Raw genomic sequence first — 1,011,035 nt, forward strand, 5'->3', positions numbered from 1 at the left:
TATGATTGTGCAATTTATGATATTCACATGCACAGGGACTATCCTGAGATTACTGTCCTTAAAGGTTGTAATACAGTAATGATAGAGACAGTCACCTGAATGTCATGATTTGATTGGTTATAAACACAGCGGCAAAGTTAAACTGTTCAGTTCTCCATTAACAGAAGCCTGACTTTGTACTGTAATAAAGATATTTATTATTTTTGTGTTATGACAAAGAATTGCTCCTTCATACCAAAACTCATTAGAGTTGGTATCCAGCTCATAGAACCTCTACAGAGTGGAAGCAGACCATATGGCCCCTCATTCACACCCACACATTCCACCCAGATCCACCCTCTTACTCTACTCCTGTAACCCTGCAGAATACTCGCTCATGCTAATTCTGAACTTCTTAAAGTGAAGCACAATGCTTAATTGTTTTTAAAATGAAAAGGTTGGAAGTTGCTCAGTGATGGAAAGATTCTTTTCATTCAAATGGGATTGAAGTCAGAAAATTGTCAAAAGCTTTGGCATTGAGCAGAACAAAATTGATTTTTAAGAATTACGACCATTTCTTAAAAATAAGCAAACCTGGCAAACAAAATATATTGCAAATTCTTTAATAATTTGCAGCAAAATTTTTACGCAATATTTAACTATATAAAACTATAACAAATGTTTTGAGAAATTAATGATATGGCAATTTAAACATTAATTTCACAAATGTATCATAAATGTTAGGATAAATCTAAAAACATAGAAGATTACAATGCAGTACAGGCCCTTCGACCCTCTGTTGTGGAACCAATCTGAAGCCTATCTATCCTACATTATTCCATTTTCATCTATATGTTTATCCAATGACCATTTAAATGCCCTTTAAAGTTAGCGAGTCTATTACTGTTGCGGACAGTGATTTCCAAGCCCCTACTACTCTGAGTAAAGAAACTACCTCTGACATCTGTCTTATATCTATCACCTCTCAATTAAAAGCTATGTTCCCTCGTGCTAGCCATCACCATCTGAGGAAAAAGGATCTCCCTGTCCAACCTATCTAACTGTCTGATTATTTTATATGTCTTAATTAAGTTACCTCTTAACATTCTCTGTAATGAAAACCACCTCAAGTCCCTCAGCCTTTCCTCATAAGACCTTCCCTCCATACCAGGCAACATCCTGGTAAATCTCCTCCACGCCATTTCCAAATTTTCCACATCTTTCCTATAATGCGGTGACCAGTGTTTTGTACAGCTGCAGCATGACCTCTTGACTGTGAAACTCAATCCCTCTACCAATAAAAGCTAACATACTGTACACCTCATTAGCATCCCTATCAACCTGGGTGGCAACTTTCAGGGACCTATGTACATGGACACAGAGATCTCTCTGCTCATCTGTACTACCAAGAATCTTACCATTAGCCTAATACTCTTTATTCCTGTTGCTCCTTCCAAAGTGAATCACCCCACACTTTTTCACATTAAACTCCATTTGCCAACTCTCAGCCAGCTCTGTAGCTTATTTATGTCTCTCTGTAACCTACGACATCCTTCAGCACTGTCCTCAATTCCACCGACCTTAGTGTCATCCAAAAATTTACTAATCCGTCCTTCTATGCCCTCATCCAGGTCATTCATAACAGTGACAAACAGATTCTTGCGATACACCACTAGTAACTGAACTTCAGAATGAACATTTCCCATCAACCACCACCTTCTGCCTTCTTTCAGCTAGCCAATTTCTGATCCAAATCACTAAATCGTCATCAATCCCATGTCTCCATATTTTGTGCAATAGCCTGTAGTAGGGCACCTTATCAAATGCCTGACTGAAATCCATAAACACCACATCAACCACTTTACCCTCATCCATCTGTTGATCACCATCTCAAAGAACTCAATAAAGTTTGTGAGGCATGAATTACCCTTCACAAAACCACATTGACTATCCCTAATTAACTTATTCCTCTCAAGGTGATTATAAATCCTATATCTTATAAGCTTTCCCAACACTTTACCCACAGCCGAAGTGAGGCTCACTGGTCTATAATTAGCAGGTTTGTTTCTATTCCCTTTCTTGAACAAGGGACAACATTTGCTATCCTCCAGTCTCTGGCACTATTCTTGTAGACAATGACAGCATAAAGATTGAAGCCAAAGGCTCCGCAATCTCTTCCCAGGCATCCTAGATAATCCTGGGATAAATTCCAACAGCCCAGGAGACTTACCTATTTTCACACTCTCCAGAATTGCTAACACCTCCTTCCTTGTGAAAGTCAATCCCATCTAATCTAGTAGCCTACATTTCAGTATTCTCCTTAACCACATTGTCTTTTTCCAGTGTGAATACTGACGAAAAATATTCATATAGCACTTCCCCATTTCCTCAGACTTCGTACACAACTTCCCACTATTGTCCTTTCCCTAATCTTTCTCTAGTCATTCTTTTATTCCTGATATACCTATAGAAAGCTTTACGGTTTTCCTTGATTCTATCTGCCAACGACGTCTCATGTGCCCTCCTGGCTTTTCTTAACTGTCTTTAGGTCCTTCCTGGATAACTTGTAACTCTCAAGTGCCCTAATTGATCCTTCATGTCTTATCCTGACATAAGAAGCCTTCTTCCTCTTGACAAGAGATTCAACTTTTTTAATAAACCATGGCGCTCTCACTCAACTACTCCCTCCCTGCCTGACAGGTACATACCTATCAAGAGCACACAGTAGCTGTTCCTTGAATAAGCTCCGCATTTCAATTGTGCCCACCCCCTGCTGTTTCCTTCCCCATCCTATGCATCCTAAATCTTGCCTAATTGTATCATAATTACCTTTCCTCCAGCTATAACTCTTGCCCTGTGGTATATAACAATCCCTTTCCATCACTAAAGTAAACTGAATTGTGGTCACTATCACCAAAGTGCTCACCTACCTCCAAATCTAACACCTGGCCAGGTTCATTACTGAGTACCAAATCCAACATGGCCTCTGTCAGGAAACCATCCTGCACGCATTGGACAAAAACTAACCCATCTATTCAAACTATAGTATTTCCAGTCAATATATGGAAAGTTGAAATCCCCCATAAAAACTACTCTGCCACTCTTGCTCTTATCCAGAATTATCTTTTCTATCCTTTCCTCTACATCTCTGGAACTGTTCGGAGGCCTATAGAAAACTCCCAACAGGGTGACCTCTCCTTTCCTGTTTCTAACCTCAGTCTATATATTTTCTGCCACAGTAATACTATCATTGACTAGCAATGCCACACCTCCCCCTCTTTTATCACCTTCTCTGATGTTACAGACACCCCTAAATCCTGGAACCTGCAGCACCCGTTCCTGTCCCTGCTCTATCCATGTTTCTGAAATGGCCACAACATCGAAGTCCCAGATACCAACCTATGCTGTAAGTTCACCCACCTTATCTGGATGCTCCTGGCGTTGAAGTAGACATACTTCAAAGCACCTTCCTGTTTGCCAGCGACCTCTTACGATCTTGAAAGCTCATTTCTGATCTCGCTACTCTCCTCCTCCTGGACACTGGAACTACAATTTAGATTCCCATCCCTCTGCTGAATTAGTTTAAACCCTCCTGAAGAGCATTAGCAAATTCCCCCCTAAGATATTTGAACCCCTCTGGTTCAAGTGTGGATCATGCTATTTGTAGCAGTCCCACCTACCCCAGAATGAGCCCCAATTAACCAGGTATGTGAAACCCTCCCTCCTGCACCATCCATGTAGCTATATGTTCAACTCTGCTCTCTCCCTATTCCTTGCCTTGCTAGAATGTGGCATGGGCAACGAACCAGAGATAACAACTCTGTTTGTTCTAGCTCCAAGCTTCCACCCTAGCTCCCTGAATTTCTGCCTTAAATCCTCATTCCTTTCCCGGCCTATGGATTAGTGCCTATGTGGACCACAACTTGGGGCTGCTCCAGCTCCAGCTCCAGTTCCCTAATGCGGTTTTCAAAGATCCTGAAAACACAATCCAAGACATCACAAACCCTGGCACCTGGGAGGCAACACATCAACCGTGAGTGTCTCTTATTCCCACAGGACCTTCTATCTGTCCCTCTAACTATGTAGTTATTACTGACTATGACTAACACTCTGCTCATCTTCCAACTCCCCCCCCACCCCCCAACTCCAACTTTCCTTCAAAGCAACAGGGACAGACTCTGTGCCAGAGACCTGAACTCCATGGTTTACCCCAGTAAGTCGTCCCCCCCAACAGTATGCAAAGCGGTATGCTTGTTATTGAGGGGAACAGCCACAGGAATTGCCTGCACTGCCTGCTGGTTCCCTTTCCATCCCCTGACTGTAACTAATCTGCCTTTTCATGCACCTGAGGTGTAACTACCTCCCTGTAAATCCTCTCAATAACCACCTCCACCTCCTGAATGATCTGAAGTTCATCCAGCCCCAGCTCCAGTTCCCTATTGCGGTTTTCAAGGAGTTGGAGTTGGTTGCACTTCCCGCAGAGAAAGTCAGCAGGGACACTAGTGGTGACCCCTTACCTCCCATGTTCTGCAGGAGGACATTCAACTGCCCCAACTGCATTCCCACTAAAAAGTTTAATTAAACACTTATTAATGTTGATAAGTATGTCATATATTTTAATCTTTCATCTGAATTAAATTCCTCTATAAATCTGTTATAATAAATCAGATGACAATATTAAACATAAAGCATAAATCAATGAATCTGTTTATGAATCAGGCCAAAAATAAAAAGTATTTTCTGCGTTCAGGTAAATGTTGCACTCATCCAGTTGAAAAGCATTAGCTATGGAGGATTTTGTTTCCTTTTCAAGTGTCAACATTTATCATTGGTAAGCTACTTACTCGGCTCCAAAGGTAGAGACATGTTTCTGCATTCAACATAAAGCCATATGAATCATCCCTCCATACAGCTTAACTGTCTAGCGGATCATGAGTTTCTTGAGACTGAACTGATTTTTGCTGCATTATGGATAAATTTCCTTATAAATCCATAAACTTCCATATGATCAACTGAGTAACCACTGCTGAAGTTAATTTCACATTAAACCTTTGTAGCTGTTAAAAAGAGAAAGATCAGTAGCTACTGTATTTGAACTCCAATCCTAAGAGTGGAAGAGCAATAGATAATTGTGATTTTTGCTCTCCAGGCAGGGAGCTCACACTGTTAAGGAATGTAGGTCAGAGAATCATGGTTACTATGTTGTAGCCCTATTTTCAACCCATGTTCCCAGTAAGTGAGCTCACAAAACCTTCCTCTCGTTAACAAATTAATCACCCAGTTGTTTCCTTGCTACTTCATTGACTTGAAAACTCCTTTCTATTTTACTTGATTTAACTGATGGGCAGTTGACAAACTTATTTCTTCCTCAGGATTCTATTGTCCTGAAGGCTCCTCTCAGCCAGTCCCATGTGATCTTGGTCAATACTGTGGGCAGCCTGGTCTGTCAAGCCCAACTGGACCATGTGTTGCCGGATTTCTTTGTGATGGGAAAGCATCAGTGATGAACCCAAAGCCCTGCCCTGCAGGATATTACTGCCCAGAAGGAACAACCTACTCCAAACCCTGTCCTCCTGGAACCCTCTCTGGTAAGGAGAGCCTCATTAATTTACAGTTATGTTTTTATAAGTTTTTATTAAGTAGATGAAAACATCATCCTTCAATTCGCTTTTTTAATGAATGGATAAGCCTTTGTGGCAAATTGATAGTGTCCATCCCTCTGGGCCAGAAGGCCTGGGTTCAAGTCTCACTTACTCCAGAGGTGTGTCTGAATAGATTGTTTAAAAATGTCATTAACAAGAATAGGGAAATGTAAACAACCTGAGGGGAGGTTGTTAGTTGCTTCTTGAAGGTCTATTCTGAGCTTTCTCCTAATAACATTTTTCAGGCTGTATTTACAGCAACACTTTCATGTTGGGGGTATGATTGAAAAATCCCTGCATTTACCAGATCACATTCTGGAAGCCAGTGTCTCAAATAACTCTCAAAAATGGTTATAAAGGGAACAGAAGCAACAAATAGATTGCGCTGCTCACGTTGCATTTTATCCAATAATATTTCATGTTTTCTGAATTTACTTATTTTTACGGAGAAACCTAAATGATTCTGATCATTTCGGAAACTTCTAAACACTTTAAATCCATTCCAGGTGCTTCTTAATAAGATGCCAGTAGATGGCAGATGGGCAGCATGTCTTTATTTCATATGTGCTTTGGTTTAGCTTGATTTCACTGGTGAATTCTCCAAATTTTCAGTACACCTTTCAACGAGAGTGGGTGGAAGAAGTGCTCATGGGGATAACTGAATCTCAGTTAAAATTATCGTGATCTCTTCATGGACAAAGAAATGTTCTCTATCACAAACCTGTTGGGTGAGGCTCCTAAGCATGAGTGAAGCATCTTATGAGAAAGATCAAACTTTCTTGCTGACAACTCTATAATCTTGATAGTCCAATTATTGTAAGAAAGGATAGCTGGTTTAGTTTTTATATAGTAAGTGAAAATTGGCAGATGAGCAGCAAATCATTAGGATGCACAAAAACCTTGCACTGTGTGTTGTAATGTATAATTACTTTCTAAGTAAATGATATACTGTTGTCCGAGTCAGATGGTTAATCTCTTCTTTAGACTACATTTGACGGTGGAGGGGTAAGGGTTGGTGTTGGATCAGAGAGACATCTGTAAATGTATAATGGTGATAACTTTTAACTGCATTCTAATAGTTGCAAAATTGAATGGGAAAATTTGACTTGACAAGTTCCAGAGGTAAATATGGACAGAGAAGCCTGGCTAAAAGCCTCAAACTAAGGTTTATAGACAGGAAGTGTGCACCAAGGTCATTTTTATTATATGTGTATAAATATTGGACTCTGTCAGATAGTTGTTATTCACGTGTAGATTAGATTAGATTACTTAGTGTGGGAACAGGCCCTTCAGCCCAACAAGTCCACACCGATCCTCTGAAGAGCAACCCACCCTGACCTATTCCCCTACATTTGCCCCTTCACCTAACACTACAGGCAATTTAGCATGGCCAAATCACCTAACCTGCACATTTTTGGAGCACCCGGAGGAAACCCACGCAGACACGGGGAGAATGTGCAAACTCCACACAGGCAGTCGCCCGAAGTGGGAATTGAACCCAGGTTCCTGGAACTGTAAGGCAGCAGTGCTAACCACTGTGCCACCGTGCTGCCCCAATGTGTAGATGCACATGGAGATGTGTGGAATCCCGAGTGTGGAAGGCTGCTAAGGAATTGCCTGGGGAATTCTCTACGCTTGAAATCCTCTGGACGTCGCTATTTAAAGCCGAGAGAATGGAGTGTGCTGATGAAATTAAGATAGTGGCTCAGGAAAAGCAAGACTGTTAAATAAATAATCTACTCCCGAGTAACTATAGAGCCCACCCACACATACTTCACACATGCCCAGATACACTGCCTCTGGATCCCTCAAACCCTAGATCCTGATCCTAGGATCTGACACCTCCTCCTCTGCTACTGACAGCTCCACTTTCCGCTACTGCCAGATCCAATCTGCCACAGCCCTCACCAAACCCCTACAACACCTGCCTGACTCAACCTCACCCCCTCTTCCCCTTAAACTCCCCTTCAGTTCCCCTTCAAGATTCCTGCCTAGGACTATTATTAATTCATTAATCTAAAATAACCTAGTTTACTAAAATCTCCACCTTTTCCAGTTGCAGTGCTCTGTGCATGTATCTCTATGCAAGGACTCCGCAAACGCTTTCCACTCCAAGTAAAACTGAAACCAAAATCTCTCTGTCTCTATTATGGGTGTTTCTCTTATGTGTTGAAAAACGCTCCAGAAACTTGGAACAAAAACCTTGGACAATTTTCTACCCTGCTAGGTCATAAATTCCTAAAGTAAATGCCAACCTGTTAAGCTGCCAAAGTAGCCCACACAAACTGTTTTAAAAGAAATCACCATTGCTATGGAAATATTTGCAAGTTAGTTATTAATTTCAAACACACAACTCAAATGTTACTAATCAATAATTAAAAACCTCAAACTTAAAATAAATGATCATAAATTATATATAAATCATAGCTTATATCGCCAAGCAAAAATTCTGTTCATTTATTGTCTAATTTAATTTGGTTGTGTGGATGCTTGTGTCAGTTGATAACTTCTTTGTCACTTTCCTCACAAAAAATAGGTCCAGGAGGAGTAGCAGTGACTGATTGCAGTCCTTGTCCATCTGGTCATTATTGTGAGACCTACAGCCTTTCAGCTCCATCAGGTTTATGTTCTGCAGGATATTATTGTCCAAGAGGACAGAGTGTACCAGAACCTTTGGATTATATATGTTCTCCAGGTCACTTCTGTCCTGAGGTCAGCATTAAGTGATATTATTTCATGTTTTATTTTGTATTTGTGATGAAGAAGTGGTAAAATAATTTGAAGAAATACCATTGTTACATTTTCCACTCATCAGAGCTAGACTAACTTTTACTTAGTGTGGTGGGAGTATTGATAAGAGAGGTGGGAAAATACATTTCTTTCTGTTCATTCAAAGAATATGAGTGCTTCTGGCTCAGCCAGTATTTATTGCTCATCACTAAGTGCTTAAAGGGCACTTGTGAGTTTGGAAGTGGGCACGTGCATAGAAGGATGACAGTTTCCTTCTCTCGAGGACATTAGTGAACAAATTGAGTTTTCCTGAGAATTGACAACAGTTTCATGGTCGCCATTAGATTCTTAACTCCAGGTTTTTATTTAATTCAAATTCCACCATTTACCACCATGGAATTTGAATGCAGGTTCCAGAACATTACCTTGCTCCTTGAATTCATTATCTATTGATAATATCCTAGGCTGTTTTGCCTTCCACAAAAGTGACAGAATCGGAATTTGAGCATAGCTTTTCTGGGGTCCCCCTCAAGATTTAAATGGCAACATCAAAACCTTGATGTGACAGCTTATTTCCACACATTAGCACCTCATTAAAATACCAACTCATTGTAATTATATGCCACTTCCAGTTATTCTTGCGACTACTGAGAAACAAAAGATGGTACAAGTGTCCGCCAGGTAAATCAGAATGCATACTTGACGGCTGCAGCTTACTGAATTCCTGTCCCCATCCACCGGATTCCTGTCTTGGAAGCGGACACTTGCCTTTCATCTGCGACACCTTCTAACTTCAAAGTTGAGCATTGTTGTTTGAGAAGTACATGGATTTCAGTGTCTGAAGTGATACAGAGCCGGACTTTACGCATGGCACCAGAGACATGAAAATGACTTCAACCTCTCTGACCATGCGATTCCCTGCGGATTGCACCCAACAGCTCAGATGTATAATTAATGAAGTGAAAAGCAGATGATTGAGTCAGAAAATGTACACTGGGCTTTGGAGAACTAGATGTCATGAATTCACTCACCACCACGTTTTAACTGCAAAAGGAAAAATCTAACCCTAGGCATTATAAAGATTATCTGAATGAATTTGTACAGTCAGCAATGCATTAAACCACATAATATATGAGGTCTACCCTCCATATTTTCCATTTGCTACCAATGGTCAAAATAATACGATGTCAGACCATGCTTTTATGGCCTGAAGCTAATTGGTCAGAATTATTTACGGAATAAATATATCAAAGAGACAATACAAAATTAGATAAAATAATGCATTAAGAATACAATTCTGTGTAAAAAATTGACTTAGAACAGCAAATTCATTCCTTCTTAATACTAGATCCTTAGTGACAGTCTCTGGTGATCTTTTAGGGAGAGCAAAGGTAGTCATGCCACTAGACTAGGAATCCAGAGGCTAGGCTAATGCTCCAAGGACATGGGTTCAAATTCCACCTCCACCAGCTGCTAAAATTTGAATTATAAATAAAAAAAATCTGGAATCAATAGATAATCTCAGTAATGGTGTCTTTTTAAAAAACAATTGTCAAACATTTGGATCATTGATGTCATTTAGGCAAGGAAATCAACCATCCTTAAGCTGGTTAAAGTCAAGTGTGATCCCAGACCCCCTGCAATGTGTTGACCTTCAAGTGCCCTCTGAAATGGAGGCAAGTCATTTAGTTGTTCTAGATTGCTGCAAGTTCAAAAAAGAAATGAAAGCTGATGGATTACCCAGCATCAACCTAAGCACTACAGAAGCAACAATAACAAACTCACCATATCAAATCGGCAAAGTTCTCCTTAGAAACCTTCAGACTTCCTGGAGGCAACTCCCAAAATTTGGAGAGCTGTCCCACAGATTAATCAAACAACAGTCTTACACAATCGCACTAACCAAATCATACTTTCCTTTTGCCTGGATGAGTGCAGCTGAACAACGTTCAAAGCTTGACACCATCCAGCACAAAGTAGCCTGTTTGATTAACATCCCACCCACCACCTTCAACTTTCACTCCCTTCACCACCGGCTCTCAGTGGCAACAGTATGTATCATCTTCAAGATGTACTGTAGAAACTCACTGATGCTCCTTTGACAGCACCTTCCAAATATGTGACCTCTGCCATCTAGAACAACAATGAATTGGAACCACCTGTTCCCCTCCTGGTCTCACACTGTCCTGACTTGTAACTGTCTCCTCATTCCTTCCCTGTCTTGGGTAAAAATCCTGGAATTCCCTTTCTACCAGCACCATGGGTGTTTCTACATTCCAAAGATTGCCACGGTTCAAAAAGGTAGCTCATCGCCACTTTCAAGGTAATTACGGATGGCTATTAAATGTTGATCTATCCAGTGGCATCCACGTCTCATGAACAAATAAACTTTTTAAAATCTTAGAATCTTATCTGATAAAATGTGTGCAAAGTAGCATGCCAAATACCAACTATGGCACCCTCTTTGCGAATGAATCTATAGTTTTCCATGTTGAAGCTAATTGGAGGAAATGTTGAGGGTGACAAGGGAGTAGAATGTATTCTGGAAGATGGACTTTAAATGTCCATCACAAAGAGTGGCTCAATTGTATCACCACTGACTGAGCTGGCCCAGTCCTAAAAAAACATAAACTAGACTGCACTTGCACCAGCAAGTACCTCCCCCTAATCAATGAGTGGCTTTAGTGTTCCACTCTGCTATCAATTACCCACGTGTTCATTTATTCTCATCCTTTTTACTGGCAGTTTTTGAAACCCAAATGAAAAGAAAGCTAAAACTCTATCCTTCACTGTACGACTGTAGCTATAAGCAAAGTGTAAAACAAAGACTTCCTGACCACCTGCTGGGGATGATTATCCTCTTGGAAGACTTCTCAGGATGTTTTAAAAGGGCATTAATTGTAGCTATTAGTCCATGTTAACCTGATAGTGCAGCCATCTTTCTAGTGCATGATGGCTATTGAAGTGAAGCTGCTATTGCATGAGGTGATTGTAAAGACGTTGTCCCTGTCACACCACACTGCAGATGAACGTGGCAGCCTGCAGCAGCAACAGACCGGCAATGTCACTGGTGTTCCGACTTCCGATGTGTGGTGACTGCAAATCTCCCAGTTGCAGTTCATTCCACTTTGCATTTAACTTTCTGAAGATCCTGACCCTATGATGACAATTCCTCAGTGATCTTTGCAGTCAATCATAGAAATGCAACCTCTAGGTAATGCAAAGTGCACACATGGATAGAGAGATGAAGTGAAGAATCTACCAGGCACATTTCTTATGACAAAGAGGGCAGGGATTAAAGCATGTCTGGCAAAAGTCTTACCTTGTCTATCTCTTCCATAAAACATGATCCAGTTCTTTTGGAAGTGCCTACAAAATAGGGGCACTTATAATGGAGCTCTTCAAATAATTATCATGGCCAGGGACACCATCTTGTGATTATTGCAACAAGCTAGGACTTAGTTGCTATTTGATCAAGACAAAAGCTGCAAATGCCAAGAATCACTAGCATCATTTTGCTCAGTGGACAGTGGCCATCTTAGTTAGCCATGTTAACAGTCAGCCATGTTGATCATATGTTCTCAATCATTGGCTGATTACTGCAGGCATGTTCAGAAAAGGTACTCGTGTTTTTGAACAGGCTAAAAAGCTGCTTGTTCCAGGTTTCCTCCAGCAATGTTGTTTTCAATGTTCACAGGGGAGTTCCAATCAAACTAACTGTGCACCTGGTCATTACCAGCCCAAATGGGGAAAGGAAAGATGTGAGATTTGCCCTCCAGGATACTACTGCCAAACCTCAGGTAAAAATTGAATAAAAAGATGTTTACAGAGCATTAGTCATAGTGTTGATATGGGGAACAAAACTAATGACTGGCTGTCCTCAAAAATGTAATTCCATTTTGTTTTTTATTTCCCCGAAACCACAGGAAGTAGGAGCAGAAGGAAGCTATTCAGCCCATTGAGTCTGCTTCGAACTTCAATATGATCTTGGCTGAGCTCATCATCCTCAATTCCACTTTCCTGCCTTTTTCTTATAATCCCGGGTACCTATACAGATAGAAAATCTATCTCACCTTTGAATGTACTTAAAGACCCAGCATCCACAACTCTGTAGTAAAGAATTGCACAGATTGACTACCTTCTGAAAGAAGAAAATCCTTCTCTACTCTGTTTTAAATGGATGGACCCCTATTCTGAAAATATGCTGCCTGGTCCTAGACTCTCCCACAAACTAAACAACTTCTCCACATCGATCATACCAAGTCTGCTATGAACTTTGCATGTTTCAATCAGGTCACCAATCATTCTTTTAAACTCCAATGATTACAAATCTGATCTGCTTAACTTCTCATCAGAAATTAACATTCCTACTTGTCATTTTGAAAAGTCACATACCCCTGATTATTTAGTTCCCAACTTTGAACTCTTTGTAACCATATCTCCACAATAGTTATAAAATCATACCTGTTAAAATCTGTTACCACTATTCACTCATTTATGTTGTTCCAATGTACGTTTAAGTATACACACATTTTTGTTTCTTTTTCACTCTTCCCCCACCTCCTTTTTGCAGCTTTTTGATTAATGTTTGTACATACTGTCTCTTCCTTTAGTACTCTGGGTATCATTATTATCATCAAAATAGCTGCCCAGTAATGCCGCCATATCCTTTGCTTTGTCAGTATACATATACCCTCTCCAAGACCCCTGCCACTTTGTTGAAGACCCCTTCTTCAGCCTTAGTTATTCAACTTAACAGTACAGTGGTCTCAGCATGGTTCAAGTGAAACTCATGCATCCACATATGGGCACCAATGCCCATGAGCTGACGCATATTCCCTCCATGCCAATCTTTGAGCCACTCATTAAAGTCCTTGACTAGTTTGCCCATGGTTCAACTGGACATCCCAAGCTTATTACATTGGAGGTTCTGCTTTATAGTATATCTCCTATCTATTTAAACTCTTTCAACAGAGCCTCCTTTCTGGTCCTAGCAAGGTCATTATTCCAACATGGATGACAACAACAGGATCTCTGCTCTACCTCTCCAAGTTTTACTCCAGCCATGAAGAGACGTCATCAGCCCTGGCACTGGGCAAGCAACACAGCCTTCAGGGCTCATGTCGTAGCACTGAGAACAGTTTCTATCCCCCTAATTATACTGTCCCCTTTCACTGCTACATTCCTATTTCCTCCTCTCCACTTGAATTCCTCCCTATAACATAGTAACATCTTCAGTTCACTGATCCTTGTACCAGTGTCTTCTTTTGTCTACATAGCTTGCAAGAATCACTATTCTTGTTAGTGTTGGATAGTTGTAGAGACTCCATAGAAGCAGTCCCTTGGGTCCCCATAACTACATCACTTGCAGTTACACCCTCTTGCATCTGATTGCAGTTCACATTTGAATGATTTTCTTTAAATGACTGATAATGTTTGAATTATTTGTGTTCTTCTCTATATCCTTTTTTCTAAGGAGTGTTCAAACCTGTGCTTTGCCCATTGGGATCTTTCTGTCCACCTAAATCTACAAGCCAGCACTTCTGTCCTGAGGGTACCTATGGAAACCGAACTGGGCTGCACGAAGCATTGGGCTGCTTGCCTTGTGATCCTGGAATGTATTGTCAGGGATCAGGTATTCCCCAAACACTTTTTCTGTTTGTCAACAAACTTTTGAAAAAAACATTAGTTGGAAATGAATTCCTGCACCGTGCTCATGATCTGATACCTCTGGTGGACATTTTAATTCCCTCCACTTGATGGATATTGGGTAAAATTGAATGTTTTCATTTTCTGCTCCCTTCCCACTCTGCTGCAATTTTATTGCTGTTATTTTTATTGGAAACTGGTCAGTTAAGCAGGAGAACCATTAACACTTAAGTCAGGCTTTTTAGAATCCCATTTGCATTTTAACAATGTAATGAACAGGGCACAAGCTATGCATACAATACTTGGTAAAATTTGTAATAACTGGTGGCCCAGTGCTTAGCACTGTTGCCTCACAGCACCAGGGACCCAGATTCAATTCTAGCCTCGGGTGACTGTCTGTCTGTGTAGAGTTTGCACATTCTCCCTGTGTCTGCGTGGGTTTACTCCGGGAGCTCTGGATTTCTCCCACAGTCCAAAAATGTGCAGGTCAGGTGAATTGGCCGTGCTAAATTGCCCATAGTATTAGGTGCATTAGTCAGAGAGAAGTGGGTCTGGGTAGGTTACTCTTCAGAGGTTCGATGTGGACTTGTTGGGCCGAAGGGCCTGTTTCCACACTGTAGGTAATCTAAAAACATCATCTCAACATATACAGTCTGAATTTGGAGAGGTGAAATGGTTACTTGGCTGAGGTCTGGGCAAATTAGATACTGTATATCATTATAAAGTCAAAGCCTTGAAGAACTGATGGGGAGGAAAATGTTTGGAATAATTCAGCCCTAATTACATATGTGGCAGCCTTCTATCTCAGATGCTAATTCTTTTAGCAGTATTGTCCTTTAACACTAACTGTTTTCTTACCAAACCCATGTAGCACATGGTTTAGAGTCAGCTGTCCCATGTTTTGAAACAAGAGACTTAAAATCCAGTCGGAATGAAGGGCTACATTGAATTAAGAAACTAAACAAAAAGACCAGTTTTCAAATTATTATATGAACCCAGACTTAGTTGAAATTAAATATTTTCTGATTTTGATGCTTGAACGCAATTTTTCTCAGCAAATTAGTGGAAGGGTAGCAACATTTATGCAATTCATTAACAATTTGGCTTATCGACTGATGTACTTTAGGCATACAAGCCAAGCTAAATTAGATAGGATGATTCTGAAAAAAGGGTCACTGACCTCAAGTCAGAAAGACTCATGGTGTTGGAAATGCAGGGTTACAGGGATAGGGTTGGGGAATGGGTCTGGTTGGGATGCTCTTCAGAGGGTTGATTTGGACTCGTTGGGCCGAATGGCCTGTTTCTACACTGCAACGATTCTATGGATGTTGGCCTTTATTTCAAGGGGTCAGGATATATGAATAAGGAAGTCTTACTGCAACATTACAAGGTGCTGATGAGACCACATCTGGAGTACTGTAAGCAGCTTTGGTCTCTTTTTATTTAAGTAAAGTTATTTGTTCTCTGGAGGCAGTTCAAAAAAGGTTAACTGAGGGGATCCCAGTATGGAGGAATTGTCTTGTGAGCAAAGGTAAAACAGGTTAGGTCTCTACTCATTGGAGTTTAGAAGAATGAGAGGAGATCTCATTGAAACATGGAGAATTCTCAAAGGGCTTGGCAGGGTCAATGCAGAGAGGATGTTTCCCCTCATGGGAGAGGCCCAGACCAGACGGCATAGTCTCAGAATAAAGGGGTGCCAAATTAAGAATGAGATGAGGAGGAATTTCTTCTCTCAGATGATTGTGTGTCAGTGGAACTCCATTACTACTCAAAGCTGCGGGGGCAGAGTCCTATTGCATGTTTATGGCTGAGATAGATTCTTTATCAGTAGGGAAATCAAAGGTTATGAGAAAAAGGTAGGAAAGTGGAAGTGATCGTCCAATCCACCATGATCCTATTGAATGGTCCAGGCAACTCAAGAGGCCAAGTGGCTTGCTCTTGTTCCTATTTCTTATTGTCTTATTATGGACTTGAAACATTAACCCTGCTATCTTTCCACAGTTGCTGCCAGACCTGTTGATTTTTCTCCAGCAATTTCTGTTTTTGTTTGAGACAGGTGGTAGGCTTGTATCTATTTCCTCAAGGTTGATGTTCTCTATGGTATCAGTTAATGTGGGGGGTGGAAGAAAAGAAAGTTTCAGCAGCTAGTTTAGTATTGTAAAGGACTGTCTTCTGTTTGCAGAAAGTGTTCCAGGACTTTGACCTGGCAACGTTTGCTTGGAATTAAACGTCAACTTCTCCACCTCCTGATACTGCCTGGCTTGCTGTGTTCTTCCAGCCTCCTGCTTGTCTACCTTGGAATTCCCCAGTCGGCCTTGCTTAATTATTCCAGCAAACATCTACACAAACCCTTTTTGTGATTGAGAAAGGACATTGCTCATCTTAAACCATAAGCTATAGGAACAGAATTTGGCTATTTGGCCCACTGAGTCTGCTCCACCATTTGATCATGGCTGATATGTTTCTCAACCTCACTCTCCTGCCTTATCCTTATAACCCATGATCCTCTCTGACCCCAAGTGGTCCTCTCAAATTTCCTACATGGAACAAAAACTTCTAATAAAATAACAAAAGCCAAATGCTGTGCAAACAAGTGCAGAGGATGCTGGAGAAACTAACATCTGTGGAGAAAGGATCAGAATTAACGTTTCCAGTCGAGTGTGACTTTTCAGAATCACAAGTTGTTAGAAAATAAGATTTTTAAAATACTTTTGATGGAGGCAGAAGAGGAGCAAGAGGGTAAACAGCTTAAAGACTCAGTGCAAAAGACGTAATATTGGAGAAGAAATATGCAAAATGGATGTAAATTAAGGTGTGACAGTGAGAGAATTGCTTGAACACTGTGACAATCTGAAACTCCATTTCATTCTACTTCTGATCTTGCTTTACTATGGAGCCCTTGGGATAAAATTTGATTTGTAGTTCCACATGAAGCTCTTTGTCATGAGTGCAATATTGAACAATTACTGCTTACAGAGGTCAATATGGGAGAGGTTTAGTTTGAATTTTCTCTAAAGGAGGGAAACTGGGAAGGGTGGTTTTGTTTGCTGATTTGCTGTATATTTTTAGGGAATACCAAGCCCACTGGACCTTGTAGTGCTGGATATATGTGCATGCTGGGGGCGGCTCTACCAACTCCAACTGATGGCATCACGGGAGACAAATGTTTGCCAGGGTTCTTCTGTACCAATGGCAGTGTCACAGGGCAACCTTGTCCAAAAGGAACCTTCAGGTATTTTTAATAAAGTGATCATTATTTAATTGTAAAAAATGTAGTCTTGTTTGTTAACTTAAAATCAAATTTCCTAATAGCATTCCTTATGTATTCAATTTAAATCTCACACCCCTGTGGACTTGTTCCAAAACAGCACCCCCTGCAGGAGTGACAATAGCCTTTTTATGTCCTTTCAGAGACATTTGGATTAGCTCTAATCTTGGAAGGTTATCTAATGGGAGTTATGAATTTTAAAAGGCTACCACAACAATTTGGCTGCTGGTCATTTGGGATGGTTTTGCCTGTCAGTTAAAAAAAAACCTAGTAATGTTGCGGATGATAAAATAGATAGACCATTCCAGCCAACTAGTTGTCTTCTACTTTGTTATTTTGGTGTTGCTTGTAGGCTTTTTTTGTTGTATTCTTTAAAACTTTATTCATCTTAATCAGCCAAAATTCAACACACACTGACATTGGTTTTGTGAAGATACCAATCTTTATTCCTACTGTCCTAAAATAAATTGTGGAAGAGATGCATTAAGATACATTTTAGCACCTCCAAAATAGGTGAATTGCAATAAGATATTAGCACTTTCAAAATGTGAACTCTGTCTCCAACATGCACAATTCCCAGTTTAATATAAGTGGCATAAGAGGTGAATAATCCACTCCCATCCTCGAAGAGCTTTGACAATTTAAATGGTCTGATTTAACAAGCTTTGCATTTATATAACTTTCTTTTAAGGCATTGTTTGTGAGCCAGGAGAAGAAATAGTGCTTTCCACTTCTTCAACTCCCTCCAGCCAAGCGAATCAACACTCCACCACCATCGAAAGACCCCAACCCCACTGCAGGGTTGGCAATTGAACCAACCAGCAATGAGCAATTTACTCTCTAGTTGGGAGTTGATTAGCTCAGTTGGCTAGACAGCTGTTTTGCGATGCAAAGTGACATCAACAATGTGGGTTCAATTCCCACACCAGCTGAGGTTACCAGGAAGGATTCTCCTTCTCAACCTCTCCCCTCACCTGACCCTTGGATTAAATCATCATCAAGCATCTCTCTCCAATGAGAGAGCAGGTCTATAGTCTGGTAAGACTACAGAGACTTTTCCTTTACTTCTACAGTTTTCCCTACATAATCTAAAGCCAAGTTTTGCATTCAGGCTGACTTCTAGAAGGAGAGCAAGCCAAGGCCAATAAACATGATTTGTAAAGTTGAAATTCCACAGCAGCAGGGAAATCTTGATTTCCCATCAGAAACCTCAATTACGTAACTTACCTTATTAACATCCAAACCATTAAAATGTGCTTCAAAAATCTTTTTTTTACTTCCCATTACTCTGGAATCCCTGTCCATTAATTAGAATGTACCTTTTGATTTTGTGACTTTTGCAGTGATAAACGAGGGTTGTCAGCAGCTCGCCATTGTCAAAATTGTAGTCCTGGACATTTCTGTGCAGAGACTGGACTTATTGCTGTGTCAGGACCATGTTGGGCAGGTAATGAATTGAATGCACAACATATCTTAAGCCTTGTTGATTCCTATTGGCATTGTTGTAAAGTGAAAGGTGGGTAAATGTACCCTGACTAACCTTGACCAGTTTACAGTAGCATTTTAAACTCAGGTCCATTACATGGTAACATAGACAAAGAGGACAAGAACCAGGGGAAGGTCCAACACAACTTTATTGAACAGTTTATAAAAGAAAAACAATAGTTATCAGCATCTAATATTATACTTTTGTTAAAGTTTACCAGTCTCTTCACAGGGCTCTTCAGTAAACAGTCTTAAATCTCTAAGTTAACAGTGTCAAGTTTAAACTATTTATCTACTCTCACACATGCTTTTGTGGATTTGCTATACCCTGTCTCCAGGTCCCGACTGCTGAATTTGTCTGAAAGTGGAGTCGCAGTTAGAATAGGATAGTGAAAAAGACGTTTGGTATGCTTTCCTTTATTGGTCGCAGTATTGAGTACAGGAGTCGGGAGGTCATGTTGCGGCTGTATAGGACATTGTTTAGGCCACTATTGGAATATTGCATACAATTCTGGTCGTCTTCCTATTGGAAAGATGTTGTGAAACTTGAAAGGGTTCAGAAAAGATTTACAAGGATGTTGCCAGGGTTGGAGGATTTGAGCTATAGGGGGAGGCTGAATTGGCTGGGACTGTTTTCCCAGGAGCATCAGAGGCTGAGGGGTGACCTTATAGAGGTTTACAAAATTATGAGGGGCATGGACAGGATAAATAGACAAAGTCTTTTCCCTGGGATTGGGGCATCCAGAACTAGAGGGCATAGGTTTAGGGCGAGAGGGGAAAGATATAAAAAAGACCTCAGGGGCAACTTTTTCACATGGGGGTGGTACGTGTATGGAATGAGCTGCCAGAGGAAGTGGTGGAGGCTGGTACAATTGCAACATTTAAAAGGCATTTGGATGAGTATATGAATAGGAAGGGTTTGGAGGGATATGGGTTGGGTGCTAGCAGGTGGGACTAGATTGGGTTGAGATATCTGGTTGGCATGGACGGGTTGGACCGAAGGATCTGTTTCCATGTTGTACATCTCTATGAATCTTATAACTTTCAGTAAGGCTGAGACAAGCCGTTCCTTGGTCTTTGAGGTCTGGATGATGTTTCAGGATCTGCAGTAATTGATTTGGGCTTCCCCTCTTGTCAAAGGCTGTTTCTGGTCTTTGGGTCGTCGGTCTGGAGATGCCATGGGAAGAAGGTGTGAAAAGCCAAGTGAGCTGGGGCTCAAGGTTGTCCCTTTTATTCTTTTTGTGTTTTTTCCGAAGATTCTGTCGCCTGTCTCCAATACTGTCATCAAGCAGGGGCAGGAAGATCCAGTGAGCTGACTGCATTCCATATTTGGAGGTTGCAGAACATGGTTTTGAATCTCCAACTGTTAAGTGCCATCCTTGTCACACTGTACCTGTGACCTCCTACTGAGCTGGGCGCCACCAAATCTGTGCAGCATTCTTCTAACAAAGCAGCTCCACTAGAGGAGTAGGCAATAGTTTATTCTTAAATAATGTGGCTGTTAGCACCTGGCCAGGCAGTTCCAAGCCTCTCGGGTTTCAACAAGAAGTTGATTGTTCAAGGTCTGGCTGCAGGAATACTGTCTTTTCCAGCTCAGCTGTTTGCAAATTGCAGGAGTCTGGCTAAGTTTAAACTTGGCTTCAACGTTTCGAGTTTTTATTCCATGCTCATGAAAATAATTAATATTTCTATAGCAATCCTGGAGGTCATGGGCAAAGTGACCTCAGACTTTTCATGATGAATCATGAAAGGTTACTGGTAGCTAATAAAAAGAAAAATGAACTTCTCCACAGGGTTAACTTTTTTTAATTTCAAAAATATACTTTATTCATAAAATTATTTGGATCTCTTATACAATTGGTCTTGCCATTCTTGTGCACACATTGCATTGCTTTATATACAGACATCGAAATGTATTTTTCCTATATACAAGTCTGTACATTTACTATCCAGCTCTTCTGCTGAGGCATCAGTGGAGCTCAAATGACTGGGCAGGGCCCCTGTTCTTCTTAGGCAGGCAGATGTTACACAGTGGTCTTTCCCCACCGTGCCTTGGCAGCAGCTGCCCCAAGCTTCAGTGCGTCCCTCAGCACATAGTCCTGGACCTTGGAATGTGCCAGTCTGCAACACTCAGTCGGGGTCAACTCCTTCAGCTGGAAGATCAACAGGTTTTGGACTGCCCAGAGAGCGTCCTTCACTGAGTTGATGATCCTCCAGATACATTTGATGTTCATCTGTGTGCATCCTGGGAAACAGACCGTAGAGCACGGAGTCCCGCGTCATGGCGCTGCTCGGGACGAACCTTGACAAACACCACTGCATTCCTCTCCAGACTTCTTCTGCATAGGCACATTCCAGAAGGAGGTGTGTGACAGTCTCGTCCCCCCCCCGCAGCCCCTTCGAGGGCAGCATGCGGTGCGGCAGAGAGTCCGGGCGTGCATAAAGGATCTCACAGGCAAAGCCCTTCTCATCACCAACCAAGCCATGTCTTGGTGCTTGTTGGAAAGTTCTGGCGATGAGGCATTCTGCCAAATGACTTTGACAGTCTGCTCAGAGAACCGCTCGATAGGATCCGCCCTCTCCTTTTCCCGAAGGGTCTCAAGGACACTACGTGCTGACCACTTCCTGATGGACTTGTGGTCAAAGGTGTTTTTCTTCATAAACTTCTCCACGAAGGACCGGTGATCCGGAACTACTTGGACCATTCTGCGGCAGCGAGGCCAGGCCCATCCTTCGCAACACCAGGGACAGGTATAACCTCAGTACTTGGTGTTTGCATACCGGGGATCCACGCACAGCTTGATGCAGCCACACGTAAAGGTGGCCATCAGGGTGAGAGTTGCATTGGGTGTGTTTTTTATCCCCGTTGCCCAGATCTTTCTACATCGAGTCCCTTCAGACCTGGTCCATCTTTGATCTCCATATAAAATGGAAGATGGCCCAGGTGACTGCAGCAGCACAGGTTCTGGGAATAGGTCAGACCTGTACCACGTATAACAGCAATGACAGTGCCTCACACCTGATGACCAGGTTTTTTCCCTGTGATAGAGAGTGTCTGTAGCTTCCATCTGCCCAGTTTCTGCCTCACTTTGCTGATACGCTCCTCCCAAGACTTGGCGCATGCCACAGCCCCCCCCCCCCCCCCCCCCCCTACCAATTATCCAGCACCTTCAGGTGGTCCGTCCTGAAGGTGATGGGAATCGAAGATTGGTTGGCCCAGAGCGCTCTTTGTGCACCTTCTGGAAGAAGAAACGTGAGCACGTCTCGTCCTGCTCCACGGAGCGGACCCTGGACCGGAAGATTATCCTGGAGGCTTCTGAGGCAAAGAGCGAGGCTTGCTGGCCCTTCACCTCCTTGAGGTCCTCCGTGACATCGACCCCCATCGTCTGCAGCAGGAGCATGTTCTGCATATTTTCCTGGAGTTGGAACAGTTTTCCCCTCCTCTCTCTCACCTCCTGAACACCTTTGAGGATGAAGAACCTCTTGATGTTCCCTTTTACTGTTTACCACCAGTCCGCTGGGGACTCAAAGAGGGGCTTCACAGTTCTCCAACCTGCGTAGTCCCTCTTGAGCTCCTTAATGTTTCCTGGGGTCAACAGCTTTGTGTTCAGCTTCCACATTCCCTTACCAGCCCGCTGCTCGTCCTGTAGGTGACAGTCAGCTAGCAGGAGGCAGTGGTCAGAGAAGAACACCGGCTTGACAACGATGGATCTGTCCAAGAGCGGTCAGGACACAAACAGGTAATCTATCCTTGAGCGGATACACTCGTCTGCCCGTGACCAGGTGTATCTGTGCTGCTCTCCTTCTCCACTGGTTAACGTTTCAGTTCAAGTCTCCCTTCCTCAAAACGGATGGAAGCTAAGAAAATGTGGGGTTTTATGCGGAAGATAGGGTGGGGGAAGGGGTAGGGAGTAAATATTAGGTGGGAATAGAGCCCAAAGAGAAACCAGAGCAGTAGGGCAGACAAAGGGGTGGATAAGGATCTGGCTAGGAGGGTAACTAGCTATAAATGGGGACTGTTAGTGGTTAACGATGGGTAGTGTGTAATCGCAAAATATGTGATAATGAGGTCTGGTGTGTGAGGGTTGGGGTAGGGACATGTGAGAGCTCAAATCCTAAAGTTGATGGAAGGCTGCAGGGTCTCCAAGTAGAAAATGAGATGTTGTTCTTCCAGCTTGTGCTAAAGCACTGCAGCGAGCCAGAGACAGAGATGTTAGTCAGGGAACAGGGTGGTGTGCTGAAGTGGCAGGCAACTGGAAGCTCAGGGTTGTTTTTTGCTGTTCACATCCTCCCTCCTCATTAACCATGGGCACAAATACCTTCCAGGTGAAGCACACAATCTAGTCTACGGCATTCGCTGCTCACAATGTGGTCTCTTTTACAATGGGGAAATGAAGTAAACTGGGCGACTGCTTCACAGAACACTTGCATTCTGTTTGCAAAAAAGACCCTGAACTTCCAGTTGCCTGCCAGACGTGCTAATCTTATCCAGCAATTTCTATTTTTGTCTCTGATTTACAGCATCCACACATCTTTCGGTTTCAATTTCTCCACTTAGCGTTTCTAATCTTTCTTGAATTTCAGCCAAACGAATATCTTGGGAGAAGTACAATACCACAGAGCTTCCATTGGATAAATGTCATTAATACCTTCATATTTTGTATTCAGTATTATAACTTGCAGGAAGTACTTATTTTATGTTTCTGTTGACCCCTGGGCATTTTGAGGATTTCAATCAAGGCAAGTTTATTTCTTCGCCTGAAGGCCAAGTGTAAACCTTAAATAAAAGTGAAAGATAAATAATTCTCAACAGTGTGTACTTGGCTTACCCATAAGCAGCACTCTTTTTTTTAAAAAAAATCTATCAATTACTAATGCATTTTTGAAGTTAGCCCATACCAGATTTTAGTGGAGAACCCAAATACTGAGCCCATATTCTCTATGTTACCATGCTCCGCTATCACTTTCCAGGCTCAAGGGACTGAATGGTTTATTCCTGCTTCTTATTCATAAACGTTATTCTCTGCTCTTTAGGATTTTACTGTCTTGAGGGATCTAAAACGCCCACTCCCATTGCATCTGTCTTCGGTGACATTTGCCCTCCTGGTCACTTCTGCCCCAATGCTACAACTCACCTTGTTCCATGTCCACCTGGAACACTCCGAGCCACAACAGGGGGAAGAAGTGAAGAAGATTGCATGTTGTGTCCTTCAGGTGCTGTGTCTTCCACAGTTTTTATTATGAATGGTTTTCAAGTGTACCTAGTAATATTTAAGGTGGCATTTTAAGATCAGTATTTTCAAATTCATTTGAATTTATTCTCTACGCCAAGTTGAGTCATATCACTGTCTCTATAAGAACAATGACTCCTGCTTTCTCAAATAGTCTGAGGTCGCACGTCAGAGCTGTCATGTGACGTGCCTATCTGAATGTTTTTGTAGGTTTCTATTGTAAGAAACCGGGCAAGGACAGTGTCGAAGGTTTTTGTGACCCAGGATTTTATTGTTTGAATGGAGCAAAGACTGCAACGCCCCGCGATGGTGCTACAGGTAGCAGATTTTATTACAGACGGTATTAACAATGCAAGTAACTGCAATTGTCTCTTGAAATAATCTACGCCAAAGCTGTGAAATAGTGAAAATATTCTAATATTCTTCTTAACTGGTGTTACAATTGAAAAATTCTATCAATATCAAAGCATTAAATAAAATTGAATTGGAGTGTTGATCAGACATAATTTGATATTTTGGTAAAACCAGTTCCTGTTCCCATACTTCTGTCTGCACCCTGCCTTATGTGTTTCTCAGTTCCACCTCTTCGCTGCCTCCAGATTCTCCCTCCCCAATAATTTTCCTATTTTGCTTCTGACATCCAAATGACACAATCTCCAACTTCCCTGAAATATCAGTCACCCATCCTTTTTCCTGAATGTACCAACCGTCAGCACTGATCTCTGTTAGCATGCTGTTCTGTCGTGAACTTGGTAACACATTGAACCACACTATCACTGCCCTAGTCAAAAATGCATTGGCATTGAGATCCCCTGATGCATTGAATTTAAAATCCTCAAAACATAATATAATATTCTATACTTCTCCATATATCCACCTTTTACTTTTTTTTCATTGTGGGAGGATGCTCAGACATTTCAATCCAATTGTATGCAATTCCTTCCTTAGATCTCTCTCTGCAGTATTTCTCTCCAGCCTTTGAAAGCCTATCTTTTTGACCATTAGTATGATCAATTCTCTGAATTCTAATCACTCTCCTTTCCTCTACTTTGGAGCAGTTTTGGAAATGTTGCACTTCAGAATGGAAAGTATAATTATTGTTTCTGTTGGTATATTCTTCTATATTAAATACTCACCTGAAAGCCCCACTTCTGACTTTAATTGAAACCTATGTATAATTTTTTTTCGCAGATTTGGTCAGTTCTAATCTGATTTCAACAGAAGTTGATCATTTTAATTTTACTTATGGTATTCTTAAGACATTAATACAAAAGTCTTTCAAACTTGAGGAATTAGATCTCGTAATACTTCTGTTTCAAATTCGAAGTGCTATAGCAACTTTTAAGTTTTAAAATATTAAAAGGATTTGATAGCTCTCATCACCTATGTTGGGACATTGACTATAGGAGGCTGTAATCTTAAAATATAGCTAGGGTATTCCATAAACGTGTTTTCATAAATTGTAGAGTCATAGAGATATACAGCACGGAAACAGACCCTTCGGTCTAGCTCATCCATGCTGATCAGATATCCTAAATTAATCTAGTCCCATTTGCCAGCACTTGGCCTACATCCCTCTGAACCCTTTCTATTCATCCAGTTGCCTTTTAAATATTGTAATTGTATCAGCATACATAATTTCCGCTCATTCCATGGGTCATAGAAATCTGCAGCTCCTTTTCCCTTCCTCACTTACTGTAGAATCAGGAAAAATTGGAGCTTTCAAGATTGGGATTGATAAATTTTTCTGGGGTTAAAGTGTCAAGGAAATCAAAGGCAGGAAAATGGTTTTAAGGTTCAGATGCACCCTAAATGTTGGAGCAGAGTTTGTCTACTCCAGTTCCACTTGGTCCCTAAGCAAAGCCCAATAGTTTACACCTTCTCCCTCCCTTCCTATTTGCCTTTCCCAAGTTTTAACTTGAAGGGTTCAAAAATATGGCATACTAAGTTCAGAAAATGTGCAGAAATAAAGTTTAAGGTCATTTGCAAGTCAGAATGATTGCAGAATGCATAGTAAGGAAAAACATATAAAACAGTCTTTTAGTCAAGCTAAAAAGAAACAGCAATTACTAATACTCTGTATTTTCTTCACCCTTGAGTCACTGTTTTTCATATTATGTGAATCCAGGTGACCTTTGTCCTGTCGGCTATTATTGTCCACTGGCTTCACCTGGCCTCAAATTATGTCAGAATGGGACATCTATGAACCATACAGGAGCTGAAAAATGTAACATCTGTCCTGAAGGATCTCTCTGCACCAAAACGTAAGATATGAAGTAAAGAGTATAACACCACTTTGTTTTGTCTGGAGGTTATGTACAAGTACAGTTTTCAACTTGCAATAGTCCAACCCTGAATCAGAGTACCACAAAGTGAAGTTGGATTGGAAGAGAAGGAATGAAAACAAGTATGAACAAAGAACAAAAGATTGCAGAATGGAACTATGTATTGTCTCAAACTAAAAAAAAGAACATCAGAATGAGCATTATCACATTTATCAGGAGTTCAAGCACAGACGAATAAACTTTTCCAGAAATGTTTAGTCATTCTTTAATACTTTTATAACTGTTTCAACTAATATACTCAAAATGAAGCTAAAACATACAAATGCCTGTGAAACTGTTTAAGTAATGCATGCTGTTAAATGATTCCCAAACCTAAATAAAGTAATCACTTTAATTTAAATTGAACTTGGCTTTCTGATAAATAGGCTTTAGCCCCCTTTTTGGGTGTACCTGGCTGATATTTGGATATAGGTCAGGATTCTGATGTCGGGGTCAATTAGCTGATACTCTGGACCATGGTGAGAGCAGTGATCTGACTTTGATTTTGCCTAGAATGGCAAGAGGGTGTGTTTGGCATCCAATTAAGGATGGCAGGTCAGTTCCAGAACTAGAGGGAGGGCTGACAGGAGACAATCGCACTGACCGAGGTTGGAAGGAGAGGGCACCTCATAGTGGAAACACCTCCGAAGAGAAGGTAAAAACATTTTAAGTCTAAAAATTGGAACAGCTGTCTGGTTATGATGATGGAGGGGCCACCTCTGAAATGGCTAGCCAGCAGCTGTGGCCCAACCATCAAATTGCCTGTGGTTGTGGAGTGAGTCTGCCTAGCCCAATGAAATGTAGATCACTCCTGCCAACCTCTTCCTGGCCCCGCTCACTGTACTGCAGTCTCTATGCAGGCCACCCTGCTCATGGGAAAATTCCAGTGAGCACAGAAGAAAGCTCTTGATTTGCCTCTTTATTACCTAAGTTAGAATTATCTGCTGTTCTGCGTTTCACCTGACCTTCCTGAAAATCCCACATCTACATGCTTATCTTCTGCCTGTGCAAGAATTCTGAACAGAATTATAAAAGCCTAATCCCAAAAGAGAAAATGCTGGAAAATCCCAACAGGTCTGGCAGCATCTGTAAGGAGAGAAAAGTCCTGATGTTTCGAGTCTAACTGACTCTTTGTCAAAGCCTTATGTTAGCTACTTATTATTAACAAGCAACAGATTCTGTTTATCACTGTAGTCCTAATGTTTACTAATTGACTTCAAATAGTAGTATGAAGCAGTATGAATCACAACAGGAAAGCAGATGTAAGGAGTGTCGGATCAATCTTGAGCCTGTTGAATGGTACAGTAGACTCAAGAGGCAAAATAGCAACTCCTGTTCCTTATGGTCTTATGGAATCATCAGCTGTTTCACACCCTGTCCATTTGGATTCAGTTCCAATTCTCATTTGGTGCCAATGCTGAAGATCAATTTCAGCATCTATTTCTTGAAGATTAACTGTTAACATTTCCAAACATGTTTATTTTCTTCTCCTTTTCGACAGAGAGAGAGTAGAGCCATGCCCTCAAGATTCACACTGTCCAAAAGGTTCTGGTACCTTCCCACAACCTTGTCCTGTTGGGACATTTGGAGCATCCAGAGGACTAAGGAAGAAGTCTGACTGCATTCCATGCCTTGGTGAGAGTATTACAAATGGTCCTTGATGGTAATGATTTTGCTTCCATTTTTAAATATTTTGGAGACCAAATCATAATTAATTATAATCTTTCTCACTTGTGTTTAGTACTACTTATAGATCTTCACAAACTCAAAAGTTGTATGATGCATTCGTTCACTATGTTGCTTTAATTCTTTGTTCCATGTCAAAATTGTCTGGTTAGATTGGTGAATCTTCAGACTAGTTACTAAAACATGATGTATGTGTACTGAAAGTTTTTAGTTATGCAAGCAAAATTTTAATTTTCCATAATGTTTCTTCATAAGAATTAAAAATAAAGTCCTTATAAGATTGTTGTTAAGCATTTAATGAAATTTTAAAATATACCATTATGAAAAACTTGTTGATTGGTGGAGCAACACTGGGGTGGGGGGAGAGTTTGGTCTTACTAGCTTCCAATAAAAGAGCAACATGAGTAGAAACCTGAAAATAGTTCATTGTCAACTTTCTCTAATATGAATAGCATATAAATATGTAAACTTGCAAGAAAAATAATCTGTAAGATAGAAAATTAAAATTGTTTTGTGCCATTTATAATGTAGTTTGTTAGGAAACAACAATAAAATCTCTCTCCCGTTCATTCTTAGGTGGTTTCTACTGTAGTCGTCCAGGCCTTTCCGAGGTTGAAGGTCCTTGTGATCCTGGTTTTTATTGTGAATCTGGAGTGAACTCACCACGGCCCTCACAGTATTTGGATCATACAGGGAACGGTAGTGAATGTAGTGTAGGTGCCTACTGCCCCAGGAACTCTACAGTGCCCATACCATGTCCTCCTGGAACATACAATTCAGAAATAGGTACAATCCAGTCTTGCATAAAAAATGAAAATAGGATGCCGTCTTTAAGTTGTATTAATCTTGAAATATGGAAATATGAATCACATCACATTAATATCTGTTTAAATAATTTGGCTGCCTGACCATTGTGAATAATTAAAGTAATTTGAAATATGCGTACTTCTTTTCATAATTTTTAATAATTGAAATCTGTCACTTTCTTTTGTGCCTGGGAACAACCCATGTCACAGCATATTGCACTTTCGAATAAATCTTTACTCCCAGGTTGAACATATAATAGAATGTTAGATGATTGAATTCCTTTTCAAGTGTGAAATCAGTGCATCACACCTAGTTATGGGACTTTTAATAGCAGAATGTATATCAATGGCATCTGCTTATGAGTTGTAATAAACTATTTTAATGTGGCTTCAGCAAAGAGAGTATATTTGAAACATTCTCTGAAATATTTATTTGTATTACCATGAAAATAAACATTGCACTGAAGAAAACTTAAGAAACATACAAGGATTAACCTATATAATGAAACTTGTTAAAAAGTCTCCCTGAAATGTGGTTAAGCAACAAAATATATTTTATTGATCTGTGGGCAAAGGGAACTAAATAAATAAGCACAGACATTTATTTCTCTGTGTGTCTGAAGCACTCTCTGTATGTTTCTATCTAACTGCACATGCCTTTGAACAATTTTCAGGTCAGAGTGACTGCAAAATATGCTTAGCTGGATATTTCTGTTTGGGTGGAACTTCGAACCCCTTCCCACTGAAATGCCCAACAGGTCACTTCTGTCCAGAACGCACCCAGTTTGGAGAAGAATACCATTGTCCCCCTGGGACCTATAATAGTTTACCTGGTCAGCAAAGCCCTGCTGACTGCTTAATTTGCCCTCCAGGTAAGTGGGAATGCTAAATTAGGAAGTACGCTTTCAGAAATGACTCTTGGGCACTCAGATTAAAACGTGCACAGTTCTTTTTAAAACTATATATCGTTCAAAACTACCCACTTAGCATTGTGTTTTATAACAAAAGTTTTTATTTATTATTCATGTAAGTTGCAAGCAGATATTCTACTAATATATATTAAGCCAGTAAAAAGGGTATAGCCAGCAGTGCTAAACAATTATCAATGAAGACATTAACATCACAATTATAAGCCATTATGAAAACAGTTACAATATTTTCTAATTTTAGTTTGTGAATGCCGCGGTGTTTTATTATATTTGCTCTTACAAAGAAGATTCTCAAATTCTTGTAAATTAACAAAGTGCACATTATATAAACACTTTCATATTATGTCAAGAATATTGTACCTTTTATGCATTTCTTATAATTTCAGCTTGCTTTCAGTTGCAAGCCATTTATTTTATATATTTTGACTTCTAATATAATCACAATTTTAATCCATAATGTGAGACCAGACACTAAGAGTATGATAATTATCCTGAGCCAGGGTGTACTGGCAATTTCTACTACCGCCCAATGTGTCAAGCTTACCCCTAGAAGGGTGTGGCCAATTTGGCCAATAAAAAGCGCCGACACTTCACGTGCTGCATAGGTCTTCCAGTTGGTGGACAGGACTTCCTGAAGTGACTAGATCCCATATTTGGATTGGTGAGAGTCTGGAAGGACATCTTTCAAAGTAGCAAATTATGGGTTACTCACCTGTGACAGCCACAAATATAGCTGCAGACTATTCCTGTTGAGAGACTCCCTTCCGCAATAGTAGCAGTTCACCTATTATGGTTTGAAACCTTTACTAGTCTTCAGTGGGTGCCCTTTCAACTCCCCACCAACAGTGGGTCCACCTCTCTCTCAATGCAGCTGGCAGCTGCCCAAGGTTTTGGATGCTCCTGGATGTGCAGACTGTCTGAGGTTTGATTGGATGTTGCTGTCTCTTAACCAGCTCTGCCTTTGAAAATCTGCTACAGGATCCCACCACAGCAATCTCTGTGTCTCTGTCCCAGAATTCAGTCTAGCATTGGGATTAGAATTCTCAAACTTGAACCTAGTCTTCTGGTGACAGGGCTCCTCTCCTCCAAGTCCTGTTGCAGAGTGTCGCACATCTGGTCCATGTTGAGAAACAAGATGCAGGAAAATCTCTTTCCATTATAAGTAACTGAGAATTTTTTTTGAGGAGGAAGAAATAAGGAATAATTTACATCTTGGGAAAATGGTAAAATTACAAAAATGTAAAGTAGGGGATAAGGAATATGTTTTGCATCAAATAAATGCAGAGAAGAAGAGGAAAGTTGATATAAAGTATTTGCATTTCTGCTTTCTGAAGTGATAGTTTAATCATATTGCAGATATAAGTACAAACTCTGGCTATCTCATTATCAGCAATGAATGTATTCTTCTTTAATCAGTTTTTAACATTCTTCTGAAAAAGAGTCATATGGGCCTGGGAAGGTTAAACTCTGTTTCTTTCTCCACAGGTATTGACAGACCTGCTGATTTTCTCCTGCTTTGTGTGGTTCTTACATATCAGATATATATCAGCTATGTGAGAGCTTGAGTAAAACGTCCACTAAAGTTTTTAGTGAGTCAAAAATAGAATCAAATGTTATTGAAGTTTGTTCTAACATTTTCCTCAAAACATTGGAATATTTTTAGGTCAGTTTTGTGAAGGGACTGGTCTAAGCACAACAAGTGGGAACTGCTCTAAAGGCTGGTATTGTACAGGAGGGTCAGTAACAAGCAAGCCCCTTCCCCAAGGTAGGTGGCTCCCAGAGATATCAAGTTTTCATCGTATACTTTTTTTTGTTTAAAGAATGTGTTCTCACATCTACAATTTGTTACAAAATGAAATTTCCACCGATAGCAAGAAATAGGGGTGGACTTGAAATCAAATCAATAATTTTCTAAGTTTTGCGCTAAGATTCCATATGTGTACACACCTATCTTCAATTCCCTTTGTGAATTTACCCTGAATAACCTCACTATTTAATTATGTACTTTCTACTACAGATCAAATGTTAAATTAACCTTCTTAATCATTCTGTACCAAACTTCTGCCTCCTCCCAATTATGAATTAAAATGATGGAAAGGAATCAGTAATGGTGCACTGAGTGACATCAACTCACTGGCCTCGAATTCTACCAGTCCACACCTCCAATACAACTTGAATCTATGAATGATTTGGAGATGCTGGTGTTGGACTGGGGTGTACAAAGTTAAAAATCACACAACACCAGGTTATACTCCAACAGGTTTAATTAGAAGCACACTAGCTTTCGGAACGATGCTCCTTCTGTCACCTGATGAAGGAGCGTCGCTCCGAAAGCTAGTGTGCTTCCAATTAAACCTGTTGGACTATAACCTGGTGTTGTGTGATTTTTAATTGAATCTATGAATGGTCATGAGAATGATAACTGAATGCTAGGTGGACCAAATTCAGCTGAGTATGCTGTCAAAACAACCTTCAAAAAACAAAATAATGATTGAATGAAATAGAAAAGCCCTCAGTAGCTGGAATCAGAAAGACATATAGAGAAATGGTTATGGCTGTGTCTATCAAATGCCAGTCACAACAGCCCAAAACAGGTGTCACAAGCAAGAGTTCCTCAGAAAACAATGTTAGCTTGACTATCTTCAACTGGCAGATCAATACCTTTATCTGAGTTACAAGGTCAGGAGTGGAACTGTTCATAAATCTTTGCTAATGCTTCCATAATGCTAAGCTTCCTTCACATCCTCTCCAATAATGAAGGACAAGCTAGGCTACAGCACCACTTTAATGACATCCAAGTGTTTTGCTAATTGGCAAGTTCAATTTGTACATACAACAAATGAATATCTCAAACATGTGATGGATCAGATCAAAGGCACAGTAACATTACAAGCAAGAGAATTTTGTTTATCTACAACTGATTTTCAGTGGGCCCAATCTCATTAAATTCCCCCACCATCTTGGGATTCTGCCATTGATGAAAAACAAAACTTGAGTAATCAAATCAACATCATTGTTGCAGGAGCAGCCATTACTTGAGAAAGTCAACACCATCGATTTTTTTTAAAAAAGTGCTCAACTGGAGCAACTATCATTTGGTCCAGTGTATCCTGCACATTCTGTCTGTGCCACATGAGGCTGCAGAATGTAATGTCCATAGGGTGCACTGCAGTATTTCATTGAAGCTTTTCAATAACATCTCCCTTCCCCACTAGTTCCACTGCCATGAAAGATAGAGGAAAATATTTGCATTTTTAAACTACTTTTCTGTTATGAGGGTGTCCCAAAGCACAATACAGCCAATCAAGCACTCTTTGACAAGATTGTTTTAATGTTGAAACCATGGCAAACGCATCAAAGTCAGAGGTTGTGGATTCAAACCTCATTTGTGCCCAGCAAGGACCGAAAAACGACAATGGAATAAAGGATCCAATCATGTGTTTTTGTTGTTGATTGAAGGATGATTGTTGACTATGGACAACTTACTCCTCTACCTTTGAATCATGCTATTTATTTTTTAAAAATCTAGATCTGCAATTTAACAGTTCATTAAAAAGACAGCAGTTCCAACAATGCTGCACTTCCTCAGTACCAAAGCGCTAGTGTAAATTAAATATTTAAAGTTCTAAAATGGGTTTTTCAATCCACAATCTCTGACCCTGATGTGTTTGCAACTACCATTAAACCAAGGCTGTTACCTGCACAACAGTAGCTCCACGTTACACACTATTCTCACTTGCATAGAAATCTATAGCCCTTCATTGCTGTTGTATAAATATTCTGGCATTTTCTACATAAAAGTATTGTGGGACACTTGGCTCCAAGCACTCCATCACTTCAAGGAAAATACTAAACTCCATTTTTTCAAGGCAATAACAAAGGGAAAATAATTGTGACCTTGCCAGTATCACTCGCATTTCATTGAAAATAAACTTAAATTCTTATTTCTATAACATTTTTCAAAAGCTGTTGATGAAAGTTGATATTTTGCTCGAAAATCATTTCTTGTTTCAGGTGAATTCTCAAATATTTCAGAATGGGCTTCCCAAAAAATTGTTTCCCCAGGAAATCGTTGTCCTCCTGGGTTTTTCTGCCCAGAAGGATCATCTCTTCCTCTGATTTGTACAGCAGGGTTTTATTGTGATCAATATGAGCTTGCTGAACCAACAGGTATGATTTTCCCATGACTTGTTTAGAGGTGAAACAACAGTGCAGATCACTTCATTCCAAATTATCCACATGTTTAGCAATGGAAATGCATTTTTTTGACAGTTAATGCTGGGTACCAGTTGGGCATTTGATTTTCCTTTACATTCACAACCACATCTTTTCTTGTAAATCATTTATTCATTTGTGCACAGGAGGAGATGAGTTTTTGCACTTTTCCAAATTGAGATTACAGTTCTTGAATCTTAGATTAGAGTGTTAAAACCAAATTAATTATGAATGATGAAAATTGACATAGCGGGTTCTCTAGATCGCCATAGACATATCTCATTGGATGCTTAACAGCTTTGACCACCATGGAAATGGATGCCTATAATTGTTAGTCATTTAATCTGATAACACAGCAACAAAGTCATTACATTTTAGTTAAACTTTACATGTACGTCTTTAAATCAAGCACTGAGGACGTGTCTCACATGGAAAAACATCTGCACTGTATTTTGGCCAAATTGAAATATAATGAATTTTCCAACAACCTTTCTAAATCGGATTGTAATTGGGTCCAATCCCTGTTAGTCACTTCCACTCTTCATTATTTTTCCAGGTGCTTTTCCTGCAGATCTTGTTATAGCCTCCTCTTTGGCCTCAGTTTTGACTGGTTCTAAGATGCAACTTGTATAATCACTCCCTTTCTCAGTCAAATTGATTCACATAAGATTATCTGAGTAATAAGGATAACTCATAACTATCTCTGACATCCTAGTGATGAACACTCTTGTGTCTACATCAAAAGCTTGATGTAAGGAACTGAACAACTTCACCATATCCAACATTGGATGCCTGTATAAGTAGCCAGCCTACACTCAGTGGACAAAATAACTACCTTCTGTGTCTCTGACATCAACTTTCATTGCTTGTACTGGGCTATATCCTCCCTGCCCTCTTGACTCGTCGTTCTCTCTCTCCTTGCCACTTGTTGCACACGACCCCAGTTCCCCCTTACAATGCAATGGGTCACTCATCTTCCATTTCAATTACCTCTTGTGGTTCGTGCTCTTCATTGAACTCCATATATCCCTTTTTGTTCTGACTCCAACCCAAGCTCAGTATTAGATCATTTCTCCAAGCTTAATGTTTTCAACCTGACTGTATCCTCTGCCAGATTTCCAAACTCTCTTTAAACGTTTATTGTCACAGCCTCTCCTGACATATTGCAAGCAAGCTCTGCATTCTCTTTGTACAACTGTATCTTCAGATATTCTGACTTTCCAAAATCTTAGTAGTTGTTATAGCTTCTTAAATGCAACTACCTTCATGTGAATCATATTATAGAAGTTAAAGTTGGTACTTTAAGAGCGAGAATTTAAAATTATGCCTTTTTAGGTTTGATTTTTTTTGTTGAAAAGTGTCATTCTTTTGGGTACTTTTGAAAAGATTCCTTGTGCAATATCTTCCTGAAACTCTATTGTCAATCCTATCATTTTGAATATAAAGTTGATTCCAAACAGAAAACTGTAATATTTATTGCCTGTTGCAATATTCCTTCATGAGACCATTTTTGGTTGAAATTCTATTGCTTTTGGAATGATCCAGATTAATACAAAACTGCATCAAATGGTAAAATTGGACAGTGTACCATGTTTGTTGACAAAGAAGGGACTTGGGGAACTACAAATGATGAAATTCCAACATTCTTACAGCAACATAAAGTTAGATCATGTATATGTTAAATGATGGTTTCATTTAACAACATGATCGATATGTTTGGGCCTCTACAGTTTAAGGGGACAATAATGTGTGCAAATCTCTTCTGATGCAAAAGATATGAGCATTATTTGCAATATTCTTCATTACATCTTAGGTCCCTGTGATGCAGGGTACTATTGTCCTATTGGTAGTACTGAGCGTACCCCAGACACTTTCAGGTGCATTGTTGGCCATTACTGTCCTGAGGGCTCCCTATCCCCCAAGCCATGTCCTGAAGGAACATACTCCAATACCCCAATGAACAAGGTGCCAGAGGACTGCCTGCCTTGTACACCAGGTATAAAAACTATGCTTTTCTTTTGATGTGTTTCATATGCATTCAAAATCGCTCTTGTTTATTTAAATAAAATTTACAAACTTCCAAAAATCTGCCTGTTCTAAACAGTTTTACTAATCGTGTAATGATGGTTGCCAAAGGTAACATTACTGTCTAAACAGAATAAATGTATAAAGCTATTGAGAAAAGTGGGAGATCATAAGACTGAATGGCCTCCTTATGTGCTGGAACTGTTTTATTATTCTATGATCCCACAAGTCGCATGTGTTTGACACGTTTGCCTTCATTGGTCAGTGCATGGAAGTTTTGGAGTTGGGTCATCCTATTGTGGCTGTACGGGATATTGTTGAAGTTACTTCTAGAATATTTCATTCAATTCTGGTTTCCTTGCTAAAGGAAACCTGTTGTTAAAAGAGAAAGTTCAGAAAAGATTAATAAGGATGTTTGCCAGAATTGAAGAGTCTGAGCTATAGGGAGAGGCTAAATAAAAAAGCAAGCACAGAATAACTAGGTACATGGGTAGGCCATCTGGTCCTTTGAGCCTACTCTTCCATTCAATATGATCATGGCTGACCTTTTCATGGCCTCTGCTCGCCCCCTCACTTAACTTCTTTACTTAATGTTCAAAATATTATCTATGTTAGCTTTAACAGCATTTACTGAGGAAGGATCAACTACTTCACTGGGCAGAGAATTCCATAGATTCACAGCCTTCTGTGTGAAGAAGTTCCTTCTCAATTCAATCCTAAATCTGCTCCCCCTAATTTTGAGGCATGCCCTCTTGTCCTAGTTTCAACCACCAGTGGAAGCATCCTCTCTACTTCCATCCTTTCTGTTCCCTTCTTCTAAATTCCGATGTATATAATCCCAGTCTACTGAGTCTTCATAAATAATCTCCCTCAACGCTGAAATCAACCTAGTGAACCTCCTCTGCACCCCCTCTAGTGTCAGTACATCCTTTCTCAAGTAAGGAGATCAAAATTGCACATAGTACTTCAGGTGTAGCCTCACCAACACCCTATATAGCTGCAACATAACCTCCCTGCTTTTAAACTCAATCCCTTTAGCAATGAAGGACAAAATTCCACTTGACTTGTTAATTACCTGTTACACATGCAGACCAATCTTCTGTGATTCATGCACAAGGACACCCAGGCCCGTCTGCACAGCAGCATGCTGTAATTTTTTTACCATTCAAGTAATAGTCCTTTTTACTGTTATTACTACCAAAATGGATGACTTCACATTTATTAACATTGTACTCCGTCTGCCAGAGCTTTGCCCTCTCACTTATATTATTTATGTCTCTTTGCAAAGTTTCACAGTTCTCTGCATACTTTGTTCAACCACTCATCTTAGTATCATTCACAAATTTTAACATAATCCACATGGTCCCCAACTCCAAATCATCAATGTAAATTGTGAATAATTGCGATACCTGATGCATACCACTAGTCACGATTGCCAACCAGAAAAACACTTATTATCCCCACTCTTTGCTTCCTGATAGTTAACCAATCCTGTATGTTGATACATTGCCTGTAACGCCTTGCATCTTTATCTTATTGCAGTAGCCTTTTGTGCAGCACCTTTTTGAATACCTTTTGGAAATCTAGATGCACCATATCTACTGGGTTCCCATTGTCCACCATGCTTATAATGTCTTCTTAGAATTCCAGTAGATTAACTAAGCATGACCTGCCTTGCATGAACCCATGTTGCATCAATTTCTTTCTAGGTGTCTTGCTATTTCTTCCTTGATAATAGACTCAAGCATTTTCCCCACAACAGAAGTTAAGCTAACTGGTCTATAATTCCCCATTTTTTTTGTCTACCACCTTTTTTAAACAGTGACATCACATTTGCTATTTTCCAATCTGCTGGAATGGCCTCAGAGTCCAGTGAATTTTGGAAAATTACCACAAGTATATTTGCTATTTCTCCAGCCATCTCTTTTAGTATGCAGGGATGCATTCCATTAGGGCATTAGCTACCTTTAGCTCCATTAGCTTGCCCAACACTATATCTTTCATGATAACAATTGTTTCCAGTTCCTCACCTACCCTCGACTCCTTGTCAATTACTGGCATAATATTTGTGTCCTCCACTGTGAAGACCAGCACAAAATATCTGTCCAATGCCTCGACCATTTCCTCATATCCCATTACTAAATTCCCCTTGTCATCCTTGAAAGGACCAATCTTTGCTTTAGCCACTTTTCCATCTTATATATTTATGGAAGCTTTTTCTATCCATCTTTATATTCTTAGTTAGTTTATTCTGATAATCTACCTTACTTTTCTTTATAGTTTTTTTTGTGGCTTTCTGTTAATGGTTAGAGCTTTCCTAATCATTTTGTCTCCTGCTGATATTGGCCACTTTGTATGCCTTCTCTTTTAATTTGATAGCCTTTCTTATTTCCTTAGATACCTATAGCAACTTACCCCTTTTCCACTTACCCCATTTTCACTGAATATTCTATTGCTGAGCGCTTTGAAAAATTGCTTTGAAAGTCCTCCATTGCTCGTCAACTGTCCCACCATAAACTCTTTGCTTCTAGTCTACGTTAACCAACTCCTCCCTCATCCTGTTATAGTCTCCTTTGTTTAAGTACAGGACTGGAATTTTTCCCTGGAGCATCGAAGGCTGACGGTAACATTATAGTGGTTTGTAAAATCATGAAGAGCATAGAGTGAAAAGCGAAGTCATTTTCTCAGCATAAGGGTGTTCAAAACTAGAGGGTATAGGTTTAAGGTGAGAGGAGAAGGATTGAAAAGGGAACTAAGGGCCAACTTTTTCACACAGAGAGAACAAACTCACAGAGGAGGTGATGGAGGCAGGCACAATTATAGCATCTGGATGGGTATATGTATAGGAATGAACGGTTTAGAGGGATATGAGCCAAATGCTCACATATGGGACTAGATTGATTTAGAATATCTGGTTGGCATGGACAAGTTGGACTGAAAGATCTGTTTCCATGCTATGCAACTCTATGACCTGCACCCACACCTTCCCCACACTGCCATCCAAGGCCCCAGTGGCAGAGATTTTTCTGCACAACCACCCACCTCATCTGCTGTGTTTGTTGCTCTCAATGTGGTTTCCTCTACATCTCTCAGAACATTTCAGGAAACATCTCTGGGACACACGCACCAAACAACCCTACCACCCTGTGCCAACCACTTCAACTCTCCCTCCCACTCCGCCAAGGGCATGCAAGAACTGGGCTACCTCCACCGCCAAATCCAAACCACCTGACAACTGGAGGAAGAACACCTCTTCTTCCGCCATCACCCATACGGCAACATCGATTTGACTAGTTTCCGAATTTCCTCTCCCCTACCTCATCCCAGATCCAACCCTCCAACTCTACACTGCCCTCTTGACCTGTCCTATCTGTCCATCTTCTTTCCCACCTATCTGCTTCACCCTACCCACTGACCTGTCACTCTTACTACTCCCACCTGCATCCATCCCCACCTTCCTATTTACCTCTCATCCATCTCCCCCCTCCACCTTCCTGATGAAGAGCTTATGCCCGAAATGTCGACTCTCTTGCTCCTTGGATGCTGTCTAACCTGCTGCTTTTCCAGCGCCACACTATTCAACTCTATGACTCTACCTGGTAAACTATTTTGTTTCATTAAAATGAGATGGATACTGATGGTTGTTTTTTTTAGGATTCTTCTGTGAAGGCATTGGGCTGTTTCATCCGACTGGCCTCTGTGTATCTGGTTATTACTGCCCAGGTGGCCAGAGTGCTCCCACCCCAGCAAACCTTTCATGTCCTCCTGGGTCCAGGTGTCCAGCAGGAAGTTCCAGTCCTGACCCTTGTCCAGGAGGTAAATGACTTCTATTAAAAGAAAACTATCCAGAAATTTAGTGAATTTATATGCATTTTTTTTTTGTTTTCTGCACTCACCCTGCTCACTTGAGTTACCTTGGCTATTGCTTCTATTTCCTTCTCCATCTTACTTTGTCTATTAGGTAGATTGAGCTTATGACTTCAATCATAACTTGATGGTAGACAAATCAGCTCTTTTACCTCTCTCAGAATTAGATAACCTAAATATCTCCTCTGGAGATCACCAAATTCATCCATAAAACTCATAAGTTGAAGTCATGAATTCAACTGATCTTTCTGTTTCATCAACTAAATTAGAAGGATGATCTTTCTCATCCTGTGCCCAATTGTATTGGACCATTGAGGCACAGTGAATGTAACAGTAGAGTGAAGTACACATCGATAAAATCCATTAACTCAAAATGAAAGGAAAGTCAAAGGTATTCTATCAAAGCTGCTCCTTCTGCCTTGTGAATTTTGCTGCATTTGGGTGATTCTGTACACCTGAGTAGGGGTAGATGGCTCTTTACTGCTCTTTCCTGATCTCCTTTAATAGTTTGATCCTTAAATCTATTTTCAAAAACTTAATTGGCTTGACTTCAAAGAGCATGCTGTTTCATGAAAAGAATGCATCTGATTCACACCGGATTTTAGGTTTCTCATTATATTTTTAAATTAATCTCTTTGTACCCAATTCTCTGACAAGTAAAGATGATTTTCTCTGTTTACACTTTTTATGTAGTGCATGTGATGCAGGTACTTTTACTTTGCTGTTCAGTAAGAAATTGCAGAATGTTGGTCCAGAGGCAATGAGTGTACTTCAGTATATCCGAGTCAGGATATTGTGTATTTTGAAGGGAATCTTAAGGTGTTGGTTTTCTCTAAATTGCCCTCTTGTCTTCCTATGTAGCAGTAATGGTTTTTGGAAATGCTGCCCATGATAATTTGGTTAACTTAACACCCAGTGTAGCTATAAGAAACCAACCAGAACTAGATAGCTAACCTATATCACACATCAGCAATTATTTTAGGTTCTTTATCAAAGTATTTTCTTTTCCATGGCTAATAATACTCACAACAATCTTTGTGATTAATAGGTTTCTATCAAGCACTGCAAGGCCAGTTTGAGTGTAATCCTTGTCCTGCTGGAAGCTACTGTTATACATCTGAATTGGACAAGTGGGGAGTCAAAGCCCCTCAGCGATGTCCACCTGGGCATTTCTGTCCACCAAGAACAGAATTTGGTACCCAGTACAAATGTCCTCCTGGAACTTTCAGCAACAAAGAAGGACAAATCTCAGCAGGTAAATACTTCTCCTCAAGAACAGTTCATTACAAAGAAATAATGGTATTGTGGCAGAAGAGGGTGGTCAATCTAGCACTATATCTGTTCTGAAGGGCAACAAATAAATCTAGTGCTTGTTTTTTAAAAAATGCTGTATTTCATCAGAGTAATCTTTGTCAATATCCTGCTCCTGTTCTTCTGACAGTGTTGGCATCTCAATTAGTGCCCAGTTATGTTAAGTTGCCAATTGTGTCAGGTTAAGCTGGACTCCTCAACAGGAGCTGGGTTGAGTCCATTGAGGTGACTCCTAAAGGTGAATGACATTTGGATCATAAGATCACAAGAAAAAGGAATAAGTAGGCAGCCATTTGGCCACTTGAGCCTGCTCCACCATTCACTAGTATCATGACTCATCCAGCATTCCTGACAACCACTTTCCTGCCTGTTCCCTGTAAACCTGGATTCCCCTACTATCAAGAATATATTTATCTCAGCCTTCAAAATGCACAAGAACTCTGCCCCCACAGCACTCTGTGGCAAGGAATTCCAAAGACTCGCACCCTCTAAGTGAAGAAATTCCTCCTCATTTCAGTCATAATGAATCAGGGATAGTGGAGGGAATTTGTGCCTGGAGTCAGAGGAGGTAGGGGAGATCTTTAATGAACACTTTGTTTCAGTATTCACTAGTGACAGGGACCTTGTCATTTGTGAGGACAGCGTGAATCTTCTCTGAACTCCTTCCAGTGAAATCATAGTTATACGTGCAGGCTGCTGTTTCTTTCCATGGAGGTTTAATGCTTTCAACTTCTGTGTGCTACCTGCAAACAGTGTTTCCAATCAAAAGTGCTGTACCTAACAATTGGCTCTGATCTGTATATCTATTTTTGTCCTGCAGCCAATTTGAACATTCACCTATTCATGATTCAGTGTATTTAAGCACTAAATACTTAAAATAATGGAACAAATGCATGCTATTAACTGTTTCTATCACTGCCATCTTCAATTGCTCCCTCTTCTGTGTCCTCTTGTGTACAATCTAGATTTTTTTTAAAAAAAGCTTATTCGAAGAATTTTTTCTGTTTCTAGCCGAGTGTGACCTTTGCCCCCCGGGGCAGTTCTGTGGTCAAGAAGGTCTGATTGAACCTTCTGGTTCCTGTCTGACTGGTTTTTATTGCTTCAGGGGAGCAATGTACCCCAATCCAACTGACGGCATCACTGGTGATATTTGTCCAATGGGCAAGTTCTGTGAAGCAGGCTCTATTGCAGGTAAGAAACCTTCATATTTTAAAGCAAAATCTGTGCAAATATATACCCAATATATGAAAACATTGGCTTATTTCTATTAGCGTTGTGTACATAGTTTGGAATTATTTATGGGCCAGATAATTACATAGGTATGCTTGGACTGAAGTAGGATATTGTAAATGAGCACTTCCCCTAAATAAATGCCTTGCAATTGTGAAACTCCTATAATGAAAAATGAATGCAGTTTTTGAAAATTGTGCTAATGGACTCTTTAAGTGGTAAAAGGGAGCGCAAGGACTTGGAACAGTATTTTGTTGTAATATGCATTACTTATCACAGCTTGCTCCCCATAAGGGTCTCGTCAACGTGACTTCAAATGGTTGCACAAAAGAATACCTCTGAAAATAAATATCTTACAAATATTTAAGAGGAGTAATAAAAGGTATTTTTTCCATTCAAGACACCAGAGTTGCTTTTTCCTTTGTCACTATGTTTAGTTCTTGTCTGTCAATATTTTCCTTACTGCTCTAATCATTACCGCAGATTATTGCCCAGATATATGGTCAAATATGGAATAATATATATTGAGAGAAAATGACAACACAGGCCCATGTAAGGAAATACCAACCCTCTTACTTATTGATTTCAGTATAAGATAATTATAGGAGAAGGCTTGCCAGACTTTGATCTGACCCAACACATAACCCTCGTCAAGAGAAAGTGATGTTTGGAGAATGGGATACATGGGCAGCACGTTTTGATTATTTCTCCAGTCTTTAAAATAAATTGCCAGGAATTTGAGAGTGCCACAAGTCATTTAGTTGGGTAGTAGTTAATGCAGCCAATCTTTATGATAGAATCGAAGGCTGATAAATGTTTGCTTATCCAGCTCACAAAAATGAACCATTTGATCTGAATATGTTTTTTTTAAACAAAATGCAGGTGTTGACTGTCCAATTGGCCACTACAGCAATAAGACTGGGTTGACTTCTCCAAGTGATTGCACCCCTTGCGATCCTGGCTTCCACTGTAGTAGTCCTGGATTGACAGCCCCACAGGGTCCATGTGCAAGAGGATATTACTGCAGACTAGGTAACAGCAAATTTCTTCACACATTTCCTTTGAACATGGGCTTGTTGAAAAGTGTATGTTTGCAACTTATCCCTTTTGAGTGATTGTTTACGTAATAGATTGGTTGCCAGGCAACTTCTCTCCATGTATATTGATCAGATTTATTGCATTTAATAACTTGCCATACTGAATTTTAGACTATCACTCCCTGCTAGTTCAATACCAGTACTTACCATGTTCAATTTATTTGATTACTGGACTAATTCAAGTTTATACAGTATTCAGCAGTACAAAATGTATCCTACTCTAGAATATTGCAATGAATACAATGAGAAAACAAAACATTGAGGCTGCTTAACTTTAAAAAAAAAGAGGTTGGAGCTAGGATTGTGCTTCAACATTCAGGCTTTGATTTTCTTTTATCATTTTATTGCTTCAAATTTGTTTTGGGTGCTTATTGTACGTATATTGATTATCAGAAACAAGGTGGGCAATATGCACTGTGTGCTATCTGATGTGAAATTATTTATATCTGTATTTGCCTCTCTGTATCTATACACATCTTTATACCCTAGATTTAATGTGTATCTATTTACAATTTTATCCTACATTTCGAACAGGAGAAACCACATTATTAACAATCCCTTTGACAAAATGGTGACATGAAGTATTAGGCAAGAAGTAGGAGGACAATTATCATTACACACAAATAATGTAATACATCAAAATAGTGTTTGGCATTTAATAAAATGCAACTGGTAGATGCTGCTGCAGCCTTTCAAAAAGCTATTTAAAACATGATGGAATGAATTTGTAGTGGTAACACTTGCACCATAGTGAGACCTGCAACCTTCTCCCTGGGCAGCCAAATTTAACATATGTCTCAATGATACAATAAGAAATATAAATTAATAGATTTGTCTTTCTCTAGCTTAGAGTAACAATCTAACTGCAGTGTGTTTTAATGTGATTAGTCATCATTTAATCCAGAGTTCGAGAGACTGTTTGTTGGATGAAGATTCTAGGATGTTCACCAGAGGATTGACATCAACTGAAAGGCTTTTCCCAGTGCTGAAGACCTGAAGCGTTCAATCTGTTTTCTCCCCACAAACCTCCTGAGTTTCTCCTGCAGTTTCTGTTTCTGTTTCAGATTTCAAGCAACCACAGTTCTTTGTTTAATTATAACTGAATGTAGCATCTTGGGTGAAAATGAGTCAGTCACGAGCGGTGATCTCTTCAAACTGAGAATGATTGGGCGTATCAGCAAGTGCATTTTCTAGAACCTAAACTCATACCGTACAAAGCTACGTTTTGTTGATGCATTTCAAGATCCTTTGAAGGGAGAGAGAAAAATTCCGGAACATATTGCATAGTTAATTATCTACTTTTGAATTATTAGGTATAACAAGAACAAAATGTCATTAACTATTTGGGATTACAATGCATTGCTTGATCTTTACAGGTGCTCAGTCACCCAATCCAGATAATGGCATTGAAGGTGCTATTTGCCCTGCTGGTTATTACTGCGTGAGTGGGACTGAGAGGCCAGTGCCTTGTCCAGTTGGGACCTACAATCCTTCAGAAGGTATAAGTAACTTATGAAACTTAAGTCAAAATCATATCATATTCAACATTTTAATACATGAAATCACAAAGAATATCCTCTGTACAATATCAACATGCTTAGCTTCACAACAGATATGCAATTTTTCTTCCATGTTCACTACAGTTCTATTTTAGAAATAATTAAATTATAATAGACTGTCAGCAGCAGCCTTTGATGTCAAATTTCTCATGATTTTAGTCAACTTCCCAATAAAACTGATTCTGAGATCCATATGGCAGTTGTTAATATGTAAACATAAATATTTTCAGAGATCTCCATTTGAGTTCATTTGGTGCCGGATGCCAGTCATAAGAGGAAAGTCAACTGGATTGGAGCACAAGTCTGAAAGGCACCCAATTTTCCACCCTGCTAATTTACTTCGGAAATATGAGTTGCAACCCTTCTGATTTTCCAACTGTGTTGCACCCAGGCAAACATGTATGGCACTGAAAAGGGCTACCTGTGAACACCCCACATCAGAATTCATTACTTTATATTGCCAGACCATTTCATTTCTAAAAGAGTGTGGTGGAGAAACACAGCAGGTCCAGCAGCATCTGTTGAGAGAAAAGTAGAGCTAACATCTCAAATCGTCACCCTTCTTTGAAATGTTAACCCTGTTTTTCTTTCAACAGCTGCTACCAACCTGCTGTGTTTCTCCACCACACTCTTCTAGAAGTAAAATGGTCTGGCAATATAAAGTAATGAATTCTGGTGCGGGGTGTTCACAGGTAATCCTTTTCAGTGCCATACATGTTTGCCTGGGTGCAACACAGTTGGAAAATCAAAAGGGTTGCAACTCATATTTCTGAAGTAAATTAGCAGGGTGGAAAATTGAGCACACCCTGTTTTTGTTTTCAAATGACAACATCTGCAGTTCTTTGCATTTAATTTGTTTCTAACACGGGAATGATCCGGTGCTTTCTGTAGGAAGGGATTCAGTGGCTGGTTGTTTGCCATGTGATCCAGGACATTACTGTGGAAACATTGGTCTCATTCAACCCAGTGGCCTGTGTTTTGAAGGCTATTATTGCATAGGACACACTTCCCAGCCTACTCCACAAGGTATGTTTGTTATAATATGAATTCTTTCAATTGAAATATCCAAAGAATTTTCCAATAATCTATCCGAGGTAAATGTATTACTTGTCACAGCCTTTTGACAGTAAATAAATTATATTTTCAATGTGAGATGAAGACAGTCTAACAGGCCAGAGAAATGATTTTTACACTAATGGATGTTGCAACTCTAGATATTTCAATGCTTGAACCCAAATGCTGAGATTTGATAGGAATGGCTATATTATTTTAAAAAATTAGCAATTTATCCTCAGAATTTCTTTTTCTCTAAAACCTCTTTCATTTAAGTGTTGAGTTTAGGCTCGTACTTCAAGTCAAACAACCATTTCTAAAATTGTCCCATGTTTTTTAACAAAATTTACTTTGGGCTTAACTCTGTCACACAGCAATGTGTAAAACAGAAAGTAACTTAGCATCAGTAAGAGAGAAGAGTCTACAATGGCGAATCAATATTTGAAGAGCAATGTCTTAGATACTACACTAGAGAGCTTTATTTGATAATATATTATGTACATAGATAAATAAAGGTGTGTCACAGCACATAAGGAGTAAAAATACCTTTCTTGGAGATAAGGATCAGTAGCCTCAGGGACAGTGTACGTGCAGACACCCACAGCATGTGATATCAGACTGGTATCTCATTATGTAGGTAGGAGAATTTGTTTAGAGCATAAACTAAAGCATAGTGACAGCCAGGGGCTGAATATCCAGAGCCAAGAGCTGAAGTTAAAAGATCCAGTGGTCACAGCTGCAAAGGGAAGCCTCCAAAGGTAGACCACGGAAGACATAGTGGGAAAAGAAGCAGGAAACTTAGAAGAATCTGATGATGAAGAAAGGTCTCAGAAAAATTCAGTTGCAGAACTACAGAGAGTCAAGTCTTTGAAAGGTGGAAAAATAACCTGAAATACTTTGAAACAAACTGGTAGTACCCTGGAGAAAAAAAACACAGGATTGGAACCTTCAACAGGAAGAGGAGAAAACTAAAAAAAAAACTCAGAGGGTCAGTGAGGCATGATGGTCTGTGGGGACAGCAGCTCCAGTACAGAGTCATGGGAAGTTCCTGTGGTGTGGTAATATCACTAGATTAGTAAGGCAGAATGACTGGCAAATGTTCTGGGGACGTGGATTTGAATCCCACAATGACCAACAATGAAACTTGATAGGGCAGTGAGATTTAATTAAAGATCTCAGCATTGGGGGGAAATCAATAGAAATCTTTCCAACAGATTTATATCACTTCAAAGTGTCTTGCAGTTACAGAACTTTGAATTATTTAGAGACCCCATAGTAGTTAGTGATGGGGATGAGAAGCTTTCCAATTTTCTCTAATCTGAGGAGGATTTAAGCTACATTTCTATACAATGCATTCAGAGATGTTATTACAGACCACTGGAACAGGGGGGCATTGAACCTGGGTCTCTTGGTTCAGGAGTAGGGACACAGCTATTACGCCACAAGAACACTCGAAGGAGAATTTAATACTGAAACAGGCAATCTAATTCACATGCAACCAGTAATCAGGAACCAAGATCTACTACAAGGCAACATTGGAAATTCTTCTAATACAGTTGGATGGATAGGCCCCAAAGTGACATCATCACACTCCCAAAAGCCTGCACTGCACCAAAAGCATAGTAACCAATGTCATTGGTCATGTATTATATTCTAAGAGATTAGGCTGTTGAATCACAAACACAACAAATGTCCACCAAGGGTGGGAAGTGCTAGAAGTATGGCCAGTTGGTGTACTTTAGAAAATATTGCCAGTTGACTATGTCTTCATCGCTTCAGAAACAAAGACAAGATCTTGCAAAAAGAAAATTTCCAGCAAAATGGAAATCATGCACTAAGGGAAATGTTCAAAAAGTTAAGAATACAGAAAAAACGGTGAAGTCCGCATTCCAAAGTGAGGTCAAAATGAGTCAAAACAGATTCTAGACCATGAATTTGAAAATGCAGGGCTTCGAAATGGAATTTAAACTTGACACAAGAGCAACTGGTTCAATACTGGCAGGCAATTTGTCATGGTTGAAGTCTGCGAGAGTCAGAGCAACAGTTGTAAAACTTCCAAGGTTCAAGTTGCACAGATCTTAAGATGCATGGGTAAATAACCACAAAGCTTAGTCAGAGAAGACTAAATATTAGTGTATTATTGTATATGCTGAGGCATCAGAATGCCTCATTGTTGAATAGCAATGCACATCTTTGTCTAAGCCTCTTAATTCGAGTGAGTATATGCAATACTTCAATTAAAATGGGAGACAATTTCAGCAAGAGTTTCCAAAGCTATTCCAAAGTTAGGCAAAATAAAGCAGGAGTATCCTATAATTCCATAACGTTGCTAAACCCATCTATTTATATACTTGCTGGGGTTTTAAAAAATTATCCTTTGATGAGAGAAGTAAAATCTCAGTTAGGCAGCCTGATTGAAGTGAGATCCTATCACGAGTAACAGTACTGACACACGTAAAGGTCTTATCATTTTTCTGTATTTTTAAATGTACTGAAATGGGAAGTGAATGGTTTTAAAACCAAAGATTATTGAAAGGATTGGTGCATTTTTTAAAAACACATTACTCGGCGCACGTTGTAAATGCTGTTTAGACAACTGCTTATTTAAGCAATGAGGGAAGGACTGGCGATGGACTGGAGCCAGAGGTGTATACAAAATGAAATTTAGCCAGCAAGAAGTAGCTGACTGATCTGTACAATGATAATCAGTTATCAATGACAAAGGCCTTCTGTCTGCTAGCAACTGTGTGATTGGCTCTTGGGTGTAATTCATGATTCATTTCAAATATGTTTAGAGGAATAGTTTAGTTCTGGAATAATTATTATGGTAAAGGGGAGGTTGTTAAAATGTGCTTGGGCTTTTGTGATTGCCAGAACACCTGAAAAAAAAATGCAGTTCTGAAGATTGCCCTTTTTTGTTTCATGGATTGAAATAGACATATAATCTATAAATCAGCGGGTGGGTTTACATGTCAAGATTAAAGTGGCACTGGAAAAGCACAGCAGGTCAGGCAGCATCTGAGGAGCAGGAAAATCGACATGGATTTTCCTGCTCCTCGGATGCTGCCTGACCTGCTGTGCTTTTCCAGTACCACTCTAATCATGACTCTGATCTCCAGTTTCTGCAGTCCTCACTTTCGCCCAGGTGGGTTTACTTAGCTGGAGAAATTGTAAATATGTGATAATTAGATTAAAGGTTGTTTTAACAATAGTCCAGACCAGGGTGATTTGGCCTGAAGATGGGCGAAGTAGGAAGGCTCTCTACTCTCAATTTATCTAGTTATTTTCTGGGAGAGATTGTTTGTTGCATTTCAGAACTTGTGTGCTTTGCAGGTCACTTACACACATTAGTCAAAATAAAAATGCTAGACCTCTGCTGTAAGCATAAAGAGCATTTGCCTCTTCGTTAATTGCATGGAACAGGGATAGAGATTAAAATCAGTTTGAATATTGAGGGAACATAAACAAGAAAATTTAAAGCTAGATGATAATCTACAGTAGGCCTCATAGTGTTTAGTTGGAAAATATAGTAATCAGATTAGTTTGGCAATCTTTGAAAATTACCATGAACAAGGGGCTGGGGCCTTCACACTCAGGAGAGTCATTTAAAGTTTCAAGTAACGGCTGGAATGAAGGAGAATTTTTCAGATGACAGTGATAAGTTATCAATTACTTTCATGGAACATTATCACTTTAAGATGGATGTGTATGGGCAGGAATTCTTGAGGAAAGTAGAAAATAAACCTGGATGCTTAGCATGAATAGCTTGCTTAAGGCTGAGGAGTGGCAGAGGGGTTTAATTTAGAGAAATGCGAGGTGCTGCATTTTGGAAAGGCAAATCAGAGCAGGACTGATACACTTAATGGTAAGGTCTTAGGGAGTGTTACTGAACAAAGAGGTCTTGGAGTGCAGGTTCATAGTTCCTTGAAAGTGGAGTCGCAGGTAGATAGGACAGTGAAGAAAGCATTTGGTATGCTTTCCTTTATTGGACAGAGGATTGAGTACAGGAGTTGGGAGGTCATGTTACGGCTGTACAGGACATTGGTTAGGCCGCCTTTTGAAATATTGTGTGCAATTCTGCTTTCCCTCCAATCGAAAGGATATTGTGAAACGTGAAAGGGTTCAGAAAGGATTTACAAGGATGTAGCCAGAATTGGAGGATTTGAACTATAGGGAGAGGTTGAACAGGCTGGGGCTGTTTTTCCTGGAGTGTCGGAGGCTGAGGGGTGACCTTATAGAGTTTTATAAAATCATGAATAGCATGGTGAAGATAAATAGGCAAGGTCTTTTCCCTGGGGTTGGGGAGTCCAGAAATAGAGGGCATAGGTTTAGGGTGAGAGGGGAAAGATATAAAAGAGACTTCAGGGGCTGCTTTTTCACACAGAGGGCGGTACGTGTATGAAATGAGCTGCCAGAGGAAATAGTGGAGACTGGTATAATTACAGCAATTAAAAGGCATCTGAATGGACATGTGAATAGAAAGGGTTTAGAGCGATATGGGCCATGGATTAGATTAGGATATCTGATTGGCATGGACTGAAGTGTTTGTTTCTGTGTGTACACCTCTGTGATTCTAAGTCTTTTATATAATAATGTTTGTTCTGTTAAGAGAAAATAGCATCTTGTGATATAGTTGATCTAGTGAAAACAAGAGAACAGATTTATTTTGAAACATTGATAGTTCCTAACCAGATCATAGCACAAAGCTATGCCTAACATCATTGCTGATATTGTCAATTATAATCTAATCAGTGAAGGTGGAAAGCTATAAAATCATTCAGCACAGATAAAAGTTATTACTTGTATCCCTAATAAGTTGCTTTATTTCAGATGGTGAAAATGGAGGTGTTTGCCCTGAAGGATTTTACTGTCAAGCTGGAACTCATAAACCTGTCCCTTGCCCAATTGGAACCTTCCTGAATCATAGTGGTGGAACAGAGTGTGTTGTGTGTCCTGCAGGATTTTATTGTATCTATGGCAAGAAGATTAATCCATGTCCATTAGGATTTTATTGTCCTGAAGGTACAGGAGCAGACATTGCACCTTGCCCTGCAGGTGAGCAGGAGATAAATATAATTGCTTTGTGACGTTGGTTTCAGCATGATCATTACGATTTATATATTTCAAATAAACAGCTGAATTTTTGTTAAATGTATTATTTCACAGTAATTATGAAATGCAATTGTAAATAGCATAGTTTAAACTATTTCAAATTTAAGTAAACTTAGAATTGGACTTTCCTGCTCATTGTAGTCTTGCGGTATGATTGTTTCCAATCTCATCTGACAAATTTAGCAGTTGTTGATCGTGCCAAACTGAATCGTTTTCAAATTGTCTTTCTGCCAAACAGACCACAAGAGGGTCAGTGGTGTTATGGCAGATTTTTATCTAAATATAGGAATTATTTTTCTGTTTTAAATATAATAGTAGGAAAGTGATTAAAGCAAATCCTTCATTCATAAAATTGAAGGATATAGGGATAACACAGGTTAAAAAAAATGTTCAGTTTTAATCCTGATTATATTGAATGGCAGTAGAGGCTGAGTAGACCATATGCACAACTCTTGTTACAGTCTTTTATGATCTTAATCAGAGTCTTGTAGCAAGTTTTCAGTTGCTCAGCCCATCATTCCTGTGGTGGTTTGAAGGAGCTATAGAATTAGACCCACTAAGCTGCTGGTCAGACATGATCTGAATTCTTTACTTTCTTTCCATCTTTATCCACTTCAGTGTTTTTTTTGAAGGCTACTGTTGACAAGAATTTAAACTCCTTCAACCCTCTGTAATTTTTTTTCAATTAAAATTCAACAAGTACATAAATAACTTAGAGAGATGTACTTTTATTTACCTCAGGAACATATGGTGGACGTATGGGTTTGAAAGAAGAGAATGATTGCTTTCCATGTAAAGGGGGATTCTATTGTGCGCGAGATGGTCTTTCTTCACCACAAGGGAAATGTGATCCTGGACATTACTGCATCTCAGGTAAAAGGAAAATAGAATTTAGACCCAAGCCAGAGTCTGTCAAAGCAATAACGAAAGGTGAAAACCTTAGAATAAATGATGGGAGCATTGTCAGTGTGAATATATTTTAGATATTGTGATTTCAAAATTCTACAACCCTTCACTAATAATCATATTCATATACTTGAGTTCTTCAATATTTTTAGTGAGAAATTTTGTTCCAGAGAGATATCTTGCCTCCACGAGAGGAAAAGTAATTTATCCATATGTTTAAATTCTCTTTACTGGGAACTGGACCTATTCAAATTCTCTCTGCTTAACAAATTGAATTGCCAAATAGTATTAATACCAGAGCAAAATATTGCAGTTGCTGGGAACCTGAAGTGAAAACGAAAGGTGCTGGAAATTCTCTGCAGGTTTGGCTGCAGCTGCATGAAGAGACATGGAGTTAATGGGCTGAATTTTACCATAAATTGGTTACGTGTCAATTTAGGGTAGTTTGTGGAGGATTTCCCTCCCTGAGCCCCCAGTGAATCTTCTCTCTCGATTCTCAACAGCTCACTTCATTATCTCTGCGCCACATCTCTACACCAGCTCTGCTGCACCAACACTGCTCTACAGCTGTAGTACCCTGTCACTGTGGGAGCTTCCAGGATTCCTAACACCAGCACCATTTTTAAAGCCCAGTCAGGCACCAAGTTAAGCACTACCAGGCAAGAGCTGCTCTTTGCAGTGAATATAGTAGGAGGGGATTGAAAAAAAGGCTTCTGAAGATATATATGTGGCATAAGATGTGTTATTGCAATTACAATTGCACATTTGTAATTGAATTGTTCTTTAAGAACGAAGATACAAATGATTACCCATTTTTCGCATCATCCCATCTTAAAATCCTGTCCAAGGGACAGCTACCCTTTCCTAAATTCTATTCGTAGAATTCCTACAGTTTGGAAACAGGACTGTCTGCTCATCCAGTTCACACCAGCCCTCCGAAGAGCACCCCACTCAGACCCACCCTCTTACTGTATCCCTGTGACCCTGGATTTTCCATGGCTAATCCACCTAGTCTGCACCTAGTTTGAACTGTGGGAAGAAACTGGAGCACCTGGAGAAAAACCCCACACAGACACAAGGGAGAATATGAATCCATGCAGACAGTCTCCCAAAGCTGGAATTAAATCTGAGTCCCTGGTGCTGTGAGGCAGCAGTGCTAACCACTGAGCCACTGATTTAGTTTTCCTTTTGTTTTTTTTTCTGATTTTTTTTGGCTTGAGAGATGACTTTCAGTGGATCCCAGCCGGGTAGATGCTCTGTTACTTATGAAACCTTGAGCCAGAATCATGTTGTCTATGAATGATCTAGCACCATGTTTCCCAGGAACACGCTGTATGTTTACAGGAGAGAGGTGGCCAAACTATGGCCCTGCTCCTGCCCTGAACCGAATGGCATTTTGCACTGGCCAAAGTCAGTTATCCTAGGCCAATCAGTGATCCACAGGCCTAGGGTATTGTTACGTTCAGGTAGGATTCTGACTTGGAAGCATTCAGTCATAATCCCACAGGTGGTAGCTTCACGCCATTGGTTCCTCAGCCAAGCACATGCACCAAATGTCAAAACGTGTGGTTCCTTTCATTCTGAGCAGGAGTACCATTGCAACAACACATCAGTAGTAAGGTAAATCTAAAATGTCTCATGACGGTCTAACCCAGCTCACATTCTCTGATAGCGGGTAATTCAGAAACAACAAAGACAAAGAAAAATCAAATACAGGAAAGCTGTACTTACTTCTTGGAATAGACAGGAATAGACAGGAATGGACAGGAATGGCTGGCCATTTGAGCAACAACAGATTTAAAGTTGGTGAAAGATCATGACCTTCTATTGGAACCAAATGTCAAATAAGTTCTGACTGGCTTGTTACACCAGTGATGCACAATCTATCATGCAGAAGATGATGACACTCCTATTCAGTTTCCTTGTCTTTCTCTTCAGAAGATTGTTACTGCTCGCCTAGCTCTTCAGTCCATCACATTCTCTTTTTGAATCTTCTAGTTGGGCAAAGCACAGCATGCAAAGATTATGCAGCATTCTCTCCAAGGAGTGTGCCCCAGACCAACCTAAGCATCATATTCTTCACTTCAGTGGGCCTGCCCTCTACTCCACCATGACCCTGATTGAATAACAGGCAGCTTTATCGACAGTCAACCTCAATCTGGTGTTTGTGCCATGGAGTTATCAGCCATGATCACAGAGGATCACTGGAGACTCCCAGTAAACATCTTTGCAAGACATCCAGACTTTGAAACAAAGCAGGAACATGGGAGTTTTCAAGGATATAAGTATCATGGGTACCCCCAATGATGTTTCTTCTTTTGGGAGGATCCAGGGATCACTGCTTAAAAATCAAGGGTTTGACCATTTAAAACAGGTGGTACAAAAGTGTTTCCTCTGTGGATCACAAAACTTTTAAATTCTCTTCCCTAAAAGGTGATGGAGGCAGAGTCCATGAGTATTTTTAGCCAATTTTTGGATGGCACAATAGGAGGTCGGAGGAGAAGTGGTGGGAATAGCACAGAGTCTGCAGAGTCTAAAGACAGGCTAACTGATTAGATTAAATTCCATATAGTATGGAAACAGTCCCTTCGGCCCAACAAGTCCACACCAACCCACCCCCAACATTTACCCCTAACACACTTAACACTTTGGGTAATTTAGCATGGTCAATTCACCAGACCTGCGCATCTTTGGATTGTGGGAGGAAACCCATGCAGACACAGTGAGAATGTACAAACTCCCCACAGACAGTCACCCTGTGATGGGGCTTGAACCTGGGTCCCTGGCACTGTGAGGCAGCAGTGCTAACCACAGAGCCACCGTGCCGCACCATGTCAATGAGTGGGCAAGAAACTCAGCACGTGTGATATAATGTCAAAAAATGTGAGATAAAGCACTTTTGCAGGAAAAATGGAGGAGCTGAATATTATTTAAATGGAGAAAGACTGCAGAAAGTTCCAGAATAGAGACATTTCGGAGTCTTTATCCATGAATCATAAAAAGCAAGTATTCAAGTTTAGCAAATAATATGAAAGGCACATCAAATATTGGCTTTTATTTCCCATGGGGTAGAACATAAATTAGGGAAGTCTTGCTAAAACAATACAAAGCACCAGTAAGATAACACTTGGAATACTGTAAACAGTTTTGGTCACACATTGAGAGGAGAGATGAGAAGAAATTTCTTCTCTAAGAAGGTACCTATGGAATTTTTTATCACAGAAGATTGTCAAAGCTGTATTGTAAGACTATCAAGACTGTATTAGACTTTTTTTAAAATCAATATAGGAATCAAGGGATATGTAGAAAAGGTAAGAAATTAGAGTTGAGGATTCAAATCATGATTTCACTGAATGGCCAAACCAACTCAATGGATTAAATAGCCATCTTCTGCTCCTATATAGAAATCCTTCAATCCAACTAGTCCATGTTAAACTTGATCCCTAACCAAATTATTCCCTTCTGCCTGCCCTTGGCTCATATCCTTCCAGATCTTTGCTAACCATGTATCCATCCAGATGTCTTTTAAATGTTGTAATTCTATCCGCATTTTAAAATAAACACTAAGACTTTGTTGAAGCATATTATTTAGAAACTTGAAGTGAAAAAGCAGTCATCTGAAAAAAGAAACTGGAAATAAAGCATCTGGATAATTCTGAAATCATTGAGAAGGGTTTTAGTTCTTCTGTGTTTGCAGGAGTGAACATTCCCAATCCTGGTCCTACCCAGATCTTCTTGGGCAAAGGTGGAAAGTGTGGTGCTGGGCAACAGTGTCCCTCAGGATCAGTTCTACCACAAACATGTCCACCAGGAACCTATACTGAAGAGGAGGGACTGGAGCATTGTAAAACCTGCCCAGCAGGTAAAACATCTTTAAGTGATTAACATCTATCCTTAAGGAGATGCTGTATCTTTCTATGTTATTCTACATATACAACAGGTTGCTGCTCCCTCATCCTTCCTTCTAATTGATCTTGCTATGGTTTCAGAAGTGTTGACACCTGCAGGAATTTCCACAGCTCCCTGTTGAGTAAGTGTAATTTGAGTGTTTGCTTAATTTCTATAGTGCTATGTTGATTATGCTATTTTTGTTACGTTTGACCTTTTATTTTGCACTTTCATATTGGTTCATGAATATTAATATATTATGTTTAGATCTGATGAAGCTTTGAAGAGTAAGAGCTTACTTGATTGAAGTGTATGCCTGAGGCGTCCCGGCAGGGTATGTGTGAGCAGGATATTTTCTCTTATTGGAGAGCCTAGATCTAGGAATCATCACTTAAAGTTCAGAGAACACCCATTTAAAACTGAGATGATGCAAAAAGTTTCCTCTAATGATTATGAGTCTTTGGAACACTCTTCCTGAAAAGGTAGTGGTCGAAGAATCTTTGAATATTTTTAAGGCAAAGGTCGATAAAATCTTGGTGAGGATGTAAAAGGTTATCAGGGATCGATGGGATTGTGGATTTGAGGTGTCAGTCGGACCACCCATGATTTTATTAAATGGCAGAGCAAACGTGAGGGACTGAATGGTCTTATCCTGTTCCTTGTTCATACCTTCATAGCATTCAGTTCTTCTCAATTGATTTTAAAGGGGCTACCCGAAGGATAAGTGGTCTGCTCATATCCTTTATTTTAAATTTTTTTTGTTTGCAATCCTTTTACTTGCAACCTCTCAAACTGCCAGCATTATGATTAGTAAATTAATCATTTATTATTGAAGGTGGCAATGTTTTAAGTCTTTGATTCAATTACAGGAGGATTAGAGACACAAACAAATTTAGTGTGGAGCTAGTTGTTTTCAATCTCAACATTGATAATACAACTTATCCAAGGCAAATTATTTAAATAGCTGTTACTAAATTCACAATCATGAATGGTATGCAGAAAGGGCTGTCATATTCAGTCCATCCATCATGCGGTGGACTTGTCTTAATCATGTGATCAAAACGTTTGGTTATAATACTGCAGACTACAACTGAAAATAATCACTCCCACTGTTTTTTTTAAGATGTGGAAGAGCCAGTGTTCGACTAGAATGGATAAAGTTAAAAATCACACAACAATAGGTTATAGTCCAACAGATTTGTTTGGAAGTTCTAGCTGAAAATAATATATTGAACAAATCTGGGATTTACGTATTAATGAACCAAAACCTGCAACCCATTCTAAAAGATGAAAGACTTAATAGCAATCTAGACTTGTCTAATCTTATCATTTCAGTTGCATGACACTAACCTTTTGCTATAAATTCTGTGTCTTATGGTCCTGCTCCACAGCTACCTGATGAAGGAGCAGTGGTCCGAAAGCTAGTGCCCCCATAGGGGCGGCATGGTGGTTCAGTGGTTAGCACTACTGCCTCACAGCGGCAGGGACCCAGGTTCAATTCCCACCTCAGCAACTGTCTGTGTGGAGTTTGCGGTTTTCACAGTCCAAAAATGTGCAGGTTAGATGAATTAGCCATGCTAAATTGCCCACAGTGTTAGGTGCATTAGTCAGGGGTAAATGTAGGGGAATAGGTCTGGGTGGGTTGCTCCTCAGAGGGCCGGTGCAGACGTGTTGGACCGAAGGGCCTGTTTCCACACTGTTTGGAATCTAATCTAATAAACCTGCTCTTGTGATTTTTATATATTTTTCACAAGTGTATTCAGAGCATCTAAAATTACCATCACCATTTAACTGTTGTTGCAGGATATTACTGCCCTCCCACTTCAATGATTCCTAAACTCTGTCCACCTGGTTATTATTGCCCCACTGCAACAGAGGAAGGCACTCAATATCCCTGTCCTCCAGGAACATTCAATGGCCAGTCAGGTATTATAATCATCAATATTGTAAACATAGAGACATCAAACTGTTTCTCACATTGTGAGCTTATTGTGATCAGTCCATGATTTTCTGATAGGTTTTGACTATTTAGGAAAACTGCATTTATTTTTGAATAAAATTTTGTGGAACTTGTTTAGAATTACTGAAAAAAATTTGGTGATTTCACTGAGAGAAAATGTTTCTGTAAATGTAGTGGGCTTTTGCTGTTAAATTTTATAGCAGGGCAATGAGTTAGTGCAGGGTGTCTTGAGCCACCTCAGCACTAAGACAAATAATTTTATCTTTCTTCAGGCAGCAGAAGTGAGAGAGAATGTCTGGTATGCCCTGCAGGACAGTACTGTAGTGGATCTGGTCTCTCGGAACCCTCTGGGCTTTGTGCTGCAGGTTATTACTGTACTGGAGGGTCCACAACTAATAAACCAACATCAAGTCATTTAACGTCTAACATCTCCTTGAACTCCACCTCAGAGTAAGTGCTGAAATCCTCCTTTTGTTCTACTGTATTTAAAAACTATCAGGTACACTTTGTTTCATATGGCCTGAAAATGGATCTCAGTCATTAAATTTTAAGATGCAGATAGATACTATTCAAAATAGCTGCTGAAAGTATTTTAACATTGCAGCAATTGTATACAAATGTTTAAATGGATCTGGATTCAGTTGAAATTTCTCAACCTTGCCTTGTTGATGGAAACAGTCTGAATGGTTTCTTGTAATCACATCAGAAAATGTATGGAATATTAAGTTCAATACTTCTGAGACTCAACCTTATCAAGCTGCTTCATGGTGATTGTCCAATATATTGTGTATAAATCCGATGCATGCTTGTTTTAAACTCCTTTTCCTTCTGATCTTCCCCTTCCAAATATCTATGGCAATTTACGGTGTATCCAATTTAAGAGGTATAATTCAATTATAAGCTTCCAAAGACCTTCATTAATTTGATTTGTCTGTTAAGCAACATTCTCACCTAGCCTTACCTAGCAATCTTTTTTTAGATTGAGGGAAGAGCAAAACAACAGGCTCAGGGATATATTTTTAAGGTGAAAGGACAAAGATTTAAAAAGGACATGAGGGGCAACATTTTTCACACAGAGAGTAGTTTGTATGTGGAATGAACAGCCAGAGAGCATGCTGGATGCAAGTACAGTTATGATGTTTAAAAGACATTTGGATAAGTTGAATAACAAAGGTTTGGAGGGATATGGGCCAAGTGCAAACAGGTGGGACTGGTTTAGATCAGGAATATGTTCCATGTGAACTGGTTGGGCCAAAATGTCTGTTTCCATGGTTGTATGGCTCCATGACTCTATATCAGAAGACAGTGCTTATCAAATGTTTCTTCTTTTAACAAGGTACAATTTAATTGAGCTTATATTATAATAGGAAATGCTGCTGTATCTAGCTTTCCTGCTTCTGGTACTTCAAGAACATAAAAAATAGGAATATGATTGGGTTATAAGGCCCCTTGAGTCTGCTTAGCATCCAATCATAGCTTTACCCCTAATTTCCTGCCTTTCCCCATAATTTTTCACTCTTTGTACTATATTCTGATTACTAGCTGGACATTTTTATGCCAGCTTTAGTAACCTAATTCTTTTGTCGTCCTCAAACTTCTAAATAAGTTCAAACTTCCGCAAATTATTCCACTTATTTATTATTTTGATAACCTTACTAGGTACGAGTGGTGTTTCAAACAACATTATGTGATGGGTGGGCTTTGCCCAGCTGGGTATTACTGTCCAACTGGATCATCTACTCCACTACCATGTGATGGAGGGAAATACTGTTCAAATCCAGGACTTAGTATTCCAACAGGTTTGTTCTTTCTTAATGTTTTAGATGTAACTTACAGTAGAATCAAAATGTCCATTAAAATTTCAGAACATTTACAAAAAGAACAATGATAGGGATAAGTGGTTTATCTGAACAGAAAAGCTGTAGTTCTAATGTTCTTTAAATCTCCATGAACAACAAATGTAAATTGGCTAGTATTTTTCTGCGATCTTATTCTGCTGTTGCTCCAATACTTTTGTAATCTAATTGTTGTAAGAACAATTTCTACTTTCCTCAAATTAACTATTGCTCCAGTCGCATTTAAATGAACGGCTCCCTTGCATTCTGGGATGGGTTATTGTACAAACATTATGTTCTGGAGTAAAACGTAAAGGAGGACAGTGCCAGTTCTGATTATTATTTCCTCCTCTTGCCACAGATGGATGTTTTGCAGGCTATTACTGTGATGCTGCCTCCACTCAGCCTGACCAACATATCTGCCCTGCTGGTTTTTACTGCCCAAACAGTACGACCATTCCTGTGCCGTGTCTACCTGGTACTTACAGCAACAGCTCTGGTAACGAAAAAGAATCAGACTGCCAGCCTTGTCTGAGTGGACAGTTTTGTGATGGTAAAAATGACTAACAGCTGGATCTAAGTAAATCCTTGTATGTAGGCAAGATTCTGAGGCAGTATAATGGGAAAGAACTATTAAACATAAAATTAGTTTAGTCACTTTAGAAATTGTACAAATTTTGACAAATGTTGTAAACACATCCACTGCTCCTTCTAAGCCTACACAATTAAAGTAGCAGCTGTTTTCATACAATATTTTTCCCCAAATGACCTGTTCCCAATCATTGCACATCATAATAGGAATATTGATTACAGCACACTAGGGGATACTTTACACTAACATTAATGAAGAGAAAATACTGATAAGTTTAGAACTTGCTTTGGCAATTCCAATGATGAAACCTTAATATCTTTATAATGTATTCCTCTGTCCATTACACAACTAGCATTTAATATTGTCAAAAGAACACAGTAAACAATGCGCTACAAATGCTGCTAACACTAATTTCTATACCCGATATTTTTCCCAGATTTTTTGGACCGTAGAGTTCTGTCTGAAAGAGAGCGGATGTCTCTTGCTGAGGGATCTTATGCTATTTTGTGACTACAATAGGATTTCCAATCTGGAACAATGAATTCTCTGAATGTACAAAGTTAACAATCACACAATACCAGGTTATAAACCAACAGGTTTATTTGGAGGCACTAGGTTTCGGAGCACTTCTCCTTCATCAGGTGGTTGTGACATGTCTACTCTTCATTTAACAACTCCTACCCCATCAGCACATCCTCATTGCAGCGTGATCGAGAGCAATGAATTAATATAAAGCAGTTGAATGGCTCTTGCACCTACATATGCACTGGGGTGTTGATGCTTCAGTGTCTCTCTCTCTACTGTTAGATTTGTGCTAAATTTCTCATTACTTGCAAAAGTGATGTGAAGTTTATTGGAGAGATTATTATTTAAAAGACATGGGTTATTTAAATATCATCTCTAAAATGGCACTACTTCCTTTTCAAGGGCCTGGTAATGTGGTTCCTGATGGTCCTTGCTCCATGGGATTCTATTGCCCTCCAGGTCAAAGTTCAGCTCACCCCATGTTGTTTGTTTGTCCAATAAACTTCTATTGTCCTGAAGGAACTTCCATTCCACTACCATGTAGAGGAGGAACTTACCAAGCAAATAAAGGCCAAGGATCCTGTGACCCATGTCCAGCTGGTTTCTTTTGTCAGTTCACTAATGGTAAGGAAGTCAACATAATATTTTAACTGGTTTCTAAGTTTCGTGGCTGAATACACATATATATGGACAATTGTTCATCAAAGTTTGGTTATTTTACAATCTGAAGAGCTGTGCAATTATTTCTTTCACACTTGCTTTTACTCACACATTGTGTCAACTTCAATCTACAACTTTATGATTTTGGAATATGTGGTATATGATTCTGTGCCCCCATTGCCTACACCATGACTTTCATGACTTGCTATGAGAAGAGCAATCATTCATATTTACAAGGCAGGTTTTAGGCAAAAAGAAAGTCAGTTTGGAGAGTATCAAGACCACCACTGAATGCTGTCCATGTTCCAGCTATTGCTCTGTGGCAGATTATCACTGTCAATATATGTGAAAAGATATCATTGGCACATTTGTATACTTTCCAGTTTTCCTATCACATAATTTGAATCCATACAGATCCCAATATTGTTACAAGTCAGGGTCAGGACTCAACTGCTTGCAGCACCTTCCTGTCATGACCACTGCTATAGAGGAGAAAATTCACAAAGTACAGAGGAACATTGATTGTCAGAAGGAAACGGATGGGGAATATTTCATTTGGTTAATCGAATTCCAGATAATCAAATGCCGGATAACATAGTTTAGCCAAGCATCCGGTTCTTACGATCTTACCGGATAACCCGATTTTCGGCTAATTGAATGCCGGATAATTGAGGTTCCTCTGTAATTCATTGTAAGTGAGATTTAGTCAAAGAGGGCACTGCAGCAAGCTCTTGTATTGAACTAAATTGTTAGCATGTATTTGCAAATGCATCTGCCATGGACTGTTATCCACAATCCTCATTTTATCCGATGAAATGAATGATAAAGACTAGACTTTCATTTGATGTTAATATGAATTAATTTAGTAAACTGAGCTCTTCAATTGCCTCAGTTAATAGAATGAGGTATGCTTGAAAAGGCTAATCCATTACAATAAATGAAAGAGCATATTCATTAAATTATTCAGTAACTTAGAATATTTCAAGGAAATAAGTCATCTACTATTAAATAGCAGTTACACATTTTACTTGTTTTCTTTGTCACTTAAGGTTCTAGTGGGAAGTTGTATGAACCATGTCCTGCAGGTTTCTTCTGTCCAGCTGGCACCACTATGGGCACAGAGCATCCATGTGCCATGGGTACATTTGGTCCTCGACCTGGTTTAGCTCATGAATCAAGCTGTGTACCCTGTTCACCAGGTAAGAAGCAACTTTAAAATGTATAGTGAAAAGCATGTAATTTCTCTGTTAGAGGGAGTAACCTTAAGCACACCATAACCTTCTGAAGTAATGATTATTAAATGCTTAAGTTTCTTTTCTTAAAAATTGAGATAATTAAACCTTAGAAGACAGGAAAATTTAAAGTTAATATTGCTGAAATTAGATAATTTTATTTTTTGACCAAACGACACAGAACAGAAGACAGATACTGATATGAAATACAAGTTTAAGAAATTGTATATTTTGCTTAAAGCACATTCCTTGACTTGGGGAAAGTCAAAACAATTTGACTTTTGATGCAAGTATTCTTTATTTGTAGGTAGACCAAAAGCAAATTTCATGCCAAATAAGATAAATATTTAATATTGTGCAATGTCATTCTTCTTCTGACATAACTGGTTCTTGTGCATGTATGCTTTAACAAACGCAGTCTAATTTCATTAATGTAATAAAGACATGCCAAAGCACATTCCAGCAGCCATTTCTATATAAAAGATTGTTCTCAGGAAGTAGATCATTGCTGTCTTTTAATCCTGTCCTTAGGTGCCCTTAGAAGATGACATAATGGGCCAGGATCAACCAGAAGGTATTCAGAATCAAGCATATCACATAAACTGGGGTAGCGTAGGGCTAATACTCTCCCATCTCTGAAGGACCAGTTAATTATACAAGATAATGGAAGTTTTCATCTTCGTTGTTTGCTGTTTTTATTTAATCAGCATCATAATTTGCCGTAGCAATTTGAGGTCAGGAGAAAGTTGCTGGCCGAGTACCATGGTGACAACACTGCTCTTCACATGAAGCTCAGCTTGGTTTGTTCAGGCTCTTGTCTGTCTCCCTCACAGGTATGCATTGTGCTTCTGCTGGACTCTCTAATCCTACTGGACCTTGTCATCCTGGATACTACTGCACTGGAAGCGCCATTAGCCCAACTCCCATCAAGCATTTGGTACAATAGAGAAACTGGGATTAGAATGCTATGTAGTATTATTTAAACAAGATATTTTTATCAAATACTAAAGAATACTGAAGAAATTAATATTGCACATTAACATTTTACATTGAGTCTTCTGACCTTGTACAGTTTCAGTGAGATAATGCTCATGTTGTCATTTAATATTTTTAGATTCTGAAGTTTATTTTCTTTGTTAATTATTATGCAATTCATAAAGACACTTCCTTTAAACTTTCTTCATTCAGTGAAAATGATGGGTGCTCAGATATACAGGCAGTGTATGCTGAATTAAACCAGGGCTTGCCTTAAAATGTCCAATGAAGGAATTATGAGAGAGAGAGAGAGAGAGAGACCATTCTCCAACCTGCTAGTCACATGACATAGCAACACCAGAATTATTCTTCATCGTACCAATCAATCTCTAGCAATTAATTCACAATAGACCCAGACATGAAGTGAGAGAAAGTTGTGAGTGATAAGCAGTTTTGTGAACTCTGGCAGCAAAATTATATGTTCTCACCAAATCTTCTACACTTATCAAGTCATTTATGTGCATTAAATGTATCACATAATAACATTTTCTGAAAGTGAAATATCCAATTTGCATTTGAGTGAATCTACACCGACCACTTTCATCACCTTTTGAGAAACAGTTGGACTGATTTACAACTCTGCTATGATCAACCTTCATGCAAAACTTGATTAAAAATTTTGTCTCCTTTTCCTAGCTGCAGACAAGCACATTGAGACAGTAGCTCAGTGAGAGGCATCAGGCTTTTGGATTATCCCAGTTGTCCTCTCTGTATTCTCTTAATGATTGTAATATCCTTCCTGTGCTACAATGATCAGAGTATTGTGGGTTGAGTTGTTTCAATATTTTATGATGCAGCAGGATCGTCCCATTGTTTCAGCTTTACGTTAAACTTATAGAGCATTCCAACATCTGACCCAGACTCCTTCCATTCCAATGCAAAGCAGTACAATTTTCTCAATTAGGAATGTTATTTTCCACCCGTCTGCCAAATTCACAGATACATTAATTTTTCTCTTGTTACTTATCTGTTTTGCTTTGCCATATGTTCCCTTCAATATCAGTTGCATTTTAAGCATGTTCTAGAATTACAGCATTCTATTTAGCTGTTATAGTACAAACCTACGTGCTAGGCTTACATCCATAAACAATGAGATTGTAATCATTTATTGGATCGTCAATGTAACAAAGCAGCCAGTAATTATTCTGCTTCCACAATATGCACCCTGTTTGTAGTATATGCATTAATGTGTTCATTAAAATACATAAATACAAATATTCTAGCACGTTTCTCTGTCTACTATTCAGTATATTTTAAAATTAGGAGTTTCCATTGGATCTTGAATCGATCTGTACTATTTTGCCACATGGCCACTGCTGGCACCTTGCGGTATTTTGTGGCGAAGGATTTTCTTGAGGTAATTCACCTCCACAAATTACGAAGAGAGGTTGACTGAGCTCAGATTTTTTTCATTGTAAAAAAGAAGGAAGAGAGGGGACGTAATTGAGGTGTACAAGATAATGAGAGGTATAGATAGAGTTGAGACTTTTTCCCAGGGCAGAAATTGTTAACATGAGGGGTCATATTTTTAAGCTGTTTGGCGGAAAGTATAGAGGGGATGTCAGATGTGGGTTCTTTATGCAGAGAGTTGTGAGAGCATGGAATGCGTTGCCAGCAGCAGTTGTGGAAGTGAGGTCATTGGAGATAATTAAGAGACTGCTGGACATGCACATAGTCACAGAACTTTGAGGGTTCATACATTAGGTTTACCTTACATGAGGATCAATGGTCAGCACAACATCGTGGGCTGAAGGGCCTGTCTTACTTAGTGGTTAATAGTGAAGGATATACCACCATGGAATAGAATAAAACACTGTGCTTAGATGACAAGATTTTTGCATTATAGCAATAACAATATGATTTGGTCAAGCCCTACTTTTGATCTGACATAATTACTCAGACCTTATGGAGTTGTATAAATATATCTGCTCCCTCCAAAAGCTGGAGTAGAATTCCCTGCCTCTCCCTATCAATAAAGTGGGTGGAGCCAATGTATTATAAGCGTGAACCTCTTCAGAGCTACTACCTTACACAATCGTGTCCAACTTTAATTTTGTGTGTCGCTTTGAAGTAATGTTATAGTTTAAATTATTAAATATGAGTCAGTAGAGACAGGATTTTGCATAATGTGAGCTGCTGGATTAATTATACATTTTTTTTTTAAATCTTTGTTTTAGGTTGAATTTGATAATGCCACTTTTACTGGTAATGATGTCTGTCCCATTGGTCACTACTGTCCAGAGGGCAGTCAGCATCCATGGCCTTGTCCACAGGGATCATACTCACATACAGTAGGGCTGGTCAGTGAAGCCCAGTGTCAACGCTGTCCTCATGGACACTATTGCAACCAATTAGGACTGACAGATGTGAGTCAAGCTCAACCTTGTGACCCTGGGTAAGAGTCAACCTCTCCAATCCTAAAATTGATTTGTTATAGAGTCATGCAGCATGGAAACAGACCCTTCAGTCCAACCAGTCCATGCCAAACATCATCCCAAACTAAACTAACCACAGCTTCCTGCTCCTGGCCTATATTCCTCCAAGCCTTTCCTACTTACGTGTCTATCCAAATATCTTTTAAACCTTGCAATTGTATCTGCATCTACCACTTCCTTAGAAAGTTCATTTCATGCATGAACCACCCTCTGTGTAAAAAATTTGCCTCTCATGTCTCTTTTAGATCTCTCTCCTGTCTCCTTAAAAATGTGCTCCTAGTCTTGAAATCCCCCATCCTAGGGTGACAACTACCATTAACTCTATCTATACCTTCATTATTTTATAAATTTCTACCAGGTCACCTCACTCCAGTGAAAAAATTCCCAGCTGATCCAGCCTTCCTCCATAACTTAAATCTTCCAAACCTGGCATCATCCTGGTAAATCTCTTCTGAACCCTCTCCAGTTTGATAATATCCTTCCCATACTTCACCTATGTCCTTTTGGACCTCTTACTCTCACTGTCAGTCTGGGTAGGCTTGATTTATCATTTTGTCTTCACTTTCTGTGATTGTTGTAATTTCTAGCTGAGGCATCTTTGAGATATTTTTAAACCACAACATCCTTTATCACTGGTTAACCTATAGATTGCCAATGCTTTAGACCATTTGAGCAGCAAGTTATGTTTGCCAATAATGTTGTCACTGTACATTGTCATGATAATAGAAAGAGGAATAAATGAAGTCCACTCAATCTGTTATCTAGTCAATCTGATACATGATGTTGCTCTTGTTGGTTGCAGATGGTTAGTGAGACAGCCCGATCTGCCCTGAAAAATTGGCTTGTGTAAAAAGCAACTAAAGTTAAAACATTTGTAGACAGTAGGTTCTAACAATTGATTACAATTTGAGCAATTTACTGCATGTGAAGTGCTTCAATGAGGCTAGAAATTAATTTGAAATATTGATACATAATGGTCAGCATCAAAATAGTCTTCTGTTCTGGCCACATTGGGACTGAATATCCTCCGATCCAATACACCCTGGTTTGTACCACAAACTGAGATAAATTTCTAGCCTATTATTTAGTAATAGGAATGTATATTTCTCTGTTCATTTTCAACATTTTCACTAGAAGAAGTCCTCCATTGTTAATATTGCTTATTCCACCAACTACCTGTATGAAAGTACTTTGGTTTCGTAAATAACTTCCCTTAATCCTAGATCTTTTTAAATTTTAAAGTACCTTTCACCATACCTAGTTGTTCCACGCTCATACATGTCATTCATGCAAATATATCTGTAGCTCTCATCTGAAAATGGATAATTGCTGTTTCTGAATGCTTCTATGTATTTTTCACAGGTACGTCTGCCATACTGGAAGTACTGTGCCTCGTCCCTCAGATGGTATTCAGGGTTATGTGTGTCCCAGAGGCCACCGCTGTCCTGCTGGTGTAATCAGAGAGTTAGTCTGTAAAGCTGGTACATATAATCCATCTCCTGGAGCTGGTATTTGCTTGCTTTGCCCTGCTGGTACTGTGTGCAGCAACAGCAGCACAGTGGAACCTACTGCTTGCCCAAAGGGTAACTTATTCTGATTTATCTCAAAGAAGCTCTCACTGACCAATTGCTGAATATGGCAGATGGGGTTTCATTAAGAAAGTGCCAGAAAGTTAAAAAATCACACAGTATCAGGTTATAGTCCAACAGGGCAAAAGTGAGGACTGCAGATGCTGGAAACCAGAGCTTAGATCAGAGTGGTGCTGGGAAGGCACAGCAGATCAGGCAGCATCCGAGGAGCAGGAAAATCAACGTTTCGGGCAAAAGCCTGATGAAGGGCTTTTGCCCGAAACGTCGATTTTTCTGCTCCTCAGATGCTGCCCGACCTGCTGTGCTTTTCCAGCACCACTCTGATCTAAACTATCGTCCAACAAATTTATTTGGAAGCACTAGCTTTCAAAGCGCTGCTCCTTCATCAGGTGGTTGTGGAACAGGCCATAAGACACAGAATTTATAGCAAAAGGTTACAGTGTCATGGAGCTATAATGATATGGTTAAACAAATTTAGATTAAGTCTTTCATCTTTGTTCTTATCTAAATTTGCTTAATATATCATTACAGCTCCATGACACTGTAATCCTTTTGCTATAAATTCTGTGCCTTATGGTCTTGTTCCACAACCACCTGATGAAGGAGCAGCGCTTTGAAAGCTAGTGCTTCCAAATTAATCTGTTGGACTATAACCTGGTGCTGCGTGATTTTTAACTTTGCTCACCCCAGTCCAACACTGGCACCTCCAAATCAAAACATATTGAAGATCGTCATGTTAGACCACAGCCCACTACTATCAGGGGCAGGGTGTCATAGAGTCAAACCTGTAACATTGATGTAGCTGATCAAGTCCCACTTTGCCAGTATGTAAACTTCTTTAGCTGACAAGTGAACATTGAAACGTTCTCTATCCATGAATGTGAAAGTTAAATGTGCATAAAATTCAACAATGGTGGGACACCATCTGGCCATACCAAATCAAGGCGTTACATACACAGAATTGGACTATCCTTTAGAGGTAAAATTTGAAAGCTGATTTTCTCTGCATGCTTTAACACCTCATCATACCTTGTGGCCCTGTCAGGGTCTTTGCCTGGACGTCAATCTGATTAATAGACTTGGCTCCTCATCAGGAGGGAAGCACCCCCAGACTAGGCCACAGAGCCAATCCTTTATCCCAGGTAGTTAATAAGGCCATAAGAAATAGCAACAGGAATAAGCCAATCAACTCCTCAAGTCCACTCCGACATTAATTAGGATCATGGCTGATTCAACACTCTTCATGTCCACTTTCCTGCCTTTTCCCCATAATCTTGATTCCCAAATGATCAAAGGTTTATCTTATACACAAGGAATTTGCAAATAGAGCTCTCTATGCCAAGGAGTTCCAAAGAATCTAAACATATTGAAAGATGAAATTCCTCTTTATCTCAGTGTTAATTTGGTATTTTGATACTATTCCCTCTAGTTCTATAATCTCCAATGAGGGGAAACATCCTCTCACATTTATCCTGTCAAATCCCTTAAAAATCCTATCTGTTTCCATGAGATCACCACTCATTCTTCTAAACTCCATTGAATAGAGTCCCAACCTGTTCAGTCTTTGCTCATGAGACAACCCTTCCATACTAGGGATCATCCTGTTGAACCTTCTCTGAATTGCCTCCAAATATTTATATCCTTCCTTAAATAAGAGGGCCAAAAGTGCCCACAGTACTCCAGATGTGGTTTCACCAGCACCTTGTACAGTTGCAGTAAGATTTGCCTTCTCTTTTACACTGCAACCCCTTTGGGGTGGTACAGTGGCTCAGTGGTCAGCACTGCTGCCTCACAGTGCCAAGGACCCAGGTTCGATTCCAGCCTTGGCAACTGTCTGTGTGGAGTTTGCACGTTCTCCCCGTGTCTGCGTGGGTTTCCTCTGGGTACTCTGGTTTCCTCCCACAGTCCAAAGATGTGCAGGTTAGGTGAATTGGCCATTCTAAATTGCCCATAGTGTTAAATGCAATAGTGAGAGGGAAATAGATCGAGATGGGTTACTCTTCAGAGAGTCGTTGTGGACTTGTTGGGCCGAAGGGCCTGTTTCCACACTGTAGGGAATCCAATCTAAATGTAAAGTAAGGTACTGCATTCAATTAGCATTCCTGATCGCCTGCTGTACTTGTGCTAGCTTACTGTGTTTCAAGTGTTGCAGATTTCTCCATACAAATAATATTCTGTTCTCTTGTTTTCCCTTCCAAAATGACAACACTGCATTTCCCCACATTAGACTCCATTTGCCATTTTTTGCACACTTATTTAATCTACTAGTTGATCAGATTCCCAATCATAGAATAGTCTGTGTAATTTGGGTGGCTGCAGGGAAACACTCTCAGCTCTTCATGGTCCACAGCAATGGTAAGAAGACACTTCACCAGAAAGCTGTCCTCAACACACCTAGCTGCCAAATTTTCTGAAACAGAAGAAATGCAGCCTTCTGCTGTTAAACCTGTGCAATAGGCTAACTGTGAGGCTTCCAGCCTCATTAAACGTTTAAATTGCCAACTCCTCTAATATCTAAAAAATAGTTTTTTTACTTTGGTTATAAATGGCAGTTTAACACTTGGACCCTGTTCCACCAAAAATGGTGTACCATTATAAGACCACTAAACAATAATACTTACATCACCACCACCACCCCACATCCCACAAGAAAAGCCTCTTCCTTTTCCTGCCTTTATAAAACCCAGAAGTAGGATTTTTGGGATCAGCATTCTGAATTTTTAAATCTGTATCCTCCACATGGTCCAGGCCCTTCTGTTGATATGGACTAATACTCCCCAGTTTGCTGCTTTGTTTCTCCATGCCTCTGTCTGCAAGATAAAATAAAATATTTAAAATAACATAGCTGCATCCATTGAACTTGATCTTCTTCTTTCTTAAAGATTTTGTGTGACCCTTTGCTTTTTAGGCTACTACTGTTCATCAAGGACGACATTTCCATTGCCTTGCCCAGAAGGAACATATAATGCATTGAATGGGGCCTCCTCTGCTGATGTGTGTCTAAGCTGTCCAGCTGGGTTATACTGTCAGGGCATGGCAAACTCTGAACCAGATGGTGGGTATCACTGCCCTTTAGTAAAATATACTAATCAAGGAATGCTTTTGTTTATAAAGGGACATGAACAAAAATCAGGAGCATAAAAGTCTGACCTCGTGTGGTAACATTGTATCTATGAACAACTATCAAATTTTACTCAAACCTGTTGGTTTTGTAGTCATGTTGTTGGGTTAATGTGCCAATCTTCTCAATGAGCTGTGTTATTCTTCCAATAGAGTTGTATTAATGTATGCTGAAAATATAATAGCTGTTAAATCTTTCTGTTGTAGGTCCATGTACAGAAGGATATTACTGTCAGGGAGGTGCGAGCAGTCCCATACCACAGAGCAATCCAAAATTTCCAATGAATGGTCCTTGTGCTGCAGGTTATTATTGTCCAGCTGGTACTAAATCACCAATTGCGTGCCCAAAGGGAACATTTAAGAATACAACTGGTGAGTGAAGACAATTAGCTTCATTATTATTTGTAGCACAGAGTTTTCTCCCTCAACACTACGGTTTGAAGAATAAATCTGAGACACCTAAATATAATGTGACATGGGTGTCTTTGGGATCATGCTCCAACTTTCTGCAGCTTGCAGCCTGTGGTCCCTGTTTGAAAGTGTCCCTGTGCTATTGTCACAACATAAATGGGAAGAGTGCATTGATAATCATCTCACTCTGTACTACAAGCCATCAAGAAATTATAAGTGCCTAACTAAACTACCAAGGTGTTCAATTTACCAGCTTGACTACTATTTAGGATAAAAGCAAGTGACATCAGATTTCACTATTACCATAAACTGACTCTATTTATAGTAACCTCCTTTAACTTTAATAAATGGCATAGTAAATAAAAGATTCCTAGTCCATTCCAATGCAAATTAATAAACCTTTAAAATCTGACAGCTTTATGTAAATATTTTGGTGAAGCAAATGCTGTAAACAGGGAAAAATACAATTCCAAAGATCAGAATTCCAGGTGTGAAGTTAAGTTTAAATTTATTTTCTCTCTCAGTTCACTTTTGATTTCAGCAATGATGCGTCCTTAAAGTGATGGTCATCGTTTACCTTGATCGTTGATCCAGTAGACTTAGATCTTTCCTTGTTTAAATTATACAGTTTAAACTTTCTTGGGGTCTTTTGCCCATTACGTTCACCCATGCAGAGAGAAAAAAAAAGTTGTCTGTTTTCCAGCTCTGGAGATCTCTAGTTGCCCTTACACTTTGGTTGAGCTGCAATTGGTTACAAGGCTCTCGTAAGGCAGAACTTGCTTACCTAAAAGATTTTCAACACCACTCTGTGTCTCAAAATATCACCCTCGCTGCTTCAAAAAACAATATTATCTTGCGCAGTTAAACATATGCAGTGCATGATTTTTCCAAGTTGCAAAAGCCTCCTGTTATTTTGGTCATATAGCGGCACAACCTGCAGTTCAGTTTATAGCCCTAAAAAGGAAAAATATATGGTCCCCTGCACGTAGCACATTATCCTTTGCCTATTTGACCATATTGCCCCTTTGGAAAGGGTCAGTATACTGTGTGCAGCATCCAGGTATCTTATCCCAGGGGGAAAAGTTCCATCTCATCCGTACAACAAACCAATGATCTAATTGTTAGTTTCTCCCTGCAATCCCCAACCCAGATGTCCTTTTGATATTTTGGAAAGTTCTCGATTAAGGAGCGGCAGGAGATGGGGGAGTTGCTAAGTGAGTATTTTGCATCAGTGTTTACTGTGGAAAAGGACATAGAAGATATAGAATGTAGGGAAATACATGATGACATCTTAAAAGTGCTGGATATCTTGAAAAGCATAAAATTGGATAAATCTCAAGCACCTGATCAGGTGTACCCGAGAACTCTGTGAGAATCTAGGAAAGTGATTGCTGGGCCCCTTGCTGAGATATTTGTATCATTGATAGTCACAGGTGAGGTGCTGGAAGACTGGAGGTTGGCTAATGTGGTGCCACTGTTTAAGAAGGGTGGTAAAGACAAGCCAGGGAAGTATAGACCAGTGAGCCAGACATTGGTGGTGAGCGAGACGTTGGAGGGAATCCTGAGGGACAGGATATACATGTATTTGTAAAGTCAAGGACTGATTTGAGATAGGCAACATGGCTTTGTGCATGGGAAATCATGTCTCACAAACTTGATTAAGATTTTTGAAGAAGTAACAAAGAGGGCAGAGTTGTGGACATGATCTATATGGACTTCAGTAAGGCATTCGACAAGGTTCCCCATGGGAGACTGGTTAACAAGATTAGATCTCATGGAATACAGGGAGAACTAGCCATTTGGACACAGAATTGGCTCAATGGTAGAAGACAGAGGGTGGTGTTGGAGATTAGAGGCCTGTGAGCAGTTGAGTGCCGGAAGGATCGGTGCTCGGTCCACTACTTTTTGTTATTTATATAAATGATTTGGATGTGAGCATAAGAGTTATAGTTAGTAAATTTGCAGGTAACACCAAAATTGGCAGTGTAGTGGACAGCGAAGAAGGTTACTTCAAATTACAACAGTATCTTGATCAGATGGGCCAATGGGCTGAGAAGTGGCAGATGGAGTTTAATTCAGATAAATGCGAGGTGCTACATTTTGGTAAAGAAAATCTTAACAGGACTTATACACTTAATGGTCAGGTCCTAGGGAGTGTTGCTGAACAGAGAGACCTTGGAGTGCAAGTTCATAGTTCCTTGAAAGTAGAGTTGCAGGTGGATAGGATAGTGGAGAAGGCATTTGTTGGTCAGATTATTGAGTACAGGAGTTGGGATGTCATGTTGCGGCTGTACAGGACCTAGATTCGGCCACTTTTGGAATATTACATGCGATTCTGGTCGTCTTCCTATCAGAAGGATGTTGTGAAGCTTGAAAGTGTTCAGAAAAGATTTACAAGGATGTTGCCAGGGTTGGAGGATTTGAGCTTTACGGAGAGGTTGCATAGGCTGGGCTGTTTTTCCTGGAGCATTGGAGGCTGAGGGGTGACCTTATAGAGGTTTATGTAATCATGAGGGGCATGGATAGGACCTGGGTTGGGGGAGTCCAGAACTTGAGGGCAAAGCTTTAGGGTAAAAGGGGAAAGATATAAAACAGACTTGAGGGGCAACGTTTTTACACAGAGGGTGGTATGTGTATGGAATGAGCTGCCAGAGGATGTGGTGGAGGCTGATACAATTGCAACATTTAAGAGGCATCTAGATGGGTATATAAATAGGAAGGATTTGGAGGGATATGGGCTGGGTGCTGGCAGGTGGGACTAGATTGGGTTGGGATATCTGGTTGGAATGGATGATTTGGATTGAAGGGTCTGTTTCCGTGCTGTACATCTCTATGACTCTGTAAACCCCTAGAAGGAGGAGGAGGACAAAAGCTGGGGAAACTATTCCATCCAGGTTTTCTGGTTGTTGACCAGCACTCACGTATTCTTCACATTGTTATTCTTGACTGGAGCACTGGAAATCAAGCCCTGCTACTCCCAGAGTGATCATAAAAGTTAAAGATTTCATAAAAGTAAATTTACTTGTCTTCTAAACACCAAATTGACAGAAAGTGTGGAGCAGTTTTCTGTACTTGGAATTGCTACTTATTAAGAATGAATTGATTTGTTAACACTTATATAAGAATATAAATGGTGAGTGAAGAGAATTAGCTTCATTACTATTTGTAGCAGAGAGATTTTTCATTCAACTCTGCAGTTTGAAGAATAAATCTGAGACACCTAAACGTATCATGTGATGTGATATTGGTCTCTATGGGCTATTTATGGGCTATGGGCTATTCTATATATGTAAACATTTGTGAAATGTCAATACATAACTCTTAATTAAAACTTTCCCTACACCCACACTAATAAATCCAGATAAACACAAGCAAGTGGTTTCATGGAAAGAGGGAAGGTTGAGGAAGGCAGGCCAATAGTCCCTGTCCACAGAGTTTACTGCTGTGATTCTTCTAGCTTGTTAAGCCCTACTGTAGCCCAATCCCTCACTTTAATTTGCCTGCAGGAGGCACACAAAATCTAGTTCACACTTGTAAATCTACTGACCTGTTGACTTAAGAGCACAACTAACAACATCTGATGAAGGAAAATAAATTGGCTTTTCCATGTTTGAAATGTCCTTTACCATAGAAAAACGACAGCACCTTCCAATCAATCAGTCACACTCGAACAGTGTTTTGCTATCTGGGAGTCAATCACATGGTTGTTGTAAAGCAGAAGCTTATGTCATTAACAAGAGGTCACTGTTCCCCCAGATCGATCAGTTATTTGTTGTTGGCCAAATCTTAATTTGTACACTCCTCTTGACCTCAGCCCATCTGCAACTAAGTGTCCCTCATTGCTGAACCAAACAGCATTATAATGATTGGTTACCAGCTTTTATAAAAGAGCAGCGATGCATTCCACAATCATTGGCTGTTAAAATAGTCCTTTTTCCTATTTAAGTCCACAGTCAAAAATACAGAAAAAAAATGGACCATCTATATAATGTCTAGGATCTCAAGAGGGACACTAAACCATAGGAAAATGAATGTGACTTGCATTTATTTGTATCATCTGTGTAACTATAACAGACAATACGTCAAAGATAATTGTTGCAGCAAATGTTGAGATAGCTATTTATTTTGAAACATATTAAGTGCCAATACCATTTGCAGACAACAAATTATGTTTTGTATTAAAGACTACACTTCCTGGTTAGCAATGTAAATTTTTGCATGACTTTCCTTATATTTCATTGTTCTTTATTGTCTCCTTGTATGTCATTTCTGGCTACCTTAATAGTCATTTATCTTTGAACACTTCTATAACATTGTAAAAATAAGCTGTCAAAGCCTCATTTCTCTGTAGATATAAAAGTTGCTAGCTTAATTTTTAGGCAATAAAAAACAATTCACTATTCATTTCATTCTCCTTAACCATATTGCAAATATGACTTTTTCTATGCAAAAATTTGACAAACAATAAGATTGTCCTCCAACATATCACTGCCACTGTTGGAACAGCTCAATAGAAAGGAAATGCAAGTATCAGCTCAAACAAGTGTCCAAAATGATTTCAAAACAGACAAAAGAAATCTTTTTTTCTAAGCAGAAATGAGTGAGAAAGAAGAATATTTGAACTAGAAAAGATATAGCATTCCAACAAAGGATTTTGTAAATTTACAAGGCTTAGGAGACAGAATGGGGAATGGAACTCATGGGTGGATACTTCAAAGAACCAGTACATACATAATGAGCTAAATGGCTAATTACTGAATTATAAATTCCCATATAATGCCTTCTTACAATATATATAATGCAAATTTTGACATTTTGAATGTGGTGCAGACATAATAGCATATGGAAATAATACAGATTTGCCCATTAAAGACAATAACTCTTGAATGGGTCTGTAATGGTAAATACTGTAATGAATATGATGGTAATTAGAAAATGCTTGGGAAACAATATTACTGGCTCAACTCTTTTTCTGTAATAATATGAAATTGCATTCTAGAAATATGGACAGAGTAGCACTCCCATTCAAGATGTCACTGGTCTAGAAATTTGCGATGTCATTATGAAAAAAATGCATAAAAATGAGTACTTAGAGACTTCCTACAGCCACTATTTTAATATCGAGCTAAAAGAGAAAAAGTACCATTAAGTACTGTAGACATTTCTTATAGCATTGATAAATAGTAAGTAAAACAGTAGGTTATAATTGGATATTCATTTCATAATGGTAGACTAATTGATGTCATGTTTAAACTGGGAAGGTAGAAATTACATATAATTGAGTCAATCCTCCAACCTTAATAATATATTTCTTCAATTGTTCCATTGTTCTTAAATCAGTACATTGAAAGATTATTCAATTTCCACTCTCAAATTGGATTTTCAACTGCGTTCTACCTAAAAGGGTTAAGAGAAAATTGAGAAATTATGTTGTCTGTTCTGATTTTATTCTGCTGAATCTATAGAGCTATGCCAACTAATTTGATTAACTTTGACTCATAGGAGGAGCTTCATCAGAGTTCTGCGCACCATGCTACCCTGGCTATTACTGTGCAAATGAAGGTCTCAGCCAGCCCAATGGACTATGCTTTGCTGGGTTCTATTGTCCTGGCAATCACAATTCAGTCAATCCCAATGCTTTCTCCTGCCCAAAGGTAAGTGTTGCCACTTGACAATCATTGCACATTGAAGCTGCTGCAGTATCTGCATTAGCCTTTTTACATCAAACAGGCTGATAATAGCTCATCAAAACCTATTGACAATAATTGTAGTACCTGAGCTCCTTTTAAAATGAATCATGAATTTCAAGAGTTATGCTTTAAATTTACTTTGCAGTGAGCATTGTATGTAAGTGAAGACTGCAGTCAGATGAAAAATACATTACACAAATCTGATTATTAATTACTGCACTGAATAATTCATAGCTGAAATTATTGAATATTTGAGATGGTTTCTCAACACGTGTACAAATCTTAAGAATAGGTGAAAAAATGTAATTAGAATTTGGTAATGCTTTGATATATACAATCAAAAGCAAAATACTTCAATATTTTTCTTGATATCAAAGAGACTTATGGAACAGAAGCAGACCTTTCAAACCATTTTGCATGCACTAACTCTTCGAAAGAATGGTAATGCTTAGTCCCGCATCCCCATATTTTTCCAAGTGCAGCACTGAGAGAGCATTGCATTCAGCGGTCCCATTTTTCAGATGAGATATTAAACAAAACTGTCATCTACTTGCTCAGGTGGATGTCATAGATTCTATGGCATTATTTCAAATTGCAAGGGAGTTATCCTATTGTCAGCTGTGTGTGAGAGTTTGTTATTAGTGCTGTGTTTCCTACTTTACAATCAGTGACTACACTTCAAAAAGTACATCATTGATTCGAAAGTGCTGTGAGTCATTGAGTGGTTATGAGAAGTGCTACATAAATGGATTACCTTTTTATTAACTGTTCCTCGTCCTCCAGTGCATGTTCAACTCCCCTTTTAAATTATTTATGGCATCGATATCCATCATCTTTTCGGGTAGCAATCCAGATCAGAATAACCCTGATTTGGAAAAAAAAAGCCTCTCGTCCCCTTTAGATCACCTAAAGGTTTTGAATTCATAGCATCCATTTATTGACCCACTCATCAGAGTGAATAGTTTTTTTTTCTTTCTACTCTATCAAAATCTCTGTATCTGTAAGGCCTTGTGGGAATGAGTTTTACGGAAATAATGTATTCAGGAGACAGCAGAGCTCGAGGCACATGGTCATTTATTCATGCATTTCACTGGTATCATGCAGGGAGAGGCCAAATACTACTCCAAATCTGGCCTTGACGTGAGGATCCAATCACCCCCTTAATCTGTAGCTGATATCAGAAGAAAGGTCAATGACACAGCGATTTCAAATACAAGTGAAGTGTTTTTTATGCACTTTTCTTGTAACATTAATATGGCGGCACATACCCTCTCCCCCTGTATACTATTGGTTAATTAGGGCTGGGTTGCCCAACTATGATTGGGTTTCCGGTGGATCATTCAATTAGTAGTCCTATTGATATGATCTGAATCAGCCCTTTTTAGTATGTGGGAAAATGAGCTTTCACATGGTCGCTTGTGACCTTTTATCTCTAAACTATGATGTCTGCATCTGCTGTTTTGTACAGGATTATAACAGAGTTCTCTTTGAGATTCTTCACTGTTCCAACTCTCTTTGCCGCTGTCCTTGATTAGAGATAGGAAGGCCCCTCTCTATTATACTCTTATACATAATTAGTTTTTAAATCTTTCTTTCTAATGTTTTGTTTGACAATTATATATGTAGAAGTGTGTGTTAAATCTATAATTTATTAGGAAACTATACCTATGATTATCTTAAAGAATCTTAATAAAAAACATACTGATTAGAAAAACTTTAAAGAAATAACTAATTGATGTGAAATGTTCTTGTCTTTGGGATAGCAAAGTGTGTTGGACACACAAACTTACTGGGGAAACATTGTCCTCTGTGCTGAGAATACATTAAACAAGTGTTTCTCATATTTTATAATTTCAATTAAACATGTGCTGCAAGGCTTGTTGAGGCTGTCATCAGCCATTTTTGCTCTATTGTCATGGGACAGCCCTAACAGGCCTCCTCTTGCCCCTTCCTAATCCAATCAGAATTATGCTATCTTATTTAATCTCTCATCATTAAAATTCCTCAACTCTGGTAACCATCTGATAGACCAATTGTGGATCCAATTTTAGCCTGCGTAAAGTCTTTGCACATTTTCCAAAGTTGGGAGCCCAGAATTCTGAGCAACTCTCTGGCAACTGTGTTTTTTAAGGGTTCTGACATATTCTCTTTGCTCTTGTGTTCAGTTCCTCTATGGACCAAACATAACCCATAAGCCTTTTTCACCTGTGTTTCAATATACTTTACCCATTTTAAATATTTGGGTATGTGGACTCGAAGCTATTTGTGCTTCAAAATTGTGCCAGTATTGCCGTTTTTAAAACTCTCCGTCCATAATTGCTTTTAACTAAATTATGTTGTTGTCACTGTTAGTTAAATGGTCTTCTATTCCACATTTCAGTTGCTGTGCTTCATTTCCCAGGAACCCGCTCCTTGTTGGACTGGACTGGACAAATATTTCTGGAAATCAGTGCAAGTGTGAAGATAGAACGTTTTAGACTTGAAGCATTAAATTTGTTCCAATAGACTAATGTGCATCTCATTAAAATTACAGTACCATTACTTTAATATAACTTTGACGTAATTTATGGTGCCTGTCTTCTTGTGTAAATAATTGTGCTGCTCACAAGTTTGCTTTACAATATTTATTTTGTGACCTTTTTCTTCTTGACATTGACACCAACCAATGAATGGTTCTGGTGTAGTGCGTTCGTTTGTGGAATGATCATAGTTGAGCAGCAAAAGACAATATGACAGTATATACTATGGATCTTTCCATTCTATGAATTGCACTCTGAGTTTGATATTCTATCCCTACCTAGAATTTCCAAATTGTACACCTATCTGTAGTCTATTGGTCATGATCTCTTTAAAACTAGGTCAATGCTTTTTATGGTTGTGCTGCCAAATTGAATAATTTCTGATGAATGGTTAAGTATGAATACTTCAATTTTATTTTCTCTGGCCAGGGATATTTTTGCTCTGAAGGCTCAGGATCTCCCATTCCATGTCCAGCTGGAAAATATCAACCAAATATGCGGTCTGATGTGTGTATCCCTTGTCAGGCTGGCTTTTACTGTAAGGAAGCTGCAACTGTCAACCAGATAACATGCCCACCCCACTTTTTCTGCCCCAATGGTTAGTAAATTCAGTGCTATATTAAAGGATTGACTTTTGTATCAAGTTTACTTTTTGACGGTACATTTTCCTATAGTGCATTTCCAAATTATTATTCTAAAGATAAATTGCACTGGGAGTGCTGCCTCAGGCGACTGACTGTGTGGAGTTTGCACATTCTCCCCGTGTCTGCGTGGGTTTCCTCCGGGTGTTCCGGTTTCCTCCCACAGTCCAAAGATGTGCAGGTCAGGTGAATTGGCCATGCTAAATTGCCCGTAGTGTTAAGTAAGGGGTAGATGTAGGGGTATGGGTAGGTTGCGCTTCGGTGGGTCGGTGTGGACATGTTGGGCTGAAGGGCCTGTTTCCACACTGTAAGTAATCTAATCTAATCTAATTGCTTGTAACCTGAACTGCACTGAGGTTGTGATCACTAGAGAGATCTGAATTTGTAATTGTTGTCAGTCAGACAATTCTCAGTTTACAGTTGAGATTCATATTTCTGTTCATAACTGAACCATGCTCCAAAGTAACATGTTAAAATCAAACTGTAGAAATAATATTCTGAGATCAAGTGGGGATAACTTGACAGAAAACACAATTCATTTCCTAAAAGCCTTTGCTGATATCAAAATTTAGCCTCCTTCCTTATCATCATGTGGCAGAATGGATACAGAATCAGATGCAAAATCACCTTCAAAATAAGGCATCCAAAATTGTTAAGTAATTTTGTAGGTCTGTGCAGGCAGATTAAACTTGATGTTTCATGGAATTTTGGATATGTTAGCCAATGAGGTAGTAAATAGCTTTGAAATACTGTGAAGGAAGCCTGCTGTCTGGCATGCATTTTTCTCAGTACAATTTAATTGAGCACATTTTCAACTGGAGGTCTGACTGCTACGCATTAGTATTCATCTAGTTTCACACAAGCTGCAATCCACAACTGTATCTAAGGTAGAAAAAAAATGTGAAAAACTACTGGGCATTTCAAATTTTAATTGATTTTAAATTTCCAATATAAGCTCAGGATTCTATCAGCTTTTTATTAATATTAAAAATGAGTAAACAGCTCATTTTTCTGAATATAGAAAATCTTAGATCATCAAACTAGCTTACTAAAAAGGATACTGTCATGAGAAGAGGAATAAAATTTACAGCTTAGAGCAAAATATCTCTGTAGGTTAATGGTAAAACTCTGGTGGTTGATTCAAGTAATTGTGAATTGAAGTTCCATTGCAAGATTTGAGTTTCTAAGTTCTGAGGGCTTCACTGTCAGAAGTACTGTCTTTTGGATGAAATGTTAGACAGTAGCACCATCTTGGTGTGCTAATCAAGGTTAAAGATCCATTTTCACTATTTGAAGAAAACCAGGGGAAATTTTCTTTGGATTCTGGCCAATGTTTATCATTTATCAATACCTCCAAGCACGGTTTAACTGGCTAATATCTAATGGCTGGTTACAATTCTAATGGCTAATTAAGTTCCCCCTTTTCCTTTTTCAAAAGTGGCTATACTTCAAAAGTAAATGACCAAATTAACCAAATAATTCACTTTATTATATAAACCCAAACCATTTAGCAACCATTGTTTCCAGTTACCTCCTCCAAAACTGTAATCAGATGAGAAGGATGATCATTTTATTCATTGACTGATTCTATCTTCATCGATATCTACTGTAGAGTGTAACAATTTATTTTTCAGGTACCCAGAATCCTATTCCCTGTCCTAGTGGAACATTCACATCAGGACAAACAACAGGCTTAAAGGAGGAAAAGCAATGCTTACCATGTCCCACTGGCAAGTACTGCAGGTTAGCTAAGGCAGATTTCCCTTGTCAAATACAAGTTTGCAACTGTTCTATTAATATGTGTGTTCTAAGAAAATTGGAAATTTCCTCCATTTTTTACAGAAATCGCATGTATTATGCTATCAGTATCCAGACTAATGTAACAACAATGATCAACTGTTCAATCATGTACCCTTCCATTTCATTGTCAAATAAAGATTCATGTCTCAAGGCCCAGCACGACAAGTTTCTAATGCATATTACAGAAAATGGGGATTGCCTCAAGGAAACTTGGGCCCCATACAAGCTGTGTTTTTCTTGACCAGAATACAATTGATAGACATTATTAGGAACTCTGTGCGCTCATTCTCTCAGTGACATTGTTGTAAATCAGTTCTGGTCTTCCTGCTATTAAAAAAAAAGATGATGTTAAACTTGAAAGGTTTCAGAATAGATTTACAAAGATGTTGCCCTGTTTGGAGGATTTGAGCTATAGTGAGACGGTGAATAGGTCGGAGCTGTTTTCCCTGTAGTATCGGAGGCCGAGAGGTGACCTTATAGAGGTTTATAAAATCAAGAGGAGCGTGGATATGGTGAATAGGGGAGAGTCCAAAACTTAGAGGGCATAGGTTTAAAATAGGAGGGGAAAGATTTAAAAGGGACCTGTGGGGCAATTTTTTTCATGCAGAGGGTGGTGCATATATGGAATGAGCTGCCAGAGAAAGTGAGTTCAATTACATAATTTAAAAGGCATCTGGATTGGTACATGAATAGAAAGAATTTAGAAGGTTATGGACCAAATCCTGGCAAATGGGACTCAATCAGTTTGGGATATCTGGTCAGTGCGGACAAGGTGACCAAAGGGTCCGCTTCTATGCTCTATAACTCTATAATCCTATAAAAGAAGAGAATTCTGGACTGTGGGCATTTGAACCAGAAATCTAACTGGTTAATTAGGATACAAAAATCCCAGAAATGCTATAGAAACAAGACTCTAACATGAAAGAATAACTGAAAGAAATCTGCATTAGAAAAAAGAACTCATGCTGGAGAAATTAATGGTACTGAAAGTTGGTAACACCCCCGATATTTGTTTCAAGTATTGAAAATAGTTGCTGTTGAGATCCTGGTACATTATTGACGACTGTCTTCAGAATCCTATTGACTCCTAACAATCCTGTGGATTGGAAGATAGCAAGTGTAAATCCATTATTGGGGAAAAAAGAATTAGTAAATGGGGAACCTAGAGACCAGTTAGCCTGATATCTTTGTGAGCAAAATATGTGGATATAAAAGGAACACTCAGAAAATAATGGTAGAATTGGGGAGAGTCAGCATTAGTTTATGAAAGGGAAACCATATTTGGGGCGGCACGGTGGCTCAGTGGTTAGCACTGCTGCCTCACAGTACCAGAGTCCCAGGTTCAATTCCAGCCTCAGGTGACTGTCTGTGTGGAGTTTGCACATTCTCCCCGTGCCTGCGTGGGTTTCCTCTGGGTGCTCCAGTTTCCTTCCACAGTCCAAAGATGTGCAGGTCAGGTGAATTGGCCATGCTAAATTGCCCATAGTGCTAGGTGCATTAGTCAAAGGGAAATGGGTCTGGGTGGGTTGCTCTTTGGAGGGTCGGTGTGGTCTGGTTGGGCCGAAGGGCCTGTTTCCACACTGAGGGAACCTAATCTAAACCTGTTAAGAGTTTTTTGAAAGCTCTGGTGTATTTGCATTTTCAGAAGATTTTTGATTGGAATCAACAAAGGAGATCAGTGCACTGATTAGATCACCTGTGTAATATACTGGCACAGATTGAGAATTGATTAATGCACAGAACACTAAGCGTTGGAATAAATGGATTATTCTCAGTTTGGCAGGTTGTGGTGGTAGGAGTAAAGAAAGAGTCAGTGCTTGGTCATCAATTATTGACAATCTGTATCGCTTATCTGGATACATTGACCAATCTGTAAAACTAATCTGGATATACTGGCCAAATGTAAGAATTCCAACTTGCTTCATGACACAAGTTAGGTGGAAAGGTGAGTTATAGACAATAGGTGCAGGAGTAGGCCATTCTGCCCTTCGAGCCAGAACCAACATTCATTATGATCGTGGCTAATCATCCTCAATCAGTATCCTGCTCCTGCCTTATCCCCATAACCCTTGATTCCACTATCCTTAACAGCTCTCTCCAACTCTTTCTTGAAAGTATCCAGAGACTTGGCCTCCACAGCCTTCTGGGGCAGAGCATTCCATACACCCACCACTCTCTGGGTGAAGAAGTTTCTGCTCAACTCTGCTCTAAGTGGCCTACCCCTTATTTTTAAACTGTGTCCTCTGGTTCTGAACTCACCCATCAGCGGAAACATGCTTCCTGCCTCCAGAGTGTCCAATCCTTTAATAATCTTATACATTTCAATCAGATCCCTTCTCAGCCTTCTAAACTCAAGGATATACAAGTCGCTCCAATCTTTCAACATAAGATAATCCCGTCATTCCGGGAATTGACCTCGTGAATTGACCTCCAGGTTTTTAAGTCATTGAAAGTTAAAATGTAGATATAGCAAGCAAGGAGGCAAATAGTATGTTGGCCTTCATTGATATATTTGAGTACAGGAGTAAAGAAATCTTGCTACAATTACGTAGAGCTTTTGGGCGATAGCACGTCTTTGTGATTCTGGACTCCTTGCCTGAAGAAATTAAAAATCACACAACACCAGGTTATAGTCCAACAGGTTATTTAGAAGAACTAGCTTTCGGAGTGCTGCTCCTTCATCAGGCGGTTGATGAAGGAGCTACACTCTGAAAGTTAGTGTTTCCAAATAAATCTGTTGGACTATAACCTGGTGTTGTATGATTTTTAACTTTTTCCACCCCAGTCCAACACCGACACCTCCAAGTCATGCCGAAAGAAGGGTATGCTTGCCATAGAGGGAGTCCAAAAGCTGTTCACCAGACTCCTTTCTGGGATTATAAGATTAACCAATGGGTAGAGATTGAGAGTCTGCATTCTGAAGAGTTTAGAAAAATGGCAGGAGATTTCATGGAGATATTCAAAGTTCTCACAGAGCTCAGTAGGGCTAATGCAAACATGTTGTTTCCCCTCATTAGAATTTCTAGAACCAGGGTACAAAGGCTCAAAATAAGGGGCAGGCCATTTTATGAGATGAGGTAGAATTGTTACAGTCTGATATTCATGAACCTTTGGAATTCTCTACCCTTTAGAGCCTTGAAGGCTCAGTCATTAAGTATGTTCAAGTCATAGATATTAAGGGGTGGGGTAAGGGGCTTGCTTGTCATTTAGCTGAGGTTACATGATTTCTTTGAAATGTTCTCTTAAGTTATTCAACATGAATTTCTGATCATTTTGAAACAAACAAAGTCAGACCTTCATTGAACTGAAACATAAAATCCATTCTTCCTCCACGTTAAACTAAGTTTCCAAATAATAACATATCAATAGCTTTTACCTCAGCTAAACATTATGACAAATATTATGCAATCATTGCAATTGTATTACTAATAAATTAGCTTAATACATTGTAAATATTAAAGTTTGCTGGATTAGTCAAAATTAAATTAGACTGAAATGAGCAGTAAAATGAAACCTGGTGATGACCCAATGATTAGAAAGGTCATGTGTTTTTGAAGGGTTTATGTTGGCCTGAAGCAAATGTGTCTTTTTTTTTTATTTGAGGCATTGTAACTCAAGAGTAATGGACAGGACTGTCACAGCAATTCTGGAAAAATTGAAGTGGTAATGTGGACTATTATCAGCTGATTTTGTGATTGTCATGGAATTGTGTTGTGTAAATATGACACAGTTGATGAAATGACGTATAAGTGGTGAACAGTGAGCACAAGCTAAACCTTATGTTAAAATTCTGTTAAGGAAAGCGATAAGCAATTTCCAATGAGGCACAAGCAAGTCTTATGTGGGTCAATTGATCAAACCAACATGCAAAATATGACTCGTTTGTGATGTTGACCAGTGGTCAAACTGATCACTTTCTGGAGGCTGGATAATGTCAAGAGTTTAAAATACTAAGCATATTTGAATGGAAAGGGTATAAAACAAGCATGTCTCACAGGGAAAAGGTCAGCTAACTCAGGAAATGGTAAATTGATCAATGACTGGAAGTTGAGATGAACAGCGTCATAGAGATGTCCAGCATGGAAACCACTCAACCTTCTGTCCAACTCATCCACACCAATCAAATATCCTAAATTAATCTACTCGCATTTGCCAGGACTTGACCCATATCCCATTAAACCCTTCCTATTCATATACCCATCCAGATGCCTTTTAAATGTTGCAATTGTACCAGCCTCCACCACTTCCTCTGGTAGCTCATTCCAGACACATAACCAGACTCTGCGTAAAAAGTTGCCCCTTATGTCCCTTTTAAATCTTGCCCCTCTCACACTAAACTTATGCCACCTAGCTCTGGACTCCCCCACCCCAGGGAGGTGCCCCTCATGGTTTTATGAACCTCTAAAAGGTCACCCCTCAGCCTCCAATACTCCAGGGAAAACAGCCCCGGCTTATTCAACCTCTCCCTGTAGCTCAAACCCTCCAAGCCAGGCAACATCCTTGTAAATCTTTTCTGAACCCTTTCAAGTTTCACATCATGTTTCCTGTAGGAGGGAGACCAGAATTGCACACAATATTCCAAAAGTGGCCTAATCAATGTCCTGCAAAGCTGCAGCATGACCTCCCAACTCCTGTACTCAATACTCTAATCAATAAAGGAAAGCATACCAAATGCCGCCTTCACTATCCTATCTACCTGTGACTCCACTTTCAAGGAACTATGAACCTGCACTCCAAAGTCTCTTTCTTTAGCAATACTCCCCAGGACCTTACCATTAATTGTATAGGTCCTGCTCTGATTTGCCTTTCCAGAATGCAGTCCCTCACATTTATCTAAATTAAACTCCATCTGCCACTCCTCAGCCCATTAGCCCATCTGATCAAGATCCTGTTCTACTCTGAGGAAACCTTCTTTGCTATCCATTACACCTCCAATTTTGGTGTCATCTGCAAATTTACTAACTATACCTCCTATCTTCACATCCAAATCATTTACATACAGAGGGACCTTGATTATCTGAACAAGATGGGTGGCACTATTTCGTTTAGATAATTGATTATTTGGTTAATTGATTCAAAGTCTCTCCTCTGGTGCTTGGAGATTTCTGAAGTTTTTTTCCCCTGCCCTGCCTGCCTTGTTCCCTCTTTCTTGGCGTTTGTTTCTAAGGGACCTGCCGCATTGCTGAAGCATCCTGCGCCATCCCCCCCCCCCCCCCCCCCACCAAGGTTCAATGGGATTGACACAGCGAGCACTTGCAAAGTCCGCTCCCCATTCAGGAAACTAGGCAGCAGCACGCAAGCCCCCACTCCCGTCCCCCCCGTCCACCTCCCAACCTTGTCCAAACCCGCCCCCCCATGTGCCCCCACCCACCTCCTCGCCCCCCTGTCTCACCCAGCCACACTATCCTCCGGGGTAGCCAGACTGGACACCAACAGTAAGACTGCTGCTTGCTTTGGGGGGAGAGTTTCAATGTAACGCACACACGCGCACGCACACAAACACACACAACCTTTTACTGCAACATTTTGACAAGTTCCACCTTTGTCCCTTACAGGACAATGTTGGAGACATTATCTGGGGAAGGGGAGGTTTAGGGTATACCCTTGTGTAGAATCCCAGGGAAAGTGTGGGAAGAGAGAGACAGAGGGCGGGCGGTAAATTATTTTGAGATGGTGCCTGGGCTCCCATCAATGTCCAAGACTGTTCTTGGCAACATTTCGGTAAGGTGAGTTCATTTTTAATCACTGTAAACAAACCTTGCACAAAAGAGGCAATCAGTATTGGAAAGACCTCTTTGTAAAATGTTTCTGTCGGGACCTTGAGCTCCTCTTCAGATAAACCGAAACTCAGATAATTGATTTTCAGGTAATCGAGGTTTCTCTGTAAATGATAAAAAGGGCTGATCACCTGTTTTCATCTGTTCTTCAAACCACATCCACATAAAATAATTCACTTGTGATTGTAAGCATTAATGAATGAGATGTTTGCAATACTTTTTATAATGTACTTTAATAAAGAACATTGGGTATATTCTGTTTTCAGAGTGTCTTGGATTATTGAAATCCAGAATTTATATCAGGAAAAGTGGAATAAAAGTGTACAGCATTCCATAAGGGACTAATATCTACTTAAGTTATATAATGAATGACATTCTACATCTCAAAAATCACCATTATAGCCCAAATAATAAAATCAAAATTGTTGTCAGAAACTTGATCTATTTCAATGTTTAATTTAATTTTGAAACAAAGGGATCTTCTGGATTAATCAGAGCAAGACAGATACAAGGTCAATGTGATAAAATGGCCAATCAATCCATTGAAGCTCAATCTTCTGATATGTTAAATCTCCTCTTCTAACACTGATCTGCGCTTTAAGTTACACAGGACTAAACCTCAGTTGCATTGTATGGTGAGTTATCCAAAAGATGTATTACTCATGGAAGAAAAATGTTTTCTGATTGAGTGATAAACAAATCATAGCATCTATTTCACTTCTGCTTTTTTTGGTCTTACTTCAGTTCTGCTCTTGAAATATTTACTTAGGGAGAAAACTCCAAACATTATATTTTCCCTATAATGATATCAGCAAGATAATGAGCAATGTTCTAAGGACTTGCTCCAGAAAAATGAACAAGTCAATCTTTGTGCTCAAGTATTTGGATAGATTTAAACCTTGTGTTTGTTTTGTAGTAGAGGAAGGATTCAGGGATTCTGTGCTGCTGGTTACTTCTGTCTTGCTGGCAGCCATAGTCCTATCCCTCACGGGATTTTCCCTAATGACACACATGAACGTAATCTCTGTGAGTGGGGCCAACTGTGTGCTGGACAATGTCCTGCAGGTAAGTTGTTTAAGTGACATATTATTAACGAACAAACCTCATTATTTCTCTGGTTGATATCTGTTACATTCTAAAAGTTGGGTTTTATCAAGTGACTTTCAATCCTTCTTTGGAAATCTTTCACCAATTGTGTTGTGAGGTCATGTCATTTTCAAAGTTGGGCAGTTTTTCTTTCCTTATTGCAAAGCCTTTGAGAATGAACTACATTTGTGTTGCATTATAAAAACAGGGAATTCCTAGATGATGGAACTGAGTAAACAGCATAGTCAAATTTTACAGCCTGGAGTCTCCCACAAACGTTGATCATTTGTCTTAATCCCACACCCATTAATTCAGAATGTCCCTCCTTCAAACCTCGGCATAACAAGAAGTTTTTATTTTAAATGTATACCCTCAGGAGAAAAGACATCCTGCTTTATTGATAGGTAATTCAGTAAAAAGAAAGAGTCAAAGATCCAGTCATCCCACTGCGAAGTCTGCAGGGAACAGCAATTAGTCAGTCAACTTGATCTGGGAGTAAAGCTTGACTTATCAAGAAGTAACTCTCAAATATCAAGCCCTGAACTATTTAGGATGTTTTCTCTGTTCCCAAGAAAAATCCACTGGTTCTTTAAATCAAGGAGAGATTTTACATTTAGCAGCTCAATGTTTCATACCTCACAGACGTTTTCAGTTTGCGTTCGGGCACACTGATTAGGCATGGGACCAACAATGGTTTCCTTCCTGGAAATGAGGGTTACATCAGTAGCATTTGGAAACCTATCATGATATAGGGAACACAGAAAGATAGGAACAAGAGTAGGCCATTTAATTCCTGCTTCAGACATTTTAGGCTGATCTGTTAGCTAACCCACTTTGCCCCTATCCATAAGTCTAGGGAAGGTGCATCGTAGAATAGTAGCAATATCTCTGAATTAATAATCTAGAACCCCCAAGCAAATGCTGTAAGAGCATGGATTGGGTTCAGATCCAATGATAACAACGAGTAGAATTTATGTGTAATTTATCGATTCAATAAATTTACACATCTGGAATTAGAAGTGATCATTGTCATAAATTTCAACTTAGTGCACTAATTTTCTTCAGTCCTGTCACTACCTCCATGTGATTTCAGACCAACAGAAATGTGTTCAACTCTTATCTGCTCTCTGAAATGGCCAAACAAGCCACTCAATTAACAATGGACAAGAAATGCTGGTATTACCCACATCCCATGAAAAATATTAAGTCCATTTTAAGACTTTTCACTCATGAAAATACTTTGATTGGCATTTGGTAAATCAAGATTGACAAGTAATCTGATTGGTATTACAGAATTTTCCTATGGCAGATTAGCAATACAAACTTCTCCAAGAAACATTGCTCTGAAGAAATTGAAATTAAAATTATCCGCATGTAACATCACGTTATTCTCTCATTGTAATATATTTAAATAAGGGCACCTGGAAACCAGCAGGTGTGTTACAGAATGGGCTAAGAAACTCAAGGGAATTTATGCAGAATAATTTTGTTGTAATGTATCAGCAGATATAGCTTCTGCATCATTTTTTTCTGCATTGTGCACTTTCTCCATTCAACTATGCACTGAATGATACCAACAACAATGTGGAAATGCACCCTTTAACCATTTCCATCCATTTAATTGGCTGTAGGATCAGAAGAACTTTTAAATTTCTATGACAAAAATGGTGGCTGTCCAAAATTAACATTGGTTTTAAAATTTCAACAGACATATCTGTATTACCCAGCAAAAATGTTAATTTTCACGAATTAATCTGTTTTAAAATACGGTGAAGAGTTTAGTTTCACAATGGCCTATCTCGATCATCTTTTGTCAAAAAAACGGCCGAAATTCTATTAAATGCTCACAGCAACATTTAAACCATTTTGCTGGTGCTTTAGCAATTGTGCTGCTAAAGGTATGGGGGAAGGGCAGAGAGTGGAGTTAAGGTTAGGGAGGAGGTTCTCTGGAAATTCATCCTCAGGGTTTTGGGGCATGTCTTGTGTTGGGTGAATTGGGAAATGTGGGCCTGACCTAATTGATACATTTCAATTTCCTGTTTAATGTAACCATCAAAATTGCTCTTCCAGGTTTCTATTGTCCTGAGGGGACTGAAACAACCAAAGCTTGCCCTGAGAACACCATTAGATTACAGCCTGGTGGTAGGCAGCTAGAGGAGTGCCAGCCTTGCCCACTTGGACATTGGTGTAAACAAGGTATCAGCTTAATTTACTAGGTCAAAATGAACTTTAGTACATTCTCAAGAGCTTCAAACATTGTTGGTAATAACAGATTTTTCATGTTAATAGAATACAATTGTTTGAGTCTTCTCAAGGAAAATATCCTTTTGACGTATTCAGTTTTAAATTCTGCAAACATCTGTAATTGTGTTCAATCTTTTGCTCATTTTGTTCACTGCTGTTGATTTTATAACACATATTTCAATCTTAAAGTGTGTTATAGTACATGTTTGCCAAACTCCAGGTGATCCTTTTCTACACCGCTGCCCTGCTGGGTATTTTTGTGATGACATTATCCGAGCTCCCTTTAGCCTCCCTGTTGGACCCCAGAAGTGCCCTGTCCACACATATTCCAATATCACTGGAGCAACCAGCCAAGCAGCATGCCAGCCTTGTCCTCCAGGATATTACTGCAATGAGACAGGTACGTTTCTGTTTCCACCCAAAAGCAGCACTAATTTAAAGGAAATGTCTAACAGTCCAGGAAGTCAAGGTTAGCATCTGATTTACAAAATAATTCTATAAATTGTAGTTAAAATGGACTTTATTTGTTTACTCATTGCTCCCATTTCGACGCATTCATTTTTATTAATCAACACTTGAGCAATTCTGAAAAAAAGACAGTTTATCAAAACTTTTTGTAATGCAGTCATCAGGACAATTCTGATGAATACTAATTTGTCTCTATCAGTCAGAGTCCACTTGCCAACCAATCAACACTGTCCATTTATGCAGTATAAACATCAGTTTTCCCTTGAATTGGTATTCTCATGAATTGCCTTGAGAAGTGGACTATGCAGAGTTTCAACAAAATGTGTTGATTTTCAGCAGTGCACAAGTTCTATTCTATCAAATGATTGAATGGAAAACGTTTGAAGATCTAAAGTCCATAAATGCTATAAAATAAAGCCTCAGACATCCGTTCCTCAATGTCACTCCGGCATCGTGGAATTCCTATGATTGATTTATGGTATTTCTCGATGAAAGACTGCATGGGGAAAACAGTTTGTGATGTTGTTGGGAAAAGGAGACTGCATAGGTCTAGGAGCTCAAGGACCACACTGCCAGTAATTAGAGACTCCCTCAGTCATTATTCATTTTACAAAACTCCCAGTCTCAAACATTCACCCAAAACCATTAGCTGAATAGATAGACAGAGATCCTTAATAACATTTGAAAGTTGGCTGACATTACAGAAGCATTTATTTTAAATCATTCATTTAAGTTTAATATTTCACCCCAACTTATTTTTTTGGAAATGGTTGGTCCCATTCATTTTTATTTATGATTTTTCTTGATGACTCTGAGTATGTAAATGCTGCCGCCCAATAGTCAAGCAATGACAGTGTACTGCAGTAAACACCATGACTATTTCCAGGATTAACCAGCTATGAAAATTATCTCTGTCCACTGGGCTATTGGTGCCCTGGGAAAGGAAGCCATCACTTCTGTCCTGGTGGAACAATCGGAAATCGGACTGGTGCCTCCTTTTATAAGCACTGTCAACCATGTCCACCTGGTTACTACTGCCCAGATCCGAGAAGAACTGGTCAACCAAATATCAATGGAGTGCCGTGCCGAGCTGGATATGAGTGCCCTGCAGGTAAGGTTACTCTAGACAAAGTTCCTCCCTGCACTCTTGTGGAATGAGATCTCAGCCCACCAGAACATTACATGTTGAAATCTCTTGTCTTACTCCCATTAACCTTAGTGAGCAGAAACTATTCAGTTTCTCACCTTGACTCAGGATATGCAAGCAAATGATTTGCCCCACTACAGCCAAATACGAGCAAGTAGAATTTAAGACCTTGATTTGACACTAGATCTATATCTTCTTGACAATTTTTCAGTTGAACAAAGAGTTAATTTGTTCTGGGATGTCAGCATCATTGGTAAGCCAGCATTTACAATCCATCCTTAAATGTTCTTGAAAAATGTGGTGAGTCAGCTTCCTAAAATGAGGATTGTTTCAAATTCTTACTAAGGGTGACCATTCTTTGAAACTGCAGTAATAACAACATGTTACAGGCTCAAAACAGCAAATAGACAAATGAACTTTAATTCTAAAAATCCGTTTTTAGGGTTTAGTTTCGATTTTAGAATTTAATAAACCGCACTTGAAATTCAAATACACAACAATGCTATTTCTGTTAGTTTTGTTTCATGAAAATGTTACTAGTATTCAATAAATGCAGCTACCTTATTAACACCTAATGCATGAATGAATTTAACTACTGATCGACAAAAAATGATTTGATTTCTACAATTCCCAATTTCCTTTAGCACCTATGAAAGAATTTCTGGACCTATCATACTTGTTTACAAAAGCCTCCTATTTTTATTGTATATAAGTCCACTTGTCATCCATTAATTTCATGAACACCAGAGACATAGGGGGGTTTGCAATAGTTTTTGGATGGTGTAAGAAAAAATTCCCAAGTTCCAACTTCCTCTTAATGAAGTACACGTAAATTTACAAATAAAGGCATATAGTTCAGTCCAGCGCAAAACACAGTTCTCAGAATTCACCACCTTCTTTCAAAGCTGATGTGGCTGCCATATGTTTGTTTCTCTCTGACACAGACATAAAAGATCCCATGGGACTATTTAAATAATTGGGCAGACCTCTTCCTTGTGTCTGTTCTGTATTTATCTCTGACCAACCTTCTGAAAACAAATGTTTTGGCCTTTATCACACCATTTGTGGGAGCTTGCTAAGAATAATTTGTCTGCTGCTACCCCCTTACATTAAAACAGTTTTCAAAAGTAATTCACAGGCCGTGAAGCACTTTGGAATGTCTCACGTACATAAAATACATTGTATGAATGTTATTTTTATTTGCTATTTTTCTTTTTGAATTACACCTGAATCTTTCAGAAAGTGAATGTTACTCGTGTATTTGTTTTGCTGTAGGTTCCATCACTGAGATTCCATGCAGGCCAGCATCATACTGTGGTCCTAGAACAGGAAATGCAACTGTCTGCCCTGGTGGTTACTTCTGCCCACTTGGTTCCTCCACATACAACACCCCAAAGCAATTGTATGTATCAGCTGGAATCTTTCCTTACAATTACATAAGACTAGATTTTCCTGCAAAAATAACAGGTTAATTTCACTGTTGTTAATAACCGTTAAACTTCGCACAGTTTTTCTCGAGTATCCAGAGGTTGCTGACTGAGTTCACTGCTCCACCACTAATTTCCCCCAAAAAGCACCTTGCTGCCTGTATAACCAGTGAATAGAGTGTAGTTTCTGCACCTTCATAGTAGACACATGCTGAACTCAACACAGGTTAATTCTTGTCCGTTTCAACGTAACTACACTTTTAACAATGTGATAAATGTGAATAAGAGCCAAAAACTTCCCTGAGATGTCAAATTAATTTTACAAATATGGAGCCTTATTCTTTTGGATGTTTTTACTGGAGATTTTTAAAATGTCAACCTTTATTTTTCCTTTTTATTTTCCCATAACCCAATCTCTCTCTCTCTCTCTCTCTCTCTCTCTCTCTCCGTTTATTTCTCTTGTACATAATTGAACATTCATTGTATTTGCATGTGCTATTTCAGCTGTTAATTTCTTTTTCTGTGTTTGTTTTAATTTGTTGTGGGATGTCAGCATCATTGGTAAGCCAGCATTTACAATCTGTCCTTAAACGTTCTTGAAAAATGTGGTGAGTCAGCTTCCTGAGTTGGTGCAACCTGTGTGGTATAAATACAACCATAGTGCTTTTTTCCAGAGCAATTTAAAACAAGTAGATTACTTGCTACACCACTTCAGTGTATATTAAGAGTCAACCACATGGTTTGATGTCACATGTAGGCCAAACTATATTAGGGCGGCAGATTTCCTGCCTTGAAGTAAACCAACTGAGTTTTTATGACAATCAGTATTTCATGATCATTTTTGATTTGACCAACATTTTCTTCTAGTTTTACCTGCTAATTATATTTAAATTCCCTTTGCTATCTTTGTGGGATTTGAACTCATCTCCAAAGCATTAATCCAGACTTCTTAATTATTAATTTATAATATTAACATTATTCTACAATGCCAATAAATTGGATGCGTAAGATGGTACATAGTTGTTTGTCCTGTTTGCTCAAGTCTCAAATACTCAGGGCTGGATTTTCCTGTGGTCTTTTGGACAAAATGGGAATTTCAAATCTGCAGTTGATGGCAGCAAGGTCAGAACAATCTCCTAACTGTTGCTTGCAAGCTTGTCATCTAATTAAGGATGGACAACATTCTCCCTCTGCTATTAGCCAAAGCTGGAGACTGGACAGCTGCAGGAGAGGTGGGCACTTCTGAAGCAGGTTAGGGAGCATGAGGGTGCCTGAAAACCATTCAGGTGAGATAAACATTCAGTGGAACAAAATCAGCCAGGTCTTTGAGAAGGGGAGAGTTCCCCTCCAGCTGAACGTCCAATGTCAGGACCATATTTGCACCTTTTCTTGTGACCCATTCTCAGGGGATCATTCAATGGGCAGCTGTCACAAATGCCTCTGGGAGAGATGCATTCAGTTTACAATAAAATGCCTGTGAAATCACAAGGTTGCCCCTGATTTGAACCTTAACTAGGCAAATTGGTTAAAAAAAAGCAGAAGTTGTTGGAAAAGCTCAGCAGGTCGGGTAATAGCTGTGAAGAGAAATCAGAGTTAACATTTCAGGTCCAGTGACCCTTCCTCAGAACTGTTGGTAGCTAGGATAAAAAATCTGAAACAACTGTGGATACTGTAAGTCAGGAACAAAAACAGCGGTTGCAAGTAAAGCTCAGTACGTCCGGCAGCATCTGTGAAAAAAAATCAGAGCTACAGAGTTTTGGGTCCGGTGACCCTTCCTGGCTACAATCAGATCCGTTTTAGTAGCTAGGAAAATGTCAGTTTTTATGTAGAAGATATTGCGTGGGAGGAAAGGGAAAGGAGTAAATGATAGGGAGAGATGGAGCTCAAAGAGTGAGACAGACAAAACACCTCATTTTCTGCTTGGGGATCCTGCAGCCTCGGGACTCGATATCAAGTTCAACAACTTGACGGCTTGAGCACTCCCCTGTTCCAGACCCCACTCCCACACAGGCCTTGTAATCACATAGTCTGCTATTACATACAGCCCATTGTTAGCCACTAACAGTCTCCATTAACAGCTATTCACCTTCTAGCCAGATCCTTATCTACTCCTTTGTCTGTTCAACTGTCTTTCCCTCTCTCTCGACTCTATTCTCACCAATTGTTTACTCCTTATCCCCTCCCCCACCCTATCTTCTGCATAAAACCCAGCATTTTCCCAGCTACTATCAGTTGTGAGAAAGGGTCACCGGACCCAAAACGCTAAATCTATTTTCTCTTCACAGTTGCTGTCGGACCCATTAAGCCTTTCAGAAATTTTTGTTTTTGTTTCTGATTTACAGCATCCATAGTTTTTTTTCATTTTTTAATGCAAATTGATAGCCTGCCTCTGTGTAGCAGGTTGCTGGTTTGCTTTGTAACTTAGACTGTCTGGAAATAGGAATGCTTCAGAGAGATCAAAATGACATCCTCCCTAAATCACCTCAGCTCCCCAAACCCCCAAACACGCAAATACCTACCCCTTTTCCAAGTCCGTCACCTTGTCGGATGCATTCTCAGCTAACACCTCTTAACAAATTGCGACCTAAAATAGCATTAAGTAAGTGACAGTGAGCAAGATCAGCAGATAAAGAGCATTAGGCATTTTCTCCATCAGTATCCTTTTCTGTCCTGCTTTAGCACTAAAATACATTTACTGAAATTGGCATAGGATTGCATGTTCTAGACAGCAAAGCCATACAACCAGCCATTTTAGAGAAAACCATACGAAATAAGAAAGGGATGATCACCTTGGTGGGATTGTATTATAGACCCCCCAGTAGTCAGAGGGAAATTGAGAAACAAACTTGAAAGGAGATCTCAGCTGTCTGTAAGAATAATAGGGTAGTTATGATAGGGGATTTTAACTTTCCAAACATCGACTGGGACTGCCATCGTGTTAAAGGTTTAGATGGAGACGAATTTCTTAAGTGCATACATGACAATTTTCTGATTCAGTATGTGGATGTACCTACTAGAGAAGGTGCAAAACTAGACTTACTCCTGGGAAATAAGGCAGGGCAGGTGACTGAGGTGTCAGTCGGGGAGCACTTTGGGGCCAGTGACCATAATTCTATCCATTTTAAAATAGTGATGGAAAAGGACAGATCTAAAAGTTGAAGTTCTAAATTGGAGAAAGGCCAATTTTGACGGTATTAGGCAAGAATTTACGAAAGCGGAAAAGAGGCAGATGTTCGCAAGTAAAAAGATGGCTGGAAAATGGGAAGCCTTTAGAAATGAGTTAACAAGAATCCAGAGAAAGTATATTCCTGTCAGGGTGAAAGGGAAGGCTGGTAGGTATAGAGAATGCTGGATGACTAAAGAAATTGAGGGTTTGGTTAAGGGAAAGAAGAAGCAAATGTCAGGTATAGACAGGATAGATCAAGTGAATCCTTAGAAGAGTATAAAGAAAGGAAGAGTATACTTAAGAGGGAAATCAGGAGGACAAAACAGGGATATGAGATAGCTTTGGCAAATAGAATTAAGGAGAACCCAAAGGGTTTTTACAAATATATTAAGGACAAAAGGGTAACTAGGGAGAGAATTGGGCCCTTTTAAAGATCAGCAAGGCGGCCTTTGTGTGGAGCCACTGAAAATGGGGGAGATACTAAATGAATATTTTGCATCAGTATTTACTGTGGAAAAGGATATAGAAGATACAGACTGTAGGGAAATAGATGGTAACATCTTGCAAAATGTCCAGATTACAGAGGAGGAAGTGCTGGATGTCTTGAAATGGTTAACGGTAGATAAATCCCAAGACCTGATCAGGTGTATCCAAGAACTCTGTGGGAAGCTAGAGAAGTGATTGCTGGGCCTCTTGCAGAGATATTTGTATCATCGATAGTCACAGGTGAGGTGCCGGAAGACTGGAAGTTGGCAAACATGGTGCCACTGTTTAAGAAAGGTGGTAAAGACAAGCCAGGGAGCTATAGACCAGTGAGTCTGACCTCGGTGGTGGGCAAGTTGTTGGAGGGAATCCTGAGGGACAGGATGTACATGTATTTGGAAAGGCAAGGACTGATTTGGGATAGTCAACATGGCTTTGTGCATGGGAAATCATGTCTCACAAATTTGATTGAATTTTTTGAAAAAGTAACAAAGAAAATTGATGAGGGCAGAGCAGTAGATGTGATCTCTATGGACTTCAGTAAGGCGTTCGACAAAGTTCCCCATGGGAGACTGATTAGCAAGGTTAGATCTCATGGAATACAGGGAGAACTAGCCATTTAGATACAGAACTGACTCAAAGGTAGAAGACAGAGGGTGGGGGGGTTGTTTTTCAGACTAGAGGCGTGTGACCAGTGGAGTGCCACAAGGATCGGTGCTGGGCCCTCTACTTTTTGTCATTTTCATAAATGATTTGAATGCGAGCATAAGAGGTACAGTTAGTAAGTTTGCAGATGACACCAAAATTGGAGGTGTAGTGGACAGCAAAGAGGGTTACCTCAGATTACAACAGGATCTGGACAGATGGACCAATAGGCTGAGAAGAGGCAGATGGAGTTTAATTCAGATAAATGCGAGGTGCTGTGTTTTGGGAAAGCAAATCTTAGCAGGACCTATACACTTAATGGTAAGTTCCTAGGGAGTGTTGCTGAACAAAGAGATCTTGGAGTGCAGGTTCATAGCTCCTTGAAAGTGGAGTTGCAGGTAGATAGGACAATGAAGAAGGTGTTTGGTATGCTTTCCTTTATTGGTCAGAGTATTGAGTACAGGAGTTGGGAGGTCATGTTGCGGCTGTACAGGACATTGGTTAGGCCACTGTTGGGATATTGCATGCAGTTCTGGTCTCCTTCCTATCGGAAAGATGTTGTGAAACTTGAAAGATTTACAAGGATGTTGCCAGGGTTAGAGGATCTGAGCTACAGGGAGAGGCTGAACAGGCTGGGGCTGTTTTCCCTGGAGTGTCGGAAGCTGAGGGGAGACGTTATACAGGTTTACAAAATTATGAGGGGCGTGGATAGGATAAATAGACAAAGTCTTTTCCCTGGGGTCGGGGAGTCCAGAACTAAAGGGCATAGGTTTAGGGTGAAAGGGGAAAGATTTAAAAGAGACCTAAGTGGCAACTGTTTCACGCAGAGGGTGGTACGTGTATGGAATGAGCTGCCAGAGGATGTGGTGGGGGCTGGTACAGTTGCAACATCTAAGAGGCATTAGATGGGTAGATAAATAGGAAGGGTTTGGAGGGATATGGGCCGAGTGCTGGCAGGTGGGACAAGATTGGGTTGGGATATCTGGTTGGCATGGACAGGTTGGACCGAAGGGTCTGTTTCCATGCTGTACATCTCTATAACTCTATAACTGTTTGCAGAATAGAAATGAAATTTAACACAACATATACTTTATGGAGTGGGCTAGATGTATGAGGAAAAGGCAAATTTCCTAATTTATTCCATTACAACAAACAGTTTTAAATATAAAAGAAGTCAATGGAATATCACAACAAATCCCTCAGAATTAGTTAAAGGGTAGTGTCAAGTTGTGTAGATATATATTGTGCAATTTCCACTGTTGCATGATCCTCATGTCTCATGAGAAATCAACTATAATAAACATGTAAGAATATTGAACTAATCGTTGAGGTACAAAAACAACAAATGCATATGTCACATTGATTTGCATCCATGAAGATCAATGTGATTATTCAGTTGTAAAAGCAGGAAAATATGCTTTTCAAAAGTTAATGCAGTTGGATTTTCTATGGGATTATGTGATGAGATTCTTTAAATTCCTTCTCAAACTCTGGCAATAATGCATGATTAGTTCCGTCAGCTGAAATATAGGTGATGTGTTTTAAATCAGCTATTAAAGAGTAAGAGTGACACTTGTAGTTTTACAAGACTCAATTAACAGCCTTCCAAGGAGGATACTTGGAAAGAGTTCCCCCTTTTAAAAAAAATTAAAAGCAAAGTACAGAGGAACCTTGATTATTCAGCATGTGATTATCTGAATTTCAGATTATCTGGAAAAAATCATAAGGTCCCGATGCTTGGCGAAACTGTTATGTGGTATTCAATTATTTAAACATTTGATTATCCAGACAAAATACACTGTGTCCATGTTGTTCAGATAATCAAGGTTTCTGTGTACAGCAAAATTTCTGTCATACCTTGTAACTCTGGTAAGTGTGTGCTGAGGAGAACATTAACTTCTTGTTGTAGGTGTGTGTTCCCGTACTTCTGTCCTGCAAATAGTTCTTCGATGCTGCCCTGTGATGGAGGGTACATGCCAATCAATGTGACAGGGCTGAGGGATCGTCTGGAGAAAGCTTGTCTAATTTGTGAGGCTGGAACCTATCGAAGTGGTTCTGCCAATGAGCTTCATTGCAGCCCTTGCCCAGAGGGTTTCTACTGTCCAGTGGGTAAGTCAGATGAGGATCAGATTAAATGTCAAAGCTCCTATTTGAACTTGGAGTACATTTTGGAGAGAGGAATGGGAGAGGCCATCAGCAAATCTTAATTACTTGGTAGTGTGGGTTCTGGGTGATTTTTTAACTCCTGGGCCTCATCTGCTGACCCATAATGACCACGAGGTAGATGCCTGCCAGTGGATGCTGTTGTGATTTCTGAGCCTTTGTGATATCTTATGCTATGCCCAAGGTATTGACCATTCAGATTGGCATTGCTGCAATATGGTTTCTCATTCCTGCCTACCTTTTTTTTCTTTATTCATTTATGGGATGATGGCATCACTGGCTAGACAGTATTTATTGCCCATCTCTAATTGCCTAGAAGGCAGTTAAGAGTCAACCACATTGCTGTGGATTTGGAGTCACATATTAGCCAGACTAAGGAAAGATGGTAGATTTCCTTCCCTAAAGAACATTAGGGAACCAGTTGGGCTTTTCCGACAAGCAATAATGGATTTATGGGTCATCATGAGATTGTTAATTCCAGATATTTATTGAATTCAAATTCTACTTTTTCTGTGGTGGGATTTGAACCCAGGTCCCAAAAAATGTTAGCTGGATTTCTGGATTAAAGTCCCACAATAATACCACCAGACCACTGCCACCCCTGCCAGCTTTTTGAAAGTTGCCAATTGTTTCTTGGGCATCTTGCTTCTGAGATGACCTTCAGCTCTGTCATATTCAAATCCAACTCACTCTAGATCTGAATTCCATGACTCTTGGTAATTCTACAGGAATTCATTAACAGTTCTTAAATATTAATCTCTGATGCAGCACCATTGTGTATTGCTGTTATTTCATTGAAGGTATATTTGCTGCATTTCATTCCCATTAGGCTCTGAAAGCTACATATTGAATCCTTGCCCGATTGGCTACTACTGCTCTGAAATGACCAGATTACCGATCCCCTGTCCTCCTGGTACTTATGGAAACAGCAGCCATGCAAAGCACAACAGTGACTGCTATCCATGTCCTGAAAACACATTTAACCATCTGGGTGGACAGAGAGCTTGTTTTCCCTGTGGAAGCACCTCATATTCAAGTCTAGGTAAGCAATCAGTCAAACAACTAAAATTAAAGAGGATAATATATTCACATGTAGGAACAAAAGCAATCACATTTCAGATTAGGTACAGGTCATATTCAAAAGTCTATTTTCTGTCCCTTGTCCCAAAGGAATATCCACTTTACTGGATGCAAAAGTCAGGAAAAGGAAGAAAAGACCAAATTGCTAGATCCTTTTCCCTTTTGCATTGTCCTTGTTTTTCTAGAGCTTGTCCTGTGGTTGTACTTTCCAGACAACTTTCTGATGAGGTTCTTGGAAAGGCTGTTCTGTAAATGAGATGCTCTGGTTAGAGAATTGGCAAATGCCACAGGATGGAGAATTTCATGTGCTATAGGTAGATCCACTATGCCATTAGGGAGAGAATTCCAGGCTTTTAAGCCAGCAATACTGAAGGAGCACATTAGACTGCTGTCACTGAGCATTGGTGTTGGCAGGAGTACATGGTTGTGGATGTGTTGTTTTGGGATCTTCTAACTGCTGATTACATTGGCATCTGATAGGCCCTGATGGCTGAACCCTGATATGCAGCTTAAACCCTGCTTTTATTTTAATGCTCTTGCCCTCCCCCACCCCACCACCTCCCCCTCCCCGTGCACCCCCCCCCCCCGCCAACCTTCCCCAAAATTTGTCCTTGCCACTTGGTAATAGAGCCATCTAAATGGCCCAGATTTAAATTCATATTGATCCTGTGGCAGGAAAAGTAAGGTAAGGGCCATTATGATTAACATTAGAGCTCTGGGAAAAACTGAAGATTAAAGGGACCTTGCTGTGCATATCCATGGGTTCTTTAAGGTTTAACCAGGTGGATGAAGTGTTTAAGAAGGCATATGGGATACTTACATTTATTAGCAGGGACATAGAGTTAAAGAGCAGGGATGTTTTTGTGCAACTTTATAAAAAGTTGGGTAGGCCACAGTGAGTATATTGTATGCCATGCAGGAATCCACATTATATGAGGGATGTGTATGCACTGGAGAGTTTCTATTATGAAGAGAGATTGAAAGATTGGGCTTGTTTTCCTTGGAGCAGAAGAGATTGAGGGCATCATAACTGAGATGTATAAATTTATGAGAAGCATAGATAGGATAGACAGGAAGAAACAATTCCCTTTGATGAAGGAATTGATAACTGGGAATTAAGGTAAAGATAGAGAAGATATGAGGAAAAGTTATTTTACCTGGAGGATGGTGGGAATCTGGAACTCACTGCCTGTAAGAGTGGCAGATAAAGAAACCCCATAACATTTAAAATGTATGTAGATGTGCTCATGATGCCAAGACATACAAGGCTATGGGCCAAGTGTTGGAAACTGGGATTGGAATAGTCAGGTGGTTGTTTTTGACCAGCACAGATATGATGGGCCAAAAGGCCTTTTTCTGTGTTGTCGACCTAATGCACTTCAATTGGATTGGTACTTGAGGAATATAAACAAGCAGGGCCATGGAGAAAAAAACGTAAAGGTAGGACAGACTGGGTTATTCTATGGAGAGATGGCATAAAGTTGGCTGAATGACCTTCTTTTGTTCTAGACTGACCCTAAGTGCATCTGTAATGTCAAAGAGTGTCGGGGAAAGGAGTTGTGAATACGGATGTGAGGCAAGAAAATCCTCTCTTCCATTTCTCTGCATTATTGTACAGCTGTACATCTATATGTCTATATATCTGCATGTAAGATAAGTTAAAAACCTTAAGGGGAGCAGGAGACCTCATGTGGCTGTTAAATGCATCAAAAATACTTAGCATCATAAATTAGCACAGCCATCTTCATACACAGGATGGCACAGTGGCTCAGTGTGCCAGGGGCCTGGGTTCAATTCCAGCCTTGGGTGACTGTCTGTGTGGAGTTTGCACATTCTTCCCACATTGGCATGGGTTTCCTTCAGGTGCTCCAGTTTCCTCCCACAATCCAAGAATGTGCAGGTTAGGTAAATTGGCTGTGCTAAAATTGCCCATAGTGTTCAGGGATGTGTGGGTTAGGTGCATAAATTAAGGGTAAATATAGAATCGGTCTGGGTGGGTCAGTGTGCAATTGTAGGGTCAAATGGCCTGTTTCCACACTATAGGGAATCTATGATTCTACATTTTTGACAAATTCAAGTATATTAATTATTCTGTTATAGATTGTTTTCTTTTTTTTCAAAACTTTCCATGCACCTGGATGACTATAGCTCCAATAACACTCAAAAAGCTCGACACCATCCAGGACAAAGCAACACTCTTTGGTACGACATTCACAAGCATCGACTCCCTCCTGCACTGAAGCTCATTGGTAGATACTTGTTTAAATCATCTGCAAAACTCAACACAAAAATTCACAAAGGCTCCTGAGACAGCACCTTCCAAACCCACGACCACTTCCATCCAGAAGGAAAAAGGCAGCAGATACATGGAAATGTCACCACCACTCGAAGCCACTCACCATCCTGACTTGGAAATATATCATCGTTCTTTTGGTGTCATTGGGTCAAAATCCTGGAACAGCATTGTGGATTTACCTATAGTGCGTAAGGCAGCACGGTGGCTCAAGTCATTAGCACAGCTGCCTAATAGTGTCAGGTACCTGGGTTTGATTCTACCCTCAGGCAGCTGTCTGTATGGAGTTTGCACATGCTTCCCATGTCTGCATGGGCTTCCTCTGATGTCCAAAGGTGTACAAGTTATGTTGATTTTCTGTGCTGAATTGCCCGCAGTGGCAAGAGATGTGCAGGTTTGGTGGATTAGTCATAGGAAATATAGGATTATGGGGATGGGAAACGATGCTGGGTCTAGGTAGGATGCTTTTTGGAGGATGGGCACAGACACAATGAGACGAACAGCCTCTTTCTGGACTGCAGGGATTCTAAGATTCACATGGACTGCAGCAGGTCAAGTCGGCAGCTCACCCTCACATTCTCGAAGGCAACCAAATGCGGGCCAGCCAGCAACACTCACATCCCACAAGTGAATAAAAACATACCGGATTTCCTATGAGTTGTATCAAAACGAACATTTTTAAGCTTTCTCCTGCAAAGACTCTCCACCCATTTCATTTACAGGCTCAGAGAAGAGTCTGAGTCCAGATTGTCCCGACTGTTTGTTTGAAATGGCACAGAGTTCATTACACTTCACGCAGATAATTAATGCCAATGTTAGTGCAATCTTACTGTTATCATTGTTACATCAAAGAGGGACCGATACCACTCAAAAAAGAATAGTTAAGTTCAGAAAAGGAATAAAAACACAGATGATGTGAAAGATCTGGAGTTTTATTGATGTCTGAGTGTCCATTGTCTAATGATCTTTGCCTCCTGTAGGTTCCATAACGTGTAAGTGCCAAGGTTTCAATCGTGCTTTCCAAGAATCAGATGGATCATGTATCTGTAAGACTGGGCATGTTTATTATGATGAGACAGATCAGAAAAGCTCAAATAGTAACAGTGACATGGACTGTTACCCAGAGGTGAGAAGAAATTCTTGAGAAGTGATACCAGAAACTCTGAACTATTACGTTCTTGGAAGTTTGGGTGAAATTTTCACACCAGTTGCCTTCTGCATTAGGAGCTGATCTATCATCTGTAGAGTCATAAATTGAAACTCTAAACTTGCCTATTGATTTAATTCTCACCTGATAGGGCAGGTTTCACTACTGTATGTTGTATAGGGTTAGATTTTATAGCTGGGTGTTTCCCTTGTAGGGCCTCACAGAGCAGGAATATTTTAAGATTACAAGCACAGCAACTTCTTCCAATTTCTAAGATGCCATCACATCAAATTAGAGATCAAAGCTGGCTGCCATTCAGCCCATGGTATCTGCTCCTTCTTTGAGCTATCCAGTCAGTACTGCTCACCTGAATTTCCAAGCATTGCTAGGCTCTGGAAAGTAGCAAATATAATCCCAGTTATTCAAAAAGGGACAGAGGCAGAAAATAGAAAGCTAAAAGCCTATAGACTTGACATCCTTTGAGGGAAAGACATTATAATCAGTAATTAAAGATGTTACAGTTGCACATTGAGAAATATTCTAATCAGGAACAACATAATTTTGTGGAAGGTAAATCATAATTAACCAGTTTATTGTGATACTTTGAAGAAGTAACATTCTCTGTACAAGTCCAAAGATGTGCAGGTCAGGTGAATTGGCCATGCTAAATTGCCCGTAGTGTTAGGTAAGGGGTAGATGTAGGGGTATGGGTGGGTTGCGCTTCGGCGGGGCGGTGTGGACTTGTTGGGCCGAAGGGCCTGTAATCTAATCTAATCTAATAAAGGGGAGCCTGTCAATATGGTATATCTGGATTTCTGGAAGGCCTTTGACATGCTGCCACATAAAAATGTATTACACAAAGAGGCGTTCATGATAAGGGGTGACATGCCAGCACAGATTGAACATAGGCTGATGAGGGATTGAACATAGGCTGATGAGGGATATGCATACATGGTGTTCGTTTAATTATCAAAATTAGAGTGTGGTGCTGGAAGGTTCTTGGCTGGGCCCTCCACCTTTTACAGTTTATATCAATGACTGAGATCAGGAGAGCAAAGGCACAGTAACTAAATTTTCAGATTGGAAAGTATGCTATGATTAGGACAGAATGTGATTCTAGACCAATATAGCTAGATTAAATGAGTGGGCAAAAATTTGATGATTTGAACTATAATGTACGAAAATATGAAATTCTTCACTTTGGCAGGAAGAATTATAATAAATGGAGGACGACTGCAGAATTCTGAAGTACAGATGGATCTAGGTGTTATAGAGACACAAGAATTACAAAATGTTAATATGCCGGTACAACAAGTTATTAAGAAGATTTACAGATGTTATCCCTCATTATTGGAGGAATTGAACATAAACATAAGTATCAAAAACAGAAATTGCTAGAAAACGCAGCAGGTCTGGCACATCTGTGGAGCGAAATCAGAATTAATATTTCTGGTCTAGTGGCCCTTCCTCAGAACTGTTCTGTTTTCATTTTTGACTTCCAGCATCAGCAGCTCCTTTGGTTTTTATCAAAGTAAGTATGTTCAGTTTCAGTTATATGTTGGATTGATGAGACAACACCCCAAATAATGTGCACAGTTTGGATTCCTGAATTAAGAAGGAATGTCAATACAATGATGACAGTTCAAAGGAGGTCTATTTTGTTGATGTATGGAATTTCTTGTGCGGGAAACATTCAGCACACTGGGCTTGTTTCCACGGAGGTTTAGAAGAGTTAAGGGCCAGCTTAATTGATGTGTATAAAATCATGACAGTCTTAACAAGGTGGATATGACCTATTAAGGACGTTTCCTCTCATGTGAGAGTCTAGAGTTATGGAGCAATGTTTTAAATTAGGGTTAGTCCTTTTGGACAGAAATGACAAGTTTTTTTTCTCAGAGGTCAGTGTGACTTTGGAATTCTCTGCCTCAGAAAGCCGTGGAAGTAGGGTCATTGAATATTTTAAAGGTGAACGTAGATTTTGAGGCAAGGTCCTCAAAAGTTATCAGATTTGATGACACTGTGGAATTCAAACTGCTAACAGGAGCAACCATGATTTGTTGAATGGCAAAGTCAACCTGAGCATCCAAAAACTCTATTTCTGCTCTCATTCCTATGTCCGTTAGACTGCTCATTTTACAACAAAAGGTTTTAAATTGAAAACAAACTGTTTTAAGTTGAAGTTCAAAAGAATTGATCCAGCCCATTGAAATTTCAGAAATTTAATTTTCACGTTGCCATGTATTTCTTTGAAATGGAAAAATGTTTCAAAGCAAGACAAATGAACAAGAGATGACTGCAACACTTACAAGACCACAAATCTTATGCCCAGACAAGTAAACCTGATGAGCAGTGAGATAATTGGGCATTTCATTAGTGTTAAAGCTGTTCGTTCATAGTTTTAGATCTTTTGAATTACACATCAATTAAGAAGACCTATTCCTTTTTAAAGTCATAAAAACACCTAGCTTTGGTATAATTGTGATGGTTACAAGTCAGGCATAATAATTACTTAATGCTTGTTGATAGAGACAGCCTCCTCTTGTCTGGGTTTCTAGATTGTTTTTCACATTTTTCAGACTTGCATGTTTTCCAGATTTTCACTCATACTTGTGTCCTGTCTCCCTCTAGGTGTATGATCGCTGCAGTGTTGGTGAGGTTCGACTGGCCTCTACAAGAAGATGTGTTTTCCCAGAGCGTCACAACTGCACTCCAGCATGTGGGGAATATGGAGGCAGGCTGGATGTGGAACTGGGAATGTCAGTCACAAAGAATTATGTATCTAATGCAGCATCGCGAGAAATACAATAAGAGCAGACACAATTGCATAATGATCTGCATGTACTTGTCATTTTTTTCCATGATTAATTCCTGTGTTGATATGCATTTTGGAAATTGCCATGTTGTCACTGACTGAAGAGTGCAATTACAGAGTGACAGTCAGTTCATTGTGAATGTTATCAGAAGAATTTATATAAGCCATTTAACAGTGAGGAGAGAATACATTATGTTAAAATGGCGATTAAATTTCATTGGCACGTCCCATCCAATGATACCTTGGCCTTCAACTTTAATTTAATTGAAAGCTACAGTGAGTTCTGATTCCCTGCTGATAATGTGCCGATTAACCAATTTCCTGAAGGGATGATGCATTCACATGGTATTCATGGAATTTACATTCCTCCTGAAATATACCTTGTGGATAATTCCCTTCAGAACCTTGTAAAGGGAATGATATAACATGTTTCAGAATTAGAAGCAGGAGTAGGCCATTTGAAACATATCTGCTCCACCATTCAATAAGGCGATAGCTGACCTGATTATGGATCTAACTCCATTTCCTACTAATTCCACCTTCACATCACCATAGGTTTTGACAGCCTTGTTGATCAAAAACCTGTCATTTTGTGGCAGGTTTTTCAGTGACCTGGTCTGTACTGCTTTCCATGGAAGGGAATGCCAAAGCCTAATGAACCTCTGTAAGAAAGAATCTTTCTCATCGTCACATCACAGATCTCTCACCATGGTTCGAGATTACTTCATGAGGGGAATCCTTTTCAGTGTCTAGCCAGTCAACCCCACCCTCAGACTCATACTTTTTCTCTAGTGATTAAGTTCCTGTCTCTCATTTGTTCCTTGACTTTCTCTTATTCTTGAACTGCTTTTTGTGTTATCTTTTTTGAAGACAGATACAAAATGTTTGTTTTAAATTGCTGCCATTTTCTTGTTTCCCTTTATTAATTCCTCAGTCTAACATACAATGGGACTTCTTAATTTTGTCTGCTGTCTGTTTTTATTTTACTTGCTAGTTTTTTCTCATAATCTAATATTTCCTTCTGTTTTTAGTCATCTTTTGTTCATTTCTAGAACTCTGTTAGTCTTCCTGCCTATCAATCAACCATCACCATCTCTTTCTTGCAAACTCCAATAGTTCTTGCTCTATGCATACTTCTAGAGTGTAGCTGCTGTTGAGGGCATATAACATTCTTCCACCAGTGACTTGCTTTTTTTGCTGTTTTCGACCTCCACTCAATCTAGTTCCACACCTTCAATGTTATGTGTTGGCACCATCCTAGCCTCCTGAGGAATGTAAAGAAGGAAGAGGGAATCAACTATTTGTATATTTCTAGCAAGACTAAGCAAGCTGTTTTCCTGCTGAAAGGCTCTTATGCTATTTATAAACTTCAAAGTCTTTTCTATTCTTATTCTCAGAAGTATCATTTCATGAAGATCTTATTTCTAACATAGACGATTGGCCAATGAGCAAAGGATTCCTTAAAGCAAAGGAAAAGATTAGAATATGAGAAAGCAATCAGTGCCTTAGTTTAATGTCCCATACAAGAGATGGCAGTTCCAAATGTGCAAAAATACTTCAATACTTTTGAGCTCCATTCTTTGGGCTAAGACATAAACCCTAATCTTCAACAAGCAAATAGTAGCTGTTGAGCAAGTTAATAGAATGTGTATAACATCCCTCACACAATCAGACCAAAGACAAAAAATAACTATTTATCCTTGAACATACTGATCCACCCCCTCACTTACCAGTTTTTTTGTTGCACCTAGTGGAGAAGCGTTGAATTTACACTTGGCTCAAATGTCCGTGGTTTTTCTCTATTTCCAGGTGCCATTGCAATAAATATATCTCTGCTGAAGAGCTCTGTGACAGAGTTTGTATGGCTGGAATTCTGAACTTGTCAGCACATGCCAGTCATACTGGGGAGCTTGTGTTAACTGTTAAGAATGGAGCGACCAGAGACCATAAAAATTGGGTGAGTCAGCAACATGAAAATTCCGTATTTCTTCCTCTTTGTAATACTTCCTCCATGTCACTGCACTACTCCTTCAGTAAACAGACAAATGGGCAGAATTTTGCAAGGCTTTTATGTCCAAATCGACGGCTTTGATCGTATTGTGGAATTGTGCAATAAGATCCCTGAAATCAGCAGCATTCATCCCGTCATAATGTAGCAAAAGGTGACATCTTTCTTTCCTCTAGATATTTGATAATTGAGAATGAATTTCAGTCTTCATTCAACTAAATTACATGTGATAAAATGGAATTTATCTGCTTCGTCTCTTTGCAAACAGTACCAAATTGTTAATAACTACAATGTACAATTTTGGTTTGTTGGGATTATTTTAATTGGTCTATTTTAGGAGTGAGTCTTTTGGCAGGTTTATTTGGTGTGCAGCACCTGGAAACACTCATTGCTTGATTATTACAATAAATTTTTAGGATTTCTATTTAGCCCAACTCCTCCTCCAGATGCAGAGCAACAGAGTTTTTAGGAGTTGGCAACAACACTACAACATGAAGCTCCCTGCAGGAGGAGGGAGAATTATGGGGAGGCATGGAAGTAAGGAACATCATGGGGAGAGGGTAAAAACGACTTAGAAAGGCAGATTACAGGAGGAAGTGTGGGTTGGGGATGGAGATGACCTTCGGATGGATTTGATGGGGTAGGGATAATATTAGACTGATAAAATAATTAGAATTGATGTGAGGTGGAAAAGATTTATTAAGTTGGGAATTAATTAAATACTTTTGCAACAATATTCTAACCGCACCACAAGTTATATGTAAGTCTCTGCTTGTTAAAAAGAGAACTGCCTCAGTTTTTGTTCGCCTTATTAACTGATTAACTGCTGGTGTCTTTTGCCTTCTCAGGTTGTTCCTCATGTGCTGGGTCCAGATGGACACATTACAGATAGTCTAAGAGTTCTGTTTATCCTTTTCAAACCAAATGGAATTTTTGGTTTGATTTTATCTGGAAAGTATGTGGTTGACAAGTTCCTGACAGGTTAGTGACCAGGATGAGGTGAGCTCTGATTTGTTACAGCAGGCACACAAACAATGCCTGGTGTTGGATTTGGATGAGTGTTGTAAGGCCACATGGAAAATATATTAAAGTAGACCTTGGTAGCACAGTAGTAAATTTGCTCAAGTATTTCAAACTAGCCATTCTTTATTCACCTTTTATGAAACAGGAGGTATATATTAAATGAGACACTGATACAATGAAATGGTGTTTCACAGTTTAAAAAGTTTTCACCACTTGTTTCTTGGGTCTTTAAAGTCATGGGGTGACATGTCCTGTCTGGGTGGTGTTGGGGGTGGTGGTGGTGATGGTACTGATTGGAGTTGGGGGATGCATGGAGCATATGGGGGAATAGGAGTGCAAAGGTTGGAGTTGGGGAGGGGTATTTACAAATACAGCATTAGCCTGACTCAAGCTGTCACATACTTTTTGGTGGCCATGGATATTTGAAGTGTGGAGGACCAACCAGCTGTTTAGCCATTTGAGCCCCTTAAGTAGCCAATTAATAGATGTTTAGGTGTCTCATATATGCCCTCTTTGCCATGTCGACCACAGCAGAGTGAGATGATGCTGTGACATAAACAAGGCTATTTTGTCCTTAGGTTTTTGTTGAGAGAGATCATAAAGGCAGAGGTGCCGAGGCATGTAAAAATAGCCGAGTACAACAATGGCAGGGGAGTGGCCAGTTCTCCCAGTTCAGTTCTTTTCTAGATTGATTGAGCTGTGGCAGTCAGAAGATGCTGGAGTCCAGGAAAGGTTGCAAATTTCAGGAGATGATTCCTGACTGATTCTCTCTCTGATATCTCTTTGGATGTTGTTCCCTCCTGCCTGTAAGAATCTGTGTTTGTATTTGCCTTTTTGCCAAGGGGTGTATTCATGGGATGTTACTGGAATGGAACTGTACCTTAGTTAAGTTGCTGTATCAGGTTGGTTAAGTTTTCCAATAGTGAAGTTATTCCAAATTCAGTTTTCTTTTGTTCATGTTTCAACTGTAGTGTTTAAATAAATTTTGTTTTGCTTAAAGCTGAATAGTTTGATCAGCTGCATCACACCTGGAATATCCACTTCACTTCTACTTTTGAAATAAGAAAAAGTTAGTGTCAAGGCTACCTTCTTAATATATTTTGAAGGGTTCTGGCCTCATCCACAACAGACGAATTCCCATGCTACGTAGGTAATTCACCAGTTTTTACAGATCAGACTAAGTTCAGGCATTTTGGGACTGAGACCCTTGTATCCATTAGATTAGATTAGATTAGATTAGATTACTTACTGTGTGGAAACAGGCCCTTTGGCCCAACAAGTCCACACCGCCCCGCCGAAGTGCAACCCACCCATACCCCTACATCTACCCCTTACCTAACACTATGGGCAATTTAGCATGGCCAATTCACCTGACCTGCACATCTTTGGACTGTGGGAGGAAACCGGAGCACCCGGAGGAAACCCACGCAGACACGGGGAGAATGTGCAAACTCCACACAGTCAGTCGCCTGAGGCGGGAATTGAACCCGGGTCTCTGGAGCTGTGAGGCAGCAGTGCTAACCACTGTGCCACCATTAGAAGTATACAGCTGCAGAATATACTGTTCTTTATTACCCCATCTCTCAAATGGCCTCTCGAATCCTTCTCCTTAAACTTTCACTACTGGCAGCATGACTCACTCACAGTTTGATTTCTCTAGCCCAAGTTTTTTGGGGGATACCTGCAAGCCAATTGCTGCTGCTGCTGCTGCTTTAAGGTGAGACGTAATCCCCAGATGGGGTTGGAAGGATGAACCTCAGAACCTTAACTCCCATATGAAATGGTGATGGCATTGTCAGTAAGTAGAAACAGGGTTCCTCATTGACTTCAGTAAAACAAAGAATTATGGATGCTGTAGACCTGAAGCACAGATAAACCGAAATTGCTGAAGAAACTCAGTAGCTCTGGCAGAAGAAGGGTCACTGGACTCAAAATATGAACTCTGTTTTCATTCCACAACTGCTGCCGGATGTGTTGAGTTTCCTCATTGATTCTCTTTAGGTAGTGAATCCCGCCTTCAAAAACATCTTGCCCCAAGCACCATTTTATGGCATATAATGAGGCCATTCAGCGCATGGGGAGTCCATGCTGGCTCACTGTGGGGCAGTCTAGTCAATGACTCCACCTCTTGACGCCATGGCCCTGCAAGTTTATTTCCTTCAGGGGCAGCACGTTCCAAATCATTACCACTCCCTGCATTAGAAAAAAAAATTCTTCCTCACATTCATCCATGCAACTTGTGTCCAGAATCTTAGATCTGTGTCCCCTATTCTTTCTACCATCAACTAACAGGATGGTTTTCCCTGTCTAATTTGTATAAGCTGTTGGTAAGCTAGTACACTTCTATCAAATTCCCACCTCAGGCGACTGACTGTGTGGAGTTTGCACATTCTCCCCATGTCTGCGTGGGTTTCCTCCGGGTGCTCCGGTTTCCTCCCACAGTCCAAAGATGTGCAGGTCTGGTGAATTGGCCATGCTAAATTGCCCGTAGTGTTAGGTAAGGGGTAAATGTAGGGGTATGGGTGGGTTGCGCTTCGGCGGGGCGGTGTGGACTTGTTGGGCCAAAGGGCTTGTTTCCACACTGTAATGTAATCTAATCTAATCTAATCTCATGCAAAATTCTTTGTCCTAATAAGAACAATCCTTGCCTTTCCTAATTAGCGTTGTGACCAGGACACCCACAACCCTCCACAGAACCATCTGGTATATTTACACTACACTGGGGCCTTCATACCTTTCATGAAGTGTGCTGACCAGAACAGGACACAAAACCCCAGCTATGGTCTTTCAGATCTTTGTAAAAGTTCAAGGATTAAGACAAGGTTTCCTTATAAGTGGTACCTCTACCTATAAATTTTGCAAAAAGTGTGCAAACACACATTTTCTGTTGACCAACATCACTTGTCATAATTTAGGCATGATATTTATGTCAACTTTTAATTTTGGATATGTCTGCGTAATAAAGCCTAATGAAAATTTCTGACGTTAACAGGTCACTTTGATACTGTGGTTGCTTTTTGAAAATGTATCTCAATTAGAACAATGCCATAGGATGTCTACCAGGGAACCTAAATCAGCTTCATAGTAACTTATATTTTTAAGTAGTCCAAATTAGGTTTGTCAATGAATAAAGTGATCTTTTGGTGCAGAAAGCTATTGAGATAGCAAAAGGCTCAGATTTTCAGATCATCTTTATGTGAGTTGCTGTCACTATTAAAGTAAGATCATAGAAATGGGAGTAGGCAATTCAGCCCCACAAGCCTGTTCCATTGAGATCATGGCTGATTTGTGGCCTAACTCCATGTACCTGCCTTTGCCCCATATCAATTAATACATTTGCTCATCCCACCTGAATATTGCAGGTTTGGATTGAAATGTTACATTATGCAGTATATAGAATGGGAATCCAGTACATACTTACCAGCAGGGTTTGGTTAAAATCAAGACTTTTAGCATTTATTATACTGGCATTAATTTTCAAGTGTTGTCTTCATTTTTCTCTGTACAGAGTCTGAATGGCCTGATATGTTTCAAAACCCACATTTCAAAACAAAAAGAAGCTATTTGCAAAGGCCTGTTAGTGCTGCTATGAATGGAGCGATTCCCAAAATTCCAAACCCCATTGTCTGTCTGAGGCCAAACGATTTAATCCTCTTCAAACTCAGTGTTCATCAAAGCAGTGAGTATCAATTTCCTGTGATGGGAAGGTTTATTTCAAACTGTGTGTGTTGCCCAACTACTCTGCTTAATTTCTCCTATTTTTTTCTTCAACATCTCTTCAGCTTTGGTCAAATCTCATACTTGGGACTACTATGTCAGGTGCCATGATTTGCAGTGTGGGTGACCATAGTATTCTAACCGTCATGGTTTTTGATAATGGCCCAATATTTTGATGGTGCTCTCACAACCTCTACTGTTCATCTTAAACTGTAGGGTATCTCACTTTGACTGTGCTACCCTCAATTTTACCTGGTACTGCTTGATGTTCAAGTTTCTCTTTCCGAAATGCCTAATGAATTGTAGTTGTGTGCTCGCTATCCTCAAACATTTCTCATAAATTGCAAATGTTATCCAGCCTATCATCATTGTCCAACTCATATACCTCCTTTTTGTTGCCTTTAATTTATCTTCATTTGTCTTTTTTATATTCCAACTGTCACATCCATAAACCCATGTTGACCAGATCGCTTATCCTTATCTTGGGTTCTCAATTAAATGTTAAGAGTTGTTTCAGAATGAAACACTTTACCTGTACAACTTCCAGACTTTGCCTCATTGAAATCTGGGATCCAAAGTTATATATTTTCATTCCTCGTTTTCTTTTATCTTCCAGAACTGGAAAAAGTAATCTAATATTGGGGAAAAGGACCAAGAACGTGAGAAGTCTGGTGGGCAGTGTCAGTCAGTTTTCACTCTTCACCAGCATTGATTAAAGAATCAAACTGTGCTCTTAAGAGTGAAGGATGTTTCTAGCTGGTAGCTGCAACAGCTGGTATTATTGTCACTGGTGTTTGAAATGATTGGTTAATTTAAAATGCTAGTGTAGGGAGCTGAGGTGCATATGTGACAGCAAAAAGCTGGAACCATCCAGCGCAACAGCAATATACTGCAGATGCTCGAAGTCTGAAATTAAAATAGAGAGCATTGGAAACACTCAGCAGATCAGGCAGCATCTGCGGAGTGAGAAACAATGAATTTTTCAGGTTAATGACCTTCCATCAGAATGCAGGAGAGCAGTGTTGGATTGAGTGACCACTTTGCAAAATGCTTCTATTCAATCTGTAAACATAGCCCTCAATTCTCCACTGAGGAACAGGGCATCAGCTTTCAATTAGGCACTTTACAGTCTTGAGCATTGAGTGCAATGATTGTTTCTGTCACCTCACGTTTGTTATGACATGGGGTAAACCCTTCTGCTAATTAAACCAAACACACAGAAAAGCTCACCTTGTCCCGTAATCTATTAAAGTTGACGGAGAACTACCCAAATTCCACGATTTAAAGAAAAAGATAACAGTTTTATTCTTTAACTCTAAAATGAATATTAAACAACAACTATTTACAACACTAAGCTTCCTTTCTCTTTGAGGTTTGTTATCCATCTCCTAGTCTATAATAATATACTGATCCAATAAAGGTTCTATTAAATTTACAGCAACTCAGTTTTCAAAACCAGACAGCAGCTGTCGTTTGGTGTCGATCTTCCTCTATTTGGAGATCTGCCTGGGTTGTCTTTGGTCTTCTGCTGCCAAGCTGTTTCAGATGAGAAAAGATGCCTTTGACAGAGAGTGTGGTGAATAGCAGTGTTTCAAATAGTAGATGGTGTTCCTTCTGACTAACTGCCTGCATTTTACTCCCAAATATTGGATCGTCTCATTGGTTCCATGTTGTCAAAATAGAAAAATTGAAATTCAATTGGGCTTTAGTATCTTGAACATAATTTAAACTGGTTAAATTCCAACTGCTGTTGAAACAACCAGTAACCTATGTAACAGCCATCTTTCGATTTTTCAGCACACTCTGTTACATGACAAGCGCTTGCTAGCTTACACTCTCTTAAAGGTACAATTCATGCATTCAACTTCATAACACCCTTTTTTCTTTTCACTTTTTAAAGATAGAATCCCTATAGTGTAGAAACAGGCCAATCAGCCCAACAAGTCCACACTGACTCTCTGAAGAGCATCCCACCCAGATCCATCCCTCTACCCTTTCCTTGTAACCTGAAGTTCCCATGGCTATCACACCTAACCTGAACACTATGAGTAATTTAGCAAGGCCAATCTACCTAACCTGCACATCTTTGGACTGTAGGGGGAAACTGGAGCAACTGGTGGAAACCCACGCAGTCACAGGGAGAACATGCAAACTCCACACAGACAGTTGGCCAAGGGTAGAATTGAACCCGGGTCCCTGGGGCTGTGAGGCAGCAGTGCTAACCACTGAATCACCGTCCATCATATTTGTCTTTTCTGATATTCTTGCTTCCTGTCCTAGAAAAATCTATTTGCTTCTTTTCTTGCTCCATCGCCATTCTCTTTCGGCCATTTCAGCCCAACTCTTTTGTCATTCAACTCTTCTATCTTTCTCCATTTTGTTTTGTCCTTGCCCCACAGACCCTTATCCCAAACCTAATTCATGTCTAACTTTTTGGATGAAAAATCAGCAGTCTGAAACGTAACTCTTTTTCTCACTACAGAAGCTGCCAGACTTGTGGAATATTTCCAGCATTTTCTGTTAACCTGGTACAATCCTTTGCTGTGGGATACACAGAGGTGGACAGAATATTGAGCTTTAAAACCAGTTTAGACACAAATTAAAGTGTCAGTGGACTGAAATATTAACAGGATGCAATGCATGGTGGAATAAAAATCACAAAAGTTTGCAAATGCTTTTGCATGTTTCAAACAGTAATGAATCATAGACTGATACAATTTAGTGAGGAGGTGTGATTTGGCTTCCTTCTTTCTATCCATGTCTTAGTTGGCTACAACAAAGATTTGATGATCTTTTGAACATACAGCTATTTCTCACTGCAATTAAAATATAGTTAACTAATTTAACAGAAGCAATTAAAGAGCAAACAACAAGGGGTTTTTTTTGAGTGAAAGGAAAACAAAACTTATTTGCTATCCCTGCATAAATTCTAAAAATGCAACAACAACCTCACACACGTGCACACATGTGCAAGCACACAGGTAAAAAGTTTTAAAAGCATTTTTTTCCAATGCAAAAAGAAAGATAAAATGATATGCAGTTTAAAGTCTTGAGGATGTTTTCAAGTATTAGTTTTTAATCTAACCACAATTATTTAGGAATATTCTGGGATTATTGGAAGATGTGAATGTTGCAGATATCTCCAAGTTCTCAATGATGGGATGTTTCTGTCTTGTTTGTGTTTTGTCTTTGATAATCCTGAGAGAAAGCAGGGAGACAAAGATAGACACTTCTCCAATTCCAATAGAAATCCTTCTCACCACTGCTCTATCAATAAAAGAGCTCTCAGAAATACTGCTGGTTTGTGCACTGCACTGTTTTCAAGGTTTTAAATCATAGCGAACTCTCGTTATCTCCAACACATGAACCTTCCATAAAGGTGTACATCAAAAAGGAGGTACAGGTCTGGTCAACTGATTTCTTTCTGTTTGATGGCATGTTAACTTCAGTTTAGATTGGTGCTTGTTTATTCATGATTTCATGAAGCTTGGCTTAGTGATCAGGTGATCACTACAGCCATTTTAAGTCAGTGTACTTTTCCTTTTTGGAGCCATTTTAATTCATGAAATGTAGGATATCATATCAGATGAGGGAAGTTGAAAATTGAAGTCCACGTTTTACCACTGTCATGCCAAGATGACTTCAGGACATAGCACCTACTATTTTAGTTGCCTGCTAATATTTTATTATAGCTGATACCCTAATTTAAGAAACAAAATTAACCAAAATGATGTCTATTGTCTATTGTCTATGGCAGAATCCAAATGATGGATCTTTTGAAGTATTGGCATTACTCTGCCAATATTTTTAAAACCAATTTTTTTGTGGAATTACTTACCAATGAAATATTTGAAATCTATGACATCTCTTGTACAGTGCTTTTGAAATGGGTTAATACCTTGTTTCAAATAAAGGGTGGTGTAATGTCAAGACAGCTTTATCAGATTTTACTTTTGCTGAAGTAATCATTTCAAAGCTTGTGTATTCTCTCCGGGTACTTTGTTTCTGAGAAGTTCAATAAAAAACTCTATATTTTAAAAAGTTGCTTTTTAAAATTTTCTTCAATAGATCGCAGTTTAAGTCACTACCCCGTCTATCAGAAAGACCATCTTTTCAACACAAATTCAGACTGGGACTTTGGGCCCTTCAGGAAGTTGGATCATTTCATTAAGGAAACCAATTTCAACATTTCCAGGTAAAGCTCTGGCTTCACATTTTTGCCCTTAACTGGCAGATAAAACATTAGGAAAGTTCCATTCACTGTCAAATAACTGATGCTTTTCAACAGTTTTCATGAAGAATAGCTCCTTGATTTTTATTTAATTGCAACAGTTCAATTATTAATTCTAAAGTAGGCACAATCTCTAGTTTGATCATTTTGTCCATCTTGTCTTCATCCAGTTTATCATCAGGTGCACAAGTCATATGTGTTCTTTTACATTTCATTAACCCATATTGAGCGGCATGGTAGCACAGTGGTTAGCACTGCTGCCTCACAGCGCCAGAGACCGGGGTTCAATTCCCGCCTCAGGCAACTCTCTGTGTGGAGTTTGCACATTCTCCCCGTGTCTGCGTGGGTTTCCTCTGGGTGCTCCGGTTTCCTCCCACACTCCAAAGATGTGCCGGTCAGGTGAATTGGCCATACTAAATTGCTCGTAGTGTTAGGTATGGGGTAGATGGAGATGTAGATGTAGGGGTATGGGTGGGTTGCGCTTCGGCGGGGCGGCATGGACTTGTTGGGCCGAAGGGCCTGTTTCTACACTGTAAGTAATCTAATCTAATCTAATATACATAGGCGTGAATTTTTCAAGGAAGTATTGACTCTGTGCACAGACTGAAACGTTACAGGCAATCCCATTTTAGCAACTATTAGGTGCCCCAACCCTATTCTGTAGCAGTCAGACAATTATCTGCCTGCCATCAGAATGTCATCCCTTTAAGAACTGAGATCCTGCCTCCAGGGCAACTGACCATTCAAAGGATCAGAAGCTCCTTTGTCACAACAGCACTATTGGGAGAGGTGATCATTGCTGGGATTATGCTCAACCAGAAGAATCATGATGAATAAACCTTGAAACCAAAGTAGGTCCCTGGGACAAATTAAATTGAGCAGGATAGGACATGTGGTAGCAGTTGGCAAGCGAGGAACCACATATGGCTTTCTGAGTTAGAAGATAGTCACACTCTCTCCCTCTCCCACAGACACACACTCACACAACTTTTCAAACCTCGCTCTGACACTGACCCACATATTCTCCTTCATGTACAGTCTCATTCCCTCATATACACATTTTCTGACACAAGCACATATTCAAACTTTATTATTCACACTGATTTCCTTCTGCACATGCTTTTTTAGAGAAAGTTATATATATGAAACACTTTTCAATATTCTCAGGACACCCTGAAGCAACTTGCGGCCAAAGAATTAAACATGAAATTTGGCAGCTAAATAACATACAAGATCCCATAAAGAGTCATGTGATTACAAATATATATACAACATATATATATGTTGTTTGAGAGATATTCATTGGACAGTATGTTTGGGCTGAATTCCATCTTTAGAAGAGTGTTACGCAATGTCTTACGTCCACTTGAGAGGGCGGATAGGTTATCGATTTAATATCTCATCCTAACCTCCAAGAATGCAAACAAAATTATTGTGCTCAGGGACTGAATTGGGTTTGATTTCTGACTTTGATGTGAGTGAGTTACAGCTGACAGTTACACACACCCATGTGCGGATGTGACTATAATCCAGATTGTAGCTCTGGAAGAAACCAGACAGAGAATCTACGTCACCAGGAACCTATTATTTCTGCAGATTCTTCAATGACACAATATATAATACTGATTCACTCTGTTTTAACTTAGATTTGCTCATGTTTTTATGGAACCTGGGAAATATGTATTTTATGATAACGCTGAACCTGAACGAGCCTTAATTGTGAGCGTCAATAAATTTGGAGAGTGTGACAATGTACCTTCGCTGTTTCAACCATCCTCTCCAATCCACCTAGTACAACATGGAATTCTAAAACAACAAGATCTCAATCTGGCTCCTGATTGGGCTCTGATCATAGGTAAATAAAGAATTCTGTTATAATTGTGATTTAAAAAAAAGATACATTAAGGTTTCGCATACATTTTCTCAAGCATAAATGTAAGGACACAAGTATTTGTTACATTGAGGGAGTTACATTTCTTTTAGCTATTCATAGGTAAGTTTGTGAAATAAGAAATGTAATAAGTCATTGAAGAATTGATATTATCGCTAGGTAGTTTTCAACCACAATTGCAATCTGAAATATAGTTCAAAAATCCCATTTTGATTTCTGAATGAAATCAGATGCAGTCATTTACACTGACCCCAAATTGATTGGCCTGGCAGAGTTTGAGTGCCGAAAGGAAAAGATAAATCCTCTTCATCAATAAACAATACAGTATTAGATTTGTCAGTTCTCAAACTACTTTGTCTACAGACCACGTGGATTAGGTAAAAGACTTCACACACCACCTATCCATCCAATCGTGCCTGCTTTCGCTTGTTCCTACAAAACCTCATTGCAGTTAATGACAACTTATGGTTAGCCCCATAAATATATTGCGACTTTTATTCAAAGTGCAATAAATTTAATGCATTTTTATTAAATATTGCAAGTATTAATTCATGCTAGAAAAAATAGTACAGACCTTTCCATACAGAATTATTTAAAACATTCTGCAACAACATCACAATCTTTTTCTGTGAAAGTGATATTTACATTTATAAGCATGCAAACAAAATCAATAATAAAACATATCTTGCTAATAAAACTATATTGGGTGTGCCATCTCATGCCTTGCAAGCAGGATCCCAGTCTGGTCATGTAACCTCATGCAAGTCGTGAGAATGAAAGTTCTGGCCTGCTGTCTCACACAGCCTGATCTGAGCACATGTTGGTCCAGTCATTGGTCAGAGGATACCATACTTTGAGAACTTTGTATTAGATATTAATTTGTGATTAACTTCTTCCACCAAGCACAATTTCCTTTCCCTGTATATCAATAATACCTGATCCCTGACACAAAACAATTTACTCAAAGTTGATCTGGGGTCTGAAGTCTACACTCTCTCATGAACCTGAGAAATTTATCACCATCTGCAACTGCGTAAATTTTCACTAACCTTTAAAGGAACAGGTCAGGTAGGATAGAGTTGAAAAGTGTGGTGCTGGAAAAACACAGCAGGCGAGGCACGATATTCAACATCACCACCATGTTCCAGAACCTCGACCAATCATGAGTAATGAGGGCCAGGAGGATATATAAAACCTTTAGCACATATCTGAATTTTTGGGCTGACTGTAAAAGAGCTTTAAAAAGCCAGTCACCCAGTGATAGTTGCTTCTGTTGACCTTGGAAAGTAAAAATTAAAATTTATATCATGCTTTCAAGGTATACCAAGAAGCTGTTAGCTTTGTTTGATGAAAAACATGCTTAATATCGAATAAAGCTACTTACAACAGATAGACTTTGTTCTCTTAAAGAGAGAAGCTACTAAGTGCACACCTGCGTCCATTTAACACAGCAGTAATATATTGTATTGAAATGTGCAATAATACAATAATCTTCTGACCTAACATAAATAATATTATAGGTTAGATGCTCAGATTTCTAAGAAATATAGTTGTAAATTAATCATGTTTTCCATAACAATTTGAAATTGGAGTGAGTTCACTGTATATTTTTCCTTCAGGTACACTGTGTATCCTTGCTCTGATTACTGCACTGTTTACAGTGTCTGCTATGGTGATGACACCTATTCAGTCAGTATTAAATCCCATGCAAAAGTGGAAGCCAAAATGGCGCAGTTTGGGGGAACCTTATATGCCACCTGAGTATATCATACTAAAGGACAGGTAAGGAAATAAATCATGAATGTTTAATAAAAAAAAGATTTGTTTGCCACAAATAAAACCTCAGAATTCAGATGTTGGTTATAAACTCCATGCAACTATTGCTCCTTAACTTTCTTTGTAAAGTGGTGCTCTGGTGCTGAATTATTTAGATCTCAATTGCACGGAGGCAGGTTGGTATAGTATGTCACCTTCTATAATGGTGGACTGGCTGATGATCCTATTTACATTTTTATTTAAAATTTTAGAACTTACGAAGATGATGCCTTCATCTTGGCTGCGTTCCTTCCCTCCTGAAGAGGCAAACTGGTCAAGCTTAAAAACTGGAGGGTTCCTTTTAGTCCTCCAGCTTTGAGTCCTGACCTGTCATCCTCAATTGAATGGCAAGCCCACTCTCTGGCCATGAATTTGGCCAATTCAAGGAAAATCACAATGGGGGCAGTGTTCCTGGACAGCGTATGCTTCTGATCCCACTTGACAATTTAGAGAGACATGTTCCCAAACCTGCAGAGTAAATCCTGCCTGGAGTTGTTACTTTTGTTTAAAATGTAAAACACATCTATTAAAGAAGGAAATTTGGAGATATCGATGAAATATTCAAACTTGTTTTAGATATTGACAGAGATGCCCCCATTGTGGAAACTTTAAGGTAGCTTTTTTGCCTTTGCTAAAGAGTGGTGCTGTTGTGCAGCAGACATTGAATTCCAATGTATTGTGTTTTTGAGTGGTACAAAGGGGCTTTTGCCTGCACCTCGCACTCCATTTTCCACAAAGAGAGACAGTACATAGAGGCAAAATCTCCTGAAAAGAGAAGGGAAATCAACAAGTGAGTAACCATGAGACAATGTCTAGTCAGTTGTAGAAGGCATTGTTAGAGGCCTTCAATCATATTACTTGTCAATTATCTGGATCAACTCATGCAGGAGCTACAAAAGAAATGGCTGAAATGCAATTGCACAAATCCAGATGATGAGTTAATGTATAGTTTATAGGTTTGATAATGATTGTGTTTATATCCTTGATTGAGAATAATGAATAAAGTTGTAACATTTTTCCCTAGTTTGGGTTTATATGAAACTCTTAGACCTCGAATTGCTGGAGAAGGAGCAGAAGCAGAAGAGGAGTCGACCTTAATCGTAGGTATGGAATGATTTCCCTTCTCCGCACCTTTGCTCCTGAGTTAGCACATTGTCTCAAAAATATTTACTCTTCTGGTCTTGTACCATTGCAATACTTTACTAAATGCACTATAAAGCTCAATTAACTTTTCTCATTTTATAGAAATAGTTTTATGAAACTGAATTTCTTCCAATAGCAACGTCTAAGTTCAGCATTCGGTTCAAACCCTATCTATGGGCTTGAATACATTACCACAACTGAACTTCAGTCCAGTGCTGAAGAAATGCTACATACAAGAGTTAAAAATCACACAACGCCAGGTTATAGTCCAACAGGTTTAATTGGAAGCACACTAGCTTTCGGAGCGACACTCCTTCATCAGGTGATAGTGAAGGGCTCAATCCTAACACACAGAATTTATAGCAAAAATTTACAGTGTGATGTAACTGAAATTATACATTGAAAAATTGATTGTCTGTTAAGCCTTTCATCTGTTAGAATACAGATAGTTTCACTTCTTTCATGTGTAAATCACAAAACCTTTTTTAAAAAATGTTGCATTCTCGGCTTAGTTGTTAACAATGGTGCTAGCTAGACAATATGTTGAAGGTGTTGGCCCCCATAGGGAGGGCTTCAACCGGGACATGTCACATTACAGGTGACCACCATTGCACTATACATACACACAGATACTCCTACACACACTCACACAGGCACTCCTATACACACATACACATGGACACACATACACACAGACGCGCACATAGACACCCACACATGCCCTTACAGACACACACTTCCACACTCACACATGCACCCCCTCACAGACTTAAGACACCCTGCACTCACTGCACACACACGTACACTTTCTCACAGTCACAACCCCCAACCCAGACAGACAGACAGACACACACACACACACACACACAAAGACCCATATGCACACATATATTTTGTGGGGTGAATTTGTACTTTCAGGGTTATATTGTACTTTGCTCAAAAACTGTATGTATTCATGTAGAACTCTGAGCTCAAAAACTGCATGAATTTATGTAAAACTCCATTATCTCACTTTTTAGATTAGAATCAATCTGAACGTCATGGCATAGACAGAGAACACAGGGGCCAACACCTTCAACATATTGTCTAGCTATTACCATTGTTAACAGCTAACCCGAGAATGCAATTTTTTTTAAAAAAAGGTTTTGTGATTTACACATGAAAGAAGTGAAACTATCACTGTATTCTAACAGATGAAAGGCTTAAAAGACAATCCATTTTTCAATGTATAATTTCAGTTACATCACACTGTAAATTTTTGCTACAAGTTCTGTGTGTTAGGATTGAGCCCTCCACTATCACCTGATGAAGGAGCGTCGCTCCAAAAGCTAGTGTGCTTCCAATTAAACCTGTTGGACTATACCCTGGTGTCATGTGATTTTTAACTTTGTACACCCCAGTCCAACACGAGCATCTACAAATCATATATACAAGAGGGTCAAGTATCAAATGAGACAGTAAATAAAAGTTCCACCTGTCTGTTCGGGTGGTTACGAAAGATGTTTGTATTTCAAAGAGAAGCAATGTATTCTGCTGGTGTCCCAATACCATTCAACACTCAAATTAACACTGCCAATGTAGATAAACTGCCTATCATGTTTGTCTACAAATCAACTGTAACCATATTCCATTGACTGTGAAAACTTGAGGGCATCCTGAAATTACAATGTAAAATATAATATTTTTTTCCATATTTCTTCCCTCTTTGTAATGTCACTGTTAAATTTTTGCCAAATTAAAAATATCAGGACTTAAAGCCAGTGTCCCCTTACAGTACCATTTAAGGAGTAGACACTTATATAGTATTAAAGAAACACTGAATTAGATAGTTCAACAAATGTTTGTTCATGTCTATGATCCTTTACACTCCTTTTATGTATTGCCAGGTAAAAGTCTAGCAGAGACCGAACTGGAGGACTTTAGTGTTCGTACTTTATATGACAAACTGGAGGATCAGAATCTTCACCTTGCTGCTCAACTAAATAAACACAAGAGTGATGTTCAGGCATTTTATCAACACATCAGCCAACAAACCCAGGAGTTAAAGGTTTGAAATGCCAAGGACTATATTAAGTGATCTAACTTGTAAAATAGGTTGAAATATTATGCAATCTTCATTTGTTTAAAAATGAAATGCTATAGCATAACAATAAGTAACATTGTTTGAAAAAATGCTCAATCTGAAGCAATACTGTCATGATACAAATTTGGGATTACAATGAGATAGCTAATGTTGGAATCTTAATGCTGTATTCTAAAAGTGCAGCTCCCACTGACAGCATTGGAACGTGGTGTCAGTCCTATATTTCTCAAATAGGACTAAAATAAGCCTTTGAGCATCAGTCTTTGTTCCAGCACTAGTTGGATTATAATTGATCTGTACATCAATCCTACTTTCCCTGTCTCTGATCCAGATTCCCTTCAAGCACACACCAAACAAAACTCTGTTGATTTCTGTCTTAAAAGTTTAAAGCCCCCAACTTTCAAAGCATTTAGTGCAGATGGTACTAAACTGTCTTTGGTGTGCAAAAGTGGTTTCTGATTTCACTCCTGAATGACTGTGAATAGTTTTAATCAGTGAAATTTGAGACGTTATAATCTAGAATTGATATTTTCTATTCAGAAAATACTGGAGTGTTTTAATTCTTGCAAGTGCCAAAACAAGGAAGGAAAATGGACCTTCGTAGAGGAGCTGGAAACCATGAGCAGAGTACAAGCTGAAGCTTCAAGTACAATGACAAGAGATCGATTTGGCAACTGTACCACCATTAACTTCTGGGAGAGAAGCCCAGTAACACAGAGTAAGAAAGACTTCTGCTTCTTTTCAATCCTGGCATAAGTACAATGCGAAATACATTGGGCCAGGTAAACTTGCAGCAAAGAAAAGGCACAAATATGACATAATTTCAATTTTCAGCATGAAAAATTGAGAATATTCTCGCTGAATTAATTTGCATTATGCTTAAATTTCCTTCAGCGCCAAGTTAGCAAAATGTCATTGAAACCCTCTGCAGCTGCTTTTATGCCAGTTCTGAACAATCTGTTACTTTACATTTAAGATGTTAGGCACAGCTTTACCTCAAGTTAAATTCCTTGTTTTTAATGTCACTTCCTACATTTAAAGAAACAAAGATTTTCTCTCAGAGCTTGGGGTAAAGTTTGACTTTCAAGAATCCAACTTGCAGAATGCATTGACTGGCCTCCTGTGCAGCATTAAAGAAACAGCATTTGCCTGAGCAATCTATGGAATTCAAACAGGAATCCTAATGCAGTGAGCCAGCTTGGCCTCAAGAATGTGAGCTTGCTAGAGTGCCAGCAGAAAAAAACATAAATAGATGCTGAAGCACAAATAGAAGGCTGAAATCAGCCTACTTTTTATTTTTGTTGGGCCTTGAAATGGACTGCTCTGTGTGCGTGTGTACACATGTGTGTGTTCCTTAAAATTGTGATCAAGGTGCTAGCTCCATCGTTAGGAGCCAGAGTTACATGCGCAAAAGACCATCAACTTGATTCAGACAGTCATTTGAGGCAGTCAGTAGTAAACCAATGTAAAGATATTCCCAGTCCAACATTGGGGTTCCTTGGACCCATACAGTTACTGACTGATTTGATTAGACTTATAATTTTCACACATACCAAGTTACAGTGGAAAGTATTATTTTGCATGGTATTCAAGGAAATCATACCTTGGACAAGTGCATCAGAGTAATAGAACAGTATGCAGAATATAATGACACCACCACAGAGAATGTGCAGATAATATATAGGACGTCCATTTAGAAGTCAACAGGAAAGATGCAGTTCTTGAATCTGTTGGTGTTTTCAAACTTTTATATCTTCTGCCTGATGGAAGAGGGTGGAAAAGAATATAAGCAGTGTGGGCGGGGTCTTTAATTATGTTGGCTGCTTTCCTGAGGCAGCAGGAAGTATAAATGGAGTCAGTGGTTTGTGTGATGGATTAGGTTGTGTTCACAATTCTATGTAATTTCTTGAGGTCTTGGGCAGAACATTTGTCATAGAAAGCTGTGATGCATCCAAACAGAATACTTTCTATGATGAATCTATAAAAATTGATTAGTGTAATTGTGCGCATGCTGAGTTTCCTTAGCCTTCTGAGGAAGTAGAGGTGTTGGTGTGTTCTCTTTACTAGAGTTTTAGGAGCTTTCCAACAGAAAACCAAGCCAAACATTCTTTCCTGCAACCTATTTACAGATGTTTGTCTTCAGAATGAAATAAAATAAAAATTGAGATGCTTCACAGTTTTGTTTTTGACTATGATGTCTCCAGTGTGTAAAGTTAATAATTGGATGTCTCCAAACTTCAATCCTCAAACACATTGGAGACTTAAAGAAAGGCTATATGAAAAGTTCCTTATTCCTTGTGCTCTGATTAGTTACACTGCTATTGATTTATTTTATAGCAGTTTTTACATTCCAATGAACACAAATATGACTTTTGGTACAAAGTGTTGATGGGAAGATTGGTATAAAGTTTTTATGTAACCTTGCTGGTTATGCCATTTCACGAAAGTCTGTCCCAAATTACATTTATCCCAAACCAATTTCCTACTATTCATGTGCATATAAGCAGCTCACAAACAGAACAAAAGCAACATTCTCATGTATGTTTTGTAACTGTTTATTTTGAAAGACTTCAGTGCCTCTTGTGGATTAATTCTATTCATCATACTTGCATGCAGGATATGGCCTAATGGATAAGAATTTTTCTGTAATAAACAATTATAGATTCATCTGTAATTTGTTTGGGAAAACTGTGAAGGTAACCGTTTTCAACAATGGAAAGCTTACCCAATCGCCATCAGCATCCTAGGTGTTTCCATTAACCAGAAATCAGACTAGATGTGCCAAATAAATATGACAGTTGGTCATAACCTGGGAATTTTGTGGCGAGTAACCCATCTCCTGACTCTCAAGTCTCTCCAGTGTTCACAAGAAACAAGTCAGGAATGTAATAGAACATTTTCCACTTGCCTGGATGGATGTGATTCCAACAACACTGAAGAAGGTGAATACCATTCAGGACAAACCAGCCACTTGACTAGGACCCTATTTGCCACCTTCAACATTCACTCCCTCCACTATTGCTCAGTGGCAACAGTATGTACCATCTACAAGGTGTGCCACAATAAGTTACCAAGGGGGCTTTGACTGCACTTCCTAAACTCACAGCATCTACCACCTAAAAGGACAAAGGCAGCAGATATATGGTGGAACCACTAGCTGCATTTTCTCCTCCAAGACACACATCATTCTGATTTGGAACTGTATCAGCTTTCCTTCACCACGAATAGGAAGTCACTAACAACAGTGTTGGTGTACCCACTGGTGGTAGTGGATTGCAGTAGTTCAGGAAGGCAGTTCATTACCACAAGGACATTTAGGAGTGGGTGACAGATGCTCGCCTTGCCCACATTAAGGAAATAATTTCAAAAATCATACATTGTGGCTATTAAGTTGATTTACATTCAGTCTCCATCCCAGACAAGATGAGTGCACAGCATTTTCCTGTTTATCAAACTATTTTCTATGTAGTATTCTAAGATCATTTTGAAGATTCTTCTTGGTGAAGTATCCTATCTTCAGCCTTGCATTGAGCTAATGGCAGATTCAAACTTACTAACAAAATTCGAGGTTGACCTATTGGTCAAAAGTTGTGAAGCTGAATTCTGCCATCTTGACAATGTGAAGAATCACTAACTAAGGGCTCTTATGACACAATGGATGGTCCCTCCCTCTGGACCATAAGGTCTGAGCATCTGCTCCTTGTGTACATTTAAAACTGAGAACATTAAATTCTTCATCGGGAGGGAATCAAGATTATTGGGAGAAGGTGGATGTGAAGAATGTTGAATCAACCATGATCCTACTAAATGGCAGAGCAGGCTTGAGGGACCAAATAGCCTATTCCTATTATTATTTCTCATGGTCAAAAATGATAGTTAACATTTGATCATCGTGGAAATAATTGTTTGGTAGTTACTATACCATAATATGACATGATTATCTGATACTGAAAGAAAGGTGATACATATTACAATCTAATAGAAACAGTATTTGCCATTGAAGACCTTTGGAAATGAAGAGAACAGTGTGAATAACAAGATGTTTACTAGAGAAATGCCAATCCCTCATATGCAATAAAACTGTACAACTCCATAGTAATCAACTTTATTGTGCAGTGTTGCTCACACCATAATTTTGCAAAATATTGGACCGAAGGGTCTGTTTCCATGTTATACAAATGTATGGCTATGATTATAAGTTATTTCAATTTTTTTTTCAAAATTCTTTTTCTTATTTAGGAAACCAGTCTAGCCAGCATCTTGAGGAACTTTTCAATAAGCTAAATGTCTTGGTTCATAAAATCAATTCTGGACACATCACCATCTCCAAAGAAATGATTGCGAGAGCTCAAAGATTGTATATGTTTTCAGATGGAGTGACAGTATCAGCTCAAACCAACACAGAACAGGAGGTAAAAGTTAGATAAGGAGTGCAGTTTTGTATTGAATAAGAGTTCTATGGAGAAGTAGTTTTGCCCACTCACTTAACATTTCAGAAATTTGTCATGCAAATTCCCAATAAATCAACACAAAAGGTAGCAATAGTCCACAGAATAAGCCACTCTCTGTCATGGAGCACAAGAAAACAGCAGAGTCGTGCATTATGATGAGTGTAATAGTTGAACATGTTAAAGCTTGCAGCACGTAATGTAAGAAAAAGAAATCACATATAGTGGGACAACTATCAAAATTATCATCTACTCTTCTCCAGTTGTGAAGGACAGGCACCTCAAATAATGCTAAATAATTATCCTTTTTTGCACGAGAATCTCATTTTAGCCAGGACACCTAAAGTAAATTTCATTCTGTAGGAAACAAATCCTGTTGAACAATTTGCTGTCGACAGTGCAGACGTTTCAGGCAATGTGGAGAAGCTGGGAACAACCTTGCCTCCAGTGAAAGGTGAGTCTGAAATCAGTGTTCACTGTTATTGAAGAGTAAATCATACAGCAACATCTGATGCCTGCACATAATCAATTCAATTCAGAAAGCAAAGTGTCACAGTCAGAATTGCCCAAGCTTTCCTATCATATTCGTATTTCATGAAGAACCTAAGCATTTATTCAGGTTTAGATTATGATTGAAATTGTTCTTTGTAGTTCCATTGTTTTATTCTGAAAGCTGGTGGAGTTCCTTTCTCTTCACAAAAGCACCTGGTCACTCGATATCCAACAGGTGGCCATGAGTGACTGATTGGGTGATGTCTTATAGGGAGTGCCCATTAGGGTCATCGTGGCCAAACTCAGCCTTGCTTCAGCCTCATGTTCTCACATAAATGCACCTAGAGCTGGCCAGCATGTATCAGTCATGTGTCGAAATCTTGCTTTCTCCTTAGATCTGAAGCTCTGAAGTGAACTGCAGTGCACTTACTGCCAGCCCAGCAGGAGTTAATGGTTGAGACCAAGCTTAAACTCTTCTTAATCCTTGCTGAATCCTTTACCAACTGAGCCATTGCAGAAGCTTTATGTTAGTTTTTGAATAAGTTTGCTGATTTATTGGAGGCGCATATATTTTGCAAAATTAATTTCCAGGTTGTTGGTGTCATCAAAGAAGAATGTTTATTGATGACCCCCTCATGATCCTGACTGCAGTAACTTGGTGAAGTTGTTCATGTATATTATGTAACCATCACACTTCTGGTGAGGCTACGGTAGCAGAAAGTGAGTAACTTCAAAGAAAGTCCAGGGCATTACATGGGACTGTAGTCACATGTAGGGAAGTCCAGGGAATGGTGGACAAGTCCCTTCTCAAAAGGGCATTAAGCTGCCAGTTGTCATTTGATTATTATCCAGTCAATGTTCATGCCATTTTAACTTGTGCCATCCCATGAATGATCGCACTGAATTCATTTTCACAAATTTCCATGGTGGGGTTTTATAGACGCTGGTGGAATCTTCGATTTTGATCTGGTGTCTCACTTCATTGCTGAAAAGGTGACGAGGCAGTAAAGAGAGCAGCAATAAGCTTTCCCCAGGTATCAAATTCCTGTGATGGCATTCCCAGTCAGTGAGGGCTGGTGGCCAGTCAGAGACTGGTAGCTCCTCCACTTGGCAACACCGTAGAGAAGACCATGCCAATTATCAAAAGATAACAAAGATCACAATGATGGGCAAGGGTTGTGTTCAATAGGTGCATTGGTTTCTGGGGTGAAAGAGTTTGAAGGTGGATGGATCTCAGTAGATGTTCCCCTACCATTTGCCCATGCCTTTGATCATGCACAAATGACCCCAATCCCAACTAATAGGCAATATGCACTGATTTGCCAATCAATTGGGCAACTTCCTACTTATTCCACCTGGAGCTGAATTAACTACAACCCAGGTATGAATTGGAAATGAGGCAGCAAGGACCTGCTGAAACAGAATCTAAATCTGGTAAAAAAATATCTCTCTGAGAAAGCTCTGAAGGAATCCTTTCATGCCAACTCATTTTGTCTTCAATTGAAATCCATCAAGACTTTTGAAAATAACTTAAATTTTATACAGTGGCTCAGTGGTTAGCACTGCTGCATCACAGCACCAGGGTCCCAGGTTCGATTCCAGCCTCTGTCGGCTTTCTGTGTGTGTTTCCTTCGGGTGCTCCAGTTTCCTCCCACAATCCAAAGATGTGCAGGTCAGGTGAATTGGCCATGTTAAATTGCCCATAGTGTTATGTGCATTAGTCAGAGGGAAATGGGTCTGGGTGGGTCACTCTTCGGAGGGTCGGTGTGGACTGGTTGGGCCAAAGGGCCTGTTTCCACACAGTAGGGAATCTAATCTAATCTAATCTAGTGATGATGTGGAGATGTCGGTGTTGGACCGGGCGGACAAGGTCAGAAGTCACAAGACACCAGGTTATAGTCCAACAAGTTTGTTTAAAATCACAAGCTTTCGGAGTGTTGTTCCTTCATCAGGTGAAGTGTGATGAAGGAACAGCACTCTGAAAGCTTGTGAATTAAAATAAACTTGTTGGCCTACAATCTGGTGGTGAATGGCTTCTGACTTTACCATAAAGTGAAACATCCCAAGGTGCTCTATATAATTAAATTGGAAAAGTTGAATTTAGGGAATCAATGCCTACCCTCAGCAAAATGTAGACCAATGTGTATTTCACTTTAGAACTTGAATCAGATTTGTACTCTTTGTAAGCCTTAACAACTGCTTTTGTTTTTAATCTGAATGATATTTCATTCATCAACAAAAGTAGGTACATTTGACGAGTGTTTGTATTCCAATATGCTCTGTAATTAAGTTTAATAAACTCTTCATTTATCTCCTTCAGTCAACTACCCAACAAATGACCAAAGCCTTATAGAGTGCAGACTTAACCACTTCCCCAGAATGGTAAAAACAGAAAGCCATACAACCGTCTTTTTAATCCCTTGTAATATGTTGTTGATTATTACTCTGAAGAAAAAGAAGAGGAGGTGGAAATTTATTTCCATTGTCATTCTTCAATTTTGATTTCCTTCCCTGAATCCACACAATTGGAATTTTGAATAGTCTGTTCCGTGATTGAACCACCAGGGGGTGCAACTAAACACCAAAGGGAATAGTTCTTCCAGTGTAGATTATAAGCAATGTGAATTGTACATTATAGAGCTATATTTACAAATGTTCTTTTTTTGACAGAAGACCTGTCAGTGCATGATTCATTCACTGAATCAATCTTTCCCTATGATGAGGGTTTAACTGAGATTCTTGTTTCCTCGTCACTTCTGAAAAAATTAGAAGAACTTAAACAAGCACTCGTAAAAAAACACTGTGCCCTCAAAACAGGTATGAATAAGAGTTGCTAAAACACATACTGTCAAGATTTTCTGCTCCAAAAATACCATATTCAGCACTTAATATTGGAATAACACCAGCTATTATAAATTTAGTTGTTTGATAGTACAGAACTTGATTATTAGATAAAAACAATGACTGCAGATGCTGGAAACCAGATTCTGGATTAGTGGTGCTGGAAGAGCACAGCAGTTCAGGCAGCATCCAAGGAGAACTTGATTATTGCTGAGAAAAAAACATAACTTGTCAAAGCTTTTCTTCCTGTATTATCAGGTCAATTTGCAAGAACACCTACCTAAAGGGAAAACAGCATTCATATTGTGTAGAAAGATAGTGCCAATTGGCTGGGCTTTACCCTGGAGACTGTACTAGTTTAGACAATAACTAACAGTTAACTGCTAAGCATTGTATAAATTTTAAATTTAGATCAGGCAGATTGACTCAGATTGGTCAAGACATTGTCTTTTAAAAAGAACCAGAGAGTAGCTGTCAATTTTTTTAAAAAACTGATATCTGGCACTGTGCTTGTTCATGTAATTTTCTGTCTGCAAAGAACAGGGCAGCATGTTTTAACATTGGTAGCACTTGTGCATGGAAGGGATATATCAGTCCAACCGATCTTGACGTCTTGGCCTTATAATCATAACTTCCATCAGTCCCACCTGCACCAGGCCAGAGGCTCTTCCAGGCCCATGGATGGGAACTGCAAATTTCAGGCACAAGGTGATCAGTAGGGCATGATGCACATATTTATACAGAGATGTGCCATTCTGAAAAGACAATGTTAACATCAAGTCACTGCAACAGGACAGTGAGATCTGAACTTATTTTAACTGAGCTTCCTACCAACTTTCAGTAAAGTGGCAGGGTTCAAGTCCAAGACCACTAACTTTAAAAATAGTTGTTATTTCTTTGGACTGGAATGAGAATGAAACTAAAATTTACCCAACACTGAAAGTTGTATCCATTGTTGGGAGGAAGTTCTGCATCTGAGAAAAGAAACTAGGACCAGTCTCCTAGGACAATGTCAACTGTGTCGTAAGACTCTCATCATGATCCAGTGAGTAACTCAACCATACAGACTGTGAAGATGTGGGGTTCATTCATTATCTATGCTGAATGAACTTATCTTGGTTAGATAGCAGTAGCACAATCTCTAGGGATGAACAAAGTTAGGATTGAGAAATATGCATAGTTTTACTTGATTATTCTCTCACACACAAATTATTTTAAATTCTTAATTATATTCATTAATGTCTATTTCATTATAGAAAGCTGTGATGTTAATCCTTTGGATCCCATTCCATGGAGCAATCAAAACCTGATTCCAGCTGACCTGGGCAGTCTGCCCCCACACCACTTTGTGATCTATAGATTTGGGTGTTACATTGTCCACCTGCTCTGCAGTAGCTGCAGTCACTCTCCTGTTACCCTCCTACTGGCAGACAACATTCGCACTGAAGTAAGGGCCCCCTGCCAGAATATTTTATACAAGAATAGTTTTTACTATGACGCCAACAACAGGATATTGTATATCAAGACAACCTGGCTCAACAACGCAGGAGGATTTATAGTCAGCATTCTTCACACAATGGCACATATTAAAGCTGGTAAGTGTACAAGCTACTACACTTTACTGTTATACAAATATCAATATAACTGGTCATATGTATCTCTATGGGAAGGACATTTGGTCTATCCCATATTCAGGACTACGTGGTATATCGTAGAAGTTCATTGACTTTGGTGTAAGATTTTGTGGTTATTGGTAAGGTTGATGTGTCTGCCCACTGCTCACAGGACTGAAAAATCTGTAATCTTATGGTTAGACTCTTATGGAGCGAGATTTTCAACTTCTTGCTGCAGCATGGGCCTCTCACAGAGTGCAAGTGTGAAATTGTTTCCAAATTGCCCAACAAACCTCACCCAAACCAGCTAAAACCTCAAATAAAAATTTTAAAACTTTTTTTAATATATATATATAACTTTGTTAAAGTCACTTCAGTCTTTTTTTTAAAAACAGAATCAGATAAGTAAAGTCTATTTAGGATGTGTGGTAAGTTTTGCTACAAGTGGAAAGTGACCATTAACAAATGAAATGCAATATTTGAAACATCAGCACATACCTCCTGAAAATTCTCATTTGCTGCAGTTGTTTTATGTGCTTCCTAATCGATTATCTATTGATCTGAGCAGGCTTTGTGCCTGATAATACCAGATCCAAAGAAGACAGCAAAGAAGTCTGCTTTAGTAGTGACAACAACACATAATGAGCCAATGAGCCATTGTTCCTTGCCACTTTCTAAAAACAGTTGGGGAGAGCAGCAGAGGCAGTTTTAGAGCATGCTATTGTATTGTAGCTTCTGGTTTTCACCACTAGCATGCATACCAGCTGTTACAGTGCTAATGTGACCCTCAAAAGTGGCAAATGCATTATTAACTTTGATCACTGTTGCAATCACAAAATCAAGCCCTGCATAAACACCAGTAACAGGCAGTGAACTATACAATCATTGTTTGGTAGGACAGAACTTGAGTAGTGCTGAAAAAAGAGACATTTTATCAAAGGTTTTCATCCGAACATTTTGCAACAATACTGATTCAAGGGGAAAATCAACATTTATACTGTATATGAAGAATGTGGTAATTGGTTGTCGAGTGGCTCTGGATGAGGTGTTTCCATGGTGACTGCAACCATTAATGCTGATTGACAGTGAATAGCCAGGCTTTATTATATTTTCAACAAGGCAGCACTGAGAAATGAGCCAGCAAATGGCTAGCACGTGTTTTGTCGAGTTGAAACTGGCTCAGTGAATGTAGCTATTCCTTCTGTCTGCAAAACACGTGGCACTGTATATTAATATGTGGCTTTGAGTACACACAAGTGTGATACAGCAAGGCCTCAAAGCTAACATGGACATGCATATGGTAAATCCAACAAAGAGACTAGAATATTGATTCTTAACATACGAGACTATATCAAAAAAAAATGTGTGCCATCCTCAGTGACAAATCCAAATTTGCATCAACTGTTGTTTTGAATGAAATGGACTTGAAACATTAACTTTGCTGCCAGACCTGCTGAGTTTCTTCAGCATTTTCAGATTTCCAGCATCTCCCACGTATTTGTTCATCTGTATTCTTTGGGCCTGCTGCTCGCCATGGCCAGACAGCCTTACTATAAAGCAAACTTTTTTTAAAAATGAGCATTTGCTGCATGTGAGCACTGAGCGGCTGGGTGAGATTTATGATAAGGTTCACTGCTCTATGTGGCCATGTATGTACAGATTGCTCCAAACACACAAAAGTCTTGTCTCTTTACATCCGCTCTTATCTATGATGGGTTCTTCACAACATGAACTGGCCAAATCAAGAAATAGGAAATCAAGCAGCAGTGTACAGAACAAAGAATGCAATTTGTCCTAACTTTGTATAATTTATTTCGTTTTTATAATTTATGTAATTAAAATGGTCCTGGCTCATGGGAAATTATTCACATTTTACTGTATTTTCATAAATACATGTAACAATTTATTACTATTACTATTAAATGGTAAAGTGAATTGCTGCAATCAGTTTTGAAAAAGTTCTGCATTTTCATAATGAAGCATTCCTGCATGTTTGTGAAGAAAATACAGGATTTGCATATAATTGGCTACGCAGCATCATCCATGTGTTCAGTTGACATTGCGAGCTTTATCATCAATGTATCACTCCATTACCTAGATATGTAATTATCCACAAAAGGCAGGGCAAATCTAACTTGACAATTACCACACCACCAGTGATATAAAGGGTACAGTTTAGTACTATCTGTGGCACTTGCTCAGCCATAAGCTGCTAATTGATCCTTAGTTCAGTTTCTGCCACATCCACCAAGCTCCTGAACTCAGTTCAGCTTTGGTCCAAACATAGACAAAAGAGCAGAATCCAAGAGGTGAGATGAAAGTGACTATCCTTAACATCAAGGTGCCATTTGAGCAAATGTGAGAAAAGGGAAGCTAGGCAAAATTAGAATAATTATGAAATGGAGGTTCACTCTCTACTGTTTGGAATCATCCCTAACATGAAGGACGGAAGGACGGTTATTGGAGATCAGTCATAGCCTCAGCACATCACTGAGTTCCTCATGATAATGTCCTAGACCCAACCACCTTCATCTACTTTGTTAATGATGTTTACTTCCATCAAGAGATCATAGATTGGGATGTATGCTGGTTCAGCACAATTTATGACTCTTCAGATACTGAACCAGTCTGTGCTTATATGCAGCACAACTAAGACAACATTTAGCTTAGGCTCATAAATGGGAAGTAACATTCATGCCACACAAGTGCCAAACAATGACTGTCTTTGACAACAGAGAATTGACACATCTCTCATTAACATCTAAAGGCCATTCCATCACTGAATTTCCAACAATCAACAATCTGATGTTATCTTTCACCAGATACTGAACAGAACCAGCCACATAAATGCTGAGATTTCAAAACCAGGTCAGAGGTTAGGAAGTCTGCAATCAGTAACTCGTCTCCTAACTCCCAAAGCCAGTCCACCATTGTTAAGGTACATGTCAGGGATGTGAGAGAATCATTTCCACTTGTTTTGCTGAGTGCAGCTCCAATAACACAGAAAACCTTGACACCAGCTTGGTTGGCAGCCCATCCATCACACTAATCATTCACTCCCTCTGCAAATAACTAACACACCATCTGCAAGATGCACTGCAGCAGCTCATTAAGATTCCTTCAACAGAGCCATCCAAGGTCCTACCTCAACATCTAAACAAAGACATCAAATCCACAAATATCACCAAATGAGGGATACCCTCTGTGAGAAACGAAGCTCACTCACTTCAATAATTTTAGTCCGAGACAAGATCGGAATCAGTAGTGTCATTTATTTCGCTCTTGCAAGAGGGGTGTGGTGTCTACTGTGTACAAATGCAGTCACACACTGAATTCAACTAGTACACAATATTTATGTAATTTATTTCCCTTCTCTCCTCCCATTGCTCCTCCCCTGTTTACATTTCCCACTTCTCTAAGACCGGCGCCCATTACTCTTGTTTATCTCTTGCCTTATCCGGCCTTGTCTGTGACAAAATGCTTATTTCTGGCCTCACAAGGCCATTTGAACACATCCTGCTGTAGGTCATTGTTAGGTATATCCTTCTTCACTACCATTTGTTTCCCTTACTTGTTATGACCTCATGACTTCTTGATTGTGGTTTGTTCATGTTTTTTCAGAAGCAGGAAAGAGATGCTTATAACTACTGTTTGTACAGGCATATCTAGCTTAACCATCTCCCCTCACAGCACCTTATCTATTTGTCTGTGACATCTACCATTGTTTGCAGGCACATTTCATTCTTGTATGCACATTTTAGATAATACAAAAACAGTTAATGTACTTCCTTCACATAGTTTTCATTCTTGTTGACTCAGCTCTTGGCTGAAACAATTATACACTGGTGTGAGTTCATCTACCTTGCATAAACAATTATGATTGCAGAAGTAACACTACTTTACATATATCCCACACCCTCCAAGCTACGCACTATCCTGGCTTGAAACTGTATAGCCATTCCTTCATTATCACTGGGTCAAAATCCTGGATCCCCTGTCCTGGTAGTGCCTATGTCAACCCCCACCCTGAACTGCAACAGTTCAAAAGGAGATCTCACCATTTCCTTCTCAGAGGCAATAAATCTTGGCTTAGCCAGTGATGCCTACATCTTATGCAGTAATATTAAAAAAAATCAAATAAGTGAACATTATTTTGGATGTAAATGTGACGATCCTGAACTGCTTAAATAATTAGTAAATTACAATTGTAAAAAAAACACAACGATTGAAAGTCAGGGTTTGGTTTGTATGAGGGTCTATTTTATTTGAAGTGCAAGATATATATTTCAGCCACTATTTACATAAATGTGATGTGTTTATAAATTAATGATAATTTGGTGCTGTATTAATCAGGAATAATGCATTATTCTTTGTGTAACTTCAGGCTAAAACACTCATTCTAATCATGTATTTCATTTGATAAATATACAAAATATGAAAGACAGTTTTAACATAGGCTAATTTCTTTCATCTTCACTCAGGCTCACTTTGAAGTTAGACTGCTTTGACCCATGATGTAAAAGTGTGATAACAAGGGAATTAAAGAAGTTGCCATAACCATAATGTACTTCCTATGAGCAAACTTGAGGTTAATCACAAATAAAAGTATAGAATTGATAGTTTGTGTGGGAAGACCAGTATTGCTCTGTGGTTGAAAGAAATGAAAAAGATGCATTATGTAAAATGGTACTGATACATTATTGTTAAGCTTGGGCTTCAAAGCCTCGAAATTGTAGCAAGAAGAAATGATTTGACAGAAACTCTAGTTGTGCAGTTCTGAGGTTAAAAGAGCAATCAAGTAGAAGTGATTGAGATGAATGATAAATTTAGGAATGAAATGAAAGCATTTCGGCAGGTGTCTTTAAATTATGCAAACAGGAGGAACATTTATAGGAATCCTGTTCATGTTGTTGAAATAAAGGAAGTCTCAAAAACCTTCACTGGAGAGCTAAGCAAGCAATCACCCATCAAACTGTGATGTTTTTCTTCTATCCTAACCACGATTATGTGAGAGATTAGAGAAGTTACCCATGAGATATCAGAATAAAATTTAAGTCTCAAGCTGACTGTTTTAAGAAAGTTAAGCGTTCTTAAAGAAAAATATGCTGCTTGACACAAAAAAAAATTGAACTTCTTAGACATTTCTATAGCAATGGAAAGTAAGTAGGAGTTCCCTTTGAGATCAGATTCAATAGCAAGGCCAGCAGTGTTAGATGGAGAAAGACTAAGCATTGAGACAGCAACATTGATTGACAAGAAGACATAATGTTTTGGAAAGATTGGAAGAAGCAAAGCTTTTATTGAAATTGAAGGGCATGTATAGAGCAAGACATAGTGCTTTGTCCATTGAATTGTTAGAGGAGCAGAGTGCAAAAACTGTGTGTGTAATCTGAAAAAAGTTGAGTGATCCAAGTCCATCATGCTCCAATGAATGGAACGGATTATAACCCATTAGGGAAATGGAGGGAATACAGTAAAATGCAGTGAGGAAACAGAAATTAGAAGTTTTTTATTTAATTGGTTATATGATCAAAGGCTTTAAGTTAGAATCCTGCATGAAAGTAGACAATGTAGACAAAAGTACTGACTTGTCTGCTTATTCGCTATGTAGTATAAGGCAATACCAGTAAGGTCTTGCAACAAAACTACAAAAAAGGAGCGATCAACGTATGTAACGTACTTCCATACTTACTATTTTGCATATTTTTCAAATGAAACATTGTTTGGAATGTGAGCCTTAGCAGGTAGTTACACAAAGAACAGCAATTACTCCTGAGTAATTCTGCACCACAGTCCTTATTTAAGAAAGTCGTTAATGCCACTAGCACAGAAGGCAAAGCAGTTGATATGTCAAGCAATCTTGCACTATTGTTATGAATATAATACTTATAATGTTAGCAGATTAAAATGTGAACTGCATGCTTATGCAGTATTAAACTGGCATAAACATATTAAGTTTTTTTTGCAAATAACTGGCAGATGTTCTTTTATTAAATTCTCTCTATCTTTAGGAACCCAAATAAATGATAATCATCACATCTTCACTGAGGAGTTTGAGCGTGCTGTTGCTGCTGTAGGCACCACTCTGTTCTTAATGTGCTGTGACACCACTGATAATGGGACAGATGACAGCAAAGATACAAAAATATTGGTAACAACTCATGGAATGTCTAGCCTGTAGTGATATGGTCATTGGAATCTGGTAAAGTAAAATTTTGCTGGTAGTTCCATTCGGGTCTGAAATGATTAGACTTCCTGGAGTAGCATTTCTGCTTTAACTGCAAACAGGATTAAATTGTAGGAAAAGCTCAACAGGTCTTAAAGCATCTCTAAAGAGAAATTAGAATTAATGTTTCAGGTGCAGTGACCCTTTCTCAACCAGACCCGAAACATTAACTCTGGTTTCTCTTCACAGATGCTGTCAGACCTGCTGAGCTTTTCCAGCAATGTCAGTTTCTGTTGCTGATCTACACTATCTTTTGGTTCTTTTGGTTTATATTTAGGGACAGATTGGGATTTTTTTCACCCATATTTATTTGCATAATTACAATTAGAAAAACCTCTATGAATGAACACAATTGAATATCATAATAAAACATATTTGTAAACAAATCTCATTCAAGAGTGGTAATGTTAGAAAGTGTCTCATCACAGCTGAAAATAGGTTTATCACAAAAATAATAGCATTTTTAATCAGTGCTCAATTTTTCAGCTTTGAGAAACCTGATTTAAAATCATTGAATCTGAGATAAAATCTACACTGAGCCATGTGCTAGTTTAATTGGGGTATGCAAACATTTTTACAAAATTAAATACTTTACTATTTAGAAACTTTAAAGCTATTCCCTAATAGAAAAACAGTTCCAGCTTAATTAGCAGAGCTTCCTTGAAGAATTGCAAATAGACTCAATCTTCTTTACATCATGCAAAAGGTTGTGAAAACTCAGTGCATTCATGAATACAATGCATAAATCAGGAGAGAGGAATTGCCAGATGTCCATTTGCTATCCCATTTTACACTGTCACATCATGAAAATCTACTCCAACTATATCACAATACTGAATATTGTCATTTTCTTTCAAGAAATTTATTGATCCATTTTTATTAAGAACAGCTACCACTATTGTTCAGTCATCATTTTCAACTGAAGATAATGTCTTCTGCTAATAGAGGACTCACTATTTTTATAGCTCTCTCTCTCTCTCTCTCTCTCTCACACACACACATACTCTCTCTCTCACACACACACACACACACAGACACACACACTCTCTCATACACACACACACACACACACACACACACCTGTTTAACTCAACTAGTTTGAATAAGCTTGGCTGTGTGTTTATTTCTCAATTGTCCATAAATCAAGAAATCTACCACTTACATAGCTCCTCCTAAATTTGCAATTTTCAGTTTCAATTGAGAGTGACTGTTGCCTAAGGTGATGGTTCTGAAGGATGATTGTTCATGTTATGTTTACTCCATACATTCTACAGATGTCATTGTCTGTGGGTGGAAATGAAGAGTTCTAGCTAGTAAGGGAACCGATGCATCTGTGCAAACTCTGTCAGGACCTAGTATGATGGACCAAATGTATTTGTACTGTTGCAATAAACATCCTTGTTATCTAAGACTAGCTATTCTCTAGATGCTGCACAGTGGTGTATTCTCTAGGTGCTGCATAGTGGTGTATCCTCTACCAATAATGATTAGGTAGGCCCAAGACAAAGGAGGGTTGGTGGCAGTGCACAATCTCACATCCCAAACCCAAAGTCACATATCACATCCTGGTATTGGAAGAAAATGCCACAAGTACCAGGAGTAGTCATCTGGGAAAATACTGTGATGTTTTAGTCTGTATTGGTCTTTACTTCTGAAGTTATTTCTCAATACCTCACTAGAATTACCCATTTCATGAATTCTTAATTAATTTTTCAAAGCTATTATATATAATTTGCAGAATAAATTTGTTACTCTATTATAAATGTTAAAGCACAGAGCACAAGTAGTTGGTCTATTTAGTTTAGTTTGTTCCTCTAATTTATAACCGGCATAAAGTAAAAAATTGTGTAACTATAAAAAACAACTGTTTTAGACTTTTTTTTTACCACAATAGATCACTTTGTGTCATAGCATCCATAATGCATTAAAACCATCTCCCTTTCCTACTTTTTATTTCATTGTCACAGCAGTGGCTCAATGTACTTGTGTTGGTTTCTTTGTTGAGCTGAGAACTAAGTGTGAATTAAGGATGACCAGTAACTGAGAGAAGGTTGTTAGCAAAGAATGTCTAGACTACTCTTCTATAACTTGTTTTAATGCATTTTTATGAACTAATATTTCTATCCTAACTGTGATCTCTGGAGTCCAACCAATTCAATTTCAAGCATCTCCAATTTAAATGCTGATGATTGCTGAACCATATCTGATGGGTTATATATCTCTGCAATAAAAAAAGTCATCCTCATCGTTTTCTTAAATTGAAGCTATAATTTCCACACTAACACTTCACATTATTGATGGCTGATTTTCATATATTTTACAATATTATTTGCATGTTGTTTTTTACTCGTAACATGTATTCAGAAAATAAATCTCAAATCTTTCATTTCATCCATTCCTTTCTAATTTAACTTATTGGCTTTTACTTTATCTTTTTTCATTCTTTCCAATGAAGAAACAAAATTGATTCCACTGCTCATTATTAGCACAAATTTGCGTTCAGCCATAAAATTACCATAGTTCCTTTGGCTGTAACCTACTGCAATCTGTTTGTACATTCAAGGATTCCTTTAGAATTAGACAAAGTTAAAAATCACATGACGCAGGTTATAGTCTAGCAGGTTTATTTGAAATTACAAGCAATCAGAGCTCCTTCGGTCTGGTAGTTAGGTGCAGTATTCTAATTGTTATTTCAGTGAAAACATGGTTGTTCCTCACTGCATTTGTGATTAGCTGCAATATGTCAGCCACACTCCCATTTTCAAGATTTTTCACTTGTACTTTTTGTTAGAGACCCCTCTTGCTGCTACAGAATAATGCACATTGTCTTGCCTTTACCAACATGTGAAGCCAATTAACTGTTCCCAGCTAGATGTTCCACTTTCTTATGTGTGATAACTGCTGCCTCCTCACACTTCATCACTTAACCTTGTTAAGTCACTGTTTGAATGTGAATTCTGGTGCTGTTTCCATTTTACAGGATTCTGAAAACCGAAACAAAGATAAACAACTACCTTATGTTCAGTCAATTTTTGAGGATCTTATCCACATCAAAGTACCACCTGAAACAAAATTTACTGAAGAAATCCTAAAGGAAAGGTAGGTATCTTCCCACAAGACATTACATGTAGTAACGTGGTGCTCTCTACTTTGAAGCACTGACTAATAGTCAACCACCAAATGCTAATATCTTTATAATTCCACTTTCCAAAATCTATTGAACAGTTTAGTTTCCCTGTAAAAATATTAAAATTGCAAATTCAGTTCATTTTAATGAAACATAATCCAATAATGTGCAGGGACTTATTTAAATGTTGTAAACAGCATGACCATTCAATGGCGGCAAGCTCCAACTCAAGACTTTGGCGATGGGTTAAAAATTTTCATGCCCTTATCCAACCTTTCCGTGTTGACCCATTTACAGAACATGGCTAGCCAAATTTGCAAAAACCATAATAAGAAAAAAAAATGAATGACGGTGTGCATACCAATAAGTCATGGACAGAAATTTGTTGCCAAGATTTCAGCTGGCATCACCACTTCTTTCCTCACTCTATAAAGGCCAGTTTATCATCACAGAAGCTGAGTCCAGCCTAGAATCCAACACTGATCTGGTGCTTAAATCATATTCAATAATGTATTTATTTTCATTAAATAGGTTGTGTAAGTATAAGCCCGTATATGTTTTGCACCTTGTTGACAACACTACATTTGTTGATATGTGTAAAATATATTTCAAAAAGAGCAGGATATGCCCACCAATTCATTTGCAAATGTTATGTTTTAATATTTCAAGCAGCACTCGACATGGAATAATTTTCTTCAACTAAACATAGACGTAGAGTCATACCTAGGACCAATTTTAAAATTAAGATAAATTGGCTGTTAAATAATTGTGTTTGTAGCCTAGTTTGTGTTTGAAGATCCAGAATGTAAAAGAAAATAAGACAGACAATAAAATCAAAATACAATCTCCCTAATGTTATATTGCTAGAGAATTGGGAGAGACAGTCTGAAATGGAATCGTTGTTTGTGTTCTTTCTGCACAGTACTGAATATATCTTCTGGTGCTGTAGTTAATCAATCTGTTCTCACATTTGAAAGTGGTTAAAAACAATCTTTAGAATTTTATCCACAATGCCAATGAGCTGCCTTTGGCTTGTAGTGGGTTAGCATCACAAATCATTGATTCTGAATATAAATATAAACTAGAGATTATCCTAAAACTAAATGTTTCCAAATAATCAAACTTGCAAATAACATTTCACAGAAATTTATTGATGTTTAAAAAAAAACATGGAATTTTATCAATTAGAGAGTCTCACAAGTGACTGGAGTTTTTTTTTGTTGAGGAATTGGCCGCTAAATGTATTTGTCATACAGCAACATGACACAAAATATTGTCGATTTATCTCAAAGTTCCTATCTATAAGATATATAATTTCCTTACAAACGTACCCCTAACTCCCTCTCCTTTTTTACAAAGCACATTAGTACCTACTTTTTGATCAAACTTTTGACTACATGTCCTAATACCTCCTAATGTAGCTATTTGTCAGATTTTGTCTAATATTGCTCCTGTGATGTCTTTGTAATGTTTTACTATTTTACAGGCGGTGCATAAGTTGCTGTTATGTTGCCTTCTGAATATATCAATACCAAGAGTTAACACTTTTGGCCAAGCAGAGAAATAAAACAACTTAAAATCTTCCTATGACAAATTCATTAATAAAAGGATGTTGTGCGCAATAATGATTTGTAAAGAGTTAACGTTGAAGTTGCATTAACCTCAACCCAGTTTAATGATATCACATATTATTTGGGTGGATAATTGGGCAATATTACATGAGATCTCAATGGGTTTAGATTAGACATACCTGACTGCTGATAATTTTACATAATTATGCCTAACTAGTCAATGAAACTTGCCCCATTGCTATCTTACAAGAGGCTACTTTAAAGTTATGTAAGAGAGGTGCCTCTTCTGCTTAAGACTTGCCATGATTTTAACCTCTATCATTGGTAAGTATTAGGCAGGCTGTTTCGACTCAATAGGTGCTTTGGTGACAGCACTATACACCAACTACCCAGAGCTCAACACAAGACAGGCAGCTTTTTAAAATCTAATTTCACTCAGCATAGCTTGCTTTCCTTCACCTTCCCACCATTTAACACAACTTTTTAATTTTCAGACTTAAAAAATACACATTCTTTACACTGCACAGCATGGGACAACAAATCCTGGAGCCTTCAGGAACTTCGAGGAAATTCCCAATACTGGAGGGAAGAACAGCAGCTACAATTCATCTTGAAATGGGTAATTTAAGAGCAGTTGAAACATTTCCATATAACATTTACATTTTTTATGTTATAATCATGTCACCCATGTTCTTATTTAATGTAAAAAAAAAATTCAATATTTACAGAATGTTACAAAAAGAATGGAATGTACCTGTTAGAGACATGAAAAATGAGGACCTCATCATTTTGCTAATCTCCTCACCTCCCCTTTATATGTAGCTCCCCCCACCCCACATCTAGTCCTGAAGAATGGTTACTACCTAAACGTTGACTTCTTCACCTCCTGATGCTGCCTGGCTTGCTACGTTCTTCCAGCCTTCAGTTTGTCTACCTAAGATTCAAGCATCTGCAGTTTGTTTTGACTCCACAGATTATTTGTTTCATTATGTCATTCTCATGCAGTGGCAGCTAATTTGGCATCAAGATCAGTTTGGAAAAAAATTGGGGTTTGAAACTTTTTTTTAACATTTCTCATGAACAATTCTGATTTTGTTACTAGAAATGGACATGAAATAACAACAAGTGAGGACTGCAGATGCTGGAGATCAGAGTCGAGAGTGTGGTGCTGGAAAAGCACAGCAGGTCAGGCAGCATCTGAGGAGCAGGAGAATCGCCGTTTTGGACATAAGCCCTTCATCAGGAATGAGGCTTATCGGTCGGGGCTGAGAGATAAATGGGAGGGCTGGTGTTTGGGGGAGGTAGCTCAGAAAGGGAGGGAGAAGGTGATAGGTCAGATGGGGGAGTGATGGACAGGTCTGGAGGGCAGTGCTAAGTTGGAGGTTTGAGACTCAGATAATGTGGTGGAAGGAGAAATGAAGAAGCTATTGAAATCCACATTTGTCCCATGCGGTTGCAGGGTCCCAAGGTGGAATATGAGGCATTTGTCATCCAGGCATCGGGTGGTAACGGTTTGGCCGTGGAAAAGGCCCAGGATCTGCATGTCGTTGACGCAGTGGGAGGGAGAGTTGAAGTGTTCAGCCATGGGGCAGGTGAGGTTGGTGGGTGTGGGTGCCCCAGAGATATTCTCTGAAATGATCTGCAAGAAGCCGTCCTGTCTCCCCGATGGAGAGGAGACCACACTGGGTGCAACAGATGCAGTGGATGACATTGGCAGAGGTACAGGTAAATTTCTGATGGATGTGGAAGGATCCCTTGGGGCCTTGGACGGAGATGAGGGGAGTGGTGTGGGCGCAGGTTTTGCATTTCCTGCAGTGGCAGGGAAAGGTGCCAGGAATAAGGTGTGGACTGGTGCAGGGTGTAGACCTGACGAGGGAGTCATGGAGGGAATGGTCTTCTCGGAATGCTGATAGGAGTGGGGAGGGAAGATGTCTCGGCTGGTGGGGTCCGTTTAGAAGTGGTGAAAGTGGTTGAGGATGATATATTGTATGCAGAGGTTTGTGGGATGGAAGGTGAGGACCAGAGAGGTTGTCCTTGTTGCGTTGGGAGAGGTGGGGTTCAAGGATGGTGGTGCGTGAAGTGGAGGAGATATGCTGGAGGGCATCGTCAACCATGTGGGAAGGGAAATTGTGATCGTGGGAGAAGGAGGCCACCTGGGACTTTCTGAGGTGGAATTGGTCATCCTCGGAACAGATGTGGAGGCAGAGGAATTGGGAATAAGGGATGGCGTTTTTACAGGAGGTAGGGTGGGACCAGGTATAGTCTAGGTAGCTGTGGAAGTTTGAGGCTTGTGGTACATTACTGTGGTTTTTTGGTCACCAGAGACGGTGATGGAGAGGTCCAGGAAGGGGAGGGAGGTTTCTGAGATGGTCTAAGTGAATTTGATGTTGGGGTAGAAGGTGTTGATAAAGTTGATGAACTGTTCAACCTCCTCGTGGAAGCATGAGGTGGCACCGATACAATCATCGATGTAGCAAGGAACAGGTGGGGGGTAGTGCCGGTGTAATTGCAGAAGATGGACTGTTCCACATATCCGACAAATAGGCAGGCATAGCTGGGTACCATAGTGGTGCCCATGGCTACCCCTTTGATTTGGAGGAAATGGGAGGATTGGAAGGAGAAGTTGTTGAGGGTGAGGACCAGATCAGCCAGGCAGATGAGGGTGTCAGTGGAAGGGTACTGGTTGGACGGCATGGGAGGATGAAATGGAGGGCTTGGAGACCTTCGTCATGGCGGATCAATGTGTACAGGGACTGGATGACCAAGGTGAAGATGAGGTGTTGGGAGCCAGGGAAACAGAAATCTTGGAGGAGGCGAAAGGGCATGGGTGGTGTCACGAACATAAGTGGGGAGTTACTGGACTAAGGGGGACAGGACAGTGTCAAGGGAGGAGGAGATGACTTCGGTGGGCCAAGAGCAGGCTGAGATAATGGGTCAACCAAGGGGAATCTTGGGAAGGAGGTAGAATTGGGCAATGTAGGGCTCATGGACAATGAGGTTGGAGACTGTGGATGGGAGATCCCCAGAGGTGATGAAATTGTGGATGGTCTGGGAGATAATGGTTTGGTGATGGGAGGTGAGGTCGTGGTTGAGGGGCAGTAGGAGGAGGTGTCTGCAAGTTGGCACCTGGCTTCAGCAGTGTAGAGGTGAGTGCACCACACTACTAATGCGCCACCCCCATGTCTGCGAGTTTGATGGTAAGGTTTGGGTTGGAGCGGAGGGAGTGGAGGGCTGCGCACTGTGAGGGCAGGAGGTTGGAGTGGGTGAGGGGGTGGACTGGTTGAGGCGGTTGATGTCACGGCAGCAGTTTGAAATGAAGAGGTCAAGGGCGAGTAACAGGCCAGCATGGGGTGTCCAGGTGGATGGGGTGTGTTGGAGGTAGGAGAAGGGATCCTTGGTGGGTGGGCAGGTGTCTTGGTTAAAAAAGTAGGCACGGAGGCGAAGTTGGCAGAAGAAATGTTCAAGGCTGCAGCATGAGTCGAACTCATTAATCTGAGACCATAGAGGAATACTGCAAACTAAATGTTTGTCCTCCGTGTAAGGGAGCTTGGGGGGGATGGTAAAGATACGGTAGGGATGGGAGCTAGGACCTGGAGTGGAGCTGGAGCTCGAGGTGGGGGCGGAGACAGTAGCTTGAGTGGGCAAGGTTATAGGGTTGTAGTGACATCACAAATGGAACTGAGGCTCACAAAGGGGCTGGAAGTGGGCCTTACGGCTGGGTTAACAGGGACGGAAGTGATGTCACGAGCGGCGAGGGCAGCATTTCAGTTAGGTACTCAGTTGATGGCACTTGCAGTGAAAGTGACGTTGGCGATTGAGGCTTCCCACAGGGCGGAAGTGGCAGCAACTGTGGGGGCAGACGGGGGGGGGGGAGAGGAGTGGTCCGCAGTGTTGGATAAGGGAGCGCGTGGGTGGGAGGCGGAATTGGACAGATTTACAGCCCCATCTCCTGAATGGTGAGTAAACTTAACAGAAAATTCTAAGTCCCAGAGGAACAGCATTGAATCAATTAACTGAATAATCAATTATCCAAACAAGATAGCGCCGCCCATCTCATTTGGATAATCAAAGTTCCTCCTTACTTTAATTTAACGCTGAGTAGTTCTGGAAGCAATTTTCTAGTTTTAGAAGCAGGAGGAAATGGTAATTCTGGATAAGGGTAAACTGCTTCTCTATTTTAAGTACATTGTCAAAAGATCATATCTCTGATTAACCTAAGAAAATTGACTTTCTTACTCTAGATTTTGAAGATAAAGACGAAGGTGTTGCAGAATATAACATGCAGGTATTCCATCATTTAATCTCTCCCATATGCTGAATTATATTGTCTGATGTGAAAGGTAACCTGATACTATGGAAGTGGCATATAAGGTTCGGCACTATATATCTTTCAGTGATCAAACATAATTTCAACCGAGAAGGATGGAACTTAAAAGCAGGAGTTGCCTTTTGGCCCGTCAAGCCTGCTCCACCATTCAATCATGGCTGATCCTCTATCTCAACAGCAAATTTCTGCTTTCCCTTGATACCTTTAGTTTCTAAAAAATAAAGCATTAATTTTTTTTTGAACATACTCCATGACCAAGCCTCAACAGCCTGCTGAGGTAGCACTTTCCACAGATTAAAGAAGTTCATTTGAATTGCATTTCCTGAAACTATTGTCATTGTTGTATTAAAATGATTAAACGAGTTTCCAGAATTACTACAGTAGAAAATAGGTATAAATGGCCATTTGGTAACAACTGCAGAAAATGGATTGAAAGTAAGAATTTGAGTAGAGGCATATCTAGATTTCACTCGAATATATTGATGTATTGTAATTGCCTTCAGTCATTATTGAGTGGCACCAACTGTGCATGTATGGTACAAGTGATTCTGAAAAGGAGATTGCTTATTTGATGTCACATTGTCCATTATTGATGTAGCTATTGTATATAAATTAAGAATTCACAAGTAGCATGAAAATCCTTGCTTGCAAACACAAAAATGATATTAAAGTAGATTTTCAGAATAACCAGTAATTAAATTAAGCAGCATCTTCTTTCTGCCATTGTTCCTGAGAATGTGGTGGAGATAGAGTCAAACATGATTTCAAAACACAGTTGCATTATTATCAGAGGAGAAAAGAAATTACAGGGTGATAAAGGCAGGCAAGTGGTACTAGGTGAATTAATTTTGCAGACAGCATATACAGTTTTGATCTCAGTTTTGGCTTCTTCCTTGCAATGAGTGTTTATCATTACCTCCTCAACTCTCAAACAGTCTTCTTTTCACAAACACACTGTTATGATCCCAGCATATTGTACTACTGAACAAGTCAGATCCCAGAACGAAACCTTACTTGAAAACTCATATGTTTGTTTCAATTTAGTTTGTTAACATGATGCCGAGTCACTGAGACATTTTCACCTGACATTGCAGATTTCCTTTAACAATAGAACATAAATTTATTGATACAAAAGCATTTTAAAAAACTAAACTACCTAAATATCAAAGATTGCTAACATGATATAAAACACAACAAAAATGGCTCCAACCAATTTCATGACAGTATCTGTTTAATTCAAGTCCAGAGAAATTACATCCTAAACTCAACTCTTTAGAATTCAACTCAACTCTTTAGAATTCTACTCAACTGACTCCTTCTGGGTCCTTTTCTGTCATCTGTGGAGAACGTTCAATGAGTCATTTCCAAATTTTCCAATGTGAACTTTTCCACAGACCTGAGAGTTGAAACTTACCCAGTTCTAATAACCTGCAGATTTCTAACTAAAGACTCCTGGTTTGAAAGTTGCACCAAAAAAAAATTCTTCTGCTGACACAACTGGCCCCTGAATGTCCATGATCATTTCCTAAAAGAGAAGCTAACCTAACTTTGAAACTCAATGCTGGTGACTTCTGAATTGAAATTTTAAAAAAATTATTCATCCTAAGATCTGCTGCTTTGGAAACAAAGCTAAGAACTTACAGGCTTAGTCTGCCTGTCAACAGTATAGACATTTTCCCATTAACACCATGGGGTCTCAAGGCACTTTTCTCTGACAAATATTGGATTTAAGTACACTTTCATTATGGCCTCTCTGACATTTCTTTTGAAAGAAAACACTTCACAGAGGAAATTAACATCAACTTACATTTATTTTGAAATCCAAATTCTGAAGACTATAATTAGTATATAAAAATTATGTACTTTTCATTACATTGAACTTTGTTATTTTGTTTCTTTAATCCAATATTACCAAAGCTGAATTTCGCCAAGTAAGTCAGCCTTAATATTCTCCGTGGCTGTGCTTAAAGTTTTGACTCTAGGTCTTGATTGACTAACTGTGCAATAATATTGGGTCCCACAGCAGAAGGAACACATTCCCTCTGGCACTTTGTCTAAGGAAGAAGAAACCCGGCCAAAAATGCAATTTCTGGCCTTAGCCCAGTGACCTTTCTTGGAAATTGGCCACCTTGGCACAATGCCCGAGAGCTGCCGACACTGCTGGATTGTGCAGGAGGATGATTCATTACCCTCAAGGCAGGAAGAGGAAATACATTTAAAATAAAGTCACATTTGAAGTGCATCATTGCCCAACCATGCTAAGCTGCAAAACAAGAAAATCAAATTCATGTGACAAAAGATGTATCCTGTGTGTTTGCGATGTATTCTAAGGGAGCCTAATATTTTTATAACATAATAGTTAGATTTTATAACTTTAATGAAGCAGTATAAAGTCAAGAGATCTTTAAGTATAACTATACACATGGCAAGGCAAACATGTGCGTCAAATTCTCTTCAGCAGTATGCATTTCTATCAGATAATTGTGTCATGAGAACTGAGAAATCTCTGTCTTGCTAAGGTACAATTACATACTTTTATTGTAGACCAGAATTGCAGAACTGGAAGAAGAAATAGATAAAACAAATGAAGCATTTTCTCTTTACACAACCAAGATTGCAGAGGAAAACCAACAACTTGAACATCTGGAGCAGGAGCTAAGAATCCAGGCAAACTTGGCAAAGGTTAGAGAGCCATAAATACAAAATGTTGGACAATTTTTCCCTGACTGTATTTTGTTTCTGTGGAAATCGCTATATAATAATATATATCCAGGTATTTAATTTTGCTCTTTCCAGGAGCATCTGCACAAATTAGAACCGACCCACAGGATTCCTAATGGAATTGGCAGCTGACAGCTGAGTAAGATGTGCACAAAATCCAGTCTTTTTGACTCCTCATAACCAGCGCACTCTCTGCATTGTTTTTAAATTAAATGTGTCAACTAACTAGTCAATTCAGGGTAACAATAACTGTCACAATCTCAAAATACAATAATATTATATGAGCCTAAATTTTAATTTACGTAATATATTTACAAAATTTCTTGTTAAGTATCAAATCAATATAATTTTCTCTGAAATAAATGTACATTATTGTCTTGTCTTTAAGAAAGAGAGATCTATTTCATTAATATTCTTGATTTGGAGATGCCAGGGTTGGACTGGAGGGGGTGTCCAAAGTTAAAAGTCACACAACACCAGGTTATAGTCCAACAGGTTTAATTGGAAGCACTAGCTTTCAGAGTGCTCCTCCTTCATCAGGTGGTTGTGGAGTACAAGATTGTAAGACACAGAATTTATAGCAAACATTTACAGTGTGATGTAACTGAAATTATATATTGAAAAAGACCTGGATTGTTGTTATGTCTCTCATCTGTTAGAATGACCACGTTGGTTTCAGTTCTTTCTTACATAAATCACAAAACCTTTTTAAAATGTTACATTCTCAAGTGAACTTTAACAATTGGTGTCTGTCAGCTCAGTGTATTGAAGGTGTGAGCTCCCCTGTGTGATACTGTCTGTGCCACAATGTTTAGACTGGTACTAATCTAAACAAAATGAATTTACAGAATCTTACATGGATTCACACAGTTTTTGATCGAAGTAAAATCTAACTGCAAGTACAAATTCACCTCACAAACTTATATGTATTTGTGTGTGGGGGGGGAGAACAGCTTGTGGTGGTGGTGGTGGTGATTGGGGGGTTTGTGAGTGTGAGAGAGTGGATGCATGTGTGTGAGTGCAAATGGGTATAAGTCTGTGAGAGGGTGCATGTGTGTGTGAGTGTGTGAGTGTGTGTGTGTGTGTAAGAGTGTCTGTGTGTGTGTAGTGCAATGGGGTCACCTGTCGTGCGACATGAATCCAAGGTCCTGGTTGAGGCCATCCCCAATATTCTTCCCTCACTAAAAATCCATTGTAACATGAACTGGCATAGTGATTTGAAAATGTTCCTAGATGTTTTATTAATGGCATCGTAAAAGAAACTAGACCCTGCAACAAAAGAATAGATGTTAGGTTCTGGTGATCAAAACTATTGTCAGAGTTTTTAAAGAAGAAAATGAAGACTCCGGGAATTCTGGAGGATTCCACATGGTGGGAGCATGGTACTCCAGTACTAGAACTGCCAGTAATATACTGATCAGATAAAGATGCATAAGACAAATGGTTCCCTAAAAGGCATTTGCTACTTTGTCAAAAGCAATTTGTCCTGTCAATGCAGGGCCTAATTTGTGATTTGAAATGTTGCTTCATTGCCAATTATTATTCTGTTCAAATCATGAGGGACATGAATAAAATAAATAGTCAAGGTCTTTTCCCCAGGGTGGAGGAGTCCAACACTAAAGGGCGTGGGTTTAAAGCAAGAGGGGAACGATTTAATGGGGAAACTTTTTCATACAGAGAACATGCATGGAATGAGTGCCATAGGAAGTGATAGAGACTAGTACAATTATAACATTTAAAAGGCATCTGGATGGGTATGTGATTAGGAAGGGTTGAGAGGGACATGGGCCAAATGCTGGCAAATGGGACTGTTTGGTGTTTACAGCTCAATGACTTTGGGACCTATGCAAGTAATAATTAATTCTATCTGAAATTTTAGGTTGTCTTCATGTTTGTTCTGGAACCTCTTTGTGTTTCATTTGATTCAGGAGCCTGGGGAAGAGTGTAAGTCACTTTTGGAAGATTTCGGCAATCTGTTGAAAAATCTCTCGCAGGCAAGGGATGTGCTGTCAATGCTGAACTTACAGAGACATTGTGTAATAAACAGACTGACGGAACTGGAATCTGAATTAGCAGGTTTTTACACAGCACTGGAAGACAGACCAACCAGAATCTCACACCTGAGAACAGAAGCACAGCCATAAAGTAAAATGTTACGTCGAAGCAGATTAAACTAACGAATATGTAATGTAACATCAAAATAATTTAGTTTTGTATTTCAGTATGAGAGAGCAAAGAAATCACACCTGCCTTTCCAATTATTCACAAACACTGTCTGGAGTCTAATGCTCAATCATCTTTCATGGTTAGACTCTGACCCTGCTGATAAATAATAAAATGCTAATGTTCAGGATAAATTGTAGTATTTAGGAAGAATGTAACATGCATTCTGCATTGAGTTCCTCTAGGTTAACCGATTTCTCCAATTTTTACTTGCACCAACTTTGGGCTACAATAGAAACTCCAAGTTAAGGGACATAATTGAATGAGAGATAATCTACATTAGATGAATTTGCTGGTGGAACGTCTTAAGTCAACCTAACTTAAAATGATTGTCTACTTGACCATATCGGAGCATGGTCAGAACTAATTCTGTCCTCTGAACAAGGAAGTCACATTTGGAAGGAGCCTTGTTCCTCTGACATACAAAGTATGAAGAGGAGCAGAAGTGGACCATTTGGTCCTTTAAGAATGCTCCACCATTCAATAAGATCATGACTGAAATGTTTGTGTTTCGAATTCCACATTCCCATCAATCTCCATAGTCCCCTTGCCTGACAAGAATCTATCTTTTTCTACCTTACCTTTCCCATCAACTTCTGAGAACAAGAGATTCAAATTCACATGACCCTCTGAGAGAAAAAAAACTCTCCTCATCTCTGCCCTAAATTGGAAACGTCTAATTTCTAAACTGTGTTCCTAATTCTGGACTCATTCACAAAACGAAACATCCTTTTTGCATCCACCTTGTCAAACCCATCCAGATTTCCATACACTTCAATTAAGTGGCACTCATTCTCATAAATCACAGTGGAACAAGTCTAGCTGGTCCAGTCTTTCCTTGTAAGATAACCCATTTGTTCCAGTAATCAATCTAGCAAACCACTTCTAATGTATTTACACCCATCCTTAAATAAGGAGAACAAAACTGCACACAGTATTCAAGACGTGTCCTATTTTCTCTGTTAATTTGCTCTTATAGGAAAAGGTGAGCATTTCATTAACCTTCTTGATTACGTGCTGTACCTTCACACTAATATTTGTTGTGATACATGCACCAGAACACCTAAATCTCTCTGCAACTCAGAATTCTGCAGTTGTTCTCATGTTAAGTAATTCTTTGCTTTTTATTCTTCCTGCAAAAGTGAACAACTTTGCATTTTCCCACATTAAACTCCATGTGCTACATTTTGACCATTCCCTATTGGCCTGCATTCTCCTTATGTCCTCTTCACAACATTCTTTCCTATTAATCTTTGTGTCACCTGCACATTTAGCTATTATGCCTTCATTCCCCTCATCTAAGTCATCGGTGTAAATTGTAAAAAGCTGAGGCCCCAACATTGACCCTGCAGAATTCCACTCATCGTATCCTACCAATCAGAAAAAGACCCATTTATGCATTCTCACTGTTTCTTGCCAGCCAATCCTCTATGCACATTAATATGTTATTGTTGACATCATGAGTTCCTACTTTAATTGATGCTCTTTTATGTGGCACCTATCAAATGTCTTCTGGAAATCGAACTGCAATATGTGTATAGGCTTCTCTTTATCCACAGTGCATGTTATTCCTTCAAAGAACTCCAGTGAATTGGTTAAATGTGATTTCTCCTTGAGAAAAGTATGCTGATTCTTCCAAAGTACTTTAAGTTCCCAGCTATGACCTCCTCAAAAGTCAATTCTGGTACCTTCCTCATAACAGGTGCCAAGCTAACTGGCTTATAGCTCCCTGTCTTTTTTCTTTCCTTCCTTCTCAAACAGAGAAGTTATATTTGCTACTTTGCAGTTGTGATGGAATCTTTCCAAAGTCTAGTGAATTTTGGAAAATTAACACTAACATATCTATATCATCAGCCACCTCATTTAGAACCCTAGGATTAAGTCCATCAGGACCTAATGAATTAGGCGAAAGGAAGGATTGCAGATGCTGGCAATCAGAGTCAAGATTAGGGCGGTGCTGGAAAAGCACAGCAGGTCAGGCAGCATCCAAGGAGCAGGAAAATAGAAGTTTCGGGCAGGAGCCCTTCATCAGGAAACTAATGAAGGACCTAGTGACTTGTCTGCTGACTGCTTTGCTCAGTACTATTTCCCGAATGATTGTAATTTCACCTAAATCTCTCTCCCTTCCAACTGCAAACTTGCAGCTATTACTGGCACGATTTTCATATCCTCTACAATGAAGCAGAAGCAACATGTTTGTTTCATCTGCCATTTCCTTACGATAGTCTATTAATTACCCCTTTTCACTCCCGAGAAGACCAACACTCATTTGCTTACTCTACTTTTCTTTCAAAACTACCTACTATTTTAAAATTCTAGATGCCATTCATATCCTCCACTTTTGGTAATTTAATGTATTCATATTTATATGCCCCAATGGTTGTTCAATAACCAGTCAAACTGTCTCAATCAAAGATGCTTTTTTTAAAATTTAATTCAAATTTTCACCAGTACCACCAAGTAGTGTTTTGTTTGCATCTTCATTTTAATTCCTTACAACTGAAGCAAAAGGAGTTAAAATGTATTCTGTAGGGTAAAATGAGGTGAAGTCCTCAGCCATTTCATTTAAGAGAAACCTAAGTGAACTTTCTAAGCTTCCTACTGAAATGTGACTTGTGTTTATGTATCGGACTGTCCATCACTTCTGGCCATTATCACCAGGAAAATGAAAGATTTCCGCTCTCTAAATAATTAAACTTAGAATTTTGTTTTTTTTCAATATTTCAAAGGGTCATTTATGATTCAGATTTCAGTGCAGTACATTGTTCTAGTTATCTTGGAACACACCTTCCCTATTATACTGTTATTTTAGGGAAAGTATTGCCTGTACTACTTCATGACATTAATTCCTTGAACAACTTGACTAATTGTCAAACTACAGCCGATAAGGTAGCCACATAATTAAACCATGTAAGTCTTTAATAAAAGCAAAATACGTTTGATGCTGGAAACCTGAAATTAATCCAGTGAATAATGGATAAACTCAACAGGTCTGGCAGCATTTGTGGAGAGATAAACCAAATTAGCGTTTTGAGTCTGGCATGACTGTTTTTCCACCTGACCTGATGAGTTTATTGAGCATTCTCTGTGTTTGTTTCCTCTTAGCCTATACCTGTGTTACTCTAAAGTAAAAACTAGAATATGCACAAAAACAGAATAATATCAAGTATTTTTTTCTTTCTGTCTCTGATTTGCTCCCTCTTGAAGCTTCAGGACTTTGTTAGGAATTAAAATTAGACTCTCAAGCATGGGTGCTTTAATCCTGTATCTCACAACTATCTTCATTCTTCTTATATTTTTCAAAGGTTTTCCTTCACCTTTCTCTGCATAGCATCCTTGATTCTACCCTTCAAGTTTGTCCATTAAAGCATTTGCTCCATAAGCTTTGGTGGATCCTCCAACCACTGTGTCTCTATTCTCTAAAATGTCTGCATAAGTCCCTCAATCTCTCCATACATTTCAAAAGTCTTGTCAAATCAATGTTCTACTTCATTCATTCCCTCTGTTGCATCTTCTGACTACCTCCTCCCAATTCTTCAGCATCTGCTAATGCCCTATACCTTCAGGTTTAGGAACTTAGCGCATTTCCTGACTGCCTCAGGGAGAAATGAATTTAAAATAATGCAAACTTGCAGAATATTGATCTTGTTTTTTTAATAACATAACAGACTCTCCCTCAGCTTTAACAGCTGACTGCATTGTAGTAATAAGGCAATTTAGAAATGCTTGCTTTTTTCTTCTAATCTGAAACTTTGAGAATGTTGATGTTTTGAATTCGATGTGGACAATAAATTAGTAATTGTAGTTGCCATGGAGATGTGTTTATATCAAGTATTAATTTTCTAATTCATTGGCTGGAATCGGATCTTTGACTTCTTTATAAAAGACACTTTTACTAAAGTCAATGAATTGATTTACATCATGATGACCGCAACTAATTACCTCACGACACACTTCATCTGAAAAACATTTTCTTCCTTCACAAAAAATGTTTCACTGGAGATGTGCGAGCATGTTTCATCCTGTTTTATCAAAAGATATCCTTGGACATCCGTAAAATATCGAAACATTTGGAAACATGATGTTATGCCTCACAGCGCCAGAGACCTGGGTTCAATTCCCGCCTCAGGCGACTGACTGTGTGGAGTTTGCACATTCTCCCCGTGTCTGCGTGGGTTTCCTCCGGGTGCTCCGGTTTCCTCCCACAATCCAAAGATGTGCAGGTCAGGTGAATTGGCCATGCTAAATTGCCCGTAGTGTTAGGTAAGGGGTAGATGTAGGGGTATGGGTGGGTTGCGCTTCGGCGGGGCGGTATGGACTTGTTGGGCCAAAGGGCCTGTTTCCACACTGTAAGTAATCTAATCTAATCTAATCTAATTTAATCTGGAGAGGGTGCAGAGAAGATTTATCAGGATGTTACCCTGGACTGATATGAAGAAATGCCCTGAGGAAGTTTTGCTCTTCCCTCTGCCAGTGCACGATCAACACCTTTTCTCCCTGAGCACTCTACCCCACCTCACTATCACATAGATGCTGTCCCCTCCACACTAGAAAGGTTAGCTTGCTCTGTCTTCACAGACACTGCCTAACTCGCTGTGATTTGAGATTTGACTAGATTAGATTCCCTACAGTATGGAAACAGGCCCTTCGTCCCAACAAGTCCACACCAACCCTCCGAAGAGTAACCCACCCAGACTCATTTCCCTCTGACTAATGCACCTAACACTATGGGCAATTTAGCATGGCCAATTCACCTGACTTGCACATCTTTGGAGTGTGGGAGGAAACCGGAGCACCCGGAGGAAATCTACGCAGACACTGGGAGAACGTGCAAACTCCACACAGACAGTTTCCAGCATTTTTTGTCGAATAGACTAGGGTTGCTTTCCTTAGAGCAGAGGACCCTGAGGGATGACATGATTGAGATGTATAAAATTATGCAGGACATAAACACGGTAGCTGGGAAGAAACCTTTTCCCCGGTGGAGGGATTAATCACCAGGGCATAGAGTTAAGGTAAGGGGCAGAAGGTTTAGAGGACATGTGAGGGAAAAGGTTTCCACTCAGAGGGTGGTGGGAATCTGGAACTCTCTGCCTGTAAGGGTGGCTGAGGTGGAAACCCTCAATATTTAAGAAATATTTAGAACATAAGACATAGCAGCGGAAGCAAGGCCATTCAGCCCATCAAGTCCACTCTGCCATTTAATTATGGCTGATGGGCGTTTCAATTCCACTTACCCATACTCTCCCCATAGACCTTAATTCCTTGCGAGATCAAGAATTTATCAGTCTCTGCCTTGAAGACACCCAACGTCCCAGCCTCAACTGCACTCCATGGCAATGAATTCCACATGGCTAAAGAAATGTCTCCTCATTTCTGTTCTAAACATCCCCCCTCTAATTTTAAGGCTGTGCCCACAGGTCCTAGTCTCCCCACCTAACAGAAACAACTTCACAGCGTCCACCCAATTTAGATATGCACTTGCAATGCCAAAATATACAAAGCTATGGGCCAAGTGCTGCAAAATAGGATTTGAATAGTTAAGCGGTATTTTTAATTAGTGCAGATTTTATAGGCCATAGGGCCTTTTTCTGCATTGTAAACCTCTATGATTCTAGTCACTGGGGATCAAGACTAACATAAGCTTTGCAATTGTGAGCTAATCAGTATTACCATCTGAACCACTAATGGCAACCATGCTTGTGTGGGTGTGTACGTGTCTACCAAGGTCATCTTGTCTCTGTCTATATTAGTACCCTATTTGGTATGTTTGATTATGTCAACATTCATTCAAATCAGACAAAGAACTCTTAAACAAAGATTTCAGTTCCAGCATTTCCAAAATAAGGAGAAACATCAGCTACAACCTTTGAACTGTTGGCTGAAGACCAAAACCTTGTGGATAGTTAAATGGATACAAGACAGCCAGGTATAGCCGGTTAACTTATATTTATCCTTTCTTTATTATTGAAATTTAATATCACTTAGCCAACGTTAAAGTTTCTGCTCTGAACTTTTTACTTTTGCATGTTTGATTTAAGTATATTTGTGAGGGAGTTGCAGAGGTTGGGACATGTGATTGTATTTTTGATGATTTTGGTATTTTCACCTTGCTGGGTGTTAGCCCAGAAACTAAGCCTTTACTTCTAGAACTCCAGGAAATCTGTCTAGTTCTTTATAAACTGTATGTAAACAGATAGGCACACATTGAATTGGCAAATACAAACTTTTGCATCCCTTCTCAACTGGTCACAACACAGCACTCATTAAAATACATAATTAATTGTGTTTGAATGAATATATATGGCATATATATAAAACAATGAATGGTACATGGCAAATGTAATCAAAACAGCAATGTAACTTATACTCCCACCAAATGTCATGCTTATGAATAATTAGATTAGATTACTTACAGTGTGGAAACAGGCCCTTCGGCCCAACAAGTCCACACCACCCCGCTGAAGCGCAACCCACCCATACCCCTACATCTACCCCTTACCTAACACTATGGGCAATTTAGCGTGGCCAATTCACCTGACCTGCACATCTTTGGACTGTGGGAGGAAACCAGAGCACCCGGAGGAAACCCACGCAGACACGGGGAGAACGTGCAAACTCCACACAGTCAGTCGCCTGAGGAGGGAATTGAACCCAGGTCTCTGGCACTGTGAGGCAGCAGTGCTAACCACTGTGCCACCGTGCTGCCCAAATAATAAAACAAAGAACTGTGGATGCTGAAGCTCTGGAACAAAAATGAAAATTGCTGGAGAAGCTCAGCAAGTCTGGCTACTTCTGCATAGAGAAAGCATAGTTAACATTTTTAGTCCAGTTGCTCTGCTTCTTGGATAGCATTCTTAAAGTTCACTCCGTTTATACAATGTTTGATTTTGCAGAGTTGTTCTCTTTCAGATTAAAAGTCAAACTGAGGCTCTATTTTGAGAGAATGGCACTATTTTGAAGCAAAATAGGGGAGTTATCCCTTTTATGCTGGATAATAATTATCCTTGAATCAACATTCATAAATAGATTCTCTGGTCACTATTCCATTGCTGTTTGAGAGACCCTGTCGAGTGTATTTATTGGCTGGCACATTTCAGTCACAATGCTTTAATAAGTAATTAATTGGCTGTTGAGCACTGAGAGATGGTTGTGAAAACTGCTATATAAGATGCAGATCTTTTTGAAAAGAAGGCCTATTTGGAGAGACTGCTTTTCTGAGTGAAATCAAATTAATTACTCAGCGCACTGAAGGGATCTAGCAGTTTGCAAGTGAAATGAGCCAACTGTGCAACAAATAAATTGTGAGAAACAACTCCCGAACAATCCAGTGGAATCAAACATTGTATTGGCAATTCACGCACTGCATTCAGTGTGCCAACCACCTGGGATTTTAATGCTCATGTCTCATTGTATTTCAGTAATGTTCTGTGGGCTTTATTATGTCCAATTGGAAAGGTGAACAGGTCCTTTATTGAAAAGTGCATCCAAAATAAAGCATTCCCTTGGTATCACACTTAAGCATATTCAAGTCTTGGAATGGATCTTTGAGAACCCTGATTCAGTAGTGCTACAAATTGGCCTAAGCTGAAAAAAGTAGGTCAGTGATTGGATAATAAATCATGTTTATTTAATAAATAATTAAATAAAGTTAAGTTCTACCCAAGCCAAGGAACAGAACAGCATGTTCCTCATACTCATAATATATTGTAAATGACCTTTTAACAAAACATAATAAAACATAATAAAAAACTGAGGATTAGATTGGCAGATGAAAGCCACTCAACTCTGACCCTTTCTTATTCTGCATTCCTTCTGAAAAGTATCCAATAAATATTTGAGCCACTGCTTGTTAATAATTAACTATATGCTGCATTTATCTTACTCATTGAGACGTTTCCTCACCTGAATCATTAATTTATTTACTTGCTTCAGGATGGGAGTGAACCAAGACATGCCCAGTCTTGCATTCCTGTTGTTAAATAAATGTTCCAATGATCATCTGAAGAATTTTTAACTGTCGAAGCTTCAGAATCGTGTTAGCATTTTACTGCTGCGATTGAAACCCCTCATGTTCATTACAGTATTATATGGAGGTAAGTGTGAGAATATTTATCAACAGTTAAACTAATTGCCCAATTCCCTGAATCTTTTATTACAGCTGCAGAATCCTGTATTACTAAGCCTGCTTGTATGTGGTAAGAGTTAACAGTCAGATTTCAGTTTCACCCAAAGACACTCTGGGCAGAATGTTCAAAAAATTAAAATTATAATATCTCATCCAACTACAATGGATGTTTCATTCAGGATCAGGTTTTAAAAGACTTGTTGTAGCAGAAATAGTTGTAGTCATTGTTAGTTATCTTTCAACTTAAGGATAATGTCTATTTAGAACCATGAGGTTCAGCAATGTGTCTGCATATGACTGAACAGGCCAATTCTGAAATTGAAGATCATGGTGCTCATCTGATAATTGGTCTGCAACGGTGACACGGTGGCTCAGTGGTTAGTACTGCTGGCTCACAGTGCCAAGGACCCAGATTCGATTCTACCCTTGAGTGACTATCTGTGTATAGTTTACACAATCCCCCCATGTCTTTGTGGGTTTCCTCCGGGTGCTCCAGTTTCATCCCACAGTCCAAAGGTGCGCAGGTTATGTGGATCGGTCATGCTAAATTGCCCATAGTGTCCAGGGATGTGTCAGCTAGGTGGATTATCAGGGCATTGGATCTGGGAGGGATGCTGTTCGGAAGGGCAGTGTGAACTGCTTCCAAACTGTTAGAATTCTATGGTCACGGAGTGCAGGATTTTCTTTCTGGACACAGATAGACAGAAACCTTTGCATGACTTTTTTTGTTGGAAGCTGATATTTGACTGATTTAAAAACAAGAAATTAACCATTTTATGCCCTCACATAATTAAACTGTAATTGTATGGTGCTATTATAGAAATATGTTTAATTTAAAGCTGCTTGCATTCTGAAATACTTGTGACAATGGTAAATGCGGCCAACATGAAGGGACAATGTTTCACCCTATGGATGAGCACAAATGCTCCTTGTGGAGACACAAAAGGGGTTAAAAAGGTGTAAGAGAAGGATTTGTGACTATTTTTCTTGCATTCCTTTTCATCTGAACCTACTGGGTAACATTTCAAAATGGTATAATACATGCTCATACAAATTTGAATGGAGTAAATAGGAAGGAATTATTTCCACCAGTCATGGAATCCAGAGCAACAGGGACAACCTTGAAATTAGAGCTGGGTTATTCGGAAGGAATCGTGATCAAGGAGTAATTTTTCACACAAAGGAAAGGGAACTAAAAATCTTGGACTGCTTCATCTGTTAACTCGACAGTCGCTGAGGCTTGGTCAATCAGAAATATTTTGATTTTGGTTGGCAACCAAATGAAGGGCTAAGGAACCATGGTAAGTAAACGCAACTAAGATGCTGATTAACTATCATCAGGTTCATAGGGCTGAATGGCCTCCTCCTATCCCTAAAATCTGCAATGGCAAGTTTTCCTTACAAAACAAGACAGACTTAGTGGATATCAGTATAAATAGGAGATAAAGGTTTTACATTATTGGGAATCACATTAGAGTTTTCATTTCTACGTGCTCATTTTTGGGTCCTGTGCATTTTTACATGCACAGTGCCAATATCTGACTGTGTAGATATCCATGATTGAGTATCTTCCCATGAGGAATGAATGGCCAACGGTGGTCAAGATCAATGAAAGTTAGGGAGAAGTTAAACACTTAACGAATATATTCCATCTGATTATTAAGTGGTTAAATCCTCCAATTTATATAACTGATTTTCCAAGGTACATGTAAGGAATAAAAACTATCCTATGGCCTTTTATGTATATGTTGACTGCAGATAATGAACATGCCCTTTTCAATATATTCTGTAAAATTCCGGTTTTGCTGGACTGTATCAAACAGAACTGCCACCGTGAGATCAAAGGTAAGAGCTACCTCAAAGTTTCCACTTTTCATGCTGTCATTGTCACCAAAAGAAAAATATTACCTAGTTACCGATAGTAAGCAGCTCTATTTGTAGTGAATGTGCTGACTAGCCCTCATTAAGCCCTGTCCTCTGACCTCTGTGTGACCCACTAATTTTAATACATACCCATCGCATGATACATTTATATCAAATTTATTATGATTTTCTTCACACACTCTATAAGTGGGTGGCAGAACTTTAAAACTCTTAAAAGTACTCTGGGACAAAGGATTTGTGAAGGCTTCTGCCAGTGACTCTGGATGGTGAACACTCAATCTCATGAATTCAGGAGGTACAAATTAGATGTTCATGTAGAAACAAAATGAGGCTTAGAAGGAAAGTCTGTCATGACCATTTTTCATGTTATCTAGAGCTGAAAATCTTTTTTGAATGAACAAGTAATTAAAATATAAAAATGATGGTAGGAACATTCATTGCAGTATATCATGTGATTATCTCCAGGGATTCTCCCACATGTGTAATGTATCTTTGGTAGAAAAACCACAAAAACCTTGGGAAAATGATGAAGATGCAACATGAGACTTCATGCATGCCAAGGAGCATAAGCAGCATACGAAAGGTGGAGATAAACAATCCCACAATCAGTGGATCAGTTCACAGCTCTACACATTCAGTTGTGAATATTGTTGGCCAATTATACAACTAACAGGAGGTGGAAGTTCCACAAGTATCCCCATCCTCAACAATGAGGGAATCCAGTGTATATTACGAGAGGTCAGGCTGAAGTATTTGTATCCATGTTCAGCTACAAATGCCAAGTAGGTGATCCATCTCGGCCCTCTTCAGAGGTTCCCATCTCCACAGATGTCAGTCTTCAACCACTTCAATTCACTCCACTTGATATCAAGAAATGGCTGAAGACATTGGATACTGCAAAGGCTATGGTCTCTGGGACCCTTTTTGTTTGTTATAAATGATATAGGTTAAAATGTGCAGACAATGTTAAGCAAATTTGCAGATGACACCAAGATTGGTAGAGTGGTTAATAGCGAAGATGGTTGTAGGTTACAGGAATATATAGATGGGTTGGTCAGATGGTCAGACCAGTGGTAGATGGCATTAACCCTGATGAGTATGAGGTGGTGCATTGTGGAAGATGAACCAAGATGAGGGAGTATTTAATGGATGGGAAGTAATTGGGTTGCTAAGAAGAAGAGAAGGATCTTGGGAAATATTCACAGATCCCTGAAGTCAGCAGAGCAAGTGAATAGGATAGTTAAGAAGGCAAATGGGACACTTGCTTTCATCAGTCATGGCACAGAGTATAAGAGCAAGAAGGTAATGTTAGAGTTACACAGAACATTGGTTAGGCCACAGCTGGAGTATTATGTGCACTTCTGTTTACCTCACTATAGGAAGGATACAATAGCATCAAAGGGGGTACAGAGGAGGTTCACCAGGATGTTGGCTGATGTGGAGAAATTGAGCTATTAGAAGAGACTATAGGCTTGGATTGTTCTCTTTAGGACACAGAAGGCTTAGAGGGACATGATTGAAGTATATGAAATTATGAGGGGTGTGGACAGGGTGAATAGAGAGCAGCTATTCCCTTTGGGTGAGTGGTCAATCATAAGAGGGCATAGTTTCAGGATCAATGACAGAAGATTCAGATGAGATTTGGGAGAAAATAAATCTACATCAGGTGGTGGGAATCTGGAACACATTGTGAAGGTACTGGAGGCCAGAAATCTTACAACCTTTTTAAAAAAAAATGGATGAGCATTTGAAATATTATAGCATTCAAGGATACAGGACAAGTGGGAAATTGGGATTAGTGCACCTTTAGTACAGTTATGACAATGCAGACCTGATGGGCCTTTTCTGCATTTTATGAGCCTGTGAATATCTGGCAATAATATTGAAGACATGTTCCAGAATGCTACCTGATGGAGGGCATCCCCAGTGTAAAGATGGCACTTTATCTCCACAGGACTATGTAGTGATCACACTTACTGATATTGCCATAGATGATCTCAGCCACACCAAGCAGAATGGTGAGGATGAGCACAAGGAGATATATCCTTCTAGCTGCATCACTTGCCAGGCTGTTCCAGTACAATTACAATGCTGGCATCTACCCCACAAAATATAGGACAAGCTCGACTTGGCTAATTACCGACATTTTAGTCAACTCTCAGTCAATAGTAAAGTCATGAAAGGTGTTATTAACAGTGCTATTAGACTTGGGCTAAGAAGTGGCAAATAAAATGCACATAAGTGCACCTTCAAGAAGAGAGAAGCTAACTATTGTATCTTGATTTTCAATGGCATTACAATCACTGAATCCCACAGGATTAACATCCAACAGACCAGTCAGATAAATACTGTGGCTACACAGGTCATAGATTAGGAATGCTGCATTGAGTAACCCACCTCCTACTTCTCCAAATTTATCTCTCATTTGCAAGGCACTAGTCATGAGACTGCTGTGATACTCTCCACTTGCCTGAATTATTGCAACTGAAAAATGTGTTGCTGGAAAAGCGCAGCAGGTCAGGCAGCATCCAAGGAGCAGGAGAATCGACGTTTCAGGCATAAGCCCTTCTTCAGGTTGCTTTTCCAGCAACACATTTTTAGCTCTGATCTCCAGCATCTGCAGTCCTCACTTTCTCCTAGTTGAATTATTGGAACTCTGACAACACTCACGCAATCTCAATCTTGGATATGCCTAATACTGGTCTTGGCACACTGTCTTGCATTCTTCATTGAAATGGTTTTAGTGATAGTGGTAGAGTGGGGGTTGCAGTGCTATGAGATTGCAGATTGTGGTTGGATGTAATTCTACTGCTACTGATGGCCCACACTCCTCTCATGGGTTTCCAGTCTTGGATTGCTTGATTTGTTCTAAGTCTGTCCAATTTAGGACAGTAGTAGCATCACACAACCTGATGGAGGGAATCCCCAGTGTGAAGACGGCACTTTATTACCACAGGACTATTTAGTGATCACACTTACTGATACTGCCATGGATGATTTCAGACACTTGTATTGCCATGGATGATCTCAGCCACACCAAGTAGAATGGTGAGGATGAAGACAAGTAGATATATTCCTCTTGCTGACGACCCCACCACCTTCCACCAACCTCATTTACTTACTGTCGGATCAGCAGCTCAATTAGGCCTGATGCTAGCAAGCCACTCTCGGTGATGAACATTAAATTTCTCTAACCAGAGTACATTCTGTGCCTAGGCAACCTACAGTGCTTCCTCCAAGTGCTGCATAACATTGTGGAGGATCTGATTCAAAAGTAAAGGATGGTAGTAACCAGAAGGTTTCCTTTCCTATGTTTGACCTGGTATCATGAAACTCAGTATCCTGAATCAATGTTGATAATTCCCAGGGCATCTCCCTCCAAACTATATACGACCACACCTCTGTTGAGTCTGTCCTGCTGGTGGTTCAGAACATTCTCTGGCATAAGATAAAGGTAAAGTCACCATAGTCTTACCATTCTATTAGAGAGAGAGACTAGTGATGCTTTACCCTGAGGTTCACCATGCCTTAGACAAAGTTAGGAGTTGAGGAGGAGAGTCCTTCTTGGTGACCTCAGCTTGTACAAGAATTGAACCATACTGTTATGGTAGTGTCCAGACACTAAGGTACAATTACTTTTGAAAAGGAATGTGTCTGGTTGTCACTTGACTGTCTGAGTGACAGTTCTCTAAATGTAGGTGGACTTGCAAGGTCAACAGAGCTCCTTTTAGTGTTACCATTACCAGTGCACAGATCAGGTGGCCCACCCAGTTTTATTCTTTACAGAGTGTAGAAACTCCAATATAACTGAGTGGATTACTTGACCATATCAGAAGATAGTGAAGAATCAAGCACTTTTCTTGTGCATCTGGAATCACGTTTAGTTCAGACCAGGTAGGGATGTAGATTTCCTTCCCTCAAGGATATTAATGAACTAGTTGGGTTTTCATGATAATTGGTAGTGGTCATATCGTTGCCAATATACTAGATTTGTGAGCACAATGTGTTAACTATTTTTTTATAATTTTTCTGCTTTGTTTAAATCCAGTATAAAAAAAATTGAAAAGACAGAGGAGTTGATATTGGGATTTTACAACTTTTTTTTATACTGATTTGATCTGCACTTCAGCTGAGATTGATCTAGCAGATGAGAGTGGACAAGTGAAGAATTTATTGCAAAACCAACATTGCTACGCTTCTGACATCCTGGCTGAACGAGCAGTTTATATTCTTCTTGGTGTGAACAGTAAGTAAGTAAAGAAATAGGCTGGGTAATTACACACAGGTCAGTTGAAAAGGAGAAATGTTCAAAGATGTAGTAATGGGTAAGGTGAATACTTTGAATTAAGTTTGTTCATTTAAATCTGAACATTTAACAGTGTTCTTTGAGGTACTCATGTTTTACTGAGAGTGCTGTGAAAGGTTTTACATATTTTTAAAGCATGAAAACCATAGCAAACTTCGGGTATTGGAGAAACAATAACACCTGTTCACAAGTAACATTAGTTATAGAGTTTTACAGCAAAGCAAGGCTAAAAATGACGAATAGTAGAATTTCAGTCAGTCTCAATTCCTGGAAGGAAAACTCAAGGATTCTATTAATCTGTAATGTAACCCTGATAACTAGTACAAAAGTGACACTTGGGCATATCGAAAATAAGAGCAGAAATACACCATTCAACTCTTTGAACCTGCTCCACCATTCAATACAATCGTTCCTGATCATCTAATTCATACCACATGCCTGCTTTCTCTGATATCCTCTGATCCTATTACACATATGGATTATATCTAACTTATTCCTGAAAACTCTCAACATTTTGGCCTCAGCTACATTCAGTGATAGAATTCCACAGGCTCACAACACTCAAGATGAATAAGGTTTTCCTCCATTGTCCTAAATGGTTGAGCCAATATCATTAGACTGTGACTCCAGTTCTGGACTCCTTGATCATTGGATCATCCTTCCTACATTTACCCTGTTAGAATTTTATAGGTTTCTATTGGATACCTCCATACACCTACTAAGTTCCAGCGAATATGGTACTAACTGATCCCGTTTCTGTTTGTACATTAGTGCAGTCATCCCAGGGATCAGTTTTGTAAACCTACTTTTCTCCCTCCCTCCAAACCCAGATATCCGTCCTCTGATAAAGAGATCAAATTGCACAAAATACTCTAGTGTAGTCTCCCTAAGACCCTTTGCAGTTGCAGCAGGACACCCTTGGTCCTGTACTTAAATCCTCTCGCAATGAAGTCCTGCTGTTCCTGCATGCTTACTCTCAGTGACTGGTATACCAGGACACCAAGGTTATGTTGCACCTCCCCTCTTTCCCAATCTATCTCCACTTAGATAATAATTTGCCTTCCTGTTTTTGCAACCAAAGTGGATAACCGCACAATTATCCACTCAATCAATTTTGTCTCAATCACACTGAAGCATCTCTGCATCCTCCTCACAGCTCACCCTGCTGCCAAGAACCTCTGTAATCCATGAGCAAGACTATTTTACCCTCTGAAGTGAAGGAGAAATGCAAACAAGACAACAAAGCAATAATTGTTGGGTTACGAAAGGAAGGGTGGTTTAAAAATCACAATAACTGCTTTGTGCCTTGGAAAAGTGTTTTTTTTTGCTATGAATGTGCATTTTTGTATCTTCTAGAACCAAGCAGGGCATCAACACCTATGTATATACCATTACTGAACAATGATAATATAGTCAATTCCAAATTCCTAGGTAGGTCAAAATATTTGTGTTCATTCCTTTCCTTAAAAAAGTGGCTCTACTCGTCGGTGTATAGAATGAGAATTAATGGAACAATCATACTGTAGCATTTTGTCTTTCAGCTGGTGTTTACAAAATGCTATTTAAGTTGCAACTAAAGATGCTTGCCAGTTAGAAAGCCTCTTCAAAGGCAGTGGGGATGTTCTTTAGGTGGCCTAATGTTACACATGGGTTAGGCTGTTTCATCATACAGTGATCCTCAAGTTGCCAAGATAGGATATCAGGCACGGTGTTGTGCTGAAGCCCCTGGAAGGCCAAAGGAAGCAAAAAAGCTCTTTCAGTGACTTGAGTTGAGGGGGTGGCGGTGAGGGCGGGGGGAGGGTGCATTGGCACTGGGGAGGTTTCAAGGGAGACAGTTGGAGGGTGATGAGCAATTTCCTCCCTGGCACCTCCCAGAGTCTGGTTTGATGGTAGTGGTGGATACCTGGCAGCAATTCATTTGCTACCAACTTCTTTCAGAAACAAGTAAGGAAAACAGGTAGGGTATTATAATTAAAATCAATGCAGAAACCAATGAAACTACATTTAAAAAAAAAAGATTTCAATGCTCACATTATAAAATTAATTTTGAAGATTAAGAAACAAGTTATTTCAGTGTTGCAGAAGGAGACTATTTAGCCCAGCAGGTTTGCACTGGCCTGTTAAATGAGTATTGTTATCTTGTGCCAATCTCCTTTTTTCCAACACTCTTGCACATTATTATCATCTAAATAATCATCTACGTTGAATGCTTCAATTCAATCTTCCTCTGCCATACTTAGAGGCAATGCATTCCAACCCTAACTATTTGCTGAGTAAAAGCCATCTCTCACTTTATCCTTGCTGCATTTGCAGATCACTAAATATATTCCCTCTTATGAATGGAAACAGTTTTCTCTGTCTACTCTATTTAACTCGCTCATGTTTCCTCCAAGCTGCCTTTTCTCCAAGGAGAGCAGTCCTGACTTTTTCAGTATGTTTGATAAACGTTAGTCATGACAGGTCTTGCCCTAAATTAAGGATTCAAAATTTAAATAATTATTTTGTGAAAAAAACATTGCATTTAATTCAGTGTTTTCAGACATCCTATGGACACAAAAAACATTAACAGGTGATTTTTGAAACATTGTCCCGTTGTGTATTATTTGGCCAATTTGATCATTGTGGGATTCTGCAAACAGCAATGATCAGAATTTTTTTGTAATGTTGCTTTAGTGAAAAATAGTGAATAGGAATCATACAGCACAAAATCAGGTTCTTTCTCAAAACCTTGCAAGTTTTTTAAACCTGTTGGGCTATAAACTGATGTGATTTTTAACTGTTTAAATTGGAGATCTAATTCCCTTTTAAAACGGTCTACCTCCAAAACCATTCCAGATCATAATAAATAAGTAAAATAATTCTTTGTTGTCTCTTCTTCCCTGATGATTTTGCCAGAATTATTATTTCTCTTTGCTGGTAAGAGACATTCTTGCCAACTTTTCACTAATGACTGTCAAAACTTTGCAGAATTTTGAACACCTCTATTAAATATCCCAATAATCTTCTCTCTGCTCAAAGGGACTCTAGTGAAGTTTTCCTTCAGCAAGTGGCTTGAAATCAATGAGTGACCAACCATATGAAAATCAGTTCCAAAATCACTGATGTCTCCAATAAATGGCAGAGATGACAAAGTCTATCTTATTTAAAATATGTCATCCTCAGCTGGCATTTGGTAGAACTGTGTTTCACCACAACTGATAGGTCTCATAATCAAAGTAAAACAAAGAGATTGATTGCAGATGCAAATCATTTTCTTTGCATTCTTTATCTTACAGCTAAACTTGGAGCTCGACTAGATTCTCTAAGTCAACCCCAAGGAAAAGTAAAGAAGATCCACAAAAGTTCTGCATCACCATCTCCCTCACGCTCATCCACCACAGATGGTGAGAAATCTTTCTAACTGCAATAATCCCAGTTCAAACTAAAAAAATTAGTCAAAGTAGCCCCTGTTTAAAGCACATTTTTAATATTCATTAAATAGATACATTAGGGACATTCCTCAATAGCGCTGCCAACACTTTGAGTTCATTTACATCTTCGCTTGTTCCCCTGCTGACTCTCTCCTCACCTTTCCTTTCCCAAGCCTTTTTCTCACGGTGAGAATTTGGGAAAGGAGACTGTTGAAGAGAAATGATGTGGATTTAGTAGACTTAGTAAGAGCAAATTTTAGGTTCTAATTATGTTCAAGGTTTTTGATTTTAATTACAGGTCAGGTACGTAACCAAAACTGATTGGACATATTTTCTGATGAAAAAGTAATTTGGTACATCTGAAGTTCGAAATGTGGGATAATTGTAATGTTCCTGTTGGCTATGCTCTGGCCATGTTTAGATAATCAAGGACTGTACTAAATCTAGTTTAATTGTTCACATATTTCTAGCTTGCTTCCTGCAGCCGGCTGATTTTAAAAATGTGTTGCTGGAAAAGCGCAGCAGGTCAGGCAGCATCAAAGGAGCAGGAGAATCGACATTTTGGGCATAAGCCCTTCTTCAGCCCTGAAGAAGGGCTTATGCCTGAAACATCGATTCTCCTGCTCCTTTGATGCTGCCTGACCTGCTGCGCTTTTCCAGGAACACATTCTTAAGCTCTGATCTCCAGCATCTGCAGTCCTCACTTTCTCCCGCCTGCTGATTTTGCCTAGATTGTCACAGTGGCCACTTTTTTTTTTCACAAAGTAATTGATTGGGTGTTAAATAGTTTAGGAAGCCCAAGGATATCTCAAATGCGTAGAGTCTAAAACGAAGAGATTTTTTTCTTAAAAAAAAATTAGCAATAGCTCCTTCTCATTCAGCATAAATTGTCCGACTTGGAAAAGTCTACTATTTGAACCAAGGAAATGGTGCATCTGATCATACTTGCTAAGATTTCAGTATTTCCCAGACTGCTTTGCAGCAAGCAATTTCTGAACAGCAAGGTCCCACAAAAAAACAATCAAGGTTTAGATTGTGATTCAGATTAAATGTCAATCAGTTTAGCTGAAGAACTCCCTTGCACTTTGAATAGAGCCTTGTAATCTTTTATGTCTACCTGATTGGGCCTGGTTTTGGTGTCATAACTTAATTCAAACATACTTCCTGCAATCCTTAGAAGCAGCACATCAAGCTCTAATACAGAATGAAGTCTAACATTTGAAACCTCGAAGTTGACTGTTGAGTAATTAAGCAATTAATTATGGCCAAGTATGATTTATATTCAGCCTTATTGTTTTACAGCAGCTTTATGTTATTGTCACCTGTCAGGTGGTAATGCTGTGCATATTTTTTCTGTCAGGTAAACAGAACACTTCACCACATGGAAAATGTAAAAATACCTCAACACCTTAATCAGAAGAGCACTGAGCCTGAAGCACACTCATCGCAATTACTGAAGTTGCATTAATTGCATATCATGATCACTGAAACTATTTTCTGGTCACAAACTTTCTGAAACTGTGGTTTTCCCAGTTATTCTGCAAGACTAGGAATGGAAATTAATAAGGCACATCAACTTATTTTTCCTTTTCATAACTCATTTATTTGGAGCAGGAATAAAGAACATTTAAAATAACATTTTAATAGTTTATTGGGCAAGTGCGTATTTCTAACCTCCTTAGCTATTGTTCTTCTTTGCTTATAAGCAGAAGTTTTTATTTCACCATAGGGGTGGCACAGTGGTTAGCACTGCTGCCTCACAGCGCCAGAGACCCGGGTTGAATTCCCGTCTCAGGCGACTCTCTGTGTGGAGTTTGCACATTCTCCCCGTGTCTGCGTGGGTTTCCTCCGGGTGCTCCGGTTTTCTCCCACAATCCAAAAATGTGCAGGTTAGGTGAATTGGCCATACTAAATTGCCCGTAGTGTTAGGTGAAGGGGTAAATGTAGGGGAATGGGTCTGGGTGGATTGCGCTTCGGCAGGTCAGTGTGGACTTGTTGGGCCGAAGGGCCTGTTTCCACACTGTAAGTAATCTAATCTAATAAGATTAATTAGATAAGTAATCTAATCTAATAAGATACATGGTAGAAAAAGCACAATACATTTTTTTGTTTTCTATTGATTTAATAAGGTGCTGACATTATTTAATTAGAAATTCATTTGTACAAACTGCAAGAGCCTGGGATATAATTACATAATCATTTTTTCAAAACTAGGCGCAAACCTAAGTTGCTTCTAGAGAACTAGTAGAGTGAAGAAACCAGCAAACAGAAAAATAGCCATTTTCAAAATTACTGCTCCCCAACATTAGTTAGATAGAAGCAAACCACGATGAAGAGAAAATTGCAATGAGGTTTTAACACAGAGCAAAGTAATGATTCTTCCCTCCTTGCTGATGCTGGCTGGACTCACTATCTTCTCCAGTCTCGTGGGCACTTGACAACTTCCGTCCAGTAGTGAAGGGGTCACATATAGTTTCACAAGATGACTGTCAATAGTACATATTTTTGTCCCACCAACCTGTCACAAACACATTGTCCTATTAATATTTAAAATTATTCCATACTTATCATGATTTTGTCATTAGAATTCTGTAATAATGGATAAAGCCATGACATGTCCAGTAAAGTATGCATTCACTCACCACTTTCAATTTACATTTCTTGCCAGAATTTGTCATGCCTCTTTCAAAATGTGTATGGTAACTCATACAAAGTTTTATTTTGCATCCCTGAGACAGATTTTACTGTGTAATGTTACTTGTAAAAAAAAAGTCATGTCCTGAAAGTCCCCATTTCAGCTTGTGGAAATAGCAAAGACTAATTGTTGTGTGCTGGATCCCTTACCACAACTCATCATAGTGTAAAATTCATCAGGCATCCTCTTTCTTGTTCTTTCCTTAAGCAATATGTAGTTCCTTTTTATAGATTGTAGCAACTATGGACAAAGTATGTTGGAATGATAAGCATTGTTAATGAAAGACTCAAAATTAGGTGTTACTTCAAGGTCCAAATTGTTCTTTTGCCTATGACATCATAGAAGGCAGTGCTTTCTCAGCATTAACCCTATCAGATTCTTACAGCTCTTTAGAGGATGATCATCAGATTATTAACTTTAGCAAGGAGGTGATTCCATGGGTTCACATTACTGTTGTATTATGATACTATCTGCACTGGTCATTAATTTCGTTCCAAATAAAATGGTGACCAGGAAATTGGTCATATCATAAGCTGTCTTTCCCAACAAGCATTTAACTGCTGTTAGAACCAGACCGGAGGCCTGTGATCAGTGGAGTGCCACAAGGATCGGTGCTGGGTCCTCTACTTTTTGTCATTTACATAAATGATTTGGATGCAAGCATAAGAAGTACAGTTAGTAAATTTGCAGATGACACCAAAATTGGAGGTGTAGTGGACAGCGAAGAGGGTTACCTCACATTACAACAGGTTCTGGACCAGATGGGCCAATGGGCTGAGAAGTGGCAGATGAAGTTTAATTTAGATAAATGTGAGGAGCTGCATTTTGGGAAAGCAAATCTTAGCAGGACTTATACACTTAATGGTAAGGTCCTAGGGAGTGTTGCTGAACAAAGAGACCTTGGAGTGCAGGTAAATAGGATAGTGAAGAAGACGTTTGGTATGCTTTCCTTTATTGGGCAGAGTACAAAATACTGGAGTTGGGAGGTCATGTTGCGGCTGTAAAGAACATTGGTTAGGCCACTGTTGGAAAATTGCGTACAATTCTAGTCTCCTTCTTATCGGAAAGATGTTGTGAAACTTGAAATGGTTCAGTAAAGATTTACAAGGATGTTGCCAGGGTTGGAGGATTTGAGCTACAGGGAGAGGCTGAACAAACTGGGGCTGTTTTCCCTGGAGCATTGGAGGCTGAGGGGTGACCTTATAGAGGTTTACAAAAGGGGCATGGATAGGATAAATAGACAAAGTCGTTTCCCTGGGGTCAGGGAGTCCAGAACTAGAGGGCATAGGTTTAGGGTGAGAGGGGAAAGATATAAAAGAGACCTGAGGGGCAACCTTTTCACACAGAGGGTGGTACATGTATGGAATTAGCTGCCAGAGAAAGTGATGGAGGCTGGTACAATTGCAACTTTTAGGAGGCATTTGGATGGGTATATGAATAGGAAGGTTCTGGAGGGATATGGGCCGGGTGCTGGCAGGTGGGACTAGATTTGGTTGGGCTATCTGTTCGACATGGACAGGTTGAACAAGGGTCTGTTTCCACACTGTACATCTCTATGACTCTTAAAAACATACTTCTCAGTGACCAACCTAAAGGTGTGAAGCCTCAGGAATTTTATCTTAAACATTGTTGAAACAAATTCAAAGATTGCATTTTGCACACTTCAACACTGACAGTTGACACAAGAAACCAAATTTAAAAGGGAATAACAATTTATACATGAGAAGTATCTGCTCATTTGCTGAGCAATAGTTAATATGGAGATGCAGCCATCATTGTTAACTGTGAAACTTAAACTCAGACCAGGCAGGTAGACTCTGATTGGTCAGGATATTGATAGAACAATCTCTGCTACATTCCCTTATGGCAATAAATTGGTCCTTGCAGAAAATAATTGGCTATGTTAAGAGTTAACTACAATTTTGTTCCTTTGAATATGAGGAAGAATGAGGAGGTCATTTCATTGGTGTCATTTTTTTCCTATTCGTACAACTTCCCACTGTAAAGTAATAAAGAAATCATTCAAGGAATAACTAACATGATTTTAAGAACCAAAAAAACCGAAGTGAGCACTCAGAACAGTTCACGCAATTCACAACATACAGAAATTTTTGAAGATGCTATGCTGACTGCAAAACCATCAATTCAGAAAAAAGTCAGTACTGTCAACTCTTCACTACAAATCCATTTGCACTGAAAGATGTTTTTATAAAAATGGAGAATGCGTTACGAAGACTTACTTCCAGGGTATTTGCGAATGAAGAATTTACGGATTTCGTCATATACAAATATTAGAATTGCAAAAGGTACTGCGACAAACCAGTACTGAAATCTGAAAAGAATAGAAGTATTTAACATTAGAATTTATACCATGTAATTAAACATTTAGAGCTCTTAGTACAAAACTGAACAATAAATGCAAATTGTTTGCGAGTACAGAATCAAAGGGAAGCAGTGGCATTGGCCAATCCTATGGGAATGTATGTTCAGATACCACCTGGAAAATGGTGAAATATAGAATCATACGGCACAAAAACAGACACTTCAGTCCAACGAGTTCATGCTGACCATAATCCAATACTAAACTAGTCCAACTGCCTGGGCTTGGACCATATTCCTCCAAACACATCTTATTCATGTACTTACCTAAATATATTTTAAAATGTTGTAACTGTACCCACATCCACCACTTCCTCTGGAAGTTCATTGAATTTAATAAAAGCCTGGAATAAAGAGCTGTCAACTGTCATAAAAATGTAATGTCCTTAAAGAGAGGAAATCTCCATCCTTACCCAGTCTGGCCTGCACGTGACTCCAGAAAAACTGCAAATTGGTTGACACAGAACTACCCTCTGGGCAATAAATGTTGGCCCAACCAGTGCCAACCCCATCAAAAGCAGTCAAGCTTTTAAGTGTATTTTTGATTTCTGTATAATGGTTTCATTAAAATTTATTGAATATCACTCATTGCCTGATTGCAAACAGGGCAACATTTAAAATTTTATGATGTTTTCACTTTACAAAGGTTTGATAACAGTCAAAATGGGCCACACTCCGCAACAAAATATGGTTGTCTGTCCTTCACATAATTGTACTTCATAAAGTCTTTTCAAACAGCTTTGTAGCTGCAGATCTTAGAGTTCTGTTACAAATGGACTGAAAAATCCATCTACTTGGTTTTGAAACATGGATTTGTACTAGCTTTCAACAAGGAATTAATCAACTGCTTTTGGAGTTGGAACAAGTTAGAACTTTCTAATGCTTTAATCATTAGTTGAGATATTTTAAAAATCATTTTTTAAGGTTTTTATTGTTTTCCAACTGGTCACCTTCCTGCCACATTAACGTAAAGTTCCTTTTTCAATAAAATTATTTGATTCTCAATCAGAGCTCCTCACACAATATTGCTCCTAGACAAAGCAACATAATTTTACAAAAATTGAGATACATTCTCAAAATATTGCAGAAAAAAAAATCTCAGCGTTCAAACAACACTAATGTGATTTCCTAACCTGAGAAAGGTGAAGTGAAGGTTATTCTGCATCCCAGGAACATAACATAGCAAAAGTGCAATGCCAACTTGAGAGAGAAGACCAATCCAAAGCATTTTATTTCTAGAAATTAAAGAAAACATGACTGGTTTAGAAGCTTTAAAACAAAATAATCCTGCTACCCACTGACCTCACTACCTCCCTGTGTCGCTTCCAATATACATTCTCAGAATCACATCCCTATTTATAGTTTATATCTTGTGGTATTTGTGCGATTACTCCTGAATCCCCCTCTATTTAACTGTCGCAGGAAAAGCATCACCCCATAAACAGTTTGGCAATAAATTCTGCACAAGCTCCAGATAATAATTGTACCGCCCTTGTCAGTGTTGATCCGAAACTTAATGTTAATTTTTCAAACTTCCTTAGTGAACAGCAACTTGGTCATTTGTAACTTTAATATATTATGTGATTCAAAAGTGTAATAATCTAAACAATGCAAATGTTACAGAAAACCTAGTGACCTACCCAAATATACCCTGCTGGAAAATAGAGTTTCGTCTGGTTTTACGAATGATTAAGTCAGCAAGCTGTTCGATAACAATTCCGACAAAGAAAGCAGTGTAGCAGGTCCACTCCACATGCAGCCTCTGTTGATAGGTCTTTTGGAAAAAAGAATCAAATGTTTTACAGATGTGTCTTAGACAGAGCTTTACCTCAAAGCAGTAGTTTCCCAATTCCACTCCATTTCATATTGACTTGGCCATCCATTTGCTTGCAATGGAGGAGGAGCACATTGGCCAAGGCAAAATTGAAGGAAGGTCTTAAGGTATTGAAATTCAAAAGGCACAAAGGTCTCTCCTGCAAAGTGTATTCGAAGGAGAGTGGGGCAACAACCTTGGAAACTTGGGAAGTTGGCAAGCATGGTTTTTCTGACTGTGGAATTCCAAAAAGGTGATCTGTCTGAATGTGGCAGAGTCTAATGTTAAAACAGTGCCAACCCACTTCAAATGGTACCAATGTGTTCCCAAGGAAACAAGTCTCTCTGAACTCACCTTGAATGCTGATGCCTCCTTGTTCATGTTTTAGGGAAAGCAGCTGCCACCAGCGTCAAGGGATCTGTACTAACCTTGGGAGAGGAGGATGGAACACCAAAAGGTGCAGTATCAGATATTCACTCTGCACCTGGCACTAGCACAGATACACACAACTCAGTCAGTACACCTGATTCAGCTGGAAAGGATCCATGCACTGGTGCAAGCACATTGACAGCTAATCTTCAACTATGAAGGCTGAGATGGAGTAGGCTTCACGCAGTCACAGGGTTGCTGAACGTGACCCAGATGCTGAGTCCTAAGCTGGTCATTAGACTCTGGGGTCACTCGACAGGTAACAGATTGTGGACATACCTTGTGAGGCACATGGCAAAAATACCAGATTGTTTGCATATGTTGGAATAGATTTTGGAAGAGTCCATCCAGGCTGTGGTCGTTGTGATTACCTGCTCTACACATGCATAGCTTCTTCCATTGAGTATTATGGAACAGGCCAGACTCCCTTAAGAAAGTAACCCAGACCCTAACTTTGCTCATTGTTTTAAGTAGGTGTAACACAGATATTCCAAAAGGTTTGCAGCTAGCCAAACCACTTAGTTTTAAACAAAACAGAACTTATTGACAAGATTGACAAAAGTAACGCAAACAAAAAAACCTCAGAATACAGAATAACAACCTATCCAAAAATCCAACAGATTATACCAACTTAATGACGCTGTTCCCAATACTTGCAACAATCCCCATTAACACCCCTTTGCACCAAAGGTAAAATCAAACCCAAGCCTTACAGGAAAGAAGTCAAAGAGAAGATGATTAGCCTGTACCTACCTACCTCGACACTGTCTTATCCCCCCAGTCCAGGAACTGCCCACATACATTTGAGACACCACCAACGCCCTCCACCTCCTCCAAGACTTCCATTTCCCTGGCCCCCAATGCCTCATCTTCACCATGGATATCTAATCCCTCTACACCTCCATCCGCTATGACCAGGGCCTCCAAGCCCTCCGTTTTTTCCTCTCCAGACATCCCCAACAGTACCCTTCCACCGACACGCTCATTCATTTGGCCGAACTGGTCCTCAACTTTAACAATTTCTCATTTGAATCCTCCCACTTCCTCCAGTCCAGAGGGGTATCCATGCACACACATGTGGGCCCCAGCTATGCCTGTCTCTTTGTTGGCTATGTAGAGCAGTTGATCTTCCGTAATGACACCGACACCACTCCCCACCTCTTCCTCCGCAACATTGATGACTGCATTGGCGCCACCTCGTGCTCCCGCAAGGAGGTTGAGCAATTCATCAACTTCACCAACACATTCCACCCTGACCTTAAATTTACCTGGACCATCTCTGACACCTCCCTCCCCTTCCTGGACCTCTCCATCTTCATTAATGACAACCAACTTGACACTGAGATTTTTTACAAACCCACCAACTCCCACAGCTACCTGGATTACACCTCTTCCCACCCTACCTCTTGCAAAAATGCCATCCAGTATTCCCAATTCCTCCGCCTCTGCCATATCTGCTCCCAGGAAGACCAGTTCCACCACAGAACACACCAGATGGCCTCCTTCTTTAGAGACCGCAATTTCCCTTCCCACGTGGTTAAAGATGCCCTCCAAAGCATTTCGTCTACATCCTGCACCTCCGCCCTCAGACCCCACCCCTCCAACCGTAACAAGGACAAAATGCCGCTGGTGCTCACCTTCCACCCTACCAACCTTCGCATAAACCAAATCATCCGTCGACATTTCCGCCACCTCCAAACAGACCCCACCACCAGGGATATATTTCCCTCCCACCCCTTTCCGCCTTCCGCAAAGACCGTTCCCTCCGTGACTACCTGGTCACGTCCACGCCCCCCTACAACCCACCCTCCCATCCTGGCACTTTCCCCTGCCACTGCAGGAACTGTAAAACCTGCACCCACACCTCCTCCCTCACCTCTATCCAAGGCCCAAAAGGAGACTTCCACATCCATCAATGTTTTATTTGCACATCCACTAATATCATTTATTGTATCCATTGCTCCCGATGCGGTCTCCTCTACATTGGGGAGACTGGGCGCCTCCTAGCAGAGCGCTTTAGGGAACATCTCCGAGACACCCGCACCAATCAACCACACCACCCCGTGGCCCAACATTTCAACTCCCCCTCCCACTCTGCCGAGGACATAGAGGTCCTGAGCCTCCTCCACCTCCAGTCCCTCACCACCAGACTCCTGGAGGAAGAACGTCTCATCTTCCGCCTCGGAACACTTCAACCCCAGGGCATCAATGTGGACTTCAACAGTTTCCTCATTTCCCCTTCCCCCACCTCACCCTAGTTCTAAACTTCCAGCTCAGCACTGTCCCCAGCACTCACCCTCTCCTCCCTGACCTATCACCTTCATCCCCTTCCCCACTCACCCATTGTACTCTATGCTACTTTCTCCCCACCCCCACCCTCCTCTAGCTTATCTCTCCACGCTTCAGGCTCACTGCCTTTATTCCTGATGAAGGGCTTTTGCCCGAAACGTCGATTTCGAAGCTCCTTCGATGCTGCCTGAACTGCTGTGCTCTTCCAGCACCACTAATCCAGAGTCTGGTTTCTTTGGGTCCAGCAACTTTTAAAACTGCCTGACTGCTTTCAGACTGCTTTGGGTCCAGCTAGACCACAGAAGAACTGAGCTGGAAGAATTGGCCACTCCACTTTCATTGTCTAAGTGTTTTTTTTCATTGAAAAGCCTTTTGCCTGAGGCAGTATCCATTTGTTATAATCAAATTGGCCCTAAAACCCTTTAAAGTTACATTTTTCGGTGCCTATGTCTTTTACTACTTGTGAAAAAAAGCACCAAGGGCACCATCACCTTGTTAAAGGAGCAGCATCATCACAAGAGATGAAGGACTGTCACGAAGGATTAAACTCATGTTCTCAGGACTGGGGCCAAGAGCAAGATTAGAATGAGAAGCCTAGAGTCATATCTAGACCCTGCTTTCTCTAGGGAAAGCAGGGAAAACTAAATGGTCCTCACAGTAGCAGTGGACACTTTCAGAAGGCACCCCTCAGGTCATCTCAGATAGAGGCAGCTACCCAACCTCTATTTTATGGGAAGCTGTTCCATGCATAACGTTCAACCCAGGAAGCCAATGAAGGTTACCATGAATAAAGATTTTAGACAAGTGAAAACTTGTAATGGGAGACGACATGCGCAGCAAAGTTAGGGGTGACTAGAAAGGTATGTAGCACGATGCATGGCAAGTCAGCCAGTGGAACATAGCAAATAGTCATGACCCAAAAAGGGACAGAGGTACAGATGAAGGTTTCAGGGATAGATGGGCTGAGGGAGGAGTAGAGTTGAGCAAGGTTATAGAAGTTGAAAATCCAATTGCATTACAGAGAAAAGAAATGGGGCGGCAGTGTCTCAGGGGTTAGCACGCTGCATCACAGCGCCAGCAATCTGGGCTCAATTCCAGCCTCAGGAAGCCATCTGTGCAAACTTCACAAATTCTCCATGTCTGTGTGGATTTCCTCTGGGTGCTCCAGTTTGATCCCACAGTCCAAAGATGTGCAAGTTAGGTGAATTGGCCCTGCTAAGTTGCCAGTAGTGTTCAGGGGTGCCGAAGGTCAGGAGAAATGTAGAGTAATAGGGTGGGGGCATGGGTCTGGGTCTCTTCAGAGGGTCGGTGTGGAGTTGTTGGGCCAAATGGCCTGTTTCCACACTATAGAGATTTTAAGTGAAAATAGAGAGCCTTCACAAAAATATTTGGGGTCAGGTATTGAACCAAAGTTAAAAATGAAACCAATGTTGCATAGAAACTGGTCCAGCTTAAGACAAGGGCCAAAAACTTGATCACATTTGTGACAGAGACCAAAGACAATTAATTTTTTTTTGCGTTTTACTGGAGGAAAATTTAATCTCATTCAAGTCCGGATTTTGGAGAATTTGGTCACTACATAAGCTGTCAAGAGATTAGGGCTGAGTGTTAGCCATGCACCAGAAACCAATCATTAAAATGGTATTGAGTTAATATAAATGCCTAAGTATATGTAAATGAGATTATGTTCCACTTCATAAAAGTGACTACAATTCAACAACTTTAGATGCAAAATGAACTAGGATGTCCTGAGGACATGACAACATATTATATAACTTTAAAGGTCTAAAGCTCAATGATGTCTCATTGGGAATAATTCATACCCATTCTTGTCCATAGCTGTCTTCAACATCATTATTAGTGGAGTCTTCCCATGCTAGGCGTATACCAACAATCCTTGAAGGAAGCCAGCCTTGGTCTGCCAAGACAGTAAAATAACACAGAAACCCTCCAACGGACTGCATCACTCCTGTATATACAGGCAAAATCAGTATTTCAGTTTGGTTCACACAGAAAACTATAAAGTAACTGACAATCACATACAAAGACAGATAATTATGGCAAAAGTCTTCATTCAAAATAGATTTAAAACTTTGCTTCCTTTAATGTTTTTTCAAAAGTGTTTTCTGGTTTTGATCCAGAAACAGGATCAAAAATGCAATTTTCTTCAAAAACACTATTTCATTGCTCTTTACTCTCTCAGTAGCTGCTTCATTTGCTAAGTGAAATTTTACAAAAATTTAGACCGATGCACACTCTATCATACTTAAGTACTGAAATTGCTGGGGAAACTCAGTGAAGGGACTATGTGGTTATATTGAGATTCACAGATGTGTTCAAAGGCAATAAAAAGTGAAATATTTACCAATAATCTATATTGTTTTATTGACCAGTTTGCTTGTTGATTATGATGGTTTATATATTTTTTAAATAACAGGAATAAGCCAGTATGTATTGAACAAATGACTGATGACCCTTCCTCAATAAGTCTGTCAATCTCAAATTTTAGAATTCCAATTAAATCTTCCAGAGTTCCAACATCCTATGTGTGAAAATGTACTCCTCAACAATCCAGGTCCAATAGATTACATTACAGTGTGGGAACAGGCCCTTCGGCCCAACAAGTCCACACCGACATAGTATCCCTTTGTTCTAGAATTCCCCAGAAGAGGAGGTGGTTTTTAATAGAGAAAAACTATCAAATTTTAAAGACTTGAATGCAATCATCACTCAATTGTCTAAACCCACAGGAATGCAAGTTAAATTTGTGTGAACTGTCTTACTTTTAGAGGAAATGTGCTTTCTCTTGTCAGGTCTCATCACTTGAATTTTTGATACATTTTTTTCTCCTCGCTGGAGCATGTAGATTAGTACACAGCACTATCCCACGCCAAATACAGGAGCTGGAAATGCCTGATGCCATTTTGGCAACTCTCAATCGACTGCTTCTGCTCACTATCTTCCTGTACACCTACTTAAGGTCCATTCAACAGCTCTGAAGGTCAAACCTGCCAAGCTCCACCCTAGGGCACAAAACTCCAGTGTTTAGTGTCACCATTCTGAATGTTTTCCATGTCTGAAAGGAGGCTTCGGCAGAGAGATTTACAAATGAAAAATGTTTAATGCAGTTGGTTTCCCACATAAAAAAGCATCCTTTTTTTGAATGGAACTTTTAAGATATTGCTCAAAGTAATTACTTTGAAAAAATGCATTGAACCTGGAATATCAAAACTAAAGAAAATATTCTGACCATCATTAAAAGTGCACCTATAGCCTCATTGTATAACTTGGACTGACCATCTCAGTAGTGAAGACAACATTAAAATTCCAGCAGCGAATGGCAAATAGTAAGTTATAAGGAATTACAAGTGTGAAGGCTCCCAACTCACCAATTTGCAGATATGAATACGCTGCAAGCTGCAAGTTCACCAATCGATCTTTGCTGGGGTTCCGGGGTTGGACGTGCATTATATCTCTTTCAGCTTTCTCATATGCCAATGAAATAGACGGGATCTATTGATGAAGCAATGAGTTAATGTGAAGTCTTACCAACAATTGTAAATCAAATAGCTCAGCGTTTAGATAACACAGGGTTCAAATGCATAATAAAATAAATCAAAGGCTTTTTTATGTTGCTAAGAGAGATCTTGTGACACAGTAAAATGTTACCCTCTCTGAGCCAGGAGTTCCAGATTCAAGCCCCATTTGAGGAACTGATGGTCAAGGAAGGTGGCCAAATAGGCTGAGTGTCAACTTGTAAAGACACAGAATCGATAAAGAGGCAAGAGTGAAAGAGACTCCTGGTTGGCTGTGTGATTGAAAGAATTTGAGGCCTCTATCACTATTGACCATCGCTATTTATAGCTTGAGGTTACGTTCACATAAAAGTGCATGTTGCCACACAACCTAAATTCTACGGGAAAGGTCAGTTGGTTGGATGGCCAGTGTTGATCAGATTGGTGCCAGTAACCCAGGGTTCAATTGCCATTGCAGCTGGAATAGATTTGGGTCCTGTTTCCAGCCATTGTGCTGCCTATCGTGGAGATCATGGCATTGTGCACCAGACTAGCGTTTGAACTGGAAACCTGAGGGACATCATCATCTTCAGCTTTCTGTCTAAATGGGAGTGGTATCCCTGATTCTAAAATTTGGCACTGCCATCATTACAGTTTTGGATCTAAATTTCACTCACCCCTTTGTGGGGCCATGTTTATACAGTCTTTTTCAATTTCCACTATCGATTAGATTCCTACAGCGTGGAAACAGGCCCTTCGGCCCAACACGTCCACACCGACCCTCTGAAGAGTAACCCACCCAGATCCATTTCCCTCTGAATGATGCACCTAACACCATGGGCAATTTAGCATGGCCAATTCACCTGACCTGCACACCTTTGGACTGTGGGAGGAAACCAGAGCAAACCCACACAGACATGGGGAGAATGTGCAAACTCCACACAGACAGTCACCCGAGGCTGGAATTGAACCTGGGACCCTGGTGCTGTGAGGCATCAGTGCTAACCACTGAGCCACCATGCTGCCTGCAGCCTAAACATGAGGAAAGTAGCATGACAACTAACTCTATCCCAGACCTAATTCCCTCACTCTTATCCAGAATCACTGCTGCTCTTCCTTTCTCCATCAATTCATTGTAAATGCTAATGGGAGCAAGGGTCAAACCCAACTTTCCTCTTACCCTATTACAATTGTTTCTTGGAAGGAACTGGTGTCAGGTTGTGGTTGCTCTGAGGTACCAGTTGCAGGGACTCCCTTGTCCACAAACAGAACAGAAGAGAAATGCAAAATCCACTGCCATTCAATCAGATTCCCATACTCCTAATTTAGTGGGCTTCAGTCTCTACTCATGCCTACAGCCCTCTTCACACTTGGTGGAGAGGTATTTCTTCCCTTTTAAAGTCCAAGATTACATTTTATAGTTCAGCTGCTGTGATGGGTCTCATTACAGAAATACAAGAACTCCCTCCTTAACCTTAGTAGGCTACCTATTGCTCAAATAGTAAAAGTCCATCTATGATTTTACAATAACCTAACTATCTTGCTAGACTGAGATGCATGTTAAAATTAATGAATAAATTAATTATGTGAGTGTGAATAATGTGGTTTGAAAGAGAAAATGTAGTTTGAAATTTAACTTAAATTGCCCATTATCTTTCAATTGATTAAGAATAAAGCAATCATTAATCAGCAAGAATAGTTAAGAAAAAGGGGGGACGGAGGAAAAAACAAGTTGGTACAATTCATTCTCAAGGATGAGTAAGTAATTACTTACAACATCTGTACCCAGGTCAATGAGGAGAATAGTAATAGTCCCAATGGGAAGTGGTATACTGGTAATGACGTACACAATGAATGGACACAGTTCAGCCATGTTCTTGGTCAAGGTGTAGGCAATGGCCTTCTTCAAATTGTCAAAAATCAGACGACCTTTTGAACACGTTAAAATGAGTTAGTAATGCAAAATAATTTGTAGTCTGATGCAAATTGCTTGAGTACTATGATCTTTATTCATTTACATCATTAAAAATACCAATCTAAAGGGATGTTTCAATGCACAATTGATCATTTCCCAAGTTCCCAATTTAATTCCCATGAACCTTAACTAGATTTGAATAATTGGCCTGGAAGTATTTGAAGTTTGAAGATAATTATTCTTTAACATGACGTTCCTCCCCAAATGCTTGTTCGGCATTCTTACTCTTCCATCTGATTTGAGATAATAATCTCATTCACCAGCTCACCAAGGCCTTTATAAAGTTACGACTGAGTGAAAAAGAGCAAGATGATTGTATATGCTGTAACCTTTGTAAAAGGATGTGTCCACAGTGTTTCTTACTCTTTATTCTGTCACTGCTTGATAACAACATTCTACATATGCATTAGAATTGGAATCAATAAAGAAAAGACATTGAATTCAGATTTGCACATGGTGGGGGACTTGGTTTTGCCTAGATGGTGGGGGACTTGGTAATTAGCCAGATACCTGAGGACAAGAACCACCCCCCCAAGGACATGTAAAGTTAATGAGTTGCCATCAGTGCACCTGTCCCTTTAATAGTCAACATCTTGCCTTCAAACACTAATAGCTCTTTGATTGGTTGGCATCTATTCATCTCTACAGTGCCACCAGAAGCAGTGGTCTTTTCTAAGTCAGGACCTCACTGACATGCAGCGGTGAATGCTGCCTGTGGAATAAAATGAGTTGCATCGTACATCACCAGGCCCAGTTATTGAGGCCCTGACAAGGAGAGATATGTGGTTGGTGAGTACAATGGGAATATTGCCACAGGGGAAGCTATTAACATGATCCATGGAGTTCCTGCTTAGGAGAACGACCATCCCCCTGCTAATGAGCCAGCAGAGAGGTCACCTGTTGGGTTCCCAAGCCTTGGTTTGCTTTCTATCTCATGCATAACAATATACATAATGCTACATTGTAATGTCTTGTACCTTCTTCCACTCCAGTGACTATCGAGGCAAAGTTATCATCCAGTAGAATCATATCTGCTGAATTTTTGGCTGCATCTGAACCCACGATCCCCATAGCTATTCCAATGTCTGCTTTTTTCAAAGCAGGAGAGTCATTAACACCATCTCCAGTAACTGCCACAATGGATCCCTGGTATAGAAAAAGGAAGGAGAATCCAATGAGAACATCAAGACCTGAGGAACCTTGTAGCTGAACAAGCTAAAAATCTTCATGTTCCCTGACTTACTCAAATACATGTCAAAATTATGGTAACAGCAGTAGTCAGTCACAATAAGCAATATTTGAGGTCAAATGACAAAGTAAGCAATCAAATGAATTAGGACGTGAAAACCATTGTATTAATTCATTATGACTTTGTAGGATTAATGACGTGACTAAGAACTAAAGAGCTGGTTCTCCACAATCTGTTCCATTCAATTCACACAGGATCGATAACGTACTGCAAACGTTACACAGCTCCATGGTATCTAACGTTCTCAAATGGCTTTTTCGTTCTAAGCTACTTATTGCAGACAAGTAGTAAGATGCTCAACTGTGGGATGACTCCCTGTGATGTTTAATGATTTCAACACTTATAGTGATGCTTGCTTAACTTTAGGGTGTTTTACTAGGTTTAGTTGCTAAACTGAGAATGTCACAAAGTTACTTCAACCTGGTGGCTTCCTTAACTGGAAAGTCATGATTTCAATTAGACTGGGGCAACTAAGCTGTTATCTCTGGATCACATTCAGCCTCTGAAGCCCTCAGCATTGTGACAATTGAGCGGTAAATTGTTCATTTTGTCTGTGAGAATGTTGTAGGCCTGGAGACATCAAAATAATGCCTCCTTGGTGTTTAAATTGTGGGTCAGAACACCATCAATGGTTAGTTACCATCCCAAGAAAAGACACGAGTAGACCTGTGCCCAGGAAAAAGTGGACAGGAAAAAGTGGACAGGAAAAAGTGGACAGATTAATGTCTTGTCTGAGAACGTGGTTACCTCAACAACATTACACTTCCTTAGTGTATACAAGAGCATTAGCTTAGATTATGTGCTCCATGCCTGATAGTGGGCTTCAATCCATGACCTTCCAATTTAGTGATGAGAATTTTCCTACTTGTCCAAGCAAACCTGTTGGATTTACATGTAATGGTTACCTGCCAGATTTATACATAAATGGCAATCTGTCGGATTTACATGTGAATGGTAACCTACTGGATTTACACGTGAATGGTTACCTGTTGGATTTACACGTGAATGGTTACCTGTCTTTGGCAGGCTTCTACGATATATAATTTCTGCTGAGGTGATGTCCTGGCAAATACGATTTCAGTGTAGCTTCTCAAAATGTCATCCAGGAACTCAGGGTCCATGTCTTGGAAATTCGAACCATTTATGACAGCAGCTTTGGCATCACTTCAGTATTCAAAACAAAAAGAACAATTACACTAGTTTTCTTTACTGATCCAATGATTTGACATTCTCACATCACAGGATATATAGTTAGCGTAAGAGATGTCAAATGTTCAATTTCTATATTAAAACCTCTCTGTTGCCCCTATTACCAGTACACTTCAAATCTGTGCAGTGGGCTTAATGAGAAAAGTTTATCCTATTAGGCAGAAATTCCCTATTATATCAAGGGATACTATGTGGAAGTAATCAGTTTTACATGTCTGACAGATTATGAACACATCTTGAGATATTTACCTACCTGTGGAATTGTCTCTTAGTTCAGGGCATCACCTGAAAATCTAGGTATAATTCTATAACTCTACACCCTTGGAAGAGAGTGAGCACTGCAGATGCTGGAGATCAGAGTCAAAACGTGTGGTTCTGGAAAAGCACAGCCAGTCATGCAGCATCTGAGGATTAGGAGTCAACATTTTGAGCATAAGCCCTTCATCAGGAATCAGCACATTTCTGAAGAAGTGGTATTGCTCGAAACAGTCACTTGGATGCTGCCTGACCAACTGTGCTTTTCCAGCACCACACATTTTGAATTCTACTTACCTGGCAAGGAGCTGAATTGATAGGGAGCATTGATTAGAGGCATTCAATTTGCAATGCTGTGAACCTGTCTTCAAATCTAATGCAGTGCCTGTCCCCACTGTTCTTACTCCAATTTAAGAGTGTAAGATCATGGAATTCCATCCTGTATTCCTCATATGTAAAATTTTAAACTGTTGCAAAAACCATTAAATTCCAATACAAGTGTGGATGCTTGAACAGAGATTCTCCCATCAGTGAGAAAACCCATTAGGTCAAGTACCAATCAGGTACTGCTTGGCCTGTCACATGCCCTGTCAGTGAAGGCCCATCCCTCCTAAAGCTGCCACCAATCAAGGGCTGGCAGTTTCTCAGACCCAGAGAGGGGGCATTGAGGCCTAAGCTAGGCAGACATTAAGATCTGGACAAATGAGGCAGGGATGTTTTTTTGAAGGAGGTGTGTCACAAGGAGAGAGTGGGGCATCTGAGGGTTCAGAGGCAAGGGCAAGTGGGTGGTTTTCAGGAGGTATCGTCTGCCCCTAATTGCCCCAGATTGAGATTAATTGACATTCCCAAAACCAAGGGCAGACCACTCTGATTTCCCGAGGGGGAAAACAGCCCTATCTGTCTATACAAAGGCAGGTTGAGACCATTAAGTGGTTGTTAATTGGCCACTTGAGCCATACTTCTTAGAGCTATGAAGATGTCACCCAGGGGATTTCCAATCAGCACTTAGTGGCAGGAAGGGGGCAGGTATCTGTCAGGTGCCAACTGATCCCAATATTGGCCCTGTCATCTTGCCCATCGCTTCTGGAATCAGGGACATTCCATCTGTAAAGGGCTAGAACTAAAATACTGCAGACACCAAAAAGTGCTAGAAACAATTAAAAAGTCAGCCAACATCCAAACAAAGAGAAAAAAATGAACATTTTAGGTTGACGACCCTTGCACCAGAGCCAAACTAAGGAATACTTGCAACACGAGAAGAACTGGAGAATGCAATGAATATCTTATAACAAATTCTTGTTGATTAGCCAGCACACTTTTCGCACTAGTTAAATCTCAGTAAAAGTACTAAAGAAAGATTATTTTGTGTAACACAGATTACCTCAATCTACCTTTTATTCACTTGGTTGACTGAGATATTAAGACGCTTTGCAATGTCTTCCACTGTCTCACTACCTGCTGAGATAATGCCTGTACTCCTTGCTATAGCGGTTGCCGTGATTGGATGATCACCAGAGACCATAATGACCTGTGGGGGAAGAAACATAGGAATTGATCATCATTAACAGGTCTTTCTAAAAAATCAAAAATTCAAGACTTTTAAATACATCTCATTAGTTTTGAGGTTTTATTTAATTTTGTTGGTTCTGCAAAATTCTCATTCAGGTCAAAAACATTAAATCACTAAATCTTGGTCTTAAAATTCGGACATTTCAGATTTTATACCTTTCTATGCATTGTCCTTTTGTAACTTAATATGCATAGAATGGCAATAAGTTAAGATGTGACGGTGTCAGCATGCATTGTCATCAATCATCCCATTCGGTCTTCTTTCTCCATTCCTACTGTGTCTCTCTTTCTCTTTCCTTTCCCATTCTCTCTCTCTCTCTCTCTCTCTCGATTACCTGCTTTGTTTCTTCTTTCCACTCAATTTCTCTCCTCCTTTCAGAAATTCTCTTTTCAAAAACTATTAGGTTTTCAAGGAACCAATCAGGTTATGCCACTAGTTGACTGTGTAATGGGATTATGCAGAACACACAGTGTCAAACCAGAATAACAACCAATAGAATGTCTTATGTTACCATTCAGTGGGAACATTTTAAGATTTGACTATTTTGTCTTTTGATTGTGACATTAACAAATGATTGGTCATGAAAAGTAGGTTTGGGGTATTGAAGTTGTATAATTATGTATCATTCTCATGGCATAATAGTAAAGAACTTCAAGGCAAAAACATATCAGAATTCACCAAAAATATTAAAAGCTAATTACATGCAATGGAAGACACATACTTTAATTCCTGCACTTCTGCATTTTAGAACTGCATCTGGCACACTCGAGCGAGGTGGATCAATCAAGGACAGAAGACCAACAAAGCATAGATTGGAAATTGGAAAATTTCGGCTGTCTGCATCAAATATGTATAAATCTGGATATTTGTCTTTTGGCAAATATTGATGACAAAATCCTAATTGAATTTTAAAAGAAGTCAGTCAAAACTCACAATATATAATTGCAATTAATTTCCAGCAAAATCTAGATTGGGCATAGAGATGTTCAGCACAGAAAAAGACCCTTCAGCACATTGTATCTGTACTGGTTAAAAACCACTATCTAACTATTCTAATCCCATTTTCCAGCACTTGGAGATGCAGAGGATATCCAAAACAAGGGAACACAGATGAAGTAGCTGTTTGATTTGAGGAAGAAACTTTTAAAGTATTTAAAAAGAAATTTACAGAGATTAAGTACAAAATATCAAGAATCGTGCAGAGAATCAGTACAAATGCAATGGGTTAAATGGCTGTCCTCTGTGCTGTAACCATGCTATGATCATGTTAAACTTATCTCAGCAGAAATGTTAATTAACATTTATGTTGAAAATAGCACCAGTCAGCAATTTAGTCTCAAACAAATCTCTACAATCTTCTGCTAAAGAGATATTCAACAAAAATTAGGTGAAAAGTGATCACTTCCTTTTGAATCTGTATAAAACCCTATCAATAAATTTAACACTGCCATAGGAAGAAATAAATAGAATGCAGTGTGTCAATGAAGGCGACTATTTATAAAGCCAATGGAAAATAATCAAACTACAGCTGTTTCAGAGCTAATTTTTCATACACAAGTCATATGAATTCTGATAGTCTTTCTTCAACTCAACTGACATTGATTTCAGTGTCAAAAAGTGTGGAGGTGGAAAATCATCGCAAGTCAGGCAGCATCTGAGGTGCAGGAGAATCAATATTTTGTGCATCCCTTTCATCTCCATGTTCCTGATGAAGCGCTTATGCCCAAAATGTCAACTCTCCTGCTCCTCCGATGCTGCCTGACCTGCTGTGCTTTTCCAGCTCCATACTTTCAACTAATCTTCAGCATCTGCAGTCATCACTTTCTCTCTGACATTGGGTGGCACGGTGGCACAGTGGTTAGCACTGCTGCCTCACAGCGCCAGAGACCCAGGTTCAATTCCTGACTCAGGTGACTGACTGTGTGGAGTTTGCACATTCTCCCCGTGTCTACGTGGGTTTTCTCCGGGTGCTCCAGTTTCCTCCCACAGTCCAAAGATGTGCAGGTCAGGTGAATTGGCCATGCTAAATTGCCCGTAGTGTTGGTTAAATGTAGGGGAAGGGGTGGGTTGCGTTTCAGCGGGTCGGTGTGGACTTGTTGGGCCGAAGGGCCTGTTTCCACACTGTAAGTAATCTAATTGACTTCAGTAATATATTTTAAAAAAGGATAATTTCTGGATATTGGAACATAGGAAGCATCAAAGTAGGAACAAAATCTAAAATCACAAAAATGCTCTTGGGCTAGGCCCTAGATGAGCAAACTGTTTAAATTGCACTCTTGTTGGACCAATTAATTGAGTTAAGTATTACCAGTTCCAGTTGATGATGAACCTCAGTAAAATAATCTTCTCAAGTTAATGAATGAATAATTTATTGTCACATATATCTAGAGAGATACAGTGAAGAGTGTTCTGTTGCTACAAGCCAGTACCATTTTGAGGGTAAAAAAAAACTAAATGTAAAGTTCAGCTTCATTGGCAGGATCCAAACATGGCTCCAACAAGGTTCCCGCTCTGGGCCTACTGCAGCCAGGTGTCCCCACTCCGCCATTGCTGCAGCCAATATGTCACTGCCAGTTCTAGAAGTCATTCACCGCCAATGCTGCTCCAGCCTCACTGTGACCTCAGGAAGAAGAGGAGAAGAAGAAAAGAAGAATTTGTAAAAGAAACAAAAGACAAAAAAAGGAGAGAGGGAGGAAAAAAAAAAGAATGCAGTCAGCTTGGAGTGTATGGGCCCACCAAGCAGATGTCACTATCTTGAATAAAAGGGTTTGCTCTCACCTGTTGCCACCACTACTGCACATGCCTGGAAGGCCAGGCTTGCTCTTGTCCTGCGAAGAGGCTGCCAAAGGCTTTTAAAGAGAAACAAAAGAAGAAAAGGGAAAAAGAGCAAAAGTATAAAAAAAACAAATGAAATAAAAAAAGCTGAGGAAGGCGGACAAGCCCTGGACCAGGAGCTCGAATGTAGCACTGCTACTCTGCTGCCATCTTGGAGTTAATGTATGTAATAAATACTCTAATGATTAGTAAATGGTGCAGTCCTCTTACCTAGAACTCTCTCACCTAACCCACCATATTCATGATAAGCCATCTGAATGACTTCTATCTCACTTTCATCCAGTGGAACCTCTCTGCCCTGGAACATTATAGTGGAACAAGACTCCAAGATACGTTCTGGTGCTCCCTTCATCACTAAGAGGAGACGTTTGTCATATGGATTGTTGGTCCTATGAATGGACAGCTAAAAATATAAAGTATATTAAACATCTATTATATTGACTTTATTTTGATCAAAGAAGGAAAGATGCAAGTGAAGTACTTTGTGACCAATAACTCTTCTAGTTAAAAATTTTAATAAAAGGAGAAATTGGACCTTCCTCCTCTTGCTGCATAGACAGTTACAGCCAAGGAAACCCAGTTTCATATTGCCTCATTATGTGTGCCCAATATCCACCTCAAATTGAGATGGATGATTTTTAAAATATCATTGGTGGCTATGTAAACCAGACTCTAATCCACTAGTGTAATGAGTGAGAGGCCTAACACCTGTTTTAAGATCCTATTCCTAAATTAAAACTGCACTGAGGTCTCTATGCAGGATTCTTCAGTAGTCACAGCAGCAACCACTGAAAAGCACTTTTTTCAAGCTTAATATTTAAGTCAGGAGGTGAAGTTGCCAGCCAACAAGCTACCACTCTTTCTTCTATCTCTCACCTCCCGGTCAGGACTTACCCAATGGCAGTACGTAGCAAAACAAAATTGCCATCAGTTACATTTCCTCAAAAAATATTAAAATAGCACCAGCAGCTCCATTTAGGATGAGTCACATTTGGTTATGTGCTTGGAGACAGATCATAACTAAATTTCTATTCTTCAATTTCCAGCTTTATTAGTGGAAATTAAATTTTTTGTCATTATTGGAATTTAGCATCCAGTCATTTCATGTTTGAAATGACAACCAGCTGCCATTCAGTAATCCAGTGTCTGGTGTTTTGTGATAACTACAGTGGTGATTACAAATGTTTTTCTTCTTCAGGATACCTGTAGCTTATATCAGCTCTGTACTAAATGTGTGATTCAGACTGGCCTGGATCCAGAAAGCTGTCTTTCTGTGGATCAGATTAAAACATAGCAGAATTTTGAGTAAAAGTGAATTATTCAGATAAGAACAATAATCCCTAATTTTTCATAAACTGTTCTGCTTAAACAAGGATCAGCTCATTTAGATATATAAGTTATGGGTTCAATTTTTTATCCCTGGACTTCCAGTTGTTTATGCTGAATTACATATTCTTTTGACTTTTGAGCTATTCAACTGAAAATGGCAAACGGGGCTGATAATACTTTGAACATGACAGTATTGGTATCATAGACAGATGTTGGGTGCACTGTGCCTGCAGAGGTGGGGGGAGCTCTATTGTTCCTGAAGGTTCTCATTGGTGGTGAAAGCTTCAGGCATTCAGATTGTGAAAGGGGCAGTGCATAAATGCAGGTTGTTTCTTCCATAATTAACAACTTAATAGAGGTAAGAAAAGCAGATTGGAGATGGATCACATAGCTTATTCCCATCAATGGAGCATGACATGGTTGAATTGATATGTTACTCGAACAGAGGCTTTCACATCTGCCAAAATCATATGGCCCTGTGAAGCTTGTACATTACCTGAAATTTATTGGTTGAGTTGAATGGTATTTCAAATATTTTAGTATTCTCCTCTCTGAATTCCATCACATTGCCAAATACTGTTTCAGAGAATTTCAAAAGAGCACTTTCAGAGGCATCGCCAACTATTTCCCGCTGTGTGTGAACAAAATTAAATAACTGAGTGAGATAAGCTCTTTTCAGAGAGACATCAAGCTTAATACCAAAGGTACATTAACTGATCACTATTCTAAATAACAGAATGAAGGGCTTGATTCTGTCCAGCACATGTGCATGTTTACATCACTAATAATTCTATTTGAAGCTTTAAGTCACTTATGAATTATAAAGCTCATTTATTTGGAAACTGATGTGACAAATAACCCACTTAAAATAAAAACTTATCAAACAGTTCGGTTTAAGTGTAAGTCCGAAGAAGTCCCGTTAATAATTCCCAATCCATTGGATGTTGCCAGGAATAGAAGCTTTGAGTTATAAGGAGAAGCTGGATAGCCTTGGTCTATTTTTAACTGGAGTATAGGAGGTTGAGAGCGAGGTTTAGAAAATAATAAGGGGTATAGATAATGTGAATGTCAAGTGTCTTTTCCCCAGTGTGGGGATTTCAAGAAGATGGAATCCAAAATGGAGGACAGGAAAAAATTGTGGCTGTAAGAGTGCCTCCTTTTTTGAGGTATTTTCATTGCTGGAGCTGACTTCCTCAAATTCTAGGAGCAATAAATAAGCTTTTGAATTATTTTGGGACTTTTGGGGAAAAAAAATTTAAAACAACAGCACTTTAGAAAGGAGGAAGAGAAACAAAGGCAAGGACTACATGAAAAGTGATTTGAACAGAGCAGTAAACCTGCACGGCTGTCTGACCCAGCAGTAACTGCCTCTGCTGTTTGGTTTCAAGTGTTTTTGGACTTAGAGATTATCTAAGAAAAATTAACAAACAGAATGGGCCCCAGCTATGCCTGTCGCTTTGTTGGCTACGTGGAACAGTCCATCTTCTGTAGTTACACCGGCACCACTCCCCACCTCTTCCTCCGCTACATCAATGACTGCATTGGTGCCACCTCGTGCTCCCGTGAGGAGGTTGAGCAATTCATCAACTTTGCCAACACATTCCACCCTGACCTTAAATTTACCTGGACCATCTCTGACACCTCCCTCCCCTTCCTGGACCTCTCCATCTCCATTAATGACGACCAACTTGACATTGACATTTTTTACAAACCCACCAACTCCACCTGGATTACACCTCTTCCCACCCTACCTCTTGCAAAAATGTTATCCCGTATTCCCAATTCCTCTGCCTCCGCCGTATCTGCTCCCAGGAGGACCACCTCCACCACAGAACACACCAGATGGCCTCCTTCTTTAGAGGCAGCAATTTCCCTTCCCACATGGTTAAAGATGCCCTCTAACGCATCTCGTCCACATCCCACACCTCCGCCCTCAGACCCCACCCCTCCAACCGTAACAAGGACAGAACCCCCCCGGTGCTCACCTTCCACCCTACCAACCTTCGCATAAACCAAATCATCCACCGACATTACCGCCACCTAAAAACGGACCCCACCACCAGGGATATATTTCCCTCCCCACCCTTTTCCACTTTCCGCAAAGACCATTCTTTCTGTGACCCCCTACAACCCACCCTCCCATCCTGGCACCTTCCCCTACCACTGCAGGAATTGCAAAACCTGCGCCCACGCCTCCTCCCCCACCTCCATCCAAGGCCCTAAAGGAGCCTTCTACATCCATCAAAGTTTTACCTGCACATCCACCAATGTCATTTATTGCATCCATTGCTCCTGATGCGATCTCCTCTACATTGGGGAGACTGGACGCCTCCTCGCAGAGCGCTTTAGGGAACATCTCCGGGACACCCGCACCAATCAATCCCACAGCCCTGTCACCCAACATTTCAACTCCCCCTCCCACTCTGCCGAGGACATGCAGGTCCTGGGCCTCCTCCACCATCAGTCCCTCACCACTCGATGCCTGGAGGAAGAATGCCTCATCTTCCGCCTCAGAACACTTCAACACCAGGGCATCAATGTGGACTTCACCGGTTTCCTCATTTCCCCTCCCCCCACCTTACCCCAGCTCCAACCTTCCAGCTCAACACTGTCCCCATGACCTGTCCTACCTGCCTATCTTCCTTTCCACCTCTCCATTCCACCCCCCTCTCTGACATATCACCTTCATCCCCACCCCCATTCACCTATTGTACTCAATGCTACTTTTTCCCCACCGCCAACCCCTCTCATTTATCTCTCCACCCTGCAGGCTCCCTGCCTCTATTCCCGATGAAGGACTTTTGCCCGCAACATCGATTTTCCTGCTCCTCAGATGCTACCTGACCTGCTGTGCTTTTCCAGCACCACTCTAATCCAGCAAAATTCACAGTTCACCTTGGTGAAACCTGTGCGGGGGAGCTCACAGCAGGAGACCAGCTAGGTGGCTATTTTTTAAGTGTAACCCTACTTTTTTTTATACATCTACAACAGTGAATAGAGCAGGTTCTTTTTTGATTATTTGTTTTTAATCAAGATCTGAATTAAAAATATAAAAGCATAGGTAGTAAGTTAGCGTGGAGCAGTGATTTTAGAGCAGTAAGACTATGCTATTTTCTGTATCAGTGGATTGTTAAGGTGCACAGATGGCCTTTAGTAGAGTGATGTGCTCTTCCTGTCAGATGTGGGAGATTAGGGAAAGTTTCCCATGTCACCGATGATGATGTCTGCGGGAAGTGTTTTTAGTTGCAAATCCTATTGGATCACATGGATTGGTTGGTGCAGCAGTTAGAAGCAATGAGGAAAGGGAGATAGTGAGGAAAGAGATCAATCCATGATGGTACGGTTGGGAAAAGGGACAAGTTAAACAGTCAGGGCAGGCAGGAACAAAGGTAGAGGTAAGACTGCTAAATAAAACCACATTTATTTCAATGCAAGGGGCCTCACAGGTAAGGTAGATGAACTCAGGGCATGGTTGGGAACATGGGACCGGGATATAAGAGCAATTACAGAGACATGGCTCAGATGGACAGGACTAGCAGCTTAATGTTCCAGGGTTTAGATGCTATCGGAAAGATGGAAAGGGGAGGGAGAGAGGAGGGAAAGTGGCATTTTTGATTAGGGATAACATTATGGCAGTACTTGTGGAGGGTACTTTTGGGAATTACATCCAGGGAAGTTAATTTGGGTAGAATTGAGAAATAAGAAATGGATGATCACCTCTTGCCCCACCCCCCCACCACCAGCAAATTGTTGGCAGGAAATTGAGAAACAAATCTGTTAGAAGGATGTCAGTTATCTATAAAAATAATAGGAAGGGATTTTATTTTTCAAACATAGACTGAGACTGACATAGTGTTAAGGGCTTGGATGGAGAGGAATTGTTAAGTGAAGACAAGAAAATTTTCTGATTTAGTATGTAGATGTATCTGCTAGAGAAGGAGCAGACTTGATCTGCTCTTGGGAATAAGACACAACAGGTAACTGAGGTGTTAGTGGGGGAGCATGTGGGACCAGTGACCATAATCCCACTAGTTTTAAAATAGTGATAGAAGAGGATAGACTGAATCTAAAAGTTAAAGTTCTAAATTTGAGTTCAGTCAATTTTGATGGTATTAGGCAAGAACTTTCAAAAAGTGGTTGGTCGAAGATGTTTGCAGATAAAAGAAGGGATGGAAAATGGAATGCCTTCTAAAATGAGATAATGAGAGACCAGAGGTAGTATTTTTCTGTTAGGGTGAAGGGCAAGGCTAGTAGGGGTAGGGAATGCTTGGTGACTAGAGAAATTAAGGCTTTGGTCAACAATAAGAAGGAGGCATACGTCAGGTACAGAGAGCAGAGACTGAGTGAGTCTTTACAAGAGTATATAAGTAGTAGAAGTATACTTAAGAAGGAAATCAGAAGGGCAAAAAGGGGACATGTGATAGATTCAGCAAATAGGGCTAAGAAGAATCCAACAGAATTCTACAAAAATATTTAGATCAACGGGTAATTAAGCAGAGAATAGGGCCTCTTAAAGATCAGCTAGTTTGGAAATGTAGGAGATGGGGGAGATTCTAAAAGGGTATATTATATCAGTGTTTACAGTGGAGAAGGATATGGAAGATAGAGAATATGGTGAAGTAAATCGCGACATCTTGACAAATGTCCATATCACCAGAGGTGGTGCTGCTGGATCTCTTAAAATGCATAAATGTGGATAAATCCCTGGGACCTGATCAGGTATATCCTGGAACTCTGTGGGAAGCTAGGGAAGTGATTGCTAGGCCCCTTGCTGAGATATCATGGATAGCCGCAGGTGAGGTGCCAGAAGACTGGAAGTTGGCTAACATGGTGCCTCGATGTAAGATCAGTGATAAGGAAAAGCCATGGAACTACCAACCAGTGAGCCTAACATCAGTGGTGGCCACGTTCTTGCAAGAAATCCTGAGGGACAGGATTTAAATGTATTTGGAAAGGCTTGGACTGATTAAAGATAGTCAACATGGTTTTGTTTGTGGGAAATCATGTCTTGCTAATTTGATTGAGTTTTTTGAAGAAGCAAAGAGGATCGATGAGGGCAATGTTGTGGACTTAATCTGAGTGGACTTCAGTAAGGCATTCGACAAGGTTCCTCATGGGAGACTGGTTAGCAAGGTTAGATGACATGGAATACAGGGGGAACGAGCCATTTGGATAGGGAACTGACTCAAAGTTGGAAGACAGAAGATGGTGGTTGTTTTTCAGACTAGAGACTTTTGACAGTGGTTTGCCACAAAGGTCAGTGCTGGATCCACTGCTTTTTGTCATTTACATAAATGACTTAGATGTGAATATCAGATGTATGGTTACTAAGTTTGCAGATGACACCGAAATTGAAAGTGTAGTGGACAGCAAAGAAGGTTACCTCAGAGTATATTCCATCTTGATCAGATGGACCAATGGGCTGAGGAGTGGAAGATGGACTTTAATTTAGATAAATGTGAGAAGCTGCATTTTGGAAAGGCAAATCAGGGCAGGACTTATACACTTAATGGTAAGGTCCTGAGGAGTGTCGCTGAACTAAGAGACCTTGGAGTGCAGGTTCATAGCTCTTTGAAAGTGGAGTCTCAGGTAGATAGGATAGTGAAGGTGGTATTTGATATACTTGCCTTTTTGTTCAGTCCATGAAATATTGGGAGGTCATTTGCAGCTGTCAAGGACATTGGTTAGGCCTCTTTTGAAATACCACATTCAATTCTGGTCTCACTGCTACAGGAAGGATGTTGTGAAACTTGAAACGGTCCAGAAAAAGATTTAAAAATATGTCACCAGGGCTGAAGAGCTTGTGCTATAGCAAGAGGCTGAATAGGCTGGAGCTGTTTTCCCTGGAACATCAGAGTCTGAGGTGTGATCTTGTAGACGGCATAGGTTTAGGGTGAGAGAGCAAAAGATTTAAAGGGGACCCAACGGGCAGCTTTTTCCACGTAAAGGGTGGTGTGTGTATGGAACTATCTGCCAGAGGTGGTGGTAGAAACAGGTGCAATTACAACATTTAAAAGGCATCTGGATAGTTATACGAATAGGAAGGGGTTTCCCTGTACCAGAATCATCATTTACCTCACACTACCACAACAGCCTATATCAACCCATCTCCCCTCCCTTCATGTCACGACCCACATAATTTTTATGCTGAATGAACATTGTCTCTAACTATACACCCCCACCCCTACCCCTTTACACCACAACCATTGTTCTCTCCTTGTAAATACAATAGTGGTGGTCATTATCAGTAACCCCTTCCCATAGTCTAGCATGCTCAGTGAATCTGTAATTTTCCCCCATCACCACCCTTGTTCCCATCTTTACACATGGCCTTTGTCCTACAATTGTCACTTGTACCCTCCTCAATGATCAATAAATGGACCCCATGGAAGGTATTCACCCTAAGACTCTGGCCTGACTTCGGTGAACAGCCCCTACACATGACTGACTAAATCCACCAGTGTGCAGCTCCCTGACTGATAATATGCTTGTGTGAATGCCTCAGGAATGATTGCTGTCCACCCTCTGTACTGTAGTGGGACATATCCCTGACTGTATCTAGCCCACATGGAGAAATGACTGTGGTCAAGCCCTGGTCTGTGTGCAGGCTATGCCCATTATTGATGGTATCGGGGCCCCTGATAAGACTGAGTACTAGCCCCCACATACTTTCCAATGTGGCTGTTTGGTTGAACTAGTTGGCCTGTTTGACCACTGCTCCAAAATTGTGGTGTTGATTTTTAAACTGAATGAGAACGATTAACTTTGTTGACAGGTGTCAGTTAGTGGGATCAACATTTACTGAATTTGCTCATGTGACCTCTTGTTGCTGCATGAGTGCCATGGCCTCCCATCATTCCTTGCAAGATGCCTCACAAAAAAATGCAAGATATTCAAATTTTAGTCAGACTACATTTGTGTAGTTTTGGCAAATTGCATGTACTATTCCAATTCAGCTCCCTAAGATTACTTACTCACTAAACTAGGCCACAGTGGAATACAAGCCAGTTAGAAAATGCCAATCTATCCACAACAGCAACAAAAATATCAGGTTGTTTTATTTATAAATTATCAGAATGTGAGTATCTCTGGCTAGGCCAGCATTTATTGCCCATCCCTAATAACCCAGAGGACAGTTAAGTGTCACTCACATTGCTATTGGTCTGGAGTCACATGTAGGCCAGACCAGGGAAGGATTGCAGTTTCCTTCCCTAAAGAAAATTAGTGAACCTGATGGGTTTTTCTGACAATCGGAAGTGGTTTCATGGACATTGTTAGATTTTTAATTCCAGATTTTTTTTTATTGGCAGAATTCAAACCTGGGTGTTTGGAGTAACAGTCCAGTGATGCTACCACTTAGCCATCACCTTGAGCATAGAAGCAGCAACAGCAGGACAGCCCCAAGTTATTGTCACAGATATTCCTCCACCTTTTTAATCTTTCTCCACAACCATCTGCAAAACATGTATGCTCCATTTTCTTCAAATGTTACTTGAAAATAGCCATCAGTTGGGAGACGCAAAAGATGCACACTTTTCCCAACCTTCAGCACTTCAGTGATTTTGAAATGGTTTGATTTTTGCATTCTCAAAGTGTTCCTGTACTTGGCACTGTTGCAAGTAATGATGTAGGGCTAAGAAATCGATGCAAAGAAAATTATTTATAATTGAGGGATTCTGATGGCTAAATCTTAAATTGGTCTAAACAATGTAGGAGTGCATGGTACCAGTTTGGTGTATCACATTCCCCTTTGGAAAGCCCCAGTAAAGCCATGTACTGTGTACCAAAATAGTTTTTGTTGTTTCTTTATTCAGGGGACTACAGTAGCTGAATTATAATAAGCCTGATCAACTCAGAAGGTCATGGCAATTGTTCTGATGTATCACATGCCACAGCAGAAAGTTCTAATAGGGCTGCATGAAAACATGCCTTACACATACACAAGTCGCCCATTTATAGTAGGTGTACACGCTGTGTGTTTGCCTTGAGGGCAGCTGGCGTATGCTGAGGTGTTAGATGGATGTCTTGGTGTGCCATACAACAAGATGTTCTTCTCCCAGCCCTCCTCCAACAGATCTCTATTGACAAGCAGCCAATATGTCTGTGCAAAAGAGCACATCAATATGGCATTGAATTTACTTCACTCAGCTACTTGCCTCATCCATTTACCTCCTCTCCTGTGATTTCCCTCCCTACATCTCCGACATTTCCTATTCACCATCAAGCTCCATTTATTGTCACATTTCTGAGTATTTAGTAGGTGCCTTCTTAGTATTAAAAAAAAGACTTTTGGAAGTGGAATAGTCAATTCTGTTGTACCTTCATAATTGGAATATCCTCCTGCCCTGGTTTGAATTCTGCTCGATTACAGAGTGCAATAATCCTGGCCAGAACTGCCCATGTTTGTGATGTTTGGTCAAAGTGCTGAGCTGTGAATGGATACAATAATTGCACATCAGTGATTCTTTCTAGTTTTGTATTTGCCCAAGACATTCTGCCAAAGAACAAAATAAATACCAAACTAGATTTTAACTGGAAATATGTCCCTGGTGCACATCCAACACATTCACACAACACTCAAAAACGAAGTTGCTTATGGGAGAGGCAACTTCAACAAAGAAAAACAGCTGCTCAAATGTCTGAGTTCAGCCATGTTAAGCTTTTTCACTTATAACCAGCCTTCATTTACACTATAATTTTCATGACATTAGGATATCCTAAAATCATTCATAATGCGCAAATCAAGATTTTGATGGAGTAGTCTCCACTTGCCTGAAATGAGTACAACTCCAACACTTGAATTTGATCATCATCCAGGACACAGCAACCCAATTGATTGTCATCCCATCCACCACATACAATGTTCATTCCTTCTGCCACCAATAGACCACAGTAAGAGTATGTATCATCACGATCTAGGGAAACTCACCAAAATTTCTACAACCATATCTTCCAAATTTGAAATATCTACTGCCCATAAAGACAGGAGTAGCAATGGAATGGGAAAGCTACCACCTCTAATTCCTCTCCAAATAAGATTCGTAACATCCTAACCTGGAAAGATATCACCTTTCCTTCTGAGAATGGGTCAAAATCCTTGAATGTGCTATCAAACCACATTGTGGATTTACCCACTCAGCACTGACACTAATGATTCAAGCAGACTACTCCTTAGCAAGAGCCAGTGGGATTGGATAATAAATGGTGGCCTTACCAGAGATCTCCACATCCAATAAATAAACAGGAAGGTGCTTCACAGCCAATTTGAAGAGTTGTAATGTTAGCAACCAAATTGGACACAGTATCTTTCCCCAGATTGTGACATGATAAAAATCAATATTCTTAAAGAGATTGTTTGATCATGAGTAAATATTGACCATAACACCAGGTTGACTATTTTTCTTTATAATATTATATCATCAAATGTTTTGTATCTAATAAAGAGAACAGACCAGACAATGTTTTAATGTCTCACCTGATTTGGACTCATTCAGCACTCCCTCAGTATTCCATGAGAGTATCAGCCTAGATACTTAGGCTCAAGTCTCTAAAGTCAGATTTAAACCCAGAAACATCTGTCTCACAGACAAGAATGTCACTAACTCAGCCATACTAACGTAATGGAGTTGATACTTCCACACAAATATACATGATTCCATTCTACATATGTAGAGATAAAATATAAAACTTAAGGGATGACCAACAAAAAACATTTCTGAGCACCTCGAAGATGCTCTAAATGCCATTACTCTATGATTTAGCTGCTTCACCTGTTCTCAAGCTTCTTGCCTGATCTTTCACCTTGGATGAGCCAAATTTCAATCAATAATCTGGAATACTAAAGCCACTGTCTTTGGCCCATCATAAACATCGTTCTGATTTGACTGATGCCAGCACTATCCATGGTCACTGTCTCAGGTTATATTTTATCAGTTATTCTGACCAGAGGTGGACTTGCAATCCTATATGCTCTCCATGATGGCCTAAATCCAACATTTTAATGTCACCATCTCCATCTCATTCAATTCCATCTATTGCTGAAATCCTCATCCATGTCATTGTTAACTCCAAACTTGAGTGTTGCAACTCTTCTAGTTAGCCTCCCATCTACCATTTATAAACTCAAGCTCATCCAAAATTCATCCATATTCCAATTCACACTAAGTCCCACTCATCCATGATTAATTACATATTACATTCCTGAAGAAGGGCTCATGTCTGAAACGTCGATTCTCCTGCTCCTTGGATGCTGCCTGACCTGCTGCGCTTTTCCAGCAACACATTTTCAGCTCTGATCTCCAGCATCTGCAGTCCTCATTTTCTCCTAATTACATATTGTGTCATAGTACAACCAACAGCTAAATTTTAAAATCTTCATCTTAATTCTAAGATATATCTATACAATCTTAATGAACTCTGTGTTTCTTTAACTCTTCGCTTCTCATGCAAGGTCATGTTTTACAACAATACATCCTATTGTTGGTGACCAAGCCTTCAGCCATCTAGTACAGTCTAAGTACCAATCTAATCCTGAAATTGCCTTCACACAAAATCTTCACTTCCCTCATCTCCTCCATGACACTGATTAAAAGCCAAACACTTAACTACCTACCTTAGTGTCTCCTTCCTGGGTCCAATGCAAAATTCTGTCAGCTTACAATTATGACAAAGCTGCTCCCTTGACAAGATTATGCTGTCCATGTCATTTTTTTTCCAAATAAGTCGTAAATGACACAGACTCTGAAAGGTCTGGGGTTGAAGGGTTTTCGGGCCAATTTGATGATAGCTAAGAGATAATGCCTGAGGCAGAAGGCTTTCGAGTCTTAAAAAAAACCACTTTTACAATGAAGGGGGAGTGGCCAGTTCTCCCAGATCACCTTTTCTCTGGTTTGATTTGATTTTTAGCAATGTGGAAAAAGCTGCTGGAGCCAAAAAGGCAGGTCCAGGCTAGTCCTCGCTCTCTTACGTCTGTCCTGTAAGAAGCTGTATCTGATTTTAACTTTTGTCCAAGAGTGTTTATGGGGATTATTGCAAGTATTCGAAATGGCATCATTAAGTTGGAATGATCTGTTGGATTTTCCAAGAGGTTAAGTTATTTGGTATTCTGTAGTTTGTGTTTAATTCAGTAATCATGTAAATAAATTGTGTTTTGTTTAAAACTAAGTGGTTTGACCAGCGGCATCTCTCTTTGAATATCCACTTTACACCTGCTTAGAACTACTAGGGTCTGGGCTACCTTCTTGAAATGTTTTGAGAGGTCTTTCCTGCGCCATAATACAATATTGTGATTCTGTGTTTGCTCTACTCTAAAATACCTTACTGGGTTCAAGCCGCACACAAGTATGTATACTTGTCATAACTCTGTTGTATTATATAATAAAAAGAGGTTAGCAAAGAAATAAAAAGCACACTGACTTCTAGGAATGCATTTATTGCTTTTAAAGATATGCAAAAGCCTGGAAAATGCCAATGGTTTAACAATAAATAGGTTCAATTTGCGATTTCATATCAGTAATTTCAGGAGTATAGAGTAGTGGATATTTAATCTTGTCTTATACACACTGACAAATTACAGTGTGAAGTTGTTGGCTGATCAACACTACAGGTGCTGAACTCATGAGTTTGTCAAGTCAGACTGATTAATGCTGGCATCATTGGTGCTTAAATATAACTTGCACTATTTTGGAAGGTACAGAATTCATGCGTGAGCCTAACTGTCATTTCACACCACATTGCAGCAGAGGCAGCAAACTGCTTGGTTGCACTGATAGCTGGAGTGCTATAAATTTGAGCTACGATTCTAAGGATTTTCATCACAAGAGATATTGGAGTCAATGTCCCACTTGCATTGCAATGGATTGAGAATGGCCAGCAAATGTTGGAAAAGATACGTTGTGATATAAAAAAAATCACTTATAATTATTGAGATTGCAGTAAATGTATGGTTAATTTTAGTGATAGTGCTAAAGTGATGTGCATTAAAACCCTTGTATGTGTTACTTAGCTGGCGGATTGCCTAATTAAGGTGTGAGCTAAAAACCACAGAGCGCGAGTGTAGAATGGAATTATAACATGACTGCATTACTCAATACAGCTAGCACTCAAAGTTAAACCCTCTTGATTTTTTGAACTTATTTACAATTCAAACAATTATCCATGTTAAAAGTAGCAAGCACAGAAAGCAAAATTACTGTTTCAAGTTATCTTTGAGCAATTGACAAAAAATTGCTGAAAAAAATGATAAAGCTAAAATACGTGAACCATCTCTGAGCTAAGAAGTCAATCAGAAAATAATCAGTAAAATTAGGACAACAGGAATACAGATTTAATCACAGTCTTCCATTACCTGACTGTTCTTCACTAGTATCTGCTGTATGGTTTTGATTATCAAACCAAAGATGTGCTACAGTCATGCGATTCTGTGTAAGTGTCCCTGTTTTATCGGAGCAGATAACAGATGTGGATCCCAGAGTTTCAACAGCCTCCAGATTCTTTACCAAGCAGTTCTTTTTGGCCATTCTTTTGGCTGTCAGTGTGAGGCTAACCTGCAAAAGAAAAGTGGACTTATGTTTGTTAGCCGAGGTCATATTAGCATGTGATAAAGATCTAAAACCATGTCATCAAACAATTCTAAATAACAACAATGCAAGCAACTAAATAGCAATGATACTAGATTTTTGGGAAGAAAATGATCAGATTTGTGAAAAAAATAACCCATAATTTACACTTGGAGATATTTGTTGTGTTAATGTAAAATTTCTCATTCACCACTTTTGAGAGAATTAAGATTTTGAGACAAACACATCAAATTCCACAGTTATATATAAAAGCCCGGCAGTTGAACCTGTCACTCGAGGGCCATTCAAGCCATAGCTTCAAGAGAGACTGTTATGACCCTGGCAGATTTTAGTACTGGACAAGTCAGGTCCCAGAGTGAAATCTGGCTTGTTAGACCCTAAACTTTTTTTTCCAAAAAAAAACGGTGGCAGTCAATTCCTGAACACATTCGCAATGTACTTTTAACACAAGTAAAAAATATTAATTAAAACAAAGAGGAAAGAACTATGCCCTATTGTATACTCAACAAAAAGCTTGAAAAGTCATCATTGATAACACCAGAAAGAAAAATCAACTTCTTACTATTCCTTTTATCCCAGTTATATCTTTACAAATGCCAAATCTTAATGAAGACCCTTCACTATCTGCATAATAATGTTGTTCATTCAGGTTTGTTCTGTTGTAACCAGTTTCTTTTCAGTGCATTTTGGTATATTTACTGGCAGTACTTCCTCAGCTGATTTCACTCCCTGAAACACCTAAACCAAACTGCTAATTAAACTCACTATTACTTGTAACTTTGGGGAAACTTGAGTTCCCTTAATGACTGCAGGAAACAGAGTTTGAGTCATAGGGATGTACAGTACAGAAACAGATCCTTCAGTCCAACTCTTCTATGTAGACCAGATATCCTATATTAATCTAGTTCCAGCATTTGACCCATATCTCTATAAACCTTTCTTAATCATCCACCCATCCAGTTGCCAGTTAAATGTTGTAATTGTACCAGTATCCACCACTTCCTCTGACAGCTCATTCCAGACACACATCACTCTCTGCGTGAAGAAGTTGCCCTTTAGATCCCTTTTAAATCTTTCCCCTCTCACCTTAAACCTATACCCTTTAGTTTTGGTCTCCCCCACCCTGGGGAAAAAAGCCCTGACTATTCACCCTATCTATGCCCGTCATGATTTTATAAACCTCTTTAAGGCCACCCTTCAGCCTCCGACACTCCAGGGAAAATAGCCCCAGCCTATTTAGGCTCTCCCTATAGCTCAAACCCTCCAACCCTGGCAACATCCTTGTAAATCTTTCTGAGCCCTTTCAAATTTCACAATATCCTATCTATAGCAGAGAGGATAGAATTGAATACATTATTCCAAAAGTGGCCCAACCAACCTCCCAACTCCTACACTCAATGCACTGACCAATAAAGGCAAGTATACTAAATGCCTTCTTCACTATCCTGTCTACCTGGGACTTGCCTTTCATGGAACTATGAACCTGCACTCCAAGGTCTCTTTGTTCAACAATACTCTCCAGGACCTTACCAGTAAGCGTATAAGTTCTATCCTCATTTGCCTTTCCAAAAGGTAGCACCTCACATTAGATCTAAATTAACCTCCATCTGCCATTCCTCGGTTCGTTGGCCAATCTCATTGTGCTCTGATGTAACCTTCTTCGCTGTCCACTACACCACCAATTTTGATATCATGTGCAAATTTACTATCTTTCCCTCCTATGTTCATATCCAAACTATTTATATAAATGACAAAAAGTAGTGGACCCAGCACCAATCCTTTTGGCATACCATTGGTCACAGACCTCCAGTCTGAAAAGTAACCCTCCATCACCACCCTATGTCTTCTTCCTTTGGGTCTTTTATGGATCCAAATGGCTAGTTCTCCCTGTATTCCACATCATCTAACCTTGTTAACCAGTCTATCATGAGGAACCTTGCTGAACACCTTAGTAAGTCAAAATAGATTGCATTCACTGCTCTGTCTTCAATCCTCTTTGTTACTCTTTCAAAAAACTCAAACCGAGTTCGTGAGATGCAATTTCCCATGCAGAAAGCCATGTTTACTATCCCTAATCAGTCCTTGCCATTCCAAGTACATGTGAATCCTGTCCCTCAGAATCCCCTCCAACAACCTGCCCACCACCAATATCAGGCTCAATGGCCTACAGATGCCTGGCTTTTCTTTACCATCTTTCTTAAATAGTGGCACCATGTTAGCCAACCTCCAGTCTTTCAGCACCTCACCTGTGACTATTGATGATACAAGTATCTCAGCAAGGGGCCCAGCAATCATTTACCTAGCTTCCCACAGAGTTCAGGTACCTGATCAGGTCCCAGGGATTTAATCTCTGGCACACACCACACTGACTCACTTACTGAATTGTTCTGTCACTGTGTCACTGTCACTAGGCAACAGCAATTTTTCCTATCCCTTTTCTTTAGATGCACTGAAGTGTTAAGCGCCATCTCCACTCCAAATCAAGTTGTAAAACCTCTTAAAACATATGCAAGCAAACCAAGCCCCCAGTTTCCAAGCTCACAAAACACCTCTACAAAATTGAGCAAAACCATGTTGTCTCTCGTTAGCACAAAAAAAATACAAAATATAATTAAAGTTACATTAATATATTGTCCTTAACAAGATCAGGAACAAGACCTGGTGTGGTGTTGTGAACTTACAGTGAGGGTGGCCAGGAGGCCTTCAGGCACATTAGCAACAATGATGCCAATCAAGAAGATGATGGAATCCAGTAGTTTGTATCCCAGACTCATGGCAAGGATGAAAAACACCACTCCTACAGTTACAGCCATTCCCGTAACAATACAGACAAAGTGTTCAATTTCAATCGCGATAGGCGTCTTCAAATTATGTACTTCTGATGCAAGAGATGCAATTGCTCCAATCATAGTTTGATCGCCGGTGCTGATCACCATGCCAGTTGCTGTACCTTTGAAAATAATAATTTCAGAATGAGAAACAGACACATTTGTGGCAAGACATTTTTGATTGCGATTTGGCCCCCATCTTAACGCCCCCCCCCCCCCTCCATGACATCTGACAGAGGGTCAGGGTGAGACGTTAGTATGTTCTAGCTCCCTCCCACCTTTAAAAATAGAAGCCCAAAAATTGCAGCCTGAAAGATGTGCCCAAAAAGGTTGGGTTCCAATCTAATACTGAAGTACATGGCCTAGTGACACTTATCAACATGATAGACAATGAGGCTCTGTGGGTCTGGCACTCAAATCTGTGAAGCACCACAGAATGTTTTATTACATTAAAGGCCCACCCGACCAATATTTATTTCATCTGTAAGCAAGCTATCAATCATACACTGACATTTATGTCTTAACCCAAGAGTTTCTCTCAAATAGGTTTGTTGGGAAATGTTGAATTATTTGGTAATAAGAAGCTGGCTAAAACCCAAGATTACCTCCTCATTCTTTGCAAATCTTCTCATTTTCAGTAAATCACATGAAAACTTCCTTCACATCATAAAGATAATTATAAGAAGCAAGACTTATAAAGCTTGCATTAACAGAATTTATTCTCAGGCAAGAAAGTACTTACTTTTAAAATATTTGAAACCTAAACCTACCAAAATATTTGAGTACAACACTCACATTTTCCATTTAAACCAGGAACTTGTTACAAATAAAACATAAATACTTCGTCATGCAGAATAAATTATATATTGCATGCATATTTACAACATATAACCATAAAACAATTCTGTACTCTTTTAGTACTTTGATTTGTCTCAGCTATGAGATGCCCTTTCTATGACTAGCCAACTAACGTTCAAGTGGATAAGCTGACACAAGAAGATAGTTATCATCATTTGGACAAAGTCACCTCGAAATCAGTAGAATCACGTCAGAGTGTGATTAATAAAGTAATAAGGAAGAGGAGAATTAGTAGGTCATTTTGCTTTTTTAGCCTGTTCTGCCATTGAATAGGATCTGAAATATAGCCTTAACTTCTCTTGAGTGCAATTGTCCATCAAAAAACCTGTCTAACTCAGTAACAAATATGTTCAATGGTCCAGACTCCAGTACTTTTCCTGGTGGAAGAGGAATCTAAAGTCTAACAATCTTATGAAAGATAAATAAAAATCCTGTTCATCTCCATCATTAATGAGCGAACTCTCATTTTCAAAACAGTGTCCCCTAGTTCTAGGTTTCCCCACAATAAAATATCCTCCCGGTATCTAGTCAATGAAGCCCTCTATCAGAATCTTAAATGCTTCAATAAAATCACCTCTCATTCTTAACCCCATTGTGTATAGGTCCAACCTGTTCATTCTTCCCCCAGATTACAAATGGTTCATTGCAGAAATCAGCCTACAGAACATTCTCTGAACTGCTTCCAATTCAACTATAATCTTCTTTAAGTATGCAGTATTCAGGATTTGGTTATACTAATTTTTTTGTACATCACAGAAGACACACTTCCATAAAACTATGGACATCCTGAGGAGCATACTCCTGCCACTGCCTATCCATTATCTACAAGACATATATCAAGAATGCAATGGAACACTATCTAAATGCTCAGATTGGGTGCAGCTCAAACATTCACAAAGTTTGACACCATCAGGACAAAGCAGCCCTCTTGATTAGCACCCCATCCACAACATTCACTCCATTCACCATTAACTCTCAATGGCAGTAGTGCATTCCCATCTACAAGATCAATGTAACAACCCAGTCAGTCTTCTTGGACAACATTTTCTCCATGCACAACCTCTGCCACCCAGAAGGGCAAGGGCAGCAGATGCATAGAAGCACCACGGTCTACATCGCCCCCTCAAAAATGTACTCATTCCTGATTTGGAACTATATCACCACTCCTTCACTGTTGCCGTGTCAGAATCCTGGAATTCCATCTGAACAATATTGTGGGCATCCTTAGACCCCAAGGATTGCAACAATTCAAGACAACCACATTCTCCAGAGTTATTATGGTTGGGTAATAAATACTGGCCTAACCAGCAAAGTCTACATCCTTAAATGAATGAAACAAACAGTAAAGGCCAATATTCCATTTGCCCTTTGAATTAATTGCTGTATGTGCAAACTAATATTTTGAGAAGCAAGTACATGGATATCAGGATTCCACAGTATTGCAGCATTTTGCTATCTCTATCAATTTTAATAATATTCTGTCTTTAATTCTCCTTGCCAATTTTGACAAGTTCCCATTTTCCTATATGATACCCAGTCTACCATTTTCCCCTGTTCACAATCTATAACCCTTTGCAGGCTCTCTCTCCCAACTCTCTGCCCTGCATATCATCAGTGAATTTGCTGATATTTTCCATCCCTTCACCCAAGTTATTCATTTAGATCTTTACTTGTTAAAGTCTGTTAGGGCTGCCCATGACTGAGTAGCACAAAATGGCCAACAGGTGCCCGTGGCTAGTGGCTTACCATAGTCAGAGGGCTTGGGAAAAATATTTGCTTAACGTAGACTTCACAAGTAAAACAACAGTAGCTCGGTAGACTCAAGGTTACTGGATTGGGATAGAATGTGCAGATGCAGTTGCGTAGCATAAGATATAGAGAACATGTCACACTAATTAATTGTTTCTCTTGATTACTTACTCCATCTGTTACATGATTAAGAGTAGGTTTTAGTTAGGATTCTTCAGATAATCATAGATATAGATTCTGAAATAGTTATAGAGCCACCTATATACAAAAAATACTAAAAGCATTAGAGGAAAACATTTAAACCAGTCTCAGACAGTAAAAGTAGCCCCCATATCATTGCAAGGAGAAGTGAATCATAGGTATAGAGACAAGCAGACATTGGAAAGTGGATTGAAAGAACACATTAAGACATAACTTGTTACTAAAGAATTCTAACATTAGGTGCAACCACATAACTTTGTGGAATTGATCAAAAATCAATATTCTTTTGCATTTCCTGTAATGAGGAATTTAATAGGTTCTGAAGTGATTGGCAAGTATCCAATTAATTAGCAGGTGACACAATGCAGCTGGCAAATGTTACTTGGTATGCAGTATCTATTGTGAAATGCCTCAGGAAGGAAGGCAAGAAAGTCTGGGAAACAGCATGAAGGACCACAAGCCTGTCTATCTCTTTGTCATTCAGTGATATGATTAGCTTAATTGGAAATACATTGAAATTGCTGCGGAAATCTTGAACTGTATAACATGCTGTACCAGAGAACCAATTACAAGTCGATGCCACTGACTAATAGCAATCAAAGAGGGGGCATGTGTGCTTTAAGCTTAAATTGTATAAGTTAAGACATTCTGAAGCTATCTTATTTCTCTGGAGAAATTAAGCTGTAAATCACAATGAAGGTTACCTGACACCATCCAACGACTCAGACTCTGTGAGATCTAATAAAGTCCCAGCACATATCCAAGTGGCGGTCCACTAATTACAGCTTGCCCACTTGAAAATAATCCATTTTCCTGATTCTCTTCCTATTGGTTAGCCACTCCTTTATTCATACTAATACAGAGGAAACTCGATTATCCGAATACCAATTATCCAATGGAAACATTACATCAAAGACGTGTTTCCAACAGTGATCGTGTCTTTTGTTTACAATGCTTAAACAATCACCATCTCCAAATGACTCTCTCTCTCCCCACACTTTTCCTGGAGTTTTACACAGAGGTGAACCCTAAACCCCCTTCCACAGACAATCTCTTCAACATTGTCCTGTACAGGGCAAAGGTGGAACCTGTCAAAAAAGGTGCGCTAAAAAGTTGTGTGTATGACTGTGGCTGTGTGTGTGTGTGTGTGTGTGTGTGTGTGTGCGCGCGCTATTTGTAGACTTACCCCACAAAGGCTACTGTTGTTGGTGTCCAGTCCAGGTGCCCCGGAGAGATGGCAGTTGTATATGGGGTAGGGGGGCGGAGTTGGACGGGGTTGGGCGTGGAGGGTGGTGCATGGGGTTGGGAGTGGGGGGGTGTTGGGGGCGGGGTGGCACGGTGTCGGGAGCAGGGAGGAGGTGTTGCACGGTTTTGGGGGCGGGGGTGTTGGGGGCAGGGACGGGGTTGGAGGGGCAGTGTTGGACGGGGTTGGGGACGGGGTGTTGCACAGGAGTGGGTGGTGGGGGCGGGGTTGCAGGGCAGGCGCTGTGTGCTGCTGCAGTCTCCTGAACAGGGAGCCCCAGAGGAAAGGCATTTGATTGATTAACCAAATAATTGATTATCCGAACAAAATATTGCCCGCCCATCAAGTTCGGATAATCGAGGTTCCCCTGTATATCTTTCTCAAAATGGAGAGCTCTTACCTTCTGAGTAATCTTTTAAGTCATGATTTCTGTTGCACAGGTGATGAGGAACTAGAAAGTACTAAGAATAGCTGTATGGAACTGTGTCTCTTTCTACCCATCCCCCTACCTTCAAGGCAAGTGGTGGAGTAGAACACAATATTCTTTGTTTCAAGGATATTCTCATGTGTAAATTCAGTGGAACGAGACTGTGCTTCAGATTCGCCAGTCAAGCTTGAGTTATCCACCTGCCAGGAAGCAGCAAGTCAATTTAATCTTGTACAGAACTGCATTCAAATTATTAGTAAAACTATCTGGATCATTTCAAATAAATTTGAAATTGCTTTCTGAAAACGTAACCTGGATTACATTGTGAAGGGGACAAGTTCAAGAGAAATGGTAGCAGTGGTAATTTCATTCAAGTGAACCAGAGGCACTGGCTCCAGAGAAAAGCAATTGAATTCTCCCTAAGTAGCCAATAGAATTTAATAAACTTGTAACAGTTGTCATGACAAAAATCATTTGTAACATTGGTTTACTAGTGTTTCTTCATATTCTTTCATAGGATATGGGATTTATTGGTATTTTTTGTTAATCTTGATTCAACCACATTACTGTGACTCTGACAACACTGGCCTGAAGTCTCATGTAGGCCACACCAGTTAAAGGTAGCAGGATTTCTTCTTAGAAAGGACATTGGTGAACCAGATGGAGTTTCATCACCATCGCTGATAGTTTTATCAAACTGTACTGAGATCAATTCAAATCCTACCAGCTGTAATGTTGGCCTTGAATGCATGTTCCCAGGATATCAACCTGGGCCTCTGGATTTTCAATCCAGGTACATTACCACCATCTCCCCTGCATTATCAACTGAAATTTGCCATTGGCTAGCCTACTATGTAATTTCAGATCATTTGTATGCTCAAGACATCAATTGATAGCAGGAAGCCAGCTTTTCCTATTTGTTATCTATAACGTAAAAGGCACCAAATAAAAAGATTATTTTAAAGGTTGTACTGTGATCTCTAAAAATAGATTCTCTTTTACAGCAGTCTTTGCTGGCTTGCCTGTTAATTTTTTTAAAAAATGGTCTACCTTGCAACCCTGAGCAGAGAGCAGACGGAGATCTGCTGGAATTTGGTCACCAGCTTTAATCAACACAATGTCGCCAACAACCAGTTTATCTGCTGTAATCATTTGCTTCTCACCATCTCGAATCACAAGGGCTTGCTGAAATAAAACATGGACCATTATAACAAAATTCATTCAACAAGAACCTATGTCATCTGTATCTATTTCTCAGTTTTGTACAAGTAAGAAATGATTTTCTTGACCAAACAGAACCAAGATTAATGTTGAAGCTTACACAGAGAATGGTGGAGACAATTTTAGTGGTATCCGTGGAGACAGAAACAGAGGTACCATTTTGAGTCTGGTTTGACTCTTCTTTAGAATTTTAGAAGCATTGAAAATCTTAAGTTACGTGCTATCACTTTCAAAAGGTAATAATTAGTTCTTTAGGATGGTAGAATTGCTAACGTTTATTTTCCATTCTTTCTATCTCATGTCCTAAGGTGATGGTGTGCAGCCTTCTCCTTAAATCTTCCTGATAACTAATGCATGTAACTGTTCAATGTTCAGCCCCTTTCATAACTCCTCAGATACTGAAGCAGTCTGTACCCAGATACAGAAAGAACTTGATAACATTGAGGCTTGGGCTGATAAGTGGCAAGTAACATTCATGGCACACAAGTGCCAGGCAACGACCACCTCCAAAAAAGACAACAATCTAACTATTATCCCTCGACTGCAGTTTCTGGGTATTCCGTCCGAGGAAGCCGTTAACTGAACTGTGATAAACCTTGTTTTAAGTTTACTTTTTCTCTTACTATATATGAATTCTGCCATTAATATAGGCACCATAGCATAGTGACTTATAAAACTTTTCACTATATTTTTTATGTAAAAGCACATGTGACAATAAATTGCTATTCTAGTCTACATTTAATGGAATTACATTGCTGAACTCCCCTGCTATCAACATCCTGGGGGCTACAATTAACGAGAAACTGTACTGGACCAGCCATATAAACACTGTGGCTATAATAGCAGGTTAGAGATTAGGAGCACTGTAATATCTGTCTTCCTAAAGCCGTCCACCATTTATAAAGGCATGAGTAAGGAGTGTGTTGGGATATTCTCCACTTCTCTGGGTGAGCATAGCTTCAGCAACAATGAAGCAGCTTGACACTAACAGGATCAAAACAGCCTGCTTAACTGGCACCCTACCCACCATCTTCAATGTCCACACCCTTCGATACTTATCCACCGTGGCAACAGTGTGAATAATCTGCAAGATACAATGCAGTAGCTCAGGAAGACCCCTGCAACAGTACCTTCCTAACCCAGGAACTCCAACATCTAGAAAGGTAACACCCACATGGGAACACCGCCACTTGCAAGATTCTGTCCAAGACACATACCATCTTGATTTGGACATATATCACATTCTTTCAGTGTTGCTGGTCAAAATGCCTTCCTAACAGCATTGTCGCATCTCTACACACTCAGAACTGCAGTGTTTCAAGAAGGCAGCTCACCACCATCTTTTTCAGAGCAATAAAGGTTGGGCAATAATGAAACTCACATCCCACAAATGGATTTAAGGAAAACAATTGATTGCATAGCCAATCCAGTCAAGAGTTAGTATTAGACTGGAATTGCTTAAAGGCTACACCAGCTGAATTTCCTTTCTCAACAGGCATTAGTGAACTAATTGCATTTTTAAAACCACAGTGCCAGAAGCTCAGGCCCATCCAAAAGCTGGGAACAAAGGTCAGCGGATGATTGTTTTAAAAAAAAGGTTAGTACAGACTGGATTCTAGATTCTTAGATCCATCCAGCCCCAGGCTATTTTCCTGGAATTGAGGCAGGGCCACCCAACTGCATGATTGAAGGAGCTGACTGCTTCCTAGGCAGACTGAGATTTCCATGAGTGGTGGGAGCAAGATCAGCCACTTGAAGTTGGCCTCCCAAAATCATGGCAAGGCTCTCTTTGCGTAGTCGCATGCAGCAACATTCACTGGCTACCCCATGGACAGTTCCTTATCCAAACTCCACCAGTCCTCCATTCTTTAGGATTGAAAAGGTTGAGAACAGGCACCTACATTCTGAACCACCTTTCTCCCTTACCTTCCATTACATCCTGATCCTACATTCAGCATGCGAGGCCCTCCAGTTGGTGCTCTGCATCAAGAGCTTACTGCCATCAATAGTAGATGGCAGAGCAAATCACTGGCTATTAATCAACTTAGGGAAAATCACTGGCAACGGGTGGCTGTTCTCCACACAACATTAGCTTTGACACCCATTTGAGCTCAACAGAGGGGCTCAGAAGCCGCAGGAAAATTCTGCACTCACGTTTTGGTTCAATTGAATTCTAATTCTTATAATGTCATGAGCACCATCGATAGTTGAAGAATAAATTATATTACCCACCTGAGGAACCATCCTGTGAAAGCTGGCCATGATATTGGTGCTCTTTGCTTCTTGGTAGTAGGCAAAACAGCCCGTGAGTATGACAACTCCAGCCAACACAACACCTAAATATAACTGATGAGATAAAACTGTTACCAAGAGAGCTCCAGTTTCATATTACTCCTTAACATATTAGAAGTGATATTAATTAAGTCAAACCGAAGTCTGAACGCTTCAATATTCCTGCTTGTATGTGCATCCCCAACCATCTTTTGCTACACAGTGACTTGTCGTCATCAAACCCATTTTCCTCTGATTCAGTTCTCACAGAACTGAACAATAACTCCATTCCTTCTGCCATGACTCAATACTCCAGCTGCAATGGGCTTCCTTCAGGTCTGTGCACCTTCACATTTACAGACACGCAAAATGTCAGATTAATGATCTAGATGCTCATTTGTTAATGCAGCACCTCTCAGTAATTGCAATAGAGCTGATTCTACTCAAATGTAATTTCAAACATAGCATGTTTAATAGCTAAAAAATACTTCATATGTTTCCTTGCATCAAATCACAAAATATATTCAGTGCAAACTAAATGGTGGTTCAATTTGTAAATGAACAACAAGTCCACAGGAATCTATGTTGACACAGATTTGAGCACCATGTCAGGATGTATAGAGGGCTGAGCTTAGAATGGAATGCAAGGGGTGGGCTAAAAACTCAGGAGGGAGTGGTGGGAGCTGGGAACAGAGGAACCTCGAATATCCAGCATTCGATTATCCGAATTTCAGATTATCCGAACAAGCTCGCAAGTCCCCAGTGCTTGGCTAAACTGTGTTATCTGGCATTTGATTATCCGAAGAAAATACTCCCCACTTATGTCATTCAGAAAATCGAGGTTCCTCTGCACATGTTGTCTTCCAAGCACTGGCATTTTGCAGCAGTGAGGAAGATGGAAGTAAGAACACTGTCTGTCCAGCGATTAATTGCATACTTCAACAATTGAAGGCTTCTTCCTGTCGTCACTGACATTTCTGACGAACAGAAACAGGACCCTCAGACATTGGGCTATTGTGCTCTCACCTCATAAATAGCTTTAGTCTGGAGTAGGTCTTCTATTCTGGCCTACCACATCTCATACCTTGCTGCAAGGCTGACATCCAATGAGTATCAAAACCAAGCAGAGTCCCAGCCATGATCACCGAGGTCAGTGGCACTGCTTGGACCAAAAAGCTCGCGGGTCTTAGAAGCAGGATCTTATCCCTAAAAGTGTGGGTAGCCTGAACACAGCTCATTAGTTGCTAGATTGGTGCAAAATATGGTGGAATCCCAAACACAAACAACCCAAGCAGTGTTATCCGCAGCAGCTCATCATTGAAGTCTACAGTCACCCCACAAAATCTAACTCAGGGACTACAATGATGAACAGTAAGGTCCAGACCAGGCCTGACAGTCAACCCCAGCCCCACTTGCAAACAGGCAGTAACTGGCAGTTCCTCAGTGAAGTGGGTGTGTGACAACCAACACACTGTAATTGGAGGGGAAAACATTACCTTTGTAGTAGTATCAATGGAAAAGTAAATCGGTGGCCAAGGCTAATGCTGTGGTGAAGCAATTTAAAATCCTACCCCAACAGCAGTTCATTCAATTCATACATCTGGAACATGCAAAAGAATGTCCTTCAGGGAAGGTATCCCTATCCATTCTGGACTGCCTGTGACTCCAGACTCACAGCAATGTGGCTGACATTTAACTGCCAAATGAAATGTCCAAGCAATCCATTCAGTTCAAGGGCATTTGGATGGGCAACAAATGTTGGCCTTCCCGTGAGGGCCATATCTTGTGAAATAATAAAAATGTTCAATTGTCTAGAGTTTGCTGTATTATACCTGATCCTTCTTTTCTGTACTGCGTGCAATTAATTAAGCCTGGGTATGATGATTTAGGTAACAAATGAAGCAAGCAGCTGTAATCATGGGAGTGCAGATATTTTAGAGTCTTGAATATAACCCGTGTCATCTTAGTATATCTCCAATATAGAATAATTCAAAACAATAATAGTTATTAAAGGGGAGCTGCAATAAGCGATTTATACCCTTGAAACTATTCACACATTCCAGGAGACAATGGATGATCTGCGACCTAACTCCCATATCTATTCCGTACACGTTTGATGAATTTCACAAAAAACAATCTCAGGTTTAAAATTAACAATTGATTGAATAGTAACTGAGGATTGTGGAATAGAATTTCAATTTCAACAACTCTCTACACCTAGAAGTGTTTCCCAATCTCAATCTGAAAGATCTGTCTCTGATTTGGACCACTTGTTATCATGTTATAGACTTTCTAAACAGCAAAAAAAAAGTGTTTCTCAACTCTACATAGGGTGGCAGTCTAAATAAATGGGGTAGGCTATTGAAGGTGAAATCAGGTGAAATTTCTTCACGCAAAGAGCAGTAATTTTGGAATTTTCTATCACAAGAAGCAGTTAAGTCCAAAATATTGAATGTTTTTAAGGAGTTAGATAAACTTCCGAGGTCCAAAGGCATCAAAGGATATGTCGAGAAACAGGAACAAGTATCGAGTTGGATGATCAGCCATGATGTTGTTGAATGGTGGAGCGGGGTCAAAGGGCTGAATAGCCTACTCCTGCTCCGATTTTCTACATTTCTACATTTCCCTTGCTATTTTGAAAATTTAAATCAAACCCACACATTAACTTCCTAAATTCCAGGGAATATGACGCAGGTGCATGCAATCTCACCTGGAGTCTAGATATCATCCTGGTATAAATATGCTGCACTCCCTCAGAGGTCAGTGTCTCCTTTCTATGGTGAGGGACAACGAAGAGCACAATGGTCTAAATAAGAAAGGAATCCCATCAGGGTTGAAGTGAAGTGGCTGCCTGAAAATAAACCAATTTTGTGGTGGTCTCATACAGGTACTGGGCTCCTTATTTAAATTTTTACTTGCACCTGTTTGAAGCATGGGCAATCCATGTCTTTTTCTTGGTCCCTCCCAAATACAATAGACAATGCACTTTGTATCTATTATAGTGGAGGCTTTCAAAGTCATCTACAGACAAAAAAAAATTAGCTCTATAGGGCCAATTATCGGGGCTGTTAATTTCCTATTCATTTCATCTGAGAATCATTCAATTTTAAAAATAGACACTACCCAAATTTCACTGAAAATCTTAGTATGACTCACTTACATTATCTTTGGCTGCATGATTGCCTTCTCCTGTTTGAATGACATAAGCAAGCCAACAGAGTATAGCTCCAACCCAAAGCAGAAGGGAGAATCCACCAATCATTTGCTTCAAGAACTTGACTATCTCAGGGATCTGTTTGGGAGGCGTGAGCGCATTGGGACCATCCCGAGCCAGGATCTCAGCTGCTCTTGCACTAGTCAGACCCTGTAATAAAACCATTAGAGCAATCGAAGTAAGAAGGAAATTCATGCCAAACATGATAGCACTCAAAGTAACCTAAAGGTTTAACCAGGCATAAGCTAATCTATTCAGTTTGACCTGTCTCTTAAAGTTTTTACTATTCATCAAAAACTTCATTCTATTCTCAATCATTATTTCCCTTTATTGAAGATTAATGACAACTCATATCCTTGCGAATCATTTTTAAAGCCTGAATTTGAACATCAACACTGGCAGACAACCCCAAATTAAACAGTGTGCATAAACAGCAAGTTCCTGAATTGAGATGCTACTGTGAATTTATAAAAACATTCTGTTCACATTTGAAAGGGTCTTTTTGTGAAACATACACATTGCAAATTTTGGCTACGCTACAAATATAAGAAAACCTAGATTCATAATCCAAGCAGACCATCAAAGGCATGTTGAAGAGTGATATAGGCATCAGCTACCATTACACCTACCACGCATTCTAGGATTTAGCAGAGACAATTGAGTTATCTTTTTCTCATTGATTATTTTATCATGAGCCACACAAACACACTTAAATGGTAGCATTCAGGATTTTCCATCCAGGAGCAAGAAACAGGAGAAGTCTTAGCTTCCAGGTTTCAAATTTGCACCTAAGGGTAGAACAGTCACTCTTTGCAAATTTCATGTGAATACTCCATAACTAGACTACAGAGTGTTTCCTTGTTCAACTGATGGCAGTGGATGGATTCAAAGTTGAGGGTGAGACAGCGGCCTTGTGAACTAAAATGGAGCAATGGGTTAAAATGTTTGACAAGTAACAGGGAAAGTGCTCTAGCAGGGAGACACCCACTTTATAACATTTTGTAAGAAAATGACAAAACAAATAAATCCACCACAAAGACTATTGTTGTTAGGATGGAAAGACATTTCTATAGGGTGCCCATTGACTGCACCCACACCTGCACCTAAGCAGACAGACCTATCTGACAGACAGACCGATAGATGGATTTGTTAACCTGTCTCGAGAGATACTGATGACCAAGGGCGATGTCTAAATAGACATTAAGAGACATTCATTAAGGCTTACAGATTATTTTGAAAACTAAGAGCAAGTGAAAGCAAAGAAATTGATTGGGTGATAGGAGACAGAGTATCAATAATGTATTTCACAGATTAACTGGATACGAAAACTATAGGTTTTCAGCTTCAGGTTTTAATGAGCACTGCAATAAGTTGGATGAAAAGCAAAGAATCTTTTTTTGCAAAACAAAGAAAGAACACTGGAAAAAGAAACTCAGTAGGTCTGGCAGCATGTGTCGAGAGAGAAACAGAATTAACATTTTGAATCTGTTATGACTCCTTCAAAACTGAAGAACTGAAGAGCATACTTCTCTTCCAGGTATGCCCACATTGAAGTTTTGCTCTTCTCTCCAATTTTCAACATCCATGGTTTTTTAGTTTTAAAACTTTATATTCAAGTTTGAATAAAGTTGTGTGTATAGAATATGAAAGGTGACTGAATAAGCGTGAAAGGATCAGGGCTTTCGATTTAGAGTTTTCAGGCCAAATATTAACGTAGCCTAAAAGAAGGATTTGAGCAGATTTGACAGATAGAATGGATATTATTGTTGTCACACATTGTTCTCACAACCAGTGATTGGTTGTGCTCAAGATCAAAGATAAAGCACTTATCCTCTGAATCTTGGCCTAAGTACTATCAGTTTAATCTTGCAGTAACAAATGGATATAAAAACAACTGCATTAACACCATTTTAAAAGAAAAAGTTAAGTCATGAAGTCAGTTTAAAGATTAGTTGCTGGAAAAGCGCAGCAGGTCAGGCAGTATCCAAGGAACAGAAGAATCGACATTTCGGGCATAAGCCATTCTTCAGGAATGAGGAGGGTGTGCCAAGCAGGTAGGGAGGAGGGACTTGGGGGAGGGACGTTGGGAATACAATAGGTGGAAGGAGGTTAAGGTGAGGGTGATAGGCCAGAGAGGGGGTGGGGGCGGAGAGGTCAGGAAGAAGATTGCAGATCAAGAAGGTGGTGCTGAGTCTGAGGGTTGGGACTGAGAAAAGGTGGGGGGAGGGGAAATGAGAAAGCTGGAGAAATCTGCATTCATCCCTTGTGGTTGGAGGATTCCTAGGCGGAAGATGAGGCACTCTTCCTCCAGGCGTTGTGTTGCCATGGTCTGGCGATGGAGGAAGACAAGGACCTGCATGTCCTTGGTGGAGTGGGAGGGGGAGTTAAAGTGTTCAGCCATAGGGTGGTTGGATTGGTTGGCCCAGAGGTGTTCGCTGAAACGTTCTGCAAGTAGGCAGCCTGTCTCCCCAATGTATAGGAGGCCACATCGGGTGCAGCGGATGCAGTAAATGATGTGTGTGGAGGTGCAGGTGAATTTCTGATGGATACGGAAGGATCCCTTGTGGCCTTGGAGGGTAGTGAGGGGGGAATGTGTGGGCGCTAGCTTTGCATTTCTTGCAGTTGCAGGGGAAGGTGCCGGGAGTGGAGGTTGGTTTGGTGGGGGATGTGGACCTGACGAGGGAGTCTCGGAGGGTGTGGTCTTTCGGGAACGCTGATAGGGGGTGGGGAGGGAAATATATCCTTGGTGGTGGGGTCTGTTTGGAGGTGGCGGAAATGACGAAGGATGATACGATGTATCTGGAGGTTGGTGGGGTGGTAGGTGAGGACCAGTGGGGTTCTGTCCTGGTGGCAATTGGAGGGGCGGGGTTCAATGGCGGAGAAGCGGGAATCGGAGGAGATGCGGTGGAGAGCATCGTCAATCACGTGTGAGGGGAAATTGCGGTCTTTGAAGAAGGAGGCCATCTGGGTTGTTCAGTATTGGAATTGGTCCTCCTGGGAGCAGATGCGGCGAAGGCAAAGGAATTGGGAATATGGGATGGCCATTTTTACAGGGAACAGGGTGGGAGGAGGTGTAATCTAGGTAGCTGTGGGAGTCAGTTGGTTTATAGTAAACGTCCGTGTTGAGTCGGTCGTCCGAGAAAGAAATGGAGAGATCTAGGAAGGGGAGGGAGAAGTCTGAGACGGTCCAGGTAAATTTGAGCTCGGGCTGGAAGGTGTTAGTAAAGTGGATGAACTGTTCAACCTCCTCGTGGGAGCACGAGGTAAAGCCGATACAGTCATCGATGTAGCGGAGGAAAAGGTGGGGGGTGGTGCCAGTGTAGCTGCGGAAGATGGACTGTTCCACATATCCGACACAAAGGCAGGCATAGCTGGGGCCCATGCGGGTGCCCATGGCTACTCCTTTGGTTTGGGGGAAGTGGGAGGATTGGAAAGAGAAGTTGTTAAGAGTGAGGACCAGTTCAGTCAGTCGAAGGAGAGTGTCAGTGGAAGGGTACTGGTTTGTTCGGCTGGAAAGGAAGAAGCGGAGGGCTTGGAGGCCTTCATGGTGGGGGATGGAGTTGTATAGGGACTGGATGTCCATGGTGAAGATAAGGCATTGGGGACCGGGGAAGCGAAAATCATGGAGGAGGTGGAGGGTGTGGGTGGTGTCCCGAACGTAGGTGGGGAGTTCTTGGACTAAGGGGGACAGGACTGTGTTAAGGTTTGCAGAAATGAGTTCGGTGGGGCAGGAGCAGGATGAGACAATGGGTCGGCTGGGGCAGTCAGGTTTGTGGATTTTGGGCAGGAGGTAGAAACGGGCGGTGTGGGGTTGTGGGACTATGAGGTTGGAGACGGTGGATGGGAGATCCCCTGAGGTGATGAGGTTATGGATGGTCTGGGAGATGATGGTTTGGTGGTGGGAAGTGGGGTCATGGTCAAGGGGGCAGTAGGAGGAGGTGTCCACGAGCTGGCGTTTAGCCTCAGCAATATAGAGATCGGTGTGCCAAACTACCACTGCGCCTCCCTTGTCTGCTGGTTTGATGGTGAGGTTGGGGTTGGAGCGGAGGGAGTGGAGGGCTGCACATTGCGAGGGTGAGAGGTTGGAGTGGGTGAGAGGGGTGGAGAGATTGAGGCGGTCAATGTCACGGTGGTAGTTGGCTATGAAGAGATCGAGGGTGGGTAAGAGCCCAGCGTGGGATGTCCAGGTGGATGGGGTGTGTTGGAGGCAGGAGAAGGGGTCGTCAGAGGGTGGGCGGGAGACCTGGTTGAAGAAGTAAGCGCAGAGGCGAAGGTGGTGGAAGAAATGCTCGATGTCTCACCGCATGTTGAATTCGTTAATCTGGGAGTGTAGGGGGATGAAGGTGAGGCCTCTGCTGAGGACTAATCTTTTATCCTCAGAGAGGGGGAGGTCTGGAGGGATGGTGAAAATACGGCAGGGCTGGGAGCTAGGACCTGGTGTGGGACTGGAGCTGGGAGTGGGGGTGGGGTTAGGTGTGGGGCGGGGTTAGACATGGGGGCGGAGTTAGGCATGGGGGCGGAGTTAGGCATGGGGGCTGAGATCGGCGTGGGGGGTGGGGATCGGCGTGGGGGCGGAGACGCATGCGGCATGGTCGTTGTGCAGGCGAGCGACATCACTGGGGGCAGAAGTAGATGGGGTGACAGCAACTCCGGGGGTGGAAGTGGCTGCGGCAATGGCAGAAACGGTGTTGTTCCCGGTGCTTGTGGACCCCGTGGAGGCCGCGAATCTGTCGGCAATGGTCTTCCTGGCGATCATGGAGGCAGTTGTCTGGGCGGCGATCATGGAGGCTGCATGGTCAGTGGGGGTGGAACTAACGTAATGGTTCGCGGCGGCGGTTGCTGCAGCGGCCGTGTAGTTAATGGCGCCCGAGCGCTTCCGGAGGCTGATGGAACATTCTGGAACGGTTGAGGAATCCAGAGTGTGGGAATAAGTACATGAAAGTTTTTGGTACTTACTATTTTTAATTTACCTGGATCGTCTCAGACTCCTCCCTCCCCTTCCTAGACCTCTCCATTTCTATCTCGGACGACCGACTCAACAAGGACATTTACTATAAACCAACTGACTCCCACAGCTACTTAGATTACACCTCCTCCCACCCTGCCCCTGTAAAAACGCCATCCCATATTCCCAATTCCTTCGCCTTCGCCGCATCTGCTCCCAGGAGGACCAATTCCAATATCGAACAACCCAGATGGCCTCCTTCTTCAAAGACCGCAATTTCCCCTCAGACGTGGTTGACGATGCCCTCCACCACATCTCCTCCACTTCCCACTCCTCCAATCACCACCAGGACAGAACCCCACTGGTCCTCACCTACCACCCCACCAACCTCCAGATACATCGTATCATCCTTCGTCATTTCCGCCACCTCCAAACAGACCCCACCACCAAGGATATATTTCTCTCCCCTCCCTTATCAGCGTTCCGGAAAGACCACTCCCTCCGTGACTCCCTCGTCAGGTCCACACACCCCACCAACCCAACCTCCACTCCCGGCACCTTCCCCTGCAACCACAAGAAATGCAAAACTTGCACCCACACCTCCCCCCTCACTTCCCTCCAAGGCCCCAAGGGATCCTTTCATATCCGTCAGAAATTCACCTGCACCTCCACACACATCATTTACTGCACCTAATGTGGCCTCCTATACATTGGAGAGACAGGCCGCCTACTTGCGGAACGTTTCAGAGAACACCTCTGGGACACCCGCACCAACCAACCCAACCGCCCCGTGGCTGAACACTTTAACTCCCCCTCCCACTCCACCAAGGACATGCCATTGCCAGACCATGGCAACATGACACCTGGAGGAAGAGTGCCTCATCTTCCGCCTAGGAACCCTTCAACCACAAGGGATGAATGCAGATTTCTCCAGCTTTCTCATTTCCCCTCCCCCCACCTTTTCTCAGTCCTAACCCTCAGACTCAGCACACCTTCTTGACCTGCAATCTTCTTCCCGACCTCTCCGCCCCCACCCCCTCTCCAGCCTATCATCCTCACCTTAACCTCCTTCCACCTATCGTATTCCCAAGATCCCCCCTCCCCCAAGTCCCTCCTCCATACCTTTTATCTTAGCCTGCTTGGCACACCTTTCCCATTCCTGAAGAAGGGCTTATGCCCAAAACGTCGATTCTCCTGCTCCTTGGATACTGCCTGACCTGCTGCGCTTTTCCAGCAGCACATTTTTAAGCTCTGATCTCCAGCATGTGCAGTCCTCACCTTCTCTTCAGTTTAAAGATTATTCAACCTTATTGCGGAGAATAAACTCTTGAATAAGAACTTTATTGGTGAAACTGTCTTGATATCAACAAAACCAGTTATTGAGTAATTTGGTATTAGTTGATTCTTGCCCCTTGTCAAATAAAGATTTTTAAAAACATACGTGAAATGAACATAAATCACTACATATACGAGCACAAATACCAAAAGGTAGTCAGAAAGTGTGGTAAAATGTTGGCCTTCACTGCTAGTGGGAGGGAAGGCAAAATTTGAGGAGTGGTAAACAGCCTCAGTCCAAGTGCTGCACTCAGCTTTAGATACCACACCTTAGGCAAGGTAAAGTGATCTTTGAGCTGGTTCAGCAGAGACATACCAGAATAGTGTCAGTGCAAATGTCACATTATAAGGATCAGTTCCATAGACACACTATGAGCCCGGATAGTGGTTAGCAGCGATGTGGCTGGCGAGCCTGGGCAGGACTCTGGCAGTGGGCGGCGAGCTGGCAGCATGGAGGATAGTGCAAGCCCTAGTGGGGAAAGTCCAGCATGGAACTCTGCAGGCCCATGGCTTTAAAAAAAGAACTGTAATACTGAACTTTTAATTCTATTTTTTATGCTTTGTACTTCAGATTTTGTACCTAGGTGCCTTTGTAACTATGGTAGTGCCAGGAATGGCAACATTGTACACTTTTCACTGCACTCCTGAATCCCTGTACTTGAATACATGTGACAACATAATCTAATTCTATATTCATTTGAGTTTAGATATTTGAAGGGTGAAATAATTGACATTTTTAACATTATGAAAAGGTTTTAATTGAATAGATAAAAACAAGCTAGTTCTTTATTGTATAATGTGAATGTAAATCCAGAACAAGGTTGCACAACCTTAAAATTTACATATCAACACAACGGGAGGTAGAAATCTGGAAATTTCCACCCCGACAAGTTTTCTGACCCGCAAAAGGCTGTCATTGTAGGTCAATGGCGTTTGTAATTCAGGAATGTGAATCAAAGACAAATAAAAAGAATGAAGGTAAAGATCAGTCATGATCTGAGTGAAAAGCAGAAAATGTTTCAAGGACTGATTGGGTTGCACCTGTTTTTGTACAATATAATACTATAGCCTATACAAATCTAACACAACAACATATAAATTCAAGTGAACAGCCTTGAAGAGTATGATTTTGTCAAGACCATTACACAATCATGTGACACTGGCTAAAATATTAACTACTTTTACTCTTTAATAATATTCGCCCACCCACAGACTCTCATCACCTCATTCACCTTTTATTACTTACTTTAATTACATACTTAATTACTTATTAACTAACTGCTACTTAATTACTATTAGTTACTGTTAATTCAAAGATCGTTAATTATATATTTTTAAACTAGGAATTTCAGTATCTAAGTTTCACAAATTCAAGTCATTGGTTAATTCATTTTATTAGTGCATAAAATCTTAGAATTATCAAGATTGTAATACAACAAGCCAATTCTTGACTACATCTAATTCACTGATATTAGAAGTTGTGAAAATGCCTTTCGTGAAGTCTAAAGGTTGAATTGCGAAGCCTAATATACTTACATTTACAAGGTTGGTTTCATACTTTTTTACCAGTTCTTTAATGGAAAGTTTGTGGTCTTGCTGAAAAGAAGAAACATGCAAAATTTCAAAAATGCACTTAAAGTATTACGAGCAAGATTTGAATTACATTTCAGTTTTCTTCACTATTAATTTTGTATATTCATCTAACAGTAAGGCTCATGTTACTGATCCTAATCATTATCTGATCGCATTTTGCCAACAAATGGAGTTAAATTGGGTGCTGGTGATGATTAGAATCATCACTCTGAGGTACTCAGCTATTATTCTTGAGTAACAGGGATGTGGAGGTACCAATGTTGGACTGGGGTGGACAAAGTTAAAAATTACACAACACCAGGTTATAGTCAAACAGGCTTATTTGGAAGCACTAGCTTTCGGAGCGCTGTGGAGCAGGACCATAAGACACAGAATTTAGTTTCACGTAATCTTTTGCTATAAGTTCGCGTCTTATGGTCCTGCTCCATAGCTACCTGAAGGAGGAGCAGTGTTCCGATAGCTAGTACTTCCAAATAAACCTGTTGGACTATAACCTGGTGTTGCATGATTTTTAACCTTAAATCAAGTAACAGAGTAAGAGCTGATGATGACCAAACCACAGGTTCCCTATCTTCTGATATCTATATCATAGAAGTGACAAGCTTAAAAATTTTTCAAAATCTGTAATCGCAAATAACTAAAACATTCTAATCACCTTTTTAATACTAATAAAGCTAATTCAATAAAATCCTCCATGTTTTCAAATCTGGTCCAATGGAGGGTTCTGTTCTTTGCTGCAGTAAGCTGATAGATAAATATTTAAACTGCATTACACACCGGACCAAGTCAATATAACTGAACCATGCCTGATAGAAGACAATAAAATGGTATAACTTGTCAGTCAGCATCAGAATATTTTTCCAATCAATTTCTATATTTCCTTCTTATATCCAAGTGTATTCTTTCAGAAAAGAATTTTTAATGATATTCCTTCTTGTTGGTCGCAAAATCTAAAATGTGTTGCTTACTTTTTCATTTCAAAGTCAGTAGTTATTTAAAGAATACATTTCATTCAGATAGCTCGATTGGAGGACCTTTTCCATAGGATAAAGGCACTTCTCTTTCCTGAAAATGAGATAGACAAGGAAGGAAAAGAGAAAACAAACTTCATTGAAGTGATACTCCTGACAAAATGTCCAGGACGTGACCTTGTCAGCACCAATATCTGTTCCCCCAGACACACAAGCAGAAGACACAAAAAAAGCCCAATACAGGAATTTGCTCAACTATGTTATCATTCTAGCAAGAGACCACAGAGTTGTCCACATCACCCATACCATGATTGATATTGACGACCAGCTTATCCAATCCATGATCTCCATCTACCTGCTCCCAAACAATGAAGGCAACAGAAACAATGCCACAAGAAAATAAACATTGGCGGCCTTACAGATACCACCAAGGAAGTCCTCGTCAATCAGCACCTCACTAAATGACTTCTTAACCTCCAGCCACCAAGAGTTACAGTGTTCCCATAAATGGCTGGTCAACCAGGGAGTCCATTATAACAAGGACCTAAGAAGGTTCTTGGTCTGTCTCTGAGGAAAAATCATGATGAGCAAGAAACACAGACCTAGTTGAGCATAAGTGCAAAGCTTTCATTGACTGGACAACACCACAGCAGCAATACAGTGGAGTATAAAACCTGGCATGAAGAAGAAATGGTGGGTAGAAAAAGCATAGATGATCCAATAATATACAACATGGTTTCATCAGTGTTGTCTAAATGATCTGTTGCCCAGACATTCAAGGGCCCATCCCAATAATAGCCGAGCATGGAGAGGAGTTCAAAGACAGCAAGACAGTCAGCACTCACTGAAGAGAGCATTTTGAAGAGCTCAACCACATCTCTGTCCTTAACTTGAACATCCTCAACTCTGTTCCTCCAAACTCTGTCTGGTTCAGTTTCAGCACTATCCTGTTCTGCAGGAAAGTTTAAAAATGCTGTTTGACAGCTAAAGGACAGCAAAGTCTTTGGAGCAGCTGGAAACTCAGCTAAAAATTCCAAAACACAGAGATACACTCCTGGTTACAAAACTTCATGTTCCCATTTTTGGAAGCACAACACATCCCAGAGGATCTCAGGATACTGTGACTGGGACGTTATTTAAAAGAAGTGACAAAGTTTTAAATTGTGCTAACCATAGAGGAGTCTCCCTACATTCTGTCACATGGAAGATCACCATAACTGCCCCTTCACCTTGGCCAGGGAATTTTTCCAAAGTCACCATGCAGTTCTCACATTGAGATGCACCAGAAACATTATCTTTTCTACGTGGCAAATTCAAGAAAAGCATGAACAGCACCAACTTTTTTTAACCTCACAAAAACCTTTAAGTCTACCAACTGTGAAGGATTATTGAATATCTCCTCAAATTTGCCTGCTCTCATAAATTTGTCATGACCTTTGCCGATTCCGCAATGAAATGCAAATGTGATCCTTCCTAAAGCAACCTCACAAGCCATACCACAGTTAGGGTCAGCCATGGCTACAGCATTGCATCAACTTAATTGTCCATCTTCCTCATTGCAATATTGCATCTCACCTCCTCCAAATTGCCATAAACAGGGGGACAAATCTATGGAACAAACAAACTGTTCAGTCTATGCCACCTTAAATATAAATTAAAGCCTCTCCAATCATAGAGTTTAGTATGCAGATGACACTCGTGCACACTCAGTCACAAAATAAGCTTTAGATCATTGTTGAAGCATTCTCAGAAGCATACGGGAAAATGAATGTTTCACTAAACACCCGGAAATCTAAGATCCTTTTCAAGCCAGCTCCTGCAGAAAAATGTCTTCTTAGGGAATCCTGGTTTGTGACTGATCAAAGTGGAGAAGACTCTTTGGAAAAGGTTTTGAACACATTGATAGACTTCACTGGGAATATGAAGTGGTGAGGTCATTGAAGAGAGTGAACAAAAATTAGGAAAGTGTCCTGAGTGAGTGAGTAGGGAGCACAGAGGGAGTATTGGGTTAGTCATGCTGCGGTTGGTGAGAGTGAGTGAAGTAGAGCAGGAGTCATGGTGAGAAGTGAGTACCATGGAAGAGATAGAGTAAGGGAGGTATCCAAGACCAGATGGTGACACTTATGATTCTGGAGTGGAGAAAATTATTGACTTTCTTACTACAAAACTTGGTATCCATCAGAGAGCTGAGACTAATTAAGCCTGGATGGCAAGCTGGGACCGCGGCATGGTCTGCTATCATGGCCTCCACTGTTGGTCCTGGGGCTCCACTCCATCCAGCAGACACTCCACATTCCTGCACACACAGGCACCAATTCCCCTATCTACCATGTCCAGAACAAATGCCTGGAACTTTGCAGGACAGCTCCAGACTGACAGTGCTCATCTTGGTGCACAATAGGCTTTTAAAGATTCTGCTGGCAGAAGAGATGCAGGTGAATTTCAGGATTACGTTGAGGAGTGAAATGTTTTGGGAATGCTTGTGGTAACATGGGGCTGAAATCAGACATGAGGGATGCCATAGGAGTGGGGCAGATAATTAATGATGTAAGTTTTGAGAAATACAGCAAGAAGACTCACCAGGCTTTAGGACAGAAATCCCTCCAAAGAACCTGACTAAAAATAAAGATTCAGCTCTGGATTACTGAGAGGATCATATTAATGGCTCTTTATTTGAAAGGGCAAGAGAATAGAGTCAATAAATATGAATAACATTATCTGTACTTGTGGAAGGTAAATGACATCATAGACTAGTCAGGCAAACGACAATCTTGAAAAATTATCAGGTCATGCACTTTTGGAATGTTGAGTTCAGTTATGGTCTTTCTGCTATAGGAAGGATGTTGTGAAACTTGAAAGGGCTCAGAAAAGACTTAGAAGGATGTTAGTCAGAGTTGGAGGATTTGAGCTATAGGGAGAGGCTGAATTGCCTGGGGCTATTTTCCCTGGAGCATCGGAGGCTGAGGGGTGACCTTATCGAGGTTTATAAAATCAGGACGGGCATGGCTAGGATGAATAGACAAGTTCTTTTCCTTAGGATAGGGGAGTCTAAAATTAGAGGGCGCAGGTTTAAGGTCAGATGGGAAAGATTCAAAGGAAGTAAGGGTGAAACCTTTTCACACAGAGTAGTATATGTATGCAATGAGCTGCCAGAGGAAGTGGTGGAGACTGAAACAATTACAACATTTAAAAGGCATCTGGATGGGTATATGAGTAGGAAGGCTTTGAGGGATATGGACCAAATGCTGGCAAATGGGACAAGATTAGTTGAGGATATCTGGTTGGCATGTATGAGTTGGACTGAAGGGTCTGTTTCCATCCTGTACAGCTCTATGACTCTAGAGTAAAAAGAAAATCATATAGATCTATTAAGGGAACTGGGGTGAAATGTTTGGGGATCAAACATGATTAATGTAAAAATGCTAAAAATACTTCATGAAGTGAATTCTCCATTTCCCAACATCAGAATGGGGATTAAAATAAACAAAAAAGAGGTGATTGAAAACAGAGAGATAAAAGAAATATAATAGCATCCTTTTGTCCAAGAACATGAGTACAGAGACTGTTTTCAGTAAAATTAAAGCACAAGTTCAATAAACATTAATTCATTTCGAATGTAAATTATCAATATAGGATTTGTTCCATAGATGTTGTAATGTGCTGACTGCCCCCAGGTTTGCTTGTATGCCTTGAGCTAATTTTTTTTAGCTGTGCTTGTAAGTAATTGCCCCTAACTGTGAGAGGAACACTGGTTGATGACTGCCAGTAAACTAGTCAGCTCCATGGAAAAGAGCACATGTAAGCTGAATCTGTATTTGTATCTGTAACTGTGACTAGCCACAATGAGCCCCTATTGGTACCAATGTCTCAATTTCTACAATTTACATAAGCTTCTTTGCTTTCAATGCTAGTGTCTACAGTAATTTGAGAAAGAATACTAAATACTTTGAAAGCCATCACTAACATAAGCATATCACAGTATGTCTTATTTTCTTAGTAGTGTCTCTGATTTAAATAGAGAAATACATGATAATATGTGAGTATTTTAAAATATAATAGGTAATGCTGAAAACTCAATTCCAAGAAGATAACACCAATGGAATATAAAATCAGATTAACTAACAGAGTGATTCCTTATTTTAGTAAGGCTTGAACTACCTCCAGCACAGAAATGGCTGACTGCCTAACTCCAGAGCTTTCCTTACCTCTTGAATGTCCATATGTTCTTGATAGCTCATTATTACTGGGATAAATTCCACAGGTAACAGTTTCACCCATGTGTGGTCCATACTGGATCATTGCCCAAATCCATGGACCAAAACAGGCCCACAGTGATATCTTCCATTTTTGGAAGTGTCCTCCTCAGAACCACCATGCTTTGACCTTGCTTTACAGCCTTTATCAGCTGCTGCCAATTATAAGGTACCAAATAATGTCATGTTCAATTAAGGTTGCTTAGCAGCCCATTGTTTGCCTGTCTGGGTGATGTGGCAAAATTGCAATGAATGGACTGATTAACAATTCAGGAGGTCATAGACAGCTAGCTTAAATGTTTCCCTTTTTGTTGCTCCTTTACCCTGAATGCTGCTACAGTATTTAAAACTGACTGTCATACAATTGAGGAGATAATGTCTTGCCTACCTTTTAGTTTCACTGGCTAACTGTACATCATTACAATGGTGTTTTCTTTCTCTTCCTTTTGGAAGTGGAAGATGAGGACAAATATATGCTGCACTGGATATTGAATACACTATTTTCTTAAAGTACTCCTTGCTAGGAGTAAAACAATAGGCTTACTTTGCCAGGTAAATCTTAATTATTATAGCTTAAAATATATGAGATTTGGTATCTGCTTATAAGACAAGAAATAAGACTTTTTTCCCCAGTTGCCTTCTCTCTCTTGAATTATGTTGTTGATTGAAGTGGTATCCAGTATAAACCCTTTACTTTTGTCTTTAGATGTATTCTCTCTGTAGTGGAAATAGCGAATAACTGTTTCTAGGACTCTGCACTTGCACTGTCTCATTTGTATACAGATTAGACATAAGAATTTTTGGTAGAGCTTATTACCAGTTATTAATGTTATAGTTCAGAAAATGTGGACATAACTACTGAGAATCTATCCATTATAAAGAAAATATATCGGTCTGAAAAAAAGCAATAATGCTCAGCACAGTCTAAGTACAGGTGCTTAACTAATTCAAATGAACCGCAAGATATTGTTTATAGTACATTGTGATAGTTTATAGTCATCAGGTACATATACTAAACTAACTACGTTTGCCTTATTTACGCTCCAACTAGCAACTCTCCAAAAGCTGATATAAGTCCAGGCTATCTTAAAGACATTCTAAATAAATCTGAATACTTGCACTTTCAGAGAATTGTAAACTTTAGATTTTTTAAAAATTAATTTCATGTATAATGGATGAATAAACCAGAGAAAAGATCTGAGGAAAGCTGATTGACTCAGAATGTTAGCATTATTTCTCTCTTCACATATACTGCCCAAACTGCTTTGCTTTTTCTAATGTTTTCTAATTTTATTCCAAAGAGAAATACTATTGTGACTTATTCCATACCCTCTTCAAAGTAAACATTTCTGTCACAAAAGCACTGAAAATGCATGGCGAGGGTAATTTGATCCATTGAGTCGATTATTTCTTTTTCATGCATTATTATCAATTCTAAATGTTATTTTAAAACTGCAAGAATAATTGATAAATAACCCATTTGGTAAGGCATTTTGTTTCCATTTCCGTTTTGTCACTCAGGTATCATGCATTCCTCTTACTTGTACTTTGGATTTCATTGGTTTCACCTCAAATCTTTCTTTTCTAACTTTTTCTGTTGCTTCAGTTTCCTCAGGGTAAAAATGTGCAGGTGAAATACCAAAAGCTCTTTAAGAAATTCTTGATGAACACTTTTTTGAAATGTTTAAATCTATTATATATGGTATTGTTTCTTTAGCCAAGAATCTGAATTTTAAACTAAAATAAAAGCCCATCTTGAAGAAGTTCTGAATTTTAAAGTCCTGGAGAACGATAACTTCCTACCCTCAATACTGACCATCTTTGTATCAACAATCTCTTTTTAAACTCAATTCACATTAGTATGATTGTGTCATCTATTGGAATTAATCATTGACGTTGGTTTTTTTTTCAAAGGGCAGAATTCCTTCAATTGTGACATTCCGTTTCCTGAATTATATAGTCAGAAGATCATTGGAAATATTTCCTGCATATTTCTGGCCAGGCCAATGGAAAATTGAGAGCGATAAACAAGGTCAAACAGGATGCATGGAGCCGTCATAATAAAGTAAAAAGTTCTGCTTCACATCTGTCATACACATTGTAGAGATGTCAATCGCATTCCCGATTCAACACAAAGCCTGTCAGCCGCATTTAGCAACAAAGCAATGTTATTAAGAACTATATACCAAATTAAACATGATCCAGGGACCTTAGAAGTACTCTGCCTGAGGAGATGAGGATAAAACAGTAATTTAAAAAGGAAACTGAAGAGAAAGAATGCAGGCCGTGTGGATCTTTCGAAAGAGCGAGAGTCTGACAAATTGCGGTTCTTTCGAAGAGTTGGCACAGCCAACAATGTTTTTATCATTCTCCCAGTTTTTACCGTTTCAAAAAATCAGAAACAGAAGGCTGAACCCCTGTGTATTTTACTTTTGCGCTATCCACCTGCTGTGTTGCAAGTTGGAAAAGTCCATTGTCTAAACTGAATCTATCAACAGGAATTCTTTCACTCAACGTTCCAAAACATTACTAGATTGAAAATTAATTTATTTTACAAAAGTAAATAGTAATTGCTCCTCGGTCGTCTCCGGGCATCTGTTTTGTTGAGAAACCATTTATTGTTTTAGAGATGGTTAACCTACAGAACCTTTCCTCTGTGTGAAATTAACCATCCCTAATGTATTTTCTTTTCAGACTTACGGTACATGTCAATCTGACCAAGCCTCCTATTGTTTGCTCAGGTTGACTCCACGCGTGGATTTAAAACCCTGTCCTGCTGGTGTAGGACAGTCTTTAAGCCTCACTCTGACCTGAAGCAGAGCCTTTGTTACGTGTTGGTTGGTTAGTTCCATTAACGGGAGACATTAGCAGCTTCTTTCTCCTTCTCCACTCACGTTCAGACGATATCTCACAACACAAGGGGGTAGATGCAAGATCCTGTCAATGAAGATTTCGTTCAAATGGATTCCCGTGTTATCACTGATCTGTTCATACAGTTCTGTAATTCCCGGGCTTTTATTATTGTTTGGTTTACTAGCATCATCCAAGTTCAGCTCCCATGGGATTGGAAGGGCCGACTGTTGAGTGGGTCTTGATAATGGGGGCTTACCTCAATAGTTTCTCTCTTCCTCTCATCTGAATTGTTCAGACTGTAACTGAATGCTTTCACTTGAGTGTCCTATTTGGGATTTATCTGAAAGAAGAGTGTCAATTTAGTAAAAGCGTTTAGACTGTATAGTGATGAGTGTACAATCTACCACTGGTAAATTGTGTGCTCAGTCCACCCACTGTTCTGACCCAGGGGCCAACACTGTTCAGTGTTGCAGACTAGAGGTGATAATTTTCCACAGCAGTTATTTTGATTTGTTTTCTCTCCACCTGACTAGGTTTCAAGTTACTGATTGAGAAAAAGGGTAGGGGGAGAATCAAGCCCAAAACGATCATTCAATCTGAACCCTTGAGCAAACTCACCTGTACAAACATACAAAGTAGGAGAAATAGATCATTCGGCCCCTCAAGCTTGCTTTTATTATGGACTAGGCCAGACTCCCTCAAAACATTTCAGGAAGGTAGCCCAGACCCTAACATTTTTAGTTGCTTTAAGCAGGTGTAATTTGGATATGCAAGGAGTGATGCAGCTGGTCAAACCACTCAGTTTTAAACAAAACAGAATTTATTTACAGACTACCGAATGAAACAAACAAAAGAGAACAGACTTATAGAATAGCTGAACCTATCTGAAAACCCAGCCGACTCTGTCACAACTTAATAATGCTGTTCCAATTTCCTGCAACATTCCATAAACACATTCCTTGGCAAGAAATATAAATTCAAACTCTTATAGAAGAGATGTTAGAGAGAAAGAGGGTCAGCCAGGGATCATTTGCTGAAGCATGGAACCTCATTCCACTGTTGCAGCTTTCTTTAGGCCCCCAGCTAAAACTAAACCAAACTGAAACTGGGAGAACTGGCCACTCTCCTTGCATTGTATAACTGTTTTTAAAAAAACATAAACACCCTTTGCCCTGATTGTTGCCTTGGGTAGTTAGCCATAATCAAAGATCCCAAATCCCAGACAAATCAGGACCTCTGTGTTTTACAACCCCTCATGAAGAAAAGCAAGGACAACATAACCTTCCCTTTTGCATCATCACACTTTGCAATTCAATAAAATCATGGCTCAACTGTTCATGCTTCAAATTCCACATCCCCACCTATTCTCAATAACCCCTGATTCCCATATCAGCAAGAATCTGTAGAGTTCTGTCTTCAAAAGAAATTGACTCACAGAGTCATAGAGATGTACAGCATGGAAACAGACCCTTCGGTCCAATCCGTCCATGCCAACCAGATATCCCAACCCAATCTAGTCCCACCTGCCAGCACCTGGCCCATATCCCTCCAAACCATTCCTATTCATATACCCATCCAAATGCTTCTTAAATGTTGCAATTGTACCAGCCTCCACCACTTCCTCTGGCAGCTCATTCCATACATGTACCACCCTCTGTGTAAAAACGTTGCCCCTTAGGTCTCTTTTATATCTTTCTCCTGTCACCCTAAACCTATGCCCTCTAGTTCTGGACTCCCCCAAGGAAAAGACTTTATCTATTTATCCTATCCATGCCCCTCATAATTTTGTAAACCTCTATAAGGTCACCCCTCAGCCTCCGACTCCAGGGAAAACAGCCCCAACCTGTTCAGCTTCTCCCTGTAGCTCAGATCCTCCAACCCTGGCAACATCCTTGTAAATCTTTTCTGAACCCTTTCAAATTTCACAATATCTTTCTGATAGGAAGGAGACCAGAATTGCATGCAATTTTCCAACAGTGGCCTAACCAATGTCCTGTTCAGCCGCAACATGACCTCCCAACTCCTGTACTCAATACTCTGACCAAGAAAGGAAAGCATACCAAATGCCTTCTTCACTATCCTATCTACCTGTGACTCCACTTTCAAGGAGCTATGAACCTGCACTCCAAGGTCTCTTTGTTCAGCAACACTCCCTAAGACCTTACCATTAGGTGTATAACTCCTGCTAAGATTTGCTTTCCCAAAATGCAGCACCTCACATTTATCTGAATTAAACTCCATCTGCCACTTCTCAGCCCATTGGCCCATCTGATCAAGATCCTGTTGTAACCTGAGGTAACCCTCTTCTCTATCCACTACACCTCCAATTTTGGTGTCATCTGCAAATTTACTAACTGTATCTCTTATGCTCGCATCCAAATCATTTATGTAAATGACAAAAAGTAGAGGGCCCAGCACCGATCCTTGTGGCACACCCCTGGTCACAGGCCTCCAGTCTGAAAAACAACCCTCCACCACAACCTTTTCTTCTAACTTTGAGTCAGTACTGTATCCAACTGGCTAGTTCTCCCTGTATTCTGTAAGATCTAACCTCGCTAACCAGTCTCCCATCGGGAACCTTGTCGAAAGCCTTACTGAAGTCCATATAGATCACATATACCACTCTGCCCTCATCAATCCTCTTTTTTACTTCTTCAAAAAACTCAATCAAGTTTGTGAGACATGATTTCCCATGCACAAAGCCATGTTGACTATCCCTACTCAGTCCTTGCCTTTCCAAATACATGTACATCCTGTCCCTCAGGATTTCCTCCAACAACTTGCCCACCACCGACATCAGGCTCACAGGTCCATAGATCCCCGGCTTGTCCTTACCACCCTTCTTCAACAGTGTCACCACATTAGCCAACCTCCAGTCTTCTGGCACCCCACCTGTGACTATCGATGATACAAATATCTCAGCAAGAGGCCCAGCAATCTCTTCTCTAGCTTCCCGTAGAGTTCTCGGGTACACTTGATCAGGTCTTGGGGATTTATCCACCTTTATGCATTTTAAGACATCCAGCACTTCCTCCTCTGTAATATGGACATTTTGCAAGATGTCACCATCTATTTCCCTACATTCTATATCTTCCATATCCTTTTCCACAGTAAATGCTGATGCAAAATACTCATTTAGTATCTCCCCCATTTTCTGCAGCTCCACACAAAGGCCGCTTTACTGATCTTTGAGGGGCCCTATTCTCTCCCTAGTTACCCTTTTGTCCTTAATGTATTTGCAAAAACCCTTTGGATTCTCCTAAATTCTATTTGCCAAAGCTATCGCATGTCCTATTTTTGCCCTCCTGATTTCCCTCTTAAGTATACTCCTACTGCCTTTATACTCTTCTCAGGATTCACTCGATCTATCCTGTCTATACCTTACATATGCTTCCTGCTTTTTCTTAACCAAACTCTCAATTTCTTTAGTCATCCAGTATTCCCTATACCTACCAGTCTTTCCTTTCACTCTAACAGGAATATTCTTTCTCTGGATTCTCGTTATCTCATTTTTGAAGGCTTCTCATTTTCCAGCCGTCCTTTTCCTTTGAACATCTGCCCCCAGTCAGCTTTTGAAAGTTCTTGCCTAATACCATCAAAATTGGCCTTTCTCCAATTCAGAGCTTCAACTTTTAGATCTGGTTTATCCTTTTCCATCACTATTTTAAATCTAATAGAATTATGGTCATTGTCCCCAAAGTGCTCCCCCACTGACACCTCAGTCACCTGCCCAAGATTAGGTCAATTTTTGCACATTCTCTGGTTGGTACATCCACATACTGAATCAGAAAATTTTCTTGTACACACTTAACAAATTCCTCTCCACCTAAACCCTTAACACTATGGCAGTTCCCCTCCACCCCCACCTTACTAGTTTAAATCCTCTTGAGCAATTCTAACAAATCCCTGGCAGTATATTCGTCCTCCTCCAATTTAGGTGCAATCCATTCTTCTCGTACAGGTCACTTCTACCCTGAAAGAAATTCCAATGATCCAAAAATGTGAATCCTTCTCCCATACACCAGCTCCTCAGCCACTTGTTCATCTGCTCCATCCTCCTATTCCTGCCCTCACTAGTTCGTAGCACCAGGAGTATTCCAGATATTACTAATCTCGAGGATCTCCTTTATAAATTCCTGCCTAACTCTGTAATCTCCCTTCAGAATCTCAACCTTTTCCCTTCCTATGCCATTGGTTCCAATGTGGACAATGACCTCTTGCTGGCCCCTCTCCCCCTTAAGAACATTCTGCACCCTCTCTGAGACATCCTTGATCCTGGCACCAGGAAGCAACATGTCATTCTGATTTTTCGCTGCTGGCCACAGAAACGTCTGTCTGTACTTCAGACTAGAGAGTCCTCAAACATAATTGATCTCCTGGAACCCGACGTACCCCTCATTGCATTAGAGCCAGTCTCAGTACCAGAAACCTGGCTGTTCATGCTACGTTCCCCTGAGAATCCATCACCCCCTAAATGTTCCAAAACAGCGTACCTGTTTGAAATGGGTATAGCCACAGAATACTCCTGTACTAGCTGCCTACCTCTCTTACTTTTCCTGGAGTTAACCCATCTCTGTGACTGTATCTGAGACTTTACCCCCTTCCTATAACTGCTATCCATCACATACTGTTCCTGTTGCAAATTCCTCATTGCTTCTAGTTGTCTCGCCAACCGATCCATTTGATCTGATAAGATTCACAAACACAGCATTTACTGCAGATAAATCCATAGTAACCCTTAAACTCTCTTTAAACTCCCAAATCTGACAAGAAGCACATATCACTCAACTAAAGGCCATTTTTGCTCCTTCACAATCTACAGACCCAGATAATAATACTGTCTTATTCCTCTACAAACACTGCCTCAGGTTAAATTAATAGTTATGGCTTATATTTTAAGTTTAATCAAGAGACATATCTCCAAAGACATATAATCAAGAAAGAACCCACTCTACTCACTACTGCAGACTTTCTGTAGGCCACACTTAAAAACAACAATTCACTTATCTGATTCTGTGCTGTGAACATCACCCAACAGTTCCTCCAAGATCAGTTGTGAATTTCACTGTTTGTTCATTTTCCCAGACGCACTTCAATGTCCAGCAAAACATGAATTTAAACAGCAAAAGCAGTAACTGTCCAGGCACTCTGTGGTGTTAGTTTCTTTTTTTCTCTCTAACTCCTGCACGGACCTCACTATGTGCTTCCTTTGTCTGTTCCTATCCTTTTTAAAACTGCTGTTGTTTCGACTTTTTTTCTCTAAAGTTCCAAAACAATACAACAACATATAAAACAGTAATTGCTGCTCCTGGAGTTCAAGGAAATCACCTCCAGCACCTAAAATATCTCAAAAAAGGAGCAGCTGTTACAGCTGTTTCCCGTCCTCCATCTTGGATTACAGATTGGTAAGGCCAAGGATGTGTCAATTTTCCTTTTTGCTGGTTCCTCATCACTGAGACCCAGTTTAACAGCTGGGTCCTTTAGGACTAGGAGAAAGTGAGGACTGCAGATGCTGGAAATCAGAGTCAAAAAGTGTGGTGCTGCAAAAGCATAACTGGTCAGGCAGCATCCGCACAGCAGGAGAATCAACATTTAGGGCAGAGGCCCTTCATCAGGAATGAGGCAGGGAGCCTGTGAGGTGGAGAGAGAAATGGGAGGGGGTGGAGCTAGGGAGAAGGTAGGTAAGAGCGAATAGGTGGATGAAGCTGGCGATGAAGGTGATAGGTCAGAGGGGAGGGTGGAACGCATAGGTGGGAAGGAAGGTTGGCAGGTGGGACAGGTCATGAGGATGGTGCTGAGCTGGCAGGTTGGAACTGGGGTAAGGTGGGTGAAGAATGAGGAAACTGGTGAAGGCCGCATTGATGCCCTGGGGTTAAAGTGTTCCGAGGTGGAAGTTGAGGCATCTTCCTCCGGGCGTCAGGTGGTGAGGGAGTGGCAGTGGAGAAGGCCCAGGACCTGCATGTCCTTGGCAGAGTGGGAGGGGGAGTTGAAATGTTCAGCCACAGGGCAGTGGGGTTGATTGGTGTGGGTGCCCTGGAGATGTCCTCTACAGCACTCTGCGAGGAGGCGTCCAGTCTCCCCAATGTAAAGGAGACCACATCGGGAGCAACGGATGCAATAAATGACATTTGTGGATGTGCAGGTGAAACTTTGATGAATGTGGAAGGCTCCTTTGGGGACTTGGATGGAGGTGAGGGGGAAGGTGTGGGTACAGGTTTTGCAATTCCTGCGGTGGCAGGGGAGGGTGCCAGGAGGGGAATGTGGGTTGTTGGGGCGGGCGTGGACCTGACCAGGTAGTCATGGAGGGAACGGTCTTTGTGGAAAGCAGATAGGGGTGGGGAGGGAAATATATCCCTGGTGGTGGAGCCCGTTTGTTAGTGGCAGAAATGTCGGTGGATGATGCGTTTTATGCAGAGATTGGTGGGGTGGAAGGTGAGGACCAGAGGGGTTCTGTACTTGTTGTGGTTGGAGGGCTGGGGTTTGAGGGCAGAAATGCAGGACTTGGATGAGATATGTTGGAAGGCACCTTCAATCACGTGGAAGGGAAATTATGATCTTTAAAGAAGGAGGCCATCTGGTGTGTTCTGAGGTGGAACCGGCCTTCCTGGGAGCAGATACGGCGGAGGTGGAGGAATTGGGAATACGGGATAGCATTTTTGCAGGAGGTAGGACGGGAAGAGGTGTAATCCAGGTAGCTGTGGGAATCGGTGGGTTTGTAAAAAATGTCAGTGTTATGTTGGTCGTCCTTGATGGAGATGGAGAGGTCCAGGAAGGGGAGGGAGGTGTCAGAGATGGTCCAGGTGAATTTAAGGTCAGGGTGGAATGTGTTGGTGAAGTTGATGAACTGCTCAACCTCCTCGCGGGAGCCCGAGGTGGTGCTGATGCAGTCATCAATTCAGCGAAGGAAGAGGTGGGGAGTGGTGCCAGTGTAACTACAGAACATAGAACATAGATCATAGAACAATACAGCACAGAACAGGCCTTCGGCCCACGATGTTATGCTGAACATTTGTCCTAGCTTAAGCACCTATTCATGTACCTATCCAATTGCCGCTTAAAGGTCACTAATGATTCTGACTCTGCCACTTCCACAGGCAGCGCATTCTATGCCCCCACCACTCTCTGGGTAAAGAACCCACCCCTGACACCCCCCCTATACCTTCCACCCTTCACCTAAAATTTATGTCCCCTTGTAACACTCTGTTGTACCTGGGGAAAAAGTCTCTGTCTACTCTATCTATTCCTCTGATCATCTTATAAACCTCTATCAAGTCACCCCTCATCCTTCGCCATTCCAATGAGAAAAGATGGACTGTTCTACATAGCCAACAAAGAGACAGGCATAGCTGGGGCCCATGAGGGTGCCCATGGCTACCCCTTTCGTCTGGAGGAAATGGTAGGAGTTGAAGGAGAAATTGTTAAGGGTGAGGACCACTACAGCCAAACAAGTGAGAGTGTCAGTGGAAGCTTACTGGTGAGGTTGGCAGGAGAGAAAAAAATGCAGGGCTCTGAGGCTCTGGTTATGGCGGATGGATGTGTTGAGAGATTGGATGTCCATGATGAAGATGAGGCATTGGGGGCTGGGGAAACAGAGTTGGAGGGCGTGGGTGGTGTCTTGAAGGCATGTGGGGAGTTCCTGGACTAGGGAGGATAGATTAGCATTGGGGTAGGTGGAGATGAGCTCGGTGGGGCAGGAGCAGGCTGAGACAATGGGTTGGTCAGTGAGGTCAGGCTTGTGGACCTTGGGAAGGAGGTAGAACCGGGCGGTGAAGGGTTCCCAAACTATGAGGTTGGAAGCTGTGGATGGGAGATCTCCTGAGGTGATGAGGTTGTGTATGGTCTGGGAGATGATGGTTTGGTGATGGGGGGTGAATTCATGGTTGAGGGGACAGTAGGAGGAGGTGTCTTCAAGATGGCACCTGGCTTCAGCAGTGCAGGTCAATGCACCAAACTACCACTGCACCCTCTTTATCCGCTGGTTTGATGGTGAGGTTGGGATTGGAGCAGAGGGAGTGGAGGGCTGTGCATTGTGAGGGTGAGAGGTTGGAGTGGGGGAGGTTGAGGTGGCTAATGTCTCGGCGGCAGTTGAAAATGAAGAGATTGAGGGTGGGTAATAGGCCAGCATGGGGTGTCCAGGTGGATGGAGTGTGTTGGAGGCAGGTGAGGGGGTCCTCAGAAGGTGGGCGGGAGTCCTGACTGAAAAAGTAAGCTTGGAGGTGGAGGCGGTGGAAGAAGTGTTCGACATCACAATGCATGTTGAATTTGTTGATGCGTGGATGGAGGAGAATGAAGGTAAGGCCTTTGCTGAGAACTGATTGTTCATCCTCAGTGAGAGGAAGGTCTGGGGGAATGGTGAAAACTCAACAGGGCTGGGAGCTAGGAGCTAGGAGCTGGTATAGGTGTGGAGCTGGGAGTGGGGGCGGAGCCTGTAACTGGAGTGGGTGTGGTGGTGGGGGAATGGGGGTGGAGTCATTAGTAGGGGTGATGTTCCCCTCAGGGTTCTGGGGGATGTTAACAGTGGGATCCGTGGGGGCGCGTGTCAGCAGTATGCAGGTGAGTAGCATTGGTGGGAGCAGAAGTGGTGGCGATGACAGCAGTAGGTGGGGCAGAAGTCGTGGAATGTGTGATGTCAGCGATGACATGAAGTGCAGAAGTGATGTCATGCGTGGTGCATGAGAAATCGTTAAGGGCAGAAGTGGCTGCGGAAGCAGCCTTACCCCAGTTCCAACCTACCAGCTCAGCACCATCCTCATGACCTGTCCTACCTGCCAATCTTCCTTCCCACCTATCCATTCCACCCTCGTCTCCGACCTATCATCTTCATCCCCACCTTCATCCACTTATTGCACTCTTAGCTACCTTCTCCCCCGTCCCACCTCCCTCCCATTTATCCCTCCACCCCGGAGGCTCCCTGTTTAATTTCTGATGAAGGGTTTTTGCCTGAAATGTCGGTTTTCCTGCTCCTCGGATGCTGCATGACCTGCTGTGCTTTTCCAGCACCACTCTAATCTTGACTCTGATCTCCAGTATCTGCAGTCCTCACTTTGGTCTATATTGGGCTGTTGTTTGACTAGCCTAAGGGACAGATCTCCCAATTTTGGCACAAGCTCCAGATGTTGATAAGGAGGACTTTGCAGAGTTGACAAGACCATGTTTGCTGTGGCTATATCCAGTGCCTAGGGCATTGGCAAGTGGGCTATCTGGATTTATTTCCTTTCCTTAGACTTTGAGGGGGGTTAATACAACTAAGTGGCTTGCTAGGGCAGTTCAAATTTAACATATTGCCATGGACCTGTGTCGTATATCGAGTAACCCAAGTAAGGATGGCAGGTTTCCTGCTGTCAAGGGCATTAGTGAACCAGGTAAATTTTTACACCAATTGACAGTAGTTACATGGTTGCCATTAAGATAGCTTTTCATTCCAGACTTTTTAAATATTTAATTGAAATTTCACCATTTGCCATGATGGGATTCAAACTCATGACCCCAGAACATTATCCCAGGATTCTGGGTTTTTCACGCAATGACATCATGATGCACACCACCTCTTGAAGTATCCTAAATGGGCCTGCATTAATGGATCCTCTCACTAAGTCCCCAGTGCAACAGCAAGTATCATAAAATGAACATGAACCAAACGTGAAACAATATTATTTTCAAGTTAACAATAGAACATATGAATAACCTGTTAGCAAAATATAGCTGTGCTAAAAATGAAGTATCTAGACAGTTTGTAATATAATATGTGGAGCTCACATATCTGGAATCTCTCACCACTATTTCAGGATGTCACCTGATAATGTTGACAAGTTAAATAATACTGCAGAAATCACTTTGATATTTCATAGGATGTGGGCATTGCTGCCAAGGCTAGTATTTATCACTTATCCCCAACTGCCCTTGAGCAGCTGATGGGGAACCATTACAGTCCTTGTGTGCAGTTACACCCAAAAAACTCACTGGAAGTGATTTCCAGGACTTTGACCCAGAGAAACGGCACAGAACTGCAACACTTGTTGAAAATACTCATCCTTGCTGCCCTGTAAAACAATAAGTTTTCAACCAAATGCGTAAATGTCATTCCCCACTGAGTTTTACTTTTTCAAACTTCTTTTGTAAGGTCTGCTGCATATACAGAAGGGCAGGTGGCTGTTTTACATGGTGTCAATGTGTAGAAAGCTGTTGGATTGAATCCTTAATTCGGAAGCTGCTTTGTCAACAAGGGGGAATCTAGGAAAGTTTGTTACAAACACAGAGAAAGCTGGGGAAAGTCAGCAGGTCTGGCAGCAACTGTGGAGAGTGAAACAGAGTTAATGGTATGAGACTTCTTCAGAACATCTTTCACAGATTCTGCCAGACCTCCTGAATTTCTCCAGCTTTCTCAGTATTCATTACAGATTTCTAGATTCTGCAGTAATTTGCTTTTATAAGAATATTTGTTGTTTAACCATGAGGGCAGCACAGTGGCTCAGTGGTTAGCACTGCTGCCTCATAGCACCAGGGTCCCAGGTTCAATTCCAGCCTTGGGCAACTGTCTGTGTGGAGTTTGCACATTCTCCCCGTGTCTGCGAAGTTTTCCTCCAGGTGCTCTGGTTTCTTCCCATATTCTACAGATGTACAGACAGGTGAATTGGCTATGCTAAAAAATATTGCCCATAGTGTTAGGTGCATTACTCAGAGGGAGATCGGTCTGGGTGGGTTGCTCTTCGGAGGGTCAGTGTGGACTTGTTGGGCCGAAGGGCCTGTTTCCACACTGTAGGGAATCTAGTCCAATCTAATATAATTTAAATGTCAACTGAACATATTTCAATATAGTTATATATTGGACACACTTTCCTCATTCCTGAAGAAGGGCTGATGCCCGAAACGTCGATTCTCCTGCTCCTTGGATGCTGCCTGACCTGCTGCGCTTTTCCAGCAACACATTTTCAGCTCTGATCTCCAGCATCTGCAGTCCTCACTTTCTCCTTGATTCAGCAGTTACATTACTTTGAAAACAGTGATAATAGATATCAGAAAAAAAACAAAAATGTTACCAGTCTTTTCCAAATCATTCACTTCTTACAACATAATTGAGGAAAGAACTAGAATAGAATTCTTAGACTTGAAGATGGCATACTAATGTCAATAGAATCGCAATATTTCAATATTGAATGGGACACTTTAGATTTATCGCTTAAACTGTACATGTTCAAAATGAGCACTCAAATCTGTAGCCTGTTCTAAATGTATTTAACTGAAGTGCTTGTTTGTGATAGCTTCTTATTTGCTGAACTATACAAAATCAGATACTTGATCAAATAAGCTTTATTTAGTGCTGTTAGTTGAGGGAAAAGTAATAGTCAAAGCAGGAAAATTTCAATGTCCTTTGTCAAATAGGACCTTCTATGAACCCTGAAGGGACAGGCAGGATCTTAATTTAATATTTCATCCCAATACTTCCATTGTTCTATTCTGACATTTCAGACTGGATGTTGTTCTCAAGTCTTTGTATTAGAGTTTGAATGCACAAATATCTGACTCTAAAAGTAAATGTGTCATCACTAAGCTAAAGCTGCTAAGCTGTGAACAGATAAACATCAGACATACAAGCTTCCACTGGTCTACGGGAAATATTGAACCCTTCTTGTATAATGGAAAAAATAACAAATGCCTTTGTCCTGCAACAATGCAGAAATCTAATCTCACCTTTCAGGTAACCATTACCGACCTACTATAAATCTCACTACTTCTATGATGTTTGAAAGTTTTGATTAGATTATGCCAATTAGCCCCACATATTCAATGTTGTCTATTTGTTCTAGGGATGAATGATTGTTCCAACAACCATATATTAGAAAAATGTGTTGAATAATTACCTTTGAGCCCACAGCTGCTGCAACCTTCTAAAATTATCCCAGAGTTGGGAATGGTTCTGTCCCTTAAAAGAAGCCTTCCTGAGAACAAAGAGTTTTAGAAGTACATGATCATAGCTCATCCGCAAACAGGATGCTCTTGAATTATGAGTCATTCATATTTTGCGGATCCTTCATTAATTAAAATCACGTTACAGGAGACAGCAGGTGCAGTGGAAAGTAATAAATAGTTCACCTGTTTGTTAAAATGTTTACATTGGTTAGAAAAGGAATAAAATAATTATCTAGAACTATCTTAGTAGTCTTCATAGCTTGTTTTCAATTGTTTCAAAATTATGTCTGAGTCAAATAATATTATTAGGGATGAAACATTATGACACATAAATCCATTTTATTACAATGGATTTAGTTGAGGTGTGCCTCAACTAAAATTTTTTCATTATTAATTGTAATTAATAAATACAAGCTGCATGCACTCAGCAACACAAAGATTTTATAAGCAACCAACTCATCCCAGTTGAAACATTCTTGCAGTCAGAAAACCCCAATGAACTATTATTAGCTGTCGCTGCTGCTTGTGGTTACTCCTCCCAGAAATTTTGCTGTCATGATATATCATTCACCTTGCCCCATCCTCACTTGTTTTTCTGCGAATGCTTTGTGGTCTCTGTCATACACCTACAACTAAGTTGATCCCTCTTTCTGCTGCCACTATTGTCAGGCATTGATAAATTCATAGCCCAGATCATCCACCCTCCAGAAAAGACAGCCGATGGCCTAGTGATATTAATACTAATACTCAATGGTACAATCACTTTGTAGAAATTTCAGATGGCTCATCACTCACCTTTAGACAAATAAAAAGGTACATGATTAAACTTAAGATAACTATACAGCTCGATCCAATCATTGGCGGTCTGATGTAGAGAGCTGCCGGCCCAGCATAGCGATCTCCCAGCAGCCCATTGTGGTGGTCTCTTGGCCTGGCATTGCCTCATGGTCTCAAGGTGATTCTAGAGTGATCTCCAGGCCTCACGAATTCTGAGGTGAAGCCCAGCGCAGGGTAGAGTCAAGGACTGGTGCAGATGGGAGGCTAAGTGCCAATATGGACTGGCTTGGAAGACTGGATTTTGTTTTCTCCATTTTATAATTTATTCCTAAAATCTGCAATTCTGGTTGTTTTACTTCTCTATTTTTCTAAGAACTACAATGGAAGAAGCAGTACTTCGGGACCTTGCACCTAAGATGACACTACAAGCAGTGACTAATACACTTTTCACTGTATTCTGGATTAGTGGTGCTGGAAGAGCACAGCAGTTCAGGCAGCATTCAAGGAGCTTCGAAATCAACGTTTTGGGCAAAAGCCCTTCATCAGGAATTTTCACTGTATGTCAGTTCTTCTTTAATGTGATGGTTGTGTTCTTGTGCAAACCCTCATTATAGAAAAATCATGCTTTAGAAACAGTGCTTACAGCCAACATGTTTTAAAAGTTTGCACTTTAGAAACAGTGTCTGCAATTCATCAATTGTGTTACAGCAAATTCGGATTGACAAAATACCTGTTATAGCAGAACAACCTGAGTATGTATGATAATAAAGCTCATTCGAATTCAATTCAAGAAAGCTAAACTACTGAATCTAACAAATGGTATACACTTGAAAAGTTAACCATCTTTTTGCAGATCCTTATGAATTTAATTTTTCCAACATTTCATAGATACAGCATTGGCAAGTATTTTCAATTTAGTTCTACTGCCTTAATCAACATCCCCAGTCACAGAACAATATTGCAAGTTTTGTGGCACTGTTTTTCTCATGATGGTTACAAATCCCAGCGGAACTGCTATGGGGAGCCAAGGACCTCAATCAGATCACACTTCTCAATAACGTGTTCATTTGGTATCAATGCAGGTACCAATGAATGTGTAACATTCAACTCTATAAACCGTGTGACAACAGGTGACTTAAAAAGGAAATTGATTTTATGAAACAATTAAGTGAAATTCAATCGTTTTACAAATTTATTCCATATAAATATACAATATTTAATATCCAAAAATATTAAGATCTGAGTGTCATCGATTGGTGAATTATCTCAGCTTATTTGTTACTCAAGCCCACTCTCATGTCTTTATTACCTCTAGATTTGACTATATTAATGCAATCTTGGCTGGTTTCGCTTCAGTCTATCCTCAATAAACTTATGATCATCCAAGTCTCTAATTCCCACATCTTAACTTGCACCAAGTCCCAATCTTCACAAGACCTATGCTTACTCATCTGCATTGAATTCTGGTCAAGCAATACATTAACTTTAAAATTTGCATTGTTTTTGAATCCTTCCAGCTCTACAGCTTTTCGAGATAACATCCCTCCTCTACTTTTCGGTCTCTTGAGTATCTATGATTCTAATTGCTTTGCTATTAGTGGCCTACTTTCAGTTGCCTAGATTCCAGCTCCAGAATACATGCTTGACACCTCTCTATCTCATTTTTACTGTTTAAGACAATCCTTCAAACCTATTATTTTGCTACACTTCTCATTATTTGACTGAATATTGCCTTACATGGCTTGGAGCCTTGTTTATAACATTCCTATTAAAGGTGCTAGATCAAATAAACTTGTCATCAGATTAAGTTACTCATCTGTTGAGTTTTGTTTAAAATTTTCACTTAAGGTTGCTTTGAGACTGTCCAAACTTACTTTACAGTCAGCAGATAAAGGAGTCTTCATCCTATACCATAGTGTTGGTGTTTCTGAATGCATACCATAAAAGGAAAAATCTGAGTCCAGTGCATCATTGAGTTCTGCAAAGCTTGTAAGGGGAAGGATTCTCTGTACCCCTATTGGGTCTTCAGCATCTGCTCCAAATAGATATATTTTGAAAGCTATGAAATGAGTTCTGTAACAGTTTATTCTCCACTACTGCTCCAATTGTTATCATTGATCGTTTTCACAAGCACTCTATTTTTTACTTTCATTTGCTATCCACAGAAAGAAGAATCTGTTCTGATTATTTGTTCCAGAAGGCAGTTTGCTGCATAAATTATATGGTTGTGGTTTATCTCCAACAGCTGCTCTGTGTGAAAGACAAAACTGGTAAAGCTGATGACCTGTCTTCCTGGCCATGTGCCAGCCCCAGCTAAATAAAGACATTCCAAGCAGAGATACAAAAGCCAACAGCATTAAACGTAACCAGGGTCATGGCAGCCTTAAAGTAGATATTCTGTTGCTACAGTTTCAATTGTTAGGAATAAATACTGTTCTGTGTTTGATTCTTTGTGCAGCTAACGATAAAAGCCTTGCCGAACAATAATGTTCCATGTAAATTATACATATTTTTATTCAGAGGCAGACATACTAAAGTAGTTAAAGCCTGATTTAAAACATCTTTTTAATCAGCAGCTCATGGTAGAAATTGTGCAGATTGTTAAATTGCCTTAATGAACTGTAATCACCATTCCAAAAGCACATCGCAAATTAACTTCTACTATTGTTGAAGTTCTTCACATCTTCAAAATTGCCAGAACTTACTTCAGGTTCCACACTTTGGTACAGTTAAGGATGGCAGAGGTGAGATAGACTTCATGTCTAGCTATCATTTAGAAAGCTCTTAATTTGTTGCTCGTTAGAATTTAGAATGAGAAATCAATGACAATTTTTTTAAAAAGAGCTTGAAGATCAAATCTAATGCTGATGTAAGAAAAAGTGCACAATTTAAAAGAGAGGTCACTGGACCCAAAACATTAACTCTGCTTATTTTCTCCATAGATGATGCCAGACCTGCTGAGTTTTTCCAGCACTTTCTATTTTTTATGATCACAACTTTAAAAATGTATTAATTGGCAAAACAAAGTACTCATATCCAGGACTGACTGACCACTTTCTGACATCATTTCCAGAAGTCTAATACTTCCCAGTGAAATGTACTTATTGGCTTGGGTTGCTCACTTGAGCATCTAACTTGAGCTGGCAATTCAGTGTGTTCTAAGGGACAGCAACTTGTTTCATACTCCGTCTTTCAGATGAGATATTAAACTGTGGCCTTGTCCACTATATCAGCTGATTCAATTAACATGAGAGACCCTATGTACCATTTGAAGACTAGGGAAATCACCCAGTCCTATACTAAATACATTCAGCACCACCTATCAATATCAGAAGTAGATTTATGCTTGTGAAATCTTGCGATGAACAAGTTGGCTGTACAAAATGACAATGGATCAAATTTTCTCAAAATTTGCCCAATGTCAATTTTTGGGAGTTTCATGGATGATTTCTTTCTGTAAGCGCTAGTGACTTTTCTTGCATAATTTTCAGACAACCATTGAATCCCTACAGTGTGGAAACAGGCGCTTTGTCCCAACAAGTCCACACCGACCCTCCAAAGAGTAACCCACACAGACCCATTCCCCTACCCTATTACTCTACATTTACCCCTGACTAAAGCACCTAACCTACACACCCCTGAGCACTATGGGAAATTTGGCATGGCCAATGCACCTAACCTGCACACCTTTGGACTGTGGGAGGAAACCGAAGCACCCAGAGGAAAATCACGCAGACACAGGGAGAATGTGCAAACTCCACACAGACAGTCGTCCGAGGCTGGAATCGAACCAGGGTCCCTGGCCCTGTGAGGCAGCAGCATTAACCACCACAATTTTTCCTTATTAACTATGCAGCATACTTTGATAGTTGTATGCTCTGATAATTATCTTGAACAAGGAAGTGCTTGCTGGTGCTGGGTATTCTGGTGTGTATATCATTGCCACCATATTTAAAAGCCTAGCTCCTTACCAGTTCAAATGCAGCAAGTCAGGAACAGCCCTTCATAGTTCCAGAATGTGAACTCCAGGCAAACTGGCTAATCGAGGCAAAGTGGCATTTCAGTTTATGGTTAGGAACCTGGATGTCCTGATGTTCAGGATGGTGAAGAGGTGTGTCATTCTCATTCCTCAACACCATCAGAACAAACCGCTGTACTTTACCCTGCCATCTCTAACCCAAAATTACCAATCATTTCCATGGGTCAGAGAAGTACCAAACAATGCAGGAAGAAGGTTAATGACCTATTGCACTCCCAAGGGTAAGTGCCACCATCTTCTACTATTTTTATTCACTCCTGGGATGTAGACATGACTAGCTCGGCCAGACATTATTGCCCATTCCTAGTTACCCTTGAAGAAGATGGGGGAGAGCTGCCTTCTTGAACCCCTGTGCTGTAAGCAGGCTCACGATACTGTCATGGAGAGAAATCCAGCATTTTGACACAATGACACTGAAGGAATGCAATAATTTCCAATAATTTCAGGATGGTGAGTAACTTGGAGAGAAACCTGCAAGTCGTTGTGTTCTTTGTATTTCCTGGCCTTGTCTTTCTTTATAGAAGTGGTCATTGGTTTGGAAAATGTGTTCACACTGAGTTTAACTCTGCAATTGTGCCCACCTCCCAACTGGCTAATAGTCTACTTCTCCCACTACTGTATGCAACATCTTGCCTCAATATTCGAATTACTCCATTCTCCCAAATTACTAGCCTTCCCTGTCCTCTGATGTTCCTACTCACTTTCTCCATGACACCTCACCACCTTTCCCTCTCTGCTACCAGCTAACAAAACTAGAATCCTGTCTGAAGGAGCACTGTTCTTGCTCTGGCACCCATCCTAGCACAATAATATTGTTGTATCTGAATGTAAGAGTATTAGATGTTGTAAAGCTTTCCCACAGTTTGTAACATTAACTTTTATTACGCAACAGGAAAAGCGAAGAATAAATCAAAATGCTGTATTTGCACTTGAGAATAATGAGGCTGTTTGCTTGCCAAGCCTCACACATTTGTAGTCAATGCATAATGATATCACTCATGACTGTTCCTTTGGAAGCAGGTGCCAAATGAATCTTAAGTTTTTGGAAAAACCTTACCCCAACACACTTATGGTCCCCATGAGCAGATATTGTTTCTCCTGGCCTGACCTTTACTCAACCGTTTCTCTCTCTCGGCTCAATTTCACTTATGGTTTACTTCATCCCCCTCCCCTTCTTCAGCATATATATCAACTTTTCCATAGCTACAATCAGTTCTGAAAAAAGGTCACTGGACCCAAATCATCAACTCTGCTTTCTCTGCACAAACGCTGCCAGACCTGCTGAGCTTTTCCAGGAATTTCTGCTTTGTTTCTAATTTCCAGCATCTGCAGTTCTTTTGGTTTTTGTTTTGTCAAATGATTCTTGTCTGGCTTGCTGCTGCCGATGCTATTGCATCTATCATGGTGAAGCTGATATTCCTCCTGATCAATATCCTCCTTGGAAAAGTGCTGCTGTTCTCACAGCATTTTGTCACCTGTCAGATCCCCTCTTTTCTTGCTCCAGTGTTCAGAAGACAGCATACAACGATTGTGAAGTGCATTCTGTTTTCATGTACTGCAAGGTAGGCCCAGATGTGTCCTGTTATATTCAGGAGCCCTATTGTATGGTCCCAATGGAAGAATCTCCACTCGTACTCTGTCAGACAGTTGCATAATAGTGAAAATCAGCCATGGTTGGAGAAAGTAGGAACCTTTCTTGTAAAACATGTGGCTCTTGGAATGTAGCAGGAACCCAAGATTACCAAGAATATAAGCATCACGGAAAGCTTCCAGGGTACCTGATATAAACTTATATGTTGTGGTCATGAGAATCACAAGATAGACCTGAATGGAAATCTTTCCTATTAGTGAAGTCAGTTGTCTTATGGCATGGCACTCTCAATGCTAACAGGCCTCTTGACTGACTATAATCCCCCTTGACTGGACTAAGGACTATTTCCTGAGATATGGCCATTCGTTCGAAGCACAAGCAGTGTGTTTGGCACATAAGCTGCTGGCACATCATGTAGCTGTGACATTGAAATAATGTGATGCTGCAGAGTAGTGTGTTCATTCCCTTGACTGTTTATTACAGGTAAACATGACTAGCTATCTGACTTTCTGTCTGTGTTAAGATGCAATGCAAGACAGAACTGTGAGCTTGTAAGCACTGAACAAAGTGGCAATATGCAAGAAGACAAGTCAAGGCAGATGTTGTGAGTAATCAAAAAAGTGCAACATGAGTGAGTTCGAAGCGAGTAAGGTAGAAGCTCTAAGATACACCATATTCCAATGCGTGAAATGGATAGTTGTCCCTATGCACAATGCTACCCTATAGCAACATTACAATATAAGATGTTAGCGAGCTGCGAAGTACACTACTGAAGTGCTGATTTGTATTATAAGCATCTGAGATATGCCATTGAGATGTGTTGAGGCTGATGTTTTGCTAATGCTGATCTTGGTGGACAGATAATAAAACCAGTTCCTGCCCTGTATGTTGGAGAATGCTGGCCAATATGAAGGCTCAGAGAAGATACTGGGGAGCTGCAGTGTTAGGTAGCCACTCTGACCATCTCAGAATCAGTACCATCTATTTTTCTCTGGTACCTCAGAAAATATTAACTTGCGACATCAGTGATGTGAAATGTGACAATAATGAGATGTTAATGTATGCAAATAAGCCTTTGCCACTCAATAGTGAGATTCTCATCCAGCTATTATATCTTTCTGTGGAAAATTGGCCTTTATTATCTTGATGTTGAGAAACCTACATTTTCATTCTTGCTGTATTTTCTTAACTTGCTATATTTTCTCTTAATCACATCATTCTTTGTATCCAGGAGCTTCTTTACTGCCTCTGATTGACACTTCAACTTTAAAAGCCCACTTAATTGGACAAGGAACACATCTCTATGCCAGCAAAGGAAGGAGATGGGTATAGGGCAGAGGGAAGGGAGGGGTTGAGAATTCTAATGAGCAACTAATCCACCCCAATGTTGGGTTCAAAGCCCAGAAAGAGTCCAGTCACCGGATTCCTGCCCCAAAAATGAAATTCAACTCATGGAATGTGAATTTGCAATAAATAATCATCTTAGTTGTCTAGTACAATGATATTTTTTGTGCTATGGCTTTGAATATTCAATCTTTTCAATATGCTGGAATTTGCTAAGCGTAAAGTAATCAACAACTGTAAAACCTTTGAAACAAAAATGTTTTCTAAATTCTGATACCTTATCTGGAAATGACATGAAAGAAAGAGTGAGAGGTTTCGGGACCTGTTATGACCTGTTAGAGCATTGTTCTGCTGAATTAGCTGACCTCAATTAAAGGCACTTCTTGTTCTCGTTCCCTTATATTGTACATACCATTGTGGAGCCCAAGGGCAGGCAGGCAATTTGCTGCCAAGTCTCTGTCAATATCCCTTGAGCCAGCAGCTGAGAGCTGTGCATGAGAATCCTTCAATGACTCACTCTCTGGGTATTCCTGTGCACAATCATCTACTCTCTACTTGGCCCATTCCTTTGATGGCCCAGTCAGCTAAAAATAAATTGTTGGCATATGTGAAGACCTGCAGAATACAACGCAAACACAATTTAGAATACTACCAGATAAGGAAAGCGGATTATGCCAGGAGTGATGGAATCCTGCGATAGTTGAAAATTTAATGCCAACACAGTGCAGAAAACCATGCCAGTTTACAAGGCAAACTGCACTGTTTTGCAAGCAGCAAAACAAGACTTTCAAATTCCAATTCTCGTTACAAATTTTAGCAAGTTTATCTTCTTGGGCAATACTTTGGGATCAAGAATGGCTTGTGCAATTTTGGGTTGATGTGTTGTGAGATGTCTGGTAAGCCCAATGCATGGTCTGTAGACTCTGCCAGGTTTGGAGGTGGAAAGGTTGGTTAGATAGGTTGCAAAGAGGTTTGCTTGTCCCCTTCAACCTTGCCTCTGCACACTCCTGAAGAAGTTTCTTAATGTGATCTGTATCTTCTTAAATAAATCTTGTCCGTTTTGATTGATCACAAGCCGGGTCTAACACTGGGGCGGGGTGACCTCTTCAGGGTTGCTTTGAGGACAAAGCATTTCCGCTTCCTGCTGCAAATTTCTTGCCACAACTGAGTTCCAAGTAGAGCAGTTGTTTAAGGAGTCTTGCGTCAGGCCTGAGCCGTGCTGCCCAGCAGAGCCCATTTTGAGCGATTAGTGCTTCAACGCTGAACAAGTTGGATTGATTGCTGCTTTTCCTGTCACCAGATATGCAGGTTTTCGTGGCGACTGCTGCAGATCATCCAAGTCTCCAAACCATATTGGAGCATGAGGATCGGTGCGGCCCCATAAGTCATGACTCGAGACTCAAGTTTGAGATTCTGTTAACCTCAGACAGCTGAAGACTGTCTGAGCTGATACTTTCAGAGTGGTGTTGAATTTCGTTGTCTCTGACTGTCTTTGTCAAGTGTATTCTCCCAAGATTCAAACTTTCCAGGATCTTGCTATTGGTTGTAATCAACAGAGGGAAGCTGCTACCCTCTTTCCAAACTGAACTGTAGCCATTGTGATTCCAATGAAAAAGAATTTAGTGACCACATAGTAATGGAACACATATAAGGATGTTATTACACACCCCAGTTAGTTGTACGATGGGATAAATGTGTCAGAGAATTTCTGTAATTAAATCCATACTTGGTACTTAGACTGTCAGCACATTGTTTTGTACTGTTAAGAACTGTAAGAATAGCTTTCGCACTGACATACAAGAGTTGTGAATACAGAATTACACAATACTTCTTCTGATATTTGTTGAGTTAATCTTCAAATCATCACAAGTAGGGAACCAAGTGAAAAATAAGCTCAAAGGTTTAAAGTCTTCAACTTCACGCTCAACATGTAATGCTATTGCCTTACAATTAATGGCTTGCTATTCTGGTGCCATGAGATGCATACCAGTGTCATCTCCTGATTTATTCAAATTTAGTTTTTGTCATCGCTTGTGATTCCTTAGCTGCTACAACAAGAACGTAATGGGATTTCAGGTCCAACTTAGAAATGCTCTTCATCAAAGTGTATTCAGTAGTATGAAAATACTATTCTGCTAGTTAACTGTAGAAAATTCTTTAATGCACAGACTTTAGTTGTTATGGACCAAGCCAGACCCTCTCAAAACATTTCAAGTAGCCTGGACTCTAATTTTGCTAGTTGTCGAAAGCAGGTGTAGAGTGAATATTCCAGGAGTGATGAAGCTGGCTCAACCACTTAGTTTTAAAGAAAACAGAATTTATTTGCAAGATTACTGAATGAAACATAAACAAAAGAGAACAGAATGCAAAATAAGTTGCAAGGGTCAGTTTTGGGACAACAACTTTTCACTTCATACATTAAGGACCTAAATGAAGGAACTGAGGGTGTTCTTGCTATGTTTGCAGATATAGGTAGAGGGACAGGTAGCATTGAGGAAGCAGAGACACTGCAGAGGGATTTGGACAGGTTAGGAGAGTGGGCAAAGGAATGGCAGACGGAGAACAAGTGGGAATGCACCTTGGAGGAAGAATAGTGATGTGGACTATTGTCTAAATGGGGAGAAAATGCAGAAGTCTGAAGTGCAAAAGAGTTGCAAGTTCTGGATAATCGAGGTTCCTCTGTATTCTACACAGTTTTGGGCTCCATGTAGTGAGTAGAGTGGGTTCTTTCTTGATTATATGTTTTTATTGGGATCTGTCTCTTGACTAAAGTTTAAAAATATAAGCCATCAGTATTAAGTGATGGAGCAGTGTTTTGTAGAGCATTAAACTCGGTCTGTAGATTGGAAGGAGCAAAATGGCTTTGAGTAGAGTGATATGCTCTTCTTGTTGGATGTGGGTATTTCAGGAGAGTTGAAGGGTTCCTGGGGATTGTATCTGCAATAAATGTCATCAGTTGTAAATCCTGTCATATTGAATGGAGCGACAGTTAGAGGCAATGAGGAATTTACAAGAACTAGGGGTGTGATGGATGGCAGTTATAGGAAGGGAGAAAAGCCATAGATACAATCAGGAAGATGGGTTAACTCCAAGAAAGGTAGGAGGGGTAGTTGGGTAGATTAGATTACTTACAGTGTGGAAACAGGCCCTCCGGCCCAACAAGTCCACACCGACCCGCCGAAGCGCACCCACCCATACCCATTCCCCTACATTTACCCCTTCACCTAACACTACGGGCAATTTAGCGTGGCCAATTCACCTAACCTGCACATTTTTGGACTGTGGGAGGAAACCGGAGCACCCGGAGGAAACCCACGCAGACACGGGGAGAATGTGCAAACTCCATACAGTCAGTCGCCTGAGGCGGGAATTGAACCCGGGTCTCTGGCGCTGTGAGGCAGAAGTGCTAACCACTGTGCCACCGTGCCACCCACTACAGGAGTCTTCTGTGGCAAACCCCATCTCAAACAAGTATACTGTTTTGGAAAATGTAGGGGGTGATGGACTTTCAGGGGAATGTAGCAAGAACAGCCAAGTTTCTGGTATCAAGACTGGGTTTAATGTAATAAGGGATAGCATTAGAGCTGTACTTAGGGAGGATATTCCCAGAAATACATCCAGGGAAGTTTATTTGGGTGGAACTGGGTATATCGGATTCCAAGCAATCAATTGTGTTGGAGTATTCTCTCGTCAGGGGCACAGACAGACATTTCTGCAGACAGCAGTGAAAATTCAGAATAGTGTGTTGCCTCCCTGGTGCCAGGATCAAGGATACCTCAGAGATGGTGCAGAATGTTCTCAAAGGGGAGAGGGACCAGCAGGAGGTCATTGTACACATTTATACCAATGACATAGGAAGGGAAAAGTATGAGATTTTGAAGGGATAATATAGAAAGTTAGGTAGGAATTTAAAAAAGGTCCTCAAGGGTAGTAATATCTGGATTACTTCTGGTACTATGAGCTAGTGAGGGTAGAAAGAGGAGGAGAGAGGAGATGAATGTGTGGCTTAAGAACTGGTGTATGGGAGAAGGATTCACATTTTTGGATCATTGGAATCTCTTCTGGGGTAGAAATGACCTGTACAAGAAGGATGGATTGCACCTGAATTGGAAGGGCACTAATGTTCTGGAATGGAGATTAGCTAGAGCTGCTCAGAAGGATTTAAACTAATAAGGAAGGGTGATGGGACCCAGGGAGATACTGAGGAAAGAGATCAATCTGAGACGGGTACAGTTGAGAAAAGAAGTGAGTCAAACAGTCAGGGCAGGCAGGGACAAAGCAGAAAAAAAGGTAGGAGTGATAAATTAAACTGCACTAATTTCAATGCAAGAGGCCTACCAGGGAAGGCAGATTAACTCAGGGCGTGGTTAGGAGCATGGCACTGAGATATCATTGCAATAACAGTAACTTGGCTCAGGAATGGACAGGACTGGCAGCTTAAGGTTCCAAGATACAAATGCTACAGCAAGGATAGAAAGGGAGGCAAGACAGGAGGGAGTGCAGTGTTTTTGATAAGGGATAGCATTAGACCTGTACTTAGGGAGGATATTCCCAGAAATACATCCAGGGAAGTTTATTTGGGTGGAACTGAGAAATAAGAAAGAGATGATCACCTTATTGGGATTGTTTTATAGACCCCCTAATAGTCAGCAGGAAATTGAGAAACAAACCTGTAAGGAGATTTTGGTTATCTGTAAGAATAATAGGGTGGTTGTGGTAGGGGATTTTAATTTTCCAAACATAGACTGGGACTGCCATAGTGTTAAGGATTTAGATGTAGAGGAACTTGTTCAGAGTGTGCAAGAATTATTTCTGAGTCAATATGGGAATGTATTTATTGATGAGGTGTAAAACTTGACCTACTCTTGGGAAATAAGGCAGGGCAGGTTATTGAGGTGTCAGTAGTAGAGCACTTTGGGGCCAGTGACCATAATTCTATTAGTTTTAAAATAGCAATGGAAAAGGATAGACTAGATCTAACAGTTGAAGTTCTAAACTAGTGGAAGGGTAATTTTGATGGTATTGGGCAAGAACTTTCAAAAGCTGATTGGTTCACAGGTAAAGGGACAGCTGGAAGCCTTCAGAAATGAGATAAGATTACATTACAGTGTGGAAACAGGCCCTTCGGCCCAACAAGTCCACACCGACCCGCTGAAGCACAACCCACCCAGACCCCTACATTTACCCCTTACCTAACACTACAGGCAATTTAAAATGGCCAATTCACCTGACCTGCACATCTTTGGACTGTGGGAGGAAACCGGAGCACGCGGAGGAAACCCACGCAGACACGGCGAGAACGTGCAAACTCCACACAGTCAGTCGCCTGAGGCGGGAATTGAACCGGGTCTCTGGCGCTGTGAGGCAGCAGTGCTAACCACTGTGCCACTGTGCCGCCCAGAGAGTCCAGAGTCAGTATATTCCTGTTAGGGTGAAAGGACAGGCTGGTAGGTATAGGGAATGCTGGATGACTAAAGAAACTGAGGGTTTGGTTAAGAAAAAGAAGGAAGCATATGTCAGGTATAGACAGGAGAGATTGAGTGAATCTTTAGAAGAGTATAAAAAGCAGTATGATTATACATAAGAGGGAAATCAGGAGGGCAAAAAGGAGACATGAGATAGCTTTGGCAAATAGGGTGAAGGAGAATCCAAAGGGTCTTTACAAATATGTTAAGGACAAAAGGGTAACTAGGGAGCACATAGGGCCCCTTAAAGATCAGCAAGGCAGCCTTTGTGTGGAGCCGCAAAAGATGGTGGAGATACTAAACAAACATTTTGCATCAGTGTTTATGATGGAGAAGGACATGCAAGATATTGAATGTGGGGAAATAAATGGTGACAACTTGAAAAATGTCCAGATTACAGAGGACATGCTGGATGCCTTGAAATGCAGAAAGGTGGATAAATCCCCAGGAACTGATCAGGTGTACCCTAGAACTCTGTGAGAAACTAGGAAGGTGATTGCTGGGCCCCTTGCTGAGATATTTATATCATCAATAGTCACAGGTGACAGACAACTGGAGGTTGGCTAACATGGTACCACTATGTAAGAAGGGTGGTAAGGACAAGCCAGGGAATTATAGACTGGTCAGCCTGACATTGGTGGTGGGCAAGTTGTTGGAGGGAATCCTGAGGGATAAGATTTACACGTATTTGGAAAGGAAAGGACTGGTTAGGGATAGTCAACATAGCTTTGTGCGTGGGAAATCATGTCTCACAAACTTGATTGAGTTTTTTTAAAAAATAACAAAGAGGACTGATGAAGACAGAGTGGTAGACGTGATCTATATGGACTTCAGTAAGGTGTTCGACAAGGTTCCCCCTGGTTAGCAAGGTTAGATCTCATGGAATACAGAGAGAACTAGCCATTTGGATACAGAACTGGCTTGAAGGTAGAAGACAGAGGATGGTGGTGGAGGGTTGTTTTTCAGACTGGAAGCCTGTGACCAACGGAGTGCCACAAAGATCGGTGCTGGGTTCCAGGACTTTTCATCATTTACATAAATGATTTAAATATGAATATAGAAGGTATAGTTAGGAAGTTTGCAGATGACACCAAAATTGGAGGTGTAGTGGACAGCGAAGAGGGTTACTTCATATTACAACAGGACCTTGATCAGATGAGCCAATGGGCTAAGGAGTGGCAGATGGAGTTCAATTTAGATAAATACAAGGTGCTGCATTTTGGGAAAGCAGATCTTAGCAGGACTTATACACTTAATGGTAAGGTCAGAGGGAATATTGCTGAACAAAGAGACCTTGGAGTGAAGATTTATAGCTCCTTGAAAATAAAGTCACGGGTAGATAGGATAGTGGAGAAGATGTTTGGTATGCTTTCCTTTATTGGTCAGATTATTGAGTACAGGAGTTGGGAAATGATGATGCAGCTGTACAAGACATTGGTTAGGCCACTTTTGGAATATTATCTGTAATTCTGCCCTCCCTCCTAGAGGAAGGTTGTTGTTAAACTTGAAAGGGTTCAGAAAAGATGTACACGGATGTTTCCAGGGTTGAAGCTATTAGGAGAGGCTGAATATGCTGGTCTACTGAGAGGTAACCTTATTGAGGTTTACAAAATCATGAGGGGCATGGATAGGTCTTTTCCCTGGGGTGGGGGAGTCTAGTTCTAGAGGACATAGGTTTAGGGTGAGAGGGAAAGATTTAAAAAGGACCCAAAAGACAACTGTTTCACACAGAGGGTGGTGCATTTATGGAATGAGCTACCAGATGAAGTGGTGGAGGCTGGTACAGTTGCAACATTTAAAAGGCATCTGAATGGGTAGATGAATAGGAAGGGTGTGGAGGGATATGGGCTAAGTGCTGGCAAATGGGACTACATTAGGTTGGGATATCTATTGGCATGGACGAGTTGGACAAAGGGTCAGTTTCTGTGCTGTACATCTCTATGACTCTATGACTGTATATCTCAGGAAAGATATACTAACCCTGGATCATAGGCTGCTCTCCCATTAGGGAGGGATGATGGATGGTGAATTCAACAAGAAACATCTCAAAGCGGGATGAGGTTGAGAAGGCAAGGCTTTCTTGGTGACCTCAGTTAGAACAGGAATTGAAGTCTTGCTCTTGGCGTTACTCTGTATCATGAATGAGCAAACTAAACTAACTGACCATCATTCCAAAGTTCAAGGGCACTAAGGCTCACTGTACCATCTCCATTGTCATTCTGGATGAAAGTAGCTAACTTAATACAGAATTGAACTGAGTGTATGTGGCGCAGTTAAACCCTGGTTTTGGCAACTGACTAAATTGCAAGTGCTCCATATAAGCTAATTGATTTATAAAGGCAATATATTTGATGAGCTAGAAGACCATAAGACAGAGAAACAGAAATTAGGCCATTCAGCTAAGTCTGCTCCACCATTCAATCATGGCTGATATGTTTTTCAACCCCATTCTCCCGCTTTCTCCCTGTAACCCTTGATTCCACTTATACACAAAAACCTATCCATCTCAGTCTTAAATATACTCAATGACCTGTCCTCTTCCAGCCTTCTGTGGCAATGAATTCCATAGGTTCACCACTCTTTGGCTGAAGAAGTTTCTTCTTATCTCCATTCTAAAAGGTTTACTCTAAGGCTATGCCCTCGGGTCCGAGTCTTCTACCAATAGAAACATCTTGTCAACATCTACTCTGTCCAAGCCATTCAATGTCCTGTATGTTTCAATTAGATCTGCCCTTATCCTTCTAAGCTCCATTGAGTATAGATCCAGAGTGCTCAAATCTTCCTTATATGTTAAGCTTTTCATTGCTGGGACTATTCTCATGAACCTCCTCTATGTTGGTAGAAGACTAGGACCTGAGGGCATAGCCTTAGAGTAAACTTTTTAGAATGGAGATAATGAGAAACTTCTTCAGCCAAAGAGTGGTGAACCTATGGAATTCATTGCCACGGAAGGCTGGAGGAGGCCAGGTCATTGAGTATATTTAAGACTGAGATAGATAGGTTTTTGTGTATAAGTGGAATCAAGGGTTACAGGGAGAAAGTGGGAGAATAGGGTTGAAAAACATATCAGCCATGATTGAATGGTGGAGCAGACTTAGCTGAATGGCCTAACTTCTGTTTCTCTGTCTTATGGTCTTCTAGCTCATCAAATATATTGCCTTTACAAATCAATTAGCTTATATGGAGCACTTGCAATTTAGTCAGTTGCCAAAACCAGGGTTTAACTGCGCCACATACACTCAGTTCAATTCTGTATTAAGTTAGCTACTTTCATCCAGAATGACAATGGAGATGGTACAGTGAGCCTTAGTGCCCTTGAACTTTGGAATGATGGTCAGTTAGTTTAGTTTGCTCATTCATGATACAGAGTAACGCCAAGAGCAAGACTTCAATTCCTGTTCTAACTGAGGTCACCAAGAAAGCCTTGCCTTCTCAACCTCATCCCGCTTTGTGATGTTTCTTGTTGAATTCACCATCCATCATCCCTCCCTAATGGGAGAGCAGCCTATGATCCTATAGCAAGTTCCACTTCACCAAACTATGGAATTGGTTATGAGTCAAGGTTGCCAGCTGACTAAATATGGCTGGAAAATACACAAATGAGTAGTGTACAGGGCTGATATGCATCCACTTTCCAATATCCTGCAGATATTCATTGCCTAGATTTATTCATGATAAATGCCTCTTAGGCTGCTAGTTAGTGACTTTGGAGTCACTGTTTGTCAGAAGATCATTAGAAATAGGAATAGGCCATATATCCATTGAGGTAAAAACAATGACTGCAGATGCTGAAAATCAAATACTGGATTAGTGGTGCTGGAAGAGCACAGCAGTTCAGGCAGCATCCAATTCGTTGGATGCTGCCTGAACTGCTGTGCTCTTCCAGCACCACTAATCCCATATATCCATTGAGCATGCTCAGCCGTTTCATATGGTCATAGCTCATCTTCAACATCAACTCCATTTTCCACCTGATCCTTTGAATCCTTGGTTCCATTAGAGTTCAGAAACCTGTTTATCTCAGCTTTAATTAAGAAGTGATATATCAACAAACTGGAAGCAAAAGAAAACTTAACTAAGCAAGTTCAAAAAGTGCAACCACGTAATTGAGGATAATTATTGTAACATTTTTTCAATAAAAACAAAAACAAATTACCAACCTCATGGGTTTATTTAATTTGAAGCTTTCACTGAGGCACTTCCTACCACACAATCCAACATTGTCTTGTCATTGACATCTTCCCTATTGAAAACTTCCTCAAAAATACAGTGGTAAAATCACACATGAGCTGTGTTCTGCTGGAATGTTACAATGGATTTGAACTGGAGATTGGAAGAAGAATTACAGAGGTCAATTAAACTTTTTTTAAATACCATGCTGACGGTCACTTGGAGGGCATGCTTTTACACAAACAGCAAAACAATTACAGGGAAACCTCGATTATCCGGCATTCGATCATTTGAATATCGGATTATTTGGCAAGTTCCCGACGCTCGGCTGAACTATGTTATTCGACATTCGATTATCCGGAATTCGATTAACCGAAAAAAATACTCCCTGCCCATGTCCTTCAGATGATCAATGTTCCTCTGTATTACATAAATATCCAAGACTCCCTAGGCCTAGCAATAAGGAAGGCAATATAGAGTTAGCTGCTCAGACAACCGCATCGATGAACCTAGCCACCTTTTACCAGGGTAGCTTCATATTTCTTTTAATTATTGCCATAGATTTGAATTAAGTCATAGTTATCACTGTATGAATAATTACATTGACACTCTGTTTCTGTTTATTTTATGAGAAATAATAAGGTTTGAAAGAAACACCATGCCAGCCCACAGAAAATCCCAAAGCTACTTTTGCTATGAGACAGAGACAGCTGAACCAAATCAGACTTTCTACTCTGTATGCACAACATGGTAAAATTAAATAAACACTGAAAGAACTGTGGATGCTGTAAATCAGAAACAAAAACAAAAGTTGCTGGAAAAGCTCAGCAAGTCTGGCAGCATCTGTGGAGAGAAATCAGAGTTAATGTTTCCAGTTCAGCGACTCTTCCTCAGAACTGAATGCTAGGAAAATGTTGGTTTATGTGCAGAAGATAGGGTGGGGGGGAGGGGTTAAGGAGTAAATGATCCATGGGCTTAGAGCCCAAAGAGAGAGAAGAACAGGTGTGGATAATGATCTGGCTGGGAAAGTGGATAGCTGTTAATGGAGACTGTTAATGGCTAACAATAGGTAATGTGTAACGGCAGACTATGTGAAAACAAGGCCAGGTGTGGGGGGAGGTGGGCAGGGTTGGAGGCTCGGACATAGGAGAGTTCAGGCCCTTAAGTTATTGAACTCCATATTGACTCTGGAGGGCTGCAGGGTCCCCACATGGAAGATGAGGTGTTGTTCTCCAAGCTTGAGCAGCAAGCTTGAGACAGTGATGTTGGCCAGGGAACAGGGTGGTGTGTTAAAGTGGCAGGCAACTGGAAGCTCAAAGCCTTTTCTGCGGATAGAACATAGGTGTTCGGCAAATGGGCACCTGGCCTACATTTCATTTTTCCTATGTAGAGGAGACTACATTGTGAGCAGCAAATGCAGTAGACTAGATTGTGATAAGAGTCAAGATTAGAGTGGTGTTGGAAAAGCACAGGTCAGGCAGCATCCAAGGAGCAGGAAAATCAACGTTTTGGGCAAAAGCCCTTTATCAGGAATGAGCTTACATCATTCCTGCTGTGCCTTTCCAGCACCATTTAATCTTGACTCTAATCTGCAATACCCACTTCTGCCTAGATTGTGATAAGTGTGATAAGTGTAGGTAAAATGCTGCTTCATCTGGAAAGTATGTTTGGGCCCTTGGATACTGAGGAGGGAAGAAGTAAATGGGCAGCTGTTACACTTTCAGCGGTTGCAGGGGAAGGTGCTGTGGAGAGGGTTTTGGGAGTGATTAGTGGACCAGAGTGTCCCACAGGAAATAGTCCCTGCAGAAGGCGGACAAGGGAGGGGAGGGGAATGTGAGTCTTACTGCAGATGGCAGAAATGGTGGCTGATGATCTTCTGGACATGACTACTGATGGGATGGTAGGTATGGACAAGGGGAACTCTATGGTTGTTGTGGAGGGAAGAGAGGGGATGAGGGCAGGAGTGCAGGAGATGATTAGACCTGGTTGAGAGCCCTGTCAACAATGGTGCTGGGAAATCCTCAGTTGAGGATGAAGGTAAAATTTAAACATTCCAAGGTGCACTCTGGCCACCCTTTCAGTGAAAAAAAAAAGCCTATTATTCCACTAACACCTTAATTTATGTACCTTACTAACACCTTAATTTATGTACCTTACTAACAGTTGTTTTGTTAATGAACCCCGTTAGTTAGAATCAAAATGCAGCAGCGTTATTGAGTGGATATTTCTGTTCCCAATGTTGCTGGTGGACTGACAATTATTAGAAGTTCATGATCACAGTGCATCAGTAAATTGGGCACTCCGTGGGTACAGATTAGCATAACAATCAATTCCTAGCTCTTTAAGAGAATAACAGTGTGTATTACATGTTAACCATCATATATAACATAGGTCCCTCGTACCCTTTATCCAAATCAACCAGGACAAATTGGGCGTGTCTACTCATCTCCGTGCAATTGAACTTCTCGTCACTACAATGTAATTCCCATTTTCCAAGCAAGTTTCAGCACGAACAAAGTAGGCGATGGCTTCTCACTGTAAGGGTTGTGTGTTCAATTAAAAAAAAGAATTAAAAAACAAACAACCATCTGATGCCATTCTTGGCGTTGTTTTGCTTGTCCCAACTCCCCGAGGAACCACACTGTCTCCGGGGAAGGGTGTGGTGGAGCATTGCTAACAAGTATCATTTTGGCGTGGACAGGAATAAATATTACTGATAAATACAACCAGAACTCGTTTTAAAAAGGACGTAAATCAGGCGGGGATGTGTACCGATAATTCAAATTTTGTCATTCATACACTTCAAAATAAAAGGCTTAAAAAGACGGCATTCTCGTTCCAATGTAAACGGCATGTGTTCCTTCTTTTATTTCATCCAGCTGAACAAACCAGCCCAGACAAATGAAATAGACACCGACTTCAACTCGCCACAATGTAGGCTGCCAACGCATGCGTGTTGGTATTGTTGCCCATTCTAGAAGGAAGGTGGAGTAAGCGTGGGAATATTAATAGAGAAAGCGAGACAGACAAACGGCACAAAAACAAACAGTGAACCACGAGCAACTCGACCGAGCAATTCGACCAAGCAACCCGAGCTGTCCCTTGAATTCATCAATAACTGGGCGATCAGTTACACATCGGATCGATACTTTTACAAAACAAAGGAAGAGCGTTCTTTGTTCTCGCCCGAGCACATTTGAAGATGCAATGATTAAATAGACTGGACATTTAGATGGCATTCGACGAGTTGGCTTACTTGTTGGGCTGTGCCAGGGTTTATCATTTTTTGAGAGGTTTTGGGGGAGTCCTTTTGTTCCTGTGAACCAGGGGCACTTGGCGCTGTCTGTGGTGCTGAAATCCCAAGCGAAACAACGGCGACTCGACAACTTAACAGCACAAAAGAATCCAAACCCTCGGTGGATTGAAACCTGTTGGGAGGCTGACTTCGAATCACCACAGGCGGCCTTTCCATTGCAACCCAGTCGATTGCTATAAGCGACGTTCTTCTGTGAGCCTCAATCTGTGGACTGACAGGAGGAGTTCTCAGTAAACAGCTACAAGTGGATTCCGTAAAACGTCTCGAATTCAGCTGGACTTGGGCTCTGATTCTTCCGGACCATGCGTTTCAGGACCACCTTTCTTTATTCTGTTCCATTGTTCTTCATGCTGTTGGGTAAGTTAACGTTGTTATTAAAAAGAACCTCGGTCGCCAATGTCAAGTGTTATGAGATGAAAGGTATTAATAGGATTTTTTTTAATGAATAATAGTGTATTAGAAATGGAACAAAGCAATGACTTATTTTCTTATGGTAAGTATTCAACGATTATATTACGTAATAAATCCAATATGATGGCATATATATTCAGATCCTCATCAATTAAACTTTCAAAGGTGATGCTAATCACTTTCAATATGGACTTTTATGACTGTTTCACATCCTTTTATATGTTTTAAATAGTGAATATTGTTGACCTGATGGGATTGGGAAGTCATCAAGAGAACATCAGCATCTGAAGCAGCCATTAACCTCACCTTATTACGTGTCTTACATTTGTTTTTGCATTCGTCAGATATAGTTCCGTTCCAGTTACGTAGAGCAATCTCCCAATTTTCTTGTTCGTATTTCACACTAAACACTGCGTTTCCCAGGTCGAAAAGTTGCACACTTTATATTAATATACTTCTCCAATGGCTTGAGCAATAAAGTTTTAAAAGGGGGCGGGGTCCTCGTCAGATAACAGGAAACAAATCGAATTAAAAAGGATTCCAAAATGACAAATTTCGAATTTGCTGTTCGATCCCGCCACAAGCATGAAACATCCATCCTAAACCCCCGGAAGTTTTTTTTAAAAAATGTATTTATAGATTAACAAATTAGATATGGAAATTATTTCCTGCGACATTCAGAAAATGAACATATTACAAGATCTGACATGTAGAACAGGTTATCTGTGGACTAAGCTCCTGGGAGATTCTTTATCACCACCAGTTTCTCCACAGCACCCCTTATTTCCGCGTGTAGCTGTAGCTGGAGCAGAGATGTGGCTCTTCGCAGTGGGGGCGGGAAATCAGCGTTGCATTTTACCAGTGTTAGAATGTAATAAGCCCTTCCTCCCAACCCATACTCTTTCTTCCCCATTCCAGAAACACTGCACACAAGAAAAAGACAGAACTTCAATTCATGAGCAGAAAGACTATTAGCACGTGAAAATTATCTGGAAATATGTTTAGAACAATGCCTTAAAAATGCATAGAACAAATCACACAAAACATAGAAATAGTGCTGTATTAAACCAACTCTTCCCCAATAGCTTCTTCAAAAACTGAAAGGGCATTAGGTGTAATTAAAATACGGTTTACTTAATTATTAGTTGACTGGTATAGTGACATTATCTTATGTCCACCCTTCCTACTCAGCATCTGTATGAATACATAAAAGAGAAATGATTAAAATGCTGTACAGCTCAACACAATCAAAAAAGACAGGTCTGAATTTGTTAAGCCACCTTTGATTTTCTGATTTGGATTTCTGCTAGTTAGCCACTTTCATATTTGTGATTGTGAATACAGTACAAGTCATAGTCTGGTACTGAGACTGAAGAAACCTTGTAATGACACTCCCTCTGTCTGATCTGACACCTGTTGCTTGACCACTTCTTGCCAATACAAGTAGTCTTTACAAGTTTTTTTTAATATATGTAACATTTGATAAACTATAAAATAAATTTCTAAAAATAATGTTCGTAAAAATGGTGAGAAATAAATTTATGTTTAAAATAATAGATACACTTGCAGAACATTTGCAGTTTGTAATTAGAGAATGACATTCTCTGTAACAGAAGTTGAATTTTTAAGCTGCCTTTCTTTGAGTGGGATGATGTTTGGAGTATTCCAGTTCAATCCGGTTTTCCACCGCTGATACTGTCAGAATCAGACAGACAGCTTGATATCACCACATCACTGATCACTTCTCTTAAAAGCATGTTAACACCCCTGTAGTAGAGTAATAATCTCTGAATTCATGTTGGTGTTTTGTGAAAGATTACTTTAAAATAATTGGATTTTAGTGAAAAATATCATAATAATTTAAACATTATTTGAATAAATGAAGGAGACATTTTATTTGTTCTAATGAATTTCTGAAAGGCTTTAAAAAAAACAACTGTTGCAGATTTTGGAGAATCTCAATCAATCTCAAAGGTGTTCTTAAATTTAAAAAATCAAAACATTAATATCTTGACATAAGTACTCCACATACCATTAACAAAAGGGCCTTATGATACTCTATTTCTGGAGCAAAAGGTCCAGGGTTTTTTTCACCCAGAGAGTGATGAGCTTGTAGAATTAATTACCACAGAATGCAGTCTTGTCCAAAATGTCATATGATTTCAAAGGAAATGGGTAAAAGCAGGAACAAGCAATTGAGTCAGGTGATCATAGAGTCATAGAATCATAGAGATGCACAGCATAGAAACAGACCCTTTGGTCCAACCCATCCATGCTGACCCGATATCCCTGATCAGAATGAGTGGGAAGGGCGAACTCCTGCTCCTTTTTCCTAAGCTTCTGCATAAAGTACCATTTTCCCAGATGTATGTCATAACATGTTCGAACATATTTGTTCCAATAGTTATACCATTAAAAGAAAAATGGCTGTATTTTTCACTTTTTTATTGTTAAGAGGCTATGTTTCTTGGATGTACGTAAGGATTTTATTGTGAACTCTGCAGCCTCTCAACTTGACTTTCTGTAGGTGAACTCTATTTTGAAACATCATATTCACCGTTGAGGTAGAGGACGTGGTTGACTAATACTGAACACAGTTTCTCATTGAATGTACTGGATTTTACCACATTCTAAGCTTCTCCCAACAATATTAATAATGCCAACTTCTGCGGGGACAATTCTTGAGGTGATGATGCAATTTAGCAAGACAATAGAGACTAAATAATTACCATCATTTCCTAATTAACAGCACCATAAGTTACTTGCAGATATACTTCATGTCACACTAGTAAAACCTACTAGATTTAGTGTTTAATAGAGATAACCCGGCCTGAGTCTACATGCAAGGCCTCGGTCACACTCTCTTAATGGTTGGGAAAGCAGTAAGAGGAAGATGAGAGAAAACTATGAATCTTTAGTAATTTGAACAATGTTCATCAGCAGCTGTGAAGAGAAAAATGCTTTGAGATTACACATGTTGGTCCTTTGACGCAACAGAACTAGCCAGTGATTGGGGCACAATCCCTTCATATCATGTTAGCTGCACTTATGGAGAAGACTTGCCTGACTGATCATCCATGATTGAAATAGCCTGGACATTTCACTACCTGCTATGTATTCAGAGTGCTGCTATGTATGAATGTATGTCACTTGGCAAGCATCAATGAGCCATATTATCAGCTCGACTGATTAACTTAAATTGATTGTTCATGCACTTACTAGCACAAGTTGGATTGTTTTTCAGTTGGAACTGAAATTGTAAAATAATAAATAATAATAGCCTTGGAAGAGTGTGAACATAATCAAAGATCCCTCCCACCCTGGTTACATTCTCTTCCAGCCTCATCCTTTGGGCAGAAGATACAAAAGTTTGAAAACATGTACCAACAGATTAAAGAACAACTTCTTCTCTGCTATAATCAGACTTATGAACAGACTTCTCATATATCAGACTTGATGTTTCTCTGTACCTTCGTCTATAGCTGTAACACTATATTTTGCATTCTGTTCTATTACCCTGATGTACTTATGTAGGTATGATTTGCCTGGATAGCACACAAAACAATACTTTTCACTATATATCAGTTATCTAAAATAATAGGACAAATTTTTCTCTCTTTAATATTGCAGAAAAGAGGTGCATGTTGCTGAAGATGTTCATATTGCATTCATCAGAACAAATGCAAAAATAATAAATTTAAAAATATATGAGCAACTTTATTACACAAGAAAAGCATTCTGTTTGGTTGGCAAATCAACTCTCATTGTGCATGGCATTGTCACAGAGAACTCAAAGATGAATTGTAGACTATCCATGATCTTGGGTAATTCAAAGGCCAACTGAAAAACAATCCAACTTGTGCTAGTAAGTGCATGAACAATCAATTTAAGTTAATCAGTCGAGCTGATAATATGGCTCATTGATGCTTGCCAAGTGACATACATTCATACATAGCAGCACTCTGAATACATAGCAGGTAGTGAAATGTCCAGGCAATTTCAATCATGGATGATCAGTCAGGCAAGTCTTCCTCATAAGTGCAGCTAACATGATATGAAGGGATTGTGCCCCAATCACTGGCTAGTTCTGTTGCATTAAAGTGAAGCAAGAAATAGTTTTTGTTTAGTGGAACAGTGAATAGAAAAAGAAAGTAAGCAAACTAAGTGGGCAGCAGTGATTTTGGTAAAGGAAAGGATAGGAAGGAAGCCATTTTCCTGGTGACATTGGTAAATGCCTTTTGTTGTGGGGACAGGTAAGACTTTTGTTGTACACAGGACAGAGAAGTATTATTTTGTATCCAGGGTGTGTATATATGTGTGTGTGTGTGTTGGGGGGGGGGGGGGGGGGGAGTAATGATGAGAGAGAAAATCTCTTCTGCCAAAGTTGGGAGGGAGATGGGTGTTGGGTGAAGAAGCCTTATGCTTTCAAGGGGCTGAGGGTGGGTTAAGTGTCTGATGTGAAGGAAGAAAGAGGCTGCAAGGGAGGGTTAGTGTTAGGGTTAGGCTGCAAAGGGGGAGAACAAGAAGCTGCAAGGGAGAAGAGAGGAAGGTGAGGGCATGGGGGCGTTCAAAATGGTAGCTGTAAAATTGTGGGAGAGGGAAGCTGCAAAAGACAGTTTTTTTTCTACTTGTAAACAAAGGATAACTCTCTTAAGTACCAGGAAAATAGAATCATTAAGATAATGAATTCCTTGGAAATTAATGAGAAATCTGAAGCTTTAAGCAGTGTATGTTCAGAATGTAATAGATGTAATTGAAATAAACTTTGTGTCATTTATTAGATTTTAATCTGAGGTGCAATGAAAATGGTCGTAATTGTCTGATTAAAATGCTCCAGCTTTGTACATATCTGGTGCAAATGCACTAACTATGACATCTGCAGAAGGTATTGTTATTACATGAATGCATCACCAAATAATTGAGCTGATGAGGCTGAAAAAGTAGACCCTAAAAATCAAAAGAATAACTTTTGAGAAACTCTCAAGATGATCTCTCAAAAAATAATATGCCCTGATGTACAGTGTCCTGATGCCCACAAACAGAAGGAGTAAGCTAATCTTATGCCTTTCTGAATTCTGTGAAGCTATTATTTCTCTGTTACTTTCCCTATGGCAATGAGCCAACCAATCAGAGTCAACTTTATAAACAATCAGCACTCTTTCTTCTGAGTCCAAATTGTTTAGGTTTGAGTATCAACTTGTGAAACCTTCCAACATTGACTGATGGCAGGTGGTAGGAGTGGGAGAGTTTCCTGATCAGCCAAATGGCAGAAATAAATTGGAACCTCTGCCAAAGCTGTAATAGATCCAGGCTACAGCATGCATGTTTAAGTGCATGTTGCTATAACAACTCAGACTCCTTGGGGTAGATGCTTAACTCAGTTGGATGGATCTGTTGTGGATCAGACTGGTATCAACAGCATATGGTGCAATCCCAGTTTCAGCTGAGGTGGATTCCAGACTAGCCTCCTTGTCCTACCTGCAGCAGAGGTTATGGTGCTATGGGTTGGACCTTCCTATAGCAGAGACCTCAAGGAAAAGGATCCAATTGTAAACAATACACAAAGCAGAAAATTATTGAGTAGTTTCTCCACATTGATAAACCTCAAAGAAAATGGTCAATGCTAACATTTTGCCTTTTGTTTTAAAATTCACATGTTGGAAGCTTTATGTTCAAATTTGGATATTTAATACAAAATCAACATAGTAAGTAAGATCTTTTACCAATTTATTGCTGACTTGTGTTGTGGACCAGACCAATCCCCCTCAGAATATATTAAGAAGATAGCCTAAACCTAACTTCTTCTTATTTTAAATAAATGTTAGGCATTGTGTTTCAGATGCAATTCAATTGGTCAAGCTATTCGAGTTTAAGCAAAACATACACTATTTTTACACTTCAGTTAAAATACAGATGAAATAAAAATAAAAGAATCGGCTTAACTGTAACTTTATTAAAATGCTTAAGAAGATAATATACATATATATTAGCTACTGTTAATTAACAGTTCTAATATAGTAACATCCCATAAACACACCCTTGGCAAAGACAAATTCAGTAAAATAGATTGCTTTACATGCAATTCTAGCAGCAGGAGGAGAACCCCAGTTGTAACAGAGAGACCCCAGCAACTGCTGAATGCTGGGACTAAAACTTCTGGTTCTGTGGGATCTTGACCCCACTCATTCAGACTGCTTCCATTGTTCTAGCCTCTTTTTTTAAAAAAAAACAAGGCCTCACAAGCTGTTTACTCAACTGGCATTGAGCACTCCACTCAGCACCACTGTCTCAACCTTTCTTTGTGAGAAAAAACTACAACAAAATACATCTGTTAAAGCCATAGCATCATCACACTTGGCCAGACTGCATAGCTTCATATATCAATTTTCATAGATTTCAGCACAAAAATGGACTAACTGCATTTCTGTTACTTATCACGTGGCCTTGTTCTTCCTCACAGACTTTAGCTGATTCTACAATTTCACAGCATCCAAATGTATTTATAGGTCAGTGGATAAATTGTTGCTGAATGTCTAAAATTGATTCATTTATTAAAATGTTGAGTAAGCCAATTAGCAGAAAGCTGACCTATTTCATGATTTAATTCAACAACTTTAGCTTCATAATCAGGAACAAGTCACAGAAGCTTTTCTTTGTATAATAAGATAGCATTTATAAAGATTATCATTTTGATTTCTCTACACTAACATGCAGAGCCTCAAATTTCTCTTTAAAGATTTAAAAATAAGAATTGTGTGTCAGGGTCATTGTCTTCACCTTTCAGACTGGAGGATGGTGGGCAGTGACATCTCGAGGGTCAGTGCTAGGACCACAGGGCTTTTTTAAATGTTTCAAAGTGACTTGGATATTGGAACACAGAGTACATGTCAAAAATGCAAAGAATACTGAAATCATGTTATGGAAAACAATGAAGATGATATGAATTGATTGCTACAAGACAAATGGAAAGATGAACCAGATAGAATTTAATATTGAGCAATGTGAGATTATGCACTTTGGAAGAACGGAAAGGCAATATATAATGAGAGCAGGGTTTACAAAGTGCAGGTCGAAACCTCAAGTGGGATTGCTTGTTGAAATTTTGAAGCTGTGAGCACTACGATGGGACAATGATGGCTACTGTGGAGCTGTGACTGAATAATAACAACTGCATCTCCTCTCCATCAAGCTTTCAGTCTCACAGGACAGCGGCCCCCATCATTCCCTGCCCTATCCCCTGTCACAGAATTGAATTTGGCCCCACAATCCCACTGAGGAGTTATATCAATTCTCATAACTTGAACGAGAATCATAGTTGGAAAATAAAGTACTGATCTTAAAGGCATGGCTCAAAGAGTGTGCGGATTCAGGTATATAGCACATTGAATATGGTAGATCATGTTGGAAGCATGATTAGAAAAACATACAGAAAACTGCGCTTCTTAGAGGTTAAAATAATACCAAAAAACTGCAGATTTGAAACAAACAAAATCAGAAATTGCTGGAGAAACTCAGCAGTCTGTCATTACCCGTGGAGAGAAAATGTTTTGAGCCCAGCGACTTCTTCTCCAGCAATTTTTGTTTTTGTTTATTTTATAAACAGTTGGCAAAATCCTTACAAAGCTCTAATTAGGCCACAACTTGAACATAATATTCAATTTTGAGCATCACATTTTGGAAAGAACATGAAAGTTTTCGAGAAGGTGCAGACAAATTGAAGAATGGTACCAGGAATGACAGTCTTCAGTTTCATGGATGGATGATGGCATAGATTCTATAGGTCAAAGGTCCTTTTCTGTACTGTCTGATTCTATAATTGAAGTTCTCCTCAGAAAAAGAATGGCTCCAGAGGAGATTTTGTAGAGATATTCAAAGTCAATGGATCTGGAGAGATTAGATTGAAAGGAACTGTTCCCATTGCTGGAAGAGTTGAGAACCAGGGTACTTCAAATTAAGGTGAATAGCAATAGACACAAATATGACATAATGAGTAATCAGTTAAAGGAGTTTAAATGGAATGAATGCTTAGGATGTGGAATACACTGCTTGAGAATGCGCTGAAAACAGATTCAATCATGGCTTTTATAAAGGGGCTGGATAATTATCTGAATGGATAATTATCTGAATTGATAAATTTGCAAGATTAAGGGAAAAAGCAAGACGATCTGTGTTTGTTCTTGTGGTGAGTCAGCACAGGCACAGTGGACAAAATGGCTTCTTTATGAGTTGCAACCACTCTATAATTTTTGTTAAAAGCTTTGCTTATTCTGGTAATAGGTGGCTCTATATTCATAGGTAACAACATTTTTCATAAATGTAGGAGACTTGATTACCATTTAAGACTGTAAAAAATATGAACAGAACATAGGCTTTTGGCCCCTCAAACCTGAACCCCCATTCAATTTGACATTCCTCATATCCACTTTCCTGCCCTTTCCCTGTCACCCTTGATTCCCCAAATGACCAAAAATCGAGCTCAGCCTTTTTAGTAGTCCGGGAACCATCTATTTCTGAATAGCTGCTGAAATTGAAAAATTAATTTCTTAGTACAACTACCCAAACATCAAAAATATGTTTCTAACTACAAAATTAATTATTGATTATTATAATAAACATGGAAAATATGTTTTTGCTCTCGTTTACATTTCTCTATTTCCAGATTGCATTATTTCCTTTTGTTTTCTCCCTCTGATATTCAGATATGACTTGATAACTTCTTTCTTGTGTTATAAATGGCATTACATTTTCCTCCATCAGTTCACATTTGCATAATTATTCTTCACATTCTCTTGTGCTTTCACAGTCATGATTTACACTTCTGATTGGAAAATCACGTGAGCCAAATGTTGTGTCTGATGAGCTGAACATTGACAATTATTATTTTTCAGCTCTGTACATATAAAGACATTTGACTTACTTATGCTAAATCCTTGAATCAAACATATGAAGCCTAGAATGATTTATATTTCATATTTTTGGTGCATTGTCAGTTGCTTTAACTTAGTGCCTGTGATAGCAGATACTGTAAACCTATTAACCCATCAGCCCTTTCCATGATCATGCTCTTCTATGCAATATTCTCTAATGCACAGGACAACACAGCACCCTGCTTTAGTTCTTATGTCATGTTTCCCATATAGTGTGATTCTGAACTCTGTTGAGCCTTTGGGTATTGAAAATTAAGCCTTATTTGACAGATAAGGGAAATGACCAATGTGATTGACTCTCACAAATCTCCAAGCAAATGAATCATTACTTTAGAATATCCATTTAGACTAAGGGGCAGACTTTGCAAATTTCCCAACCCAGAAGACCCATCTCTGTTTACAGACCCCATTGAAGCCCCAGTTTCTGCTGTGTGGGGGCTGGAACAGAATTGACTTAATGCCACCTAGTTAACCAACAGGTACAGGAGAATAGTGAGGCAGGCTGATTAGAAGACCTGCCTTGTTTCTCTGGGACTTATTGCTAATTGTTTTGGAAGGTATAGGCTCTCCAGCTCTCTCTCACCCCTTACTCCCCACCTACTTGTAATGATCCCATCCACTCCCCACGTTTCATTTTACCTCATGACCCTTTCAGGTCAACTCATGACTCCAGCCTCATTTCCGTTTATAACATCATGCCTCCTCCATAGCCAGAAAACTAGCATTCACCATAACAAGCTTCCAGAATGAGAGATTTTTTAAAAAGCTTCAAATGATCAAATATACTTTTCACTTATAGCTACCATTCATTAAAGCCAGCAAAAGCTTTTAAATCTCATTTGCCTAATAAAAATGAACAAACCTCTATTCAGAGTCTCCACTAAATTCCAGAAATGTTGCAATTGGTTCTTTACGCCGTCATTGAGTCTGTGAACTCAGAATTGTCTGGAGAATTAATTATAGTTTTTGACACTCAGCCAAGCATTCATAAATACATACTAATGTTCCTTTAAAAAGTCAATAAATCCCTGTACTGAAACGACATAAATACATGTCAAATTACTTACTAATTAACAACAAATGGCCTGTTTGTCAAAGTAGTCCAGCAGACTTATTTCTAAAAAAAAAATATAGCATCACAGACAACTTTATTTTGTTTTAAATTCAGGTTTAGAGCATGGGGTTTAAAAAAAACTCAGATCATAACATTTAAACCGACCTTAAGAATATTTCTGAACTCTCTCACTCTGTGACACCAACACTGAATGTTAAAGCCTTACAACAACCAAAATAGGGTCTTTTACAACTAACACTAAGTTCAAATGGCCCTGCTGAGTTCAGCTTACCTTTCTGGGCAAACCATTTCCCGCCAGCAAAAACATCCTTCAGAATTCTGGACAGGAATTTCACATCTGGTTGCAGTCACTAGTTTTAAAGATCTGCAGTGTCTTTGCAGGTCTGTGAAAAGAAAGCTAGTCTAATTGTAACATTATGACACCAATTCTCTTTGAATGCTTAAATAATCTATTCCTCCTTAAGTATTGTTTTTTGCATGTATTGATTGATACTTGCAAGACCAGAGTTTCAATTTGCTTTTTATTTTGTCTGTTAACCAGGAATTGTGCAAAATTTGCTGAGGCCTTGACATGATTTCCTGTCCACTTCAGTCTTGCCAAAATCTATGACTGATGCCCACGGATGTAAATATATTCCCATGCTGCTTTATTAAAATAAAGGAAACAGGGTAACAAACTTTATGGAATATTCTTATTTTTAAAATTTATTTTGTGGGATGTGGGCATTGCTGGATGGTCAGCATTTTTTGCCCATCCCTAGTTCAAACTAGTGACTTTGAATTTTGAACAACAGATTTAAGAGAAAGATTAGAGATAGCAAATATGAATTGATGTGAACAATTTTGGGTTTAGATTATTACATTTTACAGAGAGGCTGAGGACATTAAATTGATTCCATTACAAGAAAGGAAGGTTCAGAGACATTAATGAAACATGAAGAAGTGGAAGAAAGCCTTTATGGCCAAGGAAATATGAAAAGCATCATTGGGCAAACTGCAGAGACACAAATGATGAACATTGAAACCAAAATCTATGGTGATATTTTATTTGTAAATCAACCTCCAGTGGTTGTTTAACTCCCCGAAGGTAATAGAGATTGTTGATTTATTCGACGGTAATTAAATTGGTAAGATAGCAGTTATTTATTAATTTTAAAATAAGTCATAAAATGTTATTTTGTCAGATTTTCATTTAAATGTTGGTCTTTAGCAATTGGTTACTTAGTGGTACAAACAGCGTGTTGCACATGAAGTTGAATAATACAGATTTCAATAAAGGTAAAATATTGTGGATGATGGAAATCTGAAACAAACACAGAAAATGCTGGAGACATTTAGTGGGCCTGGGAGCATTTGCGGAGAGAGCAAACATCTGTAGATGTAATACAGATGGAATGCAGATTGTGATGGTGTGTTACCTATAGTTGTTTAGACTCTCTGAGAGTCCAAACACCTTTCTACTGAGAAGGAAAGATTGTCAAAGGAAAATTATCCTCAAGTATTTCATGTACTTTATGTAGCTATGATTGAGAAATTGCATTATTCAAGATTTGAGAGTCACAGCCTGTTTGCAGTTAACTCAGGTTCTGGCTCAACTTAAGATTAGAAAGAAGAAAACTATTTATTGTTAACAAATAGTTTAATGGATCTCAGTATCTGAGTCGTGCAGAAAAACACTGAACTAATTGATCATTTTAATTCTGCTCTGGGGGAGTTTAGGATCTTTATAAATGAGTGAGTCAAAATGAAGTATTAGAGGTAGACGTAAGTTAGCAATCTCATGTTTACTTAAAACTATCATTGGAATTAATAAGGAATATTAATTAATTCAATTACATCCTCATTGATACAAAGAAGCAATGACTAAATTTTGAAGTAATTAGCAAATATTTCTAAAAAATAAAGATGGTCAAATAAACAACAAAAATATTGATATGGTCAGATTACAAATGCATTTCACCAACTGAAGAGGGATATAAAGAAATAACTGGAGTCATGTTCTTAAAACAACTTAAAACATTCAACATTTTAAAGTAATTTAACTGCATGTTTCCACATCATTTGCATGTTTAGAATGGTCAAAAATTGATATATTAAAATTTAGATCTGTCGTTCATCATTGCATCATATGAATGGAAAATAAAGAAACACATTTTCTAAATAAAGATGTCTTTGACCCACATAACAAAGAATAATCAAGTACATCTAAAGCTGGATGCTCTCAGAGGATCGCTGAAATGAAAAAGTACAAGTATAAACTTATGTAAAGGAAATGTGTATACTTAGACATGGATCATTAAGGATAATATCTGTGAAGCTGCTTTCATAATGGAACTATAGTGAATCGAAACACTAAATTTCTGAGTACAGGGTTGTACAATATTTGCTGAACTGCCACAAACTAAATAAACAATTACAATTTTGTTTTCTTCAGCTGATTATATATCACTTTCCCGAACATGCACAAACGAAGTGATGATAAAGGTTGACACGTTGACTGATAAGAAGATGAATTGAATGAATAAGCTGCTCACTTTACCAAATTCAAAGAGGCAACAGCTTAGATCTCAAAAAGATTGGCTGCAATAATCCATGTATGTTCTTATAAATCAATGCTTTGCAAACAAATCCTGCCAAATGACTCTAAACAAAATGTTAAAATCAGCACTACAATGGAAAAATTAATCTGTTGAAGTGACTAAAACAAAAAAAGTAAAAATTGTCTCTATATCAAATAAACTAAATAGAAGCAAAAATAGATCACTCAGCTCCATTATTCAAAAAGATCATGGTTGATTTATTTGTGTTTCAAATTCTACATTCCTATCTCCTCCCAATAACCTCAGACTCCCCTGCCTAACAAGAACCTCTGGCTTAAAAATATTCAATGACCCCTAACTCCACAGTCTTCTGAGATGGAGGGTTCCAAAGTGACACAACCCTCAGAGAAAAATATTCTCACGATCTCTGTCCTGAAAGCAAGACTCATAATTTTACAATAGCAGTCAGACTGAACTGACTGATAAGAGGAAACATCCTTTCCGTATCCACCTAGTCAAGATCATTCAGGATCTCTAAATCTTCAATCAGTTCATCTCTTATCTTCCAAACACTATAGCAAACAAGACCAGCATGTCCAAGTTACCTTTAAGACAGCAAGTGTTTATCTAGAAAATCTCTTCTGAACCTTCTTCCATGCATTTACATGATTATACAAAGCAGCCAAAACTGCACACTGCATTTGATATGTTCTCAATCTAAGGAGCCAGCACTCAGACTAGGATGCTGGAATATACAGACCATGGCCATTGATATATCAGATGACCTTCGGGAGATCAGCAACACATGCAAGACAGCAGTGATTAACAATGAACTGCTGAGAATCCAAGTGGACATTGCAACACTCCAAGAGACACGCCTCACAGAATTGTATGGTCAGATACCATGGTCGACTTTGCCATGAAGAACCCGCTGCTGATGATGGTGGAGCCTTGTGAGAATGGGACAGAGTGGATTTTCTCAATTTGACTCCACACATCCAATGGGCCTGTCAACCTTGTCAATGTCTGTGCCCCAACCCTCTACACAAGACACAAAGGACAGGTTCTCTGACCAGCTCTCAATGATTATGCAGGGGATCCCAAATCAGGGATAGTTGCTGCTACTTGGTGACTTCAACACCAGAGTGGGTGCCGACCACGACTCCTGACCCGAGCTGCCTGGGGCAGTATGGGATTAGCAGTATGAATGACAACAGGCAATGGGCTTTGCACGCTCCACAAATTGTGCGTCATCAACGCCTATGTCCAGACCAAAGCTCACCACAAAGTGTCATGGTGACATCCTTGCTCCAAACACTGGCACAGAAAGACCTGATAATCACCAGATGCCGACACCTGAGAAACGTGCTCAAGCCTCACTTCTTTTGGAGATCAGACTTCGACCAAAGAAGGTACACTACGCCAAACCTCCAGGCAAGCAGTGCAGCAATGCCAGTAAGATTCAACACCCAGACAAAGTGGCAGAGTTCATCAAGTCACCGGAAGATGCACTCCTTGCAGACCCACCAGAAGGAAATGCTCAGCAGAGATGGGACTCTCTCAGGAATACTATCCACAGCACTGCATCCAAGAAGAAATAGGACAAGACACTGGACTGGGTCAAAGCAAGCTCAAGTAAGTTCACCGCTGTCATCGGGGAAAAGCATGTTGCACTACTAGAGCACAAACACCACCCTACCCAGGCAGCACTGCAAGCGCAAAGGATAGCAAGAGGCAAGGCCAATCAAACAGCCAATCGCTGCACAAATGGATTACTGGCTACAACTATGCGGAAGCATTCAGTCATTATTTGACACAGGAAACATCCGTGGAGTGTAGGAAGGGATCAAGAAAACCATCGGTCCAACTCAGAGCAAGACAGCCCCACTGAAAACCATAACAGGTGAGATCGTCAAAGACAAAGGCAAGCAGATGGAGATGGGTGCAGCATTACTCCAAACTCTACTCCAGAGAAATCAGCATCTCAGACAGCATGCAAGATGCCATGGAATGCCTGCCTGTCATGGAGGAACTAGATGCATTGCCAACTGCTGAAGAGCTGAGTAAAGCAATCAACAGCCTGCCTACTGGGAAGGTACCAGGATTGGATGGCATTCTACCAGAGGCCAGCAAGTGCACACACGGTGTCCTGCTAAACCCCCTGCACAAACTACTGCACCAGAGCTGGAATGACAGAGCAGTGCTGCAAGACATGAGAGACTGAAACATTGTCAACCTATATAAGAACAAAGGGGACAGAAGCGGCTGCAACAACTACAGGGAATCTCTTTGCTGAGCATCGTTGGGAAGGTCTTTGCCTGCGTGGTCCTGAACTGACTGCAGAAAATTGCCGAAAGGGTATATCCTGAATCTCAGTGCGCTTTCAGGTTAGAATGCTCCACAATGGACATGATTGTCTCCCTTCGACAGCTACAAGAGAAGTACAGAAAGCAAAATCAACTACTCCAAGTTACCTTCATTGACCTCATGAAGGCCTTCGACTTTGTGAGCAGAGGCGGGCTGTTCAAAATCCTTGCCAGGATTGGTTGTTCCCTCCAAGGATCTCAGGATCATTCCACACACCCACATGAAGGGCGGCATTTAGTTTGACAGTCTTCTACAGAAGTCTTCAGCATTCACAGCAGTGTGAAGCAGGATGTGAACTTGCCCCCACACTGTTCGACATCTTCTTCACAGTCACACAGAAGCACTCCTTTGGAACATCAACTGATGGTGTCTACCTCCACACCAGATCGGACAGGAGGCTGTTCAGTCTGTAATGGCTGAGGGTGAAAACCAAGGTTTCTGAAGTACTCATTAGGGAAATGTTGTTTGCAGACAATGCGGCACAAGCAATACACTCTGAAGAGCAACTGCAATGCCGCATGGACAGCTTCTCAAAAGCCTGCCAATATTTCAGATTGACCATCAGCCTGAAGAAGACCAACATGTTGGGTCAAGGCGTTGAGCGCCTCTCTGCCATTACCGTCAAGAACAATGAGCTGAAGTAGTCCACGAGTTTACATATCTTGGCTCCACCATCACGGATAGTCTCTCCCTAGACTCTGAGATCAGCAGATGGATCGGATGAGCAGCTTTAACATTCAACAGGCTGACAAAGAGAGCCTGGGAGGATGGAAAGCTGATGACACACAATAAGGTTGCAGTCTGGGAGCCTGCGTCCTCAGCACACTGCCTTACAGCAGTGAGACCTGGAGCCTCTACTCCAGACAAGAGCAGCGTCTCAACGCCTTCCAGCTTCACAGCCTGAGAAACATTCTGGACATCAAATGGACTGACTGAGTCACCAACAATGAGGTCCCAGCCTGCATCCAGATACCCAGCCTCTTCACCATGTTCCAACAACACCGTTACCGCTAACTGGGTCTGGCTTGTGCCCAGATACCTGCCTCTTCACCCTGCTCAAACATCACTGTCTCTGCTGGCTGGGCCTGGCTCACACCCAGATACCTAGCCTCTTCACCCTGCTCCAACACCGTCACCGCTGGCTAGTCCATGTACACCGCATGTCAGATGGGAGGATCCTGAAAGACCTGCAGACGGGGAACTGGCCTCCAGCAAGAAGGTACAAGGGTGGCCCCATCTTCGTTTCAAAGATGTCTGCAAGACAGACATGAAGTCAGTGAACATGAACATTGAAAGGTGGGAGGATATTACAAGCGATCGCTCTCGCTGGAGGCTGGAATTACACAGAGGTCGAAAAAGAGGAGAGAATCTGAGGCCCGATATTGAAGAAAAGTGCACCAACCGAGCAAACAGCACCAAGACAACACCGGAGGACAGCGCCTTCAAGTGCAATCACAGCAGCCAAGGCTGCCATTCCCGTGTGGGCCTCTACAGCCACAACAGATACTGCTCTAACAACAAAGATTGAAGCAAGACTTCCCAGGCGCAGATCCATAGTCTCGCAAGACTAACAGATGCCACTATACCCTGTGCAGCTGAAGCATAATATCCTTATTTTTATGCTCAATTCCTCTGGCTATAAAGGACAGCATTCCAGTTGATTTCCTGATTCAGTACAGTGTCTATGTGCTTACATGTTGTGACCTATGCACTGGAACACCTAAATCCCTCTGCATCCAGAAATTCTGCAATCATTCTCCATATAAGTAAATTTATTCTTCCTGCCAAGGTGAACAATTTCCTGTTTTCCCCATGTGAAACACCATCTGCTAGATTTTTGCCCACTCACTCAGACCATCTGTATCCATCTTGACAGCTGCAACACTGTATCCTGCACTCTGTTCTGTAACCCTGACACACTTGGATAATACGATTTGCCTTGTAAACCACATAAGACGACACTTCTCACTGTATCTCTTTTTAAACAATTAACCTCTCTACCCATCTTCATGTCATCTGAAAATTTAGCCACCGTGCTTTTACTCCCCTTATTTAAGTCAGTAATGTAAATTGTAAAAAGTTGAGACCGCAGCACGTATGTGCAGACTTCACCCATCACATCTTGACAATCATTTATGCATTCTCTCTGTTTTCAGCCTGGCAGCCAATCTTCTTTCAAGCTAACATGTTACCTCCTACACAAAGAGCTCGTTATTTTGTGCAATAATCCTTGAAGTGGTACTTTATCAATGCCTTCTGAAAATTCAAGATTAGTAAGTCCACAGATTCCCCTTGATCCACATCACATTACTTCTTCAAAGGACTCCAAAACATCAGTCAAATTTGATTTCCCTTTGACAAGAGCACTGTGAATCTTCCCAGCTACATAAAGGTTTTCCAAGAGCACAGTATAGCCTTCCAATGACTGGCACAAATCAACTGTCTGTGTGGAGTTTGCACGTTCTCCCCGTGTCTGCGTGGGTTTCCTCCGGGTGCTCCGGTTTCCTCCCACAGTCCAAAGATGTGCAGGTCAGGTGAATTGGCCATGCTAAATTCCCCGTAGTGTTAGGTAAGGGGAAAATGTAGGGGTATGGGTGGGTTGCGCTTCGGCGGGTCAATGTGGACTTGTTGGGCCGAAGGGCCTGTTTCCACACTGTAAGTAATCTAATCTAAGGGGGTGGCATGGTGGCTCAGTTGTTAGCACTGCTGCCTCACAGCACCAGGGTCCTGGGTTCGATTCCCACCTGTCTGTGTGGAGTTTGCACATTCTCCCTGTGTCTGCGTGAGTTTCCTCCGGGTGCTCCGGTTTCCTCCCACAATCCAAAGATGTGCAGGTCAGGTGAAATGGTCATGCTAAATTGCCCACAGTGTTAGTCAGGGGTAAACATAGGGTAGTGGAATAGGTTTGGGTGGGTTTCTCTTCAGAGTGGCAGTGTGGACTCGTTAGGCCAAAGGGCCTGTTTCTACACTGTAGAGAATCTAATCTAATCTAACTGACTGATGGTCTCCTGTTTTCTGCCTTCCTGAATAGAGGGATTATACTACTATGCTACTTTCCAGTCTGTTGGAACCTTTTCGGATCCAGGATTTTCTCCTTAAAAAAGACACACACTTTCTAGTTAATGAATAACCTCTTTTCAGACTTAGGATGAAATCCATTGTACCCAGAGATTTATCAGCCTGTAAATCCAACCATTTACTGAGTACAACTTAATACAATTTTGCTAAGTTTCTCTCTCCTGTCCTGTAACAGTAATGTTAGCTTTATTCTCTTTAGTGAAGATAGCAGCAAAATATTTGTTTATTTTGACCACCATTTCTTCATTAACTGTGATTAACTCCTAATTCTCATAGTTTACCAAGCCTAACATAACCTGTTCTCCACATGGTTCTAAAATGTTTTGGTCTGAGAGAATATAAGTACTTTTTGCCTTCAAAATGTCTTAATGTACTTTTTGTCCAATGAAATGTTTTAAAGTGTAGTCTCCAGTTTAATGTAAGAATGACAGCAAGTATCAAAGTGAACCAAACAGTAATGTGATATTGACCAAACAATCTATTTTTTGTGATGATGACTGAGGGATAAGCATGTACTTGATATAGAGTATAACTGCTCTGGTCATCTTCTATTAGAATGCTTTGAGGTCTTTATCTCCAGTTGAAAGAACAGATAGACCTTGGATTAAAATCTCATGTGAAAAGTTATGCCTCCAACAGTGCTGCATTGGAGTGTCAGCCTAGATTTCTGTGTTCAATATTGGACTTGAACCTACAACATTATGAGGTGAGGCTGCCACCAACTGAGACGCAGCTGACATTCAAAAAAAAACTTACCTCATTGCTACCACACCTAGGGACAAGAACAAGTTTTTCTTGTTTATGAGGTTGTGTAACTTTTCACCAAAATAGCCTTTACTTCTTTCTTTCTTTCCTCTAAAAATAATTCTTTTGGTAAACAGTTATAGTCATCTGGGTCTGTAGAGATAAAATCAACTCATTCTATCCAAATTATGAACTTATGTCAAAAAAACACCCTGTGGATTGTTGGTGTGGAAAAAATAATCAGAATGGTTTATTGGGGTTATCTGAAATGGACTTTGAAGAGCATCATTGCAGAAAAGTGTCATTCACCATTATGTCGTTCACCTAACATATGGCATACTTTCAGGGTGGCTTTGCTGCAGCTTATACTTAGTACAGGGGGGATGCAATTTGAGGTGAATTTAGACTGATACTGCTTCTATTTTTTACAGTCCGTTGTTGTTGGTTAGTCTGTGTTGAGGTTCCTTCAGACACTGAAGCATTACATGGGACCAACATGAAACTCACTTGCATTTCCTGTGTGAAGAGAGAAGAAGTGAATACAGACACCATGGTTGAATGGACCTACATCATGAATGATGGGAAGGAGGTAGCGGTAAGTGTTCACATTCAAATAAAAATACAGATGTAAATAGATTAGGTGCTACGTAATTGTAACAAAAGAAACTAAATCTGTCAATTACATAGATCAGTTTTCAGAAGTAAAGGTTGTACAAAGGCTCAATCTTGTTCACACAGGCTATATTGGGCTTTTCACAAGAAAAATTGTAATGACCTCAATATATCAGCTCAAAGTACATAACCTAAGCCTCATCAATTCCCTCTGAATCTTTCCATATTGTAAATTAGCGAACCCCTGATTAGCCATAAAGTTGATGAATTAAAAGAAACCATAGGAAATTGCTCATTGCAGAGAGAATATTAGCTGTGCTAAAACAAAAGCAGACCAATAACATGTGATTCTAAAACCAATTTTAACTCACGCAACAATTTTATTTGACCTAAAATGCACTGCTTTACTTTTTCACTAGAGCTGGGAGTTCGTGGTTGTAACTGAATAAACCAGATGGAATCCCAGAACAGGCGAGACTAATTGATAGGTTGATTTCCAAGTCTCCACTATTCACATTATACCTTACCAACACTGTCCAAATCATTTGTTGCATACTCAATATAAAGATAGTCATACTTTTGAAACTGAATTTGTGCTAAGTCGACACTGTTTTTAAGAGCTTGTATGTGTTTGAAAAATAACTAAACTACAAATTGTGCTGGATTTTCTGACAACCGGTAATCTCATTCAGATTGTCACTGTTCCTTTTTTATACAATTCCTTTCTCACAATTCTGACAGAGATGCTAATAGGCATCCTTCAGAAGTGTGGAGCTGTACTTCCATTCAGAAAGGTCTCTTGTAGCATAAAACAGTCAAGGAAGGACAGGTTATGCCACCTTTTCCATAGCAGTTAGTCATCCTATTCTGAAATTTAATGATCCAAAATCAGAGTCACTTTGACAACTGGAATCATAGAGTGGAGAGAGGTCATTGAGCCCATCAAGTCTGTACTGACAGTATGAAGAGCATCCTATCCAGACATAGCGCCCCCAACCCCCACCCCAGTCCCGCTGACCCTGCATTTAGCATGACCAATCCACTTAACCTGCACATCTTTGGATTGAGGGAGGAAACCGCAGCACTCGGTGGAAACCCATGCAGACACGAAGAGAACATGCAAACTCCCCACAGACAGTCGTCCAAGGTGGAAATCGAACCTGGGTCCCTGGAACTGACAGGTACGAGTGCTCAACACTGTCGCAGTGCTGCCACATTTTGCAGTCAATACGTATATACCTAAGGTAAGTGACAGGAGGATAAGGTACCAACTGGATAGGGGTAAGGTGGAAGGGGTTTATTTCGAGTAGATTGGGGTGGGTCAAATATTTTGAGTTTAATTAGAGATGGTGGTGTCAGGTCCTGGAGGGGGGAGTGCAACAGAGGTCTGCAGTATTGGGCAAGCAGGCGGCAGTCTGGCAGTAGGGATGGGTATGGGGTTCACAGCTAGGGAGAGGATCAGATCTGGCAGCAGACGAAGACAGGCTTGGTCTGGAGTGGGTGGGAGTACTTTGGGGCCTGGGCAGGCTGGAGGGAGGAGAGTATATTAGGTCCAGTGTGGAGCAGTGTTGGGTCCAGTGGTGGGTGGTGAGGTTTGGAGTGTAATGGGAGTCGGGTCCTGACTGGGTGGGTGTTTTGGTGGGGGAAGTGCAGTTGGGCATATGTGAGCTAAATTGGGAATAAACTCAGTTTAAGAGTTACTCAGGTATTAAACTAGATAGCTAGCTAATAGACTAACCTTTCCTTAATAACTACAGAGGAACCTCAAATATCTGAACAAGATGGGCGGGCACTATTTCATTTGGATAATTGATTATTCAGTTAATTGATTTTCCCCTGGGGCTCAGAGTTTTCTGTGAAATCTACTCCCCATTCAGGAGACGAGGCAGCAGCACACTGTGCACAAGATCCCGCCCCCACTGCCTGTCCACCCCCCCCACCCCCAACCTCATCCGCCCGCCTCCCAAACTGCCCCCAACCCAGTCCACTCCCACCCCGCCCCCAACCATCCCAACCTTGTCCACTCCCATCCCGTCCCCAACCCAGTCCACTCCCACCCTGCCTCCAACCGTCCCAACCCTGTCCACTCCCACCCCGTCCCCAACCCTGTCCACTCCCACCCCGTGCCCAACCGTCCCAACCCTGCCCACTCCCACCCCGCCCCCAACCGTCCCAACCCTGCCCACTCCCACCCCGCCGCCAACCGTCCCAACCCTGCCCACTCCCACCCCGCCCCCAACTATCCCAACCCTGTCCACTCCCAACCCATCCCCAACCCTGTCCACTCCCAGCCCCCCCCAACCATCCCAACCCTGTCCACTCCCACCCCGTCCCCAACCCTGTCCACTCCCACCCCGCCCCCAACCGTCCCAACACTGTCCACTCCCACCCCGCCCCCTACCCAGTCCATTCCCATCCCGCCCCCAACCGTCCCAACCCTGTCCACTCCCACCCTGTCCCCAACCCTGTCCACTCCCACCCCATGCCCAACCCTGTCCGCTCCCAACCCAGTCCACTCCCACCCCGTCCCCAACTCCACCCAACACCACCCCCATCTACCTACCGCCCTCACCCAACCCTGTATCCCTGTTCATCCCTACCCACCATCCCAACCGTTTGTGCCCCCGTCACATGTCCGACCCCTCCCCAGGGCAGCTGGACTGTACATCAGTAAGACTGCTGATGCCTTTGTGGCTTAATTCTTCAAATTGCACAGACACACACAACTTTTTGACAGGTTCCACCTCTGCCTGTACAGGACAATGTTGGAGAGATTATCTGGGTAAGGGGGGTTTAGGGTTCACCTCTGTGTAGAACTCCAAGGAAAGTGTGGAAAGAGGTCAGTCATTTAGTGATGGTACCTGGGCTGTCCTGGACTGTTCTCGGCAGCATTTCAGTGAGTTGGTTTTTAATCATCATACCTGTAAACAAAAGAAACAACTCTTTGACATAATGTTTCTATTGGGACCTTGAGATCCCCTTCGGTTAATCCGATATTCAGATAATTGATGTTCGGATAATCGAGGTTCCCCTGTGTTTACTTAAGTTACATAAATCCTGAGTTCTCAGATTTAACTGGATCCTTTCAAAGGAATCTAGTGGTAGGTGATGTAATCTTCACAATTCCTTCAGAGTATGCAATGATGGGGAATCCAAAGAGTATCTATGTGTAATTTGCATCTATTCTTGAGAAACAATCATCTGGCCATTAGAAAATCTGGACCTGAGTTAATTCTTAAGTAGATTATGTGTTAACATCATGTGTTAATTCAATAGACAGATTGGGTGAAATCTTTGAAATCAATTGGTAAACCCTGTCACTAAGTAATTTTGTGTATTCTCATTCTGGGTTCTAAGGGAAGCTGTTCACAGCTGGGCACAGAATCATACTGAATTGGCAAATCTCATTACAAGTGCCCTCGAGAAGAGTTGATATGCAAAATGGCTACCCTTCTGTCGATGGGTCGGTTGGATGAAAATGAGAGGGTTTTTTTTGCAGCTGACAGCTTATATCTATTCTGGGAGAAGTTGATAAGTAGAAAGTCAAATGTAGAAAAGAAATTCAAACTGCCAGCAAGAGGACCTTTCACCTGCTTCAGTAATAAAAGAAGAAGTTTATAAATAAGTGTCTGAAACATCATATTCTAGCAATTCAGCAGTATCCATTTTACAACACCTTGCCTGAAGAGTGCTAACTGGTCACATAAAAGTGCGCAGGAGGATGGGCCACAACTATAGTTCAGTTGGGGCTAAGAGGTCACAAAAGGAACATAGCAGGGGATCTTCAATATTGTTGTGATTGGGAGCCTCAGAGCACATGCAATCGGTGTGGGGGACCAGTAGGTTGGAGCCTGGCGGTTAGATGTGTGTTTGAGGGCGAAGACCACGGGATTGAGTGTGGCAGTAATTACAGCAAGCAAATACAGAGTTTCATTCTATTCTGCTGAGCATTGGTTTACCCAGTGACAGTGACATGGGCAGCACGGTGGTACAATGGTTGGCACTGCTGCCTCACAGCGCCAGAGACCCGGGTTCAATTCCCGCCTCAGGCGACTGACTGTGTGGAGTTTGGACATTCTCCCCGTGTCTGCGTGGGTTTCATCCGGGCACTCCGGTTTCCTCCCACAATCCAAAAATGTGCAGGTCAGGTGAATTGGCCATGCTAAATTGCCTGTAGTGTTAGGTGCAGGGGTAAACATAGGGAAATGGGTCTGGGTGGGTGTGCTTCGGTGGGTCTGTGTGGACTTGTTGGGCCAAAGGGCCTGTTTCCACACTGTAAGTAATCTAATCTAAAAAAACCTCTTACGCTCGATGTCGTGGGCATGATTCACACTTGCAAAAGAGAGCAAAAGCAGACTAAGCTCTTACTTGCAGAAATTAATGACCTGATACCTGCTTCTGATTTGTGAAAAGGATAAGGCTTGTTTAGCCTTTACCAAAATGGTGAACACCAAGACCTGCACCAGAATTCTGGCTGCATAAACTGACAGTTTGGCAGATTAAATAAGCCAGTGAGTACCAGAGTGTCACAATTCTTTCATACAAAGCAACTCGCAGGCTGAAATCCCAGATCTAAAATGAATGATCAGAAGTGGCTATAGAATTATCTCCATACCTCAGGTCTGGGAAGGAAGTAAATTGGCCAAGGCTCCTAATCCCAGTCAGTATCCAGTGTTTCCTGATGGGAAAAGTGCATGTGGCTACAGATAAAGCATAAGATTGAGAAAAGTTAAAATGTGACATCCTCTTTGTCAAAGAACTCAATGCAAATCAAAAGGTAATTTCAAAAATGTCGACCACAGAATTAACAAATTGGAAAAGGTCCCAGAAACAATGTTTGTATAATCATTGAAAATTAGAAACATTAAGGAAATGTATCAAAGTTGAAGGCCACGAGACGAATTATGTAGGTCATATTTAGTATATTAAAATTGGCTATATTAAAATTGGCTATATAAAATGATTATTAAGGCATCAATGAGGCAGAATTCAAATTTCCATCAGGTTAATTTTGCATGTAATCAGATCTCAGATGAAATAACTTTCTAACTGATTGCAAGAACAGATCTCCGAAATAACATATTTTGCTGTGTAACTGAAAGTGTACAATAATGAATCACAATGATTATCATTTATGAACATAATACCAATTTTACTTCCAGCACTGTTTTAAATGAACTGCGTATTAATTTGTACACATCATTCAATGTGACTCCAATAGTTCATATTTCTCAGTTTTGATCTTTAGAAACTAAGATTATGCCCATTATTTGTTAGCATTTTATTTGGCAAATTCATAGTTTCATCATTGCAGAAGCGCTCCTTCATCAGGTAAGCCCCTTGGGTAAAATTCTCCAAAACGTCCCAATACTGAGTACCTTCCACAAGTGTGGAGCCAAGACAGATGGCAGGTTAATGGTTGGTTAAATATTTTCACTGGGGTGGTCATTGAGATACTGGAACAACCTCAAGGCCTTTGGGCTCAGGTATGAAAATAATTAAGTGGGTTTTCCTTGTTTCTCTTGGTCAAAAGCAAGTCCATAGTGAAAAGCGTGTGTGGATGTTGATGGAAATAGGAACACGCTTGAAATATGTCCCTGCTGCATGGTCAATCAGCCTGCCTAAGCTAACCGTCTTGGTTTATATGTTGTTAAGACAATCTCAGGAAGAACCCATGCCTTCAGGGTAAGAGGGGATAGTACTGAGGGAAAGGAAACTCTGAAGTATAACATTAACGTTAAAGCAATTCATCGCTTGATCAAAATCTGTGTCTTTGTGACAGATTTATGAGTACAACGGAGAGCCACGAGAGTTAAAAGGACCTTATCAGGGCAGAATTCTGTGGAATGGAAGTAAAGATCTGCAAGATGTATCCATAACCATAGTGAATGTTACACTAAACGACAGCGGTCTGTACCGGTGCACGGTCAAACGGTATTTTAATTATGAGATACACAGACCTTCTGTGACAGATGTGAAAGAAGTGCAGCTAACAGTCCATGAAGACGGTGAGGAGATTAAGTTCTGTGTGCTGAGAATTTCAGAAATAAATTCACAGCATGGATCAATAATAATAATAATATTTCACCTTTGAAAGGTACCAGAATTTTGAGTACCCCATAATGGGGAAAGAAACCACATGGAGTTGCTCTTAACCTTCCAAACATAACAAGTCCAAAATTCAATACTGCTCCTGTGCTGGTCTCATCCTGGTGATCAATTAGGTGTGAAAATTGGGCTCAGTGTCCTGGGACAAAAATAAACGATAATTATGATCCTACTTACTATCCAATGACTTCCATTGTTATAAAATCCACAATGTGACAGGCACCTGACAACCTGGCAGGGATGGTCTGGGGGCGTGTGGAGGGGGTTGGTGGTGTGGGGATTGGGGGGAGGTGATGGTGTTGCATGTTGCCTTTTTAACCAGGTAAGAGCAGGACATGCTACATGCTATGAAGCCTAGTCTTTAACCGAAAGACACGAGGGATAAGATGCCATGAGGAGATCAGATGTCTGGAGATGGGGTGTGGAGGGGAAAAGCAAAATAACAAAGGGGCAATCAGAAGGAAATGAAAGGTGAAAAGATAATGTATCCAAACATGAGAATGGAGATTGGGCGAAGATTGTTGGCAGGTTGTCAAGTAAGTCAAGCGAGATCCACTGGGTAAACCCTAACTTTGGAAAAGAACCTGCTGGCTAAACCAAAGGACAGGAAGTGTAGCCAGCTTGGGTTACATTTGAAATGATGAATAAAAACAAGGCACACAGCTTCATTACAGTATTTTAAATAGCAACCTGCATCCTGAGAGCAGGGTGACTGCTCCCATTTTTGTAAAATCAGGGTTACAGGTGAATTGGAGTTGGGGTACAGGTTTAATTCCCTCCAGGAGCCCCAGTTGAGCATCCTGTACTTTGGGGTTGAAGTCCCTCATCACCATCCACTACTCTTTAGGCTCAAACATAATCACTTTCAAAAGATACCAAAAGGTCAAATGTCATTGATTTAGGAAGGACAGCATTTTCAGGAGAGAAGGGGAGGTAATACAAGGAAAGATACACCTGTAACTTAAAAAAAAGTCCTTCTTTCAATTTTTTTAATGTTAGTTTAGAAAGGGTTATATGGTACTTAACACATCTGAAACAAGAAAATACATTTGGATATGGCAATTATATCAAATAAGTGGATTATCTGTTCACACAGGGCCCAGATACAATGTTTTCCTTGCTATGTTATCAGCTCACACTTTCAGTAACTTTGTGGAAAAATGACCATTGAGCTAAAGTGAAGAACAAAACTAACTTATGGTAAATACCATTAGATGTCAAACTACATGAAAACGTGGCCCATTATCTCACCTAACATTAGGTAGATTAATAATGTGGTAAATAAGGGAAGTGCCATGCTTGAACGTAGGTCATTGTCTTGCACGACGATTTCAGTGAAACAGCTATAAGGGTTTACAATTTGCTCTCGTAGCCCTGGGGCCAAGGAGGAGAGAAAAGAAAGTAGCCAGAAATTTTGCTGCCAATCTCTATACAATGACCAGGCCCCATCAAAGAAAGCACATGGAAACATGTCAAATAGGACTGGGTAGATTAAACGGAAAGGGTTGGCAGTGCTGCCACTAATTGTGCAATGATGCATCAACACATTGAGGTGTGGGGTTAAAAAAGGAAAGAAACAAATCAGATTAGATTTCAGGTGCAAAGACAACTTCTTTGTAAATATTACACTGTAGAGCTGTGAAGATGCAGATTTTCAAGTTGTAGCCTATGTACAAAAACAGTCCTCTAATTGGAGTAGCAGCTCAGGATAATCAGAGGTGTTAAGTGTCATAAAATATACCAGTGACCAATGGATGTTAGACATCAAATTCAAACCAAATAAATTCAGAAACTAACACATCCGAGACGTAAATAGGGCATAAATTAAGAGATGAAATGTGTGTCTAGTATCCTATATGGACTTCATATAGGATCCAATTACATTTGACTTTCACTTTGAAAAGCATTTGTTCTCACCTGTTTTGAGTCAGACCAGCACCCCTCAATACATATCAAGGAGATAACCTAGACCCTACTTATATCTTATTTAAAGGCAAGTGTAAGGTTCTATGTTGCAGATGTGATTCAATTCATCAAATTACAGGTTTTAAGAAAAACACACTTTATTCTTACACCACAGTTTAAACAAAAAAAATTGGCATAATTTTAATGCTATAGAAATGCATAACAAAATAATATATATTTTAATGACTGTTTCAATACAGCAGCATCCCATAAACACACCCTGGCAAAGGCAAATTTAACCAAACAGTGTCATTTTCACATTTGGTCTTCTCACTTTAATTCAACAAAACGAAACACAGAGAAATAGTCCAGGAGCACATAGAGTCCTTAAGCTTGTTACTGCCTCCAAATTCCAACTTCAACAACTGAAAGTTAAAACTAAAACCTTGGGGCCTGACTCCACCCACCCCCTCATGCTTCTTTTTAATACGAAGAAACCCAAAGCTATTTACTCTGCTTTCTATGGAGCAGATACCTCAGCATCAGGTTTAGAACATGTCTCTTCAAGAGAAATAGGACAGAACAAATCCCATCAAGGCACATTTCTTCACACAACAGAGAAATGGGAAAACAGAATATTTGGAAAATTGGAATGTCTAATCTAGTGAAGGGGAAAGGATTTCAAACAGGATAAGCTTTGCAAAAGGTAACTGATTTCACTTCTGTTTCTTTCTAGCCCTTGAAGATTTTACTGCATACATTTCGGAAATCATGATGTATCTTCTCCTTGTTTTCCTCACTTTATGGCTTGTAATAGAAATGATATATTGCTATAGGAAGATCCTGAAATCAGAAGAAGCTGCACAAGAAAATTCGTAAGTTATCTCAGGACATTATTTGTACACACATTTAGACAAATACTTATTGATCGACAGCAATAACAATTCAATATTTTATGTTGAGTTTAGTACCTGACAGACACAGATAGGAAGTTAAGGAGTTATTATCTTATTATCATTTTTTTTGCACATATTTCTAAAAGCTAATTTCCCTTCTGTAAAATTATGTTCCCTCAGACACAGATTCAACCACCCTTCTTCTTGACTTGATTGCTCTTTTTCATTGATTTTAAGCCTTTGCTAATTGCACAGCAGCCGTTCTTTAATCATGTTCATTGGCTCAATGATATTGAGGCCTGAGTCCTTTTATCACCTATTTGCAACACAGAACTATTATTTCAGACATATAGGAAGAGATCCATTGGACATGCTCTAACTTTTAAACCATAGGATCTAGCCCTGTTAATTAAAATCAGGTACTTAAACTCATTCCTTTAAAATAATTTTGCATTTTTATCTAACCCCTGTTCAAATCACTTCCCTTTTTAATTCGTTACTCTTGATTCATTGAATCATACAACAAGGAAACACATCCTTCGGTCCAACTCTCCCATGCTGACCAAACATCCCAATCTGACCTAGTCCCATTTGCTAGCATTTGGCCCCTATCCTTCCTATTCATATACCCATCCAGTTGCCTTGTAATTGTATCCACTCCCACCACTTCCTCTGGCAGCTTGTTCCATACACTCACCACCCTCTGCATGAAAAAGTTACCTCCGAGGTCCTTTTTAAAATCTTTCTCTCACATTAAACCTATGTGTTTCTGTTTTGGACTCTACCAGCCTAGGAAAAAGACCAATAAACCTCCATAATGTCACCCGTTCAGTCTCTGATTCTCCAGGGAAAATAGCCCCATCCTATTCAGTCTCTCCCTATACTTCAAACCCTCTAGTCCCAGCAACACCCTTGTAAATCGCTTCTGCACCCTTTCAACACCCCATTCCTATAGCAAGGAGTCCGGAACGGAATGCAGTATTCCAAAAGTGGCCTCAACAATGTCCTGTACAGCCACAACATGGCAACCCAAATCCTATGTTCAATGTCCTGATCAATGAAGGCAAGCATATCAAATGCCACCTTCATCATCCTGTCTACCTGCAACTCCACTTTCAAGGAAAGGTGCACTGCACCTCTTGATCTCTTTGTTCCCCAGGTCCCCACCATTAACTGTATAAATCCTGTCCTCGTTCACCTTACCAAAACACAACGCCTCACGTTTATCCAAATTAAACTCCAGCTGCCACGCCTCGGCCCATTGGCCCATATGATCAAGGTCCTGTTGTACTTTGAGATAATCTTCTTGACTGTCCATTACACTACCTATTTTGGTGTCATCTATAAACTTAGTCACCATACCTCCTATAATCACATCATAAATGACAAAAAGCAGTGGACCAAGCAGGATCCTTGTGGCGTACCACTGTTCATAGGCCTCTAGTCCAAAAAAAGCCCTCCACCACCACCACTCTGTGTCTCCTACCTTCAAACCAATTTTGTATCTAATTGGCTAGCTCCCCCTGGATCCCATGTGATCTAACCTTACTAAACAGTCCATTGTATGGAACCTTGTCAAGCGTTTTGCTGGGGTCTATACAGATGATGTTTGCCAATCTGTCTTCATCAATCTTCTTTGTCACTTCTTCAAAAAACTCAATCAAGTTAGTTAGTCATGATTTCCCACGCACAAAGCCATGCTGGCTACCTCTAATCAGTCCTTGCCTTTCCAAATGCTCACAAGTCTGTCCCTCAGAAACCTGCCCAACGACTTACTCACCACTGACAGAAGGCTGACTGGACTATATTTCCCTGGCATTCCCTTACAGCCTTTCTTAAATATAAACACCACATCAGTCAGTCTCCAGTCTTCTGGCACCTCACCCGTGGTTATTGATGACACACATATCTCAGCAAGGGGCCTAGCAATCTTTTCCCAGCTTCCCATAAAGTTCTGGGAAACACATGATCAGGTCCCTGGGATTTATCTACAGTTAAAGAACTGAGGACAGTTCTTTCAAGAGATTTACTGGGCAACTATGAAAATAATCACGGCTGTATATAGCTGTTATTAAGTCAGTCATTAAATATAATACATAAACCACATACATTCTGAATATTCAAATTGATTTCCAACTCAATTCTTATTATAGAACAGACTACCTGGCGATACCTTCTGGAAACAAAGAGAATCATTCCACGGTTCCTGTGGAGGAGTAGCAATGTATTCAGTTTTGACAGTGGATAACTTGGTAAGAACATAATATGAGGCTGGTAACAAGGCGTTGTTCTTTTAACAAAAAGGATTTAATGCTGAAAACCAAGAAGCATGAAGAACAATCCAGTAACGTACAAGCTTTTAGCAGTATATTTTGAGGGGAACTCTAGAGAATTTAAAAAATCTAAGTGCTTTATTTACTTCATCTGGCGATTATTTAATTTCTGTCGAAAGCAGATCAGGGATTCTGATATACGTAGCAGAAGCTGTTTGTTGAGCAGCCGGCATTCAAAATGATCCCATACACCTATTATTAGGCTCTGTTAGTTTATATGTTCAACTTAGATTCACACATAAGCAAATTCCTTCTGATTAAAGGTGATTTTATTTTTCGATAAATTGAATATACTTTTAATTAAATTTGCTCATGGGATGTGCTGTTGCTGGCTAGGTCAGCATTAATTACACATCCCTAATTGCAATTAACTCCTCTTAGGTATTGTTGATGCGATGCTCGACAACTTACAAGATGCCCAAAAGAAACAATGTCTCAAAGTATGTATGTAGAATAAGTAAAGTTCAAATATTCCATTGCGCATCATGATTTCAGATTCCTTGTAGATCTGAATAGCATCTGGTTACAAGCTGATTAATGTTAGACTGACATTTCCTGACCTTCTCTTAGAAGTTTACATATCTCAAATTAGTCCAGGAGCAGATGACAAGTGCAAATTTTATACGGCTTATTGGAAGAAATTAACTTGAAAAGTGCTTTCTCCTTGCTCCACATTTTGTTGCATTCGTATTCAATCTAAATCATGTCCAACATCAAAGCCTTCATGATACAGAAATACCAATCATGGCAAAAAATGTACTGTTGCCTGTGAATATATTTTTTTTAAAAAGTAACTGCACATGTAATAAATCTTTCTAGAAGTGACAGCATCCCCCATTCCCTGGACCTCATTCTGATCAGCCTTCACCAGTATGTTCAATATCCAAACCTCTGAACTATATTGACCTTTCCCCCAACACCTTCAGTAAGAAATCATTTTATATCAGAGAAAGGTAATTTCTATTAGAATGTAATCTTGATGTTTCCAAAATACATCTTAGATTTTTAAAATCAGACAAGTACAAAAATTATAATGCCACTGCTTACAGTGTCATGTTATTTCACAAGCACCAATGAGCATCCACTCCTAAACATGCCTCGTATTGATTTAATATATGAAAAAGAAGTGGAATGGGGCCAGATTTCCACATGAGGTAATTGGTTACAATTTCACTGGTGTAATAATATTTCCAGGATATGCACCATTTTTTATTTAACTGGTCTTTTTCTTGCCCCATATGATGATGGTAATCAACTATTTAGGGTATTAGAGTGTAACACCTGTTTTGTTTGTCAGATCCATAAAACAATCTGGGTATAGTGAGAAAATACATTAATTACATAATACAGAGGAACCTCGATTATCTGAACAAGATGGGTGGGCCCTATTTTGTTAGGATAATTGATTATTCGGTTAATTGATTCAATGCCTGTCCTCTGGGGCTTGGAGTTTTCTGAAGTTTCCTTTTTCCTCATTCTGCCTGCCTTGCTCCCTCTGTCTCAGGGTTTGTTTCTGAGCTTCCACACACTTGTGTGTAAGGGATCTGCAACATTACTGAAGCATCCTCACCAGCATCCCACCCCCATAAATTCAATCAGATTGACACAGCCAGCACTTGCTTAAGTTCAGGAACCTAGGCAGTAGCACACTGTGCGTGAGCCCCCAACCATGCCCCCGAAATCCGTCCAACCCTGCTCCCCATTCTGCCCCCAACTCTGCCCCCCCCCCCCCATTAGCCCCCTTGAGCCCCCATCGGCCTCCGTCCCTGCCCCCTCTCCGGAGCAGCCAGACTGGACACCAACAGTAAGATTGCTGCTGCGTTTGGGAGGTGAGTCTCAAAATAACGCACATTCACACAATCTTTTGACAAGTTCCACTTTTGCTCTGTACAGTACAATGTTGGATAGATTATTTGGGGAAGGGGGGTTTAGGGTACCCTCCTGTGTAGAACTCCAGAGAAAGTGTGGAGACAGAGAGACAGGGCGGGAGGTCAGTCATTTGGAGATGATGTCTGGGCTCCCATCGAAGTCCAGGACTATTCTCAGCAGCATTTCAGGAAGCAGACTTAATTTTTAATCATTACAAACAAAAGATACGATCAGTGTTGAAACACCTCTTTGATGTAATGGTTCCAGCTGGACCTTGAGCTCTTCTTCTGATAATCCGAAATTCGGATAATTGATATTTGGATAACTGAGGTTCCTCTGACACATCTGTACTAGCTGGTTAAAAATAGACATGCATTTCTAAATTGCACAACTAGTCTGTCTGTGCCACAACCTTGGTGTCTTTTCAACACTGTTTTCTGTTGTTCAGCTATTACTGGCAAACACAGAAAACTGTAGCACCAGTTTGCATGCAGTATTAGCAAAAGATCCAAAATCAATGTTCTGAATACTTAATGATAAATCACCATAAATATATAAAAAACAAAACCAAAAATTGAAATGGACTTTGAGTCCAATGTCATAGAATAGTTAAGGAAATCAGTTGCAGAAAACAAAATGCTTTTTTTAATAGAATTAATTTTTAGACCAAGAATTCTTAATTTTATATTTTAATCAATGAACATCAAATACCTATGCTAATTATAAATGCATTTCACTTGCATTTACAAAATATCAAATACAATATGAAAACTGTGGAAAAGTTGCTTCCTCTATTTTAGACCAGTTATATTTGTGATGAACAGAATTTTCCACTTTTAATTAAGGGAAAAATCCAATCATCAAAAAGTCTTGGTTAGTATACATAAGTGAAAAATTAGGCAAAAATGTTTGTTGTGTCGCCAAAGTCTTACCAGACCATAGGGGCCACTCTCTGATTAGAGAGAGAAGTGACTGATGGTGACTTAACCTGAGGGCCATCAGACTTCAGGCAAGTGGAGAGGTTGAGAAGGAGAGGCCTTCATGGTAACCTCAAATCAGTGATGGGAATTGAACCCATACTGTTGGCATCACACTGCTCTGTAAACCGACAAGCCAGCCAACAAAGCTAAACCAAGGCAATAATGCTGTGTACATCAAGGAGAAATAATTAGAAACTTTCATCTCAAAAAGGCTAAGGTAACCCATTGTTTTAGGATGCATTCTCTTAACTAATGATCATGCTACAAACTTATCAAAATATGAGTCAGTCTATAAAGCTTGCCTTACATTCGTGGTGCCTGGATGAAATCTGGTCAGGTACTCCAACACTTCCCCCACTCCCCCCACCCCCTAAGCCCCCGCCTGAGGTCATACAAAATTATGGGTGAATTAAAAAACAATTACAAAATAAACTCAACGTCAAACAAGAGTAAAAATCTGGAAATTCCTCTCTGATTATTGTGTAGGTAGTCAGAACAAGTTGGGGAGGCATTTGCAGTTGTTGGTATTTTTTCAGTTAATCTTGTTTAACAGGAGACAGAAATAAGTAATTCATAAGGATAAATCACAAATGTTAACATTTTCACATCACTGTTTTAAAATTAAACAGAAATGCTGATGTATATTGGTTCCTGTTTAGACAAAACCGCACATTTAAATTTCTCATTGTTCTCAAATTCAATTATCTTTGTAACGTCCTTCAGCCCAATCATCATCAGAGATCTTTGCACTTCTTGGGCAGCCTCTATCTTAATCCCAATTCCAATGGTGCCCTGGCTCTCTGCTGCCAATTAAGGCATAAAATTTGGAATTCTCTTCCGAAACCTACTTATCTCTCAGCTTCACATTCTTCTTTTATGGTAGTCCTTAAAGTCTACCTCTTTGACCAAGTGTTTTGTCATCTGTCCTAATGTGATAAAGAAGTTCAATGTTAAATGTTTTTGTTAAATGTTTTGGGAAGTTTTATTACTTTAATGGTTTGTAAAAATATAAGCTGTCACTCTTGTGGACCCAGTGGAAAACTTCCAGGGAATTACAATATTTTTTCCACAGTTTTCTTGTGATGAAATAAGTGATAGAATATAGGCTTGGCATCTTGTCCATATTATTTCTCTTTTCAGAGTCAATGACTGAATTTCCTTTGTTTAGGTTCTGCAATCCCCAGGATGATCAGCCACTAGCATTGTGATGGACTGAGTTGTTGAAAAGCAGAGAAAACCATGAAGCCTTTGGCTTTGAATCCATGCAGCACTCATTATTTTGCTTATAATTAACAAATCAGAAGAAATTTATCACTTGGACTCAGAAAATTTCCCTTTGTTTACTTTACAGAAGATTCTTTATGTGCAATTTTGGAAGTTTTTATGTTTTGATTACTCAATCTCCAAATTTAATGTCTGATTTTTTTTTCACATGCACTGTTTTTGCAAATTTATTTCTTACCTGATCACATGCATATGAAGATGATTTCAATTGGAGTGCAGACTCACTGAAATTCTGATTGTTTTTCTGAGTTCTATTGGACTTTTCTATTCACACAATGGATAAATGATTTTAATTTGTTCACAAGAGATTGCAACATGTGCTCTTTACATTGTTTGCTGCAGTAAATTGTATGCATCTGATCATATTTGACGATAGATTGCTCAGAGATCTGGAATATTTCAAGTATCACACAATTGACCAAGGAGCAAGGGGGTTGTGTTACTGGTGAACAGCTGAAAGCCAGCTCTGCTTTTCCTCGACCTTCTAAGTAATTCTGAGGCCTATTCTTGACCACTATTGTACCGTCAATACAACTTTTGTAGTGAAGTGTTAAAAGGAAATAGTTATTGAAAAATGCTATAATAAGAGTTAGTGTCAGTTGTTCATGTATAGTGTTTCGACATGTTGCTAATCAAATATTATTTGTGTGCATATTTCAAATTGTTCATGTAGAAATCACATTGATAATTGTGATGACTGTATGATCTGTTCTATTCTATGAGCTACAACAGTACGTCCAATTGTGACATTTCCTTAAATAGGACAAGGCTTAGCACTATCATATGCATCGTCAGCAGATGAATGAGAGAATTGAAAACAACTGACACAGCAACACTCCAGTAAGCAACAGTTAAAAACAGAAGACAATCAGAAACTCAAAGTGAGATTCAGTTTATTCAACTGATTCCATATTGTCAATTCTCCACATCAGCCTGGTAGTTGGAGAACTTGTCACTTTGTTGTGAATTAAGAAACTGACTCTTATTGAACCAATTCAGAACTGCTAAGGATTCATAATTGTAACATCAGACCAATTAGATCTTTGTTCTTGAATTCGATACATAGAGCTTTTAGGCTCCAACTTATTTATTACACGTATGACATTAACCCATCAATTTTTCCCTTTAATAGCCTTTTTCTAATATTAGTAATAATTTAAACAAGCTCAAGCAATTTTCAAAATGTTAAGCACAATTCTTGTTTTTTTTTGTTATCTTTATTTATTCAGTCACAATGGATTTAGAGATGCATTCATTCAAGGTGGATGATGTATACAAAGCATACCTGATTTTCAAAAGGTTGTTCAATCACAGAAGTGTCACATATTAGAACAAATTTTAAAGAACACTGGAATAACTTACAATAACATTTAAGAACAGCATGCTATTCCAAACCCCAAAATTAACTTGGAGGCAATGCAAGATGCCTTGTCTGATTTGTGACTGCAAAAATTATATTTCAATTAAATTCAAAGACAGTTATCTCATTATGCTTAAAGGCAGCAGGAGTTTTACAATTTCTTTATTGGACGTTGCAGTACTCATTAATAAGAGTTGGCTACTAAATAACGGACAGCAATGTCAGTGCAGATAAGTGTTAAGAATTGTTACAGCATAAAATCTCTCATCAGATTCTGGTACTGTAAAATCATCCACTGCTGTTTGTCTACCATCATTTGCACAGTCCCTCACATGATTCAGTGTCAAATAAAGAGATTCAAAGTTTTATTTTAATCCAGATAATTTTAAAATTCCTAACATCAAAATAAACAAGGATATCTTTTACAAGATGCATGATTTTTTTTTTTTCTCTGTATTTCAGAAACTATCCGTGTATTTCGTCCAAAATCAGAAGATTATTATAAATCTTGATACAATACAACATAATCATGATTTGGAAAAGTTGAAAGTTATTTCTGTTTTGATAGTAAACTATTAAATCTGAAACTAACTTACCCATCAACAAGTCTTACTAACAATACTCAAAGAAAGTATTGAGTGCAATACATCTTGCACTTTAAAAAGAAATCATATTGTCAGCTGTACCAAAGTGTTTCAGAGTCAATTGAGGTACAGGTAAATAATGAAAGCTGTGCAAAAATGTTGAATCCAATCAAACCATTGTAATTCAGAAGCACTGATTTTACTTAGCCTGCATTAATAAGAATATTAGACATTTCCCAAATCAAGATTAAGCAAGCTGATATAAGATTATTTTAAAATTTGTTCACCTTTAAACACTAATGCTATTTAATAATTAAATGTGTAAATAATACTGACACTTAAGTAAAAACAAAGATATACTTTAATAGTTATCTTCTTAAAATCTATACGTTCCAAGGGATTCCTCCTCTTCAACAGAATACTACAGTTAAATTAAACTTAGACTAGATTAATTTGTAAATTAATTTAGACTTTTACAATGAGAAAAATCTGATTGCTTTTACTCATTTCTCCCTGAAATCTATTGATAAGGTTTATTTCAATGTTTTCGTTTTACACATAGCTTTAACAGATGTTGTATTTGCAAAGAAAGTATTTTAAAAAATGGCATAAGATAGGCTGTCTGAAAATAAACTAAATGGTTTAGATAAATATCACATTTTAGAATTAGATGCGTATTAGAAGACATAATTGATATTTTGTATTTTAAAGTTGTACAACATGGTGATACGTACATTGGAGTTGATTTTCAATTAGATTCTTGACTTACTTGCAGAGATTTGATCAAACTTTACAAATACAGCAAGGAGGGAAAGGACAACAGCCCAGGTATTCTTTCCTACATTGCTCAAGTTTATCTTATGGTTGTTCTTGCCAAAGAGTATGCTCCTTCTGGAGTAATCACACAAAAAAAATCAGAAATAGGCTAGGCAATATAATCATGCTTGGTCCTCTAATTCAACTTTTCCCAATACAAACTTGATGCCTTGAGTGTCTGCAACTCTACCTAGTTTTTTCTTAAATATATTCAGTGATATAGCCTCCACAGTCTTATGGATTAGAGAATTCCAAAGGTTTACCATTCTAAGAATGAAGAAATCTCTCATCGCAGTCCTAAATGATCTACTCTGTATCAAAAGACCATGACTGTGTTAGATAGTTGTCCATATGCTGAGCCTTTCCAGCTTGCAACTCAATGTCAAGAGCCTGGATCTGAAGGATAATATGAACTATGGAATTGCAAAATATAGAAGCAAACAAAGCAAGTAACACAATTCATTTAAGAACATAATTTTGTGGAAGTCTTACCATTAGTTCGGACAAGAAAATTCAATATAACCTTTACGGTCAACATTTGAAAGCGTGCGGTGTCTATTCCTGAGAGCCGATATACTGTAAAATACTGTTATTGTGAAACAAACCCTCAGAAATACATTTTAAACTTTTATTACTGATTTATCAGTGACACAAATATAATCCAACCTACCCCAGAGAATGAGCTAAGCATAACATTTATAGCGGTCCTCTCAACAGCTTTTAATTGAGACTAACCTTATTTTTGCATTCAGTCCCATATTTAGATTCTCTGGTGACTACATTATCATTGAGTCAGCATTGCTGACAGAATGCTATAACACCTAAATGTCAACCAAAAGGAATAAAACAATTGCACTCAGGAGTACTGTATAGGCTTGATTTTGCTTGTGTGAATAATTGTCATATTAATTGCTAATTTGGTGGTTCACTAAGTACATAGTTCACTAAGTGCAATGGTTACCCCAGTGGGAGATAGTTAGTAAACCTGAAAATGCACATTTTTGTCAGGTTCTTTAGAAGGCAAATGTAACAGCATTCTAATTTTAGGTCCCTTTTGCTACCTAAACAGCAAGTTGCTGCTCCAAACCCTGGACTGAAACTGAATTTTACTGAAATCATCTTTTTGAGGCATTCCTAACTCCAGCCCTCTTCCCATAGCACCCTAATCTTCCAAACCATCAACTACAGCTGCAGATCTGAGACAGATATTTTTGTAAGCGAATATGATTGGATGCTAGCTATATACTGTTCATTGCATTGGAATAAAAAAAGCAAATTCCTTTAACGTGATCTAAGGAAAATTGTTATTGGCCATCTCGATGAACAATGGAGAAATAACTCCATGGTGATACTATTTGGGGGTTTTTCCAAGTATCGTGGCTCAGTTGTATTGACAGTAGGTGAATCAAATCTTGGGAGTTCTCTAATGAAGAAGTGATACTGAAGTGAGATGTGTGGTTAGAAGAATATCACGGATGTAATTCATTTTTTAAGGCATAGTTCTAACAGTATTTTAAAATTCCATAATACTTAATGAAAATAGTGGATCTATTGGTGACTTCCAATTGAGAGATGTGGTAATATCAACCATTCTGCTTTAATTTTGTAGGAGATGCTGGAATAAATCCTGTCACCCAGCTAATTACAGACCCATGCAGTTACATGAACTTGCGATCCATCATTGGTAGTGACTTAATTGGGGAACAGTCTGTTGCATCTTGATTTTTGAAAGTTCTTGGAAAGTGAACTATCCCTTTGCAAGATGACTCCTTGTAGAAATTGCATTTTCCTCTTGAAAAATTACAGCTGATATCAGAAAAACCATTAAGTTTCTTGAAACATTATATTTCCAGCAATTACAGGAACCTTTGCTCTGTAAACAGCCATTTCAGAACAGCAGGCTAATGAAAATAATGATTAGGCTTCAGAAAAAAAGCTAAATCAGCTAGTACTGCATCAGTCACAGTACGATTCCTCATTGCATTAAACAATTACCAAAATAGTAGTGTCCAATAAAACAAAAATGTCATTCAAGAAATGTCACATTGGATTAAAGTTTAGTGAAATCAGAAGGACTCAGCAGATCCACCCTCTTCATTAAATGCTCTGCATCTCAGATGATGCCAACAGAACTCTATAGAGATTTTGACTACAAGTAGATCTCTCTTACCATCGATCATTTATTCACCAGAAATTAAAACAATAGTGTTTTGGCTAAACAGGTTTTGAGGCAAATCATGCAAAAAAAAAAGAGGAAAGCATTTTTTTGCCCATCTTTTCTATACCTCACTTTGAGAATCAAAATATTCATTTAAATAGATGTCAACAATTTCATTTTCAGTTTATTTTGTTTCATATGACATTGATTGTTTCAAATGCTGATTTATAAGCACTAACAGTTTGGTCAGTAAGCTATAAACAATTAAATTGGGACTTTTCTGTTTAGAAATTGTCTACACTGGAAGAGATAAGCATTCAATGGAGGATTTCCAGCAAAGGTTTTTATGAAATGTCTGTGAAAGTCACTTTTTTCAAGACAGTACTGAAAATCAATCAGGACATCTTATTGGTGGATATAAAAAATCTATTTCTCTCCCCCTCTCGCACAGGAAGTTGGGACCTGGCCCATTTTTAGAAGCTGTGTATTTTGTTTGCATGGGATTGTGTTACGTGGGATCTAATGTTGTTGTGACAGTCTTTCACAAGACTTGGTACTGGCGCATCCCAAAAGCTGTAACTTATTTCTAAAACTGGTGTCCCAGCCAGAGGATTTATACAAGACCATAGCATGCAATGCTGGTCTGGGAATTATTATAATGTTCAAGAGATAGGTCAATGTAAATGGCAAGATTTTCTTCTGTGTGAGGCAAAATTAACTTGACCTAAAAGTAACAAAGGAGCACTTTGAAAAAAAACTCCCTGGCAAGTAGAACAATGAGGTAATTGATGTTAGTGCTAGAGATAATTTGTGTTGTGTGACAAATGTTTGTATCCAAATAGATCATTTTCTCTAATTTGATTAATTTATGAACTATGTGCTGACACCGGTTTACTATGGCTGTGGGTCCAAGGGTAGATAAGGTGAATTTCCTTGGGTTGTTTATAGAAAACCAAAATGACCTGTGAAATAGAAGAAGTCGTCTCACAGAAAGTTCTTAATTACAAGTTTCCACCACCTGACACCATCTTAAATGAGGAATCCTTCTTAGGTGAAGATTGATTAGGAACCAGTAATGTCATCACATTGGTATATTAGGACATGAAACTGGAGCTTGATCAGTTTCTAATCATCAGTCGCTATTTTGAAGTACCATGTGGCATTTACATGTATATAGTGGTTGGCAGTAGCAATCTCGTTCCATTTTTACTGACAATGTTAGATATCATTGTGCCTATTGAGAGCCAGTTTCATGCAAGATAATCCCTCAGTCACAAAGATTAAAGAATTAATAATTGTAAGATGTTTTATGATATGATTCTGACTGCTTTTGCCTGGAGTGAATTTTCCTAAATGTGCTGTGTACTTAAAATATGAATTTCTGTCATACTAATCAAGGGTTATGCTAATTACATTGAGTCGCTATTTAACTTGTTAACAAGTCTACGATGTAAATTGCTCCTTGTTGTCATAAGTCTTGATTCCTCATGTGCTTTGGTATATTGTAGATAAAACGAATGTTTTGTAATATGAAAGTGAAGGTGTTGAATTAGAGCTGCAAACCTGCTCAAATGATTTTAATATGGATAACAAAAAAAAATGACATTATTAAACTACAAATTGTACAAGTAGAAAATAGTGTGTGAATTTTAGATAGTTATTTACAGAAATATTAATTGTAAAGATATGACTCTGAGAAGCAATTGATTTAAATCCCATTGTACTCACCAGGCGATTCAGAGTAACGAGTGCAAAGCAGATTAACTAGTTTAATTATAAAAGCCTAACTTTCTTTATGACGTTTCTAATTCCTATATTATAGAATTTTAAAATAGTAATCCTGACTTTTTCAGGCTCTATTTCATGCGGAGTTCTGAGATATTCTCAACAGTTTTTACAAAACACAAGCTTCCTGGCTCCTGAAAGCCTTCATTATTGAGGTGGAGTTTGTGTTGTGAAATCCAGATTGATTACATCAATTCTAATCTAATTGAATTCACCTGGATTCTACCCCACCTACAAATCAGGTTCAGAACATGGAAAGTCTCCAAAAGAATTCATAGGCCCCTATGAAAGTTTTCTGGAATACAGTGTCCTCTCCAAAGACTTCAGGATGCCAACTAAAGAATATTTAATTGTGTCAGCTGTACAAACATTAAGTGTCAATGTATGAACACTTGTAATATTTGAAATAACATGCTACAGACCTTTTTAATTCTTGATTTGTTGTGTACTATACTATCCAACTGTGATTGTTCTGAAATATTACTGAGACTGCTCATAGCAGCAAGGTATATGACTGCTTCACTGTTCTATTCTCTCTTCCTACCATGATCAAACTTGCATTCAATTGCACCTGTGATTGCCAGAGTGGCTCATAAAAGCAGTATTGATACACAAACATTTTAGAATGAGCCTTTCACTGGTCTATAGCTTTTCTGCATTTTTGTGGATTGTATACGCAAGAAAATGTTGTACAGAGTAATGGATACAACTCGGGACCAATTCCTTTTCATAAGTGCATTTTTAATTGAATTTTAATGCAAGTATGAGTTGATCAAACACCTGCTGAGAAATAGTGTCTGTGGTCATTATCATAAGCATTTGAGAATCAAATACAGTTGAACAGAAATTATTGGAAGCAGGCTTATATCAAATTCAGAATTATCTGTCTGCTTAAAGGACTTGATGCTTTGTTGATATTTTAAGGGGATGATTTTTATCTGACATGCAAGTATCTGAGTAGGCATTAAAGCGAGTAACTAGTAAGGGGATTAGATAATTTATTAAATAACAACCGATCGGTACTGGATCATTATTGATTCAAAGACTGCACTTTTACAATTTTTCAACTCTGGCTGGTGATTATTATACTTACCATGATCCTGGCATTTTGCTGTTTTTGGATTCTCTGTATGGTCATAGTTAATACTGATATACACAGGATATATTGTGCTATGTGTTTATATTGTGTTTTCCAGTGAAATAAATGTCTTTACAGCTTTAAAGGATAATCGTGTTTCATAAAGGTTTCAGGGAGGAGGAGTTTGGCTTTAAAAAAACATTCTTTGTGCAAGTTTCAATCAGTTGAGGTCTGAAAGTCAAACTGAATATCCAGCAGAAATCCACACTTAGCAGGCTTGTGAGAATCCTTCATAAACTCGTGGAGAAGGGGCAAGTGCTGGCCCTGTTCTGCCAAATTCTTCTGCAACCTCCAATGGAACATTTCAATGCTGTTTTTTAAAAAACACTTTCCTGTGGAAACAGGAAAGGCAGAGTCAGTATCCCTGATTACGTAATAGCCAGGACAGTCCACTAGTATCTCAATTTCTTTGACTTGATATTCAGCATTTGTTTGTCAGAGATGATGTGAGACCACAAGATTTAATCTTTGGTTGGCCCTTGGTCTCTGGTAGACTCAATGCCTGACTTCTGTTGCATCTGGCCCCAAAATCATCTAATACTAATTGCAATCCTTACAGCCATAAATTATTTGAAATATTTCTGAAAATACATTTCCGCTGTAGCTCTCTGAGAAGTTTAGATGTTGGAAGTCTCAGCTTCTCAGAGCCTCTATAGCATTACAGATGATATATGACACAGAAAAAAGGCCATTCTGCAAAACCAGTCCATGCTGACGTTTTTGCTTCACTTGAATTTCCTCCCATCTTATCTCAGCCACTCTACCATCATAACCACATATCCCTCTCTTCATCAAAGAGTTGCTGAAATGAAAAGATTCAATATGTAGCTCATGTAATTCTGTGCCTACAACTCTCAGAATTTGTACTTATTTTGACAACAATCTTTCTCATAAAATAAGATGTTCTTGCACGTTAAGTCTTATTTCTTTGAGTGTTTGAATATATATTTATTGATATACAGAAAAAAAAACAAGAGATTGATTAAGATACTCTAGAAAAACAATGAAAGAAACATGATACTTCAAAGAGAAATAAGTGAAACAATTAATACAGAGTTGGAGTAAGTAATATTAGGAAAGATACCTAAAATTTGGCCAAAGAGTTAAGTCTCAAATATGATTTTACAGGATGAAGAGGGGTAGGAGCAGACATAGGACGACTTAGATAGCTCAAAAAATAGCCATCATTCAGGAAGTTAAGGGAGGAATGGCAATTAAGGCACTGAAAGAATGTTTTGATCAACTTCCACCTGAGCCACTGCATCACTTATATCCAAACAATCAGGAAGAATGGGTTTAGTGAGTTTAACTGAATGGGTCAGGTAACAGATTAATTATACTGTGGGGAAAAATGTGAAACTACCTACTTTGGTAGGAAGAATAGAAAATCAGATTTCTTTTTAAAATGTGATAGATGAGCAGATGTTGTTATTCAGAAGAAATTGAAGATGAATCACAGAAAGTTAGTGTGCAGGTACACCAACAAGCAGGAAGAGTAATGGTTTACTATTCTTTATTGCCAAGAGGTTGGAATAAAAGTGTAAGTTTTGCTTCAATTATTCAAGGTTTTAATGTGACACCATCTAAACAATTGTGAGTTGCTTTGGTTTACTCTCTTATGGAAGTATATTACTTGCCTTAGGAGGAGTGCAATAAAATTCGCTAAATTGGTTCTTGTGAGAGGGTTGATGTATGAGCAGAATTTATGTTGACTAGGTTAACATTCGCTGGATTTAGAAAAGGACCTGATCTTATTAAAACATTTATTGTTCTTAGAGGCTAGTGGAAGGATGTCATGAGGCTGTTTCCCCTGATTTTTCAAATATCAGGATAAGGAGTCGGACATATCAGCTTGAGATGAGAAGTAATTTCTTCACTCAGTGTTGCAAACCTTTTAAAGTTCTCTTCTTTAGAGGCCTATGTATGCTTAATTGCCGAGTATATTCCAGAATTCATCAGTAGATTTTAAGACATGAACCGAATTAAGGAATGGGGAGAGAGGGCATGAAAATAGAGTTGGAGAAGATGATCAACTCAAGGAGAAATATGCAGAATTACTGTTCTTAATCCTAATTTTTTATGATATGGTTGTAACATCTCACCCAAAAGACTGTCTTCAACTGTGCAGCATTCCACATAACTGCATTGGACTGTCAACTTGTATTTATAGATTGAAGCACTGAATCATGGTTCGGATCAAAGCCCTTGCCACTTGAGTCAAGAGTGCCTCAAAAGGAACATTTGACTGGAATTTGTTTTCAAGAATCTAAAATTTCAAAACAAACTCAAGGACAAGTGACTCAACATTTTCTGACATAACTTTACCAAATAACACACTAGTTGAAGCTGAATGAGTCGTTTATTTAGATGTGACAGTATATAGTGCGTGAGACAAGTAGAACTTTCTGTGTAACAATTTTGACATTCAGTTGTTTAGTTTTGCATTTTGTTGTACAAGATTACATTTCCTCTATTCATGTTTCTTTCGAAAAACAAGAAAGCACTGAACTAAAAATAATAAGTTGCAAACCCTGGAAAGATTGTACAAGTACTTAGGTTTAAAGGGACATTTTGCTCAAAAATCATGAGTTTTAGTTTGAAAATTAAAGCTAAATATTTCTATAAATTCCCTATGAAAAAATCTTGAAGTCAGAAATAAAAATAAAAATTGCTCAGAAAACATGGCAAATTCTAATGTGTTCTTTGAGTTTTATGAGCAATTTTTATTTTATTCATGTGAAGTACCTGAAGAGAAGACAAAGGTTAAATCAAATATGTCCAATAGGAAGAACAGGCAGGGTCAGGTTAATTAACATGGCGGGATAGCGGTTTGAAGTATATTTATTTTAATACAAGTAATGTAACAGATAAGGCAAACAAGATTAGAGTTTGGATTAGTACATGGGGTTACAATGTGGTAATTATTACAGAAACTCGGTTGAGAGAAGGGCGGGACTGGCAGTTTATTGTTCTAGGATATAGCCGTTTATAGCGAGATACAGGGGGATGCAAAAAGGGTGCAGCAGTTGCATTACTGATTAATCAGAACAACAGAGCTGTACAAAGAGAGGACATCTTAGAGGGCTTATCTAGTGAGCCCAAATGGGTAAAATTGAGGAATAAGATAGGTGCAATCGCTATGATGGGGTTAGACTATAGGCCCCTCCAATAGTCAGCAGGAGATAGAGAACAGATTTTTAAGCAGCTCATTGAAAAATGTAAAAACAACACAGTTGTTGTAGTAGGTGATTTTAACTTCCTGAGATTCCCTTCATGTGAGGGGCTGAGGTAGGGCAACATTTGCCAGGTGCATCCAGGAAGGTTTCTTGAAATCATATGTAGACAATCCAACTAGGGAAGGACTGCATTAGACCTGGAGAATGAGCCAAGCCAGGTAATCAATATTTCAGTGGTGGGAATATTTTGGGAACAATGATCACAACTCCATACGTTTTAAGACAGTTATGGATTTGGGTAAGACTGGTCCTGAGGTGGAAGTGCTAAATTGGGGAAAGGTTAATTACAACACTATTAGACAACAACTGGAGAAATTAATTTGGGGTAGGTTGATGAGGGTAAGTCCACATCTGACATATAGGAGTCTTTTGAAGGCCAAGTGATCAGAGTTCAGGACCAGCATCTTCCTGTGAGGATGAAATATAAGGATGGCAAGAATTGGGAACCTTGGATGACAAGAAGTGTTGAATGTTTAGTCAACTAAAAAAAAATGTAAAGGTTTAGGAAACTGAAATCAAACAAGGAGTATAAGGAAGCAGAAAAGAATTTAAACAAGAATTTAGGATGGCTTGAATGGGTTCTTGGCAAGTCAGATTAAGGAGAATCCTAAGACATTTTACAGATTTATTAGGAGTAAGCAGGTAACGAGGGAAAGGGCAGGTCGATTCAAGGAATTTATGCGTGAAGCCAGAGGAAGTGGGTGATGTCCTCAGCAATTACTTTGCATCAGTATTCACCAAGGAGAAGGACATGGATAATGGTAAGCTTAGAGATCTGTATATTGGTATTCTAGGGCCTATCAATATTGAGGAGGAGGTTGTGTTGTATATCTTGAAAAATGTGATGCTGGAAAAACACAGCAGGCCAGGCAGCATCCGAGGAGCAGGAGAACCACGTTTCGGGCATAAGCCCTTCTTCAGGAATGAGGCTGGTGTGCCAAGTGGGCTGAGATAAAAGGTAGGGGGCAGGGGATTTGGGGGAGGGGTGCTGGGAATACGATAGGTGGAAGGAGGTGAGGGTGAGGGTGATAGGCTGGAGAGGGGGTGAGGGCGGAGAGGTCGGGAAGAAGATTGCAGGTCAAGAAGGTGGTGCTGAATCCAGGGGTTGGGACTGAGCTAAGGTGGGGGGAGGGGAAATGAGGAAGCTGGAGAAATCTGCATTCATCCCGTGTGGTTGGAGGGTTCCTAGGCGGAAGATGAGGCGCTCTTCCTCCAGGCGTCGTGTGGTCAGGGTCTGGCGATAGAGGAGGCCAAGGACCTGCATGCCCTTGGCAGAGTGGGAAGGGGAGTTAAAGTGTTCATCTACAGGGCGGTTGGATTAGTTGGTGCAGGTGTCCCAGAGGTGTTCCCTGAAACGTTCCGCAAGTAGACGGCCTGTCTCCCCAATGTAGAGGAGACCACATCGGGTGCAACGGATACAGTAAATGATGTGTGTGGAGGTGCAGGTGAATTTGCGATGGATATGGAAGATCCATTGGTGCCTTGGAGGGAGGTGTGGGCGCAAGTTTTGCACTTCTTGCAGTTGGAGGGGAAGGTGCCGGGAGTGGAGGTTGGGTTGGTGGGGGATGTGGACCTGATGAGGGAGTCGTGGAGGGAGTGGTCTCTCCGGAATGCTGATAGGGGAGGGGAAGGAAATATATCTCTGGTGGTGGGGTCTGTTTGGAGGTGGCAGAAATGATGGAGGATGATACGATGTATCCGGAGGTTGGTGGAGTAGAAGGTGAGGACCGGTGGGGTTCTGTCCTGTTGGCAATTGGAGGGGCGGGGTTCAAGGGCGGAGGTGCGGGAAGTGGAGGAGATGCGGTGGAGAGCATCGTCGACCACGTCGGAGGGGAAATTGTGGTCTTTAAAGAACAAGGCTATTTGGTTTATTCGGTAGTGGAATCTGTCCTCCTGGGAACAAATGCGGCGGCGGCGGCAAAGGAATTGGGAATATGGGATGCCGTTTTTACAGGGGGCAGGGTAGGAGGAGGTGTAATCTAGGTAGCCGTGGGAGTCGGTTTGTTTGTAGTAAATGTCTGTGTTGAGTTGGTCGCCTGAGATAGAAATGGAGAGGTCTAGGAAGGGGAGGGAGAAGTCTGAGACAGTCCAGGTAAATTTGAGGTTGGGGTGGAAGGTGTTCATAAAGTGGATGAACTGTTCAACCTCCTCATGGGAGCACGAGGTAGCGCCAATACAATCATTGATGTAGCAGAGGAAAAGGTGGGGGGTGGTGCCAGTGTAGCTGCGGAAGATGGACTGTTCCACATATCCTATGAAGAGGCAGGCATAGTTGGGGCCCATGTGGGTGCCCATGGCTACTCCTTTGGTTTGAAGGAAGTGGGAGGAGTGGAAGGAGAAGTTGTTAAGAGTGAGGACCAGTTAGTCAGTTGAAGGAGGGTGTCAGTGGAAGGGTACTTGTTGGGTCGGTGGGAGAGGAAGAAGCTGAGGGCTTGGAGGCTTTCGTGATGGGGGATGGAAGTGTATAGGGACTAGATGTCCATCTTGAAGGCATTGTGGGTCGGGGAAGCGAAAATCACTGAGGAGGTGGAGGGCGTGGGTGGTGTCCCGAACGTAGGTGGGGAGTTCTTGGACTAAGGGGGACAGGACAGTGTCGAGGTGTGCAGAGATGAGTTTGGTGGGGCAGGAGCTGGCTGAGACAATGGATCGGCTAGGCAGTTGGGTTTGTGGATTTTGGGCAGGAGGTAGAAATGGGCGGTGCGGGGTTGTGGGACTATGAGGTTGGAGACGGTGGATGGGAGATCTCCTGAGGTGATGAGGTTATGGATGGTCTGGGAGATGATGGTTTGGTGGTGGGAGGTGGGGTCATGGTCAAGGGGGCAGTAGTAGGAGGTGTCCGCGAGTTGGTGTCTAGCTTCAGCGGTGTAAAGATCGGTGTGCCAAACTACCACCGCACCTCCCTTGTCTGCTGGTTTGATGGTGAGGTTGGGGTTGGAGCGGAGGGAGTGGAGGGCTGCTCATTCCGAGGGTGAGAGGTTGGAGTGGGTAAGAGCGGTGGACAGGTTGAGGTGGTCAATGTCGCGGCGGCAGTTGGCTACGAAGAGATCGAGGGCGGGTAAGAGGCTAGCACGGGGTGTCCAGGTGGATGGAGTGTGTTGGAGGCGGGAGAAGGGGTCATCAGAGGGTGGGTGAGAGTCCTGGCCGAAGACGTAAGCGCAGAGGCGAAGGCGGCGGAAGAAATGCTCGATGTCTAGCCGCGTGTCGAACTCATTGATCCGGGAGCGTAGGGGGATGAAAGTGAGGCCTCTGCTGAGGACTGATCGTTCATCCTCAGAGAGGGGGAGGTCTGGAGGGATGGTGAAAATACGGCAGAGCTGGGAGCTAGGACCTGGTGTGGGGCTGGAGCTGGTAGTGGGGGTGGGTGATGCATGGGGGCGGAGTTAGTCATGGGGGGCGGAGTTGGTTATGGGGGCAGAGATTGACATGGGTGTGGCGTAGCGTGCGGTGTGGTCATGGAGCAGGTGAGTGACATCACTGGGGGTGGAAGGGGCTGCGGCGGCGGCAGCTCTGGGGCGGAAGTGGCACGCCTGGCAAAAACGGCACTGGTCCCGGTAGTCGTGGATCTTACGGTGGCTGCGTACCTGTTGGTGATGGTCTTCCTGGTGATTGTGGAGGCGGTTGTCTGGGCAGCGATCGCAGAGGCTGCATGGTCGGTGGTGGCTGTTGTCCGTGCAGCGGTGGGGGCAGAAGTGACGTCACTGTTCGCTGTGGCGATGGTGGCTGCAGCGGCTGCGTGGGCAATGGCGCCCACGGTTCCGGAAGTCGCGAGAAGGTTCAGGAACGGTCGAGGAATCCGGAGTGTGGGGATAAGTACATGAAAGTTTTTTCAGTGTATGAATTCTTCGGAGGATGAAGAACAGCAAAGGTCCTTTGCAGGTCTGGGAGAGTGTTGTCCTGAGCTGGGGCAGAGCTAACTGCAGGGAGTGTAGGTAGCGGCGCATGGCTGCGAGTGTGGAGTGGAGGATTCGGAGGGAGGTCTGTTGCTGGAAGCTTCGGATTTGTTGCAGGTACCGGTTGTCCTGGTTGAATCCAAATTGTGTTGGTCTTAATGTAGTGCGGAGTCCATGCGGGGTCAGTCGGTTCCATAGGCAGGTGCCGACCCATTGTCTCAGCCTGCCCCTGCCCCACCGAACTCATCTCTGCATACCTCGACACTGTCCTGTCCCCCTTAGTCCAAGAACTCCCCACCTACGTTCGGGACACCACCCACGCCCTCCATCTCCTCTATGATTTTCGCTTCCCCGGTCCCCAACGCCTTATCTTCACCATGGACTTCTAGTCCCTATACATTTCCATCCCCCACCACGAAGGCCTCCAAGCCCTCTGCTTCTTCCTCTCCCACCAACCCAACCAGTACCCTTCCACTGATACCCTCCTTCGACTGACTGAACTGGTCCTCACTCTTAACAACTTCTCTTTCCAATCCTCCCACTTCCTCCAAACCAAAGGAGTAGCCATGGGCACCCGCATGGGCCCCAACTATGCCTGCCTCTTCGTAGGATATGTGGAACAGTCCATCTTCCGCAGCTACACTGGCACCACCCCCCACCTTTTCCTCCGCTACATCGATGACTGTATTGGCGCTACCTTGTGCTCCCATGAGGAGGTTGAACAGTTCATCCATTTTACTAACACCTTCCACCCCGACCTCAAATTTACCTGGACTGTCTCAGACTTCTCCCTCCCCTTCCTAGACCTCTCCATTTCTATCTCGGGCGACCGACTCAACACAGACATTTACAACAAACCAACTGACTCCCACGGCTACCTAGATTACACCTCCTCCTACCCTGCCCCCTGTAAAAACGCCATCCCATAATCCCAATTCCTTCGCCTCCGCTGCAACTGCTCCCAGGAGGACCGATTCCAATACCGAACCACCCAAATAGCCTTCTTCTTCAAAGTCTGCAATTTCCCTTCCATGTGGTCGACGGTGCTCTCCACCGCATCTCCTCCACTTCCCGCACCTCCGCCCTTGAACCCCGCCCCTCCAATTGCCAACAGGACAGAACGCCACCGGTCCTCACCTTCCACCCCCACCAACCTCCGGATACATCATATTATCCTCCGTCGATTCCGCCACCTCCAAACAGACCCCACCACCAGGGATATATGTCCCTCCTCACCCCTATCGGTGTTCCGGAGAGACCACTCCCTCCGAGACTCCCTCGTCAGGTCCACACCCCCCACCAACCCAACCTCCACTCCCGGCACCTTGCCCTCCAACTACAAGAAGTGCAAAACCTGCGCCCACACCTCCCCCCAAGGCCTCAGTGGATCCTTCCATATCCGTCACAAATTCACCTGCACCTCCACACACATCATTTACTGTATCCACTGCAGCCGATGTGGTCTCCTCTACATTGGGGAGACAGGCTGCCTACTTGCAGAACGTTTCAGAGAACACCTCTAGGACACCCACACCAACCAACTCAACCGTCCTGTGGCTGAACACTTTAATTCCCCCTCCCACTCCGCCAAGGACATGCAGGTCCTTGGCCTCCTCCATCCCCAGACCCTGACCACACGACGCCTGGAGGAAGAGCGCCTCATCTTCCGCCTAGGAACCCTCCAACCACACGGGATGAATGTAGATTTCTCCAACTTCCTCATTTCCCCTCCCCCCACCTTATCTCAGTCCCAACCCTTGGATTCAGCACCGCCCTCTTGACCTGCAATCTTCTTCCTGCCCTCTCCCCACCCCCCCCACTCCCTCTCCGGCCTATCACCCTCACCTCCTTCCACCTATCGTATTCCCAGTGCCTCTCCCCCCTACCCTTTATCTCAGTCTGCCTGGCCCACCTGCCTCATTCCTGAAGAAGGGCTTATGCCCAAAACGTTGATTCTTCTGCTCCTCGAATGCTGCCTGGCCTGCTGTGTTTTACCAGCATCACATTTTTCAACTCTGGTCTCCAACATCTGCAGTCCTCACTTTCTCCTTGTATATTTTGAAGAACATTAAGATAGCCTGATGTGATTTATCCCAGGATACTGAATGAAGCAAAGCAGGAGATTGCTGGGATGTGGACAAAGATCCTTGTGTGCTCTTTAACCACAGGCAAGGTCTCAGAAGTCTGGAGAATAGCCAAGGTTATTGCTTTGTTTAAGAAGGGTAATAGGGATAATCTAGGAAATTATAGACCAGCAAGCCTGACATCTGTGGTAGGGAAATTATTAGAGAAGATTTTTAGGAAAAGGATTTACTCACTTTTCAAGAAGAATGGACTCATTAGGGAGGTTGAATATGGCTTTATATAGGGGAGATTTTGTCTCATAAACTTGAAGTTTTGAGAAAGATGATTGATGAGGATAGGGCAGTGGAGGTTGCCTACATGGATTTTACAAAAGCATTTGACAAGGTCTGTCATTGTAGTCTGGTCCAGAAGATTAAGTTGCAAGGAATCCGTGGTGAATTGGCAAGTTGGATACAAAGTTGGCTTGGTCATAGAAGACTAAAGGTAATTGTCGAGTGATCTTTTTTCTGGCTGGAAGTCTTTGATCAGTCGTGTTCCTCAATGATCAGTGCTGAGACCCTTTTTATTTGGAATAAATGATTTAGATGAAAACGTAGGTGGCCTAATTAATACATTTGCAGATGACATGAAAGTTGGTGGAGCTGTGGATAGTGAGGAAGGTTTTTAAAGAACTTAGCAGGATATGGATTAGTTGGAAAGGAGGGCGGAGAAATAGCAGATAGAATTAATTTGAATAAGTGTGAATGATGTATTTTAAAAGATCAAATGCAAAAGGTAAGTAGACAGCAAAAGGCAGGATTCTTTGGAATAATGATATACACAGGGATCATGGAGTCCAAGTCTACAGCTCCCTATAGGTGGCAACAAAGTGGATAATGTGGTAAAGGAGGTGTACAGCATGCTTGCCTTCATCAGTTGGGGCACAAGGCTAATTTTTTCATGCAGAGAGTGGTGCATGTATGGAATGAGCTGCCAGAAGAAGTGGTGGAGGCTGGTAAAATTGCAATATTTAAAAGGCATCTGGATGGATATATGAACAGGAATGGTTTATAGGGATATGGGCCAAGTACTGGTAAATGGAACGAAATTAGGTTAGGATATCTGGTCGGCATGCAAATGTTGGACTGAAGGTTCTGTTTCTGTGCTGTACATCTCTTTGACTCATTGACTTTGACTTTAGATTAAGAAGAGACTTCAGTTAGGCCACATTTGGAGTTGTGTGTGCAGCTATGGTTGCCAATCTATAGGAAGAATGTAAAGGTTTTGTAGAGGATGCAAAAGAGGATGACCAGGATGTTGTCTGGATTATTAGGTATAAGGACAGCTTGGACAATCTTGGATTGTTTTCACCAGAGTGTCAGAGGCTCAAGGGCTACCTGAAAGAAGTACATAAAATTATGAGATGCATGAATAGGGTGCATACTCAGAGTCTTTCTCTCAGGATGGAAATGTCAAATACTAGGGACATGGGTTCAAGGTGAGAGGAGGAAAGTTCAAAGGAGATGTGTGTGACAAGTCTTTTTTTTTTACACAGAGGGTGTTAGGTGCTTGGAATGCACTGCCATGGGAGGTGGTAGAAGCAGATATGCCAGCAAAATTTCAGACGCATTTAGATAGAGACGTGACCAGACACATGAGGGATATGGACCACGTGCAGGCTGATGGGATTAGTTCAGAATTGCATCATGATCCATCCATGCTTGGAAAGAAACACAACTGGATAAAAATGTTCCAGATAGCATTTAATACTAAACATTTTGTATTTGAGATATCTAGAATTCAGGTGTTAATAGATTCTACAACTAACATATTCTTTAACAGCTTGTACAGTAGATAAGCAATGATCATGCACAATTCTTTCTCCTGACCGTAAATTATTTGATCCAGAGCCATTAAAATGATCAATCATTTACACTACCATCAAGATAGAATTCAAACAATAGTTTCTCTTCTAACCAAATACTATTTAAAAAACTTATCATTTTCATGCTATTGGTCCAGTTGCAGATATTTGTTGTTTACAACATTGATAGAACATAGAACATAGAACAATACAGCACAGAACAGGCCCTTCGGCCCACGATGTTGTGCCGAACTTCTATCCTAGATTAAGCACCCATCCATGTACCTATCCAAATGCCGCTTAAAGGTCGCCAATGAATCTGACTCTACCACTCCCACGGGCAGCGCATTCCATGCCCCCACCACTCTCTGGGTAAAGAACCCACCCCTGACATCTCCCCTATACCTTCCACCCTTCACCTTAAATTTATGTCCCCTTGTAACACTCTGTTGTACCCGGGGAAAAAGCTTCTGACTGTCTACTCTATCTATTCCTCTGATCATCTTATAAACCTCTATCAAGTCACCCCTCATCCTTCGCTGTTCCAACGAGAAAAGGCCGAGAACTCTCAACCTATCCTCGTACGACCTACTCTCCATTCCAGGCAACATCCTGGTAAATCTTCTCTGCACCCTCTCCAAAGCTTCCACATCTTTCCTAAAGTGAGGCGACCAGAACTGCACACAGTACTCCAAATGTGGCCTAACCAAAGTCCTGTACAGCTGCAACATCACCTCACGACTCTTGAATTCAATCCCTCTGCTAATGAACGATAATACTCCATAGGCCTTCTTACAAACTCTATCCACCTGAGTGGCAACCTTCAAAGATCTATGTACATAGACCCCAAGATCCCTCTGTTCCTCCACCTGACCAAGAACCCTACCATTAACCCTGTATTCCGCATTCTTATTTGTTCTTCCAAAATGGACAACCTCACACTTGGCAGGGTTGAACTCCATCTGCCACTCCTCAGCCCAGCTCTGCGTCATATCTAAGTCCCTCTGCAGCCGACAACAGCCCTCCTCACTGTCCACAACTCCACCTATCTTTGTATCATCTGCAAATTTACTGACCCACCCTTCGACTCCCTCATCTAAGTCATTAATAAAAATTACAAACAGCAGAGGACCCAGAACTGATCCCTGCGGAACTCCACTTGTAACTGGACTCCATGCTGAATATTTACCATCTACCACCACTCTCTGACTTCGACCGGTTAGCCAGTTTTCTATCCAATTGGCCAAATTTCCCTCTATCCCATGCCTCCTGACTTTCCGCATAAGCCTACCATGGGGAACCTTATCAAATGCCTTACTAAAATCCATGTACACTACATCCACTGCTCTACCCTCATCCACATGCTTGGTCACCTCCTCAAAGAATTCAATAAGACTTGTAAGGCAAGACCTACCCTTCACAAATCCGTGCTGGCTGTCCCTAATCAAGCAGTGTCTTTCCAGATACTCGTAAATCCTATCCCTCAGTATCCTTTCCATTACTTTGCCTACCACAGAAGTAAGACTAACTGGCCTGTAATTCCCGGGGTTATCCCTATTCCCTTTTTTGAACAGGGGCACAACATTCGCTACTCTCCAGTCCCCTGGTACCACCCCAGTTGCCAGTGAAGACGAGAAGATCATTGCCAACGGTACTGCAATTTCCTCTCTTGCTTCCCACATAATCCCAGGATATAACCCGTCAGGCCCGGGGGACTTGTCTATCCTCAAGTTGTTCAAAATGTCCAACACATCTTCCTTCCTAACAGGTATCTCTTCTAGCTTATCAGTCCGTTTCACACTCTCCTCTTCAACAATACGGTCCCTCTCGTTCGTAAATACTGAAGAGAAGTACTTGTTCAAGACCTCTCCTATCTCTTCAGACTCAATACACAGTCTCCCACCACTGTCCTTGATCGGACCTACCCTCGTTCTCGTCATTCTCAGGTTCCTCACATACGCATAGAATGCCTTGGGGTTATCCTTGATCCTATCCGCCAGGGATTTTTCATGCCCTCTCTTAGCTCTCCTAATCCCTTTCTTCAGGTCCCTTCTGGCTATCCTGTATCCCTCCACTGCTCTGTCTGAACCTTGTTTCCTCAACCTTATGTAAACCTCCTTCTTCCTCTTTACTAGACATTCAACCTCCCTCGTCAACCAAGGCTCCCTCACACGACCATTTCTTTCCTGCCTGATCGGTACATACATATCAAGGACACGTCGTATCTGCTCCTTGAAAAAGTTCCACATTTCCACCACATCCTTCCCTGACAGCCTATGCTCCCAACGTGTGCTCCTCAAATCCTGTCTTACAGCATTGTAATTTCCCTTCCCCCCAATTGTAAAAACTTCCTTGTTGTGCGCACCTATCTCTCTCCATAACCAAGGTGAAAGTCACAGAATTGTGGTCGCCATCACCAAAATGTTCACCCACTAACAAGCCCACCACTTGTCCCGGTTCATTACCGAGTACCAAATCCAATATGGCCTCCCCTCTGGTTGGACAATCTACATACTGCGTTAGAAAAGCTTCCTGGACACACTGCACAAACACCGCCCCATCCAATCTACTTGATCTAAAGAGCTTCCAATCAATATTTGGGAAGTTGAAGTCGCCCATGACTACGACCCTGTGGCTTCTGCACCTTTCCAAAATCTGTTTCCCAATCTGTTTCTCCACATCTCTGCTGCTATTGGGGGGCCTATAATAAACACCCAACAAGGTGACTGCACCTTTCCTATTTCTGACTTCAGCCCATACTACCTCCAGAGGCAGATCCCCCTCAAACTTCCTTTCTGCAGCCGTTATACCATTTCTAATTAGCAATGCCACCCCCCCTCCTTTTTTACCACCCTCCCTAATCTTACTGAAACATCTGTAACCAGGAACCTCCAACAGCCATTCCTGTCCCTCATCTATCCATGTTTCCGTGATGGCCACAACATCGTAGTCCCAGGTACCGATCCACGCCTTAAGTTCACCCACCTTATTTCTGATACTCCTTGCATTGAAGTATACGCACTTGAGCCCATCTCTGTGTCCGCAAGTAGTCCCTGTCAGTGCTACCTTCTCCACAGCCTCCCTACAGTCTTGGACATCCTGACACACAGCTAGCTTACTTGCTGGACTACAAGTCCGGATCCCATCCCCCTGCCAAATTAGTTTAAACCCCCCCGAAGAGTGCTAGCAAACCTACCCCCCAGGATATTGGTGCCCTTCTGGTTCAGGTGCAACCCGTCCTGTTTATACAGGTCCCACCTTCCCCAGAATGCAGTCCAATTGTCCAAATATCTGAAGCCCTCCCTCCTACACCATCCTTGCAGCCACGTGTTCAACTGCACTCTCTCCCTATTCTTTGCCTCACTGTCACGTGGCACCGGCAACAACCCAGAGATGACGACTCTGTCTGTCCTAGCTTTTAGCTTCCAGCCTAACTCCTTGAGCTCTTGAATGACCTCCCCACCCCTCTTCCTACCTATGTCGTTGGTGCCAATGTGTACCACGACTTCTGGCTGCACACCCTCCCCCTTAAGGATTCTGAAGACACGGTCCGAGACATCTCGGACCCTAGCACCCGGGAGGCAACAAACCATCCGAGAGTCTCGCCCATGTCCACAGAACCGCCTGTCCGTCCCTCTAACTAGAGAGTCCCCTATAACTAGCGCTCTCCTCTTCTCCCCCTTTCCCTTCTGAATCTCAGAGCCACAGACCCCTTCACTGCAGCTTACACCTGCAAGGCTGTCCCCCCCAACAGTTTCCAAAGCTGCATACTTATTTTTTACGGGAACGACCACAGGGGAACCCTGCACTGCCTGCTTCTTCCCCTTCCCACCTCTAACTGTTACCCAGCTATCTCTGTTCTCCAGCGTAACTATGTCCCTGTAGCTTCTATCGATCACCCTCTCAGCCTCTCAAATAATCCTCAACTCATCCAGCTCCAGTTCCAGTTCCCTAACTCGTTCGATGTCCCTAACTCGTTCTCTTGATGAAGTGTAAACTGTCTGACCACACAGATTGATTCTAGTAAGTTGTGAATTGCTTTCAGCTTCTCTCAGTTTCATCTGTTTATGGAAAGTCACTTACAGCAATGTCACAATAATAGAACAGTGAAAACAATGACAGATAGAATAAAACACCATTAATTATGTGGAACTTAGTGTAGATACAAATCTTTTGGCTGAACTAACCATGTCTCTGCTTACATTCTCCATTCAGGTCTCCTCCCACTCCCTCTTCAGCTGTCTTTCTTTCTTCAAGTGCCTATCAAGCCACTTCTTTAAAACATCTGTGCTGTCACCCTTTAAAATTCACTGTGACATCAAGTTCCAGCTTCACTCTCTAAGATGTTCTCCTGAATGCCCTACAACATGCACACATCACAATTTTCCTTTCTTAATATATTGTGCTTTGTCCCCTCCAAGGCAGGCTTTCAAATAATTATAAAATGTAAAAGTTTAAAACAAGTCATGAGATGAATACAGAGGAACCTTGATTATCCGAACGAGATGGGTAGGCAGTATTGCATTCAGATAATTAATTTATTTGGATAACTGATTCAATGCCTCTCCTCTGGGACTCTGAAGGTCCCTTTTTCCTTGCTCTGCCTGCCTTGCTCCCTCTCTCTGTCTCAGGGTTCGTTTCTAAGCAGATACACTCTTGTGTGTAAGGCACCTGTAGCATTGCTGAAGCCCCCCTACCCGCGCCCCCAACCCAGGGCAGCCAGACTGGACACCAACAGCAAGACTGCTGCTGCCTTTGGTGGGGGGAGTCTCAAAATAACACATATACACTCACACATCTCTTTGACAAATTCCATCTCTGTCCTGTACAGGACAATGTTGCAGAGATTATCTGGGGAATGGGGGGTTTAGGGTACACCCCTGTGTAGAACTCCAGGGAAAGTGTGGGGACAGGGAGACAGGGCAGGCGGTCAGTCATTTAGAGACGTTGCCTAGGTTCTCATTGATGCCCAGGACTGTTCTCAACAGCATTTCAGTAAGCCGAGTTCATTTTTAATCACTGTAAACAAAAGGCGCGATCAGTGTTGGAAACACGTCTTTGATGTAATGTTTTTATTGGAGCCTTGAGCTCTTCTTCGGATAAGCCGAATTCAGATCATCGAGGTTCCTCTATACACAGCTAAATACTGGTGACTTTTGAGCACCACAATTTCTCACAATATGAAGAAGCATGCTGAGAGGTCTGATATAGAAAAGAAATCTGACACTCTTAATTAAAATGTTATTATAAGACATCATTGACCCATAGAATGCAACAGTACACTTGGAAGCCATTTGGTCCATCGACTCTGTGTCAGCTCTTTGAAAGTCATCAATTCAGTCCCACTCATCTATCCTTTCCCCAGAGACTCACTTTTCTTTTCACTTCGAGTATTCATCCATTTTCCGTTTGTAAATTATCATTAAATCTTCATCAACCTTTTTCAGGAAGTGCATTCTCGTTCAAAACTAACAAATGTTATGAGCTACATTCCCTATATGTCAACAAGATGTCAATGTGCATTTGAAGAGATGTTTTAGAAACATTTACAAAATGATAAAGAGATCGTGTCCTATCAGTCAATCCTGCCAGTTCCATATAAATAAAGCTTTGAATTTCTCGTGTTTCATTTCACTATCTACTCATACTATTCTGATAAAATGCCACTGACCTGAAAATAAATTAATTTATCTCTCCATAGATGTTACCTAACCAGCTGAGCAACATCCCTGTTAAACTTTTCAATGTGCAAGACCACTACATTTGAATACACACTTTTTTAATTGAGAGTATCCTACAGGGGACTTGTATGTTGTATACCTAGTGGTATTTCCTAGGTTGCAATGTGCCATTGAGTATTTCCAGTATCACCAATTTTATTTCAGATTGCTAGCATTTTGTTGACCTACCCATTTAATTTAGGAGATCTTATGGAAGTACTGCTTCAAAAGAGGAAATGAAAGATTGGAGTTCTGCCAAAAGCTGTTTATGGGACAACTTTTTACAAACGTGTGAGCATCTAACTATCTTCCATTAAAAGGGTGAAATTATGCAGTAATTTCTTTATTGTTGATTTCTGACTTGCAGCAATTCAGTTCCAACCATTTACGAATGGAATCGGGTTCTGGACCTCATCAGTGTCATTTAAGAGTTTTTGGGGAGGCACAGACCATCCACGATGGCGTATCATTTCAATGTGGTGTAAAGTTGGATTCTAAAATGCTTGCAATATCAATTTACCTTATAGATTGAAGGATAGTTTTCTTTTCACAAGTTTTAACAGCACTGATTCTGGTACAAAAACATTCAAAATTCAAGCAGATGCTGTCTGCACTTAGGCAAGCATTTGCATCCAGAACTTACTTCTGATAATGCAAAGTATGATTCAGCCTTTAAAACTTCGGAATTGTTACTCTGAAGTGTTTTTTCCAGGTTTTGGACTTTTACTAATTCCACAATGCTACAAATTGCATTGGAAAATCTAAAATAAGGAGTGGATATTTCAGATGAAGATGAATGGGCTGCAACCACATTCAGATTACCAGATACCTCCCATTCAAGAATGAGTTATAGTGCTATGGTTAACAGTATTTAAGTCCCATAAAATTTGCCATCTGTCTGTGAAATACAGATGCATACTTTACATTTTGCTTAAATTATTATAGAGCCAAATGTAGTTCATGTAGAGTCATTAACAATCATTTTCACTTAAATAGCTAATTTTCAAAATGACATTTTTAAGAAATATAAAACAATTTTAAATGCAAATGCTATTGTGTAGTGAAATGACAAACAAAACTTGAATTTATTGACTAATAAAACAATCGTGGTTAGTTGCTTTTTGTTGATATACTGTAACAATGGGATGTCCTACTTTCATGGACGAGCCTGCATCAACTATCTCATGACAGTTGGGTGTCTATACTGCAATCCTGAGATTCTTCCACATAGCTATTTTGTTCCTACTGAGTTTGCAGTTTATCTATCTGAACATTATCCAAGAAGAGCAAAACTTTGCTTTTTTTTGTAAACATATTTATTAGCAAAAAAACTTGTTTTTGACTTTACAAAAATATAAAGTTATAAAAAATATAAAAAAATACCAGTATAATAAAAAAACACAAATTACAATCTGAGAAATGCTGGAAAATCTCAGCAGGTCTGGCAGCATCTGTATGGAGAGAAAAGAGCTGACGTTTTCGAGTCTAACTGACCCTTTGTCAAAGCTAGAAAGGGGAGAAATAGGGAGGTATTTATACGAGGCTGAGAGAAGATGAGCCATGGCTCCAGAAGCAAAGGTCCTTGACCTGCTGCAATGTTCCAGTGAAGCTCAATGCAAACTAGAGGAACATCATTTCATCTTCCAACTAGGCACGTTATAGCCTGCCGGTCTCAACATTGAATTCAACAACTTCAGATAATTTTATTTCATTTATTTATTTTTAAAATAGTTTTTTTTCACTGTTCTATATCTTATTTCTTGATTGTCTCTCTTTCTCTCGCTCCCCACTCTCTCATCACCTTTGTCCTCTTCTCTTCCCCCTTTGGTACCCTTCTCCCCTGTTTTCCATTTTGCCTCTGCTTCATCCATCCCCCCCCCATATTTTGTCACATAGCGCTAGCTTCAGCCTTGGTCATTCACAGCTCCTAATCTCCTATAATCTCTCTATGCACTGTCATTATTAGCTCTTTATTGCTACCTTTGATTCTGGAGCAATGACTCATCTTCTCTCAAGTCTAGTATAAATACCTCCCCCTATTTCTCCCCTTTTTTTTTTTAGCTTTGACAAAGGGTCAGTTAGACTTGAAATGACAGCTCTTTTCTCTCCTTACAGATACTGCCAGACCTGCTGAGATTTTCCAGCATTTTCTCTTTTGGTTTCATATTCCAGCATCCGCAGTAATTTGCTTTTATCCACAAATTACAATATAACTACTGTCTAATTACTAACCTACCCTATAAAACAAAACCAAACACTGTGCAAAATAACACTAATAAATAAGTGGCAAAAAAAACCCACACAACTCAAAATAACAATGCTCGACACAAAGCTCCCAAACAAAAGAACTCTTATTTTTTAATAACCCTTATTAAGTCAGGAGCCCCCCTTCCAGGGCCGTGGGCTCAGCAAATCTAATCATCCTGGTTAAATGAATGCCCTAGTTAAGATAGCAGACAAATCTGCGTCCAAATAACTCAAAAAGGGCTGCCATTTCTTATAAAAAAGACCTGTTGTGTGGTGCACCATATATGTGAGAAAATCCAAGGGAATGTAATCTTCACTGTCGCAGCAAGCCTGGTGGGTTCTCAGATACCCAATTCATCAGAACATTCTTCCGTGCACAGTAAGTGAGAATATTGAACAGTTTCTTCCCATGCCTGTCAAAAGATGACACATTTGGTAGACCTAGAAGGAGAGATGTCAGGTCTAATTTAACTTCGGCCCTCAATACCCTCCCTATCTCTCCCACCACAGTGCTCCAATAAACACAGAAGCAATGGGTAAGAGTACCGACACTTATTTTACATTTGGGGCACATTGGAGATGCCCCTTTTTTAAACTTCGCCAGACGGTCCAGTGCCAAATGAGCCCTGTGCAGAACTTTTAACTGCGTAGCATACGTCCTATTACAGATTGAGATCTTTCGCGGGTTCTCCCATATGTCCTCCCACGTTTCAGAAAAGATCTCCACTCCTAGCTCTTGCTCCCAGACTTCACACAACCGGTTAATATACTGCCAGGCCCTTCAACCCAGCAGGCGATAGACAGCACTAACTGAAAGGGTGCTTGTGGCACGTAGCAACAACCTCTCTGTATCGGGTTTATAGGCTTAGTGAGCAGCATTGTCTTCTTCTAGATAAAATATCTAACCTGAAAAAAATGGAAAAGATCTTTGCTGGGCAACTCCTTTTTGCGGCTCAATTGCTCAAAGGACATCATAACCTCCACCCCAAACAAGTCTCCCACACTAGAAATTGCTCTCGCTGCCCATAGTTTGAACACTGAGTCAATCATCCCTGGTCAAAACCCCAGCATACCAACAATGGGGGTGAGTGGCGAAGTCTTGGAAAAACAACCCTCACTCTGATGCAGTGCCCTCCATGCCTTGACTGTACTAATAACAATAGGGTTCCGGCAATGGTCCATAGCTGCCTTCATCTTATCCATGAACAACAAGTAATAAAAGGGCACTTTGTCTGGGAGGCCTCGGTATCCAGCCATATTCAGCCTGGATCGTTACCTGCCCAATCGCACACAAAGGACAGAAGGGAACGCAATTGATATCTCCCGATGTCTGGGAAATCAACTCTTTCCCATCCTTGAGGCAACTGCAATTTAGTAAGTTTGATGAGGGGCCTCCCACAACGCCAGACGAAGGAACTCAACCAGCCCATAAGTTTCCGCAACGTTGACCTGGGAAACGTTATAGGGAGCATACGCATGGGATAAAGCAAATGAGGGAGGGCATTCATCTTAATAAGGGCTATTTGGCCCAACCACGAAATTGGAAGAGCCTCCCATCTCTGGAGATCCCGCCTAATATTGACAAACAGGTGAACAAATTTAGTCTGAAATAACCGATCAAACATGTAGGTAATAAAAATACCCAGGTATCGGAAACCCATCTGTGACCACTTAAAGGGGAATCTAGGGCCACCTTCAACCTCTGCCACTTCCTTAAGGTCCCCCAAAGGCACAGCCTTCAACTTTGCAAAGTTGATCTTATATCCTGAAAAAGCCCCAAATGAATTAATGCATTGTATCAGATGGTGTATGGAGGTCATCGAGTCCGATAAAAATACAATGATGTCATCTGTATACAGTGTAATCTTGAGTACACTTGATCCCCTTCCGGAGTGGTTATGTGGACGTTCTGAGGAATGGCATCTTCCAGCGGCTCTATCACCAAAGTAAACAACAATGGTGAGAGGAGGCAGCCTTGATGACTACCCCTACTAATCCTAAAGTTCCCAGACTTCACCCCGTTGGTGATGACCATGACCAGAGGGTGGCGATATAAAACCTACACCCACCAAGCAAAGACCCCACCCAGCCCAAACCGCTCTAAGACATAAAAGAAATATGGCCATTCCATTCCGCAGTTAAATGCTTTCTCTGCATCTAAGGAAATCTCCAACCCCTGGATCGATCATTGCCACATGTTTGGACAATATTCAGCAACCTTCTAATATTAGAGGACAATAGACAATCGGTGCAGGAGTAGGCCATTTTGCCCTTCGATCCTGCACCACCATTCAATATGATCATGGCTGATCATCCTTAATCAGTATCCTGTTCCTGCCTTATCTCCATAACCCATGATTCCTCTATCCTTGAGAGCTCTATCCAACTCTTTCTTAAATGAATCCAGAGACTGGGCCTCCACTGCTCTCTGGGGCAGAGCATTCCACACAGCCACCACTCTCTGGGTGAAGAAGTTTCTCCTCATCTCCGTCCTAAATGGTCTACCCCGTATTTTTAAGCTGTGTCCTCTGGTTCGGCACTCACCCATCTGTTTCCTGCCTCCAGATTGTCCAATCCTTTAATAATCTTATATGTCTCAATCAGATGCCCTCTCAGTCTTCTAAACTCAAGGGTATAGTAGCCCAGTCGCTCCAGTCTTTCAGCATAAGGTAGTCCCGCCATCCCAGGAATTGACCTCGTGAACCTACGCTGCACTCCCTCAATAGCCAGAATGTCTTTCCTCAAATTTGGAGACCAAAACTGCATACAATACTCCAGCTGTGGTCTGACCAGGGCCCTATACAGCTGCAGAAGAACCTCTTTGCTTCTATACTCAATCCCTCTTGTAATGAAGGCCAGCATGCTATTAGCCTTCTTCACTACCTGCTGTACCTGCATGCTTACCTTCATTGACTGGTGTACAAGAACACCCAGATCTCTTTGCATTTCCCCTTTACTGAAATTGATTCCATTTAGGTAGTAGTCTGCCTTCTTGTTCTTGCCACCAAAGTGGATAATCATACATTTATCGACATTAAACTGCATCTGCCATGCATCTGACCACTCACCTAACCTGTCCAGGTCACCCTGTAATCTCCGAACATCCTCCTCACATTTCACCCTGCCACCCAGCTTAGTATCATCAGCAAATTTGCTCAGGACCTACTGAGGAGGTTAAAATGCCACAAAGGGATCAGTTACGTGCTTTGCTTCTCTTTCAGGACACATTGGGGACTCAAGGGTTAAACATTTCACTACCAAAAGACTTACTGCAGTATCAACGGAAAGCCTGTACTCTTACAATACAGTCAGAACATCTCAGGGGGGAGGCTGACGGTATCTCAAAAATAGAGCATAGTGGAGCCACACATGTTGATTCCCCCTGTAGCCCCAGACAGAGATATTTGCCCTTTCCAGACAAGACTGATAGCCTTGGCCGCAACCCTGTTAAACTGCCTCCTGCTCCCATTGTCTTACTTCCTCTCCATATTAGCGTAAGTCATAGAGATGTACAGCATGGAAGCAGACCCTTCGGTCGGCATGGACAGGTTGGACCGAAGGGTCTGTTTCCATGCTATACATCTCTATGACTCTATGACTTATATCAAACCACTACAAATGCCGAAGCGGCAGATTCAAACCACTACAAATGCCGGAGGAAAGATCACAGAAGCGCTTCACAGGAGGCTCCCAAGCACTGAGGATGTCACCTAGACAGGGGACGAAATGTCTGCAACGCAAATTCCCTGCTCGGCGAACAGAACCACAACAATGAGCACCCGAGCTACAAATCTTCTCACAAACTTTGAACTCCAAATATACTGCCATGTGATCAGAAATAGTTATGTTCCCAATTTTACAACCCATAATCAAATCCAGAAGGGTCGAGGGTGCCAGAAAAATTCTCGTGTGACATTTATGCTGGTTTGAAAAGAAAGGTAAAGTCCCTGCCAGTATGGTGAAGACATCTCCAAATGTCCAACAGCCTCAACTCCTCACATAAGTCAGTCACCTGCTTAGCCAGTGAAGAGAGATTTGGGGGCCCACGAGGCATCCTGTCCACTGTTGGATCCAAAAGGCAATTGAAATCCCCCCTATAATAATGTGCATGTGCCATGTTCCAAAGGCACTCAGCTTAGAAAAGGCACAAATCAAAAATTTGAGGCGATGTGTCAGGTGACAGTAGGCCTTTAAGATGCCATATTCCTCCCATGTATCACAGCCTTAAGTATCACAAACCACCCTTGCTCATTTTTCACCTGTCTAATATTGTGAATGGAAGATTTTTCCGGATAAGTACCGCCACTCCACTATTTTTAGTAGTGAAGGATGAAAAGAATACACGGTCATGACCCCCCCACTGTTGTAACTTCAGGTGTTCTCCATCATCAAGATGGATTTCCTGTAACGGTGATTTCAACACTCTCCCTCTTAAGGCTAGAAAGCACTGTTTTCCTTTTAACAGGCAGATGACTTCCCTTGATGTTCCAGTATACCATTTAACAAGATACTTATCCATATCCCCTTTCAGAGACCATTGAACCCCTGGGAGGGAGAACCCTGCTTGAAATGCGCCGAGCACAAGTCAAGTCGTAAAAATTGTGTACACAAAAACTACTAAAATATAACTACAAATGACTACTGCTACCAAAAAGCTAGAAAGAAAACCAACTGTAAAACCTTGACCGGGAGACTCTTCCCCTTGCTCATAGGGGGCACTCACCTTACCCATCTCCCCACCACCCGCCATAGCTCCTTCAAGCCCAGACTGTGCCCCAGCTTTAGACAAAAAAACAAGTAAACAAGGAGATGGTCCTTAAAATCAACAAAAGAAAACAAAATCAGGATAGGCACTCCACCTATCCCTGGCTCTATGTCAACTTCAATTATGATTAAAAGAGAAAAAGAACAAAAAAAAGAGGAAAACAACAAAGGGCACCCACAGAATTTCTCAGATAAAATTCAGTAACAATAATATAATAGGAACAACATATTCCAAGATTTTTCTTAAAAAGACATTGTTAGGGACAGAGGAAAAATGGGGTAAAGGGAAAACACAGAGAAAGAAGGAATAGACGACAAACATTAACCATATTCTTCAGATCAGTTGATCTATTTTAAAGTGTACACAAAGTTCTTGGCTTTATCCGCCGAGTCAAAAGTAAAAACTGAATCCTTGTGGCTGAAATGGAGCACCGCCATGTCCTTCATGGAGTACTGGGTGCCCAGGTTCCTTAGCCTCTTCTTAACTTCATCGAAGGACTTCCTCTTTTGGATTACTGCTGCCAAGAAATCTTAGAAGAACATAATTTTTGACCCCTTGTGCAGCACCGCCTGTGGATCTTTCTCCAGTTATATGGAGGCATCTATCACTCTTTGCTTGTCCTTGTATGTAGGAAATGCACTAGGATTGGGCAGGGGTGCTGTACAGCCCAGACCTGCACACTGCCACCCGATAGGTCCTTTCAATCTACAGCTGTCCGGACTTGATTGGAAGGCACAGGAACTGTGGCGGCAAGTGTTCAAAGAAGCCGACTTGGTGCCCACCTTCTCCACCCTCCGGGAGCCTGCCAGTCCAAACATTTGGCCTCTGACACAATTTTCAAGTATGTCGACCTGATCTTTGCAAGGCACACACTTGCTGTTTTAGGGATTGGATTTGTCCGGATGAGGACTCAATCACCGCTTCCGAGGCCACGGTTTGACTTTTCACTTCCCCCATCCATGACCAGAGGCTCTGGAGCTCCCGTTCATGCTTCTGCAGCATGGACACGATGAGTTGAATCTGGGCACAACTCTCCTCGAATGCAGACTCGACATTCGCGTTAAGTCTCGCCATCGCCACCGCCAATTCCTGCGGGTCCGTGAAGTCCCTCAGGGATTTGGGAGAGGCCGCTGCTGCGTGCCCGGTGCTGCAAGGGAGTATCCTTCCTGCTGCTGTTGGCTCACTACCTTTCCCTTTGGCATCCTTCCCACTCCAAAATGTGAACAAATATGTGTTCTCAAAGTTTAAATTAACAATGCTCTCTTAGAAGTTAGCCAGGGATGGCAAAAAACACCAATATGCCTTGGCTGTTAGGTAGAGCCATCTACAGCAGTTCTAATGAATCGCTGCCATCTTGCCAAATCCAAAAATTTGTTTCAATCAGCACATTATGAACCAGCACTCTCGACAAATCAGCAAAAATGATATACCTCAAATACCAATGTTTATTGTACTGTTCTATTCAATTATTATTTATTTTCTAATTTATTTACCTCAGTATATATACTTGTTGTTCAATTGAATGACCAGATTACACATCAACAGTTGATTCAATTTCAAGTCAATTTCTTCTCAAATATTGCAATGTTCGAGTAGTCACTTATGGATGCGAATGAGAAGGCTCTCTAAGTTCTATTTAAGACAAAGTTGCATTATAACTTAAGCAATTTATATGGTAAATAAAGTATACCCCCTTACATTATGTTTCTATTACTTTAGTGTGCGTTTTTACAATATGTGGGCCTCTTAATTATCTGGAATATTTGATTAATTGGCTCACTTCCAATCAATAAAATGTTTGCTGTACTTACATTCTGATATACAGAATAGTGATTCAGCTCTTGAGTGCAGTGTCCCCAATTTTCTCTTCTTTGAACCTCAAGAGCATTTGACTGTTGATGTCAGCGTTGCATCATCATGTACATTATTATTAATGTATAAATTCTCATTAATAAGCAGATACAGAAAAAGAATTGAAGGCGGCACGGTGGCACAGTGGTTAGCACTGTTGCCTCACAACGCCAGAGACTTGGGTTCAGTTCCCGCCTCAGGCAACTGTCTGTGTGGAGTTTGCACATTCTCCCAGTGTCTGCGTGTGTTTCCTCCGGGTGGTCCGGTTTCCTCTCACAGTCCAAAAATGTGCACGTAAGGTGAATTGGCCATGCTAAATTGCCCGTAGTGTTAGATGCAGGGGTAAATGTAGGGGAATGGGTCTGAGTGGGTTACTCTTCCAAGAGTTGGTATGGACTTGTTAGGCCGAAGGGCCTGTTTCCACACTATAAGTAATCTAATCATAAATGATGGATTGAGAATGGGCTAAGTGCTTAAGCTCATCGTTTGTATTACAGGCCCCTGATTACAGGTAAGAAATACAACACTGATGACGAAAAATAAATTCCAATGTTACCAAGGAAAGACAGATGACAGAATAATTAGCCAATTTTTTTCAACACTTTTATTCATACCTTGTGTCTACATTAACGTACATGTGGGTTGTCATAGTAACCTAAACTCTAGTAGGCAAGGTTATTAAAACTAAACCTGCGCACAGCGCAAAGTTTACAATTACATTTCATGTGGAGATCAAAACAGTTCTAAAAAATGTACCTTGTATTTGAGTGCACATCGTGATACTTTGTTACATAATATCAGGCATAGTCAAGCTGCACAATCCAATTTTATCTCATTTCAACTGATGTTGGTTGCATAGCCTATTGGCTAGCATTAGGCAGCATCAGACACACATGCATCATATTTAAAAAAGAAATATCTGCCTGGAGTGGGCACCATGGTTATTTGACCTAAATTACATTACAGTACAGCATCAGCCAACTAGCAGACACCCTGTACAATGGGAAGGTTCATTTTAAAAGGGGACTTTTCCTCAGGCACCAGTTCATTCCCCATGCATTTATACAGAGTTTACATAACTGAGAAAAAGGGATAAAGGGATAATTTAATATTATCAGGACATTTGCAATACAGTATCTACTGTATACTTGTACACATGAAAAATGCATTGCACATTCATTTGATAACATTGAAGAGTCAATAATTAGAATTAGTTTTTTAGTAAAGGACTCCAACTGTTACAGTAAGTGATTTTGTTCAATTCTTCATGCACTGTGTCAGTTTAAAAACAATGCAGCAAGAAATAGTAATGACTTTTGTGGTTCATTTCATTATTTGAAAAGAAACAGGTTTAATAACCCACATGAGGCAGACACTGTCCCTTTTAAACTATACTGTCATCATATTCACATTTTCAAATCCTGCAAACAGTAAAACTGATCATTACTTCAAGTCTTGTAACACGACGGCAATCAGTGTAATAAAAAAAACTTACCACAAAGTTTTGAAAATGTACAGCCCATAAAATTCCTCTGAGCAACAAATTCTTTTCATGATTTTAACGATAAAGAGAATTCAAATTTGTAATATCAGTATCAACTTTGTGAATATTGAGAAATAACTGTCTACACAAGACCTTATATGGGCTGTCAAACTTTTTCAGAAATAATACTATATTCAAGGAAAAGAAAATACAATATACTTTTTACCTTGAGAAATCGTAAGGAGGATGACTATTATGGATTGACAGCACATGTTTTAGATTTAACAGTAGGTGTAAAGAAAATTGTAACGTATTCAGCAAGAAATGGTGAAAAAAACTCCTAGATCCACAGCCTAGAAATGTGGGTACACCATATTTGGGCATAGTGGTGGTGGGCTTTTGTGTTTTTGTGTGGGTGGGGGTATTTACAACGTCAACTCCCTACATCTGAATGCTCAGATCTGAGGCACATCTGTTAGTCTGTATCAGCTCTCATTAACATGGTACAGTGAGCTTGGAGTAAACGGGTCAACAGTTAAGTAAAATTGATGATTGGCCTGCTGCGAAAACAAGTGAGGCTGCTCAAAATTAGGATCATGTTGGGAAAGAAAAAGAAATGTCAGGATGAGGGTTTAAAGGGAGGCTAGTAATGCTGATGACCAGCAAAGGAAGATAGCAGCATTGATAAAGGCTGGGGAAACAATTCACTTTGCATGCTGAATGTGAGATCATAAATGGAATTCCTACTCCCCCGATTCAACATGTAAGTAAATAGATTTGAAATCTTATTGATTAAAGTCTAACAGGTGGTCCCCTTTTAGACACCCTACACTGTTGTATGTTTATTTTACCAGAGTTTAGCTGGTGCCAGCACTGGCTAACTCAGGAAAAAGCAACACAAAATGCCAAATTGCAAACACAGGAAATCTGATATAAAACAGAAAATGCAGGAAATACTCAGCGGGTCAGCAGCATTTGTGGAATGAGAAACACTGTCAATGTTTCATGTCAACGTGAGTTTGCAAACATGAAATGTGAATCTGGACAATGTATGGGGCAGATGGGGTTCATGTAAAGTAGAGCAGATGGCTGCTCCACCATTTTCTCATTCACCCCCATAATAGATGATGAATGGGTTCCAAAATCAGCAGTTTGCTCATCATATCTTGATTAATAGGGGAATCAAGGAATTCAGGGAAAGGGCAGTAAAGTGGCCTTGGATGTGTCGGATCAGATTTGATCTAATTGAATGGTGCAGCAGGCTCAAGAGGCTGAATGGCCTACTCCTGCTCCTATTTCTTATGGTCTTATGATACGTTAAGAAATAATGAATGTTCAAAATGATCTTATTAATAGTTCAATTCCACTCAATATTATCCACTCATGACATAAAACAGTTGGGGTGGGCAGGTGAGTGGGAATCTGGCAGCCCATTGTTTTAAGGAGGGAAGGAATGAGATACTCATCGGCAAAGCCACACAGATAGCAGGAGGCCCACTTCCTTCCACATGGTCTTAAAAATCCACTTCCACCATGCCCGACTTACCTGGATCCGGGATCCAATGGGCTTTCTTCAAGGCTCTTCTTTAAATTCTATCAGTGCTCACCACTGAGCTCTACTCTGGCACTTAGCTTTCAGAGCTACCAGCTAAGCTGATCAGAAATCCCCAAATGAGGGCTGTAAGTAGCACTCTGCAATAATGCAGCCTACTCACCGTGCTTGGAGAAATGAGGACTACAGACGCCGGAGATCAGGGTCGAGAGTGTGATGCTGGAAAAGCACAGGTCAGGCAGCATCCGAAGAGCAAGAGAATCAATGATTCGGGTGTAAGTCCTTCATCAGGATTCCTAATGATTCCAGTACCACACTCTTGACACTGTTCATGGTGCTCTCTTGCTGCAGGACAAGCTTGTTATTTAGCTGTCAGTCATCGCTGTTTTCCTTCCAGGAGTGGGGGCAGGCAGTGCGGGATCTGTCTAACCTCTGTAAATCTTTGCCTTCATCTATGTTTCTCTCTCCACGTATGCTGGCTGGCTCGCCAAACATTTACAGCATTTTTTATTTCTTATTTGAGGAAAGGCCAAATCTGCAGTGGGAGGACTGAAGGGTTAGACTTCTTATCTGTATTATATTTGACTCTACTAATGTGATCATGCACATTCTACCCACTGTATTAAATTTAGCAGGCTGTGCGGCTGGGTTTTTAGGGCCAAACTGAGAATATCACATGCAGCAAAGCTCCATGTTATCAGAAATGGTACTTCATCTACCTTGGTCTGATTTTAGATTTATGCTAAATTTGGGAATCAGTGAAACATGTGCTAATTATGTTTAACCATAAAATGCAAAAACTGAGAGACAAAAGATGGACAACGGGCATGCCTAAAGAATTTGCGAACAAATCACAGTAAACAAGCCAATGGTTCTAAACATACGTACACATTATTAGTATGTTTTACAATACAGGATACTGCTTCTGCAAATGTAATGTAACTCCAAGTCGTATTAATACACAGATTTCAAAAGTGTCATATCAATACAAAATGACTAGAAATAACTGCTTTGAAAAAGTTTACTCTAATTCATTGGACCAGATCTATTTTACTGTTGCTCTATACTTTTAGAATTCTTTTGGTCACAAGTTATTTTCAGGCACAGGGGTCACTTTACCACCTTCATTATAATATGATTACTATGTCATGGTAAAACACACTGTGCTACCTTAAAAAAATTAATAAATTTAAACCAAATGATCCTACACTCAAAGTAACACTTGTCATAAGAAATTAAAAAAAAGCTAAGTCAGTAAATTCCATGTAAATAAATACAAAAATCAACCTTTATCAAATGTCCACTGGAATAGATTTTGTTTCAGAATTTGTCCTAAGACTTCAGATAATCCAATTAGGACATTTTACTACTTTTTAAAGAGGATAGCTGTGGGATATCTCTGTAAGGGTAACACACCAAGAATGGTACTGTATTTGAAGAAAATTAGCCCAGTTTAACTGGAAAATATTTTCATTCAAACCACTTCAACAGCGTCATATGAGGAACTCAAAAGTTGATTCGCTGACTATCACGCAGTTGTCAGCACAGTAATTTATGCATTTTATATAACGCGTCTCATTCCTTCTGACAGATACAGGCACACATGCACTCATTCACTCATTTATTCATGGCTTGGAAATTTACTTTCAGGCCTGCATTATTTTTTCCTGATTCTAGCACTTCTCTACAATTCTGCTCAACTGATTTTTGATGTGATGCATAATGTAAACTCTAAAATCAAAACAAACCATATAATTGAACAGGTTTAAGAAAATGTTTCAACTAATAATATGCTGGCAAAACTATGCAATACTAAGCACAGACACAAAAATACTAAGTAGCTGAACAGTGTCAAAATATCCAATTTTGTTTTGCAGTGCCAATATTTTTTCAACTATTTTTAAATTTGATTCCATTTATTGAAAATATAGTCTCAAATATTAAAGACAACGCAATGAGTTTAGAATTCAAAAAATTATTTTAGTACAAAAAGCAAAACCTGTGTTCATCGATATGATACTACTGTATATGGAGTGATTGACATTTTGAACCTATCAAGTCTGATTTGTGACTTTACTACAAAGTATCTGCCATTTGATTCTACCATTCACATTAAACATGGTTTCAGTGCATGACAAAAAGCAAGATGAATGCAATATCTGAGAGTGAACTGTTCATTGAACAATGATACTATAATTCAGGTAGATCAAACTTGTCAATACTTATTAAAATAGCTAAAGTCTACATTTGAATTAATCATGGCTATTTCTATTTCCCATGATTGAAGTCGATTGTGGGATGTAGGCTGAGTTTGTCCTATAGACAACATAATGTGGGTTTATGGATGAATTGCACTGAAATATTCTGACAATAGGTTACAATGCACTGGCTATTTGTGGTCACACTTACAATGCAAATAGCTCATCGATCACACATCTCATTTTAATTTATTAAATATTGTTAAATAATTTCAGATTGACAACACAAACTTTGGAACTAATAGAAAGTTTTGTTCTTTTTAGAAATCCATTTCTTTTAAGAAAAGGTTGTATCAGTCATACTAAAGCACCTTAATTTTGGTATCATATCTTATTGCATCTGACTGCATTGACATAGTACACATTGGCAGCTGTATTATAAATCTGTTCATTGCCCATGCAGGGATGCTGTCAGGTACGATGAGCTTATAGAGTAAGTTACTGAAGTTTAATTCCCTTCAAAATTCTAAAGCACATTGTTTTTCCTCCAGTATTAATTACAAGTCTTACAAACATCGGTTTCCATAAGACTAATAAAAAAGAACTAACAGAATCCACAATTCTGGGGGAGGAGCATCTACACACACCAAGTTATCATACGTTTCATGTTGAAAAGCACTGAAGTCTGACAACACTTTTTTCTGTTTCTGAAACATCAGAAATCATACCCTCAATATATCCCAACATTACTGAAACATATTAAGACTAGAGTGGCCATTGAAATGAATGCTCAACAATGCTGGTCAATCTTGGAGCAAGAAGAACCAATCAGCATCAATCAACCTACACACATACTTTCTGATTCAGTCAGCTCACAGACAAGCCATTATACAATAACATATTATAAATGAACTATTTAAATATTACATTTTTTGGATTATGGGAACAGGAGATAATTTATTTAGTTCTAAACAGTTCGCATCAGGTGAGCCTCCATTTCCAAGGTCCCACGTGGTTTTGTTTTATTCTTCTGCACATTATTGCAAATGATCTACCAACGTGTCGGCATGTATTAATTCAATTATGATACTGGGGCCTGGGTGGATTAAAGTGCTTGGCTGTTGCCACTTCATTTTATCAGCTCTCTGTCCCTATTCCACCAAGCAGCATGTATGCTCCTTCACAACATTCTTCTTATCACATTTATTCTGCTCTCATGAGCTACTCGCATTGAATTTTGGTCACTAAACATTATATCCTTGCATCTTCCATGTGCTATGTCAGCAAGCAGGGTGTTTTTTTCTGTTCTTCAAAGTGGCAGGACACTCAAATTAAAAATCCCACTGAACCTGATAAGATCCTGCTTGGTCTATCAACCAAATCTCACAAGGAAATTCAAGATAAATCCTTAACTCTTTCTTTTAATAATTTAGAGCGATGGACTCCTGCTGGGAAATTTAAATCTCATTAAGCCAGTCGAAATGAATAACATATGAATATTTAGAAAGAAAACTGTACTAATTTGTAGTTTTTTCTATTTTCTATGATACAACTGCAGAAATAAAAACAGACCATCCTGTACTTCTGCAGCACTACTAAACGTGACAACACAGATCTCTTCAGCCTTGCACTTCCCAGAAATTCCCTCAGCATTTTAATGGTACTGATAATGACACTTTCATCTGCAGCAAACTGTTACCATTTTAACACAGAACATGGAATGCCTCACAATCAGGGTCCACACATGCATTCTATGAGCATAAGGTGAGCAATGTGCAGCATCAAGACACTGCAATGAGAATGGCAGAACAGAGACACACTTTTGCTCTATATATTCTGTGACCTGCCTATGATAGATTGTTTAGTCTGTATATACAATAATATAAATATTTAAGTCAGTCACATCAGGATTCCAGTTACTTCTCTGTAGTCTTTCAATTTTCTACTGTCCAACTGTAGAACTAAAACTGAACAGACTGACATGCCATACATCTGCAAGTCACTTGTAACTTAGAATGTCTTCAAGTTTTACCAATACAGATATTCACAGTTTCTTTATCCATCATTGAGTCAGAATCAATACATTTGATTAATTTGTTAACAATAAATGGTGTTTTTTCAGGCACAATGACCTGTAGTTTCAAGATCCTCATCCTGCTCCTATTTGTGTTTGATGAATATCTTACTTTAACACAGAGCACATGGAACTTCAATTTACATGTCTTCCACAACAGAGACAGCCCACAAATTATTACATGCTTTTGTTACATGTTAAAGCTTACAGTACAACATTCTAGGATTTACAAGGAGTGTGTAGTCAGATTAGCGAGGCTGTTGTCTTCTCATGATGCTTCAGTGCTGTCAGAATTGAATTCTGTCATAGTTTCTAATCAGTAAAGGATCTTGATTTTGTCAACTGTGATTCCGCTGACTGGGCAGCAGTCCTGAAGGTCCAACTCAGCGTGTGATTCCAGTGTCTTTTTTAATTTTTATATATATATGTATGTGTGTCTATGTGTGTGTATATATATATATATATATTTATATATATATATATAAAATTTATACATAACTATATTGCACACTATTCCCTCTTCGGCCTTGGTAATGCCCATCAGTGAAATCGATCTCGTTTGTCTGTTTCAGAACTGTAATCACGCAAACCGATGCCTTTTTGTAGAGTTACTAACGAGTCTCTCATCTGTAGGATCAATTTAAAAAACAAAAATGAAATTCCAAAGTCTACCTTAAAAATTCAACTTTCAGCATCTTATACAAGGAAGGCTTGAATCCAGCCTAGCTGATGACCAGGTCTTCAAGACAAAACAGAAGCCAGAGTTCCATTTCTGCCAATGTCACACTCATCCTTAATGGATTAAGCATAGATTATAGAGAAACATCACAGCAATGTGCTGCTCCTTTTACTGAATCAGAGAAAGAAAAAAGCACAGTCTTCATGAAGACCACTGAACATTATAGGGAGGAAACATGATGTTTGACCAGGGTAGCACTGTATAAACAACGGTAATGGTCTGTGAAGCAAACATCACAACACACTATAACAATATTTATTTAGGCAGTATTCTCAAAAAATCTATTGCACTAATTGGCAGTCATTTAATATACCTCACATATTCTCCCACAGCCTGGAGAAGCTCTGATTGAGGCTGCACCACTTGTTAAAACCTAATAACAGTCAAACATAAAATAAATTTCCTCACTTCATCAGTTTAGTGTTAAATAAATTGCAGGGGTTAATCTTCCTCTCATCAGACTGAGATGAAATTCTGAATTGGCAATGTCTTTAGCTTCAGTAGTTATTTTTACAAAGGCAAGACTGACATGGCTATAAAGATTTCCAGGATTCACAGCTTATTATTCATGCTCTTGAGATACAGAATGTGAGCACACCAGTTTGCACTACAGTAAGGTCTTCAGATTTAACGACAAATTCATCTAAATGCAATTAATTTTCTGTTTCGAAAAAAGAATGATAGGGTTGGGAATTGGTACACTCTCATTTCAGTCAACTAAGTTGAGTTTTCAATGTTTCTGTTGTAGAAACAAGAGGGAAACTACCAGAGGCCACATTATACTGTATCTCCATTTCTCTGATCTTTGTTGGTAACTCAGTCTGATGAAACCTAGGCCCTATTGTTGGAAGCACGCATATATAGGTCATGCACAATCTACTGAGATGTACGCTGAAGCTGAGATGTATACTGATACCCCAACACTGCATGTCAATGTTACTTTCAGAACACAGTACCTTACATCATTATCTGGTTGTTTGCCTCCTCCAGCCCTTTTGAGTGAGGTTAACAATTTATCTGCAATTCATGCTGTCTTGGGGGCAGTTTTCTGAGACAGGGCCCATTGAGCAATGCATTAATTCATTTTGCATATTATTGTTTTAACCTTTGGAGACACTTTTATTATAATAAAAAAATCCTTTGAAGCTAGAACCCTGAGGTGAACAAATGAATTTATCAATTCCAGCGGAGAGCCCTGAGAATATTTGGTATAATATGTTAGACTGGTGTAATAATCTACTTTTACATACCATAAAAATGTTTGCAGTCAATTCTATTAAGTTTAAGAAAAAAAATTCAAGGAATGGAATGTAATCCAAATTTTATCTTCAATATACTAGTCAGTTCTGTCACACTTGTGGAGCTACTGAGAAAATCTGTTCCCAGTGTTTGCATTTGCCAGTAAGAAATAAGTCACCTGATCCAGAAGCACCACTGACGATTTTAAAATCTCTCTCCATTTTTGCAGTTCAGCATCATGGTAACGTTGTTGTGATTCTAATAACTGGGCCCACTCCACCTGTGACTGGGGAAGTTTGCTGCGTAGAAGAAAATAAACATGACTTAACCAGTACAAATTTCAGCAAAATTCATTCAGCGCCTGAATGAATTAATCATCATGACAAGTTTAATAATTATGCTAATTTGTGACCCCTTGAGGAGACTCCTGAATTAAGCTATTTTTTAAGCTCGACGACACTAAAAGTTTAGTGACGCCGATGTTAAATATTAAAAATACAAACAAAACTGCCGAGTGCATGCCGGTGAAACGAAGATCAATGAGCTCGCTTTGTTGAAGCTGCAGCGCCCATGAAAAACAGTCTGTTTCCAGATTGGAGCATTGGAATTAAAGAAAGTTTCTTGATTTACCGAACTACTGCCCACTGAGTATTTCCACTGGTGCTATGCAAATTGTCATGTTTTAAGTTCTGATTATTTAAGAACACAAGTAGGAACAGAGCAATCCAGCACTTCAAGCATGCTCGACCATTCAATAAGATCATGGCTGATCTGATCAGATTTTGGCCTCAACTCCATTTATCAGTTTTGTTTCTCATAAACTGGCTCCTCTACAGTTCTAAAATCATTTGAATGGATTAAAGTCTTCATAGTATTGTGGGATAGACAATTCCAAAATGTCTCAATCTTCTGACAGAATAAATTCATCACCTCTATTTAACTGGATGATACAATATTTTAAACAATGCTGCAGTTCTAGACTCCTCCATGAGGGGGAACATCACCAACATTTATTCAGAATCCTAGATCTTTCAACAAGATTATTTTTCATCTTCTAAAAATGTCAGAGTTGAAAATACCTCTCCTGGAGCCTGATCCCATGCCAGGTAGTGAGACTCTGTGTGGTATATTCCAGCATCCATAACTTGTAAAATAGCATCATATTCAGAAATACTAATAACACCAAGCTGTGAATAGAACAACAGTTAAGATTACAATTTGAGAAGTAGGAGAAGGAGCATGTTATATGGCTCTTTGAGCCTGCTTCACCATTCAATACAATTCTGGCTGATCTTCTAAATCAATTCCACCTTTGTGAAATACCCCACCTTCCTTTCCCTCCCAAAATTCTACTTTCTATGCCCTGAATATACTTAATAAGGAGTATTCATAGTAAGTGGTAGAAAAATCTAAAGATCCACAACCCTTTGAAAATTTCTTCTCATCTTCATCCTAAATGGTCAACATCCTATTTTAAGGCCTTGATATCCAATTCTAGACTTCGCAATCAGAACAAACATCCTTTCAACATATACCTTTATCAAACTCTTAAAGAATTGTCTAGGTTTCAATGAGATTACCTCTCATCATTCTAAACTCCAGAAAACATGGCACAGACTAATAAATCTCTCCTTGTAGGACATCGATCTCTGGGTTGAGTGTAATCTGGAGAATGTTAACTGCGCATCCGTCTTGGTGTGTAAATCCTTCTTTGGCCAAGGGGATCAAACAGCAAACAGTACTCCAGGTGCAGTCTCACTAAAGTCCTACTCAATTCCAGTGAGACTTCATCAGTCTTACATTACCTTTGTAATAAAAGTTAACATTCCAATGCTTTCCTATTTTCTTGCTTTACCTATCATTCTGAAGGATGAGACCATCGTAGTTAGCACTGCTACCTCAAAGCACCAGGGACCTGAGATCGATTCAAAACTGTCTGCGTGAAGTTTGCATTCTCCTCTGCATTGGTTTTTTCTGGGTGCTCCGGTTTCCTCCCACAGGCCAAAGATGTGCAGGTTAGATGGATTGGCCATGCTAAAAATTGCCCTGTAGTGTCCAGGGATGTGCAAGTTAGTTGAGTTAACTATGATGAAACCCATGCAGGGTTGAATGGTTGGGGTGTGGCGGGTTGGATGCTTTTTGGCAGTCGGTGCAGACTTGATGGGCTGAATGATCTCTTTCTGCAGTGTAGGGATTCTACGATTCTAATGAAAGGTGTTTAAAAATTAAGACAGATGGTCAGACAACAGCGTTTGAAATTCCTTTCTACCTAGATGCCACCAAGAGGCAATATAAGCAATGGTATCTTCTACCATGAAAAATAACTGAATTATGAAGTTATGATATTTGCTGGCTACAATTCAAGGGCAGGTGACAGCTTTAAATCAAAATAATACCTGAAAGGTTTTGATTGTTCATATACAACTTCATCTTACTTGTATTCAATACAAATGTTTTCCAATATTATGGTGAATAAAATTTGAATATAAAGTTAAATATCATAGAAAATAATAATCCCTGAATATCATATAAAGAACTTTATTTGTCGCACATTAATTCTCTCCTCTCCCAAGGTGTTGACTCCTTGCTGAGGTAGTGTGATTTTAAGGATATCCATCTTCCACTGGGACCTACTGCAAGTGTTCACTAACAAAGAACAACACTACAATAAACATACTGCACAGGAACAGATTGCTGTTAATGCCTCCCTCCATTTTTTTCCCCATCTAAATTTGTAATCCGTTCTTTCTCATTTCCTTGTCTAGCTGAGTGTGGAGAACCTGAATTATCCATACTTTATTTTCCAAGTACTATAAAAATGTTAGTTTGTCTCTGTTCTAATTAATAAGAAGAGGAAGTGTAAAAATAACTTCTTATTAAAATAGAAATCAGGTAACATCCATTTCAAGTTCAGTTTCTGCTCTGATTGTTTGGAATAGAGATTTTAAAACAGGCTGTCCAACAGTCAAATTATTTTAACCTCTATCTTAAATTGGACATTTAGTTTGTCTATTTTAAAAACTGACATTGATTCATTTCTGCTATAAATGCTCAGTTATCCAAATCATTTTGCTGTTTGCCTATTATGGAATGCACGCATTGTACAGAAAACAAAACTGAAAGACAGTGCAAAAGAACTACAGATGTACCTTAAACAGATCCTAAAGTGAGCAGTAAACAGAAGAGGAAAATAGTAATCAGAAAGGAAAACTTATCAGTGATGCGAGCACAGTTTGGTTAAAGCAATTAATAAAGCTTGCTGTCTCAAATGGAGAGGTTCAACAATTATAAAAATATGTCAATCAGCATGATTAGGCTTATAAACAATAGACATCGGTCAAAAGTATCTCAAATCAGTGTGAATTCATTTAAAATAAGGAAATTTGACAAGTAAGTTAGTTGATGTAGACCTGTCCCTGATATGGTTAGAAAATGTCTTTCTGAAATTTCTAAATATTCGCAAACAGTGAAAAGTACAACAGATCCTTAACCAATTTTAAGTTTAGAGTAGATTTAACTATTTGATAAAAAAATAGTAAGACAGTTCCTACCTTATTCAAACATTTACCCTGAAAGAATACTATTATTTAACACTAGGATCACAATCTCATATATCCACTGAAGCCATATACATACATGGACTATGAATCTAGTCTATTTGCTTACCTATCTTTCACATTAGGTTAGTGGCATACTGAGAATACAGAGTTGTGGAACTGTCCTATTTTATTTCAAAATATATCTTCCGCATAAGTTATTTCTAAGTTAAAAATAAATATAACATAGGGCTATACAGGTTTTGCAGAAAATATAGTGGAATTCTGACATTCCTCATTATGGCTTCAATCCTGTTACAACAAAAGAACATTGACCAGTCATGAAAGACAACTATTCACATTAAGGTAAACAAGAAAGTCTTGGATCTAAACAGACACTTTATATACTTTGCCAGAAAGATCTTAGACAGTGGTCTTTCCCCTGCGCCATGAACTGCCAAGCTTCAGTGAATGAGATTCCACAGTGCTAACTGCTCCTCTTCTGGTTTGGGGTGAGCAAGTCAGGAATCAACGGTGATTAGAAGTGTGAGCCCTAACTAGTTGCAGCAAATTTAAGTTAGCCTAAAGCACAAATGTAAAAGATTCTTTCCAGCAACTTAATACAACTAACAACTTAGCATAAATGTCCCTTACCGTAAATTGCGGGGTCACCTACACACTAATCATGGAATGCATACTACATTCATCCTTAATTTTCCAAAACATTCTGAGCTAATAATAATTTTTGCAGTATTTGTCATTGTTTTTCTCAACAGAACTTTACGGAAATCTTAAATTATTTCTTTGACAAACTACAATTACATACAAGAAGTTTAATATATTATTTATATACCTACATCCTCATCATATCTACATTTCCTGGCATTTTCTGGAGCCAAAATTCCTTTCTATCTAGATGCCACCAAGAGGAAATATAAGCTATGGTACCTTCCACCATGCAAAACAAATGAATTATGAAGTTGTGCACTGAGCATACAAGTGAACTCACATTCTCACTGAATGTTCAACAAATTTTAACAATGACTGAACATTACATAGTAAAATTTTGGTCACAGTGTCAAAGAAATTTACAGCACAGAAACAGACCGTTCAGTCCAACTTGTCCATGCCGACCAGATATTCTAACCTAATCTAGTTCCATTTGCCAGCACTTGGCCCATATCACTTCAAACCGTTCCTATTCATATACCCCTCCAGATGCCTTTTAAATATTGCAATTGGACCAGCCTCCACCACTTCCTCTGGCAGCTCATTCCATACACACACCCCTTAGGTCCCTTTTAAATCTTTCCCTCTCACCCTAAACCTATGTCCTCTAGAACTAGACTCCCTCACCCCAGTGAAAATACCTTGTCTATTTAAAATCATGCTCATGATTTTATAAACCTCTATAAGATCACCCCTCCGCCTCCGACATTCTGGGAAAACAGTCCCAGCCTACTCAGCCTCTTCCTCTAACTCAAATCCTCTAACCATGGCACCATCCTTGTAAATCTTTTCTGAACCCTTTCAAGTTTCACAACAAACTTCTGATAGGAAAGAGACCAGAATTGCATGCAATATTCCAAAAGTGGCCTAACCAATGTCCTGTACAGCTGCAACATGACCTCCCAACTCCTGTACTCAATGCTCTGACCAATAAAAGAAAGCATACCAAATGCCTTTCATGGAACTATGAACCTGCACCCCAAGATCTCTTTGTTCAGCAACACTCTTGTTCTGATTCTGATTTGCTTTTACAAAGTTTAGGAGTCAGCAAATTCCTTTTCTCTCAAGGGAATGATATTCTGGTTAAGGTACCAACAAAACGATATAGCATTGAAAGAAATAATCTTGTTTATTTCACTTTTCTTGTCTCTCTGACGAATTTATCCAGTTAGTTTTATTCCCCAAACTTCCATTTTCCACGCACTGGGATACATCCTTTTTAAAAATTATTATGGATGCTGCTTCTGGCTTTGTTTCAGGAGAGCATTCTATCCAATTACAAACCCACCTTACCCAATAAATAAGTAATTTAACCTATCCATTCCTTTGATGATGTTACATTTTTACCTTTCCATAATCTATTGACTGACCAATGGAAATAATTTTCTCTTATTTACTAACCAAAGCCATTCAGAACATTGAACATTAAGATTAAGAACCAAAAAGTCCAATGTATTTCCTGTCAAAATAACTGAAATAAATTGTTTCCATTTAATTATAAATTCACTGGGGATATTCACTAAATGATGTAATAGTTTACAAAGACCACTCTTGCAACTTCCTACATCTCAGAATCAATTGCAATGTGTCTATCAAATAAAGCACTATGTATTGTTGTTACTCACACAAAGCTTACGATAAGCAATAACTTGGAAACACTGTAAAGTTGAATTCCTCCTGGAATTTCTTCTGGGATGTATTTAGTTTGTGTGGAACCTGTGGCAAAAAAAAGATGATTTTTCATGCGAGCAACTATGATGTTTCCAATAGTTACGTTAGTGTTTACGCATTAAGAATTGCTTTCATCTGATTAAATTTCCCCTTGAAACTCACTAAATTGGCAGACAGCCTGAGTGCAAAAATAAGGGACAAAAGCAGTGTTAAGACAATGGGCCAAATTGCCTTGAAATTGAAGCTCTTGTCAAGAGGAAGAAGGAAGGCGGCCTTCGTGAGGATGAGACATGGAGACTCAGTTAGGGGGCTTGAGAGTTTTAAGTTAGCCAGAAAAGATCTGAAGACAGGGCTAAGAAGAACCAGGAGGGGACAGGAGAAGTTATTGGCATATAGGATCATGGAAAACCCTAAGGCCTTCTGTAGGTATATCAGGAATAAAAGAACGATTAGAGTAATATTGGCCCAATCAAAGATAGTAGTCGGAAGTTGTGTGTGGAGTCTGAGGACGTAGGGGAAGTGCTAAATGAATAATTTTCGTCAGTATTCACATTGGAAAAGGGCAATGTTAGTGAGAATATGGATTTACAGGCTACTAGATGAGATGGGATTGCGGTTGACAAAGAGGAGGTTTTGGCAATTTTGGAAGATCTAAAAATAGACAAGACCGCGGGGCTGCATGGGAGTTATCCTCAGATTCTCTGGGAAGCCAGCGAGGAGACTGCAGAGCCTTTGGCTTTGATCTTTATATCATCATTGTCAACAGGACTGGTGCTAGAAGACTGGAGGACAGGAAATGTCATTTCTTTGTTTAAGATGGGGAGTCGGGACAACCCTGGAAATTATATGCCCGTGAACCTTACTTCGGTTGTGGGTAAGGTGTTGAAAAAGATTATAAGAGATAGGATTTATAATCATCTGGAGAGGAATAATTTTATTAGGCATTTGTGAAGGGCAGGCTGTGCCTCATTAAACTTATTGAGTTCTTCGAGAAAGTGACTAAACAGGTGGACGAAGGTAAAGCAGTTGATGTGGTGTATTTAAACTTCAGTAAGACATTTGATAAGGTTCCACACGGTAGGCTATTGCACAGAATACAGAATTTCAGGATTGAAGGTGATATAGTGGTGTGGATCAGAAATTGGCTAGCTGAAAGATGACAGAGGGTGGAGGTTGATGGGAAATGTTCATCTGAAGCTCACTTACCAGTGGTGTGCCGCAAGGATCTGTTTTGGGGTCACTGCTGTTTGTCATTTTAATAAATGATCTGAATGTGGGCATAGAAGGATGGATTAGTAAATTTGCGGATGACACTAAAGTAGGTAGAGTTGTGGATAGTGCCGAAGGATGTTGTGGGTTACAGAGGGACATAGATAAGATGCAGAGCTGGTCTGAGAAGTGGCAAATGGAGTTTAATGCAGAAAAGTGAGAGGTAGTTCACTTCGGAAGAAGTAACAGGAGTGCAGAGTACTAGGCTAATGGTACAAGTCTTGGCAGTGGAGATGAACAAAGAGATCTCAGTGTCCAGGTGCATAAATACCTGCAAATTGCTACCCAAGTGATAGGGTTGTTAAGATTGCATATAGTGTGTTGGCATTTTTTGGTAGGGGAATTGAGTTTCAGAGCCACAAGGTCATGCTTCAGCTGTATGAGATATTGCTAAGGCCACACCAGGAGTATTGCATACAGTTCTGGTCACCACATTATAGGAAGGATGTGGAAGCCTTGGAAAGGCTTCAAACGAAATTTAGTTGGGATGTTGCCTGGTATGAAGGGAAGGTCTTACAAGGAAAGGCTGAGGGAACCGAGGCTGTTTTCACTGGAAAGAAGAAGGTTGAGAGGTGACTTAATCGAGACGTATAAGATAATCAGAGGGTTAGATAGAGTGGACAGTCAGAGCCTTTTTCTTTGGATGGTGAAGGCTAACATGAGGGGACATAGCTTTTAATTGAGGAATGATAGATGTAGGACAGATATCAGGGTACTCATAGAGTAGTAGGGGAGGGGAATGGCCTGCCTGCGACAGTAGTAGACTCGTCGACGTTAAGGGCATTTAAATGGGCATTGAACATACATATGGATAATAATGGAATGGTGTAGGTTCGATGGGCATCAGATTAATTTCACAGGTTGGTGCAACATCAAGGGCCGAAGGGCTTGTACTGCACTGTAACGTTCTATGTTCTCAATAATGGCATGTTATTCATGCAAATCAGTCAACAACTTTAGGGGATTAAGAGATGGGGTTTGAGCTGCGAATCTACAAAGCCTTCAAGTCAATTTATTTTGCTTTTCTATTTACATCATACAAACAGCAGCCTGCACTTGACCTCCCTGTTATTTGTAAGTGCATGCTTATTTGAGCATTAGTTGTCCATCAACTTGCTGCAGAAAGTCAGGGCTCATAACTAAAATTTAAAGTACCCTTTTAACTATTTCTGCAATGCACTTCCAGCCCAGAAGGGAAACAATTCAAGTTGCTCAGTCACATGACTGCATGCAACAAACTGTAGCTGAAAGATTCTGAAAATTTCAGATATTTGTTATTTTCTTGTCTGTCTCCTTCGCTTTTGTCTCTTAATGCAAGCTTTCTTCTCCTGTCTTTATTTTTCTGTACCCAATTTGAGTCTAATTCACACTGTCTGATTCACTCTTCTTCTCTTTTTGTCTCTTTTTCTTTTCCAATCCTTAAATACTATAGTCAAGAAGAAACATATTGGTCCTGTTATTGACTGAGGATCCAGATGCCCCATTGACTTCACTTGTACAGCTAATGAGGTATATACACAAAAACATGAGTTGAAGGATGCAGACAAAAACCTAACTAACATTAACAGGATGCAACCAATAATACATGATCTACAAATAACTCAGTGATAAAGGAATTCCTTAGTAGTGGGGGCATGTGGATAAAACTAGTTATTAAAATAAATAACGAACTGTTACCAGTGAATTATTTTTGCAACATAAATCAATGCCATGATTCATATCCATTCAAAATTGTCCAAAAAGCATGCTTTTATTTAAATATAAAAATGAGTAAGAAAGAGACTGGAGAGCCACTGATAGAATATTTTCACCACTGACATTGCTTCTTCACTTTTAATTTTACCTGCCACATGTTTAATCCTCTGGGCTACCTCTTCGTCAGTTGGTGTAGTAACAGGGCTGACTGTTTCAACAAGGTGTTGGCTTCGCACATGCATGTGAGGCCGTTTTCTCCTTCGAATTGTGGATGATTTGTTAGGCTTTTCTTTTGGAGATTGCCTGTGCAGTTCAGCAGCATATTGTTTCTCTATTTTTGCAAGTTCAATATCTATGGATACCAAAACGGAATGTTTGAAGATGAAACCAATTAAACAAAATCACTCTGATTAAATATTGTTAAGTAGAATAGAACCAATATATTCATCATCTCTTTTTTAACACATTGCCTGTAAGTGTGCAGAAGTTTGTTCAGAAGTTCACAAATTAAGTTAGAGGAGAGGGGAGGTTTGGCTGTTGCTGACTGCCGATTCAAAGCACCTGTTCCTGGGTCTACTGTCATGTCTTGAATTGTCACAGTTAGTTTAGGAAGCAATTAGTAGTTAACACAATAGTCTCAAAGGAGCATTATACTATTAACATATCTAGTATAACTTCCAAAAGCATTTTTAAAGTCAATTTGTTTGGATACGTTCTGACAGACCTTCAAGTAAAGTGGGACTTTAACAGGAACCCTCTTAAAAGAATTTTTAAAAAATCAACCTGTTCAGCCCAGAGATTGGAACACAACCACAACACCCAAAGTGTTCCTAGTAGGTTACACTTCCATAGCGTGCTTAGCAATCTTCAGTTGTTATAAGAAACAACGATTTAGGTTGAAATTATTTGCACCGGGACAAACTAACATTCCTTACCAAGAAACAAATCTTGTTTCTCAGTCTTCATTAACTTAATCTCAGTTACTAAACCTTAAGCACACTTAAAACATGTGGGGGAAGAATGTAATGAAATTCCCACTCCTGGATCAATATTCAGAGATCAAGAAACAACACTTAGATATTGACTAAGTGCAGGATTGTGTTTGGCTGTGTTGGCACATGGGTAAAAAAATTTACCAGCTCCCAAAATTGTTTTTCATGCATGAAAAACAGTTGCTTAGATGAGATATCATATTTCAGACAGAATTCATGAAACTATACTTCATAATAAAAAAAGGGAGAAAATAAAATATTGCTCACCTAAATGTCTGAAGTAGTCATCTAAACCACTCCAAAAATTCTTCTCAATGAACGATTTCACTAACCCCCATGGCTGTTTCCTATACTTCAGTTCAGTTGATATCCTGGATACAAGAAGTTATGTTAATTGATTAAATAATATGTTTATAGTTCAGCTATCAAATATCCTGGATATAAAAAAGTTAGCCAATTGACTAAGTAATACTTTTACTATTCAGCTACCTTGCAAAACTTCATTCATACATGCAATCGATAACACCATAGCAAAGTATATGATGCAAATGACTGACCAGCTAAATTTAGCAAAGATCAGAATGCTTGAATGTGATTTTATGCTCAGTTGGGTTTTTGGCAACTGTCTGTATGCAGTTGACACATTCTCTCTGTGCCAGTGTGGATTTCCTCCCACAGTCCAAAGATGTGTAGGTTCAGTGGATTGGCCATGCTAGATTTCCCATTGCATCCAGTCTTGTGCAGGCTAGGTTGATTAGCCATGGGAAGTGCAGGGTTTCGAGAATGGTGTGGGTCCAGGTAGGCTGCTCTTCTGAGGGGCAGTACAGACACCATGGAATGAATGGCTTGCTTTCACACTGGAGGGATTGTATGAAGTCAACTGATTCTGACATGCTAACTTTGCACTCATCACCAAAGAGAAAGGAACAACTTTGCAGTTTGGCAAACAAGTAAATCTCTGCTTTAGTATAGATTGCTCCTCCATGAGAAGAGCTGTGAAAACCAAATTCAATTTAGGATTAGTAAAAAGTCACATGCTGCTTGTTACTTACAACATGCTTTACTGTATAATAATGTAATTCACCGGTATTCTGCGATGAACATGACATTTTGATCAAAATTCCAAGTTTTAAGCTCTTTGATTTGAATGACAGGCATTAACAGGTCAAAATCAGTTGAACAGAAAGATCATTGTTCTCTTACAACTATACTTATTTTTTAAAAGAGTGGATAAGATTCAATGTAGAACAACTTGACACAATGGCAGCTTTGTTCTCAATAAAGTTGAGAATTGCCCAATAAAGTGAAAGGAATTTGTAGCCTGATGACAAACGATTCTGACATTTATTTGATCGATTTTGTGGCTCAAGAAGCAGTGACTGGAACTGCATTTATTCCATTAACCTTTAATTGAAGAGTTGGCAACTTTATTGCATTTCAGCAGGTACAGTTTGACCCTTTTACTTCCCCTTCCTTAAATTTCAAAGGGTACCGGGTGTGAATCTCCAGGAGGATACACCGAAACATTTCTAAGGTAATCAGAATGAAGAAGGAACACAGGACCAGGTGTCACCCATTTAGCCTCCTGATCCTATTCTGCCATTCAATTCAATCACCATCACATAAGGAAATACTTCCATGCTCAGTCAGAGATGTTCAGCACAAAAACAGACCCTTCGGTCCAACTCATCCATGCTGACCAGATATCCCAATCTAATCTAGTCCCACTTGCAACAACTTGGTCCATATCCCTCCAAACCCTTTCTATTCATACACCCATCTAGATGCCTTTTAAATGTTGCAATTGTACAAGACTGGACCACTTCCTCTGGCAGCTCTTCCATGCACATACCACCCTCTGTATGGAAAAGTTACCCCTTAGGTCCCTTTTATATCTTTTCCCTCTCACCTAATCCTATGCCCTCCAGTTCGGGGCTCCCCCACCCCAGGGAAAAGACTTTGTCTATTTATCCTATCCATGCTCCTCATGATTTTATAAACCTTTATAAGGTTACCCCCTCAGCCTCCAACGCTCCAGGGAAAACAGCCCCAGCCTATTCAATCTCTCCCTATAGCTCAAATCCTCCAACCCTGGCAACATCCTTGTAAATCTTTTCTGAACCCTTTCAAGTTTCACAACATCCTTCCAATGTCCTAACCAATGTCCTGTACAGTCACAGCATGACCTCCTAACTCATGTGCTCAATACTCTGACCAATAAAGGAAAGCATACGAAACGCTTTCTTCACTGTCCTATCTACCTGCGACTCCACTTTCAAGGAGCTATGAATCTGCACTCCAAGGTCTTTTGTCCTAGGACCTTTACCATTAAGTGTATAAGTCCTGTTCAGATTTGCTTTCCCAAAATGCAGCACCTTGTGTTTATTTAAATTAAACTCCATCTGCCAATTCTCAGCCCACTGGCTCATCTGATCAAGATCCTGTTGTAATCTGAGGTAACCTTCTTCACTGTCCACTACACTTCCAATTTTGGTGTCATCTGCAAACTTACTAACTATACCTCTTATGCTCACATCCAAATCTTTTATATAAATGACAAAACGTAGTGGACCCAGTACCAATCCTTGTGGCACTCGAGTGGTCACAGGCCTCCAGTCTGAAAAACAACCCTCCACCACTATTACCTTCTGTCTTCTATCTTTGAGCCAGTTCTGTATCCAGAAGGCTAGTTCTCCCTGTATTCCATGAGATCTAACCTTGCTAACCAGTCTCCCATGGGGAACGTTGCCAAACGCCTTACTGAAGTCCTTATAGATCAAGTCTACCACTCTGCCCTCATCAATCCTCTGTTACTTTTTCAAAAAACTCAATCAAGTTTGTGAGACATGATTTCCTACGCACAAAGCCATGTTGACTATCCCTAATCGGTCCGTACCTTTCCAAATACATGTACATCCTGTCCTTCAGGATTCCCTCCAACAACTTGTCCACAATCGATGTCAGGCTCACCAGTCTATAGTTCCCTGGCTTGTCCTTGCCACCTTTCTAAAATAGTGATACCACGTTAACCAACCTCCAGTTTCCAGCATTTCCCGTGACTATCGATGATAGAAATATCTCAGCAAGGGGCCCAGCAATCACTTCCCTAGCTTCCCATAGAGTTCTAGGGTACACCTGATCAGGTCCTGGGGATTTATCCGCTTTTATGCATTTCAAGACAACCAGCACTTCCCCCTCTGTAATATGGACATTTTTCAAGATGTCACCACTTATTTCCCTACATTCTATATCTTCCATGTCCTTCTCCACCGTAAACAATGATGCAAAATACTCGTTTAGCATCTCACCCATCTCCTGCGACTCCACACAAAGGCGCCTTGCTGATCTTTGAGGGGCCCTATTCTCCCCTAGTTACCCTTTTGTCCTTAAATGTATCTGTAAAAACCCTTTGGATTCTCCTTAACCTTATTTGCCAAAGCTATCTCATGTCCCCTTTCTGTCCTCCTGATTTCCCTCTTCAGTACACTCCTACTGCCTTTATACTCTTCTAAGGATTCACTCGATCTCTTCTGTCTATTACTTAAGATATGCTTCCTTCTTTTTCTTAACCAAACCCTCAATTTCTCTTGTCACCCAGCATTCTCTACACCTGCCAGCCTTTCCTTTCACCCGAACAGGAATATACTGTCTCCGGACTCTCGTTATCTCATTTCTGAAGGCTTCCCATTACCAAGCATGGCTGAAATTTTAAACACTTTCCTGAAAAGTGCAACTGATGCTCGATCAGTTTAAAGGATATGGAGAAAAGCCAGGCATGTGGAGTTACTTTGTAGATCAGTCGTGATCTCACTGAAAGACCAGAACAGGCTCATGTGGTAAAATGGTTGATTCCAGGTCTCACCTTCAAAGGCTGATTGATGTTTTACTTCTATTTATCAGTGAGTTTTGAGAAGATTTGTAGCTCAGGTTGAGGTTCTGGTTGCAAGTTTGTTTGCTGAGCAAACTCAGCAAGCAAACTTACATCTATTTATCAGTCTTGTTTCTGTAATCCCTAATCCCCTTGTCAACAGGAATCTACTGATTAAGTTATGACTTCAACCAGCATCTTCCAAGGATCGCACGTTAAACCCAATTCCAGAGTACTCAAAACATTTGGGCGTGTTTCTACTAACACAGTCGGTGGCCCTGACGTGTTGTCTAGTAAACTTCATAAGATGACATCAAACACTTTGGGGCTCGGGAAGAAACTTCATTGCCAAAGAGTTCAAATCCTCCAGGTGGAAAAAGCAAGAGGATTTCAGTGCACTGGAGCCCTTTTTTTCACAATCAGATGCAGTTTTAACTGATACAGAAAGCAATGTCTTTGGGAAACTGGTTGCTGTTCACGGTTCCAAACAAACCAAAGGATGTAAAATATTTATTGCCTGGTATTGCAGATGAGGGGTTGAAAGCTGAATAGCAGGAGGACAAGATAGTGAAGAGGAAAAAGTTGACAAAAAGCCAAAGAAACCCACAGTGAATGATCGCTTGCTTCCAATACATCCATGTCCATGATGCCGTAACATGGTTACTCCAACCTCCAGATGGCAGACTAACATTTCCCTTGATCTGAGGGGGCTGTCTAATCTGTTTGATTCCAAATGACTTTGCTTTAGACTCAACAGTTTTTTTTAAATGGACAAGGTTTCATATTTCTATTAGCCATTGTATGAAGTAGTAAGAGTAATACAAGCTGTAATAAGCTGCATAAGGGGAAAAAGAAACAAATGCAAGGTTATTTTTAAGGGATGTCACAGTGGATTTGGAATTCGATATTCTTAATACAGACTTTGTTAATATTCTCTATTTTCTGTATTCAAGGATGAATGAGTTTGCTCTGGGAAATTCAGTGATCTTCTCTGTTGACTTTGTTATTGCTAAATCCTGGCAGACCCTTTCAGCAAACTTGTCGTGAAACAGTGTTGTTTCTACTGCTTTCTAACATCTAGGAGGCCAAGAGAGGACTCATAACATGTACAGATAAATATAGGTACAAGAGGTAAACGGCTCAACTGCAGAGTTGATGCTTGACACTGAATAGAAGACAACATAAGACTATCAAAGCAACAGCCTAAAGAACATAGCATTGCACTGGGTGAAGAACTATTCCAGTTCCATTCTGATTCATTTGATCTAAACTTACTTTCTTTGTGTTAAATTATGCTAACTGAGATGAAAAATGATGAAGGATCTTAAAACTGTTGCGTAACACTTTCTGCACTTAAAAAGGCACTATGAAGTGAAACCCAATACAGTTTTGCACAAAAACAACTAATTGAGGAGGATTATCTTTCTTACCTCAGTCTGCTTTTGTTTTTTGCCACCCGCGTAAGGCTGTATCTGTTGATTGTGTAGAAGTAGTCATGATATGGAACGTCATGTGTAATCACCTCTGCATCGATCACATAACACTCACTCTCCTGGCTGGCTTTGTACAAAGTCTGTATTGAAAAAAAATACTTCAAAGCATGCAGATAACTTTAACTGCAATGAAAGAATACTCTGGGGACACAGTTATTCCATGATCAGTCCTCTAGAAATGATGTGAAGTGGCTATATTAAATAAATGAGTTACTTAGCTTGATGATGGTGAAAATTACCAGCCTCTAGCTTGCTGACAGCAAATTGGAAGGATTTGTCCGACAGTGCTATAAAATGCTCATTTTAACTTGTTATGAATAGCAATGCCTTCTCTTTAATCTTTTGGAAGTCTCCATCACTAACTGTTATCTCATTAAGTTGGTGTTGGCAGACAATAGGTGCTCAAACAGCTGGAAAAATTGTACTGAGCTAACCTGCTTCCATAACACTGACCCAAGTAAAATATATTCTTGGTCACATCTTTAAAGTTAGCTTTGATCAGCAAGTCTTACCTGGGTCTCAGTCACTGTAGCAGTTTTTGGCGCAAGTGGGTTTGAGAGAGCAATAGTGTATAATATCACTCGGGTCTGATTGCCATTTACTTCTTTCTTCCAGGGATGACTAACCATGTCTAGAAATAGAAAGTAAAATATCTTTGTTGTTGGCAATTGTTCATCTGGAATTAGGATTTGTAGAAATACACTGCATTATGGCTAACATTCATGCTCAGTTTCATTATACATGTATGTTCTTTTCTTAACATCTCTGCCAATGAGGCCATGAAAATAGGTTGGAGATGAGAAAAATCTTCGATGACAGTATTCAATAGAGCAAGAAAAAACATTTTTCTCCTGTTTTGAAATATTTATTAATGGATTATGTTGTTTGTAAATCAAATCTGTTTGCAATCTCTGCCCACAAAACCTCACTCCTGTCAGTGCTTTTCACAGCATGAATTCTGACCTTCACATGTTTAAACGTTCTGCTTCCATTCATGTATTGTATTGTATTGTATTTGTATTGTATTGCTGCAGCTTTGCATGTCCAGCTCTTCGACTTGCATTGCAGAAAGAACCTCATGTCTCAAACAGATGCACTTGTATACTTCCAAAAGTATCATATGTTTTGCAGAGGCAACAAAGGACATTGGATGAATGGATACTGGCAGGAAATAAACTTGCAAGGACAAACTTGGGGAATAGCACTGATTCAATTTCTCTACAGACAGCTAGCCTGAATTCATGGCTCAAATGACTTCTTTTTTGCCATAATAACTCTAGCATAATAACTTTGCCATAATAACTCTAGTTATGAAGAAACTGAAATCAGATCAGTGTAAATAATTAAGAATGAAATGGATGAATATAAAATAGGAACTGATGTAAGCTTTCAAGCAGTCCATATGGTTGATTGAAACATCCTACTCCAACGCCTCTTGATTTGTGTCCATCGAGATGGGACTGCTCTCTTATCTAAGGGTAGCCAGAGAATTACTAGCAATGACTTTTCTTCTTGGTCCTGCACTGTTACCTTTGATGTCCCCAGTGATTTATCCCTGGTTCCCTGCTATTTCAAATCTGGAAGCTGCCCCTTGGTGACATTATCCAAAATCATTGTGCGGTTTCCACATGTACACTGATGACACCCAGTTCTACCAGCTTCTCAAACCCTCCAGTGTTGCAAGATCATTAGATTGCTTATGCAACGTACATCGCCAGAAAGCAGAAATTTCCTTCAATTAAATATTGATAAGACTTAAACCATTGTTTCTGTTCTTTGCTACAAACTCTGTTCCATACTTAATGATGCCATCACTCTCCCTTTCATTAGTCTGAGATTAAGCCAATCTGTCCACAATCTTGGTGTTACATTTGATCCAAGGTGAAATTCCAACTTGATATTTCCACTTCTAAAACTGTTTAACCTTTGGGCGGCATGGTGACTCAGTGGTTAGCACTGATACCTTACACAGCCAGGGATCCTGGTTTGAATCCAACCTTGGGCGACTGTCTGTGTAGGGTTTGCACATTCTCCCCATTTCTGTGTGTTTCCTCCGGGTGCTCCAGTTTCCTCCCACAGTGCAAAGATGTGCAGGTCAGGTGAATTGGCCATTCTAAATTGCACGCAGTGTTAGGTACTTTAGTCAAAGGGAAATGGGTCTGGATGGGTTACTCTTCGGAAGGTCGATGTGGACTTGTTGGGTGGAAGGGCCTGTTTCCACACCGTGGGGAATCTAATCTTATCCCCGTCTCAGGTCATTTGCTGTTGAAATCCTCCTCCAGGCCTTTGTTACCTCTAGACGTAATTATTCTAATGCATTCTTGACTGGTCTCCTACATTCTACCCTCTGCAAACTTGAGGTCATCAAAAGTTCTGGCATCTGACTTAACTTGCAACTAGCCCCAATTCATTGTGACTCCTGGTCAAGCAATGCCTTGATTTTAAAATTCTCATTCCTGTTTTCAAATCCCTCCATGGCCTTCGCTTTTCATTTTTAACCTTCTCCATACCCACAGTCCTCCCCGAAATGCGTATTCCTCGGAATCTGGTATTTATTGTGCATTTCCAAAGTTAAAGCTCATCCTTGCACACATAACACATACATTGTTTTGCAATGCTCCTGTTAAGAACCTTGGGACGTTTCATTATATTAACAGTGTGTTATAAATAATATGTTATTTTTGATGTGATGGTAATAAAATTTGAAACAGTAACTTAAATCATTTTCCTTTTAATTAACTCCGGAATTTAAATAGTTTTAATGCATAAACTTCATATTGTTCTGAACAACAATATTTGTGTTTGAGGAAAATAAACTTGTCTAAGCCATACACAAGGGAATAATTGTCCTGAAAACACTGAACTCTCCAGGTATAACTGGAGTCTATAACAAAGTCTTATGAAATCCAGTTTACCAGTGAATCTCCGCTGCTCAAAGAAATCTCGCAGAAATTGGGAATCAGTGAAGAGTAAATCATACAGCTTGTCCACGTTGACATGAAAAACCTCATTAATGTATTGTCTGCCATTGAGGTCATCGTAAAATGCTTGCACTTCTCCTGGAGTGAGGCAGCAAGAGATGTGAAAATAAAGTTAAGACATAAATTCACCTCACCCTACAAAATCAAAACTCAATACACAATTTGTTCAAGATCATAGTCACAGCTTTAAAAGATAGTGCTGATTATCATTCAACTTCCCTTAATTTAGCTTTGTACCTCGATTTAAAGCCAATTTTCTACGGTTACAATATCTCATCAACTAAACAGCCAGACTGAGGAGGTGTTACAGAAAGCAGTTCTTGGAATTCTACTTCCTTATAGATGCATTTTTCTTGTCATTTCTTGAATCATTTTTCATTTGTCTATTTAAATAAAAATGATTTTGTCTGGCTCCTTATTGTTACACAAGTAGTAATGGATTATTTTCCAATCAGAAGCAATAAACAAAAGATATATGGGGTGGCAGAATTGCAAATCTATACATCACTAATATTCACTTACTATTACTTTACTTAAGTGAGATGGGTAATTGACTGACACTGTAGCACTAGCAGTCGACAGTAGCTATCCATAAACATGAACATCCTTCTCAACTATCATTACAGAAAATATCACAACCTCTCGGCCGAATTTAGTCCTGCTCCCCAAGTAAGAAAGAATAGTTTGATTTAAATTCTGATATGTCCCGGAACCAGTATTCAAGTTTATCATTAGTTTTACTGTAAGAATATTTGTGCATATGTATTCCAACATCATAATTTGAAGCAGCGACCTTTTAAAATAAAATGTGCCTGACTTCTTCCTCCAATTAAATATCAGTTAATGATCCACATCATGATGTCAACTTTGGGGCTGAGTTTAATGCAAGGAGAATCAGCCATGCGCTACAAAAAAGAGATTTAAAATAAAAATAATATTGCATTGGTGGTGTTGCATCCCAATCTCTTAATGCTTTAATTGACAGTTTGCCTTTATATAAGACTGTGGAAATTGTAGAAATGAAAACAACACTGCAAATGCAGTAACTTATTCTGTTAATATCTTTTAATAATATGCAAAAATAAATTTATTTTATTTAGAAGAAATTAAAGGGAATTTCAACTCCACTTAAAATGGAAAAGGTGAACTATCTACTCACTAAAATAATTGTTCACTGTGCTTATTATTTTATACTTCTAACATAATTATGTTTGAAATAGCTAGCAGTAATATACACATATATAGATTTAAAACAAACAATAGATTCAATACAAACAAGCTTTGAGAATCCTTCTGGATCTCTCAAAAGGGCTGGGATTCAAAAAATTGAAGGGAAAGAAATTAATAAGTAGGCACTGGCAGGAAGCAGAAGAGGAAGGACAAATGCTACCTGTGCAAAACTTGACTGAAGTGAACAATCCTATGTTACAATCATTCAAGAAATAAAGGGTTTGAATCTCAGGGAAGCACTGCAAGCACAGTCTACCATGTTTTATAAAACACAAATAAACTACCCTGCACAGTAGTTGGGCGGCATGGTGGCTCAGTGGTCAGCACTGCTGCCTCACATCGCCAGGGACCTGGGTTCAATTCTGGCCTCGTGTGACTGTCTGTGTGGAGCTTGCACATTCTCCCAGTGTCTGTGTAGGTTTCCACCGGGTGCTCCGGTTCCCTCCCACATTCCAAGAGATGTATAGGTCAAGTGAATAGGCCATGCTAAATTGCCCACAGTGTTAGGTGCATTAGTCAGGGGTAAGTGTAGGGAAATAAGTGTGGATGATTTATTCTTTGGAGGATCACTGTGGACTTGTTGGGCCAAAGGGCCTGTTTCCACACTGTAGGAAATCCAGTATAATCTAGTTCGTCAGTTATGTCAAATGATTTTGAAGTTCCTACTCTCAACATAATGAACAATATAAGATTAACTATATTGGGAAAATGTCTTGGAAAAATAGTTATATATGGCAAAATAATAGAAGCAATTTAGCAAAAACATGAGGTAGTTCAGAGTTGTGTGTTTGTGACTATACTGTGGAACTTGATAATTTATTTTAAACTGAGTTGAATTCCACTTAAAGGACCTGTGCTCCTTTTTAGTATTCACATGACACAAAAAGATTTATTAAATACTCTTTAAATCTAAAATAAAATTGCATATCTTTAAACTCAACGGTTCCATACCTGTTTTCAGTTTTTTAAAATCAGCTGTAGTTAGTCCCACTGAAATGAATGCAGACAGGAAAAATGAAAATGAAAATAGGACAAAATTTTCGATTGAGCGCTGTGTTTAGAGTAGTTTTCATCACGGGTGCCAAACGTACTTGAGATTCCATTTTTTAAAAACTGGCCGAGCAAGCCTTCAAAATTCTGTTTGTGTACGTTTGATGCAATCAAAACATACTGAAAATAAACCAAGCTGCTCCTAATATTCCATAAAATAAAAAAAAAACACAATTTGAAAATGCACATTCACCTCTTAATTTACATGCATTTTTTTCTTTAAAAAGAAACCGTTTTCTCTCCCTGAGAGGGCATGGCCCTCATGCAATTTCAAAAGCAAATCAAGATGAATAAAATTATGCAAAACATGCCTTGGTTAATTTAAAATAATCCCCACAAAGTTCAAAGTTTCAGCATGATGGTTGATCAATGTCACATGATTAATATTGTCTAAATCAATTTCACAGGCCCTATGTAGCATTTACCAATTAATCAATATCTGCCTAAACAGATTTGCTGATATCCCCTTTCCACCTTCTCACTCCAATCCTGATTTTAGATCTTAAATATTAGAAAACCTCATAAGTCATGATAAAAATAACATCAGATGCACTGGGTTAATTACACACCTTCATCATGTGTTTCAGAGGAATCACTAAGTTCTGTTGGAATGTCCTCATTATCGTTAAAGTCCAGGGAAGGAGTGTTTACTGGCAAACTGATTTCATTCTTCTCAATGGCCTGAAGGGGTTCAATTTCACCTTCTAGATGACAGTCAACCTCCTCATCTGGTGGAATGCCATCAAACTATGACAGTAGAAATAAGAGAGACTAAACCTGTAATGTGAGCTTTAAAATATATTTGAAATCCAAACGCACCATCAATATTTAGATTTATGATTCCATTTTCCCAACATTATTGCACTTAAAGTATTTGCGTATTATCTAGGCTCAAATCCCTCAAAGTTCAGGTTTGATATTTTTTCCATTTATAATATTTACCTGAAATTAATGAAGTATGTCAATTAAAAGCATTGCATAAAAATCTTGTTTTCACACAGCAGCCTATATCTTCCTTGCAGCAAGAACTATGTTAATTTACTGCTGCTTTAAATTGAGCTTTCTTTCAATTTCATGTATAATTTAATTAATTTATGACTAAAAATGGGATCCAAATCAAAGGAGAATCCAGATATTGGATGAATCGGGATGATGACCTATGAGGGACATGAGAGAATGCAGAGTAATCAGATCATGATGCATCGCATTGAATGAGGGAGATGGATCAAGGAGCCAATTAGCCCGATTTTGCTCCTAATTCAAAGGTCTGTCTATAAAGGCCATTTCACATGCCCAAATGAGGCAGGTGCCAGGACAATACCAATTTGGCCGAACGCCCTCATTAGCAGAGAAACATCAAGGGTCAAGACATATATTGGGGAAACGAAAGAGCAACTGTTTTGATTTGCAGGTAGAGAGAAGAAACAGAATGGTGGTTATCAGTGGCCTTCAGTTTAAGGAACATTAGGAAGGTTTTCTGAACTTTTTCTTTTAGTGTCAGCCTTCAGAAATCTCTGTATTGTGAGACTGAAGACGTGATATCTATATAATTAGCATCATGTTTCAACTTTGTGTTTCAAACAAGTGGTACATTGGTGTTGAGTTTGTTTTAAATATACCCTTAGAAAAGCAAACAAGTTCAGACAGTCCTTCCTGAACTGTCATTTAATCCAATATATGTCAAAGAGCAGGTTAGTGCAAACCGCATGGAGTGTTAACGGTGAAGTATTAATGACATGAAGTAAACATTGAAAGACATTACTGGATTAGTGGTGCTGGAAGAGCACAGCAGTTCAGGCAGCATCCAACGAGCAGCGAAATCAACGTTTTGGGCAAAAGCCCTTCATCAGGAATTGGGCTTTTGCCCGAAACGTTGATTTCGCTGCTCGTTGGATGCTGCCTGAACTGCTGTGCTCTTCCAGCACCACTAATCCAGTATTTGATTTTCAGCATCTGCAGTCATTGTTTTTACCACTGAAAGACATTAGTTTGCTTTTGATTTAAAATGATTAAGGATTGATTTTAGCTTAGAAAAACTCAGCACTCAAAAGCTTTTTCAGCAGTTTTGCAGGAGGCCTGACTGGGGTTAGAAACAAGTATAATCTCACTCCCAGAAAGGTCTATAGATTGTTCAAGGAAAGCTTAGTTATGTTTGGTTGGGTATTTTGGTTAGAAACCACTGTAAAATTAAAAGTCTAATCTTTCATTTCCCTGAACTTCAATAAAGATGACTTCACAAGTTACAGGACAGAACTGTTGAGAAGCAGTTAACATAATATTTGACATATAAGGTTTATTTTGCTGGACTTGGTATGCTATAAAGTTCTGGTGATGGGATGTCGATGAAATTGTTTTGCTGTGTATTTTAAGATTTTTCAAATTATAATTGAGATAGATTGGCTTATTTTATTGTATTTTGTCTATCTTTTATAATAATAAAATTCTGCTTTATTGTTCATCAAAATCTGCAGCCTTGTGTGCCTGTGAATGAACACCACATCAAATGCAAAAAAAATCTTCAAGCTTTGTTTCATTCAGGGAAATAACTTGTCCAGTTAGATCAGCTGGGATAAGAGCAATGGACTGCTGGTTAGGGTGCCCATGGAACAAATAGTTCTGCTCCAGTCACATTTAAACCTATTCTGGAAATGCACCCTCACATGCTTTTTTTGTATAGATAGTTTTATATTATTAGGAACAAAAATCTATTTTATTGTTCTTTGATCTAGCTCTTTGAGGTTAATTTTATGAATGCTCGTGTTACCTTCAGCAAAATCAACCAACCCAGCATAAGCCAGGAGTTGAACCGGGACTTCATTTATGGGTCTTCTTTTTGGAATTACTGGGATATCAAATACCCTTTTTTTATATTCTGTAGTTTTATTCAATTTTTTTAGGTTATTCACAAACAGCAAATCACCAAATGCCATGTGACTTGTTTGGCAGTGGTTCAGAACAGTCCAGGGATTCTCCACAGTTTATGTCACTTATTGCTAAGCACTGGTCTTCACATTGCTTTCCATAGTAGTACAGTTAGTACCCAAACTTCAATGCAATAGATTCAATTGCACTGACTTTACACTGTTTATTGTGTCTAGTTCATTTTAATGTCTAGCAATTTATAGCTAGACTTAATGTCATTTATTGAATGGCATTATTTCTTGACCAAGGACTTGAAGTAGCATATTTGTGTTGCACTTACTCAACATGGTATTTTCAGGGGTAAATTGCCAAATTGAAAGTTCTAATGTTCTACAACAATTTATACAAAAATTCTGAAGAATTATTTCCAAAGAATATTATAGTAAGGATAAAGTGGGGCCCAGAAGGATCAAGAAGGGTAAACTACTTACTGAAGCAACGGTTCTAAGTTAATACTTTGCTTCTGTCTTCATCAAATTAGAAAATGATAACAACAGCCCATTTGGCAATGAGTATTGAACAACTGAGCAGTATAGTGATACATAAAGTGGAGGTGCTAAAAAGACTGGCAGCATTCCAGGTAGAGACGTTGCCAGGCCCGGTTGGGATGCATCCGAGATTGCTGAGAGGGGTAAGGGAGCAAATCACGGAAGCAGTGACATAAAGTTTCTAGGCCTCTCTGAACACAGGATTACACCTGGAGGACTGCAAATATAACATTATTGTTTAAGAAAGGGGCAAAGGAAAACCCAGGAAACTAGACCGGTCAGCTTGACATCAATGGTGGGGAAACTGATGGAGACCATAATACGGATAAGATAATCAGACACTTCGAGATAAGTAAGTTACTACTACACAGTCTACGTGACTTTGTCAATGACAGGTCATATGTGACAAATTTAATTGACTTCTTTGATGAGGTGCCATAGGTAGTTGATGAGAATAATACTGCGGATATTGTGGGTCCTAAACAGAATGGATTAGAAGTTAGCTAAAAGATACTAAACAGAGGATAAGTGTAGACAGACATTTCTCAGACTGGAGACTAGTCAAAAGTGGTGCTCCCTAGGGATCAGTGTCAGAACTCTTGTTTTTTCAATTTATATAAATGATTTGGAGATAGGTACTGAGGGCAAAATCTCGAAATTTGCAGGTCATACTACACAAGGAGAACAGTGAATTCTGAGGGTGACACTGAGTGACTTCAAAGAGAGATTGATCAAGTTGGCCAAATGGGCTGACACTAGGTAGATGAACTTCAATGAAGAGAAATATTACATTTTGATAGAAGAAAAAAAAGAGAGATAATACAGGCTCACTGGTAAAACTTTGAGGGGACAACTGGAGCAGAAGCACCTTGGGATTCAAGTACATAATTCTCTAAAGGTGGCCTGCAAGTTGAAACAGTTGTTAAAAATGTTTAGAAGATCCTTGGCTTTACAAATAGAGGCAGAGAGTATATAAGAAAGCAAGTGATGCTGCATCTCTACAAATCATTGGTCAGACCACATTTGGAGTATCACGTTCAGTTCTGGGTATCTTATTCAAAGAACGATGCCTCGGAGACAATGCAAAGGAGATTTACTAGAATGATACCAGGATATCAGGAATGAGGGACTTTAGATACAAGGAAAGATTAGAGCAGTTGTGTTTATTCTCTTGTGAACTGAGAAGATTAAGAGGTGTCATTACTGAAGGGTTCACAATTATGAAAAACTTTGACAGGGTAAAGAAGGATATTCTATTTCCATTAGTTGGTATACCAGTAACGAGGAGTGACAAATTCAAGACTTTCAAAAAGATAGCTGAGTGAGATTAGGAGAAACTTCTTTATTCAGAAAGCTGTCACGTTTTGGAATGCACTGCCAGGAGACTGGTGGAGGCAGATTCCATAGGAGGTTTCAAAAGATAGCTGGATATATATTTGAAAGTGATTAATTTAGAGGGCTACAGAGTTAAAGCTGGAGAATGGGACTAGCTGGGTAGCTTGTTTGGGAACCAGTACAGGTATGATGGGCCAATTGGCCTCCTTCAGGACTATATAATTCTATAATTTGAATCCTATTTAAAGTATAGTAAATTTTTCAACTTTGATGCAACACTGCTTCAACCCACAGTGTGACTTTCTGATTGACATCTGAGAAAAACTTTTAGATTTGATATCCAGACACTCTACAATTAACAAATAATCATCATTGCCACCAGCCAAGAGCAGACCACTGAAGTGTTGCTAATTAATATAGTTGCTTTCTCTTAGCAAGGTCATTACTACTGGATTAACAAACAAATAACGCTTTAGCCACCATATTAGATTAAAGAGTTAGACACAGATGCCTTGGTGAGATGGGTCAGCCTGGAGGAAAGGACTGCTGATGAGCAGATCTTTTCGAACTACCCTTAGTACTAGAGGTGGTAGAAAGGGAGGGAACAGTTGAAAAGGAAGCCCCAAGAACTACATTTAAAAGATGCGCAGCCCTTATCAAAAAGCCAAAAACAGCATCAGAACATGTTGTAATACTATCAATTATCACATTGAAGTGGCATTACTGCTTTCTTGCGAATTGTTCAGAAAATTGTCAAATAATATTTTAATTCCACCACGAGGAGTTCAGGGAACTGGTTAAGTATACTGCAAATTGAATGTTTCTGAACTTTTAAATTAAAATTTCCTTTCAGAATACATTGTTGAGTTTATTCAATATGTCTGATTACAGTTTCAGTGACATAATTTCAGATTGACAACTTGCTACGCACATTGAAAAATAAATGCTTGAGATAAACTAATGCATTAGGGGGTCATTTTAATTTTGCTCATTTTTTTCCTTTTTTCTCCCTTTTATAAATTATTGATTCCTGCTGGAATATCGATCCTGGTACCTCAGCCAAGTGGAAAGGCTGCACACTGACTACCAAAAGGCTACTTGTAAAACAATCTACTCCTGTTCTTATTAGAGCTCTCAATAAGTGCAATTCTGAGCAAGAAATCTTGAAGAGCAATTAGTGTTAAGAATCTGAACTGATTTGTCTTCCAATAAACATTGTTAATATAGTTATTTACAATGCCTGAATGCCATCTTGCAGTGGAGAAGTAGACGTTTTGGGTGTAACCCTTCTTCAGGCGTGCTGAAGGGTTAAACTCGAAACGCTAACTTCTTCACCACCTGATGCTGTCTGGCTTACTGTGTGCTTCCAGCCTTCCTGCCTGTCTGCTTTGGATCCAGCATTTGCAGCTTTTTTGTCTCTGACTGCCATCTTGGCTGGGATTGTTTAACTCAGCATAGCCTGGAACACGTTTGTGTTCTCAGCTGGAAGCATAATGAAAGCAAAGATTTGATATTGCTAAATATTAATATGCAATTTTCCAAATTCTAGGCATTGGCTTCTAATAATATTATCTCTAAGGCATGGTATATTCTTATTCTGATTTTTCTCAAATGACAAAGAAGTTGAGGTTAGGACCACATTAATTATTTTGAGGATTTGGAGGTATAATAACAATTGAACATGCAAAAAACAACTATGCTTGGATTTTCACAGCTGGGAGTTGAGCATGGGACTCTGCAGAACCCCACTGGTAGCAGACTCCAAAGCTACTCCAGGAAGAAGATTCTGCTGTGCAACGCCCCTCCATTTGGAATGCTCTGAAAGTATTCATCTGATTTGGAGAAGTTGGAAGGTTTGGAGGGGAGGATCACAAGTAAATACTTACTTAGGTAACGTGAGACTACTAAGTAGACAGCCTAACTCTGGAGTAACTATTCAACAGACCATGTATTTGGGTCACACAATAGCAAATGCATCACCCCTCCGACCTCTTAAAACACCTAGATCCTGACTCAACACCCCTTTCAGCTCCTGCTTGACTGAACACTCCAGACTCAATAGCCTTCCTCTGCAGCCCTTGCATGACTGAAAATCTTCTACCCACCCCAATCTACCCTAAATTGGCATCACTTATTTGGCCCTTTATCACCTGGAACTCTTGCATGTCTTGCAGCTTTGCACCCCCCAATTTGGCATCCTATCCCCAGTACTACTACCCCCTATCCACTTGGCACCTTACCTTACCTACTAAAGTGGCTGCCTGTGATTCTGGACCTTTACATTTCAGAATCCAACTGCTGATTTCTGTGAAAAGGGGACTTGAGCTGCCTTGCTGAGATGGTGCTGCACTATCAGAGAACTGGCAGAACAGAAATATGGCTCTGCAGTTCTGAAAGAGCCCAAATCAAAATCTCCTGTCAGACGTAAATACCTCTACTCTCATTAAAAAAAAGGTCAGACTACTTGGGAGTTCATTCCTTGGAATCTGGTCCATTCAGTCATTCTTTCCTGAACTGCCTGTCAAGCTTGCATTTTTTTTCTCTGTCTGCTGTTTCTGCCAACTAAGCTACTTGAGTTTGTCACATTAAATGCAAAATAAATTAATACATCAGTAATAAATAATTTTAATATTATGAAATATGGTACATTTCATTCGCTTAAATGCTAATTTCATTAATGAAATGCCCTTTTTTCAACAAGGCTTTCAGTATTTGAGTTTTTATTTACATATTTTTGAATAATATAGAAAACTAAAAATATCTTGGTTATTCACATACTGAGGTAGGGGCCTCACTACTCGCTGTGGAGGTTATTGTGCTGTTCGTGACTGATTTCTTCTGCATCTGTGGACTGGCATCTGTCTTTACTTCTAAGCTGCTTTTAGACGCATTATCATTCACCTCTACTTCTTCCACTGGGATTTCTTCACAGAACCTGCCAGAAACATAATGTATGCTGTTTCATATATGTCAGCACTTTATCATCATATTTCACAACAGACAAAGAAGGCAAACACTGAAAAGCTCCCTGCTTTTATTTTTATCGATACTTTGCATATAGTTAAGATGATATATTTGCTAATAGTCATTCATCTTGTGACAATGCTGCTCCTTTAACAAGGTTATGTTGTCCTTGGTGTGAGGTCGTAAAAAACACAGACTCAGAAAAGTCTAACTTGAAGGGTTTTAGGACCAAACTGATTATAGCTAACAGATACTGCCTCAGGCAGAAGGCTTTGAAGTTTAAAAAAAACACTGTACAATGAAAAGTGAGTGGCCAGTTCTCCTAGTTTAGCTTTTCTCTGGTTTGATTTGCTTTTTAGCACAGTAGTGTTTTGAAACTGCTGGACCCAAAAAAGTAGGTCCAGGCTGGTCCTCTCTCGCTGACATCTCTCCTGTAAGACTGTGTTTGATTTTACCTTTTGTGCCAAGGCGTGTTAATGGGAATTGCTGTAAGTATTTGGAACAGCATCAATAAGTTGGGATGATCTGTTGGGTTTTTGGATAGGTTAAGCTATTCTGTATTCTGTTCTCTTTTATTTGTGTTTCATTCAGTAATGTTGTAAATAAATTCTATTTTGTCTAAAACTAAGTGGTTTGACCAGCTGCATTACTCCTGAATTATCCGTGTTACACCTGCTTACAAAAACTAGCCAAGTTCAGGAAATTCTCAGAATTACTTTTCTTCTAAACATTTCAGCTCAATGCTTCTGCCACTAATTAATTCTCAAACAGAATGATTTCAATTTAGTGGAAATTTTAGAGATTTGACTTATTTGAATGTGCATTTGATTTTGTTGCTTGTTGTACAGTAGATGTGTGCTAGATTCTAAGGTGAGAAATTCCATAATTTTATTCAGTCTTACAAACAATTAGGTGCACAGACTTTGCAAAAATGTATAAAGAAAATATCCACATTTTAGATTTAAACACTCAAGATGCAATTCAACACATCTTGAAAGGTCTGGCACACTTAGTGACAATGTTATTTTAATTTCCCTTTGAGAATAAGATTGGAAGGTCATAGAACATATGTATTTCCCATGTTGTACCGTTGGAAAGTTTTCACTCTATCTGTACATTTCTACTGACTGGACAACCCCTATATTAAATTGCGAAAGTCAGCAATTTGAAATGGCATGAATTTACAATTTCTTTCCCAACTTTCTAACTGTTGTCAAATTATTTGCCGCAACCAGTATCTCCTACTTTCATTGAGCAGCCTGAGGATTCTAGATTAGAGGCATTTATATTGTTAATTAGATTTGACCAGTGTGATTTACTAGTTCTCTTCAAAGTAGCATTAGATGTAATAGATAAAATTCAGACATTCCAACACAAGTGAAAGGAAAAACAATGTTACTGCAAATGCCCTTGACCTGCTTTATATATATGTTTGAGCACAATTATTCAGCAATCTCCACCACTTCTTTCCATGTTCTGTGAGCCACATTGGTTTTACATCATGGAGGAGCAATGCAAGGAAACTGGGGTTTGTTTAAAGGAAATACAGAATTTCTCACCCCATTGTATTGAAGTCATCATCTGGAGGAACATAATCTTCATCATCACTGGTCAGACCAAGTTCATTCCCATAACACTGATGGACAAAGTGCCACAGCTCTTTGGGACAAAGAGGCTGCAAACAGAGACATAAATTAATACATCTCAGTTCACAAACAATTCCAAGCAAAGAAACACTGGTCTCATTTTAACTGCCAATAGCTTGGCATCAGAATTACATTTTCCGTTTGAATCTGGCACACCTGTTGAAAAGTATTAAGTATAAAGAAACCTTCTCAATGCGATATTGTGTAATTATAATGAAGCATCTATTTCTCTCCTACGTGCTTATCACAAATCACTCAACTCTGTTCAAGGATGTGAAACATGCCTGCAATACCAGTTTCAAAAAGCATTTCTACAAAATATTTTGTATTAATAGTTCAGACAGGAATAAATAGCATCTTGCAGGAGTGGAAGTGGTGTAGGAAATTCAACCCACGTAGCTACAAGATGTAAAGAGAACATGACCAGATCCTGACAACACTTTCTCCATCACAAATTTTTATGTCACTGTTTATCATGAAAACCTGCCATACTGCACTTTATCCTCTTCCTCACCACAACTACCAACCCCCAATCACCACCATCCCACCCTCCCACCTACCCAACTGAACATTCTGTGGTGCAGGATATAATTATAGAACATTAAGTTTATCTGGGCTAGCTGTTCCCATGACAAATTTATATTGTCATTGTGTATTGCCATTATGACTGTGAACATGAGGTCAGAACATGTGCATTTTAAACTGGGAATTAAAATTTATCCCCATTCTTACCCTATCTCACATGAAGGTAATGTTTTGGCTCAATTTTAATTCTATATAAATTAACAGGTCGTGAGCCAGTTAAAACTTTGTTCTTTATTTCAACATGTTCTAATTGACAAAGTGGAAACTTGGCTATGTTTTTATTCTTTTTAAGATTGATCTCCCCATATTTTTCCATTTTTGTTTGTCTTCTGGAGCTATGTCAACAGATTTTTAATATATGACACATCGAGTGATAACCACAGAGTTAATTTATGTGGCCTGGAAATGACTATTTTTTCTCTAGCCGTGATTTCTTTGATCCCAAAATGATATAGCAATAAATGTTCAGACACAAGAATAGGGGAAATCAAGCCTGCATCCCAAATGATACTGCACCATCAATTTTTATTTCTTCAGTAGGGAGTTTGATTTTCAATAACTTTATTGATACCTTTTCAAGCAGTGCATTTTGCCAGAGTCTGAACATCATCATGTAGGTTCTGTCTCGGGCTCCAAATGAAGTAAAAAAGTGCTACAAACAAACAACAAATACAAAACATTGCCACAGAAAGTAAATAACAAGCTTTCATAAATTGAACTGACTGAAAATGATTTTACAACAACTCATTTAGTGTTCTTAGAAAGTCAGTTGGTGCAATCATATCCTTTCTGCACAGTTGTAACAGAAGTCACAAATTTCAACCATGCTGATACATCATTAGTGCTAGTGAAATGGTCTATTGAATCATAAAGTTACTCATGATTCAGCTGTCTCTGGTTAAGATCAACAAAGAACTCACTTGTAAACTGTCTCATTTACAGAAGTTAATAGATATATCTTATACAGGCATCAGATATCAAAATCCAATTAATAAGAAGCTGGGATTCTTTTCCAGCTTTCCAACTCAAAAGTTTATTAATTGCAAGAGAAGAGCAGAGAGAGGGTACTTGACTTGACAAAAAAGGAAATTCTGCAGATACTGCCGCTGAAACACCAGGTTAGTTAAGTGTAGCGCTAAAGAGCAGAGGTGCCTCTGATATTGTCAGATTGTTCAACCAAAGGCCTCAGTCCAGCATGTGAAATTTGTAAGTTTGAGCTGCCTCCCATATCTTTCACTGCTCCTCGAATGCTGCCTGAACTGCTGTGCTCTTCCAGCACCACTAATCCAGAATCCCATATCTTTCAGACAGCTTCTCTGTATTAGTCAGTGTTAATCTGAGTCAATGGAGGAGAAACAAAAATATGTCAAGTACCTGGGCCCTTCCATGCCCTGTAACACACTGAATTCGCCCGACCATCACCATTTAATATGGTAGGAAGGGAGGGAATGGTCAATGGCAATCCGAGCAGGGTTGGAAAAGGAAACTAACTTTCAGGTGGCATTGCAGTGATATACTCACTGCCAAAAGTTCCCCTGATTTCTCCTTTTATCCAGTTTAGTGTCTGATGTGATACAAGAAAAAAATATTCATTATTCATCAGACAAAGCTTGACTTACACTTGGTCCAGCTTGCACATGAAAGGACAAACTGAATTTGTGTCCTTCTGTACATTGATCAGATGCATCTTAATTCAAAGTCACTTAATACAGATTAACTGAAAATGTACATTTCTAGCACTAAATTCTTATTTTGCCAATCATGTTGCTCAATTCTTATTTTTTGGGTAATTGTTTTTATCTTTAAATTATCATTTTTACCATTGACTAACAATATTTCATTACAAATCTTTGTTTTTCACAACCAGTATTTTTTACATGTTCCACAGTTAAATTTTCTTGAGTAGCCATGAATGCACAGTACTAAATCGGGAAAAAGGTTTGTGCTGTACTGTCAACACTACTACCTGTGTACACTTATATTGAGCCTAGCAAGAATATAATGACTAGCCAAGAACAGAACATATTTTGTATATGAGTAAGGGTGATGTGATTTCATAGTGGCTGTTAGATCTTGGATGAGTCTCTGCTTCACTGCCCAATCATCTTAAGGCTCATTTGAAATCATTTTGGCATGGTTTTACCAGCAGTAAGAACCAAGTGTAAAGGGGTCAGAGGAATAATTGATACTCATGCATTTTAGCATTGCTGAAACAACTTTACAGTTTTCATAATAATTACATCCACACTGAAATGGATAGTTAAAGAATTATAATGATTTATATGTAAACAAAAAATGTGCATTTTAATTTTAATTTCCATCTCACTGGCTTTCCAGTGAATCTAACTTACTGCATTCCAAGCAGCATCATGTTTTTTCCTATATATAGGTTGGCCAGTTCTACCTGAATACCTTATGTGACTGCACCTTACCTTTTCAGTGTCAGTGCAAACTTGGACAGCATTGGGAATGAGGCGAGCTGTTTTCTCCTTTGTCATTGAGCAAACATCCTTGAGACGTACAGTGAGCTAGACCACACAGAGATTTTACAATCAAAGATTGCCAACAAAATACAGCATGCTGTGAAATCAGTCAATGAGAAAATCCTGTTTATGCAAATACATTTTTCTCTTAAACTGGACATTTGTACAACTTAAAAGGCCATTTGTCACATGGTAACATGCATTGCAAGGCACACTGCTGTAAATAGAAGGAAGTTTGTGAAAGATTACAGTATCTTTAATGCAATTAAATATACATTTTCAAAAAATGCCAATTTGTAAATGAAAACATATTCCTTCTCAAATGTCAAACAGATATTTTGTCAAACAGATATGGGACCATGCTACCTCATCTGCAGCAAGAGAAAATAAACACATCAGCCACTTTTTCATACATTTTCAAGTTTCTACTGACTGTTACAATAACTCAAGATTTAATTTAAATCCCAATAATTTAAACCCCAACTATGATAAGCAGTAGCTTTCCAAAGACAAGGGCCCAACTTTCAATTTCACCTCAACAAAAATATGAAAGAAGTGTAAGATGAAAATCAAATGGCATGCATGTAGGAAATCTGGACATTTCATGATCATGGCTCCATTAACTTGTGGGAAGGGAGTAACAAGTCCAGTGAAGTCAATTTCATAAATAAAATGAGCACCAGTAAGTGATACAAAAGATCACATCCCGACTGCAGTACTCACTGTGGAATTAAAATTCTAATATGTAGATTGCCAGGGAAAATTTCCACGAGGATCTAGTTGTTGTGGTCCATGTTGGGACAACATAGGACCTGTTTGGGGATTATCAAGCACTAGGAACGAAGTGAAGGAGCAGGTCCTCAATGGTTATAATCTCCGGATTACTACTGAGCCATATGCAAATTGGCTTGGGGTTAAGAAAATTAGGGAAGTAAATAAGGGAGTGGTGTGGGAAAGAGGTGTTCCAATTCATGGGGCATTGACATCAAATTTGCAACAGGAGGGATCTGGACCGATGGGATGGTCTCCACCTGAACTGATCTGGAGTCAATGTTGTCGTGAAAAGGATAAATAGGGTGGTCACTTGAACTTTAAAATAGTGAGATGAGTGGAAGGGAAGGGGAAAACGACAGAAAGTATGATGGCAAATAAAAAGGTAACCAGCAGGTTAGCATGTGTGCAGGAGGATTTAACTACTATGAAAGGAGTGAAAAGGAAGGATAACTCAGGAGATATTATTAGAGATGTTGAAAACTAGCATAAGAGCATTTTACCTGAATACTCGTAGTATTTGTAACAAGGTTGATGAGTTAACTGCACAAATCACCGCGAATGAATATGATTTAGTAGCCATTATGAAGGCATGGTTACAGGATGGTTACGACTGTGAGTTAACTATTCAGGGGTGTTAGACTATTCGGAAGGATGGATAGGAAGTTAAAGTAGGTGGTATAGCTCTGATACTCAAGGACAACAGCAGGGCAATACTGAGAGATGATGTAGGTTCTATGCAGAATAAGGTTGAATCCATTCGGGTGGAAATTAAAAATTCTAAGAAATAGTCACTGATAGGCATAGTCTATAGGCCACCAAATAATAACATCACATTGGGGCGGGCAATAAATAAAGAAATAACTAATGCCTGTAAAAATAGTATGGCAATTGTCATGGGGGATTTTAATCTAGACGTTGATTGGTTGAACCAACTCAGTCAGGATAGCCTTGAGGGGGAGTTTGTTGAGTGTACCTGCGAAAGTTTTCTTGAACAGTATGTAATGGAACAGACGAGGGAGCAAGCTATCCTAGATCTGGTCCTGTATAATGAGACAGGAATAATTAAAGACCTCATAGTTACGGAACCTCTTGGAAGATGCGATCACAGTATGGTGGAATTTAGAATACATATGGAGATTGTGAAGATCAATACTAGGGTCCTGTACATACACAAGGTAGACTACAATAGCATGACGGAGGACTTGGCTAAACTAGACTGGAAACAAAGACGTTATGGTGGGACAGTTGACGAGCGTACTGAACCTTCAAAGCAATTTTGCAAAGTGCTCAGCAAAAGAATATTTCAGTGAAAAGGAAGGACTGTAAGAAAAGGAGTAATCTGCCATGGATGTCTAAGGAAATAAGGGAGGTTATCAAATTGAAAGTGAAGGCATACAAAGTGGCCAAGTTCAGCAGGAAACTAGAAGATTGGGAAAACTCTAAAGATCAACAGAAAGCTACAAAAAAGCTTTAAAGAAAAGTAAGATAGAACATGAGAAAAAGCAGAACAGAGTATAAAGACAGTTAGGAAAGATTCTTACAAATACGTAAAACGAAAAAGAGTGGCTAAAGTAAACATCGGTCCTTTAGATGATGAGAAGGGGCATTTAGTCATAGGATATGATGAAATGGTCGAGGCATTGAACAGGTATTTGGTGTCGGTCTTCACAGTGGAGGACACAAATAACATGCCCGTAATTGACAAGGAGTCAAAGGTAGGTGAGGACCTGGAAACAATCATTATTATGGAAAAGGTAGGGTTAGGCAAGTTAATGGAGCTAAGGATAGACAAGTCTCCTGGCCCTGAAGGAATGCATCCCTGCATTAAAAGAGATGGCGGGAGAAATAGCAAGTGTACTTATGATAATTTTTCAAAACTCGCTGGACTCTGGGGCAGTTCCAGCAGATTGGAAAACAGCAAATGTGACACCACTGTTTAAAAAGGGTGGTAGACAAAAGATGGGAAATTATAGACTGGTTAGGTTAACTTCTGTCGTGGGGAAGATGCTCGAATCTATTATCAAGGAAGAAATAGCAAGGCATCTAGATAAAAATCGTCCCATTGGGCAGATGCAACGTGGGTTCATGAAGGGCAGGTCATGCTTAACTAATCTTTTGGAATTCTATGAAGACATTATGAGCATGGTGGACAACAGGGATCCAGTAGATGTGGTGTACCAAAAGCCTTCAACAAGGTGCTGCACAACAGGCTGCTGCATATGATAAAGATGAATGGTGTTATGGGTAAAGTATTAGCATGGATAGAGGATTGGCTGACTAACAGGAAGCAAAAAGCGGGGATAAATGAGTGCTATTCTGGTTGGTAATCAGTAACTAGTGGCGTTCCTCAGGGATCAGTGTTGAGACTGCAATTATTTGCAATTTATATAGATGATTTGGCGTTAGGGACCACGTGTAGTGTGTCAAAGTTTGAAATGACAGTAAGAAGAGTTGCAGGGCAAAGTGTGCAGAGGACTTTAAAACTTTGCAGAGGAGCACTGATATTTTAAGTGAGTGGGCAAAGGTCTGGCAGATGGAATACAATGTTAGTAATATGAAGTTCTCCATTTTGGTAGGAGTAACAGTAAAAAGGACTACTACTTGAATGGTAAAAAGTTGTAGAATGCTGCTCCGCAGAGGGACCTGGTTGTCCTTGTGCATGAATCACAGAAGATTGGTCTGCAGGTACAACAGGCAATTAGGAAGGCAAAATGGAATTTTATCCTTCATTGCTAAAGGGATTGAGTTTAAAAGCAGAGAGGTAATGTTGCAGATGTATAGGGTGTTGATGAGGCCACGCCTGGAGTACTGCATGCAATTTTGGTCTGCTTATGTGAGAAAAGATGTACTGGCACTAAAGGGGGGTGCACAGGAGGTTCACTAGATTGATTCTGAAGTTGTGGGGGTTGGCTTATGAGGAGAGACTGAGTAGACTGCGATTATATTCATTGGAATTTAGAAGAATGAGGGGGAGTCTTATAGAAACATATAAAATTATGAAGGGAATGGATAAGATAGACGTAGAGAGGATGTTTCCACTGGCAGGTGAAACTAGGACAAGAGGGCATAGCCTCAAAATTAGGGGGAAGCAGATTTAGGACTGAATTGAGAAGGAACTTCTTCACCCAGAGGTTTGTAAATCTATGGAATTCCTTGCCCAGTGAAGTAGTTGACACTACTTCAGTAAAGGTTTTTAAAGCTAGAATAGATTCTTTTTCAACAATGAAAGAATTAAGGGTTATGGTGAAAGGGTAGTAAGTGGAGCTGTGGCCATGAAAAGATGAACCATGATCTTACTCAGTGGCAGAGCAGGCTCGAAAGGCCACATGGCCTACTCCTTCTGAGTTCTTACATAAAATCAAGCATACAGGAGAAGGAAAATTTCAATATTTTGTTCCACAACAGACATAAAAGCTTTCATTTTTGCATTTAGTTACATCAACATTGGTAGAAGGCAGATCAAAGCTGAACCTCTACCTTGTGGTTAGTCCAAGACTGCTGCCAAATAATTTCAGTGAGCTGTTGAATGCATCACTACCTAAGTCTTGAAGGAATGTTACCTTTGGAAGAGATTCTATTTTGCTAACAATATAATGTTTTAAATGCTTCTTTTGGTAGATTGACAAGATCTCTACACAGAACAGATTCCGTAAAAGCAACTTGTTGACTATCCCCCACCATTCTGCATTCATTTCAATCATTCTAAACCTTGCCTCATTAAAAAAGGTTCATGACTGCATTTTATGAGAAAATTATTTTATTTAGAATTATATGCAGACATCAGTGAAATGCTAAAGATTAGTGTATTAGGACCTTTTTGAAGTAAGTTATAAATAATAATTACCTCATTCTTTTAAAAATTTACAATTACAGTGAAGAAATAATGATAAAGTTCGAAGAGATTACTATTTATTTAAATTTTTGGGTTTCTTCACTGTCCACCCACAAACACCTTTTATTTAGAAGATCTCTTATGTTTTAATAGCAGTGCTGAAATGTCAATAGAGAACAATCTGAATTTCTGACTAACAGTCCGAAATTTTTATTTTGCCTCAGTAACCAGTTACTTACAACTTTTAAAAAATCTTAGTTTTATCTTACATGTTCCCTCTGCTGTAGGTCCTCAAACTTTCTGACAATTTACTTAGCATCCACATTCTAAAATGGTGAACTGTACAATTAGCTTTGCTGACTATGATGGTAACCTATACATTTGGTGTTCCAAAACAGAAACACAGTTTGTTTAGTTCCGTACCTTATTTGAGTTTAATGATAAATTTTCTTACTGATGAAGTTAAATTTCCATTTGGCAAAACATAATCTATTCCAATAAATTTCCATGAATAATCAAATACATTAAATAATGCAAACTTTCATTACTTTTACTTAAGCTGAGCAAAATTCAATTAGGAAATTAGTGTATATGATATTCCCTGAAGTAGTAATGTGATCCCATTAATGCATATATAAATGATCACTTTTACTTCAAAACAAACCAACTGATCTGTTACAGTTTATCCTGTAGCTTATAGACCTATCAATTAAACTTCTCAATGGCTAAAGTGGATAATTCTACTTTACGAGTTTACTCAGTGTCTCACAAACCAAGCACTACAATATTAGTTACTTGCTCAATGAAATAAACTTTGTTTGGGAAAAATATTGTACGAATAAGTTTTTGGCTCTGTTGTGGTGAACATTTATTCTTAAAACCATAATAAAATAATATTTGTATTAGTTCAGAATTCCATACCAGTGTTTCCCATCTGAATATGTTGCTATAGAAACAGATCCAATTTTCTGAGAGGTAGAGACGCCCCTGCAGGAGGATGTCCCTTTGAAGGGCACATGAGTAATCTGCAAGGTCACAACAAAAACACCATTAATGTTATGTGTAGGCATAAAACTGCCCACTAGAACCAGAGTACAATCCAATATAAGTTCCTGAAAATCTAAAGGAACATGCACTGTTTAGATCACTCTTTAAGTGCTAATGTTTGTTAACACTAGCACTGAATTGAAATCGTAAACCAAAGATATTGAGTGACTGGAACAAGCAAAACTATCATCAAATTGAGGTGAAACAACTTACCATGAAAATGATTTCAGCCATCCACAACAGTCAAATATCAAGTTTCCAGTGTTTTAGAATTGAAATAGTTTTTAGCCAGCACCCATTTTAGTCCATGATTGAGGCTGTTTCTGTACCAATGAATGAGTCAATTGCAGTATATAAATGTTTAAAGGCTCGAATTCAGGCACATAGGAAGAATCTATTTGTCTTAGCAGAGCGCTCCATAAATTCCAGGGGTTTGTCAATTTAATGTAATTGGTGGAAGGTTTAGAGGAGAGCATTTTTCCACTCTGAAGGTGTTGAGAATCTGGAACACACTGCATGAAAGAAGTGGTGTGGTAAAACCTCACTACACTAAAAAAAAACCTGGGTTAGTTATACTTGATGTCACAATGTACAGGGCTATTAAGCAATAGCTGGAAGACAGAATTAAATGGCATAGTCTGTTTTCGTCTGCATAAACAATATGAGCCCCCTATTTTGCTACTATATGTCTATATCATATTACACCTGTGATAAGCCAAACTGTTTTTGAAAAATAAATGTAACTTTCAAATAAGTAAGTGTACAGCAGCTTTAAATTAAGTGAAATAGACATAGAATTTGTTTTGAAACTAAAACCATTTGACATAAAAAAAAGTTACAGAAACTGGTGATAAGCAGCAAATGGCTTTTACCAACATTCAATCGTTGATGATTCTGGCTTCATCCCAACAGGAATAATGACAAGGAAACATCAGATATGATCATTCAAACTGACTCTGAAATGAAAGGACTAACTCCTGCTTCCAGTAATTCCAGTCCACTTCACTCTAGTGCTAGTTTAGGTTCTGATTCTGGTTTCAGGCCATTTTTACATGACAATGCAATGTTGGAGTAGGAGAACATCACTTTGTGCTCTAATTATCCAGTGGATTTCATTCTAAACTCCTCATAAAATGATTTCAATTGAATCTCAGAGCATGTAACAATTGCAACAAAGTCATTTTCAATGTTTCTTGTGAATTGCCACAAATATATAAGCCAAAATCCAGATGTTAAGTACTATTGTAAAAATCATTGGACTAAGTGTTTTTCTTTCATCTCAGGAAGACCAGTTTATCAGTGATTCATTCCTTTCTTGTCATCCAAATTTACCATATTTAGTATGGAAATGTTTATCTAGTGATAAATACTTGGCCTTTTCATATAACTGGTCTTAATTGAAACATGCTTATCGACATTAGCAGATGCTTGTTCATTACCAACAATGAGGCGTTCTGTGTCTGGCAGCTGCTTAAAGAGTTTTCTGAAATCCTCATTCCGTTGTTTGTATGTTGGACTCAAAACCTAAAATATAAAAGCAAGTTATTACAACCTAAAACAACTATTTTATAAATTTTCGAAAAGAAGCCTTTTCAGAACATTTAAAAAGGTTTTCTTTATCTGAAATAAGAATGGAATTCCTCTGCATCTAGAAAAACAATGTGAAATATCAATTTAGTACAGTTTGCCAATCAGAAAATCCATAGGATTGAAACAACGATACTTTATGTTATTTATTAAGGGATGTGGGCATCATAGGCAATAAATGTCCATTTATTTCTAATCTCTAAGGGTGCGGTGAGACGCTTTCTTGCACCATTATAGTTTATGTAGTGAAGGCCCTGACAGCGCCGTCAGGGAGTGCCATGATTTTTGCTAGGTAGAGATGGGTGTGACTTAGAGGGAAACTTAGATGCAGTGGTATCAAATAAATTAGCTATTTTGACCTGGATAATTTTGGGAATTTTGAGTGTTTTTCGAGCTGCACTCATCCAGATGGTGAACAATCTCAATTGCATTCCTGATTTTGTCTTTGCAAAGCAAGAAACATTTAATATTCACTACCCAACCCTAATTGCCCTGGAGAAGGTGGTGGATACATTGTCTTCTTGAACTGCTGCATCCTTTGGGGTTAGATTCTCGCTTGGAGACAGTCATTGTCTCATGGTCACATGATACAATAGGACAGAGTTACTGGGCCTGAGATGGCATTTGGCTCAAACCAATTTTCCCCTGTTCTCAAAGTTAGCCCATGGGGCAGTGTTCAATACTTTTCATGGGTTCTTGGTTAATGAGAATGCAATACCAATGTTAATTACCTATAATCATGGCAAACATGTTAGCTAGGGGTAATGGGAATATGATGACTAAAAAGCAACAAATATTTAGATGTTCCAAATGTCAACTTGCATTATTAATACACATGGACAGTGAAATTTAGCTTACAACATGTTATGAGAAACCATGTTCATTAAATATCATTTAATACTGTCCAGAATAACAAAAGGATGAATGCAACCAAGATGCGTAACACTATCAAGAATAACAACCTACATTTACATTGTGTGCTCAGTGAAATGAATCATCCAAATGTTATGACCCCAATTAAAGTTAGTATTGAACACGTCAGATCCCAGATTGAAATCTGCCTTGAAGGATTTTTTTTGTTAAACAAGGCGGTGTTAACACTAAAACAGAAGTATATAATCCTACAAATTTTATTTACAAATAATAGGTAAAATTTTGAAGCACAGCATAAATACAATCCCACCTATCCCGACACCATCTCTTTATACTACTCACTTACTCAAGAGTTAGCGTCTTTGTCACATCCATAGCTTGAGCTTAACTGTTTCTTTCAATTTCTGGTCTTCAGAGTTTAGTAGTCTCTTCCTTGATTAGGCACACAATTGAGCTTAGACTTTGTCAATGTCAAATAACATCCTCAGGGTTTTACGCAAATCTTTCTGATCTATCCCCTTTCTTCCAGAGAAACAGTATTAGACATCTAACTTGCATTAGAAACTCTGGCAACTGAAGAACAGAAGCTTCCTAAGCACTGGCTTTTTACCTCAGCAAAAGCAAACTCCCTGAACCTTCTAAACAGAGAACAAGCTAATACTTTACAATGTTTACTTTGTTCATTTGTAAAACTCTCAATACAAACAAATATACACCACCACCACACAGACTCCAAACCTCTCTTTGATTTTTAAAAACTGGCCCCAGAAGCACTGACACGTTAATTGTTAAACTCCTCATGGACAGAGTTTTAAAAAAGTCACCTAACACTAGCTCAAAATCTAACCTCTAACATAACTACTATTAACATATACATAAATCACATACCTTACATCACACAACGCACCGCAGGAAGAAAACTGGCGCTGAATATTATTTATGTGGAGAAGTTCATAAGATATAGGAGCAGAATTAGGCCATTCCACCCACTGAGTCCGCTCCGCCATTCGATCATGGCTGATATGCTCCTCAACCCCACTTTCCTGCCTTCTCTCCATATCCCTTTTACCCATTGCCAATTAAAAATTTGTCTAACTCCTCCTTAAATTTACTGACTGTCCCAGCAGCCATCCTACTTTGGAGAATTGAAATCCACAGAATCACAAATCTTAGAAAGAAGTAGCTTCTCCTCAACTCTGTTTTAAATTTGCTATCACCAATCCTAAGACTATGACTTCTCATCCTACAATGCCCAAAAGAGGAAGCATCTGCTCCACGTCATTTTTATCTACAAGTTTTATCATCTTTAATACCTCAATTTGATCTCACCTCATTCTTCTAAATTCCAGACAGTATAGGCCTAAACTGTTCAATCTCTCTTCATATGTCAAACCCTCATCTCTGGTGAACCTCCTCTGACCTGCCGCCAATGCCACCTACGTCTTTCCTCAAATAAGGGGACCAAAACTGTGCACAATACTCCAGGTGTGGTCTCACCAATACCTTATAAAATTGCAACAATACTTCTTTATCTTTATATTCTACTCCTTTTGTTATAAAAGCCAACATTCTATTCATTTTCTTTATTATCTGCTTTACCTGCATGCTAGTATTTGGTGACTTATGAATTAGAACAACTACAACCTCTGCACTGGAGCACTCTAAAGTCTCTCCCCATTAAGATAATAGGTTGCCTTCCTATTTTCTTGACCCAAGTGCATGTTATGAGAAACCTATTATATAATGTATTCACGTTAAACTCCATCTGTCACATTTTGGCCCACTCTCCTAACCTTTCTGTATCCATTTGTAAGGTTCTTATTTCCTCATTGCAATTTACAGTCCTGCCTATTTTTATGCCGTCCTCAAATTTGGTCATACAGCCTTCAATCCCTGTATCCAAGTCTTTAACGTAGATTGTAAATAGCTGGAGTCCAAGAATCGAACTCTGTGGCACCCCACTAGTGACATCTTGCCATCCAGGAAAAACACCATTTGTCCCAACTCTCTGTCTTCTGTCTATTAGCCAGTCATCGATCCAGGCTAATAATTTACCCCTAATCCCATATGATCTGACCATGTGAATTAACCTTTCATGTGGCACCTTCTCAAATGCCTTCCAGAAGTTCAGATAAATTACATCTATAGCATCCCCATTATCCACCCTGCTTGTTACAACTTTGAAGAACCCTCGCACATTAGTCAAACATGATTTGCCTTTTATAAAACAATTCTGACTCTGAGAATGACTGCGGTAAGCTATAAAACAAAACAATTTGGGAATTTCATCCATGAATTGCAGAAAGTTAGCATCTGAGTTCAATGGGTAATAGGGAAGACAAATGGAATATTGACCTTTATTTCAAAGGGAATGGACTATAAAATAAGGAGGGCTTGCTAAAACTATAAGGCACTAGTCAAGCTACAGCTGAAATACTCTTGGTCACCTTATCTAAGGGAAGATGTAATAGCACTGGAGGCAATCCAGGAACGTTTCACTAACCCGTTATAACCAATGGAGACATTGAGTAAATTGGTCTTTTACGTGTTAGAATATAGGAAAATGAGAGATAACCTAATTTAAAGATAGGGGATTTAACAGGGTAGATGTAGACAGATAGTTTCCTCTTGTGGGAGAGTCTGGACCAGAAGCATAATCTCAGAATAAGGGATCACCTAGTTAAGACAGAAATGAGGATGAATTTCTTCTTTCAGAAGGTGGTCAATCTGTGGAATTCTTTATCATAGAGGGCTGTTGAGGCTGGATCATTAGAGTCATTGAGAAGTACAGCACAAAAACAGACCCTTCGTTCCATGCCGACCAGCTATCCCAATCAATCTAGTCCCACCTGCCAGCACCCGGTATTAGGAGTATTCAAGGCTGAGATAGTCAGATTTTTAATCAGTAAGGGTTTAAGAGTTATGGGAAAAGGACACTAGCATAGAATTGAGGATTATCCCATCAGCTATGATCTCATTCAATGCTGGAGCAGTTTCAGATGAGCTGAATGGTCTATTTTGTTTCTACTTCTTATGGTCTGGTATCATGTTTACCTACAGAAAAATCAATAACAACTCAAGTCACAGAAGAAAATACCGAATCATCAAGGAGAAAGCAACCAGTTGAATGGTATTCCAGCCACCATTTTAGACATGTACTTCCTGCAATAAAGGCACGTTCGAGCTGCATATCTGAGCAATTTGCCAAAGTTTCTTTGCCAACTAGAAAGTTAAGGGTAGCTAGGGTACAGGAACTCCACCACCTCCAAGCTTCCTTTGAAATCACACACCATCCTGATTTGGAAAAATGCATGCATTCCTTTATAGTCACTGGGGCACTACCCTAACAATATTTTGGGTGTACTATCACCATGGACTGCAGTAAATCAAGATTGTGGCTCACCACAATTTGCAAAGGGCATTGGTGGAGAGGCAATGATGCCCACATGTCATGAATGGTATAAAAAAAATTCTAAAATGAAAAATGTCAGTGTTTAAGGTTAAAAAAAAATCCATCTAGGGCACATACTTAGATTTCAGTATGCACAATAAGTATGGAAGAGGGCAGGTATTCAATTTTATACGTTAATAAGTTACATGCTAAGCTTTTTGTCCGTCAATTGACATGTGAGTCGATAATTTTTAGTTGGTTAAGACATGAATTTGTGATGTGCCATGAAAAGAAATTCTAAACTGCAAAATAAACAGAATGTAAATACACATTAAACAGCACTGCCATAGACATTGGCACTGCCTACAATTCCATTTCTGGGCAACACAAGCAAAATTTAAATGTTCCATCTAGTTCATACCTATTTCAGTATAGGTAATGAAAATATAAGATAACTCTGCTAATTTCACTTTAATCAGTGACACTTGGAGTGGTAGCTAAGGGTGATAATGGAAACATCTTTGGTTCTTCTCCTCTCTCCCGAAGAAATTCTACACCTCAAGGAAGTGACATACATCAGTCAAAGTTTGTTCCCCTATTTCTTGTCCTGACCAATACAGACAAACAATAATTAGGGCTGTTTTACTCAAAACAGTTCCTGTTTGAAGCACCATTACTCTGTCAGACTCCAAGAACTGCCTTAAGTTGAAATATCAAAAAATACAATGTACTTGAAAGGCCACACAGATAGATAAATTTTAGGTACAATGAAATGATGAACCACTTATGGCATTAAGCTGATGTGCCAGCTAAAGTATCAAAAACATGAAGGAGCTGATTTATGTTGGAGCTTAACACAATAATAATCAGACCTTCTGATATGCTGTGTGCATGGTCATTCCACACATTTATCTTGATTGGTAATGACAAAAGACTGACCATTGATAATATCATAGCAAATTCAATCTTATCCATACTGCCAACCACAAACATACAGTTTCCAGATAAATCACTGGTTGGTGATTAGCAACAGGAGACTGCTTCATTTATTTCCTCAACAGGGATATGTTGTGGTCAAGTGCAGCACCTTTATTACTCACCCACCTGAAAGCAGTGAACATAACACTGGCCGAAGTGCAAACCTGAAACACCATCACCTTTCTGATCATCAAACATTTCAATAACATTCACATTGGTATTAACAGACAGTTAGTTCAATAATTGTGATGTGTAAAAAGTATACTTATAAAGGCAATACCAAAATACTATCTCTAGAATAAATAAGGTGAGACAAGATTCTAATGTATCATTATTTTTCAGCTGTTGTTTAGTTTTCTTTTTTAGGAATAATGTCTATTCTTGACTTGCAATCCTGTAATAAATAAATACAAGCAGCACCACTCATGATGCTAGGAAAACTTCAGAAAAATGCCTTAGCTCAAATTACTAGCTTTCGTATTTACAGAACTAGTGTACAGATTTTGGTATAGGTATCTCATACACTCCTTCGCATTAAATCATACTGCAATCAGAACAACATATTCAGATTGAAAACAAGTCCAAAAAGAACAAACTCCTCTTACTAATTACTTTTCCTGTTAAGAAGGAGTGATTATTCAGACTGAATCAATAATCCAACAAAGCCTAAAATCTAAATACTAAATGAAAAATATTTAGCTGTTGGTTAGATGACTAGCATGCAGTACAGAATAACACCAACAGCATAAGTTTGCTACCTGTTCCAGCTGATGTAGACTTGGGAGCTGCCTCCACGGCCTTCTGGTGAGTGGAAGGCAATGACAAACCACTATAGACAAAAAAATGACCAAGAAAGTAGCTCAGGAAGAAGCATCTGCAACCAATGAATCAAGAACCCGCCTTCAGGCAGATCACCCATACCATAAGGTATATACTAATTTAATATCTGATGGAAATATTTTTAGAGCAGAAGCTAGGAACACTTGCTTTTGATAATCTTACATACTTCAGCAGCAAAAGCTTGGTTGGTTTCTGATTACTTGGACCCAGAGAATATGCAAGACATCTGACACACTCTCAGACATTTTTTTCACCAGTGTGCATCTTCTATGTCTATTTGTGAAATATGTTATGCAATATTTTTCATTTTCCTCTCACTATTGTAAATCCTTAACAATGAATTTTACAGCACAGGAATTCATTGTTAGGTCCGTCATGTTGACTCTCCGAAAGAGATATACAGCCAGAATTCACCTCGTAGCTACATGACTTGTAAAAGGAAGAAGTTTATTTGGTGCTCATCAAGGCAAGAGAATTTGGTTTTGGGTAATGAATACCAATTTCAGCATCAGCTAATAGCATCAAACTCAAATTACACGCACAGTAAAAATCCCTCTGTATATACCCTACACAGTAATGTGTTGAATTTTAGAAATTGCCTGTACTTGCAGCCTTTGTAAAGTAACATCAATTAATGTCAAGTTTGATATTTTTTGATATCCAGTTGGTGTAGGTAATGGATTGACACTCTTCAAATTTGTTTTGCAGTCAGAGAGTTCCTGCAGTGCAGATAGAGGCCATTCGGCCTATTGAGTTGACAGTGACACTCTGAAGAGCATTCCACTCAGACTGGTCTCCCACCTTATCCCCATAACCCCACATTTACAATGGCTAATGAATCTAAATCTGTACATCCCTGGACACACATGGCAATTTAGCATGGCAAATTCACATAACCTGCACATCTTTGGACTGCAGGAGGAAACCCAAGCAGACGCGGTGAGAACGTGCAAACTCCACAGTCACCCAAGGCTGGAATTAAACCCAGGATCCTGGCTGTGAGACAGTGCTAACTACTGCTAACCAACAGAAGTCTTGCAAACAAACAACTTCCATTTATTGCTCTGGGTTATATGTAAAAGCAGACCCTATATGCCTCTAATCAGTTCTCTTGTTCATAATTGCAGACCTGCTGACAATATTAATTGACATGAAGATCACTGTTCATTAGAAAACATAGCCCATTTTATTGGGTAATTCTATTCCAGTATTATCCTCCTTAATTATAGGGTGTGTAAAGAGCCAAAATCATAAAATAGCTGAAATATACATTTTGAATATCATCAAAACTGGTAATTACACCTATGGATGCTTTCCCCTGAATTTATTACTTTTATACTGCATGGACATATTTGTCATTAGGGTTTTTTAAAAAAATAGTTGCATTGCACTAACCTGGTATAAAACTTAAGAATTTATATGCAATTCATTTTGACACTATTTTGAAAAACGTAAAATGCATTCAGACCCTTTATCTATTAGCTTAAAATTTAAACTATCCACCTGTAGTTTATAAGATGATGATTCTGTTATTTCAGACTGTTACAAACTAAGGGAACTTGTTATCTGAAAATAGACATTCACATCATTATCACAAGCAGACAGTGTGGTGGACAGAGTTCAATTATGGTCTTTCATCTCTAGTCTCAATTAAGTCTCAGCCTAACCCAGCCTGCTGGCTGTGAGGGACCTATTTACAAGCCCACAATACAAATCACATTAAATTTAATATAAAATCAAAAATCAATGAGGATGGTAGAATGGTCAGTATTGGAATAGAAATGTCAGATGAAGTGGCACATGCTTTAATATATCTGGGGTTGAAGCATGTCACTTCAGTGCAAGATATAGAAGATCCTCCACTCCATTATTTAATTTGAATTGCTTAAGTTAAATTTAATATTTATTTCTGCAGCTCCTGGAGGTCCACATCCACCATCTAATTTAAACTATCCCTGTTTACATTATCTCAGCAGGTTAAATGAATATAAAATGGAATACTGCAAACGCTGGTGCATATGTCGTACTGTCAGGAATATTCCTTGATGCTCCAATAACAGGCAAGCCATTTAATTTTTTAAAAAGTGTAAAAGTTAAACACCCGACAATTCATCAGACTTTAACAAGCTATTAGCTGAAATATTTTCCCTTTTTCTTAAACGCAAGATGAGAAATTCTAATCAGGAGTCAATTCAATTAAGAACAATACTCTCAAGGGAAAATTATACTTGAGCTTAAACAAAATTGACTGCGGTTAGGATCGAGGCATGGATTTAATGAATAGTCCAGTCGAACAGCTAATAGGTCACTTGCATTGCAAGCTTGTGGTTATGGACTGAAGTCCCAGTGCCTACTGCTAGTCCAATCCACCAGCCTCATGTGCAATGATTGTCAGTTCTCAACAGGGCCATCAGGTGGGACGGTGGAAAAACATCGTCCAACTCACCCCGCAGCAAGCGCAACTCCTATCAACTGAACATGGAGCATCATCAGAAGTCGTCAAAGAGAAGCCTGTGTTCCCGTCCGCCTCGCCCTCCAGGATTATGGAGGATGCTTTGGGGTGAGTGGCCTTCGTGTAGGGGAGGGAAGGGAAGGGAAGAAAAATGGAGGGCAAAAAATACATTTGAATTGAATTATTACAAATGACTTTGATATAGACAACAAAACTGCAGAAAATAAAATGTTGAAGACTAATTTAAACAGGGAAGTTTACTGCCAAACCCAGTTTCAAATAAAAATCTTGTTTCTCCAGACAAGAGCAGAAAAATATTGAGGATGGGTTAACACTAGCCGAACTAACAGAGTTGCTATAACTATCTTTTCATTTGAAGTAATTCAGCCTCTTTACACATAAGCACCTTGAATTTCTCCCAATGAATTATGCCAATGAGATCATTAGCACCAACTATTCCAAAAAATACAAAGAAAATTGACAAAACACAAGCTCAAAGAACATAGCACGGAAGAAAAAGGGGTTGATATTTTAAAGAGTACTCCGTACTTCATTGCTTAACCATTTTATATACAAAAATATAAATACCTAGTTTCTCAACTCCTCACTACTAGGCCACTCCAAAGCATCAACAATAGAAAGATACACTATAAACAACTCCAATCATGGAGAACTGTTCTAGAGTCAGAACACAGCAAAAAAACAAACATTCACATGGGTTCATTTCCTTATCTGACATCAGTCTTGGCAACTGCATGACATTAAAACACCACTTATGATGACAATTCATCATTTGTTGATCATGTCATTGTCCGTTACATTATGTGTTTAGTAGTATTCTAAAGCTTACGTGGAAGACAAATTTCAAAATAATCTATTCAAAGACAGAAAGTTGGTGAAATACAGAAATACTAAGTATGAGGCTCAAGGATCAGAAAGCTAGTTTTGGGTATTTTGACATCTTGGAAAAGTGGGCACTTAAGGTGACAAATGTGTGGTCTGCAGAGATGTCCTAGGGTGGCTAACTATTTAAAAGCAAACATTTCAGAGCAACCGTGATTGTATAGGGGTCTGGGGGGATGACCAGCAACACTATGTGAAACTGCTTTCAAACCTGGCAGCAACAAATGACCCATATTGTGGTATCAGAAACACTCTGCGCTGCTTGTGAAATACGTGATATAGTTTCCTCATATTTTCATGCATACCAAATAGATAGATTAACCTCCCATATATTACAGTGCATATTGCTTGTTAATATTTTACCTCACATGACTTAGTGGAGGCTGGTACCTGGTACTTATTATTTTGTCAGCCTCTCCTTACTTGAGTAAACAAATCCAGGAATGTGGTTTCTAGCCAGTTGAATAATGCAGTTAAAGATAATCCTCAATTTTCCAAACTGCAATTCATAAATTAAACATGATAAGTGTAACAAAAAAAACTGAATTCCTTATAGTCAGCTTATATCTAGTCACCTGTCCAACAGCCAAATCAAGTTGAAGAAATGACATCCTACATGGAATTATATTAAATGTTTCACAATGACAGTCATCTGCATTCCTAAATTCTCTATTCAAATGAACTGTCGAATGAAGGTAGACCCAGCTGTGAAGAATTGAGCTGGACCAAATAAACTTCCTCGATGTATAAAAGTCCTCACAATATCACTGAGATGTAAAGTGAAATAAAATGAATTTTCAAAAAAAGAAAATAAGACAGAAAGATGGATAAAAACAAACATGTTTATGGATTTAATTGAAGAAGCACTGAAAGTTATTGTTAAGATATAACTAGGTATGTTGATAGTGCTGAAGCCAGTTTTGAAACATTAATCTGTATCAACTTAAACCTTCATTCCAAGTCACAAAACTTTGAGGTAAATGTCAAACATATTCACAGAAAGTTCATAAGTAATCAGCCACTTACAAGAAACAAAGAGAAAACACATAACGTAACTTTAAACGTTAATGAAAGCTTCATCTCTTCCTTAGTATCTTTGTAATACAAATTTTCATCTGTTTCTGTTCCAGAAACCAGTGAACTATTGCAACTGCTGTTTGAGCAGCCCACATGAGTCATGATCACAAAAATTGCTTTTTTAAAAATCATTGTTGACTTTTCAGAAGCAATTTTTTTAGATGATAGGAAATTAGAATACTGTTCTGAAGTATCATTGCCCATTGCTGTTCACAGCCTGTAAGTTTGTTTTCAATTATTAATTCACAATGCTCCATAAAATTTAAGCAGTTTACTTTTAGAATCTCTTCATTCAGACATGATGAAGACACTCACTAAAGATGGTCCAAGATAGTATATGAATTGCATGGAAAATAGCAATGAATGTAATTGCTCACTTCCACACACATGCACAACTTCATAGCTTTTAATACAACCTTTTTCCTTACATTAAAACCAGAAATTGCACTTTGAATTTTGTACAAATACTTTAGTTGCACCATAAATTCATTTCCATCATTTGAGACTCTACACATATAGAAGACATTGTACACGTGGGCCAAAACTCTCCTTCTAAGATCACAAGCAAATTAAGCCAGCAAGACAAATGGCAAGCACACCCTCTTGTCATTGAGCTTGGCAGTAGATGCTTCATATTGAACATGTGCATTGCAAAGTTAACTTTGCTTGCAGGCTGAACCACTTCTCACTTCATATCCAGAAGTAGACTTGAATGTGCACAATATGTTTGCTCATTACCAAGACTGAAACACTGAGGGAGCTTTGCACAGTTGGAGATGTCATTGCTTGGAGAAAGCATTAAACTGGATCTTAGCTCCCTTCTCAGGTGGATATACACAATTCCAGTTCACTATCTGAAGAAATGCATGGACTCTCCTGGCTTTTTAGCTTACACTTAACTCTCAATCAATACCACTAAAAGCAGATTCTCTGGTCATTTAGCTCATTGTTGTTTGTGGAACCTTACTGTGCACAAATCCAATACTAGGTTTCTCAACCTTACATTTATCACATTTTCAAAATATTCTGCTTGCTGTAAACAGTATTGGAATGATTTAAGGGCATGAAAGGTGCTACATAGAGGAAACATTCCTCTTTCCTAGTTCAAAATGAATATTTTCTTGAACAAAATGAGTTGATCCATGTTGAAAGTGTAAACACAGCACATGTAATGAAATAAGCTGATTTTGACTGAAGATACAATACTTTGAAAGTACACTGCCAACACTTTTAAAAATTGAGGTAATAGGATTACCCTGCCACTGTGTACCTGGCCAGGGAAGTAAAAATCAGGAACAAGAACATGAAATTACTCCAAAAACTCAGCGTCTGTGGAGAGAAAGCACAATCAACATTTCAAGTCCAGTGACCCATTTTCAGAACTGACTGTAGATAGTAAGATTGGTATATAAGTTTAAAATGGATTAGAGGAGGGGCGAGGATAGGTGGAGATGGAGTGCAGGACAGAACAGGAATTGAACAGAGAAAAGGATGTTAAAAGGTCAGTTTGGGAGAATCAAAAGCTGTTAACGATGACCATTAGTAGCTGACAATGGACTTGTTGTGGTAGCAGCCCTTGTGATGACAAGGCTTGGTGTATACGGGTTGGGATAAGGAGATGGGAGAAGGTGCTTAGGCCCTAAAGTTATTGAACTTGATACTGAATCCAAAAATCAGTGCTTGCTGTCTAACTCAAAGAGCATACAAGGATAATGGGTGAGCTGAGATGAAAAACATGTAAACATTTAGCAGTAAAATTTATCAATAAAGTTGCTTTCGAAGGCCAATATCTGATCTCGTCAGACAAAGCCAATTATAATGTTATGCAGTATGTCCAAACAATGACAGGAGAAAAAGTGAAACTAGTCACTTTTAACTAATAAAATATTCTAACAGTCTCAGTGGATACAATATGTAAGTGGAATTACTGTTATTCAACTAAGTACATATTAGGTATGTAAACATTTCTTTTCAATGGATATTATCAGTTTTCTATCGCCAACCTAGAACTGTATTATATAATTTGGTTAATGTTATCATTAACAGTAAAATTAAAATAAACAAATTATCTTCAACTAATCTAGCATTCTATAATTGCCAAAAAACTAAGCACATTTTCTGTTTTAAGAGTGAAGGGATGACCCTTTAGAACTGAGATGAGGAGGAATTTCTTCAGCCAGGGGTAGTTGATCTGTGGAACTCATTGCTACAGAGAGCTGTGGAGGTCAAGTCATTGAGTGTGTTTAAGAAAGAGATAGGAGAAAGTGAGGACTGCAGATGCTGGAGATCAGAGCTGAAAATGTGTTGCTGGAAAAGCGCAGCAGGTCAGGCAGCATCCAAGGAGCAGGAGAATCGGCGTTTCGGGCATGAGCCCTGAAGAATGGCTCATGCCCGAAACGTCGATTCTCCTGCTCCTTGGATGTTGCCTGACCTGCTGTGCTTTTCCAGCAACACATTTTCAGCTCAGTTAAGACAGAGATAGACAGGTTCTTCTTTGGTAAAGGGATCAAGGGTTACCAGGAGAAAGGGGTTGAGAAACATGTCAGCCACGATCAAATGACAGAGCAGCATCAATGGGCCAAATAGCCTAATTCTGCTCTTATTTTATGGGCTTAATCACAGACTGTAATTTTGGAGGAATTCATTGTGTCATCTTACATTAAAATATCCTGCTGGATATTTGACAAGCAGGGCATCGCAATGCATTAGACACTTTCTTGCTCCACATCATTTTGCTGGTAATGTGAGCTGATGACATAAGGGGTCTGGGCGTTTATGAGATGCAAAATTATCAACAGAAAAATAGTGAGACAGGAAAGTGAATTTGCTTAGTTGAATTGGAGCCAAATCAGTAAAGGAAGCACAATTAAAAAGCAAGAAAGAAACAGCATTAAGGAATTGAAAAAGACAGAAAATAACTCAATTTAAAGGTTAAATAAAACATGGCATACAGCACAGAGTTTTAATTTCCATAGCATTCTTCTAACCATTTGCCATAGATGGACATGGAATATCACATGTAAACATTTTGACAAAGAACAGGCAAGTTACCTCCAGTGGTCTGGACACTGTTTGTCCATCAATAAACATTACAAAAACAGATTATTTGGTCATAATCACATTATTATTTGTTGGAGTTCACAAACTGATTGCTACATTTCCTACATTACAAAACTTCAATTAGTACTTTGTCAAGCTGTAAAATGTCCAGATGTGTGGTGATCATGGAAAACGCTAAATAAATGCAAGATTTGTTTTCCTCCTGTAGCTTCAGTGGAAGACCTGCAGAAACCTTGCAGAAATTACAGAATCACAATATCTCCAAGGTTTCTCTAAAGATTGTATAGATGTTGCTGCAGAAGATTGGGGAAGGCCTTGTGGAAATTCAAGCTCTTAGGGCACTTACATGACAAATTATTACTACTTAGATTACAACAGATATCTCTGAAGTGCAGAATCATGGTGTTCAGTTAAAGAAAGCTGTATCTTTCCCACATAGGAAATATACATGTTTCAAACAAATAAAACTCAAAATACATTTCAGAAAATTTAAAGTATAAGCGTGCATGTGAATTAACCATTAACTATTAAGTGCAGTTTGTGACTGGGCAGCCTGAAGTAATTATACCCTGAAACTCCTGGGCAGTTTCACAATATAATCTGGTTCTCAGTTTGAGAATGTGTCTTCTGCTTACGAGAAGGAACAAGCTGCATTTATGAGAATGACTGCCCCCAATAATAAACACATGGTTCCCACTAAATGTGCATACAAATGGGTGATATCCATGAAGTAATTTTAAAATTGCAGTGCTTAAGACAGATAACAACTTATTCCTTTTGACAAAGTTAACACATCATCTCCAAATAAAAGTTAAATTAATTTTTATAACCTGTATCTAACACTGCTTTCATCAAATATAAAAGTTCCTAATCTATTGAGAGGTATTTTGAAAACATACATGTAATGCAGCAACAGTTATACAAAGATCAAGTAAGTACTTCACTCACTGCTGGAATTTCTTCATCATCCATATCTGGGTCAATCCAGATAGAAGCATCGTCTGGCAAGTACCAAGCCGTGGTCATTTCATTACTCTGACATGAGAAGTCCCAGCCAGGATATACCTCACTTCCAATATTCATAATTTACAACGAGTTAAGCTTCCAAAGACTTCTAAACCTTTTCTTAAATTTCCCCTGCTTGATGATGTTTTGCAGTTACTCCTGAGGAACCATGGTTGGATGTCTAATTTATTCTCAATTTAATTATTTTTCATTTTACCAGTAACACTTGAAGATGGAATTAGCCTGACTCTCACATGCAACAAATTAGGTATCTGACTGCCTTGATACTATGCATTTCCACTGTCCTATAGTAACCTCAGCTCACACACATTGCCAACTACAGATGTTTCCTGTCAACAAGAATGAAGGAAGATTCTGTTCCAAGAATTAACTTAATGTAACTCCACAATTATACACTGTTAAGTGCTTCCCTCTGTACTGTTAACTAAGTACCAGAACATCTTCAGTGTTTTCAAATATATAAGCAGTTCTGATCTCTCGTGGGAGGAGTTTGGTGTGGTTTCACAACCTGAGCAAACACTGGCTGTGCAGATGTGCCAAGGAAGTGATGGCAGTATTAACTATTAACCTATTGGCAAACAATATACTCTGGGACCTGTTGGTACGTAAATAGACTCTCTCCTCCTCCCTAGCATGGTTTATCCTGGAGTGAGTCAGATTATTTTAACTTCACAAATGACAAAACTTTGTTCTCCAGCAGTTAACCCACCATACATACATTTGTTATCGGGTGAACACCCTCATAAACACTGTACAATGATTCAGAGTGAGGCCAGATGATATTGAAACCAGATGTGATATTCATTGCAAGGGAGGAAAGGCACCAAGTTCACAGGGTGAATGAACTTCAGGTTCTGTTCAGCTGCACTCCAGATAACAAGCTGAATACAGAGATGAAAAGGTTTTTCACATACATATTATTTTAACCCCTTCAGATACATTCCCAATAGGTTTCTGATTTTTAAATTCCTAGTGGTGCACAGTACCCCTTTAATAAACCACAAACAAGTTTAATAGTTCTGCACTGATTGCATCACCCTTTTTGTACTGTACAGTCCAGCTGACTTCCAAGTTAACTGCATATAACCTCAATGAAAAAGTGCTATCACATTAAAGCACAGCTTATAAGATCTATCACTATTACTGATATGGCAAGTAAAACAGGATCAAAGTCAAAAAAAGTCTATAAAATTTAAACAAAGTTCAAACTCATTACTACTACAATGGAAATTTTGAACCAATCTTGGAGTGCAGACAATCAAACAGCAATTTATTATTCAATTGGAGAAAATAACAAGAACTACAACAATAACAATAACATATCACAAGGAGCTGCAAGACTCTCTGCTCTCAATGTTCATTTCACAAGTTCCAATCCCAAATGATCTTCATTTATATGGCCTCTCCATGACACTTTTGAAGGAAAATTGAAATATTCTTCACATTGACCCCTCCACGGCTCCATATGGGGATAAACTTGGAATTTTCCATCAGTATTTTGTGGTCACCTGGATTATGCTAAATAGCTATTATAGTTGAAGTGGGTTTATATCTGCTGTCTTCTGATTTTTTTAGCTGTTTTTCAGATGCTCCATTTTTAGCACTCAGTAGGCTTGTGTTGGATAGCAGGAAGAGACAGTGAGGTTACTTTGTGCGGATGCATCACTAAGTGTCACTATTCAGAACGATTTTTCTACTTTTACTGTGAGTAATGATTCATAGCTTCCCCTTCAATGATTTCTATTCCATAATATTACATCTCTTGGGAAAAACAGGTGACCTGCTTCTAAGTTTGTAAAGTACATCTGAATACTAGAAAATGCACAAAAATGTGATGTGGTAACCACTCTGAATCATCTATCCTAAAGTAAGAGCCTTTTTTCTGAAACTTGCCAAATTGACAACATGACTGAGACCTGGAAGAGGACAATATTGATTCGTACCAATGATGTCAAATGAATTCATTCATTACTTCAACTTTCATAATTCACAAGTCACTAGATCTCTCTTTGTTGCTCTCTATGGACCTTCATTCTAGTCAACAATGAGAAGTCTCTTGCAACTCCAGACTGAGATTGCAAGAGATATGTTGCAGATTTCACACCACCTTATTAGGTCTCCTTAGTCTTTCAGATGACAGACAATAATGGGGATCCTAACAGAAATGGGAAAGGACGAATTGGGCAGTTAAAACTGCTGATATGTAGAAAGTATTAGTGTATGCCTAACCAGAGGACACCGCTGCCCTGTCTTAGAAATTCAAACCTGAAAACATGCTTATAGTTATTGAACAGAATTATGTTTAAAAATGTTTACAAAAGACCAAGAAACACAAAACATTATGAATTTGTTCATCACTGTTGAAACTTTGATGTAAATGACTCTCAAAGAATAATACATCTTCAAAAGTCTTTAATTAAAGTCAATGGCATTCATGGGAATTGTGCTCCTGAAGAACATCATATTTAGACAATGTTTACAAATGGTTAGCCTTGTTAACTGCACATGGGTAGTATGTATTTTTGCACCAGGAAATACACATTTTCTTTCCTACTTTAAGGCAAAGATTTGATTCACAGTCAACGGAAAGGTGTACATTAAGTATTATATGGATTCACGAAGGATTTAACATACAAACAGTAGGTCTTTCTTCCAAAAGATGGAATTAGAAAGCTAGCCAATTACATTGGAAAATGAAAATTATAAGATTCTATAAAAAAATTAGTTTTGTGAAAAGCCTTCAACAAAAATATCTATTATACGAAAACATGTATCATGTAATGTGGTAAAAAACATAAAATGTTTGAAGTTCTACAAATATATTGATATTAAAAAAATTGGTAAGTTACTTGATATAAGCTTGCTAAAACATCACAGAGTCTCTTCACAATCAACAACTAAAAACCTGCAATGTTTGGAAGAAAGCCTCAAACTGGCACTGCATAGCTGACATTCCACACCTTCAACCGACAGAAATATGAGCAGATCGTACAAGCAAAAATGTAACAACCAGAAGACATTCTTGTACATTACTTGTGTCATATCACATTTAATATGATCCAATTTTGTGTGGATCATTAAAAATCATTTGTAATATATTTCACTACTAACATGAAGTAAGTGTTATTGAGTATTAGTATACTCATTCAGGCAAAAGGGGAGTTTTCCATCACACTCCTGATTTGTTTCTTGTAGATGGGAGACAGACACCGGAGAGTTGGTGAACTGCTTGTTGCAGGATTCCGAACCTCTGACCTGTGAGTAATAGTGCTGAACATATCCATGAATCAATGTGATTGGATCCTGATGCTGGAGTGTCAAATTTCAAACAATTACAATAATTTATACAGTAGGAGATGAGTAGTTGCCATAGAGAAAGCAATGGACTCCCATGTTACCACGTAGTTTGCAAGAGGCATTTAAGATCAAGGAGGGTTTTATTAATTCAGCTGGGGGTGAGTATTATAAGAAAAGCATTTTTAATCAGAATGTTTATTCTTTCCTCTATGAGTAAGCTAATGATCAATCACTGAAAAATGTCATAAACATAGGAAACAGTAACAAGAGTAGACTAATCAGCCCCCGGAGCCTGATCCACAATATGATTGGGACTGATCTGATTGTAACTTCAACTTTACTTTCCTACCCATCCTCCAAAACTCTCCAACATTCGGTTATTCAAAAATTTGATCTTGAATATATGTGACCCAGCCTCCATTGCTCAGAAGGGAAGACATTTCCTAAAACTAAATCTTCTGAGAAAAGAAAGTCCTCCTCAGCTCCACCTTAAAATAGGAGATACTTTACTTTGAAACTGCTCCCTGTGGTTCTAGATTTCCCCAGGAGGGGGAACATCATCTCAAATTCAATACTCTTAAAGCTTGAAAAACTACACACAATAAATTACTAATTACATTGATATATTGTAGTCAGTTCCTACATAAAATATTTGTCTATACACAGAAACTTAGTGATGTCTGTTCAAGTACTTCCCACCCAATAAAGAGCTTTTAGAGAATCCTTGATTGTCTGCAGAGGGGACATCACTTTCTGCAGAGGGACACCTTCAGTGGAAGCGTAGCCATATTTCTGGACAGAGCTCTTTTCCAAATGATATGCATAGAAATCCAACAGGCGTGGTATGCATTCAAAATTTATTTATTGTTTGGTGTGCTTGGCTGTTTTGTGGCCATAACAAAAAACATGCAATCGCAGAAAACTCAGGCCAATACACTTATCTACAAACTGGATCTTCAGTTAGATAGATGGCTTGTAATTACTGGTGTAAACACTCTCTTACATTTCCTCCAGAATCAACTTTCTGGCACCAATGGCAGACGTAATTTTAAATAAATATTGAGAAGAATTCCTAATTATGACACCAATATCCCAGGAGCTTAGCCTGGGTCTTCTTGAATCAGGTACAAGTTCCCTCTGTGAATAATCATTTTAAAATGAATAAAAACAATTTGCAATATTACAGATGTGGTAAATTAATTCCCAGACTAAGATACTATTAATACTCTGCTGATTTGTCTGATCACAAATATGTGATGCAAGCATATATCACCTAATATATCTCTAAGTTAAAAATCACACAAGATCAGGTTATAGTCCAACAGGTTTAATTGGAAGCACACGAGCTTTCAGAGCGACGCTCCTTCATCAGGTGATTGTCAGCGTCGCTCCGAAAGCTAGTATGCTTCCAATTAAACCTGTTGGACTATAACCTGGTGTTGTGTGATTTTTAACTTTGTACACCCCAGTCCAACACCGGCATCTCCAAATCATGACTAATATATCTCTAAATAGCTATTATCCAGCAAAAATCAAGTCCAGCAGCTCTTTCTTTCAAATTGAGAAAAAAAACTTGACTGATTCATGTTTTTAATTTTTGACATTCTCTTTGGTAGTCCTTCAGGGTCAAGATTTATTTCCCCTCCAGTCTGATAGGCTCCGTGGCAGATGATAACTTAAGACTACTCAAAAAATAACAGGTTTCATAGAATCTCAGAACTTGCATGACATAAGAAACAGCAATTCAGCTAATTGCGCCTGCACACTGGCTATTCAAACAAACAACATTACTTAGTGCCAATTTCTTGCATCTCTCCCATACCCTCGCACACTATTTCTGTCCAAATAATCATCCAATGCCATCTTGAATGCCTCAGTTGAATCTGCATGCACCACATTTTCATGCAGTGCATTCCACAACTTAACAACTCGCTGTATGGAACAGTATTTTGCTCATCACACTTGCTTCTTTTGCACATCACTTTCAATCTATACTCTCTTGTCTTTGTATCTTTTATGAGTGGGAACAGTTTCTCTCTATCTAACCAGCCTGCTAATGATTTGAACACCTCTGTCAGATCTCTTTCTATCCTTCTTCCCTCCATGGTGAACAGTTGCAACTTCTTCAATTTTTCCTTACAACTTATGTTTCTCAGTCCTGGAATTATTCTTGTAAGTCACATCTGCAGTCTCTCCAATGCATTCACATCTTTCCTATAATGTGGTGCCCATAATTTTATATACTACTCCAGCTGAGGCCGAACAAATGACTTATACAAGTTCAATATCACTTCCTTGCTGTTATATAACATACCCCAATCAGTAAAGCCCAGGATTTTGTATGCTTTATTAATCGCTCTCAACACCTGCCACATTAATGATCTATGCACATAAATACTGAGGTCTCTCTGCTCCAGCACCACCTTTAGAATCAAACTCCTGTTTTATGTTGCCTGTCATTGTTCTTCTTCCAACATGCAACACCTCACACTTCCCCACTTTGAACCTCTGGCCACTCCAACAACTTGTCAATGTCTAAAATTCCACACTGTTCTCCTCATAGTTTACAATTCTTCCAAATGTCAAGTTACCTGCAAACTGTCCCCTGCATACCAAACCAGATCAATTGTATATCAGGAAAACCAAGGATCCTAATACTGACCCCTGAGGAACCCAACTACAAACATTGCTCCAGTCCACAAAATATCCTTTAATCAGTACCCAGTTTCTTATCACTCAGCCAATTTTGTATCTGCTGTTCCTTTTATATCATGTGCTATAACTTTCCTCAAGTCTGTTCTGTGGCACTATATCAAACACTATATTTAACAAATCCACGTACAGACCAAATCAACAATGTTACCCTCATTGAACCTTTCAGGTTACTTCTGCATAATAACTCTAGCAAGTTGCTGAACATGATTTGCCTTCAGAAATCTACTGTGACTCTTCATAATTGACCCACCATTTTCCATGTGATTACTAATTCAAATAACTGTGTCTGGAAGCTTCCCCATGACTGAAGTTAAACTGATTGGTCTGCATTTGCTGAGATCATCCTGAAAAAAGTTCTTGACCAAGGACGTTACATTTGTGATTCTCCAGTATTCTGACACCTTACCCACCAATCCAGGGAAGTTTGAAAGTGCCCCCACAATTTCTACTCTTACTTGCTTCAAAATCCTTGGATGTATTGTAGCCGGTCATGGTGCCTTGTTAACAAGACTTCTTCCTTACAAGTTTTGAACTCTCTAGCGGCAGTTTCCTCCTCTGTTACTATTGCCATTACCTTTATGTCCTTGTTCCAAGTTTCTCTAGATTAAACAGTACCATTAGTAAGATGATGATGATCAAACACTCCTCCGGTTACTTCTAAAAGAGGGAGTAGCACAGCCCTTTCTTTTCTTTTAAGATTAAATCCTCAAAGAATTTCAGAGTAAAGATACTAAGGTTTTGATAAAATCATGAAGAGTCAGGAAGTTAATTACTGCTGCATCTCAGCTTTTGACCGGTTCCTGTAGCCACTGTATCATACAGTTGCTCTAGTTAAAATTTCTGGTCCATAGTAACCACCCACACTCCAAGATGTTGATTGTGGTGAATTTGGTGATAGTTGTGCCATTGAATATCAAGAGGTGGTGGTGGTGAGATCCTCTTGCTACAAATGGTCAAATCCTAGCACTTTGCTGATGTGCATGTTACTTGTCACTTAGTACCCCAAGCCTGTATTTTGTCCAATTATTGCTGCTCTATCTCAGCAAGTTGCCGAGTGTATATTCTTCTTTCACAATATTAATTTTTATTATTCCAGTTCTAAATCCATTCCTGGTTTTCATTCTACTAAATGCACAAAGCAATTCTCTAATTTGTGTTGCGCGCTGTCTACAGGAGGCAACACTTCCTGTGAATTGCTTAAATGTTTCTTTGTGCATAGACCCAAAGCTTAGATTTCAACTCAGAAAATGCTGAAATTAAAAACAGCACCTTAGATTTATATTAACTTTCAGCTGCTGTCTTTATCCAACTGTGAAACAAAACCTGATATGGCAACTTGAGCAGAAAATCCCAACATCAGGACATGTTGAAAAATCAGCTCATTGTTTTATTTCTACTCAACACTTGAAAAATCTTTTTTCTTTAATTCAAAGAAATAAGTGTTGACTTTGACTTTAGCTTCCCTCAAATATTGTAATTATGTCATACCAAGTGGTCTCATTCTGTAAAACAAAAAGCAGAAACACTCAACAAGTCGCAAAGTAATAAGCAGAAAACTATGTAAGTTAACAATTCAACTGTGAACTGTTTGGTGGGCGCAACATAGATTATGATGTTAGGATAGTACTACATGGTTTACCACTGCTTGCAGCTAATAGTTTCTTAGCCCTAAATCAGCACACACAGATGGAAATATTTTATTTTTTCTGGCAATTCATATACACAACTAAAATGTTTTATTACAATCCCAAGTGAATTTGAGTAGATTCAAACTCCAAGTCGATATATCTTATTCTAGGAACTCACCATTACCAGTTGAATCAAACAACTTTTTTTCAACTCATTTCAAATTCCTTATGGAGACTGCAATTCAAACAACTTAGTGATGGCTGTCAAGCTTGATCTTGCCAACTCTACGCTAGATTCACAGGATTTCAAAAACATTCTAAGAAGTTACTTAATTTGTCAGCACTATGTTCCCTACCCCAGTAATGAACTCACATGTGCAGACACATCTGGCCATTGACTGGGCTAATGGTTAATTTTTCACGAGTAAATATCAATTCCTGTGTGCACAAAGATTTCATTAAAAACCTGTCAAAACACTTACAAAGTTAGTACTGTGAACTGTAGTAAACCTTTTGTTTATTGTAACAGTGACATATTCTAAAGTAGATTTATAAAAAAGCTAAAGATCATGGAATTTTAAGTGTAATTGAGTTGTGTCCATTATCAAAGTATGCTGGAGTAATAATCTAATACACTGGTTTCATATCTCATCATGTTGAAACATCCCGTCCTATAAATGTGAGCACAACCCTGATTAGAAATGCAAGTTCACACCAATTGTGTCCATTAGTTAGTGTGCAGCACATGCATCCAGATACATGGGTGCATGTGATAACACTGATCCAACGCTAACCACTTGGTCCGCAGAGACAACCCATCAATTGAAGCTGATTCTAGGTCTCTTTATTCTTCCCGTTTGGGAGGTTATGTTGTGGCTGTACAGGTCATTTATTAGGCCACTTTTGGAACATTGTGTGCAATTCTGGTCTCCTTACTATCGAAAGGATGTTTGGAAGCATGAAAGGATTCAGAAAAGATTTACAAGAATGTTGCCAATGTTGAATGATATGAGCTACAGAGCGAAGTTGAATAGGTTAGGGCTGTCTTCCCTGGAGCGTCAGAGGCTGAGGGGTGACCTTATAGAGGTTTATAAAATCATGAGGGGCATGGCTAGGAAAATAAACAAGGTCTTTTTCTCAAGGTGGGTGAGTTCAGAACTAGAGGGCATAGGTTTAGGGTAAGAGATGGAAGATATAAAAGAGACCTAAGGGACAACTTTTTCACGCAGAGGGTGGTGTATGTGTGGAATGGGCTGCCAGAGGAAGTGGTGGAGGCTAGTGCAATTTCAACATTTAAAAGGCATATGGGTGGGTATATGAGCAGGAAGGGTTTGGAGGGGCATGGGCCGGGTGCTGGCAGGTGGGATGAGATTGGGTTAGGATATCTGTTCGGCATGGACGAGTTGGAGCGAAGGGTCTGTTTCCGTGCTGTATATGCTCTAAGACTTGATAAATTTACTTCAGGCTAGAATACAAAAACAGGGATGCATTGCTGGAAGCTGGAAAAGGCTCTGGGCAGACCACATTTGGAAAATTGTGAGCAGTTTTGGGTCCTATATCGAAGGAAGGATGTGCTGATCTTGAGGAAATGGGAAAACAAAAAGAAGTTGACAAGAATGTTCCCAGGGATGAGGGTCTTGTCACGTGAGGAATGGTTAAGGACTCTGGTTCTGTATTTGATGGAATTTAGAGGGATGAGGGAGGATCTCATTGAGAGGCCGAGATGGAGTGGACATCGGGAAGACATTCTCATTCATAGGATAGACTAGGAACCAAAGGCCTCAGAATGAGGGAACAACCCTTAGGAACTGCATGAGGAATTTCTTCAGCCAGAGGATGGTGAATCTGTGGAATTCATTGCTGCAGAGGTTGGGGAGGCCAAGTGATTGAGTGCATTTAAGACAGAGATAGATACATTTTTGATTAGTAAGAGTATCAAAGGGAACAGGGAGAAGAGAAGGTTGGAGAAGCAAATCAGCCTTGGTCAGATGGTGAGGCAGAGTCACGAGTCACACAACATAGAAACAGATCTTTCAGTCCAAACAGTCCATGCTGACCAAATTCCCAAACTAAACTAGTTCCAGTTGCCTGTGTTTGGCCACATCCCTCCAAACATTTCTTATTCCTCTAAGTATTCAAATGTTGCAACTGTACCTGCATCTACCACTTCATCTGGCAGTTTGTTGTACACATGAACCACTCTCAATGTAAATAAGTTACCTCTAATGTCCCTTTTAAATCCTTCTTCTTCTCACCTTTTGAACAGTTCTTTTCATTTTGAACTTCCTCACCTGAAGGAAAAGACTCTTGCCATTCACCTTATCCATTGCCCTCATGATTTTATAAATCTCTATAAGATTACTTCTCAAACTCCAACACTCCAGTGAAAATAGTCCCAGCCTCTCCTCCCTACTTTTATAACTCAAACCTGCCATTCTCAGCAACACCCTGATACATCTTTTCTGAACCCTCTTCAATCTAATAACACCTTTCCTGTAGCTGAGTGACCAGAACTGCACACAGTGCACCAGAAGAGGCTTCATGAATACCAAATAGCTCAATACTGTTCGTAAGTCTTCTAGTTGCATGGTTTATTGGCACACTCAAGCCTTATGAGATATTGCAACAACAAGTGGCAGAGATACAACTTTTTAACCATAAATTCAAATAAAATCCACACTAATAATTTTGAAAAAAATGAAATGTTTTTTGCTCGATGCAAAAGATAACAACTTATTTATTTATCTCTACACTTTGTGATGAATCACAGATAGACTCCGATTTGAACCAATCCTTCAAGCAATTGCCAATACTGCTACAGCATGAGACAGAGATGTTAATGTCACTTGATTACTGTAGTACAACATTCAAAATGTGCTTCACAGGTATGCTATCAAATAAAATTTGACACTTAGCCATGTAAGATTAGAACATATGACCATGAGATAAAGATATTTCAGAGGGAATTGGAAAGCTGTGGTCGGGGGGTGATGTTGGGGGCCGGAGGTGGCATTGGACAGGGTTGGGGCCACGGGCGGCGTTGGAGTCAGGGGACGGTGTAGTGGACCGGGGGCAGCGTTGGGGGCCAGGAGCGGTGTTGGACGGTGTTGGGGTGAGGGCTCATGCTCTATGTGCTGCTGCAGTCTCCTGAACAGGGAGCAGATTTTAAAAACTCCGAGCCCAAGAGGAAAGGCATTTAATCAATTAACCCAATAATCGATTATCCGAACAAAATAGTGCCCGCCCATTTAGTTCGGATAATTGAGGTTCCCCTACTGTAAAGTGAATGTCAATGTTGTTTACAAAATCTGAGAAAATTGAATCAATGAACATTCATAGGAACATGTGAAGGATCTCATAACAAATAAGATTATATTGTATAGCCAATAGCTGTTTGAGGACAAATTTTAGCCCACTTCAGAGTACAAAACTTCAGCTACCAGGATCTGCTGCTGTAATCCACATGTTGCGCATTGTATTTTTTTCAACTAGTTTGGAATGCTTTTACTGAAATGAGAAAAGTGTTACTGGAATTTTCAACTTTAAAGCATCTTTTCTGTCAACCAGAAAATAAAGAATGTGCCTTTATCCCTCATGAATTCTTCTGAGATTTTAGCTTATTGGTGAATACTGTAATTCTTAAAAATTTGTTGGCCAGTTTTTGTTACATTCAAGGTCAGCATATATGAAGAACTGTCATCATGTTTTCACTGACAGACCTGACAATATGGCATCATCACTGAGACTAACTGGTTATGATAATGTCCAACAGGAAGAAGTAAAATAATTAACTGTTTTAGAAATAACCGGATACTGTGTGATATGAATGTATACAGATCTGAAATCGTGTTTTTAAGGTAATTACTAAGTGTGCTCATAGTTAGGTACACAAGCTGGAAAATTCTGTAAAAGGAGCCTTTCCAATCTCCATGATTCTTCTGTTTAATATGAGAAGTAAGCGCTTAATAGTACAAAAATCCAGAAATGAAGCATGCTGCAGCCACAGCTGCTCAGAACTTAGTGGATGGTTAATCACTGATCAGTCAGTGCCATGGAAAGTCATCATTGCAGTGTGCAAACACCATTACTGGATATAGCTTAGTCAGAGAGTTTCAATTCAATGTCTTTTGCAATTGAAGCCACATCTCAAAAATTGAAAAATGTTTCAAATATCCCTTTTGTTAATTTATTAGAGAACTGAACCCCAGATCTTCTGCTCTCTGGCTTGACGGATACTGAACATAGACCCAGTTGGAAGTCCTGGCACAGTGACTCTGCAGGAGTTGCCTAGGGAGTTTCAACTTCCAATGGATAATTCCCAAGCTCCTTGGAACACTACATGAATGACTCCAAACCTGAGTTCAAGTCAGAAACTTAGGAGAAATCCGACTCATTAAGCCAAGAAATATTAAACAAACTAAAACCATGTCGAACTCTGGACTATCAACAATCTAACCAATCACTCATGTTGACCCTTAACCCTCCGTCTTTTCCCTTGACTCTGACACAACCTGACTGTCAATTCTCACACAGCATCGGATTATCCCTGACCCACACTCACCTCTGTTGCTTTGTCTGAGGATTACTGCACTTATTGATTTAGAAGTATCTCACATTTGAAAATGAGCCAAACACAGAGAATGGTAAGTCGGCAATTTTGCATCTCGTCAATATTGGAAAAAGGTGTTCTGACACTGACTGGAAAATGTGGGACTTAAAAATGGTTTAAAATAACACAACCTAATCTAACAGCAAAGAGGAACAATGAAGTATTAGGCACATTTTTGCAGTGGCTGAACACAACTTTTTGGTTCTCATTTCTGATTCATTGTCCATGGATATGGAGGAACACGACTGGAGAGCAATCAGTGTTAACAATCACTCGCCATCTGCAGCTGAATAAACCAAAACCCCAAACAAAGACAATTACAAAACCCTGTTACTGGTGCTTTGGCCAACATTGAACACACAGTTGCCCATTTGTGAATGCAGAGTGTATAGGTACACTGTAATTAGGGTCAGCTTACCAAAACATGTTAGTGGAAGGAACATGGAGAAGGGATATGTAGGTTAAGTGTCTAATGAGTTAGGGTAAATGTAGGATAATAGGGGAGGGGAATGGGTCTGGGTAGGGTACTCTTCGGAGGGATCGGTGTGGACTTGTCAGGAAGGGCCTGTTTCCACACTGTAGGGATTCTATGATTCTATAAAATGCAGTTGGAGAGAATGGCAATCATCACAAACAGTTATTGAAAAATCAGCACAGTAACTGGGATCTGTTGAAATTCATCCAGTAAGAAACACAAGGGTGCTCAATAAATATTTACAGGGCATCATTCCACATAATATTGGATGGAGTGGACAAGGAGGTTGACATAGGGACATATGCTGGTTATTTGGATTTAGAGTCGGAGACTTAGGAGAGATCTGATTCATTTACCCAACAAACACTGAACAAACTAGAACTATGTCTAACCGGAGCATCAACACAACTGACCCTCAGTCAATCACTTACACTGACCAGAATCCTTTGATAGAAAACAAGCCAGACAACAAAAGGAGTTATGATAGGGGTGGAGTAAGAGAAGTAATTGAATCAAAAGGTGGTGGTCACCAAACTGTTGCAAAAATGTGATCATCACATACATTGAGTCAAGACAATTGGCAGCAGAACAGTTACATTTGTACTTGAAATCATGTTTTACCATCAGTGGGTCTCGAGTATGATGGGAGTTGGTTAGAATAAAAAGAGACTAATAATTGGGCAGTTGGGATACAATGAGATACTAGTAGTCATTCCATTGCAAGTTCATTTTAATAGAATCCCTACAGGATGGAAGCCGACCATTCAGCCCATCAAGGCCACACCACTCCTCTGAAGAGCAACCTACCAAGACCCACCTGCCTACCCTATCTCTGTAACCCTGCATTTCTCATGACTAACCTATCTTTCCTAAACATCCCTGGACACTATGGGCAAAGCAGCATTGCCAATCCTGCACATTTCTGAACTGTGACAGGAAACCAGAGCACCCGAAGGAAACCCATGCAGATATGTGGAGAATGTGCAAACCTCATGCAGACAGTTTCTCAAGGCTGGAATCAAACCTGGGTCTCTGGCAATGTTAGACAACAGTGCTAACCACTGAGCTACCGTGCCACCCTAAGTTGTGCCTAAAACTAGTTCAGACCTGACTCAGACTGATATGTGATGAAAGGGACCATTCAATCGAAAGTCAAGGATAAAATAAGTTGTTGCCAGAAAAACATTTTGCTCAGTTTCAGGCCAGGGCAGGTCAAGGTCCTTCCCCAAATTCTGAAAGTTGGAGTCCTTTTATTAATATGGAACCAGTGACTAGATTTGTAAACAAATAGTAGACAAGAGATGCAAATAAATCGTGTGGAATTGTGAACATGGTGCAATATTTTCATGAAAAAGGAGCATAATAGCACACTCTTGTGGCCATTTGTACATACATATATAACTGAATAAACTGGATTTTGTTCAGTATCGACTCTCCATAGTATTAAACACAATTACGTCTGTCCTAAAAAGATATCATTTATACCACTGGTATTATTCCCCCACTAGTACTCAGTAAGGTTTACATACTTTTCCTTGGAGTACATTTCCAACCACATTCACTTTCCAATCTCCCTATTATTAACATGTGAAGTGACCAAACACTACTAAGAAAAGCAGAAAAATACTTCCACTTTGCAGAGTGCTACTCTCTCATTTAAATTTACACTACCTGGTAGCTTGATTTAGAAATAACTACTTTCCGACAAGTGCAGCTGACTGTATTGATGAACAGGTGACTCAGCTACTTGCAGCTGTTGGGCATGAAGTGGTACTCACCACTTCATAATTCGAACAATTCATCGCCAATTCATACGAACTTCAAATCATGAATTCAAAGTAGCCTGAGTATTAGAAATTTCTACAGCCATCACAGGGTACATGTGGTTTGCTAGCCACAGATAGGATAACAACAGAGTTAAGTAATTTTTTTTTAGGTTTTCATGTGAGTATTAGAATGTAAGGGCAGTCAAGCTGGAAGCCTAATGTTTAAACATCAGCGAATCCCAGACTCCAATGGGGAACTAGACTAGCTGTGAAAAAGATTCTTTATGCTTTGTGGTTTAGATTAAGCATGCAGCACTCAATTTTTGTGATACTTCTCAACATACTGATGCCAATCATTCCCATTTGACATAGTCAGCATTTTGGATTCAGCATTCAGTAGCCTGTCTGTGGCCTCTACGGTCCTGACCATGGCTCATAAAGTTGATTGTGAACAGTGCATTGCTTTCAGACTAATCTGCAAGGCAGGATGGTGATGATTCTTTTCAGTAAGTTAGAAGCAATGGTTAGGGGTAGAGAGTAAGGTAGGCTGTGGTTGTCATGCCAGTATGAACTCAGATGGTGGGGAGGAGAAGAACAACAGCAACAAGTGAGAACATCAAAAGTAAGTATATGATAGCTGACAGGACAAAAGAAGAAAAGTGTTGACATGGGGGGTGTTATAGGCAGCTATTTCACTGCATTCAATTATTGGCTCCAAGAAACAAAAGTGGAGTGTTAGTGAGTTCTGAGATACAGTGAAGCCATGTGGTGAGGTGTTGAAGACAGAGAAAAGGTCGGCAGTGAACTGGGTGAGGAGGGGGAAGAATGCTTTCATGTCACTATGACAACCATATGAACAATTGTAAAGCAACTTGTCAATTCAGCAACAGTGAACACTAAATCATACAACTAAAACAAAATTGTCCACAGGAAATAAAGGAACACCACAGTAAAAGCCACAATCATCTGCAAAAGCTATTTTATATGCATATATAAAGTTATGACAAAAGTTTCATGTTGTGTTTCAGTTGTTAATGATATAGTATGCAACACACTACAAAATCAACTAAATCGTGTGTATATGGAGTATAATTGAATGAGTATAATTTTATAAATAGAGCAACTTATGACTGCCAATTATTGTGATATGATGACTACCATCTCATAAAGGCCCTTTCAAAGTCAGGCATTTATTAGCTTCCTAATAATGCAATGGAAAATAACAACTGTAAAACAATAACAGGCCTTTAAAATCATTGTTACTGTGCTTTAGAACTGGAACATATTTTTGTTATATAATTCTCTGAATTAGTTGACAGCATTGTTGAATACTGCAGAATAGCAATATTCTTTCCCAGTCTTCAATCAATGATATTCCAGCTTTGCTTTCAATTATCATCAGCGCTTCATTTATCATATTACAAATGCAGTACATGATGGAATATGAATAAATTAGTGTTGATTATGTGAAGGGAACGATACTTAATCTCTAGCATCGCATCACATTATAAAGTAGTTGAGTTCATATATGACATATGTGATGTCATCTGAACTAAAGCATTTTCTCACAAACAATTCAGACACTGTCACTTCCAAAACAACAGAAGCAACACATTTATAAATTTGAAGGGAAAACAATCATATGAAGCTCTCCATGATATTTATGTGCATTATAATAATGTTTTTTTCCCATTATGCAAGAATGCATAGCCTTAATGCAACATGAATAGAAAAAGAGATGATGCTTACTCTCATGATGTGCTGTCTTTCATGCTAACGGAACATGTTATAGGAGAGAAAAGAAAGGAAACATAAGATAGGTATGGTTTCACATTAATACAGCATAACTCAAACTAAGAACAAAGTCTAGATAGATTTAAAAAGGAGCAAAGAATAACAAAACTGCACTAAGCAATTGCAAATGGAGATAGCAAACAATTAGAGAGAGCATACTCAAAGAAATGCAGATTTTATTGAGGGAAGAGCTTATTATATGTCACTTAGAGTCATAGTCATAGAGATGTACAGCATGGAAACAGACCCTTCGGTCCAACCTGTTCATGCTGACCAGATATCCCAACCCAATCTAGTCCCACCTGCCAGCACCCGGCCCATATCCCTCCAAACCCTTCCTATTCATATACCCATCCAAATGCCTCTTAAATGTTGCAATTGTACCAGCCTCCACCACATCCTCTGGCAGTTCATTCCATACATGTACCACACTCTACGTGAAAAAGTTGCCCCTTAGGTCTCTTTTATATCTTTCCCTCTCACCCTCAACCTATGCCCTCTAGTTCTGGACTCCCCGACCCCAGGGAAAAGACTTTGCCTATTTATTCTATCCATGCCCCTCATAATTTTGTAAACCTGCATAAGGTCACCCCTCAGTCTCCGACGCTCCAGGGAAAACAGCCCCAGCCTGTACAGCCTCTTTCTGTAGCTCAAATCCTCCAACCCTGGCAACATCCTTGTAAGTCTTTACTGAACCCTTTCAAGTTTCACAACATCTTTCTGATAGGAAGGAGACCAGAATTGCATGCAATATTCCAACAGTGGCCTAACCAATGTCCTGTACAGCCGCAACATGACCTCCCAACTCCTGTACTCAATATTCTGACCAATAAAGGAAAGCATACCAAACGCCTTCTTCACTATCCTATCTACCTGCGACTCCACTTTCAAGGAGCTATGAATCTGCACTCCAAGGTCTCTTTGTTCAGCAACACTCCCTAGGACCTTACCATTAAGTGTATATGTCCTGCTAAGATTTGCTTTCCCAAAATGCTGCACCTCGCATTTATGTGAATTAAACTCCAACTGTCACTTCTCAGCCCATTGGCCCACCTGTTCCAGATCCTGTTGTAATCTGAGGTAACCCTCTTCGCTGTCCACTACACCTCCAATTTTCGTGTCATCTGCAAACTTACTAACTGCAGATCTGCCTAGGGCAGAACACAGCTTATGGGATGATGGCAAGTTTCTATTGAAATTCACCTTTTCATTCAAATCTAAGAATTCCCAAACTAATACCATGCTGTCAGCAACAGTGACACAGGCAAGGATTGAAGAGAAACAGTCTTGCAGTGGATAATAAAATGGTTCCACATTAGCAAGAAGTAACGCAATAAGAAAATAAAATTCTGCCCTTATTTAGCAAAGCATCTTTCCAAGTGTGTTGATGAACTCTCAGACAACACGGTCACTAAATTAGTCCAACAATATAATAATTATAGCAAGACAATAAATACACCATTAACCTGATGAATAAGTGCAGGACTGCAACAAGCTCTTGCTGTGGTGATTGGAATGAGGTCAGCCAGATGGGCCTCATTGAATATGGGTTCTCTGATTGGGACTGTTAACCTGGTCCCACTGAAGAGTCCTGGCTGATATAAAGAGTCTCATGGGTTCTGCTGACTTTAGGAGCCAGCTCTGAGCTTGTGTGTCATGTACTAGGCACGTGTAAATAAAGGGTGACTTGTTGATGGCCTTCGTGCAGTTATTTCATTTGCCACTGTGGTACTGTTCCAACTCTGATCACAAGGGGCAGAGGAAAAAAGGAAGAATTGGAGTGGGAAAAAAAAACAAAGCCAAGTTGAACATGTAAATTTTACTGAATTCCAAAAGAAGTTGTAAATAGAAAAGAAATGACACTAAATTAATGTATGAGTTTAGACAGACTTCAAAATTCATTCTAAACAAAACACAGATTAAATCTGCTTTGCTCCCGTAAACACAAAATCAAATGAAGAAAATTTGAATTTGATGATTGCCAACTATGAAGGTAAACATAGACCTGATCACTACAGATTGATTCAGTAGGTGTTTTGAATGCTTGGGCAGATACTAATTTGCTATTAAGTTATGGAGTGGCATAGGAATAATCACAATAGAACTACAACTAGCATAAAGTCATCCACCACTTTCTACTATTATGCTCAGTTAGAGGGTATTTCCTTTGGTGGGAAAATCAGGAATGATTGCTTAGTATGAAAATGAAAAATAATCTATTTAAATATAGATCAGTCAGTATTTGTGCATACAAAGGATAACAACAGGCTGCAGATGTTTGGTTAGTTGACATTTTCAGAGGTGTCAAGAGCATGAAATTTAGGTAGGTAAATGGAATTGCCATACTGGTCAGCAATGATCTATATCTATCGCAATATCTGGAAAAGCTTGAAGCTGCATGGCTGCCTCCTGTTTCAATAGATTCAAACACAGAATCTTGTCAGTTCATACTTTAGTGCCACCTAGAGGTAGTTGTTACTGCTTAACCAGCATACTTCCCCGTGAAGTGTTTAACCTAAAGTCAAGATTAGAGTGGTGCTGGAAAAGCACAGCAGGTCAGGCAGCATCAGAGGAGTAGGAAAATCTACGTTTCAGGCAAAATCCTTTCATCAGGAATCATCAGGCTTTTGCCCGAAACGTCGATTTTCCTGCTGTAAGGATCCTGCCTGACCTGCTGTGCTTTTCCAGCACAATTCTAATCTTGACTTTAATCTCCAGCATCTGCAGTACCCATTTCCACCTGTTTAACCTAATGCCAGGATTTCCTATTTCTTCTATCTATTATCTTACTGCAGTCAGAAAGTTGCAAACTGACAAAAGAAAAAGAAAACTTTAAATCACATGCTTAAAATCTGAGCACTTTTCAGGATCAATCCAAAACAATGACAATCTTGGCACTGTCTCCTTGGGCACAATCTTCTGCTCCCCAAAAGTGGCAAGCTTTCAGCTAGAAAGAACATTTGATTAGGTGGGGTGATAGCAATCCCAAACCTCAAGGACTTCTTGATTTCACCAGATATAAGTTACCACAGGAAGACCCGTGATCGACTCTTGTCCATCTTTGACAATTGAGTCTCTTAAATGGCCAAATAAGGATTACTTTAGGGTCTCAGCTCAATGCCACTGGGATTAACCCAGTTGCACATGGGTCTGTCGCTATGAGGCATCCACACTAATCAACTTTGGTTGGAGCTAACCCTTGCCCCTGCTTCTGGCTTCCCTGCCTCTCTCTTTCCACAACACCAAACCGACAAAATGCCAGCCTACAATCTCCGTCCTGCCGACACTGCTTAGCTTACTCTTGGATCCAATACACACTTGGGAGTCAGAAGGCTCTTCTGGCAGCACCATAGTCTGCTGCACAGTGCTGTTGACAACAGGAGTTACCAGCCTCCGCTTGGCTCCTAACATTTGCTGGGCAGGACTTCCACCCCAGCAGCTTCATTCCAGGTGAAGGACTGTTGATGGCCTTGCCAATGCCTGGTTGGCATGTGATTCATTGGGCCTTCCCTGGTAGAGCCAACAAGGGTCTCTTTCTGGTTCTCCAGCTGGCTTATGAAATCCCCACAACCTCAACAAGATTCCACACCTCAACAGCAGATAAATCCTATATCAAAACAGTGAGATATGTTAGTATCAACAAGCTGAATTTTCAGTTAGATTTACTTTTTTCATATAATTTCCGTGGACCAGTTGCAGGAATAGATGTGATGAGATGGAGAAAAGAGATTTGTATAAATCAGACTTCTTCATATATTCTGTAACTATAGAATCATTGAAATGTACATAATGGAAACAGACCCTTTGGTTCAACTTGTCCACGCTGACCACATAACCTAAATTAATCTAGATCCACTTTTCAGCTTTTAGCCCATATCCCTCTAAGCTCTTCCTAATCATGTACGCATCCAGATGCCTTTTAAATGTTGTAACTGTACTGGCCTCCATTCCTTCCTCTGGTAGCTTACTCTATACATGCACTACCTTCCATTACCCCCTAGATCCCTTCAAGCTTTCCTCTCTTATCTTGATCCTACGGCCTTCAGTTTGGATTCTCCTAGCGTGGGGAAAAGACCTTGATGATTTACCCTATCCATGCCCCTCACGATTTTATAAACCTCCATAAGGTCACCACTTAGCCTCCAATGATTCAGGGAAAAATGTCTAGCCAATCAGCCTCTCCCTGTAGCTCAAACCCTCCAGACCCAGCAATATCGTTATAAATCTTTTCTGCACCCTTTCAAAGTTTAACAACATCTTTCCTATAGCAGGGAGACCAGAATTGAATGCAATATTTCGAAAAAAGGCCTAACCGACGTCCTGTACATAACATTGTAACTTCTTTAATTAATGCATTGACCAATGAAAGCAAGCGTTTTGGAAAATAAATCCTTTGGCATGAGACTATGTCCTTTCTTGAAATACTGCTATGTTACTTTTGCGTTTGTTTGAGGAGAAATTAATCCAGTGAAAGGTCAGTGCTGGGTAACCAGGCACACTTTCATTCCCAAAAGTTAATGGCAGGAATTTGAGACAAGATAGATAATGCCTCACTCTGAATGAATGCGCTTAAAAGTGATGCAAGTGTTTAACTTAAACTAAATCAGCATTTAAAAGTATCACAGAACAACATTTACTCCTCTTACAATCTGAATCAAACTGAGACTCGAAATACAAACAAAAGAAAGCATTCTTCTGTCATGTAGAGACTTGAACATCAAAGCCAAAACAGAAGCAATGACTTGTTAGATAAGGGATCTAAAAATAACCTTTCATTATCAAAAGCAACTCCCTTGTATATCATCTAAATGTGGTTGCAATGTCATTGCTGTCAATGAATACTTGACCTCAGAATTAACTTACTTAAGGCTAGAATCTCATGGTCAATTTCTACCTCAGTATATTATACAAGTGAAGAAAACTATATTTGAAAAACCCTAACTCAAATATAAATGAATAAGTTCATAAAGTATGAGTTAATATAAATTGAAATTACTACTTGCATGTGTGCATTTCCAAATGCTGTGTTTACATCATCTTTCACGAAAAATAGAATAACAACCACTTTGGCCATTTGTCAGGCCTTCGAATGCTACTGTTTTGCAACCCTCTGTTGTTTAAATTTAGAAGGTGATCTGGAGGGAGTGACAGTGCAAATTAATTAGGATTAGAATTAAACGTTCAAAGTTGCTGCTGATTCAACCATTACTGGAAATGCACATCTTTAGTGCCACGATAATTCGAGATGAAAAATTTTCAAATGGCCTTGCACATTAATCCACATAACAGCATGGGTTATATTCTGCTCCCTATATTCTTAGCAGAACAACATCTATTTTGCAATCTGCCATCACAGCAACTTCTTCATAGCCTCGAAGTAGGTTAACCAATTTTACTGTTAATTATTTTTACATGAAGAAATGCTGTCTTAATCACTGTAACAGGAGTCCACATGCAAATGCACAATAATTTTGTTTAAAAAAGCATGCAATTCAGAATCTCCTGGAACACATGTAATTCTTTAAGTTATTAATTCTCCTGGAGGAGAGATGCACTGAATACTTTCCATTTTCCTCTTACATATGCTTTGTCCAAATGATGATGAAAATGGACTTGACAAAGGGAAGAAAGAGATTCATATGTTTTTGTATTGTTATATAACCATCTAATGCATCTGATGATATATAGAATCAGGCCACTGGATGAAACAAAATCAGCATCAAATGTGACAGTCTAAGACGGGTTGCTTGTCTCCATGTTACTTAAGTCATGGAACAATACAGCAAAGGAGGAAACCATTTGGACCACTTTGCTTGCAAAAGAATTGCTATCAATCATGCTCCCTTGCTGTTTTTCCATAGACCTGCAAATATTTTCCTTGAAATATTTATTCATTTCCCTTGAAGTATTTATCCATTTCCCTCTTGAAAGTTACTTTTAAATAAGTTTCCACCAATCCTCAGGCTATAACAACACAGAAAAAAACTAATTCACTTCTCAAGTCCCATATCACCGCAGATTTGTTTCGCTGATTATTTTAAATCTGATTCCTTTTGATCTTGGCCCTTCTGAACGTGGTGCACCAATATTAAAAGGAACAAGCATGTTACAAAATGTTTTTGGCAAACCTTCTTTTGGGAAAGAAGAAAAATCAGAAGAAGCCATGCTGCTCTCATCATGTTGTGACAGTATCATACAGTTTTGAAGAGATTAATGCAACTATGTGGTGGACTTTGTGAACAATTGAAAAAGGATGGCATGATGGCTCAGTGATTAGCATTGCTGTCTCACAGCACCAGGGTCCCAGGTTTAATTCCAAACTTGGGTGACTGTATGGAGTTGCACGTTCTCCTCGTGTCTGCATGGGTTTCCTCCGGGTGCTCCAGTTTCCTCCCACAATCCAAAAATGTGCAGGTTAGGTGGACTAACAATGATAAATCATCCATAGTGTCCAGGGATGTGCAGACTATGTGGATTATCCATGGTAAATGTGGAATTACGGGGATGGGGTGAAGTGGATGGGGCCAGAGTGACCTCCTTCTGCACTGTAGGGATTCTATAATTCTAGGTTGTCAGACTCTGAAAGGTGTTTGAATAAATAAACGTTAATCTGGTTTGGATCCACGAGAATGGAGGAATTGGGAGCTCGAGACAGATGCAAAAAAGAATTTTTTCCAAAATACAAGACACATCGGATGCCAACAGTCCTCTAAACACACTTTATATCTCAAGTACTAATCAGTCCTTAGGAATTATAATAATTTTGCTAACACCTGATTAGCTTTAATCATGAACTCTGCCCAACTGCAACCCTAGGTACAAACTACACAGGAAAAACATGAGTAGATATAAAAGCGTGACGTAAAATTACAGCAATCAATTTTAAAAAGCAATCCTCCATTTTATTGGTGCTGTTTGCAATGATCAGACACTAGGTGGCTTCAAAACATATCCTACCATTTGTTCTGAGAAGGCAACAAGAACTCTACATCGTTAAACACAATTTTCATGTAAATCTCACACAGAATATCTATAACCATTGTTAGGGAAGGCAATACATTGTCCTCAGAAACTGCTTGTCAGTTTTTATGACAAATTCAAATACTTGGATATCAAGTTCCATTACATGCAATGAGTGTTGAAATACAGAATATTTTCCCCAACTATCATGCTTCTTGAGTTACCTTTTGTTACAAGGTTAGTCATGCAATCTGAATAACCTCTACAGAATTGCTCTTTTCTTCACATTAAATATACCCTCATCTCGTACTATTTCAATATCAGAAAGCAAATACTGAGTGCATTCTATCATTAGCAATACTAATATAACATGCACAGGATGAGCAATGCAATTATTCTCAGCCATCTTGTGCTAAAATTATACTCTATAATATTGTAATTTGATATGTAATGAAGCATAACTGTAGCTTAATATAATCAATAATGCACTGCTCAAGACAAAAAAAATCTTTTTAAGCATTCTATTTACTTGCTGCATGCAAGAAGGCAAAGTTAATATAAGTGCATGATTTCAGCATGCACCACTAATACCCAAGAATAAAATGCATTCCATGAAATCATTGGAGGAAAAAAAAAGTTCTTAACTGAAAGGATTCAGCATTTACTGCTGGATAGTGGTAAAGATTAATAACTAACAGCTACCTCAGAAGCTGGACGATGGGGATATCTAAAACACGACTGTTCCAGAGAAGACAAAAAGTAATCAGTGATAAAGCAGGTCCTTAAACAAAAGCCAAATCTTCTGCTCACATGAGTTGATCTGCGTTGTGAAAAAAATTAAGTCATTCTCTTCAACTGAAGCCCAAGTGAGACTCGAATAACGTGTGTATTAATGCTCTTGAGATGCCCTGCTTCAGTGCATCTGCAGCCCAACTTGAAAACTGAGTCAGTGAAGGAAATAGGAATTGATTAGAACGAAGGTCACCCTTTGTATCGATAATTCAGTTGACGTATTTATGGTTACTAACATTTTGTGCTTTTTCCGCCCCTGCAATGGTAAATTAAAGTCCAATAATAATCAGTATAATACTCTTTTAAGGTTTTACTCAAGTACTTATTACTAAAAGGGAAATGGAAAATGTCAATCTATGAAGCTTTTTTTTGAATATGTTTTTTGCCTTGACATAACAAAGAAGTATTACAGAATACAGACATCAACAGGAATCTGCACCTTGACACTCTGCAAACTTATCATGTGCTTAAGATTTCTTTCATCAAATTTATTCAAAAGGACTTGGTATAATACACAACTGGAAATAGAAACTTAAGTTTGTCATTGGCCTTTCAATGACGTTTCATCATAATTTATTAAATCTAAATTATTCACTCATGCAGCATGTTCAATTCAAACTCAAGTATTCTTATTATTTGAGAGCACGTGCAACTAAGTAAAAAATAGTTGACTAAAATCACTTACAGCATTAAAATGGGATTATTTGTGCTCTGATGGACAATTAACACAAAGAGGACATAGATATTAAACAGGTAGACTTACGTTGTACCAGCTCTGGCTTTTCTGTAAAAGAACAAAGCAAAAAAAATTGTAAATATCAGTAGTGGAAAACAAAACATTCAAGGAAAAGATGGGAAAAATTTACACATTACCATGTCCTATTTGGTACACTCTAACAAAGCAATTCCAAACTAACCCAGCTATTGGAAAGCTGACAGGATTGTATGTGACACTGGTTTTATATTCCACCAAATTTTACTCTCCATTTAAAACAGTGAGAACCAATATTGGATTGGATGTATAATAACATTCTATCCAATCCTGAGATAATTGGCAAATTAGTTTAAATTTCCTCCCTTACTGTCAAAGCAAGAGAGGTCCATTAACCTTCAAACTATTTCAGAAACAGGGAAAATATTATTTCAAGCACCAGGGTGAGTTCTGCTAAGTGCAAATCTGTTATACTGTATGGTACAAACCAACTTGTATTCCAATTTACAACTTTTAACAAAGTCCAGTAAATCTGTCATTTTTAGATTAGATTACTTACAGTGTGGAAACAGGCCCTTCGGCCCAACAAGTCCACACCGCCCCGCTGAAGCGCAACCCACCCATACCCCTACATTTACCCCTTACCTAACACTACAGGCAATTTAGCACGGCTAATTCACCTGACCCGCACATCTTTGGACTGTGGGAGGAAACCGGAGAACCCGGAGGAAACCCAATATCATTTTGGTTGCGAATGGTTAAATTCCAACCATGTTTTAACCCAGAGTCTAGATGAGAGTGGTGCTGGAAAAGCACAGCAGGTCAGGCAGCATCCGAGGAGCAGGAAAATCGACGTTTTGGGCAAAAGCCCTTCATCAGGATCTTCCTGCTCTTCGGATGCTGTCTGACCTGCTGAGCTTTTCTAGCATCACTCTCATCCAGACTCTGATTTCCAGCATCTGCCGTCCTCACTTTTGCCTAATGTTTTAACCCAGCAGAATTGCTCATATAACTTACATATTACCATGGGATATTATTTTTTTTAAAGAAAGCAGATGTTTGCTGACTAAGTTTTTGCTAATAAAATCTGCTTCCCAAAGGCCAAAAGAGATAAATGGTCTTGTCAGTAACACTTCTGCTGTGTTCATGGGTTTCAAAGTGAAAAAAAAACACACTAGTGCATTTCAAAACTAAGGGTTTTAGCATTTATAACACAGAAAGATTTAATCATATGATACAGATTTCACTTTTTCCATTTCAGCTACTGAAGTGAAAAGAACTGAGACTTTAATATTACCTTTTTACTGGGACAAAAAGTGGCCCATAACACAAAAGATAAGCAGAAGGAAAAATAATTTGTTTTGTATTGGCAGAAAAACAACAGAGGGACATCCAATTTAAAATACCTGTAGAAATCAATCTTTTCACATAAAATGAACTAAATATTTCAATTTTTTTGACTTACATTGAATCTACATGTTTATAGATGTTTTGAAAATAACAAAAACCATTTATCAGTCCAAAGTCCATCTCATCAAACCAAAATAGAATGCATGTACTTTAAAAACCAGACAGGTGAGGTTACAGTAAATGTCATTGATATAATCACAAACGCATAAGCTTCAATGAACCACTGCAATTGGGCAGCAGCTGTTCTGACTTAAACATTTTTGAAATAGAAAATCTTTCTTTGTGCTTAAGTGCATGTACACCTAAAAAAGTATGTAGCAATTTGATAAAGCTTCCAGGACTGGAGGTCAGGCCATCATTACAGGGTTATAAAGGAACCTGCAGTCGGAAAGAAAGGATCCAGTGGTCATGGCCCACCTAAGTACCAATGACGTAGGTAGAACTAGGGAAAGGTTCAGCACACAGGTGATGAGAAGCTAGGCATTAAATTACAGAACAAAATCTCAGAGGTTACAGCTGGATCATTACCTGTATCATTTGCAAATTGGTGTAAGGTTCTTTTAGATTAGATTAGATTAGATTACTTACAGTGTGGAAACAGGCCCTTCGGCCCAACAAGTCCACACCGCCCCGCTGAAGCTCAACCCACACCATACCCCTACATTTACCCCTTACCTAACACTACGGGCAATTTAGCATGGCCAATTCACCTGACCTGCACATCTTTGGACTGTGGGAGGAAACCGGAGCACCCGGACGAAACCCACGCAGACACGGGGAGAATGTGCAAACTCCACACAGTCAATCACCGGAGGCAGGAATTGAACCCGGGTCTCTGGCGCTGTGAGGCAGCAGTGCTAACCACTGTGCCACCGTGCCGCCCATAAAATTACGGACACAAACACATGGTTCAAATACTGGTGTGGGAGAGGTGCGTTATATTTTGTGGGACACTGATACCAGTACTGGCAAAAATGGAGGCTATGCAGTTGGCATCAAATTATATAGAGTAGGCACAAATAAGATAGAAGATTAGTATTACAGGAAATGAGAACTAAAGAATGGCAGGAAGGGGCAGAGAGAATAAAAAAAACTGTGAATACCCCAACAGTCAAAATATTACAAAGATGCCAAGACTAATCTGAAGGTTCTGTATCACAATGCATTTCCATAAAACAGTTCTGCTGTATTATATGAATATCTCCAAAGTTTTGATATTTTTAAAAAGTGCTGTACCACGACTGAACTACACATGAAAGAGAGGTACAGTGCAGTCTTTTCACCTTACAACGGTGTATTGCTGAGATTATTAGAAATTATTTAAGAGGCAAGAATTAGAAAACTGTTTGAACTTGAAAGAGGAAATTGATAGAGTACCTTTAAAATTTTATAATAGCACGGCAGAATGGAAAAGGTGAAGTCTTGAATGATATTTTAGCAGGAAACAAAGGACGTGGGAAAATATTTCATCTATTGTATGGGATATCTCTGCAGGAGTTCCTCAGAGTAGTGTTCTTGGCCTAACAATCTTTAGCTGCATCATTAACTACTTTCCTCTATCATAAGGTCAGAAATGGGGATATTTGCTAATAATTAGATAATGTTCAGCACCAATCACAACTCCTCAGATTATAAAGCAGTTCAAATGCAGCACAAGCATGGTTAACATCCAGGCTTGGGCTGGTAAGTGGCAAATAATATTCACATCATGCAAGTGCTAGGTAATGCTAACTTCCAACAAGGAAGTATCCACCTATCACTCAGTGATATTCAATTGCACTACCATTGCTGAATCCCCCACATCAACATTCTTAGAGTTACCATGGACCAGAAGCTGAACTAGACCAGCCATATAGCTACAAAGGCAGGACATGGGCTGGGAATTCTGCAGCAAGTAACTCATTTCCTGAATCTTCAAAACCTGTGTGTTTACCTACATAGTACAAGTGCAATGGAATATGCTCCACTTGCCTTGATGAGTGCAGTGCTAACAGTACTCAAGAAGCTTAACCTCATCCAAGACAAAGCAGCATGTTTGACTGGCATCCCAACGAACATCTTGAACATGCACTCACTTCACCACATCCGTATATCAACAGTAAAGAGGGACCAAAACTGACACTGGGAAAAATTAATGAGCTTCTGAATAGAATTCATAAAGTTAAAAAGCAAACTATTCAAAAGAATGTAAAATTTTAGCATGGGTAAAATATCTAGTTTCATTGAAAGACTGAGACAAATGGACCAAATGGCTTATCCTTAATAAATTCAGAATCTATTTAATATATTTGTTGGAAAGGTAAACAATCAAATGATATCAAATGTTTTGACCCTATGAATAGAATGTTAAGAATGGTGTGATAACATCAATCAAGGATGGAGCTGGTGAAAATGAACAAATAAAAAATAAGAGTTGAAAGTAGAAAAATGCAACTTGCTGTTGTGTTTCCTAGAGTGAATAGTATGTTCTTGACAGACCTCAATACTCTTTTCAAACATTTAATTTTTAAAAATCTGACCTTTTCAAAGAGAGGCAATCAAGGCCTGATGCCATCTTTATATAGGGCATTTTGAAATCTAAAAGATCAAAATTGCTTCATACTTTTGTATGTTAAACTTAATACTAAAGATAAATAACTGCAGCATCATAACCATCAATGCATTTAGAATTGATTAATGATTATTACTAGGAGGTTTCAAATCCAAAACAAAATTAATTAAGTAATGAATGTTTTGTATAAATAATCAAACTTATGTTAAACAATGGGCAAACTAAATTGTGGGAAAATGCAATGAAGAAACACACAAAAAAAATTATCATTACAAGTAATAGGAGCTGGTTTCAATGCACAATGGAGTGCCTCACAGGTGATCTCTCTGCACCTTCAGGTTTTCCTCTTCCTAAGTTTCAAATCTGATATTTCACATTCGCCTCCTCCAACTTATCTTCTCCCATCCTCTCCAATGTTTAGAGGTCAAATCCTTTTTGTAATACCTCGTACTCAAACTAATCCTTAGTCAGGATATCATCATTGAAGATCATTACCCTCTCTGTGTTCTTTCCTAGTTACAACCTTCATGCTTTTAAAACCTCAGCTTGGTATTAGCTAACCAGAACTTCTCTCAAAATACCAAAGCAACATGCAATTTAGTCTCTCAGTGAGATTTCTTACATGTTAAAAATCTCTTGGAATATTTAAGCTTGTCCTAATCCATGTTCCAAACATCACAATGACCATCTGAGTATTTACTAACCATACCAGTCCTCAGGTTAGCCTGACCACTGAATTTTATTATTCAATCTAACACCTTGAAATGCACTTCGTTAGAGACAATCTATCCTTGCAAAACAACTGTGATGCAAATAAATTATAATATACACCATTCAATTAATTCAAACTGAATTGTGCCCACATCAAATAATCTGTACAGATAAATATGAATGGAGGATGTGATCATGTGATAAGGGAAAATTAATTTAATAAATTTCAAATTGAAGGAACCTGTTACAGAGGTAATAATATTACAATCTATGCATAATTGTTTAAATTATGTCAAAGCAACATTATAACATTGCAAGATAAATCAATGCATCCTTCAATTAACCTGTATCATTTTTGAAACTATTCAGTCATAAAGCGAGCAGTATTGTACAGCTATTAAAGTTATTTTTATTGAATATATTTTTGTGTTTCAACATAGTTAAATGTATATTCGTTCAACAAAATTAAACAAAGACAAATACAAAGGAATGAGCACTGAGCTAGCTGAAGTGGACTAGGAAAGGAGTTCAGCAACAGAGTAAGTTGAAGAACAATGGCAGACATTTAAGAAAATAATTCATGGTTCACAGTAAACATATATTCCAGTTGGGAAAGAGGATTTTTGGAAGGGGATAAGCATGGCTAATCAGCAAAGTTAAGATTCGTGCCAACTTGAAAGAAAACAGACAATGTCACAAAGATTAGTGGTAAGCCAGGGGATTGGTGAAGTTTTATAAAACCAACAAAAGACTACCAACAAAAAGGAGAAAAAAAATCTTGAGGGTAAATTCCAAATAATATCGAAACCAACAATAAGAGCTCATTTAAAATATATAAAAACAAAGAAAGCAGCAAAAGTAGGGCCTCTAGAGAATGAGGCTGTGAAGATAATAATAGGGAAGCAGGAGATGGTAGAGAAGTTGATGAAACACTTTGCATCAGTCTTCACAATAGAAGACACTGACATTATTCTAAAATTACTAAATAATAAAGGGGTAAAAGGAAGAGAACAAAGAAGAATAATAACATTCACTCAAGGAAAAAAAGTGCTAGGAAAAGTAAGGAGGATAAAGACTGGACCTGATGGAATGCATCCTTGAATATTAAAGGAAGTATCTACAGAGATATTGGATGCACCGGTAGTAACTTTCCAAGAAGGCTTAGATTCTGGAAGAAGACCAGAATACTGAAAAACTGGCAACATTATATCTTTCTTTAAAAGGGAAGGAGACAAAAAAAAGGTAATTGTAGACCAGTTAGCTTACATCTGTTATGAGAAAATGCTGAAGTTTATTATAAAAAAACGTAATAGCACAGCACCTGGAAGTACATTATGTCACATGCTTTACACTATGGTGCAAAACAAGAAAGGTCAGCAACTTACCCCTCTATAGAAGTGATACAAGATAAACTCCATTTTAAAGTAGCTGACATATCAAATGCATGTTATTTATTTGACTAATTTTCATAGTTCCCATGGTCCAGCTAATACTTTTGTTGAGTTATTTGCTTTCTGATGCACCTAGCTGTTTACGAGGTCATAAAATGTAGAATTGACTGGAACAACATGACAGTGGATGGAATACACCAATCCAAACAGTTTCTTTTACAATGAGTTTTCCATTTCACTATTGCTGTTGAGAGAACACAATTGTCCTGTGGCGGCAAGGGGGTGAAACTTACCTGAATGACATCTGGCACTAATGTTCCTTGCCACAGCAGCACAACAAGATTTTACGTATTGAAAAAAACTGGTCATATGCAATAAGAACAATTTAGAGGGAATACTGTCCTGCAAACAGCATGGCTGCAGTATTTTACTGAACTTCTTTCACAATTGAGTTATTTTTGAGGAAGTAACCAAGAAAGTTGATGAAGGCAGAGCGGTAGATATTATTTATATGGACTTTAGTAAAAGCTTTGGTAAGGTTCCGCATGGTAGACTGATCAGTAAAGTTAGATCACGAGATTCTGAGTGAGCTTGCCAATTAGGTACAAAAATGGTTTGATAGTAGAAGACAAAGTGGTGGTAGAGGTTTGCTTTTCAGACTGGAGGCCTGTGACCAGCGGTGTTGCACAGGGATTGCTACTGGGTCCACTTTCGTTTGTCATTTATATCAATGATTTGGATGAGAACATAGGAGACTTGGTTAGTGAGTTTGCGGATGACACCAAAATTGGTGGTATAGCAGGCAGTAAAGAGGGTTATCCATGATTATAAAAGAGGTCTATATCAATTGGGTCAATGGGCTGAAGAGTGGGAGGTAAGAGTTTAATTTGGATAAATGGGAGGTATTGCATTTTGGCAGAACAAGCAAGGGGATGACTTGTACAATTAATGGTAGGGCCCAAGGTAGTATTGTCAATTACAGACTCAGCAGTTCAGTTACATAACTTGCATCACAGGTAGACAGTGTGGTTAAGAAAGCATTTAGCATGCTTGCCTTCATTACTCATATCTCTGAGTTTAGGAGTTGGGACATTAGTGGTGAGGGCTCTTCTGGAGTAGCGTGCAGTTCTATTTGCCCTGTTATAGGAAGATTATTATTAAACTGGAGAGGGTTCAGACTGATTTACCAGAATGTTGCTGGGAATAGAGGGCTTGAGTTATAAAAATAGTCTGTATAGGCTCAGACATTTTTCACTGGAGCTTAGAACGTTGAAGGGTTATCTTATCGAGGTTTATAAACTCACGAGAGGCATAGATTAGATGAAAAGCAAGGTTTTTTTCCCTAAGGTAGCAGAATTCAAAACTTAGGGGCATATTTTTAATGCGAGAGGAGACAGATTTAAAAAAGACACGAGGGGCTTTTTTTACATAAACAGTGGTTTGTGTGGAATGAAAGGCCAGAGGAAGTGGTGGATGCAAGTACAGCTACAATATTAAAAAGACATTTGGATAAGTACACGAACAGGAAATGTTTGGAAGGATATGGGTCAAACGAGGCAGGTGGGACTGGTTTAGTTTAACAAGGTTGACATGGACAAGTTGGACTGAAGGGTCTGTTTTCATGTTGTATGACTATGACCCAATAAATTGATTCATTATGATAAAAAAAATATGTAATGGAATGCAGTGAGCCACTGAATAAAATACAGAAATGTTAAAGTAACGAAAAAATCTATATTACTGATAGTGCACAAATCCTTTGCAAATTAAAAAAATGATAGATATGATATTGGTTCTGAAGGGAAAAATTAAATACCAACTTTAGGTTATGGTTCATTTTTCAGTTTAATCTATAAGTGGACTTGAAACCTGGTGAAGCTTTAATTCATTTTAGTTTCTGACAGTGCGTCAATGTAAGACTAAGTGCTGCGGGTGCAAATGCCCACGCACCCAAGTGTCCTTTTATTTAGATACTACACTCTTATTTTTCATGAACTGGAAATTGCAAGACTGCCTTTAGAACTCTGAACTCACTCACTTAAATTATGGAGATCAGAGACAGTAAAAATTAGTACTGGTTTACTTACAGGTAACTTTAGTGATGCTACCAGGCATGGGTCAGAGTTTGGTCAAATAAACTTAGCCACAGAATTCTGTTGTTTAATTGACATTTCAATTACTGAAATATCACCAAACAGATGTGGAAATATAACTTTGTGTTTCTAATTTACAATTTGCACATTGTAGGAAAATATTTGCTTACCCTAAGTATTACAAAAGAACAAAAAAAGAGATTGCAATACTGTACTGACTTTCATTCCCTCGATTCTTAAAATCACTGAACTAAAAATCTTCATTATGATCAATGTTTCCCCTTGCCCAAATTCCACTCTGATGCAACAGTTAAGGTCAGATGTCTATTAACAATCAAAGGAAGAGGAAAGGAAATGAAAAAAAGGAAATTTCCTCATTTTTGGAACTAATAAGTTACAGCTGACTTTGTAAAGGAGAGTATTTTATGACCTTCCCTCACAGGACCTTTTGAAAAGCAGTGCAAAAATCCCAGAAAATGAATGCATCTGATCCTCTCACTCAGCGATTATAAAACATTTTTTTTTGCATTTTGAGGGTGATGAGCACTTTCCTACGTACTGTACACATATCTGGATTACAATTCCACATACAACAAACAAATGCATGCTGTTTATGGATTCAACTATTTGTTGGTAAAAATTTTTAAGAAGTTACTTCCAATGTGAAAAAGAAATTCAATACAGAAAGAACCGATTTTTATGGGATGCCATGCTCACTTTCATTCTTCCATTTCAGGTGACCCAAAATCTTGAACATTGTAACTGTGTGCAATTCTATAAGGGCAGATAGACCAATTAGTGCAATTCAATTAAATCCTGTAATGGTTTACTGATATGTAAACTTTGCTAGATGAACCAGATTCCATCCTCAAACAGTTAATATGTTTTCTCATTCGACAAGAAACCTGGCTTACTGGAAGCAGAGCTACCTTAGAAGCATTTGGGGCACTAATATCTTGAGGGGGTGGGGGTGGGAGCGGGAGGTGGAGGTGGGGATTTGCTAATGCTCTCCAGGTGGGCTTAAACTAATTCAGCAGGGGGATGGGAACCCAAATTGCAGTTTGCGTATACAGGTGGGTCAGAGTAGTGAGGTCAGGGTTTCAAAGTTGCATAAGGGGATCAGGAAGCAAAATGTTGGTTTGAAGTGCTTCTACTTCAACACCAGAAGCATTGTCAGTCAAGGACAGTATTACGGTGGCAGGAAGGACGTTGGAGGACTCGTCTACTCGTGTTGTATGGGCTGAGATTACAAACAGGAAAGGAGGTCACCCTGTTGGGAGTTTTCTACAGGTCTTCGAATGGTTCGAGAGGAAAGGGTAGCAAAGGTGATTCTGGATAGTTGTTATGGGGGACTTTAACTTTCCAAATATTGATTAGGAATACTATACTTTAAGTATTTTAGACGGGTCAGTTTTTGTCCAATGTGTTCAGGAAGTTTCCTGATACATTATGTCGACAGGCCAACAAGGGGCAAGGCCACATTACATTTGGTACTAGGTAACAAATCTGGCCAGGTGTTAGATTTGGAGGTAGATGAGCACTTTGGTGATAGTGACCACAATTCGGTTACGTTTACCTTAGCAATGGAAAGGGATAGATTCATATAGCAAGGCAAGAGTTATAGCTGGGGGAAAGACAGCTGTGCGATTAGGCAAGATTTAGGAAACATAGGCTGGGGAAGGAAACTGCAGGGGATGGGCACATGTTGAAATGCAGAGCTTATTCAAGGACCAGCTACTGGTTTACTAAGGAAGTTGAATCACTTGTGAAGAGGAAGAAGGCGGCTTATGTTAGGATGAGAGGTGAAGGCTCAGTTAGGGTGCTTGAGAGTTACAGGTTAACTAGGAAAGATCAAAAGAAAAAGAGTTAAGAAGAACCAGGAGGGGACATGCGAAATTGTTGGCGGATAGGATCAAGGAAAACCCTAAGGCTTTCTATAGGTATATCAGGAATAAAAGAATGACTAGAGGAAGATTAGGGCCAATCAAGGACAGTAGAGGGAAGTTGTGTATGGAGTCACAGGAGATAATGGAAGCGCTAAATGAACACTTTTCATCAGTATTCACACTAGAAAAAGATAATATTGGTGAGGAGAATATTGAGATACAGGCTACCAGACTAGATGGGATTGAGATTCACAAGGAGAAGGTGTTAGCAATTCTGGAAAGTGTAGAAATAAATAAGTCCTCTCGGATTCTCTGGGAAGTCAGGAAGGAGAGTGCCGAGCCTTTGACTTTGATCTTTATGTATTCATTGTCTATAGGAACAGTACGAGAAGACTGGAAGATAGCAAATGTTGTACCCTTGTTCCAGAAGGGGAGGAGAGACAACCTTGGTAATTATAGACCAGTGAGCTTTACTTTGGTTGTGGGTAAAGTGTTGGAAAAGGTTATAAGAGATAGGATTTATAATCATCTAGAAAGGAATAAATTGATTAGGGATAGTCAACACAGTTTTGTGAAGGATAGGACGTGCCTCATAAACCTTACTGAGCTCTTTGAGAAGGAGACCAACCAGGTGGATGAGGGTAAAGCTGTGGTGTATATGGATTTCAGCAAGGTGTTTGATAAGGTTTTGGAGTATTGTGTACAGTTCTGGTCACCATGTTATAGGAAAGATGTGGAAGCTTTGGAATGGGTTCAGAGGAGATTTACTCAGATGCTACTTGGTATGGAGGGAAGATCTCATCAAGAAAGGCTGAGGGATTTGAGGTTGTTTTCATTGGAGAGAAGAAGGTTGAGAGGTGACTTAATTGAAACATATAAGATAATCAGAGGGTTAGATAGGTGGACAGTGAGAGCCTTTTTCCTCGGATGGTGATGGCTAGCACGAAGGGGCACACTTTAAATTGAGGAGTGATAGATATAGGACAGATGTCAGAGGTAGTTTCTTTAGAAAGTAGTAGGGGCATGGAACGCACTGCCTGCAACAGTAGTACACTCGCCAACATTAAGGGCATTTAAATGGTCATTGGACAGACATATGGATAAAAATGGAATCGTGTCGGTTAGGTGGGCTTCAGATTGGCTTCACACGTCAGCGCAACATTGAGGCCAAAGAGCTTGTACTGCGCTGTAATGTTCTATGTTCTATTTTCGATTTGTCAGTGTGTGAGGACATGGGATCCTGCTATCTCAAGCACAAGAATGATGTGCATCAAGAGGCTCGGTTACATAAAGAGAACTCTGCAATTCTAAAATTCTAAAAGTAATATTTTCGAATGGACTTTTCTTTTAGAGTAAGTTTAATTTTAGTTCAGGCTTTAACATAATAAAAATGACTCAAGTGTCTTCACAGAAGTGTTAGCAGGCCAAATTTCTACATAAAGATGTTAGGACAAGTGACCAACAATCTGGTGAAGGAGGTAGGTTTTAAGAAGCTGCAGAAAGTGTTGTGAAGTGCTGCAGAGCCTGAAGGAGCAAGCTCTTAAGGTTAGGATAGCTGATGGCATGGTGAAGAATTAAAATCAGAAGGAGGAGGAAAACCTGGAAGAATATAGATCTGGCAACAATTACTGAGATAGGAAAAGATGTGATTGTGGAAGGATTTGCAAAAAAGGCTGACTATTTTCAAATTGAGTAGCAGATTAAAAACCATTGTAAGTCAGCAAGCCAAAAGCGAAGGAGACTTGATTTGTGATATTGGCAGCAGAACTGGGAACTATGGACCAAATAAGAACTATTATTCTTGCATGCGTGCCTTTGCTTGGTGTTTATTTAATGGACATTCTAAGCATTTCTGGATTAGTTCCACATGCTTAAGCATCACCAGGACCTCATATAACAACTCCATTTACTATTTAAAAAGGACAGCCAAATTCTCAATCACTCAATGGGCATGTATACCCTTGAGTTTAGAAAGAGAGAGGGGATATGATTGAGACATATAAGATTATTAAAGATTTGGACACTCTGTCGGCAGGAAACATGTTTCCACTGATGGGTGAGTGCCAAACCAGAGGACACAGCTTAAAAATACGGGGTAGACCATTTAGGACAGAGATGAGGAGAAACTTCTTCACCCAGAGAGTGGTGGCTGTGTGGAATGCTCTGCCCCAGAGGGCAGTGGAGGCCCAGTCTCTGGATTCATTTAAGAAAGAGTTGGATAGAGCTCTCAAGGATAGTGGAATGAAGGGTTATGGAGATAAGGCAGGAACAGGATACTGATTAAGGAAGATCAGCCATGATCATATTAAATGGTGGTGCAGGCTCGAAGTGCAGAATAGCCTACTCCTGCACCTATTGTCTATTGTCTTAAGTCAATTTCTTTTAATCCAATTCAACACGCTGTTAGTTATGACTTAAAGCTCTAGTTGTGCATGCATACTTCCACCATGAGAATACTGGCGCATTTGCGAAATGGAACAATTTCACTTTTCACCATGGTCACATCAAGGTACTCAGGAGGGATGGAGCATTAAACTGGTGTTCTTCAGGGTTCTATCTGGACAGAAGTGGAAAATTCAATTTTACACAATGTACATGAATAGCACTGACAGAAAAGCTATCGGGGCTATTGCTGAGCTGGGAACAGTGAGGAAGATAGAGAAATGAAATGCTAAGCTCAATTCCCCAGATGCCTTTGACATTTTTTATTTTGATAACAATAATTCATCTCCCATTGGACACAGATTTCGGAGTTCCTGTCAGCTATTTTCCCTTGAGGACAAAATTACCACACAATGTTTCAACAACATCCGGAAAAGCAAACTGGCAAACAAAAGTAAGTCAAAGCGACTCATAAATCTTCCTAACTGATGCTTCTTGAAATAATGGGGTTCCAACTATGCCCAATCATCACGATTTTCTCATAGACTTGCAGGACAGTGTTCACGGAGCTACTGGATGCCAAAAATGGCAAATAGCTGTGGTTCTCAACACTAACATTCGATACTTTCATAAGTACAAATAACTGTAGGCAGTTGACTTGGAAACCTAGACCAATTATTTGAGGCAACATTAATACCAGAGCAAAAGCAAATACTATGGAAGCTTGACATCCATAATAAAAGCAGGAAGTGCTGGAGAAACCTAGCAGGTTTGGCAGCATCTGTGGAGAGAGAAACTAGAGTTATGATTTGAGTCTGATACAAATCTTCTGAATGGAAACAATGAAAAAATGTTGTTTTTAATGTTGTTGACTGGAAGAGGAGAAGGAAGAGGAACAAGTGAAACAGATTGTAAGGGTGCCCAGAGTAAATGACAAAGGGAGTGCTAATGGTGGTAAAGGATGAATAGTGATGTAAAATAGGTATAAGTTAAGATGAGAAAATGAGAAATGAGTTCACCACTTAGAGCAAAGTCAACATGACATAAGCTAAGACAGGAATTATGCATTGGAAATGGAGGTCCCCTTTAAATTTGTACTTTAGCATTCAAAAATTTAGTATTTCGTGTGTAGCATGAAACCTCAAATAAGTATTACTAGTCTTATGTGAACATAAACAAATGATTTATCCAGCAGTAGATTACCTTTTTAGGAGTGTGGTGTTTTTCAAAATAAGAAGGCTTTGTTCTTAGAAGGACTGAAAATAAACCTGCAAATGGAAGTGGGCAAAAAGGCTATGGCCATTCTGGCATCATGCGTCTGAAAGTGCTCAGAGTATGATCAACACATAACACACAAACAACACCCAGAATAAAGCATATTGATAGGGATCAATGCACAGGAATGGTCACAAGAGGATCCAAAGGAACTAGCAACTGTCTTTTATTGGAAAGATCAGGAAATCCCTGACATCAGCCTGAGGAAAGAACAAAAACTTTGCTAACAAAGACTTTAAGACATCTGGGATGTGCCAGCAAGCTGCATCTATTCATAGACCTGATAGCTTAAAATCCTGATAGCTGAAAAGCCCAGGCCCCCTAATCTATCTCTGCATTTCCCATGACTAATCCACCTCGCCTGCAAATCCTGAACACTATGGACAATTTAGCATGGCCAATACACCCAGTTTGTACATCTTTGGACTGTGGGAGGAAACTGAGCACCTAGTGGAAACCCACACAGACACAGGGAGAATATACACTCCACACAGAGAGTCACCTGAGGGTGGAATTGAACCCTGGTCCCTAGTGCTGTGAAGAAACAGTGCTAACCACTGATCCACTGTACCTCCTCATATTCCTCCATTTTACAGAATAGCTTTGTGATTAGTAAAGCGTTCTCATTTATTAAGAGTCATATATTTCCTTTTTTAACAAATTAACTATTGTACCACATCTAAACTGCTGCTTCTCAATGAGCTATCAGAAAATTTCAGACAAATCAAACAAACTGCCAACTGTCTACATCAGACAATTTCAATCATGAACCCACTGAAATCAATGGGGGAGGGTAAGGCGTATAAGAAAAATAGAGAGCAAGGTCATGGACTGAAACGGAGTCCAAGAGGCTGTAAAGTGCCTGCATTGAAATTGAGGGGCTATTCCTCTTGGACACTTGGACACTTTACAGCCTCTGGGACTCAATGCTGAGATCCACAATTTCAGAGCATGACCTCTGTACTCTATTTCTCTTCCATCTCCTCACCCCGCCCCAGCCGTATATTGTTGACTTTACTCTCAGCAGAGCGAACCCATTTTCTCCTTTTCACATCTTCATTTCCACCCGTTTTACATTTCCATCTGATGACATCATATTGGGCTTGACGCATTTTTCTCTCTCTCCACAAATACGAGAGTACTTAGCAATAAAGTCATTTCAATGGTATTTGCAAATTAGAATTTTAACTACAATTGGGGTCAGTAAATTAGCTATGAAATTTCCCAATAATACTGGGACATTGTTTTAAAATCATCTTAAGGAAAACACTGTAACCCTAATTTATTGTCAGTGTACTGGTGAAAGAGTCAAATGGAGAAGTGTTCAATTTGGAAAAATATTAATGTACAGATCTCCAATTGTGGTTCCATACCTGAATAGATCAGATAAAATGTAACCACAAGCAGAAAAAAAACAAAATATCCCAAAACTGGAAAGAAGCTAATACAATTTTCCGGTTGTAAATTGATTTGGTTTATGATCCTACTTCATTCAATTCTGCTCCGTATTTGGTGAAATACTATTTCATTATACTTTTCGATGGCGAAGAGGGTTGGTGACATCTATATGGCTTTAAGTCTAGGAAACGATTCAACAGATATCAATTTTAAGTGGGTCCATTCTGCCTCTCTTTATCCATGCCCCGGATTGATCCGCATTGTCTAGCTATTCATGTTTTTAAGAATGAATCTTTTTTGCTGTGGTATATTTTTGCTTTATATTTGCAGTTCCTTCTAATCTCAGATGATGCAGTTATAGTCAAGTTATGATTTAATGTAATACAGCATGCAAAATGATATATTTGATCAGCATGCATATAATTTATCTTAACCAAATGGTTTGTCTTCTGACCTGCGTAAAAGCTACAACAATGTTGTTAAAGAAAGTGTTCACTTTCCATTTCATTATACTCAAGCTCCCCTTAAAATGAAGTTACCATTGTTCCAGAGGACCAAAGATTGTTCTCTCATCACCTTTCCCTTCATGGTGACCTTAGCCAATGCAGAAATTGAACTGCACTGTTACTGCCATTCTGCATTGTGAACAAGCTGAGCAGCCAACTGAACTAACTGACCTCCCAAGCTGAGGTAAATGTTACTTTGTGTGAGCTCTCTCTATCCACGCCCCGGATGATTTTACAAACCTCTATAAGTTCATCCCTCAGCCTCCAATGCCCCAGAGAAAACAGCCTCAGCCTATTCAGCCTCTCCCTATAGCCCCAACCCCCCTACACGGCAAAAATCTTGCAGATCTTTTCAGAATCCTTTCAAGTTTCACAACATCTTTCCTATAGCAGGGAGTTAAGTTACAAGTGATACTGTTCTGGGATTGGATATTCTGTGAAGGATACTACTGGGAAACAGATTGAAACATTGCTTTGCTGCTGAGGCTGAGTACTTTTTAAACTCATGTATAGAGCTTCTCTTTTGTTTTTTTGTGCAATAAACTTTTGTTCTAGTGTTTAAGAACATTAGCGGCCTCACATAATGTTCAGCTTATGGCAACCAATTGAAAAAAATACAATTTATCAAGTTAGGTTCAGTCTGAGGTTTGAGTCATCTGGGATGACTATCGACTGGAATCATTACAATCTAAACTCAACATATTTGACCAAGAGTTTGAAAGAAATCTGCCATTCTCATTTGATTTCACCTAAATCTGACTCTAGATCTGCAGTCATATCATTGTTTCAGAGACAGTTTGGAACAGTCTAGGAAGCCACTCAGTAGTAGGTAGCTGTCCGCCATTTTCCTCAAAGGCAATTAGGGTTAACCAACAAATCCTTGTGAGCCTTGTATTTCACGGAAGAATAAAAAAAAGTTGTTAAACGATTGACAACAGTATATAGCAAATCTTTAAACTGCTTTCACTTTTGCCTCTCTTGCCATAGCATCCTTTAATCAAAAAGATCATATGTTACAACTTTGGAAGTGGGATTGATTAAAATCATGCAAATTCCCATCCTGGATTATTTTTTGGCAGTTTTCAATATCTTGACATAAAGCACACTGTAGATGCAGTTTTTGCAATGTGCTCCATGCATTGTTTGACCTTTCACATATTGTTAGGAGTGCTCAAGGGGCAATGCCTCAGACGTACCTCCATGTATCTACTTGATCAGATTTCTTGATTAACTGGGAAGCCCTATGAAGGGCCATGGCCTATCAAAATTGTAGTACAAAAGTAAGATAAAGGATGACATTATTCTGCAATAAATATTTGAATTTATGTAGCATTTTTAATCTAGGAAAAGATATCTTCGGTGTTTTACTCCAGTGTAACCAAAAAGTGCAACCTTCTTTGGTTCATCATCCAGCGTTTTGGTGATAATCTGTCGCAAAGACAGAATTCCTTCAGCACAGTAACCATGGTGGGTGTTAAATACACAACTATCATTCATACATTGAGTAAAATGTAATAAATGAGTATTTAGCTTAAAAGGCTAAATGTCTGAAAATAGATGCAAGGGCACAAACTGGAAGCTACCAGCATGGGACAGAAATTAAATAAGGACAAACAAGAACACTTGTAAAGAATGCCATTCCAAACTATCAGCTCAATTCTATCTAGACAAAAGAAGGGGTAAAAAAGGACAGCAACTTGAGTTGGCCTTACTTTTATCAGGTTTAGGCGGTCATACTGAGAAAAGAAACACAAATAGAAAAAAATCAACAGGAGAAAGCAAAGAATTACAAGTAGTCATGCACTAGTTTCAGTTAAGAAAAGAATAATACATTCTACAAGAGTTTGGTGGTTACACCAAATTTTAGTTTACAAGATTATTTATTAAATAAAGAGTCCCAGTATAATATAATCTTATAATCTTCGTTATGTTACTGCTGGATTGAAATTCCATTAAAAACTAACAAGGTCGAGTTCACAAATGACAAAATTCAGATTGCCAACAGCCTAAGAGCTGATTACCTAAGTATTGTGGATGCTTTCAACAAGAACAAAAATGAATTATGAAACATTACCAAGGATTGCGACTCTCACAACAAGAGGAATATCAGTTGAAGTTCATAAATGACCCACCACACAGGGATACTTCGGGGGTTTTTATTTTCCTATTCTTGCTTATATACATCTCAAAAACTGAGACTAACACCTGTTTGCAAATATTCCGTTGGACTCTTTAAAATACTTTGTTCTCTCATAACAATGTGCAAGACAAATTTGACTTGAAGCAAAAAATGATTTAAATCAAAGTTATTTCTGAGTGATGTTTATTGCAATTCTATGAAAACTTGCTCTGAGGAGAGGATACAGCAATGTAAATCAAGAAAAGTTGCATCTAATTGGATATGAATAGAACATGCTTTTTTTTCATAACAAACTAACGTGAAGAAAACGTTAAGAGAATGACATTAATCAAATAAACAGCGAACAAAAATTGTTAAAAGATACTGGACATTTACAGAAAAAAGCTGAAGATGGATGTGAAATATATTTTACTTTTCATCTATTTTTATAAATTGTTTTCATCTGAGCCTCTGTAACTTGCAGAGCTGTGAACTATCATATTGTCACTTTTAATGATGCACATAACATAGACACAAGTTCATAATTAATGACATTCCACAGTTGACTGATAGAAAAATTGCACTGCCCCATCCAGGAGGCAACTAGAAATTAACAGCCAACACAAACAGCTGGCTGTGTGACATATCATTTCTTTCAATGGCATCATTAACTGATTTGCTCATGATCAAAACCATTAATTATTAATACAAATTTATTCAAAACACCACAAGAGCATCAAATGTTAGGATTATATAAAACTTCTTTCTCGCTTATTGCCTCTTTTATTTCTGCTCACCAGCTATATTAGTTACCTGTGAAGTGGGCTGACCTGTTGTAATTCCCAACCTAAGATGGCATGAAGTGTCATGATCACAGATCATAAGTCCAGATCACCTATAGACATACTGCACTCTAATTCAAACTTCTGCTTTTTGTTTTAAAATAAAGAGACAAAATGATAGCTCATGTAAATCTAGTGGCAATTTGGAGAGACACCCTGCAATGTGATGACCAATATGTTGTCATGGAATATTCAAAGGAGTGAACATAAAAAGTGGAGAAATGTATTGCAATCTGGCAATTCCCTCAGGCTGTGAACATTATGGAAGGAAAAAACAGCAGTCTGGGTAAGAGATATGTTTGTGCCTTCCCCTTTCAAGAATACACACAAGCTTAAAAGCCTATAAATTAGCTCGCTGAGCTTGAAGGTTTGTTTTCATGTTTCGTCATCATACTCAATAACATCATCAGTGAGAGTGCCTAATGAAGGACTGGTGGTATGTACCGCCTCTCTATTTATAGGTCTTGGTTTCTTAAGGCGGGTGATGTCAGTTCCAGTTGTTGTTTTCAAGGCAAGGTAGATATGATCTAAATTGATGTATCTATTGGTTAGAATTCCAAGCCTCTAAGAATTCTCATGCATGTCTTTGTTTCACCTGCAGTCCCAGTCAAAATGGTGTCCTTCCTTGTCAGTATGTACAGAAACTACTGAGAGTGGGTCATGTCTTTTGTTGGTCAGTTGGTGTTCATGTATCCTGGTGTCCAGTTTCCTGCTAGTTTGTCTGATGTACTGTTTTTTTACAGTTCTTGCATGGTATCTTGTAAATGACGTTGATTTTGCTGGTAGTATGTAATGGACCCTGCAGGTTCATTAGTCGCTGTATAAATGTGTTGGTAAGTTTGTGGGCTACCATAATGTCAAAGGGTCTGAGTAGTCTAGAAGTCAATTCTGATATGTCTTTGATGTAAGGCTATGTGTATCTAGTTTTTGGTTGCATTGTGTCTGCTTGTTTGGGTTTGCTTCTGAGGAATTGGCGGATTGTATTTACTGGGTGCCCGCCTTTCTTGAAAACATTGTACACATTTTTCTTCTGCTTTTTGTAGTTCTTGGGTGCTACAGTGTGGTGTTGAAAATAATCATAGCCTCCTTACCTGGTCCATCAACATAACAGACGAGCCAAACAACTCTACCAAAAACTAAAACACCTAATTGAAGATTCACGCCACTCCATTCACTCCACCCAAAATAATCCTGAAAACCAACAAAGACACCAAGACAGAAGAGGATAAAATAATGGTCTCCTTTGACATTACAGGCCTTTTCACATCAATTAACATCGACCTGGCCAAAGAAACACTGGCATAATTACTAGGAAAACCAGGACCACAAACACCAGAGAGCACCAACTTCATCAGCGAAGACAACAGACTTAAACGAGTGGACCTGTGCCTTACCACCCACTTCACATTCAATAAAAAAACCTACAAACAAATCAACGGAACACCAATGGGATCACCAATATCAGGGCTCATAGCAGAAGCAGTAATGCAGAGACTTCGACAAGCTGCCCTCACATTTACCCAACCCAAACTTTGGGTCCGCTATGTAGATGACACCTTTATCTTCACAGAACAGGACAAATTAGAGGAAACATACAACACCATCAACAATATCCTGACAGGCATGAAACCCACAAAAGAGGAGGAGAACAACAACAAATTCCTGCTCCTAGACATGACAGTTGAACGTAGTTAACGGAGAACTTCAAACCAGCATCTACAGAACAACAATAATCACAGACCAAGTATTTAACTTCAGAAGCATTCAACACAGTACCCACAAACAGAACTGCATCAAGACATTATTTCAAGACACTGCAGCACCCAAGAACTAAAAAAAGCAGAAGAAAAATATCAATACAACATTTTCAAGAAAAAAAACAGGTATCCAGTAAACACAATCCGCTGATTCCTCAGAAACAAACCCAAACAAGCAGACACAATGCAACCAAAAACTATAGCCACACTGCCTTACATCAAAGACATATCAGAAACAACTTCCAGACTACTCAGACTCCTTGGCATCATGGTAGTCCACAAACCTACCAACACAATTAAACAGCGACTAATGACCCTACAGGATCCATTAGATACTACCAGCAAAACTAATGTCATCTGTTTCCATGTTGTACATCTCTATGACAATGACTACTTACAAGATACCATGCAAGAACTACATGGGACAAACTAGCAGGAAACTGGCCACCAAGATACTTGAACACCAACTGGCCACGAAAAGACACGATCCACTCTCAGTAGTTTCTATACATACTGACAAAGAAGGACACCATTTTGACTGGGACAACACACACATCCTTGAACAGGTGAAAGAAAGACACACGAGAATTCTTCGAGGCATGGCATTCTAACCAGAACTCCATCAATAAACACTTCGATGTAGATTGTACCTACTTTCCTTGAAAACAACAACTGGAAATGTTCAAGTTTCACAACATCTTTCCAATAGGAAGGAGAACGGAATTGCATGCAATATTCCAATAGTGGCCTAACCAATGTCCCGTACAGCCGCAACATGACCTCCCAACTCCTGTACTCAATACTCTGACCAGTAAAGGAAAGCATACCAAACACCTTCTTCACTATCCTATCTACCTGTGACTCCACTTTCAAGGAGCTATGTACCTGCACTCCAAGGTTTCTTTGCTCAGCAACACTTCCTAGGACCTTATCATTAAGTGTATAAGTCCTGTTAAGAAACCAAGACCTATGAATAGAGAGGTGGTACATACCACCAGTCCTTCTCTGGATACTCTCACTGATGATGTTACCTAGTATATTGACGAAACATCTGAAAACAAACCTTCAAGCTCAGCGAGCCAACTTATAAACTTATCATCAACCTGAGCTACAAATCTTCTCAAAAATGGCTTAAAAGCCTGTTCAACCCTTGTCTACATGTGCATGTAGAAGGAGGTGCGTGAGTTGAGGTAGTCATATGTACTAGCCTGTGTTCAAGTACTAGTGTGTTGTGAAGACCACAGTAAAAGCACCAGCCTCTAGTTACTCCTGCACCGCAAGTGAAGTACTCTTCACTCAATGGTACAAACCTGCTAGCCACCATTTAAAAAGAAAAAGGACAAAATAGCTTTAAACAACCTGATCGAGAGATTATTCTTTCGACTGTTGCATCAATACATGGTAGGATGCAATTCTGTGGTGCTAAATGTCTTGCGCTGTCTCATTAAAGTAATTTCAGCAAGATCTAATTAAATTTTATCTCCCCTACCCAAACATAACAAAGTCAAGTATTGTATTTCTGTGATAATCATAACCATGACAAGAGGAAGAATTAAATCTGACATATTTCTAGTCTAAATGACAACACTACAAAAGGCAATGTAGTACAAACAAAAGCTACACAACAAGGAAGGAGGCCAGTTAACCCATTACGTTCATGATGGCTATCTATACGTGCAACTCAGACAGTACCATTCCTTGCATTTTCTCTGCAGTCCTGCATTTAATCAAAGTCATAGAGATACACAGCACGGAAACCGACCCTTCGGTCTAACCCGTCCATGCTGACCAGATATTCCAACTCAATCTAGTCCCACCTGCCAGCACCTGACCCATATCCTTCCAAACCCTTCCTATTCATATACCCATCCAAATTCCTTTTAAAAGTTGCAATTGTACTAGCCTCCACCACTTCCTCTGGCAGCTCATTCCAAACATGTACCACCCTTTGTGTGAAAAATTTGTCCCTGAGGTCCCTTTTAAATCTTTCCCCTCTCACCATAAACCTAGGCCCTCTAGTTACGGACTCCCCCCACCCCAGGGAAAAGACTTTGTCTATTTATCCTATCCAGCCCCTCATGATTTTGTAAACCTGTATTAAGGTCACCCCTCAGCCTCCGATACTCCAGGGAAAATAGCCCCGGTCTGTTCAGCGAGTCCTTATAGCTCAAATCTTCCAACCCTGCCAATATCCTTGTAAATCTTTTCTGAACCCTTTCAAGTTTCACAACATCTTTCCAATAGGAAGGAGAACGGTATTGCATGCAATATTCCAACAGTGGCCAAACCAATGTCCTGTACAGCCGCAACATGACCTCCCAACTCCTGTACTCAATACTCTGACCAGTAAAGGAAAGCATACCAAACACCTTCTTCACTATCCTATCCACCTGCGACTCCACTTTCAAGGAGCTATGAACCTGCACTCCAAGGTTTCTTTGTTCAGCAACACTTCCTAGGACCTTATCATTAAGTGTATAAGTCCTGTTAAGATTTGCTTCCCCAAAATGCAACACCTTGCATTTATCTGAATTAAACTCCATCTGCCACTTCTCAACCCAACGGCCCATCTGATCAAGATCCCATTGTAATCTGAGGTAATCTTCTTCGCTGTCCACCACACCTCCAACTCTGGTGTCATCCGCAAACTTACTAACTGTACCTCTTAAGCTTGCATCAAAATCATTTATGTAAATGACAAAAAGTAGAGGACCTAGCACCGATCCTTGTGGCACTCCACTGGTCAAAGGCCTCCAGTCTGAAAAACAACCCTCCACTACCACTCCCTGTCCTCTACCTTTGAACCAGTTCTGTATCCAAATGGCCAGTTCTCCCTGTATTCCATGAGATCTAACTTTGTTAACCAATCTTCCATGGTGAACCTTGTCAAACACCCTACTGAAGTCCATACAGATTAGATTCCTTACAGTGTGGTAACAGGCCCTTTGGCCCAACCAGTCCACATCGACCCTCTGAAGAGCAACCCACCCAGGCCTGTTTCCCCTCTGACTAATGCACCTAACACTATGGGCAATTTAGCATGGCCAATTCACCTGCCCTGCACATCTTCTGCATTGTGGGAGGAAACTGGAGCACCCGGAGGAAACTCACGCAGTCACGGGGAGAATGATCAAACTCCACACAGACAGTCACCTAAAGCTGGAATCGAACCTGGGACCCTGGTGCTGTGAGGCAGCAGTGCTAACCACTGAGCCACCATGCTGCCCCTATCGCTCTACCCTCATCAATCCTCTTCGTCACTTCTTCAAAAAACTCAATCAAGTTTGTGAGACATGATTTCCCACACACAAAGCCATGTTGACTATCCCTAATCAGTCCTTGCCTTTCCAAATACAGGTACATCCTGTCCCTCAGGAGTCCTTTCAACAACTTGCCCACCACCGACGTTAGGCTCACTGGTCTATAGTTCCATGGCTTGTCCTTATCACTTTTCTTAAACAGTGGCACTACGTTAGCCAACCTCCAGTCTTCCGGAACCTCATTGTGACTATCGATGATACAAATATCTCAGCAAGAGTCCCAGCAATCATTTCCCTACTTTTCCACAGAGTTCTCGGGTACATCTGATTTATCCATTTTTATGCATTTCAAGACATCCAGCACTTCCTCTTCTGTAAGACGGAAGTTTTCAAGATGTCACCATCTATTTCCCTATGTTCTATATCTTCTATGTCCTTTTCCACAGTAAATACTGATGCAAAATACACATTTAGTATCTCCCTCATTTTCTGCAGCTCCACACAAAGGCCGCCTTGCTGATCTTTGAGGGGCCCTATTCTCTCCCTGGTTACCCTTTTGTCCTTTGGATTCTCCTTAACTCCATTTGCCAAAGCTATCTCATGTCCCCTTTTTGCCCTCCTGATTTCCTTCTTAAGTATACTCCTACTGCCTTTATACTCTTCTCAGGGTACATTCGATCTATCCTTTCTATACCTGATATATGCTTCCTTCTTTTTCTTAATCAAATCCTCAATTTGGATGAGGGTAAAGTGGTTGATATGGTGGGTATGGACCTCAGCAAAGCATTCAACAAGGTTTTCTATAGTAGGGTATTGCAGAAAATATGGAGGCGTGGGATTGAGGGTGATTTAGCAGTTTTGATCAGAAATTGGCTAGCTGAAAGAAGACAGAGGGTCGTGACCAATGGGAAATGTTCACCATGGAGTTCAGTTACCCATGGCATCCGTAATGACCTGCTTTGTCACTGCTGTTTGTCATTCCCATAAATGACCTGGATGAGGACATAGAAGGATGGGTTAGCAAGTTTGCGGATGACACCAAGGTTGGTGGAGTTGTGGACAGTGCTGAAGTGTGAGGTGATTCAGTTTGGAAGGAGTAACAGGAACACAGAATACTGGGCTAATGGTAAGATTCTTAGTAGTATGGATGAGAGGAGAGATATCAATGTCCATGTACATAGTTCCTGAAAGTTACTACCCAGGTTGATAAGGTTGTTAAGAAGGCAAATGGTGTGTAAGCTTTTATTGGTAGAGGGATTGAGTTTTGGAGTCATAAAGTCATGTTGAAGCTGTAAAGAACTCTGATGCAGCTGCACTTGGGATATTGCACATTATAGGCAGGAGTGGAAGCATTGGAAAGGGTGCAGAGGAAATTTAGCAGGATGTTGCCTGGTATGGAGAGAAAGTCTTATGAGGAAAGGCTGACGGACTTGAGGTTGTTTTTGGTAGAGAGAAGGAGGTTAAGAGGTGACTTAGTACATACATACAAGGTAATCAGAGGATTAGATAGGGGGAGTGTGAGAGCCTTTTTCTTCGGATGGTGATGGCTAGCATAAGGGGACATAGCTTTAAATTGAGGAGTGATAGATATAGGACAGATGTCAGAGTTAGGTTCTTTCCTCAGAGAGTAGAAAGGGCGTGGAATGCCTTGCCTGCAACAGTCATAAACTCACCACCTTTAAGGGCATTAAAATGGTGGTTGGCTAGATATGTGGATGATAATGGAATAATGTGGTTTAGATGGGATTCAGATTGGTTTTGCAGGTTGGCGCAACATCGAGGGCCAAAGGGCTCGTGTTGCACTGTAATGTTCTATGTTCGTAGGAATTCTGTTCCGCTGAAGCAACACCCCTACAGACTTAATCCTTTCAAAACCACACAGGTCCAGAAGGAAGTGGATGTGATGCTCAATGAAGACTGAGTCAGAGCAAGTGGAGTTTGCCAATCATGTTAGTTCCCAAACCTGATGGGACTCAATAATTTTGTGTGGACTATTGGAAATGTCAATGCCAGAACAAAATCAGACTCATACCCAATATCAAGATTGCAAGACTGCTTTGAGAAAGTTGGACAAGCCACTTACATCACAAAGTTGGACTTACTGCATGGTTATTGGCAGGTAGCTCTATCAGAGAAAGTGAAAGAAGTTTCTGCATTTCTAACTCCAAATGGGCTATATCAATTCAAAGTGATGCTGTTTGGAATGAAGAAAGCACCAGCCACATTCCCAAGACTCATGAACAGAGTTGTGGTTGGATTAACAAATTGCGCAGTCTATTTGGATGATGTAGTGACCTCTCGTGAGTCATGGAAAGGTGGTACAATTGGCAGAGCTCTTTGAAGAATTACTTCTTTTGCCATTCAGACAATTATCCAAGCTCATGAAAGAAAATATGTCTGTAGAACAGTTTTGTTTTATAGACATGACAAACAGTTGAATAAAACATCCGAATGAATTTAACAAAAATGAAATGCAAGGAATTTGTACAATTATTCACATCTCTACTCATCTTAACGTTATTAATACAAATTACCAATAAGGCAAACTTTTTAACATTCTCTTTCTTGTGAAATGTCACCACTTAATGCATTATTTTTAGTACAAAGATGGCTTTGAATTACTACAGTTAGATTGTATTGCGTGAAGGAGAATGTGAGCCTTTCCATAACAAAGAATGTTGGGGTCAAGCGTGGTGCAATTTCTAATACAAGGAAACACATGCAAATACAAGAATCTGAAATTAAAGGGATTGTGAAGGTACACAGAACACCAAACAATACCATGTTTATTGCCACAGATGTATTTATTTGTTACATATTATTTTATCATGTCAATGTTCAAATTTAGAGATGGCTGTGAAAATGCAACAGTTTCAATTCAGTTTCCTCTGAGAAATAAACTGAGGAAATAGGTCTTTAAACACACAGATGAATGGAAATTAGGTCCTCACCATTTCGCAGCTAGCCTGCTTCGGTCATGTTTAAGAAACAGAATTAATTTCCCACCAGATTAAGAGATTACGATTGACTATAACTCATAGGAGAGACGTGGTCAGGAGGGAAATAGGATGGGGTAGGGTGGTGAAATATGTGACCAAAAGAATGGCAATTCATCACAGTCACCCAGGTGATTTTAATAAGTGGGATTCATTCACATTCAGCAAAAGCTCTTGTGGCCGTGTGGTAATATCCCAAGCTCTAACTAGAAGGTCTGGATTCAAGTCACACCTGCTGCAGAGGATCTAACAGCATTATTGAGAAGGTTGATTAGAAAATAATCACCATTTGGGAAAATGGCCTTACGTCTAAACTCGGACAGAATGACATCAGGGTTTAAATTGTTACATAATGTAAATACTTAATACTGGCTAGGTTTATAATTTCTTGAGTTTAGAAGGCTGAGGTACGAACTAGTTGAGTTTTGAGCTAGTTCATAGGATATGTTGAAAAATTATTTCTTCCACCTGCAAGTCCAGAACACAGGAACTAAACATTTAAAAGTTAGGCCAATCAAGGGTGATGTCAAGATGCTTTGCTTCTGTAAGATTAGATTAGACTCCCCCTTCGGCCCAACATGTCCACACTGACCTCCGAAGAGTAACCCACCCAGACACATTTCCCTCTGAGTAATGTACCTAACATTATGTAAAAACAAGGACTGCAGATGCTAGAAACCAGAGTCTAGATTAGAGTGGTGCTGGAAAAGCACAGCAGGTCAGGCAGCATCTGAGGAGCAGGAAAATTGACGTTTCGGGCAAAAGCCCTTCATCAGGAATAGAGGTAGGGTACCTGCAGAGTGGAGAGATACATGAGGGGGGAGTGGGGGAAGGTAGCAAAGAGTACAATGGGTTAATGGGTGTGGGGATTGAGGTGATAGGTCAGAGAGGAGGGTGGAGTTGAAAAGTGGAAAGGAAAATAGGCAGATAGGACAGGTCATGAGAGCAGTACTCAGCTGGAAGGTTGGAGCTGGGGTGAGGCGGGGGAAGGTGAAACGAGGAAACTGTTGAAATGCACATTGATGCCATTAGGTTGAAGTGTTCCAAGGCGGAAGATGAGGCATTCTTCCTCCAGGCGTCAGGTGGTGAGGGAACGGCGGTGGAGGAGGTCCAGGACTTGCATGCCCTCGGCAGAATGGGAGGGGGAGTTGAAATGTTGGGCCACAGGACGGTGGGGTTGATTGGTCCGGGTGTCCCAGAGATGTTCCCTAAAGCACTCTGCTAGGAGGCGTCCAGTCTCCCCAATGTAGAGGAGACCGCATCGGGAGCAACAGATATAATAAGTGATATTGGTGGATGTGCAGGTAAAACTTTGATGGATGTTGAAGGCTCCTTTGGGGCCCTGGATGGAGGTGAGGGAGGAGGTGTGGGCACAGGTTTTGCAATTCCTGCGGTGGCAGGGGAGGGTGGGTTGTTGGGGGCCGTGGACCTGATCAGGTAGTCATGGAGGGAACGGTCTTTGCGGAAAGCGGAAATGGGTGGGAAGGGAAATATATCCCTGGTGGCGGAAATGTCGTCGGATGATGTGGTTTATGCGAAGGTTGGTAAGGTGGAAGGTGAGCACCAGGGGGGGTCTGTCCTTGTTACGATTGGAGGGGTGGGTTTGAGGGCAGAGGGGCGGGATGTGGATGAGATGCGTTGGAGGGCATCATTAACCACGTGGGAAGGGAAATTGCGGTCTCTAAAGAAGGAGGCCATTTGGTGCGTTCAGTGGTGGACCTGGTCCTCCTGGGAGCAGATACAACAGAGGCAGAGGAATTGGGAATACAGCATGGCATTTTTGCAGGAGGGAAGGTGGGAAGAGGTGTAATCCAGGTAGCTGTGGGAGTCAGTGGGTTTGTAAAAAATGTCAGCGTCAAGTTGGTCGTCATTAATGGAGATAGCGAGGTCCAGGAAAGGGAGGGAGGTGTCAGAGATGGTCCAGGTAAAGCAGGGCATTCTGTAACAAGCAATCGGCAATGCATGTTCCACAGACACAGAGTGTAGACAGGCAAAATATCACCTTGGATATAGAATAAAATTTAAACTACTGGTTATGTACTTCAGCAAGCTCGGCAATTGTTGTGGTTCTGTTCGCCGAGCTGGGAACTTGTATTACAGATGTTTCGTCCCCTGTCTAGGTGACATCCTCAGTGCTTGGGAGCCTCCTGTGAAGTGCTTCTGTGATGTTTCCTCCGGCATTTATAGTGGTTTGTCTCTGCCGCTTCCGGTTGTCAGTTCCAGCTGTCCGCTGCAGTGGCCGGTATATTGGGTCCAGGTCGATGTGTTTGTTGATAGAATCTGTGGATGAGCGCCCTGCCTCTAAGAATTCCCTGACTGTTCTCTGTTTGGCTTGTCCTATAATAATAGTGTTGTCCCAATCAAACTCATGTCGCTTGTCATCCGCGTGTGTGGCTACTAAGGATAGCTGGTCGTGTCATTTCGTGGCTAGTTGGTGTTCATGGATGCGGATCGTTAGCTGTCTTCCTGTTTGTCCTATGTAGTGTTTTGTGCAGTCCTTGCATAGGACTTTGTATACTATGTTAGTTTTGCTCATGCTGGGTATCGTGTCCTTTGTCCTGGTGAGTTGTTGTCTGAGAGTGGCTGTTGGTTTGTGTGCTGTTATGAGTCCTAGTGGTCATAGTAGTCTGGCTGGCAGATCGGAAATGTTTTTGATGTATGGTAATGTGACTAGTTTTGGGTTGTAGCATGTTCTCATTCTGTTGTCTTTCCCTTAGGCATCTGTTGATGAAATTGCGGGGGTATCCGTTTTTGGGGAATACATTGTAGAGGTGTTCTTCTTCCTCTTTTTGCAGTTCTGGTGTACTGCAGTGTGTTGTGGCCCTTTTGAACAGTGTCTTGATGCAACTTCTTTTGTGTGTGTTGGGGTGGTTGCTTTCGTAGTTCAGGACTTGGTCTGTATGTGTGGCTTTCCTGTATACCTTTGTGGTGAATTCTCCGTTAGATGTTCTCTGTACCATCACGTCTAGGAATGGGAGTTGGATGTCCTTGTCTTCCTCTCTAGTGAATCTGATTCCTCTGAGTCTGGTGTTGATGATCTGGTGCGTGTTTTCTATTTCTGTGTTTTAATGATTACAAAGGTGTCATCTATATATCTGACCCAGAGTTTGGGTTGAATTTGCGGTAAGACTGTTTGTTCTAATCTTTCCATTACCGCTTCTTCTATGAGTGCAGAGATGGGTGAGCCGTTGATTTGTTCATAAATTTGGTTGTTGAATGTGAAGTGTGTTGTGAGGCACAGGTCCAGTAGTTTAAGTATTGTGCCTCACAACACACTTCACATTCAACAATCAAATATATGAACAAATCAACGGCACACCCATGGGCTCACCTATCTCTGGACTCATAGCAGAAGCGGTAATGCAAAGGTTAGAACAAACAGTCTTACCGCAAATTCAACCCAAACTCTGGGTCAGATATATAGATGACACCTTTTAATCATTAAAACACAGAAATAGAAAGCACACACTAGATCATCAACGCCACACTCACAGGAATCCGATTCACTAGAGAGGAAGAAAAGGACAACCAAGTCCCATTCCTAGACGTGATGGTACAGAGAACACCGAACGGAGAATTCACCACAAAGGTTTCCAGGAAAGCCACACACACAGACCAAGTCCTGAACTACGAAAGCAACCACCCCAACACACACAAAAGAAGTTGCATCAAGACACTGTTCAAAAGGGCCACAACACACCGCAGAACACCAGAACTGCAAAAAGAGGAAGAAGAACACCTATACAATGTATTCGCCAAAAACAGATACCCCTGCAATTTCATCAACAGATGCCTAAGGGAAAGACAATGGAACGAGGACATGCCACAACCCAAAGGTCTAGCCACACTACCAGACATCAAGAGCATTTCCGATCTGCCAGCCAGACTACTATGACCACTAGGACTCATAACAGTACACAAACCAACAGCCACTCTCAGACAACAACTCACCAGAACGAAGGACCCGATACCCAGCATGAGCAAAACCAATGTAGTGTACAAATTCCCATGCAAGGACTGCACAACACACTACATAGGACAAACAGGAAGACAGCGAACGATCTGCATCCATGAACACCAACTAGCCACGAAACGACACGACCAGCTATCCTTAGTAGCCACACACACAGATGACAAGCAACATGAGTTTGATTGGGACAACACTACTATTATAGGACAAGCCAAACAGAGAACAGTCAGGGAATTCGTAGAGGCATGGCACTCATCCACAGATTCTATCAACAAACACATCGACCTGGACCCAATATACCGGCCACTGCAGCGGACAGCTGGAACTGACAACCGGAAGCGGCAGAGACAAACCACTATGAATGCCGGAGGAAGCATCACAGAAGCGCTCTACAGGAAGCTCCCAAGCACTGAGGATGTCACCTAGACAGGGGACAAAACGTCTGCAACACAAATTCCCAGCTCACTGAACAAAACCACAACAACAAGCACCCGAGCTACAAATATTCTCACAAACACATCACAGGGTTGCACTAAATAGGTGTTAAGGTGCATGTTGAGTTAAAATTACAGACCCGCCATGATGTAACTGACCAGGATAAATTTATTGTCTGTATTTAAAATTGCAGTCAGCTGGATCAAGTTAGGAGATAGCACATTATTCCTCGTCACTTGGTTTGAGAAGATCGAGAAAGAGGTTAAAATTCTGCTAAAGTTAAAACTTTAGCGCGGTCAGCGATTCATCATTCCAGTTTCCTTACTGCCAGCAAAATGTTCGACAAATGATTCAATATTTTGTTGCAAACTTACTTATGCACAGGGGATTTTGTAAAAAATTATTGTCGCATTGTAGAGGGTTGTGAATCTGTAGAATTCCCTGAGTGAAATAGTTTAGGCTTCGTCATTGAATGATTTTAAAGCTAAGATAGATACTTTTTTGAACAGTAAAGGAATTAAGGGTTATGGGGAGAGGGCAGGAAAGTGGAGCTGAGGCCACAAAAACAAAACACCATATTCATACTGAATGGTGGAGCAGGCTCAATGGGCCAGATGGCCTACTCCTGCTCCTAGTTCTGATGTTCATTTAGCTACAAGTGTGAAATTAATGTTGGTGTAAAGTTCTGTCTGCATTTGCCAAATCGTTCAAAGTTACCAGGAGGAAAGTGACGCAAAGTACAATTTAAACAACTCAACAAAACAAATGCATTATTTAATATAGCAAATAGCTGTTGTTTTATCTCAAGGTTTAGGGAAACAGCATTTTTAAAATCAACCATTACAGAGTTGTTGTGATGCATCCCTGGAGCAGGTGGAACTTGTGCCTGGGCCTACTGGATCGGAAGTAGGAACATTACCAGTACACCACAAGAATCCCTACAAGGTTTAGGCAAACTAGTTAATTATCAAATTTGTCAGCTGTATCACTGATTAAGTTTTATTATGTTGCCAAACCAGATGTTATCTGTTATTTCAATTTATGATTCAGAGAATGACTTTCTTGCGTCAAAAGGTGAGAATTTTTCCTTTTAGTTTTCAAGCATATGTCTTTGAAAGCTTACAAAAAAAGCAGAAACAAAAGAAAGTTATTAATAATCCAACGTACGCACATTAATCATGAAGATTTGTGTGCGCACTCAGGTCCTCTAGTTTGGCTTAAAAAAAACAACAGGACAGGACAATAACACAAAACCCTGATTGTGAAAATTAACATTTGAAATAAAAGGTGTAAAAGAGCAAATGCAGAACTGTTGCATTCCTCTTGAATAATTCTTTACAAGCATTCAAATTAAAACAAAATACAGAAAATGTAGGAAATACACAACTGCTCAGCCAGGATCTTTGCAGAGAAATACCTTGTGATGACAAGTACACACACATTATAACTTGTCTTTGCCTAATTGATTAGCTGTGTATTTTCAGTATTTTGTATTTTCATCTTAGATTTCTAGTTTTGTTTCATCACCTTAGTTGAACTCAAAAGACTGAAGTATAAGATAACATTTATTTTTAGAAGTAGTTTGCCAGATATTTTATTAGAAAAAAAAAGTTCATTTATTTTTATGTTTTATTGTTGAAAATGTATTTTGTTATCTGTAGGAGAGGCACACTTCAAAACATTAAGATGGATATTATGAGATGATGATGGTACACACTTAGAAGTACCAATTCTTCAGTCATTCCACAATTTGATCATGGACAACCTGACCCTAATTAAGCCTGTGTCTACATTCATGGCACATTTTCAAATGCGTTCATTTTTAATAGGTCTTAGCACAAAAGAAAAAGAGATTTGCTTTAGAAAGAGCTTGGACCAAGAAAGCTGCTGACTGACTTAGATAGTCAATGTATTTGTGCATGATATGTAACAGTACAAAGAATGCAATCAGAAACCACAGTCTAGTAAGGAAACAGAAAAGAAAATGCTTACTTTTGAAAGTCGCTTGTGAGACTAGTAGAGACAGAGCATGCACAGAAGAAAACAAAGAAATCACAACATAAAATTTGTTGAAATGTTAAGGAAAAAAAGCACTTAGAAATTGAACTTTAAAACCAAGATGTTAGTGGGTTAAAAAGTCAAAAACAGTACTGGTTCCATTAACTAATTGAACCCATGGGAATCATTATTCTGAGCTATACTGGGTGCAGTACTTCATATTCATGTGAAACATATACTTATAAAGTGAATTGATTAAATATTTGTATTACAGCTTGACATTCAATCCAGAGATCCTCACCTTTGCCTAGTGCTATTCGTTACCTAATTATAATAATTGGTCAGGTATGCCTTAGTGTTCAAAATGATTACTTTCATTGCAGGAGTGCAAGTGTACAAATGTCAATTTATTTATACTGTATGCAGATTTCTAGAAGCTCAGTAAAAACTACCACTAAGTGGCAGAGTGAAAGATTTAATTTTATTGGTGCATCTCCAATACACCTGCCATTATGGGTTTCCTACATTACAAAAGGATAACACATGAAAAATACTTCATTGGCTAGAAAGCACTTTGAGACATGCGAAGGCAATGAAAAATGCTTTTGAATGCAAGGCTTTCTTTTGCTTTTGAACAAAAAATATTAACATTAAATATTTGGAAGAGGAGTTATCACTGTTTAGCACCAACAGGATTTGTGTCACTGCAGAACAGATTCAAGATCACAATATTTTCCACAAGTTTTAGAAAAAGAAATAAGATTTAATGTGAGCACACAGCAATTAACTAGAATGCAAAATCATTGCAGATACATGAAGAAGAGTAACATGTCGAACATTTGGGAAAAGCTTATTACTTGGTGATAACTGACATCCTACGCCCAAACAACTTCAGAATCGTCCTAACGTATGCATGAAACAGCATTGAGGTGGATGCATGAAATTTTGAAATGTGTAGAAAATTATAAATGCAAGTAAATCATACAGAAAATTATTCAATTGCAAATTAAATGCTTTTGTTTCATCAGCCCTTGAGAAGGTTCAAAATTTAAGTGGGTCATTCTAACTGAACAGACGGAAAATTCACTTGACTCGCTGAATGCTAGTTTTGCAACCCACCCAACATTAATTCACATTGACATTAACAAAGAGTAAAATTGGACAGAGTGTAAAATCAGCATCATCGCTGATCCAGCAGTTACCAATGGGCAGGTTAAGTTTGCCCCCAATATCTTTAATTGATTCACAAAAGGGTTTAAACTCTTCTCCAAGCTTGGTTTCCCATCTCAGCTGGGGATTCATCACAAGAAAACTTTCCTGCAACTCAATCCTCTCCCCACAAGATAAGAGGAGCAAAGAAAAATCACACCATACTAATCAATGGACAATAATCCTTTGAAATGTGCTGAGGAAGCATAAGATTGATCTTGATTATGACAGGAGCACAAAATTATTCAAGTTTTCACAGGATAAACAGTCATAGTAAGGGCAAATAATTACCGACAGAAAACCTATAGCCCTCGAAAATGGAGAACTTATTGCATTTAGTTTAGAAGGTTCTGAGAAATTGAAAGCTATGTTTCAGATTATTTAAGATATTTATCATGCTGTTTCTTTATAGAATGGTTACAGCACTTAAGAGGTCATGATATCTGAGCCAGCTCTCTGGTAGAACAACTCACCCACAATGACACCAAACCTTTTCCTTGTCACCCCGCAAAATATTTGGCTTCAGACAATTATCTAAGTTGCTTTGGAAGGCCTTGATTGAATTTAGATATATCAATCTATAAATTCGAGTCGACTCACAAGATAATAAAGTATATTTATATTCGAGAGTTCTACTGAAATCTTGCCAATTGTGAAGAGGTTATCACATAATCCAATTGGCTATTACCATAAAACTACACTGTCAATTAGTACCAAGAATTAAAACAACACAGAAGGTGGCTTAGTGGTTAGCACTGCTGCCTCACAGTGCCAGGGAGCCAGGTTCGATTCCACCCTTGAGCGACTGTCTGTGTGAAGCTTGCCCATTGTCCTGGTATCTGTGTGGGTTTCTTCCGGGCGCTCCAATTCCTCCCGCAGTCTAAAGATGTGCAAGTTAGGTTGACTGGCCATGCTAAATTGCCCATAGTGTCCAGGGATGTGTAGATTAGGTTGGTAACCATGTGAAATGCAGGGTCACAGAGATGGGGTAGGGGAGTGGGTTTGAGTGATATGCTCTTCGAAGGTTGTTGTGGACTTGTTGGGCTGAATGGCCTGTTTCCAAAATGTAGGGATTCTATAATCTAAATCTTCACACTGGCTGAATAAGTAATCATTACACTACTCTATTATGTCTGTAGTAAAGCCTGAATCAGCATCCTTGGATGTGGTATGATTTTATTTAGGGCAGTACGGTGGCTCAGTGGTTAGCACTGCTGCCTCACAACGCCAGGAACCCGGATTCAATTCCTGCCTCGGGCAACTGTCTGTGTGGAGTTTGCACATTCTCCCCGTGTCTGCGTGGGTTTCCTCTGGGTGCTCTGGTTTCTTCCACAGTCCAAAGGATGTGCAGGTTAGGTGAATTGGCCATGCTAAATTGCCCAGAGTGTTAAGTGTAGGGGAATGGGTCTGGGTGGGTTGATCTTCGGAGGGTTGCTGTGGACTTGTTGGGCCGAAGGGCCTGTTTCAACACTGTAGGTAATCTAATCAATGTCAGTGACTTAACCAGTTTCTGTGAATAGGATAACAACCAAAGTATCCTTAGCTAACTTGTACAAATGTGTTTTCATTTCAACATCGGTAATTAGTATGGGAGCATTTCTGATTTACCATTTTGACTTATCTTGGAGAGAGTAGTGTCCAGCAACTTTCTTAAAACATGGTAGTCCATACGATGTAGTTACACACACAGTGTTTTTATTCATTTATTCACTGAATGAGGATATTGCTGGCTACTGGTTGGCCAGAAGGCAGTTGAGTGTCAACTACTTGGCTGTGAGTCTGGATTCACTTGCAGGCCAGACCAGGTAAGAATAGCAGTTGATGAGTTTTTCTAACAATGGACAATGGTTTTATAATCATTGATCGACTTTTAATTCCAGATTTTTATTGAATTCAAATTCCATTATCTGCCATGGCAGAATTCAAACCTTGGTCCTCAGTATATTACCTGAGTCTCTGAATTAACAATCCAGCAATAATACCACTAGGCCATCACCTCCCCTAGAAAAAGTGTTCCAGGTTTTATCGACAATGAAGGAATGGTGATATCTACATCAGGATGGTGCAATACGTGGAGCTTAATTTGCAGAAGATGACATCCTCATGCACCTGCTGTCTTCTAGGTGGTGGTAGGTGTGAATTTATTAGTTACTGTTGAAGAAGGCTTGGCAAACTAACCCAATCCATCTTGTATGGTAACCTATACTGCCATGTGTGCTGAGTGGAGGGAGTGAATATTTGTGTTGGTAGATGGAGTGCTAATCAGGTTGCTTTGTCCTGGACGGTGCCATGCTTCCTAGGCTGCACTCATCCAGGCAAGTGGAGAGGATTCCATCACAATCCTGACTGGAATCCTGTATACACAGTTGACAGCATTTTATTGGGTTGGTGTCAGGAAGTGAATTCTCACAAAATATGTAGACTTGAAACTGCTATTAACAGTATTTATATGGATGGTATAGTTACACTTCTGTTCAATGGTAACCCGAGAATGTTGATGATACAGGGTTCAGTAATGGTCATGGGGAGCTTTGGGCAGTTCTGAAGAAGACACCTTTGCTCACCTCCAACACTATCCCTCCACCTGAACTCATCCCTCTGACCTTTTGTCTGCACTTGACCTGTTCACTGAGAATTGTCAAAGTCACGCTGGACGCCTCAATTTCTCTACACTCTCACCCATTCCAACTGATCTCCCCATGAACCGACTGCATTCCGTGCTCTCATATCCAACTCTGACTTTGTAATTAGCCTGCTGACAAGGATGGTGCTGCTGGTGTCTGGCAGAATGACCTCTACATTGCAGACCTGAGTGCCAGCTCTCAGATATCTCCTCCTATCGCTCCCTGGATCATAACTCCACCACGGAACATCAGGACACTGTGTCCACTACTGTCATCAACATCATTTCATCTGGTGATCTCCCCTCCACTACCTCCAAACTCAGTCTCCAAACCCCCCCCACAGTTCGCTTCTACCTCCTTCCCAAAATCCATAAACTGGACCTATTGTCTCTACAGGGCAGGAGCAGGCAGAACTCAGCTCTTTCTACCTCAACACTATTTCTTCTCCTCTTGCCCAGTCCCTTCTCACTTACATCCATGATTCCTCTGACGCCAGTTTCAGAATATCCAGTTTTCGGGTTCCAGCCACCTCCTCTTTACCATGGATGTGCAATCCCTTTTCACATTTACCCCCATCAGGATGGTCTCAGTGCTCTCTGCTTCTCCCTGGAAAAAAAAGGCCTGAACCATTCCCATCCACCACCACCCTCCTCTCCCTGTTCAAGTTTGTCCTCATCCTAAACACTCTTAACTCCTCTCACTTTGTTCAGGTCAGAGCAGCCGCCATGGGTACTCACATGGACCCCATTTATGCCTGTCTCTTTGTGGGACACATGACACTTTCCTTGTCCCAGTTGTATTCTGACCTTCACCCACAACTTTTTTTCCCGGTAAGTTGATGATATCATCTTGCAAGTTCCCTCTCACCTCTGGAATTGGAAAAGTTTATCAATTTCGCTTCCAATTTCCACCCTGCTCTCACCTTCACCTGGTCCACTTCTGAATCCTTCCTTACCTTCCTCGACATCTCTGTTCCCATTCCTGGAGATATCCAATACAAAGCCATTCGACCCCCATAGCTACCTGACTATACATCTTCACAGGGCAGAAGTGGGTACTGCAGATGCTAGAGATTAGAGTGGTGCTGGAAAAGCACAGCAGGTCAGGCAGCATCAGAGGAGCAAGAAAATCGACGTTTCAGGCAAAAGCCCTTCATCAGGACTCCTGATGAAGGGCTTTTGCCCAAAACGCTGATTTTCCTGCTCCTTGGATGCTGCCTGACCTGCTATGTTTTTCCAGCACCACTTTATTCTTGATTATACATCTTCACACCCTGCTTCCTGTAAAGACTCTATTTCATTCTCCCAGTTCCTCCATCTCTGTTGCATCCGTTCTGATGATGCCAACTTGAACAAGGGGGGGGGGGGGGGGGGGGGGGCACTGAAATATCCACCTTCTTCCTTAACTGAGGATTTCCCAGTACCATAGTTGATAACACCCTCAGCTGGGTCTGATCCATCTCCTGCAGTTCAGCCCTCAGCCTTTCTCTTCCCTCCCACAATAGTGATAGGGTTCCCTTGTTCTTTTTACTACAAACTGACCGACTCCCACGACTACCTAGATTACACCTCCTCCCACTCTGCCCCCTGTAAAAACAACATCCCATATTCCCAATTCCTTCGCCTCCGCTGTATCTGCTCCCAGGAGGACCAATTCCACTACCCAAACAGCCTCCTTCTTCAAAGACCGCAATTTCTCCTCCACGTGGTCGACGATGCCCTCCACTGCATCTCCTCCACTTCCCGCACCTCCGCCCTTGAACCCCACCCCTCCAATCGTCACCAGGGCAGAACCCCACTGGTCCTCACCTTCCACCCCACCAACCTCCGGATACATAGTATCATCCTCCGTCATTTCTGCCACCTCCAAACAGACCCCACCACCAGGGATATATTTCCCTCCCCACTCTATCAGCGTTCTGGAGAGACCACATCGTCAGGTCCACACCCCCCACCAACCCAACCTCCATTCCCGGCACCTTCCCCTGCAACCGCAAGAAGTGCAAAACTTGCGCCCACACCTCCCCGCTAACCTCCCTCCAAGGCACCAATGGGATCTTCCATATCCATCGCAAATTCACCTGCACCTCCACACACATCATTTACTGTATCTGTTGCACCCGATGTGGTCTCCTCTACATTGGGGAGACAGGCCGCCTACTTGCGGAATGTTTCAAGGAACACCTCTGGGATACCCGCACCAACCAACCCAACCGCCCCGTGGCTGAACACTTTCATTCCCCCTCCCACTCTGCCAAGAACATGCAGGTCCTTGGACTCCTCCATCGCCAGACCCTGACCACACGACGCCTGAAGGAAGAGCGCCTCAGCTTCCGCCTAGGAACCCTCCAACCATACAGGATGAATGCAGATTTCTCCAGATTCCTCATTTCCCCTCCTCCCACCTTATCTCAGTCCCAACCCCCGGATTCAGCACCACCCTCTTGACCTGCAATCTTCTTCCCGACCTCTCCGCCCCCACGCCCTCTCCGGCCTATCACCCTCACCTCCTTCTACCTATCGTATTCCCAGCGCCCCTCCCCCCTACCCTTTATCTCAGCCCACTTGGCACACCAACCTCATTCCTGAAGAAGGGCTTATGCCCGAAACGTTGATTCTCCTGCTCCTTGGAGGCTGCCTGGCCTGCTGTGTTTTTCCAGATTTTTCATTTCTCCCCTTGTTCTTACCTATCATTCCACCAGCATCCACACATCTAGAGAATTATTCACTACCATTTCCGCCATCTCCAGTGGGATGCCACTACTAGACAGATTCTCCTCCTGCCAGCCTTCAGTGGGGACCGTTCCCTCCAGGACATCCTGGTCCCCTCCTCCTTCATCCCCAACATCCCTCCACAGCCCCATGGCACCCTCTCCTGAAACACAGAAGTTGTAACACTTGCCTGTTTACTTCCTCAGTCCTCAGTATCCAAGGGCCCAAAGACACCTTCCAATTGAAATAGAGCTTTACTTGCACTTCACTCAATCTAGTCAACTGCATTCATTGCTCACAATGTGAGGAAATGAAGCCTAGAGTGGGTGACTGCTTTGCAGATTACCTACATTCTGTCTGCAATAGAAGACCCAGAGCTTCCAGTTGCCTGCCACTTCAACACACTACCTTTTTCCCTGGCCAACATCTCTGTCTCAGGCTTGCTGCAGTGCTCCAACAAAGCCCAGTGCAAGCTGGAAGAACAGCACCTCGTTTTCCACTTGGAAACTCTAAAGCCTTCTGGAATCAATATCGAATTCAATAACTTTAGGGCTTGAACTTTCCCACGCCCCAGACCACAACCCCACACACCAGGCCTTGTGATCATATAGTCTGCCTTTTCACATAACTCATTGTCAGCTATTAACATGACGTAGAGGTGCTGTGATGGAGAAAGTTAAAAATTGCACAACATCAAGTTATAGTCCAACCAGTTTATTTGGAAGTACTAGCGTTTGGAGCCATGTTCTTTTATCAGCTAGCTCGTGGCGTCAGATCAAAAGATGCTATAAATTGTGTGGTATAGTCCTATCCATTAGCTACCTGAGGAAGAAGCAGCGCTCCGAAAGCTTGGGCTTCCAAATAAGCCTGTTGGACCAAAACCTAGTGTTGTGCCAAAACCTAGTGTGTGATTTTTCAGGTTTGTGGCACCTTTTCCACGTCCTTACCTCAACCCTCACATACCAGGCCTTGTTATCACATGGTCTGCTATTACACACAACACATTGTTAGCCACTAATTATTGCAATTAGTAGCTATTCATTCTCCTCGGCTGCTTGTTATCCACTCCCTTGTTCTTACAACTATTCTCTCTCTTTGGGCTATATCTCAACCTATTATTTATTCCTAACTCCTCCCACTCACCACGTCTGTATGAAAAACATTGTTTTCCTAGCTTCCAGTAGTTCTGAGGGTCACTGATCCTAAATCGTTAACTGATTTCTCTCCACAAATACTGCCAGAGCTGCTGAGCTTTCTCAGCAATTTCTCTTTTTGTTGCTGAAGAAGTGTCACACTGGATTTGAAACATTAACTCTGTTTGTCTCACCATAGATGCTGCCAGACCTGCTGAGTTTATCCAGCATTCTCTGAGTTTGTTTCGTATTTTCAGACTCCCAGAGGATTTTGCTTTTACTTAAGGGGAGATGGCTAGTCTCTAGATTCTTGTCACCTGACATAAGACTGAACGGTGCCCAAGTCTTGCTGCATGCTGCACAGACTGTTTCAGTATCTGAGAACGTTTGTACAATCATCAATGATTATCCCTACTTCTGACCTTATGAAGAGGAAAGGTTATTGATCAAGCAGTTGAACATGCTTGATCAACACAGGACCAACACAGAGGAATTCCTGCAGTGATGTCTGTGATTAGGATAAAGAAATGCCCTAGATGAAGGGGGGAATAAGTTCCATTGTGGCATCCCAGCTACTACCAAAATTGAGATTAGCCAACTTCATACAAATTAAAAATGGAACGTTCCTGATCTGCACACGTTAGTTCCTCACTGGACAAGAGTTCAGCTCCATTTTTTTTTCAAGAAAGTAAACACGCTGTGGGAAAAGAGTAACACATTACTGTCAAATTGAAACTATTTCCTGTGGGGTGATTCTGTGAACATCTGTTCAAGCAAATGATTAGTAAATGAGATTGCACTCCAAACTTCCATGAAGAGAAGTGGTCAGTCATATTTTAACCTTTGATGTGATGCTATGTTCCATACTTCGCTCAGAAAGGATCATACATTGACATTATATTTACATCCCACAAATAGTGTTTCTTGCTTTAGCAGTACACACTGTTTCATAGAAAACCAGTGTGTGAAACTAGCATTAACCTACTTTTTCTTCCACCCAGTAACAGTTAGTTTATAAGAAAGATTTAACTTTTTATTTACAAAACTGGTAAGCAGCATCCATAATAAAATGATATACATGCATTAACAAGGAAATATCAGAGTAAAAATCTCCAATATTAACTCCAACTTGGCAAACATTTGACTTGATTCCAGTGCTCAATTTTTATTTTGCCCCCATTTTACGTTCTATTGTAATCATGACTAGTCAAAACCATTTTGATTCTTCTGACCAATTTCAACATTCTAACTCTGGTGCTCAAATTTGGTTGATATTTCCTGTATTGAATGTTGCACTTACAGAATTATACAATGGTGACAGTATAGGAGTTTAGTTGGTATTACAGATCTGTGTGGTTCTCTATTAAAACAATTCAGATAGACCACTACCTTATCCTTTCCCTATAGCGCAGGAAATTTTCCCTATAGCGCAGTTGCCCTTTTAAAGTTGTGATTGAATGTGCCTCTATCATACACTCAGGTAGTGTATTCCAGATCCTAACTACATGCTGCATAAATAAAACCATCTCGCCTTTAGTTCTTTGGTCATTCACCTTGAATGTGTCACCAGGTTCTAGACTCTTCGCTCTCTAGTGCGTCCAGACCCCTTAATAATTTGAGTGCCTCTGTCAAATCTCTACTCAACCTTCTCTTCTCCAAGATGAACAGGTCTAACGCCTCCAATTTTCTTTCCTTCCTTTAATGCAACTTCAGAATCAGAAGCTATCATCACAGATTTAAAGTGACGTTTCCTAAGCAGTCCAATGCCAGTCTCAACAACAAGTGTAACTCCAGCGTGTACCCTCAAACTTAAATCGCTGGCAAGATGTTATTACATGGTCCATGGATTTGGTCAGGGTTTTGAATGTCATTTGTACATCAGATGGCCACATTGGACATATCCAGTCCATATTCTATTGAGGAGAAAGTGAGGACAGCAGATACTGGAGAGTCAGAATTGAAAAGTGTGGTGCTGGAAAAAGCACAACAGATTAGGCAGTTGAGAGCAAGAGAGTTGATATTTCGGATATAAACCCTTCTTTGGGAATGTGGAGGGTCGAGTGGGCTGAGAGATAAAGAGGGGGGTGCGGATGGGGCTTGGGGGAAGGTAGGTGGCCTGACAATAAGTGGATGCAGGTGGGAGGTGACTGTGATAGGTTGGTGGGGAGGATGCAGCAGATGGGTGGGAAGGAAGATAGACAGATAGTCAGGTCAGGAGGGCAGTGCTAAGTCGGAGGGTTGGATCTCGGATGAGGTGGGGGCTGAAGAGGTATTGGAAACTGGTGGAGTCAATGTTAATGCAGTATGGTTGTAGGGTCTCCAGGTGGAAGATGAGATGCTCTTCCTCCAGTTGGCGGGTGGCTTTGATTTGGCAGTGGAGGAGTGTCAGGATTTCCATGTCCTTGGGGAGTGTGAGGGGGAGCTGAAGTGGTTGGCCACAGGGCGGTGAGGTTGTTTGGTGTGTGTGGAGCAGAGATGTTCCCTGACTGAACTGAGAGTTGGTTTCCTTGGGCCAACCGCTTCAACTCCCCCTCACACTCCCCAAAGGACATGCAAATCTTGGCCCTCCTCACCAGCAAATCAAAGCCACCCACCAACTGGAGGAGATGGAGGAAGAACGTCTTATCTTCCACCTCGGGACCCTACAACCATATGGGAACAGCCCTGACTTCACAAGTTTCCATATCTCACCAACCCCCACCTCATCCCAGATCCAACCCTCCAACTTGGCATCGCCCTCCTGACTTGACCAACCTGCATATCTTCCTTCCCACCTATCTGCTCTATCTTCCTCACTGACCTTCCTCAAAATCACTTTTCACCTTCATCCATCTATCACCATCCCACCTACCTTCCCCCTCAGCCCCATTCCCATACTCCTGTTTATCTCTCAGCACCCTTTCCCCTCCACAGTGCTGATGAAGGGCTTAAGCCTGAAATATTGACTGTCCTGCTCCTCAGATGCTGCCTGATCTGTGGCACTGAGAAACTAGACACTGTAAATTCCCAACATGTGAATCAGAGCAGGCATCTGATAATTGTAGCTCACCAAATACTTGGTCAGACCACCATACTTCTCCACAATAACTTCCCTGTATACGCCACAGCCATAATCCTTCTTAGCTCTTCATCTCCACAAGTTGGCATCGGCAAAACAACATCCTTACCACATCATCATGCCTGCTCACAGGTCTCTCCAGATACCAATTTAATTTGGGGTTCGGGTACACATATGATTTGCATGTTTCTGCCGGGTTATTTATGCTGGGATACACACACATCTCAATCAGCTGCACAAGATGCATCTTATGGCTCTTAGCTTGTTCAGCACTCACTTGGACAATGCCAGTCTTTGAGTAGTTCACTGTGTTTTTTTTAAGCACACAGAATCTTTAATGCTCAGAAACAAGCTGACAGCCTTATGGCTTACGTTGCATTTATTACCGAAAGAGATACAGCCAGACTTTGACAAGGGGGTGCGTTGAACACTCAAATATACAAATCACAATGGAAGTGGACATGTTGCTGCGTGACGCAGTACTATATCAACACCAGCATGTGCCAGGAGAAAGTGAGGACTGCAGATGCTGGAGATCAGAGTCGAAGAGTGTGGTGCTGGAAAAGCATAGCAGGTCAAGCAGCATCCAAGGAGCAGGAGAGTCGACATTTTGAGCATATGCTCTTCATCAGGAATGAGGGAGTGGCTCAATGGGTCTGAGAGATAAATGAGCGATAGCTAAATGAAGGTGGGGTGCATGTGATAAGTCAGAGAGGAGGGTGGAACGGATAGGTGGGAAGGAAAATGGACAAGTAGGACAGTTCAAGAGGGCGGTGCCAAGTTGGAAGGTTTGACGTGGGACACGTTTGGAAAGGAAAATGAACAAACTGGTGAAACTGATGAGGTGCTCTTCCTCCAGGCATCAGGTGGTGAGAGTTTGGCGGTGGAGGTGGCCCAGGACTTTGAAGTCCTTGGCGGAGTGGGAGGGGGGGGGAGTTAAAGTGGTCGGCCACAGGGCGGTGGGGTTGTTTAATGCGTGTGTTCTCTGAAACATTCCACAAGTTGGCGTTCTGCCTATCCCCAATGTACAGAACATCACATCGAGAACAACAGACGAACGTAGATATGTGTGGATATATCGAGGAAAACCTCTGTCAGATGTGGAAGGATCCTTTGGGGCTTTGGATGGAGGTGAAGGGGGAGGTGTGGGCTTCTTGCAGTGACAGGGGAAGGTGCTGGATGTGGAGACGTGGGTTGGTGTGGAGACGTGGACCTAACAAGCAAGTTGCAGAGGGAATGTTCTCTACAGAATGCAGATAGGGGTGGGGAGGGAAATATGTTCCTGGTGGTGGGGTCGGTTTGTAGGTGGCAGAAATGGCGGAGGATGATGCGCTGTATCCAGAAGTTGTTGGGTTGGAAAGTGAGGACTGGGGACACCCTTTCCTTGTTGCGATTGGAGGCGTGGGATTCAAGAGCAGAGTTGTAGGAAGTGGAGGAGATGCACTGGAGGGCAGCGTCAACCACGTGGGAGGGAATTGCAGTCTTTGAAGAAGGAGGCCACCTAGGATGTTCTATAGTGGAACTGGTCATTCTGGGAGCAGATGTGGCAGAGGTGGAAGAATTGGGAATAAGGCATTGTGTTTTTACAGGAAGCAGGGTGGGAGGAGGTGCTGTCCAGGAGGTGAGTCCAGGTAACTGTTGGAGTTGGTGGGTTTGAAATAGACGTCCGTGTTGAGTCGGTCGCCGGAAATGGATATAGAGAGGTCCAGGGAGGTGTCCGAGATAGTCTGGGTGAACTTGAGGTCAGGGTGGAAGGTGTTCATGAAGTTGATGAACTGGTCAACCTTGTCGTAAGAGCATGAATTGGTATTGATACAGTCATCAATGTAGTGGAGGAAAAGGTAGGGAATGGTGCCGATGTAGCTGCAGAAGACGTATCCAAAGGAATAGCTGGGGCCCATGCGGGTGCCCATGGCTACCCTTTGGTCTGGAAGAAGTGAGAGGATTCGAAGGAGAAGGGTGAGTACCAGTTCAGCCAATCGAATGAGTGGGTCAGCAGAAGGGTACTGGTTGGGTTGGCGGGAGAGGAAGAAACAGAGGGCTTGGATTGCCAGCAGGTTATGTGGTAAACAAACTTCATCTGCTTTAAGAAAATCATGTGTGAAAGTCAAAGGGTGTAGTCCTTGGTGAGATGAAGAGTAAGGGGAATTGTCACAGTCAATCAAGAGGTTTGTCTGATTATACTATGGGGCTTGGCCACAGTACCAGGGCTAGAATGTGAATTTGCACAAAGTTGGTGGTAATTTTCTTAATGGAGCACAGAAAATCATTGATCTTCTTTATACATGTCTAGGCCTTCATTTCCACTGAACACAGTGAACTGGGACACAGCACTGCCCCAGACTACAATGTTTCCAGGCTTGCTGTATCTGGTGGTGTGGCCTTCGGTGGTAGTGAGCTGGATAATGGACTGCCCTCATAACCTCCAATCCATTCACAAATTTATTCAGGTCCTCATCAGTGAAGTGAGCAGTGAGCTTCCCTTTCCTCTAGGTCATGAATTTAGTTGCAGTGTGAGGTCCAGTCACTGACATGAAGCATCTGAAATGGTGTGCAGTTCATTGTTTCATTCAGGGCCAGATACACGAAGCCAGAGTTCCCAGCAATGGAGAATGCTTGTATCTCTTCAGCCAGGTAAGGGGAGGAAAGATTCAAAAGGGACCTAAGGGGCAACCTTTTCACAGAGGGTAGTGAGTGCATGGAATGTGAGGCCAGAGGAAGTGGTGGAGGCTGGTACAATTACAACATTTAAAAAGTATTTGTGAGTTTTGAGAAAATTTGTAGCTCAGGTTAATGGTTTGGATTTTGGTTTGCTCGCTGAGCTGGAATGTTCATTTCCAGATGTTTCGTTACCCTACTAGGTAACATCTTCAGTGGGCCTCAGACGAAGCAATGCTGAAAATTCCTGCTTTCTATTTATATGTTTGGGTTTCTTTGGGTTGGTGATGTCATTTCCTGTGGTGATGTCATTTCCTGTGGTGAAGTCACTTCCTGTTTCTTTTCACAGGGTCGGTAGATAGGGTCTAACTTGATGTGTTTGTTGATACAGTTCCGGTTGGAATGCCATGCTTCTAGGAATTCTCATGCATGTCTCTGTTTGGCTTGTCCGAGGATGGATGTGTTCTCCCAGTCGAAGTGGTGTCCTTCCTCATCCGTATGTGAGGATACTAGTGAGAGAGTGTCATGTCTTTTTGTGGCTAGTTGGTGTACATGTATCCTGGTGACTAGCTTTCTGCCTGTTTGTCCAATGTAGTGTTTGTTACAGTCCTTGCACAGTATTTTGTAAATGACATTAGTTTTGCTTGTTGTCTGTATAGGGTCTTTCAAGTTCATTAGTTGCTGTGTTAGTGTGTTGGTGGGTTTGTGGGCTACCATGATACCAAAGGGTCTGAGTAGTCTGGCAGTCATTTCTGAGATGTCTTTGATGTAGGGGAGAGTGGCTAGGGTTTCTGGACGTGTTTTATTTGCTTGTTTAGGTTTGTTGCTAAGGAATCGGCAGACAGTGTTCATTGGGTTCCCATTCTCTAGCCACTCTAGGAAACCCTAGCCACTCTCCCCAACATCAAAGACATCTTGGAAATGACTGCCAGACTACTCAGACCCCTTGGCATCATGGTAGCCCACAAACCCAACACACTAAAACAGCAGCTAATGGACTTGAAAGACCCTATACAGACAACGAGCAAAACTAATGTCATTTACAAAAATACTGTGCAAGGACCGTAACAAACAATACATTGTACAAACAGACAGAAAACCAGCCACCAGGATACATGTACACCAACTAGCCACAAAAAGACATGACCCTCTCTCACTAGTATCCTCACATATGGATGAGGAAAGACACCACTTTGACTGGGACAACACATCCATCCAAGGACAAGCCAAACAGAGACACACACGAGAATTCCTAGATACATGGCATTCCAACTGGGACTCTATCAACAAACACATCGAGTTAGAACCCATCTACCACCCCCTGAAAAAAGGAACAGGAAGTGACTTCACCACAGGAAATAAAATCACCAACCCAAAGAAATCCAAACATATAAATAGAAAGCAGGAATTTTCAGCATTGCTTCATCTGAAGCCCACTGAAGATGTTACGTAGTCGGGTAACGAAACGTCTGGAAATGAACCTTTCAGAATAGCGAGCAAACCTACATCCAAAATCCATTTTAAAAATATCTAGATGGGTAAATGAATAGCAAGGATTGAGGGGGATACAGGCCAAATGATGTCAAATGGGAATAAATCAATTCAGGATATCTGGTTAGCATGGACAAATTGGACTGAAAGATCCGTTTCTGAGCTGTCCAACTCTATGACTCTATATGCTTCCTCAGGAAAGGTGCACAAGAGCACCAAGTGCTTAGTTGCCGAACTTGTGAACTGAAGAGCAAAATGTTGTATCAGAAAAGTTGCTCCTACATACGGTGGACCAGGTACCATGAATCTCATACAACAGAACACTATAACTGCAAATGGAAAGATTCCAAACTCTGTTAATTTGGGAGGATATTTTCTAACAAAGTTTTCGTCCAGTTATCTTATAAATAAAATTGGGGGTTTTTGTTTTGTGTCCAGACAGGTGTTTCATAGAACCAAGTGGTAAGTTTGGGGTGAACTTAAAATGCAATGTAAATGAAGAGGTCAAATGTGCAGCTGATATGTATTCCTGTGTCCCATCAAATGGAAGCATGATATTTAAGAATATTAGTAATCAATGTCTTGGAGTTCATCACAGAGACTCAGAAATAATTTGCATTAATGAGTGAAGAATAAATCACCCTATTTATCCTTAAATATCTCCTAAATGTTCAGCTGATGAGACCTTGCAAAGGCCTAAGAACTGATTTCCCACCTTACCACTCTTTCAGAGGACAATCATGTGTCCAGTATGGTTGGGGAAACTATGGAGAAAGAAATATTTTAAAAATCAGAAATATAAAAAAGTTGGAAATATGGCAGAGACAGAAAAGAAATCAAACTGATTGTACTTAGTTACAAACTGTTCAAAATCTGACAAGACAGTCTATTAGAATGTATTTCAAAGCTAATCTGCAAGAAATTAAAAATTCAAATCATTACCCTGTCATCCCTATTTTAGTATTCTCTCTTCAGGTATATTAAAGTAGTTGCACATTTTAGGTTTTTAAGATGGCTTTTTTAGTTTTTTTGTATTATGAAAAGATGGATACTACAAAGTTGGGTAAGATTATCAAAATTTTTAGTGATAGCGTGCAGAGAGAAAATTACCATAAATAAACAAAAAAATCAATTTATCTAGGGCCCTTTGCTACTAAAGAATGCCTGAAGTTAAATAACACAGACATTATTCCACAAACAGCTCAGTGACAATAACAGATAACTGTATTTTTGGAATGTCACTTGAGGAATATATATTAGCCATGGCACTCCTTGGTCATCTTCAAAATGGTATCATGGCATCTCCTTACCTGAGAGGACAGATGCGGCATTTAGTTATTGTCTCTTTCAGAGATGACATGTCAAAAGTGTACCATTCTTTTGTATTGCACTTCAGCCTAGATTTTTGCGCTCAAATCTCAGGAGTGGAATTGAACTTCAAGCTTCCAACCCAGAGGCAACAAATCTATAATTAAGCCATACCTAACATCATAACAACTTATATCAGTAAACTCTCTTGTTAGAAATCATTGATTTGTTTTTCAGCAGGCTTATTACCCTATGGAACAAGCTACCTTCAAAATTCTCAGAGAAAGGCGTCAAGGGCTGTGTTCATTAATCACATTTAGCTGCTGAAGGATTATAGGTAGTTCTGGCTCCTGAAGCTGTCTTAAATGTTTTATAAAAAAAGAATTTCCTCTCGACTACGGTTGCTGAAGTTGTGTGCCTTTTTTGTTATAAACATAGTGCAGCTGCATGACCAATTTGGAAATGAAGATCTACGAATTTAAGTTAACAGAAATTTTTAAAAATACTATGTACTCGACAAGTACCTAACTAACATGAGGAAAATCAGAATATGGATAGGTACACTGAGGAACAGCACATTAAGCTTAATAATAATTACATTAGCATGACTTTAAGTATTACAAATAACTACGTTGTCTCAGTATTTACCTGAGAAACTAATATGTTGCTGCTACACCAGAATAGTGCAAAAACTATTTGAAGACACTTAATAAAAAAAATCAATAACTAATAACCATGTCATAATTGGAGGGAACACAACCTGTCATCTGGATGGATCATATTACAAATTAGTACATATGTTTGGTTTTGAGCCTAGACATCTAACAGACTATTGAACCAGCAGAGTCCCAGGGAAAATGCTGCTTGCTTTACAACTCTAGCTGTCTGATTTTTCTTCTGTCAACTGAAAAATGTTAACATAGTCAAGAATAATAGGTTGTAGGTATCTACAATTTCTGCTACCGCTAATTTATAGGTCTGAATAGATCAATAGGTCATTAATATAATTGATTTGAATGTTAACATTGGAGGTATGATTAGTAAGCTTGCAGATGACACTAAAATTGGAAATATAGCGGACAGCCAAGAGGCGTACCTCAGAGTACAACACAATCTTGATCAGGTGGGCCAATGGCCCGAGAAGTGGCAGATGGGGTTTAATTTAGATAAATATAAGGTGCTGCACTTTGGAAAGGCAAATCTGGGCAGAACTTAACCACTTAATGGTAAGGTCCTGGGAGTGTGGTTGAACAAAGACACCTTGGAGTGCAGGTTCATTGCTCCTTGAAAGTGGAGTCACAAGTAGATAGGATCATGAAGAAGGTGTTTATGCTTGCCGTTACTGGTCAGTGCATTGAATATAAGAGTTGGGAGGTCATGTTGCGGCTGTACAGAACATTAGTTAGACCACTTTGGGAATACTTTGTGCAATTCTTCTCTCCCTGCTACAGGAAGGTTGTTGTGGAACTTGTAAGGGTTCAGAAAATACTTTACAAGGATTTTGCCAGGGTTAGAGGTATCCTCGCTTCATTAAACAGTTTAACGTTTGATTTCTTTTGAAGGAAGCATTAAATAATTTTCAGAATTGACAGTTTTGCTTTTACTTGTACAATTGGTTAGCCTGATCTCCAATTCTAGGTTGCTCCCAAATCTCCGAAGTACTCAACTGTTAGGATATATTTCCACAGATAAACAGTCCAAATGATAATTGTGTAAATCTAGCAGTGTCAGTGGATTATTTAATTATGAAATGCATTGCCATTAAAGCCAATCCAGTCTTCACCTGACATGCATTAAAAACTAGGCAGTCATAAGGAATGGGGCAATGATTCTTGAGGTGCTGTGGGTGTGTGCCTACCTCTGGATTAGGCAGCCCAGATGCAATCCCATTTGTTCCAGAGGTGTGCAATAACATCACTGAACATGCAGATTAGAAAGTATCTGGAAAATATTTGGTGAGGATTGGATATTTTGACTGGTTTTCTTCTCTGTAATCCAAGTGAGGTGAAGTAAATTTTAACCTGTGTACTTTTGATGTATCTGAGATTATTCACCTTAACATAAATTGGAGATTCAATGGGGATTTGCCCTCTCTGAATGTTTCAGACAGATCTAAAGAAGCCTAATCAAATTAATCAGTGAATAGTCCCTAAAGCTTTGAAACAAACAATTTGGGTGTGATGATAAAAGACAAACTTGATCATGGTCCAGATCACTGTAAATTACATCAGAAATATGAAAACTCATTCAGGACATTAGTCAATTAATAACTACAAACATGAGTAAAATGAATAAGATTTCACAGGAACACAAGTACAGCACCCAGGGGAATCTCTTTGAACAAAACCAGCTAACTACTTTTAGGAGTTGTAAAAACAATTAAAATATTAACTGGCAATTTTAAACAATTAGGACTAAAAAAAGTTCTGAATATTTTAACTTAATTTCTTCAATGTAAGTGTGCCTTTCCTCAGAATGATTATTTGTAAGGCTTTTACCACATACCTATTTTGCTCAATAATGGGCCTTCAGTACTGACATAAAGGTATAAAATCTTTTCATAGTAGTGATACCCCATAACCTCCTTTCACAACTAATTCCTCGGTTCTTACCACAAAACCCCACTCTCACCTTGGAGTTCTTGCTGCTTCGACCTGACTGGGAAGAGTAGCTCCGTTGGATACCCTGTTCTGGGGTGGAAGGTGATTTGTCTGAGGAATGGTCCGAACCCTTCTCCACCATTGTCTCACCCTCTAGGTTCTGAGGAATTGGGGATCTTGATCGTTTCCTCAGGATGGGTGAGCAGGCTGGGGTGCTCCGAGCAGAATTACTGGCAGTACTGTTGACAAAAAGACAGAATCTTGTAAGAAAGTATCAGAGCTGCAAGTGTATAGCCACTTACAGACCTTGTGCCAACATTTCTTTTCAGTTGTTAATCAGTATAAAATTCCTTCCGTTCTGCATCCCAGGGGATTAACAAGTTTCTGACCTTTATTTTTCAATAAGTAAGCTTTCATTTCCGCTTGCACATTCTATTGTATATATGCGATCGAGCTCACAAGAGAAATATGTTCTGTAGTCTTCCTCCATGAATTAGAATTAGAATTCCTACAGTGTGGAAACAGAACCTTCAGCCCAACACGTCCACACCGATCCTCTGAAGAGTAACCCACCAAGACCCATTCCGTTACCCTACATTCACCCCTGACTAATGCACCGAGCCTACACATCCCTGAACACTATGGGCAATTTAGCATGGCCAATTCACCTAACCTGCACATCCTTGGCCTGTGGGAGGAAACCAGAGCACCCGAGGAAACTCATTAAGACACGGGAAGAATGTGTAAACTCCACACAGACGGTCGCCCAAGGCTGGAATCAAACTGGGGTCCCGGGTGCTGTGAGGCAGCAGTGCTAATCACTGAGCCACTGTGCTGCCCTTAAAAGTAATGACTCTAACTCCACCATCCACCATGGCAGGATTTGAACCTGAATCCCCAGAACTAGGTTAGCGTCTCAGGATTAATAGGCTGGTGATAATACCATGAGCCCATCACCTCCCCTTCTCAGGGCATTGCTTTTTAGGTAGTTTTTCCCCAATAATAAAGGGCAGCAAGGTATTCACTCTCTAGGTTACGCAGCCTCTATGGGGTGAAACTAATACTGTTAACAGTTGAGAACAGGTCAATCAAAATTATCAATAAAACAATTTTCACTCTTGCATAAAAACGCCATTGTATGAACTATGTATACAGAACATAGAACATTACAGCACAGTACAGTCCCTTCAGCCTTTGATGTTGCATCGTCCTGTGAAACCAATCTGAAGTCCACCTAACCTGCACTATTCCATTCTCGTCCATATGCCTATCCAATGACCATTTAAATGCCCTTAAAGTTGGCGAGTCTACAAGTGTCGTAGGCAGTGCGTTCCACACCCCTATTATTCTGAGTATAGAAACAACCTCTGACATCTGTCCTATCTATCACCCCTCAATTTGAAGCTATGCCCCAACTTGCGAACTGTTACCATCCTCGGAAAACGCTCTCATTGTCCACCCTATCTAACCCTCTGATTATCTTACATGCCTCAATTAAGTCACTTCTCAACCTTCTCTAATGAAAACAGCCTCAAGTCCCTCAACCTTTCCTCATAAGACCTTCCCTCCATACCAGGCAACATGCTAGTAAATCTCCTCTGAACCCTTTCCAAAGCTTCCACATCCTTCCTATAATGCTGTGACCAGAACTGCACGCAATACCCCAAGTGAGGCTACACCAGAATTTTGTACAGCTGCAGCATGACCTCATCGTTCTGAAACTCAATCCGTCTACTAATAAAAGTTAACACACCGCATGCATTCTTAACAACCCGATCAACTTGGGTGGCAATTTGAGGCATGGGCACTGAGATCTCTCTGCTTATCTACACTACTAAGAATCTTACCATTACCACAGTATTCTGCATTCCTGTTACTCCTACCAAAGTGATTCACCTCACACATTTCTGCATTAAACTCCATTTGCCACCTCTCAGCCCTGCTCTGCAGCTTAACTATGCAGTCTATAGACTACAACATCCTTCGGCACTATCCACATCTGTACTGACCTTAGTGTCGTCCACAAATCTACTAACCCATCCTTCTACACTCTCATCCGGGTCATTTATAAAAATGACAAAACAGCAGTGGACCTTAAACAGATCATTGCAGTACACCACGAATAAGTGAACTCCAGGATGAACATTTCCCATTAACCACCATGCTCTGTCTTCTTTCAGCTAGCCAATATCTGATCCAAACCACTAAATCACCCTCAATCCCATTCTTCCGTACTTTGTGCAGTAACCTACCATGGGAAACCTTATCAAATGCCTTACTGAAATCCATATACACCACATCAACGGCTTTACCCTCATCTACCTGTTTGGTCACCATCTCAAAGAGCTCAATAAGGTTTGTGAGGCATGACCTACCTTTCACAAAACCTTGTTGACTATCCCTAATCAGTTTATTCCTTTCTAGATGATTATAAATCCTCCCTCTTCTAATCTTTTCCAACACTTAACCCATAACCGGATTAAGGCTCACGGGTCTATAACTACCAGGGTTGCCTCGACTCCCCTTCTTGAACAAGGGAACAACATTTGCTATCCTCCAGTCTTCTGGTACAATTCCTGTGGACAATGACGACATAAAGATCAAAGCCAAAGGCTCTATAATCTCCTCCTTGGCTTCCCAGAGAATCCTAGGATAAACTCCATTCAGCCCAGCAAATGTATCTATTTTCACATTTTCCAGAATTTCTAACACTTCCTCCTTATGAACCTCAATTCCATCTAGACTAGTAGCCTGTATCTCAGTATTCTCCTTTACAACATTGTCTTTTTCCAGTGAGAATACTGATGAAAAATATTCATTTAGCGCTTCTCCATCTCCTCAGAAAAACTCCCACTACTGTCCTTGATTGGTCCTAATTTTACTCTAGTAATTTTTTTATCCCTATTATACTTTTCTAAAGCTTTACGGTGATTGCCAACAACTTTTCATGTCCCCTCCTCGCTCACCTTCGCTCTCTGTTTCAGTCTTCCCTGGCTACCTTGGAACTCTCAATCGCCTTAACTGGCCTTCACATCTCAGCCTAACATAATTCGGAGATGCCGGTGTTGGATCGAGGTGAACAAAGTTAAAAATCACACAACACCAGGTTATAATCCAACAGGCTTAATTGGAAGCACACTAGCTTTCAGAGCGACGCTCCTTCATCAGGTGATTGTCTCACTTGGCTTTGCTCCGAAAGCTAGTGTGCTTCCAATTAAACCTGTTGGACTATAACCTGGGGTTGTGTGATTTTTAACTTTGTACAGCCTAACATAAGCCTTCTTCTTCCTCTTGACAAGCGATTCAGTATTTGAAACGAATTGAATTTGAATTGAATATATTGTCACGTGTACCGAGACACAGTGAAAAGCTTTGTCTTGTGAGCAATACAGGCAGATCACAGAGTTAAGTAGCATTGATAAGTAAATAATAGGTAAACAGCGGCAAAAACAAAAACACAGGTACAGGCGAATGTTAAGAGTTTGAAAGTCCATTCAGTATTCGAACAACAGCAGGGTAGAAACTGTTTCGAAACCGGCTAGCGGGTGTGTTCAGGCTTCTGTACCTTCTCCTTGACGGCAAAAGTTGTAGAAAAACATTGCCAGGCTGGGATGGATCTTTGAGAATGCTGGCGGCCTTTTGTTGACAGCAGGTCTGGTAGATGGATTCTATCGATGGGAGGTTGCCCTTTGTGATTATCTGGGCCGAGTTCACCACTCTCTGTAACCGTCTCCGATCTTGAATGATACAGTTGCCATACCAGGTAGTGATACATCCAGACAGAATGCTCTCAATGGTGCACCTATAAAAGTTGGCAAGGATATTTGCCGTCATGCCAAATTTCCTCAGCTGCTTGAGGAAGAGGAGACATTGTTGAGCCTTTGTAACCAATGTGTCCACATGAAGAGTCCAAGAAAGCTTGTTGTGGATGACCACTCCCAGGAGCTTGACATTCTCCACTCCTTCCACCTCTGTGCAGTTAATGTGTAGGGGGGCATGAGCAACATTCAGCCAAAAGTCCTTGGTTCTGCCGGCATTGAGAGCTAGGTTGTACGCTGCACCATTTTTCCAGGTCTTCCACCTCCTATTTGTAGTCTGTTTTGTCGCTATCTGAAATTTGACCGATATTTGGTGACGCAGTCATGGGTATACAGTGAGTACAGTAGGGGGCCGAGTACACACCCCTGGGGGGGGCTACAGTGTTGAATGTTAATGTGAATGAAATATTGTCCCCAATCTTCACTGATTGTGGCCTCTGAGCCAGGAAACTGAGAATCCAGTTGCAGAAAGTGGGGCTTAGTCCGAGATCATTAAGTTTAGTAATCAGTCTCCAGGGGATAATAGTGTTGAAGGCTGAGCTGCAGTCAATGAGTAGAATTCTTATGTAGCTGTCCTTGGCGTCAAGATGTTCTGGGGAGGAGTGAAGGCGCTAGCCATATGGCATCTCATGCGGCTCTGTTGGTCCGATAGGCAAACTGGAGTTGGTCAAGAGAAGTGGGGAGGCTGGAGTTGATTAATGCCATGATCAGCCTTTCAAAGCACTTCATGACCACTGAAGTTAGGTCACTGGGCAGTAGTCATTGAGACATGCTGTATGAGCCTTCTTAGACACAGGGATGATGTTGGCCCTCTTGAAACAGGCTGGGACAGTGGCCTGCTGCGAGGAGAGGCTGAAGATGTCTAAGAAGATCTCTGCCAGTTGATCTGCGCATGCTCTGAGTGCACGACCTGATACTCCGTCTGGTCCCATTGCTTTCCTTGGATTCACACGAAGGAAAACTATTTTGGCCTCTGATGCAGTGACTGTTGGGATAGGTGCTTCAGGACTTGTCGAAATAGGTGTTACCTCTCCACCGAAATTCTGCTCAAAGTGAGCATAGAAAGCATTGAGATGATCTGGGAGGGATGTGTCATTGTCTGCTATCTTGCACTGTCTCTTTTTAGAATCTGTGATGTGATTCAGTCCTTGCCATAGTCGCCGGGTGTCTGTCTGGTAAACCACAGCTCCTGCGCTCAACAACATCCTCCCTGTCTGACAGGTACATACTTATCAAGGACACAAAGTAGCTGTTCCTTGAATAAGTTCCACATTTCTATTGTGCCCATTCCTTGCAGTTTCCTTCCCCATTCTATACATCCTAAATTTTGTCTAATCGCATCTTAATTGCCTTTCCCGCAGCTGTAGCTTTTGCCCTCAGGTGTATACCTATCCCTTTCTATCACTGAAGTAAACATAACTGAAATGTGGTCACTATCACCAACTTGCTCACCCACTTCCAAATCTAACACTTGGCTGGGTTCATTACCCAGTACCAAATCTAATGTGGCCTTGTCCCTTGATGGCCTGTCTACATACTATGTCAGAAAACCCTCCTGCACACACTGGACAAAAAACTGACCCATCTAAACTACTTAAACTATAATATTCCAGTCAATATTTGGGAAGTTAAAGTCCCCCATAACAACTACTCTATCACTCTCGCTCTTATTGAGAATCATCTTTGCTATCCTTTCCTCTACATCTCTGGAACTATTCGGAAGCCTTTAGTAAACTGCCACAGGGTGACCTCTCCTTTCCTGTTTCTAATCTCAGCCCATACTACATCAGTTGATGAGTCCTCAAATGTTCTTTCTGCAGCTGTAATACTGTCCTTAACTAACAATGCCACACCCCCACCTCTTTTAGCATCTTCTCTGTTCTTACTGAAACATCAAAATCCCGGAACTCGCAACAACCATTCCTGTCCCTGCTCTACCCATGTCTCCGAAATGACCACAACATCGAAATCCCAGGTACTGACCCATGCTGCAAGTTCAATTCTTTTGCAACTCTCAATACAGGTGCATGACGTACTATTAAAGTCCACATGGAATATCTCTCTGCATTACATGTGTGCAATATTGCTGTACAATGCACAGCTGTTGTGTAATTTCTCCACGTTTCAGTTTTTCTGGAATAGTCTTAGATTGTGTATCATTGCCTAACATTCTTTTATATTATAAATTCCTATGCCACTGTTTGTTATAAATATAGCAAAATGCTCCTAATTGAGTGATCCATCCTACATGAGATGAAGCATTTGTGAGCTTGACTCTAACTTGATCTGAAGGATACATTTTCCCTCATCATTCTTTTAACCTTAGTCATTTATCCCATTTTCTCTCATCCTGTTGATTGTTGATTATAAAGGCATTCTTAGAATCCCTGCAAAGATTGATGTAACATTTAAACAAAAAAATCGAATTTTGGGTTGTTAGCTGAAGAGGATGAGACAACAAAATTTCACATTTTAAAAACTGAAAGTTCCATTGAGTACACACTATTTTCTTTACGAGATAAGTTGTACTTTAAAATTCAAAAAGCAATGTTCCTCTCTTGTACTTATTACACTTTGTGCTTTCAACAAAATTACAATCCTAATGACAAACACATTCCTCCTAGCCAACACATGGTCCCAGCTTTCAATTCCCTGTTTTGTTGAGTAGTAACTTCATATCAGGCCCCCAGGCACTTACCTTAATTTTTGGAGAATTTACCAAATTTCAAAACTGGAGAGTATCAGAATTCCACTATCAGCACTAAAGCCTGTCCTGATAATGGACGGCACGGTGGCTCAGTGACTCACAGTGTCAGGGACCCGGGTTCGATTCCCACCTCAGGTGACTGTGTGGAATTTACATATTCTCCCCATGTCTGCATCGGTTTCCTCTAGGTGCTCCGGTTTCCTCCCATAGTCCAAAATGTGCAGGTTAGGTGAACTACCCGTGCCAAATTGTCCATAGCGTTTAGGGACCCCTAGGTTAGGTACATTAGAGGGGGAAATTAGAATAACAACATAGGGGTCTCTGGGTGGGATACACCCCAGAGGGTCAGTGTGAACTTGTTGGGCAAAATGGCCTCTTTCAACACTGTAGGGATTCCATATTCTTACCCTCTGGTCACACCAAAATCTCCTGGGAACATTCGGTGGCTGCAGGATGTGTCTTTCTAGCCAAAGACATCTATCTCCTGCATCCAGCTATGGAGGTTCATAAGGTTAGAGACAAAAAAAAACTGCAGATGCTGTAATCCAAGGTACAAAGCAGGAGGCTAGAAGAACACAGCAAGCCAGGCAGCATCAGGAGGTGTCAAGTTTTTGGGTGTAGCCCTCCTTCAGGAGGCTCACAAAGCCAAGCTGCTATTTTCTCTGTTGACCACACAAGTCTGCTGCCAGTCTGTGAATTTCATTGATTAGTTGATTAAAGTATAAAATGACCTCAAAAATGGTTTCTGCTGCACTCATCCCCACACATCAGCCTTGCATCCAGTTAAAAATGCTGATTAGCTATTCTTCACCCCAATTATTTTTCATCTTCGGAGTTAATGAACAATTCACAATGACTTTTTTTTAACTCAATACTTTTTGCAAATTTGGGAGAACTATAGTCTATTTATTATAAATGCAGAGACCACTATCCTGATCTCCAACCATGACCATCTTACAGCACTCTGCTTAAACTACCCAGGCCCAGCAGATTTCTGAACAGGTCACATGGCCTCCTCAGTTTATCTCTAATTAAAGACACGATTACAATCCTCAACACTGCACTCATATTACTTCTTTTGGTACCTCATTTGATTTCCGCCTGATCCCTTATATATTGTTCCATCCAACTGCTCAAAGCACGGGAGCTCTTCTGGTCAATGTCCCAGCCTCGATCTCCTTGAAAAGACTCCTTCTCACTTTCCTACTACTGCTTAGCCAAGAGCAACTCACCTCAGCAATTCTCAGGCCTTCCTGGTTTTCATGTATTCAGTATCTAACTGAATAGTCTTTCTTCATCACCAGGGGAGCCACGTGTATGGCCTTCTGGTATAATTGTATTTGACTCTTCGTCTTTTTAGAGTATTCCAGACACAACAGTATTTATAGAAATTAAACATGCTTGCAAGAAAAATACTCTCCATTATATGAGTTAACCAGGCATCATGGAACAGAGTACCTTTTTTTTCAGTTAAAAACTTTACTACAATCTGTTGTGCAGCAATTGGGAAAAATAGCTCATTTTAAATCTTCATACAGTGTGTTAACACATTTTCTAATCATAGGTTTTGGAGAAAAGGGGGTAAACAGCATGACTTTAATGTTTAGACGACTATAGTGCATCCAGGCATCTGCACCAAGCAATACAAGTCATTTATTTATTCACTGAAAAATTAATTATTTAGTTCCGCTTTAAGAATAACAACTCCAAAAATTATGCTCCAGGATTCTCAAGTTTTAACTTGAAAAGCATTGTTTTGCCCTTAATAGAACTGGCTTCATTTCATGGGCAACAAGTCAAATACTAAGCCTTGAGCATTAAGATATAATAAAATCAGGAATGGGGAAAAGTACTCACTTGTTCAATCTTGTGGTGTCAAACCCTGGATTTGTCAGTAACTTTAAACTTCTGCTGGCAAAGTTGGCTTTGTCTCACCAATATTTGTAGATTTAAAAAAAAATGTGGGGAATGAGGCAGGGTGACATTGTAACTGTTGCTGGGAGGTGGAGCAATGTCCGACAGTGGGAAGAGTTGGCAGGGAGGTTTGGAAATCACAAAGCAGCTCAGGAGGAGGATTGTGTTTCCAAGAGCAAGAAAAAAGAAAGTACAGTAGAATCTACTTTAAATATTACACAAATGTGATTCGCTTTTGGCTTTGGGTAGAAGATAACAGAATGAAAAGATTGTACAGGAAACAGCAAAATGGGTATATCCTCATGCCAGTGTGGTGCTTTTTTGATTCCAGACTGGGGCCATTAGAGAGAGGGAGCACACAAAGGGAGGGCTGACGAAAAATACCCTTCTCGGGCAGATGTCAAGGAATTATGGATTTTATCATTTCAATAAGCTAACAAAGATAGGCTGATGGGACTGGAGATAGAAAGTAAGCAATCATTTCACCCCATTAACACATGTTGAGCCAAAATCTTGATCCCTTGTCGCATTGAGCAAGAAAGATGACACTTTTAACAAATAAAACATTTCACAATTTTTAAAATGATAATATCATTATCAATGCAACAGTAAAAGAATTCTAACTCTTTCACAACATACAGAAGTATTTTCATTCAAAAGTTTGATTTTGTATTGAAGTGATGAACTCTTGCTTGCAAGGTAATGATGCAATGAAATATTTTTGTAGCTTTTTCCAGAATGTAGAATTCAGATTCTCAAAAGCTTGCAAGAAAGAATGAGGAATACTGTTGCAATAAAGAGACTAATTTGACCAGCAGGTCTCTGTTGGTACCAAAATAAACCAAGTTCAAGTAGAAGGTGTAGAGCAACAAGTCCAGCAGTTTGCAATAAAACAGAAAGTGCTAGAGAAACTCAAGAGGTCTGGCAGCATCTGTGGACAGAGAAACAGAATGAATGTTTCGAGTCTGAAATGACTCTTTTTCGGAGCAGTCCAGCAGTTGCACATTTTTGGTACTTCAGTGAATGAATTCACTAGAAAAGGAGACTTGATAACAGTACACTACCTGACAAAAGTTTCTAATTCATTTTGATGGGAATAATCAGAATAAACGATGATACATTTTTACATTGTTAACCACTGTTTGATAAAGAACTGAAATATATTTTTTGAAAAGCAAAACAATTGAACGGCAACATTATTATTAAAATTGCCAACAACCTTACACAATTAATGTGGTGATCTAAAAAGTGAGATAAAGCCTGGCCAAATGGCAATGCATCAATATTTACCAGGTTTCTTGTCTTTTTTGTTGTCTTAAGGTTAACAACAGATTCTGAATTGCCTTGATTACATTTTAAGCAATCCCAGCATCACTTTGGCATTTTTTTAAAGAAATATATCCAAATTCTTCTGCTGTTTAACATTTTATAAGTTTATGAAAAGGTTGCTGAATTACAAGTATGCCTAATACATTTTGTACAAGAGTACAAGATGCAGATGGCTGAATTAATCAGTAGTACAGACGATACCGATGTAATGACATAGCTGTTACTTCATATTGTTTTCTGGCTATGGGGAATGGAACGCCATGTAAGTTAAATGACCATCTGAAGAGAGGGGCAACTAGTCATTGGTTCTCTGTTAATATGAGTTTGAATCTAAATTTAATTTGGAAAGTTTCACTCCTGATTCAAAATTTTTTTAAAAATTGAGATGGTATGTATGTGGCATGAATATTCAAAACTGGATAGGAGGTGAATAGTATAGATGCATCCAAGGAAAAGCTCGAGAAACACATTAGGGAGAAGGTAACAGAAGGTTATGCTGACGAAGTTAGATGATGAAGAACGGAAGATGGCTTAGGTAAAACTCAAATTGAACAACCAATAATTTCTGGCCGTATTTATTGAACATACCAATATTGCATTTGGATTGAGACACCCATTATTCATTCAATCTTCTGCAAAGTCTTGTTTTGTGATATGCTTGTAAATAATATGAATAAAATATTTTTGCACTAACAAGTGAAACACAAACGTGGTTGGAACAAAGAACATGTGCTGTATATTTTATATGCAATGCTGCCCGCTGATTTTCTTTCCACTTAAGCCAATTTTATGTCTGTGCCATAAGTTGAACGACTTCCCAGTGACCCAAACACTAGTTTCACATGTGTAATATTTATACATTAAAATCACTAATAAGGATTGGATACTAATGCATGATTTAGGTTTTCTGTTACCAATCTCACATTTTGGTCTCCTCAACATATGCAATTTAAAAAAACATGGCAGATGGGAATGATAGGAAATGGAGATATCACAGGAGTGTATTAATCCCTGTCAACAGGACTGGCAATGCATTCTTCTGCCAGACGATTTGCATGCACTTGACATGACCTGACTAATGTTGAGATTGGTATCTGGATGCAAATAATTTTCATTCCTACAACTGACAGGCAGCATCACAGTAAATAACAACAGAAAAAGAAAATCTGCTGTTGGAAGAGGCAAATTTTATGCTTCTTCAGATGGCATTTTCTCAAAAATAATGACTATATTCTTTCACAAAACACAGCTGAAGCATATTGCCCTAAGCTCAACTGTGTTGCTCATGTAGTATGATGTACAAACTGTCCAAATTGTACCTAAATATAGCTTTATTCATTACCTTGTTTTCAGCTATTGGCCCATTATATAATTGTGGAATGAAAACGTGTAACCCTGGAGCTTTGACAATTCTCTCATTGTTCCAAGGTAATGACGTTCTTACCAGAACAATGGAAACACGCAAAAGTAAAATTATTTGACCCGGTTCCAGTGAATATCTTGCACAAAACAGTCTGGTAATAATGTACAAAACCTCTCCTACAAAATTAACAGGTTTGGTTAATGCTACCGTCACTCAATCTTCTGGAACTGAACGTCTTCAAATCTTGGTGAGTAAGAACCAACTTTTATTCATTTGAATATGAATTCAACTATACACAGATGGTTACAATAGGCACTCAGAAACAGTAGCCAGAAGTTACCCTTTTACTAAAATTATCAACTGGAACAGTCAGAACACTAGTTATGCAATAAAAATATTCTATAAAGGTAAGGGAATTTCATGGAATGGGGAGAATGATATTCAGCGCTCATCCAAGCATATTGCAACTGAAAGATGGAGGGCAAATCCTGAAAAACAATGTGGTTCTAAGAAAGAGTATGGGAGCTAGTGAGGAGAGAACAAGCTCTGCTCCATTTATCCAAAAATATATGATACTAATCAGGCAGGCCTGTGATTTGATGAGCAACCAAACTGTCCACCTGAAGCATGAGTATGACTACTTTTGGTTCCGTGCCATTACATGGCCCCAAAGTGATTCTTCCTTCTTTGATAACTTCAAGGCAGTTCTATCTTAGTTGTAGGACAATGCCAGTTATAAGATTTTGATGTAAGATTCAGCTACCAATGATAGAAGTTGCACATTGCAAGTTCTTCTTGGCTGCATGACATCTTGAGACATCTAATCATTAATTCTTAAAGATATGACTGTCATATGCAGCAAGTAATTTTGTATGGTCCCTGTATATTTTTCCCATTTAATTACAACACATTACACAAAAAAATCAAGTCATTATCCAAATCAAGTCATACTCGAACATAAGGATCAGATTTTAAGCATGCTCATTCCTGATCTTGTAATTAATAGATTTATTTAGTAGAGGAAATTCATTTTCTGTCAAGGTTTCTCTGGTAAGAATTTATTCATGGTATGTGTGTAAGATTGGCTAGGTCAGCAGTCATTGCGCATCCCAAACTGTCTAGAGAGTAGTTAAGAGTCAATCATATTGCTGTGGGTCTGGAGATACATATCGGCCCCACCAGATAAGAACAATTGTTTCCTTTGCGAAAGGAGATTAGCGAACCAGTTAGGTTTTTCAGACAATCCATAATGCGACTCTGAACTCATAGTTTAGCGATAATACCAATGTCATAAAGTAATAAAGACGTTCAGCACGGAAATAGACCCTTTGGTCCAACCATTCCAGATATCCCAACCCAATCTAGTCCCACCTGCCAGCACCCAGCCCACATCCCTCCAAACCACTCCTATTCATATACCCGTCCAAATGTCTTTTTTCTTGAGATCTGCTACCAGACTGATTTTCCTAGTCCACATGCATATGGAACACCCCCATTATTATTGTAATTGTGCATTTTTCCCATGCCTTTTCTTTCTCCTGATTTATTTTCTTCCCCACATCCTCACTATTGCCAGGAGGCCTGTGCATAAATCCCATCATGGTCTTTTCTCCTTTTCAGTTCCTCAACTGAACCCACACAGATTCTACACCTTCTGTCGCTACATGTCTCCCACTATTATAATTATGGCACATCACTGGTTCTTAGCTGTTCATGGGAATAATACAGATTTCAGCTGCAAAGAGACACCATTGGGTTGACCATTTGTATGAACTCAAAACCTATAATGGAAAGGTACATTCTCAAAAGTATTATTTCTTTAATCAGTTTTAAATCAATAATCCATGTATTTTGATGGCTTGTTTCAGGTGATCAGTAGAGGATGGATCAGTGGAGTTAAGTGGTAAGGCGACATTGAGCTTCACTGCACTTAATGGTTCATGCAAAGTGATTGCCACAACACCATAAGGAAGTTAGTCACCCATTTCAATAATAGATATACACACATTTCTATTGATGTACTCACAAAAACAAGCATGTTTCACACACATTTATTTCCACACATAAAAGGATTGAGAAATGAAAAATTAAGTCAATTCAAGATTTATGTGCAACAAGAATTGAAAAGAATTTGGTTACAATTTGATATAGTAAATCTTTCAACAGAAAGCAGAGCTCTTTCGTCAGCTCAAGAAACACCAGATTTTATTAATAAATGATTCATATTATGAAAATGGCCAAATTTTGCATTACTGTCATAGAGAGGTACAGCATGGAAACAGATCATAGGTCCAAATCGGCCATGCCGACCAGATCTCCAAAATAAATCTAGTCCCATTTGCCAGTATTTGGTCCAAATCCCTGTAAACCCTTCCTATTCATAGGAACCCTTCCATCCAGATGACTTTTAAATGTTGAGATTGTACCAGCTGCCACCTATTCCTCTGACAGCTCATTCCATGTACGCACCACCCTCTGCATGAAAAGTTTGCCCATTAGGGTCCCTTTAAATCTTTCCCCTCTCACCTTAAACCTGCGTCCTCTAGGTCTGGGCACCTCTACCCTGGGGAAAATGAACTTGATTATTCATGCTATCAATTTTGCAAACTTCTGTAAGGCCATCCCTCAGCCTCCGACAGTCCAGGGAAAATAGCCCCAACCTATTCAGCCTCTCCCGATAGCTCAAACCCTTCAACCCTGGCAACATCCTCATAAGTCTTTTCTGAACACATCCAAGTTTCACAACATCTTTCTTATAGTAGGGTGACCAGGACTGAACACAGTATTCCAAAAATGGCCTCACCAATGTCCTGTGAGCTGCAAAATGACATCCCACCTCATATACTCAATGCAGAGAAAGTGAGGACTGCAAATGCTGGAGATCAGAGACAAAAAGTGTGGCCCTGGAAAAGCACAGCCAGTCAGGCAGCATCCGAGGAGCAGGAGAGTCAGCAGTTCAAACATAAGCTCTTCATCAGGAATGCCTCATTCCTGAAGAAGAGCTTTTGCTTGAAACATCGACTCTCCTGCTCCTCAGATGCTACCTGACCGGTTGTGCTTTTCCAGGGCCAATCTTTATGATTCTTATAATCGATGCACTAATCAGTAACGCCAAGGGTACCAAATGTCTTCTTCATTACCCTAACTCTACGACTTCACTTTCAAGTAAGTAGGAACCAGAACTCCAAGGTCTCTTTGGTCGACAACACTCCCCAAGACCCTACCATTAAGTGTATAAGTCCTGCCTTGATTTGCCTTAGCAAAATGCAGCATCTCATATTTCTCTAAATTAAACTCCAACTGCCATTCCTCGACCCATTGGCCCATGTGATTAAGGTCTCGATGTACTGAGGTAACCTTCTTCTCTGTCCATTACACCATCAATTTCTGCAAACTTACTAACCATACATCTTATATTCAGGTCAAAATCATTTATACAAATGGCAAAAAGCAGTGGACCCAGCACTGATCCTTGCCATACACCACTGGTCACAGGCCTCCTGTCTAAAAAGCAATTCTTCACCACCATCCCATCTCCAATGTTTGAACCAGTTATGTATCCAAATAGCTAGCTTGCCCTGTAATCCATGTGATCTAATCTTATTAAACAGTCTACCATGTGAAAGCTTGTCAAATGCCTTACTGAAGGTTCTCTACCCTGCCTTCATCAATCTGCTTAGTCACTTCTTCAAAAACCTTAATCAAATTAATGAGACACGATTTCACATGCACAACCCCATGGTGACGATCCGTAATCACTGAATTGATTTAGTTATTGCCACATATAAATTATGATACTCATGAGATTTGTACAAGGGCTAGCTGTTGAGTGAAGCAGGTGAAATTATATAAAACAGAGCATGGGTCCAACCAGAGTCCTAGTAAATAAATAAATACTTTGTCACAACAGTCTCTGCTTGATGGTCAGGAAAGTTAACCCCAACTCATTTCGCTCATCCAGCATTTTGGTGCTGAAGCCAACAGCAATGACCAAATATTCATTGCCAATTAGGAATCAGGAATAAAACTTTCTGATGTATATGGTTTAGCACTATATTGTTAGTATCTTCAAGGTCATTGAGAGAACTCCCAAAATGCTTTTGCTACACAGCAGGTTACTAAATGAATTTTGTTTTGTGCTTTGTGTCTGTTTCTTCTCGCTTTATAACTGTGTAACAATAATAGTGATGTCATGGGTATGAGGAAATTAATATCCTGATAAATTATTCAAATGTGCAGAGTCACTAATTCAGTTGTGTTACATAATCTGATGATGCCTTATCCTAGTTTGGAAGGCAAGTGAAATAAAGGGTTAATTCAGAATGTAATGATGTTATTAGATAAATCACAAGTGGCATTGCATAAATGGAAAAATCAATAACCAAATAAAGTTACTAAGACCCACAGGCAAAATGAAACGCACATGTAGGCTCAGAGGAGAAGGAAGAGGTTTCATTTGAGATGCTAAAGATTATTGCATGTCAAATAATTGGTCCAGTTGATTACCATCTGTATGCTTACATAAGTCTTGCTATGTAGACATGTGTTGACTTTATATTAGTCTATACCAAAAAAATGTCTGCACACATTATCTGCCTTTGCCCATTAATAATATTTTAACCTTAATTCCTCTAAATTCTTATATCCACATTTGTAACGGAAATGATCTAGCAAATTTGTCATAATTACACCCTCCTTCCACTGAAGGCAATGCAGGGCAGCACAGAGGGTTGCTGCATTTACAACAATAACTGATAATTCAATGTATAATTGAAATATGATAACAGGGTCAGAATACACGTCTTTAAAGTAAGAACTCGATAATGTCTGCATGCCCTCGGCCTAATTACCTTTGGCAGTTTACACGGCTCGCTTAGAAACAACATCTGGCCTCAACGTACAACATTTGGGAAATCAATTCATGATAAATATCAAAACAAAACATTTAGGGTCAGGCTTTTCTCTGTTCTTATGGCCATTTAAATTCATAGACACTCTTATGAAACACATCTATTATCAGGTTTTGCTGTGCAATGTTTTGGAGATGACATCCACACTCATAGATGTTGTGATACCATTGGGATGAACACTGTATAATCAACTGGTAAATAACAATATACTTTAATGAAATTCATCCAAGCCAGGTAGACTGCTGTGTATTTTAATGATAGTTCTGACAGTATATTAAGTAGACCCAAACACATTTGGCTTCCACTATCACCAACATTCTCCAAACACTTAACACACACTTCCAGCACCACCATCACCTCCAAATATCTTACTGAATGTTCCAAATTGAATATTTTAAACTTGTTCACTCTTACGAGGATTGTTGAGAATTTTTTTGCAAGCCTTTTAGGCAGTGTGAACAAATGTAAACATAAATGCCCAGCCAACAAGCTAATTCCAACAATCCTAGTGTCTCTTTCTATTATAAACAATAATGTGCCCATTATCAAATGAATTTATTGCCACTTATGTCTTTGAAGCAATCTTGCTCCCTTACTAATTCCACCAGTTCCTGAAAAATTTCATTTCATAGTATCTTCATTCTATGTGTAGAAGAAAGTGAAGACAGCAGATGCTGATGATCAGAGTCAAAACGTGTGGTGCTGCAAAAGCACAACAGGGTAGGCAGCGTCCGAGGAACAGGGCAATGGACATTTCAGGCATTCCTGAAGGTCTTATGCCTGCAACATCGATTCCCCTGCTTCTTGGATGCTGCCTGACCTGCTGTGCTTATCCATTGCCACACTTTTCAACTCACTCAGGTGTAGGCAGTTAAGAATAAGGAATTGTTTATAACGCTCTGGCTAGTCTGTCCAAATTTACTTATTTTAATCTTAATGTGAAGTGTGAGAAATTCTAATGAGGCCACAATATTAAAGCAGGTTTTCACATCATGTGAGTGAGCCCACCATGTGCAGCTATGTCATCGAAACCACCACAACTGTAATATCAATGGACCATCCAGCATTTCAGAAACTATTCAATAAAATGAATACTACCAGCAGGTTTAAAAAAAGGCTTGTCAAAAAGAACAGAAATACACTATTAGTTTCCATTCAACACCAATTGCCAAATGACTTGCACTGCTCCACTGCTACCCTCACAAGAACTACAAAAAGACAACAGTGTTGTGTTTCCACCATGCATCATGAAATTGCACAACTTACATCATTAATATGAATGAATTTTACTGTAGCTCATAAAGGCTTGTAATTCTGGTAATAACAGCTCTGTTAATGAAGAGTGACTCAATCTTGAAGGCTCAAAAAGAGAACAATGACACAGTGACATGATATTCCTGATGGTGTTCGTTGAGATTTTTAGTGAATCTTTTCAAAATTTTTGTTTTTCCCTTCTCTTGACTATACTTCTTCTGTATCTAATCTTACTTTAATTTGCCGTATTTTCTTCTTCATCTTTCACTGCGACTCTCTCTTCTTCAATTTAATTGGTTCAGGAGACAGATCATTGGACCCAATATTCAGAAAGTCTCAAATGTGTCATTAACATTTTGCATCATAATTAAAATGAAAATAAAGGAAATAAATGTTTAATTCAGGATAATTGCTGCAAGGTGGCCTACTCCAGCTAATGCAAGATCATTCTGATTCTTGGATTGCATAAAGTCAGCTTCCAAGACAGAAATGTTGCATAATCAAAGAAAGAATTAACTGGAGTTTCCAGCTTTTGAAAATTGTAATAAATGATATAAAATGGTTCAACAGCATTTTTGAAATTAAACAAAAGTAATAAATGACCACTGGCATTCATACAGAAGTGGTTGATATGGGAAATAAAGATGTGGTAGAATGCAGTTCTCAGGTTGGGAAATAAGAGTGTGCTTTACGTTGCACGCAACTTTGCCAGACCTGGCACAAGAATATTTCAAACTGGTATTGACACCCAAAATGGAAGGGACTCTACTTCCTGACACTGCCATTCTTCATCTTTATAAGTTCAAAAGTCTAAGACATCACCGCACAAAAATAACAGTGATCATATTATGTACAATACTCTAATAGCCTTTCAATTAACTTTAAAAGATACCGCGCCTTCAGTAATTTCCTTTAGAGGACAGTCTCAACTCAAAAATAAAATGTATTATTCCTACAACGCACTGTCAAAAGTCAACTCCACTGTAATTCAACCTCTTAGGACAGCATTGAAAGAAGAAGGCAAATTTAAATTCAACATAGCACATGACAGATACAAAGTTCAACACTGAATGGTCGTGAATGGAAGACTGAAAACATAATTATTCAACACTTGGTACATAAATATTCTTGAGTAGACAGAAATCAGGATCAAAACATTCCCCATCTACCTCCTGTAAACAGATTAAGCTTAACTGGAATTTGTTGTTAAAGGAACAGTCATATTCTGTTTAAACTGTATGATTTATTTTCACACTTTTCAAGGTATAATAAATTGAAAAAACACTAACTTAAATAAGAGGATTATTTTCTTCCACAGACAATGGAATAAAAATTGTACAGCCTAATAATTTAACTCACTATGAAGAATGCTTGCCTGGATGAAAGCGACTGAACAGGAATTGCACCCAAGCATAAAACTGAAACACTTGTGTTTGGTTTGTGCCCATCAAACATTAAAAAAATCACACAAAGTGGACAACTCACTTCAATATCACAACTTCAATATATATATATATATAATATATATATTATAAAATTATCTAATGGTTCAAACATTTTTTCTAAAAATAGCAAGGTTAACTGAATATTGGAAATAGCCTAAGTGCTATGAATCAATAACTTCTCAGCCTCAGGACACCACTCTTTTTGGCATCTGAACAGGCTCTTTGTCCAAGCTCTAGAGTTCAACTTAATTTCTTAGTTTAAATAAATTTTCTGCTGATATGGAAGTTTCAGACAGCATTAGCAGTAAGAAAGCAGCAGCATCACCACTCTGTGTTTAACTTCCCAAATGTAACAGTACTGTGTCTCTCTCACTCTCTGATGGTCTCCCAGAATGCATCTTGAGGCTGCCATTTTCTGGTCAAATTAATTTACTTTATATAAGAAAAATGTACAATGAATGGTTAGTCTTGCTGTCAAACATCTTTGGGTTGATATTGACATACTGGCATTTTGATCACTGCTCAATTTAGACTTCGATAAGCAGTAGAAGCTATTACAATCAGCATTCTCACTGTGCGCCATATTATAGAGAAGAATTGCTTCAAACTGGAGCAATCATAACTGTCTTGCCTGTGAGAGCTCTGAAATGTATCCATTTAGACTCCAGTGTGGATTCCATTTAGACTCCAGTGTGGATTCCAGTTCACCATCAGAGGAAAGAAATTATATACTCAAGCAATCATACACACTTGATACTCTTGTTTTCTGGCTGCCAGCCTTCAAAGGTAGCAAGGAAAGGATGCAAAGTCAGCAATGAAAGATCAATACTGATGGATAGAGTGAAAAATAAACTGATAGCTGGCAGTGGCAGTCAAAGCCATTCACTGTTTTGTAGGCCAGCTCAAGAGGCATCACCTCATAATTAATTTGTCACTTAAGTTAAATTAAGAAGATTTGTTTAAAAATGATTTCACAAGCAAAGATCCTGCAAATAATTTTTAAAAATATATAGATAGGTCTACTCAAAATGCTGCAAAATAATGCTTACGGAGATATCCAAGGGTTTCATCCAGGGGCGAAAGCAGCCAATAGAATATTAATAGATGGAGCTAAAAACTACAACACCCACACACTCTCAGAAACCGGTCCGACATTTCTGCAATGACCCATAATAATATTCTGAACTGAGGGTATTATTTTGTCTCTTGGGATTAAATGTTATGCTGCACTCTGAGGAGACATATGGACAATAATCTACATCAGGCATGGTATTGACTCCGAGTACAATACTTGATGCCAGTCAGACCCTGCACCCACTCTGTGACGCATTCAGAATTCATTTTCTTTTGAGGACCAGGTATTTTAATGATTTTTTAAAAAAACATGTATGGAGTATCATGAATAAATCAATTCAGTGTAAGCATAGAAAAAATAAGATGTAACTAAACCTCAAGATTATAATGATTCTTTTCCAAACTCCCTCCCCCCAACCTCACCCATTCTAAACAGCTTAGAAGTAAATCGCTTCAACAGACATGCCTGGTAAAAGCAGGCATTAAAGCAAATACACCACCAATGAATTCTAACAGTTCCATCTTCGGCTTGACATGAAAATACGCAACAACAGGAATAGCCTCAGGATCTTTTCATTCTCAACAAGGCAGCAAATAAATATATAAAAACAAATTGTCCAAACAGCAGAACTAACCTGGAAGCCATTAAGGACTGCACCACACTGACAAGCACCTACAGCTTCATTCATACATTCAGGGCCTGTGAGGAGGTGGGAGGATACTCACCTCCACAACCATCACAAGACTAGAATTAAAGGAGTCAAAGCTTGGTTTGAACAGAAAATTCGACACTGTAGGCAACCAGGCGGGTTCACTTCGATCATTGCTATATTGTGGCTGTTTTTCCAGTCTTGTTGCTCACACACAAAAAAACCACACCGGTTCAGCTGTTTTACAAAATGCTGCTGCTTGGTGCAGTCTGTCCGTTGCTGAATTATTCATGCTCCTCATGAATGGAGGTGACATCACTCGCCTCAGGTCAATTTACACCCCTTTCCTGGCTTGATTTGTCTGCACGTCCAGATCAGTGCTAGCTAAGCCAACATGTCTGATGAACTGCATTATTTCAAGACCTCCCTCCCTCCTTCATTTTAACCCTTACAAATCCAAATACATACCCGTTATCTTATCCTGCTAGCTGGAATTTTCGATTATCATGTTCTGATAATATTATTTTGCAAATTAAAACATTAGCTTTGAATGCTATCAGAACAAAAGGATCAGGTTGAAAAAAAAATCTAAAAAAATTCATAAAGTTTTGTTAAATCAAGACATAAATTGGTATCCTATTCTGTGATTAGCATATGAAGCTTCTTGTAGGACAGTGTCTAATGACACATAGTCTCTTCTTGGCTAGAAGGTATTGGAGGTTTCTGATCACAGATACAAATAGGCTGATTACAAAAAAAGCTACTTGCATCCAAATATAGTAAGAATGAAATGTATTTGTGACAATGTGACACACTGTGCCAAAGTAGTCCCTGGGCAATGGTCCACACACAGAGTTCCATGCCTGGCAGCATAGTGTCAACAGTGCCAATTTAGGGAGGTAATAAACAAGGGACCAATTCTGTTTTCACAGGAAACACCCACTAAAATCAAGGTGGGGAGAATGTTGGGGAAGGTATTCTTTAGCTTTTCCACTGCAATTTCTCATGGTTGGTTATGCAGTTAACAGTAGTCCTGGAGGACTTATCAGAATCACAAACAATGATTGCAAAAAATCTCAAACTGACCCATCAGATAAAATGTTGACATTTATGAAGCAGCTTATCACACCTAACCATCATCTCTAAAATGTATTACACAATTATTTTAAAAGTCAGTCACTTAGCATGAAGACAAACTATAAAAGAGATGAATCGATAGCCATTTGCCCCTTTTATAGTTCCATCTTGCAAACACCAATTGGTTGTACAAAGTTAAAAATCACACAACACCAGGTTATAGTCCAACAGGTTTAAGCTTCCGGAGCGTTGTTCCAAAGGGTTGAATAGCCATTTGTTATGCTGAAAATCAGTGACCAACACGCGAGGACAGTGATACTTTCAAGATCCTTCATAACCACTTGATCCATTAGAACATGATGAGACAACCTAACTTGAATGGTTTGTGTGAAGAAACACCATTAAACTGTCAGACATAACGTATGCTAAGATGTTGGTAAAAGGTTTAGAATCTACGATCTGCTAACTGTGGGATGACTGTTCTATTAAATGTGCCAATCTGACACAATTGTTAAGTGTGACTATGCTAAAGTGAAACACTAAAACTAAAAATATAGCTTTTGAGAGCAAAGTTTATAATATTCTGATATTTCAGCAGCTAAGGGATGTGAATACTTTCCTACAGCATATCACAACGGAATTTGTGACATATCGTATTCTGACTACATTCTCAAGTGACCTGAGACAATGATTGTGTTCTCTCTATATATGAAAAATTTACATTATTTTGACAGTCACACATTAGTTCATGAAATACTCAACTCTGTATGCAGCTCAACACCTGTCCATACCAGTAATCGAACTCTGGACCTATGTTGCACTGCAATTGCTAAATATTTCAAACAGTAATCCATATTTCCATGTGAAATTGCTTTATTTTCTCCAGTACGTACTGCTATTTAAATTCTCTCCTTTAGAGAATTATTTTTTCCTTTAAGTGGCTTTAGAAAATGGATTCTAACAAACTTATTTATAAGGTTTATTGAAGTCTCTGTACAGATTCGAACGGTTGTATGTCAGTTTCACTTTCACACATACTGACACAGAATACTGATAAGGTCAATTTTACATATAGCATGTAGACAGCAATCAGAATTATGATCTCCAAATAAATGTATTTCAGAGCATTATGAAATCTTTGCAAATGATTATGTAATATGTTGAATACAAAACTAACAAATGTATGAGTCAAGTTTCCTTTTATTGTGTTCAGCCTCAGATATGAAGAAAATATGTAACAAATTACCAACTTAAATCCACTTTAGGTTGTGCTGAAAAAATCCAGGTTACCCATATTTCAAAATTTTCAGCACCTGCAAATTTGCCAAAATGTCTTTATCCTAATTTGAACAAGCTTTGATTTTGAGAGCAGTGAGGAGTGGCAGATGGAATTTAATATAGATATATGTGAGGTGCTGCATTTTGGAAAGGCAAATCAGGGGACAGGACTTAATGGTAAGGTCTGGGGAATCTTGCTAACAAAGAGGCAAGGAGTGCAGGTTCATTGTTCCTTGAAAATTGAGTCGCAGGTAGATAGGATAGTGAAGAAGGTATTTTGTATGCTTTCCTTTATTAGTCAGAGCATTGAGTAGAGGAGTTAGGAAGTCATGTTGCGACTGTACAGGAAATAGGTTTGGCCACTTTTAGAATGTTGTGAGGAATTCTGATTTTCCTCCTAGAGGAAGGATGTTGTGAAACTTGAAAGGGTTCAGAAAAGATTTACAAAGATGTTGCCAGAGCTAGAGGGTTTGAGCTACTGGGGGAAGCTGAACAGGTTGGGGCGATTTTCCCTGGAGTGTCAGAGGCTGAAGGGTGACCTTATAGAGGTTTATAAAATCATGAGGGGCATAGATAGGGTAAATATACAATGTATTTTCCCTGGGTTGGGGGAGTCCAGAATTACAGGGCATAGGTTTAGGATGAGAGGGGAAAGATTTAAAAGGGACCTACAGGGCAACTTTTTAACACAAATGTGGTGCGTGTATGGAATGAGTTGCCAGAAGAAGTGTTGGAGGCTGGTACAATTACAACATTTAAAAGGCATTTGGACCAGTACTTCAATAGGAAAGGTTTACAGGGAAATGGGTCAAATGCTGGCAAATGCTGGACTAGATTAACTTAGGATATCTGTTCGGCGTGCATGAATTGGACGGAAGGGTCTGTTTCCATGTTGTACATCTATGTGACTCTATCCAGCTTTCCAATCTTTTAGCTATGTGGTTTCATGTAATTTACAAAATAGCTGGACACAATCACTAAGACAATCACTAAGTGCTACATTTGGAAACGTCAATTAAAAACCTAGATTGAAGCACCCATTATTTTGTTCTGTTCAATTTGCTGAATTCTCATCTTTAAATTTAGACTACTGTCAATAGTTTTGGGCCCCATTTCTTCAGCAGGATCCAGGGGAGGTTCACAAGACCGATGCCGGGAATTAGGGTTTGTTATATGAGGAGCAGTGGAGGACTCTGGGTCTGTACTCAAAGGGAATTTAGAAGAATGAAGGGGATTTCGTTGAAACTTATCAAATACTGAAAGGCCTGGGGACGTGAAGATGATGTTGCTACTAGGAGGTAAGATTAGAAACAGAGGGTACAGCCTCAGAGTGAAGGGACGACCCTTTAGAATCGAGTGAGGAGGAATTTCTTCAGTCACAGGGGTGTGAATGCTTTGCCGCAGAAGGCTGTTGAGGGTAAGTCATTGAGTGCGTCTCAGACAGACAGGGAAAGGTTCTTGATTTATAATGCAATCATGGGTTACAGGAAAGCGGCAGGAGAATGGCGTTGAGGAACAAATAATCCATGATCAAATGGCAGAGTAGAGTCAATGGGCCAATAGGCCTAATTCTTCTCCTATATCTTATGGTCTTAAATGAGGCATGATATTTCATCAGGTTTCATAACATTACTGAGGGGACTGAATTGATAGGTGAAGTTGATGCCAAAGAATCCTTTCTTAACAACTATAGTACTTGATTATAATTCAGCTCACATACTCTGCTAGATTTAGCAAATAGTTGATTATTCCTACAATGTAATTACTACTCACAGCTTTTTCTAAAGATAGACAAAATTTCATAAGACAGGAAGATGGAAAAAATTGGTGTTGATAAGCAGAATGCTCATATCCATTTTGAAGAATTCATAGCAATCAAATGTTACCTACAAACTAGTGACAGGAATAGGCCAGTTGGTCCCTCAATCCTGCTCCACCATTCAAAATGTTAACAGATGATCTGACTAGTCAACACTTCTACCCCCTTTCTCATTGAAAATCTATTTCTCTGTACCTTAAAAAATATTCAAGGAGCTTGTTTCCACAGCCTTTTGAAGGAGAATTCCAAAGACTCATGACACTTTGTGAGAAAAGAAACCTCATCTTGGTTTTAAATCTCTGTGGATTGAGATGCTTCCTTTTTAAGCTTAATACTACCATTAAATGTTTCTAAAGTTAACTTTGGTTGGTGGGTAATTTCTCTTCCATTTGAAATGAATCTATTCTGTGTATTCAAAACTTCCCCCTTAAATTTCTGCCAGTACATCTCTGTTGACCTATTTCTTAACCTAATTTTGCCAATCACTTTAGTTAGCTCTGTTTTCATGCCTCATAATTATCCTTATTTACATTTAACATACTAGTCTTGGATCCACTCTTCTCCATCTAACTAAAATGCAATCATATACAATCATATTATGGCCACTGTTACCTAGGAGCATCTTAATTTCAAGGTAATTCATTAATCCTATGTCATCAAACAATACTAAATATAGATAAAAACGAATTACTGCAGATGCTGGAATCTGAAACCAAAAGAGAAAATGCTGGAAAATCTCAGCAGGTCTGGCAGCATCTGTAAGGAGAGAAAAGAGCTGACGTTGAGTCTAACTCACCCTTTGTCAAAGCTTTGACAAAGGGTCAGTTAGACTCAAAACGTCAGCGCTTTTCTCTCCTTACAGATGCTGCCAGACTAAATATAGTTAGCTTGCTCTCTGGTTGACTCTAGACTCATGGAGTCATAGAGAAGTACAGCATGGAAATAGACCCTTCAGTCCAACTCGTCCATGCTAACCAGATATCCTAAACTAATCTTACTCCACTTCCAAGCACTTGACCCTTACTGTTCTAAACCCTTCCTATTCATATAACCATCCAGATGCCTTTTAAATGCTGCAATTGTACCAGCCTCCGCCACTTCCTCTGGCAGCTCATTCCATACACGCACCATCCTGCGCATGAAAATAGTGCCCCTTAAGTCCCTTTTATATATTTCCCCTCTAAACTTAAACCTTTGCGCTCCAGTTCTGCAAGATTTGAAAAGTGGCTTAACCAAAGACCTGTACAGCCACAACATAAGCTCCCAACTCCTATACTCGATGCTCTGACCAATGAAGGAAAGCATACCAGATACCTTCTTCACTAACCTATCGACTGATTCTACTTTCTCGAATAGCTGTTCCAAAACAAACTATCGCAAAAACACACAAGATTACATCACAACTAATTATCAACTTGCCTTCTCTCCTACTTTAATGATATTATAACTTGGGGCGGCTCAGTGGTAATCACTGCTGCCTCACAGCACCAGGGTCCCAGGTTCGATTCCGGCCTCAGGCGACTGTCTGTGTGGAGTTTGCACATTCTCCCCGTGCCTGCGTGGGTTTTGTCGGGGTGCTCTGGTTTCCTCCCACAGTCCAAAGACTTGCAGGTCAGGTGAATTGGCCATGCTAAAGTGCCCATAGCATTAGGTGCATTAGTCAGAGGGAAATGCGTCTGGGTGGATTACTCTTCGGAGGGTCGGTGTGGACTGGTTGGGCCGAAAGGCCTGTTTCCACACTGTAGGGAATCTAATCTAATCTAATCTTGGTCCTTAACCTGTGTGTCTTCACTTTAAAAACAAAGATACGTAGTTAATCTGTTTGGGGGAAGAGAGGCACTGATTCCCACTGCATTTCAGTAACTAGAACTATTTGTAGTCTAGGAGAAACTTGGGAAACACAATTTTACTGAAACTGCGTGGGTTCATAATACTATTTGCTGCATGATTTACTACAGTAGTTCTGGCTGGGTTACCATGCAGAATCCAACTTTTAATGGCAGCCAAAAAAAATCGTAATGGAGGAGTGCATAGAATTCAAGAAACTATAATCATACAAAAAAAAATTGAAGAAATAATTTAAATGGAAAAGAAATTAGAAGTATTTAAAAGAAAAGTGCAGGATGTCAACACAATTTACTGAATTATCAAATTGGATAGCTGTTAATTTAAATAAATATCACCTCCTAATATCCTGCAATTGTTCAGTTCATGTTTTGAAATTTATTATAACAAAAAGGAAACTTTGCTTAATTTAGTGGAAATAGCAATTCTATCGGAACATTTTGAAGTCACGTAAGGTTAATTGTACAGTAGCCCTCCACTAGTTCCCCACTTCCTGGCAATAGGTCCATGTCATTAACACATTTTAGAAAGTATTCTCTCGAGTTGTACTTTTAAAAATTTTTTCCCAATATAACTAATTTCACTCTATAATTGAAATAAGAAGTGATTATACATTGTTTTCACTGAAAACCCAAGAACATTTGAAATAGGCAGTGTGAACTTTTCATTCTTTTTAAGAAATAACAGGTGGTTTTCTCAGAGCAGCCTTAATCAAAACTAGGGAAAATGTTCCTAGAACGCTCTGCAAAGCTGTTATACCTGTATACAGATACTGATCCTGTAACGTATGCTTCTATAAAAAAGCAAAGCTTTTAAAAACAAAATTAAAAATAATAAATTTGTTGTGGCTGAGAAATTACATTTTTGTACTTTATTCTTCAATTTGTATTAAAAATCTCAAGACTGTTTATAGTTGCACTCATGGCAATTCTAAATTAAACAAAATTGTGAAAAATGATTTTTTTTTAAAAAAAGGACCCTGTAGAGCTCCAAGTACCTTAATCTCTGCCTTTGGACCAAATCTCAAAAGCAATTTTTATCATCTTCAGACTCTTGCAGACCACATTACGATGAGTGAGTGGGAAATGGCATTCTCTTCGATTTTATTTTTCTTTCAAAAACAAAACTTTTTCAACAAAATGCCTTGTCCATATTGAATAGAAGTGTTGTCACCTGTTTCTAAGTTTTTGACAAAATTCGAAAATTATATTTTAAATTATACTGGGTAGGTTATGCATGAAGTTTCCACTAAAATTTCTTTGCATCATCATAACCTACCTTTCAAGAATCATTGCAATGGAAACAGTTGCTTCATAAAATATATCTAGTGTGTCCAATTCTCAAGCTGAGGGTAACTGCATTCATATATCACCGTTAAGGCTTCAGCATTGAAACTATTAACTTGTTCGATTAATTTTTAATACTCTATTTCCTAGCAAACAAAACATTTTAAAATAAAAATCATCATATACCATGCTTATAAATACGCGTGCATAAAACAACAAACAAAACTTTTAGAGCCTACCCACCACCTGTGCACAATTAGTTTCACGAATGGGGTCCAATTTGGGCCAACTGAATCTCGGACCGGCATAAAACATAACAGGAAACATGAACTCTAGTATAAGGCTTGTCAAATCTGTTAAGCGGTATCAAGACCAGTTAAGAAGTTTTTTTTTTGACAAAAAAAAGTGTATTTCACAACAGAGTCTAATCTGCAATATGAACCTTAAATAATAAAATGATTTTCTTTAATCCTGTGTGCACAGGTACTCGCGGACACTTCCTTCCGGATGTACATAAATCGTCAAACAAACCACGAGTGATAGAACACAAAATTATACTGCTAAAGCGATGGGACTTTTAATTTGAGGTTAAAACCAACCATTTCTTCTACTTGCTGAAAATGTAATAAAAATACAAAGTGTAGTTAAGAAACCCAAATAATACAATAGAATACTTTGAAATGTATTACTAATAAGAAGTTCAGGATGAGGCATTTGAGAACTGCAAGCAGTTTAATTAAATAGTCTGAACTTCCATTTTCATACCAGGTATTGCTTTTACATGGTTATCTTGTAGCAATTGAATTATTTGCTCATTTACCTTGCATAATTTAATTAAAGCTGCTTTCAGTGCTAAAGGAAAATAACCAATAATTTGAATTGTTTTCTGGACTAGTTGTAAGTTAAAGATAACTAATAACCACAAGAAGCTGCTTCCATTAGGACTGACAGAAATTCATCTTGGCATCACTCTCCAGCTAATAATTGTACTTTTCTGTACAATGTCATGAAATCTAAGATCGGTGCTTTTCAGAATGAAGAATAAAACCCTGAGGGTCTGACTCATCGAGTCTCTCAATTACATGGCCCTCTTTTGTTCTGGACATTAAACATTCATGTGCTCCTCCCACTGGTGAACCAGCTCAGCATATGTTAGCCATCAGTTCAATTTTAATTTTTATGCTGTGTTATATGACCAGAAACAATAGATTCCTCCTATAAACTCAGAACTGAAAGTTACTATAATAAAAGCAAAGTACAGTGGATGCTGGAAATCCGAAATAAAAATCACAAGTTCTGGAGAAACTCAACAGGTCTGTCAGATTCTGTGAAGAGATAAACAGTGTTAATGTTTTGAATATGATACAACTTCTTTGGAACAAGAGAAAGTGAGGACTGCAGATGCTGGAGATCAGAGTCAAAAAGTGTGGCACTGAAAAAGCACAGCATGTCAGGTAGCATCCAAGCAGCAGGACAGTTGACGTTTCAGGCATAAGCCCTTCATCAGGAAGCTATGCTTTTCCAGCGCCACACTTATTGACTCTTTAGAACAGTCCAGCAGTGTTTTCTTCATATCTGAAAAGTGCTGGAAAACAATGGTATTTATGCTGTTAGCAAAGGCAGAGGAGGAGGGATTAGAACAGATGCTGAGATGAAAAGACAAAAAAAAAAGAGTGCTAATGGCAGTAAAGGAATGATCTCATTGCGAAATTGGTGGTCTAGTTAGGAAGTGGCAAGTTGAGTGAGGTGGGAAGAGGTAAAAGGGCAAGTGTCACACTTCCATCATTACTTGCGAAAGTGTCAGAGGTAGTGAGGAAGATTGAGGAATGACAGAGGAATGGAGCAGAGTGTCATGGAGGGAACTATCCCTGCAGAGTACTGACAAGAGAATGGAGGGGACAGTGTTTGGCAGAGGCATCTTGCTGGAGATGATGGAAATGGCAGAGAATTGAATGAGGACATTGGCAGGTGAAAAATGAAGACAAAGGGAACTCTACTGTTGTTCAGGGAGAGAAGAGAAAGGGTGAGGGAAGAAATGTGGAAATGGGATGGACATGGCTGAGGATCCATCAGCTGCTCTTTTCAGTCCAAAACAAACTGGAGGAACAGCATCTCAGTTTCTAACTAGGTATTTCACAGCCTTCAGACTCAACAGTGAATTCAATAGCTTTACAGCATGAACACTGCCCTCCATTTTCATTATACTCTTCCCCATCCCCCTTGCATCTTTACATGGGTATGTTCTCAGCAAGCTAACCTAACCTAACCTAATCTCAATGATCCCCAGCTATCATTAACACCTATTTTGCATTGAGATTTCTACGTTACGACTGTTAACATTCCTTATTTCTTTTGCTCTGGGCACCCTGACCACCTGCCTCACTAACTCTTCCACCGCTTTGTCAATAGCATGAATACCTTACCAAACGCTCACTAAATTGCCCACTTTGTTTCCGTACTGTACATCTCTGTGACTCTGTGATCTAAAATTACTTTCACTGAATTAAACAGAATTTGAACTGAAGGGGAATGCAATGGATTGTAAGAGTAGCAATATGCAATTTAGTAAAACTTAAAAAATAAAATTGAAAATTAAAAGAAGATAGTATTAAAATAAATTTCAACAAATGCATTTCTTGGAATTAATGTTTTAAGTCTAATAGGACTTCTTCAGGACTCACAATATTAAGTGATATACTCTCAACAGATGCTGCAAGACTTACTGAGTTTCTCTCGCAATTTGACTTTATTTCCAGCGTCTACAGTATTTTTGCTTTAATAATAGGATATGACGTTATGAACAGTGATAATCAACAAAAAACACACAGCATCTTGGATTGGTTGTGGGAACAGATCATAATGCATTCAAGCCTGAGGCCATATGTCCATAGTTCTGCAAAAAGAATGTAATTTACAAAATACCTTGCTAGAACTGTAACAAACACAAAATAGGACAAACAGGCAGAAAATTAGCCACCAGGATAAATGAACATCAACTAGCCACAAAAAGACATGACCCATTCTCACGAGTATCGTTACATACAGATGAGGAAGCACACCACTTTGACTGGGACAACATATTCATCCAAGGATAAGCCAAACAAACACACAAGGGAATTCCTAGAAGCATGGCATTCCAACCGGAACTCTATCAACAAACACATCGATTTGAACCCTATCTACCACCCTCTGAGAAAAAGAGCAGGAGATGACATTACCAACACAGGAAATTACATCACCAACAAAAGGAAACCTAAACACATAAATAACAGGACATAACACCAGCGCTTCACTGGAGGCTCACTGATGATGTTACCTACTATGGTGACAAAATGTCTGAAAACGAACCTTGCAGCTCAGTGAGCAAACTTACATCCAAAGCCTCAACCTGAGCTCCAAATCTTCTCAAAACCTGCTGAGTCCATAGTTTTCAAAATATTGCATGACAAGGCATCGTACAAAATCTTTAAATATTATTTTCCAATTGATTATCAAAAATAAAAGGAAACATAGACCAATAGTGGCACTGAAACATGTTTGCAATCCTCACAATGTTAGTTCAACCTTAAATAAAACAATGTTATACCAATTTTAACTTCATAAAGATAGCAAAGTGTTATATTTTATTTTGTACAAGAGTGCACATGACTGTGCCAGCTTTGAGTCTAGCCATGACGATGTGGACACAAGACCAAACACCTAATTTGATCAATCAACCAAGGTGTTTGGTATGCTTTCTTTTACTGGTCAGAGTACTGAGTACAGGGGTTGGGATGTCATGTTGCGGCTGTACAGGACTTCGGCCACTGTTGGAATATTGCTTGCAATTCTAATCTCCTTCCTATCGGAAACATATTGTGAAACTTGAAAGGAAAAGATTTACAAAGCTGTTGCCAGAGTTGGACGATTTGAGCTATGGGGAGAGGCTGAACAGGTTGGGGCTGTTTTCCCTGGAGCATCGGAGGCTGAGGGGTGACCTTATAGAGATTACAAAATTATGAAGGGCATGGGTAGGATAAATAGACAAAGTCCTTTCCCTGGGGTGGGGGAACAACTAGAGGGCATAGGTTTACGGTGAGAGGGGAAAGATATTAAAGGGACCTAAGGGACAACTTTTTCACACAAAGGGTGGTACGTGTATGGAATGAGCTGTCAGAGGAAGTGGTGGAGGCTAGTACAATTGCAAAATTTAAAAGGCATCTGGATGGGTATATGAATAGGAAGGGTTTTGAGGGATATAGGCCGGATGCTGGCAGGTGGAACTAGATTGGGTCGGCATGGACGTGTTGGACCGAAGGGTCTGTTTCCATGCTGTACATCTCTATGACTCTTTAGTCACAGTGCTCTCTATCTGGCAAGGTAGGACACACACTGGGCTAGATTTACTCTACTTCACTGAGGATGTGAAGACTGATGCGCACATTAAATCCAACAGGCAGCTTGCCCACTGCCAACCTGACCTTTCTAAAACTCTACAAGGTGCATGCGAAGACACAGGCAACCTCCCCACCCTTGGAGCAGCCAGGGTCTCAAACAGTCAATGGAGGGCCTCAACCCATTGTCACAGATATTTTGTTCATAGCACAGAGAGGCACCTTCCCACAAAATCTGAAATGTGCAAAAGCATTGACTGAGAGGGCTGGTGTAGGGTAAGAGATTGCTCGATTTCCTATGGGTACTTTGGGTTCATTAGCGGTACAGCCACCTTTAGTGCTTACATTATATTCGTAAACCTCGTCCCCATCCTCCACTTTGTCAAAAGCCCTGATACTGGACATACTTGTCCATTTGGTCTTCTTCACAGGCTGCCTGCAGTCACAGCTGAAAATGTGTTGCTGGAAAAGCGCAGCAGGTCAGGCAGCATCCAAGGAACAGGAGAATCGACCATTTCGGGCATCAGCCCTTCTTCATGCATGGGATTTCATCAACAGATGCCGAAAGGAAAGACAACAGAATGAGGACATGCCACAACCCAAAGGTCTAGCCACACTACCATACATCAAGAGCATTTCCAAACTGACAGCCAGACTACTGCGACCACTAGGACTCATAACAGCAACAAACCAACAGCCTCTCTCAGACAACAACTCACCAGGATGAAGGACCCGATACCCAGCAGGAGCAAAACCAATGTAGTGTACAAAATCCCATGCAAGGACTGCACAAAACACTACATAGGACAAACATGAAGACAGCTAACGATCCGCATCCATGAACACCAACTAGCCACGAAACGACACGATGAGCTATCCTTAGTAGCCACACACGCAGCTGACAAGCAACATGAATTCGACTGGAACAACACTACTATTATAGGACAAGCCAAACAGAGAACAGCCAGGGAATTCCTAGAGGCATGGCACTCATCCACAGATTCAATCAATAAGCACATCCACCTGGACCCAATATACCGACCACTGCAACGGACAGCTGGAACTGACAACCAGAAGCGGTAGATACAAATCACTACAAATGCCGGAGGAAAGATCACAGAAGCGCTTCAAAGGAGGCTCCCAAGCACTGAGGATGTCACCTAGACAGGGGACGAAACGTCTGCAACACAAATTCCCAGCTCGGCGAACAGAACCACAACAACGAGGACCCGAGCTACAAATCTTCTCACAAACTTTGAGGTTTATTAAATCATGAGGGGAATGATTGAGTGAATAAACAAGGTCTTCTTCCTAGGGTGGGGAGTTCAAAACTAGAAGACAGACTTAAGGTGAGAGGGGCAAAATTTAAAAAGGATTTGAGGGGTAATCTTTTCACACAGAGGATGGTGTGTGTATGGAATAAGGTGCCAGAATAAGTGAGAGAAAGTGAGGACTGCAGATACTGGAGATCAGAGTCGAGTGTGTGGTGGTGGAAAAGCATAGCTGGTCAGGCAGCATCGGAGGGGCAGGAGAATCGACGTTTCAGGCGTAAGCCTGATTCCTGTTGAAGGGCTTATGTCCGAAATGTCGATTCTCCTGCTCCTCAGATGCTGCCTGACCGGCTGTGCTTTTCCAGCACCACACTCTCGGCAGAATAAGTGGTGGAGGCAGGTACAATTATAACATTTAAAAGGCAACTGGATGGTATATGAATAGAAGGATTTAGAAGGACACGGGTCAAACCCTGGCAAAATGGGACTACGTCAGATTCAGATGTCTGGTCAGTGTGATTAAGTTGGACCGAAGGGTTTGTTTCCATACTGTATTACTCTATGACTCAATAAAATCAGTATACATCATTCATCCAGTTATTTTTGACTGACATGAAAGCGTTATTATGGAGTAACATTTCCTCCAAATTGATTTCCCCAAAAGCAACAGCATTATGATGCTAGCAGTTCCCATATTGATCTTTAATGGTAATATTTTTGGATATGATATGAAGTGTTCATTCTATTAATCCAATTACTCGTCCATTATTCAAATCAAGGAGTGAGGGAGGACATTGCAAGTCGGAATGTGTACACATAACCACCTCTGCTACAGCTTTACAGCAAATCTAGTTTGTGAAAGATGTTCCACTGACAAGGAATAAAGCCTTTAAGCAGAATTTCACCAGTCTTCCACTAGACAATAATAAAAGAAAAATAGGACTGAAAATAATTAGCCCTGAATCAAAGGGGAGGAACCGGTGTTGAAGATAAATTATGCACAAGAACAAAAACTTTGGTGAAAGAATGAATGAAAAGCAAGTTTGATAAATGAATGACCCAGTTCAATACCAATTTTAACAAGATAGTTAGTATTGGATAAATATAAGTGCATTATTGCATTATGAGAAATAAACAAAAATCAAGTAATTATATTGGCAAACTTTTTCACAAAGTGCCTTATAATGAAATGAAAGGTTCCTCATGACATTTTATCCACTTGCTTATGTGATGAAAAAGCAAAAGCAGAATCCCAAATAAGAAAGCAAAGTCATGTATTTATTTGTAGTAATTAACAAATCAGCCAGTATAGATCAGCTGCTAAAAGCATACTTCTAAACCTCATTTTATAGCATATCATGATTGTAACTTATTTGGATCGTTTGAGCTTTGACTTCTAGGTTATTGATCCTATGAAAGACCAAGTGCTTCCACTCAATGTTTCCTACTTGTGAATTGAAGAATTGATGGGCCCTTTTGAAGAATTGATGGGCCCTTTTGTAATTATTTTCCTGACTACAGAATGACTTCTGATAGATGTCTTATTTAAGACAATAAGGAAGCAAAGATTATGATGTTTGCTTTAGAAACAGACTTATCTTTGTTGAGTTATTAATTACTACAAATAAATTCATGACTTCACTCTTTTTTTGGGATTTTATACGCTTTTCTAATTCAAGTTCCTTTAACAGTTTCTATCATCAATTTAAGAGTATACAGAATTTTTTATAAGACTAAATTATAATTGGTATGACTAATTATGTGCGCTTTTCAACCGATAAATCTTTGAGGGCCTCTGAGCAATCCAGTTAATCTGTGCTTGTTTTAAATTTAACTCTGTGGAACAGCAGCAGTAGATGATTTAAAAATAAAACATACTTTAGAGAATCACGGATATTGATAATTGGAATCAAAAGCAAATTGGCAACTAGCTGTGTTCTGTGCTGCACAGTTAGATATGTCTTGCATGTGTTTGAATGTTATCATTAATTTGGGATGTACTGTGAAGTGAATGGGATGTTGTCTAGTGTTTTAACTTGGTTCAGTTGATTGCTGCAGAATGGAAATTGGGTGTCCATTTTCCAGACATCTCCCTGTGGCACTGTTACATAATATTGCAGTGGGCTGGAGTAGTAAGTACACTCTACATTTGTCTGATTTATTCCAGGAAAGCACATTGGCATCATGATGTGTCAAGGAATTTACTTAGGATGGAACTTGTGACAAGTTGATTTGACTGAATGCAAAGAACAATAGGCGATTCATGGTTTTTAAAAAAAATTTGCTCAGATTATTTTGGCCCATCATGTATAGAAATATTTCCAAAACATAAAATGCATCTGAAATTCATTCCTAATCATCCACCATTTTCTGCAGCGATCACCTGAACCAAGTTAAAACACTGGACAATATCAGGTTCACTTTACAGTACATCCTAAATTGATGATAACATTCAAACACATGCAAGACATATCTAAACGTGCAGCACAAAACACAGCTAGTTGCCAAATGCTACCATGAGAAATATGATTACCTAAATATGAAGTATAAGTTTTGGTTCAGTATTTTCAGTTTAAAATCAACTTATTGAGGGAATAGCAAATATGTTATGGTACAGAGCTAACAGTAACCAGGTTTACGCAAATTCTGATCAAAGCCTGATTCATCTTACCAGGTTTTAGCGAAATAACATTGCATGTCATGAAACACCACTTTATCAGGATGTGGCAGCCCTGAAATTCTTGGAGTCAGATAGGGCATAAGTCAAATTTATGATCAGAATCTTCTAGCTTCTGCCTCACATCAAGTGAACATACCAGGGGAGATTGTAGATTCCCAGATACATAGCTTCTTTTATATCCATGAAGGACCTCATAAAACTTTTGCCAGTTCAAAACTTAGAAACTTTTCTCGAGGTCCAAATGCATTCCTACTCAAAAATAATCCATGCATTGTGGACTTGAAGAGAGTGAAAGCATCCCTGCCTAGATGGCCTTCTGAATGAGCCAATCCCCAGAATTTGGTACAGGGTAAGAATAGGGAAAGATTCCAGCTCTGGGGATGTCCAGATCTGATACTGAGGTCACTGAGCTGTGAATTCCTTCATTTTATACTCTACGTCACTTTGTGGAAAACACACTACAGCTTGAGCATATACATCAATGGATTCCCCAATACAATTTCAAACATAATATGTGCAAGCTCCGTTTTAAGATACTTACTTTTATAGAAAACCATTCACACTGCATTACCACTTAAATTAACCTTTGGCGGAGGGCTGAAGTTAATAGTGGTGATTAATAGTGGCAATAAGCTAACAATTCAATAACCATATTTTGTAGATAGGTGAGGTCGCCACCAACATAACAGACTGGAAAATGAGCACTTGAACTGCAAAATTACAAGGAAAAAGGTGCATCAACTAATATTGGTATTTCATAAACTCTAAAGATTAAATGTGTCACAGAAAATTCTAGGCAATTCACGATGGAAATAAAATTACATAAATAAATGCAAGGAACTAATGTCTCTTTACATTTATGCACAGATTTTTATTTAGTTATGTTGCAGTTTACAGTAACAGAATATTTTAAAGTTGAATTAGATTGATTGCCCTTTGCTTGACATTACAACTGTAAATAGGTTTCCCCATTGATGTTTCATAATCTAAACTGCTCATACTTTCAAGAGTCTAGTCTCTTTGTATGCAGCAGTTGGAACATGTTACAAGTCAGCTGGCTACAGCTACTCATAATTCACACTGAACAACACACATTAGTGAAAGACTTATGAATGAAATTGCAACTGCTCCGCAAGAGGCAAAGCTCAATTTCTTCGGCAGTGCTGGCCAGAAATGTACCCATCTCGATTATTCAGAAATTAAGAAATTATTTTGAAGTATTTAGAAATGGAATATGTGACCATTTGATTTTCATAGTATTTGGGAGTCAGAACAAAGCAGTAAAAGTAAATTGACTAATGATTTGAGACACATTGGAAGATATAGCCCTTAAGCAAGATCATGCTTACCTCCACTGAAATAGCCTCGATAATACCAGCACTTTTGCAATTATAAAACTTCCAACATTGTAACCTTCTACACTATGTCTGAAAATACAGCAAAGACCTTTCTCCAGCCTTGCCTGTTGCAAACATCTTGTACTGAAGTGTAATTGTTCCACACAGAATTGCTATGTTTATATCACTCAAACCAGTCTGTTTTTCAATTCACAAGTTGTCTATTCAATTCATTCCTGGCATAATTTTCTAATTTACAATTATTTTGTGCAGAAAACTGAATAATTTTCCAATTCAGATGTATTGCTTTCACTCAAACCCTGAAGGAATTTCCTTTTTTTAACGAACAACTTGTTTAAGGTTTTTGAATTATTTAAAAGAAAATGTCCTGCAATTTTAAAAAAAACCTGAGAGGCTCCACTTTGCCTAGTCTGTTCATTGTAGAAACAGCTGCAGCAAAAATAATTTTCAGGTTTGTCTCCACGCTGTGAAAAATAATAAAGCACACAAACTAAGAAGATTGCAGCTTAAGGAGTACATGCCGAGTTCTCTGGACGATTACCTATTACAATCTGGAGTTGGGTTACAATGGCATTTATTGTGAAGTATTCCCATTGCCAAAATAATGTGGTAGCTCTTGGACTTAGGGCAATGAAGTCATGTGTTCAAACTATCCAGTGAAGTAAACGTGTCAGCATCTTAATTGGGGCACAGGGGAAGCTGAACATCTTTAAGCCCATAAACCTGCTTAATAGAATGTCCTACCCATAGGAATATTTTGTGGACACAGACAAAAATATATCAATTATATTTTATTACTGGATAATAATCTAGTTAATAACTTTGTAAAATCTGATATTTTGCAAATATTCTATGTATTTGGTAACAACATCACATACAAGTTCATACTTATTTTTGATTGTTTTGTAATTGATGACAGTGGGCACAGTATATTGAACTATTGTCTACCTTTAAGTCAATTCACAGATCCATAAATTGTAAATTATAGCATGACTTCATCAGCGCACTGCACACCAGTAAATAACAAGTGTCTGCACCAATTAGTTCTGCTAGATGTCTTGTGAGCCTAAAAGTCTGAAAGATAAATAATAAATTTTGTAAAAACTGTATCTCATTATTTTTCTGTATTTTAGATTATGGACTGAAATGAGAAAAAAGACTTTTACAAGCTAAGGATTGTGAAAAGGATGACTGCATTTTCTGAAAGTAAGTGATCTGACACTCATTCTAAGTGTTGTTCACAACGCTGTTGGTTCAAGCAGTGTGGGGAGGACAGCTGGTGGGCTGGAGCCAGGGGCTGTGCATGATGAGATTTGGCTGGCAACCATTTCACCAGGCAAGGACAAAGACATCTGAAATAACTCGACAGAAGCCAATATCCTGTCACCAAGTCACCCTTTATTTACACATGAGAAGTCCTTGAAATTGACCCAGCTTCCTCAGAGTGAATAAGTGTCTGATACTGCTGTACTTAATTGTCATCCAGGGCTCACTGATTGGACCAAATTAACAGCCTCAAACAGGGAACTCATTCTATGAAGTCCACTTGGTTGATCTTGTTATAATCACAACATCCCTTCCCTCCGAATCTGAGGACATTGCCTGTTCTGGGGCATTTTAGCAATGGTAAAAGTTCACCCAACTCTGCCTCAGGTACAGGTGTTATATAACGCAAAGAAGTTTGCCTTTTGCACCTGAAGCATCTCAGAAGAAGTAATTATTTTCTTCAAGCAGCAAAGGCCACTATGGACACCTGCTGTGTCCACAGATTCGGAGATCCAATCAATACTTAAGGAACAGGGAGAACCCATGGGTTCCAACAGCTTCTCTGACAGTTCCAAGAAGCTGAGCAAGTTTTGCTCCAGCCCCATTTGCAAGTTTGCAGCACTCATATGCTTGTTCAGAACTATTGTACTTTTCCAAACTTAATACATCACTGGACCTGACCTTGTGCCAACGATGCCTTTAATCCATTCAGGGCCATTCAATCGTTCCTACACCAGACTTCATCCCCTGAAGTAAACTGCCTTTCTTGCTCATGTGTCTGGAACTGATGCTCCTGATGCCCTTTCACCCTCAAATTCGTGCTGGTAAATGATGGCCCATTGCCTGTCACCAACACTTTCAGGAGTCCTATTGCAATAGATGTGCAGTTTTCTATCAATGTCCCTGCGGTTAATGAAAAAACTCAATGCCTGCCCAGCCACTTTGAATGGGCATCCACAATAACTAAGGATATTAAGCCCATGAATGGACCTACACAGTCAACTTGTAATTGAGCCTAGTCTTTACCTGGGCATTCCCATGAATGTGGGGAGCTGTTGGCGGTAATTTTTGTCCTTTTTGGCACTCTGGGCACTGTCCTACCAACACAGCTATGTCTGCACGGGACAATCACTCTTGCTCCCCCTAATAATATGCCATCCTCTCATGTGATGTGGTCTCTCTGGCTCCAAAAATGTTTCTGTTCTGGTTGTGACAGTCCTTTGGTTTCCCCCAACATCACCAGCTGTTTCAGTTTTGCCAGGACAGGATCTTTCAGAGTCCAAAGTTGGATATTGTCAGCTGTGACTGGAAGTGTGTCCAGGAAATTTAAAACCATTACAGACCTTTCAAAGTGGTAGCGTAGCTGCAAGCAGGAGATGGCTCAATACATCTGCATCTGCTACTTAGAGTCCCGATGGTGTTCCAACTTGTAATTTTACGCACTTAATGTGAGAGTCCACTGTTGAATTCAGCTTGAAGCCATGAACAGCACTGCCTTGTCCTCTTGTAGTAGACCCAGCAGGGGTTTGTGGTCTATTATTATTACTAATTTATGTCCATAAAAGGTATGGATGAAACTGTGACTCCAAATGTGACCAAACTTTCCTTCTCTGGGCGTATTAACACTCTGCATTAGCCAAAATCCTGGACGCATATGCTATTGGATGCTCCCCTCCATTGAGCCACATGAGCTAATAATATATTGCTGCCATACAGGGAGGCATTACGTCAATACCAGATTTCACTTGGGATCACAATGTGCCAACACCTTAGAGGATGATAGCTGTCTCTTCACTTCCCTGAACGTTCTATCTTGGCTATTGACTGTTTTCAAGGTTGACTTTTTTTTAAGAGTTGCTGCAAAGGTAACAGGATGGAGGCCAGTTTATGTATGAACTTTTAGTAATAATTCATCAGCCGAGGTAAGACCTAACCTCTGTAATTGCTGTGGAAGCCAAAGTACTTTTGATCACCTTCTCTTTATTTTCCAAAGGGTGTAAAGCACGCATGTGGAGTCTGTAGTCAAAGTAGGTCACTGGGTGCCTGTAACACACATTTTCCCTTCAAAAACATATACCCATCTGGGAGATAAGTCTAAGGGCTATGTTCAAGTTCTCTATTGATCTTTTCTCTTATTAGGTCACCATTTATCTAGATGATGTGCTGAGGAAAATCTTGTAAAATGTTCTCCATCGTCCACTGAAAAATGGCATAGGCTGATGATACCCCAGATGGCACTCGTATATTGGTACAAATTCTTAGTGGTATAAATTGTAGCATATTCACCTAACTGCAACTGTCAGCTGACATGGCTAATGTTCAGCTTTGTAAAGGACAGCGCCACTGCCAGTTTTGCATATAAATCCTCGAGAGATTGGGCATTTATCTAGCTGCTAAAAGCAGTTTACTGTTTGTTTAAAATCACCATAAAAGTGAACCTACCAGTCAGACTTCACAACTAGTACGACAGATGTTGCCCATTCTGCAAATTGGACTGGTTTGAGATTCCTTTGCATTCCAGCCTTCTGATTTCTTCTGTAAAGCAAATGGCACTGGGCAGGCCACTCAGGCAGCCATTTTCTAATTAAAAAACATTGAGCTAATCAAAATGAATCTTTCTCCGTCAATTTTGCCCCAATAAGCTTAGGCCAGAGCCTTTTACTATAATCAGTGGTAACTGAACCAGCTGCTTCTCATTAAGGGTACAAATTCAGTTCCAATCTTTTATCTGTAAAGGTTCCCTGGTATAGGTTCTCAGTTCAGCCAAGGTCTTGTACAAACCTAAGAGTGGGAGTCCAGAGAGCATTTTATTAAAGACCAGTTTTGCGTTCACTGAATCGGCCACTATGGTATCGATCTCCATTTGAACCAGGTGACCATTTAACCAGATGTTTATTTTGATTGGTTCTGATATGGATGTTGCTAAGCAATTTCCAAATCAGATGTAGGTGGACCTTCCAGGGTGTGAACTTTCCTGAATGCCAGCCTGACTGTTCTCTTCCTCAATTTAGGTCTAGTGGGGCTCTTTTGCTGTTGAGTCTGCATACCAGCAGCAACTACAATGGCTTGCCAGCTCGAATCCTGAAGAAAATTTTAATTGCTCAGACAAGGCTTGGCTTTGTTTTAGGGTTTTGCTCTGAGCTGATCTGGAGTCCCTCTGTTCAGGATATGTCCTGTGCGAAGCTGTGCAATTGCCTTCACTCAAGTGGTGTTCCCAAAGCTCAGTCAGCCTGGCGAGGGTATCCACATCTGTCTTAATACCCTACAGCTCATATGCTCCACTTGTTGCATTTTCTAATGATAAAGCCAGTTGCTGTGCCTGTTTGAAATCTAGTTGGGCTTTAGCTCGTAGGCATTTTTGTATGGTTTTGTCATTAATCCCAAACACCAAATGGTCTCAACATCTCATTCAGGGTTAAACCAAAGTCACATGCCTCTGTCAATCACCTTAACCTCATCCAAAGTCCTAATACAGATTCCTCCTATTCTCAAATTGCTAACAGTATCTAAGAATTAGAAGCAGATTGGAATCATAATATTCCTTAACTAAATCAGTCAGCTCTTGAAAGGTTTTAGTAGCTGGTGCTACAGGGAAAGATCGGCTCCTAATAACTGAAAAAGCTGTAGGATCACAAGCTGTCAGGAGAATTACTCGTTACTTTTCATCTACCCCAATGTCATTTGCCTGGAGAAAATAATTCATTATTTCCGTATACCAGGCTCAGCCTTAACAGTAGGAACTAGAGCTACAATATGAAGGAGTGATTTTATGTTGGTAGCTACCAAGATAATAGTTGTGTTAAAGTTTTATGCAACAGGCTGTTTTGAAGGATCTACTAGGGACCGCTGCGGATCTCTCAGTTCATGACCTACAAACATATTGCTTCATTTCCCATAATGACATCAGTGCTGAGGCCTGAGCAGTTGACTTTGTCAACAATAGCTGGCTCCCCCCAGGTGCAATGTGCTGACTGTGCAGATGTTGCATTGAGTATGCCATATTCTCACGCATCTGACTTCATCAAAAGAAAAGGATTCTGTTCCATTGATATTCAAGTCATTTGTGATCAACGGTATTACATCTTTGACATCTGTGCCAGAAACCCCAGCAGCTGCCATTATTCCTATATCTTTGAGAAAGCCAATGTTTCTGCTTTGTTATACTTTACAACAATGAAGGGCTTATGTCCGAAATGTCGACTCTTCTGCTTATCCGATGCTTCCTGACCTGCTGTGCTTTTCCAGCGCCACACTTTTTAACTCTGATCTCATACATCTACAGTCCTCACTTTCTCTCAACAATGGCTTGTGGAAGAAAAGGAATATCATTTGCAACCATGGTCAATGGTCCTGTTGCAAAACCCTTCGGGTGAGGCTGAGCATTGATACAACACAGTTCATTATATAAATCAGGGGCATTGTACAGCAAACAGTAAGTCTGCTGAAGATGAGATTTCGATCCTTGGATTGATCTGGGGGGACTCTGCAGTACACTTCAGGGAGCGTGTGCTGCATAATCATGGCATGCTGTGCTTTGCACAAATGGAGTAGGCAAAGAGTCATTGTGATAGACTCTAAAGAGTTTGGAGAGGAGCAGCAGTTATCTGATGAGGAAGGTTAAGACATTTAGCAGGAGGAACCTTAACATCTGTATGATACAGTGCTGCGGAGGCACAACAAACCAGACAGGAGTTAACTGACACCCAGTTTCAGGAGGTGTGAGTTGGGTGCAATGATCTCTCCTTGACTATATATCTGCTGCTGCTTGAGAAACAAACAGACCTTACTTGTTCCCAGAGGTAAGTGCAACTTCAGTCTTTGTTTGTTGTTCACTTCTGCTGTTGCTAAATAAAAGTGAATGTTTTGAACTATTTGAAGGCTTTTCTTCTTGTGGTGGTCCCATATTGAGCAATGAGAGAATGTTGGGTTGCACTGGGGATAGGGGAATGAGTAGCACTGACAAAGACAGGGTTCTCAGATGGAATGTGGCAAAAGATAGGTAAGATGTATAGATCAATTCTTAAACAGAAGTAAATGGATAAAAGTGCACTTGTACTTGCAATGAAGTGCCATCCACACCACCAATTAAGCATTTGTTTTTGGTTAACATCTCATTACCTGCATGGTGAATAGTGGCTCCAGACTGCCATTGCTTGACCTAGCATCCAGCTGGGCTTGAAAGATGGTACTTGCACCAAAAATGCTAGGAGCTAACAACATTGGTGAGTACGTCCAGCTGTGGCAATTAGTATCATTGGTAATCTGGCAAGTTCGGGAAGATAGCTGGAAAAATCTCACCAGATGTGTCAAAGAAAATCTTCTAACACTAAGCCAATTTCCAGGAAAATTTGATAAATTAATTTCCTGGCCGTCATTTTTTAAGTAGGTTATTTAAACGTAATCCAGGTATTAGATTGATGTTTTTATTGTAGATTGTTACCCTGTTTTGGATCACTTTCACAAAAACAGAAATTCATTATTTGCACCAAAGTTAAAAAGATTCATATCAACAGAATGGTGCTAATTTTACAATGGGCATTCTGTAATAGAATGACATTTTGGAACACTGATGTGAAGCATTATTATATACATCCTACACAAGCCAGCAATTTAATGGAAATAGTTTGGAGGCAATACAACCATAAGTGCAGCATTCATTAGATTGGATATGTGTGTTTCTTCTGAAGTAAGCTGGTGCCAGACATTACTGTGTAACTACTTCTTGGAAGAATGTGAGACAGCTGACAAGCATGCTTTCCAGTTCAATGGACACTGATTGACTGCAAATCCATTTCGAAATAAAGTGACAAGGAAAACCACACAGCTGAGAGATGGCTGTATTTGTGCAATTCTGCAGTAGCTTTGTGCTAGTGACAATTCTCAGAATGTCTACTTCCACACAGTCCTTAGAATTTTAAATTCAATTAAAAATTACCAATATGGATTCAATCAACCTACAACAATATGAATTTTTAATTACCTTCATAAAGAATTCATTTTTAAAAATCCTTTTAAATCAGCCTTTTCAGGTTAATGCACTGCTGTTCTACCTCTGGGACAAGAATGTCAATGCAGCTGATTAATGGAACATAAACCCTCTTACTATTGTTGGGATTCTACGTGAATTGGGTGTAATCGTAATTGCATGAAGGCAGAATAAAAGACACAAAAACAGTATAAAATTTACAATTTAACTTTGAGAAATCACAAGGACTATTATGGTCAAAAATAAGGGATTGGGCTTGGTAGTGAAGTAGTACTAATACATAAAGATTGTCTTGACAGCAACTTTATTCGCTTTTATGTCATCCTATAGATCTAAGTCTAGCTGTAGATCAGCTCTTGGAGTACCAACTGGTCAGAGAGGTCTTAAAAATGCCAGAGAACTCTGTCTGAGTCAGCCACACACATTATTCACATGCGCTAATACAAGTACAATATAGGCCTGAATCTACTTAGGTGCTGAGATCTGATGAGATCAGAGTTTTCAGACTCATACAGCCATAGGTAAAAGACCTATGACAACCAAAAATCAAAACTGGGTAAACTGCTTGGAAAGCATCTATGTTCACGATCATATTTTCATCACATACAGTCCCTTTTCTATTCCTATATTGAAATAATTTGGTTTAGTTTGGCTAATGGTTAACTGGAAATAGCCCCGTCAAAGGGAACTGAAATAGAAATTAATTCTTCAACGGAAATGTACATAATTAAAGCAAAATATTACTCCTGAGGCAAAGGATGCACTCCAACCCCCTCAAGGCATCTTTTCAGTTGAACTTGATACAATTCATGGACATTAACCTCTACCTCCCTCCCCCACTCCAACCTCTCACCCTCACAACGCGCAACCTTCCAATCCCTCTGCTCCAATCCCAACCTCACCATCAAGCCAGCGGATAAAGGGGGCGCAGTGGTAGTCTGGTGCACTGACCTCTACACGGCTGAAGCCAAACGTCAACTCGAGAACACCTCTTCCTACTGCCCCTTCGACCATGACCCCACCCCCCATCACCAAACCATCATCTCCCAGACCATAGAGATACTCATCACCTCAGGAGATCTCCCACCCACAGCTTCCAACCTCATTGTCCGGGAACCCCGCACTGCCCGGTTCTACCTCTTTCCCAAGATCTACAAGCCTGACTACCCTGGCCGACCCATTGTCTCAGTATGCTCCTGCCCCACTGAACTCATCTCTACCTACCTCGACACTGTCCTATCCCCCCAGTCCAGGAACTCCCCACATACGTTCGAGACACCACCCACGCCCTCCACCTCCTCCAAGACTTCCGTTTCCCTGGACCCCAATGCCTCATCTTCACCATGGATATCGAATCCCTCTACACGTCCACCCGCCATGACCAGGGCAACCAAGCCCTCAGTCTTTTCCTCTCCAGACGTCCCCAACTGTACCCTTGCACCGACTCTCTCATTCGTTTGGCCGAACTGGTCCTCATCCTTAACAATTTCTCCTTTGAATCCTCCCACTTCCTCCAGACCAAAGGGGTAGCCATGGGCACACGTATGGGCCCCAGCTATACCTGTCTCTTTGCTGGCTATGTAGAGCAGTTGATCTTCCGTAATTACACCGGCACCACTCCCCACCTCTTCCTCCACTATATTGATGACTGCATTGCCGCCACCTCGTGCTCCCGCGAGGAGGTTGAGCAATTCATCAACTTCACCAACACATACCACCCTAACCTTAAATTTACCTGGACCATCTCTGACACCTCCCTCCCCTTCCTGGACCTCTCCATCTCCATTAATGACGACCGACTTGACACTGACATTTTTTACAAATCCACCGTCTCCCACAGCTACCTGGATTACACCTCTTCCCACCCTACCTCTTACAAAAATGGCATCCCATATTCCCAATTCCTCCACCGGATCTGCTCTCAGGAGGACCAGTTCCACCACAGAACACACCAGATGGCCTCCTTCTTTAGAGACCACAATTTCCCTTCCCATGTGGTTAAAGATGCCCTCCAACGCATCTCGTCCACATCCCGCACTTCCGCCCTCAGACCCCACCCCTCCAACCGTAACAAGGACAGAACGCCCTGGTGCTCACCTTCCACCCTACCAACCTTCGCATAAACCAAATCATCCGCTGACATTTCCGCCACCTCCAAACAGACCCCACCACCAGGGATATATTTTCCTCCCCACCCCTTTCCGCCTTCCGCAAAGACCGTTCCCTCCGTGACTACTTGGTCAGGTCCACGCCCCCCTACAACCCACCCTCCAATCCTGGCACTTTCTCCTGCCACCGCAGGAACTGTAAAACCTGCGCCCACACATCCTCCGTCACCTCTATCCAAGGCCCAAAAGGAGCCTTCCACATCCATCAAAGTTTTACTTGCACATCCACTAATATCATTTATTGTATCCGTTCCTCCCGATGCGGTCTCCTCTACATTGGGGATTCTGGGCGCCTCCTAACAGAGCGCTTTAGGGAACATCTCCGGGACACCCGCACCAATCAACCACACCGCCCCGTGGCCCAACATTTCAACTCTCCCTCCCACTCTGCCGAGGACATGGAGGTCCCGGGCCTCCTTCACTGCTTCTCCCTCACCACCACACGCCTGGAGGAAGAATGCCTCATCTTCCGCCTCGGAACACTTCAACCCCAGGGTATCAATGTGGACTTCAACAGTTTCCTCATTTCCCCTTCCCCCACCTCACCCTAGTTCTAAACTTCCAGCTCAGCAGTGTCCCCATGACTTGTCCGGACTTTTCCTACCTGCCTATCTCCTTTTCCACCTATCCACTCCACCATCTCCTCCTTGACCTATCACCTTCATCCCCTCCCCCACTCACCCATTGTACTCTATGCTACTTTCTCCCCACCCCCACCCTCCTCTAGCTTATCTCTCCACGCTTCAGGCTCACTGCCTTTATTCCTGATGAAGGGCTTTTGCCCGAAACGTCGATTTCAAAGCTACTTGGATGCTGCCTGAACTGCTGTGCTCTTCCAGCACCACTAATCCAGAATCTGGTTTCCAGCATCTGCAGTCATTGTTTTTACCTCGTTGATACAATTCATACCCATCACCGATGTACCCTTCACCTCAGCATTTTTAGAATATAGATTTTTTATTCATCTATTTTTTCCAACAACTGTAATGGGGGACCTTTGTAGCTAAGATGGCACTGCAAGTGGCAACTTGTACATTTTTCACTGTACTCGTTTGAGTACATGTGACAATTAATTCTAATCTAATTCATTTCTTGAGTATAGGTTGAATCTTGATAAACTTCCCTAGGAACTCTCCCAGCCCATTTCAGACATTTTTTTTTCACAGCTGCTGCAATGTTGAGTATCATATAACGTGGTACCTTCTAAAGTTGAACTTGAAGTTGACATCAACACCATATCTACTCCCAAAAGCTGAATGCTTTTATTTAAAGCATTAGTGATGAAATGCCATACAGACACTCTGGTTAAGTGTTAGCAGGCATTTCACCATTTAACTGGTTTGCTGTTTCTAGCATTGATTTTTAAAATTCCTACTCACGAGCCTTTGAGGTTTTACTTCCTTTACTTGTTGTGTCTTTAACATGTCAGTTCAGTCTACTTTAACCATTTGAGGCATACTTTCACTCTACAACTGTGGTGGTGGTGTCAGGCAGTCCAGTATTATATTGATGTGGTATTTACAGCTCATGAGCAGCTGAATCTAGCATTATTGTTTGACCTGACAATAGAAACTGTGCTTAGTGAGATGTCCTGAGGAAAGCAGCATGAGTCCAGTTTGCCTCAGAGACAAATTGAACCTAAGCACTTTCAGGTTAAGGTCTGGTACAAATGCACAGTCGTAATGGTTGCTAAACCTGAGGAATTAGTTGGTAACCTGGGTTCCATGAACTCTCCAAGACAGTCGCAGATAACAGACAAAATGGAGTTTTTGTTTTAAGTACATGAAAACAAACACTCATTGTGTCTTGGATATATTGTTGTTATAATCCATCTTTGATATGCATGACTGCTGACTAGTTCACTGCTTTGCAGATGCTGACCTAATTAGTTTCTACAGAATGTTCTAGCCAGTCACATGTGGATACACATGGACTCCTTGAGGTACCTCACAGATTGCTGCCCATTACTGTACCAATTCATTTCCCATTTGGCAGTACAAATTATTCTTTTCTCGCACAGTAATTTTTTAGAAAAATTACTTTTGAATACTTTTTGAGTCAAAAACAATTTCCTCACATTCAGAGCATTAAAAGAAATTCTACTTTTGAAAAAATGCAAATTTTAATACTACTAAATAGAAAGCACTAGCCTTGCAAAATCTTGAAATGATGATTCAATAACTTATCATTATTATTGCACAGTCTATATGACTTAATTCACAGTAGATATTTACACAAACACTTGTGTTTTTATTTTGTTAGATTTGCTATAAACCCAGTTGAGTTCTACACTTAGCCATGTAGGGAACTTCAATGCAGCACTATCAATCTATAGCCTGACTGCATGAAAATATAAATCATGGAACTAAACTCTTGGAGTGCAGATTCATAGCTCCTTGAAAGTGGAGTCGCAGGTAGATAGGATAGTGAAGGCGGTGTTTGGTATGCTTTCTTTTATTGGTCAGAGTATTGAGTACAGGAGTTGGGAGCCCATGTTGAGGTTGTACAGGACATTGGTTAGGCCACTGTTGGAATATTGCGTGCAATTCTGGTCTCCTTCCTAACAGCAAGACATTGTGAAACTTGGAAGGGTTCACAGTAAAGATTTATAAGGATGTTGCCAGGGTTGGAGGATTTGAGCTATAGGGAGAGGCTGAACAAGCTGGGCTGTTTTCCCTGGAGCATTGGAGGCTGAGGGGTGACCTTGTAGAGGTTTACAAAATTATGAGGGGCATGGATAGGGTAAATAGACAAAGTTTTTTCCCCGAGGGTGGGGAGTCCAGAACTAGATGGCATAGGTTTAGGGTGAGAGGGGACCAATATAAAATAGACCTAAGGGGCAACATTTTCACACAGAGGGTGGTACGAGTATGGAATGAGCTGCCAGAGGAAGTGGTGGAGGCTGGTACAACTGCAACATTTAAGAGGCATTTGGATGGGTATATGAATAGGAAGGGTGTGGAGGGATATGGGTCGGGTGCTGGCAGGTGGGACTAGATTGGGTTGGGATATCTGGTTGGCGTGGATGGGTTGGATCGAAGGGTCTGTTTCCATGCTGTACATCTCTATGACTCTACTCTTATTATCCCCTGAATTGCTGCATCGAAGTTATACAAAGGCATCCATGTGTTCCCAGATGTAACTGGCTAGATTTTTCTGCACATAATCATTTCTTACAATCTCTCCTGAGGTTATTCACAATTGCCAGCTTTACAGTTTATGTACCACTGAAGTGAAATGGAAGAAGGACAGAAGTCAGGCACATCAGTACCCATCTGACTGCATCAAATCACCATAAAGTTATCACAGGTCTACTAGACAATTAGGCTACTCTCTCATGAAAGTAGGAGAGAGACAGACAACTGGTGATGGTTTAACATGAGGGTCTCCTACCTCAGGCAAGGGGAGAGGGTGAGAATTGAAGGCCTGCACCATAACCTGAGCCAAAGTGGAACCTGAACCCAAATCAAGCAAAGTGTAGGGTGATTACCGTTCACCGACTTCATGAAGACGCAACCAAAAATCAAACATCAAATAGTGTCACTGAATACAGCCTACTGAATTAATTGGGCTGTCTGCAGTTTTCTACTGGCCTATCGCAATGTTTGTCATGGTTTGCATATTATACAATGCTTTTTTTGAAAAGAATATGCAAAGTACTCCTGTAATCATAATTATAACCCATTTATATTGGAAACTTCAGTGGATTCTGACAAAATTAAATAAAGCAGTAGTCAGACCCTTACCCAGGAAATTCACCCCTACCCCAGGGAGCTGATACCTTTCCCTAATCTTTGGCATCCTACCTCAGCACCCTACTGATCCCAGTTGGCATTTAACAATGGACACCCTGGCACCATACCTACTTTGCAGCTTATCTCCTACTTATCTGGCACCTTAAACTCTTAGCACCCAGATGTCACTCCTACCTATGCCAAATTGGCTGTCAGGATCTAAATGTTAGCATTCAGCAGCTGACTGCTGTGAAAAGGAGGCATGGTTTGCTTTCTTCTAAGATTTGTTTGCTACAAAAGCACTGTCAGAATGGAAGGGTGACTCTACATTTTTGACGGTGGCCGGACCAAAATCTCATCAGAGAAATGTAGAGTTCTCTTCTTTGGTTTAAAAAAAAGGGCTGGAGTTCATATGAGTAATTCATATGAGTTGCATCTGGTCCCACCATCATGCCACCTTGGCACAGGAAAACTGAAGCTTCCCTAACACCTGGAAAAGCAAATAAATGTTTGCAGAACTACGAAAATACATAGCTCGTCTAAAGCTCCAACAACGCTTAAGAAGCTTGAAACCATCCACGACAAAGCAGCCCATTTGACTGGCACTACATCCCCATGTATGCATTCTCTCTGCCACTGATGCTCAGTAGCAGCAGCATGTACAAGACACACTGCAGAAACTCACCAAAGATCCTTACACCCACGAACACTTCCATCAGAAGGACCAGGGTAGAAGATATATGGGAATATCACCATGTTCGAGTTCTCCCACAAGCCACTCACCAACCTGACTTGGAAATATATCACCGTTCCTTCACGGTCACTGGGTCAAAATCCGGAAATTCCCTCCTTGGCATTGTGGGACAACCGATAGCAGGGGGTGGACAGTAGTGGCTCAAGAAGGCAGCTCACCAGCACGTTCTCAACTTGGGACGGGCAATAAATGCTGGCCAGCCAGCAATGCCCACATTCCACAAATGAGGAAAAACAAGCAAAGGTCCCAATACCAACCGTTGCAAATCTTCGCCAAGCCTGAAAAATTCGACTGATCAGAGTCCATTGATCATGACTCTTTTCTCATTGGTCAGCCAGTTTTGAATTGGTATTGCTACTGTCCCTTTTATTCCAGGAGCTATAACTTTCCTCATGAGTCTACAGTGTGGAACTATATCAAATGCCTTCAGGAAGTCCCTGTGTATACATCAACAGCTCCACTCACATAAAGCCTCTCTGTTAATTCTTCAAAAATAATCTCCAGTAGGTTAGTAAAACATTACTCCCTCTTTACAAATCCATGCCGACTCTTCCTGATCACCTTTTTCTACGTGGCTGCTAATTCTATCCCAGCTAATTGTTTTGAAAAGCTTCTCACCCACTTTACTTAAGCTGGCTGTGCTATAATTGCTGGATTTATCCTTACAATCTTTCTTGAACAAGAATATGTTGCATACAACCTGGCCAGCACAGGCCAGAGAACAAAATTCACTTTATTCCAAATGCCTCAAAATTAATCACATCTTAAAGCATTTATCAGATAAGGATGCATGCTGATATTAGTGGTTAGCTGAACAATAGAGGATCAGAAAATGAATGAATAGACTAGCTAGTGATTATTATTTGGGATGATGTCGAGCATTTCATGTTCCTTTGCAATGTTGGGGCGGGGGGAGGGGTACTCTTCTGGTATAGTGGTAACGTCCCTGTTTCGAAGCCAAGAGGCTCAGGATTAACTCCCACTTGTTCATAATATCTCTGAACAGGTTGATTAGAAAATAACATCAAATTAACTTGATTAACAATTCCAAGTTGGCTACCATGTCAACATTTGGAGATTTGATGGAATGAGATCTCAGCTCAAAATACATTAAGGGAATCACATGAAACAACTCACAATAAAGGACAATTATCTTTAAGACAAAAATAGATAATACCAGAAATGCTCATCAGGTTTGGTAGCATCTATGGAGAGAGAAACAGAATTAATCTTTCATGTTGTGACCTGAACTCAATGGTCCTTTCAGAATGCCTCAAGGGTCTTTTTTTGGACACGTAAATACGGGTCATGTATAAGAATATGTAGCAGACATAGTGCAATTTAAGCTTGTGGGACAGAGTCCAATTTCTAGTCAAGTCAAAGGCAATGTGGTACAGTGGCAGTATTTCTACTTCTGAGCCAGGAGGCCCAAGTTCAACTCCTAATTGAGGGTGAGAAGTAACACCCCTGAACAAGTTATTTAGAAAATACCCATACAGAGCTAAGTTCTTAAAAAGGCAGATGGGTTCCTGGAACCCAATGAGCTAGGAAACCTGGATTCAAGTGCCACCTGTTTGAGAGTTATGTCATAACAATCTTAAACAGGGTTGATTAAAAATATCTATTGAAATCAACATTTATCATGTTGGTCCTGCAGGAAACCAGGTTATGTGTTTACTATATAACCGTAAAGATTCATATATGATTGGTGTCTCATCAACAAAGTAAGCCATAAAGGTGATTCCTTACACAAGAAACTTCAGCCATTAGTTTAGTAACACCAAGATTTCCTGATACTTTAATTTCTGCCAAGTCTTCAACAGTTGAACTACTAATTCCACTTCTATAAATACCAATAATGAGAATGAGCTTGCTGGATTAAAACAACCAATACAACTACCAGCTAGATGGCTACAGAATGGCCCTGATGGGCAGAGTATACAAGAATCACATCAAGAGGATTTTTAAAAGAGACAACATACTGTTTAGATTTTCTTAAGAGCTATTGTAAGTTTGCTAGATTCATTCATTTTTTTGAACGTATAATACAAACCTGTCTTATTTATTTCAGACATTCTAGATTTAGATTCCCTACAGTGTGGAAACAGGCCTTTCGGCCCAACAAGTCCACATCGACCCTCCGAAGAGTAACCCAACCAGACCCACCAGACCCATTTCCTTCTGACTAATGCACTTAACACACGATGGGCAATTTGGCATGGCCAATCCATCTGACCTGCAAATCTCTGGATTGAGGGAGGAAACCGGAGCACCCGGAGGAAACCCACGCAGACACGGGGAGAATGTGCGAACTCCACACAGGCAGTCGCCCGGAACTGGAATCGAATCTGCGACCCTGGTGCTGTGAAGCAGCAGTGCTAAACACTGAACCACCGTGCCACCCTAACATCCAAAAACAATTTCAAAAGTAATGCAATCATGCCGAGAGGAAATTTCAGCGTTTCAAGGATTATCCTATTCCTAAACACTGTAATCAAAATAGGATAATCCTTGAAATGCTGAAATTTCCTTTTGGCATGATTGCATTACTTTTGAAATTGCTTTCAGATGGTAATCACTGTTGAAGTGCAGCAAACTTATAATCCTCAGCTACCAGCCACAGCTTCATGACATACATCAAGTATTACCAAAGATCTGTTTGCTCTTAGACAATATTTATTAAGTAATAATCCCTGTATAAACAATTTACTGCCAGAAATAAATTAGGTTGAAATTTCTGCAGATATCAACAATCAAAATTACACAACTATCTACAGTATTGGCTACACTGCTCCAGGTCTGTTGTGCTTCTATGACATATCTGAATTACTTTACCAGTAGATTGTGGAGTAAATGCACGACTGGTGAATCAAGACACAGAAGTCTCATGCATGACAATCAGCACCAGCAACACAATTATTGAAAACTGAATAATGTTTAATGAAAAAAATTTTATTTTAAAATCGATAAACAGGGTCTACTATTGACAGCATCTTCTATAATGTCAACACAGGCAAATTCTCTGACCAACAGAACAGCTACTGTTAGGGGACCTGTGAACTAACTTCTTCTTCCCCGGTTACTTCTTGCCACTACCCATGTGGATTCTACATCATCTAATTTAAAATCATTGTTGTTAATGCACTAATTTCCTCTCATACTGACAAAGCCAACCCAACACACTTCCCTTCCTGCCTTTCTTTCGAAAGGTTGCAGGCCCCTGAATATTTGATTTCCAACTTTGATCTTCTTGTGACCATGTCTCTGCAATGGCCAAAAGATCATACACATTAGCCTATATCTGTGCCATTAATTCATACTATTTCTGTATTTGTTCTGTTTTGACAACTATTCACATTCAAGTAAAGACCCATTAATTTTGCCTTTTTATCTTTTGTTCCCCATTTTGTTCTTTGTTGTTGCTTTGTTTAAGCTGTTATATATGCTGTCCCTACCTGTCTCACTTTCGATATCATCGCCAAGTAGTTGCTCTGCAAATGCAAGCTGAAAGTTTCCTGTCCTGAATCCTGGCCCCTCTAGATCATTTAAAGCCCTACACACAGTCCTCGTTATTTTGTTTTCCATAGTGTGTTCTGATATAATGCAATAGTTCCATTCCCATGCGATCCCACATAATAAGAAAATCATGTAAGAGCAGCAGCATTTAAACCAATGGGGCTGGAATTGTGTTATAGTCAATACAGGTAAGGAAAGCTTGCATTCTACAAATAAAAGCCTAATTTCTTCAATTCCTTATAGCCTTACAGCACCAGGGTCATAGGTTCAATTCCAGCCTCGGGCAACTGTCTGTATGGAGTTTACACATTCTCCCTGTGTCTGCGTGGGTTTTCTCTGGGTGCTCCGGTACAGTCCAAAGACGTGCAGGTCAGGTGAATTGGCCATGCCAAATTGCCCATAGTGTTAGGTGCATTAGTCAGAGGGAAATGAGTCTGGGTGGGATACTCTTTGGAGGGTCGGTACGGATTTGTTGGGCCGAAGGGCCTGTTTCCACACTGTAGGGAATCAAATCTAATACTTTATGTTACATGAAAAGCTTAATTAATTAAATCACACAGACTAGTTGTATCTCAAGTCTGTTTTGAGATGAATATCAGCCAAGGTGTGCTGAGTGCTCAGGGTGAATTTGATGTCACAGTGCTGGAAGGAAGTGAAAGAGTCATTGTTTTGACCTGTTGGTTAACCAGTTAACTTGTTTGACTATCTGTAATTTGAGCAAGGTGAGAGAAAAAAACAGCTAGCCCAAGCATGAGTCAGTCCCCTTGTAATTAAAAAGGAACAAACAATAGAAATAATTAATCCCTCTCACCTATGCCTGGTATGTATTCCTGTGTGTAACTTTTAATTAAGATGCACCCAGAATCCAGGAACTAATCAGTAAAACAACAGCCGCACTGCTTGGTGTGGAGAAAAAGCTAGAAATGTGCATCGATACAATATTTTGCCATTCTAAATCATATATAACTTCAGTCTTTGCATCTTTCACTATAAATGCAATTTAGGTTAGGGATCAAAAACTGCATGATCTTAAATCAGTAAACACGCAATGAGAAAGTTAACAGATCCCCACGTGAAGCCCATCACTTTTTAATGGTCGCTCTCAATCTGTCATGGGAATTTCTGACTGTGCTAAAAAAAACCTGGATCAAAGAGAGACTAAGATCTCCAGTGCACACTGAATGGTTGGTTCCATACCAGTGCATGCTTTGACAGCACTATTTGGCAAGCATCCTAGTTCCGACTCATCACACCTGTTGTGAAGTCCACAATTCTTGCCAACAAAGTGACTAATACTCTATAATCACGTTTCTGCTACATAGCTATTTCACCTAAAAATATAACCTAGAATGAAAAAAGGCAATGTTTAATAAGCAGAGTAACTTCCCACCTGTAAGATATGTTGAATTTCAGACTTTGGGGGTCAGATTTAAGTATTCCTGCCAGACAGATAATAGGCATCAGAGGGTTATATACCCACATTACACCCCAATTAATTATCCTTTCTGTTTAATTCAATGAAGAGTTATCATCATAAATTTTGGTTAGAGGTTACCAGATCTGTATGAAATGTATGGATTTAATCAACATGTGATATGTTTTTACAGCTGCTCCAGAAGAAGATTGATGAGGGCAGAGTGGTGGACGTGATCTATATGGACTTGAGTAAGGTGTTCAACAAGGTTCCTCATGGTAAACTGATTAGCAAGGTTAGATCACATGAAAAACAGAGAGAACTAGCCAGTTGAATACAGAACTGGTAGAAGACAGAGGGTGGTGGTGGATGGTTGCTTTTCAGACTTGAGGCCTTTGACCAGTGGTGTGCCACAAGGATTGGTGCTGGGTCCACTGCTTTTGTTATTTACATAAATAATTTGGATGTGAACATAAGAGTTATAGTTAGTAAGTTTGCAGATAACACCAAAATTGGAGGTGTGGTGGACAGCGAAGGTTACCTCAGAGTACAACAGGACCTTGATCAGATGGGTAAATGGACCGAGGAGTGGCAGATTGAGTTTAATTTAGATATATGAGAGGTTCTGCATTTTGGAAAGGCAAATAAGGGCAGGACTTATACACTTAATGATAAGGTCCTGAGGAGTGGTGCTGAACAAAAAGACCTTGGAGTGCAGGTTCATAGCTTCTTGAAAGTAGAGTGACAAGTAGATAGGATAGTGAAGGTGACATTTAGTATTCTTTCCTTTATTGGTCAGAGCATTAAGCACTGGAGTTCGGAGGTCACGTTGCAGCAGTGCAGAACATTGTTAGGCCACTTTTGGAATTTTGTGTGCAATTCTGGTCTCAGTCCTATAAGGTGTTGTGAAATTTTGAAGTGTTCAGAAAAGATTTACAAGGATATTGCCAGGGTTGGAGGACATGAGCTATAGGGAGAGGCTGAATAGGTTGGGGCTGTTTACTCTGAAGGCGGAGGGGTGACCTTATAGAGGTTTATAAAATCACGAGAGGCATGGATAGTGTAAACAGTTAAGGTTTTTTCCCTGGGTTAGGGGAGTCAAGAACTAGAGAGCATAGGTTTAGGGTGACAGGGGAAAGGTTTAAAAGGGATCTAAGGGACAAGTTTTTCATGCAGAGAGTGGGTGCATGTATGGAATGAGCTACCAGTGGAAGTGGTGAAAGCTAGTACAATTACAACATTCAAAAAGGCATCTGGATGGGTATATGAATTAGAAAGGTTTAAAAGTACTGGCAAATAGGACTAGATTAATTTACAATATCTGGATGAGTTGGACTGAAGAGTCTGCTGCTGTGCTGTACATCTCTATGTATCTATGACTTAAGGAAAAGGGGAATTGAGCTGTAATACCCTTTACTACATACCAAGTGGTTGACACAGTTTGAGGTTCAGATATAATCTTAAGATAACTTAAGGAAACTTTTTCAAGGTGAAACACATAAAGAACCAGGAAATATGGAAAAGTAGTGATGAGGAACAAATATAAATCACTAAAAATTATAGCAAAGGCCATCAGTTGACAAAGTTTTTTGATTAAAAATAATAATTCACACAGTCATAATTCTAACTGATTTTTTGCTCATTTCAAACATCATTTGCTTATTATACTGTCATTCTTAAGCACAAGAGGCATCCGGGACACAAGCTGAATTTTACCAAAAATTGTCTTTGTGCCAATATTTGGGGTTTTCATGGAGGGTTTCTCTTTTAGCTTGAGTGAATTATCCAACACAATTCTCTACTGCTCACCTCAGTTATAAACACACTATGCCTCTATGACATCTTGTGCTCACCAGCAGTTGAGGTACTCATCACTGCCAGGACCTTACAGCATTTCCACTGCTAGTGCCGTATTGAAAGCCTAGTTATCAGCCAAGTCAATCACTGACAGTCATGAATTGCTCTCCATAGTACACACAGTAGGTGGGAACCAAAAAGGAAAAGCTTCTGAAGGTACACAGATGGCAATGGTCATTAGAAATTTAAGCTGACAATTGTAAATGTACTGCTGCTTCAGATCTTCACCTGCCTAATTGCCATTGTATCTCTAGCTACAAGAACCAAGTTACATCGTTACATTGTTACCCTTCCTTAGCATTTTATCGTATTAAAACCATGACTAAGGGAGTGTTGCTCTTTTCCTAGCACAGCATCCTATCGTAAGTCAGAACGGACCCCTATCCCCTACAACCAACTTGTGAAGACAGCTCCAACTGATGAGTGGGCAGACCTGACTGATTTCTTTGCAGTTCCTACACTGACCTACTATTAATTGCTTGGTTGGTTGCACAGTAACTGCAAGATTGTCCATGGCCCACTCTCCGCACTGCAGGAATATGGAACCCCTGACCCTGAACACACCAAGCAGCCAACAGACCATGTCCAAGCCTTTGGACGAGATTGGATGATGCCTTTGGCTTACTGTGCCAGCATCCACTGATTGACTCCCTTTGCTTGGCTGAGGAACGACTCCCTTAGACATGGAGATATGATGAGGTGATTGAAGCACAGTGTGCTTACTGCATAAGCTGTTAGCTCATGTCGGTGTGACATTGATGCATTATGGTGCCCCAAAGCAATATGCTCAACTTCTTGACTAATCACTGCCAGCTGACATGATGAGTTGCTCTGTCTGTACTAAAAAGCAAGACAAGAAAGAAGTAGTTTGAGCCTGTCAGTTCTGAATGAAGCAACATTGCACAAAAAGGCATGGCATGGCAAGACAAGGCAGAGATGGTGCAAAGTAAGTACGAGCCAAGAAAGCAAACAAGGAATCCTGTTTTTCCTTTACATTTCTCATTTTTGGTTTGGAACTATGAGCTGAAGTTGAGAATTGAACTTTGAGCAGGAGCTTGCTTTGGAGAGGAGAGAGCTTTCTGGGAATTAGCCTGGAAAGATAACTCCAGGTTAACAAATGTCCTCAAAACCCTATAAATATTTCAGCACCATGATGTTTTACACTCATGTGGCAACTGGTTGCATGTTGAATTGGTTATTCAAGGGCAGATTGCTGCTAGGTAGTCACAGAGAACATTGGTAAAAGAGAGAAAACAAATGAGCAAACAAGTTCACAACAGGGTTTTGAAACAAGTATGCTTGCTCTCTCTCTGTTTGGTTTTCACTGCAACTGTTAAGCAGTTGATTGTTCTGATAAGAAAATCACCATCTGTAAGAGGTGGGTGAATAATCCTAGAAGGCTACAGATCCTGTTTGCATGAATCAATGGCTTCAGAATTCAAGATGTGGAGCAGCCAGTGTTGGACTGGGGTAGACAAATTTAAAAATCACACACCACCAAGTTATAGTCCACAGCTACCTAATGATGGAGCTGTGCTCTGAAAGTTAGTGTTTCCAAACAAACCTGCTGGATTATAACCTGATGTTGTGAGAGTTTTAACTTCAGAATTTAAACAAAAGCTACAGTTCACTGGTCTGTGAAAAAAAATCATTAACCAAAGATTTCTGAAAGACTGGTACCCATCACGAAACTGCTAAATTGGCAAATTACAACGTTTTTTTCTTTCAATACATCCCAGAACCACATCTGTCTGTCTGTGAATAGGAGTCTGGTTAAAGAAGACTGGGCTAGATCATATCTATTAAGTAGACTACTCTGTTGTCTACGTTCTGCAAAAATTATATTAATAATGAATTGTTAATTTCTGTTTAAATTATAAACTTAGTGTCTGTTATCTGTATTCTTTAAGTTTGGTTTGGAGCAACTAAACTGGGCAATTTTGAGGATCAACAAATATTTTAATTTCACTAGGTTGCGAATTCAGTGACAGTGAGTCTTACCCTACTGCTGTGCATGAGATGGGTTTCTGTATTTGTGAATAAAGTGGCCTGGCAGCAGCATTAAAAATGAATGTAAAAGCAAAATACTGCACATGCTAGAGGCCTCAAATATAACCAGAAAGTGAGAGAAAAATTCAGCAGGTCTGCCAAGACCTGTGGAGAGCGTAAAAGAGTTAATACAGAGTTAATGTTTGGAGTTGCAGCAAAAAGTCACTGGAACTTGAAACGTCAAATGTGTTTTGGATGCTGTCAGACCTGCTCAGTTTCTCCAGCACTTCAGGTTTTAATAACAATGAAAGGGGTTGGTGCACTCCAAAGAGCAGCACTGAAGTGAAGAACTATAAGTGAAGAGTGAGCAATGTGATAATGATACTGTCAAGTTGGAGCTTGTACAATGCCAACCTACATAGATCGACAATTGACACCCATGAAGTATTCCTTGAAATGTTGAGGACTGCGAGCCAAGCCGGAGGCATGAAGGAACTAGTGGTGAGCTAAAGCCACTAGAGATCCGCTTCAACTTTTATGGCAGAAATTGTCACTGTATAGTTTCTCTCTGCTCCATGGGAGAATAGTAAATTGATTATTATGAGGCAAGGATATATGATAATGAGATGGTATTGTCTCAGAATAAAGAGGCATCAATTTAAAACAGATGATGAGGCATTTCTTCTTCCAGAAGGTTGAGTGTCTTTGGAATACTTCTATTGGTAATCATGACGCTTGTTTTGCTGGCAAACCTGACACTCTCAAAGAATCTTCACAACAATATCACCTTGCAATTTACTGAGCTCCTTATAAGCAATATAAATGCTAAATCCAAAATAGCAGTACATTTTGAAAATCAACACCTGGCTTTCCCTGGTGTGTAAGGCACTGGAATGTAAATGAAACATAGAAGTAAAGTGCAAAAGTTTTTTTTCAGAAAAAAAAATTATTTTAAGAATACGATGTTCTGCCTAATTTTTCATTGATTCAATTTAAAACTATTCATAAGTACGGTCCAACAATTGAGAACAAATGACAAAATCTCACAAAATAACTCAATTAACAGTACCCATCACATTTCTTCTCTGCTTTTTAAAATATTGATCAATATTTTATAAGTGTTTTAATGAGAAAAAATCATACATCTTGGAAAAGTTGTAATCTGTAATAACTGCAAGCATACTTGTGTTATGTCAATGCTCCAATAACATCTGTTGTGGAATGTGGAATTATGAAACAAAATGAATGAATTTTCAGTCATTATTTCACACATGCCAAATGCCAACTATTCTTTCCCAATTAACCACAACTACTTCATAAATCTGGGTAAAAAAATCTATTCACAATACTCTTCCAAGCCAGTCTTCAGTTTCGCTGTTAAACTGAAAAGAAGTGATTTTAACTACCTCACATCTGTGTGCAAATTTCTTTTGCACACATCATAGATCAAGATCAGAAACTTGGCTTAATGAAGTGTGCACCAGAAATTCAATTTTAATGCTATTCTTCAGTGAGCTTTCTTCATGCTAACTCCACTAATGTTACCAAGTAAATTTCTGGTAACATTTCACATACTTTCAGCTTTACAGACACAAAAAACATTAGAGGAAGAATAGGTCATTCAATTCCTCCAGCCTCGTCTCCCAGACCATCAGATTATGGAATAGCTCAGTTCCGTTCACCATTCCATTCTGTTCTATGTCTCTTAATTTCCTTACGTAACAAAAATGTAGCAATCAAGCCTTTAAAACATTTTATACTTAAAGGCACAAACTACAAAATGGTTTCAAAGGAACAAACCAAGGTTGAGTTCAAAACAAAACTGCTTCTGACAATTGTTGCTGCAATTCCATGTAATTCTTAAATTTATTGATTTAAGCTGAATAAGTAATATTGGGAGTCACTAAATTAATCCATTTGATGAGCAGACAATAAAAATCCTGAATAGTTTTTTGTGTAGTATAGGGAAATAGTGAATCTTATTCTACCAGCATGAAAGGTGTCAATACTAAGAAATGTAATATAATTTCACATTCTGGACCAACTGAGGATTCTAGATAATCCAAGATTGAGGACAGGAAAATATTATAGCTGTAAGAGCTACTCATATTTTGAGGTATTTTCAATATTGGAGTTGATTTTCTCAAATTCTAGGAGCAGTAATTACTGTATTATAAGCTGGTGCATTGTGTTGTAGCTTTGCTGGGGGGGGCGGGGGGAAACAGAACCAATACAACGACACTTTAAAAGGGAGGAAGAGACACAAAGTCAGTGACCACATGGGAAGTGATTCAAATGCAGCAGGAAACCTGCGCATCTGTCTGACCCAGAAGTAACCTGCACAGCTAACTGCCTTTGCTGTTTGGTTTCAAGTATCAGTTTGTTCCTGGAAAAATAAACAAACAGCGAAATTCACAGCTGACATTGGAGAAACCTATATGGAGAAACTCACAACAGGGGAACAGTTAAGTGGCTAGTTTTAAAGTTTAACCTTACAGTTTTTTTGTGTAGTAAATTTACAAAAACAAGTAGAGTCGGTTCTTTTTTGATCACTTGCTTTTACTGAGATCTGCATCACTGTTTACTGTGAAGGAGGATATGGATGACAGAGAAAGTGGGGAAGTAATGGGCGGCACGGTGGCACAGTGGTTAGCACTGCTGCCTCACAGCGCCAGAGACCTGGGTTCAATTCCCACCTCAGGCGACTGTCTGTGTGGAGTTTGCACATTCTCCCCGTGTCTGCGTGGGTTTCCTCCGGGTGCTCCGGTTTCCTCCCACACTCCAAAGATGTGCAGGTCAGGTGAATTGGCCAATCTAAATTGCCCGTAGAGTTAGGTAAGGGGTAAATGTAGGGGTATGGGTAGGTTGCGCTTCGGCGGGGCGGTGTGGACTTGTTGGGCCGAAGGGCCTGTTTCCACTCTGTAAGTAATCTAATCTAATCTAATAGCAATATCTTGACAAATGCCCATATTATGGAGGATATAGAGTTCGATATCTTAAAATGCAACAAGGTGGATAAATCCCCTGGATCCGATTAGGTGTACCCTAGAACTCTGTGGGAAGCTGTGGGAAATGATTGCTGGGCCCTTTTCTAAGATATTTGTATCATCGATAGCCACAGATGAGATGCCGGAACACTGGCTGGCTAATGTGGTGCCACTATTTAAGAAAGGTGGTAAGGAAGAGCCAGGGAACTATAAACGAGTGAGCCTGATATCGGTGGTGGGCATGTTGTTGGATGGAATTCTGAGGGATGGGATTTACATTTGTTTGGAAAGGCAAGGAGTGATTAGGGTTAGTCAACATGGCTTTGTGCATGGAAAATAGTATCTCACTAACTTGACTGAGTTTTTTGAAGATGAAATGAAGAGGACTGATGGGGATAGGGTGGTGGATGAGATCTATATGAACTTCAGTAAGGTGTTTGACAAGGTTCCTCACTGTAGACTGGTTACCAAGGTTAGATCACACAGAATAGAGGGAGAACTAGGGATTTGGATGCACAATTGGCTCAAAGCTAGAAAATAGAGGTTGGTAATGAAGGGTTGCTTATCAGACTTGAGTAGGGCAGGCAGGGACAAGGTAGGACTAATAAATTAAACTGCATTTATTTCAATGCAAGAGGCCTAACAGGGAAGGCAGATGCACTCAGGGCATGGTTAGGAACATGGGACTGGGATATCATAGCAATTACAGAAACATGGCTCAGGGAAGGGCAGGACTGGCAGCTTAATGTTCCAGGATACAAATGCTATAGGAAGGATAGAAAGGGAGGCAAGAGAGAGGAGAAGGGGGGTGGGGGTGGCATTTGTAATAAGGGATAGCAATACAGCTGTGCTGAGGGAGGATATTCCTAGAAATACATCCAGGGAAGTTATTTGGGTGGAACTGAGAAATAAGAAATTGATGATAACCTTATTGGGATTGTATTAGAGACCCCCCGAACAGTCAGAGGGAAATTGAGAAACAAACTTGTAAGAGATCTCAGCTATCTGTAAGAATAATAGAGTGGTTATGGTAGGGGATTTTAACTTTCCAAACATAGACTGGGACTGCCATAGTGTTAAGGGTTTAGATGGAGAGGAATTTGTTAAGTATGTACAAGACAATTTTCTGACTCAGTATGTGGATGTACCTACTAGAGAAGGTGCAAAACTTGACCTACTCTTGGGAAATAAGGCAGGGCAGGTGACTGAAGTGTTAGTGGGGGAACACTTTGGGGCCAGTGACCATAATTCTATTAGATTTAAAATAATGATGGAAAAGGATAGAGCAGATCTAAAAGTTGAAGCTCTAAATTGGAGATAGGCCAATTTTGACGGTATTAGGCATGAACTTTCAAAAGCTGTTTGGGGGCAGATGTTCGCAGGTAAAGGTACGGCTGGAAAATGGGAAGCCTTCAGAAATGAGATAACAAGAATCCAGAGAAAGTATATTCCTGTCAGGGTGAAAGAAAAGACTGGTAGGTATAGGGAATGCTGGATGACTAAAGAAATTCAGGATTTGGTTAAGAAAAAGGAGGAAGCATATGTAAGGTGTAGACAGGATAGATCCAGTGAATCCTTAGAAGAGTATAAAGGAAGTAGGAGTATACTTAAGAGGGAAATCAGGAGGGCAAAAAGGGAACATGAGATAGCTTTGGAAAACAGAATTAAGGAGAATCCAAAGAGTTTTTACAAATATATTAAGGACAAAAGGGTAACTAAGGAGAGAATAGGGCTCTTCAAAGCTCAGCAAGGCGGCCTTTGTGTGGAGCCAAAGAAAATGGGGTAGATACTAAATGAGTATTTTGCATCATATTTACTGTGGAAAAAGAGGATGGAAGATATAGACTGTCGTGAAATAGATGGTGACACCTTATAAAATGTCCAGATTACAGAGGAGGAAGTGCTGGATGTCCTGAAACACATAAAGGTAGATAAATCCCCAGGACCTGATCAGGTGCACCCTAGAACTCTGTGGGAAGCTAAAGAAATGATTGCTGGGCCTTTTGCTGAAATATTTGTATCATTAATCGTCGCAGGTGAGGTGCCGGAAGACTAGAGGTTGGCTAATGTGGTGCCACTGTTTAAGAAGGATGGTAAGGACAAGCTAGGGAACTATAGACCAGTGAGCCTGACATCAGTGGTGGGCAAGTTGTTTGAGGGAATCCTGAGGGACAGGATGTGCATGTATTTGGAAAAGCAAGGAATGATTAGGGATAGTCAACATGGCTTTGTGCGTGTGAAATCATGTCTTACAAACTTGATTGAATTTTTTGAGGAAATAACAAAGAGGATAGATAATGGCAGAGTGGTAGATGTGATCTATATGGACTTCAGTAAGGCGTTCGACAAGGTTCCCTATGGGAGACTGATTAGCAAGGTTAGATCTCACGGAATATAGGAAGAACTAGCCATTTGGATACAGAACTGGCTCAAAGGTAGAAGTCAGAGGGTGGTGGTGGAGGGTTGTTTTCAGATTGGAGGTCTGTGACAAGTGGAGTGCGTGAGGACTGCAGCTGCTGGAGATCAGAGCTGAAAAATGTGTTGCTGGAAAAGCACAGCAGGTCAGACAGCATCCAAGGAGCAGGAGAATCAAGTGGAGTGCCACAAGAATCAGTGCTGGGTCCTCTACTTTTCATCATTACATAAATGATTTGGATGCGAGCATAAGAGGTACAGTTAGTAAGTTTGCAGATGATGTCAAAATTGTAGGTGTAGTGGACAGCAAAGAAAGGTACCTCAGATTACAAAAGGATCATGACCAGACGGGCCAATGGGCTGAGAAGTGACAGACGGAGTTTAATTCAGGTAAATGCGAGGTGCTGCATTTTGGGAAAGCAAATCTTAGCAGGACTTATACACTTAATGGTAAGGTCCTAGGGAGTGTTGCTGAAAAAAGAGACCTTGGAGTGCAGGTTCATAGCTCCTTGAAAGTGGAGTCGCAGGGAGATAGGACAGTGAAGGCAGCGTTTGGTATGCTTTCCTTTATTGGTCAGAGTATGGAGTACAGGAGTTGGGAGGACATGTTGTGCTTGTTCAGGACATTGGTGAGGCCACTGTTGGAATATTGCGTGCAATTCTTCCTATCGGAAAGATGTTGTGAAATTTGAAGGATTCAGAAAAAGATTTACAGATAGAAACAGCAAGGGCTATTTTCCATGGAGCATCGGAGGCTGAGGGGTGACCTTATAGAGGTTTACAAAATTATGAGGGGCATGGATAGGGTAAATAGGCAAAGTCTCTTCCCTGAGGTGGGGGAGTCCAGAACTAAAGGGCATAGGTTTAGGGTGAGAGGGGAAACTTTTTCATGCAGAGGGTGGTACGTGTAAGGAATGAGCTGCCAGAGGAAGTGATGGAGGCTGGTACAATTGCAACATTTAAGAGGCATTTGGATGGGTATATGAATAAGAAGAGTTTGGAGGGATATGGACCGGGTGCTGGCAGGTGGGACTAGATTGGAGTTTTGATCAGTAAGTTTGCAGATGACACCAAAATTAGGGGTGTAATGGACGGCAAAGAAGGATACTTCAAAGTGGAATGGAAACTTAACCAGATGGGCCAAAGGTCTCACGAGTGGCAGATGGAGTTTGATTTAAATAAATGAGAGAGGCTGCACTTTGGAAAGGCAAATCAGGTCAGGACCTATACATAAGGTCCTCGAGGAGTGTTGCTGAACAAAATGACCTTGGAGTGCAGGTTCATAGTTTCTTGGAAGTGGAGTTGCAGTGGATAGGATAGTGAATGCGGCATTTGGTATGTTTTCCTTTATTGGTCAATGCATTGAGAATAGGAGTTGGGAGATCATGTTGCTGCTGTGCAGGACATTGGTTTGGCCACTTTGGGAATACTGCATTCAATTCCGGTCTCGCTGTGACAGGAAGGATGTTGTGAAACTTGAAAGGGTTCAGAGAAGATATACAAGGATGTTGACAAGTTTAGTGCTACAGGGAGAGGCTAAATAGGCTGGGGCTGTTTCCCCCCCCGAGTGTTGGAGGCTGAGGGGTGACCATATAGAGGTTTACAAAATTATGAGTGGCATGGATAAGGCAAGGTCTTTTTCCTAGGTTGGGGCAGGCCAAAACTAGAGGGCATAGGTTAAAGGTGAAAGGGGTAAGATTTAAAAGGGATCTAAGATTACATTAGATTTGATTCCCTTCGGCCCAACATGTCCACACTGACCCTGTGAACAGCAACCCACCCTGATCCATTCCCCTAAATTTTACCCCTGTACCTAACTTTACGGGCAATTTTGCATGGCCAATTCACCAAACCTGCACATGTGTGGAAGGAAACCAGAGCACCTGGAAGAAACCCACGCAGACATGGGGAGAATGTGCAAACTCCACACAGACGGTTGCCCAAGGCAGGAATTGAACCCAGGTCCCTGGAGCCGAGAGGCAGTAGTGCTAACCACTAAGTCACCTTCCCACCCAAATAAATAAGGGGCAACGTTTTTACACAGAGGGTGGTATGTGTATGGAATGAGCTCAGAGGAAGTGGTGGAGCCTGGTACAATTACAACTATTAAAAGGCATCTAGATAGGTGCATGAATAGAAGGGCTTAGAGGGATATGGGCCAAGTGCTGGCAAATGGGACTAGATTAGGTTAGTATATCTGGTCAGCATGGATGAGTTGGACCGAGTGGTCTGTTTCTGTGCTGTACATCTCTATGTCTCTGACTGCTGAAAGGGGGTACGGATGGACTAGCTATTGTTGCTGGTAATACAGTGATGTTTGACATGACTTGTAGCAGTGCGTCATGGAATTGTGTAAACACACTTTCATTTGTGGGTTCACTTAGAGTATTGGTTCACAGCTCAAAGGTCAGTCAAAAATGACTGATTGTGAAAATAAAATTGCTGTATTGGAGCAAAAGGCTAAGGATGCTTTCATTTCAAAGCTCAGTGGTGACACACTGAACTGCAAGTTGTTTGTTTTCAGCACAGGTGCACAGATTTTAGTGCACACATATGCTGACAATTGCTATATCCATTTACTATCATGATTGCTAGATTTGTACCTTCTGAATAATCTTAGACTGGACTTGTAGGTCAAGGAACTTAACGACTGGACTAGATTGAAACTCAAATACTATTTCTGAACCACAAAATGTGAGTCACTTAACACCGTAACCAACAATACTCATGTTAAGACGATGATTAAAAACTCATCATAATGAAATAAACGCTGTGGTGCCACTCAATCTTATTAGCATTCAAAGCTACTTAAGTGCAAAAGTTTTTAACCCAATCCAGACAGTCTGAAATATTTGATTTATTTATTGTTATGTGTATTTTGTTACAAAATAGTGAGAAGTGCTGTGCAGTGTTGCCACTCTCCAGTGCCATCAATAAGAAAAATCAGTCTTGGAACAGAGACTCGGGGGTTCAGGTACATGGTTCATTGAAATTTGCATGGCAGGTTGACAGAGTGGTGAAGAAGGCATTTCACACACTTGCCTTCACTCTTCAGACTATTGAGTAAAGGAATTGAGATATAATGTTGTGGTTGTGCAGGATGTTGGTGAGGCTACTTTTAGAGTTCCATTTACAATACTGGTCACCCTGTTACAGGAAAGATATTATTAAATTGCAGAGGGTGCAAAAAAGATTCACAAGAATGTTACTGAGACTGGAAGGTTTGAGTTATAAAGGAGAGGATGGATAGACTGGGACTTTTTTGACTGAAGTGCAGAGGTTAAGGGGTGAATTTGTAGAAGTTTGCATTACTTTAAGTAAAAGAAAACTTTGTACTTTATTTTTTCTAATTTATTCCTATGGCCTATAATGCTGGGCTATTTATTTATTTATTTTGTTTCCTAAGAATTTGATCTTAGTATCTGTATCTAGGTATCTTTGTGCCTAAGATGGTGCTGTAATGTGGCAACTGTAAACTTTTCCTGAAACTCCTTTGAATGCATGTGACAATAAAGCTGATTTACTTCAATTCAAAATCATGAGCGACATAGATAAGGGGAAATCGCAAAAGTGTCTTCCCTAGAGTTAGGGAGTTCAAAATTAGAGGGCGTAATTTTAAGGTGAGGGGAGAAAGATTTAAAAGGACATGAGGGTCACCTTTTTCTCACAGAGGGTGGTTCATATGTGGAATGAATTGCTAGGTGATAATAAAAATCTAAATAATAATAAATGGTAGATGCAGGTACAGTTACAACAGTTAAAAGACATTTGGACAGATATATGAACAAGAAAGGTCTAGAGAGATATGGGCCAAACACAAGCAAATGGGATGAGTTTAGCTCTGGAATCTTGATCGGCATAGACAAATTAGACTGTTAGATAAAGAGTGGAGCTGGAAAAAGCACAAGAGGTCAAGCAGCATCAGAGGAGGAGGGGAGTTGACATTTCCATGCTATATGACTCTGTGACTTTTTATTCAAATTCATTAATCAACTTTTCTTTTTCTCTCTCTCTATGCAGCCCTTCTTCTCTCTTCTCTCCCACCAACAACCGCCCCCCCACCCTCTCCATAGGATCCAGAAATCTCATTTGCCCAATGTAAAGATTTACTGTTATTGGTTTTATCTTCTAGATTGATGTACAAGGGCCACACTTCATTAACTACATACCGAGTATATGCTGTTCTCATAGAAGTGAAGGACTAAAACCCATAATTTGGCTGAGAAACCTTGTTGTGCTTGACCTAAACAGTTATACAGTCAGAGATACAGAAACAGACCCTTCAGTCCAACCAGCTATCCTAAATGAATGCATTTCCATTTCCCTGTAGCTCAAATCCTCCAATCCTGCCAACATCCTTGTAAATAATTTCTGAACCTTTTCAAGTTTCAAGTCAATATTCAATGAGGGAATTGTCATATCCCATTATTCCAAGGTTGGAAGTGAACTTCAGTTTCAGAGGAGAGAATGTGATGTACTCCAATGAAGTGGCCAATGCCTGTGCACTAAGAGCTTTAATTCAGTGGTATTTATATACCATATTATCACAGGGCTGAATCAAGTGCAGCTGTATAGGTTAGTAGAGTCATAGTCATAGAGTCATTACATCTTAAGTAATTTTCCTTTAATCACTAGCTGCAGGTTTAGTGCCTGTACGGTTTAAACCTGTCCACATTCCTTGGCTGTTTATGCTAAGCTGTTACTGCTAGAAAACGAGGTAATCCATCTCATCGATCCTTGTGTACATTAGTGCGTGTGTGGGAGCAGGACAAGCTGATGAAAACAAAATTATCTTTTGTGAAAAGAGAACAATCTGACCAAGATTTACACATTTTACCTGGAAAACAAAAAGAATTATGCAGATCCCAGCTGAAAAGCACTGCACCAAATCAGTTTTGGTACAATTGTTTCTTATTGAATAAGGGTATAAATCTCTTTGCACTGCAATAAAAATCAAGAATTTAAAACTATATCTACCTACACCAACGACCCAAGGCCATGAAGCAGCACATGGCAACACAGCTGAAAAATTGTAAACGAGGCAGCAATACAGGATGCAGTTATCTTCCAGCACAGTATTGCAACCAACCATAGCACAACTGCTATTATGAAGCAACTACCAATGCTCATCAGTTGAAAGCAAATTAGTCTCCAAAAATCTGCAGATAATGGAATGAAACCGCTTGCTCACAATTATCAGCAATAATTGCCCATCTTTTTCTACAAGCCTGTTTCAATGAAAAATGCAGGCGGGCATTCCAGGTGCAACATCAGGCACACTTAAAAATGAGGTATCACCTGGTGAAACAATAACAAAACTATTCGCATGTCAAGCAGGAGAATTAGCAGGTGATAGACAAAGTGAAGCAATTCCACAATCCATGGATCAGACTTAAACTCTGCAGCAGTCACAACCAGTCTTAAATGTGATAAGCTATTAAATAAGTCAACAGAGAAGGCAGCTCCACCAAATTTTCTCATGTTCAATGTTGGGGGCAGCCCAGCACATGACACATTTGTGAAAACGTGCATATATGCCAGATGTGAGAGTGGATGATCCGTCTCTACCTTCTCCAGAGGTGCACAACATCACAAAATCCAGTATTCAGTCAATTCAATTTACTCTAAATAATAACAACAAACAGCTGAAGGCACCTGATACTGCAAAAGCTATGGGCCCAGAAAAGTGCCCCACAACAGTTTTGATACTTTGCCATAAGCTTCGATGAAATTCCAGCATAGGACTGAAGATCTGCGCTCCAGAACCTATCACAGCCCGAGCTAAGCTGCTCCAGTGCAGCTACAACACTGGCTCCTAACTGACAATGTGTGGAAAATTGCCCAGGCCTGTACTCAAAAAGGACAAATCCAACCAGGCCAATGACTGTCTTGAACATCAGTAAAACGATGGAACACGTTATCAAGAGTGTTATCAAGCAGCAGTTGCTTAGCAATAACCTGGTCACTAACACTGTTTAAGTTGTGCCAGGGTCAATCAGTTTACATCCTTTGCTTAAACAAGGACAAAGCAGTTTAACTCCAGAGGTGGAGAGAAGTGATGACCCTTGATATCAAGGCAAAATTTGACTAAGTGTGGGACTGAGGAGTCTGAGCAAATCTACAGCCTAAACTAAACTTGCCTATTGACTTCCCAATGCATGCTCATCATCAATAAGGCAGAAGTCAAGAGTGTGGTGGAATATACCTCATTTGCCTGGATGAACACAACTCCAATAACATTCAAGAAGTTTAGCATTATCCAGGTCAAAACAGCCTGCTTGACTGGCACCTTAATATTCACTACTCCCACTACTGATGGGCAGCAAGTGCAGGGCATGCCATCTGCAAGACATACTGCAAAAAATCATCATATCTCATTTGGCAGCAAAAACTAAACTAATAATAATCATAAAAATAAACTAATAATAAAATCTAAACTCGCAATCACTACCATCAGGAAGGGCAAGGACAACAGTTATAATGAGAACATCGCTACCTGCAAGTTCTTCTCCAAGGCACTCAATTTGACTTGGAATATGTCGTCATTCCATCAATGTTGCAAGGTCAAAACCCTGGAACTCCCTTCCTAACTGCAGTGTGGACATATCTCCACCAAATATACTGCAACAGTTCAAAGAGGCACCTCATACCACCTTCTAATGAGTAATTAGGGATGCACAATGAATGCCGGCCCAGCTAGCAAAGCCTACATCACTGAACGTATATAAAAAACAAATCCTGCCTCAAATTCTCAGTCTCTGGAGCTCTCTTTCCTCCTTTAAGATGCTCACTGAAATCTAGCTTTTCACCAAATCTTTTGATTATCTGCCCCAATATTGTTTCATGTGTCTTGGTATGGCATTCTGCTTCCTAAGCCCCTGTGAAACACCTTGGGAAATACCACTGTGTTAATGTTATATACATGCAAATTAGTTACAAAACGTATACATTTAGATTAGATTCCCTACAGTGTGGAAACAGGCCCTTCGGCCCAACCAACCCTCCGAAGAGTAACCCACCCAGACCCAGTTCCCTCTGACTAATGCACCTAACACTATGGGCAATTTAGTATGGCCAATTCACTTGACTTGCACATCTTTGGACTGTGGGAGGAAACCGGAGAACCCAGAAGAAACCCACACAGACACGGGGAGAATGTCTGTGTGAAGTTTGCACAGTCACTCAAGGCTAGAATCTAACCTGGGACCGTGGTGCTACGAGGCAGCAGTGCTAACCACTGTGCCACCATGCCACCCTATTTGTTGTCATAATCTACTTAATTATGATAGCATCTTCATATCATCCAACTCCACCCTTACAAAGTGACAAGGGATACATGAAAAAAATACTGCCATTACACCACTGAGCATTTACTCAAGAAATCATTTGATGTCAAAATACTAAAATTGCATAACGTAAGTAAATAATGCAGCTCCCAAAAACAAAACTAGGCTACTAACATTTAGGCTGAGATAGCTCACAGCACCAAATTTACAGAATTCACTGCAGCAGATAATACAATTGTTACACTTGTTGAGAAGTTTTCTGCCAGTGTTAAGTCGGGTGCAGAGCAGTGGGAAGCCATTGTTGCTCCTGGACCTGTGATCGAGCAGCAATCAAAGGCTTCCAGAATATGTGAATAGGGAAGGATAGCTAAAGAAAGAAAAACACTGAATGGCAAAATTCTTTGATAAAAAACTTAAATGAATAGTTTCTAAATGTACAATATGAGCAGTTGCCTATGCAAGGTTAGAGCCATTTAATTCTGTTTAGTAAAGAGTAATAATATTATACCCCATCAGTCATTATTATTTTTTACTCTTTTGATTTGCAATGATGATATTACTGTTTTGATAATCACTTATAAAATTACAGTATGTTTTTTTTAAAAGTATGTAATTTAAAAAACCATATCTTGAGATTTAGACAATGAATAAAATCCAATCAAGTTTTATTCTGCTGCCATCTGAACTTTGTAATGAGACCAGTTCTGAGGTAACCATCTTTTTTTATTATTCATTCACAGTAAAGAATTTAGGACAGGTACATGGATAGGAAAGGTTTAGACAGATATGGGCGAAATGCAGGCAAATGGGACTAGTCCAGTTTAGGAAACTTGGTCGGCATGGGTTAGGCTGAAGGTTCTGTTTCCATGAGGTATGACTCTATGCGGACAGGACGGGCCAGAGAGTATTTATTGTCCATCCCTAATTGCCCACAGTACAGTTGAAAATCAACCACATTGCTATGGGACTGGAGTATGGGTATGGATGGCAAATTTCCTTCCCTAAAGGACATTAGTGAATGAATTCTTCTGACAATCAAACAGTTTCATGGTCATCTTCTTAGAGCCTTCCATGTATCACTTGATAACATTAATCTGCAAAAATGAAAATCACATTGACTTCTGTGTCCAGTTCTGGTCCTCCAGTTACAGGAAGAACATTACTAAGATAGAAATGGTTCAGAACAGATTAACCAGGATGTTGCTGAGTATGGAAGGTTTGAATTATAAAGGCAGTCTAGATAGGCTGGGACTCTTTTCATTAGAGTGTATGATGTTGGAAGGTGACCATACATAGGTTTATAAAATCATGAGGGATATAGGTAGGGTTAGTGGTAGGTGTATTTTCTCCAGGATGAGAAATTTCAAGACTAAGGAGCATACTTTTAAAGTGAGAGGAGAGAAATTTAAAAAAGATACGAGGGTTTTTTTTTACAGAAGGTGGTTTGTGTGTGGAATGAACTGCAAACACAGTCACAACGCTTAAAAAACACTTGGTTAAGTAAATGAGTAGGCACGGTTTGGAAGGATATAGACCAGGAGCAGGCAGGTGAGTCTAGTTTAGTTTGGGTTATGTTCGACTGGTTGGACTGAAGGGTCTGTTTCAATGCTGTATGACTCTGACTTTTGCAGTCAAACGTAATTTCAACTTTACTCTTCAGTGATGTAATTCCAATTATGTTATTTCAAACATCATTGAAAAATACATCAAACTACATGCAAAAATATACAAATGGTAGCCAAGTCAAGGTTGGACCATGCTATTTTTAAACAATTTTAAGATTCTGTGTTCAGGATGTGTTCCAAGCTTAAATTATATTATTTCCATTTCTGCGTAACAATAAATCATAATGCACTCAGCTTTAGATGAGTCAACAGATTAAAACAGATTATTGGAGGCTGTTTCTAGAAATATCAGAAAACAGACAGTAAGCATTGTCCAAGAGAAATGTTTGGCTTTACAGTGAGTGAAATAGCAGTTTAGTGAGTGAGTGTTTAAAAATAAAATGACCCATTTTGTCTCCTAAGGGATTATTTTACAAATATTCAGACATCTTGTATAAATGATTATACTTTATGTATGGGCATCACTGCAGAATGTTCACAATGTATTTGAACTGATGGGCCATTTTTGCTGTGAAAAATAGTGATTTTACTTGACACCCACAGATAGTTAGCAGTGGATAGGTGATATATTATCCCTCTTGAGCATAAAGATGTAGAGCTCAAACAAAGTTAAAAATCACACAACACCAGGTTATAGTCCAACAGATTTAATTGGAAGCACACTAGCTTTCAGAAAGCTAGTGTGCTTCCAATTAAACCTGTTGGACTATAACCTGATGTTGTGTGATTTTTAACTTTGTACACCCAGTCCAACACTGGCATCTCCAAATCATGAGCTCAAACAAGACTAACTACCTCAGAACAAACTGGGAGTTAACTGACTTTTGTAAACAAAAACATTTGAATTAGGCATTTGAGAAAATCCTTCAACTAGATCATAGCTAATCTATAAGACCATAAGACTAGGAGTGGAAGTAAGGCGATTCAGCCCATCAACTCCACTCCACCACTTAATCATGGCTGATGGGAATTTCAATTCCACTTACCCGCACTCTCCCAGTAGCCCTTAATTACACGCGAGATCAAGAATTTATCAATCTCTGCCGTGAAGACATTTAATGTCCCGGCCTTCACTGCGCTTCGTGGCAATGAATTCCACAGGCCCACCACTCTCTGGCTGAAGAAATGTCTCATTTCCATTCTAAATTGACCGGTCTAATTCTAAGGTTGTGCCCATAGATCCGAGTCTCCCCACCGAATGGAAACAACTTCACAACATCCACCCCTTCTAAGCCATGCATTATCGTGCAAGTTTCTATTAGATCTCCCCATAACCTTCCAAACTCTAATGAACACAATCCCAGGATCATCGTATGTTAGCCCTACCATTCCCGGGATCATCCATGTGAATCTCCGCTGGACATGATCCTGTGCCAAAATGTCCTTCCTGCAGTGTGAGGCCCAAAATTGGACACAGTGTTCTAAACGGGACCTAACTAGAGCTTTATAAAATCTCAGAAGCACATCACTGCTTTTATATTTCAACCCTCAAGATAAATGACAACATTACATTGGCTTTCTTAAGCTCAGACTCAGCCTGCAAGTTAACCTTTAAAGAGTCCTGGACTAGCACTCCCAGATCCCTTTGTTCTTTGGCTTTATGAATTTTCTCACCGTTTAGAAAATAGTCCACGCCTGTATTCTCTTTCCAAAGTGCAAGGCCTTGCATTTACTCTTGTTGAATTTTATTAGCCATTTCTTGGACCACTCTCCTAAACTGTCTAAACCTTCCTGCAGCCTCCCCACCTCTTCAGTACTACCTGCCTGTCCACCTACCTTCGTATCATCAGCAACCTTCGCCAGAATGCTCCCAGTCCCTTCATCCAGATCATTAATGTATAAAGTGAACAGCTGCAGCCCCAAAACTGAACCTTGCAGGACACCACTTGTCACCGGCTGCCATTCCGAAAAAGAATCCTTTATCCCAACTCTCTGCCTTCTGTCAGACAGCCAATCCCCAAACCATGCCAGTAGCTCACTTCTTACACCACAGGCCCTCATCTTACTCAGCAGCCTCCCCTGATGCACCTTATCAAAGGCCTTTTGGAAGTCTAGGTAGTTAACATCCACGGAGTTTCCCTGGTCTAACCTACTTTTTATCTCTTCAAAGAATTCTAACAGGTTTGTCAAGCAGGACGTCCCCTTACTAAATCCATGCTGACTTGTTCTAATTCGACCCTGCACTTCCAAGAATTTAGAAATCTCATCTTTAACGATGGATTCTGGAATTTTATCAACAACCGAGGTTAGGCTAATCGGCCTATAATTTTCCATCTTTTATCTTGATCCTTTCTTGAACAAGGGGGTTACAGCAGCAAGTTTCCAATCATCTGGGACTTTCCCTGACTCCAGTGATTTTTGAAAGATCACATCCAATGCCTCCACTATTTCTTCAGCCACCTCCCTCAGAACACTAGGATGTAGCCCATTCAGACCAGGAGATTTATCAAATTTTAGATCTTTAAGCTTTTCTAGCACTTTCTCTTTTGTAATGGCTACCATACTCAACTCTTCCCCCTGGCATTCCTTAATTGTTGGGATTTACTCATGTCTTCCACTGTGAAGACTGACACAAAGTACTTTTTAAGTTCTTCAGCTATTTCCTCATCTCCCATCAATAGTGTTCCAACATCAATTTGAAGTGGCCCAATGTCTACTTTTACCTCTCACTTGTTTTTTTATGTACTGAAAGAAACTTTTACTATCATTTCTAATATTACTGGCTAGCCTACCTTCATATTTGATCCTCTCCATCCTTATTTCTCTCTTTGTTATCCTTTGTTTGTTTTTGTAGCCTTCCCAATCTTCTGATTTCCCAGTGCACTTGGCTATTTTGTTGGCTCTCTCTTAATCTTTGATACATTTCCTGACTTCCTTTGTCAGCCATGGCTGTATAATCTCCCCGGGATAATCCTTCTTTTCTTTGGAATGAACCTCTGTACAGTGTCCTCAATTACACCCAGAAACCCCTGCCATTGTTGCTCTACTGACTTCCCTGCTAGGTTCTGCTTCCAGTCGATTTTAGTTAGTTCTTCTCATGCCCCTGTAATTACGTTTATTTAACTGTAGCACCATTACATCTGATTTTGCCTTCTCTCTCAAACTGCAGACTGAACTCTACCATATTATGATCATTGCCTCCCAAGTGTTCCCTTACTTTAAGATCTTTTATAAAATCTGGCTCACTACATAGCACTAAGTCCAGAGTACCCTGCTCCCTTGTAGGCTCCATCACAAACTGTTCCAAAAAGCCTTCCTGTAAGCATTCCATGAATTCCCTTTCTTTGAATCCACCGGCAACATTATTCACCCAGTCCATTTGCATATTGAAGTCCACCAAGATCACCGTGACCTTGCCTTTCTGACATGCCCTATCTATTTCCTGGTAAATCTTGCATCCCTGGTCCTGACCACTGTTCGGATGTCTGTTCATAACTCCTGTTATGGTTTTTTGCCTTTGTGGTTCCTCAACTCCACCCACACAGACTCCACGTCATCTGACCCTAAGTCATTCATTGCCATAGATTTAATTTCATTCTTAACGAACAAGGCAACCCTGCCCCCTCTGCCTACTTTCCTGTCTTTTCAATAAGTTGTAAATCCCTGAATGGTTAACTGCCAGACTTGAACCCCCTGCAAACACGTCTCTGTGATGCCTACCACATCATAATCATTCACAAAGATTTGTGCCGCTAATTCATCTACTTTGTTATGAATACTACGAGCATTCAGGCAAAATGCCTTCATGCTAACTTTCTTATCATTACTAGAGATATTGGAAATCATAAGATGTCCTTAGTTATCCTTCTTTTTTGCTGCATTCCTAGTGTGCCTCGAACTTAAGCCCACCTGCACAAATGCTATCCTGCTGCTTATCTTTCCATTTAACTTCACACTCCCAGTCACTTTCACTTTCCCTTTCCCCCAACTCAGTTTAAAGTCCTACTAATCACCCTATTTATCCTTTTTGCTAGATCACTGGTTGATTGTCAATAACCACTGACTTCCTTATTCATCAAAAGCCTAGCTATCTCTGCCTTAAAAGTTTTCAATACCCTTTCAGAGACTCTCACGTCTCGGACAGAAAAAAAAATCTTTAACTCCTCCATTTCATCCAATTTGTTTGTATAAACTACTGCGACAAAGCTGCTCCATTAACAAGGTTAGGCAGTTCTTAGTTTTTGTTCAGAGAGGTTGTAAATAACACAGACTCCAAAAACTCTGCAAGTTGAAGGGTTTTAGGGCCAATTTGATAATTGCTAACAGATACTGCTTCAGGCAGAAGGTGTTCAAGTTTAAAAATGAACACTTGTACAATGAAAAGGATGTGGTCAATTGTCTCAGCTTATCTTTTCTCTGGGTTGTTTTTTTTATAAGCAGTAGTGGAAAAGCTGCTGGGCCCAGAAGTAGGGCTTATGCCCGAAACTTTGATTCTCCTGCTCCTTGGGTGCTGCCTGACCTGCTGCGCTTTTCCAGCCACACATTTTTCAGCCCAGAAGCAGGTCCAGGCCGGCACTCTCTCTGACTTCTATCTTGTAAGAACTTGTATTTGATTTTACCTTTTGAATCAAGGGTGTTTTATATTTTTTTAAGTATTTGGAACAGCATCATTAATTTGGGATGAACTGTTGGACTTTCAGATAGGTTAAGTTATTCAGTATTCTGTTTTCTGTTGTTTGCGTTTCATTCACTAAATACATTCTGTTTTGTTTAAAACTAAGTGGTTTAACCAGCTGACTCTCTCCTGGAATATCCACTATACACCTGCTTTAAACAACCAGCAAAGTTAGCGTCTTGGCTACCTTCTTGAAATGTTTTGAGGGATCTAGCCTGGTCCATAACACTATAAATAATTTAAATAAAAGCCCATGTTTTTAAACATGTCCCCGAATGATAATCCCTTCTACAAGAGTAAACATCTTTCAGCATCAACCCTTCCAAGTCTCCTTATAGGTTTCAATAAGATAAACTCTCATTTATCTGAATCCTAATGGATAAAAGCCAACATGGCCAACCTTTCCTCACAAAGGTAACCCTGTTTCCTCAGGAATCAACTGAACAAACCGGTTCTAAACTGCCTCAAATGCAATTTTGTTGCTTCTTAAATAAGGAAATCAGTACTCTAGATTCAGATTAATTAATATATTTGCACATTTGTATATTGTTAAACATCAGCACTTATATTTTGAACCTCCTCCAATAAACAACATTCATCTGCCTTCCAAATTACTTGTTGTACCTGCATACTAACATTTTATGATTCATACACCCAGGTCACTCTGTATCTTTCTCCATTTAAGTGAAATATTTAATTTTCTATTATTCATCCTAAAATGGGTAAGTTTACATTTTCCTATGTTATACTCTACCTGCTACTTTTTCCCCTCACTTAATCTATCTGAATCCATTCAGTGACTCTAGAAATCCTCTTCAACTAATTTCCTATTAATCTTTGTATCAGTATATTTAGCAAACATATATTTGAGCATTTCATTTCTATAAACTGCAAATAAGTTAAATATAAGGCTGCAACACTAACCCTTGTAGCACATCACTCCTTCACCCACTCCCACCCTGCTTCCAATTAGCCAATCAATCCATGTTAATATACTACCCTCGATACAATGAGCTCTTATCCTGATAGTAATCTTTAATGTGGCACCTCACTACATGTCTTCTGAAAATTTAAGTACAGTCATATAGTGTTAATTAAATGTTTACAACATTGAATCCTTATGAAATACAGAGGGAATAAAAGATCAAGGGCCACTAGTTTTCTAATTCAATTTAGAAGAATCAGATTTATCAGTTAAAAAAGGTTTCGTTGTAGCAGAAAGACAGGTTAGTTTGTGAAGTACCAAAACAGTGAAAGTTTCCATAGATAATGATAAACAGAACAAAAAAGAGGCTTTGGCCATCATAACTTTTTTGATTTCATTAATTATAATCAAATCCTGACATTTATTTATACAATGTTCAGTCACTTACAATATGCTTGAAATATCAATTATATTTATAACAATTCAAAATCATAGGGCAGTTGGAAAACAGTTGATATGACACAATAGTAGTAGCCACTGAGATAATGCAATTGCTCGTGCCTTTACCCTCTGAATTATATATATTCTGTTGCTGTAAATTCAATCTATCCAGTAGAAAATAAACAAGCAATTTTATTAAATGATGTATATTTTTGCACAAATTCAATTCAAATGAACAAGTAAATTGTAGACGTAGAAATTAAAATTCAGCTGCAAATGGCACATATTCATCATGCAGCAACTACACTAAAAATCGTAACTGAAATTGCTAACTTATTGTTTGCAACTTCCTTCAGAGCAACAAATCAAAAAGTTCTCATAATGCACCTCTCTTATTAACCTACTTGTTACCTTATTCATAAAAACAGGTGGCTTCTCAAAAGGTAAGAAGTCCAGAACAAGAAGCCATAGATACAAGAGATTCAGAACTGAGTGGACAAGACCACTCTTTTTGTCGACACATGCCAAACTTTGCAAGCATATAGCATTTAATTCCAAGTGCATGTAAATGAGACTGAATATCTTTCTACATTCAGCACACATGAATATCAAAATAATGCCATCTCCAAATTCTACAGTCTGACCCATTATTGTCAACTTAGTTGTATCTATGCCAGTAGCTCCTATCAACTTGCATGCTTTTAATGAGTCTGTTGGTTCAGAAAAGGCTGATATTGGAAAAATTCAAAAACTCATTACTACCAGCAACTTGAGCTGTGCAAATTAATGCGAGTATGAATTACATCTTTTTATTTGGCCTTTAACCAACATAACAGATGAAAAGTAAAAAGCCCGAATACTCCTGACATAACCAGATTAATATGGCTTTAACGCTGATCATAATTTTTTGTCAGTTATGAAGTGGTCTCTCCAAAAAGGAGCTTAAACATTGTAATGGATTGGAACAAATCTTTGCATAATTTTCCAGCTGCTCAGAAGAGGATTGGGCTGGATAGTCCTTTCAGTCAGCTTCAGTGCATCTAAGCAAAGCTTAAAGCTTGAAGAAAAATGCAAAATATTTATTTCATTTTTATTTTTAATTTTTAATTTAATTTGCTCATTTTAAAATATGCTTTGTCATACTGCCTTTTGTTATCACTGTGCATAATTTTTTGTAATTTTATTTCCACTGATAACTGATCATTTTGGTAGTAATCTGATCCATGGCTCTTGGCACACGGATCTTACAATGGTCAGGAAAAATGAACTCTCAGGCAGGGTCATTACAAATTGAAACCAGTCACTTTCAGGATATCTGTACTCTATATGTGTTATTGTCTGTGGGAATCGATTTTGCCTTCTCCTAGTTCTTGGAAAAAGTTGATTTTCAGTCTGTGGTAATCTATTGTCCACATTTTACTTGATAGGTCTCTAGTTCTTATTTCACCATGATTGGAATCTTTATCCCCCTACTCTGCTTGATGAAGTTCCCCAGAATCATTGTACTATTGTTCTTCCCAGTTATGCAGCCATCTTACAGCTTATCACATATTGTAAGCGATTCTGCATGGTCTACCAAAGTAAAAATATAATGATGTTATGTGCAAAGCCCTTTAAATGTGGCAAGAGTCCAAGGTGAAGCCTGAATGTGATCCATTCTGGACGTGCAAGATTGACCAAAAAAAAAGCAGCAATGTTGAGAGAGCATTTGGAATGAGCTAAGAGTAAATGAGAAGCAGATGAATAGCAGGCATACCACAAAATACTGTCCCTCAGCCATCTACTCGTGGATGTTATATCCTGGTACAGTTGTCTACTAAGCTTCTTTAGTGTATGCCATTTCCTTTGTGTATATTCACAGGACTTGAGATAAATTTAAAGGAATCTAACCACAAACTCCTGTCAGCCCTAGAATAACAGGGGGCAATTCTTCTGAGAACAAAGGGCCAGGAAGGACTAGGGCGATGAAGAAACGTGAAATGTTCTTCATCCACAAAAAGTCACAATGTCAGAATCACAAATAGTTTCTGCTATTCAATTCATAATGCCCAGCTTATGATGATCCCTGTACACAATTGTGGGCAGAAGTGTGAAGGTGGGTGTTTGGTGCCTCTAAACTAGCTCCATGTTGTCAGCCTTAACTGGCACTCTACCCAAGGACACCTGGAGCCAACAGCTTTGGTAACCTCAAGGTATACATCGGCGGACAGTTCAGAAGATCAAAATGAATGCTGTGATGTCAAGGGCTTTTCAGTCTATTCAGCAACTCATCCAGGTGAATGGCAAGTCCAATATCAAATCTGCACCATTTCAGCTATTATATAGTTGTGGCACACATTGCACCAGTGTAGTATTATCTGCTTTGTATTAAGGGAGTGGAAGACATTCTGCACAATCCCCACCCACTGAAACACTCAAATGTGCAGGTTGTTCATCAAGTTATGCAAATCAAGATTAAGTTTAGTGTCATGTCAGCCAACATTAACCTAGATCATAAACTTGTTTTTTTTGCTCAACAATCATCTGTCAAAGCAACGGGAGGATCTATTCAAAGTTGAACCGGGAAATTTAAGGGTCTGGGTCACAAAGAAAGCCAATCCACACAACTGCCCAAGAAATAAACATGAGAAAAAGAGTATTTGTTAACAATTTGGTTAAAAGTAAACAATCAGTTGTCTTCCAGCAATTTCTGCTTGCTTCCTATATCAAACTAAATACAGTAACCTTGTTTATTATTACAAGAAATCAAAGAACTTAAACAAGGTTCACTACTTAAATATGTCACACAATAACACTCCATAATTCTAACATTTGTTATGAATCTGACTGGATTAGTCAGATTATTGTCACATCTGCAATTACAATCATCAATACTTGAAATTACTTGGTTGTCATTTCTACCTGTTTATACAGCCAATATACAGTCAAACAGAAATTCCACAGCAGTTTAATTTGTTCCAACAGTATTTAACACTCAAAGAGGGGAAAAATAACATTGAGTTCAGCCCTCCCCAAAACGTTCCACTTCCATCTTGTCAGTTCTGTTCAAATATTAGGCTAATACATAACCTAAGTTAAAGTGAAAAGCAACAGAGGTTAACATCAAGTGCTTAAATTTAAAACATTATAACTTTCCTGTTTTAGAGGAACACAGGAACAGGAGCAGGTTGTAGAATGCTTGGGACTACTGGTTTAAGTCATAACTGATTTGTAACCTAATGCTGACCTAATGCATACCAAGTCCAGCAGTGAGGCTCAGGAGGGCATGACTTTTGTTTGAATTCTGCTCAGAGGAAATAGTCTCAGCTATCGTACTTCCCCACAGTTGGCAGACACTGTTTTACTAATGTACAACAAATGTGCATAATGATACATTTGTAGGCTTATAGCAGTTATTCTTTTTGGTATAAAACACACAAGCAGTGGAAACTACAACATGCTGTTGAAAGAGTCTAGCAAATTTCCACTAAGTTTCATTTTATGACAAAATCCATTTAAAGATGTCATATCTTCCACTGTCAAACAGGCTTGTACGTAGCATTAGGGGGCTTGACAATAATCAGGGAAGAGGATAAATGCGAAGTGATGCATTCTGGAAGGTCAAAATTGAATGCTGATCAAAGACAGGATTCTTGGCAGTGTGGAGGAACAGAGGGAACTTGGTGTTCAAGTACATAAATCCCTCAAAGTTGCCACCCAAGTAGATAGGGTTGTCAAGAAAGCATATGGTGTTTTGGCTTTCATTCACAGGGGTATCGAGTTTAAGAGCTGCGAGGTTTTGCTACAACTCTGCAAGTCCCTGGTGAGACCACACTTAGAATGTTGTGTCCAATTCTGGTTGCCCCACTATAGGAAAGATACAGAGGCTTTGGACAGGTGCAAAGAAGGTTTATCAGGATGCTGCCTGGACTGGAGGGCTTGCCTTATGAAGAGAGGTGACCTGATCGAGGTATACAAGGTAATGAGAGGTATGGATAGAGTCAATAGCCAGAGAGGAAATTTGCCCAAAACATCGATTTCGAAGCTATTTGGATGCTGCCTGAACTGCTGTGCTCTTCCAGCACCACTAATCCAGAAGCCAGAGATGTTTCCCCAGGGCAGAATTGACTGGCACGAGGGCTCATAGTTTTAAGATATCAGGAGAAAGGTATAGAGGAGACGTCGGAGGTATGTTCTTTACACAGAGTTGTGAATGCATGGAATGCGTTGCCAGCGGTGGTGGTGGAAGCAGAGTCATTAGGGACATTTAAGCAATTGCTGGACTTGTTGGGCCTAAGGGCCTGTTTCCACACTGTAGGGAATCTAATCTAATGTAATCAAATAAGGATTAATCCTCGGCACAATATTATGGGCCAAAGAGCATGTTCTGTATGCACCTTTCTATGTTCTATGTTCTAATACACAATACGTCATTGGCTGTTCCTCAACTCAAGGTCTCCAGTTTCTTGTATTCATGTGACTTGAAAGGCCACTCCTCAACACGCAGATCATTGTGCACATGGAGTAGGACATTCCACAACATTGTGCTTTCCAGAATGTAGAACTTTGCTTTGTTTCCTTTCCTTCCTTGACCCTGCTTTGACTCATCCTTAAGGCACTGAGAGTCAAAGGGTGATGCAGTTGATGGATAAGGTTTCACTATTCCAAATGACTGGTAGCAGGTTCCTCACTGTCATTCATGTCAATTCCACCACTTTTAAAGAAGAATTTCAGACTGTTTTGAAGTGTATTCTTTGATATTGCCTGGAAAGTTGATCATTTGAAAGTTGAGAAAACAGGACCTGGCAGGAAGAATGGTTCTCAAACAAACTTTCAATCTATTGAAAGTGAATACCTAGAAATTTTGCCTGAATGCTTAGGGAAGTGACTTCATAGATATGTTTGATGGTCCTTGCATGGAGGATGGGGCAGACACATTGTTGCTGGGAGTTTCTACTGCACTCCTAAGTGCCACTGGTATGCAGTTGTCATAGTTACAAAATATGGTATATTAATCTTTAATTCTATTCAGTGATTTAATATCCACGTCTTTTCATTGACTAAACACACATTTAACTGAACCATACTCTCTTTTAAACTGAGTGTCGTGCCAATGCCAAGACGGTGACTTGCTTGCACATGCACAGATGGTGCCGGTGACATCAGCAAAAAAAAATTCTCTTCCTAATCTCTTTGAATCACTGTAAGCAGCAGTTTTATTTGTATTTCCTTTACAGCATTAATGAAACATGACTTTCAGGGGCCATAAGTGGATTTGGCCCATCTTAACGAGTCTCCACATGAACTCTAGTTGCAACTCTCACTTTCAAATTCAAACTGACCAAAGTGATTCCAGTATCCAGAAGCCAGTTACAGGCATTCATTTTTAAGCTTTGCACTGTGCAAGACTGACATTGAGTCTTTATTTATTTTCCCCCTGAAGGTTAGCAAATAAAAAACATATTGCACAAAATACAGAGGCTGGGATTGAGGGTGATTTGGCGATTTGGATCAGAAATTGGCTGGCAGAAGGAGGACAGAGGGTGATAGTTGATGGGAAATATTTATCCTGGGGTTCAGTTACTACTGGTGTGCGGCCTGGATCTGTTTTGGGCCACTGCTGTTTGTCATTTTTATAAATGACCTGGATGAAGGCGTAGAAGGATGAGTTTGAGAGTTTGCGGATGACAGTCGGGTCGGTGGAGTTTTGAATAGTGACAAAGGATGTTGTAGATTACAGAGGGATATAGATAAATTGCAGATCTGGGCTGAGAGTTGGCAAATGGAGTAGGTAGCGGAGAGGTGTGAGGTGATTCACTTTGGAAGGAGTAACAGGAATGTAAAGTATGAGGCTAATGGTAAGAGCCTGTGGATGAGCAGAGGGATCTTGGTGTCAGGGTGCATAGATCCTTGAAAGTTGCCACCCAGGTTGATGGGGTTGTTAAGAAGGGATGCGGTGTATTAGCTTTTATTGGTAGAGGGATTGAGTTTCGGAACCAAGAGATCATGCTGCGGCTGTGCAGGGCTCTGGTGCGGCCATGATTGGAGTATTGTGTGCAGTTCTGGTCACCACATTACAGGAAGGATGTGGAGGCTTTGGAGGGGGTTCGGAGGTGATTTGCTGGGATGTTGCCTGGTATGGAGGGTAGGTCTTACGAGGAGGGGCTAAGGGACTTGGGGCTGTTTTCGTTGGCGAGAAGAAGGTTGAAAGGTGACTTAACTGAGACATATAAGATAATGAGAAGGTTGGATAGGTTGAACAGTGAGAACCTTTTTCCTCAGATGGTGATGGCTAGCATGAGGGGGCATAGCTTTAAATTGAGGGGTGATAGATATAAGACAGATATCAGAAGTAGTTTCGTTACTCAGAGACTAGTAGGGGGATGGAACGCACTGCCTGCAACAGCAGTAGACTTGCCAACTAATAATTGGTTAGGCATATATGGATGTGAATGGAATAGTGTAGGTTAGATGGGCTTGAGATTGGTTTCACAGGTTGGCGCAACATCGAGGACTGAAGGGCCTGGACTGTGCTGTAATGTTCTTGTTATATCATTTATTTAAGGAAATATTGTTACCGGCTTCTTCCTGGTCCATTAGAATTAATTAACTATACAGCACCAAGGACCCGGGTTCAGTTCTACCCTTGGGTGACTCTCCGTGGAGTTTGCATATTTTCCCCATGTCTGTGTGGATTTCTCTGGGTGCTCCAGTTTCCTCCCATTGTTCAAAGATGTGCAGGTTAGGTGGATTGGCCATGCTAAATTGCCTATAGTGTCCAGGGATGTGCAGGCTAGCTGGATTAGTCATGGGAAATACAGGGTTCCAGGAACAACAAAAGGGGCTGGGTTTGGGTCAGATGCTCGGTGTGGACTCGATGGGCTGAATAGCCAAACCTGCTTCCATACTGTGGGAATTTTATTCTATGATTCTTTTAGTGGAGAGATGTACAGCCTTGATCAAAAATCAAAAATCTTAGTAGAGATCAACCAGGAAGATTGTAACGAAAGAAGCTGATTTATCCTTCTCCTCACCTGGTCCAAAGAAGCAGTCATGGCTGAGACATTAAGGTTTAACCACCTTTGCTTATGGAAAATCAGATACAAAGGATTAATTCACTGTCTTTCTTGGAGAACACCTTAGATTGTCAGAACTTCTGACAGCACATGCAAAAAAAACCCTGCAGTCTGCTCGGACCATAACTGTGCAGTTTGAAAGTCAGTCATATGACAGCATTCATCTTTGTGGGAAGTATTAAATAAAAGTCAGGAAAGCTGCTTTTTTTTTTTAACAGTAGCTTTCAAAAATGTTTGCAGATTGACATCAAAAATTATTCTTTGTGGAATGTAACTGCACTTCTCTCTTCATCTTTAATTCTCAAGTTAGGACTCTATTTCTGTTGCAAGTTGGAATACGTTACAGAGATTGAGAATGTAAAACTAAAAGAACATCAAATGTCACGTCACCCATGTCAGGAAATGAGTCGAAAAGTGTGGCACTAGAAAAGCACAGCAGGTCAGACAGCATCAGAGCAGCAAGAGAATCAATGTTTTGGGCATAAGCCTTTTACCAGGAAATGGCCTGACTGCAGTTTAAAAGATCAGAAGAACCAACTCCACTAGAACTTCAAGACCACCAATTGAATGCGTACTACATTTTCTCTTTTGTACTTTAACTTTCTCGATGATGCTTGTTAAAATGAGGCCACTTTGTTAGCAGAAAGATGTCATTTACATTGGCTTTTCACACCTCATTTTGTTAAATGCTACCACAGATTCATGGCCAACCCTGCCAATGAAGTCCCCAGAAAATTGATTTTATTTTCTTTTCGGACAGTAGTGTAAAACATTACTTGATTATCTTCGGAGTCAAAGGTTACGGCACAAGTGCTGATGATAATGGCAATAAGACTGAGCTACAGGTGAAGATGGTTTCATTTATGGAGTTGAGGACTTGAGATCCCACATCAACAATTCAATTCCAGATGCCAAAACCAACTCTGTAGACTCGAACATTGATGTCAATCTTACTCTCCAGTGGAAAGTATAACCACATGCTCAATCCCTCAGGCAGCGATATCACTAAACATGGCGATAACAAATTGGAGCCATGACAGCTCATGATAAAACTGCAGGTCTTCCTTCCAGGCGCTGGCTCCTGTAATTTTCAGGAATATTCAATATCCCATGTTGGAAAACATGTATGGAGAAGTAAGGAGATCTGGACGATTGTGATGGCAGTAGGGAAAACCAAAAAGACCAGAAAGGGGATGGCCCAGCTGAATTTAGTGTCAGGATCTCATAATAAGGTTTGCTTCCCATTTCCTACCTGGTAGCTGGCCAAATTAGGCAAAAAAAATCTGTAGCAGGAGAATTCTGACTGATAAATTCTGACTGGGGACGAGACCCAGAAATCAGGTGTTAGGAGGATATAGATTTAAGTTTGGTTTCCATGCAGGGGGATGGGCTACGAACTAAAGCAGGCACGAAGAAGGCTGAAGGTCTCATCGATGGACCAGGGAGTTTCTAGAGCAACCTATGCTTGCCACATATCTGTGACCAAGTTTTCCAATGCCTGGAAAATCTGTTCAATAAGTGTTAAATATAAGTCAGATGCCCAACTGCAATTACTTTTATAAAGTACGTCATCTTCTAAGCCACGAAACCTGTATACTTTGCTACACACTGCTAATAAAATTGGCAGTATTTGTGCATATCTCCCTTCCCACTATTGTTAATATTTGGCTATTATTCCTTGCCATGAAGTTGTCTCACGTCACCGTAACATTTGCAATTTATTGCACCATAAACTGCATGAGTATCCAGAAATTAAAGAGATACTGAACTTTCGTTTTCCAAAATATATTCTTGTGTAACATGCGTAAAAACAGAATAGGTTGCCATAATGGGAAAGGTGGTTATGGAGGAACAACAAAGATTCTAATTCCATCAACCATTCTGTGAAGTACAAGATTTATCTCTGAAAGTAGAACAACACAGTTGCAATCTATTTTATGGCAGATTTGATTGAAATGATGTGCCTTTGGCTCCAGTTCTTGTGACTGTACTTGCCTTGTTTTAATGACTTGTACTGTACTCATTCTCAAGCCTGCTTGGTATCCATGACACAGTCGTAAATTACAATCATTAATCTGTAAAACAACACACTGAAAATACCAGAATGACTTAGGGAGAACTATGTGACATTTAAATCAGGATAATGTAGATCATTGCCAAACAGGTGCAATGGCTTGTTGGTCTACCTTCAAAATATTCACAGAATTGGATTTTCCAAAGAATGGCAGTTACAGTCAGATTGATATTCTGCTCATTTTTTCCCACTATGTCTGTGCTCCACATATGTGGCAGGAAATCCTGTAACAATTTCTCCAGAAGTATGGAGTGCACCTAAAATTTAACACATTTCTTGTAGTGCACGATAGTTGGGTAAAGTCAAACAATACCTCTTGTCAGGGAACACACAGTTTTGCGGTTCAGACTTAGACAAGAACGTAAGTCACATAATGCTTGATAATCAATGCACCACAGGAGTTGCAACTTGGAAATATCAATATCAATTGGTACATTTTTAACTATACCAGGTTATGTTACTTTTTGAAACAAACAGTGAGGTGTACACTTTGACACAGAGTGGCAGCAGGAGTCTGAGTTAGGGAGAATGTGTTTGATGACAGCCCCCTGATTGGTCCATATGCAATTTGTTACAGATCTATAATTGTCTGCAACAGAGAAATTCAGAATTAATAAACTAAAAACAGCTGTGTCCCCCTTCTCTCAGCATGAGTGAAAATAAAAATTAAGAAACTTAAAAAAAATTCCAGCTTTTTAAAATTTTTCCCTTAGAGGGCAGCAAGTTGGCTCAGAGGTTAGCACTGCTGTCTCACAGCGCCAGGGACCAGCATTTGAATCCAGCCAGGGGTGCCTGTCTGGGTGGAGCTTGCCCCCATGCCTGGGTGTTCCGGTTTCCTCGCACAACGCAAGATGTGCAGGATAGGTGAATTGGCTATGCTAAATTGCTCATAAAGCAGCATGGTGGCTCAGTGGTTAGCACTACTGCCTCACAGCACTAGGGACCCAGGTTCGATTCCCACCTCGGGTGACTGTCTGTGTGGAGTTTGCACATTCCCTGTGTGTCTGCGTGGGTTTCCTCCGGATGCTCCAGTTTCCTCCCACAATCCAAAGATGTGCAGATCAGGTGAATTGTCAATAGTGTTAGGTGCATTAATTAAGGGTAAAGATAGGATAGGGGAATGGGTCTGGGTGTGTTGCTCTTTGGAGGGTTGGTATGACTTGTTGGGCCGAAGGGCCTGTTTCTATACTGTAGGTAATCTAATCTAAAGGTCAGGGATGTGTAGGTTAGATGCATTAGTCAAGGGTAAATGTAGATAATGGGAAGGGGAATGGATCTGGGTGGGTTATTCTTTGGAGGGGTCAATGTGGACTTATTGGGCCGAGGGGCCTGTTTCCACACTGTAGGGATTCTATTCTATTCAGTCTAACCAGCCTATTGAGGGAAGTTACAATGCATGCATGAAGCAGTTGGGGCTTGAAATCAGACTAAGGTCACTACCACTGTGCCACAAGACCTGAAGAAAGAATCCCATTTATTTTTCTAATCAACTGTTCAGAGATGTTATTACATGCCTCTGAAGCACGTGGGACATAAATCCGGGTCTCTCAGTCTGGGGTAGAGACACTACCACTGTGCCACAACAGGCCCTTAAGAACAAATTCCAAGATGAGAAAACAAATTTGCTCCATCTAATTAATGACTAAATTTAAGAATGACTATGACTCTACAATACAAGACAATAGCATGTCCCTCTACTTCCAGCTACCAGTATGAGGAGATTTGATTCAAGGTCTGAGATGTAAGAGGTCTCATGGAGATGCACTGCATGCAAACAATCTAAACATTTGAAGAATTCTACACAAGCTATATGAGCTTGGAAATTGGATAAACTAACACTCTGGCTACAGTGATAGCTTGCCTTGAACTGCACACTTGATTCGACTGCTTGGAGTACATTAGTCTTCATTCTGAAGTATGATTCTTGTTACCAGAACTGAAGTGAAAACCTAAGATAATAGCTTCTGGTCAGTACGTAACCATAGGATAGATATTTTCTAACCAACCTGTTCAGAGATGTTGTTACACACCTCTTCAGATAAAACTTGAACCTGGGTCACCTGTTTCCAAGGTAGGACACTACCACTGCACTACAAGGGCTCGGAATTCCACAGGTTGGTATCTTAGACTAAATCATCTTCAACCGCTTCATGCATGACTCTCCATCCATCATAAGATCAGAAGTGGGCCTGTTTGCTGATAATTGCACAATGCTCAACCACCATTCAATACTCCCTAGGCACTGAAGCAACTTGTGTTTATGTTGCATATGCAACACACATCCTGGACAACATTCAGGCATGAGTAAGTGCCAGGCAATGAACATTTCAAACAAGATAATCTAACCCATCTTTTGACATTTAATGGCATTACCATCACTGAATTCTTTACTATCTATATTCTGGAGGTTAACAATGACCAAAAATGAATTGAACCACCCATATACACACCGCGGCTAGAAAAGCAAGTCAAAGGCTGCAAACTTTGCAGTAACTCACCTCCTGACTCCCTAGTACCTGTCCACCATCTATAAGGCACATTACAGGCGTGTGATGGAATGGAATGGAATATGCATCACTTGCCTTGATGGGGGCCACTTCAACAACATTCCAAAAACCCAGCATTAAATAATACAAAACATCAACTTGCACATTCATTACCTTCACTATCAATGCACAGTGGCAGCTGTATATACCATATACAAAATCCACTGTAGTAGTGCATCAAGGTTGCTTCAGCAGCACCTTCCAAACCCTCCACCTTAACCACCTGGGAGGATGAGGGCAGCAGATGCATGGAAACATCACCACCTCCACATTCCCCTTCAATCCACACCATCCTGACCTGGAACTATATCTGTTACTTCAGAGGCAAGATCCTTAAACTTCCTCCCTAACATTACTATGCATGTCCCTACATCCCTAGTACCGGAGCAGTGCAAGAAGGCAACTCACCATTACCTTCTCAAAGGAAGGGCAATAATTTCTGGCAGAGACAGTGATATCTACATCCCATGAATGAATTTTTTAAATGCAAATAAGCATTACATCATTTAATAGCATCACAGTATGTTCAAATTTGCCAATCTTATGAATTTCACAACAGAAGTGAAACTAGCAGTCATAAATTATAAGCATTCCTCTTCAAAGGACTAATGCAGTGGCACTGAAAAAAAATCTTGTCTCAATCCACTTTCGGCGGTGGGGCTGGGGGTGTGGGGAGGTCTTTGGCCTGCATTTATCAAACCAAGAGTGGGGGGAGGAGGAGAGTCAGCCAACTGTTAATACCGATTTGAATAATTGCCATTTATTAGTGCTCTCATGGTCTCATTTAAGTCACTTCCGTATAGTCATGTACGCCACAGTTCCTAACTGGATAGCACTTTAACAGAGTATCACATTTCAAAACAAGATTAGATGGAACAGAACATATTTAACTGTATGTACAACTGTAAAGTTTTATCAGGCTTTGCTTCTCGATATGTACCCAGTTTTAATATTTGTAAAGAGGAATGCAAGAAACACATTCATTACGTGGCTGACAACATTCAGAATCTGCAGAGTAAAACTACATTTTGGCCTTCATAACATTTTTTTCGATTTAGCTTGCTAGGGTTAAAAAAAATTGCATTTACAATAGCTGATAACATTCTGCAGCTTTGATGCTCACAATGGGAAGTTAATCACCAGGAGTGACCACTGACTTTATTCTGCAGCTGTCCCAGGGAAAGAAAATAACTGGGCTGATTTAATTTTCTTGGAAAGCATTCTGTGTGGCGTGATTTAGCTGCGGATGTTGCGTTCTACTTACCAGGCAAGCTTGAAGCTTTTCATCAGTACAGTACACGGTAGCCGACATCCATTGTCTTTTCTCTCCAATCGCCAGGATGAACTCGCCACAACATACTAGCAAGCAACTGTCAAGGCTGCTCTAAAGAGAGGCAAGTGCTTCACCTTCACTTGACACTTCACTGTAAGCAACAGTTCTGTGCGCACCAAACGCTTTCAGTCTGCAGCTGCAAACTCTGCTACTGGCATTCCATGCCTGACTCAAACACGCTGACAAAGCTGGTCGCCGCAGTAAGGATGGACCCGGAGCATCATCGTCTCCCGCCGTCCTGTGCTCAATGCCCTCAAATGAGTAAAGGATTAAATGAACCGAGTGCAGCCAACCACAGTGCACGTCACTGGAAATCGGTGGTGGCAGTTGAGAGTGTAATCTCTTAATCAACGCAGAAATGCTGCACAGAATGGATCGGATGTGTTTCCCAGCCCCCATCTTGAGGCTTTGACTCACTATAGATTTTAACTCCGACTGAATTTGCATGGGAACTTGATAAGACAGTAGTTCCCGTGTGTAATTCTCACGAGCTAATGCAGTCTGAGAAAGAAATCTACGTTCAGTGTTATATCATTACTACTTTCTTTTAATTAGAACACACGGAAATGATGTTCCAGGGAAAAAAATAACTGGGCTGATTTAAGTTTGACTTCTCACAGAATAGATCAAACAAAACTGACAAAGAATTCATTCTAAAGACGTATTAGGAATGCACATAATTTCCATACGAACTGCAGATTATCTTTAATTACGATTGGCAAAAAAGGTCAAGTAAAAACTTGGTGAATTTCGTCAAGCAATGACAAGGAGTAGGAGTCATTTTCTTTCTGTGAGTCAGAACACGTACTAACGGGAAAACATCACGTCGTATATAGGATATTGGACTTTCTGTAAAACAATCTATCTGGGAGAGAACGGGAGAACACGCTTCAAATATATCACATATTCAAATCAAATAACTGAATAAATTGCAAAACCTTGACATTTCAGAGGGCAAACCAGGTAAGGAAAACAGATTCCCTTCCAAAAAGGACATTGGCAAATCAGATGGGTATTCACGATAATGGTTACAGGTCATCGTTAGACTAGTTTTTGATTATTTTTAAATTTCACCATCTGCCAGGGTAGGTTTTAAATCCATACCTTTAAAACATTAGTCTGGGATTCTGGATTACCAGTCAAGTGACATAACTGCTAAGCCTCTGCCCTTCCTGTGTTATTGTCAATGTTTTTAAAAAATCAATTATTTTGGAATAAAATATTCAGCGTTACTGGAGACTAAGTGGGAGTTCATGACCTTAATCTTTCATGCAACCAAATTCCTAACTTTAATAAGTGTTGCTGTGGGGAAGCTCTGCATTTCCCAAATCGTCTGAGTCATGATTGATATAGTCTTAAGTGCAGTATTGTGACTGATTCAAAAAAGAATGAAGTGGCATTGGAGATGACATGTCAGTCAGCTTAGCCTCCTGCTGATGTCATTGGCACAGTGTAGAAAAACCAGAAAATAGGACAGGGCAAACAACATGAAAACTGTTGGTTGAGAAATATCACCAAGTGCTTACATGATGTCTTTAAACAAATTCACTGCATTTGTTGGACAAGTTCATTTTTTTCAAAAGGTTGAGGGGGTGACACATTTTTGTGGCTAATTTGCAATTAAAGAATTCTAATGGCAAAAAAATTAAGAGTTGATGAGACATATCAAGGCCTGATTATCTCAAATCCAGCAACCTTGAGACCAAGTCCATACTAGAGTTCAGCATTTATGATTCTTGAAAATAAAATTGGAATCTAACATGCAATGTGAAATATGCAATGCAAAAACTCCCCTAATTTTTCTGAACTAGGTTGGGTGGAGGTCTATTCTTGGAATGCAAGAAATAAAATGCACAAATAATAAGTACTCCACATGGCATTCCACTGCTGCGGCAACTCCACAAACAAACCAGCAAACCTTTTACTAGCTGGTCCACTGAAAAAGAATTGTCAGTTTTTGGCCACCCCAGGCTGTAAGGATTCTGGATTTGAAGTAAATTATGTGTAGAATTAATGGTCTACCATTTAAAATCAAGGAAGGCATTGTCTCACTCCATCTCCTCATTTATCATAACACTGTAAATTTTTGTTTTTCAAATATTAGCTACTTCCATTTAAAAATGTTACTATTGAATTTGCTTGTACCACCTTTACAGGCAGTGTCTAGCAATTTTTGAATAAAGTAATTCTCATCTGCCCTCTTCTTTGCAAATGACTTAAATAAGTATCCTGTGGGTATTAGATCTATCTCTTCAACTGCAGCTGTATCCAAAGCAACAAGCATCACAAAAGAAGTTGTTACAGTGCAAATCTGCATCAGCTCTCCTAATTAGCTGAGTGACTTTGTGCCATTCTACTGCCCTTTAACCTGTATTCTGACACATTGAATAGAGACAAATAATTACTAATACCATCTTGAATGCCTCCACCACACTTCATGGCAAAGCATTCCAGAAAGAATTTCAGTAAATTATTGATGACACAGACCAAAGTGAACATAGAGAATGGTAACACAATGGCAATATTGTTGGACCAGTAATCCAGAGACCTGGACTCATGATTCCGATACATGTGCTCAAATACCAACATGATTGCTGGGGAATTTGAATTTAACTGAAGAATGGAATAAAACATTCTTGACATAAGGAGGGAAGATGTTTTGGGTAGGCTAAAGGATATTAAGGTGGATAAATCCCCAGGACCGGATGGGATCTATCCTAGGTTGCTGAGGGAGGTAAGAGGAAATAGCTGGGGCCCTGACAGATATCTTTGTAGCATCCTAAAAATCGGGAGTAGGACCAATCTTAAGTGAGGAATCAAACGCGCTAAAAGGGGTCATGAAATAAGTCTAACAAGCAGAATTAAAGAAAATCCCAAAGCGTTTTATTCAAATATAAGAAGCAAGAGGGTAACTAGAGAAAAGGTTGGTCCACTAAAGGATAAGCAAGGAAGGTTGTTATCGAACCTGAGAAAATGGGTGAAATTCTCAATGATTACTTTGCATCGGTGTTCATTGAGGAGTAGGGCATGATGAATGTTGAGATTAGAAATATAAATTTGTTTACTCTGGATCACGTTGACATAAGGAAGAAAGATGTGTTGGGTAGGCTAAAGGAAGTTAAGGTGGATAAATCCCCAGGACCAGATGGGATCTATCCCAGGTTACTGAGGAAGGCAAGAGAGGAAATAGCTGGGCCCCTGACAGATATCTTTGTAGTATCCTTAAACACAGGTGAAGTTATGCAGGACTGGAGGGTTGCTAATGTTGTCCCCCTGTACAAGAAGGGTAATAGGGATATTCCAGGTAACTACAGAAGTGAGTCTGACGTCAGTGGTAAGAAAGTTGCTGGAGAAGGTACTGAGGGATAAAATCTATTTATATTTGGAAAATAATGGGCTTGACAGTGATTGGGAACATGATTTTGTGCGAGGAGATCGTGCCTTGCCAACGTAACAGAGTTCTTTGAGGAAGTGACCAAGTTGATAGATGAAGGAGGGGCTGTAGATATCAAATACATGGACTTTAGTAAGGCATTTGATAAGATTTCCCATGGTAAACTAATGGAGAAAGTGAAGTCACATGGTGTGCAGGGTGTTCTAGCTAGGTGGATAAAGAACTGGTTGAGCAACAGGAGACAGATGATAGTAGTTGAACGCAGTTCCTCCAGTTGGAGAAAGGTGGCCAGTGGTGTTCCACAGGGATCAGTGCTGGGGCCACTGTTATATATTATACATAAATAATCTTTAAGAGGACATTGTTTGTCTGATCAGTAAGTTTGCAGAGACACGAAGATTGGTGGAGTAGCAGAAAGCAGAGGGGACTGTCGAAGAATACAGGAGAATATGGATAGACTGGAGAGTTGGGTGGAGAAGTGGCAGATGGAGTTCAATCCAGACAAATAGATGCGTTTTTGGAAGTCTAATTCTAGAGCCAACTATACTGTAAACGGAAGAGTCTTGGGTGAAATTGATGAGCAGAGAGATCTGGCAGTTTAGGTCCATTGTACCCTGAAGGTGACTGCACAGGTGGATAGAGTGGTCAAGAAGGCATATGGTATGCTTGCCTTTATTGGACGGGTATTGAGTACAAGAGCTGGCAGGTCATGTTAAAATGGTACAAGACTTTGGTTCGGCCGCATTTTGAATACTATGTACAGTTCTGGTCGTCACATTACCAAAAGGATGTGGACAAGGTTTACGAGGATGTTGCCTGGTATGGAAGGTGCAGCTATGAAGAGAGGTTGAGTAGGTTAGAATTGTTTTCATTAGGAAAAAGGAGTTTGAGGGGGGATCTGATTGAGGTCTACAACGTCATGAAGGGTATAGACAGGGTGAATAGAGATAAGCTTTTTACCAGACTGAGGGATTCGATAACGAGAGGCCACGCGTTCAAGGTGAGCGGTCAAAAGTTTAAGGTGGATACATGTGGAAAGTACTTTACACAGAGGTTGGTAGGAGCCTGGAATGCATTGCCAGCACAGTTGGTAGAGGCAGGCATGGTTGATTTATTTAAGGTGCATCTGCACAGATGCATGAGTAAGTGGGGAACAGAGGGACGCAGATGCTTAGGAATTGGGCAATAGGTTTAGACAGTGGATTTGGATCGGCTCAGGCTTGGAGGGTTGAAGGGCCTGTTCCTGGGCTGTAAATTTTCTTCATTCTTTGTTCTTGATAGTAGGGATCATGATAATTGAAAACAGTATACATGCGATTGCATATTGGAAATGTTCAGCAGTTTGGGGCTCCGAGGGGGGTTGTGGGGTAAGGTAGGATTTAAGGGAAAGAACAGTCGTCATGGTGGTACTTGTGCAAAATGGAAAGTCGTCCTATTAACCATAATTTTAAAATCTCCTAATTTAGCACATTGAAAATGAATATGCCAGCATGCAAGTTAAACAGAAAACACATGAAACAAAGGTGTGGAGCAATATTAGGCACTAATCCTTAAAAGATTTTTAAGAAAATACACAATACCAGACAAGTAATGGTCAACATCTAAAAGGTTTAATTGGAAGCACTAGCTTTCGGAGTGCAGCTCCTTCATCAGGTAGACAACTACCTGATGAAGGAGCGTCGCTCCGAAAGCTAGTGCTTCCAATTAAACCTGTTGGACTATAACCTGGTGTTGTGGGATTTTTAACTTTGTACACCCCAGTCCAACACTAGCATCTCCAAATCATGGTCAACATCTATAGCAGCCCAGCATATCCAATTAACAAATTAATCCACTCAAAACATCTTGAAAATCTCATGGACAATGTGGTAATTGATATTAATTGATGAAAAAAAAGCATATATTTAGCACTGGAATTCTCCATGTCTTTTCAAAACTGATTAAAAAAACATAAATGTGAACTTTAAAAACATGTTCTAGTAGGTACATTGACCATTCTGAAACAGTGACAGACTAACAACTCTTTTTAAAAACTCACTAGGAGTAACCAGGTTTTAGTAGAAGCAAATTATTGCAGATGCTGGAGATCACAGTGGGTCAGACAGCATTCATAGACTCTGGATTAGTGATGCTGGAAGAGCACAGCAGTTCAGGCAGCATCCAAGTAGCTTCGAAATCGATGTTTCGGGCAAAAGCCCTTCATCAGGAATAAAGGCAGTGAGCCTGAAGCGTGGAGAGATAAGCTAGAGGAGGGTGGGGGTGGGGAGAAAGTCACACAGAGTACAATAGGTGAGTGGGGGAGGGGATGAAGGTGATAGGTCAAGGAGGAGAGGGTGGAGTGGATAGGTGGAAAAGAAGATAGGCAGGTAGGACAAGTCCGGACAAGTTATGGGGACAGTTACTGAGCTGGAAGTTTAGAACTAGAGTGAGGTGGGGGAACGGGAAATGAGGAAACTGTTGAAGTCCACATTGATGCCCTGGGGTTGAAGTGTTCCGAGGCGGAAGATGAGGTGTTCTTCCTCCAGGCGTCTGGTGGTGAGGGAGCGGCGGTGAAGGAGGCCCAGGACCTCCATGTCCTCGGCAGAGTGGGAGGGGGAGTTGAAATGTTGGGCCACGGGGCGGTGTGGTTGATTGGTGCGGGTGTCCCGGAGATGTGCCCTAAAGCACTCTATTTGGAGGCGCTCAGTCTCCCCAATGTAGAGGAGACCGCATTGGGAGCAATGGATACAATAAATGATATTAGTGGATGTGCAAGTAAAACTTTGATGGATGTGGAAGGCTCTTTTAGGGCCTTGGATTGAGGTGAGGGAGGAGGTGTGGGCGCAGATTTTACAGTTCCCGCGGTGGCAGGGGAAAGTGCCAGGATTGGAGGGTGGGTTGTTTGGGGGCGTTGACATGACCAGGTAGTCGCGGAGGGAACGGTCTTTGCGGAAGGCGGAAAGGGGTGGGGAGGGAAATATATCCCTGGTAGTGGGGTCTGTTTGGAGGTGGCAGAAATGTCGGCGGATGATTTGGTTTATGCGAAGGTTGATAGGGTGGAAGGTGAACACAAGGGGCGTTCTGTCCTTGTTACGGTTGGAGGGGTGGGGTCTGAGGGCGGAGGTGCGGGATGTAGACGAGATACGTTGCAGGGCATCTTTAACCACTTGGGAAGGGAAATTGCGGTCTCTAAAGAAGGAGGCCACCTGGTGTGTTCTGTGGTGGAACTGCTCCTCCTGGGAGCAGATCCGGCGGAGGCGGAGGAATTGGGAATACGGGATGGCATTTTTGCAAGAGGTAGGGTGGGAAGAGGTGTAATCCAGGTAGCTGTGGGAGTCGGTGGGTTTGTAAAAAATGTCAGTGTCAAGTCGGTCGTCATTAATGGAGATGGAGAGGTCCAGGAAGGGGAGGGAGGTGTCAGAGATGGTCCAGGTAAATTTAAGGTCAGGGTGGAATGTGTTGGTGAAGTTGATGAATTGCTCAACCTCCTCGCGGGAGCACAAGGTGGCGCCAATGCAGTCATCAATGTAGCGGAGGAATAGGTGGGGAGTGGTGCCGGTGTAATTACGGAAGATCAACTGCTCTATGTAGCCAACAAAGAGACAGGCATAGCTGGGGCCCATACGTGTGCCCATGGCTACCCCTTTGGTCTGGAGGAAGTGGGAGGATTCAAAGGAGAAATTGTTAAGGGTGAGGACCAGTTCGGCCAAACGAATGACAGACAGCAAGCTGACATTTTGAGTCTAGATGACTCTTACTTGCTCTCTCCATGGATGTTGTCTGACCTGCTGGGATCTCTAGCATCTGCAATAATTTGCTTCTACTAAATTCTTCTATTCTATTCCCCATCCGACATCTTCTTAATTGTACAATTCACACCTCTGTTTACTAATTCGTCCACTGCCTCACCCCTCCCTCACTTTGTAACCGCCTTTGGTTGTTCACGTCCCAAAGATCTCTGCGCACCTCCGATTCTGTCCTCTTGTGATTTCTTAATTCTCATTGCTCAACCATTGGCAGCCATGTCTTCGGCAACTTAGACACTAGATTCTGGAATCACCACCCTGAATCTCTCGATGTCTTTCTTTCCCTCTTTCTTCAAATGCTTCTTAAAACCAACCGCTTTTCATCTACCTATGTAGAAAAAAATAATGACTTGCTACAATTGTGCAGAGCTTTGGTGAGACTACATCTGACAGATTTTTGTTTTTTTCCAGAGAATCAAACAAAATGTGGAGTGGGCAAGAAAGTGGAGTTCATGCTTAAGATTAGTCATGATCATACTGAATGGTGGAGCAGACTACTCTTGCTCCTACTTTTTGTGTTTGTTCTGGTCTTGTTATCAGTTATATAAGAACATGTAAAGAAAAGAGTAGAGGAATACTATATACTCCTTGAAAACTGCTCCAGCATTCTAGGAGAAGATGAGGACTGCAGATTCTGGAAAGTCAGTATTCTTCAAATCACGACACTCTGATTGTGACTTTAACTTCTAATTCTGTTAGGGTGAGAGGGGAAAGGTATAAAACGGACCTAAGGGGCAACCTTTTCACGTAGAAGGTGGTGGGTACATGGAATGAGCTGCCAGGTAAAGTGGAGGAGGCTGGTACAATTACAGCATTTAAAAGGCATCTGGATGGGTCTATGAATAGGAAGAGTTTGGAGGGATATGGGCCAAATGCTGGCAAATAGGACTAGATTAGGTTAGGATATCTGGTTGACATAGACGAATTGGACCAAAGGGTCTGTTTCCATGCTGTACGTCTCTAGAACTCGATACCTTGGCCTTGACTAGATTCAATGATCCAGTTCACTGCTGTTAGGCAAAGAGAATTCCACATATGTTCCTATGAGATTCCCTGCTCATCCTTTCAAACTCCTTTGAGGACAGACCCAGATTTATCACATTTAAAATTTAGCTTCGAAATTTTTGTCCACTCACTTAAGCTATCTACAAGTAGTTCTCCCTCTATTGTCGCCATTGCATTCCAGATAAACCTCCCTTAATACAAAATTGCTTCTTGGAAATAATGGGGCCAATGGGAAAAGTGGTGTTGGGGCCGACCAGCAAAAATTAACACTCATGATGGCTAAGAAGTCACCCAAAAATCTAACGGAAAGTAAAGCACAGCTTGGATAAAGGTTGAAATCATATTTATTAATGAAACAGAAGTAAATTTAACACAGTACATTTAAAAAATGTAAGCAAGCCGCTCTCTGTACAGTGCTTCTCACAGAAAGCTGCTCTGTCGGCAGCTGACATCATGCATACGCATAACAATACAAAGACCGGCACTGACACTGTGCATGCACAGAAGGGCACAGATAAATATCGGCGCAAACATGGAATGGCATGAAGACTGGCACTGATGTCACACATGTGCGGAACAGCGCAGACACCAGCGCATGCACAGAATGGCTTGGGCATCAGTGAATGCACAAAACAGCGTGGAGATTTTGGCACATTCGCAGAACGAAGCACGTGAACCGATCCCCTCTGGCATTGCACATTGTCAATAAGGGTAAGCGTTCTTGAAAATATTGTTCCCTAATTCTTCAGGGATGTAATAGCCAAATCGTGTTGCCGAAACGCATTATCCTAGAACTACCTGTATATCCCTTTGTAATCTCTTGCCCATCTTTAAATTAGCAAATCTAGCTACAATATACTCAGTTCTTTAATCCAAGTCTATTAATATAATTTGTAAATAGTTCAGGTTCCAGCACGGATCCCTGTGGCATTTTACTAGTTACAGTTTGCCAACCTGATAATGACCCATTTATCATGACTCCTTTCTGTTAGGTAGCAATTCTTCAATCCATAACTCAGCACAATAAGCTCTTGTGCTTACCGTTTCGATTTTTTTTGAAAATCCAAATATAATGCATTTTTTTTTAGGTAATTCAAATTTTGTTGAATAAAGTCTGAAGTACCTTAAGATACATTACATTTAGAATGACATATAAATCCAAGGTTTGTTGTTTATCTTCCACACATACCTAGCTTCCCCTAAATTGTATCCATGTTGTTCACCTCAACCACTCAAGCGACGGTGAGTTGCACATTCTCACCGTGGAGTCAAGGTGTTTTTCCTAAATTCCTTGTTGGATTTATTGGCAACCATTTCGTGTGCATGGACACAAATAGACACATATATTCTACATCAATTTTAGCCCTCTTTCAGGTCATCTGTTAGTGGTTCCTTTTTCTGGAGAAAAAGGCTTCAGCTTTCTCAGTCTTTTGTGCCAGACATTTAAGAATCTCACAAAATGTATAACTTTAAAATAAAAATTATTTGGGTTTATCCATAAAGGTATTACTGTGCTGCAAACTGGCATGTATACATGTATGCACATGTAGGAGGAGAAAGTCAGGACTGCAGATGCTGGAGATCAGAGCTGAAAATGTGTTGCTGGAAAAGCGCAGGTCAGGCAGGCAGCATCCAAGGAGCAGGAGACGAGGAGAAAGTGAGGACTGCAGATGCTGGAGACGAGGAGAAAGTGATTCCTGAAGAAGGGCTTATGCCCGAAACGTCGATTCTCCTGCTCCTTGGATGCTGCCTGACCTGCTGCGCTTTTCCAGCAACACATTTTCAGCATGTATGCACATGTATTCAGGGTTATAGCTAAATGTGGATGTCATGTTGTAACTACTGGTGTAGAATAGCCTTATTCAGCAATTAGCTTTCTGACAACTGTGTGATATGACATTGAGTGCCAGCTGGCAATCTGACACTGCACAGTTAAGTGCAGTTTTGGCCTTGTCTAATGTCACTTCCGGTTAAGAGTAGCAATTATGCTTTTTAACCTCTTTCTTAATCTGGGGCACCAACTGAGTTCAGTTAACTCAGCACACAGCAAGAATTGATTCTATAAAATAAACAATGTTGTGACAGCAGTGTTGTGTCATCCTAGGCAAAAAGGATCCTTGCTGCATAATAAATCAAATCTGCCCTTATCAAATTAGGTCTCTCTGGACAGGCATGTGAAGTTAATAGGTTTATATGATTGTATTTGTTAAATTCCTCTGTTTGAAATATATTCATATTAGATTCAGTTTCAGAACACATTATCAATTTTTGAACCTTACTCAAGACTATTAGGAAAGTAATTGTGCAACAATGCTGGGAAAATAAGTTATGAAATCCTGAAGATCCCAACATTTCAGAGTTTGTGCTGTTGGACAATAATTGTATTGCATTGGGGATGTGATTCATGAATCAAACATGTGACCTTTAAATTAATTAATAAATGGTCAAAAATTCTTTTAAACTCCACTGACATTTAGTAATGCTATTGGAAATGTAATTGAGATACCATATATGTACATACTGGTGTTTCTTTCAAACAGAACCAATCGACATGGATTTACAAAAACTTGCAGCTTTAACATAACAAATCTTTGAAGGAACTTCACATATGTATTATAAAACAAAGTATGACAGTGAGCCAAAGTAGGGAAAATGACCAGAGCCTTGACCAAACAAGCAGATTTTAAGGTGTATCTTCAAGGATGCCAAGCAAGGTTGGGGTGGAGAAGTTTATCGAAGGAACTTCAGAGCTTAGGGCCTCGGCAGCTGAAAGCATGGCCTTCAGTGGTGGAGAAATTAAAATTGCAGGTGTGCAAGAGGACACAGTCGGAAGAGCACAGATAACCAGAGTGTTGTAGGGTTGTCAGAATTTACAGAGCATGCCATGGGTAAGGTCACTGAATGATCTGAAACAAAAATGAAAATTTTAAAATTGAAAAAGCAAATGCATTTCACCCATCATTACACTGCACCTGCTTCAATTGAAGCAGCAGCAGAGTGATGGATGAAATGATGGGTGCTAGTTAGAAATGCACAAGAGTATTGAATGACCCCAAATTTATGGAGGATGGAATGTAGGAGATTGGCTCAGAGTCCATTAGATTTATCAAGTCTAGAGGTGACAAAGGTATGAAAGAAGGTTTCATCAGCAAAAACACTGATGGAGGGTTGGAAACAAGTAGTTACGGAAAGAGAAATAGGCCATGTTATTGATGGAACATACATGTGGTTGATAGCTTATTATGCAATCAAATATCTGGTAATCTCCTGTGGACATGGAGATATCTACTATCCACTAATTCTGGCCTATTGAGAATCCCTGAATTTAAAGGATACTGGTAAGGATCCAGTTGTTGTGGACCATGTTGACACCAACAACATAGTTAAGAGTAGAGTTTGGGGAATATTAAAAATTAAGAAAAATGTTTAAAAAAAGGAATCTCAAGGTTATTATTTCTGCATTATTGCCCGAGCCACCTGCATATGAGCTGAGAGACCAGAGGATTAAGGAAGTAAGCACATAGATAAAGTAGTGGTGTGGGAAAGAGAGATCCCATTTTATGTGGCACGGGCATCAGTACTGTGACAGGAAGTAACTGTACTTTTGGGAAGGGCTCCAGCTGAACTGATCTGGGACCATGATCCTAACAAAAAGGCCAAGGAGGTGATTACAAAGACTTTAAACTAGTTAAGGGGACGAGGGAGGGCCCAGGAGAGATTATTAAACTTTATAGAACAAATTATAGGACAAGAGAGTGTGGAAACAGTCAAGAATCTAACTTCAGGCTATGAAAAGGGCACAGTCAACACAGAACTGAGGATGTTATACCTAAATGCGCAGTGTATACAAAATAAAGTAAATGAGCTTATAGCAGAGGTTGAAATTAGCAGGCATAGTTATGTCGGCATCAGAGACTGCTCGAGATCAGACCTGAGAACTAAATATCCTATCAAAAGAACAGGCAGATGGGCAGAGGGGTATGATGAAAAATTAAATCAGTAGCAAGAACTGATATAAGGAAGCAGAGCATCTTTGTGGACTGATAGAAGTTATGTACAATCCCACCTTGCAGTCGTCAGGATATGGGGCAGAAAATAAATCAGGAGATGGAAAAGACATGTAAGAAAGACACTATTACAATAATCATGGGAGATATCAATATGCAGGTAGACAAGGAAAATCAGGTTGGTAGCAGATTGCAAGAAAAGTAATTTATGGAATGTCTATAAGATTAAGAGTGAATGTTGGACTGCTGGAAAATGAGGCTAGTTCTGAGGAAGAATCACTGTAATTGAAATGTTAACTTTGATTCCTCTTCACAGATGTTGTTAGACCTGCTGAGCTTTTCCAGCAACTTCTGTTTTTGTTTCTGGAAAACCAGTAATGGGGAACAAAGAAATGGTAGAGGAATTGAATAAGTACTTTTGCATCAGTTTTCATAGCGGATAACAAAGTCACATATCAGTACTTCAAGAGAATCAGGGCAGAGTTAAGTATAATAGCCATCGCTAAGAAGAAAGTGCTGGGGAAGCTGAAAGGTTTGAAGGTGGATAATTCACCTGGAGCAGACAGACTACACCCCAGAGTTCTGAAAGAGGAAGGTGAGGAGATTGCAGAGGCACTGAAGTCAGGAAGGCTGGAAAATAGCTAATAAAACACTCTTGTTTTAGAAGGGGAGAGGCAGAAAATAGAAAATTATAGGCTGGTTATCCTGTTCTTAATTATTGGTAAGATTTTGGATTTCATTATTAAGGATGAGATTGTGGAGTACTTGGAAGTGCATGGTAAAATTGGGCTGAGTCAGCAATGGCTTTCTTAAGGGGAGGTCATATCTGACATATCTATTAGAATCCTTTGAGGAATTAACGAGCAAGTTAGACTAAGGAGCATCATTGGATGTGATCTATTTGGATTTCTAGAAGGTCTTTGATAAGTTGCCACAAAGGAGGCTGTTCAACAAGGTAAAAGTCTGTGGTGTTTGGGGAAAGATAATGGCACAGATAATGGCTGACTGGCAGACGGCAGAGAGCGGAGATAAAGGGGGCTGGGTTTGGGTGGGATGCTCTTTGGCGGGCCGAAAGAATTTCGACATGTGGAAAGAAACCAATGATCTGAATGTTTCAAGTCAGAGACTTGAGAGGTGATAGTATACTGTACAAGTAGCTATAAAGTGAATGTATAAATGCTAACTATGGGACAAAGGTCTTGGGTGTGCTGCATGAGGTAATGTCTCCAAAAGGGTTAATAATGGAGACTATATTACATTTCACCTAATCTGATGACATATTCTTCAGGGTGGAGAATGAAGAGCCAAGCTTGAGATCCTGAAGGGGTCAAATGTGTCATCCCTGTTTTTTGGTACTCTTAATCATGGCTTCTCAAAATGGGGGTCAGGGCAAGTGAGTTCACCTGTTGAAATTTTTATGTTATGAGCTCTGAAGCAGGAATGGCTGCTGTAGTGTTCTGACCAAGTTACGTCAGTTGTTTTCCCTTTACAACATGCTCCCAGTGTCACAAGTCAAGCAGCTCCACCAAGCTCTCACGGGCCTGTATTTGTTTTCCCCCACCCACGCACCACCTGAGAGGTCAGGGCAACTTTCCTGCTTTGAAATGGAGTCATAGTGAGAAGTGTGAGTCTCAGTAATTATGATAACACACCAATAAAATTTGTACCTACTATCATGCAATAAACTACACCTTATTGTGAAGACAAGTGTCTTCTTCTTAAGACTCACTAATGGTTCATTTTCTGTTTACATTCGTATACCAAAGAGGCCATTATGCCCAGAATAGAGATGAGGCTTTTGTGGTGCAGTGATAGTGCAGGGCCAGAAGGCTTGGCTTCAAGACTCAACTTCTCCAGAGGTATACCAAAACATGTCTTAATTAAAAATATCTCAAAAGTAGGGTTGGTGGCAGCATTCTTCTCCAACCATTAGCTGGTAGTGGCTGTTTCTGCAGCACATATGACAGAGATCATTCTCCAGCTCATGTTTGAAATATTGCCATGAAGACAAGAGTATCGATAATGTAGCACATCTTCAGTACTGTACTTAAACATTATCTCAAGTTATGAGCAACCATCTTAACGATGTCTGTTAATTTCATTTTGCTCTGAGTAATTACCAATTGGGTACAATTTTCAATTTTATTTTCTCTATCACTCCTTTACTTACTTAATTCAAGAACCACAAACCATTTTTCATCCATTATTAAATCAGCTAAGGAGGTACATAACAGCAATCCAGGTTACACATCCTTGATCTGGTTTTCCATAGTGCTTGTGGAGAAATGTCATTAATCTTGGTTTGCCATCTTCCTCCGACAGACCTGAAAACCGTGCCATGATATATATGACTTTTTGGAAGTCCCATTCGAGAAGCGGGATTCAAATTTCAGTCACCAGCCTGGTGAGAGATCACTGCCAAAAACAGGTGATAATTTCTTTAAAATATCCTGAATTCCCCTCAATTATAAATTGAATCATCAGAGGCACTTCGTAACTGCAAAACCTTCGATCTCAAAAGGGAAGAAAATTAACATGGAAATTCTGACATGGAGAAGTGCTTTCGCAGCTGGCCACAGAGTTAAAGCAAGACTTGAAATTTAAATACATTTTTTTGCACTAATATTTATGTCGGACTTTTCTCAAAAAATTAACAGCCTTCTCTTTTACTCTTCCGACCACTGCATTCTCCTGTTTCTTTCAGCTTTTCTCTCTCAAAGGCAACTTTTTTCCTTTGCACAATAAAATTCATAGGAGAAAGTGAGGACTGCAGATGCTGGAGATCAGAGCTGAAGAATGTGTTGCTGGAAAAGTGCAGCAGGTCAGGCAGCATCAAAGGAGCAGGAGAATCGACGTTTTGGGCATAAGCCCTTCTTCAGGAAGGCTTGTGCCCAATACGTCGATTCTCCTGCTCCTTGGATGCTGCCTGACCTGCTGCGCTTTTCCAGCAACACATTTTTCAACAATAAAATTCATGTCAATATTTTTTATTAATTGAATAATTAAGCTGCAAGACTGGGCTTTATGATCAATGACACCATTCAATGCGTTTGCCCCAGGAATTGTTTTCTTGGTGATGAATGGGCTTTGTTTTAAGGTAGAAATATTCAAACATGCATTCTTAAAGTGCTGTATTTCCATTTTTGACAATTGAAGGTTATATTTAAATCTCAAATTATCCAACATTCTTCTGCTTCTAAAGACATATCAAAAACGATCATGAATCTTCTCATGTGAATTCACAATAATCTAACCAAAAAATGTCACATCAAGTACTTTAGACAGACTATTTTCTAATTTGGAAAAAAATTAGATTAGGAAGGCACAGAACAATGATAGGCTCCATCTGCACACTGTTTGTCTTTGTATAATACTGATTAAAGACTTTCCATCATTTTATGTTACACATGAATCAGAAGACTAGACATGAGCAGTGCTGTGAACAAGGGTCAGACAGAATGTGATGGCACTCCTGATGCATACAGGGATATCCATGATTGTCTTATAGTCACCGAACACTGCTGTGAACATCCTTGCATTGGCTGAGGTGCCATCTTTCAGATGAGATTTTAAACCGATGCCAAATTTATCTATTCAGAAAACTTGAGATATCTGAAGTCAGGCAAGGCTGCCCATTCTCTCCTGCCTGTTTTGTGTGTTGTACTCCTTTTATCCAGTCCATCAGGAAGGATGCAAGCCTGAAATGGGAGACTATTCCAGGCAGTGGAGGCCTGCAGGTCAAAGCCTCTGTGTATGTGGATGACGTTGCCATTTCTGACTTGGATCCTCTGTCAGTGCACAAATGCACAAGCATCTGCAACAACTTTGAACTGGCCTCAGGAGCCAAGGTAAATTGAGGCAACAATGAGATAATGTTCATTGGAGACTGGGATGACCGATCCTTTATCCCTTCACCATCAGGACAGACTATCTGAAATGGCTGGGTATGAGGTTCACAGAGGCTGGACATGCACAAAACTTGAAAGCAGTGCATCAAGGTGAGGCAGAAGCTGAATAGATGGCAACACCGATCCCTCTCCAGAAGTACAGGACACAGGTTTAGGGTGAAAGGGGAAAAATTTAAAAGGGACCTAAGGGGCAACTTTTTCACACAGAGGGTGGCCCATATATGTAATGAGCTGCCAGAGGAAGCGGTGGAGGTACAACCACATACAGACGAACCTCGATTATCCGAACGAGATGGGCGGGCACTATTTTGTTCGGATAATTGATTATTCGGTTAATCAATTCAATGCTTCTCCTCTGGGGCTCAGAGTTTTATGTTAAGTCTGCTCCCCATTCACACCGCCACCCCGCCCTCATCCAATACCGCTGCATGCCCCCGTCTAACACTGCCCGCCCAACCCCACTGCCCCTTTGCCTGCCCAACACCCCCCTGCCCATCCCCAACCCGTCCAACAACCCCCCACCCGCCCCCAAATCCAGCCTCCCCGCCACCGCCCCGTGTCCCCCCTCACTCCTCTGCCCCTGACAGCACCCCTCCCCCTCCGGCACAGCCAGAGTGGACACCAACTGTAAGACTGCTGCTGCCTTTGTGGAGTAAGTCTCCAAATAGCACGCACACACAGACAGATACAACTTTTTGACAAGTTCTACCTCTGCCCTGTACAGGACAATGTTAGAGAGATTATCTGGGGAAGGCGGGTTTAGGGTTCACCCAATATAGAACTCCAGAGTAAGTGTGGGGACAGGGAGCGAGGAGGCCGGGAGGTCAGTCATTTGGAGACTATGCCTGCGCTCCCATCGATGTCCAGGACTGTTCTCGGCAGCATTTCAGTAAGCCGAGAATGTTTTTAATCATTGTAAACAAAAGATGCGATCAGGACTGAAACAGGTCTTTGATGTAATGTTTCTATCGGGACCTCGAAATCTTCTTCGGATAATCCGATATCCTGATAATTGGTATTTGGATAATTGAGGTTCCTCTCTAATTTGTAAAGCATCTGGATGGGACTATGAATAGGAAGGGTTTAGAGGGATATGAGCCAAGTGAGGGCAGATGGGGCTAGATTAGGTTAGGATATCTGGTCGGCATGGGCGAGTTGTACCGAAGGATCTGTTTCCATGCTGCACACCTCTATGACTCTTTGAAAGGTAAAGATCTGTGAGGTCAGTGTTTTTGTATGTGGCACAGATCTGGCCTTCTCCCGAACCTAGGCCACTGCAGTCAGTTGAGCCATCTTCTATTTCATCTGGAGATCAAAGATGACCATGTCAGCTGGGACACAACATATAAAGCTCTAGATAGGTGGGTGAATGGGGTGTCATACCAAATGCTGCACTCATCCTGATGGCCACCCTTGTATATGGCTGCATCAAACTGTGTGTAGACCCTTGGTACGTAAACACCAAGTGTCAATACATACTAGATTCAACCTATCCGTGTTATAAAGGATGGCCCTGGGGCCTTGTTGCCACAAAATGCTACAAGTAGTTGGATCATTCTATATCACCTATCCTTAATGAAAAAAATTGCAAAAGAAAACACTTTTGACCATGAGTTCAACCGGTCAGCACATAGTGTCTTTGAGCACCTGCAGGAAAAGTAGAAGATTGGTCCTGTCATGTGGCTCCCTGAGCAGAATGTCAAAGTCATTTAGCAGAAAGCCTCATCACCAGCCCTTTCCAACAAGCACCAAGATAGAAGCTTGACCTGTAAGATCCTTCATTATGCCTGGAATCTCTATGCCACCGCACGCTGCCCTTGAAGTGGCTGCAGGAGAGGGATGAGACTGTCACATATCTCCTTTTCAAATCTGCCTTTGCCAAGAAGGTCTGGAGAGACATGCTGTAGTTTTTGTCATGGTTCATCCGGAGCAGCTCTGTGATGCAGGTCCCTGTGGTCTATGGATTATTATTCAGGATGCACACCAAGACAATCAACAACTCCATTTGGGAGGGCCATTAACTCTCTAAAAGACGCACTTCGGTCTGCCCAAAACTTGTCAGTCTTCCAGTGCACAGAGTTGATCTTGACCAGAGTTGCAGACTGGCACATTCCAAGGTTGAAGACCACGTGCTGAGGGATGCATTAAAGCTTGGGGCAGCTGCCACCAAGGCGCAGTGGAGAAAGACTACTGTCTAGGTCTTTCTACCAAAGTACAACGAGGGTCCATTCAGTTATAAGACCACTCATTGCCTCAAAATGTATATGAATTGTGTCCCATACTAGGGAAATGACTTTTGTTTGCAACTGCTAGAAGTCAGGAGGAATGTCAAATTCTAATGCTTTTGCTTTTTCTCCTTTACAAAGACTGTATGGAACTATTTTAGTACAGAACTTCTTGTATGTACATAAAGATACTTTTTAATAAAATACATTTTTGCAACAAAAGAAAGATCGTATGACACTAACTGAAGAGGAGCAAAATACCTTTCTGGTCTTTTGGCCAGCATTTATGAACTGATTAATAGGCTATCACCATTGCTGTGAGTGAACCTTGCTATACAAAACACACTGTCCTATTCATCTACTTGACAACAATGACAACATTGCAGACTAATTCATCGGCAGTGTAGTGCTTTCAAACATTCCAAAGCCATGAAAACTACCATGAAACTATTTATTGAATCACTCAACTTACGTTGACAATGACAGATGGAAAAAGCCACCCTTTGCAAAACTGCTACTTGCAGAGGACAATATATAAACGTGTTGAATACAGCACTCCAGATTTGCCAATGCACAAGGAAATCTCAATTCCAAGACAGTTCTAACTTCATGGCCAACTGTGAGAGAGTATCTGCACTTCTGAATTAGTAGATTTTCTACCACATTAAATTGTAATGGGCTGTGAAGAGATGAACAATTTTTTTTTAACACGATGTTCCTGCATTAGTTGCTTGGTCTACTAAACATTCAGCTCATGGAAGCAACACATCAATAATAATGGCAAGTTAAGAACAGCTTGGCCCTGTGGTGCTTTAGAGTCAAGAGCATGGTGCTGGAAAAGCACAGCAGGTCAGGCAGCATCTGAGTAGCATAAACCCTTAACCAGGAATGAGCTTTATGAAATTTTATGAACTTTGAGGTCAGAGAGAAAATTACTGTCTCAGATTATGAAAATTAGTCCAATAAAACTTGCATTATTTACAAAATCCTCATTGTTTCAACAAAAAGTAGACTTTGTCTGAAGCTGCAGGCCACCCCTGCACATCTGACTATTCCAATCAGAGTGAAAATTAAAGTCAACCATGATTAATGTACTGTCTTCCTTACATGCACTCATTATCTCCTAATTTATGTTATGGCTCACTGAATAGCTGCTGTTGTGGGGTGGTTGGGGGAGGGGGAGGGGGGGGGGGGGGGGGGGGTGGGGGAGAGCGGTTCTATTATAAACTAGTCCACCCAGTGATTCTTCCCCTTCTTACTTCTGACATCCATCCATATAGATATTACATCTTTTGATCCAAGATCATTTCTTTCAGGAGTACTTATTTCATCTCACACTAACAATATTACCCCACCATCCTTTCCTCCCTGCCTGACCTGCTTAAAAATCAAATGCCCCATAATATTTAGTTTCCAACTTTAATTTCCTTACAACAATGTTTCTGGTTCTGGCTTGTATTTGTGCTATTAATTTGTTTATTTTACTTCAAGTACAATGTACATTCAAGTAAAGAGCTATTAATTTTACCCTTTGGCAACTTTTTTCCCCCTTTGATCCTATTTACTGCTGTTTTCTACTTTTGTGTACTTTGTCCCTCCTTGGCCCACTCTAGGAATTATCAACATTAATGCCCTTTTATGCTGCTGTATCATCTTGCTTTGTAAGCTTACACTATCCTCTCCCACCCAACCTCCCAATACCCAATTAGTTTAAATCCCTTCCAATGACTCCGGTGGAAGACATCTCCTAGCCCAGCAATGAGTCATCTTCCAGTGGCCTGTCCTGATAGTCTCCTGGTGCAGTGGTCTTATCCCAATGTAAAGGTCTCATCCCTATGTGGAGTTCTTCTTCAGTGCCAGCTTCCATATATACCAGTAGCACAGCAGGCAGTCTCATCTAAGAGTGGCGGTCTTCTTCAGCAGAAGCATTTGGCCCAGTATTCCAGCAGCCTAGCATAACGGCCTCATCCCAGAATGGCGGTGTCCTCCTGACTGTGTTTTCTGAGTATTCCATTGTTCCTGAATCAGCTTTCCTCGAGCCTAGGAGCCATGAACCAAACTGTGATGAAGTCAGTCTTTACTTTTTTTATTATGATGTATGACCTCTATTATTAATATAGGTGCCATGGTGGGGGTGGGGGATGTGGATGGGGGAGTGGCAACTTATGAAACTTTTCATGTATTTTTGTGTAAAAGTACATGTGACAATAAATTTCTATTCTATCATTTACCCTAAATTGGCCTAATAAATGGCACAAATGCCAGGCAATGACTATTTCCAAGACAGAATGTAACCATCACGACTTGACATTAAATAGCATCACCATCACTGAATCCCCCACGATCATCATGCTGGAGTTTCTACTGATCAGAAGCTGAACTGAACCAGTCATATAAATACTGTTGATACAACTACAGGTCAGAGGCTCAGAATCTTCAGCAAGTAACTCACCTCCTGACCCCAAAACGTGTCCACCATCTCCTTGGCCCAAGTCACAAGTGTGATGGAGTCCTCCCTACTTGTTTCCATAAGTACAATTTAAACAACACTCAAAAAACTTGACAACATCCTGGAGAAAGTAGCACACGTGATTGGCACTTTCAATGCCTCATAGCAGCAGTGTGTACCATCTACAAGATGCTCTGCAGAAATTCATCATAATTTCTTAAGGAGGACCTTCCAAACTAATGACCACTATAATCTAGAAGATAAATAGGAACATAACCACATGTAAGAGCCACTCACTCTGTTCACCTGGGGATATGTTGCTGGTCCTAGGTCATTGCTGAGCCAAAATCTGGGACCCCTCTTCTGAAGTGAAATGTGAGTATACCTCCACCAAATGGAGCGCAACAGTTCAAGAAGCCAGATCACTACCAAATTCTCAAGGGCAATTGAGAAAGGATAATAAATGCTGATTCAGTCAGTGAAGCCCACATCATAGGAATAATTTTTAAAAGGCTGGAGGAGGCTTATATAGTTAGTAACATCATCTGCTTCAGAAAGGTGAAGGACAAGAAGGGATATTTTATCTTGGTTGCACAGGATGCCATTTGTGACATTGATAAAAGGAGTCTTGGCATCATGAGAGGTGTGAAATCCTGGTTGGATGGATTCCAGCATTACAATTAGGAAAGATGGATGTGGATTTGGGAAACAACAGCATGAATCCTGAATCAGAAAGGGGAGTTTAGATTCCTGCCAGTTAGGTTAAAGGCGTTTATTTGAGAAGAGGGATGATGCTGCCAGACTTGAAAGAAATTAAGGCCTGGTAATTGAGGGGAAAAAGTTTCCATTATTATCTGTAGCAGAATTATAAAGATGAATACTAGAAAAACATTGATTTTGTTTAAAATAATTGTTATGAATTACTTTCCCAATATATTAGCTCTGGATTAAATGTTCACAGGCTAGGGAAAAAAAAGGCACAAAATAAAGGAGAGTAAAGACAGTGAAGAGGTACTAATCATTCATGATAGTGCAGCTTGGTAATTAGTTTCAGAGTTTCACTCTATCTGCTGTCTATGACATGCAAAAATAACCAACTTTTTTTTTTCTTTCTTGTGTTTCACCTTGGACTATGTTTTTGTTGACAAATGCTGCACAACATTGCTCCAAACTACAAAAACAAACTAGACAGCAAACAAAGAGGTGTTGTGTAGCACCTTAGTTTGACAAAAATGTAACACGCTGAACAGAACCATATGCCACACATTCTGCTCCGACCTGAACATTGAAGTAGTTGACATGCTTGACTAGAATCAAAGTCAAGATTTAAATATTAGTGTATACTATACAGCAACATTACAAAATGTTTTGCAGAATTTTATCAGACTCAAGAAGTTAACATAAGTTTAAAGAAAACATTGTAGTTGACTTAACCACTTGAGAATTGAAATCATGCCCAAACATTACAGCACCATCACCATTAACACAATTAGCCAAAATGAATGGCTATACTGTGCATCTACAACATCAGAAAAATATTTCCCCAGCCAAACTAGGAGACTTTCTAATCACCAGATCTCCTTCACTTTTATCCAGAGACTATAGGGTACAAAGGCATGCTTCAGATGTGTAAGTAGTGGAGAAAGTTAGGCTTGACTGCAATTCAAGATTTGTATCTTCAAATTACACTATCTGGAATGCTACAAATAGCACTCTCTAGAATGCAGAGATTTAAATTAAGTATTTACAGGTAAAGCTGTGTCTGTCTATCTTTTGGGGCAATGCCTAACACTTGTTTTACCTGAATGAGGTCTCTTCATGAACAGATGTTTAGTTTAAACGCACATTGACTTTTTCTGTAGCTCATCGATTCCATTTGTACGTTTAGATAAACATTACAGTTTTACAAGATTCAACAGATAATTAAATACAACAAGAATAGCAGTTGATGATTGTGTCATTGCAAAATTGATATCATTCAAAGTTCTACAGGCCACCTTTGAACTCTCAACAAGTTCCACTTCCCAAGCCTGCCTGTGCTCAAAGGCCAACTCTGGCTCTTTATTAAGCAACACTTATATAATTTTCAAATCTCAATAATGACTGCTCTTTAAAACACTTTCTGAACTTAAATTTTTAAGCAGTAACTTTGGAGTTGAAACATTTATTGTTTTTCTCTCTCCACAGATGTTGCTAGACCTAAGTTTCTCAAGTATTTTCCCTTTGTTTGCGATTCTTGAGAAGATTTGTAGCTCAGGTTGAGCTTTCACATCTTCCAAAATTTCAAGAGTGCTTAATTAAAAGCAACATACTGTGGATGCTAGAACTCTGAAATAAAAAGGGAAAATCTGGTTGTACATTTGCTCACTGAACTGGAAGGTTTGTTTTCAGATGTTTTGTCATCATACCAGATAACAGCATCACTGAACCTCCAGCAAAGCATTGGTGTTATGTCCCGGTTTCTTTTTATGCATCTTGGTTTCTTAACGTCATTTCAAGTTTCTTTTCTCAGAGGATGGTAGATGGGGTCCAAATCAATGCGCTTATTGATAGAGTTCCAGTTAGAATGCCAGGCCTCGAGGAATTCCTGTGCGTGTCTCTGTTTAACTTGTCCTATGATGGATGTGTTGTCCTAGTCAAAGTAGTGTCCTTCTTCATGTGTATGTAAGGATACTAGTGATGGTGGGTCATGTCTTTGGGTGGCTATTTGGTGTTCATATATCCTGGTGGCTAGCTTTCTTCCTGTTTGTCCTTGCATGGCATTTTGTAAATGACATTTGTTTTACTGGTTGTTTGTATAGGGTCCTTTAGGTTCATTAGTCGCTATTAAAGTGTGATAGATTTGTGGGCTACCATGATGCCAAAGGGTCTGAGTAATCTGGAAGTCATTTCAGAGATGTCTTTGATGCAAGGTAATGTGCCTAGAGTTTCTAGACACATTGTGTCTGCTTGTTTGGGTTTGTTGTTAAGAAATTGGCAGACTGTGTTTATTGGGCACCCATTCTTTCTGAATACGCTGTACAGTTATTTTTCTTCAGCTGTTCATAGTTCCTGGGTGCTACAGTGTGTTGTGGCTCATTGAAATAACATCCTGATGCAGCTCCGTTTGTGGGTGTTAGGATGATTGCTTCTGTCGTTAACTATTTGGTCTGTGTGTGTTGTTTTTCTGTAGGCGCTGGTTTAAAGCTCTCCATTAACTGTTTGTTCTACTGTGTCGTCTAGGAATGGGAGTCTGTTGTCATTCTGCTCTATAAGTAAGGATATTGTTGATGGTATTGTAGCTTTCCTCTAATTAGTTCCGTTTTGTGATGACGATGATGGACCGAAAGTGAGGGCTATTTGTTCGAGTCTCTGCATTACTTCTTCTGCTACAAACCCTGATATTGGTGATCCCATGGGTATTCTGTTGAGTTGTTTGTAGATCTTGTTATTGAATGTGAAGTGGGTGGTGAGGCACAGGTCTACTAGCTTGAGGATGCTGTCTTTGCGGATGAAGTTGGTGCTGTCTGATGTTTGTGTCCTTGATTCCTCTAGTCGTGCAGTCAATGTTCCTTTGGCCAGGTTGATGTTAGTTGATGTGATCAGGGCTGTTGCATTAAAGGAGACCATTATTTCAAGTTTGATATTGGTGATTTTGATAGTATTCCGGAATTCTTGGGTGGAGTGAATGGAGTGGCGTGAGTTTTCTAAGAGGTATTTCAGTTTTCGGTGGAGTTCCTCGGCTAGTCTGTATGTCAGTGTTACAGGTAGTGAGAGTATGGGTCGGAGGAGGGCCTCTGATTTGTGTACTTTAGGTAGTCCATAGAAGCAGGGTGTGTTGGATCCATCCAGCTTCATTTTTTGGAAGTCTAAGAGTTATAGAGATGTACAGCATGGAAAGAAACCCTTTGCTCCAACTTGTCCATGCTGACCAGATATCTTAATCTAATCTAGTCCCATTTGCCAGCACTTGGCCCATATCCCTCTAAGCTCTTCCTATTCATCAACCCATCCAGCTAACTTTTAAATGCTGCAATTGTACCAGCCTCTACCACTTCCTCTTGCAGCTCTTTCCATACACATACCACCCTCTGCGTGAAAATGTTGCCCCTTAGCTCTCTTTTATATCTTTCTTCTCTCACCCTATCCATGCCCCTCGTGATTTTATAAACCTGTAGAAGGTCACCCCTCAGCCTCCAACGCTCCAAGAAAAGCAATCCCAGCCTCTTCAGCCTCTCCCTATAGCTCAAACCCTCCAACCCTGGCAACATCCTTGTAAATCCTTTCTGAATTCTTTCAAGTTTCACAACATCCTCCTGATAGGAAGTAGACCAGAATTGCACGCAATATTCCAACAGTGGCCTAACCAACGTCCTGTGCAACTACAACATCACCTCCCAACTCCTATACTCAATGAATAAAGGAAAGCATACCAAACGCCTTCTTATCTAGCTTATCTACCGGTGACTCCACTTTCAAGGAACCATGAACCTGCACTCCAAGGTCTCTTTGTTCATCAACACTTCCCAGGACCTTACCATTAAGTGTATAAGTCCTGCTCTGATTTGCTTATCCAAAACGCAGCACCTCACATTTATCTAAATTAAACTCCATCTACCACTCCTCAGCTCATTGACCCATCTGATCAAGATCCCGTTGTACTCTGAGGTAACCTTCTTCACTGTCTACTACACCTCCAATTTTGGTGTCATCTGCAAACTTACTAACTATACCTCCCATGTTTGCATCCAAATCATTTATATAAATGACAAAAAGTAGTGGACCCAGTACCGATCCTTGTGGCACTCCACTGGTCACAGGCCTCCAGTCTGAAAAGCAACCCTCCACCACTACCCTTTGTCTTCTACCTTCAAGCCAGTCTGTATTCAAATGGCTAGTTCTCTCTGTATTCCATCAGATCTAACCTTGCTAAACAGTCTCCCATGCAGAACCTTGTTGAACGCTTTACTGAAATCCATATAGATCATGTCCAATACTTTGGTCTCATCAATCCTCATTATTATCTTTTCGAAAAACTCAAATCAAATTTGTGAGACATGATTTCCCAAGCCCAAAGCCATGGTGACTATCCCAAATCAGTCCTTGCCTCTCCAAACATATGTACATCCTGTCCCTTGGAATTCCCTCCAACAACTTGCTCACCACCAACATCAAGCTCACCAGTCTATAGCTCCTGGATTTTCCTTACCACCATTCTTAAATATTGGTACCATGTTAGCCAACTCCAGTCTTCTGGCAACTCATCTGTGACAAATATCTCAGCAACTGGCCCAGCATTCACCTCCCTAGCTTCCTTTTTTTATTTCCTGATTTCTGAAGCCTTTTCAATGTGGATGTGACACGGTTTTCTAATTATGGAGTCAGGTCTATCACCATCTCTTGTCTGCTGATTTCTCAACGACAAATCTAAACAAGCAGACACAACGGGCCCAGAAACTCTAGCCACATTATCTTACATCAAAAGACATCTTTGAAATGACTTCCAGACTACTCAGACCCTTTGGCATCATGGTAGCCCACATTTAAACAATGGCTAATCAACCTAAAGGACCCCATACAAACAACCAGCAAAATGAATGTAATTTACAAATACCATTCAAGGACCGTAACAAACACTACATTGGACAAACAGGCAGAAAACTAACCACCAGGATACATGAACACCAACTAGCCACGCCTCACCACTATGAGTATCCTTACATATAGATGAAGAAGGACATCACTTTGACTGGGACAACACATCCATCTTAGGATAAGCTAAACAGAGACATGCACAGGAATTCCTAAAGGCCTGGCATTCCAACTGGAACTTGATCAATAAACACATCGATTTAGACCCCATCCACCATCCTCTGACAAAAAGAACCAGAAATGATATCACCCACCTTAGGAAACCAAGACACATAAATAGAAAGCGGGACATCACATTAGCATTTCACCAGACGTTAACTGATGATGTTACCTAGTATGGTGACAAAACGTCTGTCAGCAAACCTTCCAGCTCAGTGAGCAAATTTACAACCAGATTTTCCCTTTGTATTTCAGATTTCTAGCATCCACAATATTTTGCTTTTATTTATGCACTATTGAAACTTTGGAAGAGGTGAAAACTGATGTACATTGCAACATTCCAGTTGTCAAATAGTGTAGTACCTAATCAGAGTCATGAGGTAAGAAACAAATACAGAAAATCTTCCAAAATTAAGGCAAGTAGTAGCAGAAACAGACGGCAAGGAAACAAGGGAAGTAATTGTCAAACATTACAAAACTGAAATAAAAAAGAAATCTGTATCCACACAGTAGATTTATCACCAAAAAAAATGAAAAGGTCTTGCATTGTACAGCTTCCTTCTCAACCTCTAGATGTCGCAAAATTCTTTACAACAAAAGTAAAATACCATGGATGCTGACTTTTGAAAAAAACATTGCTAGAAATACACAACAGGTCAGACTGCATCTGCACTGAGAGAAACAGTGTTAATGATTCAGATGTATGACCTGTCATTAGAAAATAATTCTTTTGAGATACAGTCACTGTTGTACTCCAATGAAACACAGCAGTCAGCTTGCAAGCAGTAAAGTCCCCAGAAACAAAAGATGAACTATATCTATTTTATTTTTAATGATGCAAATTGAAAGGTAGCAATCACCAGGAGACCAGAAGGTGACTATATTCTGAGGATGCCAACAGAGCCTTGTCCAACCCAAAAGACAGTAGCTCCCTCAATAGTGTACTTCAGTATCAGATTCTTTCCATTCATGGGATGTGTCTTGCTGGTTAGACCAGTATTTAGTGCACACTCCTAACTTTCCCTGAGAAGGTAGTGATGAGGCATCTGCTTGAGGCGCTGTTGTCCCTGTAGTGTAAGTAGATCCATGTTGTTGTTGAGTTTCAGAATTTCAACACAGCAGTGAAACAACAGCGAAGCAGTTTCAGACCAGGATGGTATCACACAGACTGAAACTTGCAGGTATTGGTAGTGATATGCATCCATTGCCCTTTTTTTAACCCGTGCCTAGAGACCATGGGTTTGGAAGGTGCTGTTAAAGGAAGCTTGGTGAGTTTCAATAGTACATATTCTAAGTTATACATTCTCCTGCCACTGGCCATTAGTGGGTGGATGGAGTGTTAATGAATTGCTTTGATCCACATGATGTTGAGCTCGTTTGCTGTTGGAGTTAGTGTCATTTCGGTAAGAACAGCGTATTCCATCACACTTTTGAATTGGACCTTGCAGATGATCAAGAGGGGAAATCAGGAAGCAAGTTACCCACAGCAGAATTTCTTGCCTCTGGCCTGCTCTTGTTGCCATAACATTTGTATGGTTGGTCCATTTCAGTTTCTAGTCAATGTTAACCCTGTGATCATTGTTAAAAGAGGATAGTGACGTATGTGTTTTTGTCTCTGAAGTGGGATTTAAATCCCTAATTCTTTTGACTCATGCAGTCATACAGCAAAGAAACAGACCCTTCAGTCCGATTTGTACATGCCAACCAAGTTTCCCAAACTAAACTAGTACCACTTGCCTGTGCTTGGACTATATCTCTCTATACTTTTCCTATTCATATATCTATGCAAATGTCTTTTAAATGTTGTAACTTTGCCTGCATCTACCACTTCCTCTGGCTGTTCATTCCATATATGAACCATGTTCTGTGTGAAAATATTGCCCCTCAGGTCCCTTCCTTCTCTTATTCTCATCTTAAAAATATGCCCTTAGTTTTGATCTCCCCAACCCTAGTGAAAAGACCTTTGCTGTTCATCTTATTTATGTCTCTCATGATTTTATAACCTGTACAACCTCCTATGTTCCAGTGAAAAAAAATCCTAGCCTATCCTTGTAACTCAAACCCTCCTGTCCCAGCAACATCCCAGTAAACCTTTTCTGAACTTCCTCCAATTTAATATTATTTTTCCTATAATATGTTTACTGGAACTTTATACATTACACTAAAAGTGGCCACTAATGTCCCATACAACCTCAACATAATGAGCCAACTCCAACACTCAGTGGTCTGAGCAATGAAGGCAAGTGTGCTAAACACCTTCTTCGCTACACTATCTTCTTCTGATGCAACTATCAAAGAACTATGTATCTGAACCCCTAGGCCTCATGGGTATGAGTGAGCCACTAAGCCGAAACCGCCAGTAGAGAAACACGTCAATGCTTTGCACAGAACAACCGACCACAGAACTCTAGAACTTTAACCAGACAGTTACAGCACTTAATTTCTGCCAGTTATTTTCATCACCATCTCAACCATCTTCCTCATTTCCTCAGTGCATTTACAAACAACTTTTTGAACAACTGATTCTTTTGGCAAACAGCATATTGAGCAAAAGGACATCAATGCCAACAAGAACTGCAATTCCATTGGAAACCATCACATTTGTTCAGTCCTTGACATTTTTCATCTGGCTGAAATTCAATCTTTCACCACAATGACTGGAGTTCAGATTTTGATTCATATCTCAAAGCTACAGATGACTATTATTGGTGCTATCAATCGGCACTACTGTCACTGTTCATTTGATTTACAATGCAAGGGGAAGAAAAGCTTCCGTGAGATCACAATTAAGTGCTGTTTGCTGCTGTGAAAGGAAACAAAGAAAAGACTTGCATTTGTATAGAAACATATCACATCATCAGAATGTTTAAAAGTAATCTATTGATTGTAAAGCACTTTGAAAGTGAAATTACTGTTGTTCAGTATGCGAGTACAGCAGCTAAATTTTCAGAAGGAACATACGAATGAATAACTAGATAATGTCTTATTGCCAATGCTGGTTCAGTGATAAGTATTAGTCAGACCTCCAAATGAACCCTCTGCCTTTTTCCAATAATATCACCCAACCACAGGCAGACAAGGCTGAGTTAAATGTCTAATCTGAAATATAGACCTCAGAAAAACAAAGCGTCACTCAATGCCACAAAGTAGGATTTAAGGCTTGTTGGTGCAGTGGCAGTGCCCCAAATCTCTTAGACAGGAGTCCCAAGTTCAAGACTCACCTACTGCTGAAGTCTGCAATAACATTACTAAGCAGGCTGATTAAAAAAATAAAAAACATCGATACAAAAGTACCATCATAAATTATATGCTCAAGCTGACATCGGTGTTTGAACTGACAACTTTGAGTCAAGTGAGTGTTATCAGTGAACCCAACTGATGCTGAGGGTTAATAATGACAACATTGGTTGCATAATGTCATGTTTACACACTATAATACAATTTTGAATTAAGGAAAGATAAATGAATGTCATCATATAGCACACAATCATTCAAGGTAGAAATCATTCCATTCCTATCACAACAGTGTTAATACCCAGAATCCGAGTCGAAGCTTTAACAGTCACCCAGTGGAAAAATGGAAAGAGATGCAACTAAAAGTCAACAACAGAAATGTTATAGGATATGCATTCTAATGATTATGACTGCTTTAAAATCTTTAGAATGTAAGACTCCAGTAATAGACTGGAAGTATTTCTACTTGCCCAGTTAAACAAATCTTATTTTACCCAGTGTCAATACAGTCTAACTTATGTTCAGGTGGATTTCTAACTACACATTTTATAAGATGTTATAATCAGATATTAATAATAGATATCAGATATGTTGAAAATGAGTTTTGCTGTAAATTCTAATAATGATACATAACTGAACCTTATCCATAAAACATGTACTGTGCTTTGTGTGAAGCAAAAAGTCACATGAAAAATCTATCAAGTCTATATGTCTTTTATTGTGAATAGATTTGCTAATCTATAAATGAGGGTCTTCTGTCACAACTCTTCCAACTAGTTAAATCATGGACATAATGCTGAAAAAATCCCTCTCATATTATGCATAACTCAAAAGATGGATAGGTCACCTTTAGGCAAAATAACCTCATGCTCCATTATGGCAATTGGATGCTAACAGGTTCTCAGGAGGATACATGCATTATAAAAAGAAGGTTGCTATGACAGATATTTCTCATAGTTACAATGATCAAGAGGATGAATCATCTCCAAAGGTTGTCCGGCTCTGGGGATAATTGAAAATCAAAAATTTTATTTCCACCTCATTATTATTATTTAGAAAAGGAAGGAAACTTAGTAAAGTTGACAGGTTCTTGGGAACAGGAACAAAATAATTCAAAATAACATTGAAAAACAGAGTATGACAAGATACTTTCAAAATTAATTTCCAGATGGCAGCACTATATTGAATTTCTTATTTCTAGACTGGCAAATATCTGGCCTTCAGAAGCTGACAAACAGTCTGTTCTCTGGGGTGAAAAATTTAGGTGAAAGATTACACCCCATTTTGCTGAAAGAAAAAATGAGGGAACCCAAGTTAGTCTTTTGAAACTGTGATACAAAGCATTTCTTTCAGCTCAGAATTCAAAGGCGTTCCAGTTTACATTAATTGTATCCGAAAGTCCATAGATTGGATTTTTATCTACATGTGTTGTAGGGAAGAAATGCAGACCAAGGAGAAACATATTCTAGCACCAGGAGCCCATCCAGTTCAGAACAGTAAGTGAACTCCTGAGGCTGGAAAGTCCAGAAGAGGCTTTATCGCTCTCAGAGACTACCAGTTTTACCAACTAAGGTAGGCACTGCCAATGTGGAGAGCAGAACGAGATGGAGATGCTATCTAAAATTCTGTCGCAAATTTATAAAAATTAAGTGGCCACAGCTGCCTATCCATCATGTCTTGGCTTCACTGACAGGTCCAAACGTGGACTGGAAAATTCCAGTTTGCACCAAATGGCCTTAATAGACCCTTTACTTGACCTAATTGCCATGGGCAGATAACCATCACTCTTCCCTAAATCCCACCTATATCAAATATGCCTGGAGACAAGACCATTTCAACAAATCATCGTATGAAGCAGTAACAGGAAATTGCTAGTCCATCTTCAGCTCTGCCTCCACAGCCAAATGAAAATTTGGCCATGTGGCCCCTTCGTTGTAGTGTCTCCGGGATATGTCATCTCTTTCAGTTGAAAAATCAGAAGATATTATGTTTTTTTTAAAATAATATACAAATGAGAGCAAATATGGTCTGAATGCTGTTCTTGTGAATGAGGAAAGTATCATGGATCCTATGTAAACAGCCAAATGCACCAAAAAACTAAACAAAACATGTATTTACTAAATTCATCATAAATGCAGTCCAAAATTACAAAGACAGCAGACCCAATATAGTCCAAATTTACACAATTGTATCAGGATAATTATGGGACATTGAAATGATGCAGCATACTGTTTTCTAATCACCATAACATCTGAGAAATCTGCAGATGTGCCAAAACCCACTCCATTGGGGGAATTTCATTTGACAAAGCAACACAGCGAAAAAAAGCAGCAGATAATGCTGGAGTGGAGGAAATAGGAATATCTGAGGAGTGAAAGATACGAGTAGGGGCATGAAGTTCAAGGCAGCCATTGGATTTAGATAGAGAAAATGCTTTAATATATGTAATTTAATATGTTGATGTTAAAACAGTTTCATGGAGGCACATGGAATTACAGTAGGTTCACGAGGATAATAGTGGGACTTTAAGTTCTAAGAATATAAGTAACAACATTATAGGTAGACCTCACTAAAAATATTGTTCATTTTCAGAAGTTCTTCCCAAACTGACATATTATTTAACTTGTGTTCCATTACAAACACTGTCAGTGTCCTCAATTGCTTGAACCAAGCTGATAACATTGAAAAATCGTTTACTATCAATCAGAAATATTGAAGTGAGTCTTACCTAATTATCATTCATGAAAATGGTATACTGATTATTTTTTAACTATGAGAAAACATATTAGACACAATACTTTTCAAAATGATATTTTTCAAAATGTACAGGAATGCAAGCTATACCTTTTACACACAAACTTATGGTGTGATTGATGAACTAATTTCAATTGAGCGGAATACAAGGGCGCTTTTTGTAGACAGGATTGCAGTCAGTTCCTCATTCAGATGAGCAGGGTAATTCTGAAGTGAAGTCAAATTTAAATCATAGAGGTACAAAGGACAATCTTTCAACCTGTCTGCATCAGCCTTTACTTAACACTAGCATATCAATTTTTTAAAAATTGTTTCCATGAACATAATGAGTCTCATGATGACCATAAATCCATTGCTGACTATTTTAAAAAGGCATTTGGTTCAGTAATGACATTTAGGGAAGGAACCTTTTCTGCTCTGGCCCTCCAGACCCATAGCAATATGGTTGACTCTGAGCAATTACAGATGCTCGTGTAGGCAGTGGCACTCTCATCCAGTGAATAAATATAAAAACACACATATAATAACTTGCTGATTCTCTTAAGTTGTAGTTTTTAACATTAACACTTCTGTCTTCCAATGTGACATCCTGAACAGGAGAAGTAATCAAATGGGGGAGTAGAAGATAAACCCATTTGAAATAAAGTTGTCTGCACATTGCTCCATGCCTACAAAGCCAAAATTAATGGGAGGAAGCTAGTTATACAGAATCATAGAATCCCTACATTGCAGAAAGAGACCATTTGGCCCATCAAGTCTGCATTGATCCTCTGAAGAACATCCCACCATCATCCCTGTAACCCCACATGGGAATTTTACTATGGCTAACCCACCTAACCTGTGCATCACTGGACACGAAAAGAAAATTTCGCAAGGCCAATTCACTTAACCTGCGTATCTTTGGACTGTGGGAGAAAACAATGCAAATGAACATGCAAACTCCACACAGACAGTCATCCAAGTTGGAGTCAAACACAGCTCTTTGGCAACTAGAGGCAGCAGTGCTAACCACTGTGCTACCGTACCACCCCAAAAGGGGCCAAAATGGAAAAAGATCAGTTACGTACCTTAAATTCAACATGATCAGTTTGGACTTAGAAACAACACCAGAAAATGCGTACAAAAATCAATTAATTTACTTAATCACTTCTGTATACCAGGCAGCATTTATGGTACACGTCAGTGAGTGCACAATTTCCCTAATCAGATAGTAAAGCATTTCTGGAATCATGAAGACATGACCAAGAAGATCAACTATTTATTAGTAGTCTAAGCAACAAGGTAAAAGACAGATGATGTATCATCTTGCTTTGCCTCCATTCAAATTTTTCACTAAATAGCTTATATCTGAACAAGAGTTTGTATTGTGTTTACTGTTTTCTTTAAGGTTTTGCGTATCGAGAGCCAAAGAATAAATTCTCCAATAAGAACCCTCCCTCTTCGGGAGGGTTTAAACTAGTTTGGCAGACAGTGTGATGGTTTTTTTTTAACAAGTGTAAGGACAAGGGTGATGGCCTTAAAGCATGGATCAGTATTTAGAGCTACGATGTTGCAACCATTACAGAGACTTGGATATCACAGGGGCAGGATTGATTATTGGATGTTCCAAGGTTTAGATGTTTCAAAAGGAATAGGGAGGGAGGTAAAAGAGGTGGGGGAATGGCATTGCTAATTTGGGATAATATCATAGCTGCAGAAAGGGAGGTCATTGAGGAGGGTTTGTCAACTGAGTCATTACGTGGAAGTCAGAAACAAGAAAAGAGCAGTCACTTTATGGGGAGTTTTCCATAGCAACACCCTCAATAGCAACAGAGACACGGAGGAGCAGACCGTGAGGCAGATTTTGGAAAGGCGCAGAAGTAATAGGCTTGCTGTCATGAGTGACTTCAACTTCCCTAATATTGACTGGAAACTCCTTAGTTAAAATCGTTTGGATGGAGCAGATTTTGTTAGGTGTGCCCAGGAAGGATTCCTGTATGCAGATAGGCCAACTCGAGGGGGAGCCACATTGGATTTGGGGCTTGGCAACGAACCAGGTTAGGTGGGAGAACATTTCAGTGATCACAATTCTCTGATGTTTACTATCGTCATGGAGAGGGATGGGAACAGAAAGTATTTAATTGGGGGAAGCAGGAATTACAATGCTATTAGGTGGAATTGTAGATCATAAATTAGGAACAGATATTCTCAGGGAATTGCATGACAGAAATGTGGATGTTGTTTAGGGTGCACGTGCTGCAAGTGCTGGATAGCTTTGCCCTACTGAGGCAAGGAAAGGATGGTAGGGTGGAGGAATCTTGAGTGACAAGAGATGTGGAACATCTAGTCAAGAGGATGAAGGATGCTTAATTAATGTTGAGGAAACAAGGATCAGACAGGGTTCTGGAGGGTTACAAGGTACCCAGGAAGGAACCGAAGAATGAACTTAGGAGAGTTAGAATGGGGCATGAAAAAGCCTTTGGCAGTTGGGATTAAGGAAAACCCCAAGATGTTCTTAACTAATGTTAGGAACAAGAGGATGGCCAGAGTGAGGGTCGAGCCAAATAGGATTAGTGGAGGAAACTTGTGCCTGGAGTCAGATGAGGTAAGGGCAATCCTTAATGAATACTTTGCTTCACTATTCACTAGTGAGAGGGACCTTGTCATTTGTGGAAAAAGTGTGAAACAGGATGATATGCTCAAACAGGTTGATGTTAAAAAGGAAGATGTGCTAGAAACAATGAAAAACATGAGGATAGGTAAGTCCTCTGGACCAGGCCATATCTAACCAAGGTAACTACAGGCAATGAAGGAAGAGATTGCTGCGCTTTTGGCGATGATTTTTATGTCCTCACTGTCCACTGGAGTAGTGCCAGATGATTGGAGAGTGGCAAATGTTGTTTCCTTGTTCAAGAAATAGGATAGGGATAACCCTGGGAATTACAGACTAGTCAGTCTTAGTTCGGTGTTGGGCTAATTATTGGAGAGGATTCCGACAGACAGGATCTATGATTATTTGGAAAAGCATAGCTTTATTAGAGATAGTCAGCATGGCTCTGTGACGGACAAGTCATGCCTCACAAGTCCTACTGAATTCTTTGAGGTTGCGACAAAACACATTAATGAAGGTAAAGCAGTGGATGTGGTGTATGTGGGTTTCAGCAAGACACTTGAGAAGGCTTTCGATGGTAAGCTCATTCAGAAAATAAGGAGGCATGGGATACAGGGAAATTTGGCTGTCTGGATACTGAATTGGCTGGTCCATAGAAGACAGAGTGTGGTAATGGATGGAAAGTATTCAGCCTAGAGCTTGGTGACCAGTCATGTTTCGCAGTGATCTTGTCTAGGACCTCTGCTCTTTGTGATTTTTATAGATGACTTGGATGAGGAAGTAGAAGGGTGGATTAGTAAGTTTGCCGATGAACGCTGGAGTTGTGGTTATGGTGGAGGACCGCTGTAGGTTGTAATGGGACTTGACAGGATGCAGAGCTGGGCTGATAGGTGGCAGATTGAGTTCAACTGGGAAAAGTGTGAAGTGATTCATTTTGGAAGGTCAAATTTGAATGCAGATTACAGGGTTAAAGGCAGGAATCTTGGAGGTGTGGAAGAACAGAAGGATCTTGGGGTCCATGTCCATAGACTCCTCAAAGTTGCATTCTAGGTTGATAGGGTTGTTAAGAGGGCATATGGTGTGTTTGCTTTCATGAGCAGGAGGATTGAGCTTAAGAGCTGCGAGTTTATGCGACAGCTCTATAAAGCCCTGATTAGACCACACTTGGAATATTGTGCTCAGTTCTGGTCACCTCATTATAGGAAGGATGTGGAAGGTTTAGAGAGGATGCGGAGATTTACCAGGATGCTGCCTGGACTGGAGGGCATGTCTTATGAAGAAAGATTGAGGGAGCAAGGGCTTTTCTCATAGGAGCGAAGAAGGATAAGAGGTGATTTGACAAAGGTGTGCAAGATAATGAGAGGCACAGGTAGAGTGGATAGCCAGAGACATTTTCCCAGCAAGGAAATGGCTCTTATGAGGGAGCATAATTTTAAGATGATTGGTGGAAAGTTCAGGGGAGATGTCAGAGGTAGGTTCTTTACACAGAGACTGGTGGGTGCGTGGAATGCACTGCCAATGGCGGTAGTAGAGTTAGATACATTAGCGACATTTAAGCACTCTTGGATAGGCATATGGACGATAGTAAAATGCAAGGTCGTTATAACATCAAGGGCCGAAGGGCCTGTACTGTGCTGTACTATGTTCTATGTAATTATCTAATTGAAAATTGCAAGAATTCTGAATTGCTCACTTGTGTTCAGAATTTGGTTGCTTCATCAAAAAGATTACAATAGTATTTCAGTTCCAATATCTGAAAACATTTGCAAAATGAAAACAATTTCAAACAACTAACACACAACATAATTGTGAGACTTCACAGTTTTTCTGATTTAATTTGTTCTGTACAAATATGTACAGGTTATTTATAGGATTACAATGTTTAAAGTGGGTAGTGACTCCAATTTTCAAAACATAGACCTGACTAAAGCGAGTGCACCTTGCCACATAATTTCCTTTTTGAAGATGTTGGCATATGCTCAAACCACCATTCTTTGTTAAAGCTATTCTTGAACCACTTACCCAAATAGATTTCAAAAGGGAAGAACTACTATTTGAATGCACAGATATTTGCTGGGCAGAGTTGTCATCTTACCTCTGCTGTTTCCAAATCAGCTTTCTCCATTTCTTCTGTTTTGTCTATCAATGGTCAGTGGAGTTAGGGAGGGTCAGGAGCAAATGTCATATGGGAAAAGAAGGAGCATATTTAATAAAGGGCTTTTACAGCAGGGTTCGACATGAAAAGAAAAGTCCATGTGAATTCGAAAGGGAGAATATTTGATATTTGTTTTTATTATTCCCTTGCATTAATAATTCACAAGCAAAAAATAAAATTAATATTGAACACAACATATTAATCATTTGTATCACCTGAATTCTCAATTTATGATTGAGGTTTAATTAGTAATGAAAACAACTCATGATTCATTATTTACAGAACCTGCCAATGAGTTTAAAATTTTATGTCAACAAAATAAAATCACAAAATTATCTTTGGTTGTTACTGGACTTACTCGTGAAAAACATAATTTGTAAATATATATGCTTCACATTCACTGTCTGGAATTCAACTCCAATATTTTATCCAAAATAATTAAGTACCTTCTTAATGCTGTTCTGTGAATTGCTGTAAGCTTAACACAAAAAAAAGGAAGCAGCATAGATTAGAAAAATACCAAAAACAATATCAAAAAAAACAACGGACTTAGTTTATAGCATTACTTTCTACTTGGTGATGGATTGGCAGTTGGGTGAGACCTATAAAATAGCCTGGGCACGCACACACACTAACTGTCCATACACAATTTAACCAGTAATAGATAGGAAGCTATTGGAGGCCTTCTGAGTAGAGGGTCATTATAGTACCTCGCTCTTCAATGCTGGGATTTAGCTAGTGATAGGAAAGGCGCATAGTGAGTCTTCAATCTAGTCACTCTCAGTGTCCAAGCTGATGGCAGAAACGGCGTTTTTCTTTGGAGTGAGGTTGTTCCTTCCTTACAAGACTTTTGATTCACGCTGGATTTTATATTTCGGGATAATGTGGGCCCAATTTACAATGCAGTGCTTCGTTCAGCCAATATTTCTTTGGTAACTGATAATAGTGAGACATCTTAGAAATCAAGCATTTGCAAATAAAATAAATGCTCAGATGAAAAAGATGGCAGACAGTTTAGATTACATTACAGTGTGGAAACAGGCCCTTCGGCCCAACAAGTCCACACTGACCTGCCGAAGGGCAACCCACCCATACCCCTACATTTACCCCTTACCTAACACTACGGACAATTTAGCATGGCCAATTCACCTGGCCTGCACATCTTTGGACTGTGGGAGGAAACCGGAGCACCCGGAGGAAACCCACGCAGACACGGGGAGAACGTGCAAACTCCACACAGTCAGTCGCCTGAGGCGGGAATTGAACCCGGGTCTCTGGCACTGTGAGGCAGCAGTGCTAACCACTGTGCCACCGTGCCGCCCACAGAGTTAGCATTAAACTCTGCCTTACTTCAAAGAACTTCCAAGGAGATTGCAGTGGAAAATAGTGAGCAACAAAATTCCATATAGCAACTAAACAAATAATGCATTAGAGGAAATTGACTCAAGTAGTCACTTTCAAAATGGCTGCAGGACATGAGAGGTTACACGGCTTTGTTGTGTCTTTGTTGGTTCTCTGCAACACCAACTTACCAAATATTCCTCCAGTCTTTCCCTGTAGTTCTGCAAGTTCTCTCTTCAGGTTATTAAGCAATTCCCTTTGAAAGGAGAAAGTGAGGACTGCAGATGCTAGAGATCAGAGCTGAAAATGTGTTGCTGGGAAAGCGCAGCAGGTCAGGCAGCATCCAAGGAGCAGGAGAATCGACATTTTGGGCATGAGCCCTTCTTCAGGAATGAGGAAAGTGTGCCAAGCAGGTTAAGATAAAAGGTAGGGAGGAGGGACTTGGGGGAGGGCGTTGGAAATGCGATGGGTGGAAGGAGATTAAGGTGAGGGTGATAGGCCGGAGTGGGGGTGGGTGCGGAGAGGTCAGGAAGGAGATTGCAAGTTAGGAAGATGGTGCTGAGTTCGAGGGTTGGGACTGAGACAAGGTGGGGGGAGGGGAAATGAGGAAACTGGAGAAAGCTGAGTTCATCCCTTGTGGTTGGAGGGTTCCTAGGTGGAAGATGAGGCGCTCTTCCTCCAGCCGTCGTGTTGCTATGGTCTGGCGATGGAGGAGTCCAAGGACCTGCATGTCCTTGGTTGAGTGGGAGGGGGAGTTGAAGTGTTGAGTCACGGGGTGGTTGGGTTGGTTGGTCAGGGTGTCCCAGAGGTGTTCTCTGAAACGTTCCGCAAGTAGGCGGTCTGTCTCCCCAATATAGAGGAGGTCACATTGGGTGCAGTAAATGATGTGTGTGGAGGTGCAGGTGAATTTGTGGCGGATATGGAAGGATCCCTTGGGGCCTTGGAGGGAAGTAAGGGGGGAGGTGTAGGCGCAAGTTTTGCATTTCTTGCGGTTGCAGGGGAAGGTGCCGGGAGTGGAGGTTGGGTTGGTGGGGGGTGTGGACCTGGCGAGGGAGTCACAGAGGGAGTGGTCTTTTCAGAACGCTGATAGGGGACTGGAGGGAAATATATCCCTGGTAGTGGGGTCCGTTTGGAGGTGGCGGACATGACGACAGATGATATGATGTATATGGAGGTTGGTGGGGTGGTAGGTGAGGACCAGTGGGGTTCTGTCCTGGAGGCGATTGGAGGGACGGGGCTCAAGGAGGAGCGGGAAGTGGAGGAGATGCAGTGGAGAGCATTGTCGATCACTTTGGAGGGGAAATTGCGGTCTTTGAAGGAGGAGGCCATCTGGGTTGTTCGGTATTAGAACTGGTCTTCCTGGGAGCAGATGCGGCGAAGACGAAGGAATTGGGAATATGGGATGGTGTTTTAACAGGGGGCAGGGTGGGAGGAGGTGTAGTCTAGGTAGCTGTGGGAGTCGGTCGGTTTATAGTAAATGTCCGTGTTGATTCGGTCGCCCGAGATTGAAATGGAGGGGTCTAGAAAGGGAGGGAGGAGTCTGAGACGGTCCAGGTAAATTTGAGGTCGGGGTGGAAACTCCCTTTGAAAGCCATGATTGGATTTACTCTGACGGTACTCAGGCATTGCATTCCAGATAGAGTCATAGAGATGTACAGCATGGAAACAAACCCTTCGGTCCAACCTGTCCATGCTGACCACATATCCCAACCCAATCTAGTCCCACCTGCCAGCACCCGGTCCATATCCCTCCAAACCCTTCCTATTCGTATACCTATCCAAATGCCTCTTAAATGTTGCAATTGTACCAGCCTCCACCACTTCCTCTGGCAGCTCATTCCATACAAGTACACCCTCTGTGTGAAAAAGTTGCCACTTAGGTTTCTTTTATATCTTTCCCCTCTCACCTTAAACCTATGCCCTCTAGTTCTGGACTCCCTGACCCCAGGGAAAAGACTTTGTCTATTTATCCTATCCATGCACCTCATAATTTTGTAAACCTCTATAAGGTCACCCCTCAGCCTCCGACGCTCCAGGGAAAACAGCCTCAGCCTGTTCAGCCTCTCCCTGTAGCTCAAATCCTCCAACCCTGGCAACATCCTTGCAAGTCTTTGCTGAACCCTTTCAAGTTTCACAACATCTTTTTGATAGGAAGGAGACGAGAATTGCACGCAATATTCCAACGGTGGCCTAACCAATGTCCTATACAGCCGCAACATGACCTCCCAACTGCTGTACTCAATATTCTGACCAATAAAGGAAAGCATACTTCACTATCCTATCTACCTGCAACTCCACTTTCAAGGAGCTATGAACCTGCACTCCAAGGTCTTTTAGTTCAGCAACACTCCCTAGGAACTTACCATTAAGTGTATAAGTCCTGCTAAAATTTGCTTTCCCAAAATGCAGCACCTCGCATTTATCTGAATTGAACTCCATCTGCCACTTCTCAGCCCATTGGTCCATCTGCTCCAGATCCTGTTGTAATCTGAGGTAACCCTCTTCGCTGTCCACTACACCTCCAATTTTGCTGTCATCTGCAAACTTACTAACTGTACCTCTTATGCTCACATCCAAATCATTTATGTAAATGACAAAAAGTAGAGGATCCAGCGCTGACCCTTGTGGCACTCCACTGGTCACAGGCCTCCAGTCTGAAAACAACCCTCCACCACCAGCCTCTGTTTTCTACCTTTGAGCCAGTTCTGTATCCAAATGGCTAGTTCTCCCTGTATTCCATGAGGTCTAACCTTGCTAATCAGTCTCCCATGGGGAACCTTGCCGAACGCCTTACTGAAGCCCATATAGATCACATCTACTGCTCTACCCTCAATCTTCTTAGTTACGTCTTCAAAAAACTCAATCAAGTTTGTGAGACACGATTTCCCACGCACAAAGCCATGTTGACTATCCCTAATCAGTCCTTGCCTTTCCAAATGCATGTACATCCTGTCCCTCAGGATTCCCTCAAACAACTTGCCCACCACTGAGGTCAGGCTAACTGGTCTATAGTTCTTTAGCTTGTCTTTACTGCCCTTCTTCAATAGTGGCACTACATTTGCCAACCTCCACTCTTCCAGCACCTCACCTGTGACTATCGACGATACAAATAGCAAGAGGCCCAGCAATCACTTCTCTAGCTTCCCACAGAGTCCTAGGGTACACCTGATCAGGTCCTGGGGATTTATCCACCTTTAACTGTTTCAAGACATCCAGCACTTCCTCCTCTGTAATCTGGACATTTTGCAAGATGTCACCATCTATTTCCATACAGTCTATATCTTCCATATCCTTTTCCACAGTAAATACTGATGCAAAATATTCATTTAGTATCTCCCCCATTTTCTGTGGCTCCACACAAAGGCCGCGTTGCTGATCTTTGAGGGGCCCTATTCTCTCCCTAGTTACCCTTTTGTCCTTAATATATTTGTAAAAACCCTTTGGATTCTCCTTAATTCTATTTGCCAAAGCTATCTCATGTCCTCATTTTGCCCTCCTGATTTCCCTCTTAAGTATACTCCGACTGCCTTTATACTCTTCTAAGGATTCACTCGATCTGTCCTATCTATATCTGACATATGCTTCCTTCTTTTTCTTAATCAAACCCTCAATTTCTTTAGTCATCCAGCATTCCCTATACCTACCAGCCTTTCCTTTCACCCTGACAGGAATATACTTTCTCTGGATTCTTGTTATCTCATTTCTGAAGGCTTCCCATTTTCCAGCTGGGCCTTTACCTGTGAACATCTGCCTCCAATCAGCTTTCAAAAGTTCTTGCCTAATACCGTCAAAATTGGCCTTTCTCCAATTTAGAACTTCAACTTTTAGATCTGGTCTATCCTTTTCCATCACTATTTTAAAATGAATAGAATTATGGTCGTTGGCCCCCACTGACACCTCAATCACATGCAATGCCTTATTTGCAAGTAGGTCAGGTTTTGCACCTTCTCTAGTAGGTACATCCACATACTGAATCAGTCCATTTTGATCAAATTATAATATTCTGCTTTGGTGGGCACAATACTTTCGGACAAGGAAGTTCTAGTCTTCCTAGTAAAAACAATGACTGCAGATGCTGGAAACCAGACTCTGGATTAGTGGTGCTGGAAAAGCACAACAGTTCAGGCAGCATCCAAGGAGCAGTAAAATCGACGTTTCGGGCAAAAGCCCTTCATCAGGAATACAGATGATGATGGACTTTTGCCCAAAACATCGATTTTACTGCTCCTCGGATGCTGCCTGAACTGCTGTGCATTTCCAGCCCTACGAATCCAGAGTTTTATTCTTCCTGTCATATCATGGATCAATTGTCGAATCCCTACAGTGTGGCCCAACAAGTTCATATTGACCCTATGAAGAGTATCCCACCCTGACCCACTCCCACACCATATTACTGTATATTTCCCCTGACTAATGCACCTAGTCTACACATCCATGAACACTATGGGCAATTTAGCATGGCCAATTCACCTAACCTGCACATTTTTGGGCTGTGGGAGGAAACCGGAGCACCTGGAGAGAACCCACACAAACAAGAGGAGAATATGCAAACTCCACACATTCAGTCACCCAAGACTGGAATCAAACCTGGGTCTCTGGCACTGTGAGGCAGCAGTGCTAACCACTGAGCTACTGTGCCACCTGTGTGCTGACTGCACACTGGCAATCGTAAGAGGAACAGGAACGAACAAGATACCATAAAGAGATGAGAACTTGCAGCCACCATTTTCAACAGTGCTCAATTGTTTTGCAACAGCAAGTCAAAATAAGGAGGACAGAAAATGCTGATGCTGGTAATGAGACCAGAGAGATCCACCGGAGAGATAGAGGTTGAAGGAGGGACAAACAAATGGAGGCCAAAATAGCACTGAAAGAAATGGAAGTACAACAGTCGGAGGAACACAAAAACACAACCCAGTCTATACTACTTTCTGAAGAAGCGAGTTCCACAAGCGAATGAACTCCTTCTTATTCTTAAACAAGATCCCTTGGTTGTAGACTGCCTCCACGAGAAGAAATATCCTGCAGTATCTACCCTATGAAATCCCCTGAAGATATATCATATGTAAATAAGATCACCTCTCATTCTTCCAAACTCCAATGGGCCTGGGTCTAAAGAAGCCTGAGAATAATGTTGGGAGTTACAGATTGGAGATTGAGAGTATAACATATGGTTTGAACACACAGAAGGTCAAGAGATCTCAAAGCAGGGATTATTGATTCTACTCGTAATGAAGTAAACTAGTGCAAAATGCTGATCTAGGCCATTACAGACCGAAAGGAAAATTGAGGTTAAATAAAAAAGTATTTACTGTTTTCATGGCATGAAGGCAATAGTTTACATCAGTCTTAAGTACCTTTGTTTGACTGCTCCTTCATCCCATGAGACTAACTTTTTGAAAAGACACTTTTTTTTAAACCAGAGAGGGTCTTTCAACTGTTTCAGCTGCCCTCCCTGACTGCTGCCACCTGCTGTTGAATGAGCTGGCATATCTGCTTGTGCTTCCCTTGTCAGCATGTTCTCTCATCATCGCCACTTGTTGGAGGCTCCATTTCAAAAGCATCACTTGGCATGTGATGTGAAGGATCTGGAATGCCTATGAACTACATAGTGCTGATTGGATTCTTGTGCTTGAGGATTAGACATGAGAAGGTACAAGAGAAAATGTTCATGAACTGTCTCTGAACAAACCAGAGCAATTACTAAGACTTTTGCAGAAATTTGGTTTGTTTTTCTTTCACCAAAGCAATAATTTCTTCACAGTTTTTAACATATTGGAAATAAACCCAAATAGGTTGTTAAAGGTGATCTGGAATGCATTCATGGAATGTGTAAGTCAACATTTTTTTGGGGGTTGTTTACACCCTGGTTCCTGCCAGAAATTAAATCTTGAGACTTGAAAATTTGAATGTTACTCTGTGGTACTGCATTCAAAGCATTTTAGGTTATGTTTGAGGTATTTTTATAATGCTCACTTTTGTGTTACATTTTTGAAGCTATCAATCAGTCTGCACAGTGTCCTAGATCAGCATTTTGCACTAGTTTACTTCATAAATGTATTTTAAAAAATCAGAACTAGGAAAACTAATTTAAAAACTTGCAAACTCCCGATGCCAATCTCTGGTACACGAACAATTGTGTACACGCACGAACAATTGTGTACACGCACTCGGTGTACACTTTGTCCGATGGCCCATGTGTAATTGCTTACACCGATATGCTGGTACCAGTACGGTTTGGCCCTACTCACCATGGCAACACTCACTGGCTGAAAGTGGCAGACTGCCCTGTCCATTACTAGCCTGCTCCCTTCAGTGTCTCAAATTTGCCCTCCTTACATTATTCTTCTCCCCTTACAACGTGCAAAAACTTTCTCCTACAGTGAAACCATCAATTGGAGTACAAAACCGGAACAAAATTGTGGAAACAGAAAAAGTGCAATTATGCATCCATTTACTTTACAAATATAACCATTAACAGTAAACAGTATACAGTAATGAATTTGTCTCAACCAGTATGCACCCGGCACTTTTACATCATATTTTCAGTTACTTTTTCTTTGTAAAATATAGATGTGATCTTGCACGAGTTCACAATATAGATAGAAAAAGTTAAGCTTTAAAATGGTGCATTATAAGAGAGGAAACATCTGGAATCCTACAGACTCAGGCTCCCATTCCCGTGTGACATCACTGTTACTTCTCTCCTTACGCACAGGCTCAGCAGCTATTCTCAGAGTAAAAGTATACTTATCCCTTTGCTCCACAGTAAATCAGCCAGTAAATGGAACACTATTGCTCTACACCATTTAAGAGCTTCAGTCATTAGTGTCAGCGGTGTTCGAACTGTGCAGCTGTCATTAATTGTAATGGAAAGTAAAATATTTATAGCAACACAGCTGCAATAAGCCAGTCAAGTAAACACAATTTTGGTTTACCAAATCATCTCGTGAATCAAGCAGCTATCATCCGTGGAAAATTTTCATCTGGATTAACATCTAGAACTATGATCAAGATCTAAAGAAAGCAGCAAACGGGCACAGACAGTAAATTACTGATAACTTATGATTCACATTGTTATAAAAAAACATAACACCTGACTTTGTGATAGTCAGCAACTAAGAAAAAATCATAAATGTTGTGTGTTTAAGGATTTTGTAAATGTAATATAGGTAAATTATGTACAAATCAGCGTGTATGCATTTTTAAGATTTTATAATTGTGGTCAACTGCCAGAATTTTAACTTGTGTTTCTTGCAAAACTATTCATATCTGGGACACTACATTGCATGACTGATGGGAAAGAAAAAGTTTTATTTTGTTATAGAAACAAAGCAATCAAAATCTAAAAGGGTCTGTGAGAATGCTATGCAGGAATGCAATGATAACTTGTACTTAAGACCAAAAAGACCAAATTTATGAAGAGTTACAATAACGTAGTTAAGAGGCGTTTTACATGTCCTCTTAGAAATATCTCTGTAATTCTGTTATCCCACACCAGTCTGCTGTTCTCTACGTAAGCAAATGAGGTAGATGAGTATGGAAGCCAGGAATAACAAAAGGTCCAGATATCCCCAATGTCTTTAGGAGATTTCCGAAGTCAGCAATATTATGTTACTAATTATTATTAGTATTAAGAAACCAAATTGTGGACTCAGAGTCAGTGAAGAGACTGCAGTTTTGCCACATTTAAGACTGTTATCAAACCCAAGGAGATGGATAACATTCAAAAAGAAATTTAAACTTCCAACTTATAGCTGAAAAGCACAATATCAGATAATTTCACTTATTAAAAACTGACTGCTAATTAATTGGTAAAACTATGAGTGAAACATTAGTTTGTAGGCAATTTGTACTTTAAACCTTAGAACAAAATACCACACTCTACTTCTTATTCTTAGCCAAACTAGAAAAGAAACACACTTCACAGTTATGCTGGTCTTTATGCTATCCTTTACATGGACATTTAATTTTCCTAAAACAACCCAAACTGATTCCTATCTTTCATTTCTTTCCTTTTTTCAGTGTGGTAACTTGAAATCTCAGCACTGTCTTTTACAGTAAAATTGAAGGAGCAGCGCTCCAAAAGCTAGTGCTTCCAATTAAACCTGTTGGACTATAACCTGGTGTTGTGTGATTTTTAACTTTGTACACCCCAGTCCAACACTGGCATCTCCAAATCATTTCTTTTCCTTGATATTCTTCCTCCAACGTAGGTAATTCTTTCAACCCATTTGAATTCCCCATGAATATGGTATTTTAAGCACATATTCCCGCAGTGTGAACAAAAGAGACTAAGTTGGCTTTTAGTTGCTTTCTCTTCCAGTTCCGGACTAACTACAAAGAACGTATGATATTCAGTGATAGTCTAAGGAATTACGTAAACTGACTTTTAAAAGGCTTCCTTTACATTTTCCCCTGGTGACATGATTACTTTATATTTAAGTAGAAATGCTTGACAGCCCAACTCTATTTCACCTTGGAAATATATGGACAGTTCAAAGTCAGACTGTTTAGAGTCTGGGTCTAAAAAAACAATCGACACTAACAATCTCCAGCAATTTCTGATTTTGTTTCAAATTTCTTGCATTTGCAGTTGTATTTCTCATCTACACCATGAGCACACAGGTTGCTGCTGTTGTCTCCAAGCATGAATATCTTGCACCTTCTTCTCAGTATAACGATCTACGTTCCTTTGAGCTCTAACAATCAAATTACCTAGGCTTACTGTCAGACAGAATTTAGAACAGATCACATGACTTCCTTAATTTTTATCTTAATTTCAAATACTCATTCTGAAAAGGTAACAATCTTATAAACCTTATGTCATAACAAATATATAATTAATCTCAACAAAGAGAACTTCACCTTGTCATGTAAACATAAGTAAAAGGGATCTAAATAAAATTTCTGTAGTTAATACAAAATACTAGCAGAAAACTTTTCAAAGTAGCACTGTTGTCAACCATGTGACTGCTTAATTCTCCTGAAAAGATTTTTAAAGCTGTGTTAATAATGAAAATTAAGATCTGTGATGGGATCAAAGATTTTGAGAGTTATAATGAATATGTTATCCTTCTCCAAAACAGTACTACTTTAAAAAGCTCAAATTATTTAACAATTTTGCAGTTAGATTATGTTTGCCTCATCTGGTCAATTGTGTCTTTGTGCATTTTATTAGATAAAGCACCAAACCTATCACTACTGTTAAGAGTGCTAAATGCTATATCCAAATGAATCAGGCTGCAAAAGGTTGAACTGACAGGTGTAATCAATTACTCAGAAAATGATGATACAAAAATAATAAAAACCAAAAGAACTGCGGATGCTGTAAATTAGAAACAAAAACAGAAATTGCTGGAAAACCTCAGCAGGTATTGCAGCACCTGTGAACAGAAATCAAAGTTAACGTTTTGGGTTTAATGACCCTTCCTCAGAACGAAAGTAGTACTTGATTCCTAACTTACAAGTGGATAATAACTCAAGTGCATCTGGCAAATTGGCAGCTGCAAATTCATTAAAGCTTTACTAGAAATCTACAATCTTAGCTTTCAAATGTCTTAATAGGTAAATGTAACATATTTCAGTGAACTCATGCAATGGTTCCAGACTTGATTCCCTGTTAATGCTCAATTAGCGAGATCAGTAGAGAAAACAGCAATTTTAAACAGCACCTCTTGATGGGATAGTCATTAAATAATTGTCATACAAATATACAGATGCCATCCGTGCTTGGACCTCACTCAAATAGTAATCCTTTATATGCAAGTCTCAAAAAATGAGTCACAAACTATTCAGTCATGAAAAGTATCCCAATGAACTGTGACATTATCTGACAGGCACAAATAAGTGCTCTCCCGCAAAGAGAATTCCTCCATTTTGGAATGTTTAGGATAAAATTCCCTAGCTTATTTCCTAAATGCCATTCCCACTTCCCAAACCTGTTCTGCTGTCAATTTAGCATGGGTATTCTGAAGGATAAGTCAAGCAACCTTATCAGTACTTCAGGGAGATTTGCAAACTCAGCATAGGCTTTAGTTTGAACTTGGGACCTCTACAGTGATTCATTTATAACTCCGACATCTGTCAGTTCTTTTTTTCTTCTCAAGTGAAAGGTGTTCTACAGAGTAAATGATTCTTTTCTGCTTGATTTGGCAGTGATCAGTTACAGCAGCCCTTAATAAGGAACTGAATAAATAATCAATTCTGAAAAATAAAGTCTGGTGAGCACTGAAAACAGGCACGATAAACAACTGTAAGTGCAATTGAAAAAAGTATCTAAATCTACTGATTTTGAACAAATATGGTTCTTAAAATATTAAACCATTATAATCATTTATCACATCTGAAGTTTGTAATGACATCTTTTTAGCTATTTGATTGTCATTGACACTGAAGGAAGCAATATAGTACTGAGGTTGAAAACAAGGACTTTTTTTCTGAACTTTTTTTGTAACACTACACAGTTAAGTTGATTTTTAAAAATCAATTTAGCTTTCAATACCACCATTTACAATACAACTTACAAATAATCTTATGCATTGTATTTAAGGACACAAGATTATAACAAATTCAGATAAGATATCACAAACAAAAGATTAAAAACAAAAAGAATTTCAACATCTTTTCCTCCAAAAGTTTGAAAATATTAAAACACGATATATGCATAATCTGATCAAGGATAACTTGTTTACTCATCAGGAATCATTACAAAGGACATTGTATGATTCTTACATTGATTATAGAATAGTTACACTAGAATACTGAACCTTTACTAAATATTATGATTAACATTACACACTTGTATTTTCTAAGCCATTATCTAAGGTTACTATACAATAACAGTCCATTATCAAAAAAAGTTGTCACATATAAATATATGTAAACCAAATAACAATAATCTGTTAAACAGAGACTCACACAGTGCCAGATATGCAGCAATGAGTCACAATTAATCTGGGGCAGTGCTAGGCTGACTGTAAGAATACCTGACCTTGTGTTGGTGCATTGTACTGAAAGTGACTGCTGAGTGACCATGCTGCACCTCTGCTCCTGGGCATTGCTAGAAAAGATAAAGTTCTGTCGACACCAATTTATGTAACAGCTAATCCTCTGGAAAGTATTCCACTGACATCTTCTACAGCACAGCAGTTTCAAAAGTATTTAGTGTGATGCAGCACTGCTACTGATTGGATGCTCATGAGCCTCTACAACTGATGGAGGGCCAAATCCAATTTTGAAACATCTCACACTTGCTGAATAGCTGAAACTGTAGAAAGCATATGAGGATCCTGACCAGACATTTACTATTCAGTCTGAATTATTGGATTGAAGCAAAGCATTACCTTTAGGATAACATTTTTTTAAAATTCAGCAGTCCTACTATATATAAGAAACTTCTTAACTCAAGAAGATGAGTGATAGCATGGCTTTCTCCAAAGAAATAAAAGTCCAAACAATTGATAAACATCACTAGAAAAATCATCCATCTCATAATAGTTGCACAAAATACTGTTTGCCTACCTGTACACTTCTACTTCCCCTGACATGAGAGACAGAAAAGCTCATAATTCAATTTTCCTACATTTCTGCAGCTCCAGTTTTTAATGAATAAGCTTAATGTTAAGATACATCATGAAACAATTTCAAATCACACTACTCTCATTTGGCATTTTGAATCCTTTAATTTGATACTTACATTAACCCACCAATATATTCTAATTTTATGACCTTATTTCAATTCCATTACCTCGATTACAATTTTGTTCAACAGTCTAAAAATAAACCCAGTGTCACTCAGTAATGCCTCAGTGAGCAATCAAAGCAGATCATTCCCTCAATAACACAGACAAACATCCGGCACAATTTATGGGTTTTAGAAAAGCACAACATAGAAGCTCACACTGAGATTGCTGACTCTTACAGAATCTAAATTTTCTGCTGAGCTGCATGTCGGCAGATCTGCTGCTCTGATTCAATCCAAAATAACAGTTAAACAAAAGAAAATCCAAAACTGTCCAGTCAGATCCTGTTCAGATTGTTTTGTGTCAACCGAGAACATTTTTGATGGCAATAAACTTCCACAGGAAGGATTCCTCTTAAAAATTTCTAATCACTTCAAAGAATCATAGAATCCCAACAGTATGGGAACAGACTCTTTGGGCCTACGAGTCCACACTGACTCCTCTGAAAAATACCCTGCCCAGACCCATTCCCCTACCCTATATTCTACATTTACTCCGACTAATGAACCTAACATACATATCCCTGAGCACGATGGGCAATTCAGCATGGCCAATTCACCTAACCTACACATCTTTGGACTGTGGGAGGAAACTGGAGCACCCAGAGAAAACCCACGCAGACAAGGGAAGAATACGCAAACTCCACAGAGAAAGGTGTCTGAGGCTGGAATCGAACCCGGGTCCCTGGTGCTGTGAGGCAGTAGTGCTAACCACTGAGCCACCATGCCGCCCCACTTCTCCATTTTAAACAGCCATCCTGGAAATTAATGACCATTTATCTAAGTTTACAAATATATACACATTCTGTACTTTGAGATTGAAGGAACCTAACCATTCTGCTAGTTACAACAGCCAGGCTTGGAATCAAAGAAGTGAAATATTTGCAAGACATTATATGGTTGGAGAATCGAATCTTGTTTGATTATTTGGAAGTAACTGTGAATGTATTACAGAAATTGCAGCAGGTTATGTTTAGTCCTCTGTCTAAATTAGTAAGGAGAGAAATATTGAGACTATTGCAGATTGTAACATGTTTTCACAAATAGGGTGTGATCACATCACACAGGTACTTATGAAGCAGAGACAAGAAAGGTTCAAGAACAGCTTGTGCCTGTATGTACTGTCAATACGATTAGCAGTTTTGGAGGGGGGGGGGGTGTAAGGTTTTGGAGTGCATGAGAAAATGCAATTGGACTTCCTCCACTTCAATTATTTGTTGTTAGGATGTAAGGAATTGGAATCAATCTCAGTCTAGGAGATTCAACATTGAGGAATGGGAGAACCTGGAACAAACATCAAAACGTCAATGCAGGGAACTGCCAAAGATATCTTATAAATTACTGCTCAAATACAATATTAAATCTTGTCTATATTGAATAACTGTTATCAATAATGTATCTGTTTTCAAAAATTGGGAAAAGTCCAAAGCAGCTCTAAAGCCTTCTCCAGTCAATATTTGGTAAAGTCACAGATTCTGCAGAAACTTGGCAGGACTGGCTATATCTGTATACACAGAAACACAACTAATGTTTTGAGTCCAACATGCCTCATCTTCAGAATTTCAGTATTTTTTGACAAAGGAATTAGAAATAAAAATGAACATTTGTATTTTACAGATCCCCAAATTTGGATATCAGTGAAAATTGGAAACTTTTGAAAATGAGGACTGAAAGTGATATGTTCCTGACCTCAACTAATTAGACACTTGATTTTAAATGTCCACTGAGCAGGATTCTGGAACCCAGTCTGCCTTTCTCTCTTTGTTTTTATTCAAGAAAACCCATTTTTAACACTTCCTTTGAAATAAATCTATGATTTCCTTGACTAAGAAAACTGAATATAGTCAACAGTCTGTTACAAGTATAAGCAGCATGCACAGAATTTGTTAGGTTAAAGAAGAAAATCAGAAGCCATAAAGATTTCACAAACACCAAAGCTGCCACAATAATGAACATTCCAGTTGTTTATTTAACAGAGTTGGAGATGTAAGGAAGGGTAACTCACTTTGTAATTATTGAACACAAGAAAAGTTCATCGTTGCACTTCAAAGATATAAAAGTTGATATACCACAAATATTCCTTTCTAGCTCAAGTGGTTATATTTATGATCAGTTTACATAGAACAAAGGCAACCAATAAATGATTGTTGAGTTTTCAATTTTTCACATTTTCATAGGTAACCTACTTCTTAAAATTATTGGCACCAAATTCTAAAATTATTCAACTGTAACTCACATACAGTTCAACAGATTGAAGTCTTGCTAAAGTGATGAAATGCACAACAGGCATTGAGTTACTCACATGTTTTCTGTGCTCTGCATGAAGTCAACATTTTGAATACGTAGCACAATGATTTATATGAAAGTGTGCAAAATGTCAACAGTGCAGATACTAGCTTTTGAAGAAAGATATCATAATCAGAAGGATATATGCCAATTGATTCAAAATAATTTATGAATTATTTTATGACAGCAGAGTAGTATTGTAAGGGAAAAGTAGAAAAACTGCACAAAATAATGCATAATGGATAAAACCACAATTTGCTTCTTTAACAATGTAAACAAGTATATCTGATGTAACCTTACATTACAACAGATACAGGAATACTGACACAGATGCATTTCTAAATACCCAGAGATACAATATTCCATGAATATTTATCTAGAAGTGACTGGCATTTAAGCTTTTTTCAATGACTTGTTGCTTGTTTAGTTTTAGAACTGGAATTGCACTTTGCCCAGTAGAATAATAACAGAAAATAGCACACATAAATTGTAAACGATATTTGTAAAATATATTTTCTCATCAACCTCGCGTTATAGAAAATTGTGCAATGGAAAACCGCTATAGAAAATCATGCTGCAGAAGATCGCTAATAGAAAATTGTCATACCTGTTCAGTAGAAAGTTTGTGTTATCCAAACAATGTCCACAAGTTATCAATCGTGTTGCAGACAATTCATGCTGACGAAATGCACATTATAATAGAACAACCTGTACACACCTTTGGTACAGAGGTATGGGCACTAACACTGCATCACAATTAGCTTTCCCTGATTATTACCTAACATTGAATAACTTGATCTTTGTTTTCCTTTACTCAGCAGAACTGATGCGCACAGATTCTTTGCTTCTTCTGAGGCTAGGCATTGTCAGAATGATCGCTGAATGCTGACTACTGTAAATTCTTTATTTATACAACAACTTTAGAAAGCAATATGATCAAAATGTTTGTTGATCTGCTTCATTCAGATCTATTCAGATATGGCTTCATTTAGTTGTAATATTTTCTGAACATTCAATGGATACAAGTACTTCATATTTTAAGATTACTTAAACTAAGGAGTATATGAAACATAAAAATATCTTAAACAAATCAATATTCTGCAACCCGTAGTCTGTTTAATTTTACTTGATGAGGTCGGACTCTTCTTGTAAATCTAATCTGAACGTAAAAGTATCATACTTATGATCTCCCACACAACAAGTCAGCTACCCTGAGCTGTTCACGTGCTTCTAAGTAGCTGAATTCAATGACTGTCTTCCCTTCTAATCAAGAAACATTAAGTGGCACAGGCTACATGAAAAAAGGTAACTAAAGCAAAATAATTTCATCAAAACAATCTGCAGAATAAATCTTGCTCATGCTCTATAAAATGCAAAACCATTTTCAAAGTAGTGCACTGATATTCAGAATCAGACTTGCAGTTATTTATAAATTTATGCTTTCAGGTATTGTTGAACATTTGTGTAGGCTTCTAGTACATATTACAAGATATCAACACAAAAGCTTAAAATACACTTTTGTCACACTTAATGGCTACTTACAGCTTCCCTCTTTAGACTACAGCACCTTTTTATACAAGTAATACATGTTTTCTATTACATGTATGCAATTTACCAAATGAATTAGGATGCTGGTTGACCTACAACTAAATGAAGCCATATCTGAATAGATCTGAATGAAGCAGATCAACAAACATTTAAGTTTTCAAATTAGTGCAGAAAAGAGTGATCGGTTTTGTTTTGGCTTTTTATTTCATAGAAATATAGAAAATAGGTCTAGAAGTAGGCCATTCAGCCCTTCGAACCTGCACCACTATCCAATATAATCATGACAGACCATGTAACCTCAATATCCCATTCCTGCCTCTCCCCATACCTCTTGAACCCTTTAGCCTCAAGGGCCACGTCCAGCTCCCTCTTGAATATATCTAATGAACTGGCCCCAACAGCTTTCTGTGGCAGAGAATTCTACAGGTTCACAACTCTGAGTGAAGAAATTCTTCATTATCTCAGTCCCAAGTGGCTTATCTCTTATTCTTAGACTGTTTTGACCCATTTTTCTGGACTTCCCCATCATTAGGAAATTTCTTCCCACATCTAGCCTGTCCAGTTTCATCAAGATTTTTTATGTTTCTATAAGACCCCGCTCACCCCCCACACACACAAACCAATTCTTCTAAATTCCAGTGAATATAAGCCCAGTTGATGCAGTCTTTCCTCATATTATCAGTCCTGCCATCACAGGAATCAGTCTGGTGAACCTTCACTGGACTCCCTCCTTCCTCAGACTAGGAGACCAAAACTGCACAAAATAATCAAGGAATGGCCTCACCAACATCCTGTATAACTGTAGCAAGACATCTTTACTCTAATTCTCAGATCCTCTTGTTATGAAGGAGAGCATGCCATTAGCTTTCCTCACTGCTGCACCTGTATGCCAACCTTCAGCCATTGTTCCACCATGACACCCAGGTTGCATCACACCTCACCTTTTCCTAAACTGCCACCATTCGGATTATAATCTGCCTTCCTGCTTTCATGACCAAAGTGGATAACATCACATTTATCCACATGATATTGCATTTATGAAGTATCTGCCCACTTAGCTAATCTGTCCAAGTCACCCTGCAACCTCTTAGCATCCTCTTCACAGCACACACTGCCACCCAGCTGAGCGTCATCTGCAAATTTGGCGATATGGCATTCAATTCCTTCATCCAAATCATTAATGTATATTGTGACCAGTTGAGGTCTCAGCACTGAACCCATGGCACACCACTCTCACTGGCTGTCACTCTGACAAGGACACATTTATTCCAACTCTCTGCTTCCTGTCTGCCAACTAGCTCTCTATCCATGTCAATCCATTACCCACAAAACCATGAGTTTTAATTTTGCTTATTAATCTCATGTGGAACCTAGTCAGAAGCCTTTTGAAAGTCCAGATACACAACATCCACTGATTCATCATTGTCTACTCTACTGGTCACATCCTCAAAAAAATTCCAGAAGATTTGTCAAGCATGATTTCCCTTTAGTGAATCCAGGCTGACTTGCTTAATAATTGATTCCAGCATTTTCCCCACCACAATCAATGTCAGGCTAAACAGCCTATAATTCCTCATTCTTTTCTCTCATAGAGTCATAGAGATGTACAGCACGGAAAAAAACCCTTCAATCCAACTCGTCTCTGCCAACCAGATATCCCAACCCAATCTAGTCCCACCTGGCCCATATCCCTCCAAACCCTTCCTATTCATATACTCATCCAGATGCCTTTTAAATGTTGCAATTGTACCAGCCTCCACCACTTCCTCTGGCAGGTCATTCCACCATCTGTGTGAAAAAGTTGTCCCTTCGGTCTCTTTTATGTCTTTCCCCTCTCACCCTAAACCTATGCCCTCTAGTTCTCAAATCCCCCACCCCAAGGAAAGGACCTTGTCTATTTATCCTATCCAGGCCCCTCATGATTTTATAAACCTCCATAAGGTCAACCCTCAGCCTCCGACACTCCAGGGAAAATAGCCCCAGCCTATTCAACGTCCCCCCATGGCTCAAATCCTCCAACCCTGGCAACCTCCTTGTAAATCTTTTCTAAACCCTTTCAAGTTTCACAACATCTTTCTAATAGGAAGGAGATCAGAATTGCATGCAATATTCCAACAGTGGCCTAACCAATGTCCTGGACAGCTGAAACATGACCTCCCAACTCCTATACTCAATAATCTGACCAATAAAGGAAAGCATACCAAACGCCTTCTTCACTATCCTATCTACTTGCGATTCCACTTTCAAGGAATATGAACCTGCACTCCAAGATCTCTCTGTTCATCAACACTCCCTAGGTCCTTACCATTAAGTGTATAAGTCCTCTTCCTCCTTTTGGAGTTACATTAGCTAGCCTCTGGTCCATTGGAACTCTTCCAGAGTCTACAAAATGCTGAAAAATCATCACTAATGCATCCACTATTTCCAGGGCCTCTTCATTAAGTACTCTGGGATGCAGACCATCAAGCACTAGGGGCTTATCAGGTTTTAATCCCATCAATTTCCTCAATACCATTTCCAGAATAATAAGGATTTTGTTCAGTTCCTCCTTCGTGCTTGACCCTCTGTCCCCTCGTGATTCCTGAGATTATTTGTGTCCTCCATAATGAAAACAGATCCAAAGTATTTGTTCAACTGGTCTGCCATCACTTTGCTGTCCATTATGAATTCACTTGATTTTAACAGCAAGGGACCTACATCTATCTTCACCAGTCTTTTTCTCTTCACATATCTAAAAAAGCTTTTGCAATCAGTTTTTATGTCTTCCACAAGCTTATTTTATTTTCTATTTTCCCTTCTGGATTAAACTCATGGTCTTCCTCTGCTGAAATATAAATTTCTCCCAGTCCTTGGGTTTGCTGCTTTTTCCAGCTAATTTATATGCTCTAACAGATAGAGAATTTTAGCTAAATCCAGTGCTAGCAGGTGTGATAGAAATATCCATTCTCTAATCATACCCATTTGGAAAGTTTAACGACTTATCACAATCTCAATTCAATGCCATGAAGTATAACATATGAAACAAGGAATAATTTGTGATTATTTGTGAATAGCCAGGCTTTATCCAATTTTAACTGCTGATCTTTTTATTTATAATGAAAGTTTAAGATCAAACATTGAGCATGACTGGTCCTTAAGCTTCCACTCTTGGGAACAGGAACATTTTAAAGCTTTAAAAATAAAGTGTAGATAAATTATGAATACATGGATCTAATCTAGCCATTTATTTCATAGCTTTGAATTAAGCCTTATTTGATAACAGAAAGAAATTAATTATAAATGTTGGATGCTCTGTAATTCAGAATACAAGTAAACAAATACATCAGTTTGAATGGACTACATCAAGGTAGTGCAGTGAGTTGTCATACTTCCTTTTATCTCAAGGTATAAATTTCAAATTAGCCAATATTAAATTCCTCCCTATCTCTCAAACCATATGGAATCGGCCTTGTGAATTTGACCCAAATCCTTAAGTACATAAATCTACAGCACAAAATGACCTATAATCCAGCAGTGTACAATCAAAGATTTTCCATCTATTCAGTCCTAGGAACAACTATCATTCAATTACCTACGAATAACTGTTTCAGATGTGAGTCAAATTTCTCAGCCATTAAAATTTTAATATGTCTAGCAAAGTTGTTAGGTAAGTTCTCCTATCTACCATATTTATGTAGGTAATTAATTATTCTGGCTTCTACAATGCTTTCTCAGAGTTTACTCAATCACCTGTAGTCTTCTGGGCCTTTTTGAAACTTCCTTTTAAAATTGATTAACTGATCCATTCCTCAGGCATCACACCCATTTCTAATGACTCCCATCTTCCATCAACCTGAACTCATACAAAACCCTGCTGTCTGAATGCCAATTCATACCATCATATTAACCTTGTGGTTGCTGATGAACTTTGGTTCCCAAGTTGGTAATTCTAAATTTCTGGGGAATGATTTTTGTATGGTGGGAAATAGCAGAAGGACTATTTGATGGAAGAAAGATGTATTGGATTTCTATTACTTTCTAGTATCACTAAAAAATCTAGGTCAGAGGAATTGCTTCTTCTGCTGCCCTCATTATACCTTTTTTAAAAAAACCATGGGGTTCCATGTTCCTTCAGAATTCCTGCTAATTAGAGTCTCAGACACTCACTGGGAGAAATTTTCCCAGGCAAGAGGAGTTTGCATGCTTGTGGGCTTGTCAATGTTCAAAGAGAGTTAAATCCCCTCATAATAACATTGAATCAGGAACCTAACATCATTCCATATTGTTCTATAGTTCAAGAGAAGCAAGAAAGTAATTTAAGTATCAAAACCACTCAATAAATTATGTTTTAACTAAGGGTTCTGCATTTTACAGACAGCAAGTGGTCCTGTTTCCTGATCAGTCAACAACTCATCAGGGTCACTAAGGTGGCTTCTTCAGCAAAACTGACAGGCTGTAAAGCTTTTGATCAGTGAAACTGAAGAGACTGCAGCTCTAGTCAGGTGAGAAGTTGCTGCTCACAACATTGCTCTTGAAAGGGCACTTTCAGTCCTCAACAAGTACTTGCCAACTTCTTGAAAATCATTTTACCTGTCATGCACTACATCACTGACTTTCTTCATCACAGCATGGGAGCAGCTAATGCAATTCTACCTTGCACATTTGAAGCACAGCAAGAGAAACACCAAAAAATGCCACAACCACCAGGAGCAACACCAGCACCTTTTGGTTTCTTCCATCACATGTTGCAGTAAATTGCCACAGATAACCAGCTCCTAGAACGTGGAATAGGATCTAAAGCTAGTGGATCAGCTATCTTAATATTTTTAAGCACCATTACTGCAGGAAGATCAGCAGGTTGTTGTTGACATCAGCAGCCTGCTGGGACTGGATATCTTAGATGGCCAGGCAGTCATGCACCCTATTGATCGCTGCTATACCAGTCACTGTGAAGTAATCGCTACCTCCACTTCCTCATCCTGTCTGAGGTTGTGTGCTCTCTCTCCTGAAATGACAGAGCTACGAGCATTAAAAATAGCTCGTGTGGGTAACAGGGAAGGAGAAGGACAACATTTATAGAGTATGAATGCAAGGGTGTAAAAGATCAATAGCCTGATGGTGTGCGAGAGTTGCTGTTCAGATGAGGTCATGAAGTGCCTGGAGAGAAATCAGTAAGTGCAATTGTAGGAAATATTGTTCTGAGAATTATTTTGAATATCACACTTGAAATTGTTATGCCACTTAACTTTCCTACTTTCCAGAGGTCCTAAACCTTCTTGGTGTCCTATCACTAGGTTAGAGAGACCACATTTCTGTTGCTTAGTTTATTAACCATTTGCATTGCTGCATGGTTAAGCAGGTTTTCCTCTTCCTCCTGTTCTTGGAAAACATCACTGCATTGCAATCCTTCATATTCCACAGCAGGGCTTCCATCTAAGAGTGGGAGATACAAAAAGCAACCTTTTCAGGTTTCCACTCCTTTCTGTAATTCCCGCAGTCTCAGAAATCTATGTCCAGATTACCTATTATAGTCCAAGCACCTCATCCCGCTTCCATTGTCTGTTTGATCAGGATCCCAGAGGTGAAATGCTAACACCACAGCTCAATATTAGGCCCCTGCAGAGTTCAATATGTTTCGAATTCATTACCACTGGTCCTGGTGTTGCAGTTCAGGCCAAGATGAAAAGTTCAACCTAATAATTAATGAATGAGCTTAAAAAAATGATGTCACGTGTATATCAGTTCCACTAAACTCTATGGAAATATCAAGTAGTCTGAAAGATGTGCCTTAGATCAAATAACATTTGTTTATGGCAGTGATGTGTAAGTGTAGCCATTGTACAGCAAGTCCACCTGCTTCAAACAACAATGAGAAGTGTCACTCAGGAGCCTTTTACATCCAAGGCAAGTATGCCAGCTGTTCTACATTTATTCCTTTATTTATAAGTTGCCACACGAAGGTTTCAGGCTTCAGCTTGGGGTGTGGACAAGAGCAAACTGATGACAGGAATCCCACCAAGTCAATGTTCTGGTGGTTGGTAGGATTCCTATAATTTTGGGCCACTATGTCTAAAGTTGATGTATTTGAATCAGAATGGTTTTCCTTCTTCAGTGTTTATATACCATCACTACCATATATATATAGCACATATATTATGCTTTTAAAACAGAAATGTTATCAAACAAAATTTGAGACCGAACCCCATAAAAAGCTATTAAGCGGATCAAAAAAAAGTGGCAACATGGAGTGATTTGGAAAGAAATATCAGAGTGCAGAACTTTGGAGTCAATAGTGCAGCTGTCAAATGGTGGAGATATTAAAATTCAGAATGTGCCAACAGCCAGAAATGGAGAAGTACACATAATTCAAAAAGATAACTGGGCTGCAGGAGGCCACACAGACAGGAGGATGAGAGGCCTTGGATGGATCTTAAAAAACAAACAATAATCTTAAAATTAAGCATTGCTTAATGAGAAGCTAATATAAATCATGGATTTGGAGCAACAGTGTTTTTTGATGAGCTCAATTTGAAGGGAGCAAAACTTAGGAGACCTAATTGCAATGGCATGGCCAATTTTAGTGACAAAAAGAAATGAGGAGATGCAATAGCAACTGCAATCGATTCGAGGCAGTAGTAGTTTTGGATAATGTTAGAAATATGAAAATAAGTAACCTTAATGTTGCATATGTATTTGGAAGATCATCACATGGTTAAATATGATGCCATAGTTGCACATTTTATATAGTTGCTTGTACAGATGGAGTTGGGATCTGGAGAATTGAGTTTAGTGGTAGATATTGGTATTCTCAATACTGAGTTGGAAATAAATTCTGCTAATGCAGTAAAGTATTGCAAACAGGTTGTTTGTTAATTTAAGTTTTGGAGTGAGTTGAAAAATAGAACTTGATATTGTCAGAGTACACATGGAAACAATTTTTTTTCGCAAGACATGGTTGAGAAATGGGGCTGGAGGCAGAGTAAATGCTACATTCTTGGAGGAGACCAGAGTTAACACTAGAAGTGTGGGAGAGAAGCATTTACAGGTAACTCTTCGGCTTTGAGTGGAAATGAGTGAAACAGTTGAGTGAAGTCCCACCCAGCTGTAAAGTAGTATAGAAGCATTGAAGAAGAATAGTATAGTCAACCATGTTAAAGAGAACACTTGGAGGAAGAATTTATCATGATTATAGTCACAGTTTCTAACTGTGGCAGGAAAAGAAATATGAATGCAAGGATTCCATCAAGAAATCATAGAAAAGTGTAACATAAATTTGGGACATTACAGTAGGTTCAAGGACTCTGAAGAGGTAAGTTGGAGATGGGCCCATAATTTCTAAGGTCATAGAAGTCAAAAGCTTTATTTTTGAGGAAAGAGGTGACAATGGTAAGAGGAGTCATAGGAATAGTGCTAAAGGTGAAAGGGGAATTTTGCATAAACTCTGTATGCAGTGTGGCATAATCATAATAGATGTGGAAACTGGGAGTAAGAAATGAAGTCTTTATAAGAAGTGGATCAGAAGCATAATTTAGGTGCTTATACTATTCACTAAATTCTTTTCCAAGCCACTGAAAAGTCTATTATGTGAAAATAGAGAAAGAAATGTCATGGAGGAACATCAAGCCGTGATATACCACATAATTTGTAGTGCATGAAGTTAGAACCAAAGGAAAATGTTTCAGCCCAACTGTCAACACAGAACAACCCAAAAGATGTACCACAGCATTAGTTGTTAACCCACTGAGTTTGAGAATTCATTTTCAGCTTTCAAAATAACATGTTTTCTCCACATTTAACAGCTGTGAAAAATTGTGATAAAATAAAGAACATTAAGGTTGCAAGTAGAAACTTACTAAATCACATACTATGAGCATTAAACTCTGAAGGGTATCAGTTCACAATGAGTTGGCCTGACAGAATAACACATTACCAAAAGACAACAGTAGTGAAAATCAATAGAACTATGTTTAAAAAGACACTATTTCCTGTTCTAACCATGTATTAGCATCTCTTCATTATCTGGAAATGGGCCATGGGGTGGAGAAAGACAAGACTTTTGATGTAAATTAAGGCATTGTAATTACTGGTCTCCATGATACAGCTGAATAGATGGATAGCTATTGGGGTTAAGAGTCTAGGCAGCCATTACTCGGATCTTTTTTTACCACCCAGAAAACCTTTCTATTTTATCAAAACATGCCTATGTGATTTGATGTTTAATAGCTTTGTATACAAGGACTTCATTTGGATTTGTGTTGAAAAAATACAATTTTCCATAAAACATGACAGTGGATTTATAGATCAATATAGTTAAATAATTTAATCTACGTAGCTAAGAGGATAATTTATATTTTAAAAATGTAATACAATATAAATTGCGTAGGCTTTGCATGGCAATAAATCTTTCCTGTTTAACAATGAGTTTAGATTATCTCTGCTTATTCTATCACTGTACAACTGCCTATTATTCTGAAGGATGAAACTTATTTTAAATAGGATTCTTTCAATATCTACTGGTTAAGGAATAAAGGCATGCACACATAAATTGTTTTTAAACTGAGAAACTGTGTGATAATATACAAGGTCCAGAACAGTATTCAAACAGCATGCATTCTGTAACAAAAACAGAAAGTGATGGAGAAACTCAACAAATCTGGCAGCATCTATACAGACAGAAATAGAGTTAACTTTTCAAGCCCATCATCAGAACTGAAAGTATTCTATGTATTGACAACTCCTACATAACAGTAAACGCAAGATGGATTTTAACTTGAGGTAGCATTGGTAGATGCAGGGAGCTGAAAACAGTACAACATCTGAAAAGAAAACATATTTTGATACAGTTTCTTTTTGTCTTGTACTCAGTAAGATTGTCAATTGGCTTTGTAGAGTGGCACACTTCCACATTCTACATGTTACTTGTTGTGATAATCCATATAAGGCCCATGAGGAATGACTAATTAATATCCCTGTGGAGCCTGTAAAGTATGAGTTTCCTTGGTATTAGCAATGGCAACAGGCAAAAAAAAACTCATGTAATGATTTGTTAGCTCAAATGGTTAGCATGTACTCCTGGAAATATTAGTCGTCGGTTCAATTCCAGTGCTGAATTCTAATTTAATGAGTTCTCAGTTTTTTTAAAAATTGGTGGCGGTTATTGGTTTAAAAAAAAATTAGAGAAACAAAAGTCACAGTGAAGTTTGGTGATTGGTTGGTAACTCAATTGTGGATAATGGCACTTCTGGGTAAAAAACAAAAGTAAAAAAAAGACGAAACACACCATTAATTCTCTTGATGCCTTTAGAAAGAGATGGAGACTGCAGGGGAAAGAGTGCTTATTTCTTCATCCAATTCTATTTTCATTTAGTCCTTTCCCACTCTCCTTACCCCTCCCCCATCATCTTTGATAGCTTACATTGCCCATTGCCTTGCTTGTAAATACTCAGTTGGCTGCATGGGTGTTTTGGCTGGTAGCAATTAACAGTTTACAAACAAACAGTTATGGTGATTTTGGTGGTGGGAATGTCGCTCACTTATGTATGAAAAGACCTCTGGGTAGAAAGAGAAAAAAATGAAGCAAACCCTTTCTAGATAGAAAAGATAATGCAAATCCCTTGGGGCTTTTGTGGTACAATGGGAGCATTCCTTCCTTTGAGCCAGGAGGTTCACACTCAAGTCCCAACTTCTTAAGAGGTGTGTAATGACATCTTTGAACAGGTTGATAAGGAAAAGATAAAGCAGACTTATTACTGGTGATGGTTAATAGGTTTAAAAAACAGTGATTTTGGTGGTGGAAAGGTGACTTAGTTGTGCACAATAGCACTTCTGAATATTAAGAAACTAAAGAAGAACCCTGGAGGGCTCTTTTGGCACAGTGTTAGTGTCTCTACCTCTGAGTCAGGAGATCTGGGTTCAAGGTCCCACCTGCTCTAGAGTTGTGTAAGGACATGTTTGAAGCGGTTTAAAAAAATAATAAAGACTCCTCACACCTTAATGTGCTTATTTACCAATAGACAGCAGAGATCCCTTGTGGACGGCTTTCTATGTGAGAGTCCTCCCATTTTTCATTGGGGACCTGGGCTGGAGGGTATTGCATGCAGCAGTGCCTTATAACTGCAGATTGTGGCAATTCATAAACTCCCAGCCCAACTATTTATTTTTCAGTGCAGTCCATGAACCATGTTATTAATAGTTCCAGGCAATTGCAGCCCCTTTTTAGTTATCTGAAAAATCTTTTGTTTTGTTTTTGGTTGCAATTCAGCCCAGTGTAACTGATCTTTAGGCCCCCGATATAGAGGAGTGCAAGCAGATCGGAGGGCCTCCTTGTGGGTCTGCTCCTGGGCCTGGCCAGGCTGGCTATAAACAGATCCAGGCAAGGGGCTGTGGAGGGGTTCATATCTGCTGACTGCCTGTCCCTCTTCTATGATTTCATTTGTGCCCAGGTGTACTTAGAGAGGAAACACGCAGTGTCCATCAATGCTCTCGATGTCTTTAGAGCAAAGTGGGCACCATGGAGAATACAATTTATCTCCCCCTCCAACTTCATTTTGATTTAGCCCCTTCCCTCTCTCCCACTGCCCACAATGAACTTCGCTTGTAAATATTTGACGGGCTACATGGGTGATTACCGGTAGTCATCAAAAGAAAGAACAAGCAGTAAAAAACATCTCAGTGGTTGGAGAGTTACTAAGTTGCTTCTGATCACACTTCAGGATACAGGAAAAACACCAAAATAAATAAATAAAGCAAATCCTAGTCTAAAAAAAACAGATAAATCAGTGGGTGACACTTGTTTAGTGGTTCACTGGACTAATAAACAAGAGGACCACAGTAATGGTCCACTATCTGATTAGCCAAGATGGTTACAGCATGATGGTTAGTGCAAAGGTCATGGTTTTAATCCCACAGTGGTCAATCCTACTGGCTTTCGATACTCTAATATTTCCCATTTTAAAAAAAAAGTGAACTTTAGTACACAAAAAAAAAGACCCTGCACTGGTGGTGGTTAGCAGTTAAAAGCAAAACAAAAGTCATGGTGACTTGGTGGCAGTAAAGTTGTTTGGTTTTGTGATACCACTTCCAATAAAAAAAAGCTGACCCTCAGGGACTGTAGTGATATACTGATTGTGCTGAGCTAATGGGTGTCTGATTCAGAGGTGTGTAACAATGTATCTAAACAGTTTGATTAGAAAATACATTAAGAAAATAAACAGTAGACTGTCTTCCCCCTGCAATTCCATTTTGATTTAATCCTTTTCTGCTCTCGCCCTCCCCCCAATTTTGATGGATCACAATGCTCATAATGGGCTTTGCATGTAAACTTCTAATTGTCTGCACTGTGGCTAATAGGTAAACAAATTTTATAAAGTCACGTGATTTGGTGATGGTAAAGTTATTTGTGATAACAATTTCATACAAGAATAAAGCAGCACCTTGCCTATGGCATTTGTAGTCTGATCTTGTCTGGTCTCAAAAAATAAGACCTGGTTAGTACTTGGATGGGAGACCATATGAAATCATCGGGTGCAGTACAGGGTAGGGATCTTATGGCACAGTGGTAGAATCCCTACTTCTGAGTCGGGGGTCCACGTTCAAGTCCCACCTGCTCCGAAGGTGTGTAATAACATCGCTGAACAAGCTGATTGGAAATATCTATAAAGCAGACCCACAGATGGTTCACAGAACTGTTTCTCCCAAGCTGGGAAGAGTCTACGCATGCCACAGGTAGTGGCTTTATTTTGGTGTTTAACAATAAATGATGTTTCTTTCCAGTTGGGCTTCCTGAGTTCTTATATTTATCTTGATACAGAGGAGTCTATTCCCTGGAGGCGGAGAGAACATGTTCAGGCACTGCATCTGTTTCACCTCAACACAATAATTGAGTCACTTGCTGGTACATTTCTCAGGGCAATGCCATGACCACAATTAACATATCTAGTTTAAAATTTGAGCAAAGTTTCGCTGTTAACTGTCAATCATCATCAACATTCTCCATGACAGAGCCTCTATCGATCAAAGCCCTCTTTCCAGTCAAAAGCGCTCTATGATATAAATATAATACTTTAATTAATACTGCCAAACAGCTGTAAAAATTAAAGTTTAAACACAAATGTTTTTCATTTTTTTGGGATTCCATCTCTCCATCTGATTCATCTGAAGTAAATCCTGACATTGCAGGATCAATTAGAAACAAGAATGACCTTTTTTTGCATTTTTTAATCCAATGAACTTTGCATTTGTCATATCAGATTGATTGTTTTATATATACTGGTATAACTTGGAGCAGAGTTTTTTTACAGGACCAAATAACTGAATAAGAACCACAACAACCCTCTGGGTCTACTTTTCTTTTTAACATTCAACAGTTCAGAGCTATTTTGGAACAAAATATACATCATGTATCATTCTCCTGAAATACAGTTGTGTTCTATACCACTTAAAATTTGGATTGCCATTAAATAAGCAAAAACTTGAGTCAATCAAATTTCAATTTTTTTTAAATTAGCATGCTGAAATGTGATTTTCAGTTTTAAATCTGAAAGCTCTGATTCCATTACAGCACTAAGACTCAGCACACTTTTTCTGTGAACTACGAACAAATTTTTTACTGCAATTCCTCAGAGTAAGATTATATACCCTTTCATAAGGAAAGGAACATTCTCTCCTACACAATGTAACATCCTGATATTCAATGTTAATCTGTTTCTTTTTAGGGCCATGAAGCCTAAGTGTTGTAAACATTCAAAGACCTCACAGATGATTAGTTACTTAGGTTGTATTATCTGCTTTTTAAAAAATGTGAAGGTGAAGTCGGTAATCGTGCACCTGGGAAAATGATCAGATACTACATTGGTATCTTTAAGTGTCTATCTGTTGATTCTAAATGATTGGTTTTTTCAGTTTTCAAGAAAAATTTGACTGACTCTGACAAACAAAAATATGCACTGAATGTACTATTTTGAATGGCATAATAGATCACCTATAACATTAGTAAACCACATCAAGAATGTGAAGTACAACTGTTTGTAAGTCAGGTAGTTTGCATATATGAAATTTAAGAAAATCATATTGGCACAGACGATAATAAATTTTGGAATTAACATTTTGATTTAACTTTAGCAGCCAGTATACTTTTAATTTGAATGAAGAGAATATATTAATTTTTCTGACAAATTTACTGTATAAGTGTATGAAATAAATGCAAATAATAAATAATCAATGTTTAAATTCAGTTTCTGACATTATGTTCTATGATAAGTAAATACAAATTTTAAAGCATTGTAAGTTGACTTATCTCTGCTGGTAAATACAAAAGGGACTTGCTGCATTTCAACAGATTTCACTTCTACAAACATAGAATTTTAAATTTAACAAGATAACAACATTACTAAGAAGAATTAATGGTATGAGTGCTTGCAGTGCAGGTATAATGTAGACTAAAGCACACTGATGAATGCTCTATCTGCCTACAAACCTCAAATTCAAGAATGCATCATCGACAACACTGACGTAAGTATTTCCATTTTCCACAATATAAATATAATTAGTCCTGGGTTGACATTATTATTGTATATTAAACTGTAGACTTTGGTGTGGATTGTATCCATTAGAAACTTGAGATTGTCTCAACCACTCTTCCAACCAGGAAGTGGGGATTAGCTCAATTAATACAGCATTGACAGTCAAGTGACAGAGACTATACTATTCAACTGCAACATTCTATTGCTGAAATTTTCTCTTCTTGAATGGATAAGTTCAGAAGATGCACTTAATTATCATTACTAATGCAACCAATAAATAAACAGAAACCTGTCAGATAAACACTGGATATTATTACAGATACTTACAACTGCACAAATATTCACTCTGAACTTCATGATTCTCTTATTTTGATTAATAGATTTCCATCACCAATATACCTCATGTCTTAGTAGTACAAGGTCACAATCTTAAGTATAGTCCACCAAACCTACAATGTTACACACTGAAATGAACTTCATATTCATTCAGGATCCAATTTCATTTTTCGTTCTATAAGATACAGCAACCACTTACCCAAACCTGTCGGTAGCACTGTCTGACCTGAAATAGAAGTAACAAAATATTTTATAAATCACGATTCATACGAAATATAGAACTGTACATCATTCAGTTTACTTACCTTGTTTTTTTAATTAATGTTTGAGATAACTTAGTGAATTATCAATAATCACTCAACTGATTGGCAATATAATAGAAATTAGAATTCTATTTAAATTGTATAAACTAAAATGTTAATTTTAAATACAAATCAGTACCTTTGGTTAACCAAGGCCAACAAAAATTGCTGTTTCAGACTCTTAAGGAAACAAGAAAATTGATCTACTTTTGCCAAAAATCAAATACCACACGGACTTCTCAATCGTTAACAATATTTCAACAGTTCATGTGGCACAACATACAACAAGGGTAAGGCAATAACAAATGTTGTACTCATGCCAATCTGATTATCAAGGGCAAGGAGATATTTTTCATATCCAAATGTTGTCATGTTGTTATTTGTGGCTTAGCTTCCGTTCTAGAGCATTGTGAATTGCATGTGCATAAGCTAAGTTTTATTGTTTATAATAGTTTTCCCAATTGCATTATAATTGAATTACCATAGTGATGTCTATCAATCTAAACTTATAAATTGCAAATCAATTTAAAATAGAATAACTTAATTGTTAAAAAACATTTGCATTCTTAAATCACAGGAGATTAATAAACAAGCCAGGGAACTATAGACCAGTGAGCCTGACCTCAGTGGTGGGCAAGTTGTTGGAGGGAATCCTGAGGGACAGGATGCACATGTGTTTGGAAAGGCAAGGACTTATTACGGATAGGCAACATGGCTTTGTGCATGGGAAATCATGTCTCACAAACTTGATTGAGTTTTTTTGAAGAAGTAACAGAAGATTGATGAGGTCAGCGCAGTCGATGTGATCTATATGGACTTCAGTAAGACGTTCGACAAAGTTCCCCATGGGAGACTGTTTAGCAAGGTTAGATCTCACAGAATACAAGGAGAATGAGCCATTTGAATACAGAACTGGCTCAAAGGTAGAAGACAGAGAGTGGTGGTGGAGGGTTGTTTTTGAGACTGGAGGTCTGTGGCCAGTGGAGTGCCACAAGGATCGGTGCTGGGTCCTCTACATAAATGATTTGGATGTGAGCATAAGAGGTACAGTTAGTTAGTTTGCAGATGATGCCAAAATTGTAGGTGTAGTGGACAGCAAAGAAAGGTACCTCAGATTACAACAGGATCATGACCAGACGGGCCAATGGGCTGAGAAGTGACAGACGGAGTTTAATTCAGGTAAATGCGAGGTGCTGCATTTTGGGAAAGCAAATCTTAGCAGGACTTATACACTTAATGGTAAGTTCCTAGGGAGTGTTGCTAAACAAAGAGACCTTGGAGTGCAAGTTCATAGCTCCTTGAAACTGGAGTCGCAGGTAGATAGGATAGTGAAGAAGGTGTTTGGTATGCTTTCTTTTATTGGTCTGAATATTGAGTACAGGAATTGAGAGGTCATGTTGCGGCTGTACAGGACATTGTTTAGGCCATCGTTGGAATATTGTGTGCAATTCTGGTCTCCTTCCTATCGGAAAGATGTTGTGGAACTTGAAAGGGTTCAGAAATGGTTTACAAGAATGCTACCAGGGTTGGAGGATTTGAGCTATAGGGAGAGGCTGAACAGGCTGAGGCTGTTTTTCCTGGACCGTTGGAGGCTGAGGAGTGACCTAATAGAGGTTTACAAAATTATGAGGGGCATGGATAGGATAAATAGACAGAGTCTTTTCCCTGGGGTGGGCGGAGTTCAGAACTAGAGGGCATAGGTTTAGGGTGAGAGGGGAAAGATATAAAGAGACCTAAGGGGCAACTTTTTCACACAAGGATGGTACGTGTATTGAATGAGCTGCCAAAGGATGTGGTGGAGGCTGGTATAATTACAACATTTAAGAGGCATTTGGATGGGTATATGAATAGGAAGGGTTTGGAGGGATATGGGCCGGATGCTGGCAGGTGGGACTAGGTTGGGTTGGGATATCTGGTCGGCATGGATGGGTTGGACCTAAGCGTCTGTTTCCATGCTGTACATCTCTATGACTCTAAAAGAGCCAAATAAAAGATGTTGAGAGTGCTTTTTTAAAAAATGATAAGAGAAGCCCTGCACCTGACAGAGTTATAACAAATAAAGAATGAAGTGGCGGTTTATTGCCAAGAACTACGGTCTATAACCTGCAGCCTGTAAATTATCAGTCCCTGACAGTCACAGAAAGACTAATGGCTGTAGTTGAACAGACGTTAGTCATTCAAAGAATTGACTAGGACTGCACATCCAATGATTTAGTTGCCCTTTTAATGCTTGGCTAAATGTTAGATTTCCACTTCTCACTTGGAGGGAAGTCCCATGATAGAAAACTGCTAGACATCTAATTGGTCAGCAGCTCTGGGCGAGCGAGTCCAGTTGATTTTCTGGCCAGAATGTTTAAAGTGAGGGATTCAATGATGGTCACAACATTGAATTTCAAGAGGTGGTGTTTAGATTGCATTATTGGGGATGGTCATTATCTGGCAATTTTCTGGTGCATCTTTTGGTGCCAATTGTCAGCCTAATCCTGGATATTGTACGGGTCTTGTTGCATTTGCACATGGACTGCATAACAAAAGCTCAACTTGTATATGGTAACATATGGATAAAGGATTGGTTCGCTGATAGGAAGCAGAGAATTGAGATTAAATAGGTCTTTACTGAGTTGCCAAACTGTTACTGCTGGAGTGGCAGCGCAAGCTTGAGATGCTGAATGGCCTATTCCTGCTCCTATTGCTTATGGATCAGTACTGGGGTATCAAATATTTTCAATCTAAATCAATGATCAAATTGGACTTGGGGATACAGTAATTTAATTTGTTATTGGAGCCAGATAGGTACGAAAGTGAATTGCCAGATGAGGCGAGGAATCCGCAAAGGGATACAGATGGGTTATTTAGGCAATTACAGAGTATAATGAGGAAAAATATGAACTTGTGCACTTTGTCAGGAAGATTAGAAAAACAGTATACCATTTAGTTGGCAGAAAGTAAAGGTACAGTATGATTTGCATGCCTTGGTACATGAACCATTAAAAATCTAGTTTGCATATACAGCAAGAAAGCTACTGGAATACTGGTATTTTTGACAAAGGGAATGGAATATGTAAATCAGGATGTTTTACTGCAGCTGTACAGGGACTTGGCAAACCACATTTGGAGGTGTACGTACAATTTTGGTCTCCTTACTTGAAAATAGATTCCACTAAAAGTACTTCAGAGAAGGTTGATTTGACTTATTCCCAGAAAACAGGTTGGACCTGTACCATTTGGAGATTAGAAGAATGAAAAGTGATCTTATTGAAACGTGCAAGATCACGAGGGGCCTTAACAGGATAGATTCTAACAGCATGTATCTCCTTGTAGGAAAGACTAAGGTTAGGGGACAGAGTTTAGGATAGGAAGGTGCAGAGATACAGAGAAAGAGAGAATAAAGATGGAGATGAGGATTTTCTTTTCTCTCAGATGGTCAGCAAGTCTATGGAATTCCATTGCTCAGAAACAGATGGAGGCTGGGTCATTTAGTAATTCAAGGTTGAATTATTTAGATTATAGACAAGGAATAAAAGGTATAGTTTGTGGGAGGAGACAGATTAGTGGTGGTGAAAACACAATCGTATCAGTCACGATTATGCTGAATGACAGCAAGTTTCAAGGGCCAAATGGTCTGTTTGTCTTAAACACTTTTTTAATTAGATGTGCTTCAGCTAGGATATAAAATCAATAAGAATAGCCAACAAGGTAAACTGATGTTTTTTTAAGGAAAATCATGGTATCATTTGAAAAACATGACACATATTCAGAATCAAGCATTGTATAAATTTGATTGCTTCGGATACAATGAAGGCGTGATTTTTTTGAAAAAAAAAACCCTCAAAATCTTTCTGGTTTCGAAACAGGAGTTGAAATAGTTGTGCAAGCTACAAAATAAATACTCCAGATTTTTTCTATTTCTCCACCAACCGTTCATTTCTGGAAACAAATGACTTGCTCTGAGCTACAGTTCCAAAAGCATCAATAGTCATTGTTACTCTGTCCACCAAGTAGTTTTCTATGCAACTCTTAGCAAAGTAGTACAAGTAGTAAACTTTGAAATTGTTGACTACATCTTTCTTATAAGAAACAGAAAATGGCGCTGAATCAATTAAACAAACAATTTAGTCATGACGTTAGTACTCTGGTGCAATTAATCATTGTCAAAATTGGGGAGCATTTTGAGACTTGTTTTCTTTCCCCCTTCTGTACACATGATGTTAGATTTATTGCAAACTTGTTGCAGAGAAACCAGTGGCTGGACCCACTTAATCGTGGGACAGGCCATTCGTCCGTCTCCCAGCAGCAGCAAATCCTCCCTCAATTAACTCCAGGTAGAGGGAGAAGAGGGCTGATGGGGGATTTTGGCTGAGAGTCTGCATGCTAAATAGGTTGATTAATGAACCAATTGACAACCATTATCCCCGAACCCACCACACTTCTGTGGTGGTTCAAGAATTTAATTAGGCCTATGGAATTTTCATCCCTTTGAAGGCCACACAATAAACTCTTTTGGGTCCCAGTAAATATCACCACATTTGACGGAGTACAACATTCAGTGATTCTCATTTTATTTTTGTCATCATAAGGCAAATAATGCAACATAACAGTTGACTCTCATGGGTAATTCAGCAGAAATGCCTAAATTAAACCAGTTTAAATACATAACAAATGCTATCGCATAATTCAATTATCTACTCAAAGTTTGGGAGAAGATTTGTAGCTCGGGTGCTCGTTGTTGTGGTTCTGTTCGCCGAGCTGGGAATTTGTGTTGCAGATGTTTCGGCCCCTGTCTAGGTGACATCCTCAGTGCTTGGGAGCCTCCTGTGAAGCACTTCTGTGATGTTTCCTCCAGCATTTATAGTGATTTGTATCTGCCGCATCCGGTTGTCAGTTCCAGCTGTCCGCTGCAGTGGCCTGTATATTGGGTCCAGGTCAATGTGCTTATTGATTTGAATCTGTGGATGAGTGCCATGCCTCGAGGAATTCCCTGGCTGTTCTCTGTTTGGCTTGTCCTATACTAGTAGTGCTGTCCCAGTCGAACTCATGTCGCTTGTCATCTGAGTGTGTGGCTACTAAGGATAGCTGGTCATGTCGTTTCGTGGCTAGTTGGTGTTCATGGATGCGGATCGTTAACTGTCTTCCTGTTTGTCCGATGTAGTGTTTTGTGCAGTCCTTGCATGGGATTTTGTACACTACGTCGGTTTTGCTCATGCTGGATATCGGGTCCTTCGTCCTGGTGAGTTGTTGTCTGAGAGTGGCTGTTGGTTTGTGTGCTGTTATGAGTCCTAGTGGTCGCAGTAGTCTGGATATCAGTTCAGTAATGTTTTTAATGTATGGTAGTGTTGCTAGTCCTTTGGGTTGTGGCATGTCCTCATTCCGTTGTCTTTCCCTTAGGCATCTGTTGATGAAGTTGCAGGGGTATCCGTTTTTGGCGATTACATTGTATAGGTGTTCTTCTTCCTCTTTTTGCAGTTCTGGTGTACTGCAGTGTGTTGTGGCCCTTTTGAACAGTGTCTTGATGCAACTTCTTTTGTGTGTGTTGGGGTGATTGCTTTCGTAGTTCAGGACTTGGGCTGTGTGTGTGTGGCTTTCCTGTATACCTTTGTGGTGAATTCTCCGTTCGGTGTTCTCTGTACCATTACGTCTAGGAATGGGAGTTGGTTGTCCTTTTCTTCTTCTCTAGTGAATCGGATTCCTGAGAGTGTGGCGTTGATGATCCGGTGTGTGTTCTCCATTTCTGTGTTTTTAATGATTACAAAGGTATTATCTACATATCTGACCCAGAGTTTGGGTTGAATTTGCAGTCAGACTGTTTGTTCTAACCTTTGCATTACCGCTTCTGCTATGAGTCCAGAGATCGGTGAGCCCATGGGTGTGCCGTTGATTTGTTCATATATTTGGTTGTTGAATGTGAAGTGTGTTGTGAGGCACAGGTCCAGTAGTTTGAGTATGCCGTCTTTGTTGATAGGTTCAACGTCCTGTTGTCTGTTCTGTATGTCCAGCAGGTTGGCTATTGTTTCTCTGGCTAGGGTTTTGTCGATAGAGGTAAACAGTGCCGTTACATTGAATGAGGCCATGGTTTCTTCCTTGTCCATGTGTATATTTCTGATGATGTCCAAGAATTCCTGTATTGACTGTATACAGTGTCTGGATCTGCTGATCAGGTGTGTCAGTTTCTGCTGTAGTTCTTTAGCCAGTTTGTGTGATGGTGTTCCTGGTAGTGATACTATGGGTCTGAGTGGGATGTCTGGTTTGTGCACTTTAGGTAGTCCATAGAATCTGGGGGTGTTGTTGCTTTCAGGTTTCATTCTCTGTAGGTCAAACCTGGTTATCTGTCCGTTTTTTTATAGGTTCCTCAGTGTGTTGTTTATCCTATTGGTGAGCTGTGGGGTGGGGTCAAACTCCCTCTTTTGGTAGGTGTTGGTATCTGCAAGTAGTTGTTGCACCTTTTGGATGTACTCTGCTTTGTCCAGGATGACCGTCATTCTGCCTTTGTCTGCTGATAGTATGATTATGTTCTTATCGTTCCTTAGTGTTTTTAGTACATCCCTTTCCTTGGTGTTGAGGTTATGTGTTTGTCTTTTCCTTGTTATCAGGGGTACGATACTTTGTCTCAGTGTTTATTGTGTCTCTTCTGTCAGCCATTGGTTTTGATTGTGTATTCTAGTGCTGCTAGGAAGTCTGCTGTCTTGACATCCCTGTGGTTGTAGTTGAGTCCCTTGGCCAGTATTGTTCTTTCCGTGTCTGTGAGCTGTCTGTGTGAGAGGTTTCTAACCCATGTGTGTGTTGTGGTGTCCTCTCCGTTGTGTGTTAGTTTGGACATTTTTTCTTTTCGTGCTGTTTTTTTGCGGTGTATGGTCCTGTTCTGTACTATGGTCCGGGTCCATTCCTGATTGGTGGTTTTTGAAATTAACGATTTTTGGCGTGCAATTTCTTGTTTGTATTTGTGTAGTCTGTTGTGTGTGTCTGTAATCGTTACCTGGATCATCCTGAATCCGTTCTGTCTGGCTGTGTCCCTGGCTTGTGGGTTGTTGACTGGTGGTCTGTATCTGACACATGGTGGAAGGATTTGATTCTTTTGGCATTCGTGCAGGAACCGTAGTCGTTCGCATGTGACGCTTAGGCGGTTGGCACAGGATTCCCATTTCCTGGCTTGTCTTAGTGTCTCTCGCCCGTAGGTGTTCAAAGTTTGGGAGAAGATTTGTAGCTGCTTGTTGTTGTGGTTCTGTTCGCCGAGCTGGGAATTTGTGTTGCAGATGTTTCGTCCCCTGTCTAGGTGACATCCTCAGTGCTTGGGAGCCTCATGTGAGGCTATCAATTATCTACTTTCCAAGACCCTTAAATTAGTTTGTTTCTGTTTTTCAATCCAGATTAGGGGCTGTGAGATCAGCGTGCACTTGAATTTGAGGTTGAACTGGTAATGAAAATGAGGCCTCTGCATTATTTTGTGTGTTACTGACCTGAATATACTGATTGATTGGACACCTTTAATGTCAAGCCAGTTGATTCTCAAACAACAGACCATTCCCAAGAGAGATGATTCAAGTTGTGGGACATGAACACAATCATAACCTGTATCGGAAAGCACACCTGCTCCCCTTGTGGATAGGGGGTGCTTGAAAAATAAATAGTAGTCAACTCCATTGAGGTAGGGCATGCTGAAGAGCCATGCTTAGGCCCAGCCAAACTTCCAAACATCGGCTGCATGTTTCCATCCTAGTGGAATCATTCAACAGGAATTAGGACCAAATTTATATAGTTAAACTGCATGAATGCTTAAAATTGCTTCTCATCTAGTTGACCAATGCCTGTTGAGCCTATATCAGTATTAAACTGGTTTGCTTTTGCTAACTTTTTGAGGAATAGGCATAATACAATTTCTAGCACTATAATTTGACTGATAAGTGATTTTAATTGCGAGCCTCAAAATCAAATGACAAATGAAGACTAGAATATCACAGCAAAGCAAAAAACTTTTTTTGTAACTATTACGTTTTTCCCATGGGCACGTTTTCCCAGTGGATGTCGAGCCATTTTAAAATCAATTATTAACTGATACCCTCATCTGAAAACGATTTAACAAGGTTCCAGTTTGGTCTATGATCAATATTTGAGTTAAATATTTTAGAACTTTGAAGTACGGCCACAAGGAAGGTTTAATATTTTATCTAGATTAATTAGGACTACCATGAGTGGGAACTTACAATCTATTCATTTTAACCAGAAGTGGAACTTTGTACAAGGAATGAGAGATTCACCCCAAACCTAAATCAAACAATTATCCGCCAGTGCCATCTTGTGTTTCAGCATTTAAAAATCAGTAAAGGCAGCTACCAGGTATTGATATTGCCTCGCTTAAACCATATTTTTTTCCATATTTCCAAATCAAAGGCCAATTCCTGTTTTACTCTCCCTCCTGGAAACTGGTTTAAACTTGATTAACCAACTGTTATGCATGTTCCAACTGCTTTTTCCAGGTCTCACTGGTGGGCACCAAAAATATCAGATTGTGTACAGAATAGAAGAAATTAGGTCAATGCAACAGCAGTGAATAGCCAATTCGTCTAATTAAATGCTGGGGCGGGGCGGGGGGGGTGGGGTCTGACTCCCTTCGTGCTGTGGTGGATAGAACCTGGTACAGGGTCATCAGAACCTCAGGGTCCTTGCCCATATAAAAAGGATGAAAAGCCACACCCAAAGGCAGCATCAACATTTAGGAGATTTCCCATCTATTTTAATAGCCTTCCATGTTTGAGCCTTATTTTTAGTTTGGTATTTCATACGTGTTTTCTTCATTTTTGAGGCACATTCGCAGTCCTTCAACCCCCTCAGAATAGCCACCTCCCCCAGCTGAGTTGAAGCTATCCACAGCTGCAGACCTTCTGATCAGTCCTGCATCCACTATCCTTGGTTAGCCAAGCTTAAACTGCTTTTTTTTCCTATAACTAGTTTATTGTAGAAGTTTTTATATATGGGCATCTCAGGTGACAGTAATAAACAGAGTGCTGGTAATTGAATGAGTCAGAGATTTAGGGAGGAGAAGAAAAAGATGCTGTTTTGCTAGTTTTTAAACATGTTTGAAATGGGTTCTCACTCTTTTTTTAAGCAGGAAAGAAGCTAGCTGATAGCTGAGAAGTGGGTAATGTCAATTTGATTCCTAATGTTCAGAATAGTACAGGACATCTAATACAATAAGTGTAAAAAACAAAACAAATAACTGAATTAAATAATTTAGTAGTTAATTAAAACACTTGTGAAAATGGGACCCTCAAATTCAGGAATCTTTTAAAGTGCATCTCAAGGTTATATTTTCTGAGTAACCCATGTCTCCAAGACTTCAGAGACAACCATTCGTGATTTGCTAGAACCTCTAAAGGGACTAACTTTAGAACATCATAATCTTTATTCCTTGACCTTCAACTCCAATCCATTGGCCACAGTTTCCAAGAATCTGCAGAGAAAAGTGTTTCTTATTTCTTTTCCTGAACTTTGTGTGCTTTGGGGACATTTCAGTGGATGAACATTTATATATTCCTATATTACTGACTGTACAATATTATGGAGCAGGCCAGCCCCCCTCGAAGTATTTTAAGAAGGCACCCTAGACGCTAACCTTTTCTTACTTTAAAGGTAAGTGCGAAATGGGTGTTCCAGCTGTTTTGCAACTGGTCGAACCACTCTTTACGCAAAACAGAATTTATTCAAACACTATCGTTGAAACACAAACAAAAGAAAGTGGAATTTGGAATAACTTAATTCTTAGAAAACTTAACCGACTTGATAACACAAATTAACTAATTAACTGTTCCAATATGGTAACATCCCATAAATACACCCCTTGGCAAAAAGATAAATACAAACACAGATTCTTACAGACAGGAGGGAATAATATCCAGAGAGATTTCAGAGAAAGTTAGTTAGGAATTGTTTACTGAAGCTTGCAACCCTTCTGGTATTTAAAACATCTTGTGATCACTACAGCTAAAAAAAACTGGAAAACCCTAAACTGGGAGAACTAGCCACTTCCCTTCCATTCTTAAACTGTTTTATCTTTTCAGCTCCCTAGACTCTTCGCCTTTGCCTTTACAACCTCTCTTCAAAAAACCCTAGGATAAAGTAACCTTTTTAATGTGACAGCATCATGACAACAATAACTAATCCTGAGAATGTGCCTCCATGTTCTCGATTCCCCACTCAGGGAAACAATTTCTCAGTGCCTACCCTCTAAAGCTCCTACAGAAGGATGTTTTCTTTCCCCAAAGAGGTTCCATTTGGAGTAAAAGGTCCAATCTAATCAGCCTATCAGCACAGGATAATCTAAGAACAAGTCTACCATATTTTTGCTCTACTGTCTCAAAGTCCTGTACAATTTAAGATTCTATTTTTCTTGTATGCCAGTTCCCTTGCAAAGAAGGACAACATGTCATTTGTTTTCCTAATTGTTTGCTGAACCTGAATGTTAACTTTCTGCATCCTTGTGCAAGTAAATCCAATTTCCTCCAAATATCAACATTTATACGTTTCACACTTTTTATAAATATATTCTGCTTTCTTAATCTTATGGCCAAGTAAATAATATTGTGTTTTACAATATTATATTCCATCTGTCACTTTGTTGCCTACTCATATGCCTTTTTGTCTATATCTCTTTCCAATTTCCTTGTGTCTTCCTCAAAACTGTATTCCCAATCAACTTTTAATCATCAGCAAATTTAGATACATTATTCTCTCCCCCTTTGTCTTAGTGATCAAGATTGATGCAAAAAGCCTGAGACCCCAGCACTGGTCCTTGAAACGCTGTAATAGCTAAAACCTGCTGACCTGAAAATAGTCCATTAACCCCTATTTTTAAACTGCTGACTGTTGACCAATTGTGTTGCCAGACTAAAAGATTCGTCAAAACTCAGTGAGTCCTTATCTTGTGTATTAACGTCTTGTGTGACAGCTTTTTGAATACCTCTTAGAAATCCAGATACACTTCATCTATCAGATCATCTTTATCCATTTTACTAGTGATATCCAAAAAAAAATCCAATTAATTTATTGGACATAAGTTTGCTTTTGAAAAATCATGTTGATTTTGTTTGATCATAATCAGATTTTCTAAGTCTGTTATGTATCTCCAATACTTTTTCTTTTCTGACACCAAGGGTTTTAAGTTTCTCCCTCACTAAAGCAGTTCCAGGTGGTTTTTCACTTCAAATACCACAACAACAAAATCCAATAAATAAGGTATTTCCCAAGACAAGGTAAGATTACAGATGAACTATATGCACAAAAAACATCTTTAAAACCCAGAATTAAAATATCAACTGGAATAAATGTGATCCCACTACCTTGCCAAAGAAACCCTATTTAAGAAATGCACAGGTCTCAGTCAGAGCCGCAAGATTGTAGCCTAAATACTCCAATTGCATGCAATGTATCAGATCCCTATATCCTTTGATCACTTTAGTCTGAAGACCTATATCAATATCTTGTGTTGATTCGATACAGAATATATTATATTCATTTGTATGTTACAGTTCACAGCACAGTACAGATTATGTCAGAATTATTAAGGGAAACATTTCCTATTAAATACTCTAATTGCTTTTGCAGATGTGAGGAATTTGACTGATGATAATTACATTGAACTGAACAATCCTGCCAATATGGTATAAACGGTAAACATGTGGCTCACACACAATTCAGTTTCAACTTATAATTTTCATTCACCTTTTTTTCAAATCCCTTTCCTTTAATTTTCTAGACAGCAATTACTTTTGCTGCATTCATGCCTGAATTACTTGAATTCCAATCGAACACCCAATATTAGGAAAGAATAGATTATGAAAATGCAAGAGGGTGAATTAGCAACAGCTCCAATCTGAGAATAAAAATAGGGTTCAACTTCATTTTGGTACAAGGATTAAGAAAACATATTTGCAGATAGCAGAAAAATCAATAATTTCACATACAAACCTCCATGGAACTCAAAAGCTTCATGGTTTCCTGTTAAAATATTGCTCATCTTATGGATGCTGACAAAAAGTTTCACAGATATATATTCTCAAATTATGATCTATGCACCACAGCAAGCAAATACAATTAGCTTAAGTTTTGGGGAGGGCGTAGAACTTTCATTCTCAGTCCTTTACATCAGTTTCCTTGTAGCATGTGCTGTGGCAGATTTGTAAGATTTGCTTAAGGTGTGCTGTTTTCATTGCTAAAGTGGACTGTTTGTTCCCACTCATGTATGATAGTGAAGGCAATATGTTTATGCACCATCAGTTTCTCAGTGGATACTAGTTCTTGATGAAGTTCTCAGTGGATACTAGTTCTTGCATAAGATAAAAACTGGATTAATGCCCAGACCAAACATAATAATCAGTAAACAACTCATGAATAACAGTAGTCCTAACTTATGTACTTCTAGCTATCATTAACCTTAGTAAGCATCCCCTGGTAATGGGAAATAAAACCTAGTCCATAAACAAACAACATTCTTATACTGAATTCTTTGTTTAGTGTTTACAAAGGTCTCTCTACTTGCTATCAAAAGACTCCAATAGTATCTGCCATTTGAACAATACAGATTGATAATTAACTTTCTGAGTGTGTCTGGGGCCAAAAAGGTTTGTTTTTTATAACTGCTCATTAAGTTTAAAAGCACAAATAAGCTAACACAACTTTGAACAAATATTTGCATGAGTGTTGAATGGTCTTACCCTGTAATTTATATACTGTTATAGATCAATCAACTATAATTACATTAAGTTATATCAGAGTTGCCAGTTTTTAAACTGTTTGAATGACGCGAGAAAATTAAAAGGCTAAACGTCTTTCATTTTAGTTATAAAGATTATAATAACAACTGACAAAAACTGCTACCAACGCATAATTTTACAATCATTTTATTTGATGCCACTTGCAAAAGTGTAAGTTATGTAATAAAAAGCGAAATACAAAGTTTCACCATATTTCACCATGACAGGAAAATCTAAGGTTAACATTGAGAAACTGATGATGTTTTTGCAAATATTCGCCATTGAAACAAATAATGGTTTAAAAAAAACAGAAACTGTTATAAGTACAGATTGGAATCCTGGATCTCCTGTAAACATATCAAACTTTAATTGACATTTATTAAGAGGAATGATACAGCCAATTCAGTGACTGCCAAGAGAGACATTCAGCTTCAAATGGAAAGACTGCAAAGGTACATATTTCTATTGAAGTATAACTATCTGAGAGTGATCACGGAATTCTTTTGCATTCTAAAAGTTTTACAGTTGGACAGAGAAAACATGAAAAGCATTAGCTCACACTTGGTTCAAACTGATCAGGAATTTCTTTATGCTTTGACGAAAAACCATGGATTGGAAAGCTTTTGTTTTCAGTTCACAGAAACCTTGGCTGACATTAGATAGAACAGCACAGGTTCTCCTGAAGGAAGGAGTGCAAGGGTTTTAGTTTGAAAATTCCTGACCACAGGTGTTTGATTAGAAACCTGAAGAATTTATTTGAAGCTGAGAAAGTCTAAGCTCAATTTTATTTCTAGTCTCTGTGTACATTGCTTACTATTTCTTTTCATGTTTCTAATTAATAAACGCATGTTTTATTAATTCAAGAATACCTGGTTTTACTGGCTCCTTTTAAAACATTCAGTTGGTCTGGGGAAAGATAAACATAGAGGAAGGGATCACTTTAAAAATTAATCACCTCCACCTCCAGTATACCAGACCCCTTCGCCTTCAGCAACAGCAGCCAAGGAGAGTATGCCTGCACCTGTACAGGAATTTCTCACCAGGTTAAGGCCTTTGGGTCCAGAGTCCACTCAACAAAGTCTTAAAAATCACTAGGTTGAAACAGTCAGCAGTTTCCACATACTCCAGCTGTGAATATAGAGGTAGATGCAGTGGGAGGGAGAGGCATGAAAAACTTACAGCACATTGGTGACACAAGTGTTTAACCAATGTATACATTCTGCACCTCTCTAAATATATATTTACTTGCACTATTCTAACTTCTGTGTATTATTACAGCTGAAAATATTACTGTAAGTGACGTTATGATACCTCTTTCACTCTCAGATAGATGTGTTGCTTTTCAATCATCATGCCTTGGTGAGTGACTAGAGATCACCTCATCGATCAGGGTACCTTACAACATTTAGCTAGAGGATTGAAATCAAGATGCTCCAGATTACGCTCAGGAATATTAACTGATATTAATGTTAACATTTAGGGAATGAACCAAGGACTGAGCTATCCAAGTGGACAACCCTGCATGTGCATCGTTGTGGACAATGGGGGAAAATTGATGGTGTATTTATTATCTCAAACCCTAAACCATGTTCAGGATTTTCAAAGCCATGGTAGAACTACAAAATGAGGTTGGCACGACCACATCAGAGCCAATTTCTCATACATGTAGAGCCGAATGGTGGGAACAACTCAAAACTTCATAACCCATGATAGTGGAAGTATGTCAGTGTAGTTGCTCAGGCACTGTAATGCTGCAGTGAAGGTTCATAATTCCTGCAGTGCTATAAAAGGCAATAAGGAAATAAGCTGCATAAGCAGCAGTCTCGAAATGTGGGACAACTCAGTCATATTCAAAAGGGAGTAGAGTTTCTAATGTTACTCATATGTCTTTGAAGTGCCACATGCTCCCCTACGTTATAGATCATACCCTACCACATTCAATTTTTCTATGACTTTAACAATTCCATTAGTTAACCAACACAGCCAGATTCATCTCAGACTTAAGCTGCCTACAGTCTAAATTGCCATGGACAGGACCTAGAACTCTCCCCTCCCTGCACTTGTATTGCTGACACAAACCACATCTTTACTGACCATGTCTCATACAAAAAATATAGAACAGTACAGCACAGTACAGGGCCTTCAGTCCTCAATGTCATGCAACCTTTTATCTTACTCTAAGATCAAACTAACCAACATATCCTACATTTTACTTTCATCCATGTGCCGATCCAAGAGTCGCTTAATTGTCCCTAGTGTATCTGACTCTACCACCACTACTGGCAGTGCATTCCACAAACCCACCATCCTCTGACATCTCCCCTAAATCTTCCTCCAGTGTTCTTAAAATTATGCCCCCTCATGATAGTCATTTCTGCCCTGGGAATAAATCTCTGGCTCCCCACTCTATCTACGCCTCTCATCTTATACACCTCTATCAAGTCACCTTTTATCCTTCTTTGCTCTAATGATAAAAGCCCTATCTCCCTCAATTTTCCTTCATAAGATATACCCTCCAGTCCTGGCAGCATCCTGGTAAATCTCCTCTGCCCCCTCCCTAAAGGTTCCACATCCTTCCTATAATGAGGCAACCTGAACTGAACACAATATTCCAAGTATGATCTAACGAGGGCTTTATAGAGTTGCAGTTTAACCTCACAGCTCCTAAACGGATTCCCCCTGCTAATGAAACTGAATCTAACTTTGCACTAACCATTATTAATCTCTTGCATTTGTAAGCCATCACTCCTAGCTGGCTTACATCCAGCAAGACTGATTTTTCTTGATGTCTAGGACTGACTGGACATCAGTCCCCAAATTTCAATTGAACCAACCATCTGACTGACCACGGACAATACCCTAATCTAGAAATAGCAGGAATCAATTGACATTTAACTCTGCCACAAGCTACTGCCTTGCTTCTGTACTAATTCAACATCTCCAAAGCATAAGTTAATGCATTGTAGTTCTCCAGTTGAGTTCTGAGGTGACCCAGGGATAAACCTGTCTGGGTTCCCTCAGACACACCTACTGCACTTACAGTGCTTACAGCAAAAAGTGAAAATAATAAACATTTACAACATTTCACAAGAAGAAAAGGCAAAGAACTAACCTAGACTGGAGTACAAAGACCAAGTTTCCAGGTGCGTGCCTGCTATATGTCCATTATTGAAGTATCATGATTGGGCAGAGGTTAATGGGGAAGCTGAGTTGATTCCAGTGAGTTGTATAACTAATGAGATGCAAATGGATGCAGATGAGGCTTTCAGCATCAGATGTCAATATGACTGACCCAGCTTTTGAGGAGAGAGAATCAAGTGAACAAGTTCATCTCAATGGCGACAGTCTGATTTTTAGACTCTTGCCCAATTAAGTTTACATGTCCCTCATTCTTCTTTCTTCTTCCGAAAGCAGAAAATCATGCCCATATATAGGATAATTGAATTGAGAAGGTAAAAGTAACTTATGAAAAAACCTACCAAAATGACAGTATCTAATTCAGTATCAATTATGGATTGAAACTGCACAGCAAGTTATTCTTTACTGACTACACTAAATTTCATAGCTACTGACAAAATAAGTTGCTTTTCAAGTTTAGAAGGCTGTGTTAATATATTACTATCTATTAAATCCCAGTGAACTGATTTTATATAGCATAACCTTTGCAAGAACAACGAACACACTCACCCTTACAGACACACACACACACACACACTCACAGACACTCCTACACACATGGACACACATTTACACAGATGCACACACAGACACCCACACACACCCTTACAGACACAGACACACACACATACACTTTATCACATTCACAACCCCCAACCCAGACAGACACAGACCCACATGCACACATATATTTTGTGGGGTGAATTTGTACTTGCAGAGTTACAGTGTACTTTGCTCAAAAACTGCATGCATTCATGTAGAACTCTGAGCTCAAAAACTACGTGAATTCATGTAAAGCTCAGTTATCTCACTTTTTAGATTAGAATCAATCTAAACACCATGGCATAGACAGAGAACACAGGGGGCAAACACCTTCAACATATTGTCTAGCTATCACCATTGTTAACAGCGAACCCAAGAACACAATTTTTTAAAAAAAGGTTTTGTGATTTACACATGAAAGAAGTGAAACTATTACGGTATTCTAACAGATGAAAGGCTTAACAGGCAATCAATTTTTCAATGTATAATTTCAGTTACATCACACTGTAAATGTTTGCTATAAATTCTGTGTGTTAGGATTGAACCCTCCACTACCACCTGATGAAGGAGCAATGCTCCGAAAGCTAGTGTGCTTCCAATTAAACCTGTTGGACTATAATCTGGTGTTGTGTGATTTTTAGCTTTTCAGAGTAGAAGCCTGTGACCAGTGCTTTTGTCATTCATATAAATAATTTGGATGTGAACATGTGAGGTATAGTAAAGTAAGTATACAGATGACACTAAAATTGGAGGTGAAGTGGACAGCAAAAAAGATTACCTCAGAGTACAACGGGATCTTGAACAAATGGGCCAATGGGCCAAGGAGTGGCAGATGGAGTTTAATTTAGATAAATGCGAGGTTGGACATTTTAGCAAGGCAAATCAGGGCAGGACTTAATACACTTAACGGGAGGATCCTGGGAGTGTTACTGAACAGAGAGACCTTGGAGTGACGTTCATAGTTCCTTGAAAACGGAGTCCCAGGTAGACAGGATAGTGAAGAATGCATTTGGTATGCTTGCCTTTATTGGTCAGTGCATTGAGTATAGGAGTTGGGAGGTCATGTTGCAGCTGTACAGGACATTGGTTAGGCCATTTTTGGAGTATTACATGCAATTGTGGTCTCCCTCCCATAGCAAAGATGTTATGAAATTTGAGGGGGTTCAGAAAAGATGTATGAGGACGTTACCAGGGTTGGAGGGTTTGAGCTATGGGTAGAGGCTAAATAAGCAGGGACTATTTTCTCTGGAGTGTTGGAGGCTGTGGGGTGATCTTATAGATATTTATAAGATCATGAGGGGCATAGATAGAATAGACAAAGTCTTTTCCCTCGGTTGGGAAAAGATTTAAGATGAGAGGGGAAAGATATAAAAGGGACCCAAGGGGCAACATTTTCAGGTGGAGGGTGGTGCATGTGTGGAAAGAGCTGGCAGAGGAAGTGCTGAAGGCTGGTACAATCACAACATTTAAAAGGTATCTGGATGAGTATATGAATAGGAAGGGTTCAGCGGGATATGAGTCAAATGCTGGCAAATGGGAATCTATTTATATAGGATATCTGGTTGGCATGGACGAGTTGGACCGAAGGGTTTGTTTCTGTGCTGTACATGTCTATGGCCATGACAGACAGAGCCAACATTTTGTGTCCCATAGGACTCTTCAAAAGACTATTATAATATCCAGTTCAATTGATTACATAGAATTTAAATGAATTTTTCTAATGTCTGATTTCACATATTATCTTGATAATTATTTTGGGAGGAAAGCCTGATCATAATAATCAAAATACAGCAGTTAAACGTTAACTGAATAATGAATTATCACTGGACTAAAATTAATTTGCTGAATTATACAACCTTAAACCATCTCAACCCTACTTGAAACAAATAATCTGTTTGACTAACAAGTCAATACTCATATCAGGAGCATTTAATATACAATGTTTTAATACTCTTTTGAAGAAAGACATGCTTTTTTTAAAGTTGGGTTTTGGACTCAATATAAATTCCCATATCAAATGTACATAAAAGATAAAGAATAAGGAACTTAAAGTTTTGGTATTCACTTCACAAAATGTACAGAATAGTTTCTCCACAGGAGAATAGTATGTTGAGATAATATTTTCTTCAGGGGCACTTGGCACTAGTATCTGAGGCATCTGAACTCAACATTCAAACTTATTTTTAGAAGTAGTGCAGAATATTGTAGGAACAGACACAACCTTGAGACCAGAATAAAAATATAGCAAAAGTACATTTACCATTCATTTTTAAGAAGCAATTCATGAATCTTAGCTGGAATACTCATTTCTTTAAAATATGAGGTAAATAGAATGAAGATGTTTCTCAACATGCCCCTCTGCTCACTGCAGCATCCTGTCCACTCAATTTACTGTTTATATTACTGATCTTTTTTGATGAAAAAATGCTGATTGGAGAGTATGGTTAGTACAGGAAAATGATACAATCTAAAGCTTACTTGAATCTTTGAAACGACAGCTATTTTTTGAGAGAAAACACAGAAATAGCAGCCCTGTTTCACAACTGATGGGCAAGAAATTGGCTCCAACATCTCAATTTCTTTTGAATCATCATTAATCAACTCTCATAAACCTGTCCAACAGTTGTACAGAGCCACATTGCATTATAGTATGCATTTTCAGTACTGCTCCATGTGCCACAGGATACTGAAAAAGTAGAGATTTCACACTCAGTTTAACATGATGTAGTTTCTCACACATTACATAGATGCTCTGGTTTGAAGTGAATTGAATTGAATGATTTATTGTCACTTGAATTTTACAAAATAAAGTAAAAAATGTAATATGTCATGATGCTCCAGAGGCATTTTGAGTTACAGAAGGTATTAAGATATAACTAAAAACAGAGTTCTCCTTCCCTTCTTGTGCTCTGCTCAATATCCGGTTAAGGGTGGGGGTCTCCACAACATATCCACCAACACCTTCATTACAGTCCATTCCAGGAGACCCGTTCCAGGGCCACCGGGCCAACTACATTGCTGTTGACTCAACTGCCATCCCCATAGGCTCGCCAGGAGTACAGATTTGAGCATACTGCATTGTTACAGCTGACTTACACTGTCTGCGCATGCCACTTTCACCAACTGCACAGACCACCTCACTGTTGCTGGTGCTGTTGCCAATGCCTCTTGCCCTGTGCTAATGGTTCATGGTGACCTCAGCCAATTTGGTAATTGAACCCACAATTGACATCACTCTGCATCCCAAATCAGCCAGACAACCAATTGCTAACACCAACTTTTTCCTTTAATTGATGCATCTATTCATACAGCCCAGGACAGTGTACGTTTATCAACCACTTCATTCAGCTGTCCTACTGTTTTTAATCACTTATGCACAGATCCAGAGTTCTGTTTGCTCCTGTACACCCTTTGGAGTACAACCATCTATTGCATACCATCTCTCCATAACCTTCCTACCAAAATGCATCATCTCAAACTATTCGACATTAAAACGCACCTGCCACATGTCCACCCAATTTACCAACATTCTATGTTCTTTTGAAGTTCTACACTGCCCTCTTCTCAGTTTAAAGTGCTTTTAGTTTTATATCATCCTCAAACTTTGAAACTGTTCCTACAATTCTAAGATCTCAAACACTAATACGAATTAGAAAAAGCAAAGATCTCAAAATTGATCCCTGGGGAAACTTCATGACCGAGCTTCCTCAGTTCGAAAAATATCCATTAACTATTATTCTGTTTCTTATCATTCAGCCAATTTTGCAGCCACATTTTTACTGCACCTTTTATTTCTTAAGCTACAACTTATTTCACAAGTCTCTTATGTGGTACTATATCAAGGGCTTTTTGGAAGTCCATGTTCACCACATCAACAGCATACTCTAAACAACCTCTCTGTTACCTTTTCAAAGAATTCCAAATTTAATTAAATGTAATCTTGACATAAAAATCCATGATTAAGCTACAACTGTTCATGTGACTACTAATCCAGCATCAAATTTGTGTTTCTTGCAATTTTCCCGAAGTTAAACTGGCTGGTCTGTAATTGTCAGGCTTATCCTTACAAACAAATTTGAACAAGTGCATTATGTTTGCAGTGCTCCAGTTGAATATACACAAATATGAATCATTTTATCCAGGCTGTAAGAACCCCATTCACAGCATCTCAGCTCTCAATCCTAGACTTAAATTTAATAAGGTAATAATTAGAACTGTATCTAATCCACTTTTTCACATACAGATCTTGAAACGAGACAGCTGTGAGCTAAAGAGATTCGGTTCCCTACAATGTGGAAACAGGCCCTTCGGCCCAACCAGTCAACACCGACCCTCCAAAGAGTAACCCACCCAGACCCATTCCCTCTGACTAATGCACCTAGCACTACGGACCAATTCACCTGACCTGCACATCTTTGGACTGTGGGAGGAAACTGGAGCACCCGGAGGAAACCCACGCAGACACAGGGAGAATGTGCAAACTCCCCACAGATAGTTGCCAGAGGCTGGAATCGAATCTGGGACCATGGTGCTGTGAGGCAGCAGTGCTAACCACTGAGCCACCGGGAATATTTCACATTCATTTTCAAGGAATTCATTATCTTAGTAAATTTAAGTTTTCTTGGCTCCCTGTTGGTTCAGTATTTCTTTGTTGACAGATTTAAAGCTGTTTTCGTCTTTTACAGCCTCTTTACCCTGCACATTGCATTCTCCTTCTTATCCTTCATTCGCAGCCTCCCCTTGAAGCCTTTTCCTTTACTCTCTCCCCTGCAAATTTCATCTTATCCCCTGTCTACACAGCAAGCTCCTTCCAACCCATCCCTACAGCTTCTTTCTTCCTTTCCCCATCACTGTGCAGGCCCCTCCTTTCCTTTCAAGCTCCTTTTTGCACCCATCCACTGCAGCCACAATCTTGTCAGCCAGAATATCACAAATATCAGCTGAATCTAATTAATGCACCGAACTTCCAAATGTTAATTCTAAAAACAGAACATAGTTGTTAAATAATTTCTGAAGGTCTCCCTGCATTATGCGTCTTTTTCCCATTGAACAACATTTTAAGAAGTGCTGATGATGCTCCATTTACTTTCACCAGTCTTTACTTCACTTGTCAGTGGGCCACTACAATGTCAGCAACAGTCAAATCCTCAAATAACAATCAGCTGCAGCTCTGTGCAGCTGATGGCTCCATGGAAATGAGGACAAGACCTAACAATATCATGGTTGCCTCAGGCCTCACTATTCTCTGGACAACAAATGACCTGAATTTCAAGGCCAAATTTACAATTAGACCCCATACCAATTTGTTGCATTTCTGAGAGTATTTTCATAAACTTCGATTAGCAATCTGATTTATCTGTTTCATTAATACATAAAAGAGAAATAAATGACAACACACCCCTGCCCCTTTCAAAATATACTTGTTACATACATTCCAAAGAGGAAAAAATGTTCATTTCCTCTGTGGTCAACAACAAAAGTTAAATATCAAACTTAAATAAAAACATAGAATTGCGCAAAGATCAGAGTAAAATCACAAGATTGGTCAGAAACAGAATGAAAAGAAAAGAATGACCAAAAAAAAGAATATTCTTTATTAGAATACAAACTAGAAACAAAAAGCCAAATAGTAACACATTTTTTCAATGTTTAATAAAGAAGAGTCGAAATGAGAATTGGTCCTTTTGAAAGTGAGTGTGGAGAATAAATAATATAAAAGGAGATTTGTCTTTAAACGAATACCAGTAACATCCCAAGAAACCACTGTAAATCAATAAATGGAAAGCAGAGAGGTACTCAAGAAAATTGCTAACGAAAAAGAAGTGACACTGAGCATTGTTGGAACTACGAGCTAAAAGTCTGTGGAATCTGATGGACTTCACCTTTGGGTCATGAAGAAGTGATTACTGAGTTAATTGATGCACTGGTTTTTAATTTTTCAAACTCCTTGGATTTTGGGAAGGTTCCATTAGATTTCAAAACAACCAATCTTAATGTTTTTACTCAAAAAGAGAGGGAGACACAAAGCAGGAAACTCTAGGCCAGTTAGATTAACACACATGGTAGTGAAGACATTAGAAACTATTACTAAAGATGCTATGGGAGGGCACAGTGAAAATTTTGAGGTCATCAGGCAGAGTCAACTTAGCTTTGTGAAAGAAAAATCATGTTTGACCAATAAACGGGAGTTCTTTAAAGAAATAATGCACTGTGGATAAGATGAACCGGTAAATGTACTGTAGGTTTTCAGAAGGCATTTGATAAGGTGTCGCTTGAAAGATTAAAACGCTCATGGTACAGGAGGAACATATTAGCAAGGACAGATGACAAGTTAGCTAACAGAAACCGAGAGTAGGCATTAAAAAAAACTGCAGATATTGGAAATCAGAAACAAAAACAGAAATTGCTGGAAAACTCAGCAGATCTGTCATCATCTAGCAGAACTGAAAAAGAGTCACTGGACCCAAATCATTAACTCTGCTTTCTCTGCAGAGAGTGGGCATACATGTGTCATTTTCTGGTTCACAAGATATATTGAATAGTTAGCGAATTTTGAGGAGATTTGTAGCTCAGGTTAAGGCCCTGGATGTAAGTTTGCTTGCTGAACTGGAAGGTTCATTTTCAGACGTTTCATCACCATACTAGGTAACATCATCAGTGAGCCCCCAGTGAAACACTGGTGTTAGTGACCCACTTTTTATTTATATGCTTAGGTTTCCTTGGGTTGGTGATGTCATTTCCTGTTCTTTTTCTCAGGGGGTGGTAAATGGGGTCCAAGTCCATATGTTTGTTGATAGAATTCTAGTTGGAATGCCATGCTTCTAGAATTCTCATGCATTTCTCTGTTTGGCTTGACCGAGGCTGGATGTGTTGTCTCAGTCAATGTGGTGTCCTCCTTCATCTGTATATAAGGATACTAGTGAAAGTGGGTCATGTCTTTTTGTGGCTAGCTGATGTTCATGTATCCTGATGGCTAGTTTTCTACCAGTTTGTCCAATGTAGTGTTTGTTTGGACTACATACATACATATATCCTAGCATACAGATGAAGGAGGACACCACTTCGACTAGGACAACACATCCATCCCACGACAAGACAAACTGAGACACGCATGAGAATTCCTAGAAGCATGGCATTCCATTCCGAACTCTATCAACAAACAGATCGACTTGGACCCCACTTACCACCTTCTGAGAAAAAGTACAAAAAAAATGACAACACCAACCCAAGGAAACCTAAACACATAAATAGAAAGCAGGTCACCAACACCAGTGCTTCACTGGAAGCTCACTGATTATATTACCTAGTATGGTGATTAAACGTCTGAAAACAAACCTTCCAGCTCAGCGAGCAAACTTACATCCATAATGGGTAGTGTGCCATTGGGTTCATACTGGAGCTTCAACTTCTTCAGAGATTTTATAAATGATTTGGATTGAGTGACTAATTGTATGGTCTCTAAGTTTGCTGATTACACAAACTCAGACAAAGTAAATTGTAAAGAGGACACGGTGGCACAGTGGTTAGCACTGCTGCCTCACAGCGCCAGAGACCTGGGTTCAATTCCCGCCTCAGGCGACTGACTGTGTGGAGTTTGCACGTTCTCCCCGTGTCTGCGTGGGTTTCCTCCGGGTGCTCCGGTTTCCTCCCACAGTCCAAAGATGTGCAGGTCAGGTGAATTGGCCATGCTAAATTGCCCGTAGTGTTAGGTAAGGGGTAGATGTAGATGTAGGGGTATGGGTGGGTTACGCTTCGGCGGGGCGGTGTGGACTTGTTGGGCCAAAGGGCCTGTTTCCACACTGTAGGTAATCTAATCTAATCTAATCTAAAAACAAGGCTACAGAGTGATATAGCTGAGTAGGCAAAGATCTAACAAATGGTGCACAATGTAGGAATATGGAAATTCACCATTTTGAATAGAAGGATTAAACAAAGCACATTATCTAAATGGTGAGAGATAGCAGGGCCCTGAGATGCAGAGGAACATGGTGGTCTTGGTTCATGAGTCAAAGAAACACAGCACTCAGGTCAGGAAATAATTACAAAAACTAAAACAATATTGTCATTCATTACATGGGGAGCTGAATAGAAAACTGGATAACTGAGTATAAAAAAGGGAGGTTATGCTTCAATTATACAGGAAATTGATATTCAAGGTGTGATCTTACCAATTCATAGCAGGACTCATCTGAACCACTTCCAATGATTTTTCCATGTTTCCTTAAATATTTTTACGATACTAATACTGAGTTTGGGTGGGTTGTCTTAAAAAGAAAGTTTAAAGCTTTTTAGAAAGGCTAAACCTGTATCCATTTGGGATTTAGAAGAATAAAATGTCACTTGATAGAAACATTTAAGATGTTTCTTGACAGATGGGTCGTGACAGGGCCGACGTGGAAAGGACGTTTCATCTTTCAAGTGAATCAAAAACTAAGATTAACTGTTAAATATAAATAATTGACCATTTAAGAGAGATAGGCAGAAATTTTACTTCACCCACAGGGTCCTGAGTCATTGGAGCTATCTTCCTCCAAAGGCAGTGGAAACAGCACCTTTGAACAGTCATAAGGTAGAGAAAATCTTCATAAGCAAGAGGGTGAAAGGTTTTTGAGGGTAGATAAGAATGTTGTTTTGATGTTATATACAGATCAGCCATGATCTCATTGAATGGCAGAACAGATTTGAACAGTAGAATCCTGCTCCTAATTTGTATTCATATGCATATTTTTGAGCTCCAGTTCTGTTTTGGGATATAAACCTACAAACCTCGAATAAACGTGTCTATGGTGCTATCAATTAATCCTTGGCTAAAACACATGTAGTAATAGTTGCATTAAAAATAGAAAAAACCCTTAACTGCACTCAGAAATTTTGACAATAATTCCTCAGAATATAAAGAAGTAAATACCTTCTTCATTTGTCCTCTCTAAAAATATAATATTTCATCGAATATATGATTTGCGGCTTTTGTGATCCCATATCCAACATTTGCAAGCTTTTTCCTATGGACATATTTCTCAAACAGAAGAATAAAACAAAAGCATTACATAAATAATGGATCTATCCATAAATCACGTTTACACTCTCATGTACTTTGAAATCTCTGGAGAAAGGAATACTGAAACATAACGCAGATTTAAGAAGCGTTAATGTCCCAGCTATCTAGCAATTTGCAGAACACAGGCTAGCTTTCTAGTACTATACTAGAATAAACGGTGAACAGAGCTCAAACTAAAGTGGATATCAAGGGATAATAGATGTCTCTCAACAAATTACAAGTAAATAAATTAATCAAGGTGTTCAGTGGTATCATAGTTAAAACAATAAAGCTTCCCCTTCCATATGAATATGGATTTCAAGAGTCAAATAATCTTCAATGCAATATCCAAACACTGAGGTATGTTATTTCTCGCAACATAGCAACTCTTCAGTTACTAAATCAGGATCTTTGATCCTCAGAATGGATATCACAACAAAATAAACAAATGCAATTTGCACCAAAAACATTTGTTCACAAACTTTCTTTTAAATTGAACTATTAACATTATTTACAAGCTTTACAAACATTAACAGGAAAGGAATAAGGGATACACAATAATTCTTTCTTAAGGTGGCCTATTCCTTTGAGAATTTAAATAACTGGGAACACAAAAATCTGATTATATCTAGCATTTCTGTTGTCAGCAAAATAGTTTCAATTCTTTCCAGTGCCAATAATTAAGAAATGGACATTAGTAAAAAGGAAAATGGGGTTGATAGAATTACGGGATTGTATTGAAACAATAGGTATAGAAACAGCTTGGGTAACTTCTAAAAATACAAATAAATAAAATTTTGTGATTTGCTGGATGGAAAGCCAAGATTTTTTTCTGATTCATGCAAAGGTACATTGATTTTGGAGTGGTAAAGCAGAGGATGTAATGGCGGAAAAAGTGCCCACCATTGTTTCCAAGCACTCTACCAATAAACAAAACAATGTCAGAGAAGCAAATAATGCAATCAGGGAAGTAGAAGGACAGAGTGGGAACAAGGACAGGGTGGGAACAAGCTATGAAGATATGCAAAGCAAATGAGAAAAGTTTTTAAATTGATGAGAAATGATGTAGAGAAACAAAGCACAGGACTCCCTCATACCTAAGTAATTAGTTTAAAACCTCATGCAAAACTCGAATTATAATGTGTAACCAGCATGGTTCAAATGAAACCTATTCCATCGGATCAGCTCTCTCCTTCCCAGCACTGGTGCCCCATGAATTGAAATCCAGTCCTCTCAAAACAATTTTTGAGTCATACATTTGCCTCTTTGATCTTATTTGTCCTAAATCAATCTGAATCTGGCTCAGGTCATAACATAGAAATAATTACCTTTGTAATTCTGCATTTGAATTGAACCTAAGCTACTCGTAATCTTTCAGCAGAACCGGTTTCCTAGTGTAATTTATGTCATTGGTACCTATGTTGATCATGTTAACTGGATTCTTGCCCTTCTACTCCAAGCATCTCTACAGTTCAGACAAGATGTCCTGAGCATTGGTACCAGGTCGGCAACACAGCCTACAGGGCTCTCCAATTTTATTAGCTTTTGCTACAGTGACCAGTATCTACTCCTCTCCCTATGCTATCCGTTATTAGTACTATACTTCCCTTCATTCCCCCACTTGAACAGCATTCTGGACCACGTTGCTGTGGTTGGCACCTCCCAGACTATAACACTGCCTCAGTACTGAATTCAGGAAACAGATTATTAGCTGAAATCTCTGGAGCAAGGTTTGTATGCACACACATGCAAAAATGCTCAACTGAACCAAAGTTGTTCCCAAAATCATCTTCTTTGGCTCACCACCTACCTTTTGATTGGTTTGGATTCTGTAAGGGCCACTCAAGCAATGTTTCAAACATCGACAAAAAAAAGTTGAATTCCAGTGGTGAGGTGAGAATGACCGCCCTTGACATCATGCTATTTCACCAAGTGTGACATCAAGGAGTCTAAGCAAAACCAACTGAGAATCAGGGGAAAACTCACCGCTAGTTGGTATCATATTTAGCAAAATGCAAGGTACTTGTGGTTGTTGCAGTCAGCCATCTCAGCTCCAGGACATCACTGCAGGGCATTGCTCTGAGGTATCCCAAGGTCCAACTATCTTCCAATGTATTAACAGTGGCTTCTCTCCATCATAAAGGAAGGAAATGAGGATCTTCGCTGATGATTGCACGATGTTTAGCACCATTTACTACTCCTCAAATCCAGAAGCAATCCGTGTCCAAATTCAGCAAAACTTAGATAATATCCAGGCTTGTGGACAACTGGCAAATGCCTTAAGTGCCAGATAATGACCACCTTGACAAATGAGAATATAACCAATGTAAATTGATGTTCGGCATTTCTCAAAATAAATCACTCACTCTCAAATTCCCGATGGTCACAATTGACTAGACAGTGAACTGGACCAGCCATTTGCACGCTGTGCCTTCAAGAGCAGGTCAGAGGCAAGGAATGCTGCAGTGAACTCACCACCTAATTCCTGAACTCCAAAAGCCTGCTCACCATCTACAAGGCATCAATCAGGAGTGTGACAGAATATTCTCCCACTTGCCTGGATGAGTGCAGCTCCACGACATTCAAGAAGCTTGACACCATCCAGGGCAAAGCAGACTGCTTAACTGGCACAACATTCACAGCTGTTCACTCTCTTCACCACTTACACAGAGTAGCGGCTTATAAGATGCACTGCAGAAATTCACCTTTGCACCTCCACACAGACAGCCATTACAATCTCAAAGGACAAGAGCAGTAAATACATGTAAACACCATAACCTACAAGTTCTGTCCAAGCCACTCACCATTCTGATTTGGAAACATATCACCATTCCTTCACTGTCCCAGTGCGAAGTCTTGACACTTTCTCATGAACAGCACTGTGGGCATGCCTACAATGTAGCTGAAGTGTAATCACTGTTCTAATGCCAGAAACACAGCAACTAATGTCCAAATATCACGTTCCTACAAACACTAAACTGATGATAAACACTTAATCTAATTTCATAATAATAAAAGCTCAACAAAATTTAATTAAAAGACAGAAAAATCTGCGAGAAAGTAGTTTCAAGGTTCTGTTTACAGGTTACCACAGTCACTGACTAGATGTGTGATGTAATTTTCGACAGCTGGAATAAACATAAAAGTTACCAAAAAGCTTTAAAACTTTGTGGAGCTCTTGAAACATAAACAGGTTTTGCCACCTATTATTGGAAAACTTTGAAAGAACCACTGACATCATTGAAAAACTCAAAGGAAATACCAACAGGCTGTGTGGCTTTTCTACTCCTCAAATATACAAAGCAGTGGTTTTTTTTGTCATGTTTTTGAAAAAAAACTGTTTTAACTTTACTGCGAATAATATTTATTGTGAAATTCAAATAACAATACTGCAGCTTCGTACAATGCTCTGTGCACATAGCCTGTCAGCACTGTGAGATACTGTAAGCATTTTAAAATTCAGCTTATGAAGCAATGGTATCTCTTCAAACAGAAGAGTTAAAATAGTTTTAAACATCTGGATAATCAACTGGGAGCCTCTGACCTGCTTTTGAAGTCACATTGTGTATATGGCTGGTCTAGTTCAGTGTCTGGTCAATTGTAACTAGCAGGATTTTGAAACTGGGTGAGAAATACCAATGAACATCAAAGTATACTGGTTAGAATTTACTGAGATATTGTTCTGAGAAGACAATCTGATGAAATGATTGATAGAAGGTGGTGACTTGGTGTGATGCTGACATCCATAGGACATTGCAGTAGAAGTAAGAGCAGTGCAACTTTTTTAAAATCAAAACTTATAACTTTCAAAGTGCTTATCAAACCCTTGTCAACAATATTCTACAGCTGAAAGGATGAGTTATATCAAAATGGCAAATATCTTAAATGCAGTCTATTTGATTTAGGCAGAAACTATAAGAAAGTACAACATAATTTGTGCTTTATTTCAAAGGTCTATAAAGTGATCATCTATGTATTTGTGACTGGTGAACCAGGAGACAAATTATAATTTTCAGATTTGCACTACTATTTAATGAATCTTTGTATTTTTCTCTAACAAAAGTGGGTGCATTTATAAAATGATAACCTCACCTTCCTTCAGTACAATGACTGTCAGACATTATATTCATGTAGACAGAGTGGCTAACAAGGCATTTGGCATGTTTGACGTCACTGCTCAGATCACTGAGTAAGGACGTCATGTTGATGTTGGACAGGGTATTGGGTGGGGGGGCACTTTTGTATAGTTCTGGTCTCCCTGCTATAAGAAAGATATTATTAAATTGGAGAGGGTTCAGAAAAAAAGTACCAGGATGTTGCTGGGACTGGATGGTTGAGTTATAAGGAGTGGCTGAATAAGCTAGGACTTTTTTCACTGGAGCATAAGGGGTTGAGAGGTGACCTCACTGAGGCATAGAAAATCTTGAGGGACACAGATAAGGTGAATAGCAAAGGTATTTTCCCTAGGGTGGTGGAGTGCAAAATTAGGAGACATATTTTTAAGGTGAGAGGAGAAAGATTTAAAAGGGACCTGAGGGGTGATGTTTCACATAAAGGGGTGGTTATACATGGAATGAATTGCCCAGGGAAGTGATGGATGCAGGTATAGTCACAACATTTAGAAGACAACTGAATAGGTACATAAATATGAAAGGTTTAGAAGGATATGGGCCAAAGGCAGGCAAGTAGGAATGTTTAATTTGAGAAAATTAGTCAGCATGGAAGAGTTCGACTGAAGAGTCTGTTTCTGTGCTATATGACTCCATGACTCTACAGGGGTTTGATTTATTGGCCAGCATTTACTGCCCATCTCTCCTTTCTCTGGCAAAGCTGGTGGTGACCTGTTTTCTTCAAATACTGCAGATCTTAGGGTTACAAAGAGAGATCTAGGATTGTGACCCAGTAACATTGACAGAACAGTGATATAGTTCTAAGTCAAGATGATGCAGGACTTGGAGGGGAAATTGGAGGTGGTGGTGTTCCCATTTATTTGCTGACCCCTGCCCTTCTAGGAAGTCTAAGTCATTGATTTGGAAGGTGCTGGGTATCAGTTGAGGTACTTATTTCATTGGCCAACCTTTTAGCTGGTCTCCCTTGACTTCCAACAGCCAGCCAATAGGTTTACTTTGCAGGGTGAAGAATAATTAAGAAGGGTACAGGGTTGTCAAAAAGCCCAAAAGCTGGTTGAAACCACCCATGCCACACCTCATTTACAACTCCATTATGACCTGTTAAATCCACCTGCTGCTTGCCTTCTATCTCAATGCTCCATATGATGCAACTTTCCTGAGGAAGATCTATCAGCAGGCATCCTTTAGGTGTAGGAAAAGAAAACATAAGGACTCAATAAAAAGTTAATTGTGGAAAACCTCATCTGTTGAATGACAGGCTTTGAACCATCACCATATACATGCTTCTTGCTTAAACAGATTTGGGACAAGCCAGAACTCTTGCACAACAAGCCTCTACCATTGAAGCCTCAGTAAAAATACATTATGCACTTGTGGGGAGACTCAAAGAATGCAGCATATATATTGAGCTGTGTCCCTCTACAGATTAATTGGCGGATAAGAGCTCCAAAGTTAAGCCATTCATACCACTAAGCAAGAAAGCAATTGTGAGGTTTCTAGATTTATTGGCATCTTGTCCTATCATATCTTTGGCCCTCAATTGGTATTGTGTCCTCAGCTTGTTTTCAGTGATGAGTTGCAGGAAACTTGCGCAATGCACAGACCTAAAGTTAAATTCCAAAGACTATATTAATAATATAGTTGACACAATAGCACATTAAAATTGACAACTACTCTTCGTCAAAGAGAGTTACTTACATACAGCCTAACAAGAAGCAGTTAAGTGTGGAAGGTGATAGCTTGCAGCCAGCTTCCTTATGTACTATCAATTTCCACAATTTTTAGCCCTCAGTTCCAATCCCATCAGCTCCTATAAACTGGAATTTAGATAACTTTTCCTTTGGTGCATAAATGATTATTCTTAAGAATGGATATGACCTTGTGACACTTGACATAAATGGCACACACAAACAGCAAAATATGTTCTTCTTAAGAAGTGTCCCCTCATAAGATTTTATTTTATACTGATTTAGACAGTACAGATAATGCCATTTATCTTATTATTCCCTGTATCACAGAGTATGTTAGAAAGTTATAAAAGTAGGACCTATTTGAATCAGCTGGTCCTCAGTTAAATGACCCAGACTTCCTGAATAGGTATTAAGCAAATCCTTTTATTTTTAAAAGTTCTATTTAACTTTTTCATTTATTGTGGCATCATACAGTGATGACTTGACAATTTTGATTACAATTCAGGTTATTACCCTGTGCATTTGCGTACTGAGGAAAAATAAGTGTGATGAGCATTTTTTTCTGATAATGTCCCTTTAAGTTAATGTTAGCATAGGCTCGGAAGTTGAATGTAGAGAGAGAGAGCATTTCTATCACATCAACAGCAGAGAACCCACATCCTGCTGCAGTGCAGTTATGAAATGTTGATGTTTAGCAACTGATTGAAAATATAATCTCAAGTTTCAATCTTCATTCACTACTTTCCAAACCAATTATGGCACACTACTTTAGAACTAAGAATTTGGGTTTGAAATTAGACAACGAGAAGCTATACCATTATCACTCAGTTAGTTATCAAGCATTTAGAATTTTCAAAGTTTCAGCCACCCAATTCTAAAATTATTATTGTAGGAAAACCAGAATAATTAACTGCTAACAGTAACAATTTAAAGTAATGCTGCGGTTCTACTGCAGATTTGCAATTCTCAAGTAGTCCATCCTTGAAATTATCAAGTACTATCTGGGAAATGCAAAGATTTTAAATTAATTCTTACTAGTGTTGAGTTAACATTAGAGAGATAACTAAGAAGATCAAAATACAGTTACATTTACAGTATAATAAGGGATTTACAATTAATATTTATATTCTTCAACCTCTTCTTATTCATTAATGTGAATAAATCACTGGCCAGAAATCAAAATACACAGGCTTTAATGTTTACCTCTTCTCCTGAGCCAACCTCATCATTTCTTTCTTGTGACCTCTTTCTCTGCCTGTGCACTACAATTCTTAAACCAAAATGATGTTTGTTTCAGTGCTTCCCTGTAATTGAAATGACAGTTACCTTATAGATTAAAAAAATAGCTCTCCAATAGCTAAGATGGATTCTTGTGTCCCAGTTTAGACACAGACACACAGTCCTGGATCCTGGGGGTGGGGAGCAAGAGGAGGGGCAGAGCATTTTGATTTAAATTATTATTTTTTGGGGGAAGAAACTCCTAGGTATCATTAAAACGAATGGCACACAGCTTTACAAGTTCAAAACTAACCTCACACATCTTATGTCTACCTGAATCCTAAAGACCAAAGGTTGCATTATTAGAATTTTCCTCATGTTGATTAGAATCCTTTATCTAATGAATTGAAATTCAAAATAGATCAATTTCATAGCATTTTTAGCCCTCAAATAAATAAAGAAATCAAAATTATATTTCAACAGATGATAAAAATGCTTTCACAAACTAATTATTTACTGAATTACACATTTCAGTCATATTAGTTTGGGAGTCTCGGCTGTTGTCTAAAATTCTGTTCACCCTCAGGTTTACAGTACTACTCTCTCTGGTCACATATCAGTCCCTTTCTTTAAGCTAATACGATTGTTCAATGTTTTCAGTTGTAAGCACTAGTGGATATCTTTCCATGGAACTTTTCTTCTTAATGAAATACTATTGAAAATCACAAAATGTGTCTTTAAAACATGGCCATTGCTCACCTTTTGTCAAACCTTTTAATCTAGTTCATCCAACTACCACGGCCAACTCGTCATCTAATGCTATGTAATTTATTTTGGGTTCAGTTTTCTAAGCTTTCTTCGCTTTACTGGTATTCCTACTAAAAAAAAACTTTTTTTTTCTAATCAAGTAAGTCTTTACATCTAAACTTATAGAACAATTGATTCGTGCTATAAAATGTCCATGTAAGGAAATGAAACTCCTTACATCCCTGATAAATTTAACAGGTGACCTTAATATAAGCAGTGACCTGCAAATGAAGTGAAATCAGACTACAGAACTCAATTTACCAACCAGTCAGGGACAAGGTCCTTTCTAACTGTGAAATGAAAAGCAAAGCAAATCACCAGTTTTCAAATATTAGGAGTGTGTTTATCTTCCTCAACCAATTCCACACTTTTTTTCATATAGCTGATATATCTGTCAATTTGTTTTTATTATAAGACCTTTAAAAATTATTGATCATTCTAAAATTACAGGTTATTTCTTCTTCCATGTACTTAAAGTGACTTCATTGTCAGAATTCAAATTGCGTGAATTTATCCAATGATGAGTAACTTATAAACCCATACTCAGTGAGTGAAGAGAAATTACCAAAGAAATACTGCAACACTAATTTTTTAAGAATATAACAAGTAAGAACACAAAAATGCTTTAATAAAGTTAAGACCTTACTAAGAATACATCTAATATTTCCTTTGACATTCAAAAAATGACAGAATTTCAAGAGATATTGTGGACACTAAAATCTATACAATTCAAGTACTGCCATCAAGTGGTTACAGTAAATGATTGCTTTATAAAGTATAGAGAAGATGCAGTTATTGCTGGCCAAGGCCAAAGAGTGCACAGATGTCAGTGTAATTAAATTTAATCATTGCTCTTGAATTATCAGTTACCTTTCCTCTCGTATGTATGGAGTCAGGAACCGAGAAGAGTCATCATCATGGCTGCTTTGTTGGCTACTCTGCTGGCTGCTGAAGATTGAAAAAGAATTGTTGTTAGCTTTTTAGTAACGTTAAAAGTAACGGCAATTTAAAGTTTGGTACGGTTATAGTTATATTACTCAAACTTGCTTTGACATGACTGCGAGATTCTTTTCCACAGCTGTTAGATTTAACCCCCAACTTATTGAGAAACGTAATCTATCAGCAGTTCTGCTAGCAGAGGTACAAATTACTTACATGTGTCACCTGCACCTATTACCTCATATGATCGTACACTTTATATCAGAAATGTGCTATTAATCCCTAATATTTGGCAATATTGAGGTCTAATTTGGTAGAATTACCCCGTTTCAATACAATCATTTATTTGTCAATTGATTTACCAATTGTTAGCCATTTTTGAATTATTGAAAGGCTCGACTATGCAGGTCAAGATTGTGCAGTAAAAGTGACAACAAGGTTATCCATCCACGTTCACGATTATTTAAGCAACTTTCAGTGACTGCACATGCACAATTAAAGAAAGAGTCAGCAAATTATTGTCTGGACTGTTCTGGTCCTCCAGACTTATTTTACCTGTACCTCTCGAAGAAAGTCAAAATTCAAATTATGAAATGTCATAAATTTTCAGCATTTGATCATTAGATACCTATGAATTATACCAGAAACCATTTTTTACATCAATTTAGAGATATGGGTGTTGCTCACCATCCATTTTTTGCCTAAATGTCCTTGAGAGGGTGGTGAAAAGTTACACCTCGAACCACTGCAGTTCATGTGGTGCAGGTGCATTCACAATACTATTAGGAAAGGAGTTCCAAGATTTTGACCCAGTTGTGAAGGAACAGTGATACAGTTACAATACAGTGTTACGACATGGGGTAAACCCTCCTGCTTAATTGAAATCAGTAACACAGAAAAGATTTATCCCATGCGGTCATCTGTGAAAATTCAAGAGGCCAAGAACTATTTAAGGTAAAAATTAACAACTTTATTCTTAAAGTATAACTGAAAGAAATGAACTAATAACTATTTAAAAATCCTTCCTCTAACCTATCTTTTACTTTCCCCTATACAATACTGGTCTGATAAAAATCTCAATTAAAATTTACAAAACAAAACTTCTTCTTATCTCAAAACCAGGCAGCTTTCGGTTCTGCTCTGTATTCCTGTTTTCTTTTCTTCTTCGGGATTCTGCTTCACAGGTTACTGATCAATAAAGGTACCTTTAAGAGAGCATTTTTTTCAGGCAGTCTTTACATGCTGGTGGCTTGGCAGTTCGCCTCTCAACTGTTCAATTTTCCCCAGTCGCACACCCCCAAATCATCAAATGTTGTCACTGGCTTTTTAAGATTGTCAATATACTAAATTCAAATTGGATTGGAGTTTGGCTTTTTTTTGCGGGGGTAGGGGGGGTATAATTTAAACTGATTAGCCTAATTCAAATCTGTTTTTCTCTCCAGGCAACCAGCTACACTAACTGCTGGATGAAAAGGTTACACTATACATTTTCTCCAGAACACTTGGTGTTGTCAGGTAGTTCTGTTGCTTTTGACTCTCTTAAAGGTATAGTACATCCACATCTTCATAACAACAGGATGGTGAGTGGTAAGACTGATGTACTTGCGACCTTTGCCCTTTCAGGTGGAATAGGTCACAGACTTGGAAGATGTTATCTAATGGGACTTGTTGAGATGTTGCACTGCATCACATAGATGGTAGACACTATTGCTTCCATTCATTAGTGGTGAAGAGAGTGAATGTTGAAAATGTTAGGTATGGTGCCAATAAAGCAGGTTGCTTTATTATGAATAGGACAATGTTTCTTTATTGCTTTTGCAGTTGTATTCATTCAGGTAAATGGGGAATATCCCATTGCACCTCTGAATTCAGACGATAAGACGTAGGAGCAGATGTATGCCAGTCGGCCCATCAAGGCTTAGTTGCTCAGTGGTTAGCACTGCTGCCTCACAATGCCAGGAACCTGGGTTTGATTCTCACTTCTGGCGACTGTGTGGAGTTTGCACATTGTCCCTGTCTTTGCATGGGTTTCCTCCACATATCCAGTTTCCTCACTTAATCCAAAGGTGTACAGGTTAGGTGGATTGGCCATGCTAAATTGCCCAAAGTGGTCAGGGATGTGTAGGTTAGGTGCATTAGTCAGGAATAAATCTAGACTAATAGGATAGGGGAATAGGTCTGGGTGAGTTACTCTTTGGAGAGGTTGGTGTGGACTTGGGCGAAATGGCCTGTTTCCACACTGTAGGGATTCTATAATTTTATGAAAAGTCTGTGTTCATTCCAAGAAATCATAGCTGCTGTGGTAATCCTCAACTCTGCTTTGCTGCCTTGAATATGCTTAACCACCCAACTCTTTGACTCCTTAGTAAAATTAAAATTCAATACCCTCAGAGAAGAAAGTCCTCTTCATCTTGTCTTAAATGGGTAACCTATTACACTGAAATTATGCCCCTTGTTCCTGGACTTCCCTTCAAGAGGCAACAATCTATCCTGTCGAGTTCCCTGAGATTTTCAATGCTTCAATAAGATCACCTCTCATTCTTCTAAAGTCTGATGAGTACAGGCCGAACTTGCTCTATGTTTTCTCATAAGGTAGTCCTTCCATACTTAGAATCGATCAATGAACTGTCTCCAATGGCAATGTATCTTACCTTAGATAAAGGGGACGAAAATTGTTCATAGTACTCCAATTGTTGTCTAACTAGCGTCTTGTATAGTTTTAGAAAGAGTTTCCCTATTTTTTTAATGTGTCATTCTATTTGAAATAAAGGCTAATATTCCATTTATCTTTCCTATTATCTGCTGACCTTGTATATTTTTTGTTCACTCTCTTAACTGTCTATGTCTCGCTGCAGATTGTTTATGCCATCTTCACTATTTGTCTTCCCACCTGCAGTTGCAGTTCTGAACAAGAGTTATACCAGCCTCAGAAGCATTAACTCTGTTTCTCTCTCCACAGATACTACCAGACTTAAGTTTCTCTGTTTATTTCAGGTTTCTACCATCCACAGTATTTGGCCTTTTTTCCTTGTTATACTGCATACATCAATTAAGATTTATTAACCAGTTTACACTGATTCTCGAGGATGTGGAGGAAAATAGCTGTTTTAGCTCTCAGATAACTGCATGTTCAAGTGCAAAAGCCCACAGAAGGTCTGTGAATAAGTGCAAGTATAATTAGCATCTTTTCATTTGTTGCAAAAATCCAGATGATAGAAGCAGAGTCATACAGCACAGAAACAGACCTTTCGGACCAACCAATCCATACCAAACATAATCCCAAACTAAATTAGACCCATCTGCCTGCTCCTGACCCATATTCCTCTAAACCTTTCCTATTCATTCACTTATGAGTGTCTTTTAAACTATGCCTGCATCCACCACTTTCTCAGTAAGTTCATTCCGCACGCGAACCACCCTCTATGTAAAGCATTTGCCCACGTCTTTTTTAAAGCTTTCTCCTCTCACCTTAAAAATATGCCCCAATCCCTATTCACGTATAAGTATTGTTTTAATGGCATGCATACAAAAATAATGAATATAATGAATATAAAAACTGAGTGTCAAAATATGACACTACCCATACGTAATCTTTAGGAAGTTCCTCCAGGGTCAGACTCCAATTTCTACAATCTATACCACTATCCAGCTTGTTGGGGCCAACTGAAAGGACAATTGACTGTTACATCAGGAGTGTTTTTAATTTATGTAAAAATTGATGTCTATTGGTATAAAAGCAATCACATAGCATGTGAAGTAATGCTTATTGCATTATCACTATTCTGTAAATGCCACATTTATGCTGGGAAGGTGATTATGAAAGTTTCCACTAGGTGTCAGCTTTGGCTATAAACAAGTATACTATGCATTGTAGAAATTTTCAGTTCTGATTTAAATAAGAAAGTGCATTTGATTTTATATTTCAATATTGTAATTATGGAACTAACATTGAATTTAACTTTATTTTGAATGAGGTTTCTTCTACCTTGGAAATACATTTTCCATTCTCCATGATGATCAGAGGATTAGAGAGGGTGAACAATGAGAGCTTTTTTCATCGGATGGTGATGGCTAGCATGAGGGGACATCGCTTTAAATTGAGGGGTGATAGAGTAGTAAGGGCATGGAAAACCCTGCTTACAGCAATAGTAGACCCACTAACTTTAAGGGCATTTAAATGATCTTTGGATAAACATATGGATGATAATGGAACATTGTAGGTTAGATGGGCTTCAGATTGGTTTCACAGGTCGGTACAACATCGAAGGCCGAAGGACCTGTACTGCATTGTAATGTTATGTTCTATATGTTCCATCTGCACTCAGCACAATTCCCATGAAGAACAGTCAGTCATAATTTCATATTTTTTCTCTGGACAGAATTCCAGGGCAAAAGAACTTGTTCCTGTTATTTAAACTTGCTTCAATGAATAATTCCTTCACAATGGTTAAAATCAGCTTTACATAACTGGGATCATTCTGCTGTGATTACTGCACTCGTTCAAAGAAATTGGTAGACTTTGTTTGGGTGTGCTTAACGCTTGGGTGATATTTCCCAATTGTTAAAAAACACTGATTTTGCTGTAGTTTGTCATGTGCTCATTAGCACTCTCAAAGGCAGAGAAGTGATTCAATTATCAATGCTTTTTGGTTGAAAGCAATACATGTAGCAAAGTAAGATCATTAAGGAAAAAAACAACTAACACTCAGCTCTATGGGTCAGGCCGCAGTCTGTGGGAGTCAGCAGCACAGCTAACTATAGTACATGGTGTAACCACAAACTGCAACACTAAGTTGTTTGTTTGCTGAATGGGAAATTTATAATTGGGTGGAAATTGAAATTTGGTGCAGAGGGGAAGAAGGAGACGATCCTTGGTGTTTTTAACATTTGTAGTTTATTGCATTAATTTGAAGCAGGAAGTTCTTGAAATTCTGAAGTGTTTGAGAACTTAGTGCAAGCTACTGTGTAAAATAAATTAAAATAGACTTTATATGGCATAAAGTCCAGACTAAAATAAAAAAACAGATACCTAAACCACACTAAACAGCATGGGATTGTGTAGTAATATCCAGCTGTCTCGGATAAACAACCCATCAACACAGTGACATCACACAACGGTACATTGGTGTGTACTGGATTTTCCTTTGTTTTAATGTGGGTAATAGAAATTGATTTTTAAGAAAAGCAGTCCATCCAAGGAGGGGCATTGAGCACAGTGATTAGATACTGATGCTTAGTAATGCCAACAGCATGAGTTCAATCCACATATAAGATGAGATAGTTCTCTAAGCCTATCTCTCTCTTCCTTGACCCATTGTGGTATCATGGAGATGACTAGCAAACCCAAGACAACAAAGAAATTACAGACATACAAAAAACAGAAAGAGAGACACACACAGACCGACCGACCACATAAACAAATGTATATGAAAGACTAGAAATCAACATCTTTTCTAAACTGTTGGATGTGTTGCCGCTAGGTAATCAGAAACACACTGTGCAGGAATAAACAGGTTACACGCATACAGAGCTTCCTTCAAAATGCATATATGCACAGCTCTGAAAGAGACTATGCAGTGCAACAAGCTAGCCACACATAGCAAGAGAAATTATGAAGAACATCAATAGAGATGGCAGGAGAGTATACAGGAGTTTTTGGACAATAGCAATGCCCAAGATACCATAGCTACTAGAAATATCATTTACCTAAGCAACTCTGGCATAAAGTCATTTTGCAACAGTGCAGGTTATAAAAACTCCAAAATATTTTGAAGGAGAGAAGTAGATTCACAATTTTTACATAGCCTACAGAACACAATCAGATCCCAGAGAAAGAAACACAGATTCAAGAAGGGGAGGATGTGTTTGATATGGCACCAATGGTGAGGAAGAAGTTGAGAAACTGATCACACAGACACTCGTCCCTGTCGAATAGGAATGATGTACTCACTATCTGCAAGACAAAGAGGAAGACAGCCTGAATATATACGAAGAAACTATGTTTTTCCATTGTTTCTCCTATTTGAAAATCAATGGGGTAGTGAATGGGATTCGATAATTTGGAAGCTGATGCATGTCCACTGCAGCCACAAGAAACAGTTCTGAAGGGTATGTTACCTATTCTGTGTCAGGTAGTTTGACAATAAGGCAAAAGACAGAAAATTACAGGCCGATTAGCCTTACTTCAGTCATAGGGAAGACTTTGGAGTCTATTGTGAAGCATCAGATTTCCGAATACTTGGAAATGTCTGGTAAAATAGGGCAAGCTCAGCAGAGAGTCATAGAGACGTACACACTGGAAACAGACCCTTCAGTCCAACCCATCCATGCCGACCAGATATCCCAACCCAATCTAGTCCCACCTGCCATATCTCTCTAAACCCTTCCTATTCATAAATCCATCCAAATGCCCCTTAAAATGTTGCAATTGTACCAGCCTCCACCACTTCCTCTGGCAGCTCATTCCATACTCGTACCACCCTCTGTGTGAAAAAGTTGCCCCTAAGGACCTTTTATATCTTTCCCCTCTAGTTCTGGACTCCCCGACCCCAGGGAAAAGACTTTGTTTATTTATCCTATCCATGCCCCTCATGATTTTGTAAACCTCTATAAGGTCACCCCTCAGCCTCTGACGCTCCAGGGAAAACAGCCCCAGCCTGTTCAGCCTCTCCTTACAGCTCAAATCCTCCAACCTTGGCAACATCCTTGTAAATTTTTTCTGAACCCTTTCAAGTTTCACAACATCTTTCCAACGCAATATTCCAACAATGGCCTAACCAACGATCTGTACAGCTTCCAACTCCTGTACTCAATACTCTGACCAATAAAGGAAAGCATACCAAACGCCTTCTTCACTATCCTATCTACCTGCAACTCCACTTTCAAGGAGCTATGAACCTGCACTCCAAAGTCTCCTTCTTGAGCACCACTCCCTAGGTCCTTACCATTAAGTGTGTAAGCCCTGCTAAGATTTGCTTTCCCAAAAAGCAGCACCTCGCATTTATCTGAATTAAACTCCATCTGCCACTTCTCAGCCCATTGGCCCATCTGATCAAGATCCTGTTATAACCTGTGGTAACCTTCTTCACTGTTCACTACAGCTCCAATTTTGATGTCATCTGCAAACTTCCTATCTGTATCTCTTATGCTCACATCCAAATGAGCAAAGGTTCATCAAGGGGAGGTCATGCCTGACAAATCTGCTAGAATTTTTGGAATAAGTAACAATAAGATTAAACTAAAGAGAGGTAATGGATGTCATCTACCTGAACTTCAGGAAGCCTTTGACAATGTGCCATACACGAGGCTGTGGCGTAAGATCAGGGCCCATGTGTTAGAGGCAACGTGCTAGCATGGATAGAAGATTGGCTGTCAGGTAGAAAGCAGAGAGTGGGGATAAAACGGTCTTTCTCGGGATGGCAGTAGGTGGTGTTCTGCAAGGCTCAGTGTTGACCATAATTTTTAACTTTATACATTAAAGATCTAGAAGAAGGAACTGAGGGCATTCTGGCTAAGTTTGTAGATGACATAAAAATAGGTAGCAGGACAGGTAGTACTGAGGAGGCGGGGAGGCTGCAGAGGATTTTGACAGGTTAGGAATCTGGGCAAAGAAGTGGCAGATTGAATATAATGTGGCAATGTATGATGTCATGCACTTTGGTAAGAAGAATAGAAGCATGAACTATTTTCAAAACAGGAAGAAAGTTCAGAAGTCTGAACTACAAAAAGACTTGGGAGTTCTAGTCCAGGATTCTCTGGAAGGTAAACTTGCAGGTTGAGTTAGTAGTTAGGAAGGCAAATGCAATGTTGGCATTCATGTTGAGAGGATTGAATATAAAAGCACACTTCTGAGGCTCAAAAAGGCTCTGGTCAGATCATATTTGGTGTATTGTGTGCAGTTTTTGGCCCCTTATCTCAGGAAGGATGTACTGACCTTGCAACAGGTTCCGCACCCACTCCCTGCTCCACACCTACACCACGTCCTAGCTCCCAGCCCTACCGAGTTTTCACCATCCCCCCAGACCTCCCCCTCACTGAGGATGAATGATCAGTCCTCAGGAAAGGCCTTACCTTTACCCCTCTGTCCACGCATCAATGAATTGAATACACGTCATGATGTCGAACACTTCTTCCGCTACCTCCATCTCCGAGCTTACTTTTACACTCAGGACACCCGCCCACATTCCGAGGACCCCTTCACACGCCTCCAAGACACTCCATCCACCTGGACACCCCGTACTGGCCATCTACCCGCCCTCGATCTCTTCATTTCCAACTGCAGCCGAGACATTAACGGCCTCAACCTTCCCACTCCAACCTCTCACCCTCACAACTCGTAGCCCTCCACTCCCTCTGCTCCAATCCCAACGTCACCATCAAACCAGCTGATAAAGAGGGTGCAGTGGTAGTTTGGCGCACTGACCTCTACACCGCTGAAGCCAGACGTCAACTCGAAGACACCTCTTCCTACCGCCCTCTCGACCATGACCCCACCCCTCACCACCATCATCTCCCAGACGATATAGAACCTCATCACCTTAGGAGATCGCCCACCCACAGCCTCCAATCTTGTAGTCCAGGAACCTCGCACTGCTCGATTCTACCTCTTTCCCAAGATCCACAAGCCTGACCACCCAGGCCGGCCCATTGTCTCAGCATGCTCCTGCCCCACCGAACTCATTTCTACCTACCGCGATACTGTCCTACTCCCCCCCTAGTCCAGGAACTCCCCACGTGTTCAAGACACCACCCACACCCTCCACCTCCTCCAAGACTTCCATTTTCCCGGCCCCCAATGCCTCATCTTCACCATGGACATCCAATCCCTCTACACCTCCATCCAGCGTGACCAGGGTCTCCAAGCCCTCAGTTTCTTCCTCTCCCAATGTCCCCAACAGTATCCTTCCACTGACACACTCATTCATTTGGCTGAATTGGTCCTCACCCTCAACAATTTCTCCTTCGAATGCTCCCACTTCCTCCAGACCAAAGGGGTAGCCATGTGCACACATATGGGCCCCAGCTATGCCTGTCGCTTTGTTGGTTATGTGGAACAGTCCATCTTCAGTAGTTACACCGGCACCACTCCCCACCTCTTCCTCCGCTACATTGATGACTGCATTGGCGCCACCTTGTGCTCCCGCGAGGAGGTTGAGCAGTTCATCAACTTCACCAACACATTCTACCCCGACCTTAAATTCACCTGGACCATCTCTGACACCTCCCTCCCCTTCCTGGACCTCTCCATCTCCATTAATGATAACCAAATTGACACTGACATTTTTTACGAACCCACCGACTCCCATAGCTACCTGGATTACACCTCTTCCCATCCTATCTCCTGCAAAAATGCCATCCCGTATTCCCAATTCCTCCGCCTCCACTGTATCTGCTCCAAGGAGGTCCAGTTGCACCACAGAACACACCAGATGGTCTCCTTCTTAAGAGATCGCAATTCCCCTTCCCACGTGGTTGAAGATGCCCTCCAACACATCTCATCCACATCCCGCACCTCCGCCCTCAAACCCCACCCCTCCAACCGTAACAGGGACAGAAACACCCTGGTCCTCACTTTCCACCCTACCAACCTTTGCCTAAACCACATCATCCGACAACATTTCCGCCACCTCCAAACGGACCCCACCACCAGGGATATAGATCTCTCCCCACCCCATCCACTTTCCGCAAAGACTGTTCCCTCCGTGACTACCTGGTCAGGTCCACACCTCTCTACAACCCACCCTCCCGTCCTGGCACCCTCTCCTGCCACCGCAGGAATTGCAAAACCTGTGCTCACACCTCCTCCCTCACCTCCATCCAAGGGCTCCAAAGGAGCCTTCCACATCCATCAAGTTCCACCTGCACATCCACCAATGTCATTTATTATATCCATTGCTCCCAATGCGATCTCCTCTACATCGGGGAGACTGGACGCCTCCTCACAGAGCACTTTAGGGAACATCTCTGGCACAACCACACCAATCAACCCCATCGTTCTGTGGCCCAACATTTCAACTCCCTCTCCCACTCTGTCGAGGACATGCAGGTGTTGGGCCTCCTCCACCGCTGCTCCCTCACCATCCGACGCCTGGAGAAAGAACGCCTCATCTTCCACCTCGGAACACTTCAACCCCATGGCATCAATGTGGATTTCACCAGTTTCCTCATTTCCCCTCCCCCCACCTTACCCCAGTTCCAACCTTCCAGCTCAGCACTGTCCTCATGACCTGTCCTACATGCCAATCTCCCTTCCCACCTATCCGCTACAACCTCCTTTCTGACCTATCACGTTCATCCCCACCCCCATTCACCTATTGTACTCTTTGCTACCTTCTCCCCAGACGCACCCCCTCCTCCCACCCCTTATCTCTCCGCCCTGGATGCTCCCTGCCTCTATCCCTGTTGAAGGGCTTTTGCCCGAAACGTCGATTTTCCTGCTCCTCGGATGCTACCTGACCTATTGTGCTTTTCCAGCACAAGAACAGGTTCAGAGGAGGTTCACAAGAATGGTCCCAGGACCGAAAAGCTTAACATATAGACTCTAGGTCTATACTCAAAAGAGTTTAGAGGGATAAAGGGAGTTTTAATTGAAACTTACTGTCCTGAACAGAGCAGTCACTGATTAAGATGCTTCCATTGGTAGGAAAGGCTTGGACCAGAGGACGTAGCCTCAGAGTAATGGGAAGGCCATTGAAAACAGAGATAAGGAGAAACTTCTTCAGCCAGATAGCAGTGAATCTATGGAATTCACTGCCACATAAGGCTGTAGAGGACAGGTCATTGAGTATATTTAAGATGGAGATAGATAGGTTCTTGATTGTCAAAGGGATCAAGGGTTGTGGGGAGAAAGCAGGAGAATGGGGTTGAGAAACTTATCAAATATGATTGAATGGTGGAGCAAACTCAGTGGGCTGAATGGCCTAATTTCTGCTCTTGTCTTATGGTCTAATAATCTGGAAGCAGTTGGGAAATCTAGTTATCATCATCCACTGCAGAACAAAACACAATAGAAAAGCTCTACCAAAACAGTTTGCAGCTAAATTTAAAAGCAAGCTCCCATGGATGGCAGTCTATGGATTACTGGACAAGTCACATACAAATTGACAAAGGTTCAGACAGATCAGAAAAGTCAACATGTGGCTACAGGATTGACGTGGGAACAAGGGACTAATTTTTGTGAACACTGGTGCTAATACTGGGACTGGAAGAAGCTGTACTGATGGAACTTGTTTCACCTGAATCAAACTAGGTTCAGAATTCAAAAGAGAAAGGGGAAACAGGGGAGTGGAAAAGGTTTTAAACAAATATATTCTTTCTCTCATCCTTCAACAAACGGAACGAGCTTAAATAAACAATTGCAATATAAACTTCGGTGTATCTTTAGTATAGTTTAGTCTAAGTATGGATTTCAGATCTTAGAAATAGCAACCTGTAGATTTTTTATATTTGTCAGTATTTAACTTGCCAGTATTTTTTAAACAATTTTTTGAAAGATTTGTGTGCACACTAGTAGACTTCTTCATTTTCCATAGATGTTTGTTACACAAGAGAAATAATGGGGTCGCATGGTATGTAAATACTTCTAGAACATTTCTTTTTAAACTTAAGGGAAACACCAAGCTTAGAGAGGGAGAATTTTGGTTTCAGTTCCACTTTTAAGTTCTCGGAAGTCCCGTGAAATCCTTGGAATAGGATTACTGCATAAAGATTACTGTCTTTTTGAAAAGGGCAGGATATATAGTTAACAAGGTTATCTTACAGTGAAGAGTTAGTGTTTGTCCCAGACTAGAGGTGTTAGGGTAAAATCTTGACGAGGTTACTTGCAGATGAGTACATTTAAGATTTATTTAGTGGTGTAAACCTACTAACGGTGATGGATATAAATACACTTGCGTGAGTATTGTTTGAGTGGTATTTGGAGAACTGAACAAAATCCATGTTTCTTCTTTCAATTTATAAAGGGAATTTTGGGAATAATGGGAATACACTTTTCCTCTGTGTTTGAAAATCGTTGAATTAGTATTATAAGTAGATGGTTAATTTTATTTTGATTTCATTTCTTTTGTTAATAAACCTTTGTTTTATTGTTAAACAAAAACTGCAGCATTGTGTGCTTATGTTCTAGGGACAGACCACTTTGGTAAAACTGAAACAAATCAAAATACAATCCATTAAGCTAATTATCTGACTTATCCAGTAATAACATCAGCTGGAATCATAACGCAAGGAGAGCACATGGACAGACTGACCTCAGTCATAACATAAATAGCTAGAAGTTAAACAGTCTACATAAAAATACACACCGTGGCCATCAAGGGAACTGGAGGCGATATTAGGTTACAAAGAAGCAGACTGAGCAGCAACTCCTGAGACTCCATTACATAAAGACCAGGACCGGAAATTAAATATTGCAGGCTTTAACATTTTAAGAGAAACGTGGAGGGGGTAGAAGTGGAGCTGCAGTAGTTGTACTTACGACAAAAGATAATGGGAGTAGAGAAATTGGTGTTGTCATCAATAACACAGAAACAGAAACCCAGTGTATGGAATTTTCTTAAATATTTAAAACAATTTACCCAAATGGACATAGTTTACAGGCCACCTGGCACAGTGGTTGGCACTGTTGCCTCACAGTGTCAGACCTGGGTTCAATTACAGCCTCAAGCAACTGTCTGTGTGTGGTTTGCACATTCTCCCCATGTCTGTGCAGGTTCCCTCCAGATGTTCTGGTTTCCTCCCACAGTCCAAAGATGTGCAGGTTAGGTGAATTGGCCATGCTAAAATTGCCCATAGTGTTTAAGAGTGTTTAGGTTAGGTATATTAGTCATGGGAAATGCAGGGTTACAGGAATAGGGTGGGTATGTGTTGGATGTTCTGCAGAGGAGAAAGTGAGGACTGCAGATGCTGGAGATCAGAGCTGAAAATGTGTTGCTGGAAAAGCGCAGCAGGTCAGGCAGCATTCAAGGAGCAGGAGAATTGACGTTTCGGGCATGAGCCCTTCTTCAGGAATTTCTGAAGAAGGGTTCATGCCCGAAACGTCAATTCTCCTGCTCCTTGGATGCTGCCTGACCTGCTGCGCTTTTCCAGCAAAATATTATCAGTCATGTTCTGCAGAGGGTCAGTGTAGATTTGATAGCCTGAATGGCCTGCTCCCATACTGTAGGGATTCTAATAATAGAATGAGGTCCAGGAAGAAATATACAAATAAATTAATAGAATTTTGTTGTAAAAAACAATCACCACAGGGGATCTCAACTGCTCCAAAAATTAGTCAGCAAGAAGCAATTACAAATGGGATAAGCATATGGAATTCCTATTGCGGGATACAGGAACTCCTAGTTAGTGAGTATATAAGTAACCCAGAAAGGAAGTATTCAATTTCAGATCTCTTAAAGGGAGTGAAGTATAAATTGTGTAACATCATGGCAATAGTGATGGTAATAGACTGAAAATCAAACTTGCTCCATTCCTTCTCAGATACCTTAACTTTTATTTACAATAATGTCCTCATCGTTTCTGTTACGTGCTCTCACCTTAATCTCAAGAATTTTAATAACTTAAGATTTATAGAACTAGAAAAGGTAGTTCACAACTGAGGGCAATTAGAGATGAACAACAAATACTGGCCCAGCAAACAAAGTTCGCATCCCATTAATTTGTTTTTAAAATTACTGACACATTTCAAGTCAAACAAGTCAATCAGGATCAACAATTTCAAATTTGTGTTTTCACTAATTTTTAGCAAAACAGTATGGGTTGAGTAGTTGGTAATATATTCACAAAGTCAGAAGGCAATGGTTCAAACACATTCCAAGATTTGTTTTTCGAAGACCGACCAAAGCAGAACCCTGTAAGTGTCATGAACAAAGAACAAAAGAAATTACAGCACAGGAACAGGCCCTTCGGCCTCCAAGCCTGCACCGATCCAGATCTTCTATCTAAACCTGTCGCCTATTTTCCAAGGATCTGTATCCCTTCGCTCCCTGTCCATTCATGTAGCTGTCTAGATACATCTTAAATGACACGATCGTGCTCGCTTCTACCACCTCCGTTGGCAACGCATTCCAGGCACCCACCACCCTCTGTGTAAAGAGCTTTCCACGCTTACTTCCCTTATACTTTTCCACTCTCACCTGAACTCATGACCCCTAGTAATTGAGCTCCCCCACTCTGGGAAAAAGCTTCTTGCTATTCAACCTGTCTGTACCTCTCATGATTTTATAGACCTCAATCAGACCTCAGTCTTTCTAATGAAAATAATCCTAACCTACTCAACCTCTCTTCACAGCTAGCGCTTTCCATACCAGGCAACATCCTGGTGAACCTCCTCTGCATCCTCTCTAAAGCGTCCACATCCTTTTGGTAATATGGTGACTAGAACTATATGCAGTATTCCAAATGTGGCTAAACCAAAGTCCTATGCAATCGTATCATGACCTGCCAACTCTTGTACTCAATACCTTGTCTGATGAAGGAAAGCATGTCATATGCCTCTTTGACCACTCTATTGACATGCGTTGCCACCTGAATGCCCAGATCTCTCTGTACATCAATTTTTCCCAGGGCTTTTCCATTTACCGTATAGTTTGCTCTGGAATTGGATCTTCCAAATGCAACAACTCACAATTGCACTCCATCTGCCATTTCTCCAATCTATCTATATTCTGCTGCATTCTCTGACAATCCCCATCACTATCTGCTACTCCACCAATCTTAGTGTCATCTGCAAACTTGCTCATTAGACCTCCTCTACCTTCCTCCAGATCATTTATGTATACCACAAACAACAGTGGTCCCAGCATGGATCTCTGTGGAACAACACTGGTCACAGTTCTCCATTTTGAGAAACTCCCTTCCACTACTACTCTCTGTCTCATATTGTCTAGCCAGTTCTCTAACCATCTAGCTAGTACACCCTGGATCCCATGCAATTTCACTTTCTCCATCAGCCTACCATGGGGAACCTTATCAAATGCCTTACTGAAGTCTACTTATATGACACCTAAAGCCCTTTCCTCAATCAAGTTTGTCACTTCCTTAAAGAATTCAATTAAGCTGGTAAGACATGACCTTCCCTGCACAAAACCATGCTGCCCATCACTAATAAGCCCATTTCCTTCCAGATATAAATAGATCCTATCCCTCAGTATCTTCGCCAACAGCTTCCCTGCCACTGACATCAGTGGCTCACTGATCATTAATATCTGAATTATCCTTGCTACCCTTCTTAAACAAGGAGACATTGGCAATTCTCCTGTCCTCCTGGACCTCACCAGTGTTCAAGGATACTGCAAAGGTATTTGTTAAGGCCCCAGCTATTTCCTCCCTTGCTTCCTTCAGTAACCTGGGATAGATTCCATCCGGACCTGGGGACTTGTCCACCTTAATGCCTTTTAGAATATCCAACTTTTCCTCCCTCCTTATACCGACTTGACCCAGAGTAATCAAACATCTATCCCTAACCTCAACATCAGTCATGTCCCTCTCATCAGTGAATACCGATGCAAAGTACTCATTGAGAATTTCACCCATTTTCTCTGACTCCACACATAACTTCCCTCCTTTGTCCTTGAGTGGGCCAACCCTTTCTCTAGTTACCCTCTTGTTCCTTATAAAAGAATAAAAGGCTTTGGGATTTTCCTTAAACCTGCTTGCTAAAGATATTTCATGAACCCTTTTAGCCCTCTTAATTCTTCACTTCAGATTGGTCCTACTTTCCTCATATTCTTTCAAAGCTTCATCTGTTTTCAGTCGCCTAAATCCTTATGTGTGCTTCCTTTTCCTTCTCAGACAATCTCACAATTTCACCTATTATCCACACTTCCCTAGTCTTGCTGTCTCTATCCCTCATTTTCACAGGGACGTATCTGACCTGCACTCTAATCAACCTCTCTTTCAACCTCTCTTTCAACCTCTCTTTCAACCTCTCTTTCTATGGGTTTACTCTCAAACAGCTGCTCCCAATCCATATTCCCCAGCTCCTGCCGAATTTTGCTATCGTTGACCTTCCCCCAGTTTAGCACTCTTCCTTTAGGGCCACTCTCGTCTTCGTCCATTAGTATTCTAAAGCTTAAGGAATTGTGATAACTATTTTCAAAGTATTCCCATACTGAAACATCAACCACTTGGCCGGGCTCATTCCTCAATACCAAGTCCAGTATGGCCCCTTCCTGAGTTGGACTATTATGTACTACTCTTTCCAAGCACATAATAACCTGAGACTTTGTTCAATTGTCAGTTCAGTGGATCCTAAAGTATTACTGAAAGAAGGGCACAGAGTTTTCTCCCACTCACCTCACTATGTACATCCCTCACTCACCACCACAAAAATAAAGACGTCATTTGTCTAATTTGCTGATTGTCTATATGAATGTCACACAAATGATTGTTGGGTAACAGAAGTGACCATGCATCAGAGTTGCAATTCTATCATTGTGATTTATTATGGTCATCACAAATTTTTTCAGACCTCCAAGAAGAATCTCATTCTTCTGAGTAGTTGCATAAAGCAGGCAGTTATGAATAGACTACTCTTCCTCCAGGAAGCAGAAGCACAAATTGAGATAAGGAAATGCAAAGGTGATCTACAATAATACATCTTTTGATTTTCATAGCAACAGAACTGCAGTGTCATGGAATGTAATATAAATTTACTATTACCTTCCATTACGCTGCAATCCTGTTGTTAGAAAGTCTGTATCTTATGACTCTGTTCCACAACCACCTGATGAAGGAGCACTTCGAAAGCTAGTGATTCCAAATAAACTTGCGGTACTATAACCTGGTGTTGTGTGGTTTTTAATTTTGTCCACCCGACTCCAACACCAGCACCTCCAAATCATATCCCCAATAACTGCAGATTCCCTTGTAGATTAAAAATCCATCTGTCTGGGCCAGCTTTGAATAATTTCAATGATGCAGTCTTCATTGGTCTCTAGGATATAGAATTTCAAAGGCTAATGATGTCATGATAAAATTCCTCCTCTTTCCCAACTTTAATAGGAAAATCCTTAATTTTTAATTTGTCCCTTAGAAATCGATCCTGAATGTCCTTGAAAACTCTAATACATTTGTCAAACAGTTTCCTGTTTGCAAAATAAAAATCTGCCTGATTACGTCATGATTTTCTAAAAGGTCTGCGACTGACACCATCATAATAGATTCTAATATTTTCTAATAAAAGGCTAACTTCAAAATAATTTCCAGCTTTTTGTCTCCCTTTTTTCTTAAACAGAGGTGTTGCATCTTCAGTTTTACAATCCAATGGGACTTTTCAAGAATATCAATAACAGTCTCTGGTCAAACACATTGTATCTTATGGAAACTGAAAACTGTTTCCAGAAATTCCTCCTGGAAGCACTAAAGTGGTTTGAAACTAGCCAGGGTGCTTGATAACTATAGTTGCTAGGTTTGATAGTCAGAATGGTCATTTCTTTGATAAGCTTTTCTTCACATGTTTGAAGTTTTACCAAATAATGACTTGGTTGATTGATGAAAGCAAGATTTTCATTACTATTAAGTAACAGCAAAAGTCAAAAGACTCACATCGAAAATTGAGGCAAGAATTTCAAATTACTAACTTTTATTGTGTTTGATATAGTATCAGATTACTTGTAATTATTAATTGAGTACATCCGATCATATCTGTAATCCAGATGTCAAAATATTCCAAACTGAGTTTGGTTGAGATGATTTGAATACGTATTCATCCTGTAATGAAGACAGTAAAAGCCATTTTAACCAAGAGGATTCTGCATACCAATTGTAGTTCAGGAAATACACCAGGAAAATCATCACAATTATACTGAGCAATGAACTGAAACAGGCTATACAAATGGTACTGCTCTTAATTTGTTTTGTGCATACTGTTACAAAAAGAGTGAGTCATTAAGGAGGACATATGTATTTGGACCACTTTGTGATTTCAACAGTCCAAATTAATTTGCAGCTATTCTGCTCAGGAATTTAATGTTAGCTTTTTCTGTAAACTAGTAATGCTCCTTACTCTGATACCAAACCTGATCTTTAGACTATTTAACGACAGTTTTACAGAATCATTGCTATTTTATGAAGCAGGCCCCTCAAACTATTTATTTTAAGTGTTCTATAACTATGATGTTCTGGGAAAGTAAATATATGTAAAAATCTGTTTGATGTTTGCTACATAAAGATAAAATATGTCAACTTCATGAAAAACCTGATTGGAACAACTAGCTTAATATAGTGTAGAAAGTATCAGTTATAAATATAGATATTGGGACGTGGTTATAATTTACTTAAAATGACTAGTAGGTTTTCATGACATATAAACTATGTCCAAAAATATGTCAATGACACTAAAAGAGGATAAATGTTTCCTCTTCACAAAGGCATAGCAGAAAAGTCAAAAATCTAGCAACTCCTCAGATTACAATCAACCCAATGAAATTTTGGATACCCCAAATCCAGGGGAACATTTAAACCTTCTTGTTTGGTAAATAATTCTTTAGGTTTACTGTCCACAGTGAAAGCTGAATCATAATCCTGAGTTTACCACTGTTACAAACTATGCCTTGCATGTTTAATTGTTTTAATTCCATAAAAATCTGTCTACTCCCTTCTCCTCAATGTACATTTAAAACTAAGTCTAGGGATCCATATCCTGTGATTAATATCAAAAACTCCCAATTCCCATACCTCTTTACCACTTAGAAAATTCAAGTTAGGATCTGATGGAATGCTCTACTTTAAAGTTATCAAGGTTGTGCAGAAACCCAGGGCTTCAGGTGCAAGAGTCTTGAAAGTGATAGAACATATTGAAAGAGTAGCTATCATCTGGGATTTTAAGCCTTATGAATAGAAATATTGAGAACAAAAACAGAACTAAAATGTTGAATCTTATTAAAGCTCTTGTTCGCCTACAACTAGAACAATGCAGCTATCTCTGGTCACCACACTTAAGAAGGGCTTATGCCCGAAACGTCGATTCTCCTGTTCCTGGGATGCTGCGCTTTTCCAGCAACACATTTTCAACACTTAAAGGATATAAGGGTTCTTGAAACGGTGAAGAAAAACTTTTACAGAAATGTTTCCAAGGATGGAAGATTTTATCGACAAGGTTAGGATGGAGAAGCTGGAATTTTTCTCATTGGAGAAAAGGATGCTCAGCAGGAATTTGATGGAAATGTACGAGTGTATGTCAAATTTAGATGAGGTAGCCAAAAACTGTTCCCATTATACGATAATATAAAGACTAATAGACATGGATTTAAGGTGTAGTACAAGAGGTAGAGGGGGATGTGAGGGTTTTTTTTAATACACAATGAGTGGCAATAACTCAGAATTTTCTGCCTGCAGGGATAAAGAGTGCAGAGCAGTCAGTAACTTCAAAAGGAAACTGGATGGACATTTGGGAAAAAGTCATTTGTACAGTCACGAAGATATAGTGGGTGGGAATGAGATGGACTGCTGGTAGAGAACTTGTGCTGAACGGACTCCTTCTTATCCTTATGACTCCCTTCTTGCCTGGATAATTGCAGCTGCAACAATGCTCAAAAAGCCTGACAAAGCAAAATACTTGATCAACGACCCCACCTCTCCCCAATCCCTCAGACAACAACTAAAGTATCCACCTCCAATATTTACAAGGTGCACTGCAGCAGACATGCTAGGCTTTTTTGAAGTACCTCTGCAATGTTAAAAAATTCCTCCACCACCTCCAAAGTGGAGCTCAGTAGGTGCATGGTACGACCATAACCTCCAAGTTCTTCTCAATTCACAACTCCTGAAACACTAGAACTGACACCCTCATAAAATGACAGCAGTGGTTCAAGATGATATCTCAGGACCTCCAACAGCATCTATGGATGGTTAGTAATAGGTCATTTTTGTCAATGAGCCCCACATACCAAGAAATCAAATTTAATGAAATAAAAAAATGAATAAAACTACATGCCAAAGCTCAATTTGTAAATAAGCAGTGAAAAAGTCCAGTCTTTTCATAATCCCCACCTGAAAAAAGTCTAAATTTCTACACGTTTCATGTTATACAATGGTCATTCTTGAGGCACAATGATCAAATTCTGGAAGTTCAAAAAACAATTATAACTGAACTCTTACAAGCTAAATATAGAACAGTTTTAGTTTATGGTCATCTAGCACAGCTAAACCAAATGAACTCAGCAGATTTCATCGATCCAAAGTATTCCAAAAATACCTACTAGTTATGTGTTGAAAAATGACCAGCTTTCTAAACTTAGAGGTAGAACCACAGCTTTCAAACTGAAATATTCATATACACTGAGTAATGACCTTGATCAGTGTTTCAGTTGAATGTCTCTACACGTTGAAAGTATTTAGCAGCATTTGGTTAATTCCAGCAAGTTTTGAGCCATGTTGCTGACCAGATATTCACAAAGGAGGTGGAAGCATTTTTACTAAAACCTAGGAAAAGTCCAAAATGATAAAGAATATGTACATAAGTTTAAAAAGCTAATAGGGAAAAAAAAAGTAATCTGCATGGTGAGAAAAGATTGTGGTGAACTGGCTCCAGAACATTTTTGGATTAAAACTTACAATGGACAAAGTGATGGCTCAGATACTAGTTGTCATTGCATTCATTTTGAAAATGTATAGAGTTGTGCGCCAGCAAGATAGAGTCTGATTAAAAATTAGGGTTTGTATATTATTGCAATGATACAGAAGTGCTTATGTATGCTTGCAACATAAAGCTCAATGCAGTAGGGAACAGATTTACATTAATGCAAAACTCTTTAAATGTGTAAAATATTACCAAAAAAATCAATAATTTTAAGAAGAATATCAGCCTATGTGAACATAAAAGCATAATCTTAGAATACTTTCTGTATAAATGCTTTTGATGCATTCTATTTTAGTTAGTTTCGGGACCTATTATTGCAAAGCTATCAAAAGTTCAAGCCCATAATATAAACTTTAACTTATAAAAAGTAAAGCAGAGATATATTCATACAATTATAAAACCATCAGTGCAAGAAGTGGTTTTACTTTGTACTGTAGACAGCAATTATAGTGCATAAGCAACTGAATCTGATGATAGGATTCAACCTGAGAAGAGGTTTCAATCTACAGTTAGTTTGGACCTTGAGAACTGACTACACTCCAAGCTTTGAATCAGGGTGAAGCAGTTCTGGCGTAGCATAAACAAAAATCATTTGGACTTTGAATGCATAGTATAAACAAGAATCTGAATGTTGCTATCACATAGGAATTCAAACTCTATTGCAACAGCAATAGTAAAGCATTCTGGATATCATCAGGACCACCTGAGTTACTAACTCAAAACAGCCCATTGCTCTTAAGATACTCAATGTTCATGATAATTTATTTAAAGACAGACAGATTTCTGAAAGGAATCTAATGAATGAAAAAATGTTTTGAACAAGATTAGCAAGGGTACTTCAAGCAAGACGGATTAAATTATTAATCATATAGTTTCCAGCAGTGGGTAAAATCAGTACTGAAGCAAACTAATTGAAATCTAGAGTGAATTGCATTGACACCTAGATATAAGATGAAAAAAAGCGCATCAAGTTCATCAAGGTCCACTCTGTTCATCTGATAGAGCAATGGTGTGTACTGTCTTTCCCAGTTATTTTTACATTATTTAATATCGATGAACAGAGTTGGGAGCTAGCTCATGAATAGCATAAATAGTGACACAAAGCTAAATGGTCTAGTTCCACGCTGCACATTTATGTATTAGTTCTGTGCAACTTAAGAAATTTCTAATATAATTTTGCATTGAATTCATGAAATCCTAACCATTCCCAAGGTTATCCAAACGAATGGTGGACATTTTCCAACCATCCAACTTTATAGTACAAGATAGACTACAAAACTAAGCCTCGATGTTATACTGGTTAAAATACTTTCATGTTAAGGATGTGTTTTTGAATCCAGGTAGACTAACAGGATGGAAGTCTTCTTCTTACTGCTTTTTACAGTTCAAAATGATGATGCCAACCTGAATTGGTACAAAATGGTCAATTATTTAACATTAACATGCAACTTTACTCATGCCACCATCGCACAGCAGAGAAAACAAAAATCACGCAGATGCATTGGACTGTGCTCTTCTGATATAGCACTTGAGTAACTGTCAAGGACAAAAAAATGGTTTGTTCTGGGGTACTGTAAATAGAAATGCATACGGTAGTTGTCAAAAGTTGATACCACTTGTAATCACCATCATGGCACTATCAGACTAGATCACAGCAAAGCTACAAAGTACATAATTTTAACATGTTTCAAAAATTATTATGGAACCGAAGGCGGCCTTGCAGAAAACTTGTGAGAAAATCCCACATAAGAGGTTACTGTGCAAAATTAGATCATATGCGGTTGGTGTTAATGAACATAGGCTGAGAGTTAGTTAGCACACAGGAAGCAGTAAAAATAAATGGAACGATTTTGGAGTGATAGGCAGTGGCAAGTCGGGAACCACAGGAATCAGTGTTTCGGTCTCAGCTAGTCACAATATATATAATGGCATGGATGAAGGAATTAAATGAAATATTTTCACGTTTGCAAATAACATAAAACTGGGAGGGAGAGAGAATAGTGAGGAAGTTGCAGAGAGGTTTCAAGGCAATTTTGACAAGCTGAATGCATTGGCAAACATGTAGCAGATGCAGTACTGTGAATAAGTCTGAAGTTATTCATTTCACTAGGAACCAGAATGGCAGAGTATTATTTATATGGTTGTAGATCAGGAAATGCTGATATAGAAAAAGAATTAAGTATCCTTGTAGCCATGTTACTGAAAATAAGCAGAGGATACAGCAAATGGTATATTGGTCTAAGTTGTAAGACAGTTTAAATACAGGGCAAGGAAGTCTTACTGCTGCTGTACAGGGCCTTGGCAAGACCACCCAGATTACTGTACACAGTTTTAGTTTTCTTACCCAAGAAAAAGATATACTCGCCATTGAGGAAGTTTATCAAGAGCTCATCAGGCTAATCCTGGAATGGCAGGTTTGCTGTACGAAGACAGACTGGGTTGACTGGGCTTATATTCATTGTGGTTGAGAAGAATATGAGAGTATCTGGACAGACTGGATGCAGGGATGATGTTTGGCTGAAGAGTCCAGATCAAGGGGCCACTGTCTCAATTTACATAGATCACTTTCAACTGAGAAAGAAATTTCTTCACTCAGAGGTTGATGAACCTGTGGAATTCTCTACTGCAAAAGGTTATGGGGGCCAAGTCACTGAATGAACCTAAGAGTGAAGTAGTTGAAAGGTGTCAAGAGGTATGGAGGGAGTGTGGAAGTATGGTGTTGAGGTAGAGGTTCAGCCATCGTTCTGCTGAATGGAACAGCAGGCTGAATGGACTGAGTGACCTCTCCTAATCGTAGTTTCAGTTTTTCTATTCAGTGCATCGTGTTGCAGTGGCTCTCTGAATGAATATCTTGATTTGCTGTTAATCTCCTACATTTCTCCTGTATCCCAGCAATCATCTAATGTGCTCTTGAATACATGTGCTCGACTGAATGTGACTCCAATACACTTCCAGGCAATGTATTCCAGACTTGAATGACTTATTGTGTAAAAAGATGTCCACAAACCACTCTTTTTTTGCTTCTTTTGCAAATCACTTTTTCTCGATACTTTTATGACATCAAAGGAAGATGGTAGCTGAACAGTGTGGAAGTCATGTGCACATGTTAAGAAGTGAGTCACTTTTCAAAAGTATCGGCCTTTTAAATGAATGTGTGTCATAGAGAAACCATAAAATAAAAAATTGATTCATCAATTTCACAAAGACCCCCATGCAAAGAAATTGTTCTTTTATCAAGGATTATGACACATTTTATAATAATGTATGTTAATTGGAAATTAAATAGAAAACTCCATTCAGCTTTGAACCTTAAATAAAAGCTTCTATTCAAGAGACAGGATACGTCTCCGACATCAATTGTTAATAGTATTTTCTCACGATATTGATGTTAAGAGGTCATCCATTGTTGTCGAAACACAGGAACTTGGATGTGTAGGAATTTTATTCTCTGAGGAGAATACAGCATCTGCATTAAGACTGATCTATTTTTCATTATTTGTTTTTAAAAAAACTATTAGTGCACTTCTGCTTTCTTAAATGTTTCTGCAGCCAACACATGGCATACAGACTTCAATTAGGAACAAAATTTAAAACCTCACTTGGGGATCATCTCGCAAATCAGGAAAAGAGAAACATTCACATTCCGTGACAATGAAACAGAGGAAAAGTCAATTGGTGACTAGACTGCTCTGAAATGGAATTTGATTGTATTTGTTTAATCAGACATCACTGCTTTCCTATTATTGAATGCAGTTGTTTTGACTGAAATATACCCTTTCTCTACTTTATAGTTGTATTACCTTTCCAATAACAACAGGCAAGTTTGTTGGTGATTGTTGATGAAAACCAATTGATCTTACAATTTACAAAAATGACTTGGATGAAGGGAGCCAAGATATGGTTGTTAAATTTGCTGATGACCAAAGGAAGTACACGGAGTATCACAAGAATCTGGAACATGCTTCCTCAAAATGCAGAAATTGGCTAACTGTTATTCTTAAGTTTCATGGAAGGTTTCTCCTAAGCCCTGGCAAGTTTTTTGCACCCTATCTTCCCAAATGCACCTCATTAACCATGCTCCATGCCTCGATCGTGCCCTGTTTGTCATATTTGGAAGTATGAGCCATCATTGAGATCACCCAGGACATTTGGTGTCAATGCTATCTTTAAAGCACAGCCGTGTGTTCAGTCAAGTGATGGCGCCCACAGTTTGTTTTATCTCTCCCAACATGTCTGACATAGGGTAGTTGACATACTGCTTTGCTAACAGAAATTGAAGATCATGCTGGATGGGGTATGCATGTGGTTGTTGCCCAAGGAACATGCCTCAAGGTGCTGGTTACTGATGCAGTGCTGGAGGAGCAAGCAGCAAGCTAGAGATGCCAGGTTACTACAAAAACTTTCATGTCACAAATTGTCACTGTGGGAAAATGCAAAGTGATATAATAATGAGGACATTAATGTATGCTGCAGTATGATAATAGGCATCTCACTGCTCACTAGAGAGAATTTTGTCTTACTGTTCAACACCTGGTTTGAAATTGGGGCATGTTGCTCTTGATAATAGGAAGCTCCTGACTGCCAATCTAATGCAATTGTCCCAACTTTCTTGCCAATGCCTACATTATTCAAGGGTCAGAAAGATTCCACCCAGAGGTGTTGAATACATTTCGGAAGAATTAGATAGATTCTTCATAAGCAAAGGAAGGAAAGATTATCAAAAGTGGGAAGGAATGTGGTGGAGTGAGTTCAAGGGGCCAGATTGTGTGGCTATTCATATCCTTCTTTGTGCCTTAACATCACTGAGAAGGCACTTTAAAAAACAAAGATTCTACTGAAAGTGCATGATTTTCCTAAAAGGTGTTTGTTTTTCTTTTGGTCGAGTGAACGATGTGGTGATGACTGAGAAGCACCAAACATGCTCCACTTTACTTTCATCTCAAAATATTAACAAATGTGTAGGAGTGTGTCATTATTTTCAGCTGTATTTCGGTACAACTTTAGGAGAACTTGGAAATGTACCAATACTTATAGAGCCTTCCTTGATGAGCAAAATGCTCGTGATGCTCATGACTGCATCAATATTTGTCAGAGGCTGCTAGTATTGTTATAAGTTTTTTTCCCTAAACCTTATATTTGGGAACAGGAATGACTTAAAAGGTTTAGTTGGGAACCTGAGTCATAGCCAACAAGTCTTGAGCTTGAGTTACAAGTTATCATATTACTTTGGCTCATTTTATCTCAATGAATGCATTTCACCACATCTTAATTTCATTACCTCATTCTTCCCACACACCCATTTTTTATTGGAGACAAAATCAGGTGTGTTCCGGATGTCTAGTAGGACCATACCTGAAGTTTGTGATAAAGCATCAGGAACAACAACTGTGGCAAGATTGATCTTGCCTCTGAATAATTCGCAATTTAACATTACATACAATACAAATCATCATTTGGTCACACAGAACTTGAGCACTGTTAGAAAAGGACAGCTCTTCCCTTGCAGTCATCAGGGTAATTTTGTTTCGTTACAATAGGTGCAAGTATGCTTACATATATTATAGATGGCAGCCATTCTGCGGTTAATTTCACAGGACAGTGCCGCAACAAATCAGTCAACCTTCCCTATTTAAATGTGGATAAAGTATGGTAGTTAATTGTCAATCATCACTAACTGGTGCAATATCCATGGCATTGCTTCCATTAACCAAATTCTATTAATCAGCAAATGAGCATGTTTTCCCTTTAATTTGGTATTCCATGCAAATTGTTTTCATGAGTGGAAGATAAAAAGCATGGACAAAAAAAGCACAATTTTTCAGCAATACTCAAAATAGGCAATGTTGGAAAGCCTAAAAATAAAAAAGAATAAAGGAAGTGGTGCACTGTCTCGCAAACACATGAGTCATTAAATGCAGGCCAGACACTTTCCTACAAACAGGAGGATGCAGAACAGAAAGCAACATTGCCAGGGATCTGAAAGTAAAGTTCTGTCTCATGAAGTTATAAATAAAACATATATAAAGAGAAGAATATTCTCCCATCTATGCTTTTAAGGTGGAATAACATCTTATTTGTGGATTTTTAAACTCTGAGTTCATCATCTCCTGATTCTGTTCCCTGATGTCATTTCAAAACTTCCCACGATTTAGCAAAATAGGTTCAATTAGACTATCCTCTAAACCCCATTGATTATGTCGGCAAACAAAACATTTAGATTGCACTTTGTTTATTTTTCCACTGAAGAACTCTGTTTATTCATTATACTTCAGTCTGTCTTTTCCCCAACGTTTTTCTTTATTCCGTTTTCTAGTCTTTATGTTTTTTTCCCTTGTATTTGCAAAATTGTTCTTTTAAATTATTTTTGTTACGGTATGTTTCAGATTTTATCAACAACTTCCTAGGAACAAATTTTCTTTTTAGCATCTATGTAAAATACTAGGTAGCTGTATCTCACTGTCTTTGATACCAACTATAGAACAATACAAACTAGTGACGTTTAATATACAACCTTGAAGCACAGAGCACTGCCTTTTTTGTGGTGACTGTACAGGAAGAAAACAAAAGGAAGAGAACTTGTACTCATTTGGTGCCTTTCATACCCACAGGACTTGCCAAAGTGCTTTACAACCAATTAAAGTGCCCCCATTTCAAAAATAGGTAGCACTGTATATTGCAAGCCAAATAAACACCTGCCAGTAAGTTATGATTTGGAGGCGCCAGTGTTGAACTGGGGTGTACAAAGTTAAAAATCACACAACCACCTGATGAAGTAGCAATGCTCCGAAAGCTCGTGCTTCCAAATAAACCTATTGGCCAGTAAGTTATGCTAGTAATTCTAACACATAATTGACTGACTTATTTTGAGCTTCGTTTCCACCATTCACAAGAACACTAGATCTGATTAGTTTTTCTTGAATTTGTAACACTACCAGTTTACATTCAAGTTCCAGAAAACACACACATTGCCCTCACTGTAAATTAATAGTCACTAAATTAAATATTTTGTTGACAAAGAAAATTGCCACATTCTTGAAGCTATTTTCAAGACAACAGAAGGAACTTTACATATGTTCAGAGACAGTATTCATAATTACGTATATTAAAAAGACTCCACTCCAACTAACAAAAGCGAAAAAATTTGTCTCTGATCTTACACTACCCCATTTCTTCCTTCGCATTTAAACCCAGAAATTCTAAATAAATATTAATTTTCTTCATTCCATTTTCCAGTCTTTAGTTATTTCCCTTGTATTTGCAAAATTGTTCTTTTAAATTATTTTTCTTACGGTATGTTTCAGATTTTATCAACAACTTCCTTGAAATATGCTCTGTCTAAGAAGACACAGTGCTATCAATTTTTGCTGTTGAAAAAGTATGACATTAGCAGTTTCATTACCGGAATTCAATAACACCAAACATGGCTGGCGCAGGTTTCCCATTGTGTGATAGCTCAGACTACTATGAAATGGTACTATAATTCTTGAAAGAGTAACCAGAATAGTTTAAGTATTAAGCTTGTCAAGTATTATTCATTAACCTTTAAATCTAAACTTACATTCACTCACAGTTCAACTCTCATCTTAATCACATATGGCCTTAAAAACTATCTGCTATTACTTCATCAAAAGGTAAGTGGAAAAAGATATAGTTAACAGTCAGGACAGCAAATTTTCTTTAATGTTTGAATTTAAACTCACTCCAAAAGAACTGTAAAGAAGTAAGGGTATAAATAGTACTGATGTGCCCTTCACTAGTCCAGTCTTCTACTTAAAATTCTATAAGCTTTGAAAAATCTTTCTCAAAAACAAATGCAGGAAGCTTACTACAATGATTACCAATGCAGAATAACACTTCCATTGTAGGCATATAGTGTATGTTTTTTTTAATGGTAGCATCATAAATGTTTTTTGATTCATTCACATGATATGGATGTCACGTTTATTGCTTATTCATAATGCTCTCAAGCTGATGGTAAGCTGCTTCCTTGTATCACTGCAGTCCTTGTGGTATATGTGCATCCATAGTGTTGTTTGGAACGGATTTCCAGCATTGTGACTCAGCAATAGTGAAGGAATGGCAATATAGTTTCAGGTCATGGAACTCCTGTAGAAATCTGGTGCTATTGATGGGGGAATAAACCTGGGAATATCCTGACTGGATGAGGCTGAACTTGTAAAGCAGGGTTTGCAATAGTGGTACATTATAGGGGTTAATAGTGGGGTTAAAATTCAAGTGTATGATGGTCTTGAAATAAAGTGTTATATTTATGTTCAAATTCTTCCATGTTCGAACAATAACAGTCCATGTAAGAAAATTATTTATTGTTAAACAGAATAAGGAACTAAGAGAGCCAACAACAGACAATATGGTTGAGTTACTCGCAAAATTAGCAGATCCAAGCATGAAGATTGAGATAACAGAGGCTTGTATGAAATTGAGAAGTATCAATGTGTTCTGAAAATGTGTAGCTTCCGTCTTCTCCCTTGATATACTTGAATAAAATATGCATAAACTATGCAGATATGAGAGTGGTTATGTTTCACTATAAGATTCAATGTTCCTATTTGTCTCTAAATAAATTCAGAAGATTTAAATAATATATTTGTGCAAATATTTAGATCCACTGATCTCAGCAGAAATTTAATATTATTAGATAACAGATGGATTTTAGTTATGTTGAACTTTGATCTTTTAATTGTGGCTGAGGCTGCTCGCATCGGACATGTTTTGTTTTAACAGTTTAGGCATTGTTGACCTTAATACAACTATTAGTCTATTTTAAGCAAAGACTGTGGTAGCTTACTTTGGTCACCAGTGAAAGAGATGTTTTATTGCCTGCATACATGCTGAAACAGGAAGTACAGGAACATAAACTAGAAATACTGCAAATTACAAAAAAACACAGAAAAATGATCACTACTAGAATTGGGACACATCTTTCAGACTTTCAGGGAACATTAATCTTTCATGCTCTCAAACCTTTGAGACAAAAACATCTTACCTGGACGTTGAATTCAACAGCCATCACAATATGAAAATCGTTTAGAGCAGGCATGGATCCCTTTACTGTGGCTGGAATGTACTGAGGGGTATTTTGACAACAATGTTGATTGAGGTGGTGTGGGGATATAAAGGAAAGCGTCATACGACAGTTCAGGTAGCAATTGGGGCTTGAACAGTGAAGATGGGAAGCCAAAAACAAGCATCCTCCCCTTACCCTGTTAAGCTTCCATTAGTTGTTATGAACAATAATGAGACCCACTTTGCACAGCCCCTTTCTGGCCATGAACTTTGCTGGTGTCAGCTGAGGCTGAAGGCACATGAATCTCCGTATTTTTCAGCATTGACTCCCATCAGCATTTTAAGGCTGATCAACAGAGAAACAGTCATCCCTTACTGATTTCAGAAAAGAAATATTAGTGAGTACTGGATGTAAGTTTGCTCGCTGAGCTGGAAGGTTTGTTTTCTGATGTTTTGTCACCATACTAGGTAACATCATCAGTGAGCCTCCGGTGAAGCACTGGTGTATGGCCTGATTTTTATTTATGTATTTAGGTTGCCTTGGGTTGTTGATGTAATTTCGTGTTCTTTTTCTCAGGGGGTGGTAAATGGGGTCTAACTCAATGTGTTTATTGATAGAGTTCCAGTTGGAATGACATGCTTCGAGGAATTCTTGTGTGTGTCTCTGTTTGGCGTGTCCAAGAACTGATGTGTTCTTCCAGTCGAAGTGGTGTCCTTCATTATTTGTATATAAAGATACTAGTGAGAGTAGGTCATGTCTTTTTATGGTTAGTTGATGTTCATGTATCCTGGTGGCCAGTTTTCTGCCTGTTTGTCCAATGTAGTATTTGTTACAGTTCTTGCAAAGTATTTTGTAAATGACATTAGTTTTGCTTATTGTTTGTATAGGGTCTTTCAAATTTATCAGCTGCTGTTTTAGTGTGTTGGTGCATTTGTGGTCTACCATGATGCTGAGAGGTCTGAATAGTCTGGCAGTCATTTCCGAGATGTCTTTGATGTGGGGGGAGAGTGGCGAGGGTTTCTGGACGCGTTTTGTCTGCTTCTTTGGGTTTGTTGCTGAGAAATCGGCAGACTGTGTTCATTGGATACCTGTTCTTTTTTAATACACTATATAGGTGATTTTCCTCTGCTCTTCGTAGTTCCTCTATCCTGCAGTGTGCAGTGGCTCATTGAAAAATGTTCTAATGCAGCTCCATTTGTGGGTATTGGGGTGATTGATTCTATAGTTCAATATTTGGTCCATATGTGTTGTTTTCCTGTAGACACTGGTCTGAAGTTCCCCACTGGCTGTTCGGTCTACTACGATATCTAGGAATGGCAGTTTGTTTTTTTTTCCCTTTTCTTTAGTGAAACTACTCTTCCAGAGATCAAAGACATCTCGGAAATGACTGCCTGACTACTCAGACCACTTGGCATCATGGTAGGCCACAAACCCACCAACACACTAAAACAGCAGCTAATGGCTTGAAAGACCCTATACAGACAACAAGCAAAACTAATGTCATTTACAAAATACTACATCCACAAGTGTGGATGCAGTAACAGTACTGACTGTGCTTTAATAGCGTAAATTTGCTGTAAAGCACTTTGGGGCATCTTGAGAAGAGGAGGATCATAATATAAACACATCTTTTAACTATCCTCTTTACTAATAGCTTGGAATTATTTTTCATATACTACTATTCATACCTAACATTTTTATTTATATTAACAATTGGTGTCAAAAATAACTAAACCTCATTATAACTCATATATTGTGTATACAGAATAATCTTGGTTGTCCAGACATGAATTATCCGACAAGATCTCAAGGTCCTTGTACATGCATTTCAACAGAAGTGGCAAAATTCTATTCCTCATCCATTTACTGCATCATTTTATAAATATGAACAGGAATATAGATGCACGTATGCTTTAATAAATAACTAAGTTCAAATATATACTCGACACGTGAGTTAAGTCTTACACATTTTATAAAAAGTCTCTCCGATACTTATTGTCCCAGAGGACAAAGGTTTGTGACTGTGAACACACAAGAACAGCATATGTGCAAGCCCGAGCTGTGCGTTCTAATAGCAAGATTCCCTCTCAACATTGACTTGCTCCATTTTGCAAACCCAACATTGTAACCAACACTACATTGGACAAACAGGCAGAAAACTAGCCACCAGGATACATGAATGTCAACTAGCCACAATAAGACATGACCCACTCTCACTAGTATCTTCACATATAGATGAGGAAGGACACCACTTTGATTAGGACAACATACTGATCCGAGAACAAGCCCAGCAGAGACATGTGTGAGAATTCCCAGAAGCACAGCAATCAACAAACACATTGACTCGGATCCCATTTACCAACCTAAACACATAAAAAGTGGGCCATATCACCAGTGCTTCACCAGAGGCTCACTAATGATGTTACCTAGTATGGTGACAAAATACCTGAAAACAAACCATCCAGGTCAACAAACAAACTTACATCGAGAACCTCAACCTAAACGACAAATCTTCTCAAAATTAGTGAGTACGTTGTATCCCTTCACACTGCCTGTATTCAATATTGTTCCGTTTTACTAAGTAACAGGTTAATTGTATAATGTCCCTGGCTTTGTTAAAATCACCATTATTAAAGAAAGAAACAGATGTGTCTCAGCAATTCAGATCCTGGTGTTGTGATAGTGGCTTATTTATCACAGTTTATGAAGGCAGTTCGACTGTTCATATATCATCCTTTTATAACATTATGATGTTGTGAAAGAAAATCTCACAGCTGAGCCCTAGCTCACTTCCTGTTGAAAATTAGGTTTATAGCTTAACATCATAAAGCAGTACAAGATTTACAAGAAAACAATTGCCTACACAACACTTGATAGGCTTTGAACAACTTCCCCATAGCTTTCCTGGAAGTATTTTTTTATCAGGAATCTAAATCTGGAATTCTAGCAGTTAGCAGAACTGCCAGTTCAAAAACCTTAGCAAAGTGACTGATGTAATTATCATAACTTTTTTGTGATTGACAACTTGCATTTAATACCATGAAATATCCCACAGCACTTTACAGAAGCATTGTTCAACAAAATAGGAGGCTGAACCATGTAAGGAGATTTTAGGTTATATGACCAAAGTTTGGTCAAGCACGAAGGTTCCTTAAAATATCTTAAAAGAGGAATGTGAGGAGGTTGAGAGGTTTATGCAGAGTATTTCAAAGCTTGGGGCATGGATAAGGTATGGCCATCAATTGTGCAGTATTGTAAACCAGAAATGTTTAAGAGGCTGAAGTATAAAAGTGAGTTGAGAGGCTGAAGGAGATTTCAGAGATGGGAAGGGAAAAGGCCATTAAAAAGGTGAAAAAAACAGGGTGAGAATTTGACACTGAAGACACTGATTAATTGGAAACCAGTATAAGGTGAGCACTAAGGTGAAGAGCATACTGTTCAAGGCAGCAGAATTTTATAACCTCAAGTTTACATAAGGTAGTATGTAACACTAGTCAGGGGTGCATTGGAATAGTCAATGACAAGAGTGAGGTTTCACAAGCAAATGAGCTGAGACAAAGATGAAGTTTGCCAATGTTTCAGAGGCGGAAACAGTCACTAGTAATGATGGTGTGACTACAAGATAAGAAGCTCATCTCTGGACCAAATGTGACTTCAAGAATGCAAACAGACAGATTTAGTCTCTGTATGTTATCAGAGAAAGAAACTGAGTCAGTAGCTTTGGAACAGAGCTTGGTGCTGGATGCAAAAAATATGGTTTCAGCTTTCTCAGTCTTTAGTTATTTCTGTTCATCCAGAACTGAATTTCAGTTAAGCAGTTTAATAATTTGGTAAGGGTGTCAAAAGTCAAGAAAATTGCTGGTGATGATATAGCTAGATATTGTCAGTAGATATGTGGAAATGGAATAGTGTGCTTTCAGGTAATGGTAATAAGGAGCAGCATGTAGATGAAAAATAGCAAAGAGCCAAGGATAGATTTTTGGGCGGTCCAAGAAGAAATAGTGCATGAGCAAAAAGAGAAGCCATAGTACTTTTCCCTTTATTTTGATCATCTCTTGCAAGTTATGATCAGTGCAATATAAAAAAGCTTCAATACCTGTCTTTCTCAGCAATGCTAAGAAAAATGAGAGCACATTGCAAGTGAGTGCATGACAATGATTATGTATAATGAGAATAGAACCAGGTAACCAGCCAGTTAGAGTTTTTCTGAACTTTGTTTATAATTCCAAACTCTTCCCTATCCATGGATTGGAAGATTAGTACTAACTGATAGGAAACCTGATTTAGCATTTTCAAAACAAGGAAGACATAAAACATGAAAACCTTTACAAGTATTTCATTAATACCTTTGCGGGAAAAAAACTGTCACTTTATCAGTCAAGTGACCTTAATCCTTCGCCATCACGTTTTACTCTTAACTAACTTCTGAAGTGCCCAAGTTAATTGTAATAGTTACAAGACCCAACACTACCTTCAGTGGGCGATCACAGATATATATTAAAAACAAGTGAAAAAAGCTTATTCAAAGAAGTTGGTTTTAAGGGGCATCTTAGAAAAGAGAGGGCAGGAAAGTTTCGAGAGGGGAGTTTCAGAGTTTACAACCAGGACAGTAGAAGGTATGGCTACCAATGGTGTAGCAAAAGCTGCATAAGAGAACATAATCAGAAAATCAGAAAGAGAGTGAATTTAGCAGGACCAGATGAAATAATAGGAATGGGAAGAATCAAGGACCTGGAGAAATTTCAACAGAGTTAAAAACTTTAAGTGTGAGGTATTGTTACTCCAGGAGCCAATGTACTGAACACAAATTTGTAAAAGGAAAAAACAATACAAATGACGATCCTTTTATAGATAAGCTAAAATTTCCATGGTGGTTGCAGCAGTGGGTGTAGAGGTCAAATAAGAAGTCACTTATTGTGCATAGAATATTCAAGTCTGGACGTTAACAAAAGCCTGAACAAAGATTTCAGCAACAGATGGGATCAGGCAAGGGAGATTACAAACAATGTTACAAACATTGTAAAGGGCAATCCTGGTGAAGAGAATACAAGGTCAATAGCTCAGTTCAGGGTCAAGTGAAACACAGTGGATGAGAACATAGCCTGGTTCCATATCAATGACCAGGAAGAGGTATGGAATTGGTCCTAGGTAAGGCAGTTTGTGCTGGGGAACTAAGGTGTTTACTTGTCTCTTCCCAATCTTCAACTGGAGGAAATGTCTGCACATTCAATACTGAATGAAAAGCAACATGAAAAGTCGTGACAGTAAATGGCTTAGAGACGTGGTAACATTGTATAGCATCAGCTAAATTGGAACTGAGTTTTAACCTAATAAAAAAGATGAGTTAGGTGAGGAAGCAGGTTGCAAGACCTCAAAAATCTGTTTCCTGACCTAAACCTACCATTTTGGACTTTAACTGAGGTCAGAAAATGGGTTTGCCCAATCCAATCCAAGAGGGAGGGCTAGATTTTAAGTACATTGCTTTGCATCTCACATCTAGGTTTTCAACTTCAATTGTGTTTTTTAATTTCAAAAGTAGATGTTCTTCATAAAAAAATCTGTGTATATACATTGTTTAAAAAAAAAGTTCTATTTTGTACAATTGCATATCAAGTAATTAAACAAAACATTAAACTTTGCCTGTGGCACTGCTGTCTCATAGCGTCAGGGTCCCAGGTTCAATTCCAGCCTCAGGCGACTGTCTGTGTGGAGTTTGCACATACTCCCCGTGTCTGTGTGGGTTTCTTCCAGGTGCTCCAGTTTCCTCCCACAGTCCAAAGATGGGCAAGTCAGGTGAATTGGCCATGCTAAATTGCCTGTAGTGTTAGGGGCATTAGTCAGAAGGAAATGGGACTGCGTGGGTTACTCTTCGGAGGATTGGTGTGGACTTGTTGAGCTGAAGGGCCTCTTTGAACACGGGAATCTAATTTCCAGAATATTATAAAATTTCCAAAGACCAAAGACCTCTCTTACATTTACATAATATTTACATAGATTAAATATAACTGAACAGCCCTCCATTTACCTTCAGCAGGAAGACTTCAGACAGTACTCTTTCCCCACTTTCCACTGGCAGTAGATGCCCCAAGCTTTAGTACATCCCTCAGCACATAGACCTGGATCTTGGAATATGCCATTCTGCAACACTCAGTCAGGGTCAACTCTTTGTTCTGGGAGACCAACAAGTTTCAGGCAGACCAAAGAGCATCTTTCACCTGGTTGACAGTCCTCTAGGCACAGGTGATATTTGACTCTGTTTATCTTGACTTCCAGAACCATTGGACTAGGTGCTGCACAAAAGGCTGCTACACAATATATAGATATACGGTGTTGCGAGTAATATATTGGCATGGACAGAAGATTGGTTAACTAACAGAAAGCAAGGAATGGTGAATAAATGGATATTTTTCCGGTTGGTGATTAGTGGCTACTGATTAGTGTTGGGACCACAATTTACATAGATGATTTAGTTAAGGACCAGGTGTAGTGTGTCAAAGTTCGTAGATGACATTAAGAGGAGTGGTCGAGCAAAGTGTGCAGTGGACACTGAAAGTTTGCAGAGGTATATAAATAGCAAGGTCTGGCAGATGGAGTACAATGTTGACAAATGTGTCACCCATTGTGGTAGGAATAACAGCAAAATGGACTATTATTGAAATAGAGAAAATTGCAGCATGCTGCTGTGCAGAGGGACCTGGGTGCTGCAGGTAATTAAGGCAAATGGAATACAGTCCTTCATTGCTAGAAGAATGGAGTTGAAGAATAAGGAAGTTATGCTCCATCTGTATAAGGTGCTGGCGTGGCCACACCTGGAATACTGTGTACAGTCGTCTCCTTACTTGAGAAAGATTGCACTAACACTGGAGGGGGTGCACAGGAGATTCAATCGGTTGATTCCGAAGTTGAGAGGGTTGGCCTATGAATAGACTGGGACTATAGACACCGGATCTGAAAAGCAATCTTTTGGAAATATTTAAACTTATGAAGGGCAAAGAAAAGATAGAAACAAGGAAGTTGTTTCCACTGGCAAGTGAAACTAAGACTCGGGGGCATAGTCTCAAAATAAGGGGAAACAGATTTAGGAAGAACTTCTTCAATAAAAAGTTATGAATCTTTAGAATTCCCTACCACTGAAGCAGTTGAGGTTACATGGCTGAATGGTTTTAAGGCAAAGATAGATAGACTTTTGAACAGTAAAGGAATTAAGAGTTATGCTGAGCGGGCAGATAAATGGAGCTGAGTCCATGAAAAGATCAAAAATGATGTTAATGAATGGCAAACCAGGTCAAATTCTTATGTTCTTATAACAGATGAAACAGTACAGTTTTTCTCACTCAAGTACTCAGCATTTTTCTTGTAATACTCAACGAAGAATTTTCTCTTTTCATTAATTATTACCATTGTCAGGAGCCTAATTCCATCTCAAATTTACTTAAAGGAGAATTTGACCTCTATGCTTCTTTCAGATCTGAAAAACCATCATCAGCAATTACCAAATGATGCATGTTTAAAAAATTGTACACGACCTCATTTACACTGAAAAGTGAGATGAGCTGGTTGTGAGTATTATGTTAATATATAAATAAGTACTGCAGTATTCCAGACAAGAAAAGATATCATTTCATGGGGGTCAGGTCAGAAAAGGTTCACTAGGTTGATCCCTGGTACAGAGGGATTAGCATCTGATCAAAGTTAAAAGAGGTTGAGGCTATATTCAGTGGAGTTAAGAAGAATGCGATTTGATCTCCTTGAAACATATCGACTTGACAGAGTAAATGCTGAGAGGATGTTTCTCCTTAAGAGTCAGACCTGAGGGTATAGTTGCAGAATAAAGGGGCATCCAATTTAAGAGTGACATGAGGAGGAATTTCTTCTCACAGAGGGTTATGAATCTTTAGAACTCCTTGCCACAGAGACTGGTGGAGGTAGAGTCCTTATGTACATTTAAAAGGCTGAGATAGATTCTTGATCAATAGAGGATTCGAGGGTTACAGGCAAAGGGCAAGAAAGTGGAGGTGAAGAATGTTGGATCCTATTGAATGGCAGAGCAAGCTCGAGGGGCCGATTGGTCTACTCCTCTTCCAACTTCTTACGGTCTTTTTATGGTAATATATAAGATTGTAATTATTTACACTCTGATCACAAAAATTGCTGAACGTTAAACACAAATTACATTTAATGCAACTGGAGTATTTGTGATATATAATGCTAGTTTTAAGAAACAGCACTAGAAGCAGGCTCCAAACAAAGAACTTGATTTGCTACTAACTGTGCTAATTTACAAGTTTTTCAGAACTTCCAAATATGACTCTAGATCTTTTGAACATAAGGACATGAAGAAGTATGTTCTGAAATATTTCAAGCATTTCTTTAAATTTACTAAGGAACTGACTGCTGTAATCCAATATTAGAAAAATAGCTTTATAATATTTCAAAAAATCACTTTCAGTCATTTAAAGTCACATTTCGAGATGGTGGAATTACATTATTTTCTGTGTTAAATCCATTTTTATTTGCATTTAATCAAATTTCCAACTACAACTTAAATGCATCAAGGAATATATTTGAATATTTTTTAAAATTACATATTTAATCACTGATAGTGCTGATTCATGCCTAATTTTGTATTCAGTATTAGACAAGGGGAAAAAAAACATTTCAAAACAGGTGTTGCTTTCAGTGCAACTTGAGCTAGAACTGCCTATGTGTCCAAAATGTAAAGATGACCCCCAATTTGTTCTATAATAAAAGAACACTCTCTCGCTATCTTTTCTGGTACTCTCTGGTGTTTTGTTTTCTTTGTTGTCAGCACTACATTATCAATATAAACTGCAGTATTGCGACTTGTTGGACCATATGATTAGCTATAAAAATCTTTTAAAAGATCGGAGTAGTTATTTTGTTTTCACATTTACAGTATACCTAGTGCCAGCATTTGGAAGTAAGAAAAGTTAGCAGCACACTGTGTCAAAGTACCAGCTAAATAACAGCAAAGCTGTTATTATCTTGTAACCTGTGGAATTAAAAACACTTACCTCATCACAAAATGGTGCACATAACTGGAAGTAAGTTGTCAATCATGAATTCTGAAATGATTTACTTTTCAGTTATCATCTTATGACATGTTCTAATTACTGAATATAAGAAATAGAAAGCAGCTAATGAACACCGCTTTTGCTGCAAAGTAATCAATTTATAGAAACAATGCTAAACTGTGATCATGTGCAGACAATCTTTCAGAAATCTACTTCCAAACAATAAATACAGCCTTTTTCCCCCAGGGTTAACAATTTGCTTTGGTGCAAAAGTCATGGCACCAGAACATGTTAAGCTGTACCAAAGTCACAACCAGGTTAAAACAGTCGCACCAATCTGAAGGAATGCACAGCAATGTAGGAAAAAGGTCAATGACCTTCTCTGATCTGCCAGCATAAGTGCCACCACCTCTCTGAAACCACACATTAAATCTCTGGAATTAAATTCATTTCCAATCAAGGGTCAAGCTGTACCGCCCTCATTAATGCCTGCAACATCTTCTCCACTAGCCATCACCCACCCCAACTTCCAACACCACGAACCCTGAATGTCCTCTGTGCTAACTAATCACTCACTCTGGACACCTTCCCACTTACACCATAAATAACAGGAATGCCACCATGTATACATGCCTCTCTCCCAGTCCCAGGAGGAAAACAGGCCCACGAGGGCAGAGAAACTGAAGTCAGATGCTTGGCTGCCTGATATTCAGCTCCTCACCTCTTATATAGGGAGAATCATGACTCTGATTGCTCTAAGTGAATGACTGACCATTTACAAACCTCTGGACTGGTATTAGAGCAGTGTGACTCTTCCTGTGACTCCTTACCGAAGGCATTCCCCTTTGGTTTGACTGAGGCCTGCTGACAAGCATGACAATTTTTTTTTCCATTATGTCTGCAATAAACACCAAGGCAAGACAGGAATAACATAACCCTGATATCTTTGGATGATGGTGCAAAGCACACAAAAAGCAAGAAAATCCAAGGCAGGGATGCTTTGAGCATGCAGGTGGGCTTACAGTGAGAGAGTCCTACAATGTCTGGATTGATCGTGCCAGAAATCTGAACAAAGCCAGTGTTGTGCAGAGCCCTATAAGATTCGACTCTTGGTCATGAGATAGATGCATGGATTGATTTTCAATGCTACATACATTAAACCAAGCAATGAGGCACAGTTGCCAAATGAAAATGAACTAAAGAGGTACAGAGTTACCAAGGTCAATCCACCATTTGGTGCAACTTCCTCATGAAAACACAAAACAAAAGTTTTACAAATGGTCACAGTGCCCTGAGTTTAAGTGGGCTTAGGTGGTTAGGAATAAAATAGATATGGTGCAGTAGCTCAGTGAAATTTATTAAGAGTACTGGAGATACTTCTGTGATACCCTAAAATTAAACTCTGTTGCAGCAAATATCGATTAAACATGAAGAATGCTTACATAGGTAAGGTACCAATGCAGCCCGTACTCACAACATGAAACCAACCCTTCAGAACAGAAATGAAAAAATGGGAAGGTGTAAAACATAACTGGGTCAAACTGGAAATGGAATAATCACAACTGAAAGAGCAATTTAGAGTCATAGAGATGTACAGCATGGAAACAGACCCTTCGGTTCAACCCGACCATGCTGACCAGATATCCCAACCCAAATCTAGTCCCATGTGACAGCACCCCTGCATATTCCTCCAAACCCTTCCTATTCATATACACATCCAAATGCCTTTTAAATGTTGCAATTGTACCAGCCTCCATCACTTCCTCTGGCAGCTCATTCCACACACGTATCACCCTCTGCGTGAAAAAGTTGCCCCTTATGTCCCTTTTATATCTTTGCCCTCTAACCTTCAAACTTTGCCCTCTAGTTCCGGACTCCCCCACAACAGGGAAAAGACTTTGTCTATTTATCCTATCCATGCCCATAATAATTTTGTCAACCTCTATAAGGTCATCCCTCAGGCTCCGACGCTCCAGGGAAAACAGCCCCAGCCTGTTCAGCCTATCCCCAAAGCTCAAATCATCCAATCCTGGCAACATTCTTGTAAATCTTTTCTGAACCCTGTCAAGCTTCACAACATCTTTCTGATAGGAAGGAGACCAGAATCGCATGCAATATCGCAACAGTGGCTGAACCAATGTCCTATACAGCTGCAACATGGCCTCCCAACTCCTGTATTCAATACTCTAACCAATAAAAGAAAGCATACAAAATGCCTTCTTCACTGTCCTATCTACTTACAACTCCACTTTCAGTCAGTTATGAACTTGCACTCCAAGGTCACTTTGTTCAGCAACACTCTCTAGGACCTTAGCATTAAGTGTATAAGAGGGAAAAACAATGACTGCAGATGCTGGAAACCAGATTCTGGATTAGTGGTGCTGGAAGAGCACAGCAGTTCAGGCAGCATCCAGGAACAGCGAAATCAACGTTTCGGGCAAAAGCCCTTGGTCAGGAATAAAGGCAGTAAGATTGAAGCGTGGAGATAAGCTAGAAGAGAGTGGGGGTGGGGAGAAAGTAGCATAGAGTACAATGGGTGAGTGGGGGAGGGGATGAAGGTGATAGGTCAGGGAGGAGAGGGTGGAGTGGATAGGTGGAAAAGATAGGACAAGTCTGGACAAGTCATGGGGACAGTGCTGAGCTGGAAGTTTGGAACTAGGGTGAGGTGGGGGAAGGGGAAATGAGGAAACTGTTGAAGTCCACATTGATGCCCTGGGGTTGAAGTGTTCCGAGGCAGAAGATGAGGCGTTCTTCCTCCAGGCGCCTGGTGGTGAGGGAGCGGTGGTGAAGGAGGCCCAAGACCTCCATGTCCTCGGCAGAGTGGGAGGGGGAGTTGAAATGTTGGGCCACGGGGCGGTGTGGTTGATTGGTGCAGGTGTCCCGGAGATGTTCCCTAAAGCGCTCTGCTAGGAGGCGCCCAGTCTCCCCAATGTAGAGGAGACCGCATCGGGAGGAACAGATACAATAAATGATATTAGTGGATGTGCAGGTAAAACTTTGATGGATGTGGAAGGCTCCTTTAGGGCCTTGGATAGAGGTGACGGAGGTGTGGGCGCAGGTTTTACAGTTCCTGCGGTGGCAGGGGAAAGTGCCAGGATGGGAGGGTGGGTTGTTGGGGGCGTGGACCTGACCAGGTAGTCATGGAGGGAATGGTCTTTGCGGAAGGCGGAAAGGGGTGGGGAGGGAAATATATCCCTGGTGGTGGGGTCTTTTTGGAGGTGGCGGAAATGTCGGCAGATGATTTGGTTTATGCGAAGGTTGGTAGAATGGAAGGTGAGCACCAGGGGCGTTCTGTCCTTGTTACGGTTGGAGGGGTGGGTCTGAGGGCGGAGGTGCAGGATGTGGACGAGATGCATTGGAGAGCATCTTTAACCACGTGGGAAGGAAAATTGCGGTCTCTAAAGAAGGAGGTCATCTGTTGTGTTCTGTGGTGGAACTGGTCCTCCTGGGAGCAGATACGGCGGAGGCGGAGGAGGAGGAATCACCATTAAGTGTATAAGTCTTGCGAAGATTTGCTTTCCCAAAATGCAGCACCTCGCATTTATCTGAATTAAATTCAATCTGCCACTTCTCAGCCCATTGGCCCATCTGGTCCAGATCCTGTTGTAATCTGAGGTAACCCTCTTTGCTGTCCACTACACCTGCAGCTTTGGTGTCATCTGCAAACTTACTAACTATACCTCTTATGCTCGCATCCAAATCAGTTATATAAATGACAAAAAGTAGTGGACCCAGCACCGATCCTTGTGGCACTCCACTGGTCACAGGTCTCCAGTCTGAAAAACAACCCTCCACCACCACCCTCTGTCTTCTACCTTTAAGCCAGTTTTGTATCCAAATGGCTCGTTCTCCCAGTTTTCCATGAGATTTAACCTTGCTAACCAGTCTCCCATGGGGAACCTTGTCGTACGCCTTACTGAAGTCCATACAGATCACACCTACCACTCTGCCCTCATCAATCCTCTTTGTTACTTCTTCAAAAAACTCAATCAAGTTTGAGAGACATGATTTCCCACGCACAAAGCCATGTTGCCTATCCCTAATCAGTCCTTGCCTTTCCAAATACATGTACATCCTGTCCCTCAGGATTCCCTCCAACAACTTGCCCACCACCGACGTCAGGCTCACTGGTCTATAGTTCCCTGGCTTGCCCTTACCACCTTTCTTAAAGAGTGGCACCACATTAGCCAACCTCCAGTCTTCCAACACCTCACCTGTGATTATCAATTATACAAATATCTCAGCAAGAGGCCTAGCATCACTTCCCTAGCTTCCCACAGGGTTCTAGGGTACACCTGATCATGTCCTGGGGATTTATCCACCTTTATGCATTTCAAGACATCCAGCACTTCCTCCTCTGCAATATGGACATTTTGCAAGGTGTCACCATCTATTTCGCTACTTTCTATATCTTGCATATCCTTTTCCACAGTAAATACTGATGCAAAATACTTGTTTAGTATGTCCCCCATTTTCTGCGGCTCCACACAAAGGCCGCCTTGCTGATCTTTGAGGGGCCCTATGCTCTCCCTAGTTACCCTTTTCCACTTAACGTATTTGTAAAAACCCTTTAGATTCTCCTTAATTCTATTTGCCAAAGCTAATGTCCCCTTTTTGCACTCTTGATTTCCCTCTTATGTATACTCCCACTGCCTTTATACTCTTCTAAGGATTCACTCCATCTATTCTGCCTATACCTTACATATGCTTCCTTCTTTTTCTTAACCAAACCCCCAATTTCTTCAGTCTTCCAGCCTTTCCTTTCACCCTGACAGAAATATAAATTCTCTGGATTCTCGTTATCTCATTTCTGAAGGCCTCCCATTTTCCAGCTGTCACCTGCGAACATCTGCCCCCAATCAGCTTTTGAAAGTTCTTGCCTAATACCATCAAAATTGGCCTATCACCAATTTAGAACTAAAACTTTTAGACCTGGTCTATCCTTTTCTATCACTATTTCAAATCTAATGAAATTATGTTGCTGGCCTGAAAGTGCTCCCCCACTGACACCTCAGTCACCTGCCCTGCCTTATTTCCCAAGAGTAGGTCAAGTTTTGCACCTTCTCGAATAGGTACATCAGCAGACTTAATCAAAACATTTTCTTGTACACACTTAACAAAGTCCTCTCCATCTAAATCTTTAACACTATGGCAGTCCCAGTCGATGTTTGGAAAGTTAAAATCCCCTACCGTAACCACCCTATTATTCTTACAGATAGCTGAGATCTCCTTACAAGTTTGTTTCTCAATTTCCCTCTGACTATTGGGGGGGTCCTATAATACAGTCCCAATAAGGTGATCATCCCTTACTTATTTCTCAGTTCTACCCAAATAACTTCCCTGGATGTATTTCTAGGAATATCCTCCCTCAGCACAGCTGTAATGCTACCCCTTGTCAAAAATGCCACTCCCCCTCCTCTCTTGCCTCCCTTTCTATCCTTCCTGTAGCATTTACATCCTGGAACATTAAGCTGCCAGTCCTACCCATCCCTGAGCCATGTCTCTGTAATTGCTATGATATCCCAGTCCCATGTTCCTAACCATGCCCTGAGTTCATCTGCCTTCCCTGTTCGGCCTCTTGCATTGAAATAAATGCAGTTTAATTTATTAGTCCTACCTTGTCCCTGACTGTTTGACTCGCTTCTGTTCTCAACTGTACCAGTCTCAGATTGATCTCTTTCTTCACCATCTCCCTGGGTTCCCCCCACCTCCCCCCAAAACTTACTAGTTTAAATCCTCCCAAGCAGCTCTAACAAATCCCCCTGCCAGTATATTAGTCCCCTTCTAATTAAGGTGTAAACCGCCCTTCTTGTACAGGTCACTTCGACCCCAAAAGTGATTCCAATTATCCAAAAATGTGACTCCTTCTCCCATACACCAGCTCCTCAGCCATGCATTCATCTGCTCTATCCTCCTATTCCTGCCCTCACTAGCTCGTAACACCAGGAGTATTCCAGATATTACTAATCTCGAGGACCTCCTTGATAAATTCCTGCCTAACTCTCTGTAATCTCCTTTCAGAATCTCAACCTTTTCCCTTCCTATATTATTGGTTCCAATGTGGACAATTACCTCTTGCTGGCCCCTCTCCCCCTTGAGAGCATTCTGCACCCTCTGAGACATCCTTGATCCTGGCACCAGGAAAGCAACACACTATTCAGATTTTTCGCTGCTGGCCACAGAAACGTCTGTCTGTACCTCAGACTAGAGAGTCCCCTAACACAATTGATCTCTTGGAACCCGACATACCCCTCATTGCATTCGAGCCAGTCTCAATACCAGAAACATTGGCTGTTCATGCTACGTTCCCCTGAGAATCTATCACCCCCTACATTTTCCAAAACAGCATACTTGTTTAAAATGGGTACAGCCACAGAAGACTCCTGCACTAGCTGCCTACCTCTCTTACCTTTCTTGGGGTTACCCCATCTTTGTGACTGTATCTGAGACTTTAACCCCTTCCTATAACTGCCATCCATCACATCCTGTTGCTGTTGCAAATTCCTCATTGCTTCTACCTGTCTCTTCAACCGATCCAGTTGATCTGATAAGATTCACAACCAACAGCATTTATTGCAGATATAATCTGCAGTAACCCTTAAACTCTCTTTAAACTCCCACATCTGACAAGAAGCGCATATCACTCTACTAAAGGCCATTTTTGCTCCTTTATAATCTACAGACCCAGAAAATAACACCATCTTACTTCTTTACAAAACACTGCTCCAGGTTAAAGTAATAGTTATGGCTTATATTTTAAGTTTCGTAAAGGGACATATCTCAAAAAAAACATATAATCAAGAAAGAACCCACTCTACTCACTGCTGCAGACTTTCTGGAGGTCACACTTAAAAACAATACACTTATCTGCATCGGTGCTGTGAGCTTCACCCAAACAGTTCCTCCAAGACCAGTTGTGAATTTTACTGTTTGTTAATTTTCCCAGTCACACTCCAATGTCCAGGATTCAGTCAACATTGTCGACAAGCTCCGTGTCACTCACAGGATGAGGGCATCGCTGGATATTGCCCATTGCTAATTGCCCGGAGAGCAGTTACCAGTAAACCACATTGCTGTGGATCTGGATTAACATCTAGGCCAGACCAGGTAAAGATGGCAGATTCCTTCCCAAAGGACATTAATGAGCCACATGGTTTTTTTTCCCCCAACAATTGACAATGGATTCATGGTCATCATTGGACTCTTAAACCCAGATTTTTTTTTAATTCACATTAATCATTTGCCATGACAGGATTCGAACCCAGGTCTCTAAATTAACAATCCAGCACTAATACCATCATGCCTTCGCCTCCCCATAAGGATTTTACCACCCTCACACTGTAGGCGAAGAAACTCCTGACAAGCATCTTCATATTTTCTGAAATGTTTTATTTTACCGGTTAAGCAAATGATGTACTTCTAAACTGATGGCTTTTAAAAGGAACTATTCATGCGACATTGGCTTCGCTGGATAGGTCAATTTATATTGCCCACACATAATTGCCATGAAGAGGGTGGTAGTGAACTGTCTTCTTGAGCTAATGCAATTCTTGAAATAGGAGCATACTGTTATGGACCAGGCCAGACACCCTCAAAACATTTCAAGAAAGTAGTCTGGAGCCTAACATCTAGTTGTTTTAAGCAGGTGTAAGGTGGATATTCCAGGAGTGTTGCAGCTGGCCCAATCACTCAGTTGTAAACAAAACAGAATTTATTTACAGATTACTGAATGAAACATGAACAAAAGAGAACCAAATTTAGAATAACTTAACCTATCTGAAAATTCAATCGACTCTATCGCAACTTAATGATTCCGTTCCAAATACTTGCAACATGCCCTTGACAAAAAGTTAAATATCAAACACAGATTCTTACAGAAGAGATGTCAGACAGAAAACCTCTGTTGAATCCAGGAAACTTTTCCAACTAGCAGCTTTCTTTGACCAGCAGCTTCAACCAGACTGCTGGATAAAACCAAACCAGAAACATAACCCTGAGCTGGGAGAACTGGCCACTCTCCTTTCATTGTACAAATGTTTAAAAAAAACTTTAAAGCCTTTTCAGGTAGATATTTCCAGACACATCAGAACCTCTGCCTTTACGACCCCTCTTGAAAAAAAGGGTGAAATAACCTTTTTAAAGGGGAAGCATAGTCGCAATATTCACAACACTGTCAGGCAGGGAGTTACAGGAGGAACAGTGATGTAATTCCAAGTCAGGATGGTGTTGGGGTGCAGGAAAACTTGCAGATGGTGATGCTCCAAGTCACTGTTACCCATGTCCTTTGAAGTTATAGAGGTGGCAGATTTGGAAGGTGCTGTCAAAAGAGCTTTGGCGAATTACTGCATTGTATCTTGCAGATGTTACACCACTGCCAATCTATGTCAGAGAGTTTGGTCAAATGTTGCCCTTATATCAACAGCAATCCCTCTCAACTGACCTTTGTAGTTCAGCTCTTTGTCCATGTTTGGACCAAGGCTGTAATGTGGTAAGGAGCTGAATGGCCTTGGCAGACCCCAAACTCAACTAAATGGAGGAAAGTTGGAACAACAGTGTTAAAAAAAAATTAGCACAAATGCTGGAACCTACCAAATATTTTCAGTCTTGAAGTTCCAGAAAAGGCTAAAACAAATTATTATGTAATTGAACATTACAAAAAGGAAAGAAAGTAGAAATTATGGGTAACAAATGAAAAAAAAAGATTGATTTGAATGCCTGTGAAATTCTGACCCTCTGTTGCAATATATTTGCTTTTCCATCACTGAATTTTTGGTGTATCACTCTGGCTGGAATGTGTTTAGCTTCCTATTTCTCCAAAATTCAATAATTTTCCTCAAGTCACAGTTCTTTAACAAAATTAATTTAATAGATAACTTTGAAATCAGGGCTACGGTACAACAGTAAAACACACTGTATGTGACATGTCACAGTACAAAAATTCAGTACATAACCCAAATAGCAACCCTTTCTCGAAAACATATGACTGCTCTGAAGCAGCCTATTGAAAGGTTCTGCACAATTATAGTTATTTTTAACATGGTATCTTAATCACAATACTAAGTAGAAAAGCGCTTATCAAAATCAAAGTGCTTTCTGACTCTTACTTCAAAAGATTTGTATCAACCTGTCAAAGAATTATATAAGTACAGGAATTATTATAATAAGAACAATATGAACAAAGCTCTTGGAGCTTGTTCTGTTAGCTGGGTTATGGCCGATCTGGCTTGATCTATATGCCTTTGATACTTTTAGCCAATTTTATTTGCTCGAGCATTCACTGGTGTTTTGGAGATATGTTGGCCCGGAAAAAAATTCAGATTTTCATTTAAGTAGCAATTAATTATTTCACTCATGAATGAGCTGACTCTAATTTTAAGATGCCTTCAGAAGAAATGGTTTCCTTTATAATTTTTATTAATTTAAACATATCAAATAAAACACAACCCCAACTTCTGAAACCCATCGAACACAAGCTGGTAGGTCTCTAAAATGCAAACACCCTTTCTTCAGAACATAACCCTTTAAGCCTGCGTGTCACTCAAATAAATAAATTTAACTCTAATCTCCTTCAAGGTCAGCATATGCCTTCTGAAATACAATGCCCAAACTGAACATGGTACTCCAGATCATGGTACTGATATCACAATTCTGATAGCATTTTACAGTGCCTTAAATTCACAGATCATCTTAACAAATCAACCTTTTCCTCACTAAACAATTCACCTTTATTAAACAACATTTTTTAGTTCACTTGACCTCTCTAATAGAGAAACTTTAACATTCTTCATTTTTTTCTTTTGTCAAGACTATTGGGACCAAATCAGACAATAGTCAGCTGCTGTCATAAAAGGTTAATATGGAAATCGGCCAGTTATTTAAACAATAATGGAATAATGGACCAAGCTCTGTAAACAATTTGCAGGAAAATTAAATCATTTTGCTCCTAAAATTAACGTGTACCTTAATTTCATATGGATGAAGGGTAGTTTGATAAGTTTTATACTTAACATTTTGATTAGTCATCTGCCCAAAACATGATAACAGCTTTCGTAATTACAATAAATGTTTCCACATGGACAGTGCAAAACCAGATGCACCTCTGAAAGTTTTTTATCTAAGCCAAGCAGTTTAAATGGAAAATGGTGCAGTGCAAACATCACTTTAAATTTTCAGGATTTATTATTTTTATAAATGGTGCAAGTCAGACAGCACTAAATTAGAGGCTATCTTAATCCACATAAAATGATGCAATGAGCAAAGCAACGTTATTGAACCAATGATGAATAAATGGAAGTGTGTGATTTTCAATTTTTTTTTACATATTTCAGTCTTCTTGTTCAACCCTCTCCTCATCTGCTAATTTATCAATCCCAATCGCAACCACCCCTCCAACCAACCTGCACCTTTCCAAATACATATTCTGTCTCTTAATTGTAAGTCTGAGGTTATGGGCAACTGGATGGTCATTAGTAGATATGTATGAAAAATAGAAGTAAAGTAAAAATGTTTCCATTGCTCAGGTATTTCCATTCTCTAACTGCAAACATTTTCAGGCTTGTTGTGGTCTCTAGTAGTAAATTTCAACAACCTTCCTGCAAAATTCTACTCACAGTTTAATTAGGGAGTGATATATACTTTTCACATCATCACTGTAAATGCTTTGGATTATTGCTTGCAAGGACATAAACACATGCAGGTGAATAATGAGGAGATTTGGGTATCAAAAACTAGAAATGTGTTGGTAACTTGGTCTCAAAGCCACATTTCATAATTCAGTGCATTTTCTTTGTAAGAGCAAGTAAATGATAGACTGTATTCAACTCATGGGTCTACTTTTGTTTTAACTTAAGATAGAGTTAGTAATCACTACATAAGTAGATAGGCATTCTGATTGCTATGTGTCCTCGCAGTTAACCGGGCTTTTTTTTTGGAGTTAGCATTTTTATGATGAAATCTACATTACAACACTTTATATTAAAACGTTCATTTCTCAGTACTATTTTCAATATCTACCTGGTCTCACTTGCTTCTCCTTTCTCACGAACCTTCAGCCATTTCTTCAGCAGGAAGCGTTTGCGGCGTGGAGAAGCACTTGGCGTGGAACAGTTAGACCAAGGAGTATCCTCGTCACTTGATGGGGTAATCTCAATAGAAGGAAGCTGTAGGTACTCTTTGGTTATTGGGCCACAGTAAATGTTGCTCACCATTTGTTCTTTCTCACTCTGAACATTCTTCCAACGTTTCATTTTGAAACGCTTTCTGCGAAGTGTTGGAGTTGAGGATCTTGACCAGACCACAGTGCCATTTCCTGAAGATGAGATCTGTACAGCAGGAAGCTGTAGCATATCAGTCATCGCTATAGTTTGCAAAATTTCTTTACTGTACTGTAAAACACAGTTCTAAGAGTCTTTTACAAGAAAAGTAAATGCTCACAAATCATGCACCACAAATGCTGCCGTCACTGTGAAACCACTTACATTGTAAAATCAGATGCAGTATGGTTAGTTTACTTATTTTTGTTGCTCCTTTAAATAATGTGTTTTGTGCAATCCAACACTTAGCATATATTGAATGAAATATTTTGCAAATTGTAGTCTTTTATAGCTGTTCATTATATTGAAGTACTGTAGCTGGAACTTCTTCAGTGTACTTTAGCCCTCCAGTGCTGGTAACTGTCAGTAGCAAGCTAGGAGCAGTCTGAATGTCTACTGACACATTTTGATACAATAGATACGATAAACAAAAATTAAAAGCAATCAAAATCCACAGAGGGATATGAGCAGCAGCAGTGTGATGAAGAGACCGATGCTCATCAGGGAAGCTGTAATATTAGATAATGCTGAAGATAAAACATGCATAAGCAATTGTAGCATGTAATTCTAGTCTCTGCCACATGGGACCAGCTTACATTATTCAGTGGTTGTTAACGAACAAGACTGCAAGTTGTCAAACCTTCATCAGATGCATGGACAAACTCTTAATCCCACATCTACATGGTATGCCATTCTTCTTCCACATCATGGTGTCAATTATTTTTCATGTTAACAAAGTATACTTTTCGATGTAAGCAGAATGAGAGAGTGAAGATTAGTGACTCAATAACCAGGATGCACACACAAGTTCAACCAGCAGTGCTCCCCTAAAAAGAATAAAGATTTGTTTTATCTATTGTAAATATTCACATGAATGATAAACAACTAATTATGCATTGTTTAGTGAGCATATCATAGAATATACATTGTTACATTCACACTATATCTGTGCAGTTCAAGGAGACAGTACACTCCGCTGACATACCAATGTTGTGATTCAAACCTGCCAACAAAAGTAACATTTAGGGTGGGGGTGGGAATAGTACAATGGTTTATAAAGTATTCACTTAAAAAGTTCTCCTTGTATGAGACGATTTTAAGATGAAAAATATGTAAGTAAGTTTTAATTTTTTTTCAAACCGTACATCCACTTACACAACTTACTCAGGACAAGACCATGCAAGATATCTCCAGAAGAATATTCTGTCTTGTCTAGAAAACCAATCTTGTAATCTTGTTATAATCTTGTAAAATGCAAGATCTTTCTAACTGAAATAACTTTTAAAACAGCAAAATACAATAAATCAAACAGGAGATTAGAATAAACTATGCTATGCTGAAAGCCAAAATCTATATACTATTAACTACTGTCAACTATATGCTCAGGATCTACTCCAAACCCCAAAGGAAGACCCTTACAGTTGATGTGAATACATATCCAATGGAACTATAGGCCAGAAACAGGTCAAAAAGTGAATGGATCAAGACAACTTTGTAAACTGTTGTCAGAGTGCACTCCTGTGAAGCACTTCAGGGCATTTTTCTCAGCTAAATGCATGATCTAAGAGTTCACTGTTGATACATTTGTCCGTACTATTGATTAGTCTATCGTTTTTAAAATAGGAGTACCGAGGGTGCTGTCATCATAAATATCAAATTATTCTATTTAGTATGTAAATCAACAACCTTTGTGTAATGGAATTAAAATAAAAACAGTGTAGTTGACTGAACCAACATAACTGAAAGAAAATGTATTTATGGATGTGAAATTTTATATTTTCAAAACAAGTTAGTGACAGTTTGTTCAATGCTTTCATACAAGTGGCCATTACCTTAATCAGAATTGAAGTTAAAATAAAGTTATCCTTCAAAATGTATTCGTTCCAACCTGTAATTTCCAAAAAACTTTTGGCAAGCAATGAAATAACTACAGCAGCTGAAATTTGTCAGAGTCAAGTAAAACTTAATAACTTGAAAAAGAAACACGTCACTGATAACACATAGGCTTACTTCAACTAAAATCCAGAGGAGATCAATTAGCGATTTTTAAATACCGAATTTTCGGTTAGCAAAGGTATTCCTTTTCCTCAATCTCTGTTAAGCCAGGAAAGGCAAGGAGGCAGAGTGAACGAAAAATTAGAGGACATCTAATCTCAGACACTTCCAGATGCCAAGGAGACAAATGAATTTGCAGAGGTATAGCCTTCCAGGAAAGCTATTTTAAAATAGGTGGAGAAAGAATAAACTAAACATATGAACTAAGGTAACAGTAAAATTGTGAATACAAATAGTACTGAATATATAAATAGTGACTGAAGGATGTTTAATAGATATTATTTCCTTAACTTTCGTCAATTTGACCTGTTGAGCTCTGAGAACATGTAAACATTCTGTGGCAAGGACACCAATGTTCTAAAAGCTTGCTGCCAGGAATTGGAGATGCGACAGGATCAACTTGCCTTCCCAATTTTCACTTCATGTCAGGATATACCATAGCCATCTCTTGGGACAGCCCTATGTCATTTCCATGTTGACAATTGGAGCAGGCCAGGGTGCAATAAAATCAACGCTGAGGAGATGAGTCTGCTCAATATCCCTGGATCATCGTTTTGGGCTGTGGTGAATTCTCAGGCTTTTCAGCTTTCACTGGCCACCAAAGCCCATAAAGTAAACCTGAACAAAAGCCTCAATATATTATGGGACACCAACCATCAATGGGATCATATCTCTGCACCAAAGTGAGTCGTGCCAAGACCTGTCACACTGTCAAGATAGCACAAAGCTTCTGTCTTTGTTTCATGTTGTACAGTTGACATGGAATGGAAAATAAATTTATAAAGAAAAATACGACCAAGCTTTGTACTGTGTACTCCTTCAAACTAATCTTGTCGGACCGTCCTTCAGGTTGATGTAGCAATTGTTATCTTGACCCAGACGCAGATGCAATTGAAATAGCTGACATTGCAATAACCTGCACTTAACTAAGGTCAAAAATATATTCATATTACGTAAATAATGAATGGTTAAAAACTAAAGCTGCTGAACAATGGCAGCACGGTGGCTAGCACTGCTGCCTCACAGCACCATGGTCCCAGGTTCAACTCCAGCCTCGGGCAACTGTCTGTTTGGAGTTTGCACATTCTCCCCACGTCTGCGTGGGTTTCCTCTGGGTGCTCTGGTTTCCTCCCACAGTCACAAAGATGCGCAGGTCAGGTGAATTGGCCATGCTAAATTGCCCATAGTGTTAGGTGTATTAGTCAGGGGGAAATGGGTTTGGGTGGGATTACTCTTCGGAGGGTCGGTGTGGACTGGTTGGGCCGAAGGGCCTGTGTCCACACTGTAGAGAATCAGATTTTTCTGAGCAATCAATAAAGGGATGTTATAGTTGTGGTATGTTTGCTGAGCTGGGAAGTTGATTTGAAGATTTTTCAACCCGTCTGGGTGACATTTTCAGTACTTTGGATCCTCCTGTGAAGCACTGCTGTACTGTCTCTTTTGAAATTTACTTGGTTCTATTCCTGCTGTTTCCCCTTGCCAGTTCCGGTTGTTTATTGTCGTGGCCGGTATATTGGGTCTAGGTCTAGTGCTTGTTGATGGACTCCATGGATAATTGCCATGCTTCCAGACATTCTCTGGCTGTGCTCTGCATGGCTTATCCTATGATCATCCACAGACTCCATCAACAAGCATATAGACCTAGACCCAATATACTGGCCACTACAAGGAACAACCAGAACTGGCAACAGGAAGCAGCAGGAAAAGGACCAAATAAATTCCAAAAGACACAGTACAGCAGCACTTCACAGGAGGCTCCAAAGCACTGAAGATGTCACCTGGACAAGAGGATGAAACATCTGTAAATCATCTTCCCAACTTGGCGAACATATCCGCACCTATGACAACCGGCTACAAATCTGTATACATATTAGATTAGATTAGATTAAATTACTTACAGTGTGGAAACAGGCCCTTCGGCCCAACAAGTCCACACCGCCCCGCCAAAGCGCAACCCACCCATACCCCTACATTTACCCCTTACCTAACACTACGGGCAATTTAGCATGGTCAATTCACCTGACCTGCACATCTTTGGACTGTGGGAGGAAACCGGAGCACCCGGAGGAAACCCACGCAGACACGGGGAGAACGTGCAAACTCCACACAGTCAGTCGCCTGAGGCGGGAATTGAACCCGGGTCTCTGGCGCTGTGATGCAGCAGTGCTAACCACTGTGCCGCCCTGAATAATATCTTGAATATTAAAGGATCTTAGTGTATTGTTTAAGGTCTCCATCCTCTTTCAGGTCCATTCCTCAACAAAATCTTTTTTTTTACCTTCACAGTACAAATCTTCCCGTCACCACTTTTTTAATGCTTCAACTAAATTTTTCCTATATCCTGTTTGCGTACCTATCATTTCCATCATACATTATTGAGAATTCATACAGAATGTTTTGACCTGCCTTCCTACCCTGCTCAATCGGCATCAACTGTCTGTCATCACAAGTACTTCACTTCTACATCAGTCCATGGCCTCAGTACCTTCTGGTCAGTCAATAATGACTCTTTTTCCAAGAATTCCCCTTCACAAGCTGCTATTCTTTTATCCACCTTGCCTCTATATCCTGGAATTCCCTGTCCTAGTTTCTCTGCTATTTTGAAGACTGGGGAGTTTACCCAAGTGTCCTATCTCATAATTAATCCTCAAACAACATCATATCTGGTTGTTTCCAAATTGATCATCCTGGGATTTGTTTTGTGCAAAGGTGCTGTTGTATTTTCTACCTTATAACTGTGACTATACTTGGGGGAAAAAAAACTTCATTGTAAGCATATCCAATGTTCAATGGTGCTAAACAAGCAGTTTTTCACTTACTCTCCTCCCCTTCTCAGGATCCTCAAATTCTTTGATCCTTGTATCCCTTGATAAATATTCCTTTAATGTTGAGCTCCATTTATGTTGTTTTGTCTCTTTCTCTGCTTACATGTAAACAATGAACTTGTGAAAAGGATCACACAATCAAAAAATCCAACAGGCTGCAAATATACTCATGTTGACTTAAGATATAGAATAGGTTAAAACCTTTGCTTCCAGCAAAAACTCACATGAATCTAATACTGAATTCAAATTCAAATGAATTCAAAGCACCTGAATTACTGAATAGGAAAAAGATTGAGTGAGTACTGCTGTCCCCACCTCCATCCAACATTGCTACATTACACAGTTATTCAAGATGATGTACGATAATAATTGTTTTACTTCAGGAGTGGAAAAAGTTACAGAATTAAAAATCTGGAACAAAATTAATAACATCTTGAAAAAAACATAGATTTATTAAGGATAGCAGACACTGACTTGTAAAAGACAAAATAGGTTTGGTTAATTTGATTGCATCTTTTGATAAAGGTAATGCCGTTGATGTTGTGTACATGGACTTCCAGAAGGCATTTGATAAAACACCACATAACAGTCTTCTCGGCAAAGGGATAGTGGCAAAACAGATATACGATTTGCTGAATGACATAAGAGATAAGCAGTTTCCCAGGGATTGGTACTAGGATTAAAGCCTTTTATGATCCATATTAAGGACATAGACTTGGGCATATACAGCACAATTTTAAAATCTGCTGATGACACAAAACTTAAGAGCATTGTGAACTGTAAAGAGGATAGTGACAAACTTAAGAGGACACACACAGTCTCGTAGAATTGGCAGACACATGGCAGATGAAGGATAATGCACAGAATTGTGAAATTTGAAAGAAGAGGTGTCTGGACAAAGTAGATGGAGGAAGATGTTCCTTTTGATGGAATAGTGCAGAACCAGGACACCAATTTGAAAGAAACGCCAACACAAACAAAAGAACAAAAAGAAAATATTCTTACACAACAAGTGATTAGGTTTTGGAAGGCACTTCCTGACAGTGTGATGAAGGTAGATACAATGGACTTTCAAAGGGATTGGGTTAAGCACCCAAATTGGAATAAAAGCATTTACAGGGCTACAGGGGACAAATGGGTTGGACTAGTTAGCCAGCACAAACACAATGGACCAAATGGTTTCCTTATCTGTTGCAACTAATTTATAATTGGGTGAGAGAAAGTAGCAGAAGTCATCCAAACTATAAACTGCAAAATCTTCAAAGACACCACTAAACAATCAGCAAAGATTAATGGTTTGCAATGATAAAAATAGATAAGCACATGATCCATCATAAACATTAGAAGATGCTAACTCACATACATTCATTTGCAGAGATTTGCAATAGTAGTTATTCTCACGAGCATCATTCAAGCTCTGTATCCCCTTAGTCTTGCTTCTTATGTGTGCACACCAAAGTCTGCTCCATTTCTGGTAAATGCTGAAAGCAAACACACAGTTGCTTTGCAAATTCCACTTTGCACAACAAATAAAAGTTCTGAAAAGGAGTCCCACAAATTTGTAGGCCTACGTTCAGAAACACTCTCGCAATTTATCATCGTGCTCTCAATTGTTTTGCCCTGAATGATTGTTGTCTGCTGGTTGCTGAATCTTGCAGCTGAAGGTGTTTGCTTCCAATGTGCTCCCTTGGTGACAATTCTACTGCAGGAGCATATATCAAAGCAAACAACAAGCCTCAACCACTTCTCCACCTGATCCTATTCTCCCATCTGCTCCAACTAAAACTACACACTATCTGCAAATCTTCCCCCCTTCAACTCAGGTTTTGTCCTGTTGTAGCAGTGCATTTAAGAACAAAAAAAATTCTCAAGCGTAATATGTTTGCCCAAGAGAATTTGTCCACACATGGAAGACACAATCTTTAATTATATCATCTTGCCTTTGCTTCTCATCATAAGCTGTGATCATTATTCTGTTCAAAAACATTGGAATCTCACATGGTAGATACTAAACTGACTGTCTAACATTACAGAAGGAAATTTCAAAAAATACCATTCATTGTTAGTACAACCTTTCAGCCAGTGTTACACATATTGGAGATAACAATTGAAGATTGTTGAATTTTTAAAAAGGTATCAGGTGTTTCAACGAGGGTAGTGTAGATAATGTAGTCTGTATGAATTTCAGCAAAACCTTTCACAAGATCCAACATGAGAGACTGATAAAGAAGGTAAGAGCATGTGATCCAGGCTAACTTGACAAGTTGGATCTGAAATTGGCTTCCTGGCAGGAGACAGAAAGTTGGACAGAAAGGCTGCGTGTGTGTGACAATGTAGATGAGAAGGTGGGGTGATGCTCAGTAAGTCTGCAAGTAACACAAAGAATGGTGGATGGAAAAAAGCTGGAAAAAATGTTTTAGGTTACAGGATATTAATGGATTGGGCAGATGAAATGTAACTCTGATATAACTCTGTATGAGGTGATATCTTGTTACTTCTTCCAAAGTGTAAGGGCATATTCAATGAACAGTAGGACACTAGGAAACTCAAGAGGAACAGAGAAATCTTGTGGTGCTTGTAGTCATCTATGAGCTAATCCCTATCTGTGGCCAAATGTAACATAAAATTGATGCCTAGATCAACATCAAATTACAAATTACAGTTTTATTTGGGTTGTTTCAATGATACATTGCATGCCTACTGAGTTAAGACAAGGGATGATAAGAACAACCTGATACATAAACAGTCGGCATCTTCTAAACTGCATTGAGAGTCCATTACAAAATTTCTATGATTGTTGAAAATCTGTTTGATTGTGAGATATAAAACCAAAACTAGTTTACTAGTTTCTCTGGGTGGGGGGGGGATCCTACCCCTCAAAATTAATGGAGTTTTGAGAGGACTGGGGTCTTACATCCATGGAGATGTCTCTTCCAGGGAAGACCCACCAAATGTAATGTCAATCAGAGATTGGTCAAGCCATTTGTAGCCTTCACTTGGAATTAATTGTCAGAGGTGGAAACCTCATCCTGACAGAGTTGGCAGCTAGTCAGGCACCAGCAGCACCACAAGGGAGACAGTGGCTACTGCCAGAAGAGCACTCAGGAACACAGATGATCATGGAAAAAGGTGCAATCTATCGGTGTAGGATAGTTCCTCGAGTTGGAGGGGTCAGAGGGAAAGGAAGGCAGGGTGACATCACAAGCAAGGGCAGAGTGTCGCTCCTCGTCGAGACACTAACTGCCTTTATTTGAGGGAATCTCAATCTCTCTCCAACACTCCCCAATCCAAAAAATTGTTTACCCAAGGTGACCAATCAACCTGGATTGATGCCAATGAGTGCAGGCTGAGGCCTTTAAGTAGCATTTAATTGGTCACAATGTCCTCAACTGATGGCAACATGGGAAAACTGACAATAAATTTCTCATCCTAGACTTAATTCCGGATGTATACACCATGACATGATCTAATTACGTGCCTCTCTCACCTCTAAGCTTTCCATCTTAAGGAATAGAAGATTTCACCTGCGAAAACTGCACATCAAGCAAATCAGTGAAATGGTGTGAAGATCAATCAATGCATTCTAGAATGGTTGATATCACGAAGCATAAAATGGAATGATTCCACATATTATTTTATGAATGATGGTTTCTTCAAGAAAGGTAATTCACTTAAACACAGTTACACTCAAAGTGGAAAGCTGCAGTTTTGAAACTAAATGTCTGTGAAGCTGATTAAGATCCAGTTCCAAAATTTCAGCAAGTCTTAGCTCATTCCGAAGCCATTTAGCTCAAGAACATTACCTTCGACAGCTCTTGGCTCCTGTGCAATTGTAATTGCGTTTGTATTCCAGACTCCAAATACTAAACATGTATTGTAATAATGATACATTGCACCAACTTCCTGGCTAAAGCATTCCGGTTTGGTGTCCTTATGTGCTCTGATATGTCATTTAAAACAAAACACAATCTGCAAGCTAAAAACATATGTATTCTATTCCTGGGAGTGCAATTTCAAACATGAAGTCTCAAAACATTAGCTTAATGGGATGGCTTCAGGCAAGAGAGGTGCTTGGTTTGGTCCATGTATCTCAACTATCTACATATATTTGTACCAACTGTTACTCCCATTTGTTATTTATTTCCACCAATCCCTTTCATGTTTTTAATTTTTTATTTGAAAATTCTCCTGCCTGTTTCTATTTAAATATCCTTAATAGTAAACATGACCCTTTATGCTTAAATTATGTATACAGCAGAAAGCTGACTTGGATCTATTTCATCCAAAGCGTTGTTAATTGTAAACACTTCTACCATATCTTTCCTTCTATATCATTTTCTTATATTCTGTAAACCAGATTCCCATCCCTGCAATAACTGAACAGGATTTAAGGGATGGAAGACAAAAATTGTATAACATCCATCAGATAAGGACTCAACGGGGTTCAAAGCAGTTTCTAAATGACCTTGCCTCGACTTTTATGTTTAAATGTTACATTCTATTTGTTTTATTTAAAAGAGTCGTGCTTGGGAACATGGTGATGATGGGTTTTTTTGACCAGAGCACTCAAATTCCAGATCTCTATTTTGCTCTGATATCTTAAGTTTGAATTTTGTGCTAAATTGGAATACATTAACCTTCATAACCTCCGTACCTCACTCCAAAAAAAAGACTGGATCTGCCATTTCTCCAACTACTTATCAAGTTTATCCACAGCCTTTTGAATTGGCAGTGACTGATATTCAACATTGTTTGCAATTTGAGATTACATTCTGTGCATAACTCCTTCCTTTAAATTCTTTCAAAAAATTTCTGAGGACATTCTGTAGCTTGTAACACTCCACTGGCAATTGGCTGTAACGTATACGGACTCAATGTTGTATACCAAATAACCATTTGCTCATCTCGTTTAATACATTTTGATATACCCACAGACCTCATGCAGCAATTCAGTTACGACATAGGGTCAATTGCCTATTCGAAATCCAAGTATAGAACAGACACCTTCTTTGCATTTAATACATGGAGTCACAGAGATGTACAGTGCAGAAACAGACCCTTCAGTCCAACTCATCCATGCCAACCAGATATCCTAACCTAATCTAGACCCATTTGCCAGCACTTGGCCCATATCCCTCAAAACCTTAACTATTCATATATCCATCCAGGTGCCTTTTAAATACTGTAATTGTACCAGCCTCCACCACTTGCTCTGGCAGCTCATTCCATACACGCACCACCCTCTGCATGAAAAAGTTGTGCCTTAGCTCCCTTTGATATCTTTCCCCTCTCACCCTAAACCTTTGCCCTCTAGTTCCGGACTCACCCATCCCAGGGAAACAACCTTGTCTATTTATCTTATGCATGCCCATCACGATTTCCTAAATCTCTGCAAGGTCACCCCCACCCCCTTCCCCAGCCTCCAGCGCTCCAGGGAAAACAGCCCCAGCCTATTCAACCTCTTCCTGTAGCTCAAATCCTCCAACCCTGGCAAGATCCTTATAAAATCTTTATGAACACTTTCAAGTTTCACAACATCCTTCTGATAGAACGAGACCAGAAATGCATGCAATATTCCAAAAGTGGCCTAACCAACGTCCTGTACAGCCGCAACGTGACCTCCAACTCCTATACTCAATGCTCTGACCATCTGTCATCTTTTCAAAGTAATTTAATAAAATAGTGGGGAGTGACATCACACTCCAAAAATTATGTTATCCCAGAATAGATGATCAAATTTCTACCTTGTATTATTGCTTATTGAACTAACACTCTCTCAATTGGGAAAGAAAGCTTAAATTCTCATAATATGACAGTACATCCCTCTCTCAATTTCTTTGAAAAATGAAACTTTCATTGTGTCAAATTTAACTTGTATTTATAAAGAAGAGATGGTCCAAATTATTGATGAATTGCATTCCCACCAATGTCTAGCACTGTTAAAAATACATAATTTAAGAAAATGAACAAAAACAGCAGAGATTATAAATATTCCATTGGTAAGAGAGACTAGGACCCAAGGGCATAACCTTAGAGTAAAGAGAAGACCTTTTAGAAAAGCGATAAAGAGGAACTTCTTTAGTCAGACAGCGGTGTATCAATGGAATTCATTGTCACAGAAGACTGTGGAGGTCAGATAATTGAGTATATTTAAGACAGTGATAGATAGGTTCTTGAGTATCAAGGGGATCAAGGATTACGGTGAGGAAGCGGAAGAATGGGGTTGTGAACTCGTATCGGCCATGATTGAATGGCAGAACAGACTCAATGGGCTGAATGGCCTAATTTCTGCTCCTGTGCCTTATGGTATTTTGAGAGCAAAACGTGTGAAGTCAATCTTTTCAACTTCAATTTGAAAATACTCACACCGACCACTCCAGCTGTCTATGGTTAGTAAGATCCTGACAACACTTATAGTTCCCCAGCAACAATATGAATGTCATCTAATTTTAGATATCTAAAGTTAACAGAGCACTCCAAAAATTCACAGGTACATGTGGAACATGTCCATATCTTCCAATCTCTCAGTACTCAAATATACAGTTGTACTGTAGTGATGTCAGGTCTCTTTATCACAGAGGTTCAGGCAGCATCTGAGGAGCAGGAAAATCAACGTTTCGAGCAAAAGTTATTCCTGATGAAGGGCTTTTGCCCGAAACATCGATTTTCCTGCTCTTCGGATGCTGCCTGAACTGTTGTGCTTTTCCAGCACCACTCTAATCCAGAATCTGGTTTCCAGCATCTGCAGTCATTGTTTTTACCTCTTTATCACAGAGGGCTGTCTAGACTGGGTCGTTCAGTATATTCAAGACCAAGCTAGATAGGAATTTCAAATCAGTAAGGTAATCAAGGGTTCGAGGGAAAAGCAGGATAGTCGCGTTGAGGATTTTGATCTCATCAACCTGTGGAGCCAATTCACTGAAATTAATAGCCTCCCTCTGCTCCTAAATCATGAGGTATCTACTCTGCAGTAGTCTCAAAAGCAGATGCATAGTTCAGTACAGTACTGGTGTAAGAGTCTCAGACAGGTAAAAAGTTTGTTTTCTTTTGTGAATGAAAACCAATTACAAAACCAGACCTTTTTTTAACCACTCAGCACAATCAATCAACAGGAGTTTGCTTAGTCCATATTGTACAAGCAGAGTTATCTGAATGAGTATAACCTGCAGTAATACAAAAATTGTCCACTTGCTTTTCTGTCAGTGCTTGTGGACACAGTGCAAACATCTGATTGACACATCTGTTGGGACAAAAAGTATATCGGTAAAACATTAACTAGTTTAGAAAAAATCTCTACAAAGGTAATATGCAGATCTCAGTATTTCATTGTAGCTTCAAATGCAGATCAGAGGTAAAGTAAAATGTTTTAGTTACAGAATTTTTGGATTAAAATGGAAAATATAAGACTTGGATGTAATTGTTCTTTCTAAATCTCAACAAATGAATTTAGTAAACAATACCTATTTTAAAAAAGAGAGAAAGTGAGGACTGCAGATGCTGGAGATCACAGTTGACCAGTGTGGCACTGGAAAAGCACAGCAGATCAGGCAGCATCTGAAGAGCAGAAGAGTCAACGTTTCAGGCATAATTCCTTCATGAGGAATGTGGGGACAGGGGGAAGGGGGCTGAGAGATGCATAAGAGGGTGGGGGTGGGGAAAGGGTAGCTAGGAAGGTGATAGGCAGATGCAGGTGGGGAGTGATAGCGATAGGTCGGAGGGGAGGATGGTGTGGATATGTGGGAAGGAAGATGGACAGGTAAGGCAGTTCAAAAGGGCGGTGCCAAGTTGGAAGGTTGGATCTGGGATGAGGTGGGGGGAGGGGAGATAAGAAAACTGCTGAAGTTAATATTGATGCCATGTGGTTGGAGGGTCCCAAAGTGAAAGAGGAGGCGTTCTTCCTCCAGGTATAGGGGTGCCTTGGATTTGGCCGTGGAGGAGGCCCAGGATTTGCATGTCCTTGGCAGATTGGGAGGGGGAATTGAAGTAGCCGGCCACAGGGAGGTGGGGTTGTTTGATGTGTGTGTGTCCCACAGATGTTCCCTGAAATGTTCTGTGAATTGGTGTCCTGTCTCCCCAATGTACAGCACACCACATCGAGAGCAAAGGAAACTGTAGATGAGGTGTTTGGATGTGCAGGAAAGTCTCTGCTGGATGTAGAAGGATCCTTTGGGGCCTTGGAAGGAGGTGAAGGGGGAAGTGTGTGTGCAGGTTTTGCCTCTACTGCGGAGGTAAGGGAAGGTGCCAGGAGTGGAGGGTGGGTTGGTAGGGGCTGTGGACCTTATGAGAGAGTCGTATACGAAATGATCTCTGTAGAATGCAGATAGGAGTGGGGAGGGAAATATATCTCTGGTGGTGGGGTCTGATTGTAGGTGGCGGAAATGGCAGAGGGTAATGTTCTGTGTCCGGAGATAAAAGGGGTGGAAGGTGAGGACCAGGAGAATTCTATCCTTGTGGCGGTTGGAGGGATGCAGATCAAGGGCGGAGGTGCAGAAAGTGGAGGAGATGCGCTGGAAGGCATTGTTGATCACATTGGTTGGGGAAATTGCAGACCTTGAAATAGAAGGCCATCTAGATGTTCCCACAGATGTTCCCTGAAATGTTCTGTGAATTGGTGTCCTGTCTCCCCAATGTACAGCACACCACATCGAGAGCAAAGGAAACTGTAGATGAGGTGTTTGGATGTGCAGGAAAGTCTCTGCTGGATGTAGAAGGATCCTTTGGGGCCTTGGAAGGAGGTGAAGGGGGAAGTGTGTGCGCAGGTTTTGCCTCTACTGCGGAGGTAAGGGAAGGTGCCAGGAGTGGAGGGTGGGTTGGTAGGGGCTGTGGACCTTATGAGAGAGTCGTATACGAAATGATCTCTGTAGAATGCAGATAGGAGTGGGGAGGGAAATATATCTCTGGTGGTGGGGTCTGATTGTAGGTGGCGGAAATGGCAGAGGGTAATGTTCTGTGTCCGGAGATAAAAGGGGTGGAAGGTGAGGACCAGGAGAATTCTATCCTTGTGGCGGTTGGAGGGATGCAGATCAAGGGCGGAGGTGCAGAAAGTGGAGGAGATGCGCTGGAAGGCATTGTTGATCACATTGGTTGGGGAAATTGCAGACCTTGAAATAGAAGGCCATCTAGGATACAGTGGAGATGGAGAAATTTGTAGTAAGGGTTGGCAATTCTACAGGAGGGGGAAGATGGGAGAAGGTTAGTGCAGGTAGCTTGTTGGAATCTGTGGGTTTAAAGTAGATGTCCGTATTGAATAGGTCGCCCATTCCTCCAACCCAACAAGGATAGAATTCCCCCCTGGTCCTCACCTTCCACCCCACTAATCTCTGGATACAGCACATCAGCCTCTGCCATTTCAGCCATCTACAATTAGACCCCACCATCAGAGATATATTTCCCTCCCAACCCCTAACTGCGTTCCCTTCCCTTTGTGACTACCTCGTTAGGTCCATGTCCCCGACCAACCCACCCTCTCCTCCCAGCATCTTCTGTTGCCACTGCAAGAGATGCAAAACCTACGCACACAGCCCACGCCACCCCCCCCTCCCCCCCCCCACCTCACCTCACCTCCATCTAAGGGCCCAAAGGATTGTTGTGGTTCTGTTTGCCGAGCTGGGAATTTGTCTTGCAAACGTTTCGTCCCCTGTCTAGGTGACATCCTCAGTGCTTGGGAGCCTCCTGTGAAGCACTTCTGTGATGTTTCCTCCGGCATTTATAGTGGCCTGTCTCTGCCACTTCCGGTTGTCAGTTCCAGCTTGCCCTATAATGGTAGCGTTGTCCAGCTATCCTTGGTCGCCACACACGCAGATGACAAGCAACATGAATTCGACTGGGACAACACTACCATTATAGGGCAAGCCAAACAGAGAACAGCCAGGGAATTCCTAGAGGCATGGCACTCATCCACAAACACATCGACCTGGACCCAATATACCGGCCACTACAGCGGACAGCTGGAACGGACAACCGGAAACGGCAGAGACAGGCCACTATAAATGCCGGAGGAAACAGCACAGAAGCGCTTCACAGGAGTCTCCCAAGCACTGAGGATGTCACCTAGACAGGGGACGAAACGTTTGCAAGACAAATTCCCAGCTCGACGAACAGAACCACAACAACGAGCACCCGAACTACAAATCTTCTCCCAAACTTTGGGCCCAAAGGATTATTCCAAATGCGGCAGACATTTTCCTGCACCTCCAAATACCTCATCTACTGCGTCCATTCCTCGCGATGTGTCTCCTCTACATTGGGGAGGCAGGATGACAATTTATGGAACTTTTCAGGGAAGATTTCTTGGACACACACTCCAAACAACCCCACTGCCCTGTGGCTGACCACTTCAATTTCCCCTCCCAAAGTACCAAGGACATGCAAGTCTTGGGCCTCCTTCACTGCAAAATCCAAGCCACCCTATGCCTGGAGGACGAACGCCTCATCTTCCACCTTGGGACCCTTCAAACACATGGCATCAATGTCAACTTCACAGGTTTCCTCATCTCCCCTCCCCACACCTTATCCCAGATCCAACCCTCCAACTCAGCACTGCCCTCTTGAACTGTCCTACATATCCATCTTCCTTCCTACCTATTGTGTCCAACCTCCCATCCAACCTATTACCATTACTACCTATTTGCATCAACCTATCACCTTGCCAGCTACCTTTTTCCCACTCCTACCCTCCTATTTATCTCTCAGTCCCCTTACAGCACCCCCCCACCCCCACCCCCACCAACCCCCTCCACATTCCTGATGAAGGGCTTATGCCTGAAACATTGACCTCCCGCTCTTTGGATGCTGCCTGGCCTGCTGTGCTTTTCCAGAGCCACACTTAACTACATTTTTTAAAAGACCTTTAAATATTATGGTTTATTCTCCACCTTTCAAAGCTTAAATTGATAACAAAGGCCTGGAATAAAACCTGTAAACTGAAACAAAGTGGAGGACATGCTGATTTCTTAGCATGAATATACTTGAAATCTGGATGAGTAACAGTACATTCTAGGAAAAATATAAGTAACAAATGCATTCTATCAGGTTTGTCTGGGAAACTGAAACATGAATAAATTTAGATTTTATTAAGAAAAAAGTACAATCATAACATCAGCTTTATTCCAATAAGTGAATAATGCAATATTCACCACAACAGGTTAAATTTATTAAGTCTTCCACTAAAGTCCCACAGGATCTCCAGCTGGAAAGTGATAGAAACTCTCAGAAGATAGTAGGAACCCAACTGCACTGGTTTGCTGCCATCGCTGGAAATTTGTTATGCTTCATACAAAGGATGGGAACGAACCACAAGAGTTGCAAACTACAAGATCTTTAGATTCAGTGTGTCTTACACTGTAACTGGCAAACTACAAGATCTTTAGATTCAGTGTGTCTTACACTGTAACTGGCAATCAAGGAGCAAAGCCGCAAAGATACTCTATCCAGTGAAAGGTTTCAACTCATTGGTTCTGCTGTATCCTATGATGTTAATGGAAGCTAGTGCGATGAGTGGTGGTACTCTGGAATTTAGCAAAAGAATATGAAGAGTTGAACAACTGAACTCCACCCATTTCCCCTTCCACAATATATTAGACAAGAAACTGAAGTGGCGCTACCGTCCACTTGCCTCATTATAATGAGCCATCCTTCCAATTAACGCTACAAACTGGAACAGATCAATGCTAAAAAAAACACAGATGACAAGATCCCAAAAACCTGAGATTGCCAATGATCTTTGGTAACCCCAATCCTTCAAAAAAGTCAACTATTTCCCAATTTATACTTTTTGTCCAACAATGCATGTAATATTAGTCTGAAAACTCCTGATCAGAAGCAGAATAAAAACAATATTAGACTGTTGTAACAACATTCTTCTACTCCAACTCGTGTTTTACCAGCATGACAAGTTTAAGTTTGATTATCTATGGGATTTTAAATCATCTTATGACCATTTAGGAAATAGAATAAAATGTGCAACTGGTTTTCTCCTTTATTTCATAATTAGGTTTGAACCAACAGCTCAAAGGTGAACTGTTGTCCAGTAACCAAAAAATAAATTTTGAAATGCATTTGAAGAGACACATCTGTCATCATATTGCTTTATAATTTCCTAAAATTGGTGAGCTTTTCAAAAATAATTTCCTAATTGTTTGTTGAATCAGTTAGCCAAGAGTCAAGTGGATCAACAATCCTGCAGAATATCACTGATTACTCAATGGGTAGTGACATCAGATGACAAAGATAGCATGTCTGTAATGATAATTGTCAGTGACTCTTATTAAAAGTGAGATTACAAATTTGAAAGATACATGAGGTACACGTGTAGGTTTCCAAATTGACAGTGAAACTGATCAGCATGACAAAAATGTCTCACTTAAGAGTGTTCAAACACTGAATAATGAAGTAAATCATTCAATATTAAGGATATGAATCAAAGAAGCAGCATTGATATATTGAAAAATTAACTGCACTAAACTAAAATCTCAGAATGCATGCATGCAAAGAAAAATATTTTTCATTTCACTAGGGTAAAATTAATAATAAATAAATGTTAAAACTAAATTTCACAAGAGATGTAAAGGTGTTGAAAAGTTTTGGATAGTTTCACTATGCTAAATTAATTTTTGTCAGTATGAACATATATAGTACCATTTCAAGGCTGATGGAATTAGTTCTTTTAAAGAGCTGGCACACAGGCTGATCACTCAAATGGTCTCTTTCAGAGCTGTAAATTCTACAATTCTAAGGATTATGAATTGCATTTTAGTAGTAATTCTGTGTTTTAGTGGTAGATATTCGACATTTTTAAACTGGCAACAGGCTGGTGAAACATAAAAATGACAGATGCCACCATTAGTCACTCGTCTTCACAGCAAGCAGATATACTCTATTCTTACTGCTGAATAATAGCTGTCTACACATAGTTATCATCAAATTAACAGGCAACAACAGGGCCTCACTACTTTTTTAGAATGAGAAGTATTTGAAATTTAAAAAATTAAGCTGTTACAATGAGAAGTCTTTAGTTTCTTATGCTTTCCTTCCTCTTTAACCTCTCTCCTGCCAAAACAGTCATGATGGGACAATTACAAAATCAGGTTGCATGATTGTACTTCTCTCCTGTCAGGCATATTAAAATGTGTCATATTGTAAATTGTCTTGAAAAGAAAAATGTAATGTGACTGTGCTACATTTCATCCCACCTAGTTTTAAAAAAAGAAACACATCAATTGAAATTTCTCGATCTTGGTACCCTATCAAGGGATGCTCTTCCATAAAGAGTACAACAGCATAGTGATTAAACCACCAAATGAATAACTGACAGGCATGCATTAATAATCCAGAGATTAAATTTCAAATCTTACTGTGGCAGCTGAGAAATTTAAATTCAGTTAATCCTCAACTGTTTCATCAGTGACCTTCTTTCTATTATAAGGTCAGAAGTTGTGATGTTTACCCCTGATTACACAGTGTTCAGCTCCAAACCCAAGAAAAATTATTTGTATTTACAATAGCAGTTTTAAATAATGAAACAGCCCAAGTTATGGAGGTCTTCAACACTCAAAAATGTCCCTACAAGCCCTCAAAACACATCAAAAAGATCACAGAAAACGTAGCACTGCAAACAGAACAAATGGAAGTAGTGAAATATGGCAATCCAGTCATAGGTTGCTTCGTACATACTTTGTACATACATGAAAGAAACACATTGGCTGTGGCATGACCAGTCTATAGAAGATATGTTTACTGTAATTGATGTTTTTGTAGGTTGAAGTTGTTTTCAGTTATTTAAAAATTAACAGCCTTTTGCTTTGTGCCAATTTAAGCACTGTGGTGTCTAAAAATAAATGCTTTCCTTTTGTGTTGTCACTGAGTTTAATGGAGGGATGTTTATTATGATTATTAATAAATTCTTCTATTTCTGCTTCTGCGAGTCCAAATACCACATATTAACACAAAACACAAATACGACATGATGATATGATCTAACAAATAAACAAATGGACAGGAAAAGTAAGCTCTTGAATGACAAGCTGTAGCCTTCAAAGAAATCTCATTTAGAAACCCTTCAAAAAAGTTGTGTCCTGGAATCTTCATAAAATTAAAAGAAACATTTGGATCAATGGCAAGAAGAATTAGTCAAAGAAGTTGGATTTTAAGGTGTAAAAAAGAAGTGAAGTAGGGAGGTGGAGAGATTTAAGAGAGGGATTTTTATATCTCAGAATCTAGGCAGATGAAGGATTGGTCAATATCCCATTACAGCCCTTCAGGCACTGAAGCAGTTCATGCTCATATGCAGCAAGATCTCCACAACATTTAAGCTTGAACTGATAAGTGGCAAGTAACATTTGACTCATTACAGGTAGAAGGCAATGGACAAGGGGATATCTAACAGCATTCCCCTACCCCCTCATCCAGCTCTTGACATTCATAGGTATTACTATCACACTATCTCCATCAACACACGGGAGTCATGACTGATCAGGAATTGAACTGGACTAGCCATGTAAATACTGTGACTATAAGAGCAAAAAAATTAGGATTCAATAAAATTCCACTTCCTGACTCACTAAATCCTACAATGTACAAGGTACAAGTCAAGAATATGATGGAATGTTTACCTTGATGAATGCAGCTCTGAGAACACTTAAAATGCTTGACGCAATCCAGGACAAAGTATCCTGTTTAACTGGCACCCTTTCCACCATAGTAAATGTTTCCTCTTCTCAGCACATGACACTATATATACGAAATATTACACTGTAGCAATTCATCAAAACACCTTCAGCAACATGTTCAAAAACAATAATGCCTAATCCAAGAGGTCAAGGGCAGAAATTGCATGGGAACTCACCATCCTAATTTAGAAATGTACAACCGTTTCTTCATTGCTGCTAGCTAAAAATCCTGAAACATCCTATCAGCAGGTGGCTCACACAGAAGTTATAATATAAATATCTTGATAACCCTGCTTCTATAAGGCATCCAATTACGGAAATATATGAGATGAGTGATTTTTCAATTTATTTTGTATTTAGTTAGATAAAGGTTTTGTGAGAAAATGATTCATTCTTTTTTCTATTTTTGGCACGGTCATTTAGAATTGCGCACAATTCACAACAGAGAAACATATCTAATGAAGAAAGGTTGAGGGAGCGAGGGCTCTTCTCAGTGAAAGAAAGAAGTAGAATTTAAAGAGAGAAAAGAGATGGAAGAAGATTACATGGAAGTTACTTTCAGGGCCAGAATGGTTGCTTTTCTACATTAGAATCGTGATTATACTACAAAAGTATTTTCATGCCAATAAAATGTTTGGAGTTGTGATAGAAACTATATAAATATAAATTCTATATTTTGGTAGTAATGATTACTTTTCGCAGTGGTAAAAATACAACTACAATTGAATTGGCAAGTTCTTGATTTTTCTGGCAGGGTTAGTAGTAACTACCATAAATTAAAGATCATCATGTATTTAATGCTATATCACTTGTCAAGATTCCAGAATTGTGCACATTCTGGAGCAAAGCAATTGTTACTATCTGTGTAAAGAGCAATAACTTCTTTTAAAAGAAAGTAAATTTCTAGTAACTGGCCAGATTGATGAAACAGGATTTCAACATTGAACATAGAATACTACAGCACAGTGCAGGCCCTTCAGCACTAGATATTTTATTGACCTTTTATCCTACTCTAAAATCAAACTAACCAACAAAACCTTCATTGTACTGTCTTCCATGTGCCTAAACAAGAGTCACTTAAATTTCCCTGATGTATCTGACTCAACAACAACTGCCGGCAGTGCATGTCACACACCTACCACTCTCTGTGTAAAGAACCTACATCTGACACTTCCCCTATACCTTTCTCCAATCACATTAAAATTATGCCCCCTCGTGATGGACATTTCTGCCATGGGAAAAAGTCTCTGGTTATCAACTTTATCCATGCCTCTCATCATCTTGTACACGTCTATCAAATCACCTCTCATCCTTCTTTGCTCCAATGAGAAGAGCCCTCACTCCCTCAACCTTTCTTCATAAGATATGCCCTCCAGACCAGGCAACAACCAGATAAATCTCCTCTGGACCTTCTATAAAGCTTCCACATCCTTCTTATAATGAGGCGACCAGAACTGAATACAATATTCCAAGCATTGTTGAATGAGGGTTCTGTCGAGTGCTGCATAACCTCACAGCTCTTAAACTCAATCCCCTTGCTAATAAAAGCCAACACACTATCTGCCTTCTTAATAACCCTATCAACTTGGGTGGCAACTTTGAGAGATCTACGGACGTGGAGCCCAAGATCCCTCCGTTGCTCCACAGTGTCAAGAATCCTGCCTTTAACCACGTATTCTACATTCAAATTTGACCTTCCAAAATGAATCACTTCACACTTTTCCAGGTTGAACTCCATCTGCCATTTATCAGCCCAGCTATACATCCTGTCAATGTCCTGTTGGAACCTACAATAGCCGTCTACACTATCCACCACTCTACTAACCTTTGTGTCATCAGCAAACTTAGTAAGCAACCTTTCCACTTCCTTATCCAAGTCATTTATAAAAATCACAAAGAGCAGAGATCCAACAACAGATCCCTGCAGAACACCAATGGTCACCAAGTTCCAGGCTGAATATTTCCCATCAACTACCATCCTCTGTCTTCATCCCATGCCTTACTTTCTGAATGAGCCTATCGTGTGGAACTTTATCAAACACCTTGCTAAAATTCATGTACACTACATTAACTGCTCTACCTTCATCGATGTGTTTTGTCACATCCTCAAAGAATTCAGTAAGGTTTGTGAGGCATGACCTGCCCCTCACAAAGCCATGCTGACTATCTCTAATCTAGCTATGGTTTTCCAAGTAATCATAAATCCAGTCTCTCAAAATCCTCTCAAATAATTTGCCCACCACAGACATAAGACTGATTGGTTGTAATTCCCAGGATTATCCCTATTCCCTTTCTTGAACAAAGGAATAACATTTGCCACCCTCCAATCATCTGGCACTACTCCAGTGGACAGTGAGGATGCAAAAATCATTGCCAAAGGTGCAGTAATCGCTTCCCTTGCTTCATGTATTAACCTTGAGTATATTCCATCTGGCCCACAGGACTCATCTATCCCCAAGTTCTTCAAAATTTTCAGCACATCCTCCTTCTTAACATCAACCTGTTTGAGCATATCAGCCTGTTTCACACTTTCCTCACAAATGCCAAGGTCCTTCTCAGTAGTGAATACTGAAGCAAAGTAGTCATTAAGGACCTCCTCAGACTCCAGGCACAAGTTTCCTCCACTATCCCTGATCAGCCCTATGCTCACTCTGGCCGCCCTCTTGTTCCTCACACAACTGTAGAATGCCTTGGGGTTTTCCTTAATCCTACCCGCTAAAGCTTTTTCGTGTCCCCTACTAGCTCTAAGTCCACTCTTCAGTTCCTTCCTAGTTACCTTGTAACCCTCTGGAGCCCTGTCTGAACCCTGCCTCCTCACCCTGAAGTAAGTTTCCTTCTTCCTTTTGACTAGATGTTCCACATCCCTTATCATCTATGGTTCTTTCAACTTACCATCCCTTCCTTGCCTCAGTGAGTCAAACCTGTCTAGCACTATCAGCAAGTGCTCCCTGACCAACCTCCAAGTTTCTCTCATGCATTTCCCTGAGAACGTGTGTTCGCAATTTAGGCACCTCAGTTCCTGTCTAACAGCTCTGTAATTCCCCTTCCCCCAATTAAATACTTTCCCATACCACCGGCTCCTATCCCTCGCCATGAGTATAGCAAACGTCAGGGAGTTGTGGTCACTATCACTGAAATGCTCTCCCACTGAGAGGTCTGACACCTGATGTGGTTCATTGTCAAGCACCAAATCAATATTCCCTCCAGTCCACCTATCGACATTTTGAGTTAGGAACCCTTTCTGGACATATCTGACAAAAACTTCTCCATCCAAACCATTTGATCAAAGGAGGTTCCAATCAATATTAGGGAAGTTAAAGTCACCCATGACGACAACCCTGTTACTTCTGCACCTTTCCAAAATCTGCCTTCCAATCTGCTCCTCCATGTCTCTGTGCTACTGGGAGGGGGGGGGGGGGGGGGGGGGGGGGGGGGGGGCTTTGTGGAAAACTCCCAATAAAGTGACTGCTCCTTTCCTGTTTCTGACTTCCACACATCCTGACTCTGTCAACAAACCCTCCTCAACGACCTCTCTTTCTGCAGCTGTGATACTATCCCCACCTTTCCTTTTGAAACATCTAATCCCTGCAACATCCAACAACCATTCCTGTCCCTGTGATATCCAAGTCTCAGTAATGGCTATAACATCGTCATTTCAAGTACTGATCCGTGCTCTCAGTTCGTCATTCTTATGCCTGATACTTCTGGCATTAAAATAGATACACTTCAACCCATCACACCGACTGCACCTTTGCCTTATTAAGTGCCTATATCCCTCTTCACAGACTCTCTGCAAGCTTTATCTGCTATTCACTACCTACTCCATCAACTGATATGCAGCTCAGGTTCCCAACCCCTTGCCAATCTCGTTTAAACCCTCGTGAAGAGCTCTACCAAACCTCCTGCCCAGGATATTGGTGCCTCTCCAATTCAGTGCAACCCATCCTTCTTTATAAGTCCCACCTTCCCCAGAAGGTATCCCAATAATCACATATCTGAAGCTCTCCATCCTACACCAGCCCCGCAATCACAAGTTCATCTGCATTTGCTGTCTCCGCTCCTAGCCTGTGGCACTGGTAGCAATCCTGAGATTACTACTCTGCTTGTCCTGCCTTCCAGCTTCCAACCAAATTGTTTATATTCTCTTTTCAGGTCCTCATCCCTTTCCCCACTTATGTCATTGGTACCGACATGTACCACAACTTCTGGCTGCTCAAGCTTTTTAAGACTTTCGCTATGTTTAACAGTCAAGAAAACAAATCCATTTTTGTCAACACTTTAACTTCTAGACTACAGGAAGATGCCTCATTTAACATTTAAAATGATCAAAACTCCCTCATCACATTTATGCTCCACTCTGTTGTTTGTCAGACACTTAAGTCTTAGACCATAAGATATAGGAGTGGAAGGAAGGCCATTTGGTCCATCGGGTCCACTCAGCCATTCAATCATGGCTGATGTGCATTTCAACGCCACTTACCTGCACTCTCCCTGTATCCCTTAATTCCTTGCGAGATTAAGAATTTATCAATCTCTGCCTTGAAGACATTTAACGTCCTAGCCTCCACTGCACTTTGTGGCAATGAATTCCACAGGCCAACCACTCTCTAGCTAAAGAAATGTCTCCTCATTTCCATTTTAAATTGATCCCCTCAAATTCTAAGACTGTGCCCATGGGTCCTAGTATCCCCACCTGATGGAAAGAAATTCCCAGCATCCACCCTTTCTAAGCCATGCATTATCTTGTAAGTTTCTATTCGATCTCCGCTCAACCTTCTAAACTGTAATGAATACAATCCCAGGATCCTCAACCATTCATCGTATGTTAGGCCTACCATTCCAGTGATCATCTGTGTGAATCTCTGCTGGACACGCTCCAGTGTCCTTCCTGAGGTGTGGGGCCCAAAACTGGACACAGTATTCTAAATGGGGCCTAAATGAGGCTTTATAATGTCTCAGTAGCACAGTACAAACCTCTTGAGACAAATGACATTACGTTTGTTTTCTTCACTATGGACTCAACCTGCAAGTCAACCTTTACAGAATCCTGGACAAGCACTCAGAGATCCCTTTGTACTTTGGCTTTATGAATTTTCTCACTGTCTGGAAAATAGTCCATGCCTATATTCTTTTCTTCCAAAGTGCAAGACCTCGCATTTGCTCGCATTGAATTTCATCAGCCATTTCTTGGACCACTCTCCTAAACTGTCTAAATCTTTCTGCAGCCTCCCTACCTCCTCAGAACTACCTGCCTGTCTACCTAACTTCGTATCATTGGTGAACTTCACCAGAATTCCCCCAGTCCCTTCATCCAGATCATTAATATATAAAGTGAACAGCTGCAGCCCCAACATTGAACCCTGCAGGACACTACTTGTCACTAGCTGCCATTCTGAAAACAAACCGCTTATCCTAACTCTCTGCTCTCTGTCAGACGGTCAATCCTCAATTCACGCCAGTAGCTCACCTTGCACACCATGGGCCCTCAACTTACTCAGCAGCCTCCTGTGAGGCACCTTATCAAAAGCCTTTTGGAAGTCTAGGTTTCCCTAGTCTAACCTACTTGTTACCTCTTAAAAGAATCCTAACAGGTTTGTCAGGCATGACTTCTCCTTACTAAATCCATGCTGACTTGTTCTAATCCGACCCTGCACTTCCAAGAATTTAAAAATCTTATCCTTAACAATGGATTCTAGAATTTTACCTACAACCGAGGTTAGGCTAATCAGCCTATAATTTTCCATCTTTTGTCTTGATCCTTTTGTGAACAAGGGGGTTACAACAGTGATTTTCCAATCTTCTAGGACTTTCCTGACTGCAGTGATTTTTGAACTCTAGGATGCAGCCCATCTGAGCCAGGAGATTTATCAATTTTTAGACCTTTTAGCTTTTCTAGCACTTTCTCTTTTGTAATGGCTACCATACTAAACTCTGCCCCTTGACCCTCTTTAATTGTTGGGATGTTACTCATGTCTTCCACTGTGAAGACTGATGCAAAGTATTTATGAAGTTCTTCAGCTATTTCCTTATTTCCCAGCACTAGCCTTCCTGCATCAATTTGGAGCAGCCCAATTTCTAATGTTCCCTCTTGTTTGTTTCTTATGTATTGAAAGAAACTTTTACTATCATTTTTAATATTACTGGCTAGCTTACCTTCATATTTGATCCTCTTCTTCCTTATTTCTCTCTTTGTTATCCTCTGTTTGTTTTTGTAGTCTTTCCAATCTTCTGATTTCCCAGTGCTCTTGGCCAATTTATAGGCTCTCTCTTTTCCTATGATACATTTCCTGACTTCCTTTGTCAGCCATGGCTGTATAATTGCGCACCCCCCCCCCCCCCACCCCCCAACCAGGATAACCTTTTTTTTTTGGGATGAACATCTGTACTGTGTCCTAATTACACCCAGAAACTCCTGCCAATGTAGCTCTGTCTTCCCCACTAGACTCTGCTTCCAGCCCATTTTCATCAGTCCCTCTCTCAAGCCCTTATAATTATCTTTATTTAACGTAACACCATTGCACCTGATTTTGCCTTCTCTCTTTCAAACTACAGACTGAACACTACCATATCATGATTGCTCCCTCCCTTACTTTAAGATCTTTTATTAAATCTGGCTCATTACATAGCACTAAGTGCAGAATAGCCTGCTCCCTTGTGGGCTCCATCACAAGCTGCTCCAAAAAGCTATCCTGTAAGCATTCCATGAATTTGCTTTCTTTGGATCCATCGGCAACATTATTCACCCAGTACACTTGCACGTTGAAGTCCCCCATAAACACCGTGACCTTGCCTTTCTGACATGCCCTGTCTATTTCCTGGTACATCTTGCGCCCCTGGTCCTGACCACTGCTGGGAGGTCTGTACATAACTCCCATTATGTTTTTTTTTGCCTTTGTGGTTCCCCAACTCCACCCACACAGACTCCACATCATCTGACCCTATGTCATTCAGTGCCATAGATTTAATTTCATTCCTAACTAACAATTCTTGCAGGTTCAGTACATAGCTTGCATCTCCCAAAGGTTTACTTCCTTTTGCTTTTTCCAGCAGGAGAACTTACTGGCGGCAGTTATCCTCAAGATTCTATCATGGTAAATAAATCTGCGGTTTAAAAGTTAACTGTTTATAAAATCTGACATTTCCAATACATCCCTACCACTTGGAAATGATCAGTCTATCGATTGTCAGAAGATTAATGTGGTCAGTGTTTATTGGTATGAATATTTGCATATTCTTCCTCATAAAACAACTTATCCTTCTCTTCATGAGCTAAGCTAGTTATCTGGCAGCATTCAGTTCAGTTCACAGTTCTCCATAGTATCCAAAATTATGGAGGCAGACTCAAAATTTAATAATAATAAACTTTGTAGCACAAGGTAGCTAATTCCAAACTTATGTGTTTAACTGTACATATGCAATTGCAAGAAGTTGCTGCCAATTTTATTCTTTCAAAACAGTGAGCTATGCAATACAGTTAGCGAGATATTAAAATACAGTCCATTATTTTCTTCAAACTGCACATTGAGTGATATTTAGAATAATAAAAAAAAATAATCTTCAACAATATTGCCCATTTCTGGTAGGAATCTAACATTTGATTATGTGCCCCCATCCCTTTTACCTAAATGCTGAAATCTCAATGGGGCTGCATTGAATCTGCAACTGGGTTGATAGCCTAAAATTTATTCATTTTACCCTCATAGGACACAACCTTAGCCAATGTTCATCTTATATGAAACCACATTATAGAAGTTAAGGAGAAGGTGATGAGAGAGAGAAGGGAGACTGAGAGCAACACAAGGAAGGGAGGAGAGAAGTATTTACTATAACTTTATGCAAATATCTTTATTGTATTGCCTTACATCAGATTAGATTACAGTGTGGAAACAGGCCCTTCGGCCCAACAAGTCCACACCGACCCTCCGAAGAGCAACCCACCCCAGACCCGTTCCCCTACATTTACCCCTTCACCTAATACTACAGGCAATTTAGCATGGCCAATTCACCTAACCTACACATTTTTGGACTGTGGGAGGAAACCCATGCAGACATGGGGAGAATGTGCAAACTCCACACAGACAGTTGCCTGAGGCAGGAATTGAACCCAGCAGAAGTTTTAATATTACAGCCAGTACCCATTTTCCCTGCTTTGAGACCACTTGGGTTATTTCTGAAATGTGCCTGGCTGTAGCTACTCATTCCGAGAGTTACTTGAACAATAAATGAAAAAAACCAACCACACAGAGCAGCCTCATTAGTAGCAGTAGGGGAACAAGAAAACACAAATGCAACTTGTTTTTAATTGCTTTTATCATTTTAATGAAAATCATGTATCCCAGGATTTTTCCCATGTTAGAAACTCTACTTTCTCAAAGGAAATGATGAGTGAAACTTTCTGAAAATACAATTATTTTCAAAAATTTAATCAAAATAGCAACTATATTAAAGAAATATAGCTTTACAAAGAATTCTCATGAGGCAAATCACTGAATAGAAAAACAAAGAAGCAAATGGGGGATCCATTACAGCTAGAGTCAAGCAATTTATAAAGGAGAAGAGAGAAATGGCAGAGAAGTTGTGATCATTTTGCGTCTGCCTACACTGAAGATGATACATGAAATCTCCAAGAATAACATATCTAAGGGTCTGAGTAGAATAAGAAATTAAAGGAATTTAGTATTTATAAGATGGTTGTATTGGAGAAATTGATGGAGCTGAGGATTGATAAATCCCTGGGAACCTGATATGTTGTATCTCAGAATGTCTAAAAATTGAAAAGATTGTGGATGCATTGGTGATTAACTTCCAAAACAATGTAGATTCTGGAATGATTCCTTCCAGATTGGTAAATTTTAGCCACTACTTAAGGAAGGAAGAGAGAAATAAAACAAGGAACAGAACAGTTAGCCTTACATCAGTAATTGGGAATATACATGAATCTACTATAAAGGATTTATAAATGGGCACTACGATAGCAATGATTAATTGGGCATAGTCAACATGGATTTTTGATTGAGAAATTGTATTTGACAAGCCTGTGGGAGTACTTTTAAATGCTACCAACAGAATTGATATAAGGGAGTTGGTTGGCAGAGTGGTCTTGGATTTTCAGAAGGATCTTGACAGAATTCACAACAGGAGGCTAATTAGCAAAATTAAAACACAGACATTAAGTAGTAATGCACTGGCATGCATTAAAGATTGGCCAATAGGCAGAAAAGTGCAGAAATAAACTGGTCAACCTTACATTGGCAGGCTCTAACAATGGGTACCACAAGAAGCAGAACTTGAGCCCCTGCTGTTCACAATGCATATCAAAGATCTGGATGGGTAATATTCTCAAGGTTGCACAAAGCACAGAGTAAGGTTGGAATGTGTGCTGTGATGAAGGTGCAAAGCAATTTCAACAGGATTTGGATAGATTGATGAGTGCACAAGAACATGGTGGATGATGTAGAAAAGTGTGAGGTTATCTATTTTGGTGAGAGGAACAGGCATATTTATGGAATGATCAATGGTCAGAAAATGTAGATGTACGAAAGGAGGTGACTATTCTTTAAGAAGTCACTGAAGGTTAATATACAGGTACATAATGCAATTGGCAAGGCTAATAGAATTTTAGCCTTTATCGCAACAGGATGAACAAATCTTACTTCATTAGATTGATAGATAGGACCTGAAGTACAGAGTGCAGTTTTGATCCCATTATCTTAGGAAGAATATTTTTGTCATTCAGGGAGTGCAACAAAGCTTCACCAGACTCATTCCCAGGTTGGTAGGACTGTCCTGTGAAGGAAGACTGTGAAATTAGGCCTATATTCTTGAGTGTTAAGAATGAGAGTTGATCCTATTAAAACTTATAAACTCCTTAGATCAACAGGGAAGATGCAGTTAAGATGGTTTCTCTGGTTGGGGAGTTGAGAACCAGAGGGCACAATTTCAAAATAAAAGTAAAATCATTTCTGATGAAAATGAGGAATTTTATTTTTACTCAGAGATTTGAGAATTTTTGGAATTTTCCAGCCCAGAGGATTGTGGGAAGCTCAGACACAGTTCATTTCAAGTACAGAATGACAGCTATCTAAAACAAACAACATAAAGGGAAAAGGGGATAGAGTGGATGAAAGACATTAAAATGGATGATCAGTCATGGTGAAGCTGACTCAACAGGATGAATGATTTACACCTGTTCCTATTGGTTTGTGAACGCTTCTATTACATTTTCAGAAAACTAATGGGATCAGGGAAGATATTTTAAACTGCTTATTGCCAGGTTTTGATGCCATCAGACATACACAGTCCAACGTTAATACTGTAGCTCAGCAACCACATTTTAATTATTTCTATATTTATGCATGTAAGACTACGAACAATGAAAATGCCTTCTTGTGTTCTACATTTCAGCCTCACTACTGTATGTGGAAGATTGGTGAACAACAATTAACCAGATCAAAAATTATGAAAAGCCAATTAACAGAAAAAATGGTCTGATTCTCATACTTACACTAAAAATCTATGTTAATTTTAAATAAATTCTGCTCAGAACGGCATTATCCTCATTTGACTGCACTGTCTAAATGCCCAACAGATTTCAGTGATTTCATGCTTCAGTGACTTTTTGAGTAACACACAAATCAGATTTAGTTCTGGAAAAATTTTTAGAAAGAAATTTAGGAAGCAGATGAATAATCAGAGTCGGGATGATATTTTAAATTTGCAAAAGCAACTTTCTATTGGCTCCTCGGGATGAATCTTAACTTTTTTCTGGTAAATGCGAATGGCATCAAGTTTTGTTTTGGACTAATTCTCACCATGAAGCCTAGTTAGATATCTTACCATATCTTCCCAAACATACTCCATTAACTAACTCCCACACCTCCACAGCATCCCTAGTCCCATTCAACACCCTATCATGAATGATTCCTGGAAAGATTTGTCATTCACCTGTCGACTGCCAAAAGGATAATGTTCCCTAGCAGCTGTGACACATTTAAAAGATCTTCACGTATCAAGATGAGAATTGCCATTCCAAAACTGCCCTTTTCCAATAAAGTCAGAATCTGAATATATTAGAGAAAGGGAAGTTTGCACTGCGATTCTCCAAAATAGACTTGGTCAAGGGGATGGTGGAGAGGCATCCTCTTCCCAGAGAATAAGCAAAGGACAGCATGCCACCAGATCATGACAGCCTGGACCGAGGTCACTATCCAGATCAGTGTCATCTCAATAGTGCAAAAAAACATTGCCAGAAGGTGGCAAATAACCTTATTTGCTACACTCTTCTCTCTGGTACTGCACATACTTCCCAAATGGTCATGCTCTATCAGTCTCATGTTGAATGCAACATCTCCCCACACTTGCTCTCATTACCCCAACAACCTCCCACACTACCAACTCTAGCATGGCTATCTACACTGCTTACTCATTCCTTTTGAGCACTTTACCACTTTTGGTGGTGCACCAGCACTAAAGGCCCCTGAATTGTTCCCTGCGATGTTGTTTGGTGATGACTAACATGGTTACTCCTCATAGCCAGTGGCAGGCTTAAGTTGCCAGCTACCTGCACTGACTTCCATGCCAAGAATTCTCCACGTCTAACTTTGACAAAATAGAAACTGAATACTAATAAGGAAAAGAGCTGTCAACAAGGCATTTAACAAGCTGTAATATCCCTTATTTGTCAAGTCATCCTGTCCAGTGAGAAACTCCCCCCCTGTTGTTCAGCAAAAGCATAAAAGATTCAGCAAGATGCCCCTAATGCTGAGACAGATTTTGTTAGACCTCTTGTTTGATTCTGCCAGAAATCACACCATAACCCACATATTATTTGATTTTAGGTTACATTACTACCTTGTTGTCCAAGAAAAAGGCCTGCTTTATTAGGCCAAAACATGGGGAAAGGAGAAGTTTCTTTAACATAGAAAGGACTGTTTGGTACACTGGATGTGGAAGGTGCTTTCAGCATTCATTATGAAAGTGTTTATTCTCAATTGTCAAAAGGCATTAATAGAGGAGATACCTAGCAATGCCATTAATAGTTCACAGCAATTAATGGAAACTAATATCCTATAATAATAATAATGCCAGTGAGTATTTGACTAAATGTTTTTGTACACATGAAAGGAACGTTTTACTAATAAGAACATTGTACTGTTTTGACAAAATCTGCATTATCAGTCTTTTCAGCCATTCTACAGGCTAATCTATCATTGTGGAATGCGATGACCATGCAGAATTCCCTTCTTAAGGTAAGGGTCAACAACAAAAGATATGTCATTTTGGATCAGTGCTCTTTTCAAAAGTTCAAGATAAAGAAATATCATTGCAATCAAGCATGGAGAAATAACACAGGCCTTGGTAAATAGCTAAACCCTCTTTAAAGACTATTGATTGAACAGGAATATAAACACAGAACATTACAGCGCAGTACAGGCCCTTCGGCCCTCGATGTTGCACTGACCTGTCAAACCAATCTGAAGCCTATCTAACCTACACTATTTCATGTATGTCCATATGCTTGTCCAATGATAACTTAAATGTACTTAAAGTTGGCAAATCTACTACTGTTGCAGGCAAAGCATTCTATACCCTTACTAATGTCTGAGTAAAGAAATTACCTCTGACATCTGTCCTTTATCTATCACCCCTCAATTTAAAGCTATGCCCCCTTGTGCTCTTCTCAAGTCCAAGGATGTGATGAAGAGCATGTAAATTCTCTTGTTCCTTTCACCCACAGATGCACATTTGATCAATGATAATCAGTAATACATCTGTCAAGTTCTTTAGGGCAAAGAAACAAACCATAATTACCAATGTTGTCAGCAGTAAATACCTGTAAAAGAAAATGCAAACTCCATGGCATTAAGATTTTTAAACATCATCGCAGAGGACTCTTCAATCTTTTGGGGAAGTACTTACTATCAGATAAATATGTTTGCAGGCATAATTTTATACATTATGTATGTTAGACTGAATTCATTCTGTCCTCATATTAGGAATGCCAGAGTTCTATTATAACACAATGCTGTTTCAGATATAAATAATACCCATTTCCTGGGTTTATTATAAGCAATGAGTTCCATTTATAATAATTATACTGAGACTTTTTTTATCATAGATAAAATATCAAAGCTAGAAACTTCCGCTGGCTCACAATCTAATTTGTGCATCTATATTTTTAAGCCATCTTGAACCAAACTATTTGCTATATCCACAGCTTCAACGTAGTAGCTGCCAAAACATTCGACAGCTGCATCAGACAGAAGACGCAGTTCAAAACTTCCTTTGAGGATTATCCAGAGATAGGAACATTGCTTTCAGTTTCCCACTACTCTAACCGCAGAGAAGCCATTTCAAGCAGCACATTTTCACACAAGGATTGTTAATCCCCTTCCCTCACCCCCTCCCCCACTTCAGTGCTCACCTTTCTCCACTATCTCTACCTTATTATCCATTTGGAGGAGACTGCCCGTACCTGATTTCATTCTTAACAATCAGGTCAAAGAAATATCTGCAGCAACAGCTGTTTTCATTTCTGTACTGATCCTTCTGAAATCCCTCCCTAATCTCAGCTCCCTTCTGTATCAATGTACACCATCTTCCTTAGCATCATCATGTAAAACTAAAGTTCAGATTTCACATGCAGGCTGATGATACCTAGCTGTCCTCACTGCCACCAACACTCCTGACTGAATCTCATGTATTTAATCAAAAGAAACTTAATGTCATCAAAACAGATCCTTTTGCCCAACCAGTCCAAGCCAACGAAGTTCCCAAACTAAGCTAGTCCCACTTGCCTGCTTTTGGCCCACATCCCTCCAAACATTTCCTATTCATACACTTACCAAACGTCTTTTAAATGTTGTAACTGTATCTACACCCACCACTTCCTTTGGTAGTTCATTCCACACACAAACAATTGTGTAAAAACGTTGCCCCTCGTTCTTTTGAAAAACTTTCTCCTCCCTCCTTAGTTATGAATTCCCCAATCTCAATGTGGAGAAAAAATACACAATTTTCCCCAAAAGGTTAATAGAGCAATGTCTCCATCTCACTAATGAGCAACAGCTATCTTATTTCCATGTATTTGCATGTCTCAAAGAGTTGCCTCATTTCATGTAATTTTCTATTTTCCTCTCCTTCCTAATTTTAGAGAGCACCAATTCCCAAAGTGAAAATCAGAGCAGTTACCTGGAGGCAACAGCCCGTCACTTGTTTCTCCAGACCTTCGTCCAACTCGTCTTCATTTAAGTGTCCCTGCATACTCTATGGACTCCAGCCTTTGTACAAGCAAACTGACATCAGCAAACAACCAGGCTCATTATACCTTCACACCTTCCCTACGACCAACACACATGCATAGTTAAGCCCTTCAGACTTCACTTTGGAGCTCAGGGTCACCTGCAACTTGCATGTTTCTCCAGGTCACTTTGTGCACAGGCAGCAAAAACATTACATACATTTACATAGGATGCTCCTTATGACTGTTACTTTCATTTCTCAGAATTCACTCACTTTGTGCTTACTTGGAAGCTAACACCACTCTATGGCTCACATTGTTTTAAGCACATATTAAAAGGAAAACAGCTTGTCATATTTCAGAATACTGAACAGTCAATGGGTGGCCACCATTGCTGTTTTGCATCATGCTACGTCAGTATCACACCTACAGAATGCCCCAGCAGCTTACACAGCAAACATACTGCATGTGATTCAAGCCAAGTTCATGTGTGAAAGTCAAAGGGGGCTAGTCTTTCGAGGTGTTAAAGAAGGACCATGTTAAATCAGGTGCCACCAATCAAGGGACTCAACTGATTCTTGTCCTGGGTGTTGGCCACAATCAATTTTGTGTTTGACACCATCAGAGTCGCAAGATTCTGATCAAGTCTTCTAATCAAACAAAGTGAGGGATTCAATGTTATGACAATGGATGGAAAAGCAGTTATTGATGATATAGATGATATTGATGATGGTTGTGAAGTGGCCCTAGTGAATAGAAAGTGTAGAAGGCAGTAAGTTCCAATGAATGGAACTTCATTAAAACAGTACAGTTGCTATACTTTTATTATATAATAAGCTGCGTTCTCAACAGAGAGAGAGAGGATTGATGGTGATTTAACTGAAGAATCACCATGCTGCAGAGACAGGGCAAGGTTGAAAATGGAAGACCGTCATGGTAATCTCAGCAAGTATGAACATTGAACCCATGCTATTAGCATCACTGTGCAAAGACTAGCCATCCAACCAAGTGAGCTAAAGGACCCCAGGCCAATTTTACATTATTTTATATCACCACATACACAAGACACAGAATTTATAGCAAAAGATTACGGTACAGTGATATATTGAAAAAACCTGGATTGCTAAGTCTTTCATCTTTCAGAATGCAGGTTTCAGTTCATTAATATATAAATCCCAGAACTTCTTTTAAGTCACCTTCTCGAGAAAACTTACAGTTTTATAACATGAGGTGACATTTCAGCTCTAATAATGCTTTAAAGGTGTGAGGTTAGAGTCTGTCTGTATCCCAATCTTGAATCAGACTGGTTCTATTTCCAAAGTGGAATTTACAAAATATTACATGTATTGACTGCCTGCAGACTGTGCATTTTTGAGCAAAATAGAAGGTATCTGCAAATATAATTCTGCAAATACAAATCCACCCATAGACTTGTAGGCGTGTGTACGTGCATGAAATATTGTGTGTGTGTGTGTGTGTGTGTGTGTGTGTGTGTGTGTGCGCGCGTACATGCACATGCAAGTGAGAGCACATGTGAAAGAGTGTATGTTTGTGTGTGTAAAAGCTTGGTGAGTTGTGTGTGGGGGTGATGAAGTATAAGCTTATGAGAGGGTGTGTGTGTGTGTGGTTATGAGTCACACACACACACTCACTGACTCTCTTGCATGCATACACACACACACACACACACACACACACACACGTCTATGGGGTGAATTTGTATTTGCAAAATTATATTTGCAGATACACTCTATTTTTCTCAAAAAATGCACAATCTCCAGGCAGTCAATGCAGACAGTGAATATATGTAATATTTTGTGAATTCCACTTTGGAAATGGAACCAGTCTGACTGAAGATTGGGATGTAGACAGACTCTGACCTCACACCTTTAATGCAGTGTCTGAGCTGAGAAGTCACCTGTTGTTATAAAACCTTAAGTTATCTAGAGAAGAGGACTTAAAAAAAAGAGTTCTGGGATTTACATATTAATGAACTTAAACCTGTATTCTAAAAGATGAAAGACTGAACAGTCCAGGTTTGTTGAATATATCACTGTATGACACTGTAATCTTATTGTTATAAATTCTGTATATTATGAGCTTATGCTACACAGCCACCTGATGAAGGAACAGCACTCCAAAAGCTAGTGCTTCCAAATAAATCTGTTGGACTATAACCTGGTGTTGTTTGATTTTTAACTTGGTTGTGGATTGATGTGGAGGAGCCAGTGTTGGATTGAAGTGGACAAAGAATAGAGAGAAATAATCATTGGAATAAAAGGGCTCTACTGAAGTTGGGTTTATAGCTATTTTGATCAACCTGTCCAGACATAGGACACACCATTTGAACTCGACCTTCTGACCCAGAGATAGGTACATCACCACTGTGCCACAAGAGCTAAACAAATTAAGTCAATTAGTATTACTGCAAAGCTGCAACTAAATGCAGCCCATTAACGATCAATCGATACACTTCTCCAGTCAAATCTCAAAGCTATATGGCAGGCCCACATGCTAATCTGTTCAGTTCCAGTAGTGAATACTGAGGTATTAAGACAATGATTCCATGTTTAAACTGTTTCTAGCCCCACTTGTCTATTAAGCTTGAAGGAATGTGCCTCACTACAGAAACAAAGGAAAATGAGAAAGTGAATTACACCAAATCAGTCAGTATATGCCATGGCAAATGATAAGACAGTTACTATAATCTAATACCATCAGTCTGGAACCCTCTTGTGTGGGGAAGGAAGCAAATCGGAAAGCGATATGCAAGATGAAGTTAAAATATAAATGTAAAAGACTGGTTTAGAATATAATTTCCAAACAAAAATGAGCAGGGTGTAATTCTTAACAACTACACTGATGTAATTGCAACTGAAGTGGGTATGAGGAAGATTTTAAAGACTAGCTATAGTGCTGGAAAGAGAGACAATAGACAATAGGTGCAGGAGTAGGCCATTCTGCCCTTTGAGCCTGCACCACCATTCAATATGATCATGGCTGATCATCCTTAATCAGTATCCTGTTCCTGCCTTATCTCCATAACCCTCGATTCCACGATCCTTGAGAGCTCTGTCAAACTCTTTCTTAAATGAATCCAGAGACTGGGCCTCCATTGCCCTCTGGGGCAGAGCATTCCACACAGCCACCACTCTCTGGGTGAAGAAGTTTCTCCTCATCTCTGTCCTAAATAGTCTATCCCGTATTTTTAAGCTGTGTCCTCTGGTTCGACGCTCACCCATCAGCGGAAACATTTTTCCTGCCTCCAGAGTGTCCAATCCTTTAATAATCTTATATGTCTCAATCATATCCCTCTCAGTCTTCTAAACTCAAGGATATACAAGCCCAGTCGCTCCAGTCTTTCAGTGTAAGGTAATCCCGCCATTCCAGGAATTGACCTCGTGAACCTACGCTGCACTCCCTCAATAGCCAAAATGTCTTTCCTCAAATTTGGAGACCAGAACTGCACACAGTACTCCAGGTGTGATCTCACCAGGGCCCTGTACAGCTGCAGAAGAACCTCTTTGCTTCAATACTCAATCCCTCTTGTTATGAAGGCCAACATGCTATTAGAGGAAAAGTTACCGTAGTGTAGGGAGAGATGTGGGTGTTACTGGTACTGAAAACTCTCCTTTAAATAAACAGACAAATTGGCCAAGCAAAATAACACTTAAATGAATTACAAACTTAAGCAAATCATACACGTGCATACTAAAGCAAATCATCCGCACACTCTCCAAACAAAATTAGAAGGAACATTGTTTAGAAGATGTAAAACTTTAGAGGTTTGCAAATTGTGCTTTATTAAAACGTCTTACAATAAACATGATGCATGAGATAGCTTGGCAATCTGAAGCTATTATTAGTTATTCAAGGGTATTAACAATGCAACTGATTTGTGCCTTGAAGTATCTGTTAAGACAGAAGGTAAAACAGAGGTGTCATTCTGTTACAAACATAATTACTGTGAACTCTTTTTAACAAGCTGAAAACTGGAAACAAGATGGGATCATCATTTTCAATTGTTCATTATCAGAAGCCACAATCTACAATATCTGTTGTGTTAGTTCTCACAGTCAGTATATCAGTATTCCTTTAAGAGATGTGATCACAATATCATCACTGTATCACAGCACATGATCTGAAAGTGTAAAGACTACAATCTCCATCACATCTTGGGATCACTTAAAATCACCATGCTATTCGAAATGTAAATCCATAACTTAATGTGATCGCAGACACTTGTAAATGTAACATTTGTATATAATAGGAGCTGTATAAAAATCTGTTTGTTTCTTCAACACCACAGCATCCAGGCTCTGTTCCTTATGTGATAAAATAGGCATTGCTGCATCAGGTAAAATACCCTGCGAGAGGCAACTGCACATCAGCACCCCCTTTCATTTGACTGCATATGGCTTTAAATCACCATATTTAATTCCTCAATCGTATCATCCCAAAGGAATGATTTCTTGTTGCATGATCTCTTTGAACCATAGGTGATAGTTTTTACATTAGTTCCATGGATTTTGCAAATATTTTTATAGTTCAGTGGTGCATATCATGTGTAATACTTTATGTTGATTTACTGGAAACTTCATGAGTACACCAGAGGGCTTCAGTCAAACCTCTACCAGATGAAAATAAAACTAAGTGGCTCAGTTGGAATGAATATATGTAATAATTGAACTTGACAGCATGGAACAGGATACAGATTCCAGAAAAGATACATTAAAAACCAGGTGTATATGATACGGTGTCATAACTCAAAAGTGGATGAAACCACACAAATTATGGGTCAACATTCATTCACAACTGGATAAATCATATCCAGATTGCTTCTTCAAAAGTTGTATTTGTACTCAACTTATTTTTAATGTTTGGCAAACTGATAACAGAAACAATACATGAAACCTATTTTGGAACGTGCATTTATTTCCCATATGATTGTTCAGATTTCATCCATTAGTTCTAGACACTGAAAAATTCAAACTGTTAGTAAAATGAATCTCTCAGTTCAAGAAATTCAATTCTTTGCTTTCTGACATGTTCATCATTTTCCACATTTGACATTCTTTTTCTAATTCATCCCACAAGTGGATCTTACATTCCAATGATCCAGACTGCCCCACCTGCCTACTATTTGGGTCAATAATGGCAAGACCCAGCATTTGAAGAAAACTCTTCCTCTGTACATCAGCTTTGAAATGCAACATGTGGCCTTGTACAATATTTTAACTTCAAGAACAGACAGGATACACTCTTACTAGACAAAGGACTCATGAATTCAAACCAAATTATTTTACTTACTTAACACTAATAACAAATGGTAAAGTATTATGAAATGTAGTTTTCTATCTTATGTTCCAAGGAGGATATTATAAGATTTGATGAATTTACTCTCTGAACATAAACTTTAAATTATTGATCCACTTCTTACTTTGTAAAATCGTACTTAAAACTCATCTCTACTGCAGGTTTCCCCACAGTTGAATACTGTAATACAAGATCCAACTTGTGTCGATTGAAATCAAACACTGCCTGGGGGAACCATTCATGGTGTCCAACATAATCCACAAAATGAGATCTCTAGCCTGAACTGTACTAGTAAGAGTACTAAACTTACCCTCTTGCCTCCCCCAGAAATCCCAGACACAGCTATCAATTTAACTTACTCCCCCTGCCTAGTGCTTTTCTCATTGTTAAATTGCAATGGACACTCCAATACCCATCCTTAAATAAAGCAGTATTATTCAATATTTCTTATGATTATATTAGATCAAACAGCTAACTGCATAAGAGAATAATATAAAATAATTGATATTGCAATGGATTGACTATTGACTATGGACATTAGTAGAAAGTTATCGACAATGAACTTGCACCTGTCAACAATGGAGTCCTACATGATTTGGTATTAGGATTTTTACTCATCAATGTTTTCATTAATTACTCCTGTATAGAAGAGAACAATCTTAGGGTGGTCTCAGCTGCAAACAATATGTGCCAGTATTAGGTGTGGATAGGATGTTCAACTAATCTGAATGTACTGGGGCAAGTGACCTGCATTTAATAATGAATATTTACCTTTGAAAAAACCTGCGTTCTCCACATGAATTAGTCTACCTACGTCTTCACCTAACAGGATTAAAGATAGTAGTGAAAAAAAAATCTAGACAGAATAGTGATTTACTCTTTAAGGGCTTATGACCAATGCATCAACTTACTGTGTGGAGTTTGCACATTCTCCCCAAGTCTGCGTGTGTTTCCACCGGGTGCTCCAGCTTCCTCCCACAGTCCAAAAATGTGCGGGTTAGGTGAATTGGCCATTCAAAATTGCCCGTAGTGTGAGTTGAAGGGGTAAATGTAGGGGAATGGGTCTGGGTGGGTTGTGCTTCGGCCAGCCGGTGTGGACTTGTTGGGCCGAAGGGCCTGTTTCCACGCTGTATATGATCTAATCTAATCGAATCTTATATTGAAAGCAAACAGGGCTCTGCATTGTGTTCCGAAGTCTATTAATTACAAAACAAGGCAACTTGCCTTTTCTATTCTGAGATCTTATATATATTATCCAGACTGTTCACAATATGGAGGTTATCAAGGTTTTGGAAAGGATCAGGGAAGGATAACAAGATTACTTCTCAGTTTAATATCACTTAGGCAGCAACACCCAAAGAGGCTCGAAGAGGTGGCCTTTATATTTGGGAGAAGCACATATTGTGCACTGCAGTTTACAAAATAACAAACAAGCTAGATTGCTCACGTGTGAATTAATTATTTCAACTGGATGAATTATAGAAGACAAGGGAGGCATTCACATGTTATGTACAGTGATGCTATCTCTGAATTATGGATAAGGACAACTGCGTAACATATTTACAAAAGTAAATTACTGCAGATTCTTGAAATTTGAAACACAAACAAAATGCTTCAAATAATCAACAGGTCTGAGAGAATCTACAGAGAGAAACAGAATTAAGTTTCAAGTCACTTTCTGTTCTGATGAGGGATCAGTAAGCTGAAATGTGAATCCTATTTCGCTTGTCACTAACATCCTCAGAGTTTCTAGCATTCTCTATTTTATTTGTACATTTCTTTACAACTGCTGTTCACCAATTTCAACTAAGTCATTTAGTCGATGTTACACTTTCTAATGCAATATATTGCCAAAGAGTCCAATAATTTCACACAACATTATGCACTTCTGTCAACAATCTATTCCTAGGTCATATTCCTAGATATCAATCTCACAGATTTCACAACTGTTCTATTTGGCTTAAAAAGAAATTAAACCAGTGATTATTTTAACCTCATTAATCATGAAAAGATAAAAAATTCTTAACTGCAAAAATTTAGATCCAGGACAAGTGAAAGGAGTCTAATAAAAATGCTATTATCTTTACATATGAGAGAGTGACTGAAGAAAAACAAGCTATCACATAAACAACTGTTATCAGGAGCCCCTTCAAAAACCAGTCTTGGTCCCTCAAATTTACATATGTTGTGTTTCCAGCAAAAAAAATTCCAAAGACAGCTAGATTAGCTTATTGTTGTATCTACATGGATTCACTTTTCTCGCAAATTACATCAGTTCCTGACATGGATGCTGGAGTTATAATTAGGTCACATCATAAAGAGGTCAGTTGGAATTAGCTTATGGAAACACAGCATACAGAGGCAAACAGTGCACTATCATCTGCTGTTTTTAAAAGCTACAGCAATCAGCAAGTTGTGAATGGTTTCCACACAAATCTATTTGCAAGTCAGAACATAAGAGAAATAGTTTTATTAGTTTTGTCCATGTTATGTTTCAGACAATAATGCTTTCTGCACTTGAGACAGCACCCAAGTTTCTTCACAAAAATAATATCAGCTTCCACCCAGTAAGTCAGGTCATAATATCATTCTTGAAGCATCTGCTTAATTCTATCAATCTATTTTATTAGGTATTACACTAAAACATGGTTACTGTAAACTGAACACCTGTGCTGTTGTGCAACAACTTAAAGGGGCCATGCTCTTGAGATGACGACCACTTCAGCCCACAAACAAATGATATTCTGGTTGTATGTTTGCTCAATGATCTGGAAGGTTCGTTTTCAGACGTTTTGTCACCATACAAAACGTCTGTTTTGTGACGTTTTGTAACATCATCAGTGACTCTCTAGTGAAGCACTGGTGTTATAGCCCACTTTCTATTTTTGTTTAGGTTTCCTTGGGTTGGTGATGTCATTTCCTGTTCTTTTTCTCAGAGGGTGTATATATGGCATCCAAATCAAGGTGTTTGTTAATCGAGTTCCAGTTGAATTGCCATGCTTCTAGGAATTCTCATGAATGTCTCTGTTTGGCTTGTCTTAGGATGGAAGTGTTGTCCCAGCGCAAGTGGTGTCCTTCCTCATCTGTATATAGGGATACTAGTGATAGTGGGGTCATGTCTTTTTGTGGCTAGTTGATGTTCATGCATCCTGGTGGCTAGTTTTCTGCCTGTTTGTCCAATGTAGTGTTGGTTACACAATTGGGTTTGCAAAACGGAGTGAGTCAATGTTGAGAGGGAACCTTGCTATTAGAACACACAGCTCGGGCTTGCACATATGCTGTTCTTGTGTGTTCACAGTCACAAACCTTTGTCCTCTGGGACAATAAGTATCGGAGAGACTTTTATAAAAAGTATAAGACTTAACTCATGTCTCAAGTATATATTTGAAGTTAGTTATTTACTAAAGCATACTTGCATTTATATTCCTGTTCAAATTAACAAATGATGCATTGAATGGATGAGGAATAGAATTTTCCAACCTCATTTGAAATGCATGCCTTGAGATCTTTTTTGGATAACCAGGTTGATATGTTTACACAATATATGAGTTATAATGAGGTTTAGTTATTTTTAACACCAAATTTTTAATATAAATTAAAAAGGTAAGTATGAATGGTAGTATATGAACAATAATTCCAAGGTATTAGCAAAGAGGATAGTTAAAAGATGTGTTTATATTATGATCCTCCTCTTCTCAAGATGCCCCAAATTGATTCACAGCAAATGTTACGCTATTAAAGCACAGTCACAATACTGTTACTGCATCGACGTTCGGCACAATGTCCCACCATTTGCAATAAAATCAATTAATCACCTTGGTTATTTTTGACTGAGAAATAAACACGACTTGTGGAGTCATAATGCAGGAAACAAACTTCAGTCAAACTCATCCGCACAGACCAAACATCCCAACCTGATACAGCCCCATTTGCCAACAATTGCTCATATCCCCCTAAACCCTTCCTATTCATCTACTCATCCTGGTACCTTTTAAATGTTGTAATTGCACCAGCCTTCACCGCTCCCTCTGGCAGCACGTTCCATATATGCATCATCATCTGTGGACAGAAGTTACCGCTCAGGTCTTTTTTAAATCTTACTCCTCTTACCTTCAACCTATGTCCTCTCGTTTTGGACTCCCCTACCCTAATAAAAAGACCCTGGCTGTTCACCCAATTCATGCCCTTCATTTTTTTAAAAAATCACTTGTGGGAATATGAGCATCGCTGGCTAGCAGAATTTATCGCCCGTCCCTAGTTGCCCTTGAGAAGATGGTAGTGAGCTGTCTTCTTGAACATGTGCAGTCCACCTGCTGTGAGTTGACCCACAATGGCACTGGGGACTGAATATCAGGATTTTGACCCAGCGACAGTGAAGAAATTATGAGACAGTTCCCTGTCAGGAAAGTGAGTGGCTTGGAAGGGAACGAGAAAGTGGTGATGTTCTGATGTATCTGCTGCTCTTGCCCTTCTAGATGGAAATGGTCATGCTGTCTGAGGGTCTTTGGTGCATTTCTGCAGTGTATCTTGAAGATAGTACAGACTGCTGCAACTGAGCTCGGGTGGAGGAGAAAGTGGATGCTTGTGTATGTAGTGCCAGTCAAGCATGCTGCTTTGTCCTGGATGGTGGCAAGTTTAAGTGCTGTTGAAGCTGTTGGGGACTATTCCATCACACTCCTGACTTGTACCTTGTAGATGATAGACAGGCTTTGGGGAGTTACTTACCAGAGAATCAAAATTCCTGATGAAAAGCTTATGCTCGAAATGTCGACTCTCCTGCTCCTCAGATGCTGCCTGACTGGCTGTGCTTTTCCAATGCCACTACTTTTGACTCTATATCGCCAGCCCTCATTTTCTCCAAGTTACTCGCCATAGTATTCCCAGTCTCTGACCTGGTCTTGTAGCCATTATATTTATATGGCAAGTCCATTTGATAGTGGGGATTCACTGATGGTCATACCATTGAAGCAGTGGTTACATGATCTGTTGTTGGCATTTGTGTGACGTGAATGTTACTTGCCACTTGTCAGCGCAAGCCTCGATATTGGCCAGATCTTCTTACATTTGAACATGGACTGCTTCAGTATCTGAGGAGTCGCGAATGGTGCTGTACAATTAATCGGCAAACATCTCCACTTCTGAACTTACGATAGAAGGAAGATCATTGATGTGGCATTGATGAGATGGTTGGACCATGGACAATTCCCTTAGGAATTCATGCAGAGATGTCCTGGAGCTGAGGTGACTGACCTCCAAAAACCACGACTATGTTCCTATGTGCCAGGTATAACTCCACCCACTGAAGAGCTTGCCAGGATACTCATTAATTCCAGTTTTGTGAGGACTCCTTTATTCCACACTCAATCAAATGCAACCTTAATATTAAGCGCTGTCATTCTCAATTCACATCTTGAATTCAGCTCTTTCTCCAAGGCTGTAATGTGGTCAGGTCCGGAGTGGTTCTGACGGAACCGAAACTGAGCTTCACTGAGCATGTTACTGCAGCTTGACAGCACTGTTGATGCCATTTTCCATCATTTTCCTGATGATCATGAGTAAACTGATGTAACTGGCTGGGTTGAATTTTCCTGCTTTTTATGTACAAGATATACCTGGGCAATTTTCCACATTGTTGGATAGATGCCAGCATTGTAACTGTACTGGAAGAGATTAGCTAGGAAAGCGGCAAGTTCTGGAGCACAAGAACATTGTCAGAGTGTTGTGATGGGCCACAGCCTTTGCAGTATCCAATTTCTCCAATCATTTCTTGATATCATGTGGAGTGAACTGAAGTGGCTGAAGACTGATATCTGTAATGATGAGGACCACTGGAGGAGGTCAAGATGGATCATCTACTCAGCACTTCTGGCTGAAGACTGCTGCAAAAGCTCCAGCCTTATCTTTTGTACTGATGTAACTCTTCCATCATTGAGGATGGGGATATTTTTAATTGTCCACCACCACTCACAAATGGATGTCACAGGACTGTAGAACTTAGGTCTGATCCATTAGTTTTGGGATCGCTTAGCTCTGTCTATTGCGTGCTCTTGTGCAGTTTGGCATGCAAGTAGTCCTGTTTGGAAGCTTCACCAGGTTGACACCTCTTTCAGGTATGCCTGGTGCTGCTCCTGACATTCCCTCCCACACTCTCCATTGACCCAAGGTAGATCCCTGGTCTTGATGGGGTTGGTGGAGTGGAGAAATGCCAGGTCGTGAGGTTACAGATTGTAGAGTACAAATTTGCTGCTGTTGATGGCCCACAGCAACTCATAGCTACCTAGCCTTGATTTGTTAGATCTGTTCAAACTCTGTCCCATTTTGCATGATGACAATGTACACAACACGATGGAGATTATTCTCAATGTGAAGGCAGAACTTCATCTCCACAAGGATGTTGTGGTGGTCACTCACACTGATACAGTCATGGACAGATGCATCTGCAGCTGGCGGATTGGTAAGGATTAGGTCAGGTATGTTTTACCCTCTTGTTAGTTCCCTCATCAGCTATCACAGACTCAGTCTAGCAGCTATGTCCTTTTGGACCCAACCAGCTTGATCAGTAGTACTGCTGCTGAGCAACTCTGAGTGGAAGACAGTGAAATACACCAGAGTACATTCGAGGGACAATTGTATGTGGTAATTAGCAGGAAATTTCTTTGCACAATTTAAGCTGAAGACACGAGACTTCAGGAGATGTGGAGTCAATATTGAGGACTCTCAGGGCAACTCCCTCCCAACCGTATACCACTGTGCTGCCACTTTTGCTGGGTCAGTCCTGCCTGGTGGGACAGACATATTAAGGAATAGTGTTGGTGGTATTTGGGACATAGTCATGGAACCATGCATTACAGACAATGTCAGGCTGTTGCTTAACTAGTCTGTACTAGCCTGTTTAGCATAAGGCTCCAGATATTAGCAAGGGTGACCAGGTTATTTCTGCCATTGTCTTTTCTGATGCTTAGTCGATACCAAGTGATCTGTCCAGTTTCATTTCTTTGAGACTTTGTAGCAATTGGTACAACTGAATGGCTTGGTAGGCCATTTCAGATGGCAATTGAGAGTCAACCACTTTGCTGTGGGCTTGGAGTCACATGCAGGCCAGACCACATGAGGATGGCAGATTTCCTTCCCTGAAGGACATTGGAGAACCAGATGGGTTCTTCCAATAATCAACAATGGTTTTGTGGTCATCAGCAGATTCTTAGTTCTGGATTTATTTTATTATTGAATTCAAACTCAGTATTCCAGATTCAAACCTTTGTCCCCAGAACATTAGCTTAATTTCTGGACTAATTGTCTAGCAAAAATACCACTAGGCCATCACCTCCTTATGACTGTATAAACCTCTGTAAGGTCACCTCTCTGATGCTGCAGGGAAGAAAGCCCCCAGCTTATCACCGTCTCCCTATAGCTCAAATCCTCTTGTCCCAGCAACATAGTTGTAAATATCTTCTGCATCGTCTCAGGTTTAACAACATCCTTCCTATAGAAGGGCAATCAGAATTGTATGCAGTATTTCAAACGTAGCCTTATCAAGGTCCTGTACAGCTGCAGCATGATATCCCAACTCCTATACTCAATGTCATGACCAACAAAGGTAAGCATGTCAAAAACCTTCTTCACCACCTCATCTACCTTTGACTGACTTTTATGCACCTGCACTCAGAGGTCTCTTTGTCCAGCAACAATCCCCAGGGCTTGACCACTAATTTATAAGTCCTACCTTTGTTTGCCTTCCTAACTTCATCAACTCAAATTCATCTAAATTAAACTCTATCTGCCATTACTTGGCCCTTTGCCCCATTTTATCAATGTCCTATTAAACATCTTCACTGTTTACTATACCACTACTTTGATGTCATTTGTAAACCTACTAACCATACCTCCTATAGTCACATCAAAATCTTTTATATATATGATGAGCAGCAGTGGACACATCACTAATCCTTGTGGCACACGACTGGTCAAAGCCTCCAGTCCAAAAAACAATCATTCATCACTACCCTCTGTCCACCTTCAAGCCAATTTTCTATGCAATTGGCTAGATCCTATTCGATCTAACCTTATTAACCAGCCTACCATGCAGAACCTTGCTGAACGCTTTGCTGAAGTCCATATGAACAACATCTACCGCTCTGCATTCATCAATCTTCTCTGTCACCTCTTGAAATAACACAATGACGTTAGTCAGCAAGAAAACTCACTATTCTTCTTGGGAGACATAGATGGGATCATCGACATGAACCCAGACACACTGGCCCTCAGTTTATTTTCTCATCTGAAAGATGACAACCCTGACAATTCAATAATCCATTAAAACATGAGCTTAAATCTGAGTGCTCAGGTTTGGGGCACAAACCCATAACCTTCTATGGTAGCATTGTGTCAAGTACTATGTGCAGAAGTTTAAATGAAAGTAGGTTAAGAAAGATTCTGGAGAGAAACAATAACTGAGAGAGTTTGACCATGGATGAAAATCAAATATTGCATATACAAACGAAGAAGTCCTTAGTTTATGAAAGTGTTTTACGGTATTATTATATTAACTTACATCACCACTGGAACGTCTCTTTTTCATTTTCAATGGAACCTCCCCAACACACTAACATTTACACAGAGTAAAGGTTGCATTTTCTCCCACTGAATTGTAAACTGCCACAACAAAAGATTGTAACTACATCTTTATTTCAGCTTACTATATGAAAGTGACCATAAAGGTTCACTGGACACCCCTGGATTCAGTTTAATTAAAACACAGTACCAGTTGAAATTTTCCTTTACCAATATCCAGCACTGTTTTATTTTCTAAAATACAAAAGAAAAATCAGGAAATGGATCCATGTTGCAAGTCATGTCAAAATTCCCACCTTTTTAATAATAAGGTACAGAAATGCCAAGATAAATAGCAACTAAATTTATGACCGTCTTAGTTAGTCTTTATCGTCTCATCTAAAATAACTAGCTTGTCTATGAGGTAAAATTTCTCTACCTTAGAATCAAAATTTACAGTGTTCAATATCAAGCTTTAAGACAAAAAACAAGTTGAGACGTTTTTCAGCATCTATTCCACAAAAGGAATCAGCAGCTTTATACCCTAATGCCACTCACTTCAATAGAAGATTTAGAAAAATTAAGGGCGGAGTAAAACAAGCTGCTAATTTGCTGTAACGACTAAGAAGTTCTGAAATCTCATAGTACCTCTGTTTGCAAACTGTGGCTAAACTGTAGTTTTAACTCCCCCCTCTATGCACAATTATGAAATATTTTGGTGCTTTTTTATTTTTCTATATTTTTGGTTGTAGTCTGAAATGGGGGAAAAAAAACTGTTTTAAAAACCAAGTGTTGCTGAAGGATAACTGCCTATTTTGAAAGTAAACTGACACTCAATTGTATCCACTGTTTACACACCTGTTGATTCAAGTCGCAGTAAGAGTAGGTGCAGACAAGCAGATCCAAGGATGTTACAAATAGAAATTCAGCCATCGACAAGTATCTCAAATGGTTTATTGACCAGTGACCAATCATTGAGGACAACAGCTTGCAAACAGCTAAGCTAAAATTTTAAGGAATGCTAAGAATGTATAAGAGTGCATGAGAAGGGGGGGGGGGGGGGGGGGCGAGGGCTAGATGCAAATCTTCTGTTTTGTTGGTAATGTATCACGTTTTTGTAAAGAAGCACATTTTAAGTTTGCTTTTAGGGTGTAAGCATGTAAAAACCCAAACTTTTCATTCTTCTGGATTTTGATTGTGGACTGAATTGGAAAAGAACCAAAGATCACTGAAGGATTACTGCACGTTTTAAAAGTAACCTGACACTCATTGTTTATACAGTTGTTGTTCCAAGTAGCAGTACAAGAAAGTGGAGATGAGTTGGACCCAAGGTGCATATGAATGGAGATGCAGCTGGCGATAAATGATTGATTGATGGCAATAAGTGGTTAGTAGTCCACAGACCAGGTCTTCTGCTCGCCAACAACTATATGATTGGTTCCCTCGTAGCTGAAAGCTTGGGACTGTGAACAAGGAAGAGAGAAGCCATCTCTCTTCACCAGCTCAGCTGCTTTCTCTGTTCATGCAGTCAAAGTCACTTTAACCATGAAGAAAATCAATTTAATTTTCCTTCAATAGTTGCTGCAATTCGTAAATTTAATAAGTCAGAGATCTTGTATAAGTTTGAATTAGCCACCTTGTACCTCCTGCAAACCAGTAAAAATGTCCAGAGAAGGTAGACCAAGAATAATATTCTGATCAGAAGAATTATCTACACCATCCTGTCTGTGAACAGAAACATGTGAAGTACCTTCTCAGTTTTTGCCTTCCCCACCACAAAACACATATACTTTTCTACATGCACATTTGTTCAGGAGAATTTATAAGCAGAATAGAGTTTCAACTCGTAGAGTTAAATGCTGATGGTTTATATTTTTTGACCTGTGGCTAGAATCTATTTACTTCTAATAAATAGTCATTTCTGTTAAGTACAGGAACCTTGGTCTATGCTGTCAACTTGGATCTAAAATCCTTTGTGGGCGGCACGGTGGCACAGTGGTTAGCACTGCTGCCTCACAGCGCCTGAGACCTGGGTTCAATTCCCACCTCAGGCGACTGACTGTGTGGAGTTTGCACGTCCCCCCGTGTCTGCGTGGGTTTCCTCCGGGTGCTCCGGTTTCCTCCCACAGTCCAAAGATGTGCAGGCCAGGTGAATTGGCCATGCTAAATTGCCCATAGTGTTAGGTAAGGGGTAAATGTAGATGTAGGGGTATGGGTGGGTTACGCTTCGGCGGGGCGGTGTGGACTTGTTGGGCTAATCTAATCTAATCTAAAAGACAGATAAATTGGAGAATTCTACATATTTTTAAAAACTTCTGTGATGACTCCAGGAACAGCAGGGATTGATTTCCAGTGTGTCACACCAGTGTGGCATAACAATATTGTGAAAGGGAGTCAGAATCCATTGAAAAGACATGATAGTCTAACTTTTCAAGTGCTACTGAAAAAAAATCAACCTGAAGCATTTACTTTGTTTCACTTCAGAGATGCTGCCTGATTTGTTCAGTATTTCCGACAGTTTTTGTATTTTGATTACAGTCCCACTTTGGATTCCTTTGAAATTAATTGAACCATGCCATAAAACTTATACACCATTGACTCTGAATCCTAAACTCCTTGGGCTCAAAATTCGAATTCATAATATTAAAGGGTGATATGAGTCATCACAAATCAACATATGAAAAACCACTAAGCCGGGCAATATTTGATAGAATGTAAGAATTACCTCAATCAAAACTGTATGATCCAAGAGAGATACTTCCACAGATACAATGATCATCAAATATTTAGCATCTGTTTTTATATATTGTCTCAGGAACACTGATGCTTATCACACCCCCAAGGGATTTAGATATCTTGCATTTAGGTTGGTGCTCATACCAATCAATATTTAATCAAATAATAGCGATGCTTCGGTTGTAACAATAGCACCCCCTTGTGATCTGAATTAGATATCTTTTCCATATGCCTTCCCTTTTTCAAACCATATTCTGTCACCACAGTCGGCTTCGCTGGCTGAGCTAAACAATTGGCTCCCCTCAAGTATTCCAACAAAAGAAACAGTTTGGTGACTAACTTTCTGATCACCCTTCCTCTTTGTCCAAATTTCATACAGTTCATATTTTTGTCTTAAAACCCAATGTGAAGTTGCAGAGTATGTATTTCTGTGTCAAAGACATTATATAAATAAGTTTTAAAATATTAACAGGAACAGTAAAAATATTTATGTTATAAATGAGCAATATTTAAACAAAGACACCATCTGAAAATGGCTGTTTCAAAGATATGGAATCACTTAGCTGCTATTAGTGAAAGAAAATTTATTCGCATGGAATTATAATAATCAAAGCTGAAAGAGACAGTTAAAACAGAAGGAATTCAAAGTTATAAGACCAACAAAGAGATCCTATATTTAATATTAGTGGAACAGAAGGTAAAAGGAATTTGTGAGCATCTGTATTTCTATCTAAGGATTGAGCAGGGAAATTTGATGGAAGAAGATAATGTTGATCTAAGATCACAAGAAATAGCTAGTGCAGTTTGGTGCACATGACAGAAAATGACAACACGCATTTAATATTTCTCTCGGGAAACTGACTTTTTATTGATAGTGTCAAGGCTCTCCACTGTATTACTTAATCAGAGTGGGCAGTGATGAAAAATAAGCAAGAAAAGATTATAAGGGTCTTTTTTTGCCAGTTTCTCAATTCTTATCCAAGTCAGATTCAAGCAGTAGCCTTGTAAAGATTTGAAATTATTCAGTATTTTTACATCAAAAACTTCACCCACCATAACAAATGATCCAATCAGAAGTTGAATTCACATTGGCCATGAATTAAATTCCAAAATTAGAAAGAGATTAGGATTGAAATTTAAAGAGGCTGACAAGGAACAATGAATGCAAACCACTCAGTATTTCAAACCTATATTTCCCATAAATTGTGTACTATTTTTGTTGCACTAAATCCATTTATCCACATCCTGAAGAGAGATTTTGTGAAACGTTTCTGCTGTTTTAAAGGTAATTATGCAAAATGACAGTGAATAAAGTTCAAAATGACATGCTGAAGAATTCTAAAAATGAATACAACTGTACTTCAATATGCCAATGAGGAAAATGTTTTAAATTAGTTTATTTTCTATCACACAAAAAAAAACTGCACTGCACATCCATTTTGTCCAAGTGTCAACTGTGAGTAGAAGGTACCTTCCATGAGAATAGACTTAATTTCAGTAAGGTTTCCCCACTTGACTGATTTGCATCAGTTTATTAAAGACTTAAATATAACATGGCATTTATGGGAATCAATACCTCTTACAGATATTTTATAAATAACTTCCATATCAGTTTCAGTAGAGGAGCTACGAATAGTTCCCATAATTTTTTTGGGGTGTAGCAATTCAATCATTGCCCTTCCTTTTATGTATGCCAGTATCAGTGATGCTGGGCACGTGGACATGATGTTCAAGATTTTGAAGCAACAGTCAGGAGAATATCAGAGAGTGTGATATGTGCACCTGGATCAATCTTTAAGACATGAAACTTGGCTCTGTCACCTTCACCAGTATATCAAAATTATTTCTGAGACTTATCTGTTAAGATGCCGATAGAGCAGATAATTCAAGCCAGACACAGCTGTTAGTGTAACAGAATATCTTGCTGAACACACAGTTGATTCACACAACTTCCCCATCACTTAGTTGGGAATGTTTTCTGATCACTGGGTACAAGAACAAAGAACTGGGGGGACTACTATGGAGCTACGCAACTTCACATAACTGTCATGCTCCTTAACACCTGTGTAATGCCAAACCATTTCATGTCACTTTATTTGTTAAATGCAGTTTTAAAATTTCACACCATTACAAGGGCGGCATAATGGCACAGTGATTAGCACTGCTGCCTCACAGCGCCAGAGACCCTGGTTCAATTCCTGCCTCAGGCGACTGACTGTGTGGAGTTTGCACATTCTCCCCGTGTCTGCGTGGGTTTCCTCTGGGAGCTCCGGTCTCATCCCACAGTCACAAAGATGTGCAGGCCAGGTGAATTGGCCATAGTGTTAAGTAAGGGGTAAATGTAGGGATATGGGTTGCGCTTCGGCGGGTCGGTGTGGACTTATTGGGCTGAAGGGCCTGTTTCCACACTGTAATCACAACTATCTGATATGCAAGTAACTATACCTGGGACAAAGTGGAGATCATCTTGCATCTGCCAATATGAATTCAGTATCTTCCTTGTTAGATTAACTTTCTTCATTTATCTACAATTGAATCTGAAAGGGCAAGTGTCTCAAGGCACAAATTTTAGTTTCTGAACATAGCCGGAGTAAGCACATATGCTTTGTACAATTGCTGATTAACAAAACAGTAGCTCAGATCCAGAAATACTACCACTGATCCTATGTAATTCTGATTGGAGTTATTTGTACTGTAATTATATCAGAAAATCAAAGATGAATATCTTTGAAAAGCATAAGACTGCTTTGCTGCTCAAGACTTCTGCCTCTTTAAATTCACTGTGTTTCTTCAGAGGCCCATCAAGAACTTTAAATCCCTCACTCACAATCTGGAAGATCACTTCATAAGTGTGTTTCTGCACTGAGAACAGTTTACTTTCTCAGAACTCTTACTTGTTACATTAAGATTGGAAAAGGTTTTCTAAATGCTAAGCAAATGTAAGCTTTCCGAGTCTCCATTCACTCCACTGTTAGAAATACAGTCTACTTTTAACGGTTTATTTCATAATAGGAAAGGAAACCACTGCCTTGATGTGAAGTAATCAGCTCAACAGATAGAATAGCAAATGCAGAGACTCCAAAAAAGTACACCATGAAAAGACCTGGGCATTTTTGTGCATTAAAAACAAAAGTAAGCATGCAGGTTCAGCAAGTAATTAATAAGGCAAATGGAACTTTGGCCTTTATTGCTAGGGGTTTGGAGTTTAAAAATAGGAAGTCTTGCTACAATTTCATGAGTACTCTATATAGTTTGATCACTGTATTAAGAGAGGAGGTAATGGCATTGGAGGCAGTTCAAAAGAAATTCATCAGGCTGGTTCCTGGGTTGAAGAAGTGGACTTATCAGGAACACTAAACACCTTTATACATTAGAGTTTAGAAGAATGAGTGGAGATCTTAAATGGGATCAACTTTTTGTTCAACTATGTAACTGATCAATACCTGAGGCAGGACAGTGGCTCAGTGGTTACCACTGCTGCCTCACAGCGCCAGGAACCCAGGTTCAATTCCAGCCACGGGTGACTGTCTGTGTCTGGGTAGATTTCCTCTGGGTGCTCCAGTTTCCTCCCACAGCCCAAAGGTGAGCAGGCTCGGTGAACTGGCCATGCTAAATTGCCATAGTGTTCACGGATGTGTAGGTTAGGTGCATTAGTCAGGTGTTTTAATGTGGAGTAATAGGGTAGGGCTTGATTGGGATACTCTTCGGAGGGTCAGTGTGGACTAGTTCAGGCCCTTCAGCCTGATTGCACACTGTAGGGATTCTAAATTAAATTCAATAATTTCTCTGTGAACTTTTCATATCCCTCTAGCAAATTGCCTTTCTGCCTAGTTTGCAAATTTAGCATGTTCAAATTTGGCTACTATACATTCACTTCCTTCCTCCAACCCATTAATATATTATAAACAGTTGCAGTCTCAGGGCAGATTTCTGTGAAACCCCAAAGGTCACAGGTCGCCAACCCAAAAAAGAGCATTTCACATCTCCACCTAAACCATTTTACATCCTGGTTTCCTGAATGTAGGTCTTTCCCTCTACTGCACCTTTTACTAGCTTCCTGTACTAACTACATGTTGTGTATACTTCAATAATCAGGTATAAATCCATATCATGCTGCATTTATTTCTGCATAATGAAGACCAGATGTATTTATTTGTTTCTGCATGTACACTCAACATCCTTTGAGTTTCTTTTTAATACCACGTGCATTCAAATGGAGATTAATTAACTTTATCCTCTTATTATAATGGTAACTGTAGCCTTATTTATTGATTTACTCAACTCTATGAACCTGATCCCTTCCTGTCATAGTCTGTTTTTCATTAATTGGATTAATACATTTCTCTTTTCCCTTGTGATTTGCTTGTGCAATCTACCTCATCTTTCCAAAGTTGAACAGTTGCCCCCAATATTTTGCTTCCCCGGCTACTAAGTACACTTAATCTTCATTATCTATAAGGGGTTGGAGAACAGATTTCCCACGGACAATATAAGAGAGTAGACTGTACTACAATGGGAATTCACTATCTATCCCAATGGACTCAGAAGTACTGCACAATCCATCAAGATCTGTCAATGAAGAAAATAAAATCCTGTCTGAGCTGACCGTGCCAGTTCTTTGATCCATGTACAACAAAGGATCAAGTATAACTTGTTCACTAAGTAATGTTTATTCCATACTGATTTTAGTGACAGTAAAACTCTTAAAATGTGAAATCTTACCGTGTGTTTCTTTGCATCGATCACTGGGAAATTAAATTTTCTTTTTAAAAGTTAGCTGTCTCTATGGGAATCATAAAAACTTCTTTGTTTCTTTTCCTGTTTCCACAAAAAGGAGTAATGACAGCAAGTTACTCTAGAATTCAAATACTTAACATTTCGACAACATGTTTTTCAGTGTTTCGATTATATTCATTTAGTTAAATTAATTGTAAATGACGATTATCTTGTCACATTAGAAGATCACAATGTCTGATCTTAAAATACCCATGTTTCATCCCAAGGATAGGGAGAGATTCTACAGTCTCAACAATGAAAGGCTTCAGATCTCCGAAATGCAATTGGTTCTAGATTTCTGAGTAAGTGAAACACAAAAGGCCAAATTGCACGATAAACAAGTAATGAGGAAACTCAATACAGTCATATTTTAAAGCAGACAAATACAGGGCACTGGAGAGATCACATCTGGAAGTCTGGGAACAGAACTGGTCTTCTCATCTAATGAAGGATATGAATAAATTAGAAGCAGTTCAGAGAACGTTTACTAGATTAATACCAGGAACAGACAGGCTGTTTTAGTTAGGTTTGCACATGCAAGCATAAGAGGAAACTGGATTGAAACATAAAACATTTGTTGAGGTCTTGATATGGTTAATTTGGAAAGAAAGTTTCCTATTGTTGGAGTATCTCAAGCCAGGGGTAACTGTTCAAAAATAAGGGGTCTCCCATTTAAAACAGAGGTGAGGCGGAATGCATTCCGAGTGCCACTGATCTTTGCCATTCAAGTTCAGCAATAGAATTTGAGTTCAGGAATAATAATGTCCAGCTTCAACTGATGAGACTGCATTTGGAGTATTGTGTACAGTTTTGGTCTCTTCATCCAAAGAAGGCCAGAAAGACAGTGCAATAGGGGTTCACCTCATCAATCTCTGTGATGGTAGGATTGTTTTATGAGGAATTGGACTTGTCTTCCACAGTTTCAAAAAATGAAAGGTGATTTCAGTGAAACTCGTTCTAGACTGTGAAAGGGTATAATATGGATACATGGTTTCCTCTGCCTGATTTTACAAAGCAGTGGAGAAATCTCAAATTATGGGGCAGGCCATTTAAGACGGAGATGGGAAAAAACAGACTGAAATGAAGAGGAATTTCTTCAATAAGAATGTGGCAAATCTTTCGGATTCTCCACCACGCAGGGCTGTGACATTTCAATCACTCAGCTTGTTCAACACAGACATTGATCAATTTCTGGACACCAGTGATTTCAATAAATATGGGAATAGGTGAAATGGCGATTTCATGTAGATAATCAGCTATGACCTCTTTTCAATGGTGAGTGTTATGGAAAGCCCATCCTGTAGTCTGTGTAACAACCATCTACAATTGCCCAAAAACAAAGCCTTAAATTTTGAAGATCAGTTGCACATACATTTTTGTGTGTGTGGCTCATAATTTGTCTTATTCATTGATGTAACTTGGGCTTTGCTAGGTGGCTTGCATTTACTGCCCAACTCCAGTTGCTCTTGAGAAAATGGTGATGAGCTAACTTCTTGAACCACAATCAAAAATCACATGACACCAGTTTATAGTCCAAAATGTTTATCTGAAATCACAAGTTTTCGGAGTGTTGCCCCTTTATGAGGTGAAGTCAGCACCTCCACTCTTGAACCACTGCAGTTCATGTGATATAGAAACATCCACATGCTGTTAAATAGGAAGTTTCAGGATTTTGACCTAGTAACACCAGAGGAACAGCAATATCTTTCCAAGTTTGGATGGCAAGTGGCTTGGAGGGAAACTTGCAGTTGGTAATTTTTCCATGTGTCTGTTGCCCTTGTCTTTCTCAATATTAATGTTGTGGGTTTTGAAGATGCTGTCAAAGAGCTTTGGTGAGTTTCGGCAGTGAATCTAGTAGATGGTACACTCTACTGCTGCAGGGGTTTGGCAGTACAGTAACTTCATGTTTGTGGATGCAGTGTCAATCAAGTGGACTGCTTTGTCCTAGATGGTGTAAAGTTTCTTGAGTGTTTTTGGCACTGCACTCCTCAAGGCAAGTGGGAAATATTCCTTCACAATCTTGACTTATGCCTTGTAGATCGGGACAGGCTTTAGGATGTCAGGCCAAGAACTAACTTGCTGTGCTTGAAGCTGCAGTATTTATGTGGTTGGTGAATTCAATTCAGTTTGTGCTCAATGGTAGCCTCCAGGATGTTGATAGTCAAAGAAATCAGTGATGATAATGCCATTAAATGTCATGGGGTAAGGGTAAGATTCTGTTTTGTTGAGAGGTGGCCGCTGCCTGGCACTGCGTGACATGAATGTTACTTGTCACTTGTCAGTCCTAAACGGAACATTGTCCAAGTGTTTGTTTGGTTTGCTACATTTTAGCAATGGGCTCTTTCAGTATATGAGGAATCACGAATAGTGCTAAGCAGTCTCCAATTTTCAGCAAATATCCCCACTTCTGACATTATGATGTAGGAAAGATCACTGATGATGCAACTGAAGATGGTTAGGCCTCAGACCTCCTCTGAAGAACTCCTGCAGAGATGTCATGGAGCAAAAAATGACTGACCTCCTTCACCCACAACCATCTTTCTTGCTGCTAGGTATGACTCAAACTTGAGCTCCTCCACAACATTATCTGTCAAGTGCAGCCTTGATGTCAAGTGCAGTCACTCTCATTGAGTATAGAAGAATAAAAGGTGGACTAAAGGCGGTATTTTTAAATAATCGAAAGAAATGAAAAGGCAAATAGATAGAATCAATTCCCTCTTGTGAAAAAGGCCAAAACAAGACTTCACGACCCAAGAATTAAGTCAAGTCATTCAGGAGTAAAGTCAGGAAGCATTTCTTCCTTCACATCTTATCAGAAATCTGGAACCCTCCCGCTCAGTAAGTTGAGGAATAATTCAAATGAAAGCATTAAAACTGGATTTGGTTGTTTTTGTTTGATAAGGGATATTAGACAATAGGGAGCTAAGGCAGTTGAGGTACTGTGCCTTTGATTTAACTGAACTGTGAAACAAGCTCAAGAGGTTGATGCTCCTAAATTCCTTGAATACAGCAGGAGTAAAACACATGAATTGATGACTAATATCAATATTATTTTAAAACTTAAGTTCGATAATCAGAATTTGACAACAACTCATAGCTACAATCATAATATTTTTGTGCGATGCTGTTCGAGAAAATGTGTGTAATATATTTGCTGAGTCAAGAGGTGTTTAATTAGTTTATTGGTAAATGTGTTCTGATCAATAAATTACGAATGATAACTACAATGAGAGGTGTTTTGGTTTTTTGTCAATCAGAAAACTCCACGAAATACCATATTCAAATCATGGCACATTTACTGCTTAAAAATTAATCACAATCACCCAAAATTGACAACAACAAACACAACTGCTCCAAATAAGGCAAGTACACTACAGTAACCAATCACAGGAACTTGAGATCATGAGTCCTCATTGTCTGAATAGCTCATGAGTTATCTTGCCACAGAAGTTGAGAAGTCATTACACAATCACCACTTCACTTTTTCATGACAAAAGCCAAAAAGACTCAAGTATCAAGGAATGTGACTACATCTGTACCATTTTCTCAGATCCTTCCAAAGTCAATTGAATTCGGTAAAGTATTAAACAATCAATATTTTGGTATTAAAATACTTATATAACACACAAGAAAAATGTTAATTATTTTGATATAGCAAACCGTCAAAGATGCCACTATGATGGTTTCTTAGCAACATGCAATGACTAGCTGTTTGCTCAGGAACAGTGTGACCCACTAGAAAACTGAACAATAAATGATACATTACATCATCGCTGTTCCAGCGTAAAGGCAGTATTATAGGTTGGCCCTTGACCAGATTTTTATTTGTGTGTAAGTTTCACTTTCTAATATATAAAAATGCAGATGCTTTATTTGACTAGCATCAGTTAGAAGTGCACCATCTCAAGGAACGATGAATTTTCTTAACTTTGTTTTCATTCATTTACTAACAGGCAATGTGTAGCATAGTTTAAGGTAAAACACATCACTGTGTGCCTTTCAGGTGATATCATCATGCAACTTTTCATTAGACTTTTCCCTCTTTCCAAACTAAGATACAAAAACATTTTTCTTTCACAGGATTTCTTCTTAAGGAGGAACAAGGTGCATGTAGCTAATAAACTCAGCAACATTACAACAAATGAATGTTGCATTAAGAAATATAAATTACATTAAACCTATGAGAAATTGGGAATGTTCTGCTACCTCAGCGGTGAGAACTCTAATGGTTACAACCTGTACAGAGCTTCCAAAATACTGCTGTATGATACAGGGAGAGTAGTGAACTAAATTAATAGTGAATTAACTGATAATGTAAGGATTCTGTACCTGTTAACATAGAACAGCACAACACAGTAACAGGTGCTTCGGCCCAACATGTCTATGCAACCATGATGCAATTCTAAAATAATCCCATCTGCCTACACATAGTCCATATCCCTCTTTTCTCTGCCTATTCATGTTTCTGTCTAAATTCCCCTTAAACTTTGCTTCTATCACTTCCTCTAGCAACTTGTTCCAGGTACCTGCTACCCTCTGTGGGGAAAAAAAACTTTCCTTTGTTACCTTAACCTTATTTCTTCTAGTATTTGACACTTCCATCCAGCCTATCAATACCCCTCATGACTTCATATACTTCTAACAGGTTGCTCATCAGCCTCCAATGTTGCATCAAAAATAATCCAACTTTTTCCAAACACTCGCTGTAGCTAATACACTCTAAACCAGGCAACATTCTGGTATATCTCTTCTGTACACTCTCTAAAGCCTCCACATCTCACTGATTGCATGGCGATCAGATGGCACACAGTACTCCAAATGTAGTCTGACTTATACAATGGCAGCATGACTTACCAACATTTGTACTCAATCCCTTGACTGATGAAGGTAGGCATGTCATATACTTTCTTTACCACCTTATCAACATGTGCAGGTACCTTCAGGCAGCTACAGACTTGCACTCTTCTGTATACCAATGCACCATACAGTCTGGCCATTTACAGTACACTTTGCTGTTGCATTTATCTCCCAAAATTGCATCACCTCACACTTGTTCGGATTAAACTCCATCTTACATTCGTCCGCCTAACTTTCCAGCTGATCTATATCCTGCTTCATCCTTAATATCCTTCTTCACTATCGACAACTCCACCAATTTTCATCCAGTTAATATTTTAAGAACACACAGTGAGAGAAGATGCAGCCAATAGCAGTTGGATTCTCACAGAAAGCTTTAATACTGAAAATAAACATATCTATTTTGCATGCACATAATATGGAATTCACACATTCACTCTATCAATAAATGATTCAGTCATTTTAATAGAGTTCCTCGTTTGGAATAAGCTGACGAGAAAGGTTATACTTGAACAAAACCAGAGGATGAGATGCTGATTCAAAGGCAGATAAGGGGCATAAACAAAGACTGTTTCTTTCCCCGCTGCATGTTATTTAAACATTGGGTTTGTTCAATATACTGTTTTAATTGCATGGCACTGTAATCTTTTGCTATCAATTCTGTGTCTTATGATCCTGCCCCACTAGTTACCTGATGAAAGAGCAGCGCTCTCAAAGTTAGTACTTCCAAATAAACCTGTTGGACTATAACCTGATGTTGTGTAATTTTTAACCTTCATATAGACACAGTTAAAATTCAAACCAGGAATGCTGATCAGACTCAAGCTTAAATTGTAATGGTGTGTCCCAGATCGGACTCAGGCAATAATTGCTTGGCTGTCATCCAGACTGCTTTGACAATAGCAATGAAGACACTATACATCTGAAAATAGCACACCCAGTCAGGTTTTTAAAAGCTTCCAAATGTTGAATATCTCAGAAAAAATGCCATGGGTTATTATTTTGAAAAGCCCTACAAAATATTTTTTTGCCAGTTTCTTTACATTTTTCATTTACAAATAAAAACTTTTCATTGTACATAAAAATAATCAACAGTGAATGCTCCATTCCATATTCAGCTATCTGGCATCAATTTAGCACCTATCTTCAGTTCCACTGCCACAATCAGATGCTTACAAGAGGATAGGAAACAAAGTATAGACTTAGATGGGTCAGATTCAGATCAGGAAACAGGAAGTAGAACATTAACAATGTACTCAGCGACTAGGAAGAAATGAGGATTAAAAAGCATCCAGCAAAGGAAATTGACAAATTGAGCTGTTTTTTCTTCAATGCAAGGTGTATGACAATCAACATAATGCAGAACAACGTCCATTGTGCTTCAAATGTTTCCCTGAGAAAAAGCAACGTAGGCCTATGATTTGGAGATGCTGGTGTTGAACTGGGGTATACCAAGTTAAAAATCACACATCGCATATCACCAGGCTATAATCCAACAGGTTTATGTGGAAGCACTAGCTTTCAGAGTGCTGCTTCTTCAGGTAGTTGTGGAATATAACACTGTAAGACACAGAATCTCTAGCAAAAGTTTACAGTGTGATGTAACTGAAATAATATATTGAAAAAGACTTGGATTGTTTGTTAAGTTTCTTATCTTTTAGAATGAACATGTTAGTTTTAATTCTTTCATTTGCAAATCATTAGATTTTTTTAAAGTTACATTCTCAAGTGAACTTTAACAATTGGCATCATGTCAGCCCAGATAATGCATTTAAGGTGAGGTGCCCTGTGTAAGGCCTGTGCCACAATGTTCAGACTGATTCTAATCTAAAAAAAAACAGATTTATAGATTCTTAAGTGGATTCATGCAGTTTTTGAGCAAAATGAAATTTAATTCTGCAAGTACAAATTCACCCCACAAACATGTATGTGTGTGTGTGTGTGTGTGTGTGTATGTATATGGGGGGGGGGCTGTTATGAGTATCTGTGAGAGAGTGTGTCTAAGTGTGTGAGTGTAAAGGGGTATAAGTCTGTGAGACGGTGAGAGAGTCTGGAAGTGTATGTGTGAGCATATAAGAGACAGCTTGTGTATGAAAGAAGGTCTGCCTGAGTCTATGGGTCTGTCGAGATTGTGTTGCTGGAAAAGCACAGGAGGTCAGGCAGCATCGCAGGAGCAGGAGAATCGACATTTCGGATCAGAGCCCTTCATCAGGAATTTCAGGCTCTAGCCTGAAACATCAAATTGCTTGATCCTTGAATGCTGCCTGACATGCTGTGCTTTTCCAGCAAAACACTCTCAACTCTGATCTCCCGCATCTGCAGCTCTCACTTTCTCCCTGGAGTGTGTGTGTGTGTGTGTGTCTGTCTGTCTGTAGGAGTGTGTCTGTCTGTGTGTATGCGACTGCATCTGCGTCAGTGTGCAGTACAGTGGGGTCACCTGTAGTGTGACATGAACCCAAGGTCCAGGTTGAGGCCATCCCCATGGGTACCAAACTTGGCTATCAGCCTCTGCTCGACTACTTTGCACTGTTGCCTGTCCCAAATTCCACATTGGAGGACGGTCACCCAAAGGTCCGAGGTCAAATGTCCCAGACCGCTGAAGTATTCTCCAACTAGGAGGGATCCTGTCTATTGATTGTTGTGTGGTGTCCATTCATCCATTACTGTAGCCTCTGCTCGGTCTCGCCAATGTACCATGCCTCAGGGCATCATTGCCGGCAGTATTTGAGATAGACAACATTGGCTGAGTCACATGAGTACCTGCCACGTACATGGTGGTGTCTGTGTCAACACTCTGACATGTCTTGCAGCGTCTATCGTGACAAGGTTGTCTGGTGTTGTCCTGAAAGCCAGGCAGTTTGCTACGAACAATAATCTGTTTGAGCTTTGTTGAGTGTTTAAAGGCGAGATGTGCAAACGTGGTGAAGGTCTTGGCAAGGTGTTTATCCCCATTGATAATGTGTTGCAGGCCGTATTTTTCAGTTCCTGGGAAGTACTGGACAACGAAGCATACCCTGTCAGTTGCAGCTCGTGTCCGTTTCCTGAGGCCGTCGTTACGGTTTCTCGCTGTGGCACATCGGATGGCCTCAACCGGGACCTTGAGTTCACATCACACGCACATGCACACACACAGACACAGACATGCGCGCGCACACACACACTCCTACAGACTCAAACTCAGGCAGACCCTCTCTCATACATAAGCTCTCTCTCATACCCTCACACATGCACCCTCTCACAGACTTGTATACCTTTACACTCACACACATACACACACTCTCACAGACATTCATAACACCTCCCAACACACACACACACACACACACACACACGTGTAAGTTTGTGGGGTGAATTTGTACTTGCAGAATTACACTTATTTTGCTCAAAAACTGCATGAATCCATGTAAGATTCTGTAAATCTGTTTTTTAGATTAGAATCAGTCTGAACATTGTGGCACAGACAGTCTCACACAGGGCACCTCACAACTTAATGCATTATCTGGGCTGACATGACACCAACTGTTAAAGTTCACTTGAGAATGTAACTTTAACAAAATCCTGCTATTTACATATAAAAGAACTGAAACCAACATGTACATTCTAAAAGATGACAGACTTAACAAACAATTCAAGCCTTTTTCAATACATAATTTCAGTTATATCACCCTGTGTCTTGTGATCTTATACTCCACAACCACCTGATGAAGGAGCAGCACTCCAAAAGCTAGTACTTCCAAATAAACCTGTTGGACTAGAACCTGGTGTCTTGCGATTTTTAACAATGTAGAGCTACCTGAACATTGGTAAGAGCTTCATATCCATGGTTACCTTTATTCTATTTCTTGGCTGTGACAATGAGCCATTTAAAATTGAAATAGGTACCCTATGAGGAAAATAATACATATTAAATAGCTTTACAGTATAATTTATTCAGACCCTAGTGCTTTAGTGGCTAAGTTTGAGCTTTAACATGGGTTTTTGGCCTTGTTAATTTTTTAAAAAAATATAAATTTCAAAGAATGGTAGAAACTGACAATAACGCCAATCCCTTGCTCCCCTGTGCTAATGCTTGCTGTTTTAGTCAACAACCATGCCAACTGTCACATCCCTATCCTTCAGTTCCTCACTCTTTTCAGATCCTGTATCAGCTTCCATTGGTTTTTTTAATTGGTAAACCATTCCAGATCCTGACAACACTGAAAGGTTTCTCCTCCTGTCCCAGCTAGAACATTTGTCAATCATTTTAAATATATGATCTTTAGATGGTAAGCCACTTGCATAAGAGACAGTCTTTCTCTATCTCCTCAGTTAAGTCATAAGTCACTTTCTTCGAAATATTTAATGTAGTTGAAAGGCACATTTGAATTTACATGAATGGAATGTTAACTAATGGATGTTAGGATGCTTTATACATACATATAGTGTTTAGAAATGGGTAATGGATTTCTTTGTATTAATATAGATCATTAAATAACCAAATATTGTATGGTACTGTGTACAGTTCAGGTTGCTTTATTATAGGAAGGATATTATTAAATTGGAGAGGGTTCAGAATATTTTTATGCAGTTGTTGCTGGGAATGACTGTTTGAGTGATAAAAATAAGCAGGATAGGTTGGGACATTTTTCACTGGAAAATAGGAGGTTGAGGGGTGACCTTACTGAGGTTATAAGGTTATGAGGGGCATAGATTAAGTGAATAGCAAGGTCTTTTCCCGAGGGTGGGGGAGTACTAAATTAGGTGACATATTTTTAAGGTGAGAAGAGAAAGATTTAAAAAGGACACGAGGGATAACTTTTTATTTTAAGAGTGGTTCATGTGTGGAATGAACTGCCAAAGAAAATGGTGGATGCAAGTACAGTTACAATATTTAAAAGACATTTGAATAAGTACATAAATAGGAAAAGTTTGGAAGGATATGGGCCAAATGTAGACAAGTGAGACTAATTCAGTTTGGGAACATTGTCAGCAGGGATTGGTTGGATTGGAGGTCTGTTTCCATGCTGTATTCCATGCTTTATGACTCTAAGTCAGATGAATTAAGGGCACAGATAATAACATAGCAGTATAATGTCATTGCTTTAATATAAACCTTGCTAAAGGAGGGGCAAAATTGGCAACTTAATACCCTTAGATGTAGAATTTTCAGGCAACATAGTGTGTGGGTGACAAAAAAAGGAGGGTTGCAGCATTGGTTAAAGAATCAATCACTGTTGTAAGACGGGATGACATTCCAAACGGGTTAGCAAATGAGGCTTTCTGGATTTAGTTTAGGAATTAAAAAAAAGAGGCAGTCATACTACTTGGAGTACACTACAGAACCCCAAATAGTAAGAGGTAGATATAAAAGAAAATATATGTAGACAAATTTCTGCCCATTAGAATAAAACAGCAATAATAGTAGAAGACTTTACCCCAATAGCAACAGGCTTTCAAACAATATAAGGGGCATTGACGGAAAATTCATGTACTGTGTCCAGGACTCTTTTTTTTTAAATGTGACAAGCCCAGCAAAAGGAGATGCAATTCTGGATTTAGTTTTGGAAAATGAAGATAGGCTACTGGGTTAAATGACCGTTGGTGACCATATCGGGGATAGTGACCATAATTCAGTTAGATTTGGTATTACTTTGGAAAAGGACAGAGATAAACCAGGAGTAAAAGTTTTAAAGTAAGGCAAATTTTACAAAACTGAGAAGTGATTTGACTGAGGAGGACTGGAGAGGGCTGTTTAAGGTTAAATCAGTAGTACACTAATGAGAGGTACTCAAAAGTGCGACCCTGAGGGCACAAAACAGACATATCCCCTCCATAAATAAGAGTGGTACTGCCAAACCTAGATCCCTATCGTTGTCTCGAAAAAGACAGGGGAAAAGTAGACAGAAAAAAAAAGCTAATGATAGTCACAAAAATCTCAAACGCTACAGATATCCTAGAGGAGTACAGAAAGTGCAGGGCTCAAGAAAAAAATAATAAGGAAATCAGAGAGGGCATGAAAAAACATTAGCAAGTAAGGTAGAAGAAAACTCAAAGATGTTTTGCCAGAAACAACAAAAAAAGAACTTGTGACAAGATGCAGAGGATATGGGAAGAATTTTAAATACATTCTTCGCCTCCACATTCACAAAGAAAAAAAACGATGGGGATATAGCAATCCACAAGAAGCAGTGTGAAATGTTGGACAAAACAATTATAACAAGAAGTAAAGTGTTAGAGGAGTTAGAATCTCTGAAAGTGGATAAATCAAGAGGGCTGCATGGATTGTTCCCTACGATGTTGAAGGAGGAAATAGCAGATGCTTTTAAAGATTGTTTTCCAAACTACATGAGACACAGGTGAGGTGCTGTAGCATTGGATGAATGCAAATGTGATTCTGTTGTTTAGAAAAGTACAAAGGAAATAATAAGTAATTATAGGCAAATTACTCTTACTTAGGTGCTGGCCAAATTGCTGAATCAATGCTGAGAGTGAGAGATTAAATAAACTGTCATTTAGAAAGGCATAGACTCATCAGAATTGTCAGCAGGGCTTTGTGAAAGGAAGGTCATGGAAGTGACAAGGAGATCAATGAGGGCAGTGCAGTGGATGTTGTCTACATGGACTTTACTAAGGCATTTGACAAGTTCCCACCTGGCAGACTGGTTAAAAAAGTAAAGCCCACGGAATACAGGGTAACATGCTGAATTGGATCCAAAGTTGATTTAATAACAGGAAACAAACAGTAATAGTCAATGGCTGCCCTTGAGAATGGAGAAGTGTTTGCAGTGGTGTTCTGCAGGCCTCAGTATTGGAAGCCTTGCTATTCATTTTATACATTAACGATTTGGACTTGAACATGGGAGGCACAATTAGGAAATTTATAGACAACACAAAATTTGCCATGGGATAGATGAAGTAAAGGATAGCTGTGAACTCCAAAATGATATAGATGGATTGATGGAGTGGGCAAGAAAGTGGCAGATGGAGTTCAACTCTGATAAGTGTGAGGTTATATATTTAAGGAGGTCAAACAGTAAAAGGAGTACACAATAAATGGGAATATATTGAGAGGGGTAGATGAAGTGAGAGATCTTGGTGTACAAGTGCACAGTTCCCTAAAGGTAGAGATACAGATAGATAAGTTTGTAAGAAGGCTCTCCTTCACTGGCAGAGGTAGAGAATACAAAAGTATAGATATAATGACAAACTTGTCTGAAACACTGGTGAGGCCACAACTTGTGCAGATCTGGTCACTGCATTACAGGAAGGATGTAACGGTCTGCTATACGCTATATGAACTCTAATACATAAGTGCTCTTGATGGAGTGCAGAGAAGATTTACCAGAATGTTGCCCAGAATGAAGAGAGGCTGTTTTTCTTGGAACAGCAAAGACTGAGGGATAATATGATTGAGGTATACAAAATTGAGAGAGGTAGGCATAGATTAGTCAAGAGGAACTGGTTTCCCTTGGCAGAGAGTTCAAAAACCAGGGGTCACAGATTTTAATTTAGCCACAGAAAGATTAGAGAGGACATGAGGAAAAAAATGTTTTTTTTATTAGGAGGATGGTGAGTGTCTGGAATTCACTGCTTAAGTTGGTGGTGGAGGCAGAGGGACTAAACTCTTAAAATGCACCTGAATCTGCACCTTAAAGTGCTGTATTCTGTACAAAGAGCATCTGGGTGTCAAAAGTCAGCATGGATAAGATGGACTGAATGGCCTCCTTCTATGCTGTATGGGTTCTATGGTTCTACATCCAGCACACAACATTGCCATTACTATTTGTATTTTCATTCTCTTCCCTGAGCATGCATAACAATCAACATTTTTATTTAAATGAATTGCCATATCATTGCTAATTCTGTAGTTGTATTCATCCAATGGCCACAGAGTCTTGTCTGCATTCAATTAGATCATGGTTAATTTGAATGTCCACAGAATTTGCCAAACTTTGTTATATACTTTCTTCAAGTCATAAAAGTATTGACCTCAGTCTTGAAGAGACTTGCTTACACACAAGCATACATACAAGTATTTTTGTCAGGTTAAGAGAAAAGAAAGAGATTGGTCTCGGAGACTGGCTTTCTAGGAAAACACACTACAGGCAATGGGATTATTGTTGAAGGCATAAGGATAAAGTGCCAGATGTTCTGACATCTATTGCTCTGACATACTGGCAAGCACAGTTAAGTCATTATTGTCTCGGATCTCTTGCAAACCAGCCTGCTCAGAAAATATAACCTCAAGATGTTCTTCCAAACACTCCTCAAAAAAAATCAACATATTTCTATGAACTGACAGAGAGTTTACCTTTTAGAAATGGGAGAGACCAGCAGGATAGCTTGTACATAGTTAGCTTTCATCCAGTTCAGCTAGTACTTAGCCAGCTCTGCTCCAACTCAACTAGTTAAAACAAGAAATTCTCCAGACCAGTCACTGTTCAAAATACCCATAGCAGTGTCTGCAGCAGAGCAAGCCATTATTACCATTCATGGACTCGAGGAAGCTTTCTAATAAAATAAACTCCAATGTCCACATTAAATTCTCAATGACCTCTTTTAAAGAAACCATCCCAGGTAGTGAATTTGAAATAGTTTTTTTTCTTCATAATCCTTCAAAACGTAAGCCCTCTAAGTGATATTAAACATAAAGCATCTTTGTAACATTATTGTCAGTACACATTTGCAACACAAATAAGGGACTGCCACAGAACAGTAACATGTTCCTCGTGCATTGGTGCAGTCAGAGAAATTTGACGCGTATTCTATTCCCATTTACCAACAGTGTGTTACTGTTTCTCACGCTCCTAATGGCATTCCTATCACATTACCAACAACAGAAATATTGGCTGAGCCAAAAGTAGGGAGTGGCGTTTTTTGATAAGGGATAACATTACAGCTGTACTGAGGAAGGATATTCCCAGAAATACATTCAGGGAAGTTTTTTGGGTTGAACTGGGAAATACGACAGGGATGATCACCTTATTAGGATTGTATTATCGACCCCCTAATAGACAGAGGGAAATTGAGAAACAAATTTGGAAGGAGATCTCAGTTATCTGTAAGAATAATAGGGTGGTTATGGGAGGGGATTTTAACTTTCTAAACATAGACTGGGACTGCCATAGTGTTAAGGGTTTAGATGGAGAGGAATTTGTTAAGTATGTACAAGACAATTTTCTGACTCAGTATGTGGATGTACCTACTAGAGAAGGTGCAAAACTTGACCTACTCTTGGGAAATAAGGGCAGGGCAGGTGACTGAGGTGTCAGTGGGGGAGCACTTTGGGGCCAGTGACCATAATTCTATTAGTTTTAAAATAGTGATGGAAAAGGATACACCAAATCTAAAAGTTGAAGTGCAAAATTGAAGGAAGGCTAATTTTGACAGTATTCAGCAAGAAGTTTCAAAAGCTGATTGGGGTCAGATGTTCGCAGCTAAAGGGACGGCGGGAAAATGGGAGGCCTTCAGAAATGAGATAACGAGAGTCCAGAGATAATATAGTCCTGTTCGGGTGAAAGGCTGGTAGGTGTAGGGAATGCTGGATGCCTGAAGAAATTGAGGGTTTGGTTAAGAAAAAGAAGAAAGTATATGTCAGGTATTGACAAGATAGATCGAATGAATTCTTGGAAGAGTATAAGGGAGCAGGAGTATACTTAAGAGGGAAATCAGGAGGGCAAAAAGGGGACGTAAGATAGCTTTGGCAAATAGATTTAAGGAGAATCTAAAGGGTTTTTACAAATACATTAAGGAAAAAAGAGTAACTAGGGAGAGAATAGGGCCACTCAAAAATCAGCAAGGCAGCCTTTATGTAGAGCCGCAAGAGATGGCAGAGATACTAAACAAATATTTTGCATCAGTGTTTACTGTGGGAAAGGACATGGAAGAGATAGAATGTGGGGAAATAGATGGTGAGATCTTGAAAAATGTCCATATTACAGAAGAGGAAGTGCTGGATGTATTGAAATACATAAAAGTGGATAAATCCCCAGGACCTGATCAGGTGTATCCCTGAACACTGTGAGAAGCTAGGGAAGTGATTGCTGGGCCCCTTGCGGAGATATTTGTATCATCGATAGTCACAGGTGAGGTGCCAAAAGACTGGAGGTTGGCTAACGTGGTGCCACTCTTTAAGAAAGGTAGTCAGGATAAGCCAGGGAACAATAGACCAGTGAGCCTCACGTCGGTGGTGAGCAAGTTGTTGGAGGGAATCCTGAAAGACAGAATGTACATGTATTTAGAAAGGCAAGGACTGATTAAGGATAGTCAACATGGCTTTGTGTGTGGGAAATCATGTCTCACTTGATTGGGTTTTTTGAAGTAAGGATTGATGAGGACAGAGCGGTGGACGTGATCTATACGGACTTCAGGAAGGCGTTCGACAAGGTTCTCCATGGGAGAATGGTTAACAAAGTTAGATCTCATGGAATACAGAGAGAACTAGCCATTTGGATACAGAACTGGCTCAAAGGTAGAAGACAGAGGGTGGTGGTGGAGGGTTGTTTTTCAGACTGGAGGCCTGTGACCAGTGGAGTGCCACAAAGATCGGTGCTAGGTCCACTACTTTTCATCATTTATATAAATGATTGAGATGTGAGCATAAGAGGTACAGTTAGTAAGTTTGCAGATGACACCAACATTGACGATCTAGTGGACAGTGAAGAAGGTTACCTCAGATTACAATGAGATCTTGATCAGATGAGCCAATGTACTGAAAAGTGGCAGATAGAGTTTAATTTAGATAAATGCAAAGTGCTGCAATTTGGGAAAGCAAATCGTAGCAGGACACTTAATGGGAAGGTCCTCGGGAGTGTTGCTGAACAAAGAGATCTTGGAGTGCAGGTTCATAGCTCCTTGAAAGTGGAGTCGCAGGTAGATAGGATAGTGAAGAAGGCATTTGGTATGCGTTCCTTTATTGGTCAGAGTATGGAGTACAGGAGTTGGGAGGTCATGTTGTGGCTGTACAGAACATTGGTTAGGCCACTTTTGGAATATTGTGTGCAATTCTGGTCTCCCTCCTATCGGAAGGATGTTGTAAAACTTGAAAGGGTTCAGAAAATACAAGGATGTTGCCAGGATTGGAGGGTATGAGCTATAGTGAAAGGTTGAATAGGCTGGGGCTCTTTTCCCTGGAGTGTCGGAGGCTAAACAGTGACCTTCTTGAGGTTTATAAAATCATGAGGCGTTTTGGATAGGATAAATAGGCCAAGTCTCTTCCCTGGGTTGGGGAGTCCAGACCTCGAGGGCATAGGTTTAGGGTGAGAGGTGAAAGGTATAAAAGAGACCTAAGGGGCAACTTTTCACATAGAGGATGGTACGTGCATGGAATGAGCTGCCACAGAAAATGGTGGATCCTAGTACAATTAAAACATTTGAAAGGCATCTGGATGGGTCTATGAATAGGAAGAGTTTGAAGGGATATGGGCCAGGTGCTGGCAGGTGGGACTAGATTAGTTTGGGATATCTGGTCGGCATGGACGAGTTGGATCGAAGGGTCTGTTCCATGCTGTACATTTCTATGACTCTAGTCCTCACAATTTTTAAAAGCAATCTATGATTTTATAAAAGGATATTTTCATCAGCAATATATTTTAAACCTGAAAAATGAAAGAAATAAAATATAATCAATAGCTCCTTTCATGGCCCAATGCGTTCAAACTGGTCTATTCAGTAATCTCTATTGAAGGTGTGCCTATGTGAACATTTAGTGATGAGAATATTGAACAAAATTGTGAACCTCTCCATGGATAAATTAATTATCTAAATTAATGTTAAGGCTCATAAAGGAATAATAACACTGAGGGCAAAATGCCAGAGAGTAAACAGTAACTAATGTCTCCTGGACAGGGAGTTTGTGCCTTCAGGATTGAGAAATCAACAAAAAAGCATTTGAAAGCTATTTGAAGTCCTCAAAAATTTGAAGATTTCATTTCTCTATATATAATTTTCTTTCCTTTTCTGAGTTTATGTTTGTCCTCAGCAGATGGCTATCACCATCACATGACTACCACAAGGGCAACTAGGGATTGGCAACAAATGCTGGTCTTGCTAACAGCATTCAAATTCTAAAAGTACAACAATTCTGGAGTTTAGTGATCATTACATTCACTTCATGAGCATTCACCTCCGGTTCAAAATGAGACAGAAACATCAAAGGTTGCATTAAGTTGGTTAAAAGTTGCAAGCGTAATGAAATATTAAGTGAATGCAGCATTGTACAACTATGTGACAGTCTCTCTTCACAAAGTGCTGAAAAATATTCACATCCCAAGAAAAGTGAAAAATACCCTTGAGAGTCCCCTCTCTCAATACAGTCCTCAATGTCAACCTAGCAGAGATCAGTTAGCTCTGGAATTGGACTCATCATCTTTAAAGTTTACTTCATTAACTTTCAGAATGGTACGAGGAGTCCTTTACCCACTGTTCAACTTGGAAGGACATTTCAAGATTAAACTTATGAAGTATATTTTAAATGGAGGATTATGATGTCAAGGAAGGACAAAACCTTTGATTGGGGGGAATGATTTTCACTCAAAATAATTATGATAGGCTAATGAGGATTCTACCTGTAATGAATTGAAAAACTAATCCACTCATTAAAGGAACTGGCATCAACTTAGTTCCTGGACACACCACAAGTTGTCTATAGGAATAGTGCCAGAAGACTGGAGGATAGCGAATGTGGTCCCCTTGTTCAAGAAGAGGAGCAGGGATAGCCCGAGTAACTATAGGCCAGTGAGTCTCACTTCTGTTGTGGGTAAAGTCTGAGAGAATTGTAAGGGATAGGATTTATGAACATCTGGACAGAAATAATGTGATCAAGGATAGTCAGCATGGTTTTGTGAAGGGCAGGTCGTGCCTCATAAACCTTATTGAGTTCTTTGATAAGGTGACCAAGGAAGTGGACGAGGGTAAAGTGGACGAGGATATACATAATACATCAACCTAAATCAAATTGAGAGAAGCTAAAGAAAGAGTGGTAAACTCTCAGGAGACAAAAAATTAATGGACATTTCAGCACTAAGCAGCGTAGATCCAGGGGAAGTGGTCAAAGTGATGTGGTGTATATGGATTTTAGCAAGGCGTTCAATAAGGTACCCCATGGCAGGCTAATGCAAAAATTACGGAGGTATGGCATTAAGGGTGCATTAGAGGTTTGGATTAGGAATTGGTTGGCTGGAAGGAGACAGAGGCTAGTAGTTGATGGTACAGGTTCATCTTGGAGTGCAGTTACTAGCGGTGTTCCACAAGGATCTGTTTTGGGACCATTGCTGTTTGTCATTTTTATAAATGACCTGGAGGAGGGGCTTGAAGGCTGGGTGAGCAAGTTTGCGGATGACACGAAAGTCGGTGGAGTTGTGGACAGCGAAGAAGGATGTGGCAGGTTACAGCGGGATATAGATAAGTTGCAGAGCTGGGCAGAAAGGTGGCAAATGGAATTCAATGTAGCTAAGAGTGAAGTCATTCACTTTGGTAGGAGTAACAAGAAGATGGATTACTGGGCTACTTGGTAGTGTGGATGAGCAGAGGGATCTTGGTGTCCATGTACACAGATCTTTGAAAGTTGCCACCCAGGTAAATAGTGCTGTGAAGAAGGCATATGGTGTACTGGGCTTTATTGGTAGAGGAATTGAGTTCTGGAGTCCTGAGGTCATGTTGCAGTTGTATAAGACTCTGGTGCAGCCTCATCTGGAGTATTGTGTGCAGTTTTGGCCGCCATACTATAGGAAGGATGTGGAGGCATTGGAACGAGTGCAGAGGAGGTTTACCAGGATGTTGCCTGGCATGGTAGGAAGATCGTATGAGGAAGGGCTGAGGCACTTAGGGCTTTTCTCATTGGAGAAAAGGAGGTTTAGGGGAGATTTGATAGAGGTTTACAAGATGATTAGGGGTTTAGATAGGGTTGACAGTGAGAACTTTTTTCCGCTAATGAAGTCAGCTGTTACTAGGGGACACAGTTTTAAATTAAGGGGTGGTAGGTATAGGACAGATGTTAGGAGTAGATTTTTTACTCAGTGGGTTGTGAGTTCATGGAATGCCTGCCAGTAGCAGTGGTGGACTCTCCCTCTTTATGGTCATTTAAGCGGGCATTGGACAAGCATATGGACTAGTGTAGGTTAGGTAGGCTTCGGCCGGCGCAACATCGAGGGCCGAAGGGCCTGTACAGCGCTGTATTTTTCTATGTTCCACGTTCTATAACATTGGTGTAGGAAACAGAAAAGCCATTTCACATAGTAAGGACACTCTTGGTAGACTGGGATCAGAGCACAACTATAATGTATATAAAGGGGCTTTACTCTGTGCCCAACTATGCTATCTATACTTGCACTGGGAGTGCTTTAAGTTAATTTCATAATGGGATATGCTCTAATCCACTGTGCTCACAGCTGCTGAAACATTAAACTTGATGAGATTCTATACCATTATTCATTCATGTCCTTTTTGAAGAGGGGTCTCTTAATGATAAGATTTCTCCAAGATTAGACTTCAGAAAAAAAAAATTCACCATGTCAAAACAACATTTCTTTGTTCTCCAAGTAACTTAACAGATAAGTAGGAGTTTACCATTGTTCATTACTGTTTTAACTGGATTTCTGATCAGACTAAGCAATAGTCTACTAGTATTGAGCATATGTAATTTTTGTGCAATTCTTTACCTTAAAATTAAGTAATTTTCAAGAAAACTGCTTTTCTCAAACAATAGCCCAGCAGTGTTCTGCAGGGATCGGCTCTGAGTCCTTTGTTGTTTGTTATTTATATAAATGATTTGGATGAGAATATAGAAGACATGGCCAGTTTAGTTTGCAGATGACACCAAAATTGGGTCGTACAGTAGACAGTGAAGAAGGTTTTTGAAGATTAAAAAGGAATTTTGATCAAATGGGTCAACGGGCTGAAAAATGGCAGATGGTGTTCAATCTGGATAAATGTGGGTTATTGCAATTTGGTACAACTAACAGGATAGGATGTATATAATTAATGGTAGGGGCTTGGGTAGTATTGTAAAACAAAAGACCTTGAGGTTCAGATACATAATTATTTGAAATTTGCATCACATATGGACAGGGTGGTTAAAAGGTATTTAGCACATTTACCTTCATTGCTCAGTCCCTTGAGTACACGAATTGGGAAGTCGCGTTAAAGCTGTGAAAGACATTGGTGAGGTCTCTTCTGGAATACTGTAACCAGTTCTGATTGTCCAGTTACAGGAAGGATATTTTTATGCTGGAAAGGGTTCAGAAGATATGTACTAGTACGCTGCCAATTATGGGAGGTTTGAGTTATAAAGAAAAGCTGCATAGGCTAGTTTTTTTTTAATGGAGTGTAGGAGGTGGAGAGGTAACCTTATAGAAGTTTATACAATAATGAGGAGTTATAAATTTGGTTAATGATCTTTTCCCTAGGATGGGGAATTTCAAGAATGGGGGCATATTTTTAAGATAAGGGGAGTGAGATTTAAGATACACTACATGTTGGGAAAAACTTCTACACAGAAGCTGGTTCACACATGGAATGAACTTCCTGAGGGAGTGGTGGATATGGGTACAATTACAATGTTTAAAAGACATTTGGATAAACACATGAAAAGGAAAGGTTTGAAGGGATATTGGTCAGGAGCAGGCAGATGTGACTAGTTTAGTTTGCGATTATGTTCTGCATGGACCAAAGGGTCTGGTTCCATGCTATATGACTCTAAGAGAATACCAACTGTAGTGAAAGACTACTAAGAATTCTCCACAGCCCATTGGTAGATCTACATTTATATTAAAATGTATTGTCTTTTACTCAAGACTATTTCCCATTACTGACCGAAACTGCACGATTAATTTTATTGCACAGTATCTTCTACCATACAATGAACCGTAAAAACAATTCAATTTAAACTATTAATAAATTTATCAAAAATCATAGATAATTGGACCAGAGTTAAAATACAGTTAGGTGAATTAGGCTTATATGGAGCATGAGCCTAAACGTGGTGGGTTCAATAATGTTCTGTTCCAGTTTGTAAACTTTATATAACCACCTTTAAAATGATAGAATGTGAAGCTCAGATTTCAGATCATAAAAGACATGATCTGTTTCAGGAAAGCATCAAGCCACTTGAGCATGAAAACCTAAATGGTTTTCCCTATGGTAGACTTCCATGTTCCATTTACTCAACTCAGCTGCATTGATCCAAATAAAATACTAAAGTAATGCAACTTACTACTATGGCTTTACAGAACAGTGATTCAGAATGTAAATAAGCTTACTCCTGTGTTTGACATCAGAACAATACTGAATAATTTGTACCTACAGATCCCTTGATGAGGCAATAATTGCACAATGTATCATCCTTGGAATGAGCCTAACAAATAAAATAAAAATTGGCGGTGACAGCACCCTTTGTTTTGAAAAAGAAAAACCGAGCAAGGTCAGCTGAAGGCTATACAAAGCTAGAAGAGTAAATAATTGGAAAACTTGATAAAATTTGCTATGATGTGGGAACTGTGTGGTAAACACTCCCAAGGTTCCTTTAAATTCTGGATTTCAGTACAGTTTAGGCTGGTGGGATTAATGCCTCCCTTCTAATGGTCATTGCACAAAGGTGCCTTTTATTTGGTGTGACCATAATTGGCACTGAAGTCTAATTTTGTTGCTCAGTCGGGGTAAGAACGAACAGTGAGAGAATTTAAAATGGGATGTAATTATTTTTCTGAAAGTTTCCTTTTGGTTGGGTTAAATCTTGACCTACAGTGGCATAGCAATAATTAATCCTGCATTAATCCCACACTATACATGATGTGGAACTATCTCAACTTGATCGTGGATGCAAATTGTGTAAAATGCTGCCTTCTCCAATGACACCCCTCAACTTTATGAAAACAAAACAAGATTTTCTTAATATGCAAAATGTCCAGAAGATGACAAAGTTTGTTTTTATTTTACAGGCAAGGATATAAAGCACAAACCATTATTCCCTAAACTACTTTTTATCAATGGCATCTGAACTGAAGGAAATCAATATAATGTAAAAGATGCTACAATATAATAATTTTCCTCAGCAACAATGTACTATTTTACATATGATGCAAATTACAAATTGAAAGAATTCTGGGAGCTGACAGTCATAATTTTATAAATCTCAATCCCTGTTCCTGCAATAAATAGATGTACCTAACTCAAATTTATTTACAAAGATTTTCCCTGGTATCTTACGTAACAATTAAAGATAAACTATGTCTAGTTTCTTTTGATAGGTGATTGCAGATTTTCTTTTGCCCCTTCTAGTGTGAATTTAATACCATGTGAACAGTTGGTTGCCGATTTTTCAATTCAACATTTCCTATTCTTATAAAATGTCCACAAGTTGTGCTTCTCAAATTAGTCCTTTTTAAAAAGTCTGTTTGATAGGTAATCCTTGTGTGTCAATCATCTTAAATTTTCAAGTTCACAACATAAACTTTGCATAACTAAGGTTTACACATAGAGACAATTTAAAATCTCAGCGTTGCCCTTAGTTATAATATTTTAATTAAGGAGTTCTGACAATTCCCATAAACCATAAAAATGAAATTTGAATGGTTATCTTTTGGGCCTAGTGAACAAGCATTTGTCATTGCCAAGATATTTTCAAAAGTTTTGTAATACCAAAATGGTTGAAATGAGGGTGCCAAAACTGCTCATGTTGTTCCAGGCTGTGGGTGTTCCTAATCTCCTTTATCAAATTAATATGCAAGGAACTGTACTTCAATTAAAATTCTGGTAACTAGGCAAGAGTTATTACATTAAGTCGGAGTATTAACATTTATGAGAAAGTTCAATACTGTTAAGAACAATGATATCAACCATACCACAAGGTGACATTGCTAAGGTTCTGCATCGTCATTGGGAAGATACTTGAACTCTAAGTATCAACTAAATTATACCGATTCTTTCAAGTTCTCACACGATTTTGCGAAGCACCTCCCCACCCCCAAATCAACTGTAAGTGATTTGAAGCAGTTATTACTTCCAGATGATGTTGTGACAATGGTAGCCAATGCAGGCTTCCCAGTATTTGCTACTTCACAGTAGTAGAAGACAGAACATCAGGGAGATCCCGTAAGGAGGTCGGGAAGGATATCCGATCTTGGAAAGAGGCACTTTAATTCCCCGAATAACTGTTCTTCCTGCGTGCAGTAACTTTCCGTGAACACACAATTTATCGGCGTGGAGCTGTCATTCGACAAGTACTCAAACCTCCAGCAACTTTTCTACTCTTTATTCTTTTCACTTACCTTAACTTTAAACATAAAGTGAAGTAATCTTGCTTTAACACTATATTTTAGGAGGAATAGCACTCCTCTTCTTTCGAGATGTCTTTTTTGTTTCTTACCGTTTTAGATTTCCTGTCAAATACAGCAAACATTTACCGGCTTTGGGGAAAGGGGTGGAACTGGACGTTGTGGCTCATTGAACAAGTCAGCCAGCTTGTGTTTAAACACAAAGTTCTACATTTTTGTGTTTAGAAGGTCAATGTGGTGATTTGTTTGACATACACGAACAGCAAGTTAAAATTATATGTTTGCGGAAGTTAAAATTGATAATTGGATAATTCCCCCACCCCCAAAATATATTAGTTGCTTCCATTCACTCTGGCTCGTCCAGCGGTCTAAGTGTGGGGCTACATAAGATGATTGACGGATCATTTACCAACCACTGGCTCGAAGCTCGGATCAGTCGCACCCGTGCACCAATCATTCCTGACCTGAGGCAGAACCTGAACTGATCCATTGGATAAAGTACATCTCTTATGTTCTTAAGTAAAAAATGCAGCAGACCATTGAGGTCAGCCTATCAGCAATCAGGGTAAACAGAATGTAACTAGAATTTAAAATAAAATATCCTATTACATTGTAGGCAAGTTTTAATATAATCTACTAACATCTTTTAGAGCGGAAAGGGACAGTGAATGTCATCAGTGGCACAGGCCACTTTCATGCCATTTATTTATTGGACTCAGAATAATAAGCGTGAGTTTTAGAAGTTCCCAATTTTTTCCATTATAAGCAACGGTATGTTGTCACTTAAAATCTAACTTTACAAGTAATCCAGCTGTGATGAAAGGCTGTATAAGATAAACCCAAAACTACTTCTCATCTTCCAAACCACACATTATTACAAAGGACACTATCACAATCATAAATATTGTGATTCTAATCAGTGTTACACAATTTCTATCCTTATCAAAAGGATACCTTTTGTTTAAGAATCATCTCAATTACGTCAGTGCATTAATTCCTGACTAATCTATCCACAGAAAGTTAAGAGATTGTATATCTCGTTGATATCTCAGTTGACCTGTATCAGCTGGGGTCAGTTGGAAGCACTCATGCCCCCAATCAGAAGCTTGTAGATCAAATACCAATCCAACACTTGAGCACAAATATTAATATTTGCATTCCAGTTCAGGACTGAGGGACTGCCACAGTGTTTTTCTGAGGCTCTGTTCCATCTTTCAGATGTTTTCAGAAAATAAAATTACCTTATTTCAAACAAGAACTCTACGTCTACTGCTGGCCAATGAACAACATCAAAAGAGAATACCTGCTCAATTTTATTGAAGATTGGCTACATACAAATTGGGTTCTGTATTTTGTACATTTCTACATTAATCAGAGAAGATTCAAGTATAGCATAAATTAGACATCGGCTATTTGCACCAACTGTCTCATTTCTGTGTGGTAATCCTATGCAACCTTATGTAACAACATGCAAATATGGGTACACAGAAACATAGAAAATAGGAAGAGGAATAGGTATTCAGCCCTCAAACCTGGTCCATCATTCATTGTGATCATGGTTGATCATCCAACTCAATAACCTGTCATTGATTCACTGAATCATACAGTAAAGAGGCCTATAACCTAACTTGTTCCTGATTTTCCCCATATCTTTGATATCTTATTCTCAAGTGCAATATCCAACTCCGTGAAATCGTACAATGTTTTGGCCATGACTGCATTTTGTGGTAGAAAATTCCACAAGTTCCCCATTCTGAGTGAAGAAATTTCTTCTCATCGCAGCCTATCCTGTATCCTCAGACTGCTACCCCTGGTTCTGGACTACCATATCATTGGAAACCTCCTTCCTACATCTACCCTGTCTTATTCAATTAGAATTTTATATGTTTCTATGAGATTTCATTATTCACGTTAACTCCAGCAAATGTAATCCTAACCAATTCATTGTCCCCTCATCTGTCAGTTCTGTCAAACCAGGAATTTAGTCTGTTAAACTATGGCTGCATTCCCTCTATCGCACAAACATCCTTCTTCCAGCAAAGAAACCAAACCTACACACAATACTTGAGATGTGGTCTCACCAAAGCCTTGTAGAACTGCATGAATCCCTACTCTTGTATTTAATTGCTCTCATCATGAAGACCAAGATACCATTCGTCTTGTTGATCGCCTGCACGCTTACCTTCGGTGACTGGCCTACAAGGACACCCAAGTCTCATTGCACAGTCCCCTCTCTCAATACATAGAAGCATAGAGAATAGGAGAATGATGATATTTCACTCATGAGCTTCATATGAGTAAGACTTAAACAACTACTATGGACTTGTGGAAGGATTTTGCATACTTTTTTTTAAATAAAGGTCAATGAAAAGCATAATGCCTTTTTTTTTTAAGCCAGGACATTTCTTGGAAACTACACAGTCACACATACTTGCTACCATAAGTTGTCTGAACTCCTTTCAGGATATTTTTTTTAAAAACACAAGAAAGAAGGTTATTTTATTCCTGAACTCTTGCTGAAATTTGCTAACTGAAATGTAATAGCTATTAGCTTAGATAAAGATACAAAGATCAACGGTAAGTACTAATAAAAGGTGAAAATAAAATTAGTCTCCACCATCATTGGTTTGCTTAAAGATTTCTCTTTTGGAAGTGATTGCATTGAAAACCTGAAGTCAGAATGCAGCACCTGCATTTATTCTGTTCAGACCACAGAAACCAATTCTGGGAAGGAGTGAAGCTTCCTTCATTTCACTTTTATGGCACGGTAGTTGGTGTCTGGACCTTGGTCGTCTGATTCAGTATATCAGCCTTGGAGCTGGTTTACCTTCTTTGTTCTCATTACTAAAACACTCCCTGATGGTATCTCTCAGAATTCTTCCTGGAGTTCTACTCAAAACGATGTCTCATCAAAATAAAACAACGATGATGTTAATTCCAAATGAGACATTGTTCGGCATTGCAAAGAGGTTGTGATGTGCTTCTAGTTTCCTGGTCTCAGAAGCTTTTAATTTTCATATCTTTATTAGGATCCATGCTGTTGTCTTTTCCCCCCCCCCCCATTTTCCAATGGTGAACATTGACTGGCTGCATATTTAGTTCCCATTGAACATTGTTTTGGAGGCAAAAGATGGTTTTCTTTTTCAGTTCAGGAAGAACTGCTTCATCATGTGTCTACAATTTCTGAACCACATGTGTGGCAAATCCAGTATAAAATCTGATTAACCTTCTTGAGTGACTGGAATACTTCTTGATACCGTGTTTCTTCAGCAAGATGCATCTGCCAAATTTCCAGAGACAACAGCCTATATTTGGTGAAACCCAACGTCACCAATCATTCAATCAGTATTGTTTAATAATCTTTTGTCCATTAAAACAACCACATTGATCCTTTTTAAGACTAATAAAGAGAAAACAAACAATTGAAAATATCAAAGTCGTGGAACAAGAGAAAGACCATGCACTCCTCCAATTTTGGTTATAATTTTAGAATATGTATTGATTCAGTGACTGACTGGGCTAATACACAAATAAATGACTGATAAGCTTTTAGTGTCAGTATTGGAAGTTTTATTCTTGTATGGGTGAAGTACTGCTGATTTAGATCAAATTACTCATGGTACATCATTTTTCAGATTGCCATTTAATGGAACATTTCTTTGTATCAAGGGCTCCCAAGTTAGTTTTGACAGAGGTCAGACTAAATCACTCTTTAAGCTTCAAGTTTTCAATGCAATCACATCAGAAAAAAATAAATCTTCAGGGAGAGGCTGAAAAGGCTGGGGCTGTTTTCCCTGGACCATCAGAAGCTGAGGTTTAATGTTCAATGGGAGCTAAATAAACCTTACAGAGTCAAGAGGGGCATGGATAGGATAAATAGATAAGGTCTTCTCCCTGGGGTGGGGAAGTCCAGAACTTGAGGGCATAAGTTCATACAGAGGGTTTTGTGTGTGTATGGAATGAGCTGCCAGAGGAAGTGTCGGAAGCTGGTACAATTCCAACATTTAAAAGGCATCTGGATGGGTATATGAATAGGAAGGGTTTGGAGGGATATGGGCTAAGTGCTGGCAAACAGAACTAGATTAGGTTAGGATATCTGGTCAGCATGGACAAGTCGGACCGAAGGGTCTGTTTTGTGCCGTACATCTCTATGTCTCTGACTCTATGTCAGTGAGAGCAAAGGCTGATTTTATTTTCATTTTTTATCCATACTTACATTGATCTTTATATTCCTATTTAGGCTAATAACTGTTACATTTTAGGGAATTTCAGCAATAGTTCAGTAATAAAATAATCTTTTATTACTTATTTTATTACAATTTGAGCAGATTGTTGATTTACATGCAATTTTATTGCATGTAAACAATCACGAAGAATTGGGTTATAGCTACCAAATATATCTTAGAGAAAGTATATTGAGAGAACTCAGGTAATGCATCAGTTAGGTTGGGCTAGAATTCAGTCTTAGAGATCGGAAAATGCAGTTGAGACCAATATTTATATTTATAGATCAAATTTCCAATTTGTCCTGTTCAAAAAAAATTGTGAAGTACTCTTATAGCTACTAAATATATCTCAAAGAGAAAGTATATTGAGAGAAATCAGTTAGGTTGGGCTAGAATTCAGTCTTAGCGATCGAAAAATGTAGTTGAGACCTATATAGATCAAATTTCCAATTTGTCCTGTTCAAAAAAAATTATGAAGTACTCCTATAGTATTAAAAGGATATTGATTATTTGCCAAAAAAAAACACTTTTTAAACTTCAGGTTTTCAATGCAATCACCTCAGAAAAAAGAAATCTTCAGCTGCTACCAATAGTCATTTACTCAGATGCTTAGTTTCGAAATGTAAATGGAATGATAGCACTATATTTCAACTACAGACAATGTTTACTTGCACTACCCAGGAATTATTTGAAACTGAATATATTGTTGCATTATATCCACTTGGGTAGTCAAACGTTTTTAATCTACTTTATTTTTTAAAATATTTATTTGATTCTATGAATGATAGTGATAGATTAGTACACTGGACAGATCTCAAGAATCAGCAAAGAATGAAAGAAAATCACAGGGAGAACATCAAGAATGAATCAAAGACATAGCAATCTAAAAACAGAGAGCAACATATTCTACGATTCCCCACAGGTGTTTAAATTGGAATAAAGGAACTAAAATTTGCATTGATCCCAGAGAGAAATTTAAATTTTTGGTAATTTACAATAGAAAACTAGGAAATGGTTAACAGTTGTTTTGTGTTTGCCCTCAGTGCAGGAAGTTTAGCAAAGTCCCAAAGATACTGAAAATCAAAAGGTAAAAGGGAAAGAGGAAATTAGAACAATTGTTATCACCAGGGAAAAGATCCTCAGATCTTAAAATAAGGAACTGTCGAGGCAGTAGAGTCATTTATCATCTCCGAAATTCCATAGATTCTGAAAAGCTCCAACAGATTGGAATAATCATCCAATGCCCACTTGATTGCTTCAATTGAAGCAGTCTCCAATACACAATGTATTACATATACAAACCTCTTGTGTGTATTTTTTTTTTACTTACATCTAATTGCTCCTTTTGCAAATTATTTTAAATTTATCCCCACTCATTCTTGAACTTTTTACTAGTGGGAACAGTTTCCACCCATCTATTCTATCCAGCCCTTCATCATTTTGAAAACTTCAATCAGATCTCTTCATAACCTTCTCTCCAAGGAGAACAGCCTTTCAATCCTCATAACTGAAACTTCTCATTCTTGGACTCATTCTTGTAAATCTCTCTTGCATTCTTTCCAATGTGTTCACATTGTAGTGTGACACCCAGAACTGTACACAATATTCCAACTGAGGTCTAAGAAGTATCTAATGCAAGTTCAGCATCACCTTTTTGCTCTTGTGCACTACGCTCCTATTAATAAAGCCCTTATAACTGTGTATTTTATTAACTGATCTCTCCACCATCGCTGCCATCTCCATGATTTGAGCACGTATACACTTTCTGTTCCCACACCCCTTGAGAACTGCATCCCACCTTTGATGTTGTCTGTTCAAGTTCTTCTTACAAAAATGCAATACCTCACTTCTTTGCACTTAGTTTTATATGCCACCTAGCTGTCTACGCCCATTTGAATTTTAAAAAATAGAATTTCTAATCAACCCGTTCAGAAATGTTATTACATAGCTCTGGAACACATGGGACTCAAACCCAGGCCTTTGGATGGCACAGTGGCTCACTGGTTAGTACTGCTGCCTCACAGCACCAGGGACCCAGGTTCAATTCCCACCTCGGGCAACTGTCTCTGTGTAGTTTGCACATTCTCCCCATGTCTGCGTGGGTTTCCTCCAGGTGCTCTGGATCCTCCCAGAGGCCGAAGATGTGAATTGGCCACACTAAATTCAGTCCAAAAATGTGCAGGTTAGGTGAATTGGCCATGCTAAATTGCTCGTAGTTTTAGGTGAAGGGGTAAATGTAGGGGAGTGGGTCTGGGTGGGTTGCGATTCGGCGGGGTTGGTGTGGACTTGTTGTGCCAAAGGGCCTGTTTCCACATTGTAAATAATCTAATCTCATCTAAATTGCCCATACTGTTCGGTGCATTAGTCAGAGGGAAATGCGTCTGGATGGGTTACTCTTCGGAGGGTTGGTGTAGACTTGTTGGCCTGTTTCCACACTGTAGGGAATCTAATCTAATCCTGGTTCAAAGGTAGGGATATAATCAATGTGCCACAAAATAATCCGAGGATTACACTGTCCTCCTTATAGTTTACAATGCTTCCAAGTTTCATATCTTCTGCAGACTTTGAAACTGACCACTGCACACTAGATCATGAATATAAAGACTGGAAAAGAAGGGTCCCAATACCAATCCCTAGGGTACTCTACAAAAAAGAAGTTTTTCACAGATCTCCAACAGATACAATGATTTGCTTTATTTGGAATTTAAACTATGATTTCTACCCCCTCTTTCTTTCATGATAGTGAGCTTTTGCTTCATTTACACCTTTCCTTGTTTATTCCCATCCTTTACTGAAGTAGGAGAAAGTGAGGACTACCTCTTACTGAGGTAGGCCAAAAAATATTCACCAAACCTGGTTTGTCAATTCCAATGCTGAAATAATCCATTGCAAAATGCTAGAAAATAAAATCAAAAATAGGGTTTATGACCAAAACATTTAAAATGCAGTAGACTTGCTTTGCTATTCCATCTGCAAACAAGCACTCAGGAAATCAAGGTAGACAGGACAGGAGAGAAATTTCATGTTTGCTAAATAAATAAGTATTGAAATGTCCATTTATAGGATTTACAACTGCCCATTGGTCAGTGTCCAATAATAATACCATCATTAAGATGAGCTAAATAATTTTCCTTTCTGCAGGTAAAGCACAGGCATCTTTCCAGCCAGCAACTGAGAGAGATGGGAAACTGTAAACTCAGCCTGTTGTCCTGTCTCCCCCTGGAGGTCAAACAGCAATTGATTAAGAGCCGCAGAATTTCTAACCAACCTGTTCAGCGATGTTGTTACTCTACCTTTTTTTTAATTACTCGTTCATGGGACATGACTGTCACAGCCTGGCCAGCATTTATTGCCCATCCATAGTTGCTGTGGATGTTATAAACTTCAGACTGTTCACAGATTGAAAGAATCATAGAGAAACAATTACAGATGAAAAGAATCATCAATAACTGTCTGAAATAAACTATTAAGGGACAAAGCCAAATTTATTAATTGAAAGCAATTAGCCATGTCTGAGAAAAGAGGAAGTCGAAGCCATATGAATAAAACTATTTTGATATCTGCTTGATAAATGGCTACTTTATGCACAAGGACAAGTGATTGGCCTGCAAAAGAATTTAAGGAGTTAACTGCAGGAAAGCAGTGCTTCAAACAGAGTTAAAGTCAAATCTAACAAGGAACAAAGAAGTTACTTCTGATTAGAAGGCAAGTTGCAGACCTGCAGAATTTTGGATGAAAGAGTCTAAAGAATCATCAATATTATCATATCATTGACCTGAAGGACAGAAGTCTGTATATAAGAATCCAAACTAGAACCCTTCATTACCAGAACTTTGAAGAACAACACTGCAAGAGGATTGAACCCTAGACACTTCCAGAGACAAACACTATTGGTTATTATAGCTAAATTCCACTATTAATTGGGGAATAGCTAAGTTGAGTTGTGAGACTTAACTTGCTTACTTGAGGGGTGTTACTTTAGTTGCTACCTGCAATAAAGTTTAAATCATTATTTCAGTACTTGAATGTCTGTGACATTTCTTAATAAGTAGCTAACTTGTGGTGATTTACCCACAACATTACTCTTGAGAAGGTGGTTTTGAGCTTATTTCATAAACATAAATCAAAGTAGGTTTTTTCTAAGCTGCTCGTCTACTCATTAAAAAAATGCAGCTTCTATACACTACAGGAACTCATACATCAACGTATTATTACTATGGGATACTGTCATACATATTGCCAAACGGAACAGAAAAGCCTATTGTGTTCACACCAAGGTCACTAACAAAAAATGGAAAAGTATGCCCAAGTGGAAAAAGATTAATTGGGCATCATATTCAGTGTTAAGAAGTTTACCCATTTCCTTTACGGTAAGTACTTCTTGCTGCTCACACACTACCAACTGCCATTTTTGGCTTGTATACAGAAAAGCCGACAATGGTGGTAGCACACCTGCAGAGATGTGCACTGGCTGTATCAGCCTACTCATATAAAATCAGATACCAGTAGTCGGAGAAGCACAGCAATACAGACGCTTTGACAATGTTATCACTACTGGGAAATAAGGATGTTCTCAGCTGGAAGCTAAAAATTATGTATAAGGTACCAGTGTCAGCGAGTCAGATGCAGAATGCTATCCAAAATGACCAATTCTTGAGCCTAGTCATGGACTTAGTCCTGAGAGGGAGAACTTGTCATAGAAACTGCCCAAAATTACACCCTTACCTTCCCAGTAGATGGGACCTGTCCACAATAGACAGGTGATTAATATGGGGAGTGAGAGTTGTTATCCCTCCCCTGATAAGAGAAAAGCTGCTGAAACAAGTACATCAAGGGCATCTGGCATGGTGCAAATGAAAGAAACAGTCAGGAGCTACATTTGATAGCCAAAGGCAGTCTCCCAGATTGAGGAGAAAGCAAGATCATATGAATCCTACGCATTAACTGGGAAGGCACCATGTTTGCTGCCCCTTCACCCAAGGGAGCGGCCTCAATCACCACTGCACTGGATTAACATTGATTTTGAGGGACCAGTAGAGGGACTCTCAGAAAACCAAACATGTAGATGGGACCAGTGTTATCCAATGAGGCATGCGGCTCCAAGCCAAGGTCGATAATACCCAGGGAGAGATAACAGCAAGGTCACAGGGCAACAAAAAAGTCAGAGAGGGATATATCTGCAGAATAGCAGGAGATTCCAGAAGACTACACTCGAACACCTTCCTGAGATAAAGAAACATCTCGGAACTGCCACAGCCCCCTACCCTACTCTGAGAGATTGATCACGTCAATATAGACGTTAGAAGGGTTGTTTTGTCATTCCATTTTTTTTGTAAATATTCCTGCCGATATCCATATGTTAGCTATAATTGCTTGTACAACAAACAGAATTGTTAGATGTGTACATGTATTGAAATAAAACAAGACGACATTATGCATGAAGTTGGGAGTCTGATGTCCCTTTAAGAGGTGGCTTCGAGCGGGAACTAGGGCAGACAGTCTCAAAATCAATTGTGGAGCTGAGATGACACACAAAGTATTCTCTAATTTAGTTTCACCTCCCTCCAACTTATGTTCTATTTATGATTCTAGGGAACCACAAACATAATAAATACATCCTTCCTGTTGTACTCTATACCTTTATAAATAAAGTTGACAAACACTGTATGCTTTATTTATTGCTTTCTCCTCCTGTTCTGCCACCTTCAATGAACTGTCCATACAGTTCACCCAGGTGACTCTGCATTTCCAAAAGGCATCCAATGTAGTCCCACACAGCAGAATTGTGAGAAACTCTATAAAGACAAAGACTAGGTGGCAGCTGAAGTTCAATGCAGAGAGGTATGATGTGCCTTAAGTAGGAAGGACACAGACAGATAATACAAAAGGGTTACCTGTCTTAACATCTTCAATGAACTGTCCACAAATACAACCATTTCCCTCTGTTCCTTGTTCCCATTTCATATTGTCTATGATCTTCCTACCAAAATATAGCACGTCATACTTCTCTACATTAAACTTCAACTGCCACCTATCTGCCCATTCCGCCAACTTGTCTTTTGTCTTTTCAGAGTTTCTAACAATTTGTTGTGTGGGAGTACATTGAATGCCTTTTGGAAGTACAGGTGCACTGTGTCAATAGCATTATCCTCATCTTTCTGTTATCTCTTTAAAAAACACAAGTTAATTAAACAGGATTTCCACTTTAGCAATCCATGCTAAGTAATCTTATTCATCCCATCTTTATCCACGAGTAATTATTCTGCCTGAATAATTGTTTCTAGAAGCTTTGTGACAGAAGTTAAATTAGTGAATAGGTGATGCTTTTCGGTTAATTATGGGGAACAAGTAATTAGTCTGTTGGAATTTGTGGTATGTGCATAGAACTTAAACTCTAACTAGAAAGGTATTTCTCTAGACTCTAACCAGTGTTTAACAATGGTAGCAGGAGATAGTTTGCTTTTTGAAAATCAAAGATAAGAAAACTTTAGAAATATGGCTGAATCTAAATGTGAAAAAACAGAGTTCTGATTACCCCCCTTTGTTTTCTAAACGCTAGCCTCATAACGTATGGAATGATGAAGTAACCAGTTTACTTCTTCATGGATGAGGAAACAAGTTATGATCTTGGCACTTCCGCTGTCACGCAAAAGCAAAATCAGAAACAAAGTATTTTTCAGAATTGGTGCCCACCGATATGGACACAGAAAAGATTGGACAAATTATTACCCTTCATTGATAAATGTTTATTAATTTGTTTAATAATTTTAAGAGATGTGGTCACATTTTCACCAACTCAGAGTGTCGGTAGTTGTATTCTAGAATCCATGATGAAATTCAGTGAATTATATGCAAGACTTCAGAAATTTCAGCAGAAATTTCCTAATTTGTGCTGGCATTTAGTTTCCTGGACGGTGTTTACAAATACCTCTCATATTGGCAGACAAAATGCACTTGCAATACCGAAGACTACATATACTAATATAAAAGGGCCATATTCTTTCTCTATGCAAAAAACAATGTGCTCACACTGCACTTGGTTTAATGCCACAAAATAGTTGACAGCCAGTCTCCGGTTAATTTCCCACGGCAATGCACTGACCAGAGTCAACCTGCATTGTTTAAAGATTAAATGAAGCTTGGTAGTTAACTGTCAGTCATCAGTAACATTCTCTGACATTTACAGCATTCTTACATCTTCATCAGACTTCACTTGCTAACCATTTCACATACTCACCTTACAATATAATCCATTTATTTTGATATTTCCTACCTTTGTCCTGATGAGTGCAACACAATTTCGACAAAACTAATCTTTTTCAGTAATATTCAACGACTGTACTACCGAGCTACTATCAGTTTCCATAATGTCCATAGGCCATTTCATCCCAAAGAATAATTTCTTCAACTGAATTTCAAGTATGTAATAGTAGCACATACTTCACTTAATATTTTAATGAGGAACAGGAAGTTCATTAGTTTTCATAAGGTTATAGTTCAATTAGCAAAACATAATGCTTATGCTTTCACATTTTTAGAGTGCTCTCTAAGCACAATCATAACTCAATTGCATCTCCAACCTGTTATTGTTTAAAACTGGTCAGTAGTCCCTGAAAAACAAATGACCAGATGGTAAACATCCCAAGAATTTTACAAAGCAATACTCCAGGAGCTTCTGAAAGATAATTAAGCAGAACAAAAGAAGAAATAGCTTCCATTTGCATTGTGCGTTCCGCACATTATGCCTCATTGGGAAAGCACACTGGAATTCAAGTACCGCTACTCCCAGAAGTCATCACAAAAGTCAAAAAATGTTATCAAAGCAAGCTAAGTCCTCATTTATCTCCGTGACAGACTCAGGTTAGCAGAGAAACTGATCCAGGTTTCTGTACTTAATAAAAACTACTATTTATTCAAATAAAGAGATTTTAACCATCTGTAAATAACTGCAAACTGTCAATGTACAGCCATACTAGTTAAAAATCGTAACCTTTCTAAAAAGAAATGAGACATTCAGAGATAGAAAAGACCTTGGCTATTTATCCTATTCATGATTTTATGACAGAATATTCTGGGGAAATAGCCCCAGCTTATTGAGCTTTTCCCTATAGTTCAAAACACTCTAATTCAGCAACATCCTTGTAAATCTTTTCTGAACCCTTTCAAGTTTCGCAACATCTTTCCTATAGCTCGGAGACGAGAATTGAACACAGTATTCCAAAAATGGCCTAAATAGTGTCCTGTACAGCCGCAACATGACACCCCAATTCCTGTATCTAATACACTGACTAATTAAGGAAAGTGTACTAAACGCATTTCACGTTGTGTAATTATTGTCCCTGTCCACCTGTGACTCCACTTTCAAGTCACCACGAACGTACACCCCAAGTTCTTTTTGTTCGGTAACATACCCCAACACCTTACCATTAAGTGTATGTCCTGCCCTAATTTGCCTTTCCAAAATACATAACCTCATATTTACAGAAATTAAGCTCCATCTGCCACTCTTAAGCCCACTGGCCCATCTGATCAAGGTCCCGTTGTACAGCACAGAATAGACCCTTTGGCGCACGATGTTGTGCTGAGGATTATTCCTAATCTAAAATAAACTAGCCTAACCTATATATCCCTCAATTCACTGCTGTCCATTGCATGTCCAGCAGTTGCTTAAATGTCCTCAATTGCTTCCACCACCACTGCTGGCAACACATTACACAAAGAGTTGTGAATGCGTGGAAAGAACCTACCTCTGACATCTCCTCTATAACTTCCTCCTGATATCTTAAAACTATGACCCCTCGTGCCAGTCAATCCTGCCCTGAGGAAAAGTTTCTGGCTATTGACTCAATCTGTACCTCTCATTACCCTGTATACCTCGATCAGGTCGCCTCTCTTCCTCCTCCTCTCCAGCGAGAAAGGTCTGAGATTAGTCAACCACTCTTTGTAAGATAAGCCCTCCAGTCCAGGCACCCATCCTGGTAAACTTTCTTTGCACCCTCTCCAAAGCCTCCATATCTTTTCTACAACCACTCTCTGCCGTCTGTCAAGCCAACCAATTCTGAATCAAGACAGCCAAATCTCTCTGTATCCCATACCTCCTGACTTTATGAATGAGCCTAACATGGAAACCTTATCAAATGCCTTGCTGAAGTCCACATCCACTGCTCAACCTTCATCAACCTGTCTTGTCACCTCTTCAGAGAACTCAATACGATTTGTGAGACATGACCTGTCCCTCACAAAGCCATGCTGACTGCTTTTAATCACGCTATGCTTTTCCAAACAGTCATAAATGCTATCCCTCAGAATTCTTTCCAAAACGTTGCTGACCACAGACGTAAGAATGACTGGTCTGTAATTGCCAGGGATTTCCTTATTACCCTTCTTGAAAAGAGGAACAACATTCGCATCCCTCCAATCCTCCGGTACGATTCCCATGGAGAGTGAGGATGCAAAGATCTTCGCCAGTGGCTGAGCAACCTCCTTTCTCACTTCCCAGAGCAACCTAGGATAAATCTGGTCTGACCCTAGGGACTTATCAATCTTAATGTTTGACAAAATTTCCAGCACATCAACTTCATCAATCTTGATCTGTTCAAGCTTGTTTCCCAGCTCCTCAAAGTTCTCATTCACAACAAGGTCCCTTTCCTTCGTGAAAACCAAAGCAAAAAACTCATTTAGGGCTTTCCCTACCTGCTCAGACTCCACGCACAAGTTCCCTACGCTATCCCTGACCGGTCCTACCTTCTCCCTGATCATTCTCTTATTCCTCACGTATGAGTAAATTGCCTTTGGGTTTTCCCTAATCCTTCCTGCCAAGCCTTTTTCGTGCCCCCTTCTGGCTCTCCTCAGTCCATTTCTGAGCTCCTTTCTAGTAAGCCTGTAATCCTCTAAAGCTGTGCTAGATCCTTACTCCCTCCACTTTACGTATGCTGCTTTCTTCCTTTTGAAGAGAAGCTTCTCTGTTCTCATTATCCAAGGCTCCTTAATCTTACCCCTTCTTGCCTGTCTCAGAGGAACAAGTTTGTGCATCACTCACAACAACTGACCCTTAAACAGTTTCCAAATGTCTGTTGTGCCCTTTATGTGGAACAATTGCTCCCAATCTGTACTTCTCAACTCCTGTATAATAGCGTCATAATTTCCTTTTCCCCAATTAAATATCTTCCCTTGGTAACTACTCCTTTCCCTCTCCAAAGCTATGGCAAATGCGAGGCAGTTGTGGTCACTATCAACAAAGTGTTTTCCCACCGCGAGATCTGACATCTGTCCTGGCTCATTGCCAAGCACCAAATCCAAAATGGTCTCTCACCTTATCAGCCTGTCTATATACTGAGTAAGGAAACCCTCCTGAACACACCTGACCAAAACAGCTCCATCCAAACCATCTGCACTGAGGAGACAACCTTCTTGGCTGTCCACTATATCATCAATTTTGGTATCAACTGCAAACTTACTAACCATACCTCCTATATTAATACAAAATCATTCAAATAAATTACAAAAAAATCATAAATTTAGGCTGATGGTGGAAATGACAACAGGCAGAGTAAGAATACTTAACAGGGCAAAAGCTGATTTCAATGAGGGAAGAATGAAATTGACTAGATTGATTCATAAAAGGTTGACAAGAGAAACTGGTTCACATACAATCAAAATGGAAAAGGGAGGACAAACAAATTCAGAACTCCCTAAATGAGAAGGGAGATAAAAATTAAAGAAGTTGTACTTGTGTCACAAGCCCTTTAGAAAATATAACCGTGAACCAAGAGAAATTGATAAAGGTTCAGATGGGAGATGAAAAAACATATGAGAAGAAAAAATGAGGATTCATGAGAAGAGACAGGCAGCCAACATAATGGGGAATCTTTAAACTTTCTTTAGACACATCAATATTAATAGAGTGACATGAGGAATAGTGCCGATAAGGGACCAAATGAGGATTTACATATGGAGGAAAGAGGTGTTAAATTAATATTTTGCATGTGTCATTAACAAGGAGTTAAATGCTACTGAGACATCAGAGGAAGAAACTCTGTCACCAGAGTGATTCAAAATTTATAAGGAGCAAGAATTGGCTAGGCTGTTGATACATTAAGTTGTTAAGGCACCAGGACTATATGAAATAAATCCAAAGATATTGAAGGAAGTGAGAATGGAAATTGCACAGCCACTATCCATAGACTTTCAGTCCAACTTATCCATGCCAATCAGATATCCCAATCCAATCTAGTCCCACCACCAGCACCCGGCCCATTTCCCTCCAAACCCTTCTTATTCATATACCCATCCAAATGTTGCCTCTTAAATGTTGCAATTGTACTAGCCTTCATCACTTCCTCTGACAGCTCATTCCATACACGCACCACCCTCTAGGTGAAAAAGTTACCCCTTAGGGTTTTTTTATGTCTTTCCCCTCTCACCCTAAACCTATGCCCTCTAGTTCGGGACTCCCCCACCCCAGGGAAAAGGCCTTATTTAACTTTCCATGCCCCTCATACTTTTATTGCAGGTCATCCCGCAGCCTGCAATGCTTCACGGAAAACAGCCCCAGCCTATTTAACCTCTCCCTGTAGCTCAAATCCTCCAACCCTGGCAACATCCTTGTAAACCTTTTCTGAACCCTTTCAAGTTTCACAACATCTTTCCGATAGAAAGGAGACCAGAACTGCCAGCAATTTTCCAACAGTCGTCTAACCAATATTCTAACAGTGGTCTAACAACAGCCGCAACATGACCTCCCACCTCCGATACTCAATACGCTGACCGATAAAGAAAAGCATACCAAACGTCTTCTTCACTATCCCATCTACCAGCGACTCCACTTTCAAGGAGCTATGAACCTGCACTCTCAGGTCTCTTTGTCCTAGTACCTTACCATCAAGTGTATAAGTCCTGCTAAGATTTGCTTTCCCAAAATGCAGCACCTCGCATTTATCTAAATTAAATTCCATCTGCCATTTCTCAGCCCATTGGCCCATTTGATCAAGATCCTGTTGTAATCTGAGGTCACCTTCTTCACTGTCCACTACACCTCCAATTTTGGCGTCGTCTGCAAATTTACTAACTATACCTCTTATGCTCACATCCAAATCATTTATATAAATGACGAAAAGTAGTGGACCCAGTCCTGATCCATTTGTTCACACGAGGCACAAAGCGACTCATTCACAAATGATAAAGTCTCCGCCTTACGGCTTAGAAGCAATAGCTGGCAGCAACTGGTAGGTGAAAAACAACCAGCTTTCTTTAGTCAGGTATTTTCACTAGAGTGGGTGGTACCTCTTCCCTTTCCTGAGATCCAAAAGGCTTCATTTGCATCCACAAGCTGTTCAATAACATAGTTGTCAAATCAAAGAACTAATCAGAATTATCATCAGGCTAATGACTTAGTCATCTACGACTGATCACAATTCCACAAAACAAACTGGCTGAACCTAGTTTCCTGCTGAATCTCTCTTTGTACACACATCCTACAGCTCTGCCATTTATCCTTTTACATCTTTGCCCACTTGCAAAGAAACATTCTAAATGCAACCAATGAGTTTCAGTAATTTGCTTTTTAAAATTACAGCAATTCCTTCCTTAATCCTTTTCTGTAAAAGAGTCTCTTTCCTAATTCAGTAAACAATCAAAAATAAAATAAAAACGATATGGTCTTCACACACATCCTCAAGAAGCCTAAACATAATTCAAAAATATTTGATTTTTAATGTATTATCACCATTGTAAGGCAACGCTCTATTCCCCATGCCCACCCACGAATCATAGTTTGTGCTGTAACTAATTATGGACACTACCTGGTGTCATTGTGAGTTGTTTTCTGTTTAAAGTAATCAATATATGTGGTTAGTGGTTCCTGATGCCTAAAATCCAGAATAATTTTGTATTTTGGTCCAGATATTAACACTGTCCTTTTTAAAAAAAAATCTTTTGTCAGATGTAATCTATTCTCAGTTATGAGGCAAAATTCATTACATTCTTGACACACTTTTTAATCAGAAGCTACAAAGCTGAATCCAGCTGCAGTTTCCAGCAATTCATTTTGACGAAACAAAATGAACAAATATCTGTCACAGGATGCTGGGTGTTAGATTTTTCAGATTAAAGGGCTTTTAAGATTAAAGCTGTATTTCATCACTCGCTTGTCACCCAGTTGTGCAATAGAAATGGAATAGACATTGCAGCGTCTAAATAAATTGTACAAATAAATTCTTGCAATACTTCTGCTACTTTAATAACACTAGCAACATCAGCATAAGAACATACCAAAAATATATCTGCTCATCAAAGCAGGGAAGAGAAAAGAATCCAACACTTGCAGATCTCAACATTTTATGTGCATCAGTGTTTGTGGTCTATAGCAATTCTGCAGAAGATATTTAGAGACTCACTATTTATTACTCATGGTGTTTCACAATAAAGTGTTTCAATGGTGCTACTAAACATTGTGCCATGCAAAAGACAGACAGACAGGACAAAATAATTTCTGAATTGAACAGCATTTACTTTCTCACCACAGTTATAGCAATCAAGGAAAGACCCATGAACTAAACATTCCCTCTCTTCTGTATGCAGAAAACTAATGGTCAGTGATCTAACATAATAAGGGAATTAAGTGAAAACCAACAATTCCAAGAAATGTAAGCAAATAGAGTATTTCCATGTATTATCTTTTCCATTCCCAGTAGCCGCACATCATTTACCATATCTGTTAAGTTGAAAACTACTACAAATAACTTTGAGATGCATTTGGATAGGCATTGATAAAATAGCTTATAGAAAATGTGCCAAAACTACCTTTCTCATCTGTCTCAATTGTGGTATACTTAGTTAATTTGTATGGTTCAGCATTAGTGAGAAAAGTAAATGGGAATTTGCAACTAAATATGATTCTCATTCAAAATGTGGAATCAACCCAAAGATTCCAGATTAGATACATAAACCTCTGAGTTGCCAAACGTCTCAAACATTCCAAGTATCTGGCTATCAGTACATGGAATAATGTTCATTATCTGTATTGTGCAACAAACTCGCATTTAGCGGGATATACAAGAGGGTAAAAATGCTTAGCTAATTTGCTATAATATTTATTTTGCAATGATAAAAAAATATAAAACCAACATACTTGAAATTTATTGCAATACAAAGAACAGATATTCAGTTGATTGTGGCATATTGATTACTCATTTGCCTTATATGTGAAAAGAAACTAACCTACACTTTGATTTTTGGTTTAAAGGGAAACAAAGGTCAAAGAATTTCAATCACAAATAAAAACAGAAGTTGCTGAAAAACTCAACAGGTCTGGCACCAATTTTAGAGAAAATTCAGTTAATGTTTCGGGTCAAGTGATCCATCCTCAGAACTTCAATCCTTTGAATGCTTTGAGATTGATGTTTCTCTAATGTGAATCTTACACTGATGTTCGCTAAATTGAATGTAGCCTATATGGGAGTGGGCAGATATCTCATTTACCTAATTACCAGATTCACCTGTAAATTATACAGACGTACAGAGCATGTATCGCACCATGGGAGAAGTAAATAGTGAATCACGGAAACCTAAGATAAGGTCAAATAAGGTGACTATCATTCCAAAACCCTTCAGGAAGTCTCAAAACAGATTCAAAATGAATATGTTAACAAGACTGAAAGACCAAATATGAAGAAGTGATCAAAAAAATTTGAAGTAGCAAACCAAACTGCAGATGGAGCCGCAAGCATTCCACATTCAATCGCATCCACATACGGAGCATTCTCTGTGAAAAACAGCTGCTCCTGTAGTCTCTCTTAAATATTTCTCCTCTCACCTTAAAAATATGCCCCCTAGTTTTGAATTCCCCCAACCGAAGAAAAAGATCTTTGCTAAGGTGGCACAGTGGCTAGCAGTGGTGCCTCACAGCGCCATGGACCCGGGTTCAATTCCAGCCTCGGGTGACTGTCTGTGTGGAGTTTGCACATTCTCCCCGTGTCTGCGTGGGTTTCCTCCCACAGTCCAAAGAAGTGCAGGACAGGTGAATTGGCTATGCTAAATTGCCCTTAGTGTAAGGCGCATTAGTCAGAGAGCAATGAGTCTGGGTGGGTTGCTCTTCGAAGGGTCGGTGTGGACTTGTTGGGCCGAAGGGCCTGCTTCCCCACTGTCGGGAATCAAATCTAATTATCTTATTTATACCCCTCATGATTTTATAAACCTCTATAAAATCACTAAGCCCACTCTATCCAACCTCTCATTATAACTCAAATGCTCTATTCCTGGCAACATCCTAGTAAATCTTTTTATTAATCCTGTCCAATTTAATAATATCCTTCTTTTGGAAGAGCGACGAGAACAATACGCAGTACTCCAAAAGTGGCCACACCAATGTCCTGTACAACCTCAGCATGACTTCTATACTCAATGGTCTGAGCAATGAAGGCAAGCAGGCTAAACATCCTCTTTACCACTCTGAAAGTAGTGTCACAGGTAGACAAAGGACTATGTACCATAAACTTAAGTTTGTCCCATTGAGCTTTTCCTAACATTTACTTGCGTTAAAATTAACTTTTCTAATGCTGCAGAACAGTCATTTTTCACAGCATATTCATTATGCATTGACAAAGTAGCATAGTTCAGATGAATGATGCAAATTGCCTTGACTATATAAATATCAGTTGCTGGTATGCTCCAGAGTTCAATGTATATACAAGTTAATCTCTCTAACCAGTGTACATTTTTAGACAGCAAATTCTTCTAACAGAAGTCTCCTAAGCAAATCACGAAAGATATGCAACTCAGAATCATAAAATCCCTACAGTGCGGAGATCATTTGGCCCATTGAGTCTGCACCAAACCTCCAAAGAGCATCCTATCATGGCCAGTCCACCTAACCGGCACATCTTTGTATTGTGGAAAGAAACTAGATCATCCTGCGGAATCCATGCAGTCACAGGAAGAGCATGCAAACTCTACACAGTCATCCAAGACTGGAATCGAAGTGGATCCATGCTGCTGAGGCATCAGTGCTAATCACTTAGTCATTGTGCCACCCTGAAAAAACTTCAAGAATTCATTTTTATATTTCAGGTTCATCTTTCACCAGTCAAACACAATGATGAGAGGTAAAAATTGAGAATAATGTTTTTTTTCTTACTCATGACACTTTTCCTAAATTAAAGGATGTAGAATTGTCAGCTCAATGTTGAACAGAGTTGGTTTAATCCAATGAAACCCCTCATGCTACCTCATGGGAAATTGACAAAACATAATGATCACAGCTTATCTTCTGTCTTGCAAGACTACTGGTATTAACAGGCAAAAATCCATTGGTACTATTGGAATATCAAAATGTTGCAGATGGCCATATACATATCTCGCTGGATACCCATTGCTTTTCATAAGAATACCACAACGGCCATTTATTTAATGATTTCAACAGATAGTACTTTCAGAAGAGACAAAATATATGCTTCATACCTCTAACACTAACTTTTTTTTACATTTAAAAAATGATCTTCTTTGGAAGTGCACACAAGAAAATTCTCATTACGTTCAGTACATCATTCTAGTCTGATATGTATAGTGAGCAATTTTAGGAAACCAAAAGATTGTTTTTCAACTTCCAAAGAAATAGCAGAACCCATTCTAATTAACAAAACATGCTCATTTTTCCTATGAGTTGCATCTAAATTGACAGAAAGTGAGCTGAACAGTTACATACTTCCAACAATCTTGTTATATAAATTTGAGACTTTTGCAGAAAATAGGTATTAGTCCTAAGGAATGATAAGGCATCAGGCACTAGTTACTCCCTGACTGCTTTTCAGTTCTAGTGAAGGGATGGAGTGATGTCATCAGTCTATTGTGCAGCATTGCCCCATACAAATTTCTATCTCGTTGTGTGCAAGTTATAAATAATTCTGGGTTGGTTCTGGTCATCAGGAGGGAATCATAATTAATAAATATAGACCAATGTGGATTCAATTAATAAACAAACTGCTCGATTGAAATTAGAACTTAGAATAACAACAGGAAAAGTGTTACTGAACAAGGACACATCTCGGCAGGTTTGTTACTCAAATATTCCATATTCATATAGAACTATTCAGTAAATTTTAATAAAAATAACTGTGATTTTTGTGTGGAAATTCTAACAAGGTGACAGAGTTGCTCTTAGCATGAACATTTGCAAAGAGAATGAAATCCATTCTCTTCTACAAGTCCTTGTCCCTTTGCACATATCCTACTTGAGTCTAACATAGAAGTAAAAACAAAAATTAGTGCAAGATCATGTCTTGAACTATTAACAAGGTTTCTCACTCAGATGCTAGCTCCTAAGCATTTCCAGCATTTACACTTTCTTGCTTTTGAGGCTGTTTGATGTGCCATTATCAAGATCTCTTATCCTGAGACAGCCAACATTTTAGGCTGCCCTAGGGAAAACCATTCATCTCAAGCAAAGGATCACCTACCAAAAAGAATGCAAGAAATTTACCAGAAGATATGGAACTCGGCTGGGCAGAAGTCACCTTCCTGATCCCATATTTCAACAAAACAAGATACTATAGAAGAAGGAATACCAAATGATTAATGACTTTTTAATTCATGATTTCTAAATAACCTTTGGTGTATCTACTTACTCCCTGATGTTAAAAAAAATCTACATCACTGCTATCTTTTATTCTCAGAAGTATTCATTAATTCTGATCTGTCACTTGCTTTGAACCATTGTCGGCTTGCCATACTTCCTGATAAGAGCTTTTAGGGAAACCAGGGAACAGGGTAGGTAGAAACAATTTATTAGACTCCATCATATTTACAAAGGTTCCCATGGCAACCAAACTGATGGGGGCTCAAGATAGTACTTTAATGTTTAAATGTGGTTATTTATCAGCCCTCAACTGACAGCTAACAGGTAAGAAATTATCTTCAATTACAGTACTGAACTTCAATTGTGTTTTGTAGCTAGAAATTTCAAGACAGGAATAGAAGACTAAAATGTAGGAGAGAAAGAAAGCAGTAATGAAAAACATATTCCACTTACACTACATTCAGCAGGAAAATCACACACAATAGCCTTTTTTAAAAAACTTTCACCTGTACATAAACAAAAGATAATTCTATATCATTGGAAGAGGTTAGCAATCAATACATATTTCAAAATTTACTTCTACCAGTAACTTGAAGATCTCAAATTTAGCAACAAAATATTGATATACTTTTGATTTCTGGCTGAATACTCAAAGCTCCATTGTAATCCTAGTTCAATATACCAAGTGGCCTTGACACTTGAAAATTGTTACCAATTGTCATTGTGCGATATTGTACTAGAATGTTTCTCCAAATTCTATTAATATTTTCTCTTCCAATGCCTGAGCTACAGCATTTACACAATTTTGGTATAGAACTAACAGATGATGGTACGAGGAAAACAAGTTGGATTACGAGAATTTTTAAATTTACTAGCTACTACATTGACACAATATTTGATTGGAATGGAGAAACTTAGTTGAATTCAGTTACAAATTATGTTTTATTCATTCCTCCATAAATGCAATTGAATCCCTATTTAATGTTCTATGTTTATATTTACATGAAATTGCTGGAAAAACACAGCAGGTGTGGAGAAAAGCAGAAACAATGTTCGGGTCCAGTGACCCTTGTTCACTAATGATGGTAGCTAGAAGAAGGTTGGTAAATATGCTAAAGAACGGGTGGGGGAAGAAGAAAGGCGTAAATGAAAGGTGGAAGTAAAGGCCAGAGAGAGAGGGGAGAACAGTTGAGTTGACAAGCAAATGGGTAAAGGCCAGCCTGGGAAAATGAATAGCTGCAAAGGGGACCATTAGTAGCAAAGAATAGGCTGTTTGTGTTATCCCGTGTGATAACAATGCCGAGTTGGGTAAGGATGTGGAAGAAGATGCTCAGGCCCTAAAACTATTGAACTAAAATATGGAGTCAAGATGGCCAAAGGGGCCCTGTTCTTCCAGCTTACGCTGAGCCTCACTGCAGCAAGCCCGAGGCAGAGATGTTAGTGTGAAAACAGGCCATCCAAGTCTGCACTGTCCCTCTGAACAGCAGCCCACCCCAAAGACAGCTCCCTACCCTATCCCTTTAACCCCACACTTACCATGGCTAATCTACCTAGCTTGCACATCTCTAGACATTACAGACAATTGAGCATAGTCAATCCAACTAATTTGCACATTTTTGGACTGTGGAAGGAGATCAGAGCACCCAGCAGAAACCCATGCTAACATGGTTGGAAATTACAAACTCCACACACACAGGCCAGAATCAAACCCAGGTCAGTGGCCAGGGTGGTGTGTTGAAATCGCAAGCAACAGAAAGCTCAGGGTCAATTTTCTTTTGCTATGTGGTATCCCAGTCTGCACTTCATCTCATCCTTCTTTAGCATATATACTAACCTTTTCTTGGCTACAATCAGCTCTGGAGAAGGGTCACTGGACCCAAAGCATTAACTCTGCTTTCTCTCCGCAGAATATGCCAGATCTGCTGAGCTTTTCTAGCAATTTCTGTTTTTGTTTCTGATTTCCAGCATCCACATTTTTTTAATATAATCATATTAAAATAATAAATTCAATTAAAATGTAATTCTGGTTACAACATAGTGTTGAATTATGTCTTGAGTTCATGATATAACTAACAGCTTAATTTTTAAAACACTGATAGTATTTCCTCATTTCTCATGTCGCTATTACATCAAAAACCCAAAGTATACAATTCAATATAGCACAGGAATAGACCTTTTGGTCCACCGAGCCTGTGCTGATTCATTATTCTTACTTACGCCCACTGACTTATTGCCCATGTGCAGTTTGTGTTCATGTGCCTGTCGACATACACCTTAAACATTACGAACGTGCTTAATTACACACCTCCACTGGCTCAGCACTCCAGGCACCCGCAACTCTGAAAATGTTTCCCTGCACTTCTCCCCTAAAAGCTCCCCCTCTCACCTTGAACCTGTGTCCTCTTGTAATTGATCTTTCCACCCTGGGAAGAAGCCTATGTCTGTCCACCCTATCTGTGCCATAAAGGATAGAAATTGTACATATTTCATCCTGCAAAATTAATTTCATATATTATCACAGAATTGCACCCAAGCAAATATTTCTAGCTTAATACCAAGTTGTAGAGTCATCTAGTCATAGAGATGTACAGCATGGAAATAGACCCTTTGGTCCAACCCGTCCGTGCCAACCAGATATCCCAATCCAATCTAGTCCCACCTGCCAACACCCGACCCATATCCCTCCAAACCCTTCCTATTCATACACCCATCCAAATGCCTCTTAAATGTTGCAGTTGCGCCAGCCTCCACCACTTCCTCTGGCATCTCATTCCATACGTGTACCACCCTCTGTGTGGAAATGTTGCCCCTTAGGTCTCTTTTATATCTTTGCCCTCTCACCCTAAACCCATGCCCTCTAGATCTGGACTCCCCCGACGTCAGGGAAAAGACTTTGTCTCTTTACCCTATCCATGCCCCTCATAATTTTGTAAACCTCTATAAGGTCACCCCTCAGCCTCCGACGCTCCAGGGAAAACAGCCCAATCCTGTTCAACCTCTCCCTGTAGCTCAAATCCTCGAACCCTGGCAACATCCTTGTAAATCTTCACTGAACCCTGTCAAATTTCACCATATCTTTCCGATAGGAAGGAGACCAGAATTGCACGCAATATTCCAACAGTGGCCTAACCAATGTCCTGTACAGCCGCAATATAACCTCCCAACTCCTGTACTCAATACTCTGACCAATACAGGAAAGCATACCAAACGCCTTCTTCACTATCCTATCTACCTGCGACTCCACTTTCAAGGAGCTATGAACCTGCACTCCAAAGTCTCTTTGTTCAGCAATACTGCCTAGGACCTTACCATTAAGTGTATACGTCCTGCTAAGATTTGCTTTCCCAAAATGCAGCACCTCACACTTATCTGGCACTCCACTGGTCACAGCCTCCAGTCTGAAAAACTACCCTCCACCACCTTCTGTCTTCTACCTTTGAGCCAATTCTGTATCCAAATGGCTCATTCTCCCTGCATTCCGTGAGATCTAACCTTGCTAATCAGTCTCCCATGGGGAACCTTGTCGAACGCCTTACTGAAGTCTATATAGATCACATATACCACTCTGTCCTCATCAATCCCCTTTGTTACTTCTTCAAAAAACTCAATCAAGTTTGTGAGACATGATTTTCCATGCACAAAGCCATGTTGACTATCCCTAATCAGTCCTTGCCTTTTCAAATACATGTACATCCTGTCCCTCAGGAGTCCCTCCAACAACTTGCCCACCACTGGTGTCAGGCTCACTGGTCTATGATTCCCTGACTTGTCCTTACCACCCTTCTTAAACAGCGGCACCATGTTAGCCAACCTCCAGTCTTCTGGCACCTCACCTGTGACTATCGATGATACAAATATCTCAGAAAGAGGCCAAGCAATCACTTCTCTAGCTTCCTACAGAGTTCTCGGGTACACCTGATCAGGTCCTGGGGATTTATCCACCTTTATGCATTTCAAGGCATCCCGCACTTCCTCCTCTGTAATTTGGACATTTTGCAAGGTGGCACCATCTATTTCCCTACAGTCGATATCGTCCATATCCTTTTCCACAGTAAATACTGATGCAAAATACTCGTTTAATATCTCCCCCATTCTCTGCGGCTCCACACAGAGGCTGCCTTGCTGATCTTTGAGGGGCCCTATTTTCTCCCTGGATATCCTTTTGTCCTTAACGTATTTGTAAAAACCCTTTGGGTTCTCCTTAATTCTATTGCCAAAGCTTTCTCATGTCCCATCTTTGCCCTCCTGATTTCCCTCTTAAGTATACTCCTACTGCCTTTATACTCTTCTAAGGATTCACTCTATCTAGCCTGTCTATACCTTAAAGATGCTTCCTTCTTTTTTTTTAAACCGAACCCTCAATTTCTTTAACAATTTTTAAATTGGAGAGGGAGAGGGAAACAATATTATTTGTCACATTACTGCAATAATATATTCATGATTTCAGATTGCTGTGCTTTGACTAATTACACTGGGAATACAACACATATAATTCCTTAAAATGTAAATTGTTCAAAATAATTTTCAACTCCATTTGATGATTTAGTGAAGACAGTTTTATTGCATTCTTCCAGAGTGGTATTAAGACAACAAATAAACTAATTTTTGATAACTGCACGAGATTTCAGCAAAAGAAAGTGATTTTCAAATTACAATGCAAGGTATAATTTCCTCATATTCCAAAGTTTAAAAGCTAGTTTTCTACATTTTGGCAAACTCGGACTTTTCCCTGGAGCATAGGAGGTTGAGAGGCGATCTGATAGAAGTTTATAAAATAATGAGAGGTACAGACAGAGTTAATGGTTGTTGTCTTTTCCCTAGGATGGGAGATTTCAAGACTAAGGGATAAATGTTTAAGGTGAGAGGATAGTGATTTAAGAAAGACATAAGAAGCAATTTTATTTTCACACAGAGGGTGGTTCTCGTGTGGAATGAATTTCCTGAGAAAGCGGTGGATATGGCACAATTTCAAGAACTAACAGATATTTGGATAGATACATTAACAGGAAAGGTTTGAAACAGGCAGGTGGGACTCATTTAGTTTGGGATTATATTCGGCATGGACTGGTTGAATCAAAGGGCCTGTTTCCATGCTATGACTCTACGTATGAAGCAATCAAACTGTCAAAAGAGATGCCTGATATAGTTCTACAATTTTTGTGAACAATTAGATTCCAATCTGAATCTTTCCTCTTGATTTTATTATGAATGTTGCTTCTGTACCAACACTAAAAGTGCTGCTAGCCATAGTACTCATACTATCTCTGCAAAAAGCAGTTTATCTTTCTGTCTACCTTTTTTGATAACTTTAAAAAAAAACTGTGCTTTCCCATTAGGTCCAGTTGATGGTGGAAGTGGAAAATCATACAAGATAGTCATAATGAGTGCAACAGAAGGCAATAGCCAACAATGCCGACACCTCAAGAATATTTTAAAGATTTTTCTGTTCTAATTGAGGAAGCTAATTAGCGAGCTGGTGATGTTGTTCTCTCCATGGATGCTAACTGACCTGCTCTATTTTTCCACATTTTCTGCTTTCACTTTTCCGTTACACTGCATACTGGTCAATGCTAATGTGGTTTTACTTCGATCAATATCTCTCCCTTTCAGGAAGGAAATTACACTTCCTTCGATATTACACAGATTCCATTGCAGAATTATTAAGCTTATTTGGCTAGTCTTGAGACCATTACCACTACAGGGGCCTCTTTTCAGACTCTTTGCAGAGGAGAGTAAATGGCAGAATGCTTAGAAGAATTAGCATACAAAGGGAACTGGGCTTGCAGGTACACAATTCCTTGAACGTGACACATAAGTAGATAAGGCGGTCAAGGAGGTGTTTGGCACATTTGCCTTCATTGGTCGGTGCACGCAACATATGTTGACAACTTATGTTGCAAGTGTATAATAGTTTAGTTCGGCCACATTTGGAGTGTTGCATACAGCTCTGTTCACCACACTACCAGAAGGATGTGGAGGCTTTGGAAAGGATATAGAAAAAGTTTACCAGGATATTGTCTAGTTTGAAGGGTATTAGCTATGAGAAGAGACAGGACAAACTTTGTTTGCTTTCACATGAACATTAGAGGCTGAGGGGTGACCTGATAGAGGTTTATTATGCGAGCCATGGATAAAGTGAACAGTCAGAATCTTCTTCCACGGTAAATATGTTCAATTAAGGTAAAAGAGAGAAGTTTAAAGGAAATTTGAGAGGCAAGTGTTTTACATGGGAGGTGGGCCTGTATCTTGTATGCACAGCCAGAGGATATGATAGAAGCTGATGTAATAGCAATGTTTAAGAGGCATCTTGACAGATAGATGAATAGGTAGGGTATAGAGGGATACGGACCACGTAGAAGCAAAAGGCTTTTAGCCTAGAAAGGCATCATGTGTCAGTACAGACTTGTTGGGTCAGATGGCCTGTTCCTGTGCTGTACTGTTCTTTGTCAAAGCCATTCGACAAAGAATATTCTTTTGTGTTGCAGCCAGCCTGTATTTATTTTTATACTAATATTTTTAAGTGTCCCAGGATGACCTTAAAACAGATCCAACATATGTTTGGCAAATCCAACAATATAGTGGTTAAGAAGCTTTGTTCAACTTTTTGTGGTCTCTGGTGTATCTTACAAATAACAATCCACATATGTGAGAAGTGGCAGTATTTCTTACATAGCACAATGGCTATTTGAACTGCTTTTCATCCAAACTAAATGAAGAAGCTCAGGACTGGTAGAACTTGATCCTTGGCTCAAGTTACCAAAACTGCTCCCATCCCACAATTACTTTGTCTCCTGGGTCACTACCAGCAACTCAGCTATATCTTTGGAATGTGGTGGAGTAGACACCAGGTGAGGTGGGGCACTGGGAGGGGAGGGTTAGGTCAGGCTGGGGAGAGATAGGTCAAATACAAAAGAGGCAGAGGGCAGGAAGGGATGGTGAATGGATTAGAGAAGGGACAGGCAGGGATAAGAATTGAGGGGTGAGGATTGGCGATGAGGAAGCAGATGAGGAGAGGGATAGGAAGGAGAGAGGCTGGGCCAGCTTTACAGAGAGGGTCAGAATGGGGCCCAGAGGACAGGACAGAAGGGAAGAGGATGGGAGGTGGGAGAGGAGAGAGAGGGGGGAAAAAGGACAGGAGAGGAGAAGAGGAGGAAGGGAGCAGGAAGGGGAAAAGCAGGGAAGTGATTGTGCCTGAAATAGATTTGGGGAGGATTCTCTCTCCCAGCATGACCAATTACAAAAAATGCTGTCACTACTTCTCTTTAGTTCCCCGAGGTCACTGGAGGTTCCTGAGCCATTTCATTTGCTAATTTATGGAGGGGTCATCATGCCTTAACTAAACTAAAAAACAAACCTTAATCAATCCAAATCCCTCTATTCCCTCCCTACAGGATAGTCAAGGCGGCTTTTGGTATGCTTTCCTTTATTGGTCAGAATATTGAGTACAGGAGTTGGGAGGTCATGTTGCGGCTGTACAGGACATTGGTTAGGCCACAGTTGGAATATTGCATGCAATTCTGGTCTCCTTCCTATTGGAAGGATGTTGTGAAACTTGAAAGGGTTGAGAAAAGATTTACAAGGATATTGCTAACATTGGAGGATTTGAGCTATAGGGAGAGGTTAAATAGACTGGGGCTGTTTTCCCTGGAGCATCGGAGGTTGAGGGGTGACGTTATAGAGGTTTATAGAATCATGAGGGGCATGGATAGGATAAATTGACAAAATCTTTTCCTGGAGTGGGTGAGTCCAGAACTGGAGGGCTCAAGTTTAGGGTGAGGGGGAAAGCAAAAAAGGGCCTAAGGGGCAATGTTTTCATGCAGAGGGTGGTATGTGTATGGAATGAGCTGCCAGAGGAAGTGGTAGCGGCTAGTATAATTGCAACATTTGAAAGGCATCTGAATAGGTATATGAATAGGAAGGGTTTGGAGGAATATGGACCAGATGCTGGCAGGTGGGACTAGATTGGAGTAGGATATCTGGTTGGCATGGACAAGTTGGACCAAAGGGTCTGTTTCCGTGCTGTACATCTCTATGACTCTATTCATGTAACCATGTCTCTTAAATGTCACGAACGTGTCTGCTTCCATCATCTCTTCTGGCAGTGTGTTCCAGGTTCCTACCACTCCCTACATGAAAAATTCCCCACATACATCTCCCTTAATTCTTCCCCCTTACTAAAGTCCTTACAAACTACATCCACAGCACATCCTTCATTAATTATCTTTGTCACCTCTTCAAAAAATTCAATCAAGTTGGTGCAACATGAGCTTCTCCCATACAAACTGAAGCATATACTTTGTCCCACAATATCTTCTCTAAGAGCTTCCGCATCAAAAATGTCAAGCTCACCACTATAATTTCCTCGAATATCCCTGCTTCCTGCCTTAAAAAAGGAACCAACATTGGCTGATCTCCAGCCCTGTGGAACCTCACCTGTGATGAAAGAGATGTGAAGATATCTGCTAATGACCCAACTATTCCTTCTCTTGCCGTTCGCAGTAACCTGGAATGGATTCCCATCTGGGCTTGTGGACATGTCTACCTTAATGCAATTGAGGATACACAAAACCTCCTCATTCCATATACCAGTATTCTCTGGAGTATTCACACACTTATCCCTGACTTCAACATTAGTCTGTCCTTCTCATAGGTGAATACTGATACAAAGTATTCATTGAGGATTTCTCACCTCCTGTGGCTCCACGCAGAACCTCGCTCCTTTGCCCTCGAGTGGGCCTACTCTTTCCCCTGCTAACCAACTTTATCTTCCCTTCTCTAATTTCACAATGTAATCATTCACTCTGAGCAATAGTGTAAAACATCTTCAAAAATATATTAACACACTATTTAGGCTTATTTGATATTCAAACTTGTCAATTATAAATAGTAGTCCAAACCTGGCAACGGAGCCAAAATCCACAGAACAGAATCTTACCCATGAAAGAATCAATGTTTGAGTTTTAAAAATAACCTGCTATTTGAAGAATATATGGTGTAAATGAAATTCAATTGCTTACTGACATGCAGGTTACGCACATCGTTCTGAAGGCAACCAAACGGACCTATCTGCAAGACCCAAAGATTCTCTCCAAAGACAAGGACTTCATTAACACCTGTTGCAAAGAGCACTGTATGGAATGAGTCAACCAGGACTCCACAGGGGACGTGGGTCTACTAAACAATTTCCAACAATATACAAATTTGGGAATGATTAACAGATCAACAATGTGATAATGTTTGTCAGCTCGATGGAAAACAAGAAAGTTTCCAATCCTGATACTATCCTTACAAAATAGTGAAACAATATACAACTGTTTTCAACAAATCAAACAAATTTTTGGCTTCCTCGTTACAGTAACTTTAGATCAAAATAATACCCAAAAACAAAATATCAGCAGCCCTCTAGAGAACTCCAGCACTCCAGTTCTATTAAAACTCAGAACCATTTTTAGCAGATCCCAAAGCTTATTATTCCCAAATTCAGGACTCCCCCAATTATTCCAAAATAGCAGCAACAGCTACATTATCTCAAAGCCTAGGACTGTTACCATTAATCTTAAAACCCTTCTCATCTACTCTCAAATTCTATAGCTGCCCAATACTCAGGACTTGCTCCATTATTCTCAAAGCCAGCCTGCCCCTATTACTCCAAATGCCCAAGACTGGTCCCATTTACTCAGAATATCCAGGTCTTTTTTACATTACTTCCAGAGTCCAAGAGTGCTTCTAAGATCTTATATTCATAATATTCACAGAATAATGGAAAGCATTGTAAAATGTTATTTTTGAAGCACCAGTGATATGACCAGAATGCATTTATAATAAAAATGGAAATTACTTGTGCAAATCAGTCACCCAGATGTAACCAACTGTGTGACATAAAACAGTAAACCCAAGCTCATGTAGGTAATGCTAAACAACCTCCATGTATTGTCATTAAGGAATATAATAATGGCACATGCACCCTTCATCTACTGCAAACATAAAATAATTACATTTATGAATGACAAAGTATTCTTGTTAAAATCTAATTCAAAAACATCTGTATTGCCATGCAATTTGCATGTATTGCTGGTGTAGTAAATAGAATTGTTTTATTTTACATGATTTAAATATATAACCTATTAGTTATACTATGTACTTTATTAAAAGAACAGATGTTGTATTGAGGTTAATATCCAAATCACCATAACGTTTTTTGTGTTTTTACTTGATCAAAAGGTTTCTTATCTCTTGTATCTATCCAGTGCTAAACTTTCTCTTTCCTGTTAATTGTTGATTTATACGGTGTAATGCCTTTTCATCATGCTGTGCTCATCCCACTGTTTCTTTAATTTTTTTAATCAGACCCATTCTCATTCTTTCATGAATCTAAATTTTTATCAGTTTAAATTGCTGAAGTGGCTTTCTTGAAAACACTGCAATTACAAATTTACTTAATTGTCTATTCGGAACAATACTGTTATATAACGTAACACTAATAGGTCTGATGAACATCGTGAACTACACACCAATGATGAAAAATATCTCTTGTGTGGGTTTATGATGAATCATAATATATTGCTAGAGGTTCCAGTGTCACATCACAAGCTCTATTCAATTAAACAAAACAAAAAACAGAGGGCGGAATCTAACAGGGGTGTAAACAATGTGGCTTATGTTAAGAAGTGTGGGAGAATTGTGTCATAAGTACCATGAGGCATATCCAGATATCAGGAGCAATTTGCTGCATCTTCAATGGAACTGCTCAGCGTTGAGGCAAGATTCTCACTCGGCATTGGTGAGTTGCCTATTAAGGGGATTATTGCTTATTAATAACTCTGTGTATAGCACATCACACCACAGTAGTAATTTTTTTCAATAGCACCAAGCAAAGTAAATTCCAGAATTCTCAACATGGAAGCCAGTGCAGGGTACCTGGCAACTTCAGCTCACCGCTTGGCCGAAAGCTCCTCCCTGTTTGATATGGTGCACCAACATCTCAGGACATTCTTGATGTGCATTAGCCACATGCATCCCATATTTGTAGGAATGGGAATCTGACACATTTCAGCCTCTCGGCACCATCTTGGATCCACTTATTGTGTGCTTCTTCATTTCTATGACACACCTCAGCAGCTGTATTTGTAATGCTGCAGCATGAACACTACTCATTCAGGGGCACACACCCAGCACGGCGCTTATTCACTTTGTGCCTACCCAGTTTGTTTTGCCTTGCCTTGTTTTGTATCTTGCTCTTCAGCCAGTGATAATAGTCTCTCAGTATTGCTGTACCATTTAACACAAATCACACAAGCGAGTAATGGTTGTCAGGAGTCGTCAGTCAAGACATAAGAGGTAGTTATAGGTCAAGGACCCTGGCACAGCAAGTCAAGAGCAGCCTTCAATACTAGTCCAAGAGTTTGCAAACACTCAGTCAGCCAGTTGGGGTGGTCAAGGTTATAATCCTTTACTCATAAGGGGCGAGGAGCTGAATGTCGGGCAGCCCGCCTGCTTGACTCTTCCTGTTATACTTTGGATTGGTTTCCATCTAAGTGAGAGGTAGGTATGTATCAAGGAAGATGAAAGTGGGTTGCACAGCTGTTATTTTGGTTGTAGTTACAATGTATCCCAAGCAAGAGATTATGCAGCACAGAGGGCATGCAGGGTTGGTGGTGACAGTGGTTGGTTCAGGTGACAACAACTGAGGGAAGATGACGTAGGCAGTAGCATCAGCAAGCATGAATCTTGCTGAAATGTGGGTATGGTAGCAGAGATCGAAAGTGTGAGGTCCAAGAAAGACAGTGATGGCACATAGCTGGCAGAGGGGCTAAGGTCATTGACTTTCATCCAACCATACTGGACATTTCACCAGAAGGTGGGACTGCACTGACTGAGGTGGTAACGTCTGATCAAGCTGGCATGGTCTGATGTGGTAATCTTCTCTGCTGGTCCTGAGGGGTAGGAGGACAACCAACCTTTGCAACATCCTGTCCACCAGAACGTCCAAGTCCCTATCCACAAAATAAAGCACAAATTTCCCCTTCTCTGCAATGTCTGGATCAAATGCAAGGAAGCTTGCAGACAGCTCCAGACTGACGATGCTTGCCCGGTGCACAATTTTTTTTTATGGATGGTACCAGGGATGCCAGGATATTCAGGCAGTAGTGAGTTGTTTTGAGTGTAGCAAGTGATGGAATGGGTGAGAATTGTGTGAGAGGAATGCCAAAAAGGTGGGGTATGTCATTCGTGAGGCAAGTTTGGTGAAATACGGCCAGATCCTCAATGAAACTCAACAAAACTGACATAGCCAAACGAATAACAACATTCAGGAAATAAAATGTATATTTGCGCCACTCATGGCTTAAAAGTGGTTTTATTCCTAATGTAGGAGGTTTAGAACATTGGGAATGATTACATAAAATTAATGGGGTCTGCTTTGTAATAATTTGTCAGATAAATGTTTTAGGTTCACTGGTATTAAACACTGGTAATCTGTTAAACATTTTCACAGAGTCATACAGCATAGAGACAGACCCTTTGGTCCAACCAGTCCGTGCCTAACATAATCTCAAACTAAACTAGTCCCACACGCCTGCATGTGGCTCATATCTCCCTAAATCTTTTCTATTCATGTATTCATCTAAATGTCTTTCAAATGTTGCAACTGCACCTGCACCCACCACTTCCTCAGGAAGTTCATTCCACGCGTGAACCACCCTCTGTAAAAACATTTGCTCGTCATGTCTTTTCTAAATCTCTCTCCTCCCACCTTAAAACTATGGCTCTGAGTCTTAAAATCCCCCACCCTAGGGAAAAGATGCCTATTATTAACTTTATATTCCCCATGATTTTATAAGCCTCTATGAGGTCACCTCTCAACCTCCTATACTCCAGTTAAAAAAAAAAGGTCCAAGCCTATCCAGCCTTTCTTTATAATTCAAACTTTCCATAACTGGCAACATCCTGATAAATCTCTTCGAACTCTTTCTAGCTTAGTAATATCCCTCCTATAACTGGGTGACCGGAAGAGACCTCACCAATGTCCTGTGCAACCTCAACATAACTTCCCAATTCCTACATTCAAAGGACTGAGCAATGAAGGCAAGTATGTTAGATGCCTTTTTAACCATTCTGTCCATATGTGACATAAATTTCAAAGAATTGTGTACCTGAACCCCATATCCCTTTGTTCTGCAACACTACCAATTAATTGTATGAGTCCTGCCCATGTTTGTTGAACCAAAATGCGATATCTCTCAATTATCCAAATTAGTTTAGTTAGTTTCCCTACAGTGTGGAAACAGGCCCTTTGGCCCAAAACGTCCACACTGACCCTCTGAAGAGCAACCCTCCCAGACCCATTTCCCGCGACTACACCTAACACTATGGGCAATTTTGCATCGCCAATTCACCTAACCTGCACGTTTGGACTGTGGGAGAAAACTGAAGCAGCCAGAGGAAACCCAATCTGACACAGGGAAAATGTGCAAACTCTACACAGACAGTCATCCAAGGCTAGAATCGAACCTGGGCCCCTGGCGCTGTGAGGCAACAGTGCTAACTACCAAGCCACCGTGCCGCCCTCCATTTGCCATTTTTTAGCTCATTGATCCTTTTGACCAAGATCCTTTTGTTACCTTAGAAAAGCATCTTAATTGTCTATTATGCCATCAATTTTGGAGTCATTCGCAAACTTACTGACCATGCCTTCTATATTCCCATCAAAATTATTTATATAAATGTCAAAGAAAAGAGAACACAGAACATATGTATTGGTAAATATCTTACAACAATTAGAAATGTCCAAATCAACAAATGTATAATTGTATGCATGATGGCAAACAAACTAAAAAAAAACTAAACGCCAAGCACAAATAATTGTTAAATTAGCTTCAGAAGCATAGATTATATTGCGTAAAGTGCCAATCATCAGTTTTGTTTTGATCAGTCCTTTGGTTCTGCTATTCAGACGATGGAGATGAACTGCAAACTGAGAATATATAATTGCACTTTAAGAGCAGATTGCATCAGTTTGTAGACTCACAGTTCACAATACCAATCTTGTAACTCTGCAGAAGAGTTGTTATTAGGATTTGCCTCAGTAAGAGAAACAAGAGTGATAAAGACAAAGCTTGTATTTGTAGGCTGGATTTTCATGGATCAATGGCAACACATTGGAAAGCACAAGGCTAGCAAAATGGTACGAAGTAGACATGTGGCCACAATATCTTCATTGTTATGTCACATTGCCAGCAGCATGTAAGTTCATAGATTGGCTGTCTGCTGGTGGCTACCTGAGTGACAAGTCAAATCAGGGCCACTGCTTGCCTTGGCAAGCATTTTGCCTGCATCAAGAGGGCCCACCACCATATGGAGACAGCCCAGTGAAACCTGATGGTCTTTATGCTATTAACCTTTCCCCTCAACAGAGCCTTCTAATGGCAATGGCCTTCCCTGCCTCTGCCACCAGCAGAGAAACCCCCATCACTGTGTTTCATCTGAACTTCATGCCCAGATTTAAATCTCACCTGCTCCAAAGGTGTGTAATAATAGGTCTGAACAGGGTGGTTAGAAAATATCTCTAAAAGGCAATATAACTGAAATAGCAACACTCACTCAGTAATGTACTCAAATGTCAGACTAGATTATATGTTCAAATCTCTGAAGCGAGCGAGGACTGAACTGTGCCATTCCGAACCAGAGGTAGAAACATTATCACTAAAGCAAAGTAACAAAAAGTTAACGTCAGGCATCAATCTGTACACCAAATTACCTGGTGTGGGCTTGTAACTTCTGGGCAGAAATAACAGATAAGACAACAATGCCTTCATTTTAAACAAGGCAACAAATATTTTCCCACTTTTACTTCCACTACCAACAATAGTTGTCAAAATTGGCAACAGAAATGAAAGGTTAATAGCATAACAAAGACTGAGCTAAAATCAGACATAACAGCTAGTGAATATACAACATTTGAAAATTAAGTTCTGACTTGCATCTTAAACCTTAATGACTGAACCAAGTTCTCATAAATTTTCTTTAATCCCAGATTTTCAGCATTGAATGCTTTTATTTCACAATGAAAAGGCTGATGTTAGCACTATCAGTCCTAAGCAACTGATCTATACCGACTAGGGGTGACAATGGCCTTGTGCTATTATTACTAGATTATTAATCCAGTACCCAAGTAATGATCTGGGGATCTGGATTCAAATCTCACCATGCCAGATGGTGGAACTTGGATTCAATTAAAAATTTGGAATTAAGAGTTGAAGACATTAAATTGGTGTTGACTGTCAGGAAAACTCATCTGGTTCACTAATGCCCTTTATAGAAAGAAATCTGCTTTCCTTACCTGGTCTGCCTACATACAAACCACACAGCAATGTGGTTTGACTCTTTAACTGCCCACTGGACAATTAGGGATGAGCAAGAAAGACTGGACGAGCCAATGATGCCACATGCAGTGAGTGAATATTGCTGCCTTCTTCTCTAGATTGTTATTATGCTCATGAGACACTTCCAACTTTCTAAGGATCATCTATGCAAATACCAGTCACTATGCCCAGAAGTTACAAACCCACACCAAGTCATTTGATGTACCAGTTGATGGCTAATGTTAACTTTTTGTCACTTTGCTTCCACTCACCAGTCAGCTATTACGTGAAACTAAAGCACAGGATCAGTCACTATTATTGAAAACAGATCAATAAATTAAGGAGAAAATGAAAGTGATGAAACTTACTGTCATTTAACAAAGAACAATTACTCTGTAGGGTCTTCAATTAACTTTGCTGGAAATAGAACTGTTTTAAAAGCCATATTCTCTTCATGTTTGCTAAGCAAAATACAAAATTCAAAAATGAATATTAAAAGGATTAACTAGTATCTCTGACAATTTATGCCAGTTACCAAGCCTTAGCTTCATTTCTCAATTTTCCCTTCGATTCAGCAGGATTTTCTCTTTTCTTAAGGACAAAGAAATAAAGATCTGGGTTGAGAAACTCAATGCCAAGTATTAAAAATAAATAAGTGTTTAATATTTAATAAAACTGTCTGGGAAAATGAATACTAAACTTTGACAAGTACTGTCAGATCTCAGCTGGGCTATAAGCTGGATCTTTACACCTCTTGAGAAATGTTTCAACATTTTCTCACCCAGCTAGAAAATGACATCAACCTTCTGCAGAAATACACAGCCAAAGAAAGCTAAGGTGGGAGTCATGATTCATACACCATACTCCTGGTCAATGAAACAATGTGACTTTGTAAGGCAGAGGAGAAAATTGTATGAAAATAACAGCGAACATTTGTCTCAAAAACAACATAAAAACTATCTGAGCAATATTCTGCAATTTCAAACAAATTGTTGCTAATTTAAGTAGGGAAAAGGAAAATATATTTTTTAAAGGTATGAAATTTCCGAAGTGGCATCCCTTCCAATCTTCAAATACACAAATAATTGCAAAGTCTTAAAATATCAAATGAAGTCAGCTTAAAAAAAAATTTGTCCAGAATCTTTTGGACTCAATTAGCATGCTTAGAAAAGCAGAGGAGGAATATAATTAGATGGAGGTCAAAATTCAGTTCCCAACATTAAATGTATGCTATCAAATTCAAGGAAACCTTCAGACAGGTTGGGATTCGCCACCCATACCTTGTTTGCACTCTTTGCATGCCTTGAATGATTCACTAACATCCAGTTGAATGATGTTAAAGGCTTAAACAGCTGAATGAATGCTCCTACTTTTTGTATTTTTATATTTTGACTGTATAGCTAAACCTCAAAAGACCAATTAGAAAATATGCATAAAATAAACAAAATATATTGAAAATTTTGAGAGAGAGAAAGAAAGGGGTCATGAAACAAACAAGGAACTTCCATTTCTATTTGACAGTGTTTTTGGTTTTAACTAACAGTTTGTCACTTTGAGATATACCTGGGTTTGCTTACAATTAGAAAAATTACTTTAGAAGTCAGAAGTTGCCCTGGTAGTAATGCATAAAACATGCTCAGTGATGCCTAGACTTACAAATAGAAACAAACATCAACACAAAGGTGAACAGAAAGAAATGAATGCATTTGTGGTCCTACAGATACAGCTTTGACGTTTAGAGAATTATTAAATTGTTAAACAAGAATATTCTCAGGCACAAAATGAGGTGACAGGCCATGAATAAAAAATCTTCCATCAAGTTAAATTCATGTCTATTTTTCAACCCCTGTTGTTATTCATTCTAACAATATGAAAATTAACAACTAACTTTGGTCACTCATTTTTAATATTATATTTATTTTTTATATGTATTGATTACATTTGCTCCAAAGAAATAACTATAATTCTATCAATTTATAATAACACCTAAAACTAAAGTTGATTTTTCTAGCACCTTAGGCATCTTTAGTCTCCAGGCATTAATGACACGAAGGGACTGTTGTGGTGCAGTGGTAGTTTCCCTACCTCTGGACCAAGAAACCTGAGTTCAAATCCCACCTGCTCTAGAAGTGTGTAATAACCTTTCTGAACAGGTTCATTAGAAGGATAGGTTAATACCAGGAAGGTGCACCTCTTGAGGTGCAGTCGAAATGTCCCTCCAGCTGGATCACGAGAGTCAGATTCAAGTCCCTGCTGCTCCAGAGGCATGTAATAACATCTCTGAAAAGGACAGGAACTGTGAAAAAGAACACACGATGCTAGGTGTCTGCCTTCTTTATATGGACACAAGGTTTCCTCAAGAAGCTCAAGGAAGATTGTCTGCACTGCAGTAGATCAATAGATTACCTGATATGGGCAGAGGCAGGAGAATGCTGAATTTTATTTCATTTTTGCCACCAAATTGAAATCTGGATAAATCTTCCAACTGGAAGAACCTTGATGGCATTAGAACTTTATTGTTTTTTTTCTGGTTTTATATTCTGTTTTGGTTTATTTTGTGTGTTTTAAGATGGCAGCAGATAGTGGTAACACTAAACAACACTTTTCGCTATATTTGTAGTAAATACACATGACAAGTAGGAAAGCCTGTGCAAATGTTGAGCAAATAATTATGGACACAAACCTATCACCTATACTGGGTATATTTCTATCCACTTGCTCATTCCATCAGGCAGTGACATTAATTTTAAATATGATTTACAACAAGTCAATTAATTACCTGTAAATTTAGACAGAGTGTTTATAAACAAGCATTTAAGAAATTGAACCTATTTCAAACATTTTCAGCACAAATTGTGAATTTGGAGTATTCATTTTCCATTCTATTCACTTAAAACCTAGATCATTCTCGCCAAAGTGGTTAATTAAACTCTTTCACTTTTCATGATTTGAAGGTGCCGGTGTTGGACTGGGGTGTACAAAGTTAAAAATCACACAACACCAGGTTATAGTCCAATAGGTTTATTTAGAAACACTAGCTTTCAGTGCGCTGCTCCTTCATGAGGGAACAGTGCTTCGAAAACTAGTGCTCATAAATAAACCTGTTGGATTATAACCTGATGTTGTGTGATTTTTTAAACTTTGCTCACTTTTCATGACTGCTACATTTCTTTTAATTACTTTCCACAGAATTGTGCTTTACAGGACAGAAGGCCATTCGACCTACCATATACCGTAATACTTCCCGGTAGAGCTGCCCAGCTAATCCTTTTCTCCAGCCCCATCTCCTTAGCCTTCTAAATTCACCACTTAAAAGTGTATACTCAGCTCTCTTTTGAAACCTCCAATGGATTCCCCCTCCACAACTTTCTCAGGCACTGCACTCCAAATCCTAACAACTCTCAGAGTAAAGAAGTTCCTCCACAACTCACTCCTAGCTCTTACTGACAACTATAAAATTGTGACCTTAAGTTATTGACTTAACAACTACTGGAATCATAATATTCTTTACCCTGTCAAAATTGTTCATAATTTTGAACATCTCAATGAGGTTATCTCTTAATATTTTCTGCTCGATTTGTGACATGAATATTTATAGAATCATAGAGTCATAGTGATGTACAGCATGGAAACAGATCCTTCGATCCAACCTGTTCATGCCGACCAGATATCCCAACCCAATCTAGTCCCACCTGCCAGCACCCAGCTCATATCCCTCCAAACCCTTTCTATTCATATACCCATCCAAATGCCTCTTAAACGTGACAATTATACCAGCCTCCACCACTTCCTCTGGCAGCTCATTCCATATATGTACCGCTCTCTTTGTGAAAACATTGCCCCGTAGGTCTCTTTTATATCTTCCCCCTCTCACCCTAAACCTATGCCCTCTAGTTCTGGAGTCCCTCCCACCCCCTCCCCCTAGGGAAAAGACTTGGCCTATTTACCCTATCCATGCAACTCATAATTGTGCAAACCTCTATAAGGTCACCCCTCAGCCTCCAACGCTCCAGGGAAAACAGCCCCAGTCTGTTAAGCCTCTCCCTATAGCTCAAATCCTCCAACCTGGCAACATCCTTGTAAATCTTTTCCGAAGCTTTTCAAGTTTCACAACATCTTTCCGATAGGAAGGAGACCAGAATTGCAAGCAATATTCCAACAGTGACCTAACCAATGTCCTGTACAGCCGCAACATGACCTCCTAACTCCTGTACTCAATACTCTGACCAATAAAGGAAAGCATACCAAAAGCCTTCTTCACTATCCCATCTACCTACGACTCCACTTTCAAGGAGCTAAGAACCTACACTCCAAGGTCTCTTTGTTCAGCAACACTCCCCAGGACCTTACCATTAAGTGTATAAGTCCTGTTAAGATTTGCTTTCCCAAAATGCATCATCTCAGATTTGTCTGAATTAAACTCCATCTGCCATTTCTCAACCCATTGGCTCATTTGGTCAAGATCCTGCTGTAATCTGAGGTAACCCTCTTCACTGTCCACTACACCTCCAATTTTGGTGACATCTGCAAACTTACTAACTATACCTCTTAGGCTCGCATCCAAATCATTTATGTAAATGACAAAAAGTAGAGGAGCCAGCACTGATGCTTGTGGCACTCCACTGGTTACAGGCCTCCAGTCTGAAAAACAACCCTCCACCACCTTCTGTCTTCTACCTTTGAGCCAGTTCTGTATTCAAATGGCTCGTTCTCCGTATTCTGTGAGATCTAACCTTGTTAATCAGTCTCCCATGGGGAACCTTGTCGAACACCTTACTGAAGTCTATATAGATCACATTTACTGCTCTGCCCTCATCAATCCTCTTTGCTACTTCTTCAAAAAACTCAATCAAGTTTGTGAGACATGATTTCCCATGCACAAAGCCATGTTGACTATCCTTAATCAGTCCTTGCCTTTCCAAATACATGGAGAAAGTGAGGACAGCAGATACTGGAGATCAGAGCTGAAAATGTGTTGCTGGAAAAGCGCAGGAGGTCAGGCAGCATCCAAGTAGCAGGAGAATCGACGTTTCGGGCATGAGCCCTTCTTCAGGAATCAAATACATGTACATCCTGTTCCTCAGGATTCCCTCCAACAACTTGCCCACCACCGACATCTGGCTCACTGGTCTATAGTTCCTTGTGGAAACCACACTTACTACTTTATCTAAATTGGCATATGAAATTAGCACAAAGCAGTCTGTGAACAATGATATATTGTACTCAAAAACAGCTGTATTTAAAGACATTTCCTAACTGCAATTGACTCAGGAGCTTGAAACTATAGTCATTGCTATCAGGTTGGTAAATTATTCATGCAGTTCTCACTTTTGCATGCACTTTATCCTGTGAAATGGCCAAAACAGTCTGCGTTGTATTGAACTGCATTGTAAACTTTTTACTCATGTCTTACACAACACTCAGTTGAGCTGCATGTTTAATTAAATGAATAAATCTTCATTGCAGTTTAAAAAATACTTACTGGCTTTCATTTCTATTTGTTGTTTTGTAGATAAGTTGTTCACTGAAGTTTTGGCTCTCAATCTGACAAAACAACATGTCACACAAGTTCCTCATGACTAAGTGAAAACAATTAGCTGCCAAATTTGGAACTCTCATTGCTCAAGATGCTCCAAGGATATTGTACCACAAAATTGCTATTCAGATTATTCACCATTAGAATGTATTAGTAAAGAGTAACAATGTAAACAATGCTTAGGTTTACAATTTCGCAGGTCAAAGCCAGTTACTCCAGAGATGGATTACAAGAATAATCTCGTCTAAACAAAACAACATGCTTAGTGGTTGTTACCCAGTCTAGAATAATAATCCTTTTGTGGTCTGGTTAGGAAAATTCAAAATCCTTTGAGAACAACAGATTACAGTTATTATGTAAACTTTCATTCATATGCAAACACCCAAACTTCAAGAAGTTTGTAGCACATTTAACATTCCTTTAGTACAGAGGTGCAAGAAAAGCGATTGTGCTATTTTGGGGCTAAAGGAGGATGATGCATTTCAGTTCAGAAGTGGGAAAGATTAGCTCCTTATTGCTAAACTTGAAGAGTCCTTGTTAAGGCATCAGACCAATACATCTCTTAAAAATGTAAATTAGGAACCTAACAATTATTGAAAGATCCTGAATTCTCCAACAAAACACAAGTTTAAAGGAATTGTTGAAGAAATCTTTTTGGGGGCCAATTGCTTTGCACAAAAATGTGAATATTAAGAACTAAAAATTAAAATTAGAGGATAATTATACAGAAGGAGTTCAGTTGGCAATCATGTCTGCATCCCCTCTCTGATAGAGCATATCAGTTAATTGCACTGCCCTGTCTTTTCCTCATAACATTGCAGTTTTCCCTCAGGAACTTATCTAGTTCCTTTTTGAAAGTCACAACTGAATTTGTATTTACCACACTCTCAGGTCCAATCAATCAATCATTCAAGTCTCTGATTCTAACCACTTCCTCATCTCGCTATTACACTGAAATCCTAGATCATACATTATAATACAGCATAGAAGCAGGTCCTTCAACCCACCAAGCCTGCACTGACTCCTAGTCCTTATTTAGGCCCATTACTTATTGCCCATGCTCGATGTCTATCCTTTGTTTGCCTCACCTTAATGTGTTTATCAAGATATGTCTTTAACATGGTTACTTCCACCAACTGGCAGTTCCAGGCAGCCACCAGTGTTTGCGTAAAAATCTTTTTCCTGCATTTCTTCCCTAAACTTACCCCCCCCCCCCCCACCTTCACCTTGAACCTGGGCCCTCTTGTAGTTAACCCTTCCAGCCTGGGAAAGAGCATCTGACTATCCACCCTATCTGTGCCTCTTAATTGTGTAGACCTTTATCAGGTCACCCTTCAGCTTCCATCTTTCCAGCAGAAACAATCCGAGTCTATCCAACCCCTCCTCATAACTAAAAACCCTGCAGACCTGGCAACATCCTGGTAAACCTTCACTGCACTCTCTCCAAAGCATCCACATCCTTCTGGTAGAGTGGCAACCAGAGTGACATGCAATATTCCAAATGCAGACTAACTAAATTTTTATAAGCTGCAACGTAACTCATCAACTCTTCTATGTGATGCCCTGAGCAATGAAGGCAAGCATGCTGTATGCCTTCTTGATCACCTTATCCACCTCAGTTGCCACTTTCAAGGATCTATACACGTGTATGCTCAAATCCCTCATTACATGTAGTTTTGTTTTGGGAAAGGGCATATTGTCTTCTATGCCAGAAAATGAGTTAATGAGAGATACAGCTCGACTCATGTCTTATGAACTTCCATATTTATTTGCAATTAGACATTACAAGCATACACCTCCTAACCCAACAGAACTATTTTAATCATCACCACTTATAGGTATTCAAATTAAACACAATTAATATATATATATCTCATGTCCTTAATGTGCCCCTTGTGAATAGTTGAAAAAAGTAATTACTCAAAATACTTACTATGTTGAACTGATGTTCAGTTTCAAGACGAACTGCACACTTTCATGCTCAAACTTCTATTATGACAATGCTCAAGCTGTTGTAGTACTTGCAACTGAACGATTCTACCAAGGTTATGCCTCCAAATATATGTCTCCCAAATTAGTTTATTTTCAATGAACTGAATGGTTATCATCTCTCCAGAAGGCAAGAAAGTCTAACTACCAGAAATTTTGCAAATTCTACTCTATTTCATTTTTTTGTATCAGAAATATTTAATCAAACATTGTGCTTGAAGATTGAAATTGGGTCAACCTCTTGTGCTGAAAGCTAAATAAATGGCGCAATTCCAGGTGAAAATTGATATGTCAACTCTGAAGTTCAAATCATGTGTTGGTGATGGGATCACACCCACACCTTTCAATTCAGTGTGTACTAAATCAACTGAAACCTTAACTATGAAAAGTCAACATATATAAAAGTAATTAATTATGTCCACCCACAAAATCTGTAGGCTAGAATTGACTACATTTATGATCGTGCTTCAAGAATCGACTGATTCATAAACTCTTATACCTTTATGTGTCAGCTATATGGTTCTCCCAATATTTTGTGTGAAATTACACGCAAATAAATAATCAGTCATTTGATAGTTGAGCATTGTTGAAAGAACGCATTTTGTTGAAGCTTTTTGTCTTGCATTGTCTGATGAGCATTTTTTTTCAGCAACATACAAATAATTACTCAGGTAGCCAAAATACATATATATATAATGTGAACAGTTAGTAAAGAAAATTTAGAAAATGTAAATGCTTCTTCTGCAGAGACATAAATATTCAGTTTTCTGCATTGTAAACATTACCTAAATTCAAGTCATATTGCATGTTTTTTTTTAACTTGCTGTTTTCTACTTTTGCTGTTCCTATTATTCCTCCAACCATTCTGCCCAGAAGCTATTATTTCCTTTCCACCAGATTCCTTCAAAATATGTCAAAAATGCTTCACTTACCTTCATCGTTTTTTTAAAGATCTTTTGATCTTAAGGCCCTTCCTCCATTTTCCCCCCCAAAATAATTATTCCCGAGATTTTTTTGTTAAGTTGGTCAGTTTTCCACAGAATTGCTTTATTAAAAACCCTGTACTCCACAAACTTTTGCTAAATATCCTTTCCCCAAAATAGTTTTCATATTTAACTCATATCCGTGAGCTTTCTATTCCTCCAGGCATCAGAATAACTTCTTAGCACCTCACTCCACACATTTATTTCTGCTATCCCATGCTGGTCAATATTCACTTCTCCAATGTTTTCCACACTTCAAGTACTCACTAAATCTCCTTCTCAATTCTCACGAACAAGCACAAATAACAAAAATATTCAAGATAGGTTCTGAACCATTATCTCAATTATTTCCCAATTCTAAATCCCATTTTTATTTTATATTCATACAAGTTAAAATCATGAGACAAGCCTCAGAAATACTGAACATTCAGAAAGTAGGCTGACACTCAGTAATCAAAATATCCATTGACAACTACTTTAAGCACTGTGTCTGTTACTCTTTCATCAATACTGTAGTTAAAGATAATGTTCCAGAAATAATATTCTCTGTTAAAAGATAAAATATCCAGCCCACACTACCAATTAATGTTCAGTCAGCAACCAGGAAAGCAGCACTCTGTTAAATAGAGTCATAGAAGTGTAAACAGATCCTTCAGTCGAACCCGTCTATGCCGACCAGATATCCCAACCCAATCTAGTCCCACGTGACAGCACCTAGCCCATTATCCCTCCAAACCCTTCCTATTCATATACCCATCCAACTGCCTTTTAAATGTTGTAATTGTACCAGTCTCCACCACTTCCTCTGGCAGCTCATTCCATGCACGTATCACCCTCTGTGAAAAAGTTGCCCCGAAGGTCTCTTTTATATCTTTCCCCTCTCACCCTAAACCTATGCCCTCTAGTTCTGGAGACCCCCACCCCAGGGAAAAGACTTTGTCTATTTATTCTATCCATGCCCCTCATAATTTAATAAACCTTTGTAAGGTTACCCCCCTCAGCCTCCAACGCTCCAGGGAAAACAGCCAAAGCCTGTTCACCTCTCCCTATAGCTCAAATCCTCCAACCCTGGCAACTTCCTTGAAATGGTTCAGAAAAGATTTACAAGTTTCACAACATCTTTCCGATAGGAAGGAGACCAGAATTGCACACAATATTCCAACAGTGGTCTAACCAATGACCTATACAGCTGCAATATAACTTCCTAACTCCTGTACTCAATACTCTAACCGATAAAGGAAAACTTATCAAACACCTTCTTCACTATCCTATCTACCTGTGACTCCACTTTCAAGGAGCTATGAACCTGCATTCCAAGGTCTCTTTGTTCAGCAACACTCCCTAGGACCTTACCATTAAGTGTATAAGTCCTGCTAAGATTTACTTTCCCAAAATACAGCACCTCACATTTATCTAAATTAAACTTCATCTGCCATTTCTCAGCCCATTGGCCTATATGATCAAGACCCTGTTGCAATCGGAGGTAATTCTCTGTCCACTGCACCTCCAATTTTGGTGTCATCTGCAAACTTACTAACTGTACCTCTCATGCTCGCATCCAAATCATTTATATAAATGACGAAAAGTAGTGGACGCAGCACCGATCCTTGTGGCACTCCACTGGTCACAGGCCTCCAGTCTGAAAACCAACCCTCTACCAACACCCTCTGTCTTCTACCTTTGAGCCAGTTCACGTCTGATTTATGTCTAATGTAAGATCATATATTTTAGGGTATGGATTTGGAAGTGTGTGCGTGTGTTTTTTTTGTCTGGACGAAGAAATTTTATGATTAACTTGCAAGGATTTCTGGTGCCAAGATGATATCTTTTAAAGCACAGCATGAGAGTAAGAGCTCCTAGAAAGTAAGGGGCTTTTGTTTTCATTGGGCGAATTTTACAAGTGAATGCGATAAACAGTTATGTATTAGCCTTAATTTAGAAAGAACCGGACCTATTGATATTTTGGTTTAGGGAAACAACCCATAACTTGAAGAAACCCTTTGTACTCAATTTTGCAGATGCCCACCATGAAGCTGGTAGTGTAGAAAAGTATCTCCTCCAGAAAGAAAATTGTTTACAACTGTTACTCACTGTATGGATTTTAATTTGAAAGTTGTCGACCAGAAGTATTTGGATAAAACCCTGAAAAGGTTATTTAAAGCTGAGAAAATTTAAGCTCAACTGCATGAAGCCTTAAGGAAGATGCTATCAGATTCTTGAGAACAACAATTGAAGCAATTATCAATTTAAACCTTGTAGGTGAAACAGAAGGGAATTCTCTGTGTTCATCTACTTCTAAAAGCAACTCTTGGAATTAAAAGGATTGTATTTTCACCCCGTATTTCAAAATCTTTAAACCTGTGTTATGCGTAAAGTTTGGTTTAGATTAGATTAGATTACATTACAGTGTGGAAACAGGCCCTTCGGCCTAACAAGTCGACACCGACCCTCCGAAGCACAACCCACCCAGACCCCTACATTTACCCCTTACCTAACACTACGGGCAATTTAGCATGGCCAATTCACCTAACCTGCACATCTTTGGACTGTGGGAGGAAACCGGAGCACCCGGAGGAAACCCACGCAGACACGGGGAGAACGTGCAAACTCCACACAGTCAGTCGCCCGAAGCGGGAATTGAACCCGGGTCCCTGGCGCTGTGAGGCAGCAGTGCTAACCACCATGCCACCCATGTTTAGTCTATTGCATCTTTATATTTTTATATGTTTTAGGTAATAAACGTCTGTTCTATTGTTATAATCAAATTTGCAGCATTGTGTGTTTGTGTTTGTGCCAAAGATAACTTTCTTAAAGTTAAAAAAAATAAAAATTCTGATCTACTAATCACAATCTCAGCGATTAAATCAGCTGGAACCATAAAAATGGTATACAGAAATATGCAACAAGAAACGTGAATAGATGTTTCACATTTAAGAGTGAAGCAGGCACATGATTCCGAATATATCTTGTAACAAATTGAAATCTGAACTGAGCCCAAACATTGAAAAAAACGGACTAAACAACAAGGAGCCAAAGCAATTTCTCTAAATATGAAACATCCAAACAAAAGGTTATCAGAAATAAAAACTGTCAATAGCACATTGCTCCTGCTGTTGAGAATGCAAGCAGTTCTATATTGTAATTTCAACAGTTTGATATCTCATGTTCTGGACGTCTAGTGCTGCTTCTGGTATGCCCACCTGCACTCTTCATTGAACCAGGGATTTTTCTCCTACTTTGAAGGTAATAGAAGAATTGGGAATATGCTGTGTTAGAAAGGTTCTGAAATATCTACTTTTTGAGGTGATGTTCACCCCATCAAGAAATATTTCCAACTCTTACTTGAAGTACTTCAGCAAATCAAAATCCTCAATAAAATTGCAACTTATTCCAGAAGTCCACTATTTTCTAGTAAAGAGCTACCTCCTTAAATAACTTAATTCTGAACCCTAGTTCTCATTTTCCTATGTTTTTGAACAAAATTCTTACCTGTACATGATCTATTCCCCTCATCATCATATAAACCTCAATTAGGTCACCCTGAAGTCTGAAGTGAAGCATTCTAGTTCTTCTACTGTGGTAACATCTTCCAGATTGATGCTCCACACACAGGCATTAAAACCATCAGTTAAATAGGATAGCTATTGTCACAAATGAGCTTTTAGAAGCAGACAGCACTTGTCGCTTTTCATAAAGTATGCACTGAAATCAAATATCATAGTTTATATCTTCATTTTAAGCCATCACCAGAAGATTGCAGAAATACATTTCTTTACAAAGACTTTGGAAGAATTTGATAATTTTACTTTCAAAGTTTTTGCAGTCATCACATTTAGAAATGGAACATTTCGCTATGACAATATTTCAGTAACGAATATTCACAGGGCAGTTACAGCATGGTTAAATTGACAATAAATTTCCTTCTATTCAATTAAACACATTATAAATTTTAATCTCAGAAACACACTCCAATTGCTGTATGTCTGCTTTGAAAATTAAATATGCTATATGAGATACATTTTAAATTCTTAGCTAACAAGTGATGCAAGTTTTGTTCCAAAGGCCCATGCTATTTGGAACTAGATTGAAACTACCCTAGTTTATATCATTATAGTCAGCTAAGGGAATCATCACAGAGAGTTGAACTAGAGTAAATCAATAAATAAAAAAATAATTTCTGCCTCCTACTCGAGGATAATATTGCATGTAATGTGCATGTTTAAAGATGGTTAACTCATAAGACATAAGGACTCCACTTCTGCTGTTTTACTCAGTACTTCAAAGGCAAGGTTTGATTTTCTAATTTGCATCTGTAGGCGGCATCAAGAATGTCAACTGTTGGAGCAATGAAAAACATCAAGTGGAATGGGAGATCCTCCACAGGGCTAATTAAAATAACATTTAAATCAATTCCTGCATTTATTAATTGATCAAAAGAACTAAACTTATTTATGGCATTGATAAGAAAAATTGTCCTTTTAGTTATTTTCCTGGTGTCTCAGCTAATCTCAAATCTCTCTCACCAACGTGTATATTCATTTGCAAAAAAATCTATACCTTGGAAAACAGACTAATCTAACATAACAAAACAACCAATATATGTGGCCAGAGAAATGCTCTGAAAGCTATTAATTACACACCTCATCCAGCAAAAGCAAAGAACACATTTACCAAACAAGGCATTCTCTCTGACACTAATTCATTTAATTCATCTATTGAGGGGTTTGTCCTGAAGAAAACAATGTAAAATATATGTTTGTCATTAATGTAAAGAAGAAACTGAAGTAATATCCTGGACTGTGTTTTGTAAATAACAGTGATTAATCACAATGCGTTTTGCGTATTAAATTAACTTTCCCAAAAATAGATAAAAGCTGTTTTTGCACTAAACTCAGTCATCTCACAGCTGGACTATAATCAAACAAGCTCAAGTAGAATTTAATTTCAGTAGTCCAGTATGTTAAATGGCCAAATATTGAGTCAAATTAAGAAAGAATTCTGAACAGCATTTCAGCAAACCCAAAATATTTTAAGTTGTTATATTTTCAGTATACTTAAGTTTTATTCGAAGTGTACAAATACCAAAGTTAACAAGTGTAAATTTACACTGTACATTTACAGCCAGGCCAGATGCAGTACCCAAAGCAACCAAGTGACTGAATACAGTTCTGGATTCTGGTCCAGCAGTCTAGTAAAATGGCCAACAAAGACATCACAAGGGAAGAAGGCAATCATGGTTTAGAAGGCTAGAAAAATTATAATTGTTCTCGTGCATTCGTTGATTCCCAGCTCGAGCATGGTACATACCAAGGGGCATGTTACATTGTTATTTAGAATCAAAGCTGGTTTGGCCAGGGAGGGGAGGGGCTCTCTCTCAAAAACTAATAAGGATATAAGAAAGAAGTACTTCAAGTGCGTGAAACGTAAAGACAATTCACAAAACAAATTGTAGTGACATAGTTGGCTGTTATTTGATAAGTCTACTAATGTCACACCTTTCAATAATTCAAAAATATAACATGAATCACAAAAGTGGTATGTCACTGGTCATTCAGAACAACCCATTCAAGCAAGAAATTTTATAATATACTGCAATTAATATCATACCATTTCTCTCTCAATTTGCACAGAAATAAAGTCAAACATAATAATATCAATCATTATTTGCTCATACAAGTCTATAACTACTGAATGGCTTTTAAAGCATCTTTCCATTAGTGTTCAATATGCTGCATTGTACTCACAAACTTTGAAAGAAAATTACTGATAAGAAAGTTGAATGTTCCATCTTGGCCTAATTTCAATCTGGTAAAAACAGAACACAGCACAGGAAATTGATAGGAACAAAATCTCCAAATGTAGATAGAATTTTTTGTACCTTAATTCATTTTGTTATTTAAATACAGCTTTGATCCTATAAATAAATTAAACCAAGTGCACATGCAAATGTCTCCAAACCTGGCCATAAATAACACAACATAAGTGCAAAATTCAAAGGCATTAACATTCAAATTTTAGATAAACATCTGAAGAACATTGTAATATTTAAAGTCAAGCTTTCATTGGATACTTCAAAACACATTGGTTTCTTAATCCCATCCCAAAGGAAGATTTTCATAACATTCTTGTGCTGAAATACAAATTAATAATTACATTGCCTTGAAATGTATTTTCTCCTCCTCTTGATACTGATGGAACTAATAAATGTGTCTGCAAATCTGCATCCTCTTCTCTGCCAACAATACTTAATTTTATCAATGGTGGATAGAGAGGTATATTGATTACTTGTGTAGAAAAATACATTGCCTTCTAATCAAGGACTTGTCTCAATGATATTTAGTCTCAATCTTCAAATTTAAAGAAAGTCCCATTTCCTGTCACACAAAGCACATCAACTCTTATTATATTTAAGATTAGCCAAATAGATCTGTGAACACAACCATGCTGAAAGCATTGGACCACTTTGGAGTAGTCAACTGAGCCTCAAAGAAGTAGCTTGAGTTAAAGTATTGAACTGTTTCCTTGTGAAGATGGCCTTTTGTTATTTTAGATTCTATAAGAGTTTGTTGCACACTGACTGAATTCAGATAGATCAGGTTTGCGCACAGCAGGCGGTCAAGGAGTCCAATGTGGTCCACCAAGCCATGGTTCAAAACCTTGATTAGCATAAACCCTTGAGCAGCTATGGCTGCTCCTCCAATCAGTAGCCAACGGTGAACCAATGAGCACAATTAGCAGTAGGAAAGAATCTGTGACTTGAGATGTTGTAATCCGCACACTGTGAGTGGCTTCACTCAGCCTAAGACCTGGGGAAGCTATGACTCTGACTTTATGACAGTTTGGCTGTGGCAGCCAGAAAGTGGGAATGAGAGATGTCAATAAATTGGAATAGTTGATGGGGGGGGAGGGGGTGTTCGAGGAAATTGGAATGCAAGCCAGGCCGCTGGAGTGGAGGGGAAGAGGCATGCATGTCATGAGGTGTGGCAGTTGCAGCAGCACCACAGCCTGAGACAGTTGAACCTTGAGACTGCCTTGGTACCTTCATGCCTTTCCTGCACTATTCCTCAGCAATATTAATCACCAAAACTCCCAGACCTAGTCAGAGTGAAAGGGGTGTGTGGCTAGTAAGCACAAAAGATTGTGTGGGAGCGTAAGAGTAAAAGTATGTGTGGGAAGATAAAAGTAAAAAGGATGGGCAAGAGAAAAAGGGTTGGTTGATTGCGAGATGAAAAGTATATAACATATTTAGAGGCAAATGGATGTTGGTTCCTTGTGTTAAGAGCTTTCTTTATAAGAAAGGTAAAAGTCCATGTGAAAGTGACTAAATTCAGCATTTGTCAGAAAGGAGGGGACTACAGATCCTTGTAGTATTCATGGATTAATTTTATACTATATTTATAACTAATGGATTTAAGACAGATACAGTAAGTATGGAAGGCCAATAGCTTTGTTTTCAGTTCAGAATGATTGACAATCGCACTAACTTTTCTTAATAAAGCAAAATACTGCAGATACTGGAAATGTGAAACAAACAGAGAACATGTCAGAGAAATTCAACAGGTCTAGCTACATATGTGGACAAAATAAACTTCAGCATTTCGAGTCCAACATGTCTTTGTAAAGTGCAGTGCTGGGAATCACACTGAAACTGTTTTGTTTCGAAATTATTAGAACTGTATTTTATATTTAAATAACTCAGTTCATTTGTTTTTCATTTCTTGTCTGCATCATGAGAGCATATCTCTGTGACTATATAAAATAACTAAACAAAAAAAAAAATCTGTCAAGCCAAGTTTTATTTTGGGTGCAGACTGGTCCAGTAATAGCATGGGCATATGGGGAGTGTGAAAATGGGCATATGATTCAATGGGGTGTGTGGGTGAATGTGAGTGGAAGAATAAGCAAAACACACACACATCCTCCCCACTTGCAAAGCAGACTGAGTGAGAAAGAACAATCATTCTTAAGGTCAACCTACTTCCATATGAATTCTGCCAGTCAGTTTTGGCAGTGACTACCTCCAAGCAAACCAAGGTCACTGTATGTTTATTAAAACCAGCTTGCCCTTGTCCTCATCCCCTCCCTATTGATCAGGATTGGAGTATTGTCATTTTCCCTATTCAGCTGTATTTCCTAAACAAAGCAAAAAGCAAAAACAAAATAATTTTCAGTTAGGTCTGCTGCCTGGCAATTTTTAGAAGTCATTTTTCATTCACTACTTATCTAAATGATCAATTTATTGTTTTGGAATTTATTCTGTTATGGCTCCTCTTTATGAAATTTGCTCACTAGCCTTCTGAATAAGAGAAAACTGAAATGTGATCCTCCTGCAAAACAGTTGGAATACTCCATGGTGGAATGTGCTCTAATATACTTGTCTAATACTGTATTAAACAGAATAGCACCAGCTATTTGTGATTTCCAAAAACTTTTTATTTCATCAAAACACTTGAATAATTTATGCCAGTCCTGCATACATAAATACAAATAGCATAAACGAACAGACTGCTTAAAAATTGGCATTTAACTGAAACAGATATAGTTGAGAATATAAGCACCATTTATTTTTTAATCACAGAGTTTACTCTTCACCTTTTTAATTAATCAATTTATTCATTCCTGATTGTTCATAGAAATATTCATTATTGTGGCAGAGTACCCCAGTGTGAAGTTCTGAGGAAACAGGGTAATCGAGTCCCATCACAGCAAATGGTGAAATTTGAACTCAATTTTTGAACGTCATGGCACCATTTGATTTACTCTGGCATTTCGGAACCCAAGCAAGGCTGCAATCAATGGAAATCAGAGGAAAAACTCATACTTGGTTGGAGTCATGCCTAATACAAAAGAAGTTAATTGTGGCTGTTGGAGGTCAATCATCTCAGCCCCAGAACATCACTGCAGGAGTTCTTCTCAAGAACTGCACCATATGCTATAGTCTTACAACATAGAAAAGTACAGCACAGGAACTGGCCCTTTGGCCCACAATTTTGTGCCGGACATAACACCAAATTAAGGTAACCCCTCTGGTTGCCCTTGGTCCATATCTCTCCATTCCTTGCATATTCATATGCTTATCTAAAAGCTCCTGAAATGTCACTATTGTAAGTGCCTCCACCATCACTCCTGGCAGTGCATTCCAGATTTCTACCACTGTGTAAAAACTTGCCTCTCACAATTCCTTTGAAGTTTCCCCCCCCTCACCTTAAATACATGCTCCCTAGCATTAGACATTTCAACCCAGAAAAAAGATTCTGACTGTCAACCGTATCTACGCATCTCAATTTTTTAGACTTCTATCAAGTCTACCCTCAGTCTCCACTGCTCCAGAGAAAAAAACCCTAGTTTTTCTAGCTTCTCCTTACAGCCCATACCCTTTAATCTAGTCAGCATCCTGGTAAATGTCTTCTGCACCCTCTCTAAAGCCTCAATATCCTTCCTGTAATGTGGCATCGAGAATTGAACATAATACTTTAAGTGTGGCCTAATGAAAGTCTTATAAAGCTGCAACATGACATCCTCACTCTTTTATTCAATGTCCTGACCAATAAAGGCAAGCTTGCCATATGCTTTCTTTACCATCCTATCGATTTGTAACCTCAGCCAAAATCCCAACACAGATTCCGCTGGTCTTGGATTGTCACATAAAAGCGATAGCAAGTCAGAATTAATGATGGTTAGGGGTTGCAATATTGCTTAACCAAATCAGTTAACTCTTGTAAGGTTTTAGTATCTGGTGCCTCCGACAAAGTTTGACTCCGAAAACGAAAAAAGCTTCAGATCCACAAGCTGTCATGAGAATTACTCATTGCTTTTCATCTGCCCAGAAAAAAAACATATTCTTTCCAAATACTGGGTCCAGTCTTTGATGGTTCGATTGAACGAGTCAAACTACCCAAATAATGACATGATGCCAGAAATGCTTACCCTAACTCAAAGACAACTGTTGCAAGCAAACTTTTTTTCTCATCACCACTTAAATAACTCCAGAAGCCGGTACCCAATCACCAAGTCATCCCTTATTTACATAGAGAGAGTCCTTGAGTCCAGTTCCTTCACGGCCAGGTCAGAGTGAGCAGGATGCCTGACACTCCAGTTTTTTTTTTAAACTTTTAAAAAAATCCTTTTTCCTTCCATACTATCACCTAACTGCAGTCATGCTTATTCTTCCCCAGCATCCATGTTGTGTGTGTGCAGGTGTGAGATACAGTGAAAGGCACAAGTTGTACAAATCTTTATTTGATTTCCACCACCAGGAAGAAAGGAAACACCCAAGTGGCCAGTGACAAGCAATGCCCTTCACATCACAGGGCAATGTTAGGTGATCAATGAAGGGTAGGGCAGGGAAATAGTACACTCCACTCCCTGTGGCACCACCTTTCCCTGAACAGCTCAAGGGTGTTGGTGGATACCGTGTGCTCCTTCGCTAGAGACACCCGGGCTCTAACATAACCACAGAAGAGGGGCAGGCAATCAGCCCTAACGACCCCTCCACGGCCCGCTGTCTGGACCTATTTATGGCCAGTTTGGCCAGGCTCAGGAGCAGACCCACGAGGAGGTCCTCAGACCTGCCCTCCCCCCTCCATATTGGGTGCCCGAAGATGTGGGAGTAAAGTGCAACCAAAAACAGAGAAGAAGGACTTTTAGAAAATCAAAAAGGGAGTGCAAGCGCCCACACCCAATTTATACATGGTTCACGGACTCCACAGCACCACAGAACAAGCAGTTGGGCTAGGAGTTCGTGACCGCAAACTGCGGTTGCAGGGGACAACCACATGCAGCACCCTCCACCCAGACCCTGAGAGAAAGGGGGAGGACTCCCGCAGAGAGAGCATCCCACTGGGGATCCCCACCACTCGGTAACACTCCCCCTTTTTTTTCTTTTTTTATTTGAGTCCTTGCAGTCCAATTTCCACCTACTTTAGCCAAACAACTCCACAGAGGGTGATATCCCATCACCAAGTCACCCTGTACTTACACCGGGAGAATCCTTGACACTTTTCCAGCTCCCTAAGAGCCAGCCCTCAGAGTGAATAGAACCTCTGATACTCTTGTTTATTTTTTTTTATTACCACATTACCGCCTAACTGCAGTAGTGCTTATTTTTCCCCCACAGCCATGTTTGTGTGTGTGCAGGAGTGAGACACAGTGAAAGCCACAAGGTGTACAAACTTTTATTCAATTCCCACGACCAGGAAGAAAAGTAATACCCAAGTGGCCAGTGACAAGTGGTGCCCTTCACATCAAAGGGCAATGCTGTGCGATCAAACAGTGAAGGAGAGGGCGGGGATTAAATCAAAATAGAGTTGGAGGGGGAAATAATGAACTCCACTCCCTGCGGCACCCACCTCTCCCTGAACTCCAGGGTGTTGGTGGCTATCGCACGCACCTTCTCCAGAGACATCCGGGCTCTAACATAACCGCAGAAGAGGAGCAGGCAATCAGCCCTAACGAGCCCCTCCACGGCCCGCTGCCTGGACCTATTTATGGCCAGTTTGGCCAGGCTCAGGAGCAGACCCACGAGGAAGTCCTCAGACCTGCCCTCCCCCCTCCGTATCGAGTGCCCGAAGATCAGGAGCGTGGGACTGAAGTGCAACCAAAAACAGAAAAGGAGGTTCTTAAGGAAATCAAAAAGGAAGTGCAAGCACCCACACTCCACATATACATGGTCCATGGACTCCACAGCACCACAGAACAAGCAGTTGGGCTGGGATTCTGTGAACCACCACAATCTGCAGTTGCAGGGGACCGCTGCATTGCAGCATCCTCCACCCCAGATCCCCGAGAGAAAGGGGAGGACTCCCGCTGAGAGACCCCTCCACGGGGGATCCCCACTGCCCGGTAACACTCCTCTTCTTTTTTTTCTTTTCCAAGGACACCCGGGGAAATTCTCTGTTTATTTTTTTTTTCTTTTTTCTTTTTTTTTTTCCTTTTTTTTTTCAATTTCCACCACCAGGAAGATAGGAAAAACACCCGGGTGGCACATTCCTGTTTATTCTTCTTTTTTTTTTTTTTTCCTTTTTTTTTTCCATTCTTTTTTTTCTTTTTTTTTAGCACCCATAGTGTGTGTGTGTGCAGGTGTGAGACACAGTGAAAAGACACAAAGTGCACGAATCTTTATTCAATTTTCCACCACCAGGAAGATAGGAAAACACCCGAGTGGCCAGTGACAAGCACTGCCCTTCAAACCACAGGGCAATGCTGTGTGAGCAAAACAGTGAAGGGGAGGGTAGGGACTAAATCAAAATAGAGTTGGAGGGGGAAATGATGCACTCCACTCCCTGCGGCGCCCACCTCTCCCTGAACGACTCCAGGGTGTCGGTGGACACCGCGTGCTCCTTCTCCAAGGACACCCGGGCTCTAACGTAACCCCGGAAGAGGGGCAGGCAGTCGGCCCTAACGACCCCCTCCACGGCCCGCTGCCTGGACCTGTTGATGGCCAGTTTGGCCAGGCCCAGGAGCAGACCCACGAGGAGGTCCTCGGACCTGCCCTCCCTCCTCCGTACCGGGTGCCCGAAGATCAGGAGCGTGGGACTGAAGTGCAGCCAGAAACAGAGGAGAAGGTTTTTGAGGAAATCAAAAAGGGAGTGCAAACGCCCACACCCAATATATACATGGTCCACGGACTCCACAGCGCCACAGAACAAGCAGTTGGGCTGGGAGTCCGTGAACCACCACAATCTGCAGTTGCAGGGGACCGCTGCATTGCAGCATCCTCCACCCCAGATCCCCGAGAGAAAGGGGAGGACTCCCGCTGAGAGACCCCTCCACTGGGGATCCCCACTGCCCGGTAACACTCCTCTTCTTATCTGTCAGCCAGGGCTCCCCAATTGGACCAGATTAACAGCCCCAATCATAGAACTCGTTCTATGTGATCCACCTGGCTGACCTCATCACAATCACTATACATATTACCAAATTTAAAAAAGTAAACCACTGGGTCTTGAAAGGTACAGATATGCAAACCACAATTTTTTCACAATTCCCCCAAAATAGCTATTTTTAATTAATTCACAAGATGAGAGCATTTCTGGTCAGGCCAGCAGTTATTGAGAGGTTAAGACTCAATGATGTGTAGGCCAAATCAGGTAAGGGCAACAGATTTTTTTTCCTCTAAAGTGATGTAAAATTGGGAGAATACTTTGAATCTAGTAATCATAATTCTGTAAGTTTCAAAATGGTTATGGAAAAAGATAAGCCTTCCAGAGATAAAGTCTTTAACTGAAGTAAGGCAAATTTTAATGGTTTGATAGAAGAATTTTCAAAAGTTGGTTGAAGTATACGGTTTGCAGGTAAAAGAACATCTGAAAACTTTGAGGCAGTCAAGAGTGTGATGACCAGAGTTCAGAGGCATTAAATTTCTGTTACAGTGAAGGGTAAGGTTGATAACATTAAAGAACAATGGATAAAAAAAAGATATTAAAGTTCGAGTCATGAATAAAAGAAAATCTAATTTTCAATATCGAAACTTGGGTAAATTGAACCTCTTAATCATCCTACCGGCAGGGAGTTCACATTTTTTTCAATCCCGCATAAATGTCGCACGAGGAATTACCTCTTTCTGGCTCCCTCGGCCCTTCTAGAATGGATTATGGGTTGTAAAATTGTGAATATAGCTACCTCTGATCACATGGCTTAATATTTGAAGGTTAAGGCCAAGAGTGAAGGGTTAGGTTTGCGGCATTAGCGTTGGACCCTTTGCTCCTTAAGGATTCCAAATTTGTGGAATACTTTTTGAAGGAGTTTCAGGATTCCAAACTGTAGGGAATCTAAAAAAAAATTCTTGACTATCAACTCAGGCACCGCTAGGAGTCCGTCTATGCTATGGGTGATTGCTAAGGCCTTTGCTAGGGGATTAGCTATTTCCTATTTGGCTAGCTGGAAATGACAGAAGGAGGAACAGCAGCATCTACTTGAGACGCGGTTGAAAGCCACCGAGGCGGCACATTTTGCGTGGCCTTCGGTGACTAAGCTACAGCAGATCATGGTCCTCTGGGCTGCCTTGAATTCAATACTGACACAAAATGCAAAGAACGAACTTGCTTTTGCTAGACAAAGGCTGTTAGAATATGGGGATAGGCCAGGGAAGTATTTAGCGTAGCTGACCTCGAAAAAGTGTGCTCCCCAATCCATTACTGCAGTCAGAGGCAACGCCTGGGTCCTTACATACGATGCTAAAGAGATTAATGAGGCTTTTCTGAACTTTTACTCTGAATTGTATCGGTCTGAAGGTTGCGAGGACAGGAGGGCTAAAATGGAGACCTTTTTAAAGAACTTGGATCTGCCAGGGGTAACCTTGGAACAGGCCTCTCTCTTTAATGCCCCCTTGACAGTTCAGGAAATACAGGAAGCAGCTAGGCTACTTCAGAGTGGGAAAGCACCTGGCCCTGATGGTCTCCCAGGTGAGTTTTATAAGAAGTTTATACGGATTCTGTCAGGACCATTATTGGAGATGTACAATCACCCCTATATGCATGAATGCCTTCCACCATCTTTGAGAGAAGCTAATATTTCCTTAATTCTTAAGAAGGGGAAGGTTCCTGAGGATTGTGCCTCATATAGGTCCATCTCTCTATTAAATTCAGATTTGAAGATTCTGTCTAAGATCCTGGTGCTGAGATTGGAAAGGGTGTTGCCTCATATTATTAAAAACGACCAGACAGGCTTTATAAGAGGCAGTAGGTCCTCTAATAATATTAGAAGATTGCTGAATATGGTCCAAGTTTGTCAGCAATGACCAATTCAGGGGTTGGTGATTTCATTAGATGCAGAGAAAGCATTTGACCAGGTGGAATGACCGTATCGTTTTTATGTCTTAGAACAGTTGGGTTGGGTGGGGTCTTTGCCAGGTGGGTGGAGGTTTTATATCACCACCCTCTGGCCACAGTCATCACCAACAGGGTGAAGTCTGGGAATTTTAGGATTGGTAGGGGTAGTCGGCAAGGCTGTCCCCTCTCACCGTTGTTGTTTATGTTGGAGAAAGAGTCGCTGGCAGAGGCCATTCGTCAGAACGTCCTCATAACTGCTCCAGAAGTGGGATTGAGAGCACACAAGCTTACACTGTATGCGGATAATGTCCTTCTGTTTTTATCCAACCCGATAATTTCCGTACCCCATTTGATACAATGTATCGTTTCATTTGGAGTTCTTTCAGAATATAAGATTAAGTTTGCAAAATCGGAGGCTATGCCGTTGCGGAACCTTAAGGATGTGCCAGAAGTTGAAAGTGGCCCTAAGTTCCCTTTTATGTGGTCACGGGCAGGGTTCAGTTACCTAGGCGTTCTTATTACCCCAAGTTTGATCTGTTATTTCGGACTAACTTTGCTCACTTGCTCGGCAATATTAGGCGCAATCTCCAGAGATGGGAGGCTCTTCCAATTTCATGGCTGGGCTGAATATCTCGCATTAAGATGAATGTTCTTCCTCGTTTGCTTTATCCCATGCGTATGCTCCCTATAGTGTTTCCCAGGTCAATGCTGCAGAAACTTATGGGATGGTTTGGTTCCTTTGTCTGGCATCGTGGGTGGCCCCTAATCAAACTTATTAAATTGCAACTGCCTCAAGGAGGGGGAGGAGTTGATTTCCCAGACATCAAGAGGTATCAACTGAGTTCCCTGCTGTCCATTGTCTGTGATTGGGTCGGTAACGATCCAAACTCAATATGGCTAGATATTGAGGCCTCCCAGGCAAAGTGCCCTCAAAGTGCCCTGTTGTTCATGATGAGGACAGTAATGGAACACTGCCAGAACCCCACTGTCATTAGTACAGTCAAGGCATGGAGGGTGATGCATCAGAGTGAGGGTTATTCATCCAAGACTTCGCCACTTATGCTTGAAGTTGGCATGCCAGGGTTCCAACCAGGGATGATGGACTCAGGGTTCAAACTATGGGCAGCAAGAGGAGTTTCTAGTTTGGGAGACTTGCTTGAGGAGGAGGTTATGACGTCTTTTGAGCAACTGAGCCGCAAATACAGATTGTCCAGCAGAGATCTTCTGTTTTTTTCAGGTTAGGGATTTCATCCAGAAGAAGCCAAAAGAGAAAATGCTGGAAAATCTGAGCTTTGACAAAGGGTCAGTTAGACTCGAAACATCAGCTCTTTGCTCTCCTTACAGATGCTGCCAGACCTGCTGAGATTTTCCAGCATTTTCTCTTTTGGTTTCAGATTCCAGCATCCGCAGTAATTTGCTTTCATCCATAAGACGACTATGCTTCTCACTAAGCCCTTTAAGCCCAATACAGAGAGGTTGTTGTTACATTCCACAAGCAACTTTTTGGTTAATGCTGGGTGGCAGGGCCTGGCAGGATATTAACTGGTTATGTGAAGTCTGGGAGCAAGAGTTAGGAGTGGAGATCTCTTCTGAAACATGGGAGAACATATGAGAGAATACTCAAAAGATCTCAATCTGCAATAGGACATGCTCTACGCAGTTAAAAATTCTGCACAAGACTCATCTGGCACCAGAGCAGAAGTTCAAAAAAGGGGCATCTTCAGTGTGCCCCAAATGTAAAATAAGTGTAGGCACTCTTACCCATTGCTTCTGGACATGCCACAAGGCTCCGTGTTTATTGGAGCACCGTGGCAGGAGAGATAAGGAGGGTATGGAGGACTGAAGTCAAAGTAGACCCAATATCTCTTCTCTTAGGTCTACCGAATTTACCATCTTTAGACAGGCATGGGAAGAAATGATTTCATATTCTTGCATACTGTTTACAGAAGAATATTCTGATGAATTGGGTGTCTGAGAACCTGCCGGGCTTGCTGGGATAGAAGAAATTAGTTATGGAGCACATTTCCGTGAACTTTTTTACCAACATGGTACACCACACAACAGACCATTTTTATAAGACTTGGCAGCCCTACTCGAGATATTTGGATATAGATTTGTCAGTTATCTTGACTAAGGCGTTTGTTTAACCAGATGGTTAGATTCGTCAAGCCCTGGGCCCTGGAGGGAGTCTCCAGAGTTAATACGGGTACATGTACAATGTTCCTTTATTTGGGAGCTTTGCGCCGAGCACAGCTGTTCTGTATTTTGTGGGTTTTTTTTGCTTTTCTTCCTTTTTTTGGTGTTGCTTTGCAGTGTTAGGGTTTGTTTTGAATTACAGGGTAGGTTAGTAGTTAGTAGACAGTTAGTATTGCAAACTTGTTACAATATCAATAACTGATATTTGTTATTGATTGTAATTTTCAGTAATTTTATATGTCTGTAAAGTTAAAAAAATTTGCTAATAAATATCTTTACAAAAAAAAAAGGCATTTGGCATACTTGCCTTCATTACTCGGTCCTTTGCGTATAGGAGTTGGGAAGTCATGTTGAGGTTGTTAAGGACATTGGTGAGGTCTCTTTTGGAATACCGTGTCCAGTTTTCGTCTCCCTATTCTAGGAAGGATATTATTAAGCTGGAGATGGTTCAGAAGAGATTTACCAGGAAGTTGCCAGATATGAAGGTATGAGTTATAAAGAAAGTTTGGGACATTTTTCACTGCAGCATAGGAGGTTGAGAGGCAACCTGATAGAAGTTTATAAAATAATGACAGGTATAGATAGAGTTAATAGTAATTGTCTTTCCCTAGGATGGGGGAATTTCAAGACTAGAGGGCACATTTTCAAGGTGAGAGGAGAGAGATTTTAAAAAGCCGTGAGAGGCAAATTTTTGACACAAGGTGGTTCATGTGTGGAATGAACGTCCTGAAGAAGTAGTGGATGCGGGTAGAATTACAACATTTAAAAGCCATTTGGATAGGTACAAGAATAGGAGAGGCTTGGAGAGTTATGGGTCAGGCAAAGGCAGGTGGGACTAATTTAAGATTATGTTTGGCATGGACTGGTTGGACCAAAAAGTCTGCTTCCGTGCTGTATAACTATGACACTGTGAGAAAAGTGAACCAGACATATTTTTCTCCAAAACTAACAATGGAAAGATGATCATTAGTCTCAATTCTAGATTTTTTATTAAGATCGAAGTAAACCATCTGCCATGGCAGGATTCAACCCTGGCTCCCCCAAATATTACCTGGGTCTCTCGATTAACAGGCCAACAATAATATCACTAAACTGTTATCTGTACCTAAGACAAATTATTCATAACTGAACACCATTTACTAATCTATACTAAACTTAAAATAACACATTGTTAATGTGTTTTAAATGATTAATTAGAAAAGGTTTACAGAAAACATCGAAATGACAAGATTTTAAAAATTACATTGAAAGGCAAAAGTGGTGTGTCTTCTGATTATATCAATTTGCTCCTAAAAAACAAAGTACTGAAATTGCTTCAAATGTGCAAAGAAACTCTAAAAAGTGGCAAACACTCACAGTTTGTAATTTATAATACTTAATTCATCATTAGTGTTGTTCACTTCAAAAAGCACCAAGGTCGAGAAAATGGAGGAGTGACAATCTGAATCTTACACACATCTAATCTACTTCTGCTAGTTAATTACAATTATACCCACAAACTTTCATCAGTGCGCTATGTTATAGAATAACAGATTTGTACTTGTGGTTCTGCAGACAACTACTTCCCAGTCTCAACTAGGCAAAACAAGCAGATGCCAGGCACTTCCATGCAGTGAAGGAGGAAGAAATAGTGAATGACTCATCCAAGCTGCTCATGTGAGATCTATTGCAATAAGTTAGAAAATAACGTTGGCAAAGACCTGACAGCAACGTACCTGACCAAACCTTTGGGTATGTGACATTACGGGGGCATTTAATTAAGACCAAACTTTAACTTGGGAAACAAAGTGCTTTCATAAGTTTCATCAGCACTAAGAATGAACAAAAATCCGCTTTGAACAACATCAGAATGCTTTCCAAATATAATTTTATTCCAAAAGGTGACACATTTTTTACTGCAGTACTTCAATTATTATTACTCAAAGTTTGGGAGAAGATTTGTAGCTCGTTGTTGTGGTTCTGTTCGCCGAGCTGGGAATTTGTGTTGCAGACGTTTTCATTGAACTAATCGGAACCAAACCATTCCAAGGGACAATTAAAATTGCACATTATGCTTGATCCATAGCCATATATGTGTATGGAATGCTTTGCCTGCATCGGTAGTAGATTCGCCAAGTTTAAGCGCATTTAAGTCGTCATTGGACAGGCAAATGGACGTACATGGAATAGTGTAGGTGGGATGGGCTTCAGATTAGTATGAGAGGGCGGCGCAACCTCGAGGGCCAAAGGCCTGTACTGCACTGTAATGTTGCAGACGTTTCGTCCCCTATCTAGGTGACATCCTCAGTGCTTGGGAGCATCCTGTGAAGCACTTCTGTGATGTTTCCTCCGACATTTATATTGATTTGTATCTGTCTGACAGGTGGAACTGACAACCGGAAGCGACAGATACAAATCACTACAAATGCCGGAGGAAACATCACAGAAGCACTTCACAGGAAGCTCCCAAGCACTGAGGATGTCACCTAGACAGGGACGAAATGTCTGCAACACAAATTCCCAGCTCGGCGAACAGAACCACAACAATTATTGATTATGATTTCTTGTTGTAATAAAGATGTTATATCTGGTCATTTATTATCATTTTATCTACTGCAACTTTACTAAAATATATTTTGAGGCAATAAAGATGTAAGTAACAACTGACAAATTATTTTGCTAAATACATAGTAGCAACATAATTTTAAAATAGAACAAAATACATTAAAATCAGTTTGCCACTAATAGTTAAGTAACTTCGTGCTAATTATCGTAGTTTACTGGCCAGATATGACTGTTCTACATTGTAAATACTCACGGTGATGAATTTCCATCGTATAACAATCCTAATAAAAGTCCTCCTTTAAATATTCTATATTCGTTTATAAATTTATGCATAAAGGATCACTATTTTTTGAAGATTGAAGACTCTTCTTCCAACTAACTGAGGAGAGAAATGGCTAGTTGAAGTCAATTTGACTTTGAGAGTTAATGCTGATCTAACCTGGGCTTCAGGCTGTGGGCTCTTTGACAAATGCAGCATAATGATTGGTGGTGGGTGGCTAGAGCCACTGTGCTGAAGGAGGTTTAAAAACAGGAATGATTAATGGTTGATTGGGCAATGGGAAGCAAAGGGCATATAGCCATATTCCTGCCTTATTAAAACATAAGTATCACTAGACTTTAAAATATTTATTCAAAAATTGTTAGCTGGTTTATACCAGGAAGAAAAATTAAAATATTCCACAATTAGTTTTGTTTTCCCACACTAAATCTCTTAATTCTGGAAAGCACAACACTCAAAGCAGAAAAACTGACTTTTTAAGCACAGTAACTAATTTCATAACTGTAACAGTAATTATTATAGGTTTGGAGACACTTGCATAGCAGAGTGGTTCGATCTTAAATGAAATTTAAAGAGGTGCAGCTTTGAGGACAAGGAGAACCCGTGGCCCTTTTTTGTGAATAAATCTAAATATTTTTAGAAAACCAAAGTCCTACACATAATTCCCAAACTACGTGGCACGTCGTCATTTACTATCTGTGTAAGGGAAAGTAAAAATCCATTTTCAAATCAAATGTATTCCAAAATACCAACAGATTATATACAATTATTTTTACTTTCAATTGTATTTCTTTTCATTCGTTCTATATCTCTGAAAGGCATTTTAATTATTCATACAACGTTTGTAAAAATTGGGAAATTGAGTCTTCAAATGAATGTTCCGAATGCAATTAAGCAGTTCTTATGCTTGGATCTGCTGAAATAGTGAATCATTACGATTAATTGAGCAAAAACTCACTTAGATGCTGTAATCCTCCGACGAACTCCATATGCACAGAGATGCAGAACACCGAGAAGCTATCTCCTTCGTTTTGCACGGAAGAGGTGAGCACTGCGCGGTCTGTAGCGATCGGGATTTACCAGGGAGGTGAGAAGGAACATTTATTATCCAAGTACCTCCCACTAACAGAGCTCCGCGCCTCTGTGGCGGCGCGCATACTTGCACCCACACACAACTCGGTAGGGAGGGCATCCAGGGTACTGTCAGTCCCAGTAACAATCAACACCAACTCCTCTCTACTTTCACAATGCTCACAAAATCCAAAGAGATGGGGGACACGGTTGGATCACTGAAAATACGCAAGTAAACACGAAGAAATGAAACGAGAGGAGAAACCTCTGCTGTACGCATTTCATTTAAATAGAAGAAAAATTATATTGGGTGGATGTATTCACAGTAGAATAAAGATTATGCCAGAATGCATGCTCAGTCTATTTAATATTCACCCTCATTGCTTGGAAGATGAAACTTAATATCGTAGACTTGCAATGCGTTATTTTAACGACTTGGTAGTGGAGATGCAATACTACTGATATAATGTTTTTCTTTAAAAAGACACCTTATGTGGCAGTTTCCATTGTAAATCTGACAAACACCTTGCATTAAGACTGATCACGAAGCTGCAGCTCATTATTGGACAAATAGACATCAACTTCTGGTGTCCGTATATGTTCAGTTTAATGTGAAAATCAGGATGTTTCTGTCCACCTTACTGTACTGCTCCTTCAAAAACTGTCACACCAATTCCACAAATTTACCTGCACCTCCACACACATCATTTACTGCATCCGCTGCACCCTATGTGGCCTCCTCTACATTGGGGAGGCAGGCCGCCTACTTGCAGAACGTTTCAGAGAACACCTCTGGGACACCCGCACCAACCAACCCAACTGCCCCGTGGCGGAACACTTTAACTCGCCCTCCCACTCCGCCAAGGGCATGTAAGGTCCTTGGCCTCCTCCATCGCCAGACCATAGCAACTCGACGCCTGGAGGAAGAGCGCCTCATCTGCCGCTTAGGAACCCTCCAACCACAAGAGATGAATGCAGATTTCTCCAGCTTCCACATTTCCCCTCCCCCCACCTTATCTCAGTCCCAACCCTCGGACTCAGCCCCGCCTTCTTGACCTGCAATCTTCTTCCTGACCTCTCTGGCTTATCACCCTCACCTTAACCTCCTTCCACCTATCGCATTTCCAACACCACCCCCCCCCCCCCCTCCCCTAAGTCCCTCCTCCCTACCTTTTATCTTGGCCTGCTTGGCATACCTTTCTCATTCCTGAAGAAGGGCTTATGCCCGAAACTTCGATTCTCCTGCTCCCTGGATGCCTCTTGACCTGCTGCGCTTTTCCAGCAACACATTCTTCAGCTCTGATCTCCAGCATCTACAGTACTCACTTTCTCCTAGTACCACAATAGACTCGGCCTTAAAACCGACAAGAGCATTTGAGTTGCTGACTTCGCCACTAGAGGTGCCATAAAAGGTAGAACCGTGCATTCACATCGGAGTGAATTTTAAAAGGTTCTAAAGTGTGCAGCGTCATGCCTTCAGAATGTATTTTTTTTTCCACTATTATCTATCCCTCACTTCGTTCTGTTTGCCATAAATGATCTTACAATAAATTCAATATTCTAGTTTCTATTTTCTGACTCAGACTGCATGGTGAGATTTTCACTGTAAATGATTGGGTTTTGAATTTGTTAAAATCAAACTCTGCCTGGCACTATTCAGTGAGGTCGCTGCTCTTTCACAGAGGTGAGTGTATGCAATCAGTATCTTTACAGTGCTGTGGATAAATTGCTGAAACAATTATTTAAACTTTATTGCATGTAGCAATCAAATAAGACCCAGTGGCAAAGCGGGTTCAGCCTCACACCCAGTTAATGGTGGAATTTAGCTACAATCCCAACTAACTGTTTGTCTCTGACTGTGTCCAGTGCTCTACCCTTGTGCAATGTTGCTGTTTGAATTTCTACTGTTAAGGAATCGTGGAATTGAGTTTTGATACAATTTTCCCAGTTTCAAGTTTGCGATGTGATATTATTTATGATCCTTTAGATTTTTTCATCCAAAATATTGATGACTCCTGAGAACCATCAAAACTGCAGCTTGCTTTCTTATCAGAAATAACTCCACTATTCAATGACTGTCCGTTTGAAGATGCAATTTTTCCTGTAATTAACTCAGGACATTCTTTCTGCATGCAGTCTTATTTACCCAGCAGCAAGTTATCAAGCAGTGTTACCTCCTCTGTCCCAGGCAACAGCTTGTTTATGTTGTTTTGGCTCCATCTTCCCAGAGTTGCTTAATTAGCATGTTGCTTTTAATTTCTTTGTAACAGTTTCTCCTTGTCCCTTTTATCTCAGGGAAATAATTCCAGACAGAGTTCTTGCTGATCTTCTCAATCCATAAACAGATATTCAAAGTCCTTTTTGATATCCATTTTAGTTTAATATGATTAACTCAACAGACTTAGAGTCATAGAATGATACAGCATGGAAACAGACTCTTCGGTCCAACTCATCCATGCCGACCAAGTTTCCCAAACTAAACTGGTCCCACTTGCCTGTATTCCTTTGTTTTAACTTAGATTAAGTAAAGTAAAAAATTACAAGGAAAAAAATACTGTAACACTGAAGAAATAACTTACAAATCATCAAATCCAAAAACCATAAATGATTTCCCCACTTTGACAGTTAAAAATCACAACACCAGGTTATTGTCCAACAGGTTTATTTGGAAGCACAAGCTTCAAATCACCACTTCTATAGGATATTCTATAGGATTTTCAATCACAGTTGAAAATGCATTTAAATATGAGCCTTGCAAGAATCTAAGGACAGTCATGGAGTGTATATCAATTCTAGTGATATCTCTGGAACTGAGTAAATTTAAATTTAAGTTTTAGCTTGATAGTGTCTGAGCATATGACGATTATTGTGTGCTGTAAATCAAGAATTCTAATGTAAACACAGTCTCAAGTTCCATTAACTAGATCGGGGGAAGTGCTGAAATATGAAAAATAAAATTTACACTTAATACACAAAATAAATTGAAAACCTTGATGAAGATCACATATACTAAAACATTTCTCTGATGAATGATTTCTGGAGCAAATGCTATTTAAATAATAGCATCTAGGACAATTTAACATCTGTGCATCCAAACTGCACATACTTTTTGTTGTGTAGCTGGTGATGTTTTCGTTGGTTACTTTGAATTGTTACACAAAGAATGAACTTTTGCTATCAGCACTGCATAGATTTGACAAGGTTATTTTTTAGTGGCAAAACGAAGTGCAAATAATTGCATATATAAACTCAAACTATAATTTCTGAAGACATTTCCTGTGGAATATATTATGTACAGGAGAGAAAGAAAAACAAAAGGGGGAGGCAAGAGAAGGTGAACCAAGGAAGAGACTGAGGTGAAGGGTGAGAGAAGTATAATCCAAAAGCAAACAGATAAACATATCATGAGCAGAACAGTAGAAAATAACATTACAGTTCCAGAATAGACCCAAGAAATCACAAGTCAATGGACAACACACAGCGCTTTCACCTTATTGCGCTCAAGTTCTTTTTCAAATTGGCTCTTCACTACTCAAGTCTGATGAATGAGCTCCAACCTTAATGCAAAAAATCAACTTAAAGAGAGAAGATCAGTTTATTCTAACAAGCTCTAAAATAATTAAATGAATCAGCAGAGAAACAGAACATACATCAAGTTTCATTATTGTGCCTGCCCTGTATGATGGGATGTAGAATCTACTCTCAGCAGCTAATTGATCAGTAATGGGAATGACGGTTGCAGGGATTACAGGCACTTGTACTGAAAGCCTCCCTGGTAGTTGAACCTAAACCATCAGCAATGTTAGATGAGTTGTAGGCATCACCAGAAGTCAACTTTGGACAATGCAACAAAAAAAAAAATTCCAATTGACAAATAGTAGTGAGTTTTTATTTGATTTGAAAAATAAGAGACTTCGAGATTTTGAGAGAGGAACTTTAAATACAAATTATACACAGCTATGGACTTTTATTTGTTAAGCAAGTAATGTTCCTCTGCTCAATTCTCAATCCACGACAGAGATTTTTAGTTTTGGACAGGCTAGTACATTTCAATGTTCTCATTCGAAATGAGTTTTAAAGTTTCTAACTTCTGTTTAAAAGTATTAATTCACTTTGACAAATTAGTCAAAAAGGCAGGACCACAAATATAGGGCAACTACTTTTTAAAGCAAACGAGGAATTCAAAAGAACATGCTCATGCAGCATGTGATTAGAATGCACAATTCATGGTCACAAAGAGTAATTAAGGCAAATTACACAGATGCATTTAAGGGGAATCTCAGACTCTGGGAGAATTACCTGGGCAGAGTGTTTCAGGAGGTAGTCACAATCCCAAGATTAACTACCTCAAATTCGGTCAGTAGTCAGGGACAAGAGTGTGTGACTACCAGCTAGACAGATAGAAGGATCCAAGCCTTATCCCTCAAACTTGTCTAATATGTTTAAAGATTCTAAACAAAAAAAAAGAAAGAACTGTGAATGCTGGAACTCAGAAACAAAAACAGAAATTGCTGAAAAAAGCAAAGCAGGTCTGGCAGCATCGATGGAGAGAGATCAGAGTTAGCATTTCAGGTCCAGTAAGCTTTCTTCAAAACATTTTGCTGTCTGCATGGACGAGAGCAGGGGATGTAGAGAAGATAAGCAAACTGACCATCATACCGTGGTACAGGGAGCCATTCAAAGGGGGAGAAAAGAGAAATGTAATTGTGATTGGGAATAGTATTGTCAAGGTGAATAGACACCGTTCCCTGAGGCCAGGATTGAAGGTCCCAATGAATATTTTGCCTGCCTGGTGCTGGGGTCCAGGACGTCCCATCTGGGGCTGCAGAGGAACTGGGAGTGGGAGGCAGAAGATCCAGTTGTCATGCTCCACATAGGTATCAGTGATTTAGGTGGAAAGAGATTCTGCAGAGAGTATGAGACTAGCTTAGGGCTAAACTGAAAAGAATAAACAAAAAGGTAATAATCTTCAGATTACTACCTGACCCACTATGTAACTGACACAGAGTCAACAAATTTAAGAGGCAAATGCCTGACTCAAAGATTGGTGTGGGAGAAAGAATCAAAATCATGGGATATTGGCACCAATACTGGGAAGGGAAGGAGCTGGTACGATGGGATCTGCTCCAACTGAATCTTGCTTGGACCAGAGTACTGGGAAGTCTCAGAACTAGGGCTGTAGCTAGGAATTTAAATAGTAGGGGGTGGGCTCAATTGCGTATAAATATTTACAGAAAAGCCTAAAGGCCTAAAGGGGGATGACTGAGGAAAGGGATTAATGTTTCTCAAACAAGTAATAAGACAGAGTAAGGAAAGGTTCAGGAACCTAACTTCAGGCACAGTAGATAAGAAGAAAGTATGATAAGTGTTACAGTATGGGGTAAACTCTCCAACTTAATTTAAAACTAGCAACACAGAAAAGATTTATCTCATGCAGTAATCTGTAAACATTCAAATGGCCAAGAACTATGTAAAATAAAAAGTAACTTTATTTCTTAAAGTATAACAGAATAATTAACTAACCACTATTTACAATTTCTATAACACTAGTCCGATAAAACTCCAAGTTAAGATTTACAAAACAACACCACTCATCTCAAAAGCAGGCAGCTATAGGTTCTTGTCTTTGGATCTTCCGGTGTCTTCTTTCCTCCTTGTTAGGAATTTCTGCGTCACAGGTTACTGATCGAAGAGGTACTTTTAAGAGAGAGATTTTTTCAAGCAGTCTGTTACATGCTAGGACTTGTCAGTTCTCCTCCCAACTGTTCAATTTTCCCCGTCTTATACCCCAGAGCCTCGGATTGTGTCATGGGCTTTTTAGATTGTCAATATATTCAATTCAACTGGATTGGAGTTTGCGATTTCTCGGGTTTTAAATTAAACTAATTGGCTGAATTTGAATTTGTTTTTGTCTCCAGGCAATGAGCTAATTGTGTTGTCTGACCAAGTATTACATTGTTACTTAGTGATGTGTCCGGTAGTTCTGCTTCTTTTAACTCTCTTAAAAGTACATGCATAACTTCATAACACCTCCCCCCTGAAGAAAAAAATGAATCATCACACTGAAAAAAATGTTTTTTTAACCTTTTAAACACATTACCCTAACATACCAATAACTTTCTTAAATTCACCTTAACTTCTTCCCATATATCTAAACTCTCCATTAAATCCACAATAACGCATCTGAGATTATATTCTTCCCACCTGCAACATATGATTTTTAAATTCAAAGTCTGTAACATAAGACTCCAAAGGAATAGTCTCATATTCTTATCTTTAAAAAGTTCTAAGAATGGAAGCAGATTGTGGTCAGCGTACACAATAGTCTTCGACACATTGTTCGTGACATACTCATTAGAATGCTGTAAGGCCAGTACCAAACTCAATAGTTCCTTTTCGATTGTGGACTATTTCCTCTGGTGAATGGTCACCTTCTTCGGAAAGTAACCAACTGGCAGTTCAATCCCATCCTCATTTTCCTGTAGGAGTACAGCTCCAACTCCAATGTCACTAGCATCAATGGCGACTTTAAAAAGTGTTGAAAAGTTTGGTGTCACTAAAACTGGTTTGCTGGTTAACATCGATTTCAAATGGTCGAATACCTCCTGGCATAGTTCTGTCCACCAAAACTTTGTGTTCTTCTTCAGCAAATTATTAACAGTACCACTACTCTGCTGAAGTTTGGAACAAACTTCTGATAGAATCTAATGTGTCCTAAGAATCAAAGCACCTCTTTTTCAAGGATGACCATGAAAATTCCTCGATAACCTTCATCTTTGCGTTCCGTGGGGTCAACCTTCCATGACCAATGTTATGTCCCAAGAACATCACCTCTGTTTCACAAATTCCATTTTATTTAAGTTTATCACCAGTTTTGCTTCTCGTAGTCATTCAAAGAGCTCTGCCAATTGTACCATGTTATCCTTCCAGGACTTACTGAAGATCGCTACATCATCCAAATAGACTGCACAGTTTGTTAACCCAGCCACAACTCTATTCGTGAATCTTTGGAATGTGGCAAGCACGTTCTTCATTCCAAAGGGCATCACTTTAAAGTGATAATAGCCCATTTAAGGCTACAAATGCAGAAATTCTTTTCGCTGTCTCTGATGAAGATACCTGCCAGTAACCACGCATTAAATCCAACTCGGTGATGGAACTCGCTTGTCCAACTTTCTTGGTACTGTGCTTCAATCTAGGAATTTGATAGGAGTCCGATTTTGTAATGGTGTTGACCTTCCGATAATCCAAACAGAATTGTTGAGTCCCATCCGGTTTGGGAACTAAGACTATCGCCGAACTCCACTCGCTTTGGCTTGGATCGATGATGCTATCATCAGGCATGGCCTGCACCTCCATCTGGACCTGAATGGCTTTGAGAGGATTAAGCCGATAGGAGTGTTTGTTTTATTGGAGCAGTATTCCCTATGTCTACTTCATGTACAATAGCATTAGTTCTCCTCATCTGATTCTTACAGATGTCCTTATACTGCAGTAACAAATCTATGCTCCAGAGACAGATAGCTTACTAATCTATCCCACTCCTGCAGGACTTTTTCATTTTTTTTAATTTATTTTGAGGCACCTGAAAATCCGTATCATTTGGATTTGATCCCTCACTCTGCAGGGCAGGAACTAACACCTGTCACTCCAGTTCTTTCTCTCTAGTATAATACGGTTTCAACATGTTCACGTGAAATACCTAATACCTTTTTTTCTATCTGGCATCTTCACTCAGTAGTTCATCTAACTCAACCTTTTCTCAATTTAATAGGGACCACTAAAGCTGGCTTTGAAGGGATCTTCTATCACTGGTAACACTACTAACATGTTATCCCCTCAGGAAAATGTCCAAGTCTCAAGAATTTTTATCTGCCACCTGCTTAATTCTACACTGTTCCCTCTTTAGGTGCTGCATAGCTAACTCAACTACTCAATTTATTATCTCTCCTTCACTGATACATAATCTAATTGTGAGATCTCCGACTTTGTTCCCGTCAAGTTTTCTTTAACTAATTTCAAAGGGCCTCTCACTTTATGACCAAATATTAACTCAAAAGGAGTGAACTGAGTAGATTCATTTAGGACATCTTTCATGGCAAACAATACAAATGTGATACCTTTACCCCATTCATTCAGGTAACCTGGATGCTCTTAACATGATCTTCAAGGTCTGATGCCACCATTCTAAAGCTCTTTGGGATTCAGAATGATATGCACTGGACGTAAAGTGCTGTATACCTTAGCTATCCATAACCTCCTTAAACAGCAGTAAAATTTGCCCCTTGGTCCGACTGAATCTCTCTGGGTAGCCCATACCGTGAAGCTGAGTGAAGCTTGCAATTGTCTTCACTCAAGTGGTGTTCTCCAAACTCAGTTGGCCTGGCAATGGTGTCCACTTCCGTCGGCATACCCTGTGACTCATATGCTCCACTTGTCGCATTTTACAATGACAAAGTTAGTTGTAATGCCTGTTTGAAGTCCAGCCCTTCGGCAAGTGGCAATTTTGCATAATCATTATTACAGCCTCATCATCTCACTAAAGGTTAAACCAAATTCACAGTTGTCTGAACCTCAAAAATCCCAACACAGATTCCCCTAGCTCTTGAAATACCAAGTAAAATTGATAGTGTCTCAGACTTAGGAGAGGCTTGGGGTTACAATATTCCTTAACCAAATCCATCAACTTTTGAAAGGTTTTAGTATCTGATGTGAAAATGTGTTGCTGGAAAAGCGCAACAGGTCAGGCAGCATCCAAGGAGCAGGAGAATCAACATTTTGGGCATAAGCCCTTCTTCAGGATTCTCCTTCAGGATGCTGCCTGACCTGCTGCGCTTTTCCAGCAAAACATTTTCAGCTCTGATCTCCAGCATCTGCAGTCCTCACTTTTTCCTTTAGTATCTGGTGCCTAATAACGGAAAAAGCTATGGGTTGTCAAAATGTCAGGAGAATTACTTATTGCTTTTCATTTGTTCCAATGTCATTTTCTCAGAAAAAAAAACATATTCACTCTACCTACTGGTCACAGTCTTCGGTGGCAGGATCAACAAGTAAGGCTTTTCAAATAATGGCATGAAGGCAGAAATGTTTACCACAACTTCAAAACAACTGTTGCAAGCAAATTTTTTTCTCATCACCACTGAAATAACTCCACAGAAGCCAGCACCATCACCAAGTCACCCTTTATTTATACATACATTGTACATGACATTGCTTCTGGATTCCTCAGCGCCAGGTCTCTCAGTGAGCAGAACCTCTGACACTCCTGTTTATATCTGTCAGCCAGGGCTCCCTGATTGGGGCTATTAACAAAACAGAATGTATCTGCAAATATAATTCTGCAAATGTAAATTCACCCCATAAACATTTGTGTGTACATGTAGGAGAAAGATATTTGCATATACATTCTGTTTTACTCAAAAAATGCATAACCTACAGGCAGTCAATCCATACAATATCTTGTAAATTCTACTTTGGAAATAGAACGGATTGACTCAAGATTGGGATACAGGCAAACTTTAACCTCGCATCTTTAACACATTGTCTGAGCTGGGATATCACTTTCTGTTATAAAACCTGAAGTTAGCTTGAGAATATGACTTAAAAGAAGTTCTGGGATTTAGATATTAAAGAACCAAAACTAACAAACCCATTCTAAAAGATGACAGACTTAATCTAGATTTGTTCAATATATCATTTCAGCTGCATGATCCTGTAGTCTTTTGCTTTAAATTCTGTGTCTTACGATCCTGTTTCACAACCACCTGATGAGCAAGCAGCGCTTCGAAAGCTAGTGCCTCCAAGTAAACCTGTTGGACTATAACCTGGTGTTATTTGATTTTTAACTTTGTCCACCCCAGTCCAACACTGGCTCCTCCAAATCAGAATTATACAATGTCCATTTTGGCAAAGGCAGATCAGGGAGGAAAATGTGTGGCTTGAGGAATGGTGTAGAAGGGAGGGGTTTAGATTTTTGAGACATTAGGACCACTTTAGGGAAAAGAAGGCAGTTGTTCAGAAGAGATGGGCATCACCTGAGTAGAAATGGAACTAATCCTCTAGCTGAGAATAGACGGATTTAAACATTTAGCCTGGCAGTTGAATTGACTAATGAACCTAGTTTTGGAAATACTGGAGAGGGCAAAAGAGAGAAGACAGGGAATGGGGTAAAAGTAGTAAAGGATGGCTTCAGTGTTGATAGTGAACAAAGAAATTGTCGTCTTTCAATGGACAAGAAAAAGATAAGGGCAGGGCTAAATTGTGTGTATGTAAATACACAGTGCATCGTGAATAAATAAATTGGGGAATTGGAAACAGAAATTGCTCTGGGGTACATTACATAGTAGCATTGACAGAAACATGGCTGAAGCCAAAACAGTACTCAAAACTTAACATCCCACGTTATAAGACTTTTAGTAGAAATAGGATGGATAAAAAGGGAGGAGTTATAATAAGTCTTGATTAAAGGTAGTGTCAATTCCCTTCAATAAGATGCTGTTCCAGAATTCAAATCTATATGATTGGGGATGAGGAACAGAAAGGGAGCAGTGATCTTGTTGGATATTTATTCCAGACTTCCAAACAGTGGGAAGTACAAAAGAGCAATTGTAACAGGTTATGGAAATCTGCAGAAGTAGGGTTGTGATTGTCGATGATTTCAATTCCCTACGGGTATATTAGGAAAAATGTAAAAGGGAAGGAATGCTTACAAATGTATACAAGAGAACTTTCTGAAACAATACATTTCCAGTGCTTACCAGGGAAAGTCTGATTTGGGTCTGGTACCAGAAATGAAGCAGGCTAGGTGGAGAACTGGAAAAGTGCAGATTTTTGAAGTTAAAAAGTTGAACTGGAACAAGTTGATTGGAAATGCGTTTTAGTCATAAAACTGTGGATGAGAAATGCAAGAATATCAAAAGAGATATAAATAGGATGCAAACTAGGTAGGTACCCGTGAGTAATAAAAATGGGGTAACTGAAACTAGGCTACCCTGGAGGAGTAAGGACATTGATGAAATAACAAAGATAAAGGAGACATTTGATGCATAATGGAATAATAATACTGTTACAACACAGAAGTGAACCCCTTTGTTAATTAAACAAAACATCCCGAAAGCTCACTTCACCTCATAATCTGTTAAAATGAGTGACAGGGAACTCCCAAATTCCACTATTTAAAGAAAATAATATCAATTTATTTTTAACTCTAAACGTGAACATTAAACAACTATTCACAACTCCAAGCCCCCTTTCTCTTAACTGCTTATTACCTGTCTCCAGCTCTATAACAATACACTGTTCCAATAAGACACTTGTTAAAATTACATCAACTTAAGTTCAAAACCACACAGCCTCTGTCGTCTCCAATGACTTCACTCTGCCGGCCGCTGAATTCATCTTCTTTCTGCGAGTATGTTTCAAATGAAAATGAACCTTTGTTCGAGTGTGTTTCCTATTTTCTGAGACAGCAAGATGTTAGATCTCCACGCATTTCTGACTCAATGGCTGTTGTACTCTCTTTGCTCAACTAAGAACCTTCTCTCCCTTTTCTGTCTCTCTTTCTCCTCTCACTCTTTCTCTCTGTTCTCTCCCTTTCTTTTTCATCGAACATGGCTCTTCTTTCCTTTTCTTTATCTTCTAATTCCATTTGCTTCAGTTGCAATATAAGTTTTTGTAACTCTTTTGCACTCAGGTGTATCAGAAAAACAGACAAGTGCTTGACCAACTCCATTAAAATTTCAGCTTTCCCTTCGTCCCTGGTTAAACTCAATTCTAACCTATTTGCAAATTCCACAAGTATTCTAAAAGTCTCTCGAAACTTTCTTGGCAAATTTGGGAAGCTTCTTCATACCCAGCACTTCTTAAAATGTTAAGAGCCATTCCCCTCACTTTTAATTTAACCAACCACAAGTAACCAAAATTAAACAAGTTTTCTCACCCAAGTTTTATTTAAAGATCGAGGACACTAATTGCCAAGTGTTTAAATCTGCTGGGATGTTTGGTGCCCCAAATCAGTTCAAATCTGTCCAAATCCCTGAATGGATCTGTCTAGACCTGTCCAAATCTTGGACCCAACACAGAGATGAAACCCTCCGTTAATTAAACAAAACACCCAGAAAAGTTCACCTCGCCTCGTAATCTGTTTAAATCAATCACAGAATTATCAAATTCAACTATTTCAAGAAAATGACATCTTTTTTTAAACTCTAAAAGTGAACATTAAACAACAACGATTCATAACTCTAACCACACACCTCCTCCAACTTTCTCTTAACGACTTATTATTTGCTCGAGCTCTATAACAATATGCTGTTCCAATAAGACACTTACTAAAATTACAACAACTTAATTTCAAAATCACACAGCCACTGTTGTCTTCTGGTTGAACTCCCTGGATCATCATCTTGATTTTCACTGCGAGTATGTTTCATGTAAAAAGATACCTTTGATAGAGTGTGTTTCCTAATTTCTTGGATCTATCGCGATGGCAGTTGCTCTTTCTCCAATTTTGAAAATGTCCAAATATTTAGACTGCCAATATCAGATCGTTTCATTGGTTTGATGTTGACAAAACAATAAAGTCAAATTCTATTGGGTTTTAGTATGCTAGGGCATAACTTAGACTGATTGATTAAATTTGATTTGTCAAAATGGTAATCAAAACTCAGGAATCCACTTCACAGCCAAATGTTGCATATTTTCAATTTTCCAATACACTTCGGGAGTATCATCTAGTCATGTACACATTTTCTCTCAGTTCAGAACATCATTCAATCTTACTTAAAGTATACGCCTTCAACTTCATAACAATACTGGAAGATTGCAAACATGACATCAGTTTTTAAGAAAAGAGTAAGGGAGAACCCAGGAAACTATAGACCTGTCAGCGTAACGTCAATAGTAGGCAAACTGATGGAAGCCATAATACAAGATAAAGTAAAATAAATATAAACTAGCAAAAATAAATTAATACTAGACAGTTAATTAGGCTTTATCAAGGGCAGGTCATATCTAACAAGTTTGATTGAGTTTCTTCATGACGTAACACAGTCAGTGGATGAGGGTTATGCGGTGGATGTTGTATATTTAGACTTTCAGAAAGCATTTGATATAATGCCACATGGCAGGTCCGTTCGCAAATTAAAAATTTTTGGTATTGATGAGTCCTTGGCAGTATGGATTTGAAGTTAGTTAAAAGATAGGAAACAGAGGGTAGGTTTTGATGGGCATTTCAGATCGAGATGAGTTGAAAGTAGTGTTCACCAAGGATTAATGTTAAGAATCTTACTTTTTCTGAGTTATATAAAATGATTTGGAGGTACATATTAACGGCAAAATTCCTAAATTTCAGATTCAGGAGAGTAGTGAATTGTGTAGGTGACGCTGAAATTGACAGGTTAGCTAAATGGGCAGATACCTGGTAGATGAATTTCAACATAGAAAAATGTAAGATAATGCATTTTGACAGAAAAAATAAGGAGAGATAATACAGGCTCACTGGTATGACTTTGAGAAGAGTCCAGGAGCAGAAGGAACTTCGAATTCACGTGTATAATTCTCTGAAGGTGGCCAGGCAAGTTGAAACTTATTAAGCAAGCATATAAGATCCTTGAATTTATAAACAGAGGCAGAGAATACAAAAACAAGGAAGTTACGCTATATCCCCACTAATCAGTGGTCAGACCACATTTGGAATAGTGTGTTCAGTTCTGGGCAACTTATTTTGGAAAGGATGTTAAAGCCCTAGAGATGGTGCAAAGGAGAATTACTAGAATGATACCAGGAATGAGAAATTTTGGATAAAAGGAAACATTAAAAAACCAAAAGAACTGCGGATGCTGGAAATCAGAAACAAAAACAAAAATTGCTCAGAATTGTTCTCTATTCTTAAACAAAATCAAGATTAAAGAAATTGGGCTTATTCTCCTTCGAACAGAGAATATTAAGAGGAGACCTTATTTGGGTTTTTCAAATTATGAACAATTTGGATCATAAAGGAAGATATTTTGCTTCCACTAGGGTAGTAACTAGGGATCACAATTTCAAGATTATCAGTAAAAGAGTTACGAGTGAGGAGAGGAAAAACCTCATCACTTAGTTGTCTGGGAGTGTGGCAGAGACAGATTGCACACAAGGTTTCAAAAGAGAGTTGAATGTATAAAATGATGAGTTTAGACAGCGAAGGAGATAGGACAGGAGAATGCAACTAGCTAGTTAACTTTTTTGGGAGCTGGTACAGACATGATGGGTGAAGTGGCCTCCTTCTGTATGTAAAATTCTATGATTCCATATGATATATTAAAATGAGGTCAACGATAATGAGCAGAAATCACTGAAGAAGCTAACTTTTCTGTTTCTCCAAAAGGTTGGAAAGGACCATTCCAGAAGCAAGGAAAAAACTTATTTCACTGCAGTTGACATAACTTTTTAATAATATGTAAAATTTGCATTTTTGAGGACAGGTTTTGTAGATCATTGCCAATTTGCTCAGTGCTGTCAGTATTTTGTTTTAATATTAATACTGATGATTTTAGGATCAATTTATATCATTAGTATGCTGTTTATATTAGTCTCAAAGCAAAGAAATGTCAGTGCAGATATGGCATCGATGTCTCTCAAGTGGGAACCTACAATCTTCTTAAGAATGTGCATCTACCATCAATAATTTAATGTCTACCAATATATTTTGAATTTGTCTATTTTTAAACAAAATCAAATCAGATTTCCAAATTCTATGATTATATTTTATAGAAACAGATATTTAAAAAGTTGGTCCATATAGAATAGTGCATTCAGAACGTCATTCTTTTTGGAAATTGAAATATTTTGAGAATTATTCAAGTTGCAGTTATTTTCATGTACCTATTGGTTTGAGCCCACAACCAACTCACCAAATATCAATTTCAGTTTGAGTGGATGAGACTTCAGTGGTTGGAGACACCTGGTAATATTTTTGAACAGTGATTTACTTAAAATTCAAGTTAGTTATTAAACGTCATGGCCTTTTGACCCTTCTTAAAAAGGAACTGTGACATAATTTTTTTTTGAAAGTAAAATGGTGAGAATATTTATATTTGCCTGCAGATCATAAGCTTTGATAAGATAATCTTGTGCAAGCAATGGTTCATTTGCTTTTGAGATCTGTCAGACAACGAATAATCTTTTTTGGCAGTACTCCTTTATAAATTACAAATATGGTAACTTTATGAAGGCATTCCTGTTTTGAAAAAGGTAAATTGGAGAACATTGTGAAGCACAATAGTTATGTTTTTCTTTTGCCATGCATTTTAAACAACTCAATTTTTTTGCTGCTTTGCTGTCCCTGTGGGGGATTCTTTTATGAAATAAAACACCATGAAACATTTTGAACTACGTAATTTAACTTTGTAGACGGTGTTTTTATTGTCTAGAAATGGGCCTTGAATTTTTTTTAGGTGTAAAAGGGGTGTCAAAGTTTGAAGGAAGTTGTGTGTTCACAACATGGCCGACAAACGAATTGTCAATCCTCAGCAGATCTTTCCAATACACCTCATGGTAGGTGGCAAGTGGAGGGGAGTTTCATGATCACCGTTGAAAATGAGAATAGGAGAATTAACAGACATATTAGATATTAAGTATTATTAAAATATAAATATTTGTAATTACCTATTGTGAATCACTTACATCAATATTTAAAGGAACTGAAATTTCTTCAGTATATTAAAAAATATTTGATTTAAACTGGTTTGTATTCATAATGGAGAATATTATTTCCACATGTACATGTTACCAAATATCTTATGTAAATTAATTATGTAAAAAAACTTCAGATTAAGATAATCTGATGTCTAATACTTATGAAATTTGGTTACACCTGTTTGGAAAAATGTGTCTTTCAAAGTACTGTTGCACTTGGTCGTTTAATAATTTCTGCTTTGGATTTTTTTTGGTAGGCCCTCTATATTAACAAAAGATGATGTGCTCAGAAATGAGAACTCCTCTTCACGATTCCTGATGTTCACAAATTGCTCTGCAATTCAGCACAGGTACAAAGAGCAGAGTTGTCTTGGAGATGCACAAGTGTTTGTATTATAATGTAACTGCACCCACGTTCTATGTACTTTTGACAATAATGAAGATCTCTTTTAAAAGCTATCAAACATCAAGATGTTCTGAGCAATCAATGTCTGAAATTAAACATAAACCACTATTGAGTGAGAACAGAACCTTCTTGCTGTGTTGTTCTTCACTAAATGACTTTTTTACTTTGCACAGACTTTAGTTTTTTTGGCTTTTGGTTTTATTATCAAATCATTGATGTCTCTAATAAGGATGTTTGAGTTGTTTGGTGTTCAACTATTGATAGTTCAGGTTTATTGCAATATGTAAAACATCATATATTCTTGAACTTGACTGTTGATCTTCCAGCTATTTGGACAATCCATATAAAGATTCCATTTATTAACTGGCTGTGACAATTAAAATATTTGATGCCATATTGAAAAGAGAAAAGGCTGGAAACAGTAGTAAAATAAAAGACACTTTCGTCTCTCACTTAATTAACTGAAACACGATCTACTATTAGGTCATCACAAACAGAAAAGTATTGATGCAGCTGAGAAAAATTGGAGCTTAGAGATATTTAAAAGCAGCTTAGAGAAGCAAGCTGGTTGATAAAAAACTGGAGGTATGCCAGTATTTAAGGGCTTTGAAGCAGTCTCAGGATGCTCAGGAGCATGATATCTCGAGAAGAAATTAGACTAGAAAGATGTGAACAGTCATTAAGGCAGTCTGAATACGATAGGTTTAGAGGTCATTTCTAAGCCCAAAAGTCAGAAAGTGAAGACTGTCTCCTTTGCAAGGAATTTAGATCATTAATGATATTTGGTGACCCAAAGTATTATTATATCTCTTTGGACTCTGTCTTTACTGCAGTGGCTTTTCAAAGTGCAATCTGCAATATACTTAACTACAGTTTGTTTAACTCACATTTATCACAGGATAATCCTGGATGTTAAAGTTATTAAGTATATGTATGCATACGCTTTATCATCATTTATCATTATCTCACTTTCTTCTTTTAAATATTCTTTTTACTGGTTCTTTTGATTTTGTTCAGATTTCTCAGGTGGCTAGTCAGCTGGTCGACAATACAAAGTGACACCAATAGCACTGGTTCAATTCCTGTAGTTGAAGTTATCATGAAGCTCACTACTCACCTAAGGCAGGGCAGCACTCAGGTTAAACCACCACCAGTTGTCTCTTGATGAGATAGCAGCCCTACAGCCCTTTGAGTCTATGCTGACTTTACTTATTTTGTTCAGGTTTATACAATAAATTTTTTTGGCCTTTGACCTTGACCTTTGCATACTGTCACTTTATTACTGATCCTTGTTTCTTCCATGCATTCTCTCATTTGTAAAATCATGGGCTGTCAAACCAGACCATAAAGATCTGACTTGTTTAGTATTCTCAGAACTGAGATCATTAGGTGAAGTGATGGCCAAGTGGTATTATCGCTAGACTATTAATCCAGAAACCCAATTAATGTTCGGAGGACCTGGATTTGGGTGCTGCCTTGATAGATAGTAGAAGTTGAACTCACTAAAAAAAAATGGAATTCAAATGATGACCATGAAACCATTGTTGTTTGGGTTAAAAATCCCAGTAGTTCACTCAAGTTCTTTAGTATCATCTTTACCTGGTCTGCCTACATGTGACTTCAGACACAGTACAATGTGGTTGACTCTTAACTGTCCTAGGAAATTAGAGATGGGCAATAAATGCTGACCCAATCCATGTGCAACAGATAATATAAACAGGATACATCATATATTAATAAAACAGAATTTTTTTTTTAAGAATCTAACTCTTAGAGAAGCACAGCAAGCTTGCAGCATCTATAATGAGAGAAGCAAAGTTAATGTTTTATGTCAAGTTTGAATTACTATTAGAACTGAGTTTCTGCATGAGAAAAAAAATACTGCCATAATGAAATGGATGTTGAACCGCCCTAAAAGTTAGGAAGAGTATCCACAAAAATTGCCAAATATACAGATTTTGTTAAGATGTTTAAAGATGAGTGATTTGGAGAACGGAATATATTTAGAAAGGAAATTCAAAAATAGGACCTGGAAGACTGAAAATACCATGAAATGTGAGGTGAACAGAAAAGGGATAGTAAACAGAAGACCATAAGATATAGCAGCAGAATTCGGCCATTTGGCCCATGCTGCGTGATTCAATCATGATGATATGTTTACCCATTCCCCTACCTACTCCTCATAACCTTTGATCCCCATATTAATCAAGAACCTGTGAATTAAATACAATGACTTGGCCTCCACAGCCTTCTATGGCAACAAGAACCAAAGATTTACTACTCTTGGGCTGAAGAAATCCCTCTTCATCTCAGTTCTAAAGAGTTATCACTTCACTCTGAAACTGTACCATCAGGTCCAAGTCTCTTCTACTAGTGGAAATATCTTCTCCATGTCCACTCTGTCCAGGACTGTCAGGTTTCAATGAGGTCTCCTTTCATCCTTCAAAACTCCGAATATGGACTCTCAGTCCTCAAGTGCTCCTCATAAGCCCTTCAATGCCGGGTTAATTCTTTGAAATCTTTCTGATCCTCCTCCAAGGCTAGTGCATCCTTCCTTAGATAAGGGGCCCAAAATTGCTCACACTATTCCCCAGCTGCATATCCCTGTTCTGGTATTTTAGCCTCTCAAAATAAATACGAGCATTGCATTTGCCAACTAAACTTGCATGTTAACCTTAAGAGAATCCTAAACTCGGACTCCCATGTCACCTTGAACTTCAAATTTCCGAAGCTTTCCCCATTTCGAAAATAGTTTATGCCACTATTCTTCCTAGTGAAATGCATAACCTCTTAGTTTCCAACATTGTATTTCAATCTGCCATTTTTTTGCTTACTCTCCTAGCTGCTCCAAATCCTTATGCAGCCTCCCCACCTTCTCAACACTATCTGTCCCTTCACCTATCTTTGTGTCATCTGCATACTTATCAATATTGTTTTCAGTTTCTTTGTCCAGATTATTAATACATAAAGAGAATAGTTATGGTCCTGACACTGACTCCTGCAGAACTCTACTAGTCACTGGCTATCATCTAGATAAAGACCCCTTATCCCCACTCTTTGCCTTCTGTCAGTCAGACAATCCTCAAGTCATCAGTACCTTGTCCCTAACATCATGGGCTCTCATTTTATTTAGCAGTCTCCTGTGGTACAGGTGGCGCGTACTAGACAGTAACCAGATTCTTGTGCCCGGAGTGTCTCAGAATAAATTCATCCTCTTGTTCAGACTGTAAAGATATCAAGGTTGCAACCACCCTGCCCTTTGCAGACTCCAAGGTTTCTTCAAAGCAAGATGCAAAGGGGAATCCACCGCTTCAGACTGCTTTTTCAGTTGTTCTGAGGGATCAGGTGTGTTGTGCTCCCACCTGCTTGGAGTTTGTAGCTTTCACATGGTTCATGTACTTATAGTCATAGTCATAGAGACGTATGGCACGGAAACAGAACCTTCGGTCAAATTTGTCCATGCCGATCAGATATCCCAACCCAATCTAGTCCCACCTACCAGCACCGGCCTATATCCCTCCAAACCCTTCCTATTCAAGTACCTATCCAGATGTCTTTTAAATGTTGCAATTGTACTAGCCTCCACCACTTCCTCTGGCAGCTCATTCCATACACATACCACCCTCTACTTGAAAAAGTTACCCCTTAGGTGTCTTTTATATCTTTCCCCTCTCACCTTAAACCTATGCCTTCTAGTTCTGGACTCCTCCCCCAGGGAAAAGACTTTGTCTATTTATCCTATTCATGCCCCTCAATTTTGTAAACCTCTAAGGTCACCCCTCAATTTTGTAAAACTCTATAAGGTCACCCCTCAGCCTCCGACGCTCCAGGAAAAACAGCCCCAGCCTGTTCAGCCTCTCCATATAGCTCAAATCCTCCATTCTGGCAACACCCTTGTAAATCTTTTCTAACCCTTTCAAATTTCACAACATCTTTCCAACAGGAAGGACACCAGAATTGCATGCAATATTCTAACAGTGGCCTAACCAATGTCCTATACAGACGTAACATGACTCCCCAACTCCTGTACTCAATATTCTGACCAATAAAGGAAAACATACCAAACGCCTTCTTCACTCCCCAATCTACCTGCAACTCCACCTTCATGGAGCTATGAAACTGCACTCCAAGGTCTCTTTGTTCAGCAACACACCCTTGGATCTTACCTTTAAGTGTATAAGTCTTACGAAGAGTGTTGAGCCCATTAAAGTGGCAGTGTAGTCGACATGTACTCAAGTCGTGTTTAGGCAGCCATGCTCATGAAGGTGGGGGAGCTGCTGGTGGTATTTTTTGTTCTTGTTGGCACTCTGGGCACTGGCCCACCAACATGGCTATGGCTGCATCCAATCCTAGCCACCAGACTTAACTTCTCACCAACATCTTCGTTTTGTAAAATCCCTGGATGAGCCTGGAGTTCAACCAATATCTAGCAGCGACCTTTGCTCGGGACAATCACTCTAGCTCCCCACAAAAAAAATGCCATCCTCTACAGTGACCTGGTCTGACCAAGTTGAGAAAGAATTTAATTATGTTTGTGATAGACCTGTTGCTTTACCCATCACCACTACCTCTTTTCATTTTGTTAGTGCTAGATCTTTTCGTGTCCACAATCTGACAATATCAGCACTGACCAGAAGGTGCCCAGAAATTTTAAAACCATTATGGACTCTACAAGTGGCGGTACAACCAATGATGATCTGCCAGGAGGTAGCTCAAGGCATCTGCATTTGCTATTTTCCTTCTCAGACAGTGTTCCAACGTGTAACTATGTGCACACTGAATGAGAGCCCACCACTGAATCTGACCTGAAGCTATGGATGATACAGCGTTGTCATGACTAGCCCTAATAAGGGTTTGTGGTCTGCTACTATTATAAACTTACATCAGTAAAAGGTATTGGTAGAAGTATTTCACTCCAAATATGACTGACAAGCCTTCCTTCTCTATGTCAGCAGATTTGCGCTGCATCAAAGTCCAGGAAGAATATATGCTATTGGACTTTCCTCTCCACTGGGCCAAGACTATCTCAACACCATATGGGGCGACATCGCATGTCAGCACCACTTCTCACTTGGGATCATAGCATGCCAACACCTTAGATGACGATAGCTGGTTCTTCATTTCCCAAAGACTATGGCTTGGCTACGAGACCATTTCCAAGACTGGCCCTTTCTCAATAGCAGATGTAAGGGTACCAGGATGGAGGCCAGGTAATGTATAAACTTTCCAATTCAAGGAAAGAACTAAACTCCGCTCCCCACATGGGAGCCAGGGCACCTTTGATCACCCACACTTTATCTTCCAACAGACGTAATCCAGTCATGTCATCCAGGTAAATGATAAGCCTGGGTAAATCTTGTAAAGTGTTCTTCAATATCTGCTGAAAAATGGCACAGGCTGATGATACCCCAAGTAGCAGTTTTGTGCATTGGTATAAACACTTATGGATATTAATTGTAGCATACTTTAGGAATCCTCATCTAACCACAATTACAAGTATGGCTCATATTCAGCTTCATGAAGATCAGTTCCCCCACCACCTTTCCATGTAAATCCTTTATGTGAGGGTGCTTCCCATGCCGCAAACTAGACTGGTTTGATGATTCCTTCACTTTCTCGCCTCCTGATTTCTGCCTTTAATTATGAATGCAAGGCAAATGCCACTGGGCAGGCCTCGCAGAATTGCCTCCTGGTCAACATGCAAGGTGGCCTTGGCTTCTTGGTTAGTCCCTAGAACTTCCCGAAGAATTTCCAGGTATTTAATTATGTCATCACTCAGGTAGCCAGTTTCTAATTGAAAATAGTTGAACCAATCAAGGCAAATCTTTCTCAACCAATTTCACTCCATTGGGCTTGGGTCTAAGACTTTCACTATAGTGGTAACTGAATCAGCTGCTTCTCATTCAAGACTGGAAGCAAAATTTTATCCTTAAACTATAGAGGCTCCTGATATAGATTCTCAGTCTAGCCAAGGTCTTACATAAACTTAAGGGTTTGAGTCCAGAGTTAATTTTGTTAAATATTGGTTTTGCAGTCACTGAGAGAACCATGGCCATATCGACCTCTATTAGAACCAGGTGACCATTTAACCAGGCATTTATTTTGATTAGTTCTGATTTGGCTGTTGTTGAGTGATTTAACTGTTCCAAGCCAGATGTAGGTGAGCTTTTCAGAGTGTGCATTCTCCTGGACAGTGGCATATGAGTTCTCTTCCTCAATTCAGGCATAGTGGGACTCTTTTGCTGTCTCGAGTCAGCATACCAGCAGCAACTACAATGGCTTGCCAGCCTGGATCCTGAAGAAAATTTTATCCTTTTGGCCAAAGCTTGGCTTTGTTCCTGAATTTTGTTATGAGCCAGTCTGGAGTCCTCTGATAAATATATGGCCTGATTGAGGCTACGTGACTGCCTTCAGTCAAGTGGCGTCCCGGAGTTCAGTCAGCCTAGCAAAGGTATCCATTTCCATCAGCATACCCTGGAATTCATATACTCCTCTTGCATTTTCTAATGACAAAGCCAGTTGTAGTGCTCATTTGAAATCCAGTTCGGCTTCAGCTAGTAGATGCTTTTGCATGGTTACATTATTAATCCTGTAGACCAAACAAACAAACAGTCCCTCAGCATCTCATTAAGGGTTAAATCAAAGTCGCATGGCTCTGCCAGTCGTCTTAAATCTCGTAAAAATCCCAACATGGATTCTCCTACCAAGTAAAACCTATAGCAGCTCAGAATTAAGGAGCCTTGGGGTCATAATATTCCTTAATTAAGGATATAGGTTTGCTCGCTGAGCTGGAAGGTTTGGTTTCATCTTCTCAAATCTTGCTACTTCCTTAACTAAATCCATCAACTCTTGAAAGGTTTTAGGATCTGGTGCCTCAGGAAATGTTAGGCTTCTAATAACCAAAAAACCTGCAGGTCCACAAACTGTCAGGAGAATTACATGTTGCTTTTCATTTGCCTCAGTGTTATTTCCCCAGAAAGAAATAGCACATTCTTTCCACATACTAGACCCAATCTTCGGTAGCAGGATCAGACAGGTTAAGCTTCCTAAATAATGGCATGATGCCAGAAATCTTACCCCAATTCAAGGACAACAATTGCGAGCAAATTCCTTCATAAGCTTATGCTTTTCACTCGTTGCTATTGAAATAACCCCACAGAGGCTGGTTTCTCATTACCAAGTCACCCTTTATTTACTTTCTTTTGGTCTTATTGATGTACATCCATTTTTTAGATTAGAATCAGTCTGACCATTGTGGTACAGACAGCCTCACGGGGAGTTAACACCTTCAATACCTTATCTGGGCCAACATGACACCAATTGTTAAAGTGCACTTGAGAGTGTAACTTTTAAAAAAGGTTTTGCGATTTACATATGAAAGAACTGGAACCAACATGATCATTCTAAAAGATCACAGATTTAACAAAAAATCCGTGTTTTTTCAATATATAATTTCAGTTACATCACACTGCAAACTCTCGCTATAAATTCTGCTTCAGTTGCATAACACTGTAATCTTTTGCTATAATTTCTGTGTCTTACAATCTTATTCTCCACAAACACCTTAAGGAGCAGCACTCTGAAAGCTAGAGCTTCCAAATAAACCTGTTGGACTATAACCTGGTATTGTGATTTTTATCTTTGTCCACCCCATCCAACACTAGCACCTCCAAATCATGAAGCTTCTACAGTAAGCAAAGAATTAATGGTGAAATAGAAATAGAAATAAAAATAAATAGTATCAGGAGAGTAGACTGAGGATTTATAAAGTGTTTATTGCTTGAAAGATCAATTTTGCATCCAAGGTCTGATTTCTAAGATATTTTGTTTCTCCAGATGTCTCCATTCTTCAATTTAGTGATGAATGGTGTCAGAATTTCCATGTGGTCAGGACCTGTTTTGGACTGACAATGTTTTCCACTGATATGTCTGTATCTTTTTGAATGACTACAATAATTCATTCAGATCTAAAGACTGAATCTCAGTCTGAGGGTATCCCAACAACCTTTGCCAACTTAAAAAAAAAATCCCCTTTGAGCACAGGCACCTGGCCAACTAATTTTAAAAGGAGGCTGAATAAAAAAAATGCCTTGATTCTTTGCTAGTTCCAATGGACAATGATCCTACACATTTGTCACCTGCTCTATTTATATATGCAAATTCTAATTCTTTCCAAAAAAACCTGATTAGATCTCACCTCCAGTAATTTGACAGGTTAAAAAGATTCCCTAAACATCTTCATCTAACATCTGTAATGATCAAATTTGACATCAGAGGTATATTGCCATACTTCCTCATTTACAGAAACAAAATGTAAACCAAAAGGCTTTCAAAGATATTAATTTGGAAACAAACCTCTTAAAAGACCTAAAAACTTTGCTGGCACAAAGGATGATGACAAACCTCTCTGTGGAAACTTAAGGCAGACCAAAGAGGCAATACTACCAGTACCACCCACTCATAGGACAATTATTGAGCATGCTTTCCCGATGCTGTCTGGGTTGATGTGTTCTTGCAGCCTCTAGCTGGTCGGTCTTTCGGTCCATTGTGTCCACCAATCAAACACCTGTCTACTTTAATCCCATTTCCTCGGGCTTTGGCCATGGCCTTATATGCTATGGCATTTCAAGAGACCATCTAAATACTTCTTATATGTTGTAATGATTCCTACCTCTATCATCCTTTCAACACTAAATCCTTCCTTGGTGACTCCTATATTCTCTACTCTATAGACCTAAGTATTGAGCCAGTGAGATCTGATTATGGCAAGTATCATTTTCAAATATATTCCTCCCTTTACAGTAGAGTGTTAGTTGAACACACATGGGTTTGAATACACATTCAATATGCTCCCTAAGGTGGTAAATAGTCATGCTAGATCCATTACTTGCCAAGTTTACTAGTTTATTGTTGCTGATACACAGAGGAAACCCAAGTTGATATTTTGGTGTACAATCCTTTATCTGAAATGCCAAAATCCAAAGTTTATTTCGTCAAGGTTTTTCTCCATAATAAAGTTGTTTGGCTTGCAAACAGTTAACCCAACTCCACACCCATTTGACCCATGTCACTCAGTTGTGACATGGCAGCATGGCCAAGTACTGGCAGGTGTCAATTTTGACTACAGGCTCGCAGTACTCACAGGTGTGTCTGCTGTCAGTAAGATGTTTTAAAATTTCCACCGTTAAAACTGTCACCTATTCCAACATCCGAAAAACTCCGAATTGGTTGCAACCGGTCTGTCTCCTGAGGAGTTCATGTACACAGTTTCTTGCTGTGGCATGTCGGAATTGGCGATTGATGAGTTGAGCGGTGTACTCTGTTCTTATGAGGGCATCCTTGAGCACCTTCAGGTGTCAACTTATCGGACCACACCCTTCAAACCCAAGAGAATGAAGTTCTCAGCTGAGGGCTCAATTTCTGCCCCACCAACAAAATGGACCCCACTGGTCTTGTGGCACGCATGGAGGAATTCATCATATGAATGAAACTCCGGGAATTCTTCCAAGATGTCCACAGTGATCACAATGAGACAAGCAATAAACCAGAATAGTTAGAGATCCATAGAGGTGCGACCAAAGGAGTCGTCGACTTAGACCCCTCCAGAGGGCTGCTGCCCTGGGCTTGACATGTATGCTCAAACTGTCAAGAAATGTGTAAATGCTAGATTCATCAGCCGCACCCACAAGGTAGATCACAACATCACCCAATCATAAGACAATGCCATCCTTGCTCGCAAAACCAATCGCAGCATTGTCATCAAACCTGTAGATAAAGGGAGAGCCATCGTCATTCAGAATAGAACAGACTACTGCAAGGAATTGTCATGACAATTAAACAACCAAGAACACTGCAGGCAACTATGTTGGTCGGACGATATGACCAAAGAACATAGCCGTGAACTAAATACGTTGATCAAGACTTTTGTTCCAGTCCTTCAGAGTTCCCTACACACTCTTCGCTGTTCTTCCCTAGGCTGTTCTTCGCAGCTTGCGACATGTTTTTAATGAAGATGAGCACTTCACCAAGACCTTCCCTATGCCTCCACTTTTTGCCTTCAAACAACCACCAAGCCTTAATCAGATGATTGTTCGCGGCAAACTACCCAGCCTTCAGGACAACATCAACCACAACATCGTACCACCCTGTTATGGCAACCTCTGCAAGATGTGTCAGAGTGTTGACAGGGATACATTACACATAAGAACACCATCCACCGTGTACGTGGCATGTACTCATGTGACTCAGCCAATGTTGTCTATCTCATACGCAGCAGGCAAGGATGACCCAAGGCATCATACATTGGCAAGACCAAGCAGACGCTACAAGAATGGATGAATGGACACGGCGCAACAATCACCAGACATGGGTGTTCCCTCCCAGTCAGTGACATTTGGCCTCAGATCTTCAGGTGACCATCCTCCAAAACGGACTTCGGGATAGGCGACAACGCAAAGAGGCTGGGCAGAGGCTGATAACAAGTTCAGTACCCATGAGGCTAGCCTCAACCAAGACTTTGGGTTCATGTCACCCCACAGGTGACCGCACCACACTATACACGCAAAGCACATAGACAAACACATTCTTACATACTCACCCACTCTCATGTACACACATATACACACACGTTTGTACTCCACCACATACACACTTTACCAAATTTTCACACACGCAAACACACACTCTCACATACACTCTCTCCCCCTCTCATGCACGCACACACACAAGTCCATGGGGTGAATTCTTATTTGCAGATACAATCTAATTTGCTCAAAAAATGCACAATTTGCAGGCAGTCAATACATGTAATATTTTGTAAATTCCACTTTGGAAATAGAACCAGTCTGGCTCAAGATTGGAATACATACAGGCTCAAACCTCTCGCCTTTAATGCATTGTCTGAGCTGAGATGTCACCTTTTGTTATAAAACCTTGTTATCCTGAGAATATAGAGTCATACAGTCATAGAGATGTACAGCATGGAAACAGACCCTTCGGTCCAACCTTGTCATTCACATAAATGATTTGGATGCGAGCATAAGAGGTACAGTTAGTAAGTTTGCAGATGACACCAAAACTGGAAGTGTAGTGGACAGCAAAGAGGGTTACCTCAGATTACAACAGGATCTGGACCAGATGGGCCAATGGGCTGAGGAATGGCAAATGGAGTTTAATTCAGATAAATGCGGGGTGCTGCATTTTGGGAAAGCAAATCTTAGCAGGACTTATACACTTAATGGTAAGTCCTACGGAGTGTTGCTGAACAAAGAGACCTTGGAGTGCAGGTTTAAAGCTCCTTGAAAGTGGAGTCGCAGGTAGAAAGGATAGTGAAAGTGGCATTTGGTATGCTTTCCTTTATTGGTCAGAGTATGGAGTACAGGAGTTGGGAGGTCATGTTGTGGCTGTACAGGATATTGGTTAGGCCACTGTTGGAATATTGCGTGCAATTCTGGTGTCCTTCCTATCAGAAAAGATGTTGTGAAACTTGAAAGGGCTCAGAAAAGATTTACTATGAGGGGCATGGATAGGATAAATAGACAAAGTCTTTTCCCTGGGGTCGGGGAGTCCAGAACTAGAGGGCATAGGTTTAGGGTGAGAAGGGAAAGATATAAAAGAAACCTAAGGGGCAACTTTTTCACGCAGAGGGTAGTACGTGTTTGGAATGAGCTACCAGAGGATATGGTGGAGGCTGGTACAATTGCAACATTTAAGAGGCATTTGGTTGTGTATATGAATAGGAAGGGTTTGGAGGGATATGGGCTGGGTGCTGGCAGGTGGGACTAGATATCTGGTCGGCATGGAAAGGTTTGACTTAAAAGAAATTCTCGGATTTAATTAATTAACTGAAACCTGCAACCCATTCTAAAAGATGAAAGACTTCACAACAATCAAGGTTTGTTCAATACACCATTTCAGTTGCATGACACTATAATCTTTTGCTATAAATTCTGTGTCTTATGCACCACTACCACCTGGTGAAGGAGCAGCACTCTGAAAGCTAGTGCTTTCAAATAAACCTTTTGGACTATAAATGTGGTGTTGTGTGATTTTTAACTTCGTCCACCCCAGTCCAACACCAACTCCTCCACATCATGGCTATCATAATCTACGGTTACTGCAGACATCATTCTAGTCCAATCTCACAAAGCATTATGTTCCTCATGCAATATCCCTGATGGTATGAACATGGCTTTCAATGATTAAAACTATTGGGCAACAGAATGGTATACTCCACTGACTTGCTTTGTCCACAATCTTGTATGAACTATTGTGTGTGTCATTTAAATCACTCTCACTCTTGCATAATTTCAAACTAATTATCTACTCTCCAACATTACATTCAAGGTTTCCCAGAAATCAAAAGCAATTTGTTCTGACTGTATTACTTTCTAAAGGTTGATATACTTGATACAATAGTTGCAACAGATGTCTCAGATCTCAGGTCAATTTCTGCTGTGTCACCTCCAGTACCTGCCCTGTCAGGTAGGAATCAAAAGATTTCTTGGTTTCTTCCTTTTATAAGCTCAAAAGGGGGGCTTCCATTTCCCTATGGCCTCTGGTCTCATATGCTTATTACAACTAAGGCTTATATATTGATCCTTCTCTAGGATTGACCGTCTATTCTTTCTCTAAAAAAGTGTTTTATGACCTAAATGTGAAAGTTCTGGGAAAAAATGAATTAAGTCTAATTTAACAAGGTCTAATTCAAAAGTCAAAAACTAGTCAAAACTTACAAGCCAATTTAAGTATGGCCATTGCAAATTAATCTTTATGAAATAAGAAAAGCTACTCTTAAATATAAAGGTCAATGCGTTGAGCATCATACCCTGTTCTTATGAGGACATCCTTGAGCACCTTCATGTCATGTCATCTGTCATGTTCCTCCTAATCTGAACAGATCCCATGTATGCTTTGGGCTTGTCTGAAGGGGTTGGCTGTTTCAATATGTTTAGGTTGGAAGCTAGGTAAGTGTCGCATTGTGAGGTTATCCATGGTTTTGCAGTAGAATGAACTACTGAGGGTCCCATCCTTGATGGAGATGCATGTGTCCAAGAATGAGATAGGTACTAAAGAGTAGACCATGGTAAGTCTGACGGTCTGATATCGCTGTGTAATTGTTTCAGTGACTCCTCACCATGGGTCCAGAGGAAGAAAATGTCATCAATATATCTGGTGTATAGTGTTGGTTAAATATAAAGAAGAGTTGTTGGTTACTTTCCAAAGATATCAGATCTATTTAATTCCTTCTCATGGTATGCATACATTCCAAGTTGATCTCCTTGATAGATTCAACCCCAGATGATATCCATCACTGTTATTTGAAGGAAATGGAGAGAATAAGTGCTCTAGAAACACACCAGTTACCAGTCCTAGGAATCCTATCATTGAGAAGTACTGAAGTCTAACATTTCTCCATAGGAGGGAAAAAGGGAAGAAGTTCCGGATAATTTTGGTTCCTCTTTATAATTAGTATGAGCAGGAGCCTCAATGTACTGCAATTGGTCTAAACTCAGTCTAAAAGTGTGGCACTGGAAAAACATAGCAGGTCAAGGAACATCAGAGGAGCAGGAGAGTCGACGTTTTGGGCAGAAGCCTTTCATCAGGAATGTGGGTCTGCAATACAGTAGCAACATATTACACTCCTTTCAAGCAGAATGCAATAGTGCTCTATTGCCAGAAGATGTCAGCAAATACGAGGAATTGAATTTTTAAATACTTGGTCAAGTAATTTAGGTAAGGAGCAAAAAAAGGATATATTGGCACAGCTATTTCAATATTCCTGCCATACCATTTGATTTCTTCACAAGCAGAAATGTATGATTTTTGTATGACAGTAAGAAGGTCTCACATCTTTTATAAGAAATTCCATGTTGCAATAATCCAATAGAACTAAGATTACGATTTACAGAATACTTCACCTGTCATGAAGTAGGTACTTAAGATCTAGAGAAAATAGAAATGGCAAGAGTTCTGTCAGGATAGTTCTTTGCCATCCATTTAATATCTGAGTTACCACAGACAGTGGAGACAGGGAGAGAATGAGTCAAGCTGTCATCCTTTCAGCAAAACAAATATATTCTTTCATTTTTCATTAAGCTTTTTTCCTCAGGTGTTCGATGTAATTCATTAACATACTTCAGCAGTCCAAAGTTTTCAAACTAATGCAAAACTGTAGCTTGCAACAATACACTCACCATTTCAATCGATTCCTTTACTTCTAATTCAGATTTGAGTCCAAACATATATGTCTTTCTTTTAATGGAACACTTTACATACACAATCTAATCTTGTAAGGATTAAATATTTGCTCTCAGTAGAGGAAAAGAAAGTAAAACTTTCGTGCTTTCAACAGTGAAGTCTGTTGGCTCTATCTGTGTCACACAAACTTGGTCAGATGCCTTAGTTTCTCAGCACAAGCAGCACTGAATTACTCATGTCCTTTTTCAATGATGATGGACAAATGCCACCATACTAATCCTGCTGCAAAATCACAGACAGAATGACATGCATTTTTTTTCTCTCAAAAGTAATGTTAAAAAACATCTTCAAAGTATCTCTATCTAAAACTATTAAACTGTCCCCATCCTTCCTCAAATCTAAAAGAATCATATCTGAAGTGACATAACTGAAACTAATCTGGAATTTAACTTAATTTTGATCTGGAAATCTACACAATACTGTTGGATCCTAATCATTATTTGCATAATGACTGCAAGTGACTACCACTGATATAAAGTATTGTGAAAGAAACATTTATTTCAGATGAAACAAAATTTATAAATATAGATCGTCACAATTAAACATGAATATTTAGTTTGGTGCTATGTAAACTTTACAAAACAACACTCTATTGCAATTCATTTTTACATAAAGCTTAATACTTTTACTTCAACCTAACTCGTTTTTAAATCTTGTACTGTTCAATAATTCAAATTTCTTACCCATTTTATTGTTTTAACTATGCTAATAAATCCTAATAAATGACTTGTATATAAAAACAGAAAATGCTGAAGAGACTCAGCAGATCTGGCAGCATCTGTGTAGAGAGAAACAGAGTTAAGAACTCAAGAATTTTCCATTTTCATTTCAGATTTCCAGTGCTTTGCTTTTATTGAATATATGCATTAACATCTCTTGATGAACATTCCACAGTTCTCCCAAGATCAAGTTAGTGAATAATTAATTCATGAATGATGCATGCCACGATGTAATCATTTATTATTCTGCTACTGGTTATGATTAATATGGACTGTCCCCTGAAGGTCACCAAGGTGAGTTATGAAAAATTGAAAGGTAATTTTCAGCTTAATTGCTGTTGACAAAACAATTTTGCGCTTTATAAATGTGTCTCAAGCAAAACCTGCTTAAAATACTATCAGCAGAAATACTTGTGCGCTCTCAGTAAGAAACAAATGCACTCCTTTTTTAAAAGCAAATTATACTTTGAAGTGGGTCACTTCAAGTTTGATGGACTATCAATTGTCTTTCTGCAGATTTCTTGCAACCATAATGTGGTTAGGATTGCGGGTGACCATGGAAAGGTCTGCACTATTGTCTGGTCAGCCTTAATCTTAGGTTTGACTTGTCCCAGTCCCAATAATGTTGAATTGATTGGTTGTCATTATCTGCTTTGTTCTATCAATAATGTGAACATAGGCATGAAAAATAATTCAGACGTGTTACTCACACTATATAATTATTACAATCTAGTACAGAGTGCTGCTTCTCTGATTCCATCTCAGACTCTTGTTCCCGGTTAATACTATGAAAGTAACAGATATATCAATGACTGATTTACATTTCCCCTTACTCCACAAGATGCTTGAGCATAGAGAACAGTCCAGGTACCTGAAACATGCTTGCAATATGTTTCTGGTAGCTGACTTGACCTTATTATACTGATAACCAGCTCAAACCAAGTGACATACAGATATCATCAGCTGTGGCAAGGAAGATACGCCCCAACTCCCAAAGATTTTCTTTTCGACATTGAATTGTGCAAATATGCTGTGTTGCTTTAAAATAAGTGAATCACTGCAATCAAGAATTCGCTTTCAAGATAGTGTAATGTTGAGGTTTCCTAATTTTACACTTCCTAACAGTGAAAGCAGTAATTATCTTTCAAAGTTTAAAAGAACAAATTACAAATCTACAAGCATCACCTCCGTGAATGTATTATACTGTGTATATTTTTTTCCCCGAAATGAAAAAGTGGTAAAAATAAGAAAGCAATTCTGATCATGGTGGCAAAACTGTTCTGTGAACCTGACAATCTTGGATCGAAACTGGATAACGAAGTTTTTGTCACTGTTCTCAATTAGCCTGTTATGGATCTTTCACTTTGTCAAGTTATACAATATGTCTGTAATTATCAAGAATCTGCTCCTGTTTTCTGCACTCACCCAACTTTTTCAACAGAACAGCACAATCACAAAGTACAGACTTCTCAGAAGTACTTACAGAGCAATTTCACTTTTTAGTCAGGAGGAGAGGAGAGAAAGCTGTATATAATCAGTACAATTGAGTTTGTGCTGGAACAGATGACACAACATCATGATCTTCAGGTTTAAAACAATGCAACATATTTGCAATATAATTTATATTGCATAAGACAAGTACCAGTACTTTAAGCAGCATTACATACTAAGCATTGACCTAATTAATTTCCAATACTTGATAATGTTTTGTATATTTCCAACATTTTTTCTTACCTATGAGAAACAATTATATAAGTGTACTTGAATTGTTACTCTACTCACAAAAATGTCTGGTCATGCAGTCACATGCATTTAAAATTGCAAAATTACAGTTTCAATTCAAATAAATGTGACGAAGAAAAATGAATCTCTCCATTTTAAAATTAAATATGCTGACAGTATTTTACATATTTTATATTGATTACAACGTACTCAAAGTGTTCTTTTACAAACAAATTATATTCATTCAACTTTTAAATATCTTAAAAGGTGTACAAATAGCATTTTAAGACAGCCCAGAAAGAAATCAAACCTAGTGTCTGTTGAGCACTGTGTTCTGAAAATAATCAATTAGCACATACATAACACATCAGTGCAAAGCATTAGCTGAGCTACAAACACCTGGAAGTCAGTTGATGAGTGACGAAGAAGTTCGAAAGGCAATGCATCACTAAGTATGATAATGGAAACTATCTATCCCATAAGGATATTCAGTTACTGTACTCCACGCCAAGTTAAAAAAAGCGTGGGTGGGCAGGTGCAGAACTGTTTGACAGAATGTGACAGCAATACTACCTTGTTGATCAACGAATTGGTTCAGAAAAACACACCAGTATTACAGAAGTAACTCAGTTCAAGGATTGATTTACAATTGTCCACAATACTATAGCTGCACAAAACATCTATTTTTTTTCACACCAAGTAAATAGACGATGAAAAAGTGGTGCTTCTGACAATGCAGCACTCCCTTAGTCCTTAAATGTAGTGTCACTAACCAAATATCATTACAGCTTTAGAGGTGGCAGATCAACAGGTGACATGCTTTTCTCACTCCAACAGTTTAAAGGGGAATAGCCACAAACAGTACACACTACACTGTCAACATAGACCTCGCCAAAGCCCTCAAGCACATCAGTAAAGACAGACTCTTTAAATTGCTTCGTTAAATAGGCTGGACTCATGGTATCAATTTTTTCTTCAGCAAGGACATGCACAGTTCCATGAGTTCCAATGAAGCAACACCAGACATGTTCAAGATAAGTAGTAAGGTAAAGCAAGGCTGTATCATTTTGCCCCTACTATTTAGCATATTTTTCACAATGTTGCTGCAGCACATTTGCAGCGACTTAAACAGGAGTGCTTACCTGCATGTCAGAGCTGGGACAAAGCTGTTCAACTTAATGTACCTAACCCAGGAGTTGCTCTTTGCTGATGATGCCATATTGGCATTCCATACAGACATTCAACTGTGGTAAGTTGTATATTGACTGTCGTTGTAATTGCAGTACATAGAGTCATAGCATGGAAACAGACCCTTTGGTCCAACCCGTCCATGCCGACCGGATATCTCAACCCAATCTAGTCCCACTTGCCAGCAAACTCTTCAAACCCTTCCTATTAATATACCCATCCAAATACCTCTTAAATGTTGCAATTTTACCAGCCTCCACCACTTCCTCTGGCAGCTCTTTCTATACACATACCACCCTCTGTGTAAAAAAGTTGCCCCGTAGGTCTCTTTTATATCTTTCCCCTCTCACCCTAAACCTATGTCCTCTAGTTCTGGACTCCCTGACCCCAGGGAAAAGTCTTTGCCTATTTACCCTATCCATGCCACTCAGAATTTTATAAACCTCTATAAGGTCACCCCTCAGCCTCCGACGCTCCAGAGAAAACAGCCCCAGCCTCTCCCTATAGCTCAAATCCTCCAAACCTGGCAACATCCTTTCTGAACCCTTTCAAGTTTCATAACATCTTTCCAATAGGAAGGAGATCAGAATTGCATGCAATATTCCAACAGTGGCCTAACCAATGTCCCGTACAGCCACAACATGACCTCCCAACTCCTGTACTCCATACTCTGACTAATAAACAAAAGCATGCCAAACACCTTCTTCACTATCCTATCTACCTGTGACTCCACTTTCAAGGAGCTATGAACCTGCACTCCAAGGTCTCTTTGTTCAGCAACACTCACTAGGACCTTACCATTAAGTGTATAAGCCCTGCTAAGATACAAGAACTTAGTTTCTGAGCCATTCTATATTTGAACTGAGTGTTCCCAATGTCCAGCAAGCTTATCATCTTGTCACTCAGAACTGAGTGTAGTCCATTTCCAGATTGTAATGATACAGAATCCATGACTTCTACTATGCTAAACACCCAAATAACAGTATTCAAGCCGAGCCTAATATTGGACAATGTAGTTTACCTACAGAGCCAAGATCCCTGAATGAGGACAACTTCCTTTCGACTTTCAAATATGGTTATTTGGTTGAAGTTACATTCAGTGTGTTTGCAAAGTAAAATGCTGTCACATGCTACATGTGAGACATATCTACCAATTGACTGATCACTGCTAGAAAACATGATAGCTGCTTGGCTTTGTGGTCTACCTAAGAGGCATGGCAATACAGAACTGGATGAACCTGTAATTTCTGAGCGATGCTCCAAGATACAATAACTAAAGGTAGGGCAGGAATGCTGAGAGCATCCAAGGCGGCGCACGGTGAGGTAATACCAAGGGATGCAGCCTGCTCGAGACTGGGAGATGTGTGCCCGTTCCTGCATTAGATTGCAAGGTATTGGCATGCTCAAAGTGCACCACTGAATTGGAGAACTGTAGTCTAAATGCATCAGTGATGTGTGATAATGATGCACATGAGGTTGATGTATGTCCAATAGCAATCTCCATGGATGAGGTTACAGGCAGTTGCCATTCGTGGAATGTGTCCTTAAGTGTTGGGGTCTACTGATCAAGATGGAAATGCAGCGAGCTGGAGCCAACAAGTATCCACACTAACTTTCACGTCTGTCCAGTTTCTCTCCACCATGTAGGAGAACAGGATGTTGCATATAAATGGAGGCAAGAATAGGTAATTGTGAGATTAAGCATTTGTAAATTGATCTCTCACCACTCATTAGTGAGATGTACGTCTCACCATTCAAATCTTGGTGAAAAATCAGCCTTTTTCTCCATATCAAGAATCTCATTTTCCACTCATTATATTTTCCTCAACTGACTCACCATTGTCCAAGTTGTTCAAAGGCTGAGAAAAATCAGCACACTTAGGCTTTATAAATAGAGATATAATAAATGTAGAATACAAAAACAAGGTGGCTATGCCAAATGTCTATAAAATATTGATTCAGCTTCAATTGGAGTACTGTGTATAATTCTATACACCCATTTAGGATGGATGTAAGTGTGTTATGGAGAGTACAGAAAATATTTTCAGGAATGACTGGTTCCAGCTACACGAGTAGATTGGAGAAAATTGGGTGGCTGTCCCTACAGAAGAGCAAGAAGAAATTTGATAGTCTGTTTGATATCATGAGATGTCAAGACAGAGCAGATAGAGTGAAATTGTTCCCACTGGTAGAAAGGTAAAGACCAGAGAACACTGATTTGAGGCAATTGGCAAACACACACAAATAGTGACATCAATAAATCTTTTTTTTAAAAACGTGGTGAGTGTTTAAGACCTGGAAAGCTCCATTTCATTGTGTAAAGGCAGATTCATTGAGTATTTGCAAACTGAAATTAAATAAACACCTGAAGAAAAATAAATTGCAGGCCCCATAGAAAGGGTGGGTAAGTGGAACTAGATCAGCAGAGAGGTGTCACTGACCTCAGGAGCAGAGTGACTCCCTTCTATGTGGCAACCCCATTTTATTATTCTAAAGCCACTCATCACTGGTAACATTTCAGAAAATCTATGCACCCTCGCAAAGGCCCTCAGCTCATTTCCAAGGTAAGAAAAAGGATAAAGAGGAGCACAACTTTTTAAAATTAGAAGTTAATCAAAGATTAATACAGGTTTAAAAATGCCTCTTTGCATTTTCTCCGTATCTCACTTAGGAAAGTTTGAATCCAATATCTTAGTGTTGCACATTTATTATCTTGCCTTTTGACACATTTTTCCTTAACTTCTAAATCCCTGTGCCATTCTATTCCTTTCAATATTTTTTTACAAGGAGGATTCCAAACTAGCTTGGAAGGGGTGTGGGAACTAAGAGACCAAGAAAAATGTTAGAGTGACAGGCACAGACTGTCACGTGAAAATATGATGTTGTGGCAATAGGATGTTGTGACGATAGGAAGGGCAGGACTAGGTAGTTGAAGTAACACCAGAGGCCCCGTCATGAAGTCACCCTTTATATGTGGAGAGTCCTTGACACTGATCCAGCTCCCTCAGGGCCAGCTCCCAGAGTGATAGGATATCTAACACTCCTGTTCTTTTTCTTCCTTTTTTTTCTTTCCCCACACTACTGCCGACACAGTGAAAAACAAGTGTGTAAATCTTTATTTATATTCCGCCACCAGGAAGAAAGGAAACACCCGAGTGGCTAGTGAAAGCAGTGCCCTTCTCAAAAGGCAATACTGTGTAATCAAATAGTGAAGGGGAAGACAGGGATTAAATCAAAATAGAGTTGGAGAGGGAAATTATACATTCCACTCCCTACAGTGCCCACCTTTCCCAGAAAATCTCGAGAATGTTGGTGGACACCGCGTGCTCCTTCTCCAGAGGCACCCTGGTTCTGACATAACTGTGGAAGACGGGCAGGCAATCATCCCTAACGACCTCCTCCACGCTGGCTGCCTTGACCTGCTTAATGACCAGTGACACTCCTGTTTTAATTTTTTTTAACATGGGGGAAGAGTCCTTGACACTGATCCAGCTCCCTCAGAGCCAGCTCTCAGAGTGAACAGAACCTCTGACACTCCTGGCTATTTTTTGTTTTGCTTATTTTACCCTAGCACCCATGCTGTGCATGTACACGTGTGAGACAGAGTGAGAGACACAAGGTGTACAAATCTTTATTAAATTTCCACCACCAGGAAGAAAGGAAACACCCAAGTGGCCAGTGACAAGCAGTGCCCTTCACAAAGGGCGACACTGTGTCATCAAACAGTGAAGGGGAGGACAGGGCAGGGATTAAATCAAAATAGAGTTGGAGAGGGAAAATGGAAAGAGAGGACAAACAAATTCAGAACTCCTTAAAATGAGAAAGGAAATTAAAAATAACAAACTACATTTGAGTCATGTGTCCTGTAGAAATAGGAGATGAAAAGGCATAGTGGAGAAGCAATGAGCATTTGAGAAGAGACAGCCATCCAACATAATGGGAAATCCTAAAGCTTTCCTTAGACACATCAACAGAAAAAGGAGGAGTAGTGTCAGTAAGGGACTAAAGTGGATTTACAAATGAAGAAGAGGTATTTAATTAATACTTTGCAAGTCTCATAACCAAGAAGGTAAATGCTACAAGAGATCAGTGGAAGAAACTGTCACTAGAATGGTTCAAATTTATAAGTGTTAGACTGTTGATCCTTAAGGTTGTTAAGGCACCAGGACTGGATGAGATGAATCAAAGGATACTGAAGGAAGTGAGAATAGAAATTGCATAGGCACTTAGCCATAGTCTTTCAATCTTGCTGAGATTCAGGCAGGTGTCAAAGTACTGGAGAAGTGTAATTTCTGCACTTTATTCTTTGTTTAAGGTGATTTAAAGGATAAGCTTGTCAATAACAGACTAGTCAGTCAATTTAACTTCAGTGGTGGGATGCTTCTAGAAAATAAAATTCAGGATTAATTAGTAATCACATGGAAAAATAGATTATCTAGGAAGAGCTAGCATGGCTTTCTAAAGTGGAAACCCTGTCTAACTAGCTTGCTAAAATGTTTTAGAAGGAGGTAACAGAAAGAATCAATGAGGGTAACACTGTTGAGGTGATGTATGTAAATTTTCAAAAGGCATTCAATACCATGACACAACAGACTTGCCAAAAATGTTCAAGCTCACGTAATAAAATGGACTGTAGTAACATAAATACAAAACTGGCTGAGTGATAAGAAACAGAAAGCAATGGGCAATAGGTATTTTTTGGGCTCAACAGAGTCTAGAAGAAATTCCCAAAGGTCATAATTGGAATATTTGACTTTTCTGTTAAATACTAAATGATCAATAACAAAGTTTGAAGTTTGCAGATGATATTAAACTTGGGAGCATTGTGAATTGTGAAGACAATGCAGAACACCAAAAAGGACATGGACAGGTTGCTTGATAGATGGCACATGAAGTTAAATATAGAGAAGTGTGAAGTGAGAAGTGATGCATTTTGGTCAGACAAACATAGACAGATAATACAAAATAGGGGTTTCAATACTTAAAAGGGGTAGAGGAGCGGAGGAACATATGCATATGTGCATAATTCATCGAAAATATCAGGACAGCTGGAGCAATTAATAAAGCATATTGTATTTATTAATAAAGGCATAGAATACACTGAAGCAGAAAATCACCTTCAAATACTACATTCCATGTGAGCTTTAAGCACAAGCCAACTGTGTGATGTCCAGCTCCAAGCCCAAAGCATACCCAAGATAACTAAGGAATGCCATTAATGCCTGTGATACAACAACCACCACCACCTTTGTCTACCTGTAAAAATGGAGTATAGTTGTCAAAATAGCAGTCACCTGTGATTTATCATTGGCCTGCACATTGTGCAGGAGCTCTTCGCTTCACACCTTGGAACACGGAACATCATACCATGCTAAGGATTGATGGGTTCTGTACCTTCTATATATATTCCAGTCGTGACTGCAGAGAAACTCTCACATAAATGATAGTGAAAAGAGAACACACATGTACAAGTGTGTGTAAACTTATTTGCAGTGAAGTGTCACCACACTACCTGTATGCCCTCACATCACCTCCTTCCTTTTTCTAACACTGTCTCGCTGCATTCATGGGATCCACAACTGAGAAGGGAATCTGCTTACACTGGAACCCAATGGCCTTGGAATATCTAGAGCACTCTGCCACTTCTGCAGTCTCCTGAAAGCAGACTTCTCAGGGCTTTGCATGCAGTTCCTCTGCCAGATAACTCTCTACTGGCACCATCCTGTCTCTTGTGAGGCAGGGCAACCTAGCCTGAGGTAAAGGTCCTTCATCCCCTTATTGTCTTGCCATTGGTGTTGAGCAGTACAGTGCAGATCTGTGCATGTATGCAACAAAGTCTGAGACGGATGACATGAATACATGGCAGCCACCAACCTATTTACGAAGGCCAGCAGACACTGAGGCAGCAGAGTTCCAACCATGTACAATCTTGTAACCGGTGTATTCGGTTGCCCAGTGTACCCAATAAACCTACATGCAGCTCTTATAGTTGCTTGAGCAATTATACGAAGTATTAACTGTTAACATCATGGGATTCTCTCCCGCCTGGGGCTCAGCAGCTGCACAGTCTCTGGCAATCCTGGGAATTTCTCCCCCAGACAGCTGCAGAAATATGACGCTGGAGCACCATTAGGTGCTCTTGACTCTAGAAGCCGAGAGAAAAGTACCCACTGAGGCATCAACACCAGAGCTGGAGGAGGGTGAAGGTGCTTCTGAGGCAAGTCTTCTCACCAGAGATGGAGGAGGGCATGTCTTGTTGGGTGTCTCTTGAGATTAGGGCCACAAAAGACATCCTGCTGTATCTGCAGGAGACAACAAGAGAAAAAGTTGCGGCTAAGCAGTAGGGACTCTGGCATGTTAATATTAAATGCACTATGGGGGTAATGGGATAGTAGCACAACGAACGAACAATACATATTACTTAGTTGCCAGGACCTGGAAATTTCCACATCCTCATTGGTGCATCGCAATATTCACTGGTTTATGCCTCAAAGGTGGTGAATAGCTGAATGTTGGTCACACTACCACGCTTTCTGACCTTTTTGTCTTCACCTGCAAGGGGGGAAAGGGAGCAATCAATTGATATGAAAGTGGGTGGCAAAGCATTTAATGCTGATGCAAGTGGAGGAAAGGTGGTAAGGTAGTGCAGAGGGCATACAGGATTAGTAATATCAGGGAGTTGAAGTGGGTGGGACAGAGTGAAAGAAGATGTTGCATCCAATGATGAGAGTTGTAGCATGAGCCTTAATAGGAAATGGGTACGGTTGCAGAGATAGAATGAGTGGGAATTATAGAGAGAAATGGTGATACTTACCTTGGCAGAGCACAGAAGGTCACTGACCTTCTTTCCGCATTGTATGGTCTTTCTCTGGGCCATAGAGACTGCGCCAATCCAGCTGGCAAACTTGGATTAGACTGTAAAGTTGTGCTGGCATGGCCTCTTCTGGTGGATCTCTGGGAAGCGGACAGCTCTCCTCTGCTCCATCCCATTCAGCACAACTTAGAGAAACCTTCCATAAAAACATTTTGCAAGGAATGGTAAAAATCAATCTTACGTCCTCCTGAGATCATTTCAGACCGATTCATAATGTCTATTTTTATGCAGTTTATAATTTCATTCTTGAACCCTAATATCCTGGAGGATGAGAGCACACGTCTTAAATTTGATGGCAGGTTTACAGCATGGTATTGGATCAATACTATTATCCAATAACAGCTATTGCATGCATGCCTCATTTCCTCTTCCATGTTGCCAGAAGTCTTTAAATCTTGTGTCCTAATTTTATCAACAAGCCACTTAGAGAATCTTAATTTTTTTTAAAAATATCCAATGCCTTTTCTCTTCGAAGAAATCTAAAAAATTTCAGATACAGCCAACCTGAATTTGTAAAAGTGATGTAAGTGACAAAAACAGAAATTGCTGGAAAATCTCAGCTGGTCTGGCAGCGTCCATGGTAAGAAATTAAAGTTAATGTTTTGGGTCCAGTGACTGAATAACTAAAAAAACTGGTCACTAGACCTGAAACGTTAATTCTAATTTCTCTCCATTGATGCCACCAGACCAGCTGAGATTTTCCAGCAATTTCTGTTTTTGTTTCAGATTTCCAACATTCGCAGTTCCTTCAGCTTTTTGTTCTAAATGAGTATTATTTGTAATCCATTAAACGTGGCCCCTGAAAACGTACCCAGAGTCAGATACTTGAAATCTTAACTCTAGATTGCCAGATTTGCTGACTATTCACAGTATTTACACTATTGTGCATTTCTATCCATAATAAAATTGGGTTACTGAGTCTCTTATTACCTTGATTCATCCTTTACATCCTTCTCAAGACCAATCAGATTTCAAGCACAAGGGTTTGGCCTAAGGATTGTTCCCTGAGCCCAGGTTGCACTGACTAGTCAGCACATATGGAACTGTATCACCTTTTAAACAAAATCAGAAGTCACACAACACCAGGTCATAGTCCAACAACTTTATTTGAAATCACAAGCTTGCGAGCGCTGCTCTTTCATCAGGTGAAGTAACTTATGGGGTTAGCATTTCTAGCATCATGCCATTATTTGGCAAGTTTGATCTCATTCAATCCTGCCATTGAAGACTGGGCCCAGTATGTGGAAAGAACGTTATTTTTTCTGGTGAAATCATACTGGTGCAGACGAAAAGCAATAAGTACTTCTCCTGACAGCGTGTGGACCCTCAGCTTTTTCTATTACTAGGAGCCTAACTTTCCCTGAGGCATCAGATACAAAAACCTTTCAAGAGTTGACGGATTTACTTGAAGAATATTATGACCCAAAGCCACCTCGAACTCAAATGCTATCGGTTTTACTCGGCAATTCAAGAACCAGGGGAAACCATGTCAAATTTTTGATGAGGTTAAGACGATTGACAGATGTCTTTGGTTTAATCCATAATGAGATGCTGAGAGACTGTTTGGTATGTGGGATTAATGATGTAACCATGCAAAAGCGCGTACCATCCGAAGCCCAGCTGGACTTCAAATGGGCACGACAACTGGCTCTCTCATTGGAAAATGCAACAAGTGAAGCATATAAATTGCAGAATATTCCAAAGAAAGTTGACACATTCACCAGTCCGAATGAGCTTGGGGACCACCACTTGGGTGAGGCAATTGCACAGCCTCACTCAGGATAGATCCTGAACTGAGGTACTCGAGGTTAGCCCACAGCAAAAGCCCAAAACAAAGCTAAGTCTTGGCCAAACAGTTAAAATTGTCTCCAGGATTCGGGCCAGCAAACCATTGTAGTTGCTACCATTATGCAGACTTAAAACAGCAAAAGAAAAAAAAGAGTCCCACTGGATCTAAATTGAGTAAAAGAACTCAAGCTGGTGGCCAGAAGAGTCCATACCCTGGAAAGACCACTTACATCTGGCCTGGAACAGCTAAATTGCTTAGCAACATTTAAATCAGAGCCAAAAATAAACGTGCGGTTAAATGTTCACCTAGGTCTATTGGAGGTCGATACCGGCTCAGTGTTTGATTGCAGAACCAGCCTTTAACAAAATTTGCTTTGGACTCCAGCCCTTAAGTTTGTACAAGACCTTGGATAGACTGAGAATCTACACAGAAGAACATTTACAGATTAAGATTATAACTTCAGTTCTTGTCTCTTATGAGTTACTACCACTTGCAGTAAAAGGTGGATGCCCAAGCTAGATGGGGCAAAATTAGTTGAGAAAACTTCACCTTGATTAACTCTTCATTAAATATCTGTAGGTCATTTTTAGGAAGGCCTAGAAACAAATAAAGGAAGCAATTCTACGATTCTGCAAAGCCCACCCATTGCCATTTGCCATACAGGGAAAGGTAGAGGCAGAAATCAGGAAGCTGGAAAGTGAAGGAATCATCAAACCAATCCAGTTTGCAAAATGGGCAACACGAGTCATTCAGATTGTGAAGCCCAATGGGTCGGTTCACCTTCGTAGGATTTTAAACAAACGGTAAACTTTTCACACCTGGATACGCACCTTGCAAAGAGAATTTATATGAAAGCTGGAAGGGAGGCTGTCCTGCACAAAGCTGGACCTGAGCAATGCATACTTGCAACTGAGGTTAGATAAGAATTCCCAGAAATATGTTACAATCAATACCATGAGGGATTGCACCAATGTACAAGACTGCCATTTGGGGGATCATCAGCACAACAGCATATGCATCCAGGACTCTGATGAATATAGAATGTAAAAATGCCAAGATAGAGAAGGAAGGTTTGGCAGTCATATTTGGAATCAGAAAGTTCCACCAATAATTTTAACGGATGTAAAACTGTAATAATAACGGACCATAAACCCCTGTTAGATCTACTTAAAGAAGACAAAGCTATGCCGTCGATAGCTTCATGCAGAATTCTACTGTTGCCTCTCATACCAAGTGCATAAAATTACAAGGTAGAACACTGTCCATGAGGCCAAGTAGCAAAAGCTGATGCATTGAACTGCTTCTTGCTGACAGAGGCACCATCAATGCTACCACTACTGGAAAAGTCCATCATGATTTTAAATTTTCTGTGCGTATTGCCAGTCACAGCTGATAATATTAGAATTTGGATATGGAAAGATTCAGTCCTGGCAAAACTGAGACAGATGAGGAAAACCAAAGGACCACCACAATCAGAACTGAAACCCTTTTGGAGCCAGAGAAACCAGAATACAGTAAAGGACTGAATATTATGGGGAGCAAGAGTGACTATCTCAAGTAAAGGCCACTGCCTGAATTCCACTAGGGTCATTTCAGGGTTTTCCAAAATGAAGGTGTTGGCAAGTTCGGTCTCATGACCAGAATTGGATGCAGACACAGCTGTATTGGTGAGGCAGTAACCAAAAAAGATGCCAAAAAACTTACCGCCAGCAGCTCCCCCACATTTATAGGAATGGCTGGATCTACCTTGGACTCGGTTACATGTCGACTATATAGGTCCTTTCACGGACTCAATGCCCTTAGTCATTGCGGATGCCCACTCAAAAGTGGCTGGACGTACAGAGAGTTCATTCATCAAACATGGAAAGGACGATAGAAAAACTGCGTGCATTTTTGTGATATATAGTCAGAAATGTCAGACATAAAAGACTGTGCTAAATGGGAAAGACAGTTTACTTCAGGAGCCAAAATTTGGTAAAGGAGCTGCACAATTAAGAGGCATGGTCAATGTCAGGTCAGGTCCAGTGATGTAATAAATTCGGGTCAGTGCCCTTTTCCTGAACAAGATGTGGACCATATGAAAGCTGCAAACTCTCACACCCAATGCAGGAACAAAACATGCCCAGTTCCTCAACAGTCTCTCTGACTTTTGCAGAAACCACGGGTTTTTCCTCTCCATCAAGCATTGAAGATACCATGGAATCTGAGATGAACATGGTGGATGCTGTCGCCTCAACATCTTTTCCACCCGAAGAAGAGAATGAACTTCTTCCGAGCTGCTCCCGGTGCAACAGGCGAGCTACTGTGCATTATACACCAGCAGTATCCAAAGCTGAGTTGAAGAAATCTGACTCAGTGCTAAAATGCCACAGGAAGAGCTACAAACAAAAACTGGCACATGCCCTCAGACTCAGAGGGGGAGGGATATAGTATTGTAACGAGGTGAGCCAGGTAAACATCATAAAATACAAGTTTCATGATTGGACCAGATTAACACAGGGTGGCCAGATAGCTCAGTAGTGAGCACTGCTGCCTCAGTGCCAGGGACCCCGTTCAATTCCTGCCTCTGGCAACTGTGTAGAATTTGCACATTCTCCCTGTGTCTGCATGGGTTTCCTCCAGGTGCTCCGGTTTCATCCCACAATTCAAAGGTGTGCAGGTCAGGTGAACTGGCCGTTCTAAATTGCCCATAGTGTTAGGTGCATTAGTCAGGGTGAATAAAGGGTAGGGGAATAGGTCTGGGTGGGTTACTCCTCAGAGGGTTGGTGTTGACTTGTTGGACTAAAGGGAATCTAATCTAATCTAACAGCCCAAATCAGGGATGCCTGACTGACAGATAAGATCAGGAATACCAGACATCCTCTTCACTGAGAGCTGGCTTTGAGGGAGCTGGATCAGTCTCTAGGACTTTCCACACATGTAAATAAAGAGTAATGGGATACCAGACGCTGAGTTATTTCACACACCACACAACTATTAGACAATGAACACCTCCAACAAGACAGAACATAACCATAATCACCATGCCTTGAAGTTCAATGGCATTACCACCGTTGATGTCCCACGTCAACATCCTTGGGGTTAGCATTGACCAGAAAATGAAGTGGACTAGCCATATAAGCATTATGGCTACAATAGCAGGTCAAAGGCTAGGAATTAGGAAGCGAGTAACTCATCTCCTGACTCCTCATAACCATCTGTGAGGAATCAATCAGGCGTATGATGGAATACTCCCTACTTGCTTAGATGAATGGAGTTCCAACAACATTCAAGGAGCTTGATACTGTCCAGGACAAAGCAACCTGCTTGATTGGCACAACATCCACAAAATTCAGTTCCTCCACCAATGATGCTCAGTGGTAACAATATATATCATCTACAAGATGTGCTACAGATATTCACCAAGACTCCTTAGAAGCATCTTCCAAACCCACAACCATTACCATCTAGAAAAACAAGGGTAACAAAACATGAGAACATCACCACCCACAAGATCCCTTCCAAGTTACTTACCATCCTTTTGGAAATATATCACTTTCCTTCAGTATGGCCGAGTCATGTTCCCTCCAGGGTGACAGGGAATAAAAAGTCCAAAGGACCATGGATGACTAGAGGATATTAATGATACAATGAGGAGGAAAAGAGAGGCTTTTAGCAGGTACAAGGGGAACAAATCAGCAGAGGCATTAGTGGAGTACAGAAAGTGCAGGATGGAATTTAAGAAAGAACTTGAAAAGCAAAGAGGGGAAATTAAAAAGCTCCATGTTGGTAAAAGTAGAGAAAATCCCAAGAGACAGTCATCAATGGGAAGAGGATACCCAGGGAAAGAGTAGGGCCCATTAGAGACCAAGGAGGCAATCTATTGGTGGAGCCAGATGAGATTGGTAGACCATTGAACCAATGCTTCATATCAGTCTTCACTCAAGAGAATGACGACGAAGGTATGGAGTCCAGGGAGAGAAACTATGAGATGTTTAAGCAAATTGACATTGGGAAGGACAAGGTATCAGAGGTGTTGACAAGCTTAGAAGGTGGACAAATCTCCAGATCCGGATGAATAAGATTCCAGGTTGCTGTGGGAGGCAAGGGAGGAAATTGCAGGGGCACGGACCCAAATCTTTTAATTCTGTCTGGCTAATGTGAAAGTACCAGAGGACTGGAGAACAGCTGCTGCGGTTCCAATATTTAAGAAGGATGAAGAGATAAGCTGAAGAACTACACACCAGTGAGTCTCATGTCAGTGGCAGGGCAATAATTGGAGATAATTCTGAAGTGGAACACCTAATTCTCCTTGGAGAGGCAGCATGGCTTCATCAGGAGAAGGTCATGCCTAACAAATTTGATTGAATTTCTTGAGAAGGTAACCATGAGGGTAGTGCAATTGATGTAACTTAAACGGATTTCAGTAAAGCCTTTGACAAAGCCCCCAGTAAGAGACTTATCAAGAAGGCAAATGTACAATGAAGACAGGGTAATTTGATGAAATGGCTCAGTTGTAGGAGACAGAGGGTAATGACAGAAGGCTGCTTTCGTGACTGGAAGACAATGTTCAGTAGTATAGGACAGGGGTCTGTGCTGGATCCCTATTATTTGTCATTTATAGAAATGACAGATGAATGGATGAGGCACATGTTCTCCTACCCTCCCAATGAACATTCCCTCCAGGACACCCTGGTCCACTTCTCCTTCACTCCATACACATCCCTACAGTGTCAGGCGCCTTTCACTACAATCAGAGAAGGTGTAACACCTGCCCACCATCCAGGAAAAGCAGTGCTTTACCTGCAGTTCATTCAATCTAGTCAACTTGTATTTGCTGCTAACAACTTGGCCTCCTCTACATTGGGGAAACGAAGCACAGATTGGATAACCGCATTGCGGAACACCTATGTTCAGTCTGCAAAAAAGACCCTGAGCTTCCAGTTGCTTGCCACTTCAACACGCTACGATATTCTCCAACCAACATTTCTGTCTCAAGCTTGCTGTAGTGCTCCACCAGAACTTAGCACAAGCTGGAAGAACAGCAGCTCATTTTCCACTTGGGAACCTTGCAGCATTCTAGACATAATATCGAGTTCAACAATTTTAGGGCTGAGCACTTTTCCCTATGCTTTTTCCCATCTCCACTCACCAGACATTGTCAGCACATAGACTGCTACCACACACTCCCAGTTAGCAACTATACATTCCCCCTAGGCTGACCTCGAAGTGCACTTTTTTCTGCCCAACTGTTTTTTTTCTGCCCAACTGTTTTTTTTCTTATCTCCGCCTCCACTAAATATGACCCAAGCTCCTGGAAATCTCCACGAGAGCAAGAGTTGGTTTGAGAATCAAACTTTTTGCTGTTTTTGCATTTGAATTGTGATTTACATTGTCCTAATGTGAGTAAGATGTTCCACTATATCCAAGTTAATACTTTTATCTTTATCACATTTTGTGTAATGTTACTAAGCTCTATGATTGCCCATGTCCTGAACAATGAAAATGTTTTAATCTAGCTTGTCAGTGAGCAACATTATCCAGTCACTTCCAGCTGACCATCCTCTTGCTGCTGAACAGTCCCTAGATTGGAAAGGAGCAAATATTATGTTACTGGAGAACCAGATGATGATGCATTAGTTGGATTTTGAGGAGACAATTGAGAAGGTGCCACACAAAATAGTGTCTCACGAATTTGATTTGTGTTTGTTTTGAAGAGGTGACAAAGAAGAGTTACGAAAGCAGAGCGAGAGACGTTGTCAACGTGGATTTCAGCAAGGCATTTGACAAAGTACAACAAGGTTGACTAGTTAGCAAGGTTAGATCACATGGAATCCAAGGGGAGCTAGCTATTTGGATACTAAATTTGCTTGAAGGCAGGAGACAGAGGGTGGTAGTAAAGGGTTGTTCTTCAGACTGAAGATTGCAGAATCTCTCAGGGAGGAAGCAGGCCATTCAGCCCATCGAATCCACACTGACTCTCAAAAGAACATCCCACCCAGACCCACCCCCTACCCTATCCCCATTACACTGCATTTCCCAAGACTAATGCACCTAGCCGACATATCCATGAACACTGTGGGCAATTTAGCACAGCCATTCCATCAAACCTGCACATCTTTGGAATGTGGGAGGAAACTGGAGTATCTAGAGGAAACCCATGCAGGCATGGGGAGAATGTGCAAACTCCACACAGACAGTCATCCAAAAGTGGAATCGAACCCAGGTCCCTGTCAATGGGTTGAGGAGTGGCAAACTAGGGCAGGACCCATACACTTAACGGTAGGGCCCTGGGAAATGTTGATAAAGAGTGGAGCTGGACAAAACACATCAGGGCAAGCAGCAGAGGAGGACAAAAGTCAACGTTTCAGGTCAGCGTTGCCAAACAAAAAGACTTAAGGGTGCAGCTGAATAGTTCCTTGAAAGTAGAGTCAGAGATAGACAGGGTGGTGAAGGCAGCATTTTGCAAGTTTGCCTTCATTAGTCAGTGCATTGAGTATAGGAGTTGAGACCTCATGTTGTGGCTGTACAGGACATTGGTCAGAAATACTGCATTAAATTCTGGTCTCCCTGCTTTTGGAAAGATGTTGTCAAACTTGAAAGGGTTCAGAAAAGACTTAAGGGTGTTGCTGGGATTGGAGGAGTTGCGCTATCGGAAGAGGCTGTGTTAGGTTCTTTTCCCGAGGTTTCACACACGAGATGCAATTCACACACACCAACTTCTGCAAACAGTTAAAGTTTATTAAAGCTTGTACAAGCTCGGTGACCCCCTTTGGCTCTCTTCACAGGTGAGTGAAATCAGGTCAAAGTGAGGCCCTGAACAAAGAAAACACATTCCCTTTATACAGGTCAGTTAGCCATGCCTACAGATGTTCTGACCACTCCCCCACAGTCACACGTCACTCAAGACAACCCCCAGTTACTCTCAGTCAGGTTACCCCAAGTACAATGGCAGGATGAGATCATCCTCAGAGATAATATAAATGTGAATGCCCTAATCCTGGGGAATTGTTATGCAGACGATTTCCTGACTCAGTGTTTCCTCACGACAATGCTGGTGCGACATACCTCTGGCCAGAAAGCACTTCTGGATGAAAGAGATTGAATTTTAGTTTAACTTGATAATAGCAGGGGAAGAAAAGCAAAAGACAGTCTACATGAAGTGTAAATTAAAATGGATAGTCATCTGCATTCTTTCATGATTGTCGTCCACACCTAAAGACAGTGCAGTTTAACTCTTTACTATTACATTAATGTCCAGAGAGATATTCCCATTTAATACTTTTACATTACAGCTGAACAGGCTGGGGCTTTTTTCGCTAGAGCATCGGAGGCTGAGGGGTGACCTTATAGAGGTTTATAAAATCATGAGGGGCATAGACACAGTGAATAGCCTATGTCGCTTTTCCTAACAGAGGAGAGTCCAAAACTACAGGTTTAAGGTGACAGGGAAAGATCTAAAAGGGACCCAACGGGCAATTTTTTCATGCAGAGGGTAGTGTATATATAAAATGAGCTGCCAGAGGAAGCGATGGAGGCAAGTTCAATTACAACATTTAAAAGGCATCTTGATGGGTACAGGAACAAGAAGAATCTACAGGGGTATGGCCCAAATGCTAGCAACTGGCACTGGATTAATTTGGGATATTGGGTCAGCAAGGATGAGTTGTACCAAAGCATCTGTTTCCAAGCTGTATAAATCTATGACTTTATCATTTAATCTACACCCCCACCCCAATCTTCTATATAAAAACCACCCTTTACCAAGCTACAATCAGGTCTAAAGAAGGATAACTAGATGCAAAACATCAACTCTTGGTTCTCTTCACCGATCCTTCCAGGCCTCCTGAGATTTTCCAACAATTTCTGTTTATGATTCAGATTTCCAGCATCCGCAGTTCTTTCAGTTTTTTGACTTTGTGGAGGGTTAGATTAGTAAATTTGTGCATGACACAAAAATTAGTTGGGTGGTTAACAATGGAGGTTAAGTGTCTTGGCTTAGAAGATATAAATGGGATGGTCAAATGGGCAGATAAGTGGCAGATGAAATTCAACCTTGAGAAGTGAGAGTGGATACACTTTAGAAGGATTAATTTGATAAGAAAGTACTTCAGTGAATGGCATGAGACTAGGAGGTTCTGTGGAACAAAAGGACATCAGTGTGTTTGCTTAAAAATCTCTGAAGGCGGAAAAGCATATTAGTAAAGTAGTAAAACCACATGTGGGACGCTTGTCTTTATCAATCGGGGCTTAGATTACAAAAGCAGAGAAGTCTTGATGGAATTGTATTGATCTTTGGTGAGACCACAGCTAGAGTACCATGTGTAGTTCTAGTTACCACATTGCAAGAAGCTTGCGATTATACTGGAGGGGGTGCAGAGGAGATTGACCAGGATGCTGTTTGGAATGGAAAATTTCAGTTATGAGGAAAGGTAGTAAAGGCTTGGGTTGTTCTCATTGGGAACAGAGAAGACTAAAGGGTGATTTCATTGAGGCATGTAGGATTGAGGGACATGGAAAAAGTGGATAAGGAGGAGATGCTCTCCTTAGTTGAAGGATCAATCACGAGAGGACATGGATTCAAGATGAGGGACAGGAGGATTGGGGAAGAGAAATGTGAGGAAAACTTTATCCAGAGGGTGGTGCTGCATTACCAGGGAGGCTAATTGCCTCACATTCTTTAAAAAGTCCCTGGATGAGCGCCTGGCACGTCATAACTTAACAAGGCTAAGGATCAAGTGTTGGTAAATGAGATTAGGTTGAAGGTCACATGTTTCTCATGTGTTGATGTTGACTTGATGGGCTGTAGGATATCTTCTGCATATATGATTCTATGAAGTATATGACATATCAGATATTTGCTCCAGAACCACTGGTTTATAGTTCAGTTTATATACCCTCCCTTCCTTTCCTATTAACATTCCATTCTGAAATCTTTCCCTAATTTTCCTGTAAAATATTTAAGCATTTACGCAATGTTAGAAAATCTCATTGCAGTAACTCCAATGTCAGTTTGCATATCATTACAGAATTCATTACAGTACTAAGATAACTGCAAACAATTCAAAATGGTTGTTTACAAATAGCTTAGAATTCAAAATTAAATAGGTTCTTCAAACCTTTTGCCACAGGTCTTTTTTTAATTGTTTTCCTTTTACAATATTAACAGATGCTGGAATATGGGGATAGTGTTTACTTTCATAGGGATTAAACATAGTGTATTCTATGCTAAGTTGTGAAAGCAGCATCGAATAGCAATAATTTGCAAAAATTGTAAACCAATTCAGCTCGGGTAAGCTAAATATCCAATTTATATTACTATATCCAATATAGTAATTTATATATACAGAAATACATTTCTTGAGATCACTCAAGTCTGCATGCAACAATATTTGCTTCACTGATGTTGCACTCTAATCATTCCATGCTGTTCATTGGTTTACTCTCTTTCAAGTAGCAGTTAAAACATCAGAATGGAGCAAATGCCAGGTGGTTGCCTTCATAAGTATAATTAGTTCTATTTGTTTCAATGCATGGATGCAGGACGGAAAGGACAGTATACCCACAACCCTCAGTCTCTCCATGCTCATCCATGGATTTGCATCTATTGTTTCAAGATGAACTACTTGTCTTTGACTGCAGGTCACTGACAGAGTTCAACAGAAGTGACCTTATATTCCTGAGCTGACCCACTGGCAATCTACATCCTGTTTCTCATCTATACTTGCTCTTCCTTCTCCTTGCATGTTTAACTTACATTCTTTTTTCAAAATCAAATCAAAATTCCCAGAGTTGGTATGTGTTAATACTTACAGTAATTGAAGCCATTATGTGGTGTGACATGACAGACTCAGCATTCTCCGACTATATATAGCTGGCACACTTTGAGGACACCTTTGTGGAAATGCAGCTGGAACAACCACAAACATGATAGCAACAGACAACTTGTAACATAACTGCTCAATGCACCCTGTGCCACAACGTTATGATGTTTGTCACAATGTTTGTCATGAACCTCTGACAGAACGAAAGATTAAGCAGATGGCAATGGGGCAAAATATCGGTAGCTTACAGTTACACATTAAATTCTTCCATGATCCTCTGTTTGACTCAACCGATTCCAGTCCAAATTTCTCAGCATAATTTCTCAACATGTGCTTGCTTCATTCGTCCGGAATTATTTTCATGCAGGTTGAAATTTGAAGAGCTTTGGCAATGTAAGCAGACAGCTTTCCTCCCAAAACATGTTAACGAGCATGTAGCATGAAGACCATTGCTAATGGAAAATTATTTCTGATAAATGAGTCATATCACGAAATAGTTTTCTTGGAAGTTGGAAGGTGTTGGATATTTAAATACACAAAGGCTCATGGCGACGTGAGACTAGCGTTCCTGAATATAAGCTGTATATCCAAAGGCAAGGTAGAGTTCATTGGGTTGAAAGTATATTTTGCAGCAAATGTGCTTATCCAGAACAATCCCTCACAGCTTTACATATGAAATATCGACGTCTTGACAAAACGCTAAATAGATTTTTTTTGTCATTTGTGCCAGTGACTTCAGGCAGACCAACAGTCATTTATTCAGCTAACATTTCCTAAGCAGCTCAAGCAGCAAATCATTGAGAAATTTCCCATACTTAAGACAAAGAATACAGAATAACTTTTGTTCAATTTCTTTTTAATACAACACTGATTTTCTCAAAATAAGAATGCACTTATTGCCTGCAGCACTCTCAGACATCTGGTTAAAGACAGTCCTCAGAACTTTCTTCAATATTAAAGTTGATATACATTTTTAGGGATGCTCAAAATCAGTTACTGCAACAGATGTCCTACTTGCAGCCTGAGGTTATAAGGTGGTCCAATTGAATCTGACAGTAAGTATTTAATTGAACAGAACTTGAAATTCACCGTATCCAAGGTTTCTCATATAATTTTGAAAAGTTCCTGGCATCTGCCTCCACAGCCCTTTTGCAAATGGACTCCAAGACTGGAATTTTATGCAGAAGGGCAGGCTCTATCCTCAGCTGGAAAGTTGGAGGCAAGCCTGCATCTATTTCACCAGGTTTCACTGATTTTACATCAATCGTGCCATTAATTGACCCATGGAGAGACTTCCACCCTCATCAGTAGTGTCCCACAAGGTTCTGTGTTAGGGCCTCACTTATTCACATTATTTATTAATGAATTGGACAATAACACCAAAATCATACATCCAAATTTGATGATAACACCAAAGTAGACAGTGTAGATGACAGTTCATCACTATCTATTTGCAATTTGAAGCTAAGTGAATGAGCAAATGTACAGCAGAATGAGTTCATTGTAAGTAAGTGCAGTGAGCAGTAAAGAAGATTATCTCAGAGCACAGCAGGATCAAATGGGTCAAGGAGTGGCAGATGATATTTAATTTAGATAAATGTGAGATTTGCTTTTTGGTAAAGTAAACCAGGACAGAACTTATACAGTTAATTTTAGGGCACTGGGGAATGCTGGTGAACAAAGAGACATGGGGGTGCAGGTGCATAATTCCTTGAAAGTAGAGCTGCAGATAGACAGGGTGGTGAAGAAGCCATTTGTCACATTTGTCTTCACTGGTCAGTGCATGGAGTACAGGAGTTGGAACATCATGTTGCAGTGACATAAGGCATTGATGAGGCTACTTTTTGAATACTGCCTTCAATTCGGCTATCAGAGGGTTGTTGTGAAACTTGAGAGGGTGCAAAAAAGATTTACAAGGATGTTGCTGGGATTGGAGGGTTTGGCTTACAGGGAGAGGCTGAATAGGATGTGGCTTTTTTCCCTGGGATAGAGGCTGAGGGGTGACATGGTATTGGTTTATAAAATATGGAAGACGCGGATAGGGTAAATAGCCAAGATCTTTTTCCTAGGGTGGGGGGAGTCCATAACTCGAGAACATTATTTAAAGTGGGATGCTAATAATTCAAAGGAGGACCTCAGAGTAATTTTTTCCCACACAGGGTGTCATGCATGTCTGGAACAAGGTAGTGGTGGAAGCAGGTACAACTACAGCACTTAAAACATACCCAGATTGGTATATGAATAGGAATGGCTTAGAGGGATATGGGCCAAATGAGACTAGGTCAGATTGGGATGTCTGGTCAGTGCGGGTGAGTTGGACCAAACAGTCTGTTTTCATTCTGTAAGGCTCTTTGACTCGAAGTGTGAAGTTGTCCAAAGGAAAAGAGGATAGATGAGGCTAACTTTAGGATAATATCAAGTTAAATACAGTGATGTCCAAAGACACACAGGAGGGAGTTTCAGGGAGTTCCAATCATAGATCTTAAAAGTCTTTCGCAGAAGTGGAAAATAATCAAGAACGCTAATGGAATGCTGGCATTCAAATCTAGAGGACTTGACTGGACTCCAAGGATGCAGAAGTTATCCTTTCCAAAGAAGTTGTGTACACATCGAACTATTGTTGAAGTAACTGTGAGGATTCTACTAACAAAAGTTAATTTGAGAAAATACACATGAATTTGATGGTCGGAAATGTAGTGTTGGTTCTCTCAATGATGAAAACCAATTTTGGCGTCCATTTGGCCTGAGTTAATTGCCTAGGAGAAAGTGAGGACTGCAGATGCTGGAGATCAGAGCTGAAAATGTGTTGCTGGAAAAGTGCAGAAAGTCAGGCAGCATCCAAGGAGCAGGAGAATCGACGTTTCGGGCATAAGCCCTTCTTCAGGAATGAGGAAAGTGTGCCAAGCAGGCTAAGATAAAAGGTAGGGAGGAGGGACTTGGGGGAGGGGCGTTAGAAATGCGATAGGTGGAAGGAGGTTAAGGTGAGGGTGATAAGGTGAGGGTGAAAGGCCGTAATGGGGGTGGGTGTGGAGAGGTCAGGAAGAAGATTGCAGGTTAGGAAGGTGGTGCTGAGTTCGAGAGTTGGGACTGAGACAAGGTGGGGGGAGGGGAAATGAGGAAACTGGAGAAATCTGAGTTCATCTCTTGTGGTTGGAGGGTTCCTAGGTGGAAGATGAGGCGCTCTTCCTCCAGCCGTCGTGTTGCTATGGTCTGGTGATGGAGGAGTCCAAGGACCTGCATGTCCTTGGTGGAGTGGGAGGGGGAGTTGAAGTGTTGAGCCAGGGGGTGGTTGGGTTGGTTGGTCCGGGTGTCCCAGAGGTGTTCTCTGAAACATTCCACAAGTAGGCGGTCTGTCTCCCCAATATAGAGGAGGCCACATCGGGTGCAGCGGATGCAGTAAATGATGTGTGTGGAGGTGCAGGTGAATTTGTGACGGATATGGAAGGATCCATTGGGGCCTTGGAGGGAAGTAAGGGGGTTTGTGGGGGGGGGGGGGGGGGGTAGAAAGTGTGGGCGCATGTTTTGCATTTCTTGCGGTTGCAGGCGAAGGTGCCGGGAGTGGAGATGGGGTTGGTGGGGGGTATGAACCAGACGAGGGAGTCACGGAGGGAGTGGTCTTTTATGAACACTGATAGGGGAGGGGGGGGAAATATATCCCTGGTGGTGGGGTCCGTTTGGAGGTGGCGGAAATGACGACGGTTGATACTGGAGGTTGGTGGGGTGGTAGGCGAGGACCAGTGGGGTTCTGTCCTGGTGGCGATTGGAGGGGCGGGGCTCAAGGGCGGAGAAGCAGGAAGTGGAGGAGATGCGGTGGAGAGCATCATCGACCATGTCTGGGGGGAAATTGCAGTCTTTGAAGAAGGAGGCCATCTGGGTTGTTCAGTATTGGAACTGGTCCTCCTGGGAGCAGATGCGGCGGAGAGGAAGGAATTGGGAATATGGGATGGCGTTTTTACAGGGGGCAGGGTGGGAGGAGGTGTAGTCTAGGTAGCTGTGGGAGTCGGTCGGTTTATAGTAAATGTCCATGTTGATTCGGTCGCCCGAGATAGAAATGGAGAGGTCTAGGAAGAGGAGGGAGGAGTCTGAGACAGTCCAGATAAATTTGAGGTTGGGGTGAAAGGTGTTAGTAAAGTGGATGAGTGGATGAACTGCTCAACCTCCTCGTGGGAGAACGAGGCAGCGCCGATACAGTCATCGATGTAGCGGAGGAAAAGGTGGGGGGGGGGGGGGGGGGTGTGGGTGGTAGTGCCAGTGTAGCTGTGGAAGATGGACTGTTCCACATATCCTACGAAGAGGCAGGCATAGCTGCCTGATTTAATTGCCTCCCAGACCTCCTGATCACTTCTTACAAATGCAACCCTTCCTCCATCTCACTTCCTCCTTCTCTGTTAATTTCCCTTTCCCAATCACTTCACACTCCAACCTTGCTGACCACTTGCTCCCATAGAAGTTGAATGATTTCCTCAACTCATAATTGACTTTCTCCTGGACCTGGCTGAAAACCACCAGTAGATATATAACAGCACAAAAGCCAATGTCAAATAAGCAGCATGTTACCCAGGAACCTATGTGCATCTGAAGTTTGTAGATCCCATTGAAGTGAATGAATGAATAAATGATTTTACTATCACTTGTGTTTTACAGTGAGAAAAATAGTAAAATACAGTGAAAAGCTTTCTGTCACCACAATCTGGTGCCATTTTGAACAGTTTTCAGAAGAAAAAGAATAGAAAGATATGGCTTAAAAGGTACTTGATCAGCCCTTAATTGAAGATGATCATTTGTGATTTTTTTCCGTGTTTTCCTAATTTAACATACCATTCAGCACATATGATGCATATAATGTTCCTAATGTATCAAAATTCAGATATCTTTTTATTCTTGTCAAAGTGGTGCTTGGAGTTTTGGGTCTCTACAACAATGCAAATACTAATTGGCAAAGATGCCTGCACCACCATCCCTCCTCTGCCAACTTGCCGCCTACAACAGATTCTTCCAACCTTGAAGTCGCCAATTTTCAGGCGCCATCTTTTGCTGCTGGGCGAATTCTCCATCATCACTGGTTTGCTGCCAACTGTTCCTGACCAATCAACGATAAAGTTGCATCTCTCATTGCTGAGACCACCTTAATGTCACTGTGACGCCCTTCTGCCACCACTTTGCCATCACTTGGCTACAGCCAGAGCCAGACCCAACCAATGACAAACTGTCAATCCTCAGGCACCACCTTTTACCACTGGGTTTACCTCTACCAATGTCTCATCTACCAATGTAGCAGCTGCCAATTCTAATGCCAGGTCCCATTCTTGCCCCAGAAAAGTAAATAGGGGCTCACTCAAGTCCGCTCTGGGCTCACTCGCTTCCATGACATCTATGCTGAACCCACTCACCATCACCACCAAAACGTCCATGCTGGGCAGAGGTTGAATGTTAGATCTGCCTCGAGTCTAATCTTTTCAGGATATAGATTATTGCCGATACCCAGTTTGTGTTGGCCTCTCAATTGTGAAGCTATCACTTCACGAATATTTTCTCTTAGTCAAAACTACATTATCCTGCATCTTCTGGACACAGTATGAGTACGAATATATACAAGTTAAGCAAGAAACTTAAATCAATTCTATATTTGTACTGTATTTGTTACTGGGTAGGGAGAATAAAAGAGATTATCTAGGTCTAAGAATTATGTAACATGGACCTTTCGTTATAACTACGTTACGAAACAGCCGCAAACTTGGGCACTTTTTTTATTTTGCCTAATTTGCTTAATTAAAGATGATCATTTGTGATTTTTTCCATGTTTTCCTAATTTAACATACCATTACTTTCATAAACAATTATGTTTTTCAGCACATATGATGCATATAATGTTCCTAATGTCTCAAAATTCAGACACCTTTTTATTCTTGTCAAAGTAGTGCTTGGAGCTTTGCGTCTCTACATCAATGCAAATACTAATTAGCACAGGAATTCTCATATGAATATGATTCTCCCAACTGGTGTTCAGAAAGTCATTTGGTTGCTATATTGAAAAGGGTCTCCACAGCAACCATGAAACCATTAGGCACAATTATTTAATTCTTTTGATAGAAAAGCAGATCCTATGATACATTCAGAAAATTCAATAAATTTACATGAACTTAAAACTATTTTTCAATTCTAAATTTAGGGTTTCAACTAATAAATTGATGAAAGTTCTGATCACAGGTCAAAAATATAACATTGCTCACAATAGTAACAAAAGATCTGGAGGAAAAATGTAGATGGTGTGATTAGTAAGTTTGTGGTTGACACCAAAATTGGCGGGAATAACAGAGGCTTTTCAAAAAATACAGCGGGATAAATTGCAGATTTGACAGAAAACTGGCAGATAGAGTTTAATTGCAAGTGATGCAATTTGGAAGAACAAATTCAAGTGCGAATTATACAATAAATGGCAGAACCCTTAAGAGCATTGACATACAAAAAGGATCTGGGTACATAGGTCCACAGATCCCAGAAAGTGGCAGCACAGGTGGATAAGGTGGTCAAGAAAGTATATAGCATGCTTGTCACCATCAGCCAGGGCAGCCAATATGAAAGTTGGCAAGTTATGTTACAGCTGTATACAATTTTAGTTAGGCCACATTTGGAATATTGCATGCAGTCATGGTTGCCACAGTACCAGAAGGCTATGGATACTTTGGAGAGGGTGCAAAAAAGATTTACCATGACGTTACCTCGTCTGGAGGGTTTAGTTATGACGAGAGTTGGATAAACTCAGATTGTTTTCACTAGCAAGATGAAGACTGAGGGGCAGCCTGGTAGATGTCTACAAAATTATGAGAGGCATGGATAGGGTGGATAGTCAGAGGGTTTTTTTCCCCAGGATGGAAAAGTCAACTACAAGACAGCACAGGTTCAAGGCGAGAGAGGGAAAGTTTAGGAGAGAAATGAGAGGAAATCTTTCACACAGAAGGTGCTAGCTGCCTGGAATGCACAGCCAGTGAAGGTGGTAAAAGCACATACATCAACAATATTTAAGGTGTACCTTATTAAACAGACGAACGTGAGGCGAACAAAGGAATAGATACCAGGCCTGGGTATTAAGTAGCGAGTCTAAATAAAGAATAGGAATCAGTGTCGCCTTGGTGGGCCCAAGAGCCAGTTCCTGTGATGTATTATATTATTTGAAAGAAAGGCTTGTAACTTGGTATCTTAGAAATTGCCTCAGGACTTTTCAAACACCTGACAGTCAATCAAGTACTCCTTAAATGTACTTTTGAATGATTTTGGAAATCTGATAGTTAATTTGCTTCAGAATTGTAAAAAGCACTTGTGAATGAACATGACAAAAAAAACAAAATTGAAGCTAATTAATGGCCACAGTAAAATTTGATTTTATGCAACATAAGTAAAACATGCAGACTGGTAAGTTACTATGTACAAAAGATATTACCCAGAAGATGCTAACAATCACCAGGTTCCAGCGTCACTCAGCTAAAGCTCTTTTGAATCAGTGCTCAGCAAAACCTGCCCCTACGCATTGATAACTTTTGTTACTAGCAGAAATCTTTAAATGTGGTCTTTCAAGTCTTGTTTAAATACAAAGAAATTAATTAGGCAAACAGTAAGGTGATATTATCAGCATTTTATTTATTAATGGTGAGTACTGTGAACTTATAAAAACAAAATGTTGTGTAGCTTTCTTGCTGAGAACCATTCTGCTATTGGTACTGTGGCAGGCTAAGATCACCTAGCTCAGCACAGATTATGGATTGAATGAGATTTCCCTATTTATATGGCTTAGTACCACATTAGGAATGCATATGAACATTGTATAAACTCTCATGGCAGCTCAATCAGCTAAAGAACATCTAAAGCTCACAGTAATACATTATGTTATTTCCTTCCACAATTAATTTCACTAATTAATCATATCAGCTGCACTGAAGAATGCATCACTCCACAGTATTCTTTAATTGACTTATAAAATGAGGATCTATATTTGTACAAGGTAATGTGAGAGAAAGCAGGAACATGATAGTCTCCACAGCTGGGCTGCATTTTATTTCAAAAAAGCTTCCCACATGGTTTCATAAGATTGTCTCATATTAAATTAGCAAAACCATTTTTAAATCACTGTTTACATAAGGAAACAGAGTATCTTGAAGGCAGATTCATTAGATGTGCTTTCAGCAATATTGTTAAAATAATATCAATGAGATGTGCCAGCAATAATAAAGCACAATATACTTGGCATTTTTCCAATTATACTTCAAGCAAAGCTTTTTCAAAGCATCCTTGATCACAATCAAGGCACCTTTGCATTGTCCACAATTCAAATCTCCCAACGGATGTACAGACATGCATATAATTTTACATCAAACATTTGTACAGATCCATGTTTTTTTTTCCCCATCAGATTGATATATTGGCAAAATGTAACAGCAAAGGATAATTTTACAAAAAATAACCATATAAATAAATATATCCATATATAAATTAAATGGTTGAGTATTTTAGGAAGTTGTGAAAATTGTTAGAGACAGACAGGTTTTCTTTAACAGGAAAACAGCGAAAATGGTTAGAGTAACTCATCCACCAACTTCCCACAGCTTATCAACTAGCTTTAAAACATGATTCAGGAGCGTGATGAAATATTCTATAATAACTGGCTGAATGCAATTCCAAGAACATTCAAGAAACTCGACACTATCCAGGACAAAGTATCTTGCTGGATTGGCATGCTATCCACTAAAATAATGACATCCTCCACCAATGGTGCAACATGGCTAACTTTTCCCATTTTTTGGTGAAGTACTATTTTTGCCAGGGATCAAATCAAATGTTCTCATAATTGTCCATCTTCAGCTCAGTAATAATGCAACCGACCTCTTCAGTGTTCATGCAAACGTATGGAAGGAGTAGCTGAAGTGCTCACTACTGCCAAGATTTTGCAATGCTCACACAAATGTACCATATTTAAAACTCAGCACGATACCACTACAGACATTGCAAGCCAGGAACTTGCTATTTTATGGAGATTCTGCATTGTTCAAGCTCAGGAAATGGCACAGAAAGGGAAACTGGCATCCTATTACTGAATCTCTGAGTCCCTCTCTCACTGCACCCCCCAGGTCATCTCATCTGCCCTGAAGCTCTTCAGGCACGTCCTCAAACAGACTCGCTACCACAGCCACATCTCCTTCCTCAGCACCTGTCTACAGAACCAACTGACCCCCCGCATGAACTCCGGACTATTTTCAGACCAACAAAATTTGGACCCAACCAGGACAACCAGTACCTACAATAAATCCAAAGCCTCCAGCAACAGACCTCCCTCCAGATCCTCCGCTCCACGCTTGCAGCCATGTGCCGCCACCTACGTTCCCTACAATTAGCCCTACCCCAGCTCAGGACAACACTCTCACAGACCTGCAAAGGACCTTCACTCTTCTTCATCCACAGAAGAATCCATACGCTAAACAAACAGTTCTTTCTAGCCATATCAGAAATTAAAGACAGTAAGTACCAAAAACTTTCATGTACTTACCCCCACACTCTAGATTCCTCAACCGTTCCAGAATCTTCCATCGGCTTCCGGAAGCCTCGGGCGCCATTAACCACGCGGTCGCTGCAGCAACCACCGCCGCAAACCATGACGTCACTTCTGCCCCCATCGACCATGCAACCTCCGCGATCGCTGCCCAGACAACCGCCTCCACGATCGCCAGGAAGACCATCGCCGACAGAATCGCGGCCTCCGCGGGGTCCACAGCCACCGGGAACAACACCGTTTCTGCATTCGCCGCAGCCACTTCCACCCCCCAGTGACATCACTCGCCTACACACCGACCACGCTGCATGTGTCTCTGCCCCTGTGCCGGTCTCCACCCCTGCGCCGATCCCCGCCCCAATCTCCGCCCCCGCACCCAGCTCCAGCCCCACACCAGGTCCTAGCTCCCAGCCCTGCCGTATTTTCACCATCCCTCCAGACCTCCCCCTCTCTGAGGATAAAAGATCAGTCCTCAGCAGAGGCCTCACCTTCATCCCCCTACGCTCCCGGATTAACAAATTCAACACATGGCAAGACGTCGAACAATTCTTCCGCCGCCTACACCTCCGCTCCTACTTCTCCAACCAGGACTCCCACCCATCCTCTGACGACCCCTTCTCCCGCCTCCAACACACCCCATCCACCCGGCAGACAAGGGAGGCGCGGTGGTAGTTTGGCACACTGATCTTTATATTGCTGGGGCTAAACACCGGCTCGCGGACACCTCCTCCTACTGTCCCTTTGACCATGACCCCACCTCCCACCACCAAACCATCATCTCCCAGACCATCCATAACCTCATCACCTCAGGGGATCTCCCATCCACCGCCTCTAACCTCATAGTCCCACAACCCCACACCGCCCGTTTCTACCTCCTGCCCAAAATCCACAAACCTGACTGCCCCAGTCGACCCATTGTCTCATCCTGCTCCTGCCCCACTGAACTCATTTCTGCATACCTTAACACAGTCCTGTCCCCCTTAGTCCAAGAACTCCCCACCTACGTTCGGGACACCACCCATGCCCTCCTCCACCTCCTCCATGATTTTCGCTTCCCCGGCCCCCAACGCCTTATCTTCACCATGGACATCCAGTCCCTGTACACCTCCATCCCCCATCACGAAGGCCTCAAAGCCCTCCGCTTCTTCCTTTCCCGGCGAACCAACCAGTACCCTTCCACTGACACTCTCCTTCGACTGACTGAACTGGTCCTCACTCTGAACAACTTCTCCTTCCAATCCTCCCACTTCCTCCAAACCAAAGGAGTAGCCATGGGCACCTGCATGGGCCCTAGCTATGCCTGCCTCTTCACTGGATATGTGGAACAGTCCATCTTCCACAGCTACACTGGCACCACCCCCCACCTTTTCCTCCGCTACATTGATGACTGTATCGGCTTTACCTCGTGCTCCCACGAGGAGGTTAAACAGTTCATCCACTTTACTAACACCTTCCACCCCGAACTCAAATTTACCTGGACCGTCTCAGACTCCTCCCTCCCCTTCCTAGACCTCTCCATCTCTATCCCGGACGACCGACTCAACACGGACGTATACTATAAACCGACTGACTACCACAGCTACCTAGATTACACCTCTTCCCACCCTGCCCCCTGTAAAAAAACGGCATCCCATATTCCCAATTCCTTCGCTTTCGTCACATCTGCTCCCAGGAGAACCAATTCTAATATCAAACAACCCAGATGGCCTCCTTCTTCAAAGACCGCAATTTCCCCTCAGACGTGGTTGACGATGCTCTCCACCACATCTCCTCCACTTCCTGCTCCTCCGCCCTTGAACCCTGCCCGTCCAATCGCCACCAGGACAGAAACCCACTAGTCCTCACCTACCACCCCACCAACCACCTCCAAACAGAGCTCACCACCAAGGATTTATTTCCCTCCCCACCCTTATCAGCGTTCCAGAAAAAACACTCCCTCTGCAACTCCCTAGTAGAGATCCACACTCCCCACCAACCTAACCTCCACTCCAGGCACCTTCCCCTGCAACCACAAAAAATGCAAAACCTGCGCCCACACCTCCCCCCTCACTTCCCTCCAAGGCCCCAAGGGATCCTTCAATATCCATCAGAAATTCACCTGCACCTCCACACACATCATTTACTGCATCCACTGCCCCCGATGTGGCCTCCTATACATTGGGGAGACAGGCCGCCTACTTGCGGAACGTTTCAGAGAACACCTCTGGGACACCCGCACCAACCAACCCAACCGCCCCGTGGCTGAACGCTTTAATTCCCCCTCCCACTCCGCCAAGGACATGCAGGTCCTTGGCCTCCTCCATCACCAGACCATGGCAACACAACGCCTGAAGGAAGAGCGACTCATCTTCCGCTTAGGAACCCTCCAACCCCAAGGGATGAATGCAGATTGCTCCACCTTCCTCATTTCCCCTCCCCCCACCTTTTCTCAGTCCCAACCCTCAGACTCAGCACCACCTTCTTGACATGTAATCTTCCCAACCTCTCCACCCCCCAACCCCTCTCCGGCCTATCACCCTCACCTTAACCTCCTTCCACACACCCCTCCCCCAAGTCCCTCCTCACTACCTTTTATCTTAACCTGCTTGGCACACCCTCCTCATTCCTGAAGAAGGGCTTATGCCCGAAACGTCGATTCTCCTTCTCCTTTGATGCTGCCTGACCTGCTGCACTTTTCCAGCAACACATTTTTAAGCTCTGATCCCCAGCATCTGCAGTCCTCACTTTCTCCTACTTTTTCCTATTACTCCAACAAAGGCCTGCAAGTGCTCCTGGATAAGTACTCAAAAGAATGGGAGTGCAGGCTACCAAAGGGAATGTCACCACCAGCCAGTCAGGAGAAAGTGAGAACTGCAGATACTGGAGATAAGAGTCAAGAGTGTGGTGCTGGAAAAGTACAGCAGGACAGGCAGCATCTGAGGAGCAGGAGAATCGACATTTCGGGCATAAGCCCTTCACCAGGAAGGCTTTATTCCTAAAATGTCAATTCTCCTTCTCCTCAAATGCTGCCTGACTTACTGTGCTTTTCCAGCACCACACTCTCGACCACCAGCCAGTCAATCTGGACGGAGAAAGCAATTCTGCCGAGTGAAAAAAGCAAGTGGCAGAGTTGAAAGATTAAATGTCCTTCTCTGCTATACCAGGATAAGTGCCTCCATTTTTTTCCCCACTATCGCACATTCAGAGGGCCATCACTACTCACTAACTCTGCCACAGCACAAACTTTTCATAAGGATTCATGCTCTGCAGCTTTTGCAACACGCATGTTTACTCAACAATTCTCGCATATGTAATTCTCCCTCTTCCTTCCCATCTTCTGTGATTCCTAATCACTCACGAGGGACACAACAAAACCTATCCTACCTATACTATGATTGGGAGGTGCTGGTGTTGGACTGGGATGTACAGAGTTAAAAGCCACAACACCAGGTTATAGTTCAACAGATTTACTTGGAAGCACTAGCTTTTGGAGTGCTGCTCCTTCATCAGGTGGTTGCAAAGTATACGATCATAAGCTAATGATCTTATACTCTACAATCACCAGATGAAGGAGCAGCGCTCCAAAAGCCAGTGCTTCCAAATAAACCTGTTTGACTATAACCTGGTGTTGTGATTTTTAACTTATATCACTCATGCTTCTCCCATGCACTTCCAGTATATTAGATCACTCCCTTCATTTTATTGCAAGAAAATTTCTCTACTCATCCGCAGTCAAAGAGGACCCCATAGTGTCAGCATTCATAACTTCAGCCAAATGCACAATGAGACACAGGATTAGAAGGCAGATTTTGCAAAGACACTCGACAAACTGATTTGGAAGTTGAACGAGTAGAGCAACATTCTTTGTACCATGCTACTTCTGGCATGCAAGTATTTGATTTCTTCTATGGATTGTTTGGTAGCTACTATGCACAGCCAGGTTCAGCACACAATGTCTGCTGGAAAAGTGCAATGACTAACAAACCATTTCTCTTGCCATTGGTGAACAGGACCAAACAGCAGGGTGACAGGAAGATAGGGACCTTGCATGCAATCCAGCTACGTCTTCTTCACAAGGATACCAATACCCATCTGGAGAATAAACCATATACAGGGCCCACAGGGGTCTCCTCTCAGGACACTCCAAAAGTGGCTGGGCCCTCCACCTCCATCATGCTTGCCAACTTCAGCCCTATGGGAATTCAAGCCACAAGATCATAAGACATAGGAGTGGAAGGAAGGACATTCAGCCATCAGCCCAGCGGAAAATAATTCCCAGCGTCCACCCTTTTTAAGGCATGCATTACCTTGTAGGTTTCTATTCAATTTCCCCTCAACCTTCTAAACTTTAATGAATACAATCCCAGGATCCTCAGCCGTTCATCTTATGTTAGGCCTACCATTCCAGGGAATCATCCGTGTGAATCTCTGCTGGACACACTCCAGTGCCAGTATGTCCTTCCTGAGGTGTGGGGCCCATAACTGGACACAGTATTCTAAATGGGGCCTAACCAAAGCTTTATAAAGTCTCAGTAGCACACAGCTGCTTTTACATTCCAACCCCCTTGAGATAAATTACAACATTACATTTGCTTTCTTAACCACTGACTCAACCTGCAAGTCAACCTTTAGAGAATCCTGGACGAGCACTCCCAGATCACTTTATATTTTGGCTTTATGAATTTTCTCAGTTTAGAAAATAGTCCATGCCTGTATTCTTATTCACAAAGTGCAAGACCTCACATTTGCTCACGTTGAATTTCATCAGCCACTTCCTGGACCCCCACTCTCAAACTGTCGAAATCTTTCTGCAGCCTCCCCATCTCCTCAGTACTACCTGCCTGTCAACCTAACTTTGTATCATCAGTGAACTTCACCAGATCATTTACATATAAAGTGAACAGCTGCGGCCCCAACACTGAACCCTGCACTTGTCAATAGCTGCCATCCTGAAAAAGAACCTTTTATCCCAACTCTCTGCCTTCTGTCAGACAGCCAATCCTCAATCCGTGCCAGTAGCTCACCTCGAACACCATGGGCCCTCACCTTAATCAGCAGCCTCCCCTCAGGCACCTTATCAAAAGCCTTTTGGAAATCTAGGTAGATAACATCCACTAGGTTGCCCTGGTCTAACCCACTTGTTACCTCTTCAAAGAATTCTAACAGGTCAAGAAGGGTAAACCCGCATCTGGACAGGACACACCTCTTTGTCTAGGCTCTCTGTGCACAAATGCCCTCAGGGCTGTCTGTCCCAAACTCCAAGATCAAGAACTACACTAAAAGACAAGCTCCCTGCAGCACAGCTGTTAATATGCAGAAAGACGTGTTGAGAAGGAAAGAAAGATGACGACCTTCTGAGAGCATATTGGTGGCATGGGAGATAATTCTTCGTAAATAAGTAAATACATCTGTAAATATTTATTCCCTTTTCATAGTCAATTGTGTAAAGAAATGTCATTTAACTGTGACTACATGAATGAAGAGAGATGCTAGCCAACCTTAGCACCATAGAATGTTCTAACACTATTAAATCTTGTATTTTCCATAGGACCCATACAAGCATGAAAGTTCATCAAGATTAAATGAAGGTGCATTGGATGTTGTGAAGGCATCATTCCATTTATAATTTTAGTTTTAATTAAACAATATAAAATTGAATAGAAATATTAAAATAATAACCAGCAATTGCACTCAGAATTATACAGGAATATAAATTACTTCCATTGAACGTCTTCATAAGTTAGAACCCCTCCCTAATTCCCAATCCCTACAGCGTCTAAGAAAGGCAGAATATTGAGGACATTTCTATGGTCCAAAATGTGAAGTAAGCAGCTCTTACACCTTATGCAGGCTTTGGGACCTTGAAAGAGGATTGCTACTTTGGCCAGCCTTGTGCTCCACAGCCATTATTAGGATTGCTTCAGAGTGTTGAATAATGCGATCAAGAGTCCTTGGAGACAGGACTTTTAATCAACATTATGGGTCAATGCACAAAGGTTCACAAACAGCATGTTGTAATAACAGGTGTCTTTCATCCATACTGTGTGGGCGTTTGTTCAATGCTATTGCCACTGTAAGGGCCTCACATTGCACTCAAGTGGATACTCCTCCCTTAGAGAATTCCATTGTGATTTGCAGGATGGAAAACAACAGCGGTCAAGCTTCATAGATTAAGTCATAGGCTCAGCCTCCTCAATTCTTCACATTCCTTGCTTTCTTGCCCTTCCCTCAAACCAATTGGCTTTGAATTTCTCCATGTTCCCGTTCAACTTGTTTATTTCACTGTATCCACCTTTCCCTGAGTTTCACCCATACAGCGCAGTCATGACAAACATACTCATGCACTACCCCACATCAATGCCAGGTTGGTAATCTGGCTTTGGGGCTGCACTTACTGTCAATTACCCAACCTCCTGAGTATATCTTACCTTGTTATGCTCAATCATCTTCCACCCTCAAATTATTATTCCCTCTGCATTCCAGCAGGCTGCTTCCATTTGACTTTCCTGGTATTCATATCTCAGCAGTGGCTCCAGATAAACCCCTCTTGACTCATTGAACTGGCCTCCTGGATTCACAGTTATCCACCCCTTTCACCCACAGACTTAGACAGACAGACAGACTGACTGACTGAGAAGACCCCTCTCTGATCTCTATACAACTCCACATTAGAGTTACTCAAAAGTCCAGATTGGCCCATTCCTGAACTGTAGAGGTATGAAACCCCCAAGGCAGTGAACATTCCAAATAGCTGACTGACCATGTCCAAGCACCAAAACTGATATCAGACAATGGCCTTGGCAATAGCAGGTCAGTACCTACTGATTGAAGGCTGTCTTCCTTGACCTAACTGAGAACTACTCCCTTTGGAATATGAGACATGGCCATTTGTGTGAAGCATATGCTGATAGCACATGGGGTAGGTGTAATATTGACATAACAGTGTCATGTGGCACATCCCCACCACTTGACTCCACCCATTTATCGCTGCTGAAAAGCATGACAAGCTGCCTGGTTTTGGGTCTACACTAAAAAGCAAGGCAAGAGAGAAGTACTGTGAGACTTTAAATTTTGAATAAGGCAGAAAAGCATAAAATGGCAAGACAAGGCAGAGATGCTATAAGCAGAGTAGGTAGAAAGTGAGTGAGTGCTAAGAGAACAACCAAGGAGCTCTAAGATGCAGCATGGTCCAATCCACGAGATGTGTGCTTATCCCCGCACGCAAAAGTATTCTACCAGCAACATCACATTGCAAAATGCCAGTGCCTTACATGTTGCAGCACTGAAGCGAAGCATGATATTTCAGTACGTGCCATGCCCCAATGACACAATGAGGTACATGCGTGCCCGATGCCAACATCCGTGAACAGGGAATGCAGTCAGTCACTACCCATGGAGGACAGCCCAAGATGTTGATGACTGCTGATCGAAGATGGAAACCTAGAAGAGTAAGTGGCGAGTTGGAGACAACAAATACAAATGTATCCATTTTGTGGAAACACTGTGCACCTGCATTTCAATGAGGCAAGATTGGGCAACAATGGAAGGCAAATACTTGCAAGTAAACTTCTCAGCATTTGTGAAAATCTCAACTTGACATTCAAAAACTTTGTTTACAGCATTCAACATTTTCTTCCTAAACATCAAGAATCCGATTTTACTAAAGTCGTCATATTTTCCCAATTGACTTACCATTGACCATATTTTTCAGGAGTTGGAAAGATTAATGTGTGTCGATATTTCTTCAGGTTTATTTTCTTTTGACTTATCTATTTTCATTTGCATGTTAGATTTTTCTCTCATCTTAAATAAGTTGACTTTTTCATTCCTTTTTAACTTCCAACTCCATTCTAATTTCATGTGCATAGTTTCATTGTCAATCTCACTATATTGTATTGACACTCCATTGCATAAAGTCACTGTGCTATTCTATGTAATTCACATAATTTCAGATTTAATCAAATTTAAAGCAATATAAATCAAATATTTATTTTTAAAATTTGCATGAAATACCCAAGTCATTTGATTAATAAAAAGGTTCCTTCATTGAAAATTTTCAGGCATAGATTGTACTTTTTTTCTCAACCTGTGTCACCCTTTGCTGTGAATGCCAAAATTATAGGTTGCATCTCAGAGAAGGTAGCTCAGAGTGTGATAGGTAGATGGAGGTGTGGGTAATGGTGATAGATCGGAGAGGAGGGTGGAGCAGACAGGTGGGAAGGAAAATGGACAGGTGGGACAGGTCATGAGGGCAGTGCTGAATTGGAAGGTTGGAACTGGGATAAGGTGGGAGGAGGGGAAAATGAGGAAACTGGTGAAATCCACATTGATGCCGTGGGGTTAGAGGGTCTCGAGGTGGAAGATGAGACGTTCTTCCTCCAGGCATCGGGTGGTTCTGGAGTGGCGATGGAGGCGCCCAGGACCTGCATGCCCTCGACAGAGATGGAGGGGGGGTTTGCTTTTAACACTGGTCAACCAGCTGCTTCCCATTCATTTCATGTTTTGTGCAGAAAAAATGTGTTTTCTGCACACTACTGTTATCTGAAAATATTATCCAGAATGCTATGTAAAGCAAGCAGCCAGTATGTGTTTTGGTAACATAAAGGACCACTTTAAAATCTGGCAATGCCTCATTTTACATTTCAGCTTAGAAAATGGTCCATATAGCACTAAAGTTTGGGAGACTTCATAGACTACTAAGGCCACAATATGGAAAGCATAAAGCAAGTGCACATTTCCAGAAAGAAGTGTGCCATCCATATATGGAGAACAAAAATATCCATTCTTGCCAAAATTAAGCAGGGTGCTAAAAGGTTACTATAAGAGATCCCCCTCCTCAAGACTGATTTGCTTTGAGGCAGCATCATGAGCCCACATCTTTGTGACATTCTCATTGTGACAACAGCAGTGGCCAAATGCTTGCATACACTTTCCTAGCAAGTTCAGATATAATACATGATCCATTATAAGGTCTGGGCTCTCCAGAGATTAATCATTCTAGTACAGGGAATTAAATGTCCCACTACAGCAAAACGTATGTTGTGGACCAGGCCATAGCCCTCAAAACATTTCAAGAAAATAGTCCAGGCCCTAACTTTGCTAGTTGCTTTAAGCAAGTGTAAAGTGGATATTCCAGGAGCGATGTAGTTGGCCCAATCACTTAGTTTTAAATAAAACAGAATTAACTTGCAAGATTACCAAATGAAACACAAACAAAAGAGAACAGAATACAGAATAACTTAACCTATCCAAAAACCATCCAAAGACTATCCCAGCTTAATGATGCTGATCCAAATATTTGCACCAATTCCTAATCAACTAGGTGAAAGTGAGGACTGCAGATGCTGAAGATCAGAGCTGAAAAATGTGTTGCTGGAAAAATGCAGCAGGTCAGGCAGCATCAAAGGAGAAGGAGAATCGATGTTTCGGGCATAAGCCCTTAAGCCCTTCTTCAGGAAGAAGGGCTTATGCCCGAATCGTCGATTCTCCTGCTCCTTTGATGCTGCCTGACCTGCTGCGCTTTTCCAGCAACACATTTTTCAGCACCAATTCCTAATCCCCTCTTTACAGAAAAGGAAATATCCAACACAGGTTCTTACAGGAGAGATATCAGAGAGAGAGGGAGGATCAGCATGGATCTGCTTCTTTGGGTCCAGCAGCTTCACAACTGACTGCCTGCTAAAACCAAATCAAACCAGAGAAAAGCTGAGCTGGGTGGACTGGCCACTCAGATTTCACTGTACAAGTGATCGTTTTTTAAATTTGAAAGCCTTTACAGGTAGACCAACCCCAGACATTTTGGAAACTGTGTCTTTACTACTCCTGAAAAAAAAACCAAGGACAACATAACCTTGTTAAAGGAGCAGCAGCATCACACGTGTACATGCGCCTCATTTTGGGGCCACTATTACCAGGTTTATAATAGCAATTTCTAGGACATTCACATTTGTCCATTTATCTTGGTCTGGATCATTGAGCTGTATGACAATTTATTCTTCTACCCTCTACAAAATTAGTTACAAGAAAGTCTTATATGATGCTGTATTATGCAAATACAGCAATACTCCTTTCAAATGTAATTACACTTCAAGATCTATTTTTTTGCCAAAATGACAATTTTCCAAGATTGCAAGTTTTGAAATTTGCAATAGATTTTTAAACTCTATTTTACATTGGGAATATTTTCACAGAACTTTTGCAAATTCGTGAAGGAAAAGAAATTTTCATTTAAAAGACACGAGACTCAAATGGTGTCTTTCAAAAATAGAAAAAAAACACGATACGTAGTTTTTTAGATTAGATTCCCTACAGAGCGGAAACAGGCCCTTCGGCCCAACAAGTCCACACCGACCCTCCGAAGAGCAACCCACCCCCCTACATTTACCTCTGACTAATCCACCTCATACTACAGGCAATTTAGCATGGCCAATTCACCTAACCTGCACATCTTTGGACCACGGGAGGAAACCGGAGCACCCAGAGGAAACCCATGCAGACACGGGGAGAATGTGCCAACTCCACACAAACAGTTGCCCGTGGAGGGAATTGAACCTGGATCTCTGGCGCTGTGAGGCAGCAGTGCTAACCGCTGAGCCACCGTGCCTAATTCAATTTTACTAAGCCAGGCTGCCATTCTTGATAAGCTTTTAGTCACCCTTCAAAATGATTTCAACCTGTGCGAAGATCTGGTAAACTACAGGGTATACACTGGGCACAGAGGTCAAGTTGAAAAATCTGCAATGAACTACACAGCTAAAGTCCTCAAATGTAAAATCAAAACCATTTCAGTGAGCTAAGTGTAGCCCAAAGCGTTAAGCACAGAATATAAAAGCATTTATGAAACTAATCCATACAATGATCATAAACAGACCAAATTCTACAGAATTCTTTAGACAAAGGAGATCAGTGCAGGAGGGAGGAAGGGAAAAGGACTCGAGATGATTAATCTTGAAAGAAAAGCCATGCGTTCTCCTGGTCCTCCAAGATGGTCCTGAATCATGAGGAAGTTTTGGCTGAAGACATCAAAACTATGTTCTGGTCATTAAGATCTGTTTACAAATACATTAACATAGGAAAGGTATCCTATGTGTTCAGACAAATATGAATGTCTTGAAATTCATCTGCTATAGTTTATGTATTTTGAGAAAGAAACTGGTTGTAAGCCAAGCTGAAATAATTGCCAGCTTCCAAAAAAGAATGTTTAAAAACACTATATAAACTTAAGGAAAAAAAGCCAAAACCTGACCTCCTGACAGTGGGAGGCGAAGGCAATGGAGGTGAGGATTTTGTTAAGGCTATGAAAATGCAGGGATGACAGGTGATGCAATGGAGGGAGTAATTAACAATTCCACACTACTCGTTAGACTTCATTTCCACCAGTTGCAAACTGAATAAATAGCTGACACAGCTATTTTTAAATCATGCATAAAGTCTCTTAAAAACCTTTAAATATCAAAAACTAGTTATTATTGCTTTAATTCTGGATTAGTGGTGCTGGAAGAGCACAGCAGTTCAGGCAGCATCCAAGTAGCTTCGAAATCGACGTTTCGGGCAAAAGCTGTGCTCTTCCAGCACCACTAATCCAGAATCTGGTTTCCAGCATCGGCAGTCATTGTTTTTACTCCATTATTGCTTTAATGTGGACCAATTGCATTCATTTTATGTTTCATATAGATTTACCCAAAGGTTTTACAGAAAGTAGAATGAAAATTAGATGCAGTGAGTCACAAATTTGTTGGCAAACTTACGGTATTACTTAAAATTAGTGACATTTGGTTTTGAACGCCTGCATATTTCATGTCACTTTACTCAAAACATACCAATGTGCACTCTGTCTTGCCCGAATACTTACGAGTGAAATATGGCTCACTGTTTTGTATAGTTATAGCTATAAGCTAAATCATGAAGTTACGATGGGAATCAGTTTATGGGAGCTGTTATATTAGTCACAGCTTCCAAACAATAAGAAATAATGCCTCTCTGCCAAAAAGCGACTAAAGCTATCCTTCCATCATCTTGATACCTGGCAAGCAATCCAATAAAAAGTAAAATTGACTGTACCAACTACACTGATCAAAATAACTTCGATTAATTTAATGGTGGCAATTAGTGCCATATCAAAAAATCAAAGTCGAGTTTGATAAGCTAATCATGTAATTTAATTATTGGTACATTAGTGTAGAAACACAATTGTAAAACAAACAACAAAATATATCACTTACAAAACTGAATATACAGATTACACTCCAGCATCTTGGAAGGTAAAGACACACATGAAGACACAGACCAACCTGATAAGTGCTGTAATTTTGCAACACTAATAAATTTCACATACCAACTATTGTTGTATTGTAGTAACTTGGCTATTCCTTGAGATAAAGATTAAATGACTATATGCAAATCAATGTGATTTTGTGTGTTGAGAATCTCATCTATCCATTCAAGGTGACCATTATTTCAATAATACAAATAAGCAATTTCCTGCATTATTTAGCTTTATACCAGTTTTTTTTAGCTAGAAATGGAGTGTATCATTCATATTTCCAAAACATGGAACTTTGCTTTTCTGAAATTTCTCCTAGAGGTTCGGCTTTCTTTAACTGGCAGCATGAGTTCAACAACACACATCTAAGAATATTTCAAAACATGTTTTACTTAGAAAAAACATTAAAACTAAATGTTTTTACAAAATACTTGTTCCCATGCTACATTCATGCAATGTCAACAGGACAATGCAATTTTGCTTAAATTTCAAACGTTTCATTACTAGGTCCTTTAGTTTCTCTGTATTTCTTGCTACCATTGCAGCAAATTAGAATTAAAGAATAGTCACCGTGTATTCTCATTATGGAATGGTATATAATGCTGAGAAATAATAAATGCAATTTAACTCATATTAATCATTCACTTCAGCAATGTAAAGGGCATTCATTAATTGATCCATTATTTTATGAATACAGTAGATACTTGAAACAAGTTCAAAACATTAATATCATTGTCATGAGTTTTGGATAATGCTATAAAACAATAGGAACAACTATCTAGCAGAATGAAAATATGAATTCAATCCACTGACGAAACTACATTAAGAATTACAGATACCTGGCTGTGACTGCAAGGTAGAATTCTAACATCAAGCAATGCATTACATAATCATCCAAACCCCTAACCCAAGTTTAGAAAACCAATTTTTAAAATCACTGCATAATGTTCTTAAAAAATAAATGTGATAGCTTGCAAAATGGAAGATACATGTATGTGTTTGTGTTCTGCATGGATCCAAGCCCAAATATGTTTGATTGCACTCAAATTGAAGAAACATTCTCACTGGCATTACTGCAAAACTCTTAAGAAATAACTTACAGTCGACTCTCTGGAGAATATATATGCAGAATATATCACTGCTCTACTTTGCACCTTCCTTGTTTCCGATTTTGGTTTTTAAAACACATTTATGTTTTACAGTTATTCATGGCAGTTACCTTTTCCCCCAGAGGATTATATGAGTATAAGGATACTTACTAACTGGACATTCTTGTATCTGTTTAGTGGTGTTTAGTTCAACTAAGAACAAACCATTTAATAATACAAAAAAAATCAGTGCACCGTTAAACAAACACTTGGCCTTGAGAAATGTGTAGGGGTTATGATGTAAATCAATGCTTTGTAGTGGAATAATCTTGGCTACTTACCACCATTAAAATGGTTCACTTGCAAGCTTAGGTAAATTACAGGGGGTATAGAAAATCAAATACACTGATCACAAATGTTAAAAAAACACTAATAATTGCTGGGAATATAGAAAGAGAAATATTATGGGGCATTAAGATTTAATTTATAAATTTCTGAATAGCCATAACTTACCGCAGCATATGCCAGGTACTGTTTTACAAAAAGCTATTACAGATCAACATTTAGGATGTAGCAGAGAGGGAGCATCATACCAGATTCCTGTTGCCACATTTACTAAAATCTGTATCTTTCTGCTCAGGTACAGGAGGCGGGAAGGCATAAGAAAACCCAAACAAAACAACAACCAGTTAAGTATACAAATTGTTTCACAAGGCAGAATCTGAAAACATACCGAAATTTGCAGGGCAGCTTTTAATTATTCAGAAGTTTTTTTTGGACGGGTAGGATGGGGTAGAATAGATTTGAAGGAGCACCTTCCTGGAAATTGCGACTGCCACAAGAGCTTGCAGTATCAATTTAGTTTTTGCGACCAACGTGTCAAAAAAGTTTACCTTTCCAAAAACAAAACAAAGACGCAATGTGTCAACATCCCGAAATAGACAACGATAATCAATTGCATGGAAGCCTCTTAAGCAAACTGCCAAGTTTTTTTTTCCCCACAGCTTGACAACTACCGTTATCCCTGGCACGGAACATTCACAAAGTGCAGAGCCTGAGGACACCCGGGGAGGGAGGGAATGGCCAGTTCTTTCGCTTCTCTCCTACCTGGGATGTCTCAAGCCGGCCGGAGAAGGCGGTTTATTCCTCAAGTGCTGGAGCTGCTGGAGCGACCTCACCGAAATGTTCTTGAACAAACTGTCCTCCGCCGCGTCTTCCAGCTTCAGCTGCGGGATGATGTGCCCCGCGTTGGTGAAAGCCATTCTGTTTCACTTGAGTTTATTTCAACAACACAATTCGAAACTGAGTTCCCGTCTCCTCTTTCCTTCTCTCTTGCCCACCCCCAACTTCCCCCGGATTAACGAATATCCCGTTTTGTGTGTTTATTTGTGATAGTTTTCCCCGAGGACATGTTAGGCTGGCTCTTTTAACGTTAGACTGATGCTGACTGCCGCCGCCGCCGCCGGCCGCGAGTGCGCACACAACGCCAGAACCGGAACGTTGGGCGCGCGACGACGCGCGTGCGCCCGAGTCCCCGACTCCAAAGGCCGTGAGCTCGCGCCCAGCCCGCGCGGCGCACGTCTGCCGCGAGGAGCGGCGCGCCCGGGAAACCCGGGTATCCGAGTGCACATGCCCTCTCCCTTCCCCCACACTCAACCGCCCCCATCTCCCTCTCTCGTCCTTCGGGCCTGGTGCGTTCTTTGTCTGATTCTCGGCCTGATTTTAACCCCTTCTGAGTGAATGTGCAAAATCAAAGGCTGCTGCCTGCTTCCTATTTTGTGTGCATCATGCATCTATGTGCCTGTGCAAACATGCATCTGTGAAGAACCACTGGGATGGCTGGAGAAAATCAGGTCTGGCAGCTTCTGTGGAGAGAGAAAAAGTGGAGTTTTGAGTCCAGTATGACTACAAGAAACAGAACTGTCATTTAATATTTTAATGTTAACTGTTTTTCTCTCCCCAGATGCTGCCAGAACTACTGAGTTTCTCCATTGTTTCCTGTTTGTGTCATATTTCCAGCAACCACAGTCTTTTGTTTTTAGTTTTTATATGTCTATAAGGGTTTTTACAGCTATTACGTATTATACAATTATATATTGTAATGAATCCTCAATATATTCCAACCTTTAGAATCATTATTTGCAAACCGCTTTCCTCATGTTCACAAACCCATCGATTGTAATTAACCCATCAGGCACATGGATGTACAAATGAATACAGTGCTGTCTGATGTACATTTTGTTCTTATTTCAAATCTTCAGTATCTGTAACATTATGTTTCCACATTTAATACCAACACCAACCTGTAATTTGGGTTAGTATTTTAAATCATGTTTCATGAGAATCACCTTTTCTAAAAGTGGAAACATATATATGAACAGGTAAGTCAGCATCTGTTAAAGAGACGAGTGGTTAAACATGTGGGATGTTGTAAATTGTCTTTTCTTTGGAAATGCTAAATGATCAACACTATACTTTCACCATTTTTGTTTTATTTTCTAGTTTGCTGTATGTACGAATGATATTTCACATTCATCTATCTATTTTTCGGAAGATATCCCAAGAAAAAGTTCAGAATTTTTTTTCAGCAAAAATTAAGAATCATCCTAATCAGCATTAGCATGCCTTACGAACATTCTTAGAAATTTAAGGTAATTTGATTTATTGGACCAATTTTGGAAAAAAGTTGATAACATTTTCATCGAGTCATAGAATCATGCAGTACAGAAGCAATCCTTTGGCCTATTGAGCCTGTGCAGCCAAAAATGCCTAGAATAGTCCCACTTTCCTATTCTAGGCCTTTAGCCTTGAATGTTACAATCCTTGGATTTGATTGTTCATGAAACAGATTGATCATACTTTGTTTCAGAGAATAATTCAGCAGTAAACCAATTAATGTTATCTCCAATAAGCAAATGTTAGTCAACAGAAAATTGCTAGATGATGATGAGAGTGTATTGTCATTTAGATATTCATATATAAATAGGGTTAACCTAGGTTAAATGATCATGTTATTTTACTGATTAAAGGCAATAGAAGCAACTGTTTTGCAAGCTTGTATTGGTTTCAGCATTATCATGTCACTAACCTAGTTAATGAACAGATAGAGATTTGTAAGTGTAAGTTTACTCTTTCAGTGAACATTCTATTTTCTTCAAAGCTAACAACTAAGGTTCCTTTAAAGAAATGGAACTCTCCTGAAAGAAGTAACTTGAGGTTTTAGCACATGTTGATCAATCCAAGTGTTGACTAACTGGTACATTCGTGAAGCTGCTGTTCTTTAAATGAAAGGTTAAGTTAGGGCCTTTCTGAAGGATTCATGAGTTCAGTAAACACAACAAGCCCACATCCCTCTATAAGGTCACCTCGCAGCCTCCAAAGCTCCACGGAAAACAGCTGTAACCTATTCAGCCTCTCCCTATAGCCCAAATCCTCCAACCCTGGCAACATCCTTGTGAATCTTCTCTGGACTCTTTCAAGTTTCACAACATCTTTCCAATAGGAAGGAGACCAGAATTGCATGCAATATTCCAATAGTGCCCTAACCATTGTCCTGTACAGCCTCAACTTGACCTCAACTCCTGTACTCAATACTCTTACCAATTAAGGAAAGCACACCAAACACCTTCTTCGCTATCCTAGCTACCTGCGATTCCACTTTCAAGGAGCTATGAACCTGCACTCCAAAGTCTCATTGTTCAGCAACACTGCCTAAGACCTTACCACTGGATGTATAAGTCCTGCTAAGATTTGCTTTCCAAAAATGCAGCACCTCACATTTATCTAAATTAAACTCCATCTGCCACTTCTCAGCCCATTGGCCCATCTGATCAAGATCCTTTGTAATCTGAGGTAACCTTCTTCACTGTCCACTACACTTCCAATTTTGGTGTCATCTGCAAACTTACTAACTGTATCTCTTGTGCTCACATCCAAATCATTTATATAAATATGGAAAAGTAGTGGACCCAGCACTGATCTGTGTGGCAATCCACTGGTCACAGGCCTCCAGTCTGAAAAACAACTCTCCACCACCACCCTCTGTCTTCTACCTTTGAGCCAGTCCTGTATCCTAATAGCTAGTTGTCAATTCTCTGTTGCAATTGAGCTGTTGGTACGATATATCACAATTTAAATAATTTGAAATTAAAACTCTACAGTGCATCCTCATTCTAGCCATTTGAATTTGGGATCTATAGTTGGTGAACATTAGCCATTCCAGCTTTGTGTTTTTAAGACAAGTTTCCAAAAAGACTCAATACATAAATTCAAAGCATTTCACAAAGGGTTCAGGAAAGAGAAATTGTTTTGCTTTATTCCTTCCATGTATCAATTGAGAAATTTTGCCTTACTCATGATTCTATCAGCTTTCCAACATTTTTACTATTAGAGCAGGAGCAAATAGATTATTTTTGATTCTATTATATCTTTCAATGTCTTGGATTTGGCTCGCTCCAGTTCTCTTTCTTTATACTATATATGAAAGACTTTCATTTTCTTAATATAGCTGTACCCAAAGCACATCTATCCTTGATCACTCTAGATTAGTCAGCAGATTTAGAGAAAAAGAATTGCTCTGTGAATGTCTGCCAGGTAAAACATTAGTGTTTCTGTTTTCTATTTGAACATTTACCTTTTGCCAGCCTATGGTCTGGAGCTTTGATTTATAATCCAACAGCAAATCCCCAAAATCTGATTATAAGAGATGTTTAAAGGACCACACAAAGATTGACATAAAACATTCAATCAATTTGGTATTGTCAAAGAAAAATTTTCAGCAGCACAATTTTGGAGCATCAACATGCAATGCCATGGTAATGGGGTCACAGTTTCAATTCCATAGTTGGCCAACTTCCAGATCTTCATCACGTTACCATGGAGAAGGAATGAATGGAAGCCATTGTGACCTCAGAGAAGAAAATCGCAATCAAAATTATTACCAGATTACCATTGAGCATTTTTAACTGCTAAATAAATTATTGTTCAGGCACATTTCTTGGAATGGGTAATTTGTCTTTAGGATTATTGTAAGTCCATAAGAAATGGGGTGGCATGGTGGCTCAGTGGTTAGCACTGCTGAGTCAGTGGTTCAGTTGCTCCCTCAGGCAACTGTCTCTGTGTAATTTGCATATTGTCTGCATGCCTGCGTTGGTTTCCTCTGGATGCTCTGGTTTTATTTTTCCCCACAGTCCACAAATGTGTAGGTTCTATGGTTTGGTCATGCTAAATTTGCCAAAGTGCCCACGGGGCTGTGCAGGCTCAGTGCATTATCCACGGGAAATGCAGGATTACAGAGATGGGGTAGGTGGGTGCGTCTGTCTGAGATGCCTTTTGGAAGGTCAGTATGGATTTGATGGGCCAAATAGCCTACTTCCATGCTGTAGGGATGCAATGATTCTATAGGAACAGAGGGAGGGGTTTAGCCCCTGCAGCCTGCTCTGCCATTCAAGAAGATCATGGAGATTTGGCATTATTCACACCAACATTCCTAACCTTTCCCCATAACGCATGACCCTCTACTGATCAATCTCAGCCTTTCATGTACACAAGGACTCTGCTCACACAGCTCTCTGTAGCAAAAAGCTCCAAAGACATGCAGCCCTCTGAGAAAAGGAATTTCTTCTTCTTTTTAATTGTAAATTTGCACTTGTTTATTCGGAGACAATTCCCTCTAGTCCGAGATTCTTCTATGAGGGAAAACATCATCTCAACATTTGCCCTGTCAAGCCGCTTAAGAATCTCATATGTTTCAATGAGACCATCTCTCATTATTTTAAACTGCAATGAATAGAGTCCCAGACTGTTTAATATTTGCTCATAAGACAAACCCTTCATAACAGGGGATCATCCTAGTGAACATTCTCTGCACTGTCTCCATTGAAGTAGTATCTTTCCTTAAATAGAGAATCAAAACTGCTCAGAGTAATCCAGACGTAATCTCTCTAGGACCTTGTACAGTTGCAATAAGAGTTCCCTACTCTTATTACTCCAATCTCTTTGAAATAAGTACCAACATTCCATTACCTTCCTGATTACCCTTTACACCTTTGTGCTAGCTTTCTGTGTTTTGTGCACAAGTACCCCAAAGACCCTTTGTATTGAAGCTTTCTGAAAGTTTTTTTCAATTTAACCATTATTCTGCTTTTTTTGTTCTCCCTTCCAAAAAGAGCAACTTCATATATTTCTATATTATACTACATTTGCCAACCTTTTGCCCAGTTACTTGTCTTCCTGAAAACCCTTTGTATCGTTCCCACAACTTCCCTTTCCACCTATTTTTGTGTTATCTGCCAACTTGGCTAGTACATTAATTTCCTTCCTGCAAGTCATTAATATATGCTGTAAACAACTGAGGTCGCCAATGTTAAAAGGAATACCTTATCCCCATTGACTGTTTCTTACCCATTAGCCAATTCCCTATGCATGATAATATTCTATCTCTAACACCTTGGGCTCTTATCTTGCGATTTAACTTTTTATGAGGTACCTTGTCAACTGCATTTTGGTAGTCCAAATACAATGCATTTACTGGTTCCCCCTCTATCCACTCAAAAAGCTCTAATAAATTAGTCAGATATGATTTCCCTATTATGAACACATGCTGATGCTGCTTGGTTAGTTTATGATTTTCCAAAAGTGTTGCTGTTACATTTAACAATTGATTCTAGCTCTTTTCCAAAAATAAATTTTAGTTTAATGACCCTTTTGTTGCCCTCTTTTTGCCACACTTCCCTCTTGAATAGGGGTTTTGTCATAGTGAAGGGAGAAAATTAAACATCTTGAAATATGTTTTATGTTATAAGTTTTAAGATATAGCCAGAAAGTACTTAATGCTTAGAAGTAGATAGTGCACCAAACATCAACTACAGACCTTTGTGACATCTCACATTTAGCAGCGCATCATTGTGTCTGGCAGACCATTGATGCCCTATTTGTGAAAGCTGGGTACAATTTTAATCAAACAAGAATTAATGGAATTTTCTTACATTATTGGAGTCTGACAAGTACAAGGCATCATGGATTGCAGCCATGTGATCATCAAGTTGTCAATTGGATAGGCAGTGAGATTTATTCAGGTTCTGATGGTCTGCATCCACAGCAAGTACTTTGTACATGGTTGTACTCGTTATTCCCAGCAGCTGTCATGATGCCTTTATCCATCACCAGTCCATGCTGGCACAGCTCTTATTTGCATAAGAATAAGAGTTGTTTGAAGGCTCGATTATTGATATATCAATGGTCCTATTGACTCTTTTATAGGTTTGTAGGAAAATAAATTTAGCTTTTAAAAGAAGATGTGTGAATGTGCTTTCTTTTCCTGTGCACTTGATGTATGCTGTTGTTCCTAGATAGTTAGGTGGTTCGATGCGTAGTGTATATGGGGTGAATGGATTGTAAAAAAAGAAACATGGGGGTGGAGTCATGAGTTGGCATGACTTGGCATGGTGGCTTTAAGGGGCTCATGGACTTTTTAATACCCCTACCAGCATCTTACTGATGTTGGAATGCACCACCTCTATTGCATGGGAGAAGTCTCATCTATCAGAGCAGCCTCCCAGTGGTTTCCTGAGAGGAATTTTATTTAACAGTGCTTAATTGCCAACAGAGCAGTGATCAATGCTGTAACACCAAGACACCTGCTGAAGGGTTCACCCTGCCCCAGAGCCTGGCTAGCTGTTCCTGGCACATTGACTGAAATTTTCTCTAGCTTTTTAAGCATGCCTCCAAATGGAGATGCCCTGTCCTCTCCTTTGCAATGTGAGCAGCTGACACCTATATTGTTGCTACTGTGGAAAGACAAGTTTCCATCCTTAATGTGGTGATAGTCCAAGCAGTAGCCTTATGATTTAACACTCCCTATGTTCCAGCTATTCTGTGCATGGACCTGAGAGCCACATATAGTCCCAGACTGTGAACCACAGAGTGCCAGTAAAATTCTGGCCAGGTGAGCTTTGTTGGCTGACTGGCTGCCTTTTGCAAAAGCAAGCCAGGCAGAAACATTTAAAGGAATGTTGTTCATTTATAGAAAACACATTTCCTTTAGCTTTATCACCTGAAACCTGAAAACAGCATTACAGAAGCTTGAACAGACGAACCAACAGGTTCAAGAACAGCTTCTTCCCTGCTGTTATTAGACTGAAAGAATGGATTCTCTAACTTCAGATAATGTTGATCTTGTTTCGCTCACCTCCTGTGCAGTGTAACCTCTATGGATCACTTTTTCTAAGCACCTTATGATCAGTATGTCCTTACTTACTACGATCTGTCTGTACTGCTAGCAAACAAAGCTTTTCACTGTGCTTAGGTACATGTGACTACAATAAATCAAATCAAATCAAAGTCAAAACATGGAAGAGGTGCAGCAGACAAGGATTGTTGTTTCCAGGAGGAGTCAGTTCCTCCTATGTAAAGTAACGCAAGTCTCATAATGGAAGATGGCAGTTTTCATTGGGGTTATCCAATGAGAACTTAACTGAAATCCTTCAGTTAACACCCCTTTTCCCCTCTTCCCTTTATCCCCAGCCCTGAATGAGCTGAACCAGAAAGATGCTTACAAGAATAATCAATACAACGTAAACTGAGGGAAAAACAGAGAAATAAAGACTATGGAAAACTCATGACAGATAGCTGTGTCACTTCAAATATAGCTGAATACCCATTGCAACCTGATGCATATACGGACCACCTCATCGCATATAAGCAAATAAAGGAGACCAAAAATTATATGATCTGTCAGAATATAATGAAGAAACCTTTACTTAATAGAAGAGATTTGTGCTCATTGTGAGGTTGGATAGTTCAATTGGTTGTCCAGCTTGTTTACCTAAACAGAATGACACCAAGAGTGCAAGTTCAATTCATGTACTTGCCCTAAATTCTCATCCTCAAACCCCTACTTAAGGTACAGTAATCATCAGGTTAAACTAATCACCAGTCATCCTTGTGTAATCAGAGAGAAGATTTTTACATTTTCCAATATTTATAATCGGGTATGGAGACATAGGTCTAAATTTTGCAGATGGCATCAGAGCCCTAATGTCAGGAAGATATGGGACCCTGATACCAATGTTGACCTAATCTGACACATCCATGCACGTTTCCCAGCAACAACTAGTTAACATTCTACTTCCAAATCTCCTGTCCAGTTAGGGAAAGGTAGATATCCTATGTAGAGATCCAATTGGAGCACCCTATGTTGTAGGCTGCTGGTAATTCCACCAGGAGAAGTGAGTGCTACCAATGAATGTAGGGAACAACAAAAGCAACTTAAGTTGGAGCCTTTCTCTGAAAACTTTAAAATTAGTTTAAAATGTGTAAGGTCTCAGCTGCCAAGCCATTGTGAAAACCTCTCCATACGGCCACAACTGTAACCTGCCAATTACAGGTCATTGAGGTCTACAGCACTGAAAGAGGTCCTTTGGCCCACCAAGTATATGCCAAACAATTACAACCAGCTAGCTATTCTAATTCCTATGCCTTTGTGAGGAATGATTTGAAGGAGGCCTTGTTGATTCAGCCTGTACCAGGAGGCCATTCTCCGGTAACAGCCAGGCTTTAGCCTTAAGTGGGGGAGGGGAGGGTGTGTGTGTGCATGCACCATTGCAGAAAAATTGCCGACATGAGAAATCAGACCTTTTCATGACAAAATTAGAATAATTGATGTCTTCTTAATTCCAGCAGGCAGCCTTCCCTTCTAAGATGCCACCTCATGAAAATCCTGTTGGAGGAAGCCATGCCATGCTCCTGTCCAAACCTTCTGCCCCCTAACCATCTCCACATGAAGATAAATCTCATTCACAGTATGGGAATATTAAACAAACTGAACCATCCCTTCAATACATTTCATAAGTATGAACTGTGACATTTAGGAAGGCTTCTCCTGCCTCTGCAAAACAGATGACCAGAACCAAAAGTAATATTATCTTATTGCCTGATGTGACTCAATCTAAGGCATGAGGATGTCTTAGCTGAGATTAAGATGTTCCCAACGGAACAGAGAGATTCATTCCAGCCTTGGCAGACACTAAGGGAAACTGGAAACTTCCTGTAGTTCTGAAAAAAACACACCACAAGCAAATGATAGGAAATTATTTTGAAACATAATATTCTGAAGGTATGTACTTTTCAAGTGGTGTTATAGTAGGTCACATATATTAGAGCTGAAAAATGTGTTGCTGGAAAAGCGCAGCAGGTCAGGCAGCATCAAAGGAGCAGGAGAATCAACGTTTCGGTCATAAGCCCTTCTTCAGGAATGAGGAGGGTGTGCCAAGCAGGCTAAGATAAAAGGTAGAGAGGAGGGACTTGGAGTGGCGTTGGGAATGCGATAGTGGAAGGAGGTTAAGGTGAGGGTGATAGGCCGGAGAGGGGTTGGGGGGTGGAGAGGGCGGGAAGAAGATTGCACATCAAGAAGGCAGTGCTGAGTCCGAGGGTTGCGACTGAGAAAAGGTGGGGGGAGGGGAAATGAGGAAGGTGGAGGAATCTGCATTCATCCCTTGTGGTTGGAGAGTTCCTAAGCGGAGGATGAGGCGCTCTTCCTCTAGGCATCATGTTGTCATGGTCTGGCGATGGAGGAGGCCAAGGACCTGCATGGGAGGGGGAGTTACAGTGTTCAACCACAGGGCGGTTGGGTTGGTTGGTGCAGGTGTCCCAGAGGTGTTCTCTGAAACGTTCTGCAAGTAAGTGGCTGTCTCCCCAATGTAGAGGAGGCCACATTGAGTGCAGCAGATGCAGGAAATGATGTGTGCGAAGGTGCAGGTGAATTTGTGATAGATATGGAAGGATCCCTTGGGGCCTTGGAGGGAAGTGAGGGGGGAGGTGTGGGCGCAAGTTTTGCATTTTTTGTGGTTGCAGGGGAAGGTGCTGGGAGTGGAGGTTGGGTTGGTGGGGGGTGTGGACCTGACGAGGGAGTCACGGAGGGAGTGGTCTTTCCGGAATGCTGATAGGGGAGGGGAAGGAAATATATCCTTGATGGTGGGGTCTGTTTGGAGGTGGCGGAAATGACGAAGGATGATACAATGTATCTGGAGGTTGGTGGGATGGTAGGTGAGGACCAGTGGGTTCTGTCCTGGTGGTGATTGGAGGGGCGGGGTTCAAGGGCGGAGGAGCGGGAAGTGTGGGAGATGTGGTGGATAGCATCATCAACCACATCTGAGGGGAAATTGTGGTCTTTGAAGAAGGAGGCCATCTGGGTTGTTCGGTATTGGAATTGGTCCTCCTGGGAGCAGATATGGCAGAGGCGAAGGAATTGGGAATATGGGATGGCGTTTTTACAGGGGGCAGGGTGGGCGGATGTGTAATCTAGGTAGCCGTGGGAGTCAGTAGGTTTATAATAAATGTATATTAGAGTTTATAAACTAAAATTAGCATTCTCACTTAATCTCAGTTTTAAGAACAGGCTTTCAAGCGATTCTGTCTCATTGAAAGTTCTTTGACAGGAACATGATAGAGTAAATTACTAGTTTGGCTAATATCTATTGAGTAATACTACGAACTGAGAGAATTGCTGAATTTGCTGCAGTGTTTCTGGTTGGTTTATGTAGTTTCACTATCTTCCAGCAGAAGGAGCCAGAAATGTTTGTGCCACGAAGCTTGAGTTCACTGTCAAAATATCACTGACGTTATTGGTACTCGTTTTGCTTATACACAAATGATGCAACAACTGCAGATGCATGGCACATATTCATACAGATAGAGTTGAATATAAGAACCTAAAATTCCAAGAACCAATCTAACTAAGAAAAAAAAATCATTAGATGCTCTACAACAATTTAGTTTCATAAAGGAGATTTGAGATGCGATTTAAGTGACCATCAATTTGTGAAATGTGTTGCTGTAATGGAAAGAAAGAGATAGTGGCTCAGTATCAGTTGTGGCTCAATGGTAATACATTCCACATTGATTCAGAGTGATGATGGTTCAATTTCTACTCCAGAGACATAGGCACAAAGTCTAGGTAATGGGTCTGTTATTTAAAGGCATCCACTGAAGGTGTATTCTGGTTGCAGGTAGCCGGGAATGTTTGTGAGGAGAGAAATGTCTGCAACAAATCCAGAAAGGGGAGATTGTCTAATGGAGTGGTTGGGGCCATAGTCTATAAGCCTGACTGCCCTGGCCAACCCATCGTCTCAGCCTGCTCCTGCTCCACTAAAATTACCTCCACATTCCTTGAGACTGTCCAATCCCCCCTGGTCCAGGAACTCCCCACATATGCTTGTGACACCATTCATGCCCTCCACCTCCTCCAAGACTTTAGTTTCCCTGGACCCCAACGCCTCATCTTCACCATGGGCATCCAGTCCCTATACACCTCTGTCCGTCATGATGAGGGCCTCGAAGCCCTCCATTTCTTCCTCTTCCGACTTTCCCACCAGTACCCCTCCAGTAACACTCTCATTCATTTGGCTGAACTGATCCTTACCTTCAATAATTTCTCCTTTGAATCCTCCCACTTCCTTCAGAAGAAAGGGGCAGACATGGACGCCCGCATGGGTCCCAGCTATGCTCCCATGAGAAGGTTGAACAGTTTATCAACTTCACTAATACATTTCACCCCGACCTTAATTTCACCTGGACCATCTCAGACACCTCCTGCCTCTTCCTGGACCACTCCATCTTTATCAATGGTGACTGACTCAACACGTGCATCTTATACAAATGCACTGACTCCAACAGCTACCTGGACTACACTTACTCCCACCCTGCCTCCTATAAAAACACTATCCCTTATTCCCAATTCCTTCACCTCCGCTGCATCTGCTAGGAGGACCAGTTCCACCACAGAACACACCAGATGGCGTCCTTTTTCAAAGACTGCAATTGCCCTTCCCACGTGGTCAATGATGCCCTCCAGGGCATCTCATTCACTTCTCGCACCTCCGCCCTTGAACCCCACCCCTCCAACCACAACAAAGACAGAACCCCCGGTCCTCACCTTCTACCCCACCAACCTCCGTATACATCGCATCATCCTCTGCCATTTCTGCCACCTACAAACGGACCCCACAACCAGAGATATATTTCCCTCCCCACTTCTATCTGCTTTCCATAAAGACCATTCCATCCTCAACTCTCTTGCCAGGTCCACACCCACCACCAATCCAACCTCCCCTCCAGGCACCTTCTCCTGCCACTGCAGGAATTGCCCACACCTCCCCCCTTACCTCTGACCAAGGCCCGAAAGGAGCCTTCCACATCCATCAAAGTTTTACCTGCAATTCCACACGTCATTTACTGCATCCGTTGTTCCTGATGTGGTCTCCTCTAGATTAGGGAGACAGGATGCCTACAGGTAGAGTGCTTCAGAGAACATCTCCAGGACACCTGCACCAACCAACACCACCGCCCCGTGGCTGAAAACTTCAATTCCCCCTCCCACTCCACCAAGAACATGCAGCTCTTGGGCCTCCTCCATCGCCACACCCTAATCACCCGACGCCTGGAGGAAGAATGCCTCATCTTCTGCCTTGGGACACTCCACCCACAGGGCATTGATGTGGATTTTGCCAATTTCCTCATTTCCCCTCCCCCCACCTTATTCCAGTTCCAACCTTCCAACTTGACACTTCCCTCATGACCTGCCCATCTTCCTTCCTCCCATCTGTCTCTGACCTATCACCATTAACACCACCTCCATCTACCTATCACGGTTTCAGCTACCTTCCCCCAGCCATATCCGCCTCCCATTTATCTCACCACCCCCTCACTCAGAAGCCTCATTCCTGATTAAGGGCTCTTGCCTGAAATGTTGATTCTCCTCCTCGGATACTGCCTGACCTGCTGTGCTTTTTCAGCAACACACTCTCGACCATTGTCCATTGTACACAGGAGATTCCTTTTTCTTAGAAAAAGAATTCTAACTGTATTTTTGCAGTTAATAGGAAGCAGTCAATGCCTGGAGTTTAGCTTCCTAGGCATAGCTATTGTGTTAAAAGACGTTCAGTGACTTCACCAGAGTTGTTAAGGTTAGATAAGGTGTAAGTTACCAGCAGTAAGAGTAAGTTTAATGGCAATAACACAGCATGGTGTCAAGATTCAGACCATCGCTTTATAATTTAGCTCCAAAGAATCTTCTGAAACCCTTTTCTTTGAGATGGAAGTTTTCTGTGTCTAAGGCATACTCTTTATCCCCACTCCCATTTATCTTCAACAAACACAAAAGTTTTGTTTCTAGAGACCAGAAACTGAATTAATACTACTTTTCCTATTAACATTACTTCAGAGGATAACAGAACAATATTCAATATTCATAACTTATTCTCATTTGCTAAGTTGAATACTAAAATTGAAAGACTACCCCAATTTTAGTTTTATTTGCTTCAGTGTGGCAAGGATTGATTTCAACAATCCAAATGATAAGCAGGGTGAAGAATGGGGACAATGGAATTGGTTCTCACTGACTGCATAAGAAAAATGAAAAATGCAGTCATTCCTAATAATTTGGATAAATTGATTGTTAATTTCCTTTTGGACAATTAAGTATCTAGGTGTTGTGTTATGTATCAAAGTCAGTATATCAGTATATCTTTCAGAAATATGTACATACATTATCAATGAATCATAGCATGTGATCTAAAGTATAAAGATCTCATATGCCAACTTACTTTGGATCACTAAGAATACTATACTCTATTAAAAGTGTAGTTCTCTTGCAGTAACATAATAGCTTAACTTTAGCTCATACAGTTGTGCCTGAGGAATGTAATGGTTACCTCTAATAGTTATTTGTAGTAATTGTCTTTTGGATTCTTAAGTACTGTAATATCCATGCCCAGTTTCTTGTGTTACAATTCATAACGCAAACATTGTCACATCAGTTAAAACACCTTGCTAGAGGCAAACTCACATTATTCGAGGATTAGGATACCTAAACTATACAGTGTTTCTTTGCTTTGAAATTAAAATCTTAGTATTGTTTCTTAAGTATGAAATTGTCTGTAATTTGTCAACAAACAATTAGCAGAACTTGTATATTTAAATGCATACTGTGCATATGTGCATACTAATTTACATACTGAAGTACAAACAATGCTAATAGGACTAATAACTAATTGCTATATCCAAACTTTGTCTTATTTCTTTTAGGTAACTTAGCAGAACTGGACATTGTACTCCAAAAGAGGCCTTACAATCTTAACATGACTTTCCAACTCCTATACTCAAAGGACTAAGCAATGAAGACAACCATAACCACCCTGTCTAAATATGACACAAACTTCAAAGAATTATGTACCCAGACCCCTAGGTCCCTCCTACTGTTAATTGTATAAGCCCTAACCATGTTTATTGTACCAAAATGCAGTACCTCACATTTATCCAGGTCGAACTCCATCTGCCATTTTCCAGCCATTGATCCATTTGATCGAGATCCATTCATAATCTTAGAAAACCTTCTTCACTGTCTACTACGCCACCAATTTTGGTGTCATCTGCAAACTTACTAACCATACTTTCTATATTCTCTTCCAAATCATTCATATAAATGACAAAAGAGGACCCAGAACCAATTCCTTTGGAACACCTAGGGTCTCAGGCCTCCAGTCCAACAAGCAACCCTCTGCCACCACATAACCCTCCTGCCATTAAGCTAATTATGTATCTAATTGGCAAGCTTAACCAGAATCCTGTGTGACCTAACTTTATTAATTAGACTACCATGCAGAACCTCATCGAAGCCTTTACTAAGTCCAAGTAAACAACTTCCTCCCTTGCTTCCCATAACATTCTGGGATACAGGCAGATCTTCCATAATGCGATTGTGTAACACTGCATTCTAGAAAAATCAAGCTTTAGAAACAGTGCTTAAAGTGTTAGTGATGTAATCACGTTCCAGCCAGCACACATTTAAAAGTTTGTGCTTTCAATACAACATCCCCAATTCATCAATCGCATTACAGCAAATTCACATTAATAATATGCACATTATAGCAGAACAACCTGTACATTAGATCAGATCAGAGTGGTTCATGTGTAGAATGATCTTCCAAAGGAAGTGGTGGATGCAGGTAAAATTACAGTGTTTAAAAGATACTTGGATAAGCACATGAATAGAAAAGGTTTGGAGGGATATGGCCAGGAGCAGGCAGGTGGGACTAGTTTAGTTTGGGATCATGGTCAGCATGCAGTAGTTGGACCGAAGAGTCCGTTTCTGTGTTCTATGACTCTATAATTCTATAAGTGCTTAACTCATTTTCCCTATTTTATGTGGATACTATGGGAAGTTAATTATGTAAGTGTTACAATATAATTTCATTTGATTATAGAAAATACCTCAACAAGCCTAATTTAGGCAATATTCACAATTTGGCATAGACTGAGAGGTAAATCCTCAATGATTCCTTGATGCGGAATTTTCGTGACAGTTGGATGATTTATTTAATGCACGTGTATTACCTCAGCAACACAGATAAGATTAGATAGAGGAACTCTATCCAATTTTCCTTCTTTAACTGAATGGCTCGACTCCTATTGCGATCTGATGCTAACTAAGCAGAGAGCAGAGACCAGAGTTTGAATCTGGAGGCTTTCTGATCTCTCTTTAGCACATATACTCACAACTTTAATCTGCTAAACTATCTGAGCTAACCTTAATCTGCTGGGCTGTCAGGGGATTTCAAACGGATATAATATCTGAATTAAATGTGATAGAATACCTCATTTATTTCTGCATAATTAATGTCATACAATTTCTCAGCTATCATGAAATATTTTCCTTACTAACCCAATTATTTTATAAGCATGGGCAGTAACCAGGAGGCACAGATTCTCAGCAGTTATCAAGCTGGTGAGATAGGGAAGATTTTCTTAATGCAAAGACTTATTGTGATATCGAAAATATAACCTGAAAAGGTTCAACTGTAATTCTCCAAAAATGATGGATAGATGTTTGAACAGTAGAGAATTGCAGAGTTAGGGGAATAAGACCAGGAGAGCTGGGAAGTAATTGGATAAACTGGATAACTCTGAAAAAAGCCAAGAGAGGTGTGAAGCACTGAATAAACTCCCATCTGTCCTGTAAGATTTTATGATACTGTATACCAAGAAAGTATGTTTTGTATTCTAATCAGGTTGTTATGAACTACATTTTCTTGTCATATTGACTGTCTTCATTTATTGTTTTTGCAAGTGTGCATTTATGTGCACTGTTAAATGGCACATTAATGGAACTGGTAAAAATAAGAAATGTAGGTGAAGGAGTAAGCCATTCGGCCCTTCAAGCCTACTCTGCCATTCAATATGATCTTGGCTGATAAATCCTTGGATCAACTCAAATGAAATCTCCACTAAAGATAAAATTTCTCTCATAATAAAAACAATTATTAACTATCAAAGTCTACTGGGTGGCAAACCTACAAACATATGAAAATATTAAATAAGAATAAGATTGGACCATTTTGAGCATATATTAACGTTCATAAAGATCTTGGCTGATCTAATCCTGATCTCAACTCCACTTTCCAGTCTGCTGCTTCCTCTGATTTTTAAGCTCCAACCATTTAATTGTTGCTTATTACTGATACAGAGCTGTACAAACTAAAAAGGCAATCCAATGTCTGCTTTATAAGACACTTTATGGGAAATTGAATTTATCAAGACTGAATACTGTCTTTTGTAAAATTTAAGAATATTTCTTGGTATCCTGTTGCAAGAAAAAATACACCTCTCAGTTTAATCTTGGTTTACAATCTGTGTTATTGGATTATTGGAAACAAATTTACTATTTTCATTGACTTTGGTAAGTTTCCATTATCTGCCTCACATGTTTAAAATAAATATCTTTTTTCATAATTTCTGCACTTCCCTATGAAGAAAAGTGGAAATGAAACTGAATGTGTGCAAGGGCCAAACTATGCAGCATTGCATTGGTTGTCAATATATACACACTCAATATTCAAATTAAAAACAAAAGTTGTTAGCAAAACTGAGCAGGTTTGGAATCACCCGTGGAGACAAAGCAGAGTTAATGTTTTGAGTCCAGTGAACCCTTCTTCAGAACTGATACTAGCTGGGAAAGGTAGTATATTAGCTGAAGTTAGGGTTGGGGAGAAAGGAATGAGCAGATGCGCAGAGATGGTGCACAGAGAGAGAGAGCAATTAGGTAGACAAAGAGATGGATGATAGTATGATAGAGGAAGAAAAGCTGATAATGGGATCCACAAGCAGGTTAAAATTGTTTTGACTGTAACGAAAGCAGCCCATGTTATGACAGGGCCTGGTGTGTGACAGTGGGTAAAGGACTTGGAGGAAGATATTTATAAAATCAAAAATTCCCTGTAGTGTGGAAGCACTGTGGGCCATTTGGCCAATCAAGCCCATACCAACCTTCCGAACAGCATCCCAACCAGACCCACCTCTCTTATCCTATTCCTGTAACCCTGCATTTCCCATGGCTAATCCATCTAGCCTGCACATCTTTGGATTATGGGAGGAAACCGAAGCATCCAAAAGAAACCCACTCAGACACAGGGAGAATATGCAGCAAATTCCACAGAGACTGTTGCACTCGGCTCAAATCGATCTCAGGTTCCTGATGTTGTGAGATAGCAGTGCTAATCACTGAACCACTGTCTTGCCATTCAGGTTCAAAAATAATTTACCTCGATATTGAGTCGTGAAGGCTGCAGGGTCTCCCAGCCAAAAAAGAGATGCTGTTCTTCCTGCTTGCATTACGCCTCACTGGAGCACTGCCGCAAGCCTAAGATGGAAATCTTGCCTGTTTGATATTCTTTTTTGTGCCCCTTATTGGATCTGTATTTTGGATATTTCCTGTCGTGGACAAGAAATGCTATTTCACCTGTTTGGATTCCAGGATCATGTCCAATTTTGCCCACATGACTAATGCCAAGGTACAAATAAATTGTCTAAAATAGTAATGAAGTGCCTGATCTAAGTTGGCTGTTCTTCATCGTTGATCTTAGACAGTGAGCACTGCCAAGTAATTTGATTATGGAGAGTAGGAAAGCCAAGTAATTTGATTATGGAGAGCATGAAAGCTAAGGCTGATCCTGTCCTCCCCAAAAGTCTACATGCATGCATTTTGCAGCTAAGCAAGAAATAAATCAAAAACATACAGAGTGAATGTAGCTTGACTGATGGTGAGAAGGACACTTTGATCAGATACCTTCTCCACTGCCTGTGTGTCATGCCTCCACACATTATTGTTAGGTGGCTGTGGTGGGGAAGAAACCATTATTTATCCTCTCCTGAAATGTGCCCTCATTGGAAAGGAATGCAGTAGTTTTCATTGAGCTTCATCCTGAGAAACTCTGTTACACAGGACTCTGCTTTTTCGGCTGTTCACATATGCATACTGAGATAAACATTAACTGCTGCTGTATTTTTTCCTCACTCTTGCTAATCTTCCAATGAGAAAAGCAGTTGACAACCTAGAATAGCAGACTGGCACATTCCAGGACTACGTGTTGAGGGATACTCTAAGTGAAGTGTATGGTTAACCATAATTGTATGGAATGGCAGGGCAGGCTGAATAGGCTACCTTTGTTCCTATATTTATAATGCTTGGGGTAGCCTCTGCAATGTTTCAATTGTGGAAAAGTCATTGTCTAAAGCAACACTACCATATTTTACTGAGAGGCAAAAGCCATCTAAAACCTCTCAGGCGCATGTCTGAAATGAAATAATTATTATACATAAGACCTGTAAATGCAAATTGTATGCTGCAATTATACAAAACTCTAGTTGGGCCCCACTTACAGTATTGTGAAAGATCTGGGCACCACACCATAGGTGGCATGTTTTGGCCCTGGAGAGAGTTCAATGCAGATTTACAGGGATGATAGTTAGACTTCAAGAGTTAAATTACGAGAAGGGATTATACAAATTAGGCCTTTATTCTTTAGAATTTAGAAGGTGAAGTGGTGATCTAATTGAGGTTTTCAGGATCTTAAAAGGGAAAGACAGGGTGGATAAAGATAAACTATTTCCACTGGTTGAAGATTCTAGAACTATTCAGGAGAGATTTTAAAAAGCAGTTCCGTGTGCAAAATGTGGTGTGGTTTTGAAACTCTCTTTCTCAACTGGCAGTCGATGCTAATTCAATTGTAATATTTAAATCTGAGACAGACAAATTTTTATCAATCAAATTTATCAAGGGAAATGGGACCAAGGCAGGCATATGGAGCTAGGCCTCAGATTAACCATGATCTTACTGAATGGCAGAGCAGGCTTAAGGGGCTGAAAGGCCTAGTCCTATTCCTACAATGAGGTACTCAGAGAGCTACATATTCTATTGAATGAAACTGATCTCCTTTGCTCTTTCTGTAATGTTCAATTTGAATTGTGACATAACCTATCATTAAAAATTATCTGAGTAACATATATATTTGAAACAAAAAGACAATACCTTTCAACTGCTAGTGACTTCAGTGTTTTCAAACACTCCAAGGTGCTTCACAGGATTGTGTTTACACAAAGATACCTAGGGTTTTAAGGTGATTCATAAAGGATTAGAGAGACAGAAGTGTTTAACGGGAATTCCAAAGGAAGAATCGTGGTGGTGAAGACACATCTGGCAACAGCACAGAAGGGAAGAGAATGCACAGAAAGTTAGAGAGAAAAATGAGGGGCCAGATTTAATGAGGAATCTGGGTCTCTACCCCCTGGCAAGAAAGTCAAGGGGGTGAAGTCTGTTGTGACTCCCTGCAGACATTTAATAATCAAAGGAACATTAATAGATTTAATGTAGGACTTCTAGCTTCATTTGGGCAAGAAGTCTTGCCTCTGAGAACTGTTAGCTTACCAAATGCCAAGTCAAATTCTGGTCCCAGTGTTGCCATAAGGAGCAGTGGCTACTTCTAGAATTTCAACAGATCCCACCAAGGAAGAACTGGAGGTGACAGCCTTAGATGGTGTCTTGGCAAGGGAACTGAGGAGTATCATCATTGTAGACAGGCTGGTTTAGGGAGGGTGATGGGTGGTAGTCATGAATCGGGATGGGGACTGACTCAACTTGTGAAGCCCGTGAATGTGCCCAGTGATCCCATTAAGTTGGTGCTGGGTCCTAGATACATTATCCAGTGTGGTGAGATCAGTCAGGTTGCGCACTTAGAACATAGAGAGCAGAGAAAAGTACAGCACAGAACAGGCCCTTTGGCCCATGATGTTGTGCCGAGGATTAATCCTAATGTAAAATAAAATAACTTAACCTACACAACCCTCAATTCACTGCTACCCATATGCATGTACAGCAGTTGCTTAAATGTCCCTAATGACTCTGCTTCTACCACCAGCACTGGCAATGCATTTCATACATTTATAACTCTCTGCGTGAAGAACCTTCCTCTGACATCCCCTCTATACCTTTCTCCTAATATTTTAAATTATGACCCCTTGTGCTAGTCAATCCTGCCCTGGGGAAAAGTCTCTGGCCATTGACTCCATCCATGCCTCTTATTACCTTGTATACCTCGATCAGGTCACCTCTCTTCCTCATTCTCTCCAGAGAGTAAAGTCTGAGCTTAGTCAACTTCTCTTCATAAGGCAAGCCCTCCAATCCAGGCAGCATCCTGGTACACCTACTTTTCACCCTCTCCAAAGCCTCTGTATCTTTCCTATAGTAGGGCTACCAGAACAAGGCACAATATTTCAAGTGTGATCTCACCAGGGACTTGTAGAGTTGTAGCAAAACCTCATGGCTCTTAAACTCGATGCCCCGTCAATGAAAGCCAAAACACTATATGCTTTCTTCACAACCCTATCCACTTGGGTGGCAACTTTGAGGGATCTATGTACTTGAACACCAAGATCCTTCTGTTCCTCCACACTGCCAAAACTCTTGTCTTTAATCCTATATTCAGCATTCGAGTTCAACCTTCACATTTATCCAGGTTGAACTCCATCTGGAATTTTTTAGCCCAGCTCTGCATCCTATGTCGCGCTGCAGCCTGCAATAGCCCTTGATACTATCAATGGCACCTCCAACCTTTGTGTCATCTGCAAATTTACTAACCCACCCCTCAACCTCCTTATCCACGTCATTTACAAAAATTACAAAGAGCAGAGGCACAAGAACAAAGCCCTGCAGGACCCCACTCAACACTGACCTCCAGGCAGAATACCCTCTGCCTTCTGTCAGCCAACCAACTCTGAATCCAGATAGCCAAATCTCCCTGTATCCCATATCTTCTGACTTTATGAATGACTTTAGGCATGTCCTGCCTCTCACAAAGCCATACTGACTGCCTTTAATCACGCTATGCTTTTCCAAATAGTCATAAATCTTATCCCTCAGAATTCTTTTCAAAACTTTGCTGACCACAGTCGTAAAATGACTGGTCTGTAATTGCCAGGGATTTTCCAATTACCCTTCTTGAAAAGAGGAACAACACTCGCCTCCTTCCAATCATCCAGCCCACTGATATTTTGAGATAGTTAAAAACCTGCAAATTGTTACCAAAAACAGGCATATATTTGACTAGCACTTGGAAAATTCACCACACATTCAGACGAGATATTGACATAATATTGAATAAATAAGGAGAGGAAATGCATTCACTCATGCATTGAGTGAAAGAAAGAATTTAGATGGTATTAGGCAGGTATTGAAGGAGTCTGATGTTTCAGAGCACCAGGTATCTGGGCAGCAATGATGATCCATTGATTGTATCTCTCTTGTTCTTCAGGAGCCACACAAGTGCCCATGATACAAGAACAGCAGAAATAGGAGAAGGAGTAGACAATGCAGCCCGTTAAGCCTGCATTGCCTTTCAATATGATCAAGGCTTCAACTTCCTCTTCTCTCCCACTCCCCATATCCATGAAAGACCATACATTTATCTATCTTAACCTTAAATATATTCAAGAATGGAAATGTCACAACTCTTTGAGTAAACTAATTTCTCCTCATTACAGTCCTGAATGATTGACCCTTTATCCTGAGGCAATGCCCCTGCATTTCAGACTCCCTGTATAGTCGAAGCAACCTTTCAGTGTCTACCCGATCCGGCTTCTTCAGAATCTTGTATGTTTTAAGTCTCTAATATGGCAAGATCCTTACAGATGTGTGGAAAAAAATGAATAGATCTTTGCTTTGTCCTGAATTGTAATACTGAGCAGCTAGACAATAAGTGTAGAAAAGCCAGTTTTCCAATAATAAACTAAACAGCTGCATCTTCCACCAACCCTACAATGTGCCTACTTATACAGCCATAAGAAATGTCTCAGAGTGTTTCACGGTACACTGGAATATGTTCAGCTGATTAAAGCCCTTGGCACTGGCTCATGCTTTAAATAATCTTTCTTTTTCATACTCGGCCCTATTCATTACAAATAAAGAATAAATCACTAACGCTTAGCTTCAACAATGAAAGTGTAATTACTAGTTTTGCAATATTCCCATGTAACATTGTGTTAAGAAACTCCCAGCATGGAAATGCCCCTTGTTAACTGAAGGTGCTGTGCTGTTGTATAAGGTAAGCTTTTTTTCATTTGTTCGTGGTGCTGGCTAGGCAAGCATTTATTGCAGATCCCTAATTACCTTGGAGAAGGTAGCTCTTTCTTGAACTGCTGGACTCCTTAGGGTGTTGACACACCCATAGTGCTGTTAAGAAGACATGTTTCTGACTCAACAACAGTAAAGGAACAATAATACAGTTACAAGTTAAGATTATGTGTGAATTGGAGGAGAACTTAGAGGAAATGTGTTTCCATGCACTGTTGGTTTTGTCCGCCCAGAGGGCAGAAATTAGACATTTGGAAGGTACTGTCAAAAAAAGATTGGTGAGTTACTGCAATGCTTCTTGCAAGAATCAAGGATAAAACTTCACATCCAAACTATTCAAGGAGGCTATGGATAACCTGGGAATAAAACATTTCAAGACTACTGCGTACCATCCAGAATTGTAGGGAGCACTAAAGAGATGGCATCAAACAGTAAAGACCATGTTGAGGGTTTCGGGCCAGGATTATCCAGATGATGGTGATAAGGGAGTTCCATTTGTATTTTTTGCGATCAGAGATGCACCAAATGAATCGACCAAATTCAGTGCATTTGAATTAAATTTGGGGCATGAAGTAAGAGGACCATTAAAATTGGTTAAGGAGAAATTATTAAGTCAGAATTCAGACACTACCCATTTGGACTATGTGTCAAATTTTAGACAATGATTAAATAGAGCTGGAGAGTTGGCTAGACAGCATACAGTGAAACAGGAAGCGGATAAGAAATCACAAATTCACAATTTTGCAATTGGGGATTCGGTATTGGTGTTTCTTCCATTAAAGGTGATCCTTTAAAAGCAAGGTTTAGTGGACCTTATCAAATCGAGAGGAAACTGAATGAGGTGAACTACTTGATAAGGACTCCAGACAGGAAGGAATCTCACAGAGTATGTCATGTGAATATGCTCAAAAGGTTTTTTGATAGTGAAGAAAAGCAAGAGGAGAAGGTGTTAATGATTATAGCGCAGAAGGAAGAACCAAGTTCAGAGGATTCTGAATTGGACATTCCTCAAGTCAAATTGGACAATGAGTAAATTGTCAAAAATTGGGATAAATTATTGAGTTACCTTCCACAAGAAAATCAAAATGACGTGAAAGAGTCATTACTATCACATGGGGAGATCTGCAGAAATAAACTAGGAAGTACTAAGCTAATTTTGCATGATGTAGAGATAGGAGATGCTATTCTGATTAAGCAACATCCTTATAGGCATAACCCTCTAAAGTTGGCACAGGTTCAGAAGGAGATAGAGCGCATGCTCCAAGATGGCATACTTGAAGTGAGTTATAGTGGCTGGATCTCACGCAAAGTGCCAAAGCCAGATGGTACCCAATGGTTTTGTGTGCATTATCGTAAAGTCAATGCCATAACAAAGACTGAAGCATATCCAGTTCCACAGTTGGAGGACTGTGTTGAAAAAGTGGGACAAGCAACTTACACTTCTAAGTTGGACTTACTCAGAGGCTACTGGCAAGTACCTCTGTCAGAGAAAGCAAAGGCAATTTCAGCTTTCGTAATGTCAAATGGGCTATATCAATTCAAAGTCATGCCATTTGGTATGAAAAACGCTACAGTCACATTTCAGAGACTGACTAATAAAGTCATTGATGGGTTACCCAATTGTGTTGTGTACATTATTGATATGGTGATTTTTAGTCACTCATGGAAGGAGCATTTACATCATTTATTGGACTTATTCGATCGACTTTGGAAAGCAGGCTTGGTGGTAAACCTAACTAAAAGTGAATTTGCCAAAGCCCATATCACCTTCCTGGGCCATGTTATTGGACATGGACAAATGGTCCCATGGGAAGCAAAAATAAAAGTAATTGGGGAATTTCCCACACCATCAATGAAAACAGCGGTACTATGGTTCCTGGGACTGAATAGATTTTACCAAACGTTTGTGCTGAATTTTAGCAGTGTGGCTGCTCCACTCACTGAATTGTTCAAAAAAGGGCAAGAAGTTTCAGTGGACAGCAGACTGTCAAATGGCATTTGACAGCCTAAAAAATGTGTTAACTACTGCCCCAGTATTAGCCACCCCGAATTACACAAAGCTTTTCAAGGTGGCTATCAATGCCAGTGATGTGAGTGTCGGTGCGGTGCTTCTGCAGGAGGATGAGGAGGGGATAAAAAGACCCATTGGGGACTTTTCCAGGAAGTTGAATGTTCATCAACAGAAACATTCAATGGTGGAGACAGAGACTTTAAGCTTGGTGTTGGCATTACAGCATTTCAGTGTTTGTGTTACCCGTAATGCACCTGAGACAATTGTATAGACTGATCATAACCCATTGACATTTGTGGAAAAATTTAAGGACAAAAATGCCAGACTGGTTAGATGGAGCTTGTTGTTGCAGCCATTCAATTTGACAATTGTGCATGTGGCACTTTGCAAAAACGTGATTGCCAATGCGTTATTGAGACTCGAATGAGATGTGGAGACACTCAGTGGTGGGTGGCCTGAATTTGCATGTCGTTATGCATGTTTGCATTTTTATAGTTAGTATAGTATATGTGTGTTTAGACTACTAACCGGGATTTTGAAGAGTTTTAAAAATGAAGCCATCTTTTGATATTGATGGTTCATTTTTTTTAAGGGGGCAGGTGTCACAAAGCTGGTCCCTTTTTTTCTAAAAGCTGTTCCTTTTCTCAAGGATATTGTGTCCTTTATTTTAAACGAGCTCCTGGCTCTGAGGTGACTAGTTTGGTACAGAGATGATAAAGGATTTTGAGAGGCCTTTTGTTTATATGAAAACAGATGAGACTTCAGGCCAAAGTGGTCATATTTTCAAAGTGACCTGTATAATGAAAGAGGAGTGGTCAGCTCACCAGCTGAGCAGTTCAGTCCAGAACTAGTTAGGAGTGGAAACAGGGTCTTTCTCTCCTTCTACCCTTCTAACTTCAAGAAGGTAAGCATTTGTTCCATTTTTACTGTTTTTTAAATGGGGTTTGATTATTGGGACTGTTGTGTATATTCGGAACAGCATAATTAAGTTCTAGTTTGGATAAACTGAGTTCTGTAGGGGTTCTTCATTCTGTTCTTTGTGTTTCATTGTGTAATTTTGTGAATACATTTTTATCTGTTTTAAAATCTGGTAGTCAACCTAGTTAACTTACTCTGGGTAATTTTCACTGTACACTTACTGAAACAAATTGCAACGTTATGGTCTGGGCTGCCTGTTTAAGAGTGTTTTGAGTGGTCTGGCCTAGTCCATAACACATAAACAGATATGATTTGGAGATGCCAGTGTTGGGCTGGCAAGTACAAAGTTAAAAATCACACAATGACAGGTTTATTTGGAAGCACTAGCTTTCAGTGCACTGCTCCTTCAAGTAATTGTGGAATATAAGATCGTAAGACACAGAATTTATAACAAAAGTTTACAGTGTGGTTTAACTGAAATTATACATTGAAAAAGTCCTGGATTGTTTGTTAAGTCTTTCATCTTTTAGAATGACCATGTTGGTTTCAGTTCTTTCATATGTAAATCCCAGAACTTTCGAACATTACATTCTCAAGTGAACTTTAACAGTAGGTGCCATGTCGGCCCAGATAATGCATTGAAGGTGTAAGGTGCCCTGCGTGAGGCTGCCTGAGCCCCAGTGTTCAGACTGATTTAAACTTTTGTAAAGTTATATTCTTAAGTGAACTTGAACAATAGGTGTTATGTCAGCCCAAATAATGCATTGAAGTGTGAGGTGCCTTATTTGAGGCTGTCTGTGCCCCAGTGTTCAGACTGATTCTATTTCTAAACAAGGGATTTACAGACTCTTACATGGATTCATGAAGTTTTGAGCAAAATAAAATGTGATTCTGCAAGTACAAATTCACCTCACAAACTTATATGTGTGTGTGTGTGTGTGTGTGTGCATGTGGTTGCATGTGTGCAGGGGTGAGGGGGCACGGCAGGTATGAGTGTCTGTGAGAGAGTGTGTGTATGTGTGTGAGTGTGAGTGTAAAGGGGTATAAGTCTGTGAGAGAATGAGTGTGTGGGTGTGAGTGTGGAAGTGATGTGTGAGTATATGAGAGAGGGTCTGTGTTAGTCTGCGTGCGTGTGTATATGTAGTGGGGTCACCTGTAGTGTGACATGAACCCAAGGTCTCAGCTCAGGCCATCCAAATTGGTACCGAACTTGGCTATCAGCCTCTGGTCTACCACTTAGTGTTGTTGCAAGTCCCGAGTCCGCCTTGGAGTATGGTCACCCAAAGATCCAAACCGCTGAAGTACTTGCAGAATTACATTTTATTTTGCTCAAAAATTGCATGAATCCATGTAAGATTCGGTAAATCCCTTGTCTAGAAATAGAATCAGTCTGAACATTGGGGCTCAGACAGCCTCTCACAGGGCACCTTACACCTTCAATGCATTATCTGGGCCGACATGGCACCTATTGTTAAAGTTCACTTGAGAATGTAATGTTAGAAAGTTCTGGGATTTACATGTGAAAGAACTGAAACCAACATGGTCATTCGAAAAGATGAAAGACTTAACAAACAATCCAGTTCTTTTTCAATGTATAATTTCAGTTAAATCACACTGTAAACTTTTGTTATAAATTCTGTGTCTTACAATAGACAATCGACAATAGGTGAAGAAGTAGGCTATTCTGCCCTTCGAGCCAGCACCACCATTCATTATGATCATGGCTGATCATCCTCAATCAGTATCCTGACCCTGCCTTATCCCCATAACCCTTGATTCCACTGTCCTTAGGAGCTCCATCCAACTCAGATTCCCCGCTCATTTATGACCTGATGCATTTTGAACTCATGGAGTCAGGAATCAATGTTGAGGACTCCCAGGGCAACTCAATCTCAACTGTAAGGAGTAGTACCACCTACTCCACTTGGTCTGTCCTGCTGGTGGGACAGGACACAAAGAGGGGATGGTGATAATGTTGTCTTGGACATTGTCTATAAGGTATAATTCTAAGAGTATGACCATACCAGGTTGCTGCTTGACAATACTATTGGGGCAACTCTCCCAATTTTGGTTCAAGGGCTCACATTTGATAAGAAGGACTTTGTAGAATCAATAGGGGTGTATGCCATTGCAGTTTCATTTACTTAAATTGATGCTGTGTATTCTGTCCTGTTTAATTCCTTCTTTAGATTTGGAGACATCTTGCAGACATTTTGATACAACTAAGTGGCTTGCTAAGCCATTTCAGAGAGCGGTTAAAAATCAATTACATACTGTAGGTGTGGAGTCAAATGTGGGCCAAATCAGGTAAGGGCATTAGGGAACCAGATGTTTCATTGTGACATTTGTTATGTGGTCACCATTAGACTTATTTTATTTCCAGATATTATTGAATTCATATTTCACCATCTGCCATGGTGACATTCGAATCAATGTCTCAAAGGCTCTGGATTACTAGTCAAATGATATTAGTACAATTTCATTTCCTGCTCCCATGTCTGGTTCAGTTCAGTTTCTCATCAATGGTAATCCCTAAGATGTTGATAATGGGATTTCAGCAGTGATAATGCCATTGAATATCATGGAGGAATGGATAGTTTCTCTGTTATTTGAGGTGCTTGTTGTCTGGCACTAGTGTGGCATGAATGCTGCTTGTAATTATGAAACAGGCACATGTGCAGTCATTGGATTTGTGGAGGCCAACATGAAGTTTCGCAAAATATTCTTAAACATATCACTTAATACTTCAAAAATATATTCAACATGAGGTGTTTTGTTGAAATGAAAAAGGTATCAGGTCTGTCAAAACCCAATTTTGGCTCACCTTTACAGACCTGGGAATTGAGGTTTTGCTCCCTCACCCTGCTAGAAGATTTGCAGGCAAAGCAATACAGCCCTATAGGCCTACCCCGACATCTGAGTTCACCCTACTAGTTTTTCTCTTGTTGTAAGCTCTTACACTACAATATGAGTGCAATTGTAAAGTGAAGACTGGAAGATAACATTGTGTTTGGTTGGTAGTCTTAAATCACCTAATTAACTTGATACATTCGCTGTAAGAGGAGTATATCAACCACATGCTAGTACATTTCAAACAAGCTTACAGACTTTTCAAAGTTAGCCACCTTTGCTTAATTGGTAATTCCTTAATTAAAGCTTACTTGAGGTAAACTACTTCAAATTAACTGTTTCTGGCTTGTTATAGTCATGATCATGAAGTAGATGGCACTAAATCATTCTTTGGTACAGGGGTGATGGAAAACGTTTTTCTTGACCTTGTTGGCTCACTCCTTTGGACATAACATGAAAAGTCCATAAATGGTCAAACTAGACTACTGCCCAGACCAACTTATGGTTATTGTCCAGAGAGTCTGAGAGGTTATCTGCCAGAGCTGTGAGGTTGCTAATACATTTGTCACTTTGCACCACCAGGAAGATTGGATGACAAATTATATAGATGATTAGATTAGATTCCCTACAGTGTGGAAAGAGACCCTTCGGCCCACCCAGTCCACACCGACCCTCCGAAGAGTAACCACCTAGACCCATTTCCCTCTGACTAATGCACCTAACACTATATGTATGCACAAAAATTTAGAACAGAATTATGGGCCAAAGTATAACCTGGCAGGTATTAACACAGGACATAGGCCTCAAATAATCCAGGAAGGTTGGTCACACTGGTTTCATCTCCCTCACAGGCAACTTTCTGAGATTGCATTGAACTGTAATTGTGAGTTGATCTGGGCAGTTGATTGTTAGAATGACCTGACCATTTATCGCTGCTCCTTGGCTGCTGCCTAAACTGCTGTGCTCTTCCAGCACCACTAATCCAGAACCTGACCATTTATGGACTATTTTCATGTGGTGTCCATTGTAAACCAACAAAATCAAGATACCGTTTCATACCTTGGACCATAATTACTCACATGCATAAATCAAGAATGACTATAATTAGTAACAGGCCAGAAACAGTTCAGTGACTAAGTAGTGTATCTCAATTAAGTTTAATTGAAGAATACACAATAAATAAACTGATTTTATCAAGGCTTTTTTTACCCCAATGTCCATCACTTGTTTTAAAAATCCGAAATTGTTGCTGCAAGATTCTGTCTGTGGGATCAGCAGATTCCGTGTTCTACCTCAGAACTGTTCTGACCTTGATAAAGTGGAGATGAGGCTGGTTAAGGAATACAGAAATATGACAGATTGGATAGAAAAGACATTCTGCAAACAGTTCCATTGTTGCTTATGATGGAACAATGTAAGCAATTGCCTAACATTCAATTAAACTAATTCAGTAATTAAATTGACTAATTGTTCACTAAAAATAACTTCAATTTGAGATGAAGTAAAGGTAATTTAAGAATGAAAAGTGGAAGTTCTGAAATAAATCTTTGCGAGCTTGTGGCATTGCCTAGGGAAGGTGGTAAATTTGAAGCACTGATCATTCTCAGGATCATCTAAGTCTACAGATTATGTTGTGTGAGCATTGGAAATAATAGTTAGTTGTATGTTTAAACCTCCGCTTCTATACTTTTTATGTAATCAGAATTTATTCTGTGTAGAATTGTCACATAAGCAGTCTTATATGTAACATCATTATTCCACCTTCATATAAACCTTCTTCTAATTTCAGCACTGAAGTTTCATGTTGTAGTCGGTTCTGCAAGAGTTAAGAGGAATGCCGTAAGTAAAACCCACTACGTTAATATCACATAGACCTGTGGGCCAAACAGGTTAGAATCCCTACGAGGTCTTTCTCAAATTCTCCATAACAATGTCTATCATATCAATGTAAGCTGTAATTGGTGGTGAACATGAAATAATCTATATTTAGACAACTAGAGGAACTCTTTTTGAGTTAGATCAAGTAATGTTTTTTTTCTATATTATGGACCAGACCAAATCTCCCTCAGAATGTATTAAGAAGATAGCCTAGATCCTAACTTTTTTTATTTTAAAGGTAAATATGAGGTGTAGCATTTCAGATGCAATTTAATTGGTCAAACTACTCTACTTTAAACAAACACAGTTTATTTTTACTCTATGTTTAAAATACAGACAAAATAAAAATAAGAGAACTGGCTTAACTATAATTCTATCAAAATCCTTAATAAAATAGTATGTATATTAAGTACTATTAATTAACTGCCATAAACACACTCTTGGTAAAGGCAAATTCAGTAAAATAGATTTTCTAATGTGCAATTATAGCAGCAGGGAGAAACCCCAGCTTTTAGCTGTAACAGAGAGAAATAAGAGTTTCAACATCCAGCTTCAAAACGCCAGCAACTGCTGAAAGCCAAAACTAAAAATCCTGGTTCTGTGAACATTTGACCCCATGCATTCAGGTTACTTTTATTGGTGTTCCAACTCTTTTAAAAAAAAAAGACCTCACAAGTTGTTTACTTTATTGGTTTTGAGCAGTTCATTTTCTATCTCTGTCTCAACCATTCATTTAAAAAAAGGCTAAAATGTGCCTCTTAAAGCCGTAATATTGACACATCTGCCGTACTAGACCAAACAAGCCCTGCAGTTTCCTAAACATAAAGAGGATGGTGGACGCAACCTTTGTCATGGGCAGCGCCTCATACCATGTAGTGAGCTGACACACTCATATAATAACATAGCTGAACTATTATGGTTAAAGCCTCAAAGAGTTTTATTAAGACAAGTATTGTTAAATTGCTTTATGATTTACAATGTTACATAATGTAAAAATCATATGTACAAGGTATACATCCCAAAATATTAACCTAATCAAAATTCTCACACAACCTTGGTGCCATTTTGACTCTGAGATGGATTTGCAACCATATATCTTTTATATTAATAAGACCACCTGTTTCCACCTGACTCTGCCCTGCCTCGATTTATCTCCTTCTCAGACTCTCATTAATGCCTTTGTCATCTCTACATTTCGATATTGAATTTTCTTGCACATCCTACATTTTCTAACTCCTGTAAACTTGAGATCATACGAAACTCTGCTGCTCATATGCCAATTTGTACCAAGTCTTATTCATCGTATTACCCCTTCCTTCATTGACTTCCATTGGCTTCCAGTTAAGCAAAACTGTAACATTGTTTCCTTGTTTTCAAACTCATCATGCACCTACCTCCCTTACCCCACAAGTCTGTGATATCCTTCAACCTATAGACTTTTGAGAGAGCTATGCTCCTCCAATTCTGGGCTTCCTGAGTATTGCATTTAGTAATAGCCACATGATTGATAGAACAAAGATCAAAGAAGATTACAGCACGTGAACAGGCCCTTCAGCCCTCCAAGCCTGCGCTGACCTAGATCCTCTATCTAAACCTGTCACCTATTTTCTAAGGATCTGTATCCCTCTGCTCCATGCCCATTCCTGTATCTGTCTAGATACATCATAAATGATGCTATTGTGTCTGCCTCTACCACCTCTGCTGGCAATGCATTCCTGGCACCCACCACCGTCTGTGTAAAGAATGATAGCCATGCACTCAGCTGCCCAAGTCGTTATTCCTTAGAATTATCTCCCTAATCCTTTTTGTTTACCTATTTTTTTCTCCCTTTAAGACACTCCTAAAACCTACTTCTGATCAGGCTTTTTATCATTTGTCCTGAACTGTCTTAGTGACTCAATGACAAATGCTGCTTAATAATGTTCATATGAAGCCTTCAGAATATTTTACAATACCTAGAAATACAAGTCGTTGTTGGGTTTATTATTATTCAAATGTGCATGAATAAGACCTTTCCTCAGACTCCTGAAGAAGAGCTCATGCCTGAAACGTCGATTCTCCTGCTCCTTGGATGCTGCCTGACCTGCTGCGCTTTTCCAGCAACACATTTTCAGCTTTGCTCATATGAAACAGCTTTTACTTTCTCATTAATGCATTGCCATTATTGATGCATTAAGATTAAGAAGATTTTCACTTTTACACAACTCCACTTCTGTATTGTTCCATTGATAAAGTACACATTATTTTCCAGAAATCTCTGTTGGAGCAAGATACATTCAGCCAATTATGATATTTGTTTATGTTTAAAGCACATAATATGCATTTTATGTAAAGGCAGATATAGATGAGTCATGCTTCTCATTCATGCCACCAAGTCATAATATTTCCTGCCTGCTGCACTCTAATTAAATTTCTACTATGCCAATTAGAACCAAATCTACTACTATATTTATACTGAAACTCTGAATGACCTTGAAAGTCTCAATTTCATCATAGTGCGGGGTCTGTACTGATGCAGATTTCAGGCATTTTGAATCCAGTCACATATGTTGCTAGCCATCATGTTTACCTCATGAATCCTGTTGCCTGGAAACAATAAAAGGAATCAAAAGCTCCGTCTGGTTGGCAATCAGACATCTAATTATATTGAGTTAATATTGGTCTTTTACAGCTATAAAATAAAATATCAAATAATAAATGAATAAAGAACACTTTGGTATTTCCTTCTTATTTGTTCCCATTGAATTTATTTCTAGTTTACAACATTTTTATCCAACATGATGAATGATGTAATTACTGGGGAATTTAACTTTTTACAATTTTTGGCATGTAATATCAATATCAGAAAGCCCAAATCTGGAACCGTAAATGCATCATAAACCTCCCTGGATTCTGTTACAACAATGCACCACAGATGAGCATTTATTCTGTACAGCGTGAGTGTTTCCACTTCAGCTTGTGTTAGACACAATGCTCAACCATGTTTCACATCCTAAAATAGTTCTGTTATCTCATTTTGTAAAAAAGTTTATGCATCTATCTCAGAAAATAAAGGCATGCCTGTCTCTAATTAGTTATCACCCAGAAACAGAACCAAGTAAGATCATCATTGCTTATTTTGATCAATGAATGGCATTAATGGGAAATGTTCATTACCTCTGAGAAGAAGTAGATCTCATTAGTTCAGTGCCAAATTGACATCGTGGCCATGCTAATGTTTGCTTGGACCGAACACTGAGAAGATAGAATGACCATTCCAACAACCTAGTGTTAAGCTCCATTAAAGTGCAAACTATGGCAATATGATGATATTCATAAGATCCCAATGCCATTATAGAAGAGAATTGGTAGAAATGTATGCTGTTTGGGCTCCATGTAGTTTCACTTACATGAGAGCTATATCTATGTACAGATAGCCTTTATCTATTTTTCTGGAATAACATGAGGTTAGCATTACCTCTACCAAGTGTTACCTTGATAGCTAACTTTCTTGCTGAATATTACTAGTCAATGTCCACTGCTGAAAGCACCTATGATTTAAAACTACAGATAAAGAAAGTAAAATCCAAAAGATAAGGAATAAAATTATGATCAATTTGGCCATCCTAGAAATATGGGACAATTTCAGATAAAAGGATACAAGTACAATGGATATTCATACTGTCCACAGACCTTTATCATTAAGGTTTAAATAGATTGTCATTATTAGTTATTAATGAAATACCAAGCTATTAGTAAAGTATAGATCTCACACATTAATTTTTCATTTTGCATATCTTACTATAAACTCCCCCTCTTTGGAGATATATGTGAATAATACTGTATGAATTTTCTTTGTAAGTAATTGCAAGGCTTGTTCATAGGTCTTAGTCATTTTTCAGAGACTTGCCACTGCAGAAAAGTAACAGAACTTTAATAAAGTAATTGACAAGACATTCCACAGACATTATAATGTTTGTAAACAGAAGCAGTCGTGTGATTTAAAAATCAAATTGTTATGAAGAAAAGCAATTCAATTTACAAAACTGGCAGGATATGGAAGAAATTGTATCTAAAACAAGAGAGTTATTACACATTTAAAAGATTTGCAATTATGTTATGATCATAACCTCTTCAATGGAACATGGGATTGTGACAAGTTAGTAACCTATTTCTTCAATACCTCTGGTATTAATCACTTCAAAGATTTGAGTCCAAACTAGTTGCAGTATACAACTGATTCCAACAAAGACTTCAATAAAACTTCATAATTTTGTAAGGCAATTCAAGTAATAATGGGCTTTGACAGGACTTTGTGGCCAAAATTCTTGAACAATTTCTACATTGTTTGAATCAAAGTGTATCCTGAAACTCTAATCCAAAGACTCTGGTGGATGGAGTTGAAATGTTTGGTCAATTTCCAAGCTTACAACTCATGCTTTTTGGCAACAGCAACAACAGGAAAGGAGCATAATATTTTCCTTGCATTATTAGCTGTATCTTGCCAGTGATAACAATGAGCAAACAGGTAGTGAAAAAATAAAGGATACTGCTATGTAGTTTACTTTGAATGCAGATACTGGAAGGTAAAATCTTTGTTACAATCTTTATTCAATTTCTAAACACACAAATAAATAATGTTGTGAACTTATTTCCTTGGAAGTGTTCTTTTTATATTGTGAATTTGTGTTCTTAGTTATATACTATTAAAACAATTACTTAGGAAGACGACATTTTGGGCAAGAACAGTGTTGTGCTTTGTTATACTATGAAAAACTGTAAACGGTGAGCACAGAATGATAAAAAAAAAGTATCACAAGGGAGCTGTCTAGTCGCTGATAGTGAAAGCAAATTGGAAGAGGTACACCTAATTTTTAGACTTAAGAATTTGCATCAAGTCAACTGTCTCACGTAATGATCAATCGGTTCAGCTTAAATGAAACAGCAGGTCTGTACCACATTTATCCAAGGTAACTCATGTACCAGGTTCACAAATTGGTGGAATGGTACCTTGATCTTTTAGACTCATTCTCAAGGAGGAGAATTCTCAACTCTTTATTAAAGTAATTGACATTTACCACTCTATTGGGTGCCAACATTTTTCAAAGGGAACATCTCCCAAATGCAATATTTTGCAAATTCCAAGATTTGCAATCTTGACTCATTGAAGCTCATGATTGTGCCCATGTATTCTAAACCTATGGCAAGAAACTATTTAATGTTGATGCAATTGTATACCGTCAAAAATAGATGATAGATTCACTGAAGGTTAATTACATTAATTTGGTTATAATTTTCAGAGCTGCTTCTGCTACAAAGGGAAGTGAACAGAGAGTGTTGATCTATTGCCAAGTTTGGTGAGGCACTCAGGGAAACCTGGGGTGAAAACCTGAGAATGAATTTCCTCTCTGCTGTTTGCTAAAGTAGTTTAAAAAGGGTCTGTTCACATATTCAAAAAATAATAACTAAAATGGCATGAGATAATGTTATTTTGGTTACAAGCAACAATAAAACATTAGAAAACGTATTTATTTACATAATTTATTCAGCATTTTGTCAGTCCAGTAGTAAGTTTTAAATCTGAATAACAGATGGTTTTTGTTTTCATATTGTATTATCTCCAATGAAGTCATACAACTAAGACAGGAGACTTTGTTCTATTTAAAATGATAGCATTAAAACAAAAGCAATCTTGGTTCTTAACTGTTGAAACAAACATCTAAATTTCCCAAATTGTAGCAAATCATTTATTTTGCATACAAATCACTGTAATTGTTCAGGTTGTGGGAGATTATGATAAGCCTGAAACTTAAGAAGAATTAAATGCTTCAATGCTTGTTTTATTGCATTGATACCACATGGCTTTGTATAGCTGAATTAGTTCATAAAACAACAATCTTTTTCAGGAGAGTAGAAATGGATACTTTGTGACACAATCATCAAAGACTAATCACTGCCCACATTTTGATAAATCAGACCATAAGGCTGTGCTCCTACTCCAGGTTACAAGCAAAAACAGAAGCATGAGGATCTAATACAGAAAGTTGTACATTGCTGGTCTAAGGAAATGGATGAGCTCCTACTTGACTGCTTAGAGTCTGTGGACTGCTCCAAAAACTCTACACCCAACCTAAATATGTCTGCTGCTAATGTCACAGACTTCATCAGTAAGTATGTAGAGGTCTGTGTGCCAAAGAAGTTAATCTGAAAGTTCTCCAACTGGAATACAATGAATGAACCAGAAGATCCACTCCCTCCAGGTCTGACCCTAACCTATACAAGAGATCTAGATATGAACTTCACAAAGCAATCAGGAAAGCAAAGAGACAGTGGCAGACTAAACTGGAGTTCTAGACTAATCACATGAACACACGTCAACTATGGCAAGGCTCATATGATATAAGGGGCAACATAGCAAAGTCAAATAGAATTGCTGACAAAACTGTATCCCTTCCCGATAAGCTCAATGCTTTCTATGCTCATTTTGAATGGGATGTCAACGAAATCACGACAACTACCCTGACAGCCATTGGTGCACTTGTACCCACAGTAACTGCTGAAAATGTGTTGCTGGAAAAGCGCAGTAGGTCAGGCAGCATCCAAGGAACAGGAGAATCGACGTTTCGGGCATAAGCCCTTCTTCAGGAATCTGCAGTAACTGCTGCAGACATCAGGTCAGTTTTCTTGAAGGTGAACCTATGGAATGTGACAGACTTGAATGGAGTCCCTAGCCGTGCACTCAGATCCTGTGTGGACCAGCTGGCAGGAGTATTTGCAGACATCTTTAACCTTTCCTTACTGGAATGTGAGGTTTCCACCTGCTGCAGGAAGACCACTATCATCTCGGTGCCAAAGTAAGATCAGGCAATGTGCCTTAATGACTACTGCCCAGTGCTCTGACATCATCATTATGAAGTGCATAGAGAGGTTAGTAATGGCACATATCAATCCCAGCCTCTCAGATTATCTTGATTGAGTACAAGTCACCTACAATCACTATAACTCCATGGCCAATGGCATCTCAATGGGCTTACACTCATTCCTGAAACATTTGGATAACAAGGACACCTATGTCAGGTTCCTATTTATTGACTTTACCTCTGCCTTTTGATGAAGGGCTTTCATTCAAAATGTAGATTCTCCTGCTCCACAGATGCTGCCTGACCTGCTCTGCTTTTCCAGCACCACACTCTCGATTCTGATCTCCAGCATCTGCAGTCTTCACTTTCTCCTAGTTACTTCAACACCAGAATTCCAATAAAACTCACCTCCTAACCCTGAGACCTAGGGCTCTGCTTCCCCCTCTGCAACTTTGTAACCCACAGTTCGCCATCAGTAAGGATAGGTGACAACACCATGTCCTCAATAGTCCTCAACACTTGATGCCCCACAAGGCTGCTTACTCAGCCCCTTACTATATTTCTTATACACTCACAACTATGTGGCCAAATTCAGCTCTAATTCTATTTACAAATTTGCTGATGATGCCATTGCAGTGGCTTGAATCTCAAACAATGACAAGGCAGAGTACAGGAAGGTGATAGACAGCTTAGTGGCATAGTCCAACAATCTCTCCCTCAAAATCAGCAAAACAAAGAGGCTGGTCATCAACTTCAGGCGCAGAATTGAGGACACACCCCTGTCTATATCAATGGTGCTGAGGTGGCTTTAGTCGAGACCTTCAAAATCAAAAACACCAATGATCTATCCTGGTCCATCCATGTTATTACTACAGTCAAGAAAGCCTACAAATGCATCTACACCCTTAGAAGGCTAAGGAAATTCAGCGTATCCAGAATGGCTCTTTCCAATTCTTCTAGATACATCATAGAAAGCATTCTATCCAGCTATATCTCATTTTGGTATGGCAACTGCTCTGCCCAAGTCTGCAAGAAATTACAGGCAGTTGTCCAGTCTGTTATGAAAACCAGCCTTCCTTCTATTGATTCCATCTACTGTCTTGTTCCCTTGGAAAGCAGCCAACATAATCAACAAACCTATTCCATTTATACTGCTTTCCACCTCTTTCCATTGAGAAGAAGATAACAAAAGTTTGGAAAAACATACCAACAGATTTAAGAACAGCTTCTTCCCTGCTGTTATCAAACTTATGAATGGATCTCTCATATGTTAGACTTGATCTTTCTATGCACTTTCTCTGTAGCTATAACACTATATTCAGCATTTGTTCTATTACCCTGATGTACTTACGTAAGGTATGATTTGTTTGATTAGCATGTAATACACTAGCTTTTCACTGTATCTCAAGACATGTGACAATAATACATCAAAAAATGGTAGAGTCACTTGCTTCTAACAGCCAACAAAAATCCTAAAAGAGTAGAGGCAACTGACACATTAACAATACTTTGAGAATTATTCACATGTTTACCAGTGATGCAATGGTACTCATTTTATAATCAAACAAAGCATGTTAAAGGTAAATTACACTATTAGAATGGTTCTCAAGAGATGTGCAGTCAAACACTCACCATCTGGAGCATTCATAACTCAAAAGATCTTAGCGACAGATTTAAATATGGTCCTACCATAAATGGAGAATTTCATTAATTTCCTTTTCATATGAATGATATGATATAGCTGAAGTAGGGCAGCCTTTTTCCCATGTGGCTGCTATCATTATGACATGACTGGGAGAAGTCAAGAGATGTGAACTGATGGAATACAAATGTTTTCTTACTTGAAAAATGAAAGAATAACTTTCTGACAAAATACTACTGTAAATAAGATACTAATTTATAGTGAAGATGGAGCAAACAGTTAAAATGCAACATAGCAATACTGATTGAGTTTTTTTTATTCAGTCATGTATGTAGGCATCAAGCCAGTGTTTATTGGCCATCCCGAATTATCCTTGGGAAGGTGTTAGTGACCTAATTTCTAATGAACTAATTTGCAGTCTATGTGGTGTAGGCACGGACCCACAGAGTTGCTAAGAAAGAGGTTCTAGGATTTTGACCCAGTGACAATGAAAGAATAGCAATATAGTTGCAAGTCAAGTCATGTAGGTCATCAATGCAAACTCTCAAATACATTGGATAGCCTTGCCAATTGTAGTTTTGAAAATTACCAATTCATATTCAATATTCTTCAAAGGATTGAATGTTGGCTTTGTAGCTTTAACCCAGGAAGTTCTTGGGTTGGAAGATTGTTTACTTGTAGGATATGCACATATCTAGGCAGTTAAGGCCTACAATTCAATAGGATCGAGGCTGATCTAACATTCCTCATATTCATTTTCCTGCCTTTTCTCCGTAATCATTGATTCTCCTTTATGTAAGCTTTGTATATATTCTTACTTGCAGTCAATTGCACATTCATCCTTTTAAATTAAACAAATCTGTTACTTTCACTCTTTCTGTTGGCAAGTCTTCTCATGACAAAGATGCTTCTAATAACTGGGGCTTCCTCCACAGTGCATTGGCAGTATCAGCATGATGATATCACTTTTTAAAAAAATGCAAAACTGGGCAGTCTGCAGGTCAATGTCACCTGTACCACGACTGCAGAGAAAGGCTGTACCATCTTGCCTTTCAAGAAATACAAAGTTTAAAATTATTTTCAGAGCCTTCTGCAGCCTGTTTCCAAATAGTTCCAAATTCATCTGCAAATAAATTGGATCTCTGGTTACAACAGTCACCAGGCCCTATCTGCTTGAGCTGCTGAACCATCTTCAAATATTAGAAGCTCTGCAGTTAATCTGGATCTGAATCTGGCCATCTGGCCTGAGCTGAACTATAACGCTAGAGTGAGAAAATCTCATTCCTTCCTTTGAACTCTCAAAAGCGCATGAACAGTTAACTATTTTGTTTGATTTTAATTCTTGTTTAAGTTCACTACCTTCTAAAATTGAGTCTTTCTTGGGTGTGTGACATATCATTGATATAGCATGGAAGTTTGTAGTGTGTATGAATAAACAATTCTCCTTGTTTAAATCCACGAAAGCTTGTTTCTGGTGACTACAGTTTTTATATCTGACAGTGGTTTGGGAATATATACACTGCCTTTTCAAATTAAAAATTTGCAGTCAGAAAGAAAGAGGAATAATAGGTTGCAGTTAACCTCTATGCCCTGCCTGTAACACAAAGTCAGATCTTAAATAATTTGACACAAACTTGATTAATTCATGATTGACCTGTTGTCTAAAGTGTTAATGCATTCTCTGTAATTAGCCTTAAAGGTGATGAGATGGGTTTTGGCTGGCTTCACCTGGCAGTAACAAAAGAGAAATGACTTTAAAATGGACTCTGTATCTTTACTGTTCCATTAATGAAGGTAACAGGGCCACTTCATTTTCTAAAGGGGCCTTACAGTCAGAAAAATAAGGTCATGCGTCCCTTTAATGATTATTAGAACGTAGAACAGTGCAGCACAGTACAGGCCCTTTGGCCCTCAATGTTGTGCCAACCTTTGAATCTTACTCTAAAATCAGACAAACCTATCTTCCAAGTGCCTATCCAAGAGTTACTTAAATGTCCCTAATGTAAATTACTCTACTACCACTACTGGCAGTGCATTTCACACACCTACCACTCTCTGTGTGAAACCTACCTTTGACATCTCTCCTAAATTTTCCTCCAATCACCTTAAAATTTTGCCTCTTCATGATAGACATTTTGGCTATGGGAAAAGGTCTCTGGCTATCCGCTCTATCTATGCCCCTCATCATCCTGTATACCTCTATCAAGTTGTCTCTCATCCTTCTTTGCTCCAATGAGAAAAGTCATTGCTCCCTCAACCTTTCTTCATAAGATATGCCCTCCAATCCAGGCAGCATCCTGGAAAACTAAATTGGCATTTAGTTATTTTATTCATTGAAGGGATTAAGGTGTTGCTGGCTCACCCAGCATTTATTTCCCACTAACTGCCCTGAAGAAGGTGATTGTAAACCAGATGCAAGGGCACACACAATGCTGTTATTAGAAGTTTGAGGATAGTAACGGGATATGATTTTACTGCTGTTGACTGTCCACAACACCTCACAGATGCTCAGTTTCATGTTGATAGATCTGTTCAAAGTCTGTCCAATTTAACAAGGATAGTAGCGCCATTCAAGACATGGAGTATATCCTCAAGGTAAAAGTGGGACTTCACCTCACAAGTTGTCACTCCTATTGATACTGTGAAAAGTGCATTTGCAATGGATAGATTGATGAGGATGAGGTCAAGTAGTTTTTTTCCTGATTTGGAGGCGCCAGTGTTGGACTGGGGTATACAAAGTTAAAAATCACACAACACCAGGTTATAGTCCAACAGGTTTAATTGGAAGCACTAGCTTTCAGAGCGCAGCTCCTTCATCAGGTGGTTGCTAGGCTTCCAAATAAACCTGTTGGACTAAAGCCTGGTGTTATGTGATTTTGAACTTAGTTTTTCTCTGTTGTTGATCTCTTACCATGTATCATGGACCCAGTTCTGTCCTTTAGGATTTGGTCAGCTACTGAACAACACCTGAATTCCCCTATCCACAGTATAATCTGTGTCTTTGCCACTCTCAGAGATTCCACTAAACAGTGAAATTATATTTATAATTCATGGGACATGGGCATCAGTGGCTGGCCAACATTTATTGCCTGTCCCTAGTTGCCCTTGAGAAGGTAGTGATGAGCTGCCATCTTGAACCCATAATGCACTCCAGGAGAGAATTCTGGGATTTTGACTCAGTGAATTTGTAGGAGAAGTGACATATTTCCAAGCCAGGATGGTGAATGACCTAGAGGGGAATTTGCAGGTGGTGGTGTTCCCATGTACCTGCTGCCTCTGTCCTTCGAGATGGAAGTTGTTGTGGATTTGGAATGCACTATTTAAGGATCTTTGGTGAATTTCCGTAGTGCATCTTGTAAATAACATGCACTGCTGCTAACGAGTGTCAGTGGTGGATAGAGTTGATGCTTGTGGATGTGGTGCCAACCAATTGGTTGCTTTGTCCTGGGTGGTGTCAAGCCTCTTGAGTGTTGTTGGAGCTGCATTATTGCAAGCAAATGGGGAATATTCCATCACACTTCTGACTTGTGTCTTGTAGATGGTGGACAGACTTTGGTAAGTCAGAAGGTGAGTTACTTGCTACAGTATTCCTAGCCTCTGACCTGCTCTGCTAGCCAGTCTGTTTCTGTAGCAATTCCAGTTGAGTTTCTGGTTAATGGTGACCAATGATGTTGACAGTGGGGGATCCAGTGTTGGTAACAATATCCAGGAGTGGTGGTTAGATTGTCTCTTATTGGAGATGGTCATTGCTTGGCATTTCATGGCACAAATATTGTTTGCTACTTATCAGCTGAAGTCTGGATATAGTCCAGATCTTGTTGTACTGGATTAGTGGTGCTGGAAGAGCACAGCAGTTCAGGCAGCATCCAACGAGCAGCGAAATCGACATTTCAGACAAATTTGTCCGAAACGTCGATTTCGCTGCTCGTTGGATGCTACCTGAACTGCTGTGCTCTTCCAGCACCACTAATCCAGTATTTGGTTTTCAGCATCTGCAGTCATTGTTTTTACCAGATCTTGTTGTAGTTGAACATGGATTGTTTCAGTATTTGAGCAGTCAAGGATGGTGCTGAACATTGTGTAGTCATCAACAAACACCCCCACTTCTGACTTTATGATGGAGGGACGGTCATTGTTGAAGCAGCTGAAGATGATTGGGTCTAGGACACTACCCTGAAGAATCCCCAGAGAGATGTCCTGGAACTTAGATGACTGACCTCCACCAATTACAATCATCTTCCCATGAGCCAGGTGTGACTTCAAACAGCAAGGTAGACCCTGGAGAAGTGGAGAAATACTAATTCATCAGCTGAGAAGGAGTATGTGTGTAGGGGAGGGGTGAGAGATTGGATTGTGGTGGTTGGGCCTCAGCAGTAGATGTCCTTGCCATTGTTTGGCATGAGATTTCAAGGTGTCCAGATTCAATGTTGAAGACTCCCAGGGCAATTCTTTCCCAGCTGTATATCATTGCACTATCACCTCAAGTGGGCATGTCCTGCTGATGAGATAGGACATATCAAGAGATGGTGAGGCTGCTGTAAGGTTTGATTCCATAAGTATGACTGTCACTCTTTTGCTTGACTAGTCTGTGGGCAGCTCTCACAACTTGGGCCAACCACATGTGTGAGGAGGATTTTGCATCAGCAAGACTACATCCATCATTGTCATTTCCAGTGCCTTGGTCAAGATCAGATGGTGTGTCCAGTTTCAATCTTTCAGTTAGACTTTGCAGCAGTTAGACACAACTGAGAGGGAATTTAACAGACATTTAAAAGTCAGCCATATTGATATGCAAGTGAATTATAACGTAGGCCAGATCAGGTGAGGATGGCAAATTTTCCTTGGGTTAGTGAATTGGACTTTTTGAATAATAAACGACAATGGTTTGAATTACAGATTTATTAACTGTGTTCAAAGTTTGTGATTTGCCATGCTGAGTTTTAAATTCATGTCTCCAACTCTCTGGATTACTAGACTGGTCATAATACCTTTGCGCCTTTCCTGTTAAATATAAACAGAACTTCAAATGGCTGATAAGGTCAGATTGTTTGGAACCTGGAATGCAAAAGGAGAATGAAAGTTTGGGATTATTTTTATATGTTTTTATGCCTTGGAGGAGCAGGATTGATCTGTGATCCTTAATATTAATGTGGACTGTGGCAGTTCTGGGTTTCCACCTTCTGCAATCATGGCCTGGAGTCCCACAGCTTGCCTTACTGATGGTCCACTCTTGAATTTTCAACTCAGTGAGTCATGCTAGGCTCCTGCTCAGCACCATGTAGTTTCTCTTTCAGATTTATCTGAGGCCAACACCTCAAAATCCCCAGCAGCCTTTTTGCTGTCAAACTGGATAGCCAACTGTTGGCAGATGGCGTAACAAAAATCCACACAGGCTCCACTATTTCCTCCAACGATTCTTCCCAACTCTCTTCATATAAGATCTGTAAATACATAACAAGCACAAAGCCTTACGGAAAATTATGTTCAGAAAGAATTTATCTATACTCTAGTTGGGGATATTAGCTAGCTCACAATTCTTTTAGAATTCTTTCATACTACGTGGTTATCATGGACAAGGCCAGCATGTATTGCTCATCCTTAATTGCCTTGAGTAGGTGTGATGAGTTGCCTTGATCTGCTGCAGTCCATGTGCATTGGTACATCCCCAGTGTTTTTTGAAAAGGGTGTCAGGAGATTGATCCAATGACATTGCAGGAATGGCAAAGTAGTTCAAAGTCAGGTTGATTGATGGTTTGAAAGGGAACTTGCGGGTAATAATGATATCGTGGATTTGCTGCCCTTGTCCTTCTGGTTGATAAAGTTCACGGATTTTGCTATTGGTGTTGTTATTGAAGGAGCATTTGGTGACCGTTCAGCAGAATGCCACACAAAATGATAAAGTGACTGGCCTTTGGAGTTGGGGGCATTACATTAGCATGGATAGACGATTGATTATCAAGCAAGAAAGGTCGATGTTTTGGGCATAATCCCTTCATTAGGCTTATGCCCAAAATGTCCACTCTCTTGCTTCTTGGATGATGCCTGACCTGCTGTGCTTTTCCAGCACTATGCTTTTCGACTCTGATCTCCAGCATTTGCAGTCCTCATTTCCAATCAAACAAGAAACAAAGACCAACAATAAACATATATTTTCAAGTTGGCAAGCTATGAATAATGGAGTGGTGAAAAGTTCATCTCAATATCATATTAATAACAATGAAAGAGACAGAGTAACACATCAAAATTTGCTGATGAAACAAAGCTAGGGAGGAAGCTTATATAGACAGGCAAACAAGGGCATGGCCACATCGGATTTGGTACTGGGTAGTGAACCTGGCCAGGTGTTACATTTGGAAGGAGATGAGTACATTGATGATAGTGACCACAATTCGGTTATGTTTAATTTAGTGACAGAAAGCGATAGGTATATTCCGGAGGGCAAGAGTTATTACTGGGGAAAGACAATTATGATGCGATTAGGGAGATTTAAGATGCATAGGATAGGGTAGGAAACTGCAGGGGAAGGGCATAATTGAAATGTGGAGCTGATTCAAAGACCAGCTACTGCAAGTACCGGTCAGAGAAGGAGGAAGTGGTCGAGTGAGGGAGCAGTGGTTTACTAAAGAAGTTGAATCTCTTATCAAGAGGAAGAAGAAGACTTCTGCTAGAATGAGATATGAAGGCTCAGTTAGGGTGCTTGAGAAAAGACCAGAAAAGACCAAAAGAGAGAGCTCAGAAGAGCCAGGAGGGGACATGAGAAGTGATTAGCAGATGGAATCAAGGAAAACCCTAAAGATTTCTATAGATATACCAGGAATAAAAGATTGACTAGAGAAAGATTAGCGCCAATTAAAGATAGTAATGGGAAGTTGTGTGTAGAGTCCAAGGAGATAGAGGAAGCGCTAATTGAATATTTTTTGTCAGTATTCAAACTGGAAAATGACAGTGTTGTCGAGGAGAATACTGAGATACAGGTTACTAGACTGGACGGGATTGAGATTCACAAGGAGGAGGTGTTAGCAATTCTGGAAAGTGTGAAAATAGATAGGTCCCCCAGGCAAAATGGGATTTATCCTAGGATTGTTTGGGAAGCCAGGAAGGCAATTGCAGAGCCTTTGGCTTTGATCTTTATGATATCATCGTCTACAGGAATAGTGCCAGATGATTAGGGGATAGCAAATGTTGTTCCCTTGTTGAAGAAGGGGAGTAGAGACAACCTGGTAACTATAGACTGATGAGCCTTACTTTTGTTGTGGGTAAAGTGTTGGAAAAGATTATAAGAGATAAGATTTATAATCATCTTGACAGGAATAAGTTGATTAGGGATAGTCAACACAGTTTTGTGAAAGATTGGTTGTGCCTCACAAACCTTACTGAGTTCTTTGAGATAGTGACCCAACAGGTAGATGACATTAAAGCAATTCATGTTGTGCATTTGGATATCAGTAAGGCACCTGATAAAGTTCCCCACAGTAGGCTATTCCACAAAATATAAAGGCATATGAGGTTGATTTAGTGGTTTGGATCAGAAATTGGCTAGCTGGAAGAAGACAGAGAGTGGTGGTTGATGGGACATGTTCATCCTTGACTTCAGTTATGAGTGGTGTACTGCCAGGATCTGTTTTGGGACCACTGCTCTTTGTCATTTTTATAAATGACCTGGATGAAGACATAGAAGGATGGGTTAGTGAATTTGCAAATGACACTAAGATCGGTGGAGTAGTGAATAGTGCTGAAGGATGTTGCAGATTACAGACAAGATGCAGAGCTGGGTGAGAGGTGGCAAATGGAGTTTAATGTGGAAAAGTGTGAGGTGAATTACTTTGGAAGGAGCAACAGGAATAAAGTGTACTGGGCTAATAGTTAGATTCTTGGTAGTATAGATGAACAGAAAGATCTTGTTGTCAATGTACATAGATCCCTGAAAGTTGCCACCCAGTGTGAATGGTTTGTTAAGAAGGTATACAGTGTGTTAGCTTTCATTGGTAGAGAGATTGAGTTTCGGTGTCACAAGGTCACACTGCAGCTGTACAAAACTCTGATGTGGCTGCATGTGGAGTATTGCACACGGTTCTGGTCACTGTATTACAAGGAGGATGTGAAAGCTCTGGAAAAGGTTCAGAGGAGGTTTACTAGGATGTTGCCTGGTATGGAGGGAAAGTCTTATGAGGAAAGGCTAAGGGACTTGAGGTTATTTTCGTTGAAGAGACGAAGGTTGAGAGGTGATTTAATTGAGGCATATAAGATAATCAGAGGGTTAGATAGGGTGGACAGTGAGAGCCTTTTTCCTCAGATGGAGGTAGCTAGCACAAGGGGACATAGCTTTAAATTGAGGGGTCATAGATAAAGGACAAATTTCAGAGGTAGTTTCTTTACTCAGAGGGTAGTAGGGGTGTGGAACACATTGCCTGTGACATTAGTAGACTCGCCAACTTTAAGGGCATTTAAATGGTCATTGAATAAACATATGGATGAAACTGAAATAGTGTAGGATAGTATGCTTCAGATTGGTTCAACACATTGGTGCAATACTGAGGGTTGGGGGCCCTGTACTCTGCTATAATGTTCTATGAACATAAGCTGTGAGGAGAGCACAGAAAGGCTGCAACAATATATCGGAAATTTCATCAAGTAAACAACAAGCTCAATTATTTAATATACAGGATGTTTTGTTTGTAAGAATAGCAAAGCAGAATATTTTCTAAAAGATGTGAAATTGTAAATGTTGATGTTCAACAGGATGTGGCTATATTCACCCAAGGAACAAAGAAAGCTAACATGCAGGTGTAACAAGTAACTAGGTAGACAAATATTGCACGGATTATTGGAACACAGGCATAAAGATGTCTAGCCACAATTCTACAGGGGCTTGATGAGATTGAATCTCAAATGCTGTGGAAGCATACTGAAGGCACTCATCTATCGTGAAGTGTTCTTATTTGCTGCAGTTAGAATAGTGGCAGCTCTGGGAATAAAGAGATATTCTGGCGATCATTCAACAAAACCTTAAATTTAGGTTTGGATATCCAGACTTTGGAACTTGGTAGTTAAAGAATGCTAACTGGATTAAATGACTTACAGCAACACATATTGATTCAGTTTGTGTTGTATAATTCTACAGTACTCAGATTTCAGATCTGATTAGCCTGTTTTAGAAACTTTGGCAATTTCATATGGAAATACTAGATTGCTGATTAAAAGTTGAAATGGGATGTTTGGCCTTACTAAGTATAATGCCTGTTTGGATGCCAGACCATTTATAACAACATCAGCTAAGAGGAGGATGGTGTTTTGCTGAGTGAGTACCATTTTGATTTGGCTATAAATTATTCTTGCATATTACAATTCAACAAACCTGCTGAGACGAGTGCACGCTCAGTTACTAATGAAGCTGACAAGCAAGACCAGAAATTGTTTCCAGACAAATAAGGGTATTTGCAAATAGCTTCAGTAGGGCATCGTAATTATCCCTATTCCATGAACAACTCAATTAACTAAATCGTGCTATATAGATAAAATATGGTTGGGGTTCATATACAAATTTGAAGAAACCATGCACCATACCCCAACAAGCCGAGTAACTAAGGTGACCAGTGTCATGTAACCATCTCCAGAATTATTTAGTTTTCATTTTGGTGGTAGAGGTGGTGGCAGAAATAAAGCAATTCAGTCCATTCAATAGAGTTAGTGCAATTGCCTATGCCCATAACACTTGTTGCATTAATACTTCTGGGATGAAAAGTAAGCAACAGCACGGAACTTGAAGCTTCTTCCCATCATATCTTGATTTTGGTGCTTGAAAAATGTTCACTCAGAAAGATGCTTATTAATATAGTGAACTCAACACTTCCGTAGCAAAATCTTTCATCATGCCCAAAGACACAAAAGGCAACTTCGTAGTGTATAATTTTAAAACAAAATTTTGTCATATTTTGGATGCAAGGAGCACAAAGTTCTACACAGTCCTGTTGATTTTGCTAGTTTATGGTGAAAGACTTGGGCATAATTTCGAGGTCTCCAGGGAGCAGCAGAGCCTGTCGGGATACGTGAGTATACGGTTTACATTTCTTTTCGTTCTGGTTTTTCTTCAGTTCCTGGACGGAGTCGGAGAGGTCACAAGGTCACATGTTTGATCAGTTGCTTTACCCGAAACACTACTTGTGTAGTGTCTCCCACCCATCCTCCTCCTCTAACCAAAAAAACCATTCTGTGAGTCAAATGGTAAGATGACAAGTGTTTTCTTTCATGTTTCATTTCTTTTGTTTTCCCAGCAATCTATTTGGGAATTTAGAATAGTGGGAGTGGAAGTTAGGGCAGTTGAATGTTCCTCCTGCAGTATGTGGGAGGTAAGGGCCACCTCTAGTGTCCCTATAGACTTCATTTATGGGAAGTGCACCCAACTCCAGCTCCTCAAGAACCGTGTTAGGGAACTAGAGCTGGAGCTGGAGCTGGATGAACTACATTCGGGATGCGGTGGGGGTTATTGAGAGAAGTTACAGGGAGGTAGTTACTCCACAGCGACATGAAGAAGAAAGGTGGGTTATCGTCACATATGGGAAAGGGAACCGACAGGCAGTGCAGGGATCTCCTGTGGTGGTTCCCCTCAGCAACAAGTACATCATTTTGGATACTGTTGGGGGGCTGACTTACCAGGGATAAGCAAGGGGTCACAGGTCTCCTGTGCAGAGTCTGTGCCTGTTGCTCACAGGGGAAGGGGGAAGAGGAGCAGAGCTTTAGTCACTGGGGACTCTATCGTTAGGGGGACAGATTGGAGGCTTTGTGGGAACAAGAGAGACTCATGATTGGTGCATTGCCTCCCAAGTGCCAGGGTTTGTGATGTCTCTGATCGTGTTTTTGGGATCCTTGAGGGGGAGGGGGAGCAGCCCCAAGTCGTGGTCCACATCGGCACCAACAACAGTGACAGGAAGAAAGGTGGGGATCTAAGGCAGAAATTCAGGGAGCTAGTGGAAGCTTAGTTGTTATCTCTAGCTTGTTGCCTGTGCCATGTGCTCGTGAAGCGAGCAACAGGGAGAGCGCGAAGCTGAACATATGGCTGCAGGGATGATGCAGGAGGGAGGATTTTGGATTCTTGGATAATTGGACCTCTCTCTGGGGAAGGTGGAACCTTTACAAACAGGATGGTCTTTACCTGAACCAGAGGGGCACCAATATCTTGGCGGGGTGGGGGGGGGGGGGAGGCATTTGCTAATGCACTTTGTTGGGGTTTAACCTAATGCAGCAGAGAGATGGGAACCTGAATTGTAGTTCCAGTGTACAGGAGGTTCAGGGTAGTGAGATCAGGGATAGGTTTACAAAGTCGCAAGACGGCACCAGCAATCAGTACGTTGGTTTGAAATTTGTGTACTTCAGTGCCAGGAGCATCTGGAATAAGGTGGGTGAACTTGCTGCATGGGTTGGTATTTGCGATTTCGATATTGTGGCTATTTCAGAGACATGGCTAGAGGGGAGACAGGAATGGTTGTTACAGATTCTGGGATTTAGATGTTTCAGCAAGAACAGAGAAGATGGTAAAAGAGATGGGGGTGTGGCATTGTTAACCAAGGGTAGTATTACAACAGCTGAGATACCATTTGAGGACTCATCCACTGAGGTAGTTTGGGCTGAGGTTAGAAACAGAAAAGGAGAGGTCACCCTTTTGGGAGTTTTCTATAAGCCTCCAAATTGTTCCAGGGATGTAGAGGAAAAAATAGCAAAGGTGATTCTCGATAGGAGCAAGAGTAACAGGATAGTTGTTATGGGGGACTTTAACTTCCCCAATATTGACCAGAAATAATATAGTTTAAGTAGTTTAGATGGGTCAGGTTTTGTTCAATGTGTGCAGGAAAGTTTCCTGACACATTATGTAGACAGGCCAACAAGAGGTGATGCCATATTGGATTTGGTACTGGTGAATGAACCCGGCCAGGTGTTAGATTTGCAGGTAGGTGAGCACTTTGATGATAGTGACCATAATTTGGATATGTTTACAATAGCAATGGGCAGGGATAGGTATATACCATAGGGAAAGAGGTATAACTGGGGGAAAGGCAACTATGATGTGATTAGGCATGATTTAGGATGCACAGGTTGGGGAAGGGAACTGCAGGGGATGGACACTCTTGAAATTTGTAACTTATTCAAGGCACAGCTACTGTGGTATATATCTATCAGGCAGGGATGTAGTTGTCGAGGGAGAGAGCCATGGTTTACTAAAGAAGCTGAAGCTCTTGTCAAGCGGAAGAAGAAGGCTAATGTGAGGATGAGACATGGAGGCTCAGTTAGAGGGCTTGAGAGTTTGAAGTTAGCCAGAAAAGGTCTAAAGACAGGGTTAAGAAGAACCAGGAGGGGACAGGAGAAGTTGTTGATGGATAGGATCGGGGAAACCCCTAAGGCCTTCAATAGGTATATCAGGAATTAAAGAATGACTAGAGTAAGATTATGGCCAATCAAAGATAGTAGTGGAACGTTGTGTGTGGAATCTGAGGACATAGGGGAAGTACTTAATGAATACTTTTTGTCAGTATTCACATTGGAAAAGGGCAATGTTAGTGAGAATACAGAAATATAGGCTATAAGATGAGATGGGATTGAGGTTGACAAAGAGGAGGTTTTAGCAATTTTGGAAGATCTGAAAATAGATAAGACCCTGGGGCTGGATGGGATTTATCCTTGGATTCTTTGGGAAGCCCAGGAGGAGATTACAGAGCCTTTGGCTTCAATCTTTGTCATCATTGTCAACAGGAGTAGTGCCAGAAGACTGGAGGATAGCAAATGTTGTTCCCATGTTTAAGAAGGGGAGTCAGGACAATCCTGGTAATTATAGGCCAGTGAGCCTTACTTCGGTTGTGGGTAAGGTGTTGCAAAAGGTTACAAGAGATAGGATTTATAACCACCTGGAAAGGAATAATTTGATTAGGGATAGTTAACACAGTTTTGCGAAGGGTAGGTCATGCCTCACTAAACGTATTGAATTCTTCGAGAAGGTGACAAAAAAGGTGGATGAAGGTAAGGTGATTGATGTGGAGTATATGGACTTCAGTAAGGCATTTGATAAGGTTCCACATGGTAGGCTGTTGCACAAAATAAGGAGTTTCGGGATTAAAGGTGATTTAGCAGTTTGGATCAGAGATTGGCTAGCTGAAAGAAGACAGAAGGTGGTGGTTGATGGGAAATGTCCATCCTGGAGCTCAGTTACCTGTGGTGTGCTGCAAGAATCTGTTTTGGGGCCACTGCAGTTTGTCATTTTTATGAATGATGTGGAGATGGCCGTAGAAGGATGGGTTGGTAAATTTGCAGATGACACTAAGGTAGGCAGAGTTGTGGACAATGCCAAAGGATGTTGTGGGTTACAGAGGGACATAGATAAGATGCAGAGCTGGGCTGAGAAGTGGCAAATGGGGTTTAATGCAGAAAAGTGTGAGTTAGTTCACTTCAGAATGCAGAGTACTTGGCTAATGGTAAAATTCTTAGCAATGTAGATCTTGGTGTCCCGGTGCATAAATCCCTGAAAGTTTCCAGTCAGATTGATAGCTGAAAATGTGTTGCTGGAAAAGCGCAGCAGGTCAGGCAGCATCCAAGGAGCAGGAGAATCGACGTTTCGGGCATTCGACGATTCTCCTGCTCCTTGGATGCTGCCTGACCTGCTGCGCTTTTCCAGCAACACATTTTCAACTCTGATCTCCAGCATCTGCAGTCCTCACTTTCTTCTAGTCAGATTGATAGGGTTGTTAAGAAGGCATATGGTGCGTTGGCATTTATTGGTTTGAGCTTTGGAACCATGAGGTTATACTTCAGCTGTACAAGGCACTCATAAGGCGGCACCCTGGAGTAGTGTGTGCAGTTCTAGTCACCGCATTATAGGAGGGGTGTGGAAGCTTTGGAAAGGGTTCAGAGGAGATTTACAAGGATGTTGCCTGGTATGGAAGGAAGGTCTTTCGAGGAAAGGCTGAGGGAACTAAGGCTGTTTTCTTTGGAGAGAAGAAGATTGAGAAGTGACTTAATTGAGATGTATCAGGTAATCAGAGGGTTCAATAGGGTGGACAGTGAGAGCCTTTTTCTTTGGATGATGAGGGCTAACATGAGGGTACATAGATTTAAATTAAGGGGTGATAGATTTAGGACAGATATTGGGGTAGTTTTTTTTTACTCAGAGTAGTAGCAGCCTGGAATAGCCTGCCTGCAGCAGTAGTAGACTTGCTGACATTAAAGGCATTTAAATTGGCATTGAACATACATATGGATAATAGTGGAATGGTGTAGGTTAGATGGGCATCAGATTAACTTCTCAGTTTGGCGCAACATCAAGGGCTGAAGGGCCTGTACTGTGCTGTAAAGTTCTGTGTTCTAATTTAATATTCTTACCCTTTGTTATGATCCCACGTAATGTTATTAATGGACACTTCAGAAATTGAAATTTGGCTTGATAGATCATGCTTTTTTTTGGTTTTAACAAGGTGGTCTCTCATTGAAACATTGCATTTAATGTTCCAAATTTTATTTTTAACAATTAAACAGAAATTTATTATGCAACAGAAATGAAGAAAAAAAAGAATAAATCAAAACTATATACATAAAAGGAAAGTTTAAATATTTCAAAGCACATCATAAAATGCAATACTATTAATCCCAACAGTACCTCTTCAGATTCCTGAAATACCAGAGAGATTTCCCTTCTCTATTACTCTTATAGTGCTTAACTTAACTGATGAATCAGTTTCCACTTTTAAGAGCCTGATCACCTCATCTTTGAGACTTCTTACAGTTGACCTTAGACTTTCTCAGTTTCAAGTAACCCATTCAGGATTTTACTAAGCACTTTCAGGTCTAGAATTTTCAAAATACACTCCTTACACTGAGGTAACCCATTTTTAAAATTGTCCTAAACCCTCTCCCTTCTTCAGGATAAACCATTTCACACCTGCACCTACAATCTGGGTATCTGCAAACTGAACTGAAGTCAAAAGCTTTCATCAAGTATGGGTGTTTCCCCTAAAATAGCACAGTTTCACATCTGTCTAACTGAAGCCTTATAAATTATTTTGTTTACTTTGTCACTTGTAAAGCTCTCACATTGTAAACAAATTCCCATTAGCCGAAAAGACCTTCTCTCTCATATTGTTTTTTTTAAAGAAATCACCAGGCCACAGATATATAAGTTAATCATGAAATTCATTCATAGACAAACCTACATGCCATTATATACATGCATACATACATATATATGCACATACACACACACATATAAAAATCATTTACTTTAGAGTTTGGGTTTTGAAATAGTGGCATGTATGATTTATATATATAAATCATATACCTGACACCGCACCTTCTAAAACCTGTGTCCACTGACAAACAAAGAACAACACCATGGGGGATTGACTAAGCAACAATGGAAATAAGCATTGAATGCATTGAAAACATATTGTAATGAATTAAAATTTTGCTTTCTCTTTTCTTCTACCTTTAATTTTCTTTTCCTGGCTTCCTGAATTTATATGATTTTTGGGTTCTGATTAAAGGTTAATTGTGTAATGATAACTCTGTGTCTCTCCACAGATGCTACCTGATCAGTTAAGTATTTCCACTTATTAAAATTAAAATGAAATAATTTTAATTTTCGAATGTACAATTTCATAACTTGCAGTTTTGGATATAATTCTCTACTATAAGTACTTTTTTTTATTGAATTACCTTTCAAATTCTCATACTACCAATAAACAGCAAAGAATTATTCTGTTTCATCATTAAAATAATTATTACTGAGAAATGGTTGATTTAAAAGAAAACACTTGTCATGCAATTCATTTCACATCCTCAAGACATTCCAGAGAGCTTCACAGTGAATTAAACACTGTTGAAATGTATCATATATACACGTGTAGAAGTTAAATTTTACAATAGACGATCTTTTAAGGTTAAAATTATGGAATTGACTAATACATGGATACTACTTTTGAGGGGCTAAAATTCATGCTGCAGTCCAAAAAGCCTATTTTCTACCAATTTCTGATTACAAACTGGTGAAACTGTAATATCATATCTTCTGGTTCAGCAGGCAGCTTTTGTGAAATCTTAGTTCTCTGCCGAAGTGCTAAGTCATGCCTTCTCATGAACCTTGTGCATCATCCAGCATTTGCCTTAAAATATGGAATTCCATCCTTCTTTGATTTGTTTCATGCATGGATTTGAATGGCTTCTTAACTAACACTATTTCCATTTTGACAATTTTCAAGTACCTACACAGCAACGTTTTTCTCCAGATTCTGGATTAGTGGTGCTGGAAGAGCACAGCAGTTCAGGCAGCATCCGAAGAGCAGTAAAATCGACGTTTCAGGCAAAAGCCCTTCATCAAGAATAAAGGCAAGGACCTGAAGGGTGGAGAGATAAGCTAGAGGAGGGTGGGGGTGGGGAGAAAGTAGCATAGAGTACAATAGGTGAGTGGGGAAGGGGATGAAGGTGATAGGTCAGGGAGGAGGGTGGAGTGGATAGGTGGAAAAGAAGATAGGAAGGTAGGACAAGTCATGGGAACAGTGCTGAGCTGGAAGGGAAGGGGAAATGAGGAAACTGTTGAAGTCCACATTGATGCCCTGAGGTTGAAGTGTTCCGAGGCGGAAGATGAGGCGTTCTTCCTCCAGGCGTCTGGTGGTGAGGGAGCGGCGGTGAAGGAGGCCCAGGACCTCCATGTCCTCTGCAGAGTGGGAGAGGGAGTTGAAATGTTGGGCCACAGGGCGGTGTGGTTGATTGGTGCGGAGGTCCCGGAGATGTTCCCTAAAGCGCTCTGCTAGGAGGCGTCCAGTCTCCCCAATGTAGAGGAGACCGCATCAGGAGCAACGGATACAATAAATGATATTGGTGGATGTGCAGGTAAAACTTTGATGGATGTGGAAGGCTCCTTTACGGCCTTGGATGGATGTGAGGGAGGAGGTGTGGGCGCAGGTTTTGCAATTCCTGCGGTGGCAGGGGAGGGTGCCAGGATGGGAGGGGGGGTTGTAGGGGGGCGTGGACCTGACCAGGTAGTCACGGAGGGAATGGTCTTTGCGGAAGGTGGAAAGGGGTGGGGAGGGAAATATATCCCTGGTGGTGGGGTCTTTTTGGAGGTGGTGGAAATGTTGGCGGATGATTTGGTTTATGTGAAGGTTGGTAGGGTGGAAGGTGAGCACCAGGGGCGTTCTGTCCTTGTTACAGTTGGAGGGGTGGGGTCTGAGGGCAAAGGTGCGGGATGTGGATGAGATGCGTGGGAGGGCATCTTTAACCATGTGGGAAGGGAAATTGCGGTCTCTAAAGAAGGAGGCCATCTGGTGTGTTCTGTGGTGGAACTGGTCCTCCTGGGAGCAGATACGGCGGGGGCGGAAGAATTGGGAATATGGGATGGCATTTTTGCAAGAGGTATGTTGGGAAGAGGTGTAATCCAGGTAGCTGTGGGAGTCAGTGGGTTTGTAAAAAATGTCAGTGTCAAGTCGGTCGTCATTAATGGAGATGGAGAGGTCCAGGAAGGGGAGGGAGGTGTCAGAGATGGTCCAAGTAAATTTAAGGTCAGAGTGGAATGTGTTGGTGAAGTTGATAAATTACTCTACCTCCTTGTGGGAGTATGAGCTGGCGGCAATGCAGTCATCAATGTAGCGGAGGAAGAGGTGGGGAGTGGTGCCGGTGTAATTACGGAAGATCGACTGTTCTACGTAGCCAACAAAGAGACAGGCATAGCTGGGGCCCATATGTGTGCCCATGGCTACCCCTTTGGTCTGGAGGAAGTGGGAGGATTTGAAGGAGAAATTGTTAAGGGTGAGGACCAGTTCGGCCAAACGAATGAGAGTGTCTGTGGAAGGGTACTGTTGGGGACGTTGTGAGAGGAAAAAACAGAGGGCTTGGAGGCCCTAGTCATGGCGGATGGAGGTGTAGAGGGATTGGATATCCATGTTGAAGATGAGGTGCTGGGTGCCAGGGAATTGGAAGTCTTGGAGGAGGTGGAGGGCGTGGGTGGTGTCTCGAACGTATGTGGGGAGTTCCTGGACCAGGGCCTCCAAGCCTTCCGTTTTTTCCTCTCCCAACATTTTTATTGTTCGAAACAAATCTCCCTTAGCTTTAAAAATATTTACTGAATTAGTGCCAACTACTTTACTGGGCAAGGAATTGCATAGCGTGACAACCCTCTGGGTGAAGAGGTTCCTTCTCAATTCAGTCCTAAATCTGTTCCCTCAAATCTTGAGGCTATGCCCTCTTGTCCTAGCTTCACCTGCCAGTGGAAACATCCTCTCTACTTCCATCTTATCTATTCCCTTTATAACTTTATATGTTTCTATAAGATCCCACCTCATTTTTCTGACTTCCAATGAATATAATCCCAGTCTACTCAGTCTCTCCTTCCAAGCCAATCCCATCAACTCTGCAATAAACCTAGTGAACCTCCTCTGCACCCCCTCCAGTGCCAGTACATCCTTTTTCAAGTAAGGAAAACAGAACTGCACACAGTACTCCAGGTATGGCCTCATCAGCACCTTGTACAGCTCCAACATAATGTCTCTGCTTTTAAAATCAAACCCTTTAGCAATGAAGGACAAAACTCCATTTACCTTCTTAATTACTTGCTGTACCTGTAGATCAACCTTCTGTAATTCATGCACAAGGGCACCCAGGTCCCTCTGCATAGCAGTATGTTGCAACCTTTTACCATTCAAATAATAATCCTTTCCACTGTTACTCCTATCAAAATGGATGACTTCACATTTATTAACATTGTATTCCATCTGCCTTTTCCTACTCAGTCAATGTACCTATGTTCCTCTGCAACATTTTTACAGTCCTCTGCACACTTTGCTCTGCCACTCATCTTAGTGTCACCTGCAAACTTTGACATTGTACACGTGATCCCCAACTCCAAATCATCTACATAAATTGTAAATAATTGTGGTCCCAACACCAATCCTTGAGGCACACCACAAGTCACTGATTGCCAGCCAGAATAGCACTCATTTATCCCCACTCTTTGCTTCCTTTTGACATGAAACATACTCGCAGTAAAAAGCAAGAAGATTACCCAGGATATTCAGCAGCCAGAAGAGTGAAATCACAGAAGACAACAGCGGCTGTGTGGTATTAAAATTAAGTTGATGTAATTTTAATAAGTGTCTTATTGGAACAGCATATTATTACAGAGTTGGAGGCAGGTAATAAGCAGTTGAGAGAAAGGGGGACTTAGAGTTGTGCATAGTTATTGTTTAATCATCATTTTTAGAGTTAAAGAAATAAATTTATGTTATTTTCTTTAAATAGTGGGATTTGGGAATTCTCTGTCACTCATATTTTAACAGATTATGAGGTGGAGTGAGGTTTTCTGGGTGTTTGGTTTAATTAACAGAGGGGTTCACCACCGTGTCATAATAATAACTGTGCCAGAGCCTCAAGGAAAAGGTTTTGAAGAAAGAGGCTCTTGCTCCTTTTCAAAATGTGCAGCTAAGTGATAACATTGCAAATATGAGTTTAAAGAAGTAACTTTCAGATATATACACATTAGATAATGAGTCAAGAAAAGTTGAAGTAAAAGTTGACTCTTGCAGTTCATATAATTCTATCCTCTATGCCATCAGTTTCCATTGCTCAATGAATCATTATTGATCAATTTTGTTTTAAATAGTTCAATTAAGTCAGTATTGTCCACACTAGATGGCAGTCTATCACATAAATTAATTTCTTGACAAGGAGCATTTCCTTCTGTTAAGTTCGACATGTTGCTGTTTGACTTTCTAACTGTGCTTTCTAGATCATCTATGTGAGTTCGACAACCTCCACAACACTTTATCAATGATCTAAAGCCTGGAACTGTTTTTGTTTTTGCTGAGTGGATCCTTTCAGATGTCAGCATTGGGTTAAAATTCCTCTATTCACTAAAGTGTGTCTCAGTGCTAATTCATTCAATAGCAGAAGATTGTAGGTCAATATTTATCCTTCATTTAATATCACGACGACAGGTTACATGGTCATCACCATCTTGCATTTTTCAGGGACCTTGCTATGTGCAAATTGCAACAGTAATTTTGCACTTCAAAAAGTAATTAATAACTAGAAAGAGTTAAACCCTATGGGAGCCTGAATGACATGAGCTATAATGTGATTGTGACTAAGTTACATGAGAAATTCTCTGAAGTCTATCCAGACATCAGGAGCAGCTCATAGTATCTATTATGCAGTTCCCCATTAGTGGGGTTAGTTTTTGCTTGGCAGTAGCAAGTTGCCAATTAAGAGAGATGATAGCTTAACATCTGTTAAGCTTGAAATATTGTTCATGAATGAGTTCATGATGCTCATGGCCTTGAATGGGATGCCGTTGCAGGTTGAACCTGCTTCATCACTTTGCAGATGGAGGTGGCATAACTTTCATGGACATTGTCCTCTTCTTGCCACTCTTCACTGGCTTCCTCTTCACTGCTTTCTTAGTTCCCTTCTTGGCAACTTGTCCATTTGTTTCCTCGATCATGGTCACAGTCATATGCTCACTCATTCTGAACATATCTGGGTGCTCACAGCATTATTGCCTCGCTATTTCATGCCTCGCCCTCCTATCCCCCCCAGCCAGAGTTACCAGGCTCATATTACTCAGTCATGCCTTATCATTTAGCACAGGCAGAAAGGTAGGATACTTGTCATGGTTGTCTTCAAGCTCAGTCAAGTAAAACGAGATAGCCTTTGGTCAGAATCTCCCACTTCAGTATGCCAAGGACAGTCCTTATATCAGTCTAGCAGCTTGGACATGGTCAATCAGCTGTGTGACAAAGAGTTGTGCTAATTTCCCCTTTTCTGCTACGTTCAGAGCAGCTGTAAGTAACTGTGCAGGGTGCCTCTGCACTGACACTTCTTGGCTGAGTTCACAATAGGCTGTTAAGAATTGTGTCATGACCAGGATGCTTGTAAATTCTCAGATATCCATAAATAGCGAGTTGCTCTGGATATGGTGAATGGTAAGATGGGGCTAGAAATGGACAATGGAGATGCCATCAGAAGAGGGTGAATAGTTACTGAGATGAGTTTGGTAAGATACAGTGATGAAACTTGTTTGATGTTGCAACAAGGATGTTGCCAGGAATGGAGGATTTGAGCTCTAAAACTAGACTGTATAGGCTGGGAATTTTTTCATTGCATTTCAGGAGATTGAAGGGTAACCTTATACAGGTTTATAAAATCATTAGGGGCAGAGATAAAGTGAACAGGTGGGCAGTTCAAAACTTAGGGTCATATTTGTAAGGTGAGATAAGGAAATTTTAAAAAGGACACTAAGAGCAACTATTTTACACAGAGTGGGCCCATGTGGAGAAGGAACTGCCAGAGGAGGTAGTGGATGCAGGTCCAGTTAGAACATTTAAAAGACATTTGGACAGGGACCTGAATAGGAAAGATTTGGAGGGATATGGGCCAAATGCAGACAAGTGGTTCGAGTTTCTTTTGGGAACATGACTGGCATGGACTAGTTGGACCAAACGGCCTATTTCCATGTTGTATGATGCTATGACTCTATGACTTTAACTAAAAGACAGAAAAGTCAAGTCGATTTACATTTAGCCCAATAATATACAATTCAGCCCAGAAAGTCTTATATTTTATGGTTGTGGAAGTTGCTACATAAATGCAAGTCCTTACTAATAATATTAGTGGAAAATCAAGCATAAGTACAAAGTTTAATCATAGTTATTATTTTTGCTAAGATTATATCATCTTATAATTTATCTTAAGTATGCTAACCATATCTGAATACTGCACAAAATTCCATGGGTAATCATCATGATGATTCTTCAGTAACCATCTGTTAAATTGTACTTTATTTTCTAACTGAAGTTCGCATCCTGAATTTGCTATCCAATGTAGTATATAGATTTATATTAGCAAATACAAGTAAATTTTTCTCTATAGCTCACCTTATTAATGATAGGTGTAAGAAGAAATAAATCCATAAAAGACTATCTCTCAGACATCAAATGTTTATTTTTCTTTCATGTCCAATTATCTCATGATCTATGCCCAAAAATTGCAACTTAATCACAACAACTCAGAGGCCTCTTTGTTTTCTTCATCATTTGACTTGATTGTCTATATGTTCTCTCTGTCTACAATTCTCTACATAATAATCAATATATCCAATTTTCTTTAAAAAATAATTACTTAAAATGTCAGTAACTGCTTCTTCTGGGAGTGCCTCCCTTTCATGGGGATAAAGATTTTTTCTGAGCTTGAGTCTTAGGTGATGCTCAAACCCATAATATTTGGAATCAGAGGTAAAATTGCATCCCAAATACTTAAGTGTAAATATCAAAATAAGCCTCTGTTACTTTGATATGAAATATTATCCCATAAGCTAAGAGAACAGCTAGCTCCATAAGCACTTGACGAATGAAGTTCCAGCTCAATAGATTTTTAGGCTGGAGCTTCTGAGCTACTGCTAACCTTGACTGTGGAACAAAATAAATCACTTTTGCCAGTTTAGTTCTCTTAATGAAGTGGGTAATTTTATGTAAGTAGGAGCTTTGTGGGCATTAAGGTCAACATGCTCTGTTCTCACTATCTTTAGTTTCAAGGGTTTTAATTTTGGCTAATAATTTCCTGTGTAGAATCTTGGGAAATGCCTTCTGGAAGTCAATGTAAAGCACATCTATTGATCTGTCTACTATTTTAGCTCCTTCCTAAAACATGAAGGAATTTTGTTAGGCATGGGCTATTTTTTACAAATCCTTGTTCACTGCTTGAAATCAGCTCAAATCTCTCCAAGTGCTGAGTCACGCTGATCTTAGTTACAAGTTCGAACAGCTTTTCCACTGTAGATGTTCGCCTGACAGGTCAAACTTTCTTGGTTTCTTACCTTTCTTTCTTCATACTTATGGAGAGGTTAATACGTTCACTAGAATCGTCAGCTCATGCCTGGAACTAACCATCTTGTCCTGTTTAATGTCATAAAGAGCTTCCTCTGGTATCTGAATTGGGTTTGTAAATGAGAGGATTGACAACCTCTACCACACTAAAATTCAAAGGCAGATTAGCTAGAACATTCCTTTGAAATGCCATAATTTTTCAAATGCATAGGTCCTCTTATACATGCAGGTTCATATCCAATACATGGATAGTATTATACCTCCCTTAACATCTAGTTCTGGTTTTTCTGTGAAGATATCATCTTCACTACCTGGCAGTTTTATCATACAAGAATTAAAATTATTGGAATACCACCCATTAACCACTACAGAGCAACATTTAATTCAATGCTAGCATTAAAATCTGGTTCTAGAAGGTCACATAGCAAAAGTATTATACTATTGTTACAACTGCACCCTCACTTGAATCCACTCTATTAATTGGCGTGAAAGATAATGTTTATCCACTATTAGTAAGTAATGTAGAATGAAACCCATATTGAAAAATATGCTGTGCTGAAAGCATCAAAACAAGTTCTAATGCCAAAAATATTATTTTTGCTTGGCACAACTTACATCAAAGTTATCGCCAAAAAGTCCCAATAATATTATTCTGGATAATTCAATATAATCACAGACACAAAAATACCATATGATAATGATAAAGCTAAAACTTTGCATGTGCAAAGCAAAAAAACTTAACTTGAATTTGCAAAAACAACAAAATTTAAATCTGTGCAGTACCCTCTCAAGCACATTACTTAGCTCATTTGTGAAAATATAAATCACAGCCAAGTGTGACAACAAGTAATTCAACTGTTTGTCATTTTAACCTGAAGCTGAGATTCTCTGTTATCAAATTGGATTGTTGAATTTTATTCAAATGTTTGCTTTCATGACTGTGAACATTGTTGGTGGGTTTGTATGAAATCCATCCTCCCTCACCTCACTTTGAAACCTTCTGTCTATACTGAAACGTGTCTGATTGAGTTAACATGAGAGGAAAGCTCCATCTTTTTATCCATTTACCATATGAGAGGGAAGAGCTGTGCTAATGATGGCTTCCCTTGCATCAAGGCTGATATTGGATGTTGATGTATGGTAGAATCATATAACACAGATGGAGGCAAAATACTGCCCATGCTGGTGATTTGAAATAAACATAGAGAATACTGGAGAAACGCAACAGGTCTGGCAACATCTGTGGAGAAAAGAATAGAACTTACGTTTCAAGTCCAGTATGACTCTTCAGAATTCTGTGTCCTTCTTCAGTATTCTGAGGACGAGTCATACTAGATTTGAAACGTTACCTCTGTTACACTCTGCACTTATTTGTTCACGCAGAAGGGGGTGAGGTAATCAA

At 39.8% G+C, this 1,011,035-nt stretch overlaps 5 protein-coding genes and 1 long non-coding RNA gene across 21 annotated transcripts; 4 read left to right on the forward strand and 2 right to left on the reverse strand.

The window, feature by feature from the left end:
- Nucleotides 1-11,303: 11,303 nt before the first annotated feature.
- On the forward strand, nt 11,304-156,900 carry LOC140493956 (uncharacterized). The gene is made up of 60 exons (XM_072592908.1): nt 11,304-11,443; nt 12,049-12,151; nt 13,828-13,986; nt 17,070-17,232; nt 18,612-18,715; nt 20,010-20,060; nt 23,788-23,953; nt 24,195-24,302; nt 28,571-28,693; nt 29,475-29,672; nt 40,885-41,091; nt 42,159-42,338; nt 43,260-43,409; nt 44,851-44,973; nt 45,925-46,059; nt 50,917-51,141; nt 51,940-52,071; nt 55,802-55,966; nt 57,796-57,918; nt 58,225-58,402; nt 59,612-59,751; nt 60,149-60,340; nt 61,307-61,528; nt 62,614-62,763; nt 63,630-63,733; nt 66,009-66,226; nt 67,629-67,849; nt 70,764-70,910; nt 71,183-71,347; nt 76,889-77,040; nt 80,025-80,193; nt 81,871-81,979; nt 88,730-88,878; nt 90,970-91,095; nt 91,364-91,543; nt 92,498-92,722; nt 94,034-94,160; nt 100,389-100,588; nt 101,472-101,684; nt 104,996-105,141; nt 107,791-107,918; nt 109,784-109,931; nt 110,831-110,963; nt 114,514-114,684; nt 118,791-118,917; nt 120,600-120,808; nt 122,464-122,626; nt 123,684-123,763; nt 125,689-125,849; nt 126,426-126,603; nt 130,125-130,297; nt 130,697-130,787; nt 133,496-133,642; nt 134,923-135,261; nt 141,291-141,430; nt 144,486-144,604; nt 146,698-146,822; nt 150,445-150,488; nt 153,075-153,212; nt 155,180-156,900. The coding sequence occupies exons 1-60, from the start codon at nt 11,304-11,306 to the stop codon at nt 155,393-155,395; spliced, it is 9,318 nt and encodes a 3,105-aa protein (XP_072449009.1). The 3' UTR covers nt 155,396-156,900.
- Nucleotides 156,901-163,422: 6,522 nt separating this feature from the next.
- LOC140494126 (uncharacterized protein CXorf65 homolog) lies at nt 163,423-175,152 on the forward strand. 2 transcript variants are annotated; one of them, XM_072593144.1, is made up of 6 exons: nt 163,423-163,570; nt 165,361-165,447; nt 169,616-169,732; nt 171,149-171,223; nt 173,068-173,175; nt 174,563-175,152. In XM_072593144.1, the coding sequence occupies exons 1-6, from the start codon at nt 163,546-163,548 to the stop codon at nt 174,613-174,615; spliced, it is 465 nt and encodes a 154-aa protein (XP_072449245.1). In that variant the 5' UTR covers nt 163,423-163,545; the 3' UTR covers nt 174,616-175,152. The 2 variants fall into 2 exon arrangements, with proteins under 2 accessions (XP_072449245.1, XP_072449246.1); XM_072593145.1 differs by lacking the exon at nt 165,361-165,447.
- Nucleotides 175,153-175,299: 147 nt separating this feature from the next.
- Nucleotides 175,300-239,589, reverse strand: LOC140494127 (potassium-transporting ATPase alpha chain 2-like). The gene is made up of 22 exons (XM_072593147.1): nt 239,541-239,589; nt 231,151-231,210; nt 223,281-223,484; nt 220,082-220,195; nt 217,679-217,813; nt 216,711-216,828; nt 212,004-212,272; nt 209,091-209,289; nt 205,064-205,173; nt 197,241-197,375; nt 195,626-195,818; nt 193,302-193,477; nt 192,402-192,538; nt 190,560-190,710; nt 189,275-189,443; nt 188,097-188,251; nt 186,197-186,320; nt 184,631-184,776; nt 179,917-180,050; nt 179,410-179,511; nt 178,138-178,229; nt 175,300-175,720 (listed from the first exon to the last, which is right to left on the reverse strand). Exons 3-22 carry the CDS (start codon nt 223,380-223,382, stop codon nt 175,692-175,694), a joined length of 2,790 nt encoding a protein of 929 aa, XP_072449248.1. The 5' UTR covers nt 223,383-223,484; nt 231,151-231,210; nt 239,541-239,589; the 3' UTR covers nt 175,300-175,691.
- A 32,538-nt stretch (nt 239,590-272,127) lies between these two features.
- scn3b (sodium channel, voltage-gated, type III, beta) lies at nt 272,128-308,748 on the forward strand. Its single transcript, XM_072593148.1, has 6 exons — nt 272,128-272,250; nt 291,467-291,630; nt 297,430-297,655; nt 300,397-300,535; nt 302,710-302,808; nt 306,907-308,748. The coding sequence occupies exons 1-5, from the start codon at nt 272,196-272,198 to the stop codon at nt 302,774-302,776; spliced, it is 651 nt and encodes a 216-aa protein (XP_072449249.1). The 5' UTR covers nt 272,128-272,195; the 3' UTR covers nt 302,777-302,808; nt 306,907-308,748.
- Nucleotides 308,749-341,086: 32,338 nt separating this feature from the next.
- gramd1ba (GRAM domain containing 1Ba) lies at nt 341,087-948,675 on the reverse strand. 13 transcript variants are annotated; one of them, XM_072593149.1, is made up of 27 exons: nt 805,365-805,450; nt 782,212-782,307; nt 726,804-727,929; nt 677,084-677,161; nt 642,768-642,794; nt 481,114-481,321; nt 462,285-462,305; nt 446,626-446,649; nt 429,362-429,382; nt 420,802-420,825; nt 389,815-389,899; nt 388,250-388,353; nt 382,672-382,767; nt 380,811-380,891; nt 379,568-379,683; nt 377,823-377,979; nt 370,869-371,046; nt 370,201-370,239; nt 367,954-368,097; nt 365,551-365,669; nt 364,976-365,118; nt 359,945-360,048; nt 358,834-359,037; nt 355,676-355,766; nt 350,865-350,972; nt 349,964-350,084; nt 341,087-348,434 (listed from the first exon to the last, which is right to left on the reverse strand). In XM_072593149.1, exons 3-27 carry the CDS (start codon nt 727,142-727,144, stop codon nt 348,348-348,350), a joined length of 2,721 nt encoding a protein of 906 aa, XP_072449250.1. In that variant the 5' UTR covers nt 727,145-727,929; nt 782,212-782,307; nt 805,365-805,450; the 3' UTR covers nt 341,087-348,347. The 13 variants fall into 13 exon arrangements, with proteins under 13 accessions (XP_072449250.1, XP_072449251.1, XP_072449252.1 ...); XM_072593150.1 differs by lacking the exons at nt 782,212-782,307; nt 805,365-805,450 and adding an exon at nt 948,301-948,347; XM_072593151.1 differs by lacking the exon at nt 782,212-782,307 and having other exon boundaries at nt 805,365-805,433.
- LOC140494130 (uncharacterized) lies at nt 407,932-519,728 on the forward strand. 3 transcript variants are annotated; one of them, XR_011963910.1, is made up of 3 exons: nt 407,932-408,017; nt 414,973-415,087; nt 519,667-519,728. It is a non-coding gene; the product is annotated as an uncharacterized lncRNA (long non-coding RNA). The 3 variants fall into 3 exon arrangements; XR_011963908.1 differs by lacking the exon at nt 519,667-519,728 and adding an exon at nt 442,097-442,188; XR_011963909.1 differs by lacking the exon at nt 519,667-519,728 and adding an exon at nt 416,396-416,449.
- Nucleotides 948,676-1,011,035: the final 62,360 nt, after the last annotated feature.

This window comes from Chiloscyllium punctatum, chromosome 23, assembly GCF_047496795.1.
Source record: "Chiloscyllium punctatum isolate Juve2018m chromosome 23, sChiPun1.3, whole genome shotgun sequence".
Taxonomy (NCBI): domain Eukaryota; kingdom Metazoa; phylum Chordata; class Chondrichthyes; order Orectolobiformes; family Hemiscylliidae; genus Chiloscyllium; species Chiloscyllium punctatum.

Excerpts from the sequence above, each read along its gene's own strand:
- LOC140493956 (XM_072592908.1), top strand. The coding sequence starts at position 11,304 with ATGGCTATTGAAGTGAAGCTGCTATTGCATGAGGTGATTGTAAAGACG. Across the intron at positions 18,716-20,009 it reads GTCAGGACCATGTTGGGCAG|ATTCTGTCGCCTGTCTCCAA; the intron begins GTAATGAATTGA and ends TTTTTTCCGAAG. Across the intron at positions 71,348-76,888 it reads AACATTTAAGAATACAACTG|GAGGAGCTTCATCAGAGTTC; the intron begins GTGAGTGAAGAC and ends TTTGACTCATAG.
- LOC140494126 (XM_072593144.1), top strand. The coding sequence starts at position 163,546 with ATGTTCATTACAGTATTATATGGAG. Across the intron at positions 171,224-173,067 it reads AGTCAATTCCAAATTCCTAG|CTAAACTTGGAGCTCGACTA; the intron begins GTAGGTCAAAAT and ends TTTATCTTACAG. Across the intron at positions 173,176-174,562 it reads ACGCTCATCCACCACAGATG|GTAAACAGAACACTTCACCA; the intron begins GTGAGAAATCTT and ends TTTTTCTGTCAG.
- LOC140494127 (XM_072593147.1), bottom strand. The coding sequence starts at position 223,382 with ATGATTGGTGGATTCTCCCTTCTGCTTTGGGTTGGAGCTATACTCTGT. Across the intron at positions 220,196-223,280 it reads ATCATGCAGCCAAAGATAAT|TTATATTTAGGTGTTGTGTT; the intron begins GTAAGTGAGTCA and ends TTATCTCATCAG. Across the intron at positions 209,290-212,003 it reads GCCTCCTGGCCACCCTCACT|GTTAGCCTCACACTGACAGC; the intron begins GTAAGTTCACAA and ends TTTCTTTTGCAG.
- scn3b (XM_072593148.1), top strand. The coding sequence starts at position 272,196 with ATGCGTTTCAGGACCACCTTTCTTTATTCTGTTCCATTGTTCTTCATG. Across the intron at positions 272,251-291,466 it reads ATTGTTCTTCATGCTGTTGG|TCCGTTGTTGTTGGTTAGTC; the intron begins GTAAGTTAACGT and ends TATTTTTTACAG. Across the intron at positions 300,536-302,709 it reads GAAGCTGCACAAGAAAATTC|AACAGACTACCTGGCGATAC; the intron begins GTAAGTTATCTC and ends TTCTTATTATAG.
- gramd1ba (XM_072593150.1), bottom strand. The coding sequence starts at position 727,144 with ATGACTGATATGCTACAGCTTCCTGCTGTACAGATCTCATCTTCAGGA. Across the intron at positions 642,795-677,083 it reads CCATACATACGAGAGGAAAG|GTCAGACAGTGCTACCGACA; the intron begins GTAACTGATAAT and ends CTTCTATTTCAG. Across the intron at positions 350,973-355,675 it reads TTGCTTATCGTAAGCTTTGT|CTTGGTGTTATTAGTATTTC; the intron begins GTGAGTAACAAC and ends TTCTATTCACAG.